At 42.2% G+C, this 1,143,366-nt stretch overlaps 18 protein-coding genes and 9 long non-coding RNA genes across 79 annotated transcripts; 10 read left to right on the top strand and 17 right to left on the bottom strand.

The window, feature by feature from the left end:
• Positions 1-28,857: 28,857 nt before the first annotated feature.
• Positions 28,858-32,548, bottom strand: POU4F2 (POU class 4 homeobox 2). Its single transcript, XM_083460251.1, has 2 exons — positions 31,950-32,548; positions 28,858-31,376 (listed from the first exon to the last, which is right to left on the bottom strand). The coding sequence occupies exons 1-2, from the start codon at positions 32,220-32,222 to the stop codon at positions 30,438-30,440; spliced, it is 1,212 nt and encodes a 403-aa protein (XP_083316377.1). The 5' UTR covers positions 32,223-32,548; the 3' UTR covers positions 28,858-30,437.
• A 39,790-nt stretch (positions 32,549-72,338) lies between these two features.
• Positions 72,339-194,080, top strand: SLC10A7 (solute carrier family 10 member 7). Of its 9 annotated transcripts, none has more exons than XM_083520121.1 (13): positions 72,339-72,511; positions 72,731-72,974; positions 78,486-78,568; positions 80,172-80,308; positions 84,536-84,611; positions 107,183-107,221; positions 150,630-150,665; positions 157,564-157,647; positions 166,998-167,163; positions 169,684-169,735; positions 172,187-172,260; positions 187,704-187,849; positions 190,373-194,080. In XM_083520121.1, exons 2-13 carry the CDS (start codon positions 72,875-72,877, stop codon positions 190,415-190,417), a joined length of 1,038 nt encoding a protein of 345 aa, XP_083376247.1. In that variant the 5' UTR covers positions 72,339-72,511; positions 72,731-72,874; the 3' UTR covers positions 190,418-194,080. The 9 variants fall into 9 exon arrangements, with proteins under 9 accessions (XP_083376247.1, XP_083376249.1, XP_083376244.1 ...); XM_083520118.1 differs by lacking the exon at positions 72,339-72,511 and adding an exon at positions 189,871-190,064 and having other exon boundaries at positions 72,536-72,974; XM_083520119.1 differs by lacking the exons at positions 72,339-72,511; positions 150,630-150,665 and adding an exon at positions 189,871-190,064 and having other exon boundaries at positions 72,536-72,974.
• A 9,373-nt stretch (positions 194,081-203,453) lies between these two features.
• LOC310714671 lies at positions 203,454-209,891 on the top strand. Of its 2 annotated transcripts, XR_014529950.1 has the most exons (4): positions 203,454-205,131; positions 206,729-206,845; positions 209,283-209,537; positions 209,745-209,891. It is a non-coding gene; the product is annotated as an uncharacterized lncRNA (long non-coding RNA). The 2 variants fall into 2 exon arrangements; XR_014529951.1 differs by having other exon boundaries at positions 203,454-206,845.
• Positions 209,509-226,826, bottom strand: REELD1 (reeler domain containing 1). 5 transcript variants are annotated; one of them, XM_083520051.1, is made up of 8 exons: positions 226,710-226,826; positions 222,135-222,197; positions 219,792-220,008; positions 218,050-218,272; positions 216,442-216,614; positions 214,763-215,075; positions 213,718-213,781; positions 209,509-210,443 (listed from the first exon to the last, which is right to left on the bottom strand). In XM_083520051.1, the coding sequence occupies exons 2-8, from the start codon at positions 222,144-222,146 to the stop codon at positions 209,808-209,810; spliced, it is 1,638 nt and encodes a 545-aa protein (XP_083376177.1). In that variant the 5' UTR covers positions 222,147-222,197; positions 226,710-226,826; the 3' UTR covers positions 209,509-209,807. The 5 variants fall into 5 exon arrangements, with proteins under 5 accessions (XP_083376177.1, XP_083376176.1, XP_083376175.1 ...); XM_083520050.1 differs by having other exon boundaries at positions 222,135-222,228; positions 225,225-226,723; XM_083520049.1 differs by having other exon boundaries at positions 225,225-226,723.
• Positions 226,827-226,870: 44 nt separating this feature from the next.
• On the bottom strand, positions 226,871-233,877 carry LSM6 (LSM6 homolog, U6 small nuclear RNA and mRNA degradation associated). Of its 4 annotated transcripts, none has more exons than XM_083520187.1 (4): positions 233,742-233,877; positions 231,309-231,420; positions 228,462-228,575; positions 226,871-227,145 (listed from the first exon to the last, which is right to left on the bottom strand). In XM_083520187.1, exons 2-4 carry the CDS (start codon positions 231,400-231,402, stop codon positions 227,111-227,113), a joined length of 243 nt encoding a protein of 80 aa, XP_083376313.1. In that variant the 5' UTR covers positions 231,403-231,420; positions 233,742-233,877; the 3' UTR covers positions 226,871-227,110. The 4 variants fall into 4 exon arrangements, with proteins under 4 accessions (XP_083376313.1, XP_083376314.1, XP_083376315.1 ...); XM_083520188.1 differs by lacking the exon at positions 233,742-233,877 and adding an exon at positions 233,094-233,672; XM_083520189.1 differs by lacking the exon at positions 233,742-233,877 and adding an exon at positions 233,328-233,650.
• Positions 233,878-236,485: 2,608 nt separating this feature from the next.
• On the top strand, positions 236,486-253,752 carry LOC310714673. Of its 2 annotated transcripts, XR_014529953.1 has the most exons (7): positions 236,486-236,591; positions 240,718-240,814; positions 242,033-242,153; positions 247,054-247,093; positions 250,256-250,366; positions 251,898-251,958; positions 253,079-253,752. It is a non-coding gene; the product is annotated as an uncharacterized lncRNA (long non-coding RNA). The 2 variants fall into 2 exon arrangements; XR_014529954.1 differs by lacking the exons at positions 236,486-236,591; positions 240,718-240,814; positions 242,033-242,153 and adding an exon at positions 246,486-246,559.
• Positions 253,753-260,864: 7,112 nt separating this feature from the next.
• On the bottom strand, positions 260,865-265,291 carry LOC310714692. Of its 2 annotated transcripts, XR_014529979.1 has the most exons (4): positions 265,117-265,291; positions 263,304-263,369; positions 263,023-263,134; positions 260,865-261,336 (listed from the first exon to the last, which is right to left on the bottom strand). It is a non-coding gene; the product is annotated as an uncharacterized lncRNA (long non-coding RNA). The 2 variants fall into 2 exon arrangements; XR_014529980.1 differs by lacking the exon at positions 263,304-263,369.
• A 5,887-nt stretch (positions 265,292-271,178) lies between these two features.
• On the bottom strand, positions 271,179-288,026 carry LOC310714678. The gene is made up of 3 exons (XR_014529962.1): positions 285,830-288,026; positions 285,236-285,362; positions 271,179-272,235 (listed from the first exon to the last, which is right to left on the bottom strand). It is a non-coding gene; the product is annotated as an uncharacterized lncRNA (long non-coding RNA).
• Positions 288,027-302,289: 14,263 nt separating this feature from the next.
• ZNF827 (zinc finger protein 827) lies at positions 302,290-418,805 on the top strand. Of its 3 annotated transcripts, none has more exons than XM_083519864.1 (14): positions 302,290-302,369; positions 330,984-331,994; positions 340,595-340,767; positions 343,508-343,979; positions 349,637-349,870; positions 374,870-375,109; positions 376,875-376,932; positions 380,596-380,699; positions 399,250-399,387; positions 408,822-408,993; positions 411,303-411,469; positions 413,121-413,312; positions 413,411-413,588; positions 415,212-418,805. In XM_083519864.1, the coding sequence occupies exons 2-14, from the start codon at positions 331,736-331,738 to the stop codon at positions 416,017-416,019; spliced, it is 3,195 nt and encodes a 1,064-aa protein (XP_083375990.1). In that variant the 5' UTR covers positions 302,290-302,369; positions 330,984-331,735; the 3' UTR covers positions 416,020-418,805. The 3 variants fall into 3 exon arrangements, with proteins under 3 accessions (XP_083375990.1, XP_083375989.1, XP_083375988.1); XM_083519863.1 differs by lacking the exon at positions 302,290-302,369 and adding an exon at positions 312,225-312,359; XM_083519862.1 differs by lacking the exon at positions 302,290-302,369 and adding an exon at positions 312,225-312,459.
• On the bottom strand, positions 366,865-369,871 carry LOC310714677. 3 transcript variants are annotated; one of them, XR_014529959.1, is made up of 2 exons: positions 369,796-369,871; positions 366,865-367,037 (listed from the first exon to the last, which is right to left on the bottom strand). It is a non-coding gene; the product is annotated as an uncharacterized lncRNA (long non-coding RNA). The 3 variants fall into 3 exon arrangements; XR_014529960.1 differs by lacking the exon at positions 369,796-369,871 and adding an exon at positions 369,409-369,771; XR_014529961.1 differs by lacking the exon at positions 369,796-369,871 and adding an exon at positions 369,554-369,771.
• Positions 418,806-419,716: 911 nt separating the features above from the next.
• On the bottom strand, positions 419,717-435,851 carry LOC310714639 (uncharacterized protein C4orf51 homolog). The gene is made up of 6 exons (XM_083520161.1): positions 434,910-435,851; positions 429,399-429,475; positions 427,210-427,274; positions 424,240-424,324; positions 424,031-424,122; positions 419,717-422,583 (listed from the first exon to the last, which is right to left on the bottom strand). The coding sequence occupies exons 1-6, from the start codon at positions 435,146-435,148 to the stop codon at positions 422,533-422,535; spliced, it is 609 nt and encodes a 202-aa protein (XP_083376287.1). The 5' UTR covers positions 435,149-435,851; the 3' UTR covers positions 419,717-422,532.
• A 1,827-nt stretch (positions 435,852-437,678) lies between these two features.
• On the bottom strand, positions 437,679-446,811 carry MMAA (metabolism of cobalamin associated A). Of its 2 annotated transcripts, none has more exons than XM_083520085.1 (8): positions 446,696-446,811; positions 444,026-444,494; positions 442,337-442,459; positions 441,549-441,719; positions 440,573-440,658; positions 439,511-439,660; positions 438,147-438,682; positions 437,679-437,812 (listed from the first exon to the last, which is right to left on the bottom strand). In XM_083520085.1, exons 2-7 carry the CDS (start codon positions 444,456-444,458, stop codon positions 438,395-438,397), a joined length of 1,251 nt encoding a protein of 416 aa, XP_083376211.1. In that variant the 5' UTR covers positions 444,459-444,494; positions 446,696-446,811; the 3' UTR covers positions 437,679-437,812; positions 438,147-438,394. The 2 variants fall into 2 exon arrangements, with proteins under 2 accessions (XP_083376211.1, XP_083376210.1); XM_083520084.1 differs by lacking the exon at positions 446,696-446,811 and adding an exon at positions 445,164-445,229.
• A 78-nt stretch (positions 446,812-446,889) lies between these two features.
• Positions 446,890-452,628, top strand: LOC310686482. Its single transcript, XR_014515958.1, has 2 exons — positions 446,890-447,035; positions 452,149-452,628. It is a non-coding gene; the product is annotated as an uncharacterized lncRNA (long non-coding RNA).
• A 295-nt stretch (positions 452,629-452,923) lies between these two features.
• SMAD1 (SMAD family member 1) lies at positions 452,924-490,317 on the bottom strand. 2 transcript variants are annotated; one of them, XM_083460222.1, is made up of 7 exons: positions 489,790-490,317; positions 473,052-473,634; positions 463,922-464,176; positions 461,204-461,320; positions 457,332-457,553; positions 455,072-455,328; positions 452,924-454,152 (listed from the first exon to the last, which is right to left on the bottom strand). In XM_083460222.1, exons 2-7 carry the CDS (start codon positions 473,449-473,451, stop codon positions 454,009-454,011), a joined length of 1,395 nt encoding a protein of 464 aa, XP_083316348.1. In that variant the 5' UTR covers positions 473,452-473,634; positions 489,790-490,317; the 3' UTR covers positions 452,924-454,008. The 2 variants fall into 2 exon arrangements, with proteins under 2 accessions (XP_083316348.1, XP_083316349.1); XM_083460223.1 differs by having other exon boundaries at positions 461,207-461,320; positions 489,790-490,226.
• LOC310686481 lies at positions 473,642-481,565 on the top strand. The gene is made up of 3 exons (XR_014515957.1): positions 473,642-478,409; positions 478,776-479,483; positions 480,325-481,565. It is a non-coding gene; the product is annotated as an uncharacterized lncRNA (long non-coding RNA).
• Positions 490,318-501,593: 11,276 nt separating the features above from the next.
• On the top strand, positions 501,594-573,695 carry OTUD4 (OTU deubiquitinase 4). Of its 3 annotated transcripts, none has more exons than XM_083519869.1 (21): positions 501,594-501,730; positions 547,356-547,439; positions 550,256-550,306; positions 552,979-553,025; positions 553,259-553,331; positions 554,372-554,453; positions 555,577-555,715; positions 556,394-556,451; positions 557,700-557,817; positions 557,926-557,990; positions 559,348-559,448; positions 561,502-561,626; positions 561,724-561,895; positions 562,475-562,640; positions 564,950-565,100; positions 565,682-565,737; positions 565,845-565,916; positions 566,959-567,097; positions 567,432-567,701; positions 569,712-569,752; positions 571,235-573,695. In XM_083519869.1, exons 2-21 carry the CDS (start codon positions 547,392-547,394, stop codon positions 572,408-572,410), a joined length of 3,150 nt encoding a protein of 1,049 aa, XP_083375995.1. In that variant the 5' UTR covers positions 501,594-501,730; positions 547,356-547,391; the 3' UTR covers positions 572,411-573,695. The 3 variants fall into 3 exon arrangements, with proteins under 3 accessions (XP_083375995.1, XP_083375993.1, XP_083375994.1); XM_083519867.1 differs by lacking the exon at positions 501,594-501,730 and adding an exon at positions 544,003-544,620; XM_083519868.1 differs by lacking the exon at positions 501,594-501,730 and adding an exon at positions 545,771-545,899.
• Positions 527,549-528,104, bottom strand: LOC310686215 (hemoglobin subunit alpha-1-like). The gene has a single exon (XM_083459407.1). The coding sequence runs from the start codon at positions 528,068-528,070 to the stop codon at positions 527,642-527,644; it is 429 nt and encodes a 142-aa protein (XP_083315533.1). The 5' UTR covers positions 528,071-528,104; the 3' UTR covers positions 527,549-527,641.
• A 940-nt stretch (positions 573,696-574,635) lies between the features above and the next one.
• Positions 574,636-593,389, bottom strand: ABCE1 (ATP binding cassette subfamily E member 1). Of its 2 annotated transcripts, none has more exons than XM_083520030.1 (18): positions 593,292-593,389; positions 587,472-587,647; positions 587,030-587,115; positions 586,297-586,394; positions 585,481-585,598; positions 583,696-583,833; positions 583,057-583,126; positions 582,056-582,152; positions 580,516-580,605; positions 579,683-579,804; positions 578,561-578,782; positions 577,216-577,275; positions 577,068-577,126; positions 576,852-576,962; positions 576,619-576,761; positions 576,361-576,483; positions 575,228-575,339; positions 574,636-575,114 (listed from the first exon to the last, which is right to left on the bottom strand). In XM_083520030.1, the coding sequence occupies exons 2-18, from the start codon at positions 587,572-587,574 to the stop codon at positions 575,067-575,069; spliced, it is 1,800 nt and encodes a 599-aa protein (XP_083376156.1). In that variant the 5' UTR covers positions 587,575-587,647; positions 593,292-593,389; the 3' UTR covers positions 574,636-575,066. The 2 variants fall into 2 exon arrangements, with proteins under 2 accessions (XP_083376156.1, XP_083376155.1); XM_083520029.1 differs by having other exon boundaries at positions 593,119-593,295.
• LOC310714633 (cardiolipin synthase (CMP-forming)-like) lies at positions 589,555-590,960 on the bottom strand. The gene is given in 4 exon segments (XM_083520146.1): positions 589,555-590,327; positions 590,330-590,738; positions 590,740-590,818; positions 590,820-590,960. Coding segments are annotated over 4 exon segments (693 nt in total). The 5' UTR covers positions 590,933-590,960; the 3' UTR covers positions 589,555-590,235.
• ANAPC10 (anaphase promoting complex subunit 10) lies at positions 593,376-650,693 on the top strand. 4 transcript variants are annotated; one of them, XM_083520168.1, is made up of 5 exons: positions 593,376-593,497; positions 598,110-598,230; positions 598,763-598,853; positions 601,365-601,485; positions 650,573-650,693. In XM_083520168.1, the coding sequence occupies exons 2-5, from the start codon at positions 598,116-598,118 to the stop codon at positions 650,597-650,599; spliced, it is 354 nt and encodes a 117-aa protein (XP_083376294.1). In that variant the 5' UTR covers positions 593,376-593,497; positions 598,110-598,115; the 3' UTR covers positions 650,600-650,693. The 4 variants fall into 4 exon arrangements, with proteins under 4 accessions (XP_083376294.1, XP_083376291.1, XP_083376292.1 ...); XM_083520165.1 differs by lacking the exon at positions 650,573-650,693 and adding an exon at positions 621,296-621,593; XM_083520166.1 differs by lacking the exon at positions 650,573-650,693 and adding an exon at positions 621,296-621,593 and having other exon boundaries at positions 593,482-593,671.
• Positions 647,641-720,154, bottom strand: HHIP (hedgehog interacting protein). 5 transcript variants are annotated; one of them, XM_083520003.1, is made up of 14 exons: positions 719,330-720,154; positions 707,694-707,886; positions 699,680-699,836; positions 697,828-698,029; positions 673,578-673,729; positions 671,855-672,028; positions 671,121-671,264; positions 668,644-668,765; positions 667,465-667,588; positions 665,536-665,666; positions 664,336-664,417; positions 654,282-654,430; positions 653,159-653,287; positions 647,641-651,538 (listed from the first exon to the last, which is right to left on the bottom strand). In XM_083520003.1, exons 1-14 carry the CDS (start codon positions 719,600-719,602, stop codon positions 651,414-651,416), a joined length of 2,157 nt encoding a protein of 718 aa, XP_083376129.1. In that variant the 5' UTR covers positions 719,603-720,154; the 3' UTR covers positions 647,641-651,413. The 5 variants fall into 5 exon arrangements, with proteins under 5 accessions (XP_083376129.1, XP_083376130.1, XP_083376132.1 ...); XM_083520004.1 differs by having other exon boundaries at positions 653,163-653,287; XM_083520006.1 differs by lacking the exon at positions 647,641-651,538 and adding an exon at positions 651,611-652,157.
• An 8,446-nt stretch (positions 720,155-728,600) lies between these two features.
• On the bottom strand, positions 728,601-737,438 carry LOC310714696. Its single transcript, XR_014529984.1, has 2 exons — positions 737,385-737,438; positions 728,601-728,786 (listed from the first exon to the last, which is right to left on the bottom strand). It is a non-coding gene; the product is annotated as an uncharacterized lncRNA (long non-coding RNA).
• A 12,889-nt stretch (positions 737,439-750,327) lies between these two features.
• LOC310714648 (uncharacterized protein) lies at positions 750,328-902,349 on the top strand. 11 transcript variants are annotated; one of them, XM_083520183.1, is made up of 8 exons: positions 750,328-750,499; positions 755,087-755,135; positions 757,127-757,217; positions 764,500-764,663; positions 809,678-809,782; positions 874,953-875,048; positions 875,663-875,720; positions 888,311-888,424. In XM_083520183.1, exons 5-8 carry the CDS (start codon positions 809,722-809,724, stop codon positions 888,369-888,371), a joined length of 276 nt encoding a protein of 91 aa, XP_083376309.1. In that variant the 5' UTR covers positions 750,328-750,499; positions 755,087-755,135; positions 757,127-757,217; positions 764,500-764,663; positions 809,678-809,721; the 3' UTR covers positions 888,372-888,424. The 11 variants fall into 11 exon arrangements, 6 of the variants coding, with proteins under 6 accessions (XP_083376309.1, XP_083376310.1, XP_083376308.1 ...); XM_083520184.1 differs by lacking the exon at positions 755,087-755,135; XM_083520182.1 differs by lacking the exons at positions 755,087-755,135; positions 757,127-757,217.
• On the bottom strand, positions 900,152-901,811 carry LOC310714693. Its single transcript, XR_014529981.1, has 3 exons — positions 901,638-901,811; positions 900,613-900,736; positions 900,152-900,277 (listed from the first exon to the last, which is right to left on the bottom strand). It is a non-coding gene; the product is annotated as an uncharacterized lncRNA (long non-coding RNA).
• Positions 902,350-911,128: 8,779 nt separating the features above from the next.
• On the top strand, positions 911,129-990,441 carry FREM3 (FRAS1 related extracellular matrix 3). Of its 2 annotated transcripts, XM_083519843.1 has the most exons (24): positions 911,129-918,470; positions 919,954-920,043; positions 941,266-941,412; positions 947,713-947,943; positions 948,828-948,953; positions 957,125-957,376; positions 969,625-969,774; positions 970,865-971,074; positions 971,476-971,673; positions 972,575-972,739; positions 973,291-973,473; positions 974,561-974,691; positions 975,364-975,522; positions 976,518-976,821; positions 977,760-977,891; positions 978,222-978,553; positions 983,294-983,486; positions 983,900-984,004; positions 984,204-984,331; positions 985,429-985,563; positions 987,123-987,249; positions 988,377-988,564; positions 988,660-988,806; positions 989,395-990,441. In XM_083519843.1, exons 1-24 carry the CDS (start codon positions 913,265-913,267, stop codon positions 989,923-989,925), a joined length of 9,570 nt encoding a protein of 3,189 aa, XP_083375969.1. In that variant the 5' UTR covers positions 911,129-913,264; the 3' UTR covers positions 989,926-990,441. The 2 variants fall into 2 exon arrangements, with proteins under 2 accessions (XP_083375969.1, XP_083375970.1); XM_083519844.1 differs by lacking the exons at positions 974,561-974,691; positions 975,364-975,522; positions 976,518-976,821; ... (8 more) ...; positions 988,660-988,806; positions 989,395-990,441 and having other exon boundaries at positions 973,280-973,430.
• Positions 990,442-992,959: 2,518 nt separating this feature from the next.
• SMARCA5 (SNF2 related chromatin remodeling ATPase 5) lies at positions 992,960-1,015,908 on the bottom strand. 5 transcript variants are annotated; one of them, XR_014529897.1, is made up of 24 exons: positions 1,015,338-1,015,793; positions 1,010,863-1,010,937; positions 1,009,199-1,009,365; positions 1,008,460-1,008,560; positions 1,007,594-1,007,694; positions 1,005,451-1,005,630; positions 1,004,424-1,004,579; positions 1,004,201-1,004,332; positions 1,002,930-1,002,998; positions 1,002,370-1,002,479; positions 1,002,030-1,002,256; positions 1,001,235-1,001,356; positions 1,000,989-1,001,141; positions 1,000,301-1,000,433; positions 999,108-999,256; positions 998,826-998,945; positions 998,621-998,731; positions 998,154-998,267; positions 997,860-997,982; positions 997,151-997,283; positions 995,689-995,889; positions 994,412-994,990; positions 993,595-993,705; positions 992,960-993,257 (listed from the first exon to the last, which is right to left on the bottom strand). XR_014529897.1 is itself a non-coding variant. In XM_083519913.1 (24 exons), the coding sequence occupies exons 1-24, from the start codon at positions 1,015,461-1,015,463 to the stop codon at positions 993,192-993,194; spliced, it is 3,111 nt and encodes a 1,036-aa protein (XP_083376039.1). In that variant the 5' UTR covers positions 1,015,464-1,015,908; the 3' UTR covers positions 992,960-993,191. The 5 variants fall into 5 exon arrangements, 4 of the variants coding, with proteins under 4 accessions (XP_083376039.1, XP_083376040.1, XP_083376041.1 ...); XM_083519913.1 differs by having other exon boundaries at positions 994,412-994,624; positions 995,771-995,889; positions 1,015,338-1,015,908; XM_083519914.1 differs by having other exon boundaries at positions 994,412-994,624; positions 995,771-995,889; positions 997,860-997,946; positions 1,015,338-1,015,781.
• Positions 1,015,909-1,022,552: 6,644 nt separating this feature from the next.
• Positions 1,022,553-1,105,109, bottom strand: GAB1 (GRB2 associated binding protein 1). Of its 4 annotated transcripts, none has more exons than XM_083519999.1 (11): positions 1,104,345-1,105,109; positions 1,047,642-1,047,936; positions 1,044,280-1,044,493; positions 1,041,071-1,041,672; positions 1,037,824-1,037,909; positions 1,036,997-1,037,303; positions 1,031,360-1,031,449; positions 1,027,968-1,028,061; positions 1,027,254-1,027,377; positions 1,025,722-1,025,841; positions 1,022,553-1,024,470 (listed from the first exon to the last, which is right to left on the bottom strand). In XM_083519999.1, exons 1-11 carry the CDS (start codon positions 1,104,414-1,104,416, stop codon positions 1,024,312-1,024,314), a joined length of 2,163 nt encoding a protein of 720 aa, XP_083376125.1. In that variant the 5' UTR covers positions 1,104,417-1,105,109; the 3' UTR covers positions 1,022,553-1,024,311. The 4 variants fall into 4 exon arrangements, with proteins under 4 accessions (XP_083376125.1, XP_083376127.1, XP_083376126.1 ...); XM_083520001.1 differs by lacking the exon at positions 1,104,345-1,105,109 and adding an exon at positions 1,067,224-1,067,271; XM_083520000.1 differs by lacking the exon at positions 1,031,360-1,031,449.
• Positions 1,105,110-1,143,366: the final 38,257 nt, after the last annotated feature.

The following is a 1,143,366-nucleotide window of genomic DNA, read 5'->3' as shown; positions in this document are numbered from 1 at the left end:
ACCAATGTGATTGGCCAGTTAGTTAAGTATTTCTATTGTTTTACTTGATGTGGGGGGCGCCTATGCCCATGCTCTGCTTTCTGGCTCCATTCCAAAAAAATATTTGTCCCAATACGGAAAGCACTCAACATCTCTGTGCTGAATTTGCAGAGTATGTGCATATGCATGTGTTTCATTCCAGAAGGGAAAGGGGAAGTGTGTGTGTCTTTAAGTCAGACCTGCTACTAAAAAACAGTGGTCAATCCTGAAGAAAAAACAATTCTCTAATTACTTGAGAGCTGGGAGTGGAGCTCAGCCACATCAGGCAACTCAAGTGGGTGGGTGGGCATGTCATGAACTGGCAGGAAGGCGGGAAGGGAGAAGAGTAGAGGATCCCAAGGAGGAGTGTAGCCGGGACTGGGACACACCAGAGCAAGCAGGGGATGAGGATGGAAGTACTCACAGGGTGACAGATGGCAAAGGGATGAGAGTCAGGGCATAGGAACCAGAGCAGCAGGAGCCAGAGCAGCCCCTGTCTCCATAGACACAGCAAGCTCAAGGAGGCTGAGGCAGGCAAGGGCCCACAGCCCAGCTCCCTAGCTGGCCAGGTGGAGCTCACTAGCTCTGGGAGGAGAGATGTGATTCCTCAGCTGGCTTGGAACAGGTGAGGGTCACATGCCTCGTCAAGCGCAGATGCTGCCATCAGTGTGCAAAGGGCAAAAGGGAAGCAGAGCTGAGGTGCTTTATTTGCTCAGCTTCCCATGTTGGACCTTGGCTTGGATGCACCTGGACTTCTATGGAACTGTGCTTTGGGTTTGACTCTGACTCTGGACTGTGTCCTGACTGCTGGACTTCAGACATGGCTACTTGGATTGACCCTGGACTGTGTTTCCTGACCTTTGGACTTTGCTTTTGTGGATTGACCCTTGGACTTTGGACTTGGCGTACTGACAGGTAGGCCAGGGGTTCAGGACAGGGGGCATCAAAACCAGCCCTGTCCTCCTCCCATGCATTTTGTCTTTCCTGCCTTCTTTCCCTGAGTCCCTGAGTTTGCTTTGTCCTAGTCCTAAAGAATGACCTTCCATTCTGAAAGATAATAAGTAAAGCCTCTTGTACTGTTTGCTGCTTTGCAGGGGGAAAGGGGAATGAAAAAGAGAAAAGTGTGTGTGTGCATGTGTACAGTATGTATTCTTCTCTTCTATTGAGTGGGAGACAAGGAATATGAAGTAGCTTTAGGCAGAGCAATGTTTACTCTGATGTGCATGAGACCCATAAAACAGACAAAATGGCCAATTCTTGGACCCTGAACTCTGTTCTTTGTGTGGAAGCTGGTCCTTCCAAATACATCCTCAAGCAGAATATGAGATAATTCATTTGTTGATGCTTCTCAATGAAAAATTACAGGATATAAATACATTACAAAGGGCATGAAACAGCCAGAGTAAAGCACTTCTGAGACCTGTTTGTGTAAATGGAAGAGTGAGTTATGCATATGCCACGTACGCAAGGAAGACTCCTGAACGCAGTGGCTTACTTCTGAGTAAAGAGGTGTTGGAATGTGTTGTCAGGACAGATGAACAGCCATAATTTAATATATGTGTGTGATTCCTCTTGATAGACTGAGAAGCCTGTGAATGTCATGGGTTATTGGTTGAGATGATCTGGCTCTGTTGCATGCCCATCCAGTTTCAGTCAGTTGCCAAATCTGGTTCCTCCTGCTTGCAGCAGAATTCCTTGTTGTGGTCCCAATGTTTCAAGGCCTAAATCTGTCTCTGACTACTGTTAGCTGGCCTGGCAGCCCTGCCCTCCAGCCCACTAGCCCCAGTGGACCCCAGCTGCCATGGCTCAAGAGCTTTGTGGAAATTACAGATTTTGATGAACTGGTCCTCTTGTTTTTACCTTGCTTCTCCCATGATCCATTGTGAGAAAAGAGCATTGCCGGTGTATTCAAAACCTGACAATACATTTGGTGGTGATGGCTGAAGAAATGCCTGAGGTGATAATATCTAAGCAGAAGAGAGCCAAGATTTATGACTTCAAAAATGACTCCTGTCAGGCTGCGGTTCTTGGAGAACTCTGAGCTAACACACACTAAGTGCTCTGAGAGGGATGTAAATACAAAACACACTTGCTCATGCATATTTTTCAGTAATGTTAATATAAATGACAAACTCTTATCAAGGGAAAATTGGTACCTTTGTGGTTCCATATAAAGTTTAAGCATTTGTCTGTAAACTGTGCAGATTTCCATAATAACAGTAAATAGATCCCTAACTGTGACAAATACTTTCAAAACATTGCAATGGTGGACTAATATGCCAGCCTTGCTATGATGGAAGCTTGCTGGGACAGCTTAGAATGTCAGGCTGAGAGTTCCACAGCAAACATCTTTCTGAGAAACTTGAGGGGTCTGGAAGGGGAGCAAAAAAGCAAGACCTGTTTGGAAGCCAAAGTCTACATATCAATTTCAATTTGTGCACTCTGCATATGACTGAGCTGGATATTCCCCACTGTTTTTACATGAAAGACCGAATCAAAATGGAGTAGCAGTGTATCCTCAGTGAGATAAAGCATTGGGGGGGGGGGTGAGTCTGGATGATATTTGTGGGTCTCTTCTGAATTTGTGATGCTGTGTACCTGAGGGTAAAATCTATAATGGGAAACCAGCCATACCTGTTCCCTTGTTATGGCAATAGCCTTAGCTGGCTAGTTAAGTACTGTTGTTTACATTACCTATTGCAGTTGGGTGATTCTACAGCCTTTTCTTCCATCACATAAAGGATTCTTCTAAAATGCTTGTCAGGCAGTATTGAAGGAAAAGAAGGGTAAATGGCAGATTCCTTCCCACCCACCACCCACCCAAGATCCAAGTTTCTTAATAGCAAGCTTGGGAAGAATGTTTGTATCTGCATCTCACCCACCCACCTGGAGACTTTTGCATGCATCCCCTCTCTCAAGAAGCAGAAATGAGGATAGGGCAGAAGTAAGTCATTGTGTTCAGCGGGGCACTCATCTCTGCCTCTTGGCCTCCCTCACCCCGCTCTCCTGCTTCAGCTTCTGCCTCTGATTCTGGACTTCTTTCGGCCACAGGCTTTCCCAGCTCACTAAGTCCTGTTACCTCTTCAGCTTCCGACACCTCCTCCTCCCAGTCTTCCTTTTCTCAATCTGACCACTCATCATTGTCCCGCCACTACTCCCTGGGCTCTTAGCCTTCTTCCTTTCATGGTTCCCCAGCTGGTTCCTCCCACCATTCCGCTGTGTCCAACCAGCCCATGACATCTGTGTAAAAAAAAAAATTATCCCCCAACCTTCCAGTACACAGGCATCACTCAGAGCAGTGTACAATTTAAAATCACATTACAATTATATAATACAACAATTTTGAAAAGCATCATTGTGAGGATCGAATGACAGAATTATGTGATAAGCAGCTGGGGCTCAGATCAGAGATAATGTAGTGTAGTGGTTAAAGTTCCAGGCTAGGACTGGAGGGACCCGACTTCAAATCACCACTCAGCCATGAGGCTCCTTCAGTGACCTTGGACCAGTCACAATCTCTTGGCTTTACCTAGCTCACAAGCTGGCTAGCTCACACTCACATGTGGGTGGATGCTCATGGAAAGGGGAGGTTAAATTGGATTATTTGCCAACTGGATGTGTGGCCCAAAATGTTTTGGAACCTCTGTTTTTAAATTTAGGTGAAAAGATAAATAAGGCCAGATAAATAAAGTTTTAAAATGTTAAAATTAATAAAAGCATGTAAAGGAATCTGGTATTTGAATTCACCCCTCCATTAAAAACAAACAAACTATCCACACAGAAAGCCAGCAGATTACAGACAAGGCTAGGCTAGAATTTCTCTTCCCAATTTGCTAGCTTGCAAATGGAGAGGAGTTCTTTTGATGTGGATTTGGTCATGCTGTTCCCTATCATTCTGGAATGGTACTGTCCTAGGAGGACATGCTCTTTACTAAGAGAGAGAGAGCGTGCAACCTACACATGACCTTGCATCTCCTGTAGCTTCCTTCTGACCTTCATGACAGACAACCACCATGATATCAAATGATGCTTAAATAAACACAACAAATAACTGGAAGTTGCCACAACCACTTTGCTTCGAGATAAATATGACACATGAAAGCAAGTTTAGTTCAAGTGTTTATTAGCTTTTCTTCTTTAGCATTTAATGTGACTAACTTTTCACATATATGAGCCCTATTGACAACATGATGTAAATGAGCATAAAGCCTTATCAAGTCAAAAGATTTCTTTTTATTTATTTGTTTTGACAAGGTGGCTTCTTATGAATATGAAATAATCCTGGGAGCCATGGCAATTTTTATTACAAAAATGAGATATCAACTGCTCTGTGTAAAACCTGACTACCCGTGTTTAATGTCTCTCTTCATCCAGCCGATTCCATTTCATCAAAAAGAGCATCAAATGGCTGCGAGTTGCATTTAAGAAGACAGAATTAGAACAGCTGCAGCAAAGACTGCTTTGAGTCAAAGATGTTTTACAGGAAAGCGGTATGAAAGAATCTCTAGAGAAACATATATCTTTGCCCCAGCACTCTCCATTGTTCAAATAGATCTATAATTGTTTTATGAACAAAAGATCAGTTAAATAAGCTACCTTTCCTTCTTTCATCCTTTCTTCAAAATAAAAGCCATCAGATCATAGTAACCTATGTATATTTCTTGTATATGATACAATACACTGCATAAGAAGTAAGAGACCCTGATGAGGTTTCAGTTTGGCCAGCTTGGCCATGCCTTTGGTATTACGCCAGGGGTGGGAAGCCTCAGTCCCAGAGAACAAGTGGGGTGCTCCAGAACACTCTTCCTAGCCCTCAGGACATTCCCTAGACCACACCCTCACTGGTCCTGCTCTGTAGCCTTCTCAAGTACTTTGGCCTGGCTGGAATTGTAATAATGCCTCCTGCTTGCCTTGATGGAAAGGTGTGGGCATAGAAACCTGGAATGTAGCCTTCGGTAGACATTCGAGTCCCATTCATTGCTCTGCCCAGTTTTTGCCTCTGGGCTCATCCACTTTTGTACCTGGCTCCATTCACAACTGGCCTGGTGACCCTGGAAGGTTGCCCATGAGGGAATGCAGTTCTCAGAATTAAAGAAAGGCTTCCCCATTCCTGGAATAAACAATACATTGGAAAGGATTCAGATTTGTGCCTGCTGCACCAAATCAAGTATACATCTGCAGTATTGTTAAGTAATGCTAATTCTCACCCCTTTGTGCTCCATTAATTTCAGCCAGGGGTGCACAACCTGTGGCCCTCCAGGTGTTTATTGGACTACAACTCCCAAAAGCCCCAACGAGCATAGCCAGTGATCAGGGATGATGGGAGGTGTAGTCCAACAATATCTGGAGGGCTGCAGGTTGTGCACCCCTGCTTTTAAATCAAAACACTTCAGTACTAAGCATGCACAAACCATGCCTCATCTAAGGTTACTTGAGATCCTACTTTGGCTCACTTGCATCAATTCACCAAGGTAGTCTTACTTGTGTGAACAACAATATGAGAAGGCAACCAGTGTGTCTCAGGTGAAGCAAAAGTCTATAATGAACCTTCAGTTATAAAGTTTGCTGTACCTAAGATCATAGATCTTCCAGATCATATAAATACTCCAAATAAATGGTTTATATTGTCATAACAAGTAAAAAGCTTCAATGAGTGAAGAAAATAAGTTGCACTGCTTCGTGTATTTTTATGATATTGGGAGCTGCCCTTAGTGGGCTATGCACCCAAATGCAACATAGAGATTTTTTTTAATCATATTGATAATTTGGGCTAGTCTTCCTGTGCATCACAGAAGGAAACCGTGGCTCTAAACAAAGGTCAAAGCAAAGCACTGATTGTTGGCAAAATAAACTGAAACTATGTACATTGTATATACAGTACCTGTGAATCTGCTTCTTCTCATTTGCTTGCATTCTAACAGCCCTAGCCCACCCTCCTTTTTGTGTTTCAGGGCAGGTTTAGCAGGTCATCTGCTAATAAAAATGAATTTTAAAGCCTTGGCTACCTCCCAGCCAAAGTTAAACACACTCAAGTCCCATTCATTTCAGTGAGCAAGCTAAGCACACATTTATTCTTTACCACAGTAAGTACTTAATTTTTACTGTACTTGACTCTCTTCTTTTCTCTCTGTGCATAACTTCAACTGACACTTGTTAAGATGTTGTGTAACAGACTACCAAAAATTGAGGTCCATGTCAGAAATAGCCTTACTTGTATTTCTCCAGTCCAGTACCCTGGACAGCTCCATATACCCAGTGACAGGGTCCTGCAGAACAAGCGCACTAGGCTACAGATCACATCATCAAACCCTCAGAAGTGCAGGGAATTGAAAAATGAAGTGAAATATGGGCGCAGTTGGAAGTGAGAGAAGTCACTAGCTGAGGTTAAAGAATTTAATCCATCCTGAAGTCCAAGAAGTTTAACAGTCTGGCAGAAAGGCTTGTTAAACCAAAATGAATATTCCAATTCCTTCTTTAATAGGAAATAAATGTTTCACTTTTTTCAGGTTCTCACCTTGCAAACATTTTTTTAACAATCACAACTTTATTTATTTGTTCTCAAAAATAGAAGCATGCCATTCAAACTTTCTTAAAAATAATACCAGAGCTTTTACAATGAAATGTGCAAGATAAACATCAAAACAGAAACTCTTGTTCACTGTGTATCTTGTTCATGCCACTATTTATTATTATTTTTACTACTACTACTACTACTACTACTACTACTACTACTACTGTGATGTCATTTTACTCACAAAAGTAACCCAAAGTGACTTACACAACACAGCATAAACAGTGAAACCAATTACAACACACAAACCAATAAAAACAAAACAAAAAACCCCACATCTATACAAATAAAAGACAGGTCTTACAGAACCTGCCCCACAGCTATGTGAAACCCTTCAAATTAAGGAACAAAGGACAAGGTTTAAAAAAAGGTTTTGCCTGGCACCTAAAAATAGCACCAAGTGCATCTCCCTGGGGAAAGCATTCCACAAACAGGGAGCCACCGCTGCAGAGGCCTGCTCTCATGTTGACCTATTTGCTGGAGCCAGAGTGAATGGAAAGAGAGGAGTGTGTGAAGTGGGAAAACATATCCTGTGAAAGGCAGTTTCTCAGCAGTATTCTTTTTGACTTGAACCTGAAAGATTCATTCATATGCTGTGAAGTAATTTCTCTAGGCCAAGTCTGTTAGCTTTATCTGTTTACTCTTAGCCTTGGCTTGGGTTCATATGATTCCTTTGTTGCCCATTAACCAAAGTAGTCTTTGCTTTGGGGTGGTTTTTTCTTCTAATTTCAAAATATATTGCAAAAAAAGGTTTTAAAATTTACACTGGTCTCTGATAGCTATGGCTATCCTAGCACCCTGATGACTAACTTCCTCTCTGTGCATATCTTGTTTTGAGCATAAGAAGCTGCCTTATAATGAGTCAGACCAGTAGCTCCATGTGGCTCACTACAGTGGCTCTCCAAGTTTCAGACAAGAACATTAATCCCAACCCTACCTAAAGATACTGGAGATTAAACCAATGACCTTCTGCACACAAAACATACACCCTACCACTGAGCAATGGCTCCCAAATGTTTACATAGACACTACAGAAGTCTTTGACAGCATTAAAATACTTAAATATGTCATTTGAGGCAGTCAATATGCTCTGAAGCAGATTAACGAAGTACATATATTAGCTACATTGTTTGAATAGGAAACAAATTGCCTGCTACTTGGTTCTCCTTGGGTCACAAAGTATATAATCAATTTCCACTACTCTGCACCCAGCTAAAAGTTATTCCACTGTCACCTCAGCTGCCCGCAGTGATTTCCACTACACCATAAACTGACTGTGTCCCAATGAATGGCTATGCTATGAAATCCACAACACCAACCGGCATGACAACAGGTGTGATCACAATTCTGTCATCTGCATGGAAGCAACAAACCCATCAATGAGCCACTGAAACAATCATGAATTAATTTAACACTTCTAGTGCTTCTTGGGTATCTGTGCAATGTCAACGCAAAACTGTCCGCCTGGTGCCTGCTTGTAGCATGATACAAAGTTCTCCATCTTGTTGACTATATGTTGTCATTACTCAGATACCTGTCACCTGGCCTATACTTACACCTTCTGAGCACTGAGTAGTGATTATTCTCCCCATTTCACTGCAGTATGAAGAGATGCTCAGAATGGTTCATGGCACATTGACCCAGGTTATCAACGTTGAACAGCCAGATAAAAGACCATGGGTGGTTGGTTGTGATGCTCATCATTTCTTCAGAGAAATAACCTAGGTATTCAGCAAAGAAATGAAAGAAAAGAAATTAATGGGTACACCAGCAACTGAACACTCAAGACACACATTAAAAACTTCCTTTAAAGGAGAAATACATGAAAATACAGTGGAGTTATATGTATCATTTAAGGAAAAAACAGAGATTTGAGGAGATGCAAACTGTTAGAATCTTTTCAATAGTGTTTTGGTTTCCATTTTATTTGTTACTAACTATGCTCAAAAGTTCTTACAACTGTGGAGCGAAGAATGCACACACAGAAGCCAAGTCATAAAACCTGCCACCTGAGATCAACTGGCCTCTGTGACATCCCCCCAACCACTGGCAGTGGCTGCCCTAGATCTCTGGCAGGGGTCTTTCTCTGCTACTTCAGGTCCTTTGAATTAGAGATGTGAGAAATTATAACATTATTAGGAGTGGCGAGGTCAGTGGCTGAGGACACACTTTCAATGCAAAAGGCCCCAGGTTAAAACAGTCAGACTATTTTATGAACTAAGACTGCAATCCTTCAAATTTACCTGGGAATACATCCCATTGAAAACATATATGCCCACTGCCCATTAACTAAAACTTTACCCCTGTAGTGTGGATTGTGGAAAGGCTGAGAGTACTGAAGCGAATATCAATGATATTTTATAGTTAATAAGTCTTGCAATAACATATCCATTTTGACAGACAATTCTGGGGTGTACAGTGAAGTCCTGTGTCGGCCTTCTTGCAAATACAGACTTCAGATTTGCATGAACTCCTTGGCGTTCTTTTTTTATTAGAACCCTCAATCCACTACTTAGAGTGAGACAAAATTCTGCCTGTGGGGGCAGAACCAGGTGCAAAATGGGAGCACAGGCAGATCCAGTTACGTACAGCCCCCATACACAGCGGTGACTCACATACACATCTGTGCTACTACAGAGATTCTCAAATGGCCTAATTGGGGATAAGGAAAAGCTTTTAAGTTGTTACATACGGTTAAACAAGTGGGAGTCAGAAACAATTGCCAATCTACACAATGCCAGTGTCAAGATAGACTGATGCCTTGGGCAATGTTGTCCTTCCCTGTCACTCGCTGACCTCTTCCTTCTTGTCTTTCTTTAGCGTTTGCCACTCTGATGCGGTAGGATTGCCATATTTCCAAAAGTAAAATTCCTGACAGCCACTGGAAACAAACACAAATTGTTTTGGTGGGAAAACTCCCCCTAAAATAGTGGTTTTAAGCTTTTAGAGCTGTTTCCACTGCTCTTTCCGTCATGTTGCCATACATCCGGGTTTTCCCTGACATTTTGCCAACTCCCCTGATGCCATTTTTACTTCCCAAAAACCAAGACATGTCAGGAATTTTCTTGATGTATGGCAAGCCTAGATGGGGTGTGTGGTACCTCTTCAGGGCTGTCCTCCACCTGACAATGTATATCACTTTGGAAAAGTGCACAATAGGACAAATGGTCGTTCTAGAAGAAGGCATTGTTGAGTGTCAAGCCCTGATGCGTTTCTGTGCCACGGCTGCTTTGCAGCTGCAAATACTTTTTAAGGTTTAAGAGTACAGTGGTACCTCGGGTTACAGATGCTTCAGGTTACGCGTTTTCGGGTTGCACACCGCACAGAACCTGGAAGTACTGGAACGGGTTACTTCCGAGTTTCAGTACTTGCACGTGCACAGAAGCACTAAATTGTGCTTTGTGCATGCACAGAAGTGCCAAATCGTGACCCGCGTGTGCACAGGTGCGGTGCTGTAGGTTGCAAATGCTGCGGGTTGCGAACATACCTCGCACATGGATCACATTCGCAACCCGAGGTTCCACTGTAGTGAATGGTTCCAACTTAGAAGGTTTTGTCACTGTTAAAACTTCAACCAGTATTCAGTGCAGCAAAGCAACAGTAGCAGAGGAGACAATGGAGATATTTGGCTACTGTGCTCAATGCTCTGTCTCTTCTACCACTCATACAGTGATGGAGAAAGCCGCTCGGGCGCCTGGGACAGGGCGAGCCACCCATAGGGACGGGGCACACTGTGGGGCCTCCGGGGGCTGCCTACCTCCTCCCACTCAGCTGCCCTACAGCTGGGGGGGGGAGGCAGGAGGCGGACTGTTTGGGCAGCACAGAGCCTGCGCACATCCAAGTCACCTAAGTCCATAAATTACCATATAACATATATTCAACACAAAAACAGTGACAATTTGTTGTTGACAAAGGACAGCTGGACGTATAAAGGGCCCCATTACCTTCAGTAGCTTAGAGCCTCATCAAATCATACCTAAATCCGGCCCTGCTATGGGTGCATATGAGCCACAAGGACCCTTCCTGGTGCCTGCAAGGTCCCCTTTCCTCCCCCACCTTGGAATTAGGCTTGAAAGAAACATTACTTTGTAGTCAGTAAACTAGGTTGTGGTGTGTGCTTGGATGTGATGTCCCTGCATGGTGTCTGTGGCCATTTTTCTTGTTCATAAATGCACCCATGTGAATAAAAAGGTTAGTGAACCTGGGTCCATATGACACAAAGCATATGCAAATTTTATGCAAAGCTATGTCATCTTTTGCAAGTGTATTTGAGGGTCAGATCCATATACAGCATACCAAGCCATGAAAATCCTGTTGGCACGCCTGCCTATGGCTTCTGAAGTTACCTTTAAACTGGGACTAGAGCGGCTGAGTTACTTGCAACAGTTGAAGTTGTTTTGTATTTGATTAATTGCTTTTAACCCAGTTTTGTTGTCCGGTGTACTATAAGATGGTGATGCCCTTTCTCCTAGTTTTACCCACTCTTTATCTCTGAGTGCTGCGCAGACCAAATCAAGTCTCTCCAGTTTTTCTAAGGAATTCTTGCAGGTCAGAAGCAGGGCAAAGGGTACTAATGGATGCTCTGTGATTCAAACCTCCTCTCCGCACCTCTCTACTAAATACCAGGGCTTCGATTGTTTTCAGCACAAGTCAAAATGCTGCATGGGTTCACTCAGCTCAGGCACAGCACCCTCCAGTTCAGTTGTGTGAAGTTGCCCTCACGCAGCCAGTGCCATTTGGGGCACGGGGATTGGGTCTTGGAATATAGACCTATCAGTGATTAGTATTGGGGTGTAAGGCCATCCCTGATGGGTTGAGGCCTCAGTTCTGGGGGAAGGTGGGCAGTGGCAGCTGGTAATGCTGCAAAAGGGTTGCGCTTCCAGGGCTGACCTGTGCATGAGACGGACTGAGGCAGCCACCTCAGGCGGAGGAAGCCAAGGGGCACCTCTGCAGGTGGCAAGAGGGGGACAGCATGCAGATGACACAGACGGCAGCACCTTCCCATTTCTCCTTGCTGCTCTGGGCGCGCCTTTGGCAAGCACCGCCTCGGGAGCGCGCCTCGCCTGCCTGCTAACAATGGGCCGGCTGCCTCGCTCGCTTGCTCGCGCTCTCCCTCCTGGCTGGCCTGCCTGCCTGCCTCCCTCCCGGCCGGCTGTCCCCCTCCTCGGCGCCTCGGGCCACTGGCACCGTGTCATTGCCACCACGCGGGCTCCCGGCCTGCCTCGCCTTGACCCAGCCGCTCATCTGTCAGCGCGCTCTCATTCCTGTTATTTACATCTGTCTTTAGCATTCTAATTACTCGCTTTATTACTTTCGCCCGGAGGAATCCCGGAAAAGGCAGCCGCGAAGGAGGCGCCGACCAACAATAAAACGGCGCCCGCGGATTCCCGCTGCCTCCGAGGCCCCGCGCGCCTTGGTGACCTCGAGATGTCCTTAAATGGGGCTTATTCCTGCGGGGGCCTCCCTCACCCGGGCGCCACACAGCAGAGTCCGGCCCCGGCATGGTAACATAAAAGTATACCGGTGGGGCGCAGTGGGGGTGAGAGAGAGAGAAAGAGAGAGAGATTTTATCACACGGTCACCATACAGGATGGATCCAGCGCCTGGCCGTCTGGTGGAGAGGAGAGACAAAATACAGAACGAGAAAAGTTCGCTCCTCTTCGTCATCGGGTCTTTCTGCTCTCCAGCAGATTTGCCTTCGCTCTTCCTTCCAGGAGGAGACAGCGAACTGCCCGAGCTAATTGTGGTGATTTCATCTGTCAGGTGCATCAACGTGCCAAGAGGTAGAGAGGGAACGGGGAGCGCGGATCGATTTCCTCTGGCCGTTTTACGACGCCATCAGTCTCCCATTTTAAAACGGGGGGGGGGGGAGAGATTAAATTTATTTGGATTGGGAGCTGTTGTATACAAAGCTGCCGCGGGTTCGGTCTAGGAACACAGGGGGGGGGCGACAAATTTCGGGCAATAGGATCGGGACGCCGAGAGCGTTCACGTCTAAGGGTTTGGAGAGGAGCCTAACCGAGCCCAGGGCTCCAGTTTAGCAAATCTGCTCCCTTTCTTGGTGAAGTGCTTTGCTTTGTACACCACCTTGTGACATTTCGCTTGGCCTAACAAAGGTATTGCCCTGAGACTGAATTTTTAAATGTACCCTTTCCGAAGGGGGTGGGTACATTTTCGATTAATCTGTCGAAAGCAAGACATCCTTTTTAAGACGACCTGTAGTCCTTTGATTTCCTCTTCAGATCCACAATGTCTCCCATTCCTTCTCTTCTAAGCAGATCTTGGACCTTCATCTCCTTCCTCCCCCCCCCCCCGTTTTCCCTTGCCTCATCTCTACCCTTCCTATCCCCTGAACTGAAGGAAGGGCTGGCGTGGTTAATGGCGAGCCACGGAGGGGGCCCCGGAGGCTGTATGCAGATTTCCCTTATTTATCTGAGCTAGTGAAATGCTTGTTGCACTCAGCGACAATTTAATGCCGGGGCTAATGGGCTTCCCTTTATTATCTTTCACTAACATAATATCCTGCAGGAAAAAAAAGATGACAGAACGTATGGATTTTTAGATAAATAACAGGGGTAATTTATTGCCCTTGATGCTCTACTGATGGAATGGTTGATAGATAATGTAATAATATGTACATAATTAAGAGGGCTTACTGTACCTCCGTCAAATTAGGTTCAGCTGCGCTGGAGATGGGCTTTCCCCCACCCGCTACAAGCAGCCACAAGAAACTCCGGGTGAATTCATGGTGGTGAATTCTCTCTTCCTGCTCACTTGGGAAGACCCTAAGGCGGAGGAGGCAGATCCTTGGAGATTTCCAAAGGCGATGATTCGCTCTTTTACCGGCGGGGGGCGGGGCGGTGGTCGCGAGACAAGGGTTCAGGAGTGCCTGCCCTATTGTGCTGCTTCCTTGTCTTGTCCCTGCCTCCACTTCCTCGGTCGTTTCCCCTGCGCAGAATTTTAGATTTTCATTTTATTTTTAGACTCCTTGGGGCACTGTCACTTTGTGTCCACAAGGGCTGCGCTATATACATAACTAATCTTGTGACAACCATAGACCCGGATTAAAATCGCCACTTTCCACACCGAGACACCTTACAGGAAAAACTCGTGCCTACTTTAGTCCACGTTCTTTAAGTCTGGAATATGTACCTATTGTTGGCTACTGGAAATCAGCAACACCCGGGAACGGGGTTCAACCTTTAACCACGCTGAAAATGAATAAGGAAGGACAGTGTCCAAAAGATTAAAATTAAGGGGTAACTAACGAATGCAGACCCTTGTTATCTTGAGTGAGCGTTTTTTAGGTTTTAAAGACATTTTCACTAGAGGAATCGGTTGAGACATCTCTCTCTAACACACACAAACACACACACAAACACACACACACACACACACACACACGGAGCAAGGGAGAAGCTTCTACAAGGGGCACAGAAGGAGCGCAGGCTGCGCAGTCAATGAGGACTAGTATATTACGCAGCACCTTTTTTGGGAGCGTCTCAGCTCCTCATCGTTGGTCCGGTTAGTCCTGCCAACAGTGCAGGCCCAGGACTTCTCCTGCTGCGCAGCTTTCAGAGTCGGAGGCTCTGGAGTTTTCCTTCTCTCTCTATTTTTCTTCCCGCAATCCTCTCGCCTCCTTTGTAACCAAGTCAGCCTCGCTCTCCCCCCGCGCGCCCCCTTGTTCTTGTAGGTTGTCCATTCAAGGCATGGCGCACTTGCTCTTCCAAACTCATCTAAATTACATCAATAACAGAGCGCACTCTTTAATGAGCTCTCAACTTTAAAGACTTGAAGGATATTAACAAGCCGCTTGACAAATGGTGCTTAGAAGCACATTAAAGACGCAGCTAATGGAGCGCATAATGACGGCTAATTTTCGATCAGATATAAATTAGAGCCCCAACAGTTATTTGCCTTAAGGACTTTATGTAAATGATCCTGTTCTGTATAAACTGGAAAGCCAAGAGAGCCCTGCCTGTTGGCAATCCTTGTGGAGATGATTAATAGAGCCGCAACCGAACTGGGCAGACAACGCGTGGCATTTCCAGCTAAAAGTCACGCGGGGGGTGGAGCAGTAAATATTGTGCCGGGCGACGCGGAGACAATGAGGGCGGCCGGAGGCTGAGCCGAGCAGGCCGAGGCCGAGCAGCCGCGACAGATGGGAGGACAGGGAGCTGCTCCACGGGAGGGGAGGGAACACCCCGGCAGCCACGGGGGCTCCAGCGCTGCCCCTTCTGGCCTCCAGCCCCACTCACAGCCTCCCATCGTGCACATCCCTACACCCATCGGGCTGGCTGGCTGGCTAGCTTCGCTCCTTCCCTTCAGATCCACTTCACTGCCTGGGAAAGTTGAGGCTTCAATCCAGACCCTCCCGTGGCCATGGTGGTGGGCAAGTCATCAACTCTCTTTCTTAAACATTGCAGCAGGTTTGTGGTGAGCAAAACACCCTTTGGTAGGCCGGGAAGCGCAGAAAACGAAAGCACGTGTATGCTGGAAAATGGTCTTCTCTTCTGCCGCTGATACAGATTTTATTCCCTTAGCACCAACAATGCAGTGGCTGATCATCTCTGGTTTCTTTCCAATGGCTTCATGTGAAGAGAAAGGAGATTCCAACTTCACATCAGGAAGACCTTTCTGACAGTAAGAGCTGTTGGACAATGGAACAGACTCCCAGGAGAAGTGGTGCACTCTTCTTCCTTGGAGAAGCAGAGATTGGGGTGGTCACCTGTCATGGATGTTTAAGTTGAGATTCCGGCATTGCAGGGCATTGAACTAGATGACCCTTGGGGTCCCTCAAAACTCTGCAATCTTAAGATTCTATGATTCTGGGTGGAGAGAGCTGGAAAGCACCCAAGTTGCACCCAAAGGAATTCAGAGACTGTTTCCTACCTCACTTTCTACTTTTTAAAGACACTTGGAAGTTGTCCCAATTTCTAGAGGGTGAGATGGCCCTGTTGCCTGTCCTGCATCAAGAGCCACAGAGAGTCTCGTAGCACCTTAAAGACTAACATATTTATTATGGGAACAGCTTTCCTGGAACAGAATCCTAGCAGCTTATGCCATGACACATTTGTTAGTATTTAAAGTGTTGCAAGGCTTTGTTGTTGAATTCTTCTGAGAGCATGGTGCTTGTATTCTTGATGTTCCTCACATAGCCTCACAGCAAGTTCACCACCACAACCAAAGGTTGTGAACATATCAAGGTTTAAAAGAGAAAATCTACATATGCATGAGTATCTACCTATCCGTTTGGAGTCAGTACTCATGTGATATGCACACTCCTACCCTCCATTCTGCAAAGATGTCCAATTCTTACCCACTGCAGTACCTCACCTACCAGAACAGATGCCATCGTACCAGCAACACATCTAATCCCAGTCCTCTGGGCTTTCTTTAACTAGCTCCATGCCGTGCAAAGGTCATATGGACTCACTGAGGAGGCACACAGAGTTACTGGGCCTCCTCTCAGCTGACTGTGAATGGCTTATCTGGGAAAGAAAGCTGCCTGCTTGCTCTCTTGACTCCCTTCCTACCAGGTCCATAGTTCAAAGGATGAGTCCTGGGGATCTGCACATCTCTGGAAATCTCTTTGTTCCCTATTGAAGTCAGGTGTGCTAGAGAACCCCTCCTCCAGTTGTCTATCCTAACTTGTTTGTTCCCTTAGGCTGAATGAATTATTTCCTGAAACTTTTGTGTTTTCTAGACCAGGAGTTCTGTGGCCCTCCAAATGCTGCTGGACTCCTATCAGCCCCAGCCAGCATGATCAGTGGTCAGAGATTATGGAAGATGTAACCCAGCATCATCCAGAGGGACACAGATTCTTTATCCCTGTTCTGTACGATTGAATATTTATATCTTATTTTAAATAGGAAATGTGTTTTGTTGAGAAATAAAAGAGAAACACGTTTTAAGAAAAGAGATTTGTAACACTTAAGTGTTTAATAACAGGTGCTTCTGAAGAAAGAGTTCATCACTTGTCACAAAGTACTGGCCCTCTCCCTACCAGTTTTCTTTATATAAAGCCCTTGTCATTTCCTGTCTGCCCCGGGGTTGTAACTCATCCAGTCTGTAGTTATTGGTAGGAAGCATGTGCTTGTATATTATTAAGGGGGGAGGGGGAGTCGTGACTTTACAAAATAATATATGGACTTTCTTTCTTTAGCATTCCTAACTTACCTAGCCTATCCCCTAACGGTTCCTAGGAAGAAGGTTGTCTGTCTAACTATTCTCATGCTTCTGTCCTGTTTCTATAGAGAGGGCAAATGGCTCAAGTAGAGGTGGCACCTGATTCCTGAGCCTTTGTACCTGCTGGTAAGGTCGGGCGCCCCCTGTAGGCCAGTCAGTCTCTGCCGGCTTCTTGGTCCTTAGCCGCACGTGTCCAGGCAGCAAAAATACGTGGCAGGAAAGATGTACACAGTGAAGTACAGAAGGGGAAAGGTGTCCTGCGAAGTAGCTCTTGGGCTGTAAGAATGAGCTGGAATCCTGAGTTCGTGCAGGACCTTCAGGGAGGTCACCTCTGATCCTCAGGAAATGCTCTGATGTGCAGCCTCGGCTTATTTCTCCCGTACTGATTCCAGTTAAGAAATTGAGCAAGCCGGCCACGTTCCTAACAGAGGTCGGGAGGAGTGATGCGCTCTTTTCTTCCCCCACCCCCGCTGCAGCTGAAGTTCGCACGAGGCCTTTGAGGAAGCATCCACCCACGCGCAGAGTTCCTGCCCCCTTTTGAACTTCTTTGTGCAAGACCCGCAGCTCTGCCAGCCTTGGAAGGCCCTGCTTGACGCCTTGGATTTTGCCAACCTACCTGCTGCTGGAGTCCTTCCTTGGGAGCCTTGGGGGGGGGCGTGTGTGGCTCTACAGCTCTCGATTCCCTACTCTTCCTACTTGAAAAGATTTAGAAAACTGGATGGACCAACTTCCGGATGGCAGGCCACTGGTTTCCAGAATGGTGGTGGGAGGGAGGGTGACAAGAAACACTGCCCCGGTAGCCTCCCTTCCCGTCGTTGACCCTTCACTCCTATGCGATGCAAGCCCCCAACGCAGAAGCCGGTAGATCTCTGTCGGAGTCAGAGGAGAAGCATGGGAGGTAACTTTTCTGGAATCTTGGGACACCGGAAGCCACGCCCTCAAGCTCTTCCAAGGACTTGCGTCTACAGGAGGTTCTTGTCCACATTTCCAAGGGACGAACAAACCTCTAGAGTTATTGTCAGGAAAAAGTGTCTGGTGCGAAAGAGAGGTGATGGAACTGCAACCTGCTCTTTATATAGGCTTGGAGAGCAGGCGACAGCTGTGACCTTAGAGTCTGGTTCACGCCACCGGTGAATTGCTTCCATCTGGAAGCCTTTCCTTGGATCCTGATCTCTAGTTCCAGAGGTTTAAGATTTGGCCTGTGGTTTCTAGGGGGGGGGGGAGACAAAGGCACTCTTCGCTTTTTCATTATTCCCTTTTAAGTCCCGTTCATCAAATTCTAGAGCTGTTCGGTTCAGTCCTGGCGATCATTGCTATTTTCTTGGAGTTGCATCGATCAGTTCTGTCCTAGAGACGACTGCAAGAATGAGGAACCTGTGGCCGCCAGATATTTCTGGACTACAACTCCCATCATCCCTTGCTATTGGCCATGACGACTGGGGCTGATGGCGGTTATAGTCCAGCAACACTTGAAGGGCAACACGTTGGCTCCACATCAGGCAAATTTCATAAATCTGAGCCTTGCTATACCTAGGAGATGGAACTGACAAAAAAACATTTATGGTAGGAAAGAACTAAAGGCCGGTTAGCTTTGGCTCCAATGTGTTCAATATGTTACTGAAGATTAATCCATTTCTCCTGAAGATGGAAGAGGGGCTGGATTTAGCAAAGCTTTCATAGAGTTTGCCTCCGATCAATTAACTCTTTTAAACCCCCGAAACAGAAAAGCAAGCATCTGCCACCTTCACAGAATACACTCTGCTTTTGGAACATTATAAAGCACAGTCAGAAGGCGGTAATTAAGATCCCTTGCTAATTATAATAATAAATCCCTAATCATCATTATTAATAATAATAATAAATACAACGCTGCTCTCTCTCAATTAGACAGTTCTCTCCGCCTGCCACTTCTTTTAAGTTAACAGGGATGCGCTAATGAGTCGAGAGATGCTGTCGCCAACTTACCCTCTTCCGGAGGGCATACACGCTTCCTCTCGCTGGATGAATGAAATGGGGCTCCGTTACCTCGCGACTCTCCTCCATGCGGCATTGCTCTCAAATATTAGCGATGCAGCGCCTGCAGGAACGAGGAGCACACAGGGAAGTCAGTGGAATTATGCACATCCAAAGACGCACGTCCTCCGCGCGGGGCGAGGTCTAAGCAATGGATTAATTAAGAGCTGCTTGAACACAAATGTTTGAGATTGCTGCAGAGAAAGACGCGCATCCGCTCTGGATAGTGCAACAAGTCTGAATTGTTTGGGGAGAATAGGACGACAGTCTCCAAACTAGAGGAAGAGTGGTGCGGACTGGCTTTCTTTATTCCATTGGAAAGAATGGGCAAAAAGTTCGCGAGGAGTCACTACCCTTTGGGGGAAGGGCCGTAGCTCAGTGGGAAGAGCTACTATTTCAATCCTGGGCATCTCCCAGCAGGCCTGAGAGAGACCCTCTTCCCTGAAACCGAGGGATAACTGCTGCCAGTCAGTGTAGGACTGAGCTAGCTTGACGGGTGGTCGGACTCAGTTTAAGGCAGCTTCCCTCCCTAGGTCCCTTAGGATGAGTTCTAGCCAAAGTCAAAGAGGCGATTCTCAGTGCAAACTTACCTGCGGCTGTGTCCTTCAGTGTGCCCCACTTCCAAGCCGGAATACCTTGGACTCCCTACTATTTCCACCGAGAGTGTTAAGCCAGCTTCCATTGAAATCAAAGGGTTTTAATAGTGTTCAGCCGTGGCTTCTAGATCCTCCCTAATTCTATTTAAAACCAAAACTAGTCGTCCCCGTGATGCTTCTTCCTGACAAATTTCCATGTGTGTTCCTTTCCTTCTAACTATAATGCACAGAGTCTGCGTTTAGTTCCTTGTTGAAAAGGCCACCAAACACTCATTCCATATGAGCTCCCATTTACATTATAATAAGTGGAATACGTTCCCTCTAGCTTTGCAGGAGCTCAAGGGGCTGATGGTATATAGACGTTATCGAAGATGGAGCTGAAATAGAAATAAAGGTTAGCGGAAGGGAGAGGTAAATGTTTAGCCAGTGCAACTTGCCTCTTGTTCGTGCCTTCTTGCTCAGTGACGGATCCTTCACTGCAGGCTAGAATTTCTGTTTATTTAGAAACACCCCTACCAGTTGAGCAGGATCGCGGCTTTCAGATTTTTGTAAAGGATTAACCGCTTTATAAATGCTTTTTTTAAAAAAAAATCTGGGCTCCTTCGGGAGGTAGCGTGGGAAATAAACTCACATCATCCTCCTCTCACCTTTAGGCAGCAATCCCATGGCCATTTACCCTATTGAACTGAATCCTGTTTACTACCGAGTAGACACGTTAATAATTTGAAACAAAGCCCTTAACTTTTGCTGGATGGGTTCCTTCTGTTGGGACCTGCGCTTTTGCCTTTATTAGAGCCTCAGAAAAAAAGGGGGAAAAAACGGACAGGGGCGTTCGCCTTGTTATCCTCTGTCTGAAACGAAACACGGAACAACTCCCCCAGCCGGTGGTAATTCTAACTGATGATCGATTCCTCCTGGTCAAGGCAACCCCAGAGGAGGGGGCTCTGAAATGTGTGCTCCGAGTCCGCTCTGCTTATAGATCCGCGATTCTATTTGGCCTTGTCTGTTGCCTGCCTCGTGAGGTTTTGTGAAGCCGGAATGGAACCAGAGGTGGGGAAATGCCCTCATTTCTAAGCACACTATTTAGCTTGTTGCACTAAGACAGGCGTGAGGAACCTGTAGCCATCCAGAAACATGTTGCTGAACGGCGATTCCCTTCATCCCTGGCCTTGCATGCTAGAACTGAGGAGAGTTGTAGTTCTAACATCCGGAAGGCCAAAGGTTCCCCTACCTGCACTGTTTCTGTGACTGTGTTCCGCCGCTGAATATCTCCTCTGGGACATGAATCAGACCCGTGGGAACATGGAGTTGGGAGGAACCAGACACTCAAGCCCAGCGTTCATTCAAATCAGTCATTCCCCACTAGCGCAGACGATGTGAACTTACCGCAGGTTCCGAGAAGTACAGTGAGGAGCAGCTTCAGGGCACCCATGTGCTTCCAAGGAAGATAGCTCCAGCAAGTCAGCCAAGCCACAAGCTGCAAGGGGAGGCAAAAGGAGATCAAAACCCAGAATAGCGCCCCCTTGCTTTGTGCACATCCTCAATATACCCTTCACTTTGTCCTCATTTCCCGGGGGTAGCGAAGGTCCAATAATATCTGTGCTAAAGAGGGAAGCAAGATCGGAGTTCAGAGAATTGATTTTTACAGCCTACCCTGGCTGCCTTAGAGGAGCCCAGGTCACTAAGTTGAAAGGAACCCGAGATCGATATGCTTATGTGGAATCCCGAGCCCAGCAAGCCTCCCTTCACCGCCGGGCAAAGATCTTTAGGATTGCAATTTGCTGTTAAGGTCAAAAGAAATTCATCCTCCTCCGTCGTTTTGGTCAACATAATGACCTGTTTTTACAGAAGGTTGCTGTCTTAGTTAACCATCAAACAGTGCCCTTCTCTTCATGATATGACGCAGGCGAAGGAGCGTTGAAATGAACAACCACTATCCTTTTTAAAGGTGAAGAAGGGACTCGGGTGCCAATAATTTGACCTTGCTTCCTGAAGGGGTGCGGTGCTCTGTTAAGGAGCTGCTTAAAGATCTCTGTGATGGGTAATTACTCCCAAGTAACTTACTGGTATGGCGTATTTAAGTCTTACCAAAAAAAGTGCAAGGGGGGCAATCAAAGGGGGGGGCGACGTGTCCCTCCCCCAGAAATGGGATGCTCTCATTTATTGAGCTTTAGTCAACAGGCAATAGCTTCACTGCTAAATTTGCTGTTTTGTTTGCCTTCTATCTGAGACATTTCTGTAGCATAGGAGAACTGATAAAGTTCGCCAGGGTGCCCTTAACCTCAAAACATTTACTTCTGAAGTAAGCCTACTGACTTAAATTGACTCTCTCCCGAGTAAGGAATATGGAAGTTGCCCTTTATTACAGTCTTTCATCTTTCTTTCACCTTTCTGCAGCCTTTCACTTGACCTGAGTTGTGCTCACTTTAACATGGAGAACAGAAAAGGAACCGTCTCTTAAATAACGTGTGGGGTTTTTTTTGTTTTGTAAGAGGACAAGATTTGATTAAAATGGGGGTTGGGTGGAGGCCTGGGTTGTTTTCATCAAGGCCCTTACCTTCCCCTCTCCGGCAATTCTAGCAAATGGCATTGAGAGGGACTCGCTCTCACGTTAATTGATACACACACACACATCCACAGACACGAATATCATAGCGGCCCGAGTCTGTAGTGCTAGGGCAACTATTATACTTGAAGCAGAACCGAGCTACAAACCCCACATGGTATTATGTCAGCCGTTGTGGGGGGAGGGGTGACAATGTTAGTGCTGAACAGTATTTATTTTGAAGGGAGAGGGAGCTAAGAGGCTCTGCCCCGAAGGGCTCGCAAGCTTTGAATGAATGAGTGACCAGTGATCTCTGTCTTATTAATGCCCAAGGCCCGGTTCCTTTTCTCATTAAAGTGGATGGCGCTGTCCCCGGCTGCGGTTCTGCATCGGTTCTTCTCAGCTACGCCTCCGCCGTTTTGCTCCCGCCTGAGGCTCATTGGTTTAATTTAAAGCCAAGCCTCTGTCGGGCAGGAATATATGCAGCAGGGCGGGATTAACTTGCTGCATTAGGGGAAGACCCGAGACAATGTCCAACCAAAGTTTAAGAAACAGAGAGCAACTAACCGTTTGGGGGTGCAAATCCTACAGGATTCTCTCAAACACACGCACACAGAGACAGTTCTTTTCCATTTGACTTTGGAGTGTGTCGTTTGGGAAAAGGAACAGAGTGTTACCTTCTCTTCAGCCAGCGCTCAGAAGTTGCCCATGAACTCACCAGACAGTTGTCTTTTCGATGTCACCGTGTAGTCAAGTCCTCTCTCCAGGACTATTTTGTTGGTTTCACATCCGTATGCTACACGACGGTAAAATCAGAAAGCTGCAGTTAAATTACTCACAGTGAATAATCTCAGAGGGCTCTGACGCTTGGATAGGTGTCTGTTAACCAAGAAGAAGAGATTATCATAGCACATTCGAAAATGTCGTGTTGATTATGTCGCAGCAACAAGGGAAAGTCCAGAAGAAAGCTTATATTTTGGGGTGGGGTTGAAGTGTCGGACTGGAGACCCAAGTTCAAAAACCCCTCTCTTAGCCATGAAGTCCTTGAGCGACCTTGGGCCACTACTTTCCAGTCCAACCTACTTCACAGGGTTGTTGTGAGGAAATGCAGGGAGGGGAGCACTTTCGCCGCCTTGACTTCCTTAAAGGAAAGGCGGAATATAAGAGCAGTAAATGATACCATGCAGACCACGTTTAATTCCGGAAGCATGTTGACAAATCTGGACCTAAAACTGACCGTTCTCAACCCAGACTGGGAAGTAAGGAAGGGGCCAGGGCGCAAATTGAGTCATGCTTTTTCTCGCCCAAGAATATGCAAGTTTCATGTCCTTTAAAAAAAAAGCAAGCATAATATATGTATTGAGCTCTCCAGGGCATTTCCTTGGAAGGGAAATGGCGAGGCCAACTTAGAATTCAAATGGCCGCGGTTATTAAGAGGCAATGGCCTTAAAACAGCCCTTAATTCTGAGTGACTGATTTGGGAACTTAAGGGCCGGGGTCTCTTGTGGAGAGGCATTTGTTGGAAAGTGTACGGCGAAGGCGGCGAGACAGTTAGCTAAGCTGTACAGGCTTTGGGCCTGCCTTCAACCCAGTTCTGGGGCTGTGGTTCTCCCAGCGGTGGGGACTTTGCTGTTGGGGGGGCCGCGGTTTGCTGTGATTAATGTTCAGCAGCAGAGCAAAGCCTGGAGAGGCGTCCCCTCCTTCCTTCCTTCCTTCCTTCCTTCTCCCTCCAACCCACGAGCCAGGCCGCTGCCTCGCCTCCCTCGCTCGCTCTACCTGCGCGAACAGGCGTCTCGTCAAAGGAACACAAACAGAACTGACAATCTTACTCACCCAAAGCTTTGGGAGCGTTTGAAAGCGAGATTACACCGCAAGGAGAGAGGTTGCCTTTGCTCTTGCCATCCCCAGCCTTCATCGATTTGTTCCTGAAAAACCCTGCGCATTCTTAGAACAGCCGCAACCGATTAATATTGCATTAACCCCATTTAGAAAAAGAGAGCGAGAAAATCCAAAAGCACCAGAATCCCGTTCCCTATCAAAGCCATGTATTATTAACGCACGTGTAATTGGAGAAGCGAGGTAAGGGTGTGTGTGAGAGAGTGTGTGTGTGTTACTGGACAAAAAAGGGAAACACGATTGGTGACAGGACTCTAGGAAGGGGAAAGAAGCCGAAAAAGCGTCTAATGTTTCATTTCAGGTCTGTGGTTTTTCTAATTCGAGATTAAAAGCAGTCACGTCTTTGAAACCAGACATTGGGTGTAAATGTACAGTTAAAATATTCCATGCCAGAGTCCCCAGACGAGGCTCCCTCCAGTCCCAGGCTTCATTAAATTTTAATTATCATCCCAGGCTCCAGCAAGGAAAGGGGAGGAAGACTGTCCACCTAATTACAACTGATAAAAAGCCCCAGATTTTCCTCCTTTTTCTTCTCCAATATGTGATTAAAAACATGCTCTTCCCATCCACAGCGTGTGTGTGTGTGCGCGCACTAAAACATTAGATGTAGAGAAAGGAACGGAGGTGATCACCTAGTAGTGCGCACTGTAGATTTGCTCGTTACAAAAATACACTTACGCTTTAAGGGGGGGCGGGGGTCGTGTTGAATAAGGAGATGGTGGGGAATCCTGACATTAGCTCTGGGCGAGACTTGGCGAAAGATCCACAGAAGAGGCGACACTGCTCCCTCATTAGGTTCTCGCAGTTGCCAGATGAAGGCTTTTATTGTCTTCAAAACAAAGCGCACGCTGCTTCCCTGAGCGCTCTCGGTTCCAAGAGCCCTTCCCTTTTTTTGCAGTATGAAAGGAGGGAGGACGCTCCTTCGCCCTCGATCTTGGCGCCCCGGTTTCATCTGCCTTTAATAGGTGATTAAAGGCGTGACCGTAGGATACTTTCGGCTTCCAGGCCTAGCTCACATATAATATAGATATAAAAATATAGGATTGGTTGATGTTTCCAGATTGCTTTTTTTTAAAAAAAAGAGGCAATCTTTCTCTCTCCTCTGTCTCTGCCTCTCTGCGTTTTGACTTTCTAAGCAGCTTCCTATTATCGCCACTTAATTTTATTTCCATTCTCTGCAAGTTAAATAGCGAGGCCGGGCCTCGCAGGGGAGCTGCCACGCGCCTGCAGACTAGGGATGTCAAGCAAAGCCTCGCTGCGCGAAGTTAATTTCAATTCCCGAGGAGAGTTTCACATTCCAGCTCACTGTGACCCACAGTAATTAGCTGAGATAACGAATGATTACTTACTTATTCCTTGTAATTATCTGGATTTAATAATTCGCCGTGTAATTTATTAATAGCCTTTAAGTGAATGGCTCATTTAAGAGGGCCAAGAGGAAGTGCAAAGACTTCGTCTCGCCTTGCGCAGGTCTCTGGACAACCCCCCCCCCCCTCCTCTACAGTCCTTAGTCACTGGGGCTCGTGCTTTTTCGGGGCTTGTCCTGTCTTCAGAGCTATACAGTATAGTCGCTATTCTTCTTCCTCGTCTTTGCTCTTCCTCACTGTTAGCTATACTCAAGTTCCAGATTCAACCGAGTTGCAAGATTTCCGAACAGGATCCCCCATTACACATAGAACGAAAAATAAGGGGGTCTGCTAATATTTCATCCATCCCTTGTGGACCAAAAAATTATCACTAAAAGAGCTATATTTTGGACAGCGCCTTTTGCTGAATTCTTTTCTTGCCAAAATACATTTGTCGCACGCTGGCGCTCCCCGATGCCTGAAAAAAATCTACACTATTGAACTAGTAAATAGTTGACTAGTAAATAGTAAATGTTGAGGCTGCCTTTCCTATCCTCACCAGATTAAGACGTGAGATACTTTTATTAAAATAAAATAATCATAATGCTCATCGTCAGTAGCACCAACATCAACTCTGTCCTCATAGATTTAGTTTTCAGTTTTAAAGAATCAGCTGCAGCAGAAATGTGTAGGTAAAACTCAGTTCTAGACACAGAGAATGTGCACTGAAGTTCTGCTTCTTTGTTGACAATCCCCACCCCCATCAACAGTGTGTGTGTGTGTGTGTGTCCTTTTTGATCGACCTAACGTGGAAACGGAGAAAAATGGACCCCTATTACAGAAGCTGTCTGCCAATAAAGACGAAACTCCGAACGCTTTGTCCAAAGCACTGGTCCCCCCCCTTTTTTTTTCAAGTGTGTGCGCAACTCCAATCTATACTTTCTGTGTCCACCACCTCAGCCAACTCCATCCCCGGGATCATATTTCCATGTCTTAACAACTATCCCTAGCAGCAACTGCTGCGCCCTTTTGAGTGTTGTCAAAAATATCTCTCAGCATATGGGCCATCTGCTTTGATTGAAAGACTATCAGGCTCCTAGGAAGCACTTCTTAGCCGTTCAAAGTGTATCAATAATAATATTTCGGTACCGACAGGCGAATCTTAAAAGGTGGCGTTACAAAGAACCGACTAACTTCTTCCTTTTAGCGTCAGACGCCGCTACTTTCTAGAAAATCGAAATAGACTGTAGCCAACAAAATCAGGGTGGTGTTTTTTTTTGTCTGTATCAGTTTATCAGGCAAGGAACCTGCATTCATAGAAAAACAAGAGATCAAGGAAAACACAGTTCCTTCGAATGCCTTCCTGATTACACCTAATAAGCAAATGAAAGAGAAATACTTTGTGCTTGGAAGCAATAGGGCTCTGAATTAACATAACGCGAAGAAAGATTTATTTGATCGATTAATGGTGAAATTACACCATTATAATATGATGCATCATTTCAGCAACGAGATATCAACTCTTGTACTGTCGGCGGTGGGGGGTAGCGCCCTTTATTCTTCTCTGTGTCATATGTACAAAGCCTATGGATTTGTGTCAGCTCAAAATATTAAGTGGCTTCGTTGCCAATATTTTGCGCCTCCGTTGCAAATCTTTCCCCCTTTCTCGGTATTTTGTTTTCTTAAACGTATTTGCAGTAGGTTCGCACGTGAGCGTATATTCTAAGATCAAATGAAACTTCGTTTAGTTTGCTGAGTCCCAGTAGCAAAAAGCTGCCACATTCATCTCCCTTCCTCCACCCACCCCTCCTTCCCAGCTCACTCCGTCGCCCCCTCTCTTTCTCTCTCTCTCTCATTGCCTCTCTCTTCTTCGCTGTCTCCCTCTGTGAAAGGGAAGAGACAGCCTCTGGCAAACTGGCAAGATTGAACTGAGAGCAAGAGAGCGCCGAGGAGCTGTCCTTGGTGCTGAAAGCACTGGCGGCAGGGAGCAGATCGGCTGCAGTGGCAATATCATCATTGTCACCGAAAAATCAAAGGTGGGCGGAAGAAAGGGTGGAAAGGGAAGGGTGGTGAGGCTGTTTCCACTCGCTAACTTTTGTACGTAAAAAAACAAATAAAATATTTTTTAAAAAAATACTGGAACCTTTTTTTTTTGCTCACAGACCAGTCTCTCATAGGCCACAGAACCGGCTCCAGAATGGCAATGACAAGAAGACTTCATGTTATCACCCTAACACCATTTTAGGGGGGATGTAGATAAGCTCACCAGAGCTTTAAAATTCCAGCAGAAAACAGCTCCCCCCTCCCGCCCCCATTCAAACTCGCTACATCAAAGACGTGTCTCCTTAGGCAATAAGGTTGCCAATTTGCACACCTCGGTTTGATTCCAAGGAGACACAACACACCAGATACAAAGCTTTCTATGGGCTGCTAGTTCTTTACCAGGACAGCATAGTTCTGTCGGGTATTTATATAGCTCCTTCTGGGCGATCTTTTGATCGCATGGCATCATTTAAATTTAGCTCTTGATCCGGGGCAATTCGTGGCCGCTTATCAAACCCAAGGGGAGCTACAGCAGCGGTTTGTCTGTGGGTGCTGGGGTGAGGGAAAGAAAATCTGCTGTCTTTTTTCAGATCTTTCCCTGGGGCGTCTTCGGTCTTCCCACAGAAGTGTGTCTTGTTCTAGGTTAGGAGCACATGAAAAGTTCTCCACCTGAACATCTTGTAGAAATCTCTGCACTCCTAACCTGCCTAACCCTGTGCATTTTCATTCGAAAAGTAGCCTGTGTTCAGTAGGGCCTACTTCGTATTAAGTCTGTTTAGGATTGCAGCAGCCTACATTTGAAACTTGGCTCCGCTATTGGTTAGATTTGTTTAGCTGTGATGCTGCAGCTGATTCCCCACCCCCACCCCCGCATGTCTTTGAAGCACTTTAAGCAGTAAAGGAAATGAGGACAAATAAGCGGGCAAGCCTTTCTCTTCTTCTTCTTTACCCCCTCTCTCCTCTCCTCCTCCCCGGTTCTGTCTGTCTCTTGATCTTGCTGCTTATGCGCTTGGCACTGCGGTGGTGGCGCTGAGCTCTGGGGACTCAACCTGCCCTCGTCATCATTCCCAGAGTCCAGCTACGAAGACGGGCTAATTGAATAGCTCCCTTCCAAAGTCCCAAAGCGCCATAGTCATTTTCCATGCCCCGGGTTTTTGCAATCTGGCTATCTACAGCCACAATACACTGAAGCCCATCAAGGAAATGTTATAGATTTACATACGATGCGCAGGAGGAAAGCAATAACGTAATCCTTGCAAGGTCCAGAAAATAAATGCCAGTACAGAGATCTGTGGTTCTCTCCTAGTCTGAATACACGCCAGGAGTTTGAAATACTTTGGGTCAATAGAAAGGGCTACTCAAAGAAATAACTCATACCTTGACTAGCTGATCCTAAACCCAATGAATTGAAAGTAAGTCCCACTGATTCAAGTGAAATCTGTTTCCAAAGAAGCGAGTTCGAATTACAAGTCTCTGTAGCGTTTTGGAAAGAGTTCAAATTCAATAACACAATCTAAAATGAGGAGGGGGGGAAGGAACTCGGGAAACAGGTTTTTTTTGTCAATAAAACGTTAAAATCTTTTTTTTAATGAAAGACAATTCAACAACATTTTAAATAAATCAATACATTACCATAATAAATAAACTTTCTATTAACAAAACCAAAGAAATCGTCATAATGTACAGAAGTAGGACTTCAAAGAGCCTTTCGAACATAACAGCAATGCAGCGAAATCTGTAAGAATATAACTGTATGTGCGTCAATTCTGAATGAATTATTTACAATACACAACGGTACCACAATCTAAGTACCTCGGGGAGGGTTTGTTTCAAAAGAGTTGTACCGAACAATGTGAATTTACAAACAGTGCATTCTCCCTTTTTATCTCTTGCGCGCCCGATCTCTCTCGCTCTCCTTTGCTCTCCCTAATATCGTTTTGGCTTTTCTACAAACAAAACCTCCGAAAATAATGCAAAAGCGAGAGAAAAACACCCTCTAGCAATCAAAGGAAATAAAGAGTAACTAGGAGACCCGAACACTGACGAGAAATAGCGTTGAAATCTAGAACAGATAGCTACTTAGATGAAAGGAAATCTAAAAGCAACAGAACCCACCACCCTGTCGCCTACTCAAGGGGCGTCTTTTTAAGCAGCGTGTGGTGGGGACGATCTGGGGAATCCCCCCATTAAATATGTAACGCAGTCAACAAATACCTCCTTGGACAAGTGAGTCATTCTACACAAACAACGCAGGACAGCCACTATAGAGTGAGAACGCCTTACAAATATTTGCTGGAGAAACAGTTTCAATTCAGGTGAAAATATACAGATGGCCAAAAGGATTCCTCCTTCTTAAATAGTAATAAAAAGTTTAAAGTTCGTAAACGCTACCAACCAACGGAAAATAATGAATTTACACTAACCATACTTTTTTTCCTTTTAACTTTTTTTTATCTAGACTTTGATGAAAGAGGTGCAATTAATTAGGATGAGCACAAAATGAAGTTACTAGAGAGATAAATCAATAATTTACAAGGGGTTGTTTGGCAGTAATCTAATAATAGCTCTTAAAAGATCTGTGAACACAGCAGGATCAGCGCTTTCCTTCCACATTATCACTTAAGAGAAGGAAACAGATAATAGCCACAGTAAAAATATATATATATTTATAATATGCAGTGTAATCGCAGAAAACCTGCCATCTTATTTTTTAAAAAAATCAAAATACTTTTGAGACGCCTCTCTTACGGTATAAGTTTCAACTCTAGATTAAAGTTTCAGTCTCTCTAATCGGTTTATTATTTTTTCCTGAAAAATAGCTGCAAAGGGTACTCTTACATCTGAACAAAGACGATGTCTTTAAGAATAAAAACAACTCTTACTTGATACGTCTTCGGTCCTTTATAAAGATTTCTTATCTGCTTTCACACAATCAGTCTGTCTTTGATGCCTGCTCAAAAAGTCTGAGCTTTCAAGTCCAATTATTTCTGCTGCCAACTTTCTCAACTTGACAATTTACTTCTCCAGTCAAAGTCTCTCTCTCTCTCTCTCTCTCTCAGTGTGTGTGTGTCTCAGTCTGACCCTCTTGATGAACTCTGGCCTCTTCCTTTCTCTTCCGGAAATCGAAGTGGAAAAGTCTCCTTGCAATGTTAGTGTTTACTTATTATTTTACTTTTCTGGGGTTTTTAAAAAAATTCTAAGCAGAAAGGTTTCCAAAGACTCTAAATCCCAGCGGAATATTTCATCCGTTTCTGTTTCTGTCTCTGGTTACAGAACCAGACCCGAACCACGTTCTTCTTGAGATCCAGTTTCTCCGCGATGGCCGCTATTTTTTCCGAGGAAGGACGCGGCTGGATGGCGAAGTAGGCTTCCAGGGACCTCTTTTCCGGAGCCGCGATGGAAGTGCGTTTCCTCTTCTTCTCTGCGCCGTTGAAGAGCTCCGGCTTGGTGAGCTTCTCCCGGTGCGATTTCTCCGCCTCTTCCAGCCAGGCTTGTAGGATGGGCTTGAGGGCAATCATGTTGTTATGGGACAAGGTGAGCGACTCAAACCTGCAGATGGTGCTTTGGCTTAGGGATCCCACCCCGGGGATCTTGAGGTTGGCCAGGGCCGAGCCCACATCCGCTTGAGTCACCCCCAGCTTGATCCTCCTCTGCTTGAACCTCTCGGCGAAGGCTTCCAAGTCCCGCGGGTCCGCGTCCACGTCGCTCATGCAGCCCATGTGCGAGGGCAGCCCGTGAGCGTGGGCCATGCTGAGAGCCGCCTGGTGCATGGGGTTCATGCTGGCCATGTGGGGAGCGTGGCCCGGCGTGGAGACCACCGAGCCGTCGGGGCCCGTCATGGCACCCAGCGCCAGCCCCGGCGTGATGTGTTCCAAAAGCTCCCCTTCCAGCGCCTGGTGGGGTTGGTGGTGGTGGTGGTGGTGATGGTGGTGGTGGTGGCTCCCGGACAGGGCAGAGGGGTGGGAGATGGGCACCGAGGAGGAGGAGGCGGCCGACGTGCACGGGATGGTGTTCATGGTGTGGTAGGTGGCGTCGGGCTTGAAGGGGCTGTGGTGCGGCGGGTGGTGGTGGTGGCTCTTGCCGGGAGAGACGATGTCCACCGCAGCCAGGGCTTCCGCACGGGCCAGCAGGCTCTCGTCCAGACCGCCGAAGATGTTGCTCTGCAATTGCAAATAGAAGGCACACATTACTGCTGCCAAGAGGGAATTCGCCTCCTTGCTCCTCGGGGTGCCATCCGAGGCAGCCCAGCCCTGCTCAGAGAGAGAGGGGGGGAATGAGGAGAGAGAGAGAGATGAAAAGAGAAAAGGAGGAGAGGAGAGAGATAGAAATAGGGGGAAAGAGAGAGCTGGAAAGAGAGAGAGAAATGGGGAAAGAAATGTATAGAAAAAGGGAGGGAGAGAGGCAGAGAAGAGCAAGAGGGAGGGAAGAAGGAAAGAGAAAGTGGGAAAGCAACGAGGGCAGAAAGAAGGGGAAAGAAGCAGGGGGGCAGTTAGGCAACTCTAACTCTCTCTCTCTTTCTGACGCTTTCCCCCCCCCCCTCCTCCCAGCCCGGCTCGGCAGCAGCATCGCAGGTCGTAAAAATTCATGGCAGCCCCTTGGAAGCCTGCGCTGGGTTTGGGGAGGGCGGGAGGCGCGCGGGGTTGATTTGCTGCCTGGCCATGAAATAAACATGCCGGCGCCTGGGCTGCCCCCTTCCCACCCTTCCCGCACTCGGGAGCGACGGAGCGACCTACCGGCGGGGTGGGCAGGCAGGCGCGGCGCAGGGCCTCCGAGGTGCTGTTGCTGCTGGTGGTGCTGCTGGGCGCGCTGCTGCGCCCGCCCGCGCCCCCGCTGCCGGCGTTGGAGATGCTGGGCGAGCTGGCCGACGGCACGGAGGCGGCCGCGGACGAGGTGCACGGCGACGCGGAGTGCAGGGCCGAGTACTTGGCCTCGTGGAGGCCGCCGCCGCCGCCACCTCCGTGCGCCATGCCGAAGGGCTGCTTGCTGTTGAGGGACATCATCATCATGGTGGCCGGCGGGAAAGGCGAGGAGGCGAAGAGGCGGGAAAAGGCGCGAGGAGAAGTTGCTGCCTCAGCGGCCGCCGCCGCCGCCCCGTCAGACTGAGGCGCCTCGCCGGCTCTCGCGTCCTCTGCCTGCCCCTTCGGCGAAGCCTCTTCCTCTCGCCACTCTCCGCCGTCAAACTGCCCCCTCAGCCGCCTCGCCGCTGGCTTTTTACTCGCCTTGCCCCCCCTCTCGCTGCCTTGTCACTAGGACGCCCCCCAACTCTTTGGGGAAAGTCCCTTCCCTTCCTCCTCCTCCTCCTGCCCCTTCCCTGCTAGTCCTCCTTGCCTGCCTTCCTCGGCTCTCCTCAGCGCCCCTCCTTCCCCTCCCCAGCGCCTCCCCCTGAAGCGCCAGAGGCCCCTCGTCCCGCCCGCCCTCCGCTGCTCCCGGCGCCCCAAGAAGCCCCCTCCCAGCCCAGCCCAGCCTCCCTCAGCTTGGAGCCCCGGCAGCTGTTGCTCAAACTGGAGCAAGAGCCCCGAAGCGCTGCCTTCTTTCTTGGCCGCCGGCTTCCCCTCCCTGCCCGCCCAGCAGCAAAAAGAGGGAGGAAAAAAGGCGGGAGGAGCGCTCTAGCCTCGCCCTATTGTTCCTTCCTCGGCGGCTGGGACGCCGCCTCAGCGCTGGGCTGCGGCACACCTTGGCTTGGCAGGTGCCTAGCGCGAGCCAGCGAGACCTCCGCGTAACTGGGCTGAGCGAGTCTTTCTGTCTCCCTCTGTTTCTCTCTGCTCGTCGCCCATTGGACGCGGGCGAAGCCGGGGCTGACAAGGCGAGACGCATGCGTCCTGCGAGAGAGCGCGCGCGTGTGTGACTGCCGAGCGAGGGGCTGGAGGAGCGCGAGGAGGGAGACGGAGAAGGGAGCGAGGGATTGTATGAGCTGCGCGTGTGAGAGAGATAGAGATAGATATTAGACGTTAATGCTAAGAGGGAACCTGAAAGGGATATATCATCACAAATATGTTGGCAGGATGGTGTGTGGAGAGGGGAGGGTAAGTGCGTGAGTGAGGGGACACGGGGTGGAAAAGTGCGAGAGAAAATGTCCTGTGGAGAGCAAGTGAGGGAGACCTCGTTGCTGGAGAGAGCGGGGGTCCCCGTGAGGCCACGTCGTGGTCCTTTCTGAGGGGCTGAAAGACGGAGAGAGCGGACTGTTTCGAAGCATAGCAGAATGTGTGTGTATTTGTGTGTGTCTCTGTGAGAGAGAGATGTGGATTGAACTTTACTGTCCTGGGAGGTGAGCTCTGTGGGACGGATAAAAGTGTTTACTATAGTTGTATGTAGATGACATACAGTATTTGGTTGCGCTTTTTTCTGCCTCTGTGCGGAGTCCATAGAGCAGTGCTGTGAGAGTGTGTGTGTGTGAATATAATCTAACGTATCCATCTCCCATGGCTTGTGTTCATACGTTGAGGCAGCTCCCTGGTTGGGGCTGTTGCAATATTGTCGCGAGGGGGCTGGGGAGAGACAAGTCCACCCTTCTTCTTCCACGAGGCGGAGAGAGCGAAGGGAAGGAGGGGTCTGGAGAAAGGTGAAAGCCTTTCCATTCGAGTTATTATCATTCATTAGCCACCGCGGAGTGGGGGGGGGGAGGCAGTTTGCCCCGAGAGACTTCACTGCGCAGGTGCAGCGGGAGGACACCCCGCGCCACACACCCGCTACCCCAGAGACTGACTGGCACGACTCCCTTGAGTTGCCGCTGGCGCCTGGTTTTTATCCTGCCGCGGTGGCTCTTGGGAATTGGAATCCTGTGCCGCTCTCCTCCTCCTCCTCCGAAGTGGGCGCGTGCCAGAGGGTGGTGCCGTCGCCTCCCCTCGGTCGCTCCCCCGCACCATCACCTTTGTTTGCCGTCTCCTGCGTCGCGCTCTGCAGGCTGGATGAAGCTGCCCGCCTTCAGGGGCCAGGCGCTGCGGGAGGAGGAGCTGCTTGCTGGAGGGGGTGCGAAGGGCGGGGCAGAGCAGAGCCTGGGACCAGCTGATGGCTCTGCTCCCTGCCAGCCAGCAGCCTGTCTCTCTCGTGCCATTGCTTTTCCGCTTGGCCTCATGCAGGAGTTCCACGTGGGATTTCCACGGGTGCCATGGGCCTCTCCAGGCTAGCGTGACACTAGGGGGAGGAGATGCCCCCAAATGTTCAGACCATCCTCCTCTTTCACCTCTTGCAATCCGGCATCTTAGTGCCACCCAAAGCCGCATGATGTTCTGAGCCCAGCCAGTTCCTTGGCTCTGTCAGTTTTATGATGGATGGGTTTCATATTTAAAATATATATAGGTGTGGGTGGGTGAGTGTGTAAAAGAGAGGGGGAGAAGGCTGCTGAGTGACTTATTTCAATACAGCTGGCCCTTTTGTGTGCCTTAATTTTACACTAGGCGGCTCCAGCAGGTTTCTCACCCCAAACGATAGGCTTCGTAATTTTCAGGGAAATAATAATAATAATAATAAAAATCCATTGTATCAGCTCTCACTGTCGCCAGCTCAGAGAAATGAAATAAATCAAAGTTAAAAGCTTGAGTATCATTTAATTATTGTGCGAACAGCGCTTGGAAAGGAGTGGAACAACATCTCTAAACAAATTATGGCCGGGCCAGGAAGGAATTATTAGATTGAAATTTCATTTAGGCTCGGGAGACACAGCGCTTCAATATGTAATCTGTTATGCCTCATCTGATTTGTATGCTTAATTCAGCTTGACGAATTTATTAGTTTTCATAATAGTAAAAAAAAAAAAAGAGCAAACCACGGAGCAGCACTATGGGCTAATGCATTGTGTGTACTATAAATTGTATGTAACCGTTGAAAGGCTGAAGTCTATAGAAATCTTTTATTAATGGCAACATAGAAAGGGAGCAGATTCTTGCAAGCCTTTAAGGAGTTCATGTCAGCCCTCCACAGGGCTGTCTCGGTAGGCCATTAACATATCGTCATACTAATTAGGCTACTTCATCAGTGATATAATTTCAAACTTTAAATTATGTTCTAATTAACAAGGGTTGTCCAATTTGCTTAATCTTCAAAAGGCTTTTGGCTTGTCTAATTAGTCTAAACTATTGAGCATCTCAAACGCCTAATAAAAAGATCTGTAGATAATATTTTTGTATTTTCATTGAAAGAAGTTTACAAGGGACAGTTGAAGGACAGAGGTGGAAAGCAGGTTTCTCTAGCCATCAGCCTTTGGATTGGCCAGTCATATTCCATACTTGTGTTACAGGTCGAGGAATCCTAAGCAAGCAATAGCTGTTTAACATTGCATTTCAGGATACTATTGAAAATTAAAAACAAAGGCTGAGGGCAATTATGCTTCCCACAAATCAGCCAAATAGACCTCAAATCAAATTATCTTCTAATTTTCTAACATATAATTAACAGGGCATTCTCAATTTAATACTTAGCTCTCAAGTGAACTTTGAGTTTAAAAACCCTCTTTTAAAAATATTTAACCCCCTGTATTGGGTTTAATTACTTGCACTAGTTGTTTTAATGTATGCTGTCACATGGGAGAACTGAGAATGCATATCGTTAATATGAATTAATCTTGATTTTAATAGCAACTGACAACTGATCTCCAAAATGCTAAACACTTGTCACCACTTCCTATGGTAAATAAGGGATTATAATATATTAATGAAATAAAGGGAACACTCGTGAAATAAGTGGGCAAAGTTTGTTTGGTGCTACGTTTAGCTAAGATTATTTAAACACTGCAGTCTCCAAGGCCTCCTTTTCCAAAGGTCTGGGCAGAAGGGAAATTACTAAATCCGCGATACTAATGTAGATTAGTCATTCACGCTCTTTTCAGCAAAACCTTCTCCCCTCAACAGTATGTGACCTATATTGCCTGCTATCCTGTGTATCGTTGGGGGGACAAATCCTACTGAAGCAAATGAGACTTAAGCCGCCCAATTCTGCTCGGGAATGGAACTCTTGTCATTAAACATAGATTCGTCTGTAGTTCTGATATGTAGCTATAAGCCCTTTTTTCCTCTGTGAGAAAACACATAGAAAGAAACAAAAAGCCTAAGTCACCATTCATATAGCTTCCTTCAAGCCCACGTGACAAAAGTCAGGCAAAAGCGGACAACGTAAACAAGGTGCTAACCTTGCACCAGACATTTTAAAATCTCTTAGTCACCACAAAATACTCTGGAATAGATGCGCACCATATAATGTAATGTTGCAGTTTGCACTTTGACCTCTGTGAAAGGGTCGAGTCCTGACTCCTGGCCTCTCTAAGATCAGTGGGAAATTGTTCGTTGGATGGGATGTCAAATGCTTGGGAAAGGTTCCCTTGGATAGTCATGAGAAAACAGAGTTGTAGGAGAATTCGGAGGTCTAAAGAGGCGACTGTTGTCTCATCATGAACCTGATTGGTATTGAACTGACGACGTATTCACGACTTAACAGTTTGCCTTCCAACAGGAATATGTTGTTCTGCATGTTGAAGATGTTATTATTTTTAAACGCCAAGCAGGAAATTAGGTTGAGTTCCCCACATCAGAGAGTCTTTGGGCGCTTCTGGATTTGGAGGCCTCTTTGTCTAGCAGCAGCTTCTGCCACCGACTGGCCTCAGACAGATGTGAAATGCAGCTGTCCCAGAGCAGCGTCAAGCCCTCGGGTACCAGCGCAAGGCTGCCTTCGCAAGCCTTCCAAAGCCATTAGTCTTCCTGCAGGCTCTGCGCACAAATGGACTTGCCTAAATAAAATTAGAGTCCCCCTTTCATTGCCTGACCCACGCAGACATCTGGGGAGAAATCACTGTCGCCTCTCATGTATCCCTGCTCTGATTTATGATTAAAATTTAAAGCAACACATTCATATTTTACCGAACCTAATGCGCCGGATGAAATTTTAATCCATTAAGATGCAGGCTATACTTTAGGAAGTCCTGCCTTTGTTTTTCAGCAAGGAATAGAGAGTTCGGTTATGACCAGGGCAGTTATTTATCGAAAATGCGGCTGTCCGATGCCCTCCCTGTTTTATATTAATGAACACACATTGCTTAGCACCTCCAGTTTTATTTTAGTGCACGGGAATGTTCCTCCGCCGCTGCCTCCCCCCACCCCGCTCAGCCCGGCTTTCCCAGTCAACAAACCTGCTCTGAGATGATTTATTCAAATAATTTGCTCGTTTTCTTTGCCTAACACCGGCAATCCTATGGGGAGGAATGTTGCGCGGCACGGCTGCCAGGTGATGACAGTTACTGGCTGGTTAAGTGAAAGAGTCAGAGCTGCGCTCGGGAGTCTCTGCCTGGCGTGAGGGAGAACTTTGGAAGGAGCTTCAGGACCCTGGACAGCGCAGCGCGACCGGCGCTCCCTCTTCCTATTGGCAAGTGCGAAACAAGAGCAAATAAGCGCACCACCTTCCAACCCGCAGGAGATCCGCCTCGCTCCCTCCTTTCCTTGCGCGCGCGCACACACACACACACAAAACACAAACAGGAGTAATCCTGAAGAGAACCACCTCGGCCAACACGCCGGTTCACGCTGAGGCCAGAATCATCCTCTCAAGGTGCTGTTACCTGAAGACAACTTGGAATATTCTACTAGCACCGAGCGGACCTTGTTCAGGTCAAGTGTTGCCTCGCAGGATACCAACCCCTAACATAGCCGAGATCGAGAAAACAGGAATGAGCTGTTCGTTGTCTGTTCTGCTGGTTCTGCATGGAAATCCGAAGGCTCGCTTAGAATAGCTCCCCGCTTCCTGTTGAAAACCTGCGATCTGAACAGGACTTGGAGAGCTCCGAGTTCAAGCTGAGCATTGGGTCCACTGGAGGTTCCCGGGCAGGTCATTCCCCCCCCCCCTTTACAAGTAGGAAATGGTCAACAAGGCAGAGAGGGTGGGGGGACTTGGCTCATGTTTGAACTTTTGTCTGCCATGAACTTTTTGGGCAGCCGTGGGAAGAGCCACAAAGTGAGTCTCGGAGCGCCTGCTGATAAATGGGTATAATCGCGATCTATTTCACAGACTTTCTGGGAAGGTTTTGAAGACGTTTTGAAGCAGTTATACACACATTAATTATGCTCGGATGCAAGTCCCACTGGGTTCAAAGGAAGTGTGTTTAGGATTGCAGCCTAAATCTGCAATTCTAATCTATGCAGGCTTCCTTGGCTGTAAACTTGACCCCAGTGGGGCTTCCAAATAAACATGCATAGGATTGCACTGCACTGCTGTAGTCCCACGTACAGTTACTTGGGACTATGTCCGACTGAATTCAGTGCCGGTTACTTTTGAGTAAACATAGAATCGTGTTGTAAGGTGCCAAATAAGGAATAAATTCTGCTAATATTTAATCTACGCTGAAACCCGTAATGATTAGTCTCCCTGGACAGAGTTCAGATTACTGAAATTATTTTGCCATCTCTAAACACTGACGAGTTCACCTGTGTTTTTGTTACTCCTCATATCTACCTTCTCAAATTGCAGCCAAAATCCAGGTATGAAGGACCAACCGCCAACCCCCCCCCCCCGCTTCCTGAGCAAATTTCCCTATAAGCACCTTCGCCATATTCAACGTTTACAGCGTCCTCCTGTTGACGTTTGCCCTGAAGCAAGTTCCTCCGAGTTCAGAGGCGCTCTCACGTTGAAGCTGAGCGACTCCCTTACCAGGGGCGGGGCAGTGGGAGCGGAGTGCCCTGATGACTTCCCCCTGGCGGGTGAATGTACCTTTCCCGAAGTTAAGTCAAGTCACGAAATCAAACTTAAGGCACGGAACAATCAATGAAGCTTTTTGCAATCCGTGGCGCCTTGTGCTTCCTGGCACTAACAGAAATGCAAGAAATCGAAACTTAATTACTTGAAAGAAATCCAGAAATCCCTCTGCATAATTTATCCGGGTGTTCTGGGGAGAGTTTGCGTTGAATTGTATGCATTTAAACTTGGTGCCTTCTCTCTCTCTCTCTCTCTCTCTCACACACACACACACAACAACAACAACAACAACAACAACAACAACAACAACACACGCTGGATTTGTAAACTACTGGTTACTGGACTTCATTCTAAATCCTAGGGAGTATTTACATGCTCTTGTTTACGGAGCCACTTAGCACTTGACCAAAGTATTTCTCACCGATAACTAAAAGATAAAATAAAAGTGATTTTTAACAGAGGACACCCCCGCCGCCGCGGCTACCACCAAATATATGGTTCTTCCCTATGCTGGAATTTCAGTTTAGCCGCTAGTCTGTTTTACTTATTCTTCTTGGCAGCCTTTTCATTTGCTTAGGAATTCGACAGGGAGTGAGACAGTCTAAAGACATCCAAACGGTTCCGAGGATGGAGAAGTCAGACTGCTGGGCAGTGCAAGCTTTCGGGTTCCAAAGAAGTCTTCCGTAGAACCAATTTTGTTTGACTAGAAAGCTCGCTGCCCTGCGACACACAGTGGGCTCCTTTAAACTCCTTTCTGACTTTCTGGCATTCTAGATATCCCTGACCTGAGGCTCTGCCTCAACGGGAGTTTGGTGGTGGTGATAGGGAGTTTCGAAGCTTGCAAGAGAACGATCAGTACATTCTTTCGGACTGTGGAAAGAAGACCATCAAACCGGTGCTATGAGCTGGAATCAAGGTTTGTGTATTGGTGTGTGTGTTTTAGCAGTCCCCCAAATCGCCCAGCCCCTCTTGCATTCATCAGTGGTACCCGAGTATCCGCTGCTCAGAGTCACAAACCAACTTTTATGGCTCATAGAATTTGAACTGATGTTATGAAAAGATGAAAAATGCATGGGAGGGAAGGAGGGAAGAAACTCCCTGGAAACATCAAGTAGATTTTTATTTAACTCACATTAGTGAAAATATAATGTAAAAAGTGAAAGGATCTAACAAAACCATTAATAATTTAAAAAATAATTAAAGATAGTCTGTCCTTACTATTCATAGCCATTCAGCACCTTAGACAAAGAAAGTGGAATATGCTTAGCGTGAGAAGGGATGTGAGCAAACTGCTAATCAGGAATCAGGTAGAAACAATGATTGCCCTGCTTCTCTAAGAGATGCAGAGGAGAGAAGGGACAGTCTTGTATTGGCCTTGTTTCTGTAGGTGAAGATGCATTCTGGATTCCTAGTTGTATAAACCTTTCCAGTAAGCTATTACCCAGATTTCAATCACTTCATAAACCCTGGTCTCACCCATGGAAGGGAGCACATCAGTACTGACATTGCTGCATTGCTGTCATTCTTTACCCACTGAGTTCCATAAATTTCCTTATAGAGAAGAAGCCCTGACAACATGTACAACACATATAGTGCTCCCATCATTCTCTTTTGGATGTAGACCTTTTCCTACAAGAATTATTCTCTGTGAATTTGTACTGTGTAAAAACTACCCACAAAGTGATTGGGGCATTGAATTGGATAAAAGTGGAAAGGGTATTGATGGCCACCCACTTGGGTGGCTTCATAAGAAGATCAGATGAATTCATGGAATATACAAGCCATAACGGCTGCTTTCTACTTCCACTGCCAGAGACAATATGGCTTTGAATAACCATGCTTAGAGCCATGGGTGGGGAGAATGCTGTTGCATTCAGGTCCTGCTTGTGGGCTTCCCACTGGGGCAACTGATTGGCCACTGTGAGAACAGGATGCTAGCTAGACCAGATGGGCCTTTGGTCTGATACACCAAGACTCTTCCTGTTTTCTTATGATGAGGTATCCCATATGTCAAGGTGGACAAGTCCTACAGTCTCTTATTCCTGCTTAATCTCTTTCCCTCAAACCTGGCATAATATAGTTCAGCATTAGGGAAAACCCAAAGCACCAAGGGAAACTTGAGATCTTTTGGACTGGTGGGAAGTGAAGAACCTGCCACCCTAATTTATTTGTGATATATCTCAGTAGTTGAGAGGGTCAGGACAATCCTTCCAATTCATCTGCTATGTGTCAGGCAGATGTGTCAGTCAACACATTCAAAATACATTTGTGCTCAGGGAGTTTGTACTAAGGCAGGAGAGCAAGTAGTTTCTTACCTGTTTTGCCAATATATATAATATTTGGCTCTGTAACCTAATTCAGTGTTTCCCAACCTTGGGCCTCCAGCTGTTTTTGGACTACAACTCCCATCATCCCTAGCTAGCAAGACCAGTGGTCAGGGATGATGGGAATTGTAGTTCAAAAACAGCTGGAGGCCCAAGGTTGGGAAACACTGACCTAATTAACCCCCATGCATTTATTTATTTCATATATTTCTAAGGCACCCGTGGACCATCAGTGTAAACACAGGCAATATAGCTGAGGATTCCTTTGAACATATCCAACATGCCTATCCCTTTTAGCTAACATAGGACTGGGCAGTGTCCTGGCATGGATGAAACAAAGACAGAACAAGGTGCTATTTTAGTCGGAATCGTTCCACTTTTAAACTGTGCATCATTACAGTCTAGTGAATCTGGCAGTACTGAAAGACAGGTTAGGCCGAGGAATTATTTAGATTGTATGTGTCTCCACTGCTTGGAGTTCCAACTCCAGCACGACAGATGAGACAACAAATAGCAGAGGGATAAACTGAGCTACCATTGGGGGCAGATGTTGTGTATTAGTGCACAACCCTCTTCCACCAGTGCTCAGATTGCATAACTAGGTTGCTTATCAGCACTCTGCTGACAGCAAACCAACCTGCAGGCTTTTGTTGTGTAGACACTGCCTAAGAAGAGGCTTGCTGGACCTAGGGGCCATCCAGAACGGTACCCTGTTTCCAGCTGCAGTCAGTCAGAAACTTTCAAGTGCACAAGGTGGGTATGAAGGTGGCAGTCCTGCCATTATTGGTTCCTAAGTAACCTATATAGCCTTCCCTCCAACTGTCTTTCTGACTTGGCACGCTCCAAACTGTAGTCACCTGGAACTAAAGTCTATATAAATGTTCAGAAGCAAGTGAAAGGGGCATGGTACCCACCACCATGCCTACTTGTGCAAGCTTAACTAGAAAGATGGGGAGGGGCATATGGTTTTTATCTTGGGGCCTCCATCCAGCCCAAGACCAAAACCGTGATCTTGATATTGTAAGCCCTCTGCCATCTATTAAGAAAACTGCCTTCCATCAGGGGCTCTTCTTTAAAGAAATCAATATTAAGCAATAATCTGTAATGGTGTTCCTTTGAGCAAATGGTATTTCCTCCTCCAGTGAGGAATTACAACTGTATTCAGTGTTAAGGAACTGGACTTGCTTCCAGAGGAGATGGCAGGGCACTTATGCAGGTATTGAGCCCAGCATTTCTATTTAAACAAACAAACAAACAAACAAACAAACAAACAAACTTTGCTCCAACATCCTTTGGCAGCATTCTGAGAATACAGCCAAAATTGTTAACTTAATACTTAACATTTAACCAGTCATCCCATCTACTGGGCACCCAGAGCTGGCAAATCAGGGGAAACAAATCATACACGATGTGTATGTACAGCCCCTTCTACATTCAACTCAGTTCCTAATGAATGAAATATTATTAGGTTTTGATGAATATTAACAAAATTAAAAGACGGCAGAAAATAATTTTGAACATTATGGAAATCATCCATATCAGAAGGATTGAAAGTTAATTATACAGCATCACAATTACATGATCATAAGGTGATTACACTCTTCTGGAAAGTAAGTGCTTAAGGCATCCATCCCATTACAGGCAAGTCTCTTGCTTCAGTCATACAGAGCTGTTTTGTACTGTGATATGAAGCATTTCTAAACTAAAGCTAATTTCACTGGTCCCAAAATTTGGTCAGCGCTGTGTGAGTGCCTAAAACCAGGCACCAGGGGCCTCAGATAGATGCACAGCCTTACTTGCTCCAAAGCATCCAACAGGGAAAAGAGAACAGAGAAATTTTAAAGCCACATAAAGATGTTTTACCACACTGTTTTCCATTCAGATCAGAGGTGGGCAACTTACAACCTTCTGTCTAGTTTCAGTGTGGTGCAAACACTCTGGAGGAGCCAATTCAGCACTTTTTATTTTTTTTTTTAAATTTTTATTAGAGATTTGCTTGGTCTACAAAAGTACATACCTTGTCTCTCTTTTTTAGGTTGTATAGTCTTTCTTATAAACCAGTTTCATTTGTTGTGAGACATTAGTGCTGAGCACAGTGTCGAGTTGCAGCTCGGCATCCAAAGAAAATCAGTCTCACACCAAGATAGGTTCCGAATTATGGCTGCTCCTAGGGAAACATGGCAGCTCCTAGGGCTAATGCAGCACAGCTTTTATTGTATGAAAATCAGAAAGATACAAGCCAAGTAAGGATACAAAAAATACAAGTCAAGCAATTTGTTCTAGCCAGCAGATAAAGACCTTGGTACCAAACCATGCGAGCGATCAGACCATACTACGTTAGCCAATCATATGGGACAGCACGAGCTGTTCACGCGCTATTCATGCTCCAAGGATGCTTCTAGCTATGAGATCACCCTGTAACAATAAGAACTTTGCTCATGCTCTCATGTACAAGCAATCATTTTCCCACATGTCCTCTTTTCTTATTTATATTGTTAGAGGAAAAGAGGGACCCTTAGTACACTTCATTGCCTAAGCGTCTACACTTTGCAACATAAATTCCTCTTGTAACCCCTGTGGTGGGCCGTGGTCGGTACCACCATGCAGTGCATTGGGAAATCAAAGAGGGTATGCATTGAATGCAACAACACACCACGACGAATCCAGCAACACATGCAATTACAATCAATAATACCTTTCTTAACCATACTCCATTGGGTAACCAAGAAGACAACCACTCCCATGGATCAAAACCTTCAGGTGGATTCAAAGGATTATGGGCTATCATTTGTTCCATATGATCAATAGTAGCAGAGATATTGGTCGATTGATCAGTTATATACATGCAGCAATGAGAATAAATTAAGGCACAAATTCCACCTTTAGAAGCAAGGATCACATCTAAAGCATAATGATGTTGAAGAACTACATTTCTTATTTCTGATATTTCTTTGTTAATCATTTTTAAAGCCAAAATGGTGGAATTAAACAAATTTTCTGTCCAGTTTGCCAATTTATGCAAATCACGGTAATTCATGGCTGCACCTAAAGAAGGCAGAAGGGACCTAGAGATAGCTGTCCCTGTATATTGAGAAATAGGTGATTGTACTTCCCTTCTGTTACGCAAACGGACCTCTGGGAGCTTATCTATTTTGTATATCAGGGGTATCACTATTCCTAGAATGTAGGTTCCAGAAAAGGCAAAGGGGATTACTGCAAGCAACAAAACACAGGTGATAAACTTATACGATTGTCCTTCATATTATTGCTAATCTTAAATGAAACATTTACTAGAATGCTAGAATACCACCACCAAAAAAAACCTCAAAGCTTCAAGAAGCTTTTAAAAATCATTTTTCTCAGCAGCTAAAAAAAGGCACTAGCCAAGCATATTTCGCTTCAAGCATATTCCGCTTGCTGTAACTAAAAAGGATTGCAACAAGGTCGAGAACAGAGCCCATTGTAGTCGCGGGCCGTGCTAAAGAACCATATTGCAACTTTCTTTCTGTCCGGGAACCATGCCAAAGCACAAAAATGAAACAACTGGAACACACTAAAATCCCTCACCCCCTCCCTTGCCAAGAGTCCACAATAGTTCCAAGACAGCCCTCTGTACATGCTCAGGGGAACACATCATAGGGCAGGACTCCTGAGGGAGGAGAAAAAAAGATCTGGGGGGTAAAATCCAAGCGATGCCAGTCTGACGAGGGCATCCTTCAAAGCCAGGTTCATTTCCCAGACAAGAGGCGGCAAAACTGTAACGATAAGTGGTAGAAACGGTGGCTTCCCAGGGGGAAGGGGGGCCAACGCGATAGGGTTGAAGATGGCCTTTCAACGTGCCAGGAAACACTGGAACAGCTGTGGAAGGGCCTCTTCCATTGCAGAGGTGGTTGTGATCTTGTCCGCTGGATCCTTATGTCCTTTAAGGGCAGAAAATAGTGGAGACAAAGTGGAGGTGGGCAGGTCCAAATAACTCTTTATCCAATTCAGCTGTCCAAGAATTTGTTGTAAATCCACCAGTTTAAAATCAGGAAACTGTAGTTGAGGCGTGACTGGAATGGCTGCAGATGCTGTCAGCTGGTGTCCCAGGCACGTAATAGGTAAGGTCCGCTGGATTTTCTCCTTAGCCACTGTCAATCCAACAGGTTGTAGCCTTTGCAGGATTTTGGGACACGGCGGAGGACAAGGCCGTGGCTAGCAGGCCGTGGCTAGCAGTGCCCACTGACTGGCAGGCTTTAAGCATATCAGCAATGGCTATATTTGATGTTGTCATCAAAGGGCGCAGCACTTGCTTACAGTCCTCATGTGCATGAACAATCAGTTCTTGTGCTGCCAGGTCCTGAACTTGCCGCTTGAAGGTATTGTACAAGCGATCAACAAATTGTCCATAGGGCTTTGTAGGGCCCTGTCTGATGCTGCCCAGTTGGCCATCGTGCTCATTTTTATCATCAGGGACAGAGGCCAGAGTCTCTTGGGCAGAGGCTGTAGTGGCTGCCCAATACTGAGGGTCGAGAGTTGGCTGTTGGGCAATGGTAAGAAAATTGCTTCCTCCCGTTAACCCATCGAGGACATCAGCTTGGGTTAACATGACGGGGGCTGGGGGTGGGGCGGCACCAGCAGCCAAAGCAGCCAAAGCAGCCTGATGATTAGCCAATGCAACATTATTAAGATTATTCCGAATCCCATCAACACGACGTTGGCAGGCCCAGTGCCAAGCTTGTATAAACAAAATCATTTGATGAGGCTGCATTACAGTGCGGGCCAACAGCTTAACATCCTCTGGTATCAAATTTTGTTGAAAAATAGTGCCAAACAAGCCCAGGGTGTAAGGAGATTGTAAACCATTGTCCTTGACAGAGGAATGTAGTTCCTTTATGAATCTCAAATCAAACTGTTCGTGCCGGGCTGGGCCTCCCCCTGGCGCGGCAGGAGCAATCACAGGGAAGAGATTAGGAGTTGTACAGTCAAAACCCAACAATGGTGCAGCGGCACGGAGAGATTCTTGGAGAGGAGTGGTAGAAGATGCCTTGGGCGGAGGAGGTGGAAGAACGGGGGGTGCTGCAGAATTTGAAGAATGCAGGGGAGTGACAGGATGAGCCGGAGAGAGAATGTCCGGCGGTTTAGGAGGAAGGTTTGAGGCAGGCAAAGCGGGAACCGGGGGGGCGTTTGAAGAAGCTGTTCCAGCAGCCAGAAGAATGTTTGAAGGAGTTAAGCACGACATAGCTTTGTAGACGTTACTCCAGGCATGCAAAACCTTTACATCAATCTGCGGATGATTTTGAAAGAAGTGTCCAATTTTTTTCCAATCGTCTAACTCCCAGTTTCCGTCCTGGGGAAACCACGGACAGTGAGTGTCCAGGGCTTTTATAAGGGACTTAAGGTCAGCTTTCCTAACAGCAAGGTTGTTACTGGCCAAAAGGAATTTAAGGTCTTTTAAAAAATTTTTCTGTGGTGCAGAGAGAGATTTTCCCATGATTGCAAGAGTTGCAAAAAGAGCAGGGAGCACTTACCGAGGGATCCGTAGGAGGATGAGAGAGAGTCGCCTTTTTGCCCTGTCCGGGCGGAGATAAGTGCTGATAAGTCCGTAACGTAGTCCAGAATCACATTCACACGGGAGCTCTCACCGGGGATCCACTACGTGGATGAACGACGCGTCTGCAGCCCTTGCGGGGCGAGGTGAGAGCTGAACGTTGTACACACGGGAGCACTCACCAGGGATCCACTACGTGGATGAACGACGTGTTGGTGAGTGCTGAAAAACAACGTGAAGTTCGAAGGCAGTCACACGGGAGCACTCACCAGGGATCCACTACGTGGATGAACGACGTGTTGGTGAGTGCTGAAAAACAACGTGAAGTTCGAAGGCAGTCACACGGGGCACCAATTGTCGAGTTGCAGCTCGGCATCCAAAGAAAATCAGTCTCACACCAAGATAGGTTCCGAATTATGGCTGCTCCTAGGGAAACATGGCAGCTCCTAGGGCTAATGCAGCACAGCTTTTATTGTATGAAAATCAGAAAGATACAAGCCAAGTAAGGATACAAAAAATACAAGTCAAGCAATTTGTTCTAGCCAGCAGATAAAGACCTTGGTACCAAACCATGCGAGCGATCAGACCATACTACGTTAGCCAATCATATGGGACAGCACGAGCTGTTCACGCGCTATTCATGCTCCAAGGATGCTTCTAGCTATGAGATCACCCTGTAACAATAAGAACTTTGCTCATGCTCTCATGTACAAGCAATCATTTTCCCACAGCACAGTATGAAGGTGGGGGAGAGGAGGGGTGGGGTAGTGAGGCTTATATTCTTTTATATAGCAAACGTGTGGGATTTTATTTCAGCGTCAACTAGGTAGGTTCTCTTTCTATTCATTTATTACATTTCCTTGGTAGTGAGAGGTAGTGAGTGGTTGCTTGTCTGTGGTTGTCTGCAGTGGGGGTTGTTTGCATTTGTGGGGGGGAGGGCTTGCTGGGTCAGGTAAACCAGATTGATTCGTATGCTGTCGGTGGATTCTGGTTCTTGTCTTGTTGGGCCATGTTTGTTATAAGGGAGAGCCATACTGGGGTGAAGGCATCCTCTTCTATTTGTCCCCATGTCAGTTTCAGTTTATTGGTTCGCTTTTCTAGTTAGGCCGTTTCCCATACAATTTGATACCATTGGTCCATGTTTACTCCTGACAGGTCTCTCCAGTGTCTGGCTATGAGGCTTCTGGCTGCTGAGAGTAGGTGGATTATAAGCTCTATATGAATGGTCCTTATGATCTTGGAAGGTGTTCAGTAGGACCAGTTCTGGGGTGAGTTCTAATACCTGTTTAGTTATTTTGCATATCTCTTATAGGACTGCTGTCCAGAAGGGTTGGGTTTTAGGCATTCTCACCAGATGTGGAAATTTGTGCCTGTGGAGATGCAGCCTCTCCAACATCTTGGTGAGGTTCCTGGGCGTATCAGTGCCAGTTTTCTTGCTGTTGAGCCCCGCCTGTAAGTGAGTTTCAGAGTGAGGTCCCTTCTTTTGGCTGATATGGACTTAAAGGGAATTTTAGACCACATTCTAGTCCATAGCCTGTGTCATGCTCCCATTGTTCTTTGATTGAGTCAAGGGGCTTTGTGGGATTTTGGAGCAGTATTTTGTATATTGTGGATGCCATCCCTTTGTAGTGTCCCTCTGCTGTCAGGAGAAGGATTTTGGTCAAGGGCATAGTGGCTGCTGATTTTACTGCTGGATTGTTTAAGACGGCATGCAATTGATAGTGTGTTAGCCAAGGTATTTGGGTGTCCTCTAGTTTGTCTTGCATTTCTTGTGCTGGGATGGGTTTATTGTTTTTGTATACATCTTTTAGCCACTGTAGGCCTTTTGCTTGCCAGGTTTTTATCTGGAGAATTTGTGATGCGTGTTAGAATAGTGGGTGATAGGCCAAGGGGGTTAGTGGGGATGGGGATAGTTTGTTTACTTTTCCCTTCCATGCTGTGTGAACCTGTTCTGTATTGTGGAGATTTTCTTTAGTTTGTTTTGGAGAAATGGGAGTGTTTTCAATGGTGTCTCTCTCCAAGTGGACCCAAGTGGCTGTGTTTCGGTTCTCGTACTGTTTTGGAAAGTGCAGATTTACTAGATTTACCTTTAATTGCAAATTGAATATAATTTCTCCCCCATCCCTACCTACCCTTAACAAAAAACATTGCCTTCCTCTGACTTACTGTAATATTAATTTGATGCAAAACATTTTTGTTTGGTGTTGTTCTGGTTTTGTGTTGGTCCAGATACATCACATAGTCAAAGCCAGTGTTTACCAAATTTGTGCAGATATTTTGGGCTGTTTTGGAGCCAGCAGGGGGTTGAAGTCTAAAGCACCTGGAGGAAATCAGGTTGATCCAAACAACTCTTCCATTTTGAACTAATTGAAACTATCCATTTCAATTTAATTTTTAGGCCTTATTGGCATTTATTTTTTAAGAATTCAGATTCATGCTGATTGAATATACATTAATAGGTATCTAAGCTCTGTCTGTTGTGCTGCTGGCAATATGTGTAAACATTGTTAGAGTGCTAACAATCTCTCCACATGAAGAAGCGTTAGATTTCACCATGTGATTAACAACACAATATATGTTGCTTTGTAGAAAAGCTAAATATTGGCTGTTTTTGACCTTTTACAAAGCTCCCCATGACAATTTCAAGTTTAGCTGCAGTCATGGGGAGGAAACTTTTTTTTTCATTAAAAAAGGTTATGAAATTTGGAAGGGCTTGTTCCAGGAAATGAGTTCACATTCAAAAATAGATAAATAGATTAAAAATTGGCATAATATCCATAGTAACATCCTTGGCTTTTTCTTCTCCAGAAGAAGAATGACATGCTCTTGTATTGTCTCTTGAGACAGACGGATGCTAAAAACAATAGTAATATTATATTACAAACCTTTAAATTTATTCAAACCCCTTCATGATGAAATGTAGGTTAGGCTTCTCAGGTTGAAAAGGAGTTTGTAATGCATTTAGAGGAGCTGATGTTTGGAAAATTTTGTTGTGGTAGGTGAAAGCTAATGTCAGTCTTACTCAGAGTAAAAGGTAAAGGTAAAGGGACCCTTGACGGTTAGGTCCAGTCGTGACCAACTCTGGGGATGCGGCGCTCATCTCGCTTTATTGGCCGAGGGAGCTGGTGTACAGCTTCTGGGTCATGTGGCCAGCATGACTAAGCCACTTCTGGTGAACCAGAGCAGCACATGGAAATGCCGTTTACCTTCCCACTGGAGCGGTACCTATTTATCTACTTGCACTTTGACGTGCTTTCAAACTGCTAGGTTGGCAGGAGCAGGGACCGAGCAATAGGAGCTCACTCTGTCGTGGGGATTCAAACCACCAACCTTCTGATTGGCAAGTCCTAGGCTCTGTGGTTTAACCCACAGTGCCACCCGCATCCCCTTACTCAGAGTAGACCCACTGAAATCAGTGGATATAAGTAAGTTGTTCATTATTTTCCAAGGGTTTACTTTGCATGTAACTTAGTTGGGTATCTACCATTGTGTTTATGAGTACTTCTATTTTTCATCTTTTAAAAAAAATCTACTTTACATATTCATAGCTCGAGGCAGCTTTCAACATTTAACAGCACAGCAAATGTTGTGCTAAATACATATGCAAGTCCACATAGAAGGAAAGCAGAGGTGCAGCGGTGAAGTTCGAAGTGCAGAGACTCATCATGACAGCTCCCATAGCCATCCATGCTCCCAAGAGGGAGAGGTGCAGGGAAGGTTTGAAACAGGAGAGACATTTGGGATGTGGTGGTGAATTCTGACGTTTAGAGAACTTGTGGGAAAACTCTAGCAAGTTTCTTCAAAGGCTACAAGATTTCTCCTGCATATCTTGGATGTTTCTTTGGCATGAAGCACTCTTTCTGATGTCATCCTTAGACCTCTTTTCAGGGCCAGCCCACCCTTGAGGCAAGATGAGGTGACTGCCTCAGGCAGCAGGCTCCACAGGGGCAGCAGATTCAGCGTCTCAGGAATGCATTGCCCACCACCACTGTGGTGACATCAACAGCTGCAGCACATTCATTGAAGGCCAGATATGTTGCCTCTTTGGCAGTGCCCCCCCCATACTGCCTCTACAGTGGCCTCTTGGTGAATAGGAGGCACTAGTGGTCTCCTCCTACCCTTATTCCTGATGTAGATCTTTATTCCCCACTTGATCCTTATGTTAATCTTCACTTACCCCTTGTTCCCTGGTGAGCAGGCATCATTTTGTGGTTTGCCTCAGGAACCAAAATGGTTTGGGCTGACCCTGCCCCAATTGACACCCAGCATGTCTTTACAAAAAGGAACACTGATAATAAGGACTGAGAATTCTCTTGAACTGCACTGTTGGGGAGGTATGTAATTTAATCTTAGTCTCTTGCTGTGGATCTGTGAATGGCATCCTTGGTTTTAATATCAACAAGCAAATAATACAGAGAAAGGAAGCAAAGTCCTACAAATGTTTGCTTAAATAAATTCACTTTAAGAATATCCTGAATATGTGAGTTGGGTAGGGTGTGATCTCATGTAAAAGAGATTTTTGACGGAGGTCTGACCATTGGCCATGCTGGCTGGGGTCAATGGGATGTTGGAGTCCAACAACCTCTGGAGGACCACTGGTTTCCTGTCCTTTTTATATAAGTTTGGCTGAGGAAATGTATAGAACATCAACTGCTGGGAGTCAATATGCAGTTTGTTCTGATTTTCAGTTTGGTAACTGTTTGATTGCCATCAGAATTCAAATAAAACTGTGAAGACTTGAATCCTAAGATAACTTAAGGAAGTTCATATAATAAATGTTTCCTGTTGCCTTCACTCCCTTCTTCTTCCTGAACAGCATCTCTGGAGGGTTGAGAGGGCCTCCTGAACAAAGCAGGATGGAGCCCAGAGGTTGCTGGGCAAGAGAGGAGAAGGATGGGAAAAGTTCCTTCCATGAATTTTATTAAATTAGCTTATCAGAGAGTGCTAGGATATTTTGTATGCTTTGGGGGGGGGGTGAAAGCACCACCCTGAACATGGGATTAATTTTGGGGGATTCTAATAATTTTTCAGAAGAAGCTGCCTTCTCTTCAAATACAGCGGTACCTCAGGTTAAGTACTTAATTCGTTCCGGAGGTCTGTTCTTAACCTGAAACTGTTCTTAACCTGAAGCACCACTTTACCTAATGGGGCCTCCTGCTGTCGCCGCGCTGCCGGAGCACGATTTCTGTTCTCATCCTGAAGCAAAGTTCTTAACCCGAGGTAATATTTCTGGGTTAGCAGAGTCTGTAACCTGAAGCGTATATAACCTGAAGGATATGTAACCCGAGGTACCACTGTATGAGGTGTTGAGGATGTCCCTTTCCCAACAACAAAAGCCTTGCCATTGCTTCAAAGCAGCAGCTTGGCTGTCCTTAATAGGCCATGCAATTTTATGATGTAGTATGGTTCCCAAGAAGGCTTGTCCCTACCATTAGGCAAAGAGACACAACTGCATTAGACCACTCATTTGGGGTATGTATTATAAAAGAGCAACACATTTGTTAGCTATTTAATTTATCATTCTTTGTTTGGGTTTGTTTGTTTGTTTGCTTGTTCGCCTACTGCATGGAGAGGGGCTTATGGGATTTTCTCCCTCGGATGCCAAAATGATTTTACCAGTCATAGGTGAATAATTTCACACACATTGACTAGAGCACAGGCGATATAATTTGCCCCTTCTCCTCAGGCAGGAACATACTTGGGGGAGTGGGGGACATGTCTGCCTCCACTGGTCTGGAAGTTACAGAATAACCCTTTTGAATAGTCCCCTGAAGGTGTGTATTTGTGTGATATTCAGCTCAGCTTTCTTTGCAGGAGCTGAGCCAGATTTTGTGTTATTACCACATCTTGCAGCAGACTCCTGCACCCAAACACACACTGTTCAGAAGGGGGCACCTAACGTTTCTCCCACAGAGGCTTTGGTGGGGGGTGTAAAGTGGTAAATTAAGAATCTAAGCTAAAGAACGCAATTACTTTTAATATTCTGATATCTGATAAAACCAAATGTATATGTAAAAGAAGCAATTGCATTCACAACCTGCCTGCCCTTATTCCCCAGGAGGAAAGCTAATTCATCTGAGTTTGTCAATTCTATTGATCACTCTTAAATAGTGGAAAAATCAACTTTCCCTTCAGTGATCAGCATGGAGTTTACAGTCTAATAAGTAAAAGAGGGAAGTGTTCATCCAGACTAATCCGGCAAGGAAATACACTTAAAACCTTATCCAGATATTTCATACCTGGCAGTTAGGAAGCATGAATGCATACAGGAAAACAGTGTAACCTGAAAATGCCTAAAATGATACAAGAAGCAACATCAATACTAAATATGGATTTAAAAACAGCCACAGAAAGAAAATATTAGAGCTGCTTCCTCTTTTATAATTTTTTCCCATCTAGCGAGCATCCACCAAGCACTCAAGTGATACAAATACTAATATTTGGGAAGAAGGAGAGACAGAAGGCATTGTGCCCAGACTTAGCTCTGGCTGAGATGAGACCTACACACATCCACACAGCACAAGCAACTGCCGCTGCAATCTCAAAGCATGCAAACTTAGAAGGAGGTTGCAGTAACAGTTAGATATGCCCATCCATTGTACCTCTTCCACAGTTCCACACTCTGTTTGAGGCAAGGAACTTTTCTTAAATTAAAGTACTAGTTATGACCTTTAAAACCCTAAACTCTGTGTGTGGAGGGAGGCTTCATGTCCTTGCACAATTTTATGGAAATGTAAAAATTTGGAAAGAATTTAACCCCCGGCTTGCAAATCATGTATGAGTATCACAGTGCTTAAAGCAGCTAATCAAAGCATCACTTTGAGTGAGGCCTGCTTTCCATAATACAAAATTATGAAATTTCCTATGCCAAATGACTTCCAAGAGAGATTGAAACTTGTAGAACCAGGATCTTCCACTAGCCGGTGTTTGTGGAAGATCGCTATCACAACTTTTCCTGCAGCTGGTACAAATGTCAACAATCCTCAAATGCACTCAGTGTGGACGCCGGACCAGGAAATAACTGATTCCAGTTGAGCTGATCTTTATAAACAAGTGCTCTGGAAAGCAGGGATGCAGAGGGCTTGATTAACTTATTCACAGACCTAAGGGTTACTTTATTTCGTTCAGGGACCCATTGTAGCTGGCTAATCTTTCTACACATGGAAGAACACATGAAGAGAGCAGTTAGGCCATTTTAAACATTCACCGCTGCTGTTAGACAGTGCTGTACAGTGGTACCTCGGGTTACAGATGCTTCAGGTTACAGACTCTGCTAACCCAGAAATAGTACCTCGGGTTAAGAACTTTGCTTCAGGATGAGAACAGAAATCATGCTCTGGCGGCACGGCGACAGCAGGAGGCCCCATTAGCTAAAGTGGTGCTTCAGGTTAAGAACAGTTTCAGGTTAAGAACGGACCTCCGGAACAAATTACAGTAAATTCTTAACCCGAGGTACCGCTGGACACTAAAAGGGGCATCTTAATATGAAAATCTAGGTGCAGAGCTGGGCTGTTTCTTTCACAGTTCCGGGATCATGCTGCAGTGGTGAGATTTTGTATTAAGTGCCGAACTTGGCGTCCCTCTCCCAGAGGCAAATGTAGTGTGACCAATTCCATCGCACTGAGCCCTGAGCCTAGCGGGTATCACAATTATGGCATAGTGAATTAAGCAGAACAGGAGGCGGGGGACACCAAATTTTGGCCTCACACAGGGCGCCACTGAAATTTGAAGGACCAAAGTCTCTCCCAAAAACCCCCAGCTGTTATTTCTTAAACAAACAAGGTTCTAGTCCTTGTGACTCTGAAATGTTTTCAGTGCCTGATCAAATATGGGTTTGGATGGGTTTACTTGTGCAGGATTTCCATTGGGCGTGGATCTGTGCCTTGCATAGTTAGCTGACCTTTCACATAGCTAGCAGAAATAGGATCAGCTTTGCAAAACAAGCAAATATATGCAACTTGTTTGCATAGCAGGGAGGAGAATGAATTTAGGTGTTCCTGGCACAGATGGGTGTTCCCCACCCAGTTTATCATAGCCTCAGCTGTTAAGTAAAAGCCAGGCTGAGATACAAAAAAGCTACTTTAGATATGTCCAACTCAGGGGTGCCAACAGGATTTACTAGGTCTGTGGATTGGAGTCTGTGCTGCACTTTCAAAAGAGGGCACAACTCTGGATGTACCTTCTGTCATATGCAAATTTGTATCTCCTGTCTCAGGTGGAATGCGGGGCCAAAAATTAATTAAGCGCCACATACTAGTAACAAATGCCATTTCCATACCGTGCCATTTCCATAAGAAAAGGCTTAACCTGTTGAATTTCTGCCTGCCACACAGTTGTAAAATGTGTAAGAGCACTGCTTTCCCCTAATGTTAACCATAAACCATGCAAGCAGCTCATGTGACATGAACTGTAATCCAATGATGTTACTGTAGAACTATTGATTTGAGGCTGGCAATACTATACTCAGTGCAATAGGAGGCATGGTACTTCAGAGGGAGGGGATCAAATGAGAGTCAAGATTCATAGCAACCAAGGTTCTGATATCACCGCTTGGATAAATTCAAGATCAAATTGTTAAAAAGCAAGCAGTGTGTGTTAAAAGCATTTGTTGTGGTTATTTATTTATACTGCACAATAGCTATGGCAGTGTTATCAGAGCAGGTCAAACAGCCACTGTTTTATTCTTTGAGCAAATAAATATTTCAGCCTTTGCCATGAATATACTCATTCAAGTATTTATAGCTGCAACAACAACCCACCCCCAAGAACCCTCTTTCTACCCCAAAGATGGAATTCCTCCACTCCCATGCTGCTGCTGCTACAATTGACTTAACAGCCCATCCAACTGCATTCCCCTAAACACACACACACATGCACACACAGAGAGACTGAATATTGTATTTTAAATATAAATTGAATTTAGCAACATTGGGCTACTTTGCAGAACTTATGTAACCCATGCATTCTTAACCACAACACACTTTCCCTGCACAGCATGGCTAAAATACTGATTAGTTTAATTGCATTTGCAGTGTAATTTTTTAAAATGTTCACATGGGGGGGGGGACTGTTGTCATTTTTTGCATGAAATTAAACCTGTGTTGCTGCTATCCTATTTTTGCTGCTACTGCCAAGTCACAATCAGTGGCGTAGCGTGGGTTGTCAGCACCCGGGGCAAGGCAAGTAATTTGCGCCCCCTAACCTGTGGATTTGCGCCCCCTAACCCGTGGATTTGCGCCCCCTAACCCTAACCCCCAGATGTTGCGCCCGGTGCGGCCGGCCCCCCCTGCACCCCCCACGCTACGCCACTGGTCACAATTGTACTAAAAATCATCACTTTCTAAATTATTTGTTCTGGGCTGCAATCATTTCTTTACTAGGAAAGACAATGGAAAAGCAGCTTCTATGTGAGTCAGGAATTCCCTTCAAAACAAAGTCAGTATCTTCTCCACTGCCTGAGTCAAGAGAAAAAAATATAGACACCCACCAAGGAAGTAAAAAACAGACCTTCCAACTCTGCCTTACAAACTCTGCATTGTCTGGAGAAGTGATTCCCTGGGTCATTCTGAAGCCATTTTTTGCAATATTCTCTGTGCATAACTTCAAATTTCTTGACTCATCAATCATAGCTGTGACTTCACCCATTGGATAGAAACACAATGAAAGATGGGAGCAAGCTCATATCTCATAAAAGCAATTGTTTCACATGGTGTCTGCCGATTTCTGCTTCATAATTTTTGTTCTACAAAGTGCTAGAGACTTACCTTTTAAAAAAATGAAAGCTCCTTGCTCTTGGCGGCTGCTCTTGGAGAAAGCAAGTCCAAAGCATGGAATCAGAACAGCAGTTCTTTGGATCCTAGCCAGAGCATAAATGGAGGAAGGAAATGGCTTGTCTAGATCCTAGAGCTTAGTCACTTTAAAGGCCACTTTGGTTCTTGTAAATCACCACTTTTTGGCACTATTTGATACCATTTTTTCTCCTTTGGTAACACAGACTTCTATCAACGGCTTTTTGATATGGTACTGAGAAATCTCAGCTGTGTGTGTACACACAGAATGATGAAACCACACTCATGCTATACCTCTAATATTAGTTGTTTCAAATTCTTGTATAAAGGACCAAAATGAATATTGTTCCTACAAAAGGAGATACATCCATAATAGGAGACTGAAGACTGAAACCCTTTGTGATTAAAAAGTGTGTGTCATTTATAAAAGTGACAAAACATTTAAAAATAAAAAGGTGGTGCTTTGGGTGCCGAATGTTGGCTTCAGAAATGCAAAAAGATGAATAAATCTGCATTTTTGTGAAACGGGAAAATGTTTTTATTGCAGCAACAACTTAACATAGCCAACAGCACAATCAATTAAATTAATCCCATGAAATAAAACTTGAAATAAAGATGATATCTGAAATCATTTTTATTCATGGTTAGAGACCATGCAGATTCATTTGACAAGGCTTAAAAACCTTATGGGTGATGTTGAAAACTTCAATGTACAAGTACTGATTCAATTTGAAGGGGAAAATTGACTTGATAGGATGGTTTCTGTGGAGACATTACTAGAACAGCAAACCCCCAAGCAATACAAAGGCAACTAGAGTATTGTATGCTCATTACCTGAATTTTCAAATGCTGAACAACTGTGAGCAGTATGAATATGCAAAGCTTGTGGGCTCTGAACCAATATCCTTTTAAAAAAAAATCTTCTCTGCTTTTCAAGGCAAAGATGTCACCACTTCAGGCTCAACCTTCCAATACTTGTGTGCACCTTTGTCTAAATTGGAGGAATTGGAAGTTAAGGATTTAGAACAGAACCCTTTCCTCAGGCCTGCACTGGGCAATACTACTTCTGAAGTCCTTTGCACCCAATTATCTGGCTTTTTAAAAATGGGAACCCTCAAAAGGAGCTGGAAGCAGAAGCAAAAAAACAACAACACCATGAGGTAAACACGAGAGACATCTTCAGGGAATTTTAAAGAACGGTTATTCAAAATTCTGATGAGCTACCTTCCTATTCAGACATTACCTGATTACTAGTTATAGATATTACTAGTTGTAATATCTCTTTGCATTCACAAGGATGCAAATCACACTCCTACAAGCACCCATCTAAGCTTAACTATACATCTGCAGCAAATATTTGGCTTGTAAAATGTACTCTGTCATTGGGAGAGATTTAAAAATGATGATGATGATTTGCTATACAGTCGTACCTTGGGTCTTGAACGCCCTGGAACTCGGACATTTTGGCTCCTCAATGCTGCAAACCTGGAAGTGATTGTTCTGGTTTGTGAACATTCTTTTGGAACCCAAACATCCAACAGGGCTTCCAAGGCTTCTGATTGGCTACAGGAGCTTCCTGCAGCCATTCAGAAGCCATGATTTGGTTTTTGAACATTTTGGAAGTCAAACAGACTTCCGGAATGGATTCCATTTGACTTCCAAGGTATGACTGTATTTATTAGCTACTCTTCACCAGTTGGTCTTATGGTGGGTTACAACCCTTTTAAAATACACATTAAAAATAGTTAATACAAATTACAGTCAATAGTATAGGGTGGGACCTGAAAACACACATCTCCTGTGTCAAAGGCCACAATTTTGGGTGTTTTAAGCATTCACCTGAAAGCTGTATAGTGAATGCACGTCCTGGGTTGAGTTGGCATCCATCTGCCTTGGGAGACAATGGAGGAGTGCGCCTTCGGTGGTAAAGTCAAACCGTTGTAGAGTTACAGTGCTTGCTGTGGCCATAGAGACCAATATGGGAGACATAAGTCTTATTGCAAGTGGGCAGATGAAGGTGCCTTGTAGACGCATGTCTATTGGGAGGGAATTCCACAAATTAGGAGCTTCCACAGAGATGCTCTCTCCCAGGCTGCCACCCATCCCTACCCCCAAGTAAGTAGGCCCACCATCAAAGGCCAGTGAGAGGGAAACATCATTGTCCAGAATAGTTTGTACACCACTGATGATATGTTTTAGTGGGTTCCACTGGGAACAGCAAGTATCGGTAATCGCCTCATAGCCTGTCAATAGAGGTTTTGTACGATAAAAATGTAGAGTGTGAAACATGCTTCTCTGCTCCTCTAATGGTGATTTTCTCATCCCCTTCAAACACCCATACAGTCGTACCTTAGAAGTCAAATCATAGCTGTCAACCTTCCCTTTTTTTGCGGGAAATTCCCTTATTCCAGCACTGTTTCCCGCTTCTTCCTGCTTCTATCCCGGATTGTTAGATATCCCGTAGACTGTCCCCAGGACAGGTGGGGCTGCTGATCCCTTATTTTCGAGGCTGCTGATCCCTTATTTTCAAATCTGAAAGTTGACAGCTATCAGTCAAATGGAATCCGTTCCGGAAGTCCATTCGACTTCCAAAACATTCGGAAACCAAAGCGTGGAAGCTCCTGTAGCCAATTGGAAGCCGCGGAAGCCCCTTCAGACATTTGGCTTCCAAAAATAGTTTGCAAACTGGAACAGTCACTTCCAGGTTTGCGGCATCAGGAGCCAAAACATCTGAGAACTAAGCTGTTCAAAAACCAAGGTACAACTGTAGTATTGTCGCTCGTGGGAAGTATTCCAGGAGAAAAATGTAGGCAAAGACTACCTCAGGACCTGCTCATCCTGGACTCCCCAGTCCCAAACACAGAGAGAGTGATGTACCATCAACTTCCCTGTGAAAAGATCCCCAGATTCCTGCTTCACTTGGACTCCCCCCTCCCCCCGCTGCTATGGCCATCTACCTTCAACTAACTCTGTGAAGGATTCCAGGGCTTATTTTCAGCCAGAACTTGCTGGAACCCAGTTCTGGCACATCTCAGGTGGGCATCATTGTCATTATAAGAGAAAAAGGGAGGTATTCATGGTGAGGTCTGGCAATCTTTTTCTAGAAAAACAGCACTGAGTGCAGCTAAATATCACGTCAGAGCCTGCTCCAACTGGACTATCCTTTCCCCCTCCTAGGGTTATTCTGCCACCAACTACCTTGTCAGAAACATGCCAATTACATTCCATTCATTGGTAGCTTTTAAAAAGTTAGATTATAATATTATTTGTAAACTGCCTTGGAAGGATTTGTATCCTGAAAGGCATGCTCTAGGTAACTGTAATATATAGTGTCATGGCACAAAAGTGTCAGATGCTTATTGCAATATTTGCAAGAATGAGCTTGCCTTGGCCCAGAATTTGGGTTACTTTGTGCAAGAAATCAAGGTTTTTTCCCCAGATTGCACACATTCCTGACTACAGCGTTTGGCATTTCACCCATACGTACAGGCTATTTCCACATGTAAATTTACAGTCAAATTTTGAAATTGACTATTACTTAGCATTGAGGCAAAAAGTAAAAAAAGCAAGAGCCAACGTGATCAAGGCAATTAAAAACTGGTAATATGTCCATCTGCCAGATGGTGATCAAAGGCCAGTGATGCCATTAAGAGATCATGCTACTTCCCCTCAGTCACCAGAGTGACGACTTCTCAAGAAGCATTTATTAAAACTCTTAATATTTTTCCTTTTTCTTATTCCTACAAGATGTTCACTATTCAATCAAAACAGAAAATGTTTTTCTTTATTATTCTTAATGGTTTTCAAAAAAGAGCAGGCTTGCAAACACAAATAAAGAAGTTCATTGCTCAAGGCTTTGCTCTACGTAACTTGCATAAAAGTATGATACTTAAGAGTTGCCAAATTAGTATTTTTAAAAAATATTTGCATAAAGTTATCCACATTGTTGGAGTGTTGATTTGAAAATTAAAAATGCAGGCCAGACTTCAGGAAATTTTTACTTACTGTGTTAATAAACTTTTGTTTATGCCTAGAGGTGCTGTTAAATTGCCAGCCAAACATTAATATAGAGTCCACAAGGGATCCTGTATAGAAAATGTGATTATTGCTGTAGGATTCACATAGAACTTGTAATGTGCTTGGATATCTGCTGGACAGGAAGCAAGTCTAAATTTATATCGAAATGCAATCTAAAAGTTTTTTATTATTATGTCTGTTTTTTAAAAGTCCAAAGATGGAACTAATTTTTTTCAGGTATTATTGAACACATTTTGAGACACACGTGTTCTTAAAAAAAAAGGTGATATGGAATTAAAAAGAAACAAATAGTTTTCTGAGGAGAGATGTTTTGAAGAGGTCCAGAGAGGCCCAGCTAACTTCCAGCCTTTAAGGCTCTTAGCTATAGTAATAATTTTTAAAATGACAACATCATAAAAAATTAAATACTAGTAGTTTGTTTATATAATCAGCTGATCTGATAGGGTACATCCATCATGGTTCATCTGATATTGTACATTCAGAACCTTTGCATTTTTTGTAATACAGTGGTACCTCTAGTTGCAGACACCATCCATTCCGGGGTGCCATTCACACCCTGAAAAGTCTGCAACTAGAACAGCGCTTCTGCAGAAGCGCGGAGCGTGATAGAGCACTTCTGCACATGTGCGAAGCATGGAGTATACACTTCCGGGTTTGCCACATTCACAACCTGAAAAGCCACAACATGAAGCAAACGCAACAAGAGGTATGACTGTATTTATGAAAAACATTTAACTCTTTAATATGACAAAATCTACATCAATTAATAACAACAAAATAATTTTACCCAATCACTTATTTGATTTGTTCAAACTTGTAGCTCTGAGGCATGAATGTGTGTCTCATTTTGGTCCGATTAGCAAGCGGTGAAACTTATCAAATGCCAAAAAATTAACCAGGTGTCTAAATTTGGGGCCCGGTTTGTGGTTGAGGTCCCAGGCCAAATAGTCCCTTTGCTCTACCCTGCTTGTGATTGATCCTGTTTGAAACTTGATCGGAGATTGTGGCAAGCCATTTGAAGTAAAAATATTTATTTTTGAAAGTTATATTGATCTTTCAAACAGTTTTGCGGATTTTAGCTTTTTTCAACTATAATTGTATTGGAGAGTTTTAAGCTTCAGTGGCCCACGAATCTTTCTAAATAAACAAAAGATGGTTGTGTACTCTGCATTGGAGAAGGAAGCCTTCCTGATGACTTGGATTATAATACCTGGAAGCGTTTTTTATCATCTTAGCAACAGTATGATGTGAGGAGATGTTCTAACTGACAGAACTGAGTTCAAACTGATGGCTGCATCCCTCAATCAAATTATTTGTTTCTGTTTCTTGTAATTTGAGGCACTGGTTTTAACCGAAATATGGTTTGTTCTCCTATTGCTGTGTCATTTAGCTAAACTCCTACATGATGTAAATAGCTTGGATGCCCCTTCTGCAATGGCCACTTGGGCAATTTTGGTAGGACTGCAACTCTACAAAGCACCACAAGAAGTACTGTGTTTCTTTCACAGGACAAAACTGTGGAGGACCAATTAGGAGAGCTATTTTTCCAAGTCTGCCTCTAGGAATGATGCTAGATCACAACCTAGCATTGTTCTCATGGGGGCTTTTGGAAAGTAAAGGAACGCTGCTGCACTGGGACTGGCTGCACATTGAGGAGTGGTGGCTGGAGCCTGGTAACTGGGCACAGGGAGAAGAGGGGTTGGGACTGACTGGGAAGAAGAAGGGATCAGTGAACTGGGAGAACCTGTAGCAGCCCGGAGGCAAGAGACAGAGGCAGGAGAAGCTGCAGGACTGGAGAGGGATGAACAGGTGCAGGAGGAGAACATTGAAGAGAGAGGAGCAGAAGCAGGTTACATGCAGGCAGGGTCTGTGCCTGCTTGCATGCAGCTCAGATAGGGGAGATACATAAGGTGAGGTCAGGGCAGGGGCTGGGTCTCTCTTTTGTGGTAGCTACTGCCTCATCAGGTGCATACCTAGGAGTAGCTGAGAGATGGAGGACCGATGGACATGCCTTTTCCTAACTTGAGAGTGTACTTTAGGCAATAAAGAGTTAAGTCCTCACTCTGTACATTCCCTGCCTGACAGAAGACAGCTGCTCAGGAAGATCCACCTTGTGGGGGGGGGGGGAGTACAGGAACCCATTGTTTGGAATAGAAAACCCCTTTCCCTGAAAATTGTAAGCCTTGTCCCCAAATCTCCGGATTTTTCCAAATTTGTCATCAAAAGAATACCACTGCAAAAATGAGTGGGGCGCGCGCGAATATTTGGCCCAGCTTTATAAATTTATATACCATTTCCACAATAAAACACCAGTCTGGAGGGGCCGCTTAAAGTAACAAAACCATTTCCATAAGACTTTGCATTCTAGAATCTTCTCTCTCATTTGGGGAAGGATATTTTAATTCTCATGTTATATTTGCATGTAAGTCTCAAACATGGGAGTGACTCCCAAGGGTGCGCATATGTCATTCGTTGAAATTTAATGTGAGAAATGTCGCTCAGTTGGGATTTGCTTTTACATCTGATCTGTTCTGAAGAAAAATTCTTCATCGTTCCTAGGAGGAAAGCTCACAAACACTCCCAGAGAGGAGATGCCTTCAAAGCTCAATTATATACCACTATCTGTATGTAGGAATAACAAGAAAAACAGGATAGTTCCCATTCTGACAACAACCTCCTGCTGTGCCATTTTTTAAGTGCTTCAGGTGGCGTGTATGTGGCACTAACACCACAAACTGACACATTGGACAGGTGAAAGGATGCACACATTTACAATAAAGGTAATCACCACAGAGAGTTCTGTGGTGCCTTAAAGATTATATTTCTGCATTTCAGGGGGTTGGACTAGATGACCCTCGGAGTCCCTTCCAAATCTACAGTTCAGTGATTCTATGATTCTATGGACTACTTCATCCACTTAATCTGATACACTGGGCGTTTTCAGAGTTATATCTACATGTGGTGGTGGGAGCATTGTAAGAAGTAAGGGATCTAGATTTCTGAGCTAACGTAACTATACTAAATTCATAGCAGCCATTCGAATTCTTTATACATATAGGTAAAATTAGTAGGTAAATGACACCCTGGCGTGCCTGGCGTGCTCTGGTCCATGGGGTCACGAAGAGTCGGACACGACTAAACGACTAAACAACAACAAAATGACACCCTGGACAGTTAAGCCCAGTCAAAGGCTTTCATGACATGCAAATCGTTTCTGTTTTTGGTGATTAAGCAGCATATAAATACTACTAAATATATATATGTTTAAATTCTCTTTTTGCACTGTCCATCAGTCTCTGACTTTCACAACCAACGCTCCCCCAACTCCAGCAGTTAGAACCATCCCACCCACCTCCACTGTTAATAATTCTTCCACTAGCTCTTCTGACACACCTAAATACCCACTTACCTGGGAATTCAGTGGGGCTTACTCAATTCTGAGGATCACCCCCCCCCCATTCTACTCATGGTAACAAAAGAAGGGTGTGGCAGATGAAGTGAACTCTCCTCCAGGAAAGTTTCAACATAATCAATCTGTTAGATTTTCAGGTGCCACAAGACTATTTGCTGGTTTTTTTGTTGCAAAAGATTAAGATCTGGAAATAGTTGAAAAAGAAGGTTGCTTCTCTTCGCTGTATACCTCCAGGCTACTCAAGCGGTAGATGAGGAACTCTATTTCAGACCAACATCTGTGAACTAACTGCAGGGTGACTGAGCCTGTAATCCTAAATACACTTACTAGGGAATAATCCCCATTGAACACCATGGGACTTCTTCCAAAAGCAAATATAAAACAAATGGAAGACAAAAAGTCACTAAATCATAAAAGTGATATAAAAAGAGCCAGCAGGATTAAAGTATTTTAAAAGTTCAGGATTTGTTTTAAAAGGGTTTGTGATGGGCATCAAAATGTCAACAACAGAGATGTCAGAGAGCGTTCCACAGCTGTGGTACCACCCCTGAGATGTCCCGGTATCTACCTACACCTCTTCAAATGGTGAGACACCCATAGGAGTTCACTGAAGATCTTAATGCATTGGTAGATACATACAGAGGCAGACCTTCAAGTATGCCCACATTCCTGCCGTTACATTTCCCTAATATAGCATAGATTTTTACTTTAGGCAAGTGTGAACACAATAGCAATTCCTTTCAGTGGCTGGGGGGGGGGGACTGAACTTATGCCATTAAGTGCTTGTGAGAAATAAAAATGGGTTGTAACCTGTCTCCCATACATTTCTAGATTTCTTCCTCAACTTCTCTATTCATAATTAATATCTCTCTTTATCTTGTTCCTTTTGACTATCTTTGTTCTTTCCAAGTTAAATTATTTACCACCACCTCTTCTTTTCATTTAAGCTCTCTTTATCTTGTGAGCTGCTTTCCTTTATTCTGAAATCTCTGCTGTCTAAACGCATAATCAGTTGACATCCACTGCCGTATGGCTTAAAAACCTCGGTGGGTTCGTGAAAATCATTTAACTGTGTACTTATTTGATCGTAAGGTAGGTCATGTGGATAAGGAGCCAGCATACTTCAGAGAGATGTGAATTAAAAGGTCAAGGACTTCAGATCACCAGTGAAGGAAACCTTTACACATCACTTCTGCCAGCCACAGTGGACTTTCATTAGGCCTATCAACAGATATATTTTAGCAGAATAACAGTTTAAACCAATTAGCTAATGAAACAAGGATTTTTAATAATATTCAATAAATTTTGTTTGTACCATCTGCTTGAAGATATTTAAAACAACATCCTTCCATAGCTTGACCAAACCGAACACAGCTCTACAGCTACGTAAAGTGCTTTGCCAGTTAGTTGACAATTTCTCCTTTTTTTGCAGCCCTGGAGTGATATCATTACAGGATGATAATATGATATTTGAGGCCTCTGAATTTTTTCTCTTTCACACATGAGGAAGCTGTGGAATGGAGAAGTTTAAAAGAGTCAAACGTTTTCTTTCACTGTTCCTTCCTTCTCACCGTACTCAAACAACAGCAGAAGTTTGAGAAAATCAAGGATGGAGCAACACTGAGGGGCCATTTTTAAAAACAAACACACCAGTTTTATCAAGGAAAAGTAGCAGAGATCGTTACAACACAGAAGTTAACACTACAACGCTAACACAGCCTTTCCCAACTCCCTTGTTGTTGTACTCAAACCTTGTTTATATGGCCACTTCTCCATCCTAGCGTCACCCTTCCATCACACTTCTCAAACCTCTGCTATTGTTCAAAACCGGCATTCCCCCCCCCTTTGTTTTTCTCTATTCCTGCCTTCTCTTTTGCTCCCCTGCCCCACCTTGACCATGCAAATCAGGACTGTGATGAGGCACTATAAATTCTCCAATGGGGGCTGCACTCTGATTTCATGCAAATCCAGGATTACAGTGTGGCGCTACATACTGTATCATGCAACAGGGGCTGTGTGGTGACTGCCTTGCATTTTTGTTATACAGTATATAGAAAGACACACACACACAGAGAGAGAGAGAGAGAGAGAGAGAGAGAGAGAGAGAGAGGTTAAAACAGCTTTGAACAAGTGCGACTTGTGCAATACAGTGAATGTGGCACGGATACCATCATGGTTTATCACATCTTTTGATAAAGGAAAAAGACTGAAGGGAAAACAAACAAATAAAAATAATAATGAAGTACAGTACTGGGGCTTGGAGGATCAGAGTTTATACTGTGCTATCAGTATCTATGGAGCCTTGCAGAGTTTCATTGGCAAAAATGGAAAGGTCTTTTCCCCCAGGGGGGCTTACAATGTAAAAAAAAGACAATGTGGGGAACAAAAGGAGTTGGGGAGCTTACGGCAAGAGACACAAAGGACCAGGGATGAATGTGAGAAAATGCACTACCTAAATTTTGATGATGTTTGAAAATGGAGATTAAGAAATTAAGCCAGAGGCTTTACAGAAATGGATATTGAGGGAGGATCTGAAGGACAATGAAGAAATGGCAACACATACATGTTCTAAGAGAGTATTTTATGATATGCTTTATTAGCAGAGATTTATTTAACATTGAAATAAGCCCACTGACTTTCAGGTAAAGTACAGAAGAGGATCATATATATTTTCCTAAGTCTGGGAGCAATCTTATTCAGCAGGAACTCATACATAATGAAACAGAATAAATCACAAGAGATTAAGTTGTCTTTAGTTTATAATAGGTGTGCCCTTTCCCCAAGGAATGGCAGATGTTTCAGAATCCAGTCAGGTCAAGGCTTTCAGTAGCAGAGCGTTCTATTTGCCACTAATGGTTTTATAGAATTATTAAATTAGTCATTACCCTAAAGCTAATTCTTTTCTGATTCTGGCTGTATACCACTTTTGATTGTTTGAAAAATAGCTATGTGAAAAGCAGTCTTTTTTAAGAGACTTGTATAGACTGCCTGTTATCCCCCTCTCCTGCAACTGTGATGACTTAGCAGAGCAGACCTGTCTCTTCCTTTTCTAGTCTCAGAGAAGTGCTGATCTGTGAGGAGGAAAGAGCAACTGTGAACTCAAGTTACCAGTTCAAAGAGCACAGCATTCTCTTCTAGCCATAAAAGGCTGGCAAACTCTAAGACTAGGACAGGGGTCTGCAACCCGCGGCTCCGGAGCCGCATGTGGCTCTTTTACACCTTTGCCGTGGCTCCGGGGCGGATACTAGCGAGGGGAGGAGGCGCATTGTGCGCCCCGACACTCCCCACTGTGGTGGGCGCTGTACTGGCTGTGACGTCGCATGGGGGCGGTGCGTGCATTAGTCACGCACCATCCCGACGTCACCTTCCTGCCCGCCCGCTACATTGTAAGGGGCATGTATGCTGGTCACTGTTTTGAAGGGGAGTGAAGAACACACACACAAAAAAAGGTAACTTGTTAATTTAACGTTTATTTCTATGAGGAGAATTCTGAGGGGTCAAACAAAGAAATAATAAAAAAAAGTGAGGAAAAAAGTTATTTTTATAATGACGAGTTTTGCGGCTCCCAGTTTTTTCTTTCTTTCTTCGGAAACGGGTCCAAGTGGCTCTTTTTGTCTTAAAGGTTGCAGACCCCTGGACTAGGAGATAAATTGAATGAGTGCCCCCAAGCCATGCATGGACAGGAGCAGTTAGTGGATGCTCACCCAACAAACACTTGCTACTTATCTGAAGCAAGTGAATGACAAAATATAGGACTGTATAAAACGCAGATAACATAATTTGGAGGACCAAAAATGGTAAGAAATGGATATCTTCCCTGAGGCAAGCAACCAGAATCCTTTGCTTCTATTGTTTGTTCGGGCAGTTAAGCTGTTTTAAGTTTTGATGGTTGCTGCCTTTAAGCTGCCACTCTATTACCCAGCCACTTGCATGTAAGCCTCACTGAGTAGACATGCATAGGCTTGCACTGCTGTCTACACCTTTACAGTGGTACCTCAGGTTAAGTACTTAATTCGTTCCGGAGGTCTGTACTTAAGCAGAAACTGTTCTTAACCTGAAGCACCACTTTAGCTAATGGGGGCCTCCTGCTGCTGCCGCACCGCCAGAGCCCGATTTCTGTTCTTATCCTGAAGCAAAGTTCTTAACCTGAAGCACTATTTCTGGGTTAGCGGAGTGTGTAACCTGAAGCATATGTAATTGGAAGTACCACTGTATTTCCTGTCTCTCACTCTCCAATACAGGGGTGCCAACCTGAACAAAATATTGGGTAGGAGGTTAGGTAAGCCACACCCCACACAATCGATCCCATGACGTGGCGCGCACACAGCAATTGAATGGCAATGCCCATCAACTTTTGGGGGGTCCAGCCCCCTCAAATATTTTATTGTGGTAGCTGAAGGGACCTCTGCCCCTAGGAGCTGGCTCCTATGCTCCAGTATAATTGCTAATGTTTTCCTTCTTAATGAATGGCTCCTTGTTGCTTATATACTGCTTGGTATATGCATTATGTGTGCTCCTGAAAGGACGGGCTCTAAGAACTGGTGGTGCTTTCCACTCAATGGGAGCAGCAAGAATTAGCAAGGTAGGAAGCTACTTTATACGGAGTCAGACCAACTGTCCACATAGCCAGTACTGTCTATATTGGCTGGAAGCAGCTCTTCAAGGTTGCAGACAGGAAGTCTCTCTCGACCATACTGGAGATGCTGAGGATTGAAGCGAGGACATTTTGCATGCAATGCCATATGCTTTACCACTGAGTCATGGCCCATCCCTGATAGTTACAGGTGAACCATCACACAGAGGCTGTGCCACACCTTCAACAAATATACATACGCTAAAGCATAAATGCCAAAGAACAGCTGCTCTATGTCAGCAACTTTTGTGTCCCCCCGTCTCCGTCTGAATGTAAATACAGAAAAACTTTTGCAAATCAGCCTCTGGCTCAGAATATACACACACTTCGAAACAAAACTGCACAGAGGATACAGAGAGAAATTCTGCTAGGTAACACTAGAGAGAGAGAGAGAGAGAGAGAGAGAGAGAGAGAGAGATTATTCTTATTTGTTCATTTAATTTATGAATCGCTTTTTACAATTTACAAACATACTATAAAAACAGCTATAAACAGCTTTAAATACAGTGCAAAACAAAACTATAGAAAGACATTCATTCTGTATTGTTTTTAAACCTAAGGCAAGTGGTGTTTTGATCCAGCTAGAAAAATCTGTTGGAGCAAAAATGCCTTCACTTGTTTCCAGAAAGTTAGTGGGCACCTATTGCATCTCAACAGGGATGCTATTCCACAAAACAGAAGCAGCCACACTAAATGTCTTACTCTATGTTATGGCGAGAGCTTCTGATACTTTGGGGACTCTTAAGGAGAAACTGTTTGCAGAAGGCATTGATCTACTGGGAATATAAGAGAAAAGGCAATCCCACAAGGAAATAGGACCTTGGCTGCATTGGGCCTTATATATTAGTACCAAAACCTTGAATTTAGCCCAGTAGCAGATTGACAGCCAGAGCAGATTCCACAGACTAGGTGTTATGTGCAGGTGGTAGTTTGCCTCACAAGCAACCTAGCCATTGCATTCTGTGCAAGCTCAAGGGTAGCCCCACACAGAGTGAATCACGGCCATTCAGTTGTGAGGTCATCAATGCATGGACAACTGTGGTCAAGCTATCTCAGTTTAGGAATGTCCTCAGATCTCTTACTAGCTGTACCTGATAAAATGTACTCCTAGCCACTGAGATCACCTGGATCTAGAATTGTCCCCTAGAAGTACTTTTCTCTCTTAATGTGAATACGCTTGAAAGCACATCAGCTTTGGCCCTATAATGCCCAAATTATCCTTTTTTCCAACAAGAGATGGATTCACAACCAGTAGAAAACGTGCTCTTCTATAAACAAAGGTATCTTCCTTTTTTATATATATGCTTACACCCACGATTAAGATTTGAGCACTGCTCCTTTGTCACACTTCTGTTTCCCCATTACAGTAGATCACCTTCTCTATTAATCCTAAGACTGTTAATTCTGAAGTCCCACTCAGTTGGCTGCAGGTAAGGCGACTGCCTCAGATGGCAGGATCCACATTGTTGAGTCGGAAGGGGTCCACCTAGCCCAGGGGTCGGCAACCTGCGGCTCCGGAGCCGCATGCGGCTCTTTAACGCCTTTGCCGCGGCTCCGGGGTGGAGGCGAGGGGAGGAGGCGCATTTTCCTTTGTTCCCGTGCAGTCGCTGTCATCTGTGAGGCGGCGGCGGAGAGCAGAAGGCAGCGCCACTCTCCTCGCGAGTTGGGCGCAGGGCAGCGGCAGCAGGAAGGCTCCCCAAGGGCCGAGCGGCGCGCGCCCGCCTTCCCCGCGAGCCATTGTTTTTAGTGCGCCGCCTTTCACTCATTGTTGCCCCGCGCGGCGAAGCGACCCCGGGTTGGGAGCCGCCAGGATCTCTGGAGCGAGTCCTCTTTCGGGGGTTGTGGGGGCTCCCAGCAGCAGCAGCTCCCCCCGGCCCCGCTGGCTGGGACTGGTGGGGAGCGGGGTCCCCCTTCACGCGGCACCCGGGTCTGCGTTTTCGCGGGGAAGCACCTTCCTCGTGACCTACTACTGCTGCGGACCTTGCACCGCGCGCCGTTTGTGTTCGCGGCTGATAAGGAAGCCGGCCGGCTCCCAAGTTTTGGCTCGCTTCGGCTTTCCCCCCACTGCTCAAAATGGCTCCTGCCCGCACAGGCAATCGGACAAGCGACGTTTGAAGTCAATTATTGCTGCTGTAATAACCATTAATGGTGACATCATTAAGAGGGTAAGGGCATGTTAATACCCTGTGACGTCAGGCAGAGGGCTTCCGGGATTCAAGAGGACTTTGCTCTTAGCGTTCTTCGACACATTCAGTCACACTTGGTGGCTCCCCCCCCCCCCCAGCTCCTGATACGCCAACACCTTTTCCACCTTTGTGGCCTGAAAGGTGGGGGGAATCAGTTTAAATAGTTTATATCTGTGACAGGATGATTGCTTGAGACAGAAATGCTTTTAGGAAGATTGAAATGGGAAAACAACGGGGCAGAGACCTATGTTTGGAGAAGCTAGATTGGTAAAGAAATACAAGCCATCTTAGAGTTTACCTTCTTCAAAAGATGGGGGTATAGGTCTTTAAAATAAATTTTAAAATACCTGCTCCACAGAATACCCTGGAAGCAAGAAATACAACTTTTAATTTTCTACTTTGTAATCTCAATTATTTAATTTTAAAATTATGTATCAGGGCACCAAGCATTCAAACCATAACAAATGTGACTGTTGTAGGCACATGATATTTTATGCTACTTTTTGTGTTTTTTTGTTTTTGTTTTGCTCTCTCTATGTAAACACATATGTTTATGAATGGTTGTGGATCTTATTAGTTTTTGTACCTTGTTTACAGCATATATAGCATGTCTTTGTTGCTGGCTGATTTGCTGCTATTGCTTTGCAATTTGCAGCTACTGTTTTGAAGGGGAGTGAAGAACACACACTCAAAAAAAGGTAACTTGTTAATATAACGTTTATTTCTATGAGGAGGAGTAATTCTGAGGGGTCAAACAAAAAATAATTAAAAAGTGTCAAAAAAGTTATTTTTATAATGACGAGGATGACATTGGGCTAAGAAACAATGTATGCAGTGTTATATTTGTTTTAAATGTCGCAATGGTTTTGCGGCTCCCAGTTGTTGTTTTTTCTTCGGAAACGGGTCCAAGTGGCTCTTTTTGTCTTAAAGGTTGCAGACCCCTGACCTAGCCCAACCCCTTGCAGTGCAGGAATCTCAACACACACGTCCCGCACCCCCATTTGAGGGGGCCGCATTGCTTGCTGTTTAACAGCAATGTGTTATTTTGCAACGTTTATCTGCAACCATTTCAAGACCGTTCCTCTGTAAAGCTTCCAAATGCATTCTTGTGGTGGGGAGCAGACGCGCTTCTACTCCGCAAGGGGTCCAGACCGGGGATTCCGTTTGCACCAACGCTAGCAGCCCGTCCAGATCAGCCATCACTTCCCCACGTCCTTAGAACTTTCATAGCCGAAGCGGCGGCCACCTGGCTTTAAAATATGGAAACCCTCAATAGCGGCGCGCTTTGCACCTTCAGGTGCCCGAGAAGCAGGCCCCGCCCCGCACAACCCGGCCAGCCAATCCTGCCTCTCTCTTCGCCACGAGCCCAACTCCCGGGAAACGCGTCCCACTCCAGGAAACTGAAAGCTCCGCCCCGCCCTCTCCACGTCAAGCGCGTCGCGTCGGCGAACGGGCGTAAAGTCTCGAAGAAGCGCGCAGCCCCGCACCAACCGCCGCTCGCGAGGTTACCGTTGCCTTTCCCCCTCCCCCACGAGTAGACGCGGGGCCTCGCTGTCCCGCGTGCCGCTGGCGGGCGAAGGGGCTGCCGGGAGTTTCTCTCGCGCGCGCCTTCCCCGCTGTGAAGGAAAGAGGACGCGGGCTTTTTTCTCCCGTGTGACTGACGGGCTCTTTCGCGCAATATGCCGGCGACGCGGTGGCGGCGGCTGCTACTACTGCTGAAGAGCTTCGCGTTTCTCGGGAGCCGGCCTCTCTCTGCCTTCGTCCAGCCTCAGCCGCCGCCGCACCTCGTCGCTTGCCGGCTTCCAGACATGGCGTGCGAGTCTATTAGTAGGCGCGTGGTAGTGATGGCGGCTTTCAGGGAGACTTTTCCTGTCACTGGATACTGTTCCTACTACCGGCGGCGGCGGCGGCGGCGGGAGCAGCTTCTAAGTAGCCCCGCTGCTGCTGCTTCCACGCTGCACAGCCCTTCTGCAGGAGGGGCCAAAGGGAAGTCTTGACCAACTCCCCGCCTTCCTCCTCCCCTCCCTTTCCTAGCTGCCTGCAGCCGCGGGAGTATCGCGGCCACGCCGCCGCCACCATGGGCTTTTTGGACAGGCTGAGGAAAGACTGGTTCATTCTCGGAATAGTCCTGGTCATCACGGTGGCCAAGCTGGAGCCGGCCTTTGGGGTGAAAGGGGGTAAGTCTGGCCGTGGGCATACCGTTGCCTCATGAAATGCGTGTCAGCCCTGCCTGGATTCCGCCCCCCCCCCCACACATGCCCAACTCGTTTGTTTGCAAACACAGAGGAAATTGGGATTTTTAAATATATATTAAAAAGTCGGGTGTTGTGGGTATATGGAGTCCATTGCAAAATGTTGCGCTCTCCACACCGTAGCAGAACTGGAGGAAGCCCACGGCCCGAATATCTGCACGCTGCTTGGGGTTTGCTATCCGATCCCTTCTTTCTTTTGGCCGCTGCAGCCATTCTGAGGTTCAGTATAGCTTCCCTAGCGCTCCAAAACTCTTCGGCAGAGGAGCTGCTTTGACACGTTGCACACTCGGAGCGAGCGAGACGACCCAACTTCCGCGTGGTGACACCCAGCAAGCAGGAGGGGCTGAGCTCTGGGGCGAGTTGAGCAAACTTAAGTCCCAGCAACAAGATAACATTGACTCCTTTAAAAAAATGATAATAAATTTGATAACTGCAAACACCAAGCAGTTGCAAAAAAAGGCGGACAGATATTTAACTCCCTCACTCCCCAAATCGCCTTTATTGTTTCCCAGCCAGTGTAGAAACTTAAAAGTACATTGACTAGCTGGAAACTCTTGTTCTGCTATTAGGCTATGTAAATGAACATGGAGAGGGGGAAGTCATTCCCAGATTAGGAAATGATTGGGTTTGATGTAATCCTTGTATGCTCCCACCTTCAGAAATGTGTGTGTGCGTCAATAATTTTCACAGTAATAGTTGGTAAAACATAATCCGGAGGAGGTAGTTTTTCACATCCGTGAGGACTGAGTTAACAATGAACTTAAACAAATACACTTGTTAACAGGGAGCATCTTCCTTACTTCCACGTACTATATCCATTTCACCTGGGAAAATTACTTCTGTTGAATCTGGGATAATTACTCCTCCTCTTCCGGAGAGAATTACTTGGAATGCATGAATTATGTATAGCCATTCCCCTAGTGCAAGAACGAGCTTATAAAGCAGTTGTGTTAGTTTTGTTTTCTTCAAATTATGGGAAAGAGCAAACTTCATTACCGTTGGGCCCTTTTAAAAGCAGATAAGTCCTGCACACACCACCAAAAACTGTTGTGAATAAAGCACATAGACTGCCTGTGACTCAGTAATACTGTCTGTGTCTGTTGCACAAAGAAAGAAGCTTGAATATTAAGACTCAGTTTGTGGATTTGCTAAATAGCCTTTGACATACCATAAATGTACAAGCTGTTCTTGTTCAAGTGTCAAAATGAAATATTGAGCACTGAGTCGAAAATATGAGTAGGAACATCTTCCTTTTTATTTTAAAATGTACTGGTGAGTACTTAATGCCATATCCTCTCAATTAGTGTGTGCCAGTGATGTGGGGTGGAAAATTTCCAAATGCTTAATTTTTATCAGCATAAAATGTTCTGTTTCAGGAGTTCATTAGAAAAAATGAAGGGGTGCCCAATTGCAAATACAGTTAAGGCAAACTAGGCAGTTTCAAAGTTTTCTTTACTAAATGCAAGTAAAATAAACTTGCTAAATTAGATCACCTCCCTCGGGATGCAAGCTGACATTTTTCTTATGCACATTAGCTTAATTTCCATAGAATTCCCCCTCCCTATTATCTTATGCATGTATATATGAAAGTAAGTCCTACTCATTTTGTCCCTAATGGAGTGGCAAGATGTAAGAAGTGGATGGAGCTCTGACAAAGCTACACTTGCTGAAATATCTTCACAGATTTTTGTTAAAATTGTAGGATACCTGTTTTATCTTTTTCATCTGGTCACCTATCCTGCTTCCAGGTAAGCATGCATAGGACATTGCTGTCATGTTTTGAAAATGGCAGGAAACAAAAAAGCTTTGAAATTGATGCAAGGCAAATGGCTCTTTTAGCTAAACTTATATAAAATTTATAACTTGCTTGGCCTGCAGATTCAACCACTTAGTTTAGCTTTTTTTGTTCTATTTATCTTCTAAATAAAAATAAAATTGTGGCCAGTGTTTAGATATCCCAGAAAATATTTATTGTCTCATAGCACATGGCTTGGTAGGAAGGGCTGCTAACTTTTGTGTTGAGCTTAACAAAAATATATTTTAAATAATGCTATGAGTTTAATTCTGCAGATTTTGCTGTGGGAGTGCTCCAGTGTTTACAGAGGATTATCTGTTAAAGTGGTAATTTTAAACTGGACAGTGGGGCATTTTGTCACATACCTTTTCCTCTTCAGTGCATCTGAGCACATTTACTGATGTAATTCCCACTCAGTTCAGTGACTTTTTATTTTATCTGTGGTGATCCAGACTTGGCTCTTGCAGTTGCATCGGTCATATATCACTGGTCTTCTGCCATCTGTAAGCTTGACAGCCTTTCAGTAGCCGGGCTAACTAGTCTTAGGCAGTTATTCTTTCGAGGTTTTTGGCCAGCAATTGTTTACAAATGTATTGAGTGTTGCATTTAATCACTCTTCATTTATCAAGGAACTTTTATGTCCAGGAGACCACTTCTTTCCCTATATCTGACTGCAGGTTAAGAGCACACTTTCCAATCTAGTTTTCTGCCAGGTTGGCTTATACTGCCCAGTGGAAAGCTGGAACCTGGACATGAAGTTCTTGGGTTCTTAATCTTCAGTTCCATGACTTCATATATTTTGCACCTGAATTTAGAAATGTTGTAATTAACCCTGGGTCAGAAATCTGGCTTAATAATGGCTAGTAATCTGTTCTGTGGTAGGTAGCATGTTGTGTTTCATTGTTTTGGTAATGAAGAATTGCTTTGCTCCATTGAGAAAACACTGGTTCCCAGGAGGTTCTGATGCATTTTATGGAAGACATAAAGTGTTGATACCTCCACATTTGCCTGTATGTCAGTTCAGTGAAATGTGAGGATCTTTTGCCTGGTGTTCAGGATAAATAACAGAATCACAGAACTGTAGAGTTGGATGGGATCCCCCAAGGGTTATCTAGCCCAGCCCCTTGCAAAGCAGGAATCTCAACATAGAATACAAACTTTACATTTTAAAAAAGTCTACAAAAATAGTGTCAACTAAGGATTCATTCTGTTGCCCAGTTAGAGAAATTGATTGTGTTGATTGTTTGATTAAATGTGAAACAATTGGCATATACATAAAAACAGTAGTTATAAACCAAGACACATATTTCTTTTCTCGAGTTGATGTGCATGTGTGATGTATCTGAGAAAGAAGAAAGCCTCTTCTAAGATAGCGTTTGCTACCTACAATTTGTATAATTGTATTAACGATAAGCTTTTTAAAAAAGTGCTAGCCAATTAATTGGGACTTTTAAATTTATTTCATTTAGCAAGATTTATATACCACTTCATAAATAGTCTCTAAGCAGCTTACATAAAAATAGTTCATGAAACAATTATGTAGTTGAAACACTTTTTAATTGGTTTTTACAACTGATTGTACCAGCATTACAGCCCTGCTAAGGATGCTTTGAGGCATAGCATTTTGAGTGTGATTAACACTGACTTAGAACAGTAGCCATTTACCAGTAAGTGCACCAGTCATTCCATAATGATCATCCCATGCCAGTTACTTCTAGTCCATACGAACCAGCAGGAACAGTACAGCTGGAGCAATTACCATGGTGTCAAAACAGTGATAGTACCTCTAAATTTTTACTTTCCCTGCAGTCCTTCCTTTTTCAGTTCTGCCAGTGCTGCTAGAAACAACAATGGAAAACTTCCTAAAGCTGACTAATGACACTCCTAAAGGAACACTATCCACATACCTTAAGGAGGTGTGGGGAGGGAACATTATTTGAATTTATTCAGTGTATCAGCCAGATGTGAACATCGATAGCTTTTCTGTTTTTCCTGCTAACAGTATAACAAATGCACAATATTTACTGTATTTTTGGTTGCCAAATATCTAAAGTTCTCTGGATGACATATAGCATATAATAAAAGGTAAAGGTACCCCTGCCCGTACGGGCCAGTCTTGACAGACTCTAGGGTTGTGCGCCCATCTCACTCAAGAGGCCGGGGGCCAGCGCTGTCCGGAGACACTTCCGGGTCACGTGGCCAGCGTGACATCGCTGCTCTGGCGAGCCAGAGCTGCACACGGAAACGCCGTTTACCTTCCCGCTAGTAAGCGGTCCCTATTTATCTACTTGCACCCGGAGGTGCTTTCGAACTGCTAGGTTGGCAGGCGCTGGGACCAAGCAACGGGAGTGCACCCCGCCGCGGGGATTCGAACCGCCGACCTTTCGATCGGCAAGCCCTAGGCACTGAGGCTTTTACCCACAGCACCACCCGCGTCCCATAGCATATAATAAAAACCATGAAATACAAAACACAATTCTAAAAAGTAGCATTAAAACAATTAATATAAAACTGAACTAAAATCAAAGCCACAACAAAAACATTCCAGGTGTGAAACAAGGGTAAAAGCATCAGATTTAAAAGACCTGTGAGAATAAAAAGGTCTTTGCCTGGCACTGAAACATGCTGCTTATTTATTATGTGAGCCAGACATCTCTCAAGGAACCACAAAGAGGTCTAGGTTATCTCATTTCTTCAAAACTAAAGAACAATTTTTTGTTGCTGAGAGAATGCAGTTCTTTCGCCAGTTAGCCAAACTGTGCAATTAAAAGTACTGCCCGTAATGCTGTTGCACATATAGTGTGAGGGCCTATTGGACAGTGCTTGTGACATCATTAATGGGCGATAATGGATAAGCCCACTGTTTGCAAGCTCTTGTGTGTTAAAACTGCTCTGAAATTAGTCAGTATGGAGAAGCCCCTTACTACTTTCTCGTCCCACCCACTTTCTATTCCATGTTGTGTACATCTCTTGTAAACTATAGGGCACTATGTAGCTCAAGTATTCCACTACCATCATCTTTGTAGTGATTCCCATCCCCCATTCATTATGTGTGAATTTGATATTGAATTGTTGACTTTGGATTTGGACTTGCTGGATTACTCTGCAAAGATTAAAATCAATAGGAGCTGGATTTCAACTGCTTGTCCAGATATGAACCCCTATTTTCCCCTATTGAAAATACACATTAGGACAGCACAGAATCTAACTTACAGTAATTTACAAGAAGTAATTATAAAAGCTAGGCCTTTCTTCATAGCTGGTTTTACGGGGGGGGGTTAATGTTAAAGAAGGCCTTTGCTTTTATTCTTTAGATCACAAGTCTGTTAGATTTTTGTTTCTGCAATATCCAAATCTTATTACTTCCTTGTCTCTGTCACTCCTTTGTATATGAATCATAACCCTTCATATTGATCTTGAATGCATTGACTGCATACTGGTAGAGCTGGGCTGCTTCTGCACTTCTGCTCTTAGCTATGGGAAGAGAAGAAGCCAGTAAGCTTGGTTTTAACCTCATATAGTCTTCAGTGGGAACCACATAATCATGTGTGTGTGTGTGGAGGGGCCTGTAAGTCTTATGTGGAAATCAATCTTGGCTGTCTTGGTTTATTTTTGTTTATTTTTTGTATTTGTATTTTCAGGACCACTGAAACCAGAAATCACCATCACATACATAGCTGTTTCAGCTATATTCTTTAACAGTGGGCTCTCGTTGAAAACTGAGGTACTGCAAATGAATGTTAATCTTTCTCACTTTTTTTGTTGATGGGGGAGCATCAGGCTGCTAATGGCATAGTACCAACAGCAGTCAATATGTGCTTGTAGTTTTAGGAGACTATATGCATCAAGAGTGGGAGAAAAAGATGTAATGGATCACATCCGTACAGTGGTGCCTCGCAAGACGAAATTAATCCGTTCCGCGAGTCTTTTCGTCTTGCGAAGCACGGCTATTAGCGGCTTAGCGGATATTAATGGCTTAGCGGCTATTAACGGCTTAGCGGCTTTAAGAAAAAGGAAACAAACTCACAAGACGTTTCGTCTTGCGAAGCAAGCCCATAGGGAAATTCGTCTAGCGAGTTTTTCGTCTTGCGAGGCATTCGTCTTGCGGGGCACCACTGTACCCATAAATGACTGTCACAAGGTCCCTTATTGCTTCTGTATTAAACTTGATATTTTGCTATTAGTTTAACATGGAAATTATCTGTGTGGATTGTGTTGAGTCTATATCTGCAGTCCTACAGTGGGTCATTTGCAAAGTATTTACTTGGAGTCATTTTATTGATTCAAATGGAACTTGGGTCCCAGAAAATTGTGATCAGGTGACTCTAATTTTGGTAACACAGGTTTTTCAGAGCTGATTCTGCTAGTATGGGCATGTGGCTAATAAATTGGCATTGAACCAGCATCAGCTGAACAGCCCATGTGATCTATTGAAGTTAGGTATATTTCAGAGCAGTGACATCCTGTTTTTCCCACGCTCCTAATTATGCATTGTGGCATGACCTTGGTGTGTGGGCAGCTTTTGTAAACATGTGTTTAATATCACCACTTATCTCCAGCTGTTGTAAATTTGTTCCCAATTTATTATTTCTCCATGTGTAATCTGAGGCTCAGAATTCAAGGCCTGCAGTATTTATGTGGTAAAGTAGGCTTGGAGCCACCTTACATAACACTGGATGGCTTTTTGATAAGTCATTTTTTGGGGGGGAAATTAGAATAGCTTTAGATAACAGGATTGTTTATTTAGGGTCATAGCTTGACAAATATTGAAAATATTGTTGCACTAGGACTAGCCATTTATATACACGCACATATATGCTAGCTAGTCTTTTTCTGGGTAGAGGCAGGGCTAACCTTTGGTGAAGTCTTGCTGCTATGTAAAGCTCTAAAGCAGCCTTCCCCAACCCTGGGTCACCAGATGTTGTACTGTAATTCTCATCATACCTGACTGTTGGCCATACTGGCTAGGGATAATGGGAGTTGGACTCAAAACACCTGGGGACCCAAAGTTTTAGAAGACTGCTCTAAAGTCTATTATTTTTTAACATTGTAGGTACAGGTGTCACCTGTCCAGTTGTTATAATTTTTAATTTGGATGTGTATTTTACTATTAATCTAGCTTCTGCTTAGTTTTGAAAGTGGGTGATTTAAAATTTGCATGCATCAGGACAGTGAAGCAAAGACCCTTTTTTACGGAATTGGAGAATAGGCTTTTTGAAGCAATATGTATCTGACATATATAATAATGATACCAACTTAAGCAATACAAAATAGAACTGACTTCAGCTGTTAAAACTGCAACCTCTTCTTCTCTTGTTGCTTTGTAGGAGCTGACAAGTGCTTTGATGCATGTGAAATTGCATCTTTTTGTCCAGATCTTCACACTTGTATTCTTCCCAACAGCAATATGGCTATTTCTTCAGCTGTTATCTATCACACCTATAAATGAATGGCTTTTAAAAGGGTATGTTTTAACATCTAAAGGGTGAAATATTTATGGCTGCTTTTCCAGAAATGTGCTATCGGTATCATTAGGGCTGATTTTTCCCTCCTGTGTACGTGATTTTTCTGCGTACGTTCATGCTTTGACACTTGCTGTTGGAAAAAAAATATGTATGCAAAACATTACTCTTTCAAAATCTTGGTCTCATGTATCCAAAGACTTGGCAGCTAATTTTATATGTAGGGACTTACTCAGCAGATCATGCCTCTTCTTGACAAGCCTTCTGTATTGAATTTGCTAGTTTAGGTTTCAAGGACTAGGAGTAAAAATGGGGGGAAATTGGTGGTAGAATAGAAGCTTAACTGTTTGAGTATGTATGAAACAGAATATGCAGCTTCACTCTCCACAGCAGGGGTGAGGAACCTTTTTTCTATGATGGTCTGTTGACCCGTGGGAAAAGTCAATCAGGGGTCACAGTTGATGGCAGGCACTGCCAGGGCTAAAAGCGAGTGGAGCCGGCAAGATTACATGGTGATCTCTCTCTTTAGCTATTAGCTTCCCAGCATCTTGAATTATTTTTTCACTCTCTCAAATTCTGACTAAGAAAAGTCCTTTGCCATGTTGGTAATTGTTTTTCAATGCAGTATGCCCCTCCCCCATTTTATCTGTAAATGCTTTCAGAGATCAAGAGCTATAGAAAATTGCAGTGTATGAATATGGCTGTCAATGTGCAGAAAAAAATACCAAGCACCATATTGCAGCATATTCAGCTAAATTCTGTAATGAAAGCAGTTCAAGTTGTATCCTTTTCTAGAAGTACTCTTTTTTGCCTCTGAGGAATATAGCCGCTTTATTTATTTATTTATTTATTTATTTATTTAATGTGCCAGTATGCTACCGTTCCATCTGCGTATTGCTCATGGTAGATAATAAAAGGAAAATCAGAATACAAACTGAAAGATACTCAAAATCCACCATAAAAACCACACACCAGTGACTGCACCAGTCATGCGTACAAGCAGTGGAAATGGAAAATGATTAAAAATCGGTTTGATCCCAAAGAGGACTTCATTGAGGGCGGAGGAAGCCCCAAAGAGACCGGAGGCGCAGCAGGGCTTTGTTAAGGCTCCTCAGGCTCCCTGCCTAGTAGCTGACATGTGCAGCCCCACAACCCCAGCTGCTTTTCTGCATAGCCTTCAGCTGGCTCCAGAGCTTCAACTCTAGTTGAAGAGAGAGTTGTGTGGAGAGAGAACCTGAAAAGAGGGAGCTGGAGAGCAGGAAAAAAATGGGTGTTTAGAGACTTTTTAGAGGGTGTTCCCACTTAGGCGATTTTAGCTTATGCCTGCAGGGGCTTGGAACATAATTCCCGCACAAGTGGGGAGACACCTGTACAAATGTAAACGCTGGTGTGTAACTATTCACAAAGATAAGACCCAAATATTTAGGAACAGGACAATTTTTATTTTACTCTCCGTGAGTGAAGTGTTGAATTGCAGGTAAGCTGTTAGAAATTCAAGGCAAAACAGTTGCAAAACAAATGTAATGCTATTTAGAAGGTTTTTTAAAGTGCAAAACTGTGTGCCACTCCCTCAACTTTAACTCCAGTATGTAGAAAATATTACAGCAAATATCTCTCTTTAGGGCAATTACTTACATGTCACTCACAGGCTGTCAGTCTACATTGTATATTATTGGGCTGCTAAATACTGTATAAGAACATTTTATTGTTTACTTCTGGTATAATATCGCTGCCTCCTTTTTATTTCTTGGTCTCATCTTTGCCGCATAGGATATGTTTTGTTAACTCATACAATATATTGTCATGGTCGTCTTTGAGACTCTTGTCCTAACTAGGGTTCATTAATACCAAGATTGTGATCATAATGAACAGCGCTTCTCCATAAGGGAAGATCTTGTGATGCAATTCCTCTGTCCTTTCACTGTGTTCTGGTTATTATTTCTCTTCTGGCAATGTTATAGTGAGAGCAATTGTACTTGAGATTTACATGGGGTCATCAGCAGGGAGCTGGACCAGATAGCTTTTGAGATTCCTTTCAACTTTATGATTCTTTAGCACTTTCTGACTTTGAGGTAGATCATGTTTCTGTCTCCTTTTTTGTGGGTAGAGGGCAAAGAGAGGATAGAACACATGAAACTGCCTTATACTAGGTCAGTCTAATGTCAATTTCATCCAGTATTGTCTACTCTTAACTTGGTGGCCTGTTGCTTGTTCCAGGATTGAACCTGGCACCTGGAGGCAAAACATATGTTCGTCCACCGAACCAGGGGTCCTCCCCTAAGACCACTTCAGATTTCTCTCACCACTGTTGCTAAGCCTGCTTGCAAACCACATCCTCTGAAGCAGAGAATACTTTCTCCAATTCCAGATATATGATGGATGGGGGTGGGGTATGTAATAATGAAAATTGTACTCCGCATGTGTTCCGGGGTCCTCTTGTTTCTGGAGCTGAATCTTGATATTGAAAGCAGATTCTGGGAGTGAACCTTAGTAGGTTCAAAGTAAGCTTTATATGCACATCCTCTCAGGAAGCTTCTCAAATTAATGCATGTATTACCATATCCCCAGCAGAAACAACCACTTATAATGTAAAGGCAGAAGTTCCTGAAAGCTACTCAGCTCTTTCATTCTCAGGGCTTGCAACCTTCCTAGGTTACTCCTATCTGTACAAATTTACCAAACATTATTCACATTAAGACAGTATTCTTCAATCTTGGTTCCCCAGAAGTCATTGGACTACAATTCCCATCATCCATCAGCTGGCCTGGAAAGATGGGAGTTGTAGTCCTACAGCATCTAAGGGCCCAAGTTGAAGGACATTGCACTAAGATTTCTCTCTATAATCTGGAAGGGGTAGAAAAATGCTTTTTAAAAGAACAAACATAAATGCTTGGAAATTAAATGTATTGACTACACCTGGAAGCTAGAATTTCACCATGCATGGCACAATCACAGCGTGCAGTGAGCACCTCCTTGTTTTCCTGTGAATGGTGGGGCTGGTACTTCTGCCACAGGATGTAAGAGTACATCCTGTGGTAGAAGTTATCTTAGACTTTGAGTTCAGGAGCGGAAGAGATTTTAGCATGTTAGTGTAGTTCAAAGCATCTGGGAAGTTGGATTTCAATTTTCAGTGTACAGTATATTCCTTGGCTTCAGTTTTTAATAACAGTTTTCTATCTCCTTTCCTGTCGTGTCTAATAGATTGCAAGCAGGGATTTTTATTTTTATTTTGTATTAAAAAAATTATTGCCAAGTGCCCAGATATTTTAGACTCTGAATAAATAAAAGCAACAAAACAAAGCAGAGACAGTATGTTTACCTAGGAATGAACTGAGGCCTGACCCAGCCAAAATTTACAAGGACAAGCATCCTACAGCCGCCACTCCATGGATTATTTTCCATAACTGATGAGGGATCTTGGAACATTTTTTGAATTTAATAGATTGGTAGGTCATGCCTCAGAGCAATCTACTGCCACACACTCCATTAACATGAATAAAGTTTGAACAGTTAAAGTGTTTAGGGAATTGTAGCTTATGCCTCAAGAGCCCTGCACTGAATATCATAACACTCCGATTTACAGAGGAAAAACAAAGCTTTATAACAAAGCTTCTTATCCCGTTTTGTGTAGAATGACTTCTGCAAGCTGCTCATGTATCTGTATACATCTGAAAAGGAATGAGCAGTAGACTGCAAATGGATTTATCAGAAGACCATGTTGTCTTCCTTAAAGGGAATATTTAGCTTCTTGGGCAGATACAGAAACAGCTTGTATGAGTTGCCCATTATCCCAGTCCAGATCTACTTGTGCATTACAGTTTGAGCTACTCCATTTATTTTCATGGGGCATGTAGCATACAGATACTTGCACGCTTGTGAATGGGGTAGCCTTTGTGGATTCAACTATTTTATCACAGAATTGTGAAGTTGGACAGGACCATGGCGGTCATCTCGTCCAACCCCCTGCAGTGCAGGAATCTTTTGTCCAATGTGGGGCTTAAAACTACAACCCTGAAATCAAGAGTCTCATGCTCTACCAGCTGAGCTATCATACTATCTCAGTTAAGAAAGCTATCCTGTTTTTGTATTCTAGTCACAAAACAAAGAATATTGGTATTCGTGGCTTCTGAATGTAGTGTGTAATTTTGCCCATTCTCCTTTATGGGTTGTTTTGTGATTGATCTCAATGAATATTACATTTGTATCTGTGTATGTTTTCTGCCCCTTAGTTTGCAGACAGTAGGCTGCATGCCACCTCCTGTGTCTTCAGCAGTGATTTTAACCAAAGCTGTTGGTGGAAATGAGGTGAGTTGATTACAGTTTTGTTTTATTAATTGCTTTTTTAAAAAAATGCTTTTGTGCAAAAGTTTTCTTTCCTTAAGGTTGACTGACAGATCATGAAAATACCACTTGAGATCCCATCAAATAACAATACCTTCAAATGCAGAGGTGTAACTTTTGGTGAATATTTTGAAACCTTGGGGATACATGCCCTTTAAACTTTCAAAATGCCTATCTCTTTGTGACCGTAGCTCTTTTGCAGTTGCATCAGAGCCAGGATGGTTAGGCCTATTCTGACCAAATCAAGTGTCATTATAGAGTGATTATTCCCTGCAGTACAAGGCTGAAGGGAGAGGAGGAGAGAAGCCCCTCTGTCCTTAAAGGAATATCCTACTTACCTTCCCCTCCTCAAGTCGGGTAGGGAGCCTGGCAGCAGAGACCACCGGACAGGCATGGGCACACAGCCTTTTGGATCTAAAGGGAATCTGTAGGTTTGAAGTGGTGGTAGGGGAAGGGGATTGGACTGTGCCACATGTCCTTAAAACTCCTTTCCTCACTGAATAGATCCCAGGTGAGGGATTGGCTTCCTCCATGTCTAGTTTTCACCCCTCATCATCTTTGGTGAGGGGATTACTTTCCAATCATTTCTGGGTGGTTCTATGCTAAAGGTATGTTCTGTCTTTACTAAAAATCTTTAAAGGACTCCTATTTATGGCTCTCATGATTTGGTGTTACGCATTTAAATCTGTACTAAATTCCTTCATTTTAATTTGTATTCAACGCACAAAAGGTGTTACTTAGTGTAAAGAATATTATATTTTTAGATCTAGTGATGCCTCCAAATCTAAAGCCTTTTCAGAAACGAAATCTTGGAGAGTCCCATGGGGCAAGGTAAATTATTGCATGTGGTGAACTCTTTAAGTCATAGACCAAGGTCAAGGCAGTAGGAGTCTTATTTGAAAAAGCTTTTCTCTCTGCTTGGAAAGCAAATGAAACCTCTCATCATTTAACTTTAAAATTATAGCTTTAAGAAAATTTTCACTGCAGCTGAAAGATCAAGTTCATGGCAGACATAAAGGACTCGGAAGTCCTTTCTCAGATGTAACCGTGGAACAAGAGACGTTCTGATTCCCCCACCCCTCGTGCATTCTTGATGGAAAATAAAGAGTTCACAAAGATCAGAATCTTTGTAATCTACTGAATAAAATCAAAGGCTTCACAAGGCAGAAAGGAATACATTAAGTCTTAGACTGCTTTATTTTATTTAAGACAATACTTTTAAGGTAACTTTATTTCAATTAAGATTATTTGCTTAAAATGTAATGAAATAAAAGGTTTTGAACATTTTATCTGTTGAACATACCTCAGTGATCTGATTTGCATGCAGAAGGTTCCAGGTTCAATCCTCTGCATCTCCAGGTAGGGCTGAGAAAGGCTCCCTGCCTGAAACCCCCAGAGAGCCACTGCCAGTCAGTGTAGGCAATACTGATGTAGATGGATCAGTGATCTGACTCCATATAACATTTCTTCCAAGGAACTCAAGGAAGTATACAGTTCTCTCCCTTTCCACCTTATCCTTAAATGAACCTGTGAGGTAGAATAGGGTGAGGGAGTGGACCAAGGTCATCCTGTCATCATGAAGCTGAATGGGAATTTGATAAAGTAAACACTATACCACGCCATTCTGGATTCCATCTGGCAAATGCTCCTACATTAGCATCATAAGGTAATGCACTTGGGAGTCCTGCATTTGCATTAGGCCCTCACATGTTACCCAAGTTTGCCATCATGTGTAATACCCATTTAGAGGAAATAGCCAGTTCCAGCTCTCTTACGTGAATGTATGGCATTCACATTTTATATATTTATCAATGAATATAACTATATTACATGTACATCTAAAAAAACATCCCACGACACTATATGTGACGGTCAAGTATTTTTTAAAACCACTGTCAATTTTGCAGATAACTCTAGATACTGTATCATACTGGTTTTTGATATCTGCGATGGTGTGAGTCAGAACCAGAAAAAAACAAGCAAGCCATTTCTGTGGTAGTGCCACTGAAGCTTGATACTGCAGCAGATCCACTGATTTTTTGACTTTAGCCAGAGTGGTACAATTTGTCTAGTCGGGAATGGGCACAAAGCTCATTGATGGCAACTCAGTTGCTTGATCTGTATGAATTATATAATAATAATAATTTATTATTTGTACCCCGCCCATCTGGCTGGGTTTCCCCAGCCACTCTGGGCGGCTTCCAAAAATACAGTAAAATATCACAGATTAAAAACTTCCCTGAATTGCCTTAAGTATCTATGACATACCAATTAGAGTGATGTCACATGCAAGTTATTACGGTTTCCATCTTCTTTTAAAGAAAGTGAAGAATTTTACTAATACTATGGAAGGCACTCACAGTGCTGTTTCATTCTGTTCTGTTCTATTCTGTTGGATAAAATTGGAAGGGCTGTATAGAAATGGGAAGACAGGCGGACTGTAAAATGCAGCCAGACCATCCACTGGACAGATAAAATGTTTATTGTGCCGATGATGAAGGTGAGGTAACTATTGGGTGTATTGGGCATTGTTGCATAAAGGAAAACTCAAAAGGAAAAAAAAAGAAATGAAATAAATGCATGAATGCTCCTTGTGCTGATCTTATCAGTGGAGAAAGCAGATGCCCATCAAATGTTTTCCAAATTCAAGCCCGGTTTTTAGTGCATTGTTGCTTTCGTTATTTAAAAAAATTCTCAATGTTCTAATCACCCCACTATCTTCAAACTGTTTATAGTTGGGAAAGGGGAGAAAAAGAATCTTCCATACTGAATTAACAATAGTTGTGGCCTTGCAAAAGATGTTATTTAAATTTGTTCAAAAATAAGGCAAAACTGGTGTATTGAGTTTTTCTTTTAATTAGCAGGTGCCAGCTGTTCTAAGCAGAGAACACCTGTGCTACTTGAGGTATTAGGGAGTTCAGGTCCCAGTCTCTTTGCACACCAGTCAAAATTAGAAGTAACGGATTCCTGTGGAGATGTGGGTTGTTAATGGCCTTAGCAGCTACTGTTCTCTTGACACATTCTCAGTCTTGAGATCTGAGGAAGTTAACTTGAGCACTTTGAAAGTGTTGGAAAACCATTGGCAAGACCAGGGGTCAGCAAACTTTTTCAGCAGGGGACCGGTCCACTGTCCCTCAGACCTTGTGGGGGGCCAGACTATATTTTGGAAAAGAAAAGAAAAAAGCACGAATTCCTATGCCCTACAAATAACCCAGAGATGCATTTTAAATAAAAGGACACATTCTACTCATGTAAAAACATGCTGATTCCCAGACCGTCCACAGGCCAGATTTAGACGGCGTTTGGGCCGGATCCAGCCCCCAGGCCTTAGTTTGCCTACCCACGGGCAAGGCGTTTGGACCACAGGTGCTTTTAGCAAAAAATTGCCCCTGCTCAAAGTGTACTGAACTCATCTTCATAGCTTCTCTTTACTGGTTGATAAAATCCATTGCCCATATCTACCAATAACTTGTAGAAGAGTTTTGAATGTAATTTAAAAAATATATAAATTAGCATTGTTGAGTGAGTGAGTAGACTCTAATGTTTTACAAAACATCCCTTTTAACACGAATATATGAGCATATGCGAATCTTAAGCTTTACTTTTGGGTCACTCAATAAGTTTTAATCAAAATATAGAGGTACTGGGGTGCCAATACAATGCCATATCTAATATTATTGTGGTGGGAACCCCCACCCCACCACTAAGAAACATTTCACAATTTTGGAGCTTGGGCTTGATCTCCCCCTTTTAAATGACCATCATTTTTTAAAAAACAACAACCCTGGTCTGTTTTTGTTTGTTATTTAAAAGTTCCAATTTGACACCTCCATGGATTTTTTCACCCATCTCCTCTTTATATAGCTGGAGTCTTGACAACCTGGTTGGAAGTGATTAGCTGGACATGAGGGAAACCTCTGCTGTGTTTTAAGAATACTGTAACAGTGGTGCAGTTAGTGGGCTTGAAGAGGTTATTAAGATACTGCTTGTTGCCTGACCCATATCGATTTCTGGCTAGTAAGCATATGGAGTACTGTGTGGCAGTTTAGATGACAGTGCCGTTTTAGCTTATTATTGATGGGGCTGCTGGCTTGCCACAATTTGGGAGCAAGGATGCTATGCTTAAACAGGTGGGACAAGAATTGATGAGGGAGCCCTGCACCTGACTGGCTGTTTTGGGACCTGTTTGTGTTGTGGGGGGGGGGGGGAGAGAAGTTGTAGCTCGCTGACAGAAGTTGTACAGTATCTGTCTTTGTACCTTGTGAGGCAAGAAAGCTCTTGTATTCATGGATGGAGAGAGAGGAGGGAGGGAAAATTGCTTCTGGCTGCCACTGCCGGGAACCCACTTCAATATTTTTGAGTCTTTGGAGCTTACAAGGCTGCTATTATCTTATTTATCATAATGCTATAGAAAAAATAGTCTCACTAGTGAAGTGGAGGTTTGAAATCCTGGCTGCAGAACAAAGGCTAAATGCTTAATCAGGTGTTCTCTCAATGTTGGGTGTTTTGTTTTTTAAAAAGTATGTTGCTTTTACAGCAAAATACTTTATTTTATCCTTTACTGGAAAATGTATACCCAATATGCACAAAAATATTAATGCAATTATTCCTATTCTTGTCTTTATTTTCTTCCTATGTAAATGTGTGCAAATTTGCTGGATTTTTTAAAATTAATTACCAATTAATCTGCCTGCAACCCTAACTGGATCCCATGTTAAAACAGCTACACATTTTTGTTAATGTGATCTTTTCTTTCCTGTACATGATTGAATGGTGTGAACAAAGCTGTACAGGGAAGAAGGCCTGCAGTTCATACAGTTGGTACTGCAGGAATGTTTGGTGAGAGAGTTTAAAATGTGGCCCCAAGCACCATCCTGCAGAGATCTTTGAGTCCATAGGACTTTTCCCAACATCTGAACCATGAAGTGACAGATCAGGCAGGTTCAAATGATTTTAAAGTTTTTATGTAGGTACAACATACGAAAGAGCAACACACACAAAAGAATAAACAGTAAAGTGAAGGATATTGGTTCGCATCCAGTGCAGGTCAAATTCCTTCTTTCTTCCTGACACTTCTCTTGCTACTCTCGAAGTTACTATTCATTCAAGCCATAATCTTTGACTATCACCATTCAAATAGTGTCCATGTGTCTCATTCTGATTGGCTCTCTCTCCTCAGTAATATCTCGCTTTCTACTGTTCCTACTAAAACCCTGATTTAAGATGAAATGCTGAAAATGTTAAGCATATTTGCTGCTGAAAATCTCTGTTCACCACCTATTTAGATAGAACTACTAACATATTCTCTCTGAGGAGATGAATAAGGGTAATGTGGGTCTACAGCGTTTTATTTATTCATTAAAAATATTTGTATCCCATCTCTTAATTGCAAAGATAGCCAGCAACACATAAATATAAAATTCCTATAAAACCACAAAAAGCATCCACAAGTAAAGCAAAAATCAACAACTGCAGTTCAGAGGAGATACTAGTATCAAACCACATTAAAAACTTAGGAGAAAAAGCCACAATTTCAGTTGCTTTCCAAAGGCCAACACGTTATTTATTTTCACATTAAGCTTGTTTGAAGAGGACACCCTTGGGAAACCAAATGGAGCTCAGAAGAAGGGTGTGGTGTTACAAGAACTGTACAAACGGCTTTTGCTGGGGCACTTCCAGTGACAAGAAGGAGCAAAGGAATGTAACTTCTTTACTTTTAAGACATCAGAAGCCTCCTTTGCCTTCAGAGCTGGGAATTGTCACAAGTGGACTGTTCCTTAAAAGGTAAAGGTCATCTTGACCAGTCGCGGATGACTCTGGGGTTGCAGCACTCATCTCGCTTTACAGGCTGCAGGAGCCGGCGTACAGCTTCCGGGTCATGTGGCCAGCATTACTAAGCCGCTTATGGCGAACCAGAGCAGTGCTCGGAAACGCCGTTTACCTTCCCGCCAGAGCAGTACCTATTTATCTACTTGCACTTTGACGTGCTTTTGAACTGCTAGGTTGGCAGGGACCGAGCAACGGGAACTCACCCTGTCATGGGGATTCAAACCGCCGACCTTCTGATCGGCAAGCCCTAGGCTCTGTGGTTTAGACCACAGCGCCATCCACGTCCCAAGGACTGTTCCTTAGCTTCTGACTTTTGGCAGTGATTTATGGGTTGCTTTGAATTACTTGTGATATAGACTACAAGGACTTAAAGTGGGACTTAAGTCTAAGTGACCCACCTCCGCAGTATAGCATCTTTTAATCCAGGCCCATTTCTCATTTCATATTTGCACTTGAGTGCAGATACCAAAGTACAGAATGCATTCACCTTATGGCAATAGATAATTGCATACACAGGTTTTAGATAACCAGAAAAAGATCAGTCCTATATTTTGTTATCACATATTTAATGTTTTAATGTTTTAATGTTGTATTTTAATCTTGTTTTTAAGTTGTATTCATTCAACTTGTTTTTATTATTGTTTGTTAGCTGCCTTGAGCCCGGCTTTGGCTGGGGAGGGCGGGGTATAAATAAAAATTATTATTATTATTATTATTAAATGACTTTTGATGGGGATAATTGTTACTTGAATGGGTGAGCAGCATTCACAAATTATTTTACAGGTGTATTCATACTTGGGTAGTTGTATCCAATGGCTAAAAGTCTTGGCAGAAGGAATCATAGTTCTTAGACCATGTTAATCAGTTTTATGCTAGGTTTACAGGGATACTTTTATGGCTGTGAGTTGACCAGTAACAGTAACACTTGGAAGCTTAAACTTTAGAGAGGCAACCCAAAGAAGAAAAAGGCAGCAATCTTAGTTTCCAGGGGCAGGAATAATTTTTAAATAATATTTTACACCTTTTTGTCATTTTAAAGAAAAATATTTAGTTTCCCCCTTTCCTCTTGTGCCTTTTTTCTGCTAGTTGACAGGGCACACTTTATTTACATTTTGATTGATAGCCCTCAAAGATGTGCTGAACTATTTCTCCCCTTTGCTGTGCTAAAGCAAAACCCCCTATAAAGCGCCAGCAGACCATATGACCCCAGCCCATAAGAAATGTGAAAACAATGGTGATATGCCAATTCACTTTCAGGATCTGCTAATACTGTAATGTTTTTTCCCTTGCCAGGAGCCTCCTTGCCTGGTGTCATTTCTTGAGCTCTTTTGGGATGAGATTAGTCTACAAGAACAAAGTAGCCAGATGTCTGGTTCTGAGAGAGTCCCAGGGGTCAGGGTATGGTAGGCAACTGTAATCATTTGGGGCTAAGATCAAAGGTACCTGAGAATTACTTATGGGCACATAGTGTGTGTCATGCCCGTTATTAACAGTCTGTGAAAATTTGTATCCCTAATTAACCCTTTTGTTGGTTAAGCTTTAGAGAATGAATGCAGTCCTGAATGAGAGAATAATTTGTTCTTTTTAGTAGCCGATACAGACACCTTTTTTAATCTTCAACTGTGCATAATCTCATTATAGCCAAAATGCAGTATTTTGGCTGGAATACTTGATGTGAGTTGTAAGAATTTGTGTCTTATCCAAAAATGAAATTGGCAGAGAAAAATTCTGAATCCTTTCCTCACCTTTCCCCAAATACTGAAAATGTTAAAAATATATAGTTAGGCTCCACTTAATGTAGCTAGCTTAGTTTTGTTCTAGCACTGGATGCTAATGTCAAAGTGTGGGCTATATCAGTTGGTTGATTGTATTTAAGTGAACAAATGCAGTGCACCAGTCTGAAACATGCTCTTCCTGGCTCTAGTATACTCAGCCTTTGTTATCAAGGGCCTCATTAGTGGGCCAGTTGTCTGTTTTCAGTGCTGCGACTTCCCTTTCTTTTATACAAAGTAATGTTAATGTGCTGATATGTATGTAAGCGTGTGGAGGGGGAGGGGGGGAAGAGTGGTTGTGTTCATGATAAAATTGCATTTGCAATTTATTGCCTATGATGCATGTTGAGCAATTTTAAGGGACAAATTTGAGTGAGCAGACATTTTTAAACCCTGGTAGGAAAGCCCTCTGGAGTAATTTAAAGGACATAATTGATTTATCTGTTTCAAACTTGACAGCCTCACCATTTTCTTTCTTGCTCTCTCACTCTTACTTAAGAGCACTAAAGGAAAACAGAATAAGCTGATCATTACTGAAAGAGTGGCTTAGGTTAAACTTCCTTTCTTACTGGTGATGCCTGAGGTCTGCATGTGTAAATTGAGAGTGCTTATAATGGCGAGATTTTATTATTGCTTGCAGCAGGCTTAATAATAACAAAAGCAATGAAGGAGGTCAAAACAGTGGTTGCAGAGGGAGGTTCGCGGTGGTCTTTGGCCAATGCCATATTCTTGCACTACACTTTCCAATGCAGGCACCCACCCACCCCACTTATGTGCAGATTATGTTCTGGACCCCCATGTGCATAAGTGGAAAAGGTCAAGTGGGGAGCACTCTCTAAAAAACCTCTAAATGCTGGTTTCGCCCCTGCTCTCCAACTCCCCCCCTTTCTTTCCACACAACTCTCTCTTCAACTAGAGTTGAAGCCCTGGGGCCGGCTGGAGGCATGCGGAAAAGCGGCTTCTTATCCCCCCCAAGTAAGTGTGTTTAGGATTGCAGCCTAAATTTCCTTGTGTCCTGAAAAAGCTTATTTAGGGATCCAATGTGCCTTTTCCAAGTGACTTGGCCCCCATTTCCTAACATTATGTAACGTCTGATTATTTGTGGACTGTAGAGACCCAAGAAGGATGAGTTATTATTCTCAGTAAGCAAAAAAATAGAAGAAAGTTCCCTTAGATGACTGAAAGTTGAGAGTGACTCAAGTAGAGGCTTTTTATTGAAACGTTTTAGCCTTTCTTCTGATCTCTATAACAAGATCAAAAAGCTGCTGTTCTTCCTCCCTATTTTGTATGAGTTAAAACAAGGCTGTGCAGGGATCCCATGTGGATAGAGAGGCCTCTGTAGAGCATGTGTATAGCCTGGAGGGATTCTTCAGATGCCCATTGCCACCCATTTTTCTTGCAAGTGGGGGAGTGACTACACGGGTCTGGTTTCTGAATTTGTTCTTTTTGTTCTGAGAATAATTGATTTAAGTATTTCTGCCCCCCTCCGCAGTTTGGAATATAATCTCACTGCAAACGTAACATTTACGTTTTGACTATGCATTTATTGAGAAGATGAAACTTAAAGCACTCTTTAATTCTCTGTGGTGGTGGTGTGGAAGGCTTTTGGAGATATTTTATTAATGAAGGCCAAATAACAAACGTGTATGGTTATTTGCATGGTTTTTGACAGGATAAACGATGTAGTATTAGGCATTATTAGTGTAATCATCTTTAAAAGTATAAACAGATGGTATGTCTTACCTGAATGGATTGAACCAAAATGCAAATTGCTTAAAAAATGCCTTGTAATGTTGTATTATGAAATGGGGGCTGGGGGGAACTCCTGAAATTTCTTCTAGATAAAGTGGGAGTTTTACCATTCATTAGTTCTGATAATCTGATTGAGGATAGCCAACATTTTTTACTTTCCTGAAGCAGCTAGGGTACTTGGATGCTCAAGTGCTGGCAGTTGCCTTGTAAAGGCTTAATCTGGTTCACATCTGCAGTCTTTCCTGAATAACCTGGTGTGGTCTCTCTGTGGGGCTCCCCTTGGAGACAGTGCAGAAGCACCAGTTGATGCAAAATACAGTCACAAATTTGTTTCCTGGAGCTCAAAATACATAATTTCAGGTTGGACATAGTTGGTTGTATCAAAGAAGTTGTCCTATTTGCACAAAGGCTTCTACCTGCACAACAGGACTTTCTCTCCCCCATTAGCTTTGGGGTATCAGAGGAATCACAGAACACATTTAGGGTATGTGCAGGTAGAAGAGAGGGAGAAGTCCTGTTGCAAAGTCCTTGTGCTAATGAGATAACTTCATTAGACAAAACCCAGTGTGACTGAACACGTTTGGGATAATGCTGTTGTTGTTTTCATTCTCAGTGCCTCTTCTGACACTGAATTTTCATCTTTCATTGTCATTGGATACCAAGTTGATATTCTCTTGAATTATTGTTTACAACCCTAAAATCTATTTACTTGGTGGCCACCACCAGTTGATAGTTCATCAGCTTATATATTAATGTAATTTAATACATAAAGTGATGGGTTTTTATATTGCCGTTAAAAAAAAACCTTCCCCTGGGCAGCTTTACAAATGCATATTCACACATATCAGTACATATCAGTACAAAGAGATCAGCAGCAAATGAAAGCAGCATAAAACTGATACCATCAAGGCTTAATAGTTAAGTAAAAGTCATTGGAGAATTCCAGCCTTTGACTGGTCTCAGAAAGATAAAGTACATACTGTACCAGGTGAAACTTCATTGGGAGAGCATTCCACAACCTGGTTGCTACTGCTGCCACCACTGAGAAGGCCCCCCGAACTTGTTGTGGGGGCAGGGTGCTGTGAAGTTAGCATTTTGTTATGTTAGTATGTACTTCTTTGTTCATACTTATACATTATGCCTAATTTCCCCCTTTTTTTGCACTTTAGCCCATTTTTGTTACCACATTTGATATATTATGTTACTTGTAAAGCATGTTTAAAAGTAAATCCAAGGCAAACAAAAGCATAATATAGTTCAATATTGGCTTGATTTAAGCATGGTAGAAAAATGGAAATCTGTTTTTCATTTAAAAAAATCTCATCTTAAAACAAGGAAAACCCAAAATAATGTAATGGGTTAATGCAATGTCTTCATGTTGTAACTTAATATCACTTAAAACTGTAGTATGCTTTATTTATTTAAACGTGTATTTATTTGTACTCTTTGAAGCATAGCAAGGGACATAGTCAACTCAAGATTTCCTGTGTTTCATCAGAAATTTGACTGCAAACATGATCAAGTTGATAGCAGTCAAAGGTTTTTGGGGGCTGGCTGGGGGACACTGCTGATTGCCTTTTCTCTATTGGAACAGGATTGTGAAGCTTAGGGTAACACATATTTTGATTCATTCTTTACCTTGCTCTTTTTATATTCTTCTGCTCTTCCCAAATTAATCAAGAAGTGAGCAACTGAAAGATGTGTTTTGCATTTTGCAAAGCTGTGCTTGTGGTGGAAATTTGATTTGAAGGGCTCATTTCTGCTAGATGCAGCAATATGTCCTCTAGACTTTCAAAAGTTAAAAGGCAATAAGTCAATCCCTCTGGAAACTATGCAGAAATTCAAATCATAAATAAGGAAATGCGTCAGGTACATTAAACAGACACAGAAAAATGGCTTTCTGTCCTTTGTAGCAAGGTAATTGGGCACCACAGCTTGGCAGGAGCTGGTGCTATTGAGTTGGCTGTAACTGCCACAGGTTGATAGGCAGGTGATAAGGCAGCTTCCACTTGGGTCTGCACAGGAGGCCTACCTAATATGCTGTCTGCCCTAAGGGCCTATGGGAACACAGTTGGATTATTATGTTAATGCATGAGCCTGCTGCCCTCTTCCTATCCCAGCTGGGTTCCCTGTTGTTAGGAACTGCTTTGCACTGACAGTGGAGTAATATGCTTCATGATTGAAAGGGCAAAGGGGCTTCGAAGAAAAAAGAATAGGCCTGCACAGATATGTAAATGAGGAAAGGAAGTCAGTAGGAGGGTTTCCATATAGGTATAGATAGAGAATTTATTAGAAAATGAGTAATACAGGGCTGCTAATTGCACTGTTGTTTAAAAACCCCATTAAAAATAATTTCCACGTGCATTTTTACTTGTAATGTTAGCGGATGCCAGGCTGGTAAATATTTCTGAAGGAGTTGTAGGAATTCTGTTTGGTTTTTTAAATTGAATTATATTGTACAGGTCACCAGTATGCAAACCGATAGCAGTTTAGTTGTTTCAGGCTTTGATCCCAGTTTATTCCCCATTGCTAATTTTCTTTAAAAAATATGTAATTGCCAGTGGAGGTGTACAGTTCCTGCATTGTCTTTTAAAAACCACTTTTTGATCTTTGATGGATTATGTGGCCATGGGTATAGCAGTTTTATTTTGTTTTGTTGAATGTTAAATCTTTAAATATACTGTGTGTGTATATTTACACACACACACACACACACACACACACACACACACACACTGTATTCAAGGGACCCAGTGATGGAGTATACCTTCTGTGTATCCTGGGCTTTATCTGCATACCTAAGGCAACAACTAGCCCACTATTTGCTATATTGGAAGGCTCTGTTTCTGGCACCAGCAAATGAGCAACATTTATTGCTGTTGCTTACAGATCTCCACCCTCAGTTTCTAGGTCCTAAGGCTAGCCTGTTTGTGCTATTTATAGCTAATTGTAATGAAAATATAGATGGTCTTATTGCCCCCTAGTATTTTTACCAAGCCTTGATAGAGACGAGACTTGAGCTTGCCGGGGTGACACACCCCTCTGTTTGTGTAGGGCTGGGAAGGCTTTGATAACAAGCATACAATTTGCAGGATTGTTTGGGGACACTTCCCCATGTAATGTGCTGTGGATGATTGGTACTTTCAGTTGGAACACATGTCACTTGGAAAGCATGTATTGATGGTGCAGTTTCATACTATTCCAGACAGGCTAGAATAGTTTTTGTGGTGGCACATTTTAAGCTCCTACACTAGGAGTTTTCTATTCCTTGAAGTTCTTCCTTCTTCAGAGCTATAGCGGAAACTGATAATACTGTTTTGAAGTCCCTAGCATAAATAAGTAGGATTGTATGTGTGACTTGAAGAATTTGGTGTCTGTTTCTTTTAAAATAATGATGATGATGCCGAATTAGGAGAGAAGGTTTGGGATTAATGGGAAATTGAGGCATGCATACTGTATGTTAAATTTTCAAGATAGAGTTAATTTCATTTTTTTTCAAAGTTATGTGATGTGATCTGACTTTAAGCTTGTATGCAGACTTGTATTACAAGTATTATTAAAATAAAAAACATCAGGCAGCACAACACATTGTTTATTGTAGGAAACATAAATGTGTTTGATGACAAATACATCAAGTATGAAAGCAAAATATGCACACAACTTTCTATGCTCAGTGCTGTTGATAGTCAATATAAGTGGTGGTGGTTGCACATGAGAACACACATGCAGATCAGAAAGCTGTTCCTTCTGGATATAATACTGGGTAGATTTAGGCAACTGGTTAACAGGTAAACCACATAATGGATTATATCATTGCATGGAAGCTCTTTTCCCACCCCCACCTTACTGATTGCTACTGCTTTTAACAGATGAAATGACCAGCTTGTATTGAGCAATTATGTAATGAAAGCTTCAGTTGGCTAGGCTGTCATATAATAATTGCAGTTAACCATGTGAATAACATGGTTGTTCCATTCCATTAACTGTGGCTGATTGGTAACTCCTGTTTTTCACCTATCTTAATGCCTCTACAGATAGTTTCACAGGAAATAGCTGGAGAGTATAGGTTCTCCACAGAAAAATATTTGTGTTCATATAGCCTTGGAGGTAAGCTTAAAAGGGCACCATTTAAGATGTGGCCTTGTTCTTTCAGTTCACTTAGAAAGTAATATTCTTTGAAGTTATGGGGATGCATTGTTTTAACTAGACCTCTAATCGTGTTATAGATTATTTGTCTTGAGGAGGATCAAGGGACAAGACCTTTAAGTGTTTTCATCACAGCTTAAGATCTCAGGAAAATTTTAGCTTTAAATGAAACCTCTGTTTGGGAGGCTGTTATTGCTCTGTATCCATTGGAGAATACATTCTGAGGTAATTTAAAAGACAGAGAGGAAAAGTCACTTAGAGATATAAAGTGCTTGACTAGAAGAGAGTCACATGTTGGCAGTTACTTAGGCATCGCTGTTCAGGGGCCTCTTCTATTAAATCATAAAAGTGACAAACCATTTGTCCTGGTATGACAGCTATTGCCTAGCCTACTAAGCTAATAAGCCGTTGGTAGTGAACAAAACTGAGTCATAAATTAAAATTTCAGATAGTTTCATAGCTGGGGGTTTGGGGTTGCCTTTTATTCATTATTGAGTAACCTTTCACTATCTGAAACCGTATATGAATAAAGTTAGGTTTTGGAAATAGCCCAGCAATGGGCTTCATCTCAGACAAGGAATACTGTAGAAATTCTTTGGACCAAATGCAGTCAGCTGCATTCCGGTTGATGTCAAGGCAACTAAGCCATTATTTCATTTGTCTTCATGTAAGTAGGTATTGGGTTACATTAGAACAACCCTAAACCCTTCAGAAAAAGAGGGGAGAAGCGTGCACATTTCTGTAAAAGGAACTACAAGTTCAGTTCACTAACTACATGTGCTTTGCAACTTCCACTTGTTTCAATGTGGATTTTGTGGTAGGCCGTGCAAGTGCCTTTGAAGTAGATGAAGGTTGCATAGTAGTTTGGTGAATTGAAATATCATCTTAACTATGTCTACTTAGCAGTAAATCCCCCTGAATTCAGTGGAACTTGGGATTGCAGCCTTATACCTAATGGTTATTTGCTAAGGTTCTGAACGAAGGTGCTGCTGTGCCTTTTTATCTTGTACTAATTCACTTTATATGTTAACATTTAATACTAGAAAGAGGAGAAATTATGATTTCTCTTTCTAATAAATTTGCACTCTTCTGTTGTCATTCCAACAACTAAGTTTGCATGTCAGAGGAACAAGCTGGCAGCCAGGTGGCCCATGCTCCTTCCATCAACACCACCATTTCCACTGGTGGGAAAGGGAAATGAAGAGAAAGTATTTTTCACCCTTCACCCTTCCCCACCACTGCCACTTCTGATGGGAGGAGGAAGCCTTTGGAATATAGGGAAGGAAGTCCTCCCCTTCTGCCATGCCCCCCACCAATGATGAAGAGAGATGGATTTTAAAATGCAGGCTTGCTTCTCTTGGCAGTGGTGGGAGGTGGGTGGATGAAGGACAGGTTAGGTGGAGAGTGGTGGCTGTGCAGTATCCTGTGTGCATCTTACATGCATTTGACTTGCTCAGTTTCAACCATACCTGCTTGGAGGTGGGCTGGTGAGGCAAAGGATCCCAGGTCCTGGGCAAGGCCCATTTGGAGCACCCTGCAAGCAAGGGAGCCTTTGGCCAGCATCACAGTGACTCTGGAACAGGTAGGGATTATATGGGAGACCCAGCAAGAGCCAAAGGTGCCCTGCTTGGAGGGTGCATCATTGGGATGTTGTCAAGGAAGAAATGCAGAGTTCTCTGAAAAATACTTGTAGATGAAAAGTAGCTTTAATAATAAAATACTTCAAAATATTGTACTTTTCAGAGATTTTACAGATTTTTTTTTGATAATTTCAATATTGCCAGTATGGTCAAATTGCACTCTGAGCAAATTCCCCTTGCACCCATTTCCAGCAAAGGTTTACTCACTATTGACTTGTTTCAAATCCTGGAACTGAAAATTTGAATAAAGAAGCAAATGTGTATGGCTGATCTATGTAGTAGGAGACAAAATTCTGAATTTGTAGAAGGCAGGAACTTGAAGATCGAGTTCCCAAAGTCTGCAATACAATTGGGACTCTTGAAGGACACTTGCTAATTGTAAAGTTCTCAGACACGGAACATTTGCAGGTGCAATATTGCATGCAAAGAGACAACCCTGAGGCAGGTGGACTCTTCTCCTCTACCCCACTCCAAGCTGGGGTTTGGCATTGCAGGCACTGCCACCTCTTCAAACCAGCAAACCAACAACAGGTGAAATAGCTTTAGAACGTGAGAGTTGAGTGGAAGGCTCAGAGTTGAAGTATATTATATAATCTTCTAACTAGGGACTTGGGGAAGAGATCCTGTCCTTTGTGGAATAGCTATTGTTGAGCTAATCTTCCTTCTTCACTTCCCAAGGGTGTATTGTTGCTTTCTTTCCTCCCCCTCCCCCTTTACCCACATGATAATGTTTTTCAAGATGAATTTAATAGCAAATCCCAGAGATCTGTGTTCCCTCTGTGTAGTGCATCCTGCTCCAGCCAATTAAATCAGTAATACTTTTGCTTTTAGTTTATGACTTAAATGAATGAATGAAGGCATTCAGTTGTCTCCTTCGGACGTGTCATCTACCATGGGTCATGTAACAGAGACAAGGAGGGATGTGAGGATCTAAATTTTCACCTTCAGTGTTTTTAGATATGTGTGATAGGGCTTGCGTGCCATGCAACCCTGTTTTTGTTGCCAGGAAGGTCCATGTTCCAGAACAAGTAGTAAGCTAGTGCACATTCAACTCCAGATATGCATTCAGTTTCCACTTAGTTCAACTACAAAGGCTTATCAAAAGACAGAATCTGGATCTCACTGTGTGTTAAAGTGGTGGTGAAGTACTAAAAGACACAACATGGGCAGTTTTTTGTTTGCCTTAAAGGGACCATTTTATTCATTCCCTGTCTTTTGTCAAGCAGTTAGCGCCACACTTTTATTTTGCTGTTCTGCAATAGGATTTTTATATGCATTTTAACAGTTATTTAAGAGTCCCCATGTGCTTAAAAAAGCATCTGAATATATGTACTTCCCCCCCTTCTTAAATAAAGCTGCATCATAACCAGAGTGTTCCATCAATACAGAAGAATGAGAAGGGAGCTGTGGCTGGAACAATATGTAAAAATACTGCTCGTAAAAAATTTCCTTTATTAACTGTCATCATCCCCAGAATATATGTTCAAATAAACGTTGTGTAATAACTAAATTTGAGATTAATAGGTCCCTTAAGAAACGGCGAAGTCATTCAGGATAGTCAGTGAAAAATAGGCTGTAAGACTGTAACATGCACATATTGTCCTGCTTACATGCTCTCTCTGGTGTCATTCCCATTTATCAATGTCGGCAGGCTCTGTTCTCATTAAAACACTCGTGCACAAAAGCAACTTAATTTTCTTAAGAGGAAAGGACACCTGATTCAATTTAGCACCAACAACCAATAACTTGAATATATATTCTTTTCCATTCTGATGTCAAATGAATAGTTATGAGCAGGAGCTGAGATAAAATGCATTCCTATTTTTTATTTTTTAAGCCTCAGAGGTATGTGAACATGCTTCTAAAAAGGAGAGCATCTAATTCTTGGAAATCACAGTTAAGACTTAAACTGAGATAATATTAACTTTGGTTCCAAAAGGAGCACTTCAAAAGAAAAAGGATGCTTGATGTGGCTCTTTTAGGCACAACTTCTCACTGATTCAGTTTAGTATGGGTTTGCAATTTAGGGCCAAATTAGATGTTATGGTGAAGCCAAAAAAGCAAACATGGGTTTAGCACCCTCTTGCCCTCTGTAGCTCCCTGTAAGACTTACCCATGGCCTGACAGTGCAGAATCCTGTATTTATGTGCTCCTGGCTGGGGCTGATGGGAGTTGTAATTCAAAACATATGAGGGGCACCAGGTTGTGGAATTAGAATATATGTTCTGAGACTTACAAAGGGAAGTGGAAAGCTTAATGTGGGTCAGGGAATTGGACATGTAGTGGCAGGGGTGTGGAAGCTGTGGCTTGACTCCAACTCCCACCAGCCTCAGCCAGTGAGGAATGAAATCAAAGAAGCACCCAAAAGAGGAAATGTATTAATGGGTGACTTTAACTTCCCTTACGTAGACTGTTTGCATATGCATTCCAGACACAACAAAGAAATAAAAAATCTAGATACACTAAATGATTGTACCCTAGAACAGTTGCTCATGGAACCAACCAGGAGAGCAATGACACTGGGTTTAATATTGAGTGGCACCCATGATGTGGTGTGAGTTGTGTTGTTAAGTCAGTTTGGAGCACTGACCACAGTGCTATTAAATTAAATATACAGTGGTACCTCGGGTTACAAACACTTCAGGTTACAAACTCCGCTAACCGGGAAGTAGTACCTCGGGTTGCGAACTTTGCCCCAGGATAAGAATGGAAATTGTGCGGTGGCGGTGGCAGTGGGAGGCCCTATTAGCGCAAGCACGCCTCAGGTCAAGAACAGTTTCGGGTTAAGAACCGACCTCCGGAACAAATTAAGTTTGTAACCTGAGGTACTACTGTATATGTAAATGGTTAATTGCCAAGAAAGTCCAACATGGTCACATTTGATTTCAAATAAGCAAGCTTGCCCCAAATGAGGAAATTGGTTAAACGGAAGTTGAAAGGCAAAGTCAAGAGGGTCAAATCACTCCAAAATGTTCTGGAGTTGTTAAAAAAATGCAATACAGTGGTACCTTGGGTTCTGGAGGTCCGTTCTTAACCTGAAACTGTTCTTAACCTGAGGTACCACTTTAGCTAATGGGGCCTCCTGCTGCCGCCGCGGCCACACAATTTCTGTTCTCATCCTGAAGCAAAGTTCTTAACCTGAGGTACTATTTCTGGGTTAGCGGAGTCTGTAACCTGAAGCGTCTGTAACCTGAACCCAAGGTACCACTGTATTAGGAACTTAGTTGGAGTGTATACTGCAGGTCCAAGAGGATGCCAGAGGACAAATTCATGATCCAACAGACTCTTCTTATATTCAATATAGTGAATGATCACGGTTGTTAGGACAAAAAAATTCCTTCCAGTAGCACCTTAAAGACCAACTAAGTTAGTTCTTGGTATGAGCTTTCGTGTGCAAGCACACTTCTTCAGATACACAGGTTGTTAGGAGTTATAGTACAGCAGCATCTGAAAGGCCACAGCTCCCCTTACTCCTGTGCTATGGGCTAGGTTTCTAGGTTATGACAAAGGACATATGATTGCTATTCCTTCTGTCCCGTGCTTACAAGTTTTAGGTTTCTATCCTCTCCATTTGAATCTAAATTTCACTGGGGGGAAATGGCAGTTTTAAACAACAGCAGAACTTTGAGTAAAGCATGGATGGAGAAATACTGAAGAGGAGTTTCTTTTAAAAAAACGCAGTTTGAAATTTATATTCTGCTTGATTGTAAAAAAACAGTCAAAGCAGTTAACAAAAAATAAAACCTCATAATAGTCAGTAAAAGCGGTTGAAAACAACTATTTAAAATATTCAAATAATAATGAAGCAATAAGCTAATAGAGTAAAACACATATTTATTTTCCTTTCAGTTACTGCCATTCAAACTTTTGCAGCTGTTTTAAGCCACCACTTTCCCCCTCTGTCTCCTTCTCTTCTTGTTCCCATGCCAAGGCAACTGCTATTGTGCAACATGCCTTCACTTTTGCTCCCCTGCCCTGCCTTCATGCAAATCCAGGATTGTGATGAGGCTCTACAGATCTTCCAGTGGGGCTGCATGATGATACTCTCTCTCTCTGTCCCACACCCACCCACCTAAAAGCCACTATACAGCAAGGATGGGGAACCTGTTGCCCTCCAGGTGGTGTTAGAGTCTAGCTTCCATCAGCTCCACCTAAAGGTCAGGAAACTTGGGAGTTGTAGTCTAGGAATATCTGGAGGGCTGCAGGTTTCCCACCCTTGCTGCTAAAGCTATTCTGGAAATATACTGTTAGGCCTCCCTGTGCTAAGTAGATTCTGAAATGGTGCGCTGTGCATGTTGGGTGCCATGTATGTCTCTAGCCCATACAGAGCCAGAAATGGGGAGTATCCATCTGTGATTCCACATAATCCACTGCTTTAATAGTTACGCCCTACCTTACCCAGATGTACAAATATTAAAACAGTCTAACTTTTTAAAAATCTACTTAAAATCTTAGTTTCAAAATCTCAATACTCTCCTTCTTCTTTGGCAATCATTTGTAGCCGAATAAGATTGTCTTCCATGAACACGGTCTTACCAGTGAGTCCGTAAGTGACTCTGGAGGCCAATTCTGGATCCACACATCCTTCCACAGTGGGGACATAGGATTCCGGGTGGGAGTTGATCACAGTGAGGGTTTGCCAAACATGCCTTCCTCTTAACACGTTTCTTTCTTTTGTCCTGAGTTTGGGCATCTTCAAAGTCCACAAAACCTTTGGTGAAGGCTGTTCTCCAATTGGAACATTTGCAGGCCAGTGTTTCTGAGTTGTCTGTGTTTATACTACATTTTTTAAGATTTGCCTTTAAACCTCTTTTGCTGACCACCAGCATTATGCTTTCCATTTTTAAGTTCAGTATAAAGTAGTTGCTTTGGAAGATGATAATCAGGCATCCAAACAACATGACCAGTTCAAAAAAGTTGATGTTGAAGAATCATTGCTTCGACACTGGTGACCTTTGCTTCTTCTAGTACTCTGGCATTAGTTTGCCTGTCTTCCCAAGTGATGTGTAAAAATTTTCGGAGACACCGTTGATGGAATGTTTCGAGGAGATGGAAATGGCGTTTATAAGTGGTCTGTGTTTCACAAGCATACAGTAAGGTTGGTAGTACAATAGCTTTTTAAACAAGCATTTTGGCTTCCTTGCAAATGTCCCAGTCCTCAAACACTCTGCACTTCAGTTGGGAGAAAGCTGCACTCGCAGAGCTCAGGCGATGCTGGATATTGGCATCAATTTTAACTGCCCAGGTAGGAGAAGTGATCAACACTTTCCAATGTTACACCACTGAGCTGGATTTGTGGAACTGCAGAGGGGTAGTTTTGTGCTTATTGGTGCAGCATTTTGGTTTTTTGGATGTTGAACAATAGGCCAAGCTTATCGTAAGCTTCTGCGAAGATATTTACACTAAAGCAGACAAAGTACAGCAGAGAAGCATTCCATTAAATGCTCAAGAGAATAAAGCTGCTTTCACTGAGTACCCTAAAATATAATATTGCTCATGCCACATGAATGTCTTTGGGGCAGTGCAAGCCCAAGACATTTTGCTACCCAAAGGTCAAATGCTGCCACCCCCCAATTAGGGTCAACACTGTGAAAAGCTTTGTTCCATTTTTAATGCACCAGATATACCATACAGAAACACCTAAAGCAGATTGCTTCATTCTAGGGCCATTCTGCTCAGTGGGTATCATTTGTGCAAAGCGGGTGAAAAATGACTTATGTCCAGGTATTACTCAGCAAACCTGTAAAGGCAAGGACACCTAGAAGACAGCCTTAGAAGATGATTGCAAGGGAGATAAGTTCATACTAGAGAGGGCAGTTCTTGTCTGAAGTGCTTTTACAGCTTTGTGGGTGAATATTGGATATGCTTACAGGGCGCACCTGTCTCAAGGTTTGAAACTATAGCTTGGTAGACTATTAGTTAAATTCCTCCTTTTCAGAGAATACGTGTTCCTGTTCTCTACCTGTGATTGCTGGCTAGCAGAGTTGTCTGGACTAGTGCCTACTCCTTATGTTCAGAAGCAGAATGCAGATGAGGTAGAGGTGTTAAAATATGTTGCTGTAGTTCTACAACTGTCAACTGTGATGTTTTATTCAGCTCTGTCTATTCAGAAGCTCCCTGCGCAATGAAGAATGCCATATGCCATTGTCCTTGCTCGCTTGCTCACTAGCTGGTGAGCAAGCAGCTAGGCAAAGGTTTCTAAACCTGTGTTTCCTTGTGTGTTTGGGCCACTGAGAGAGGCTGCGGTCCAGTGCTATCTTTTATTGATAAGGCCAGCAAAGGATGACTCTAATGAAATTATCAAAGCTTTGAATTAATTATGAACTCGAATAAGAAAGCTAAGCTCTCTGGAGCCAAGCATCTCATTAGTCATTCATTCACATTGCAATCTCTTTATAGAGGCAGAAGGCAGGTTCTGCTTCAGCTTAGCCTGTGTTTGGATTTGGTTCAAACTTGCCAGCTCTTTCAAACGTCCTTGCTCTGTGGCTGCAAGACATCCTTGGTGATTAACTTGATTCTGCCTCCGTTCTTCATTTAAATGGCAGGTTCTGCTCTCCCCCACCCCCACTTCCCTTCCCTCTAATCCTGGTTCTGCATCATCGAAGTGGATGTCATGCAAGGGTTTCTTCTTCTCTGATAGCAAAGGGGAAAGCTTTACAAGATTGTAAATATTTTATGTCTCGTGGAGTTTGATAGCTTATCCTTAATGCTTGTTTCCATCATTGTTTCTTGGAAATTTAGGTAAGCACAACACTTTATTTAAAATCAATTCAAAGTCATTTATTTTTCTTACTTGTTGAGTTCCTTACATTCTATAGGTATCTCTGGCCTTCAGGATTAAAAGTCTTGTGTTCTTATGGTTTACCTATTTCAAAATGTATTCAGTTAAAAGTTCATAATGTACATGCCTAATATTAAAGTAAAATATGGCTTGCTACAGTTGAGAAGTTCTGGGAATTTGGATGAGTAACACTATTATATTCAATTATTTTTCAGAATTTTCCCAGTATTGGATTTTTATTTTCCCCAATAGTAACAGTATATTTCTAAGCACTGAGCTCAGTAAGACGTCTTCTCTAGTAAGTTTATGTTAGGATTATACTGTTGGTCTGTTTGTACTATTTGTGTCAGCCATGTAAAAAAAAAAAATCACTCTGGACAGGTCTTTAGCAGTAGTTTATCATTTGTATCATATTCACTGGCATTGGTCCATTTGCTTTCTGTGCAGCCTCCATGTTTACCTATTTGTTTTCTGAATCACATAATGTTATAGCTACTTGCAGTTGTTATAAGCAGTGATGATGGCAAGCTAGATTCTTGAAGATTTGAATGAAATGAAAGGAGTGTTTTGTGTAAAGCAGAAAGACTTAATGGTTTTTCTTTTTTCTTTATTTAGGCAGCCGCTATATTTAATTCGGCATTTGGAAGTTTTTTGGTGAGTAATCCATATTTTTTTATATGCCTCTTTAATGTACCATTGTTTAATATTTGTATTGCTTGGGAGGAGAATTGGAGACTGTTATTATCCTGGTGCTCATTAAATATACCCAAGCTTGTATTTCTTTTCTGTGTCTCCTGCTGTTTGGAAAATTAGTGCATGAATAATCTCTGATCAATATAATTTAATGATGCTTAAGTACATGTTAATAGTCTCCTTAATGAGGTGACAATCTATTATTATTCAGATGTTTTGGAGGCTAGTGTCAATATATTGATTTTCTAATGAGGCTTATCATTATTTTCTATCAAGGGGCCATGGATTTTGAAAGGAAAACATGGCCCAGATGATGAGAGAGACAATGCTAATTCACTCAGTGACGTGTCACCATTTTTCTCTGCTCCATGACCCCAGGGAGGCTATTGGAAGAAGTATAAATAAGCATACAGTCAATGCTGCTCAAAGTATCATTTCTGTATTTACATGTTAGGGTTGCACTTCCTGAGCACACACTATAAAAACATGCAGAAAGGGCAGCTCAGTAGTTCTTTCCTCTGTTTTATGTATTCATCAAATCAAACAGTTTGGCCCCTTAAGATATATTTTGTATAATTTTGTATCTTTATAATACACATTGCTCATCTCAAGATTGGTGCTGACAATTACTTTGATTAAAAGTTGCATTATAGTAAATACTTAAAATAAGGGGACATACAATATTACTTTGTGCATTATGAACACTTATCAATAAGTTAAACATGCATATACAAAAATGCTGCAAATAACATAGGTATTTAGAGAGAGATTCCATACTCGGATGTTATTTTCATGTATATAGCTCTTAATGCTTGAAGCCTGGTATTTTTCCAACTTTTACCATTTTTTAAGCACTAGAATACATTGCAGAGCACTGGTGTTAGGCCTCTGTCAATTAGCTACAAAACTGCCTTTTGCAGCTAGCTGTAGTACTACTGTGGCCCTACTATGCTGCATGATCTCAAGAAAAAATGTGGACAGGCATAATATGGTCAGTGTACTCTGCATGCTTTGTTTGGTTTCTAAGCCTTCAGTTAAATTTTATGTAATAAGACTAGTATGTGGTACAATATGGCGTAACTGTCCCTGTGCCATAAACTCCAGTATATCTGCCCGTTCAGCTCCATATTTACCTCATATAAAGTAAAGCGCACTGCAAACCCTGACATTTGCAAGAGCCCTCCAAGATGATGAGTTTGTATGTCAAGGCCTAATCTCCCAAAGAGTGTTGGATACTGAAAACTGGTTCACTGAGTTGGGTTCGATGGCCTATAGTGTGATAATTCTATGACCAGTAAAGACATTCCTATAAGTGCTTTTCAGATATGCAATCAGGTGACCTGAAAAGAGAAGAGAATGGTTTTATATATGGTTGGTGAGATCTAGTTTTTCAGACAAAGTGCTGTGCTTTTCTTGGAGGTCCTGGAGATATGAATGAGAGCTTTCTGAAATAATATGTATTCTCCAGTTATTTAAATATATTAGCATTTGATAGTCTGCATTTACTGGCAATGACAGAGGCATATACTGGATGTATGGTTTTTAGAATTTGAAACTAAACTTCAAACCAATCTCAGAAAATGAATTGCTGTAGTTTTGCAGACAGAAATATGTGCATATTTATAACTAATGTAATAACATCATAGGTCTAATTAAAACATAGTGTTTTAAAGAACTAATTGTTACAGAAAACTTTTTTTCCTGTAGCTAGCCTGGTAATTAACTAATGATAGATGAATTCAATTTACATAAATTTCAGACCAAGAGAATATTTTAGAATTATGCCACAGAGAATTGCTCTGAGTTTTAATATCATTATCTCCTCCCCTCATTTAAAAAGTTGGGTTTAGAATAATTGTGGAACATAAGTGATTTGAGTTTTCCCCATGACAGCAACTTAATAAAATATGATAGCATTTTAGTAATTCAAAGCAGTTGGTTATCAGCAATAACTGTGGCTCTAAGATGGTAGCTCTATGCACATTTATTTGAGAATAAATCCATTGAACACAGTGGGACTTACTTTTCAGTAAACACATAGGATTAGGTTGCATAGCATGTAGTTATAAAAAAAATGCTGATTAAATCTAGACTACACTCCTGCAATGCTCTTTACAGAGGACTGCTTTTGAAGACAGGAAACTTTGGCTAGTGCAGAATCCAGGGTCCGGAATGCATGTGTGTATGTAGGTGGCTTTATCATATTATTATACAAATTTTCATTGATTGCAGAGGTTTCCTATGTTTTCAGATGCTAATGTGTTAGTGATATTTGAAGTACAGAACAGTTTTGGGAGTATGTTTCTTAAAAGAGTACCTACTCTCATATGAACTTGCTGGGCCCTGCTCTCTGCCCAACAACCAATGGTGGAATTTTCAGTAGTGGAATTTTCTCCCCTGAGATCTCTGCTTGGCCTTGTCTCTTGAGGCAGAACATAGTAATAATAATAAGCCACTAAGGATTTTTCTTTTTAAAAAATTACTGGACCCCTGTTTATGACTTTATCTGATGCTTTGTTTTATCTGATGCCATTTTACCAGATGTTGTTTGTTCAATTATGTGATGTATTTTCCATTTTTATTGTAAACTGCCTTGTGAAGGCTTGTCCTAAAAGGCAGGATAGAAACAAATATAATAAAAATAATTATACAATAAAATACACATTTTATTATACTGTCGCAGACCTGGAATAATTGGTGTTGTTGGAGTTCACCTGCCAAAGGCAACTGGTTCCTGCATTAAAGGGATAAAATGCTTAAATATTAACTAATTGCACTGTTGCCCAGTTATTCTGGATGTATTGTTTCTAAAGACTGTTGTGTTGAAGTGCTGGTTAGCAGCTTGGTGCTAATATAAGAACAGTGTGACTGTACATAAATTTAGATATGTACATGCACACACCATCTTTCCACAAAATGCCCTTCTAATAAAAATGTATGGAATTCTTATCTACTCCATTTTAGTAGGCATAATGCTTTATATAGCCTGACAGGACCTGTGTAAATGCATTAGGTGCAGTGTCCATTTTTCTTGCAAATTTGTGACAGAGATTTAATTATGAGAATGACCAACAACTTACAAATCTAATTTTCATAGGCTGAGCCAACTTCTTTATTTTTTTTAATAATGATGGATTTTTATTTTTTTTAAGCAATGATTTCATTACTATTTAAAGAAATTCCATTGGTGTGGAACTAACCAATTGACTGGCATTTTTATTTCATTATATTGTACCAAATGCTGTTCATGCTTTTTTCTGTTAATTGTTCTACATTGTGTTAAAAAAACCAAAACATTGTGCAGAAAATTTCAGGGGAGGAGACTGGCTTGTTGATAATATCTTCTTTCCCAGTTTGTAAAATCAGGCAATGTTTTTTAAAAGAAAGAAAAATGTTTGAAGAATGTTGGCCAAACATACCTCTTTGCCTTTCTTATGAGCGCTTATTTTAAGCAACTAAAGTAAGTGTTCACTACTGATGTTGAATAATAATGTGTATAACATCTAGCTGTTGCAACTATGTCTTCATAGTGTAATTTCATATTCTCAATAGTCAGTTTTCCTTTTCTCTGTTAGGAATTGTGGAGAATTGATCCTCTTTTCAGCTTTAGATTCTTTTAGCTCAGATTCCTTACTCCTTGCTGTTTATTTGAGAGGACCCATGTACTAACTTAGGTCCATTAATTTCAATAAATCTATTCTGAATAGAACATAATTGGATACAACCCACCTTCTTTTCTTTTGAGTAGACTGGAAATGGCGACACTTTGCTATGGCAGTGAACTGTTTGATGACTTAGCTTGTGGAAATTATTTCAAACTTTCATTAATCTGAAACTGGTTTTGGAGATCTTTTGATTTGAAATGTCTTGGTGTCATAGATCCTAGAATGGTTTAGATATTTTAACTGCAAAGCTACCAGGGCCTGCTCAAGACACTTGGACTGCCTGAAGCAAAGATAGCACGACACCTCATTTCCGTGTACAGAAGCTGACTGGACTGGCAATTGAAACTTGCTTCAACACTGGTGATGGGAAAGCATCCTCCACCACATCTGAGGGTAGGCAGGGTTGTGTAGCAGATGCATGACAGGCCATGTAGCACATCCTATTCTTTTTTCCCACTGAAGGGAACAGCCAGAGGGTTGCCTATACTGCTCCACAGCCTGTCTTGCCTAAGCCAATTGCCTAATGGTAGGGCTGGCCTGAGAACCACCAGTGGCAGGCAGTTGCTTTGCACCTGGACAGATCTCATCTCATGAGTGAATGAAATCTGCTACAGGTTCTCTCCCATAAATTTATGAACAATTGGAGATCATATTGGTTGAGCTCATATAAGGGTTTATAGGTGATCAGCAACAACTTGAATTGGTGTTCCATATATATAGGTGGTAAGAAGAAAAAGCAGTTACGGTACCTACCATGCATCTCTTATGGCTGCAGTTTTGTGAGATAAATTTCAGGAAGGCGGATGACGAAATGCATACAGGAAGGTTTCCAGAAGTGTGCTGTCTTTCGAGAGTTCTCAGAATCCTTTCCATGTCTTATTGTGTCTATTAACCTTCTGCAGCCCAGCAGGAGAAAGTCTTACAACTATGTATGTGAGATGAGGCCTTGTGGTTGGAAGATAGTGGCATGTACAAAAGCACCCTCGTCTATTCCCTAGCTAACACTGCCTGCTGGTTTAGGAGCTGGGAATGTAAAGAAGAAAATTGGGTTGCCTTTATTAGTAAAACCAATTTCTCATCCGTATGCTAGAACACTTAAATTGCTTAGTCTGGAGTAATCCCACAGGATTTGCTGGGGAAAAGGAAAAAAACATTCCTCAAGCATTATCGTCTTTATTTCTGGTTTGCTAGTTTTCTTTATACTGCAGGCTTCTGGCAACTTTTAAGCCTGCACATGGACAAACCTGTTCAATGAAAGATTGCTTGTGACATCACCCAACCATAAATCTCTCTTTTTATGTTGATGTTGTGCATATTACTATAGCAACAAATAATTCTGTGGTATGCACTAATGAGCCATTGGTGCACTTATGGATTATTTGAAGTCCTCCTTGTTTTGGCCTCCTGCCTATCAATACACCTGAGGCATGTGGTTAATGGCCTATTAAGGTACACCCTGTTGTGCATTATTGCTTAATTGTACTGTAGTTTACTTCCGTTTTTAAATTTTATTTTACTTTATTTTTATTTTTTGCTGGTGGGAGTAAATGCAATGCCAGTTTTTTAAAAGACAAAATGCACATTATGTGCAAATAGGATAGCAATAATGTTACTCTTTAAAACATTTTTTTAGTAAATGGAGTTTTAAATACATCAAAAACAATGTGAATAGTTTCATATCCTTCTAAAGCTAAATAATTAGCAGCCATTGTGCAGTTCTTTTTTTATATTATTGGCTGGACAGCATAAAGATGAAAGAAGATTTATAGATAGTACTGCACTTCATAGCTGACTGAAGCAGGTGTTAGAAATGCAGATGATGTGCATTGACCAAAGACTGTACAAATTTGAAATGAAAATGCCAGTGGTCTGCTTGCAGTGCTATGCACATGTGATGTTTCCAGTAGCTGAATTATTAATTTTGTTGTGCAAAATTGTTCAGCTGTTCAGAAAAAGGTGCCCTTTGAAGATTCCCCCTCACCCTTTATTTGTATTTGACAACAAGCAATCTCTGTTTTGCTTCATTTTTATTGTCTTTGCTTGAAAAAGCGACCTGCAAATTCAGTAGCCAGAATAGTCTAATTGGCCAAGCTCCTAAGAATTTGAATGCAGAAGAGGAACTGCTGTTGCATGCAAGAATTTCTGCATATGCACTCATCTCCCAAAATTACAGTTAATTATGTGGCAGAACCAATTACGCCTGCCATCAGCTTGGGCAAGGGTGGTAAACCTGTGGCCTTCCAGATGTTTATGAGCTGCCAACTCCAGTGGTCTAGCCAATGGTCAAGGATAATGGGAGTTGGAGTCCAACATCATCTGGAGGACTACTTGTTCCACATCTGAGTTAGGGAATGCATGCATGGACCAGAATGGCCAGGGAACAGAACAGGTGCAACCCCAAGAAGTGAATTGCAGGGTGGTTTATCCCAAACATGTACTGTTTTGCACAACCACACTCCATTTACAGAGGCCTACCAAACTTACATGTATGTGTGCTACATCCATTCACAGATGACCCTTGCTAGATTGGAGTAACTGATTGGAATAAAATAATATTTTCTTTAAATAAAAGATCTATATGAAATATGTTTAATATTCTGTGTTCAGATCCAAAATACATAGTTAATGTAAATGTATACAAGTGCAGTTGTCAGCTGTTTCAAATTTGTTTTAGCTGATCAACCCTGTCTTTTAACCTATAAGCTATTATGTTGATAAAAGCAACTGCTCTTTACATGTTCTAGATTTAGGTGAATTGACTGAGTTCACACAACATTCTTGTCTGATTGCCTATGGTCCTCAGGTCAAGTTCCACACTTTACTCCATTGTTGATGTATAGAATAGTTATTAACCTTTAGTTATTGCACATATCCTGCCTCATGGCAGCATACATGGTTATTCTGTCCTTTTTATCATCACAACAACACTATGAAGTAGGTAAACTGAGAGATAGTACCAGGAGCGAGCTTCATGGCTGTCTGGGAATTTGAGACCAGTTCTTCCTAATCTAGTGGCGATAAAGGGTCTGGAAACCAAGCCTTCTGAGGAACGGTTAAGGGAGCTGCTATATTTAACCTCAATAGTAGGAAACTGAGAGGAAATCTGGGGCAACCCAGCTAGATGGGTGGGGTATAAATAGTATTATTATTGCCATCTTCAAATGTCTAAAGGCTGTTGCATGGAAGATAGAGCAAGCTTGTTTTCTCCTGTTCTGGAGGGTAGGACCAGAACCAATGGCTTCAAGTTACAAAAATGGAGGTTCTGATTAAACATCAGGAAGAACTTTCTGATGGTAAGAAAGAACAGACTCCCTTGGGAGGTGGACTCCCTTGGAGGTTTTAAAGAGATTAGATGGCCATCTGTCATGTATGATCTACTTGAGATTCTTGCATTTCAGGGGGTTGGACTAGATGACCCTTGGAATCCCTTCCAGTATGGAACTTGAACCCATGACCCTGAGATTAAGAGTCTCATGCTCTACTACAGGCTGAGCTGCCCCGAGAACACGTGAAAGGGCCTTCTCCACAGCAGTATCCCATCCCTGGAGGTGTGTCTAGCTCTGACATTTCAGATTTTTCGTTAGTTGGTGAAGACACACTTCTTCACACATGTCTTTGCAGGGGGAGTAAAGGGGTGGTCTATAATGAGCCACTCAGTCTGCAGCTGTTTGTCACCAGCATATTTTAAGGATATTTTTTGATATTTTAATTTATATAAGGTTATGGTTTTACTGTACTCACTTGGCTTATTGTTGTGTTCCTGCCCTGAGAGCACTTGGTAGCCTAGAAATAGCATTGAATGTATTAATAGAAATCTGGAAGGAATTAGTGCATCTAAGCAGTCTGCAAGGCATCAGGTCCCTTAAAAGTACAATTCTAAGCAGGTTTATTCAGATGTTCCAGTATATTTCAGTGGGATTTATTCTCTAGTTAACCGAGTTTAGGACTGTAGACCCTGCATCCCAAATGCTTGTTTATCAGCTGCACTGGTTAATCAGAGTTCAGATCAGTTAAACCTTGCCTTGTTGTGAATATGCCTCAAGGTAATGGTGAGATGTTTATGGGAATAAATTTACAATTGAATTGTTTACTTGTTAAAGCCAGAGGCTTTTACAAGTTATCGGATAGTGGTACAAAATAATATAACCATGACAACAACAAAAAGTATAAAACAACATTAAAAGGCATCAGACTGCAAGCTGTCCCCTGTGGGTAATGCAGACTCCTACCACGGCTTGCTTGTTACCTCAAGAGAACAAGCTCCATTGCTAAAAAGCTGTGATTTACTTTGCAGTCATGCTGAGTCATGGTTTGTGCCCTGTTCTTTGAAGAAGGGCACATGGGATTCATTTTGTTCCTTTAGTGTGTTAGGCTGAGAGAAAGTGATATAACTAGAGCCATGGTTCATGACCAACCATGGATTTGTACCTATTTGTCCCACTTTCCTAGCCAATATTCTAACTAATACTTAGTTAAATCCACAATAATTCTGTAAAGCTGAGAAAATTGAGAAGCGTGTACGACCATACCTTGGAGTTATTGTGGGTTCCGTTCCAGACCACCGCAATAAAGTGAATATCACAATTAAGTGAGTCACACTTTTTTTGTTTTGTTTCCCAATGCATATACAGTGGTACCTCGGGTTACATACGCTTCAGGTTACAGACTCCGCTAACCCAGAAATATTACCTCGGGTTAAGAACTTTGCTTCAGGATGAGAGCAGAAATCGTGCAGTGGCGGCGCGGCAGCAGCGGGAGGCCCCATTAGCTAAAGTGGTGCTTCAGGTTAAGAACAGTTTCAGGTTAAGAACGGACCTCCAGAACGAATTAAGTACGTAACCAGAGGTACCACTGTATAAGTTACGTTTACACTATGCTGTGGTCTATTAAGCAGCCAGGCTACCTGCAGCTGCACCCGCATCCTTGTAAGGAGCAGCAGGAGCCGCTGCATGGCGGGGGCAGACTCCTGCAGCCTTGTCTCCAGCCCAGCAGCAGCAACTCCTGCAATTCTTCAGTTTGTAAAAAGCTCAACATCTGCGAAGCACAATAAAATGAGGTATGCCTGTATTCTGCTCCATGGTATTCTGCTTTCCATTTTCTTACATGCCCGTAACTCAACCAAGATGGGGCACATCAGTAGCCTTGGTTTCAGAAACTAGTGAACCTGCAAATATGCTGCCTGAATATGAGACCTGCAACTCTGAGGAAGGCCCCTTGTGGCTTAGTTTATTTGTGTTGAAAGAAAGCTTTTGTTTATGGAATATGGCAGAACAGCTCTCAGGATGCAAAACGAGGTGATCAGACTGTATACTGTGCTCAAAGAAAACAAGGGGAGATATGTATGCATTGGCTCATCTTCAGCTGTGAGTTTGGTGGGAGCAAAGGGCAGGAGTAAATAATTTAAGGTTTCTAATCTATCATTTCCCCTGTAATTTACATGTAAATGAATGGAACCAGGTACAAGTTATGGAATCATAGCCAAGGGACAGTGAAAAGGAGGCCATCTGTGAAATATGGGTAAAAGGTTATTGCAGAGACTGTGGAGAGAACAGATGCCCCCTCTTTCCTGAGGACACATGCTTAAAAACCCGTATATTTTTATTCTGAAAAAATAATTTGAGAATAGCTCTGGGATAAATAGCATTTTGAGATGGTTCTCCTGGGACAAAGAATACTTTGGTTCCTAATCCCTGATAAAGAGGCTTTTTGCTCTTTTATCTGAATTGACAAGGTGTTCAGGGTATTCTATAATTTACATCACATGATCATGAGGGCACAGCTCCCATAATCTCCAAGTGGTAAGGGATGATGAGAATTGTAGTCCAAAACATCTGGAGAGGAGCAGACTGGGGTAAGTGGGTATATGGAGGAATCTGAAGCAGTAGAGCAGTTTAGTAAAGCAAATAAGTTTTAGGAGGTGGCCAGCCCTCATAATTGCAAAGTATTAAAACTTACTGTATCATACTTCAGTTAACTCCAGTACACTCCTCTGTTGTCTCCTGAAACAGACAGGTGCCAGCCAGTACAGAGTCCTTACAAACTCCTGTATGAAAAGTGAGTAGCCACTTGCCAGAGCTCAGTACTACTTACACCTCCCAGTTTAACTTTTTGCTCAGAGTAAAGTGATTTTTTTTCTTTACAAAAGCAGTGGAGGAATGTGCAGCATTCCAGTTTAAGAACCTCTAGAAAGTTGTGCCCCATTGTATATCTCTGGCAGCATAAAGCTCTGCATTGCAAAGGCTTTGGCCATATTCTGTCAAGGAGCTGTTGGCCCATAGGAAAGATGTGTGTCCTTTGTGCAAAATATTGCTAGTGCTAATAATAATATACATTCTCAAAGTGCTTTGAGAAGGTGGAATTCAAAGCACAAACTTACTGTGACAATCTATTCTGTAGGCTAAAAAGCAGTTATTTTCTGATACACACAAGGGTAACAACTTGGATAAAATTTAAGTACAGTGGTACCTTGGTTTAAGAACAGTTTAGTTTATGAACAACTTGGATTCAGAACACTGCAAACCCGGAAGTAGGTGTTTTGGTTTGTGAACCTGCCTTGGAAGCAGAACGTGTTCCGCTTTCTGTTGAGTGTGTTCCATTTGTAAATTGAGTCCCCCGCTGCTATGGGAAAGCATGCCTTGGAATGCTTTGGTTTAAGAACGGACTTCCGGAAAGGATTAAGTTCAGAAACCAAAACCACTGTATAAAGAACAGCACACATTCTACTGCTACACTGAATGAATGAGGAACAAACATAATTTGATACATGCTTTATTAAAAATAAGTTCTGCTCTGTTCAGTGAGACTTGCTACTAGTAAGTGTTTTTTAGAATTGTTGCCTTGAAACAATGTAAGAACAAGGTGGCACAGAATTAAAAAAAAAGTTTTTTGTAAAAAGTTTGTCTTACCACAAAACGTTGCCACAATTTTTTTTGAAGTATGAAAAAGGTGCATAACATAATTTGTGCAAAACAAATTAAAGTGCAAGTATGTCACTGTGAATTTGTAAGCAGTTTTGTTAGCTCAAGAGCATTATCTTAGTTAAATCCTCGAACATTTCCTTAGCTGTTTCCTTAGCCTCATCATTTTGTGTTCTATTATTATGATTATACCATGTTGCATGGCCATGCTATGCAATTGGATTACTTTCTTTTTCCGTTCCATTTTACGATGCCTGTATAATCACCCAAATTGCTCATTTGTGAAAAAGCACAAGACCCAGGCACTGAGTGTATACCCAGAGAGACAGTGGCTCTTTTTTAGCATGATTTAAATAGCAATATGTGCTTAAACCCTGGGTTTTATTTTTATTTTTTTAAATGCTCAGGAGGTTTTATTGTGTAAACTACAAAAACATCTTCTTAAAAACCGTAAGTTGAAGAAAGATAATGTTTTCCTTGCATCGTGATGAATGTAGCAATTGTGCACATATGCTGGAATAGATCATATTGAACATCCCCTGAGCTCCGTTTGCAGACAAGTTGTAGCTCCACCATGACAAAATTCCCACAAGATCTTGAATTATTAATGCTCTGGAATCTGCGGGATTCAGCAGATAACGTTCAGAATTATTGATGGCAAACTTTATCCCTTTTATTTTCTGAGATGCATAATGAAATGGGGAGCCCAACAAGATATTGCGGATAGCGTTTAGGCTAATTTTTGTAGGGACCAACTGTCCTTTTCTCTCATCTAACGTATGTAAATATAATATTTTTCTCTTGTGGCAAAGGGGAGGAGACTGGCGCTGATTTATGAAGCCTTCTAGCATTCTCTGTGCACTGCATCCTGTGAGGGCATGATGCTCTAATTACACTTGCTCTGTATAATGAGAGCTCTTAATGACAATTACGGATTATAGTTAGGGTTGCTCAGGGATTTTTTCCCCCCTCATCTTGAGATGATATATTGACTTTTGCACAATAAGTCTTTATACCGTATGGGTGCAGTGGGCTAAGCAGTGCTCCTTTGCTAGCCCTTTGGGGGGAAATGGAAGTTGTACAGCCGAACAGCTTGATGAACTTAAGTTCCCTGTCAATATTTACACCGCGCACCGGCTTCTTTGAAGTTTATGAAGGTAAAATGACATTTCAATGTGGGCCTTGGGTTCACTATCTTCTAAGCAGCTGGTCCTAATAGGCAGCTTCTGATTTGCACATAGATTTAGCTTGGTGTTTAGGGTGGAGCTAGGCATAGTCATAATACAGGGTTCCAACTCTGTTATGTCCTTGTAATGGTGGGGTGGAGAAAAGTGCACTAGCAAAGCAAAATAGGTGGCTGGGTGGGCGGGCAATATATAATCCTTTCTTCTGCCTACCAATTACTCTCTGAAAATGCCTTCCAGGCTGATTTTAATTGATTTTTTTTTTAATGAAGCCTGGCTTTAGTGCCCTAAAAAAAAGGCCTGTTTGAGGGAGAGGAATAGCTGAGGGAGGGAGGGGGCATTTACAGGGATAAACTGGTGAACTTGGGAAGTCTTAAATACCAGTTCCCCCCTCTATGCTCTCCTTTGGCCATGCATTCCCATTACCTTGACAAATGTGGGCTGCAGAATGTGTGTGCAGAACATCTAGTTTCACCCTGAGGCTGTTTTTGTTGTGTTTTTTTTAAGAATATGGTTCAAGCTTCTGAACATTATCATAGTTGCTTCTCATTTTTCATGCTTTGGCAATAGGCTTTTGCTGAAATGAAAGGTTAGACTGAAGGCCAGCTTTGTTATTCCGGCCACTGAAGAGTTAAGAAGCAAAATCTGCCATTTTCTTTAATACTATTGTAATTACTTCCCACTCACTTCCAAACACACAACATGTCTGTCCCAAACAGTATTTTCCTAAGTAGGTAATCGTGCCTTGTGTACCTTTCCATTGTGAACAGAACTGTTGAACCAATTGAAAATACGTTTCTCTTCCCGCTCAGCTTCGCCTGAGTGGATGCCTACCTTTTGCTGCAAGGTAACAGCAGGAAGCATTTGTCCCATGTGTCTTGGAAGATTAATGGTAGAACTGTCCAAACCCCTAGAGAAGCCTATCCTAAGTCTGCCTTTTGAGTCTTAAAGACTGACTGTGACCATGTGCTTGCCCATTACTTAAATGTATGTTAAATTGCAGCAATAATTTCAGTAATGTGTGGTTCTGGTGTTGCTGTTGCCGCATTCCCTAGTCATTAACCAATTCAGTTTCTGTGGCCTGAAGTCATTGGTTTTCTAATGCTACACCCCCTTTCTTTCAGATTCTTTGATTATAGAAATAGATGGTTTTGATTATTTGTTTTTGCGTAAGTTTTGCACTGCTTCCCAAATATGTAAGTCATCGAAAAAGCAGGGTTTTTTTTAATGGACTATCCATTGTGCACACACCCCACAATTCTTTTTAAAAAACCTGGGAGAACATCCATAAGTTCTTTTACACCTGTTTTTTTAAAAGCACCCTATCACCATACTACATGCAGACAAATATTTTAGAACTACTATAGTACAGTTTTCTCAGTGAAGAGAAGCACACACACACACAACACATAAATACACAAACACCTGCTGGTAGTTATAAAGTGGTACATAAACAATAGTTGGAATTGTTAAATCTGAAACCCACTGAGAAAATACAGGGAAGACTCAAAGCATAAAGCTCAGAGGTATACCTTTGGTATACTTTACCATAGTTTGGGGGGGAAAGTGTTATGGACAAAAAAGAAAGAGCATCAGTTTTTGTCCACTGCTTTGTCTTCATGTACCCGCCCCTCCCCCTGCCGCTGCCACCGCCAGATTTCAGCAACTCCCAACACAAAACGAGAAACATGTATACTGGGAACAATAAGTTGATTAGTTAAGCAAAATGGTTAATGAAGTGGTTGCAATTTTATGCTAAAGTATTTTGGTAACCTTATTTTAATACAATTGTACCTTGGTCCTTGAATTTAATCTGTTCTGGCAGTTCGTTCGACTCCCAGAATGGTTTGAAAACCAAGGCGTGGCTTCTGATTGGCTGCAGGAGCTTCCTGCAGCCAATCGGAAGCTGTGGAAGCCAGCTGGATGTTCGGCTTCCAAAGAATGTTTGCAAATTGGAACACTCACTTCTGGGTTTGCGACATTCGGGAGCCGATTTGTTCAACAACTAAGGTGTTCAATTACCAAGGTACCACTGTACATGTCCTAACAACTGAATTCTTAGAGTGCAGTGTGGTGTCATCAGAGTCACTACTCTGATGTTGCACCCTGATAGATCATTGCAAAGTGTTAGGGTAGAAATTCAGCTGTATGACTGTAGTATTCATTTCTTTTTCTTTTGCTGCATTATATACTTGAAACTGTCACAGTCATAAACTTAATGTTCTTCCTCTCCCTTTACTAATGCTACTATGACACATTCATTTTTACGAAATGGGCATTTTCTTTACTCATGATTATATCCTGGACAGCTCCACTCTCCTGACCCATTTCCTAGAACCTTCACAGTTCTTTTGTTATTACAGTGGATGTAAAATCCTGTTCAGTAATTTAGCTGTTTGTCTTCCTTTCTCAGAGCGTTGGTGAGTGCATCAACAGTAAAATGGAAAAATATTCCACTAGCAAATCTGTTACTGTGAAGTGTATAATTTGGCAAGAGCTAAGGGCCATTCCTTGAGCTATGGGGACTTTGATATCCCTTAGCCATCAGTAGCACATATTGATTCATTACATAATAGTGAAAGTACACTTTGGTATTTGTGCAGTCTTAGAAAGAGTAGTGTCCATTATGATGATTTTACTCTATGTTTTTGAGCAATATGCAATAGAATGAGGAAGCTGATCAGTAGAAAGTACACAACTGCCTACAGAGGCTACATTTCTCAAATAAAACACAGGCTAAGTGTAAAACAAACTAATAACTTGCTTATGCGAGCCATTTCTTAACTTTTTGGGGACCTTCCTTCCCCATTTATCTTTTAAAGTTTTTCCAGAAATGTGACACTTTATTGAAATCATTGGGTGGTGTCTGACGAAGAGCAGACCTATTTAAAAGCTTCTATTTGGAGAATGGTTTAGTTGGGTACTGGCCCCCTCCTGAAAAAGTTTGCTGACCCCTGGTCTCACCTGTATGGCAACTCCTAGTCTAACTAGGCTTTTCAGGTGCTAATTATTTGTAGAGTGTCTGATCTTAAAATTGTCTAGCTGCTGAAGACACTCCAGAAATAGTATCCTTTTATCTATAAAATGGAATATTAGTTGGAGTACACAAACATTGCAGTTTTCTAGCTGTACGGGTTGTCCCCAAGCTCTGTTCTAATATATTTCTCCTTGACTTTCCACATTCTGGGCTTGTTTGTCTTTTATGTTCAACATGTAAAAATAAAAATTTAATTGTACAGAATCAGGCTGAAGGTTCAATCAATGGACTGAAAGTTCAGGAACCGGGTGTGATTGAGTGTTCTTAGGATATCATAACTGGTCGCATTTGCTTGTGTCATGATTTCATAATTAATTGTTTTTCCTTTGAGTGCAATGGTTTGATTCCTATTTAACAGGTATATCAGTGGTTCTTACTTATTTGCCAATAATTTGTCTATTTTCTAAAGCTGTCTATATCCCAGACTCTCTGTGCATACTCTCATTATCATCTTAAAGCAATTTGTGCATATTACCATATGTCGAATACCTGTTCTTTAAAAGTGTTCCCCTTTGGTGCTTGATGGCTTCATCACTTCCAATATTTCAATGGAATGCACTGGATGGGTTTACCACAGAAATGTTGGTGGGACAATAGATGTGGGAGGGTTTAAAATTGATAGTGTTGAGCATACCTGTAAAGGTTCTTTTTCTTCTTTGCATTTTCTCTGCACAGTTTATATATAGCATAGCAACAAAGTGAGATGAATCCTGATTTGACCTTAAGTGCCTTGCCATTCAGCTGAGTGGTTTCCCTGTAGGAATAAAAGCTGACACTGCTTTGCCTGAGTTCCTTCAATCAATATTAGCGTGGGACAATACACATTATATAGATATGAAATAAAAGCATCCCTATTGATACAGATGGATAGACAGACATATTCCTGGCTCAGATCTTAAAAGGTTATGGCAAAGAGCAGACTATGTCTGGATGGGACTGAAGAATTTTCGTCACTGGTGAGTTAACTATAGATAGGCAGGCATTGATTCCCACATCTTAAGGCCTTTTGATTTGGCTTGGAATTAAATACTGTTACCAAAAGAGGACTGATTTCTTTCGGCTTGCAGAATGCACTTATTAAAATTATGTAATTCATGAATATAAATCTAAAATAGAAAACTTGTAAGGAATTTGACTGACTAGAAATATGAATTATGATAGAGGTGCAGGGAACAATTTTCCTTTGACTTTATTTTTCATTAATCTCATGTATGATTTCGGTGTATTTTGATACAATGTTTATTAAATGTGTAGAAAGGAAATGGTTTTGAAATGTATTTCTATGAATGTCCTTAAGTTCCTTCTTCATGTGGCCTTTACGCTGAACATAGCTTTGAGCATGCTTTGTGCCATATAATAGTTGTACTAATATGATGATCAAATAGTATAAGATTTCAAATACGGATTTAAAAATCAGATTCACTTGCAGTTTTCTCTCTGAATGTGTGTTTCCGGCTAATAAAAATTACTGCAGTTATAAACCATCTATATACATCTTTTGATTTCGGCAGTTGACCCAATTCAGCCAACTCTTCTAAGTTTGCGTGTGCATCTTTCTATGGATGGTTGTGTATTGATTCTTTGGTACATGCAAAATTGACTCCATTGAATACAATGGTCAAGGCCACATGGACAGGAAGTCTATACAAATTGTAGTACATGTGCTGTGGTTTGGAGTGGTAATGTTTTTAATGTTTCTTCCTAGCATGTTTTTGTCAGGTATGTGCTGCCTCTGAACCTGGAGTCTCTATTTAGTCATCATGGTTAATAGTCTTATCTTCCATAAAGTTGATTTTAATTTTTGAAACTGCTACACTTTCTTATGGCAATGATTTCTGTATAAGAACATTAGAGATAATAGATCTGCAGTGACTTAGGCAGAAATCTTTCCAGGGAGGGAACCTGGGACCATCTGCATGTAAAGCATGTCCTCTGCCAATGAACTATGGAACTTCTGTTTCAAGAGAGAGGAGAAAATGCATATCATTTAGATCTCTGCTACTTGAGCGCAGACCAGCAAAAGCTGCCTTCTGCTTCTTCCTCTCCATCCCAGTGGTGCAATAGCTGACCAGCTGCTTCTGCTTCAGGTTTTTTAGGTGATGTAGTGACAGCAGCACAGGTGCTGCTTCAGGCTCTCTGGGGCCCTGATCTCATCTACAGTGCCTCAGTCTCAGGAAGGCCCCTACTGGGGGGTAGATGCCCTTGGAAAGCCCTGTAGGATTGCTGCTGGCTGCCCTGCTGTGGTGGCAAACACTATTTTAAAAGTTTAACAGTATTTGCACTGTGGCAAAGCAACAGTAGCACATACCTCCTTCAGGACCACCTCTCCCACAATGCCTTGCTCTGAGGGAAGGACCCTGTGTTAGAATGAGGCACTATGAAGGCAGGGTGGTGGTGGCTGGGTTATGGAGCTGCAAGTGATGGCAGCCACAGCTGGGAGTCCTGCAACCAGCGGGAGGAAGGCAGCAATCAGCCACATGTCCCAATCCTATGTCTGAGTCATGTGACTAATTTTGTCTCAAGGAAGGGCCACCACTGCCTACATAGGGGACAGCCTGGTGCTTCTCCCTCCCTTTGTCTTTAAAATGTTAGAAACTTTTGCTGGGGCAAAATGTAGTAGCAGCATCACTGGAAAAGGAAGGGGAAGTTGCCTGCGAGAATACTTGAACTTCTTTCTGAAAGATATAAAGGATGTGAAACATGTAAAGTAGCATGAGTGAGAGGCAGATAGCTAGATATTGGTGCTGTCAACTGCAACTTCCAATCCAAGGCCTCTGTTGAACAAAATCCCAACAGTGCTAACACACTACCAGATATTAATATGTTGCCGTGTTCCACCAAAATAATGAGGAAACATAAGTGCTGATTGAAGCTTCTGTTCACAGCCATCTTGATCTTTGTTCCTACCTCACATAGATTATATTGTAACCTTGTTGGGATCATTCATATATTTTTTCAGTGTGTATGATGTATGAATGCTGCAGTTCATATGTAGTGGAAGCAGGTGGAAGGGGAAATCAATGTGCAGGCTCTCTTGCTTCTTGAAAACTCCTAACCCATCCATATAGCTGTACCTTTTAAAAAGCATTTCTAGCAATACCATTTCCTCACAGTGTCTTCTGAGTTCCACTGCCCTAGATTTATTCTCTATGTATTAGATCACAGATGAGGAACCCATGGTTCTCCAGATATTGTTGGACTCCCAACTCCCCCAGCCCTAGCTAGTGTGGTCAGTAGGGATGATAGGATTTGAAGTTCAACAGCATCTGAGAGCCACAGTCTCCTTATTCCTGTAATTAGATTGTAATACAGATTGATATGTTTCATACTGATTGGAACAAAGTTCCAATTAACCAGGACATTTTATACCAGGCTTCACCAACTTTTATAAACCCATAGCTACATTTGGATTTTAGAACAAATGCTGTGAATACCACCCCTCTCGTCACTTCTGTCCCCACTCCTGCAGATCAGCCACGCCGTACAGAAGAGACAGAAAGATCAAAAGCACACGCACACTTGATTTTTTCAAGGGATCTGAGTACAAGCTGGATTCAGTAGAATCAATCTGAGCCTCAATAAGCATGTGGGTGAAAGAGGCCATGGGAAAGATTCGCACTCTTCCATCTTAAGTTCTAAGTACTTGTCAAGTGGAAAAGAGTTAACCACCCTCACTACTTCATGACTAGGGGGCAGTGAGTGGTGGAGGGAGGGCTCTGAGGCTTCATGGATATCAGGGGAAGATCTCAGGTGTGCCACTGTACCCATGAACACCATGCTGGTGATCCCTAAGCCCTACAGACTAGGCAGGTTTCCATATGTCTGTGATTTCTCTGTATCCTTAAATATTCTAAATTTCCTAAATATTGTCACAGTCGCTGTCTAGACTTTTGTATGAATATCCTCTCTGCTAGTTTAATTTGAAGTAGCCAAGCTCACCATAATAATAAGCGAAGTTCTTTTCTTTTTAATGATAAAGATTTGAGAGGGCGGGTATATGTATGCATGTGTGTCATTGATTGCCAGGAAATGTGGCGATGACTAGCAAATCTAGTCAGAGGAGTCATGTGTAACATTATCATTGATGGAACATTTTTTACCATTAAGCCTTCAAACTCTCTTCTTCAGCTGTCAACACATGGGCACTTTTCTGGAGCCAAATTCTCTCACGCTGTGCACTGCCTGCAGCTTGCCTGAAGCTCAACTTTGACTGAAAATGTTGATTTCACTTCTTTTAGCCTTGTTCTCATTTAGCGTTAAAACCTGCCTAGAGTCTGCCTTTTATTCTGTAATGTACACATGCATGTGTCAGCCCTCGCACACTTCTGATGTGAAGTTAAGGTGCTCAAAAGATATGCTAGTAATCTCTATGAATAATTGATTAGAGATGAGTCTGGCGGTGTTAATTGTGAGGTGCAGCTGAGTGAATGCCAAAACAAAAGCTCTTCTGAATGTTTCCGGGGAAAAACTTGTAAAGTCTTTAGCATTGAGCAACAGGGTCAGTGCACCGAAGTGGAATTTAAAGGATGTTCTTGACTGTAATGGATTTTGACTTGCTTTTGTCATGTGCCTCAGTGCATCATTGATTGGGCACTCATTTGTTAAATCAGCTCTATTTTGTTGTTTGTCAGACCATAGACTGTTGAAATCTTCTTCTTTTTAAAAACATCAAAACCAAAAAAATCTCTTTACGAAAAAGATGTTAAATTATCAGATTTCATTGATGAAAATGTCATGTGGATATAACTGTGAAGAAACACATTGTGGGGATATCCACCAGCTTACTGGGGAATGAAAGGAATGAGTTAAGATTTATCTGAACTATTGATCGTTCATCTTCTTAAATGCTGCCTTTAAATTCAGCTCAGGGCTGGTCTCCAAAACTATTTCAGCTGGAAAAGGTCTTAAACAGTGTGCACTAAAAAGCATTGCTCAGGGTACGCACTATGCCATATCCAGTTTGGAAAATGGTTATATAGGAAATCTGATGGATAAAGAGTAAGTGGTGGGTAATAGGATTCTCGGCTTCAAGGAGGCTTCTGAGTATTGGAAAACGCAACCTTCTGCAGTGAGCTGGAGTTTTCAAGGTGCTGGGGGGTAGCTAGAGCACAACATTATAAAGAAGTCGACCCTGAACACTTTTGATAATATATCTTCATAGACATAGGTGGTGTTGCCCTTGGAATGGATATGCACTTTCCCCAGATGATTGCTGATGGTTGGAAGTGTTTATGGTGAATTCTTGAGTAATTTACATAGGTGGTGGTGTAGGAATGTTACTTTTGATATCTGAGGGAAAATAATGTGTTTATAGTTAATTGCTGGTTTAGGGTCTTGCAAATAGTTTTCTCTTGGGACACAGGAATGTTTTCATCTTCCCTGTGCTCAAAGCGATTCTATCTTTTAGTCCTTATTCTTTGGATATGTTTTATGTTGCTCCTGGAATGGGCACTTTTTCTTCAGGTAGGAAATCAAACTTTGGGGTGAACAGATTTTGGATTCAACACTAATCCTTACTGCAGCCGTGGGGAACCTTTGGTCCTCAAGATGTTGCTGAACTAAACCTCTCATCAGCCTCATCAAGCATGACCAATAGCAAAGGACAATGACTTGTAGTTCACAACAGCTGGAAGGTCAAAGGTTCCCCAAGCCTACTTTAGAGGGTCTCTTTGGTCACGCTAAACTAGACCAACTACTGGAATGGGATTCTTCTGCACTCCTACAGGCACAGAGGCCTGATGCAGATGCTCTCCCCACCCTGCTTACCACTCTTCTTCCCATATTTTCCCAACAGTTGTGCCAGGCTGATTGCTGAAGTTGCCATCCAGCATTTAAGCTGGGCAAGTTAAAGTTTATGGTGCTGCCTTTGTGTGCTCAGCCAGCTAGAAGTGTGGCTAATAAAGATGCGCCCTGTTTTATTTGCTTAGCAATTATTTGCTTAGGGATTCCAGTGAACTCCTCTTCCATGGAAATCACAATGTATTTGGGAATATTATTCTTCCTAATCCTTTATAATTCTAAGATAAATAAGGAGATCAATCCATGTTTAGTATCCAGCATAATGGACTGTGAGAAACGGGGGGGGAAACTAACTTAAATATTCAGCATTGCTATTGCTCTTATGCACTGAAGGATGAATGCCTTCGACATAGACAAGGCAAGGTTTTCTGTTTTTGCAACCCTTGCAGAAATGGGGAAACAGTGAGTTGGAGCCAGTCATCCTTTAATCTCAAAAGGATCACAGGAAACTGATATACTGGGTCAGTCCATTGTCTACACTGACTAGCAGTAGTTCTTAAGGGTTTCAGACAGGAGTCTTTTTGAGACCTTCCCAGAGACACCAGGAATTGATCCTGGGATCTTTTGTGTGCAAAGTATGCACTCTACTTACTGAATTTCCCAATACTATAATCAGTTAGTCATGACTAACTTAAATATTTGATTTTAGTGGCATGGACATATGCCTGACATAGCATTGCTCCAGCCCAATGTTTGTCCATCTATGGTAGCAGATCCTCCAAGGAAGCATGGGTGCTTGATCCATCAAATCTTGCTCATTTTAGATTTTGAGCAAAGATTAAGAAGTGATTAAAAAGTGAAACGTGAGCAGATGGGAGAAGAAAATGAATATACTCAATACATGTTAACAGCAACCATGTAATTACCTAAACACATACCCACTCCCATCTAGTATGGTGTTTCCCAACTGGGGCCCCCAAGGATATTCCAAGGGGGGCAACAGATGAAAATTGCGTAAATGGGGGGGGCCACGGCACGAGATTAGGGGACCACAGAGGGAAGTGAGAAGTGAAAAAAACAGAGAAGTGACACAGAAAACAGAGAAGTGCAGAAAATAGAAAACGGAGAACTAGAGTGAACAGAGGAGTGACTTGGGCTTCCCATTGGATGGAGCACCACATGCACTCTGCGGTAACATCTCTTCTGCTTCAACATCTCTTCTGCTTCCTTCTCCCTTCCACTTTCACACTCCACCGCTGTGAGCACCAGGCTGTCCACGTTTCGTTTGTCATAGGAAGGAGTGTGGCTAAAGCAGTATGTGGAGTGCTGTTTCTTCATGCAAGTATTACTGTGAAAGGAGATATGTTGCTGCATGCAAGAGTTACTCAGCCTAATGCGGAATTGCCTTAACATAGTGGGCACAGAGGCGAGCTTCGGTTATCCCTCATAGAAATAGAACCGGATATAAAATAGCTTGTTTCTGGTCATCAAGCAAAAGGGTGACATTGATTGAGAAATACTTAAAGTATAAATTTTTATGTAATTGTATTTTGTATAAATTATATAAATTATAAATAAAATTTGTTCTATTTGCAAACAAAACATTTAAATAGCTACCTTTCTACTGGTAGGAAAGGAGGCCACAGGAAGGAAACAAGGTCAGAAGTGGGCCATGGTCAGTAAAAGGTTGAGAAACACCAATCCTAGTACACTGTTATCAAGCAAATCTTGAATTCAAGCAGCTTTGTGGGAGTAAGGCCAATGTGAAGTTGGCAGTCACTCCACTGCATAGTTTTCTTGGATTCTCTCATCCTTCATTCTCACCATGCCTTTTGATCATGTGAATCGATCATCAATCTCTAATGAAAGAGTGAAATCTAAATGTGAAACCAAATGGAACAATCATTCAATCAAACCCTTTATTGTAACTTTGTAGTCCATTATATTTAAAGTAGGGTTTTTATATTACCATTATCAGAGATGATATAAAAGCATTTCACTTAGTGTTGAACTTAAATGATCATCCAAGCAATTTTCTTCTCCCTGAATTCAGGCAGCTCAAGTTACTATTATCATTACTATTACTATTGGCTGACTCAGTTGTCTGTTTGCATTATCCTCCAAGTTGCCATGGTGTCATTTTATGGCTTAAAAGACAGAGCAAATTTTAAAGTATTTATTGCAAGTATTCTTTGGTTTTACATAGTCAAATGCTTAGCAAAGGAATCTGTCAAGTTTCTAGAGTTTGCAGTGTTTGCTGGCAAGCAGCTCATTTCGTTGATCTTGGGGCTGACAGAAAACACTTTTTACAATTGAAATAAACTTTTAAAAGCTGACTCACAACTTGCACAAAATGCTGATGTTCAGGGTAGGGGAAAATGCTAGAAGTCATAAAATTGTTGCTTCCTCAGAAAATCCACATCAGAGAAGTCTGATTTTAAAATTTTAATTTCAAATTCCATAGGAAGCTTAAAGCTCTCTTGTACAAAAGGCTACAAGGATCTGGCTTCAATCCTAAACACACTTGGGTAGTATGTGCAACATACTTCTGACAGTATAATAAGGAGTTGTGTATTCACACACATATGCATAACAACACATCTACAATACTGGCACTCACACTGTATTCTTCTGATTCTTTTCTAAATGTACATTCAGTTCCAGGTTCTAACACTCCTTTTACACTTCATTACCTATTGCATTATGGAACAGTGGCTTTTTGATCAATATATCCATGTCGTGTTAAATTTCATTCAAACCACCGGGTGTGGCATGACACAACAGCAGACATCATTGGACATATCAGCACCTTTTATGTCCATGTGTGCTTCTGTTCCCCACTTAAGTTACCCATGAAAATGTCAGGAAAGAACTGTTCTCAGAATACCACCCCAAATTTTATCAAATGGCAGTGCAAAACTTCCATGATTTTCGAAGTCAGTGGGTTTGCAAACCAATTTTTTTAAAAAAGTAATTAAAACAAAAATGAGCGCTAATCTTCTGCTAGATTCTGCTAGGACTCCATCAGTGGCTTTTACATCTTTTGAAAGATCACATATAACACTGAAATTATTAGGTAAGAAAATACTGGGGGATGGGGGGGAGGAATAAGATGCTATCATTGATGCTGTGTGGGTGCACGATAAAAGCCATTGTGACATAAGGTGCTATCTGAACTCAGCCTAAATGTTAACAAATGACTGAACACCTTTTGATTTGCCCTGTGGCTTATTGCATGGCATTGGTAGGAATGGCAACTGGTAATGTATAAACTCTACAAACTTGAAATTCATCAACATTTCAAAGGCAGCTTTATTCTCCTCTTAACCAGGTGTCCCTGGCCTAGGGAGCTCTTTGGCTTTTGAATGGTTTTTAAAGTACAAAATTATGGTTTTGCTCCTAACTTCTCTTCAGTGAGCAGGGCAGAGTTAAGTCCATGGGAAGGGACTTTCCTGTCTACCCTTCAGCCCTCTGTGTTCCAGAACATTTTCTTCTGAGGACTGGATAATTCTTGGGAATGAGGTGGGATATGGCGCAGGGTTGTGCAGAGATCTGCCCTTGGATGAGTAAAATACAGTGGTACCTCTGGTTGCGAACGGGATCTGTTCCGGAGGCCCGTTTGCAACATGAATAGAAAGCAACCCACAGCGGCATGTCTGTGCATGCGTGGGTTGCGATTCGCCACTTCTGCGCATACGCGTGATGTCATTTTGCATATCTGCACATGTGTGAGCGGCAAAACCCGGAAGTAGCCCTTTCCGGTACTTCCAGGTCACCACGGGGTGCAACCTGAAAAAACATATCATGAAGCAAAAGTAACATGAGGTATGACTGTAGCAACTTTGAATCCAAGCCTAATGTTTCAGATGAGACACATTAGCTGATACCAGTTGCTGGAAACTACTGTTGTGCTCAAATCCTGCTTGGGGCTTCCCACAGGCATCTTGTTGGCTGCTGTGAGAGCAAGGATACTGAACTAAATGGGCCATTGACCTGATCCAGCAGGCTCTTCTTCTTATGTTCTTAATTTGTGTCATACCAACACATCTCAAGTCCTGATAGCTGCATTATCCAAGTGTTGTAGTTGCTGCATTCCTATAGCTGCACTCTACACTGCTCCAGCAATGGTTTGAAATGGTAAAATCACACGATGAAGGAAAGGCCATGTGGCAAAATCCCACCTCAGTGCTGTGCACACATACATACATACATACATACATCCTAGTGGCCCTTATGCGAATACCTTCGCATTATTTTCTTGTTTCCATACAGGGCTGCCTAAATCCATCTTTATTTCTATCCTTTCACTTTCACATGTGTTCATTCTGTCTTGTTTCTGCTTTAAGATAAATTGTTTTAATCCTCATGTAAAAGGAAACTTGGCTTTGCTCCTTCTCTTTGTGATGGCCCGTTTCTGAGCTGGAAAATGGGTGAAGGAAAGCTGCTATCCACAATGCCTTTCTTGTGTTGCTGTATCCAGAGAGGCTGGCTTGGGTCAAGAAGGTCCCTTGTGTAAGCGGAAGGCAACTCTCACTTAAGCCCCACCCCTTTCTGTATGTGCCTTGCTTCCACTGCAGTATTTTGCACTGTGTACCATGCCATTTCTAAAGGCCTCTAACCCCTGAGGAGGGCTTATCAAGGGGCATTTGGTAGAGGCAGAAAAGTCTCATAGGACTCAACTATACAGCTGCAAATAAAATGTTTTAAATGTGTTTTAAGTGCAATATACAATGTGACACTAGATGACAATGGTGAGCCTTATGGAAAATTCAATGTATTATTATTATTATTTTTAAAAAAGCATTTTCAGAACAGTTTTTATATGTGTGTAGATTCCACCATAGTATGAGCAGCTTTTGGATACTATGTATCTGGATCCAGCCTACTGTTTTGTTTGGTTCCATTATAAAAAAAAGAGTACTTTAAGATCAACTTTTCCTATCTCCCAGCACAAACCTTCTGCATATTTCCTGTATATATTACTTTACTGGAGCTGCAGAAATGAGTTCTGTCTTTCTTCCGAGTCAACGGTGAATTTGTGCAGTTGTAATCTACTGTGAGCACTTTAATAAATCTGATGCAATTTGCTGAAGGCAGGTGGGAGACTAGAAATGGGATTGGATTGCAGGAACAGGAACTAGTGAGGTGTAGCTTCTCAAAGAAATTAGTGGATGAAATTTACAGGGAATCTATGTATGACTGCAATGCCATGAATTCTTGGTAAATAACACAGAGGGGGGAGGGTGAGGAAGACTCAGCATACAGCAACCACGGGAAACTTTTTCCAAGCCAGTTGCACAAGGTGTTTCTATTTCTCTAAATGAATTATATGGGCAAACTGGCAGATCACTTGGGGCAGAATGGACAACATCAACTCTTGACCAATTCTGGAAGCTGATCCACACTAAGAGGATGAATATATATTTGGGGGGGCGTGCAATGTTGCAGAGGCATTTACCTCTGTCTTCATGTTTTCACCTAGAAAGGCATAATAATATAAAGTAATGCATTTGTCCTGTTATTCAAGTATGTTTGTAAATGCTCACTTTTTTAAAAAAAAATGTGAATGGGTCAGTTTGCAAAGCTTTTGAGAATTTGTCACTCTCTCTCCTCCCTCCCTCCCTCTCCTGATAATAGTAGTTATCCTCCTAGTGCAGTAGTTCTGGGACTACTAAAGTTTAGCATTATGAAAATATAGTAGGTAATTTACTTGCACAGCCAAAAACGCAACAAAGGTTGGGTTTACATTGGGATTGGCTCAAGTGCTTGCAGTAGAAATTTAGTTATCCAGAACTCTGCTTATTCCCAGGGGATATGGATTGGTAAAGTACCAGCTGGTGCATTCTGTTTGTAAAACATGAGATGATCTCTCTTGCAATGCTACAATTGTGATATCTATGGAAATATGCTTTGGAGAAAGAGGAGGAAATTGCTAGAGATAACATCATACCCGTTTGTGTTGTTAGTAGCAGCTAGGTAACATTTAACTTATTTGCAATTGTTAGAAATTTTGGGGATCTATTAAGTTGTAGTTCAGCAAATGTTTAATTTAATTCATATTTCCTTGGTTCCCCTTATCAGCTAGTAGCTTTCCATTTCTATAAATATTATATTTCAAAACAAAACAAATGTTTTACAGAGTTGATCTTCCTTCTCATTCCCCTCCTCCTGCTTCATGCTTTACTTGATAAATGAATACTTAAAGGTTTCAAAAAAATTCCTCCCCTCTTAATTTTTTTGAAGCCAAAAATTCATTGTGGGTTTGTGGCTTTCTACATGCCAGAAAAAACTATCAAATGGCAAACCTGTGTTTTCCCCGCCCCCCCCCCCTTTCTGAAATCCCCAACAAGCCCCAACACTTGGTCCTTGTACTGCTGTACAGATCTATTCATTATTGATGACTTGGGCCAGGCAAGCAGGCAAAGTGCACAAGCAACACATACATAGATTACCATAGTGTGAGGTTTGCACTCTGCATTTAGAAATTACCTTAATTCCAAAAGAGGGCCTCCACCCACTCACCACAACTGCTGCACAACTTCTATTAATTTATACTAGGGGCAGTATATTCCACAGAAGCCATGAGCCATGCCGATGTAGCAACAAGATCCATGAACATTTTTTACTAATTCTTTTTTAAAAAATAAGTAGTATAGGACATGTTCCATAAGGATCTAACTATTAATGAACAAGGAAATGTTCATTAGTTTTATTTTCCAAGCATGTCAGACATACACCTCAAACATAGTGATTATTTTTGAAATCCTATTGACTTGAAGCCAAGCATATATTTGTCTCTGTGGTTGCTGCTAGAAAATGTGATATTTTTCTCTTGGAATCAAATATACATGGAGAAGTTCCAAGCTATATTTTGTGGTTCCCAGCATGTGGACTCAAGTATATTCCTGTACATGTAATATAACTGTAAAGTCCTAAATAGCCTCGGTCCAGTATACCTGAAGGAGCCCTGTTTTTAATGTTTGATGCACTATTGTATTTTAATATTTTGTTGGAAGCTGCCCAGCGTGGCTGGGGAAACCCAGCCAGATGGTTGGGGTATAATATTATTATTATTATTATTATTATTATTATTATTATCATCATCATCATCATCATCATTATCATTATCCTATTGGAACCAATGAGATTGTGCAAATTTTTCATGCAAGGATGTTCAGTGAAGTGATTTGGATCATAAAAACTCATAGATTGCAGTCATTTACTATAGTATGTGATTCTTTTCGAAAAGTATTTTAACTGCATTATGCATATCCAGTTTGTGACATCTATGTCTATTCTGTAGTCCAATTGCAACTAGGGAATATTGAACAAGAACCAACAACAAAAAGCAATATGAAAATTGGTTTGAAATTCTAATGCTAATAGTTTGTCAATGAGTTTCCTTGGTTATGTCACACTTGTGCAGCACTCTCATGGGACTGGCTGTTGCTAGAGCTCTGGAGTATGGCTGCCCTGATTGGTTAGTTGCCAGTCATGTGCTTTCCTTTGTTAGTAGCTAGCTGCCCCTTCCCTCAGTGGCTGTACTGCTTCTTCCTAATCTGCCTCCCTACCAGATGGTTGCTTGTATTTCACCAGGCAGAGGTGGGGGTAGGGCTGCCTGAAAAGATCCACCACCCCCTTCCCTGGTTGATAACCAGGTGTTTGGCGGGGGCAGGGGGGTGGACCAGGAGCTGCCAGGAATCTTTCTCCATCTTCTGCAGTTGCACCAACTTCCTGCATGTCGGAAAGGGCTCCCTCTCAGTCTGTTAATTCCTACAAACACAGGAACAACACATATAAGCATGGCGGTGATGTTTATTGTGGAGCATCCAGGATGAGGTAAATCATGAAAGGCAAAGATTGGTATCTGGGGTTGTCAACTAGCAACTCCAGCAGGACAACTGTGCCTTTGGCAATGGCAAGACAGAGAGAGGAACAGTTATAGCATCTGTTTATATGGCTCCAGCTGTATGTTGGGAACATCTTCACATAGTGCCCAAGTATTTGTTATGGAGCATGCCAGGACACAAGAGGTTCATACCATTTCCACCACCTGCCCCTGTAAGATTGCCTACCTACCAGTTGAAATTGTTAAACAGTACATTACTGCACGTGTTTCTCCTTTCCTTGCTTGCTTTTGTGAAGTGCCCTTTCCTAGCATCCCCAATTTTTGGAGTGTTTGGGTATTTGTGTCTGGAGGCTAAAGATCTTAGGATTCTAGGCTGAGAATTGGTATCAGTGTTTGTGCGTCGAGGCCCTGCTCCCCGCTTTGTGATGAAATAAGACACGTGGACACAAGTATTTTAGGTTAATGGGCTAAAAAAGGCTGTAACTTTATTGGTTACAGAATGTGAGTGGTATTGGCTTAGGCATTGGATCCGAACAGACTATACTTGACTCCTGCCTGCTCAGCAGGGAGTCACACAAGGGTTAACAACCTGTAGGGGGAGCTTATTGATGCAAATCAACTGGAAGCTTTCCCCTAGAGTCACCAGGGTTGTGCTGTGGCCCTAGCCACCACCTGGGCATCAGACAGGAACCATGACCACTGGATTCCTTTAACGGAATACCCTTCGAGGGGAGGGGTAGGTGATGGCCACAACCTCCTCTCCAACGCACAACACATCTTCCAGTGCCTAACTGCCAAACATTACAAAGTCATGCCGATTTGTTACGAGGCAGACAAAAAACCAAGTGGCTGGTGCCAATCTGCCAAGTGGAAAAAATTCCTACCAGGCCCCTTGGACAACCAAGGTGACCAGCGGAGGTCCATAGCAAGGTCAGGTGCTGAAGCAAAACCTAGAGAGAGGGCGGGTGATCTGAGGAAGCCGGAAGAACAATGAAGAGACCATGGGCATGCGGCCGTTTAATTGTGGCTAAACCACGCCCCCCCAGGATTGGCTGGCTGGGGTGCATGACGTGGGCCCAGGACTCCAATGATGCAGGGGGCCCAGCCACGCCACGCCCCCGCAAGCGCGGGAAGCGATTCCCGCTCACAACCCCTCCCCTCCAGGAAGAGGAGAGGCTTTGTAAGATCCTAGGATGTTCTGGAGACAGGCTGTTTTTTCCAAAGCGCTCCCTTGGTGGGCAAAACTCATCTTCTCCATAGTTCCCCTCACCCAAATTCCCACTTGTATCTCTTAAGCGTCACAGTATTGAGGGTGGCGGGGGGGGGGACACCGCCACCATCATGCCATCTTCCTGTCATAATACATTTTGTTCACACTGTGTGGACTGTACTAATGGTGGTGTACTGTGATGGTGTATTCAGTTGCATCATATCCTACGCTCTGTCTTGGCAATTCAGGTGAGGTGGTCATTCATACAGAGGAAGGTGGTTTAAATAAAAATAAAATAAAAAATCCCTCCCATTGAAACCAGTCAGTAGTGTAAAGCTACACAACAGGGCGTGACTGTGAATTGGAGGGACATAGCATGTGTGTACTCCTCCCCAGAGCCACCTGCCTCCCACCCATGATTCTCTCCCAGCCATTTTGGCCACTCCCTCAGCGTGTCTTCAACAGAACAGGTCTATAGGTAGCATGTTCCAATGACATATCTGTGGTGGTCTCTGAATCTTGTAGCCACTCATACAGATCTTTAGTGTAGGGATTGCCTCATAAATCAATGGGAGTATCAATTTTGGCTTGATTGTGCTGATATGCATCAATAATTTCAATATACAAATGTCATGCACATTTCCCCATATAACATGCTTATTACATTGCTAAGATTTTCTTTAAAGAAAGCAGAATGGGTCATAGGCAAGAAGTTTCATGTGTGAATTTGCCCTGTAATGTATGCAAACATGAAAAATTATATTTCTTTTGATAAAAATGTCTCCCCTAATTCTTGCAATAGCTTTCATTTTATTAGATAGAGATAAAAAGTAAAGCCCTTTTAGTTTTAAATTAGAAATGAAATTGAATATGATGACTGACTGACAATGAAAACTGTTTGCTTAGAAAGGCTATATACTCTGGTTTGGAAATAGTGATGAGAAGCCATTCTGGAAGTGGGTTATATTTCACTTTCTAGAAAAGGAGTGTCTGCCAACATTAATTGTCTTTGCCATGGTGCATTATTTTCATTTCTTGTATTGCCTTTGTCACCATTTGGAAATGGCTTAACACCCTAATGTAAATTTCAGACCGTAGAATCAACAGCATAATAAAACTTCCTTTTAAGTACTGTAGCAGGTTTTTTTCCCTGGAAAGTGGCATAGCACCATCTAGTGTAGAAGCTCATTTCATTTTGACATAATTTTCTATTCCTAAGAATGCCATAACACTCAATTAATTGGACTGTTTCATGGAAGTTAAACTAAATTAGCACACACAGCATCCCAGTCCGAAATATTATCCCAGAAAACAATCAACAATACTCATGTAATCTCAGTCTACTGATATGATTTAGCACTGTTGTGGTACAGTCCTCAAAATGTACAATTCTTTGTCTATATGTGCTGAAATAGAAAATATTGAGGAACAGCCAGTATCAAACTGTCCCATATCTAGATTTACAGGATTTTTGTATTTAGTAATTTATCAACAGAAACTGGGGGCCCCTCCTTCTGTGTGCTTAGAATTGTTTATGTCCCTTCATATTACTGTAGACCTAAGGGGACTTTGGACTTAAGTTTTAAAATGCCCAAATAGTTACCTGGATCATTGAAATCCTGAAAATTGGCCTATATACATAGTGTGTATCTGCAAGCACTTTTTTAAAAAAAATCTTTATCAAATTTGTCAGCATGAAGACAACCAAAATAAATAGGAACAATAAATGCAAATTTAGACCCAGCAACTCAGTAATAAGCATGTATAATCAGGTAAATTTGTTTTCTAAAGCATTCAGCTCAACAGAAACTGTGAAAGATAAGGGTTGACCAACACAGAGAATGTAAAGGGAAATATTCTGCATATTCTCTATAAAACGGTTTAGTAGGAGCTTTTGTTCTTTCTTAATCATCAGCACAAGCTGCATACATTTGTAGTGCTGGGGTACCACTGCATTTCCAGGTGGAGTTGTTGCATATGAAAAGCATAAGAACCATGCTTCTAGAAAAAGAGATGAGAATCCCTTGCATTTCAGCCTTACAACCCTGGCACATCAGCTTATATGAACATGTTCAAAGCACATTGTCCATAGCAATAATATTAAAATAATCAAAGCTTTATTGTTTTATCTTTTTGTAAATCTCTCTGAGTTTTACAATCAAGCGGTATATAAATTTTATGAAATAATTAATGTGACAGTAATTACATTCAAGGCCTCAACATAACCGGATTAATGGTGATTCAGAAAATACACTGGCAAGGATCCAAACAAGCACACTCCTCAATCCACATTCCCGAGGGGAATTTGGACTGGTGAAAGTACCGTATTTTTTGCACCATAACACTCACTTTTTTCCTCCTAGAAAGTAAGGGGAAATGTCTGTGCGTGTTATGGAGGGAATGCCTATGGGTGGCATGCCTACGGATTTTCCTCCTCTAAAAACTACGTGCGTGTTATGGTCGGGTGCGTATTATAGAGCGAAAAATACGGTAACTCTTCATGCTGCTTTAACTCTGGGAGCTTGAAAAGCAATTTGTGATGTGGCATGAGGGTCTGTTTAATTGGGGGGGGGGGGAAGAGAAGCTATCCCCCCAAATAGCTCTTTGGATCCCTGCCATAACTTAGGTACATAGAATCATAATTATCCCTGGCCTGTTGCTATACGTCCATAGGACAGGGTGATACAACCTTGAGGCATTATAGTAGGTAGTACCACTCGACTTTGTAGATAGCGAATACTAACTTGCAGGAACTCCTTGCAAGTGAGGGAGGAAACCTAGCATACTAAGGGAAACTTTCCAGCCTAGCCACTTCTTGCCTGTTTGGTTTTTTGGTTATTGTTTTTTTAATAGAGTACTAAAAAAGAAAAGAAAGAAAGCTACCAACCCACATACCGTCTGAAGTGGTATGGTCAACTCTACCACCTCAGGTTTCTGTTGCCTCATTCTGCTGCATTTGTAGCCCAGGCCTCCAAGAGGTAGACATTAAATTGTGTGTCTTGCTAAGATCAACAGGGACTGAATAGGCATGTATGAGGAAGCATGAAAAAATGTACAGGGAAGTGAGGTAGAATTGAAATACACATTGCTGGTGGAGAAAGAATATGTGCATGAAAAAGAGAAAGTATGAGAGGTATGTGTAATATTGGCAACATAAGGTCACTGCAGCACCTAAAGTATTTGAAAATGCAGGCAGGCAGATCTATCCATAGGTGTCTAGTAGAGCCCCTGTCCCCACAGCAAAATCCATTAATCCTGTTCTGCTGGGCAGTTCTTTCTAAGTGTGTGTCCAAACAAGTGCATGAACTGTGTACATGGCAGGTCTGAACTGCATCCCACCTTTCTTGCTAACCTTGAATGGCATGTTAGACAGCAGCACCTTCCCTCTGCAGGCATTGTGTGAATTTCAGATCTATGTTCGAACTGTTCATGTAAGCTGTACTAGCTTATGTTTCCAAATGCATATTCCATCAGAAGTATCTTCTGTATAAATACTACTGAAGCTCTTGTTTGGGCTCCCATTAATTCCAGTGTTGCCGACACAGAAGAGAGTCTTGGGGTATTGACCCTTGTCTTAGAAACTGTTAAATGTTATTTTCAGAACTGGACAACACTTGGAAACCCATATTTCTATTTTAAATGACACATTTCTTTCCCGTGTGTATAAAATTGTCTTCACTCAACTGAGAAGTTTTTCTTGTGTGTAGAAGATGCCCTCTGCTGGAAGAGAGAGTTTCTCACATCTGTATGTGTGGGTGTATGATGTATTATATAAAATAGCATGTATATGTATGTATGATTTTTAAAAGTGATGCTTACTCAAAAACTGTTGCTCAACATTTTTCTTCTTCTGACCCACCACACACAAGTACACACATTTCTCCTCTATTATATAAACCAAACATTTGATTACTTTGTAAATTCTAACCTGCATACATCCCATATTTTTCTTCTTTGATGTTATATTTACTACATTTTAAATATTACATATCTATGCATCTAAGTAACATACAAACCATTCATCTAATCATATTATGCTTGCTGAGGGCATAGGATTGCAACTAAAGCTACAGTGCTATGCACATTACCTGGAAGGAAGTCCTATGGAGCACAGTGGGACTTCTCAATTGATAAGCATAGGGCAATGGGCACAACGTTACTGGGGGAAAATTACATTGGCTTAGTGCTATTCTTGTAGCAGTGGGAGGCTGCATTGACACAACTCTTATCCAGTCGATGGTCTTTTCCATCCCTGATGACAGAATAGCTCAAAAGAGGCAGCATAAACTTAAAATGTTGTAATTGTAGCCAGTAGAGAGCCCTAGATAACTGTCCTTCTATCCCTACAGACTCATTGGAGTGTAGGAGCCCAACTAACCCTGGAATCAATCATGGCACACTTTCAGAAGCAGAAATGCCCCAGCAAAGAAATATTATTCATGTGTCCTCTAACAAGACACACAGCATAGGGTTACATAGCCCTACTACTGTGTCTAAAGCACAAGGAGCACACAAATTGGAACTTTGCCCAAACAGACATGCAACAGGTAGGGGATATGGTGGTGGGGTGGGGTTGGTGAAAGGGCAGATGAATGATGCTTGTCTTTTCAGAACCCTTCCAGATACTCTGCTTTTGAACACAAATGCCCAACAGGAACTTCAACTCCGTTGTTGCAACTTGGACTGCAACAACAAAGCACTCAGCACAGAAAAGCCAGGAGGTATAGCTCACTGTGGGAGTGTGGGTGGGGAGACACTATACTTCAAAGCAGGTATCCCTCATATCCTCCATTCCTTCCTGCCAAACCACCAAGAAAAGACACAGGTGAGCAGAGCACTATCATAAACTTCCACAGTGTTAAGTGTGTCATCCAGCGTGGCATAGTGGTTAGATTGTCGGACTAGGACCTGGGCATCAAGGATTAAAATATCCACTCAGCTCACTTGGATGAGTTACTCACTCTCAGCCTAACCTACCTCACAGGGGTTTTGTGTGGATAAAAATGTGGCAGGAGGAGAACTATGTATGCACCTTGAGCTCCTTGGAGTAAACATGGGGTTAAGAACTTAATTCATTCTGGAGGTCTGTTCTTAACCTGAAACTGTTCTTAACCTGAAGCACCACTTTAGCTAATGGGGCCTCCTGCTGCCGCTGCACCGCCGCCGCACGATTTCTGTTCTCATCCTGAAGCAAAGTTCTTAACCTGAGGTAATATTTCTGGGTTAGCGGAGTCTGTAACCTGAAGCGTATGTAACCCATGGTACCACTGTACTGGCTTTATGACCCTCCATTTACTCAACAGTTTGCAGCAGTATTTCCTGCATAGGGTACACAGGACGAATAAATACTGTGGAATACCAAGAAACCTAGGTAAGTTCACACCAGGCACGAATGAAAAGAATGTATAGCACCATCCACTTGATGGTGAGCACCAGAGCTGGGCAGTGGTTGGTTTTTTGTTTCGGTTACAGGACTAGAGGCAGGGGATCCAGAGTAGAGCAAACAATAACTGGAGACAAGACTTCCAGTGCAGCTTCATACATTGAATTGGTGACTATTGTCTCAGTGACTTGCATTGTGAACTCCTCTTGAGATTGGGAGGAGTACCAAAGAGAGATGAGTGCATATGGGGCACGAGGGATAGAAGAGCACGTAGTGGCAGCAGTACCCTTTCTCAACCAGTCTTCAACAGCCCTTACTGAGTACTTTAACCACTGGGTTGCAACTGCTACCCATTATTCACCACTATCCCTGTGTTTCTCCACAGGTAACCAGAATGCACAGAAGAAAAGTGTCTCCCTCCTCCCGTTGCCATGCAAACCACAAACAAAAAGGCCTACAACTGTAGCAGTGACCTGTGGGGAGCTATTTATACTTACAGTATTTTCTTATGTTTATCTTCCACATTTCTTCCTTCATTGAAGGCAAGGTGGTATCTAGACAGCCACCCAACCAAGCACTGGCAATACCCAGACTGGCTTAGCTTCAGCAAGGTCGTGGTCTCGTGTGCCATCAGACCACAACCTTGGAAATTAGGTGCTCTGCTGCTTGCTTCCATTTTGTTCTTGCATAGTTCCTGTGACTTTGCAGAGTTTTCAAAGACATACAATAGGTGATGGATATCCCATGATGAAGAAAGCTACCTGTGGTACTCCTGTGTCCATCATGCCGCTCTTGAAGGCACGAAGGTCCTGCAAAAACAAGCAAGTTGGTTAGCCCATTACTATATGATGCTGTCAGAACTTAATTCCAGAAATGATGCTGCCAATAAAAGCTATGATTCATTCACCTGTGTTGCTGTTATTACTGATACGTTGTGAATAAGAGTCTGCTTTCCTCAAACTCAGCTGTCTTCATAAGGGAACACACAATGAGAGGGGGCAGAAGGGTCTTTACAGTACCCCACTAGGGCTAAGAGACTGCATCTTGACCGTGGTTTTGCCCATTGAACACCAGCAAGGGAAGCAGGATGGTCCCTGCAGTTCATGGTGCTGTTGGCTTTTCCTCCTAGGAATTGGTTTATGATAAATCAGGCTGCATGAATTGAAGGAGGAAATGGATGACATGTTCCACTGAGGAAACCCCACCTACTGGCAAGCAACCAGATGCATGTCCATGTGTGCACATGGCTGGTTGCAGTGGAAGGGAGTGAGCAAAATGGCTGGTATCCTGGGCCTCACTGAGGCTGACAGTTGGCAGAGTGAGTATATTAGTCCTTGCACCATTCACTCCATTGGCAAGCACTCTGTCCCGTTTCAAGTGTGCATGTGTGTCTCCTCCCAACTCTTTCTCCTGGGAATCTAGCCCGGGATTGAACCTAAGATCGCCTGTGGTGTGTCTATGCTGTTTTTTAAGGCTAGAGCTCCATGTTGTTGAGTCCATCTAGTCCTGTCTACATGGCTTGTCCAGTAATCAGCATGCAGAAGAGCAAAGAGGGTATGTCCCTAGGAGACTACAAAAGCCCCAGCACAGATTATTATTCTTCCTACTCCTATAGTTGTTTGGTATAGTACTCAGTGGGATTCCTAGATTCTAGATCTGCTTCCTCTCTCTTTCCCCATCCAAACACACAGTTGTCAGTGGGGCACCCATACAATCATCTTTGCCCTTTGGGAGTCATCTCACCTGGGTGGGAAATTCACACTGAACTAGCCGTCTTTAAATAATAAATAAATGCTGTGCTGCTGCCTTCTGTGGTGTGTAGCTTTCTCTTTTATGTGCCCCCACCCCTTGAAAAAAGCTTCCATCTTAATGAAAACACAAATATGAACTTGTGTGCTATGCTTTGAATACACTGTGTGGGGGAAACTCTTTGGATTCATCCTGCATGTACGGCTCCTGATCCGAATCTTGTGCATTGTGGTATCAAAGTGGTATGTTCTGGTGGAATAACATTATCACAGCATTTCTGCTGCTGTTGTGAGTTTATTAGTGCCATTCCTACAATGGCTAGTAGGGATGCCATTAGTTTGCAGTACCAGAATGTGTGGATGGAACTTGTAGGGGTGCTATGGCAGTGCCTGCTCATACTGGTACATCGGCTTTGGTTTCTCATGCTGTTCTTGTGCACAAGTTCATGACTACTTAATGTTGGCTTTGGTGCTGGCTTAGCAGGGCCAGAGGACTGATCTGCCTGACTTACTAGCAGACATTCTGTGTGTGCACATTGTGTGTGTCTGGCAGGTGAAATTGTTCCCAAGGTGACTATTTTGTAAATGTTAGAAACACTATCCATTTCTGACTTCTAATACTATTACTGTGTTTTGCATATGATGTGTCTAGCTGTGTTAATGATCCAATCCCTCCTCTTAAGAGACCACAAAAGATGCTGTCCCAGGGGAAAGAAAACCATGAAGCTTCCGATTGGGATTGGATGCCCAGGGCATAATCCCACCATCGAAAATTAAAACTGGCAGATTACGTCCCTTCTAATAAAGTAGAGGTTGTCTCACAATTGCATTTCTGATTTTATAATCCAGTCATTAAAATACAAACATGGGACCTCTCTTTTTAAAAACCTTTTTTTATTTTTACCTTTTGTCACACTTGTCATTTTTAATTGACTTGGAATATAGAAGTTGCATGCATTTGTGAAAATATAATTAAGCTCAACTTTTCATAACCAGGTGCTTAGCCAAAAATGCAAAACAGATGAATGTTAGTTTAAGAAGAGCTGATTTAGCTAATGGCTGTCAATTCACAAAGGCTGTATTTATCACAAAAGAATATTGTAAATTATATCACATGTAAATAAACCAGATGCTTTTTCTCGCTTGATCTGGAAGTGTTTTAAAGTGTGAATTAGCAAAAAGAAAAATGGAAAGTACATGGGACAGAATTGTAAAAAAATTGGGAAATGCTGATAATCGTAAACATTGGAAGAGAAAAAGACAGAGAATGAAATAATCATTTAGTATTTAAAATCTTTTATTAAACTAATGATGCAAGGTGAAAAAGGCATACATATTTGGTAAAAGCAACTATGACTATTTTGAGGAGCAGAGTAGTACTCTTATCTGTAAAATGTGTTTAGAGTAATATTTTTTTAAAAGAAAATAAACATGTCTGGTTTTTTATTTTGTTTTTGTTCTGATGTTACTGTTTCATGGGAAATTAGTTAGTTGTCCCATAAAGGGATAAGATACTAAAATGGGAAAGGATATATATCCTTCTTGCTTAGCTTGTTCTCTCTAGTGGCAGCTGATCTTCCCTGAGTAGATAAATGGGTAATTTCCCTTCCTCTGACTGCTCAGGGAAGATTAGATGCTGCCAGAGAGAACAAAATGAACTCGCCAGCAAAGTACAGTATAGGCTAGCCGCTAGCCAATTACAAAGCTAGCCAGAGTGAGTGAGTGGCAGCAGGGGCTTTTTTCTTGCTGAAAGCACCATACAAGGTAAGGGTAAAACAAGTGTTTTGAAGGTGTCCCCAGCTCTTTCTTTGATGCCAGGGAGGGATGGAGAGGTGACACTAAAAGGCACAGAATGACTGCAGCTGGAGAGGCTGCAATTTTTAGACTACATACTTGGGAGCAATCTTGTAGTAGATCCATAAATGTCAGTGGGATAGGTCTAAAATACATGGTTTAAAGACTGGCATCTTAAGCATTAATTCTCAGTCTCTGAAGAAGTACACCCTTAGCAAAAGTCAGCCAGAGTGATTCCTTCCTTAATAATTAACTCGTGGCTTTAAAAAAAATAAATCTTCATTGTGTTCTTGCATTGCAATCTGGTTTGGCAGATAATAAGGGCATTGTGCATATTTTTGAAAACTAAACACCTTCCCTATTCAAGTTAATATTCAAAACTGAAATAAGAAGTTAGTTTTTAATCTTCTGTAGGAAGATAAAAACCTACCCCTCGGTGCCTATTTTCCTTTCAGAAAAGCATAACTGCCTTTCCCAAATATGACATGTTAGATGATCCTCACTGTAAAGAAAAGTGCATTTACAGGTTCCTGATGTGACTGCTTCTACACAGAATCATTCTTTGTATGAGCATTTTGGGTCAGGCTGTGAATTTTCCTCTTCTTCTCCTTCCCACTAAAATCATTGAAATATATTCTGTCGGTCTTTCACATCAGAGGTGTAAATGGATTTCTTGAAAGTTTTTCTTCAGAATGGTAAAAGGCAATCACTTTACAACTTTGACTCCATTACGAGCTGCAACACAAAGCTACAAAGATACCACCCTAACTTTGAGAATACTCTGCTGCTGAGTGACCTTGCCTCCACAAGGGCAGATACTGTACATACTCTCTGTGTGCAAAGAAATGCTTGGGCAGAATCTCTCTATCTCTGTATGCTGCTTGTTTGATAGCACTTGCACAAGAAGCACAGTAGAGGGAAGAGCAGTCAAGTTTAAGTTTTGAGTATGGTTCTGTTTTACTAATGGCACTTTTGTGTGCCCTGTGGTGGAAATGAGATTATCCCATTTTTTCCCTTATTTCTTAATGACACCAGCGTTGTATGGTCATAGTTCACATACTGCACAGATACTTATATTTGCTTTCGGAATTTAGGCGTTTCATTATACAGTAGTATTACAGTATTGAAATTGCAGTACTAAGGAAGAAGTTCTGAACAGCACTGGTGGTATCTGGCTACTGAGGAAACAGGCAAAGCAACATGACCTCTTAAAATATTTAGCTTTTAAAGCTTTTATAAATAGACAGTGACCATTAGGCAATGCATTTGAGTTCAGAAGAGATGCAGTTTTTAGTTACGCTGTGCAACTTTCAGCATACATTTGTTTATATTTTTAACAAAATGCAACCATCAAATGAATCTCTTGATATATAATTCTATATGTAGCAAAATATCTAGTTTGGGTCCTCCCTAATTTTTTCATGTGCTTTGTTCTATATCACCCTACATTTTCATGTACATCAAAGTTCAATAAGTTGCTGATAAAGGCTTCAGACACCTTGTAAAGACCTGCATTTTCTCCCAGGCTTTCCCTGACCCCTTTTATGTGTCTGAATCTTTCTGACTCCTGTTTGTATTTGTTTTTAGTGTCTTTTGCTTTGCTTTTTTATTGGTTTCAGGTTGTATCTGTGTTTTCATGATATTGTTTGTTTTTTATATTGCAAACCACTTAGAGATTTTTAAATATTAAGCTGTTTATAAATCCTTTAAAGTAAATAAATGCCATTTCCCCCTTAGATTCTAAATATGGGACAAGAGGCTTCTATACTGTAAGACCCTTGGGTAATCGTTTAGGCTTAGCTGAGTATCCATCACAGAGCAGAATTTGCCCCTATAAATAACTGGCCTAACCCCACCCTATGACTCCCACAACACATGCCAGAGACCTGCAGGAATTATCCAGTGTGTGCCAATATTTCAACAAAACCAGCTGCCTGGAAACTAGTAGAACTGAAACAAGTTCTTCTCAGTCCTTTTCTGACGATGACATTAAAGACATTAAGAAACTAGATAGTTAAAATCTGTTGAATTAATGTAATGAAGGGCAAAACATATGTTTCAAAAGTGGTTTCTACTGTATAGAACAATCTCTTTCCAAACACATGTGAAATATAGATGTTTTGTGCTTTCTCCACAAACGATGCAAAAGAGTGAACAGAACTGTCTGGACATGTGTCACTTTGAAAATAATTTTTCTCCTGCCTCCTCTTTCCTCCCCTCTGTTTTCTGGAAGCTCACCTGATGTTAGCTTTTTATCCCACCTTCAGACTTTCTGTCGTGAAAGTAAAAAGCATTTTAAATTTGAGCAAGCATATGGTGGCTGGGGTGAAAACCAATGTAAGGCCGGCATCTTATTAAATTGTATCTATTTCATTGTAGCTGATCTGTATACCAGTGTGTTATAATGGTTTGAGTGTCAGAATGGGGACTGGGAGACTCAGGTTGAAATCCCCACTCAGCCAGGAAGCTCATGAGGTGACACATTCTCTGAGCCTCACTGGCTTGTTGTGAGGATAAGATGGGGGAAAGAGAAACTTTTTATACCACACTAAGCTACTTAGTAGAAGAGTAGGACAAAAATGTTCTCTATGAAATAAATAAAGGTGCACAATTATTAATTGTGTTAAACATTTATATATGTTATAGTTAACAGTAACAAGTGCCCTTAGTTATCCAAGTGCCCTTTGCATTCATTGGTGAGAAAACTAGAGCAACTGAGTAGACTGTTTAATCTGTGCATTTCTCCCTATATGTCCACAAATAGAAGGTCTGCATTCCAGCAGACTCTCTGAGGAGCCCAGGTCCCTACAGGCTCTCATGTGCCTCTGGCATGAAATACAAATAAATATATGGTCCAAAATAGAAAAGGCTGTGTCCTGAACTGGTGTAAGGAATCCAGATTTTTGTTATTTTTATTTCAGTTCATAGCCTGCCCTGTCCCAAAGGTCCATAGCAGCTAACAGCATGTGCATTTTATGTAGAGCCCTTGCCTCACCCTTCTTCACAACAAACTTGTGAATGGAGGTCATGAATATTTCCTTTTACAAGTGTGGAACTTAAAACTGAAAATGACATGTCAAGGTAAATCAGGGAAATATGGCAGAGCAGCGATTTAAACCCAGATCAAAGACTGTGGACCACTTTGGGTTTTGTTTAAACACATGCACACACATATATACAGATTAGTCCTTTTGTAATGCAGAAAATTGTAATGCAGAAAATTATACCTAATAGATATATTTTTGGGGGGGAATAACCTTAGTTTTTAATGGAAGGGCTAAATAAGATCTCTGAATTAATATGCATTAAGTAGCAGGCTGTTTTATTAATTTATGATAAGTATTGAAGTATGACGGAGCGGGTGAAGTGAGAATTACCATTTGCTGCTGTGAAAATGATGCTTGTCATGTTATCTCCCAATCCTAAAGCGTTGTCTTAAGCTTTGTCTTCATGAGACTTAAAATCTTGTATTATGCCCAGTGATCAGCCTTAAACCTCTTTGCTGTCACTGAAGAAAACAAATCTTTTGCCTTTCTTTGCCTGGGGGATGTGGAGAGCTGAAGTGGTCCTATGTGACTAAATTAGATGAAAGACTTGCCTTCCCACCACGGAGACACAGAGTCTAATCAAGTGAAATGAGTTCTGAGATCTCCACTCACTTCCTAGAGGATATCAGTTTACATTACAAAATCACGCGACACCTAATTCATCACAGTTGATGCAGACTTTACTCGAGAGAGGGCCACAGCTCAGACGAGGATAGTAAACCACCTGTCCCCTCTGTGGAAGGTGTTGATTATTAAGGCAGTGGGAAGCAATGGTGGGAAGGGTCTTTTGACCTGTATTTTATGTATTTTACATAAAAGGAGAGGGAGATGTCAGACTTAAAAGTGGAAAGATTTATACTTTTAATTATAGTTAACATAGATCATTCCCACCCCTTCATCTACATATGAAACTAAACTTTTTCTTTTCTTTTTTCCAATTTTTTAAATTAAATTTTCCACAATTATAACAAAATACAAAAAGTGAAAACAAAAAAGAAAAAAAGAAAAGAAACATACCAAAGGGGAAAAAAACCAGTACAACACATTACAAGAGAAATACAACCAAAACCACACCATAAAAAAGAAGAAAAAATAATCTTAATACTTTAAAACCCAACCTTGCTTACATATTGATTGACTTCCTCTAATCCCTCCCTTCTGAATTTCCTTGTATTTGAATGTAACAGCTTTCCAATATCATTATTAAACAACAATATTCCAATTATAATCAAATTTGTTCACTTTTCTTACTATTCTAAATCCCATTTATTTAATTGAATCCTAATTTAATCCTAGGCCTTTTTGGTACTTTCAAGTAGTTTCTAAGTTTTTTATATTACAATATTTATTCAAATAGTCCTTAAATTTCCTCCAATCTTCTTGGTATTCCTCTTTTCTCTGGTCGTGGATTCTTCCCGTCAGGTCAGCTCCGAAAAGTCCATCATCTTCATCTGCCAATCTTCCACTGTTGGTAATTCTTGTGTTTTCCAATTTTTGGCTAGTAAAATTTGAGCAGCCGTTGTGGCATACAAAAACAATTTAACATCTTTCTTGGGCAATTCCAAACCTGTTATTCCAAGTGAAGCTAAACTTTTTCTGTTTGTTGGCACAGAAGTATTTTAAAGTTTTATACCAGTTCAGCATCACAAATCGTGGTTGTATGTTACGAGAAAAGTGACATTGCAGTGGCTTTGTAAATAAATGCCCAAATGTTTCTCAGGGTGATGTCTAATGTCTTCATGCTTCCATATTTGGTGTGGTGAAGAAAAACTAATCAACTTCTTGATTTCTTTCAGGGCATTGTGATAACTCCCTTGCTCCTGCTGCTTTTTGTGAGTATCTTAATACTGCTTTTCTTTCTGTCATCATCATAATCATCATCACATTGGCTGTTAAGTAGTGTCATATTGGATGTGGAAAAGGGGCCATTTTGAATGTTCCAGACTATTTTCAGTGATCAAAGTACACATGACTAGTTCTTGACAACTTTCTAAGTTGATATAAATAAAAATGTGTCATGGAAGCAGTTATCACCATGTGCTCATCTAGGTTAGCAGTTGCATTGATACCAAAACAAGGAGCAGCATTAAATGGCAAGTAACTTACTGGAAGATCTATCTTCTCCTATGTAGGCAGTATCTGCTCTAGATTTTGATTTGATTTGATTTCTTATACTCCTATGCTGCTTATCATTCAAATGAATCCCAAAGCAGTTTGCAAACAGTAAATAACAGTAACATGTTAGAATGTAATAAAACATCATAAATACAGCATGGATCGTACGTAATAATTAACAGATCATCAGTGAAATAATTACCTTCTTTATAACACTGTTAACAAAGCAACTACTAAAAAATAAACTAGACATCACAATTAAAGCAAAAGTCATATGATTATCAATACATTATTTATAATTTATAAAGCAATATTAGCAACGTTAACAAAATAGCAGGCAAAAAGAAGACTGTGAAGTTCTTACACACATACTCCACACCCCACACACATACTCTTTCACTCTGTTCTGCTCAATGAAATACACATAGAAATAATGCCTGTGATAGCAACCCCCTCCTGAAGGTTCCTCTGGCTGGAGGTTGGGCAGCAGAGGTGAAACCAACCACCCTCTGATGGCAAACAGATTTTGGGGGACGCTTAAACAATATAATGGAAATGTAAGACTTGGCAGGATTTTGTTTTTGGAAGTAATGGGATAAGTGTGATTTATATCTGTATAATTGAAAAAAGAAGGAAAACATATTTGTGATTTTCAGGTTGCCATTTTTAAGTACAAGATAGGGAATCAATGAATATGTATTTCTCAATCCTTGCCTACTCTTTTGATTGAGATAAACAATAAACTTGATTGGAGATATTAAAACACACACACACAAATAAAACACACACAGAGAGAGCTAAAACGGTGAACAAGGGGTTTTTTTTGTGTGTTTATCAGGACTATTATCTTGTATGATGACAAATTGCTAAAGCCATTGGGGCTATTAACCAAATTTTGCTCACATTTACCTGCTGCTGGCCTTCAAATCAGGAGGCATATTTGCTCAACCATCCATTGGTTTGGTTGAATTATATTCCTAGAATGAAACCAAGAGACTTTATTCTGTGTTTCTCAAATGCCGTCTTTGTTGTTTGGTGCTCTGTATGTGACTTTGAAAGAGGGATTTCAGAGGACATTTAACAATAGATTTAATTATTATTTCAACCCTACTGAAATAAGTAGCTAATTCCACATTTGGTTTGCATGGCTGTAGTTGTGTAACAAGGGAGAAAGGAAATGACACAAAGAGAAAATCAGCTATGAATTATAACTTAGAAATCTCCAGAGAGGAAATTTTAGGTATGGTCCACTATATAGAAAATGTTTTTGTTTACCTGTGTTTAACCTAGAAGGGTTTAAATATCCTAGAAAAGGTTGTAATTTAGGGTTCCATATAGTGAACTGAAGTGCTACCCTTAGAAGAACTAAGTGAAATTTCTTTATTCATTGCTTAGCTCCCTCCATATATTTTTCTGGTTCACCTGACACTGACAATGCTGGGTAATACAGCAAAATTGGAGCATAAAGTTAGATGAGACTGCCAATGCTCCCTCAGCCTTTGACTGCACCAAATCCCCAGACCAAATGCAGCAATTAAGAAAAGAAATGTGGACGTTCTCTTCTGTCAAACTTGGTCACTTGCTCTGTCTTTGAACTAATGGAGGTGTGTTTCAGAATACACTAAGGGTAAAGGTAAAGGACCCCTGACAGTTAAGTCCAGTCGCAAACGACTCTGGGGTTGCAGCTCTCATCTTGCTTTACTGGCTGAGGGAGCCGACAGTTTTTCCGGGTCATGTGGCCAGCATGACTCAGCTGCTTCTGGCGAAACCAGAGCAGCGCACGGAAATGCCGTTTACCTTCCCGCTGGAACAGTACCTATTTATCTTCCACTTTGACGTGCTTTCAAACTGCTAGGTTGGCAGGAGCTGGGACCGAACAACGGGAGCTCACCCTGTTGTGGGGATTTGAACAGCCGACCTTCTGATTGGCAAGCCCAAGGCTCAGTGGTTTATACCACAGTGCCACCCGCATCCCCCTCAGAATACATTACTTCCCTCTAAATCAAGAGAATGTTCTACTTAGTCCTGTTTGTAATTAGTGGCATATGTTGGCGGTGGGAGGCAGTATTCCCTTTGGAAAGCAAGCCCCATACCATGTCTCAAGGAAACAGTTTTGTCATTCCTGCTCACAGTTTTGCTCCTATTCTCAAACCACCTTAAGGTTGTCCGCATTGGTAAGATGCCAATCCATTGGAATAATTTTTTCAAACCTTGTTCCTAGTCCTCATATTAACACCTTTTTGCTATCTCCCCTCGTAATCACACGGTATGCCCCTAGCCCTGCCTTCTGCCCCTAACCGTGGCTTCAGTCTTGCCTCTTATATTGCATCCATCCCCTATTTCTATTTATCAAAATGAACTTCGAGATGCATGCAGACATGATTTTATGATATTTTCTGTTGTCTTGCACATAATGGTTGAAAGGTGTAAGGAAAGCATGATGAGTGAAGTTTTATGTGAAAAAGAAGTTTTTTGAGAAATTATGCAATATTTAAAATGGGAGAAATCATTAGCATGCAAATACATTGGTAGTTATTATTATCATTATAAATTGCATGTTTGTGAAGTATGAACTCATTGAAGTGGCTCGTACAAGTTGTCAAAGTTCTTGCCTTTTTTGTTAGCTCCAGATTGTTTAATTGGAGCCTTCAGAGAATGTCTAGGCAGGTGATTCCAGGCCTGAGAAGCAGATGCAAGCACTCTATCCTCCCACTGGACATTAGGTATGGTGGCCAGGAACCACCTAGATGAAACTTAGATACCCCCTGATCTCTCACTCTTGTCCACCAAACTCCATCTAAAGGCCAAATTAGGACAATTGGTTGCTTGTTGGGAAGAGTGTTTAACCTCTCCTGCCTCTGCTAATTCTCCTGCTCAAACCTCCTCAGTTCCATTTTCCTGCAACTGGGCTTCTTTGTTGTTTCAGAGCACCAGCTAGGGCTTTACAGGGAAGATTTGCAAGAATAAATTAGTGGGTAGGAATAGGATGAAACCCTTCCACCAATACTCTTCATTGGTGTTGTGAGGGTAGCAGGATATGTCTTGGTGCCATCTTAAAGACTTGAGCGCCTTCCTTCCTTGCAGGAAAAGGGGTGCTTAGACTTAGGGGGTGGTGTGCTTTTGACCATGTAAGGAAAGTGAATGTCATGAGCAGGATATTTGTTTGTGCCAGGAGCATGTGTTGATGAGGTTATGTATGAGGGTTAATGAGTAAAAGGGAGATTGGTGTTATTTAACTACATTTTACTCAGAGTAGACCTATTGAAATTAATTAACATGACTAAATTAGGCCCATTAATTGAATACCGTCATACTTCACACTGCTTTGCTTCCACATACTTGTTAATGTAAAATGAGTAATATGAAGTAACTTGTTAAAGAAATTCTGAAGTACACAAAGGGAAGAGTGAGCACTTACAATAAATTATACATTTTGCATAAATTATTAATTTTCTTAAATGAATGGTATTAAATGTAAGACAGTTTTGTATTTGAAAGAATACTGTGACCGAACTTAATATTTGATTAATTCCTTTCAAGAAAAATATTCAGGATTTATGTTACCTTAATGATGGGGTTTTTTGGGGTCTCATGTAATTGTAACCTCACTTAAGAAACAGTATCTTCCAGCCTTTTCAATTTTAAAAGTCATCTGTGTGTCTAATTAAACTTTGTTAAAGTGTTACTGAGCCTTTGTTCCCAATTATACTCAGCTATATTTATATCTGTATGAAAATTTCTGAATAAGTGGACAGCCTAAAGAAAGTGATACCATTCATTCATATGGTAGAAAGAAAACATCTCTACTGTACTTAAAAATACTTTCCACATGGGATTAACCCATTCCAGTTGCTAATAGTGGATTTTGTTGACTCTCTTCTGTAGTACCTGACCCCTAGTACTTAATGTGAGCTATTGAGAATTGAAAATCAAGCCTGCCCCCATTCAAGGGCTAAACTCAAATGGCCCCATTTATGAATGGCACATTGGGCAACATTTCAGCAGCATGCTGATAAAGTCTTGAATGTGTGCGGGCGTTTTTTAAGTGCTCACAATGCTTTGTATATCTGTCATATAGTACTTCATTTATTTGAGTTCACTATCCTGTGTAATGTTAGTAGCACAATATTTTTGTATGAAGAGAAACTTTCCACTTCTTTGGCTTATCCCTTTTTCTTAATGCATTCACTCACTTTTATTGAAATTCTTTCATTTGTATCAGTCATTTTGACACTAATAAAGCGAATAGCGGGGTTTTCCACTCTCCTGGAATGAAGGCTGAGCTAGATTTCTAAACCTGTGAGGTAAGAGGGTAGTATATGACAACAGGGAAAGAGAAAGATGAATTGTAATGTACATTTAGTCAGCGTTTCAGCACAATTTTTGTTTGCATTTTTCTGTTACGTTGTAACTTAAGGCTGATTCTGCAAGGGTGAAAATAGGATGGTGAGTTCATATTTAGACTTGATTATTTAACCATAGACTCAAAAGCACTTGACATGCTACCTTTCACAATATATGTTCAGTCAGCCAAGCTCCTCCAGTGGGCTGGGGGGGGGGGCTGAGTGCATGTTGAGTGAGCTAAATAGACACATCTGAACATTCGCAACTGTCCTGAAACCCAACTAACAGAGTTGCATTCCTCTGGACCACTTCACTTAGATGTATTTTAGGAATATGTTACTAAGAATAATGTAGAAATCTGTCTGCTGAAAGGACAGTGGGAAAATCTCCAGGGGTTTTTGTTGAACTGGAAGTTTGGATAGATTAAGTCAAATATATGAATGCTGTCCTATCACAAATGTAATAGGAAGCATTTGGAGATACTAGAGCAGCAGTATAAGGTGCTGTTAGCAGCACACATTGTTCCAGTTTTTAGTTTCCAAGCAGTCACCAAGGACAGCATCCTGTAGGTCACACTGGAGTATTCTTACTTTTGAGTTTGCAAAGACCCTAATTACTCTCCTTTGGTCTGGGGTGACAAAAAGCAATACCTCCTTCTAACTAATTTAATGTTGGGAAAATGTATTCCTGGCACTGCCCGTTACTAGGCTAATAGGCATAGTGTTGGATCCAGGGTCATTTGAAGACTACAAACAGGAGCATCCTGGGAAAACATGGATATGGTGAATCTTCTTTTATTGCAATGCATTCCTGTATATCCCAGGAACTTCCTTTTTCATGTTTTTTGCAGAACTAGCAGGTACCATTTGGTAGACATTCCTGTCTACACCTTTACTGAATTGTAGTTTTATGTTTAGTAAAGCATATTCTGCATCCCTGTAGTGAAATATCTTCACTCTCAGTTCTCTGTAGCAGACAAAAGTGCAATCAGATAATTTCCTTTATTCAAACATTTATACATGGGGCAATTGACAGCCAGTAGAAACCCATTTAAAACACTGAGTCATAAAACCAGCAAGATTATTAAAACAGCAGAGTTTAAAGGAAAGCGCCAACATTTGGAATGGTATGTGGAGACAGGTTGTGGATTCCAGATAGTAGCTTAACCACTGTATCCTTTATTAGCTTGAATTCCTAGACATGTTTCTAGTGTAGATTCTACAACCTCAATATGATTAGGAGGACGCAAGAACACAACCTGGCTTTCTTTTTAAAAAAAATGTTTACGCTCTGAGGAGCATAACCCCGAGGACTGCCTCTGAAGTGGACTTAACGAAGTGGATGAGGGATTGCAATTTGGCACAACTGATATGAAGTGTTTCATCTGACTCCACTAATGCAATTGTGGCAGTTACAGATGCAGCATCTTCCTTGGAGAATACCACAGCTGTGATATTTGTACTCTTTGCCAAAAAAGGAGAGAAATTGAACAGCTGGTCTGAGAGAGAAATAAGGGCCTGAAAGTTGATTTCCATCTGAGAACTCTAACAGGGCAAATCTATCCTTTCTTTTGGTGTTTTTGTTTTGTTTGTAAACTGGAATAGAAGTAAGGTCACAATTATTTTGCCAGCCATGGTTAAAACTAGTAACAATGTTTTAGAAAAGCCTAAAAACTGGGGTACCCAAGAAGGTTTCAGGACATTTTCATCGTATTTCATTTTCTTTATATTTTGCTGAGAAGCATGACTTTATGTTTTATCCTGTAATCTGGGGGTAGGAGACTTGCTGCCCCCTAGATGCTAGATTTATTACAACATCAGATTATGTATGTTCATTGTATGGCCTTGGATGGGAAGCCTCCTGATGTGGCTCTCCTGATGCAAACAACGTGGGAGATAGGATGGAAACCTGCGGAACTTTGTTTAACATGGGTGGCTAACTTGAGGCACTCCATATGCTGTTGGACTCCAACTCCCATGAGCCTCAGCCAGCATAGCCAGTGATTAGGGATGATGGGAACTGCGTCTGAAGGGGCACAGATTCCCCCTCACTAATATTAGTTGTGTAATCAGTATATAATACTTGCAAAATTAGAACATATACAGTGCAATCCAGTACCTGTCTACTCAGAAGTAAGCCACAGTGAGTTTACACACATAAGTACAGATTTATATAGATTTATGTTTTATATATCTGGACATTTAAACTCATTGGTAATTCATTAGCAGTTAAAATTCCATAGTAACATCATGCTTTTAATTTCTTTTACAGCTTGGATCCTCTTCCTCTGTGCCTTTCTCATCTATATTCTCACAACTGTTCATGACCGTTGTAGTTCCACTCATAATTGGACAGGTATGTTATTAATATACATATATAATGTTTCTAAAGTCTTATGGACTGTAAAAGAGAGGAGTCTGACACTTTGAAAAAGGCCTCTGGATAGTGACATTTAATAACAGAGAGATGACACTGTAATGCTCCCTGAAGCCACATTGATTTTACTTGAGAATGAGCAGCTGTCCCTCACTCCCTGTGATGAATCTTTTACATATCTATCTAAAAAAAGTGTTTGGGAGCATGAAGTAGGGGAAGAAAATGGTAATCTTGGTGTAAATGAGCTGTGGAAGTATCGTAAAGGTCTGCAAATGACTTGATTTAGAAAAAGTCTTCTTGATGAAGCTGCACAGCTAATTGTTTCAAATCAAATGTGGTTCACTGCATCTAAGCATGTGGTAAAGTAAAATAGATTATCCAAGAACTAGTTGTGCTTGCTAAAAGAAATTAAGCATTTCTGGTTATCATTTTTCATGTTTGTTTGTTTGTTTATATGTGTTATACATTCTTGTGTAAAAAACTAAGTTTGTAAGGGTATATAATGCATTTATTTATATTTTATTTGAGTATTTGTATACTGCATTTCAGGAACCTGCATGTGCATGCATATATCCATATTGGTCTCAGGGCATATGTCAAGACCCAAGCAATTTGTGTTGGCCTCCCAAGGTGAAAATTAGGATAAAAATACATACATGCTATTATTTTAAATAGTGGTGTATATATGGATTTTTGGGAGTATATTAAGATTCATGTTTTTGTACACAAAAAGTAAGATTAATATTAGGTTATACAGGCTTTCCATGCTCTCCAGTACCTTTGCCTCTAGATTGCAAGAAAAAGCAGGGAACAATACATCTGAGCCCACTGTTGAGTGGGGTACTGGGCAGCAGCAAGAGCTCCCACCCGCCATTTTGGATCCCATAAGTGTGGTGTTTTTTTTAAAAAAATGTAAACATTTATTTCTGGAGTTTGGGCTCATTGACATCCTCTTCAGGTCACAAGTCACAAGGATTTTCCAGCCTTCTCCCACCATTTCAGAATTTGAATTTATTTATTCCAGTTAAGTCCAGTTAAGTATAAGCATCTAAATTTTGCCCTGGGACCCACTTTTTGTGTACTGCTTAAATACCATGTATTTCATACATAGATTTTTTCAGGAAAAATGTTTATCCTGTCATTTTTGAACTGTACTTGTGTTACAAGACTACAAATAGGCCACTGCATGTACTTTACAGATAAGTGTATACTAAGAGCCAGTCTGGCTACTTTAATAACATGCTTGCACATTATACATATATGTATGAAGTTACCAATTATATTAGTTGCATGACATGTTGATGTTCAGGTCTTTTGACTCTAAAGTCAGAACATATTTCAGCAGTTTAATAAGCTAGAAGTTAAAAGCACACATTCAGAATGTGCGTATTATTAAGCTCCCATATAAGGATCATATAGTGAAAATGATGATCAAACACAAAGTACCCAGTTAGATTAAGGCTGCATGTTTACATCACAAAAGGCAAATTTAAGCACCCTACCCCCCCCCCTTGCCCTCACTCTGAATAGAGGTGAAAGGGAGGCATGTCCCTGTTGCCAGGCAGCAGGATGACATTCCTTTTCTTTCTGTATTGCATTGGTAGTTTCACTGTCCACTGATGTTGCATCACCTCTAGTTCTTTATGTGACCTTTAGTGAAGGAATGAAAATTGAGGTGTGCATTTGAATGTGAATCCCCATATACCTTCTGCTGTATCAAGTTAACTTTACCCAGTTGGATTGAGAAATGTAGGAAGCCTCAGTATACTGATTCTCTACACTGACTCGCAACATGTACCCCAGGATTTTAGAGAGGAGTCTCCAAGCCACATCTGAAGATTCCAGTAATTGATTCTGGATCCTTCTGCATGCAGAGGATGTGCTGCATTGCTCCTAAGCTAAGGTTCATCCCCGTGTGTTCATCTTCAACACCTGCCCTTCAATACCCAACCCTTTTACAAGCAGCTTAGTGGCCTTTCAGAAAAATATTCATGTAGAAAAGGCTTTGTTGAAGATTTGTCTTGACCTTATATTATTTCAGTGCCAGATAGATCTGGGATGCAGTGTGCATGAGCCACAGTGATGTGCTGGAGCCAAATTTTCACAGTTCTGTGGTAAAATATTTCTGCATGATATAAAGCACTTTGTTCATCTGCCTCTAAGCCACATTGCCCTATTCCCCACCCCCAATACTGGGACTCTGGACAAAGATTGTGGCCTCTTTTGTTTGTGTTGTCTCATTCTAACAGGATTGTGACAGGTACCAGAAAAATGAGTACCATGACAGTATTTCCCTTCCCTTTTCTGCTGTCCTTCTCCCTTCTCTAGAACTAAGTGCTTGTGACAGACTTTTATTTTATGTTTTATTTTAAAGAGTGATTTATGATTAAAAGTTAATGAAATAGAATTTTCACAGTGCTTTTATTATATTCTACCAGTTTGAACATTTTTCAAAGCAGCACACCAAAACCCACTGTTCTCTATGAATAAATAATAAAAGCCATGTCTGTACATTATCATTCATGCATTCTGTAGTTGCCCACTGGTGATTTGTTTGCCAGCCTGAAGTGGGCGCTTCATATTAAACTGTCCTTAACTAAAACTCAAATTAGTTATTACAATTGCACCGATTTAAAATGTAAATATATAGATATATGTAATTGAATTCTACTTCGTAAGCTCACTGGGTTGCTCTCTTGAGATATAGTGATTCTGCCAGTGAACTGTACAAGTGGATTTTGCAGGTGGAGTGGTCTAATCTGTCCCCAAAACATTGCTCAAGGAGGAAGCAAATAGTAATTATTATTTATATTTGTTAGTCGCTTTCCTCACAAAAGTGTCCAGTTAAAACAAATGCAACCAATAAAAACTATAACTAATTAAAACTATAACTAATAAAATCTATAGAGATAAGAGAACAAGGGCCAAAAGTCTGGATAAAGAGAAGAGTCTTTGCTTGGCTTTTAAAAATAGAGACAGATCATGCAAGGTATTCCTCCTTGGGAAGAACAATCCATAAGCAAGGAACTGCCACTGGAAAAGCTCATTTTCATGCCTCAGATGATGATTGCAGGGTCTGGGGATAGGTAGTCCTTGGGGGAATTAGGGTCCTGAGCTGCATAAGGCTTTAAATGTCAAACCCAACATTTTGAATTGAGCCTAGAAACTAAATGGTAGCCAATGCAATTGTGCCAGAATTGCTGCTATATGATCAGAGTGTCCTGTCCTGATCATCAATCTGCTTGCTGAATTCTGAACCAGCTGCAGTTTCTAAACTGCCTCCAAAGGCAGCCCCATGTAGAATACATTGTAGTAGTCCATCCTAGAGGTTACCAGAGGGTAGACAACAGAAGTTAGGCACAGCTGGCCACTAGCAGATGTTGATGGCACTCCATGCCACTGAGGGAACTTGAGCCTTAAGCAACTCTAATGGATCCAGAAGTATCTCAAGTTACGTATTTGCTCCTTCAGAGGGCCCATCCCAAGCTGGCCCCATCTCACCCCTCTGGTCCAGGGAACCACCTGCAAACTGTTCCTCAGTTTTGTCAGTATAAAGCTTCAGTTTATTAGCTCTCATCCAGTCAATTCCTGAGGCAAAGCAAACTTTCCAGCACATCCACTGGCACACCTGCAGATGTAAAGGAGAAGTAGAGCTGTGTGTCATCAGCATATTACAGACAATGTAGTCCAAAATGCTGGATGGCCCCACTCAGCATTTTCATGGAGATGTTAAACAGTGTGGGGGATAAAATTACACCCTGCGGAATTCCACACTGAATGCTCCATGGCACCAAACAGTATTATTCAGGCACAACCACCTGAAAATTACCATCCAAGTAGGACTGGAACCACTGTAGAGCAGTGCCACTCAACCCCAACTTAGCTGTTTCAAAAGAATACCATGGTCAAAGGTATTGAAAACCGCTGAGAGATTGAGAAGAGTTAACAGGAACACACTCACCCTGCTTCTTTCCCAGTATAGCTCACTATTCAGTTTCCATATTGAAGTCAACTGAAATGGATCCCAACTGAAATGGATCTAGAAAGCTGGTTTCATCCAAGAGAGCCTGGATCTGTTCCACAACCATTGCTCAGAGACCTTGCCCAAGAAGGGAAGATTGGCAACTGGTTATTAATTATTTAGATTGTCTGAATAAAATAAGAATTTCTTAAGGATTGGTCTTACCACAGCCTCCTTTAAGCAGGCAGAGACCACCCAATCACCATCCTGGCCAAGGCTAACCCCTCTCTTACAGGTTGTCACCCAGACTGAACCAAGCACCTTGACCATGTCCTAGGGCTGTATTAACAGAAACTCATCCAACCCCTAGGACTGGACAGACACTTCTTGAGATGTATCTGCTTTAACAGTGGAGTCAAGGTCTTGGCAAATGCAAGCAATTTTATATCCATCTTGCTCACCCACTCAGGTCTTGGTGATACAGACCAGGTCAGCCTTCTTACCCACAATCAAATCATGGTTAGGAAAAATCTTATTCAAATTCAATCTGGCATTCAACAGTAATAGCTGCAAACCTGAAGGTTGGCTGATAGGACAACCACCATTCTTCAAGCTGGAGAGGGGCCTGGCACACTGATTGTCCTTTCTGTGTCACCTGGCCTGTGCCTCCTCTCACTCTATATCTACCCTTGCTCAGAATCACTGTAATTGCCCTTTCCCCAGCTCGTCCCAGGCATATCTTTTCCTCACTCCCCAAAACTGAGTGCCATAAAACACCTCTGAGCAAGTTACAATTAGACAACAACCACCCAAAAGATAAAGTAGCTAGAAAGCATCAGCTACAAATTCCCCTTTTTAAGAGCAGTTTTCCATGGGAAACTGAAAAAGGAAAACCAGTGATAATTTACTCAAGCAAGAACTAGGTTGGTTTTATGAACAGGCTTTCAGGCTGCAGTCCTGTGCACACTGAACTTGGTGGAACTTCCTTCTGACTTGTGCATAGGCTTGCCCTTTCAATATAGTTTGGCATTTAAAGTAAATAAAGCTACAGCATTTCTTAAGAAACATTTTAAACTAGAATGTAACTTTAATCCATATAGAAATGGCCCTGTTTACAGCTAAACTTCAGCTGAATTTCAGGAAGAAGCAGCAATCTTCTGGGAGGCCAACACTGTTGAAAAGCTGTTCAGAAAAATTGAGATGACAGATTAACAGCATTCATGCCATAGTTCACTCTTATCTGACACTTGACTTTAACTACAGACAGATGAATTCTTGATAGGAAGGTAAACAAAGGAAAATATAATATACAGCACCCTAAAAATGTCATGAAAGGTTTGTTTTATGGTATTGAATTGCAGTGTTTTAAACATTTAAAAATAGAAGCTTGAAAATGCCCTTCAGATTGTTTAGGGAATTTTAATAAAATCCAAGAGCTTGTGTAACACTCATCTAAAACTAAATAGAACACAATATTGTGATTTGCATCCTGCTCATTGAACAAGATGTTATTCATAAACACACACATTAATGTATATGATGTTTAGAGACTGAGATTTAAAGAAGCAATACGCTAAAGAAAAAATAACAAAATCAAAGCAGAGAACATTTGAAGAGGCATATTCTGACACCCGTCTTTTTGGAAAGTACATTGCTACATCAGAATATTAATAGTCAATAAAGGAAATTATATTTAAAACCTTGCATTGTTTTGTGATCTTTTTCACATTTCTTCAAAGAAGAGAGCACTTGAGTCATAAGTGTTTCTTTGGGATGCTCAAAGAAAAGGGATTTTGTAGATCAAAGTGGCTGGGAAGTAGCAGTCAGCAAAGGCAGCAGTTCAAAAGTAGAATCTGTTCAGAGCACAGATCCAACAAGCTCAGAACCGTTATAGGGTATTCTATCCTATCCAGGCACTAATTGCCAATGAACTCACATCTGATTTTTATTAAGCTCCTATTTGCCCCTTTAAAAAATAAATAAAGGAGATTTGGAGGACCTCCCATGTAATTAACTTAGAACAAATTGACATTAGCATTTTCTTCCTATAGTGTCATTATTAGAATCACCACTGCAGTTGTACCAAGTGTTGTAAGTTCAATGGAAGATATATAGCATTTGCAGGCAACCCTGAATGCAGTGCATACAGTTCTAGATTCAGAAGTTCTTGAGGCCCGACTATGTGTTGCATGGAAGTAAGTGTAATTGAACCGTGATAACCCTTTTATTTTAGGAAATGCTTTTTCAGTAGCAATTTCAGGTAGGGAACTGACATGAGAGGAAAGGACTAAGCACGCCACACACCCAGTTCTCTGCTTCAGATTACCACTTCCTGAAGTGCTTTTTCCTTAAATAAAAGGGCTGCCGTGGTTCAATTACGTGCGTTTGCATCATGTAATGTGTAGTTATATCCTCAGATAGAAACAGGTGGATAGACCAGCTTTTTCAAGTGTGATGTTGGAAAGGTGGCATATGAAAAATGTAACTAAATCCATAATAGATAACTGCAGCAATCTTGACACTCTCTTGCTCAGTGGCCTCAGATGCCTTTGTACGACGGACCATACACTCACCTTTACTTGCTGCAATAGAGTATGACATGGGCATAACTTTTCTTTCTTGGAGCGGCTCATACTATTTGTTTTCTTGTTTGGGCCAAATCATGTTTGAGATCCTTTGTTGTAAGAACCACTGTACTGTATGGCTAAGCTGGAAAGTCGCCAATTCAATCTCACCTCAACTATACACAAAGTCCTCTGCCGATATCATCCTCAGAGAGATAATAATACGGACCTAACATACAAGATGGTTGTAAGAATTACTGAGAAGAGTGTGCATGGAGCTCTTTGAATATGCAGAAAGTGTTTTCTTGTTTAGTCGTTTAGTCGTGTCCGACTCTTCGTGACCCCATGGACCAGAGCATACCAGGCACTTCTGTCTTCCACTGCCTCCCGCAGTTTGGTCAAACTCATGTTCGTAAAACTGTTATATAAATGCTAATAATTAATTTCATTATAGTAGCTGTGAAACTAATAGGCTACCCAATGCCTATTGTTAAGATCTCTACCCAGCACTTGCTTTTCATTTCTCCCTTTGTCAGTTGTACCCACTAGCAAATCATTAATTTACATCGTGATTTTTTCCCCCTAGCACGCCACTCTGGATATACATCAGTATTTCTACCCATACACATATATGCGGGAGACTGTGGTGTCCTTGCTGCCACTTACCAAGTTCATTGCAGTGCTTAGATTCAGACAGGTGCCTTTCATAACTTGGTCCTGTTGGCGCTCTGCTACATTGGTTTTCTCTCTCATTTCAAAGCCCCTTCTCTGGACATGACACTTTACCAGCCCTGATTTGCAGAAAAGAAGCAGCAAGCAGTCTTTAAAGTCATGTGACCAACGTGACTGAGTTATTCCACCCTTAGTTTTGTGAATGAGCTTTAAATCTAGGTTTCCTATTTCCAATCCCAGGGATTACTCCACTGAGCCTGCCTGTTAGTGTGTCTCTAGTACCATACAGAAAGTGTAATATAGAGAACTGTTGTCTTGTTGGTTCCAGAGTATGAGAGGTTCAAAGTAGATTAGTGATCGGCCTTGAATAACCTGCCTTTATTTGAAGAGCAAATATTGGCTCAGTAAATGTGTTATGGCACCTGTTTGTGTGCAGAAGCACATTGCTATTAATTTGCGCTGATTTGGAGTCTGTAGTATCACTCTTGCAAAGCTCCAGGCTTTTCACAGCTGCCTTTAATTAAACTACTGCTTCCAGTCTACACACAGAGACATGTACACACACATTCATTTATTCAAAGACCTTATGTATTCTACCTTTCAGGGGAAAGCCCTCCCAATGAAGCTTATGAAAGATTTTGATTTCTAAAAGTTTACTTAAAAGCATATCTAAGCCATTTAATATTTTGAAAATCTCTCAAGTGGTGTACAGAAGCAGCATCAATGAAAACCAAAATTTAACTTAAAGCCTATAAAAATATAATGGCAAATCCAACAGACTAGCTGGGGCTGATGGGAGTTGTAGTCCAAAAAAGTCCATATCTGGAGGGTACCAGGTTGACAACAGCTGGATTAATGGGTAGCATGAACTTTCTGTGTTACTTCAGAAACACTGCAGTAATAAAATCTGTTGGGGCATTTCTTGAGAAGTCTTGTTATATAGTGACTGAAAAATTAATGCAAGTCATGGCTTAAATAATTTCCTGCAAGTCTAATGTAAGCTGCAAACTTTGATTGATGTCACATAGCACTTTCATGTAGATTAAAGAGAAAGGGGAGAAAAGATGAAACCCTGTAGGACAGGTATGGTTGAACCTGAGATTCTCCAGGTGTTGCCCAATCAGCTCCTATCAGCCCCAGCCAGTATGGCCAACGATCAAAGATGGTGGAAGTTATATTCCAACAACATCTGGAGGGCTACAGGCTAGTCACCCTAATGTAATTCCCAGGGGGAATTAGTCTTCCAGCACCACCTTCTGGAATTATGTCACAACTTCAAGGAAGTCTAGAAAGAGGACTTTGGTCAATAGTAGCAAAAAGTAGTTATGACTCCTGTGGTTCTAGAACTGTGCTGCCATTAGTTACTGTACTTCCAAACAATAAAGGGAGAGGAAAACTGATGAAACAATTTCATTTTCAAATTCCTGTATGTGAAAAAGTTGCACTAAACATTGTAGGCTTGCTCATCTTCTTCCGTTAATTCTGCTATTCCAAAAGCATGCAACTGGCATTTGTCTTTCGATTTACAAAAACTCCATATCTTCAAACTCTGAATTATTTAAGCTCCCACAACACATGCACTTTTGCTTTTCAAGCATGAGTTATAATTTAATTAAAAACTTCTGGTGCATCGCTAGCTATTTAAATATTTAAATGTTCCATGGATCACTTTCGATTATCTGCTCACATGAAATTCCTGAAGATGTCAGATTTTTAAGATTCCCAAAGTTACACTTGGAATTGTCTGTTGATGCAAAGGGGACTGTGATAATTACATACATCCATTAGTATCAGCAGAGGAGATAAACTTTGGGGAGGCTTAATGGGCATGTCTCAGTGACAGCTAGCAAAGAACATTTGGCATGATTAAGGATAGACTTGAATGTACTTGAAAATATACTCTCATTATGGACGCCCAGTGGAAGTTGCACTACAAATGTTAAATTCCCCAGAAGAAGAGTTATGTGGCAGGGAAGCTTTGAAATCCACCGTGGCCGTCATCCAAATTATTCTCTTCTCTTTATGTCTTTCCGCTGTCAGATTCATTTTGTGATGCCCAACTTGGCTCCCTGTGTGCGTTGAAAAGAGGCAACCTGTTGATTTTTCCTCTCTCTCCTCCTGCAATGTTTCAGATTGTCCGAAGATACATCAAGGAGTGGCTTGAGAGAAAGAAGCCTCCGTTTGGTGCTATTAGCAGCTGTGTGCTCCTGATGATCATCTATACAACGTTCTGTGATACTTTTTCCAATCCAAACATTGACCTTGATAAGTTTAGCCTGATTATAATCGTTTTCATAAGTAAGTACCACCAGTTCATTTATAATCCCTTTTAAGAGCTGGGTAATGTTTCAAAGGAGCTGTGTATTGCTGCCCAAGGAATCAAGAGCCCATAGTGTACTCCCACATCCATTCTGAGTTTCTTTGTATTGTGACCACATTCTAATATGTGATGAATTGGGGCTATTGAGCACTGCCATGGTCTTTGGATGCATTTTAGAAACGTGGAAGAAGTAGCACTCACTATAATTTTCTGTCATAGAAATGGTGCGCCTTAATATGTGGTTAACGCCACAGTAGCATAGATTCAATTAAGACATTTGTTCCTATTTAGAAATGATGCGCTCCTTGAAGAACAAGCATACTTGTGGGCAGGTGCGTACGAGGGGGGGCAGGGGGCGGCGCACCCTGGGTGCCACCCTGGGAGGGGTGACAAGATGGCCCTCTGTCTCCCCCCCCCCAGCTGTAGCGCAGCCTTTGTACTTGCAGTGACACATGCAAAAAAGTGGCAACTTTTAAGCACACAGTTGCACTATTTTACAAAATGAAGGTTGATGGTATGACCTAGCAGCAAGAGATGGCCTGATACAGGGACCTGCTCATAGTCTCAGCAGTGGCAGCTTTCGTGCCACCAGTTACCCACCCTCTCTCCATGCACACAATATTTTGAGCAAGGGTGCTTAGCTAAGCTGTGCTGCCGTGGTGCTCAGAAAGTAGTGTTGCTAGCATCTGCACTGTTGGATAGCATCCTTGGTTTGTTCTGCTATCAATTTCAGTACAGATGGGCTGCCAGAACAAAGCCCCTCATTGTGAGAAGAATCCAAACACACAAACGGAAGCATATTTTTCCTCTGTGTATGCAGAGGCCTGTGTGGAAGGATTCTCTTGTGGCCCCTGCAGTTCCTGACGTGGCAAAGTGTCAAGTTCTAAATTCTATTGTGCTTCAGTTAGTCTTCCATCTCTAAGCAGTAAATAGCAGAGCCGACTATGATATGGTCTTCTGGATATAAAATCTTAAAAGGGCACCCACTCTCCATGGGCATTATAGAGCTTACAATATTATGGTTTTCTCCATGGTTAACAGCAAGAGTATCAGTTTTTTCATGGTGAATTTTTGTTGGATGGTTCTAGTTGAATAGCAGCATGTTAAAATATTTGTTGTTGGTAAAATATTGTTGTGTCATAAAGCACAAAAAATATATTTCTTGCACAATCAGTATGTTTTGTCCTGTCTATATAATCCGTATGTTTTGGTCAGGAATAAAAAATGTCAGATAAATTGGATCAAAAAGGACCGTGTAAGCATTTTATTAATTGCCTGAGGAGAGGGGGGTGCTATTCAAGTAAATTTTACTTAGAATAGACCTACTGAAATTAATGGACCTAACTTAGTCATGTTCATTACTTTCAATGGGTCTACTCTGAGTAAACCTCAGGTAAATACTATTTGTTGTCTTTTGTGTTCTTCCATATATTTGATGATAAATAACATGCCTTGGGATTACCTTTTTAAAGATTAAAATTAGCTCAGAAAATAAAAGTATTCCTCTGAGGACTGTCTGCAACTTAGTTGGGTAAAAAAAAGTTCCTGTTTTACTAGAGATCAGAATGTGGGGAAACAATTCAGAAATTAATGCATACCAAAAGTGGAAGATGGTGGTGAGGAAGGGCAAGCAGCCATGTGAGACTGTCTGGTGAAGCTACAAAATTTCTAGTCCTTATTCATCCTAGAAGAAATAGACACATAGAAAGCTTGCACACCCCACACACCCTGCACTTAAGAAGTTATCCTCAACGTAGGAAGGGTCAGGAAGAACTTGAGATGGGGCTAGACATGTTGTCCTGTAGCTCCATGGCTCCTTTGTATCTGTGTTGATTCTGCAAGTGACTAACACATGAAGACTTCTGTATTAACACTTTTAAATTCATAAATACTTTAGGAATATTTAATAAGAAATACTGCAGTCATTTGCGCGTGTGCACACACACATACACACAAATATGCATGTATATGTTCTTCCTACTATTCCTTTCAATATCCTCATCTTTTAATTGTCATAACTTTTCTTGGCTTTTAATTTCTTAGCTTCTTTGTATTTAATATGAAGCAATTTCTTTTGTCAAAAAAAATAACATTTATCAAATTCCTCCAATTAATAAAAGTTCACCCACTCAAAGAAACCAACTTGACCTGTTACGTGAGTCCCATACTGAAAACCAACAAGCCATCAGCCTTTTTGATCATTTATTCAGAGTATGAGAGCCATTTCCAAGCCCTTCATTACTTTTTCCTACTATGATATAAATTCTTTGCACAGGGGGAATAGGAGAATTTTGTAAGGTATTATGACAGTGTTTAGTTCTGCAGGTACATATCTGACTTTTGTACTTGTAGCAGAATAGCAGGCATATCTTTTCTCATTCTTAATAGTAAAATATATGCATTTTTTATATGAAAAGATGGGTGTATATCTAAAATGCGCATTTGTGTGGGTCTTTTCATGTTGCACTTAACATTTATCAAACTAATTTGTCTTTCAGTATTTTCAGTTCAGCTGGGATTCATGCTGTTAACTTTCTTCTTCTCTACAAGGTATGTTACAGCAGTAAAGGTTATCTCTATAGCAAAAAAGAATAGTTGGAGAGTATAGAAGAGTATTGTCCTTTCTGTCAGCAACTCAAAAGTTTGTACCAGGTGTGTGGAAAGTCTTATGCACCTGAGAAATCAAAGGATGGACGAATAATCTACTCCGGTTACTGTTTGTTTGAACATTTATACCCCACCTTGCCATGATACAATCTGACTCAATAGAAAATAGTAAACGAGCATTACAATACATTCCCAATATCGCTTAGAACAAGCCCTTTGCAGCTGTTGGGAAAATAATTGTAAATATCAGCAGAGGGTCTCTGGCTGGCTGCAGCTCCAATTAAATGCACGGTGAGTGGAGGAGGCAGCTGTAGTGAAGAAAATGCCTAACTGGGGAGTAGTTAATTAAACAATTCAGGAGGAGGGGGTAAAATGGTGTGTTGGGCTTTCCTGGACACTTGCAGTTTGGAATAATTACTACTCTAATACGTATTCACACACTCTCTTTTTACTTAATAGCCACTAATTGAATAAGGTCCAAGAGCTACGTCTCTGCAGTCACAGAGGGAATCCCTTCTGTCCCTGTGCTTTGCTTGTTAACATAGGCCTGATCTAGCCCTATTAGCATAGTGCTCTGCGATGCAACCTGGCTTTTATTACCAAGATTTCTGTGATGCAATTAATTTTTGAAGTGCCTGGGAAAATCTCCTGCACAATCAGCGTGGTTGATTGGCCTCCAGGAGGCAGTTATTAGGCACCTTTAATTTATCTTCTGTATACAGACCATATTTATTCATAATGATCCCCAGTGGATGGTGGACAAATTTAATATAAAACAGAGCCTACTTCCTGGTTTTACACTCATCTGTGATGTGCTAATTTTATCAGAGCCTAAAAGGTGCTGAATTCAACACCTTCCCCAATCACCTAACACGCCCTAAAGTAGTACATAATCTATGCCTTTATTAGAGCTGGGGTGGTTTATTTCCTTCCCATTAGGATGCAAATCGTAAGTTGTTTTTGTTTCTGTTTAAAAGGGGAAAAGATAAAGCTTTCCACATACATATAGTTGGCCATTATGAGAAGCGGATGCTGAAGTAGATGGGCAAGAGCTGGGTAGGGGTTTGGACAGGTGGTTCAGGCACTTGCGGTTTTCCCTCCTTCTACACACACACTCCTAGAAATGCAGTCTGAATTTTATTGAAAATACTTTGATATTTAAATTAATAATGATTTTCCTGTTGCATATGAGCAGCCATTCCTTTCCCTAAGCCATGTGCCTAGAATCATAGAATCATAGAGTTGGAAGAGACCACAAGGGCCATCGAGTCCAACCCCCTGCCAAGCAGGAAACACCATCAGAGCACTCCTGACATATGGTTGTCAAGCCTCTGCTTTAAAGACCCCCAAAGAAGGAGACTCCACCACACTCCTTGGCAGCAAATTCCACTGTCGAACAGCTCTTACTGTCAGGAAGTTCTTCCTAATGTTTAGGTGGAATCTTCTTTCTTGTAGTTTGGATCCATTGCTCCGTTTCCGCTTCTCTGGAGCAGCAGAAAACAACCTTTCTCCCTCCTCTATATGACATCCTTTTATATATTTGAACATGGCTATCATATCACCCCTTAACCTCCTCTTCTCCAGGCTAAACATGCCCAGCTCCCTTAGCCGTTCCTCATAAGGCATCGTTTCCAGGCCTTTGACCATTTTGGTTGCCCTCCTCTGGACACGTTCCAGTTTGTCAGTGTCCTTCTTGAATTGCCTAGGTTCAGACCTCACAACAAGCTGCTGTTACTCCATATTGGAAACAAAAGCCTTCCAATTCCTTGTGATATCACTGGAAGTGGAGTGGGTAGCACAAACCCAAGTGCCACTGCATCTTGTCCTTGTAACACTAAACCTGATTTAACGTTGTGTGCAAACACACAGATAATGTTTCAGTAAGGCTACAAGGAAATTATGCCAGTATTTTAGGCTTCACCCTAATAGACTATTTAGAACTGTGTTTTAAGAGGACTGGTGCCCAGTTTTTGGAAAGGTGAAAATTAGCTGTAATGTGGTGCTTTACATTTATGGAAAAGTACTCTGGGCTGGGATAAACATGTCCCATAAGAAACCAATTGGAATCCTTTCATAGGTGCCAACTCCCTGGGTGCCTGAGCACCCACAAAATTCCCCATGAAGTGGCCAGGCACCCACAAATTTTGGTCGCGGAGCCAGGTTGACACACCTGAACCCGCTCATTTTCCAGATAAGAATATACGCAGACAAGATTTTGCAACAACAGAGAAACCATTCCATTTAATGCAAAAATCAAAAGCGGCTGGGCGTATATAGCTAGAATTATATTTTATGAAACCTAATGCAAAGAGATTAAAAACACACTTATGGGGTATGGAAAGTGAGCAGCCATTTGGTAGAAGAGACTTTTAAAGTTCCTTACATTTTTTCTAGGAAGAATTCTGGTTTCACACCAGCAGATACAGTGGCTATTATCTTCTGCTCTACGCACAAATCTCTGACTTTGGGTAAGTCTTTACTAGAGGTTGAGTTCAACTTTTCAGTCTAATCACACGGCTCCTTATACTTCACTTTGATATGAAAGTGGTTTTCTGATATTCTGTTATCAGTTCAGCAATATGACAAGATGTAGTATAAAAGCCTAGCATTAATATTAGTACATTCATGAGAACACTTTTGCAATGGGCAAGTAAATGTTTCCTAAGAGGAAGACAACATAGTCTTCTCCTCTGGGAATTTAGTAATTGTATTGCAGTGCCATTAATCTGTTCCTTCTTTAGAGAAAGTGATGTGATTTTTTCCCCTTTGTTTTTGATGTTCTCTTTCTCTAATCTAATATTGATAAAGTTTGTGGTTCATTTCAGATTATGTTCTGAGTTATTACAACACAGTCAAACAGCAAAATTATTATAGCTCAAAACTGTAATGCACAAAGCATTTACAATATAAAGAAGCATAAATAAAGACAGCAGTGTTTTATCAAATATCAGTGTATTTATCCTAAGCAGTCTCTGGACTATGTGTTTATTCATTACAATTCAGTATTCAAAGATCATTGACTTACTAGTCACTCAAAATTCCCTTGCAATAACATTTGTTATGATAGATATGTACAATAAATTTAATTAAAATATAGTTGTATTTTGAGTGGGAAGACACTGCTGAACATTGCATTTATTTCCTGTGATTTATGGTGATTAGCGAAGATCAAAATAAGAATTTTTAATACAAAGTTTACAGATATTTGTCATACCATACTTTCTCACAGTGGGTGGCATCCAATAATGTCCACTTGCATGAAAAAGCCACTTGCGCAAAGGGGACTTCTCATTTCCCCCCTTCCTCATCCCCAGAATCTGCTTCACAAGGTCCTTCAATTCTCTGTGGCAGATTTGGGGGGGCACACGTCTGCTTGCATTGCTTTGCTGGTGTTTGTGTTCCTTCTGGTGCCCCTCATTCCATCAAAGCTTCTATTTCCTGAAGGAAGCCTTCTTTCTTCAAGTAGCTTGCTTGACTCTGCTCATTAACCACATTGATGCCATCTTGGTGATGCCTTTACTGATGTGTAGCATATATTCGAGGAGAGCTTCTATTATTGTGCTTTTGAATAACTCCACCACTATCAGTTGCAGACCAATGTTGCAGTATCCAAAACAAGAAAGGTACAATGACCGCTCAAACCTACTGAGTGTTTTCTTGAAAGTAAGTCCCAGTAGGGCTTTCTTCAAAATGCATGTGCAATCTAACTAGTTGCAGCTAAAAATGATGGTGATGTAAAACAGAGAAATATGCCATATAAGCTGGGACCTAATGTATATTTGGGCTGGGTAACTAAAAACATTTTTGGAGATGAACTTTTTAAAATTGCCATTGGAAGCGCCCTTGGAGATTCCATATGCAAAAACATGGCACTTAGAAGTACACCACTGTCTATCAGCCCTTTTCAATTGGAAAGAACACCTCATTATACGGTAATTAATATTTGGCATTTTCTCCAAATATAACCACAAGTCAGTGTTCCGGGAAGCTGACAAAAAGTTTACCGAGCAATTTAAATAGAGAGTGGTAACCCTAGGGAAAATATTTGCAAATGCACCCAATTTATTCTTATGTTGGCGTCAATGAGGGCTTCAGTTTCTTTCAGACCTATATGTCAAGATCACTCAGTGTGGACCTTTTTGGAATGGTGTATTTGTTCCATAAGACTGATCTGTTGACTACATGTGCTGATATAGGAAAGATCCTCAAATATCTATCCACCTTTCTGGCCTTGTTAGCAAACAACTCCAGTGTATTGCATTAATTAAATCAATTGGTTTTGAGATGGAACGATTGCTAGGCACTTTGCAATCTCTCTCACTGTTGTTTCCTAACCCACAGTAAGTCCTATGTTAAATTCACAGCAAATTCCTCAGTGTTAAGACATCCAGTGCTAGAGGTGGAAATGTGGCATTCTAAAAAACCACTTCCGCTTTCTGTGAATCATATGGATGCATCACTTGAAGAAGAAAAAAAGAAGAGGTGGATAATATGGGTGGCCAATATCATGATGATCATCATCATATACTGTGTTTTTGGACATGTTGCATGTATAGGGAGCCCTATATCAAGTAGAAAAAGAGAAATTAGTTGTGTTTTAGTATCTACATTTCGTAGTTGTTAGGGCCTACATAATTTCCAAATGAACTTCTAAAGAAGGAAGGCTAGAGAACTATCAGCGAGACAAAGGGGTCTGAATTGAAAAGCTATGAAAAGGGGTGAACATTTACAACAATCACCAGATTTTCTACTCAAGAGAGACCACGGAGGAACACTTGTGAGTTTCCGCTTTCCAAAACAAAAGCAATTAGTATGCTTTGTGGCAATAATAATAAAGCAGTTGTTGTTGTTGTTGGCATCCGTCTTGTCTTGAGAGATGCTTGGCTGCAGGAGTTGCCAGAAGGAGGGCAGATGCAGAGGACAAGTCTTTTCAGTGATGATGCCAATATGTCTGAATGGCCTTCCTGGGAAGACCCAACAACCTCATTTCTCCCCTTTTTGAGACAGGATCTGAAAAGGTGTTGTTGTTGTTTTTGGATGGACTTTTAATAATGTTGAAGTATCCTTTAAGTTGTTTTGGTTTTAATATTGAATCCCCCCCCCCTTCTGTTGCAGATTTTTAAACTTGTGCTTTGTTCATTTTTATCCCTGTATGCTGCCTTGGGTGCAGATACTATAGAAAATATTTATTTTTTCTTTTTAAGAGATCTTGTCTATGAACAGCAAAAGTCTTGCACCAGCTAAGTGATTTGAGTGTTTACCTCACTGGAAGTATCAGCTGATCAGGTGGTTATGCTAGCTGAAACCACTATTGCAGAGTAAAGAGACAGAAGAGGTGAATGTCTGCCATTGTCTTTAGACGCCATTATGGGCAGAGAGCTCCTGAATAAGCATGCGGTTACTGACATAAGATGGATTGCACCAGCAGCGTCTCTACAAATTTCCTTGTTTAATTACATTTTTTAAGAGAAGTGAAAATAGAAGAAAGTAATAGGAGAAAGACTAAGGAAAGAGAAGAGAAGAAGAAAGATGGATTCTAGTGGCTAAAAATAAAAGTGGGTCCCTTGGTTGCCAGCTGGGGTTTATTGTTGATCCTAAAAAGGTAGATTGCTGTGTTACAAATTTCCTAAGTACTGTACTCTGATCTAAAATTTTCTATATTTAGAAAAGTAATTTTTTGTCATAAAATTTACTAGAGGTCCTAGTCAGGAAGCTTTGGAATAATTGTGAAAGTATGTTTAATCTGCCAGCTTTTTAGAGCAGATTTGTTTGTGGTGTGTTTTCTGAGGTTTCAGGGGACGCAATGGGACAAGATGCTGCAGTTCGGGGGGGAGTATAAATGGAATCTCTGGATTGAGGCCCCTGACAACATGGGAGTGATGTTTTGTCTAAAGTCACATTGTTCTGGAATAGTAATTAAGTTAATCTACTATCATCTGTTCCCAAGGCCAGATCTTTCTACCCAGGAAACCAACAAGACTTTTGCTGCCGACTTCATAACGAATGACAACTTGTCTGTTGTGGTGTTCCACTGTAATTTACCTGAACAGATTTAGGAGAGAAGCAAGATTCTGTTTTTAACACTTGTGTTTGAATATTTAAGGGCAGCAGTGAACTTCAGGGCCTTCTTTTAAGTCCGCTGTGAGGATGTTTTTATCTGCCTTCAAAACTCCAGCACCACTAAGCAAACAAGAGCACTTAGGGGCCTCCTGCAACAAAAGCCATTTCACTTGGAGCTTAAACTGATTTTTCACATTCTGGCATGTGAAGCCTCCACAGGGTGCCTTGCGTCCATTCCCTGGGGAGTGCAGCATAGCACCAGCAGAGGAGGAGGAAAGATGACAGCTTTGAAGCCTTAGAAGTGGTAATAAGAGAAGCATGAGAAGACTCTTGTAAGGCACTTCTCCCACACCGTATTATGAAACCAACTAATTCCCACATGCGGCATGCTCAGGAGGCCATCTGCCACTTCCTCTGCTTGGATCCATGAAGAAGCTCTCACTCAACACTGAGACAAGCACAGTTCCCTCCCATATGTTGGGTTTCCTTCTGTAGACAGAACAGTTGATGTACCTGCATTTCCTCAAGGCACAGGGTGCATAGGTTGAATTTGTATGGATCAAAACACACGCACACACGAAAAAACATACAGTCCTCCCTGACATTGCTCCTTGGTATATTTCATCTAATAACATCAGCTTTGATAGAAACTGAACTCCGCTCATTTTTTTTAACAAGAAGGCATAATTTCTGCCATGACATCACTTTTATTTGTATTTTGTTTAACTAGATAATTAGGGATATAAAATCTCACTAGCGAAGATAAATGTGGCACCTGAGAATTCCCTCAGGCATATTTGCTCTCATTTTGTTCTTTTCTCTCTCTGCCTCTTTGGAACATGCATGCCTAGTACATGCAAGCACATGAAACACAAGACATTTGATGCATGGCTTTTATTAGTGTATTTGCCATTGATTGATTAGTGCTTAGTATTAGTACTTCTTCTATTGATTGATTGCAGATGAAGTGACTATTTGACCTTTAATTATAAGCTTGGCTATTGAAAATGACATTGAGCTATGGCTTCACATAATCCATCTGGAAACCCTGACATGATGTCATTCCCTGGGGTTAATTCTGCGGGAGAAGGGAGGCCTAGAGGAAGTACCGCAACTATCAGGATGGTTCATCTAGAACAATACTGCAGGCTTTGTTGCCTGCAGTGATGTGCAGCCCCAGCGCTTTGGAGAAGTTAATTTGCTTATACTATAGAGATGAAACTGCCGGCTACAAGTTGCCAGTTCACAATGAGTACAGCAGATTACCCAGAAATTCAGAGGATGGAAAACCCATTTTAAAGTTACCATTCATTACAGTGTTTGGACCTGCAGTGTATAAATACTAGAAATAATGACATGGTCACATGGTTATTCGTGTATTTAGCTTTTTAAAAATAATTGAAATTGGTGAGACTTGCAAGTGTTTAACTTAGGCTGGATTGCACCCAAACATTTTAGTTTTAATACCAGGAATAAGTAATCATGCCTTCCATGGTTCTCATGTTGACTATATATGATCAGCAAAATGTCAATAATTACCATGTTATGAGCTTTGGCTGAGCTTTCTGATTTGGCTAATAGAACAGCCTAATGTGTCTAAAGAATTGCAAAGAGGTTTTTTCCCTAGCATGGATTTAAGGAGCTTCCTTATATGAATAAACGATAAGATTATATTACTTCGCACAGATTAAATGGAGTTGATTGTTGCAGTCTCTGAAACACTTGCAATTTTATCTTAACTCTATTGAATCATGACCTAATTTGAGGATAGGCATGGTGAATATCCCATTCTTTTACAGAAACCTAGAGTGGGTATCAAAGAGGTCTCCTTACCTCTCCAAGTGTGAAATCACTGTTGTTCCAACTTTCTCAACACCGTGTTGTTCTGTGCTTATGCTAACACTAGTCAGGGTCACACATCTTTTTATTGCTGTCCTCACTTTACTTGCTCCTTGCCTAGTGCAAAGAGGGAAGGAAAGTTAACTCGTCATTCCAGTTAGATGCATTCCAACTAGATGCTGGCTGGTCTGAGTGCACAGTCAATCCAAGCTGTTGCTCTGGGCAGTAGTTTTAGGGGTATCACGGAAGAAGTGGGTGATTAGGTTGGGATGCCCCCCAGATCCCTTGCAGTCATCCAAAGGATAACTGGGGTACAGCTTTACTCCAGGAGTAAAGCTTGTCTTCTCAAACTAGTATTTCTTAGCTTGCTGGATTAATCACTGCTATAGGTGCTATAACAATATACAGCTATAAGCAGCGAATGAAGTGAGGGGAAATTTAAGAGTAAATAGTAAAGAGAAATGGTTATATGGGAGACTGACTTTATGTGAGTAAACAGTGTGTGATATTGGACACATTAATTAATTGCCTCCCCCCACCTGTGAACATATGGGATGATACCTCCTAATTGGCGGAATCTGTTATTTATTTGACCTGGAATGTAGGCTCTCTGAATTAAACCTTTGACGTGGGCAGGAATGCCATCACCAGAGTGCCTCCCTGATGTTCTCAATTCATCTCTGCAGTCTGCTTGTAGTAGATTTTGAATTAATATTTAGAAAGCTTGCCTGCAGCAATACTAAAATGTGCATCAGAGAACAACAGTTGTTTACTGTGTTTGAACTGAAGAATCTCACCCAGGAGATCACATTCACTTGAAGTTTACATCTCTCAATCTCAACTTGCAAAAGCGGGATCAATGAATAACAATTGTCATTTCAGAATTGCACCTCTCCAATTATTTATTTGGTTGTGTGTCTTCCCAGATATACATTTAATTGGATCAGACACTAAAAACCAGATTGCAGCTTTTCAATGACAGCAGCAAGTTCATGCCTCTTTATAAATATATCTCTCTTCTTTAAAATCTCATATCCAGATGTAAAACGATAATGACACAGGAGACCATATTACTGTCTCTCTCACCCAAAGTGCAGTTAAAGTTAATTTATCTACTTTAAAAAATGGCATTATACCTAGCAGATTATTGACAGGTCACCCACAAGGAAATCCCAGTTTGCTCATGATTCAACATTCCTTTATCCCAAACTGGTGTAGGCTACAGATGTCTCCTACACACAGGCTTTAAAATGTTGAAGATGTTTGAAAGCATCGTATCTGTGTAGTACTCAAAGTGCAGGCAGATCAGGTGGGAAGCCATCCCACTGCACTGCAGGTGGACCTAAACATCCCCACCCCCGCTTCTTTTCAATGGACACCACTTTCCTTTTTCACCAATTCTGAGTGTTGTTTCTGTTCAAGTACTTGAAAACTCTACAGAGTTTCATCAGCCATTTTGCCCAAGCCTGCAGGGAGTTCAGCCTTGCCATAAGCCTGATGAAGACCAACATCCTGGGTCTGAATGTTGCCAGCACTCCACCCATCAGCATTGGTGACCACACGCTTGAGGTGGTAGACAATTTTTCTATCTGGGTTCTACCATAACCAGCAACTTCTCCATTGACACTGAGCTGGGCAAACGTACTGGCAAGGCAGACCAGGCGTGTGTGTTGAGTACACCACTTTAAGGAAGTGAATCATGGGCACCTTAATTAGGAGCAATGCCTTTCACATGTGCTGCATCAGGAAGATTTGGGGCATGGGGTGGCAGGACAGAGACTCTTTCAAGCCCACATGTTTGTACACCTGTCTCACCGGCATCTACACTGGCTTGGACATGTCCACAGAATGCAAGAGGGAAGGATCCCCAAGGATGTCCTCTACGGGGAAGTGGCTTCAGGCTCCAGTCCCATTTTCAGACCAACTGATGTCTGCAAACAAGACATTAAGGCTGGCAACATCAACCCTGCCATGTGGGAATCCCTTGCAGACAACTGCAGTGCCTCGAGACAAACAGTTAAGTTGTGTATCCACAGCAGTGACCAGAGGAGGAATGACTGCTGGGAGGAGCGCAGAGAGAAGAAACGTCATGGTGCATCTGAAGCAGCACAACCAGATGCCTTCATCTGCCCCAGCTGCAACAAAATGTGTCTCCGATATCAGTCTCTACAGCCACAGCAGGCGCTGTAATTCTCTCAAAAGATTGACTTCACTTCCAATGGCGCACTCCTCCATTGTCTCTCAAGACAGATGGATGCCAACAACTCTGAATTCCGGTGATGTATATAGGATGACTGCAGAGCTATACCACAGCAAATGGCTTCTGTTCTGGATTGCAACTGGAGTAAGGATTCCCCCCCCCCAAAAAAAAAAATCCAACCAAGGCTGATTGATTCACCAACATTCTTTTATTCTTTTTTGAGCTTGTTTGTTGTCCGGTGACATATATGTGAATGCATCTTTCCCTAAAGTCTCACATATCGTCTAAAACCTTAACTCATAAAAAAAGAAAATGCCTGATACGTTCTGATTTTTATCTATATTGTGTTGCCAAACAGGAAGGATTCTAAGCATTCAAATTAAATAACGATGTAAAACCCATTTGGAACATTTATGATATTTGTAACATAAGATATATAATCAATTGATAAGCAGTTAGGATGAATTTTTATTTTCTGCATAACTGATGTAAAAGTTTGCCTTTTATGTCATTTTATTTCTTGCGCTACCTCAAATTGTGTAAAATTACTGAAATAAACATATTACTGGAGATACAAGTTTCAAGGGTGTATAACTCAATCCCATAGAAGTTTTGTTGGGGAGTGAGAGTTGTATCTCATGAGATGGAAACCGATGGTGTTTTAGTTCTCTGTTTCTAAGATGTATATTTTCTGTGTACTGTCATTTAACCATATAGTATTTGAATTCATGTCTTATTCTGTATATACCAACTGAGTTCTTCATTCGCTAACATAATGGTTCAAACAGCTGGAAAGTTTGGTTGTTAGCAATGAAGCCAGAGCTGTGCTTGTGTAAGAAATGAGGGCACTGCCTGTGTGCGCAGTCACTTAATATTAACTAAGGCAGTCACCATCTGAGTGGTACTAAACCACGATAAGCTACCACTCATAGCACATGTACTGTTGTCCCATTTTATGGCCCACACAACTTTTAAAATCAATCTCGTCGTGACTTGATTCATTTTTTAATTCTCTGTTAACTAATTGCTACTACAACACAGTCAGACAGGTGTAGGTGTTTTTGAATCTGAGGCTGGCATCTTCAGATGTTGGCATTAAATGTTTCATCGTTAGCATCTGGAGAGAGTGCTCAGACCATCCATTAAACATCATTTCCAAGCTGTGCAAACCCACTGGAAAAAAACAAGGAATAGATCGAACACTTGTATCCTTTTCATATTTTCATTTACTCTAAAAGAAAACAGCACCAAGAAGTGCTAAACTTTCCCCTCTTTCTACTGCTTTTCTTTCCTTTTTCCTTTTATATTGAGCATCCTTTTTGTGGCAATGTGAACATTGTGAACCAGTGACCTGAACCTATTGTTAGTGAGAAACACGCTTAGGACAATGTACGTCTTTCCCTTGTTTTCCCCAAGTGTTATGAAGGCCTTGCAGTTAATCTGGGATTCAGAATCATTACTTCCTACAGAGAGTCTTTCTATGCACACAATACTATCAAGTTTCTCATGCAAAAACTTTGAGAAGGAAGATCAGCAAGATAAAAAGAAAAGCTATTTCTTTCACTCTTTCATTTTCAGAAAAGCATTTCTTCCCTAACAGAAAAAGAAAACAAAATAAACTTAACAAGGAAATTTTCTTTCATACAAAAAGCCATGGGGAAGGAAAATGTGATTGTCTTTCAACCAGTAGAAAAAAATAGGGGTGGGTGGGTAGGTGTGTAATCACCGGCCTCCTCACCGCCACTGCCTCTTGCAATTTTTTCTGGCTCTCACAAAATCCCACTGATTTTTAATGGTGGTGACAAAAAGAAAACAAACTTAATAGTAAACACAGCTCTGCTTTAATCAACTTGGTCCAGCCCTAGTGCCTTGATGACAGTTTAAAACCCCTCCTCCATTCTCATCAGATTTAACATTTGATGGGTGGGTGGGGGGTGAAAACCCTCTTCCTCAGATGATCTGCTCAGACAACTGAGGCAGAGAGCTGTGTAACTCTGTATGTGAGTCCTCTGTCTTGCACTTGGATTAGTTCTGCATGTGTGGGGGGTACTTGTGAGTGCACACAAGAGTGAGTGTGGGCAGCACTCACTTTTAGCCACATCTGCTACTGGCATTCAGCCCCTAGAGGGTTGGCCAAAGGTGAATCGTGCTCTCTGGCAAACAAAAGAAAAAACCCACCCCTGCTCTGAATCCCAGGCTTCATGTTCTTCACAATATACTCAGCCTTTGTCTTTCACAAGAGTTCTAGGACAGAAACAAACCTTTGGTGAAACTTGAATTTCTTCCAACAATAGTATTCTCCCATGTTGTCTTTTCCCTGTCCACTCTACGTTTAAGGAAACTTGTTTGTTTCCTTGTCATGTTGCACGTTTCCCCCAGTGTCACTCTGTATCAGCCACTAGTGGCTAAAGCAAAAAATTCAATGTGATGACATCAGGACATGGGAGCCTGATCCTGTTTTCATATACTTCTTTCTCCTAATGTGTAGTTCCAAAGAAAGAGTTCCAGAATTGCCGTTACATTCTGTCATTAAATATTAGGGTGGGGGTATTTTTTTTTAGCCTTAATGGAAGTGTTTCATGCTTCCCTCTCCCCTCCATACTGTTCCAGAGGTGGTTTTCGTGTTGGTGTCTTTCTGTATTGATTTTTGAAATTAAATGTACTGAGGAAATATTTATATTACAGCTTACGAAAAACAAAACTCCTCCTTTTGCATAGATCCATCAGGACGTTTGTGGCCTAAATAATCCTAGTTGACTCTGATTTCTCACAAACACTTCAATGAAACATCATCATATAAGGCAGTTTATGCCGCATTGATGGATGGCTACCTTCCAGCCATCAACAAATTCTCTCATTAATACTTACTGATCTATTGATGGGTTTTGATGCAGTCACCCATAAATGTACACTAGTGGCTAGTATTGATGAAAATACACTTAGGGGACTTTGCTGCATTGCTTTTTGAGACACCCCAGATTATAGAGAGATTGTTAATAGCACCTCTGTAAATGCACATTCCCACAGTTCAACTTTGCCTAGCTGCCTGGGATGAATCATAAGGCAAAGTAGACTCAAATGCCAATCACATAGACAAATTATTTCGTCTGAGGGTGTTTTCACAGACACACTTCAGTTTGTAACATAACTAAGCTGTAACATGACCCAGAAAGAGCAGCATGGCTTTTTATCCTCAACCATTGTAGTTAGTGTGGCCATCATTGTGGGATCCACTCTATGGCACTTAGACTAGCCTTCCTCAATCTGGTGCCTGCCAGATACTTTGGATCACAACTCCCATTGGCCAGCATGACCAGTGGTCAGGAATGATGAGGCTGGTTGTCCAGCAACATCTGGAGAGCCTCTCATTGGCTACCCCTTCAGGGAAAGGGAATGCAAAAGACTTGTGCTTTTTTAGAAGACACTACATTGAACTTCTTCCTTTTCATTCCTCCTCAATTTGATCCCAGTGTTAAGTGCATGTGAAACAAATTGGTTAGTGCAGCCAAATAACTTCTAATTTTTGTTTGGAGTTCCAGTTTTCTAAAAGGCTTGTGGTTCACTACAATCATGTGTAAGTCTGTATAAACAAATGACACTTTTTACTGCTATGAAGCCTAGATTGTGCAGGAAAGGGGAAAAACACTCTTCAGTAGGTTGTTTTATTTTTCTGTGCCCACAGCAATATTATTTCTAAGTGGGGTAAGGGTCGCAGGCTATTGTACAGCAGGAGGGTTTTCCTCCCCCAGTACATCCATGTTACATGAACACACCTTATCTTTTTCTGTAATGCCCAATCTGTAAGTAAAATATCTCGGTATACTTACATGAATACATAAATGACTGGATGTGTGAGAGACTTCTAAAATGAATTGTTGGTTTGGATCTGCATAGGGAAAAGAAATCTAAATGCTGGAGTAAGAAAGAAATTTGGGGGGATCCGTGACTTGTGTGAAGGATAACCAATATTTCGGTAGTAACAAAGAGAAGTTCTCTCAAATCATAGCAGTGCCAAGCAGCAAGTGACAAATGCTACTCTGAGGAAAGCACAGAGATTCAAGGAGCATAAAATAAACATATTAAAACGGGGGGGTGGGAGACCTGAGCTCCCGCTCTTACTTTTTTATCCTTTCCATCCTGGGTATAGGATAAAAGAAAACTCTTGGTTCCTTGTTAAAGAAAAAAAAAGCTCTTACTTGAAGTTCTTGCTTGGCAGATGTCAGTTGAAAGCTCAGCGAAGGAATAGGCTGCAATGTCAAACTCTGTTGGGTAATTTTAGACAAATGTGTCATGTGTGACATGGAAATATGGCGTGCTGTACATTAGTGATTTCCCAAGTGTTTGGATCAGGTAGTAATGTGCTGAGAAAGTGCTCTTTATCTATCCTCGCTGTGTACTTGTACAGCAGAGGGGGAAATGCTTTTGGTAGAAATTACTTTAGTCAGAAAAAAAGAATCCATTTACAATATGTGCCTGCTAACATCTTTCAGACAATGCATTGTATTAAAAAGGCATTTTTGATTAATGTTTTATAAACATTTTTCAGCATGACAGCTTAAAGTCCCTGTAAAATTGTAAATGCGTGCAGAGTGCTCACTTTCATAAAGTCAAATGCCATCTCCTGAAGCTTGCATGGATCCTGTCAACCATGGTGACACAGAATCAGTACCTTGGAGCATTAAAATTTATTTGCTTCATTTCTGTGGTTGCAGTGATAGCGGGATAGAAAGAGAGTCATATTTAAATTTATGTGAAAATACTTTCTTACCCTGCAAGTTTTTAAAAATACTGTGTGTGTGTGTGTGTGTGTGGTGACTGTGAAAATGTGAAGTACAAATGCTGTATTTCAGGGAGGGGGTTGTTTAAATGTAAAAGATTCACAGTCATTAAGAGGCAAGAGACTAAGGAAAGTCTGAAGTTGCATGGTACCACCACAGGGGTAGACCTTCTTGCTTGAGTTGACTACTAGTTTGAAGAGTAGCCCTGCTTGCTTTGGGGTTAGCCTGTGATATTGGAGGGGAATTAGGATGCTGCATATATAGGAAATTTGCTTTTTCATAGAGCTACAGGGGACTAAAGACTTATTAGGGCTGTTCTTAAATACTTTGTGTACTGTGTCTCAGTACTTAAGTACTCAGACTGTAGGAGACAGAACAGTGTCTTGTTATGGTAATTAAAATATGGCCTCAGGAAGATGGGGTGGGGCTAAAGAAGCAAAATAGGGAAAGGCAGGATATCCCTTATGATAATGTAAGAGTAGAAAGCTGTATCTTATTTACTAAGGGATGGAAGGTACTCTTGGAAATTACTTCTTTCCATCTTTTTTTCTCTCCATTAGAGCAATCTTGTGCTTCTTGACTTGTGGTCTTATGTTCTGAAATGCTTTGATCATTCAAGAGACCAGATTGCTCCAGTTTGTTTTTGTGTTTCCTAACCATGAGGACTTAGGAAGTCCCATCCTTGGAGAGTGAGACCTGTATTTGAAGGTCTCCTCCCTATTGTCAGAGAAACTTCCACAGCCCTTTCCCTACCAATATCAGATTTCCACTGTTGGTAGGACCAAACCATGGGAGATTTGGGTACATGCTGGGTGTGAACCTGAGAAATGGCTCTATCCAAAGGACCCAACACTTCAGTCCCCTTACATGCCCCCAAACAAGGTAGTGAGTTCAGTCCACCCTGGAGACCCTTTGATTTCCCTCCCAGTGTTTTCAGTAGGAGGGAAATAGTTAAGAAAAATCATGGGAGAGGAGTGGAAGAGCTCTCCTCCATTTTGCCAGCAGGAGCCCAGCAGGGTTCTGGATTGGTTGGTCCACTGTGTATCACTTCAAGCAATCCGACAAAGCGATATTCCAGACATGCCTTACACAGTAAAGCATCAGAAGGCACAAAAGGCCCAGGACTCAAGTCCGCTGGCTCACTCCCTAGCAATGCCCCTGACCTGGGAGTAAAACCCACTGAACATAGTAGAACTTCCAAGGAAATGGATAAGAGTTTCAATGCCCTAGTGGGGAAACAGTCTTGGTTTCATCCCCCCTCCTGATTTCACTTGCAGAAATTGGTAGGATAGGTGGAGGGATGGGAGGATAGTAGCAAAGTTCCTGGCAGGTTCCTGAATTTTGGTTCTCATTTGTTTCCTCCGGGTCCATGAACAGCAGGAGCAACATTGTTAACACTTGTTTTCCATTCCTTGCAAATCGGGTTTGAATAATAATTTCAAATGTTTCCCCTTTAAAAAAACAACACACTGAAAGCAGCCGTCAAACAAGGGGACCGATGCATCTATGGGAAGACTAATGTAACAATGTGAACCATTTTTCTGAAATTCACTTTTTAAAAAGCTATGCTTTACTTTTTGAACATTTTAGAAAAGTAGCTGGATTTGCTATGTTTTAAAATATATATATTTGTGTGTGCCAAGATGCTGCACAACTTTATACTAAAGAGATCTAATGTTGGTGTTCCTATCGTATTCCATTACATCAGAATTTATGTACTATAAGTGATGAAAGAAACTGGAGTGGACAGATGAAAATAAAGATAACCAAATCCTTTTAAGCATAGCGCCTTTTGTTCTTTGCTACCCATCTTAAAGATTTAAATTTCTCAGCAGTGCTTTGCTATTTTTGTTATAGTGGCACCTGCTCCTGTCACTGTCGTTTGAATCACTGCTCCTGTTCCATAGTTACATTAACAAACGTTGTGGACTGAAATATCCAAGAGTGGCCTGGGATTTACAATAGGCTTTGTTTCCATGTTTGTAATGTTGTTCAAAGAATCCAGCATCCCTTCTCAGACAAAAGACCAAAAATCAAACAAGCGTGCACATCCTCATGTAGTTTCTTTTCTTCATTCAAAACTTTGTAGGATTGAATGGCACTACATTGGGCTTGATTTCCAAAAGGGTTTTCGGCCACAATCCTTTACCCACATACCCAGGAGTAAGCCCTATTCAACTCTATGGGACTTGCCTCTTGAGTAGATATTGTGCTGTTGTAACAGTGTAATGTTTGTTTGTTTGTTGCTTGCTTGCTTGCTTGCTTGCTTGCTTGCTTGCTTGCTTGCTTGCTTGCTTGCTTTCTAACATTCCTGTAACTGTATTACACACACACACACACACACACACACACACACAAACTTTCTAACATTTCAGGAATACTTTATAGCAATAATATGTAACCTGGAGGCCTCTTATAGACCCAACCACCCCAGCTGAAGGCACTGCTAGGTAAACAATCAGTCATTCCTTTTGATGCACCAGTTGTCCGAAATGTCCTGGGCAAAGCGGTAAGGATTCCTTTTCCATTCCGAGGTGCAAATGTTCCCCTTTCACTGCAAAGAGAACATATTTGTTTGTGGAAAAGAGAGTAGGCTCAGCGACCGTGAGGAATATCATAAATGGGGGAGAAGGTAAGCAATTTGGCATTGAGATAAAGGAAAGCGAGAGGGTGGGGGAATCTAGGTCACCCCCCAATATTTTGTACAGTTGGCCTCTAGCAGGTTAGAAATTTGCATTCAGCCTCTGGCTGAGAGAATGCCGCTTTCGAACGGAGGGGAGATTTGTTCTTGGAGTCTCTCCAGCATTCTGTCTCGTTTCTTTTTGCCAAAAGGAAAAGGGGCTTTTCTTCACTGCAGAATTAGTTTTTCTGCCTCCTACTACATCTGTGTCTTCTGAACAATCTTTTTTCGTTTGTTTTCTTTTTTGAAATCTTAGTGAAATGTTATAAAAAGTATAATGCTTTCCTGTGATCCCCGACAAAGAAAATACATCAGTCAAAGCAGTCCTAAATTTAGCTGTCTTTCTGTCCACAGGAATACCAATGCTGAAGATAGTATTTGAAGGCTACGAACACCTATCCTTAATCTCAGTCCCTTTACTTATCTATCACCCGGCTCAGATTCTCCTCGGTAGCGTGTTGGTACCAACAATAAAGTCTTGGATGATTTCTAGACAAAAGGTAAGGAATTGTGGCCGGAAGCATAGTTCATTACGATAGATCTAGGGGGAGAGAAAGATAAGATTAGAGAACTGTTGTGTCCATTGCTGTTCAGGTGCTGGCAGAGCCACTCCATGATCATACCAATCTACAGACAAGGAGATTAGGCTGGGCTGAATGTGTGCTTCGTGTGGACTTCTGGCAATCATTTTGCACGGAAAAAGCACATCAGTAAATAGGACCTGCAGGCATACCCAGAGATGCTCACTGCATCTGAAGCACCGTGCCACATTTTGTCCTTGTACAATGCTTTGGTGAGGTTCTCTGCACAATAAAGTATCTGCTCTTCCTCTGCCTAGATATCATAAACAATGAAGTCGAGGCATTTAGAAAATTTCCAAAGACAGGAAATTGTGACTCTTTCTTTCATCCATGCATGTGTTCCCAGTAAAGTCTAAAAAGGCCCTGTTGTGGGTGGTTTTGTTTCCCCCAAATCTAGTAGGGCATTTGCCTTTTTCCTCCGAGATGCATCCAAAGTCAGGTCTCTTTTCTTGTTAGTTTTAATTAACCAGGCTATGTTGCTTGGCAGATTTATTTTGATCATTTGTCATTTTGCCATACCACTGTTCGTCTTCTGGTCTTGTAGGTTATTTTTCCAAGAATATTATTCTAATTACATGACAATATTATTATTTTTGTAAATCAGGGAAGTTCATTCTTGGTTCAGTAGCAATAATTACAATAGATTTTTGATGTTGTGCCTGGATAATGGTCTCCTGCTTTGAAAGTAAACATGTCAACCTCACCTTGATGTTTATTTTCTATCAACTCCTTGGCTTCACTTTGGCATTTCTTTCCTGGTGGAAAACTGTTATCCAGTCATTGTACTCAGCTCTACAGTGACATCCTTCCTTAATTATGATACCAACATGTGATTTCTTCATGAAGTAGAATTTAAATATTTAGAGGTTCGTCGACAAGAGGGCGTTTCTATTCCGGCAAGTAGTACTGTAGAAGCCTCCACACACCAAAGATCTCATTTTCCCAAACAATGTTGCAAATATATGTGTCTTCATTTGTAATGTATTTAATACAATTAACCCTAATTCTCAAATTTAAGAAACAAATAGTGCACTTTTTACGAGAGCATTGTGGTCTATGTTCCATCTGTTTTGGTAATGCTTTCTCAATAACCTGTCTTGCTGTTTTTAAAGATGTTTAAATATAAGACGAATACCCGTATCATGGTTCACAAGCTGTTGGGAACTTTTCAGTACACAGTAAATGAGTTTTAACATCAAAGGAACCTGACAGCAGCACTCACGTTACATATATGTGCACATAATTTACATGAGTGCAATTTCTCATATGATTTTTTAAAAAAAGAAAACAGACCAACAGACACTGGAATTAGGCCTGAAACTGGGTCAACCAAATATGGAGAGCTAATGAGACCTTTCAGTACTGTCAGAACTACTACAGTACCAGATCTCACAACTATAAAGCCAACAGGAGTCTTATCGCAAGGTGTTTGACAGTGCCGGAGGCTTCTTCAAGAAAGGGGCAGCAAAGCAGTGCAACACACAGTTAAACCATGGAATTCACTCTGATAAGAGGCAGTGAGGGCTCCCAACTTTGGAAAAGGATTCAGGAGGAGAAGGCTTATCAGTGGCTACTAGCCATGATGGCTGTGCTCGTGACTCCATGGTCATAGGCAGTAATGCTTCTGAATACCAGCTGCTGGAAGCCACAAGAAGGAAGAGTGCATTTGTGCTCAGGTCCTGCTTGCAGGTTTTCCACCGGCATCTGGATGGCCACTGTGAGAACATAATGCTAGACTAGATGTCATTCTAGCAGGCTCTTCCTAAGTTCTTATGCTCTTCTTTTCTAAGTGTCCAAGGAGGAACTTTCTCTGCCCGGTGCCACCCTGTGGCCTGCCTTGGATGCCCAGTGCTGCCATCTTTCTCCTCTAGGAAATGGAATGGTGCCACTCTAAACTTTTCTTAACAGGAAAGGATAACCTAGGATTTTTTTTCTCCCAGGAAATCTGCAACAGATGGCTTCTTAAAAGTTACCAACTTTCATCGTCAGCATTTTATCAGATGTGTGATTCCAGTTCCCTGTCTTTAGGAATTGCCAGGAGTGAGAGAGGAGTAGGGTATGCTGCCAGTCAGTGTCAGAGAAATAAGAAAGTGTCATGTCTCCAGGTGTGAGGGAGAGAGAAAAGGAAGAAACGGTATGTTATAGCCCATTGTGAGGTGATTTGTAGAAAAAAGCTAAAGTCTTTTTGATCCTTTCTAATCCCAGAAGAAAGAATTCTTGCACAAGGTGGAGGAGAAGAAAACTAGCAAGAGAGTGGGGAAACACCCCTTGTAATTTAGTAGCACAAGACACTCGGGGAAGAGTTGGCCAGAGACACCAGCATCTCCCTCCTACTGTAGGAAACCTATCACCAATTTATTTCAAGTACATTGGGTTGTTTAACTTTGCTGCTGCTGCTTCTTTCAATGCAAACAAACTGATGCTGTGTTTTACTGCTTGCAGGCACTGAAATTAACAAAGCAGCCCAAGATGCCAGTGAAAGTTTAACAGTGGAAGAGATCCAATGAATGTATATATGTACTATTTTGTACATACACAGAGACAATTCAGAAGATGGGCATATGTGAATGTTGCTTCGGCATTTATTTTATTTTTATAGATACTTATATATACATATATATATTTAAAATACCTACTGAAGTGCCTTAAAATATATTTGACAAAAGCATTGATTCCAAAATCACATGGCTGCTTGGTGTAAGAGATTGCACTAAAGTTTGGGGTCATTTGAAACCCCCCCCCCTTATTGAGTGAATAGTTCAGACAATGAGAGACCGGAGCTTCCATCCTCACACCTTCTCAGAGGAAGTGGGCACAAGCCGCCAAGTGTTTCTTACTCTCACGTAAGCTCCACTGAACTGAATGAAGTCAGAACGAGAGCCGTGCTCTGCAGATTCTACTCACCATTCACGTGCATATATGCTAATCCCAGGCCAAAACAAACCAGGGGCAAGCAACACTTCTGGCTGACAACGGGAAAGCAATTTCTGACAATGGGAAAGCAATTTCTGAAGTTCTAGTCAAGATTAACTTGAATTTCTGTGTGATTCCGTAACCCTCCCTGCTCCTATGATTATGACATGCCTTTTTCTTCTAAGTTTGTGTACACTCAGCATGGGGCCATCCATTGGAGAGAAACGGAGAAGCATAAATTATTTGCATTTGTTGACACAGTTGTCTAGACATTCCTTCAAAGCTAATGGTTTCTCAAGGCAATTCTCTGCATTCCATTTTTATGATTTTATGGCATTGTATATCTTAAATGCATCGTGAGCATCTTCAAAGAGAAGGCCCGGTGCTTATGGTTGTAAGGGAAGATCTGTGATCTACAAGTGCAGCTAGGAGGGTTTTTATTAGTAACATTAGTATTATTGGTGTTAACCCAAACTGAGCTAAAAGATCTCCCCTCTTTCCCCCAAATTCAGTACACCATACCCCACAGCGACAGAAGAATATCCGATGCTAATATTCTCTTTACTGTCGCTTGCAGAGTGGTGTTCCTTGCAGCAAACGCAAGCTAGTGAAAATGAAAACCTAATTCTGTAATTAGATATTTCCCACAGAAAGCATATATTTGTGTACTCTTTAAATGTTTGAAAGCACTGGTATAAAAGGGGGAATATTTCTGGTCAATTTGGCTGCTGTAGCTTAAGTGAATTTTTTTAAAGATTAAATATGTTGAGTTTTCTTTACACTTTATAAAAGAGTCCAGTATACTAATGATATACCCTTACCTGGGAGTAAGTCCTTCATTGGATTTTACTTCCATTCCTCATAGGAATTTACATAGGATTGCATTGCTAGTAAGCAGTGTACCTTATTCATGTCAGTTGCCTTTAGGCTAAGGCAGGATTCCTCAGCCTCAACCCTCCAGATGTTTTGAGACTACAATTCCCATTTTCCCTGACCACTGGTCCTGCTAGCTAGGGATCATGGGAGTTGTAGGCCAAAAACATCTGGAGGTTGAGGAAGCCTGGGCTTAAGGGGTAGTCAACCTTTTTATACCTACCACCCACTAATGCATCTTTCTCAATGGTAAAATTTCCTTACCGCCCACCAGTGCTCGATGGAAGGGGGATTCAGCTTGTGCCATATAGCCCTCTACCGCCCACCTAGAATCCTGAAACGCCCATTAGTGGGCGGTAGGGACCAGGTTGACAACCCCTGGGCTAAGCAGTGATCTGAGAGGCATATAATGCCATTGCACCCTCGTGAGCTTGGTAATCATGTGGCCCCATCCAGGAGATCCTTATGGACCTGGTAGCTTGCACCGCAACTCTGTCCACAATATCTTCCTGTTCATAGCCCATTCCACTGAAGTATGTGAAGAAGCCTGCTTCTGCAAGAATGTATGTGTGCATTCAACCGCATATGGAATTGTGGGAATGAAAATTTTGATTTTGACCTCTGTACATTACAGTAGAAAGGAAGGGCAGGTTCTTAGGGAATGTCATCCAGTTTCAATATTATTGACCTGGCTTGTGCAACAATGTGAGCCAACCTGGCTTAGCAAGAACATGCAACCATGTGGGCTCCCATAGAGGAGCTCGCAGGTACTTTTTGATCCTCCTTAGTCCTCGTTAGTGCTGTGCCTACCTAAGCCAAGGTTTGGCTTTGTGTGTTGTCTGAACCAGGACTCATGGTTACGCTCTTCCCCTCATTAACTACAATCTGCAGTTTGGCTTACCATGTTGTGCGAACCTTATTAACTGCACACACAAACTGTTTGAAATACATTCCTCTATACATTCCTCTCCCTATACCCCAAGACTTGATAATGCATTATTCATCTTGGGATTAACAGTCCTGCCCGGATAACTGTATTTGGTGCCAAGCTGAGTTGCCTTATTATGTTGTCAACAATCTATATCAATCTGTATAAAATGACTTCCTTGTTGCTTAGGTCAAAATGTGTTTATTGATAGGCCACTTTTCTGAAATGAAGTTACAACTTCTGAATGATAGAGGTGCAAAAAATCTAAGTGCCCATTAATAAGAATTAAGGTCAGTGAAATTGAGCATAGAAGCTACTGCTTTTTGCCAATTAGATAGCCTCAATCATGTTTATTTGCGTATGGGTCAGAATTATAAAATGGTAAAATATCAGATATGTTTCTAAGAAGCAGCCTGTATAGGTACTCCACAAACTCATCACAAGCTAGATTCTCAGTTAAGTGGATCAGATATATGTATTTTTACACACACATCACAAATTCACCGCATATACATCTTGATTCAGTTGTCTAAAAATACAGGGAGCCAAAACGCCAGAAAAAGAACAGATAACATGTTTTTCTTTTTGTTTTGACAAATCCTTTCTTGGGCCTCCAAAATATAGGTTATCTAAAGTCCACAATCTTGGCCATAAGCTGAGGAAGAAAATGAGACCCGTGAGTTTTGTGGCTGACTGTTCCAAAACTGGATGCAATATCGTGTGAATTTCTCTTGTGAGCAAGCCCCATGAAAATGAGGAGATGCACCACAGTGCAAGGTTTGCGCTTATGCAAATCCAATTCATTTTGATGCCTCTTGCAAATGAAATATACCTGGCTGTTTCTTCCACCACTGTTAAACTCACAGCCAACTAACTCTTCTGTCTTATCATTTGAGTCATGTCTGCTCTTAAACAGTCGCTACACTGCTACTCATCCAACAGATCTACCTCAAATTACTACAGTATCATCAGTTCATGACTTTTAACTACGAAAATTTGTCATGGCAATTTCATTGATATTACACTGTATTTAAGGCTTCCAGGGAAAGGCACTTCTGGCTATAATTGTTTATGGCTTTGAACAGCCTAAATGGTGTTATGTTTCTTCCTCATTTTACACAAGTGAATGTTGGGTGGATTGTTCTTAAAGGAACATAAAGCAAAACTGAATTACATCCTTTAAGTCCATACTTAGTAGAACTTAATTATTCATATCCAAAATGTTACATTATGTTTAAAGACTGTTAAGATGTTCATTTCATGCCTTCAGTTATAAGAGGAGCTCATTGGGTGTTAGTTTGGAAAGAGGCAAACGGATAGGTCTGCAGTTTATTTTTGTAACTTGGGTTCTTTTTTCTGCCTGGGTAAAGCTTTTGGTTTGTTTCTTTTTAAAGTCTATATGAACACTTTTTAAAAATAAAAATAACTGATAAAAATGTTTCTCTCTCTTTTTTGTGTGGATGACATCGAAAAGAGTCAAGCAGGAGATGTAACTGCATGGACCACTTGTTGTCTGACCTCTTACTCAGATTTGCTGGGATGTTTGCAGCGTACAGATCTCGCAGCAGGGTTTGACTCACTTGTTGCTTTCTTCCATTCTGTGCTTTGATTTGAGCATTGTTGGATACATTATTGTTGCCTCTGACTCTTTATTTATTAAAGCATTTCTATACCACTGTATCATAAAATATCAAGACAGTGCAACCTACAAAACATTTAAAAATAAATAAATGAAATACAGTTAACCATTCAAGTGACTGGCTAACAAAAAACAAATAGCTGCAAAGGGTTGTCAGCACAAAAAAAGTCTTCAAGAGACACATGAAAGTCAAAAGAGAGGCTGCCCTGTCCTGGTTTCTGATCCATAATTGACTTCTGACTTCTGCTCAATGATTGAAACTAAGACCTTCACGTCAAATCTGACTATGGACTAACACGAACTTATCTCTACTCATAAACTCTTATCTCTAATTCTGTAACGAATTATTGTGTTATACACATCCTTTTGAGTTTGTAATCTCTGTTTGAGTTTGCAACTTCTTATTAAGGCAAGTTGGGCCTCTGTAGTGCAGGAGGCAAGTAACAGCACTCCTCTGGATGGCATCCTAAGACAACAACACCACAAAATTCCAAACAAGGTAAGTAAGAGATTATAGTCACTGGACTTTGATATGCAAGTAAAATATTTCAATTTACGTAGCCCTGTTCATCTGTTTGGTACTCACAGCTCCCAAATATGTAAAAGTGGGGAGGAAGCTACTTCCAGCACCAGGCCAATTGGCGGACCAACTCTGTGACCTGAAGGCTGGTAGTATCAGCCATGTGGAAATCCCTTGCAGACAACCGCAGTTCCTGGAGGCAGGCAGGTTGTGTATCCACAGCCGTGACCAGAGGAGGAATGACCACTGGGAGGAGCGCAGAGAGAAGCAGCGCCACGGTGCATCTGCAGCAGCACAACTGGATGCCTTCTCCCGCATCAGTCTCTGCAGCCACAGAAGGCACTACAACCATCCAACAGCTTGACCTCACCCCAAAGGCGCACTCCTCCATTGTCTCCCTAGAGTCTGGACGCCAACAAATAATGCTTTTGTGACCCCCATAATAGTAACTTTATCAAGGTGATTAGCCAAATTCATGGAGGATATGTCTCTGTGCGCCTATTAGTCATGCTAGATTTGTGGAAATTCTGCATGTTGGTGAAGAAGCCCGTAATGCCAGTTGCTGGCATGAGAGGAGTGGTCATGCTGCCATGCCTAATAGACTTAAAGACTTATTTACACATCCTTCTGATTTCTGATTTTGGCCCAGGCAATTTCTTTCTATTACACCCCTCTGCTAACACTTTTAAGGTAAAATTTTGTTGGAAAAGGGAGCTTGACTCTCATTGCTTTTGTAAAAGAACTGCTACTGAAAACATATGCTAATAACAAAGACTCTACCCAGCATTGCTGCTTCAACAGTCTGGAAAATGATCTGCTCCCCGCAGCGGGTTGTCTTTCTCAAAGGGGTGCCTTTTTCTCTCTCCCCTCCTTGACTTCCTTTCTGTTGAGAAAATGGAGCAATTGATGCTTCAAAAGGGAATTCCGCACTTGGCAATCAGCTCCCGCTTGCAGGATGTCTTTGTCAACGGCAGCTTGAATATATTTTCCTCTCATTTCTCTCTGTTGTGGCAGTGGCAGACACAATTCCTTTCAGATCAGAAGCCTAGTGCCTACCTGGGACAGACTATGAAAGGCATCTTCCCATGAGCCAATCAGATCCTTGCCATGGAACTGAGGTTCTTGTTGGCTGCGGTGTGAGTTTTCCATTGAAGCAGATCTGCAGGTCCTGCTGCTGAGCATCATTCCATACAGAGGAAGACTTAACTTCCTGGTGGCCCACAATAAACACCTCTCACCTTCAACTTAAACTATTGTCTGCCTTTCCCCAAGGGCTGCTTCACATACTGCAGGCTTTTTGACTTGAGTCCCATTATGTGAAAACTCTGGCTGTAGTAAAATCTTGACTATTCCCATAATATAGATCCAAACTAGGCTAGAGAGCCATGTCAGATAGTGCTTCTCTGACCCTGTTATCACAGTTGTCGCCATCAGCAATTCCATAGACAACGTTAAGGTTTCTCCTGGACCCCAACTTTCCACGTGTGTCCAGATCATGTATACATGCACTAGGAGAGAGGATGAATCACATGGTGTCTTTCCCCCGAGATTTCCAGTAAGTATACTTGCTATTTTCCATCAGTTAAAGCAAATTGCAGGAGGAGTCTGGAATTTCGTGATGGGGATACTTGCACTGAATTGCGGTTAACTCTTGAATAACATGGCTCTCTCCAGTTGTCCTCAAACTGCAGTGTTGCTGTAATTCACAGATCTTTGTTACTGACATCAGTAGACCCCCATAACATTGGGATTAAGAATGAAAAATTGTATATCTTAAAAGGGATACATTATTCAGGAATATCGCCCACCAATAAGTTAAGCGAACTTAGATTTGAGAGTAATATCCAATCTTTTCTACCCACACAAAAATAAGACGCGGGTGGCAGATAATATGTTTGCCTCAAAAAAAAAAAAAAAGCGGTCTAATTTTAAAAATAAATTTCCTTATAGTATGGTTCACCATTTGACACATTACTCGGCAAACCTGCATTTTCACAAGGAATGAAGAAAAATGGAAAGCCCCTAATCTAATTGGCTACTGATGCCACATAAATTTCAACTCACAATTTGGCTTAGTTTCATAAAATTGGAAAATTCTGCAATTTTTGTGCCTTTCCGTGAGTTTAAAGTTGCAATTTATTTTTGTTCCAAAACAGCAAGAGGATATTTAGACTTCTTGCAGGTCTTAATGTGCGCTGGTTTGATCTACTGTATTGTTTTTAAGATTGCTTTTAACACATTATAATCCTGGTGTTAAAACCTTGGGATGAGCTGGCAACTGAGAAAATGAATAGCATTGTCACATAAAATATCCAGGACTCTGCCAGGGAGGAGGAGCACTTTCCTATCCTGTGGGCTGTGGCTGTTGGGATCCAAGGACAATTCTTGCCGATTCTTAGCTTCAGGGGGTTATTGTCTCATGTACAAAGTGTTTGCTCAGAACTTGGAAGCTGCCATCTTACACCCTGAAGGAAACAAGATTTTATAATTGACAATAATTCATTTGGATGTTATGATAATCAGAAAACAAACAAGAAGATTCCTTTGTAAACTGAGAGGTTGTTCATCTGGGATGCTTTGAAAGGAACACACATATGCTCAGTGAGAGTAAAATGTACCAATAACTGACTCTGTTCCATAGAGACTATTCCAGTGTCAAACACAGCAACTTTTTAGCAGTTCGGATTTGCCGGAGAACTATTTTGAGTGGTGTACTAGTGAAGGAACAGCAAGTTTCCTGTGGCTCTCAGCTTTGATTTTAAAGTTTCTAGCCATTATGGCTAGGGATGCGGGTGGCGCTGTGGGTTAAACCACAGAGCCTAGGACTTGCCAATCAGAAGGTCGGCGGTTTGAATCCTTGCAATGGGGTGAGCTCCCGTTGCTCGGTCCCAGCTCCTTTCAACCTGCCATCAAAGTGCAAGTAGATAAATGATCCTGCCCATCAAAGTGCAAGTAGATAAATGATCCTGCCCATCAAAGTGCAAGTAGATAAATAGGTACTGCTCCGGCAGGAAGGTAAACGGCATTTCCGTGCGCTGCTCTGGTTCACCAGAAGTGGCTTAGTCATGCTGGCCACATGACCTGGAAGCTGTACGCCGGCTCCCTCGGCCAATAAAGCGAGATGAGCGCCGCAACCCCAGAGTCAGTCACGACTGGACCTAATAGTCCTTTACCTTTACCTTTAGCCATTATGGCTGCAAAGCTAGACTTGACACCGTATAGGCAATGCTTGTTGGATCTCAGAAGCCTGAGGTGTGACTGAATACGATTCCCAACAGATGAGGGCGTATGAGTCCTTGCAAAAGTGGATTTGAATATGCCACATTCTGTAAACCTGTGTGATTTGCGTAATTGCAATAAGGAGTAGGCACAGAATCTGGTTTTGTGGTTGAAAAGTTGCAATTTTTTGTCTGTGAAAAATGTGGTGCCCCCCCCCCCCCGATCTTGGTGGTAAGCACATCTGGAAAATTAAGAAACTATCTTAAAATGGCTGCCGGGGGGAGACATGGCCAGCCCAAAATGGCTTGCTTGAGGCAAGGGGCAGGGCGGGGAGAGAACCGGCTAGTCACAAAGCAAAAGTAACTTGCCCAACAAACCAAGTACAAGGCAGAGGTTGAGACTGAGTCCTGAACCAGATATTTAACCTTACAAAGCCCAACAAAATAAGCGGGTTTTTTCCCAAGTCTAGCTGATGAGGTTTGAAAAAAAGTAACACGGACAAGTCCAAGAAACTGACTACAAGACAGGTTGGGTCTGGGTCCCATATTTAACCCGCATATTTGACTGCATATAGCAGAACAAAATCCCCATTTCACAGAATGGAAGCCAATTAATTTATCCAGATTACATCTGAATGGTTTGTTTATGTGACTGACTGTTGATATTTGTGGTTTAAATTCTATTTTACTGTATGCTGCCATGAGATCACATTCAAGATGAAAGATGTGCTAAAAATACCTTAAAATATTATTTCTCTAAAATTAATTTATTCTTCAATATTAATAGCCCTGTGGAACGCCTTCCCACCAGATGTCAAAGAGAACAACTGCCGGACTTTTAGAAGTCATCTGAAGGCAGCCCTGTTTAGGGAAGCTTTTAATGTTTGATGCATTACTGTATTTTAATATTTTGTTGGAAGCCGCCCAAAGTGGCTGGGGAAGCCCAGCCAGATGGGCGGGGTATTAATAATAATAATAATAATAATAATAATAATAATAATAATAATAATATAATATCATCACCCGCAAACCAATTCTTCCAATTCATTTTTAATCAACTCTCTACGCTCCTTTCCCCATACCCTGCAGGCCAAATGCAGTCTTCTAGGCCACTCTGTCTGGTATTTGGGATGCTCCCCATGGCCTGTCCCTCAGCAGCCTGGCTCTGCATTCACCTCAAGAGTTTTTCTAAAGCTGGGCTGTTTCCTTCAAAATCAGGTGTGTTGATGTTTCTTGCTTAACCAAGGAGAAGGATTTGGAGGCTTGGCTTAGAAAATCTCTGATTCTTTGTACATGATAGGCCCTTCACATGCATGTAACTAACCACGTTGAGTGTAACAGTCCCCCAGTGGCAAACACGTACAGGTGATTTAGGAGCTAGGTATTCATTTTAGACCAAGCATTGAACTAAATTTATACTTGTTCTGAAACAAGTGCCAGAAGGAACTACTGGGTACACGTATTGTTTCTCACCTTTTCTTTGCATTGGGAGAACCCTACGATTTTACTCCACCAGCAGCAGCAGAGATTAGGTTAGTTGCCCTCCTGGTGTCTGCCATGTTATTTTCATAGAAGTTCCCAGAGGTTGTATTGTTCTGGAACATTGTGATTTTTTTTTTTTTTTAAAGATACCACACACATGCAAAATGGTAGCCCCCCACTGAACTGATTTTAAAAAAACACACACACAGAGTGACACAATGTCTAGGGCATTTGGGGGGGGGGTAGAATGTCAGCCATTAAGAGCAGCTGTCAAAACCACTGCCACAAATGCTGTCTAAAAATGTGAAAACAATGTAGGACAGATGCACGCCTAACAAGCAAATAACAAAATGTATCTGACAAATCAGTAACAAAAGAAGTATTTTATAACAAAATACTTTTTTAAAAAAAAACAAACCTCCCAGAATGAACATGCCTTATGATTTGATTCTGTCATATTTTGTTCTTCCCACAAATCATTTTTCTTTTGACTCTTTTCTCTAGGCGTAAAAATCACTTCAGATGTCTGGCTGCACTTTGTATCCTAAAGCCACCATTTTGAAACATCTGGTGTGGGTGTGTGGGCGTTGGAAGGGGAGAAATATGTGTATTTAAAATAAATTAATATGGCAATACAGTAAGGCTAATTATTGAACAAACTGCTGGAGTCTGTACTAGAACAGAAATTTGGAGATAAGTGGCTTAAAAAAACCCCACACCTGCCTATGTGCTTCAAGCACAGCAAATCCTTGTTTAATGAGTCCAAAGGATTAGTGCTGCACACCAGCCATATTAGCACCATATTGGCCAGAGGTGTGTATAGATCCCTTCCCCAAAATCGTACCACTTTTTTGTTTTAACTGTGTGCCCCCAAGGCTATGGCTTTTGCCCATTCTGACTCTTTCCAAAGGAGCGAATCAATACCAGTCCATTACGTACGTAGATGAAGACCATCAATAAAGGAGGAACTAACTGGAGGTGAGAAGGCAATCATAGAGGATTTTGCGGTTTTATCAAAGGGCTTTCTCTGTGTTACAAGAGACTTTGCATAACTAAGCCTAGCTGGAAATAGTACAAAATAGCATGGAGAAATAAACAGATAAAAAACATAGTTGTAAGTAGACCAGTTGATTATTCTGAGTTATTTGAAAGGGTGTTTTTTTATTTGTTTTTTTAAAAACCCAACAACAATCATCAGTAGTGTTGTCGTGTTTGGGACAGAAAAGATCTTTTAAATTTTATTTGATCTGCTCTACCCAGAGACGGGGTAAAGATTCAAATTACAAAAATGGCCTTTTGGAAACAGTCATACAAAAGGATCATAATAAATTTGCTAAATTTTGCTAACTTTCTCCACCGTAGATGCACAAAATTTTGAAATTGGCATCTTTTAAAATTTCTGATGGAAAACATTAAAATACATAAAAGCTGTGAAAGTTACTATAAATGTTATACCCAAAAATTATATGAGTATCAAGTAGCCCAGCTATCCCCAGTACGATATACTGTGAAAAAAGCAGATTGGTGAGAAAATTCTTTTGTATACAGTGGTGCCCCGCAAGACGAATGCCTCGCAAGACAAAAAACTCGCTAGACGAAAGGTTTTTTCATTCGCGATTTGCCTCGCAAGACGAATTCCCCTATGGGCTTGCTTCGCAAGACGAAAACGTCTTGCGACTTTGTTAAACCGTTTAAACCGTGCTTCGCAAGAAGAAAAATTCGTTAGACGGCAAAAATTGCGGAACGAATTAATTTCGTCTTGCGGGGCACCACTGTACTTTTATGCATGCAAATAAGGCTGAATTTTAAAAACAGGAGTGTAAGCACTGAACTGAAACAATCGTTTTCTTGAAAATTTGCCTGAATAAGACAATAAATTTAGCAATGGTGCCCTCTAGTGGGACGAAATGGCTAGTGCCGAAACAAGCGGAAAGCATGGACGGCAGTCACAAAGTATCATCAGCCTGGTTTTCCAATAGCAAAAATTCTATTGCAGAGCTAAGGGGATCTTAAGCCTGACCAGGGTTATTTCCTGTTGTAACTAGTCAATTATTGTTTGCAATTGCAGTTGTTGGCAGTGCGGGGAGTAGCGCTGGTTTTCCTTACCATGAGGACTGACATTTCTTCTTTCCTAACAAGAGGTTCTGTGCCTTTAATGGCTGCATAGCAGGCAGGCTTCCTAGGCAGGATGATGTAGCGATAAGAAAGGCTGCACCTGTGGAGTTTCTACCTCTCATGTGAATGTTAGAGACTGAGAGCTTGGGCTGAGAGGTGCCAGAACTCCCTCGGTCTCTTATCATGGCAATGGTGTCCACTTGAGAGGTGCCAGAACTGAGTTCCAGTGAAGTTCAGCTGGAAAAAAGCGCATTTTCCCACTCACAATATGACTGAGGAGGTGCAGGGCATGTCCACATATTCACACACATGTGTATAAGGTACTGTGAGAGGCAAGCAGTATGCATGTGCATCTTAACATGTGCCAACCCAACTTGTGCAACCCTTTCTCCTCAGAAATGGGGGCAGAGCACAGAACGACCACACAAATGAGGCCTATGTTGTTACTGAATGAGCGTAGTGCTGGCTGTGCCTTCTTCCCACCACCACCACCTGCATAGGATCATCGTCATCATCCAAAGCTGGTAAGTATGTCTCACCCCGGGGAGCCAAGCTGATCTCGTTGATATACAGTTGAACTTGGAACAGGAAGTAGTACTAGGTGCACATTTCCATACAGCCACAAAATTCACCGCTTCACCTTGATCCAGTTGTTCTCTCTGCCCAATCTCCAGAGACTGATCTATATAAAACAAAACGGAAGAGGCCTGTGCTACTTCCAAAGGTGCTGGATAGTTGCTCCAGAGCACTGGAGTCTGTCAAGGACAAAGATGGGGAATCGGAAACACTCTATTTGCTACTGGACTACAACTTCCGCCATCCTTGACCACTGGCCATGCTGGCTGGAGCTGATAGGCATTGGAGCTGAGAACAGCTGGAGGGCTACAGCTTTCCCATCCCTGTTCTTGGATGTGGGTGGGCAGGATGGAACCTGAGGTTGGTACCAGTGTGGTGTAGTGGTTAAGAGTGGTAGACTCGTAATCTGGTGAACCGGGTTCGCTTCCCCGTTCCTCCACATGCAGCTGCTGGGTGACCTTGGGCTAGTCGCACTTCTTTGAAGTCTCTCAGCCCCACTCACCTCACAGAGTGTTTGTTGTAGGGGAGGAAGGGAAAGGAGAATGTTAGCCGCTTTGAGACTCCTTAGGGCAGTGATAAAGCGGGATATCAAATCCAAAAGCTGCTTCTTCTGCTTCTGCTTCTTCCTTTCCCAGTGCTTTAGAATGTGGTCCTTCTTCAGATGAGTGTGGTGGGAAAACATAGCAATGCTAATACTGTTCAGAACTAAAATTCTGTGATGTATGTTAATGTCATGAAGGTTTAGTGGTAGGAACTGCTCAGGGTCATGACATAAGTTAGGTGTACTATCCAAAGGTTAACTCGTTCAAAGTCTTTATCTTGGATTAATCCCATTTGGGTCAATGGGACTTCTCCAAAGTAAGGAGACCTAAAGGCCCATTCCTGTAGATGGCTTACACCAGTTGATGGCTGCCAATGGGGAGAGAGTATTGGCAGTAGAAAAAACCCATATAAACAGTGTACGGCTGGGAGGTTCAGAAGGACAATGGGATTGTGCCTGAAGTATTGAAAGCTTTTTGTGATAGCTTATATAACAGACTGAAATTTCCTTTCCCTTCTTGAGCTTCATGTTTCCGTAATAAACCCCAGCATGTCACATCACCATTTCTCTCCACACTGGCAGCTGAATGCCTGAGCACCTTATGCACCAGTATCTAATGTACATCAACGCATATTAATAAAGTGATTCTGATCTTTGACTTGCCTGTAAAGTAGCAACTGTTTGTAAAGAATCAATTATGTGTTGACATTAGCAAGTGCAGAGCTGTAATGGATAGTGCAATTCCAGGAGTCAGAGAGGCCATCTGGGATCTTTGACCTTAACCTGAGGAGTAGAAGTCCTCCTCCTTGCTACCATATTAGTTGTTAGTTGATCACTACCTTGGGAGCCTGTTTTCTGACTAGTTTTTAAGCTCTACAGCAAAATCATCATCATAATCATCAAGTTCCATTAAAAACAGCAGATGGAGAGGATAGGGACATACTGTAATGGCACTCTGCATGTTACATACTTTCCGAGCAACTCAAGGAAATGAGATTATAAACTAGAAAAAATAAGTCAGCAATATAAGCAGAGGAAGAAGCCATCCCAATAAGCAGAAGCAGAAACTCCAATCTGGTCATGATGATGAACTAGTGAGCTATTCTGTTTCAAGAGCTGCCACAAATGCAGGAAGCCCAAACTGGGATTTGCCAACAGCGCATCACAGTTGCCATGACACTGCTGCACTGCAGGAATATCATGTGACTCATTCAGGAAGTCAGCTGATCTACATACAGTAAGTGATCTAGCCATAAATTCAGTTGGCCTACCAAAGCATCGTGCGGTTAAGCTGTGTAAACAGAGTGAGCAGAGGATAAGGGAAGTAAAAGCGGGACATTGCACTGTGAAAGCTGCCTTGGGCCATGGAGAAATTCCAGCCCCGACTGCCAAGCTATGAGGTTGATGCCAGAATGGATGTAAATGGGCTCCCTTTCTGAGGCATCTTAAAGCACCACTTTCAAGTCAAGAGCTGAGGCTCCTGCAGCCATCTAGTGACAGAGCTTGTGCGGGCAATTATCACCACTACTAAGATTGAACATGCATTAGAGTCATGTTCTTGTAGATATCATCATGATGAATGAAAAAAGATGAACACTTCATGGCTGCCAAAAACAAAAGCAATAGTTGTACTCTTCCCCCACCCCCATCTGTCTTCTTGTCCTGTCTAGTATTTCTTCAGTAGTTTTTCTTTCTCGCTTTGGTTCGTCAGAAGCGGCTTAGTCATGCTGGCCAAATGACCCAGAATCTGTCTGTGGACAAACGCCGGCTCCCTCGGCCTATAGAGCGAGGTGAGCACCGCAACCCCAGAGTCGTCTGCGACTGGACCTAACGGTCAGGGGTCCCTTTACCTTTTTATGCTTTACATATGCATGTTTTTCTCCCAGACCTAAACCAATTCCTCCTTCCAACAAGTGCCTTGTCTTACAAAGTCTTGATTTCTCCATACCTATTTTGCTCTGATTTCTCATCCTCTGCTCTCTTGCTTATGAGCATTTCAGCTTTTGTATAGGTTTGATTTGCTTCCTTTGTAGATCTTTATCTCCATTGGGAAGGAGTTGTTGCATTAGGGCTGAGCCAATTTTTTTGTGGGCAAGGATTTTTTTGGTGTGCCATGCTATTTTACCCATTCACAACCATTCTTACTTTTGGTGCAAATTTTAAAACAGAGGGCGAGTTTCCTCCACTTTCTGATTATGTCTTCCAGCCACTCAGGGATCATATAGGCAGCATTATGATGCCATGGCACCACAAAACCAATTGATTTGACTGTGTGACAGCACACTGAAGTAAAATCAGAGTTAGGGCAACTCTTCCTGTTTTCACTCTGAAAGTGGGACTGCATACCTCAGTTGCTGATAAGAGTATCATGTTTCACAAAAACAACTGTTAACCAGGTTTGTGGTTTGAGCCCACCCAGAGACAGCTGTGGGCAATATTGTAGGGGTTGGACTATAGAACCCCCAAGGTCCCTTCCAACTCTACAATTCTATGATTCTATAAAAATTTGGAATATCACCTCTTCCCCAGTTTGGGTCAATACTAAGTCATGTGAGTGAGTGAGTGAGTGAGTGAATATATCAGAGCAGTGGTAGTGGTGTTTTTCTTAATACTAGTAAATCTAGTAATAAAATCCTATTTTCAGGCAGTAATCTGGTGGGTGGGAAAGAAGCCATTGTATTTAATAAATTCTGTAACTATATTTTCATGCCTAGCAATACCACTATACCCTCAGCAAAGCACAGCCTTCTCATTTGCGACAGAGCTACACCAGAGTGCACACAAAAGACTGCATTTGTCCAAAATAAAAGTGTTATTGTCGTCCCCTGCCACCTCAAGCTATTCTTAGCAATAGATATTTTGAGACCACCAGAATACATTGTAAGGTGCCCAGGATCTGAGTAGCTGCTTCTTGGAACTTGGGTCTTGCATGGTTGAGGTTTCATTACTTCTAGAATCATTCATTAGAAGTATAAATTACTTGCTACTCAGTAGCTGCCAAGAATAACTCGAACATCATCCTCTGCCAAGCTCTAACATTGGCACTGGGCTCATGCCCTGTCAAAATAAGCTCAGTTCATGTAGTCAAGCTTTTGGCCAGCACTCAGTATGTTAATATTAGGCACTCATGCTAATGGCAGTGAAGGTCATAGGTGTGACAGTGTCATTTGGTACTAAAAAGGTAATGTGTGCTTTAATTAGCTAATACAGTGACTGATTTGCTATTGCTATATTTGATCAGTATTGCTAATTTTAATTATCACTCCTCTATTCCAGAGCTCACTTTTGGCTTTGTGTTTCATTACTCCTTACAGTTCACTTGACTTACAAGGCTCATGGCTTGGTATTCTTTCCTAATGAAATACCAATTGTAACCTCATTATGATCCACAGCGATTGGGTGATGGAAGTGCCTACACAATCTAGGGTAACATATTTCCATGTGCTCTGTGGTGTCCCTGAAAACAGGGTCCAGGCAGAAGACCCAGTTTGCCTCGCAACTACATTATCCACAAGCTCCACATTGTCATTCTTCCCATATGCAGCAACGGCAGATATTTATATGGGAGAAAGGAAAAGGGCACAATATCAGGCAGGAGTGGCTAATCTGGCCCCCGTGCAATTTTTTTCTGACCCTCAGCCCTAATACTTTTGGTGACAGTAGCACCAACACAGACACAGCTTTGGTGTGGGCAGAGTTGGGCTGATGATGTGAATCAGCCTCTTCCCATTCATCATCTCAACCATGTGATGAGCAGAGAGGGGGTGATGATCCCTTTCCTCGACCAATTTGCTCAGATCATTTGAGGAGCTCGGCTGTGTGCATGTGTGAGCGGGATGAGTGTGAGGTGGCCAAATTCACACCCACCAGTGGCATGCAGCCCCATGCAGCTCCTGTCCAGTTCCCGTGACACTAGTATAGGAAGGGATGCACAAAAGGTTTTGCACTTCTTAACTATGTTGCTGCCTGCAGTCCATTGTCTTTGTCCTATAGAGCTCATCGTGAACTGTGGAGAGCCATACCACCCTTCCTTGGATAATCACACCTTGGTTTGCACTGCTTGTTCATGCTACTGCGTGATAAAGAAACGGTACCAAGAATTGTTTTTAGGTATGTAAGTAACTTCACTACTAATACTAATTTACAAAGTGCTCCATGACTGGTCTTCTTCACCCTTGGAACACTGTGAGATACAATCTTGCTCTCTTCCTAGAGGCATAGAGCTGAGGACTAGAGGTTGTGATGTCAAGGTTACCCATACCCACTGAATTAAGTTCATTAAAATAAATAAACGCTTATAATCCTGCCTTTCTGCCATGGGGCTCTTAAAGAGGTCTCCATAGGGTTTTCAGGCACTGATCAGAATCAGACCCTGAGCAGCTCAGCTTCAACAAGGTTGCTGCATCAGGCACCTTCAGACAGTGCCATGATCTGGGGGTTGAACTTTAACCCATATTTGATCTATTTTTAGTTCACACAAAACAGGGAACAAAAAATGCTCAGTTAATGGGTTAAAAATATATATGTTGACTGGGAGCAAATTTTATCACTTGTGTAACCTCGCACTGCCATCTTGCTCCATGTTTACTAAACTCACCTCGCCAAATGGTCCTGGGAGGCAGCCAGGTTACTAAAATATGGCTGTCCACGACAAGTAGAGACAAACTACGATACCATCAATTAATCTATGTGCACTTCAAGTTGCACATTTAACTTTCTCTACAGAAGATAGGACTGGGCAAGGGTGTGTGTGTGTGTGTGTGTGTGTGTGTGTTTAAAAAACATCCTAAGCTATAACAATCTAGTATTATTAAACATAGACAGACAGAAATAGTGCGGGAGGACTTAAGAATTTGTAATTTATTCATAAACTGCTAAGCCATCATAGCAAACTTTTTAAATGAAATCTGATAGTTCTTTAAATATTTACCAGCTTGTTGACCCATTTTCTCAGTTAATTAGGGATTGCATTAACAATGTACTGAACAGAGGCAGCTTTTAAAATTAAGCAGCCCAACTATTGTGCATTGCACAAAGTTTTTATTTTGTTCAATGAAGCTGGAGAAAGGATGCTCAATTGAAAACATCCCAATTCTTTAACAAAAAAGACACTTAATATATGACTAGATTAATCACTTTTCCTATGACTTAGTTGACAGATCCAGATTATCTTTCTAGGAAGAACATTCATTTTTCAGTCTTCTCTGTTTCTGTAATAGCTTTTTACTTACTTCAGCTGCACATATTTTCTTACCATGATTTCTGTGATAGCCTGCATTATTTTCCAGTGAAAGGTTTTGCAGTATTTGCTTCTAATGAAAATGAATGAGTAATTCATCATACTTTCTCAACCTTTTTCAGTGCACTCGTTCATTTCCATCCTTAACCTGAATCCCTTCATCTGAAACACATAATTGTGCAGCTGAAAATAATTCAGGGAAGATGTGGCCACACACCCTGTATGGCCTGTTGCCAAAGGGGATTGAGAGATGTTTTAGTTGCTTGTTTCTTCCTGGTCATCACCTTTATTTTCCCTCACTATTTCCCTGTTATTAGCTGCTGCCTTGTACTTTATTTTGCATATATTTTGAGTTTTGAAGCCTTTTCAAAAATCTTTTAGCAGAGTGTTTCATATTGAGGATGAAAGGTGGGATATAAATGTTTCTAATAAATACATAGCAAGCTCTGGGAGTAAGAAGAGGCATGCCCAGTGCATCCCATTCTATGACAACTTAATGGTCTTGATGACTATTTAAATCTATTTCAGGTTAAGCAAATTCTTTTAAAAAGATATGTGATTTTAAAGTGAGAGTTGCAACAATGTTGCAGTTTAGAGTGCTTCTCTTCAGGGCCAGCCAGCCATTCCCATTCCCAGGATACTCCATTAAATTTCCTGATTCCCTGGTCTTCTCTTCTCTTGCCCCACCTACTTCCACAGTCAGCCAGCATTGCATGGTTATTGAGCATGCCTTCCCTGGGGTCCCCTCCACTTAATAATGATATTTTTTAAATTTCTACATACTTTGGGATTCCCCAAAGCATACCTTCTGGGTATGCTTAGAGAAGGATTTGCACTCAGAGTAGTAAATAGCCTTTGCCAATTAACTCTGAATTTCTACTTGGTCTCAGACGAACCATTGCCCAGGCCTTCTTTAATCCAGCGCAACCTGAATCTGAAGAAAGTTTTTCCAGTCAAAGTGCTAAAAGGCTGTAAAAGTTGTAATAGGGCCATCCATTGGGTTTCCTGAGTTGACCTGAGGTCTTTGTTCCAATTGTTCCAATAGCTGAACTGACCCAAAGTAGAAAACAAAGCAACTGCCAGCCGTGAGGATTAAACAAACCAGCATATCAAGGTGCAAATGGATAGAAGAAGCTTTCTCTCCATTTACACCTGATGAGCAGCCATGTTCCTCTGCCAAAAGGTGGCATTTACTGTGTCTTTGTTTCCTTCCTGGAGATCAATTCACAATGCAGCCAGTCAGTGTTTGCATCCCATGGATCAATTTTCTTAACTGCCAGTGTTGCTCTGTTTTGTTTTTCTAAACAGGAAAGTTAGCTCAAGTGGCAAACATTTGACTGATTTGAGAAATCTCACACCAAACCAAAGGCATTGCAACCTAAGTGAGAAGAGGGCAAAGGGCTTCTATTTACTTGAAAAGAAGAACCGCAAGAGCAGAAACTTTTTCTGCAGAGACGAACTAGGAGGTGACACTCAGTGGCAGAGGAATGATTTCTATTTCTGGCACTACCTTAAGGCAACAAAGGAAACATAATAGCAACAATAGTCCAATTTAATGAGCAGGTATGCAATATTAATTGCATTAAGAGTTACACTTTGAACAAAACATAACTTTATATTTTCATATCTGAAAGTAAGAACATCTGCATAATATCTGCAAAGTAGCTAGATACATCTGCATTGCAACAAAATCATGTGTACACAAAACAGGTTTGCTTAGATGGTTATATGCAACTGCTCCACTTCCTGTGCTATTATTTTCTACTGCAGGCCTACAGATGAAGCTATCTGACATCTAACAGGAAGAACAACCACCATGAGCTAGTAGACATCCTAGAGAACAGCTTTTTTCCCACTGCCTGATGGGCTGATCCAGTTGTATTCTGCCTGTACTAGAACAAAGCTGTTCTCTCGTATTTTTCTGAAATGCATCATCTCCCCATTCTCCTGAAGTGCCATGGCATTATTTTCTGGCTCACTAAAGGACACTTCCGTTCGCTTGTGACAATACTGGGAATGGATGCAGCGTAGACCAACAGCCAGCACCATGCTGAGGACAGCAGAGCATCCAAGGAGAACACCCAGCTGAGCTACTACAAGCTGGGACTCCTTGCGTGACTTTCCTCCTCCTCCTCCAGAAACAGTAGCTTTGGGTGTGGCTCTTGTTACCTTCAGGAGTGTGTTCTCAGGGATATCCTTTCTGCCCTTTCCCTCCTGCTCATGTGATGTAAGTTCAGCCTGGGGCAGGAAGTTTGCTGAAACTTCCCACGTCGCTGCTTGTTTCTCTGCCATCTTCCTTGAAGCTCCTGATAAAGTTTGATAGACACTCGTGTCCTCTTCACTACCTAAATGCTCTGATATTGTTCCCATGCCTGGAAGGCGTAGAGGATCCCGGAAGTGGACCAGCGGTGAAGCTGTAACAGGTAGCACAGACTTGCTAAGGCCTGGGTTAGGTCTTGTAGATACCCCCTTAAAAACAAAGAGATGAAGTGCACATGGGATGTGACAGCCATTGTCTTGGCTGAGATATACAGTCACCTTTTAGTTGTTCAGTTAGATCAAAACTATCATCGTTAGCCTACTAGAATCGTCACAATTCTCACAGATAACTCATCATAATTTTCTCATCATAATAGCACACCACTTCTTAAGAGCTCTTAAAATGATCCTAGAACAGTATTGAATCAGACCAATGGGAAGGGATGAGGAAGAAGATAGGTAACCATTGATTAGCATTCAGAATTCTCATTTTAGAAAGGCTTCTTAGCTTGCAGAGGTAGGAGCAGGTTTATGCTGTGTGACCTTCAGAGATGAGCATGTTGTTTTCTTACTGTGATGCCGTTATATGCTTTGGTGAGGGGCTTGGTGTTTGGGTAAAGGAATGTTACAGAACTATTTTGTTTACCCCACTGGTCTGTGCTCGCTCAAAAAATGTCTGATAGGTTTTATAGACAGAGGAGAATAAAGTTAGCCTGTTGCACAATCAAATGCTTCTATCAGATGTCAAGGAGATAAAGAACTATACAGTGGTGCCTCGCAAGACGAAATTAATTCGTTCCGCAAGTTTTTTCTTCTTGCGAGTTTTTCATCTTGCGAAGCACGGTTTCCCATAGGAATGCATTGAAAATCAATTAATGCGTTCCTATGGAAACCACTTGCCAGGCTGGCGGTGCGGAGAAGGGCTTTTCTCCCCACCGCAAGCCTTCAGGACAGGTACGGGAACAGAGGGGAAGGGGCGCAGCGCTTCTCCTCTGTTCCCGGGGCTTGTGGTGGGAGGAGGGTTTTTCCTCCCCACCGCCAACATTCAGAACAGCATTCTGAATGTTGGCGGTGGGAAGGAAAACCCTCCTCCCACCGCAAGTCTTCAGGACAGGCATCCGAAGGCTGGCGCGGGGAGAAGCTCTCTCCGCCCCACCGCCAGCCTTCGGAAGGCTGCCCCGAAGGCTGGCAGCGGGAGGAGGGCTCTCTGCCCCACCGCCAGCCTTCAGAAGGCTGCTCTGAAGCCTGGCGGTGGGGCGGAGAGCCCTCCTCCCACCGCCAGCCTTCGGAGGAGGTCCGAGGACAGTGGGGAAGACGCGCTGTGCTTCCCCGCTGTCCCGGAGATTTCCCTATGGGCTTTCGTCTTGCGAAGGAAGACCATAGGGAAATTCGTTTTGCGAAGCGCCTCCAAAACGGAAAACCCTTTCGTCTTGCGGGTTTTCCGTCTTGCGAGGCGTTCGTCTTGCGGGGCACCACTGTACAACATTTAGAAGACATCTGGAGGCAACCTTGTATAGGGAAGGATTTAATGTATTATTATGCTTTTATATTTGTTGGAAATCCTCCTCCAGTGGCTGGGGCAACCCAGTTAGATGGGCGCAGTACAATTATTTATTTATTTTTATTTTTATTATTCATCTAGATTAGACTTCACTTCTTGGCCACTGCCAGTTATGGAAAATGGAAATGCAAGAGCCAATATGGTAGAGAAGGGCAAAACTATGGAAATGCATATTCCAATTCTCACTAAGTAATGAAGTTCATTGGGTGACCTTTGGGCCAGTCACCATCTCTCAGCCTATCCTATTCTATGAAGTAAGCATTTGCCTGTTCTTTTATGCCTTCTGACAGTCTCTGTCTTATCCCTACTATTCATGCAGCAATTACTACCCTCTCCTTGACACTGCTGCCTTGTCTCTTCCCTATGAACTATAACTCCTCTGAGCAGAATCTGTATCACTTCCGTGTTCTGCTCAGTGCCTAATATCATGAGCAAAAGAAAACATTGAGTAGCAGGACTAGGAAAGCTACTACCACTGAGAATCGTAGTAGTTGAAAGAGCATATCCGTATGCTGTATCTATGGCCCAAGGGTTAATTGTAAGACATGTCTATCCTCTTTCAGCAGAGCTGTTTACAGCCAGCTGTCTCCTGTCTATACAACTCCAGGAATAATTGGCATCAGAATGAACACTTAGAACACAATAGCTTTGAATGTCTGCATAAAAAGGTACCACAAACCCAGTGGGACTCTCTTTCAAGAGTTTACTTTAACTTATTTAAGATTTCAGAGAGTCTACTGCCCTCTAACTGGAGTAAGCGAGAACAGCACTAATGCCTCAGTATATACGAGATCTACATCAAAATCCACTGACTGGAAAATCAGACATTGACTATTTTGCCTTCTTTCCAGGACCTGCCACCATGAGTACTGCAGCACTGTGCTCATTTAGTCTTTCTGAATGTACTTCAGATTTTCACTAAATTCAGACACTTTAAGGGGAGAGAAACTCCCCAAATGCACTTCTTTGCTCGGCCTGTTTTCTCTGTGGTCTACACACCATGCCTGTGTCTGAAGCCAGTAATAGTGGGGAGAGAATTATTTGCTTCAGAATCCGACGAATCTTAAAGCTAACTAGGTCACAACTAATTAAGCACATCAGTTTTGGCAATCTGTGCTTATCAAGAGACATGAAATGACCTCAGATGCAGTCTACGTGTGCCAGACATTCCAGACAGGATTCCGGAAGGCTAAAATCAAGCTTTTGTTGGATCCTCTGTATTTGTAGACTGGGGGCAAGTTTTCAAGTCACAAAGAATTCTTCCTCACTCAAGTAAAAACCAGAGTTTCTACATGCAAAAGGCTTCTGCCCCATTACCAGCAGGCCGCCCTCTGTTAAACCAAATGTTCTGCAAACAAACAACACATTCCCTACAAGGTCTGTTCAGCCTTGTGTGAGTATGGGACCAAGCCTATGACTTTCCCATCACAAAGCAAACAAAGCAGAAGTGTGTCCATTATACTTTTGAGTTCAAGCCTTCAAGGACAATTTGTTCTCCATATACATGGTTGGGGGTGGGAATACAGTTACAGATTTGTTTTCAGTCCCACATTGTTATACTCTTACGATTTCAATGCAGATTAAATAATGAGACAAGTTCTCATTGCATTCAGTGACTCTCTGACTGCAGGCCTTACAAAGCAGCAGGAAAATGGTCTCAGGAGCATTTGAATTTGTGTCTGAGGAGAGACTCTAAATTTTATCATTAGTAGGATTTAGCTATGTGTTGAGTCACTGCAATGGCTCTTACTTATTTGCACACCTCTTTGAGATTAGAGTGTGGTACCAGTTTAAACAAATACATCTCACTTTTATTGTATTAGGCTTCTGTCAGAAAGACACAATGCTGAAGCAGAACAGTAACAATGTACTACCAAAGATCTTTCTTGAAAACAAATCAAATGCCATCCTTTCAGTGCTTACCTCCATGCCTTTTTTACATGTAGAGCAAAGCTGTGATATGGGAAAGCTTGAAGTATTTTCTCTCCTGAAATGTTGGGGAGCAAAGGGTAAATTAATTACATTTCATTCAGCTGGTATTCTGCACACATGTTCCTAACTGTCATAGGGAAATTCCTCCCAAAGCTTACTCAGGACTGGGGTTGGGGGGATGCTTTAATTGTATGGTATGTCACAGATATGAATCCCACATAGGAGGCTGCTTACACAGAGCCAGACCACTGGCTTGTCTAGCTCAGCACTGTCTACATGGACAGGTAGCACATCTCCGGGGTTTTAGGCAGAGGTCCTTTGCAGACTTACATGGAGATGCTGCAAGCTAGCTACTCTACCACTGAGCCACAGCCCATATGTGCCACAGAATCAGATCTGTTTCATGTAAGCTAGGCACTATGTGAAGGTCATTTGAAATCATACGCTCAGGTGAGCTCTGGAGCTGAAAACCAAAGACAAAGAATGGGCTTGTGCCCAACACTCTGAGCACTGGGACTTCCACTTCCCCTCCTCTCCACTGCAGCTCCCTGCACGACCTCCAGAATCGGCTCCAGAGAGGCCCCCCAAGAGAGATTTGGAGGATACATAGGGGACAGAAGGAAACGGGGGAAAGGAAAATTCCCTTTGCACAAGTGGAAGTCAATTCTGCACACACAATGACAGCACTAGATACAAGCTGCAGAGACCATCTCTCCAGAGACTGTCTCTCTCCATGAGCATCTTATTTTGCTACCGGACAGCTATCATTCCAGGTAACTTTCAAATGGCACCCATTTTGCATTTAGCTGGTCTTAGTCCTCCAGAATGCCTACGCCTGGCAGTGTTTGAAAGCTCTGCTGCTGTTATTCTGCAATTATTTACACACTTAAAATGAAATACAAACGTGTAACAGAGAGAGAGAGATGCAGCACTCATAATCTTTTAAGACTCTGTCGTGTTTTGGCAAATCCAAAATTCATAAATATTAGTGCAATAAGTGTTATGTGCAGCATGACATGTAATGCTCACACAGTACCTGTTGTACATGCTGTGGCTGGAGGAATGATGTTGTGCTATGAAGCCGAGATCCTGGAACTGAAGTGATGGCTCCAGTGTGAGATCACCAACTGTGCCACTTCCATTAGCTTGTCTTTCTCTACTGCGACTGATGGCATGTGAAGTGACCAAGTCTGCAAGGGATTCAGACAGAGCATTTCCATTGTCAGGAGGCTCAGAGACTTGTCGTCCACTGTAAGATGGATCCAAAATCAATGTGGCTGCAAGCCGAGTCAGACTAGTATGTGTTAATTTTGCAAACTGAGTTAAGATGGTGTCAGGAGTGGAACTTTCTGGGGTTAAGCACAAAGCAAAAGATTAAAAAATATAACACTGTTAGCAGACATTTCTTAAAATATTGAACATGCTTCTCTTATGTATATATTTATTGTTTGTCAAGATGACATAACTGGAGTATTGGATTAGACACATCTAATCTGTTAGATGCTTCTGTTTCCAATAGTAGCCAGAATGGTGCCTCTGGAGAACCTCACAAGAAGGGCATGATCATGACATTCAAATCATGACAATCAGTAAGGCAAATACTTTCACATTCATTAGCCCGCATTACATTCTGGGAACACAGCACACTGTCTCTTACTGCCACCTCAGTGGTCCACCTCACTCAGTACTGTCTAACTTTATACACCAAGTGGCAGCAGCTCTCCAGGATTTCAGACAGGAGTCTTTCCCAGATCTATATGGAGAAGCTGGGTATTGAAAACAGGACCTTTTCATGCAATGTATGCAGTGTTTATTAAGACTTTCTATTCCCAATGACAATAAGTAATATAAAAGAAAGCTTATAATAAAAGTTAGAAGAAAACCTTACAGCTTTGGAAAAACAAGTGTCATCTTTTGGCTAGTACGTATATTCTGTTTTCAATCAGATAAGCAGGAAGATAAGGAAGTTAGAAGAAAGAAATAGAAGAGAAACAGGAGATGGGAAAGAGGAATGATGGAGTAAGTTTGTGTGTGTCAGCTGGACAAGGAGTTAGACTCTTGGATAAAAGAGCAAATTTAGTTTTACAAAGGAGCAGAGGGGAGAAGCAACAATTACACACCCTTCTTCTTTTCCACTTCTACCAAAAAACCTCAAAGAGAACTTGTATGGATGTCATCCACAGAGATTGTGAATTACTTTGAGAGTTCTCAGTGAGATCTTGTGAGGCCTCCAAGCAATAAGGCGCTCATGCATTTCATTGCAAGTGAGATCCAAGAGCAAGTGATCTCAACAAAGCTGCTTAAGACTCAGAATTAGTATGTACAATCTAGCTCTGTTAAAGTCCATTCCCTTTACAATGTAATGTGAACTGAATCCAATGGAGATCATCTTAAGGATATTTACTTGAACATCAGGGCCATAGAAATCAGTGATATTTACTTCTGCGTCAATGGGTGGTACACAACTAAAACATAAGAGTAGGTTCATTGAAATCAATGGATGCAAGTCCCTTAAGTCCAGTGATTTCAATGAGTCTGTTCTGATGAAGTGTGATGAAGGGCATCACACAATGAGTTTATAATTCAATCCAACATAGAAGCTTTGCGCTAAGTCCTTATACTTCTAAGTCATGTAAGATAACAGAAGTGTGAAATAGCATAGACCTATAGAAAGGTTCCACTTTGGCGGGGGGGGGATGTTGGATAAAAGCATACCTTTCCCTGCAGCAAATGCTCCTTTTAGATCAGTAGACTTTTGAAGAGGTGTTGGCTTTATTACACTGGGGGCTACATTACTTTCAGCTGTGGTTCTGTTTTGTGTTTGTTGAGACACAGTGGAAGATTCAATCCTTGCCCAATAAACAAAGTACGACTGGACGACTGATAAACTGTTTTTAAAAAAGTGTTTGAAGCAAGGCTTTAGTCATTCTGTACCATAAATAAATCATCAGAACATTTGGTAAATCAAAGGGAATTTTTTAAAATCTACAAAAAGAATTAGCGTAAAAGACATTAAAGGATTAGACCATAACACTTTTCTGTTTTGAAATGACAACAAATAACCAGCTGAAACCTCAGTGAACGGGGTTTTAAATAAAATCACAATTAGAGCTAATCAAAACACATGGGGGGGAGTTACTTTTAATTTAATCAGCTTTTAAAAAATTAATTTTACATTTGACAAGAATAGCGCCATAGTCAAGAAGGGGAAGAAAACTGAATGTCATTTTTTAAAAAAAGAGACCAAGTCATAAGTGTAGCCAGAATTTTTGTTGAGGGAGGGTAGCCAAAGTTGTTTAGTTTTTAAAAGAATATAAAATGTTGATCAGACAAAGACAAAGGCCTGGTCAAATAGAAACGTATACTGGTTAAAGACAGATTTTAATAGATGGAGCTTGTCTTAGCACTGAAGTGTCACACTGGGAAACAGAAAAATATAATCTCTTTCCACAACAGCCTTATGAATGCCCTCAAAAGTTGGCTTTAGTTTCTCTAGGCAGGTAGAGCTAGCTGTGTGAGGAAAAAATGTACTGCTCAATTCTAAAAATGTTTACTTAAAAGGACTTGTGCCCAGTGTTTAGTAAATGTGCCCTAAGGCTGGAATCCTAACCTATACTGCCCTGTTTGGCTGGGCGGTTGCTAGCATTTAGGATGCTTATGAAATCTGCCTGTGCTGGACGCCTTCCAAAATGTTGAGGTTTCACTTTACCAGAGAGAGCAGAGCTGATCAATGTTGGAAATCCATTTATATACAGTTTAAAGGTTTAAAAAGAGAAAGCATAAAAATGATGCTTTGCCACTCTGTCTGACTTTAAATATCTGACTTAAATCCTCAGGAGCAAAACTGTAAACCTGTGCAAAGAGAAGAAATAAAACGTTTTCTCTTATTTCCCCTTTCAGCATACACTCCTGCAGGAAAGATTTTTTTAAAGTAATAGTTAATAAATTGTTTTGGGTAGGCTTTTATAGAAAATAATTTTAACTTTTTTAAAAAAAGCCTTCCTGAAGGAAAAAGAAAAACAGAAAGTAATTGTGTAGGGACATGGGTTGTACTTTCTACAAGTGGAATTCCTACTGGACTACAAACAGCGTGGAACCCAAGGGATATTGGAATGGTGGAACAATAATGGAGCAGACCTGGTTCAAGTTCTCTTATAGTGACCATTACGTTTTTGAGCTTAGAATCAATATCATGCTACCATTCCTCAGTCAATTTTGCAAAGAGCCAGCTAGCTAGCACCCATGGATTCCTCCAGTAGATTTCCAATCTGTTAACCATCAAGCAGACCAGACCTTCAATCTTAACAATCCAAAATTTCTTACAAGAACCTGATGTCTCCAATGGGCTGATCGGGTGCTTTCCACACAAACGACAGGTTTCTCTTCAGGGACTTGTCTGAATGGGTGACGGTGTCGCCATCTTCAAAACATGTCAGCAGTTTGGAGCCAGGAGGAATGTAAACAAAAGTGCCAGCAATTTGATCGTTTGATACCCTGCGAGCTTGAAGCATAAAGCCCATGAAATCACGCGTGCTCCTGACGGTGACTGGGGACAAAGTGGAAGTTACACAATAACATAAGCCCCTGGAAATGCATTTTAATATTTGCGTTGTGAAATTTGTATCTACATTCCATGTTAGGAAGTGTGCTTGGCAATGCCAAGTTGTTGGAATTTTAGATATTTTTAAATAAATGTTGCCCTTGGTAATTTATTAAGCACAGCCAATATTAGCATTAGGGTCCCGGGGGGTGGGGAAAGGTACACCTAAAATAAGCCTTGCCAAACTGACCTCCACTGATTACTGTCAACATTCTGGTGTCATCACCATGAGATCCAAATCTCATAAAGCAAAGAGGGGAATCTGTGGCTCTCCACATGCTAATGTACTCCAACTCTTAGCAGTCTCAGCCAGGAATGATAGGAGTTGTAGTCCAACCAGATCTGAAGAGTATATGCACATACAGTTTTATGCGCACAGAACCCACTGCCAGAAGTTGTGCAAATGTGTGGACACCAGGGGGCAGGAACAGCAACTAGGACAGTGTCAAAGTGGGGCCAGCAAACACAGTCCCATTCCCCCCTTCACATGTTAACTGTACCATGAAGGATGAGGGGTGGGGTATTTCTGGTCTGTGAAAGTGAAGTTTTCTTTGCCATAACAGAAGGGAGTCACTAGAGCTTCCATAGCAGGAGGCTAAGTCATCTCCTTCGATGAGAGCCAACTGTAACTAGCAGTGATCCATGAACTGTGTATGAAAAACACTGGTGTTTTATTCTAAGCAATGCCACGTGCAAGGTACTCCTTCTGTAATATACATGAGCATAACTGCATTTCGATTTCTGTTTACACACAGTTACACCCAACACACATTAATTATCACATATAAAGCAAGTTTCCTTTTAAGTAATATATCTTCCCAACATACCCGTAAAGTGCTCGTTGTGTGAGCCACATAAGTATCTTCAAAACTGCCCTGACTATTTTAATTAGTGTTTCAAATTTAATCTTGCTGTTACATCTGCTTACTGCTTGTTATTCGTTCTTCTGTTCATTCAATCAGTTTTGTCCTCCTGCATTTGGAGAGCAACTGGGACTTTGGCAAATGCAGGCCATCTTAAGCAGCAAAGAGCAACTGAGAAGGGATTTGGTGCTTTGAATCTTTTTCAGCCTGAGGGCTGCATTGCCCAGTGGGCAAACTTCCAGCTGCCACAATGATAGGTGGGACATAAAGCAAAAGTGGGCAGAACAAGGAATTTTACCTTTGTACAGTAGGTTAGTTGTGACACACACTCACATACCATTCTCTATGCACCATCCAGGCAAGCAAAAAGCATTATCAGTTTCAATGACACATTCCAGCCAGGCTAAACCATCAAAGGCTCATGCAAAGCAGCAACATTGAAGAGTGTTGCCTGGGGAGAAGGAGTGTTGCTGGGAAGAGTCCCAAGAGCTGTATAGAAAGGCCTAAAAGGTTACATGTGGCTCCCAAGGCTGAGGTTCCCGCTCCTGAATACATCCCTCTGGCTTTCCCCCAAAACATCGTAATTAGCTGTGACTCCTTACCTGGAACCTTGTCACCTGGAAAAAAGGATATATTGGTATGGATGGTAATATAGTTATTCTGTGGGTTCTGAAGGTGAGCTCTGATATGTTTGGGCCTCATATCAGTACATGCCGAAAGACTGGCCCCATGGGAGAATGCTGCGGTGTATGAAACTAAGCACAGGATTGTCAATGCCCACACAACAAAAAGTGCCTGAACTTTCATCTCTTCCTCTACCTGTCAGGAAAAGACGTTGGAAGTTATTGCAGTGCTTTTCAATCAATTTTTTAAAGTACAATTTGTATGAAGCTACACCAGTGACACCTTTGAATTTCAGATGAAACTGTCAATTTCACAAGCTTTGGACTGTGAGAAAGGAGGTTTTAATCTTCCCCGGAGCTTTTCCCTGGTTAGTCCATGAAATAAAACGTGTTGAGAACAAAGCAGGCTTTGACATATTCTGGAACTGTTGGGGTGGTGGGGCAGTTAACCACCCAGGCAAAGTGGTTACCTGAAATCATTTGCCAGTATGCTTCTGGCTCATGGCAATCAGACGGAGCATGTATTCTCTTACATTGTGGCCATGCTGCAAAATGAGAGCTAGCAGTGGGGTAACTATCAGAAACATCGATGTTCCTTTCCCAATGTTTAGCACGCGGGGAATGGATAGCAGCTACTTGGATTCCACACACAGTTCAGAGGACACTGCTGCAGCTAACACATCCTTGAAGGGCAGTTGGCATTTCCCCCAGCATTCAAACCCAATACTGAGTAGCTGGAAGACAACACAGCCATTGAAACTGCAAGTACAATGTGGGATGAGATAGCATAAGTCGGGAAGGGTTTAGTAGTAGGAGCACATGCTTTTCATTCAGAAGATCCCAGGTATTTCCATTTTAATGGATCAACCTAGCCGAACAAATGCTCTGAGCTGGTATAAAGCAACTTCCTCTGTGTGTGTTACACATACCTATTTAATTTGTATGATGCTTTTGCAAATATTTCCCAAAGCAGCCTATGACCATATACAAAATTCGTATCACTTATTGGCTGGTTCTCATGGCATCCGTAGTGAACAGGGACACAAGTACTTAATGATGCCCACCATGTTGATGCCATTTTATTTTCTAAAATACTTTTTAGAGGCATCTTTAAAAGTTGAGCATTCAAACCGGCCTAATATAGCCATTTAAATCTAGCATTTCAAACCCAACATTTTATCAGTTCTCCGATTTCCCCCACTTTCACCTTACCTCTGTGTGCTCCTCCTGATCAGTGCTGGAACGCACAACCCTACTGACTTAGAAATATACCAAAGAAGAATAGGAAAAAGGGAGGTGCTCATATATTTAAAAGCCCATGCTGAATATATTCATGTTCTTGGAAATAAATCCTTCAAAAGTATAAATATACATGTAATTATTAAAAGCAGATGTGCTTGAATACAGTAGAGCAGCACTATAGAGCTATGGCAGGAAAGGTCCAAGCAGCAGAAGGTCCTGTGCAAGTCAGGCCTAGGTCTCATGGTCACTTCTCTTGAGGTACAGTGCCAAGAGTGTTACCACTCCATATGTGGTCAGTGAAGTTTAAAGGCCTCGTGTCATACTTGACTCCAAAGTTTCCTTTAATTATTCATACTTTCCAAAACAAAACAAAAGCCCAGCTTTTCTGGAAGGTGAGTTAAGATTGGAGAGAATGAAGGGTGGTGAAGAGTAGAAAAATCCTTTCCATCTGCACTGCCGATCCATCATCCATCTCCTCCTGCCACCTATTCCTTCCCCTTCCATTTGTGTCTGCCTATCAGCAAAATCAGTTCTCCATTAAAGAGTTATCCATTAGCTGATCCCATAAGCTTCTATAGTCATCTCTTCTATCCTCCCAGACCATATCAGCCATTTGGCATTTAAATTAGTGTCTTAAAACACCTTAAGCTCATACACAAGAATGGGTCTATGCAGAGTTCAGCTTATATAGACTTTCCTACCACCTTTAAATGTGCCTGATCAGATGCTATTAAATATTGAACTACTTATTCTGAGCCAATGTTTAGCTCAATTCTTTTCCTCCACAGTGATTTCTGAAACCGTTTACAGACTGAAGACAACACAAGGCCATATAAAGGAATCCCTTTTTGAAAACCCAGCCCTTGAATTAGCACAGGTTTTGAACAAATTGAGTCACACACACTCCCATCTTCCAATATAATCCCTGCTACAGCCATTTTTGCAAGTAGTTAAATATATACAAGTTATTTTTCCTGTGTAATAGGATATTTCCCCCATATCCCAATTTTGCTTTTAGCCCTATAAAATCTCCTCTTAGTATTCAACACCTTAGTTGCATTAACATTGCCAGTTTCTTACCTTGGGACACATGTTCCTTCAGACACTCAGCAATTTTCTCCTTCAGCCTGCCAGGCAAACATCCTTTAAGGAAAAAAGTTCTTTACTCTCTCTACTAATGAGAAGAGCAACAGCTGTTACTGCTAATCCTTAATACCTACAGGAACTCTGTCAGTGCTCAAATCCAGTTTTAATCATGTTAGTTTTCTTCACACTCTACTCATCCACTTAAAAAGAAACACAGCAACACCAAGTTTCCACAGTCAAAACAAAAGCTGGGACACCATATTATACACATTTACTTGGAAAAAAATATCAAATAAACTTAAAAGTGAACATAGGATGAGAGCCATTAAAAAGACTGTGGAGAATAATCTAGTGTTTCAGGTACATTAAGGTCTGGCCTCTTTCTCTCGCCTCCCCACACAAGTGTAGCACAAAGAAAGATGTGCTTTCTTTTGTGCACTCAAGGATATACACTGAGTATGTTGCCTTTCAGATTTGTATGGGAATAACTTGAGAGCAAAAATAATTCAGAATTAATGAGACCTAGACACATCTATTTCACTTTATTAAACCATAAATGTTTTGACTTCAAGAACATTTTAAAAGGCAGTTATACAAAGGGGAAAGGTCCTGATCCTTAAAGCTCCCTATTCTCTACCCTCGCTTTGGCTGATGTCATTGATTCTGACCAAGAATATAGGTCATGGCCACAAAATCCCATTCTTAGCGTGAAGAAAGGCTGCAAGTCTTAACTGAAGTTTCAAAACAGGTGTTCCAAACACTAGAGCATGAGCAGCATAGCATTTATTTATACCATATTCCTTGACAACAGCCTCAGTGAAGAAGAACCAATACTGAGAATAAAGTCTGAAAACAACTTAAACTGGTGTGTGTGTGTGTGTGTGTGTACACACAGACACAGACACACACACACACACACAAAATATATACTAAAATATTTGTAACCTCCCTTTCACATGTTTTAGGTCTGTGGGCACATCTGGATGTTTGAGCAAGTGCCATGGGTACCACCACCCTGGTCACTTCTGCCCCCCAATCCGAAGAAAGGAAGTGCATGCACATCTTACTTCCAAGGGATCTAGGTAGAATTAACCTGAACCTAGAAAAGCACATGGAGCTGAAACAGGAAAGAAGAGCGCTATTCTTCCAACTTCCTTCTTCAACTGTATGTACTTTTCGGGGGGGGGAGTAAACTACCATTACCTCGTCATGATCAAGGTGGCAGTTCAGGGAAGCATTCAGAGGCTTTGTGGGCACTAGGAAAAGGCTTCAGGGGCACCATTGTGCCCCTGGATGCAACACTAACAACCTCTGCCCCATGAATACTAACAAGCAACATTAAACAGAGCAGCAGAAATAAAGCCAAAAGCACTCAGCAGAGCCAATCAAAAATCCTCTGGAAAGTGGACACTTTGGCCTGGCAAATATTTAAAATCAAGAGGGAAGGGGCAAGGTAATTTCCTCCAGAAAAGTCCCACAGCTTCAATATCACAGCAACCCTGCTCTGCGTATTATCACGTAGTTGGGGGCATATGTAGCAGATTTAAAATTAACAGCTTTAAAATTTGAATGCTGAAAAACTCAAGTGGAAGGCTGTTCTACTTATGTCTCTTTAGGTTTTAAAATCTTCATCAAGCAGAGTAAAAACTAGAACTCTTGCTTTGGGGAAGGATTGTTAGTTCTGCTGTAGACGCATTCTTGGAAGTTTAAAAATTGCTAATTGTCGTTTTCCTCATTAATTGCTCCTTTCAGGAAAGCCTAAGTAGGTGATGGCAAATTTTATCACTAGTGGTATTCATTAAAATTGCTAGAGCTATAGATATTTTGCACAGAAATCCTGTACTTCTATCATTGATCAGTTGCATTTTCCTACCCAAGGGAGGAATTTGTTTGGACTCAGTCTGGGCATTTTAAAGCAGTTGCGACATGATAATGCTCAACTAGCCTTGAGTAGACACTTCAGAAAATAAGGGGCAACTTACAGCGAGTCCACTCAGAAGCCTTAGCTCAGTGGAACTTAACTCTCAGGTGAGTATAGAATTCCAGTTTTAGTATCAAAAAAGATATCAAACAATTTTTTTAATAGACTAATATTGGACAAATAAGCTTCATCTTTATAATAGGAAAGTAAGGTAAAGGTAAAGGGACCCCTGACCATTAGGTCCAGTCGTGACTGACTCTGGGGTTGTGGCGTTCATCTCGCTTTATTGGCCAAGGGAGCCGGCGTACAGATTCCGGGTCATGCGGCCAGCATGACAAAGCTGCTTCTGGCAAACCAGAGCAGCCCACGGAGACGCCATTTACCTTCCCGCCGGAGCGGTACCTATTTATCTACTTGCACTTTGACATGCTTTCAAATTGCTAGGTTGGCAGGAGCAGGGACCGAGCAACGGGAGCTCACCCCTTCGCGGGGATTCGAACCACCAACCTTCTGATCGGCAAGTCCTAGGCTCTGTGGTTTAACCCACAGTGCCACCAAAGTACTGTGCCTTAAATATTCTTGTTACAAATCAGCAGAATACAGACTGAGTTAGCTTTAGACTTTTCAAGATCCCAACAGAAGATAGCAACTTTCTTTTCATTTCCTGCCGGCCTTGATCCACACCAAGAGTTGCTCACTGTGTAAATGACCCTAAGGCAAATAGTGAAGGTTCAGCCAAATATATAGGTAGGATTAACTGTGTGATCCTATACACTCAGATGTTAAGCCCTAAGGAGTTCAATGGTGCTTACTCCCAGCCAAATGTCTATTTCAATCACTTTTCTCCTTAAAAGCAATTAAGTTAAGTCTTCATCCCTGTCACTAAGCCGTTTTGCCTTCCTGGATAGCCATGATTTAATGTACAGCTACATAATAAAGAACATACAGACATAGCACAATTGCAATGACTCCCAGTCATGCTGCTCTGTTTACATTGCAATGACACAAGGGGATGGCCAGTTATTATCTTGGGCTATGCATGCAAAGCAGCACATGTCTATGCATATATTTGAATTAGGGCTCTTAAATAAAGCTGCTCTTTAGAGTTGTGACAGGGTTAAATAACTGTGGGTAAGATATTATCTAATAGTGGATATACTTACAATAAACATTCCATAAATACACTGTTTTAGATGTTTGGAAACAAAATACTTTAGCTACTTCCAGCAACCATTTTGGAAGATGAAGGGATCCAGTGACCTTGCCACCTGTAACCTTTTTCCAAAACAAGTTAAAAATTACATAGTAAACCTGAAGGAACATCCATTTTAAAAAGAAGCCATTAATAGAAAACCATGCCTGTGATTTGTATTTACATGGCAGTCCTTTCTCAAGCCCTTGTCAAGGAGTTATAAATTATTGAAACATGCTATAAAATTGTGTTCTCTTTGTATGCTGCACAGAGCCATGTGAAATGTGAATAAGTTAACAATTATTAATTCCTTCCCTTCAAGTGTTGCTATTCCCTCCTTGTACCAAAGGTCTTCTGTTATTTGAGGAGATGGAACAATGTTGTATTCACACAATTGTTAATGCTTATTCATGCACAACTCAAAGGTATGTGCTGATTTTAAAAGGCAGCTTTAAGTTGTTCAGAGAACAGCATAATGTACAAGGCACCCCATGCTGGGTTGTTTTATAACTTTTTATCAAAACATTCTCAACTCTATACTATGGGACTTGTTTTAGTTTAGCTTTGCATGCAGTACAATCCTGTGCATGCCTATTCAGAGATGCCCCTTTAAGGTAGGTCCCAGCTGAGTTCAATGGGACTTGTTCCCCAATAAGCTGAACATAGAATTACATCCTAAACATATTTTGAACGGGAGTAAGATTCCTTTGTACGCACATCAATGGCTATTTCAGACTAAGGAAACATTTTGTTTGCAGCAACTGAGTTTTAAGTTAGATTGCAAAACACAAGGTTTATAATTCCTTTCCCCCTATTCTCCCATTCCTCGGGTTAAAAAGTCAGGCATCTAGTTGAACATTTTGGGGCACAAATGTATGAAAGAAAGTGTGTGTGGCCTAAAGAATGGTTGAGGAATATGCAGTGGAACTTTGACCACAGCAGCTCTACAGAGACCTCCCCCCCCCCATTTCTGTTATAGCCCATCCTACCAATTTATTTATTTTTTACTAGTTTCTTAGCTTTCATGTTTCAAGGCTGACTCTGCTTTAAAAATAAAAAAAGAATAGTCTTTGGATTCTGCTCAAGCTGCTGGATTTTATATTACATGTCAGATCCTGCACTCTGTGCAGCCACACAGATTTATGAGCCTCCCAGTGTGCTGAGGGGGGAGAAAGAAGAAAAAGTTAACAGCAATCAGGAGAGCAAAGGGTTGCCAGGATTTGGAGGGCTGGCACATAAACAGAAGCTTCTCACTTGCAGTGCTTACTTGTAGCTGGCACAATGCTACCCCTGGATTTTTCTTCCATCCTGTTCCTATTGTTGAATTGTCACTGTTACACCCACTATTTAAGATTTTTGTTGGTTTACTTCAGACTGCAACTGAAGATTTTACCGTGTGACTAGAGTTAAAGAAAGAGGCTGTGCTTTTAAAAACAGGGCATGCAGTTTGCCATACCTTTCCAGCCATCCAAACTTTTGAAAACAGGCTTTCACACTTTAGCAGTCCGAGAAAGGTTCCAGTGTGGTGTTAGGTTCCACTATGGTGTTATTCTCTAAGTTACCACTGTTCATGTGAGTACCAGATGTTGTATAAAATTAGCTTAGAGCATAAACAGATCATATTCTTTTCCAAGTTTATTTCATTCCAAATTATAACACAAGATGTATTCCAAACTCTGTCAGCAATATTCCATTTTGTTTTTACATATAAAAAACAACAACCATCCTTACTTACAGGCCATGTAACTTTTACAGCAGAATGAAATAACCTTGTTCACTGAAGAATTGCCAGTAACAAACAAAATAATGTTAAGAAACTAAAGTTGCAATACAAAAATGTTCCATCTTCAGGTATGCTCACATTCTCCTCTTCTGTGTACTTATATACAAAACTGTTTAAAAGGAGGAAAAGACAATTAGGATGTTTTGCATAAATGTACTTGTATATATAATAGTGTATATATAATAGGTATAATTATAACAGCTACAGTCCATAAACTTAATATTATTGCCAGAAATACTGATTTGATCCAAAAATACTGATCATTGATGGAAAGCCTGTTTTACATCTCGTACTATAACACTGCAAGAAAAGTAAAATAAATCCAAAGAGGTTTTGCTACTGCAACCTTTTGTATGAAACCTGCTACAGAACTGATTTCTGTAGCAGGTTTCATACGAACTGATTTCTGTAGATGGCCATTATTTGACTTTTTGAATATTTGCACCAACAGTGCTAGTATATCAGCTTCCTTCTGTTCATTATTCCTTGGAGCCAATCCTGTAGTATAGCTCTAAATATATTTTTCTTTGTAAGACAATGAAAAATCTTAGTAGTAAGACTAACTCAATCCTAAAAGAGGCATGATCCTGCCAGGACTAAACATTGTTAAAGCCCACTGATTACAATGCAAGCTATTTATGCATGTGCTCAACTCTCCCATTGAAACTAAAAGGGCAAATCCTTAATGCTCCCATTGAAATTAGAAGGGCAAATAGCTAGATTTGTGCAGCGTATGACACACCCATTAAACTTAAGTTGAGCCATCATACTAGAGAAGCTCCTACCTGCTAGACTGCTCCAAAAGTTTCAAGTGTCCATACACTGCAGGGTCTTTTGTTTCTTTGTTTTAAATATTTATATACATGCATTCCCACCAACCCCGGCTTAATTTACCTGATCCTAGCATCACTACTAAAATAAATGAAGTTATATCACTGCAAAGATCAAGAAAGCCCATTTTTCCAACTCTGTAAAACCTGGTGCAACCACCAAGAAAGCTAATGGAAAATGTTTGAAGGGAAGCACTGCCTAAAAATCTATTTTCCAATCCCAGGAACAATTCCTAAAATGTAAAGTAAAAATAAAACAAACCACCACTGAGCTCCATACTCTTGACTTTGAGGGCAACACAGATCGCTTATTACCTTTTTGCAAAGCCTCATTTGAGTTGAAATATTTAATCATACCTCAAATTCTCTCATTTGTACCAGAACATGAGGCAAGAGGAAGGTGTTGTAACATGTCATTCTGCATGAGGCTTCACAGAAGCCAAAGATTTATGGATGCCTGCTTACTACATCTAATTCACCATCAAAAGTATGTGCACGAACAGCCATTACCTAATTTTTCAAAAAAAAATCTTCCCTCAAAACAATTTGGATAAATACACCAAAACCCAGGTATCTTCTAGATAAGCATACTTACCATTGTTTCCTCTGATGAAAGCATCCCCATATTTATTCTTTAGTTGTCCATTTACATACTCCTCTGTCTGCTCCAGAGCTATATTCATGTACCCATCCAAGCAAGCCAGAACACCTAAAATCAATGAGACCCCCAGAACTGCTTAGACTTCAGAGCTACATTTTTAAATCAAATGCTGTATTAAAAATTCAGTACAAGTACAGTACATTATTGCAAAAAAATGACTAGGCAAGCAGAAGTGTAGAGCTATAGGTTGTTATGGTAAAAAGAATTGCCATGTCTTCCTAGAAACTGATTAAGACTGCAATCCTTACCCTATTTCCTAGGAGTAAGCCCCATTGACTTCAATAAGACTTGATTCCAAGTAGATGTTGTTAGGATTGCACTGTAAGTCACTATCTGTAATTTAGCATATGAAATGTAGTATCACTGTAGCAGAACCCTTTGCCACAAGATCAACAGTTTCTTCTATGGAGCCTGGAAAGGTTATCCTTCCATTTATGGATTATCTTAAGACTACTGTATCTTAACATTCTGCAGTAAGTTGTCATGAATTTGAATGGACATAGGCACATCAAGTTTAACTCGTATGGTATGGCATGTATTTTATGTTTTCATATTGCAAACCACCCTGTGATCTTTGGATGAAGGGTGGTATAGAAACCAAATAAATCCGAATAATAGAAGGAAGCAGCTATGTACACAAGTCCAAATGTATGTTATTCACTGAAAACTGGAATACTACAGCTATAACAACATTTTAGGTATACAATGTGGGAAAAGTTAATCTAAATTATCAAGTTATATAAAAAGATAATAACCTAAGAGGCAACTTTTGTTTTAAAAGTGTGTAGTATTAAAAATGGGATGCGGGTGGTGCTGTGGTTTAAACCACTACGCTGCTTGGATTTGCCAATCAGAAGGTCAGTGGTTCAAGGCCCCATGATGGGGTAAGCTCATTGTTCAGTCCCAGCTCCTGCCAACCTAGCAGTTTGAAAGCACACAGTGCAAGTAGATAAATAGGTACCGCTCCGGCAGGTAGGTAAATGGCATTTCTGTGCGTTGCTCTGGCTTCTCCAGAAGTGGCTTAGTCATGCTGGCCACATGACCTGGAAAAACTGTCTGCGGACAAACTTCGGCTCCCTCAGCACCGCAACCCCAGAATCGTTCGCGACTGGACTTAACTATCAGGGGTACCTTTACCTTTAGTATTAAAGAGAGCTATTTAATATTACCTGAGAGTGCAAACAAGATTCAGATTCAGAGGAAGGCTTGAGGGGGGAAATGCTACAAGTTTATTCTAAAATATGCAATGATTTTGTGGGGTTAAAAAAAATAATGTTGTATGAAATATTTTAAAAATAACGTCCTGCCAACATACTTCAGTTACAGTCATACCTTGGTTGTCGAACTTAATCCGTTCTGGGAGTCCATTCAACTCCTGAAACGGTTCAAAAACCAAGACGAAGCTTCTGATTGGCGGCAGGAGCTTCCTGCACTCAATCGGAAGCCGCGTTGGAAGTTTGGCTTCCGAGAAACATTCGCAAATCGCTTCCAAGTTTGTGGCATTCGGGAGCCAAAAAGTCCAGAGTACCAAGGCGTTCAACAGCCAAGGTACGACTGTATTCTTAAACCACGGTTTCAACCAGTTTCACGTAAGTCCTAATGATTTTAAAGGGTCTTACTTTCAAGTTAATATGATGAAAATTCAGATACTGAAGTTGAGATCATAGAAATATAGAATTATAGTGTTGGAAGGAACCCCAAGGGTCATTTAGTCCAACCCACTGCAATCCAGGAATCTCAACTAGATCATACTTGACAGATGGCCATCCAAGCTCTGATTAAAAACATCCAAGGAAGGAGAGCCCACTACCTCTCAGGAGAATCTGTTCCACTGTCTACATACTCTTAAAACAAAAGTCCCAGCTGCAAAAGTTAACCTTGGCTAGGTATTAGAAAGGTAACCTTGGCTAGGTATTAGAAAGCTAGACATATCTCAAGGAAATCAGAAAAGCAGACCAAGGTCTCGGATCATATTTATCAAGGGAAGTTTTTAATGTGTGACATTTTAATGTGTTTTTAATCTTTGTTGGAGGCCGCCCAGAGTGGCTGGGAGAACCCAGCCAGATGGGAGGGTACAAATAATAAATTATTATTTTTTATTCTAAAAGGATGTTATTGGAAATGTGGCAAAAAAAAATTGTGAATACTTTAAAGTAAACTATAAGTAGAACTGTATTTTCTCTCTCAATGTAAAAAAGGAGGAAACCCTACAAACTTGTAGCTTTCATCTTGTGTTTGTCAAGCATTAAATGGTCTCTTTCCTAGAATCACCTCTAGTATGGTAGTGGTACAATGAAAACCTCACTCCTGAAAAGATGTACAGTCTCAAAGTTCCCCATCAGCTTTCTTCTTAGCTATAGAATCCTTTTAAATGAAGTGAGTTCTTGGGAAATTTAAACATTTAATTTACACTCAACATCTTAGAAAGATGGTCTAGTATTGCTTAGAAATGTCATCACAGCCTCATCCTCATTTGGAACACCAAGTAGGCTTAGAATTTAAGTAAATCAGCTAGGGTTGCCAGGCTTACTGTTCAAAACAGCAAATTCTCAATCCAAAAAGTTTGGCTAGGATGATAAAAAGATTCCAGATGTGGGGACTAAATTAATCTCACTACTCCTACCTTTGTATATATAACCCATAATGCCTGAGCCTGACTGTGAAGAACTCTCCAAGAACAGGCCAGGATCATAATCCAAATTATATTGGTTCCTTTCTTCCCAACTCAAAGATCACATAAATATATCATGATGACTGGTGCACAAGACTGACAGAACTTACCTCGATAATCAACTCCAGAATTCAACTTTACAACAACTGGTCTTCCAATGATTTGTTTCAAGAAATCACTTGGAGTTTGTTTCCGTAAACTCATTTTGACAGATCTGGGAGGCTAAAGGAAACAGAAATAGGAAAACGGTTGAAATGCAGAACTCAAAACAGCACAAACAAATGCTCAACAAACAGAGGTAGGATGCTGGCTCTGTAAAGTGATCATTTGGGAAATAAATATCAAACAAGAGGATAAAGCAAAAAAATTTTTGAAGCGAGGCTTTTGAAACTGCAGTTCTACAGCCATTGCATGAAACTACTCTCAACTACATACAGTTTGATATTCTTAATAAGAAGCTTATCTAACACATCTGTTCACAACACACCACCATTTGAAAACATTCAAAGTACTCTGGCATGCCTTTATTCTGTCTCTGTAGTTTTTCTACAAAAGAACTTCACAGTATTGTGGAATTCAGATTCTTTTTTTAACATGGTGACTATGGATTTATAAATAAATAGCTAACTGAGGAAGCATAAGCACAGGCACTCTCATCTCATGTACAGCTAATTCAGAACTTTCATTATTTGAAGGCAGTAACATACTGATGAGTGAAATCACTCCAAAGCTACATTGATATAATCGTATAACAAGTCTAATTTGTTAAACGTGTAAATAACCATCTAAAACTTCAGATCCATTTAGTAAATTATTGTTTTTGCAACTGGATACATGTTTCCTAGAAGAACAAGTTGGTGTTGGCAGCATTTCCTCAAATATCACAATAAATATGATCTATTTAAAGTCTCTAAATCTGCTTTTCTTTTGAATATCCTGAACTCTGCACTTTTTGCTAAATCAAATCAACTTACGCCCATTTCACAATATCCATAGCAGCCCAGATGTAACATACTAGAAGCCTACACAACACAACTGACCTAACTGGGATTTATGCTGTAACAGATTAGGGCTCCTGCCCAAGAACATCAGCAAAGGATTCATCAAAATATTTTCTTCATTTATTGCCTCTAATATGGTGTTCTGGATTTTTAAGAAGTGTTTTAACTATTCTTATTTTCCTTTTCTATTTTCACCATCATTCACCAGCAACAAGATGATGACAGTCACAGATAACCTAGAAATGAAAACCTACAAGTGGACAGGATGCACAAGGTTTCTGCATGCAAACAAACACAAGTCAGACCCATTCATTCATAAAAGCTCCAGATGACCCAATTATTTCCAAGACAGCTAGAGGTAGTATCATTATACTATGCTTCTCTGCAGCAGCCCTGGCAACCTTGGACACATGATGCACAGTGTATATGTACCCCAGGAAAAAATAGGGCATTCTTAAGTGTCCACAATTTTCCATCAAAATGTTGGGCATAGACCAATCAGACATTTGGATTATAAAATTCACAAGCAGAGACTGGAAGAGCTGCTTAAGGAAAATGAGTCAAGAAGCCTTGCAACTTAACATTTAGCACTCCCATAATTATTTTCTGGGACTCCTCCTGGAGTCCTGCTGGTGAAGGGTGGGTAATAAATTCAATAAAATCAAGGTATCTTGTGGGTGCATACATAGAACAGCACCAGAAGAAGCTTTCCAGTAAACATTTCCTGAAAGAACCTAACAGAGACCTAGGCTCCTTGACCTATCGCCATTTGAGTTATTTGGCATATGCAATCCTTGTGAAGGGCAGGATTAAAAAAATAAATGTCGCTTTCAAGTGCATTCCTATTCTACACTGATGTAAGAAGTTTGCACTTGGCAGTTATTTTGTTATTACCCGCGTGTGCTCCTGCAAAGGCCACTGTGACAGTAGATGTGTTCCCGTGTGCTGTACAGTAGTGATCAAAGGGACGTATAGGAAGTGGGTGGGTGTGTCAGGTTCAAATTACTGCCCAACTATTAAAGAACCGCCGGGTAACACCGGGCCAGCCCCACCTGCCTCGCAGGTTTCTTGTGAGGATAACGTGAACTTGGGGAGGGAGAAGGTGGGTGACTATGTGGGTTCGTATACCGTTAAGGAGCGCACGCCGAAGCCAGGGAGGCTGCTCGGCGGTGTATCGCAGGCACCCAGCAAGGGGATGGGCTGAGGAGCCGAAGCCCACACAATGCGACGGCCAGGGCCGCAGTCTCCCGCTTTTTTTGGGGGGGGGTGTCACTTGACTCCCAAGCCGGCGGGGTCTAGGAAACCAGCGTCCAGGGCCCCCTCGTTAACAGGGCAGCTGCGAGGCGCTGAGGGAGAAAGCGACACCCTCGACGGCCGCGGCTTGCGAAGGGAGCGGCCCCGCCGCGCAGGCCCTGAGGGAGGCCGCGGCCTAGAATGTTCCGCCACAGCAGCGCGCGCGCGGCCTCTCCCCCCCCCCCAACCGCCACCCCTCGCGCCGCCGCTGCCCTGGAGTTCCACGCTTGCCCGCCCTCAGTCACTCACCCGCGCTTCTTCGCGTTACTTAACTAGCTCGGGCGGTTTTTCCCGAACGTGAAAGAAAGATGATGGGCTGCTGGCTCCGCCAATTAGCGCGCTGCAGCTTCGCGTCGCAGCTACGGTGCCCCGACCCGGCCAAAAGTCTTCGCTTCCTCCGCCTTTTCAAAATTAGGGCGGAGTTCTTTCCTTAAGGCTAGAGAGAAGGAGTCCCGTTGGACTTAAATCGGGTTGATTTCCGAGGAAAGGCGACGCACGCAGGGGGATCGGGCTGTAGGGCTCCCTTTGAGAGAGTCCCGCCCTGCTAACGGTATAGGTAGGAGAAGCCGCGAGGGAGGAGTTCATAAGCAGCCCGCTTTTGTTTTAGTGAAATAAATACGCGCGTGCAGCGATAAGAAGCGAGCTGTGCCTTTGTTTTCAAATCAGGACGTTGTTGCTGCCGCTCCCAAGTATTATAATCATAAAACTGTAAAGTTGGAAGGGGTCGCGAGGGTCATCTAGTCCAACCCCCTGCAAATGCAGGAAACTTTTGCCCAACGCGACTGCCTTAATAAAGAAATAATTGAAATAGCAATCCTTGGAAGAGTCCTCTGTAAGAAAACGCCTTCTTCGGAGTTGCCAGAAAACATGTTGCAACTGTGCAAGTGCTTTCTCCAGGCAGAATTTGGCCCCTCTGCATAGAATTCCCCCCCCTATCATTAGGCAGAGTGGAGCAACTGCCTCAAGAGCAGGTGCTGGCAAGGCATCAGGGGTGGCCTCTCCAGTGCCCTCTGCTGACCTCATTACTTACTAGCCCATTGTAAGTACTGTATTGGGAAACATGTTTGTGGGCTTCCTATAAGCATATGATTGGCCACTGTGAGTACATCATGAGGTTGTTTTTTTAGGGGAGCTGCCACAATTGTTGAGCTTTATTAGGATAAACAGCCAAAACTTACGTAGCTGGTGTTTTGAGGGACGGGCAGTGGCTCCACCCACCTGTAGTGGCCGAGACACCCAGCAACTGCCATGCCACTCTGCATCTCCTCTGCTGCCCAGCAGTCCTGCCCCCACTGCCCAGCAGCTACCATGACGACCTACAGCCCCCCCTGCGCCCGGGTCGGCTCGCCACCCCCACCCCTACACTACAGGGACTAGGTAAGCTTTTGGCCTCATCCACCATCAATAAGATTCAACTGCCATTCCAATTGGCCCTCTGTCTAATAGAGGTGCTGCCTTGTTCTTTGCCTCAGGCAACAAAATGTCTTGAGCCAGCCCTGCTGCTAGGGTCAGCTGTTCAGAAATCCCTGTTATTGGCTTGTGCCTAAACACGTCACTCAAAAATGCCCCACTGGGTTTGACATGTGCATAGAGGTTTGCGCATGTTTACTCAGGCTGCATATACATAACTTTAAAGCATATTCAAAGTGCAGCCTGCACAAACCCCGGGAACTGTAGAATTGTAAGAAGAGTTGCAGTTCCCAGCACCCTTAAACTACAGTGCTCAGAATTATTTGAGGGGTGAAATGTGGTTTGAATCTTCTTTAAATATATGGTGTTAAGCAGCATCAGAAGTAAGCCCTGCTGTATTCAGTGGAGCATCTTCCATACTAAGTGCACTTGAGACTGCAGCCTATTGCTCAGGAAGGAGAGTGTACAGCTTGTGAATTGCAACTAGAGTTGCAGACTCCTGAAATTAATGGATTCTGGTACTGGCTAGGGTCTGGAGGTGGAGTCCAGAGAGGGCCAATTCAGCTGCAGAATCTAGTGGCTCTTGGCGGACCCAGGAGTAGAAAACAGCACAGTTTTAAAAATGTTGCAGAAGATGCTCAGGAGTGACTTTGCCTATTGCTTTTCAAACAATTGTCAGTACCTCCCCCCACTGCTTAGTTTGAACTCTCAACAGGTGTGTCACTTGTTTGATGGGACTCTGAGACTGTCAGCTCCCATTATGTGCTGGAGCTAGAGAAATGAGAACATGCACATAAGGCACATGGAGATAAGGGTGGGTAGAGCATCAAAAGTCCCGGGTTCAATCCCTAGCATCTCCAAGTAAGGCTGAGAGAGAAAGAGCCCTGACTGAAATCTTGGAGAGCCTCTGCCAGTCAGTGTAGACAATACTGAGCTAAATTGAACAATGGTCTGGCTCAGTATAAGGCAGCGTCCTATGTTCCTAATTCACACAACTCTCCTGGAAAAATATCTAGTCTGCTTTTCTTTTTATTACAACCTGGTTGAAGTTTTAAAAACATAGATTGAGGACTCCTATATATTAAGGGAAGGAGCCAAAAATATATTTTGATGATTTTCAAGCCAGAAGATATGAAGTGGTCAAACAGCTGCCTAGACTCTATAAGCTGTAAGGTTTCATGTGACATATTTTACATTTCAATTTTAAGGTTTTGGCTCTTGGATGAAAAATAAAATACCTGTAGTGTCAAAACCAGTCTTGAATACCCGCTAACCCATCATATTGCATATTTTACAGGAATACACAAATGTGTTTTTCTCATATGACTTCCTTGGCCAATCTTGATTTAAATGGCAGCATGAGTTCTTGGCAAATGTTATGTGGAAGGGACCAGGTGAGGGAAACGAGAGGTAGCCAGCTCAGCAACACATTACCCACAGAGGGAAGTTAGGGCAGGGAACTAGTTCTTAATGCTCCTTATCTGCATACCCTTTGTTCTCCATTACATAACTGCTGCCTCTTGATGCATGAACTGAAAATATTTCTTGTTTAGTACGCGATTTCCATTAATTTTGTTTAGTTCCTCTGCCAAGCAAAGCAGGAAGTACACTTTGAGTGCTGGGATGGCTGTAGCTATGCTCTCCAGAGAACAGATGTCAAGGGGAGACAAGAGTAAACACTCAAAAGAGGTGAGCAGTTTTATGTCTGGCCAGAAGAGGAAGCAGAGACAATGGTTTTTGTATTGTTTAAATGGTTTTCAAAGAAAATTGGTCTTCAAAAACAAGGCATTAGCAGCTGGGAAGGTATCTTGCATAAAACCACAACTCCTGCACAACTTCAGTTTATTTAGGAACATAGAATGCTACTTTATATTGAGTTAGATCCCAACTCCATCAAGCTCAGTATTCCCTACACTGACTGGAAGCAGCTGACCAGGCTGGCGGTATTCCCAGCCCTAGGGGACCGGGTGGCGCTGTGGCCTAAACCACTGAGCCCCTTGGGCTTGCCGATAGGAAGGTCAGCGGTTCAAATCTGCACGACAAGGTGAGCTCCCATTGCTCTGTCCCAGCTTCTGCCAACCTAGCAGTTCGAAAGCATACTAGTGTGAGTAGATAAATAGGTACCACTGTGGCAGGAAGGTAAACGGCATTTCCGTATGCTTTGGTTTCTGTCATGGTGTTCCGTTGTGCCAGAAGCAGTTTAGTCATGCTGGCCACATGACCCGGAAAGCTGTCTGTGGACAAACGCTGGCTCCCTCGGCCTGAAGCGAACTGAGCGCTGCAACCCCATAGTCACCTTTGACTGAACTTAACTGTCCAAGGGTCCTTTAACCTTTTATTCCCAGCCTACCTAGAGATGTTAAGAGATTGAATCTGGGACTTTCTGCTTGCAAGGCAGGTACTCTCCTATTGAGCTACGACCCTTCCCCAAATTTCCTGAAAATTTCAGCAAAGTTTCTTCATAAATTGAATTATGTAGTACAAAATGCCGGACGGCATGTCTGCTTAAGGCATGTTGGGAGATAGGGGTGTTCTGATAAGCTGGGTCAGCTCATCCACTCTTTGCTAGCCAAAGGGTATCCATGCAAACCTGCACCAATCCTCTGGATTGGCCTTTTTGGACCTATGGGTCAATTAGCCATCCAGAGAAATTGTGGGCACCACGCGCGCACACACACATACACACACACACACAGACAGACATATACACCTCCACCACCACCACCGCAGCCAAGCACACCTTTTCTACTCACTATAGTAGAATGTATCTTTCAAGCCTCATTTCACCTGAGAAGAGGACCCTCTGGGTGCCAGAGAAGACATATTTGGTTTTTGTGTACTAGAAGGTGCCATGTCTGTGAGCCCTGCTCTAGATAGTACAAGTAGAAGGGCATGCAAAATACGTTCTTTGTTTCCCATAGGTTTAACAGGTAACCCAGGTCAGTTGTGAAAGCTCTACCATTATCCCATGAACACGGCAGTACTTAAAGTTTTATTTTTGCTGGGGTAATTTAATTATTCCTGCACAGTTTCAGTTTGGCTCAGCTCATTTTTTGTATTGTACATTCTGTACTGTATGTTTCATTAATAATAAAAAAAATCATGAAAAAAATGCATGAGAAATATTCCTTGGGTTCCATAATCTTTTCCAAAGACTATTTCTGAAAAGGTGGATGAAACATATTTTCAGCTACACAAATTCCTTTGGCTTGCACTTCTCATGAAGACAGTGGAATAGATAGCAGGAGATGTTAATGCCTTCCTGTCATAGTCCTAACAAAGCTTGCCTGCCAGTGCCAGGCCAGTATGAATATGTCTCCAGCACATTCTCTCTTACGTAGAATACACTTTCTTGCTAGTGGGTAGTACTTAAATTGAATGTTAGATATCACCAGGCTTATATTTGATAAGTGCTTTGATGTATGCTGTATATAAAAAGCTTGCCCTTGACCACAGGAGTCATTCACAGAAAAGGCAGGGTAACAATACATTCATCCCCATAGCATCCTCGAACTTCCATTGGAGGGATTGTAATCCAAATTCATTCAGCCTTTCCTTTGGAAAGCAAGGCTCTGTTTTTGTTTTTTTAAAAAACACTATTTGGCAATATTTGTGATGGTGCTTTTAGTGTTGACATTTGTAAATAACAGATATCCTTTCTGCTGTGGTTGAATGTTTAGCACTGGAAAGGGCAAGGGAATATCACATTGTGAATACATGCTTCCTCTCAACAATTCCATCTAAAGCCTGAACAACTAAAAACAATGGGAAAGCTTCCATTAGCACCTGTATAATGAAGCTCAACTCATTTGCTCTTCGTCTTCCTGCTACAGTTACTGCTACTTGAGAGGTGTATTTCCTGTGAATTTCTGCATGATGTGTGCAGCAAAGGGAACAAATCCCTCCAGTATCATTAAGAGGGCAAATTATGATGCTGAAACTTGGGAAGGCATGGTAAGCATCATCATAAGAACATAGGAAGCTGCCTTGAATTGAGTCATACCAGCTAGCCCAGTATTATTTAGCTTGTAGCAGCTCTCTAAGGTCTTTCACATAATCTACTAGCTCAGAGTTTCTAGACGCCCAAGACCCATCACCCCACTCAGCATGACCAGTGGTCAAGACTGATAGGAGCTGAAGTTCAGAAAGACCTAGAGGGCCATGTGTTCCCTACCCCTGCACTAACGGAAGTCAGCTTCCCTGGAATTAAAAATACTACAAGTCCAACACCAAACACATTGGTGCAACTATATTGCCAAGGGTTTAGCGGTAGGGTAAGAAGCATGTGACGTGAGCCTGTTTAATAGTCCTTTGATGAAAAGGAGAATCACTGAAGTTCACTTAACAGCACAATCCTATGCGTGTTTAATTCAAAGTACATTCTATGCTGGTTGTTATACACCACCCCAATCTCCACAGCCATGCAGGATTCCAGGGTTACAGGCACTTTACCCAGGGTTCATGTTTCCTTTGGAAATGAGGCACAGTGGAGACTGTGGTGTCTTTATGCTATATGGTTTATTTACACATATATACACCCGAGCCTACAATGTAGGGGTTCAAAGCATTCTACTCAAAGCAGGTTCTGTCTCTCTCGTGGTTGCAACATTTAATCCAAAACTTCCAGCCCCATAGTGCTCTAAGTCCTCTTTCTCCAGCTCGCAAATTCCTTGCCAAATGCAACAAACTCTCCTTCAGCTTACATCCTTGCCCACTCCAGTTCTGCCCCTCACTCCTGCAACTCTGCCTTTTGTCGCCTGCAACCTATCTCTCAGCCCATAACTGGGCTCCACCTGCCTGTGTCCAGTTAGTCTTTGCCTTCTTGATGGCTTCCTTGATGGGTCAACACCCTGCCTTCGTTTGCTTAACGACCTGACCATTCAGGCTGGCCTGAACACTGGAGGATTGGTTTGGCCTGTGTTTTGCAAAGCCAAACTCAGGGTCTGGCAGCCGGGGATTAGAAGTGGGGGTCCAGAGATTAGAAGGTGGGTCCAGGCACCCCACAAACTATAGCACAGGTCAATGGGCTAACTTCAAAATAGTGTGTATAGGATTGCAGCTAAAACGTGCTAGTAGCAGACTTTACAAAAAGTTGTGTACAAGTACATTTATCTCAATGGTTAGGAGACATTCAAAACATTCAGATAATACACAAATGATGCTGTGTCTGAGACATGCAAAGTAAAGGTAGATAGCTGTAATTTTAACTGAAGTATATGCAAGCACTGGATGACCTAGACCATTTGCAGTTCTTTGGAATACTACAGCAAAGGTGAATTAAAATGATTAATCTGAAGTATCTCAGAAAACATTGGATCAACAGGCAAGTATGCCTTATCTCTCTTACCAGTCAAGAGGAGTGGATATTAATTATTAACAAATGTAGGATGGAAACAGCAGATGAAAATTAAAACTCCTAAGATGGTTGAATTCCATCTTAATATATCCTCGAAGATCATGTAATCACATCTGTTAATGGGCAACCTAAGAATGCTACATTTCCTGAGTGACAAAATCTAAATGACCTCAAAGATACAGTCTTCAAAGAGTTTACGTAATCCATAATTAATGGACGTGTTTAAACAGTTCAAAACTCTGGAGGTGAAAATAAAGCCGATCTATGTTCACTACACAAGTATGACCACAGCACTGAAATGATTAAGTCACAAATAGCCTTACATGCATTTTTGAGCAACTGGCTTGAACATTGCAGCCTGGTATCTTTTTTCAGTGTTTAACCTATATAGATGGAAGGCAGACTCAGATCAGATCAGGTAGATTCTATGTACCATTGCTTCTGTAAATTTCTTTACAGTGTACCATGGCAAAGCTTTCCTAGTGTTATTATTCATTGGAATCAGACAGAAGCCGCCCTTGTCTTTTAATCAAGATGAACTTGAAAGGTGAACATTGTAAGTGGCAGAAATTATTTATAATTTTGGTAATAAAAGTTTATGTCCAACATTCCAAATTTCATACATCTGCTCTGGTGCTGGCCTTGAGATATAAAACAATTGGAAGTTTCCTTTAGAGTGGGCATTAGTTGAAAGGGGATAAATCAGAATGATAGAGTTCATAGCCATTCCTAGCTCACAAAATTTCCATATTAACATCTTCACCTCAAACATAAATGGTTACAAAGTTACAATGAGGACAGTTGCATTGGCCTTTGTCAATTGAGCTTAATGATGGAAATCCAGACAATGGAACATTTACCTACTGTGGAGCGTTAAAAGAGGAACAATTTCAGAATCCTTGTGCAGAAGACCCAATTAAAAATTTATGGCCAACTGTAAAACATAAAGTGATATTTGACAGTCTTTCTCTTGTTCTCCTTTTACCGAAGTACAAAACAATGAAACATAAGAAGTCCTCTCACCCCCAACTACTTATAATGAAGCCTTTTTCATAGATCAATGGGAGCTGTACAGAGGATTAAAAATGTGTTTCAGGGTTGTATTTGTTTTATCTGTAGCTCATGCTATTACAAAGGCTGGGATGGCATAACAGAACAAAAAACATAATGTTTTTTACAGTTATTAAGCCCTAGCCATAGTTATCAATTTAATTAGGGCTGCAGTTCCTTCATTCCTTTACCTGGGAGCAAGCCCCATTGAACTCAATAGGACTTGCTGTTGAGTAGACATGAATAGAAGTGTCTATTGAATGACATTTGGGATTTAAAGCACCACAGCTTTAAAGCACGTTAAAAGTAAATGTATCATTACATAAATTTTCATGGGTTACCAAAAAATGATGCAATCTGATGAAGCGAGCTTTAATGCCCAAATAAGCTTGTGTCATAATAAATTTATTAGTCTTGAAGGTGTTAGTACTGATCTTTTTATCGTTCTGCTAAAATTGTGCTGTGATCTACTTCACAGGGCTGTTGTGAAGACAGTAGACTGTAAAAGACTTCAGAATTTGGTCACCTCCACACCATACATTAAATGCATATGTAAGGCACATTGCCTCTCTCAAAGAATCCTGAGAAATGCAGTTTGCAATTCCCAGCAGCCGCAACAAACTACTTTCCCCAGGATTCATTGGGGAGGCCATGTCTCTGGAGGGAAGTATAACATTACTGAAGGGCAGCAACTAAGAACATCTTTCTGCTTCCTCCCTCTCAGCCTGTTCCCCACAGTGGGCTCCCCCTTCTCTTCTTCATCTGACAACAATTATCACCCCAGCCCCGAGCCAGTGATGACACCAACCCAAGACAGACATATCTCCCTCCATAAGTGGATACAGGTATTCCTCACTGTGTACCATTTCACAGTGCTTCCACGAACAAACATAGGGCCCTGGTCCATGACAAATTTTCAGAATTAGGAGAAAGATTGCATTTCAGTATTCACAACCCAAAGGCAAACAACAAAAGCATCCTCAACTGCAAGCCAAAATCACTGTAGTGATAGGAAAGGGCCCGTATGCTCAGACAGGGGTCTTGAGTGGACTCGTTCTGCCAGTGCAGAAGGGAGAGAGAACTAAGCTAGAAACCTCATGTGCTGGAGATTTGACTGGTTCAGTAAACTTAATATATGGCGATAATTGACAAACATGTTTTTGCTGCAGTTTCCTAACCTATCAATCTACTGAGGAGCTTTTAGGCTAGTGTCCTGGTATGTTGTCAGCAATTCCTACAATTTTCAGCAGGACTAGCTGATCTTACGAATCACAATTATTGGCCATGACTAGAAAAGTATTGCTGAAAACAAGCAAGGTCTTAAGAAACTGAACAAGTGGGTGGCAGGCATGCACTTTATAGAGCTAGGCATGGGCTTTGGCAAGTTCTGAAACAGACCAACTATAGCCACAATGTGATATCAGGATGTATGTAAAACGGGGATGTATGTAAAAGGGGGGGGCAGTGTGATGCCTTCCAGATGCTGTTGGACTACAAATCCCATCAACCCCAGCCAACACGTCCAATGTTCAGGAACAGTGAGAGTTGTAGTCCAACAACATTTAGAAGACATTACGTTGGCTACCCCTCTTCCAGCACTCCAAAGACTCCACAGCTAGCATGATATGCTGCTGTTTGCCACACCATTTGGGTTGTCTAATAGTGTGTGAGTATTCACACACCCAACTCATATTGGCTCTTTTACAGTGTGCGCTGGAGTTGAAGACACTGGTCCCAGTCCTAAGATGTTGGCAAAGGATCGCACCCAAGGATCACCAATGAGGAAGGATGGGACAAGGTTGTTTGAAGCTGTAAGCACATATATGGGGAATGGGGAAGCAAGAAAAGGACTCAGTCCAGTCTCCAGTCTTGTTTCTCTGACCCCACCACAGATTATTAGTGCTGCCAGAGATGTCCATCCTTATTATTTGTTTGGCAGTGTCTCTTCAATACAGATGTGCCATGTGAAAATGCTGGATACACAGTTCTTACTCATCCTTCTTTGATATTTCTAGCAGGGGATAGTCTAGTCAGGAATGAAAATTGGTTTCTGCTTTTGCATCACTCTTGCCAAATCATGGCAATTGTGTGGTTTCAAGCCCATATCTAATATAGAGAAGCTGTATTTCATGTTAGCCTTTTTTGGGGGGAAAGTGATTAAATCACTGGACAATTTTCCAGTTTTATTATAAATTTTTAACTATATGGATCAATTTCAGGGTGTGTCAATTTCAAGGTCTTGAATTAAAGCTGTATCATTGTCAGACAAGCAGCCTATAACCAGAAATGGTTATTCTCCATCCATGTTTCCAATTACTGAATCTAATATATTATTAAATTAGCCTTTACCCAAAAAGCATTGATTCTCTGCACAAACATCAGCTTAGACTGTCTTGTAAACTGCACATTGTTTTCCCTTCTGCTTTTAATTTCATCAAAGTAGGATTGATTTTGTCATGTAGAAGAGCTAACCCCAGCAACAAATCAGGTTTTTGAAACAAAAGTTCATTGTAGATACCATTTCCCCCCCTTTTGTTGAAAATGTTTATTTTCATTCTTTGCTTTAGTTTAGACTTGGCTTATGAAAAATGCAATGTTTACTGTTGCTTATATTGCTCTTTAATGTAGCTAGTTTTGTCTACAATTACTACAATATTCAAAGCAAATGTGGTAATATCATGCTCAAAATCTCTTGGACAAAATTACTATCCAGACATGAATCTTATGGTGTGTCCTAGTGAAAATCTCAGATTCTTAGTCTAATTCACTTCAGAAGTTGGTCTGGAGGGTAAAATGAGGCAAATGTGCTCTTGGGATGAGGGCAAGAAATATACTCTAAAATAAAAATTAAAAATGGCTAAACACAGCTATTTTCTGGTGACAAGAAATCCAATGAATGCATGGATCTTTCCATGGGTTCCCGTATCAGGGCTTGGTTGCTCCATGTTTTAAAATGCATACTTAAATCTTGCTATTCAGATTCTCTATGCAGGACTCACTGGACTCTGGATCAGGACAGCTAAAAGTTTGCTAACTGCTTTTGAAAGACTAGGGCTGTCATTGGTGTAGCCAAGGGGCAGGCAGGTGATCCCCTAGACCAAGTAAAACAATATAAATACTTAACTAACCAACCAACCTCGTCAGTTTTGCCCCCACCAACACAAGTCCTGTCCCCCTAATCAAGTCCTGCTTCCCCCAACAAAAATCTCGGCTACACCCATGAAGGTTGTTATTGTTCTTTTAAGTTCTTCAACAATACAAGGGAGGCCTGTTTTACAACCTGAGCCTGTGTAGGATAGTGATTTTTGACTGTTGACCTTGAACCCAGCAAACCAAAGTTCAAACACCCATGTCAGAGGAAGAGTGGAGCCGGGGGTCGTCAGAAAGAGACAGTGGCGGGCTGGCGACATTTTGACTTGCTAGGGCTGCAGAGCAGCAGAGGTCAGGTTGACAGGACTCTCCCCTGTAGTGCAGGGAGTATAGTGACTTGGTCCTGTTGCAAGAATCTCCAGCTCAAGACCCCCAGAACCTTACACACTGCTGCTCAACTGTGATGTCAACTGGGCAATCTTGGGTCAGTCGCTTTCTCTCAGCCTAACGTTATTTACAGGGAAGTTGTGAAGATAATATTGGGGAGTCTGGGAGTGTAATATGCTACCAAGAGCTCTTTGAACAAAAGGCTGGTATGCATGTAATGCTCAAACTTGTGTGCAACAAGCAAGCCATTGTGTTATAGTGGTTAGATTGTTGAAATAGGACTTGGGAGTCCAATCCCCAGTAATATCTGAAGGGACAGTGTTATTTTTCTAGAAAAAGATGTGCCGGAACTCGCCATGGACACCTCCCTTGTTCTCTTATAATGGCAATGGCACCCACCAGAGAGGTGGCATCACTGAATTCCAGTGAGTTCCAGGTGAGAAAAAAGCCCTAGTCCTTAGATATTGCTTGGATGCTAAAGCTTTTGATGGACTGGTTTTATGGTGTATTTACCATGTATAGTTATTGTTGTCCCTTAGGATAGCTTGCTGGTGAAGGGTGGGTTATCAATATTACAATCAGTCAAGCAAGTAAGTCACTTTATTCGTAGAAGTGACTCTAAACCACTTAACACAAGTAAACTGACCCCCAGCACCCCTCACCATCGGCCAATACTGGCTGAGGATAAGGATAGAGGACTCTTCCTATCTCTTTCCTGTGTTCGTTTAAGTTATAGGTCTGTTTCATCCCTCCATTATTTTATTATTATTATTATTTGGCAGACTAAAAAAATGAAAAGATGCACGAAAAATTCACATTTAAAATTGTACGTGTATTTATTTATCCCGCCCTTCCTCCCAAAGCAGCTCAAGGTGGTCAACACTTTATACATATTCTTCCCCAAAATACAGAGTTTGGTCAATGCATCCCCCCCCCCCCAATATTTGTACTGCTCCATGGTTGCCACATATTCAATTAGTTTCTACACAAACTATGGCTTTTAGAGCAGCGTACACCCGTACTTTGGAACACTGTTGCCACTGAAATTAGGCAGGCACCCAGAATTCTAGGAACATATTAAACTGTCTTATACTGAGTTATGCCATTGGTCCATCTAGCTCAGTATTGTCTACACTGATTGGCAGTGACTTTCCAGCGTTTTAAGCAGGAGTCTCTCTCAGTCCTAGATGTTGAAGATGAAACTTGGGGACTTCCTGCATACAGGGAAAATGCTCTACCACTGAGCTATGCCCTTCCCCAGATTCTGATGTTTTTCTGCCTGCTGAAAATGTTTCTGTTTCGCCAAGCATTTCTAAAGAATTAATTTGATTCAGAGCTGGTCATTTGTTCTGCACATTACAGTTCGATAATTTTATGGTGTTTTAATGATTTTATTGCACACCACCATGCTTTCTCTTTTTTTACAATGAATAGGCAGTTTAGAGGTACACTTGCAAATAAATATCTATAAAACATTCCTCATAAAATATGCATTTTTGTGTGCATTTCTTGAACTGAAAGTGCATCATGAAAGTCAAAGAGCATAATCTGATTGACAGCTTTATTCCGATCTGCATATAGGTCCAGGATCAGCAAATGAGGTCAATTGACTTTAAAATGAAGACTGAATAAATTTCTCTTCCATCCTTAGCTGGGCATTATGGGAGTTGTAGTTCAATAGCATCTGAGGACTGGAGGCTGTGGGAGAATGATGCAGACATGGAACCCTCCACCTGTACTTTTTGTTGTTGCAGGTTAATTACTGAAAAGATATGTAAGTGTGTGCCCTTAACACACATTACAACGCTGGAGAGTAAGGACTGCACAATTAGACACTTTAAAATTACATTAAATTCAATTGGCTTGAACTTATTGCATTAAAGTCAGTGTAACAAAAAGTGATTACAGTAATTGGATTGAATCATGTTCTTAATTATTACCTAGGATTATGTATTGTCCTTAAAACAAAACAAAAAAATCTAAGTACAGATGGGTTTCAGTATTTTTTCCATACCAACCTTAGAAAGTCATGCCCTCCCTTCAGATGTCAGGGAGAAAAAGAATTACAGAACTTTTAGAAAACATTTGAAGGCAGCCCTGTTCAGGGAAGTTTTTAGGTGACATCTTTTATATATATATATCACTGGAAGCCGCCCAGAGTGGCTGGGGAAACTCAGCCAGAAGGGGGCAGGGTATTATTATTATTATTATTATTATTATTATTATTATTATTATTATTAAAGCCAGTCACTTTTATTCCCATTTTAGAGTTCGTGAACTGAGGCTGACGTAACTGAATTGCTAAAAGGTGAGTCAACAGCTCAGGCAGGGCTTTGAATCTTTTATGTTTCATTTTGCTTTTGTAAAGTCATTCCCAATCAGTTTATTGAAAGCACAAAAGCAGGTGAGCTTTACTAGAAGCCTGACAATGCCATGAGACAGAAACTGATACATTATTTATATTTTTATTACTGCTCAGAAGGAATTTTGCTATCAGATTCCTTTATAGCATGTATAATGGTTGAATATTGTTATAGCCATTTCCTAGAGGCCACACAGGTTTTTTGGTTTGGTTTGGTTTTACGTGTGATTTAAATATGAAAAGAGAGTGGGGGAAACAGGTTAAATTATTGTATGTCATTTCTTTTTGAGGCTGGCGGCCTAAAGTCAATGGGAAAGGCTAATGATTTACTGCATGAGCAAGTTAAAAATGTATGCACTAATACATTTTACTGCCCTGTATATTCATGCTTTATTCCTCTGGCTCTTAAATAAAGTTTTTTTAAAAAAACAAAAACCACACACACACAGAGAGAGTTTTCTACATTTAGAGATATCTCCTGAAAAATTGCCCTAACAGATAATAGAAGAGTTAAGAAAATGCAAACATACAATTTTAAAGTACCGGTAACCTCTTTGCAGCTGTGCATCTTTCCCCTTGTAATATGGGAGTGGAGTCCTTATCTTCCTATTTCCATAATGAAAGCTCCCCAAGCACAGGCCACCGTGGCAGATTTACAGCCCTGGAGCAAGAGAAGTGACAGGCATTTTAATATGAACGGAGATATGAGGTCTTTAATGTACAGTGATGTCACTTCTAACAAGGTAGAAAGTGGGGGCGGGGATCGGATGGGACTTTTCATCTGTTTGTTTGTTTCTCCTTCTCACTCCAGTCACCAAAGCAAGTGAAACCAGCCCACTACGTCAATGACCTTTTTTCAACAGGGAAAAGGTCGCAAATAACTGATAAAATAAGGGATGAGATTCTGCTTATTCAGGTGGAAGGCACATGCTCAGGTTAAGGGAAGGAAACAAACCTACCTTGGGAATGCATTAACCACAGTAAGGTAAAGCCAAGCATAGTCTCTAGACAGAACTTACTTTGGGAGCATGTAAGGGCAAGACGTGGTAATGAATGTCCTCAAGGGAATATTAAAATGAATGTTATTGAATGTTGACCCTCTTTTTATTATTCTTTTGAACATCCTGGATATGGCCTCGGAACTTCTATGTAGTCTGATAATCCATCTACTGGTCAGAGAACAGGAGTGGCTGGTGCAATAGGGCTGTGTTGCAGAGCCATCCTCCTGACTTGGAATAGGCAAATCCATCAAGTTCTGTTTCTTCTTGTTTCTCATTTTCCTCTGGTCTTAAGTCCAGTCCTTCCCAATTTCCACATCAATCTGCAACTTTTCAAGAAGTCCTCATGGAAATCCACTGGCATCTCAGTGCACAGTTCTTCTAATACTTTTGCAAAGCATTCCTTCCGTAACATAATGCATTTTTGTATCTCCAATACAGTGGTACCTCAGGTTACAGACACTTCAGGTTACAGACTCCACTAACCCAGAAATAGCACCTCGGGTTAAGAACTTTGCTTCAGGATGACAACAGAAATTGTGCGGCGGCGCGGCGGCAGCGGGATGCCCTATTAGCTAAAGTGGTACCTCAGGTTAAGAACAGTTTCAGGTTCAGAATGGACCTCCGGAAGGAATTAAGTTCTTAACCCGAGGTACCACTGTATATGCATTTGTATGCACACTGGATATGCACTTTTGAAAATATTTCTTGGCTGAGTCAATGGGAGAAAATGCCTGCTCTGCAATTTTCTGTGGGCTGTGATGCACCAATTAACATTTACCCAAGTGCTCTTACAGGTTTCCCCAATATGCAAAACTGTTTAGATTCTGTGATCTTTCAGCCCCTCCCCAACCTTCTCTCCTTGGGAAAAGTTAATGAATGAATGGGTCAGTTGACAGCCTGTGGGCCACTTGGGTGCATTGCTGCCAGCTTTCTGGACTTCCATGTCAGTATGGATTTCATTCATTGTATGATCCCAAAACTGTGCTTGTGGCCTTGCTTGACAATCTTTCTCTAGAAACTGACAGGCAAACTTATACTACATTGACCCTATTAGATCTTTCTCTGGCCTTGGGTACATATGACATCAAGAGGTGTTAGGGACACAGTGGTGGGACCTGAGAGGCATTTGCATGCCAGAAACTCAATTTGTTCTCCAAAGAACGTTCCCAAAAGGTAACAATGAGTAATTGTGCAATGTTCCTCTGGAACCTCCCTTATGGAAAGATTCATAGGTGTCTCATTGTTAGTTTTTACTCTCTCTAACTAGGGCCAGATTTAGGTTTGATGAGGCCCTAAGCTACTGAAGGTAATGGGGCCCTTTATATGTCCAGCTGTCCTTTGTCAAAAACAAATTGCTGCTGTTTTTTGTGTTGAATATATGCTACATGGTAATTTATGGACCTAATAGGTATCTTGGGTGCCCTGCTCGGCGTAGTTCATAGCTTCTCTGAGTTCTTCAAGCCCCTTCGCCACGGCAAGTAGTGCTATGGGCGGGGGGGTTAGGTTGTATGCTGAGACCCTTCCAATCCCTGGATCTAGCAAGTGTTCAAATCTAATCAAAGCTTCTAATTCTCCACATGAAACACAAGCCTTGGGTATGCGCCTGGAACCCTGGAATCTCACACTGCTTGGAGATAGGTGTGGTGTGCGGCAGCATAAATGTTCTATGCAACTATAAAGCTTATTGAACAGCACAGCAATACCTATTTTAGTAGCATTATTAACAGTAAAAATATAACCAGCCACTTAAAATTAAACCAGGGCTCTTCTTTCCAAACAAAGCAAGATCTTGTCCCTGCGAAGCAAGTGAATAGTTCACCAGAAGCGGCTTAGTCATGCTGGCCACAGCTCCCTCAGCCAATAAAGCGAGATGAGTGCCACAACCCCAGAGTCAGTCATGACTGGACCTAATGGTCAGGGGTCCCTTTATCTTTACCTTTACCCTTGGCTTAGGCTATGGCTGTCAACTTATTTGGCAATTATTTTTCTGGGTAAACATGCATAGGATTGCACTGTTTGCTTATCATTACTGTTTATTACATTGACCTAAATGTACATCCATTCAGTGAAAAGCGTCTTCTTTCCATTTTCTCTCTCACACTAACAGCTATCTTGAGAGATGCTTAAATCTCTGGGCATAATGAATGAAAACGTTCGACGGGACCACAAGAACATTTCCAGATGGATCACACCCGTGGCATGCTGCTGCAGATGGAATGTGTTTCAGGAACTGTAGCTCAGTGTGCTGAATCTGTTTAGCAATTAGAATGCCTATGTTGACAAAGACAAAAAAATAAAAATAAAAATCAGCCAAAGATAGTAATGAGAGACTATAGTCATGGCTCCAGTAGAACATATTATTAGCATTAACCTTAGCACTAGGTCATGCACTGTCCCTTCTAATGAGTGATGTTAGGGCTTCTCTGACAGGCTGATTCCAAGCAGAAGAGTAACATAACCTTTACTATTTGATTATGCCAAGAGGCATATATGAACTGCAGAAGGCTAGACAAGCCTAGCCCTGTATTATAAAGAATAATTTGATTTCCATCCTATTCCCTTCCCTGGCCTTTTAATTTCCTGCCAGCAAAGGGGAGTCCAACAGTCCAGTCGTATACACATGAATCTGGCAGTTAAATCCCATCAAGTTCTACGAGACTTACAGTCCTCGGCGGGTTTACTCAGAAGTAATTTCCACTATACACAATGGGACTCGTTCCCTGAGTACCAGGTGTGTGCATAAGATGGCAGCTTAAATCTAGGATAGGTATGCACATGATTACAGCCCTAGAGTCTCAGAGTACACACTCAAGAGAATTGAATGTGGGTGAAAGAATACAAGAATGCTTTGGCATCTTAGAGGCTGATTTGTTGCAGCATCTTTGGTATTCAAGAGCTTACTTATCTGATTGATTGATTGACGGCATTTACATCATACTTTTTTCTCCAAGGAGCTCAAGGTGGTGTACATGGTTTTCCCCCTCCTCATTTCATCTGCACAACAACCCTGCAAAGTAGATTAAGCTGAGAGGCAGTGGCTGGTACAAAGTTACCCAGTGAGCTTCATAGTTGAGTGGGGATTTGAATCCTGGTCTGATACTCTAATACTCTAACCACAAAACCACACCGGCTGATGTACACAATTGTGGTTGTCTGTAATGCAGGCATTGTAAGTGTAGGTGAACACACAAGCACAGACATACACTGGATACTTGAGGAAAAAGAAATAGTTATAAGGAAGGCTGAAAAATCACACCCAACACTGGTAGGCAAGCAAAGAATTTGCACAGCATCACAACATTTGAGTTTTTATTTTAATTTTTTTTAATTATCACATCTACATATCCAATAACCAAAGTAGTAAACAAGCATGAATCGTCTAATCCTAAACTGCACAGATAGTATACATAAATGTTAAATATTCAGTTTGACCAATGTACCTAAATATTTACTTGAAGCCACATCCACTCCATACATCCATAAAACTTTTAAAATAACAACCACAAATATCAAGTCATTAATGGTTTTAAATTCTAAATGCCATTATAAAAATATTATTTAAGTAATATGCATGTGATATTATTTTTGTTTGTAGTGAGTTGGCCAACCAATATCTTTGAGCAATTAAATCTGCCAGGGTTTAAGATGTGCTTATTATGAATATTATTTGACAAAGAAGTGATTGGACAGGCATTGTAATCTTCCTTGTAAATCTTCCAATGCATTTTTTAATGTATGTGCATTTTTAGCAATGTCCCTGAGCTTATAGTAAGTCTACCTGAAGTCATAGGTGGAAAGACTGTCCTACAGGTATGTTTTTTGTTGACCACGTGCGGAACGACCTATTTGAATGAGCTACAGCAGCATTATTGTGATGGAAGTGGGGTAAGTCCACACTATTAGCTTATTGTAATAGTATGCTTGCTTTGTGCTTTAAAGCCGCCCTGAGCCCAGCTTCGGCTGGGGAGGGCGGGATATAAATAAAATTTATTATTATTATTATTATTATTATTATTATTATTATTATTATTATTACATATTGCATTTTGACAATGAAGTGAGATGGCAGCACAGGAGCAAAACCTGCAAAACTCCCTTGTGATCTTAGCAGAAGCAGAAGCTCATTAATGCCTAAATAGTGGCTGGGTCCATCTCTTTTAGTCCCACAGATTCCAGTAAAAACATGGCAGCCATATCTCTGCAGTAACAAGAAATCCAAATAGTATATCTGCTAATATTCTATAGCAGATCACTTAATTCAGTATACAGGCAGCCCACCCACCCCATCCCATTTATGCACGTTCAATATGTGCACGACTGTGTATAAGCACATCGTGCCAAACCTGAAAGTGACCCGGAATCGTCCTAAAGACGGCACTGAAATGGGGCAGTGTGGGGTGTTTGCAGCTACATAAGGGAGCTGTTGTATTACAAAGCACTACATAGAAGCTCTCCATGCTGTCCAGGCAGTGATGGCCTTATTTCAGATGCCCTTCTTAATCAGTCGTATTGGAGGGGGAGGAAGAAATACCTTTGAGCTGCTTGTAAGGAAGAATGAGATTGGCTGAAAATAGAGTGTAAGTCTGTCTAGTGTTAAAGCTCTGATGTTGTGTTCAGCAAGAAATCCACTCGGATCAATGCCATCCAAACACAACTATCAATAATCAGAAGAATGTATGACAAGAACTAATGTTTTATATCACAAAGTAGGTCTTGTTCACACAGTTAGCTTTTGGATTCTGGGCAAACAGGCTGCTGAATAAAAGTGACAACTGCTTTTTTATGCCTGCTTTTAATGTAATTGCTTGCTGCCTTTAACCCTGTTTACTGTATATTTGGTTAATTTAAAATATTGACTGAAGTTTTTGCTTGCAAAGCTCTGTTCTGTAATGCAGATTACTATGTATCTAAATGGGCCTTTTTGCCTTAGATCTTCCTACCAGAGACCCTCTGAAAGATGATCTTTGTTTTGTTCCGTATCAATACCCATTTTCCAGCTGCACGCAAGATGACAGTAATACATTGCTTCTTTTATACAAGGCAATAAATGACCTTAATAATGTAATACTTATTTAAGGGGGAGCATAGCTTGTTAAACTGGGAAAAGAATGAAGATCAAGAAAGTTCCAGAGATGTTGGCAACTGTCTTTCTCAAGACAATGGAGTGCACCTCCAGGGGTGAAGTCAAACCACTGGGAAATCACAGTGCCTGCTGTGGCTGCAGAGACCGGTAACTCATAACTGCTGCCTTCTGCATTGTTATTTCTGCATAAGCAGCACTGAAGTGACATCCTTAGGGCGCAAGCCCAGGAACTGTGTATGGAGGCCCTGGCCTGCCCAGATGACAAGAGCTCATTGATGTGGGCCAAAGGAAAGCAGAGCAATATGTTTGGCACCAGTTGCTGGAAGGAAGCATACAAGACTCCATCCAGCCCTTTTCACACTGTCACAATTCTCTGAGATGGGAAATGTGATGACTCATGATAGGGTATTCTCAAGAGTGGCACCCCGACTCTGGCATGTCCTCCATTCTCAGGTGCAATCAATATCAACACTAATTGAATTTTGACACATTTGTCCATTCTTCCAAGCATTTGCCTTGGCTAATGTAGTTCTGCTGTTGGCATATTGTCTGATTTGAGATTAAATAGTATTTAAATGAAATATTGTTTTATTGTATATTAGTGGTATTCCTCACTCTGGGATTGTGTGAATTATGAAGAGCAGGTTATAAATAATTTAAACAAACATGTATATATGCAAACTGGAGTTGACCCAATGGGTTCCCATGACCTAGAATCTTCTGGGGCTGTGTGTGCATACGGAGCTATTTTCTTCGGCATCAAGTTTGACTTGTGCACCCAAGGAGTTTTGCGTGCACATTCTGTGGCACACGTACATTGGTGTTGCACCAATGCCTTTCCTGCTGCTAGGGCTTCACTTCTAAGAACCTGGGCTTGTTTGCAACTAATGGTGGCTAATATTTACTGAAATCAGCTGAACGTTGACAGGAATATATAATCAATAATTTCAGAAAATAAATTAAGCCATGTGACAATGTAGCAGCAACCTTCCTTATTCAAATCTGAATAATGAAGAAGAGGGTGACAAAGAGCAGCAAAAGATGGGGGTTCGAAAGCCTTGGTTTTTTACTAATTAGAGCTCTGGAAAAAAATTGTCATCATCACTGGACTCAGCCCTGAAACACAGAAGCAAATGAACAGCCCTGGTTCAATTTTCAGTTTGTGCTTTTGAGTCAGCTCTGGGGTTGCCTTTGATATGTTACGTGCTCATGAACTTTCCATCAATTATAGATGTGAACTTTTTCACTCTGCTGAGTTGTTTGTAAATACTGTGAGGTAGCTTTGCCCCAGATCATACCAACTTAGAACTTCAGAATGGGGGGGGGGACCACATACAGTGGTACCTCAGGTTACATATGCTTCAGGTTACATACGCTTCAGGTTACAGACTTCGTTAACCCAGAAATATTGCTTCAGGATGAGAACAGAAATTGTGCTCTGGCGGTGCGGCGGCAGCAGGAGGCCCCATTAGCTAAAGTGGTGCTTCAGGTTAAGAACAGTTTCAGGTTAAGTATGGACCTCTGGAATGAATTAACTACTTAACCTGAGGTACCACTGTACAAAGTTATATGAAATTATCTTCTCCTACACCTATGATTGGCTAGTCAGTTTTGATATGTTTATATTTCTGTCCATCTGCCCCTTTATCCTTTCACCCCACCTGAATCAAAGCCATTCATAAACTCTCCCCTCACCTCCGCTTAGCTAGTAATAACTTTGCCGTGAAAACTTTTCCAGAGTTCACTCATGAAAACCAAAGTCTACTGTAAACGCTCCGTGCAAAGTTAGCTGTGCGCTTGAATGATTCCCACAAAATGCTAACAATATGGAGGCAACTGAGGTAACCCACTATCTGTTGCAGGATAGACAGACTAGGTAGCTAGGAGTGGAGGCAGAAAGTTTGCAAGAGTGAGAATTGCCTGGGAATGAAGGAGAGAGACGATTCAGAACCCATGTAATTTGCACTTCTTGAAACATTACATAAACCAAAAGGAAGCTATCCTACAAAATTCACGCTTCTCTGAATTTTGCAATGCAGTCAAGCAACTAAATATTGTGTAAAAATGTGTACAGTGGTACCTCAGGTTACATACGCTTCAGGTTACATATGCTTCAGGTTACAGACTCCGCTAACCCAGAAACAGTACCTCGGGTTAAGAACTTTGCTTCAGGATGAGAACAGAAATCGTGCTCTGGCGGCACGGCGACAGCAGGAGGCCCCATTAGCTAAAGTGGTGCTTCAGGTTAAGAACAGTTTCAAGTTAAGAACGGACCTCTGGAACGGATTAAGTACTTAACCCGAGGTACCACTGTACATTGGGCAAAATTGGAGACAAAAATATGTTTTATTAGGTAAAATGTGCACTACAATAGTAAAGCCTATTTAAAGCACATTTCGTTCCTCCCCTCAAAGCATACAGGGAATGGTAATTTACCCTTCATTGCGCTACAATACCTAGCACACTTAACAGACTACAGTTCCCAAGCTTCTTTGGGGAGGTTCTTTAAATGCAGGGTGGAGTCAAAGACTTTCCCAGCTCTGACTGGAGAAGCTGGGGCCTTTTACATTCAAAGCATGTGCTCCGCTCATTGAGCTAAGGTCTTTCCCCTAAGTATTTTGCCTCTGTCCTGGATGACTGAAAATAAGCTGCGAGTTTCTGCCAATCAGAATTTTAGATCAAGAATACCTTAGTATGTGGTTGCATCATTCAGGCAGCCTGGCTAATAGCTGATGATTAACTAATATATTCCATTCTAATTGATGTTTCAAACCCAGTTAATATTACTGATTTTTCAAATCAGGAGCAAGATGATTATCAGACAGTCAGCTATTTAAAATTGTTTTCTGAATGTAGGTCAAGTGTTACATTTTCCTGGCATGCATTTGTTATCACTGCTGTTGTCGAGTAGACTACAACACCTATGCAGCTAGGGTAATTCAGAGATTTAACGGCTCTTGTCTGGTGCAATCTCCTTTAATTTCAGGGTGAGGATGTTTCTAATTAACCTGTTTCCAACAGGTTTGCTTTGAAGTCCCTGAAATACCTTGGGACAGTCCAAGAACTCAGAAATGCCAGATGTGTTCTAAATCCTGCTTCCTCCTCCATCAGGCTTAGTGGCCTAATATATGTTTTTGCTGTATAACATTATCAATTGCAACAATTGGGTTATGTATGCTATGAAGGAAAGGGAACTCGTTCAGTTGATCCTTGCACTAGACTTGTACATGCTTTTGGGGTTTCATCAGTAATTAGGATAATGGACTTGGTCTTGATTTTCAGAAAAAAACAACCATAATGCCTTAATGTTTTCTATGGCAGCATTCTGGGCAACATATATTTTAGCTTTCACATCTAAATGATGTTTGTTTTGTGGTCTTGACCTGCCTGTCTAGATTAGGTAGCATCCCATTTAAGAAGGGGTTGGGTGGAGGGAGACAATTTATTATCAATACATTAAATAGCCTCCTCAGTTTATTAATAGCTGTATCCATTACAGAAATGTTTCTGAAGTCTTTCCTGCAATACTGGCATTACTGCTAGCTAAACTATGACAATTTTTCCTGCTATCATTAATCTAGTGAGCTCACCTTTAAAATGTCCATCTTTTTGGCTTTAGTCTCCCCTTTGGCATTTTGCCAGTAACTTTTTGCTCTTTTAGCCTTTTTTTTTAAGCTACCTAAGTGGATGAAGTAGGACATGCACAAGTCTTCAGATTCACGTTAAGTGGTTTTCAGAAAGCAAGGAGCAGGAGCAGAAATGTGAATTTCATAATGGAAAAAGGAAGGCTCCGGGCTCCAGAATGTATCTGTAATCATTTACGCCCCACGTGGTAGTATGTTTTGGATATGGAGCTAAAAATTGCTGTTCCACTGCAAAAAAAATGATACTAATAACTCATTTGAAAGTGTTATATACAATAATACCCAGCCCAGGCATAATTTCTCACCAATTGTTCAAGACTTTCATACAATTCTGTAGCAGCTAAAAGGTATGGCTGAATAGGACATATTTACTGAGTTCAGAAACTTCTGTGTTCCTATTTCTCCCTGTTACGTACACTAACCTAAAGCCTAATGGGGTTGGTGGAGAACTAAAAACATGGCTGCCAATTTCACTAGATCTTCTTGTAGCAATTGGTGCTGAAGTTGAAATTGTTTTCCATATAAAAACTGTTTGAAGTAGATGTTGTTGTTTCTTTGATTTTTGCTGATTTATTCTTTAAAATAAATATTGCCTTTTTTCATAGGAAGCTATCTTACATTGGGCCAGAACATTAGTCCATCTAGTTCTCTATTTTCTGCACTCACTGACAGCAGCTCTCTAGGCAGGAGTCTACCTGAAGGTACCAGGGATTGAATCTGGAACCTTTGGCATGCAAATCAGGTGCTCTACTACTGAGCTATAACTCTTCCCTTTGCAAAGCTGATGTTTTCTCTTTAGAATAAGAAGGCGCTATGATGGAGTCCAGATTATGCTTGGACCAGGGAGGGACTATGGGTGTTATGATGGTGGGCCAAGCAAGGATGTCTTTAAGGGGAACAGTGTTGGAGGAAGTCTCTCTGGCACTTGGTGTGGGGTGCTGAGGGGTGGGGCAAACCACCCGGCTGCGCACACGCGGCACCCCTACGGACAGCACTCAAACGGCGCCCGTACAGATGGCGCACATGGCGCCCATACTGACAGCGCGCATATGGCATCCATTCCATTGGTGTGCGAGCAATGCCTGTACCAACAGCGCATGCGCGCCCTCGACAACCCTACAGCTGGGGGGAGGCAGCGGGCAGACAGCGCAGAGCCTGCAGGCGCCTGAAAAGCATGGCTTGGGCGCACTGCAGGCCCTGCGGTGAGTGCCACGCACCATTGTGTCACTCCCCCCTCAGGGTGACACCTGGGGCGGCCTGCACCCCCCCACCCCTCTTTGTATGCCCCTGAAGGGGAAGAGACCCTCAAGGGAACTCCTAGTGGATGGTGGGAGTAGACTTCACGAAGCACCACTGTTACACCATTTCTCCATTTCAGTGAGATTTGTATGGAATGCCCATTTCTTAAAAGCCTTTGCCGTGTGCTTAGAGTTACATATGTTACAGCACTAGTTCATAGCAGGATTTCATCACCTATATCATCATTAAAGCAATTATTTCAGAAACAGTAGTCTTCAGTATGCTTGTAGTAGCCAGGATCATATATTGCAGTTTTATTTCTGCCTTGTCTATATAAATATATAGGAGCATTAGAGAGCTGCTTTGGCTGCAGATGTAATAGATTTATTTAACTAGCCCATCAGTGTGACAGGTTTTATTTATTTTCATTTTCCTATTGTAATGATAATATAAATCAGCAGCAAGCCTCAGCAACCAGGATTCAAACGGGTGGAGGGAACAGATGAGCGAGTGCTGAAGAGGCTACAGTCTGTCATGGCCTGGTTGGACACAAAGGAATGGCGGGAGAAACCAGTTGGGGAACCCCAAGGGAAGAAGTGGTGGGACAATGATGACTGGTCAGAGGGAGAAGACTGGGAGAAGGAGGCAGAGCCATTGTTACGGAGCGGGGGCCTAGCTGGGGTTTTTGCCCTGAGTGAAGCCTCCAGAGGGGCGCCATTGAGACTCCCAGTCTCTCTGTGTGTGCACAAGTGTGTGTGTGTGTGTGTGTATGCCAAACTGGGTCTTTGATCTGGGTGAAATAAAGCCTAGTTTCGCCCTTGGGAGGGGGTGTCAGAAGCTGAGGAGGTAATAGGGCTTAGTGATCTAGGAGAGTCTGTGGCTAAGAGAAGTCCAGAATCAGAGAAAAAAGCTGAAGAAGGAAGGTGGGAGGAGATGAGTGAGGCACAGATGGGTGAGGCTGGTGCAGAGTCACAGATGTCTCCCCCTCCTGCTGCGACAAACTCCCCTACTTTTATCTCTCCCAGAACCAGAAGAGGTATGAAAAGGGCAAAGGAGAGATTGGTGACATGGAGACACAGTCTCTTATTGCTTGAGGGGGGGGGACCTGGATAGGAGAGGACTTAGGCAGCTGTGGGAGGCAGGGGACCTTCAGTCTCAGCAACTGCTTCATGGGGGAAGACCTACCAGAGATGAGTTGCTATGTTCATTAGCACTCCTGTGCAGATCGTGGTTTCCTTAATAAAGAGGTAACTCCCAACTTGCAGTGTTATTTACTGCTGGCTCACTCCTGACACAGTCCTGGAGAACTGTACACTGACCCAATGGCTAACAAATGGCTTAATAGGACAGGCAAACAGGGAGATTTTCAGCCATCCTGGGCAGCCTGTAAAGCCCCAGGTCGGGCGTGGCCGCCCTAGTGAGCAAAACATAATAATTGCATGCAAAATGCAACTTGTATAACTGATTGGCTACGGACAGAGAAGAATGTGGCATTGTGTTAAAGTACTGATAACAAGGGCTCCAAATTGGGATCCTTCTTTCAGCTGTATTTATTATTTATTTCAAAAACTTAAACAGTGGTACCTTGGGTTAAGTACTTAATTCGTTCTGGAGGTCTGTTCTTAACCTGAAACTGTTCTTAACCTGAAGCACCACTTTAGCTAATGGGGCCTCCTGTTGCTGCCGCACCCCTGGAGTATGATTTCTGTTCCCATCCTGAAGCAAAGTTCTTAACCTGCGGTACTGTTTCTGGGTTAGCGGAGTCTGTAACCTGAAGCGTATGTAACCTGAAGCATATGTAACCCGAGGTACCACTGTATCCCACTTTACAACCTCAAGAGGTTCTCAAAGCAGCTGTACAAAAAATTTGCACAATACAATCATATTCAAGACCAGTATCAGGGGCATGGGTGTCCGTATGGTGCCAGGATTATACAGGCAGCAATTCCTGTCCTCATCATTAGTCTTCCCTGGTGTCACTCTTTGGCTAAGTCAGCCTTCACCAGCCTGTGTGTTCCAGATATTTTGGAGTACAACTCCCATCAGCCATAGCCAGCACAGCCGCAGCAAAGACTTCTAGCCCAAAACATGTAGAGGTCACCACCAAGTTGAACATCTGGGTAGGCAACAGGCCCTGCTGAGGACCTCTCAGGTAAATCAGTGAGGCAGATTTGCTCAGTTGAATTTGCTCAGCCCATGATGGAAGCAAATATTCATTTCCTGGCAGTGTGTCAGAAGCTGAGGCAATGAGTTATGCAGCTGAAAACCATTTCTTCTTTGAGACTGCAATCTCAAGCAGTAAGTCCCATTGGAACTTACTTCTGAATAGACATGCCAATCACTACTGCTATTTTAGCATTAAGAAGGTGAAATAAATTAGCTTTAAGCCTGAGACAACTCACATTGGTTCATTGATTTGTTTACTGACATTCCCTTTCTTAAAACGTAAGGGGGAAAAATCAAAACAATACAATGACACTTCCTTAGTGTTAGATTTCACTGGTGAAATTACCGTACAATGATTCTGAAGTGAAAGGAATGCCCATTTGGTCATTACTTTCAAAGTAATGGTTATCACTTTAAACTGTACTATGCAAATCACTAACACATAGATTTCACCTTGAGGGTCAGAGTTCATTTTAGGCCACCTATTTTGACATTAGGTTTGAACTGTATATCAGTTATTCATGAGTGCAATTCCACCCCTACCCCCCCCCCAAATCGGACAAGTCATTTTCACATCTGCAATAACCGCTAATGGTAATTATTAAATCAGCCTTTGGTATGCATATTGTGTCCTTTTCTTCTCCTGCTTGATACCTACACTTGTGTAGATTTGAACTTTCATATCCTTTCTGTATTATGCAATAGACGAGGGGTCACACATGTTTCTCTGCTTTGAATAATACATCTCTATGAAGTCTTGGTATATTAACTGTTGGAAAATTTGTTTCTGTCGTTTTAATATTTTATCATTTTTTGTCCTAAGTCGATGACCTTAACTGGTTGCAGTTCATTTCATTTCTTTTCTGCTTAAATATTTTAAAGGCACTGAAGTACAAATATCAATCATATTGGGTGTTAAGAAAAATGCCAAACTTGAGATTTGGGTTATTTAATTGCAATTGTCAAGCTGTATTTAAATTCTTTTCTTTTCCTTTTCCCTTGCACAGTTTTTGCTCTCCCTTCCTATGTAGTTTTCAGCCATACTACCTATTTTCACTGCAAAATACAGAAAGAGACAGGGAAGAACAGGGACCAATCCAGCAGATAAGTTCATTTATTTATTTAGCACCAGCAGTGTGCACAGCAGTTGCAGGATATAAAAGGATTTGTCCCTGTTCTGAGGAGCTTACTAGGGACATGGTTCCATCTTAGATGGGCCACAGGGCCGTCTTACCCATAGGCACTAGGGGTGCAGGGCACCCAGGCGCCGGGCTCTCAGGGGCGCCAGGCCAAGAGTCTGGGGCCTGAGAGTTGAGTCCGGGGAAGAGTCTGCCCATCAGTCAGAGCACCACGGTGGGCTCTTCTGCGAGTTTGGGGGCGACCAAGCCAGCGAGACGCTAAGGCGGCTGGCTGGCTCCGCCCTCCTGCGTGCCTGGGACTGGGCAACTAGGGGGGCGCCGGGCGGATCTTTGCACCCAGGCGCAACATATGCTTAAGACAGCCCTGATGGGCCACCACCCCTTCCTCCTGCCTTCTGCCACCTCCTCTTTCTTCCTGTCACCGTCTCCTCCCCATCCTTCCTGGTCTGTTGCTCTCATACTGTGCTCTGAGAAAGTGTCCCTTCATCAGAGGGAAACATTGTGGATGAAGTGGCTGCACAGATCGTCCGTGCCATTGCTGCTTTGCTGCAACATTCACAAAGCCTGCTTAAAATTTAACAGCCCACATCAGTCAAAATGCCTCACTCTCAGGAAGGATCCTTTCCTCAGAGTGAGTTGTGGTGGGCCTGGAGAACTTGGTTGGAGTGATGGCTTCTGTCATGGTAGAGGTGCTGCATTCCTTGTGACTGGGCAGGAGGCAGCTACTGCAGCAACAAATTTACCCACAAGTCTTAGCAGCAGGGGTGGGTGGGTGGTGTGGTCGCAGTATGACAGCAGCAGGAAGCTCTATGGGTTGTTGGGGGTGGGGCTGTTAAATTCACTACACATCCTAATCTTCTGCTTGTGAGCAAGTGCCTCATACAGGCACTCAGAGCCCAGAAGCTTACCGTGTAATATTTAACACAAGGGAAACAACAGAGAAAAGGCAGGGTGGTGGGGGGAGGGTGCTTGTTTCATTTGTACATGCTTAGGCTTAGATACATGCTAAGAGTCCATCCCAACAGCAATGCCCACTATCAGGACGAAATGCAGGCTAAAGATTACATCCAACTAAGTTACACTTGGATTGAAGCCATTCAAGTTAATGGGCTTAAGTTAGTCAGGTCTATTAATTTCCATAGGTTTACTCTGGGTATAACATAGGCTGCATACACACCATACTTTTAAAGCACATGACTTCACCCCCCAAAATATTGTTAACAGTCATTTGTTAAGGCTGCAGGGAATTGTAGCTCTGTGAGTGGTTGAACTACAGTTTCCATGATTTTCTGGGGGAAATTATGGGCTTTAGATGTATAGTGCGTATTCAGCCTTAGTTGGATACAGCTCTTAAGAGTTGAATACCACCTTGTGGCATAGGCATCTTGGCTTCATTTATCCTTTGGACTTTCTGCAAGGAACAATGAAAGCCAGGCAGGGAGAAATGGCCAAACACTTGGAAATGCATGCCATGATGGTGTCACGGAAAGGCAGGAGACAAGAGTTCCTTCATCATGGCATTTCACACTGGAAAAATCCTCCACCCCCCATAGAGACCCACAACAAAAAACTCTATGCAATGTCTGCTGGTGGGTGAAAATACCTTTGTATAGAAAAGCTTCCCAGCTGCTGATAATAGGTGGGAACTGGTGTTATTCAAAGCTGCTGCTGTTCTTGTTGCAGTGATGGTCTTCTGTAAGCTCACGGGAAGTAACCTGGTTAAGAGGGGAACACAATGAGAGAGATTCTTTGAAGCTCATTTAATTTATTACATCTTTGGAATGACAAATATGGAGATGATCCAGATTCATACAGCTTGTTTTCTGAGCTGCAATTTGTTAACTGTAATATTTTTTAATGAAACGAACAATTGGAATAGCTTACAATTTGTTGCCTTTTTCACTCTTTTGCTTGATTTAATGCTGCGGAACAGCATAGCCTATTCTTTCCCTGTCAAAGTCAACAGAAGAGGCACTATTTCTTAAACCAGTATTTTTATTCTGTCCTCCCTATTCACCCACTTTCTAATGTAAATAATTCCATAATCATATCAAACTCAGAATAAATATTTGTACTATCAATGTTTTTCAAATAAGGCTTAAACAATCCTTTTGGTGTTTGCACACTACTCAGAAATGGCTTCAACATGCCTAGCAATATCTCCTGTGTTCTGGAAATACAGACCACCTTGTACTGTGTGACTCCCTTTATTTATTTATTTATTTATTTATTTTTGTAGCTTTCCTCCTCCTAAATGCATGGTGCATGCAACAATGTCAGAGTCATAAACCCTATTAGGATGATTAAAACTGCTTTCATTCCTCCATCCCTCCCAAATCCTTAGCTACTAAAAGTGGTTTCAAATAACCTCTTGGGCAGCTCTTCAGAAAGTGCTCAGTTCTGAATACAGTTGTCAAACACCTTGGTACTTGTACGTTTCGGCTCCTGAATGATCAAAACCCAGAAGTGAGTGTTCTGGTTTTTGAATGTTTTTTTGGAAGCTGAACATCTGATGCAGCTTCCGCTATTGTTTCCGGCGTGCCTGCGCAATCGGAAGCCAATCGGAAGCTATGCCTTGTTTCTGAACGTTTCGGAAGTCGAATGGACTTCTGGAACGCATTCCGTTCAAAAAACCAAGGTACAACTGTATCTATCCCACAGCTGAGTGGCAACCACATGAAAGAGCTAGACAAGGTGTAGAAAAGAGCAACCCAAATCATCAGAGGACCAGCTCAGCTTCCAGTTGAGGAAAGTCTACAACAAGGGTGGGGAACCAGTGGCCCTCTAGGTGTTGCACAATTCTCATTGACTATGCTGGCTAGTGTGGATAGGAGTTGAAATCTACCAACATCTGTAGGTTTTCTATTCCTGGTCTACCATTTTGGGGTGGGTGCGCAGGGGAATATGATGCAGACAATAAGGCTTTGGGCAGACCAATCTATAACTCAAATTGTCATGCTGGAGGAGGGTTGGATGAGGCAGAAGTGTCTCTTCACCCAGCTCTGCCTGGCTCTGCCAGTGGAGAACCTTAACTATCACTAAGATCTCCACCCAACCCTTCAGAAGGGAAGCTATCACTAGATGTATCCTTACTGTGGGTAGTCAGCATAAACCTATGAAATGGGGTTTTGAGGGGTAGGGATGGAGCAAGGCCAAACCAGCCTCGGATCCCCTGGATTCTAAGCCAGTCCAGCTATGGGCAAGTTATGCTGAGGCTTGTTTTCTGAGCCAGCCCTGGAGCTGAAGCAGTAAACATAAAGACTTTTCCTGTCCGTCCCCCCCATTCTGGTCTAAGACCAGTTCCAGTGGTGAAGCGGGGCATCTAGACATGGCTTTTAAATCAGCTTTCCAAGGGATGCCCCTGGGATGTTGAGGAAAGAGGTAAGGAGTCTCTGAAAGACTCCAGGGTACACCCTAATCAGTATTAGGAAAAGCAGGATTAAAATTGTGCTTTAAAATTGGGCTGAGAGTATGAGTCTGGAGACCTCAGTTCACATCTCACCGTGTGACTTTAGTTTGGGCAAGCTTACAATGACCAGGAATCAGCGTAGTCTACCCATTCAAGAAGTATTACTCAATTAATTGTATGAGTTTTAATGAATAAGTTAATGACTGAAATTTGTATATTAATAAAACAATCATTGTGAAGAGGACATGCATGTCCTCAGATGTCTGCCTTATGAGTCACAGCACACACCATCTTAGAAGCAGCATAATTTCTTGTGTGCGATAAGAAGAACACTTCTTCTGAGATCAGGGGTTGTGTCCAACGCTACATGCGTACACTTCCATTCACAAAGCTGGGCTTTCCCTTCCTCTCCTTGTGTACCTCTGGAGCAGATATTGAGGTGGGGGGCCGCAGAGGAGAAGAGGGGAGAATTAAGCTGCAGAGTTCAGTAAAACCCAATACCTGTCATCCTTAACTTTCTGTTACAAATACAGATAATCTGCTGCTTGATTAATTAGAGTTTTTGATCAATTAGAAGTTTTAAAATGGGATAATCTGACCAATTAATCCTCACATTGTTACAACCCTAGTGAGAACCAAACATAATGTGTGTAAAATGCATTAAGAATTAGAAATGTGCTCTATGCATGCTTGGTATTATGATCAGCAAAGGAAAATTGCAAGTTGATACTGAGGAGGTGTGAGTTACTCCCCTTTTCAGAGAACTCAGCCAATCAAAAAAACAGGTGTAAAGTACTTTTGCCGGGTCTGGTGTCTGTTATTTTTCAGATGTCTGCCCCACCCTTGACCTTAAATTGTTTCTGAGTTATCTTTCTGCAGCCTGGCACATGTAATCATGATTGCTGTGGACACCTGCTAGTCATTGATTAATGGGGCTGGGAAAGAATCTTATTCAGGCAGGCCTGAAATGACTTTTGGACTTCAGAGGTGAAAGAAGGTTGTCTTCTCAGAGAAGCCCATCTAGGGACCTTTGGATTTTTTCCAGTAGTGGGAAGAATGCTTTTAACGCTGCATGTTTCTGCATCTGTTGACATTCTGGAATTAGATCAGCCACATAACAGAGGATAGAAGAGGGCACTACAGTCCCTAGATTATTTTCTACAAGGGTGTTCACACCTTTGCACGTCCCATTCAATATGTACAATCTGTGTACACAATAGTTGAGCAGTACAAATCCACTCACACAAATGCTTGAACATGGGTAGAAGCAGCTTGTACCTGTGTTCAGCGCAGCGTGTGAGCAAGCCTTAGAAAAGTTAGGATAGGGCGTTATCAACAAAGCTATAAGGGCTCTCTGCCTGCTAGGCGGCGATACAGGGAGAAATGGGTGTGATTTCTACAAGCCGTGGGACACCTTCCTATGAGCTACAGACACAGCTATCAACACAGCTGCATGCATTGGGCACAGAAAAGTATATTTGCTTCTTAATTAAACATATCTAATGTCCACATATTGGAATTTTAAGAAATATTACAAGCAATTGTGTTGTTTTAGACCATGCATTCAAGCCACTATGATACCACATTAAATAGTCATGGCTTCACCCATATAATTTTGGGAGCTGAAGTTTGTTAACAGTGTTGAGAGTGCTTAGGAGGCCCCTATTTCCCTCACAGAACTACAAGTCCCAGAGTGGTTTAACAGTCAATTCCTCTTCACTGAGAACTATGAACTATCATTTTGCCTGAGAGTGTGTTGCCTGCTGCACTGAGCACAGAAGAAGTCCCTTCCCAGTGAGAAGATATCATCCAGCATAACATTTCTTGTTGGAAAAACAAAATATTAATATTAAATCAAATCAAATGCTGGGAATTGTAGCTTGGGGAGGGGAATAGGGGTCTTCCTACTGCTCTCAGCACCTTTATCAAACTACAGCTTGCAGAATTCTTTGAGAGAAGCCACAACTGTTTAAAGTGCTTTAAATGTATGGTCTGAATGTGGCCTTAGTCTCCTTTGGTGATCCAGGTGGACAAAGAGAGAGCCAATAGTTATGAAATGAAACCCCAGCATTCAGCTGAAGGTCCATGTATACAGCTGACTGGGAACAATGGCATCTGTATACACAGCCACGGATCATTACAGAAGGACGAGTCAATTAGCCTTTGGCGACACTACATCATGAGCCTGCGAAGTAATTTTTGAATACTTTAGGGGCTGTTGTCAAAAGGACAGTACAAGGAGGGCAATAATGGGGGGGGGGGACCAACCACCGTATAAACACTCCAGTGTTCGGAACTCTATCTGATGGCTTAATGTCAAGTAAAAAGGGTTTCGTTTGTTTTTTTTACGAAAAGTATAACAATTAACCTTTACTTACTACACACCATGAAAAAGCAATAGAAGGTGGTCCAAGGCTACATGTCTCATTTGGCCTGTCCACTGATGCCTATAGCAGGACGCATTATGTACAGAGTGCAGAGGGCAACCCTCCAGGCCTGTGGGATGCAAACATCTTGCTGAAAAGGTCTTGATCTTCCCCAAGTGTGACAAATAAGTTGCTTCAACTTAGTATGTGGTGCATCACAATTAGTCAGATATTAAGGCACCGCCTTTTAATCCCATGGCAGCCTTATTTTTACTTACTTATTGTATTGTCAAAGCAACCATGTGGGAGGATTGATTTGGATTGGAGCGGCAGTACCGGGGAGGGAGTGTTTAATATTTCCCCCCACTTACCATTATTCCAGTTTAGAGCAAACCCACCCACTCAAAGCTGCTATTAGCCCCACTTGAGAAAGAAATGTGCAAATACAAAAGGTACCTGTATTTCCTTCACAGAGAGGCTAATAGCAGTTTGGGGGTGATTGAGACTGGGAAAATGGCACAGAGGGAAAGGGTTACATTTTCCATGTTCCAGAACTGTTGCTTCCCCAGAAAAACTTTCAAGTTAAAAAATAATAATTAAACCCAACAGTAGGAGATCTGATAACATATATCCTATAGCTTATCTGTTTTGAACCCTAGTAAAGGTAAAGGGACCCCTGACCATTAGGTCCAGTCGTGGCCGACTCTGGGGTTGTGGCGCTCATCTCGCTTTACTGGCCAAGGGAGCCGGTGTACAGCTTCTGGGTCATGTGGCCAGCATGACTAAGCCGCTTCTGGCGAACCAGAGCAGCACACGGAAACGCAGTTTAACTTCCCGCTGGAGCGGTACCTATTTATCTACTTACACTTTGACGTGCTTTCGAACTGCTAGGTTGGCAGGAGCAGGGACCGAGCAATGGGAGCTCACCCCGTCGCGCGGATTCAAACCGCCGACCTTCTGATCGGCAAGTCCTAGGCTCTGTGGTTTAACGCACAGCGCCACCCGCATCCCCAGCGCCACCCGCGTCCCCGTTTTGAACCCTAGTTAACACCAAAATAACATGTAGAATCTCTGGTATACATATGTATTCCTAGTAAAGGGACTGACACACTGGGGGTTGAATTCTCTCACAATAAGAGACCCTCAGTCTAAAGCACCTACATCCCAGGTGAGCAGCTGTGTGACTACTAGGGATCGGCTCTCTCAGTTCCTCATTTTCTCCAATCTTAAATTCAGTTCTCCACATTTCTGCAGCAATTTGGGGGTTGTGGTTGTTGTTGCTTAAAAAAAAATCTTCATGAAACTTCATCAGTATGTTAGTGAGAATTTCTCCGAATTTTGGCATGTAGTTTTAGCTACACACTTTTGCAAGACCTTCCTCCTAAATAGTGCGTTTTTGTATTCTGTCCACCCTATTACTTTGTATATTGGCCAATCAGAAAAGGCTGTGTCATGAAGTATAGGACTGTGATGCACAGAAATAGAAAAAGAACGTCACACTAAGCATGCTATGTTCTCAAGGCGCACGAAAATTTGGACGTGATTTGAAGAGTCTCTCCGCAAAGTTTCACAGTTTGCATTTCCCATGTGAGGAAAAGGAATCCTTGAACATTTACTATGTAGAAGTAATTGCAGAAAATAACTGGTAACGGATTGGGAAGTATTGGTTCTGGTTGCTAGAATGGAGTAAAGTACACTTTGGATATTCCAAGGACTAAACACATGCAGGAAATAAAAGTCCATTAAATTGGAGGGAGAAATGGCAACACTTTAGGATTCATATCTATTGGCTGGTGTCCAAACAACTCACTCATCAATTGCAGCCCTCACTTCATTCACTGGTTAAAACCTCATTGGTTAAAAAGGTGGGAGCAGACAGCCAGGCTGGCTCATCTCACAGGAATCACGTTTTGCTTCCCTTTCATAGCAGGTAGAAACTTGCATTATTGTTTTTGAAATGAAAGCTGAGTGTCTGGGCATTAGTTGTGAAGTTTGATGGACCCCTTGGAAAAACTCAGTGTCCACCCCCCACCTACCCGCCAGGGCCTGCAGCCCCCTGCTATAGGACAACAATCTAACAAAGGAGGTACTGAATCAGAATCTTGGGATTAAGCTCCAATATCTCAACTTCAGTGATGGCTCTCAGATATTTGATATTGAATCTATACATCACGGGGCAGTGGAGACAACACACACATACCCTTCTGAAGTCCTGCTCTGATTACCGGTAAGTTTTAGAAGTTGTAGAGTTGTTGGTGACCTCTAAGTTAATCAAGCCACTGTGACAGAGGGCACTGGACAATTGCATTTTAAAATACTTCAAGTACACCATTGCAGGTGCTTTGCCCTCTTCCAGAAACTTTGGTCAAGAGAAAACCTATTTCAGTGAGAAACTTTAGCAGAAGGTAAACCAAAGACTGAAAGGAATACATGTTCTCAGGCAAATAGACCCATATAAAGCTGTTAATAGAGAGGTGGCAACCAAGAGACTTTTCTGGGCTAGGCTGAGTCGGCTTTAATCAGCAACCAACAGGACTGTTTCAAGTTTATCCCTCTCTCCAGACATAAAAACCAACTACCTCATTTAGAACATATAAATTCCAGGTTGAACTGGGTTGGGGGACAATGCTTGAAGCCTCCAAGATAGTCTCATATGACTGCCCTATTTATTTTATTTTATTTTATTTTGCCACATAGTGTTTAGTTCCTACTGCATAGATACTCCTTGTCCTGAAATACTCTTTGTGTGGTGGCCAGACGGACATTTCCCCCACCCAGAATTGTGTGATCTTGGTCTTTTTTAAAAAATGAATTAATAAATATCCCCAATTAAGCATATGTATGGATGTTGTTGATGGCATCCGTCTCTCTCAGGAGACAATGGAAGAGTGCACCATTGGGGGTAAAATCAAACCATTGGAGAATTACAGCACCTGCTGTGGCTGTAGAGACCGATATGGGAGGGTTGTTTTTTTTTGTAGGTGGGGCAGATGAAGGAGGCCAGTTTTGCTACGATGCACTATGGCATTTTATTTTCTCTACGCACCTCCCAGTGGTCCTTCCTCCTCTGGTCACTGCTGTGAATACGCAAGCTAACTGATTGTCTCCAGGCACTGCCGTCATCTGCAAGGGATTCCCACATGGTTGGTTTGATGTTGCCAGCCTTCATGTCTTGTTTGCAGACATCCTTGTAATGCAGAGTTGGTTTGCCAAAGGGCCTAGTGCCTGAAGCCAGCTCCCCGTATGGATGTACCAACACATTTTCCAATAGGTTTGTGCAGCGTGCAAAAAGCTGAAAGGGAGATGGAAGCCTGAGGCAACGTCTGGAAATATCTTAATTTCCAAGACCAAAGGATAACTGGATCGTAAGTGTCTGGAGTTTTAGCTTATGGATTATGCTCATTCATAATTGAACATAGTCCTACACATACAGCTACTCATACACATGTGAGCAATTAGCTGTGGAAATACTTCAGTCATGCAGTTATATTAGGCTACAGCTCTCAGCTGTTGTTCCTTCTAAATTAAAAATAAATAAATTTAAGCCATGACCCGATTGTGTGAACTCCAGAGTCCAAAACCAAACGGGAATTCAATTTAGAGCTGTGCCAAGCCATTATATCTTTGTACCAGGGATGTGGCATCAGAATTCTTTTTAGGCTATTGAACTAAATCTGCTCCTGGTCCTGCCTTCTTTTGGTTGGTGCCATATTTTGAGAAATACATCATCTTCCAAGTGCTCTGTTCCAGTAAGGCAGAGGACTACACTGGCAATACATCTGTTGTTGCAATAATATACTGGTGCAATCTGTTATCAGATTGAGACATACAAGTGATATATTACTCGAGAGGTGGTACTATTCTGAAAGGAAAGTCACCATGAAAGTATTCAGCTATTGAGCAACAGCCAAGCATAGCATACTTGAAGCCACTTTATTCCGAAATCTCAATATTATAGTCTGCTTAGTACTGTAGCTCTAGACTTTAAAATCTTCAGTTCATATGTCTCTTTTAAACCTTTATAAACATACTAAGAGCAACTACCATTAACCTTAAGGTCACTGTAAAACTGACTGCATACCATTGCATTATTTCTACTTTATAGCAGGACAATTCTTACTTACTCGTAACCATTTGGAACCAAGTAACATTGACCCCTAGATGGTCGGAAGAGCACACTGTATCTCATTATAATAATCTCAGCTCCATTCTTTACTCAACATTAATTATTTTCCATTCTAAAACATTTTGTGCTGCATGACAGCAAAACTTTAGCCTGTCGTTATCTGCGGGTCACTTTAGCCTAACCTCCTTATTCCCCATTTCGAAGCATTTATTTCTTACAGCTCAGAACAGAGTCGGTCTAGTTTACATTTCCCCCCTGTGAATGATGCAAATTAAATATTTCTAACACCTTCAAAGCATCTTCATGGCATAGGAAGATGCCATGAGCTTTTCTTCCATACATTTCATGCAAACACTGCAGATTAAATAGGCTTTCTTTATCAGGGTTCAAGCTGATATCTCTCCTGTCCCAAGTAAATTTGGAACCAAATTTCACATAAAAACACATTTTTAGGGTCTTGCTTCAACGGGAGAAGTTTCAAGGGAAATTGGGTCAATTTGGATAAGCTACTGCAAGACAAGCGGGAAAAGCCATAGCTCGGTGGCAGAGCACAGGACCCAGGAGAGGGGGTGCAGTGGGTACATTGTACCCCTGCCTGGGGTCAAAAGGGGGGCACAGGGGACAGAAATTTCCTGGGACCTCAGAAAACATATGCATATATTGTGTGAATACTTGCATTTACACAAAATGCCATGACACTTCTTCCTCTGCCCTCTTCCTCTTCTGCCAGTGTGCCCCCACCTACTTCTCCCATGCAATCCAGAGAGGCAGCAAAATTCAATGTAAGCGGGCAAGGCGAGAAAGCAAGCTCGCTTTGCCTCTCCTGCAGGTGATGTACTTCACCTTCTGAGGGGACTGCTGTCTGCCGGTGAAGGGTGTCGGTGCTGACAGTGGCCCGCCTTCAAGCAGAGGAATCTGAACAACAACAAGCAATACGTTGGCGAATAATATACTGATTATAACACTATCCTGTATCAAAATTCATAAACAGAAGACATGCAATATGTGCATGGAGTCACAAACTAATAAGAATCAGATAAACGTTCCATAACCAGGAATGGTAGGATTGGTAAGACACTGTCAAGGATCACTGAAATAGAGGCAGAATGCCTTTCCACAGTCAATATCCTATCCAAAATATAGTTGGAAGTAAGTTGGAGCACGGTGGTTCTATGGGCAGAACACTACAAACGTGAGATGATGGGTGCTCCAAGGTCGCAATAGGGTGCTCTGAGCACAGCAGCAGACAGAACAGTTCTTCCAGGATAATGAACAAATTAATCGTCCCCAAAGGTACATCAAATGGCTGTGGATCAGCTATCACTCAAAAGTGTGGTAAGAGGAAGGCAAAGCAGAGGAAGGCAAAGCAGCTCATTGCCACCATTACCATCATGAACAGATGAAGAACTCACTACATCTGGAAAAATGATCTTTTCCAGACAAGTGTCCTAAGAATCAGGAGATAGTTAATAACATGAAAAAGGTCATAGTCACAGAGAACATTACCTAGCTTAGCGAACTAGAAATGTTCCTGCAGTCTGGGACAGGAGTTCACATCATCTTACAAGCATCCATCAAAACTGAAGCTGTGAAATGGTACTTGTTAAAGTGCATCACCAATGTTGCACTCTTCTTGGGAGAAAATGGTTTAGCAGTTAATGATTCATCCCATCGAATTGGTGATTCAAACAATGGGAACTTTTTAGGACTCATTGAACTGCTCTCCAGGTAGGATCCCCATCCTTCAGGAACATGTGCTAAGTGCAGAGGAGTCACAGAAAAGGCGTGAGCAGCCTCAAGTTCGTTATTTGTCCCCTGCCTCACAAAATGAATTTATTACAAAATGCTTGAATCTTGTGAAGCGACACTTTTTGCTTGAGAGGCAATCTGCTTTGCAGTAATAGTAGACTCTACACCAGATTCTTCCCATGTTGAACAAACAACATTTCTTTGGAGATGTACTTTTAAAAGAAATGCAGTATGAGATTCAAGAAAGATTTCTGAAGTTTGCAGATTGTAGCAACAAAAGAGGGAAAGAAATGGCTCAGATGATAACGAATGCATTGGAAGAACATGCGATTCCTCTCAGTGAATGTACAGCACAAGCCTACGATAATGGGACAAATGTGGCATGAAAATACAATGGCGCACAAACCAGGGGTGAACAAAGCATGAACGGTACCCGGGGCAGGGGGGCAGGGCAAACCGACCGTACGGTGCATGCACGGTGCTGCTACGTATGGCGCATGCTCTGCTCGCTCCCTCTGCCTCATGCACCCAGCCTTTTGCCCCACTCCATCAGAAGAAGAAGAGTTTGGATTTGATATCCCACTTTATCACTACCCGAATGAGTCTCAAAGCGGCTAACATTCTCCTTTCCCTTCCTCCCCCACAACAAACACTCTGTGAGGTGAGTGGGGCTGAGAGACTTCAGAGAAGTGTGACTGGCCCAAGGTCACCCAGCAGCTGCATGTGGAGGAGCGGAGATGCGAACCCGGTTCACCAGATTACGTGTCTACTGCTCTTAACCACTACACCACACTGGCTCTCCAGAGTCAGGCGTCAGGTGTGCGAGAGAGGGAGAGCCGGGCAGGTCACTCTTTCTTTCCCTCTCTCCGCCCACACGCGCCTCCCCCACCCACCCCACTCTGCCAGAGACAGCGGAGGTGACACTGAGGCGGTGGCGGTTAGAGCAAGAGCAGACGCGACCGGGGATGGTGTGCCTCAGGTAGGCGGTGGCCTTTGCTGCTGCTGCTGCTGCCATGCCGGCTGCTGTTACTGCTTCTCCTGCCGCTCCTCCGTCCTTGCTGTGGGGGTGAAGAGGCTGCAGCGGAGGGTGTAGCCGTGAGCGGAGGATCCTTTGCATGTTGCTGTGGCAGTGTAATGGCACCCCCGTGGGGTGCCCTCTTGTCACCCTGCCAGAGATGGTGCTGGGGGTGGTACGCTCCCTCCGCCACCCCCTTCCTACGCCACTGGCACAAGCAGAAATACAATAAAAATACTCAAAAGCAATTTTTTTCACCTTGTGGTTGTCACACACTCAACTTATGTAGAAATGCTGCTGCTGAATGCACCCCTGAAGCAATAACCCTTTTTTCGGAACAATTAAAACTGTGTCCCACCTGTTCAGTTCCAGTCCTAAGTGGTAGGAAATACTACAAAAACTATATTGGTTGTTCTCTTCATAGTATGTCTGAAACAAGATGCTCAAATCCTGTTGAATGTTGAATTTTGCAGATCACTTGCCTGGTATTACATTAGCACTGGAAGACCTCCTAGAACTAAATTTGATGGCCAAAACAAGAAATGAAGTCCATGGAGTTTTATTATATGTGACATCTTTTGCCTGTGTGTTAGTGTCAGCTGGCATAGATATTTGAAACAAGGTCTTTCAAGCTAGAGATGCCACACTGGATGTTGATGTAACAGAGCTGACAAAACTTCAAAAGAAGCGGAAATGCATGTGGAATGAAGCCAGATTGGTTGCATCAGACCTAAATATAGAAATAAAACTCTGTCCCATGTATGTAATTAAGTTAGGTGCAAGGGGACAAGGTCACATGACAACAGCACACCTGATGCTAACTTGGAAGAAATGAATGACACAGATGATACTCCAGAAGAGACCCACTTCAGAAAGTGTGTGTTTTAGGTTTTGGTAGACAATGTTATAGCAGGGTTAACTGTCCACTTCAATGCTGTTAAGCAATTTGCACAAAAAAATGCTTTCTTGTGGAAATATCTCACCATGTCTGAAAGTGAAGTGGAGAGAAAACCTTTATCTTTATCATAGCAATATCCTGATGATTTTAATTGGTGGTGATTTTGGAAAAGAAATGCAACATTTAGCCTCAGTACACGGAGCAGATTTTGTAAATGTACAGTTTAAGCCATTAGGTCTGTTGAACTTGTTAAGAAAGAACAGACTTGGTGACCTGTTTCCAAATGTGTGTGCTAGCTTAAGAGTACTATTAACAATTCCAGCAATAGTAGCTTCTGGAGAGAGGTCACTCAGCAAACTTCAGCTGATTAATAATTATTTAAGGTCTACAATGTCTCAGAAACGTCTTGTGAATTTGGCCAGGCTAAGTTTTGAATCAAACATTGCCATAACAATTAATTTTCATGCTGTGATTTGAAATTTTTCATAAAAGTCCAGAAAAGCTATTTTTTAAAAGCATATAGTAAGTTTATCTTCCTTCCTTTACTAACACTAATGTCTTCTGGTGATCTGATCTGCATTGCAATATAAGGGGATGTTTCAATGTGAATTATTTTGCCTTATCTGTATTGTAGCATAATCAAAGATGTTCCAATCAAATGTGCTTTCTTATCTCTGATCCTCTTTTATTTTATTTATATTTATCATGGAGGGAGTATAAGAGCATAAGGCCTTACATGCAGAATAATAACAGAGTGCTCCACTCAGCCCATCTCTTGTCTTCTGTACCCTTTTTGACCTTACAGTATAACCAATGGAGAAGTAAGGGGACCAAAAGAGACATTTCTTGATAAAATTCCTCTCAGAGGCCCTGGTAGAGCATGCAGAAGGTCCCAAGATCAATCCCTGATGTCTCCAGGTAGGGCTGGGAGAGACTCCTGCCTGAAGCCCTGGAAAACCACTACCAGTCATTGTAACTCAGCCAGGGAGAAACTGTGGCCTTCCAGAAGTTGTGAGACTCCAACTCCCAACAACCCTAGCCAGCATTAGCAATTGGCAGGGATGATGGGAGTTATCATCCAACAGCATCTGAAGGGCCACCGCTTGCAAGCAAAAGCCCCTCTTCAGACCTTCCCTGCTCAACATGGGAAGGACAGAGACTGGGTGGGCAGAGCCAATATGCACAATAACTGTGCCTCCTACACATGCTTGAATAGGGCTAGAGAAGACAATGGTTCTTATAGAGGACAATAAGAATGGAAGAAGTGCCCTGCTGGATGTGGTCCATCTAGGCCAGCATCCTGTTCTCAAGGTGGCCTATGGGAAGCCTGAAAGCACAAGCCTGAGCACAATAGCATGCTCCCCACTTGTGAGTCCCAGCAACTGGTGCCTACAGTGGAGGCAGCACATTGTCTATCAATGGCTGCTTGCCACAATGGATTTCCTATTTCTAATGGGGGGTCATGATGGAGAAAGTGTTCCTTCAGAAACCTCTGGCCCAGATCACCAAATAAGCTAAGGCCTACCTAACTTAAATGAAGCCAATGCCTGTGACAGTCAAGTCTGATTAAGCAAGTAAAGTACTGGCTCAATTCCCTTGGCAACGTACTATATTTTTACTCCAGAAGACCAAGGGGGCCCTATTTGTTTGATTTAGCCCTTTAGACGTTCTCTGTTTTTGAAGCAAAATGCTTCCTTTTGCATTGAATAAAATGGAGTACTCTTTGTTATGTATTTAGACTCAGTTAACAAATAAAAAATCCAGCCAGGAAACAGCAATTAATATCACCATATGCCAAAACTGTTTCGTTCTCCTAACCAAAGAAAACTTATTTTTATTCTATTCAGGGATTAATCTGAGCCAAGGCTCAGCAATGGAACCTCTTTTTAATGCCAGCACTTGGCCCTTGAACATCTGAAGCAAAAACAAACCACGGATGTGTAGAATGCTTTTCCTCATCACTGCGGGAGAGTAACCACAATAGCCTACATACCTAGAATTAGATATTTCCAGGCGGTCTCATCTCCCGGCATCTGTCCACTTCAAAAATTAAAACACTGACTCTGTGTTTCCATCCCCCGCCTGCCTTTTAATTAATAGCACTCTCTACACGGGAACTAGAAAAAGAGTCAAATCCTTTCTGGAGGGTGACTGAGAAATTCAAGTTTTAGGAGAGAATTCTCCTCTTGGGAATTCCGTTGTGCACACAGTGCAGGAAAATGTATGAGCTGCTTCATCTTGGCTGTGTTGCCAAGGACCGATTTGGGAGCCATGCATTTTTCCACACAGTTGAGACTCAGACTCAGCAGTTTAGCAAGATGCCTCTCTGGACTAAAGACATAAACCGATGCAAGGAGGCACCCTCTGCCCCCTCGGAACCAACCACAGACCATTCTAAACTTAATACACTGACTTGAAGAAGCATGCCAAGGAGAGAAATGGTGACACAGACACACGGCTGGGATTGTCAGAGGAATGCTGCCAACACCCCCTCAGCTGACCACTCTTAAAGGGAAAACACATGCGTCTTCCGTATGCCTGCCAGCACTCTGCTAACAGTCATTTATGGGCTTTGGCTCCTCCTGATCGGAGCAAAGTTAAAGAAATCTTACCTAACCAACAAGCTAAAAGGCGTACAGTATTTACAAGAGAAGAAGATTTTCTTTTCTCTGCAAACAGCTTTCGGAACTGAATTTACAACCTTCAAACCACTCTGTGAATTCAAGTAAATTCAGTTTCTGGAAAGTCCTATTATAGCAGGGCAAGGCAAAATACAGTAACTATATGTTTTTGTTATAATACAGATACCTCTAAATTTAGTGTAAGAAAAGATGGTGCCCTACAACTAATAGTAGCACATTTCCCAAATTAATATTTGAGTTTTGGTGATATAAGAACAGTAGTGCCTTTTCTTTTATTGCCTTACAATGCTTACTCGGAATGCCTACTTACTTGGAAGTCAGTCCCACTGAATAAAGTGGGACTTACCTCTGAGTAAATATGCACAGGAGACTTAGAACTGTGAGTTGCTCCTCACACACAAGCACCACCCTGAAAATAGAAAAAAGTAATATGCCGGAGACATTTGTAATCCTTTCAGTCTTTCTTCCATAGCCCTGGCCTCTCCGTCAGAAAGGATATATGGAGAAAGTGGCAGTACATTGGGCGGGGGGACGGGGGGTTAAGCTTCAGCCAGGCCGCTTAATTGGCTCCAGGTGTCCAATGAGCCAAACCAAACCAAACCAGGAGGTTTCAGCAGCTGGGCAAGAATGTGCCACAAATAAAAACGGGCTGCGGTTGTGTAGTAAAAGGAAATGGATGTCTATGCCCAGTTTTTCCTAGGAGAAGAATAGGGTTGGAACAGCAATGCCACGAGTATTACTTTCTTGCCGACGAACAGAATGAGCTATAGCTCAGTAGGCACATAGTGACAGGGTTGTCAACTTTTCGACAGACCAGTGTAGCAGTTTGTTGTGCATACTTCAGCCGTTGGCAACCTTTAGGTTCACATGGTGAAATAAAGCTACAATTATACGGGAGGAGTAGGGAACAGACCGTGTTGCTTTTTCTAATCAGTTGGCAATCATAAAAACTTATTTCTTTATTTAAATATTTGCAAACTGTACTTTTGTAAAACTACAGCAAGGCAATGCACAACATACAAAAGTTACAACAACAATAAAATTTCAGAGCAGGGCTGGACATCTATAAATATTTGTTGGTTAAAAAGTAATTTGCATTTCAAAGTCTCATCTGAATAACCCTATTTTTAGGTGACATAAAGAAGGCAGGGATGATTCCTGCTGAACTTCTGCTGGCAAGGACTTCCACAGGGCAAGTGTTAAATATATAAGTTTAATGCACATACGGTAAATTGTAATGTTTGTATGCACTGAAGTAAAAAAAAAAAAAAGGTTATGTAGAGAACTCAGGGTCTTAGTCAGTCCTTGGAGTCAACAGCAGTAGAAGCTCAGCTCAGCGATGATGAACAAACAAGATGATTGCATAGGATTGCTCTTTGGGGCCAGGGAGAGGAAAGTTTCTTAAACTGTACAGTGGTACCTTGGGTTAAGTACTTAATTCGTTCCGGAGGTCCGTTCTTAACCTGAAACTGTTCTTAACCTGAAGCACCACTTTAGCTAATGGGGCGTCCTGCTGCCGCCGCGCCACCGGAGCACGATTTCTGTTCTCATCCTGAAGCAAAGTTTTTAACCCGAGGTACTATTTCTGGGTTAGCGGAGTCTGTAACCTGAAGCGTCTGTAACCTGAAGCATCTGTAACCCAAGGTACCACTGTATTAAGGACTAGAAAGACAAGCAATCTGTTACTTTGTATTTTTGCAATGTTTTATTTTGTAAGTACTGTAGTTTAATAATATAATAATAATAATAAATTTTATTTATATCCCGCCCTCCCCAGCCGAAGCCGGGCTCAGGGCGGCTAACAACAATAAAACAGTATAAAAGTATAACATAAACAACACTCTAAAATCATTCATTGTAAAATTAATTAATTCAGGCCACTGGCAACCATTGGGCCAGAGCTCCGCGAAGATTGCCGAGGGAGGGAGTCAGGCTGTGCCCTGGCCAAAGGCCTGGCGGAACAACTCTGTCTTGCAGGCCCTGCGGAAAGATGTCAAGTCCCGCAGGGCCCTGGTCTCTTGTGACAGAGTGTTCCACCAGATCGGAGCCACAGCCGAAAAAGCCCTGGCTCTAGTTGAGGCCAGCCTAACTTCTCTGTGGCCTGGGACCTTCAAGATGTTTTTATTTGAAGACCGTAAGTTTCTCTGTGGGGCATACCAGGAGAGGCGGTCCCGTAGGTACGAGGGTCCTAGGCCGTATAGGGCTTTAAAGGTTAAAACCAGCACCTTAAATCTGATCCTGTACTCCACCGGGAGCCAGTGCAGCTGGTGTAGCACCGGATGAATGTGATCTCGCAGCGAAGACCCCATAAGGAGTCTCGCTGCGGCATTCTGCACCCGCTGGAGTTTCTGGGTCAGTCTCAAGGGCAGCCCCACGTAGAGCGAGTTACAATAATCCAATCTGGAGGTGACCGTCGCGTGGATCACAGTGGCCAGGTCAGGGCGAGAGAGGTAAGGAGCCAACTGCTTAGCTTGGCGGAGATGGAAAAATGCCGCCTTTGTTATAGCTGCAATCTGCGCCTCCATGGAAAGGGAGGCGTCGAAGATTACACCCAAACTCTTAACAGATGGTGCTGGCACTAATTGCGCCCCCGCAAGAGATGGGAGTTGCCCCCCCAATCCCATATCGCCCCGCCCTAGCCACAGGACCTCTGTCTTCGAAGGATTTAGCTTCAACCGGCTCCCACGTAACCATCCAGCCACAGCTTCCAAACATCTGGTCAGTGTGTCTGGGGCCGAGTCAGGATGGCCATCCATCAACAGATAGAGTTGGGTGTCATCGGCATACTGATGGCAACCCAGCCCAAAACTCCGGACAAGCTGGGCGAGGGGGCGCATAAAGATGTTGAAAAGCATCGGGGAGAGTATCGCACCCTGAGGTACTCCACACACCAAGGAGTGGCGCGATGACAATTCCCCCCCAAGCGCCACCCTCTGTCCCCGACCAGAGAGAAACGAGCGCAGCCATTGAAGGACTGTGCCCTGGATCCCCACGTCGGCAAGGCGGTGGTCCAGAAGTTCGTGATCGACCATGTCGAAAGCTGCTGATAGATCTAGAAGAATCAGCAGCCCCGACCCGCCTCGATCCAGCTGTCTACGAAGATCATCTGTTAGGGCGACCAGAGCCGTCTCGGTCCCATGACCAGTGCGGAAGCCGGACTGGAATGGATCCAAAGCCGATGTTTCATCCAGAAACCCACCAAGCTGTTCGGCAACCGCTCTCTCAATCACCTTACCCAGGAACGGAAGATTCGAAACCGGGCGGTAATTGGATAGATCTAAAGGATCTAATGATGTTTTCTTTAAGAGCGGGCGCACCACTGCCTCCTTCAGTTCCCCTGGGAATGTCCCCGTGCCAAGGGACAAATTGATGATATCCCCCAGGAGGGCCCGCACCTCGTCTGGACACGCTCTAATCAGCCAAGACGGGCACGGGTCGAGAGGACAGGTGGTGGGCTTTCCAGCTCGGAGGAGTCTGTCCACATCGGCTGGGGATATCCGGTCGAAGTGGTCCAATACTGGACCCGAGGACAGTCGAGGGGCCTCCAGTTCCTTTATTGTATCCAAATTGGCAGGGAGGTCATGGCGGAGCAACAAGACCTTCTCCGCAAAGAAGCTCGCAAATGCCTCACAGCTAAGTGTCAAATTGTTATTTAAATTTGGCTGTCCCACAAGGGACGTTAAAGACCTGATTATACTAAATAATTGCGCTGGGCGAGAGCTAGCGGATGCAATGGAGGCCGAGAAGTATGACTTCTTAGCAGCCTTCACCGCCATCTCGTAGGTTTTCATAAAAGCCCTATAAGATGTTCTTGAGGCTCCGTCACGGGCACCCCGCCATACTCGCTCTAGCCGTCTGAGGTCCCGCTTCATTTTCCGGAGCTCCTCGGTAAACCAGGGAGCCCGGTTTCTGCGGGGTCGCAGAGGGCGCTTAGGTGCGATCTCATCGATGGCTGCCAGGAGCTGGATATTCCAGCCCTCAACAAGCTCAGTCAATGAGTCGCCAGGGGGAGCAAGGTCCCGCAAGGCCTGACGGAATCTATCAGGGTCCATCAGCCTCCGCGGGCGAGCCCAAATTGGCTTGCCACCTAAGCAGGGTGGGGGCGGAAAGTCAATCCTGGCTTTCAGAGCGTAGTGATCAGACCATGGCACCTTCATCGAAGGAGACATGATCACATCTATACCTACGCCAAAGATCAAATCCAGCGTGTGGCCTGCTTGATGCGTGGGGCCCGAAACAAACTGGGAGAGCCCTAGTGTCGCCATGGAAGACACCAGGTCCAGAGCCTGTGAGGAGGGAGTGGCATCAGCATGGATGTTGAAGTCCCCCAGTACCAATAGGTTGGGGAACTCCAAGGCCCAGCCGGCCACCGCCTCCAATAGGCCTGACAGGGTGGCTGCTGGTGCGCTAGGTGGCCGGTACACCAGCCAGACAGCCAAGCTCTCCTCGGAGCCCCACACTAGGCCAACACATTCAATGCCGGGGATCGATGGCGATGGTAGAGCCCTGAAAGGACAATCTTCCCGGATTAATAATGCCACCCCTCCCCCCCGGCCCACAGTCCGCGACTGGTGGAGGACAGAGAAACCCGGGGGCGCCATCTCTCGTAAGGTAACTGTTGCCCCTTCGCGCACCCAGGTCTCCGTCACACAAGCCAGGTCGACCCCCTGCGAGATAAAGAAATTTCGCAGGGTGGCGGTTTTATTGCCTATAGACCTGGCATTGCACAGCAATGCAGGCCGTTTTGCAGTAAAACCTTTTGGAATGCATTCTTGTGGTGGAGCTCATTCATTTCTTCTCTGCATAAGGTCCAGCTCAGGCATTCCGCTTGCAGCAACTCAAACAGCAAGCCCTGCCACACTAAAGGCTCAGTCCCTAATAAAGGCTGACCAAACCTCAGGGGTGTGGGGAACCGCAAAAGTGCCCCATCAGAGAATCTCAGTGACCAAGGTGAAGCATAAAGGATCAGGCAATTTTCAAGGTGCTTTGAGACCAAGCTGTTTGAGGCTTTGTGAATTAATTCAAGAACTTTGAGCTGAGTCCAGCAGCAAACTGGCAAAAATAGTTCTTAAAGTTGTTTAGCCTTTGAGTTTTTTTAAGCTGGGATTGCCAGCTGATAAGAAGTTGAAAAAGGGGCGTGGAGCTTTTTAGTAGAGCTATGATATGCATAAACCAACAAGCAATGCTTTTTAAATTTTGGAGATAACCATTATCACTGATTAGTTGCTTCAGTTCCTATTGCTGTTAATCAACTGTTCCCCTCTCTCCAGTTCTTCAGTGCACAGGGTTAAGGAGGGACTTGTCTTTTTAAAAAGAGAATTACAATAAACACATGGCAAGACAATACCATATTTTGTGTTATCCAAATATCACTCAAAAATCATGTTACATAAAAATGAAATAAGAAAGCCTTGTCGATTTTACCTCTAATGTTTTGAAAGTACAAATGAAATGGACAAAGGCCTTAACTGCACAGAAGTTTAATGTAGATTTGAAACTGCATTTGATTTTTGGATGTTGCCCACATGATGTTTTCCCTATTCAACTGGTACGCTTTAGTATTTCAACAATATACTTGGATTTTCACTATCTGGAAAAAATCTGAACAGGGGAAGTAAATCCCAAATAAAATCACTTGGTACCCAACTGCAGACACGCAGGAGTGCATTGTCTAGATGGGTTCTGGTGATTTCTGTTTTGTTTCTGTCAGCTAAAAAAACCTTGCTGCTTTTCCCTTTAAAAAAAAAATTGCAGCCTTCCAACCTGTTTCTGGCCCATTAGAGTGTTTTTTTAAACTAGCCTCCTGTGAGGAACTTGTCGTAGGCTTTTTGAAAGGCCATATAAATTATGTTGTTCAGTTCCCCTTTTGTTGACCACTTTGGTCATATTTTCCATTTGTAACAGAAGAATGAATTTCCCTTTACAGAACCTTTCCCAGTTTTCTGCCATCTCTTCCTAGACATACCCAAACCTTATTTTCCACCCTCCCCTCAACTATCTACTGTGTGACATAAAATGCCATACACAAAGGTGTCGTTTTTGACTAGGAATAACTAGTTCCTGCTCTAGGGCTTATGTGAAAAGTGGTGAGGGTGGCTAGGGGTGGAGTGAGGGGCAAGGATAAGCAAGCTGGATTTTTAGCATCTCTGGTACCAACTGGTTAAATTTAAAGTAGACTCGAATCTTTGTTAGGCTTTCTCCACTCAAGCAATTACAGTCATGGAGAGAGCAGGTTCACACTTGCAGCCTTACCCCCCACTGTTGCATCCTGATGCCCTCAGACAGAAGATCCCCATGCAATTTATAGTGCTGCGTGGGCAGGATTCTAAACTATAGGCATGAGCCTATAGGCATGCAGCAGGCTTGCTGCTTCAGTCCTTCCAATGTATAGATGGTGGCAGGGAAGTGAGCAAGAATTGACAGAAGGGGCAGGGCCAGGAAATGCAGGTGGCCATGCTTTTTCCCCTCACACCAACATGTAACTCAGTATTTGGGGATTTTTCCTTTTTGTACAATCTTGTACAATGGGACTTTGGGACATTTTTCGTCATTGTACAGTCTTGTGTGATAAATAAGGATGGGGGAGAACTATCAGTTCACATTTAATGGGAAACCAGGTTAACATGCACTTTCTGAAACAATGCACCAACCAAAACACAGCCATTCTTCTAAATTTACTCTTCTCTGAATTTTGTAATGTAGTTCTCTCATCAAGTAAGCCCTGCAATGTATTACAAAAATGCTTATACTAGGGTAAAGTGTGCGTATCACTGCATATTTTAGTGATCAGAAGTTAATGATGTATTTGGGGAAATATATTCAGGGAAACTGCTTTGCAAAAATGTGAATATCTGACAAATTGCATTTAAAAAAGTAAGTGTGTGTGTGTGTGTGTGTGTGGAGAAATTCATGGATGAATTTTCATGAGGGCTTTGTTATTTCAAAAAAGTTGCAAACTGGTGTGAAAATATGGAGAACTGAACTTGAAGATGAGAAACTGAGTGAAACCAAAATTGACAGATTTCCCCATCCCTAGTGATAAATTAGACTAAAAGCAATATAAGCCCGAGATGCTATAACTATAGTATAACTATTAAGATAAGGTAGATGAGCACTCTGTTTCTAGAGGAAAATGCTTCTAATTTCCGTTCATTTATCCTCAGGTTTCTGCAAGAGACCATGTGTGTCATAGTTCCTGTAAGTTAGCCTTTGGGTAGTTGAACCCGTCATAGGGTTGTCAGTAAAATCACAGGCTGTGACAACTGCTTTGGCCTTCGTAACACAGTACCATCCACCCATATTAGACTCTGAACCAGTGAATGTATCTGTATAGTCAGAGGAGCCTGTTCGGTGTCGTGGTCTGAATGTCAGCATAGGGCCGAGGAGACCCAAGTTCAAATGCCCACTTAACTGTTCAGTTCACTGAATGACCTTGTGCTAGTAACAGCCTGTGGTGGTCATTTATGCATTGCCAAGGAAAGATGAAGTGCATCGTTGAAAAAGAGAACAAAAGAGGGTGCAGATTTGCATAAAATTTACATGTGTTAATTTATGGTGTAGAGGTGCAAATTTAGACAGAAATACTCTAATTTTAATAGAAATACATCTCACCATCATGGATAAGACAGTGACCAGGTGATCCATGTGGGTGGACTGTTGAGCAACTTCATGGATGCTGCTCTCTCCCCCTTCCTCTGGTTCTTTAACTTTAAACTGGATGTGGACCAGACAGCCTTTTCTGAAAGAAGATTCATTTGAATAAAACGTCTTCACAATTTCTTCAAAGAGAGGAGAGCCCTCTGTAAAGGCAGCTTGTAGTTCCCCTTCATATCCCAAATATTATCTAAATACTACAGTTTATTTCTTTTCTAATATTTGCTAACAGACTTTGGTACCCCAGCTGTAATAATATTTTACCTCATATTTACCTCATTTTACCTCTCAGCTTCTATAAGGGGCAGAGAAATGGTTTTCAAAGGAAGGAAGGAAGGAAGGAGGGAGGGAGGGAGGGAGGGAGGGAGGGCATGGCTAAAATCTGGGTAAAACCTGGTCAACCTAGCAAAATGGCCACTCATCTGCTTATATTTGTATTTTTAAGAAAATACATATAGCAGGCTTCATCTGAAACAGCATGAGACAAAATGGGGAATGTGGCATTTAAGGTTAGAGTGGGCAGGTAAAAAAAAGAGAACAGTGTTCCTGCACCTTTGATAGTTGTGTATTAAGGGAATCTTAGCAGCTGTAGGTGCAGAAATTTCTTCTTCCTCATGACTACTACAGATGCAGGAATCCTATCTTCTTCTTCTTCTTCTTCTTCTTCTTCACCTGCTCACCATACTTAAGGTTTTCTTGTCACCTGCACATTTTATAATACTTATATTACTATTAATAATTATTATAGGCTGAATCCAACACTACATGCAAGGAGTTACTATTGTGCAGCAGGTCTTCTCCTTCTTCTCTTCTCTGCGTGTGCCCTCAGATCTGCTCAGAAGGGTTGTCCAACCCCTTGCAGCAGATTTTGAGGATGCATAGGGAGCTGCAGGAAAGAAGAGGGGACTTTCCATTCCACAAGCAGAAGTCTGCCACACTAGCGGAACAGCAGTGTTGGATCTGACCCTTTGTGAAAATCTGCTGTCTTGTTGCCTCTTTAGTAAATTAAGAAAGCCTTTAATTTATTAATCTAACCAATTAATTGATTAAACATTGCAGTCTTGCATCCTAGGTACAGTATGAGCAAATTTTTAATACTGGCTTATTTTGCATTACAACTGTTTTGCAGGTTCAAGGGCCTTGAATTCTCAAAGCCCTGAACAACTTAGGTCCAGGATACCTTAGGGACTGTCTAAATCCCAGCACAATCACTGAGATCATCTGAAGGAATGTTGCTGGTCACCCCCTGAATTGGTGAGGTTCATTGACATCAACATGAAACAGAGCCTTTAATGTGACCTGTGAGTCCTGTGGAATGAAATGCTAATTCAGAGATTTTCAGAGCAGTTCCGCAGGCTTTAAACACCCAGCTTATGCAGACAATTAAGAAAATATATTTCCATAATTGTTAAATGATTGTCTTCAGTTTAAACTTTGTATATATTTTTATTAGTTATAGATATCACTGTAAATTGCTTTGATATTATTTTTGATATAGCAGTATACAAACATTTTAATAAATAGATACTGTATCTGGCTTTTCTTTGGGCAGAATTTGCCAAGAGTTGCTTTGGTATAAAATTGTGTGTGAGAGACAGATACACACGTGTGTACACTAAAATAAATGAGTTCTGAGTCCATTGACCAACTGAGTCCATGAGTTATTGGGATAGTAACAAATAATGGCAATACTACTACTACTACTACTACACATACAGAACAGTTAATAGAATGGTCCCTGTAGATTTCTAGTTCCTTACCCTAGGAGCTAAGGTCACGTTTTGGACAGAGCTTTCAAATTCTTACAGCCCAAAAAGAGTTATGGAAACCTAGTTTTAAATACAGTCAGTGATTAATAATTACCTTTCATGGAAGTTCAGAAAGGTTGTACAAAATTGTGGTCTTATACTTTCTAGGCTTGTTTTAATTTTTTAAAAAACAAATCTCTATTTACTGTGGCAGAACACTTCACTCGGATATGCTGTGTACTGCACACCACTAATTCCCATCTTACTCTTCCATGGGTCCACAGTTTTTCAAGGAAGCTATGACATTGTCCTATGGTGTCTTTGACAGTTTCTACCACCAAAAGTCCTAAAGGAGGTTTCAAATGGTGGAAAGGAAACCAGTGTGCTGTAAACAAGTACCAACAGTGTCAGCATTAATTTATTACAGAAATCTGTGGGGAGTTGAAGGGAGAATAATGTTACAGAAAGCAGAAGTCCTCCTGGTAAAAAAATTTCCTGAACCACACAGAGTTGGGTCCCCCCTCCCCGCAGAGTCTTCCTCAGGATCTAGAAGTAATATACTGGTGACAACTTCATATCCCTGAGTGAATCCAATTACTCTTAGGTTGCCCTTGTTGGAGGGAAGGTGACAATATTTGCACCTAGTGGTAGAATGAACTCTGAAAACATGTAGTTCAGTTAAACAAATTCAGTATGAGGTTGCTGATAATACAATGTGCAGGGCTGGTTTCATGCTTGATGGAGAAAGCACTCTTGGGTGGGCTTCCTTGTACATCTGTGGGCCTCCCTAGTAGACTTATTAGACAGCAGTGCTGTGCCACCATTTTAGTTTCCCAGAATGACCCCAATGTGGCATCACTGTGGAAGATGAATATGAACTTTGTGGGAGTCTCAGAGTCATGGGAGAGCATCATTTAAATTTCCACAATGCTCAAGAATGAGGCTACATTGGAGACATACACATGTAAATTTCTTCCTGTTTTTAATTTATTTTTGTTTTTAACTTGTTTTTAACTTTTTATAGTTTTATTTATTATTATTTTGTTTGGTTTTTTAAACAAACAAACAATATATTCTTGCCCAGAGGATCCTATTAATTACTAAAAGTCAGAAACAGCTGGGTAAGATGTCTCCCCTCTTCAGTTGACTAGGTTGCCTACGCATTAGTAGTTTTCAAGTGCTGGCTGAACTAGCTATATATAACATTGGTATATTAATTATCAACCCCCTTAATAGTACACTGCAGGTGTTAAATTTCTACATGTGAAGGAGAAGGAATATGCAATCATTATTTTGTATTGACTTCAGCAGGGTTACGTACAGAACTTAAGGTAGTTCATGGCTTTAGGTCAATGGCAGTCCTTGGCGTCTAATATTTCAGTGGTGCCTGTTAAGTTGTGGGCGAACATATCAGACGACACAGCGATTCTTCCAAAGCAGCTCTTTATTTGTAAGCTGGAACAGAACTGAACTGAGGAGCTCAGTCAACCTGCTTATATAGAGCTCCACTAGAATGCAACAGTAACCATTTTCTGTAACTAGCCAATCACTGAACGTCACTTTCGATCCTTCATTTGCATACAAACTATCCAATCACTGAACGTCACTTTCAATCCTTCATTTGCATAACTATCTACAATATCCCCCTGCTGGCCCAGGGTGAGAACTTCAGTACATAACAGTGCCCTATGCAATTGCTAAAATCCAGTGTGCGTCCCCCTGCCTCTCACCTTCCATTGGATGTCATAGTTGTGGCACCCCCTGCAGCACCCCAGAAGCTTCATGCACTCCCCTAGATCCACCTTTGCTTTAGGTAAGCAACTCCAGTCCCATCCCCCATCCCCTTCTGCAATATAAATAATACTGGCTTACCTGGCAGGGTTGTCGTAAGGGCTACATCTAAATAATGTTCACAAAGCACTCTGAACACTTGAAAGTACTAGACAATATAATGATAATGAAGGCAAATATTCATCAGGTTTCTTTTTTTTTTCATATCTCTAACCAGCATGGGATGACACAAGAATATCAACTGGGTCACCGATGTTCTAATTGCAGTTCCCTTGCTATGTTGCACTTACTGATCAGAAGCCTTGGTATCCCATTATTTATGTAGTGGGGTATCAAGGTGGCATCTCCCAATGTGTTTCCCACTTTAGAGTATACTTTCCTGTCTGGCTTAAACTTGATCCATCACCCCTTGTGATAGCTGTCTCTAATTAAACGGACAATCAAGGAGATAGAAGCTTCTGTATTCAGAATGGCCAAAATATGGCATAGCTCTATACGCAGAACTAGTTTGCACATGACTTTCACATCCAAAGATAATCTTGTGCAGGGAAGTATACTGTTACTCTGTGAAATGTCATGCAAATGTTTCTTTTTGCTATGAATATACAGGTAAGAGCCTCTGAACCTGTGAAACTGAAGTGAAACAAATTGTTCTGTCCTTCACCTGTAGTGCTGCACAAGATCTTCTTTTCACAAAGATACTTTGCAAATATAATCTGAAAAATGGCTATTACAGGAAGGTAGCCTGCCTGGCTTGTATAGTGTGATGTGCATCATTATCATAATGTAGATTTGGGTATTTCCAGGGCTCTGACAGTGCATGGTGTGTGAGTTACTAGAGATGGACTCAGTCACTCCTGCCCCTTTTGTGAAGGAGCATCTTATGTGCAATGCCTGTTTCATGTTTTGGAGGCCTTTGTGCAAGATCCCCTCAGCAGCCAGCTTCCTGAGTGCACCCATTTTCCCCTCCTTACCACTGTTGCCGATATCCACTTGCTTGCCCTGCTTTCCCTGTGCCCAGGAAGCCATATCAGAACAACACATGTAAAACATAATGATAGCACTTTAAATGGCTTCCTCCTCACAGAGCTACAATTTCCACAAGTGGTTTAACAATCAATCCCTCTTCCCAGTGAACTCTGAAAATTGTCACTCTAGCACCCCTAGCAAACTACAATTCCCAGCATTTTTTGAGGGAAATCATGACTGTTAAAGTGGTATAATTGTGCTTTAAATGTATGGTGCAGCTGAAAGGGTGGACAAGGTGTAGGGCAATTACAGATCATTATCACTTTTCTCTCCCTGTTGTCATTACAAAGGCTAGATGGACATCTTTCAACTGCCTCCAGTTTTTGCCATCCTCCTTTCTTCAACATGTTGATTGACAATGCCCTGTCTGTTAGGACAGATACTATTAAAACAAGAGCTCTTAAGTGTTTATAAACACACAACCAGCAGAACAAGGTAGCAAAGGCCTTCTGTTAGCATGGACCGTCCCATGGCACAGGTATCCTCTATGAATGAGGTGGGGAACTAGCACTTCAGGGAGAGAGGTGTGCCACTCTTGGTCCTGATGTTTTACAAACAACATGAGGGAGCATTCGAAAATGAGGATTCCCCTGTTGTCTAGAATAACAGTCCACTGTTAACAAAAATGCATTGTGTAGTATATTATAATGCTATATTTTTAAGACTAGACATGCAGAGCCAGACTAGAGAATGACTTCCAAATTCCTCTGCCTAAGGGAGGACTCTTTTAGTTCTAAGAGGAGACTGTGAAGAGGCAGCCATTTTGTATTGCATCCTAAATAAATTATCACAGCCAACAGCAGCCTTCCAATGTCAGATGCCCGGCAGATAATTTGAACTACGATGCTCTTCAGCCCTAGCTGAATAAACTAGCAGTCAGAGAGGATGGGAGTTGTCATCCAAAACATCTGAAGGGCACAAAGACCGGGAAGGCTGGCCTAAAGTATCCTATCTCAGAGCCATCTTTGATGGTGTGCCCTCCATGCCACATGACACTCACTCTGCTGCATGTTTTAGGCCTTGCAAGGCCTAAAAGCTAAAGGGCAGTTTCACACACTACAATTGAAAATACATTATTGAGATTGTCTCCTGCTCATTTAAAAATGATTTTATTATATTCCTCCAAGGGAATCAAGATGGCATTCATGCATGGATTTCCTTCCCCAGTCTTTTATTTTCACAACAAGAACAACAACTGCCCTGTGCAGAAAATAAGGCTGTAAACAAACGACTGGCCCAAGACCACCCAAATAACTTTGGCTGAGCTGAGAAACTGAGGGCCTAAAAAATATGAGGGCCAGTGCAGGGGTATATCCTTATTAGCTACCTGGGGCCTTGATCAACAATGCTGAATCTTACATTGGGCCTTCCTATGTGTGGATGTGCTTGACAGAAAATGGAAAGGACAGGGCAGTAGTAAGTTCCTACATGCTGTGGAATTCAGGAAAATAATGTTTTTAAAAATGTGCACACATAAAACAATCTAAAACTAGAGACAGCTAAGGGCATGTCAGACCCTCCAAGTGTCCCTATTTTTCAGGGAAATCCCTGCTTTAGAAAAGCTGTCCTGGTTTTTTATTTGATCCCGGAATATCCTGCTTTTCCTTAGGATGTTCCTATTTTCATTGGAGAAATGTTGGAGGGTATGGAGTTATCCAACCCACAAGCTGTCTGAAGCAATCCTGCATAGGGAAGGGTTTTTTTAATGTTTAATGTTCTAATATGTTTTAATGTGTGTTGGAAGCCGCCCAGAGTGGCTGGGGCAACCTTGTAAGATGTGTGGGGTATAAATAGTGAAATGATCATTATGGAATGGGACGTCCCTATTTTCATCAGAGAAATGTTGGAGGGTATGGCATGTGCACTTCTCTCGTGCTACCTCTGAATATTGGCAATAGAGACTACTGTGCAGATAAAAGTGCTCATAGTTAGGCTGAAACAAGAAGCTTTCATAGGCTTACAGGGAAGGGGAAGTAAAAGGTTCCTCTGAGCCCAAGTTCTCAGTTTAAAGGATGTCTATGGGGGGGAAATGTACCTCCTCAATTGCACGTCCTTTGAGACCAGTTCTTCTACTCTGGAAGATCTACAGCCTCCAACAATTGCTCCACTCCCAGATCCTCCCAGGTTGAGCAGAGGAGCAGCAGCAGCTGCCAAGAGACCAGTCACATGAAATACCAGTGCACAACAATTGTTTTATACAAGTCTCAATAGCAGTCAAAAAGAGTCCACATTATATAAAAAATAAAGAATAAAGGAATAAAGAATAAAGAATTTTTGACTGCTATTGAGACTTGTATAAAACAATTGTTGTGCACTGGTATTTCATGTACCTTTGTACTATATCACTGTATATTTGAAACTACATTATTTCTGTACTTAAACGTTGTATCCAAACTTACCATTACTTTAAAACTATCGTACTTACACGTTGTGTTTAAATTTACTACTAGTTTCAAACTGTTATTCTTAGCAGAATACACACGTTTTTCATTTCAACTCTTGAGTAGGAATTATTCCTTATATTGAAACTTTTGGCCAGAGTTCTTGATATATCCTTTTCAGTGCAGTTTCAACAAGAACTCCAATTTCTTTAAAGAGACCAGTCACAGGCATCTTCTCCAATCCACATATTTTTTTGAAAACTAAGCACCCCAATCCAGCTAAGGATATCCTCCCGAATAAGCAGACTTCTGTATGTACATCACTTGCTGCTGGATCAGAAACCATAAATATGCATGAGATGCAACTGAGTACAGATGCTTTATCCACATTGTACTGACTTTTAACATACAAATGCAACTAAACACAATTCACTGGGGATTGAGCGTGTGCATGCTGGTATGCATCTGATTTCTACCTGTCGTTCCTGATCCAATTTTGGAATTGCATTGATTTACACCTGTGGTTCCTGATTTATACCTGTGGTTCTAGCAAGTGACACGTGCAGCAGGAAAGCTTGTTTCTGCATGCAGATCTTTGCATAGAGGTAAGGAAGCCTGGGCAAGATGAGTGAGACAATAAAAGAATGAAAAGTTTCCTCTTCTCTATCCTCCCCTGTCCTGAATGTTTGAGTGTATTGGACACTTTTCTATATTAAGAAATGTGCATGTTTATAGTTGTTGTTTTTTAAGACCGCCAAAAGTGAAATTCTACTAAACAGAAAGTTTTTAACGTGTCCACCTTTGTAAAAGGAATCAAAAGGGATCATCTATCATATATGCAGGAGCAGATGGCTGCCAAGAATGCACCAGTACAATCTTTTATTTCAGAAACAATTCCCATTGAACTATCAGCAAATCGTGTCTTCCCTTAAAGAGGGCACGTGTTGCGGTGAGACCTGGAAACCGATCCCCTGTGTTGTGGGTAGGTAAGATTGGTCAGCCACAACACCCGATTGGTAGGTCCCTTGATGCTGGGTTTAATCTGGCCAATGGGACGCAGTCCTAACAGATCAAGGGACCTATATATGCCCATGCACATGACCCAGAGCTTCCTCTTTCGGTGCGTGCATTTGGAACACCTGCCCACCTCTTCCTACCTTTAGGGCTTTTGCGTTTGACCTTGCTATGCCGTCGTCTGTCGTCTGTTGTTGGGACAGGGGCACGGCAGGAATTTCCCCCACTTGGCTGATTGGCTCTTGCCATTTGGGTTTCGCCTGCCGCGTAGCAAATTGTCACAACTTGTAAGGTTGTGGATAGGCTCTGGTTCAGGTGATAGGGATGGAAGAACGCTCTTGCCATCCCTATGTGAAGGGTATTCCGTTAAAGGAATCCAGCGTTTCGAATGGTTTGGTCAACCCCTGAGAGGGGGGTTATGCCCGTGCCAGAGTCCAAGGGGACATCTGGGTGGCGGACATAGTCCATTCCCAACTTTTTGCTTACCCAGGTGTTCACCCTTTGCTGACCTATGCTGGAACTCTGGGTCAGCGCTACGTGCATAGCAGGGAGCTAGTCAAACTAGAGTCTATGCAACCACTCACTTTCTGTAATCAATAAAGTTGTGGCCTAAATTCTACCAAAAACCAAAACTAAAATTTGAGCCAAGTGTGAATTTATTTACGGGGGAGGTTTCTGGGTCTGAACACGCAACAAAAAGTATTTGCCCAGAAGCAAATCCCACTGATTTCAAAAAAAGTTTATTCTCAGCATGATGCAGGCATAGAAGTGCAATGTCAGTATAAAATAAAAACTGCACTTCTGTGCAACACTTTAGTTTATCTCTCTGCCTCATTCCATTCTATCCTCATTTGTACATCCAATACTTTCTGCTAGGTTTTAGTACAGATTGGCCTCTGCGTGAGGCTGTTGAACTGAGATGTACTCTGAGGGCTTCACTACACAAATAACTAGTACAATGCATTTTTTTTTCCTAGAAGAAAAGTGGTATATAAACATTTAAATTACTCAAATGCTGTTGAAACCTATTTCTGAGGAATCCCTATAGGCCATGGGACTAGAAGTGGCTGACGCAGAAGTGATAGTAAACAGCCTAAGAGAATTCTGATGGCTATTTAGAGGGCTTAAGCATGTTGGGCTTGCTTGTGCTTAGGTACCAGAAGAGCTATGACACCACAAATCACACCACTATCTCCCCTACCATTTCTATGATAACCTTAGTAGAGACGCCACATGGGGAAAGGGGTGGTGAAACTTGTTTCCTCAAAGGCATCCAGAAAACCTGGATAAATTCTGTTATCTTTATCCTTTCAGATAATCTTCCTCCATTGCAATCCCACCATGCAATGGTTGTAAAAAACTAAATAAATTTTGGGAGAGGGGAGACTGCCCGCTGGGGAGCGGGAGGGCTGGCTAGGCCCCCAACATTTAGAGGCCCTAGCAGTGGCGTAGCGTGGGGGGTGCAGGGGGGCTGGCCGCACCGGGCGCAACATCTGGGGGTTAGGGTTAGGGGGTGCAAATCCACGGGTTAGGGGGCGCAAATCCACAGGTTAGGGGGTGCAAATTACTTGCCTTGCCCCGGGTGCTGACAACCCACGCTACGCCACTGGGCCCTAGGTTTCAGCCTACTTAGCCTATACATAAATCTGGCACTGTAATCAGGTGCCTGTAAATGTGGGGGGGAAATGTGTGCAGGATTGTCTATATAGTGTGACATGATGATAAATTATATGAAGTACTAGCTAAATGTCTATTTGTTATGATAGGTAGTATATGGATAAAGAAGGTGAATACTATAACAACTTGGGGGCAACAGACAGGGTCTTACAGAAGGTGCAGAGACCACCTTATATTGTCCTGTAGGATTCCAGGCAGTGAAAGCTAAGCCCCCACAAGGTCTGTTGTTGTTATTTAGGGTCCTTAAACAAATGTGTACCATGTACAGTATTACCTTATATGGACCCATTCACTTATATGTGAGAATGCAAAGGGGGGATGATTAGGGATAACATTAGGATGGTTAAGACTGCCTCTGGTGATACCAGCAATTGAGGACTGGACCATCTCCTATATTCATGCCCCTATCCTGTTTCTTTGTCACACTGGAGTTTCCATGGAATACTGAGCTTTTGCATCCTTGTGGGTGTATAAAATGTCTTTGTGTACATTATAAGTTTATGTTTCAGAAATATTTGCTTCTGTTACACTTGAAGAGCATACAAACTTCCAAGTACCTGTTCATGCTTAATTTAACTGAACTTGGTCTCCTTCACAAAAAATGAACTTCCCACACAGATGGCATTTCTGTGTAGGAATAAAGAGCAGGTAATCTGCTTATGGAGGGTCATGTTTGATGATAGTACTCACATAGTAGAAACCAGTTTTGGTTTGGGCCTCCCAGTGAATGTATACACTATGTACATTTGGTGCTAGACATGTGAAATAATCAATTTTTGACCTGTCTGAATCAGTCGTTAATATGGACTGCTGGTGTGTATCTATCAATCTCTTTAACGCATACGCTCATTGTTCTCCCTTTAAACTAAAACAAGTGTTTCATGGCCAGCAATAATAAATATAAAGTACTAAAATGAGTAATATTGCCAATAGCAAGCAAACAAAAAAGAGGAACACATAGCGTAATAATACATTGAAAATAGTTATTTTTCTTCTGAGTCATAATTCATGTTACATCTTCTACTAAGTTCAAAGATTTTGTTCTTTTCGCACAAAGCAAAAGCTCTGTGAAACAACTGTGCTTCAAATCATTTCACTCCAATTGTACTAACAGGTTTTAAGAGTTTAAATCGCGAGCCACCTCTGAGTGAACCTTTATCCAAATGACTGCAAGTCTCACACAAAAAGAGCACTTCTCTTTCACGGAGTACCTTTTGTGCTTTTGAGCCCCAGTCTCTTTTCTCTCTTTTTCTCTCCCCCCCCCCCCTTCATGTTTATCTTTGAAGAAAGATGTGTGCTTTTGTGCAGTAATGAAAGCAGGTATCAGTTAATGACAACCGCAACCCTGGCTTCATAATGTACCTTGGAAATGCTTATAGATAAAGCTTCCCATACCTGCATTTATGTAGGAATAAAGTACAAATTCATAAGTCAGGATGACTGCGAGCCCTGTAGGGGCATCATGTAGCAGTTAAAACCAACTATTAGGGGTGACCTAGTCTTGCTTCCCCCCTTCCCCTTCCCGTTCTCCAGATCAAGGAGTTATGATTTTCATGCTGATCCTCTCCCTCGCCCCTCAAACCCGGTTTTAAGCCGTCCTAAAGTGTTCCACATTTGGATAGCACACTGTCCATAATTCAAGTCAGCTACTCACCACTTGATTTTTTTATTAAAAAAAATCCATTTCACCCTCTAGTTTAATCAACGGGGGGGGGGGGACGCAGGGGGGGGAAGAAGAGTTCCTCTTTAAACTCCCAAATAATACACATTATTATTTTTTAATGCCGTTACTAAGGTCATCTCAACCTACCCATAAAAAACCACTCTCAATCGCGCCAACTTGACCTTTAGTATTAATTTTAAGAACACCCTGTTTTATTTTAACAATCAACGCGGCTAATGTGGAGAACTCCAAACTTCCCCTGCCCACCCCCTCCGTCTTTGAGAGGAAAATGGGGCTGCATCCTGCTGGGGCTGCCCCCTTTGCCTGCCTTTGTCCCCCCTTGAACCTCGCTACGAGGAGCGCTCGCGATTCGGTTTGTGCGTAAAGTACAGCCTAGGAGCCTGGGGGCACCTTCCTCTTTGCTCTGCCTTGTGTGCGTGTGTGTGTGCGTGTGTGTCTCGTCTCCTCTCTCTGCCTCTCTGCCTCTCTCTCCTTCTCCAGCCTGTGTGTGAGCTGTGAGCACTGCTGCCGCCGCCGCTGCCCTTTGATCCCTGCATTAGTGTTAGTTAGGGGCTTGGAGACACACAGGGAGCAGCCATAGACACCGCCGCACCAGCCCTCATTATTGACACCGCATATGAGCACACACTCTCCCTCGCCCATTAGATCCATTTCTATTGAAGAATATTGCGACCGGGGACAAGCCAGGTGCACGACCGGGGGAGGGGAGGGGAGGGGGGGAGAGAAGAAGAGAGAGAGAGAAAAGGTGGGGGAGGAAGGGCAAGAAAAAGGGGAGAGAGGCGAGGCGGGGGGGGGGCTCTTCTCCTTGGCTCCAGGAAAAGCAGCTTCTCAACCCCCCCACCCCCATTGCCCAGGAGAAGAAAACCAGCCCTTGCTGGGCAGCCACCCTTTGCCCCTGCTTTGTGCCTGCCTCTGCCCCACTTTTGGGCTTTTTAAAAAATATATATTTGATCCCCCATTAAACCAAGGAGGAGAATGTGAAAAGGGGGGAAAATGCCCAGGAGGAAGCAGGAGCAACCCAAGCGCCTCTCTTCACGTAAGTGCTCCTTTTTTTTCTCTCCCTCTCTCCCTCCCCCCCATTTCCCCCTTCTCTCCTTCTCTCCCTCGCCCCCTCTCTCTTTCTCTCTCCCCCCACCCCACCCCCCGGTCTCTGCCTGCCTCCTTCCCCTCCGCAGCCTCCTCCGTTGTTTTGTGCATTAGTTTAGGGTTACAGAGGTGAAACTGACAAAGACACAGCCTGGGTTATTCCTCTTTTAGGTCTGAGCTAAGGCAGCCATGTTGGTGATGAACAGCCTTGTGCCCTTTTAATTTTTTTCCTCTTTCCCCCTCCATGTGTGCGCGCGTGTGTATGTGTGTGTGTGCGAGGGAGAGAGCGAGCCGGAGAGACCGAGTGTGTGTGTGTGTCTCCCCTCTCCCTCCCTCCCCTCTCTTTCTTCGCTCTATTCGTCCTCTCTTCCCTCCCCTTTCTTGTGATTGTGCATTTGTGTGTGAATGGATTTCTCTCTTTATGGCTGGGGTGTGTATGTTTGTGTGTGTGTATGTGTTGGGGGGGGAGGAAGAGGCTTCTTTTTATTATTATTACTATTACTGTTATTCTTATTGGGGTGGGGAGTTGCACAATTGGAAACGAAAGCGGTTCGCTGGCGCCTTGCGCGGAATCAATCGCGAGGTCCGTCTCCGGCTAAAGGTTGCGGCTGGGCTCGCCGGCCCCGGAGCCGGGGAGGAGGAGGCGAAGAGCGGCGGGGGAGGGCGAGGGAGGGAGCGGCGCGGGTGGCGGCGGCGTTGGGGGGGGGGGACACACAGCGAGAGAGACACACACGAGAGAATCCGGGGCTGCTGCTTCGCTGCCGCCGAGGAGAAGCGAGCATGATATTGGGGGGTGGGGGACGGCACGGGAGGCAGATCGTGGCATGCGAGGTCCCTGCAGAGCGGCGGCGGCAAGCGAGCTCGGGGCTTCTCCTCGCGGCTGCAATAAAATGCAGGGTCAGATGGAGCCTGGGCGAGTCGGAGGCTTCAGCGCCGCCGCTGCCCCAGACCAGAGCAGCAGAGCGCAGGAAGGACTCGGAAAAGTGCCCTCCTCCTCCTCCTCCCACAGCCTGCAGGCAATGCACACACCACACATTGACACAGCCGCTCACCCCGCGCTCTCCCTCCTTTCCCACCCCGCTTCTTCCTCTTCCACCTCCAACCCGCCGCTCCCCCCCCCCCCCGATTTTTCCTCCTCCTCCTCAATTCTTTGCAAAGCAGTTAACTTTTTCTTCTGGTTCCCTGTGGTAGCAAGAAGCGATCGGGCGCTCTTGGAAAGAGGAGGAAATAAAAGTGTGTGTTGTGTGTGGGGACACACACATACAAATAATACGTCTTGTCTTAAAAAAAGAGAGCCCTCGCGTTGGCTTGGTGTCTCTAAAGAAAGGAGGAAGGAAGGCGGCGGCGGAGGGGGCGGCGTGGGTGGATTTAGGGGTCATTTTCCTGCGCTCTGCCTCCGGCACTTCTGCTCGCCGCTTGCTTGCCCGGCCCCTCCCTGGCTCTGCCCCCGGGTTCAGTGTCGGCGGGGCTGAACTGCTTATGTGTCAAAGCCATGGTCGGTCACCTGAAGTTCACTGGGGAGGGAGGGAGAGGGAGAGAGGGCTAAGGTTGTCGCGGATGGCGTGTGTGCCTTGCGCGTGTTTTTGTGTGCGGGGTGGGGGCCCCCGCCGCCTTTCCTCTCGCCTCAGACAAAAGAGCGCGATCGATTACTTCCTTCTCTCCACAGATACATAATTTTCCGATAGTTTATCAGGGGAAGGGTCTTGGAGAGAGGACTGACCTCCCCCTCCCACTTTTCTTCCCGCCCTCATCCTTTCTCTCTGCCTTCTTCCCTCCCCTCCCAAGCACACACTAGCAGCCTGCCACGCATGAACCGTAGCAGAGGTGGAGACACCAATGGCACCGGAGGGATCGCGCGCACCAACGTTGCTCCTTTCTCTTGCCGCGCAAAGCCGAGGGAGAAGGGCGCCCTATTGGGCCCCTCCCGGCACTGTTCTAAGCACACACACACACACACCCCGCATCACCGTCTAATCGCCCTCGCGTTAGTGGATTCGGTTTTGGAATATTGAGGTTTCCCTATCCTAAAAAGCTAGTTCAGAGAGGTTGCACAATTGAGTTTCCTGGATGTCTAAAAGGGCTACAATTGCGTCCACTGCTACTGCTTTTCTTTGGTCACTTGCTTCAAAAACGGGGGGGGGGAGTGGTGGGGGGGGCAAGGTCAGTAACCTTTCAGTTTTAAATTATGTATTTTCCTATGTATAAATCTCGGAGGGCTTTTGATTGAAAGTTCGCCCAGCCCTAAAATTCAATGAAGTGCAGTTTAAGAGCAAATGAGCATTTTCAAAGCACGCAGAGAGTTTTGTGGAGGCTTCTTTTTTTAAAAAAAACAACAACGGAAGAGCCTGTTGTGTATGTGTGCATTGAAAGTCTGAACTGAGAGTTTTGGGAAGCGTGTTGTCTGTGCGGTTGAAGACAGCTATGCAAGCAGCTGCAGACTGCCCCGCTAGTGACCTTGACCTAGACCTGGTGCTGCTGCCCTTTCTGTCTGTTTCTCTAGGGCAGAGATGAAATTCTGTCTCCATTTTAGCTCGCTAGGGAAGAATCTCCCTTGCTGCTTGTGTGGCTATACTTGGGTTGGCTTGGTGTGTCTCTCTTCCCCTCTCCCCTCCAAATGATTGCAAGTTTTATTACCCATTCGCTGTAGCTGTTTGTAGGGGAAGTTAGTGTTTATTATATTACAAGGTGCTGTGGCCTGTCAGGGAAGAGGGCTGTGAAAATTCCAGCTTTTAAAATGTGGTGCCCTATTTCTTAAGCGTTGGTGCTTAGTTTTAAAGTATTTTTAGGATTTTCTGATGTGTATGATTTGGAGGGGAAGGGTGTGTGTGTACCACTACACCACTGTAAATGGACGGTGCTTCAGGCCTTGTGTGTACTTTTGATTAAAGAAAAGCAAACCTGCTTATTAAAGACTATGAGACGTTTGAATAAAAATACATGTATTTGACACCAAGCATTTGTGATGCTGTTTGTGTCCGGTGGAGACTACAAGGGTACAAGGCATTGTATCACCTCTAAGAGAACGTAATCCTTCTGTAGTTCAGTATGAAAAGTGCAGGGCATTATAGTGTTAGGATGATAAGGTGTCAACATTAATTCTGTCCCTCCTCCCTTCCATGCAGCTATGCAGGAAAGTCCTTACATGTTCTCTTAATAATTATTAATAACATGTTAACGGAGTATACAGCAGCACACACCACATCTTGTAGCACTGTCATTGGTTCACTGTGTAAGCAAGATCTTTTTCTGAAGAGAGCCTTGTATATTTTGGCATTCTTTTATAACAAGTAACAGCCTTGCTGTAAGAAAATGGGGTGCTACTGTAGTAGCTACGCATGTCCTGAGCTTGTTATGAAGGCCACAATCCTAAACTTGCTTACCTAAAAGTAAGCCTCAGTAAACTTGGCAGGACTTGCTTCTGAGTAAATATGTCTGGGATTGGGCTGCACCTCCCAACTTTGCCCATGTGCTTCCATGTGATTACTTTTAAGTTCAACCCTGAGCACTTCACTGTGATAATTATATGACTTTGCTCACAAGTAGTTTTATAACAGTCCCTCCTTTTCCACTGTTCCACTGTTTGGGCTTTTGTTAGCTTCTTAGTCACCTTATTCTTCTTGAGTGTTTTACCTCTGAAAAGTTGTGATACTTCAGAGCAATAAAAATAGTATTGTCTACCTTACTGATTGTGGTTGCCACCTGCAAATGACAAAAGTTAATTTCAGCAGGCCCATTTGATTGTTAGGAACTTGGGGAAAAACAGGGATATAGAATCTGATTTTTAACTACATTCATTGAGAGAAAAGTTATATACAGGATGAACTTGACAGTTATGATAGTTAAAATAATCTAATTATAGGAAAAGAGAAGACTGTAGTATGTAAAAAGGGACTTAATAACAAGAATATAATTACTGTAGAAATAACTTCAAGAATGTGGTAAAGGCCACAGGACCCAAAGACTCAGTTAGGTTTGTGTAAGCACTTTCCTATGGACATCAGGGCCATCCTGAGAACAGGTGAGGTGCAGTGGTTGGAGTGTTGAACTAGGATCATGGAGACCTAGGTTCAAATCCCCACACTTCCACGAGGTCCACTATCATACTGGTGCAAACAGTTGTGGCCTCCCCCAAAGAATCCTGGGAATTGTAGTTTGTTAAAGGTGCCTCTCACAGTGCTACAATTCTCAGAGTGGTCTGACAGCCGATACCTCTACTGTGAGGGGAATAGGGGCCTCATAACAACTCTCAGCGCTCATAACAAACTACAGTACCCAGGATTCTTTGTGAGAAGCCACAACTGTTTAAAGTGGTGTGATAGTGCTTTAAATGCAGAGTGCAAATGGGGCCTGGTGGCCTCATCACTTCCTCCCTTTTACCTACCTCACAGACTTATTGTGAAAGAAAAATAGGGCTGGTGGTAGAGAACAATGCTCCTTATGGGAAAGGAAAGATATGAAGGCCAGTGAGCATCTTGGCTGTGAGTCCTGGAAGACCTGCTCCCTGCCTTGCTGTCCTTTCCTAGCGGGCCTGGGAGGGTGGGGCCCTGACTAACTCCACTATAAAAGCTGATGCTGTGGAACAGATTCTGGCTTGTTTTCAGCCAGAACTCACCACAGCTCAGTTCTGGCAACTCTCAGGTGGGCACCATTGTTGTGGTAAGAGAACAAGGAAGGCGTTTGTGGTGAGTTCTGGCGCCTCTTTTTCTAGAAAAATAGCACTGGGTTGAGGTATAGTTTTGAGGTTTTTGTTGATGTTGTTGATGTTCATTGTTTGTACCTTTATTTTTAGATCTTCCAGTTCATGTGGAAATTGTTTCATTTGGCTGTGTATGTTTTGTTCATTGTTTGTGACTACTATTGTTATGTTTGTAATTATGTTTTACATGTTGTAAGCTGCCTGAAAGGCATGGGCATGGTCAGGATTTATGTTAGGCAGGCAGGCTTTTGTTAGGAGAGGCCGAACCTCAGTTAGTGAAGTATTATTGTTTTTATTGATGGGGGGAGCTGCCCCCCCCCCGCTACATCCATGGCAGCATACAAATAAAATTATGGATATATATATATATATATATATATATATATATATATATATATATATTTGCTTTCGTAGATTTTCACGGGTACAGGAATGCAGGTTTTGGTGTCTTCGGGTGTCTTCCCGTGTAAGAGTTGGGGTGTCTAGGCGACGTTTCGACGAGGTCTCACTCGTCATCTTCAGGCTGGTGCTTTCGGCTTCTTGTTACTGGAACAGAGCAGGATCTCAGTGTTTGAGTTCCTATAAATACTGTTGAGGGGGTGTGGTGTATAGCCTCCAACGTTCTGGGCAGAGAGGAAGTTCCCAGGTTAGTGTGCCTTTTCTTCTTTTGTTCCTTAATTACTTGAGGGATATCTTGAGTGATTTCTTGAGTGATATTCTGAGTACCACTTAGGTGGGTCATTAAGTGTGGATTAGTTGCTAAAGCTTTCGTGTCTTGACCTCTTGAGCTTGTGAAGAGTTTTTCTGAGAAGATGGCTGTACTGCACTTAGTTGTGCTCTGGCTTGGCTTCGTGTATAGGGGCGAGCTGTGGTTTTGTGCCCTGTGCCAGCCAGAAGGGCACTACAGATAAAATTAGCAAAATCCTCCATAAACACAATATCAAAACAGCCTTTTGCACCAACCAAAAAATAGCCAATATCCTCAGAAACCCCAAAGATAAAATCCAGTTGGAAAACCAAGGGGTCTATGAAATACCCTGCAAAGTCTGCCCAGCCACGTACATTGGACAAACAAACAGACGAATAAATGCACGTATCGCAGAACACAAGAATGCCGTCAAAAAAGAAGAAAAAACTTCCTCTCTTTTCCAACACATGAAAGAAACAGGACACGAAATTAATTTTGCAGATTCCAAATTGCTCTTTAACATGGAACATCACCACAAGAGAATAATCATGGAAGCCATCGAGATAGAGAAACACCCTCACAACATGAACAAGCGTGACGACACGTCCCGCCTGCCAGACATCTGGAAATTAGCCCTCCCCACAAAAACCGACACCAGAACCAGAGGCACACAGAACGCCATCACCAATCAACCACACCAGACCCAAACCCAGACCCTCTCCACAGATAAATTACAGACACCATCCAGTAGCCAAACCATAGTGGCACCTCCGGATGCTGCACCCCCCTGCAATCCCGACACAGATCTGGCTGGCACAGGGCACAAAACCACAGCTCGCCCCTATACACGAAGCCAAGCCAGAGCACAACTAAGTGCAGTACAGCCATCTTCTCAGAAAAACTCTTCACAAGCTCAAGAGGTCAAGACACGAAAGCTTTAGCAACTAATCCACACTTAATGACCCACCTAAGTGGTACTCAGAATATCACTCAAGAAATCACTCAAGATATCCCTCAAGTAATTAAGGAACAAAAGAAGAAAAGGCACACTAACCTGGGAACTTCCTCTCTGCCCAGAACGTTGGAGGCTATACACCACACCCCCTCAACAGTATTTATAGGAACTCAAACACTGAGATCCTGCTCTGTTCCAGTAACAAGAAGCCGAAAGCACCAGCCTGAAGATGACGAGTGAGACCTCGTCGAAACGTCGCCTAGACACCCCAACTCTTACACGGAAAGACACCCGAAGACACCAAAACCTGCATATATATATATATATATAGTTATGGTGCTGACTGGCAGTAACTGAGGGGGTGGGGAGCCACTTTCAGAAGCCTCAAAAGTTCCTCAGCCCATAATAGTCACCTGCACCTCCAACTTTGATCAATACACAGCAGTGGTACAGTTAAGATTGTACATGTTGCCATGCCTTTCATTTATTAGGGGAGTTCACCGTTCAGTTCTACAAAATCTCTGCAGTATTTTAATTCTGTCTTCTACATTCTTTTAAAGAAATAAGACAATTGATAATGCTATTTTTTTTGGGGGGGGGGATTTCACCAACATACCAGAACACTACGCCTATATGTCATTAAAAAAAAAAAGAACTCTATATTGATTGTGTATCTAGAGCAGGCATGGGAAACCTGTGGCTCTCCAGATGTATACTTGCTGCTATCCCTGACCATAAGAAATGCTGGTTGGGGCTGATGGAAGTTGAAACACAACAACTTATGGAGGACCACAGGTTCCTTATCCCTGCTTTAGAATATAATGCTAATTCTTATGTATACACTTGCCTATTATTTTATTTAGCTGTATTACCATTTCCTTATGTTGAACCCCAGCATGTGATATAAGAACACTGGGCAGAATATTAAATGTGTGTTCCCAAGAGTACGTGGAAGATGTTTGGGGGAATGGAGATGGAGAGTACAAAGTACATAGTTTTGATGGAATGGCAGCTAGGCAGAGAGTAAAAACCTACTCAGAAGAAGGAAGGAAAATTGTAAGGAGGTTTTTATTACGGTAATGACTTCAACAATAGGACACTCAGTTTAAGGATGCAATACTATGAATACTTAATTAGGAGTAAGTCTCATTGGTTTATGGGACTTAACGCTGAATAAACCTACATCATGCTGCAAAAACGATAGAATGGAAATTCTGAAATATTGTCATAATGAATCTAGTCAGTGTCCACACAGAGTCCATCATATACAGTGGTACCTCAGGTTACATACGCTTCAGGTTACAGACTCCGCTAACTCTGAAATATTACCTCGGATTAAGAACTTTGCTTCAGGATGAGAACAGAAATCATGCTCCGGCAGCGTGGCGGCAGTGGGGGGCCCCATTAGCTAAAGTGGTGCTTCAGGTTAAGAACGGACCTCTGGAATGAATTAAGTTTCAGGTTAAGAACGGACCTCTGGAACGAATTAAGTACTTAACCCGAGGTACCACTGTATTTGTAATTTACCACAGCAGGACATGGGTGCTACCAGGTCAAATTCACAAAATCCATTTATCTGACATTTCAGGGGATTTGGGGATGATGAATTGGTCTTGTGATCCATGTTGAGATTACATTTACCATGTCCTTAGGAACACTAGAAAAATTAGGCCAAAGCAGCAAATGCTACATTATTCTCTAACCATGACTCAGAACATTCAGAAGGCTAGTTCGTGAAACCAAAATCTTGCCCCACCCTCCCATCAGTTTAGGGATTTCATAATATAAAAAGATGATCTTAACCATGTGGCCTCAATCTTAGCCGGAGGAGGAGCCTGGCCACATGGGGGTTATGTACTGTGCATTTAATTGTTCAGTTGTTCAGCTGTGGACAAGGTCACCACAGGTGTAACAAGATGAAATAGAGTATAATGTGAAATTATTGCCTTAGGGACAAACCATTTGCAATTGAGTCCTAAGTCAAGAAGGCAACTCTTTGGTGTTTTATGTGTGGAAATTCCAAGGCTCCAGTTGGGAAAGGAGCTCAGGCAGCAGTGCTGAAAAAGACCTTGATCTGAGACCATGGAGAGCTCAGAGTAGACAGTACTTAGTTTAATAGGCCATTTTTTCTGCCTCAGAATAGGAATCTTACATTCCTCTTTGATATTCATATCTCTGTGGTAGTATCCATACTGAAGGTGTCAGTTTGTGTTCTGATGGCTCAATAATTAAAAGAACAAGTTTTGAGATTGAAGATCTTACTTTGTTTCTCAGCCATTAACTCACAGGCTAACCTTTGACAGGCCATGATATTTCTGTGTTAGTCTCCATCAGTAAATTTGGAACTGTTTGTTTACTTAATAAATGTATAAACTGCTTTTCAGGTAAAAAACTCTTCACAATGCAGTGTACAGGTATAAAAATCACCACCACCAAATACTGCTTACATGTTAAAAACTTTTAAAACATCCAAAATTCAAAATACTTAAAATCTGTAAAAGCCTGCACAAAAACTGAAAGAAACCAGCATAGAATTCAACACGCATCATAAAGCAGCCATATCATTTTTGCAGCCTAGTTGTGTGTTAAGAATATAGAGAAAATTATAATAATTGAATCTAATACAAAGGCAAATTGAGTAGCTGCGAGTCATAAACAATCCTAAAATTGTTTGGGTCCCAGGTTTCATTACATGCATATGCTTATGGCACCAGGTTTCAGTACTGTACTTTCAATTCTTTCTGAGCTACCTTACAGGAGCCTTGTTAAGATAATACATACAAGTCTTTGGAGTGATAAATGAAAGTACTTTACAAATACTTGGTAGGAGCATTGAAAAAAAGAATACTACAAGTGCTCTTTCAATACCACTGGGGATATTTGGTCATTCTGTGCAGGCTTTATATGCACTTGGTGAAGTGGCTGTGTTCAGACTTTGGTTAAAACGTTGTATACCTTACTTTTGGGGAAGGGGTGATAAAACTTGTGGCATATATATTTTATGTAAACTGCTTAGAGATTTTTCATGACCTCTCTCTCTCTCTCTGAGTGGTTCAGAGGTAGGGAAAGCATATGAGTGCTGTATGAATGGTATCCTTTACTACTGCAAAGGGTTTATCGCTCATGTATAATTATTTGTAACCATTATAATTACTGTAGGATATCGAGAACATGTACCGGTAAGTGAAATTAGGGAGCTCACAAAGCAAACCTGTAGCAAGGCTACCCCCCCGTAATCGACAATAGTCAAAGGAGGGAAACAAATATATCAATCCAAAGGAATGTGTGTAATTATTTTTAAAAGCATATAATTAGTATAAAGAGTCAGTACCCATGCGTGTCTCACTAATATATATAAAATTGTTATATAGAAGATTGAGCACAAGAAATAAACTGGGGTTCCGAAAAATAAAAGGCTTCTAATGTACTTGAAAGATTTTCCTGTTTTGATTAATGGTGCGTACAAAGCCCCAGCAGTGAGGCAACAATGCTGTACAAACACTATATCATCAATTAGAGATGAAATTTCAGAAATAATTAGGTGATAGATTTATGGTGTTGCCCGTGATGGAATTGCTGCGGAACTGAGGCCTTCTAGATCTGTTGGGATCCCTGACACAAGTCCCAAACCTTCCTTGATGTCTTAGTCTGCATCACACACACACAGAAGCCTTGTGTACATGGCGTGATAATATCATTATACCATGTTGATGCAGGAGGCTGCTGGGCATAAACATTACAACCTACAATGACAAAGCCTCTGGGGAACCCCTGGATTCTTGTACATCATCCCAGAAACCAGGAGGGAATTGAGCTTGCATTTTTGACACTTTTATTTTTGGATTAATGCATACTGCATACTATTGAAATATAATACAAGTGAGGCCTGCAGCCTACCCCATTTAGGGTACACCTTTATATTGGTGCAGGAAGAGGCGTTTTTGACGATTTTCAAAAAAAAATTTATTGAGCTAGATCTTCAAGATAGCCTGCAAAAGAGAACCATAAAACAGATCAAAACAGTTCAGGTTTTTTACTTGCACTCCAGTATGACCCCTACAGGCTGTTAATGGGCTTGAGCAAACCAATCCCCTCCTCTCCCTAACCCCTTCTTAGGTAGTTTTGATTTCTTTTTAAAACGGGTTTCCTCCTTGTAATTTACAAACTTCTATACTTCTGTTTGCCTAGAGACTCCCACCTGAAGCACGTAGAAACCACTACCTACTTTTTGAGAAGCCCCATCTTTCTTTCAAACAAATTTGCTTATTGGGAATTTCCTAAAGACTCCTTATGTCAGCTGAGTCTTCATCCACAACCACAAAGTTACTTTCATTTGCCCCCAGTTTAGCTTGTGCCAGTTCTTAATAGTTTTGAGAACCTTGCTGAGAGGTATGAAGGTGTACAAGGGGAATATCTGTATGTTATTTTCACTGTTTAACTGTTGTAGTAAGTCATGATACAGTTAATTTCTGATAAGAAGATCCATGCAGAGAAAATTGTTAGTCTATGTGATTGAGTTAATAATTCCATTACTATCGCAGTCATTGAATGAGTTTGGTGAATTTCTCTCCTCCCCCCTTTTAGTGCAAACAGTGGATCTTGTGCGTTAAATTACCTAAAACTATTGACCCTTATTTTCTCAACCCTCAGCTTCCTTTTGATTATTGTGGCTACAAAAATAAAGTACTTTGAGGTAGCTCAAACCCATATCTTCCACTCTTCTCTTGTTAGAAATTATATGTCTGTCCAAAGCCATATAGTCATTTCTAATTAACAAGGGCTTGGTAATGTAAAATGCCCATTGATTTCAAATACACACCTATTTTCTTTTGAATGGCGTTTGGGATATGGTAGAGATGCAAATTGAGGTAAAGTTCAAGTGCTGACTCTATAAACAACCCCAATAAGAGGAACAACTGTGTCCAGGGAAACAGAACAGAATGTATTCTTTGAATGAATGACAAAATCATCACCAATTTGTAAATGTAGTTCCCTCCCTGGCATGTCAAAGGCAGGAGTGGGAGAAGGGATTAAGAACAGATATAAAACAGAAGGGTTAGGAAGAGCTGGTCAGTTCGGAATAAACTATTAGTAATTTTCTGTAATTGAATCAAAACAGATCCCAGAACTAGATAATGAGAGCATGACCTACAAATGAGGACTTTTTGGAAGGCAAAAGGGCTTGTAGCATAAGGCTTTGTAAAGCCATGTGATGTCAGACTCTTCACTTACTTTGTAAATAATGATGCTGGGTCTGGTTTCCAGTGTGACCACTTTCTGTTGCGTGGTTTGTTGAGCAAGATACTGTAAATCAAATGCTGTAGCTGTAATTGTTGTTGTTTTTTAAAGGAAAAAGATTGTACAGTATAGACAGTATATAAGAAAATAGTGCGCGCGCACAGATTTCAAACATTACATGATGCGTGACAGTTGGGCATTTTCTCTCTCTGAAATATAGATTTGTATTTTCATCCTCGGATTGTAAATTAGATTTTAATGATGCCAATGGGGAAACATCCATAGCTCAATACTAGAGTACATGCAACCGGGGTGCCAACTTGAATAAAATTTTGTGGGGAGGCAGGTAAGCCTTGCCCCGCATAATCAATCACAGGTTGCAGTGCACACACACCATTTTAATGTTTTATTGGGGGTGGGCAAAGGAACCCTGGCTCCTAGGAGTTGGTTCCTATGCATGCATACACGTGTAAAAGGTCCAAACTACATGGCAGCTCCAGGTAGGGCTGGGAAAGTTTCCAGTCTCAAATCCTGGCAAGCTTCTGCCGGTTGGACCAAAGTTCTGACTTGAGCCACATTCACAGCCATACATTTAAAGCAGTATGATACCATTTTAAAAGGTCATGACTTGACCCAAAGAATTCTGGGAGTTGTAGTTTAAGGGTGTTGAAGGAGACCACAGTCCCCTCCCTGAACTACAATTGCATGTTCCTTGTGAAGAGATATTGATTGTTAAACCACTCTGGAATTATAGCTCTGGAAAAGGAATTAGGGTCTCCTAACAATTCTCATCACCCATAATCAACTACATCTCTCAGAATTCTTTGGAGGAAGCCATGACTGTTTATAAAGTGGTATCATAGTGCTTTGAATTAATTGTGTGAATATGGCCTTGGTATAAGACCAAGGTACCAAGGCCTTCTTATACCAAGGTATAAGACCTTGGTATAAGGCCTTGGTATAAGGCCTTGGTATAAGACCTTGATATAAGACCTCTGTGTTCTCTATTTCAAAGTACTGCACACATTCAGAATCTAAATGGAATGGTTCTGTGCAGATGATACTGCTAGTCTAAATATTTGAATTAAGTTTTGCTGCCTCATGACCATTTAAATATTGATATAAAACTTTTAGGCTTGGTTCTTTTAAAGAAAAATTGTGTAGTATATGATGCTGTTTGCCCACTCTTCATGTTGTTTGCCACAGATGGAGATAAAGAGGACAACCATCTAATTTTGCTAGGATCCTGTTGTCCAGCACTCTGAAGCCAGATATGGGCTTAGATTTATTTATAGGTTTTATAGAAGCTGCCCAATAACATTAATCTTGGTGGCTTGCAAACATAAAATAGTAGATGCAGTATTAAATTAGAATATCATAAAACAACAATCACAGCATAAAAGCAGAAGTAGACAGTTGAAACCAGACCTAGTAATGCTTCAAGTAGACCCAAGAAATCAATGGGCCAAAAGTTATGTTTTATGGCTGTTCAATTTCAATAGGTTTACTCTAAGTCTGTCCAACTATTAATGAACACTCCCAGGAGCACTTTTTGTTCTGACGTCATATACATGGATTTATATCGGAGCCAGGGTGGAGCCACAAGCTGCCATATTCAATGCAATTTTGGGATCAGTGTCTTCCAACCAAGGCTCTTTGCTGTACATTGGTACATCAGTAGTGTGTAGGTATAATCAGGGCTGGAAGCAGGTGCTGAAGGCCCTTTGGTGTTAGTTTGTTTCTGTACCTCTCCTGGTGGGTGCTGGCACTCACAGTGACATGTAGTTACGAAATAACTTGATTTCATGGATAACAGGGAAATTTGCAGCCACCTCTAGGGGGTGGCATACAATAATTTGGTTAAATGTGCAGCAGTCCAGGCTGCTGTGTATCCATCTAACAGCAGACTTGCCTTTTTTCAAGGGCCTTTCATACAGAGTCACTTTATCTAGCAACAATTTCCTTCTAAGAATCTTCTGCACCTCATGAGTCCCCACTGGTGCTTCATCAGCCCTCTCAGACACACTCCTAGGCTGTTGTTCCTTTTCTGTTTCTGTCTGCCTCTTGCCGTCCCTTTTCCAGCAAGTCAACCCTTCTTAGGTCAGAGCTATAGGTGTTCCCAATGCTCCACAGTCCCATTACATTACATTACCCACCCTTTTGGGAGGTAGGGAGTCTAATTCTTACATCCAGCTAATCCAAATGATAGTCCTCAACTCAGCAGGGTGCTCTGTGCTCTTGCTACAATTGTTTAGTTCTATTTGTCTTGGGGGCCCTAAAGAATCCTGAACCAGTTGCTTATTCTCCTGCATTGATGGTTCCACTTCAGATGTAGCTGTATCCTCCTTTCTATGGAACTCACTCCCTTGATTCATTGACTTTGCAAGGTATGGTGTCGTCTTCTGAATCTGTGCCATCTACAAAGTTTGTGCATGAGTATAAGACATTGATGTCTTAACTTCTTTGCATCCTGAGAACTGGTTTTGTCAGTGAGAAAAATTCATTTATGAAGCCATTTGTGGCAAGCTGTTGACCTGTTGTTCTGCAGGATCAGGGCCCTGGTATGGTTTGAGTCCATTTTAGTATAGGACAAAGCTATTCCCACCTAGAACTGGCAATGGTTGACACTCTGCTAAACTTTTGTGTATGAACCTCTTTATTTTTGCTGCAACGTAACAGTTAGATGTTTCCACTTTCTCTGGTTCTTGCCTCAGACACTCCCTCCCTTTCTATGCATGATTATAGTGCTCCTTTTGCCTCTGTGTGACTTTATGCTGATGGAGCTTCACTGCTGGGCTTACAGTGCTAAAAATATCAACTAATTCAGTAAATATGCGTAGGGTTTGTATATTTTACCGGTACATCTGCTCCATTCAACAATTCTATGGGGAAAGTAGTCTCATTTCCAAACATTACTATATATGGTATGTGGCACATGGATGACTGCACAATGGATCTGTAGGCCATCATGACATAGGGGAGCATTCTGTCCCAGTTCTGCACAAAAGATAACAACATAGCTGTCAGTGAGAGATTCAAGTGTTCTGGTAGCCCATCTGAATGGTAGGGCATGGTGCACGTTTTCCTTATCTCAAGTACGTTGCAGTTCTTGTAGAATACACATGATTCAAAATTTCACCCTTGATAAGTGAGACAGGAGTAAGGAGAACATGAACCGCGTTCACCTAGATTCAGGTAGGTAGCCGTGTTGGTCTAACACAGTCAAAATAGATTAAGGTGCTACTGGACAATATTTTTTTTTAGAGACCAGCTAAGTTTGTTCTGGGTATAAGCTTTCGTGTTCATGCACACTTCTTCAGATACACTGAAACAGAAGTCACTAGACCCTTATATATAGTGGGATGGGAGGGTGGGGGTTTTATCAGATTTTTGGTGTCTGTGACTGCGCAGACATGGTTTTTGGCGTCTGCGCATGTGCAGATGCGATTTCTGGTGCCACGGAAGCGAGTCCCCGCTCCACGCTGCACCTGTTTAGCACAGCGCGTGGGGGCTCGCCAAGTGGATGGCTCGGTTCAGGGGCAGCTTGTGGGCCGTTTAAACGACCCTCATGGGCTACAGGTTGCCGACCCCTGCTCCAGAGGATTACCATAGTGGCAAACCAACAGTTCTACAAATACTTTAGAGACTATTTGAGCTTCTTGGTCAGGCTGAAAGTGTGTCTCTGCCCACTTAGACAATGATCTGCTATCCCAGAATATTTATTGAGACTTGCTCTAGAGGACTACTTGCTTGTTTGATCACTGTGGGAGCTATGGCTATAACAGAAGTACAGTGGTACCTCAGGTTACAGACTCCGCTAACCCAGAAATAGTACCTCAGGTTAAGAACTTTGCTTCAGGATGAGAACACAAATCATGTGGCGGCAGTGGGAGGCCCCATTAGCTAAAGTGGTACCTCAGGTTAAGAACAGTTTCAGGTTAAGAACAGACCTCCAGAACGAATTAAGTTCTTAACCCGAGGTAAGACTGTAGTTTCGTGATTACAAGGATTGCATGTATTTTATTATTTCACCCCATCCTTAACAGTTGTGGACCATCCAGGCTAGTAGAGTTTGTTTGTGGGAGTCCTGTCTTCCCATCCAGAGCAGCCATATCCTGGAAGAGGAAAACACCTACCTCAGCTCCCAGCCTCTGTTCGCCTTGTCTCAACTCCCACCATGTCATCCTTCTGTTCTTCTCCTTTGTCTGTCTCAGCTTGCCACTGCACACCTGAGCCCAGCAGTGCTTAAGGAGTCAGTCATGACACTAGATACAAGACTTGGACTTCTTTGAAGGCGGTGGTTCTAGCAAGATTCCTGCTTCATTTTCAGCAGTGGTTCCTTCTAGTGTCAGAGTTACGATTAAATTATCAACATGTTATCTCTCAGCCTCAGAGTTCTTGTTGGGATTATCAATGCCTGACAGAGCATCAGAATTTGTGTGTTGTTTTCCTCGGTGATGTGCAATCTGGTACTGGAACTGGAACAGAGCCAGGTGCTCAAGCCAGCACAGCAACTGTCCCTGTGGCCCATAGAAGTTATGAAGCCATCAAAGTGAATTGCGAACTGCCTTTAGCAGGCATTATTTTACCAAGAGGAAACAAAAATGCTTAGTAAATATCACTACAACTAGCGGGTCTTTCTTTGTAGTGAGGTAGTTCCTTTCCACTTTGATGGGCACCTTCCTAGCATATGCAACCACTCCCTTCATATCAGCATCGTACTGTGCTAGTTGGACCACAGCAATACCTGACACTGGCGTCTGTATCCAGGATAAATGTTAGCTGGAGGTCTGGGTAAGGCAGAATTGGTGCAGACATGAGCCTTTGCTTTAACTCTAGGAACACTTCTTGGCTGGCTGTGGTCCCCTGGAACTTTTGCCCCTTGTCTGACAATTTGTGTAATGGCTGGGCAACAGTGCCAAAGTTAGCAATAAATCTTCTATAGTATGCAAGTAGATCAGCAAAACTCTGTTTCTCAGCAACTGAGTGTGATGTTGGCTGAGACTGGGTTGCTTCTAGTTGCTTTGTCAGAGTCCGTTCCTATTGCATCTTGGTCTAGGTGCTTCATCACAGAACAAATTATGTTTTGCTGGTTTCACCTTTAAGTTAGCTTGACAAAGATTCTCTAGTATTGCTCTCGTTTTCTGCAGATGTTCTTCAAAAGATATTCCAATGACAATTATGTCATCAAGGTAAGCCAGACGATATGTGCCCTGTAGGTCTGCCAAGACAACTTCCATTAATCTTTGAAACATAACTGGAGCACTGCAGAGTCCAAAGGGCAAAGCATTAAATTGTGCTTCATGGTGAATGCTGTCTTGGGTCGGTCATTAGGATGTACCTCTGTTTGCCAGTCGCCATTGGCCAAATCCAGGGTAGAGAAGAAACAGGCACTTCCAAGCAGGTCTAGAGTGTGATCCCATCCAATAGAACACATCACAGTGGGTCAGAGTGCCACCCACAAATGCATGGAATATAAGAATAACTTTGCTGGAGTCAGATCAAAATTCTGTCTGGTTCAGCACTTCACTGATTAGGTTGATAATGGTTTATTTGTGTGTTTTTAATTTATTAAATTGGTCAGTTGCTTTATCTTGCCCAGGGCAACCCAAAGCGACTTACAACCAAATAAACGCCACATCTATACATTAAAACCAGGAGGAAAGAAATGCATTAAAAACATCCCATTCCAGACCTTCCACAGGGCAATCATTGGGAGAGGATAGGCCTCTTTCACAGTAATATTGCTTAGCTGTTGAAAATCCATACATATATTTGAATTCTCCCATCTTTGTTCCTTACCAGGACTTCTCCTGCAGCTCGGGGACTTAATGGATGTTTCTTGGTTCCATCATCTGCTGCAGTTGCTGACTGAAATTTGCCTGATAATATACTCGTATCCTCTACTACCCCAGTCTCACAGGTCTTGTATCTCCTGCCTTAATCAGGCATTTGTCAACCCAGTACATCCCAGGTCATCATCCCTTTTGGAAAAACTATCACTGTAATCTTTCAACAGCTCCTCTCACTGCTTGCTATTGTTTTTATGACACACTCTCTTATTTCAGCCTCAACCCCTGCACAAAGTGTACTATGTGCTACCTGTTCTTTGTCTCCCTATGAGGGTTATCTTGGTGTTCCTGCCTTGGCGTGATAGCAGTGTCTGGCTGTACTGCCAATACCTCAAAGGCCTAATATTCATAAACCACCACGTCCATATGAAATGATCACAGCTTCATGTCTTGATACACATTTGAGGCTCTTGTCACATTGGCCACTTGCACTGGGACTCAGACTAACTGATTCTTGGCTGTGGTTCACACAATCAGAATCTCATGTTGGCCTAGCAATATGGGGTCTGGCATGTTTTCCCTTCCTTCTCTGAGGTTTTCTTTCATCCTAAGTATAACCAGTTCACTTCATGGGGACAGTGTCACTGTCTTCTCCACAGAAACTTTATCATCTCTGCTTTACCCTCATTGTTGTAGTGACAGACATTCTATCCTTTATAATGTAGAGGCCTTGTCTAAGGCATCATATTTTAAAGGAATCTGTCTCCACTAGGGCTTCCCAGATGTGTCTTCTGTGACTGAACTTCCACAAGGTAGACAACGTGATGAGGGTACCTCTGATATTTCTATGATGCTGAGCTTGGTCTGGTTTAGAACTTGAATCGCCCCTGGAAAGGCTTCTGTTTCTGCCACCATCCTTTAGTTGTCCTTTTCCAGAATTGTGAATGTACAAGGATAGCTTGTGCTACAGAAGCGATCAAAATATTACATGGAAGTCCGTCCATTTTTGTAACAACGTAGTATTTTGGCCCGCTCTCACTGGCCTGTAAGATACATTGTGGGGTTACTGATTTCTAGGTGGGAGTTTGGCCCATAATTCCCACCCTGGAAAGTTTCCTGGCATCTTTCAATTATGTTGCAGTGGGCACTCATGTTTAAAATGACTTGTTCTGCCACAGTTCCAACATGGCTGCCACTGTAATTCTTTCCTGCTTGTAGTGGCACATGCTTTATCCTAGTGGCCTTGTCTCACTCGTTCTTTTTGAGACTGTGTGGTTCCCTTGCTGCTTTCAGTTCACTGATGTCGCACAGCATTGCTGTCATGCCTTCAAAGAGTTCTTTGAGATTTGAGCCCTATGTCTTCCATGTACCTGAACATCTGTTTTGGTCTCACACATTTGTCTTGTTGGAGCTGTGCTGTTGTCAGCTGCTTCTGTGGCTTGTTCTAACTTTGTATCTTCTTGTAACCCCTTTAGTTGCTTCTTAAGTAGAACTATTCTGAGTTCCTTCTCAGAACTATGAGCCACAATTTGATCTCAGGTCAGCAGGTTCCTCATGCTGCCATCTTAGCCAGGGTATATCCAAAACCTTGGACAGATTTCTTTTCCTCCACTTTCCTCTTACCAAAAGCTATTCAATTCCACTCAGGTTCTGTTGTTCTGTCCAGTGATTGATATAAAGCATTCCTGACAGAAGTGTAGGTTCCCAGACCCCTTATGTTAGTCCTTCAAATATCTCCTGGGCTTTGCCTTGTAGTAGAAGGCCAAGGAAATCAAATTTGGTGGCATCGTTCCAGTTATTTATGTGTGCAGCTCATTCAAAGTGATTGATCCAGTTGGTCCAGCTTGGGCTATTTCCAGTATATGCCTCTGGCATCAGAATAGGTTGTTGCAACAGCTTGTCTCCATTGCCCTGTTCAGTTTCACCAGCAGAACTTTGGGGTATGTTCAGTTAGTGGTCCATTTCCACATATAATACAGTCCTTGCTCAGCTATATGTCTGAAATTGCATCACTGTCACAACTGTAATAAATTTACAAATCATTGGCAATAGGTATGGCCAGCATTGAAGGTGATTGCTGAAGCTATTTCATTGTTAGTAATCTCTGTACTAACCCTGGTGGGTGCCAGGGATCACAGTTGATTAAGTGGGTCATGTGAACAGAGAAACCTGCATGAGAATCATAGAACTGGAAGGGACCACAAGTGTCATCTTGTCCAACTCCTTGCAACGTAGGAATCTTTTTGCTCAAACCCATGACCCTGAGATTAAGATTCTCATGCTCAACCAATTGGCAGATAAAAGAACTAAGTTACAAGTGCAACAGTCCAGACTTTTACGTTTTATCAGTTCAGCAGTAGGCCTGGCGCAGCGTCAGCACAATTTGATGCCTTCCTTCATTTCAAGGGCCTTTTTCACAGTCTATCAACTATCCAAGGGCTACTTTTCTTTCCAAACGGCCAGCATAAATCTCCTTCTTTGAGTTCATTGGTGCTTCACATGTCAGGCATGATGGGACTTGTTGTCCAACAATATCTGGAGGACCACATGTTTCCTATTCCTGCTTTAGAAGTTACATCCATAATATTTTACTGTTATCTAGTTTAACTGCTCCATTTCTGTGGTATGTTAGGTTTGCTTCATCTAAGAGGGATCAATTGATTATAGGCCTAAACAATCAAGAAGCACCTAAATAAACCAGTTTTGCTGCATGCCGTGGATTGAAAAAACAGGGATTATCAAAGCAGGTCCTACATATAATATTGGTTGATCGGCTGGATTCATGGGACACAAATCATGCAGATCTGATACAACACAAAATGTATACTTTTTCTAGGTAGGAAGCCTGGTTGGAATCTCATGATTCTTCAAAGACTAACATTTATTATGGCTAAATATGTTCTATCTCTAGAAGGCCACAGAAACTAATGGATTCTTTCTGTTTTGCAATATACTGCAGAGAAATTGTATTGTGAAATAGGAGTTCCTCTATGTCAGTTTTTAGATATGCTCTCAAAATCTCAATTTTCTCATGCCTTTCATGGTTTCAAAAAAGCGGGGAGAGGTTCAGGAAGGCCTCTTATTCAACCTCCATACGTTGATTATATGACCTTTGACTCTGTCATGGGTCATAAGCTGGGGCAGTGCCTTGAAAGGACATGTCTAAGAGTGAGCAATGCCTATTCCACATGGAGTGTTCTGTTTTAGTGCATTAGCCTAGAAGTACTAGTAGCTTCCTAATCCTCTCTTGTTTGACTCTGCTTGTTAACCCCAAGCAATCCTCTCAGGGGCTGAGAAAGCAGCTGTCTTTGGTGAAGAAAACACAGCCCAGCAAAACAAAAATCTCAAACCTTCCCTTTTGACTTTGTATCATCATACCTTTTGGGGAAGTATTGCTAATACAGTGAAATATAAGTTGTGATATGGCCATCAGAATTATTAAAAGGTAGATTTCTCTGACATTTATGGGAATAGGAGTATGCTTGCAAACTAAAGGCAGAAAGACAACTGGAAACCTTTTCCCTGAACCCCTGGGAACAGTGCCATATTTGAAGTACATCGAGTGAGCAGGAGAGAGAGATCTCACATATGCATTGTAAGTGGTCAATCAGGTGCGCAGTGCATACTAAATATAGCCGTGAACATTACAACTCACAAAACTAGGCACAAAGCAATTGAAAGCAACAATAAATCAGCTTTGTTAGATCTGCTGTGCCTCTGCTCTTATGTCACCTGTTAATGTTTGAGTACTGCCGACACAGAAGTGAAATCGTATTTTTTTCCTGCCTGACCTCTGATGTAAGCACTGTAAGCATCATTAAGAATTGTGAAACAGCTTAGACAAAAGTTTTGCCCCATCGTAAGTTTTTCTTCTCCATATGACAACATGGTTGTCATTCACAGCTCTTGAAATGGAGTGAGGTATAAATTGAATGAACGAACAACTAAGCATAAACTTTAAACCTTTTTTTGTTTTTAGATATGTTCAGTAGTTTCATATAACATACTTAATTTCTTTTTTTTTTACAATCAGAAGACCTGTCTATTTTGTCATTGATCAGGACTATCCATTGCTAGGAAAGCAATTGGGAAAAAAAACTGCCAGGGTCATAATGCTATTATACCACTGCCTAGTCTCAACAAGAATATTGCTGATCTGGAAACAGGACAATTTAGGGGGAGGGAGGTGAGTAAGGGGGGGACCAAGGTTTATATAATTATGTAGACATGGCGTGGGGAAAGTGAATAGAGAAGTTTCTCTCTCTCTCATAAAACTAGAATCAGGAAGCATCCAGTGAAGGCAGAAGGAAAGACTTCTTCACACAGTGCATAGTTATGGAATTTGCTAGATGTAGTAATAGCACCAACTTAGATTAAAAAAGGATGAGACAAGTTCATAGTGGATCAGGCTATCAGTGACTGCTAGTCATGATGGTATAAAGTCTTATTTCCAAGTTCAGCAGCAGAATGCCTCTGAATACAAATGGTTGAGAAATAACATAACAGGAGTGCTCTGATGGTGTTTCCTGCTTGGCAGGGGGTTGGACTCGATGGCCCTTGTGGTCTCTTCCAACTCTATGATTCTATGAACATAAGAAGAAAGCACATCCTGCTTTTGGGCTTCCCAGAGACATCTAAGTTGGCCACTTTGTGGAAGAAGGCAGTGCTAATGGCCAACAATGGTCAACACAATTTCACTGTTCTACATTGTTGCTTTATGATAAATTGTAAAAAAGCGAGGCAAAAACCTGCATAGTTGATTTGACAATCTTTCGAATGTCTACGAGGGGGAGGGTTTAGAAAGAGGGCGCTATTTTCTTTAAAATCTCTTAATATTGGGAATTTTATTTCCAATATATCATCATTTGAGCCTATTCTGGCATTCATATCTCCCATTAGGTAAAATGGCGATCCGGGGTACTTAATTTGTAGGGAATAAAGGAAACTATGAAATTTACGCCATGTGCTCTCGATCTGTGTTTGCACTGTATATGTTTGGATATAAGCTGAAACAAGAATGATACTCTTGGATTCCAGATGCAAAGTGATCCCCAGCGCCAGCTGCTCAGAAACTGAGCACCCAGTAACCTGTGACGCCAATTGAGTGGAAACCAGAGTTACTAGGCCCCCCCCCTCAGTCATCCCCTTCCAAGTGGTTTAGAGGCCTTGATTTCGTAGGCGTGGTAACCGTCAAGATCTATGTTGTCAGTAGCTCACTATGTCAGGTTCCTACTGGAAGACCGGACAAATGTTAGAACATTAGCAGTGGCAAAATTTTTATCGGTGGTTGCAAGATCAAATGAGCCCTATATTCTAAACAAAATGCTTGTTTAACCTGGAGGTAGGCTGTATGAATTGTGTATTGTTTTGTAATGATTTGTTGGGTCTCTGGACCATAATAAAGATTGATGATGATAAATTGTTTTCTCATTTTGTACTTTTCTGTTGTGAGCTGCCTTGGGATCTTCGGATGAAGGGCGGTATACAATTTTAATAAATAATAATAACTTGGAACCCAGTAAAGATGCAGTACCAACACAGGTTCTCTGAACACAAGTACATTCAGCGATGAATAGGTTGCTATATGCTCATTCCTATGACCAGTTACTCAACATGACCTCTTCACAGAACTAATGTCTTCTACATCTGCTGCCATTACCTTGATGGTCCACAACCAAATCCTAACAGTTGTGAGCCACTGATTTGTAGTCCAGGATGGGTGAGTTAGTGATCCGCAGGCTCATGCATACCAGATGTTTGCCTGCAACAGACATTTTTTCCTAGCTGCTTCCTGTTCGGCAAATCTTTTGCCAAAACCCCAAATCCACTTTTAAATTTCATTGAGTTTAAAAATTGCCTTGTGGTTTGCTGTTAGCTGCAGAAAGGGAAATGTCCAGAAAGCTTTTAGTGTGGGTGTACCTTACCTCACTGGAACATGGCCAGAGGGCCTAGAACTGTGACCTAAATATTACTAATATTCCGAATTCTGAAATAGGAAGACATTTTGCAAAAAATATATGCATAAGCCTAATCAATTATATTGTACTGCAGAGTGTATGTGAACAGCATTGCAGAATTTGAAAAGTATTCTTTCCCTTTGTTTCTGGGATTGGGGAAGTAACATTGAAACTCACAGAACAGTTTGGAGCAATTGGTGGGCAAAACAAGAGAGTCCAGCGTGGGGGGTGGGGTGGGTGAGGGCAGAAAAGAATGCAGAAGCGAGACCCTGACTCCTAAAACTCCCTTTATTACTTCTGCCTTTATCTGATGTCTAAGCCTTTAATAGAAACTGCCAACACTCCATATGTTTGTGTTTTTGAAAGTGATAGCTAGGGTGCTTTAAATTGCTTTTATTGATACCTGCAAGGAAAGGAAACCATATTGGTTCCCCAGCTTCCAAAATATGGACACCGTAGTATTCACAGGACCTGCAACAGAATGTTGCAGTTTAGAAGGCTTTTGTTCAAGCCATGTCTTTTTCCAGAATTCCCCCATTCCTTTCCTTACCACCTACTGTAGTGTTCTCTTTCTTTGCCTTAAAAGTCAGTCTTGCATTATTTGGCCACTGAAGCCCTTTCTCATTTGGCAGTTTTGTTTTTTCTCCTCTGATTTCCACCTCCCCCCCAAAAAGGTATGTGTGTGCTCTTACAAACCTTAGGATAACTCTGAGCCTGCTGAGCCTCTTGTGCATGGAAAGGGCCATTTGGGTGACATAAGCATCTACACTCGGAGAATGAGCTCACTATTATTACATATGTAGGAATGTTAAAATCAATTCAGAGCCCCTTCCTGATTGCATTGACTTCTTTTGAGTGCTGGTTCTATCTTAGAGGCATGCTTTAGAGTTTATCCTCATTTTAACAGAGCTTTCTATTCGATAGACCCATGAAAACAAGAGCTTCAGTATCCAAAGAAGCATGGTAAAGCATTTTTATTTGTGCTGGCAAAACAACAAAAAGTGTGGGCTCCAGGAAGAGCAGTATTTACCCAAAGACAGGCAACCCAGTTATCCTTGGATTGCAGACCACAGCCAGACATTGCAGGCTGAATACAAGCTGCTGCAAGGTGTGGCCCCTTTGCATTGCAGGGGTCTTTTTTGCTCACCATGGGGCTTGATTCCACAACCCTGCGATTGAGAGTCTCATGCTCTGTCACCTGAGCTATGGGGAGCCACAAATCATTACTCAGTACCTTTTGCCTCTTCTTTTCAAAACCAGTTCTAGTTCTATGCATTTTATAGTAAGTTGCATGGATTTTAGAGGCATAACAATCTTAAGATAAAATAAGAATGATGTTGGCACAACATAATGGTGCCTAACTAGAGACCATAAACAGCTGTTTAGTTCATACAAGTGGTTTTTTATGTTGATTTTTATTTTATTTTCCCCAATGAATTTTTTTTGCCAGCTTCATGACAAAATGAAATTATTCTAAAACGCATCATTTTTTTTAAAAAAAGAGAGAGGTATACTTCTTTTTTGTGGAAGATCAATATTCTTTTAGTTCAAGTGGTCAGGTAATCAAACCTTGCAACACTGTGCTCCAGTTTCACTGCCCACCCATAAAACAGATATAAACTTTAAAGGATACATTCTTGGAGATAAAGCTAGAACATATGGATTCTAGCCATTTTCCCAAGAGGTGGGAAATATCTATTTTTCTTTGAAGTTGAGACCATAGGCGCCGACTCCATGGGGCCTGAGGGGGCCCGAGCCCCCTCAAAAATTCGTTTGGGGGGGCTCAGCCCCCCCAATAATCTCGGGCGGCGGTGGGCGCGTCCGCGGCTTTTATAGGGCGCCCGGCGCGCACCAGCTCGATAACGGGCACCGGCGCGGCGGGGGGCGCCGGGCCGGGGGAGGGGGCGGCCGGCCTGTCTCCTTGGCAACCCCATTGAGCAGCGCCGGCTCCCCCGGGAGGGCCATCCCCCCGCGCCGCCGATCGCCAACACCGCCGACGCTGTGGGAGCCCGAGCCCTACCCGAAGCCCGAGCCTGAGCCCGAGCCCAAGCCCGTCAGTCAGTCAGTCAGTCAGGAAGGAAGGAAGGAGAAATGGGGAGGGAGACGAGGGAGGAAAATTGCGCGCAGGGTGAAGAAAGGAGAAGGGCGAACGAGACGAGCTTCCAACCCAAAAAAGGGCTGGAAGACTGGGAGGATGAAGGATCGGGAAAGAAAGCGACGCCTTCCCCGCCCGCGACGTCGCCCGCTTGTCATTGGCAGCGCAGCGGGCGCCCAGAGGGGCTGGGCACCGGCGCAGGGCCGCTCCACAGCCGCTCCACAGCTGCACGGCTAGCAAGGTGCGCCGCGTAGAGCGCGGCCCTTGTGTGGCCCGGTGGCCAGGCAAGCTCGGGCGGGGACCCCCATGCGAATCTAAGACGGGAGAAGAGGGCAGAGCAAAGGGGGTCCCTTCCCCAACCTCCGGCTCTGAGACTTCCCTGCGCCCCAGAAAAGCGAAAGGATTTTCTCTTCTTCTTTTTTTATAAATATTTTATTAAGTTTTCAAATACAAAGTTAGAAACATACACTGAAGAAAAAAGTAAAAGAACAAGAAAAAGAAAAAAAGAAAAAGAAGAAAAGAAAACCAACTATTCAACACATTTTTTATATAACTAACTGGACTTCCTTGCATCTCCCTTACCCTGCATTCTTTATAATAAAGATATCAGCAAATTATTACCTTGTTTCGTACCTTATTTTGTACTTTTCAAATACTATACCTCTAAATTTAACATACTTTTCATCAGTTACTTATATCTTAAATTAAACATAGTATTACCTTAGATTTTGACCTTTTCTTACTTAAAATATAATTTCCTGTTTCCCAAATCTAATTGCTGAAGCTATAGTTTCCGAATCGTGTAAATTTTTAACATTCATACAACTTATATTGTTTTTGTAAATAGTCCTTAAATTTTTTCCAGTCCTCTTCCGTTGTTTCTTCTCCCAAATCTCGGATTCTGCCAGTCATTTCAGCCAGTTCCATGTAGTCCATCAATTGCGTCTGCCACTCTTCCAGTGTGGGCAAATCTTGTGTCTTCCAATATTTTGCGATAAGTATTCTTGCTGCTGTAGTTGCATACATAAAGAAAGTTCTATCCTTCTTTAACACTTTCTGGCCAACAATGCCCAAGAGGAAGGCCTCTGGTTTCTTGGGAAAGGTATACTTAAATACCTTTTTTAACTCATTATAGATCATTTCCCAGAAGGCCTTCACTTTTGGACAAGTCCACCAGAGGTGAAAGAATGTCCCTTCAGCCTCCTTACATTTCCAACATTTATTATCAGACAGGTGATATATTTTTGCAAGCTTGACTGGGGTCATGTACCACCTATAAATCATTTTCATAATATTTTCCTTCAAGGCATTACATGCCGTGAATTTCATTCCGGTGGTCCATAACCTTTCCCAGTCCTCAAACATGATGTTATACCCAATATCCTGAGCCCATTTTATCATGGCTGATTTGACTGTCTCATCCTGAGTGATTTTCTCTTCAACCTGCCCTCCATCCTCTTGCAGAAAACTCTTTGCCTGCCCTGCCCGTATCTCGTTTTTGCTTTTTAATTCCACACACGCACCCTTCGGACTTCGTGGCAATCGGGCGCGCGGGTGCGTTTCCTAAGAGAGTGAGGACCCCCGCCTCCTCCCCACCTGCTCCCTCGCCAGCCAGCCAGCCGCGCGCCCTAGCCGGAGAGCCCCGGCCGTCCCCGTCGCGCAATCGGCTGGATCTCCCTTCAGCAGGCCGTGCTCACAACTCAGCCCAGGGACCCCCAGCAGCGGATCTCCGGCCCAGCTGAAGAATCTGGCAACAAGCCCCCTCCTCCCCAATCGCTCCACCGAAATACGCTCCAAAACCCCCCAGATAGGCCGCTGGCCGCCAAGTCTAGTGGCGCCCTGAGCGAGGGTCTCTCCCCAACACCGCCACCTCGAACTGCGTTCTCCCGGCTACCCGAGCGAACCAGCGGCAGGACCCCGGTATGGGCCCCCCCAATATTTTTTATAAGTCGGCGCCCCTGGTTGAGACTCATGTGATTCTAGATACGCCAAAGAGAACTCAAGCTGTTTCGTGGTATTTTCTGTCTCCTTGAGGACATACTGTAGTGGTGTGTGCATTCCTATAAGTTGCCTGTACATAATTAGTGCTGATGAAGGCAAGGCCACACACAACTCGGAGTATGATTCCATCCCTTAAGTTTTGTTGGCTGGGCATGGCAGCATTGCTCCTACACCAACTTGTGCTAATGGATCCCCTACATGAGTACAGCTAGCTCCCTCTTCCAACCTTCACCAAACATACTGAGTTAAGGAGTGAAAGTGTAGGATGTACAATGTCACATGCAGGGCTTTCCACTTCCCTTTATTCACACATTAACATTTCATGTGACCAACACGTGACTAGGGCTTTGCTCTGCAGTCAGCCATGACATACCACTAGAAGTATGTAACCCCATGAAGGGGCAGCATGGGTCTTATCAGAGGGCTTTCCTCATTCTGCCCCCCACATCTAAAGAACTAGAAGCATGAAAGTGGGTGCTTTGGTGGTGTGGGCATGTGGGCTACTGTGAACAAAGGAACCTTTTTGTGCAATCAATGACTACTCAGCAGTTGGGGAAAACAGAGACACACCACAAGAAGAAAGTATTCAACAGGTGCCAAAGAGACAATAAAAGTAGTGCCTGACTGATATGCAACAGGAAGGACTTCTAAAAAGTAGGTGCTGCTGCCACAGATTCTGGCACAGCGTGGAAGAGACCTCCTGATAAGGAGGATGATGCCCTTTCTTGCAGAGAGCAGTGATCAGTTGGTTATACAAGGGGTGAGATTTAGCAAATAACTGGGTGCTGGTGTAGCAATCCTGTTATCCAACAGGCTGTAGAGTTGCCACATGTCCTACTTTGCAGAGGACAGCTCTCTCTTTGAAGGAATCCTCTGTTTGAAGGGCTGCCTGGTCTGTCCAGCTTAAAGATAATGAAACAGAAAAGGGGAGATCAGGAACCCTGAAATTGCTCATCAACAGTTGGCAGCACTTTGCCACACATTCTTCCCTGCTATGGTGAAATGTACTGTTATTTCTATTTAGAGCATAGTCCTTTTAAATGTGAATTTCTGGATATTAATCGGCAGCTGCAAATTTTATGCACATCTGCTGCACCTTTTTTTGTCCTCTTCTTTGGCGATGCACATTGTCAAAAAATTAGAAATGCAGGTGCCCACACTCAAAGGTTGTAGAAGTATTCCCCATTGAGGGAAGTCAGGAAAGTATTCACTGTGTAGAAAGGGAGCATAGTATAGGTGTGCAGTGATGTGATGGGTGGATGGCAGTGCATTGTCCAAGGACACGGCCCAAGTGTAACGAGTGTTAGTTTTAGCTTCTGCAACTACAGTTTCTGCAACTGCAGTTCTTATGATTACATTGGCAATGGCAACCTGGTGTACCAGGACTATAGAATAATATCAACTACTTACAGACTCCCTACAAAACAACAGCATTCTTCTGGTAATGGAAAATAAATTTCTTATGAGTAAGTGTTCTAATATAAAGGTACAGATTTATTTTTATAATGTTTTTCCTAATAAGCCAATTGTAATTGCATTGAGCCTGTCCTGGTAATTTAAGACTGTCTTGATAATTTAAAACGATATCTTCTTGTAATAGGTATTGATAATGTACAGATAAAAAACAGAAGACAAATAAAATTCTGGGAAGCAGATAATTGGCTGATCTATCAGCCTTAGAAGTGTGTGTGTGTGACCAATAATATGTTGGCTATGTGAAAGTTAGCTTGGATTGCTAAAGGAGATAGTGGTATATATCAAGTAGAAAGGCATCCTTTTCAGATGAAGAAATGAACCAAGTTGTTGGCCTGTGTTTCTTTAGAGACTTCCTTGTTTATTTTTGCGAGGTATTCTTGGAACTGATTTGCTAATAATAGAATCATAGGGTTGGGCATTGCTTCCTCTTGTCACATGATAGAACCACCCATTCAGCAATTCCCCACACGTTGGTTTAGTTCAGTGGCACAACCTGTGCATGCCCAAGGTCCTAGCTTCAGTGAATCTGTGCCACGTCCAAATAAAATGAGGAGGACCATCAGCTCTAGGGGCCAAAAGTAGACTTCAGGCCTCCCTGTCCATGCTTTTTTTCCATCAGGAGCTCACAAGAACTCAGCTGCGACACCTCTCAGGTGGGCACCATTGCCATTCTGAGAGAACAAGGGAGGAGTTCATGGTGAGCTCTGGCACCTCTTTTTCTAGAAAAATAGCACCCTCCTTGAGTGTTTTTGTGTGGCTGGACTTGGCTACTGCTTTTTGTTCACTTGGATAAAGAATGTGTGCGGAAACTAGCGTACTATAAATATAAAATTAAAACTGCAGGCTCCACCGACTTTTACCTCTGGGCCCACCCACCAGCGGCATGTGGCCCTCAGATGATTGCTCAGAAAGGAATGTGGCCCTTTTGCTGAACAGGGCTCCCCCTCCTTGAGATAAAAGATCTTAGGACTAGGGCTGAGGAAGGCCTCTGCCTGAAGCCTTGGTGACCTACATTCAGTAGACAATGCTGGGCAATATGGACCAATGATCTAGTGCTGTATAAGGCAGCTTCACATGCTGTGCTGTGCAGTCTAGGCCATTGTGCATATGCAGAGAACAGGCACATACAAAAATGGCCACAGAACCAACTGCTCCCGGTGAGTCCAGTTTGCAAGCCAACCAGTCCTCTGACTTTCATCCCCCAGGTGCATTTTAAACAAGTAAAATAGGCTTCCCTCATCTTTGTATTTAACTAGGTATGGGTTTGCCTCTCACGCAGATTGCACAGCAACTCTACAACTTTGCTGAATATTGCTGGTGCATGATGGAACACGCTTGCGCACTCTTCTTACAAGTCAGTGCTCTCTGCACCTTCTTTCTCCCCTGGAAGAGAGACTGCAATCTGGTTGCCTTGGCGACCTTGGCAGGTTTAAATGAGTAGCTGCACTAAAAAAAAATGTTGCTTGCATCCAAGTGCATTGATGTTTTAATCTGAGTGGCCTTAAAAAAAATAATTAAAAAGGGCATTGTATTCTTCATGGCTCAACATTATTATGAGGTTGAAGTACTCTTGTGTCCATTCTGAGGGCCCACAAAGGTTTTCAATGCAGTTCTGAGGAGGAGGAGGAGACTCTTCGTTGGGCTAGGGAGACGAGGTGGTGTTTTAAGAAGCTGATTAAGAGGATGAGGTCAGGTCAGGTTCCAGCTTCAAAACTGATTACAGGCTGTTGAATGTACTGAACCAGGGAACAGCTAGTTTTTCTTTATTATTTATTGGAATGAGCACAAAGTTAAAGTGAAGCTTTCATCTCGGGGTTCACCAGTCCTTGTTAAAGGTGGTGGTTTTGCCTTTTAAAACTTGTAACCTTCAAAAAACAATGTTTCCCAAACAAACATTTGCTCCTTACAGTAGCCTGTGGGCTTCTTCAAGGAGGGGTATGTGGATGGTTTTTATTTTATTTTATTACACTATACTGCACTTCCATTCATCATGGAACCCAAAGCATCATAGACATGGTTCCCATCTATGCAGTGACCCAACCCAGACCTTCAGTAAGGTGTTGGCCTCAAATGGCAGCAGATCATACCTTGAGCCTCATATACCTCCAGGTTATATCTTGGACTGTCAGTTATGAGAAGAAGTAGGGTGTTGTCCATAACTCCTATGAAGCTGCCTCATACCAGTTTGGGCTACGTATCTGCCGAATCTAGAACTGCAGAGGTCTTTCACATCATGTGCTACCTGATCCTTTTAAATGGCAATGCCAGTGTTTGAGCCTTGGACCTTCTGCATGCAGAGCACATACTACAGGATGTTGATTCCTCTCTCCTCTTTGCCCCATCCATAACAGGCAGCTTCTTTCCTGTGGACCCACCCTTCTTGTCCATTGGTTCTAGAGGGCTTCCAGATCCAGTATTGTATCAAATATTAATCCTAGGAAGAGTAGACCCAGTAAAACTAACGGACATGACTAATGTAGGTATGCTAATTTCAGTGGGTCTACTCATGAGTATACTTTAGTTGGATACAACCCACAGATTAGAACTTGGGACACTTCATACTACTTGAAACAAAATTTTTCCCTGCCACACACTAGCAACAACTAACTGGATCTCTCATAGCATTTAAATTGCAATTCAGCAAACGTCTAAATGGGACATGTCTTGTTATTTTGCTGTTCTTCAGAGTTCTGCTTTTTATTAATTGATCCTGTTAATTGTCTTATACAGATTTATGTTTTGTATGTTTGGTGGAAGTATAAATGGGCTCAGTTAATAATTCTGTATCCAGGTATTTGGCCATTAATGTTACTAGAGTGATCTTTTAAACCACTTTTATTTGCTGTATCATCACAGTATTCATGTCATTAGATTCTACCTTCCCCCAAATATTCTTGGTGACTCATGGTAGTATAGTATTTCCATGACTCTTTTTATTGTATGATATGTTCTCTTCTTAAAGCAATCCTGTTATTAAAGATACCTGGCAAGAAGAGATAGCATCCATTTAATTTTAATGTTACTATTGTTCTTTACTGCATTTTGATTGGCCAGCCTGATGCACAAAAAAGTCCTTGGTCATATCTGTGTCTCTCTGAATGCCTATTGTGAGCAAGAGCAATCCAGGGTCACTGCCCTTTAAACACTGCCAGTCAGTTCTTGGGAGGGAGAAGATATGTTAGAACTGCCAGTGATGAGAAAATGTGGTTAAAGAAGCAAACAATTTTCAATTGAAAAATGACAGTTCTATTGGAAGTGCTCTTCATTTTAACTCCCCCCCCCTTTTAGACTACAATCTTATGAAACAGCTAGTTTCTTTCTCTTCCAAGGAAGAACTGACTTGCTTTTTTACTTTAGACTGGGGGCAGGGAGAGATGAATCCATGTTCTTGGAGCCTAATATAATGATTTAGAAATAAACATCACATAGTCATAAATCTTAATATTTAGCAGTTAAGTGGCATTATGCCAGATTGAGCTATGTACAATTTCTGGGTGGGGTTGAAAATCTTTCATGTCATGTCTGAATATAATTAAAGAAAGAGGTCCCTGGGAAGTGGGATTAATTATGAAATCTGAGAATTGTAGCTTTGTGAGCTGAATGGGGTCCCTAACAACTCTCAGCACCCTTAACAAACTACAGCTCCCAGAATGCTTTGAGGGGAACAGCGACTGTTTAAAGTGGCATAATACTACTTCAGATGCATAGTGCTGATGGGGCCATAATGGCTAACTGTGATAGTCATATTGCAAATACATTTGCTTGTCCTTATTTCTCAAGTCAAGCATACCAATGGTTACATCAAAGCCCTAAAGGATGAGTGTTCTCTGCTTTTTCCTATATCACATACTGAAAATTTTCTCTTGTGTGATATCCAAAGCAGCATGTAAAAATAGTAAAACACATTACAGTAAGCCCCACAACTTACGTGGGGGCTATGTTCCGAAGATTGCGCCTAAAGCCAAAGTCACATATAGCCGGAACATATTGGGTTCAATCGGAGGTGGGATTGCCAACAATTTTTTTCCCTGGATGCTTACCCCCTTTCTGCCCCCCCCTTTTTTTGCCAAGCATGTAAAGCTAAATTTGCACAAGTTAATTGTGTAACTCATGGGGTTTCTGTATGAAACAATCTACAATTGAAGTATCGATATTCAGTGCAATACACTGTGGTTGGCTATATATGCCAAATCAGTATCAATGGTATTGGAATCTCTGGGTGAGGAAATAGGTTTTAAAAATATGCTGAAAACGTAACATAGTTGGTGCTAAAGTTGTATCAAACTAATGTTTATTGAGAATCTTTTTGTTAACTTCATAGGACCTCATTGAGTCCTGTAGATACACTTAACTTGGACTGAACTTGAAATGAAAGTGATTCCCTTTGATTCTCCACAGATGGTACCCGGCAGGAAGAAGCTGAAGGTGAGCTTAGTGAGGAAGACCACTGGTTTGGAAACTCTTCGGAAACCCCATCAGAAGCATCCTATGGAGAAGTCCAGGAGAACTTCAAATTATCCTTTGAGGATAGGATCCAAGAACAGTCCACATCTCCAGACACTTCCCTGGGGAGTGCAACTCCCAGCAGCAACACCCTGGAGCTAGCAGCTGTTGAGAACGAGGCTCTGAGGGACGTGTTACAGAATAAAGAACACCTTTCCCCCAGTGTGTCTTCTGCATGTGAAGATGACACTCCTGGCCCCAATAAGCCACTGAGTAGTAACCTGAGACGTCTGCTGGAGGCTGGTTCTCTCAAGCTAGACACTAGTGTTGCAGTTAACGGCAGGGTTGAGTCCCCTGTAAATCTTGGCTCAAACATCTCCTTTTCTCCACCTACGCATCATGCTCAGCAGCTAAGTGTCCTTGCTAGAAAGCTGGCTGAAAAACAGGAACATAATGACCAATATGGCGCCAGCAACCGGTTTATATGGAATCAAGGCAAGTGGCTGCCCAACTCGGCGCCATCTTGCGGTTTGTCTCCGGACTCAGCTATCTTAAAGTTGAAAGCAGCTGCCAATGCAGTCCTTCAGGACAAGTCGCTTTCTCGAACTGAAGATCCTATCAGGTTTGAAACCTTTTCTTCGCCATTTAGTTCCCAGTCTGCAAGCTCCACCTTAGCCGCACTATCAAAGAAAGTCAGTGAGAGAAGCATGACTCCTGGTCAGGACCACCCACCGCCAGCTAGCTCTTTTCTTTCTCTCGCCTCAATGACTTCTTCAGCAGCCCTTCTCAAGGAGGTCGCTGCAAGAGCTGCAGGCAGTCTTTTGGCTGAGAAGAAAAAGTCACTGGTTGCAGAAGATCCCCTGCAGCTTTCGGATATGAAGCAAGAGAAAGTAACTCCACCGCAGTCTTTGGAATTATTGTTACTCCCAGCCCCTAAAGGAAGAAGTTCTAAAACCTCTAATCCAGGTATGAGCTGTCATTCTGCTGAGAGTTAAAGCATCGTACGCATTTTCAGTTCCGCATTGTTTCAGTGCGTTAAGGAAACACAATGAAGCAGAAGGCAGTTAAAATAATGTATGTGATGGATCAGAGTCCTTAGCCTCCTGCATGTTTGAAAGGAAACTGGTGTTTAATACAGTTCTCTCTGAAATCTGGGCTCATTATCCAAACCGAATTTAAAATAGTTTAAAAGACATTTTTAGGGGAGGAGATAAAAGAGTTCTTGTTAGATAGCACATATCAGTGAATGTGTGATTTTATTTTACTTAAAAGAGGCTAGGATGCATTTTAATAGCAGCCAAACACCATACGACATCTCTCTCACCTTGTCAGCTTCTCATCCTGTTTAGTTGTTTGTGTATAGTAAATAGAAAAGCAAGGTTCCTCTAGCCATGGAAGGGACTGTGCTTGCGTACACTTTAGGCCAAGGATGGGGGAACCTGTGACCCTCCAGATGTTGCTGTACCAACTCCCATCATCCCAACCAGCATGGCCAGTGGTTAGGGATGATGGGAGTTGTACATCTCACAACATCTGGATGGCTTCAGGTTCTCCACCTTTCCTTTAGGCTCTTTTCACAGCTTCAGATGAATGTATGTTTGTCAGGGGGAAGGTGCCATCTCCCTTCTTGATGAAACAAGGATTCCAAATGGCTGAACAGGGTTACAGCCTATTTGCAAAGCAAGGGGTTTAAAGCCCGTATAGGTTGTTCTCTTCTTCCTTTGAGGACGGAGTGCCTGCAGGTGCTACAAATGCTACAAAAATCACATTTAACTGTTACAAATGAGGTTAACCATATCACTAGGCAGAGGAAAATGAACAGGTTTTTCCTAATTATGCTCCGTAGAATCTATCTATCCTTATTTTTATCACTTTACTGCTTTAGTCCGAAAGGGCAGAATTCAGTTGTTTGCCCAAAGATAATTCTGCTAGCAAACAACAGATAAACATTTTAAACCATAGATGATAAGTAATGAGATATATATGAATTCTAATTTATTCTTTAGTATACGCATCCCATATTTTTGTTTCCATGGAAATATTGTTGTAGTTCAAAGAAAGTTAACATTTAATCATTTAATATTGTTAGTATGCTTTTTAAAAGAAAGAAAGAAAGAAAGAAAGAAAGAAAGAAAGAAAGAAAGAAAGAAAGAAAGAAAGAAAGAAAACTTATAAGTAACCATGACTTTTTTGGAGTAGCAAGCAGCAATGCTCAATGAGAGCAGTGGAACTAGATTGCCACAGGCTTTCAGATCCTGGATAAACTTTGCAGAGAACATTCATGACCATGTAGAGAACATGGTCTAGTGGCTTGTAGTAAAGTTTAATTCTCTACCAAGCCTAGACTAGGCGGTAGAGTAATAATAATAATAATAATAATAATTAATAAAACCATCCAAATGGAGTACCATCCATAGCATGCAATGAATATTCATTACATATGTTTTAGTATTTTTAAGCTGATCTGAGTCTCCCCAAACAGAAAATTGGGGTAAAAAGAATAAAACCAAATCAAACTTCGTGGAGAACAAGTAAAAAAGGAGAAACAAACAAAATATAACTTGCTGGGTGGCAATGGGAGACTTCTAGGCCCACTAACATAACTTCAAGAGTCAGGATAGCTTTTGAGGCTCTCCAAGAGAACCCATTTTCCTTTGTGTAAGTCCATGTTTTCCGGAATCTCAGGTCCAGTTGTGACATTCTTAAGGACACACACAGCCTATTGTGTATTAACAGGCCATTTATGAAACCCCAGGTAAAAATCAAATAAGTTTAAAATACATATTTTTGGTGTTGCTTTGGAAACATCTTACACAGACTTCACTGTTTGTTGGACACTTCATAGGAGCCTAACGGCCTGCTGGATCAGGCCAATGGCCCATCTACTCCACCATCCTGTTCCTCCAGGGGCTAGTCAGGTGCCTCTGGGAAGCACGCAAGCACCACCTGAGCGCAAGCGCATTCTCCCCTCCTGCCATTTCCAGCAACTGATCTTCAGAAGCATTACTTTGCTTCCTTGTTTGACTTGAAAATAGTTAACTAGATGATAATCAGACGAATAATAATCCTTTACCTTTTTCTCCTTCGTTTTTAAAGAGGAGTTGGGCTGTTTTTTAGGCACACGGTACTCTGCAGTGTTTGTCACTGCTGCAGAAATGGTACCGCTTGCAGAAAGAGGTCACCGTTAATACATGTTTTGGGAAGAAGAAAATTTTGAGCAATTGAGCTGAGTGTAGAAACTGAGTATAATGGCAGGGGAAATAAATCTCATGCATTCCTTTGATTCTTTTCCTAACCATAGTTTTATGGCATTCTGTATGTTTATGGCATACACAGTATATTTCATTTTTTGAAGCTTTGTTATTTTTGTAGACCTCCTGCTCATATAGCCATGAGTCCTGTCCAGTTGCCATTAAGATAACTGTGATTTCCCTCAAGGATTATATCGGCAGCATTTCTCATTTACTATATGGCCGGGTAAAGAATGGCTCAAATAGATGGAGAATTTGCTTCTTTTCATCACCATTAGCATTTACAGTCTGATGGTTGCAGAATCCCGAGGAAGCGTCACTCACACTTCCTCTTCCTCTGCTTCCATGTTTGTGGAATAGATACTGAGTCAAATACAGGAACGGAACGTGGGTCAGCACTATTGAACCATCAGCACAGCCAGATATGGTATTTTTCTAATAGGGTATCATTATAATTATTTCATTTATGCATTGCTACACATAAAGTATCCCAAAGGGATTTACAATTCTATAAAACAATATAAACAATTGCATATATAAAAACAATTTTATAAAATCACAAGTATCTATATAAAGCATTTTAAAAGAACAACATAAATAAAATCAATTCAAATCCAATATAGAGGCTAACTGAATGAAGATCTCCACTTAGAAGGCTTGTTGAAAGGAGAATGCCTTCAATAGGTGCCAAAAGGAAAATAGTGAAGGCACCTGCCTGTAATGTAATGGGAGGAAGTTCCAAAGGGCACACTAAAAACCCAATTCCAACATCGTGCAAGGTGGACCTCATGGTAGGATGACAACAACAGCAACAATTTGATTATTTATATTCTGCCCATCCGACTGGGCCATCCACTGAAAGCTGCCTTCAAATGTCTTCTAAGATGTCTTCATATAGTTGTTTATCTCTTTGACATTTGATGAAAGGGTGTTCCACAGGGCGGGCACCGCTACTGAGAGGGCCTTCTGCCTAGTATCCATAGGATGCCCTCTGCTGCAGAATGCAGTGGTCAGTTGGGCATGTAGGGGGTGAGATGATCTTTTAGATACCCTTGTCTTAAGCTTTATCGTTAAGTAGACTGAGCTTGAATCCTGGCAAGGTGGAGGCACCATGGGCAAACGCTTCCTGTGTCTGAGAAAGTGATTAATTGCTTGCACTAATAGGGTTCTACTGCCCCTGAAGGAGCAGGGATGCAGTCTGAGGTGCTTCTGGATCCAGCTTTGTCACTAGAGGTCCAGGTAGCCTCAGGGGCTAGTAGTACCTTTTACCAGTTGTGACTAGTGTGACAGCTGCAGCTATTCCTGGACTGGGAGAGCTTGACCACAGTAGTCCAAGCAGGTTGAATTACTACAACACATTCTTAGCACCTACATTTTGCAGCTCCCTGCCTGTTGACATTAGGCAGGTGCCTCTGCTTGTACGCTTTCCAGCGCCTGCTTAAAATGTTTATATCCAGATACGTAGATGTTATTGTGTTTTCATCTGCCTTTAATTGTCTGTTATGGATAATTTTAATGGGTTGTGAGGTTTTGGTAAACTGGTTTGAGGCTTTATTGCAATCAAATGGTACGTAAATATGGACTGGGAAGCAAGGGAATGGAGAAAGTGGAGTTCACCGAAACTTTTGTGTTGAAAGGGTAGCAGTCATTTGAAAAATTCATGTAAGTACGTATATCTGGTAGATCACTATACCATGTAAAGCTGTCTCATTGTAGTTGTTGTTTATTAGATTTCTTGCCCTTTATCAAAAAGTCCTGGGGAGATTTACAACCATGTAAAAATGCAATATTGAAATGGACAAAACACCCCGTAGACTGTTCCCCAGAATGCTGTTTTAAAATATTGAAAAGATTCAATCATTTAAAATCTGGAAGGAATGTAACAGATAAGGAATATGTCCTGCTATCCCAAGGCTTTGTGCTCTGTGAATCCTGTCTAGACATTTTTATTTATTTATTTTTTGAAAAATAGTGGTTTCTCTACAGCAACCTTTGCCAACTTGGTGCCCTCCAGATTTTCTGGAGTACAGCTCCCATCAGCCCCAGCCAGCACATGTTGTGGTCCAAAACATTTTGAGGACACCAGCTTTGGCAAAGGCTGTTCTACAATATACACATCCTTTCTAAACTTTTAGTAGGATAAGTCTGGTTTTGAATCTCGTAATGCCACGTTCCCAGAATCGTAGATCTGATTGATTCAGCGGGATCACTTCTGAACATATGTGAACATAAATATTCCGCGCTCTTTCTCGTGAGCGAAGCAATACCTTTGGATACGCCCAACGTTTTTATAGAGCTGAACTGAAATATTAGGGGAAATTTGTCTTGCAGGCCACTTGTCCTCCAGCAAGTAATGGGGTGGAACCTTCCATTGGCAAGCATGATCTGTTTCTTCGGCATTTACATTATTTGCTTATGAGGGAAGTGGTGCCGGTTCCTATATGATCAGCTATGTTTCTGCCATCTGAAAATATCTGGTACAGGCTTCCTCAAACTCGGCCCTCCAGATGTTTTGAGACTACAATTCCCATCATCCCTGACCACTGGTCCTGCTAGCTAGGGATCATGGGAGTTGTAGGCCAAAATCATCTGGAGGGCCGAGTTTGAGGAAGCCTGATCTGATACATGTACTTTCTAAAGCAGATGGTTAGAATAAAGTACACCTAAGGACATTAACTCTGCTGCTTACAGAGCAAGTTGTGGTTATTCAGCTGGACCCAATGCATGTTTACTCAGTAGTAAGTCCCAATGATTTCAGTGGGACCTTCTCTTAAGAAAGAGTTCATAGGATTGCAAACACACTTATTAAGGGATAAGCTCCATTGAACACAATGGGACGTACTTCAAAGTCTACATGCTTAGGATTTGAAGAGGCACACAATCCAAGCATAGTCTAAAGGTGAACTGGATTTACACTGGCATAGGAGGGAATTAAGAAGTGGGCTGAACAGGTGGGCTTTGCTTATATTTTATCTCTTTCTTTTTTGGTAGCAATGGTTGCACTAGCTGGAGATGATAGGAGTTGTAGCCTAAAACATCTGCAGGGGATCAGGTTGGGGAACACTGATCAGCATTGCCAGACAGACTGTTGGACTTGAGCTCAGGTGGAAAAAATAAGTAGAAAATTCACTGATATCACTACTACTATTACTGCTGCTGTTGCTGCTACCGTTGCACATTGATTTTTAGCACCAACAGTGTGGGTCTGGCATTGCCCAGTGTGTGGGTGTATATACACACTCCATCCCACATCAAATAGCTCACAGTCTATTGAACAAGGATTAAGTCATGGATTTGCATCTGAAAAGTTGGAATTGGTTGTGAATAGTCAGATAGCAGTTGTGGTAAAGTGAGGATCAGGTGATTCAGGAAAGGCATAAAATTTTGAGGAAAGGCTTAAAAGTAGGAAAGAGCAGTGTCCTGATTAACAGAGTGAGTGGGATGGCAGTTCCAGCATATCTGGAACAGTATGACAGGACGCAAGGAAAAGAAGTTTTACTTAACCTACCGTTTTAGGGAGAATTTGTTAGTGAGAAAGCAACAATTCTGGCATTGTTTTCAGATTATAATTCTCAGTGCCATGATGGAAAAATTGTATCATACATGATGTGAAATGTGAGAGAACTTTGCATTTTTTTCTCACATGCTTGTTTTATTAAACTAATAAGATGGATTGCTTATATACTTAAATTGCACATACAGTATATTCAGCACTGAACATAGAATTTAGCATCCTGAGAATCTCTGGAAGCTTTGATATTTTATAGACAAAACCAAAGTTTCTAGTCTTTTGGGATTTGAAGACGTGTAGGCAACGTCTGGTGAAATCTTAGAAACTGGTGATTAAGCAGGCTTTCTGATGTTTGAAGGCAGGGCTTCAATGCTTTCTGTTGTAGCTTTTCTGTTTCTCATCTCCCCCACCTAACCTGTGTTGCAGAATAAATTAAATAAGGAAGCAGATTTGCATGTATTTCCTTAATTTGCATCACTTATGCAGGTTACTGATTTCACCTGTTTCAGCACAGGACACTTGAGTGCTGTATTTATTTATTTATTTGCTGAAACAGATTCAGAGTACACATGAACAATCCAGTAGGGCTCTAGCAGAGTCAGCTGAATTATATCTTTACAAGAAAGTCTGCAGCAGGAAATGACAAGTTCATGCAGGTTTTATCACTGCATTCCAAGTCGTAGAAAGTATTGACATTTGAGTTCTCAAAGATGAAAAACAGCTGATGAATACATTAGGGAGTGAGCTGTAATATTCTGGACATAATTCCTAAATATCACAAGAAAAACGCCACTGACTTTTGCAGTTTTGAAAATAATCAGATATCCTTTCGGCAGTCACAGAAATATCTCCTGTTTCCAAGGTAACACTGTAAACTTTCTCATAACAGGACTAGGAATTTGCAGTGTAATGTCAAATGGTTGATTATGTCAACTCAGTGGGCAGAATCCTCTTCCTCTTTGCATTTTCAGCAAGTTGCCTCTTCCTCTTTGCATTTTCAGCAAGAGCCAGTGTGGTGTAGTGGTTAAGAGCGGTAGTCACGTAGTCTGGGTAACCGGGTTCGCGTCTCCACTCCTCCACATGCAGCTGCTGGGTGACCTTGGGCCAGTCACACTTCTTTGAAGTCTCTCAGCCCCACTCACCTCACAGAGTGTTTGTTGTGGGGGAGGAAGGGAAAGGAGATTGTTAGCCGCTTTGAGACTCCTGAAGGGGAGTGAAAGGCGGGATATCAAATCCAAACTCTTCTCTTCTTCTTCTTCTTTACCTTGCCTTGATAGCACCCACTATCAGTAATGACTGATGGTCACATTTATAAAAAAGCACTTAATTTTTGAGGTGCTGGGACATAAGGCTGTTTATAAATTATCTTTTGACTCAGTGGCCTGATTCAGAAGTTATGACAAACAGTGGTTTCTTTTTATAAGAATGAACAAATGTGAGCCTTGGACTGACTCGCTCCTCCTCCTTTAAAGTGTGAGGGGAGGAAATTTAAAGCTTCCAGTCATGGCTTGTAACAAACCACAGTTTCCCATTTCCTCCCCTTGCATGTAAAGGAAGAGGAAAGGGAATGAGCAGTGTGTGAGTCCAAGTCTCGTACTTGCTCATTCTTCTAACAACAAGCCATCGTTTCTTGGGCTCATCTTTTAACATTATGCATAAGTAATGGCTTTGTGGTTGATTGCTCTGTATATGTTCAAAGATGCTTTTCTCTCTAGCTTAGCCAGCAGGTGTGAAGAGCAGCAGCATTCAGATATAATATATGATACTTTAAAAAAAAAAAAAGATTCCAGGGATTAATATGGGGGAGTTGTAATGAAATGCTAAAGTGAATTCTTGATGCAAAAGTCAAGTCTTCTTTGAAAAGTCTTGTGACCATTCAAACATAGCCGTGGTCCCTTAGGTGAGGACCAGCTTAAAGAATAAGTCAGTTGTTTTATATCTGACTAGAATATGCATGGTCCTTTACTTCCCCTGGAAGGAATCTTCTTCCAACCGAAAGATTCCTTCAACCAAATGCAGAAACACCTTTAGTTCCATCCCTCATATGTCCATGAGAAAGGAGCAGCAGTTTGGGAAGGGAATTAGCCGTAGAAGTTGTACTGAAATCAATGGTTTTAAATTTTTTTGTCTGGTTGCTCACAATGAAAGCAGATTCTAGGGCTCAAATTAAGCTCTAGACATAATGTGTAGGTAAAACTGAGTAATGAATTAAATAATGACCTCAGAGTTGCCTCTGAATCCTGAAGTGGCATCAGTGGTCTTCTTGAGCCAGAATGAAATTGCGCAGCAGCAGGGGCTCTAAAATCTCTCAGCATCAGTATTGCAAATGCAGTATGTCGTGCTCAGTATTGCTTTCATTCAGGAGGTGTGGATTACTGTGTAATTTAATCACTTCCCTTTTCTTTGAATACTTCAGTGAAAGAAAGTGAAAGAAAGAAAGAGCCGAGTACTTTCTCTGTATTACATAGGTCAAAAGCAAAAAAAAAAATTAGCTGCAGGATTATATTCACGAGGCTAGGTAAAGCACAGTAGCATCCTCTGCTGGTTGACCAAAGTATGATTGGGACACTTGTCCTCTATTGCCAACATCACTTTCATTGGACCCATAGGATCCCCATTCCAGGGAAATGATTATTCAAAAGTTTTGTACCCAGAGATGAATGAAAACATTAAGGAAAAGCATCCAAGAGATATTTCCACAGGAGAGAGATAAAATTTGCAAAACTGTATTTAGATAGAGGCAGAGACGTTCACTACAATTTAATGATGTTTTCTTTTCTTTTTTTATTGCTCTTTATCCTAAGCCTCAGAAGAAGAAGGTGGGAAACCTTTCCAGTGTCCAATCTGTGGCCTAGTGATAAAAAGGAAGAGCTACTGGAAGCGACACATGGTTATACATACAGGCTTAAAAAGCCATCAATGCCCTTTGTGTCCATTTCGCTGTGCACGCAAGGACAATCTAAAATCGCACATGAAGGTAAGGTCAGTGGATACTGGTAATTGAAGAAATCCAGTCTATGAGGTCATTGCAGTTCTTTAAAAACCCACTCGCTATAAAATCCAGCATGGTGGTTGGGTTTTTTGGGATTTTTTTCTAGTGCCATTTTAATGGATTCATTTTCTCCAGCACAGGGGTTGGGCAGGGAAAGCAGTAGCCTTCTTGCTATCTATAACAAATAACTTGCCAATGTTTGGCCACCATCCAGGAAACCCATTTGCTTGCATGCAAGGGATTGTATACATGCAGCTAAGCTTTGCAATAATTTTTCAGAGAGGTCCCCTGTGAGATGTTTGTGCCTAAATGAACACAAAATACCAGTCTGTGCCAAGCTTTTCTTGATAAGAGCCTTGGTCTAGTACATACAGCTACACATCACTTATAACATTATAAGGGCGAAAATGTACCGTATTTTTCGCTCTATAAGACACACCAGACCACAAGACGCACTTAGTTTTTGGAGGAGGAAAACAAGAAAAAAAATATTCTGAATCCCAGAAGCCAGAACAGCAAGAGGGATCGCTGCGCAGCGAAAGCAGTGATCCCTCTTGCTGTTCTGGCTTCTGGGATAGCTACGCAGCCTGCATTCGCTCCATAAGACACACACACATTTCCCCTTACTTTTTAGGAGGGAAAAAGTGAGTCTTAGAGAGCAAAAAATACGGTAATTATCCATGAGATGGGAAACCCATGGCCCTCCAAATGCTGTTGGATTCCAACCTCTATGAGCCCAGCCAGAATGGCCAATCAAAGAGTCAGATTTATTTGCTAAAAACCATTGATCATCACACTACAAACAATCAAGTTGGGAGATACATTTTTAACATAGATCAACTCCAGAACGTTGGACCCTGTTTTGTGTGACAAATTTTTGTCTGATTCATTGAGCCACTAGAATAAACATAGAAACTTTATGTAGAGTCATGGAATTGTAGAGTTGGAAGGGACCACAAGGGTCATCCAGTCCAACCCCCTGCAGTGCAGGAATCTTTCACCCAACATGCTGCTTGAACACATGACCCTGAGATTTAAGAGCCTCATGCTCTACTGACCGAACTCAGATTTATCCCTATCTATCAATCAGTAAATAACCAATCCCCCCTACTGTTTAAAAAAGGAAAGTGTCTGAAGAATCTCTTTCAAAAACCTGTCCTTAGGGAAATTATAGTGGAACAATATAATACTTAGTGAACATCTTCGATATCTCCCTGGCCACTAATACATAAACAACAATTTACAGATATTCTAACTTATCTCCCATCTAAATATACTGTGGACATATTTTGGAATCTTAGTGCAGTTAATGCTTTCTCAATTGCACCAACAGATAACTCAGAAAAGTAATCTGAAAGATGATGATCAGATTAAAAACAACAATAAAATGATGAAAATTGCATAGCTTAACGATGACATCTAGTTAACAAAAGGACCCACTCTCTAAATTTGTTTTTAATACAGTGTTTTGCAGCTATAGGAATAGAAACCTTAAGGATCTCAGGAATCAGTTCATATTTGGATATAAATATGATGTTCTGGGATGAGGGGAGTTGTAGTCCAACAACATCTGATGAGCCACAGGTTTCCCATCCCTGAATATAGTTCCAAGTACAGAGCAGGTATGATGAAGGTGCATCATTGCAGAGGTGCCTGTAATACAAGGCATATATTAACTAAACTGCTATCAGAAACCCAAATATGTAAGGCATGTTCTACATGCAAAGGCCTAGGATTTCAGTATCTCCATGCATTCTCCCTTTGGGTATGTGAGTGTGGCAGTGTGTGTGTGTGTGTGTGTGTATATATATATATATATATATATATATATATATATGATGTCCAATCATGGTTGTGATTTATTAAACCATGAGCAAGCAATCAGTTTGCAGTTATGAACTTTGCAAACTACTTCAATTACAGTTAGCTACCTAGTGGCCAGAACAGATGTTGCATTGGCATGGATGGGCAAAGATGCCAGCCCTGCTGTGTTCTGTGTTCCTCCCCCTCCTCCATCAATGTGATTTAGATGCTGGCGGCCATCAACTGGAAAGGCAGCAGCAACAGAACTCCTGAACTGGGCATACAGATACACTAAGGTCAATGGAATTTATTCACAAGTAAACGTGACCAAGGATGGAGTTCTTAGAGTTTTATACACTGTAGGGAATAAAGGCTAGGTCATAAGGACTGATTCCTTGGAATTCTCTCTCTCTCTCTTTCCAGTGAATCAGTTCTTATGACCTAGTCTTTGTTCCCTACAGTGTGTAAACACACACACACACACACACTCACACTCTGATAGATAGATAGATAGATAGATAGATAGATAGATAGATAGATAGATAGATAGATATATTACAGGACATAATTGCTTTTGGAACTAATCTGAGAAGCAATGTGCTTTGCAGCTTGCTCTTGAATAATTCTGTGACTTTTAACCCGTGACCTCTGAACAAAGATGTGTACTGTGAAATATTCATCATTAAATTGTCACATATAGACAGGAGAGTCAATCTCAGCTCATCATGCTGACCTCCTTTGTTAAGGTCTTTTGAGATGTGCGAATAAAATGTACTGAGCTCTATAAGCACTAAGGAGGCAGGAAGGCAGCCAGTAGGAGATATGCACAGTATTGGTCTGAAATAAGTTTCTGCTATTTGTCTGAGAGATGTTGTTGCTGTTGTTGTTGTCACTGTTACCTAATCATCAACCACTTAATCAGGTTCACCAACATCAAGACCGGGGAGAGACATTTCAGTGCCAGCTATGCCCATTTACCTCCTCTCGCCACTTCAGCCTCAAACTCCACATGCGCTGCCACCAGCACTTCCTGAGGACAGAAGCCAAAGTGAAGGAAGAGATCCCAGAAATGGATGTCAAGGGGTCGCCATTGCTAAGTGACAACTCCAGAATGGGGCAGCAGATGGATGGGGCAACAGACCACGCAGGGACTGCGGCCACCTCTAAAACTCCTGAAGTGGCTGGATCTACCGTCCCACCTCTGCTAATAAAAGAAGAGCCCAAAGATGACAGCAGCACCTCCACCCCAACCTTCGCTCTCAGTGTTGTTGACAGAATCACCAACAACACAAAGCTAAAAGACTCCATTGACTTTGTGACCAATACAGCGTCGGCACTTTTCAGCCAGGACATCTCTGTCAAGATGGCATCGGATTTTCTCATGAAGCTCTCAGGTAAGGATGACAAAACTCTCTGCTTCTGGTCTGCATCCCTTTTTCCATGTTTTTACTCACTATGCCACCCTGTTAAATCCTTAACTATTTAAACACAAGTTTTAAGACACATTTAACTCGTATTTTTCTCTCAGAATAAGTTCTAAATGTTACCAGAAACTGGGGTCACAGAGACTCCAAGGTCAATAGAACTGAGTCCCAAGTAAATATGCCCATCATTGGAATTCTTATGCGTTATGTGCATTATGTTGTAGCACGCTCTGGGATTATATTTAACAGAGAGCAGGTTGGAAATATCCCAAATAAATTTATAATATAAACTACTGAGAACTGTCTTGCAATATTCAGAGAAGTGAATACTTAAGTTTCAGTTGGCACATGAATCTAAGGTTACTTCATATAGTGAGTGGCAAAGATTGAATTCTTCAAGCATCTCTACTTTTGGGTATTTGAGATGTGGGCTGAAGTTCCTCAACTCATATAAGACACCTCAGTTTATGTCCCTGTTTTATATTTTGAGGCAATGGATCTCAGGTGTCTCCCCACCTTGAATTTACATTAATAGTGCAACAACAACAAGGAATCCTGGAGCACTTTCAAGGCTAACTAATTTATGTATTTATTTCAGGTGCTTTTATTTCAGCTGAAAAGGTTTTCAGAGCCTTACAAGGATCAGTAATAAAACATTCCCTGCCTTTAGGTTTACAATCCAATGATACAACGCAAAAGGAAAAAGAATTGGGAGTCAGGAGAGAAAAAGCAAATTCGAGCATTTATAGGGGCAGAGCAATCCAAATTATAGGAAGCCAGTGTAATTCACAGGATAAATTATTCCGGTGAAATGTATCCCTATTCCAGACTTAGCTCTGGAGTGGGACTACTGCCAGCTGAGTTGGCCTGAGTCCAGCAGAGGGAAAACAAGCCTTTAAAATAGACAGCACCCTTTTTCCAGTGCAATTTGCAAGATCATGTGACTGACCTGAAAGGAATTGGGCTTAGTGGTAAGTCTCCCCTGCTCCATCACCCCTTTTAAGGACTTCCTCAGCTGAGCCCCTGCTAAGTGTATGTCTACCTGAACCTGGCTTATCCCATTGGATCTTGGTTGGGATTACTCCTTTGGTTACAAAGTTTTTATAATAATTCAGCTGTAATGGAAAGAGTTTAAGGAGAAGAGGAGCCAAAGGTTGCTACTATCTCAGCTGAACTGATGGAGTGGTCTCTTTTCCCTTCTCCCTTCGCCCCACTGCAACCTGACAGGAATGGCTGTTACAAGTTGATAGTTGGAGTGGGAAAATGGGATAGAGCAGGTTTCTCAAGAGAGCTGATGGTGTGACTCTCCTTCTCCTTTCTCCCTCACTGCAGCTTGATGGAACGGCTATTGCCAGATAACAGGAATGGATCAGACTTCTCAGCAGAGCTGATGAAGTGGCCCTACTTCTCTATTGTCCCTCTCTGCTGAAATTTGGCTCTTAATCAATGAAAGCTCACGCCATGATTAATTTGCTAGTTTTTAAAGTGCTATAAGGCTAACATGGTTGGTTTTGCTGCAGAACAGACTAATGCAGCACATCCCTCTGGAAATTAATAATGTGATCCCAGTTTTTGTATCTGAGCATTCAAAAGAACATAATAATTTGTCCTAAATTGTTATGCATTAGCTATGCAGCTGCACTGATGCCCAAATTTCTTGTGGGACCACGACAGCAGGCAGTTAAATCACTGGTGTGATCACATAACTAAAGTGTTGACCAGTTTGGCAGGGTGCCAGCACTGGGATATCACTAATCATGATGCTCTTGCTGAGTGATGTGCAGAATATTTTGCAACTCTGCTTCTTGCCATGTTGGGGTTCTGTCATTCTGACTGTCTTCACTTACAGGTTTGTGTTCAAAAAAGAGTGTAAAACTCTGAAACTTCCCTTCTGTTACAGTATGTGTTTGAACTGATGTGCGTGTCCAGCACTCACATGTACAGTATTCATACACACACCATAACGAGAAATTTAGGATCTTTTGCTGGAGTTATAACATGCATCTGTTTATGAATATGTGATTGCCCTCAACCCCATGCCCATAAGAAGTTCTTAAACAAAAAGAATAAAGAAAGCTTGGTTTATTATATGAAATGAAAATGACAGAATATATAAATGCTGCTTCAGGCAGAAAAATTACAATTTAAGCAGGCCGCAAACCCTACAACACCTACTCACCTAAACAGTGGGAAATTCGCTGAGTATTCTCAAAGCCTACAAAAGTGAGTGTGACAATTTGGGCCAGCAGGACTCACCCTAATAGTAAGTTAAGAAATTGGGGGGGGGGGGGACTATACCTGTCCTTAAGCGAAATGGGTTTGTGCTGATTCCTTGGGAGCGCTGTGTGAGTTGCTTTCAATGGAACTTGGAGAACCCAACTAACTCCTGAAAATCCAGGTGTTTTATAATATTTCTTGCTAATGCATCTTAGTGGGGGAAGGGGCCTTGAGATGAGCAATTCCTGCAGTTCTTATTGTCTTTCTTCCAGAGTTTCCTGCCCATTTCTTACCTCGCCCATGTTGCAAATTAGGAGTTTGAAAGGATATTATCCTAGTGCATGATGTCTAAACGGGTCACCCTTTGTTTGCCCCTTGCCTTCAAATTATCTTGATGGCCCCCATTCAGGTGGTAAATAGGCTGTACTGACAACTGAATTTACATGTGTTGACCTTTATGCCAGGTCTGAGGGACTCAGAATTTCTTGAATGCCCTCCAGGAGATGAGGCTGGAATCAGACTTGTACCAAGGTCACCAGAGTTCATCATGGAGGGTCTCCTGTCCTATTAGGATTATGTCAGTTTTCTTACCTATGCCATGATCTACAGTAATAAACCACAGAATAGGTTCAGATTGACACATACACCTATTCATGCTTCCTCCCCAAATGTTTAGCGCGCCCCCACCAATCATAACAATTAATATTGTTCCTAGTGGATCCATGAGGATCTGGGAAAAATAATTTTCTTTTTCTTTTTTGTTGCTGATGCAGTGGAATATGCAGATATGCCATTTATTATGACTATTGCTAGTACTTCAGACTTTTTCTGAAAAAACCTCACTTGGTGAAGAGAAAGGGGAAAGCCTCTCTGGGGAGAGCATTCCATAACAGGTGTGTTAACACTGAAAAGTTCCTTCACCAAAGAGCCATCTGCTGCACTGAAGATGGGGAGGAATGTAGAGAAGGAGGGGCTTGTAGAAAGAGTAGCCAATATGGTGTCATTGAGGCTTCCATAATCCCTGCCCATTGGCCATGCTGACTTAGGCTGATGGTGGCCACAATGCCCACCCATGCTTAATTGTCTTGATTTGCCCTAAATGTTGGATTTCTGGGGTTACAAAAACTGCTATTGGCAAACGTAGGATAGAGAGAAGATTTGTAAAGACGAATTGACAATTAAAGATGCTTAACAAATGCAGTTTGATATGCTAAGAGCAAGCAATTTCTACTAGATTTCTAAGAGGCACACTTCCTAGGGAATAAGTGCAGTATTGGGATTTACTTCCAAGTAAACATGCATTGAAGGGATGCCGGTGGCGCTGTGGGTTAAACCCTGCGATGGGGTGAGCTCCCGTTGCTCGGTCCGTGTTCCTGCCAACCTGGCAGTTTGAAAGCACGTCAAAGTGCAAGTAGATAAATAGGTACCGCTCCGGTGGGAAGGTAAATGGTGTTTCCGTGCGCTGCTCTGGTTCACCAGAAGCGGCTTAGTCATACTGGCCACATGACCCAGAAGCTGTACGCTGGCTCCCTCGGCCAATAAAGCGAGATGAGCGCCGCAACCCCAGAGTCGGCCACGACTGGACCTAATAGTTGGGTCCCTTTACCTTTACCTTTTAAACATGCATTGGATTACAGTGGTGCCCCGCAAGACGAAATTAATTCGTTCTGCAATTTTTGTCGTCTAGCGAATTTTTCGTCTTGCGAAGCATGAAATCTCATAGGAATGCATTGAAAATCAATTAATGCGTTCCTATGGTCAAAAAAAGTCCAAACAAAGCCAAATTTGGTACAACAACAGTTTATTAACTGCTCTTTAAAGTCACACATACTGTAAAGAGCAGTTTAAAAATTGAAGGGAAAATAAATTAACTTTATAAACAAAACATGTCTTTGTTTTTAGACAAAGAAAACAAAGTCGCGAGACGTTTTCGTCTTGCGAAGCAAGCCCATAGGGGAAATTCGTCTTGCGAGGCAAATCGAAAATGGAAAAACCTTTCGTCTAGCGAGTTTTTTGTCTTGCGAGGCATTCGTCTTGCGAGGTACCACTGTATATTGACATAAAATTATGAGGAACTGATAGGTGTTTAGAATTAGGATCACACTGATATCCCTTCCCCCTTTTTCAAACCCAAATCCAATCAAATGACTTGGTGATAGCAGAGCCTGTGGTGTCTGAAAGAAAGGCAACAAAAAGCATTTTAGGGGGAGAGGATAACAGAATACAGACAGAAGACAGTTTCACTCTTCATTTTTTTTATTTAGAAATTGATCTTTAGTGTTCAACAGACAGGAATAGTAAAGGCCCCCAATGAGCATTTTTCATGCAAAAAAAGGCCCATACGCTCATTTTATAGTGTCTTAACGAAAGGTCCTGAAACCTGACTTGTGTGCACTGTTACCTAGCAACATGTTATAAAGTCACTGAAGGAATGGAATATATCTGAAAGATGAAAATGTAAACTTGGTAGATATGTCAATGCCACACAAGGGGAAAGATGTTATGCTAAAGGAAGAAATTAAACCCATTGATCAGAGCAATGTGTATCCAGAATAGTGTGTGGAATTGTACATTTGACCAGCACTGCGATACTTAACAGAGTTCCAGCTCATAAAACAGCAGGCGATGATGTTTTATTTAGTGGGCTTGCGAAATTTACTAGCAATGTTTTAGGAGAGTATTTCCATTTATTATAATATGAACAACAGCAGAAACTTAGATGGAGCCTGAGGATAGTTCCCTGTCAGCTTTTTCTGCAAAATTGAACTTTATCCCCACTCACCCAGCTTGCTTTGGCCCAGATCGATGCATTGCGGGCTTCTCTGCAAACGAGCAAACTAGAAAGGGTGTAATTAAAGAAAGTAAAAAGTGCCAGGGCTAGACAGCTATATGTCTGATTGGAGCAAGCTGCATATCCTGCCGCTGCAGGCATTATTTGAGGAATCCTATGGGCTTGGAGCATGGGGAGCTCCCTCTTTTGTTCTGTGAAACACTTATCTCCATTGTCCCAAAACCTGACAAAGATTTTTTTTAAATGATGTAGTTCTGCTTCATGGATGCAACAGAACTCCAAAGGCAGCTTGAAGCATTACTGCCTAGGGAGGATCCTAACTTTTTGGAATTCCAATAGATTAACCAGTGGGATGAATTAGTGCTTCTTCCCCCAGACTGCATCAGAAAGTATATTCTAGGATTGGCATTCAGAAGGCATCAGCTATCTGGTTGCCTTTTGTGTAGGAATTTATCAGTACTTTTTGCCTCTTGAAGCCTGCCCAATTTGGTTTTCTGTCTAGAGTTCCCTGCCCTGCACCATCATCCCAAACTGTTCCCCATGACTCTTGTGAACTTGCTGTCTTCTGATTATACATTTACGCACTTCACTGAACCCTTTCCTCCCCTTCTGTTAACAGCTGCAAATCAAAAAGAACCCTTGCCTTCTACATTTAAAGTGAAAGATGAACCGAAAGATGAGGAAAATGCAAGTTCCACTTTTCCTAAATCTACTTACGTTTTTAGTCCTGAGCCTGAAACATCTTCCGCAAGCCTTCCCGAGGAGAATCTCAAGCCACAAGAAGTGCCGGCGAATGTATTGCAGCAGGACATGTCTGTCAAAGCAGCATCCGAACTTCTTATGAAGCTATCAGGTACCAGATTGGTTTTTAAAATATTCAGCTTTCTGGTTTTTAGTTGTGAAGTTGTCTGTTGCCTCGTTTTAGTTACAACAAAGAGGGCTTTAATGGCTAATTACTGTGATGCACTGATGTTGACTTTCTAACAACCACTATCAAATTATTGCAAAATATTTCTGGTTCCTCTTTGTAAGCATTTTGCAGTTCCATATTTGGGACAGCTACAGCTTTGGGATACCCTAGAGCATGGGTAGGCAAACTAAGGCCTGGGGGCCGGATCCGGCCCAATCGCCTTCTAAATCCAGCCCGCGGGCAGTCCAGGAATCAGCATGTTTTTACATTAGTAGAATGTGTCCTTTTATTTAAAATGCATCTCTGGGTTATTTGCGGGGCCTGCCTGGTGTTTTTACATGAGTAGAATGTGTGCTTTTATTTAAAATAAATCTCTGGGTTATTTGTGGGGCATAGGAATTCGTTCATTTCCCCCTCCCCAAATATAGTCCGGCCCCCCACAGGGTCTGAGGGACAGTCGACTGGCCCCCTGCTGAAAAAGTTTGCTGACCCCTGCCCTAGAGGATGCTGCAATTCAGAATGTAGGGACATCATACAGGCTTCATGTATCAAGTGTTGTGCTCTAAGCCTGCATCTGCCCCCAGGTGAGTGGGCTTGCTACTAGCCTCCCATATGTAGAACTGGGTAAAGAACTGTTGCTCTCCAAGTGTGGATTGTATGGTACACAGCATCATCCATGCACAAGAATGCGGTATCAGCAGGCATGAGGAAGCCTCAAACATGGGAAGGGGATTCCTAAAGCAGGAGTAGGGAAACCCCTGGGCTATGAGCTAATCTTGCCCCCACCCCAGGATTTCCATTTTCCACCTGTCAAACAGCTGGTGTCACTTGTGAAGTGGGGTGGCTGGGGTTCAATTCTGCCTTGGCTGCACAAACAAGTGCTTGTAACCGAAAGAGGATTTAGCCGTCCACTTCTCAGCTGATGAGGGTTTGCTAAATCCTCCTTATTTTGGCTGCACCAAACTCCCCATTACTCTTTTTGATTGAAAAAGCTAACTTCTCCAATTTGATCATTTTCCTAGAGGCAAATTTCCCAATTCATTAGCATTCTTCCGATTCTGCATGTTTAAACTTTTAGCTGCTTTTAATAAGTAATAAATATGGCTGCAGTCCTAACCATGTTTACTCTGAAGTAAGTCCCACAGATTTTACTGGGGCTTACTCCCAAATCAGTGGGATTAAATTTGCAGACTAAGTTATTTTTCAGCCTCCAATCTAAAAACATATTTATTTACAAAACATTATATACCACTTGATTGTAATAAAGCCTCTAAGCAGTTTATGAAGTAACTACAATGGAATCTTCATCTTCATTAATCTTACTTAGTGTTAATCTCCAAAGTACTTGTATTACTGGTCCATTCTAAATACAGTAGTACCTCTGGTTACGAACTTAATTCGTTCTGGAGGTCCATACTTAACCTGAAACTGTTCTTAACCTGAGGTACCACTTTAGCTAATGGGGCCTCCCGCTGCTGCCGCCCTGCCGCTGGGGTGCGATTTCTGATCTCATCCTGAGGTAGAGTTCTTAACCTGAGGTACTACTTCCAGGTTTGCGGTGTCTGTAACCTGAAGTGTTTGTAACCCGGAGTACCACTGTATGTAGCATATCTGCTTTCGGGTGTTTACATCTCCAACATGTTGTCTTTTCTTCTAATCTCATTCTTTTAATTATTTCTGAATATTTTAAGGTGGGTCTATTCATTTGCTGGCTCTCTCTTTCTCTTTCTGTCTATCCTACTCCGGCTTCCCCCATTTATCCAGAACATGTTGTTTGGATGTACTGTGTATTCTAGGTAGACCTATTATACGAAAACATTTGTAAACAGCGTGCTTGTCTTGGTAAGCTACTGATGACTGGGCAAGTCTGGATGTCTCTCAGGCTATTCCGAAAGATGAGGTTGTACCCTGCATAAAATATTCAGTATGCAATTATGCTTAATAGAGATTTTGAGAAAATTTCCAACAGCATACCTGGTGATATGAGGTTTATTTTTCATTCACAAAGCACAAGTATTTGTGGGTAATGTTTGAATATAAATATAGGAATAAGTTGTTGAGAAGAAGGAAAAAGCATGCCCACTTTCTGCTTTCATGAATAATAAGTATGAGTTTCTGGAGAGGGAGATTTTATTATTAATAATTCAGTTATAAAGAAATAAAAAATCTTATTTAGCATCCTGATGATATGATTAATTTTTATCACCAGTGATTAGAAATTTAATTCTTGTGACTATTGGGGAAAGCCTCTGGTATACACCATTGGAGGATTTGAAACAACAACAACAAAACGCCTTTCCAAATGGTATGAGGCTACCCTTGTACACAGCATTAGAGGAGGGGTTGCTACACTCATACTGGTGGTTGTTCTTTCTTTGTAAAAATCGCCAAGCAAGGAACCTGTTGAGCGGGGAGCATGAAAGCTTCACCTTGTTGGCTTATAGACAAGTGGTTTGCTCCCAAGTTCTGCCAAGATTTGTGGGCTCTGCTACGAATGCGGAGCATAATTTGTTGCTAGTTTTATATTAATATGGGTTGTAATGATTTTCTTCGAAATATATGCTTGTGCATTATGATGGCCTATCGGTCCATTTGCAGTTTAAATTAAAATGTTGAGAAGACACATATTAAATCTCCATTCCTTTTTGAGTTTTGAACTCACTGTATTGAAATAATGTATGATATAAATACATTAGCAAACCATTTGTCTTGTGTGTGTGTTTTAAGTAATTCAGTAAAAAAAATATGCTGATGGTAGTGGTGTTTGCTATCTAGCTCATCAATAAGCTGGAAAGGGAGCAATTAATAGGGGCTTTCTTACAGAAACCACAGCTGATCTTTCTTTGCAGGCTGACTGGTAGGATTATATTAACCTTCAGATTGAAATATTAGATTGTTTATGACTATGTATTTTCAATATAAAAACTTTTTTGACTTGTTTGAAATATTCTAGAACAGAAAAATACCTTCTGAGTGAGAAGGCTTTCCTTAGTTATATTCCCTATAATGTCTTTGTTCCCAGAAATTTTGAACTAGAGCTCATTTTTGGACTGCTATTTTAAATATTCACAGGTGTGCTGCTCATTTTTTTACAAAATCAGGACTTTGCTTACAGGTATATACAGAAGTAAACTATGCTGGTGTTGGATGTTTCCTGTGCAATTGCCTTAACAGAACAAATGCTCAGGCTTAAAAAGCCTTGCTGTTAATGATTTGCACTTCAAATTGCTGACAGTTCAGCCTGGTGGGGTGTTTTTTGTTTTTTTTTAAGTTTCTATGTTTCTCCTGACAATGTCTGCAAGTGCTTCTGCAATCTTAGCAGCAGCTGTCTCATAACTGTAGATGTCTTCTGTGGTTCAGAAATTCCTTCCATTCATCTTTATCCGATTGAGCCGAATCTATCAGGAAAACAGGCCTCCAACGGATTTGCCATTTCTAAGGATGGCTGCTGAGCCAGCAGCATTCCAAGGCCTGGTGATGTCACAATGCCCAGCCTAGTGATGTCATATGGTTACCAACTCTTGCAGGTGGAGGAAATCTCATACCAGAGCAGAATCCCAGTTGTAAAAGAAGAAAAATGAAAAATGTCAGGGGATAAATGGAAATGTAGGGGGAAATTGAAAAGCCCTTTGTGCAATATTTTTATAACATTTTAAATTAATATTGTAACAGTTATCTTGCTGCAAAATTCTGAGAACCAAGTTTTCATCCTAGCAGTATCCCTGTGTAGTATAAACCAGGGTTGCCCACTTATGCGTTGCCAAAACAGAGGACGTGCATCATTCAAAAAAGAGGACAACAATTTGCATAAAAATCACATATGATATATTATACAAACAGTCACAAATTTAGAAACAATATAATTTGATTAGGTGATACATACACTTCACCATACTGGGGAAAACCTGTGTGCCTGTTGACTATGCTGACCAGGTGCTGCTAACTGTTGATAGACAATTTCAAGGATCCTGCTCTCCCTTTTTATGGTCCGCCATCTTTAAAGCAGACTTGGACTGGACATTCAAAACAGAGGACTTTCCTCTAATGTAGGATATGTTGCCATCCTAATATACGCAGGCTTGTTGTGGAATGACATTGTAGCATCAGGATCTTTCTCAGCCTACACACATCTGTTTGAATGTCTGAAGATGGCCAACCCACACATACACTCTCTTCTGATGTTCAGATGAATGTGTGTAGATTGGGCACAGAGCCTCCTGCCACAAGAGTGCCACTGAATGCATGCTGCCTGGAAAGAACATCTGTAAAGGGCTTTATTTTGAATGAATATGTAGATAGCATAAATACAGACATTCATAAGGCTGTCTACCAGTTGGGAAGACAGTGGCCTTACTTGGTGGTGGTGGTGGTTTGACAACTGGCAGAAAAACAGGAAAGGCTGCCCCTCCCTCCTCTGCTCCAAAAAAAGCTGGATTCCTTTGTACTGAGCACCATCTCTAGGTCACCAAAAATGACAAGGGTTTGCCCCATGCTTGCTTACTTCAAGAGCTGGGAACTGTGGCCATTCCTCTCTTGAATACCAAGACTAGAACCTTCATCAAGCACAGCTGCCTTTTCAAAGTGATCTTTTACCACAATGTGTGTGTGTGTGTGTGTGTGTGTGTGTGTGTGTGTGTGTGTGTGTAAATATATATATTATGTGTGTATGTATTCACATAGTAAGAAGCGAAAAAGGGGATGGGGAGACAGCTTTTGATTTACGTTTGATGGAATAATATTCAAGTATACACCTTGATACATAAGTCACATTCACAGCAGCATTGTAACTGTCTGTAAGATAACTATTTGTCCAATATATATACTTGTGTGGTAAAGATTCAAATAGCAACATTATATAAGTGTGTAAGGTTATTTCAGCTGTTTACCAGACCAGAAAGGAAATAAAAATATACAATGTGCATCAGTATTTATTCAATAGTGTTTAGATTTCATCATCTCTGTTTAGATGTATAACACAACCACGTGGTGTTTCTGTTATTGTATTTATGCAAGCAGAGTAGCATGTGCTATTGAAACATTTTTTCCATCTTGAATAATTTGAACTAGCATAACTGTCCTTCCTACAATCCAGTCCAATAAAACAACAGAGGCAACACCCTCCCCCCAAACAGATGCTCCTCAGCTTGTTTACATCAAGGATGGGGAAACTCAGGCTCAGTGGCCAAAGGGGGCCTGCTAGGCTTGTTTATCTGGCCTTCAGAATTTCCCCTGGGCTGCACCCCTTAATGCCCCACCTTTGCACCCCAAGTGCTTTTGCTTGGTTGGAATTTGTCCTTGAAATCTGACAGCGCCTCTTGCTTGTCAGGATGGTGGATACAGTGTGTGTCTGTGTGTGTAAACAAGCCCACTGTACAATGTTAAAATATACATTCATTGCTCTACCCACTGTTGCCTCTGGCTTCTGACATGTGGTCCTCAGAAAGTTGCCCAGAAGGAAATGCAGCTCTTGGGCTGAAAAAAGCCTCCCACCTCTGGTCTACATGGATCATTCTTGCCTTGCATGTACTCAGCAATCAAGCACTGGGGACGGGGACACATTCTCCTAAAAGAAAGTGCCTTCTTTATTTTTTGGGAGAGGAGGGTTGAAACAGGAGTGAAATAAGTATTGTTTATGAATCTAATATATTTCATAATACCCAGAGCAGAACATAGTAAGAAACATTTTTTCTGAATATCTTTATCAACCTTGCAGGCCAAATTTGACAGGGGGTTAGGATCCCCCATATGCACCCCTTCCTGGGGAATGCTGAGCTAGATCTAAACCCTGCTCATCCACTGGTGTTTTCAAGAGGTTTACAAATAACCTGTGTTTCGTTTTAAAGGTCACTTTAGGCTCTCACTTAGATTCAGGGTCTCTTTACCTCTGGTTTTAATTCTTAAATAGCTAGAGTTACTGTTTCAAGTTTTTAAAGGTCAAATCCAAATCCTGCAAAGTTTACACTTTAATATATGTTATTTTATATATGTGTGGGTCTTATAGCACAGCAGGGTCATTGAGTCATTTCCTCTTCAGATACTCTTTGATGACAATAACACTTTGACCTTTGCTTTAAATGCATTGCAGAATGCAAAGATAGAAAGCTTAAGTTTTTTTTAAAAAAAGAGAGTAACTGTTTTCCTACAATAAGAGCTTTTTCTTACAATATTGTTGAATTGAAACATTCACCTCAGTGTCTCTATTATCTTCTAAAGAGGGTTGGGGAAAAGAGCATGGGAGATCTTTCAATTTTTAGCCATAATAAACCTTCCTAAGTAAAGCACAGTTCAAAACTCCCCAAGGTAGTGAAGGATTGATTTGTACATGGTTTTGCAAGATGGTATAATCCTCACTTTATCATCTATGTTTCTCAGAGAGGCATTTATCTGAAGTTGGCCCTATGTGAAAATGGAGGAACAGTATACCAGGAAAACAAGCTTTTATTCTGATGTAGAAAGGACTGCCATGTCAAGAAGGTGTAGGATTGCCAGGTCTTCTGAACCCTAAGAGTGTTATTGTGTTCTTTAGAGTTCTTCAGAGACTCTTCTGTCTGTTGAGATAATAAGAATGCTGAACACTTGTATGACACTTTCAAGTGTCTTAAGTGCTTCATGTGCATTATCTAGTTGTAAACCTTACAACAACCCTGTAAGACAAAGTCAGTATTATTATCTCCCCGTGTTGTTGAAGATGAAACTCAAACTAATAAAGTGTGGGTTGCCCAAGGTCATCAAGTGAGTTCATGGCAAGAGTAAGATTCAAATCAGTGATCTTCTGATTCATAGCTCCATCTCTCAGCCAGTACACTATACCAGGTCTCCAAGGTAAATGGAGCAACCAGAGACCGACCAACCCTGGTCTATGGTCCTGATGAGACCAGGTTCCTAGTGCAATCCCCAGCATTTCCAGGTAGGGCTGGGAATTTCTCCTCTCTGAAACCCTGGGAAACCTCTGCCAATCAGTGTTGACAATACTAAGGTTGATGAACCAATGATCTAACTCAGTGCAAGGTAGATATTTATGCCCCTTTATGGTTGTGATTCCAGATAGATGATTGTCCCTCTATGGCAGTGTTTTTCAACCACTGTTCCGTGGCACACTAGTGTGCCGCGAGATGTTGCCTGGTGTGCCGTGGGGAAAATTAAAAAATTCGAAAGATTTTTTTTTTTTAAAGTCAAATTTTCGATTGGGGCGCCGTCCCCGGAGGGAGGCGGGCGAGTCGGGCGGCGAGAGGCGGGGCGGCGGCGGCGAGGAGAGGCCACCCAGCGCAGGGCTCTTGCCGTCTGCCTGCCTGGCTGCCTGCGAGCTCGGCGGGCAGCGCCTCCATCCGCAGCGCCCGCCTCGCGGCTCTCATTCCCTGCCCCTGCCAAAGCTCACCCAGCCAAGCCGCGCTCTTCTTCCTGCCTCGCTTTGCTGCCTCCTCCCCCCCCACCCCAAAGCTTGGAGGTTCCCCGGCGCCGACCCGCAGGTTTGACCCCCTTCTCACACCTGTTCGCGCTCCTTGCACGGAATGGGGCGGATGGGGAGGAACGGGGCTCGCCGCTGCCTCCGCTCGCCCTCCCCCCCCTCCGCCGGCGGTCCCACGATTCTTGGCTTTTTGGCGGTTGGCACAGAAGGAAGGCAAGGGGGAGAGGAAAAAATTGAAACTTACACTTTCGTGCGTCCCTCCCGGCGTGACGCTGCGCGCTGACGTCACGGGGCTGTAACGTGCCCCACATGGTGGTGTGCCTCCAGATTTTTTTCATAAAACAAGTGTGCCTTTGCCCAAAAAAGGTTGGGAAACACTGCTCTATGGGACACTAAGGTGGTTTAGTCCCTGTGTGAGTATCTTTAAACAACAGGAATTGCCAGGGGGTGTGTTCAAAGACAGAACATGTCAGTCAAATCAGCATCTGAGGTTCTTAGCTGGCAGATAGTTGATTCATTTACCACATCACAAACTTATGCATCCATCATTGCAAAGACCAAAGCCCTCTTGGGTGTTCACTCCTGGCAAGTCCTGTCCCCTCTGGCACTTCACCTTGCCCATCTTTACAGCCAAGGGCTTTCTTTGGAAGCAAGAAGGCTCTTCTAGTTATGGGGGACCACAGCAAGATTCAAATCAGGGTTCTTAATTGCTTGGGGAGCCTTAGTGAGGAAGGTTCCCTGCTTCAGATGAATACCTTTCAGCTCAGGAGGGGCTGTAAAGAGAAGTGATGTGCTAGCAAATGTATTGCATCCCACACTCAAAAAAGGCTGTCATCCCAAGAGTATCTGGCACTGTGAAACAGGGTAAAAGAAGGCATACCCACTCACATTGCATATACTGGAGAGACGCAGTTTGGCACATCACCTCCTGGTTTGATCATTGATCACTGGCAGAGTGAGGCAGCTGCCCCAGGCAGCAAGTACCAAGGGTATCAAGCAGGCAGAACTATGTGTATCACATGACCTGCCTGCAACACTCTAAGCTAGTCTAGTGCCCTCAGGTGCAGTGGAGATTGGTGTCCCATTGTCAATATTGAAGTAAGATTCAGTCTAAGGCTGTGTATACACTATACATTTAAATAATTCTGGAAACTGAAGTACAGTTCTCAGTGCTTTATCCCTAGAAAAATAGGTGCTGGTACTCACCATGAAGTTGTTACAGTAAGTGCCACACTTTTTGACAACAACAAAAAAAAGATGTCAGTATTGCGTACCTTTGAGTACCCCTTGGGGGGGGAGCACTCATCGTCATCTTTTTATTTATGTGCCGCCTTTCCACAGTTAAAACAATGCTCAAGGTGGCTTACAATATGAAAAGATTTACATAATTACAAATCTAGCAAAGTCGTCATAAAATTAAATAAAACACATTAAAAACTACATAACCAAACTGAACAATTTCCACATAAAAATAAAGATACAAAAAGGTAATATCCATTAATATCAGTAACAACAGCAAAAACTCCCAACAAAACTTCCCCCAAAATACCCCAGTCCTTGCTGGGCAGCACTGGTTCTCAGCCCCCTTAAGAAACTACAATACCCATGATTCTTTAGGGGTGTATGCTTTAAATGTATGGTGAATACACAGCCTAATTGGCTTCTATATGTGAAATGGAGGAAGGGGGTGCTATCTTGTTATTTGCCTCAGGCAGCAAAATGCCTTGGGCCGGCCCTGTCTCAGTGAAACTATGGTGCAGTGGGTAGGAAACTGCAGATTCTGCTATTCCTTTTTCCCGTACATAATTGCTGTGTTACATTAATTTACATCTAATCTGTATGCTTGCAAATCTCCCCCCCCCCCCCGAGGGGAGCCATGACGCTAACAATGTGTACCTTCCATTGTAAGGCACTTGAAATCTAATAATAAATTATGGTGAATTCAGTTTATTATGTAAATTCCATAGTGTGCTGACTAGAAGCAGTTTGAATCATTTTATGGTGGATATTTTCATAGGGAGTTGCTTATGACTGGATGAGATCATCCTTTGGAGAGAGATCACATGGATTCTAAAAATTAAAAAATAATGTTGGCTTTTCTACTCACAGTGCAATTGCTAAAAACTAGCTCCCAATATTTTTGGCACACTAAATGACTGTGCTGAAATGTGCTGATTTGATAAATGAAGAATATTGCTTTGAGTGTTCCAAGAATATTACATTAGGCAACTCAGCTGATCTCAAATAAACCTTGTAGATGATGCACTGTTGTTACCATTTAATCCGTATACAGTAGTCAGTACTCAACTAACCCTATTTGGGCATGAGCTCCTCAAATTAAGCAGATGCTGAACTTAATCTGAGTGGGTCCTAAAATACATGACTTTGGCTGGATTATGTGCATTGTTTTCATGTTTAGGTTTCCTTAAAAAGGGGAAGAAACCTGAAGAGGAGCACAGAATATTGTGTAGTGCTCCTGAGGAAGATTCTCTTCTGAACACATTGGGCCAATAAGCAGTACCTTGTGTACCTAGATGCTTCCTCCCCTTTTCTTTCTAGATTGGGGCCTCTTTCCCTTTTCCTGTTAGCCCTTCCAACAGAACATTTCCACTGAACCACTTTCCCCTTCAATGCATTTGATGTACCTTTGGCAATTTTAATAATAAATTGGGGAGGCAATATGCATAGTAAATGTTTGCTTACTGATGTAATCTTCTTAAAACAGTGTGTTGTTTTTGGAGGATTTTAAAACCAGAATGGACCATTTGCTTTAAGTAATAAATGAGGTGGGATGCCTCTTCCTACACTTGACTATTTATCTCTTTTAAAAAACCTATTCTCTTGAGATTCTTGTTACATTATGACCCAAATGATTTTACAGTGTGGTCTTCATGACTAAACACTGTTTGCTACAGCATAAGCCTCTATGCATGTAGGCTGTCCTCTTTACCTGGAACTCTAAGCATGCTGGATTCAAGCTTACAGGGACCACCACTTCTGCATGTTTGGCAGTCTGTGCAAAGCTCTTTATTATTGTTTTATTGTCCCACCTTGTAAGGAAATCAGGCTGGGCACATATGGAGACCTGAGGCAGTTAGTGACCACAAATGCCAGCTGTTTATTAATAATACAGTCAAAAGGGGCCTGTGAGTTACACTGAAGACATTTGTCAAAAATGTGTTTGCTAACTTGCCTCAACTGACTGGTAGGCAGTAGCTGGTACTGCTTGCGCCACAGTGCTTCTTAGGGAGGATGTGAGCTGCGTCTGGAACTATTTGGCTTTTTAAATAACACGACTCCACTGGGGGAAAGTATATTAGTTCAGGGCACCTACAAATTTAGCATGTACTTATCCGTATAGTATGCTTTGAGACTGCAATCCATGACTGTAACTGGATTAATTTCACTGTACGGCAGATGTCCTGACCCCTACCAGATAAATCTATGTCTTCAGGGCAGCTTGACTTCCTCATGTAGGGTTGATTCATCACATCACTTTTATTTCTTCTTAGTTCAGTAGTGTATTTCATGGTGCTCCTGAAATATACTAAATATTACTTCATAAATGCAATCAAGTTAATTAATAGAGTTTGATTATCTTGAAAATTACTTTGAAACTTGTTTTTCCAGTTTCCTGCCAAACTTATATATTTTGCAGCTTTCAGCTCAATTCAGTTCATGCTGCTTCAGGCTACCAGAATAAGTCCCAAAGTGTTTTCCAGGGAGAAGAGTATACAAAACATAATATACAATAAAATATACATTAAAACAAAAATACATAGTAAAAGCCTTCATCCACATAACAGCCATCCAACAACATAAAATGACCACTACACTGACATAAGAATGAACACAACAAAGAAATGACCCAAAGCAAGACCATTGGCACTGCCCAAATGCCCAGGAGAAACAAGAGCATCTTTTCCTGGCATCAGAAGGATGACAAAGTCAGTGCCATGCAGGCTTGCCTGGGGAGAACACACCTGTTGGTTCTTGCTCCTTAGGATTCTCAAAGCGAGTCCCAGTGAGAAGATGGGACAAGCAGCCAACCAGGGTGAACAGGCCACATACATACATGTTTCAGGGACTCCAGAAAAACGAAACATTTATCAAAACACAATACTGCAGACTGGTCTGTGACACTAACTGAATAAGAGAGTTATGGAGGGGGTACATGTATGGCTCATAAAGCTGTCCACATCATATTGAAGAGAATCAGGGTTGGAGGAGCCATTGACAAAGTGCTGTCTGATGGACCGCCACCTTTCCCCCACCCCAGCACAGGGTTGTCTGGTATCTTCCTCCTTGATGAGTTCTCCAAAGGGAAAGGAGGAGGAAGCTGACAGGATGTGTCACCTATTATTTGAAGTAAATTTTACTCTGACTTACTAATTGCCACCCATTCACCCGTCCTTTATATCTTTGTACAGGTGTTGTTGTTTTTTAAAAAAAGAAAATACAATGTGCTTAGAAATTCTGAACATTAAACAGTATATAAATACCCGAAATAAATAAAATAAGTATCCAAGCAGGAAGATATTCGCAGGCAGGAATTAACTGTTGAATGACACACACATTCATTGTTACTTGGAGGCGGCTTTCTAATCTACCACCTGACCACCTTTGCATTTGTGCCAGATGCAACCTGTCTAGCATCTACAGAAGGCTTTTCTGTTTGCCATAAATTTTAATAACTCGGGGGCAATGAAAACATGATTAAGCAAAGAGTTGTCCAGAAGAACAATCAAATTTCAGGCATGTTAAAGGAAAAACAAAATAGCATTTCAATTGACTGCTACTCTAATGCTGGAGAGGTGGCAAACTGGAAATTAAAATTTGGCTGGCTCCAATTTGATAAAAATTATTCAGAGTAGGGTGAGTCATTAAAGTAATCAATCCAAACTCCTTCCTTATCAACTAAATAATTCATTTGCAGGTGAACTGACCTGCCACTCCTAGGAAGGAAATGGATATTTGCATAAATGGTAAACTCTGAGATTTGCTAGTGACAGTTTGTGGTTAGGGAGCAGAGAGCTTAACCGTGATTCCCTAGTCTGGAAGACATGCTAAGCCAAACCTGTGTGGTTTTTTAAAGCTAAAGTTTGGCTTAGCATGTTGTGCTGATGGTGATGTGGCTGAGATGAAGCTCAGAGAGAGTTCCAAGAAACGTTAGGGGAAAGGTCAAAACTTTTCCAAAGTGCAATCGTCATCAAAGGATAGATGCAACCTTTCTGTTTATGCAGTTTTCACACTGAAGATGGATACAAAAGTTATGCCATTATACTGGCACTGTCATATGCATGTGACACTCCTATAAAGAATGACCTTTTTGACCTTTCCTTGCTAAGCTCCAGGAACCACTAAAGATTTTGCATTGGGGGGGGGGGGGGAGATCCTATTAAAAATAGAAACATAACAATGCAGTAGAAGAATATAAAAATAAAATACAGGCTTCATTAGTTATCTTGTTATATCGCTGCTGACATCTGGTGACAATTAAGCAGTGTTGTAGAGCATATCCTGTTTTCCCATTTACTTACAGATATTTAATTAACCTGTTGGTGAGATACGTCTAATAAGGATTGTGCCAATTTTGGAGGGTTTTCGGTTTATTACTGGTGAAGGCATGCTGCAGAAAGTTTATTTCAGGCAGTTCATTTAACAGCTTTTTCCATAACAGTCACAGAAACCCAAAATAACATGAGTACCAATATAAGCCAAAAGAGCAAAAAACCAGCATTGAACTTGGACCAGGGAAACCTTCATTCAAAGATTTGTTCAGCCATAAAACTTACTGGGTAATATTGTGTGAACTGCTGTGACAATAAAACGTGGAGAGGGACCTGTGTTTGTCTTTCCCCGCGTTGGATGAAGGGTGGAATACATTTGCAAAAATTAAAAGTAGTAGTACTGATTGTGTAGATCAGCTAATGTATCTAATTTGGTTTAGAACCCGTGAATCAACTATCTAAGTGCTGAGAATACCAACCATTTAATTATTTTGGATATTTGTATATCACTTTTAAATAGTAAGTTCTTAAGTGGTTTACATAGTAAATTCTTATTACATAGTTACAGATAAAAACAAGAACTACTAAAAACACAGAAAAAATAATAATAAAAAGCAATTAAACTTGATAGAATATATATATATTCTGTGGGGATTATGTCATGTTAACTATGCATGCCTATGAAATACACAAAGCACACAACTACTTAAACAATAACAATGATGGGGAAATTGGTTTTTAGGGTCACTGCTCGCTACTTAAAAGACTTGGAGCACAGACCTGTGGTACAAATTTACATGGGATATGCATATGCTAATTTACCATATTTTTCGTCCCATAGGACGCTCCATCCCATAGGACGCACCTAGTTTTTTGGGTGGGAAATAAAGGGAAAAAAATTTCCCTTTATTTCCCCCCCAAAAGCAGGTCGGGGAAACCGAACCAGGTCGAGGAACAGTGGGATGGCGGCGCTGCGCCTCCCTGCTGTCCCCCGAGCTTGTGGGGCTGGCCCATGTCTGCCCAGCGCGAGGGGCGCGCTGCTTCAGGGCGCCCTGCCCACCGGGCGGCAGGCTGCTATCCGCAGCGTGGGGAGCCCTGCGGGGAACTCCTGCAAGGCTCCCCACGCTGCCGATGTCTGCCCGGCGCGGGGGGCGCTCTGCTTCAGGGCGCCCTGCCCGCCAAGCGGCAGGCTGCTATCCGCAGCGTGGGGAGCCCTGCGAGGAACTCCTGCAAGGCTCCCCACGCTGCGGATGTCTGCCCGGCGCGGGGGGCGTTCTGCTTCAGGGCGCCCCTTGCGCCAGGCGGCAGGCTGCTATCCGCAGCCTAGACATCCCTGCAGGAGGTCCCGCAGGGCTGCCTAGGCTGCGGATGTGTTCCCGAAGCGCCGGGCACTCTGCTTTCAGGGTGCCCGACGCTCCGGGAAGCAGGCTGCTATCCGCAGCCTAGACAGCCCTGTGGGACCTCCCACAGGGCTGCCTAGGCTGCGGATGTCTTCCTGAAGCCTGGAGGGCGAGAGGGGTCGTGCGCACCGACCCCTCTCGCTCTCCAAGCTTCAGCAAAAGCCTGCATTCGCCCCATAGGACGCACCCAGATTTCCCCTTCATTTTTGGAGGGGGAAAAGTGCGTCCTATAGGGCGAAAAATACGGTATTTGAAAAAATGCAGATTTAGATCAACTTTCAGAGTGGGGCTAAAAACAGATTCTGACTCCTGTTAGGACTTCATTGGCTCCTGGTCTTCTTAAGATAGTGAGTGGTTGGCTTTGACCAATACTGCATTCTGCAGAATGCCCAGATAAACTATCAGCAGAGTCAAAATAAAGATATAACCAAGTGTTTTAAAAAGAGGCGAAGGGATAAGAGATCTTGGAACTAGCAGAAAGTATGTATGCCTCCCCCCCACCTGGTCAGGCAATCTCTTACCAACATCCTTACTAGGTTTTCCTCTGGGATGGTTAGAGGTCTCTAAACCATCTAAAAGAGATTAGGATTAGCCAATGTTGATAGGCATGAAAGGAGCTGGTTTAAGGTATGGAGATGAGTTGTGTTGACATTAGTATCCAGTTCTTTAAATAATTACAAGTCACCCATCCCAACAAGGATACTGTGATATCTTTGTTAATTTGCTGATAAATGGGTGTTTTAGTTTTTGCCTTCTGTTTAGAGTGAATCAGAAGGGGAAACAAGCATTTTCAACCCAGGCCTGTAAAATTGTAGCTAGTTCTCTATTTGGCAAATGGACTTTTCTCCTCAAGCCTGAGTGTTTTTCCTCATTAAATATCCTGAAAGGCTGTTGTTAGTGGGAAATGTTCATATTCATACAGAGGTAGCATATTAATCACAATGCAATGTACTTTAAAGTTTATTAGATTCTGGTGGATAATCTGCCTTCAAATAGCTTTGAGATTACATCAAATATTTCAGATGACCTTCTACCTCTTTTATGCATGTGTATCTAATGAAAAAACATGTTAATTTGAAAGATGAGATAATTTGAAATAATGTTAAAGGGCAACAGTTTAAAATGTACTCAGCAAACTTCCAATGAGAACTTTAAACTAAAAGCAGTGACCCAGTACACAGTGCTTTGCTGTTACAGCTCTTTACTTATTCAGCCTACAAAGGCCTTCAAAGCTCTGGGAATGTCTAGACCTGAGTCTTCCGGGTGTGAAACAGACTGTTTTACATCACACCACACACTTCCTGGAAAGAGGTATTTTTAGTTTGGGCGGTTAATATTAACATGGTGTGCTTGCTGCCTTATGCCAGGCTTGTTTGGGGTCATATACAAAATGGTGGACACTGGATCCAGAACCTCTTAGGCTCCTCTTTTCACCCACCGTACTGAGCTCTGTGCATTGTTGAAGTCCAAAGGGTACTCTTTCACATGGTGCTCTATAAAAGGACACTACCCTTTCCCCCTTGCTGCCTTGGATGCTTCAAACTACTTCCCAGAAACCTGAGTGACCTCTTCCCCCCACCCCTGCTGAGGCCCTTCTGCACCATCCCTGAAGCCCATTGTCTGTGGGGAGGCAGGGGGTGGCCTTTTTCATTATGGCATTTCTGTGGCAACTCACTCCATGGAGAAGCTCACCTGATGCAGTTTCTGTTATTTTTTGGCATCAATGGAGGACTTTTTTTAAAAAAAGGATAGCCAGTTTTTAAATGCTTATCTGCTGAGATATTATTCTGTTGTATTGTATAAGTGTTTGTTGATATGGTATAATGATATATATACAATGTTGATATAATATAATGGTAAATTTAGAAAGACAGGGTCGCTTCATGATAGTCGGAACCATGCCCCCTCATAGCCATGCCCCATTTAATATTGTACAGCCTTCTAAGATTATACAATAGTAAGTATACAACAACAATAATTAGGGATGTATTGAACAATCAGTGCAGATTGCCATGTTTTATTTAAGTTGTTAAATGTTTGCATCTAGGTAGATTGAACAATTAGCATTTTAAATGCCCACTTCATTCTTCTGAGGGCTTTTGACGAGTCAATTCAGCATGTGCAGTTACTTAGTTCCATCTAGTTGATAGTCAAAAAGCAAAGTGGCAGTTTCAGTTTATTAAACAGCAAAGAAAAATCCCTCCAACTCCAAAAGTTGGGACCCCAATGGGTTTAATTCTTTTTTGTTATAACTGAGAGATAGGAAGGTTTGAAACCTAAATGTCAACTGCTGGTAAAAAATCAAAATAATTTGAACCTAATTTTGTTTCAGTTTGTTTTTACTTCAGTATTAGAAACTTGTGCAATGTTTATAAGATTAATAATAGAAGTTCAAAAGCATAGTGTAAATAAATATCCTTTACAAATAATTTGTAAATATTGTTTATGCTGTGACATAGGCATGCTCTTGAACTTGCTGCACTGATTTAAAAAAAACAAACTTAAGTTAGGCTAGTGTGAAAATTTAATGAGGTGAAAATTGGGCAGTATGGGGCTATAAATGCAAAATGTACCATTATTACACTGAAAGACTAGCTAATTTGGGTTTACATACACACAGTGTAATGTCACGCTACAGTCTAATTTTATTTTAAAGCTCAAAGATCCTGAACACTTTCTTTTCTACCGTTTCAAAACAACAGCGTGGATGTTTCTCAGCTGATCCTTTTGTCTGCTTGCAGAGGAAATCCTTTCAGGAAGCCCAGGACAAGGCAGAAATGGAGCAAGCGGAAAACCTGGGGGGAATGGGAAGGAAATAATAAGGTTTTATTTTTGCATGCAAGGACGTCAGAAGCAGGGCAGTGATTCAGGAGTCAAAACCAAGAGGATCTGGAGTGGGGGAAACTGCTATAATGTGAGCTCGTTATAAAGCATTGCTTATCACACATAAATAATAATATTTTACCTTCTTTTGCTTATATGATTTCAGGATAGCATAGTCTCAGCAATCCATGCTCTTACATTCTCCGTTTAGATGATTGTAATGTGCTCTAACGCCACTAGTCTTCAGCTGGTGGATCAGGGCCCACTAGGTGGTCATGGCCTGATCTGAGATGGGTCATGGCAGGAGCCATGCCACCATGCAAATATATGATCAGAGATTAAGAAATGGGTCCCCAAAGGCTTGTTTGGGTTAAGAATGGGCCCTAGGTTTGAAAAGGTTGAAGAATAGTGCTCTACACTATTTTGAAATTGTATCTAGTTCAGAATGCAGAAGGTAGACTACTAGATGTTACTAGTTGTTATGATTATTATACCAGTGCTACAACCAGGAGTTGTGCTGATTTCATTCTTGGGCCCAAGCCAAAGTGCTACTTTGGATCTTTTTGGTCTAGGATCAAGTGGCCTTCTCTGCCTACCCATAACATTAAGATTTCTGTTGATGGTATTTGGCAGATGCACCTGGCATCTGAAGGGGAGTGGGTGGCTTCTAGGGCCTTCTTGGTGATAGTGCACAAATCATGGAATGCTCTCCGCAGACAGTTTGCTTAAGTTCACAGAGCAAATGTTTCCCATCCCTTACTTCCTACTGCAGCCAGTTACAAATTCTCTGAAAAGCCTCTCTGTAGCGGGGAGGGGCTCCTGAGTAATGTGGAATGCAGTATAGTTGCTGGGGTCAGGGAAGGTGGAGGCAGCCCAGAAGCTGCATCTTAGAGCCCCTGCACCACCACCATATGGGGACTTCCGAGCAGCTCCTGAAGCCAGCCAGAGCCAAGTGCTCTGGGCTGCTGAGACTGCTGCTGCTGCGTTTCCCGGGGACATTCTGGGGATGGAATTTGTCCGGGGACTTATTGAAACGGGGACATCTGGTAACCCTAGTATAGGAGGACTGCTGGGGCTGAGATGCTGGAAACTTCACAGCCTCCTGCTTCCCATTGTTCTGGAAGACCCCTCAGCTTAAGGCTTTTTGTGGGGTACAGTAGCTGCAGGGGACAGGAAGGGATAGGAATCTTTCCTTCTTTGAACTTTCCTAAGGATAACATCTTAGGATCCCAGAGATCAGCTGTTCCTATGAATGGGGCTGTAAGAACAATGCACAGCTCATTATTATTGACCTTCTATCACAAAATTGGAACCTGACTGAAGACTACAGGGTAAGCGTGGCCTGGGGCATGTATATGCGAGGCTGCCTATACTTGGAATTGCTAGACTTTTGAAATCTATCCAGGCTATTGTAATTTACCAAATAAGTTAATATTTTCATAGTTGAATTTTGGAGGTAAAAAAGGAACAACTGGGATGTCAGGCACTATGAAAATGGTTCCACTGGTGCTCACTAACTTTAGGTTGGTGATCTGTGTCCATAAAGTCTTAAGACCTAGGCCTCCACTCTGAGATGGCAGCAGCTCAGCCTTCTGGAAAGCTGTTGCCTCTGCCAAGGAAGGAAAATGACGGCTGAGTCTGGGTCACTACAGTCAAGGCTCCCTCGTCTCATGCCACCATTTGCCAAGTCATTCACTATTGCCTGCTTCACATCTCCCCACATGCTCCAAGGCACAGCCTGTCAAGAAAGCACCAGTATTCTTGCCAGATCTAATGCTTTGCTTGATGGTGAAAAAGAATGGGCACTTAATTAGAATTTATTGTGAAATGGCGGACACTTCACTTTGAAGAGGCCCTCTTTTTTCTGCTTTCTTTCTTTGTCGCGAGGTAACTAAAGATTTGCACATGTTTACCTTTCTGACTAAAACTTGTACAGTACTTGACAAGTCGTTGAAATAGCAAAAAGAAAAGAGGCCTGTTCCAAACAAGGCTGCCCTGGGGCATTTGCTGCCTGAGGCAAAACCACAAAAGACACCATTACCCTGGTGCCATCAAGTTATATAGTGCCCAAGACTGACCAAGTAATTTTGCCACCTGAGGCAGAAACTCTGGCAAGCATCCTTTCCTGAGGTAAAAACACAATAATAATGAATTCAATAACAATTTGTGTATTATCATTACACCTAAAATCAGTTGCCTGAAGCAGGCACTCCACTCTGCCTAATAGTAGGGCTGACTCTGTGTGTTTGCTATGATGGTGTGCCCTGAGGTGTCCAACTGGGCAGTATAATTTTAAAACTGCATCTCACTTGCAGTGTGGGTTGTACAGTCCACTTTTGTTACCTCAGGATTTTACCAGTTCGTTTCCATCTCATTCTGCTGCATGTGAAGATCAGGTTTTAAATGTATAGAAGCCTTTCCTGCGTGTGAAAATCTGGAACGGTCAATGAGTAAAGGAATATACGGTGTCACTACACGTTTTCCATACCTCGGTCATGCCCATGTGTGCTAGCCAGAAGTGTTTGCAGAGCAGAGGATTAAACTGTGCACGGAGCAGAAACAGAAATAGAAAGAATGTTTCGAAAGAGAGGCTGAGCAAGGAAGGTCATCTTGACTCTTGCACCTAAATTTGGAGTCCAGTGCCGGAACTCTAGAGGTCAGACATCTGAAGAACACATTTGTTCTCTCTGTTATCTGAGATTTTCATAGATAAAGATACCCAGTGCATACCTCTGAAGAGCCAAGTTCATTCTTAACGCACAGCGTTTGGGAGGTTTACCCTTCACCCTCAGTCCTGCTGAGAGACAATCATAGGGAAGGAAATAGCAATACAGTAGCTGGGGGGGGGGGGAACCTGCATTACATTACTGTACTTACTTGAGAATTCAGAAGAAAAGCCTATTTAAGTTTGCAATAAATAAATGAGCTTCAAAATACGGCGGTTTCATCAATATCCATGCAGTGTTTTCAAGTCAACTACTGACAAAACAAAGGACAGGCAGAACACCAGTTTGTTTGTGTGTTTTTGTTTTGTTTTTCTGGTATCTGCTGTTTTGGGTACTAAGTACAGTAAGTGTGTTGTTTTGGTTGTTTAAAAAAATTAGAATCTCAAATACAGTAAATATCCTTCCCCATTTCCACATGAATACCAAAGCAAACTAGAAATTGATTTAAGGGTCTAGAACATAAGGCCAAATGCCCATCTAGTCCAGCATCTTGTTCTCACAGTGACCAACCATAAACAGGACTTGAGTGCATTTGTGATTCACAGTAACTGACAACTAAAAGGCTGCAATCCTGTACAAGTGAGTTCCATTGAACTCAGTGGGATTGTTGGCAGCTGTAGGATCAGACTGCACATCATTTGGAGTTGTTACTTTTATGATTAGGCTTATTATAGTTCCTTTCTGAACTTGATTCCATTATGTAGGAAAATGCAGTATTCCTCCACCCCCCTGAAGCCAAATGCAAAGGCTGTGTAGTTAAGGGGATGCTGTGCCATTTATCTCAAGTCATGTTCCTAAACATCACATCTTTCATAACAAACTGTGTGCCTTAGCTTGACATTTAGCAGGTGGGTGAGAATAAAAATGGAAATAAATGAAAGTAGCAAATAACCATGTTACTGGCTTCATTGGGGCAGAGGTGAAGTGACGGTGAACCTCATCTCAGAGAAAACAGTAGGGTCCCAAAACTGTACAGTGCCTTTTTATTTCAAATACAGGATTAAGAGCTACGTCACACATCACCATTTCCCTCACTGGTACCTCTGCTATATACAAAATCCATGTATACTGGGAGGGGTAGCTAGATTTCATGGACTGGCTGGATGCAGAGGAGGGGTGGGAGGCATCAACTGGGGAACCCCCAAGGGAAGAAGGCTCAGAGCCAGAGGATTGGTGGTGGGACAACGATGCATGGTCCAAGGGAGAAGAAAGAGCAGACTGGGAGGAGGTGGTGTTGGAAGCTGAAGAGGCAACAGGGTTTAGTGAGCAGGAAGAGGCTGTGACAGAGGGCAGTCCAGGCTCAGAGACAGAAGAGGAGGGGGGCCAAGAGGCAGGCTGCCCTCCTTCTGTGACCAGCTCCCCTCCTCCCTGGTCTCCCAGAACACGCAAAGAAATGAAGAGGGTGGAGCAACAAGATACAAGGTCACAATTTAAGAAGGATATTGACAAGCTGGAAACCAAGCCTCATGAAGGAGGGAGTTGGGTATGTTTAGCCTGGAAAAGAGAAGACTGGGAGCCTTCTTCAAGTATCTAAAGGGCTGTCACATGGAAGATGGAGCAAGCTTGTTTTTTCCTGCTCCTGAGGTAGGACCAAACCAATGGCTTCAAGTTATAAGAAAGGAGGTTCCAACTAAACATCAGGAAGACCTTTCTGACAGTAAGAGCTGCTCAGCAGTGGGATGGACCCCCTAGGGAGGTTATGGACTCTCCTTCCTTGGAGGTTTTAAAGCAGAGGTTGGATGACCATCTGTTGTGGATGCTTTAGTTGAGATTCCTGCATTGCAGGGAGTTGGACTAGATAGCCCTCGAGATCCCTTCCAACTGTACTCTAAGGTAATGTTCTTGGGCTGAAGAAGGTTCCCCACACCTACCTACATGGAAGAAGCTTCTGTTTAGGAAATGGTCGTGTGTGAAGCAAGCCTAACTAGGCCTCATTTATAAGAGTGATCTCCCTTGCCCAGGAAGAAGAGCTTAGTGAACTTATAATACCTCAGTTATAAATGAACGTTTACACTAATTCATATGCTGCTTCCCAAATTAAAACCTACACAGAATCGCTCTGCTTCATGCATCTGGTTGTGTGATGAATTCATGCAGTTGGAAACATAAAATTAAGGCTTCAGCTGTGGAAGGCAAACTGAGAATTTCACTGACTGAAGTTTCATTCAGAGAATTTCCACATATCAATGCTGTTGGGTAACAGATACAAAGGAAAAGAAAAACCTTCCCTCTCTAGTTGTCAAAATTATGACTTAAAAGATAGCAAGTGTGTGTGTGTGTGTGTGTGTGTGTGTGCACCATTCAATTAAATTCCTCAGTCTTGCCAGTAGCAGGGCAACCAATTCTCCTTCATTGTGCTTATAACATTGAGATTCCCAACAGCTAGTTGAGTCCTATTCTGCACCTTTCTATCGCAACAAATAATATGTGCAGCCTTCCCCATTTCGTTTTCTGCATACTTCATCTTTCTCTAGGAGGAAGATAGGAGGAGGTGACGCAAACAGCAACTGTCTCTTCTGCTTGAAGCCTGTGAGATTAATTGGCTATCCTACAGCCTATCACCTGTTCTCAAGCAGGAGAAGGACAGCAAACTGATCTGTTAGCGTTTGACCCCTTCCAGTCAGCCTTGAAGCCAGGTCACAACATTGTAAAGCATTGGCAACATGGATGGACAATTTCATGGCACACAGCAACAGTAAAACAAATGATGGTGCTATTTCATCTGTCAACTTCTTTTGACATAATGGAGTACGAGTGACTCCCCAAGCTGAAATAATGATTCTTTCCCCAGCATTTCTTAAAAAGAGTCATGACAGCCAGTTCCTCCTCCTCCTCTAAACTGCTGGCATTTACATTTCTGCGGGCAAATCCTTCACCATTGTTTCTTCACAACTTTGTAGAATGATCAGGGAGGCATCGTGACATAGCACAAGTTACCCTGCCTGCAGTCAATGGTTTGGGAGACTGAGCGTAAGCAGGCTGGTTCCACAGCTATTTCACCGGGCACAAGAAATTGGCGACCAAAACTGTAATCCTAACACCTGCTCCATGCAGGTGGAGCGGATGTTTTGTGCACAGGTGTGGGGCTCCATGTCCATGGAACTCTCAGCTGGGAGAGCCAAATGAACTGTGGCAAAGTGAACACTATTGCTGTAGCCAGGATAAAACCTCAAAACAGGGTGTTACGAGGCAGAGCAGGGTTGCATCTACTGGATTCTAAGCTGACCTGTTCCCTATTAAGGGTCCCAGTCTTTGCCCCTCAACTGGCACAACAAAAAACCTAAGCACACATACACACACCCCTTAGGCTGGTGCAAGTGACAAGGCTTTGGATGCAGTGGTGGATCTGCTACTTCCCAGCCAGAGTTTGTATTGCTCTGCCCAAAGAATAAAGAACTGACAGATTTACTGATGGAAGCTCTTTGGCAAGGGTGAAGAACCTTAAGGCCAGGGGCCAAATGTAGCCTTCCAAGCATCTCTGACTAGCTCTCAGGACTCACCCCTTGCCACATTCCTCTGCCTCACCCCTCACCATCTTTGCTTCACATCCTCTTTTTAGCTAGCTAGAATGTGTCCTTGAACTCTGATAATACCTTTGGCTTGTCTGGATGGAGGATCAGATGTGTGTTGCTGTACCCACTTTTTCCTCTGGTTCTGTATTCCACTGGCTTGTGGTCACCTGGGAGGTTGCCCAGAAGAAAATATGACCACTAGGCTTGAAGAGCCTGATTCCCATTCCTGCGAGACCTTCCTCTTGTCCTTCCATACTTTCATCTTCCTTTTTCCCTCTTCCACCCTCCTCGGTTCCTTTATAATTATTTTTAATTGACATTGTCCACAGGAATCCTGAGCCAGATCCTTGCTGAGGGTTTCAAAAGCAGAGTTGCATCTCAGAGCAGACCACCTGCCTTTCAAGGTGGCGCCTTTTGCTTTTCTTTTTTGTCTCCTGGTCAAGTTCTCTTGAAGTTCAACCTTTGACATCTCTTTGAAGTGAAGGACAGCGAATACTTCAAAAGGAAACGGTCACTTCACCTGCACTCAAAACCAAAGCATTTTTCAGCCACAGAGAGCAGTCCAGGAACTGCGGCAGGAGTGAAAAAGTGGTTCTTTCCTTGAATGAAGAAGAGGACTTCAAAACACTGAGGGGAAAACATAGTTGAGAGGAGGGAATCAAATTCTGATGGGATCCAAGATGAATTATGCACGTTAGCTATAATTTAAACAAATCTTATTCCTGTCTATTGAATGAGTTGGTGGGGGTGACGAAAGAGATTTGCTCATGTTTCCTTTTAGTATATGTACAACACATCAATCTACCTAGCACTTTGCCAGTGACAGACTTTGGGCTTTCACATTTCAGCATCACCCTGTACAATGCTAAAATCCACCCTCACCCCCGCTTCTCTCACTCTGTTCTACATTGCTGTGGTGCCCCATGTAGCATGGTGCCCAGTGTGGCCAAACCGGTCACGCTACCCTAAAACCGCCTTTGACTTTACAGGACATCCTTTACTGAACTTATTAATATGTGCGAGAGAGAGATTCTTGGCTATTATTAGTAACAAGAATGAAATCCAAATTGAGTACTGTGCCTGGAAATCAGCAAATAAGTTTGGTAAATAAATACATTTTAGTTGTGAGAGGCCTATGACACTGAATGAATGAACTGAGTTTTAAACAGAAGTTATATATGGTTAGTGTAACTCTGTAAAACAATGAATCCTAATAGTTGCCAGTTTCTGTTATGAAAGCATTTCTTCTTTTAGAGTTTCCACGTTCTCAAAGTTTTCATTTTTACCAAACGATGCAGGATGTTTTTTAAAAACAAACAAACAGTAAATATTTTTGTCAATTCATACTTACAGTACAAGCAAACAAATAGGTGCTGTAGTTCTTAGACTTACCTGAGTCATTCTTTTAACACTGGGCAATATGTGAAGTTAGTAGTAATGCATGGCACTGTTGTTCTTGCAAAATTATATGTAAGACTTGTATAGCCTAACCTTACATTTTAAATGTTAAATAGTTGAATAATAAGCAATCTTGTGGTGCTTTGTTTTGTTTTCTTCTATTTGCAGCGGAAAGTTGCAAGGAATCTCAAATAATAAAGATCAAAGAAGAGCCCATGGAAGTTGATATTCATGATTCCCAAGCCTCAGTTTCACCTAGCCAAAACATCAGTTATAGCACTTTACTCAGGCAAGAGATAACTGAACACATACAAAAGATACCAGAAGGCCGAGTGCTCCCTGAGAGAAACCTCTTCAGCCAAGATATATCAGTGAAGATGGCTTCAGAGCTACTTTTTCAGCTGTCAGGTAGGTAAAGTAGTTGGATACCTACCGTCTACTTTCCTCGTTTTTGTTAAATTCTGAATTTGAATGCGTTGAACTGAGGCTGAAGTCCTTACTAGGACCTTAAGGCTGCAATTCTGTACACCACGGGCAGCCAATATATACACCACGGGCAGCAACCACCGGATATTGTTGGTCTTCTATTGCCATCTGCCACAGCCGGCATGACCAATGTAAACCTGGAGGGTGCCATATTGCCTACCCCAGTTAAACACAATTACCTGAGAACTTAGTCCCATTGAATTCATTGGACTTACTTCTGAGTAGATGTGTGTAAGATGGTACTGTAAGTCCTTTTAAATGCAGTGTGGCTTTTTATGAGTAAATGTGCTTCTGATAAAGCTTTCCTATCTAGAAAAATAGCTTTGTAAGTACTGCAGTAGCAAAAAGTAAAAAATACTGTTGCAGATTAACTGGAGACTTACGGTGCAATCCTAAAAGCATCCTTGAAAGAAAGTCCGACAAGCAACTCACCATTTACTCAGGGGTCATGTTCCAAGGCACTGTTCACATCAGTGAAATTGCTTATATTTGAAACACCATTGAAAAGGTCTGCAAACACCCCGCCCGTTCCCCATTTTGTGACATTTTTATGATTGGTTTTGGGTCACTTCTCGATTCGGCATGACCATGTGTAAATAGGGGTTGCCTTTATTGTATTCAGGCTGTAAGTTTGCTTTTGCTTTTTAGTTTATTTATTATTACATTTATATCCCACCTTTCCTCCAAGAAGCTCAAGGTGGCATACATGATTCTCATGCTCCCCATTTTATCCTCACAAGAACCCTATGAGGTAGTTTAGGCCAAGAGATGGTGACTGCCCAAGGTCACCCAGTGAGCTTCATGGCCAAGTGGGGATTTCAGCTCTCAGGGTCTAGGTCCAACACTCTAACCACTAAACCATATAGGCTCTCTGCATTACAGATAAACACAATTTTACTGCCAGTATCTGTGTGGTGCCACTTCTTTTCATGCACCATTGTTCCTGTTCCTAAAGGTTCAGCAGCATATCCTATGGTCCTTTCTGCCCTGTTGAACCTGTGGCACTCAGTGGGCACAGAACTTCTTTCCTTTTGAACAATAAAGTTATGAGTCACAGCAAGATTGCAACATTTGAACTGGATGTGGAGAGTTTAAATTTGTGTTCTAGGAAGATTGCGAAATAGTTTCTGCCATCAGTTGAATATGCGCAATGACAAACTAGAAGGGAGTTCCATTCCAAAAAAGCAGTTAATTACCTGGGCAAAAACCCATTTCTACATTGCCTAGAGGAAAAATTAAGCATGCATGACTTCTGATTTTTCTTTCCCCACCTCTGTATGTCTGACATGAGACATATATCTTACTTACAATGGGTGCCATAAGCCACAGATAACTGCTTCTTTCCAGGTCTCTAAATAATACAGGAATAGTTTCCTTGCAGTCATTTGTTCTAACACCAAGGCACCTTGTTTTCCTTTTGCCAATTTCTTTCTTTCCCATAGTATTCAAGCAAATTTATAATATCAAAGGAAAGCACATAAATTGAGTAGGGGAATTTTTCAGCAAGGGAACACTGATGCATGTTTTACAATGTAAATGGGAGGTTGGAGAGGATATTTGGATAATAAGTTGATAAATCCATACAAATAAGATTTTCCTCAGCTGAAAATGGCCAGAACTAGAACTTTTAAAGGAAATACTTTTGTTCGTTTTGACTAATTAAAAATAATAATTTATATCTCTGCAGAGAAAGTGAGCAAAGAGCACAATCACTCTAAGGATAACACCATCACAGCTACAACTAGGTAAGAAGCATACTTGTTAGCGCATGATAAGTTGATGTATAAGGGCTTTTATGCATGCAGAGAAAAAGGTCAAAGGGTTTAGTTAATTTAGCTGGTTAATTTTGGGTGTGTTTGTCCTGCACCTGCACGTGTACCTGCACATGAGAGTGTGTCAGCAAGCATGTGAGAGTGACTCAGCACAAGTATAAATACACTTATGGTTGAAGCAAGTTTGCTCTTGGCCAAAGCCTATTCTGTTTGGGGCACTGCAAGGTGACTGTATGCTGCTGGAAGGACGGTACAGTGGTACCTCTGGATATGAATGGGATCCGTTCTGGAGCCCTGTTCACATCCTGAAGTAAATGCAACCAGCATCTGCACGTGGGCGGGTCGCGATTTGCCGCTTCCGCGCATGCGCGTGACGTCATTTTGACCGTCTGCACATGCGCAAGCGGCAAAACCCGGAAGTAATGCGTTCTGTTACTTCCTGGTCGCCATGGAGCACAACCTGAAAGCTCTCAACCTGAAGCAACTTCAACCCAAGGTATGACTGTACAGTATATTACAATGGAATGTAACTTAAAAGCTGTGGAACTGTGTTATTCTGTCAGTAAAGGAACTGACCCTACCTAGAACTATCCGGTGTTTTTCTGTTCCATTGGCCCACTTCACTGGCGTGTTGGATGGGCACTCTGCAAAGGGCATACAGATAAAGCATCCTATAACATGGCAGGTACTTGGCATTGGTGTAGTGGGAATGTTATTTCAGATTTTGAAATGCTGCAGTGTATCAGATGGAGAATCGTACATGGTGTAATCAAACCAAAGTTATGCCCTTTTACATCTCATTGATCTCATGAGCTCATACCTAAATATTTCCCACAGAAATCAGGGGAATTTTTTTTAAAAAAATGCTTAAGTTTGGCATGATCATGCCCATGCTATCTATGTGATAAGCTGATATATTTCTGTTTGACATGTGATTAAAAATTAATTCAATCAATAAGCTCATAGTATTAGGGCAGCTAAGGCAATAAATCAGCAGCAGCAGCGTTGATACATTTCTGATGTGCTTATAAATCATAGGATTGTTAACTACAGTAGGAAGGAAAAAAATACGTTCTCTGTACCTACTTCCTGTAATAGAGACTCACATTGGATATGAAACCTTACTCTCTCGGTCCCTCTTCACCTCTGGCCTCTGTCATGCTTGATTATTGCAGAGTTGTTCCAAAGTGCAGTGATTTCTCTCGTCCCTGGTCTTTTCTTGAGATCTCACTTCAGTTCATCGGTGCCTCTTCTAGATTCAGCAAAACATGGAAAAGGAAAAAGCAGTGGCCCATGCCATTGCCTCTGCTTATTCTTATTTAGCAGAACAAGACAGGACTGTAGTTTCCCAGGTGTCCTGGCAAGTCTTGTCAACCAAGGCTGTGTCCCCTCTAGGTCATGTGGGTGGTTGTGCCTGTTGGGCCTTTGTGGGAATACACACGAGCACCTTAGATTTTTTGCCTCCAAAATATATCCCGATGTTTCCTGTCTGCACTAGCAGGCAGAGCTTGATGAGATGTATTCTTGCTGTGTGTTATTTTCTCCACCCCTCAATTAGTGCTTCTGTACCCACCATAAATTTTGGAAACCTGGAGTCTGTTGTGAGCAGGTATTTGTTTATCTGTGTGTATCTGTGTGCAGATACACCAGATTTGCACAAAAAAGCAGTAAAAAAAAAGTGTGTGAGGGGGTCTGTCTGTCCAAGTCAGGTCAGGATTTGGATCCCTTGCATGAAAGGCTACCACTTGCTTTCCTCCTGCTTTCCACCTCATCTATCTGCAAGGGCAATTTTTATTTTTAATAGAGCTGTTTCATGCAAGAGCAGTCCTGCACAAAAAGCGGGCTGATAGAAACAAAGTGGAAGTGGAAGGCTGCCAAATGATAACACCCAGAGAAACCTCAGCACATGTGTAAACAAACTGGCGAACAGTGCGCCTCAGAGCACCCATGCTCAAGTAACATGGAATATTATATGGGACTTGATTGTCCTCAAAAGTAGCATGCAGGTAGACCCCCAATCATGAGCAGAAATCCATCTGTTGAACACCCCAAACACTTGGGTACAGTATACCAAAGAGAATTATCCATTCTTTCTGAACCATTTATCTATTCTTTTATTTTTATTTAATTTTAAAATCACATTTATATCTCACCTTTTCTCCAAAGAGCACAAAGTTGTGTATGTGATCCTTCTCCTCCCTATCAAATCCTCACAATAACCCTGTGAGGTAGGTTAAGCTGAGAGACTGTGGTTGTCCCAAGGTAACCCAGTGAGCTTTATGACTGAGTGGGGGTTTGATTCCTGGTTTCATAGGTCCTAGTCCAACACTCTAACCACTACACCACTGTCTTGTCCATTGCAAAATCCTGTCCATCATTCCAGTCCATCATTCCAGATATAGCTCGGGTCAATTTATCCACACAAAAGCTTTTGCGTGCAGGAGCCAAGTTTTACTTGTTGGGTTGAACATGAACTGATTTTCCCTCTGTCAGTAAATAAGTTGTGTAAAAAGGTACACAGCTTCTCAGTTTGTAGTCCTAGAGCTCCAAGGTCTTCCTGTCACAACCTAAACAACTTCCTTGCAAGGAAACAGAATGTATTGGCTCAGCCAGAGATGAGGGGAATAACTGTAAGGAGAATGCTTAGCTTCATTTAGGCTCCTCCAGTGATACGGACATTTTCCTGAGAAAATCAGTCTCCCACTAAGGGCCCCTCAGGACGGGGAGAAGCATTGTCCTCCCTATAGAAGAATATTCAGACAGGATGTGTCAGTCTTCATACTGACATTTACTGTATCCACACCAGCTGGATTAACTTGGCTTGGACATGTTGCTGGAACATATGTCTGAACTGTGAGCTCTTTGCAATGTGGCACTCCATAAAACCTGATATACTGTGCCATGTCCTGAAATTCCTTTGCACAAACATCACTGGGCTTCAGGAACATGCATGTCTCCTTAAAATGTCTCTGCTAATGCTGCTTTTCTAATGCGAACCATAGCCAGCGAAAGATGGTGGTTCTTCATTAAGGAATAGCTGGGAAAACATAGAGGCCATGCATCAAAATTACATTATTGGCATTGAGGGCTTTTGACTTTTAACTTCAGGGAAGGCCCATGTGCTGGTTATGGGCCACCCACCTGCCACTGGGGTCACTGCATCTTACCTGGATGGTGATGGGATGGCAGCAAGGTTGGGGTTGGGCAGGTGCAGTGGTATGGTCAATCTAGCACTTCCACTGGTGCCCCCCACCCCACCCAGCCTACATTGCCCTGCACCAACCAGTAAACAGAAGTGATTCCAATATCAGGGGAGCAGCTCTGTCTCACCTTAAAAGCCACTTCCATTTGTCTCTTTCTCCAAAGTATTTCTACGGAAAGCTCCAGTTTTTAGGTTTTGATACATGGTATGCTGCGTAGATAACAATACAGAATTCAGTAGTGAGTGATGATCAAGTCATTTTGTAAAACAAGTGAAATTTTGTTCCAAAGGTTAGTCTTTATTTGAGTTTCAAAAGCAATTTTCATTGTAACATTGTAAACAGAACGTATTTAATTGTGCATTACTGTGATTTTTATTCTCTGATTATTATTATTATGTCAGCTTAAAAGAAAACAAATCGTTCTTTTCCTTAGCCCTTTTTTCCCTGAAGATACATTTAGACAATCACCATTCACTTCCAACTCAAAAGATCTCCTGTCTAATGAGACTGCTGTTCATGGAAGGACAACAGTACCAGGTATGGGACATTATCTTTTTAGTAACAGTAAAGTTCAGATACTGTGATTGAAAAGTCCTAGTTGTGTTCAGATACATCAAGTGGAAGCATCACAAATCCTGAAACAAAATGTATCAGAAGTCATTGGCTTTGAAAATATAAGACACCAGCCATAGGCCTTGAAAATATAATTGGCTAAATAAAATGTATTTAACTTAGCATGAATTGATGCTAATTAGAATTAACTGGGGTTGGATTCTTCAGCTAGAAAAAAAACATTAATTATTATTTCCAAGAACTGAAGAACATTGCAGGGCACATTGACGTAGGTTGACATCCAATGGTGACTGCATGCAAGCTGAAAAGATTTCCATTCATGCAACGCTGGATTTCACCCATAGTCTTTTATGGTCAGCAAGTCACAAAGCCTAGAAAACTACTATGAAAAGGGATGTTGATTAGAAATTCCTCACCACATAGTGTTCTGGAAACATTTACTTTATCCCAGACTCATTGGGTTGCTTTTCTACGTACACAAATTCAGCTGCAGTTTTGTCATGATAGGATAAATATTGCTTGCTACTATGACAAGTGAACTTTTAGGTATTTGGTCACTCTGGGGCTGTTGGGGCTTAGGCAGAGTGGAGTGAAGGAGAGGTTAGCATATATCAGTGTTTCCCAACCACTGTTCCGCGGCACACTAGTGTGCCGCGAGATGTTGCCTGGTGTGCCGCGGGAAAAATTAAAAAAATTGAAAGATTTTTTTTTTAAGGTCAAATTTTCGATTGGGGCGCCGTCACTAGATGACCCCTGGGGTTCCCTCCCTCCCTCCCGCTCTGCGCCTCCCTCCTCCTCCTCCTCCTCCGGGGAGGCCCTTCCTGGCTCTCGGCCAAGGCTTGGCGGCTGCCACTCACTCACTCGCTCGCTCGCCCACCCGTCCCTCCATCCCTGCTCCCGGCCTCTCCCCCTCCGTCCCCGGCGCGGGGGCTGCTGGGATCCGTAGTCCCCTCGCCCTTGGGCTCCGCGCCCGCGCGGGGTGCGCGAACTACGTTTCCCAGCGTGGCCTGGCGGGCCGGGCGTTTTGTTTGAAGCGCTCTTCTCCCGGCCATGGAATGAGCGCAGCGGCGCCGGGCAGGCAGGGGCTCTTCCGCGCAGACCCCTCGCAGCCTGCCTGCGCCCCCGCGGAGATCGGGCGGCAGGATGGAGCCCGGGGATCCCCGCGGAGGCGGAGCGGCGGAGGCGGAGGCTGCCCCCTAGGTAGGGCTGCGTCGGGGGTGTGTGTTATTTTTGCAATGCTGCAGCCGCGCCGGAGGGGACGCATCGGACCGCGGGGAGACCCCTTGGCGGGCGTGCAAGGCAATGCATGCGTGCAGGCGTTGCATGGGGTGCAGTGCAATGCAATGGCAACGCGGCGCCCTGCATGCATGCATGCAACTTCCACCGGCGCTCCGGACTTGGCAGGTGAGGGGGGTCCCCAGTGGGCGGCAGAGAGAGCCGGGAGGGTGAAGGGGAGCCGGGGGGAGCAGCGCTGCTCCCCGAGCCGAGCCCGGGGGGAAACTTCGGCGTCGTTGCGCCGGGTGTTGGAAGCGGAGGCTGGCGGGGGCCCCTCACCTGCAAAACCTGGTCGCCTCTCATATATTTCGTGCATTGCATTCATCGCCCGCTTTCTCCTCCAAGGAGCTCCCGGGGGCGCGCGTGGTTCTCCCCATGTTATCCTCGCAAAAACAGCCCTGTGAGGTGGGTCAGGCGAGTGGCCCAAGGGAGCACCCAGGGATTGTCCTGGCCAGGTGGGGTGATTTGAACCCTGCTCTCTGCCCGGTCTTCGTCCTCATTTAGCCCCCACATGTGCATGACTGTGCATGACTGAGGTTTTCCCCCCTCGTCTTGGCTATGGTGTGAGTCTGTGCTGTTAATTAATGGGGTTCTGCCTTCGGAGAAGATGAGCCAGCCCTCAAGGAGGTGATTATGTAATTTGCTAGCAATTCATGTCCCTCCCGGCGTGACGCTGCGCGCTGACGTCACGGGGCTGTAATGGTGGTGTGCCTCGAGATTTTTTTCATGAAACAAGTGTGCCTTTGCCCAAAAAAGGTTGGGAAACACTGGCATATATAATTGCCCTTACAATTGTACCAGAAACACAAGATCATGTACAAAACATTGTGTATTTTCAGCTTTTCAATTGAAGTTCTGCCTCATCCCAACAAAATCTCAAAATATTTCCATAGTGGCTAACAAACTGAAAGGAACTGGAACTGGACTTTCTGCTTTTAATTTTCTGTCTGTATAAATAAGCACTTTGATATTTCTGTCAACCTGTACATTTTAAATCATTTCATCCCTTTAGAAACCCTCTCAAAAGGGCTTTCCTACTGAAATATTTATTTTATTTATTTCATTGTTGCATACCAGCCAGCTCTTTCTAACTTTAAAGGAGGCAGGATGTGACCGCCATCTGTAGTTTACCTCGCAAGAAAAGAGCATTGGCTGCCTGCCAGGATATCTTAATGTTGCTGTAACCTGACATTAACTGCAGCTGAAAATGTGGTAGGGCAAATTCCAGACTCCTGTGTATGTTGCACAATTGTCCAAAAATCTTGCATGGAATCCAGAGAAGAAACTTTGCTTCTTTGGAAGAGGACACACATGCAGCCGGTGGTTTTCTTGCTGTTTTTGACAAAAGGCATACATATAACGAAATACTGACTTCAGCATGCTCTGAGCTGGTGGGGGAGTGGGGCAGGTAGCGAAAGCAAAACTCTGGCACAGAGCACAGTTATTTTCTGCCTGCTAATACAAATAAATAAAGGGGTGGTGGCATCAGCTGCAGTGGATGCTCTGGACATTCAATGTTTGCCCAGCTCTGCCATGTGCTGATGTAAGGCCTTGGCATACATGCAAAATTTGAGTTTCTGTCCCCTCTCTTCCGCTTTCCATGTGCATAAGTGGTATTATTAGCCAGCGGGTTAAATCCATGTTCGCTGCAAATGTGGAAGGTTAATATATGATATGTGAGCCCGTCAAAATGCATTAACAAAGTGTTACAGTATTACCAAAGGAAGATCAAATTAAACTCACCGGGTGAGGTCATAGCTTGATATCAACCGAACTGCAAGAGCTCAAGCTTTTGTCTGGTTGTCAAATGTGTTTTTTGTTTTTTTAGGATGCTGTTTCACTATCTTTATTTGTAAAATTAGGAAAGAATCATCTGCATTGGGTAAAATAAATCCTATCACAGTTCCATAAATTTGCTGCAAGGATACTAAAGCAGTTTTCATTAGGGCAGAGTGGTGTACTTGGCATACACCACACATGTTTCGTTATGTCTCAGGGGTTCTCAGAGAACAAGCTAGTAAATTCCTATGTGCTCAAAAAGGCTGCCATAAAGAGACATCACTTGGTGGTGACGGGACCAGGGAAGGGAGACTGAGATACCTTTATTCTGTCTTCTCTCCCTGCCTTCCCTCAGGTGTATTCATTATGTATAAGGGCGGGGGATGTAGCTCAGTGCTACAGCATATTCTTTGCATGCCAAAAGGTTCTAGGTTCAATCCTAAGCATCTCCAAGTGAGGCTGGAAAAGACTACTGTCCTGTCTGAAATCCTGGAGAGCCACTGCTAGTCGCCATTGACATCTACTGAGGTAATTAGGTAAATGGTCTGATTTGGAATAAGACAGCTTCTTTATTCTATGAGTTTTCCTTGAATGAGAAGCACCAAAGGACCTACAAGGGCTTAGCAGAAAGGAGGGAAGAAGGTTCCAAAGGGAAGAGGACCCTCAGGAGAAGAATCTGTTCCTGGAATAAGTCTCGCAGGGGCAGCATCCCAGATCATTAACACTCCCAACAGTAGCCAACTAGACACTGTAGCCAAGTTCACAGGAAGGGCATGATACACAATCTGCATCATCTAGGAAACTTTGCTTATGAAAATTATAGTTAGTAGCCATTGCTAGTGTTATGGTCTATATACTACCCCAGTCCTGTGACAATGAGTTTCATAGGTTGGTTATATGTTGGAATAAGAAATACTTCCTTTCGTTTGTCCTAAAGCTGCTGAGGGTTTGTTGCTTTTGCGTATTAGTATTAATAGTATTGTTATTATGTTCTTAGACCACTTTTCAGACAAATATTGTCTCCCAAAGTGGCTCACATCAGTTTTTAAAAAAACCCTGAGGCTTCTGCCATCAGGCTTACAAACGAAAAGTCAGGACACACGAACTGAGGGAAAAGGTAGAAGAAGTATGTCAGTTTGACAATGCCAGAACAAGGTGTTGAGTCATAACCAGACATTTATATCCACTTAGAGTCAGGCGGATCTTCCTATGTGGGTGGCCTTGCCTGGATTAAGGTGCTGCAACTAGCCCAGCAGCTCTTGCTCCTCTGACTGATGGCAAAGGCCAGAGTGTTCTTCCCTTCTCATCTGCAGGGCAACTGGCAGTTAGAGATTTCTTTCTGGCAGGAAACTCCCTGTAGCAGTGATAGATGAAACTGGTCTGGTCTTTCCCTTGCTATGATGTTCTTCCTAGGAGACAGAAGGTGGAACAAACACCCCATTGGATGGCAGAGACCAGAGTAAACTTCCCTTTGGCTCTCTGGCCCAAGGGTGACTGACAGTTGGAGTCAAGTGCTATTTCAGACGGAGGGAAGAAGCAAGCTCCCTTCAGCTCCTCCTCCTTTGGCTGATAAATGGGGCCAGACTTGCCTTCTCTTATTCTTTCTGGGAGACATAGGGTGTAACCTTCCAGAGGCCTGTGTTCCCCGGCAGACGACAGAGGCTAGGGTGTGCATCTCTTCTCCTCTGTGGACCCTCAGCATGGGATACAGAATATATTCTTGATTTTGAGACTGCCTGGGGGTGCTGGGATCTCGTGTGGCTACCCCATGTGGTAAACAAGTGAATCGTAGGAGGCAGTCTTCTTGGTGAAGAAGCTTCTGGATTGACTGCACCTACTCAGGTTGGATCCTGCTGTGCAGGAAGAAGTTTAAAGAGATTCCTTTTCTAGCGGAGCCTCATTTTAGCAGCAAGGGGTTCTCAAGCTCTCATGTATGTTAGGTCTCTGGTCATGCATTGTGGTTTGACCTCTATTCCTGATTTCACAGCTCCTTTTCCCCGGCTCCTGGGTCACCTCATAATACTTCCCACAGTTCAGTTCCCAATGAATAATTCTTTTCCAATTCTCTCTTTCCAGCCATTCGCGATTTTTACAAACTCCTATTTTGTTGCTCACTCAGTGATCCTTTTTATTTGCTGAAAAGCATCTCTGTCTTTTAAACTCTGCCTCAGAAGTTATTTATTAATTTATATCCAGCCTTACACTCAGAAAGAAAAATCACACATCACCTTGATTGTTTTGTCCCTTTCCAGCTTTCCTATCACTTTTTTTGAGTTGAGGCAATAAGAATTTCACACAGTACTCTCTGTGTGGATATTCTTTAGGCCTTTATTGGAAACATCATAACTTGCCGTTTAATCGTTTTAATTCCTAACAGTGAGGGCATTTTTTACTGCCACAGTACACCGAGTTGACATTTTCAGTGAGCCATTTAGAAGAACTACCCTTTTAAAATAAAGTACATTCATAGTAGAAACTGAGACTAGTATCAAAAGTCCCAAGCATCTCAGGAGCCTTCCACGCGTGTGTGTATAGAGCATGTCTAGAAAACGTCTCTAGCAGTCAATGTGAAATATAGCTGATCTCATTCCAGTAATAGATCTACTACTGACAGCACCACAACAGCTGAGAAGAAGAGCAAGTAACTGCATGCAAACAGAGACTGAAGTACCCTTTCACTCTATGAGACATCATCTTGAGGACAGCACTGAGGAAGCTGTCAGTGCCAATAGACATATAATGCCTAACATCCTGTGAGTGATAGCATACGTGCTTCTTTACTTTTAAAGACAGCTGCTGATCTGTGTAGCTGAGAGTCCTGCCAGCATTTCCTGCTTGGTTAGCTGGATGTGTGGATTGGCTATAGTTCTCCAGCAGAACTAAGAATAGTAAGATGGGAAGGAGAAAGTTCATCTGAGCTAGGACCTGACCAGTAAAAAATTGGCTAGGGTTGGACATGCTGGAATGCAGTGCTAGTCCAATGATGTGTTGCAAATTTCAGAAATATTGATGGAGGGATCGCCTATGCTAGGAAATGTTATATTTCCAGCTTTTGTTTGAGAATCTTTCTAGTTTTCACTGTGGCAGAGAAAATCTTTAAATATCACTACATTGTTTGCCTCTGTCTCTCTCCATTACCTGTCTCTGAAGATTAGTGCACCTGCTATATCCCTACTCCTCTGTGTTATTTTGTTGCTCTCCCTCCTCTCTCTGGCTTCTCAGACATTTACCTGTTTCCCCTGCATACGTATCAGCCTCATGTGCTTCTAAATTCTCTACTAATAGTATCTCTGTTATTGAGCATCTCTTTCTCAGGCTCCGGGAAGGTCTTATTTGTCATTCACAAAATAAAGAAGTCCGACATCTGGGGTGTAGGAAAAATCTACGACCACGTTAATAAAGGTGTTGAAAGAGTGGGTACACATGTCATAATCTTCAAACATTATTACATACATGGTGAGGAACCACAGCTTATCAGACCAGAGCAGAAAGACATTATTTGCATGCAGCTTCAGTGCTTGGCATCTCCAGTTAAGGGGGTCAGGTAGCAGGTGATTGGGAAAATCTCTGCCTCAGACACAGGAGAGCTGCTGCCAGGCAGTTGACAATACTGGGTTGGGTGGACAAGCAGGCTGACCTGGTATAAAGCAGCTTTCTATGTCCCTAGAAATCATGTTCGCTTAGTTTTGTTTAAGCTTCTCTCACATATCAGCGGTGATTCATAGAATTGCCATATCCTACTATCTATGCTGAATAAAGGAAGTGCTTGCTGACTGGAGGCATATTGCAATTTGCAATACAGTGTTAATATTATTTGTTAAATTTATATGCTGCCCTTCATCTGAAAATCTCAGGGTGGTTCACAAGATAAAAGTACAGAATAAAAGCTCAAGTTGGTTATTTAGAACAAAAACAAAGCAATACTCCCTCCCAACACATTTAAAAGGCCATAGAATATTAATCAGCCCAAAGCCTGGTTGAAAAAGGAATGTTTCACCTGGCGCCTAAAGATGTATAATGAAGGGAAAGGAGCAATGTTGGCTGCTTCTCTAAATGCACCTTATGGCCCAGTCTCGCTGTTAATTTTAAGACACAAAGTTCATGATGTATATAATGTCTTAATTCTTGTCTTATACGTTATTCTATAGTTGGTGGAAACAGTAAATCTTTTGCGATCGCAAGGAACTGGGAAAATCTCGGCATGGGCTTATTTACACAAGAAACAGGTGCCGCTGTGAAGCACAAGCAACCTTTAATGAAAGAACAATAAGAGAATTAAACACAGCAAATAGTAAGAGTCAGGAGGTTTGAACAGAAATGGAATAAGGAAGAAAAAGTTAAAAGAATTGCTTTGAAAAACAAAGGTCAGCAGTAACACCACAACAGCCCAATATTGGCCAGGAAACCCATGAAATATGATTGAATTGTTAACGGCTTCCTGAAATAAATCCATGGATTTGAAAGTCAAAAGGATGACTCTCAGCTTCTAGTGTGGATACTGCAACCCAAGCATATTGTTAGTTTGTGCTGAGGTCTTATATATTAAGCTGAAGGAGAAAAGAATCATATATTTGTGTTAAACACACGCAGTGCCACTGCACAGATGCTCTACCTTATCATCAACGCAAAAGTTTGATGTTAAGAGGCTGTTTCCATTCATGCTCTGTTACATTAGCCCTTTCCCCTCACATTGCTTTCTGGATTCTGTGGTTATTATATAACTATTGCTAAAAACAAATGATTATTTCAGTTGGCCTACAACTGTTTTTTTTTAAAAAGAGAAATAGGTTTATGCAAACTGAGCCATCTTGGAGAAATTTTTACTACAGGCTCTTTATATCTACCTATGTCAAGAGGTAAAGCACAGTTATGGGTTTGCATTGTTCTTGGTCTAAATGTGTCAGTGAATTAAACATTTGCCTGTCAGTTGGCTTTCTTGGCTCTGTGCCAACCTGTAATCCCTTTTAAAAGTTCTCTACTACCTTTTCTGTCACATCCTGTAACTCAAAACTAAACTCTTGATACCTAGATAAGTGGATTCCTTTGTTTAACCTTTCCTTCCACTTCAGCAATGTGTCCAGATAAGTTCAACTACTGTCAGACTCAGACTCCCTTTATTTCTATAAATTCTGTTTCTTAGGGCAATAAAATATATATTATTTTCCTAATTTGTTCATTGCAGCTCAAGCATAACGACTTCCTTTGGAACCAATGTGTCCTATGTCCTCCTATTTCCTTTCCTACTTCAAGAAGCAGAGTTTTAAGGCAATACAACATTATTCTTGGCAGTTCTGGCTACAAGAAATTAAGACTCTTAAGGCCAATAAATGGCCCTGCTTGAGGGTTTCCCACAGGCATTTGGGTGGCCCCTGGGAGAACATGCTGGACTAGATGGGACAATGGCCTGATCCAGCAGGCTCTTCTTACGTTCTTAAGACTGAACAACGGATGGACCACTTCTGCCCTGATTTATTATGACTTCCATTGGAGCAGCCAGCAATGGTGTCTTGTGTCCATTCAGAAACAGTTCTCAAACAATCTATAATTTTTTCTAGGACAAACAGCCAGCGTGATTATTGTGACACACTAAGTGAGGCTTTTCAAGTGTATGGCATTTGTTTCTTCTTTTGGGGCTAATGTTTTGGACCTTAGGATGGCCTTGGGAGCAACACCTTCCCTCCCCATCAGAAGTTTCAAATTCCAGTGTAACATTTACCATTCATTAAATAACTTTTTGAAGCAACAACCTTGTTTGTTATGAATGACTCTGAAGGTCATCTGAGTGACTTCAAGATGCACAGCATGGGTAAAGGTAAAGGTACCTGACCATTAGGTCCAGTCGTGACTGACTCTGGGGTTGCGGCACTCATCTCACTTTATTGGCCGAGGGAGCCGGTGTACAGCTTCCGGGTCATGTGGCCAGCATGACTGAGCCACTTCTGGCAAACCAGAGCAGCGCACGGAAACGCCGTTTACCTTCCAGCCGGAGCGGTACCTATTTATCTACTTGCACTTTGACGTGCTTTCGAACTGCTAGGTTGGCAGGAGCAGGGACCGAGCAACAGGAGCTCACCCCGTTGCGGGGATTCGAACCGCCGACCTTCTGATCGGCAAGTCCTAGGCTCTGTGGTTTAACCCACAGCGCCACCCACGTCCCACTCAGCAGCACAGCATGGGTACAGCCTTGTAATTTTGGGACATCTAAAGGTATCTCGGAAGTTGTGATGGGCAGTAAGAGGATTCTGTTTGCCGTGCTGCAGTTAATACAGTCCTCTTGACTTGAGCTGACCCATGACAATAATTCTTCATATTTGCTTATACATCAGATTCCATTTTCTGCTGCTCTTCCAAATGCTGTTGACAATTGCCCAGTGGCAGTAGGGAGCACACTTAGAGGTTTTGAATGTAAAGCCGTATTTCCATTTAAGGAAGATTTGGCAGGCTTTGGAGATTTCTGAAACAAATTAGTATATTACTTCTGTGAAATGAAGAAGAGTAAATAGTCAGTAGTGTTGAGATTCAGATTGCTATTCTTCTGGCTCCAGAGCTATCATCCTACTGAGATAATGAGGATAATTAACACCATGCTTCCCCATTGTCTGCCCTACTCTGCCAAAAGGCTTCAAATCTAACTACATTCCTTGCTTTATGAGGATTTCCTTAGTGATTGCAGAAAGCTACTACTTTTCAAAACAGAATATTCCATTTCTCATTCACAGTATCCCAAGCAATGCATCGCTGCTCTGGTTGTTTCATTGTATTAGGTGCCCCAGAAATGCAAAGGACTTTTTAAAACAGGAGTTTCAGAAACAATGAGTGTTTTATGCATTGCAATTGGACCTCTGACTAGATTGGACATTTGTAGTACTTTCACATCAAAATTGCCTTGAAATTGTCCTAACTAGAGGAGACACTTATGGTTAATTTTGAGATACCTACAGGGAGTCGAGTTGGAAAAGGATGGTGGGTAGATGGCCGGGTACATCAAAAATTATCTCAATCACTCCCCCATCCACTAACTGCTCTTTTGCCTGGTATTTATTCTCTCCAAACTGAATGAGTGGGCAGTAAAATGAGAAATGCAACTTCAGTAAGCTGGTGTAACATAGATGCTGATCCAGAAGCTGCATTTAGAGCAGAATGCTGTAGCACAGTTGCTACCAGGATGAGGCCTTGTCAGCATAGAACACCTGTGCTCAGGAATCTGCACTGCTTGCCAATTTGCTACTGAACCAAGTTGAAGGTGATACTATTAGTATTTAAAGCCCTTAACCACTTGGGACCCGTTTACCTACAATATTGCCTTTACCCACTTGACTGCTTCAATCAGTTGAATTGTCACTATTACAGGTGCCACGTAATACCCGTTCCACATTTATAAGAACTTAATCATTTAGTGTGGCAATGCCTGCACTTTGGAACTCCCTTCCTATTGAGATCAAGCAGGTACCTTCACTGTACTCTTTTCAGTGACATTGAAACACACCTTTCCCGTTCCCCATGGCAGCGCTGACTAATACCACCATTGAATGGCAGGCATATATAGATGGCTAGCTCTGCATTCACTTGCAGCCATTACTATTCTGTAGACCCATAAATCGAGGAATTTGCCTGCAACAGTCTAACATCAGTTTTAGTTATTTGGACTCTCTGTTTCTTACTGTTCTCTTGGAGGCTATTACCATGATTTCCCATAAGCAGAGAACATTCTGGAGCATTGTGTCTCCTTTCTACGCATTTACCCTTTAGAAAATAGAAAATTTGCCAGCTGGTCTTATTGCTCTTCAGGTTCTCATAACGGAAGAAAGAAGACTCATTACGGATTGGAGAAAGCTGGTGCTGGAAAATCAGTTTGTTTGGCAAGTGATGGAGGCAAACATACTCACAATAGTACTTCTTTTGGAGACACTGATTAACAGTATTTTTTGTCGGGTTCATATTGCACTAAACAGTGCTGTATGTGCTGATTTAGCTCATGTGGATTACTGCTTTGTTTATTCCACTGCTTTGTATCTTGAAAATTCCACAATTATGTGCCTAGCTTACATGCAGCATAGGGCTTATGTTGTTCCATGTGTCTGAAGACCAATATAAAGTATCTTCAGTTGACAATATTCCTATTATCTTTGATAGGGCTGTAAGAAAAGCTAGATTGCAGCTTGTGGTTACAAATTATTACAGCATAAACATTTCCTCCCACTTTCCATGCAATTTTCTTCTGTCGTGATACCAAACTAGCTGGCACTTAATGCAGATGGGCGGCTGAAACATAGGATCTTGGACACATTAAGCGTACCACACTTGCTCTATAAATTTGACTGAAGAGTTAGATAAGAATTGAACGCTGCTTTGCACAACAAATGTACTCTGTAATATCTATCAGGCTAATATCTATCTGTGTTGATGGCTGGCCCTGCTCACCAATCCGGCCCCGCCCCACCAACACCCTTCCAATAACACTTTAGACCAGGGCTGGGGAAACTTCTTGGCTCTCACTGCTTTTGTTCTCCTTGCCACCACTGCTGAGGCTGAAAGTGTCGTCAGTGAGGTAGACAGCAGCAGCAGAGCAGGTTGGTTGCTGAGGAGCTGCCCTGGCCTGTTGGGACTACTCCTGAATGGACTGCCCATCACAGCCACTTCCCTCCTCCACTGCTGCAGTGGTCCAGCAGCTCTCAGAAGGCTGTTGTTGCAGGATAGTTTGCAGCACCATTGGTCAGTGGATGGCACCACAAACTACAGCATGATGACAGCCTTAGGAAAATATTATAAAAGGAGAGGTGTATGTTCGTATTTTCTTTCTGGTTGTTATTGTTGTTTAGTCGTTTAGTTGTGTCCGACTCTTCGTGACCCCATGGTCCAGGGCACGCCAGGCACTCCTGTCTTCCACTGCCTCCCACAGTTTGGTCAAACTCATGCTGGTAGCTTCGAGAACACTGTCCAACCATCTCATCCTATGTCATCCCCTTCTCCTTGTGCCCTCAATCTTTCCCAACATCAGGGTCTTTTCCAGGGAGTCTTCTCTTCTCATGAGGTGGCCAAAGTATTGGAGCCTCAGTTTCACGATCTGTCCTTCCAGTGAGCACTCAGGGCTGATTTCCTCAAGAATGGATAGGTTTGATCTTCCTGCAGTCCATGGGACTCTCAAGAGTCTCCTCCAGCACCATAATTCAAAAGCATCAATTCTTTGGCGATCAGGCTTCAGGCGATCAGGCTTTATAGTCCAGCTCTCACTTCCATACATCACTACTGGGAAAACCATAGCTTTAACTATACAGACCTTTGTTGGCAAGGTGATGTCTCTGCTTTTTAAGATGCTGTCTAGATTTGTCATTGCTTTTCTCCCAAGAAGCAGGCGTCTTAATTCATACAGTGAATACATTTCTTTGCTTTCATTTCATAGGACTCCAGATACAGGATTGTTCTCATACAAAATGGAGAACAATTTGCAAAGATAGACCATTACTTTCACATATAGTGAAATTTATTTATTTAATACTACTACTGATTTTGTGAACGTATAAATTTGAACCAGTTGAGTCAGCTGCTTATTTTGGCTGAAGGGTAAAACGAGAGCACAGCTGGTAAAAACAGCAAATCCTATCAACCTACATTTACCTTTTTCTGATGGTTTCTTTGTTGCATAACCTTTTTCGGATGACCTCAGTTTTGTAATTATTTTTTCTCCATGGTTGATGACCATTTTATTTATAGAACTCACCCCACTTTTCTCTTTCCAGGATGTTTAAGCTGTTCTGTAACCATTTCGTACTTTTAAACAGCAAATAGTGATAAAAACCGTATGAAATGCAAACAAATAAGAAGAGTGGAAATCAAACCTTCCTGGCAAATAATTCCTTAGGGATGCTTTCATTCTTGACTCAACAGTGCTGATATTGGCACAGTCCACAAGGAATAGGATACATTTAAGGCGCAAACTTCTGTTTAAAAGATTGTGCCTTTAATGTGTATGCAGAAAATCATTTGTATATTGAAGACATACTTTTCTTTAGCTTCAACCAATACAAAACTTCTTTCACACTATTTCTCATTAAGTTAGTTTTGTAAAGGGATAATCACTAATTTTGGGATGCAAAAAATAAAACCCACCCTCTATATCAGCGATAGCCAACTCTGTGCCCTCTAGTCTTTGTTGGACTATAACTCCCATCAATAGCCAGTGGTCAGGGATGATGGGAGTTAGGAGACGTACAAAGACTAGAGGGCTCAGAGTTGGCTATCCCTGTTCTATATGTTCATGGACTGGACATAACATGATTAAATAAAAGTTAGAGCCATTTGCTTTCTACGGAAATGTTTGGTTCAGGTGAGACTTGCATTTTGGGGGGTATCACCCACCACACAAGTTCTCGGAGAATTACAGAGCCACAATTCTCAGTGTGATTTAACCATCAATTCCTCTTTCCAAGGAACTCTTGTGAGGTGGATAGACATCTCCTAACAACTCACAGCACTCTTTAGCACACAGTTCCCAGGCTTCTTCAGGAGAAGCCATGGCTTTTTATAGTAGTAGGATACTGCTTTAAACATATAGCAAAAAATGGACCCTTTGCCATAAGTGTTGTTGTTTAGTCGTTTAGTCATGTCCGGCTCTTTGTGACCCCATGGACCAGAGCATGCCAGGCACTCCTGTCTTCCACTGCCTCCCGCAGTTTGGTCAAACTCATGTTAGTAGCTTCGAGAACACTGTCCAACCATCTCGTCCTCTGTCATCCCCTTCTCCTTGTGCCCTCAATCTTTCCCAACATCAGGGTCTTTTCCAGGGAGTCTTCTCTTCTCATGAGGTGGCCAAAGTATTGGAGCCTCAGCTTCAGGATCTGTCCTTCCAGTGAGCACTCAGGGCTGATTTCCTTAAGAATGGATAGGTTTGATCTTCTTGCAGTCCATGGGACTCTCAAGAGCCTCCTCCAGCACCATAATTGTATTACACTATTTTTTGTGTTTTTATGGTATTTTTATTTATGGTATTTATGGCCATAAGCGTATTACGCTATTTTGGGGGAAGTAGCTGGGAATATTCTAGAGCAGAAGTTGGGAACCTTTTTCGGCTCAAGTGCCACAGTCCCTTGTGGGCCATTTTCTGTGGCCAACATGCCACAGGCATGTGGGGCCAGAGGAAAATGTGGGAGAAGCAGCAGATAAGACTCCTACCTTTGTCCAGCAGGCTACGTTCCAAGCATGGAAAACATCACATCTACACACACTTTCCTCTGTCTTCCATTCAGGCACACAAGTGGCACTAGCACAGTTTAAAGACACTTTCTGGGCAGGCAGATGGGTGCAGAGCAGACAGAGGAAGGTGGAAGTGTTGAGGGCTATTGTGAGGTAGAGCTCCAGAGGAAACTTTCAGCCACTTCAGAATGGTCAGTTTCTGCTAGGAGTCAGGACACTCGCCTACAAAGAAAGTGCATAGCTGAGGTGGGGGGGGGGGACCCACTGCACAGCATCATAGCAAAGTTGGCCAGGAAAACCTATTAGAAAATATTGGCAACCCAATTCCCAAAAGATTGCCTCTGAGTAGCAGACATTTAGAGGGAATTTTTAAAGCAAGAGAAACTTGTGTTGTAGATGGATGCAATGTAAGCTTTTACAAAAGTCTGGTTTCAGCACCTTTGGGGAAATTTGAAAATGGACACTTTTGCTGTTTCCTATGGGATTTCGGTGGCGATATTCTTTTCCACAGGAAATAGTTTCTGGTTTCAGCTACTTTATTATGGCAAGGAGAGAGCTAGTGACTAACGCTGAGAGGAATTGTTAAAGAGACGTATTGGCTTTTAATTGAGTCTGCTTGTTTGCTTTGTGTCCAAATTAATTCAGCTTTGTAGTGACCATGCTTTAGGAACTGGCATACACTTGACATTTTCTCATAATCATTACCATATTCCTCCCGTTGAAGCACTGTTTTGATTAAGCACTCAGAAAGCTCTGCTAAAATATCATTGCAGCCGAGTCAAATGACCGCTGTCTTGAACTCAAGACTAATCATAGGAAGAATGGCTCACAATTGATTTCAGGGAAGCATGATACATACTTCAGCTTGTTTCCCCTCCTCCTGCCTTTTAAACTTTACAGAAGGGCTAATTTGGAAGAAGCATGAGTAATCACACATTAAGGATAATTTATATTATTATAAGACAAATAGCAGATAATGGTAACACCCAGAGGGCACCCTTCAAGTGTCAAGCTTTTGTTGTTCCAGGTGCTGTATGAACTGTGGCTTTCTTGAGAGATGTGTCCTATAATAAATAGCCTGTTGTGATGGCTGCGTAGATCCTTGCGGCTCTGTTAAGCTGGCTTTGAGGTCTTGCGTGCATTAATTACAATAATTCACATGTATACTGTTTGACTGACGGTCAATCCAGATAGTTCTAGCTTTACATAAATGGAAAAAAGAGCAGTTCTGGATAGCAGCTGAACAGGAAGGTTGGTGGCACCTTGCAATTCACAAGTGCAGTACTAGTTGCTACCATAAGGTCCATTACTGCTATGGCAGTTACTTTATTATTTTTCATTGTTTATCGTACAATACATTAAAAATAACAGTACGGAAGCAAACTGGAGAACAGAATGTCCTTGCTTGCAGTCACTTTATATCACATGCAGAAATCATCTGTGAGACTGACCATATAGGCACAGATGGATTTCTGTGTGTTGGGTGGGAGGAGCTGTTTAACTGGGTAAGAGGAAGAGTGCTTATACATGAAGTGCTTTTTTTTTTTTTTTGTAGTGCCACATGAGCCCTGACCAATGGTTGCTTGCGTAAAGGGGCTGTAGGGGGCTCACATCTTATAGTTGCCATGCAACTCCTTCCAGCTTATTTGTTCAGGTTTTATTTACCTACAGATGTGAGACAATAAAACGTAACATTATTATTAATATTTTCCATTTATGAATCGCTTAACATGAAGCATCTTGAAGTGAATTACAATAGAATAAAAACATTAAACAGTGTCATATATAAAAACATAAGCCCGCCCGCCCCCCACAAAATTTAAAACAACATACATAAGATCAATTCAAATCCAATATAGGTTCTAACGGGAATAAATATCTCTATTTAAAAGACTTGTTAAAAGAAGAATTCTTTAGCAGGAGCTGAAAAGGCAGCAGAGAAGATGACTTCCATGTATAAGGGGAAGAAATTCCAGAGGAGAGGGGCCACCACACTGAAGGCCCAGTTCTGGCACTGTGTGGAATGGACCTCCTGATAGGATGGTATCTGCAGGCAGGATACCCTCTCCAGACTCTTATTTATTAAATGTATATACTGCCCTTGTTAGAAAACCACAGGGTGGTTTACAACATACCAGACAACAGGTAACATCATATTTTTACAACATAAATATCAAAACGATTATATAAATACAGTCACAATAATGAGAGGTTCACAATCTATTAGAAGCATTCTCTTTATTTCTAAGTTAAGCAGAGGTTCCAGTAAAGGAAAATAAATTTAAAATTCTGGGTTATGGCAAAGGGTAGATGCAGACAACTAGTTTTAACCACTGCATGGTGACTTTCAGAGTTATTCTGCAGGGCCTTAGGTTGTCTAAAGGTTCTCACACAGAATGGATCTGGAGCCAGCCTGCTCAAACAAGTCCCCAAATATGAGTGAGTTGCATATTCAATCACACATTGGACCCCATCCCTTCAAACAACTCAAATCTTCCTAGCATGCTGTCACCACAGAGTTAGCAAGAGGTGGGGGAAATGGGTGATTTGACAAGCTAACAAAAATCTGTTTTAGCATCACTTTTTAAAATAACGTATTTGTGGGGAGCCTGAAGGAGAGAAGAGTGCTAGTTGTGGTGGTTTGCATCACTACAGGTCTTTAAATCAAGTTGGGATGTGCTGCATTTCAACCAGAACAGATGGGCTAGATGCAGGAATTGCTAGGTGGATTTTTACAACACCTTTGAAGCAGAATGTCAGGTTTAAGTACCATAATGGCTACCTTCTTGCCTTAAAAATCACCAAGTCTATAAACGATTACTTCAGAAGAGCAGTCACACAGCTCAGCAATTTAGCCTGTTCTGTTTTGCCTTCCTCTGTTATTTATGGCTTAAACTTCTCAGTGTTGGAACATTTGGAGCAATGAAGTGAATGAAAGATGCTACACAACTGTATAGGCATAACTCTTAACAGCTGGTATCATGAAACAGAATTCCTTTTGTAAGTGTTAAAAGCCACTATGAGAGCACGTGCGGTGAGGTGAATTCTGACCGCTGTAACTACAGTATTGGTATTTCATGAAAACCACCTTGAAAAACAAATCTGCCACTGTAGGATTTGCATTTCATCAGCGGTGAGGCCAGTTCAATTTATGTTTGAATATCCAGCAGTACCAAGTACACCCATGTTAATGAAACACCACAGATAATTGTGGCTTTGATTATTTGACCCTCTGAAGAATGCCCTGTTCCTGTAAGGAAGGATGGGATAACCACAACAGTTTTGCAACCTTAAGATCATATTGGGGAGTAGAGGCATAGGATGTGCTATGCAAGGGGAAAGGCTTAATTTCAGTGGAAGTATCTGTGCATTAAAAGGGAACTGCTCAATAGTACTGATTCCACAGGAGTAAAATTTTGATTAAAATTAAGAAATAAAAGCGGTTGCAGACTAAGATGCTCCAGCTACTCTGAAATTGTCAGTAAAAGAGGCTATACTTGCCTACACGGACTGGCAACTGCTCTCCCTGGTTTCAGACAGGACCTTTTCAACCCTACCTGGAGATGCTGGGGATTGGACCTGGGAGCTTTTGTTTACAAAGCAGATGCAAAGAAGAACCATAAAAGAGAGCACTTGTGCGGTGGCATCCAGCTTCCAGAGTCTTACCTGAGAGTTTGAGGCTAATGCATGCTATGTGACTTCCCTACCACTGTACAGAGTTGCTTTCAGCAAGGGTGCCAAGTTTAATAAAATATTGCGGTGGGGGGCAGGTAAGCCCCGCCCCGCATAATTGATCACATGACACGCTGCATGCACACCATTTGAATGGCAATGCCCATCAACTTTGGGGGGACCTGACTCCCTCAAATATTTTATTGGGGGCCCCCGAACCCCTTAGGAGTTAGCTCCTATGTTTTCAAGCCATGCTTTTAACATGATTGTAACAAGGTCTCCAAGGAGGCTCCTGGCCTGCCTAACGTTAGTATGGTTAGTGCAATAAAGGAATCCGTTGTCTAAGGCAGCAATCCTAACCATGTCTACTGAGAAGTAAGTTCTAGTGAATTCAGTGAGGCTTACGTGCAGGTAAGCAGGGTTAGGATTATGCCTTGACTGGTGCCACACAAGAATCGTATCCATGTGCCACAGCTGACAGTTTGGAACAGTGGCATTGTGTTGCTCATGACATATCCAGTGACACATAGTGTGGAATCAAGTTATGCCTTTGAGTCATTAATATTAGAACTGTATTTTCTCCTTTCTTGGGGAATAGAAGCAGAGAAGATAGGGCTGGAGGCTGGAAATGGGTTACCATCTTGGAAATTTAATGACCAGCTCTTTCCCTGTGATGTGTGTGGAAAAGTGTTTGGCCGACAGCAGACGTTGTCCCGACATCTCTCCCTGCACACAGGTAACACTTTTTAAAAATAGTGTTGGGCCGTTTCACTCCATTTTTTTCCGTGGAAACAATGAACATTTCTTTGCATGCAAATAACGGTGGATTGATCTATCCTCTGTACACTTTGCAACACTCGTAGTCAATGGGTCTCTCTCCTTAAAATTCATAGTTTTTTATATTATTATTTTTAAAAATTATCCAAAAGTTGGGGCATCTGGTTTTGGTGCTTGATCATGCTGATCATTATCAGTTTGGTAGGGCTTGTATAATGCACTAGCATTGTGTGTTGGATGCAGGGGCCTTCCCTGCAGCAGCAGTTTTTATTTCACTGGTACAATCACAATGGAATTAAGACATTTGCCTTTATTATTAAACTTCTGCTCAAGTCTTCTCACATAAACCTGTGAGATAGTCCCCTACCCCGATTATGTTATGACATCTGTACTCCCACAATCAGTGCATGTGTTAAAAACACTTCAAAATATATAGGGATCAATCAAAGCCTACTTACATTGCTGAAATAAAACGACACCAAGTATAACAATACCAAGATAGATAACCAGTAATGTGATTTTTTAGAAAAGGAAAGAACATAATAGATTTTCACATAAGCTCAGCTAATTGAACTATTACCCTCTTCCTTGTACTGAAATGCTGTTTGTCTCAAAGCAACTATAAGAAAACATTACACGTGGATAGATAACCACAGGTGATCCTGTTAACATTTTGTTCTGTACATCTATGCTCAAAATATTCTGAAGGATTTGTTCTAGAGCAATACTTCAGCTTCAGTGCTTAGGTAAAATTGATGTGATGTTTTAAGCTGCATAGTTACTAATTAGGGGGTAAGTCTTTAGCACATCTGTGTTATATTAAGACATTTAGTAAAGGCTTTTAAGCTAACCAGGCTATTTGAATAGGTTATAGGCCACAATCCTGTACCCACTTACCTGTGAATAAGCCCCACTGAACTGAACATGCCTACTCAGAAGTAGCATGTATAAGTTTACACTGTTGGACCCAATTTTTAAGGACCTTACATCTTTCACAATAAATCCCCAGTTGAGGTTCAAACATGCTGTCTGAAATCCAAATTCTGGGAATTTACTGAGCAACAGATTGCAGCTTCTGAAAACAATGCCAGGCCATTCCTACAGATACCATCTGTTTGTGTGCCACAAGCTAATAGTTCAAATCATTTTTAAGCACTACAAGTCAGTGATAAGATAGAAATGAAAGTTTTAATATTATTAAGATATAACCTATAGAGAGAGCTGCGCAGCCTGTCTGAAAGCCCCCCTCACTATATTCATACATTCCACAATGGCTATCAAGATTATACCTCAACGCAAGCTTCAAGGAAACCAAGGCGCAAAATGAACACTCAAGCCCTTCAAGATCCTATTAAGTGGGATTGCTTCCAAATGACTCTTAAGGACCATCTGCTTTTGGAGTTCCCTGATAACATCAAGGAACACTGTACCAAGATAAAAACATCCATTATTGCAGCCTGTGAACAAACTACTGGATACCAAACCAAGATACACCAGGACTGGCTTGATGAGAACAATAGTGAGACTGAAGGCATTATTGACAAGAAATGGAAGGCCTTTCAGATCTAGCAAAGAGCAACTGTGCTACTAAGAAAAAACTCTATGCTAAGGCTGAGGTTCAATGAAGAACCAGAGAACTAAAGAACACCTGGTGAATTAAAAGAAGCTCACAAGATCCAGCACTTAGCCAACACTCATGATGCACAGAGTTTCTTTAAAGCCACAAAGACCATCTGTGAGCCAATAAATCATGGCATATGCCTCCTACACTCAACAGACAGTACCACACTTCTAAAAGATAAAGAAGCTATTGCACTGCTCTGGAAAGAACATTACCAGCATCTCCTTAACCACAACTCCTCCGTAGCTAGAGAGGTCCTCTCACAATTTCCATAAAAACAAATTAAGAGATGAACTTGCAGTATCTCCTAATCTGGGTGAGTTGTGTATAGGTATTAACCAAATGAAAAACAACAAAGCCAGCGGACCTGATGGGATACCTGCTGAAGTCTTCAAAGTGGGTGGAATTGAACTAACACAACAACTTCACAAGCTCATCAAAAAAAATTGGGGGGGGGGGAGATCCCAGCAGACTTTAGGGATGCTAAAATTATCAACCTTTTTTTTAAAAAAAGGTGACAGAATGGATTGTGGGAACTTATCAAGGCATCTCTTTATTAGCTGCAGCCGGCAAAAGTTTTGCAAGGATTTTAGCAAACCATCTCCTAACCCTATCCGAGGCTACCCTTCCTGAATCCCAAAATGGTTTTCGGCCTCCTAGGGTGACAGTGGACATGATCTTCACTGCTTCAAGAAAAAGCAGAGAGCAAAACCAACCCTGTTTATTGACCTAAGGCCTTCGACAGTGTAAATCGTAATGCCCTGTGGACTGTCCTTCTAAAAATCGGCTGCCCAGATAAATTTGTGAACATCCTTCGACTCCTCCATGATAACATGACAGCAACTATTGCAGTTAACAACAGCTCTCAAAGTGAACCATTCACAGTGGGATCAGGTGTCACCCCAACTCTATTTATTATTTTCATTGCCATGATCCTACACATTGTCGAAGGGAAACTCCCCACTGGGGTAGAACTCACATATCGAACAGATGGAAATCTCTTTAATCTGAGTAGGCTGAAAGCAAAGAGTAAGGTCACCATAACTTCCATCATAGAGCTTCAGCATGCTGATGACAACGTAGTGTGGGCACATTCAAAGGATGACCTCCAAACCATTCTAAATAACTTTGCAGAAGCTTATGAAAAGCTTGCACCAACAAGCGGGGGGGGGGGAGTCTGCTGCACCACCCGTGTACTAGAAGAAGCAAAGATCACTAGTGCTGAAGCATTGATTCTTCAACATCAACTTCGTTGGACTGGTCATGTTGTTTGGATGCCTCATTATCAACTACTCTATTCCAAACTTAAAAATTGAAAGCGTAATGCTGGTGGTCAACAAAAGAGGTTTAGAGACTCTCTCAAGGCAAATCGGAAAAAATGTAGGATAAAAACCGACAATTGGAAAACACTGGCCTGCAAGCGCTCCAATTGGAGAACAGCCTTTACCAAAGGTGTCATGGACTTTGAAGACGCTCAAACTCAGGACAAAAGGGAGAAATGTGCTAAGAGGAAGGCATGTTTGGCAAACCCTCACCATGATCCGCTCCCACCCAGAAACCTATATCCCCACTGTGGAAGGACGTGTGGATCCAGAATTGGCCTCCACAGTCACTTACAGACCCACTGTTAATGTTCATAGAAGACAATCTTACTTGGCTACGAGTGATCACCAAAGAAGATGATTCATTTCAAACCTACTGAACGTGGCTGAGCACAGGGAGCTGGATGTGTGCAGCGCTGATTAGCTGGCACTTCATGATGTCGCCAAGAAACTTCTGCCCCTCAGTTCCCAGAAAAGTTTCGCATTTCATATATATATATATATATATATATATATATGCAGGTTTTGGTGTCCTCGGGTGTCTTCCCGTGTAAAAGTTGGGGTGTCTAGGCGACGTTTCGACGAGGTCTCACTCGTCATCTTCAGGCTGGTGCTTTCGGCTTCTTGTTACTGGAACAGAGCGGGATCTCAGTGTTTGAGTTCCTATAAATACTGTAGAGGGGTGTGGTGTATTGCCTCAAAAGTTCTGGGCAGAGGGGAAGTTCCCAGGCTAGTGTTCTTTTCTTCTTTTGTTCCTTAATTACTTGAGGGATATCTTGAGTGATTTCTTGAGTGATATTCTGAGTACCACTTAGGTGGGTCATTAGGTGTGGATTAGTTGCTAAAGCCTTCGTGTCTTGACCTCTTGAATTTGTGAAGAGTTTTTCTGGGAAGATGGCTGTACTGCACTTAGTTGTGCTTTGGCTTGGCTTCGTGTATAGGGGCGAGCTGTGGTTTTGTGCCCTGTGCCAGCCAGATCTGTGTAGGGATTGCAGGGGGGTGCAGCATCCGGAGTTGCCACTATGGTTTGGTTACTGGATGGTGTCTGTAATTTATCTGTGGAGAGGGTCTGGGTTTGGGTCTGGTGTGGTTGATTGGTGGTGGCGTTCTGTGTGCCTCTGGATCTGGTGTCGGTTTTTGTGGGGAGGGCTAATTTCCAGATGTCTGGCAGGCGGGACGTGTCGTCACGCTTGTTCATGTTGTGAGGGTGTTTCTCTATCTCGATGGCTTCCATGATTATTCTCTTGTGGTGATGTTCCATGTTAAAGAGCAATTTGGAATCTGCAAAATTAATTTCGTGTCCTGTTTCTTTCATGTGTTGGAAAAGAGAGGAAGATTTTTCTTCTTTTTTGACGGCATTCTTGTGTTCTGCGATACGTGCATTTATTCGTCTGTTTGTTTGTCCAATGTACGTGGCTGGGCAGACTTTGCAGGGTATTTCATAGACCCCTTGGTTTTCCAACTGGATTTTATCTTTGGGGTTTCTGAGGATATTGGCTATTTTTTGGTTGGTGCAAAAGGCTGTTTTGATATTGTGTTTATGGAGGATTTTGCTAATTTTATCTGTAGTGCCCTTGATATAAGGAAGGAGGGCCATGCCATTGTTTTCTTCCGTGTCTTGGTTTTTGGGTGGTGTTTCTTTTTGGATTAGCTTCTTAACCCTGTTTTGCTGGTATCCATTGGCGATTAACACATTTGAGAGATTCTGTAACTCAGTTGTCAAGTGGTCTTTGTCAGCCAGGCGTTTGGTTCTGGAGATGAGGGTCTTGGCTACGGAGTTTATTTGTGCAGGGTGGTGGTGTGATTGAGCATGTAAGTAGCGGTTGGTGTGTGTTTTTTTCCGGTAGATAGTGTGTCCTAGGGAGCCATCAGGTTTTTTGTAGATTAGGACGTCAAGGAAGGGAAGCTGGTTGTTGGCTTCTATTTCCATAGTGAATTGTATTTTGGGGTGTAGGCTGTTGAGATGTGTGAGGAAGCTATCTAGTTTTTCTTTCCCGTGTGGCCAAATTACAAAGGTGTCGTCAACATATCTGAGCCAAAGTTTGGGTTTGTGTTCTGACTTGTCTAAAGCATTGGTTTCAAAGTGTTCCATGTACAGATTTGCGATGACCGGTGAGAGGGGTGATCCCATAGGTGCTCCTTCTATCTGTTTGTATCTTTGTCCATTGTGGATGAAGTACGTGTTGGTTAGGCAGTGGTTGGTCAGGTCCAGGATGTATTCGGGGGGATTGTATTTGTTTTGAATGGCTGTCAAGGCTTCATTAATGGGCACTTGTGTGAAGAGAGATACAACATCGAAGCTCACAAGTAGGTCATCGGGATGTAGGTTTTGCTTCTTTATTGTTTCTATGAACTGGAAGGAGTTTGTAACGTGTGAAGAGATGGATTCTGCATAGGGCTGAAGTTGCTTAGCGAGAAATTTAGCGAGATTTTGTAGAGGTGAGCCTATGGAGCTGACTATTGGTCTGAGTGGTGTTCCTTCTTTGTGTATCTTGGGGAGGCCGTAGAGTTTGGGGCATCTGGATGATTTTTCTCTGGGGATGATTCTTAGCTGGATTTCTTCACTAATAGGAGAGGCTTTTATTTTGGATTTGGTGGTTTTTTCCAGATAGGTGGTGGGATCTGTTTTTATAGGTTGGTAGGTAGGGTCTTGGAGTAGATTTGATAGTTTTGCTTGGTAGTCCGATGTGTTCATCACAACAGTGGCATTACCTTTGTCTGCTGGGAGAATGATTATGTTGTTGTCTTTCCTCAGGTTGGTGAGTGCTTTCTGTTCTTCTTTGTGTAAATTGCTTCTGGGTGGTTTGCTGGAGCAGAGGATGTTGGTGACTTCAAGTCTGATTTTATTGGCTTCATCTGGGTTGATTTTGGTTAGGCTAGCTTCGACTCCGCATATGATGTTTTCCGTGGGGATGCGTCTCGGGGTAACTGCAAAGTTGAAACCTTTGGAGAGTACTTTGGTTTCAGTTGAGGTGAGGATCCTGTCTGATATGTTATGTACTGTTTGTTTCATGGGTTGTTGTGGAGGGTGGCTGGGCTTCTGGCGTCTCTCTAGTTTGTGGAGTTTGTTGGTGTGTGTGTCTGTCTTATGTGAGGTCTCAGTTTCAGCTCTCCAGACGGCTAGTTGTTTGCATTTGTCCCAGAGTGCAGGGTGGATTTTGTTACAGAGTTTGAGGTGAAGAGTGAGCAGATCTTTGTTGGTTTGGTTTAGTAGGTATCTTTTCTTATGTAGTTCGTTTCTGATTAGGGATAGTTCAGTTCGTTTCAGGATCCTTTCGGTAGCTGGGGTTTTAGAGTGGAATTTAAGTTGGAAGCATGTGGGAATTAAGTTGTTGTCTCGGCAGTTGCGTAGGAACAAGACCCTCATCTCCAGAACCAAACGCCTGGCTGACAAAGACCACTTGACAACTGAGTTACAGAATCTCTCAAATGTGTTAATCGCCAATGGATACCAGCAAAACAGGGTTAAGAAGCTAATCCAAAAAGAAACACCACCCAAAAACCAAGACACGGAAGAAAACAATGGCATGGCCCTCCTTCCTTATATCAAGGGCACTACAGATAAAATTAGCAAAATCCTCCATAAACACAATATCAAAACAGCCTTTTGCACCAACCAAAAAATAGCCAATATCCTCAGAAACCCCAAAGATAAAATCCAGTTGGAAAACCAAGGGGTCTATGAAATACCCTGCAAAGTCTGCCCAGCCACGTACATTGGACAAACAAACAGACGAATAAATGCACGTATCGCAGAACACAAGAATGCCGTCAAAAAAGAAGAAAAATCTTCCTCTCTTTTCCAACACATGAAAGAAACAGGACACGAAATTAATTTTGCAGATTCCAAATTGCTCTTTAACATGGAACATCACCACAAGAGAATAATCATGGAAGCCATCGAGATAGAGAAACACCCTCACAACATGAACAAGCGTGACGACACGTCCCGCCTGCCAGACATCTGGAAATTAGCCCTCCCCACAAAAACCGACACCAGATCCAGAGGCACACAGAACGCCACCACCAATCAACCACACCAGACCCAAACCCAGACCCTCTCCACAGATAAATTACAGACACCATCCAGTAACCAAACCATAGTGGCAACTCCGGATGCTGCACCCCCCTGCAATCCCTACACAGATCTGGCTGGCACAGGGCACAAAACCACAGCTCGCCCCTATACACGAAGCCAAGCCAAAGCACAACTAAGTGCAGTACAGCCATCTTCCCAGAAAAACTCTTCACAAATTCAAGAGGTCAAGACACGAAGGCTTTAGCAACTAATCCACACCTAATGACCCACCTAAGTGGTACTCAGAATATCACTCAAGAAATCACTCAAGATATCCCTCAAGTAATTAAGGAACAAAAGAAGAAAAGAACACTAGCCTGGGAACTTCCCCTCTGCCCAGAACTTTTGAGGCAATACACCACACCCCTCTACAGTATTTATAGGAACTCAAACACTGAGATCCCGCTCTGTTCCAGTAACAAGAAGCCGAAAGCACCAGCCTGAAGATGACGAGTGAGACCTCGTCGAAACGTCGCCTAGACACCCCAACTTTTACACGGGAAGACACCCGAGGACACCAAAACCTGCATTCCTGTACCCGTGAAAATCTACGAAAACATATATATATATATATATATATATATATATATATATATATATATATATATATATGCAGGTTTTGGTGTCTTCGGGTGTCTTCCCGTGTAAGAGTTGGGGTGTCTAGGCGACGTTTCGACGAGGTCTCACTCGTCATCTTCAGGCTGGTGCTTACGGCTTCTTGTTACTGGAACAGAGCAGGATCTCAGTGTTTGAGTTCCTATAAATACTGTTGAGGGGGTGTGGTGTATTCTGGGCAGAGAGGAAGTTCCCAGGATAGTGTGACTTTTCTTCTTTTGTTCCTTAATTACTAGTAATTAAGGAACAAAAGAAGAAAAGTCACACTATCCTGGGAACTTCCTCTCTGCCCAGAATACACCACACCCCCTCAACAGTATTTATAGGAACTCAAACACTGAGATCCTGCTCTGTTCCAGTAACAAGAAGCCGTAAGCACCAGCCTGAAGATGACGAGTGAGACCTCGTCGAAACGTCGCCTAGACACCCCAACTCTTACACGGGAAGACACCCGAAGACACCAAAACCTGCATTCCTGTACCCGTGAAAATCTACGAAAGCATATATATATATATATATATATATATATGCTTATTAATAAGGAAAACAGCCCAGCTGAAGCAACAGGTGGGGGCAATCTGGTCAGTTGAACTTCATTCTGCAGGTGTGAATGCCTATCATTTCTATTGCACAGCCAGGCTCACTAAGATGCTATGTGCACTGTCTATCCCCTCCCTACCCCCCATGATTGTCTTCACCTTTAGAGTTGCTGCAGCCATATCTTCAGATTTCATTGCAAAAGAATTACACTGAGCTTTCACCCAAATATTTCCTACTTAAGAATTTGCTGGCCATCACAAGTGAACTGGTGATCAAACACAAAATGTATTTCAGGCACTCAAGACTGTAATGTACTTCCTGGGGGCTGTTCTCAGAGATAAGTGAACTACCATTGCAAATTATAGCCTCTTTTATATTGTCTTGCTGGGGTGTTTTTTTAAAAAACAGCAAGGTGCTTGGAGAAACTTGTGATGGGTGAACTGGTACCTCTTGCTGGGCTAAATATTTAGTTTAATGTGTCACAGTTGCATGCTTTCATGCCCAGAGGGACATAATTGAACTACTTGATATGATAAAAGGTAGCTTTTCATCTCTTCTCATTTTTATACAATACTTAGTCTGAACATATCCTATGAATATAGTAACTGTTGATATAATGCCAAGAGCTTTCTGAACTTTTTACACTTTTTTTACACTTTTAAACAAGGGACATGAACCATACTAAGTTAAGGGCCTTTTAAAAAAGTTAAGAGCTTTTAAACCCTACCTATTTCAGTGGGAGATAGCTAAGCAAGTGCTTAACTCTCCCATTTAAACAGTGAGGCTCAAAAGTGTTTTAACTTTTGCTAGATCATGCCTAATGTTGGTTAGGATTATTCTGATGGGTGAAGATGGTGTTTTTCTTAATTTAATGTGGGACATAAATTCTGCATTAGTCACTTTGCATGTTCACGAGGCTGATTTTCTCTGTGGCAATCCAGACCATGCAGAGAGTCACACACCCATACAGTGATAGACCATGTCCTTTGTTGTTGTTTTTATTGTTTTTGTTAGCAACATGCCTTTGATGCTGTTGAAGACAGATAGAGGATGTTCCCTCCTTCTGCCAGGGTGCCTCTGTGTGGGTGGAAGCCACTCTGAGGAAATGCTGACGATTCCCATGCCGTTGCCTCAGCTCCATGGTGGGGATACAAATGTGAGGTGTGTTTGCACGCATGCAAAGCTTCCCCTCAAAGTCTTTTAATGTTTCTTTCCAGAAGAGAGAAAATACAAATGCCATTTGTGCCCATATGCTGCTAAGTGCCGTGCTAACCTGAACCAGCACCTGACTGTCCATTCCGTGAAGCTGGTGAGTACAGACACTGAGGACATTGTCAGCGCTGTCACTTCCGAAGGCAGTGATGGAAAGAAGCACCCTTATTACTACAGGTGAGGACCCGGGAGAAAGCCAAGCCCAGAGACTCCGGCGCCAGCTGCCTTTTCTGCTTCTCTCTCTCTAGGAAAACCAAAAGAACAAACTCAGTCGGGTTTGCTTTTGAAGGAGAACCTGGCAGGTGCATTTGACTTGTCTGCATTTAACCTCAGCAGTGGCCCAGAGTGAGGGCAATGGGGATTTTGCAGGCAGATGTGGTAGATATAAGCACCTCAAGGGCAGAAGTAATGTGTAACTCTTGAATTACTCTCAGCTCAAAATCTGAATCCAGAGATTTGACGGCCAACTTCCAGCATTTCCGAGCCTGCTTCTGAATCCATTCTGTATACCCCACACATCCACTGCACCTTCCCACTAATATCCTGGAATGCTTAGCCAAATAACCTATCACTTGTGGACTTAGAGACTGGTCTAGCAGAGTATGTGCCCTCCTCCTGCCACCTGAATAGGTGGACTTAGTCAGGCATCCATATAATATCTACTTGTTGAGTCACAGCTTTCCATTTTCTGAAAGCCCTTTGAAATGTAGGATGAACCAGGATGCAGCAAGTGACAATATTGCCATTTGTTGTAACCTGCCACAGTAGTCACATAAGCAGTTGCCACTGGGCTATTTGTCTGTCACTAATGAGGTGCTCCCTACTCTCAGGTTCACAACTTAAAGACATGACACAAAAGGAAAAGGGAGGAAGAGGGAGGAAGGGGAAAGCAAACACATGCACTAATTCTTAGTTCAGAGTTTTTTGCAAGTGTTCCTTCTGGCAGAGGGAGGAAGTAAGATCCCTGCAGCTACTCCTCCTTTGGCCAATGGATGGGTTCAGGTTGGTCTTCCCCTTGTTGTAATGTTCTTCCTGGGGGAGCAACTTCCCAGTGGCCCTTGGTACACTGACTGATGACAGAAGCTAGAGTATGCTGCCTACAGAGTGTGCTGTGCTTATCCAGTTCAAGCAAGCAACTGCACAGTGCCCACTTGGAATCCAAACAACACTGGACCCCATGGCATGGGTCATTCCTATGTAACTGCTTGCCATGCATATCTCCCATATAAATCACACCACTGTAAACTGCCCTGACAGCATGCCATGGTATGCTGGGAGTGGTGAGTCTGTGTAGCCCAAATGCTGGTCATGGAGTGTCACTGCTTTTGCAAATAGCTATCCCCAAGCTGATTGTGCAGACTGGGCGTTAGGTGACCTGCCAGCCCAGGCTTGGAAATGAATGTTGACAAATCTGACTGGAATGAGAGATGTAGTTTTCAGTGTTTTGACTTGTGTAAAACTTGTGAGATCCTGTAAAGAACATCAGCTATAGTATGTATACATACGGAAGTGTATTATCCTGCCTTTCTAAGCAAAAGCCAATGCAAGACAGTTTAGAACAATTTGAAATAAATAATGCAGTTTAAAAACAATGTAAAATGCAATAAACCAGAAAACAGCACTAGCAGTAAAATAGATAAATTAAAAAGGTATTTCCTTTTAAACAAAAAACACCCACCAGGGAATAAAACCGGTTTTGGTGTATTAATCAAATAGGGCAGTGGTGCGCCTCTTTGGAGTGGCCATTCCATAATCTGAGCATCAGGAATGAAAAATCATTTTCGCTTGTCTTGTCCCAACAAGACTGGGTCAGAAAGCAAGGAGGGCCTCATACTAAGCAACAGAATCTGGTCATGGGCTGCTTAGGAGTTTGAAGGCCAAACCAAGCCCCTAAACCTTTTTTATTAGTTGCCAATGCCAGCAGGGCTAGAAGCTGATTGCAAAATGCCTCTTGGAAGTGCTGGTGTCTGCAGAGCTGATGAGTGCTCCCTGAGCCCATTTTGGCTTGCTTCTGTTGAATTTGCCCGGCATTTCTGCACAAGATCCGAACCTCACATGGGATTGTTTCCAAAGCTTGGGAGCTGCTTGCGAAGTCTGCAGCAAGCTCTCCATTTGTCCACGTAGCAGCCTGACTAAACATCTTGGCAAGGCTGCAGCACATCTTATTGCCCAAAGGAAATAGCTAGGTGATGTGCAGCATCTGGAACCTGTAGTTTTTAATTAACTTTATGATTATTTAGCATCATTATAGCGTGTTTGGGATTGTTGCCTTGTGCCTGCCCTTAATCATCTTGGCATGGCTGTCAGTTCAGAAACAGTTCAGCAGACAAAAGAATATCCCAGTGCTATTTAAACAGAGAGAAGAAGACAAAGTTAGTAAAAACAGGAATTGGTCAGGTTGAATGAAGAAAAGTGATGTGTATCTGTCACAAAGCATTTCCGTAAATGCACGCTCCTTAATCTTTCTAACTCTCTCCTGCCTCCAGTTGTCATGTGTGTGGATTTGAAACCGAGATGAATGTCCAGTTTGTCAGTCATATGTCGCTTCATGTGGATAAAGAACAGTGGATGTTTTCTATTTGCTGCACAGCCTGTGACTTTGTTACCATGGAGGAGTCAGATATGAAGGCTCATGTCGCCACCAAGCATGCAGGTGATCACCCCAGATCTGGGCTTGTCTCCTACGGCCATCTCTCTCCTTCCCAACTTCTCCACCGAAATGTTGGCTGAGGCCCTCCTGGTTGGATACAGTGGTCTGCAAAATTCCACTGACAGAAACTTCAAGTGCATGATTAAGACCAAACTGTTTTTAAGATTAATCTATATCATGTGTTAAAACTGCATAGTTTATCATTCTGTTTAGAATGAACCTTAAAAATCTGAGGCTGCTGTGTGAAGAGTTTGTGAGTGTTAATTGCTTCCACTAGATAAGAGAAGGCAAGGACTCACTAACACCTCTTCACACTATCTACGTGTGACCTTCCTTTGCAAATGCTTTGTATAGTATAATGTAGGCATCCTCCCTCTTACCTTTTGCAAGCATGAGGAAGTGACCTTACATCCGTGGGTAGAAATGACTTCAGTGACTTCACAGTTTCTCATCAATGGAAATAGGGATGAGTTGCAGGTGTTTTGTTAACACTAGACCAGTGCTGGTTTCCATTCTCCGCAACTATTTGAGCCAGTGTGGTGGAGTAGTTCGGGTGTTGGACTAAGACCTGGGAGACCAGAGTTTGAATCGCCACTCAGCTGTAAAGCTCACAGGGTGACATTGGACCAGTCATTATCCATCAACCGAAACCTGCCTCACAGAGTTATTAAAAAATAGGACGGGGAAGAACTTTGTACTCCACCTCAAGCTCCTTGCAGGAAAGGCGGGAAATGAATGAAAATGAATAAATATGCTGCTGTAGGAGGAAGTACAAGGGGGATCCTAGAAAGGCTGGAATCCAAGTAGAAGCTTCACTCTAGTCATAGAATTGTAGAGTTGGAAGGGACAAGGGTCATCTAGTCTGAAACTCTTTAATGCGGGAATCTTTTGTCCAGTATGGGGCTTGAACCCATGATCCTGAGATTAAGAGTCCCCTGCTACATACTGAGCTATCTTTCAGTGTGTGTCTCTGTCTCTACTAATCAATTGAAGAATGGGGAGATCATGCCTTTCTGAAGAGAGCTCCATTAAATCTGTAATTCAGTGCAAGTAGGACAAAGAAGGCTCTCATAGATAATTGCATTGCTTCCAAGACATGTCTACAGGAAGGTGACACTGGGTGGACTAGAACTACAAAGCTACCAACAACCACAGGTCATCTTGTCCCAGCTTCTGCCCATATTCAGAAGCATCTATCCACCAGCCACACGAGGATCAACCTAAGAACAGAGCATTCTGTCAGCAAATTACTGTAGTGTCCATAGTTCCAGCCTCAAGGAGGGAAGGCACACCTCTTATTGCAAGGAGAAGCCCTTGGGAGCTCAACCTCCTATTAAGAATCCTGCATCTACAGCAACAGAGAACCTGGCTACAAGTCTGAGGCTCTGTTCCAGCCATGGGCAGATAGTTGCACAAAACTTGGTTGCTCTAGATGAGGATGTTCATTCTCATGTGAAACAACTGGTGTAACTGGCCAGATCAGGTGGGCAGGATGAGCACCGCACCATGTGCGTAGAGATGTGTGTGCAGATATGCAAGAACAGCTACTGCAGCACATGGATCTCTGCCTGCATTTGGGGCATAAATTTTAAACAACCCTGATACTAATAAGCAAGCTAATGCTTTGGGTTCTGTTGGTTGGTTTTCTCCGTAGGTGAAGAGAGGAAGACTCCAAGCGACTCAAACAGCCCTTCGTCTTCTTCCCTGTCAGCACTTAGCGATTCTGCCAACAGCAAAGAAGATGCAGAGACCAGCCCCAAGCCCAAGGCTTCAAACAACCTGCTAGTTATTTCCGTAGTGCCTGGTAGTCAGACCTTATTGAACACGGAAGAAAAATCAGAAAAAGGTAAGGAGTCGGTGAAATGGATGCAAAGTCAGTCCCTCCACTTGCGCAAGGCTTTGGTGTGCGACTTAGGTAATAGTGTCTGTGATTTCCTCTTGCAGGTTTTGAATGTGTTTTCTGTAACTTTGTCTGCAAAACAAAAAACATGTTTGAGCGCCATTTGCAAATCCACCTGATTACACGGATGTTTGAATGTGATGTGTGCCACAAGTTCATGAAGACTCCTGAGCAGTTACTGGAGCACAAGAAATGCCACACTGTCCCCACCGGTGGGCTCAAGTAAGGAAAGCAAGTACACAATCTTTTACTGTGTTAAGTACCTCAAATATTGTGGGAATAGTAATGGGAGGGGGGAGAGCAACAAATTTGAACAGGACCCATTTCTGCCTGGAGAGACAGAGCCAGGGAAGTTTACTCTAAAAATCACATTTTACATTCACTACTCAACAAAACCCATCTATAAAGGACAGGATACAGCTTTTCTCCTCTAACAACACTAGAACTCATTGACATCCAACAAAGCCAAAGATTCAGCATAGGCAAAAGAAAGTACTCTTTTTTTTACACAGCATATAGTTAAACTATGGAATTTGCTCCCACAAGAATCAGTGATGGCCAGCAACTTGGATGGCTTGAAAACAGGGTCAGACAATTTCCTGGAGGATAAGGCTCTCAAAAGCTACTAGCTACTCCATCAGTGTTCTACCTCCATTGTTGGGCTGCAAAAGTAAAGCAATAGACATTGACATCTAGGGGGGGGGGGGCGGCCTCCATCAGACCATTTAGTCCAGAGTTTGAAACTGAATCACTGAAAATAGATACAGCAAATATTAGGCACTTTGAAGTTTCATTATTTTCAGTGGCAGAGAATTAACCAAAACGAACGTACTAACGTGTTTTTTTGATGTAAATTTGTTCAGTGCTGGTTGACTTTTGCCCATTGTTACGTGGAGCTGAAATACAGGGGCGGGAATCGAGATGGCCTGTCTCTTCTGCTGTAGCAATCCTCTTAGGTACTGTTTCCAGAGGTCTACAGAGGTTTCATGATTTGGCTGAAATTGGAGAGAGTCAGGGGACCTTGTGGATTCTGTAGTCTGGTTCTCACATCACAGTACGCCAGAGACAAACCCTGACTACAGATCATGCTTAAAGAGAGAATTTAACCCTGGTTTGTGGTTTGGATTATATGCTAAGCCAAACTTTGGCTTAACTGCCAACCTGCACCAATATATGAATGGAGATGAGAGGAGCAAAGTGCCTGTGATCTTCTCCTTGGGGGCCCTCAAAACAGTGCATATGAAGCACACCTGAGATTAGTGAGAATATTTTCACATCAGCTAGACAGTTGAAGCATTATTGTAGTTTAGTTTACCAGCTGAATAATTCTGGTTTGATTTGATACACTGAACATAAGCCAGTTATTGCTTCTCGGTAAGGGTGGAAATAAGTTCAAATAATGAAACACTCCTTTGAGTGTGAAATACTGAAGGCTGCTTCTCACATTGCATTGGTGTGTTTTTGTTGTTATTGTTTTTTTAAACAATCAAGTCACATTTTATTTTTGAATTTCCAATTTTAAACTGCTCAATGTGACATTATAGCAGAGGGTCACTCACAATCTGGGTACCTATTTCTTTAACCTGAAATAACACCCCCCCAAAAAAAAAAACCCGAGCCCAAAATGTTTCACCTTAAAGACTTCTGCATTTGCATGTCAGCTTACATTATAGCAGTAGCTTGGCATTTCATGTCTTAAACAGCCAAGGACTAGTCATAGTTTGGGGGGAGAAATTGAATGTCATGAATGTGTGGAATGGCAAATGTTTGGAAGAATGATTGCCCAGACCCTGTGTTTCAATATTTCTTTGGCGGTTGTTCTTGGTTTCCCCCTCCCCCCGGCAGGTGCCCATTCTGCATTTACTCCACCAACCGCCCCGCAGCGATGGAATGCCATTTGAAGACCCACTACAAAATGGAATACAAGTGCCGGATCTGCCAGGCAGTGAAAGCCAATCAGCTGGAGCTGGAAATGCACATCCGGGAGCATCGCCTTGGCAACCATTACAAGTGTGACCAGTGTGGCTACCTTTCCAAGACGGCCAACAAGCTGATAGAGCATGTGCGCGTACACACTGGGGAGCGCCCTTTCCACTGTGACCAGTGCAGCTACAGCTGCAAACGCAAAGACAATCTCAACCTGCACAAGAAGCTCAAGCACGCTCCCCGCCAGACTTTCAGCTGCGAAGAGTGCCTCTTCAAGACCACCCACCCTTTTGTCTTCAGCCGCCATGTGAAGAAGCACCAAAACGGGGACTGCTCCGAAGAGGAGAAGAAGGGCCAAGGGGCAACCTCCAAGGAAGCCGGCCCTCTCCTAGCTGCCAACAGCCCCCGGAGCCTCTTGTCTCCTCTCTCGGTGATGTCTGCCTCCCAGGCGCTGCAGACAGTGGCCATGTCGGCTGCCCACGGCGGCGGGGCAGAGCCAAACCTGGCACTTAAGGCCTTGGCCATCAATGGCACTTCCCTGTGCTTTGACAAGTACCGGAACTCTGAATTTGCCCACCTCATTCCCTTAACCATGTTTTTCCCCAAGAACCACTTTGAGATCACATTCCATGCGCCCAGGCCACAGACTGTACGGCCGGACGACACTTCGCCGAAGCACTCCTTCCTTGCCTACCTTGGACTAACAGAAAGGGCAGAAACTGTCTGAGGGCAGCCAAGTACTGTACCAAAAAAAATAATACTCTCCGCCCGCCCACCCCCACCCCCCAACAGACACCCAACAGGTATATGCATTGCTGCAAACCATACACCCAGGAGGTATGGCTGGCTGAACATTTGTACTATAGATAATTAGTAGTAAGGTATAGGAAAAAAATGGCTCTGTGTGTCTCCTTAAATGCATTGACATGAAGGCTGCTTTATTAAAACTCTTCAGAGAAGTGACCTCCCGCATACCTTCAGAGGCATGTTCCCAGTACTCTTATCTAAGAAACTATTTTGTCTTGTTTAAGCTGAACAAGAGTGTCCTTAAAGGCAATCAGCACTTGCTTAAGGTTACATATTGATGCATTTTCCTTTTGAGATGGTGAGTGTGAGCGTGTCTGAAGGGAGAGTCAGTGTGCCATGACATTGCTTTTGCACATCCTTTTGTACTGGCTTATTTAATATGAACACATGAAGCTGCCTTATATACTGAGTCGGATCAGTGCTCCACCTATCCCACTCTGACAGGCAGCCGTTCTCCGGGGTCTCAGGCAGGGGTCCTCCCCAGCCCACCTGCTCTCTGGGATTATTTAACTGGAGATGCTGAAGATTGAACCTGGGACATTTATACATGCAACGCATGTGCTCTACCACTGAGCTGCAGCCCCCTCCTCTCGTGATGATTATTGCAGTTCTCCAGTCTCACCACCTTGCCTGCCTAGCTTTATTTTACAGTTACTGGAATGCGGATACAGCAATGCTAGGTTCGAGAAGAACTGGCATGCCAGTCAGCACTACTTGGGATTTGCTTAGTATACTATAGTGTTTGCTTTGGCCTCAGATCTGAGAATTCAAGGATGAACTAGAGGAGCAGGAATTGCTTCTAGCTCTGCAAGGTTAAGGCTGTTTTACATGGTACATTTCCCCCAGCTGGCAGTAATAATATCTGTGTAGGCAAATGCATGGGCACTGTAGTGTTGGGCATGTAATGTGGTTTTACTCGGTGTACATGGACTGAGTAGACACTGTGCATACAGGCTGCCTCTTCCCTGCCCCCTGCAAAGCACTCCTACCACCCTTGAAATGTTACAGTGAACATGCATATTCTGCCACAGAGATGAGATTTTTTTTTTCCTTCGTAGAGATAATGTATGAAGTGGCCCTGAGCACACATGAGTGAACAGACACTTGGTGCAGATCAGGGTGGTGGAATCTGCAACCCTCCATCTGTTGTTAGACTCGTCTCCCATTGGCCTCCAGCAAACATGGCCAGGGATGATGGGAGTTGTAGTCCAGCAACCTCTGGAGAGCCCAAGATTCCCATTCCTAGTGCAGACAGACCTGTAAACAGCAAGTGCAATTCATACACGCACAAGGTCAGATTCTTCTGTAACTCAGGGCCACTTCTTATAATAAGTTTTGTATCTGAGTACAGCTATCCAAGTATCAGTTTTAAATGGGGCACATGTATTGCATTTAAATCACTGCTTTTCTTTGTAAAATAACTGGAGTCAGGAATCTGATCATTTCCCCATCATGTTTCTGTCTCGTTCGCTGGGAAGAGATGTGATTTAAACACACGTGCACCATTCAAAACTGATGTAAGGTCAATAAAAAAAGTATCTCATACCAAGAAGCCCTTTTGATCATAGATCAAACATACACATTCTCAGTATGTATTAATGCAGTGATTACCTTGGTTTGCAAAGACAAGAGTGTACATTCTACAGAGATTAAATCCAGGAATAGGGATTTTTAAAAGGAAGGGTTTGCTATATTCTGGGTATAAATGCTCAGACTAAATAAAGGCAGGTTTTGCACAGTGCTTGAGTCTTGCACTAGTATGTTTCTCACTTGCAAAAAAAAGGTAAGAAAAGAAAAAGTGTAGAAGATTAAAAAAACTTTTGTCGACTGAAGAATTATCAGAGTGTATATTTGAAAAGTTAATGGCGGAGTCTTTTCAACTTAAGAATGGTGCTTTTTAATCATATTATTCTGTTCTATATCCCTAACTGTTCAGCTATATTTTCAGATTTTGTGTCCCTATGAACATTACCCTTCATGTTATTTGTATTCCTTTGTATTATTTTGTTAATGCCTACTTAAGTATACTCTTCTAGGAAGCTAACTTTATATTTTCTTAAAGCTCTTACTTTGTGGTCATTAAAATGACATAAATATTGCACTTTATTGCAGTAAGAAGCAAATGTTGCATTCCTAATACACAATCGAAGTCAATTTTTAACTTTTCCCAAGATTTAACTTTTCTCTTGCCCATGCACTGACATTTATTACGTATCATTATCACATACAGTTTCCTCCACTGAACATGTACATAAGAATAAGTCCAGATCTGTGTACGTGTTCAAAGACCAGAAACTGTTTACATTGGATGACAAAGAGGAAAGGAACCTAAATAGTAGCAAGCTATAATACTAATGTAAAGTAACTACAATCAAAATAATGAGAGTCTGCACATGAGTTTAAACAGCATGTGGCCTCCCCTAATTCAGCTACTATGGTAAAGTAAGTCATTATATTAGCTGTTCCTAACACATGTTGAGCCCTGTTTATTGCACTTAACTCTGCTAAAACTACTCTTTGGGATTCATCCTTTTTTTTTTTTTTGACAAACAAATGTTTTCAGATAAGGTCAGTACAGTGTCATGAATTGTGGCATTCCATCCTAAGATGTGGTGGTGACTTTTGCTAGTCGCTGTCATGCTGTCACTTGGTAGGTGGTACAAGGTACACCACCAGCACCATGCAAATCTTAGAAATCAGGTTGGCGCGTGCGTACACACACACACACACACACACACACACACACACACACACACTGGTTTGATTTCCCATCATTCTGAGCATTTTTTTGCAGGTTTGGAGACTACCCATGTCTGATGTAACCATTTATTTAACTGCAGTCCTGCCACTGGATTGAATGGGCTCCATTATTTCCTCTGCTAGGAATTTTAAGAGAAGCTGCGATGCTGAAGCAGGACTTACTTGCTAGTCAATAATGTGTAATTAAGAATGGGATAAATGAATATCTTTTTGGTGGAAATCAAGGAACTTCTCCCCCTATAGGCAGTTGCTGCAGTTAAGTAACTAAATACAGTGGTGCCCCACAAGACGAAATTAATTCGTTCCGCAATTTTTGCTGTCTAGCGAATTTTTCTTCTTGCGAAGCACGGTTTAAACGGTTTAACAAAGTCGCAAGACGTTTTCGTCTTGCGAAGCAAGCCCATAGGGGAATTCGTCTTGCGAGGCAAATCGCGAATGAAAAAACCTTTCGTCTAGCGAGTTTTTTGTCTTGCGAGGCATTCGTCTTGCGGGGCACCACTGTATACCCAATACGGTTCTGGTTAGATTTGTCCAAACTGTCAAGCAGTGAGTCTTTCTTTAAAAGGCAGGGTAGTGGGAGAGAGACCAAGCAGTTTGTCAGCTGGAACACAAGCATAGGAATGTTAAAGGAATATTTTCTGTAAACCAAATGGTGCAATATAACATAGGAACTTCAAGGAATGAAAGTATTACAATGCTCTAAGCAACTGAATGCCTTGGGTTTAACCATTTCCTTTTTGTATTTGTCTGTCATAGTGATGCTTAATGTAATTGGGCAGCTTTATTTAGCACTTTGAAACACTGAATTATTTCTGGAAAGTTAGTTATACATGATTTCCAAATAAGAGAGAGAGAGATGCATCAGGAAATGTTTTTATTTTTTTAAGGGGAAAAAATACAGTATTTATCAAAGCCCTTGCATATACAATAATTGGTTTGCTGTTTGAAGCTAAAGAAAGGAATGCTCCCTACAGATATCCTTTGCTTGTTAAAAGACTTCACATTTCTACCAACATGCTCACTTTGTATCTGCTTTTCTCACTATGCATTCTTTAAGATAGGCTGGTTTCTTGTTTTCCATCTAGTAATTTGCTTACATTCTCAGCACTTTTCTCGCTTCCCCTCTCCGACCTTTCTAACTTGCTGTATCATATTCAAATATCACAGTCAAGGTTTGTGTACATTAATGGAAATTTGTATTGTATAAAGCTTTTTGCATTATAAGGCTGTACAGGGTCATTTTGACAGTAACTGGTATATTTCTTTGCATCTTACGTTGCATTGCCAATTTCTAGTGTATCCAGTTTGGAAGTATATATACTCTAATTAAAAAACAAAGTTGGCTATACTCTGGCATCATGTGTGCCTCTCTTTCCCATTGTTTCATTATTGGGTGTGCAGAGAATAAGGAATTTAGAAGGGAGACCTAAAACAAAACGTTGCAGTATGGAGTGATTACTTCGCAGGACTCGGCTATTTTCTTCTCATCCCCGGGTTTCCATTTCCCCTCCTCCCAACTGTCAAGACAGCATTCTGTGGCCCAAAGCATGCTGAATCCTCATTGGGCAGTTTTTCTGTCCCACCCACACTTGCAAGCCAAAGTTTTCCCCCTAAAGATTAGTTGTACTTCTGAAAACCTTGGAGTTTGCCCAAACCAGGTGATGCTTCTCTTTTGGGTATGGGTGGTGCTGTTTGGATCCACAAGCAATAGCACTTCAAGCCCAAATGTTGAAAACAGAGCAGATGCTGTTAAATGCTGGTGGAGAAAGTTGGTAATGCCTGTCTAGCTAGAAGAACTAGGGAAATAAAAAGTTAGCATGATACTACTTTGGCAGTGCTGTTCTGATAAATTCCTATTTATGTTTCCAGGGTTACTTGGTGCTTCAGTTTAAATTGAGACACGGTGAATGTGTTGCTAGGAATAGATCATGCAACAGGCTCCAGGGACAGTGTTGTCTTTTTAAACCTTTTCTAGCCCTGTAGAATTTATGCCAATGCTTGAATTACAAGTTAAAATACATTCATATAGGCATATAACTAAGGCCACAAAAGTTCCTAGCCTGCAAAAAAAATGGTAGCTTGTGGGCTGACTCCCTCCTCCAACAACAGCCCATTTGGTTTCTATACTGGGTGTGTAGGAGTGATGGGGTCCTCTGTTCAACCTCTGCATGTTCACTAAATGTGCAGTTCCTTGTCACAAATGGCTACTGGGTGGGGGATTAACTATAAGGCTGCACTATCATGGTTTACATTACAGTAAAGCAGTGAAATATGCTTCCTTTATGTTTCAGAAATAATTCCTGGAAACATCTTCTATTAATATTTAAAGGTAGTAGCTACTACTGCATCATTCTCCTTAAAAAGAAAAGCTACCAAAGATTATGTTTCTGCTCTAAATAATAGTAGCTTGGGAGGAAGCTGAAGGTGTTCCTCCTAAACCCTTTTCCCCTCCTCAAGCTGCTTTTTTCAGCCCAGCTTCTGTTTCTTAATCCATAAATTTACACCGATGATTCATAAGAACATAACAAATAGTGCCGCGCTAAAGGTTTTGAACAGGGTTGAGGAACCTGTGATTCTCGAGAGCATGTTGTGTTACCCATCAGCCCCAGCCAACATGGCCAATGGGCAGGAATAATTTGATTCATATCCAGCAGCACCTGCAGGGCCACATGTTCTCCATCCCTGGTTTAGAACATCTGGTTCTGGAACCAAAAAATACATATGATCTCTTGTAGGAATTGCTCAGGGCAAGGGAAAACATTTCTCTATAACCAAGCCTTTGGCTGATTGAACCATCTATGGCCTCTTAAATGTGTTTGTTGTTTATCCCCCAGAGAGTGGGTGAGGGTGCTTTCTCTTGATGTGCATGACCTGATTTGTTTTCCCACACCAGCAACACTCCCTACCAACTCCTTTTCAGAAAGCTGTCATCAGTGCATGCACAAAAGGCTGTCTGAACTGTACACACATCCGCTTAACCTCAGCTTGCGTTTTCACATAGCATGGAGGCCGAGGGGTTTTTTGGGGGGGGGGAGAGAAACACATCAAAGGGGAGCATTTCTCAAGAAACTTCAGGACACAGATGGATTGTGGCTAACTAGCAGTGGAAGCACATTGGAAGCAGAGTAGATAGTAATGTGCAAATACTTCTTGTGTGGACAAGTATTTTATCAACAAGATTAAACCAGAATGAATTCACAATTCCAGCCCCATCCCCCAGTATCAATGCATTTTCTAGAGATGCAGTAAAGCTTCTCCACCTGCAAGGACTATTCCAATGCATTTCATATAATTGGTATGAGCATTTCTAAATGGATGTGAATGTGCTCCCCTCCTGCTAATGAAATTAACAAAACCCATGCTCAGAAGAAATCAGTGTGTGCATCAGAGCACACACAAATCTCTGGAGCAAATTTTAAAAAGGCAAATTCTTTACTGTCTCTTGAAATCTGCTGGTACCACCAGTATCTGCTGGTACTATTATTGTAAGATTTCTTTTTCCTGGACTAAACACCCCCCTCTCTCCCGGGTACCATATATGCTCTTTTTGAGTGAATACTGCAACACATTTTATGGGGTTTCTTCCATGTTTGGACCTTGCTTCTCCAGGAGTTGGTAACTGATTCAAAGAAACATGGATCTGGCTCCAGTTTAGGCATGGCCATACCTGCAGTCAGTTGAGGTCAGGAAGATCTTGAGTCACCTTTTCCATGATTTGCAACCCCTGAAACAAATGAGATGGAAAATGCCATTCAGCGTACAGGTTCGCTTGAAAATAAATATCCATGGATGTTCAGCAGAACATCCGTGGATAGGACAGGACAGAAAAGGCAAATTTACAGATTTTTTAAATAGATCTGAAAGAGTCTTCAAACTTGCTCGATTTTTAATTGGGTGTCTTTTTCTCCTGCCACTAAGGCCCAGTTGTTCAGTCATAGATTCATAGAACTGTAGAGTTGGAAGGGACCACAAGGGTCATGTAGTCCAAGTCCCTGCAATGCAGGAATCTTTCACCCAACATGGGGCTCAAACCCACAACCCCGGGATTAAGAGTCTCATGCTCCACCCACTGAGCTATCCACAGGGTTTTAGGATATGTTCTATTCCATTAAGATTGCACGGAAGAAGAGAGAGTAGGCCATGACCCCTGATCCCAGCTCCTGCCAACCCCTTTCCCAAAACTTCTCACACATTGGAGAGATGTATTCAATGGGGAGTGGTGCTGATTGTGCGAAGGCTGGAACTTATGCAGGCGCATGATCCCCTTATCAGCCCTTGTCAGTGGTGGCTGGCTGTAGCAGTGTGCATTGCTTCTGTGCCTGCTGCCACCTTTTATCTCCTTAGGAGATGGATTCAGTAACAAAACACATAATACATGGCATTCATAGAGCACTTCAATTCCATTACTGCCATCATGTTAGGGTTTCTCTGGAAGATCATTTTATTATTATTATTATGGGGTGCGGGTGGCGCTGTGGGTTAAATCACAGAGCCTAGGGCTTGCCGATCAGAAGGTCGGCGGTTTGAAACCCCGTGACGGGGTGAGCTCCCATTGTTTGGTCCCTGCTCCTGCCAACCTAGCAGTTCGAAAGCATGAAGTGCAAGTAGATAAATCGGTACCACTCCAGCGGGAAGGTAAACAGCGTTTCCGTGCACTGCTCTGGTTCACCAGAAGCAGCTCTGTCATGCTGGCCACATGACCCAGAAGCTGCTCCTTCGGCCAGTCATCCGCGAATGGACCTAACGGTCAGGGGTCCCTTTCCTTTTTCTTATTATTATTTATTAACTACACTCTGAAGCTGCACTTGGTATACTTAAGTAAAGTTTCGACTGGCTTTGATGGTGATTAGGGTCCAGCAAAGCAGGGATGGCGAACCTTAGCCAGCCTCCATCTATCTGCCAGTAAGTGGCTGTCAGCTTCCTCCTCCTCAGTCTCAGTGTTGCCCCTTGTAGGAAGCAGGAAGGAGGATTGGAACAAAACTAGATTTGAATTGACTTTGCCTGTATAACTCCCTCTCGGCCTCGGTGATGTGGTCCAAAGGAACGCAGAGCAATACATTTGGCACCAGCTTGGCTGCAGGAGTTGCCTGAAGGAGGCATGCGAGGCGACATCCAACGGTCTTAGGGACTCCACTGGATACAATTCATAGCTTGCAAAGACCTGTACTTACCATTGAATCAGAACTCCCAGTAACAGGCCACCCGGTCAGAATATCCTGACTTGCAGTTGATGGTGTCCCCGGTTTCATTCCAGTTTGGTTCCCTATAATTAACGGGGGTGGGGGAATAAAAAGTAAAAGCAAAAGCTGGAAATTTTGCCATGGGAAAATGAAAAAAACCAACAAACCTTCCACCAATTAAAGGAATCTGGAGTGCTCACCGTTTACCCTGGGGTATTTCATCGCCTGCTGAATTTCATTCAGTGGTACTGCTGGTGATGGAATGATGACTGCATTATGATTCATCTGTATATATTTTTTTCAAAGGAATTGAACATAAGGTGATGAGATTGTAAAGTTGTATCAGTTATAAATAACACACCTACCTATACATCTGGGTGCCCTCTTTGCCATTACTGTTTTGTTTGCCATGAATTGTATCCTGGACATCGGTGAGCTAGCAACATTTGGAGCCATTGGATAAATTCCAGGTGTTAAATTTCTAGAATGAGAGGCACCAGCACTTGAGCTTGGCTGGAAGTCACCATTTCTGACCTATCAGCTCTCCCAGTGGATGCTTGAGGTGGAGTGACAGGAAGCACTTACGGGAAGCACACTCTGTGCATGCTGAAGGCCACTCTCCTGGGTTACGTTCCGCATCCAGGAACTGAGCTCTGCCTCAACAGAAGCCCCGCAAACCTCACTTTCTAAAATGAACCGCAATCCCATTAGTTGAAGTTGAAATATTACGAGTACTGAACACAAACACGTCCCATTGTTTCCACGCTCTGCTTCCTCCTCTCACATGGAGAAAACAGTAATTATTCTCCTGGCAGAAACACCCTCTCTGTTGTCAGAGCTTAATTTGAGAGATGGCTCACTAGAACTTGGTCCCAATATCAGCATGTTATGCCAGGATGCACATATACCTTCAGGGTATTTGTGACATAATTGCCCTCCATGTGGAAGGTGGTTTGCAGGGGCACCAAAGGGCAGGTCCCTGCCCCAGGGAGCTTGCAATCATACCAAACAGAGGTGAGGAACCTTTGGCTTGTTGGTTATTGTTGAACTGCAACTCCCATCACCCATTGAGGATTGCCAAGAGCCAGGGATGACGGGAGTTGTAGGCAGCAACATTTGAGAGGCGGGTAGGCTCCCCACACCTGCTCTAGAAAATGTAAGGAGAGATGCTCTTGCATTTGCAGTGATGTGCCCAGCTTAAGGCACATTTTCCAGCCTCTTATTTCTGGGCACTGCTTCTTAATAGTGCATGCAAATACAAGCCTCAAATCTCAGGATAATGGGTCTCCTCCTTTGCTCTATAGTAGTGCTAGACCCAATCCTGCAGCAGCATAGTCTTCCCTGTAGGATGCAACAGAAGCATTGCAGCAAGAGAGAAAGCCTGCTTGCTTCTGTGAAGTGTTTGTGAGAGAGAGTGTGCATGCAAAGGAGAGATGTGTGCAGCCTAAGTGCTGGAAATGGGGTGTGCCCATTTGACCAAAGGATTTTTATTTTTAAAAAATATATATTAGTAAACTAGAAGGCAATCTTCGAAATGGCAGGGCATCGCTGTAGGGGTTAATAAAATGAAATATAACTACCCAAAAATGAAAGGGTTGCAACAAACGTTTATGGATTAAAATGAGTAAGTAGCGCGGTAACCTTTATCAAACAAGTGAAGTGGGAAGGGAAGGAACTGTGTGTTGTTATTAATGATGTCACAAGCACAATCCAGTAAATCACGGATGGGGAAACTGTAGCCTCAACCCACCAGCTATTATTGGACTCCAACTCCCACCAGCCACAGCCAGCATGGCCAAAGGGCAGGAATGTTGGGAGTTGTAGTCCGGCAACATTTGGAGTGCCACAGGTTCCCCACCTCTTAAGTAGCCACTCAAACACTTCTACACCTATGTTTAACTACTGCTGGTGGGAGGAGGGTTAAAAGCTGGTTTGCCACTAAGAGAAAAGCAAGGGGAGAATAACATTTTCCACATTTCAAAAAATGCATCACGTGTTCAAGCAATTTAGACCATCCTGCAGGTGCCTGCAGATTTACACCAGCCTTTGCCAACTCCAGCTGTTTTTGGACTACAACTCCCATCAGCCCCAAGCAGCATGTGCCAGCTGAGGCTGATGGGAGTTGTAGTCCAAAAAGCTGGACTGCCTCATTTTGGCAACAGCTGCTTTACCTTGTCAAGTCAGTGCTCAACCGCCTAAGCCATACATTGCTAGGTCACTTTCACAACTACAGCAGAAGGAGCAGCATCTGTGAGCACATTCTCTTATAAAGCCGGCACCCAAAGATCCAAGACTTGGCCATGAAATAAGTGAAAATCTCACATAAACTGGAACACACATTGTCTTCATCACTCAATATTCCAATTCTCGCACCACTTTACTTTGTGGCCACTAGAGAATAAAAAGCCAGCCACATTTCAAGGGAATCCTGCTGGAGCCAATAGGATAATTCTGTGATACATGGCTGGAAGACTGCAGGCTCATTATTCTGCATTTTTGCTCGTCTCATCTATGCAATTTTCACTAGCTTCCCTGCTTCAGAATGCTCAGGTGTAGACAATGAGAGGCAAAGGGGGAAGAAAGAATTGCTATATTGGCCTTGCATGTCATGCCTTCCAACATGACAAGTCTTCATTGGGCAGTGGATCCACTTTTAAGGTTCAGGATGAAATTACACAACATAGGTGTGAATGTGCTTCCTCTTCTACCCCGGGGGTGGGGTGGGGGAGCTCCACGGAAATGTCTATTTGGGGAGAGAAGCTGTGGCAGGAGGAGGTACTCAATCTGTCTAACACCCAGTGCTTTCTTTCTAGAAAAACAGATGCCGGTACTCACCATGAAGTTGTTGCAGTAAGTGCCACACTTTTTAACAACAACAACAATGAGAGTGAGAGAGATGCCGGTACCGCATATCCATGAGTACCCCCAGAAGCAGAAAAAAGCACTGCTAGCACCTATCACATTTCTTGCAATCCCAGGGAATTCCAGCCTATTGCTGAAAGGAAAAAACCCAACCGCCCATATCTGGAACTCCTAATATCTGCTTTTCTCAAGAAGTGGCTTCATGCTGTGTGTATGTGTGCTCTTGTTCACATCCATTTGCAAATAATGAGTAGTTGGTCCTCAAGCGACACATACACAAACACACAAATATCTAGTGCTCTACTCACTTGTTGGGAATGGTGTTTAAATTTCTTCCTATTACTTGAAGACTTTAAGAAACTTGGATGACAGCCTAGAGGGGACAAACAAGAAAAAGATTTTTCCCTCCACAGGGAATTTCCCTGAATCCATTTTTTTTTTACAAATGACAAGGCATGACACAACTGCTTTTCATTCATAAGTGAAACATGCATAGAGTTAGATCAGATGCAAGCATAACCTGGATGGAAAAGTAATCTGTTATTGAATATTCTCAATTCTCTTCTCTAGATACCTGCTTTTGTCTACCTTGTGTAGAGTGGCCACTTATGCATTGCAAAAAAATAAAAGAAAATAAAAAGAAAATGTAGCACCAAGGGAAAAGAAAGAAGTGGACATGTATTTGCATATGTTAATATATATGCACATGTATGAATAATTATTATAATTTAAACATAAATAGACCAAGATACAGAAGATATAGTCGCATACATTACTATCAGATGAGCATGATAACATGTACATCTGATTTTTCATAAGTCCTCTTTGTGGCAGAAATTAGGGGCAGGCAAGTCAGGTGAGCACCTGGAATGTCAAGATTGGTGATGCACTGAGCATAGAGGACAGTGGGCTCAGGGGGTGCCTGTCTTGGGCTGTTTATTCTGATATCCCCTCAACAAGCTGTAGCAAAAGTTAGTACAGTTTGTTTTCCCCTATGAAGCTGGCAATTAACTTGTGCGGCCACTGCTGCATTAAAGTTCTTCTCTTTCTCTCACATGCAGGAAAGTTAACAACATCAGTCAGTGCGCATTCAAGAAACACCATCGGTGGGAATGATTATAATCAAATCTGTGTATATTATGTGCATTGTCTTATGCGACAGAAATAAATGTGTAGAAACTCCGCATCAAAATCATGTAACAGATAGAAGTTGAACAAATGGGGGAAAGTTTATCATCTGACCTCCAAAATCACCAAATAATCTATCCCTCCTAATTCAGCACTTGCCTTATTATCACTAGGATTTGACCCCCAAATCCACCCTTAACTCTAAAGAATTAATTTCCTTCCTGTTCACAACAGCTAGACTAGTTATTGCCCAACAACAGAAAGGAACATCTAATATACCAACAGAGGCTTGGGTTAATAACATCTGGAGTATTACTCTATCAGAACGCCTCACAGACCATTGGCAACAAATCAAAGGCATCTCTGAAAAAGATACCTTTGATATACCGTAATCTGGTCTCCCTTTTTCTCTTTTATTGAAGAAAAACAGGATGTTTTAATGCCATCATCAGGTGTCTGTGGAGGGGATATATTCATTGAAAATGTTGTGCTTGAACTTTTGAATAAATGTGTGTTTTTTAATTTAAAAAAAGACATCGAAGAATTGGAGGTCACCAAAGACCTCCCTTTGTCTAGGGCTGGCCTAGCCACTCTCTTCTACTTACAATCCCATATGAATAACAAGTAAGAGTGTCACCTCTAAATGCATCCTTGCAGTCAATAAATAGCTGGGTGTGCATCTGAGAGCTTCCAATCTCTGTTTAGCATGAATTTCAATGGGCAGCCTTGGATAAGAAACATTTCCTCAGTCTAATGTCCCTCACAAGGCTGTTGTGACGTGAGAGTGAAAACCTTCCATGTGCCGCACATTAATGCGACGGGGACAGATAGCTCTGTGAACTCAGCTGAATTAGATTCTGGCTGGTTTTGGAATGAGCATTGCTCTATGGCACCATCTAGAGGTTGCCTGCCAGCACAGCATACCACAGCTGCTGCCAGCTGTATACACTGCTATCCAACATATTTATACAGTGGTACCTCGGGTTAAGTACTTAATTTGTTCCAGAGGTCCGTTCTTAACCTGAAACTGTTCTTAACCTGAAGCACCACTTTAGCCTATGGGGGCCTCCTGCTGCCACCGCGCCGCCAAAACCCGATTTCTGTTCTTATCCTGAAGCAAAGTTCTTAGCTCAAGGTACTATTTCTGGGTTAGCGGAGTGTGTAACCTGAAGCGTATGTAACCCAAGGTAACACTGTATCTCCCTTCATATTTCTCTTATGTGTCCGGCTGTTTACAAAGACTTCTCTCGCCCAGAAAGTTTCTTCTTGGTTTTCCCGGCTGCAGCGTGAATTGACGTTTTAAAGCCCGATTACAACCGCCCCCCTCATTTGCTACAAAATCATAGGAGTCACGCCTCTTTCTTTTTACCCTTGTCAGTTGTCGCACCATGTTTAGGATTGCCGTAGTTTCCAGAAAGATAATGAAGCCGGTTTATCAAAAACACTCTGGAAAAAACACAAAAGGAGATATGAACTCATGTAGAAATTACTGGAAGGAAAAGTAAGAAGTGAACTCTACATAAGGGTTAGGCATTTGAGTTCGATGTTTTTTATTAATTTTATCCAATTTATATTGTGTCCTTCCCCCTGAAGAAGCCGAGGGAGCCAATAATGAAACCATTCTAAAAAATGTTCTCTCAAGCAGAGATCTCAGGGTTGCCATGACCAGTGTCCTTCAAACCTTAAATGAATGGATAAACCAAAATATTTTTAAAATCCTCCTGAAAATCAGTGATGAGGGAGACAGACATACTTCACCAGGGATGGCAGTCCACAAATAGCCACCAAAAAGGCCTTGTCACAGGTCAACCAGACAGCACGCCATGGACATACAGCCAAGAAGGCCTCACCTGCTGATTGTAGGGTCTGAGATAGCTGGTTTTGGGGGAAGGCATACTTTTAGGTACTCGGGTCCCAACAAGCTATTAAAGGCTTTATATACTAGTACTAGCACCATAAATTAGGCCCAGAAGCTCACTGACAGGGCCAAGGCAAGACATTTTGCTGCCTGAGGTAAAGTTGGAAATGACCCCAACAAATCAAGGTGTCTATAGTACCCAACACCAGCCAGGTTATTTTGGTACCTGAGGCAGAAAATCTCACCATGCAACTCTCCATACCCTGGAAGTAATTATATAATAATAGTAAATTATGTAGATACCTTTACATTTAGCTGCCCTTTCATGACACCCACGATCAGCTGCCTCACTTTGCCTAGTTATATGGCAGTTATAGCTGCCTTACAGTTCATATCTGAAGGAGAACCTAAGCAAGTCACACTTTCTGAAACCCTACACACTCTGAAACACAGCCAGCCCTCAAAATTCAGACTTCTGTTAATTTTGCAATGCCGTTCTGCACGCAAACAATGTGTACACATATGATCATACACAATGTGCACACAAATGGCCTTTATTACCGGAAATAACATACTGAAATACATTATATGAAGCAAAACTGTGTATATGAAATAAAACTGCATACAAAATTGTGATATTGGGAAGTATTGGCACTGATAGGCCTACAAATTGTCATGGGGATTTTTAAAAATTTGCAAACTGATGAGAAAATGTAGAGAACTGAGTTTAAGACTGGAAGAACAAGAAACCAAAATTGTCAGATTCACCCACTTACAGGCTGAAGGACAGATATAGGACACCACAGGATAACAGAGGCATTCACATCCTACTATCTCTGCAAGAGTATTTCTTAACTTGTGAACAGGCAAGAGAACAGAACACTCCAGAACAGAGCAACAGCCCTGTTTGAATGACAGAATAACCACATTGGAGGCTAAGCTGGAAGGAGGAAAATCCAGACTGACATCTGAAGGGCTTGAAAATACATAAAATCGCTAACCCTGAAGACATGATGGATTGGATAATGTGCAGTCTGGATGCTTGCCAGATCAATATTTAAAATGCAAGAAATGCTGTGAAGAGCTACAGCAACAGAAAAGGCATTACCATCAATTCAGAAGTAGTTTCACTCCCTCGCCTTTCCCACAAATTATGCCCAGCCAAGGAACATAATTTGCTGCTTGGAGTTCCCCCTGACCTGTGGAATGGTAGTATAATATCTGTTTGTCTGGCTATGAGTAATATTAATGGAGGGCTTCTAGAGGGTGGGCAAGGAGGGCAAGGTATATATGGAGTTCACCGCAGCTTGAGATACTTTTAACTAGTGCAGTAGGCTACAAGGGGCAGGGCATCACTGCTGCTCCATTGCAGCAGTAACATCCATTCCTATTTATCTTAAAAGCTTATAGAGGCAGTTTATAGAGGAGTGGTGAATTCTGCACACACACACACACACACACACACACACACACACACACACTCCCTCTGGTCACACCCTTCCAATACAGGGTTTTTTCTTAGGTTTGGAAGGATCGGTATGGCTACAGTGCTGTGCCATCTCCCTGGAGAGGTCTGTGAAACTACTGTATAGTGTTCCAAAATTAAGGAAACTTAACTATGTACAACAGGAGTGTTTATAGTGGCAGACCCTCTCAGAGGTCCAGAGGCCAGGACCACTTCTGAAACCCCTGCGGCCGTAATAAAGGTAAAAAAATGATAAGCACAGAGAAACAAAATAATGCACCCCAAAACAAGAGTGGTTTGTTTCTATATTCAGGTTGGATTATATTGTGCTTGGGGTCCCTTTCTACTCTACAATTCTATTATTAGACTGTCTCGCCGGAGTGGTGCATGCTTCATTTAACACCGGTCCTGAAAGATCTTCATTGGCTCCCAGTAGTTTCCGAGCACAGTTCAAAGTGTTGGTGCTGACCTTTAAAGCCCTAAACGGCCTCAGCCCAGTATACCTGAAGGAGCATCTCCACCTCCATTGTTCAGCCCAGACAGTGAGGTCCAGCACCAAAGGACTTCTGGCGGTTCCCTCACTGTGACATGTGAGGTTTCAGGGAACCAGGCACAGGGCCTTCTCGGTAGCGGCGCCCACCCTCTGGAACGCCCTCCCATCAGATGTCAAGGAAGTAAACAGCTATCTGGCTTTTAGAAGGCATCTGAAGGCAGCCCTGTATCGGGAAATTTTTAATGCCTAATGTTCTACATCTTTTTATGTGCTGTAAGCCGCCCAGAGTGGTTGGGGAAACCCAGCCAGATGGGTGGGGTATAAATAGTCTTCTTCTTCTTCTTCTTCTTCTTATTATTATTATTATTTCTATGATCTGACTGGAGGTTCTACATCCCTGACTTCAAAACGTACATCACCTGGTTTCCTGACGTGTCAGATTGAAAGCTATTTGAAAAATTATCCCAAGCTATGGTGGTCTGTTGTTTGATCTGACCATGGTGCTCTTTCAGTTTGTAATTATTTGCCTTGCTTTGATCATTGTCATATTTCTTTTACAATCAGGAGAGCCATTCTGAGAATTTCTAATGAAGAGAAGGATATCTAAATAAAACAAATGACTCTACACTGAAACAGTGGAATTGTACAGAAAGGGCAAATACCAAGTGACCAGCCCTCAGGCAGGTGCAGGGCTGTTATGGAGAGCATTCCTCACAGGAGCTGCCTCTCCTACATGACTCTCTTATACAAGCATTTCCAGAGCAACATTGGATCCAGGCAGCTGCAGTGTCACACTCCTAACATACGAATCAGGCCTGTTTTCTCCCTTGTGCCATTTCAGGATTTGCTAATGGTCTGTATGGGACAGAAGTTTAGCTTACAGGAACTATGATGCTATAGGCTGCCACAACTGAGACCCCAAGCTCATCTATGTGTCTGTTTAAACCGTATTTTCACTGATGGGCACAACTCCTATTTTCTGATCTGTCATATAGCAAATATGAGCAGCTGTTTTTCATTATAAGATGAAATTTGGCATAAACAATGAGATCATTTTCTCCTTACTGACAGCATGTACATAAAATTTAAAAAACAACAACACACACACACACACAGAATTAACTCTATTCTTACTAACAAGAAAGGATATCAAAGCACGACTCTTAAGCTGACCACCCAGGATCTTCCAAGATTTGAGGATTGCTTCACTGCTTGCTTGTTTAAATATATTCCACAACTGCTAGATTTGTTATTATAAGCATAAGATGCACTGCAAGTTTTTCTACCATCTATCATTAACTATAAATGATGCACACAATTTTCTCAAGGCCTTCTCATTATACAGTTGGTGCCATTCCATTAACCATCTCTTCCCGCATTACTACTTGCACACAATTACTTTAGACACAGTACCATAAGCAGCAAGTGAGAACCCTTTCAAATACTTACAGATTTTTGCAATGCACATGAATGCACATAATTCAAATCTGCAGAAAAAGCTCTTGCTGTTGGATGACATTTTTTTACCACCCTTGATTGGTGCTTTCTGCAGAGCGTCAAACTGGTTAGGCTTGATGGTCAGGCTTGGATAGTAGAATGAAGGACCACTAGCTAGTATGGGCACACTCAGGATGTGCATGCATGCTCTCTTGGCACTTAGTCAACAGAAGAGAATCAACAAATTAGAAGCTGGGGACAACCACAAAAGGAAACGCCTACTGGGATGAATGGGAGAGATTAAAGTTGCTTCTCAGATACAGATTCAAATGTTTGTGGGTCTATTCAAATGGGGAAAAGGTTGATTAACAGCCAAATAATGCTCAAATGGGGACAGGCCTGTTGTTTTTTACCAAACCTGCTAATGTGCAGGATCTGGGATGAAAGCTTTCACATAATTCTTCAAAATAAAAAAATTCCTTCCAGTAGCACCTTAAAGACCAACTAAGTTAGTTCTTGGTATGAGCTTTCGTGTGCATGCACACTTCTTCAGATACACTGAAACAGAAGTTGCCAGATCCTTCTATATAGTGAGAAGGTGGGGAGGGGTATTACTCAGAAGGGTGGTGGGAATGGGTGATTGGCAGATAGCTGAGATGAGCGTGTTGACGACTCATAATTCTTCAGTGCAAGATGAAAGTTGGACAAAACAAAAATAGGATTTAAAAATAAAACTGCCACAGATCTCAGTGCTATCCCAGTGAATCTGAGAGCCTCGAATACAATCACTAGGTTGAAGAAAAACTATATTCTAGTGATATATGACAAACACAAATATTTTCAACAAATTAACAAGATCATGTGGCCAAGACAAGTAAAATGCTGCCTTAAGCATCCATTTGAACACCAGCAAAAATTGACTCACTGACACCTAACGATATAACACTGACTCATAAACTTTCACCCGGTATTCTTAAGCCTCGAATGACAAATAAGACCTTGTTAGCTGTATGATGTTAATCCATATTTATCTCACTGACGTTAAATCGTTTTTGTGAGGTAATGTGCTTTGTATCTCAGCAACCAACCAGCTGTTTTTTAGGACGTGTATCTAAGAGTTCCATGTTTGCTTTCAGACAGCACTAATTGGATCCAGAGCTGTATAGCAAGGAGCACAAATTCAGGACAAACAAACAACCAAACATGTCAAAGGGAGGGATATCAAAGCCCAAGGTTAGTTGCTCATCCTTTCCACACCCTTCTAGATTTAGCTACCTGCCTGATGAGAGCATTTTTGCTTTTTTTACACACACAAAAAGCAGTTAGGCCCATCTTTTAGGGTGTCAAAGGCCAGTTTCATGACAGCCAGTTATCTGCAGTTTTGTGCAAAAACTCTTTGGCTTGAAGTTTTACGGACGATCATTTTTACCAGTGCCAGTCCAAGACTTTTTTCGGCCTGAGTACCACCCCTTTAAAAGGGAACAAGTCCCATTCAACTTAGCAGGATTTACTTGTGAGTAGACAGGCAGAAGATGGCACTGTCAAGACGACGATTCTTGCTTTCATCATCTTCCCCCTGCCCTTTCTTCATGGGCCAGCTTTGACCTCCCTGTAAGAAAATGCTTACTCTGGAGGGTGAGGTTTGTGGATCCTGGTAGGAGAGGAGGGGGTAACGTGGCAATATGCGGAGCCATCCAGCTTTTTGTTTCCATAAGCCCCAGAATAGGTGGTGGAGCAGCTGGCGTCTTCTTGCGTGTGCTGTTCCCAGGCTCGGCCTGCATGGCGTTTGATCTCTTCGAAAGCTTCAGAAGAAAGAGGGCTGAAGGGCAGCGTCAGCCCGGGAGCCAAGAACACATACTTGGCCATGTGGAGGCCTCCTTCAAAGCCAAACTGCAAGATTACGTAACTTTTAAGCAATTCTTTCTCCCTGCTGGTGTCAGTAACTTCACTTGCTTGTGTGGCCCGGCCTACTTAGAGGAAGTGAGGGGGGTGGGGGTGGGGAGAAAGGCCTTGCTCTTGTTCATAAAGGTTGCTAAGCAACAGGTCCTGGAATCAGAAGCATTGTGTACATCAGATAAAGAAAAAAAGGCAGAGGGGCAAAAGAGTTTCAAAGAATAACCAATATCCAGCACAGGCTTCAGAGAGCGTGTTGACCTGCTCACAAGGAAATGTGAATAGGATCGTGCTCCAAAGCCCACCATGTTCAATGGGTCTGTGGGTTTCTTTGTCGCCGACTCCCCGTTTTACCACCTCCTCAGATATAGTGTCTTCCACTCCCAGCAGGTAGTTAATTTGGAGTTGCCACTGCTCCTAGCTCCCTACTCACTATCACCAGTTTGGATTGGGCTCCCCACTTTAGCCCCTAAGGCAGAAGCGGAGGAATGTCTGGCTTATGGGTTGGTTTGGGCCCACATCCTGCCATCCTGTCCCCTGTCCCTTCTCACACAGCAACTAAGCATAGGGGGAACATTTCCCATTGGATAGCTGGCATAGCTGAGTTGATAGGAGCATGAGACTCTTAAGCTCAGGGTTGCAGGTTCGAGTTCCACGCTGGACTAGATATCCCTTGGGGAACCTTCCAGCTCTATGATAACAGTAAAAGGTAAAGGTAAAGGGACCCCTGACCATTAGGTCCAGTCGCGACCGACTCTGGGGTTGCGGCGCTCATCTCACTTTATTGGCTGAGGGAGCCGGCGTACAGCTTCCGGGTCATGTGGCCAGCATGACTAAGCCGCTTCTGGTGAACCAGTGCAGCGCACGGAAATGCCGTTTACCTTCCCACTGGAGTGGTACCTATTTATCTACTTACACTTTGACATGCTTTCGAACTGCTAGGTGGGCAGGAGCAGGGACCGAGCAATGACTGAGCTCACCCCACGCGGGGATCGAACCGTTGACCTTCTGATCGGCAGGTCCTTGGCTCTGTGGTTTAACAGTAGCAGCTTCCAATTTGCTGGAGGTTTATTTTCCCAGCAGCTGTGGAAAAATATGATGAATGAATACTCCTTTTTGCTGTGTGGGACATTGGGGGGGGGGGTTAGAGGGAGTACGTGTGAGAGAAAGTGGGGGGGCGGGGAGGGAGTATATGTGAAAGATAAAAAGTGCTGGTGATGATTTTGACACCATCACCATCTCTAGTCTTCCTTCCCTCCACCAAATAGCGGCTTCTCAGACGCTGGATTAAAGACAGCACACAACTTTGGTTTTACTAAACCATCCTTTTCCATCCAGTCCCAAAAGGAAAGAAAAAAATGGGTTGCTTTTCAACAGATATTATCTGGTTACATTTTCACAAAAGTGTTCTACTGTACCACTACTGTAAAAAAATAAAAATAAACGAACCAAACATTTAATAATATGGTTGTGTTTTTGGGGTTTTTTTGAGAATGGCCTTGTTTACTTTAGTACAGCACGGAAAACAAAAGTACAAAATGAAAATAAACACGCAAAGCAAGATGGGAGGTGAAAGAACACGAGCAAAGGATTAGAAAGGAAGAGAGTGTATGTGGCAGCACTACAGAAATAAGGAAGCAATACGCAGGAGGGCTAGACGTATTAAAGGCTACCCCAGCTTGTGTTACAGGAAGTAATGGATTTAGAAAGGTCCAGTGTAGATTAGATATAGCCGGGCGTGGAGGGAGAGGAACTTCCTTATAAGAGCAACACTGACAATATAACAGCCAAACAATGGATCGTTCAAGCTCCTGAACTTGAAGGAGAAAAATGAGTTTTTATGTATGCAGTGCAGTAGCTAGCAGTTAACTATCAGGAAAATCATGTGCTTTAGAGCTTGTTATTTTATCCCAGTTGAAGCTCATCACTAGCTTGCATTGTTTGAGGTTCTTCTCCATGGTCTTTGTACTAAGTCTCCTTTTTTATAACTAATCTGAGGCACTGAAGCCTTGGTCCTTGGCACTAAAATACATCAGCAGGAACAAGAGTAATACTAGCCTGAAGAATCAGGGTCAGCATGCATGCAGCATAAGTAGACTGATCTGCATGCTTACTCCGCAGGAGCAACCTTTGCTATAAGTGAGGCACCTTCTCAAATATACAGGTATAGGATTGCAACCTAAGCATGAATGAAGACCCACATGTTCACCCTCTTGACACAAATGGACCCTGTGCATGCCATCTGGGGCAGAAGGAATTGAGGTTCATGGGTTTGCAACACATTGGTGCAACGGTAGTTATGCGTCATCATGCTGCTGTAACAGATCTTGGGGTGAAACTCAAGGACTAACATGGTTGTACAATAAGTTGGCTTGCAAAAAGCATTATGTCCCTGTTATGCACACAAAGATTCGCCATCCTCTTTTAATCCCTATTATCTCTGAGTTGCTGTATAAACAGAATTAAGGATTTCTAAATTAAACTTATTAAAAATTATCCAATGTCTAATTCACTCTTACCCTTTTAATGATACATTGTAATTAATAAAGTTCAAGCAGTTGGAAGTTTCGACCAATGAAGATGATTGGGCAAGTGCTGACAACTGAGGCAAATATTAAAACATGACTGTGCTCACTGCTGATACAGTGGTGCCCCGCAAGACGAATGCCTCGCAAGACGGAAAACTCGCTAGACGAAAGAGTTTTCCGTTTTGGAGGTGCTTCACAAAACGAATTTCCTATGGGCTTGCTTCGCAAGACGACAATGTCTTGCGAGTTCCTGCTGTTTTTTTTTCCTTCCCGCCCCCCTTTTTCTAAGCCGCTTATCAGATGATCCGATCAGCAGATAAGCCGCTAAAAGCCGCTAATAGCACTAATTCGCTAATCCTTCAATGGGCTTGCTTCGCAAGACGAAAAAACCGCTAGACGAAGAGAATCACAGAACGGATTCTTTTCGTCTTGCGAGGCACCACTGTATTCTCTCTAGCATCCCCTGCAGATTAGAAATAAATTTGAACTAACAGTAAAGCACTTGTGTACCATTACAACTGCATACCTTTAAACATGCTGTAAATAAAAAGGATCGACTTCCATTTACAGAACATTTTTGTTACCAGGTAAAAGTGTGCAGATTCACTGAAGTAGAACAATTTATGCCTTAGGAAACTGTTTGTAGTGTACAGGTAAATGGTGAAAATCAGGTCATGCACAAAGGTGAATGTTAAGATCTTTCTTTAAAAGCTTTGAGCAATAGGTCTGCAGCCAGCCCTGGAGAGAGAATTCCACTGACAACCTTTTCTTCCAGAAGTGGAATCTGATCTCTCACTGCCAAGTGACTCCGGAAATGATCCAGCATGCTTTCTTGGATTACATTCCACATCCACACTTTTTGCTGTCTCCTTCGTTTGGTCATCAACTCGCTGCTTGTAAGCATGAGGTCTCGGAATTCTGTCATCTTATCCCATATGTCAGAGATGCCTTCTCCAGTTTTGGCAGAGATTCGTATTACCTATCGGATTGAGAAGGTTTTTTTCAAGATGCAGGACAAATTAAGGCTATTAGTATTGACCTAAACATGAGTTCTTAGTAACTTATATTCTATAAAACCAGATTCGACCGCAACAGGCAAGAGCTGCCTTTAAACAAAGAACCTGAAACTCCAAAACTGAATGCTGTACATCTAAGCAAGTTTTTATTCTAAGGAACTAATCTTGGGCAGGCCAATGTAGACAAGCTAGTTAACCGATAAAGTAGCTTTGTATGGTCCAACACTAAGAAAGTTATGAGCTACTTTTGGATCCAAAACAGGGCTTTAAAGGTCAGCACCAACACTTTGAATTGTGCTTGGAAATGTACTAAGAGCCAATGGAGATCTTTTAGGACCGGTGTTATATGGTCCCGGTGGCCGTTCCCAGTCACCAGTCTAGCTGCCACATTCTGGATTAGTTGTAGTTTCCGAGTAACTTTCAAAGACAACTTATCCCTTTGTCTTTTGAAGTAACCTTTCACAAAGCACATCTCCCAAAACTGAACCTTTGAGGGCTCAACTTTCTACATCCCTTCAGTGTGAGAATTGTCCTCTGTTCCTGCTCTCTGCTTCTGCTTCCTTAGCCAGTTCCTGATGAACAGAAGAACCTCTTACTGCATGACTGCTAAGCTTACACAGGTGCCTTTGCTGCAGTACCAAATGTGGAAGAAAACTTTGGTACTTGAAGAACCAGGCAGTTTAAGCTAGTACTGTGCCTAGTGTAGTAATTTCTATAGCATTATCTTTCCTCACCTGTGTCTCGTATTTTTTCCTGGCTGAAAAGGAAACGATTATTTTGGATGTACCAACCTTTGGGCTCCAAACCTTTGAGCGCTTACGGAGTAATTTCAGAGCACTGACGTATTCTGCTTGAATTCTCCGTGCCGGTACAACTAGATCTCCATCAGCTTTGGTTACAGCAACAAGATCAGCCATCTCAATTATACCTCGCTTGATACCCTGAACAGAACAAGGAAAGAAAGTAACAGAAATCTCAGAGACACTGTCTATAACTAATTAATATCTCCCTCAAATACCCAAAGATCATTTTTAAAACAGAACAGCTAGACTTTTAATTGCCATTTCCAGTAACACCCTGAGGACTAGATAAATGAAGAGGGGCAGAAAGAGCCTTCACAAGCTCTTAAAAGGATTCCCTGATTGTTTAGACCACTAAGTTCACATGTCTAATATGAAACATTCACACATTCAGGTGTATATAAAGATCTGATGGTAAAAGAATTAATTCTAATGCATGCTAGCAAAGGTTTCCAAAAGCAGAAGTAGAGTTATCATTTTAAAGCCATTATAGGATTTCAACCTTGCCAGACAGAAATAGCTCTTATAAAATGAGATCAAGAGTTTCATGTCTTTGCAGGTTTGTTCAGAGGACAAGCAAAATAAAATTGGAAAGCACTCTGTCCCCTAAGCATACACAAAAGCATTACAGTGGTACCTCAGGTTAAGAACTTAATTCATTCTGGAGGTCCGTTCTTAACCTGAAACTCTTCTTAACCTGAAGCACCACTTTAGCTAATGAGGCCTCCTGCTGCTGCTGCACCGCCACCGTGAGATTTCTGTTCTCATCCTGAAGCAAAGTTCTTAACCCAAGGGACTATTTCTGGGTTAGCAGAGTCTGTAACTTGAAGCGTCTGTAACCTGAGGTACCACTGTAATAAAAATAATGAACTATTGCCCATTTGTATTATGACAGATTTTTAGGAGGCGTAAGGATTGCTAGCAAAAACCAGCAATGTCAAAATTCAAAAATGTTTTGTTGGTCAGTTCTGGTAGCTCAGAATGACTCAGGAAGACCTCCTACAGTTATGGTTTATATGAAGTTCAGACTTCTGCCAAATGTAGCCTTATTACCTGCAGCTCGTCACCTCCTGCTGGTGGCAGTAGCAATACAAACATATCAACCATATCAGCAACAGCAAACTCCGACTGACCCACACCTGAGGATCAAGAGCAGAAATTGACCAGTCACTTTGGAGATACAATGACAAATAATAATAATACCAGGGTACGACACTACCAGAGGATGGAAGGAGGGAACCTGAGAGACTTCAACAACTGAGGCCTATGAGAGTAGCAGTAAAACAAATGTTTGCATGCACATCCTAAAAGTTCAAGCAAATTAAGGAATGGGAATAAGTCAATCCACATTATGGAGCTGAGCTGTATTAAATCCCTTCTTGCCTAGGCCGAGTAATTATCGTCCCCTGGGGGATATTCTTCCTGAAGAGTTGTACATACAGGCTCAGTTGCACTGCACTGTATTGATGGAGCACCATGGCTGCAGTTTTTCTAGCAATATTTTATCAAAGGAGTGAGGAACCTCTGACCCACATGCCTAATTAGGCCTGCCAGGCCTCCCCATTTGCCCTCCAAGGCAGTTTCAGCCAAGCCACACTGACCTGCCCTACACCTGACACAATATACGACGTCAGGTGTGAGGCAGGTAAAAGTGGGGTTGGATAAAAGGGGGCTTGCAGGGACTGCTAATCAGTGGTACCTGAAAAGCCCTTTGCGCAGCTTTTCTCAAGTGCCAACTATCAGCTGATTATCAGCTGGTGCTTGAAATGATCACCTGATGACACTGCGATACCACCCAGTTGTCAAAATTGGCCTGCAATGTGTGAAGATGAGGATATGACCCACTGACCAGATTCAGTTCCCCACTCATTTTATCACAAAGTAGCACTGATTCCGCTGCACCCACGACTTGGGTTGTCTCTCTCTTCTTGGCTCAGCAGGCCACAATGCAAAGCAGAACTACCGAGCTGTGTCCCCATGGAAGAAGCCATGCTGCAGGCTGCATAGAATGGAATGACATTTCACTGACCTACTGTTTCTACAAGAACTATGTCATAGCCACCTCCTTCACACAGCAGAATAGCTTCATTTGTGGTCCGCGTTACACCTCCTAGCGTTCCTCTGGTTGGAGAGGGCCTGATGTAAGCATTCATATCTCTCGACAACTCGGTCATTCTCGTCTTATCACCCAAGAGTGAGCCTGAAGCATTGAACAAAAGAAAGAAAAGGGGGGGGGGAGTTTCATAACAGTCTAGCCATTCAAAACCTTTACCCATGTCTCCATTAATGCAGACTTATTCTTTGATGACAACTAGGCTGCAGAGAACAGTCCTTCAAAGAGAACTATTGTGTGCCAAGTTCCTCCACCCAGTTTTGGGTGATTCCCCCCACCCCACCCCGGGCCCTTGTACCACATTGCAGACTGTCCACAAAGCGCCCCCACCCCTCCAGCCCTACTTTTTCAGGAGAGCAGGAAGCTGCAGGGGGGAGTGATTACAAAGTTTTCTTCTGTTAACTTCCTTCCGTTCATGGTCTTTAGAATAAAAGCCAGCATCCATAATACTATCAATTAATCTTATGTCTGCTTTCCACCTTTGTTACGACTGTTGCTGAGCTTTCAAGATGAGGCAAGTCACATAATTAAAGAACAGCCAGTAACTGACAGAGCGAAACCAACCCACTCAGATGTAAAGCCCCACCATTTTCCATAGCACTTTCTCCCAGGTAAGCCTACATAGGCTTGCAGCCCAATCTATGTCCCTACAACTGGCAAGGAAAGAGGCATGAGAGATAAGTGATGCATTCACACATACTCACCACCACTGGTGCTAGAAGATGGGTCCACTGCCAAGACAGACACTTTGTGTCCTCTTTCAGTGAGCATTTTCCCAAAGCATTCAATAAATGTTGATTTCCCAGCACCAGGAGGTCCAGACAATCCTAAGTCGGAATATAAAGATCCTTTGTTCTAACATGCAATCATAACTCTGAGTGCAAGTCTGTCTCCTTACTATGAAAATGGCCTAATAATAATAATAATTTATTATTTATACCCTGCCCATCTGGCTAGGTTTCCCCAGCCACTCTGGGCAGCTCCCAACAGATGAAAAACAGAATAAAACTTCAAATATTAAAAACTTCTCTAAATAGGCCTGCCTTCAGATGATAGTTGTTTATTTCCTTGACATCTGACGGGAGGGCATTCCACAGGGCGGGCGCCACCACCGAGAAGGCCCTCTACCTGGTTCCCTGTAACCTCACTTCTCGCAGTGAGGGAACTGCCAGAAGGCCCTTGGAGCTGGACCTCGGTGTCCAGGCAGAACGTTGGGGGTGCAGACACACCTCTAGGTATACTGGACCGAGGTCATTTAGGGCTTTAAAGGTCAGCACCAACACTTTGAATTGTGCTCAGAAACGTACTGGGAGCCAATGTAGGTCTTTCACGACCAGTGTTATATGGTCTCGGCGGCCACTCCCATTCACCAGTCTAGCTGCCGCATTCTGGATTAGTTGTAGTTTCCGGGTCACAATGCTTTTTTGGTGAGGACCTCCTGGAGTGACCACCAGTGCTTACAGAGCTTCAGTAGGCAATGAGCAAGGGAGGAGTCTTCACTGTGGTGGCACCTCCTTCCCTCAAACTTAGGCAGGCACCATTATTGTTGAGACACTGGCAACTCCTGAGGCTTCTATTGACATCTTATTCCAGTATGGGATTTAATTTATTCATTTCTAGTTTCAGTTGCATGTAGCTTGTATTGTATTGCATTATGCTTTTATTATTGTTCTTGGCTTTTAAAAATTTTGTACACCACGTTGAGCCTGATGTGAAAGGTAGTATAAGAATGTCCCAACACATAAAATAAAAATCCTGAAAAGAAACCTTCCTAAACCCAGATAGATACCAATAATCTCTGCTTCACTCTTAATTCTTGACCACAACTCTTCCCTCCAAAGTTGTAAATTTTCTCATAATCTTGTTATTGGACAACATACATGTCATGGTTCGCTTTTTAAAGAAAATTCACATTCCACATGGTAACTTCCATCTCTAGAATGAATCACTTAACTCTTCCCATAGCAGCCCACCTTCTGATTTGTTGACTATTTTTCCTAACCTACAAGAAAGGAATGTCATATACAAGCATGTTTCATACTGGTTAAGTAAATTATTTTGCTCCAATTAAAAACAACAGCTGATGCACTGTGCTGGCAGAATATTAATAAGAAAATGAGACAGTTCATAGGGAGCAATTTTAGTGGCACGTTAAAAGTAATGGGACTTTGGGGATGACATTCACTGAACTAAACATATTCCATAGGGGACAAGCATTATAACAGAGGCATTCAGCAATGCATAGTTAGTGTGACATATCACAACCAATCATAAGCTAATAGGGTACAATTCCTTTTTAGAATTAATTAAACTGTATTTCTTTAACAACTGACAAGTGAAGACACATTAAATCATCAAAACAGCAATAACTGCACAAACAAAAGAGAACTGACCCACTCTAAAGGCTAGTGGCTTTCCTTTATTTAACTGCTCTTGTTCTCTGTGGTAGGATAGTACCTTCTGAAGGAGCACCTGTGCAATCTCCTTCTTCCTGCTGTGTGTGGATTCTACGAGAGTAATGGCTTCCGCCAGGCAGGCCCTGTGTCCTTGAATTAATCCATTGTACAATTTGTCTAGAAGTCTCTGTTCCTGGTCAGAGAGCTCTCGTGTCTGATGTTCCAACACTGCTGGATAACAGAGTCCAGTGTTCAAGCCCTTTGAAGATATCATCCTCCTTGAACAACACTGTTGTAATGAATTCAGCTGTTGGACACATGAAAAAGCAGATCCAGGGCTGGACCTCCAGCAGAAACCGTCAAAACTATTAGGAAGCCTTCTCTGAAGAAAACAGAGTGGAAATCGCAGCAGCAGTGATGATCCATTCATTTTGTCTTGATTCAGAGAAATCCGTTTTTTGGAAGCCTAATAGGAAAAGAAAAATGCTTGGTACTTCCACATTTTTAAAGGCCTCATGAAGTGTATTTGAAGCAGCGAAGAGGTACATAGGGAAAGGGTTCGACACCCCCTTGGCTTCTAACTCTACATCATATACTCAGACCCTTAAAGAAGACAAATATCAGGAAAACCTTAGTGGCAGAGCCATAGGTGAGAAGGAGTGTGCAGAATCGCATGCAGGCAATAATAATAATAATAATAATAATAATAATAATAATAATAATAATAATTTATTATTTATACCCCGCCCATCTGGCTGGGTTTCCCCAGCCACTCTGGGCGGCTTCCACAGAGACCAAAAATACACTAAAATGTCACACATTAAAAACTTCCCTGAACAGGGCTGCCTTAAGATGTCTTCTGAATGTCAGGTAGTTGTTTATCGCTTTGACATCTGATGGGAGGGCGTTCCACAGGCAGGTGCCACTGCCGAGAAGGCCCTCTGCCTGGTTCCCTGTAGCTGGCAAGTGGGTGGGCTGGCAGAAGAGTACTCTGTCCCTTCTCTGTGCCCAGCAAACACAGTAGGCTGCTAGAGGAGAGAATGAGTTCACCTTCCTCTTATGCCAGCCCCCAGTAGGCTAGCAATTTTTAAGTTTATTTACTAGGCTGTTTTATAATGGTTAAGTTTTTACTTACAATTTCTACGAACCTAATACACACTTTGTGAACTTCGCCTCCCCACATCCAGCACTTACTCTCAACCTGCAGATTTTCCAAATCATACAAATTTTCCCTCAGTTACCGAACTACTAGCAACTGAGAACAAAACTAAATGAAACCTGGTTCTCTAAACTGAACATAAGCAAACAAAACAAAAACAAATTGCAGAACGGTAGGAAATGACAAATTACGGCAAGTTCTCCACAACATTCCCTGGTAAAGGAACCACAGGTTGTTGCCCCTGTTGAGGTGAACTTTAAACTGAAAGTTAATGTACTCTCCATTTGAACAACTCTAACACTGTGGTTGGCCACTCTGAGAAACAGGATACTCAATTAGAGAGGCCTTTAGTCTGATTCAGCAGGGCACTTTATGCTCTCAGAATGACCAACCTGCACACCCATGTTATCTGAACTTAATGGATGCTTCCTATTACATTGTGATATTTGAATTTCTACAATAAAACAGTACTCTTGTGTACACAGAGGGCTCTCTTCCATATTCAGGTATTGTGGGTGTATGTATTAGTCCCACCTTCCTACTCCTATTGATTCTCATATTCCAATGTAGTACTGTAATAGTACAGTAATTCTTTTTATTTACCACTCAGAAAATGTTTTAGGTCAAAATGCTTACTTGGAAGTAAGCTCTACTGAAATCAAGGGAACATTGCTGAATGAAATCAAGAGAACATTGCTGAATCAACACTTAGCAGAATTCTAAAACAGACTAAACATTCTAACATACGCAGACACTTATCTTATATTACAAGGCAATCTGACGCACAACACTGACGGTGGTAATTGTTTTTTTGAAAGAAAAGTACAGATTAGTAAGGGCTTTATCAGTTAACCACACTTCTATCCGGCAACACAGACAACTTAAACTTTCTTCTATAACCTACTGTGAGAGATAAAACCAACAGTAGACTAAAATCCACATTTAAGCATTCCAGTTAAATGATATGCTGCCTTCTGAAGTGAAGGAGCCGAGTGACCTTTTAAAAAAACAAACAAAACCTAGGCCCCAAGTAACATTGTTACAGTCCAGCAATATTATAGTTTAATTCTCCGGGGGGGGTGAGAGGAGGGGAGGAGACCCTCTCTCATATATGTTCTCCCAAATTATGTCACGCTGAACACTTAAATACAGATAACTGGTAATTTATAGCTGCATACACTTCCAGCAGCACAACCCTTGTCATGTTTATTTGGGCTCCCGTGGGGCTTAACCCCCAGGTAAGTGTGCACAGGGTCGCCTCTCAAACCACTGCAAAACCTGTACCCCCCGCCATCCTGCACTGGTTTTATTGCTACCTAAGATGGCTTGCGTTTAAGCACCGTGAAAGGACAGAGACCTGTTTCTAAATAGGCAACGCAAATGCAACGCCGCCGGGGGTCCACCAAACTGGCGGTCCACGAAACCCAGGCGGACGCGGGTCGACTAGCAAAGACGCTCCCGCCCCCCCGCCCGCACCACAACAAGGAAATGACCCCGCTGCTCCGAACCTTTTCACATCCGGGATACGCCAGAGGACGCAAAGCAGCACGCAACTTGAACCGCAACCTCCTCTAGCCTTGACCCCGCCCTGCCCAGCTGCTCCGTGCCTATGTCTGCCAACTGCGCCTGCGTAGAAACCGGGCAGCTGCGGGGGCGGGGCGGGGGCGTTGCAAAGGGAGACGCAGGCGCAATCGAAGGCAGCCATGTCCGTTGGAGTTTGAAAAAAGTTTCAGACGGCGGTTGTTGTGTCTGCGGAGAGACCTGAACCTGTCTCTTTCTTACAGCGGGGGCAAACGCAGTCCTTTCACCTCCTCGCGCAAAGGGTGAAAGCAAAGATCCTTTAGTTTGGTGTGTGTGTGTTTTAATTGCCTTGCAAGTATTTGCTTATTTCATAACGCTTATATATTCCTTGGTTGATGAATAAATACATAAAATGCTGTCAAAGCGGTTCTTCGGGAGGGAGCGACAGAAACGTCCTGCAGCCTCGTAAAAATACGGATCCCTTGTTGTAGGGAGGGTGAAATTCGATATATTTATGCCCATATTTCATGAGAAGGACATAGAGTGGCTTACAACAATCCTGCAGAGTAGTCCAGGGTTGCTATCCACCCCAGCGCCTAGCCAAGCGAGGCCCTCTGGTGCTGCTGACTTGCGTCTATTAAAAAACTGCTCAGAAGAAAGCTGCCCTGAGTTCAGTGGGACTTACTCCCAGGTAAGGGTGTGGGGTGCTATAGCAGTGGTTTTCAACCAGTGTGCTGAGGTGCCTTGAACGATGGTCAGGGGTGCTGCAGGCAAACCTGGCCTCAGTCCCTCTTTCCTTCCCTCTTACGTCTCTGCCTCCCAAAGGCTTGCGTAGCTGTTTGTTGCCGCAGCCCTGGCTACAAGCTCCGCAGGCGAATGGTGCCTCTGGGGCTGGCCAGGGGGTTGCCAGCAGAGGCTGCCTCAGAGTAAGCAAGTGGGTGAGGGAGCCCAGCCAGCCAGTCCACCAGCCCTTGCTGTTGGGAATGGACCAGGTGGGAGGCCAGGAAGACAGGCAGGCACCACACTGGCCTTTCTTGTGCTTGCCGTGTACAATGCCTGCCTGGGAGCTGAGTGGCCCCATGCAGGCCCAGAAGCGTCCAAGGTAAGGTGCTGGCCTCACATTTGGCCATTGGGCCACTAAGGTTGGGGGCATCCTCTTCCCAGGCCCCTGCCCTCTCTTTAGATGCAGCTCAGAGACCAGGGGCGGCAGCAGCGGCTGCCCAGAGGACTCCCAAGTAGAGGGGAGAGGCGAGGAGGCTGAGGGAACACTCAAGAGAGTGTGTTCAAAAAAGGGTGAGAGGCTGCCAACTCTGCAGGCAAGGGGTGACATAACTGGGTTCATGAGCCCCACAGGAGTGCCGCAGAAAGAATGTAGTTTGTCAAGGGAGCCATGGACTCAAAAAGGTTGAAAACCTCTGGGCTATAGTGTTTTATCTAGGCAGCCAGGGCTCCTCTGGATGACAATATCCTTTTGCACCAGGTCAGTGAGGACCACTTGTTTTTTAAAATTCTCCTATATACAGAACTCCCTAGGTGCCTTTTGGATGTATTTGTAGGCTTCCCCCTCTGTGTCTATTAACTTAGGTCAAATAAGTGTTGTTTATTTTGTATAATACATGGAAGATGGATCTTCCTTGGGAGGTTCTGGACTCTCCTACCTTGGAGGTTTCTAACCAGAGGTTGGATGGTAATCTGTCATGGATGCTTTAGCTGAGTTTCCTACATTGCAGGGGGTTGCACTAGAACGCTGTCTCCTGATGTCCTTTCCAGCTCCATGATTCTGTTCTTCTGCTTCACCAATATTTCATTATGTTCCTATCATTTTATGTAATTGTATTTTGTATAAATTATAAGATTATAAATAAAACATGTTCTATTTACAAACAAAACATTTAAATAGCTGCCTTTCTACTGGTAGAATGGGGGGCATGGGTGTAGCCAGGATTTTTGTTAGGGGACAGGCTTTTGTTGGGGGGCAGAACCTGAGATCTGTATTCATTAACACATATGGGGGGCACAGGAAGGAAACAAGGTCGGAAGGGGGCCACAGTCAGAAAAAGTTTGGGAAAAACTGATCTAGTCCAACTCCCTGCAATGCAATGAATCTTTTGCCCAACATGGGGCTTGAACCCACAACCCTGAGACTGAGTCTCATCCATTACCAACTGAGCTATTCCAGGTTCTGCAATAGCCCCATATTGTAGCTGCAATGGGGAAATAAAATATCAATCCCTGTTAATATCTACATATAGTAAATTAGGAAGGGGAGGTTATAAACTAGCTCCTGTTATTATCTCTGTGTCTGGTGCCAACCCCTAAATGAGGTTGAGGTTCAAAAACCGTGGATGGGCAGCTGGTGTCTCCCTATTATTACAGAGCTCTGCAATCCAAGTCTTAGAACACGGAAGGTAAACAGTGGCATGAAGAAGAGGATTAACAATTATGGGAAGGCAACTAAGGTTTCTTCCACATCACTTGTGTATTAAGTGTTCAGTCTGATTTGCTTGCAAGGAGGTTATATGATGCCAGCAGTTTATTGAGCATTCTGATCTGCCAGGAAGTTCTATGATTTCACATAAACCAATTTAGCCCACATTTTCCTTAACCCTGAAATGTCTATTTTCTTTTAACTGGAAGCAGTTTTGTTGTGCAAGAGCTCCAGATCCACTCTAATGGCACAGTTGAATCCCACTTACAATATAAAATGGAACTGTCCTAAATTCTAGATCTCATCACCACAGTTTAGAATAAGTAAATTTGCACTGATTTCAATCCTGGTGAAAGTAACCACAAATTCCCTAAAGGCATAAGAAAATAGAGAGCCCTGCTAGATCAGAATAAGGGCTTGTATGTCTGCTTGAGGGGTGGGCAACCTGCAGTCTTTTACAGCACTTTTAAATCTTATATTAATCACATTGGCATCCTCTTCGGGTTACATGTCACTTTCCTAATCATTAGTATTCATTTTCTTTCAGGTTCTATTATTGTGGTTTTAAATGAATTCCAGGCATCCTAAAGAGATTTTAATTGACTTTCAAGTTTCACTTCCTTTTAACTGATCCCCTAATATTTCCAAGGAGTGGGGGAGAGCAACAGGAAGGGTGATGAGAACAAGGAAAATGAGCAACAGGCTTCACTTGCCTTGCCCTCTCCTTCTAAGCAGTAATGGGCCCAGAGAGAGAGGGCAACTGGCAGTGGGGACAGGGGCAAGGAAGCAGGTCCCTAGAAGGAACACACTGTAGGCATCATGCATGAGATCCCCCCACAAAACCTGGAGCCAGCACTAGCTATGTCAACCAGCACATTTAGAAAAACAGTGCACTGGCAACTGATCCCCATTGTCACACACACATACACACTTCCCTGATTTTCGCTGCACTAGCCATGGACTGGCTAGGGACAGGAAGAGGTGATCAAAGTGCTGAGAAGTATAAAGGAGGCAGTTTGCTGCTGCTCCACCTCATTCTAAATCTCATCAAACTGGGGTTGTGATTAAGTCTCCAGACAGATCACTTTGAGGCTAACCACAGCTCTAAACAGATCAGTGTTTGGCCAATACTTTACAGCTCAGTCCTATGCAGCCTAAGTCCTAATTACTTAGAAGTTGCCCTGAATTCACAGGGGCTCAACTCTCCACTAGGAGTACACAGCCTATACTTCTATAACATCACTTGCCCGTCCTATGTGATGTTATATTCAATGCAGTTTTTCTTTAGAAGTTATCCTTTTTTGTATTGCATGAGGATGGTATAGTAACTGCCCATCCATTTTAAAGCCATAGGATAATACAAATCTAAAAAACCAAATTGACTCAGGCACCCATACATAGTTCTAGCTGCCCAATTCTATGCATTCAGAAGTAAGTTTTGTTTAGCATTATTCACAGATAGGCGGCAATCTTATACACACTCAAGTCCTGCTGAACTCAGTGAGCTCTGTAGTTAACATGCATGGGATTGGGCTGCAGATACAGAATCACACACACCAGGTCAGGCTGTTGGGCTACCTAGCTCAGAATTGTCAAGCTTGACTGGCCATGGCTCTGGATGATTGGGTTTTGGATGCAGACATTTCCAGCCCTGCCTGGAGATGCTGGGAAATCGACGTGGTGTGAATTCATAGGGATTCCTATGTCCATTTTATCACAATAATATTTTTGTCTCCAGAGCTCTTGAGCTCTTTTAAGGCTTTGCATGTGTTACAGCTGCCAGATTTCAGGAGAATCCTGAAGTACTCTATGTTCACAACTGTAGGCCCCAATCTCTACACTTCAAATGTAAAAGATTAACTTTCCAAGTAAACAAAAAGCCTGGTTTGCAGCCATCTTTTCCAGATGCTGTCAGAATGGTGTTTGCATTCTCTGTACCAGCAGGGAGTCAACAATTTTTGAGACATGTTCTTGTCAACTGGTGGGTTTCACTTAGTGACACTAGGCCACTAAATATGGCACACCTCAAATTCATGTGCGTGTCTGAAACACTTCCACTCTTGCTTCTTTTGCTGAGCCTCTATGAAGCAGAATTGGAGAAGTGCCTGCATAGCATATATCTTATTAGCACATGCTGTCCTAAGTTGTCAATGATATAAAAACTTCCTGAGCCAAGGAGACACCCTTTAATAGGAGTTACATACCAAGCAGTCTTGGGAGGAGCAAGCACATTGCTATGTGCAATGTGGATCCCAGCCAAATAAACTTTAAAGTAATTTAAAAACACATTGGAGCTATTTATATTTGTCTTCTGGCTAGTGAGCAGAAAGATTTTATTTTCAACCAAAGAAAACTTGCAATTACTATTATTTAAAGCTAAAGGGTAAACTGAAATTTTAAGTGTTTTAAAAACCAAGCCAAATTGCTTTGCAGACTGCACGTTCCAGTAAGTGTGGGAAACCTCATCTTATGACTCATGTATACTGAAGTGAAATGCAGTGTGACACTTTAACAAGCAATTATATTTGTGATAAGAGTGCTTTCTCTGAAGGCTGTCCTGAAGAGGGCAGATAACTGATAATGTTCAAAAAGTGTGATCAGTTACCATGCAGCATAAATTCAATACTTACCAGTATCTTTATTATTTGTTCCAGAGAAGTTAAAAGAAACTACAGCCTTTACCGCCAATAATACATATTCAGCTGTATATGGTTAAAAAGCTATCACCCTTTTAAAACCACATTCAGGTCCACTTACTTTGATGCAGTTCAAATTCTGTAGCAGCTGACAAGCTGAGCTGTTGAGTTGCTGCTCTTGATCCTGAAATATCCTATTTCAGCTTGTCAGCACAAAGCAGAAATGCCTGTTTATTTGATTAAAAATAATCTATTCACAATGTTAACTTGTTTTTTTCTGCTCTCACTGTGGGTTGTGTAACACTCATACTGTCAGATATGAAAAACAGTTCTTAAATTCTAGTTCATGTCTTCCTCCAATTTGGCAATATCTCAGGTGCCGTTTTGGCTATTTTACCTACACCAAATAACATCCCAGAAATTCTCATCAAAGGAGAGATTGCTTCCTGTCATCTTCTTAGACTGCAAGTTCTAATGACTCACATTGGACAATGGACCTTCCCATATGCATTGATGAGGTAGTTGCTCGATGAAAACAACAATGTGGTGAGCAGTGACGGTAAACAAAGAGGCAACAGGGACTAGCAGTTTATTATGTGCTTTTTGGAGCTATTTCCGCTCTTCCAATAAACCTGATGGCTGATGGTGCTATTAGGCCAATTTGAGTTAAGGATGATTCTTCTATCCTTAAGAAACTAATCATGTGAAGATGGATATTGTGCACACTTCCCTTCATTATTAGCATGCACTCATCTTGCTGCTAGGTATATTTCTTCTTTTTAAAGCAGTGAGCATAGAACCATGGTACATCCCTCACACCAAGACCGGTAAGCTTGTGCTTTTCAAGCAGCTAAAAGGAAGGCAAACACATGCAATGTGGTAAAATAAGGCAGTTAAAAGCACCGGCAAAGTTTTAAATAATTTTACCAATAAATGTGGCAATAAGATTAGACAATGAAGCTATCTTTTTTAAAAGAAGGCATAAAAGGGAGCTTCAGGTATTGCTTGTGCTTCCATGCTGACAGCTTGCATATCAGTTCCATTGCATATCTCCTTTTCCAAGAAACTGTTCTCAGCAACTGATATTCATTTATATCACAGCTACTTCAAGTTTTGTAGTTTGATAAGGGGGGAAAATGCACAAGAGTATGTTTTAATCAAAGTAAGCAATACGTTTATTTGAACTTCAGTAGAGATGAACCACTAAGTTTTGGAATAAAAAAATACTGGAAAAGTACTACAGCTTGAATGAATATAAAAACATTAGCAGAAAGAAAACAATTTAAATGGTAAAAAATTAACCTTTAAGTCTGAGACACTTGAATAGGTTGTTTAAGTCCTCCCAACATGTGCTAACATCTGCTAAGTTGGCAAAACACAAACCTCTTACAAAACGAAAACAGCTACTTCTGTTACGTGAACTGCATAAAACTGTCCAATCTTAAAAAAGGCTGTATAGTTTGTCTTGAAATATACAGACCTTGCAGTACATGACAAAAGCATTTATTGACCCAGCCTTGCTTCATGAAGCTGTGCTTGGGCAGAAATATATCAGTTAGTAAGATGAAGCCTCTATAAAAATGAAATGCACACAGCAAGACTTGGACTTATTTAACAAGCTATGTTTACAGTATAATTCTACCTGTCCATGTCAGCTTCCCTTCCCACCCACCTCCCGCAACTATATTTCTTTAGGCTAGTCCATCTCTAACTTCCAGATACACTGTACATACATTTAGCAAAGAGCATACCTAAAAATTCTTGCAGCGGTATGGTCAGTACACAGTTTCAGAAGATTACACAGAAGCCTTAATTTGTCTGAGGATAGCAACTATTACCAAGAACCATTAGCTTTCGAATATTGTGAGAAGCTTGTTAAAAAGGAGAGTAGCCTTCTTCTTTTTGGTACTCGTCCCAGAACGCAAAACACAATGGAAATTCAGCACAAGGGGATCTTAGTGTTCTAGATAAGATTGCTTGAGAACAGCGTCCCGATTACGTGGACTTGGGTCATCCCTAGCTATTACACGCTGCCCTGTATAAAGATTACTACTATGTAAACTAAAAAGTCTTTGATACCAACAACTTAGTAGCGGCTTTTCCTGATCTAACAGTTGGTCACAGAGGTCAAGTATAATAAAGGCTGCTGCCAGTTTTGTACATGTGTCTGACTCATACATCCTTCAAGTACATGCAAGGCTCAATAGTTTCTTAAGTGTAGCTGCTCCGAATCCTTTTAAGACACAGAAGAGATTGGGTTATGAGGAGAGCCCATCTGCGTAAGAACTTTATCCAGCCACTGAAGGGGACCATGTAAGTGAATCTCAATCCAGCACGGTGTGCTTGTGACATCTTGCCGATGATACTCTGCTCCCCAGCCCTAGAAACACAGAGTGATTGTTACAACAATTCTTGCTACAGATTTAATTGCATTCTAAGAATCCAAAGACAGTAACATGGTGTCATATTGAGTAAAGGAGACATTATTTTTATTTTTTGCATTAAAGGAGCGCAACCATTTTCTGATTTCTGAATTTTAATCTGAAGTAGATTTAAAAGCTTGCCAGATGGGCCCGATTGAAAGCCCTGAAGACATGAATCTTACAAGTAAGTGATCACTCTCAATGGGGTGGGGCAGCTTGTGCTGTAATGGCTTCTACTTTCAAGGGAAAACACCTGTTGATGTTTAGTCAGGCAGTGCTGCTCTCTCAATTCTTTATACTATTTTCCCCCCATACACACTGCCATCTATTTTGTATCCAGTGTCTGTGCACCTTATCTCTAGAAATTCAGAGATTTTTTTGGGGATGGATGTTAAGGTACCACTGAACAAGTCAGCCAAACACAACATTTCTCTATTTCTCAGTGGCTGCACCCAGATTATAGAACTCTCTGCACCGGGAGCACCTACCAAGCTTCTTACTGGCCTTCCACTTAATAGGAAAGACGTTTCTGCTAGGCATTAGACCCATTGGGGTGATTTCTCTCCTGTCACAAGGTATAGTTTTATTGCTTTATTACTGTTATTTATCTTTTAATATCTTTCAGTTTATCTGTTAATATCTTTCAGTTTTAAGTTTGATTAACATGAAAGACACAGTGCAATTTTAAAAAATCAAGTATTTCTTAGCTTCAGCTCTAGAGTACATTTTTGGAGGATTTGTTGAGCAGGCTCAGCAGCAGCCCCCAAAAGATTTAAGTTTTGGGCAGCATTTGCATGCACATGCCTTTGTCTGTCTAGGTTGCTATTCCCAGGCCAAGGCCTCGTGAAGGCACACTCACCTCAAAGCCTTGCTTACCTTTACAAAGCTCATGCGGATAGTGCACATCTTGGTGAGTTCGTACACAGTTTCAAAGCCATGGTTCACCGACTGAGCCAGAAGTTGAGCAAACTCTTGGTTGTTGAAAATTTTCAAACTGCAGCCACTTGGAATTTTGCAGACTGTAGTTGGGTGGAAGCCATGATGGTAATTGCAATTTCGACTTTGCACAAATATACTACTGTCACTAAGGCACTCTGCATAGACTTCACCACCGACATAATACAGGTGAACTCCTATAAGAGAGACATGATTCTGTCAGTTTTATTCTGAAGTCAAAGCACTTCAGACTGCTGCAGGTATTCAAAACAGCAACTAATGGGTATGAGTATTTTCTGGTGCTGTTGTCCAAATGAGGATCACACACCTTCCCCACAGTGATACATGAATTTTACATACCTGGCCCAACCGCATAACTGCAGTTGTCCAAATTTATTATTCGCATGCTGTATAGGCAACATTTTTTGGACATCTGCTTTTCTGGACATCTGTACATATCCTTAGATTTGAAGGATTTTTCTAGTTAAAAACTAGGGGATTCAGATGAATTTGTGTCTAATGAAACCAATGGGACAGAACGACATCTGCTCAACTCTCCTTAGCCAAGCAAACCAAGTACTTCTTCATTTTATCTGGTCTGAGTTTTAGCTTCTATTTAGATTGGGATTTACTGTAGTTTTAGCAGATCTTCTTAAATATGCATATTTCTTTGCAAAATAAAAACGGTAATCTAGTAGTGTGCGTGTGATAATTTTCAAAAGCAAAATTTAAGACTCAGACATTTTACTGAACCTTTTAGTAAAAGGAAATAGGAGTTCCTATGTGCTGCATAGCTATAGGTTCCAGGCACTAATACTGATTCAACTAGAGAAATTAGGCATACTCTTCCTTATTGGTGGCTATCTGCCATCTAGTGATCTTTGACCTAAAGTGAAATTTAGCGGCTACAGCTATTTTCTCAAATTGGGCCACCAGTGTGGCATAATGGTCAGAATATGAGACTAGTACTGGGGATATCTACTACAGGGTTCAATGGCCCCCTCAAACACTGAAACTCAACTGGGTTAATACTCTCTCTCAGCCTAACTTATTTTACAGATCACTGACAGGATAAATAAGATGCCATGTGTATCACTTTGAACTTCTTGGAGGAAGGGGAAGATATAAATGTAATTAAATAATTTGGCCATAACTAGATCCCTAGTAAGGAATAGGGCTGTTACGAGGAAAAAATATTAAAACCCTGCTGCTATTCAAACTTTTAAAAGTCCTTCAGTGCACCACCAAAAGGCATGTTCTGAATAGTTTTTAAGGCATCTGTAGTGGATAGTCCCCAACTGTGTCTTACACATACCTGGAAGAGAAAGTCATCTTTTATATAGCCAAAATACCAGTCATACCCCGGGGGGGGGGGGAGTATCTGGCTTTGTAAAACCAAAGTCATATTCCAGCAAAACCAAGTAGGGAATTATTAATACAAATAATTGACAAACTATTTTTATTCCAAGACAATTTAAAGTATAGAAGCTATAGTCTTCACTCAAGACCGTCTCTCTCTTTTTTGTTAGAGAGAGAGACAAAAAGCAAATGCTTCTAGAAAGACAAATTATACAGAAAACCAGAACATTACTAAATTATTTCAGTTCTTAAAATAAAGGAGACAGCACATAGGTTTTTTTATATAGTTTTATATTTGGGGGGTATTATGGGTTAAAACAGGTGGCATATACTGTAATACAAACACTTCTTTAAACGATAAAGATAAATTTTAAGTGATTCCTCTTTTTCTCCTATGGATCTCAGTACTATTTTACCTTGGAAACAATTTCAGATTCTGAACTGGGAAAGCAAGAGATGTCAACTTCTCTGCCCTTTGCAAAAAAGCCTTCCCCTCTATTTTGCAAGCTATGTTAATACTCCTGTAGTTGCATCAGGGAGCCCAATAGTGATTTTAACCCCTATATAAGAACCTTGTGTAGTAATAGATCCACCAGCTTAATTGCAGCTCAAGAGGTTTATATTCCAACAAAACAATTTGGGAGAAAACTGTCTAGTTGGAAGTCAGATCGTGCGCAACCCTGTTTCTATGTGTTGTCGAAATTTCCTTGTTTGCAGGGAGATTACATTGTGTAACGCTAAATATGTTGCTTCTCAATGAAGCCTTGAGGCAAACAAATGTTGCTTGCATCCCAGCTCCTCTCTCTTTCCATTTTCAAATATGAACAAAACCCCACAGTACCTTTGCCAATATGCCGCCTGGTGTTCTCAATGGTGGAATTCCGGTTAACATTGGAGAGCAGCCCTAGGCAAAACCTGTTCTTGTTGTTTGAAGGATCAGTGAAGCCATCGACCAACACACTTGTTGAAGAGGCATGAAATGCCTCTCCAACACGATTGTTAAGCTCATAGTAGACAATAGAGCACCAGTGTTTTGGCTCTTCATAAGCAACTGCCTGAACATCTGGAAAGGAGGAAAATCAGAAATCAGTGACACTAGAATTAATGAGTTCCTGAGCTTTAAAGTTTTATTTATTTTCAGTGTGTAGGTTTTGGCTTAAGATCACTGAAGAACCAAAAGGGGGAAAAAATAATCTGGCTATGCAGCTGCTAATTAGAAGTCATTCTCCCACAATGCCCTATTATGCAATACATATGAGCCACACTAGCAATTCAATCAAAGCCTCCACATAGCGAAAAGAGAAGGAGCTCTAACTGGTACTTTAATAAGCAGTGAGCAGATTCTTTTTACCACCCTGCTTTACAAGTAGTCTCACAAAAACTGGGGCTGCAGTACTGATAATCTACTAATTGGTTAGGCTGAGAGTCCCTGCAGTAGAATGATTAGACTGGCTTCCCCCCAAAATGATTGTAACCAGTAAGCTTTACTTAGCTCTATGTTTGGGCAGGTGGGCTGTGTTTGTGTGGCAAATGAGCTAGAAAGAAAACTACCAGGTCTCACTCAATTTACCAAACGATGTTGACTGGTCACCTAGTGGCAATCCTTTTCATCACAGCCCACTTCAACGCTTTAGAAAACCCAGATGTGCTACCGTAAACCATGCCTATTTACAATGAAGTCATTGGACAGTATGCAATTCAAAATGTATGCTTTGAACCAGGAACTATTGCTCAAAAGACTTTGCCACCTTGAGCAAATGTCCATATCATGGTGGAGTTGCACTTGCAAGTCAGGGTCTCACCCTTTAGGGTCCATTCTGTCTCCTATGGCATCTCAACTGCCATGTTAAACCACTGGTTGCTGGGGATTTGGAGCATGGCGTTGCAAGTACTTAGCACTTATCTGTCCATGCCAACTGGATCAGAAGCTGAGAAAATGCTGTTGGCCCTGAAACAGTGATGGGCTTGTTGGAAACCAACCAACTGAGAGTGAATCCTTCTAACACAGAGGTGTTGTGGGTAGGTGGTTCCTGTGTTCAGGAATCAGGTGGATGACCCAATCTAGAATGGGTTGCACTGTCCCTGAAGGAAGAGGTTCCTAGTACTCCAGGATTTCAGCCTGCCACAGAAGTCCCAATTGCCTTCTACAGCTAGGGGTGTTTGCTGGGCTGGCATACCCTGGCCTCAGTTGTCCATCATAATGACCTCCTGGGGCACTCTATGACCATCTCAGCTGTGATCTGCTCCCTGCCTTGCAGGCCTTTTTCCACCTGGCCCAAAGTGGGCTTCATGACCAGACTGGGATCTGAATTTGAGAACTCTCATCCTTCGTCTGACACAAACCACTACACCACAGTGGCTTGTGGTAGCTAAGAAGGAAGAGTCAACCAATGACAGTCATAAATATAGTTTTGGCTGTAGGAAACCAATTATATGGAACTGAAGATGGCAGACTATATTCCCCGAGCTGGTGAGCATCATGTGACAACAATGAGAATTTGAGCCTTTAGTGCCATTGGCCAGTCCTGTGGAGCACCTTGCCAACAGAGATTCAGCGGCCACCTTCTGTGCCAACTCTGAAACACCTGCTGAAAACTTTTCTATTCCATCAGGCTTATGCAGGCAATTAAGAGTACATCCCTCATCATGGTCTATTGTTGTTTGTTTTTTTCATTTCTTTTTGCTTTTAACTAGTTTTTAAACTTATAATATATTATATCCTACCACAATATAAACTGTTTTTATTTTGTTGTAAACTGCTGGTATATTTTTATGATACAGTGGTATATACTTTTTTGTAAATAAGGCTTTTCTCCATCCTGTTCACTGATTACCAAAGCTATGCAAAGAAGTGCTGATTCAAACAAGCCATGATATTTTTAATCCTTTCAAGTCATTGTACGGCAGCCTTTAATTATTAGTAAGTAGGTGCACTCTTCACAGTAAGATGCCAGCAACCATTAAGGCTGCACACAGCTTTGCCCTAGTTCTCAAACTCGGGAAGAAATCCTGCCAGCTGGCCATTCCTGCAGAATGAAATCATATCTCTCTCACACAGATTTCATACTAACTTCCTCACATTTGCCTTAAGTCATGCAGAGCAGGTGTGCTTTGTCTCTCCATTCCCAGCGTGAGCCAACAATAGGAGTTACCCAACTTCATTGACAGGATGCAGCTTGTTAAGTCAAATCTCTTAAGACTAACAAATCTTCACAAAGAACAGGCCTCTCTAAATGTCTGCAGCGAGAGTGCTTGAGCCTACGTTTACTGCCGGTGCCCTTCCTATATGCGAACTTCAGCAGACCTTTTCTGAAGGGCTATAAAACAAAGGATGTGACCGTACGTACCAGGTAGAGGTACGGGAGTAGAGAAATGAGCTCACAGAATTAAGGGAAACAGGTGTGCGTAAACAATGTAAGTGTAAAGGAAATAAGCAAGTGTAGTTTCACCCTCTAAAAAGAAAAAGAAAAACGGGAAGGGAGGGATATTAAGATCAGGGGAGGAAAAAGTTACCAGATTTAGAGGGAGCATCTGCCACTAGTTGCTACTAGTCGTTGGGCCTGCAGCATTACTACTTCTGTGCTTGTGGATTGCAACATCCTTCAGCTGTCCAGTACATACTGTTCCCTGCCTCCTGCTAAAATATCTGGCCCCAAAGCCACAGTGGGAAGGGCGTGCAGGAAACTGCCATTGTGAACACAGAAGTGGGTAACGCTGCAAGTGCTGTGATTTCTGGTAACAACACAGCTTGTAAAAATAATCTGGTTCCAGATCCAGCCATCTTGACAGTGTTCTTGGATGAAACTGCTATGGTCATGGTCTAGCCAACACACAACACTACATGTGGCAGTGCCGGTGGCAGAAATTTTATGATCCTGCCACATGAACTGGAGCCAACCTAATGAGAAGCACACTATTTATATGCATCTCTTGTGACCCAATACACAGCAGTTTGTTGTGACCAGAATATCCAAACAAACCCTTAAAGACTGGTTAGACACACAGCCCTCTGCTTACTGGGGCTATTCCTAAGGAATGCAAGAATGACAGGACAAAGATACAGGACAACTGGAAAACTAATGTGCGCAGAAGATCTACAGAGTCAGGCATAAGCAATGATAAATTTGCTTCTTACTTTTGTCAGCAACAAGGTCTATGTGAAATGAACAGATCAGCAAAACTACCCAAAGATTTGCTTTATTGGTTGCGAGCCAGCTTTAAAACAAAATGTTAAATAACCAAGAGGTTGTCTACTCTTATTTTTCCAAGATGGCTCCAAAACTGCTGGCACAGAATACACACTTTGGTTATCTGAGCCATCTTGCCTGCAGCTATGAGGAGGAAGAAGCAGTACATGATTTGGTGCAAGTCTGGCTGAAACACCATTTCCCATACCTCGTTACTTGGGGAGAACACATCCACTGACATTTACTTGCTATTATGCCAGACTCTTAGTACAGAGCATGAGCGCAGCATTATTAAATCATAAGAACCTAAGGCCACCTCTGTTGGATCAGACAATCTAGTCCAGCACCCTGTTCTCACAATGGCCAACCAGAAACCTATTGGAAGTCCATAATTCAGATATGATCATTCATAGCTTCCTATTCATAAAATGTATGCTACAACCATGTTTATACTCCACATGCCACATATATATGTTAGACCACATTTCTTATTAAAAGGGGGAGAGAAAAACCCTAAAATTTTCACCACCTCTGCTTATTTCTGGAGGAATTGAAGGCGCCATCATATTTGTGTCCATTGGCTGTGAACCATCCTGTGTCATCTGATCTTCTGGAGGCAGATAAGCAGGAGGGGGAGTATCAGCTAAATGGGAAAAATACAGTACAGATAATTTAATTTCTCTTTGTACATTAGTAGAAAGCGCTAAGACAGGTCAAGCAACAATTTCCACCTATTTATGATAACCCAATAAAACTCTTCATTCCTGTGTCTCAAGTGAGACTTGCTAGACCAGGGGTCTGCAACCCGCGGCTCCGGAGCCGCATGTGGCTCTTTTACACCTTTACTGCGGCTCCGGGGTGGATACTAGCGAGGGGAGGAGGCGCATTGTGCACCCCGACACTCCTCACTGGCGGGCGCTGTACTGGCTGTGACGTCACATGGGGGTGGTGCGTGCATTAGTCACGCACCATCCCGACGTCACCTTCCCACCCGCCCGCCCGCTACATTGTAAGTGGCATGTACGCTGGTCACTGCATTGAAAGGGGGCATGTACGCTGGTCACTGTTTTGAAGGGGAGTGAAGAATACACACACACAAAAAGGTAACTTGTTAATTTAACGTTTATTTCTATGAGGAGGAGTAATTCTGAGGGGTCAAACAAAGAAATAATAAAAAAGTGAGAAAAAAGTTATTTTTATAATGACGAGTTTTGCGGCTCCCAGTTTTTTTTCCTTCGGAAACGGGTCCAAGTGGCTCTTTTTGTCTTAAAGGTTGCAGACCCCTGTGCTAGACAAAACTAAACTCTTATAAACCAGGCTAACAACGGAAACCATTATTTTCTCATCAAGGAATAATAGTTTAGAGTTTCTTTTTTAGGGAACTAGGCTTTGAAGCAGATAAAGGTAAAGTTATTCTACATGAGATAAGTGATTTTGAGGAGGTTTGTTTTTTTAATGTATGTTTATCATAGCTAGTGATTTTAGGTGCTTAATAAATATCAGTCCTGCTGGGAAAAGATTTCAGCCAACACTATTGTACTTCTGTTTTTCCTACTTTCCCAGTTCCAACAGCAATAATTCCCTATTATGGTGCTGCAAGAGAACTAACAGCAGCTAAAGCAGCCTTACAAATAAGCCAGTTAAAGTTGCCAACCTACTAAGAGGAACCCATATTCTCATGCTGAAGGGAAGCCCCCCTCTTTTAAAGATGTACAGAAATGCAGGCTATTTAAAAAAAAAATGCATTTGATCGAGTGGAATGACAGAGGAGGGACAGAACTGAGGATCAGGCTTTCCTTCCTCCACATCTAGCACAGAAACCAAATGGCAGAGGAGAATGGAGTGGTCTGTCCTTCCTCCACCAGCCCACTCACCTGCATGGAATTACTGGTGGCCTGTGGCTTTCAGGTGAGCTGTTAATGCATGACCAAAACAAAGCATTTCAATTAGGAGATGAACCTAGGGTTTTGTTTTATTTTTAATGGACAATTGCCTTCCCCTGGTCATTTGGATTTGATCTTCCAGCACCAATCTGGAATCCTAGTTGAACAAAGCACCTCATTGATTTGACTTCTAATCTAGAGGGCAAGTGCAGCTCCCCTCATTTTTTTACCAGATTCATAACTAACTTCAAGGTTATGCTACATCATGTTCTACAAATGAAGTTCTAGCTAGTGAAGAACTCTATGGGTCCAATTTCCAGTGAGTAATTCTCTAGCAGCACATTATGCTCTCACGATCAGCTAAGATAAATCTTTTAATGCTATCTTTATGTGGTAATTCATTAAAATCCTTGGATGCTCCGTAGTTTCAAAAACTTTTCTTTGCAGACTAGGTAAAGCCAGAGAGACATTACGCGACACCTATTCACAGAGAACTGACAGGTGAAAGTTTAACACAGCCAAAGGTTCAGTGGGCAAAAATTGCAGCTATTGTCCCAATTGCACTGATCATAAAATTATGGTTTTTGACAAAAAGTATGTACAGTCATAACTCAGTTCTCGAACGGCTTAGTTGTCATTCAAATTGGCTCCCGAACACAGCAAACCCAAAAGCTAAGTGTTCCGGTTTTCAAACATTTTTCAGAAGCCGAACATCCACTGCGGCTTCCACTTGAGTGCAGGAAGCTCCTGCAGCCAATCGGAAGCTGCGTCTTGGTTTTCCAATGGCTTCGGGAGTCAAATGGACTTCCGGAACGGATTAAGTTCAAGAACCAAGGCTCCACTGTAGTTTTAATTGCCATAAAGAAACCTTTAAAGGTAAAGGGACCCCTGGCCATTAGGTCCAGTTGTGACCGACTCTGGCGTTGCAGTGCTCATCTCGCTTTACTGGCCGAGGGAGCTGGCGTAAAGCTTCCGGGTCATGTGGCCAGCCTGACTAAGCTGCTTCTGGTGAACCAGAGCAGCGCACGGAAAAGCATTTACCTTCCTGACGCAGTGGTGCCTATTTATCTACTTGCACTTTGACGTGCTTTCGAACTGCTAGGTTGGCAGGAGCTGGGACCGAACAATGGGAGCTCACCCTGTCGCGGGGATTCGAACCACCAACCTTCTGATCGGCAAGTCCTAGGCTCTGTGGTTTAACCCACAGCGCCACCCGTGTCCCTGTAAAGAAACCTTTAAAAGCATGCAAATGTTTGCATTTTTATTGGTTGCCATGAGATAATAACCCAAGCAGAACATGTGTCCCAACCATGCCCTTAACACGGAGAACTTCCAACCAAGGCCTCTTGGAGCAAGCTTACCTGGCATCTGGAAAGGACTTCCTGGGTCTGAGCTGGCAGGTGAGTGAGGATAGGTGCCACTGCTGCTTCCCGGGGAGTTTGGGTAGCTGCTGTTGGGCGAGTGAGGAAACGGATGGCTATTGGGCTGTTGGAAAGAGTCTGGGAAAGTAGCATTGTGTGGCATGTGTGGCTCGTTTTGTGGCACGCGGAATTGAGCCAGGAGACTGTGCTGTGGGTTGTATTCACTGTGTCTCGGAACAAGCACTGGAGGAAGAACTGGAAAGTTGGGGGGAGAGAGAAAGACCAAAAACTTAGTTCAAGACCACACTTACAGAACAAAGGCAAACTCTTCCATGGATGCAACCATTGCATGTGAGGTATTCACATTCTAGGAACCAACAGGGCTCAGCAAGGACACTTCATTGGATCCTGTCATTACATAACTTAAATTCATACAGTGGCACAGTGACTGCAAGTTTCCCAGAGTCGTAAACTCAGTTTTCACAGTAGCTGGAAACAAGATAATCAAAGGATTTTGCTGCGTTTTTATTTACAAAACACGGAGCAGTGTTTTGTATATTTAATGACAACGTTTGAACCTTTTAGTGCATTTTGCTGGCTTGCTAACCACTTAATGGTTTGTAAGCCAAAACCTTGTTAACTAGGAAATTCTTCTGAAGACAATGATAGCACTACATAGGCTATGGACAGAGAACTTAAAGAGACAACAGCTGAAAGTTTATTTTTAGTATAAGCAATGTGCTAAAAGCTACGGTTTCCTACAGTTGCCAACTAGATATCTATGGGAAACTCACGACAAAAAACCCTCTCCCATTGTTGCTCCCTAGCAACTAGTATTAAGCAGCAGGTTCCCAAGGATCCTGAAAGTCATGTTATACAGTGGTACCTCGGGTTAAGAACTTAAATTCGTTCTGGAGGTCTGTTCTTAACCTGAGGTTCCACTTCACCTAATGGGGCCTCCCGCTGCCGCCGTGTGATTTCTGTTCTCATCCTGAAGAAAAGTTCTTAACCTGAGGTACTATTTAAGAGTTAGTGGAGTCTGTAGCCTGAAGTGTCTGTAACCTGAAGCGTCTATAACCCGAGGTACTACTGTACATAGTAGGAGTATGCATCCGCTTCAGAAAGAATCCAAATCCAGAACCAAATAGGCCACTTTGCAGGGATTTGGGCCTTGTTTGATACAAAATGGACCTTCTCCAAAGCAGTCTGAATTGGGCTGCTCCCAAAGCTTTAAACCCAACTTAGGAAGAAGTGAGACACCAGACAGTTGAACATAGACTGTACACAGTATACTAAGCATGGTCACACTAAAAATGGTATTGGAAGAATTGGTTTCTTTTTCCCCCCTAATGATCCTGAGGTAATTCACCCTTGTCACGTCTGCCGCAAACTGAGTCAATATTTTCAGTGAACTATCCACCATGACCCTAAGATCCCTTTTCTGGTCAATCTCCATGAGCTCAGATGCCCTCAGTATATACACAAAGTTAGGATTCTCCCAGCGCCCCCACCATATGACTATATTTACATTAAGCTGCCTTTTCTCTTTTATTTGTTAAACTTTTACCCAGTGTGTCCTGTGCATTTGCATTAAACAGACTCTTCCAATGCATTTGTACCTGGCATTTTACAAGTATTAAAAATGTAAAAACACATTCCCATAAAAGAGAACAGCACAAAACTCAGAAACAGGCTAGGAGTGTCAGAACATTCTCAAATGAGGCTTCAGCATATGAAATTCACCTGCCCAGCTAGATATACAGTTGCCAGAACAGGGAAGTTTTAACAAGTGAGCAATGAAATGTGTAAGAGGGGGTAACATAGATCTTGCTGGGCAATCTGGATGCAGCCACTGAGAAGGCTCTCCATATACCTTCCTCAACTATGAATGGGACACATATGGGTCTCTCTAATCTATCTTAGGTATAGATCCAGGTATCATGGCACAAAGCCATTTATTGTTTTAACAGTCATCACCAGCACTTAAAATTATGTGAAGGAAATAATTCTGCAACCAATGCAGCTACAGTGGTGCCTCGCAAGACGAAATTAATTTGTTCAGCGAGTTTTGTTGTCTTGCGATTTTTTTCGTCTTGCGAAGCACGGTGTCGGAAAAGTTTTGGAAAAGCTTCAAAAATCACCAAAGTCTTCAAAAAAGGCTACCACACCGCGTACTATGAGTTGCTCCTCGAAGTCAAGTCGCAACTGTATTAACGGTGTTAAGAAAAAGGAAACAAACTTGCAAGACGTTTCCGTCTTGTGAAGCAAGCCCATAGGGAAAATCGTCTTGCGAAGCAGCTCAAAAAACAAAAAACCCTTTCGTTTTGCGAGTTTTCCATCTTGCGAGGTACCACTGTATTACAGAATCTGTGTGGTATGGTATCTTTGGTGAGCACCCATTGACATCCTTGAAATTAGATTCTGGACCAGCTGAAGGTTTCTGAAATCTCAAGGCAATTTCATGCAGAGGACATTATAGTAACCCAACCTGGATGCAACCAAGGCATGTGTTACTGTGGCTGGGTCCAATCTTTTCTGGAACAGACGCAGATAGTGCACCAACCTAAGCTGGGCAAAGGCATCCTTGTCTACAGTCACTACCCCCATGAGACACAATCTCCAAACATACAATCTGCCTTCTCTGAATCTTCTGTCACCTGGCTTCCTGTGAACTCCCTGCAATTTCAGCAACAGCACTATTTGGACATCTAGATGCAGAGCCTGATGTAGGAGTGCCCCCAAACAACGAACCCCAATTTTCAAGTCTTGTTCAGAACAAGCCAAATCACTATTCCAAGAGTCCATCTCTCAAACTGGGATCACCTCTGTCTTTTCTGAATTTTGTTTCAAGTTATTTCCCTTCGTTCAGCCCATTACTGCCTATGAGACCAGGTCAGGACATTAACAGTTCCCCTGGTATCTGTTGAAAATGTTGCATCTTCTCCTGGGTTCCTGTAAGGAGACTGAGCCTAGAATAACAAATGCCTTGATTACCAGAACAAGCCACATCGTTCCTCTCCTCTCTCACACATTTAAACAAAGGCATATGAAACACTAAGTTTTTTTGGGGGGGGGTTGTTTTGCATTTCGAGAATAGCTGGAAAGAGAATCTTCAAAGTGCTTTTAGCAATCTAAAAGTGGATACACTAGTCATTTTCTCCAAGGTTCCAGAGACACTGGATTTTCCATGAAAACGACAGACAAAGGGCAGAGGGGAAAAGAAAGTGTCACTTTTGGTACGGCGTTTCCTTAACAGCTCATGGAAAGCATGTCGCTAATTTAAGACTCTCCCACATTGCGAAAGTATGTGAAAGCTGCCTATCGTGAGATTTCCCTTAATAAAAACACAATTTGCAAAACACAAGCACCGTGAAGTGTGCTCTCAGAAGCAGAGATGTGGGACCAAGAACTAATTTAGGTCCCAGAAATGGCAAGAGGCTTCAGTCTGAACCTGCTGCAACAGAAGACAAACATTCATACTTCAACCAATACACATCACTTTTAGTGCAGCTAGTAGTGAGTTAGTGGACCCCCTTGGTGGGATACAAATGCTAGCAATTGAGCTGGGAAGAGTTGCCTGTCCCAGACTCTGAGGAGGATTCTATGCCTTTTCAGACACCTTTAAAAAAGCAGCAGGTCGACTTGAGTGTGGCTTCTCCCATTTCTGCGCTAGGAAATCTTCCCACCACAGTGCCATCAGTAAAAGCACAGGAGCTTCCCAGTGACCCGGGTCCCCCAAATTAACATCCTTGAGCAAGAGGGCAAAACCCCAAGAGGTTCAGATGAAAAACCTGCCTGTAGTTGGATTGGGATAAGCACGCTTAGCTTGATCAAGTTGGACACCTCCACTGTACAAAATAAATTGCTAAAATTCGACACAGCAGGAAAGGAAGCTGATCTCAGAAGTAGCTGCCAGCCCAGAGGAAGAGGCATAATCGAAGAGACAGCTTGAGACTTTGGCTATGTTGAGCCAAGCACACCTGTTGCTGCAAAGTAACCAAGAGGCACTGATCTGTTATTTGGAGAGGTTGCAAGATACTGGAGGATGCAGCTGTAGAGTGTTATCACTTTCCTTTCTTGAAATGAAAAAGGAACTGATTTACAAGGAGAGCAGTTGCGTTCTGGTACTCTCTCTAGAGCAACTCTGTCGTCAGGAATGTCTGCTTTGTTCACCTAGTGATGGTTACTAACTAAAAGTTTGTGTTGCTGCACAGCAGTGTTGCCAAGCACAATAGATGTAGCCCACCTTGTCCCTACTCTCTTCCCCTCTTCTGCACTTCTGAAAGGCCTTCTTGAAAGGTGAATGTCATAGTACAGGTGATAACCACAGCGTGCATCCAATCACATTAGGCCATGGGTCAGCAAACCAAGGTCCGTGGGCCGAATCTAGATCCAGCCCGCAGACAGTCCGGGAACTGCATGTGGATCACCAGTGCATGTGTACTTTACCTCTCCCTCACATGGCGGCAGCGCCTCCTCCCTCCCTCCTCTTGGCTTCTCCCCGCCCTGCCTAGAGGAGGAAGGGGGCTGGGCTTTGTTGGTGCCAGCAGCAGCAGCGCTCGAGTGGCCGCCATTTTAAGCAGCCTCTCTCCAGAGCCTTTTTGCATGCCGCTCATCATCTTGCTACCGCCAGTCCCTGCCGCTTGCAAGACACAGGCAAGCAGCCACCGGGGCTCATGGTGCTCTTGCATCATTTATTTTTTTCAAAATATAGTCGGGCCCCCCACAAGCTCTGAGGGACAGTGGACCGGCCCCTGCATTAGGCCATAACTGTCCACATCGACACTAAAAGCATGGATTATTATGTCTGCATGTTACGCAGCAGGCAAAGGAGACAAGCCTACCAATGAGAAACTAGCCTGCTGCATAGTTGAGATCAAATTTGTTGCCGCCTACGTTACAGTTTCAAGACAACACTATACAGTATTAACATTAGGTCTTCCGAAACTATATAGCTTGGAGTAGTTGTAGTTCAGGATGCTATCTGAACAATCAGAATGAATTTCAGGAACCAAAATGCTTTTTCTGTGCAGCCTGAGCAGGAGCAGTGAACAACATTATAGTTAATGGTTGTAGTTTGTCTTCACTTACCCCACCCCGCTGCCCTGCTCACAGCTGCGAAGAATACTCCTACTCTTACGTTATGAATGGTCAGTGTAACCATTAAGAGAAAGAGGTAGGAATAGGCCAATATACATGTGGACTGTCCCTGGATAAAGTGACTTTTCTTCATTAAGTTCTCATAGTTCTTCACCTAGCGAAAGGTTGTCATCTGAACTAGCCAGATGTTTAACTGATAATCAGTCAGTCCATCATTTGAAAAAATAAGACATAGGAGCCACCTTGCCCCAAAAATGGCAACCAGACGTTCCGTTTTGGCGACTGTAACATTGGTTTAAGGAGTTTCTAGCACTGTGTATCATTCCATCAACTGATGTGAAAAACCCCAAAAAAGCTACCCCTAAATGAATCCCACTAAAATGGCTGGGACTGGTCATCAGGGGAATGTGACTGGGAGAAGAGGGAAGCCAGGCTAGCAAGCATGTCCCTCCTTTTCGCCCCCACATGTTAATAAATCACATGAGGACTGAATGCCTGGGTATGTTCTTAGTCATGGAAACCATGGAGCCACTGCTGACTCATGAATTCCACTGGCATCCACTTAAAGACAGCAAGTTCAGTATCGAAGCTCATCACTATTGCAGAAGATGATTTCAAGCATTTTAGAGGGATTCATCCAGGGCATCGCATCACATCACAAAATGTAAATATACTTTTGGTTTACATTGTACACCTCAAGACCTAACTTTTAATGACAATACTCCACATTATATTTGCTTGTGTGCTGGCTAAAACGTGCATACATTACAGGAAATTGGTTCAGGAAATATTTTAACAGGTTACCCCACCACCTAAGAGTTTTACGAAAGGCTTGTTGAGACAGTTGCTGCTAACCAAGTGTGTGTATTTAAATTAAATGTGTATGCATGTGTGCCTTAAAAAAACCACAACTCATTTCACTATCTACGAAGGAGATACTAGCATGGATACTTAAGGTTGGCCTACTTGTGGCTCTCTAGATGTCCCTGAACTGCAACTCCCTTCATCCATGACCACTGGCTATGTTGGCTGGAGTGATGGGAGTTGGAGCCCAACAGCAACTGGAGGAAAGCTTAGGGAAGGCCGTTTTAGTAATATAATAAAACTACAAATCAGACAGTGTCTCTTAAGGGGAGCCTTAATATCCTCCCCTCTTACTCTAGAGTGGGCCAAGTCCCAAGAACAACAAAAACTGAGGTCAAGACAAATTATTCATCCCAGAGGCTCTTTACAAGGAAAGTTTACAAGGAAACCAGAAGCCAGTTCTGTCTTCAATGTTTTAAAGCACATACCAGCCAAGTGTTCCAAAATGTCCAAGTTTACAAAATACATCGGATTTCAACACACACACACACACACACACACACACACAAGCATCATCACTACTAGCTATTTACCCAGGAAAATGGACTCTCTTGGGAACAAAGGTGGGATATAAATGTAATATTAATAATATTTTTAAAAAGTAAAACCACTCTTTGCTCAGGTGTGACAAGGCATCCTCCAATTTAGGAAGGAAGAATTAGCATGGCAGATACATATACCAAGAAGATTGCCAGTTTTTCTTTGTTCTGCTTGAAACTTACTGCCTTCCACCACCTGCCTAAACTACATGCAGAGGGGTTCCAAGCTTACACCTCAATGTTTAAGAACTTAACCTACAGATTTATCCATGTGGTAGAATTATTGAAAAAAACTCTGCTGCCAGTGGGAGAGGGAGGAAAAGATTTGCAACCCTACTTCCAGGACAGATAACAAGGTAAGAGAGCTACAGCTCTTAATCTGTGGTTAGATCCAATTAAAATGAATTTCAGCACATTAACAAATTAGCTAAATTGCTTGTTCTTTCTTCCTTTTGCAATTTAATCCTAAGGTCAAAAGAGTGCACTTGAGTTTTCCAAATATGACTAGAGCACACCTACGTTAGTCATTTAAATTGTTAACTTGAAAATGCAGATACAAGAGAAGCCCAGCCTGGGAGGAGTAGACTGTGTTAAGTGTAATTACTTGGAAGTTCGCTGTACTGAGGCATACAATATTTAGGATCTGTAAAAGGAAAGAATTAGTTCGAAGGCAAAAGGTAGTCACTGAAGGACTGCTACCTTTGCATTGCAAAACAAAAGACTTCACAAAACACAAAGTTTCCAAGACCAGAATACACATTCTTACAGTTCCAGGAGGAGACAAACACGACCCCTTATTACATTAGATTCAAAGGCATGTTTAAATATTTACCAAAAATCAGCCAGTTAGACTTAGCATAGTCTTTTAAACTACAACACTTTTGTGTACACAGGCCATGGCTTTGTATAGTCCGTTATAGCTAGCTGTTACAGACATGCCTGCGCAAGGCACTTCTTTCCGACAATTGTGCTGGAGTGTTTGCCAGATGACGACAAGCTTCCCCTATCACTTCTTCCTCCTCCCGTCTCTACATATATGCAGCAATCTTACCAGGAAGCATGCTGACAAAGCTTGGATTCTCCAAGCTTTGAATTGCCAGTTTTAAGTTACTGCTGCCCTTCAGCTGCAGTTAGCAGTCTCAGCTTTCCAAATGGCATATCACTTTTCACAGTGTTCACCCCCCCCCCATACACACACACACACACAAAATATCTATAGTACAGTTTTCTGGAGCTCAAGTATGCAAATTGGGATACTTGGAATAATTGGGATACTCCCTGCAACTTTTATCCATAGCAATCTCTCCCCCTCCTCCAGTTTAAAGCGGAGAGAGAACCAGTTCTGGTCTATCAAAGTAATTCGCTGAACAAAAATTACACTAGCTTTCCAAATGTGGTTATGGAAAATAGATTTACTGCGCAACCATCTACCTATTTGCTAGTAAAGGTAAAGGTAAAGGTACCCCTGCTTGTACGGGCCAGTCTTGACAGACTCTAGGGTTGTGCGCTCATCTCACTCTAGAGGCCGGGAGCCAGCGCTGTCCGCAGACACTTCTGGGTCATGTGGCCAGTGTGACGAAGCTGCTCTGGCGAACCGGCACCAGAGCAGCACACGGAAACGCCGTTTACCTTCCCGCTATAAAGCGGTACCTATTTATCTACTTGCACTTAAGGGTGCTTTCGAACTGCTAGGTGGGCAGGAGCTGGGACCGAATGACGGGAGCTCACCCCGCCGCAGGGATTCGAACCGCCGACCATGCGATCAGCAAGTCCTAGGCGCTGAGGTTTTACCCACAGCGCCACCCACGTCCCTATTTGCTACACAGCCCCAAAACAGTGCACAACTATGGAATCAGTTCTGCCCCTCTCATTCAATGTTTATAATCTCTTATAAAAACACCAGGTGTACTAAAATCTAGTGTGGAACTAGGGAAAGATTTATTCAGTTCTTGCAAGGGCAACAGATCTACTATTCTCATGAGCTTTTGAGCAGTTTTCCCCAATGTGGCACAGACAACTCAAGGCTGGCTTCCAACAAGATCCCTGCTGCACCCAGCCAGACACAGTCATCAAAGCAGCTAGTTTATTTCACTGCTTAGCAGAATGCACTGCTGAAGGTCATATGCCACTGCAAGTTTTACTTTCACTTCCTCTACCACAGGGAGCCATTACTAACCTACTGATTTTTTTAAGAGTCACATAGTATTTGTAACACAGAGATTATAGCTATAATGTACAAGGAGAGAGTGAAGTATATCAGTTTATTATGCCCTACAAGTACCAGAGTCTATCTTGAATACATGAGTATACTGTCTTAAGATGGTTCAGTAGTATAACTAAGATAACTGAGATAGTTCCATTGGATAGAGCGTGGTGCTGATAATGGCAAGGCTGCAGGTTCGATCCCCGTAAGGGACAGCTGTATAATCCTGCATAGCAGGGGGCTGGACTAGATGATGCTCAGGGTCCCTTCCAACTCTTATGATTCTAGGATCTACTCCCAGCAAGCTGCACATTCTATTTCTCTAGTTTAGCAGTCCTATAATCTTAAATCTGATTGCAGTTGAGCTGTTGGGAAAAGGCATTGCGTAAGCTAATAAAATCAAAGTATACACGAAGATACCTACCAGGACTTTCCACTCGCTTATAGTGATAGGGATTGATGCAAACTTCCTTCTGCTTTGAACCAAAGGGAAACTCACAGCATTCCAGTGGTTTAAGTTCATGGTGGCTCTGCAGATCAGGCCAGCGCCACACACGGCAATAAATAACATGGGGCAGCCCTTTCCGATGGGACACCTGGAGCCTCCCATCCAGCGAACGAGGAATTGTGACACAGTTGCTGGGCTGACCTGGGCAGCTCAATGCCTTCTCCAACTCTTCCATTGCTCCTTTTTTCTTCTTCAGTTTTTTTACTAGGGCATCGACAGCTTTCTCAGCCCATTTTTCCTCTTCGTCCCCTTGCTTCCATCCTAGCAGTCTTTTAACAGCTGGGCTTGTGAAGGAGAACAAGCTCGTCACGTTCATGGTGAGTGATCAAACGCTTGAGAACAGCAAATCCTTCAAGGACTGCCCTACAACAGTCTTGGGCGAATTTATATGATTCCTTTAATCTTCCTATCCCAGAGATCTTGAAAAGTTGAAACTAACATTCCAGCTTGTCAGATGTTCTTTCTTTAGTCTTTGGGATTCCAAATGCAAGTCAGGCACCTACGAAAGTGTAAAAGTGAGAAAAGGCAAAGATCAGATCTCTTTCATACAAACAATCTGAAGAAGCACAAATACTCTACCAGAATCTAACAGACCACTGTTGGGTTATTGCAGAACTTTATGCCTGGGCAGAATTCAAACTATGGGGAAGTTGTCAGGAATTAGCATAGGAAGAGGCACTGCTTCAGCTGACTCATGAAGAAGACCAATTCCTCTTGAGAGATGAAAACTGCTTTCTGCCATCCCCTTCACGAAACCACAATTAGTCAAGGTGGCACATTTAGCCAAGTAAAGAGAGAGTAGGATGCATTTCGCATCAGATTTCAAAGTCATTAAGCAGTTGGAATTAATTAAGAGATCTTCACACAGCTGGTCAGCTGACTACAACAATACAGTATTTGGATGTGTTCTGTACTCGAGTTAGAACACCAAAAGTAACAAGTCAGCATTTTCTGAGTCACCAGAAAATTTACTACATGGAAACTTTAAAATAAAAAGTTGATCAAGTTAACCACCTGCTTACAAAACCAGCAGAGACAGGATAAATTCATTTCAAATGCCTCAGAACCATTGTGTTCTTAAAGGCACCTTCCAACAAAATCAAGAATTATTTCTCAAAAGGGATTTTAGCAGATATGGTTGCCGTGGCGTTTGTAAATATGGTGAGACTAGAACGTTCCAAATCGGGTTTGCACACTTGGAGGAACAACCTGAAAGGGCGCTCGATTCAGCGATGACCCTCAAAGGGTTGAGCATTTCAACCTGCCTTGCCCCACCATCACATAAAGCCTGCTGCCCTGAGGACAGTGATGGGAGGAATGTGTTGGAGGGTGGGGAATATCAGAACTGAGTGTATGTGGGACTTCCCCTATCTTTCACCAGGAATCTGTGTGAGCCTCTGTGTACCAGTCAGCGGGATGGCACAGGCAGGGCAGTGTTGCTCACTTGCCTTCTAGACACACAGTGTTGCAGCTGGTTCCCAACAGGGTGGAGAGAGGTATACAGAGCTCAGCATGGTGGCATAGCCAATCCAATGCTTCTGCCCAGCTCACATCACATGAAGCACCCCTCCCCGCAGCATCCTTTAATGGTTGGAAGACAGGTGGGCTACCTCACTGAGTTCTACTGCCTCTGCTGAAAGCATCTTTTTAAATGGTGATTCTGCCCCCAGTGCTATGGCTTGATAATTTGTTGACTTTCATTATACACACACACTTACATGCTTTCTGGCTTCTGTTGCTTTTGAGATCCAAATATAAAAAAGATAAACAAAAGATGCTACAAAGGTGTTTTGAAATAAACACTCAAGCACATGTCTGCCAAGTTTCTAGTTTCCAAGAAGCCTTCTTGCTTCTGAGATTTTGCCAATACATTCCATTTTCCTTTCTGCCACTTTTAGTTTCTGCAGTGCATCATTTCCTGTATTACTCTGAGCACAAAGTGGCCTTATCAGCCAGAAGTACAAACAACAGCTAACATGAGTTTGACACCTACTCTGTACTTTCCCAAATAAATGTACCCTTCTGAGAAATAGGCTTCTGTGCTTCCAGCAACCCAGCAACTTTCCAGCCCATGAATATAAGTGTCTGTGCAAAAGGCAGGGCACTCAACATAAACCGGTAGAGTTCCTTCCCCCCAAAAATACCTTGACCCAATTCTTGTCATCACCTGGTTCTGATCCCAATTAGCATCCACTGATTTATACCTAGTGTGATAAAGCAGCTACTTTGAATATTAGGGACGTAGAGAGTCCATTCCTCTTTGGAATTTGAATTTCAATCCTTTGGTTATCATGCAACAACAATGAAGTAACTCAGTGTAAGCAGTTTTAGCACATAAGTTATAACGACCAATTTCTCTACTTCTGTCTGGACACCAGATGCTTAAAACTCAAGCCTACGCCCACATCAAGCACCAAGATAATATTTGGAAGCCCTTCTCTAAGCCCCCCCCCCAATTGTTCTGAGGTGAGGTGGTGGTGTGTGGGACTGGCTGGGGAAGACCTGTTTGGTTGTGGCACCCTGCTAACCGAACTCTCTCCCTCCAGACAGAATCATCAGCCACCTACCAACATAGAAAGAAATGGGAATCCTCCAAGATTACTGCATCATCATTTATCGCTCAGACCCTGGGTGAAATCCAGTGTTGGACAAACAGACCTTCCCCTTCTGATCCTCCTCAAAATCTGACTGGATCCTCTAGAGCAGATATGGGGAGGGGAACATGAGGTATTGCAGGGGTCGGCAACCTAAGGTCCATGGGCTGGATGTGGCCCAATCGTCTTCTCAATCCAGCCCATGGATGGTCCAGGAATCAGTGTGTTTTTACATGAGTAGAATGTGTCCTTTTATTTAAAATGCATCTCTGGGTTATTTGTGGGGCATAGGAATTTGTTCATATTTTTTTTCAAAATATAGTCCGGCCCACCACATGGTCTGAAAAAGGTTGCTGACCCCTGAGGTATTGCAAGGGAAAGTCAGTTCAACTCATGCACCCACACAACTGGCTATCATCCCCCCCCCAACCCCGTGTTAGAAACTCAGATATACAAGCTAATCGCCAAATGGTGCCTTAAACCTGGGTTGCAGTCACCAGTACAGACTGTCTGGTCGCTATTCCTCCCCCTTGTGAAAATAATAATAATAAATTAGAAATAAATAAATAAATAAATTCATTTGTCTACAGTTTTGTAGTTTAAAGGGGAAAAAATCTCAAAGCAGTTTACAACATTTAAAAAAAAATCAAATAAAACAATCCAGAATAAAACAGGGACAAGACTCAGATCAGCCTGCTGACTTCTTTTCTACCAGCCTATAAAGAGACTAGTAGCCAGCATGTGGGTGGCGCTGTGGTCTAAACCACAGAGCCTCTTGGGCTTTTCGACCAGAAGGTCGGCGGTTCGAATCCCCACAATGGGGTAAGCTCCCATTGCTCGGTCCCTGCTACTGCCAACCTAGCAGTTCAAAAGCATGTCAAAGTGCAAGTAGATAAATAGGTACCACTCTGGCGGGAAGGTAAACAGCGTTTCTGTGTGCAGCTCTGGTTCACCAGAAGCGGCTTAGTCATGCTGGCCACATGACCCAGAAGCTGTACGCCGGCTCCCTCGGCCAGTGAAGCGAGATGAGCGCTGCAACCCCAGAGTCATCTGCGACTGGACCTAACGGTCAGAGGTCCCTTTACCTTTACCTAGCCAGCATTTCTATGCCAGATGAAGAATAGGGGAAACCGATCTGTAATAGTTTTGCCAGCTGTGGCATGAAGACTACATCCTCTCACCGAAGCACCTGCAGAGGGTTGCACAAAGAGCCACAGGTACATGCACACCTTGCATTCGTGAGAAATATCTATGAATTTCAGCACACTGGTGGAAAGGCAGCACAAACAATTACGGTACTTTTTCAAGAACAGAGTGCTGTAAGCTTCCACAGTGCTTTTGCCTTTCCACAAAGATCCATCACCACTCCCAACTGCGACTGTTACAAACACCTGTTTTTTTAACGGCAGTTTTACACACACTGCGTGGGTGTGTTAAGATACACAAAAGCAGGATACCAGACGTTTCTGCCTATATTTAGATCTGCCTGGTCAGCTGTAATTGCATAATTTCATCAGGACCTTCTGCAACGGAAATACATCCATATTCATCACACAGGCATCAAAGGAAACATCTTTACAAGCCATATCCTTTTACAAACCAACACATGGTCTCATGCCACTCTCCCCAATTGTTGAATTCCTCCTTTAGGAAGGGCAGGGGATTTTATTCCTTTATCAATAGCAAAGTCATTTCCCCTTATGGTTAGAAGGACAAAAAAGGTGGGGCTTTTCTCACAGGTGAACGAAGCGGGGAGTGGGGGGTGGGGAGTGGAAACAACCGAGAGAAGGGGGAATTGCTTTGCCACTAATGAAGTTCTGACAAGAAAGAGAGCTCTTTGGGATCAACTTCACAAATGTGGTAGAAAGCGCTTTGGGAACTCAATCGCATTTGGGGATGTTTTGTATTTATATTATAGAAGCAGGTACAGTAAAGGTTTTGCTTCGTAGCTACATGTGATCAAAAGTCATCGACTTTCCTCACGGAAAGGCAAGATCTCTTTGGTATGCACCGCATGGAGGCTCCTTATATGGCACACAGCTGCCGCTTTGGTGTGGCTCAGGCATGCCCCATGAGGAGGCCAGCTGGAGTTAGTCAGCCATTCCTGGCAGAAGCATATCTGTCAAGGTGTTTGTCTTTCCTTACAGAACAAATCTGCTGGCAAAAACAGGGAAAAATTTACCTGAGCATTCCTGCCCAAGCAGTGTCTCTCAAAAGGGGTGTCCTTCATTCCTTTCCCCTCCCACAGCAGCTATGCACTACAGATTTTTTCCTCCTCAAGGAGTACGTGACCAGTCTGACAGGAGAGATCTCACTACCTTAGGAAATAGTCACTTTCAGAGGATTTCATAGTTGAATGGGCTGAAGAGCCTAGATCTGCTACAGATTTATTAATACCTGAATCCCTTAAGAAATTAAGAGTTCACTGTTCCAAATTAGAAATCCACTTGCCTTTTAAAAGCTCTGCATTGTACTTAAAATGAAGGCACAGAATCCACTTTTTAATCAAAACAATGTGTTCAGCTGGTGTCTGTTGTCTTGACACATGAAAATACTCCAATATCTACTCAGTACCAAAAAAAGGAAAGAGTGGTATTCAATTAAGTTTTAGTCATAGGCTCATGGAAATTAATAAACAAGGTGTAGGTCCATTTATTTCAGTGGGTCTACTCTGAGTAAGGTGGGACACAGGTGGCGCTGTGGGTTAAACCACAGAGCCTAGGACTTGCCGGTCAGAAGGTCGGCGGTTCGAATCCCTGCGACAGGGTGAGCTCCCGTTGCTCGGTCCCTGCTCCTGCCAACCTAGCAGTTTGAAAGCACGTCAAAGTGCAAGTAGATAAATAGGTACCGCTCTGGCGGGAAGGTAAACAGCGTTTCCGTGCACTTCCTCTGGTTCGCCAGAAGCGGCTTAGTCATGCTGGCTACATGACCCGGAAGCTGTACACCGGCTCCCTCGGACAATAAAGCGAGATGAGCGCCGCAACCCCAGAGTCGGCCACGACTGGATCTAATGGTCAGGGGTCCCTTTACTTTTACTCTGAGTAAGACTTGATCAAATACCACCTTTCCTCTGTCATGTTATGTTTCTTACTTTAAGTAAAGCTAAGCCAAATTCCAAAAGGTAACCACACAGAGAGATGCAAAAACCCTGGATACAATAGGTGACACTTGGTCAACTAAATGCACCAAGAACTGAAGCTACAACTGCTGCCTTTAGAAACCCAGAATAGGGAATTGGCAATACTGATGAATACTGTATATTGGGCTGCTTCATACATCACAGGAAGTGAACCTGCATTCATGGTTTGTTTTCCCAAACAAACCACCAGCAGCTTGTGATTTCTTCACAAGAAAGAAAGCACAAGCACTGGTTCTCACATAACACTGAGCCAAGGCTCCTGGTTTCATCGACTGGACAGGGTGGAGCCAAAATTGTAAGCCATAAACCAAGGGTAGGAACCTTCCACACTGCAGACCAATTGTGGGCCACTAGGGGGTCCAATTTGACCCATGACCAAATTTCCCCAAACCATGCTCACCACGGACTAGTGATGTCAGCTAATGGGTTAGGAGGACAGGTTTAAGTTTAATTCTACAATGGCTGTGTTTTGAACCCCTCAAAATGCATTGTTCAGCTACATATGTTTTGGAGATATTCAAGTTCAGCTCTCATTACATGTTCCTTTGGCAACCTCCAAAAATAAGCTTTTTACAAACTGTGAAGTTGTGTTTGATAGCAGAAACTCCAAAGCCCGTAAAAGCATACAGTGGTACCCCGCAGACGAACGCCTCGTGAGACGAAAAACTCGCAAAACGAAAGGTTTTTTCGTTTTCGAGTTGCCTCGCAAGACGAATTTCCCTATGGGCTTGCTTCGCAAAACGAAGCTTGCCCCGGGGACAGCGGGTCTTCTCTTTTGAAGCAAGGGGCGGCGGGGAGAAGCGATCTTCTCCCCGCAGCCCCAGGTCCGGGGACAGCGGGAAGCGCTTCCAGCTGCCCCCGGACCTCTTTTGAAGCAAGGGGCTGCGGGGAGATCGCTTCTCCCGGTGCCCCGAAGCCGGGCGGGGGGGAGGGAACACCTGCCCCCACCGCCCGGCTTCGGAACGCTGCTCCGAAGCGGGGCGGGGGGGCGGGAACACCTGCCCCAGCCGCCCCGCTTCGGAACGCTGCTCCGAAGCGGGGCGGGGGGGGCGGGAACACCTTCTGAAGGCGGGCGGGGGGCGAAAGTCTTTGTCCCCCCTGCCTGCCTTCCGAGGGGCTTTTAAATCGCCCCGGACAGCGGAGAAGTCCTCCGCTGTCCCGGGGCGATTTTAAAATGCCGCCCGCCAGCATTTTAAGATCGCCCGGACAGCGGAGAAGTCCTCCGCTGTCCCGGGGTTTTTTAAAATGCTGGGGGTGGGAAGAAAAGCCCTTGTCCCCCCCCCCAGCCTTCAGAAGAGGTCCGGGGACAGACTGTCCCCGGACCTGGTCTGAAGGCGGTTTCCCTAGGAACGCATTAATTGATTTTCAATGCATTCCTATGGGAAACCGTGCATCGCAAGACGCAAAACTCGCAAGACGAAGAGACTTGCGGAACGAATTAATTTCGTCATGCGAGGCACCACTGTATTAGCCAAACAATGTACAAATAGGTACCATGCTCAATTTTGCCCCAATATATGCACTACATATGCCTATATATCAAAAGAAGCTGCATCTTTTGAATATACACGCAAGTCCCGCTATCACTCGCTATCTGAAAATTCACTTATCTACACAAAAGGAATTATGCTGAAACCTTGCTATATGCCCCACAGATTCATTTATCTGAAGAGCCAGCATCCTGGCTTCCTGGTTTCTTTGTGGTTTGCTGCTTGGCAGCAGCCATTTTGGGGCAAAAACCATAGAGAGAGGGAGGGAGACTGGACAAATCAGTTTCCTCCTTTGGCTACAGCCATTTCAGGAAGAAACCATGGAGAGAGTGAGGAAAGAGCAGACAAATCCCACATTAGAAATATTTCCGTAGGAAATAATGGAGATAATGGACTCATTATGCACATGCTCGTCTAACAAAAGATTTCCAGAGAATGCGTTGTGTTCGTAAGGTGGGACATGTCTATCTAATTAGTCAGAAATGTGTAGAAATTTTATATAGTTAATTCCATAATAGAATGCCATTTTATTTTGCAGTTTCTTCAAGAGGGATGGAAAACATGCAGTTATTTGACTTGGGGAGTCTCTGGATCAAAATTCTTTCCATGCAGAGTTTGTGAGATGCCCACTGGCATGTACAACCCAGATTTCTCTACCCTAAACCATGTTCACTTAAACCAAGGAATAGAGTTGCATTTTGGAAGCCTAAGAGTTTTCTTTCACTGAACACAGAAAATGAAACAAGCTGTAACTTGCAGATTCTTCTCATTAATCAGATTTGCAATACAAGTCATCCAACTTAGATTTGGAACTCTTGCAGATCTAGGAATATACCAAGTTTCCTCATAGACTGCTAGTGTGAGAAACTTATAAACAGAAGTGAAAACACTTGTCTAAGACATTCGATAGAAACTGCCTCTTCCCCAATTTTCTTTCATGAACATGCAGCTGCCTCTTGCTTTAAGTTGTGTACTACAGTATATCTGATTTATAAAGGCTATGTTTGGGCATGTACTTATGCTGAATTTATTACTAGTTCATGCAAATTGACTACCTAACTGGAGTTTCTCCCTGACCCCCAGGGAACTACATCAAATACAAGTTTTGCAACAGGGTGAAAGTTAAGCTGTGAACATATGCAGCACAACTCAATCTGCTTAAATACCAGAGGGAAGATGTGAAATAACACAGGGGAGGAGTCATATTTTTTAAAAAAAAATCTAACATTGTAGTAACCTAATTGTACACAAATCTATTTATTCTGGAATACTGCGTAACATTTGATCATAGAAAAAAATTCAACTCAGATAACGTTCATCCCAATTACACATTTAAGACAACCTCTAGTTTTACTAAGCTACCCTAGTATGCCTCAATCGTAAAAGTTGTCATGACAGCTGACAGTTCAAGTTACACATTCTGAGAAAGCCATTTTAAATATTTGGCCTTTTGTGAAATTTTTACACACCAAAGAAAGCTTATACTGTACTCCTGAAGCTTTCAGCTGGTTTAACCACAAAAGGTGCTCAAAGTTATAAATAAGATCTTCAAAGTCTACCACCTTAGAAGTATTATCAACTTTTAAAACAGGGGCTTTTAATTTCTATCTCAAAGGATTAGGACGGGCTACAGTTGTATTACACAAGATACAATAAAGCCCACATCCTTAAATGCGGAACAATGAGCACCAAGGCCAGGCCTGCCTTAAAGATCTTGAAAACATCTTCAGGTAGAAAAAGTTCACAGCTGTCCAACAGCCATCAAGACCGCCATACTATTCACTCTTCCATCTAAACCTGTCATGTGGTTGCAAGATTCAGTTTCCTCTGCTCTGAGAAATCACAAGGGAATATTGGGGAGGATGAAATATAACATATGTCGTGCTCAAGTAATTTAATGTTTTAAAATAGGACTGCATTGTTTCATTTTTTTGTTTTTCTTCCCATCCTTTCTTCATGTTGTGGATGATTTTGCTACCCCACCCTAATTTATCCTCACAAGAATCCTGAAAGGTAGGTTCAGCCAAGTGGTGGTGGCTGGCCCAAGGTCATGGCCAAGTTGGGATTCAAACTTGGGCTTCCTCGTCTAAACAACTCTACAACATTGACAACATTTGATTAAAGACCGATCACCACACCAATCACTCAAATCTACTAAGGAGGTGCGTCAGATTAGTCAGGCACATTCTTACAATACAACAACAACAGCTGCCATCTGAAGAGTTCCATCATTTCTTACACACTGCATCTAAAAACAACAGAATAGGATCCAGAGCTATTGTTCTCATTCATATTCGTGTTTAAAGCTCAACCACCCAACAAAGATTTCTTTGTCTGGGTGTCAGCCCTGGTTTATAAATATCCAAACAAAATGAAAGGTGCAGGTTTTGAAACACAACAGGAGATACCAATGCAGACACTGGTGGTATCTGCAATTCACCAGCAGAAGCTGGTGGTATCTGCTTGGTACCAATTCAAGCCGCTGAGTTTTTAACAGGCATTCTAGGCAGAACACACATTTCTAGTCTAGTCTCAGTTTGTGCCAGTTACTGGGACAGAGTTTGGGGGAACAAAATGGTTGCAGCCTTCACAACATCTGTACTGAAAAGGACTCCTCCCTGGGCTTTCAAAACAGAAGCCTCAATGCATCTAAGACCACTCCAAAATTTTACAGTATTCAAGGAAAATGAACATTAGACCACCATTACCAGTGATGTATGGCATTAAGTTTTCTACAAAGTCTGTTTTTTATTTCATAAAATTGGTAACACAATGAATGAACACAACACAACAGGGCAGCTGGAATGGAAACGATACCAGTCAAGACTAAAATCAGAGTTGTAATATCACTTTTGAGGTGACTATAACCAGAGACACAGGTTACTAACAAAATCAGTATGTCAACCATTGTCTTTACCTTAAAAAGTAAATAATGTAAAGAACTGTATGCAATTGAGTAGTCATATCTTAATATTCCAATAAAACTAATATCCAAATATCCAAAATTTAAATGTTTAAGCCAGGCAGGCAGAACCATCCTAACACAGGTGAATCATACTGGCCAGGACAAAAGGTGGGGGGGGGGGGAGGAGGAGGAATGTTTTTGCTGAACCAGTTCCAGGCTTGTAGAACTGAAAGTCCCAGATTGAGCCCCACTCAAAGGGATGAAACAGCTTTGGATCCAGCAGATCAATGGCTGCCTCTGCTCTATCCCCACCCTGTCCCACCCTTTGGGGTGGGGACTACGTTTGTTACTGGCAGCTGAAAGACTGCCAGTGAAGTAACATTTGGAATGGGTTTATACAAAATGTAGTAGGCTATTAAAATTTGCATAAGCACTAGGACAATAACACTATACCAATTTATACAAGAATGTATGGGAATATCATATATTGCTCTCTTTTTTTGCATATTTTTGCTTTTATCTTTGTTGTTGTTTTTCTCCCTCTCACTTTTCCTTCTTTTTTTCTGCATCACTTTATTTCTTTTAACTGAAATCATCTTAATAAAATATAAACTTTAAAAAAAAACACTGCCTGCACATCTCGCACCTACACCAGGAGGCAAATATCAGGGGCTTGGGACAGTTTTGCTTATTGATCCCCCACCCACCCATATCAAATGTTTTTGTTCAGCTGCTTTTTTGGAGGGGGAGGGAATGAGATAATTTATACAACATGTGAAATTTAACATGGTGCATATTTAGTAAACAGACCTAAAACAAAACAAATATGTTAAAACAAAATTTTAATTGATTTAGGGCAGCCGGAAATTTTCCATGAAGTTTCCAAATTCAAGATTTCCCAGAAAACCCACAATACTTCCCCTCTCTCCCGTTACTCAGTTCACAGGATTTGCCAACCACCACTTCCTCCCTTCTTAACTGGATTTCATCTTATATCCCTGGTTTTGGATGAAGTCGCATCTAACTCATATTGCACCAGGTGGTACAAAAAAACCCCACAACCAATAACTTATTTGAAGCACTAACGCACTGTATCCCCATGTAAAACTACCCTGGCTATTTTCTGAATGCATAAGAATGTCATCTGTACAGTCTTTTTGTTCAGCAGAATGCAACTCTTGAGGAAATAACATTTTCCAGTTTGTAGCAGAATTCAGCAGCACCAATTGGCTGAGGCTGGTGATGAGACCAAGAAGCCTCCCCCTGGAGTAGATTTTCAACCAATTTTAACTTTCTCCTTAAATATAAAGGTGTCAACTGTATTTATGCATTAAGGATTCAATTCCCCCCCACCCACCCCTGAAAGCCAGATAAAACATGTGAACTGGGAAGAACAGGGAAACAAGGACCAGGTCAGGATTGGGCCTAGAACAAAATCTGTTCTTTTCAGTTGAAAGCCAGGCTCACACCACAGTGTCTGACTTGAGATATGTCTGCATGGAACACAATTTGCCACTTTCATACATGAAAATCAAAGCTGTTAAGTGCCCAAGCCTTGAGCAAGTCACCAAGGAGATGTTAGGAAGATTGAATTGAACAGGTTTACACCATGTTCAAGTCACAAAGTTACTGTGCAGCCATGGTGCAATTAGTAGTTTTGAGATTCAATGGTCTCTTACATGATTTGTTACCCATCTCCATAAACATTATCCGTATACAGGAATATAACCAGGATTTGCAGAAAGCTGCATTAAGATTTGTATCTCACTTCTTTCCTAAACACATTGAATGCTTACTTTTAGACAAACAATACTAAAATGCTGCCTTCTATTTTTCAGCTGAATTTTTTTTCCATGGAAATTTGGAGGTACTATTATTCCTTTATTTGCCAAAATTCCATATGCTAACATTTGTCCAAATCTTCATCTTTACCCCTACAGCCCCAAGACATTTTGCTCTGAAAAACAGTCATTGTTTTGTTGCACAGTATGGCTTAGATACCATAGCTAGATGGATGGCAGTGTATTTTGGAAAGACTGTTGTTCCAAGAGCATTTTCTTTCCTTCCAATCTCATAACTGTTTGATCTGGAAGCATGATTGGGCATGCACCTACCAGAAATAGGGCTACTGGAAGAAGGTATTTTCACACACTATTCAGCAAAATCATTTCCTGCATCAGTCCAAGCTGAAAGGCACATTGTCCCTCACCCCAATTCAAGTGTATTTATGGGCCCTGAACATTCCAAAAACTTTCTACCAATCAAACCTTCTATTTTCCAGCTCCAATAGTAAGTTGATTTGTAGTGGCCAACACTGTTGTGGTGACCCAAGTCTTGTTTGTTCAGCACAAAAGCAAGCCCAGTTGGTCTGTTGGATCCAAGATCCTAACAGTGCCAAGGACTGCAGCTTGCATACAAAAGTACAGCACATGCAATTTACTTTTTTCTTATTGTTATTTGATACTCAAAAGCAGGATCTGTAGTTTCTGCAGCACCATGACTGCCACAGAGCTTGCTGCATTCACAATCTGAATTAACTGCAAAGTGTTTGCTTGCAGACAAAGCAGCTTTCATTAGCCTCCTCACATCTGTATCCCACCCATGCCCCCAAGCAGAATTTCTGCTATACAACTCTTGAGAGTTAAACTGGGCTGAATGGTGATTTTTAGCTGGACTCTCAGTACAAAGACATAATGCCAAATGGCAATGATAATCTGGTGGCCTGCTGCAAAGTGGTGTACCAGGATAAGCCAGCTTTCAATTTAATTTAATTTAGAATATTTGTAGTTTAATTTTTACTTTACATTGTTTAGTTAGCATGTGGGGGGCGGGGTTCCCCTGTAGTAGTGTGTTCTTCAATAAGCTCCCTTACCAATTTAAGTTTTATGAGAACATACTTGCAAAGACAAACAGGGCTCTCAATTATTTACTTCTAAATATTCACCTCTGTATTACACACAAAAGAAGAATATGGGTGTTGGAGTTCCAACACTTGCTTTCATAATATATTTAATTATGATGACTGAACTAACAAGCTCACAGGCTGACCCCCCTCATTTCACCCTGATGTATCATTTTGCATTTCACTGCTGTAAGTCAATTTGAGATCTACAGCAGGTTGGAAAGGCTAGTAATGATGCTCTCTGCAGTCTCCAGGGAGTCCACATTATACACAGCTTACATTATTTATAAAGCCTAGATGATGCGTCCATTAGCCTTGCAGGATTACACACCAAGAGATACCACTTACACTTGACAGTACTGACTGCTGCATTGCCAGCACAGCTTAATTCAAGTTTACCTACTCCCTAAGCTGATCTTTCCTTCTGTTTACATACATTAAGGTGGATTGCTGTGAGAAATTTGTTTGGAAATAATCACTGCCACTTTAGGTTCATGCTTTCATTCTCAGAACAAACCAGACTTTACACATAAAAGCTCTTTTGAGCTTCTCTCTGTCTGCTATGCAGCAGCATGCAAGTGTGAAAGGAAGAACTGTGTTTTTAAAAGCACATTTAAAATCTATTAATTTTTGCAGCATCATAGATTTACAATCACAATTTCAATTTGTTGTCACCTGTGAACATATACTTTCTTTCCACCTCCCACTATCCTTTAAAGTTGAATATACTTTCGGGAATGGCTTTTCCAATGTTTAATCTCCCCTTCCCATACAGAAACAAGGAGGAAGCCACACTGTCAGTTCCACAAAACTGGGGGGGGGGGGAGAGAGAAAGAATTAACACCCACCCTCTTTCTCTGCTATCCTTGCTATTAATGTCCTAAAACAAGGGAGGGAGAATGGGTTTGTCTATGTGTTTATCTTCAGGAGGGGTATGTATAAGCATAAGAGGGTGGTGAAAAGACACAGCTTTCCTCCTGTCCCTGTCAGTTTTACAAGAATACAGAGGGAGGAAATGATGGTGCAGTGATATGGGACAAATGATGCTTGTGGGATTGCATCCTCTATTCACAGGGCAGTATAGGATAGCATCTGGTATAAGCAGGTGGGGATATGTTTTCTCCCACTCCAGCGCCAAGGGCTGCAGTGACATTTGAAACAGGAAAGCCATAATTTGTGAATAGTGGCAGATGTGCATTAACTGAAGGGATGGGGAAAGGCCGAACAATAAACAAAGGTGTCTTAATATTTTCCCTATCTTTCTCCTGCGGAACTTTAAAACGTGCGATTGCAGCCGTAAGAGTTTTTCGCCATCAGCGCTATTATCTAGAATCTATATTGCCTTCGCCTCTCTCAACACTGCTCAGAAGTGTTTTTGAGTCATCAGATCGTCAAGGATATACACTAAAAACCACAACTAGAGAGAGGGACAATGCAGAACAGAACTGTATTTGATTACATTTTGGGGAGCGAAGGGGTCATAATTAAAGCAAGGACAAATCACTATCCTTGTAACCTAATCTGGCCTTGAACTGAAGTGATCTTATCTGGGGAGGTGACTAGGAAGCACTGCAAGGCTCTGAGCTTTTGGAGACCCTGTTTGTGCCTTGAAAACAGAAGGTCCAAGTATTACAGTTAGCAAGTAGGATAAGCATTTCCAGAAGCTTTTTTTTAAACAGACAGCAGAATGGAGTTGTCTCTCAGTCCTCGGCAGTGATCTCCAATCTGTTTCTGGGTGTAATGCACACAATGAGAGTTAATCTTGTCTTGTGGCAAACCAATGTATTATAACCCATGTTTTTATGGACTCAAAGCCCATCTGACAAAGTGGGCCTGAGTTCACAAAAGCTTATGAGTCCACAGGTGCTTAATAAATGTGTTTGCCTCCAAGGTGTCATAAGACTGATCATTTCTGCTGCAAGAGACAAACACTACTACCACTCCAGAATTTTTTCCAATGAAAAATAAGCATCTAATAAGTATAATGTAGCAACAGTCTGGAAGAATATAATCTGTTTGTTACTCCCCAGCAGCCAAACATCAAATGTTTTGGAAAGAGAATCTTTGTAGTTATAGTAAAGTTCCAGTTTCAAAATAGTTATACAAACAAGAAGTCACATGCACAAACTGCAGAGCAAGACCATTAAGTGAGACACAACTTTTGCAAGTGTTTTTGCTATAATTCAAGTGCAAACTATAGTTATACAGTACAGTCAACTTAATTAAGAATGTATCTGTCCATCCTAGGCCTGTGAAGGCACCCTGGGACCCATTTGGGAACATGAATTTTCACCAGTAAACACTTTTCCTAAGCACTGCTTAGGAGCCTTTCAGTCATAAGTGGTTGGTACTGGAATATATACAGGGGGGAAATCCGTATTAATTTTTGTCTCCACAGAATAACTCACACATTATGTGTATACATGCGCTACAGTGAAGATCAGTTGTTTCCTGAAGCATGAAGCCACTCCTCAAATTAAAGCAGCCATTCATATTCATACCCTGTATGAAGAACTGCTAAGCCAGCCCACACACAGCTTCATCAACTATTAACAAAGGGCCAGAAATTGCTGCCCCCGGTTTTGGCATAACTTCTCTTCCCACCAATTCCCAGAAAGGTTGCTAGAATATAATGAGCCAACTATTTTCGGGCTGGGGGTGGGGCGAGGGAGGAAGTCACCCCCAGATTTCACCGAGCCATCCCTGCCACCCCGGTTCGATAGAGGCTGGAAAAATAACATTTCAGAAGGGGAAGTTCTAGGGCACAGATGCCTCCTATGAAGTCTGAGAAAGATGGCTCAGTAACATCACCCTCACACGGGGGGGGGGGGAGAGAGAAGCATTAGACAGCCACAGAGAGAAGAGTAAATCTATTGTGTTGGTTTCTCTGAACCGCACAACTCCGGCCTCATCCTGCCGCCCGGGAGAGAAGTCGCGTCTCAGGCGCGCAGGCGAAGAAGCCGTGGCAAGTTTCCCCCGACTTGGCTCCGAGCACAAAAGGGGCCCGGACGCCGGGGGAAATCTCCGCGCAGCCGGGGAACAAGGGCTCTTGTCTTCTGCTGCATTTCTTCTCCCCCCCTGGCTCGGGACGGAGGGGAAGCGGGAGCCGCTCCTGGCGTGTCTCCTTCGCGCCCCCAGAGCCACCCCGACCGTCTCCATGCAGACTCTCAGGAAACAAGGGAAGATCGGGATGAGGGGGAAGGGAGGGAGGCTGGCCCGACGGGACACTTTTTAAGACAACGAAGTTTTAAGAAGGTGGGGGACCCCACCGCGGCTTCGGCCCCCGTCGGCCCCACGGCTAACTACAGCCGCCATCATGATGGGAACGAAGCCTCTCTCTCTCTCTCCCTTTCCATTCCCCTCCCAGGCAGCCAGACGCGCGCGCCTCCAGTCCTTCCCTCCTGCCTCCTCGCCGCCCTTTCGGCTGCACGGAGGAGGAGAGTGGCGAGGAAGGAAAAGGCGAAGCAGCCCAGGGAGGCAGGGACGCTCCGTTGTCCTTTGAGAACCAGAAAGATCCCCAAACCAGGAGGAGGCCGCCGCCGCTTGGGGTGGAGGGGAGTTGCTGGATGCAGGCAGGACTCCGGGCAGGAAGGAGAAGGGAGAGAGCGAGGGAGTTTTTCTTACCGGCTCTCGGTGGGGCGAGGAAAAGAGCGTGCAAACGAGCCACCCGCCGCCGCTGGGCCGATGAGCGAAGTCCCGCTCTGCTTTTGGGGTTTTTTTGCCTTGCCGCCCCCCCCCCCCGCTTCTCTCCTCCTTTGCCGCTCCCGCTTCCAGCGTCGCCGCCGCTGCCGCCGAGCAGCCGTGCGCTCGCTCTGCTGCTGCGCCTGGATTGATCTGGTCTCACTGGCGTCAGAGAGTCGGAGCCACCCAGCCTCCACTTACCCCGCTGCCAATATGCAACATACATATATACACACACACACACACACACACTCGCTCACACACACACACGCGTGCGCGCGCTCTCTCTCTAGGCCAAGTTAGGGATCCTCTCCAAATGCCCGCCCCCGCTCCGACGAGGAAGGCACTGCTGGCTTGGCTGCAGAAGGCAAGCCTCTCTCGCTTCTTTTCTCTTGTCTTTTTTTTCTGCCCACCCCCCTCGCTCCTTCCCTCCTTCTCTCCCTCTCCTCTCCCAAGGAGGATTCTCAGCCGCGGCTGGGACGGGCGGGCAGGCGGGCGGCCTGGGGCGGGGTTGGAGCTCCGTCAGCGACCATCGGCGGAGGGTGGCGAGCCGAGCAGGGCAAGGCTTTCATGTTGTCGCTTCCAGCTCCCTGCCGCTTCCGCGCGGGTTAGGCGGCCATCCGCGGAGCTGCAGCTTCGTCCTTCCGAGAGCAACAGGTCCCGAGGCTCGGGAAACAAGCGGCTGTTGTGCCAGTGGATCCCAGAAGCCCCGGTTCTGAACCCAGTTATCTGCAAGATATTTGAAAGGCTTTATGAAGGCATATTTTGAGAGAAAAGACCCCCAAAGATACATTTTTAAATGCATATACAATTTGTGTATGGACTTTGATTCAAGCCCTAGCATGTTTTCTGTTCCAGCAAATTCTCAAGACTGCATGTTATCTTGGATAGCCCTACACGTTACAATTGTGGAAAATCCTAGTGGTTCCCCAAGAATGCGTGCAAGACATGGCCATCTTACAAACAAGGTGTAGATGTAAACACATCTTTAACAACCAGTGTACACATGGCTGGGCAGCTTCCCAAATGTGTACATTTCTCTTTGCCACCAACCTGAAAACCTCTACTCCCCTAAGTCTGATTTTAGTAGCGGACCATATTGAATTTTCTACTCTTTTAAGTGAGAACACAATACAGTGGTACCTCGGGTTAAGTACTTAATTCGTTCCGGAGGTCCGTACTTAACCTGAAACTGTTCTTAACCTGAAGCACCACTTTAGCTAATGGGGCCTCCTGCTGCTACTGCGCCGCCGGAGCCCAATTTCTGTTCTCATCCTGAAGCAAAGTTCTTAACCTGAAGCACTATTTGTATGTAACCTGAAGCGTATGTAACCTAAAGCGTATGTAACCCGAGGTACCACTGTACTATCCAAACAAGCTAGCCATTTTTCTTCAAGATCTATATGCCAGTGTTTGTTGTGGGGGAGGAAGGGAAAGGAGAATGTTAGCCGCTTTGAGACTCCTTAAAGGGAGTGAAAGGCGGGATATCAAATCCAAACTCTTCTTCTTCTTCTTCTACTCCCATCAAGAATGAGTCAAGTTCTGAGTTGGAATTACTTGGAATTTGGGCGCTGAAAAAGCTTAGCTTACTAGATAACTCTCAGATAGGGTTTTACAAATTTGTTCCAGCGAGAAGTCTGTTTGTGCTATAGCTAGGGTTGAAAACTGCTTTGAAAGTCTTCTCATTTATTATTGTCACAACCATGAGGCCAAATTATACTGAGGCGCTCAGAGAGTTTAATTGGCCAAGGAAGAATTTGAACTCGCATAGCATTCTATCTACTATCACTTGCAAATATGCCATTCAACAACCCCTACTAAGAAAAAAAAAATTAAATCAAGGAGAGTCGAAGATGATAGAAACAAAACCATGCACATCCCTAAAGAAAGCCTCGTGGTTGGAAATAGCCCAAAACATGTGGATTCAAGATGTGCTTCTGATATGCAAAGGCTGGAAGGGACAAAGAAGAAGGGACATACATTAAGTGGGCCACTGAATAAAAGAGTACCAAAGACTTTATTATCCACCTCACTGCCTTTTTCAGTGTGTGGACCCATGAAGGAAGCTTTTGAATCTAGCCTTCCTGGGCATAACACATTTTGATCTGAAAACCTTTTCCTCTAGTGATACGGGGTTTGGGGACTGCTTGAAGTTATATACGGTAGTCATGAGGGAGAGGCACTATGCACATGCTCAAAGACACCCCTATGTTCCAGGGCTAAAGCTGCAGTCCTAATTCCACTTACCTGGGTGAAAGCCTCACTGAGTTCAGTAGGACTTAACATCTGGGTAGACACAGGTAAGACCAGATATTAAAAACGGGTCCTAAACTAGGCTGAAATGAGTATGAGGGCCAACGTACAGTGGTAACTCAGATAATTCGTTCTGGAGGTCCCTTCTTAACCTGAAACTGTTCTTAACCTGAGGTACTTTAGCCAATGGGGCTTGCTGCGCCGCCGGAACATGATTTCTGTTCTCATCCTGAAGCAAAGTTCTTAACCCGAGGTACTATTTCTGGGTTAGCGGAATCTGTAACCTGAAGCGTATGTAACCCAAGGTACCACTGTACGTTAAATGTGCTGTCACATACATGCACAGCTATTATAACACCTATTATCTGATAATAACACCTATTCTCTGATACAGATTAGAACTGCCGTGCCATTTTCCCAACCAGGGGAGTTGTGTCCCCAATAGTGTGGAAGGGGGTGCTGCCTCCGCCTCTCTGATGCTTCTGTCCCCTTGTCAGACTGGGGGTCAAGCTGTCGCTGGCTGGTGGCTGAGCCCTCCCTCTCCCTCTTGGCTGGCCCAGCAGCGGCCCTAAAGAGAAGGAGCCACTGCTGCTGCAATATGGGAAATGTAGTGGGGCACCTGGTTGCGTCCCTCAAAAAAATGTCCCCAGGGCAATGATCCTCCCAGCCCTGCCATGCTACGCCACTGATCCCAACAGTCCCTCCTCTCCATTGAACACAGTGGGAAATATATCTAGGTAAGTGTGCTTGGGTCTAGGGTTCCAGATGGAACTGTAACATAGGAGACGTTTGTTATATGTGGTATGCAAGGATTTCACCTCCCTGGTAAAGGCCCTTGCCTCTTTAGCAGATGCAGAAAGGCAGATAGCACTTTGAAAGGCAGATAAGATAGCTGGTGATAGTACTTGCCAGGATTAGGCATCCATGAGTGATTGAACTCTAGCACTCAAGAGACCAGCAAGGAGAGTAGATTAAGGAGCATGGATGTGATTGGTCCATGTGCTCTTAGTAGGAGAAGGAAGTTATTTGATGCAGAGTCAGACCTACCTGGAGACAAGGAGGATTGAACCTGGAACTTTTATGCATTCAAAGCAGATGTTCTGCCACTAAGCTCCAGCCCTTCCCCAAGGGAATGTATCTTGCTAGTGAGATGCTGCAGATTCTGCTGGGCTCATGAAAATTTAGAAAATAAACTGATAAAGCTTTCCCCATCACTGAATAACAAACACATCTGTATTCTTGCCAACTGAGCTTTAACTGTTGAAACCTACCTGCTTTCTAGCAGTAAAAGGCATAGCCGCTTCCGAGTAAAATAAAGTTGGCAGCTCGGCCTTATAGGATTGGTTAAATATGACATCCCATGTAAAATGACAGAGAACCTAAGCAAATGTTCTTTGGTAAATCCTGCAATCTACTGTAAAGAATATAAGGGCCTTTTAAAATAACTTTCAGTGGCTATCCTAAAGCAAACAGAAGCAGTCCCTTATTTCATCCTTCAACACAGTATTTTTCTACGGAATTAAGCACAGGTTATGAAGCACGCAGAATCACCAAGCAAATGAAAACATTCTAATATTATTAAATGCACTTCGCTCTTCTAATTTAGATAATACTTCTACAGAAATAGATCTAGATGCCAAAAAAAGTATTTGCTTGGCTTCAATTCATTTATCTTTCCTGTTTATGCTCTGATGGGACTCGGACCAAAATTCATTACTTAGGTAAGATTAATGTATCCCTCCATACCAGCCAAGATCCTGATTAAAGGTTTTAAATTAAAAGTTTGGGGAGTGAGACAAGGAGACTTGCCCATTGTCTCCTTCACTGCCTGTCATCACCACTTACATTTGGATAAAGAGAGTTCATTCCAGCAACTGTGTTTACTAGTTTAGAAGTTAGAAATCTGGGATATCAAGTTATATATATTTGATGTCGCTAGGAGTGGTCTCCTTGCAAGTCGTATCCATTCTGTATACTGGAGCTATCCCTTCTCAATGCTGAAGTGGAAGATAGGGTTGCTAGCAGGCCTACTCATGCCTCTGAAGTATTCCCCACACCCCTCCTTGGGCCTCGGTAAGATAGCCTGAGGATTCCGCACGGAGTCGTTGAAAATAAATTATTTCCTTCTAACTATTCCACTTGGAGACATTTACATAACTGGATTAACATGGTCTTCTGTTTGTATCTTGGAAGACACCTTACCATGAGTCTGCTCTGGCATATTAATTACGCTTTCCCATTTCTTATGAGCTCTGCCCCAGTTACATCTCGTTAAAAACTGCAAAGTGGTTTATTAAAATGTGTTTCGACACACAGCAGGCTCAGAATTAAATCTCTCCACTTACTAGTTGTTGGGCACTGTCAAACATCATGGTTCAGCAGCAAAGTCAAAGGACCAGTCCACACATACATCTATATGTCTGCTTCCCCTCATTCCACTCAATCCCTTCCAACTATCACTGGGTATATAACAGCATGGAGAAACATCAGCATGAACCAAACTAGACACAGATACAGCCAGCAACTGTCAGCAACTTTTCCAGTGATTGCAGCAGCTGGAAATGGTGCTGCTACAATTGCTGCTGGCAATATCCACATGCAGCACAGTTCAAACTGATTTTTCTGTACACCTTGGGACAGCTGAAATGATGTTCATCATGGAGTGGGAGCCAGCACTTGTAAGCAGAATGCTGTGAGCTGTTCCTTAGACCCATAAACTGTCTGATGCAGAAAGGCCTGCAAACAGCTCTGGTAATCTAGGGAAGCCTTAAAAATCCAAGTTAGCTGTCCTGGATATATTTATTTTGTCCTCCTTTAGTATATACAGCATTGAAATATCTGATCCAGTCCTCAAAGTGTCCTGTGTGGAAAAGTTGCAGCAAAAATAATTGTATTGGGAACCAAGTCTGCAGTAATATGCACACATACAATGGCAGATATCTGATTGAACTTATTTCTGAATAAAATGGCTAGTGTTTATTCACCAGAGAGAGTGTTTACAAATTGTGCATCTTAAAAAACACACACCATGAACAGACTTTTGGATGGCATATTATAAACGATAAGATTGGTAAGCAGATTGTTGTTGTAATTGACTTTTAGGAAATGTTGCAATTACCTTCTAAAATGTTGCAATTGCCTTCTAGGAAAGATTGTAAAGGCTGGATTATATCATGGCCACAATCCAAAACTCCACAAAAAAACTACAAAAAAATCTGGCACACACATGAAGCTCAGTGTGTACAGGGGATATTCTGCTCTCTTCAGTGTCAGGAAATGCTTGTGCCCACTGCATATACACAGAACATTCCCAAACCAGTATCAGTCCATGTGGGAGTAGAGCATAAAATAACTGGATAATAGCATATAGGGAGATAGAGTTCTGATACCATGCATTGTCCCATGGCACAACCATAAAACAATGTACAGAGTGGTGCTATGCAGAAAAGTTGGTGTTAATTATCTAAAACCCCTTTTGAGTACTATGCATATATACACACTGAACATTTAGATCCTTTCTTGTAATCCAGTCGATTTACAAAATGTTTTAGAACCAAATAACAATTAAAAAAACTTTTCAAAATCATAACCAACCACACGAAAATTCACATGACCAAAGTAGCAACAAACCAATAAAATAAATCTAAGCAGCAGTATAAAACAGCAAATGAAAATAAATGAAAAGAGCAGCAACATAGCATTGCATTATTCTTTCAGTCTGGATGAATAAAACCACTTTGGCCTGGTGCCAAAAACTCCAGTGAGCAGCAGGCAAACCTTTCTGGATAGGGAATTATATAAACTGGGTGCCACCACAAAAAAGGCCTTATCCCTGGTTGCCACACCAACCAACTTCTGATTCTTTTAGGGGGGAGGCACCTGAAATTGGGTCTCAAATGTCAGTCTGCTAGGAAACAAAGAAAGAAGGTTGCAATCCGATGTAAAGGGCAAAAACTGCTACTAGACCCAGGGACTTGGACTTGGAGGACAAACCTTTTCCTATCTATGCCCATGAAATTTGAAGAATGTTGCAAATAGTTATATTGTCCATAGGACAAGTCGAGAATTCTAATGATAGGCGACTTCCATTATCAGTGATCTTAAGAGTTCCATTGGAATCAGCCACATAAACACACAAATGAAGCTATTTAGAATAGGAGTGCCTCATAAGTAAAGGTAAAGGTAAAGGGACCCCTGACCATTAGGTCCAGTCGTGACCGACTCTGGGGTTGCGGTGCTCATCTCGCTTTATTGGCCGAGGGAGCCGGAGTATAGCTGGTCATGTGGCCAGCATGACTAAGCCACTTCTGGCGAGCCAGAGCAGCACACGGAAACGCCGTTTACCTTCCCGCCAGAGCGGTACCTATTTATCTACTTGCACTTTGACGTGCTTTTGAACTGCTAGGTTGGCAGGAGCAGGGACCGAGCAATGGGAGCTCACCCCGTCACTGCCAACCTTCTGATCAGCAAGTCCTAGGCTCTGTGGTTTAACCCACAGCGCCACCCGCGTCCCACCTCATAAGTAGTGGGAGGCTTATTTACCATTTGTAGTACAGGCTAAAGTGAGATTCATTCAAGTACAGAAAAAGGCTAAGGATGCAATACTATGCATACCTAAATTTCTGATGAATTACATAGGATTTACTTTTGAGTAGATGTGTGCAGGATTGCAGTGCAAGGTTTACTCATCTGATTTTTCTCTCTAGTGTCCCAAGAAACTAAAAAGATATTGCTGCCTTTTTCATATTTATTGTGTAACTGTGCAGGTTCTGTATAGGATTTTGACTTGGCATCTGAAACAGATATTTTTCAAAGATATTGTTATAGATCTGAGGGGGAGGATCCCCCTAAACTTAGGAATGAAGAAATATTAGGATTTTGATTAATTGGGATATGGATTAAAGTGCAGAACTGTGCCAGGCAGGGAATTCAGGAAACTCCTGGCCTGGTTTATGCAAACCAGCCTGGCCAGGCTAAGGCCATTAAGGGAACAATAATGGGCCATTGAGGAGAGGAATCCTTTAGCCTGTGGGGTGAGATGCTACCAAGGTAATGGGGTGTATGTTTGAGGGGAAAAGGGAGTTTGGAAGCAAGGGGTTTTCTGGGAAGAAGGAGGAGGAAGCTGAGCAGGAAGGCTGCCTGCAATGCTGTGGGCCATGCTGCAAGATCTGGACTGAATATGTAAATAGGCGAATAAACCATATTTCTTAAAGCACGACAGTCTCCGCCGTGTCTTCTATTCTCCAAAGGGACACAGACCCTGTGTGTGCCTTTGACCCCATGGGCTCTTGTCACCGCTTGGCAGCGAGACGGGCAGGCACCGTGCTTTTGTAACAATATAATTTTACCCGGCAGGTCCACAGCAGGCAACCTTTGCTGGCATCAGCTGTATGCCCACCCATACTCATGCACCTTCCTCTTTGACAAGCTGGATATACTTTAGAGGGCTCCCTGGCTCTACATCAAGCCTGGATGCAACTAAACCTTAAATAGGAGATAGAATGTGGGCTGTCTAGCTCTCTGTCCCGGGGCAGCAGGTTCTTGGCAGGTACTTTATGACAGATGGTCTTGAGACAGTTTTCTCTCTCTTTCCATTTGCACCTACTGGAGCAAGATGTGCTGCAGATTCTACGCATCCTGACAGTGACACGTTTACACAAGCTCTTGGAAATCTAACCTTGATGTGAACAAAATCGGTAGCAAATGTCAGTTCAGTGCAAAACAGCAGTGCCTCTTCTGAAATTAAGCAACATTGTTTTGTGTTTTTCAGCAGTTAAATGTCCCACCTATTATAAAGCATTTAACATCACCCCTTAGACCTGATCCTAAACCACCAGTAATCCTTTGGGTTGGGTGGTAGTGGTGAAGATATGGAGAAAGGGTCCATGAGTGGAAGAAAATAGAGATGTTGTATGTTGGTGCAGGGTAGGCTGTATGCCTGAGCCCCTTCCAGTTCTTGGATGCAACAGAAACTCAATTGCTGGAATGGCCAGACACGTTTATTGGTGATATCCCTCTAAGTATGTTTAAGGTAACAAAGGAAGTGGCTCTGTGCCAGAGGCCAAATGGGTGGGGCCATCTCCTTCAACTGTCTGGTAGTTAGGAAAACAAAAGCCAGAGTTGTGTGTGTGCAGGCAAGAAGATGGAAGCAAAGAAGAGCCATGCCTGATTTCAGCTGGAATCCAAGACTGTGGCTATGGGAGAAGGAGACCTTTTTGGGTGTTAATGCTGTGAGCCCCTCCATCGTAGGATTAATTGTATATATGTGTAAATAAACCGTATATCATAAAGACACCACAGTCTCCACCGTGCCTCATTTCCAAAAGGAAAAAGAGAACCTGGGTCTGGAACACTGCCCTAATCAGAGATTGAGACAGCATGCAACCAGAGGGATGACTGGGGAGTAAGGAAAGGTAGCGGGGGGGGGGGGGAATGTGCACAATTAATGGTTATGCAAAAGATGACATTTCAGCAGGCATAACATGCATGGCAAGGAAACACAAGCTTTGTGTCTCTGTTTAGAGAGACAGCCATGATCAAAAGACTATAACGAGAGGGTGTGAGTAACCCCCTAAAAAAGGACACTCCTTTTTTGCCTTCCTCCTCCTTACAATGTGTAAGGAAGGATCACCTTCGAGTGACCAGGTGTCCTCATTTATAGAGGATGCCCCACCATTTGGAGGACAACCTTCTGTTTGAACTTGAAGGAGTCTTCTGTTTGAAGTACTGTCCTGTGAGTCCAAGTCTAGTTTAAAGATAGAAAACCAGAAGAAGGGAGAGTGAGCAGAGACCCTGAAGTTGCAAATAAACACTGGGCAACAGGCTGAGTAGCAACACAGGTCTCAGTCTTCCCCCTAGGATGAGATGTGTTTCTATTTAAATTATAGCAATCATTTCTGTTCTAAATGTTATGTTGTCTTAATGGGATTGTTAATTGTATGTTTTAATTGTGGGTGTTAATTTTAATGTTTTGGTGAAATTGCTTTATTGTGTACTTTAATTATATGTGGTCATATTTTTTGATCATTTAGTTTTATACGGGTAAACCACTTAGAAACCATTTTGGCAAGTGCTATGTAAACTACTAAATATTAATGATGATGACAATTGGCATCTATCATATAAATTGATATATGCAAATGTTATGCACATCTGTGGCCTCTTTTTTTGGCAACATTGAAGTGACTACCTTACATCCTTTGCATTTGGGCTCTGTTCTGTTTCTCCAAGCCCTTTCCAAGTGGCCCACAAGCTGAATGCTCTTCAGAAGTCCACCTTCAGACAGACAAACAAACAAATGATAAGTATATCTGTTGCTTGTAATCATGATGTCTGTAGGTACCCTCCAGGCAGTGTACTACGGAATACTATCTGCCAAGAAGCAACAGGAGAAGACAACATTCTCTATGTCCTGTTTTGGTCCTCTCAGAGGCAACTGGTTGAGCATTGTGGGGGAAACCCTATGTTACTCCTTAAAGGAATTCAATATAATAACAAAAGGTATAGAGATCAAAGCATCTTCTATTAATTACTAAGCCAAATATAGGGCCAATTATGTTAAATGAAACCACACTTTGGGGCTATGTTATCAGTAAAGGAAGAGAAGCAATACTCAACAATGATTACATATTCAGCTAAATTTTACTGGCTAGTGAAAAAATTGGTCTAGCTTAGTCATGTTCACTAATTTTAGTAGTTCTACTCTGACTGGAACTTAGTAAACCAGCTAAAATTAGTGAACATAACTAAGTTAGGTCCGTTCATTTCAGTAGTGACTAAACTTAGCTGAATACCACCCATACAAAATAATATTTATTGCAAACACTGCTCAAGAAGGATGAAAGGGAGATAGAGAATCAAAGAGAATTGTGGGTTAGAGCAATTTGTAGGTGCCGTATACATTTACTTAGAATGTGAATGCCACTTGTAGCATCTCTGATATCAAATGAATAATAATAATAATAATACAGGGATCATGTAGCAATCTGCCTGGAGTCACTCACATCATGCAGCGATAAAGGATGCAAACGAAGTGTGTCTCAGCCCTCATTAACTACAAGCATAATATACATTAGTCAGAGTAACCAACAGGAGGGACATAACTCAGATTTATGGCTTGCATTTCTACAGCCAAATTACAGTCATATTTCAAGCCACACAGGGCAGGTCCGATTGGCAGTTGGATGGGAGACATGGAAGGAAAGTCATGAGTATTTCAGGAAACGATGGCAGGGGATGATTCAACTGCTGATACACTCCATGCTGCGTCACTTTTGGACACATTTCCAGATCTAGGGCCAACACAGCGATTCCACAAACAGATGGTTAGGGGCATTTATTGAAACCAGGGGAATGAAAAACAAGCCTTCACCTTTATAGTATCAGATCACGATGGTGCTGTTTTTGCCAGATGGGCAGTTTTCCGGGTGTCACAGACAGTTCTAGGAAGAGAAGGTCATTTACCTGTCTAACCCCCCGCAATCTAAAAACACACACATGTGAAATAGATGTCAAAGAGTTATTTCCTCAGCACATGAGCATAGACTGACCTGGAGTTGTAAAGAGAAGTCAAATGTGATGAAACAGGCAATGAGTAACACAACCCAGTGTGTGGTTTTAGTCTTAACAGCGTACCTGTTATTTGTGGAAATACTCAGTGGTGGCCAGTCCTTTAGGGCTAAGGGGAGCTGCCCCACCAACTTCAGTCTGCCATTAGCCAGTCCCTCACCTACAGCCAGCCTGGGGTGGGCAAACATTCCACATATCTGGGCAGGCTTGTCTAAACAAAAGCAACTGCTGAAAAGAGTACAGTGAAGGCGCCTGCCTCATGTCAATAGGTAGGGAGTTCCAAAATGTGGGTGCCGACATACTGAAAGATTGATTCCTTCTCATTTATTTTATGGCCAGAATGGGCCAAAGCAGCCCTCCAGGCAAGTCTTATCTGGCCTTCCGGACTCTTCCAAGGCTAAGCTAATCAGCAGCTGTGCTCCACATTCTCTTCAAGGGCTTTAGCCTTGAAGTGTTGGGGTGTTTCCTTGAACTACGATTGTGCTACTTCCTTGAACTACAATTGTGCTACTTGCATAACTGGATGGAGAGAGGAAAGTGGGGGTGCAGAAGTTTCTGGAATGCAGCACACTGTACCAAGAGTCACATTTGTCGCTCAGCTCCCTTTTGCCTCTGCCCCCCCCCACTGGACCTGGAATGTTGAACACAAAAGGCCAATGGGCTGAAAAATTTTCAGCCAATGGGTTGAAAAATGCCCTCACCCCCTGGGTTCATGGCATACCCTTCTCTGGTACAAGTGCAGATAAGGGGTGGGCTTTACATATTTTAATAGTAAACAGTCAAATGAGCAAATCAATGCAGAGGGCTGAGGAGGATATGATGATGCGTCCCCAGCTGCGTTGCCATTGGCTGCGGACTTCCTGTGATGTCACAAAAGTGCACGGCAGATGAGTGGATATATAAAGGTGGGCCAAGGGGAAAACCAAGGCAAAAGCTTTTTTCTTTCCCAAAGAGAACACAGTGGCCCACAGTAGTGGGATTCAGTACTGGATGATCTCCTTCCACATGGAGGCAAACTGGCAGATAGGAAACCTGCAGTGAGACACTGTGAAGCAATGAGAAGGCAAGTTCATGGGCAGAGTGGGATCACAGCTTGAAGGCGGCTGATATCCCTGGTCAGAGACGGCCCTGGTGAAAGCTTGCAGATGTTGGTGGACACCATTTTGAGCTCCTTGAAAGAAAAACGTGGTACATAAATGTAATAAACAAACAGTGAGGGCAGGCTTTACAGCAGCTTTAACAGCAGATATTATTGGACTGCAACTGAGATTCATCTCTGATCACTGTTCATGTTCTCTGGGGCTGAAGGGAATTGGAGTTCAACATCTGGAAGGTCATAAATCCCCCCCCTTTTTTAACATGGCAGTTTCTTCTCAAGCAGAGAGGACTGAGGCAACAGTCATTTTCCCCCTAAAAGAATGTTTAGCGGTACTCTCATTTTCCTACTCATATTGAAATATTGCTCCACAATGGGGCCAAACTTAGATTCACAAAATGTTTAGGGGTATGCGTACCCCTGCGTACCCCCAGAAAAAAAACACTGGATACAGACAAATGTTTTTTGTAGTGGTCTGCTTATTTCCATATGCACAGGTACAACATTACAGGGGCACAAGAAGAAGAAGAAGCAGAAGAAGCAGAAGAAGAGGAGTTTGGATTTGATATCCTGCCTTATCACTACCCGAAGGAGTCTCAAAGCGGCTAACATTCTCCTTTCCCTTCCTCCCCCACAAGAAACACTCTGTGAGGTGAATGAGGCTGAGAGACTTCAGAGAAGTGTGACTAGCCCAAGGTCACCCAGCAGCTGCATGTGGAGGAGCGGGGAAGTGAACCCGGTTCACCAGATTACGAGTCTATCGCTCTTAACCACTACACCACACTGCCTTTACAGGCCGCTACCACAGTTATTGTGTTTGTGTGTACATGATATGTGTCGTGCCCAATTTCTCTCCATCTCCTCTCTCTTTTTCGCCTAGCAGAGAAATGACTGGTTTGAAGCTACAATCAAATTAAAGATAAGTCAATTGGTCTCTCAGCTACACCCCATTGCCATCTGCAACACAAAATTATCTCTGGCTAGTGTAACTCTTAGAACTTGTCTGTGGTCATAAATGCCTATTATCAAAATAAAAACTACTCAAGTTTCTCTGTAATGTTTGTTTGAACTTCTGGTGCTGACTGCTATCCTTACTGCTCTGCCTCTGTATTGTTAGCCTATCAGTATTGTATTTGAGCAAGCTCAGTGCAATTTTTCTGATGCCGTCCAAATGTGGGGAGGGCTGCATCCTGTTTTATAACCGTGGGACCTGTTAGAGAAGAAGCAGAAGAGCTATGCCGTTTGGGATGTGGAAACCCCAAATGGACACAATAATTGTGTTTGATATGATGTAGCATTTGTCCTCAGAAAGGTTTTCATTTATGGTAAGAGGCAGTCAGAAATGCTTATCTTTGCTTTTAGTCAGTAATGTCTATCCATCTAGAGAGATAGAGACTGTGAACCATATGCCCACGAGCACTTCTTAATTTATACAAGTGTTCAAAATTAAATTAAATGACACACAGGTATTCCTACTAGCAAGGGTCTTGAAAGCCTTTAAAGGGACCAGGCAGACTTAAGCTGCAAATGGCAGCTTCTCTTTCTAAGCCACAATGGGCTAATTCAGAAAAAAATGTACATTTTGTTCCTATATACCCTGCTTTTTATCAGTCTTGATATTCAAGGTGGTTAATAACAAATACAAAACAATCGGAAAATGGAAGAGTACAAAATGAAGTTAAAATTAAATTAAGCAGACTTCAGATGAATAGCATCAGTCAAAAGCATCTCAATAACATTGCCAGCCGTAACTCAGATCACTGCATCAAAAGCCTTCTTAAGAAATGAATTGTGGGTCATGCACTGCAAAGCCGAGACTGAGCCAGGTAGACTTCCTGTGGAAAGGCTTCCCTGTCTTCTGTGCTCATCTGCTGAACTTCAGGTGGTGGAAGAGAATGAAGCAGAGTATCTGAACTGAGTTGCCGATCGTCAGGTCGGCGGTTCGAATCCCTGCGGCGGGGTGCGCTCCCGTTGCTCGGTCCCAGCGCCTGCCCACCTAGCAGTTCGAAAGCACCCCCGGGTGCAAGTTCTGTGGACAGCGCTGGCCCCCGGCCTCTTAAGTGAGATGGGCGCACAACCCTAGAGTCGGACACGACTGGCCCGTACGGGCAGGGGTACCTTTACCTTTACCTTTTTATGTCTTAGACAGCATCTTAAAAAGCAGAGACATCACCTTGCCAACAAAGGTCCGTATAGTTAAAACTATGGTTTTCCCAGTAGTGATGTATGGAAGTGAGAGCTGGACCATAAAGAAGGCTGATTGCTGAAGAATTGATGCTTTTGAATTATGGTGCTGGAGGAGACTCTTGAGAGTCCCATGGACTGCAAGATCATCAAACCTATCCATTCTTAAGGAAATCAGACCTGAGTGCTCACTGGAAGGACAGATCCTTAAGCTGAGGCTCCAATACTTTGGCCACCTCACGCGAAGAAAAGACTCCCTGAAAAAGACCCTGATGTTGGGAAAGATGGAGGGCACAAGGAGAAGGGGACAACAGAGGACAAGATGGTTGGATAGTGTTCTCGAAGCTACCAGCATGAGTTTGACCAAACTGCGGGAGGCAGTGGAAGACAGGAGTGCCTGGCGTGCTCTGGTCCATGGGGTCATGAAAAGTCGGACACAACTAAACAACTAAACAACAAAACGTCAGTCTTCCCCAAGCTGGTGCCTTTCAGATGTTGTTGGACTACCCTCCAGATAATTTGGACTAGAACTTCCATCACCCCTGACCATTGCTCATGCTGGCTGATGGGAACTGTAAGTTTAAAACATCTGGAGGACACCAGCTCAGGGAAGGCTAGCTTATGTATTCACAAATTAACAAATTGTGCAAATGGTGCATGGTAAATGATTGCATTTGTCAGTGAAGAGAGACATGATCATACAATGCTTTGGCAAGACTGATATAACTTGTAAGTTCACTGCCACAGTAGTTTGCTTTAGTTGTACCTTTAGTATAGAAATTATCCAAAAATGTATGATCTCAGCCAGTCCTTTTTTTGGGGGGGGACGCAGCAGTACGCATACCCCTAAACATTTTGTGAATCTAAGTTTGACCTCATTGAGGGACAGTTTTTCAATATGAGTAGGAAAATTAGAGTACCCCTAAACATTTTTTAAAGAAAGAAAGCACTGGTCTCAGCAACAAATATCTCTTAGGTGGGATAAAACAAATTGAATATAAAATATTGAGAATACGTTCAAAGGCAATGTGAAAATTGCTTTCGACAGTCCAAAATGCAAAGTCTGTGTTGTGCAGAGATGATTATGTAAATAATAATAACAACAATATGTATCATTAGAGCAAAGCTTGTACCAAAATGCATGTTTTTTTTAGAATGTGGGGTGATAGACCTGGATAGCTCAGTTGGTTAGAGTGTGGTGCTGATGATGCCAAGGTTGCAGGTTCGATCCCCGTATGGGGCAGCTGCATAGTCCTGTGTTGCTGGGGGGTTGGACCAGATGATCCTCAGGGTCCCTTCCAACTCTACAGTTCTATGATTCTATGGTTTAATGTGTCAGACTGGGACCTGGGGTGGGCAGATCCATTTTCAAATCCCCATGAAGCTCACTGGGGACCTTGAACCAGTTACTATCTTGCAGCACTGGCCTGAAGATAAAATAGGGGATGGGGTGCTATGCACACTGTCCTGGTATCCTTGGAGGAAGGGCAGGAAATAAACGAATGAATAAAAAACCCAACAGTTTTTACGTAGCACTTTGAAGGACTAAGTAATTTCACAAGCATTATCTCAGTTTTATTTATAAGGACCTTGCAAGGTCAGTGTTATTATCTCCATGAGGTTGAGTATGAGATATATTGTCAAGCTTAAAGCAACCTTGTGGATTTCATAGCAGAGATAAGACCTGTATGTCGGTAGGGACTTTCCAACTCTCATGTAGTCCTTCTACACTGTCAGCTCCTTTTTTCCTTATTCTTTAATTCCTACATTTACACAAATGTGGAATAGAAGTATTGTGAAACAAAGCGATTTAACGGTGATTTAATCTTATGCATGTCTGCTTAGAAGCAAGTTCAATTTAATTTACCGTAATTATTCCCACATAAGTAGGTCTAAAAAGAGCAGGTAATTCATTTTGAATAGCTAATTCATGATGCTGTTACCTTTCCTGAATCTTTACAAAGGATAGAAATATATGGAGCTCAATACACAAGTTAGCTGCCACACAAATGGCACACACACACACACCCAACAGTTGATTAAACACTGCCTTCTCAATTTCAAAAACAATTTGCCATGTGGAATTTTGGGATGCTGTTGGAGAAGAACAAATATGGAGCCCTTTTGAGTCTGTGAAAATAGTTTGTGCTTTGGAGTTTGTGTGTGTGTGCGTGCGCGCATGCGTGTGTCCCATATAGAAAGTGTTTCTTTTGGTGACCTGTGTACAGTGTAGCCAAAGGACAAGATTCCCAGCAGACCAGGGATAGGACCCAGCATGGGTAAAAATTTCCAGAGAGGTACCCGTGCTAGTCTCTTACAGCAAAACAAACAAAGAGTCTTGCAGCACATTAAAGACTAACAGATTTATTATGGCATAAGCTTTTATGAAGCCCACTTCATCAGATGCATGAAGTGAAATCTTAGTTGGCAGGTACATAAAGGTGGAAATTGTACAGTGAAAGTTGAATGACAATGAGATGCAAAAAAAGTACAATCAGTACATTCGTTCTTCGGACATCTCTGAAAATTGAGTTGAAGTGCCAGAAGCAAGAGTTAATTGAATTAATCGAAAAGCACAACATTGTCTCACAACTTCCCAGAAACGCAAGCTGACAACTGAATTTAAGATAAAACTGACTCACACTCCTGCGCTGGCTTCCCCCACCTAAAGTTTTAGTGTTATCACTGGTATTATCTGAAAAAAGGGCCAGCCCTACCATTAGGCACAGAGCTTTTGAGTGTCACAAAAGGGCAGCAAATTGTTAGTTATTTAATTTATTATTGTTGTATCTAACTACCAAGGAGGAAGAGAGGTATTTCACAGATTTTGTGCCTCAGGTTCAAACTGCACCTTGAATTGTGAGGTAGGCATTATTTGCTGCTTTGCCTCAGGTAGCAAAATACCTTGGGCAGATTCTGAGGGATGCTCCAAAGGCTACCACTTTTCTGTAAACTTGCTGTGGATCAACTGCATATTTTCTGTAATGGCTGAACAGCATTCGTGCATCTCAAAAATGCGGCAAACATAATGGGCTATGTGCCTCTTTCAGCCATGTTTATGATGTATTTTCAGGCTCTAAAATACCCTTCAAATGTTACCAAAAAATTGCAAGTGGCTCATGGTGGAAATGTGTGCACCATATGTACAAGCACAAAGAACAGGGCCTTTTCTGTGGGCACCAACACAGTGGAAGTTAGTTATTCAGTCTCTATCATTGCTCACCTTCCTTGTCTAAAAAAATAACACAGTTCAACAGCAAGTGCCATTAAAATGATTACAAGGTGGTGCTCTTGCTCAACTTCCATTAATTTCAATGTGGCGCATGCAGGAGAACTTCTCAGAGTGTTAATAGTAATAATGTGTTGATATTAATGTTGTCATCCACTATTGCTCACCCAGGAGGTGCCCAAGATTGCCAAGGAAGGAAGCATCTGAACATTATGTTTATGCTGACTGCAGCCATTTAATTTCAGTATCTGCAGCTGTGAAGTTACCAGGGAATTATCCGCCATGTGTTTTCCCCACATCTGTCTGCCAAATCAGAGATACAAATGATAAAAATTGAGTACTGTACCTTGAGGCATTTTGCGGATCTGAGACACTCCCTGAAACATTGTACCAAACAGATGCAAAAGAACACAATTAGCATAGCCTCTTCTCTGACACTTATAAAATTGTTTGGGCCTGGTTTGGAAGAAGAAGAAGAAGAAGAAGAGGAAGAAGAAGAAAGTTTTTTCCTATTAGCATGCAGGGTGGAAAACAATATTGTATCCAAATGGGGCTACAGCATATGAGACAATACATTTGGCATATGGTTTTGAAACATTATACAGCAGGGATAAGCAAAACTGAGTAAATGCTTGTTTTTAATTGCATTACAGTACCATGTTCAAGCAAAGCCCTAGTGGAATGGAAACTGAGGTTAAAGTAGATAGGCAGGACATTTTCACAGATGATCCTCAAACTCATGGTTTGAGACTGCCTTCACTATTTTCTCCTAAGTAATTTCAGCAACAAATAATCTCTAACCATGCAACTTCCTAGTAACAACGAATCACATAAACCGAGAGTTTAGTCCTATGGAACTCAGTGGACCTTACTCCTTCCCTTCCACCCAAATACAGTAGTTTTATTGATTTTGCAATAATATGCATTAACTGAAGACAATTAACATCCATACAATCTAAATGTCCCCCCCTTCCACCAGACGGCTGGTATTATAATTCATATTCTATTTATGACTTACCATTCCTTTATGTATTAAATTTGTAAGCCGCCCTATACTCATAGATCTCAGAGCAGTTCACGTCATGAAATTACAATATTAAAAAAACCCCACAATCTTCACTCGTGTTTGTTTCTTATCTATTTTTGCCATTCCTTCAAGAGAGATTTTATGTAACATATCATCATAGTCTCTGTCACCCAAAGGAGATTGGACACACATGAACATTATTTTAACAATGGGTAAGCAATCAGTACAGAAAGTCTGTGCTGATGAAGCTGACACTCCCAGAGTATTAACATATGTAGTAAATGGCCACCAACTGGCATAGAAAATATCTGGATTCTTTTTTTTCCTTCAATGCTGCTACATCATGGGTTATTTTCTCCCCAAATTCCTATTCTCCATACATTCTCAAACCATAAATCTAGTCCCATACCTTGTAAGTTTCACCAGTTTTGAACTATGGAGATTCTTGCTGCAACTAGTAACCTCCTTTACTGTCCTTTGGTCTTAATGTCTTTATTCATCCCCTCAAAAAGAGAAAGAACGGGCAATTGAGGGGTGAAATCAATTTGTTCCCAGATTATCTTTGAAATCTCCACACATGCTACCCCCTGAAAGGTCTGCGCCATTGGGCAGGTCCAACACATTTAGTAGTGCCTTCCCTTATGATCACACCCTCTCCAACATGTAGGAGATAATCCAGGGGTCATATGGGGCAGTTGCACCAGCGTTCTGCATCATCTAAACAACCTTGCTAGAGCTCTCCTTAATATATGCCAATACTGACTTGAAGAAGAAGAAGAAGAAGGGGAGGAGGAGGAGGAGGAGTTTGGATTTGATATCCCACTTTATCACTACCCGAAGGAGTCTCAAAGCAGAGAACATTCTCCTTTCCCATCCTCCCCCACAACAAACACTCTGTAAGGCGAGTGGGGCTGAGAGACTTCAGAGAAGTGTGACTAGCTCAAGGTCACCCAGCAGCTGCATGTGGAGGAGCGGAGACGCGAACCCAGCTCACCAGATTACGTGTCTACCGCTCTTAACCACTACACCACACTACACCACACTTGAAAAGTTTGGTTGTCCATAGCTATGCCCAGTTGCATTCACCTATGTTAGTCCCAACACTAGTTTCCCATAAGTGAACCTTACAGTACTTTTCAGTAAACAAGTGTAAGGTCAGGCTGTTTGGTTCCACATTGATATGGGATGAGTGCATTTATTTTATCCTCATGCAGTAAGGCAAGAGAATCAACATACCCAGAAGCTAGAATATTGTCTGAACTGTGCAGAATCTGAGCTGGTTTTTGTTAAGTAAAGTACTTAAGTCTGCACATTTCCCCAGCATGGCGAATAGCATGGAGATGTGGCCAGCCATGTCAGTGATGTGTTGACATATAGCATTAACTTGAAGCCCTGGGTTTTTCTGAGTTTCCGTAAGTCTGATGGCTCCTGCTTCTTTCCTGCTGCATGCAAATGTGAAGTAGCTGGCATGCATTTGTTCAGTAAATGCTAATTTCTGTCTGATTTCATTAATCTTGCCCACTGCTCACTCACTCACTTGTGTTATGCTGGTTGTTATGTATTCAGTGGTCTGTGTCTGCCTGAGTTAGAGTCTGGACTAAGGATTCTGAGCCCCTGTGTTCTGATTCGATACATGATATCCAATCACAGAACATTTCAGGATTTGGGCTAGTGCCATTGGCCCTTAAACTCTAAGTTATTATTTGCAGCTTGGGAGTTTAGACAGCCAATCATGTTGACAGTGGGAGTGGTCTAGGCCTTCAGAAAGGTATATAAGCCGTTTCTTTGCCCCTGTTGTCCAGTTCTATTAGTTCAATAAAAGTTCTTGCTGTTATCACTGTGTCTTGCTTTGTGGAAACCCAACTACACTAGTCCAAATAATCAGAGTTGTGCCTGGGGCACACTATCTGCTGTGAGCTATTTCCTTCATCTCCAGTAGCAACTCATAGTCAACTTTTGTATGACATGTGAAATAACTCTCCTTCTCAAGAGCGATTTTGTCTTCGGCAGGGGTGCCTGAAATTATCTTTCTGTATGTTGACATTACCTCCTTGATCACCACTGCACAAAGTGATGGTACTAACTGCTGCTGTTCTATTACTGGCTAATCCTAACTTGGTGTCATGGGCAATCAAAGTTCTGGCAGAGGACGTCAGGACCGGGGGCAAGATGGCGGGGTTGGAGCAGGAACAGGGGTCCAGAAGTCAGGAGCCAAGAGTCCAAGGGTCAGAGAGCCAGGAGTCAAGAAGCCAAGGGTCAGGAAGCAAGCAGTCAAGAAGTCAAGGGTCCGAGGATCAAGAAGCAGGGAGTCAAGAAGCCAAGGTTCAAGGATCCGGAAGCAAGAAGCCAAAGGCAAGAAGCGTGTTGCTGTAGCAAAGAGCTGAAGGGAAATGCTGACCTTATATCCCTTCCCAGCTCTTGCCACCAGTTGCTGTGAGTTACCAATCGGCCTCACCTGTGAGGCTGCGCCTTGCCTCTTCAGAACAAACTTAGGAAGGCCCCAGTCCTGCAAAGTCCTATTGGTCACAGGGTCTGGCTCCTGCACGCACACCTGACACTTGGGTCCTTAGTGTGGTGCCTGTGAAGAACAACTGCACCAGGAGCGAACTTTGGTTATTCAGATTTCAGTGGTGCCATGTGTGAGGCCAAAGTTTGATAACCCCTTCCTTCCATTCTGCTTAATTCACTGTTTCATAGTTGTGATGCCCTGCAGCACTCCCTAGGCTCAGTGCCCAGTGTAGTGAAACTGGTAAGACTGTCCTAAACCTGCCTCTGAACTACACTCGCAGACACTCCCCTTTGGGGTCACCCAAAACCTTCTGTTTCTCTCAATTGGCTGTTTTTTTAACTGGGGGTTGAGCATTGCCATTTTTTATTCTGTGAAATGGGCATTTTGTGGTTCTCACAATAATTTCTTAGATTTTAAAAGTTGGGGACCCCTGACCTAGGCCAAAGCCACAAAGTAAATAGCATTGTACCTCAAAATTTGGAAGACCAGCACTACACCAACACTTACCAGTTCACTGTGGAATTGGATCCTCAGGCATGGCTGAGCCATTCAAAAGGAATCAATGGAACAAAACAAATATTTGAACAGGTGCAAAGTAGTTTTGCATGCCATAGATACTTTGCAGCTCAAAACTCACAGCACAAGTTAAAAATAAGGTATATTGTGAATCGGTAGTGGTTGTTCTGCAGAGTTTTATGATAATTTTCTAGAAACACCTTGATGATATTCTAGAACACATCCTTATTTGCCATTTCCTTGTTTCCATCAACCTCTGGAATGACCCAGAAAGAACATTAATTTCCCGTATTTCTTTAAATAGCTCAGGCATTTTCCAGGCGTCTTCTCTCTCTTTTTCCAGCTCATCTCAAAACAAGGCACAATGTATTATTCCAGTCTTTCTTGACTAGAGGGGCTCATGGAACTGGCCTTAAATTCATGCTCTCAGTCTGAACTAGGGTTGTTGTTAGGGAAAACATTAAGAACTCTATGTACTCTCTGAAAGGTAGTCACTTACGCCTTCAAATAAAGGACTTTATTCTCTAAAATAGGGACCATGCCAACCCAGATGCTTTGATTTAGGCAGCTACTCAATATCATGTCAGACAATTGGTCCTTCTAGCTTAGTACTGCCTGCACTTGCTGATAGCAGCTCTCCAAGGTTTCAGACAGGAGTCTTCTGTAGCCCTTCCTCAAGATGCCAGGGATTGAACCTGTGACCTTTTGCAAGCAAAGCATGTGTTCAACTATTGACTAAAGGCTCTTGGAGAAAGGGCAGAATATCATTTACCCTGTTCTTCCACATGAAATCAATAGGTGAGATCCACCCAATATTTAGGTGTCATCAATATGTGAATACCCACCTCTCCTTTTGGCATCCCACAGAGGCAATGGTACCAAATCAGTGTCTGAGATCAGTAAAGAGTGAAATCCAGGTGGACACAGTTAAGATTAATCCAGACAAGATGGAATTGCTGGTGGCTGGCAGAAGAGTTGTTATAGATTTAGGTGTTTAATTTGGTTCGGATGAGGCTGTACTCCCCATAAAGAATTAGAATCACAGGTGCCCTTAGATTTTCTAGATGTTCAGGCAGTGACACTGACCAGTTTCCTTTTCCAGGTTAGTCTTCCAGCTGCACCTGTTCTTGGAGATATCTAATCAAACATACCTTGGTAATGTCCAGATTAGACAACTGTAAACATAATCTACGTACGGCTGTATTTGAAGAGTATTCAGAAACTTCTACTGGTTTGAAATGAAGCAGTGAGGGTCGCAACTTGCCTCCAGGACCTATTTAAATGAAGTTCTAGAGATGACCTTTAAAATGCTGAATGGCCCAGGCTCGGAGTATTTGAAGGATTACTTCATTCAATAAGAGCCAACCTGAGCACTTGTATTGATTGATTTTTGAGAGTGCCCCCCCATGAAAATTCTTTTCCTCAGGAGTCATACTTTCCTTTTTATATTTTGGTCATCTAACACAGGGAATATGTGGCCCTTGAAATGTTGTTGGACTCCAGCTCCCATGAGCCTCAGCTAGCAAAGGAGTAATAGTTCAGCAACATCTGGAGAGCTGTACATTCCCCACCTCCTAAGAAATCTTAATTTGGTGGGTACTTGGAAATATGAGTCTTCTATCTGTTGTTTCTCTTGCATATTTAGTTTGGTTGCTGCAATTCCCCGTTTTATGTTATTTCTCTGCTTTTTGTTTTAATTATATTCATTCATTTTTAATTCTTTAATTTTCTCATTTTACGACTCATGAGATGATAGTATTTTTTAAAAAAATAAACCCAAAAGAAAATCGGTGTTATGGAGGAACTGCGTATGTGAGGTAAGGCAGAATTAAAATGTGTTGAATAAATAAATAGCATGCAGGTGTGGTAATTAAATACTCAACATGTAAATTGGGGCCGGTGTGTGTTTGTGTGTGGCAGGAACTTCCATTATGGCTCCTTAGAACACAACATTCTCCTCTGTGGTCTGGCAGTATTATGTCTTCTGTGAGTGGAAATAAATAATCGGTTATCAGCCATCGCCTCAGCCTAAATACTGTCGGAATATTCCTTATCTATGGTCTCACAAGAGTTACTGGAACACCAGGGGTAGGCAAGCAGCCAAGACAGCAAAGATATGGAGGCAGCAATTGGGAATCAGGTGGACTCAAGAGGACCAAAGGCCCAGTCAGCCAGCCAACAAGCATTTAGCAGCTGCAGCTGTATCTCAGCTGCTCCCAGCTGAGGATTGCTCTATCAGCCAACAGGGAATTATCAGAGAGACATGCCTGGCAGGCAGGCAGCAACTGTGTTCTTGTGGACAGACATCTGTGTGAAGAAACGGGGCTCTGAGTCCCAGCAGAAATAGTGAAACCTGCTGAGAGTTATGTGCCGCTTTAAGACATTTTTAACATGGGATAGAAAAATGCCAAAGGGTTTCTGAGAGACAAAAACCTTAAGGTGGCATTTATTTTAGGCTTACACCTGTGGGGTTAGGGTGTGCAGCATCAGACAACATTTATTCAAGTGGTCTGTAAAATAGTGCCGGCCGGGCTGTGAAACAGGACCACATTCAGACTTGAAGAGGCCCTAAATTATGTCAAGTTTAAGAGGCCACATGGCATTCCCCCAAAATGTGTATTAGGTAATTATGTAAAACCTGAACATTTGTTTCTTGGCGTGTTTTTTTCTTTTCCTATTTAGAGACACCTCATAAGCTGAGGCCCTAAACTGTAATTTACTAAGCTGCCATAAAGGTAAGCTGTTACAGAAGAAAGCATTTTCGAGCTCTGTGTAAAAAGCACTATCATTTTATTTGTTCATATTACATTTATATCTCACTTTTCCTCTAAAGAGCTCAAGGTGGCGTATATGTGTCTCCCCTTTTCTATTTTAGTCTCAAAGCAATCCTCTGGAGTAGGTTAGTCTTAGAGATGGGCTGCTATTCACATTTTCCTCAGAGTAGATCCACTGAAATTAATGAACATGACAATGTTTGGTCCATTCATTTCATTAGGTCTGTTCTGAGTAAATTGATAACCACACATAGTGACTTGACCCAAGGTCAGTCAGGGAACTTCATGGTTGAGCAGGGATTAGTCTTCTAGGTCCTAGTTGAACACTCTAACCACTACACCACACATTTTTGCATGCTAAAAAGGACATCTAAATTGCAGAGTGTACATTTCCACATATTCAGCTTAACATTTGAACTGATGAGATTAAGTCTCTTGGCTTCCTAAATAGCTTACAGCATAGATCTGTGTATGTCTGCTTGTTCTCAGGTGGGGTGGGTATAGGATTTCAGCCTTTATTTATGGTTTTTGTTACGCCACCACTTATGATCACATTTCCCCCCCTCTACTGCCATACCATAGAACAGTCTTGTCAGCCTGGTGCCCTTGTTCTGTCTGAACCTGGCCATTGTTGACAGGAACAGCCACAGCATGACATCTCCTAGACTAGCTTTGCATATTACCTAGAAGTACACACAGAATGTGTATGAGCAACTGGCACATTCTCTGCACATGCTTCTGGGTCCAATATAAAGGGGGGAAATTCAGTGTCTACCTGCAGGTAGATTTTACCTCCTCATCATGAGCCCTCTTAGCCCTCATTTCCCCATCCCATTAGTTCTCTCTTTGCACGAGCTAAAGAAATGTATATACAGTGGTACCTCGGGTTACAGACGCTTCAGGTTACAGACTCTGGTAACCCAGAAATAGTACCTCAGGTTAAGAACTTTGCTTCAGGATGAGAGCAGAAATCGCGTGGCGGCTTGGCAGCAGCGGGAAGCCCCATTGCTTTTGATCATTCCAGTATCACAGCCTTAGCACCACCACCCTGTCCGTTCTTTGCACTAAAGTGGTACCTCAGGTTAAGAACAGTTTCAGGTTAAGAACGGACCTCCAGAACAAATTAAGTTCCTAACCCGAGGTATCACTGTACTGTAATGGGAAGAGTCATTTCAGCTTCCTTTTGCAGCCTTTGGGTAACTTGCAAAGAAGCTTCAAGCGAAGGCTGGCCTTGAAACCAGGAAGGGACTGACTGAGGGAAAGGCTTTATCGGAAGAACACAGAAAGTGGGAGAGCAAAGAACAGAGTATGCTGCAAGGTTACACAACAGAGGACTTCAAGTCACCAAGTAGCCAGACTTGGCAGATATGACTGTTGAAGGCATATGGCAAGTCTGCTTTTGGTTCAGAAACTAAACAGGTATTAGAGTGAAGCTATTCCTAACTTGTCCTCCTCTCTGTGTCCATTCATAATGGACAAGAGTTACAGTTTACAGGCTGCTTCTGCCTTGGCTGACATTATAATGTTCCCTCTTTCCATTGGCATATTACACTTCAGAATTTGGCCTGAGGAGCCGAGTAATTCCCTCTCTGACTTCTCGCGTTCAATGGTGCAGTTTATCTCACTGTATTCACCTCTGCCCTGGCAAATCAGTTTTCTACGCAGAATTTCCAAGATCAATATGTGATTATTCTGTTTGTCCTGGCACCTCTGATGCTGAATGACGAGAGTTGCAACCCAGCTGGGATATCTGGAACTCTGCAACACTGGATTGTGGAGGCAAGGTCACTTGAGGTTCCAGACTGTTTTGCATTTCATCACAAAGCATTTGGGGGCCAGTGTTTACTGTAGGCCTTCCATCAGCTGTAATTTTAGTAGTGTCATCATGAGTTTGTACTGCATGCTGAATCTATCACTTCCTGTGGAATTTTTTTCTCCTGTCTGGATAGCCTGCATAAGTACCTCTCATTATGACATAAAATGCATGCTTTATATGCTGAGGATCACCAAATATGAAAATGTGTCAAGCTTGGAAATAAAGCAGAAATAAATCCATACAGCTTGCTCACAGGAGTTTTTGTTTAAATAGTATCCTGTCTCAAGTTTGCAGAAGGAGCTCTTTGTCTCAGTTAGGCACATTCAGATATAAGACTATATACAGCATCAGGTAAAGTATGCTATATAGATAATGGCCACATTATTCAATCCATCTTGACTGATGTCTTCAAAAAGCTTCTTAAGTAAGGTGCATTTATGATAATTCCTTGTGGAATTATGTGTTTTTTTAAATCCCCCCCCCCAACTTTACATACATGGGTTCAGTGTCTGCATCCTTGTGGGGCCTTAAATAAGCAAACAACAAATGGGATCTTAATTAATTTTATTTATGTGCCACTTCATATTCCAGCAGAAATCTCTAAGCAGTTTACACATCTCAACAAAAAGAGGAATAAACATAATTAGAAATACAATACAAAATGCCTCCAATATTTAGCAAAATACAGTGCACTTCATGCTTCACTGTTCTAAGACGGGCATGGCAATCCTACCCTAAAATTTTGCCAGGGGTGGAGATTCACAATCATTATGTTGTTGGGATGGGTACTCTCCTCCTTTGTGAAACTAAGTCCCCTTTCTTCTTTTACCAAAAAAACCCAATCAAGCTAATGGCATCATTTTAACTTTGAACTACTGTTTGGTTAAATGCTTAAGCACAAATCAAGCTCTTTTTCTTATAGAACCAAACATTAGTTGGGGGGAAAAGCAGCTGGTTCAAAGGCTACAGATTCTAAAGAAAGACAATCACAGAGATTCTGTAGAGAGAAGCAGAACTGAACTCCAGAGGCAAACAACAAACAGAAGAAGAAGAAGAAGAGTTTGGATTTGATATCCCGCCTTTCACTCCCCTTCAGGAGTCTCAAAGCGGCTAACAATCTCCTTTCCCTTCCTCCCCCACAACAAACACTCTGTGAGGTGAGTGGGGCTGAGAGACTTCAAAGAAGTGTAACTGGCCCAAGGTCACCCAGCAGCTGCATGTGGAGGAGCGGAGACGCGAACCCGGTTACCCAGATTACGTGACTACCGCTCTTAACCACTACACCACACTGGCTCTCAGGTGGAATCAGTTTCAAGTTCTATTTGTGTGGCCTAGCAAATTGTTAGTTGGGTTTCTGAAGGGGATTGCCTAAAGTAGGGAAGACCAACTAACCTGATCAACTCTTGTGCAAATTATTTACAAATCTAGGGAATGGGGACAGTATATGTTAATGATTGATATGTTGTTAAAGATGGTAAGGACAGATGAAACAGAGAACTGATTACACCTATTTATTTAACAAAATGTATGTACCGCTTGATTAAAAGAGAATCTCTGAGTGGCTTACAAAAGTGTAGGCTTTGGCCAAGAGAATGGCCACAAGACGCATAGTTCTACCACAGAAGCGTAGTCGGTCTCTTTTTTGTAAACGGTCATGATTGGGAAACACTTAGGAAATACAGAAGAAGAAATTGAGCTTCTTGAAGAGCAAGGCATACCTGCAACAAAGAAACCTGTTTCATACCCAACAGCAGAAGGCTATGAAGTTGCAACAAGGCATAAATTCATAATTCATATGCCCAGTGCTTTTTCCTGGGGGGACGCAGGGGTAAACATATTGTGAATCAAAGTTTGGCCTCGTTGAGAGGCAGTATTTCAATATGAGTAGGAAAATGAGAGTATCCCTAAACTTTTTTTTTAATAGAAAAAAAGCATTGCATATGCCTGTACAAAACCTGCTATTAGGTTTATTTTCATTAAAATAAAAATTCCATACATAAACAAAGTTGATATCACTCACTCACTCACCCCTCACCCATTAAATAGATTATAGCAGACTCCCATACCCTCCAACATTTCTCCAGTGAAAATAGGGACGTCCCATTCCATAACAATAATTTTACTATTTATACTCCACACTGCTGCTGATCTTAAAGTTACCATTTTGGGGGGAAAGGCAATTCAAAAGGAAGCTCCAGCATGAAACCTCTGCATTACAATATTTTAGGAAATTCAATTCTGTCACCTGTGGCTTGAATTAAGATTGCAGTTTTTATCCCATTACATGCACTAATCGGTTTATTGGTATCAAGATGTTTGCCTTATCAAGAAACTGCCTTGTTCATGGCCACTTATTCTGTTTTGACGTAATTGCCTCTGTGTTCTTTAATCACTACATTTCCCTCTGACCTTGGTCTTCTCCATTCTATTCCTCCTCCTGCCATGCTTATATATGTCTGCTAGTTTAGGATTATACTTCATGCCTGGGATGAAGTGGGCAGTCCTTCATAAAACCTTTATGCCATAATAAATGTGTTAGTCTTTTGAACATGGCTACTCATCTGAAACTGACTTCTAAGTGAAGATACTTATACTGTAGGCTATAATCGAGCATTACTTTGTAATCTTACCCTTTATCTTACCCTTTCCAGCCTCCCTACTCCCTCTATTATATAATAGTGATTAAATGTGGTGGAGAAAGGGTGCTATGTTACAAGAAAATGCAATAATTTTTTCATATGTTTTTCATTATGTTTATATATGTTCACGATAGAAGGGTTATAGTTCACTGGTCTAGCATTAAATTTGCACACAGAAGGCCGTAGGTTCAATCCGCAGCTTGAATGTTTTTGTTTGGTTGGAATGTGTCTTTGAGCTGTGATAATGTCTCCTGGTTGCCTGGATAGTGAATGGAAAGATCTGGGCACAGAAACCTTTGACTTTGGCATGGCTAGAATGTAGTCTGCTGTAAAAAAACAAACAAACAAAAAACGGGTAAAGGACCCCTCGACGGTTAAATCCAGTGAAAGGCAACTATGGGGTTATGGCACTCATCTCACTTTCAGGCCGAGGGAGCCGGTGTTTGTCCACAAGCAGCTTTCTGGGTCATGGCCAGCATGACTAAACTGCTTCGGGCACAACAGAACACCATGACGGAAACTAGAGCACACAGAAATGCCGTTTACCTTCCCGCCGCAGTGGTACCTATTTATCTACTTTCACTGGCGTGCTTTCAAATGCTAGGTTGGCAGGAGCTGGGATAGAGCAATGGGAGCTTATGCTGCTGCGAGGATTCAAACCGCTGACCTTCTGATTGGCAAGCCCAAGAGGCTCAGTGGTTTAGACCACAGTGCCACCTGTAGTGTCTCCCCGACTCTGCCCATCCCTGGCATATGTCCCTCAGAAGTCACCCATGAGGAAACCCTTGCTTCACATTGACTGGAAGTGGCTTTCCAGGCTTTCAGATAGGGGTCTTTCCCAGACCTACCTGGGGGAGTGACAGGAGTTGAATATGAGACCTTCTGCATGCAACACGACTGCCCTGCCACTGAACTATTCCTTTACAACTGAGCGCCTCTTTATGGTTATATGTCAGCCACACAACTGCAACACTCACATCTGAACCAATCTCAGAAACCCTACTGCTGAATCTCAAGTCTTCATCCACACCATAGATTTAAAGCACATGATTTCCTCCCCAAAAGCCTGGGAGACATAATTTGCCCTTCACAGAGCTGCTCTTCCCAGCACCCTTAACAACCTACAGTTCCCAAGATTCTTAGGGGAAGCAATCCACTTCAAAGGTGCTTTAAATGTATGGTGCAGATGAAGACATGAGATCTCCAGAAGTAGTATTTTTGAGATTGTTGGCCTCAAGATTTAAACTTGCTGTGCTAACAATTGACTCCCAAATTGAGTGTGACTTGTCAGCTCTATGCCCAAAATTACCCCTTAATGAAAGAATTGTTCAAGTCAAGAGGGACAAGCATGGAATAAGAGAAGGAAAACAACACAAGAGACCCCCAAACCTCTCACTCCCCCAAACCATCCTTGTTTTTCAGCTCCATTCGTGGTGGACAGGATCCATCAACAAATGTCATCATGGGGTACACGCTGGCTACATTAATCTGGCTTTGCTTGTGCAAGAGTTTACTTTTATAGCCCTTTCTGTGGCTGAGAGAAACCATCTGAGTTCAACGTTTCACAGATTTCTGGGAAGCTAGTAAGAAGTGTGGTGATGGGCCTTGCCAAGGAGGAGGCAAATGGCTTCAGAGAAGCATTTCAAGTCGCTTCAGAATCCTTTGCTGAATCTGATTAGTTTCAACGCCTGTGTGACTGACTCCACATCAAAACCAGAAAATATGTTTCTGCTCATCTTCAAGATTGCTGCTGCTAATTTGCAACATCTGCCTCAAAAGCAAAACAAACTGAAGAGTGGAGACACTGAGCCATGTGTCTGAAAAGCTAACACAGCCATTCAAATTAACAGAAGTAAACACCAGGGCTGCAGATGTGGCATCTGCTTGAACAGCAAGATGTTTCTCATAAATGGAGTGCAAAATGGTGGCTGTGCTGTCAACAGCACAAAAATGTTAGGGTTAATGCCTTTTTTTTTTAAAGTGTTTTTCAATGAGCATTGTTAAATATAGAATTACAAAGGGAAGGGCTGTAGCTCAGTGGTAGAACATCTGCTTTACATGCTGAAGGTCCATGGTTCAACCCCCCATTTCTCCATGAAGGGCTGGGAGAGACTTCTGCCTGAAACTGTGGAGAGCTGTGCCCATAAGTGTAGACCAGGGGTAGACAACATGATGCCCTGCAGATGTTGCTGGACTACTGCTTACATTGTCCTTGACAACTGGCCATGCTGGCTGGGACTGAGTTGTAGTCCAATGATATCTGGAGGGCAGCACAGCTATTCTTGGTGTAGCCGATACTGAACTGGATGGACCACTGGTCTGATCTGGCGGATACTTCCTATGTTTGTTTAGGAAAGACTAATGGAACACATATGGCCATGCATGTATTGTCCTAATTAAAGCAGCAATTCCCAACTGGATGCAGAGGTGGACCTCTTACCATGGGTTTACTATAACTTTACCACATTGCTGGGATTTCCATGCTGCTATGGAGGTATCAGAGTCCAAGGTCTGGACCACACACCTCTGAATCTGAGGCTATGACTTAGCTGTCAAGACTCTTGCTATCCTTAAAAAAAACCACACACGTGATAATAGGGGTCTGGAACCTCAGTCCCCATGCTTAGCAGGCAATATGAAGCCTTTGTATTTACCAGATTTAGTATTAATACTAGGAGGCGACTTACTCCTCCTGTGACTTCAGACCATTGTCTGAGATCAAAGTCATGTTGATTGCTCTCTTTCCCGATAATTCTGAGAAATCAACTCCTTCCAAATTCTTATCAATGTTGAATAGGGGACTCCCAGCAACTAAATCCTGAATTAGTATTCGATACCCTTGCTTGACAAGCTTACTACACTCCTCCTGTCTTTTAAGAGACCACCACTGCAGGGAAATGGTAACTTCCAGTTTTTTTTCTTTTAAACACAATAGAGATGGGAAATTAATTATTCCCCCTATTTTGTTAAAGATCAATATGGTTGGTTACATTTTCAGATGGAGAAGTAATATAATATTCCAAATCTCATTCTCTCTCTCTCTCTCTCTCTCTCTCTCTCACACACACACACACACACACACACACATACACATACACACACACACACACACACACACACACACACACACACACACACACACACTAAGGTGGGGTGTAGCATAAGGCAGGAACCAGAGCCTATTCCCATATAAGAGACTTTAAATAACCTTTACTATTACCCATCCACACAGCTGCCATGGAACCATCAAACTGGTGCAGGACCAATTTTGCTGCTGAAACTATAGCAAGGAAGATTTACAGAAGAGTAGAGTAGTCTCTGCATTTAATTTCACTCTGACCTCACTTTTTACAATCCCACCCAACCACGTCTATATATACCTACAACTCAGGATAGCACTTCATGCATCTGAGACTAGTCTACAGAAACTTATGCCATAATAAAATAGTTTAAATCTTTAAAGTGCCGCAAGATGCTTTGTTAGAGCTGGCCTTTATGATTGGCACAACAGAAGCAGTACAGTAGCCATAGGATATATTGTAGTTCTTCTTCTTCTTTGGCGATCACTCGTAGCCGAGTAAGATTGTCTTCCATAAACACGGTTTTAACAATGAGTACATTAGCAGTGACACATGTGTGAACTCACTCACCTTAATATTTTGCTTATTTATCACATCACCCTCTAGCCCTTCCGCCAAAGGGAGCAGAATATATGGGGTTATTTGGTGTCAACCCTGGAACAACCCTCTGAGGTAGATGAGGCTGAGAAAACATAGTCCTTTGCCTAAGGCCACCTAGTGAGCTTCATAATGTCGGCCCAACAATAAACTCACACTAAACTACTGGAATTATTATTATTTTAGTCTTTCCATGGCAACCACAGAAAATTAGCCTGTATTTTCTGGGAGCATGGAAATTCCATCCCTCAAGCATCCATTTCCTATTTGCCTTAGAAGAGGGGCTCTCAAATGTTCTATAGCCCCAGGGCCCTGCTGAGGCAGCTGTAAATTACAGAGGCCCACCAGTCACAAAATGGTGTTTCAGGGGCTGAGCCATTAACATGATGGTGGCAGGTGAAGGTAGAGTTTGGTATAATCAGCTGGCTATTACTGACTGATGTTTAATCCATGTCTGGAAATTGCTAAATTCTTTGCCACAACATTTTCCCCATGTTAAGTAAAGGCATTTCTTCTGGAGGCATTAGATATCAATTTGGTAAGGGATTATGAGACAATTGCATTGGCAACTCTGCATGCTGAACATCAGTAGAGGAAGCTTATCAAAGAAGGTTCATGTGCGATGGATGTATTGAATTCACAAGTGGTACATTCCTAATTCAGATTATCTATATCTTTGCTTGCGAAAATACTCCTAACATCAGTCATGGGCTTATCAGTCCATTGGCTATTTAAATTATGACAATTTTGAAATTTTCATACACCCACCTATACCACACAATTGGTGTCCATTTTTTGTGTGATGCACGTCTTCTTTTTGGGCATTGGCCAGCCTAGTCCAACAGGTAGCTGGAATATGTGAACTCAACCAGGGCCATCTTAAGCATATCTGGCGCCGTGGTGCAAATATCCTTCCTGCGCCCCAACCCCGGTTTCCCAGAGTTGTTGACCTTTTCCCAAGCCTCCGCGGGGATCACTCTCCTCCCATGGGGGCTTTTGAAGGAAGCTGCACGCCCGCCAGCCATATAGTTGGCAGAGCGCAGCTTCCATCCTAAGCCTCTGTGGCGATTGCTTTCCTCCCGCAGAAGCTTGGGAGGCAAGCTGCATGCCCACCAGCCATATGGTTGACGGGGCGCAGGTGGCAGGTGTGCAGGAGGGAAAGGAGCGGACGCCGGCAAAGCCACACAGCTCCCCCACTCGCTGGGGCGCCCATGAGAGGCTGGTGCCCTGGCACAACATGCCAGTAAACCCAATGGGAAAGACGGCTCTGAACTCAACTATTTGAAGTCAGAGATGGGGAACCTGTGTCCCTCCATATATTGTTGTTGGACTTCAACCCCCATCTGCCCTAACCAGCATGGCCAGTTATCCCCGATCTAAATTATTTCCATGAGGCTCTATCCATCCTTTGAGGACATCCAGATGGAAATTTTTAAGAAATGCTAAAAGATTATTGTAAAGGGAAGCGGGTGGTGCTGTGGTCTAAACCACAGAGCCTAGGACTTGCCGATCAGAAGGTCGGCGGTTCGCTCTCGTTGCTCGGTCCCTGCTCCTGCCAACCTAGCAGTTTGAAAGTACGTCAAAGGGAAGGTAAACGGCATTTCCGTGCACTGCTCTGGTTCTCCAGAAGCGGCTTAGTCATGCTGGCCACATGACCCGGAAGCTGTACGCCGGCTCCCTCGGCCAGTAAAGCGAGATGAGCACCGCAACCCCAGAGTTGGTCACGACTGGACCTAATGGTCAGGGGTCCTTTTACATTTACTTTAAAAGATTATTGCAGCAGAAATGTCTGCATCAATGAATTCTCTGTGCTATCTCCTAATGGTATACAAAATTTAGCTGGTCACATATGGCAAGAATATTGTCGCAGAGAAATGGGGGAGTGGGGAAATCAATAGATGACCCAGGAAAATGGGAAAGCGACTGGCATTTTTAGCATTTACTGGTAGCTTCCTAATGATGCAAATAGCATGATCAAATCATGCTTTGGGATTAGGAAGGAAGGTTGTTCTGAGATAGGAGGATGTTTTTACTAGCCTTATGACTCCTACAATTTTCACCCAGAAGGTTAAGATTTTCTACTCTGCCCTCAGAGAGTTACCAGAAGATAAAACAAGTGAAGGAAGTATTTGCACAAATTTTACAGATGCCCCAAAAAAGAAAACACAGCCAAAGGGAGACGTGAGTAGACTTCCATATTAACCAGCAACTAGACTTCTTTACTATTTATATTTTGGATTTAATCACCCAGAATATTATGACTAAACCAAATAAATATTAGTTGTTCATTTTAACAGAAATTAATAGGAAAGTGTTTATTATCACTTTGACATTGCGCTTTAAAAGTGGATACATTTTGGCATATTGCTAATGTTTCCCACTGAGAGTTCTGTTTCTGTATTAGTTGCTCTTTTTATACTCCATGAGGCGGGAAGGGGATTTCTACTTGTATTGCTATGAAAATCAGACAGGTGCAGGCCTATTTTACCAAACCAGCAGAGAACACTGCCTTCCCTGGACTTTTGGCAAGCTCATCCCATGTAGCGTTCAGCTGATGACGCACAGACTTCTTGCTCTGCAGCAGTGAAGAGGAGCCACAAGGTGAACTGTAATGAGCCATTGAGCATTTCCTTTCGTCCCTTCCTCTGTGTATACTCCAGATTTTGAGGAGCTCTTGGGAAAGGACCCCCCGACCCCTTTTCTTCAGTAAGTCTTACTTACACCACAAACACCAGCTGCTGCTTCTCTTCCTCACCATTGCTACCTGTGTTGCCTGCTGACCATTGGGATTGGTAGGATCAGGTGGAAAGCAGAGATATCAACATTGGGTAGAGCCAGGCTCATCATTCACATCATACATTTAAAGCACTGTGGTACCACTTTAAAACACGGATGCCACCTTAAACAGTCATGGCTTCTCCTCCCCCCTCCCAAAAATAATCTGGGAGCTGTAGTTTGTTAAGGGTGCTGAGAGTTGTCAGGAGACACTTCTTCTCCTCATAGTCAAATCAAATCAAAGAGTTACAATACTCAGAGGGGTTTAACCGTCAGTCTCTCTTCACAGGGAACTCTAGGATTTGGCCATGCCTGCTGGGGTTGATGAGAGCCCAGAGACATATGGAAGGCCACAGGTTCCCCATCCCTGATGTTGATGTCAATGGAGGATGGACACCTGGGATCAGGGCAGCAGGCTGCAGGCTGTAGGACAGGTCCTGCAGGCCATGTTCATCTGTTAGAAGGATTCTCAGTCATATCTGTTTGCAACCACTGGATCACAGCTATTCCACCTTAATCTGTCTTAACTGACACTATACATGAGTGTGATTTGCTATATGTACAGTCTTACTAAAGTTTTCAATTCTGGTACAGTAGAAAACATATTTATTTTCAGACCTTCACATATTTATAGCAGGATCAGAGGGCAGGTGTAGATAAGGTACTGTACACTACTTCAAAAATATCTCTCAGACAAGGAATAAACATACCTCAGGGCATAAGATGGAGGCTTGTATCTGAAAAAGAAGTCTTTGATGATCTGACAGAAGCTCTTTACAAAATAGAGACTTTTATATAGGCTAACTGAAAGAAACTGGGACGCGGGTGGCGCTGTGGGTAAAACCTCAGCGCCTAGGACTTGCCGATCGCATGGTCGGCGGTTTGAATCTGGGCGGTGGGGTGCGCTCCCGTCGTTCGGTCCCAGTGCCTGCGAACCTAGCAGTTCGAAAGCACCCCCGGGTGCAAGTAGATAAATAGGGACTGCTTACCAGTGGGAAGGTAAACGGCGTTCCGTGTGCTGTGCTGGCCACGTGACCCGGAAGTGTCTGCGGACAGCGCTGGCTCCCGGCCTATAGAGTGAGATGAGCGCACAACCCTAGAGTCTGTCAAGACTGGCCCATACGGGCAGGGGTACCTTTACCTTTACCTAACTGAAAGAAAGCGGGGAAAGCAACATTATTTCTGATCTTAATATTCATGCGGTCTGACTTGGGCTCACTGATATTCAAGAGGCAAATTAACTGCGTTAAGCTATGATATTTATGCAAAACTAGAAACAGTATGAAAATGCACTTGTGCAATGTACGTTGGAAAAGTTAATGCATTAACAAAAGTTCTCCCTTATCTCAGTATATGTGCAAGAACCTTGATTTTCCTTTTCTTAAATCAAAAAACCCAAATGATGTCAATATGGTAAGATGTGATGCATCTTTAAGGAAGCTAAACAGTAAACTTGGCAATTCAGTGAGTAACGGTGATGAGAGACATAATGGCTTGTTCCCACACAAGAATCACATCAGTAGGCTGAATTCATCATTGTGGGTTATGTTCCTGGAATGTGCAGAGAATTAATCAGCACACAAAACAGGGAAGAGAAACAATTTTGGCAGCTCTCAAAGAAAGAGGTGCCAGGCAGGGCTTGAAGAAAAGCAGTCAGCTGAAAAGAAGAAGAAAAAATAAAACAAGAAAAGCCCATTCAACGTGTTGAGACAAGTGCTCAAATGCCTCCTTTAGCAACTAGCAAGAATGTCGCCTAATTTGTAGGTCCCAGCAATTACTTGATTAAATTGTATTCAGGTGACAATGTGAAGACATTGCTCGCTTAAGGTGAAGCAGGAAGAAGAATGTTTCAGTGCATTTAATGAGAACGGGTCAGTTAAACTTCAAAGAGTGGCATCATTAGAAAAAGAGTTGAAGGGGGCAGGGAAAGTCTATGTTAGCAACAACGCTGTGTTAACGATGAACCTACATGTCATGGGACAGTCCTGTGATTGTGTAGTGCACAGAAAGGCTTCTGGGCTGTATTTGCAAAAGCAGTTTTGCCAAAACCTTGTGCCTGAAACCATCCTGAACACTAGGAGCTGGATACTAGAAGCAAGAAAGGATGCCATGCAAGGAGTTCAGCAGTTGGAAGCCAACTTCGTAGCTTAGCAACTAAAGCTGAAAGGGAGCTGGGAACTTCTCAAAAAAGTGGGTGAGAGGGGCAGAAGGGGCACGCAAGATGAAAAAACAAGTTTAGATGAAAAGGGGGAAGTCGGGAGCAAAAGCATTAGAAAAGGGTGTAAGGTGAAAATACAACTAGGCCGTGTGCCAAGGTCAGGGCCAAATTTAGGTTTGATGAGGCCCCAAGCTACAGAAGGTAATGGGTCCCTTTATATGTCCAGCTGTCCTTTGTCAACAACAAATTGTCGCTGTTTTTTGTGTTGAATATATGCTATATGGTAATTTGTGGACCTAATAGGTGTCTAAAGCCATTTGCACATAACAAAATATGTATTTTATCAAAGTAATTGTTGAACTGAAATACAATTAAGAAGTATAATAGTGAAATACAATTAAGAAGTATATTAATAGTGAAATAATTATTAAGCTCTAACTGTATGTAGGTTTTATTTTATTTGTGTTTATTTGTGGGGGGGTTTGAGAGTCAAGAGCAGGTTTATTGTGCTGTTTGGGGGTCACGGGGCATCGTCGAGGCGGCTCTTCTGAGGCGGGCTTGGGCTTTGTGGGGCCTAGTGGTACTTGGAGGTCAGCACGACGACACGGCAGCCCAGGAGCTTGTCCATGGAGACGAGGGTGCTGGCCTGGAGGAGCCCTGGGTGGTTGGCGGCGATGGCCACCAGGATACAGTGGCCCAGCAGTGCGAAGTTGATGGGGTCCACGTGCAGTTTCTGAGCGTGCAGGTCGCTGAGCTTGTCGAGGGTGCTGGCGATCTTGTCGATGTGCACCACGGCCTCGCTGATGGCCACTGCAAACTTCCTGCCGTGCGCCATGATGTCAGCGGAGCTGGGGCTCACGTCGATGTGCACGAAGTAGATCTTAGTGGTGGGGTGCGCCGCGAACATCCTGGTGATGGCCTTGGCGCCGCTGTCCTCAGCGTGGGACTGGATCACACTCCAAACGTGCTTCACGTGGCTCTTTTCGTCATTGGTCAACACCATCCTGGCAGCTCAAAGTCTCCGGTCATTTTATTTGTTTTATATCTTATGGAAATGTACATCCAGGTTTTTCCCCTTTAATTTTTTTGGGGGGCTCCAAGAGAGTGGGGCCCTAAGCTTTAGCTTATACATAAATCCAGCACTGGCCAAAGTCCAAAGCAGAGAGTGATTTAGTTGTCCTGTGGCTTGGGCTTACTGAATACTTTTGCCAGCATAAAGCAGGGGTGGGCAGCTATGGCATTGTAGACCATCTTGTGGAGGGCCATAGGGCCCCCATCCCAACTATCACATATATGGCCTTATCTTTATAATAAATAACGTGTGTTTCAAAATATCCAATACATTGGTATTCTGCAGCATTCTGAGCAGATTGGAGAATGTCATCTCTCAGAGTTTTGATCATCGGAGTCAACTGGCCTTGCTCCACAACTACAATGCATGCACACACACACGTTGAACCTCTGACCCTTTTTGAAATGCACAGAAGTCTGTAGCTCCTGGAACAGGCCAGTAATTTATGATGCATAAAAGTGCTGGAAGCTCATGCTTTAGTGTCATCAACAAGACGGTGCTCTTATCCCAGGCAAGCTTTCAAAAATTACATATATAATAATATTTTATCTTTTACTTTAATGCAAGCTTCAGTCTTGAGGCCATTCCATAAGAGCACATATTTAGCCAATGAACTTGGAAATGTTACTGCATCACTCATATATAAAATCTGGTTTATTAATGGATAGCTTTAAAGGAGGTGTGACTGGCATTTCCAGAATGTACATGAGGTAAATGCTGTGCTGTTTTTTTATGGAGTGTCCATCTGGAAGCTGAGAAAAACAACAACAACAAAAATATAAATTTCTCTCTGTCCTGAGTCTGAAATTGAAACGCAGCCTCTTGTGTCTGTCATGTGAGCTCTAGCTGAAGTGGGGGCAAAGGCATTCATCACATTTTAGATATTCAAACTAATAATAGTTCCAAGGCTGAGTTCCGGGCAAAGAATCCGTTCTGCCTAGAAAGTGTGGCTTTCTTACAGTGAAACGGACAAACAAAAAGCTGTGATCCCTCTGGTCTCTGTATCAAGAAATATATGCCTTGTTACCTTGGGTATACACACAATAATTTGGCCATTATAAAAGCAGTTGTTAGCTTCAGGCTGATCACACCCCATTAAATCCTTCAAATGTTCAGCAGTGTCCTGTGGCATACAGATGTGATTCCAATAATAGTAAGTGAGCTCATCCTTGGTGTAGAAGATTATTCATAAGGGAGAGAATGGTGTAACTGATATCATCATTACATCACCTTTTCCTGTGCCTTATTCTCACTGCAGCTGATAGGGAAAGCACACCTCAGTCCTAAGTTATGTCTTTTTCTGCTTTTGCAGAATATGCTAAACAGAATATGGTTTGAAAGGACGTTCTTCCCTCCATTAAATCTCAGAACTGATCATCAGTGAGAAAAACACATAGAGCAGTGGAAATGCTTTGCTTGTGTCCCTTTTCCTCCTTAAACATAGTTTATGTTCGTCAGCAACTGCTTAGTAATGATTTTCAGCCATTGAAATACTCTTGTGATCCAATCACATGACCAAGACTGGAAACACTCTTGCAAACCAGTATACTATAATCCCATGACCAAAAATGGTTTACTGAAGCCTATTTGAACAAAGAGATTTAAGTTTCTAGAAATCTTTCAGCATATACGACCCAGTCAAGGGAATGATGAAATCGACCATATCAGATTGCAAGCATCTTTTGCTCTCATTAATTCCACTTCTAAAACAAAACAAGAATGTTCTGAAATAGTTGGGTAAAGTTGACTTGTGCCTTTTATCGTATTTCAAGGACTACAAGAACACTATTCACATCTCATCTTTATACATATTAAAAGTACCTTAAGAAAAAAAACCTCTGGGCATTGCAGAGCATGTTTACTCATCATGTGCATATCATGTGCACAGTCTAATATCCATGACAAATGCACCAAAACATAAAGACATCTCTTGTAGAAATGTATGCTGTTCATGTTTCTGGAGGTTCGTTTGACTTTTTCCATTGTGCATCTTGAAGTGCTACTAACCTTAGGCAGCAGCTTGGACTCCAACTCAGAAGGGGACGAGGTCAGCCAGTTTGTGATCAGTGTTGTGACCAGTGGTGTAAGCTGCAGAAGTGTCAAACTTGGACCCTGATGATGACACTGAGTCAAACAGCCAGAACACGCAGCCCCCTCAAGCCAGGTCTCCTGGAGAAAGTACTCTCTGAGCCAAATTCCCCCAAGAAACCCAACCCTTCCATAGAAGGGCCTTGTGCTCTCTTATGCCTGCTCACACCAACACAGGCAACACACCAGACAGGCCTGAATAGAGTGGCTAGATAACTACAAAAAAGTCATTGTCTCTCATTAGGCTCATTCATGCACACTGTTCCATCTTGCTTTGCCAATTTCGTTACCAGTGGGAGTGGGTCATACCAACTCTGATTGGATCTTTTCACCTTTTCAACAGACTTTGTTTGCTTTACATAGGCTCTACAGGGTGATAGCTCTTGCATCTGTTGGGCCTTTTGGCTTGGCTTTGCAATAACATCATCCCCCATACCGCTGCCTATTTCAGCTGAGGATGCATTAAGCTGATGTGATGAAGAGCACTCTGCCCATGAAAGCTTAACCTGCAATAAACATGTTTGTCTTTAAGATGCCACAGAACTCTTTTCCTGCAACAAATTAACACTGGAATTTAGATCCCTTGCTATTCATTTCACACTTACCCCATGTTCTTTTTTTTAAAAAAAGTCTCTTCTTAAGAGCCTGCCATGGAACTGTCTCTAATTTCCTTTCAATTTTACAGTTTCCTTTTCTACATAAACTGGCTGGGCGTTGACCACATATTACAAATGCGAGCAAACACTGCAATAAAGCATTTCCCATTTTTTCCCCTGTTGTGTATCCTAACATCCTGTTTGCTAGTATCTGCAAGGAGAATTAACATCTTTATTGAGTTCACAAAACCCTTAGCATATACTATAGAATCTTGAAAGGATTTGGGGTATGATTTCTGGAGAACCAGTAAATTTTTGTAGGATCCTTTCTAAAGTTGTTAACATATTCCTGTCCTTGGTGCTTATGAATTCCATCATTGGGGGGGGGGGGGAGGAAGGAAAGAAGGAAGGAAGGAAGGAAGGAAGAGGCAAAAAGAGAGATATTTGCATGTCCACTTCTGGTTGGATTTTCCTTACCAGCTCCTATAGTCCTAATATGTGAATCTCTATGGCTTTATATCATGGCACTACATCCAAAGAGTCTGAATAACCTATGGGGATCAAAAAGGAACAAAGAATAGTTCGGGAGTCTGATGCAAAGCCAGCTTTTATGCAAGAGTCAGAAATGTGTCAACCTATGAAACATGAAACATTTGGATACCAACATGGTTCTTCCTCTTGAATAGGCCACCAGCGGGTGTCTGTGGCCTGTCAGTTGCCTCTCTTAAGCTTCTGTACGAAATGGTTTTAAGACACTCATTTACAAAGGCTGTTATTATGGTCTATGAAGTCACAGAGTCCAGTCTATAAATGTGAGCTGGCATCATAAGCTAAAGTATTTGTGTTAGAACAGAAATAGAGATTGAGAGGAAGTTTAGCTATAAAGGCTTTGTCCTGAAAAGGAATTGATAGAAAGCTACTTCCTGGCCCTTTTACAGTGCCAGCCCTGGTGTGAATGGGGAAAATATGACATTACACTATGCATGGGCATAGGAAGCTGCTTTATCAATGGGCTGAGTCAGGCCATTGGTCTCTATAATATTGCCTACTCTGACTGGCAGAAGCTCTCCAGGGATTCAGACAGGGGCCTCCCACAGCCCTACTGGAGATGCCAGGGACTCAGCCATGGAAAGTGGATGCTCTGTCACTGATTAGGCTATTTATCCTACAGTTAACTATTAATATTGCCTGAGCTCTGTCTGCTGTAATGCAAAGTATCCAGAAGCTTTGGTGTGACTTGGTTTTGAATGGGCAATCAAGGCCAATCAATCTTACAAAAGGCCTTTCCTGGAAATGGAAGCAGCTCGAACTAGTTTGTCAACTCTTGAGCAGATAGAAGGAAGGGGAACTCCCTAACTAAAGTGCTGCAAGAAGATATGGGATTAGACAGAATCTTGAGGTGTTGGTCTCATGTTGCATGGAGGCCAATAAATCTTCTTAAACTGGCTGCCTACACCTACAAGCTCAGCCATTACAAAAAGAACTATAATACCCCCAATAATTTCTCCTTCAAAAGGAGAAATTATATATTATTTCAGTACAATTATATATATATGTTGATTCAGAAGCAATCCCCATTGAGTCCCAGGTAAGAGTGTTTGCAGCCTAAACCTCATAGAGCTGTCCCTGGAAATGCGGCAATGTTGTTACTCTTTCTACCATTTTCAATATTAACATTTGGTAGCGTCTTGAAAAGAGTTCTCTCCTTGGCCCTATGGCAACCTCTATAGCAGGGATGGGGTACCTGTGGCCCAACACTCCTCATCTCTGACCATTAGCCATACTGACTGAGACCAGTGGGAGCTGGAAGCCAACAGCATTTGCAGGGCCACAAGTTTCTCTGCAACTTTTTGCTAGGGCCTTGATTGCGTCAAATTAGAGAAATGCATCCACCAACTGCCCTCAAATGCTGGACCATTTTATTCAACACACAGACTGGTTGTAACAAAGAGCTCATATAGAAGATCACCTTACCGTCTGTAGGTTCTTCCACCATGAGGTTGCTTGGTTGTTTGTATTACTACACTACACTACACTACACTACACTACACTACACTACACTACACTACACTACACTACAAACACATCTTCTGCCTCCTATGAGTTGTGAAACTAAGGATATTTACTAAGTAGTAAGCCTTCCTCATGTAGTTGTCTGTAGTCACACATTATTTGTGCAAAATAAGCATACCTCCTTCTGATGTTACAACTCACCCCTAATTTAACTATTTCAGAAGCTAATTTAGCAGGCTGACTTGGTTTAATTCCCTCCATGCAGTGTAGTGTGAGCATTGCCCAAGTCAAAAAATAGTGGAGACGGGTGTATCCCAGAAGCTCACACACCCTAAAGCAACTTGTTCTCCTGGGCAACCTGCTTTGCAGTTCCTCATCCTCAGGCAATCCTGAGGCTGTCTATGATGGCAAGCAGTGGCTCTTTTAGGCAAGGATCTTTCCCAATCCTACTAGGAGATATTGGGGATTGAACCTGGGACCTTCAGTACTAGTGCTACACAGAGTAGACCCATTAATGTTAAGGCGCATGACTAATTGTATCCATCAATTCCAATGACTCTTTGAGTAGGGCTTAGTTGAAGACCACTCTAAGTTTCTGGTCATTAAGTTATGATATGTGGGACAGTGGCTGGAATATTGGACTAGGACTTGGGAGCCCAGGGTTCAAACCCTCACTGGGTGATCTTGGGCCAGTCACTGTTGTTGTTGTTTAGTCGTGTCCGACTCTTTGTGACCCCATGGACCAGAGCATGCCACGCACTCCTGTCTTCCACTGCCTCTCGCAGTTTGGTCAAACTCATGCTGGTAGCTTCGAGAACACTATCCAACCATCTCGTTCTCTGTCGTGCCCTTTTCCTTGTGCCCTCCATCTTTCCCAACATCAGGGTCTTTTCCAGGGAGTCTTCTCTTCTCGTGAGGTGGCCAAAGTATTGGAGTCTCAGCTTCAGGATCTGTCCTTCTAGTGAGCACTCAGGGATGATTTCCTTAAGAATGGAGAGGTTTGATCTTCTTGCAGTCCATGGGACTCTCAAGAGTCTCCTCCAGCACCATAATTCAAAAGCATCAATTCTTCGGTGATCAGCCTTCTTTATGGTCCAGCTCTCACTTCCATACATCACTACTGGGAAACACAGGGTTGTTGTGAGGATAAAATGGGGAGAGGAGAAGTGCCATGTATCCCGCTTTGAGATCTGTGGAAGAGAGGTGGTCTGCAAACATAATAAATAAATACCTGGATGGCGGCGGCGGCAGCAGCAGCAGCAGCAGCAGCAGCAGCAGCAGCAGCAGCAGGCTGCTTTGTTCCCCCTGTTTTTGTATTTCCCTCTAGAATGCAGACAAGTTTCCCTTGCATATGCAGCCTGGATGTCTTGCCCTGTAAAAGTTACAGATAGGTAGCCGTGTTGGTCTGCCATAGTCAAAATAAAAAAATCAAAAAAAATAAAATAAAATAAAAAAAATAGTGTTTCAGTGTATCTGAAGAAGTGTGCTTGCACACGAAAGCTCATACCAAGAACTAACTTAGTTGGTCTTAAAGGTGCTACTGGAAGGATTTTTTTATTTTGCCCTGTAAAAGTAAGGTTTAAAACATTATAGTACACTACAATCTGGACCATATGGCCTGATTCAATGATGCATTGTGGATGGCTCCTACATCTGTAGCCGAGATAAACTTCAGGTCCCTTTGGTATCTATGAGCCCATGATTCCAATTAGAGAGCTGTTTGGATTAGAAGGTCACACTTCCCTTTTCCCTGCTGAAGATCCACACACTGTTTGACCTCTGTTAAGGCTGGTGCTGCTAGCTTCTTCCACTCTTTCACCTGATTAACAGTAATTAGCCACCTGCAACTGCATTGTCTTTTCCACAAACAGTTTAAACTCAGGGGAGAAAACACCCCAAATGCTTGTTTTGAAAATACCAGTCTGACTCCTGCAATTTTTGGCACTAACATAAAATTCTCCTTTCTCGGTTGTAAGTATGACTACAAAGCTACATGGATGAAAGAGGAAAGAAGGTAGTAAGGATCCTGCTTTGTTTTTCTTTGACAGTCTGCTTAATTTCTCTCCTTTTCTGCAGTTTGCTTGCATGCTCTAGGCTGCATTTAGCAACTGTTACTATTCCTTAATGGGAACTGTAATTAATCTTAGTTCCCAGACATTTTGGTAGGTAAAACACTTTGTGACATAACTATTCTTTTTTATAGATGGAAGACGCTGAACTATGAAGATAGTAGGTTGCTGAAAGCTATCCTCTTTGATGGCTTTTGGAAGCTTTGAACCATTTATCTGCTATGTTCAAGATGAGGACAGTGCTGTGTTGCCACTAGGCCACAAGTGATCTGATGCGGCTGGAGCTGTTCACTATTAGTCACTATATCAAACTAGTGTCCCTTCCCCCAACGGAATTATCTTGTGATCTGCATTAAAAAAGAAAGAAAGAACAAACCTCCATCTAGTTTAGTGGTGCCTAAATTAACATCACTATACAGATAAAAGTCACGGAGGCCTGCTTCCATATGCAGATCTCCCTGGCTATTCAATAAAAAATAAGTAATGAAGCAAACATTTATTGATGACATGACTTTCTTTCTTCAATAAAGTCCTGTGAAACCTACCCTGGACATAGGAAATAATTTTGTTTCTAGTAGAGATATTGCATTGTGCACTTAAGTCCACAAGAACTTGTGCTGTAATAAGAGTGACTTTTTTGTTGTTATTAAACATTCAAAGTCTTTAAAACTCAGTGTTCTTAACTACTCATCCCCTCCTCCAAATAATAATCTTCAAATAATTCTTTGTCTAATAGTACCAAGACAGAAACCATTCTAACTTTTTTATTTGGTAATTTATTTGGCAGAGCTTTCCAAACTTTTCATGTTGGTGACACACTTTTTAGACATGCATCATTTCGTGACACAGTAATTCATCTTTACTAGCAAATCGGAGGTTAAACTAACCCCTTTCCAGCTTTGGGAGGAGCGCAGGGAACGTTTGTGTGACACACGACACACTGTAGTTGACACACTGACGTGTCGTGACACACAGTTTTGAAAGCTCTGGGATAAGGGCTCCCCTAATCTAAATGAATTACAGGAATTAAATCTCAGTTTAATTTCCATAGGATAGGCACAATCCAGAGAAAGGTTTGCACATAAACCAATATTAACTGTCTCCGCTCTGACCCTAGTAAGTTTAGAGTATGGTGGACAGAGAAAAAGCCATCTTGCAGTGAGTGTTTTGCTCTGGGCTGCTCTGATATTTCAGGCAACTAACCATTATTTCAGCAGGGGTGGGGAAGCTGTGGCTTTCCAGATGCACTACTACTCGTAGCATCCCTGACTATTGCCCTTGCTGGCCAAGACTGATAGGAATTGGAGTCCAACAATAACTGGAGGGCCACAGATTCCCCAAACACTGTATTTCAAAGTCAATGGGCTCCTGATGTTCAAAAATATTTAGACCAAAGTTGAAGAAAGACACCCTCTCTGTTAGTAGACAATTTGCAGTAGGCTATATGATGTCAGAACAATGAAAATAGTCTGTGGGAAGGCAAATTTAGCATAACTTAGAGATTTTTTCCCCAAGCACCCTTTGCATGTGCTTTAATTATATATCCAAAAGCTAGGAATATTAACTGGCCAGATGAACAGTTGATGAAAGGCAGTGCAGTAGCAAAGCCAACAGGGATGTGGCAAAAACCTGGCGGCGCAAGCCCATGCATGTTTGCTCAGAAGTAAGCCCAACAGAGTTCAGTGGGGGTTGCTAGCAGGTAAGTGTACACACTTTGTAGCATAGGATGGATTACAGATTGCAATCCTATACACCAGGAATGTGGAACCTGTAACCTTTCACCTGTTGTTGGACTCCAACTCCCATTAGCTTCAGGCAACATGGCCAATAGACAGGGATGATGGGAGTTGTAGTCTGGCCACAGGTTCCCTGTCCCTGCTATACACACTTATCTGGAAGAAAGCCCCACTAAACTCAGTTGAGTTTAACTCTGGGGAAACATACACAAGCTTGTCTGTTAAGAGCAGCAATACACTGGCCATCTCATTCAGACACCATTCTGTTCTCCAGTTCGTAAACTGGCATTAGGAATTAGGAGGCAAGGGACTTCTACAATGGTTTAGGGCAGTGGTTCCTAAAACAGACCACTTGCAGGAGTCATTGCCAACTGAATCATCTCTATTTGCTTACAAAATATCATTAGAAAGAAGCAGAGTTGATTGAATGGAACAAATGTCAAAACAGTTGTTTTAAAATGGCAAGCCTCTAAAAAACTTGTCATATGTAGAAAAGCAGAATAGCTATCATGTGCCATTTGGGGGATGGAAGCAAAATGCCAGACAAATAAGCAAATGCCACACCTATGCCTTCTTACTAAGTTTAGATTTGACTGCCGAAATAAAAGCCTAACACTATTCCTTTGGTTAAGAGATCAGCACCTGCCTAGGTGGTCAGCTTGATTGCTTGGTAAATAAGAGTATATAGTTTTTAAGTTCAAAGAAACTAGCACTGTCAATATTACATATTGTTCCAAAACCTTGCAATTTGATCATTAGAATTTTTGACATAATTTTTCATAGGGCCCTATTTCTGGAATCTCATGGACCTTTTGACGAAATATTTTGTGAGGTTGAAGGGAAGTCTTGTAATCTGTACAGTCTTGAAACAATCCAAAATCGCAAACTGACCTTACCAAGGTCTTAGCCAAGGAAGAAGCTCATGATTACACTGAGCTACTGATAAAACAAGAATGAGCCACGAGATTAGCAATTAACCTGTTCATTCTCACGCTACTTAGCATACTGCCATCTAATGCTTATTTAAGTGTAGAGCTCCTTTGCTTCGTAGACACCATTCTGCAAGCCATATACATTACCCCCAACTCCTCCCGCCAGCTGCTCAAACCTGTCAGGACCCAGTGTGGTAGAAGCCAAACAACTTAACTAAGTTTGGGTCAAGTCCATGAGAATAACTATGGATCCAAGGGGCCCAAACAGATGTGGGCCAAGGCAGGTAGGTAGATTTTGGAATGGGTAGACAAAACATCAGAGGCAGGCAGTGAACTTCCAAGAGTTGTACTACTGCTCCCAGCAACAACCTGCTCAGAGTAAGATTCAGATGCATTATATAATCTCGTTGGTTATCCAAGCCATTTGATTCAGCTGGGCTGCAGTCCCCTTTCCTGCCATGATGAAAGGGGCGCTGTAGAGCTGAGCCCGCCACTTCTTTTAACCCCAAGCTGACCTGGTGGAGGAAAGAATAAGGTGCTTAAGCCCTGCTGTCAGATAGGCTGTTTTGAGTGCTCTTAATGAGTGCCTTATGGTTTCTTGAATATGCCATACTGGCTATCTGACAAATTACAAGAAGCCCCACAACTTATATCCTAAAGTTTCTAATTAACATACTTTCCACCACTGAGAAAGTAAAATTAGATCTAGGCACAAGATCTCACTAAATCAGAAAAAATCAACTTTACCTTGTGGCACACGATCTCCACCCTCATGCTGCTAATAGATGATGAGCCTCACATGTGAAACTGATCCTATTGTCTGTGCTGTGCAATTTGGTTTCCAAAGGATTTTATGTATGGGCTCTAATTATTTTAAATTTGTTACTGCCCATGTAATAAATTGTGTGTTGTATCCATCTAAACCACACTCAGAGTAGACCCCTTGAAATTAATGGAGCTAGGTTAGCTACGTCCATTAATTTCAATACTCCTAGGACAAGCAATGGGCCCATCTTTTTAAAAAGATCTTTGTGAAAAAATGTTTAAAATTATATACGAATAAACGGGGGAAATGGAAAGCACACTCTCATCGGAACATAACTGTTGTTGCATATTTATACAGCCAGATCAGTATACCTGGTGTTTTACAGAAAAATATAAACAAAACACAGAGAACTCTAGAGCATGAGATTCTTTATCTTAGGGCTGTGGGTTCGAAACCACGGGCAAAAGGTTGGACTAGATGACTCTCATGGTCCCTTCCAACTCTAAGATTCTCTGATTCTGTCTTGAGGAGCCTACAGTCTAAATTGTAATATTTTGGGGCTGTTGTCTTTGTGTAGGATGCCTACAGCAGTGTTTCCCAACCTTTTTTGGGCAAAGGCACACTTGTTTCATGAAAAAAATCTCGAGGCACACCACCATTACAGCCCCGTGACCTCAGCGCGCAGCGTCACGCCGGGAGGGACATGAATTGCTAGCAAATTACATAATCACCTTCTTGAGGGCTGGCTCATCTTCTCCGAAGGCAGAACCCCATTAATTAACAGCACAGACTCACACCATAGCCAAGACGAGGGGGGGAAACCTCAGTCATGCACAGTCATGCACATGTGGGGGCTAAATGAGGACGAAGACCGGGCAGAGAGCAGGGTTCAAATCACCCCACCTGGCCAGGACAATCCCTGGGTGCTCCCTTGGGCCACTCGCCTGACCCACCTCGCAGGGCTGTTGTTGTGAGGATAACACGGGGAGAACCACGCGTGCCCCCGGGAGCTCCTTGGAGGAGAAAGCGGGCGATGAATGCAATGCACGAAATATATGAGAGGCAACCAGGTTTTGCAGGTGAGGGGCCCCCGCCAGCCTCCGCTTCCAACACCCGGCGCAACGACGCCGAAGTTTCCCCCCGGGCTCGGCTCGGGGAGCAGCGCTGCTCCCCCCGGCTCCCCTTCGCCCTCCCGGCTCTCTCTGCCGCCCACTGGGGACCCCCCTCACCTGCCAAGTCCGGAGCGCCGGTGGAAGTTGCATGCATGCATGCAGGGCGCCGCGTTGCCATTGCATTGCACTGCACTCCATGCAATGCCTGCACGCATGCATTGCCTTGCACGCCCGCCAAGGGGTCTCCCCGCGGTCCGATGCGTCCCCTCCGGCGCGGATGCAGCATTGCAAAAATAAACAACCCCCCCCCCGACGCAGCCCTACCTGGGGGGCAGCCTCTGCCTCCGCCGCTCCGCCTCCGCGGGGATCCCCGGGCTCCATCCTGCCGCCTGATCTCCGCGGGGGCGCAGGCAGGCTGCGCGGGGTCTGCGCAGAAGAGCCCCTGCCCGCCCGGCCGCCGCCGCCGCGCTCATTCCATGGCCGGGAGAAGAGCGCTTCAAACAAAACGCCCGGCCCGCCAGGCCACGCTGGGAAACGTAGTTCGTGCACCCCGCGCGGGCGCGGAGCCCAAGGGCGAGGGGACTACGGATCCCGGCAGCCCCCGCGCCGGGGACGGAGGGGGAGAGGCCGGGTGCAGGGAGGGAGGGAAGGGTGGGCGAGCGAGTGAGTGAGTGAGTGAGTGAGTGGCAGCCGCCAAGCCTTGGCCGAGAGCCAGGAAGGGCCTCCCTGGAGGAGGAGGAGGAGGGAGGCACAGAGCGGGAGGGAGGGAGGGAACCCCAGGGGTCATCTAGTGACGGCGCCCCAATCGAAAATTTGACTTAAAAAAAAAATCTTTCGAATTTTTTAATTTTTCCCGCGGCACACCAGGCAACATCTCGCGGCACACTAGTGTGCCGCGGAACAGTGGTTGGGAAACACTGGCCTACAGTATTTCAGCCCTGGATGTTTTGCTAACATGTCTAAGGATTTAGTGCCATCTGGAGGCTATCACATGCTATAGAAACTATTTCCAGAGAGGCGGCTGTGTTAAGCTTCTTGCAGCGATAGCAACAGAGTCCAAGCTCTCATGGACTACAGTCCACTCCATCAGGGGAATAAAGTGTTGTTACCTGGTTGCTAGGAGGTATGGATTGTATACAGTGGGCTGCCTGGATGTTGTGATGCTGACCATCCTAACACTGCTGGATACTGTGTCAGACTATTGATCCATCTAACAGAGTATTTTCTCCAGTGACTGTCAAGGGCCCTTCAGGGTTTCAGCTTAGCTGTACAGTATCTGCTTTGCTTGCTGAAAATCTCAGGTTTAATCCCTGGCACCTCGGGGTAGGTCTGAGAGAGAACCTTCGTCTGAAACCCTAAAGCTACTGCCATTCAGTGTAGACAATACAGTGGTACCTCGGGTTACATACGCTTCAGGTTACAGACTCCGCTAACCCAGAAATAGTACCTCAGGTTAAGAACTTTGCTTCAGGATGAGAACAGAAATCGTGCTCTGGCGGCACGGCGGCAGCAGGAGGCCCCATTAGCTAAAGTGGTGCTTCAGGTTAAGAACAGTTTCAGGTTAAGAATGGACCTCCGGAACGAATTAAGTACTTAACCCGAGGTACCACTGTACTGAGCTAGATGGGCCATTGGATTTACTCGATATAAGGCAGCTCCCTATGTCTCTCCCAGTCTTACTTGGCAATGCTGAGCATTGGCCTTGAGCTTACTGCTTTCAAAGCAGGTGCTCTACCTGTGAGCCTATGGACCTTCCCCTTATCCCAGTCCTATCCTAGGCAAATGAACATAACACACCTTCTGTTCAACAAGTGGAAACAAAATATAAAAATTCCTTCTAGTAGCACCTTAGAGACCAACTAAGTTTGTTATTGGTATGAGCTTTCATACCAACGACAGACCAACATGGCTACTACCTGTAAATGTTCAACAAGTCTTAGTCATGTGTTCTTCAACTGCTGAAGGGGAGCAAAAGGAACCTTAATCTTCTCTTCCTACTTGCCTAGTAGGGGAATATGTTTCCCTGAGCCAGATACCTCAGGAAGAATGGCTGCAGCTCCTCCTGACTGGAGACCAGACGCTGAAAAGGAAAGAGAAAATCCTCATACAAGATTTGTTTAAAAAGCATTTCGCTTAATTGCAATGCAAGTATTGTGAATATTATCTTTTTTTCTGTTTGCTGCAGATTTTTCATTATTCATTGAAATGGGTAAGAATCCAAGAACACTGGGCAAGGCCTAGCTGCTCCTTATCAAATTAAAATAGCCTTCTTGTCCCTTGACAGCCGTTTTCATCAGCTAAAGCAACAGTCTGGGTGTGTAACATGATTCCCCCCACCTCCCCATAGTTCAGTATCTTGTTTTCAGTACCTTGGAAGAGTTTTTGGTCCCAGTAAAAGGCTTCATCACACCCAAAGACAGCACATTATTATCTAGCTCATTCTTCACTAACCTAGGTGGAATCTAGACACATTAAAAAGTTGTGAAAATGCTTTTTTGAAAAAATGTTTTGAAAAATATATTGAATTCGCCATAGCTTGCCATCGCCATCTAGTACCACATTTTTATAATGCACTTTACAATACACTTAAAACATTTTATTTGCAGCTGTATAGCTGAGTCCCTGGTGCCTTATGGTTGCTTTCTGACTATAATTCCCATCAGCCCCCAGCCAGCATGTGGAAGAAAAACACCTTGGAAGGCATACAAACTTACTGTGCTATAAGCTTCTGTGGATCAAAACCTGTTTAATTAGATACACAAAGTACTGTAACTTGGCAAATTACAAACACACACACAACAGAAAGAATAATCGTGTGTATTAACTGTTACTAAGTGAGGGCAGAAGACACATCAATGCAAAAGCCATCACTATGCAAAATTTAATGCAAACAAGGTCTACAGAAGGGAGTAAAATATACAATCAAGCGTCGGTGTGATCTACTGCCAGCCATGTAATGAATGAATGGGCAAAACAAGATGAATAGTGTTTATGCACACCTAATTACTTTCCGCAGTCAGGCAGAGCTGCTCCCAATCTCCAGTCCAAGTCTAATGGTTCAGCAGCTTCCGTTTAGCCGCATTGATTAAGTGGACCATAATCCATGAATGATAATAAATTATTATTCATGATAAAAACAATAATTTGTTAACATTTAAAGGAGCCACAAAAGCCTGTGTTGTTTTTGATACCAGCTGGTAAGATCTCACAAGCTCCTGCAAAATTAGGGACTCTCTAAAGTGCCACCAGCAGCTCTTTGTTGAGCTTGCTCCATTCTCTCAGGATGTCCCAAATAACCAATATGGGGCAAACAAGCAATGTGTGCTCACTTTTGAAAAGAGAACAATATTCTCCTTAAATATTGTACCGGTATCCTTGTGATATGTAAATTGGTAGCACATTGTGGATATTTGAGTTTTATGTTGGTTGTGGTTGTTATTGCATTTGGATTTTCATTGAATGGATGTTGCTTTTGTGTCTATGGCTGAAAAAGGAGCATATTAAGCCTGGCTGCTTCTGGACAAGGTAGCTCCTAGTGCTACCCACTCACCGTTCTTCCATTGCAAGTGACAAGCAGAGTTGCAATTGACTTTCCACACTGGTGGGAGCGTTGTACCTTTTCTGTGTACATCCCACTACATTCTGTCTACACCACCTGGGCATGATACACCCATTTTATCGTCACAACAACTCTGAGAGGGAATTGAGGCTGAGAGATACTGTGCTTGGCCTAAGATCACCCGGGGCGCTTGGTGCTATGGGAGGGGTGTCATTTGCAACTCAGCAAACATTCCACACAGATAACCGGTGTGGGGAGTGCCATTTTAAGACCCAGCTTATTGGAGCATACTGTACTGGCTTGCTTGTGAGGCAGAGAAGTAAAGAAAAATGCAGTCATTGTACCCACAAACAGTACTCTTCAGTCACTATTAGAGAGAAGGAAAGACACTCTGCACATGCTTAAACTCCCTCTTCTCTGTCACTTCACATCCAAAGCTCATTTGCAGAAAAGAAGGAGGGATACAACTCCCAGCAACTCTTAACGACAGTGCCCAGTTATCTGATGGAACGAATGTACTTTTATGGTATGACGTGTGTGCACAGCCCACTGAATGTTTGCAACCTCCACCCTCGAACTGGGTCTAAAATTGCAGGTCTCATGGCTTAAACACCCAGCCTAACTTTTGGACTTTTTTTGGGGGGGGGTACTTTGTAACATTTAGCTTCAGAAAGACTTCTGGAGAGCTTGAAAGCTTGCTTTGCGGAGTTTTGTTTGGTCTTAATGAAGGTGGTGTTGCCCAGCTGTGGATTCTAAAGTTTCCAGAACCCTCATCGCCCCCTAAGCAGGAACCAAATAACCACTGAGGCTTGGCCACCAATATCACAGCTATCGCGCTGTGGCCAAGGATTCCTCCGCGGGAAAGAGCAGCTGCTTTGCTCCTCCGCTCTCCTATAAGAGGAGTCCGCGCTTCCCTGCAAGCCCCTTTGCCTCCCGGCTCCCTCCCTCCCTCCCCGCCGCGGCCGCTTCCTGCAGCGGCCGAACCACAACTCCCAGAAGCCCTTTGGGTGTCGGTCTGGCTCTGAAAGTGAAAACAAACTTCAGGGCTGCCCGTTTCAGGGAGGGAAAGCGCCACATGTTTCGTTTCTCTTTTGTTTCCGCTCCGGGAGCCCAGTGATGCGTAAAGGGAGCGGGCGAGAGCCGCCTTCCCAAGCGGGGCAGCAGGAGGAGCGCGCAAGTTCTTCGCGCCGGGCTTGAAGCCAAGGAAACTCCGGCGGGAAGGCCGAGCAAGAAGCGGCAGACGCTGCCGCCGCCCGGTGCATGCGGTGCGCCTCGCAGGAGACCTGCGAACGGGAGTCCGGTTCCCGCTGCGCCGCCAGCCGCCCTTGGAGCGAGGGGCTTGAGGTGCATCTCTCCCGCTTTCTCCTGCAGCATGTGGGGCTGAAGCCGCGATTTCCCTGCCACCCCCGGAGCAATAAATAAACATGGAGGCGACGGCTGCTACGGCTGCTGCAGAAGAGAAGCCAGGTGGCGAGGAGCAGAGCCCCCCGGGCTCCGGCGCGGAGGCCCCGCCGGATTCCTCCATGGACGCCTGCCTGCGATCTCAGGGGTTGTACCGCAAGCGAGTGGCGAAGGACGGGTCATGCCTCTTCCGAGCCGTGGCGGAGCAGGTGAGTGCGCAAGGTCTCCCTTTGCAAGCGGAGGGCGCGAGGGTCGTGAGAGGCGGCTTTGTTCGGGGAGAGGGTCTCTCTCCCTCTTCTCCGAGGTCCAGCTAGAATCCCCTGGGAAGGAGGACTTTGACCTGCCGGCGCGCGTCGGCTGTCTCTGGCTTCAGGCGGCGGAGAAAGCCGGGGGAAACGAGTTGGTGGAAGTTTTTTGCGGATCTGGGCTGCGCGGTCTCCAGGGCCAAACGCGAGCGGTTAGGGGCGCAGCCGCCCAAGGAAAGAAACCCGTCCGGGAAAAAGAATCTGTGTGGAAAGCGGAGTTCAGCGCCCTCCGCGAACTTGTTGCACTGTTGAGAGAGAGATTTGCTAGTTGCCTTTTTTTAGTTTCGAGAGAAACGATTTTCTTTCCTCCCCAGCTCTTTGGTTACCTTCCGACAAGTTGCTTCGGTTGCACCTCCCATGTTTATTATGTTCCCAACTCCCAATTTTGTAGACTGCTATTTAAAATCTGCCGGTAAACGAAAGGAGACACGATATTTATCCTTCCTTTTGTATATGCTTGATGGGATGCTTGTATATTATTTATATACCATGGTGAAAAGGGAAAAAAAAGTTAAACTTCGGCCTCCTTAAGTGCGTAGCCTGAAAACGCAAAACGCCTTGCCTCTGGTCTGCTTTATTTCTGTTGCGACTTAGCCGACTCGTGGATCATTTATGTCCAGACTGGAATATGGCATTCGGCCTGGGGAAATGGGTGCAACGCTGTCTGGCTTGCAGAGTGCAAAACACCCCCAGGGCTGCTTTGAAATTAGGTCAGCTTCCTGTCGCTATAATGACTCTGCACCTTCCCAAAGCTGAATGTAGGGGACTTAGCTTGTGCTTAGTAATACTTCCACTTCTAGGGGCAGTTGTGGGGCGACGGAGGGGGGGGGCACAGGGTTGGGCTGTATTGTCAGATTGATTCCTGATGCTTATAACTGAATCACTTCTGAGAACACGGTTTTTTTTTAAACACACACCATAATTTCCGAGTTAGATTGTTGCAACAAAAAGTCTTGTGGTACCTTGAAAAGGCTGGCAATGTAATTTATAGCCTAAGCTTTTGTGAAGTCCATTTCAGCAGATGTTTTATGCCGTAACAATTTCATTAGTCCTTTTAAGGTGCCGCAAGCCTGCTGGGTTGGCTTATCAGGGTTGTCAGGGAGCAGCTGAGTGAATTAAGAACTCATGAGCAGCCTTTCTCCACCTGTGGGTCCCCAGATGTTGGGAATTAATTAGGAATCAGGTGAGTGTCTCTGTCTCTTTCTTCCCCTCCCCAGTATGGGAAGAAGGACAGAACTGAACTACTTCGCAGGATTGTTGTAAGGACAGCATAATATGTGTGCAGTGATTTGAAGCCTCTGAAGCACTAAATAGCTTTGTAAAATAAGCCCACGAAAAAGGCTGGCAGAGGGAAGGGAGTTGTATTTCTGTATTGGGCAGCAAGGAGGATTTGCTGCCCAAGGCAGGCTGCTCTGTTTCTGTGCTGGACCATCCCTCCTGCCTATTGACTCACTTTTTTTGGGGGGGGGATTTATTGAGCTTTTTTTGGGAGATCATGGGTAAAAATCCCCCCCTCAAAAAGGGAACATTATAGGTGGGGGGGGCAGGCTTCTGCTGGGGGAATCAGAACTTCAGTTAATTGAGCATTTTTAATGCTTTTCACTGAACGTGGGTGGCGCTGTGGTGTAAACCACTGAGCCTTGGGCTTGCCGGTCGGAAGGTTGGCGGTTCAAATCCCGTTGTTTGGTCCCAGCTCCTGCCAGCCCAGCAGTTCAAAAGCACGTCAAAGTGCAAGTAGATAAATACTGGTAGGTACCACTCTGATGGGAAGGTAAATGGCGTTTCCGTGCACTGCTCTGGTTTTGCCAGAAGCGGCTTAGTCAGGCTGGCCACATGACCCAGAAAAACTGTCTGTGGACAAACGTGGGCTTCCTCGGCCAGTAAAGCGAGATGAGCGCCGCAACCCCAGAGTCGTTTGCGACTGGACTTAACGGTCAGGGGTCCTTTACATTTACTAATGCTTTTCAATGCTTTTTGAGGATGGGGGGAGGGTTCAGCTATATACCACAATACAAAACCATGTAAAAAGATTGAATTGAGCAACGTCACATAACATAACATTCTTAAAATATTTTTTTCTGAACTCTTCTCTCCACTCTTAAAGCTGTGATCTGGGAGAAGCTATTGCTCAGCTGGACTTGATTGAGGGTGGTGAGGCTCTCTTTTTGTGCCCTTCTTTGCCCGTTCCAACTGAGGGAACTGGTAGGACACTGAGGCAGTCATAGTTGTCAAAGTGAGATGGAGCAGCAAGGTATTATAGCTACATCTCTTATGTCTTTCAGACTGCAGGGGTGTGTTCATGTGGGAAATACCATTTTCAGTCTCTCCCTAAACTTGAGAAATAAAACCCACATAACTAAGGAAAAGCATGGACACACTTTTCACAGAGTGCCATACTTGCCCCAATTAAAATTTGGGCAGTCTACTCTTCCACTTCAGACTCCACATGTGCAGATCAGGCCTCAGTTTTTGCTGTATATTTGTCTTTTATTTTGCCTTTACTACTAAGGCAGCAGCTTTTTGACTCCTTACATTTGAGTTCATGAGCCTATGCAAGTTTGAAACTCAGTAATGTGTCTGTTCATTGGTACCAGTTCATTAAACACTTCGTTGTTGTTGTTTTTATCTGACTCCTCTAGGTTTTCCATTCCCAGGCTCAACATCTGGACATTAGGATGGCTTGTATACACTTCCTGCGGAACAACAGAGAGCATTTTGAAGCGGTAAGCAAGTGATGTTTTCATTGTGCAGGGTGTCTTATCAGGGGCAGTGCTGTTTCTCACGGCTCTGCTTTGTGGGTGTACGCCAGGTTGACAAAAATTAAAATAAAATGCTGGCTTGGGCTGATGAGGGTTGTAGTCCAAAATGGAGGGTACCAGGTTAGCGAAGGTTGGTGTAAACAACCGTTTCCTTTCCCACTTTCCCTGGGTCTACGCTCCTTCCAACACACTCTGGCTAAGGGCAACTTTGTTTTGCTTTGATCAGATGGTTTATGGTTGCAGGACATGGGCTGAAGACACATGATGCAGTCATCTCTTAATGCAAGCTAAGCGGGTCTGAATCTGGTCAGTGCCTGGAGGAGACGCAGCCAGGGAAACCCCCTTGTACTTTGCCTTGAGTTCCACAATGGGAAGAGATAAATGAACATAGTAAATTAATAAGTGCTCTAAATAAATGCAGTGTGGTGTAGTGGTCAGAGTATTAGACTAGGACCTTGGAGATCAGGGTGCAAATCACCGCTCAGTCATGAAGCTCACCGGATGATTTTTGGGCAAGTCACTTCTTCTCAGCCTAATTTATCTTACAGGGCTGTTGTGGTACCTCGGTTTACGAACTTAATCCATTCTGGAAGTCGGTTCTTAAACCGAAACCGTTCTTAAACTGAGGAGCGCTTTCCCTAATGAGGCCTCCCACCGACGGTGCCCTTCCATCGTTCGGATTCCGTTCTTAGACCAAGGTAAAGTTTACAAACCGGGACACTACTTCCGGTTTTGTGGAGTTCATAAACCGAATCGTTTGTAAACAGGGCTGTTCTTAAACCGAGGTACCACTGTATAGGTGTGGCTTTTGCAGATACTTCATCTGAGTCAGCTTTTTTTTTCAGGGCACTGGAACTTGTTCTGAGGGGGTGTCCAAATACCGTGAAACCAGCATTCCTGTCAGCTGCTGCTTGCATTAGATTGCTTGCATGCATTCTTAACAGAGTAGCTGCATTTTCTCAAAGTTATTGTCAATTACTTTGTTATGAACAAAAGCAGTACACATGTATGTACACACATAGATATGCATATTGTAACTGTATGATGTGTATCTTCCTAATGTTGCAAGAGTCAGATTTGTATTGTGAACCTGCTTACTTTGGCACACCTGCCAGAAGCTTGTCATCTGGATGCATCTCTTAGATACTCATCAGTCCCAAGCTCAAAGCTTGGGAGCTTCCTCAAAGAGGGCCCATGGTTCCTGCAGGCAGTGTGGCCTGAGCTGCCATGGGGATTTTCACATCTGTATTCTTGTGGAGGAGGAAGCAATGTGTGGCTTGGTGTATCCTCAGATGCTGCCAGGAAGAGTTTGCTGTGATTCTCGTGGCCTTGGCAATACTTTCTCAAGTTGCTTCAATAGTGGAGATGGCCACTCTGGGATGCGTCAGATCACTTTTGACATCTGTTGTGTCTTCCATGCAGATTGTGTGGCTGGGGTTGTTTTGCCTATGTGAACTGTTCTAGGCTTATTATTTTTTACATTTAGAATTGAATAGTAGACTGTTTTTTGTCTGTGGCTGATTAAGTGTTATGTTGGAGAAGAAGAATCGACATAACCTTTTGTACAAAATTGCGATTGTTGCAGCCTTTATTTATGAGTAATTTGCTGAGGGTAGGCTATTTGCCAGGCAGGACTGCATTACATTAGGGATAACAACAGTGGTTAGAGTGTTGTTGGACTAGGGCCTGGGAGAGCAGGGTTCAAATACTCAGCCCAGAAACTCACTGGGTAATCTTGGACCAGTCACTCGCTCCCAGCCTAACTACCTCAAAGGGTTGTTGTGAGGATAAAATAGGGCAGTGGTGTCCAAACTTTTTTCAAAGAGGACCAGATTTGATTGTTGTTGACCTTTTTTAAGGACTGAAGTTGTTGAGCTTTTTTGGGGACTTTACCCCAGGAAATAAACTGCCATGGACCAGATTAAACTGACCAGCGGGCTGGATTAGGCCCCTGAAACAGACTTTGGACATGCCTGAAATAGGGAAAAGAATAACTGTATGCCACCTTGAGCTCCTGGGAGGAAAGGTGGGAGAGACATGCAGTAAATGATAAATAAAAACAGTGAAGTTATTGAAGGCTTTGTTTTTGATACGCAGAGTTGAATTTGTACCAGGGCTCAGCTCTGACACCTGTTTTTAATCCCAGCAATTTAACCCTGGAACATATGAAGTTCCTCTGAGCAGGTGCAGAGTGCATTTTCCTTCCCCCTTAAATCTGAGACTCGAGCAGCAGGTGGGGAACTTATTTTTAGCTTGAAGGCCTTAACTTTTTAGCAGCTGCGTGCCAGTGGTTGGCAGAAAGTGTGTGGAACAATGACTGTGACTTTTACTTTTGTATGGCAGGCTACATTCTAGCCATGCAGAAGGCAGAGGTTTCTATTCACATAGGACATGTGAACACACCTGTCTAGGGCAGCAAGAGGTATTATCACAGTTAAAGGACACTTTTCAGCTAGATAAAAGCACCCAAGGATGGTTACAGACCAGAGAATCGTGAAGGCTGCATCAGCAAACCTTGCGGGTTGCATTCAGTCACAGAATCATATAATTGGAAGGGACCAAAGGGTCATCTAGTCCAACCCCCTGCAATACCAATGTGGGGCTCGAACCGCTGACCCTGAGATTAAGAGTCCCTGGGCCTCTGAGGGTCCCCTGCTTTGGAAAGGCTTTCAGATCACATAGTGGGTTTCCAGACAGAGCTGAACTTTTTCTGGAATTCTGTCGAAGCTGTTTCACCACAATGCCGCTAACAAATTCTTTTCATTGTTAATATTTTACAGTTTATAGAGGGACCATTTGAAGAATACCTGAAGAGTCTTGAAAACCCTCAGGTATGTGTTGTTGGATTAAGTATGCAGTGTGTGATGTAAAGCACACTACTTGACTGCAGCTGGCTCATCTGTTTCCCCTAAATATTAATCCTGAAGTGTTCACAAGCTTTTCTTGTGTCTTGGTGTTACATGTGATGTGCTACTCACAAGCCCTGCTAAAAAAATGATTTGAGTCCATATGCGTGTTTCTGGAATTTGCAAAAGGGATAATAACAGTACCCATTACCCCATATTGATGGTGGAGGAACACACATTTTGTTTTTTTTTAATTAAATTTTTAATTAAAATTTCCAATATACATTTATAGTGTCCAATCTAAATTTATCACATATTTTCTCTTTTAGACTTCCTTCAACTTCTCTGACAATCATCCATTATTCAAATTTTTAAATACGCATTTCCTAATTTTATATTGCATTTTATAAACCTTCACACACTTAGTTTTCATCAGTACAATAGTCCTCTATCATTTACAGAACTTCTTGAAATCCCACTAGCGTTATTTGCTCATGACATACACATTTCAGATAGTCTGAAAAATTTTCCCAGTCTTCAATGAACTTTTGATCTCGTTATATCTGATCTTTCCTGTTAGTTTGTCCAGTTCAGCATACTCCATCAGTTTCATTCTCCATTCTTCGAGCGTCGGCAGTTGTTCCTGTTTCCATTTTTGGGCCAATAATATTCTCGCTGCTGTTACTGCATATTGGAAAAGTTTACAGTCCATTCTATTTATTTCATTTCCTACTATTCCTAGAAGAAAAGCCTCTGGTTTCTTAACAAACGTATATTCCAACATCTTTTTCATCTCATTATATATCATTTCCCAGAAGCCCTTCACCTTCTTACAGTCCCACCACATATGATAAAATGTTCCTTCTTTTTCTTTACATTTCCAACACTTACTACATGTTTTATACATTTTTGCCAGTTTCACGGGTGTGATGTACCATCTATAAATCATTTTCATAACATTTTCCTTTAACGCAGTACATGCCGTAAATTTTATATTTTCATTCCACACTTTTATCCAATCGTTAAACTGTATATTATAACCCAGATCTCTGGCCCAGTGTATCATAACTGAGTTAACTTCCTCGTCTTTTGTATACCATTGTAGCAAGATTTTATACATCTTGGACAAAATTTTATTTTCATTGTTTATTATTTCTATTTGAAATTTCGATTCTTTTTCCTCATAACCTCTTTCTTTTAAGTCCTTTTTAAACATTTCGTTAACCTGATAATAATGCAACCAATCATACACATACTCTTTCACTTCTTCATAGGGTTTCATTTTCCATTTTCCTCCTTCCTTTATAATCAATTCTTTATATGTAATCCAGTTCCCCCTCATATTGACTTTCTTAAGATCCATAACTTCTAACGGAGATAGCTAGTGGGGAGTTCTTGAGTCTAATAAACCTCTATATCTCTCCCATATTTCTATGAGAGATCTTCTAAAGATGTGGTTTTCGAAGCCTTTATGAATCTTTCTTTTCTCACACCATAGATATGCGTGCCAGCCAAATCTGTTATCAAAACCTTCTAAGTCCAATAACTCAGTATTTTTTAACTTTATCCATTCTTTCAACCAACAGAGACATGAAGCTTCATAATATAATTTCAAGTCTGGCAGAGGAACACACATTTTGAATTGCACAGACTTTGCTGGTCCCTGCCAGTAGGAATTCAGAAACAGTTTTGCCCTGTCCTTAGCTGGCTTTAGCAAGCTGCCAAAGATTTAAAGGGAGAAGAAAGCCTCTAATAGTATCTAAATGTAGGCATTTACTGTTGAGAGTGCCATATTCATTCGGGCAAACCAGGGGTCAGCAACCTTTTTCAGCCATGGGCCGGTCCACCATCCCTCAGATCATGTGGTGGGCCCGGACTATATTTTGAAAAAAATATATGAACGAATTCCTATGCCCCACAAATAACCCAGAGATGCATTTTAAATAAAAGGACACCTTCTACTCATGTAAAAGCACGCTGATTCCCAGACCGTCCGTGGGCCAGATTGAGAAGGTGATTGGGCTGCACCCGGGCCTTAGGTTGCCTACCCCTGGGGTAAACAATGAAAGCATCAACAATTAAAAAACAAGAAGATACAGACCGGGCTTTTCACAAAAGGAAGTCCTTCAGTAGGCAGTACAGTAGAAAGATAACAGAGGTTTGCCACCTGCCAGATAATTAGCTTGGGTGGGTCTGAGTTGCCAACTCGGTCTGAGTCCTATAGACCGCCTAATCAAATAGGCCAGTTGCTTAAGTCAATGTCCTGTGCGCGCTGTTGGACACATGGAAAACAGTTTGGGGAAGAGGCCTGCCAAGCATTGGTATTGGGGGCTAATCCACCCCCAACCCAGTATTTTGCACAATATACTTCACGGAGGATGAGGTTATTTGGATTGAAATGACTTTTAAATTTTCATTTAATATCCCTAAATATAATTCGGATGAGCTGCAGCAAATGCACATTAGTCGAGGTACGATGAAACTTTGAAAATGTTAGTCTGTTGCTGGTAACTTGATGTGTGTTCTTGAGCAACTTGGTGACTTTCCACTGGGCTTGTGGAGAAGAAGCTCTTGGTGGGCTTGTGTTCTAACTTGATGTAAAAAGTATTCTTCCTCAGTGATGGTTTTTCATTGCAATATCCCCCCCCTTGATATAGGAATGGGTCGGACAAGTGGAAATAAGTGCCCTTTCTCTTATGTACAGGTAAGAAATACTTCTACTTTTTCCTTCAGTATGAATCAAAGCAGACATTTGGCTACTGTGAAGAATTATTGTTCAAGAATTTGGCAACAATTGATGTTGCCATTTTCTTAGTGGATATATATGGTTCTGGGACTGTTTGGATGTGGATGATTGTACTGTTAATGATATTGTACTGTTAATTTTAATTTAAAATCTGTTATTAATACATTTTCCCCCTTTGCATATTCTTTTAGAAAAGACTTCATAATATATCAGGAACCAAATTCTGCTCCTTCGCATGTAACTGAAAATGGCTTTCCTGACAAGGTAAGAGAAGTGCTAGTATTGGCAAACTTGCAGCGGAATAGTTAGGGCAGAGCTGGTGTGGCCTGTTTTGCCATGTGGGGATAATGGCATGCTACCTCTGAGCCCAAAGCAAGAGTACAGCATTATAACAATACAGTGGTACCTCAGGTTACAAACTTAATTCATTCCGGAGGTCTGTTCTTAACCCGAAACCGTTCTTAACCTTTTGCTAATGGGGCCTCCTGCTGCTGCTGCTGCGCTATTTCCGTTCTCATCCTGGGGCAAAGTTTGTAACCTGAGGTACTACTTCCGGGTTTGCGGAGTTTGTAACCTGTGGTGTTTGTAACCTGAGGTACCACTGTACATGCTTGGCTTGGGTTAAGCTTGCTTAGCTTAGGGTCTTGAAGCCAGACTAAAACGTTGTGTTGTTAGTTTCTCCTGCATCTTGAAAATAAATATCAACAGCTTCTATGTCGGATTTGAATCAGGGCTGGAGAGGAAACTCCTCCCCCCTGTCACTTTTCCTAGTCTTAATGCTATTTCCCATACTGGGGAGGCAACTTACAAGTATTGTGCAGTAGCAGTGAGCATTTTTTTGTTCTGTTTCTTTTTTGTGTTTGTTCTGAAGCTTAATAACAATTGCATTTTTTAAAAAAGCAGCCCTGTGCCTATGGCTGAAATCTTGGCTTGGGGATGTGATGTTTGAGGCAGGGGAAGAGTGTTAACCCTCCTCCTCTGATATCAGAGTCCCAATCTGAATTCTCCACCCCACCCAACAAACCTGCTATCAATATTCTAAAAGTTCTTATCCTGGATTGTCTACATATCTGAGCCTAATAAAATTCAAGTCAACACACTTCTGTTGGGTTTCTTCTACTGCTTGAGTATATCCAGGAAACATAGACAGTATTCAGCTAGTTAAGTACAGAGTCTTGAAACAGTTCTGCTTGCTAAATGTTTCTTTAAAATTGCTTTGTGGAGGTATTTGTTGATTTGGTTTTTGGTCAGTGTGTTGGTTTCTGATTGTACCGTTTCAATATTATTCTTCTGCTTCCTCTTAGGTATTGCTGTGCTTCACCAGTGGAAGCCACTACGATATTGTCTATCCGGTAGAATACACGGTCAATGCTGCTCTTTGCCAGTGTAAGTACTGATATTTTGATGGTGAGCCTTGGCAGACCCAGCTGAAGCTTCACGTTCCCATGTTCCTTGGAGACAACCATTTCCAGTGCTTACTTGCCTTAAAACTGCAGCATGGTTTGAAGGCACAACTTTCTGTGTCTTGTTTTGGTTTGAAGGTGGCCAACTAGTGGAAAGGAAGTAGGTTTGGATGGGGAGACCACATGGGAATCCATGTATGTCACCTTGAGTTCCATGTTGGAAGCAAGGAGGAATATAAATATAATAAATAAGAGGCAGTGGAATGGACTGAGAGGAGTTTTGAGCATTTGATGAAAAACTGTGTTTTCTGCCGATGGAAGGGACTCTCCAGATCAGAGCAGTTATTCTTGCATCTGGAATACAATCTGGCATTTTCGTTATAAATCTTTTTGTTGAAACCAAGAATGGCCTTTTCCTGCTTAGGAACTGGAAGCTGTATAGATATGCTGAAGTTTTACCCAGAAAGTGAATTGTAGTATTTCTCCAAAAGTACACACAAACCGAAGAATAATTGTTGCCTGCTCATGCCAAATGTGGTTATCCAAACGCAGCCCTTGACTCGTTAATCAGCTGAGTTTGGGCTGCTTTCCCAGATTGCTTAACTCCCTTGAAGAAATCTGCAGGACACATTGGCAGCATCAATACCTCATCAACACCAGTGTGGTGTAGTGGTTAAGAGCGGTAGACTCGTAATCTGGGGAACCGGGTTCGCGTCTCCGCTCCTCCACATGCAGCTGCTGCGTGACCTTGGGCCAGTCACACTTCTCTGAAGTCTCTCAGCCCCACTTACCTCACAGGGTGTTTTTTGTGGGGGAGGAAGGGAAAGGAGAATGTTAGCCGCTTTGAGACTCCTTAAAGGGAGTGAAAGGCGGGATATCAAATCCAAACTCCTCCTCCTCCTCCTCCTCCTCCTCCTCCTCCTCCTCCTCCTCCTCTTCTTCTTCTTCTTCTTCTTCTTCTTCTTCTCCTCCTCCTCCTCTCAGATAGTATCCTTGATGCTTAATTTCAACATGTAATTAAAGCTCTGTAAAATGATGTTGCATGTAGAACTGTTTAAAGTATGATTGCTTAAACCTGACAAATGCTGTTTTGTTGCCCTGATTAGCTATTCTGTATGAAATGCTGTACGAGAAAGTGTTCGGCGTCGATGTGAGTAAAATCTTAAAAGAACTCAGCCCTCCTGAAGTGACTAAGGATGCCGACGGAAACAGTGAAGCGTCTGATTCAGAGGACGGAGACATGGAGTAAGTCTACAAATTGAGTGTTGAAAAGCACAGGGAGTATCATGTTGGCTGAGATGTTTGATGCCTGATACAGGGATTTTTGATTTTTTAAAAATACAGTGTTTCTAAAAAACAAAGCAAAAAATTAGTAGCAACACCTGGTTCTTCCTCTATGTCTGCTCAGAAGACATAAAAAATTCAAACTTTTACAGAATCTGTATTCCTTTAAAAACAACAACTGGATGCTTGCTGAACGGTTGCTTGCAAGTCTGATTTCAGCAGCCTGGTCAAACCAGAATACTTACATTTAAAATAAATTAGTCCTACTAATGCCAGCGAGCCTGGAATGGATTGTCTTGCCACATTCAATTGATGTTTGCTGCTTTCATAAGGGCAAAATATTTAACACCTTACCTGGCAGCCATAGGTGGCCAGGAGTTCCATCCCAGAGAGTAAGTGGCTTGGCTTTCTCTTTGCTAGACCGGGACATGAAGTGGGCTTCCTTTGTCCCCAGTGCACTTGATAGAAGGCAGATTTATTTAGCAGCCTGTGTTTCCATGGTTAGCAGGCTAGCAAAAAAATCTATACGTTAGTAATGTTTGTGAACTTATTTACAAAGCTGGGTGATAGTGTCAAAACAAAAATACGGAGTTTGTTGTTGCTGCAAAAAAAGCTTTTCTATACCTTTGCTCCTCACAGAAGTGAAACGGCTGCAGCCAATCATACCAATGGATTGAAGCCACCTGAAGGCAAACAGGTATATTGCTTTAATTTTTGTTCTTTAATTTCTCTCAGTTACCTATAAGGTTCTGGGTCTCTGTGTCAATGTAGCTGAGGATATTACCATTGGTGTTTAGGAGCTTGACTTAATTTCATCCAGGGAATGCTAGCTGGCATAAGGTTTACGCAAGAGAAATTTCAGTGCACTGACGCTAATGAGTGCACCGCCATAGTTCACATTGCTAAGGCTGTACTCCTACATGCACTTAACTATTTAGTGTAGGGTTGCCAACACAACTGTCGTGGGCGCACATGTGCCCACAGAGATCTTTCATGGTGTCATGTAGTTTTCCTTCCCCATGAAAGTAGGCTTGAAAAAAGCATTATTTTTTCCTGCAGCCAGTAGATTAGGTTTCATTGCATGAGTTGTGGCCACAACAGTTTGTTCCAGTTTGCAAATGTGTCCTCAGACCCCCGCAAAGGTGAGTGACCTCTGCATTAGGAAGCAAGCCTCACTGAACACCTCACTACTTGCGTCCGAGTAAACACAGGCTTGTGCTGCAAACTGCATTTATTTTTGGTGGAATGCAAATTCTCTGATAATACCTTTTGTTTGCCTTTGAGGAAAAATATAGGTCGCTCCTTTAGTCTGTCCCTTAAACATCTGGTCAGAAAAAATGGGGGGGGGAATGTATTCTGGTTGCTAAACAGTGTTTTATGTATTAAGGCCTTGGTAAGCTTTGCTCTGTGAATCAGAGATGTATCAGGCTACTTTATTTGATTTATTACAATGGATTTTCTGCTATCTAGCAATTTTTTATAAAGCTATAGTTGGAGATCCTCTTTGGTTTTGTATATATCATGTAAGAATCTAAAAATCAATAAACAGTAAGCCTGTAACCTATATGTATTTAACTTGCGCACATTCTGCTTTACACACTTGGCTAAATGAATGAACGAGGAGCAGAAAGGGAGTGACTGTCCAGGAAAAAAGGCTTTAGAAATCCTACCTGCCATTGCACCCAATGTGTTTTGGCTATATTTGATTTTGGCTTTAGCGATCCTGGAATGTAAGTTGTGGTCTTACTGTGTTGCAAACAATACTTGCATTTGTGCCCAAGCTTGTTCATATCTGTGCCAAAAAATAGAGATTTTTGAAATATTAAGTAGTATGAATGCTTTTATATAAAGAAATACGTAAAGACAAATATTCCGTCGTTGCAATGGATATTCTTAATTTTTTAATGTATTTTTTATTAAATTCTTCTTTATTTCTATTACACAGCAGCTTCACAAACGTGGAAGATCCAACTCCCTTTCCTTGCCTAGAGGCGTTCTTAGGTCACTGAATCCATCAGTCTACCAAAATATTGAATATGAAGCCTGGCAGCAGTCAAAACGAGGTGAGCTCCGTAGTTTGAAATCAGTTTCTTGGTGCAAGAAGAGCATCAAGCATTATTCTGTGCTCACCTGCTAGTGTCTAATGATGTGTTTTCATTTTGTGCTTGCAGATCAGCAAAAGCAAGATTTCTCTATTGCTGCTGGCATGCAGTATTCCGTTGGCGATAAATGCAAAGTAGGTGACGTTGAATGTGAACCAATTCCGCTTAACTACCATTTCTTTCCTCAGTCTTGTGTGCCACTGTGGGGTTGCCACTTCTTTTCTTGATAGAAGTTTTGTGCCTTTAAAAGCAGAAATGCAAGGCTGAAATCAAACTGGGCTCCTCCCCTGGCATAGAGATTCAGTTCTGAGGGAAGCTGCTGAAATGAAAGGCCCAGAATCTCTCTGGAACAAAAAGGTGGCAATCCTTCTTATAGTTCATCCTCATCCTTCTCTTCTCACTCTGCTTCTAAATGCTGGTCCTTTTTGAAAGTGCCAGCGATCACAACACCAAGCATTGCACTTGATGACAATCAGCGCGGTGCTTTTGCCTGCTACAGGCAAAGGAAATTGTGTCACCCGATGTCATTTTGATGCCTAGTAAACAGCCTTCCCCCCCAAGTCAAGGTTAGTCTTCACAGGTTGATGCGAGATAAGAACCCATCCTGTCAGATCTAGTTCCCCCACTCCTGGGATTACGATAACAAGGGTTCTGTTCTCCTAAACAGAATTACTACCTCCATAATTCTCCTTTCTGCATCTCGCAGAACTTCCAGGTATCAGCAGGAAACAGTGTTTTGTCTTGGATGTGGTTTTGAATATTAAAATGCCAGGCAAAGAAGTCCATAAGGTGGAGAATGTGTAGTACCTGTGCTGGTTGTGGTCCCATCTGCACTATAAATCTATAAAAAGTATCATGCCACTTTAAACAGTCGTGGCTTCCCAAAAAGAAAATCATGGGAAGCGTAGTTTAAGGATCCTGAGAGTTGTTAGGCGATCCCTATTCCCTTCACAGAGCTACAATTTCCAGAGTTCCCTGGGTGGAGGGATTATCTGTTAAACCATACTGTGTTTCTGTGAGGGGGATAGTAGTCTCCTAATGACTCTTGGGACCCATAACAACCTTTACTTCCCAGGATTCTTTGGGGAAAGCCATTACTGTTTAATGTGGTATGATGCTGCTCTAAATGTATAGTCCAGGTAAGGATTGTGGCTCATCTGTGAGTTTTGCTTCCAGGCCAGTTAAGTCTTTGCCCCTGGCTGTAGTAGGATTGGATTGTGAGGGATGTAGATAGGTGAGTTGATGGCAGGAATTTGTGTGGGGCTGCTGATGTGACAACACAAGGGAAAGCAGTGTTATTCCTTATGTGGTCCCAATAGGAGATCTATGGATCTGCTTTGTGAAAGGTTCCAGGAACTCTCAAACTGTATTAAGTTACTTCTCTCTTCTTGGCATCTATCAGTACTGCTTCTACTTGATACTGGCACAGTGGTTCAGGAGGAGAGACATTATTTTACAGAAACATTTCCTTTCCTCTTCATTACTCCATAGGTGCGTTTAGACCAAAGTGGAAGATTCTATAATGCTCACATCCAAGAAGTCCAGTCTCCAAATGGGCCAGTTGTTGTTTTTGTGGAAGAGCTTGGTGCCAAGTAAGTGAAACAATGTCATTTTCTGCCTAGTCAGACATCTTGGTGACTGGTGACATAAACGCAAAAAATGACAGTAGGTGCACTAGTCAATACTAGATTCTTTTGAATCAGTCTCCAAAATCTGCAGGTATTTTTGCAGGCTTTGTGTCTGCCTGACTTCCATCAAAAGGAGCAAAGGCAATACTGCAAACTAGCTCCGAACTGTGTTTCTATTTTATTTCCTCGTGAGGTGGTGGGGAAGCTGTGGCCCTCCAGACGGTGCGGGACTCCAACTCCCATCATTCCCAGCCAGCATAGCCAGTAGATGGGGATAATGGGAGTTGTAATCCAGACACAACTGGTTCCCCATCCTTGTCCTAAGATGCTTTTGGAAGTGAGCCCAAGCGCTGTGGCAACGGTGTCTGTAAATACAACTGCATAAAATGGTAAGAAGGACGCGGGTGGAACTGTGGGTTAAACCACAGAGCCTAGGACTTGCCAATCAGAAGGTCGGCGGTTCGAATCCCCGCGACAGGGTGAGCTCCTGTTGCTCGGTCCCTGCTCCTGCCAACCTAGCAGTTCGAAAGCACGTCACAGTGCAAGTAGATAAATAGGTACCGCTCCAGCGGGAAGGTAAACAGCGTTTCCGTGCACTGCTCTGGTTCGCCAGAAGCGGCTTAGTCATGCTGGCCACATGACCAGGAAGCTGTACGCCAGCTCCCTCGGCCAATAAAGCGAGATGAGTGCCGCAACCCCAGAGTTGCCCACGACTGGACCTAATGTCCAGGGGTCCCTTTACCTTTTACCTTTAAGGTGGTAACATTAGCAATGGCACTTACAATGTTTGGAGAAATATGCTGTTTTAGTTCCATTTTTATAATGCGTGCCAGCATTTTCTGGGAAATTCTCATAATTGAGTTGTGGAACTGACTTTCATCCGTTCCCCACCCCATACTACAGACCCCCAGGCCACATCCTGTTCTCTTCCAAAAGCTCCTCCAACCGCGGGCTGAGGGAAGGGGAAGGTAGCTGTAAGGCATAAATAGCTAAGGGAGAATTGGTGAAAATTGAGTGGCCCACGTCATGTGAGATGAAGTGCTTTCATCTAAGGCAACTGCTATGTTTCTTCCATACAGAAAGTGATAGGCATAGATGATGGTGTGTTTTTTTGGGAAAACATTTTCTGTTTGGGTAACTGCTTGGGGAAATGAAACATGGTCTTGGAAGGAGGGAGTGGGAATTAGTTATGTAGACTGTTTCTTGCTTGCTTCAAAGAAACACGATTGCTCAAAATGCTTCAGAGCTTGGCCAGAGCCAGAACTTGCTGATGCTGGGATGACGGGCTCCTGTTGGAGGCTAACCTAAATAGCTGGTATTGAACACAATCTTCAGCTTCTACATCCTTTAAAGGCAGGGGTGGGGAACCCGTGAGCCTCAAGATGTTTCTGGACTCCCAACTCCCATCCTCCAACATGGCCAGTGGCTACGGATGTAGGGATTTGTAGTCCAGCAACAGATGCCACAGGTTCTCCCTGTCCCTGCTTGGAAAGATATCTCTTAGTTTTATAAGGAGTTAGTAGACCATGGCCTAGTAGACCACTAGGCTTTCCAGCATCTGGCTGGAATGAGCTGATAGTGGCTTTAGAAGTTTAATGTTGGAAAACGATTTCCTTTAAATCTTGCCTGTTCGTATTTTATTGTATGTCTTGTTCTTCAGTGTTTCTTCCTGTGTGAAATATAAACGTAAGAATTGTCGATACACAGTCCCCTTTGGAGGATTTGTGTGAAGTCAGGGCGTGGGAGGGGATCAAAAATGAAGGCAGTTTTTTAAATGGCAGTTTTAAACAATGGCAAAGGTTTGAATTGAGCAGGAATGGAGGGACACAGGAGCGATGAGGGAATGGAGGGTTGGGGTGAGGTGTAAAGGGAGGTGGGTAGTTGGGGTTGGTGAGCAGGAGCTCTTGGTAATATATATCTATTGTAAACCATTCTGAGCTATACTGTTGGGGGTTTTTTTTGAGTTGCAGCACACAGTGCCATAGCATTGGTGATTGCCTTCTCTTCTCCCCTGCAGGCATTCCGTACTCCTGAAGAACCTTAAGCCAATCCCACAAGCAGCTCCTCTGGAAAGCTGGAACACTGTGCCAGGGAAGAAGATAAAAAAGCCAATTTCACCCCATGGGCAGTTTAGTCATTTTGGTAGGTTTCCTTCCGCTTTTGCATATTGTACAGACTTTTTTTTTTTTTTGCCAAGCAGCCTGCCTGTGATAAATCCGGCAAACTCTTGTTGTTTCAGATGGAGACTTCAGAGGGTCAAAGAATTCAAACAAGGCAATGAAAAACGCATCAGGGCTGCCTCCTCGACTGCATGGCACGAGGCAGCATCACATGTCCTGCCCTGGGATTTATTTCCAGCAAACTTCTCCTGAACACAGCACTCCAGGCAGAAATCCCGCTCAGGCATTAAGGTGAATTCAACCTGTTACTAAAACCTCTTAATTTGGAGGGCTTGGTATTTTATTCTTGGTGCTTTTAATAATTTAGGGACCACAACTTCCGAACGTTCATGAATATTCTAATATAGGGCTGCTTCCTGCTCAGAAGCTTCCTCTCATTGTCAGATTTCTGATCTTGAGAGGAGTGCCTTTATAGCAATAACTATTGTGATGACCTGTGAGTTTCCCCCCAAGAGATAGATGTGCCCCTCAGTTCTAGCAGAGGTGGTCCTGAGGCAGTTAACAGTCTGCCAATCTTTGAATATGGGTGAGTTTGTTCCAGTGGGGTGAGGCTTTAGATTGGTGGTGTGGGAAAGGTTAGTGTGGATGAACCCATAACCTGGCAGTCGTTTCCCTCCCTCTTAAAAAAAAAAAAGGTCATTTAGCCATTGCATCTCATGAGGTGTACAGTACCTTAATTGTATTTTCTAAATCGAACTCAACTGAGCATTTGAATAATTATGGGAGCGGGTATTATACCTGATTTCCTTTTGGAAAAGGAGCTATTTAAACTGTTTTAAGTGGCTGTAAACCATTTCTTCCCCTCTTCAGAAGGGCAGGTCGTGAGAGAACAGAAGACTTGGAGTATACGAACAGCAGAGATTGTAACTACTTTGGCCTTTCTCCAGAGGAGCGCCGGGAGAGAGAGGCCATAGAGGAAACACATTCACTTTATGAGATTCAGTTCTGGGATGAAGTAGCCTTTCCTGCGCTTTCGGTACGTGTACAGGACACAGAACACTTCTTGGAGCGCACTGTTTCCTTGCTCAGTGAATGATGAAAATGAGTTGCAAAATCAGTGCTGCTTCTCTTCTCACCCCTACAGCGTTAACCTGGTATATCTTTTTATGACAGTTTTTAAGTGTGGTGTAAATATAGTGGTATCATAACAGAAGAGACACAGTGCAATAATCCCTACCCCCCACCGAAAATACCCAACCAGAAGAACCAACACTGTGGAAGGTTTTGCTTCTAGAATAAGAGAGGTTCTGGGTAACAGTGGTGCCAAGTAGATTTATGTTCCTGCCTAGCACACATGGGTGGACTAAAGCCAAAGTATTAAAGATGCCACCCACAAGACAAACACATCAGAGGCGAGGAAGCATCATTTGACATGGATAGATTTATTTGTATTCTGTACAATTTTTCTCCTACAAAACTGGGCACACACAAGTCATAAAACATGATAAAACATGCTCCTCACATAATCTCCACAACTCTGTGAGGTAGGTTAGGCTGAGAGGCAGGCCCGAGGTCACCCAGTGAGCTTTGTGGCCAAGTGGGGGATGGAACCCAGGTCTCCTGACACTGTACTCACACACTGGTGAGTATACGCTCATGGTATACAACTCTGGGGTTGCGGCGCTCATCTCGCTTTATTGGCTGAGGGAACCGGCGTACAGCTTCCGGGTCATGTGGCCAGCATAACTATGCCGCTTCTGACGAACCAGAGCAGTGCACGGAAACGGCGTTTACCTTCCTACCGGATCGGTACCTATTTATCTACTTGCACTTTGACGTGCTTTCAAACTGCTAGGTTGGCAGGAGCAGGGACCGAACAACGGGAGCTCACCCGTTGCAGGGATTCGAACTGCCAACCTTCTGATCGGCAAGTCCTAGGCTCTGTGATTTAACCCACAGCGCCACCCACGTCCCTTCGATTCATGGAATAGTGTGGGGTAATAAGTAGTACTGAAGGTTAGAGACAGTATTTGGCCTTGTAACTATCATAAGCCAGCAAGATATTAGCCATCATTCCTCTGGCATTCTATTCTGCTGAAACTGTTCTTCCTCTCCCTCATCTCTCCCACCCCCAAATGAGAAGGACAGAAGAGTGTCATAAAATATAACAACAATCCAGGTTTTCAGATATAATCTGTGGAAGCTACCTGATGTTGTCCTCATACTGGACAGAATACAATAAATCATGGAACGTATATTTTAAACACTTCCATTTCATACATGGTGCTCCCACGGTGCCACTTTTAGAATTGAGGCTGGGGGCGGTCAAAAGCCATTTGTGATGCAATGAGAGTAACTGCTTTGCAATGGTGGGGGAAGGTTTTTTGTTTTTAAAAAGCAACCCCACCGGCTGCACCTAAAATGGCTTTTTGGATCTTGGCCTCTGTGATATGTCTCCTAGTTAAGCAGCTACCGGGAACCTGTTATACATTCATAATGGTATAAATCGCTTAGTTGGCTTACAGGACCAGGATGTGGTGGTTTTTGGAATTTTCTGGTGATAGAAAGGCAACTGTGACCGAAGGAGGTCCTTTGTGTGGGGGTTTCCCACTTTTGAGACGGTTACTCTTCCCACCCACCTCATTTTTAATGGAATTTAACCTACATTTTAAAGCATCCGATTTGTAATTTTAAGGCTGTAGTCTTCAGCACAGTTAGTTTTCATTGGTGGCATTGGTGGGTAACCTGTAGTTTTCCGTATGTTCTTGGAACTACAGCTGCTGCCATCCCTGATCATTGGCTGTGCTGTTTGGGACTGGTTGTTGGGAGTCGAAGTCCATCAACATTGGGAGGGTCACAGATTAGGCATCACTGTTTTGTAGGAACTTGTCTCCCCCATCCCTTTTAATGTATTGAGGCTTCACACAAATAATGTATTGGGGCTAGGACAATGGGCATTTTCATCTTATACCAATGAGGAACTCAGTTAAGTAGTGCTTATACAGTGGTACTTTGGGTTACAGACGCTTCAGGTTACGGACTCCGCTAACCCAGAAATAGTACCTCGGGTTAAGAACTTTACTTCAGGATGAGAACAGAAATTGCACGGTGGCGGCGCAGCAGCAGTTGGAGGCCCCATTAGCTAAAGTGGTACCTCAGGTTAAAAACGGACCTCCAAACCGAATTAAGTTCTTAACCCAAGGTACCACTGTACTAGTAGGAGAGCAATGTTCAAGGTCTTTTCAGGTGGTAGGACTCTGCTATGACTGTTAGGACCAGGCCCTGTTGATAAAAAATGTGGCACATGTTAGTTCTTAGTTTTTAAAAAACCCTCAATTCTTTCAGAACCCAGCAGTGTCTCAGGTAGCTACTCAAACTACTGATAACACTGGATGGAGAAAACACCGAGCATCTAATGGAGGAGGAGGAAGAAGAAGAAGTAGTTTGAAAGAAGAGAAGGGGAAAAGCAAAAACATGGAAGCAAAAGAGGAAAAAGGTATAAAAAAATGGAAAATGGGTTTAAAACTGACACATCCTTAGTCGAAGCTCTTCTGTAGCTTTTGTGAAATAAGGAAGATACGCAATATGAGGGCATTTGGGGCAGGGTGGGGATTATTTTCCATGGGTCAGCAAACTTTTCCAGCAGGGGGCCGGTCCACTGTCCCTCAGACCATGTGGTGGGCTGGACTATATTTTGGGGAAAAAATGAACAAATTCTTATGCCCCACAAAAAACCCAGAGATGCATTTTAAATAAAAGGACACATTCTACTCATGTAAAAACATGCTGATTCCAGGACTGTCCAGATTTAGAAGGCGATAGCGCCGGATCCAGCCCCCAAGCCTTAATTTGCCTACCCATGCTTTAAACACTTGTCGAGTTTTGGGAAAAGCAGCTGAACGGTATTTTAAATGGCGACACAGTGTAGCAACCTTCTCTATCCATCAACAGCTAGCTTGACCACTGGGGAGGGATGATAGGAGTTCTACTCCAATAACATCTGGGGAACCTAAAGCATGAAGTCTGCATCATAATATATTGACTTCATTAACGGTACTTTTTATTTTCCTGTTGCAGAATCTAACCCTGGGCAGATCCTCATAGATCAGAATTTTGAGCCAAAAATATCTGAGGTAATAACTCAAAATTTGATGAGCTGTGATGTGTACTGCAAAAACTGTAGCCTTTCACAAAACGAAAACTTATAAAGCAACTGTGTTATGTCCATGTTGACTTCCAGAACCATGGAGAAGCTTCACGAATATCGCCTCCCTCAGGTCATGGGGATTCGCAATCCCCATTTTTGGAACAAGTAAGAGATTTTGTGCTTAAATTCTACCACTCTTTTTGGTGGCAAACTTAGCTTCCTCTTTCCTTCCTATCGTGGGTTCAGATTACAGCAGAATGCCTCGTATTCCCGGGTGCTGGTTGGTTGAAACTTTGGGCACAATCGCCACAAACAGCGTTTGGGAAGAGCTGATTTAACACGATGAGGATTTGTTTGGGGTGCACACTATTAATAAGAGAGCAATGCCTTAAGTAAGGAAACACTGATCTGGTTTAGTAATGGATGCCGAGCCCCTCCACATAATAGATATCTTAGACCGGATCTAGTGCCACTTGATTCCTATCACTTGGTAACTGTAAAACTGCTCACCGGCTCACTGAATCCACCTGAAGTCGCATATGCTGTGTAGCTGACCTGGCCAGCTCAGAGTGCTATGATGGCTAATTGGAACCAATGGGTCCAGAAGCAGTGTACCTGTGAACACCAGATGCTAGGAATGAACAGGGTAAGATGGTGACTTTCATGCCCTACTAGTGCCTGTTCTTGGAAGCATCTGGGTAGGGTTCGGTAGGGTCTTCTATTGTCTATTTGCCTTAGACCTATCTTTCCTGCCTTTGGTCAAGAAGGCTCAGTCCTCATGCACAACTAGTTGTGTAAGAAAGCTGCCATAGAAAGCTGTTCAGGGAAGTTTTTAGTGTGTGATGTTGTATTGTGTTTTTACTATTTTTTGTTGGGAGCTCCCCAGAGTGGCTGGGGCAACCCAATCAGATGGGCAACATAATAATAACAATAAAAACAAATTAGTAATAGTTGGTTTATATTTTGTACGAGTTTGCACTTTGGGGCTGCAGCCCTGTGCTCGCTTAACAGGGAAGTAAGACTGGTTTAACTTGGTGAGACTTCTGAATAAATGTCCTTTGAGCTGACTTCAAAGTTACTATGATACCTTCTCATTCCTGGAAAGGAGGGTATGTTGAGTTTTGCCACTGAGTTAAATTTTTCTCTTGGTTGAGCATTTGATTTGGAAACATTTCTAAGTTTTCTCTGTGGTGTCTTCGTATTGCAGAGCTTCCAGGAACACATACCAGGCGTGACTCCTCCTCCATCTTTGGCCTTTCACGAGATGCATTTGCCTCCTCCAGTGCCTTCTGTGCCAGCCGTTGTGCCAGCTTGGCCAAACGAGCCAACAACCTATGGACCAACAGGTTTGGAGAAATAAATAGCTTGCTCACCCAAAAAGAACGAGGTCCTTTAATGTCATACCTTGCTATAAAATGGTTCTTAAAAGTCTGTCATGGAAACTGCTAATACAGACTAGATATTTTTTTAAGAGACATTATCAACATTAAGTACTTTGCCTATCAGATCTCAGGGTGTCTGGTTGTTACGGTAATCCCACAATCCCTGTATTTTACACTTGATCAATCCACATCTCGTTCCACAAACTGACTTTTTAATTTGTTCTTGGTGTTACTCTTACCTAGATCTAGACAATTTTCTGTGTTCTTTTTTTTTGTTTTTCCACCCTTTGTGTCTTAGGTCTTCCACCTCAGATACCCGTGTCCTCAGTGATGCCGACGCCGGTGACTGGACTAGATCCCTCTCTGTCCCCAGTCCATGTGACCTCCAGTCCAGTTACTGGAATTCCAGTATCTCTCCAAGCAGTGAACCAGTCTCTAATGCCTGTGCCTCAAACCGTGAACCTTTACCAGGACCCACTTTACCCTGGATTCCCTCTAAACGAAAAGGGGGAGCGAGTCGTTACACCACCTTACTCCTTGTGCAGCACAGGGGACGATCTTCCCAACGGTAAGGGGAAGGAACTTGATCACCATAGCTCCAGGGGAATAGTGTTGTTAAGTTTGGTCAAAATCTAGTTTAGGGGTGGGTGGGTGTAACTTGGGGAGCAAGCATCGGCTGTCTTAAAGCAGCCACAAATAGAATTATATAGGAAACTTTCTAGCCTTGCGTCAATTAAGTTCCTCTGAGAGTAGGCCAGAGGGAGCATGCCCCATTTTGCCACTTGAGGTGAATCAAGCAAGTTCTGTGTCACCTGCCGCTGCTGCACCACAGCCGCCACAGAAGCAGTGCTGATTTCCAGCAAGATCTCGTAATCTCGCTTCCCCACCAGTGGCAGAGGTGGTGGGGTTTGTGGTGTGCTCAGGGGGGTGCCACCTGAGGCTTCTGCCGCCTGAGGCGGCTGCTTCACCCTGCCTCATGAATGAGCCAGCCCTGGAGTAGACCGTTGGAATTAATGGGCCAAAGTTAGTCATGTCATAAATTTAAGTGGGTGGTATTCACCTGTGTTTTTACTCAATTAGACCCATTAAGGACCACAACCATTAATTTCAGTAGGTCTACTCTGAGTGAAGAATAGTTGAGGATCTCCCCTCAGTGGATTTACTCAAGAGTTTGGCCAACAGAGATAATGCTGCATCTTTATTTCTGGCTTCTATATGACTTATAGGGTGCAGTTCTAGTTGTGCTTACTCCCACTGTGTCCAACAAGGCTTACTTCCAATTTAATGTGCTCAGGATTGGAATTTGACTGGTCTGTTGATAAGCTTGCCATTCAAGAAACATACGGGCTTGTAGGAAATTGTGCGTGGGAGCAACAATGAGGATTGAAAGGTCTATAGGGAATCTGTGGCTGTTCAACACCATATTACTTTGCAAGGATAGGTGTACACTAGATCAGTGTTTCCCAAACGTTTTTGGGCAACGGCACACCTGTTTACCGGGAAAAAATCTCGCGGCACACCACCATTAAAGCCCCGCCCCGTGACGTCAGCGCGCAGCGTCACGCAGGGAGGGACGCACAAAAGTTAAAGTTTTTTCCCTTCCCCTTGCCGGGGTGGGAGGAGGCAGCAGAGCGAGGGATTGAGGGACGGCGGCAGCGGCTGTTGTGGTGGTGGCGGCGATAGCGGGCGGAGGAGGAGCCGTCGCCGGGAGTTGCTGCTGCTGCTGCTGCTGCCCGGACATGCCGGCCTCCTCCTCCTCCGCTGTCTCGCGCTCCTCCCTTTTGCGCGCGCTGCCCCGCCGCTCGGCACCAGCACCGCGGAGCCGCCCCCGGCTCGACGCGGATCCTCGCCGCCGCCGCCTCTCGCCGCTCGACTCGCCCGCCTCCCTCCCACGGCACACCAGCCGGTGTCTCACGGCACACTAGTGTGCCGCGGAACACCGGTTGGGAAACACTGCACTAGATTATCAACGGAATGAAAAAATGTGTCAATAGTTCATAGAGGTTACTGCCCTCTGGAGCGGTGTTCTTTCTTGTCTTCCATCTCATTGCCTAATTTGGTCAAGTTTTGTAACCCTCCCTAAAAATATGTGTAAGCAATACACTTAGTACTGCAAGTCTTCTGTATGTCATAGATTCAAGTCCTTTATTTAAGTGTGGCATTAAACCTTGAGTTGATTCCCAGGCCATACTACAAGACAGTAATCTCTTTTGCATGCAATACTAAGCCAGTGTCTGGTTCGTGGTTTATCTCCCACAGACAAACAGGTGGAATGCTGTAGAACATACCTTGGCTACAGGTGGTGGTACACCTGAAATTGAAAAAACCTTAAGACCAGTTTCAGATACAATACTAAGCAAAACCATGAGTTAGCAGCAGCGACAGCATGAGCAGAGGAGGAGCGAAGTGGTCACTATCTTCTCTCTCAGAACTCAGTTTGTGCTATGAATCAGTAGAAATGAAAAGCTTTAGATGAGGTAACACAGTTCTAATAGTGAGACACACACACACACACACACACACACACACGAGTTGGGGGGAAACCCTTTGAATTTGTTTTGCTTTTTCCTTTTCTCAGATAAAAATACCCTCCGGTTTTTCTTCAACCTTGGTGTAAAGGTAAGTTTTCTGTATTTTCCACTTTAGTATTGCAGAACCAAAATATTCATGAGCCCAGATTTCTTTTTCAAAGAAGTAGCAGTTTTAGAAAAATTGAATGCCTCAGGATTCTGGTTGTTTTGAAGTTGGAACAGCTCATCTCCGAAACAACTAAAAAAATCATCAAGTCCTTTCATCTTTCTGAAGGGTATTTTACTTTCTTGATTGCTTGCCTTTTGGCCATAATGACTCCCAAGGCAGTTCATAGTAAAAACGTAAGTGCTTTACTGTTAAAACAAGTCAAAAGTAGGTTGGTGACAAGTAGGTGGGTTGTAACCACATAAACTTACGGAAGGTGTCAGGTTACACATACAGCCCATATGCGCTGGGGGTTTGGCTTCCTTGTGGTTCCTCCACCTGCTCATGGAGCAGATAGTGGAGTAAGGTGAATAGCTCTTCTTACTATATTTGGCTTATGCTCAAATGCATTTGGACATGTTAAGCTTATATTAACATGGAAAAGTCTCATTGAAATGTAAAACAATGGAAAGGCTATCTGTTTAGAACTAACTTGGCACATCTAGCATGCCTACTGTTAGGGGCAGGTTATGCCTGTGTTGAGAGTGTGGTCTTATTTGAGCCGATCACATCTCAGCTTAATAAATCAAGATAAGAGCACACCATTTGGCTGTACATGCATCCCAGCCCCTTGAATCCTCAACCCTCCCTTCATAGCGTAACCAAGCAAATGGCAATTTGCTTTTAACAACTCGGAACTTTTTGTATTGTCCGAATTAGAGAACTATGGTTAACAGCTTTGAAACAAGGCAGGAGATGAAAGCCATAATTTGAAGTTGGCTTTCATATCCTAGCTTCTCCTAGTATAGTTGGCCAGAGTTTCTTGGTCCAGATGAAAATGAAAACTCGTGTTGATGGAAAACTTCCTAGTCTGCAAAGAGAGGCTTTAACATCTCACCAACCCGCAGTCTTTCAGGACAGATGTGCTGCATAAAATCTATTATCAGATAGGATAAAATCCAAACGCACCCTGTTGCACCACCTGCTGGTTGCAAATAGTAAAGTAGTCCCAAGAAGCAAGTCTTTATTCTGCTCAGCTGTGCCACAACAATCTCCCTGTATGAGGGGGGATTGTAATAGTGTGGCCGTCACCTTAACAAATAGTTAAAATTATTGCTGTTCTATTAAGAGTGTTTCTGGGAGACCCAGAAGAAAAACCTTAACCCCATTTAGGAAGGTTTGCCAATATGTGGGGGCTACTTTATAAGGGGACACCTTTAGCTTAGTAATGTGAGTTAATGTAATGATATGCCATTGAGGTGTCATGCATTAGGGAAAATAATAACCTATGCACATTAGAACTGTAACTGGATGACGTTAACCAAAATACTGCATTAGGCATGAAAAACAAGAACTTGAAAAACTAGATCGATGATTTTTCGTGTGAAAACTTCATCCAAGTTTTCCTTGTTTGCGTTTCTGCAGGCGTACAGTTGCCCCATGTGGGCCCCTCACTCGTATCTGTACCCTCTTCATCAGGCTTGCCTAACAGCCTGCCGAATGTACCCGAAGGTGTCCCTGGCAGTGTATTCCCACAACCCTTGGATGCAAGAGGTTTCTTTATCTCAGAACGGAAACGAAGCTGCCCGAATAGACGGACACTTGCCTGGGCAGAATGAAGTCGGAATGAATGGCCAGAGTCCGCAGGCTGACACCCGGCCTCCATCTGTGCCCCTCTTCATACCGGCTGCTCAGGTGCCCGAAAGCCAAGGACTTGTCTGTGTCGAGTCTGAGAATCTAGGGCAAGGCCTTCCGGCTGAATACGACGAGTCCTTCGGGGGCCAAAGCGTGTTCTCACAACCTCCGTTTGGGCAGAATCAATTTCTAGGACCTGTTCCTGTTGCACCAGTGTACTCTCAACTTTGGTATGGGTACCCTGTTCAGGGCTATGTTGACAATTCTGGGGTGAGACAAGTGGTTGTGCCTCCTGTGGACAAGAGAGCTGATGCCGGCTTGCCTAAGGAGGGCCTTGCTGCAGCGACGGGATACACTGAGTCGTTTCAGAAGGCAAGGAGTGAAAACTGCACCCAAGGCTCCCCTGTCTCTGCAGCCACTGCAAAGAGTGACTGTAACGTTCTAAATAAAACCTCAACCAGAGTGCCTAGGGAGAAGCAGGCTTGTCCTGCTGCGCCATCTGCTACACAAGCAGAGTCTCCACTCCAAAACCCATCCACAGAGATGCAGGACAGCAGAAGACAGGTGGTGTCAACGCCAAAAAGAGAATCGAAAAACTCTTCTTTTAGCCATAAAGAGAAGAATGACCAAGCCAGTGCAGGCCTAGAGGATTGTCGGGTACAAAGGCCAAGGGAAGAGAGTTCTGAAGATGAGCATGAAGTATGTGATATGCTGAGGAGTGGCCGGTCAAAACAGTTTTATAACCAAACTTATGGAGGTGGCAGAAGGCCTAGAGGTGAATGGGGTTACCCTCCTGGACGGGGGGGATACCATTACTCAAGAAATGAAGAAACCTGGCGGGGGGCGCATAGCAGAAGCAGAGATGATGGCTTTCAGTATCACCGCAATTATAGAGGAAGGCCATATCGGAATGACAGAAGGAGGGCAAACATGGGAGATGGTTATCGTGGGCAGCAGCTGCCTTAAGAGCACTTCTTCCGGAAGGCTTCAGCATGCACGAGAATGTTGACAGCTGAAATGTGCCCAAAGGTTTCCCCTCTTTGTTTTCTTTAAAGAGCAGAAATCCCTTTTCTATTTTTGAAGAGTGACGTGAGGCCCAGGGGGAATAACCTCACGAGGGTTAAATAACTTTTGGAAATTAAAAATAAATAAATGCTAGTTGGTTTATTTAAATTCCGAAAACTATATAAACTGTTGTGTTTAAAATATTGAAAGGTAGGTTTGGTGTTTGGACTTTTTCTTTGGAATTTATAATAGAAAAAAAGTTGCTACAATGGAAACCTACTGCAGTTGAGTATTTTGACAGATGACAGTGAAGAATGTTGAACCAAATAGAATGTATGTCCTCGCATACTGCCTCTTGGGTCTAAACACTTGTAGCTTCCTGGACTTGACTTTGATGTGCTTCCAATCCAAAGGCCTTTCATCTCAAAAATCTGTGAAACTTGAACATGTGAGGTTGAGTTTTGCTTCAGTTAAGATGCCACATAAGGTAGTCAACTATCCTTGTGTGTCCTAGGTGGTTGATAGTGTCTTACTCATAGGGGTATATATTTTTTAATTTTATAAAGCATTTCTTGTACTTGTAAAAAGCAATCAAGAATACTAGTGTATAAACTGGTAGGAAGTTGTTGTGAATTCTTCCAGGCAGTCTTAACACTGGTATGATTGTAATGGTGCCTATGCCAACTATGTACCCTCGACAAAAGTACATTTCCAAAATAGTTTTGCAACTGTTACAACAGAACTTTTAAGATACTTTTGCACTGACAAATCCTTAAAACACTTGCTGTGTGAGAAATGCATGGGCTAGATCTAAGCTTCCCTTTTCTGTTTAAGCAAGGCTTAGGCAGTGAGTTGCTGTTAAGCCTCCTTTGCCTGCCCCTTTACACTGTGGAAATGTTTGTATTGTTTGTTCTTTCCTTTTTTTAAAGCCTCCTTCCTGCCTATATATAAAAATATATATAAAGCCTGGTTACCCATCTTTGAGTGGGAGATTTCTAATTTACATTACACTATCAATCTGGTTGCTTTATTTTGCCTTACAAAGCACTGAAATATGTGCTCCATTTTTTCTCTCTGTAAAGTTGAACTGTGTATATTTGTGTGTGTATATCAGTGGAGAAGGTGATGGCTACTGCTATTTTGTGTCCAAGAGATTGTGTAACTTCCATCAGGAGACTTGAATGATACTGTTTATGGATACCCTTCTGATGCATGCTATAATTAAAAAAGTTTTGTTTTTTCTGAATTTCTTTATATGGTGCGAGTGGTTTTTAAACATCTACTTGATAACTAGATGTAAGTGAAACTCAAGTGTAAACTAGGAAGCTGAGTAAAGTTTAGCTTGCAACAATTTTGCAACTGAAGCTTAATACCTAGTTTAAAAAATACCCAGGAATAGTTGGGCTTGGCAGAGCATATTTTCTCCCCCCTCCCCCCAAAGATGTACTCTGCCAAGCCCATATTCCCAACATGTTTGCACTTCTGTCTCAGTGACGTTTATATTGGCTTGGTCAGAATGGAAGATGGCAGGATTCACAAGGATGTGCTCTTTGGGGAGCTGGCAGCAGGCCTGTAGCCAGACAAACTGTATTATAGCCTGCAAATGTGACATGAAGGCTGACGACATTAACCCCGCTATGTGGGAATCCCTTGCAGATAACCTCAGTGCTTGGAGACCAGAGGAGAAATGACTGCTGGGAGGAGCACGGAGAGAAGAAACGTAATGGTGCACATGTAACAGCGGAAATGGATGCCTTCAACTACCCCCAGCTTCAATAAAACATTTCTCTCCTGCATTGGTCTCCAGCCACAGCAAGTGCTGTAACACTCCAATAGTTTGACTTCCCCCCCTATTGGTGCACTAGCTGTGTCAATACAACATGCATTAAGACACAATTACAGGGGCCTTGCAGAACCCTATAGGGCTCTCTGCTGTGAACTTTTAAACATGAAAGCAAGTACATGTGCACCAGCTCCGTAATCCAAAGGTAGAGGGATCAAATAGGGACTAGGCAGACTAACGTTCAGGATGGTGTTTTCTCATTACAGTGACTTATATACTGGAATTAGTTTAATGCATTACTCACAGAACCTCAAGGGAGAAACTAGACTAACAACTCGTGAGTGATCTTGCCTGTCAAGGACTATGCATGTTTACAATCTGATCACTGACATTCAAACAACAATTGTAGATTTAGATGACATTTATTTATGAAACCCTCATTTACAGAGAGTCAATCTTTTAAAATAAGCAATTTCTATATCTTGACTTTTTTGTAAACCATCTTGTACAGAAAACAGCTCAAAGACTTAAAATTGGAAACATGTCAGCGTTTGGTACATTAATAAGTTAGGTTTGAACCAAAATATCCCCATTGTGGAAAAAAGTACATAGTTTCTTGGTATGGTCACTTCAGCTGTCTCTGCTTTGAAATATTACATCAAAAGATAGCCTTGGCAGGCACAAAAAGAGGTGCTCTGACACTGCTACTGGGCAGGAGATGTTACATGACAGTAACATTCTATTTTAACCTCTGGAATGAGAAATATTTTAAAACCTGATTGCATTTCATATAACAAAGTTTTCATTCTTATAAACTGATGATCAATTTTTCATTTAATCATCCAAGAAAAAGTAGTTCCCACTTTTCTTCTGTTCCACATCCTGTTAGAAGAAGAAGAAGAGAAAAAAACCATTAGAAACCTTACCCCTGCTTGGTCATCCAGCATACATTTTTTTCTTGTATGACAGATTTGAAGAAAGCTTAGAATTCTTACCTTGATTGAATTGAGTTTGTTTATTCTTGGTCTGTAATTGTTTGGATCTCTTCTGAAAGTAATCTCAAGCTGAGACAAGAACTTATTCATGCCAGCCAAAAGAGTTTGAGGACTGTGAAGAAAGCAGGTATATATTACTTTCTCAAAGGTGCTTTTAATGGTCTTATAAACCTGCATAGTCTCCAGAGGCAAGAGTGCAAGCTCTTTTTCCTGCACTTCCGTTAAAGGGTCCTCTTTTAATTTACTAGGAACAGAATGCACTAGGAAATCATCTTGGCCTCTTAAATCACATCCCTTATTAGCATTACTCCCTTTCCACCTTTGTAATATTGGTTCCCTAGTGGTGCAGCAATAAAACTGCTAGTACATTTGCAAAGCTAACAAGGGTCCATCATAGTTTCAAATTGGAAGGGGGACCACGTGTTGAGATTCTTGAATTGCTGGGGGCTAAGTCCCAACCCTACAATTTTATGATTCCCGCATAAACTGATAGGCTCGTTCACCCAGTAAACACAACATTTCTAATCCAAGTTCTGTATTTGCACTAGTATCAGGCTAAAATGCCACCCCTTTTGCTATACTATTCACAGGTTGTAAAGATGGGAGAGACATGAATGAGGTGAAGTATGTGGAGACCTTACCATGGGTGTTGATTGTGCTTCCTGCTGCTGGGAGTTGCCAATTTTTAAAAAACCTACAAGACTCCAGTGCCAGGAAGTACTGCCCTTACTCTGATTGCTTCACAACAATTCCATGCAATAATATCACATCAACATGAAGCCAACATGAATACCACAGAGATTGAGCAAATAGCTCAATAGCACAAAGTACAGTGGTACCTCGGGTTACAGACTCTGTAAACCTCGAAATAGTACCTCAGGTTAAGAACTTTGCTTCAGGATGAGAACAGAAATTGCCCAGCAGTGGTGTGGCGGCAGCGGGAGCCCCATTAGCTAAAGTGGTGTCTCAGGTTAAGAACAGTTTCAGGTTAAGAACGGACCTCCGGAACGAATTAAGTTCTTAACCTGAGGTAACACTGTAGAAGGATCCAAATGCAGAAGCAGATCCTGTCGCCATAGGAACATAAGCATCAAAACTGCACTACAATATCCCCCCCCCCCGCTGTACATTACCTGTTTGCCACTGTGCACCTGGATGGAATGCCATCAAAGACAATGACACGATCTGCAAGGTAGGTAGCCATGATGAAGTCGTGCTCTACCACAAAGGCAGTTTTTTTAGCATGGAGAATGAAACTGAAATGGAAGGGAAAATCAATGAGGCTTTTGCAATTTTTAAAATGTTTTTTTTAAATAGTTAAACTACCTTCAAATATCAAATGAAACCTTGCAAACATGCACCCCTCTTTCCCTATCCACTACCCTGCTTACCGTTTGACAACTCTAGCCGCCATCAGACGTTGTTCTGAGTCTAGGTAGGCAGAAGGTTCATCAATCAAGTAGACATCAGCTGGCTTGCCAAGACAGAGGGCAAGAGCAACCCGCTGCAATTCACCACCAGACAATGTTTGCACCTGGTTGAAGCAATATTAAAAAATTCACTTGGTGTAAGAGGGAAGGGACCCATTAATTACAAAACATGGTATCACATGGGAGATAAATACCTCTTGATCAATGATATTTTCAATCTGTAGAGGTTTCATTACATCAGTCACAAACTGGGGGTGTGTATAGGCATCTCGAATCTTTTCATGAAGTAGCTGACGTACACTTCCCTATCAAAATAAGTTCACACTTTGCTTAGTCCAGTTCCCCTCATTCTTACTCTGACATTGCCGTTACTATTGCTTAGAAAGTAAAAATGTGAAACAAACACTTACAGTAGACTTAGGACTAATCTTCTGTGGCTTATAACTAACATTTAAAACTGGTACTTCACCTGTAAGAGAAACATCATATGTAGTCACAGTAATAACAAACAAAATTAAAGTTTTAAATGATATGTTAAATAAATACACAAAACATTACTTTTATCATCAGGTGTCAGTCTCCCAGCAAGCATGCGAATGAACGTCGTTTTTCCAGTTCCTGTAAGATTAAAAAATATATATATAATCAAAATTAGCAAAGCGTAGTTTATGGCTAGTCTTTAAAAACATAAATCTGCATATAATAAAATTGGCAAAGCTTTGGGGAACAGTACTGTTTATAGAGATCTAAAGGCATCATATAGGTCCAGTTTGCTTGTTTCAGTAAACTATAGTTCATGTTTTATCATGAAAGCACCAACTGTAACCAGTTCCCTCATCTCCACAAGTACAGGGGAGAAAGCCACAATCTGTGGCAAAATGTTACATCCAAACTGGAGTTTATGGTTCTTGTTCCATAAACCAGAATCTATGCTGATGTTTGTCTGGAACAAAACAAACCATCATCTCCAGGTTTGGGTGTATCACTAAGCTGGAGATCATGGTTTGTACCCCACCTCTGGCACTAATGGATGCAATCAGGGTAAAATATTAACTATAGTGCACCATGATGTACAAAAGTTTCCATCACTGCTGCACTAAATTTTTTTACTAAGAGCAGAATACTAATAAATCCCTTTTTAAAAACCCAGGTTCAGTGTTGTTTTTACTTGCATGTTTATTATGAACTGATGTAGCATTCCTAATCTACTGCTATGTGTTCTACACGGGGCCAATATGCAGGATGGTAAGACGGCTCAGTTGGTGTGGAATGCAGTTGATTTGACTGTCATTTAACAGCAGCTGGTCACAAGGTGCACAAGCTCTCAGTTCTCTTCCAGGCCCAGTTCTAATGCAATGGATTTTTTACTTTATAGACTTATAGAGACCACCTGTTCCCTTGTGTTCAATCAAAACTTTAGAGAACGGAGTCCATGCTTGGTTGAAGAAAGGTATTTCATACATGTATAGTGCGACTATCTTCCTGCAGCTAAGTGTCAAAGTTTACAAAGTAGTGAAACTAGCAGAAATTAAGAGAAGCTGCTTACATCTTGATCCAAGTGGGGGGACACTAGCCACTTGCTGTTCATTTTTAAATGATGGTTTTCAGTCTATTCATTTCTTTTGCTAGCATCCATTGAGACATTTGAAACATTTTAAAAACGGTTTTAAATATTGCAATTAATTTGGATGAGGCCAGGAAACAACCAAACGCTGTTCCTGGAGAGTTTTGCTATGTCCTCTATTTGCATCAATTTGGATTCAGAAGGGTAAATACAAAATTGGATGTGCCCCAACTTTACCAACTGGGATAAGCAAGTAATATCCTTTCATTCTGACACAGCCTTTGGACCTAACCCCTGAAAAACAGATCACAATGAATTCTCCGGTTGAAAGACACTCACCATTTTCTCCCAGCATCACCATTATTTCAGAGTCAGTGAATTCTCCAGCAACGATTGACAGCTCAAATTCCCCCATCTTTTTTCTCATTCCGGGATATTTATACATACACATCTTCTTGACCTCTTCTTCGTTAGCTGTCTCTGCCACCTTAAAAACAAGAGACGCATCTCGGAACCTTAGGTTTTCTGTTGGAACATAGCCATCCAAGAAAATGTTTATCCCTGTAAGAAGACAAATCATCATTAGTAAAGAGCACCTAAACCAGGCATAGGATTATCAAAAGATAAATCACCAACATGACAAAACAGCAGACTGTTAGAATTCCTGCTCCATGACTGCAGTCAAGGGATTGTTGTCTTTCACATGACGGTATATGTTTTGACTCCACAGAGTGGGAAGTGACAGAGACAGGATGTTTGTGTTACTGTGTTCCGTGAAGTGGGACTATTGTCCTTTGTCCTTTTTCTCTTTGCTGTCTGATGCTAGAGAGGGAGGGAGCCATGTTGCAGTGCTCCATGTGTGTTTATATGTAAATAAAGTAGATTAGCTAAAATGCTGAGTTGCTGAGGTCTGTCATGCAACTGCACAAACTCTGCGGATTCCTAAGTTTGCTGATGTCTGTTGGCATCAGTCGCTGTTATGTTCGGGCTGAAGAAAGCTAATGAAGCTCCCGAACGATCGACCAGGAGGGAGAGAACATGCCAGTTGGGCATGTGTCTCTGCCAGGGTCCTACTCGAGTGTAGGATGAGCTCCTGACACAGACAACCCAAAAATAGGACTCAGCTCTATTTAGGGGTACTCAGGGTCTGCTATTCTCCTGGAAATGCATGTCATATTACTTTCATGGTACTGAGATGAAACAGATGAGAAATGAAGTGAATAGAACTATATAGATAGAAATAACTATATATTGGTAAGGGCAAGAGCTAACCCAGCTCAGTAATTTGTCTAACGTGACCTACTTTTTAAGTATGATATGCCTGAGAGCATTTAGGAAGTATTTATAAAAAAAAAACCCATGCACACTAAAGATGTCAAATTGTTTTCATCACACATAACTATTTTGTAGGAAGAACACATAATTGAGGAAGAAGAGAAAGTTGATTTAAAATATAGTTACCTTCTCTTACACTAAAAGGCATAGTGACAACACCATAAGCACTTGGCACACCATATAAGCAGCAGATGAAGTCAGACAAATAATCGAGCACACTCAGGTCATGTTCCACAACAATAATATACCTGGAAAAACAAAAACAAATAGAAGGTGGATTAATTTTCTTCTGTTTTTAGATTCAAGCAAAAATATGACAGCATGAATTTTTTCTGCTAGTACATGGTATCATACGTACATGGTACCATTTCATAGTGCATTTAAAGCAAAATTGTAAATATTGCAAATCTGGTTGCCGTTATTTTACTAAGATATGAAAGTCAAAAAATGTCAGTTTCAGCTTATTCTCCACTTTACCCAATAAATTACAAAAGTAGAAACAGAAACAGAAAGAGACATTTAAATCAGAAAATAATAGATGTAAATGGGATATTCTCCAGGAGCAAGCAATGTCCACCCCTATTATTTCTACATTAAAACTACAAACAAACAGTAGCATCCTGAGACTCTGCATCTCTAAGTAAGTGCTTAAGATAAGGCATACTGGCATCGGTTTTGGTTGAAATCACAAAACCTGAAATGAATTCAGGCACTAGTGGGCAGGATAATACTATGAACAATTAGTATTATTACTAATTTAATTATGCATCACCTTCTAACTGCAGATCTGAAGGAAACTTACGTAGTAAACCAATATTAAACACATGCAATAAGAACTATAAGTAAGGATACTAAACATCCCGCCTCCAAGTACATATCTCTCATAAGAAAATTATCACATGTATTCAGCATTATGAGGCTTGAGTAATAGTACCTCCATTTATAATTACATTACTTACCGGTCAGGATTTATTAGAGATCGAATAGTAATGGCAGCCTTCAGACGCTGCTTAACATCCAGGTAGCTGGAGGGCTCATCAAACATGAAGCTATCCCAAGAAAAGAAAAAGGGGGGACGACAGGTTTTATGTTCATCAAATTTAACAGACCACCCATCCTTCCCTAAATTCCATTTCTCTCTACTAATAATGAACTGAGAACCAGTAAGAATGGAGCCAAAAAAAGGGATTGTTGAGAAACAAGAGGGATATGCCAGCACCATCAGGTGCACCTAAAGGTAAGCAGAAGTACAGAAAATCTTTTTTAAAACCCCAAAGGAGCAAAAAGCTCAAAACGAGTGAATGGGAAATGAGCCTTGAGGGATGAAATGTCATGTTAGTAAAGAGAAAAATGAAAATGTGTCTTATGTAGAGGAATGAATTGGCCCATTTGAACCATTTACAGAGCTTGCAATACCCTGGAGGGCATGGCAGGCTGGAATCCTGAATACTAGTACTCCTGCTAAGGGGTGAGGATACAATATTCTGTTGCCATGTCCCATTTCTCAAAGGCTTAATAGCCCCACCTCCTCTTCCTCCTCCACTATGCTCTGGCATTTGGTGCCTTGTTCTTCTGCCACAGTATCAAACAAAGCAGTGATAACCCACTGGGCGAGCACAGAGGACCCAGTTATCTGTCTGGTTTCACTCAAAGAATTCCTCCAGTAAGTTGTGGAAAATGTCTTTTCAATGTTACACATGGACAACTCCACGTGAGCTTCCTTGCTAGAAAGTGAACACTCGTGTTAAGTCACAGCAAGCATTTCAGCCCCTATGTTGTCTGCAGAATAGATTGGTCTCCATGAACAGCACCCCTGGTTATAAATACAAGTTTAAAGCATGCTGAATGCTAAAATTTGAATAATCTCTTGTCAAAACGCTGCATAAAATAATTTGTAATAGAAATGGTCATGTGACTATTATGGACTCTTGCCAACTCAGAAACTCTTCAGTCTTAACATCACAAGGTTGTATCCAATGGTGTGGACGTGAGGGGAACAGACTTCTACTCATATATCTGAAGGCAACCCTGTACAAGGGAAGCTTTTAATATTCAATGTCTCATTGTGTTTTCATTTGTTGGAAGCAGCCCGGAGTGGCTGGGGTAACCCAGCCAGATGGGTGGCATATAAATAATAAATGATGATGATGATGATTGTATTGTTATACAACAGGACTTCTCTCCTGCAAACCATCAAGATCTGCTCTGGCATGTCAAGTGATTCTTCAGAGCACGTTTGGTGGTTGTGATGGGCTGCAGGGAGGAAAGATAGCTCCACTTGCACAACACTAGATTTCACACAGTTTATAAACCCTAGTCAGTAAAAGACGTGAAGTTAATTAGGTAAGTGAAAAAATTAAGGTCTAATTTTGAACTTTCGAAATGCCTGGCCCGCATGACAAAGTGAGTGAAAATTATGCATACAACTCAGGTCACAAACAATATTTTAACATTAGCAAAGTTACTGAAGTCACTATTAAAAGCCAAATTGCTACATACATGTCAGCTTTTTGAATGCAAACCACAGCACAGGCAAATCTCTGAAGTTCTCCTCCTGAGAGATCTTCAACGTTCCTTTCCCTCAGATGAGACAAATCTGCAAATATATTTTTCTCACAACCAAGTACATACAAAATATGCTAACATGTCAACTGGTTACAATTAAATATATTCATTTCTACACAAGACCTTCACCATTCATCTCAATAAGTAACTCCGCGCATTAACCTGGGTTGCATCAACAGTGTGCACTGCACAACATGTACAAGTCCCAAAATGAACTGATGCCCTCTGCAAATGAAGTTAAGTGTTGGCGGATGCAACTATGGCTTCAGCTATAGCATCCTTCTGGGTGACCTTTTTGGAATGAACCTTGAGACATAATATTTTATAAATGTTTTTGTTCATTCCTAGAAAGTAGGCTCTGGAAAGGCAGTGGTGAGGGGACTACTGCTCTTCCTTGTGCCCTTTAGCCCATAGGGTTCCATCATATTCCCATACTGTTCATAAAAAGGTGAAAACGTGCCTTTTTCAATGACCTCTTGTGTTTGTAATTTGGGCCTTCATTTGGTAATTCTGTGGCATTTATTTTATGGTTACTGTATTATTAATTGGTTTTATTGTGAATGAGATGGATCCAGACTATCAATACCAGTGGAAAAAGTGAAGTTCTTCACAATTAAGTCCAACTGATTTCAATGGGTCTACAGCATGACTAACTTAGTCTGGATCCAATCAATTTTTAGCTTAAGTCCTATTACTGGGACACATGATTATACTTTTATAAAGAAAGCCTAAAATTTCATAAGTAACTAATATTAATCACCATTCTGCACTAAGCAATCTATAAACATTCTTAAATTTAAAAAAAATATCATGCTGAATGTGAATTTAAAAGTTTAAGGTTTATGAAAGAAGTTTCAATTTTAAAAACAAAACAGAAAGCTTTTAGGACTAATTACGCAGATTATTTTAAAACTTTGTATAAAAACATCACTTACCAAGCTGCTGACATACAATAGTCTGTGTGCCAGTTTCATCTTTCCTATCCAATATAGTGCCCACTGTTCCCTGTCACAATAAGATGACAATCAGGACTTTACTTAAGCCACGATATGAGATACTATACTAAAATTGTAATCTGCTCTTGACTAAAACTCTGCCTTATATCTTTCATACAGAACGGGGCGAGCTTCCATTGCTCTGTCCCAGATTCTGCCAACCTAGCGGTTTGAAAGCATACCAGTGCAAGTAGATAAATAGGTACCACTATGGCAGGAAGGTAAACAGGATTTCCGTGCGCTCTGGCACTCATCACGGTCCTGTGTGTGCCAAAAGCATTTAGTCATGCTGGCCACATGATCTGGAAAGCTGTCTGTGGCCAAACACCGGCTCCCACGGTTTGAAGCAAGATGAGCACCACACCCCATAGTCACCTTTGACTGGACTTTAACCATCCAGGGGTCCTTTACCTTTACCCCTACCCCATACAGAAAACCGGCCTGTTTCTTCCCCCCCATCCCACCTTACAGCACAATCCTAGCCATGTCTACTCAGAACTAAGTCCTACTGAATTCAATGAAGTTTACTCCAAGATAAGGGAACTTAGGACTGCAGCCTTAGCCAACAAGCTTACTCACCTTAGCAGCTTTAGGGATCTGGTCCACATACTGGGGCTTAATGATGGCCTTGAGGTCATCTTCCAAGATCTTGGTGAAATAGTTCTGCAACTCAGATCCTCGAAAGTAAGTCAGGATTTCTTGCCAATCAGGAGGATCCTATACAAAAGCATTTCAAATAAATACTTGAGAGGTATGGAAACACGTCTAAGGACAAGAATATTTCGAATGGCATTTTGAGAAAATGCTTCAAGTGCTCATGAGGGAGAAGTGGTCTCCTAGAGCAACATTGGCTGTGATCACACCCCAGTTGTCTGTAGTAAGCACTGTACATTGAATGTATAAGTGGCTTCCTGTTTTCTAGTCCCCTAGGAGAAGGAACAAAGCACAACTCCTCTAATTCTAGATACAGGAATTTTAAAATTTTGTTTCAACTCCTCTAATGTAAGGAATAAAGCAAAATATGTGACCTAAGTGTTAGGTCTGAACCAGAGATCATGGTTTATTGCACTCCAAATAAGCCATGATGCGATGCCAAGATTTATTTTTGAACATGGGTTGTTTAGAAGTAAAGAAATCACAATTCCCGTTCAGTTTTAACTGGAAGCTAGGGATTATGCTTTTCACTCCCACTCATGCTAGGAGAGAAGAAAAGCAGGTGTAATCTTCACATTCATGCTAAACTATTAGCTATCGTGTAATGTGACTCACAAATGTGTCTATCATGTGTTTCATAAAGCAGTAGCAGCAGCAGCTTACAGCTCTGTTCTTTTTTACATCAGAGAAATTGCCAGGTGGTATTTTTGAGAAGCTAGTTTGAAACAAATCATGCAGAACTAAATTTAACCCATCCAACTTGTATAGAATACAGTTAGCAAGTCATGACATCTACTTGTAGGCAACCATTTTTTGTACAAAAACTTAAATTTAACATCAATCAGGTCAAGTAGTCAGAATAGAGATGTCTGAACCTACTGCTTACTTATGCATTCCGTCACAGAAATCTAGGATTTTAAACTTTTAATGGAGGTATAAAAATGATATTCCTAATTACGCAAGGATTCCCCCCCCCCCCCAAAGTATGGTATATCAATTCAAGCTTTGGGGTTTAAAGTTTTCACAAAATACTACTACACAAGGCAAAAACCACGAAGTGTTTATGTGGGATGTGAATGCAAGTGAATTCACAGCTGGAAAGGGGGAACGGAATAGGAACTGTATTTTGGTAGTAGAGCATGTGCATTGCCTGCAAAAGGTCAAAAGGTACATTGCATGCAAAAGTTCAATTCCCTGAACCTCCAGCTAAGCTAGGGCTGGGAAAAGACTTCTGCCTGAAACCCTTGACTGCTGTTGCCAGTTAGTGTAAGCAATATTGAGTTAGATGGTCTGACGTGGTATAAAGCAGCACCCTATGTTTCTGTGTTTGTAACACAGAATGGCATAATAATGCATAAAATAAAAAAGACCAATAGCAATAGAGTGGAAAGATGCTTATGGCAAAACCTGTCATCACTGCTGCTTTACAACGCTCGTCCTTTCAACATCCTCCTTTTCCCACCCGTTAACTTCTTGGTCCAACAGGAAAATGATGGTTAACATCCTCACGTGAAAGACGTTTGTACATCTCTTAGCATACATATTTGTGAACTTCCTAATGGTTAAATGGCTATATAGATTTTACTTATTGGGGCAAAGTAATGCTGCCAGTCTAGCAAGCACTACTCGTTTTCATTTGCACAAGAACTGCAAAATGCAGTTTCAAAGGATATTAGGAAATCACATTTGGCATATATTTAAAATACATACATCATATTTTCCAAGGTTTGGCTTCTGTTTTCCTGCTAAGATTTTCAAGGCAGTTGACTTTCCAATACCATTGGTTCCAACCAACCCCAGCACCTCTCCTGGACGTGGAATAGGCAACCTTCATAAAGTAATCCAACATTTTACACAACAATAAAGCGACACAGCCTTATCTAAAGCAATACAGAATTTAGGTATTAATTCAATATGCTTTCCTCTCTCAATCCCATTATGTGCATCATTTTCATCAAAAATAAGGAAATATAATTAATGATATCTGAAGTGATCTCTATTTGCTCTGGAATTTAACATTATATACACTATCCTTTAATTACTTTACAAAGGCAAACAAAACACATTTACCAAGGAGAGTAATTCAGAAGGAAAGACTTTTCACCGTAAGTCATACACACACACACACTCTCTCTCTCTCTCTCTCTCTCTCTCTCTCTCTCTCTCATATACTCCTATCTTGGAAGGAATGGCTTCTTTCTTCTAAACCAGAGCTTTCCAAACTGTGTGTCACAACATGTTAGCTGTCAAAATACGACAGGCACCCACTACCTGCACTTTCTGGAAACAACTGAATACATTTTTTGTGTGTGTGACAAGCTTTACCAGCTGGATGAATAAATCTCTGTCATGGGTGTCCATTCTGTATCGTTTAAAAATTCAAATCCTGGTTCCCCCCCCGTTAACTTTTTAACAGCTGTTATTATTTTATTTTGTACATTGCCTTGAAGGAAAGTGGAAGGTGATTAACAAATAATGACAATAATTTATATTAACAACTTTTCAGGGATTGTAGCAGAGTGATACCTGTGAAGTTTGAAGGCATTGGCACAGTATCTGTGTGTTGTTTCTTTCTCCAGGTTGCTAGGCAAGTTAACAATGGACAAGGCTCCAAAAGGACATTTCTGTAACACAAATAAAATAAGCTTTACGTTACAACAAATAAACAAAACAGAAGCCAAGTATAGTATTGGAATAAGACTGTTTTTCACTTGTATTTGCTGCCCCTATCCTACTGTGTTGTCAGGAAACAAGCCATGGTCTGATTTGCCATCTGAACTTAGACTTACATACAAACCATGAGAAGCAAACCAAGAACAAACCTTGGTTTCCCTCTTGAACTTTGTCAGGAGACCCCCCCCCCAAAAAAAGTGTGGTGGGGGGGGGGGGGAGAGACAAGCGAGACCACAACGTATTTTCCAGCAGCAGTGGGTGGGTGAGAGCAGCAAAGCATGTTATCTCAGCAACATTTACCAGCACACCGCTTGTTCTCATTAAACCAGTTTATTTTAAACTATGGTTTAATGTACTGTGTGAACCAGGCCACAGTGGGGTTTTCAGAGTTTACAACGGTACGTCACTGGCCATGCTTATTTGAATGTCTGGGAGGCAGGGGACGTGCAGAGACGAAGCACACAAGCCCAAAATTCTCAATGTATGGAGGTGGGATGGGGAGATGAGATCACCCATGTCCAAACAGCTCTAATGTGACATATGTTTTAAACAGATTTCAATGATTATTACTAGACATAATCTTTACCTTAATGCAAATACCACATCCAATGCACAATGTTTCAGAAATCCATGCTATTTTGCACTGTGATGTCACTTCTATGCACAGCTTCCCTGGTGAAAAGGAATATTAAAAAGGTTAGACACGCAGGTCTTATTGAAAGCATTAGTATGGAATGTGATCTAGAAACCACGCAGTAGCATCAATTTGTGACTTAGACCTCAAATAGTCATGAATTTGAATTCCACATGATGCAGTTTTCATGGTTTTGATTGCCCCAAATTCTCCATATTCTTGATATGATACTGTACTTTCCTACATTCCAAAAAAACCCCCAAAAAACTACTGAAGATGGCAGATACGCTGGATACTTAAAAATCTGACTCTGTAGTCTAGAAACCAGTAAGTGAAACATTCAACCTGATTTAATTTTAACAGAGTTTTGTATTAAGAGTTTTCAGTTCCTTACCCATTCGAACCACAGGACAGCTCTTTTTGCACTCTTGACGGCATTTCTTTGGCTTACACTTGTCATGGCTCACAATAGCAATTCTTGTTAGCTTATCAGCCATTGTGATGAACTTAGAATTACGTAGATAACACAGACTTGAGATTCCAAAACAATGGAATTGGATAATTCAAGTTCTAGGTGGAAACAAACAGAATGATTAATAAAAAGTGAGAAAGCACAGGATTGGAGTATGCTATATAATGATATAAGAAGTGCAGTCCAAGATCAAGCATGTTCATTAAACTCAGGCATGGGTTCTCATTTTGACAGGCAATCATTGTGGGCAAAGTCTAGAAACTGGGAATGTGTTGCCCTCCAACTCACACCTGCCCCAGCCAGCATGAGCAATAGTCAGCAATAGTTAAGAATCCCAACAGCATTTGGAGGGTCACGGATTCCCAACCTGCTCAGGTTCCCAATATTTATTCAGCTGGTTGTGACAGACAAGGAAGAAATACCAGTTTTTATATGGAAAACTACAGAGACTGAGAAATGCAATGAAAGAGAAAAATCTGGTTACCTTCCTTATGCATATTTCAAAGATAGGACCTATCCTGCCATATTTTAATACTTCAACTTATATTCAACAAAGTGTCAAGAAAATATATCAAAACCAACCTGCAGAGCTGATGAAATGTGTGTGTATATTCATACACACGATAAAATGTACATACCGCTTGACTGTAAAAAATCCTCAAAGCAATTAAAATATAGATATATACACATACTTCTAATTACTTTTTCTTGCAAAGTGACAAATTATTTCTGGAAAGTATTTTTATCCAAGGAAACATAAAGAGGTCTCTTACATTTTCTTATTCATGCATGCTTATATACACCACAGTAATTTTATTCTCCACTTTAAAAATTCATTGTGGTAATTGATGGGTCATTTTGATGCTGTGAAAAACTAGTGGCACATACTGAATGACAAAGGCATTGTCTCCTAGCAATGGAAAAAAGTCTCTGGCTCAACTCCACCCATCAATATTACAAGCTTCTTTACTACCATGGATTGATAAATTCACTTTCATGTATAACCAAATTTAAGTTAACACTTGAACTGGTAAGGACTTAACAGCAAGATGACTGGGAATATGCTGCCTTCAAGAACATTGTGCTTTTGCCTCCTGCAAAACTGCCTCATTATCTCCGATAACTATGCTTCCTACCTCTGAGTTGGACGCTACAAAATTATAAGGTAAATCAAATACTAGCATGCTTCTAGTGCCATGATCTTTAGCTGCAAGTGTACTGTCCTGAAAATCAGGTATTACAATAACTAGGTGAGCAGAATAGACAATTTTCTAGGGAAATCTTTTATTTAAAAAATGCTTTAGAAATTGGGCCCAACCAGAGATTGAAATGGTAATACCACGAAAGTACACTCTGCAGAATAGTAACTGTCGAGATAAGGGGATACATCTTTAAGTATGTTCAGCATAACAATACAATATGAATACTTATAAATATCTTTTTGACTAAGCTCTTTACAGAAGTAGTTACATAATCAAAAACATAACAGACCAGACGTGACAATAGGAATACCATGAATATAACACATGATTAAGTAATACAACAATAAAATAGGATTAGAAAGACAGAGAGAAAGGAAATTAAGGAATAGAATCCCAATGGGACAATGAGTATTTCATGAAAAAAAAAAAAGAAATACCACTGACAAGGACGCGGGTGGCGCTGTGGGTAAAACCTCAGCACCTATGACTTGCCGATCGCATGGTGGGCGGTTCGAATCCCCGCGGCGGGGTGCGCTCCCGTCGTTCGGTAACAGCGCCTGCCAACCTAGTTCGAAAGTACCCCCGGGTGCAAGTAAATAAATAGGGACCGCTTACTGGCGGGAAGGTAAACGGCGTTTCCGTGTGCGGCTCTGGCTCGCCAGAGTAGCTTCGTCACACTGGCCACGTGACCCGGAAGTGTCTGCGGACAGCGCTGGCTCTCGGCCTATAGAGTGAGATGAGCGCACAACCATAGAGTCTGGCAAGACTGGCCCGTATGGGCAGGGGTACATTTACCTTACCACTGAAGAGCACACTTCTGAGCCAGAGAGGAATAAGGAGTTTTGGGGGTCTGCCTCAACTTTCAGATAAATGTTTTCAGATAAACAAAGATATTCTATCTTATTCTCCTTCTCTCACATCCTTAATGTAAATACATTAAAGTGTTCTTTGTACAGAATGCTACACCCCAGTGCATGTTCTCTATTACTGGAAAATTCTTATTGCTAGGTAGGCTCTATAATAAAGCTGTTTGCACAGCAGAATACCTTGGACCACAGTCTGGAAAACAGAATGGTCACTGTAAAAACAAAGTTGGCCATCCTCATCATATTACATATATAACAGACTTGCCTTTAAAACAGACAACCCAACCTTCTACCTACACAGCAAATGCCTCAGTGTGGCAGAAAAACACTATTACTCAATTATGTTACTGTAATTCTTTTTAAAAAATTGCTTTAAGGTAAAATATATTTTATTTGCAAGAAATTGAAAAAGTGCATTGAAAATTAAGAATATTTACATGATCAAATCTTCATTTTAACTTCTGATTAGCTTCAATGTGAAGACATGGTTTCCACTGAGACAAAGCTATCAAAAGAAGTGTTCTTTATCCATAGTCCAAATATTATGCAGGCAATGCCATCCCAACACAAACCAAATAGAAAGTCAGCAACTCACTCTTGAGATCCTTCAGTTGCTGTTTAGCACCTAAACTGTTTTTCGGCCAGTGAGTAACTGTAAGCAGATGCTGTCACTGTGAAAGCTGTGATGCACCACAAGGTCTGAAGATACTGTCCACGTAATTGAAAACAGGAGCTGCTAAAGAAGCTGCCACTAAGATGAGCTGTAGTACTGTGTTCATCTTGCTGATAAATGTTGGCTTTAACTGAGCAGTGGCATAACATTGATTAAAATATCTAAGTGTTCTTAGTGGAGGAACAGTTCTGTATTGCACATAAAAAACAGCAGCAATTAATGCAATGTCCCTTAAAATTATCATAGATGTAAGAGGAACTGGAATAAGATTTGCACGAGTCAGGCTAATGTATAGGACGCTGACAACAACTTTATCAGCCAGAGGGTCCAGGGCACTTCCTAAAGCAGATTTTTGGTTGGCCCAGTTTCGTGCAATAAAGCCATCCAACAAATCTGTTATTCCAGCCAGAGTAAATACACCCAATGCAATACTGAAATTTTCTTTAACAATCAACAATCAAGTAGCCAAAAACTGATGCCAGACCAATCCTTGCCATTGAGAGAAAATCAGAAATTGTCCAAGAGTTTTAATAGTTTGGCATATCCATGGGAAGGCCTTGCTCTCCCGGCACCGTGTTCTGAGTTTTCTGTGGGCCACCCACGGGGCCACCTCCGACCCTGTAGCTGGCTCACTTGCATCATGGCTGCCTGGTCCGGGCTGAGGTGAGCAGCTGCCAGGAGCCCAGTGGGTGAAGCAGCAGGGGAGGGTAGGCGGCAGCCACAAGTGGCACCTGGGAGAGGAATCTGGTGCTGGAGGCTTCGCTTGGGCCCGCGCCCCTCAGGAGGCCCCAGCTGCAGGCATCAAATTATGTTAATTCTGAACAGGGGTCATGTTTGCTGGTATTCTACTTGATATTATAGTTGGCCAGTAGTTAGACCAAAAAGCTCCACCCTGTAGGAATTCAAAGGCAGGCCACTTTCTGCCTCTGTAATCTCCACCCCCTCTTTTCATTTAAAGATATCAGTTTTTCCTCATGAGGGCCAGGAAAGAGAGAAGTGACTAGCATATGCTGCGAGAGAGTGAAATATGCCGTGAGAGCTTTGATATAGCAATAATAATAAGCTATTTAAGAAGCTGGTTTTTCTGGCAAAGAGAACTGCTGACACAGGAAAAGGAAGCAAAGCTCCAGCTATAAGCCAAGTTCTCCCCAGTGCAGAGATCCTGTTTTTGTACCTCAGTTGGGATTTCTATTTCTGTACAGCATTTTTCGTAGACCACTTTCCATAATTATTGTCATAAGAAATGATATAATTCTCAATGCGTTTTGACTTCTAGGTCCTTCAGAACTGCCTGATGTGACTGAACAAACATGAGTGAGAATATTTTTAAGCAGCTGTTAGCAATAAAAATGGTTAACCTTTAAGGTACCTTATCTCTCTCACTTCGGCTCCAACAGACGAAGACGAACACACCTATTTTAACTTTAAAAAGGCAACTCCTACATGTACACAGAGTTCAACTAATCATCCTAAAATCCACAATGGAAAACCACAGAGCAAGCATGTCCGGCCCACTGGTCAGTTTAATCTGGTCCCTGTGGCAGTTTATTTCCTGGGGTAAAATCCTAAGAAAACCTCAACAACTTTGGTCAGCCCTCACGGCCCTTCACTTCATCAAATCTGGCCCTCTTTGAAAAAAGTTTGGACACCACTGCCATAGAGGGACCATCCTTAACCAAGCCATTACTTAATGCAGGGGGGATAAAGAAAGTGCACATTTTTATGGTACCTTCCAACCCTACAATTGTATGATTCTGTGTAATAAATAGCCTTCTACCAACTTTAGACAGCAGCAGCATGTCAAATTTTCCAGTAGAAGACCAATTTATCCATCTCAACTAACTTTGTTAAAAAGAGACACTAGTCTACTCATGTCAATACTACTGCCACACCATGCATTTAAAGTACTATAAACTTCAGCAGTCAGGGCTTCCCTTAAATAAACATGGGAACCGTAGTTTGCTGTGGATACTGAGTTGTCACAAAATGCCTGTTCCCTCATAAAGCTACATTTTCCAAAGTGGTTTAACAAGCGACTCCTCTTTCCTAGGAGCTCTGTCAGGGGAATATGGGATCTCCTAAGGGCTCTCCACACCCTGAAAAAAACTACAGCTCCCAAGATTCTTTGTGGGAAGTCAGGGCTGCTAAAATGCCGCAGCAGTGCTTTAAATGCATGGCACAGACGTGGCCTTACATCTCAGAAGATTAAAAACCAAGGGACTGGAACTCTCCCTCTCTCTTTAGGTATATATGTATGGAGGGCCACCGACACTAAATTTAACAGGAGATGGAGGATACAGCCAACAATGCGGGGGGCGGGGAAGGTCTTGATTTATGACAAGCTTACCTGAGCGGCTCATGCAAGAGGAAAAAGAAGAGTAATTTTAACACCTTTTGAAAGTCGACCACTGTTTTAACCTTTCTCACCAGGAGGGTCTGTTTAGCTGGAGCCAACCCGCCCCCCCAAAAAAACCATTTTCCCTTTCCAAAGCGTGGAAGCCCCCCAGCCCCCAAACAAAGGCCTCTGCGTGGGGAAAAAAGGAGCCGAAATCATTATGGAGGCTCGGGGAGAACCAAGGGGCTCGACAACCCGTGGAGATGGCGAAGAACTATGGGGGAAGGAAGGGACCCCGAGAGGCTGGAGCCTGCCCTGCCTACTCGGCAGCTGGAAGGGCCGGCGGGGCCCTGCGTGTTCCTCATACAGCCGAAGCCGGCCGGGAACCCGCGCGGCCCAGCCAGCCTTATCTCCAGCCGCTCAAGCGGCCCCACTTGCCCAGAGGAGGAGCGGGTGACCGCCAAGTTATCGCTCTCCGGCAGCTTTTACTTACCAAGAAGCGAAGTGGGGGGGAGAAGGGGAGGCCTCCCGTCCGGGACGGAGGGAAACGGGGAAGCTGCGAAGGGCCCCCTCCGGGGCTCGCAGCTGGGCTCGGAGACAACGTGCTCCGGCTGCCACCCGGCCAAAATGGCCGCCACCCTAAAAGGAGGAGCTGGCGCCGCTCACCATAGAGATGCGGCCTGTGGGCGAGCTACGCGCCGCCGCCGTAGACAAGGGTCAGAGCGCCGGAAGCGCAGGGCGAGGCGGCCACTCTGCGCGTGACGACATCGCTTAGCGACGGGGTGTCTGTGAAGCCGACGGGAGGGGAGGGGGTTGGCGGAGGAGGGGGCGTGGCCACGGAGCCGCTGGCGGCGCCGCCGAACGCGGGAAGCGTAAGTAGCGCTGCTGTTGCTAGTTCTGTTGAGGGAAAGCCGCGTCCCTCAACAGCAGTCTCGCTCTCCTTCGCCTGTAATATATGTGCCCTTTTTCCCCACAAGAGAAGGAGATTCGGCCCCTAACGCTACCAGTTAGGATATTTATCGCGCGCCGTTAAAATTCAGGAGCAGGTAAGGTAGCAGTGGAAACGCCCGTCCTCGCCCACCTGCCGCTCTGCCTTCGCCAATGGAGGGAAACGGGTCCCCCCCCCAAAAAAAAAAACCCCACACAGATCCAGCAGCCAGATGTAATGGGAGACAAGAAAGAAAAAAATTGAGTGGAGAAAAAGAGAAAGAAAGGACATGGGATACAGAGATGAAGTGTAGGTGAAGGTAAAGGTAAAGAATCCCTGGACAGTTAAGTCCAGTCAAAAGCGACTATGGGGTTGCAATGCTCATCTTGCTTTCAGGCCAAGGGAGCCGGCGTTTGTCCACAGATAGCTTTTTGGGTCATGCGGCCAGCATGACTAAACTGCTTCTAGCGCAGTGGGACACTGTGATGGAAGCCAGAGCGCATGGAAACGCCATTTACCTTCCTGCCACAGCAGTACCTATTTATCTACTTGCGTGGGTATCCTTTCAAACTGCTAGGTTGGCTGAAGCTGGGACAGCGCAACAGGAGCTCATTCCATTCTGTGGATTCGAACTGCCGACCTACTGATCAGCAGGTGTAGGGGAACGCTTTGAGTCAGGGTGTAGAAAGAGAAGAGGTACCTTCTTAAAACAGAAGGATTTGACCAAGAGAGGAAGTGTCCCTGCTCATGAGCAGACAACCTTTCCTTCACGACCCCTTTCCTGTCTGGGTGTACCCAAGAAGCTAATGTCATGTGCCTTTACCTCAGCCAGAGTCTTGATGTTGCTCTTTTAGTTCATTGAACTGAAGGAAGATGGTAGGCAGAGACTCGACTTGGGTTAGTGAGGCACAGGTGCTGATCTGGGTTATCTGACTTTTCTGGTAAGTTTGTTACCGTGCATATGTGCACTCAAAACAATGCACCCTGCAAAGGGCACAGCATCTCCTTTATGTCTTTTGTTAGAAGGATGGCTTTCTATGTGGCAGCACCTGATTCAGGGCTGGAATGGGTGAGAGGCAGGGATGTGAGCAAAGTACTTTCTCATGTAGGCGTTCCACAGGCACCCCCATCACTATTAAATTCATTGGCCACTGGTGCCACTGACATGCTAATGATTTAAGGAAACTGGCCAGCACAGATGCCAGGTGGTTTTAAAAATCGCAGGTTGCATGCGGAACATGTGTTCACTTTACTCATGTCCGTTTGGACTGAAATGTTTCGGAACTTCACATTCATAGCACATGCATACACGACACATATAGCCACAATCACATATGAGGACTGCTCATGTTGTGACAACAGCAAAAACAGCTTGGTAGGCCTGTAAAAGTCTGTTAAAGTAGCAATGTTACTTGTTTAGAAGAAGATGGAAGGCTGTGCTTTGCAGCACCCTAGCACATGTTCCTTGGTACTCTGAGAGGGATGTGAGATAACATCCTATCAAAATATGCCCAACCTCCTAGTCGTCCACTGTGATGGAGTCTCAGGCAGCCTGAGTTGAATCTGATACAGCTGTTCTGCAGACCTCTTCATTGCCTAGCTAGCCACTCAGCCTTCTCTAGCAGCCACTGTTAATGAGATCCAGCTAGGATAATAATAACTAAAGGAAGAGGAGGAGGAAGTGGTGGCAGCAGCACCTAGGACTTCCCTTGGCAGCAACTCATCTCCCTCAACTGAGGACTGTTGGGGGAGTAAAGGAGGCAGTAGTCAGATCCTGCAATAGTGGGAGGAGAACACTGCTTCTTGCCTTCAGCAATTCAGATGTCAATGACCAGGCTTGTTTTTTTAGCCAATACTGGTATATATTTTATAGTCCATTAGGATTCATCTAGTTGACAACTTATTTGAGTGACCATTATGTCTGATTACTGCATCATTTTGGCTTCTTTAGAGCATATCGGCACTCAAAATTTGAAATAGGTTCTGGCATATGTAACTATAATAGTTTCAATCAAATTAACAATATGAAATGCTGCCAGGCAACAGTTTAGGAAGGGCCAAAAGTGGCCGGTCTCTCAGAAGAACTGATGGAATGGCCATGATTCCCTTCTCTCCAAAGCACATAGGCGGCAAGGCATTACATTTAGGCAAATGAAAAGGCTGGCAGTAGAGGGATGGAGTGACTTGTCCCATCTAGCATAGAACCAGGTGGGCTGCCAGAGAAGGGATGCCCTTTTCTCCTGGCCCAGCTTAAAAATGCAGTGGGTTGCTACAGGAGGGATGGAAATTTTTGTACTTCCTTTGCAGGCCCTTTGTTGGTGGGCTTGTTTACAAGAATGGGTTAGATTATCTAGAGGAAAGATCAGAAATTGCAAAAACTGGTCTTTTATTAATTGCAAAAATAGTCTTAACCACCATGTCCTATATTGTTTGTCTCGCAGAAAAAAGTGTGCCATGATGTCTGACTTCCTGAATATTTGCTCTGTAATTGTGTCTAGGGAAACATTCTTCATTTGTGTTGCATGAAAATTCTGTTTTCCAACCATCAAGGCAGCATGTTATTACAATGGAAAATTGCTTCTTAAGAGGCAATTGGTGCATGGTTGCAAACCACAGATTCTTGACATTTTGAAGAATTTGAAAACTGTTTGGAAACCAGATCTGACACACTGGAAATTGTTATTGCTATTAATAAATTTGAAACTATTCCAGTAGCTGTAACTAATACAACTTAAAGGTCTCTTTGAATTTTCCCGTTGTGTAATTATTTTATAATTCATTCCTGATAATGGCTCTTTATGTTTCTATTGTGACTAGGTCCACAAAGAACAATTTAATTCTTTTACTGCTTGTGCTAAACAGATGAAAGACCACAACAAAAAAGATAGTAGTTTGTGGATATTTTGTTCAGAAAAGACTGCCTTCTGGTGTCTGATCTGGGAACTGCTCATTTAATTACAGCTTAAATATGCATTATTTTTATTAACTTAATTTGATATGTTTCAGCTAAATCAATGATGAATTAATCATGCAAAATAAATGGAAGGAAAAATAAAAAGGAGAGTCAAAAAATGCTGATTATTTTGATTTGTATTCCGAGGAGTTCAGAATTAGGGCATCTATGATGCTTTCTCACTTTATCCCCACAAGCTTGTGGGATGGAGAGATACTCATGGCCCAAGTTCACACAGCTGAGTTTCCTCCTGAGTGGGAATTTGAACCTAGCTGTCCCTGGTCCAAGTCCTAACTGTCCCCTATTCCACATAGGCTTCTGAAAAGCAAAAATGCCATTATACAATTCTTTCAAAGTTGGTTTTCTGAATATATTTTGCACAGATTTTGTTCCCACTAGTCCAGATAGCTTAATATGTCTTGTTTCCTTTTCTGTACAGTGTTCAGACTAGCTATTCTTGCAGCCTCATCCCATTGCATGTTTATACTGAAGTTAAGTTCAAATTACTCTTCTGTAGGTGTCTGTAGGTTTGCAGCCCTACTGTATAACTGGACCAAGAGTGGCTAACCTGGGGCCTTCCAGAGCTGCTGGTCTGTTAACTGCTATTAGTCCCAGCCAATGTGACTGGTGGTCAGGGATGATGGGAGTACAGCAACATATGGAGGGCCAAAGGTTAGCCTCAACAAGACCGTACATAGTCTGAAATATATCCTTATTAATATGATATATCATTATTATTGCATTTATATACTGCCCTTCATCAAGAGACCACAGGGTGGTTTGCAACATAAAATGCAGCTTATCCCTAGACTTTCCCCATACAAAATGTTAAAGGTGAGGATTGTGATCCTAAATGCTGTAGCGCCTTCTTCAATATGTTAGGTTTCTCTTTTCCTCTTCCAGCAGCCACTCAGTAGCCTGTATGCAATTCCTTGTTGTCTCTGGCTGCCAGGTGAGTGATTAAATAAAAAGATATCTATCTATCTATCTATCCATCCATCCATCCATGCAAGTAAAGTAAAGAGGTTCCATCTGTTGTGCTAGCATCAAGGGCAGACATATTTAACTAGATGACTACATATATGCTATTTGCATGTGCCAAAGAGGCTGTCTACATTGCCACATGTGGGACATGGGTGGCGCTGTGGGTTAAACCACAGAGCCTCTTGGGCTTGCCGATCAGAAGGTTGGAGGTTCGAATCCCCGCCACGGGGTGAGCTCCCGTTGCTCGGTCCCAGCTCCTGCCAACCTAGCAGTTTGAAAGCACAACAAAGTGCAAGTAGATAAATAGGTACTGCTCCGGCGGGAAGGTAAACGGCGTTTCTGTGCACTGCTCTGGTTCGCCAGAAGCGGCTTAGTCATGCTGGCCACATGACCTGGAAGCTGTACGCCGGCTCCCTCGGCCAACAAAGCGAGATGAGCGCTGCAACCCCAGAGTCGGTCACGACTGGACCTAGGTCAGGGGTCCCTTTACCTTTACCCTTACATTGCCACCAAAAGTTGCTGTATTTGTGGCAGACTCTCAAAATATTGTTCTTCCTTCTCCTTTGTCTTGCACCTGGATTATTTTTTTAAACACATTTGTAACTTCTCCTTTTCCTAGTGAAAAATGACCACTGCTAACAAGACACCACCCGGTGCAGATCCAAAGCAACTGGAAAGGACTGGAACTGTTCGAGAAATTGGATCACAAGCTGTTTGGTCACTTTCCTCTTGTAAACCAGGTAAGTGCAAAGTGTGCACATACAAACTATTCATATCCGCTGAATTTCTCAAGTACTACTTAGAGTGATTTTCTGTGTCAGTTTAAATTATCTAATGTGTATCTGCCTTTCTATGTTATATGGCCTTTTGATCAAAGAAAAAAAAATAGAGGAATTTGGAACTGTACCAATTGTCCAATATTGGTAGTGGAGTTTTCTGGATAACTATGGTGACAGTACTCTATTATTAGTTTGTTCCCATGTTCAGAACCATAACAGGGCCTCCCAGATCCTGGGATATATGATGTTAGAGTGGAACCTCAGTTTTTGAACCTCTTGGAAGTTGAGTGTGCCACGTGGCTTCCGTATTGAGTTTTCCTGTAAGTAAATGCTCCCGGAAGTAACTGCTTCGGTTTTTGAACATTTCGGAAGTCGAACAGTCTTCTGGAACAGATTACGTTAAAAAACCCGAGATTCCTCTGTACTATGATGTTTTTGACATCTCCATCATAGGAGTACAGTGGTGAAACCCATATGTACTTTTTCACGCTAGGATTCGGTGTGGATCAGTTACGAGATGATAATCTAGAAACTTACTGGCAGTCTGATGGATCACAGCCTCATTTGGTGAACATTCAATTCAGGTAATGAATATTATATATACTGGATTTTATGCAGTCATTATTACTTTCATTGGAAGAAGGCAAAAGATAGAGGCTGCAGAAGGAGTGTGTTATTTTGTTTTATTTATCAGAGCTAATCCCCAAACATGACTTGTAGTAAAATGGTCTGAAGTTATAACTTTTGAAACTAGGCCTACTGTAGCTTGGCTTCATAGTATTATAGTTAGTGGATATTTGGCTTGTTTAAATCTGCTGCAGCCTAAAGGTCAAACATAATGATTGAGGAAATCTGAACTTGTTTCAGGGCCAGTAGTTCTGAATTAGTTTCTATAAGCTCAGAATCCAATGGATTCCCTTTCTCAGTGGCTTTAGTTTAGTTGTTCTCATATTGCTGCAAGTCTTGACTTGTCTTGACTTTGAACTCCATCCACCTTTGCATGTGTTGAGACAAGACACACTTTATTGTTCATATGCTTGCCTGGAAAGAAAAATAGTTGAGAGGTGCAAGTTACCCATAATGGCCCTCCCTTCCACCATCCTCAGATTATATGCATATAATTAGGCATTTGGCTATTTTTACTGTAATTATTTGTATGGTTTTATTTCTGTCAGTGTTTACTGGGTTTTTTAATTATTATTTTTTTCTATGTTTTTAGCTGTTGTTTTTGAATATGTAAGCTGACTTGAGTCCCTGTCAAGGAAAAAAACCATGGGGTTTAAATAAAAATAAATAAAAAAAATTATACAAGGAGAGTTAAACTTTCTAAGGGGCTGAACATCAGGATAACCAAGGAAGCCAATGATCCTTTAACTGCAGAGCTGTCTGCATACTTCCATGTCTGCTTTGTGCCTAACCCAAAGTGTTCTGAATGACCTTGAAGGTCGTGGAGCACATTGGCCTAAACATGCTATTCCATACACTGGTGCTGATAACCTTGCAGCACAATTGTGACCGTGTCTACACAGAAGAAAGTCCTTTTAAATTCAGTGGGGCTTACTCTTCCAGTGAGGAAGACCCTTTTGGTGCCTTCCTCCTGTCAGCACAGCCATATTGAAGGCATACGAGAGCTGGCCCTTGAACGATTCTCTTTAGAAGTATATTATAAAATAACGGACATTGTTCTTGATATGAAGCAATTCATTTCTGTCAGCTGTCTTTTGCGTTAGGGATTTTCACCCACCATTCAAGCATGTTCCCAAAATGGCTTGTAATATTTCAGAATAAAATAAGATAGACAAGGATAAGTTAAGTGTTGAACTTTCCATACTAAGTAAATATATACTGTATAGGACTGTCTGAGTCCTTAAGTCCACATTGATCAGTGAGATCCTCTGAAGGAGTGCTATTAGTTTTCCCCCTTTTTGCAGAGGCTGAAATGGCCTCTACTTTAGTGTTGCCAGACTGATGCTATGGAACACCCTTCCACCAGAGATTTGGTAGGCAGCTCTTGAAGACCTTTCTATGCCAGTGAGCCTTTGCAGCTGTTTAATTAGCCAGTCACTAACAATCATCTGTATTTTTTAACAGTGTTTTATGTTTTGTTGTTCAACACTGTCCTGATTGCTTATGAAACAGCAGTATAGAAATACGTTTATATATTTATTTATAAATAAATAAATACATACATACATACTGTCAGGGGTACAGGGACAGAGGCACAGGGAAGGCAGGAAATGGAGAGCGAAGGAGAGGAATCCCAGGATAGTGAGGAAGAGGATAGCAATGACGCAGGGGATTCCATGAGTCTCTCCAGCGAATCAGAGGATTCCCAGAAGGGGGCGCCTGTGGTAAGGGCAAGGGGAGCCCCAGGGGGAAAGTGTCAGGAGCGGGGGGCCAGCAGGGGACCCCAAAGAGGCAGCTGGGAATCAGGGCCAGCCTCCCCACCAGAGCGCAGCGAAGGAGGGGGAGGTTCCAGTGTGTCAGAGGGAGCAGCTCCGGCGACAGAGAAAGGGGAGGGATCAGAGCAAGCCGTTCTCCCGGAAGGGGAGGAGGGCAGTGAGGGGAGTAGCATAACTGTCAAAAGGAAGGTCAGAGGTTGGGCGCGCGCGCCAAGTTCAAATGAGGAGGCGCGCGGAAGAACAGGGAGCCCGGAGGAGGAGCCAGGTCCCAAAGCCCGCAGGAGGGGGGAGGAGCAGGAGGAGATTCCGCTTCAGGAGAAAGCAGGAGGGGAGGAACCCCGGCGGGCAGAAAGACCCTGCGGAAAAGGAAAGAGAGAAGGAGGTGGAGCAGCGTTAGCTTATTAAACTGGTGTAGGGGAGGGACCGATTCAGAGGGGACTTCTAACGTCTAAGGCTAAGAGACGCGGGGCTGCGCGCCTCGGTTGTGGAACCAATAATGAACTGCAATAAACATCCTTGTATATAAGAAGAACTTGGCGTTGGTCTTTTGTGAGCTGAGACCTGAGGCAGCCCTGACACATACATACATACATACATACATACATACATACATACATAGCACATACACATATAATGGATAATTCTTAACAGGGCTTCAGTTTTGCCATTTTTAATTATTATTTTTACTTACAGGAGGAAAACAACAGTGAAAACGCTGTGTATTTATGCAGATTATAAATCAGATGAAAGCTACACTCCAAGTAAGATCTCTGTAAGGGTAGGAAACAACTTCCACAATCTACAGGAAATCCGGGTAGGTGTGCTTTACTCCTTAAAACATTTTGTCAGACCAGTTATTTTCAGTCAGAGAATACATTGTCTATGGTGCTTGATTTTTTTTTTTTACATGACATTCAGTAAAAGCTTTCCAGAAACATGGTGAAACAAGTTGAAACAAGGTAAAAAGGCTACATATCAAATAAAACTGAGCAGTGTACGAAACAGAGTTAAAAAGTTAAAGAATTAGAATCTAGCAAAGAAAGATACATTATTTAGAGGTATTTAAAAGTCACTGCTGTCTCCATCTCACGAATTAGCTGAGGGAGGTTCTATCATTGAGAAGACCCACTTCAGGAGACAGTGGGGCAACCTCTCATTTTGTATTTAGTTTAAAGTTAACACAAATTGCCAGCGCAGAAAGAAATAGCATTAACTAGGGTTTAGAGCAGGCTTCACCAACCTGGTGCCTTTTAGCAGTTTTGGACTACAAATCCCATCAGCCCCAGCCAGCACCGATGGTACCAGCTTTACCAAGTTTGGTTTAGGACACATAAATGTGTGGGAATGTGCCTGCCTTTCCATCTTATGCAAATTCATCCCTCCACTCCACCTGCATTACAGCATTATGTGTAATTATCCCCAAAGTCGAATAATGTAAGGTAGGTCAGCTTTCCCCAACTTTGTGCCCTCCAGCTACAACTTCCATAAGCGCTGAGTTCCAAATTGCACTGAGTTGGTCACAACTGTCTCATCTAAAGAAGCATCACAGTTGCATCCTGGGAGTTTTAATTTAATCTCTGGGTCAAGAAAGGAAACAAAACAACTTTTTTTTAAAAAAAGTAGAACTTGCTGCTTTAAATGAACATTCGGAAGTTTACCCATTGGTGATGTGTGTATGTGTGTGTGTGTGTGTGTGTGTTGGTTCTGCAGTATTAGGCCATCCTGTTTTAAGAAGTGATTCCTGGTCGGCTAGGAGCAGCCATTTGCCTGTTCCAGAAAGAATTGCCCTCACTCTGAATAGCTTTGCTTGCATTTAATGATACAGTCATGTAGTGAAATCTGTTGGGCCATGTGGGATTGTGATGTCATCCTGTTTGCTGTGTGATCCCATATTGGCTAGGATAGCTCCTGTTACAAATACAAGGAGAAAAAAACAGTAATTGGAATCATGGGGATGGGGTGGTACGGAAAGGGCGGCATATAAGGGAAATAGCAGAGAACAGGATTGGGCAGAGAACACTCACAATTACTGTGGTGTTTTCTTTCTCCGGGGAGGCAAAGGTTTCTGTTGCACCTCCAAAAGCGTTACTTCCAACATGAAATTAAAAATCCTCCTCCTTATCTGTACTTCCTTTTTTACATTTAGTGTCCACTAGATGTCATTGTTGGCTTTAAATACTAGCTATTGGAGTCATGTTCCACTACCCTCCCTACTTGTAGTAAATGATTATACTTCTATAATGATATGTAGTTCTACGTGCATCCTTGGTAATTTGCAGGGGCTCGGGGAGAATCTTGAAAGCTTCTGCTCTTCAGGCCACCCTTGATGTGTGTGTGTGAGAGTTTTGAAAATATGCTTCAGTTGACAATTTTAGGTTTTCATAGACACAAATTATAAACCAGGATGCCTTTCTCAGCTGTTGCCAAGCTAATCTGGAGTACTATTTCCCCCTGCCCCCCCCAACCTCCAAATGTTTGTTTCCTTTTTGTAGCTTGATTGTTGTTGTTGTAATTCATGGAGCAACAGTGATCTATAAGCAAAGTGGTTTTGTCTTATTACACTATTCAACACCCCCAAACAGAAAACATGTCACAAGTCATATTACTTTCCTTATTGCTCCTTACGGCCTGTGATTTAACAATAAATTAATAAGAATATCTGTCTTTAGTCTGTTAAGCACTAACACGTCTGAAATCCTGATGATTCTGTAAATTGTTACTGTCTGTGCTTTGTTGCGTGGTTCCCAAGTTTCTTGGTGGCATCCGTCTGCTGTGGGAGACAATGGAGGAGTGCGTCTTTGGGGTGAAGCCAGTCTGTTGGGAGAGTTATAGCACCTGCTGTGGCTGTAGAGGCTGATAGAGGAGAGACATGTTTTGTTGCAGCTGGAGCAGATGAAGGCATCCGGTTGTGCTGCTGCAGATGCACCATGGCGTCTCTTCTCTCTGTGCTCCTGTCAGCAGTCATACCACCTCTGGTCATGGCTGTGGATACACAACCTGACTGTCTGTGTCCAGACACTGCTGTTGTCTGCAAGGGATTCCCACACTTTGGAGTGATGTTGCTACATATTGGTTTCTACATGTTTATAGAAAGTTTGGAGAAATAGAATTCATTAAAATTCTACAACCCAATTCTGTACATATTTATTGAGAAGCTCAATTTGGCTTTCTCTCAGATAAATGTGCATAGGAGAACTTTAGTTCTCTGTGTGCATGTTTAAAATGTCAATACATCTTTTTGATTTCCCCCCTAAGGCAGGTAATTAAAGAACGCTATCAGTGTTTTTAGACATAACACTACCCCATGATTTATATGAGCAAACGTCAGCAGGCCTTTGGCTTGCTTGCTCTTCTCTCTCCTTTCTTCATTTAGTGTAGCCATGATGAAGAGAGATGAGGCTTTACGTTTAGTATTGTCTGAATGCAGGCAAACGCTAGTTGATCTGAACAAAATTAAGTTGTAACAAGCCAGCTTCGTAAATTATGGCTTGAAGTTAACTGGTTTCAACTAACCATGGTTAAAATTAACCATAATTTTTCTGAATTCAGATGACTTAACAAACCGTGGTCAACCTATAAGCGGATGCTAAAGTTTCTGAACTTGCACCTGTTTGGTGGGAGGTGTGGCAGAGTTTGTGAGCCCAAGACTTGTTGCTTCGTGTTCTCAGTACAGTATGCAAAACCTGAATCAACCCAATGTAATTTTAAGTTATTTTAAGCAACGTCAGTTCTTTGTACAGTTATTCTCTTGTTTTGAGGCTGATTAACTGGGTGGAAAATCCAACTAAATAATTTTTAATATTTTTCCATGGATGCTTGCCCAGCTCATGGTGTATAATGAAAATCCCATGATGTTGTCCTATATTTCCTCTCTGTTTACAAGTGTTATAAAACAATGCCTTCTTAGTGTTAGCTGAGATTTTGTACCTGATATGAAGTGTGTGTTTTCCTTTCCTGGAGTAGCTAATCTAATCTGGAAAACATTTAAACTTGGGAACCAAAATACATATATTACTGTCCTTTGGATAGTTTCAATCTCTGGAAACTGCATTTGAACTATAATTCTTCAACTTTTTGAGACTGTATCCGTGAATCTATCAGCATTTGGAAAGAAACAGTAATTTGGCATATGGGCCAGCTTCACTATAAATTATTTTTTCAACCTGCCATTCTGTGGTAGCATTAGCACTGGAGACCTTTATCAGTTCTTAGAGGGTTTGTTAATCCTGGGTCTAGCAACATGTTTAGTTTTGTCAGGTTTTTCTCTGTAAAAATATTGTGATCTGTAAAATGCACCTAAATGAATGCATGAGAAATGTTCATAGTGGGACCTTGTGGTGAAGAGCAGGTAAAAATCTAAGAAATAGCAACTATAATATTAGCTAGGGTTCTGGAACTAGATAAGAGATCCCTCATGCAATATCACCAGCTGCTTTTTAAAATTCCCCACGAGGTTCAAAAACAGTTGGTTGTATCGGAAAGCTGCAAGAAACCCAATTAAAAAGCCTCATTAGTATATGAAACTACGTAGTTATCTGGCTGATGTGATCCTGGCCATGCAATTTCATAAAAACAAACCAATAAAAAACAAACATTGCCAAGGCTAGGTCCAAAAAAGGTTAAAAAAACAAATAAGGAAGAAGAAGGGGGGAAAACCCTATCCTTGCTATTATATATAATTTGTAAAACATTTTACCATTGTGGCAACTGGCATTTAGAAGGTTCTGAACATGACAGATATCTCCAGTAAAGGCAAGTGGCTTATCAGCATAGCTTTTGTACACATCCAAATGTACTACCCTTCCTCTTTCTAGGGAGACAACCTACAGTGTGGCAGCGTTAATGTGTGAACATGAAGTCATGATTTAGCGCTTGTTGGAGAGCCTTGGGCTTTTCCTGTATGGCCAGGAGGAGGACTTGAGCCGAGTTTCATTTTCCCTTTTAAGCAGTAGTGGGCAGTGGGGGTGGGATGCGCCACTCACTTGGTTTCCAGTTGGTCATGTTACGGGGAGGTAAAGGGTGGGTAGAGAAACTGGCACAATGGAAACACACTGGCACTAGAACTGGATTAGCTCTGCTGTTGCGTTTACCCCTTGCTACCCCTCTGCCTCCTAGTAAGCAGCAGCAGCTCAACCAGGCAGAGGTCAGGGGAGCAGCAGTGCCACACCATGCCGTACTTTATAAAGAAATCTTGGCATAGTGTTATGTCTGAAACAAAAATCTAGGTTTAATCTTGGTTTAAAGCGAAGTGTGGTCAGTTTTCAAACAAGTCAATTTCAAGCCACCAGTTATGAAGCTGGTTGCTTAATTGACCATTGTTTTAAACCAGGATTCCTGGTTCATATGTAACACTAATCTGAGATTTGTTGAAAGCAAAACTGAACTCTGCTGACGTTCTCATCCTGCTGCATAGCAAGAGCGGAGGATGGAGCATATAAGCCCAGTGCTTTGCTTAGGTTTGTGGAGGCCTTGCCCAAGTAGCGCTAGACCATAGTTTGGTGTTGCCTGTGAACTGGGCCTGTGTGTAAACTGTGGATAGACCCAACAATTCAGGCTGAAAGACCTACCATAAATGCATTGTATGGACTGGGTTAAAGCAAACAACCATACCAAAGGCTGGGCTATAGCCCATTTATTCTGCCTCTGTCTCCATATATCTTCTTACCATATCATTGGTGCATAGAAGTTGGATTTTTTATAAGACATGCCAATTTAATTTTAAAGTCATGAAGTGTTGGGATTCAGTGAAGCTTCTTCCAGTTTTATTTATTTATATAGATGTATAGCCCAGACCATACTAAGGGCTCACATAGCTAACATTAGTTTAGTAGTCTATATACGTGTATATATGAGGCCATATACCTAAAAGAGCCCCCCAAAGCAAATTGATCACTTAATTGGGCGGGGTGGGTTACTCCGCCCCTCCTGCTCTCTTGTGAGGATCCAAAACACATAGATATTTCTCATATTTTGCAGCATTCTGCATCTTGCTGTTTCCTTAGTTAAGTACTGATGTTTCATCAGCGACTGGGAGGCAACTCCACATTTTCTTCTTCTGATCCCCTGGTCTACTCAGTCATGGCCCTTGCCCTCTGCCAGTACATTATTCCAAATAACTAAGCTATGCCTTTAAAACTGGACCAGCTAGTATATGGTAGTGTTAAAGGACAAGGAGAACTTAAGAGGAGCTTGCTGGAGCAGGCCAAAGCCCCTCTGTTCTCGCACTGGTCAATCAGCATGGGAAGTCCAAAAGCAGGACCTGTTTGCACAAGCAGGTGGCTGGATATTTATTTATTTGAGGTATTTATAACCTTCTGTTGACCTAAATATATCTAGGTGGGTTACAATAATTCAATAGACTCACAATAAAACATCACTGAAGCTAAGAAAACAGATCTCAATTTACCATCAGTAACATCAAAAAATAGAAATAGCACCATGGTATGCTTTCCCCAGCCTTGGAAGATGTGATAGCCAGAAGGACATGTTGCTACCCTATTTATCACCCTGGAATATTTGTTGCTTCATAAGCAGATGAGCAGCTTCTCTAAACTGGATGGCGGCTGTTAGTCAATGATCACACACGGAGGACTTTTCCATGTGTATATATTGTTTGATTGCATTAGAATTTGTGAATAATTTTAATGGTGCCTGTTTGTTGAGTGACAAGTGTCTATTTGGACACTTGATTCTTCCGCTGCCAGCATGGCCATTTGTCAGGGATGATGGAGGTTGTAGTCCATAGCATCTTCAGGGCAGCAGGTTGGGGAAAGCTGCTTTCAATCATGGCTACATTCCCAGGGGCGGCAGGAGCACTGTGGAACACATAATTCCTGTAAAAATGAAAGTGTACATATATGGTGCATATGGATGGTTCCAAAGAACAGCAACTAATTAAATGTGCCCAGATGGCTTTTGACATCTACTTTTATAATAACAACATTGCTACTCCCTTCTCCATGTTAAATGACAAGCTGTTTTGGAAAGTTGTTACTATTATTCATTTATTTATTTAAGTTATATACCTCCCTTTACCCAAAGATCACAGGGTGTTTTACAGCATAAAAGTACAAAATGAAAACACATAATGTCTATCATAACAGCAGCACCAGCGACAGCAACAATAACCATAACAACAACAAAAACCAATAATCCTCTCCTCGCAACAAACACATTTAAAAGGGTCCAGGTCAGTTCATATGGGGAGAGGCGGTCCTTGAGGTACTGTGGTCCTGAGCCATTTAAGCTTTATAGGTCAAATCCAGCATCCAAATTCTGCACCAGCTGAAGTTTCCAAATTGTCTTCAGAGGCAGCACCTCAAATAACGTTTCACAGCCCCATGTTTAACTCATTGCAGTAATCTAGTCTAGAGGTTACCAGAGCATTGACAAAAGAAGTTAAGCTATCCCTGTCTAGATGCGACAGCAATGGATCCAGGAGTACACCCAAGCTACGTACCCGCTCCTCCAGAGCGTGTGTGACCCCATCAAGAGCAGGCAACCTTCCATCCATCCTGTCTAGAGAACCTCCCACTAACCGTGCCTCAGTTTGCCTCTCCCCATTTGAAACAACCGGGACCCTGTGATCATCATCTGACGCCCTTCTTCATGTGCCTCCTCCATGAGCAGTCTGGAGGGTGGCAACATGAGAGTTGGCCTTTTCTGCAGTGGCTCCCTGTTTATAGAATGCTCTCCCCAGAGAGCCTCACTTGACACCTTCACTACCTAGCTTTAGGAGAAAACGTTTCTCTATAACCAGGCCTTTGGCTGATTGAAATGTGTTTGTGGGAGGGGTGTTATTGTTTTGTTTGTTTTTTATTATGTATTTTGTGTTCTCATTTTGTATTTTTATGTTGTGAACCGCCCTGTGATCTTTGGATGAAGGGCAGTATACAAATTTAATTAATAATAATAATAATAATAATAATAATAATAATGAATAATAATGAATAATAATGAATAATCAGTCTTTGGATTATTGGCTCTCATCCAGTCCATTACCGAGGCAAGACAGCAGTCCAGCACATCCACTGCCACACCTGCAGATGTAAGGAAGTAGTAGAGCTGTGTGTCATCAGCATTATTGAAAACATACTCCAAAGCTCCAGATAACCCCACTGAGCAGTTTTATGTAGATGTTAAACAGCATTGGGGATAAAACGGAACCCTGAGGAACCCCACATTGAAGGCTCCATGGGGCCAAAAGAGCACTCCCCAAGCATCACCCTCTGGAAATGACCATCCAAGCAGGATTGGAACCACTGTAAAGCAGTAACACTAACTCAGACAGCTGCTCCAGAAGGATGCCATGGACAATGCTATTGATAGCCACCGACAGGTTGAGAAGAATTAACAGGAACACATTTCCTCTGTCTCTCTCCCGACAGAGCAACCAAAGTAGTTTCTGTGCCTATATATCCCCAAATCACATCGTTGCAATCCTGATGGTTTACAATGTAAAATTCCCAAGCTTAATAATGGATTGGACTTTTTTAGGTGTACATGAGAGGTCCTTTATGGTTCATGCTCATAGTCTACAAAGCAAAAGGAATACAGGCAACTCTCCATTTACATGGGGATTACGTTCCAAGGCACCACATGCTTACGTTAAATCGCATATAATTGGAACACCCTTTTGGAGAAGCCTGCAAACACCTTGTTCCATTGTGACTTTTGGGGTCACTTCCAGGTTCAGCGTGATGCGAGCTCATTGCTAGTTCTTGTGGTTAGAATTATTAGCAATATTCCTGGACTGCCAGTGGTCTCCAATCTATAAGGGGAGCTGCATTTTGTTGTGGGTTCTGGATGTGGTCCACCAAACAATCCGCTAAGCTAATGGGCGGAATGGCCAATAGGTTGCTGGACTAACTGACCATGTCACTATATAATAGAAACACTTGCAAACAAAATTTCCCCTGCCAACAAAATTGTAAGTGAAGAAATTCCATAAGAAATTGGAGTATCCTCTAAGAACCTTGGAATGCTATGATTCAGTCATTGGAGAGGGTTGGAAAATCATGTACTGAATGTGAGCATGCTAAATATTTCAATGAGTTTTGCTGTTTTGATAGGCATGTGTGTGTTAAAAAAAACCTAAAAAACTTGGTTTTTTCACTTAGAGCTAGATTTCCAAGCAATTGTTAAGTTAGCTCGTATACATATTTCTCCATGTCTCCATTTGTCTATTTTCCTTGCTTTTGTTTTAAACTCCTATTTTTCTGATGAAAAGGCAAGAATGTTTGGCTTCCAACCACACTGTGTTGTAATGAGGGTGGAGTATGTTTGTGATTCTGTAGTGATGTCTGATTTTTGCATTAGTGAGCCAATATACAGAACAGTACATCTGGATATTCAAGAGCATGTTCCTGTGAATCTATCAGCATTGTGTCCTGGTAGAAAGCAACTGCAGCAAATGGACTGCTCCTGTTTTTAAAATATACAATGTCACTGTGGTCCATCTTTTAAATCTGTTACATCAGTGATGAGAAGATTTTATTTAAACTATAAAAAAATGGGGGATGGGGAAAAGCATAATGCATTATTTCCTCTGAGAAAGAAGTACTCAAAAATACAGTCTCCAGTACATAATTTTGTCTCCTTAAATGATGTTAAATGTCACATGGAAAGAAACTGCTTTGGTTTGGAAAAGAACAGCAGGAGACAACTATTTTTAAATAAAATATAGCTGTAAAAATAAGTTCCGAGAACCTCAAAAGATGACATGCTTGGATTCATTATAAGCCACAGGGAGATGATTGTCTTCTTTTAAAAAGCAATGATCAAAATTGCACCTGATATCTAAAATGATAGTTTAGTTGACTGGAAAGCTAGCTTACAGATGGTGGCTTAAAAAAAAAAAAGTCCCTTAGATTTGTAATGAGGGGGAAATGATGGTATGTTTCACCTAAAGTAAGAGAGACAATATGTAATAAGGGATTTTGTGGTTTTACAGCTCAGTGCATGTGTTTGAAAGCTGTTCTCTCAGCATCGTGGGTGGCAGGTTATGCTACCATATAATGTATTGTAGTTGGCTCTCCACACTTGTCAGGGTTAGCGTTCAACCATTCGGAAAATTTTCCCATTGTTCTAGCATGTGAACCAAGACTAGCGTTGAATTCCCAATAACTTGACGGGGAAGGGGGGGTGGAAGTAGTTTAATTAGAAAGCTTGAAATGTGATTACTTTTCTTACTGTCTTAATGTATTTTATATAATTCAAATCCTCAATCTGTGAACACAATCTGTTTACAGTTACACTTGCTCAGCTTTGCAACAGCACAGAACAACCTCATCTGCAACCTTACAGAAATTTTGTATACTCTATTCTGCCTTTCTTCAGTGCTGGCTCTCCGTTTCCATCTTAAACATGTTTGCTTTAGATGGACCATAGCTTTTGGCAGCTTTTGCATTTTTAGCAAATAATACTGTTTCTAGTAAGAGTCGCAAGCAAAAGAAAACCAACAAAAAAAACTTTGTGTGAGGTCCTTGCAAACTGAACCTTGGGAAAGTTATGTTTCTGTATTTTCTCCTTTGTGCTTCTTCCCTATTCGTGTCATGGTTATAAATTATATAGTTTGAAATGAAGAATTAAGAACGTTCTATTTTGTGACTCTCTCTTAAAAAAAAATAGATGGGGGTGCAGCTTTCTCTCTTTTATGTGCCTGGCTTTATTTTCTCTTTACCTGTTTTCAAGGCTGGCACACAGTGAAATAAGCAGTTATGGCATTGAAACTCCATTGTGCCAGGGCTTAATCCAATAAAAACAGAAATACCGCCTGCTGAGTTGTATGCAGTGTGCTTGTGTGAACATCAATGTCTGCTGTTCACACACATTTTCCCCCCTTCAAAGTTCTCTTTGGAATATTGGAGAGTGTACTGAGAGGTTTTTTTTGGCCCTTGTGTTTTAAAGGTTGTAGCGAATATTGTTCAGTTTGCTTTGGTAGGCTCACTAGATGTATTTCGCAGATGATCATTACTACATCAAAAAAGAAAAGAAACCAACGGTGGTGAGGGAGCTGGATAAAGTAAATAAGTGTTGCGTCAAACACACACACACACACAACACCAGATGCTCTTCTATCCTATATTTGTTTTTTCTGCCTTGAAAGAAAAAAACATTGAAGGAGTGTTTGCATGTATATGTGTGTGGTAGCAGGGGAAATGATAGCTTTAAATATTGACATATAACCATTGAAGATCTTAAACTTGGATTTCATTTTAGATGAAGTATACCTTGGCTGTACGATACCTTAACAACAAAATGATTGCGCAGATACTTCTAGTGTTAGAATGTTTAGATCAGCTGTATTCCGTATTTGGTCAGATGCAATGTGCACATCGTTTCCAAGATAAAAAGCTCCCGTTGATGCTTGCTTTTTCTGCAAATGTTGATGTTTTGCTTTTTAATTAATTCCCACCCCCAACACACAGAGTTTTCAGCATCTTCATCATAATTTTGAAAGCTGATTTGCAGAGTTCAAGCGATACATTGGCAGTTTGTAACTTACCTCTCAGGTAAACCATAAATGAAAGAGGGGGGAAATGTAGATAGTCACAAATGCAAAAACTGCAAGCACTGGAAAAGGTTTTTGGGGGGAGGGGGTACTGCTTGGAATATATAATCTATTTTCAGTTTTTGAAATGTGGCTTGCTTGCCTTTGTTCGTACGTGATGGCCAGTTGTACATCACTGCAGAAACATTTATCTGCCATTACTGAAATGATGCAACCCTCGAAGTCAGCAAGAACTAGTGAGGGTGATTGTTGCATGAAGCTGTAGCATAGTTAATATGCTTGTTGCACCATCTTTAAAATGCAGTTGAAATAAACAAACTCATTTGAATGTATTGCTGTAATAAGAGTTCTGCTGCCACCCCCCGTAAATGATTGCCATCACAACTGGTACCACAAAACTTTATATATACCACAGCATTACTCAAATACTGATATCAGCTCTTGAAACCTGTGGTTTTTATTCCCTGAAAAGTGATTCCTCCCCCCCCCCCACTGGTACCACTGTACTTTTTCCTGTGTTCACTTGTCCGGGAAAAGATCTGGAATAGGAAAAACTCTAATGGAGCATCCTGCCCCCCCCCTAAAATCTGTGGTCCAGGATCTGATGTGGAGGCGAGAATAACCCATTACCCCCAAGGGTTTGTCTGATTACATTTCCTCTTGAAGCATGGAAGTTAACTGAGTGAAAGTCAAATTCCGGCATCACCTCTGCTGAGCATTTAGTATGCAGCTTGCTTGATACGTTTTTTTACCTTCGTTTGAATTCCAAAGATGTCTGAGTGAGCAGCACACCTCGGTAGTGTAGTTGTTCTTCTAAGTAACATTAACATGGAATTGGAAGCTTGTATGATGCAAACCCTACAAAGGATGTAAGATACTGGTCCAGTGTGGCATTCTTGGTCTTCTTATATTCTGTAGCCCTTTAGCATATTTCTGTTCAGTTGTGCAGATGCAAAATTACTTTAATTCCATTGCTTAGTTTATTTTTTTTATATATAGATTACTCATTTTATTCATGCTCAGGAAATCTGTCTAGACATAACAAACAATTTTCAAAGTAAATTATGAACTTTCTTTTTGCACGTTCATAGTCTCTTTCCATTATATATGATAAAAACAGGACAAATTGAATTAGCAGAGAGTTGAAGTGAAGCAAAATTATTTTCCAACAGTCTTGTGTCTGTATGGGGATATGGTGCAAAAAACAAAACAAAACCCAAAACCACTGCTAGGAAATAACTAATTATTTTCCCCCTCAACATTTTGGCATGCACTTTTTTCTTTTTTTATTAAAAAACTTCTCACTATGGCAAAACACAACACTGTGAATTGTATCCAGTGCAGCGTTTGCAGAAGAGCACTTGCCCAAGGGCATTTCTCCGCTCCTTCCTTCTCATTGCAGCCTTTTGCATGCCACGAAAAGTCTGTCCTGAGGGTTAGGAGACGCTTGGGGAAGGCCTGGAATGTGAGGTGGGGGCCACACTGAGAGGGGGAATGGGGGGAAACCAAGTGGAGGCTGCTTGCAGTCTAAGCAGTGTTATCACAAAAGCATCCCAGTTCTGTAGATAGACGCATCTGTGTTAATGTGCCAAGTGGCTTGCATTGATGTAACCACAGTGACATCAGTTGCAGTTTGTTAATGTGTAACCTGTGTAAAGCAAATAGAGAAAAACTGTCCTGGTTTGCTACTTGTCAATTTAAAAAGGTAGTAAAGAGAAGATGAGCAATACGTACTGTGAGCATGCTTCTGGGATTTACCTATAACCTCAACCCACGATGCTGGGAACCACTTTTGATTTTTTGAGCTGAGTGCAGAAGAGGAAATTTTGGGCCCTGTGATCAAAATATCACACCTACCAGAATTCCCTCTTTTGCCCAAGAAGCAGTTCTCTGCCCCTTTGCATCTAGTCTATGCCTTTCTGCCCCCCCCCCCGCTTTTATGTCAAAATAGGAATGATGCTACTGCTGCAACCCACTTTAGTTAAGAGTGAGACCCATAAACTGAAGCCTAATGTACTAGGTTAGGAAATCTGTAAGCTATCAAAAATGCTTGTTTAGATAATTCTTTTGTCCTTAGGGAAGGAGCTTGTCTGCAAACCTTGGCTAAAAGAGCATAAAACCAGTAGACTGGACGTGTTGTCATTCTTAAACCAATCCAATGTGGCAATCATGTTCAGAGTTGTATCATTTGCAGTGTAAATAAGTTAAGTCACTGTATGAGGTATTGTCTAATGTTTAGCCAATTGCTTTTTGTGCTTTCACCTCCTGGGCATATGTTGATCCCATCCTAAGCCAGTGCATTCAGTACTATGTGGTCATTTTTCACACTCCAAAGAAGATCTGTATTGAGCTGCCTGATTGTGATGCTGAGATTTCAAGAAAACTATTTCATAACTGCTTTGTGAGGTCCCTGAAGTGCGCCCTGCAAGATGTACTATTTTAAATAGCCTACAGTTGAATTATACTGCATAAGTAGTTCCAGTTTAAGCTTCCTTATGTATGTCACAGAGACTGGGGACCTTAGCAGAGCACCTTCTCCATTTATACTCAGGCAAGTGTATTGTTCTTTTTAAACCAGAGCAGACAGGGAATAAGCTTTTCAGCTGCAATCCCCACTTTAGGCTTGGGTGCTGGTTTAGGTTTGCTCTGAGTTATATCAGATATGACCAATGCCACATAGCTCAGTCTGTGCATCTGAGCAAGTCATCTACAAGACATCTGAAGTACCACAAACAGACAGCAGGTATGCTGTAGATCAGTGTTTCCCAACCTTTTTTGGGCAAAGGCACACTTGTTTCATGAAAAAAATCTCGAGGCACACCACCATTACAGCCCCGTGACGTCAGCGCACAGCGTCACGCCGGGAGGGACATGAATTGCTAGCAAATTACATAATCACCTCCTTGAGGGCTGGCTCATCTTCTCCGAAGGCAGAACCCCATTAATTAACAGCACAGACTCACACCATAGCCAAGACGAGGGGGGAAAACCTCAGTCATGCACAGTCAGGCACATGTGGGGGCTAAATGAGGACGAAGACCGGGCAGAGAGCAGGGTTCAAATCACCCCACCTGGCCAGGACAATCCCTGGGTGCTCCCTTGGGCCACTCGCCTGACCCACCTCGCAGGGCTGTTGTTGCGAGGATAACACGGGGAGAACCACGCGTGCCCCCGGGAGCTCCTTGGAGGAGAAAACGGGCGATGAATGCAATGCACGAAATATATGAGAGGCGACCAGGTTTTGCAGGTGAGGGGCCCCCGCCAGCCTCCGCTTCCAACACCCGGCGCAACGACGCCGAAGTTTCCCCCCGGGCTCGGCTCGGGGAGCAGCCCCGCTCCCCCCGGCTCCCCTTCGCCCTCCCGGCTCTCTCTGCCGCCCACTGGGGACCCCCCTCACCTGCCAAGTCCGGAGTGCCGGTGGAAGTTGCATGCATGCATGCAGGGCGCCGCGTTGCCATTGCATTGCACTGCACTCCATGCAATGCCTGCACGCATGCATTGCCTTGCACGCCCGCCAAGGGGTCTCCCCGCGGTCCGATGTGTCCCCTCCGGCGCGGATGCAGCATTGCAAAAATAAAAACGGCGCGGAGCCCAAGGGCGAGGGGACTACGGATCCCGGCAGCCCCCGTGCCGGGGACGGAGGGGGAGAGGCCGGGTGCAGGGATGGAGGGACGGGTGGGCGAGCAAGTGAGTGAGTGGCAGCTGCCAAGCCTTGGCCGAGAGCCAGGAAGGGCCTCCCCGGAGGAGGAGGAGGGAGGCGCAGAGCGGGAGGGAGGGAGGGAACCCCAGGGGTCATCTAGTGACGGCGCCCCAATCGAAAATTTGACTTAAAAAAAAATCTTTCAAATTTTTTAATTTTCCCCGCGGCACACCAGGCAACATCTCGCGGCACACTAGTGTGCCGCGGAACAGTGGTTGGGAAACACTGCTGTAGATGTCCAAATTCTGTTTCTTGTACATTGTCATGACAATTATCTTTAACAATATTCTACAAGCAGATAAATCTTTACTGTTCTGTGTGCAAAGTGTGTCATGAATTAGCTAGCATTGGTCTGTGTTGCTGTTTTTCTATAGTCAAGGAATGTTTATTGCAGTGCTAGTCCTAGTAAATGACAAACCCAAAGTAAGGGTTGTGCAAGTCATGATGCATTTGATTGAACTTTCTTTTATTTGTGGCCATGTATGAATGTCTGAAACTTGCAGTTCTTTTCCTACTGTGGATAACCTCCAAGTGACGTCTTTTTTGCTTTCTTATAAATCTAATGAGGTCAACTTTCAGTTAGAACTCTTCAGGGCTCTAAAATTTTAAGAGGGCCCAAGGACCTTTAAAATTCCCCCCTTTGCACATACAAAAGTTACTGATGACAGAAGACAAGTCAGTAGGAGATTCCAGACTTTTATAGTGTCCCATACAGTTTCTCAGTAGTCCAGTTGACTTTTCTGCATGCAAAACTCTAGCAAGAAGTATCCTCTTTCTTTTTATTTAAAACATTTATATCCCACCTTTTCTTTAAAAAAAGTCCCAAGCTCTGTTTCAGTTACTATGGCCGTGTGCCATTAATTCCTTACCCTGCTTCAGTTCCAAACCATTGATCCATTTTCGAAGTGATGCAAATAGTGAATTAAGGTTTGTGAGTGGAAACAGATCAAATGTTTCCCCAGCCTGTCAGCGACAATGCATAAACGAAGCAGACAGAAACAAGGAATGGGTAGCGTTTGTCACAGTGACAGCATTTGACAGTGTGGTAGACCTGTCATAAATTTACAATACACTCTAAGTAGAATTCAGATGTGTGTGATGGAAGGAGAGGTACTATATGACTGTACAGTCATGTTTCTATTGTATTCATTCAGTGCAGCAGCTCCCACTGCTGAAGAGACAAGCTTCTCCTTCAACTAATGGCTTGTTGGACATTCACATCAACTTACCTATTACTTTGGTTCAAGTAACTTTTCATACTTCTGTGTTTTTTTTAAATGATATTTATTGAAAATTTTAAAATTACAACAAAAAGAAGAAGGAAAAAACAAGAAAAAGAGAAAAAGAAAGACAACAGTAGATAAAAGTAACAATTAAACAATACAAATCAATAGAAACCAAAATCAAAAAGAAAAAACAAAACACACAATGCAACGCAATCAAAAAACAAAAATATACAACAAATTTAAAAACAAATCCAATATTCCCAAATCCTTAACTTTCATTAACTTATTTCATCGACCTCCTCACACCTCCCTTTTTTGTATTCTAGTTGTTAATTATCTCAGCAAATCCTTTCCATCTTTCGCAATATTCTGTCATTAAATTACCTTAATCTATTTTAACCTTATCTTACCATAAAAAACCTTAAAACTTAAAACTTAAATCTTACTTATACCGAATTCTTTTAACCATAACATATTCTTACATAATTCTTTTTAACATTTCTGCTAAAGCCACATAATTTCATTCCAACATTTTTCTAATACTCATTAATTTTACGATACTTTTCTAAATAAATTTTTAAAACTTTCTTCCAATCTTCATCCATCGTCTCTTCTCCTGGTCTAGGGTTTGGTCAGTCCTTTCTGTCCCATCCATCTAGTCCATCAACCTGGTGACCTTATATCCGAGGCTCTTAGGTCTTTTCCATGTCCCTTCCGCAGGTCTTCTTCATGTTTATACCTGTACTTTACTTTGTCTTCTGCTCCTTTCACTCTGGGAGACTCCAACTTGACAATATTTTTGTCCCTTCTCGACAAGTCAGCCCCTTTTCCATAGTCAACACTGAAATCCATGTGATATTTAAAGGCATGTTTCAAGGCCCCTCCAAAATTAGGGGCCCCCACAGCTCCGAGCTCCCCCCGGCCTAAAGCCAGACTTGAAAAGTCAAAACATCTCTGCATAGGGGGGGTCCATCCAGCCCCCCATCTCCACGCCAACCCGGAAGTTCAAGTAACTTTTCATACTTCTGTTGCCTAGTACCTATTATGTATTGAAACACACAAATAAAATATTATGTTTGTGGGTGGCTAGGTGGGTTGTAGTTTTGTTGTGTTTACTGATCACTGTCAAATAAGAATATATATATTTTTTAAAAAAAGAAGAAGACACATTCACCTATTGTTTCCTTCAATACGTCTCTGAGGGCCATATCGCGCATGTCACTTTTGCTAAATGGACAGTGCACAGTTGCTTCCAACTATGTGAGCGCATGGCAAAATACAAAATTGTGATCTTTTCTACACCTGTTGGTGTCCACAATTTTGTTTAATCCTGCAGGAAAGAGGTTGTGTGTGGTGCAGAGACTGTTCCTCTGAGCCTTCATTGGACTGTGTTCAAGGATTCCCTGCCATGGCATTTCGTCATTTCCACCATCTTGATGGTCTTTCCTTTTCTATATGTTTCCTTCTACAAAAATTGTTGTTGAAATATTTTTTTTTCATATTTGGCATTTATTTGGAACCGGACTGTCTTCCTGTAGACTCTCCAGGAATGTCTGTTTTAGCTTCTTGAGTGAATAGAAAGCTCTTCTGACCTAATGGGCTGAAGTAAGCCACGTCTTGACCATTTACAGGAGGTAGCGGATGGTGGCCACACCGTCACCTCCCTAGGTGGTCGTTGCTTCACGAGGGCAAGCGAGTCGGCCTCTCCACAGTGAGCTCTTTGACTGGAGTTCCTTCTGCATTTCTTGTAAAGCTTCTCTTGTGGTGTCCCTCCTTTTGACTCACTTGGAATTTCTGAAGTTTCTCTTGGATACGCTTCACTTTCTAGCTGGAACCGGTGCATCATTGCTATTAACTTGTTCTCTTCTGTCTTAAGCGAAGAGATGGCAGGCACCCAAAATCTGCTACTTCATGTGTTGACAGTTCCAGTTTTGGAATTGCACAGCAGCCTGCTGAAACCTACTCCTTGTAGTTGTGTTGTGGTACATGGGAGCCATGGGGCAGAGACTGCAAAATTCAGGATAAGTTATTCTTTCTTTAAAGCTATTACGAGGAGGCACGTGCACTTCAGGGAAGTGCAGCAAACTCACCGGGGGGGGGGGCGGCAGGCGGGGGGTATTTTTTGTTTGAGTGCCAAGATACGGTGCATCAATAAATTACTAGAAATCATTGCCTACTGAGAGGATGTTTCAGCCCAGCGTTTAGAAGTGACAAACTTGAAGTGTGTGTGTGTGTGTGTGTGTGTGTGTGTGTGTGTGTGTGTGTTCATTCTGGTAAGAATTTATTTTTGCAATTTTTATTTGTGAACCACCCAGAGAACTTTTTGTTCATATCATTTGGTAAACTATATCATGATGAACACTTAAAAAAATGGATTAGCTGGATGTTTACTTTATTTTATTAATGTGGTTATAGCCGTTCTTTTCTCCTAAGGAGCATAAAGTAAAATACATAGTCCCCCCCTTGCTTACTAATTTTAACAAAACCCCTCACAATAACCTTTTGTTGTAGTAGGCTGAGGGATGAATAGCCCAAAGTCACTCAGTGGCTGAGTAGGGATTTGAACCCGACTCTCATTTTAAACAAAAGCACACAGAAATTATAAACAACCATGTTGCCAACCACTTTTTGGCATTTCGTTTGACCTAATAATGTTGTTATAATACTGTAACATTTTGGATTTTAAAGGGGCAATTAATACGATTTTAAAAAAGAAATCCAATTTAAATGCTAAAAATCTAATTACTTTTTGAAAATCGTTTATTTCTATCCTCGCTTATTAAATATCTGACCTCAATTTGTAAATCCAAAAATAAAGGAATAGCTGTTTCGTATCTGAAACTAGTAATCTAAGTTTTGATTCTGCCCTTTGTTCCTTACTCCACACCACATTCTGTCAGTGCTCTTCTAACACAGTTAAATTGTGTACATTGTCATATCCATGTTGCAACATGTCAGGAATGGATGGTTGGAATAAGATAACAGGAGTCTAAATTTTGCAGGTCATGAAATTAAACTTGTTGTGAGATATTAATCTTCATGGTTTTGTACATGGCAGTGAACTTGTCTGCACATAACAACTAAACCATGGTTTATCACTAAGTGTATCAGTTGGACTGAGTCTGAGAAAAGCTCTGGCTCTTGCACTCCTTCCTCTCCTCCTCCTATACGGCCAGGAGAAGGATTCTGCAATGTTTAGTTTTACTTTCTATGAATCCTTGCTTTCTCATCATGTATGAACCATAGACGGTGGTTTAAAACAACCTCAGGTTAGTTAAACAAGTCAGTTTTAATAACCCATGGTTTGAAGCTGGCTCATTTTGAAACTGACCGGAATTTGTTCATGGAAAGTGAAACTAAATGCAGCAGAAGTCCTCCTGGCTGAGAGAGAGGGAGAAGGTGCAAGTACACAAGCTCAGGGCTTCGCTGAGGTCCATTCCCACTCATGCACATAGCACTAAATTCTGATTTATATGCTAACTGCACCAGTGACATGAAGTTTCACAAACCGTCAAAATAGAAAAACTTAAGATGTACAGCATGGGGGGGAGGGAAGGGGACAACCTTTTCTTCTGTCTTGCTAAGAAGATAGATAAATGCTTCACAAAAGTCTAGCATACATATTTCCTAACATGGCCGTAACTTTTCAGTGTTGGTAGCTCCTGCCCCATGAACGCTTTTACCTTTGGCAGAACTACACTGGTACCTCCGGTTACGAACTTAATTCGTTCCGGATCTCTGTTCTTAACCCGAAACTGTTCTTAACCTGAGGCGCGCTTTTGCTAATGGGGCCTCCTGCTGCCGCTGCGTGACTTCCGCTCGCATCCTGGGGCAAAGTTCGCTGCCAGGAGCACCTACTTCCGGGTCAGTGGAGCTCATTATGAAGTGTTTGTAAGGAGGACGATACGTAACCCGAGCTTCCACTGTATGTATCTTCCTTGTTCAGATGTAGAAGTGGCATTTTGCAGATGATTAAAGAAAGCATTACAGCCCTTCCTTTTCCTTCTCAAGGGCCTTGCTGGACTGTGTATCTAGCAAATGTGAGACGACTGTGCGATCATGTATGCTCAACTCTCATTTTCCACTGCAGTCCACTTCCTTTTGTACTGAATAATTGATTGCTTATGCTAAGTGATAATTTAATCTGATTCCATTTCTACCTTTTTATTCTTTTTTTCTTCTCCAGCAACTTGAATTAGTGGAACCCAGTGGTTGGATTCACGTAGCCTTAACAGATACTCATAAGAAACCTATCCGCACTTTTATGATTCAGATTGCTGTTTTAGCCAATCACCAAAATGGAAGAGACACTCATATGCGGCAAATCAAGGTGTATACGCCAGTGGAAGAAAGTTCTATTGGTAAATTTCCTAGGTGTACAACAATTGATTTCATGATGTATCGTTCAGTCAGGTAAACAAAGCTCAATTTTGTACTAAAGCATTGTATTTTTGTTTAATTTTCAAATAAAGACATAAAATCTTGTTTCACTGTCTAGTTCCTGGATGTGTGTGTGTGCACTGCAGACATCCTCATGGATGTAACTTCACTATTGTTTATTTTATTCCAAGAAATGTATTGCTTTTCCTTTCTAGAAACAGAAGGGGGGAAATCTCAGAAGCTTCTTCATTTGATCATTATCTGTTAGTGTATTTTATTGTATAATTTCATTATTACATTGGGCTCCTCCACAAGTGTGTAAATGGCTTTTTAAAGTGTGATTATGTAATTTTGTTCAATGTACAGGGAAGCTGATGAATAAATTCATGAACTTTGCCTTACTGCCTCCTGTAGGACCAGAGTTTCTTAAGTGCTGGTTACCCATAGCATATACAGAGCTACTTCTAAGAATATTTTATAGAGATTTGAAGGAAGGCAATCTGAGGATATAATTTTATTTGATTTTGTAGAGGTAAAGGATAAGATTCTTATTTCTGAAACATAGGAGCCTTGCTGGATTAGACCAAAGGTCTGTCTGATACAGCCAGATGTTTCTAGGAAGCCATGACCAGGGCATGAAGGCATTAGGCCTCCCACACCATTGCCTCTCTAGTAACTGAGATTTGGTTGCATACTGCCTTTTAATCTGAAGGTTCTGTTTATCTATCACATCCAGAAATTCTAATTATTTAATTTGTCTAATCCCACTTTAAGACATCAGTAACCATCACTACACCTTAGCATTTGCTTGCAGTAGTGCCTTCAAGGGAGGCCTTTGTAGTAAAAGTCAAGAGTCCCACACAGAAGAATCAGCAGGAGAGCCTCCAAATGAATCAGGACAGACTTATCACATTTTGATTTAATACACATTACCTGTGTGTGTGCTGTATAACCAGAGTCTGAAATTACCTAACTGCACTATTTCCCCAGCCTAGTGTTTCACGTTGTTTCCAGGATGAGGGTTCATAAGAGTGCCTTGTGTTAGGGGGCCCCAAATCCTGGAGCCCGCACTTATACACATCTCTCTAAGGCAGGGCTGGGGAACTTTGGGCCCTCCAGGTGTTCTTGGATTCTAACACCCGTCCGCTCCTGTTAGTGTGACTAAAAAGGTGAATAAATTTGGAAGTTTGGGTCCAACACCATCTGTAGGGCCAAAGGTTTCCCATCCCTTCAGTAAGGTAACTATGACAAGGGTGTGTGTGTTGCTTAAATTTTGCTAGAGTAATTTGGATCTACATAAAACCTTAAATTACAAAGCAGTGTTGTGTTCCTTGTACAGTTGTGTTACTTGAAGTTGTGAAGCAAGCTTCAGTCTCCTGAACATTTAAAACTATAGTTACTGCCATCTTTGCTTTCTGCCACAGGAGTCCAGCCCATAAAATAAAGCATTTTCAGACAAAGGTTGCATTGTTGGAAGAGCTCAAATGGCCATGAAACTCCACTTTACCCCAAAGCAGGAGTCTTCATACAACAATTGTGCAACCCTGCCTCGATATTTTGTGCAGTTGATATTAGGGCACTATTTTTCCTGGCTGAGGTTAAAGACACCAAGTTCAGCTCCAGAGGACTATGAAGTCCCAATTCTAGGAATAATCAGTGTGTGCTAAGTGAGTATAACTTATTTTTAGATACTACATTGACTTACTATATTCTTTGACCTATATATTATTATCCCCAAATTTGTTAGAAAATAATTAACTTTAGTACGTGTTTGGTATATGCTATGTATATCTTCCACCAATTGTGGTAAACTGGGGTAGGATTGTGTCTCTTTTTAGCACCATTTTATTAAGTATCCTTTGCATTGGCAGCAGCACCAATTTAAATATTTAGATGTCTGGATTTCCAGACACATACAGTTAATGCTACAGGAGAATCTGGATCTGATTTCCTCATTCAGTTCAGATTTAGGCAGGTGCCAAACCCAGATTCTGTTGAGATGCGTGTGCTTTGTCATTTTATTGAGGGTCTCCTTTGTCTTCTACTCAGTATTCCTTTCTAGTATGGAATACTAGAGAGCTGATTGTTTTATTTTGTTCTTCACTCTGGAGTCAAGACTTTTGGTTGAGGACAGACTTCCCTAAAGTATTGATGAGGATTCTTGCTTCCACATTTTGCCATGTGCCTCGTCTCCTTTCCACGGTTACTTAAGAACATGGGTGACCAACCTTTTTTTCTGTTGAGGTCTGTCCTCTGTTTTGGTCCACATTCTGGTGGTGAGGAGGCAGAAGGTGATGGGTAGGGCCTCCTCCTCCTCCCTCTTTCTCCTTCCCCAGCAAGCTGCCACAGGAAGAACAGATTGCTCTTGCCAGAGATCTGAACTGATTGTTTGTAGAGGGCTTCTCATAGGCCACTCTGAGACCACCCCTACTTTGGAACATGTATGTGAAAGCTAGGTCCTATTATGTATCCTAATCAGTGGACGTCTCATCTCAAGTTTCCACCTTAGAAAATCGCATGCCGTTTGAACTGATTAAAACATCTTTTTGACTCTGGCTCAGTGTAAAAAAAATGTTTGTGAAGACCTCAAAGCTTTCTGATTGTGTGGATTCTTTAGTAGGATGAAATAAAGCATATTTGTTTTCCCCATTAAAATATTTATCCATTTCCAGACGACCAGTCTTGAAAACTCCATAGAGCAGGGATGTTCAAACAAACCAGGATCTCAGAAAATCCAGAGTGCCAGAGATTTAAGATTAGGCTTTAATCTGCATTAGGAACCTGTGCTGGTAAATCCTGGACTTAAGTGCTTTGCTTATTGAAGATGAGATTGTGAACTTGGAGCCACGGCTGCCCAAATGTACCGGTATATGAAATGACTTATTCAGCTATATATTGGTAGCTATGATGCTGGGGCTATTCCTTAATCAGAGTGCTGTAAAGTGAACATTGAAATAAGTATGTTTTCATTTAGGGGACACACAAAGAAGAACTAATGTATCAAATAAGCTGAATCTCAAGTATTTGTATTATGCATCTAGAACACAGTCCCTAACGTTTGAATTAGTTGGCAACATCAGTGACAATAATAGTGAAGGCAGCTATTTAAAATGGTAACAGGTCCAGATGGAATAATAATGCATTAAATGCTGAATATTAGGCATATTTCGGCAGCTGCAGTCCCATGACTCCAGAACATAGCATACTGTGCTTATTTAAAAAACCATACCTCTTAATATAGCAATTAAAAATCCTTTGACTTGCACATCAGTTTGCTTTCAGTTTTTCACTTGTATTTCCTTTTTTAAAAAGGAATTTTTTAAAAAAGGAAATACTTGAGAGAGCTATAGGGGAGCGAATGCCATCATGTGCTTCATGGTGAACACGTATAATAGATTTAACAGAAATGCACTTGATCTCTTCACCTCTGAAGAGTAGATTAGGTGTCTTAGTAAATATGGTGTTAGGATCCTCCATTTTTACAAAGTTGCTAATACACTAGGTTATTGAGGAAGCCAAGTACCTTCTACCACCCAAGTAGCATATTCATGGGCAAATAAAACAACTTTGGTCTTTTTATGCTGTCACAGTATATGGCCCTACTATTGCTAGCTTCCATTTGGAAATCCTTTCTTAATTCAGGGAGTTCCTCCCTTCACACCGAATGTGACAAAGCCAGAAGACAATAGAAGTTGATGCAGGTCTCTCTAATGTTATTTACATTGTTTAGTTCTTTCTTTACTCTTCATCTTTTAAAAAATCAGATTTTTATCCACCCTGATTACAATTCAAAAAAAGGGAAAGTCAGAGTTTAAACAGAACGTCTGCAGAACTACAATTACAAAATAACTACAAAATATTTAAAAAGCTTGCATTCTATATCAAAAGAAATTAGCCAAAGTGAAAAAAGGAAAAAAAGACAAGAATCCATATCATACCTTTTTGACTATAGATTCAAATATAATAATATAACCATTATTATACCCAACTCGCCATACCCAACTTCAAGACTCTGTAAAACCACAATATGTTTTGATTAACCCCAAATCCATGCTGTAATTAATACATGGCTGTGAATTTCTTGCAAGTTTGCTGTGTCTGTCTTTCTTTGCATCTGATACAATGAGTTAACTTGGCCATTGAAGAAAGCTCTCACATTTCCTCACTCCATTAACAACTGGAATCATTGCTGATCTACACTTACTTAGAAGTAGTTTAATAATAAAGACGGGGGCTTATATCCTTTTAAAAATGCTGTTGTACCTCAGTTTTCCAATTACTTTGCCATGGTAGGGTTAGCCAAAGGGATTCTACCAGGCCAGGGGAACTGGAGTCCAACAAAACTGGTTCCCCATCCCTGGCCTAAAGTCATTAGCACTTTATAATGGGAGACTCCAGGAACACTGGCATTTGGCTGAGGATATTTTAAGTTCACTCCATTTCCTCTTCCCTTTCGAAGCTATTCATTAATTTCAGTTGCATTTTGGATGAAACGGAGTAAGTTCAACCATAAGCAAGCAGAACCTCAAATAATGTGCTCTACCCAGGAAGATCTTTCACCTTTAATGCAATTTGTGTCGGCAGAGCTTTTTTTGAAGCTCATAAACTTAAGACCAGGCACTTCCCTTAAGATTCCACAATATCTTCCATATTCATTCTTAACTGTGCTTCTCAAATTACCCTCCCTTCGCATGCCATTTTTGTGTTTTTTTTAATGGTTATGTGAAATAATTAAATATTTTGATCTAATGACCTCCAAGACTGTGCTTACAATGCATTCAGATGATTAAACAAACTAGTACCCAGCTCCCTTGTTCTTCAGGCCGGTGGTAGAGACCAGAGTGTCCATCTCTTCCCTTCTGTCATCCCAGGGCAGTTAACAGCTGGAACTTTCTAGCCAGAAGGGAGGGGAAGAAGACTCTGCAGCTGCTCATTCTCTGGCCAATCTTTACACCTTGGTGGGATGATGGAGCAAAATGGCTTTGCAATGGCTTGGGTTTATCAACAAAATTAAGCCAGCAGCATCACTGGGTTTTATTATTTAAAATATATTTTTGTTCCTTGTGGGCAAGTCCAGGCACTTACATTTTAATTGACCGCAATCTAATTTGGCAAGGTTTTTCCTGCCCCCCACCCCTTTACCCCTTCAGCCTTAGCAAAATTTAGTCAAACAATCTCTTGACTGTAGTCCTGCATGAAAGCAATCACATTTCTGTACTTTTCCTATGACAAATTTATTTTTCCTATAAGCTTTCATTGGCTGGTGCAGCTGGCATGGGCTTGCTGACAATGAGCCAGGAGATCTTAGCTTAAAGGAAAACTCACAGCTCTCTCAGATACTGGCACAGAGCAGGGTAAACCCATCCCTGGGCATTAGCACTAACACTTGTTGGTATTACTGGCACGACACCTATTGGTACATACACACCCTTGGGAGTAAGAAAAGGGACGTGGATTGTGTAGGGCAGGTTGTTGGTTGGTTGCTGGAGCATATGAGCAGGTACTGTTTTTAGGAGATGAAATAATTTGCTTTGTAGATTGAAAGGTATGATTCAACAGAGGGAGGGAGAAACATGTGGATAAGTTATAGCCTTCATTTTATTAGGTGTTTATATCTGTGTAAAAGTGTATGACTGTTGAACATCTGCAACTTCTGATGCTACTGTCAATAGGACCCCTCCTTCTGAATCATACGTTGGTCCAATAAAATAAAGTCAGTTAAGCAAGGCTTTAATAACCATCTGCCTTTCACAGTTGTGATATGATGTCTGAAGTAAATTTTAACTTTGACGGTAAGGGTTGGGGCCATTTTAGGTGCAACGCTTCTTTCTCTTTTTCTTAGTGTTTGTGGTAAAATTCACACAATTGCTTAATTTGGTTGAATCAGTGTCCATTGAATATTCATTTGTTGAGTGAACGAAGGCTCAGATGCAGAGATAAAATGAACTGGAAATGACATGACATAGTATGAAAGTTTCATTTTTAATAAGTAGGAAATGACAAGTTTTCGTGGTTAAGGTTTATTTTAAGGAACGTGAAATGGGTGGGACCATTTTGTGTGGTCCTGCTCATATTTCTATTGGATAGATACAGGGCACATTCCACCAGAGGAAGACTTTGATTGACTTCCAAGTCTGACAAAATGGGAGTTTAATACATGTATGCAGTAATTGTTTATTATTGAAGCCGAAAAACAAGCATAGTATTTAGACTAAGAACTATGAACTTGCCAAACTTGACAGAGCACAAGCTTACAATATAGATTAGTCTGAACATTTGCTCTTTGCACTTTTTTGTGGGGTGGGTGGGTGAGGGGAGAGATATTAACTTTAAAAAATCATACATAAGATGTTGGGGGGGGCCCTCACTAGCTAACTGACAGTGAAATATCAAAATCATGAGGGATCTTCCATCACAAAATTATGAGCATTTGTCATTTGGAAAGCTGAAATTGGGCTCATGTATAAGTTGAAGGCACTGAAATGTATGAAAATGGGATATATTGAATTGTCTCCTGCATGACAGCCAACGGTCCACTAGAGAACCATAGAGGACAAATGCAATTATTTTGTAACATAATGTTGCACTGGATATATTTTGGCGCTACCCCTGTGGTATGTTAAGGAAGTAACAGAGGAGCATTGAAATACGGACAAACTAACTATGTGCTACACCTACAAATATCCACTGAAATAAGAAATTTGATTTTTTTAAAGCAAAATGTATGAGGGGAAAACCTGGAGTAGCTAGTTTTTCAGGTTAGGGAGGTGAATATGGTGCTTTGAAGCTAAATAAATTGAGTAAATATGTGCCTGTTTGAACAAAACACAGACAGGAAGTTTTCTCAATCAGCACATTGGGAAGAACCAGTAAAAAAGTTCTTTACAAATTATTATTAAAGTTGGCCTGGAACTGCTGTTAGAGTGCTTGAAGAAAATACCAATGTACAGTTAACAGCAAACTGAGCATGTGATAAAAATCTGACTGAATCCTAAATTTGCAAGGGAGGTAAGCCCCGGGGAAAAAAGAGCTATAAAAGGTGTTCCTATTTCAAGTTTTGCTCCAGCAAGAAAGTCTTCTTGAGCTCTGGTGAGTTCCTGGAATCTTTGGCTGTCCTTTGGTCCTGTCTCCTGGTTTGTCTTCCAGTCCCAATTCAGTTTGAGGCCCAATTTGGTAACCCCAATTAGGCCCCCATCTAGGCCAGACCAGTCGAGACCCAACGGGGGGCCTTTCACAGCCCTAACATTTAATTCCAGTTTTAAACCCTAATTAAGCAGGTAGGTGAGGAGAGGTGTGGTGAAGGAGGAGTATCTCACCTCTATAATTTCTTCTCCCCCACCCCACATATTTATTCTGGGTTTTAAACCCTATATATTGACTTTTTGAGGCAATAATAATTACCTTCATCATTAACTATACTGAGTGATAACCAATGTTAGTCATATTCAGGACATATCCTTTCAAACAGTAATTGAGTAGTAATTGAGTAGTATGACTTGGTTGAATATCACCCACTGTAAGGATAGAAGATTGATGTAGTTAAATGTAGGGCCAAATGTCTATTAGTGAACTCACAAACCCTATTATCTAGTTTTCTTAAGTCAATATAAACTAGTCCCATTGATTTCTCAGGGACAGACCCCTATCAGACTTTTTAAAAAGTGGATATTTTAAGTGGAGTGTACACACACACACACACACACACACACACACACACAGTGGTACCTCGGGTTAAGAACTTAATTCGTTCTGGAGGCCCGTTCTTAACATGAAACTGTTCTTAACCTGAGATACCACTTTAGCTAATGGGGCCTCCCGCTGCCCCCACACTGTCGGAACACAATTTCTGTTCTCATCCTGAAGCAAAGTTCATAACCCGAGGTACTATTTCTAGGTTAGTGGAGTCTGTACCCTGAAGTGTCTGTAACTTGAAGCATCTATAACCTGAAGCGTCTGTAACCCAAGGTACCACTGTATATAATATCTCAGTCTGTATGTGTACTGTATTTGAATTGTGTATAGATGAAATTGTTTAAAATGTCATTTATTGTTGATATTGTTTATCATTTCAGGATGTTTTATTTTCAAAAGTGGAAATATATAAATAAGTACTGTGGAGTTTGAGTATCAAAGGCTCCAGGTCCTGAGATAATGCATCCCTCTTGCTGCCTGAAAATTCATTTGATTCTATGACAGAGCTGCAAAAATCAAGCTCATTCAGAACTGTTTGATTGGGAAACCATCATGGAAGCCTCCATTTCCGTTTCACTTGAATCCTACCAATTAACAACCAGAAAAGTCAGAATATGTATGAGTTAAAACAGTTATCTGAATACGTATCAAATCGCTGAATAAATTGTAGAGTTTGTGGGAGTACACCTTGGTCCTCCAGATATTGCTGAACGATGGCTTACTTCATCCGTGGTCATTTGCCATTCTTGCTAGGGCTGATGGGAGTTGTAGCTGCAGGGCCGGATCATCACAGCCATGTTTCTTCAGACTTGTAACACATTAGACCTGGCTAATCTTTCCTCTTACAGGTTTACACTGGTGTGCTCCCATTTATTTTTTAAATAAACTATAATTAAATACAGCATATTCATACCTATCCATTGTAAGCAGTCACATGTTGTATTTTCAAAGCAGCTCAATATTGGTAGTGACTAAATATGGGTGGCTGGGTCACCCCCCCATTGTATTATGTAGTTTCACCAGTGAGTACATTATTGAAATTAAGATAGCTTTGGTGAATACTTTAGTCCTTTTAAGAGTGTGTTGAGCCCATAGTTTTTTCTAGAAAATTTAGATATGCTGTAGCTAGTGCTGTGTACTGTCCCCTTCCTATCCAATTCATTCCAACCCAAAACAGCTTTGACCAGGGATAATCAGAACTCAGCTCAAACCCTAGATCCAGTTTACTATCTGGGGGGACGGGACCCTTTGGAAATTCCATTGACTTGCATTAGGAAATCAAAATTTCCATAAATTAATTTTTTTTCCATACAGGTGCATCAGATTTGAGTTAGTTACTTAGTCACTCATTAAAACCCTTTAGCCAAATTTCCCTTTTATTCTTTCCATCCTAGTTAAGCTTCTTTTGACCTTGTTGAAGCACAGGTTTGTCTTGTGGGAGTGCCCTGGAAATCTTCACTTCTGGTACTCCTAGCTGTCACCAGAGACCCACGTCCCAAGCTCCTTCTTATTTCCCTCAGGACTGCAGACAGGTTCTCTTGTCTCTTCACTGATTCAGCTATCCCTAGCAAGTCGTTCCAGTTGCCTCTGAGGCCTTCCACCTCCTTGCCTTCTGGATGATTCCATGAGCACCAAGAACCAACAAATCCACCCCAACTCTCCTCTGCTGGACCAGCACCAAGCCACATGGAGGCTTCTTCTATAGGCCCCTTCTTCTGTAGGCCCCTCTAATCCAACCCCAGCCCATCACACTGTCTAACTGAAAATTCTAAACCTGCACCCACCAATTGAAATGTACATAGCTTCTACTCTTCTTTATATCACCAACCCTTCCTCACAGTTCTTAGTCAAGGTCCCTACGACAGTTAAACTAACTTTCACTGGTCCAGACAGAAATCTTTCCACATGAAATGCATTACCATGTACAATACAAATGTCAGAACACATTACACAATACTCATTAAAACTTAATTCAAATAAACAGGATTTCTTCACATATGGTGCTATAATTAATAATTGCAAAATGTAGGAGACAGCTTGTCTGGCTTTTTCAGAGACCATTCTGAGCGTTGGTTCGGCACAAACTGCTGCAAATGTATTCTGGTCCACCTGACTGCAGCAATTTGTAGCTGCCTTGACCCAATGCAGATTCAGCCAAATTGATACAAATGGACCCAATTCGGTTTGGGATTCAGACAAATAAAACTGCATAGCTTTAGCTTGTAGTTTTAGTTTTAGTCTCGTAATGTCCCTCTGAAGGATAGGCTGGCAGATACTGATTTTCCTACAGTCACTCAGCGAGCTTCATAGCTGAGTGGTGATTCCAACCTAGGTTTCTTTCCTTTGTTGAAACCCAACAACAGCATCACAATGATTCTTTCTAGGGATGCTGCTGTGTGAATTATGGAGGAACCATTCTTCCTAATGACTGATTCAATAAAGAAAAAGCTTGATGATGTGCCAGAGAACTGGGAGTGAACAATTTCAGAGTGCCTGGCCAGGTCACCCTGTTCTAAATGAAAAATTGTGAGTGATTGAAGCCAAGAAAACATCTAAAAAGATTTTTTTACACACACATGGACACACGCACAGAGAGAAGAGAGAAAGAGAGATGGGATCATGGACTGGAAGCTCAGATCTAAACCTTATGTATGACTTGAAGGAAAAAGCAAAGCACAGTACTTGCCAACCAGCTGTATGGAGACATTTAATTATTATGGTTTTACAGTAGTTCAAAGAAGATGTAAATACAGTACATCACTATGGGCCATATCTGACACCTTCTGGAATGGGCACAATCTGCATATTACCCTCAGCTGTTCAAAAGTGTTAAGGTACTGCAACATCCAGATTGAAGTCCATATTAAGAAGCACACCCAAACTAAAATAATAATAATGTTGGACTTGATGGTACCCCTAACCTAGTCACTAATTTCTGGCAGAAATTCTTTATGGATAAACATAATAAAGAGATCTAATATACGTGCCAGATTTCTTTCCATTGAGCATTAATACTGGGAAAGCCATTGTTAAAGTGCATGCCAGATATTACACAACAGAGGTGAGATATGGGCTTTCTGTTGAACTTTGTGAGAAGTGAAAATCTGAGCTGGATTCCAGTTTCACCAGATTACGAGTTTACTTCTCTTAACCACTACACCACACTGGCTCCAAAAGTTTGAACACCTACATAGCCCAACAAGAATCCACCGACAGCATACGAATCAATCTGGCTAACCTGGTCAAAAAATCCACTTCCTCTCTCTCTCACACATGTAAAAAAATATCACTACAGCCAACCAAAGACAACCAACCACACCCCAGGCCACCCCAACCCCTCTCACTACCAAGAAAATACAACAAGTGAATAGTAAGACAACCCTTACAAGTGACGCTGACACAAAACCCCACACATACACTAAATAGAAGAGAAGCATTGCCACCCTACCCTACCCCACTCACCATTCCCCCTCTTCCTCTTTCCCCTTCATTTCTTCCCAACCTAATACTGTATGCAACACTAATATCTCACAAGAAATGAAAATGATCTGTATAAAATACAACTTGAAAAAAGAGACAATGCATGAATTTTGTAAACTAATAAATCTTTAATAATAATAATAATAATAATAATAATAATAATAATAAGCACTGCAGAACTTCCAACCATCGGCAGATGTTGGTGTTAGTTTAAATATTTTACAAAGGTTTTCTTACACTATTATACTAATTCAAGCTTTGGTAGCTGCCAGCATGGTCACATTCTTAAAAAATATCAGTTATTGAATGAAGGGCTTCTAACAAGATACGCTACTACTGCCCTCCATTGTCTTGTATCTTAAAGCAGTTTCAGATAGTACAATCAGCAGCAAGGAAAGAAAACACAATTAACTAGCACTTTTACTCCTCATGTTTTTTCCAAAGGTGAACCCAACTTTCATGGCCAAATGTGATGTGATGTTTCTTTAAAACAGCAGCTCTGTAGGGAGCTAATCTGATTTGGGACTGTGGCATAGAGGGGGTGGGGACTTTAACCATTTGCAGTGCTGTGGTCCTGATCCACATTGCACTCCCTGCCCAGCAGAGCTGGCCCAGTACATTTTGGCGCGTGTGGCAAACTCACAAAATGGCGCTCTCCTGCCAGGGAAGAAAGGGTCTGTAAAGATCTGTGGCTGTAATTAATAATGATATTGAGATGAAGGTGCATCAATTAATAAAACCTTTTACATGTTTAAATATTTTGATCCACTTGGGGGAGAAATATTCTGGTTGCTCATGTCTCTATTGTACTTCAACATTTATTTATATTTTTATATATTTATTTATATATTTCACGGACTTTAGAAATCTGTCTTTAGAAAGGTGTATTATTAGCTGTAGTATTCCACTCTCTGCCCTTAGAATACAAAGAGAGCTCTTCAAAATTTACTATAATTTCTCAAGTTATTTTTGTACCAGTTTGTCTAGCAGCTAACCAGGTTTGCTCAGTAGCCTAACCAAATCCATCCTAGATTAATTCTGCTTCCTTAGAACTATTCTTTAACTGGGGCTATGCTGCTGCAGGCCAGGTGGGAACATGTTTTATGCAATATTCAGAGGTTGAATAATAAGTAAAGGAGTCCAGGGCAGACTGAGAGTGATATAAATAGTGGCTCATGACAAGCATATATTAATCATCATTATGCATTGTTCTTTAAATGAGAAAAACTTTTAAGATTATTTTAGATTTGAAAAGATTGAGAAGGTAAGGCTGCCCGCTTTTATCTCTCTGCATTGCTTTGCAAACCGTAAGCACTCAGAAATAATAAACGATGTTGAGATTTCTATTTCAAATCTATTTCATCTGCCTCTGGTTGTATTGATGTTTTTCTTCAGCACCCTCCCTCACCCCACCGCTGCAAACACCTGAAGGATGTTCAAACCCCACACGCCCATTTGTTAAAAGCATCAGCCTTCATTTCTTTGACAGAGGCTTTGTGAAATACAGCATTTCTCCGAAACAGTTGGAAGAAGGCTTTCTCCGTCCCTTGTTTTGTACTTGGTGATAGCAACTGAGCTCGGCAGCCCTGAGCAGCGAGTCCCTCGGGCCCCAGCTCTCACTTGGAGGGAAGCTGACCGCTTTGACCCAATCCAGATCTGATTCTCAGTTCTGGGGGTGTGGATTGGTATTAGCTTACAGCTCTGGCATGCCATTGTGTGAGTCAGCCTGCACCTTGCCCTCCTGCTAGTGCTATGAATAATAAACTGTGGGGAGAAGTGGCAAGCCAGTTAATGTGATGCTAGTGCAGGATGCTGCCTTCTCATGGCTGCCGCCTCCGCCTCCTGCTCTTTCAGGATATCCAGAATCTGGTGTGGCTGGAAGCTAGGTACATCTGGAATGGGCTGGAGCAAAGAAGCAGAGCGGTAAATGAACAAAGAGGACCTAGCCCTACCCCACCCTGGAGTAAAGAGGCTTAGGTCACTAGAGGGGAGGGCATATCGCTGTGGTGGGAAAGTGAGGCAGGGGAAACAGAATCAAATGTTTGTTTAAGGATTGAGAAGATCAGCCCAGCCCTTCTGCCTTGCCAGCATTTATGTGCAGCACAGTAGAACTTAACTGTAACCTCTCATTATCTTTCCATTATATATCGCATTAGGCTTTGGCAGTGAAGACAACCTAAGCCAGTGGCCTTCCTGATTTGTGGTTTCTACTTGGCTTACCTTACTCAGTTGAAATTTATTTTGTTTTGTTAATGGCCAATGACAGAGCAGGCCTCCAAAGCAGAGCTGCTCTGGCTGAGAGTCAATATATAAACATGCTGTATTACTGTGGGTTCTGGAAAACACAGTTGAGCAAATCATTTAAAGCACATATTAGGTCTTGACAAAGGCGATAAGGGACATTTCCCTCTTTTTTATCGAGCCATTATTGCCTAGCACGGCTTCAGTGTCTAGGACCTCCATGCTTCATGGTGCTGGAGGCCTCTGTTTCTCTGAGGTGGGGGATTAGTCCCCCAACCCCTCAATATCCCTCCTGCTTTGGGGGTTGTTGATAGCCATGTAGGATGATGAGGAAGAAGAGTGACACCCCCAGCATATTGGTGCGGATGGCAAACTGCATGTCTGCCACCCTCTTGAAGAGAGACAGAGGGGGATCAGCCCATCACTTCTGCTTTGCATGTAGATGGGCTCTTGCAGACTGTAGAAAACCAGAGTCAGCCTGGGCTGCAGGAACCCAACAGCCTGTCCAGGACAAAGTGCCACACCCACTGCTGTACCAGCACCCAGAAAGGACCTCCTCCACTCCCACCAGCTGGCAGCAAGGACCGTTATTGATGCTCACAATTTATGTAAGGTATTTCATAGAATCATCTGTTAGCTTTATACCCTCCAAGGGGCTGAGTGTACGTGGTTCCCTTCCATTATATATTGTAAAGTAAGTTAGGCTTGGAGATAGTGTCTGGCCCAAGGTCACCACATGAGTGTCATAGCTAAGTGAGAATTTGAACCTGTGTCTCCCTAGTCAAAACAATTTAACCACTACATCACATTGGATCTCTAATTCATTTTCTTGTATTGTTCCTAGTATTTATTGTCTGGATCAAAGCTTGGTTCGTATCCACCTTGTTTATTTATTACACTTGCATCTTCCTCCCTCTTTAGGCCTTTTCAAAATCAGGTACTGTTGGTGACATCCTTCCAACCTGATCCTAACTATTCCCACTTGTAGGAAAGGCCCATTGGGTTGCATCCAACAAAGTTATACTCTAGAGTTGGACCCATTGAAATTAATGGACCCAAGTTAGTTATGTAGGAATAAAAATGGGTACAACCCATTGACAGTTATGCCCCATTTCCCCATTAAAGTTAGTATTCCGATTAGCAGCTGAATTTTATGCACAAACTGTTTACATTTATGTTTTGCAATAGACTTTCTGTTTCCCCCAAAAGGTTTCATAAGATGCTTGGCCACTATGTTTCCATGACATTTCAAAGTCGCCTGAAGGCATATAATGTAGCCACCTTGATGAAGCTAATGAGGTCTGGGAATGGGAAGTGGCTGGAGACCCAGATAGATAGGTAGATAGATAGATATTTAAAAAATGTCAAGTAGCACCTTAGAGCCCAACTAAGTTTGTTCTTGGTATAAGCTTTCATGTGCATGCACACTTCTTCAGATACATGCATGCACACAAAAGCTTATACAGTACCAAGAAAAAACTTAGTTGGTCTCTAGGATGCCACTCGACATTTTTTAAATTTTTTTAAAATTTTTTTGACTGCATCAGACCAACACAGCTACCTACCTGAAGATAGATAGATAGCCTTGTGCTCCTGGGAAGAAGGGTGGGATTTAAGTGTAATAAACTAATGAATAAACCCTGAGCTAATCTTGAAAATGGGCATTTGGAAGAGTCGAGACTTCTCACAAAAGGTGTAAGCCACTTTGGAAGTTTCTGCTGATGAACGTTACTGTATAGTACAGGAGTGGGGAATCTGTAGCTGTCCAGATCTTGCACGACTACAGGTCCCATCATCTGTGACCATGGACTATGTTGGCTGGGGTTGATGGCAGTTGGAATCCAACATCTGGAAGGTCACAGGTTCCCCATCATGGGCAGTCTTCAGGAACGTGTGACAAGTTATACCTGAAAACTGGTGTTTGTGTGTGTGTGTGTGTGTAAGGAAATAATGCAGAGGTTCAGTAAAGGATACAGGGAAAGGGTAACCAACAACATCTGGAATATGACTGGAAAGAAGGAATAACTGAAAGTGCAACTCGTAAGGGAAAACAGAATGCAGATTGCAACCAATTAGCAAAGATCAAAAGTTCCCGTGGAAAGAGGCTGTGGTTGAAAGCAGCCTAAAGTATTACAAAAGACAAACGTAGTTGTTTCTTCTTACTTGGAAAGCTTTATTGGAGCTTCCTCTCCCACTGAAAATCTCTGCATATTTAGCTCAGCTTGATATTTGGGCTGCAGCAAATCCACTGAAGTCAGAGGTATGGTTTCCAAGTGGCAGGGCAAAATAAATAGCAACTTGCGTGGCTCTGCATTCAGAGCTTGTATTAACATTTCACAGACTTCTTTCCCAACCCACACAGCAAAAGGCTCATGATTTCATTATTATCTTAGGAAAGGCAGCCACACAACTATCTTGTGTAATTTGCCACGACGTATCATTGGCTATATATGTTACACTGCATTGGCGCTCATAAATCATGTTATCATCACCTTTTCCGGTCACATGGAGCCAATCATAACTGCCACTCTCCATTTCATGCAGAAGGCAAACTTCAAAGCAACCCTGGGACACCTCCAGCACCAATTTTTCTGTCTCAATGCACGGACTGCAGCCCAACGCCTTCTCTTTTGGAGAAGCCTTGTGCCACCACTGAAAGCCCATCTGACGAGGAAGCATTGTGAAATATCTGACATCTCCAGAATGGCTTTGCGTCTGCCCTGTAATAGGTTGCAGGGATGGGAAGGAGCCACTCCAGCTTGGAAATGTAGAACTTTTCCTGACCATTGTACCAGATTCTTTTCTCTCCCCTTTATTCTTCTCCCTAAGTCTTCCATTGGTCTTGTGGGCCACAATTGTGCAGCGGAAAAACCCTATAGGCCTACAGGGAAACAAGTGCAAACTACAGCTGCTCATTGAGTCAAGCTTTTTAGTTGATTACCTAATCAATTTTCAGACAAATTATTAATCCATAAAACTTAAATAAATGTGTATATTACCAACACCTCAAAACTGGTACCTCTTGGGAATATTGAGGGAAGTTCAAGGTGACTTACAATTTAATAATCACAATTTTAATAAAAACAAAACACCATCTGGATATTTTCCTTTGCATTTCCTGCCTTAGTAATGCTCCAAACATAGTTTTAAAGATATAAAATATGCCCTTCAACAATTAAAACCTTCCCCTACAAACCTCTCACTGTTCACTCACATTCTCTAGCACTACAATGAAGATCTTGTACAATTAAACAATGCCATTCATTCTTGAAGGCTAACCTTGTCCACTTTTGGAAAATGGGGGAATAGAGTATCTCCCTGCAGGTGGGTAGCCAAAACTTGTGGTTTTGCCACAGGAGGAGCCATCAATCTAGAAACACCCTTAAAATCTCTAAATCATATGACAGCTGCTTGGATTACAAATGTGGGGATTGCTTTATTTGCTTGGTGTGTGTGTGTGTGTGTGTGTGTGTGTGTGTGTGTGAGAGAGAGAGAGAGAGAGAGATTGAGGTTCCACTCATGCAACAGAACTTCCCCTTGCTTTCCAATCCAGGCACCCCCACAAACATCTGCTCTGTAGAGTCCTCCAGTCCTCTTCAACAGATTTTGAAGGTGTGTGGGGAAATACAGGGGAAAGCAGAAGAGGGGAAATTCCATTGAGCAAGTAGGTTGCATGAGTGGAACAGCTGCACTAGAATACAACACATTTTGGAAGTATTTTCAACCCTGACAAAGTGCAACAGCATCCGTGTTACATTGTAATAATCACTACCCTCTGGAAACTTACAGCATTGTATGACCATGAACCACTGGTGAGCCACATATTATTATTATTATTATTATTATTATTATTATTATTATTATTATTATTATTTATTCCACTCGTCTGACGGGGTTGCCCCAGCCACTCTGGGCAGCTTCTAACAAATTACAAAAGCACAGAAAAACATCAAACATGAAAAACTTCCCTATACAGGGAATATTGATGTTCTGTTTGTTCTGCTATATGGTTAATACGACAGAATCAAAGAATGGCCATGTTGGATGAAACTCATTTTCTATAATTCTGTTTGCACCATGCACATAACAGTCATGTATCAAGTTCTCAAAAATAAAATGAAATGATGCTGAGCTGTTTTACTCATCAGTAATACATAAAAATGATCAAGTTACTTTTGTTGCATCACTGACAAAGCAGCTGTCTGCAAGGAGCGGATCTTTGAAGGGAACATCCTGACATTCTTCCTCGCTTCTGTTCTGCCCATTTGAAAAACTTGCTGTGGTTCACCCTTCTTGCTCCTCTTCATGCTCCAAGTGCATGCAGCGCAGCTGTTTCTACAGCTTCATCGCTTCTTAGGTGTTGTTGTTTAGCCGTTTCTCTTGCCTTCCTCAATGCCTCTTTCATTGAGACACAGAGAGATTGTCAGGAAGAGCAATATTGGAAAGCCATTATACGCGGCTTCTGCCAACAACTAGACCAAAAAAAATGCTATAGTTCATTTAACTTATTCAGATGTTATCTGTATCCCATCCTCAAATGCTACTTAGCAATGTAGAGAGAGAATAATTACAGAGAGCTGAATTTTAGCTTTAAAAAATTTAAATTTGTTTGATTCTGTGAAGATAAGCCTTGATTCTAGATGGTAGATTCTTGACATTTGAGTTATTATTATTATTATTATTTGTGTGTGTGTGTGTGTGTGTGTGTGTGTGTGTGTATGGTTTTTACGAACAGCATTTGTTTTTTAAACTGGACTTATATTGGGCAACTTGTTTGGCTTATTTGTGTATTGCAGTTTATCTGTGGGGCATATCAACATAAATTTGCAATTACCACATGGACGAAATATCGGATGAGTTTAAAGTAGAGTTAAAAAAGGATGTTGACTAGTTAAATTAAGCCGGGCGGAGGAGGCAGCTCTGCATGTTCAAATTTCACTTTGACAGGTCATCAGGAGGTGATTTTACATCAGTCTTATTAATGTAACCTCACATAATTTCATTTGCTGTACTGGAAAAGGGAATTACTGCAGGAGGAGCAGGTGCACAAGGGGCTGATACTACTACTACCTGTGTGACATCTACTCTGCCTTCAGCCTCCCTTGTTGAGCAGGGAGGCCTGAAGGGAGTTTCCAAGTTCATTTGGTTGACAGCACAACTGGGAACCCTACATTATCAGGTCCCAGGTGGGAAGAATAATGGAATCAGAGAATTGTAGAGTTGGAAGGGACCCTGAGGATCATCTAGTCTAATCTGCTGCAGTGCAGGAATTTGCAGCTGTCCCATACAAGAATCAAATCTGCAACCTTGGTATTATCATGGGGGGAGCATTGGAACAGGCTGGTGCTCATCCCCATGTCTCCTACGTATGTTGTGATCCCTGTCATAGCTCACTGGTAGAGCACATTGTGGCTCAACAGGGCTAGAGTGACATCAGGCATTACTGTGCTAACCAGGATCCGTGAGATGGTGAATGCCGATCTTCATCAAGATCAGACGATTTCCCCTTGTCAAAAGTAACATGCAGAGTGACCCTCCTTTGTTGTAACTTTCCTGTAACTTGGATTTTACTGAATTAGTGCTTTTCAGTCCAACCCTAACCATGTAAATACCGTAAGTCAGAAGAAAGTCCTGTTGAATTAAAGGGGGGCAGGGTTACTCTCAGGTAAGTGGAGGTAGGATTGCAGCCTCATCATCCCAATCTATTTTCACTCAAATAATAAAAACAGATGAATTGTTTATTGAGCACCCATCTTGATTTGCGTGCTCTTTCTTACTTGTTTATGTGGAAGGTATACAGCAAGTAGCATTCATTCTGATTTCATTGCAATTTGGATGATGATTAATCAGTTGCTTATCCCCACAGTGCACTTTCCCCTCACTTTCCTAAACACAATTTTTAAAAAAGTGAAGTTGTTGTTCCAGAGCAGTTTAATCGACTTTAATTGTGCAAATCTGAATTTCCATCATGTGATTGAATCCCTCCTGGAAAAGACTGACATTCTGAAGGTGACCAACAACAACAAGCAGCCAAACAGCAAGAGAGAGGTTAGGCTGAGATAGTGATCTGCACCCAGGGAGCTTTTGTGGCTGTGGAGAACAAAGCCCAGGCCCCCTGCATTCAAATGTTAGCTCATTGAAATAATATTTAGAAGCACAGAGATGTCTGTGCATAAACCAACTTCCTAAAGAGATTTTAAGCATTAAGCATAATGCTGTTGGGTTCAATTCAAAGCCAGATAATGGCTTTGAAATGCAGAATATTCAGCAGTCAGATGCAAAAAGAGCCAACAGATGGAAAAATGAAATGTGCTCTCAATCTACTTGGGAAGTTTGACTTGTCTGTAGATGTAGATGTTGATGAGAGATCTCAGGATTAAGTTACCTTAAAGAAGTGAATGGGTGGTCTTAACAAAAATTAATATTTGAGATAAAAATCAAAGTGGAAGGGTACAGAGAGAGGGATAAATTGCTAACCTCTCTGTTTAGACAGGGATTCAGTTTCAGTAGAAACTCATTTTTTAAAAACATGACAGCTTTGGCTTTCTTAGCAGGGAAATAGTTTGTGGGCAGAGGTATGACAAACTTCCACAGCTGCTCAGAAAACGTTTTTTGGTTCACCTGAGGTTTTGCATTTAACTTGATGTGAAATGGTAAAGGACAGCTGTATGTATGCATGCAAGGGGTAAATAGCTTTTTTTTTATATAAAAAAAGCTATTTTTTTTTATCCAGAAGAGTAATAACGCAATTTAGTTGTGTTCCGAGAAACCCATTAAAAGATTTCCCAGAGGGATAGTCATGTTGGCCTGTTGCAGCAAAAAGTGCCAAGACCTTAAAGTCCTAAGAAACCTATTATGGCATATGTTTTACGGACCACTGGAATCTCTACTTCATCAGATGTATGAAGTGCAATCTTCAGTTGGAAATCAAATACATTGTAAAAATGGGGAGGTTGGTATTAAATGGCAATGAAATGCAAAAAAATACAGTCAGTGGTGATTCAATTGGATCTTGAATGCATGCAATAGAAGCATAGTGGGAGTAATAGATGCTTAACAGAAATAGGACCTGAGTGCAAAAGCAATTCCAGGCAGCTGGTATCCAGAGACATATTGCCTCCAACAGTGGAGATAGAGCATAGTTGATTATAAACTGATTGTAATTTTTGTTTCTATGGTGCAGTTGTGAATTAAATGTGTGGAAACTTGCAGTCAAACCTAACAATGCTAGTTAGTATATGAAGGGGTTAAGGACCACAGAGTTCTAAATTGCTAGAGGGTCACATCCCCCCTCTTCTCCTGAGTGTGACCTTAGGATTAAGTAAGTAAAGCATTTTTTAATTTACTTCAGTGTGGCCTGTTTCATTGCATGTGAGTAGAAGGGGGCCAGCTGCCTCAAGCAGCTGGAATGGAATTAAAAGAAGGTTTAATAGTCTATTCCTATGCTTCTTTCATCTGCCTAACAATAGGATTTAAACTACTACCAGGACTCTTTATGTGATAGCTCTGTGTTTTTAGAAACAGGCACCAGCCATTTCCCCTTTGTTAGTTAACCCACACACACACGTGGGTCCATAGAGGATTTAATTAATATAGCTTCTTACCAATACTCATCATAATGCATTAGCCCTCCTTTTCAGAATGATAATGAAAGGCAAAGTCCCACAGTTATGATGGGACTGCGTCACATCAGAATTCAGGTAGGAGACTGTATTCTGAAGCTCATAAAGTCACATGAGAGGGTTATATATTATACCTGCCTTGTGTGCTTACATTAGTTCTAAGGATGGATTGTCATGTTTATTTTACCAATGGTAACATTTGTACTCAACAAAATTCCATTGTTTTGGTTTGTTTTGGGTTTTTTTTTTTGCACTGTTTCCATTTCATACAAATGCCCCCCGTCATGCTTCACCCATAGTCTGATGTGGCATAATCCTACATTAACAGCCATGAGCCTTATACCATCTTAAAGACTAAAAATTTATTATTTGCATTGACTTTTAAATTCCACGTGTCTTCCAAGAAGCTCAAGGCAGTGCCCAGTTTTATTTTGGCACATGTTTTTATGGACTGGACTCCACACTAGCACTCCTACAATATGATCATCAGTTTATATAGATCAGGCCTAAAACTTCTACACCAATCACTGTTATTTCCATTTTTAAGGCTGAGGAGATGGAGGAATTTGTCAAGGCAAAACAAAGCAGGCCTAAAGCCAAGATCCTGCCAACTGGACCATACTAGCCTAATTGGAACAAAACATTGAAAGGGTTGCAAGACCCTTGGCAAAAGGAGGCATGACATTTCCCTTCTCCTTTCATCCGACTGAATTTTTCTGGAGTGATGTCCAGTTCCCAGTCCCCACCCAGGCAGCATTGCATGAGGTAAGGGAGCCCTCCATGTAGCCCCACCACTGGGTGCTGCGTTACGCTTTCCCTGCTTGGAAGTCTCTCATAACTACCTCACACCTGGCTATATTTCAAAGATTAATGAGCAGCATCTTGTCAGGTTTAATATATCACCCTGCTTAAGTTTACTTTGACGATGTAATCATAAATTCCCTGACTTGTGGACTACTCCTTCAGGATTTGCATGCAAATTATAAGGAGAAAGGAGGGAAAATACAGAAAGGATCATAAAATAGAATAAGTGCCAGTTTGGAGAAAAGGAACTGTTATTTTTATTAATTTTTTTTAATGTTGGGTTTTCTCTCTCAAGGATTACATGCAGACTAAACAGAGTTGAAGCCATAAAAATTTAAAGACACCAGAAAACATAATAAAAATAAAATCCTTTTTAGGTATGAGGAAAATTTATACCCAATTATGCCACCCAAGCAGAGCTGTTAATTAACCTAATGAGAAAATATGTTCCATTTCCATGCTCCAAAAGCATCTGATCCTTCTCAAAGCAACATCTATTCATTATGCTGAAGACACATCCCAAAAATGGTACCTAGAAGCAAGTTCTCAGGCAAAACAGAGAGGACAGAAGAAAATTCCCTGTTAATGGTATGTGTAAAACACTAACAGGTAAAGCTAATCTCTTTGCAGCTATGGAAGCCTCCATTAAACTCATAGCATAGAACATAGGACTGCTGAAGAAGCCTTTTCTGTTGATTTCTATGAAAAGTGATGGTGTAAGGTCAATGTGACTCCTCTGCATTGGACTATGTGCCGGGCGTGTTGTTGGAGCTCCCAAAGCAAATAGATGATCTCACCCATACAACATTATTATTGATGCTAGCTTTCAGATATATCTTCCTTGTAAAAAAACCAAGGTGCAACATTTGAAATGAATGTGTGGAATATCCATGTATGGTGATGTGATGAACCTATTAATCAAGAGGAAGAACCCATGGCTAGTGCTCTTGTAAAATTCACCATCAGACATACTGGTTAAGATAAACCCATGGGACAATGCTTACATGTTGAGTCCTTAAGTTATCACAATGTGACAAGCTTCACATCATTCAAACAATGCCTTAGTCAATGCCTGGGATTGGCGCTATGTGGCCCTAGGTACTCTGATGCTACAGCAGATGGAAGGAATCTTCACCTTGGATCACTTTGGAAATGGTAGAATATTGGCCTTGCATAAAGAAGGTTCTGGGTACAATCCCCAGTATCTCTATGTAGGGCTGGGAATACACTCAATCCGAAACCCTGCTGCCAAACCCTGTGTTGATACTGAGTTAGATAGACCAATGGTCCAGCTCAGTATAAGGCAACCTTTTCATAAAAGGAAATGTGGAAGGAGGCAGGTGAGAGCCACACAAGGGAGAACTTACATTCATCACATTACATTTTTGTAGAGGGGTAGCTGTATCTACAGCAGGATTAACATCAAAGAGTCTTGATCTTCATGGACCACAGTCCACTTCCTTAGCTGTCGCAGTCAGAGAAGATGCAGCTGCTGCACTGCTGCTCCTGCTCCTTTTGTCCTCACTGCTAACATGGCAGTGATGCTGCCAATTGTTTCCCGGAGATGGTGCTCCACTTTTTGCTGGTAGGCTGTGCCTTCAAGCAGGTTCCTCCTAACTTTTGGGTACTTGCTCTCCTACCTCGCCTGCTTTAGGTGGCAGTTAAAGGAGAAGGGACAAGAGGACTGGTGGTGAAACAGAGTGGGAAGGCTGTGCAATGTCCGCAGCTTGTTTTCTGGGCCAGTTCCAATTTTGGGAAAGCCTGGGTAGAGCACCCCCTGGTGTATGCCCTTCCTTCTGGTAGTGTTTGCGGCCAGCAGTTGAGTAACACCAGGAGGCTAAGTCTACCCACTATTTAAATTTCCCCCCGGAGTGGGGCAGAGCTGCAGAGCCACCCATCTCTACTGGCATCCCTACAACATACCAGGATGGTAATGGGGCAGGGTGGGTTGGCAAGGTTGGGGCTGTGCAGATGAACTAGTGGAGCCAAACCAATGAAGCCTCCTCCTGGCTCATCCATGCAGCTCTAACCTGAACACCATTCTGTCCCATCCCTGTGCCATCCAGGTACATTACAGCAATGCTGGTATCAGAAGGGTGCTTCTTCAGCTCCATCTTACCAGAGGGGACACTACGGAGGTTGATACAGGTCCTGCATGTTAGGTGCTCTGGAGTATTTAAAACTTGCAGGCACCATTTTTGGGGGGGAGGGGGGGGAAAGACCTGACAGCTGAAAGCTTTTGCCATGTAACCTCACAGATATCGTCCATACAATATACATGGTTCATCAAAGTAAGCAATGTTTTACAGACTTTAATTAGCAAATATATAAATATCAGTTTGAACAGTAAAGTAGAGACATTTAAAGCCAAAGAAACAGGAGAAATGAGAGCGGCATGTTGATTCCTGAATCTTTAAGTTAGATACCCACCTCCAATTAGATCCCCTAAGTCAGTAGCTGTCATAACACTGCAATTGATGGAGCTAATGTTAGTGTTAGCTTGAGCTGGTGGCATATGCCCAGATATGGTTACAGTCCTCCTAGGCTTCCTTTTTTGCAGTCCTAAATGTATTTGAGCTGCTGGATCCCTGTAAACGTCAATGAAACTTCACTGGCACAAGTGCATTTGTGATCACAGCCAGGATAAGCAATTGGTGTTTTTGAATTGCAAGATGACAGAGTTCATAAATAACTCTCAGGGTGGGTCTGACCTCACAGTAATCCACCAGCATTCAAGGGACGCATGAAGTCCCAATGTACTGAACTACATTTTTTCTCACTTTTGTAAATTTCAGACTTTATTGAATATAAATGTAACATGTTATACTTCTTTATTTTTTAAAATCCATTTCCTTTGCTCTTGATCTCCTCCTGAGTAATGGAGCCATCAAAGCCTTCTGTGACCATTACAAACTGCAGCTGCAGCAATAATATTACGTTTCCTAGCAGGTGTACTCTCCACCCATTAGTTTGTAATATTGTGAGGAGGTGGGGTCCCAAATGCAAATCCTTTGATTCCAAGCTGATCAGGTGACTCCACCCTTCCTGGCAATTGGCGATGAGCGTCCAGACAGCATAACACCTGAAACACTCCCATGAGACAGATTGGTATTTTTAAAAAAATCCTAAATATAATTCTACTGAAAAAGAAAAATATAACCCAGATGTTGTTTTGAGGTGTTGATGGAATGAAAGACTCATTATTCCAAATGGACACCATCCTGAAATCATATCCTGGCACGTCTCTCATTTCAATGAGATTACTTAAATGCAGTGGCTTGCAGGATGGAGGCCAGCTGAGCATTCCCAGGACTTGAGGTAAAACCCATGTGCAAAGTTCTTCAAAACAAAAATGAAAGGTCAGGTGCATATTAATTACAAGACGTATAAATATGTCAGCAGGTTTTTGTAACTTCTTAATAAATCACCAAAGCAAGCAAAGCCAGCTCATGATGGCAGGACCATATGCTGAGTAATTAGGGCCTGAGCCTTAGGGAGTGCTTTTCTGTGCAACAGAGCCTATCAAATGTAACACATATTTTTTTTGGTCCTCCCTCTGATATTATAATAACCAGGCGCAACTGGATGGAAGCAGAGGTGCACCTCTTTCCATCACCATGGTGGAAAAGCTGCAGCTGTCATGCAGCCAGGAAAAAATAAAGCACTGCAACAGAAGGGAAAGGTGAACCTGTTTTGTACCAGCTCAAGCTCTTGCCTGCTTAGCTTAGCCTTATCTGTCGTGGGTAGCAGCAATTCAGGGTCACACGTAGAATCTTTCATGTTGCCTGCTACCTGATCCTTTTAGCTGGAGGAGCCAGGGATTAAAGCTGGGACCTTCTGTCTGCAGATCATGTGGTCCACCACTGAGCTACAGCTGACTATAGCAAAAGTTGGTTGCAATGTGCTTTCATTGAGTCAGCAACATGTGGGTTAATTACATTAAGGCTGCAATCCTGTGCACACTTACCTAAGTGTCAATACCACTGAATTCAATGGGAATTACCTCTGAGTAGACGTGCCTAGGCTGCTGCTGCTAAATCCCATTTCACTGCTTTTTATTTTTTTGCATTTATATCCCACTTTTTCCCCAACATGGAACCCAAGGTGGCATACATGTTTCCAGGTAGTCTTCCATTTGAGCACTGACCAGGCCCAGACCTGCTTAGTTTGAAACATGGGACTAATAACTGGGCTTCAGTTGTAACCCTAGGCACATTTACTTAATTTCATCCTTCTCCTTCAAGAGTCATCCCCCCAACCAAACAAATTCTAAATGTATTTTGTGGAGTGGGGAGGGATATAGCAGACATACTTGGAGAGATTAAAAAGTAGATGTTTTATTGTTATATAAGCAAGCAGACAATGTTTGAAAAGTTGAAGGAGAAATACAAATATGTAATATACTAAGCTTCATTAACAATATGTAGGCTTTGTTGTGTAGCATTGAAAACCAAGACTTCAGCTATGGCTCCTTTCTTCCTTGTTCAAACACATGTCTCCCATGTTTTAGCTGATAACATTATGATGTCTATATACACTAGTGTGATAAAGATATGCTACATATAGAATGAGGATATCTATAATCATGTGTGATCTGAAATCAGTGTTAGAGCTGCACTTATTTTAAAATAATTGAAAACTTTTAAATCGTAAAAATGCCATAAAAAGCCATCCCTTACTCCTTGTAAATGCAATCCTGCAAATTATCATGTTACAGGGAAGTTGTGCTGAGCAAGATCTGCAGGCTTGGTAGAGGAATGGACCAATGAACATCACTGCTTGTTACTCCAGAGGCATGGGAGTAGATATAGGATTGCCTTCTTCATTTGTTCAGACCTCCTCCTATCTGGACTAGCCACATATCTCTGCATGTATCCTGTTGTACTGGTGCTTTGTTTTTAAAACAGTAAGAGTTACTCTTTGTTCTGCTTGACAGATTAATCATTAGGCTAGGAATGCTAAAGGGCTGAAACCAAGAAAAGCAGAGCCCTGTTTTAGTGTGATGAAGAACATAAGAGGAGTCTGCTGGATCAGACCAATGGCCCATCTAGTTCAGCATGCTGTTTCCGCAGTGGCCAACCAGTTGCTTGTGGGAAATTACTAAGCAGGATTTGAGCACAATAACACTCTCCTCTCCTGTGGTTCCCAGAGACTGGTATTCAGAAGCATTACTGCCTCCGAACATAAGGGAACCTCGGCCTTGCTGTTTCCTTAACATTCCACACAGATGACACTGTCTTGTGATAGGGAATGATGAGGAAACCCAAAATACTGCATCGTCTAGCTTATCACAAAGGGCAGAACCTGCTCTCTGTATGCCATTATAGGTACCAGTTGAGAGTGGGACAGGAATGGGTTTTGTTTTGCTCATGATTTCCTCACTATGCAGTCAGGTACTGAAAGGCATAAGCACCAGAGAGGCGTGGAGTGAGACCCAGATAATTTATCCACCTAGCACAGGACCAGCATATTCAGACTTCAAGCGTGACCAAGCACCCTGCTATTATGAAGTGTCCCGACATCATCCCATCCAGCATCAGTGTAGGAAGCTGAGCCCTGAAAATCCAGCATGTTTGGAACGTAAGAGTTCAGCAGCCCTCTGCAGTTCTGGACACAGTTAGTTATTTTGAGCAGTCATAGATAAAGGAAATAAATGGAAATAGAGTTGCCCATGTTTTCCTTACCAGTCCTTAATTCTATGATAATTCCATTGATAGCCTGGGTCTCTCTACATCCATAGATTTCTCTTACCTTTGACTGTACCAACTGATCACTGCACCTTCAGTGGTACAACTTCCGCCCTTAAGGCTGCAACCCTGTTCCCAATTATCTAGGAATATGGAACATGGTGGGATATAAATCCCAGACATCATACATAGACATGCCCTAAATTTCATGCAGTTCCTTTAACATGGACTTGGTTGAGCGTCAGTCTGTGGCTTTTGGCCTAATCATATGCCCTGGACATGCAACATAATAGTCAGCTGACAGAAGAAAATATACAGGCCTGCTATAACTAATTAGAGAATAGCTTAATGATGGCACCTTAATATCACAAGAACTGTGACATTTCTGCCAAATATCCAGGCTCTCAAGAGTCATATAATGACAGACCAGTGGGTCTACACACACTTGTCACTAATTAATGGTTGCTATAGTTATTTATAGATTATTAGTTAAATATTTTTCATAAGAGCGTTCTTGTTTGCATTGTTCTTTAAAGGTGAGAGATAAAATTACTGAAATTCATTCCACTTCCTAAGTAGATATACGCATATGCACTGGCATATGCAGAGTTTTTTGCGCATGAGAGCACTTTCTACCCCAAAATATCATTGCTGTGGAAACAAAGACAATATTTCAAAATAACCTCATTAGAATTGCAGACCAGGAGAGGCTGATGAAAGAAAAGCTTGAGCACAAGTACAAAAGTCATATGCTCTTCTTTGAGCCTATTAACTGATTGCCCCACCGACCTTAATTTTTACTGGGGGCAAAAGTTTCATGGTAAACTTCATTTTTAGGGTCACATTGTGAGTTGCCATGGTGTGAGCTTAATTAGCAATGAAATTGTCACAGAAATAATTTACATATTTTTGCATGCCATTACTCAAGGTAATTACTATATTCTATTTAGCCTCTTTTTAAGCTTAAAGGGCAGTTTTTAGAAATAAGTCTTAAAGTCATCCATTGACTTCTTCAATAATTGTGGTGCTTTTCATAAATATGCAGCTTAGTTTTTCAGTGAATTTACTGGAAACAATTTATTTCCATCAGGGAGTTCTCATGCTATATTATATACTTGTAGGAGACGTTCACAGACACACATTCCTTTCCATATTATTCCAATTTAATATTTAAATTGTGTAGTTTGGGCTGTTTCAATTGCTACTCCAGTTCAATATTATAAAACAGACTTTGTGTCATTGCCACTTGCACTGCAATTAGTTATTGCAAATTGGCAAGAGTTTTGGTTTTTTTTGTATAACCACTAACAAAATAATGCCATGATTTCAATTATTATATAACCCTGTGTTTTTTTATGAACCAACGTGTGTGGTTGACATATTTACTCACTTCAAGATTTTAACCTTCTATAAGAATGCAGCCTTGGGCTTTTGTTACCACAGTTTACCTTCTATTGTTTAAATTGCTTGAAAAACATAGGAACCGAAAATATTTACTTGTCATAGATGAAGTTTTGCTAGCTATGAAAAAAACCCCTCTCTTTCTCCCTCACCCAGGTCTGCATGGAAATACCAGCTATTTGAATCATCTAAATGTGAGTCGCTTGTAAACGTTGCAGTAACTTCATTCTTACTCTGGCAAAGCTATGTGAACAGTGTAATGTGTAATAAAACAGCACGATTTGATAGATTTAGACAGCTGCCTCATTCTCTAGAAGTTCACATTTTGTTAATGCCACCCCTACGTTGAATAAGAGAAGATTAGAAGGTAAGGTCAATGTACAAAAATGGTTGCCAGGACATTTTTTTTTAATTGTAAAACTTTTTGTGATGTGATTCAGTAAAAAGACTATAGGGAGAAAGCAATGGAGACAAAGGGCTGCTATTAACCTACAGATGCAGGCTATTGCAGGGTTCATTGCGAGATTTGTCACACTGCTTAGCCAATGACGTGCTAGCATGACTGGAAGAGACCACCCTTTTCTGGGGTAAGAGGGTAATTTGGTCTCCATGCTCATTTAATCCTGAACCTTCTCTGAATAGAGTGTCAGTTGGGTCTACATTGTGCAAAATTATGCATGCACTTTTTAATGCTGCCCCATTGTTCACTAAGCACTCGACCAAGATTTCTCAACCAATTTCCATTTGTCAGGAGGTCATTTGAAACCCAAGAGGAATCATAGGTGGATGGCAAGTGCAGGCGCTGCTTCCTTCTGCTGTCTCTAAAACAGATGTTTGGACACCAACAGCTTACCTATTGCGTTTTGCTTACAAATTGCAGCAGTACTAAAATGTATGAAGAAATGGCTTGATTTCATTTAGTGACTGAAGAACTCACTCTTATAAATGCGTTCCCTCTCCTACAGATACCATTCTCAAGGAGGCTGGGAATGTTTGGTCAAAGTGTCAGGCTACATTGCTTAAAACACTGCACACTGTTGGTGTAGGAGGAACAGGTGTTTGATGAACTGTGGGACGAAGGGCACCCTTGCTCTTCCCTTCTCTCTGTGTGGGAAGACTTCTCTGCAAAAACAATAGCACAAAGAGAAATTGATATACACTGCAAGTATGAACACACAGACTACAGCACAAGTATTGCAGGAATAAGCATTTTAAATTCTGAGGGTGATCCTATAGTTCCAATATTAATCAATACTTTAACAATTCTGAATACAGCATGTACATCAAATTTATTGATACATTTACAAAAAGGAAACAGCATTATGTTAACTCTCCAAGAAACATTTACATTTTGAACCATATTTGGCAATAATCATAATTTTAATGATTTGTACAAGTGTCCTCTTAACACAGGCAAGACTTTAGCTAAAGTGAGCTCCCATCCAGTGAAGTTCCATTCAATGTGAATTCTGCAATAAATTCATATACCATATAAAAATGGGCCAGTCCTGATATAGTGGAAAGAACTCTATCAACATTTGCAGCGACTGGTTGATTGGCTGCAGCTGTTTCTCCGTCGATTACGAACAAAGGCTGACACAAGGATGCATTTCTACATTATGTCCACAACACATTAAAGAGTGTGTTTGCTCTTTCGCTCCCCATCATTCCAATTAATTTGGAGAAAAAGGTAACTTTAGTATTTGACAGGACATGGCAAAGCTGTTCATCTAGATGATGTCTATATTATAAAAAATTAAAATAAAATAATATAAATATGTAACACAAACCCAGTGCCCATTGTTAAATAAGATATTCAGTAAAAAAACAAACAAAAAACAGACCTTCTACAATGACTGGTTTTAAAATATGCAGATATAATTTAATTATGAAGAACTTGAAACAGTGTGGAAATTAAGCTGCGATAGCCAGATTTTTGCATCTATGCCAGATAAAGTAGTTAAGTGCATAACATTCTGTTACATTGATAGAAGTGTAGATTACAATCTTACAATGAATTGCCTATATAAGAATGCATTCAGGAGTTCCGAAACATTGTCTTAAAACGGTGGGGTAGATTCACATGGTCATGTTTTAATGTCACAATTTGTTCATCTGAAGATTCCAGTGGATAATAGTTCTTACTACAATACCCTTTTCCCATCCTGTTCAGAGAACAGCTTTTAATGGAAGGGGGGAAAACCAATGTGTTTATTGTTACATGAATTTGATGGCAATTGGTCATTTGAATCCACCTGCCAAATATCTTAACCATGGTTAAAATCAAAATTTAATAATGGCCAACAGTTTCAAAACTCCTTTTCTGATTGCTATACTCAGATAGTTATACACAAAAAATGGTGGGATATCAAATATTCATAGTGACACCATTGGAAATTATTTGTGGTAACAGTGGCATTTCTGTGTAAACTACTTCACATGAGGAAATATAATTTTGGAATTCCACTAGTTATGCAACCAGATGTTTGTGCGTGAATTGTACGTTTTTGCTTCTCTGAAAAGGTAAAAAGGCAGATCTACAAACCCAGTGGAATCACTGGAGTTTTAAAGCAGGATAAGAGTCTTTTGGTGGGGGGGAAGAGAGAGAGAGAAGAGAAGAGAAGATTTGAAAAACAAATGCCCATTGAAAATGTGGTATCCAAATAAGTCCCAGACACTATACAATGTAGCTGGTTAGATCCAGCAAATAGGATGTCATGTCTATGATCTGATCAAGAATACCTGCCCTTGTCACTCTTCGGATGTTTCTATCCACTTGCTCACACTGAAGACCAAGATATCCTTTTTTACACATGCATTTATTTGGTCGTATGCAGACACCCCCGTGTCGACAGGCTGGTTCACATTTTGCTGTAAAAACACACACAAAAAACTATTATGTAGAGGCTTTCCCAAGAATCAGGAAAAAAATCCATATGTACAAAATGGGAACTATTTCTCCATCATAATGGCAGCAGTATGGATTTATTTAGTTATTTCCAAAAAAATGAACCATTTGCTTTTGTCTGTTTCTCAGAATATAAAATAGGCCATGATACGTTATGGAAAAAGAAACTTGGATAAAAATATAACAGAAATATGTAAAAGAATACCTTGCTCATGAAAGTATCTCTCTGATTTAGGGAGTCTGCCACATTCTTATCAACTGTTATTCTGCATATGGGTCAACAGAGACTCTTGGACAGGGTACATATTACATCCATAGACACTGTTCTAACTCACTATGATCCCTTCCTGGAGTGCATTGCCCTTAGCTGGCCAGGTGGCGGTGGTCAGAATGTCTCCTTTGAACAGAATGACCGTAGGAAGTTCCTTCTGGTCTTTGAACAGTATGGTGAGATAGATGTCCCTCAAGGACTCTATGGCTGCATGCTTCAGAGGTTTCCTTGCCTCACTCATTCTCTCCATTTAACCCGTATCCCACTTCCATCTTCTCATCCCCAGGTCTACTTCCACAGCTCCTCTTGTATGTACAGAGAAACTGACTGAGAGCGTGGAGAAGCATTTGAAGGATGGCAAATGAATGTTTATGTTTGGTGACAGTGTTAGTCCCCAGATGTGTGTCGTTTCATTCCAGTGGTCCCAAACACACTACATATGAGCAACATCCAGGATAGCTTTGGCACAGTTTATCAAATGCACACATGTCATTTGATGAAAGCAAATTTCCGAGTCTCTTGCTCTTTGTGATTTCCCTTCCCCTCCCACCCATTCATTGCTTGCTGATAGAAGCTTGAGTAAATGAGGAATTTAAAATATATGGATTAAAAAAAAACAAAAAACTTTTGTCAGAAGTTGATGGAAGCTTGCTATTTCCATGAATTATTGTGAACGGAATACTAACCAATTCTGCAGAACTCGCCTTCCCAGCCTTGATTACAGCAGCATTTTCCCGTGGGAGTGCAGTGCCCATTTCGACAATGCCTTGAGCATTCAGATGTCAATATCTGGGCAGGAAGAGCTGTTCTTTTGCATTCTTCTGGGACTAAAGGCCTGTAGAAAAATATACAGGCAACATGCATTTTTAAAAGTCAGGGTCAAAGAGAAATTGCTTACACATAGACTGGATTCATTTTTTTTCCTCCAAAAGAAAGCTGTTTAAAATGGTCCATGCAACAGAGTTTATGAAGTTGTGGAAAATTATATCTTGCATACATTTTAAGAGTTTTTATGATGATGAAATCCACTGTTTTAGAACAATATGCTATTCAGCAATCATTATAGCCAGCAACAATATTTTCAAAGAAGCCTGGTCACACTGCTTTATAGGAGCTTTATAGCTCCTCCTAAGGTCCTCTTGGACATTCTACTATCTTGGTAAAACCAGAACTTAAAAAAATTAGTTTAGGTGCTAATAAGAATGAAGTTGTCATCCTTTTCTAAAATCTTATTTCAAACACACCAGTATCAGCAGTTAATGATAATGGTGCCACTGATTTTTTGAAGTTCTTACTAATATTTTTAGCAGAGATATATATGTAGGACTAAAATGGCATGCACATATTCTACCTACCTACCTAGCTAGCTAGCTAGCTAGCTACCAGTGAATAGAACTACACACATCATAAGAAGAATCATTAACTCATAGAGTTGGAAGGGGCCATGAGAATAATCTAGTTCAAACCCCTGTAATGCAGGAACTTTTTACCCAACGCGGGGGCTCGAACCCATGACCCACTATAGGTAGAGGGAAAAAGAACAATGTATGTGTAGGTGGAAGGGGGAGAGACCTGGGATTGAGGAACTAGAGTAATGAAGCAAGCACAGAACAGGAGAACCAGGAGGGACAACTGGACCTGGGGTCAGAACTGAACTTGAGGCAACTGGAGGTCACCTATGTTTGCAGGCTAATAGACAATTTCACATAAGAACCAATAGTTTTGTACATGTTGCTTTTTATTTTCCCTGTGTTTTAATTAATATTATTTTTAACATGTACGTTTGAACTTGTCTGATCTATCACTGCTTGGTTCAGATGGTGGAAAGATAGCAACAGTGGACTCCAGTTTAAACAGAGTGGGAGAATCTCTGCTGGAGAAAGTTGGGAGCACATCAGAAAAAATATCTCACAAAAATTCCCACATAAGCTACCATCTATTCATATAGCCCAGAAGCCGAAACTGACACAGATTATTATAGATTTAAGCATTCAGAATGTCTGTTGGCAATCATATATCCCAGTACCACACACACACATTAGGATTGCAGCTCTGTAATATACCGCAAAGGACCTAGAGAAGCAATCAAGGTTTCATGAATACTGTGTAATGAAATAAACAGAGCACCTTGTCTTATGGTAGTGTCACACAATAATAAACCTTCAGGTGCTGAAACTGCCTTGGAAGGTACTGAATTCTCCCTTGCTAGAGGTTTGTAAGCACAGACTGGATGGCCAACTCTCAGGAATGTTCTGGTGGGGGACTTCCTGCATTACTGCTGAGCTAGATGAGTTGAGATCCCTTCCAGCTCTGTAATTCTATGCTTCTATTACTATATGTATCAATGAGCTCCAGAAATGCATTACTGGATACTTTGGGTCATGTTACACTTGTTTCATTTTTAAAATTGAAAGCATTTTGCCCCACATTACAATTAAAAAGAGTTCTTGAGCAGCACAGAGCAGCCCACAACACAAGACAGTTCCTGCGCTCAGGCTTACTATCTAGAAGAAACAACATAAAAGGGAAAAGGGCAGGAGGAGGAAAGGGCTAAAAAAACTTAGACACCAGCTCTTAAAGCTACAGTTCTTACAATGACAAGTTGGGATAGAAACAGTTCAGGTAGACTGATGGAATGTGCATTACTAGGTGACAGAGGAGAGGAGAAAAGAAGGGACACAGGAAGCTTGTCTTTCAGCTCCGATGGAATAGCCCTGCTTCCATTCTCTCCCTCTGCTGGAGCCTGATGGAATGGCTGCTGTGAGGTGACACTTGAAGGAAAGCCAAAGGCAGCTGGCCTCTCAGCAGAGCCCACAGAATGATAAGTGAAGCCGGAGTCATGGACAAGTCAGGGGAGCAAACCACTTCATGAGTTCCAGAGGCTTAAGCTGACCTTCATACTTAGGAGTCTCTATCAATGTGATTTGGCAGCCCTGTGTTTGACATAATCAGTCACTGTATATTACATACAATGGCGCATGTGTATGCCTGCATGCAGTTTCATGCTGACATGTACTTTTCTTCCTGAAAGCCCTGTTCATGGGATCTCTTTTTTGGGTCTCTATTCCAAGCCCAGAAGCAGTAAGCCGCAACATATGCTGATGACACACAGTTCTACTTCTCCTTTACATCTGCAGGTGTGGCAGCAGACGTGCTGAACCCTTGTCTTGCCTTGGTAATGGACTGGATGGGAGCCAACAAACTGAAGCTCAATCCAGAGAAGACTGAGGCACTGGTAGTGGGCAGTTCTCTAGACTGCATGGATGAGAGGCTGCCTGCTCTTGATGAGATTACACCCCCTCTGAAGAAGTGGGGACATAGCTTGGGGGTAATTCCTGGATCCTTTGCTGTCAGTTGAGGGTCACTTTGTCTTAATGGTGTGGAGTGTCTTCCATCAGCTTCAGCTGGTGGCCCAGCTGTGCCCCTATCTGGACTTGGATAGTCTAACGCCTGTTGCCTATGCTCTGGTAACCTCTAGGTTAGATTACTGCAATGCATTATACATAAGGCTGCCTTTGACGATGCTTTGGAAACTTCAGCTGGTTCAGAATTTTGGGGCCAGTTTGCTCACTAGGGTAGGATGGTTTGAGCATATTACATTGATCCTGGCCCAACTGCTCTCCCCATGTAAACCAGCCCAGACCCTGCAATCATCATCTGAGTCATTTCTTTGTGTGCCACAAGCAGTCTGGAGGGTGGTAACATGAGAACAGGCCTTTTCTGCAGTGGCCCCCCATTTGTGGAATGCTCTTCCCAGGGAGACTCACCTGGTGCCCGCATTATATAACTTTAGGCACCAGGTGAAAACATTTCTCTATAAGCAGGTCTTTGGATAATTACAGTCTATAGACCCTTTTAAATGTGTTTGTGGGAGAAGGGTTTATTTTTTCTTGTTGTTCTTACTTTTATTATGTATTTTGGGTTTTCGTTTTATATTTTCATGTTGTGAACCTCTCTGTGATCTTCAGATAAAGGGTGGTATACAAATAAACAACAACAACAACAACAGGTTTACACAAACATGCATTCAAATGCACACCCACCAGCAATGTCAAAGGCTATCTTTACAACAACAATTATAGATTTGAGGGGACGTTATGAAATTAACCCCATTCCCCTGTCAGTGGCAGAAATCCCACCTAAAATTGTCTTTATCCAGGTGTGATGGAAGAGGAAGTGGGACCAAAGGAAAGAATCAAAACTTTTCTTCAGAGGACAGCAATGCAAACATTTTCTAATTAATTTCTCCTTAGGCCTAATCACCAACAGAGGCTTCATCACTCTTGGTTTTAAAGAAAACCCTGAATATGTTTCCCCCCCTGGTCTGTATTTGGTTAATCAGCTGCATAAAAATAATGTTTAGCAGCTAATGCTTTTGTTTTGAATATAATGAATTTTAATTTAATGGTATGTTTGCTATTACTGTATTTTATTTTATTTGAATACAAACTGCCTTGTGAGGGCAGTGTACCCTAAAAGTCAGGTTAAAAATTCTTTAAATAAAACAAATAAGTAACTACTTCTCTAGCATAAACACAGCACCCCTTCAGGTATGATTTTTCAGTACATTTGCTTTCAGTGCTGGGAGGCATGCCAAGAGCTCATTACTTGATTTACTACAAGGGAATGATGTGGGGAGGAAGAAAAAGAGCCTTCCCTGCTTTCAGATTTTTAAACCCAGCAGCATATCAAATTTATTCTTATATGGTATACTTGTTCATGACCTCTAGTCTTTAAGAAATTCTGTCATATTTGAAAACTAGTCCCCAGCGGAGCCTGTATCAGTGTTAATAGCTGTGAGGTCAATGCAACTGCTAAACAGTTTGTATTACTGTCAGGGTGGTCATGAAAACAACACCTGCTGCATGAGGCCTTGGCAGCTGGGTCAACAGGCACTGTGGGAATTTATCAATTTAGGGGGCCACTTGCATAGCACTTTGACGGATGAATCGGGAAAGAAACTGGCTTACGGGGCTAAAGCTGCTCAATTATGTATTACATTCTTTATGGCAGCAGAGAAAGCAGCTCCGTGTATGCATCCGAAAACAGGCAAAATATAAACCAAAGATGTATTTTTTTGCCTTATAAAATGAAGTACACAAAGAGGTCCTTAATAGCCAATGTTAGAAAGCAAGAGAGGGGGAATGGAAGTGCTCTGTGCATGGATTAAGATGTGACTTTAAAAATAATAACCCCCCCCCCATAACTGATGTTACAAAGTTTAAAGTCTTTGGGTTTACAAATTCAAAGAACGTTAATGTGCATGTTTCACCCACAAGGAAGGCAGCTGCATGTAGATAGGAAAATGAGCTAATTATGTTATTCTGAATATACATATGTATTTTGAAGCACTCGTTCTGGGCTTCTACAACTGCGAATGACTTTAAGGATTAGGTACATTTTAAATCCAAGGGAATCTCATGGTCCACTTGGGTGGATTCCCCGGTCAACTGCTGTTTGCTGACAGCTTTATATTGCATAGTTCCACAGTATTATTTAAAGGCAATCGGGCATACGAAGATAATTGTGGAGAAGAGGTTTTCATTCTGAGTGTTTTACGGAATCATAGGGTTGTAAAAGGGTCTGAAATCATCCTGAGGAATCACTACCTTAAAGTAGGGTCCCCCCCCACAAAGTTATATAGATTGCAGTTTTATGCTCTTTATTATTAATTCGTATCTTCTAACGTAAAGTGCTCCTTACAAATGAAACAGAACTGAATGATGTTATTTGTGCCAGAAGTGTTTGTACAGTGCATAGGAAAACTACTCCAAAAGTACAAGAAAAGTGAGCTAAATGTCATTGGTGCTCATTTATACAGGACAGGGTAAATAAAGTATTCTGCAGCAGTTCTTATCTCATTCCTCAAACATGTTCATCAGATTTGGCTGAAAGATCATTATTTGTCTAAGGCAGTGGTGTCTAAACTTTTTTCAAAGAGGGCCAGATTTGATGAAGTGGAGGGCCACGAGGGCCAACCAAAGTTGTGATGAGGTTTCTTTTAGGATTTTAGCCCATGAAATAAACTGCCACAGGCACCAAATGATTAGGCCCCTGAAATGGACTTTGGACATGCCTGGTCTAAGGCTAGCCAGGTAAGACATATCTGAACCACCACCAGCACAGTTTCATGCTTCTTTCCATTGCCCCATGTTAGTTTGCTCATTTTCCATATACGTACACGCTTCTAGCTCTCAGATTTGTTTCTTTGTGGGTTTCCCTTGCTCATGACTATTTACAGCTTCATGTGTACTAATGCAACATTCAAAAAATAAATCCCTCCAAAAGGGAGGGAGAGAAGCTAGATATGTCTGCAAAGCATTTGTTGTGCTCTCCCTGCAAATAAATTTGGAGAAGAAATGGAGCAAGAAGCATGACAGGTAAATAAGGAAATGTTGCTTTTAAAACTTTATAAAATGTGGGAAATGCCCTCACTGTGGAAGAAGGTGGGAATGAATGTACAAACAGGAGCAAATTAAGTTTCAATTAAAAGAAGACAAAATAATGGAAAAGGGTTATTGTTTCATGGCATCCCTATTTAAATACTGAAAAACCTGCCTGTGCTCTTGAGCAGGGTTAATATTAAGGGAGTTCAAAAGACCAACAATATGTTGAAAAGATGGCTGAGGGGGATTGTAGGAACATGTGGGCTGCACTCCTTCCCCACAATCTGTGCATCTGGTTGGTGTCGAAAGGGATTTTATACAAGAACCGTGGAGTTTCCTCACATAGTGATTGAACATGCAGATATGTGTGGCCACAGTGTGTGTCAGCAATGGTGGCCAGCCTGCTCTTTGCAGCTCTGCAACCCCCATCTGAGTTCTTCCAAAGCATGTGGAGGGCACCTGAAACCCCCTTATTATGATGAAAGTTGTTCCTTGAAGTGTTGTTGCCTTACTTCAGGCAGCTTCGCAATGAAGACTTTCCTCATCTCTATGAAGGCTGAGCACAGATATGACTAATGACGTGTGGAAAACTTCTGCTGTACAGGAGAAGCCAATAGCAATTTATTTTACGATATCTCAATGCTGCTTTTCAGGCAAACCTTACAAAGTGGTTTACATTAAAAAAAATAAATAGATCAAGAATCATGAATGCGTCTCTAGAATGAAACAGTAGCAGCAAATTAGAGGGTGAGGAAACTTATGGAAAGCCGTATTTGTCCTCCTTTCAAGGCAAGATGGTTCATGAGTAGCCCTGTAGTAGCAGTTGGGGGCAAGAGGGAGGAGTCACCTCTCCTGGAACACTAGAAGGTACCCGTATTTTTCGCTCTATAACACACACCTGACCATAACACGCACATAGTTTTTAGAGGACGAAAACAAGAAAAAAAAATTCTAAACGAAACAGTGGATGTATGATTTTTGTGGTTCATGCTGTGGCCACAGACATGTGATCTGACAGTGAGTTTGGAGTAGCCCAATGCAAAAATCCTGAGGATCCATGTGGATCCATGTTTGTAACCACGTTTTTGAACCACTGCAGCCCCAGACAACAGTGGGTGCGTGATTTTTTGGTGCAAGATGTAGCCATGGACATGCTATGTGATCTGATGGTGAATTTGGGGTGCAAAAATCCTGAGGATCCCTGTGGATCTGTGCTTTGTAACCACGTTTTAAGTGGGGAGGGAAGGAAAAGCACTCAAGGGACAAGGAGCATGCGTGGAATGTGTGGAGAAGGATGCTGCTAATAATGCAGAAGAGGGGTACAAGAGGAGAAGGCTCCTCTCCTCTCCTTTCTTTAAAGGAGCCAACCGGACAGGAGTCGCTTACACTCGTGTAAGCGGCTCCCCTCCTCTCCCGCTTTGCTCCTTTAAAGAAGCAGGCTCTCTGTCCCTCTCTCCTCCCCACTCAGCAGCTCTTCTCCCGCTTTGCTGTTTCAAAGCGAGCCACAGAGGAGGGAAGGAAGGGGAACCATGGATCCTCTGCTCACGACTGCAGCAGATCTCCCCCGCCACCCGTAGGCATTCCGTCCATAACACACAGAGACATTTCCCCTTACTTTCTAGGAGGAAAAAAGTGAGTGTTATGGTGCAAAAAATATGGTACAGTGGTGCCCCGCAAGACGAATGCCTCGCAAGACGGAAAACTCGCTAGACGAAAGAGTTTTCCGTTTTGGAGGTGCTTCGCAAAACGAATCTCCTAAGGGCTTGCTTCTCAAGACGACAATGTCTTGCGAGTTCCTGCAGTTTTTTCCCCTTCCCCCCCTTTTCTAAGCCGCTAAGCAGCTGATCCGATAAGCCGATAAGCCGCTAAAAGCCGCTAATAGCGCTAATAGCGCTAATCCGTCAATGGGCTTGCTTCGCAAGACGAAAAAACCACTAGACGAAGAGAATCACAGAACGGATTCTTTTTGTCTTGCGAGGCACCACTGTATGTGGTTGTCAGGGAAGTGCAAACGGCTAGAGAGCCGAGGGGGGAGGCTAGCACTTATAGAGAGCCGAAAGAGCTTATTAGCAGCTTCTCATCTGACTCCGAAGAAGAAACAGGGAGGGGGGATTCCGAGCCCAGAACTAGCTATTCACTGAGCAGAGGAAGTAAGAGGCGGGTCTTTCGATGATTGGCCTGCTGGGGGAGGAGGAGTAAGAAAAAGCCATTCGAGGCATCTGAGGGAGACAGGCAAGGACATGCCTTTGAAGCTCTTGTAACCGTTTGAACTTTGTAAATAAATCTTCAAGACAGAGACTGGCTGTGAGCCTGGAGTTTTATCTCTGCTAGCTTTGGCAGCACCAACCCCTGACAGTGGTGGACAGCTCTCAAGGCTTCTCACCTTTCTCTTCTCCCCACAAGTGCAATGAAGTTGTAAAGGTGACAGAAGCAGTGTCCAGGGTTCGGCCTGTTCATTCTTTGAAGTGACGGATTGCGTATCATGTATATGAATTTCAGGAAATCATTTTATTGACTTTCATCATTGGCCACTCTTATCAAATGTGAGGCAGTTCTTGGAGCGGACAATTCCAACTCAGTGGCTTCCAAAAGCACATTGGGCCACTGACAGCCTCATACCATGACCTATTATCACCTGAAAGGCTTGACTTGTATTTTGATTGTATTGTATTGTTATTTCCCCTGGGTCTGAGAGCTTTACTTATTGTGAAAATGCTATCTTACCCACTTGAAGCTCAGTTAAGCAAAATTTCTTCAGTTTTTCTGTGCATCTGATAAGATCCAGTTTTTAAGATAAATGTCAGTTCTTATTGACTAGACATCTAGCAGGTCTGTTCTGTTTATTCTAGGAAGAAATGCTTGGTGTATTTAAAGGGTATTAGGAAATGTTGCATGTACTTGGGATGTTGCATGTACAGAAGAGCAGTTTTTCATGTTCTATCCCTATGGGATCCTGCTGCTTGCATCAAACAAGAGCAGAGCTACTGCTCTGCCTTCCACTTACAGAAACTGGTGTGGAATCCTACTGCAGAGAAGTAACAAGGGAATTCTGTGCAGACTGGCAGGGAAAGCCCACTGGTATAATTTCAATGCAATTTTGCCCACATGCCAAAACACTCGTAAAAGAAATCTTGTGAAATCCTTTAGTGCTGCTATCTTAACAAAATATTTCCTGGCTTTCCATTTTTTAAATCAGTTTCATTTCGAATGTATGCCAGAGTACATAGTGTCATTAGCACAGTGTATTTCCCCCTCTTGTCTTATTCTAGCCAGATGCATTACCCTCTGCCACACATTAAATAGCTAACCAGGAACTCTGCATTGGGAGGTCTGGCCTTTCAGGTATGTCATTTTGAGACCACCCTAATCGCCGAGGCAACAGGAGCACAAAGCCAAGGTCAAACAAAGCAACCCCCTTGTAATTAGATACTAATAGTGGATTAAAGGTGTAAAATTCGCCTAAATCCACACACCAACAGACTAAACAATCCAAATGAAGCCAGCAAGATTTGTTTTGCAAAAATACTTTTCCACCTAGAATTCATAAATAAAACAAATATAGTATGCTTGATTGACTGCAGTAACATCTGCTTCTTAATTAATAACATTTCAGTGGCAGATACATGACAAAGTAATGGAACTTTCCTATATGTTATTAATTTACTGTTAGGTTGTTCAAAATTCCGAATCACTTATACCCCTCTGTCAAAGCAGAGCCCTCTTATTTCAGCTTCCCTGCCACTTTGCCATTTCCTGCACATCTCAAGAGTCTACACATCCAAGTATTGATGGACTACCCTGCCTCCACAATACTCCACAGTACCTTCTCCATTTCCAATAAAAAAGCTGTTGTTTTAATATTTTACTCATGATTTTGAAAGCTTATTCATTTGAATGACAAAGAGTGGGTTTTCATAGGGAAGGCTCTGGAGAGAGAAAAAAGGGTGGGTGGGTGCTTGGACAGTGCCTGGAAATAACAGAGGAAAGGTAAGTCTGGATAAGCCCATTTTCTCTCTGCTTAGCTGTGTGACTCTTGGCAGTGCTGTTTTTCTTAAAAAAAAAAGAGGTACCAGAACTCACCATGAATACCTCCCTTGTTCTCTTATAATGGCTATGGTGCCCACCTGAGTGGTGCCGGAACTGAGCTCTGGAGAGTTCTGGCTGAAAAAAAGGCCTCCTTGTGGCAGGTGAGCCAGTGCTGCTTACTGGGAGGAAGAGGGGAGGGTAGCATAGTGCAAATGCACAGGAAGGTGTACTGGATTGGTTCCACCTATGTGCTTGCACAATGTCCACCTCGCCACTGCCTCACCTCTAGGTAATCAGCGCCTCACTCACTTACTAAAGCATCTCTTACCTTTTGGGGTCAACAATTTTGTAGAGCTTCCCATTGTGAGAGTGTGTCATGCTTTTACTGCTTGCTAAGATGTAGACCTCACCTGTTAAGGAAACGCATACCATAAATGATTAGTGGTATCCACTAAAAAACTGAAAAGTTAAAGTACAATTTGTGGCTCTTTCTTGTTGTGCGGCAAGGATATTACAATAATTATTTAATTCTGCTTTACATTAGTATTTCTGGTTTCTTTCTTTCTTTGTTTTTTTAAAAAGGTAACAGAACTGATAAAGAACAACTTGGCTGATATAGCCCCAAAGATTCACAGCAGGGCATGGAAACTGAACCCGTGACCCCCTGGTCGAAGTCTAAAGATCTGAATATACATTCTGTGCTTGAGATACACAGTACACTGTGCATTACGGAGATAGCTTGTCCATGTTCTGTAAACCTCCTGTTTAGACTACTGCAATGCATTGTAGGTGAGTATCTCTGAAGACTGCTAAAAAAATGGTAAGCAGTAGAAAACGCAACCCATAGGTTACTAACTGGAGCTGTTGTTGAGAATATATCTTGCCTGTGCTTATGTAGCTCCATTGGCTTTTGTTCTAGTACTATTCCAAGTGCCAGTGCTTACTTTTAAGGCTCTGCACAGATTAAGATGTGGATATCAGAAGGAAAGTCCGCTTCTATCTTTGGAGCCCCTTCTTGAGCACCCACACTACCTGAAGTTTTTATTTATTTAAACACATTTATAAATTGCTTAATATATTAAAAAAATCTCTAATTGAGGCAAGAGGTGACAGGGCCTTCTTGGTATTGACCTGTTTATGGTATTCTCTCTCTAGAAAGGCTCTCCTGGTGCCTACACTAAGTTATTTTGGGTCCCAGGGGAAGATTTTTTAAATTTCCCCAGGCTTTTAATATCTGATGAGCTTTTAATATTTGAGTATCTTATTGCTACTTTTAAATCCTTTTAAATCCTAGTGTTTTATTGTTTGCTTTCAATTTATTACATTTTAAAATATTATCTTGTTTCTTTTTTCTTGTGAACCACCCTGATAATAATGTATTGAATTGCAATATAGAAATGCACACATATGTAGATAGATAGATAGATAGATAGATAGATAGATAGATAGATAGGTAACACAAGACACATCTTGGCCAAGTTTTTCTTATAAATATAATAATATCCTAAAGAAGCTGTTTTTGCCTTACCTACTTCATCTTCACCAAATCCCAAGATATGTCCTGAAAAGAAACCTCTACATGAACCACTGTTGCCCAGACAAAGTGGTTTCTCTTGCCACTGTTTGGTCACGGGGCTCTGTTGCAGTGTTAAAAAATTTCTGTAAACACAAATTTAAAAAGGGACAAAATGTTACACAGTGTGCTTTGCACCAATAAAATCTAGAACTATCATGAACATATGTAAGATGGAGTCCTTTAAAATCTGAGCCATAAAGCCTACAATCCAGATTATACTTTGTGCCTCTGAGCACTGATAAATTCTTATGAAATATGAAACGGATTGACATAGCACAATGTTTTGATGAATCCAGACCTATTATGCTTTGGTCACTGAAAGCTACTTGAGGTGCTCTAAAAGGCCTTCCATGTGATTGGTTACAGCAGCGGAGCAAGCTGATCTGGTGCCTGGGGCGGCATGTGTGATCTGCGCCCAGGGGCTGGGGCAGCTGCATGCGGGGGTGGGGCCAGCCAGGGCAGGACGCTCTGCGGGGCCTCCTGCCTCCTCCAACTCTGCCACCCTATAGCCGGGGAGGAGGAGGTGAGCAGACCAGGAGAGACGCATGGCTTGGGCGCACTGCACACCCCACGGTGAGTGCCGCCTGCCATTTTGTTACCCCCGTCAGTGGTGACACCCAGGGCAGACCACCCCCACCGTACCCCCTTCCTCCGCCCCTGATGTTGCTGTTGTTTAGTCATTTTGTCGTGTCCGACTCTTCGTGACCCCATGGACCAGAGCACGCCAGGCACTCCTGTCTACCACTGCCTCCCGCAGTTTGGCCCTGATAGGTGTGGATTTTGATTCCGCCCTCTCTTGGGAACAACAACGGATCTACCACTCGCTGAAAGATGTGGAGCCCTCAAATATCCCACAGAACCTACACACAATGTATTTCACTCCTGGTGCCATGTGTTTTCTTCAACACGAAGTCCCAGATTCGATGTAGTAATTTCGACCAGATATTTTCTAACAAGCAAACATATGCAACATCCATTAACGGAACATAACCTTCCCTAACTGAACAAACTAACCGACAGGCTTGCTCTTAAGAAGCTGTTCATCTTAAACATACAGTAGCATATATCTGTTGGAATTCTGCCTGGGTCAGAGGAATGTGCCACAGCGTAGGCACCGGCAGATATTCCTGTCGACCTCCCTGCGTCTCCACTCTGCTGATAAGCAGGCGAGGTCTCGGCGATTCTTCTCAGATGTGTGAGAGGAACACACCGTTCTTCCTCTCTCCCCTTTGGTGTCCCCCAGGGAGGGGAAAGAAGCAGACAGAAAACTATTTACATCTTTTATTTCTGTCTCTCATATCAGTACAGAGAAACATGTCTGCACTCGACAACAGCAAGAAGAAACTCCACCCATGTACTTCCAGTACGGGTCATATGACACACACACTGAGCTAACATCCGGTGCTCAGTACAGAATGGACTGCCCCCTTGTTCCCATGGCAACAGTCACAAACATCCTGTCTGGCTTTCCAGCCACAAGCAGCTGACTGAGCTGCTGGAGCCTTTGCTTGCTGCAGCATTGGTGCTTTATGGTAACAATATCAGCATGGGATGTGTGCACAAAGGGGACTGCAGACTAGGAGAGAGGAGAAGTCATGGAAATGGGGGTGATCTATGCGCAAGGGACAGTTGAGATAAAGTAAGGGGGCAGGGATAAAAAGGGGTGGTTGCCGCAAAGGCGGGAGGAGGAGGAAAGGGAATGCAGGTGAAGATGAAAGCAGGGGCATAAAACAGTCTACAGCATCAGAGGAAATGGTGACTTCATAAATGGGTGAAAAGGGTGCTTAGTAGTTGCCATGTGTGGGAGGAAGAAGATGCAGGCACTTACTATGAGGGGGGCTACATCTGTATTGCTTTTGTGCGAGTTTTAAAGAAACTTACCCATTACGGTCTGCAAATATATAACTTCCATAAAGTCTTTCAGACTGGCAGCCTCTGTATACAAATCCACCAACCAATGACCCACTACTGAATGGCTTGAATTCCAAAAGTGAAGGCTCGCTTTCTAAAAAGGAACTACCACAGTGTTAGATTAAATGCAATTTCGTTTGTTAAAGACATGTTTTAATTGAAAGAGGAGAGTAAAAAATCAGGATATTTGTATTTCAACAACCCCAGTGCTGCAAAACCAGAAAATGCAAGGTAGAATTTAAGCTAAAATAACATTACAGTTTCTTTAGTCAGCAACATTTGTCCAGCATTAGATCTTATGCAGCACAATCCTATGCATGCTTTAATTGAATTTTCACAGTCTACTTTTTGCATTTCATTACCATTTGACTGCATCTTGCATGACTGTTTTCTCTCTCCACTTCACGCCTCAGATGAAGTGGATTCTAGTCTACAAAATCTTACATTTTCATTACTCGTTAAGATGCCACAAGATTCTTCCTTGTTTTCCCAAAATATATAATTTTAAATGATTGGCACAGACATGGTTTTTGTTTGCTAGACTCTAGCAAGCTGGAGACTACTGCACTTATTTTTTCCTTAAATTTTGGAAAATGAATTTGCATGTTAAGCTTTTAGGGTAAGTAAGACAATATTATGCAATCTGATAAATTATTCTTTTAAGCAAGGGACCACAGTACTTTAATTGCATTCTTCCCTGGGTGGTCATAATTTTGCATCACAAAATTGCTTTGTTTCATCTTCATTAGAATAACCCAGAATTCCACTGGAACTGTGGCTTAATAAACCACATCACTCTTTAGTATGGCATTTATAAAATGTACCCACAAATATGTGCAATAGCTAAAGCTGAAATCTAGAAGAGGACTAGTCATGCTCTCAAGTTCCACTGATTTCAATGGGTCCTAAGTGCTCATAACTCTGTTCTGGGTTGTAAATAATGCTGCAACATTTTAAAATCATGTATCTGTGATTATGAGACTAGAAATACTTTAATTTGAAAAGAGTGTAATGGTAAAAATATTTTTAAAATCTTCCTTTAGCTCCCTTTCACATATAACATATTAGATATGCCTGTAGGGCTGTACTCACTATCCTACACATTATTGGAAGGCTATCTAAATATACTGTACATATTATAGGACTTACCATAATCTTTCCCTTTTATTATCTGAAGGATTCTTGCTGAGGACCTGTTCTTCCCATTGGAGTCTGAACAAAGTATTGTTAAATTAATATTTACATCAGTTGGGTGACGATCCACGGCACACCTGTTCAACAGCATGTTAAAAGAGAGATGAAACAGCAAACCTTCTGTCATTTACCACTTTGCTTCTATACCAAAATACAAAACAATGCTTTCCATGCTGAAATGCTGATCCTCAAGTGCATGTAAATGACCATTTTTATAAGGTTTGTTTACTATGCAAGTTGGAAACCTTAGCCTGGGAGCTGAATACAGCCCTCTGGTCCTCTACGTATTATCCTCCAGACAATCCTTTACCCACCCCACCCCAGACCACAACTCGTTCTGGCTTTGCCCCTAGCACTCCTTAAATGCTTTTGCCCAGCTGGAATGTGTCTTTGAACTGTCATAATGTCTCTTGCTGGAAAGATGGAGTGGTATGTGGGTGTGTGGGTGTAGCTGCAGAAATCTTTTGACTTTGAAGCTGGGCTAGAACCTACTGTTGTCATGTTGTTGGATTTGCTATTGATGATGCTTGCAGTAGCCACTGTTGTGGAACATGAATGAGTTAATTGCTGACGCAGGCGGGGAAATTGCTGCAGCATTGCGATGTACTACTTATTTATAATTTTATATAAACTATTCAGTTGGTTTGAGTTACTGAGTGGAAATCTATAATACTTTATACTGGGATTGTGGTGAAACTAAGGGGTAAACACGCATGTGTTAGTGTTGAGTGGAGAAGGGATTTGGAGTGGAGAAACTGGAACAGGAAACACAGGCTCTCCTTCTGCAGCTTCTCTTGCCATCGGATTCACCCCTCCTGAATATGTTTCTCTTTTGCTGTGGGTTAAACCACAGAGCGTAGGACTTGCCAATCAGAAGGTCGGCGGTTCGAATCCCCGCGACGGGGTGAGCTCCTGTTGCCAACCTAGCAGTTCGAAAGCACGTCAAAGTGCAAGTAGATAACTAGGTACCGCTCCAGCAGGAAGGTAAACGGTGTTTCCATGCGCTGCTCTGGTTCGCCAGAAGCGGCTTAGTCATGCTGGCCACATGACCTGGAAGCTGTACGCTGGCTCCCTCAGCCAATAAAGCAAGATGAGCCCCGCAACCCAAGTCGGCCATGACTGGACCTAATGGTCAGGGGGCCCTTTACCTTTACCTTACTGTTACGTGTGTGCTGTAATATGTAGCTAACCACTTAGTTTCACTAAAGTCAGGGTATCAAGCATTTGCAATTCATAAGTTACATTGAGGCAGCGATGGCCACCAACCTAGATGGCTTTATAAGAGAATTAGACAGATCCATAGAGAGGGCTGCTGATGACAACTAGTCATGATGGCTATGCTATGCCTTCAAGGTTGGAGGCAGTAAAAATTCTGAATACCAGTTGCTCAGAACTGCAGGAGGGGAGAGTGCTCTTGTGCTCAGATCCTGCTTGCAGGTTTCCCACAGGCATCTTGGTTGGCCATTGTGAATGCAGGATGCTGGACTAGTTAAGCCATTGGTTGTATCCAGCAGGCTCTTCTTGTGTTCTTTAAGGACTACCTGAATATTTTATACTAAATTAGAAAAACAAGCCCTTTGACAGAAACAAAAACCCATTTTGAAAATTCCTGGACCAGAGTGTTTGTTTCTGATTTGTGCAAAAACCAAAAGAAATTCATACAATTTGATGCTCGGCATCCGCCTGTCTTGGGAAACAATGGAAGAGTGTGCCTTTGGGGGTGAAGTCAAATCATTGGAGAGTTACAGCGCCTGATGGCTGTAGAGATCAATAAGGAAGAGAATGTTTTGTTGCAGCTGGGGCAGATGAAGGCATCCAGTTGTACTGCTGCAGACACACCATGGTGTTTCTTCTTTCTGTGCTCTTCCCAGTGGTCATTCCTGCTCTGGTCACTGCTGTGGATACAGAACCTCACTAGTTCTCTCCAGGCACTGCAGTCGTTTGCAAGGGATTTCCACACAGCAGGGTTGATGTTGCCAGCCTTCATGTCTCATTTGTAGAAATCTTTCTAGTGAATAGTTGGTCTTCCAACAGGCCTGGTGCCTGAAGCAGCTCCCCATAGAGCATGTTCTTGTGGTGCATAATGTATGGCTGGCAAAGTGATTTAAACTCTAACCTCCCTATGGCAACACCAGTTCACCACAGGGTATTTGTTTAGTAGACTGGAATGTAATGTACACACTAATACAGTATTTCCGAACGAACACATGGATCTTCTTTCACAGTTGTAAGACCTTGTTCCAAATATACATGCCCATGAAGAACACACACACACACACACACACACACACACCCTTTCGGTTAAATTATTTTCTTGTCTTTTCCCTCCCTTTCCCTATGAAGGATTGTCTCTGAATGTTCAATTTTTTAAAAGTGTGCTTATCTCTTTGTTAGTTTATGCTCATGTTGAAAAAGAAATATAACCTACTTACCTGCCTGGATTGTGGAGTCCATGGGCAAAAATTTCAGGAGGCTGATTGGTGCTGTTAAAGTGTGGGTTGCTCCGTGGTATGGAATAAGGCACATGGCAGAAATCAGTATCTACATCCAGGCGTAACACAGAACCTGTAAAATCACTGAGAAAGTTGGAGGATAACACAATTGATTTTTAAAAGGATTTTTACTGGGCAGCATTCATTTAAATAGTAGTGTGATAAACACAGGAAATTACCCAACAAAAGAGTAATCTCTGTGGGTTTAATGCAGCATACGGACTCTGTACATAGCTCTAGATTGCCTCCACTTGTTAAGTCTCAGTTTGGCCTCTTCAGGAGACAGAAATGACATGCTGCATGCACCTATGATTTTCACTGGACACATTTGCTCAAATGAGTTCCTCCATTTTGGAGGACTGGTACTTGTGTTTAGCTATATCGAGTGGGGAGCAGTATAAACAGAGCAGTATGGATAAAATATATTTTCCTCCATTAAGCATTAATGCTTCTATGGTGGTCTGCATCTTGTTATTCTAATTCATTCACTGAAGTGATCAGCACATGAAGTGTATAAATATAGTGAGTGAGGGGTATTGCCACATGTTTTCAATGATGAAGATTATATTACTGATCTGTATTGGACATCTAAATGGTAGAATTATTTTAGAGGGTGTGGTGCTGAAAAAGAAACAATAAATAAGAAAGATTTTATCCACTGGTAATTATTATACCTCAAACCATCCATTTCCTCCATATCATCTATAGTGATCATCCCATCACCAAGGAATGTGTATAAAAACCCATCAGGGCCAAACAGCAGCTGTCCTCCAAGGTGTTTTCTGTGTAGCTCTGCAACTTCTAGAAAACCTCTTGCTGTTCTCGTATCAACCTGATGTGGATTTTTCCTGTAGCACAGAAAAAGGATTGCGGAATTAATCTCAATAATATATTTCAATTAAATTTATGTTTAAAATGTTTCTTCTCTGTCCCAGAATCATCCTTGCATTAGTTCAGAATGGCAGGGACATATGGTTTTTGAAATAAAGCTTTGTCCTAGGTCCTTTTAAACATGGGTGAGGCATGATAGCTTCCACTCAATTGGCCTGGGAGCCAATGATTCCTTAGTGGACTGTGACTGGTCATCAAACACTGTGCGGGGGTTTTTTTGGTATTGTTTTGTTGCTTTGCTTGCCATGTGGCAAAGGTTTTACATCCTGAATGTATCTCAGGTTTTTGTTGCTGATATTAAGAGATAACCAGTGTGGTATAATAGAGAAGGGTTAGGGAAGCTGTGGCACCCCAGATGTTGGATAGTGTTATTGCTGAACACTAGCAACGCTGCCGGTGCCTGATGTGAGTTGGAGTCCAACAACATATGAACAGCCACAGGTTCCTCCTCCATGCGTTAGTCTTAAACTAGGACTGGGGTGACTCAGTCATAAGATGACCATGGACCAGTCACTATTCTCTTAATAGGGTTGCTGTGAGGATAAATTTGGGGAAAATGTGTATGCCACCCCAAGTTCCTTGGAAAAAGGGTGGGACATATGGAAATAAATAAACAGATGTTATTTAGCACAGTTGTAGGTGGTGAGGACATAGATTGATAGTGGATTTTAAGGGATCGTTGGAGAGAGGTACAACTGAACCACTCTCCAAAGGGATCTCATTAAAGAGCATTCTGAGGCATACCAGTAACTAGTCAGTCACATGTAGTATGGCTGCCAACTCAGTTTGAGGCTAACATTCCTCATTCCTTCATGTCCAGGAAAAAAGGAAGTGGGTATGGTCAGTTTAAGCCATATTAAGACTTGAGAAACCACCATCAAGATGAATTTTGTTGCTCAAATGCCACTAATAAGCTAGATCAGAAGAGTAGTAGGTTAGCATAGCATTGTCCTGCATAGAGTCAGACTTTGTTGCAGATTCCTCAGTCAATAATCAACCTTCTTAATTCCAAAAATAGTGATGTGTCAGATCTTTCCAAAAGACTAGAATTTAGTATCAAATACAAAAAATGTGCATTACTGTGTCTTTTTTTGAAATTATTTGGGATATACATTTGAATAAAGATTGGTTCGACTGATTATATTTCTATGCTGCTTTTCATTCAGGTAAATATCCCATGGTGGCTTACAAACAATAAATAACAATAACATGATAGAACATAATACAGCATTAATCATTATAGAATAAAGAGGATTTATTGAAGAGAGCAAGGCACTGCACTTTGCTGCTTGCCTGAGCAGCGTTTGATTGAAATCTGTCACGGAGGTTTACTGACAGTATCCAGATGGATCCTATGTAAATGAGTGGCAACCTGTTTAAAAGCAAGGCATGCAAAAGCAGAAAAACTGGGCTTGGGGACTGACAGATTCCCAACATATGACACAACTAAGCCGAAGTACACTGTATATGGGGACTTGCTGCTGAAGCTGTTTACAAAATTCGTACCTGGACACGGTGTATTCTACAACCCTAAGAATATGGTCATGTGGCCCAATGGCCCATCGTTCTTGGTTGGTGGTATAGGACACATACAGCTTTCCATTTTTTTTGTAATTGGGATGGAATGCAAGGCTTAAGAGCCCTCTTTCATCTCCACCCTGCAGTCAAATGGGGAAAAAAAGCAAAACAAAGAATTGTGAAGTTAATTATGTTCTTTATTGTGTTGAAGAGGGACCCCCCCCCTTAAAAAAAGTTTCTTTCTTTCTTGTGAGTAATCTTTGCCTGCCTCCTTTCTTCTTTTCTTTCTTGCTTTTCTAACTATGGCACAAAAAAGGATTATAAAACATTTCATCCGGTTTGGGGAATGGGGGGGGGGCGGCGGTTGTTGCTCCTTGAGAGTCGGAAGAGAACAATTGTTTTGTGTAGCTATTGGTATACAAGCCTCCTCACTCCTTTTCTGTGGAGAGATCTTTGGGAAGCCATGAAGACAAGTTTAAGTGCTGCAGAGAATTCTTTCCTGGATTACTAGGTTGCTTGTTATAAGCAGAAGGAAAATTAGGAAAAAGGTCTATAATCAGCAGTCACTTCAAATCCAAGTATCCAAGCCCTGAAACACAGTGCCAACTCCCACTGTCTTGGCAATATGTTTAGAAAACAGTTAAATTGCTTGTGTAATATGTAAACCTTTGTTTTACCCTGGAGGCAACTACATCACTTGTCACAACGATGGTGGTCTGTTCATCATTGCTAGCATACTGTAGGTAATAAGCAGCCTCCATTCTCACTGCATGAAAGCATCATTCTGTACGGGGGTCCATAGCGCAAACGATTTTATTATTTCAAAAAACAAAAATAGAAAATGCCCAAACATCTTTCTTTCATTATTTATGTATGCCACACAGATTAGTACTGTTATATGTTTAGCATCAGTTTCATGTACTGTGACAATACAAATGCCAGCAACAAAATGCAGCAAAAAACACACAAAAAACCAAAAAAAAAAAAAAAACACGCCAACCCCAAAAAGGGAGGGGTGGGAGGGAAAGGGAGGGGGATCTTTCAGAGCTCTGAAGTGCAGAGTGCAAAAGAGCACCCTCCAAGCATACTAGCATAAATGTATTTTTGTACAGAAAATTTCTAATTAATAAGTATTGATACAAACAGAGATTCAAAAATACACTGAAAGGGGTATGATCAGAAAAGAATATTTCACACATAAGTTAAATATGCTATTGTTTATGAGGTGCTTCATAGGCCATCTCTCTCTAGTTATTCCTGCAGCATGATATACTTAAGGCTGCAATCCTATACTCTCTTACCAAGGAGTAAGTTCCACTGAAGTCAATGGGGTTTACCTCTGAGTAGGCATGTATAGGCATGCACCATAATGATTGTTATCGGTGAGCTTATTCTTTCCTTTAGTGATCTTGATATATTGTTGTTCATTTTCTTCTTCTTCTTTGCTACTTGTACTTAAAAAATAATTTTGAAATGGAGTTCCTTAATATGACAAATCATCCATGATAAAATATGATACAATGTACTTCTGTATGTGGAGACTGTGCTTGTATACCAATACATTTATAATAGGACATGAAGACTTTGTATATTAATATTTTTACACTATTCTGTTTCAGGGTGCTTTTTCTTGTTTGCACACAGGACCAGAATGCAAGCTTTCATTCTGGCAAACAAAACTGTACAATCTGCATAACTTGAAATGCATTTTTATGCCCTTTAAAATAAATATGGGTTAACTTATAGATTGCAGGTTGTGAAATTCTATAATGATTTCAAGAAGAAAAGCTACAGCATGAAAACATTATTTTCATTAATGGCACAATTACATAAGTTCTTTACTCTTGAACTGGAGCTAGACTCTTGCCTCAACTAGACCCATTTAAATCAATGGGCTGAAACATGCCTTATCCTCTGTCAGATTGTGACCTCTGAGGTGAAATTCTGTTATTATTGCTGACTTAGCAATATCAATACATTTCAGAGTTTCTGCAACTTTGGGTTGGATCCAGACTTGGCTATGCATAGAATATCCCCACTGAAATCAATGGGGCTAAAGTTTATAAAGACATAACTTAAATCCCACTGATATCAGTGGGTCTACTTTAGGCATAACCAACTCCAATCTGTTATATGCAACTGGGTGCAAAAATGGACTTAAATGCAAAGTTAATGCAAAGTTAAGCTCCTTCAACTCCCATTGAAATCAAAGACATGGGTCAAGATCAAGAAAACCCATTAGGAACATGCAGGCCCTCCTTGCAAGTACCAGTGGGCCATGGAACCCCTTGTTTCCCCTTATGATTCCCCCCTCTTTATGTTAAATTAGAGGCCACCATCAGAGACCATTGTTGGACTTCCACTGGGTTTGGGTTGCTGGTTTGTTTGTTTTTTTAGTAATGTGGAGAGCTGCTTTCAGAAAGTCCCCACTGCATTCCCAGTATGGTTCTTTGGACCCCAGCAACAGTTAATTACATTGCATTTCAAAGGCCTCATAAGTGCTCATTCAATTAGCAGCATCTAGGATGAAAGGTTTGGTAAACCATCCATCCTCTTTCTAAGTTCATAAACAAAAACAATCTGCAGCTGCTGCCAAGTTGCCATGATATGTTGATTTCAGTATCCTTACACAAAGTATAATGTAACACCAGTTATCTGAACTGTGATTATCCTGAACCTAATATCTGAGGTCACTGCCGTGTATTCCATTTGAACTCATATTTGCACATTATGCTTATACAATACATGCATTTCATTCATTCCTTGTGATCTCCAGCCCTGCCAATTTCCCTGAATGGCGTCATGAAGAGCTGCTATAGTCTGAAGATCTAATTTGCATTAAAGTGCATTGATGCCCAGTTTAAACATTGGTTTAATGATGTTATAGCAACATGGGATAATGATGGCTATTTAATAAGCTAGCCACGACTGACCATTTAAGAACCTTTTGACTTTAGCTTTTCATAATACTACTGTTTGAAAAAGTAGGAAAAAAATACTGCCAATACCCAGGTGAATGTTTGTAGCTTAACTTTTCTATAGTGAAAATAGCCACCTGCTATGGATGCAGTCTGCGTGTTCTCAACAGCCAATGCATAATTCAAATAGCTATGTTGAGAATATTTAAGCTGCAATTGCTTCATCATGTTCCCAACTCAAAATTCAACGTGTATTTGCTATGCAATGGATAAGCATCTATTCTATGAATGTGACCTTTTGGGCCCACATCAAGCATGCTTCTTCACAACAAATTCAAGAGGAATTGGTTGTTGACACTCTGCAGCAAAGTTGCTTTTCAAGTGGTTGTGATCAAGTGGAAGAAGCTCAGTGTGCTGAGATTCACCCAGGGAGCCACTGTTTACATAACCGAGTGAGATCATCCGGAGGAGCACTGATAGTTATCCCCCATGTTAAAGAACGCCAAATGAACTTAACCAAAAATCGACCACTTAGTGTCGCCAGTCCCATGCTGTGAGACACACTTCCAGCAGAGATTCAGCAGGCAACATCACTTTTGGCATTCAAGTGAACCTTATGTAGCTGTTTGAAATTTTCTTGAGTAGCTAGTCATTTTAAGAATTGTTTTGTACTGCTTTTAATTTTTATTTAATGCTTTTAAATTGATGTACACTGCCCTGATATTTTATGAGATGGCAGTATATAAACACTCTTATATAAAATGAATGAATGAATGAATGAAGCTGGAAGTCACTATGGCCCATAAAAAGTTGAAGCTGCCATGTCTTTTGGCACACATTGCTGCAGCATGAAAAATGCAGGTTGAGTTGCAAGTCTGGGCTAAGAGCAACCTGGATGGATGCACAATGTACTTTTGTGGATAATGCTTTGTGGGATGCTACTCCAGAGGGTTCCTTGTCCTAATTTGGGGAGAGCGTTTTAGGGGCAAAGGGAGCTGTTGTTAGAAATGGGTGGGGAAAGAACTGAAAAATCTCTGATGCATGCTTGGAAATCGCATACAGAACTTTGCATCCTGGCCATTGTAAAGCCATCATATGGTCATATTTACCACTTATATGGATCCACTCGACCCATATTTTCAATAAACCTATTTGTGGCAGCCTCAACCCTGCTGTGTGGGGTCATCACCCTTGCAGATGACCTCAGTGCCTGGAGACAGACAGACAGGTTGTATATCCATAGTAGTGAGCAGAAGAGAAACAAGCACAGAGAGAAGAAACACCCTGGTGCATCTGCAGCAGCACAACCAAATGCCTTCATCTGCCTTCATCTACTCCACACTACATCTGCCTGCAACACCTGTAAAATTTCCTGCAGCAGAAGTGTCATATCATGTTTTGTACAACCCAAAGTGTTTTTTCTGGGTACCACTGGTCCTAGCGTCAGGCTGTTCTATATATTTCTATGATCCAAGAGCAGGGAAACATGCCACAATGATTGCTCTCTTGTTGTTACACACCCTCATATTTTGATGCAGGCAGGCAGGCAGGCAGGCAGGCAGGAGATACTGAAATGGTTGGGAGATTTTACCAACCAAATATTACTAATGATGAGAATGCTTGGCTGGAGTAAGAAATACGTGGTTTCTGACTCCTTGTTTCCATAAAGATTATTTTATGGTCTGTAGCTAATATAGTGGTCATGCAGCTAAAGGCATTATCTTCGCATCATTAGAATGAAACATAACACTGGAAATCCCTGACTTCATTGCTTGAGGTTTCATTGGTATCTGAGATTTTATATTTCCCATTGTAAATCTAAATAAGAACTTGTGCTGACCTTTATTAGAGCAAACATTAAACAATTTAGTAAGATTACTACTATGAAAGGGAACTTTTAAAAATGTGTTTTGGACCACCAAGAAACAATCATAAATTTAAGGAAATATGAGGTTACGACCATGTGACTTCCCTTGCCGAGTTATGTAACAGATTGTTGTGACTTAAAGGTCATACTTTTTTTTTAAAGACACATTTTAAAGAGATTTATAAAATTTCTTTTTATACAATGTTCATATCAGCAATTTAAAAGGTATACGTTACTAGAATAACATATAAAGTTCAATTCCTATGACCCCCTTTACAAAATACAGAATACTGGGCCAATAGTAAATTATATAATCTAGAGCTCTATTAAATGCATATCTTTTAATGGACAAGCAAATGGTTCATAATGATCAAATTTTAGTTAATGCTGAGGAAATGCCAGTCTGCTTATATGCTAATTTTTAAAACTGAGAATTGATATCTTTACTTCATTTACAGCCTACCCTAAATGTAAAGTTGAGAGAGGGGAAAAATAGAATAATAACTGAAATTAGTTGCACCAGCCCAGCAAAAGCAATATCCATGGTTTGCCCTTCTGTATATCTATTTCTTACACATGCAGCTATGAAGAAAGGACTTGGAAGTACAACTAGGGCAGAACCACATAGGCTGGATCCATGGGGGTGGGCAGGGGCTTGGGCAAGCTGTCAGAACTCCAACTTGCTGCCTCCCAAGTTGTAATTCAGTAAGAAAACAACAACCCACCAATCCTCAGCCCCTAAATGTCAAGAGACTTCATTCATCTCCTACAGCACATCTTGTTTGTCCCTTGGCTTAGATCACATCCTGCTTTCCATGACAAATCATTTAACTGTATATCAAAATTGAGTTACATGAAAGCTAATGGCAAGAATAACAGAGCTAGTGCTATCAACTGTATGTTTTGTATAAACAATCTTCACAAGATAAGAGGGACAGAATTTTTAAGGCTGCTTCTTCCCTTTATAACAATTTACAATCTAGGAATGAATGAGAGCAAGGGAGAGCGAGCATTAATAAAAGTCAGCCACCATTATGATGTCACTCTCCTAATTTCCTCTGAAATAAACTAGCAGGTACAAATAATATTTATAATAAGTGACATCATCAATGTATCTTTCCATTGCTCAGACCTTGTGTTATATATAGCAGTGTTTCCTGTTTGTTGTAAAGAACACCTTCTGGGTGGAATGGATTCCATTAACAAAAATCTGTCTTATGTTAAGCCATCTTTGTTAAAACATACGTACACACACCAGACCAGGAATGATACAGATACAATGTAGCAATTTATAAAAACTTAATCATGTGTTACAAATTAAGGACTCCATCCTGTGTTAAAGTAATCCATAGCTACATAAAGAAAACAGAGTCCAGATAATATGAATAAAGCTCATTTCCTAGGAAATTCATCATCTCTAAACAAAAAAATTCCCATACACAATGCTTGATCACAATTATGGGACTAACTACAAAATACTGATGTAGCCAAGCTTATCGGAGGTATGCTGTGGCGTACAATTTTTAAAATTATTTTTTAGAATCTGATAGAGAAGTCATGATTTTTTTTTTGAGAAAAGTCAAAGAGCCTGATTTTTGCAGAACTGTTGAATCTGTACTGAAAAATCAGTATGCAACATTTATGATGTCCATTCATAAACATCTGTTTCCAGAAAATCTTGGTCATTTCAAGTAACATTGTAGGATGATGCCCAGTTCCCCAGGGAATGTCCATTCATGTGATTTCATCCAGAGTTTAATGCCAGTGTGAGGTGAATGCTGGCAATTCAATGTGAACAAAACTAATATAATCTGTGGGAATCCATGATGTCTGCCCAGAAGCAAATGAGTGTCTGGACAGGCTCTCAAAAGTTTCATTAGTATGATTAAAATATACATGTGAATGAGAAATTTGCTTGTGGTTCATGTTTTTTTTTAATCTGAGGCAGAATGCAACCCCAGTTTATATCAGCACCAACATTTGCCTGGGTGCTTCTGAATGTGATGACTAGGAAGCCTTCTTCAATTTCAGCTACAAAGAAGATCCAGAGACAGCTAATTCTCTTTACTAATAATGCCAGTGCTTTTTTCCTCTTTTTTCCTCAAAAAAATGTTTAGAGGTCATTTTGACTCAAGAAAACCACCATTTTATAGTTCAAATTGGGGAATATAAATACAGTAAATGGACAAAAGTACAAAGATTCACAAAATGTTTAGGGGTATGTGTACCCCCGTGAACCCCCAGAAAAAAGCACTGAATAATGCCCAGGAGAAAAAGTACATTGCCTCCCCAAGGGACAAGAGTGACAAGAGCTAGTGTATATCCAGGATATCTGTATCTGGGAGAAGATATGGCACTTGGAGACAGTCACCACATCACCCTAAATAAATGTTGACTTAGTATGATTTGCTCTCCCCAACTGAACTGAACAGACCTAGTGAGGATTAGACCACAGAGGAGGTCAGAGGAGGTGACCATGAACCAGAGCATGCCAGGCACTCCTGTCTTCCACTGCCTCCCGCAGTTTGGTCAAACTCATGTTGGTAGCTTCACCTTACAACCTTAATGTTATAAGATTCAGGACAGATAAAATGCTTCTTCATGCAGTGCATAGTCAAACTATGGAACTTGCTGCCCCAGGAGGCAGTGATGGCCGTCAACTTGGATTGCTTTAAAAAAAAGGATTAGACAAATTCATGGAGGAAAGGGCTATCAATGGCTACTAGACATGATGGTTATGCTCTACCTCTACAGCTACAGGCAATAATGCTTCTGAATACCAGTTGCTCATGTTCTGTTTGCTGGTTTCCCATTGGCATCTGGTTGGTCACCATGAGAACGGGTTGCTGGGATAGATGGGCCATTGGCCTGATCCAGTAGGCTATTCTTATGCTCTTAACCCTAACTACATCCCACTGGTTGTGAATATGTACCTCAGCTTGCTGTGCTCTAGCATGTACAGTGGTACCTCGGGTTAAGAACTTAATTCGTTCTGGAGGTCCATTCTTAACCTGAAACTGTTCTTAACCTGAGGTACCACTTTAGCTAATGGGGCTTCGTGCTGCTGCCGCACGATTTCTGTTCTCATCCTGAAGCAAAGTTCTTAACCCGAGGTACTATTTCTGGGTTAGCGGAGTCTGTAAGCGTATGTAACCTGAAGCGTCTGTAACCACTGTATAATGTATAAAGACTGTGCTCTAGTCATTATACCAATTGTTAGTTATTTGACCCTTTCCCTTTTTTTAAATCCTCAAGTATTTAACTTTACTTTCAACATTGCAAGCTAGTTCAATGACAGTACGATATTGCTGTTACATTTTACAGTAAGTTTACAGCCTAATTATGAATTAAAATGGTTTTCCAGATACAGTGTGTTCGGTCTTAATAATCTCATCCACCTTGCTGTAACACCTTTTTATTTTATTCACATTCCAGAAATTTTCATACTTGAGTGGGTATCTTTAAGCAGCCTCTGTTCTGATCATATAGATTTTAATTTCCTAACTTTCCCCTTTAGGCTATTTCTGGTTTCCGTGTTATTAAAAAAATGAAGTTTCCTGTGAAATTATTGGTTTATGTTATGATCCCCATGAGAGGATGCCAAGTTTAATTACATTATGGTCATTGCTACCAAGTGGCTGAACCACACATTTCCTGAATCCGACATGATTTTTGTCAAGAGCAATTTCTTTCCTTGAGTCTTCCAGAAGTAGCTTATGAGCAATATGGTTTTTTTTGCTGCACATATCCTCAGAAGGAAAACAATTTAGTGGATAAGACCAGTGGAAGAACACCGCCTCCCCCATATTAACAAGCAGCTTAGGGTTGATTTATACAAGTATTAGCCCATGACACACAGCAAATTCACAGCTGACCATGTACTGAAATAGTTAATGCCCCTAACTTGAATCTTCACATCCAGGAATTGGCCTTTTTATATATTTTTTGCACCAACAAGCTTTACTCTTAAGCTTGATTGTTACTTTTACATTGTAGGTACCCTGCCCTGGAACCAATTGGTGAAGTGGAAGTTATAAATAGAATTAATAAATAATAGGCCAAAGTCCAATAACAGACATGGCCTCAGTTGGCTGAAAAGCACTCAAGAAGAGAGGCTGAAGAGGTAAGTGGCAGGTGTGGGGCAGCAAATACTTATTCAACGAACTTAGTAAAGTTCAGATACTGGGAAACACAAGCTGTCCAGCTTTGTTACACTCTTCAAGGAGTATTACTATTTAACAGAGACTTCACCAGTTTTAAACTGCTTCTCAGGCTGCTTACTGGAAATGTAAATTCTTTGAAGAAAGCAGTATGGAACCTGTTTTCAGAGTTGGTTGTGGAATTCAAAAACTATTTATCTGATGGGAACCAGAGCTTTGCTATATGTACAATAGATCCCAGTTGCTAATCAAATAATTCTTTCTCTTTTCTGTGAATAGCTATCCTTTTTTGTTTTTGTTTTTACAAAGAGAAGACTAAATGAATACATCAGAAGGAGGTTTATAGGTTTCTTCATAGTTAATGAATAAATGAGAAATGCAATACATGGATAAATAAAATTTGAATTGTTGCAATGTATGAAGTACAATTTAGTTTAGATAACTGTAAATGTTACTCCATTCAGGTGATATTACTGAATGTTTAGGCTCTGCATTGCAAATTCATTTAGCTGTATTCCTGCGCATATTTCCAAATTATTCACACATGAAGGACGTTTTATTTAAAAGAACTGATATTTACATATGGTTGTGCATGGTGTAGTAGCTGAAAGGGGCATACAGTGAATCTGAAATACCAGGAGTATTTTCTGTCATATGTACAGTATGGCCAAACTATAAAACTAACAAAATGTGGAAGAAAATACAGTTTGAACAAGTGTTATGGCCACAGTCTAGTGCCCATTCATTGAATGGGGCCACTCTAGTTGTGGAAAATGGAACACTTGGTGCTTTTATTGCTCCCTTAGCTGTTTGTGAAGAATAAATGCACTGACCAACATTTTGACCAAATATGGGTGAATGAGTAAATGTGTAGGTTCCTAGAATGAAGATTGCAGCTGAAGCACTCATCCCCCAGTACAGACAAACCAAAAGCTGTAATAAAAGTTTGCTCTTGGAGGAGAAAAACCATGAGCCCAGGTTCAGATATAATGCTAAGCCCAACAGTGGCGTAGCTCCAGGACTGGGGGCAGACTGCAACCATGATCTTCACTCCATGAACCCACACATTTGCTTGCTTGTGCTAAGTCACAGTTTGGCTTAGTGTTATGCTGAATCTCTTTGCTACCATTTCTTTATTCTTTTCTTGTTCTGACTCACTTAATGCCTTGGGATGATGAGCTGCTCTGATGTCAGAGTGGGCTTCTGATACTCTTGCAGGTAAGTCAGCAAGGCCTTCAAGGTTCTCTGTGACATCAAAGAGCCTTTTGCAGATACCAGCTGTCATAGCCTTTGATTGCCACTGCTTTAATTTTTCTGAAGTCACAGAGGACTCTGCAAGTCTTGGGCCAGACAGAAGCAATAGAAAAACCACCAATTATGAATTTGGAGGACCATGGACAACTTTGAGCTAAATTATTTGGGGAATTCATGAATATACTTATGGTATGGGCTTTCAAATGATGCCATAGTTCTGATAAGTCCAGTAGTTCTAGTCTATCCTTTAACTAGACTCAGAGAGAAAATTCTGACTTGGTGCTAATAAGTTAGGATGTAATAGTTATCTATTTGCTCCGGGTCTATTTCATGCTTCTGCTTAAATGCAAGAATTATAATTTTTTGTGGGGCCTGTTGAACATTGGAACCAAATCCTGCACTCTTTATCCAAATGGAAAATATGGATTACCTTTGCTACACAAACCATGGAAAATCTTAAGTATTCACTATATATATATATATATATAGAGAGAGAGAGAGAGAGAGGACTTAGTCACCATGAAAAGAAGTTGCATGAGTGGACTTCTTTGTAACAAAAGGTTAATGCTGCAAGCAGAAGTCTGTCTATCCCATTTTTCCAGACATTTGACCTGGTCCTTGAATATGTTTGTCTACTGGTCATAATTTTGTGCTGTTCCATAGTAAGTTTGTTAACAATCTTTTATTATTTTGTGTAATCTCTTGGGTGGCTTGTATTTGAAGTTTAAGGCTTGTTTACACACACTTTAAAGAGCTTAAGTTTATGAGAAAACAGATGCTAAAGAATGATTGTAGCAACACTAACCGTCTCTCCAAATGCATATTGCAGATAAAGTTTAGGGGCAAAAAATGAACCATAGAAGCTAATCAAATTAGATTTCTCTGAATTTGAACAAATCTAGAAGATTTTTTTCCTTACCAGTCCTTTAAAAGTGTCCAAGGTTTAGTCTGTGTGCCTACCGGTAAACACTATCTGAAATTGGACAGGGAAGTTCAGAAGATTATGGCTGTATCCTGAAAAATGCTTCACATGCACACACTGTTAAAAATCATATTTCATATTTCACATCCTAATTGCTAAAGGGAAACCATGTATATGCCATTATTATTATTATTATTATTATTATTATTATTATTATTATTATTATTATTATTATTATTCTAATATTTGCCAAAGAAGGAAGGAATACAGGAAGCCACCTCATACAGAGTCAGACTATTGGTGCATTTAACTCAGCACCTATGCTGTCTGGGAACAGCTCTCTGGGGTTTCAGAGAGGACTCAGCCCGTTGTGGAGATGCCACAGGCTGAATGGATCTGGGAACTCTTACATGCATGGCATGTGCTCAACCAATGAGCAGGGGAGAAAGAAGAAAAAGCATTTCAGAGAATTAAGTGCTGTCCTTTAACAACAAGGTCACTGATTTTCCTTGTAGCAAGGAGTCTTTAACAAAATCTAATAGCACCTGTCACTGTACACATCACAGGCCTAGAAGTACAATCTTCATCCTTTGGAAGGAATAATCTGGTCTTGTAGACTGGCTTGAGTTGCAGTGATGTAAGCTGCAGTGCTCCAGCTGAAGCTCAAATATTATACTTGGGAAGCAGGATGGAAGTGGCTAGCTCCATCACACTTCTTAAAAAAGTATTTGGCTAATGTAACTGCTTTGCTTTGCTTTCCATTCCTCCAATGCAGCAAAAGGCCAAAGGATGCCACACAAGCTGAAGGAAGAGATACTCCATTCTGTCTTCCACTGTTGAATGGAAAGTGTATGCCACTGTGTGCCATGAAGAGAACATAATAAGAGCCTTGTTGGATCAGGCCATCTAGTTCTCACGGTGGCCAACCAGATGTCTATGGGAAGTCCATAAACAGGACCTGAGGTTTAGCAGTGGTACATGGAAAACCAATGGTATAAAGCACCAAAGGTAGCTCATGTGCCAATTTTTTATTTTTATATATTTAACACACTTGCATCCAGCTTTCTTCCACCATGGAAATCAAGACTGCAGACAGTTGGTCCCCAGATGGTCTTCCATCCAGACATTACCCACACCCAGAAATATGTTGCTTTGACAAGACAGTTGCATCATGTGCCTCCAGACAATGCTTTGGGACAGATTCTAAAACTCACCACATCCTATGAGTGACTACCTCAGGGCAGTGGTTCATAGTATAATGTATTTTGTTGACTGCACCTTCTAGTACTGACATACAAAAAGCACATCATAGCTCTTTTCAGATATTCCCTCTGTGTAATTATAATTCCATGGTGGTGGGGCAGCACTCTGCCCCTGCATCCTTTTCCAGACCCAGATCTTGCCTTCTTTTGAGGGGTGACATCTGGAAAAGATTGGGAATACTGCATGATGAGCATTCTCGGCCAGGAGGAGACCATATCCTTTCTAGATGATCTCTTCAATGAATGGTTTGGGAAGGGAGAGGAAAGGGATGTGAAAGGCACAATGGTGGAAAAACCCCATTCTGCCCCTCCAAGTGATTACAACTACATGGAACAAATGCCTGACCTAATTCCTGTGTGACACACACTGGGGTATGATAGGCCATCTGGATCACCTTTAGTATGACCATGGTTTGGTTTTCATCCATTTCCTAGGTTCTCCTCCACTTTTTTTCCAGATTTGCCATGATTTGCACATATTTTGATATTATTGTTGACTTCAGTGCCCCTTGTATCTCTTGCACAATATATATGTCAATGGAAGTATACTAGCTGTATCCTCGCTTTGTCAGGACTTGGGAATTGCTTAGAGCAATTGCTATTTGCTTCAGATGGTTGAAGCATAAAGCATACCATCACCATTGTGACTTTTGTGGGGCATAGCTGAAAACATGCCAGCTGAAAGCCCACCAAAGTGTACAACATGTACATCAAGAAGAAACATTTCCCAATGATTATATCAAGTACAAAGGCCCATACAAGGAAAAGCAAACACATCTGTGCTTAGCACTATGATGGCTAGCACATTATAAATACCTAAGAAAGTAAATTCAGGGACCTGATCTTCCTAGATTAGATAAACCTCTGTGTTGTCATAACAGACCTCCCTGATGCTAAAACTATGAAATGTCTGAAGTAATTTGATCACTGAATGTTGGTGCTTCACTTGAAGAAGAAAAACACCCACAGAAGTATAGTGCTCTTTTTCTGAATTTATCTACTTTATATATTATTTTATAACCTTGTCACATCATGTAGGCCAGCTCCTCATAAACATAATGAAAAACTTGACAAGCAGCTCTGGATTGGGCCAAAGGCATATCAAGTCCAATATTCTGTCTCCTGCAGTGGCTCCCAGATACCTCTTGAGAAACTAACATGCCCTTGCCTTTCTTCCTTTTATGTCAAGGTCTCCCCCTTTGCTTTCAGAACTGCTGCTTTTATCTCAGGAAGAGCCCTGGTTCTTGCTTCCTGTTGAGAACATCAGTACAATAAAGCAGAGTTATTCAACCCTGGGATACCTAAGCTTGGGATACTTCCATACTATGGTAACATAATCAAACCATGTGTCTCTCTTCAGTTCACATCATTGGCTGATGCTGGGGTTGTGGGTGGGATACCGGAGAAATGTTTCTCACAATACGATCCTTGTCAAAAGAGGGGGAGCCTGGCTTGCCTTTTTGGGCAGGGATCCCACATTCATTGTCATGCCTAGTTCACACCACAGGTTATGGAAATGAAGTCCATCATATTGAACAGAATTCAAGCAGAAGTTCAGTAGAAATTTCTATCATAAGGAAGAAGAAGAAGAAGAGTTTGGATTTGATATCCTGCTTTATCACTACCTGTATCTCAAAGCGGCTAACATTCTCCTTTCCCTTCCTCCCCCACAACAAACACTCTGTGAGGTGAGTGAGGCTGAGTGACTTCAAAGAAGTGTGATTAGCCCAAGGTCACCCAGCAGCTGTATGTGGAGGAGCGGAGACGCGAACCCGGTTCACCAGATTACGAGTCTACCGCTCTTAACCACTGCACCACACTGGCTCTCAAGGATTCAACTGACAACATGTTTATGCCTTGTAAGAGGTCTGTGGCACAGATATACTTAGTTTTCTGATTGTCATTTGTGCATTGTGTGCTGCATAACACAGAGAGGCTTGGCACACTTAATCATATGTCAAAATATGGTTTGAATAACGTGAATAACACATACATAGAATGGAAGATGACAAGATCCTCAAGGATGTGCTTTACAAGGAGCTGGCTTCAGGCACTAGACCTGTTGGCAGACGAATTCTACGTTACAAAGTTGTCTGCAAACGTGACGTGAAGGCTGGCAATATTAACCCCACCATATGGGAAAACCCTTGCAAACAGGCACAGTTCCTGGAGACAGACAGTCAGGTCGTATATCCACAGCAGTGACCAGAGGAGCAATGACCACTGGGAGGAGCGCACAGAGAAGAAACTCCATGGTGCAGCTATAGTTGCAAAACAGATGCCTTCATCTACCCCAGCTGCAGCAAAACATGCCTCACCCGTATTGGTCTCTACAGCCACAGCAGGCACTGTGACTCTCCAACAGTGCGACTTTATCCCCAAAGGTGCACTCTCCCACTGTCTAGTATTTGTGCAGCTTTCAGGATGGGGCAGAGCGATGGTGAAAATAGAGCTGCATGGCTGTACTTCTGAAGGCAACACAGTGATTATGATAATACTTCAGTGTACACACCACCCTGTCCCCATCAAAGTAAGCTGCAACCTCCTGGTGTCAGGAAGGCACCTCACCCCACCACATCATCTGCTACTGGAAAGGAGACAATGATATGGTCACTTGCCATGTAAGTATGTTCTACTTCCAAGGTTACAGAACTGTGGCCTGCAATGTAACCACATAGTGGTCCCTTCTTGTGTGATATTTCCACTCTGGCATTATCAGCAGTGGCACCACACCACCCCTGTGACATAAAATGAATCCAGGAGATCAGACATACAGCAACACAGACAGAAAGCACAAATACATAACTGGATTCCTTCACCAACTCCTGATTGGCTGGCTTGGTGGGAGTAATTTGGCAACTATCCCCTGCTGGCTCTTTTTCCAGAACTTACTGCTGATTGAAATTATTTTAAAGGTGGATTGTGTTCCTTCTATTCTTACTGAGGCCTTTTGGTTAGTATCATTAAAAAAACCCCCTGCATTTCAACTTCTGAATTTTATTTCAGTCTGAACAACTTCTATTTTAAATCAAAAACAAATGGGCAACCAGATCCCACAGATCATATAGCCACTTTTCCAAATTAAATATAATAGCCAATATTGGTTTAATGGCAATTTATTTATTTCCAAGTAGGAAAAATGTGAGTTTTAGCTGGGAAATTACACATGTGCTGTTGACGAAACAGCTTCAGCTTCTCCTTGGCATTTATTTATTTATTTCAACTATAGGAGAAGAACGCGACCTTCACTTTAAAAGATTCTATGCAAACTAAGACCAGATTCATATGATATAAGGTAGAAATGATGAGCAGAAAGGTAAACCATCTGTCAGCAGGTTTCGTCTTTCAAAAATCATGTTATATCCTGTTAGAGCTCTGCCTGTGAATTAGGAGGAAAAGATTGGAGCTGGAAATGTAATAACTTATCACACAGTGTATAACTTAATCACACTAAGTAAGCTAGGGGTCTGACCCCTTCACATGTAACCTCAGAGATATGGGAGTTGATCATCATCCTTTGGTGGTATGTTTGGTGGGTATTAGTGAAGGGGGCAGCTGAGTAGTAAACCTTGCAGAATGTCCATGATTCAAACCCTGGCACCTTCAGGTAAGGCTTGGAATGTCCCTTTTCAAAACCCCGGAGAGCCACTGCCAGTCAACATGGACAGTACTGAGTTAGATGGACCAATGGACCGACTTGTTATAAGGCAGCTTCCAATGTTCCAGTGATATAGTTCTGCAAAATCTGGAGAGCTACAATTTCCCCCACTCGCACCTGTCCTGATATCTGAGGACATCAGCTGGGGTGGAAAAGGGAGAATTCTTTTAAGAGGCTTCAAAGAAACACACTAGGGAAATGGTATAGTGAGATCTTTATGCCTCATGACCCTGATGTTTTGCTTTGATTTATTCAATTATAAGCCCGTTCTTCACTGATAGTCCCAAGGCATATTATATATAATAATATTTATTTATTTATTCAATTTATAACCTGCCCTTCCTACCAGAGGAGCCCAGGGCAGCAAACACATCAATAGCATACCATTAAAAACATTCCCCAAACAGTTATATTCTAAAAACCCTCACATTCACTGTGTCAATAATTTTAGGGTTGCTAGCAACAGTTTACCCATTAAATTCCTGGGTAAACAGGATTGTTTTTAAATTCCTCCTGAAAGTCAACAGTGAAGGAGACAGATGAGGGGGAGGCATTCCCACAAAAGGGGAACCATCACCGAGAAGGCCCTGCCATGTGTCAATGTCAACCAGGCAGCCTCCAGTAACTTAAGCATGAATTAAAACACAAAAAATGATATAAAACTGGATCCTAACCAATGTTATATCAAAGCTTTCATCAAAACTAGAATGGAAGCAGTAAAATCTAATGCACAGCTAGCATATCCTTAACAAAAAAAAATTGAACTTCAAAATGCTTGCATAGAGAGGCACGTCTTCAGTTGCCTACGGAATGGCATCAGCACTGATGCCAAATGTACCTCTGGTAGTAAGTCATTCCAGAGATGGGGTGCTGCCACAGAGAAAGCCCTTTTTTTGCATTCACTCCCTGTACCTCAACTGTAGGTGGGATCATCAAGAAAGCCCCTCATAGAGATTTTAAGGCCAGGGCAGGTTGATATCAGAGGAGGTGCTCCTTCACATCATTTAGGCCCAAGTCATCTAGGGCTTTATAAGTTAACATCAACACCCTAAATTTGACTCATAAACTGATCAAGAATCAGTGTGGTTCCTGGAAAACTAGCATTATAGGGGCCCACCTCCTGATACCAGTTAGCATCCTGACCACTGCATTCTGCACAAGTTGTAGCTTCCAAATTATCTTCAAGGGTCACTCCACACAGAGCCTGTTACAGCAATCCAGTTGCGAGGTTACCAGATCATAGGTAACTGTGGCTAGTCTTTCCTGTCTTTGTGTCTCCATTGCTTGTACTGACTTTCGACCAAGGACCTCAGGATGTGGCTATTCTCTCTCTCTCTCTCTCTCTCTCACACACACACACACACACACACACACAGCCAACCTCCTTTCTTTAATTACATTTTCTAAATAACATCTCATTTAGTTGGTTTTGAAAATTTCTAAATAGAATATTCCTTTGCTTACAACAAATGGCATGCCAGAAGAAGACTTTTTAAACACTTTTTGAAATTGTTGAATGCTCTAAAATGAGTTGTACACATAGCAAAACTGAAACACAAATTATCTAGCACTGTGTGTGGGATGCAGCTCTAATTCATACACTGCATGGAAAAGAAGCTGGCAGTCTTCACCCTACTGCACACATCTCCATAATAGCAGGGTATAAGGCATACAATTTCAAGGAACACCCACAATGAAAACTATATTTTCCAAATAGAGCCTTGTTTTGGAACAAGTTCAGTTAATTGACACCATGGGATTCCTCTTGAGGAAACACAGAGCATTAAACCTACACATGTTCATGGAAAATGATAAAGTATCATCCTTATTTCTCATATAGGTTCTTCTAACCTAGGACACTGGGCCCAAAATCAACAAAGGCCATAATGTATTTAGTGTAAAACAGACTGCCTAAATATTACTGCAGTGTTCCACAACTGCAAGCAAAAGCTAATAGTTATCTAGTTCAGAGCTACAGGTCTCTATAGCACTTGAGTGCATTCCATATTTTTCATCTTATTCCAACAAAAATGGAAAAGGAAGTGAAGGATGCTGGAGTTCACATGTTCATGTGTTGTCAGGAATGGAAATCAGTGAAGCAAAAATGATCAGTATTCATTCACATCATCTCTCTCTCTCTATATATATATACATATAAAAGTCTGCAAATGGTGTGTAATTCATGGCTTTTAAAAACATTGTTTTGACATTTCCTTTACATTGAGATGAATGTAAGTTATGTAAATGGTTACGTAGTTTATGTAAGTTGCATAACTTACATTAAATAGTAGAGAGGAGAATGGCATAGTGTTTGGCAGAAACTAAACTACAGTGGAATGGAAACGGCGTTGATTGTGAAGAACACAGGTTGGGAAATCGCTGCCTTCCTATATCCCTGTTCAGAAAACACCAAGCTCTATTTAATCCTTACAAAATATCAACAACACATCCTTCTTTAGCAAACTATCAGCACGATCCATTTCCTTCTCTTTTAAGATCTAGTAACAGTGGTGCCACAACAGTGGGAGATATGGTTCATATGAAAGAAAAGAGAACATTCAAAACACTTTGTTCTGCTCCTCACCACAGTTCTGAAAGGGAGAGAATAAAAAAATGTTTTTCTCTCTAATGCAGTGTTGGATAGAAGACTCTCATCCTATCTCTGCCCTGCAGTGGGGGCCAAAAGGATTGGAATTTGCTCTGCTGTAACTCTGCCTGTTTGCTTGAATATTTGAATGTAAAGGGAACATTTTTTTTTCTATTCAGGGCCACATTCTCTCAGGAGTAATTAGTCAGAGACTGCATGCAAGTGGTGAGCAGGGGCCAAAGTCAATGGTGGGAAGGGGCACTGCAGTTTTGTTTTCTTTCAGTCACACTCTTTTCACTAGAGAGCCAGTGTGGTGTAGTGGTTAAGAGCAGTAGTCTCGTAATCTGGGGAACCGGGTTCGCGTCTCCGCTCCTCCACATGCAGCTGCTGGGTGACCTTGGGCCAGTCACACTTCTTTGAAGTCTCTCAGCCCCACTCACCTCACAGAGTGTTTGTTGTGGGGGAGGAAGGGAAAGGAGAATGTTAGCCGCTTTGAGACTCCTTAAAGGGAGTGAAAGGCGGGATATCAAATCCAAACTCTTCTTTCTCTCTCTGCTACTCCCTCCCCCCCCTGATTTTCCCTCCTAGCATCCTGCATGGAATCCAGGTTCCCTGACCCACATATTGGGGTCTCCAAATAAAGGCATTTATGACCAGAATTTAGGGCAACTATTTTCCATTTATAGGGCCACTATTCAACCGACTTGTGTTGCTTTCAGTGGTTTAAGCTTGCATAACTTCGTGCAAGATTGTGGCTACAAGGCTGTTCAGGCAAGGGTTCTCTTGCCAAGAGACTCTTTGTGATGTAAATCATAATATGGAAAGTGCTGGTGTCTAGATCTTCTTGTGAGGCAGAGAGAAGCACAGTAAAAATGTAGGAACAGCTTGGTTCACCTGTGTCTGACCTGAGCACATATCCCTTCAGATTCTAAAAAGGCAAAAGGTTCTTAGCTCCCTCTGCATTTGGTGTACTAGAAATAAACAGCAGAAGCAGCCGCAAGAGCAAGTTAAGGAAAGCCAGATCTTGCAGAACAGGAATGGAGAACGTGTGGCCCTCAGGTTGATGAACTTCAACTCCCATCAGCCCCAGTAAGGACGGCCAATGACCAGGGGTTATCATCATCATCATCATCTTCATCATCTTCATCTTCATTTTTAAATTTATTACCCGCCCTTCACCAGCAGGTCCCAGGGTGGGTTACAACAGTTTAAAATTCGTAATTAAAAATAGAACAGAGTGCAGTCAGGGTAATAGTTTGGGGTCCTGACACATCCCAGGTGTCAAAGGCTAGGTTGTTGTTTCTTTACAATCAAGAGGCACATATAATTTGTGAAATAAATAAAATAAAACTAAAAATGAGGATGTGTGTCTTCAGCATTTATTGAAAGCTGTATAGTGAAGAAGCCAGACATACAACTTAGGGCCTGCCATGGAGAATACGCTCTCCTGGGCCACCCCAATGAAGCTCTGAGGAGGTGGAAATGCCAAGAGGACCCCCTCTGCCAATCAGAACAGCAGGAGGGTCTGTAGGGAAGGAGATGGTATTTCAGATATTTGGGGTCTAAATAATTTAGGACTTTAAAAACTAGCATGGTTGCTTTGAATTGGACCTGAAAGCAAACTGGCAGCCAATGCAGCTGTTGTATGAGAGTTGTAGTTCAGCAACATCTGGAGGGCTTGTCACTCTGTGTAGAAAGAGGGGTTTCTGAACCCCTTAACATAGAAATCATCTCTACAGTGACAATTTTGGTATATTAAATAGTGGCGTCACTGCACACAAAAAAAGAAATCAGCTTGAGATGCTGCCCTATTTCACAACCAGTGCACAAGTATGTCTATAGACAAATATGTTGATGCTCTCACAAATGTTGTACAGTGGTACCTTCGGTTAAGTACTTAATTCGTTCTGGAGGTCCGTTCTTAACCTGAAACTGTTCTTAACCTGAAGCACCACTTTAGCTAATGGGGCCTCCTGCTGCCGCCACGCTGCTGGAGCATAATTTCTGTTCTCATCCTGAAGCAAAGTTCTTAACCCGAAGCACTATTTCTGGGTTAGCGGAGTCTGTAACCTGAAGCGTATGTAACCCGAGGTACCACTGTAATGTTCAATGCCAGAGATAGAGGGGAAACTGCTGCATAAAGTGTGAAATGCACCTTATTTATCTCTTTATTTTCTTCGTAGAAACTCCATAGAATCTATGAAAGCCTCAATAATCAACAGAAACTGTTTAAAGTTTGTTGCTTCGGAAAGGAGTGCATGCGCAAATGCCAGCACTTGTGAAAAAATCGGTTGGCAGGCAATCGACTTAAGAACTCAATATGCATAGCTGAAATACCTTTACGTTTATCTGTAATACACTGTGATTGTGGAAAACACAGTGAACTTTCGAAATTATTCCTAAAGGAATTATATAAGAATATTTTACTCCCTCCGCCCTGCAACAAAAAATATATATGGAAACACTGAAGTATGTATAGTTGGCCTCGCTGAGGGATTTGGCTGCAGAAAGAAACAAAGAAGCAGATGTGGTTTGAGATTTAGGGAAACTTTCTATTAAAATTTAAGCCATTGTGACAAGCAAAAACAGTTCATAGCCTGGAGGGGAGCAGAAGGTGGCTGAGGTCAAGGAGTCTAGCTCATATATTCTTAAGAGCCTATCTTCAGTATCATTTCCCTGACATATGTTTTCTCTTTCACGGGGGTTCTTTCATTCTCTTCAGAGGCTTTGTGCTTTTATCATGTTGTTTTCATTAGATTTATTATTAAAACACTACTATCATTACTTAAACGGTTGATCTCAATACAATAGAACTTTGATACAATAGCTTTGTAAGTTTCAAAGGGACACGTTTTGTTCCATAGTCTGCTGCTCAAGCTGTCTAAAAGAAAAACAGGGGAAGTTTGTCTTATAGCAGCCTTTGCCAACCTGGTGCCCTCCAGATGTTTTGGATTGCAACTCCCATAGCCGTGCTGGCTGGGGCTGATGATAATTGTAGACCAGAACAGCTGGAAGGCACCAGGTTGGCAAATACTGTCTTATAAGATCTGCAAAAGGACTATGTTATGACTCTATACCCTCATATAATTAAGTTACCAAAACAGTATCTTGTTATTACTGTATTATTATAATTATTAAATTTGCATACCGCCCCTCTGCCGAAGATCACAGGGCAGTTCACAACATAAAAATACAAAATGAGAACACAAAATATGTAATAAAACAGAAGGAAACCAATAACCCGCTTCCCACTAACACGTTTAAAAGACCATAGAATGTTAATCTCTTAGAAATCATTTAGACATTTCCTGAAAACTGTTATTCAGACAATGTGTCATGCTTTAAAAATATGTTATTGCTAGATGCACACTTGAAATTTATTCTGTGGGCACTTCGGTATTAAGGGGCAATCAATTTCCTAATGGACAATTAGCACAGTCCTATACATGTCTACTCAGAAGTAAGTCCCACTGAGGTCAATGATGCTGGCTCCTAAGCAGGTGTGTGCCATACGGATGGAGAACCTGTAGCCCTCCAGATGTTGTTGGACTCCAGACTCCATCATGCTTGACCACTTGGCCATGCTGGTTGGTGCTGATGGAAAATGAAGTCCAATAACAACGGGAGGACCACAGGTTCCCCCATCCTTGCAGACTAAAATACATTGAGAGCATTTTTCAGAGGTTCTCACATGCATGGTAACTGCACACCCATTTCAAGAAACTTCCTTGAAATAACTTTGCCCACCATATCCCTAAACTGCCCAAATCCACTATGAACTGCCATGATTTTTATTTTTTATTTTTTTGGAATCTGTGTGAAAATTACTGAAATGAAAAAGCAGGCAAAAGTAGTGCACATGGTAGACGGAAAGTCATTTCTCCCTAAAGTAGCTTTCACTACTTTAAAACTCCCAAACTTCTTTGGAAAAAGGTGGACAATCAGACCATGGGAGGTACTTTAAGGGATACAAGGAAAATATGCATACATGTTTTTGAATTGCAGAGTAATTCTTATTCCCTCAGAAGTATGAGTTCAACAAGACTTAACTCCTAAGTAAGTGTTAGAGATGCAGCCTATGTTTTTCCCATGAATGTTATAGTTGGAATTGTAATCAGCATGTAATTTTCATTCATTATAAGTGCCAGCGTCAAGAACATGCTCAACTCTCACCTGTTCGGTCTAGTGACAACAGTTCAACAGCACCATCCTATGTGTGCCTACTCAGAAATAATGAAACATACTTCCAAGTTAAGTGTCCATAGGATTGCAACCTGAAATGATTTTGATATATTATGTGTGTTTCTGCCCTTGTGTGTTTTTTTAAAAAAGTTTTATGATTTTATTGTTGTTATTTTTTATGTTAGTCACTTTGGTTATTTCTTATGAGGCAAGTTAATACATATGGAAAATGGGACAGATTAATACCAGCTATGAAATGTGTCAATATCCCTCACTGCCCAGAAATACAGACCAACTGGATGTTTTTTAATAGAAAAGAGACATTTTCATTAGGTCATATGTAGTATGCATTGCTACAAGATTTGAATTGTACATAGCTAGATAATCACAGAAGATGAGAACAGATTCTTCTTCAGTAATGTAATTTTCTATAACACAAAATTAAATGCCATTTTGTGTTTAAAGCCGTAATGAAATAAGGGAAACTTGCACCTCAAATGAGCAAAACAAAAAGGAGAACAGCTTCTGGTGTTCAATGATGCAATACTTTTTATTTTGACTTGCTGCATTTAGGAGCAAAACACATTTCAGGAGGTTGAAAAGCTTGCAAGTTACTTAAAATCCAATCAATTCAAGAAGAAGGAGAAGAGAGCATAGTTGCATCTTATCATGCACCGAAAAGGCCAAGGAAGAGCCATCCTCTCAAGCAGCTGATGCAGTGAGAGCTCCCCCTTCTGTATTCAACAATGAGAATGGCTAGCCACATTAGGTGTCAAGAAACAAATAGCTAAAGGATCAAAACTGTTCCCGCAGAAATCAGCTATAAAGAACCACATTCTTGAGTGGAATAATGTGCGGCCTGGATTCAAATTATTTCACTGTACTCATAATATTATGCACACAATTATGTGATAAAGAACAAATATTTAAATAGAAAGGTTTAAGTTATAGGTGTCAATGGAGCCGAGCATTTTACTATATGAAGCCTTATACTAAATCATGCCTTTTCCTCTGGCTGGTGGCAGCCTTCTAAGCATTCATGGACAGGGATTTCTCCAACCCTGCCACATGAGCTTCTTTGGTACCTGGCAGTGCTGAAGACTGAACTCAGAACCGTAGACATACAAAGCATATGCCCTACCACTGTAACTATATTGCTGTTGAGCCTATTGAATTAGCTGGCCAGTATAAGTCTAAATGAATGAATCTTAAGCATAATGAATGTTCATTGGGTTGGAACTATGAAGAGAAAGAGGAGAGATGTTTTATTAAGAGATCAATTAGCTGGCACTGTCCTTTTAAAATATTTGCATACTATTTTATCTTTTAAAACCAAAGGTGACAAAAGTTGAAGCTGTAGAAAAAGTAATGTAGTGAGTATATCAAAAAGCAAATAAGCAGGCAATGGTAAATAAAAAGAATTCTAACCTTTATTCCACTTTGAACAAGCTTGTGTATGTCCAGAAATGGCTCCTTGATTAAATCCCCTTCAGGTGTGAAAATCTTTACATATCCCTCTTTCTCCAGGATGAACAGGCGCTGTGATCCATCTCCACAATGTGTTGCTCCAACAGGCTGCCTCAGGCCACTTGCAACCTCATGGATGCAAAAGCAGTTGTGTTTATGCTTCCTTAAAAAAAGTAATAAAACACCATTTTTGTTATACCTATAGATTACTGCCTCCCTATTTAACATTTCCTGCAAGAAAAGCAATTTGCAAGACATCAGAACATGTGCTACAACAGGCAATGTCTTGCTCCTACTATTCACATGGTTAGCTGTATTCAGTAGGGCAAGCAAAGGCAATGTTTGGTATCACATATTTCAGTCTGAAGGTGAGGTAGCTTTCAATCTGACACAAAGTGACTGAGGGAGATGCGACAACATGCCTCAGCTGCTGGCTGCCCAGTCCCTTGTAAGCCAAATTGGTCACCAATAGTCCAGGACTGCTATGGGAGCTAACAACAGGACTAAGGTCTCCTGATATCTGAGAATCTCTCTCAACTATTTGGACACAGATACTACCTACAGGTAGGTGACATCACTCCAGGTGAAGGAAGGAGGTAGAGGACAGCTACAAGTGGGGGGGGGGTTGAATAGAGAGGCAAGGAGGGAGTATTTAGAGGTTTTGGTTGGAGATTTTGGCTGAAATTAACTAGAATTGGGGAGGGGAACTGCCACCTGTTGAATGTGTGGCTTATTTGTATTTGTTGTGCTCTGCTTCTGTGTTCGCACACATAGGATTGTGGTGCACACAATGGTAAGTGAAAAGTAATGGGCAGATGCATAACTGACCCATAATCTTACTTAAATGCAACATGTGATTAATTTCTAAATGCCAACATATTCAAAATTAAATTAAAAACAGCACACTATTTGAAAAAAGACTAGGACTAACTTTTGGAATTGTTACAATTAATAGTAATTATAAACAGAACAAAGCCCAATAGCTTGTAGAGATAATATATACAACAGAATGTTATATTATTATTAAATTTTATGCATTATATAATACACTATATATTACAGGATAATATAATACACACCTACATAAATATTATTTACAGATTTTTTCCCAGAATTGGAGGAATTAGGGACAAATATACTTTTATCTGAATTTTAACCTTTAAAAAAAGGGGGGCATGAAGTATTAACCCAAGGGGTCAATTGATCATCATGGGGTAGTATAGATGTTAGAATTAAAACAGGAACTTGGAAAAAAGAAGAGAGAGACTGAAGCAAATTTATGAAAAATGAGACTGTCCTTTCAACTCCAAACTCATGCTGACCCTAATCTCTCTGTGTTCAAAACACAGGTTAAATTTCCCATTACCCTGGGATGAGTACTAAATACTGAACACATAAGAACCCTTCAGCCTGGGGTGGGTGGGTTAATATTTGCTGTACTAAACTTAAATGATGGAAACCCATTTTTGGTCATAAGTGGATAATGTAGATGAGGGGCAAAACAACAACCAGGAGTGGTTAACTGATAAGAAATCAGAGGGGAAAATCAAATTACCAACAATTAAATTTAGATAACATTTCAGATAACACATCTGCAATGTATTTGATCCAGAATGAAGTCAATGAATCATTAGTAAAGTACGTATTACACAAGAATTCAATACATTATAAAGAATGGACTGCTAACAACAGCAAGAGAAGGCAACATCTGGATGACACAGCTGGGAAGCATAAGCAAAGACTGACTCAACTCAATGTCAACTACAAAGATTTGTCAGATTTTTTAGATTAAGCAGTATTTATCTTTATGAACCTGCTGATATCTTCTACTCTGCCATATTCGTCCATCTGGTCCAAATAGTTAGAAGCTGGTCCTCGAACTTGTTTTCTTGGAAAATCTGGAAAGCACAAGCCACCATCTTTTCTTGTATAATAGAAGCAAAAATCATCCGCTGTAGTTTGGAGAAAACCTTTAAAAGTGAAGGAAAAAATGTTTAGCTTATTAATGAATATGCATATTTTGTTTTTAAATATACAGATAATGAACTGTATTTAAAGCTAGTCCTACTCAGAGTAGTCCTACTAAAATTATTTGGTCCAAGTTAGCCATGTCTATTAATTACAATGGGTCAACTCTGAGTATCAATAATCCAATGTTTCCATTTTAGGAATTAGACAGATCAAAGAATCTACAAACAGAAGCTTTAAAATATTATTGCATGCAAACATCTTATATACAGTTATTGTGTTTTTTTAAAAAAGAATGTAATAATGATTTTCATTCGTATTTTCATTCTGCTACCTATTTTACAAATGATTGTTCAAAAAGGCCCATCAGTGTAAAAACCAAGGGTAAACAGCAAGAGAATTTATGATACATTAAAACGTCGTGGCATATGAATGCCTTCACAATTCTTAAAGCTACTTAGATAACACCAATGAAGACAATAGAGCCATTCACAGCAGTCACTAAAATCCATAACTATTGCTCTATGAAATAACATTCTCTTGTGAACACTTGCCATTTCTCCACTAGCTCCACCTTTAAATTCCAAGACACTCCACTAGTAGAAAACAGAGAAGCAGAGCAGCTGGGCAGCCACAAAAATTACGGACTCTGGTCTAGTCACTATCTCATAGCCTAACAGTGCAATCCTAACCATGCCTGTAAAAGAAGTAAATCCTACTGAATTCAGTAGGGCTTACTCCCAAGTAGGTATGGTTAGGCTTGCAGCCTAATTTACCCCACTTTATTTTGAGGATAAAAGAGAGGGCAAGTACACCACCCTAAAAACTTTGGTGGTAAAGTGGGTAAAACGTATTTTTTTTTAAAAAAATAACCTGCTAAACATTTAGCTGAAAGCATTTAATATGCATGGGTTTGTGTCAAACATTTGTTACAAGTTTATTTTTCTTGATTGGTGACTGCATATTTGCAGTGAAACACCATCTCATGAATAAATAGATCAAGAAAGAATCTGATTAGAAGACATGCCAAAAACTCAGAATTAGGGTCAACAATGAATAAACCACACCACAGTGCTAATGTATTTACAAACATAATTTACAGAAACAATTAATGGCAGGATATCCAATATCAAAACAACAATAAGGCACAGTCAGTGTGGTCTCATAATAATACAACTGACTGCCTGAGATGGAGTTATACTTCTACCCAGTTTGCTGGATGACTAAATGGATGCATGATGTTTCAGCTTTTCGGCCCATCTATGGTTTCTCATTTGCCATTCCTAGGAATCTAATCCAGATGAATTTTCATTTTACCCAATAATACCAAGCTCAACCCCCCTGCAGAACTCATATTTCCATCTACCTATGTGGAAATTGTTTGCCCCTTAATGTTCTCCTCTCTTAATCTCCCTTTCATTATGAACATGTACTTCTGAACTGTATCTATATGGCCAATGAATTCTGTGTTTGAGGTGCTCCCTCTTCAGCAGCAGGTCACATCCTCCCCATACACATAAAATACATGGCTTTCCCTCATGAATCCTTGCAACTGTAATGGTGCTGGGAATTGTAGTTCTGAAACTACAGTTCCCAGGATTCTTTGTGGGAAGCCATGTGCTTTGCATATATAGTGTGGATGTGACCTCACAGACAGAAATTGAGGTAAATTGCCCACCTCCTGCTTATCCACCTGTTTCTATAGATTCCCCTTGTCAGTCTCAAGGTCCACCCAGTGTCACAGGAAGTCACAAAGCCCCTTAGCCAGTATGGCACACTGATTAGAGTGTTAGACTAGGACCTGGGCAAAACCAGGGTTCAAATCCCCTGGGGTGACTTTGGGCCAGTCAATATTTCAAAGCCTAACTTCCCTCATAGGGTTGTTGTGAGATAAAAATGGAGCTGGGAACTATGTGTGCCACCTTGAGCTTCTTGGAGGAAAGTTGGCATAAAAATACAACAATAAAGAAGCAAAGCCTACTGCCTTTTCAAGATCTTGACTCCCTCATTCTTAGATTTCTGCTTCTCCTACTCTTTCGGCTCACAATCCCTCTAGCGTCACAAAACAGATCAGCCAAGCACAGACAAAGGCTCTTCCTAGTACCCTGTTCCACTGTTACATTAAGGGAGTTCATCCAGTAATTGCTAGAGACTTCACCAAGACACCACTTCCAGCACTAAAGTCCCCTAGTGCTTGATAGATAAGGATGCTTAGGCTTCACTCACTGATATGGATATCCAAATATTTGAGGTACTTCATCACAGATAGAACCATGAAAATGTGATGCAGACAAAGTCCAGGCCACCCTGTCTGGAAGGTGGCCATGTTTATGCCTCTTATCCCAGAGGCACAATACAACATCTACTCTTCTTCATAAGGAAAACAAACATGATAATAGACAGCAAACCAAGCCACAGCTCTGAGGAAACATGAGGATTTATATACACTAAAACCAGTCTTGAAATGAAATTGACAGAGGTGGCATCCAATGAACTGTGTCCGCTAGTGTAAGGACTTTGGACAATGCAGTTGAACTTCTGTTCCCTCTCCTCTCCCAGTATGCTCCCTAAATCTTCTATGGGTTTACCCATAACCCTCTAGAGCAGATCTGGGGAGGCCACAGGGGCACATGGGGAAAGGAGTGGAAAGGAAGTTCATTGTGCAAACAGAAATACTAGGAAAAAGTACTTAGTTATGCACCACTCAGTTTCCAAAGGCATTCAGGAATGTATCTCCACTTGCAGAATGCAACTGGTACTCTGCAGTACTAAGGTAAGCTTATAATTGAATGGTGATGAACTCCATCTCCTCTCACTGGATTCTTAACTTTTTCTACTGCCACTGGACAATGATGCATTCCCATAGGTGCTTGTCAACAATTTTTATTTTTATTCATATTTTCTAGCTCAACTAGAAAAGAAGGATTTAAATGTGTATTGCTTATGCATTTGGAACATGTAGGGAAGAGGGGGGCACCTGCGGGTATAGGGAATAAAAGAACAAGCTATATTCCCTTGATTCACCCAGTTTTTTAAAAAATGCCTACATTTAAAAATGGGAATGTCAACATAACTTTATAGGTAGCAAAAACAAATATACAAAATTAAAATGGCATTCCAACCCCTCTTCCAAGTAATTTTCCACTGAAAATTGAATCTGAACCTGAGTTCAAAGGACTTTTTTTTTTTTTTACCTTTTCTGGTGATAATGCATTTTTATGACAAATATTTGTTTGTGACTGGTAGAATCAGTTGTGGGGTGCTTTGATCCTTTGCACTCTAATTCAGTGTCCTTTATAAGCCTGTTTATTCCTGGTTAATGTTTCTAAGTTATTCTCAAAGCCTGCCATGATTTTGTGACATTTTGGTTGGTCCTGTTGCCCAATTATGAAGTTTGGATTTTCTTCTTCGCATGGGCCAACACAGCTACATTTCCATTTTGAGATATAACAGGCTGTTGTAAAATTTCCTTTTGTTTCCCATTCTCAGGAAAGCCATAAATGTCAGCTGAATAAAGCCAGGTACTAAAAAAATTCTTTATACATATTTCTTATGGATTCAGCTGTTAGGAAGCAACAGCAAAGAGTCCTATGACAGCTTAAGGTGAACAGGCCTAAGCTTTTGCTCACTAGAGATTTTAGGTTGCAATCCTAACCTTACATGGTAAAAAGCCCCAGGAATTCAATAGGACTTACTTGTGAGTAGACATGGTTAGGTTTGCTGCCTTAAGGCAATTGAAGTTTATGCCATAATCAGTTTGTTACTCTTGTTGTTTTTGCTGAAGAAGACTACTCCTCTGGCAATTGTTACAGATCTTAGAAAGAGATGCAAAGATCAAATAAACTGAAATCTATATGTGTTTTCTCTTAAAAATTGCTCCCCTCCTTGGTTTTAATATCACAGAACTATAGAACTGAGCCATCAGTTATTTGCCCCAGAAACAGAAACCAAACCTCAGCACACCACTTTCAGGAACCATTGAATGATCACTCTGCCAAACAAATCAGTTAACTTGGTTGGACATGGGTGTATTTTTTTATTTATTTATTGTCCTTGTGGCCCACTTTCAGAACAAGTCTTTATAATGATTATTAGCATCTGATTGATGTAGGAAAAATCCTACTCTAGCTGATGCTACAGCATGTAAGCCATTTCCTCCAAAGCCCAGTGCTTAAAAGTTATGTTTTCATCTGGTTATCTTTCAAGGCAACCTGGGTGGTCACAAAAAGCACTTGACATCTTGATGCACTTCAGCAGTTTTACATATACACAAGCTCTGTAGGAAAATAAATTTGTCATTCGTCACCACATATGTTGATCTAGGGAGTGAGGCTCTTTCGACTCCAGCTCCTGTGCAGCTCAGATCGCTCTCTCTCCACTTCCTTTAGCATTTAGCATCTTATTCTTTTCATAGCGTGAAAGAAAATTTTCCTCAAAAACAATGACTTTTGTACACACACACACACACACACACACACACACACACACACTGTTAAAGTTTAGCAGGATGTGCTTCTCATATGTGATAATTATTATTTTTATTTAAATAGTATTAAAAATAAATAAAAAGAAAAAGAAATTCTTCTTAGTGGCCTCCAGCATGAGCCAAACATTTAATCTAATCTGTTATCGCTGCTCAGCAGGCAGTCTTGGCAACTCTGATCTATTCTGCTTTGCTTTGGGGAATGCAATAAAGAGCAAAGAACAGCTGGTTTAGGAAAGTCTTAGAAACGTCTCTGTAGTTTACAAAGACAATAATAATATTTTCATATTTGAATGAGTTTAGATACATGTTAAACCACACCAAAGGGGAAAATCAAGCCTTTTCAAAATGTTTTCTCAAGTCAAAGAACACTACAAAAATGTTCTGCGTCCCTGAGAGTTAAAAGAAATCAAGAACACTGTACACAAATATTCTTTTGAAAAGCTTTCCCCCCAAAAGTGCTTCACATTCGCCTATGCCTTGTTTTAACTCTTATTATTTATGCAACTTTTTTAAAAAGCTGCACAAATTTCATAAATAATTATTATGCAACTTAAGGTGTGATAGAGTTGCACCCGCTAATTTCTTCTACTCTTCACATGACAGTGATTGCATTCAGATGAAATACCAAACCATAGTTTCGCTATAGATAGATGGGCAGACCTAAGGAGAGTCAAGAATCAAGCTTGAGCTATCCTCCCTCATGTGCTAAGGATTTTAAAGTTGATTTCCTGTTTGTCAACAAACCATAGTTTCCCATTGTGTCCAAGTGCAGTGTACTATGGTTTGCTCCAATGACAGTTTGCTCTTAAACCAAGATCCCAAACCACACTTTGAGCCTAGTTTAAGAGCAAACTATGATTTGAGCAAAATATAGTCATTGCTTTTGGATCTAAGAGGAAGTCACTTAAGAATCCTCAGAGGAAGGATGGAGAACACAAGGCTGAGACTCAGTTTTACACAGTTCTGTTTGTGCACATTAGTGCCAAACCATGGCATTAAGTGTCTTACTGCCTCAGCTTTCTTATACAACAACATAATTTGCACTTTTAAGGTAAACATGGAAAGAGATAATGCAAGGAAAAACAGCTTTGCAATTACCGTATATAGTCACAACTTTGTATTTCAAAAGGTGGTACAGTATCAGAGAGCAGGACACAGTTCATTTTGTTGATAGAGATAGACAGAAACATTTTAGAAAGCAACAAGTAGTGTCTGTGGCCCAGGCAAATTAATTCTCATAAATTTAAATGGAAGGCATTTAAGCACTGTGGAACAATCAGTGGGAATTAAAAGTGTCTGTCTTTGGCTGCACTGTGCTCATAATCCTTTGCTAGGGGACAGTAGCATATATGCAAAGTAAACAAAAAAAAGCAGAATAATTTATGATAATTAGGTTAAAGTTGGAGCAGCTGGAGGATAAGACACCCCCTGCAAAACATTTTGATAGTACAGAGAAAGGTGATAGTAGACTACAGGAACAATCCAGAGAAAGTTGAGTGTTCCTAAAACTCATTGGTGTCAAATGACTTAAGCACAATGTAAATTTATCTGGATTGTGTCCCATGTATGGTCACCATAGATCTCATGGCCTAGATTCTCTTCTCTGTTACATAATACATTAAGAATAACATTTACTATGCTGTGGTCTCATACTGTATGTTTATCAAACGCCACTATTTTGCCCAATCTGTTTAGCAACACCATGGAACTGGTCCAAATCCTACAAATATGTTGAAGGTTTGCTTTAGTCCTCTCGATATGTTTAACTTTTATTACAACAAAATCAGCTTTCTTAAAAGGACAACAAACTTTCTAAAAAATGAAGTAGACATCTCATGTAGTCTTCTGAGTCCATATTTGTATTACAATATTTCAAGTGAATATTTCTTGTGAACATTTCTGAGGCATCAGGCATTTGGGGGCTCCTCGCTGATGATTTAACACCCACTATTCCACCTGAGGCTGCCTGTGACCTCTGATATGGCCCTTTTAGCACAGTGCTTCAAAGAGGACAGGACATCAACTTCCTTTATTGATACCTGGCACTCTCCTGTTTCTTTGCTTGCCTTTCCTTTGATCCTCTATTTGGACTGAGGGGTTTTCCCTGGTCTTCCCTTTCTCCCTATGGCTGGGATTACTTTCCTCTGTGACTTCGTTTGAAACATTCCTGAAAACCCAACCTTTTTTATTGGTCTTCCTCCCTTACTGCTTTTCTGGGTGTGTTTTTGTTGTTGTTTGTTTTTTACATTTTTTAAAAGTGTGATAATAATACTAAACTTACATCAACAGTTTCTCCCATATACCATTTCCACATTTTGTATATTTTTTCTATGTCCCCTTCCCCAATGGTTTGCCAATATTTAGGCTGAATGTCTTTGGGCAGCTTTCAATTGCAACTAAATGCTTAGTTTATTTTAAGTGCTATACAAAATAATAAATATTGTGATGATGATGATGATAACTCCACTTTGAATCCAAATTATAGGGTTGAATCGAAAGAACCATGAGTAAAAAATAAAAACCCCACTAATGCTATTTTGTAAACAGTGCTGTAGTTGGTTAGGTTCGATAGCAGTTCCCATTCTTCTGCTTGTGCACAAGAATATAGGAATATGTCTTATAATGAGTCAGATCTCTGGCCCATTCAGCTCAGAACGGTCTGCACTAAGTAGTGACAGCTCCTCAGGGTTTCAGTCAGGAGTCTTTCCCTGCCCTACCAGAAGATTGAACCTGGAACCTTTTGCATGCAAAACATTAAGCAGTGACCCTTTTATAGTATTTGCAGAAGCAGGAGAATAGTTTCAGATTTAGTTCCACTTTTCTGACACACAACACTCCAGCGAAAGGTATAAAACAGGCCTCTTCTCCATGAGAGATCCTCAGAAGAGAAATAATAATGCACATTCTGAGGCTGTTCATTTGCACACAGGTGTGATGCTTCAAGCCAGAAGCAAGTTGTCAGTTAGGTGCTGGTCTCTGCTTTCTCTGGGAACACCCACTGGGAGCTCTCCCAGGTCCTGCAGAGCCTGTGCTCAATCCTGATTTACCAGAGTTTGCACTCTGGACCTGTTGCCTAGATCCTGTTGCCTTGAGACTAAGCAACTGGATAAAGGGCAGTGCCCAGGAGTTATAGCTTAGTGTTCCGTGGGGAGAACAGGACAAACTGTACACTATGCCAAGTTAACATAATGAATTTTTAGAAAAGAAACACTTAACTGTAGGTGATCTGATTATCTAGATCAAATTGTAAGACCCCTGAACAGTATTTTCTGAATAAAACACATTAGGATACACATAGGATGCTTTGCACAATGTGTTAGCAATAAAAGGTATACACAATTATAATACGTTACTATTTACAATGTTGATTTACCTGGTATGTGACCTCTGCAAGTGTAATAGAATTCTTTACAATAATCCTTGCACAGGAAAGGAAGGACTAGTTCTCTTCCCAATGCCTCCTTCTCAGTTGAGTGGAACAGATTCTGAGCATTCGGCGAACAGTGTGCACATTTGATTTCCTGCAGCATCTTCACACATTCTGTGTTGTTGGTAACTGAAAAGATCTGCAAGCCACAAACCAGAGAAATATAAGCTTTCCCGCCTTCTGCAAAAAGGCCTGTGAACTAATGCAAATAATCTGATGCCAGTTTAAGCAGGGCAGTTATACAGGAATACATGTAAAAGCAGCAATGTCACAGGCAAACACACATAAGTCTAAGCAACCGAGCACTCATAATTCACCAGTATTTTTAGCACGAGTCTGTGCAGTTTTTCTGCAGCCCTGAAAGCCAATCGGTTTTGTCAAAAGCCAACTCATCGCCAGCTCTAGAATGGGATTGCTTAATTATCACTGGCCCCATATCATCTTATGAAGTTGATCTACAGCACAGTAGAAACCACATTCATCAACAAAAATATGAGTATTTTTGCTTTTAACATTTGGAACACTATCTGAATGAATGCACAATGTATAATGAACAGTCACTGAAACTTGTCATAATTAAATTCATAGTTGAATAGAAATAGAGAACCTTAGGCTTAATGACTAAACTTCCCCTTTTGCCAGCAGCACATCCATAGAACTGGCCACATCCTGCTTTGGTTTTCATTCCAATCTGATCAACGTGGGGATACTAAACAGAGAAGCTCATGAAGGTGGTAGTGGTAGCTGGCTACTGCGTTTCTGATAGATACAACAGCTGTTGGTTTATATGGTTTAGATTGTTTGGCATAGTGATGTCACCAAATCTCATATTTCCTGTCTTGTCAGTATGAAACTTGGGGGCTCATAATGTTTCAAATATGGAAACATAATTTCCCTCCAGTTTAGTTTTCAATACAAACTGGTGAACAATTTAGTTTATTTTCACCTTTCTATGGTCATCTAAATCCTCTCTCCCTTCCTTCCCTCTCCCATGCATGACAGTCCTCTGTGATATACTTACATGGCACACTCCATACCAGGGATGGTCAACAGGAAGCCCTCAGTCTATGCTAAAATATATTAATCTAGTCAACAGATTTTTCTAAAAGTGGATTGTAAAATATTGCCAGCAGTTGCATTTGAAATGAAAAGAGTTATCAAAAGGTCTTTCTTTGTGTTTTTTGTGTGTTTGTGTGTGTGTGTGTGTGAGAGAGAGAGAGAGAGAGAGAGAGAGAGAGAGAGAGAGAGTGCATGAATGTGATTCCAGACTTTAATGTTCCAACACTCTTTGGATTTTGTGTGTGCCATAACAGGGAAATCCTTCCTCCTAGATGACACCAACTTTATTAAATGACCCCATCCCTCATAAGAGAGATTTTCCACCTGTAGGCCACTATCTGGAGAATATTATGACTCCCCCAAGAATATAGAAATTGGCCAGTAAACCCTTTTGCATTGAAAAGCCCTACAGTCAAAAAGCAACTGCATTTATACATTAAAAAAAAAATGACGATATTTCACTCCTTACATGTTCCCATTTATTTGTAACTTATTACCTGAAAGTCAAATGTAATATTTATTTCAGCATGCATATGGATGTCTTTTAATATTTTTTTTCAGATTTTTAAAGATATAATATGGATAATGTCCCAGCCACATTCTGCATTCTGGGAGATTTTACAACCTAGAATCAATTTGATATTCAACACTTAACAATGTTATTCAGACCATGGAGTATGTGGGATATGTGGTGTTTCAGTCTCTGTAACGTCATACTGAGCAGTTCTTTTGGAAAGAGTGCAGTAATTTTTCGCTACATTGCTCCATTCATTCTGCTTGAATTAAACATTTTCTATGCCAAATCCAGCTCTATTACTTAATTCAATTTGGAGTCAGCCCATAATTAGTGTATATTGTATCATGGCTCTTCTGAGACACCACAGTACAGTAAAAAAGTTTGGAGTCATCACATTTATTGGCTTGGTGGCAATCACATAAAACTTAGAGTCAAATTAGATCAGAGAGAGTGTTTCATCGTGCTAAGTGATCTGTCAGTGGTTTCATTACACTTGTGCCAGTGAAATGCACTCAATTCACTGGAACTGTCTTAGCAAAAAACCCCACCTAAATTTAACCATATGACATTTTAAACCACTTGCAAGCATATTTTTCAAGATAGCCTGCACTTGTGAAGCACTGACAATTCAGAAAATTGTACAGTACTCTCCTTTAGCTCTATTATACACTGTTAATTGTTTAAATCCCCCAGTGTGGCAACTGTCTCAGCACTAGATTTTGGCATCTCAAAGCGAAGATGGCCCTTCATTCTTAAGGTCTTAAAGGGTATGTCCAAATGGAAGCTTTCTGCACTTGCAATTCAGCAGCACAGTACACAACTTCTTTTCCTGGGACAAATGACTGCTACATCTTCCATGGAGGTGGAGGTGGCACCACTGCCAATGAAGGAACTGGAAGTGATGGAAGCACCACAGATAAGGGATAAAGAGCATAATGAGGAGAAGGTAGCACTGAGTTGTTGGTAACTACCTGAATGCATCACCTGATGTCACCAGGCCTGACAAGAAGCCGCAGCTTGGAAAAAGGAAGCTGAAACTGTCTGAGTCTAGCAGGAAGCCATAACCAGGAGAAAGACACATAGTATGCTGAGATGAAGTGGTACAGATTTTTTTTATGTTAGTTTGACCACAGAGAAAAGAAAAATGCATCAGACTAGGCCAGGCAAAAGAAGTCCACAAATAAAACTCAAAAGATGGACAACTTATTACTCATTAATTGTGAGATTGCCTTATCCCTTATATACCCAGTAGATCATTGCAGTCTGTGGGAGAGATTCTCTTTCAAGTTCCAACGATCTTAGAAGCCTTTTCCACAGTAAGTCAGAACAGGGGGTTTTGTGTGTGGCTCCCCTATTCTGTGGAACAGTGTTCCTCTCAAGAGGAGGCACTCATTATCTGCATTTGCAGACAACTGAATTTGTTTATCCGATAAACTTTCACAGCTTGGATGAAAATGCCTCTGCCATGGGTCTCTACTTACGTAGATATAAACTTTTAGATTTATATCCAGTTATTTACTGTGTTGTTTTTGGCTGTGTTTTATTGCATTTTGTACATCATGTTAGGATGTGTATGTATGTGTAGAATATGATTAATAAATTATAAAATTAACATTACACATAGTTTCCTGATGGGCTGTGCATAGCTCAAGTTTTACCAAGAGGTAACTGCTGTGTTTTCTTCTAGGCAGCTGCAAGATTTAAGCAGCTGTTGGAGGTAATTCACTAGAATATTCAAGCTCTGAGCTAATTCTCATGGAACTCCCCTCCTAGGGTAATTCTAACAGCCTCCCTTCTGATTTCTGCAGACAAGTAAAAACACTGTTGTTTAAAAAACAACAAAGAGCATTGTGGTACCTTAGAGGCTAACAAATTTATTATGGCATAAACTTTTGTAGATTACAGTCCACTTTATCAGGTGCCTGAATTTGCAGTTATATACATACACAGGGAGAGGATACTGTAAACAGGGAAATGAAATTCAGAAAAAGAATACAGACAGTGATAATTACATAATGAAGAGTGGTAATTCACAAAGCAGTTGTTAATAACACAGACATCCTAACTTTGGTAAGACAATTACCACATACAATGCACTAAAATATTTTGCTTCAAAGGAAATCTGATCAATCTGATGAAGTGGGCTGTAGCCCATGGAAAATTGTGCTGTAACAGATCTGTTAGTCATTAAGGTGCCACAATAGCACCTTAAATTAAATTGACCACTGCAGTACCCCTCATAGGAAGGACCATGGGGTTAAACAACATCCCCAAGCACCAGTCTCTGAAGATGACCATCCATGTAGGACTGAAACCACTGTAAAGTGGTACCACCCACTTCCAACTCAGACAAATGCTCCAGAAGGATACTATGGACAATGATATCAAAAGTCTCTGGGATATCAAGGAGAATCAATAGCATCATACTCTGCCTGTCTCTCAACATACAGGGCAACCAAGGCAGTTTGCATGCTAAAGCCAGGCCTAAACTCCCATTGAAATGGATCCAGACAATCAGTCTCATCCAATAGAGCCTGGATATGGTTAGCAGCAACTTACTCAATGTTGCTCAAGAAGGGGACAGTAGCAGTCAGTCAATAGTTGTTTAAATTCTCTGAATCCTGGGAGCATTTCTTAAGTCTAATGTCTTCCTTTAAGCAGTTAGGGATAACTCCCTTCTACGCAGAGATGTTAATCACCTCCCTGGCTGAGCTAGCCACCTACTCTTTACTTAGTTTTCATTAGCCATGAAGGGCAAGGGTCAAGAGCAAATGTGGTCACCTATGCAAATCCAACAATTTTGTCCATATTCTCAAGCCATATCAACTTAACAAAACAGGACATGATAGCGTTCTGGATATCTGTTGAGAGTCACCTGCTGCAGTGAAAGGCATGGTAGATACAAGGGACAGGGACATGGTTGGCGCTGTGGTCTGAACCACGAAGCTTCTTGGGCTTGCCGGTCATAAGGTTGGCAGTTTGAATCCACGTGATGGAGTAAGCTCCTGATTTGTCCCAGCTCCTGCCAACCTAGCAGTTTGAAAGCATACCAGAGCAAGTAGATAAATAGGTACTGCTGTGGCAGGAAGGTAAACAGTGTTTCTGTGTGCTCTGGCATTTGTCACGGTGTTTTGTGACCCAGAAAGCTGTCTGTGGACAAACGCTGGCTCCCTTAGCCTGAAAGTGGAGAAGAATGCTGCACCCCATGTTGAATTTGACTGGATTTAACCATGCAGGGATACTTTACCTTACTTGGATACAAGGGATTTTATCCCCAAAATGCTTTACAAAAGTCACAATGAGTCACATTGGTTCATCCACCTCCTTTGGGCCGAGTATAAAAGGCTCCATACTACCCAAAAAGCTCTGCTATGTGGCATAGTGAGGATGCAATGGAGGCAGCAAAGTGCTTCTTCATTATATTCACTGCTATTGAAGAGACTCAATAATGAACAGAAAATTATAAGACTATGACAAGCAACTGAAGTTAAACCCCCCCACTTTCAGATCACCCTCTTCCCAGCTGGTGGACAGATCCAGAGTGTGGTCTGCCATATGCATTAGGCTGATAGCACCCCATGGTTATTATTGTGACCATAGAAGTTCTGAGGCATCCAAGATTTAGTGGCCTCAACATGAATGTTGAAGTCCCCTAGGATCAACAGCCTGGGGTGGGACAACACTACTTCCAAGACCGCTTCTGTTAGCTCAGGCAGAAAGACTGCTGGGCGGCAACCTGGATGGTTAACTAGAAGAATCCCTAATCTGTTCCAATTGCCCAATAAAAGGCACAGACACACTAGATTCCCACTCAAGAAAACAGGAAGCCTGGAGAGAGAGAGATCCAATTTCTACTGTCACAGCAACCCCTCTTCCCTGACCCCCAAGTTTGCCCTGACACTGTACCAAGTACTCAGGTAGGGAAAGGTGGGTAAGATCAGTTAAACTCAGCAAGTACTGGTAATACAAGCCAGGTCAGCTTCACCATTCACAAATTGTGAATGAGGGAGGTTTTACAGTGGTACTTAATTTGTTCCGGAGGTCCGTTCCTAACCTGAAACTGTTCTTAACCTGAAGCACCACTTTAGTTAATGGGGCCTCCTGCTGCCACTGCGCTGCTGGAGCACAATTTCTGTTCTCATCCTGAAGCAAAGTTCTTAACCTGAGGTAATATTTCTGGGTTAGCAGAGTCTGTAACCTGAAGCATCTGTAACCTGAGGTACCACTGTATATAAAACTGACCTGGTACTTAATAGTAGCATCTGAGAGCTGGCTGATAACAACAACCACAATTACTCTGGCAAGAGAAGAAGCTGGCACAGCCACCAACTCTCTGTGTCAAGTCCCCCTTACTTGGCATGACCCTTCTCTCACACCATACTTCGTCATTGCAACTGGGGCCTGCTGAGCTCTCCCCAACTGATCCTACTGCAGACACATATCAAAAATCATCAACCCAAGACTCAAAAGAAAAATAAGATCCCAGACTGTGCTTTTAAATTTTAACTGGGCAAAACAGCCAATGTCACAGAATAAAGGCCCACATAAAGCCCCTCATTCAGTAGATTAATATCTACTGGTGGTGGCCCTTGCCCTTGAGTCCTCCCCAAAGTGGTGCCACCCACATCTGCCCAGCTCTTGCACTCCCAGCTCCCAGAACTCAAGCCCAGGCAGGGCTTCCACCCAAAGCAGCAAGGGATGGACTTCCGCACAGCTGACAGTGGAAGGCCAACATTGTTGGGCATGAGAGAGAGGAGAAGCAGAGCAGCTACAGAGCAGTGGTTGGGCAAGGAATGCCCACAAGCAACTTGGTAGTTGCAGCTGCTGCGTCCTGCAAAAATTTGGACTACTGTACTGCACATAAAATGAACAAAAGCTGACTAGGATGTAATTTTTGTGTCCTCTTTTTAAATATCTCTCACTACATTACTTTCTTCCCTTTTTACTACAGTATTTAAGGCTCTTGGGACACTGGGATTCCTCTCTCACAGGCCTTGAGCTGCTAAGCTGCCCCTGTTTGCCTCCTCCAAAAGCACAGGAAGCAGCTCTGTAGTGGGCACCCCTGGAATTTGACACTCCAGATTTGCCTAGTTTGCCTTTATGGTTGGATTGGCCCTATGAAATACACATTAAGGACACACTCACACACAGCATCAAAGGTGTGCCCAGAGAAACAGGCCTAATGGGGTGTGAGGAAGTCTCTATGTGAACATACCCTACTTGATCTTGTCTCTGTGTGGTATGTTACTTCATACTGCTCTCGTATTGCAGACTTAGCCTACTTTGCAATATATGAGTTCTGGTACACAGGAAATAGGCTTATACCAACTCAGCTTTATGCCAACCCAACACTGCCTACTCTTGAGTGGCAAGCTGCTCTTAGCCCGAGGCCATTCACATAATCTGTCACCTAATACTTTTGACTAGGACCTTCTGCATGCCAAGCAGGTGTTCTACCACTGAGCTATGATTCCTTCTCAGATTACAGATCAGTTACCTGAGATCCTGTTAACTGATGATGTCAGGGACTAGGACTTTCTGCATGCATCAGTTCCTACCTGTTTCACTCACTGGCAAATCTATCATGGGCATGGCAAATGTGGATTAATCTGAATAAATGTGCTCCTCCCCCCAAATGTAAAATGTATCTTTAAGAATGAGCATACATTTTTTAAAAAAAAATCAGATTTGTTATACTCAAATTAGTTTGCTGTTTCCAAAAGCCATATGTAGAACCATGAAATTATAGTGGCTTAAGCTTACAGTATGCTTACTAATTATTATGCCTACTGACTGATTCATAACATATGTTAACTCATCCTTTAATCTCTACCCAGGAAGCTGAAGCCAAGAGAAGACAGGTGAGATAAATATGCAGGGACTTGTAGTTTACAAAGTTGGGTTGGCACTATTAAGCTAAAGGTGAAAGGGAGCATAATTTCTTCTGATATAGGAGCATAATTTCTTCTGATTTTACAAGAGAATCTGGCCAACACAACTTGTACCATTTCACATGGGTGCAAGGAGGCAAGTCAACAGAAAAATCATAGCATTCAGTTCTGGTGTTAATATGAAGCAGTATTTGGTATACAAGTAATTATTCCTGCGAACAGAATGCTTTCAAGATGGTTCAGCTGCTAGTTTCAGCATATGCTTCATTTGGTACTATAGTACTAGATTATGTCATTAAGGAGTTCAGTTTCAATTTTAGGACAATATGTAAATAGATCATTGTACCAAGGCAGCTGTTACAGGGACCCCAAGATGAGTTATTTGTTTAGTTGGATGTGTTCAACAATAGCTTTTGTTGAAGAAAGAGCCAGAGCAAACAAATGATTGTAAAAGGGCACACTTGAAAACAATTACTTTTCACCCATTCCCTGACAGCCTTGGCTGCGAAACCAACTAAGGTAGAGAAGATCACTGTGTTTGACAGCCTGTAAGAAAACTTAAAAAACAACAACAACAATGTACAAAACTTTAATATGTCATTATTTGCTTATGAATTTAGAAAATCAAATGGTAAATGGAGAATAATCCAGAGCACTAGAAGGTAGGGATAAAATGTCAATGACATCATGCAAACAAACAAACAAAAACAAAACAAAACCAAAAACAAAATAAAGATGATAAAGGGAGACTGTAATTTCATGTGTCTGTGCATTTTCTGTTGCCACTTCGCACTACTTAAGAGGCTGGCAGCATTTTATTAGAAATACAGATCAATAATTTGATCATTAAATTGCCAGAGGGTTGACAAATGTAGTCTTAAACCAAGAGGCTTTTTGTGATTAGAAATGACTGCTGAGTGTGCTTCATTACTTTTAAAAACTGCTGAAACACTTCTTTCTTATCACGCTTACCCTTGTCTGTGGGTGGGTATATCATAAGTGCAGTGTCACAGCACAGCCATAAGGACGTACTTCCTGGAGCATTTCCAGAGCACCCTGTTCAGAGTCTGCTATCACTAAATCTACTAGACACATTTTGCATGGAAAGTCATCCATTATGTGTCACGTGAATCAGAAGTGGCAAACTTTCCAAAGCACACTTACCTGAGAGTAAATCCCATTGAAATCAATGGGACTTGATTCTGAGTAAGCATGAATAGGCTTGCACTGCACATGAAAATGGAAAAAAATGCATATTTTTGTCCATCTGGTACACAGACGTGCAAAAATGTTTATTGCCAAGTTTTGTTTAAATGAATGATATGATATATATGGATATGACATAGCCTGAAATGATGGGTTGAGATGTACATTAAATCATGTCCTTCCAGTTAAAAGTGTTTTTAGATGTCACCAGCCACAAAAGAAAGAGTGCTAAGAAATCAAGTTCTGTAGCTGGGTAGAAATGCAACTATTGTGTAAAGTCTGTCTCACCTTTAATCCACCACAGAGAGCTTATTTATTACAGGGAGATTTCAGAGAGTCCATCCAGCAGATGCTGTTGCTCATTTCTAGATGTTACTAACAGGATAAACTAAGGACACCCCCCCCTCCACGCTTGACTCTGGCATTTGTGGGTTTCAGTTAGAGACTTTAGGAGGTTATCTGAATGTAGTTAGTGTGTAGTTTAATGTGATTACCACACAGGAGCTTTGCTGACACTACCTCTGGCCAAACATGCAGAGAAAATATTCAACCAAACTCCTGCTGCATCTGGTAAGAATAGAGTTTCCTTTGCTGAAATCCCTGCAGCAAAGACAGCTCTCGCTCATCTGGGAACACAGGCGATAGGACAAATGCTCTCTCAAAAGGCATGAGCATTTGGACAGAGCTGGGGACTGAAGGAGAATGATGTTCTCCAGTTTCACCCATTAGCGAACCAACCAACAAATACAATGGTGTTGTTGTTATTCTTTTGCCATAAGCAACAGGACTCTGTGTGTGGGCAGCAGTTTAGTGGGGAGGAGGATAAGTCGACCCCTTTTTGTCCTATTGATTTTTTCCCTATTTGCATGACTTGAGCAAATTAAATGATGCAATATGGCTTTTTGTTACAAAACAAAGTGAGAGATACCACCCAGACACATATGTTGATTCGTAGAAGCTGTTTACATGAGAATGGAGTGAAATCTACCGTGAACTGAGCATAAAAATTCGATTCAGGCTGGGTATTTTTTTTTTATTATGCTTGGGCCAGAAAGACTGAAACACAAGTTTTCCAAGACGCTCTCAGACCTTGACAACTGCAGTGTTGTAACGGAGGAATTCTTAATTAAACCTAAAAGCTGGAAGGGGGAGCAGGGGGAAAGAGGGGGCAGTGAGAAAGACACCTGATTGTTTATTTCACGTGCAGTGATTCTCAATGACATTTATTCATCACGTTTCCCTCCCTAGATCCAGCATTACACTGCCCTTCTGATCGAAACAACAGCCTGAAAAACTTAGAGAACACCAACACGCTGGAACGCTGAAGAACAGCAGACCCCCTGAACAGGCGCCCTTCTTATTCCAGGATGCCTAGGATTTTTCATTTATCCTCAGAATGCCATCAAGTCTAATGACGTTAAAACTGTCATGCTGAAAAAAAACAAAACAAAACAAATTCTCTCTCTCTCTCTTTCCACACACACAATCCAGTAGATACCCTCCTTTTATCCCGTTTGAGAAAGATCCATTTGCAACCGCTCCAGTTTGTCGAAGAACAACTTCAGGGAATCCTCTCCCCCCCCCTCCCCTTTTCTCTCTCCAGAGCAAGGGACCGACCTAATCGGTGGAAGAGCTCGTAAAAAGTTTTCAGCGTCCTGGCATCATCTGCTCTCCCAATCACCATCTGCTACCCGAAGTTTCCTGACCAAACATGTGGAGAGAATCGTACACACTTTTCTACCCTCAGAAAAAATAAACGGGGAAACCACCGCCACCTTAATTTACAGTCCCACGGCTGCCAGGGAACGTTGATTGACTCCAAGAAAACCCTCCAGACTTTATTGGCAGCATCTCTGCCCCCCCCCCCATCCAGTCCCATGTCTCATCCAGACCGGGACGAAAGTCTACCTGTTTTCTAACTCAGCTTCTTTCTGCTCTCTTCTAGATGGGACCACCTGACAATTGGGGCTTCCAGGGGCTACAGCATCCCTTCACTATACAGTAGTACACAAAATTTCCCAATTTTACCGCCCCCCCAATAAGTTGTTATCCTAGATTGTTAACCTGCGGTCAAGGTTTGGGGGTTTTTTGTACAAACTATCTGCCCCAGATCCGCGTCCAGATTTTGACATCGCCACTCTCTGAAGACCCAGCATCAGCGACCATCCAAAACCTTTGTAAGACGTTTTCCAAGGACTGTTGTGCTTGAGGTACAACAGAAACCTGCAGGAACCAACACACACACACACACACACACACACACACACACACACCGTGCTCCTGAAATTAGCACCCCATCCTAGAAGAGACGGAAAGGAAACAAGGGCACAACAGTATCAATGGTGCCAGTATCCAAGAGGAGCAGCGCTATTTTTCTTGCACGTTTATGCTCAAAACTAAGTCAACCTATACTTAATGGGGCTTACAGTGCGAGCCAATGGAAGTTCACTTGCAAGAAAGTTCAACGGAGTTTATTCCCGGGCAAAAGTCCGTTTGGGATTGCAGCCCTCTCTCCTTTGCTAAGCCTGAGTTTGGGATAACATGTGGGTTGATGAAAAAGATATGGGCTCCTTGGCCAACAGAAATCAGCCCAGGTGAAGATATCTACCTACTCCCTCCCCCACACACTTTCTCCTCTATTGCTTCGTGCATCTGATGAAGCACCCAAGCTCAGGCCACATTTGACACCTCCCCAGAGCTGCTGGCTTTCTCACCACCTTTGCAAGCCTGCTGAAGAGGAGAGAGACAAGACAGATACAGGTCCACCTCTCCTTGGTTCTCCCCAAGGAGTCTCCTTCCACCCTCCCAGATCACGAGGAGGACCCCCCCAAAAAAATCCTCCTCCTCCTGCTGCTGCTCAGGTGAGCCCCGGAGTGTGCAGCCCTCCCACCCGCCGCCGCGCGCCTTACCTTGTTCTCCACGTGCAGCGAGCCCTGGCTGTCCGCCCTGGGGCAGCAGGAGAGGCGAGGGTAGAAACCCCGGCACATGAGTTCCCCTCCGAGGGGCGGCTCCAGCAGCATCAGCCTCCTGTCTCGCTTCTTGAGGCGCCTGGGGGGGCTGCCGTTCAGGCACCTTCTCCTCTTGGCCCCCCCGCTCTCCCCAAAGCGGGCCTCCCCCTCGAAGAAGCAGAGGACCACGGCCACCAAGAGCAGCTGGAGCGGGAGCATCTTCAGAGCGACCATGCCTCCGCGAGCTTCGCTGGCAAATCCCAAGGCAAATCCAAGAGCGAGAGCTTTCCGTGTGGTGTGTGTGTGTGTGGGGGGGGGGAAACCCCTTAGATCCGGGGGTGGAGGGGGGGAGAGAAAGAGACAGAGATGATTGGGGGGGGGAGGCCTCCAAGGAGGGAGCGAGTGATGTCTGAGGGACCAAAAAAAGAGGGGGGGGAGCGCACGTCGCGTGTGGTGTAAGGGGGGCGGCGGCGGCGAGTGAAAGGTGCCGCGCAGTTTGCGCGGGGAAGTTTGCGCGAGGGCCGGTTTAGTTGGCGCGGCTGAGGCGTCGAAATTGCCGGCGCGAAGGGCTCCCGCGTTGGCGCGCGAAAGAGAAGACGAGGAGGAGGTGGTGGTGGTCGTGGCGGTGGTGGCGGCAGCAGTAGCAGCAGCAGCAGCAGCAGCAAGTCCCTTCTGGTCGTTCCATAGAAAGGCGGCCGCAATTCAGCGAGGACAGCCTGGCTGGGGTGATGCCTCCTCTGCTGCTGCCGGCGGGAGCTGGAGCTCACTAGGGCTCTCATGTTTCGCTCCCTCTTTTCTTCTTATTTTTAAGCAGCGCGCGGGGAGGTGCTGCCACCGCGCGCCCCTTCACGTCACCGAAAAGAGGGACTAGCGGGGAGAAGAGCGAGAGAGCGTGTGCGTGCGTGTGTGGCCGTGCGCGCGCGCTGGGGGACAGAGGGGAAGCGGACGGTCACGGGGCGCGAGCGCGCGGGGAAGGCGCGCGCGCACGGACGAGGCGACTGGCGGGCCGGCCGGCCGGCTGACTAGTCGGCGCGCCCGCGCGCGCTGGGAACGAACTGCCTGAGGGAGCAGAGAAAGAGAGTGGCGGGGTTTGGGGGGGTGGGCACATAAGCAGCAGCCACCGTTGGCTGAGAGGAAGGTCCGGCAGCGACAATAGCAGCAGCCGCTGTGAGGAGGTACAGGAAAGAGGCGAGTGAGGAAACTTGAGGGAATAGCCAGCCCGTGGCCCCAGGGGCCCTTCTTGAGCAGGACTCAAGAATAGAAGGACCCCCCACCACCTCGTCAAAAGATTTGTGCATTGCAAGGGGTTGGATTAGATTACCCTCTTGGCCTGGTCTAACTCTGCAATGCCTGCAGACCTCCTGTGCTTTCAATTAATTCAGTATAGTGTGAGGTAGCCCACTTGGCCGCTCTGCAGAACTGGCACGGTTACAGGTGCCGCATAATACTCCTCCTGCATTTGCAAGATCTTTTCATGTGGCAGAAGCTACACTTTGCAACTCCCTGCCGGTTGGCATCAGGCAGGCGCCTTCTCCATACTCTTTTTTCTTTTCTTTTTCTTTGGCACCTGCTAAGAACATTTTTGCTGAGGCAGGCCTATCGGATCTCGACATGTAGTTGTTGAGGTGTCTTTACTGTTAATTTTAATATTAACAGTAATGCAGTGGTACCTCGGGTTACATATGCTTCAGGTTACATACGCTTCAGGTTACAGACTCCGCTAACCCAGAAATAGTGCTTCAGGTTAAGAACTTTGCTTCAGGATGAGAACAGAAATCGTGCGGCAGCAGGAAACCCCATAGGCTAAAGTGGTGCTTCAGGTTAAGAACAGTTTCAGGTGCTTCAGGTTAAGAACCGACCTCTGGAACGAATTAAGTACTTAACCCGAGGTACCACTGTAATGTGATTTTAATATTTCCTGTAAACCTGCTTAGAGGTATTATTACAATCAAGTAGTGTATAAATTTTGTTAAACAAATTAATAAATTAAATGTCCTCTCCTGGAAGCCCTCACCTTCAGAGATTTGGTGGACGGCTACTAGAGAGAGGAAAAACTCTGGGGTTGTGTCTGTCTTTCTGTGCTTAATAATAATAATAATAATAATAATAATAATAATAATAATAATGAATCTCCTTCCCAAAGGAGACCCACCTACTGCCTCTCCAGCTATTCTTTAGGCACCAGGCCAAGTCTATCCTATTTATTTGATTTGCTCCATATGGTTTTGCATCCCCAATGGATGTTGTCTTTAACACTACTAGGGTGTTTTTTTCTTTTTTCTTTGTTTCTCTTTTAATTATGTGATTGTATATAATGATGCATGTCTTTGGACTTTAATTGTTCATTGCCTTGGATATCAACAACAGGAGATCCATAATTTTCAAATAAGTAAATAATGTTTTTGTACATATTTTATCACCTTTCTTTATCCCTGTGAGATGGAAGGGGTCTAGCATGGACTGAAGCACCCAGAAACTGGCTCCACGGAAGCAGTACATGGGTTACTTCAATTAGCTAGCAGCCTAATTGCAGTTTTTAATGGTTCAGCCCACCATCGATGAAAACCTGTTCCTTGGTCTTAGGAACCATCATCCTCAAAATTTGGTTAAGATATTTTAAGAGATGTCCACATCCACTGCAAACAGAAAAACAACTTTCCAAAATACACTCTGTTTTGTATATGTTATTAACATGTCTTAAAGTCATCTTAGGGATGCAGGTGGCGCTGTGGGTTAAACCACAGAGCCTAGGACTTGCCGATCAGAACATCGGTGGTTTGAATCCCCGCGATGGGGTGAGCTCCCGTTGCTCGGTCCCTGCTCCTGCCAACCTAGCAGTTCAAAAGCACATCAAAGTGCAAGTAGATAAATAGGTACCACTCCGGTGGGAAGGTAAACGGCGTTTCCATGCGCTGCTCTGGTTTGCCAGAAGTGGCTTAGTCATGCTGGCCACATGACCCGGAAGCTGTACACTGGCTTCCTCGGCCAATAAAGCGAGATGAGCGCCGCAACCCCAGAGTCGGCCACGACTGGACCTAATGCTCAGGGGTCCCTTTACCCTTTATCTTTTAAAGTCAGCTTGAAGGTTGCATTCTGTGATCTTGATGGCACTGGCTCCTTGGAAGTTGTGACAGGGTCAGTAGAACAAGTATGTGCAGAATGTATACATACCTGTGCAAGCATGTATATGCATGGTCTTAATTCTTTATATCTTTTTCTGTGAATGCAGCTTCTGTGCACTGGGGAAAAGGCACCACTGGTTTTACAGGTGAGAAGGAGCAGAGGGATATCTTTTTTCTTTGGTTTAATGTAAAATAGGCTGCAAAACTGATTATTCTTTCTCATTTCATGAGTTTTTCTGATGTTAACTGGATGCTTCTATGATATACACGTGTACTACTAGATGAGTGGAAGGATCAGAGCTCACTAGGTGGGTTCCATAAATCTTCCCTTTGCAACATGTGCTATCAGTTTAAGGCTGGTGCTGTGGAAACTGTGAGGCTGACACAAACACAGCTTTTCAAATTTGCAAATCAAGTGCATTCGTTTCCTTTTGGCAACAGCTAGAAATTGCACCATGTGGATCTGTGAAATTTGTTGAGCTCAAGGCTCACTCTGAATGTTATTGCCAGCAACATCTTGTGCTTTGCAACATCTTGAGATGTTAAGAAAGAAAAAGGTAATGCAGGAGTACATAAAAACCTTATCAGCCGCACACCTCCCAGTTTAACTAAGTGAGAAGGAAGCAGTAAAATATAAGCCACATTGAAATTGAAATGTGGTCTGTATAACTTATGCAGGGCTAGCCCAGTAGCTGGATGACTAATGAACAGATAAAAATTATTTCCTTTCCCTTTAGTGTTATGCTAAATTAATTATTTATCAGGGTTTATGAGCAGCTGTGCCTGCAACCTCTCATGGCATCCAGTTCATAAACATAATTCTTACATCAGATGTACATGAGGATAAAACATGGATTGTTTATTCTCAACTGAAAAGGAAGTATCAATCATATTGTAAAGTCTTCCCATTTGTGTTCTGTGGCCTAGTTGAACAAAAAGTTCCCTTTTTAATACAAAATGTTCTGTCTCCATCATTCCTGCCACCAAATTGATCCATTGTGTGTTCTAAGGTTTCACAATATTTGCACCCTGTCTTCTGAGTTATGGTTTTCTTGTCAATAATTTATTTACTAGTGTTGGCATGCTATGACAGGGTGCCAAATTAGTCTGGATTCTCTACTTCATTGTGGCAAAGTGGGTAAATTGGAAGGTGGTGGTTTTTGCTCTCCATTAAGATCAGTCAGTGGAGTTTGACTTACTCCATAACTTGCCAGTGTTGGAGGTAGGATCTGACCTGACAACTTCCTATCATGGTCCTATTTCCACATAGCTTGGGACGTCCCTTCACTGGTGAAGTTGTATCAGCAATACAAATATACCAACCTGGACTTATGCTGATGTATCTGCAAAATTATGCTTATAGATCTTTACTGGTGGACTGTGCACATCTTGAAGTGGGACTGCTGTATAATAATACCCCAATCCTGCAGCCGGCATATCTCAAGAATGGGGTTGCATCCAGAGTCTGACAGGTGCTAAGTCACCAAAGTTTATCCGCTGACATTAAACCTCTTAAATATATTCTGAGAAGAAATACTCACCTTCCTGGATTATTCTACATGTGCTACAAATACTCCAGATGTTAGTGTCATGGCTGTTTCTAGGTAAATATGTGAATTAAGATTTTAGATTGTTATTTTTTTAAAATATTTGTTCTAAGAGAAAATGTAAGCAGGTTGATGCAGTCACTTAGATCAAATTCAGATGCCAATTTGTTCAGGAATTTCGGATATGAGAATAAAACTACTTTATCCCTAAAGAATTCTACCAAAGGCACATCAAGCCCTTATGAACTCTGACTGAACTTATGGCAGAACCAACCATATTTCAAAATAATAATAGTAAATAAATACATAGCCCAAGATGTGAGAAGGGTTTACAGATGTTGAAACCATTTGCTCTAGGCGCTTTCTGATTAAAATATATATACATATGTACTTTACTACACAGGTGTTGCTTCCCTTCTACAAATGTAGGTTGAAAATGGGATCCCATATATACTAGTCAGTCCAGATATATTCAGAGCCCCAGTACTAATGGAAAAGAAACAAATTGAACTGGTTTGTGTCTTTAAGAAAAACACCTCAACTTAGGCCTTTTAAGCATCTGCCTGTTTTGCTTTTGCTTTAAAGATTATCATTTTTTAAAGTTAATTTATGAATTGATTCATACGAGGCATCCCAAAGAAATTTACATTATAAAACAGATAGAAGATTTATAACCCATGTAACAAATCTTCCCAGCGCAACCAGTTTGCACTATTAAACTTTCCATTATATTATGTTATTAATTAATACACTTGGTATTACTGAGAATATTCAGCGCATTGCATCCCTGTTTCTTGTGCCTATGGCTCCCAAATCTACGGTAGCTCATAAGGTTTTCCAATTAATAGTGTATGATGGCTGACTTATAGGAATATCTCTGAAATTGCTGTCATTGGAGATTTAATAACACCCTCCATCCTCTCATCTAGCCTGTTTATGAAAACCACTAGGCAGTTTGTTGGCCCAAGACTAATTGTAGTACCATATCTACTGTACAATGGACCACACATTGCAAGTTTTAGCAGTCGCAGCAACATAACTGATCACATTGTCTTCACTCCTTTTCAGCTAGGATGGTAACTTCGCCTACTTTTGTAACCCACACCCACTTTCACCCACTGTTGTAACAAGTAGTTAAAATTGGTTTTGATTACTTGTTTAGCGCTGGTGTCAGTCTTGTGAGAAATCAGGTGTGGGGGAGATGTTGATCAGGTTTGAAGAATAATTCCTGGTATTATTTTTCAGCAAGAAATTCCCGTGCACCCTTTTTAACGTACATATTGCAGCACAGGAATAAATCTAGTGCAAATCATGGAAACAGTCCACTCTTTCCCCCTTCTATATATTGTTTATTTCACCATGTATTAATGAACTGTAACCCAGGCTGTGTTCCAGCCTGCTTAGTGCCTTTCCCATAGCCAATATTTCTCTCTCTCAAGCTCTGTTAAGTATTGTGCTTTAAACTCATACTACATTAGCATAATTTATGTCATGACAGATCCATAAAACAACATTTTCCAGATTACTGAACACATAGCTTCATATAACACTGTCTGGGCCAATTATGAGTTCATCTACTAACAGTTTTGGACTTTAAAACATTCAGACAGGGATGAACTGAACAACCGGCCTTCTTTTGTCTTATTCATGTCAAAGAGCATTTCCTGTTTTTGGCAACTTTGGCCACTTGTGAACACATTCATGTTGTGTCCATGCCAGCAATGTTAAGTAATGACTGTGCTAAATTTTGTTCTTTATCTGCGTGTCCCTCACATTTTGGAGGGTGGGGGACACACCTTAAACTCAAGCATTCTTAGTCTTGACTTTTATAAACAAAGGGATTTGTCTTTTGGGCACTAGGTGGCAACAATATCAATATATCTTACTCAAGTTAGGCTGCAATCCAACCTCACTTTTTGCCGGGCTCTGTGTGTCTTGTCTGTGTGGATTGGGTGGCGGTATCCCTCCACTCAGAGCTGGTCCACCTATGAGGCAGGACGGGGCAGCTGCCTAAGGTGGCAGAACCCAAAGAGGTGGCAGTGAAGCGGCAGCAGCTTCTGGCAAGATCTCACAAAAATCTGTTAACATTGCTGCTTTTTGGGCACTGCCATTTGACCTAGGTAAAGAAAGCTTCAGTGGTGTGTGTGTAGAGCTTTTGCGGGGATGGGGTGGGGTGGGGTGGAGAGGCAACTTCCTGTTTTGCCTCAGGCAGTGATACGAGATGGGCCACCCCTTTCTCTACCCATCCTTCCCAATCTCCACCTGTGGTGTTACACTGTGGCAAATATTGCCATTTCGGCATCCTTTTTTTGCACCCATTTTGACTGGTTCCAGGTATTTTAAATGTCCTCAAGAAAATTCTTCAACATCTTAGCACAAACTTCTCCTGATTTATACATTTTTGGATGCAATTTTGCCTAATACACAAAATTTTGCAGAGCAATTATCCCTAATATAATTTCCTTTTTATATGTTCTTTTCACAAAATATGCTTTTCTATGCACACATATTGTAGTATACGTATTTTTACGTACATTCCTTGACTGGAGAACTGTATTGCAAAATCTGGAGAAGTATAAATTTTGAAGGATGGCTGTGTTTCAGTTCTCAGGTTTCCCCCCCAGAAAGTGTGATTTAGGGAGGTTCATCTTTAAATGTCAACTGAATCAGATTTCTCATTAATCCCTAATCATTCACTGAATATCATCTGACTAAGGATAGCAATCAGTTTACAACTAGACAGTTGCCCAATAGCTGTAACAACACATTTTATAAAGTTACTGCAGGCTCAAAACATGACGACAGCAACTCCTCCTTGAAAGTAAAGAAAATATCTTTATAAAGGCCAATAGCTCAGCAGCAAGCACAAGGACCAGAAGCCAAAATTCCAAGGAACATGAGCAGGGCAAGAGGTTTGTAACTGAATGGAAGGTACCAAGATGTCCCAAGAGTTGACACAACCATCCTTCAACAGGATGAGATCACTTACAAAACTCTCCCCCTCTACAGTTCCTCTGCACATGCACATACCATCTTGGGGAGGGGAGTGTATCTAAAGGTGTTGCCTGGTTCTCAGCAAGAAGACTATATTTACCCCTCTGCCTTCAGCTTTGCCACCACTTCATCCTGTTTTGTCCTTCCCTCTAGTTGGTTGAAGGATCTTCCCTTTCCTGCTTCCACAGGAGGGGTGTTGGGGAGAGCTAGCAGGTCTGCTTTCTCTCTGATGTCTAGAGTCCTTCAGCCCTTCCATTCCCCCCATCTGCACCTGTTCCTTCCTCCTCAGTCTTTTGCATCTCGGGCTGTCGAACCATGCCAGATCCTGATGGAGCTGAGGGGTAAATGACAGTCACAGTGTTGTCTACTGAAACATTTAATTTTAATTGGGGTGGTTTTTGTGTGTGTGTATTTTTGTTTTGTTTTAGGAATTCCTATCCCACTTTTGGCATTTTCCTCACGGTGGTTAACAACATTGTTTTGTTCATTAAAAACAATATAAATATGCTTTGTTCATGGAATATAACAAAATGTGTAATTTGTGATTTATGCAAATACTCTCCCTGAGTTATATAACCGTACTGCCTAGTTCGCAGACTGGTAACGTTGTTTACTTCATGGAATAAGCAAAGTCTTTCCTGAATTAGGCAGAACATTTCATCACTGACATAATGAATCGGTCAATTGCATAAATTATTACGCAGAAACTTCGTTTCATTAATGAATCAACTGTCATCATTGGCTATTTTGAATTAGGCAGAAGCGTTTCCAATTTTCATTTAATTACACTGGGGATTTGTACAAGTGATGGATTAGATGTGGTTGCCCATTTTTCATATTTTGCTTATCTGAACAATGAGGCAAGAGTTAAGACACCCATGTAAATCCGTTGTGCAATAATACACTACCTGTCATTAGCATAACTATCGCTGTGGATTGTGAACCTCTCTCCAAGTACACATCCCAAGCGTTTGACATGTCTGCCCACAATTCCACAATTTCTACCTCTCCATCAGTCTTGTAGACAAATGCAATTTCACCATCCATTTAGCATATTTGTGTGCAACCACACACATTCAGGTTTGGAGCAAACTCTGGTCTCACAAAAATGTTGGTATTTGTCAAATTAGTGTGCCTTTGCAAAAATCATCATTTTTTACTGTAACCCAAATGCTCCATGACTAGGAAAATCCATTCCACATGCTCCATGTTAAGTCCTAGCTTCAGCTGCAAGGAACCTTACTGTGAGGGATATGGGAAAGGTCAGTGCCGCATTCCTCTTTTAAACTGCTCAAAATGGTATCCTCATACCACACAGGAGAATGGGTGTAGCCAACATAAACCATTTTCTAACCACAGTGCATAAGGATTTAATTATAATAAATTGCACCAATAATTTTTCTTGCTAATGAACAAAATACTTCCATAACCTCAAGAGACACACACAAGCTCTATGTGCAAATTATTATCCACTTAATTCATGTAATGTAAAGAGAGAAATTTCACATTCATGTGCATTTGGGTCACAATCCAGAAAAAAAAACCAGGCAACTGAACCTTCATGTCTATACATGCGATCTGATACATGTTTACTCAGAAATGTACCATTGTGTTCAATGGAGTTTCTTCTCTACTAATTGAATTGAATAGAATTGCAGACTAAGCCACATTGATTTCAATGGGATGTTGCCATATTTATCTTCTGTTGGCTTTCACGTTTGTTCTTCTGTAGTGTCATTAGACTTCCACTGGACCCTGCAAGTGAAGAAATGTAACGTTTTTAGAAAAATAGGGCCAACTTGGAAGGTTCTTGCTCACAGTCCAAATATACCTTTCCTCTGCAGGGACTGAGCTCTGAAAAAAATGGTTCTGCAAATTTGCAAAAGTTGGCTGAGGATGATAATATAAGGTACAAATACATGTGACACTCCGCCCACCTGCCCACAAAAGGCTGCCAGCTGCCAGAAGCATGTAAGGAAAAGAAAATCTCATGGCTGATGGAGCATTCCATGTGCTGGCATGCACATCTGTCATTGGCAAAACCAGGAAGAAGTCAGGCTCAGGCTATGACTCCGGAATTGACTTCAGGTACTTTGTTCATATTATATCTGTCTTCACTCTCAACAGAGTAGAGTGCTTGTAGACTGTAGTTCTGTATGCAACCTTATTTTATTGTTAAGTGTCATAACAAATGGAAAAGAGTTTGAAAGATAACAGTCAATGTTCTAAAAGAAAGTGATGGCGATGGTATCCAGAACCAGAATAATGAGTCACCATTTTGGCCTTAGGAACTTAAGTTATTGATTCCTAAATTATGCTGTACGGTATAATAGTGTATATTATAGTAATGGGGACTGGGGACCAATCTATGAAAGGAACAAACAGGTGGTAAAGAATGTGAGTCATCTTAATTTGTATGTCCTTGACATATTTTCTCCCTTTGTTCGGTCTTGAGAAAACTTTAAAGTATTAAACTTCACTTGATTTTTGTATTAAAAAGCTGCATAGAATTAAAACCAGATTTTATTGACTAGCAGCAGACTGTGAATCACTGACGCATAGACTTAATGGCCCGCCTGAGACCAGAGAAAGTTTTTTAAATGTTGAAATTGGCTAAAATAATTTAAAATTTGTAAGGGTGGTGAAAAATCCTTGGCTAATGCTGTACTTTTTTTGAGTACCCATTTAATATAAGTTTCTTGGTGTACTTGTTAACAGCATGTTCAGTCTTTTTAATTTCTGATCTAGTAGAACTGTTTGCATTTTTTAAAAAACATTGACCTTAAATGAAACCAATATAATAACTCAAAATATCTAGTAAGTGTTATTGCTTTTTAAAAAACATAGCAGTGAACTTCCACAAAACTCTGTTGAACCTAAATAAAATGGCTTTGTGGCTTGAGGTGCAAAAATAACACCATAGTTAGTTGTCATAAGTTACGCAGGCTATGGAAATCTATGTTGCTTCGTTGGAAAGCACATACTGACACAAATCCCATTATAGAGTGTGCAGAGGTTGCCATATATGGAGCGGTGGCTGGTGCTAGGGTACAGGCAGAGAAGTTTTCTGAGTTTTACTGTGACCTGTGGTGGCACAGTTCCAACTCATTCTGGGACTCTGGCAGTGTCAGTTGACTTGGGTAGTGGGTTCTTCACAGGTTGCAGAGACAGCTAGCTTCCTCTGGTTTCTGAAAGGACATCTAGTAGGCTCGAGTGAGGATGGAGCAGCTGATTTAATTCCTCATGGGATAAAACTGGCTTCTGCATCTCACAAGGGTTTGGATTCAACCAAAGAAAATAACAAATGTGGCTGAGAAACAGAGGAGACAGGCACAAGAGCCAAGGGAAGGAAGCTAGCTGCAGCATCCATGGGGTCAGAGCAAGTTTGGAAAGCAGACACGTGGAGCTGTCCAGCGAGCATTAAGCCCATGAGACTGAATCTTGGAACAGTGTGATGATCTGCAAGATGTCCAGTTATAGAAAAGAAACTTCCTGATGGGCGTTCACTGTAACACCAAGGCCGATTACCTTAATGACAAGTCTTCATGGAAGGGAACTCTGAATGCTAATAAATTCAAGTATCAAGTTACAAAACAGATCAATAGCCTCCTGCTGCAAAGTGGCAAGGAGGTTGTAAGGGGCTTTGGCAAAGCAGACGTTACAGCAAAGTAACTGAGATTTCCCTCATGGAGAAAGGCAGTAACATTTCCCAAGATATGCAGATTTAGGCTTAGTCTAATTACCAGTAGAATATATTTGCTGGAAGAAGCCTTAGGACCAAATAAAGGTGTGTGTTTGCATGAGATGTTGCAAGAGTTCTGAGGACAAATGAACCTTGCACGTTGCTTTCCATGTGACTGTTCAACTCCATGCATAGCTGCTGCTGTGAGATACTATCCTTAAACTAGCATTACCTTCTCTGTTACTTTGCAATGGCATCACATTCATTACCCAGAGCAAAGCCAAAAGAGAAACATGATCCTAGGGCCCGTGCAGAGTTCCAGCTGAACCAAGCTTCTTAGTAACAGCAGGTTGCCTCTGGACTGCATTTTACCAATTCAGAGTGGTAAAACAGAAATAGCCTACCCTGAAGGATCTATGTCCTGTAACATCCAGAAGTAGATTACTGTAATCTACCTGCAGGGCTGTTTCTGAATATGGTTTTGTAATGGATATCAGCCCAAAATACCTCTGGAAGAGAACTAAGTTCACATTATACTTGTGTACCACCAAATGGACTGGAACTCAGTTCATTTCCAGGCTCATCTTAGTGTTGTTTTTGACCTTTAAAGATATTCATGACTTAGGACCAGGGCACCTGAAGGACTCTTTGTCTTCATATGTGCCAGGTGCCAGCCCACACCCTGGGATTTTTAGTAGAGGACTTTCTTTAGTTGCCTGTACCATGTGAAATGTTGTGGAGAGTGACAAGGGAAATTATCTACTTTGTGGTATATCCCAGCTATGGAAAACGCTTTGCAGGGAGACTTGTCTGGTACCAAACTGGATGTCATTTTGAGAATAAGCCAATACTTTACTTTCTTCTTCTTCTTCTTCTTCTTCTTCTTCTTCTTCTTCTTCTTCTTCTTCTTCTTCTTCTTCTTCCCCAGGGTTCTTAAGCCTCCACACATTACTTTTATATTGCTTTGTGTTTGTTTCTATCTGTTGACAACTTTTCACTACTCTTTTATGTTACATATTTTTTACTCTGTTTTATTGAAATTTTGACATGTTGAATTCTGTCTTGGAGCTTGTTGACGGATGTGGTATAAACCTGCTAAGTCAGTCTTTGCCAAACTGGCACCCTCTAGATGTTTTAGACTACTTGTCTCTTCCCTAGCCACCACATGGCAAAGGAGGCTGCATTAAATAAACCAATAAATAAAAGTCCCTTTCCATCTGGAAAAGCCCTGTTGGATGAGACCATGCAGATGCAATGAGACGCAACATCATTTCTTCAGATGGTTCTAAGACACATTAGGACAGCTTTGTACCAAGTTTTGCTCCACTTATGTTCAAGCCATCATCACAACTATATCATATCCTGCACTCTTCTATGAAAACCAAGGGAAGACCAGGGGTTTGGTGGCTAGGAAAGGATGTGTAATCACCACTGTGTCCGGCACTTGAGCCAAGTCCTTATTCCATGAAAGGACTAGGGCTAACTTTAGACAACTAATCCCCTAGAGTTGCCTGATTCAGATCTTTTACATCAATGACAGAGTAGAGACCAACTAGAGATGCAGCGGAATATTTTATAGCACTTGTATTATTCGCTGACATGGATACTCTCAGACTTCAGATTCTTCAGAAAAGTTTTAAAAGGCAGGGTGGAGATCGAGATTGAGAAAACGCTTGATCAAGAGAACCTTTGTTTAGTTGATTCTGGGAAATAGTATTAAAGAAATGGAAGTGAACAATTTCTTAATCTCTGTAACATATTGTGTCTGACATAACTCTGTGACAGAGAGAACTTCATAGTGGCATTTACATTTTGATTGGAAAAAATCCACATTATTTTTCCTACAGAGATCTGCAATAACAATTGAGATGGGAGGTATTTCCTTGAGATTAATGGCTGGTTAAGAGGAGTTGATGGCCCAAGGCTCAACTGGGGGCCATTAAACACAGCCGGTCTTTATTCTGCAGGAAATGCTCCAGGCTGAAGTCATTACAACTAGTATAAAATGGAAATGAAACAAGCCATAGGTGTGTGGATTATTATTATTTTGCAATAAAGCCATTTCTATTAGTATTAACAGGACATTTATAGGGATGTCTGTATTACAGAAACTCAATTGCTTGAATTAGCATCCATATTCCATTTATTCTGTGACATTTTATAGTTATAGGATTCTTTATATTTGTATTAAAGTTGGGATCACATTCGCTATTGTATCTGTTTTGTTTTTTACGCAAAATGGTCTTTAAAACTAGGCCCAAGTGAGAAATCCAGATTTACTGACTCAAAATTTCCAGGGAGGTCTAGCTTTAGGATCAGATTTTTACTTTCATGAAGATAACCCGCCCCCCATGCATATTTTATAATGGTAGCATTTCAATACTGTCTACATTAAAATGTCAAAAAGTATATATGTGTGTAGTCTAAATACCTTTTTTCTTATGCACCTGGTTGCTAATTTTTTTCCATTTTGGATGGGGAAACTCATTGGATTCAAATGAGTTGGCATTTAAAGGTGAATCTATCAAATTTGTACTTTCCAAATCAGCCACCCTTCCAAATTCACACTCATCCAATTTTTTTGAAGCAGTTCTCCAACCAGTGTTTACAAAAATGAACTATATTAGGTAAAAGTGTGCAAAAACATAAATGCATTAGTGAAAATAACATACAAAGATGCACTCTATTAGGAGAAAACACTTGCAGAAATGTGTACGTTGGTCAAAATTACCGAATTTTTCGCTCTATAAGACACTACATAAACATGTATTTATTAGGGGAAATCTACTCTAAAACACTGAAGAATTTTCATGAGGTTTTCTCTTTATAAAAAAATTGTAAATTGCTGCTGAAACATAGGGAACTGAGTTTAAGATTGGAAAAATGAGAACCTGAGGGGTTCAACAAGCAAAGCTTCTAGAAAACGGAGATAGACAACAACAAAAGCTTTAGCAAGTGCCATATTTTCTGCTCATTTCAATTTCTTCAAACATGGAATTTATATGTTTGAATTTAGTCTGACTAAACTTTTGAGTGCATGATATAATTTGGGTCAAAACCATTTGCATCCAGAAATCCCCACCCAGAACATTAGCACAGAGCATCTGCAGGGCACCAACGTGGGCAAGGCTGCCTTACATTAATTAAGTGTTGGTTGCTTCCTTGATTTGGGGGAGTGCTCAATCAATAGTTTATGTAAAACAATTTCAGTTACTTTAACCATACTTTGTGGATCACATTTAATAAATTTGGTTCTGCACAGTGCACGAATCAGCTATAATGTTAAGCATAGTTGCACATGTCTCCCCCTTGTAGAAAATGTGATCTGATGAGGTTATGTTTTATTGTAATTTCCATAAAAGAATACGTGGGGCGGTGGCTCCTAGCTGCTATGTTGGGAGCTTTATATAAAATGTGCAATGAGTACTTGCTAATTAAATAAAATGAATTATCCCATTTAGCTAAATCTCTTAAGCCTTTATCAATGATGACTGGAAATCCAGCACATAAAATATGTAAACATCTAATAAAAGCTGAAGCACATCATGAATACATGGCAGTAAAAGTCCAGAGAGCCATAGAATAAATTACTTACGTTCACTTTAGGTGTTCTGGAAACATAGCATCATTTTTCCAGTTTTGACTCATATCAAGACCACCCTGAAGAACAGCTTAATTGAACCAAATCCCCAAAGACTCTGTATTTATCATTTAGTTTATAAGTTTGGCAGCTAACTAGACATAACAAAATATGCAAATTAAATTACATCTGACGATTACACAAAAGCTCACGCTGTTTGCACCATAGAATAGCAATGTTTTTAATTTGGTAGTAACAGCCAAACCTAGGGGTGGCAGGGGGAGAGGAAGAAAACTTTAAAATAATTGACAAAAAGATGTCATGCTTACCCAAGTGTGACCCAAATCACAACTGATCCTTACATGCCTGTCTAGTGAAATAGTTTGTGAGAGACTTAAATGTGCACGAGAGGATAATGATGTGCATCCTTTAGTTTTAGGAGCTACCAAGGGCAAAGGGTTTGGGGGAGTCATGTATAGCAATGTTTTCTAATAATGCTGAGTATAGTCAGGAATGCATCAATACGACAGAGGTTTTAGGGCAGAGGCTAAGAACCTGTGGTCCTTCAGATGTTGTTGGATTCCAACTCCCATTATCCCTGACCACTGACTATGCTAACTGGGATGGGGGGTGAAGAAATATCTGTAGGGCCACAGGTTCTCCATCCCTATCTTTGGGAAATACTGGAAAGGTCTAAATACACAAACACCTCTGGGTCTTGCCCAGAATTTTCAAATAAAGGAATGCTGCAGTTAAACACATACACATTATTGGAGATATATCAGTACAGGAATAAATAGCAAAGTTGCTCCACTGTTTCCTGTCCACAGATTCTGTTGGTAATGTGTGTGCGTGAGTGCACACACACAAAATTGAGGAGAAAGCTGATATTGTGGCTTCCCAGTTTTTGCCGTTTTGACCCCAATAAAAGTCTAGAGAGTGAGGAAATTAATGTTCTTTACTGGCCAATGGACTCTTCTGCAATCCACTATCAATATTCTTGTAGGATACTTGGCATCTGATTCTTTCATTACTTTATCCTTTTGTTTATCTTGATGAACAACCCCTTTAGGATTGAATAAAACTGCTTAAATCTTTCTTTTGGATATGCAGCCACAGTGTGTAGCAGGAGAAGCATCCATTGCATATTGAACTTTCCTGGCAGTATATCTGTTTTGCAAGGAGAATTTGCAGCCTTTATATACTCTGATGTACTATGACATATAGATTAACAGTGTGAATATGGCTCTAGTCAAAGACAGGAAGTTGAGTGGTTATTGCACTTAGCAAAAGCAGCACAATCTCTGAGCCAAACCCGAAGAGTACAATGCCAGCATTTGACAAGCCAAATCAGTAATGCAGGATTAGACTGGAAGCCTGGAACCAAAGAACTAGCTGATAGGTTCAAATCTACGTGTGATATTCAGTCTTTCCACATCCTCCCTTTTTTATTAGCTTCTTCGTGTTTCAGCCTCTTGTCTCTTGCTCTTTCTTATGAGCCTCCTTTCATTTACTTTCCCCTTTGATCTGCACTTCTCAGTCTGTTGCCTACACTACACGTTTTCTTCAGCTACCTGTCTTCCAGCGTTCCCACCTCCCAGGATCTCTTTCCAGTCTTCTGCCTCCCCACAAAAGTTGCTGCTTGAAACACCCACACCACACACTTAAAGCACATTGCTGCCCCACAAAGAATCCTGGAAACTGAGTGTCTTGGGCCCTGTGATCTCAACTGGCTTGGGGCTAGAGTGGCAGTTGCTGTCAGGTGATCTCATGGACTGGTTGGACGCAGAGGAATGGTGGGAGGAACCAGCTGGGGAACCACTAAGGGAAGAAGGCTCAGAGCCCAGGGAGTAGTGGTGGGACAATGATGAAGGGTAGAGGGAGAAGAGGAAGACTGGGAGGAGGAGGTGTCGGAAGCTGAAGAGGTTAAGAATGCTTAGTGAGCTGGGAGAGTCTGTGGCCGAGAGAAGCCCAGTCTCAGAGCAAAAGCTGGAAAGGAGGGAAGCGCCAAGCCACAGAGATAAGTCAGGCAGAGTCACTGGTGTCTCCCCCTCCTGCTGTGGTTCTCTTCCCCAGAACCATAAGAGGCATGAGAAGGGCAGAGGAGAGGTTGGCTGCATGAAGGCGCAGTCACCACGTTGGAACTCTAGTGCTCTACTGCAGCCAGGGGTGGTGTGTCCCATTTCACCACTCTGCCCTGCTGCTCCTGCCACCACTGTGTCTGCCACCACCTGCTCTGCCACTGATGGAGAAGTGCTATCGCCATTGGAACCAATTTCAAGTGAGATTGTCCCAATTTTGGGTTAGATCTCATAAAAAAGGGACACAATTTCACCCAAAGTTGGCACCACTGGAAGATTGGGTGGGGCGGGCAGGGAGCCCATGGGAGTGCCACTTTGAGGGCTTTTGCTGTCCAAGGCAGTGGATTCACCCCGCCCAATCTCTGTGCTGCTCCTGACTACAGCTAAGCAAGACAGGGACTCACAAAAGTCACTTTGGGTGGGGGGCACATCTGGCATATCCTATACGCATGCCTGTACTTGGAATGCTCATGAGCATTGCATGTCATCACAGCAGCCTAGCCACTCAGTGCTAGAGGCTTCATGGCCACAAATATAATGCAGTGTTAAAGAAATAGTATGGTGCAGGATACAGGACTGTATAATATCCTAACTATAGCTTGGAGGCGGCATCAAGAGCAGTAGTTATGAGTCATAATATATACACCTGACATAACAGCAATATACACACGACTTGATGAAATCCAGAGAACATTCCTAGGCATTCCTGTTACTATAACTACAGGTGCATGCTAGCAGAACACATGTTTATGGCAAATAATGCAGCTTTAGGAAAAATGCCTTAGCGGAAAATATAACAGCCTGGAAAAAGAGGAAGCTGAACTGAGTAGACAGTCCATTTTGTTCAAGTCTTAATCCTTCATTTCGAGTTTGTAGGATAGGGTTCTTCTGGATAATTTAAACCAGGGGTGGGAAGCCTGTAATCCTCCAGATGTAGTTGAACACTTAACTTTCATTAGCCCCAGCCATGCTGATGTTAACACCAGGCAGTAACAATCTGTAATCCCCACCTGCCTGCCTTCTTACAGCCAGTTCAATGGGTGGCCCTGGCTGTCAGCTTCCTCCTCCTAAGTCTCAGGGTTACCCTTCTAGAACTTGGAAGGTTGGGGTTGGGGACAAAACTGGAATCAACTGGCTCTCCCTGTCATTGGCTGTGGCTCCACCTATCCTTGGTACACATTCACGCCATACATTGAAATCACTATGATACCACTTTAAACAGTCATGGCTTCCTCCAAATAATTATTGGAGCTAAAGTTTCTAAAGAGTACCACAAGTTGTTACAAGACCCCTGTTGCCCTCCCAGAGCTAAAATATTCAGAGTGGTTTCACTATCTAGCCCTCTTCACAGGGAACTCTGGAAATTGTAGCTCTGTGAGGGGGGAGTAGAGATCTCCTAGGAACTCTCAGCAACTTTAAGAACCTACAACTCCCAGAGTTATTTGGGGGAAGCCATGCATGTTCAAGGGACGCGGGTGGCGCTGTGGGTAAAAGCCTCAGCGCCTAGGGCTTGCCGATCGAAAGGTCGGCGGTTCGAATCCCCGCGGCGGGGTGTGCTCCCGTTGTTCGGTCCCAGCGCCTGCCAACCTAGCAGTTCGAAAGCACTCCCGGGTGCAAGTAGATAAATAGGGACCACTTACTAGTGGGAAGGTAAACGGCATTTCCGTGTGCGGCTCTGGCTCACCAGAGCAGCAATGTCACGCTGGCCACGTGACCCAGAAGTGTCTCCGGACAGCGCTGGCCCCCGGCCTCTTGAGTGAGATGGGCGCACAACCCTAGAGTCTGTCAAGACTGGCCCGTACGGGCAGGGGTACCTTTACCTTTACCTTTATGCATGTTCAAAGTGGTATCATAGCCCTTTAAATGTATGGTGTGAATGTGGCCTTGGTCTTCCTGCCCTTCTGGTTTCAATGGTCATCTTTGGTCACTGCTGCCAGCCCCCTGTGTTATGGCAATTCTTTTGGTAACAGCATGTATGGAGCAAAAGCAGATGGGTAGAACGCTTTGATCTTAAGGTACTTTGATGCACACTCTTAGGTACAGCAGAAAAGGGAATCAAGAGCCTGATGTGGGGGATGTAGTCTAGTTAAGGAAGAATATATTTATTAAAACCCAGCACATCTTAGATTTCCATCTCATTTCTTCACTGTCCTATTCAGGTAGGTCATGGGCTGCCCATGGATGAGAAAAAGGCAGGGTGGTAGCAGCAACACAACAGCAGTTACTACCGCAGAGAGCTAGCTCAGCTTTCATTGCTAATGAAGCAGTTTTCATTTTCCATTGTTGTTTAGCAAAGAAAATAAAGTCCTAAATTAGAATTTTGGTTTTAGAAAGTAGAATGGGGTAATACCCTTCAGCTGGTTCTTTGTTAACATTCTGTTTCTTGTTACCTTGTTGGGCAGTAAATAAACGGAAAAACCCCAAATTAATTATTTCAGTGTCTTTAATATACCGATTTGCCTTCAAGCTACAGTCTTGGAAAATTCTAATTATAAAGCAATTCGGTTTGTTTATAACATGCTTTTGATTTTAATTTTACTGTATTCTACTGTTGGAAAATCCTTTTGACATCTGGTTTGGGGAAATCCTAGCAGCCAGCTTGTGTGTTATAATAGTACGCCTTGTTTTAGAGACAAGAAAAAGCTGAGCTCCAACTTAACGGTGAGATTTTTAAAAACAAACCACATTACCGTAACTTTGTTACCAATTATATCGACCTCAGATTCACTGAACTGCAGCCCTGCAGCTACTTTTCAGTGGTAACTTTTTTTTTACTTTCACTGTGTTGATAGAAAGAAGAGGAAATTGGTGCTTTGTATGTGCACTTGCAGCTTGAGTAAGAGGCGCCATGCACCCCCAAAACCACAGTCTTTTTGCACGGTAAATGCATATCTCAACTGCCTCCTGTAAACCAATTAAAAACGATAAATCAAGTAAAGTGATTATGTTAATCTCAACACAAAACAACCTGTAGCTGCATGGGACTTGAGACTGTGTTTATATATTTTTTTATGGTTGATGTTTTTTATTTTTAAATTGCTGCAGGATGTTTTATGAGAAGTGATACACAAATGGAATAGATATTTTCAAATAAATAAATAAATAATTTCAACATATAACAGCATCATACAGATAAATAATGAAATACCCCGCCCTAATCCAGAAGCTGGTGTTCAGGCAAGGCTTACAAAATAACAACCAAATAACTTAAGTTCTTATCCCCAAATACAATTTCTACAGCAGGCAATAAACAATTTAAGTTTTATGAAGTGAACAAATGAAAAGGATAAATATAGAAATATATGTACAGTATTAGTCTTATCCGTTATAGTTAACGTAGCTAAAATTTGGGCTAACGCCGAAAGCTAATGACTGGTACCTGAGTAATGCTGATGTTTGCTGTTTTTATCAGAAGATCATATGACAACAATTCATCAACAGCAACAATATTAGAGAGTTAAAAATATTGCCACAGCTGCTTCATAGAGCGCAATGCTACCTAAGATGGTTTTGATGTGTTCAGGAAATGGATGCCAGCTTCACTTCTTAAATGTGCCCCAACACATTTAGAAGATTTAGGGGGAGGTGTACTGAACCATGGAAAAGGAATTACATTTCTTAATTTTCGTTCCTGTGCTCCCATTTTTGGTACAAACCTGTGCACAAATTATTGTGATATATCACAATTTTGCACTGCATATTTTTTAGTTATATGCCTTCCAGGTGCATTTTATGTATTGCAATCTTATCCTTATCTTGCATTTTTAAAGTTGTTCCTCACAGGCTTGTGATTGATGTGAAAGGCGGTATAGGTGAAAGGTAGCATAGAAATGTCTAAGACTCTAAGTAAATAAATCTGCCAGGAGACAAATCTCCTTGTTTTTAGGCCTTTGGAGAAATTATGGAGGAGTAGATTTGAGCTAGGTTCTAGTTAGTTCTGTTTTCACACAAGCATATAGGAGTATAAACTGAGCATATATGATGTTGAAACATTTTCGGTAAATCACTGTATGCCATATTCAGAGAATGTACTTCCAGGTTTGGATGGAAGTCGCTGATGTACTATGATTACTCTTGCTTTCTGCTTTGAACTTGGGGAGGGGACATAGCTCAGTGGTAGAGCATCTGCCTTGGATGCAGAAGGTCCCAAGTTCAATCTATGGCATCCTATCTGAAACCCTAGAGAGCTGATGCTGCTCAGTACAGACAATGACTATTGAGCTAGATGGACTAATGGTCTCACTCAGTATCAGATAGTTTCCTACATTAGAGTGATGGACCCAGGAGACCAGGGTTCAAATTCCCACTCAGTCTCATTGTGTGACCCTAGGCCAGCTACAGTCTCTCAACCTAACCTACCTCATAGGATTCTTGTGGTTATAATGGAGAGGGAGGAGAACTATGTACACTCTCTCAAGCTCCTTGTAGGAAAGATGGGATATAAATGCATAAATACATACAATAAATATAATCCTGATGATATAAAGCCGCAGCCATCAATGCCAGACTGAAGATAATATGAGAAACATTTGGGTGCTATCCAGTGTTAGCCACACTCAGAGTAATGTGAAGGACTAGCAACTTAAGTCCATTGATTCCAACTAGACTACTAGACTTAGTTGAATATTGTCCTTTACATCTAGCAGTTCAGACAGCAAAATCTCTCGCAACACCTCCATAATTTAGTGATGAAGAAATCGCCTCTGTAGAACAGAGCGTGCAGGAACAAGTTGCTTCAGAGCCATAGAGCAAAGGAACTTTTCCTCAGCATAGTTTCCATAAAATAGTGGTTAGAATTGTGCAGCTGTATTCCTGATGTACTGTAAGCAGCTGCCTTCGGAACCTTTTCTCCATTTGCCAATCCCACCACACGTTCCAAGGGAGAAATGAAACAATATCCTGCCTTCATATGTTGTGTCAGTTTAGTATGTGAATCGAAGACCTCACAAGAACACCTAAGGAGTGGTAATAAGAAGCATGTCAGGTGTCAAATCCTGCCACTTCTTGAACATAATAACAAAGGGGCAGTAGCTCAGGGATGGAGCATGTGGTTTTGGTGCAGAAGGTCCCAGGTCTATCCCTTGCATCTCCAGGTAGGGCTGGGAATGACCTCTGCCTGAAACCCTGGAGAGTCATTGCCTATCAATGGTCTGATGTGGTATAAGGCAGATTTCTATGTTCCTAGAATTGCCAAGACACTCAGATGAAGAACATCTTGAAGAAAATGAGATGCTCCCATTTGTATTTGTGTTCCACAAGGCCCATTACTGCATAGAACATTTACGAAACAACAGGAGCAGAACAAGCAAAGGAAAAGTAGGTGATGCAGCCTCCCTGCCCATTGTGAATACAGTTTCCTGCTTTTGGAAAAAGCAGAATGTCTGAAGTGCTTTAAAAGTGTGTGACAGTTTAGCACTTGTATCTTCTGCTCAGAAGCATCTTTGTCATGAACTGATAGGGAGAAGGAAGAGGCAAGGGGTGTAGCTGGGACTGGGACATACCAGGGCAAGCAGGTGAAGGGGAAGGAAGTACTCACAGGGTGATGGAGGATGGCAGGGGAATGGGGGTTGATACACCAGAACCAGAGCAGCAGGACCCACCACCAGAGCCAGAGGGGCTTCTGTCTCCATGAATATGGTGCACTCTGAGGCATAGGGATCTTGGGATGCTTTAGGAGGCTGAGGCAGACAAGGGCCCACAGCCCAGCTCCCTAGGTGGCTAGGTGGTGGTTACTACCTCTGGGAGGAGGGGTGTAATTCCTCAGCTGGAGTAGGCTTGGAACAGGTGAGGGTCACATGCCTCGCCAAGCCCAGATGCTGCAATCAGCATGCAAAGTGCAAAAGGGAAGCAGAGCTGAGGTGCTATCTCATGTTGTTGGACCTTGGCTTGGATGCACCTGGCGTTCTGTAGGGCTGTGCTTTGGGTTTGACTCTGGACTGTATCCTGACTCCTGGACTTCAAACTTGGCTACTTGGATTGACCCTGGACTGTGTTTCCTGGGCTTTGGATTTTCGACTGGGCATACTGACTTGCTGCCAGGTAGGCCAGGGGTTCAGGACAATCTTGCATTAGGATAGCCATATTTGTTACTACACATTAAACCTGATTGTGCCATGTCCATCAGTCTTTCCCACAGCAGTGGACATTGTACACAACACAAAAGCATCTAGAAACGCTGGGCCAACTGTACTTGATGCATAATTGACATTTTGTTTTCTTGATCTGCACAAGGTAAAACTGGGGAAGGGCCAAAACTCAGGAGCAGAGTATGTGCTTTCTGTATAATCCTTTGGCAAGTCTAGTAAGGACTGAGAAAGATTCCTGTATGAAACCCTAAAGGGCCCTCAGAGGCAGATTTAGGGCAGTGTGACCAGGTCTACTGCACTGGGTGCCAAGCCTAGGGGATGCTGCAGGACGTCACAACTATGCTTTGCGAATTGAGCAGAATGGAAGATGAGAGGTGGGGGTGGCACTGAATTCAGGTCTCACAGAGGGTACTGCTGAAATTTGAAAGACCCAAGTCTGCTCCTGGGGCATTGCTGATCAGTGCTCCCAACAGCTAGATGGATCAGTGGTCTGAGCTGGTATGGGTTAAGTAAGGCAGCTTTGTAGGAGAAAGTGTCAGCCTCCAGCTGGAGGTCCTCACAGAAGGGGTGCATGGCTAGTGCCCCACAATGCTTTAGGGCCATTAATTTGCACTTGCAGAACATGCTTGCTAACAGGAGAAGAGGGCTCCATTCTCAATACGTGTCCTACTCCAGTCTCAGTTGGATCTGGCATTGCTTATTTCCTGACATAAAAATCTAGGTTTCCCAAGCAGATGGTTATTGGAAACATTTGTCACATCCCACCCCAAAGATGGTTGCATTCAGTCATGGGTGGAGTTTTCTCTAGCTATAAAATGTATCCTCCTTCAACCATCAAGTACATTGCTTTGGGTGGCATGTGGTGTGTATTATTAGCACTGTGGCAAGACTACTGTCTCATTGCAACTTGGTGATGTGCTGGCACAGAGATTCAGTGAGTATCAGCAAGTCCTTTACAGAAGCGTCATGCTGAACAGCAGGAGGCATAGGCATGACACGGAAGATGTTGGAGCTCAGGAGCATGCTTTGCATGTTGAAAGCCCCAGCATCTCCAGTCAGAAAGATATTGGGTGGCAGAACAGGGAAAGCCTGACATCCTGGAGAGTCACTGTTGTCAGAATAGGCAAGGCTGATTTAGATGGGCCAAAAGTCTGACTTGGTATAAGACAATTTCCAATACTCATTTGAAGAGTTTTTCAGAATTGGAGCCTTTCTTGTGTGATTTCTGATACAGTGTGAAAAAAGGAATGGAAACGAGGCCCAAGATTTCATCTCCGTAGAAGTCAGAATGGAGAAACTGTTCAGGGATGTTTCATTCTAGTGAAAATATTGCCTTTGTAATGTTGCCAGTTTTCTCTTTCATGAATCAGTTCTTTGCTCATCTGTGGTTGTTTTCTTCTCCATCCTTTCCCTCTTCCTCTTTGATTATTCAGACCAAAATAGTCCCCAGCAGTGGCCATTGCCCCATTTTTGCTGAGGCAGCTATCCATTCTGCAGGAACACTTTAGGAACAGCATTAGTCAGGGATACCATACTTTCTTCTCTGTACAGGACTCCCTCTTATTCCAGAACTTTATAGATCTAGGTCTGCTATCTGCAATGGGAGATGCAAAGCCTCATAAAGATGTGAGTAATGTCAGGTCTACTTTGGTCCTCATTCTCCAGTACATACTTGTGTGATATAGATGTCAAGTGATGACGCACTGTCCCTCCAATGAATATTTTAAACGTAACATAGAAGAGTGCAAAAAGTTGGCATGGCCAAGCAGTTGCTGGAGGAAAAATGGGTCAGTTAAGTCCAGTGAAACTTGGAATCGGGGAAATGCAGTCCAATGAATGTGATCTGCAAGCACAAACATATCTTTATTCCTAGATTTCCACTACAGAGAGTGCAAGGCTTGTTGTAGAAAGGGATGTGGACCCACAGGCAGCATCAATATGCTCCTACACCATGTAACTTTCCCCAGACTGGTTCCCTTCAGGGGTTTTGGACTGCAAATCCCAAAATCCCTGACTAATGGCCATGCTGACTGGGTATGACAAGAACTGGAGTCCTACAACATCTGGAGAGCACCAGGTTGTGGAAGGCTGTAACTCATGCACTACTGAACAGGTCTGTCAGCAAACAGCATTTGTTGAGTAATTATTTCTTGGAGCAGGGTGGGGTGTTTGCTCCCTGCTGCTTCCTAACAGGTGATTGGTGCCATTAGAGACAGTATTGGGTGCACTCCTCCTTCTGCTTTGGGTTAAATAGCTTTGAACTGCCACCATCATCTTCAGTGTCTTGAGAAACAAAGCTGCTAAGAAATGTGCAAGGAAAACTCTTCCAGTTCTTGGGACTGAAAATATCATTCCAAAAAATCCAGACAAGTTTCTGTTTGTGGGTGGTAGGATGGAAGCTCAATTACACTGGCTTTCCACCCCGCAAACAGTTCCATGACATCCTTTACTCTCTCTGCTCTTTCGTTCTTGGCTTTGTACATTAGGACAACCTTCCCTTGGCTGAAAAAATGTGTAGCCTGTGTGTACTGAAAATGGCCTCATAGGGTTTTCCCACCCTATACGTCTCACTGTAAATTTGAATCACAGACATAAGGGTGGTGTTGCAAAGCCTGTATCAATTAAGAGTCGCTCTACATGAGCTAAGCATGAGGAATCACAGAGCTTGCCTCTTTTTTTCCCATGGAAGGCATGCCATGCAAACTTTGCATAGATCTAATTCATGTGAAAAGCCCAAAGACAATGTTATTTCAGCTCCTGTGTTAATATCTATAACTCCCTCCCTTTATAAGTTCTGTAACTACTTATGAATTTTTAAGTTCATTTGTAACTACTACTACTACAATATTTTCTCAGGCGAGAACAGCTCAGGGTAATTTGTGCATTAAGCTGCCCTGGGTTTTGGCAGCTTGGAGATGCATGAAATAACATGATCACACCAAAACTCTGAGCTCACAAGAATAAGGAACAGGTCCAAGTTCCCAATGATTTATAACCTGAATTAGGTATTGACTCCCTTTCCATGTGTGCTTGTGAATGAAGGGTCAATGCAAGGTGAAGTTCTAGGTTGCTGAAATACAGACAAGTGCAACTGAACTTGTGGGTGTGTTTTAAACATTTTACTTTATTTTTAAAAATCCTTTGCAAAATCTTTTTTTTTAAAAAAACAACAACTTATAATTAAAAACAGAACTTGCAGATTTGTCAAAACATATACACAAATTCTGAATTATATTTATAACAAGGCGAAAACATTGAGAGGGTGGATATTCTCTTGATAGTTATCATTCCAGAACATAAAAGAACAAAGACCATTTTCCCATAAATCAGTTTGATTGGTGATCTTGTATTTTCCTACAGTATGACAAGTTAGTCAGTATTAAGATGGACCAAATTTTGTTAAACAAATTCTGTTATTTGGGAGGCAGAGTATAACATAATGAATAAAATCTCAGGATTTGGACTGGGCGGGGTGTGTGGTTTTGAGTTCCAGGTAAATGCACAGTGAAAGAGCAGCTGAGTAATGAGATTAAGGGCCCTGCGTAATGCTAATGTAAACAGTTTTTAAATTGTGGGAAATCTAAGTGATTTGCCGCTAAAACAAAGCGAAAAATCTGATACTGCAGGAGCATGAGGTGAAGATCTTATAAAATTCATATTGGACATGTTTCTCCTTCTTCACAGTCAGCACAACAACCTTTTGTTTGTGTCAATGACAGTAAAGCCAGTTTGCTTATATTTCAGAGGATATGGCTGGAAATTAGTAAAGAAAACACAATGCAGAATGCCCATTTAACCTTTTTGATCTGTTATCAGGATCAAATGAAATTAGACACTCCCGAACTACAATACAGTGGTACCTCGGGTTACATACGCTTCAGGTTACATACACTTCAGGTTACAGACTCCGCTAACCCAGAAATAGTACCTCGGGTTAAGAACTTTGCTTCAGGATGAGAACAGAAATTGTGCTCCGGCGGTGCAGCAGCAGCGGGAGGCCCCATAGGCTAAAGTGGTGCTTCAGGTTAAGAACAGTTTCAGGTTAAGAACGGACCTCCGGAACAAATTAAGTACTTAACCCGAGGTACCACTGTATACTTCCTGTGTTTCTCCTGTATAACCAGCCATACAAGTTTCTATGACCTGGAAGAAGCACTTAATTATGCATATTGTGAAAATCACTCCAAATATCAAAGGGCATGTTTGTATACTGCACTGCATCGCTGCTATCCATGATACATGGTCAGAAACCAAATATGAAAGGAAATGTTGCATTAAGGTGATTGAAGGCAAATAGTGTAAAGGGATGACACTTGATTGATGAGGAGTGGCACCACCCTGCTGGCGCAGCTGCTCATGTGTTGACGTAGATGTGCAAGCAGCTACTCAGGCATAGGTTTTGCCAGCTCAGATCTCCATGGACACAGGGTTGGTGTCAGCAGTATCAGATTTAGGGCGGAGTGGGTGGTTCCCCCCCCCACAGGGCACCAAGCTGCAGGCGTACCACATTGAGAAGATCCATAATAGAGAAGGTCCATTTGGCTTCACTCAGGGCATGGTATTACAAAAGATTACCAAAGTTGGTCCCTGGGTGTCAGAATTCTGGGGGCCTTGGCACAGTCTGGCTGACAGGCCCTCTGCTGCCGATGGTTGCCTGCCCCTCCCCTTTGGGGTGGCAGCACCGCTTCCCCCTGACCCCCTATTCTTCTTCTGTATCTTCGCTGCTGAAATTGTGGGGACAGGTCTGGTATCTTCTTCACACCCTCCCTCAGCACCTGGCCTCTGAGAAAGGGCTAGGAGGGTCCTTCTCAAAGTGAGGTGTTGTGCGGAAGGTGGCTCCACCAGTTTGCTGTGGTTGCTAGAAAAGCTTAAACTGAATTTTAAATGCCTTGCCTTGTTGCCGAGAATGGCAGGCTCTGAAAAGAAATATGTATTTGACTTTCTCAGAGCCCAGACTAGTGGTGAGTGAGTGGGTAGTAGCCTAAGGGGCCCTCCTGAGTCCTGGGTCTCTTGGCCAGGGCCCCACCCTGCATGGTCACTTGGGGATGCAGGAAATGGGACCAGCAGCAGGGTTCTGCTCTGCTCCAGGGTAACTGTATGGCAGAAGAAGAAGAAGAGTTTGGATTTGATATCCCGCCTTTCACTCCCTTTTAAGGAGTCTCAAAGCGGCTAACATTCTCCTTTCCCTTCCTCCCCCACAACAAACACTCTGTGAGGTGAGTGGGGCTGAGAGACTTCAAAGAAGTGTGACTGGCCCAAGGTCACCCAGCAGCTGCATGTGGAGGAGCGGAGACGAGAACCCGGTTCCCCAGATTACAAGACTACCGCTCTCAACCACTACACCATACTGGCACCCGCTTTGCATGATGTATGGATGAAAGGAGCTAAAGAAATATATTTTTTCTTGTGAAAGCAAATAACATACTGTATGGATAATACATATTTCCTTTCCCCAGCTGGTGTTTAGCTTCACACATAAGTAAATGCGAAAATGAAAAAAAATTTGTAAACATAAGAATACAATCACCCTCATAATGTAAACTCTCTCCCTCCAGCTCCTCTGAAATTCTTGTAATAATCAAAGTACAAATTGTGCAGCATTTTATCTCTCTTAGGTTTTTATCTCTTGAAAGAAGCTCTACACTTTGGAAACCAAAATGACTTTATGTCATGGTATGGCTCAGATTTTGTCATCAAATAATTTATTAGGTTAATCAGTGAAAAACATTTTGGTAGGCTGAAAATTTGTGTCCTATTAATCAGTTAACAGGTTAACAGTCCATTATGAGCAAGGGGAGGCATCTCTTCTGGGATGATGCTTCCTGCAGCAAAGGTGGAGAACCTGTGGCTTTCCAGATGTTGTTGGACTCCAAAACCTGTCATCCTTGTCCACTAGCCATGTTGGCTGGGGCTGATGGGAGTTGGAGTCCAACAACACCTGGAGAGCTGGATGGAACAGGTATTCCATCTCTCATTTTAAAAAACAGAGAGATTGTTTCTCTTTACAGCCCCACCCCTACTAATATGGTTAACAGATTAATCAACCAAAAGTCATATGATTGATCAACTAAGATTTCTTTACAAATCCCCCCCCTCTCTTTAGCGAACTGGTGCTAAATATTTGCTGAGTCGTAAGTCTGTTTTATGGTCCCATGTCTGAGGCACATGATTTCCCATGATCTCGCTTGCCTTTCCATCACTCTGCTCTCCTTTTTGCCATATTCCCCTCTTACCCTGGTTAGATGTTCGCATATTCTGAAGTTAGGAAAACAGACTAGTAACCGTCTGTTCCTGCCATGAATGCCACTCAGTGAACCAGCCACTAGGTCATGCTCAAGTGCAATGCAATCTTGTTTTCCCTTACACAGAAATCTTGTTTCACCTCCACAATGCTTTCAGTTTTTGCCAGTCTGGCACTTAATATGAAAATACAAGCAACAAATCAAGCTTAATTAATAGCCTTTCGCTATTGAAGTTGACAAACTGAAGCTAGGGGAGCATTAGCTAGGTTTACTCATTCGGCCAGCTTTTATGGATTGCCCAGTCCTATGAATCAGCTTCAGTTGCCTGCTGGGCTGTAGAAAGCTGCAGGCAGCAAACAGAGTAGGCATCCCGCATGCACAGAATGAGCAGCCCACCCAGTTCTTTCAGGTGTTGCCTGTAAGACCAGGTTCTTAGATTTTTCAAAGTTTTTCAGTGTGGCATCTATGAGGATACTTTTTCTTCTGTCACAGTTCCTCTAGCAAGTTATCTGGCTGATACAAGCTCTTGCAGTGAGAAATTTATAGGTGTTAGAGAGCTACTGCAGAGTGAATCACAAAGTACCGGCATTTCTAAGGTCCTATCTGCACCATGCTTCTATTTTTTTTAAAAAAAACAACATTTTTTTAATTTGCATTTCAAATGCAATTCAATATTGTTATGTCTTTTATTACTTTCAAAGATGCAAACATTAGTGGACTTGCGCACCATACATCTAAAGCACTCTTATCAGTGCTATTTTTCCTAGAAAAAGAGGAGCTGGAACTCACCATGAATGCCTCCCTTGTCCTCTTCAAAAAGCAATGGTGCCCACCTGAGAGGTGTCAATACAGAGGTTCAGGGAGTTCCAGCTGAAAAAAGTCATATTATACCCTTTAACAGACGTGGCTACCCCCAGAGAATGCTGGGAAGTTTGTTAAGAGTGCTGAGAGTTGTTAGGAGGCCCCTATTCCCATTACAAGAGCTACAATCCTGAGAGTTCTCTTGGAAGAGGGTTTGATTGTTAAAACCACTTCGGGAACTGTAGCTCTGTGAGGGGAATAGAGGTCTCCTAAGTGCTCCCCAAAGGGATGCGGGTGGCGCTGTGGGTTAAACCACAGAGCCCAGGACTTGCCGATCAGAAAGTCGGTGGTTTGAATCCCCGTGACGGGGTGAGCTGCCGTTGCTCGGTCCCTGCTCCTGCCAACCTAGCAGTTCGAAAGCACGTCAAAGTGCAAGTAGATAAATAGGTACCGCTCCAGCGGGAAGGTGAACGGCGTTTTCGTGCACTGCTCTGGTTCGCCAGAAGTGGCTTAGTCATGCTGGCCACATGACCCAGAAGCTGTACGCCGGCTCCCTTGGCCAATAAAGCGAGATGAGCGCCACAACCCCAGAGTCGGCCACGACTGGACGTAATGGTCAGGGGTCCCTTTACCTTTACTTTAAGTGCTCCCCACATCCTTAACAAACTACAGTTCCCAGCATTGTTTGGGGGGGGGAGCCATGACTGTTTAAAGGGATATGAGACTGCTTTAAGTGCAGATGGGGCCTAAGTCACATCATTATAGTGGATCATAATGACCAAGGTCATAATCACTGTGATTGTGATGACTAGGGCTGATGGGAGCAGTACTAAGGAGGGCACCAAGTTGGGCCCCGGACTGCGAGACAGTAACTTCATGGTCAAGTGGACATCTGAAACAGGGTCTCTAACCACTGCACAGCATTACATTATGTTCAGATCCCAATTAATGACACGAAAGTAACAACAAAAAGCAAGGCAAGACTATGTGAATCCAGTGAGTATTCCACATTTGGGATTTGCTTCCGTATTGGAATTGAGTTTAGGATGTCTCAAGCAGGTGTCCTGTTATAGCCTGGGCCAAAATAAATAATACAGCAGCACTGTGGACTAGGGATATAAAAAGGCCTTGGGTTTTTTTTGTTGCATCCTGTACTCATTGCATGCAGCATTGTTTCCATTCTGCTGCAGGTCATCTTCTGCCCAGAACTACATTATTTGTCTCACCATCAACTGTGGTGAAATTTTGTAACTTGGATAATTAATTATGTAAATTATATCACCATTATGTTATTGCTCTTCATTCCTTTCATTGCAAATGTAATTCAATGCAAATAGAAGCAAGGGGAGTATAGTCAATTACATATGGTCTGCACAATGAAAGCAACAATCACAGTGAATACTGAACATATTTGCAGGATTGATTTCTGTTCCAGACATAGGGAAAAATAAGCAAACACTGGCAATTTCTGCTCCTGTTTGCATTTTTGTCAGAATTCTGCAACATCCACACTGTGGACATAGTTGTCTATTGGTAATGTAAATATCATTTTCATATATGAAATTTTACAATGGAACCCTCTTACAGGATATTCCATTATCAATTTGCCCTCTCCTCAGTCTTCCATCTCCTCCCCCCATAGACACACAGTGTTCTGTGACTACTACTGAGCATGTACAGCCATATATTTGTATGCATATATGATCCACATATACCTTATTAAATTTTAAACATACACAAATTGAACACTCAACCCTCCCTTCATATTACATTGTTGAAAGAAAATACAAAGAACCAAGACCAGCGCATTGTGTCCACAGTCAAATCCTGTACATGCTTGTGGAGATCATGCTCTCTGAATAAACTTATACCAAATGAATTTAAAATTATATTTCTTTTTCTGTTCATGAGCAACTCTTAATTTTTGTGTTAACTTTTCAAGCAAAGCTGTCATATACACATGCACACTCCTCATTGGCCTTTATGTGTGGGTGTAGGCATACATTTAATACACACACACTTTTGCAACCCTTGGTGTTCTCTTGAGCTGGCTGATACCTCCCTCTTCCCCCCCAAATCTGCTCATTTTATCTCTAACCATGATGACGCACACCATCTGAACTCACTATTAGAGGGCCTGATGATTCCAGTTTTCCAGTTTATTTTCTCCTTCCTTACTCTTCCATATCCGTCTTTGGCTAATTACTGCTAAAACCTCCAAGCAAGAAACTATTGTGTTATAGCTATCATAACACCATCCAGGTTTGCTAAATTAAATCTACATTTGCAGCATTTGAGTGACATACAATAGGTCCTTTAGAAATAACAAATATACACAGAGGTCATTAAAAAAAACACCCACCCACATTAGGTTATGAATAAAACAGCTTACTCTAAATGTTTTTGGCAAAGAACAGGGGTGGGGAAGCTGGTCCTGAAAATACCATTAACGTTAATTATTTTAAAATCAACACTGTACTCCAGTTTCAGGCTTACGTCCAGTTTCAGCTGTGTATCTCAGATAACCCAGCTCACAAACACAAATGGCCCGCCTAAAATGTCTTTTCCCTACATCGTTGCTCTTTCCATTAAAGTTTTTTAAATAGGTGAAGGAAACACAGATCCAGGGGGGGTGGGGGGAAGCCCACTAAGGAATTTTATTTATTATGATTGGAAGGCTGAGGTTGGCCCTGTAAGGATCACTTTATATTTTATTTTGATTGGTGAGATGGGAGGAGGAGATATTTGTCCTGCCAACCACAATTCTTAAATGCTTCTCTTGCACATGGGAGCCATGACCTTTTGCAACAGACAGAATGCCACAATACAAAGTGTTAATGCCTGGTGGGATTTTATTTTTATAGGAACCAAACGAGTCACTAATTTTCTTTTGCTGTCAGATTTCTTCCTTTGTTGGCCTAACATTGCAAAAGCACAGTCATATACCACACCATGCTTTGCACATAGCTGGCTGCTTATTTCTTTCTACAGCCTTTCCTTCCCCTTGGAGATTGGGGAACAACTCAATTTATTAGGAACCTATTTGGAAGTGCTCCTTAGGGAGCACCTCAGTTCATTGCAAGGTTGCCTCCTTTCATTTTTATTATTTATTTATTTATAAGCCCCTTTCCTTCAAGAAAGCGAAGGCAATGTACATGGCTCCTCGTTCCTCATTTTTATCCTCTCTACATTTCTGTGAGGTCAGTTAGGTTAAGAGGTAGTGATTGACCCAAGGTTTTCCAGTGAGCTTCTGAGCTGAGCTTCTTGAACCCAAGTCTTTCCATTCCTATTATTATTATTATTATTATTATTAGTACCCCGCCCATCTGGCTGGGTTTCCCCAGCCACTCTGGGCGGCTTCCAACAAAGATGAAAAATACACTAAATTCCTAATATGACATTCTAATGCAGAAATAGCCAGTTGCTGTTGGGCCCTAACTCCCATCCGCCCCTGCCAGCATAGTCAATGACCAAGTATGATGGAAATTGTAGTCCAACAAATGGAGGGCACCACGTTGACTATCCATGCTCTAACAAATACATCGCATTAGTTCTTTTATCCAAGGTTATTGCAGAATAGTGGACTTAAAAAGCAATGGCCTTCTCCTTATTTGGGCAGTATTTTTATACTTGTGTATTTGTTTGGTCTCCTTAACCTTCTGTGTGTGAGCCATTCTGATGATCCAGCAGAGCTTCAAAAATAACATTATTTATTTACTTATTACATTTATATTCTGCCTTTTCTCTAATGAACTCAAGGCAGCATACATGGTTCTATCCCCTCACCCTTATACTCATGACAACCCTGTGAGATAAGTTACAATGACCGTCAGTGGATGGCACAAAATCAGCCAGCGGGCATTGTGTGTCAGTAGGGAACTGAACCTTGGTCTCCCTAGTCCTAGTCCAACACTATGACCACCATGCCACAATCACACACTGTATATACATCAATGACCTTCCCCTTCAGCAGTGACTTAGCAGTCTATACTAATGCTGAATCAAAGGTGCTACAGACCCTCAAATTCAGATGTAGCCTAGTTTGAGAGGGGAGGAGATGTTAGACCCCCCTATGAGCAAGAAGACTCTGTGACATGCCTCTGCTCTGGAACTAGTGACTTGGCCACCCAAGTGGGCAGCCTGAATCTGTCAATGAGTAAGCAAGCTGAATGCCCTGAGGCTTCTTTCATCCTATGTGATCCCTCACTTACTATGACAGATGATGACACACCCAAAGGCTTTTGAGTACAGTAGGAACGCCAGGCCAGGCCCATTCAGTTCATTCCATTCTCCATGGAGGTGGGGGCTTAGGCTGTCACCAAGGACAGCACCAGGACATGAAGCCCCTGTTTGTTGGTTTATTATTTTTATTTACATACTGTCCTTCATCCCACATAATTCCAGGGCAGTGCATATGACAGAATAAAAACAATTTGTTTGCAAAATGTCAGCATGTAACATTAAATCACTAAATAGCAAATGGCAAAATACCTCTGTTCATGGCATCTTTGATCATTCACAGACCTCTTTGAAATGCCTGAGGAGAAAAGATGTGCTTTAAGCTGTCATCTATAAAACATCAGTGAGGGACACAGCCTTATTTCTAGAGGAAATTCCACAAGTAGGGGATCACCACAGAGAAGGCTCTATTCCATACACCCCAATAAGAGGCAACACTCATTTATGGGATTGTGAGAAGCGATCTGCAAGGAAGGCCCAGGTCCTGAGATATGTGGACAGGTGCTCTTGCATGTAGTTCAGTTCTGAGTCTTTAGTGTGTAACTAACACTTTGGGCCCACAAGCAAATAGGCAGCCAGTGCATTTCCAGCTAGATCAGTGTAATATAATTTGTTTTTGCTGCACTGTTCACAGTTTTGAACAGTCTTCAGGAGTAGCCCCATGTATAACACATTACGGAACTCTAATCAGGAGATCACCAGGGTATGGATCACTGTTTGTTTTTTCATTTTGTTGAAGCAACTTTTCTCCTGCCTTGAAGCTTCCCGTGGTTTTACAAATCCTGATTCCAGCCATTGTCAACCAAATGCCCTCCATCCTGCCATCTGTCCCCAGTGCCCAACAACAGTGTGTCCGGTTGGAACCTGCCATTGGTCGCTCTCTTGTTCATACCCCACTGAAATGGCTTGGAACCCAACTTTCGCTGGGTATCGGATGGTGTGTTAGGTCAAATCTATCTATATGGTTAGGGAATGGGAAGTGAGGTTGGTTCATTACATGGCCATAATGGCATTGCGACTTGCAGGATGTGCAAGGCTCCAATGAATTCAGCAGATCCTAGAATCACTGGAACCAGAGCCAATCCAACATCTATGTAGCATCAGCTGACGGTGTAGGTGATGTGTCCCCTTTCAAATGTGCTGCTGCAAATAAGAGTGGAGAAGAGGGAATTCCTATGTCCTATGGACCTTTTATGTCTTCAGAGTTCAGAGGACTATGCTGACCTAAACTCAAAATATGGAATACATTTTGAAGGATGTTTGGACAAGATGCCTTTAGTGACTCATTCCTCTTTGGGTGTGCTCACCTCTTTCATCACTTTCCATTTGCTTGCCCCTCCATAGGGAACTGAACAGTGACAGAAGCCAGGAGAAGGAGCTAGATTCAGACTTGGTATGCTTAGGACAGACTTAGTGAAATTAATGGAATTTATGTTCTGTCATAGCCTGATTAGATTTCTAATCTAAGACTCTGCAAGCACACATTTGAAGTACATTTCCCCCCTCAAAGCATTCTGGGCACTGTAGTTTGTTAAGGGTTGCTTATAATTCTTTGAAGGGAGAAATGTGTTTTGAATGTGCTTCAAGGTTATACTGCACACCCAACCTTGGTCTGGATCCAGCCTTATATATTCAAAGTATTTAGCTACTTTCCAAGGCTCTTTCTGTTATATACGTACCTGAAGCTCAACCTGTTTCTCAAACTGGCATCTGGATGGAGTTACAGTGCCGGCAAAGGCATATGCAGTATGGAAATGTAGACATAAGAATTCCATTTTTATTGGCCATATGCTTATAATTCTTCAAGTGCTGCAGAACATATGTTGCATCTTACTCCTGCCTATTTTAAGAGATTCTTTGCTATGGGATAATAAATAGAACTGGCACAACAAATGAGATTGCTAATGACATGCCAACATTTTTATAGCACAAATATTTGAGTCTAGGGTTGCCAGAAAAGTGTGATAAAGGGAATGTTGTGCAGTGGCTGGATTTCCAAAGGAGGGAAGGGGAGTTGCTGATGAAAGCGTTTCTCTTCCACGTACTCACTTTGAAGAGCCCATTTGCCATTGCCTTGTATGAAAATGTCTCTAGCTGTTGTGTGTGGCCAAGGAAGTCTATAGCTTAAGTAGCAAGTTATCTTGCCCATCTTGAGATTCAGAAATTGTCCTTTCCCAATCTATACACTTCTTAAATCGGATGTGAACTCTGATATCAGGCAGTAGAAGGAGAGGATGTTTGGGAAAGCAGGTTATGAAAGAACACTCTGCACACCACGTCCAAAGATATCCACTCCCACCCCACTTTATTCCAGGAAGATAAAGTAAGTCTGATAGATCCCTTATACTATCCTAGGCCTTTTTGTCACCCAGCCTCTCCTACTTCCCACCTAACCACTTCTCCTTCCTGCCCAGTGCCCTGCCCCATGACAGCCCTGGATTACTCTGGGTAGCCCAACTCAACCTGCAGTGATCCAGGGCTGCTTCAGGACTGCAGCAAAGTCTGCATTCCCTGCACCCCATAATTTGGCCGAATTCAGTTTGGGATTCAGGATTCAGCCGAATCTAGTACACATCCCATTTTAAAACAAATCTTAATAGTATTGGAGGTGGGGAGAGGAAAAAATTGTCCCCTGGAAAACTAAACATTTATCAAGAAGGCATTCTCTTAGGTAGCTAAATCTTTCCGTTCAGCTTTTGCCCTTTAGAGGATATTGAGCGCCAACTCCCATCAAACCAAGACAGCATGGTTAATGGCCAGCAATGATAGAAGCTGCAATCCTGTAATATCTGGAGGGCCACAGGTTATCCACCCTGCTATAAAATGACCATGGAGGTTATGACTGCGGTATGGAGAAAGCAGCTCAACTTGTTAACGGCAACACTAAATTGACATGTTTGTGTGTCAGAATCGGGCCAGGATTAAATGTGTATATGTCAGATTACTTTTGAAAGTCTGAATTGGAACGGCTTTCTCAATACGAATGAGAAAATTTAGAGATTGTGTTTTGAACTAATTTCTCCCCACCCCCATTATGTTTCTAAGATATACTCTCATCACTTCTGGCCTCTTGATTTAAAGTAATTGAGTTTTGGCAATTTGACTTGGACACTGGGCATTTGGCCTGTTCACATGGCTTATCCACTTGAGGTTAGCACAGTAGGTTATTTTGTTGCTTGATGCCTGAGCGTCAGGGGTGGCCAAACATTCTTGACATGTTGGCTGCGCAGTGATTTACAGCTTGAGGCTCCGGCTGCAATCATGCCAGCGAGGCCGCTGTTCTCTCTCGCTGACACATTGCACTTCTTGAAGCCACAGGCTCTTTCCCTGGCCACCCTACTCAGCCTCATTATAGTTATTATCCTACATTTCCTTTTGGCACAGAGTGCTGCATTATTTCTCCTTGGCACAAGGCTCCCCTCTTGACTCTTCCCCAGAGGACCTAGCAGAACTGGACAGGAATAAATACAAGCAGGTGATTATGGCAAAATGTTCTCTCTGTGCGTGTGTTTGTGTGGGATTGTGAAGACGTTTAATCTGCCTCCATCTCCTAGACTTGTCTTGAAGCACATTTCAGAACGAAGTTTAAAATACTGATGAAAGCCAAACAAAAATATGTCAGCCTGATATTGTTTGTTATTCATTGGTTCATATTTCTGAGGCACCCCACCCCAAAACCTCAGGGTGGATAACCATAAGTTAAGATGATATATAAAAAGCCTCCAGTTACTAAAGCTAATACTTGCTCTTTGGATGTTAAATTGTACAAAGTATTCAGTATTTGAACTGCAACCCTCTATTTCAGGAGCAGCCAGAATGGTGCTCTGCAGATGTTGCTGGACTACAGCATCCATGTTTTTGGCCAAGCCTATGGGAGTTGTAGTCCAAAGTATTTGGAAGTCAACACATTTGCTATCCTCCTCTCTATTTTACGTAACTTGTGTTCAAAACCGTGCTGGTTTGTTGAAACCTTGACTTCCGCAAGAGGGGAATTTGCCCCATTGGCACAGATTGTTGAGAGAGGGGTTGTAAAAGTTTTGAAAACTAGATTTGCATAGTAGGTGACAGCTTGCCAGGCTAATAAAAGAAAACTATTTGTAAGGCAAGGAGCAGGGCACAAACCACCACCACCACCAATTATTTGAGAATTAAGGATGGGGAAAGAAATTGATGGTTCGCATATTAAGGCAATGCAGCCAAATTTGCACTCCCCTCCCCAATACCTGAAATGAAATGCAGCCACTTGAATTTTGCACTGCACTACTCCAAGCAGAAATGTATACCAATATGCAAATACGACGGAACAGAATGAGCAAAAATGCACAATGCTAAAGAAAATTGCTTGCAAAACTATCTATATTGGAGAGGAAATTATATTTAAAAGTGCATGGGTTTTCATTTTTTAAAGAAAAAATGCAAACTGATGCTGAAATGGGGTAAACTGAACTTAAGAATGAGAAACTGAGAGGAACTCAATTTGTTTCTCTCCATCCCTAGTGAGAACTGACTTTCCTATTTACTAAGTGCCTTTACACTTGGGGGTAAAATGAGTTTGCACAGTGAGCACTTCCAATCCATGATTAAAAAGGTAAAGGGACCCCTGACCATTAGGTCCAGTCGTGACCGTCTCTGGAGTTGCAGCGCTCATCTCGCTTTACTGGCTGAGGGAGCCGGCATACAGCTTCCGGGTCATGTGGTCAACATGACTAAGCCGCTTCTGGCGAACCAGAGCAGCAAACGGAAACACCGTTTACCTTCCCGCCGGAGCGGTACCTATTTATCTACTTGCACTTTGACGTGCTTTCAAACTGCTAGGTTGGCAGGAGCAGGGACCAAGCAACAGGAGCTCACCCCATCGTGGGGATTCGAACTGCTGACCTTCTGATCGGCAAGTCCTAGGCTCTGTGGTTTAACCCACAGTGCCACCCGTGTCCATGATTGGGCATGTGCTAATGTGGGGGAAAGGAAATGTGAATTGGGTAGCACTTGACCCCAACTACAGAGCTCTCTGTGATCAGAGCAGGTGGAATGTGCTGCTGTGATCATATGAATTGATTATGAGCTCATCCTTATACAGCCCCCATATTGTATTTTACATGATCCGAGGCATGCTCTTAGCCAGAAGGAGTTTATTGCTGTTTGTGTATGGGATCTTCACAATATGTGTTGGTCATAGCATCGTGCTGTGTCAAACATTTATTCTGCACACCCACCCACCTTTCTCCATCAATTAATGAGAAAAGAAGACCTATAGCTCCTTGGCAGAACATAAACTTTGGGTGCAAAAGGGTCAACTTTCAATCCCTGGCACCTCTACGTATGGCTGGGAGAGATCTCTGTCTCAAATCCTGGGGCTCCTGCCAGTCAGTGTCAGTAGTACTGAGACAAATGGAGCAATGGTCTGACAGTATAAGGCAACTTCATTCATTAAGAAATTATCAGAGGGGAGATCAAATTTTAGTGAAATTCTCATGAGTGGGGCACAGGGCTTGTGTTGTTACTTATCCTACTTTCAAGGTGTCCAAGTGTTGTTAGCAAGCATCCTTTGAATTATTTTACAGTGGTACCTCGGGTTACATACGCTTCAGGTTACATACGCTTCAGGTTACAGACTCCACTAACCCAGAAATAGTGCTTCAGCTTAAGAACTTTGCTTCAGGATTAGAACAGAAATCGTGCTCCGGCGGCATGGCGGCAGCAGGAGGCCCCATTAGCTAAAGTGGTGTTTCAGGTTAAGAACAGTTTCAGGTTAAGAACGGACCTCCGGAACGAATTAAGTACTTAACCCGAGGTACCACTGTACATCTAATCTCTTTAATGCTCTACACTCTGCACCCTTCTCGGGTACCTGTGCTTCTTGAAAGCCCCATGGCATCCTTAGATGGGCTTTCCTGTAAGCTTGGGAAAGTGGGGAGGCTTCTTACTATCTATATATCTGGCAGCTGTTTGTTGTTTTTTATTTTTAATGTTAAATCTTTTAATTTTTTTAGAGGCATCAGTGTTGGATTTTTTTTTAAAGAGGTAACAGGAGGAACTTCCCTTAAAAACAAAATCAGTGAGCCTATAACTGGTTTCCCATGGTTCAACTGAAGCTGAGGGGAAGCTCAGGATGTGCAAACAGCTGGGAAGACACGGAAGTGTTGGTGAAATGCTTAATGGAAAAGGGAAGGGGAAACAAACTACCCATGTCTGCCTTGTAACAACAAGGTAAACTCAATCCCATGCTTGCTAAAAGTAAAAAGACATTCTAAAGCCCTCTGAGAATGAGGTAGAAAGCTGGAAGCTCCTTTCACAGGGTAGGAATTATTATTATTTTTGAGAAATTTGAGAACAGGTTTCAGAACAGCATGAACTGCTGAGAGGGGCAAGCAGAACTAGAACCTATATTCTGCTAACTCTGCTTAAAATCTTGTGAAATGCAGTGAAGACTTGCTTTGCTTATCCTTTATCCTTTTGTTAGTTTGTTTAAAATAAAAATGCTAGCATCAATGATACGGGGAGGCACACAATGGAGAATTGGGGGGAGCTGCTCAACATGTGTACAAGATGTAAAATATTGATTCTGAGACAACTCCCTTCAGAAGTTTGTATCTTAAAAGTGAATTAAGGGAGAGTGAACTGATTTAGAAAAACAAACAAGGCAAATGTGCTGTTCTAAAATGTTTCCAGACCAAATCCAAGCCTTTCCCAAATGTTTTTGCATGAATTCAGGCTTGTTTCTTTATTTTGTTTTGTTCCATCCTCTGTTTGGTTGTCTTGTGCTTCTCTGGTGGTCTCATGTTGGTGGCATGAGACAATATTATATTTGCCACCAGGTCTGTCTCTGTCTCATACATGCTCCTACTGGAGATATTTATGGACTCTTTTCCTCCTTTGTTTCAACAAAATACCAGAGAGGTTGCAGTGAACTCTTCCCATGTATTTAAACATCACCAGAAAGTATTGTCCAATATGAGATATATGAGATCCAGAAATAGTCTGTCTCTCATTGTATGGATTGGAAAAAAATTAATGAAAAAAATTAACTATTTGACTGAAGTAACTGCAGCTTGCTTTTCATGCAAGTTATGGTACAATCCAGAGTTGGGGATCATGTCATCCAGATACTGTTGCACCCTAACTCCCATCAGCCCCAGCCAGCATGATGGGTGGTACAGTGCAACATCTGGAGGCCCACAAGTTCTCCACCCCTACTAAAATCTCAGCTGAATTTCATTTTTTCCTAATACCTTTAAGGTGAATTTTCTGGATTGGGGTCCTTGTGGAACTAGAAGCAATCTGTCAATCCCATGGCAGCATATGACATCAGGTGACTGAAAATGCAAAGGAAGATTATTCCTTTGCAGTCCTGGCTCTTTCTTTGCATACAAGGCTTGAAACTCTACAGCAGGGGTAGGGAACCTCTGAACTGTGGGCCATATCTGGCCCACTAGGGGTTCAGATTTGGTCATTTTCCCCAAACCATGCCCACTTGCCCACACTAGATGTCACATGTGATTTCAGGTGTGTGGCAAGTTGAGATGCAGCTGCCAATGCATAGGAAGCCTTAAAATGCACTCCCATTGGCAAGGGAAAGCAGACTTTGGCTCAATCATGAATCCACTGAGAGCTGAAGCCTGCTGGATCAGGTGTGCTAGCAAGTTCTCCATTCTCACTCAATCAATGCTTGCAGAAATCAGGCTTCATCTGTACCATCCATTAGCTGATGAGCAGTAAAGACAAAACATAAGGAATTCTAAATCACCACACAGGGCTCTTTGCAAACCCTGCATGACGTCCTGACTTTGTAACCTCAAAGTGCCAAATCACCTGACAACATTATGATGGAGGTGACTGACAGGTGCCCCCATCTGTCCAATTTGGCCAATAAGGCTAGATCTGATACGAATCAGGCCCACAGAGCCAAAATAGTTCCCTACCCCTGTTCTACACTATAGAGCAAATGCTATGGTTGACAAGTTGCTCAGAGTGCGGTCATTGTTCTTGTTAGAAGAATTATTATTCATTCTTTACCATAAGTTCCTAAGGAGGGCCACAACAATTTAAAATACAACACTGAAACAGCTATAAAATTCACTGGGTGACCTTAGGCCAGTTACTGCTTTTCAGCCTCTTCACAAGCTTTTCGTAGTGATTAAATGAGGAGTCGGAGTACCATGTAAACCGTATTGAAGAAAAGGTAGAATATAAATGCAACAAACAAGAACAAAATAAATGTCCTCTCTAACATTGTGGAGCTCAGATATCTCCCTGGCATACTGGGGAACTTCAGGCTCTGAAGCAAGAAGGACAATGGCTAGAATGCAGGTGGCAAAAATTCCTGAATGAATCTGACTGAACATGAGTACGAGCACATCTTTGTGTCTTCCATGTAGCGGTGGTGATAGCAAATAAGGCTTCTTTCTCCACTACCATAGCATCCTCAAGTAGCAAATGTCTTCCTTCACATTGACCTGCCCATGTTCTAAGAGCAGCAGATGAGGTCCTCCTGGTGGTCCCTCCACAGGTGAGAGCTAGGAAAAAGAATCTTCCAACGCAGCCTATTGCCAGCTTCAGAGAATGCTGAGCACATCACCACCTTGGTATTTCCTCTTGAAATGAATGGTGGTATATAACAAACTAAATAAATAAAATCAGTTGAGGGCAGGCTTAAAAGCTAATTAGTAGATCCCCCAAAGGTAAAGAGCATGTTCAAAAAAGGTCACGAACAAAATAGCTTTCCAGAGATGGGATGCTTTAGATTTTCCTGGTTCAGCAAAAAGGCTTGGCCATAGCTGTGCTGTCAAAGAGAAGGTATGCAGCCCTGTTAGAACCATGTCACATTGTGACAAGAGGCATGCAATGGCAATTTTTCATCTCTCAACTTAAAACACAGAAACAAACAAGCAAACAAACAACTGCTGCTACTAAGAGAAACATTTCTGATGGCTAATGAATAAAGACTGAGATATACAGGTCCCACGAGGTCTTTAAATTTGTAACAGAAATACCAGAAAGACAGTAAACAAAGCTATAACAATAAAGGAATAGCAGTCTATGAGTTACAGCTAGTGAAAACAGAATGGATTTATAGGAGACAAATTTATTGTTAGGAATTATACTTGGAGGAAGGTCTGGCTTTGATGCAAAGCCAGAAGCCACCAATAAGATGCTTCAGATCCCTTGATGTGGGTACCTGGGCTGCAGATTGCAGAGCACTGTGTGGTTTCAGACCAATAGTTTTCAGGGGTCAAAACAGAGTACGAGTAATGGGCAAGGGTGGAAGAGAGATTCTTATCTATAAAATTAAATCACAGGCAGAAAAATAGAATAGTCTCAAATCTATATAACAAATAAACTCTAGTATGTTTTCTCATTTGAAAAAAAAGAGAGAGCATGCCTTAGAAAGGCTCCCTTGAACTTTCCATTGCTTAAGGAAGGAGGGAAGAAATAACATAGCCTCTCAAAATGATATGTTAAAAGGGGGGGATGGTTCAATCATCTTCTTTGTGTGTGGCCTACTTTTTACTGAGGTAACAAACCAGTATCTGGGGTGTATCTGCAGACTGCAGGTGGAGACTCTCATACAGTGGTACCTCGGGTTAAGTACTTAATTCGTTCTGGAGGTCCGTTCTTAACCTGAAACTGTTTTTAACCTGAAGCACCACTTTAGCTAATGGGGCCTCCCATTGCTGCTGCGCTGCCGGAGCACGATTTCTGTTCCTATCCTGAAGCAAAGTTCTTAACCTGAAGCACTATTTCTGGGTTATCGGAGTCTGTAACCTGAAGCGTATGTAACCTGAAGCGTATGTAACCTGAGGTTCCACTGTAGGTTAAAAGTTTCTCCATACAAAACGAGGAAAAAATTCTTCCACATAGAGAACTAGCATGTCGGGAACAAGGCAAACCTGGGGTGGGCAGAAGGTGATCAGTATCTGCGTGTGATCTGCAGTAGATCGCCAAGGATTTCTGTCTCCCTATTTAGGAAATCCTCTTTGACAGGATTATGAACTTGGTTTTTGTACTGGAAAAAAATCATGGCACCTGGTTCCTTCACTCTTCCATTGCCACCGCTATTTTTCAACCAGCCCCAGCTTTGTTCTAGTAAAAAGCAAGAAAATTTCTCAAGTCCGCTGTCCATCCAATACCCCTTTCCTTTTGCACCGTTTCCATCTAGCCTCCAGCTAGATGGCTAGTAGACAAATTCAGAAAAGGAGCTATCACAGAGTTCTGGAGAACACTAGTTCTTCAGTTATGACTGTGGAGGAGCCAGGAGCAGATTCCAGCATCAATGGGACAGAACTTTGGCCCAGGAGCCGGGACCTCACTTGCAAGCTACTAGAACCCCTGGAGTTAGATAGTCCTAAGCCAAACAACAACAAAAAACAACCCTACATTAGACACACACTCCTCAAGAACTTCTATGCTCTCCATGGGAAACTTCATGACCTTCTAGCCTCTGCCACCAGAGATGCTAGGAAACCCACTTTGAAAGAATGGGATGGCAACAAGGGCTCTAGGCAAAGGGGCTGTCCCTTTGAAAATGTCCAAGTGTGGGGCAGACCCTGGATTAGAAGTAGGGACAGCAGGGATGTAAAGTCTGGTTCTGCAGAACAGTAGTAGGAACATCAGTATGGGTGGTGAAATTGCACTCTAGCCTCCCTCACAATGCAAGCTCAGCTATAGGAAAGATTGAGCATAAGAACAGAAAAGCCTGGAAGATCAGGCTGGAACTGCCCTGCCCAGTAAGGATTTACCTCTGCTTTATCTCCGTACAGCGACTTCCTGGGAGGTGGGGCTTATCTGGGAATCTGCTTTCAAAGGGTTTTAAGGACAGTGACAAGGAGAAGGTGGGCCCACATACAAGATCTTGTCCAAGGCCTCCGCCAAACCTGGAGTTAACAGTGGTTGCTACTGGATCATGCTATATCTCAGCTTCCAGGTATGCCTTGAGTTTGCCAAGGCTTAATTGATTACACTGAGAATGGTGGGTTGTCACATCACACTATCATGTCATTGTTAAATACCACTCCGTAGTTCATGGCTTTTATATATGGCTGGAGATCAAAGGCACTGGTATTTTCTCCAGATCCCTTAAGTCCAGTGAACTTAAACATAGTGAGGCTGCAGCCATAAGAGCACTAAACTAGAAAGCAAGCCCAGCTGATCCCACTGGGACTTAACTTCTGAGTAAATAGGGTTGCACTGTGACATAACTAATGGCCAGCAATTTAACATACAATTTAGCATATGACAAGTCAAGGCAGTCTGTGGCAAAGTTTTATGAGAATATTATATACTGCTGAAATCAAAACACACTTGTAATAGAAGACAGGCCTTCTACAACCGTAAGTACCAAAGTATGGGCACAGTTTTTCCACAGTAATCTTACTCCATACAGGTCATTTGTCAACATTTTTTTGTGCTGCATAATGGCAGTGCACAGCATGGTTGCCATTTGAGATAAATTCAGCTGCTGTACTCTCCCCTTGACCCTTTGGATGAAATGTATAATAATTTGATTCAGAATGATTTGACTGAGCAACAGAAGACCCCACCTTCTTGACACAAGTGTTAATGTGATAGATCTGGTAGTTGCTGGTTTTTCTTAGTCATTCGATATTTCCACTTTTTGTTGAAGCAAGAGAGCATAAGACATAAATGTAAATTCTTTTGCTTCAATAAGCCCAAACTTCCAAACCTCAAAACCTGGGCTTTTGCCTTAGCTCAAGTTTCATTAGTATTAATTATTTTCATGCACATATTTTCAGCACTCAAACTCAGTACGTTGTGAGAAAGTTTTGGCATTGATTTGACTTTTTTTTTTTAAAGAAAAAGGCTTTACACAGATTGGTTAGTCACACCTAAAATGGGTGCACAGTAAGAAACTGTAAAGTGTAATATAATAAACACAGCATCATTATTTATTTATTAGGTTTTAGATTTGTAAGCCATTGGAGGTGTGGGTTAGCTGTGGCTGTGGATTTGATTGAGAGTCTCTTTTATAGGCTTCCAGGTATTGGATCAAAATGCTTTGGTAAAAAATAAGCCCACTGAATCTAGTGAAATAAGTTAAATCCAAAAGTTCACACATGCTGAACTAGTTTTTTTTATTTAAAAAAGTATGTGTGCTTACCAGCCAAAAAAAATCAAAAGATAAGAACAAGAGTGGGGAATGGGAGCTGGCAAGCGGGCCATATCTTTAGTTCTCCTACCTCCTATGGGTCAAATTTGACTTGTGGGTGGGGCTGCTCACCTGCCAGTCACCTGGCATCACAATGATGTCGGCTGACGCTGGTTGGGACTTCAAAGCATCACACAAAGCTTGCAAAGAACTATGCACAGTGCTTCAATGCACCACTGATCACCAGGCTTGAAGTAAATGCCCACCTGCTGGTGGGCAGCAACTTCAAGCCTGCATTCCGCTTGAACTGACTTCCCCACAGGGAAGTCGATTGCATAGCCAATCCTCCAGGCTTAAAGTCACCACTCAGCAACCAGCTTTCTGCGAGGATGTGGGAGGACTTAGTCACACAACCATGTCTCTACCTGCCTCATCCCTGATGCCACATATGAGGTCATGGGCTAAGCTGGGACCCATGCCAGGTCAAATTTTAGTCACTAGAATCTTAAATCAATAGCTGGATAAGGGCCAGAATGAAGCTATGTAGTGTGAGCTCTTCTTACTACTGATGCTGGTTACTATTATTTATGGAACCATATTTGTTTTGGCTCTACTAAAATAGACTTTAAAGTTCTGCAGATGTTAAATGCACAGAAAAAAGGCATGCTGAGGAGGGGGCTGCAGTGCATTGGTGGGCTCACCCCGATTTGGTTCTGTTGCTGTCATGTCTGAAGTAACACTTGTAAATATGACAGGTTGCTTCAGACCTTGAAGTGAATAAGGTCAGTTGAGATGGATCCTGCTTTGACTACTGTATATCCAGTTTTCTAATTTTTATGGTCAATTGCCTTTTTACCACAACCCACAGGAGAGATATTTCATCATCAAATTGCCAGTTCAAAAGCAGATGAAATTTTGCTGCTCTTTATTGTTATATATATTCTCATAGTAATTAATTACTGCATTAAAAAACATTGTTATATATTTGTAATATTTGCTGGCCCTGGGGCCTAGCAGTTGATATATATTTTACATAAATAAATGCATCTTGGTCAGCCTTGATTTGTATATTTCAACCAAAGACCACATTATGGAATGTTGATGGATTTTGGTGTCTCTGCTGGACTACATTCCTCAGGTTTTGCACAAGACAGTTGTCTGGTTATATATTGCTGGAAAAGGATTAAAATAGTCTACAGGGTAGAAGGAAGCCCATAAAATGAGTTCTTCTCAAATCTACCATAAAGGCTTTGCTTTAACCCTGCTTTGTGTTTTGAAATCCATGAAAATTGTTAAAGCCATGACAAATCGCAAACTTTGTAGGTGCTCTTCATTAAAAGCTCCATGAAGCAGTGCTAAGTGAATGAATTAACAAAAGACAATCCAGCAAGTTGCCCTTTCACCTTTTGACACTGCATATCCAGGTCATAAGGTGGTGTAGACTGAGGGTCAGACATTGTGATAATGTAAATTAGTAGCAGTGCTTTGATGTGAAAGGTGATGGCGAAATTTGCCCTTGCTGAATCACAGGGAACATCATATACATAACATGAAAAAGTCAAAATATTATAAATACTATATATAATATAAATATTATTATTTAACAATACCCATGTTTCAGTTGCTACTAATCTATAATGAGCATTTCCAGGTGTGTGTTTTTTTAATTTTCACCTCTTTCAAATGAAGCTAGCATCTCTGCCTAAATATGCCAGCATTATCCCCACTTTGAGCCTTCCTATATTTTATCTCAAGTCTGGAGGAGAGTGTGTTGGCATACATAGCCCAAATGGGACCAGGCACGCTGAGGACAGAGGGACTGGCATGCTTGGGGGAACGCCAATAAGTACAAGAGAAGCAGGGAAATTGCTTGTCAGGTGACAACCAGCCCGATGAGAACTGTGCATGCATTGAGTCAGCAGGATAACTGGGAGATGGGGAAATGAAATAAGCCAATGAAGAAGAGGGTGTGGCTGAGGCAGTCCAGGAGGGAGCCTAGGGCCGTAGCCCAGCTGAGAGAGAAGCCAAGCAGCGGTGGAGGAAGCCTCTCAGGCACCTAGGGTGGCGTGCCCAGGGGCAAACTGCCCATAGGGGCAGGGCATGGTGCCCATAGGGACGGAACAGGGCGCTCGGCATCCTGTACCATCCCTATGGATGCTGTGCATGCCGTCCCGTCCCATGCCCTCCCTATGGGTGCTGTAGCGTACCCTGTCTCTATGGATGCTGTGCACCCTGTGCCGTCCTGTGCCATCCCTATGGGCACCGTGTGCCCCGGGGCGCGCAGCTCCCATAGGGACAAGATGGGGCACGTAGCACCCATACGGGATGGGGTGCGTGGTGTCCATAGGGATGGGGTGTGCAGTGGGGCCTCAGCCGCCCTACAGCTTGGGGGGGAGGCAGTGGGCGGACAGCGTGGAGCCTGCGGGCACTGAGATGCGTGGCTCGTGCACGCTGCAGGTGATGAGTGCTGCCCGCCATTTTATCACCCCCCATCAGGGTGACATACGGGGCAGACTGCATCCCGCGCACCCCTCTTCCTACGCCCCTGAAGCCAAGAAGCTAGGGTGGTGATGGAAAGGAGGAGAGTCGAAGAGGACAGCTCTACTTCTGTGTCTCTTCCTCTCCCTTCCTTTACTCCATTTATCTCTTCTTTCCTCCTCAGACAGAAATGAGCAGAAGATCGAGAAAGAGATACACACATATATTGAAGGTGCAGAGAAAATCACTCACAGTCTGGATAGGTCAGTTCCAGGGTTGTAATTGAGAGCTGCCCATATACAGTACATCAGTAGAGAAATCCACAATTTTAACGTAGCTGTAGGGCTGATAACAACTGTGTCCAACACAACTCTCAAGGTTGGAGCAAAAAAAAAGTTGGGCAACTTCCTGCTCTTTCAAACTTGAGTCTTATTTAGTGTGGGTCACTCTAAAAAACAAACAGGCCCTGTCCCGCTAACACAAATTCTGAAGGAAATGCTGTTTACTGTCTCCACTTGCAGGTCGGAAGGGGCTGAGGGCTTTGTGGCAAACTGCAATATTCAGTGTGAATTACACTGCTGAACAGGTTGAGTGGTTCACAAGAGCCCTGCAATGTCATCTAACAATATTTAGACCCCTGTTTCACTTATACTGAGAATAGCCTACAGTAACCTTTCAACATAGTTTATTGTTAATACTGCAGGTCAGGCTGATGCTAGTTTCAGTTTCTAATACCCGCCCAACCTCTCAGTTCTCAACAGTTCTCAAACTGCATGCAAAAGCCTAGTGCTCCATTGACTTTCATTCAGAGTGGGTTGACTTTCAAACGATGTGTTCTAAAACTAAGCAAAATGAAGCAAGAGCAGGGACTCCTGTCAGTCTGATGATAACTTGTTTCCCCAGCCCTTTCAGCCATAGATTCAGGTGACACACATGCACATTCACCTGCGGTGCTGCAGTGCATTTTGTTGCAGGCTCCCCTTCAGCTATCTCTATTTAAATCAATTCTTTCAGTGGTTTCTTACACATGTTTTATGCAGTTGCTGACTCTAATCAAGATTTTAAACCCTCTCTTGTTTCCAAGTGTGTTTTGCTTTTGGCAGGGTGATGCTCAGACAGAATTTCTGAGCATCTCTCAGCTACCCTTGGTGCAGAGGATGACAATTCTTGGGGAACAACACCAGTCTGAGAACCACATGCATGCATCAATGTTGTGAGCCAGAGAAGAAAAAGAACTCCCATAAAACAGGCATACTTTTTTCTCCCCCTCCCCAAGGCAAAGTCCAATACAATGGAGAACAAAGTGAATTGTTCCAAGCATCTGTATCTTTCCCCCTTCTCATGTATGGTTTGAACTTTCATCCCTAAAACATCTATGCTCAGCTTGTGTAATAGGATTTTGGTGGCAGTTGGCTGTGCATAACTGAGGGTAGAGTTTGGCCCAAAGTACATGGGAAAACAAAGAAAAGTATGTTGTATATTTTCTTGGGTTTTGCTGAACATTTTTACGAAGCCCAGCAGACTCTCATTAAGTTTCTCTTATCCCTACTAAGGAGGGAACAAGTCCTGTTCCCCTCCTTGTGGCAGCAGACAACAGAGTTTAATCTGAAAGCAAAAGTATACAGCCAGTGTGGTGTAGTAGTGTGTTGTAGAGTGCTGGACTAGGACTTGGAGAAACTCGGGTTCAAATCCCCACTTAGGCATGTTTGAACTTGACATAGTCAGTACCTTTCTCACACTAAGAAAATATGGTTTTTGTGCAGAAAAATGAATCAAGGGAGAGAACCAAGTATGCCGCTTTGAGCTCCATGGAGAGAAGCCAGGATAAAAGTGTACTATACAGAAATAAACAACCCAGGATTGGAGGTGTATTGAATGTAAAATAACTTCAAGGCTATACAAAAAAAACTAGAGGACCTTGGTATGGCATATTCATCCTGATTTGCTTGTGCAAAGCTTACACAGTAAGATTATATCTTGTCTTTATTTAGCATTCATTCTGATTTGTTTGCGGGGTAGTCATATGACAATGAACATTCCTCCTGCATTCACCCTCATTTGTTTGCAGGATGTTTATACATCTTCCCATTAGTCATTCACTCATCCCACACTTTTCAATGCATTCCCCCATCACTTTTCAAACCACAAATAGTCCAGTTCTTTTTAAAGTGGATTTGATATGCTAGGGCAACGGGGCCCTTTATTCCACTTTAATTGCCAAAACCTAAAATTAACGGTATGCGTTTGAATCCCTCCCACAAAATAGAGCAGTCCCAAGAAATGTTTGGAAGAAATAAGGTATGGGCATAACTGAAATGTCACCTTTCTGTTATAGTTCAGTTTTATACTTCTCCATGATCTCCCCCACCCCAATTGGACTCACAGTCTTAGATTTTTTTTCTGCACGCCCAAAGCTTCAGCAACTGAATATGGGTCTTAAACTGTAAACATTTTGAGGGAGTGGTTAGTGTTTCCTTTATTTCCAAAGAATCATATTTTCTACCCCTTATGCATGTATAGCCTTATGCCAATGAAGCCTTGCATAAGACCCAAATTGGTCCAAACCTCAAATTACGGTCTTAGATGCCCCAAACTGCTGGCTCTTTTTGTGCTGTAGCAAGCAGCCATACTTTTGTTCCGAAGCTAAAAAATAAGTAGTAGTCTTTGACCATGTACCATGGAGTGGCTCTGCCTAATGATGAGTTGAATTTTTTGTGTTGGGTTGAACAAGATCCTAACCTCAGGTGCAGAATTACAGTCATAAAAAGGTGTGGATTGGGACTGTGGCATGGGGCAGAAGGGGTTTAGCATTTGCACTGATTGCACTTCTTATTCAGAATAACCACCCCACCCCAGTTGCTATTTGATTGGATTGGGGGGCCTCTATTTGCACCTGTTGGTGAGATAAGCCTGTGGCTCTTGCGGAGCAGGAAGACATTTCTGAACCGAAATCTTCCTAAGGGAAGGAGAACTGGGAAAGTTTTGGAGAATAGAAACCTCCCCAGGAAGCCCACCTGGTGCTCACATTGCTGTCTTTTTGGCATATGGGCTAGATCTAGGCACATCAAAGCCTAGAGCCAGCGTGGTGTAGTGGTTAAGAGCAGTGGACTCGTAATCTGGTGAACCGGGTTCGATTCCCTGCTCCCCCACATGCAGCTGCTGGGTGACCTTGGGCTAGTCACACTTCTTTGAAGTCTCTCAGCCCCACTCACCTCACAGAGTGTTTGTTGTGGGGGAGGAAGGGAAAGGAGATTATTAGCCACTTTGAGACTCCTTTGGGTAGTGATAAAGCGGGATATCAAGTCCAAACTCCTCCTCCTCCTCCTCCTCTTCTTCTTCTTCTTCTTCTTCTTCTTCGAAGCATTTCAGTTTAAAGCGTTGTAAATTTAAACAGGGAAAACAGGTAGAGAAAAATGGGACTCCACGTCGCCATCTGGTGGCACAATATAATATCGCACATACAATGCATATAAATCACTTTTTCTTTACCAGTCTAGCTGAGTCCCTGGTTAATACCTTTCTGTTATTCCAAGTCTTAAGATCTGATCCAAACCCCTTTGGTGTAGTTGGTGGTAATCTGGTGGTTGTTTTCGTTCTGTGCTGTATGTAGTCTTTTATTGTGCTGGCTTTTCTAATTTGAGTCTTTATGCTGGCTGCCTCAAGTCAATTGCGGTTTTTGTTGCCGTATGATTTTTATTGCTATATTTTTATTCTCTTTATTTATATGGCGCCTAGAACAATTATTTTATGAGACATCTTGTAAATATAAATAATGTGCTTGGAAGAAGCTAGTTGTGTTATGCACTGCCTCGCCTGAGATATGTTATGATGCCTTTTTCTTGGTGACCCTTTAAAACAGCTGCTACTCTAGCAGCTGCTCTATGAGTGGTGGAGCACATTTCCCACCAGCCTCTCAAACAGATGTAACAGAGAACAAGGCTGTATAGAAGCTGGAATGTTGACATATGGATCTTTCCTCATTGTCAGGCACTAGCTCTGTTCAGGTCAGCTATCCATGTAGAATCAGTGTAGGTGAGGGGGGATGGGATCGTCTGCTGTCTCCACCTCTGCATTTTGGACAGAGCTTGGGCATGCTCAACAAGGGATGGGTGAACCTGCCAATTTTGATTTCTCTCAGTTTCTCATTCTCCCAATCTTCAGTTCAATTCTCCACATTTCCACATCTGTTTAAGGCTTTTTAAAACTCCTCATGAAAACTCACCAGCATTTTAGTGAAAATTTCTCCAGATATGCACATTTTGGTATATAAATTTTCCTAATACACAAAATTTTGCAAAGCAATTGTGTCCAATGTGGTGCTGTTTGGTGTATTATTTCTACTAATTTCAGCATTTTATGCATACTTCGCCTTGCAAAAAAGTGGAGAAGCGTGAATTCTGCATAATGATTATGTTTCAGTTTTTGTATTGTTTTAGAGAATGTGAGTTTGGTAGATTGGTTTTTAAATGTGAACGGAATCAACTTTGTTCCCCAGCTTTACACACAAGCAGATTAGGGATGGAGCCATGACACTAACCTCCTTGCACCAGTGTTACTGCCATGTACTGGGAGGGGTAAGGTGGTGGAGAGATGAGGTTTGAGGAGACACACTGGTGAGAGTGGCAGATTGACTCTGCCAGTGCATCGCTGTGGCCTGACCTTGTGGCCTGACCTCCCACCTCCATGGTACATGGCAGCAACATTGATGCCAGAAGGGTTTTGCCTTGGCTCTACCACACCATATGACTTTTGAGCTGTATGTGCATTCAGAAGTTATGAGGACTGCACGGAGACTGAGTATGAGGAGTGCAATCCCAATGCTCCATGCATTGATTATACACATATTTTAACAAGGGCAGAGACATCACCTTGCCAACAAAGGTCCGTATAGTTAAAGCTACGGTTTTCCCAGTAGTGATGTATGGAAGTGAGGGCTGGACCATAAAGAAGGCTGATCGCTGAAGAATTGATGCTTTTGAATTATGGTGCTGGAGGAGACTCTTGAGAGTCCCATGGACTGCAAGAAGATCAAACCTATCCATTCTTAAGGAAATCAGCCCTGAGTGCTCACTGGAAGGACAGATCGTGAAGCTGAGGCTCCAATACTTTGGCCACCTCATGAGAAGAGAAGACTCCCTGGAAAAGACCCTGATGTTGGGAAAGATGGAGGGCACAAGGCGAAGGGGACGACAGAGTACGGGATGATTGGATAGTGTTTTTGAAGCTACCAGCATGAGTTTGACCACACTGCGGGAGGCAGTGGAAGACAGGGGTGCCTGGCTTGCTCTGGTTCATGGGGTCACGAAGAGTCAGACACGACTAAACGACTAAACAACAACAACAACTATGGCAATCTTACACCTGATTAAATTCCTTGCCTGTGAAATTATTTGAGTTATTATAGGAGCCATGCCTTCTATTTTATGTGATGCCCTGTGCTCAAGCAAGCCACCGTGTTCATTCTCTCTGTTCGTTCTCACACAGTTCCTCCCCCACCCCGCTTAAACTAGCAACACAGGTACAAATACAGGCACCATAAACTGCCCCCAAATTTGACCCAATGAACCTCTTGGCTAAACAGGAGCACTCTGAGGGACTACACAGGGAGAAAAGTGATGGTTGATGTACTTACTACAGCTTCCCATCTTCAGTCATTAAAGGTTTCCTCAAGCATAACCACAATACTGAAAATCATTCAGCAGAGGTTCTCCTTCCATGCTGGCAATGATCACTTCAGTAATGTTCCAGTAAACACTGAATTACAGTCAGTGTCTCCTAAAAGACTCCCTCTTAAGATGATACCTTGTGTGATGAATATCTTTCTGCCTTCTTGGGTTATTACTCTCCAAGCTTGCGTTAACATTTGTTTGTTTTAACTGGTTCCTGTATGCCACACAGGCTTCTTAAATTGCCACAAAAACAGGGTTTTATTGCACTAGGCAAATATTTGGAACCTGCTAATAGCTGTGGCGTTTGCATTCCCTGCGCTCTCTCACTGTAAAGAAAAACAGCAGCTAACAGTATAAGACAATTGTTAAAATGCCTGAGTAGCCAAGAATAGTTTTATAATACAAAAACACATGTCCCCTTACAAGGCAGGCTGCGGGCTGATGAATCAAAACAACATACCTTCTGAAATGCTGGATGCAATTCTCACTCCATCTGTTATGGGTGAATCCCAAACCTTGGGAACATCTGGGTATCACATGCTCCAACTTCCCCAAGCTTTATCAGCAATGGTCCCATTTTGTCCCTGCTTTTAATCTTTCTTTTCTTGTTTTGGAGAGGGGTGAGATTTTGTCGAAAAAGAGACACTGGGATCCCACAACTCTGCAATCTGAAATGGTTCCCATTGGGATCAAGGATGAGAAAATAGGCAAACAAACTTAACATTTAATGCAGTGTGTGGTCCAAGAAAATCTGAACGGGAAAGGTTACAACTCTGTTTTGCCACCTTATCCTACAAATGAAGTTTTGAAATAAAGCAGCAGTTGGCCAGGAAATCAACAGCTGAACTGTCTGAGATACTGCAACTTTGTTTGTCAGGCATGCCACATTTGTTTGCACTTTAAAACTAACTTTTGTGTAACATCCAACATTCCAAAGAAGAAGGGTTTTTTGTTTTTTCTAATGAGAAGTAAACCACTTTGTACTAATGTTTATTATTGCTCTCGCTGTGGCATCATTATAAACCTGTTGCTAATGAAAGTGATGCTTAGCATATTTACTTCTCACTGGTGGCAGTTCATGCTCCAAACAGTAAGACAGTAAGAGCTTTGACAGTGGAATGGACAGGTTTGGGAGGTGATGGACTCTCCTTCCTCGGAGGTGGTTAAGCAGAGGTTGGATGGTCATCTGTCATGGATGCTTTAGTTGAGATCCCTGCATCACAGGACTAGATGATGCTTGGGATCTCTTCCAACTCTGCAATTCTGTGTCTATGATTCAAGTATCTGATGGGGTGCAGAGGCCGCATTTGCTAGCCACATACTTGTCTTTCTCTGGTAAGACTATAATATCAGCTCTGCCTGTACCCAAGCCAGCTCATCTGCAAGGGAAGATCAGCTTAGCCTCAGCTGGATATAAATCCCAGTTTGCAACTCATCACTTTCTTCTTAAAGGTGATCTTTCTCTACTCTCCTTTTGCGTCTCTTGTCTTCTTAGTTTTTAAGCCTGAGGGCAGAGCCCCCACTGTCTTTTAACTAGATGTAAGCTGACGTGGATAGGGACGCGGGTGGTGCTGTGGGTTAAACCACAGAGCCTAGGACTTGCTGATCAGAAGGTCGGTGGTTCGAATTCCCGCGACAGGGTGAGCTCCCGTTGCTCGGTCCCTGCTCCTGCCAACCTAGCAGTTTGAAAGCACGTCAAAGTGCAAGTAGATAAATAGGTACTGCTCCGGCGGGAAGGTAAACGGCGTTTCCGTGTGCTGCTCTGGTTCGCCAGAAGTGGCTTAGTCATGCTGGCCACTTGACCCGGAAGCTGTACGCCGGCTCCCTCGGCCAGTAAAGCGAGATGAGTGCCGCAACCCCAGAGTCGTCCACGACTGAACCTAACGGTCAGGGATCCCTTTACCTTTACCTTTTTAAGCTGACGTGGGAGAAAATATTTGTCTGATGTGTGAGATGAAAATATAGTTGAATGACATAATACGTACATGAGACTGGCATTCTAACTCTATGTAACTGGGACCTTCAGTGGGGCTTACTTCTGAATAGACATGGGGCTTATCCATACTTACCTTTCCTCCGCTCTTTCCAGACACAGCCTGCACTTTCAAGCTCCATGTCCAAGTGCTCTTTTTCTTTGCTCCTGAACTTTTCCCATGAAAACCGTCTCTTTAAAGCTCAATTGGAGCAAATGGCAAACCCAGGAAAACCCAAATTGATGTTTGCTCTGATTAAGTGCTAAAGGGCAGGGCAAAAGGTAAGTGTAGATAAGCCTCTGGTTAGGATGATAGCCATAGTCCTATCAAAATGATTCTTCAAGGTTTAGCTGTTAGGATATTTCCGTTTCACCTTAAAAGGGAGCAGGCTTTGAGAGTCACAGAGTCTGCGTATTTCCTGTTCACAGGATGTTTATGTTTTCTGTTGCTTTCGTTTTCTCTCTGTGTCGGAGACACTGATGCAGGCAGTCATGTTTTTCTTTGTTCTGATCAACGCAGAATAAAACTTGTAAATAATGCTCTCCTGCGTGCGACTTTTGCTGTGCATTATCTGCTGATAGTGTGCATGAGCTCTGGAATGTGGCAAGCTATTTCAGGAAACTCATGTCGCTAATTGCTGATACTGCGTGCCTACGGGAGATCGATGGATCGTCCGGCAGACGGCTTGGGGCCATGATGGACTTTGTCTCCCTGGCAGTATCCTAAAGTAACCAAGTCCTGGGTCTAAAACCCTCCAGTCAAGTTCCAGCCCTCTAAACCAGCTCCTGTCCAAACCTGTCATCCTCATTATGTGCCTCAAGGCTATATTTCCAATTACTGTATTAGAATCATAGAGGTCCCCTTATTCTACTACTGCCTACATATGTTGGGGAAATCTTTTAGGATTTCCAGATATGAAGTTCTTTTCAACAGTTTGTTGCCTTAATTCTTACATACTTTTACAAGGCAAAAAGCCACTGTTCCACACACAATTTAATTCCATATGTTTTCTTTACATATGTGAGAAATAAGTGGTAATATGACAAAACAAGCAACGACTGGATGGATGCAAACGCTCATTCTGCAGGAAATGGGGAGAGTCCTCCTGGCTATATTCCTTTCGCATGCTCCCTGTTGTGTACTTAACATGAGATTATCAATCCTGATTGTTGTGGATTTCCTTAAATCTAGTTCAGCCATATAAAAATGCTCTAAGAGGTGCCCTCCTGAAGAAGGGACCACAAAAGATTATAAGATCCGTTTATGCTTCCTGGTGTAACAAGTTTCACTTGCCTTTTTCTGGGGTTTCCCCCTAATGCTTTTATTTCAAATAGTCACCTAGCGCAGCAAAGTTGTTAGCGATTATTTGTCAGCTCTGAAAATGTGAGACCACTGCACCATATAATTCCAGTCCATGCTTTTCAAATACCTTTCCCAACAGCTATGGATGGTGGGGGATTGCTGCCTGAGGGATTTTGTTGTTGTTGGTTTGTTTTGCTTAGCAAGCATCCTAGGCAGGATAGGAATTCTCTATGCATTGTGAATTCCTCTTAAAATTTAGTAGAGGACCTTATGGGAAAATACCACAGATTCCAGAAGACATCATAAATGGGGACTGGTGGAGCCTTTTCCTCCATATTTTGCTGGTCATTCAAAGGTCATATACCAGATGTAAAATTGACTATTTGAAGCATGGACTGCTGTACCCTCATTGATCTGCATACATGCCAGTGTCATGCATGACAGGGTTCTTCATTTTCACAGAGTTAGCAGCTCATGCCTTCTGCATATTTGTGTATGGATTTGGATTAACTCGAATTAGTGTTGTATGGAACATACCATGCAGATGATGATGATCATTTATATAGCGCCAGCAATGTATATGATGAGGCAGAACTGCTCATTGCCTACTTTGCCTCTGTCTTCACCCAAAAGGAAAGCAGAGCCCAACCTGGTGATAACAGAACAAACAATGCAAGGAGGGAGCTGCAGCCCAAGATGTGAAAAAAGGTGATAAGGGAACACCTAGTGACTTCAAATGAATTCAAATATGAGCTGCACTCAGGGGTACTAAAGCACCTTACGGATGTAATCTCAGAGTATTTGAGAATTATTGGAGGTCCCTGCAGATGTCCCCATCTTCAAAAAAGTGACAGGGGGAAGGGAGGAAGAAGACCCAGACAACTACTGTTAGGTCAGCTTGACGTCAATAGGTCCGAGAACAGAGAATTAAACAGTTGGTCTGTGAGTACTTAGAAAAGGATGCTGTGATTGCTAAAACCCAGCATGGATTTCTCATAAGCAAGTGATGCCAAGCAAATCTAATTTCTCTTTTTGGTAAAGTTGCAAGTTTGGTAGATCAGGGGGATGCTGTAGACAAAGTATATCTTGATTTCAGTAAAGCTTTTGACAAAGTACTCCATGATATTCTTGTGGAGAAGCTGGTAAAATGTGGGTGGGATGAAGTAAGTATTAGGTGGATTTGTAGCTGGTTGACTGACCCAACCCAAAGTGTGCTAACTCATGGTTTCTTGTCATCCTGGAATAAGTACCAAGTGGGGTGTTGCAGGGTTCTGTCCTGGACCCGCTGTTGTTCAACGTCTTTATAAATGATTTGGATGAATGAATTGAGGAATTGCTCATCAAATTTGCAGATGACACTAAACTGGGAAACAGAATTGGGATTGACCCTGACAGATTGGAGAACTGGACCAAAACTGACAATATGAATTTCAGCAGGAATAAATATAAGGTTCTACACTTAGGCAGGAAGAACCAGATGCACAGATGTAAGACGAGGGACACTGACTTGCCAGTAGTACATGTGAAAAGAATCTAGGGGTCTTAGTAGACTATAGGCTTAACATGAGTCAACAGTGTGATGCAGCAGCAAAAAACCCTAATGCTATTCTAGGTATACTGTCTAGTTCAAGGGAATTAATAGTCCCACTTTATTCTGCCTTGGTCAGGCCACACCTGAAGTACTGTGTCCAGTTCTGTGTGCCACAATTCAAGAAGGATGTTTACAAGTTGGAAGATATGGTGGGGACGATGGCCAAGATAATCAGGGCCTGGAAACCAAGCCTTTTGAGAAACAATTGAGGGAGTTGCATATGTTTAGCCTGGAACAAAGGAGATTGGGAGGAGATATGATAGCCAACTTCAAATATCTAAAGGACTGTCACATGGAAGATGGAGCAAGCTTGTTTTTTTTTCCTTCTCCAGAGGGCACGACTCAAACCAAAGGCTTCAGGTTACAAGAAAGGAGATTCTGAGTAAACATCAGGAAGAACATTCTGACAATAAAAGATGTTTGACAGTGGTATGAACTCCCTCAGGAGGTAGTGGACTCTCCTCCCTTGGAGGTTTTTAATCAGAAGTTGTATGGCTATCTGTTGTGGATGCTTTCGTTGAGATTCCTGCATTGCAAGGGGTTGGGCTAGATGACCCTCAGAGCCCTTTCCAACTCTATAATTCTATGATCCTGTAACTTCTCGTTGCAGCTGTGCTGGATAGGAGAAGAAGCCCAATACTTGCTGAGGCTCATTCTCATGATTTTCCACTATGATTAGCATCATGTCCAAACCAGCCATAAGATCACCAGCAGTTTTGCAGCCATTCCACCTAGTCCACACCATGCCCCACATATGACCTGTACTGGAAATAGATGTCATAATAGGATTAACAGGAGCTCTTCAGAGACCCTGGAGATTTCAGATAAATGGCATAAACAGGATATAGTTTTATTTTTAAAAATAAGGAAGTACTTCCTTGGCTGCCCAACCTGGTCTAGTTTCAGCTCAGTGCTTTTTTGTTGGTTTGGCAGGGGGTTAAAACTTCAGGGCTTGATAAATTTTGGCTGCTGCTTCAAGCAGTACTGGAGCTGCAGTAAGAAGAACCTGCCCAGTGCTGTGCCTCAGAATGATCCAGTGTGAATGATCCTGCATGGTTAAGTGACATCACTGCAAGGGACATTTTTCATGGAAAAAAGATGGCCGCTCACACTGGATAGGGGTCAAGGTGCAACTAACATAGTCCGGATCCAATGCAGTGTTTGATTTTGACATTATTTTGACATTAGGAGAAGCTGTATCTAATTTTGAGAAGTAGTTTCTAGTAAATAACTTTACAATTGTTATTATACAGCCTATTACGTTTACGTGTTTTTTCAAGTGTTTCTAAATGTTTCAGAAATTAAAGATTTCCCAAGAAGTCATTTATTAAGGCCCCTAGTGTGTGTGTGTGCATTTTTAAACTCAGTGAAGTTTGGCTTTTAAAAGTGTGCAGTGTTATAATATTAAGATATAACAAACTATTACATCCATTTACAGTTTTCCTTTGGACCCCCCAGGCATGTGGGTCTCCAATCAGAGGATTACTGAGAAACCTCAGATATATAACAAAGTCTATGTTCTAGTAAATATTTGTAAAGCAAAAGCCTGGGAAGAACCCACAGTATATTTTACTGCTGATAATTTAATAAATCTGTGGCATGTCTGAAATTTGTATTGTAAATGTTGGAATGTGTGAAATGATGTTGCATTTAGGAGTTAGCTGGCAAAGATGAGGTGTGTGAATGATGTTTATAATTCCAATATATATAACTTAAATCTATATATTGAGAATGATGGTCTTCCTCTCTCTGAAGGGTGCAGTGGAAATACCTAATGGAACAAATAGGTGAAATATACTCCAAGTCCTAGGTCTCTACAAAAAAGGGCTGGGACACTCAGAATTCTAGCTTGAAATCAGGGGTTGCACAATTACATCATAATCAGCCACATGCGGCTTGTGAACCGGGATATTGCTGGCTCCTTTGTTAAAATATCTTACGAAGAGAACTCCTCAAAAGGAAGGAGCAGAAGAAAATAATTTTACACAATTTGGCAATATCAGAGCAAAGAGAAACTTTAAACTTTAAAAACATGCATTTTAACTGACACTGTACTAACAAACTTATTCATGGAATAAGCCAGAAAAGGCATGATCCCACCCATCTCCACGCATTTCTATAGTTCAGCTGCTGCTTGTTTTAATGGGCAGTAACCAGAACAGAGCTCAGTGGCACCCAAGGCTTCATGTATCTGAAATTCTTGCTATTATAGACAACAGACAGTTGTGTAAACAGCTGATTACATTCGCGGAATGTTTGCTCCCTGTGTTTAACGGATGGCATACTCTCAGTCACAGTAGTTTGTTTGCCCTGAAATTAAGCAATAATGATTGAGATGCAGAGCATTTCCTGGGGATTAATGACCAGTTGGGAGTAGTACTTGGCCTGAAGTGTAGCCTTTGGCCATTAACCCCAGCTGGCCATTAAATCTAAAGGAAATGCCATGTCTTAAGCTCTTGCTTGTTATAACACAAGCATATAGAGGACGCACGCACGCACACACACGCGCACACAAACACATCTGCAGGTATTTGTTTGCTATCAGTGGTTATGTTTCATATGGAGGTTTACCTGCCACTGTTGTCTCAACATAATGCAAAAGGAATGAAAGAACAGGCATTGGGTTGCGACAAGTGAGGGATTTGCCTCTGTAAAAAGCCCTTCTTGCAGGTTGGGATCCCTGATTCTCACTAACCCCTCATATCCAAAAACAGTTTCTAAATTTTGGGGAACCCTCTGGACTCGGTTGAGATACAGTGCCTGAGACTTCAATCAGTAACAAGTATCAGCAAAAATCAGATGCCCTGACTGAGGATCATCTATTCCAACCCCCTGAAGTGCAGAAATATACAGTACAGCTGTCTCATACGGGAATCAAACCTACAACATTGGTATTATCAGACCACACTCTAACCAGCTAAGCTACCCAGGCTCTGCACAAGAGCATGTGCTTTCTGTTAAGGCAAGACCACTGGGCTTAACAATAAAATCTACCCAGTGTACTTTTCAGTGCCAAATTTATATAGAGGCAGAATTACCACCTAGCCCTTATAATATATGGTTTTCTTTCTGAAAACAATAAGCACCTGGGACAGAAAAAGATTCCACAAAGATTTATTGGGATTCCCCCCCCCTGCCCCCACCACCAATGGTGTGCTTCATTGTCTCAGTGACCGTTAATGTGTTGGGGTGAAAATTGTCCTATGTGGATTTTCAAGCAAAAGGGAAAGTAGATAATTGCCCTTCTTCTGACACAACACAAGCAGAGTGTTAAGTGTAGGCTGTAAAGAGGTGAATCTGACACTCAGCTCAAGGATGTTAACTGAGGACCCGAAGCAAGTTGTTTTCTCTCAGCCTCAGTTGTGCATCTCTAAAGTGGGAACAATAATGACTTACCTCACCAGGTTGTGGGTATAAATAAGCAATGGAGATGTTATCACCCCATACTTAAGGACAGGCTATAAATCTAAAAATAAATTGGTATCATAGACCTTCAGAGCTGGCAGAACAGCTTTTGTCTTTTAGCTTTATTCATTTGCTTTGGTGCAATGTAAAACTATGTTTGACACTGATGTGATTTAAGTATGACTCTCTTGTAGTAAATGTATACTTTTAAATAAATATCTTTAAGTACCTTGCATCATGCAATGTCTGGGCTTGGAAATTTAAAGTCAGTAATGGCAACACACCAAAATTTGATGTAGTTGTGGCTTTTGCTACAGTTAAATCCTTTTGGTTTCCTTTATCACTGAGGCTGCAATCCCAGCCCCACTTATCAGGGAGTACATCTGACTGAATTCAACAGGACTTACTTCTGAGTAGCTGTGGTTATAATTTTGCTTTGATATGCTAATTTATATGTATGGGTGCATTTTTAGAAATCCGTATACCGTATTTTTCGCTCTATAACACGCACCAGACCATAACACGCACGTAGTTTTTAGAGGAAAACAAGGAAAAAAATATTCTAAACGAAATAGTGGATATATGATTTTTGTGGTTCATGCTGTGGCCACAGACATGTGATCTGACAGTGAGTTTGGAGTAGCCCAATGCAAAAATCCTGAGGATCCACGTGGATCCATGTTTTGTAACCACGGAGGAGGGAAGGAAGGGGAACCATGGATCCTCTGCTCATGACTGCAGCAGATCCCCCCCGCCACCCGCAGGCATTCGCTCCATAACATGCACAGACATTTCCCCTTACTTTCTAGGAGGAAAAAAGTGAGTGTTATGGTGCAAAAAATACGGTAATTTATGGGTGAGGAACCCATGGCTCTCCATATATTTTTCGACTGCAACTTACACCATCCTTGGCTATGGGCTATGCTGGCTGGGGTTGATGGGAATTGGAGTCCCACAACATCTGGCTGGCCACGGGTTCCCTACCCCTGCTTTGGTTAAGTAGTTATACAGTTACGCTCATCATAGTAGGGAAGACTGTGACCAGATGACCTGTATGCCTGCTCAGTCTGCTGTTGTGGTGCTAACGTTAGATGGGTAACTTCAAGAGGGGGAAGGGAAGAGTGGGGGGAGGAACAAATTTAGGTACTAGTTCTTAAAATTCTTAAAATTACTTAAGAGTTTAAATCTTAAAATTACTTTAATATTTAAATTCTTAAAGGTGGCCTCTAAATATTGTAAGTAAGTAAACCAAATAAATGATGGAAACAGTTCGGGGAGAAAGGAGCCAAATGGAAATACCTTTTCAACAGAGCCAGTAGAAATGGAATAGCCCTGCTTTCCATCTTCATCTGCTGCAGCCTGATGGAATACAATTCCAAAATTAATTTTTGAAATGCTAGAAATTAAATGAGCATTCAGGTGCAGATCCCACACAACTGGGGGAATCCTCTCCTAGTTCAGATTCCCTCTCTGGATAAGCCAATCACTATCTCCCAAGCCAATCCACCTCTCAGGATTATTGTGAGGATAAAAGGTGTGGAATCATATACAAGCACAACCTCCTTGGAGGGGTAGGATAAAATAATGTAAGAAATACAGTGGTACCTTGGGTTACATACGCTTCAGGTTACAGATACTTCAGGTTACAGACTAACCCAGAAATAGTACCTCGGGTTAAGAACTTTGCTTTAGGATGAGAAGAGAAATCGTGCTGTGGTGGCGTGGCAGCAGCAGGAGGCCCCAAGTGGTGCTTCAGGTTAAGAACAGACCTCTGGAACGAATTAAGTACTTAACCAGAGGTACCACTGTAGTTGTTATAATGTGGCCAGAAGAAACCATTGGTGGCCATATACAGAACTGATCCTGCAACCACATCCCATAGTGTGGTTAATTGTCTGCTTGTGTTCCTGCACATGCTTTTTTCATTAGGATAGATGGGGTTGGGGTTCTGTGTAGCTCTTGTGTAGATCCGTATTGTGAAGAAAGTAATGATGTACTTGCAGCGAAGAGGGCCTTCACCGCTCAGCTGATGATACTAAACAGCAACTCAGGAGTGGTGTGGGCTTGCTAATATTCTAGTTGCCTACATCAGCCTTCACCAACCTGGTGCCTCCAAATGTTTTGGACTACAACTCCCATCAGCCCCAGTAAGCACTGCGGACAACAGGTTGGCAAAGACTGGCTTACATATTGATGGTGGCAGAGAGGGTTTGCTGGGAAGTGCAGATGCTTTCATGGTGTGCCTACACAGTCAGCCTGGGAGACCAACCTGAGTTTGAATTGTCATGAAGCAGCCCCCTGCCTTTGATGGCTGCTCTGTGACAGTAACTCAGCTGTGCAGCCTGCATGCCCATTTTCATGTATTGCCAACTCAGGGTATGGCTCATGCAAAATCCAAGCCAATCCGTTCTCCATCACTCTGGCATAGCAGTTTCTTTTTTAACTATACGGCTATGAGACCATTTCTCTTAGAATACAGGTGTAGCAGAGCTAAATGGGTTGTAGCCACCAACAAGAGATATTTTAACCTCATAATTCTGTGCACGTCTACTTGGTTAAATGCATATTGGGTTCAATGGGACTTATTCCCAGGTAAGAATATCTAGGACTGCAGCTTTAATTCTTCTGAATGCCTTGTCTTAAGTTGAAGACCTGAGTTCCAACACTTGCATTGTTTTAAAGAACTCATTTGTCTAATGAAAAGTTCACCTGTCCTGCAGGCCACAATCAACAAACAAAAGAGTTAAGTCTGCTGAAATGAATGTCTGTGTTGGATTCTGGCCATAGGTTTATTCGCTGGAAAGTAGATACTATGGCTTGCCAAGAGGAAGAAGCATTGCAGGCAGCATCAGTGCAAAGCTTGCAAAGGCTCACTTTGTTTTCAGTATGAACTGGCTCATGGAATATCAGCAGTGGCATTCTGTGCCTCTTGTTTACTCGTGGAAAGGTCAAAGATATACCTTGCACAGATACCATATATGGCTAGAGGGCCATTAGTTCGTGGGCATATTTCCCCCTCCCTGTAGCTTTTGTGTTTGTGTAAAACATCAAAGCACTAAAATATGCATCCTCATTGAGTTCATTGACGTTGATACACAGGGTGGTCTGTAAATACTTTAAAGCTTTGCGTATTGTATAAAGTTACAAGGGTGCTCTCTCTGGCATCACTTGCATTTGGATGTAAGTCCCTTTTATTTGAAATGAAGTCAGCATTTTCTGAAAATAGATAAGGCATTTATTCCACAGGGAATAGGAGTGGTTTTTTGGAGCAAATTTAAAAGGAATTCCTTAGGTTGGTTCAGCTCTATAGAAAGTGATGTGAACTGCATACAGTATGCAAATTAAATGCTTTATTTCCTCTCTCTCTCTCTCTCTCTCTCTCTCTCTCTCTCTCTCTCTCTCTCTCCAAACAACAGTAATCTAGGACACTCTGTTTTATAGCCTAGTCTCATGAGCCAAAGCTGTCACAAAGAAGGAAGGAAGGCGAGAGGGTGTGGCGGGGGAAAGCTCAGGGGGATTTGCTCATGCCCCATTCTGTGAGCTTTTTGGAACAGGACACAGTCCCAGCCGGTTCTGCATGCTGAAATGTAAAGTGTTGTTGTTTTGAAAAGAGCAACAGTTGGCCAAAAGCTATTTCCAATTGGGTTCTTCACACCTTACATTCAACAACTACAATATCTGTACACACAAATAGTTGACTGTGAATGTCTATTCGGTGTATCTGTGTCGTTGAGCTGTACACATCAAGTGCATACTCTCTCACACAAACACTTGTACATATGTAGAGACAGCTTGTGCCTGCTTACATTGTAACATGTGAGAAGGCCCAATGTTCCATTTATTTAGGTCAGTAGTGGCTAACCATTTTTGCAAAAATACTACAAGTCAAATTCAAAGCACTTCTCTTGTGCTTAGGAGAAACCCTGGTCCCTTGGGATGGTTTTGCCTCTGTTGTTTAGTCGTTTAGTCAGTTCTGACTCTTCGTGACAGTGGAAGACAGAAGTGCACGCCAGGCACTCCTGTCTTCCACTGCCTCCCACAGTTTGGTCAAACTCATGCTGGTAGCTTCGAGAACATTGTCCAACCATCTCGTCCTCTGTCGTCCCCTTCGCCTTGTGCCCTCCATCTTTCCCAACATCAGGGTCTTTTCCAGGGAGTCTTCTCTTCTCATGAGGTGGCCAAAGTATTGGAGTCTCAGCTTCAGGATCTGTCCTTCCAGTGAGCACTCAGGGCTGATTTCCTTAAGAATGGAGAGGTTTGATCTTCTTGCAGTCCATGGGACTCTCAAGAGTCTCCTCCAGCACCATAATTCAAAAGCATCAAGTCTCTAGTCTAGAGGATTAGATAAATTCATGGAGGATAAGGCTGTCAGTGGCTGCTAGACAAAGTGGACATTCTCTGCCTCCACAGTTGGAAGCAGTATGCTTCCGAATACCAGTTGCTGGAAGCTGTAGATGTTGCACTCAAGTCTTGCTTGCATGCGTCCCATGGGCATTTAGTTGATCATGGTGAGAACAGGAAACTGAACTAAATGGCCTGATTCAGCAGGGCTATTAATATCTTCTTATGACAGGGAACCTTCTGATTTTGTTGGATAGCAACTCTCGGCATCCCTGACCATTGGCCATATTGGTCAGGGCTGATAGGCATTGGGGTGCAGCAACATCTGGAGGCCACACATTTTCCAACCATGCTGTAATCTAAGGAACCTGCACCAGCACTGGAAGGAAAGGTAGACATGTAGATCTAGCTGTGATTTACACAGGCTACTTGCCCTCTGGCTCCTACATAAACATGATGTAGCCTTGTGTATCTGTGCCACATGCTGGCTTGTGTTTTGCACATATGAGAGTCATTTCTTGATATATATTCACTGGAGCAATGTAACATGTAATTCTGAGCTGATAACTCACAGATCTCAGGTGTGGCACTTCCAGTGGTTCAGATGCATGGTTCAAGCCATCCAAGAACACAGCATGTATAGTACTGAACCACCCCCACAATAAGCTGTCATTTACATGCCCGATGAGAGTGGGATTTTTTTTTAAAAAAATCTCAAGTAAATATTATTTATTATTATTAAATAGATAAGCATTTAAGTAACAGGAACTCCTTTTTCTTTTTTGATTCAGCAAATATTTGACTGCCTTGAACTATTTTCCCACAAGAAAGAGATGAGTGCAAATTTGGGAAAGGGAGGACTATCCATTTCTCATTATTTTAATAAATTTGATTTGTTTAAAAATGACATCAATTTCTTCGTGGGATAAGATTATAATTGCATTTCAAAGTAGTTCTCTTGAAACATTCTAGAACAGATTATGTTCTTAAAAACTCAGTTCTTTACTTTACAGTGTTTTAACACCATTAAACCTGTGTTTGAAGTTACTAGGATTTGTTAAAAATTTGATAATGCCTAAGCAGATAAGAGATTATATGCTTTATGTATATATTTGAAGGGTTTATTCCAGCTCGGGCACTGTGCATTAATTGGCCACCTACAGTGAGCAATGTTTAATATTTGGAACTTTTTTTTCCATGCTGGAATCTAGGCAGAAGACTCTGTAAGTATTACTTTAACTAAATTTGCTAACTTTCTGAAAAACATTTAAACACTGGTGTGCTACTAGTGTGTGTCATATTACATTAATCTCACTTCTAAAGACAGGTTGTATACATCTGTAATAAATACCCCTTCAGGGGATCACATGGAGATTAACTGAGAGAAATTTGCACTAAGTAATATAGAATACCTCAGTAAACATTGGGGAGTGGGGACTTGCCTCAAGAGAACAGGTTAACAGTACCTTAGCTCATGATTGTAGAATGTTAAACTATCCAGTGGAAAGTTGTAACCATTTCAAATAGCTACCTGGTGTTTCACAATGTGATGAGCATAATAATATATATTTATGCCATTTTGATGGGACAGAAATAATTCAAGGCATGACTTCTTCAAAGCCACTATACCATATGTGAGAACCTAGACAGGATATTTGCTTTACTGGGAGAGGCTTTATTAAAACAATCTTTAAGCCACACATGGGCAGACATGGTCCTTGGGGGGCGGGTCTTCATCATGGCCTGCATGGGTTTCCAAGCTGCCTCACTCTGACTTGCCCCTCCCAAATTTTGCTGTGACTCACCCAGGGCTGGCCTTACTATTAGGCACATTAAAGTGACTGCCTCAGGAGGCAGACATTAGGAGGCAGGGAATGGTAGTGAGATGCTTGAGGTGAGAAGTGCATGTGTACCACGTGGCCTTCCCTGTGCCACTGTTACCTTCAGGGGCAGTGAACAATGCTTTCCTGGTGCCAGTGCTGAAGTAAGATTCAGCTGCCAGTCTCGTCAGCTTCTGTACATAGAATGGGAGCCACCATCTTGTCCTTTGCCTCATTCAGCAAAATACATTGAGTGGCCAACCTAGATTTCCATTCACAGATGGCTCCCCACCCCCTGTTTCTGACTTGAGGGGAATGAGAAATAAGGAAGCATTTTCTTCCCCAACCACCTCCTAGCACTTTTGGACCACTTACCGTATTTTTCGCTCTATAACACGCACCCGACCATAACACGCACGTAGTTTTTAGAGGAGGAAAACAAGAAAAAAAATATTCTAAACGAAATAGTGGATATATGATTTTTGTGGTTCATGCTGTGGCCACAGACATGTGATCTGACAGTGAGTTTGGAGTAGCCCAATGCAAAAATCCTGAGGATCCATGTGGATCCATGCTTTGTAACCACGGAGGAAGGAAGGAAGGGGAACCATGGATCCTCTGCTCATGACTGCAGCAGATCCCCCCCGCCACCCGCAGGCATTCGCTCCATAACACGCACAGACATTTCCCCTTACTTTCTAGGAGGAAAAAAGTGAGTGTTATGGTGCAAAAAATACGGTACTTGTAGTTTCCCTAACAAAAGATGTGCCCCAAAACTTTTTTACTGACCATTAAGGCAGTCTCCAGCAGAATGTCTGGCTCCATTTACTCTCGCTGTCCAAACCCCTGGTCTTACAATGATATATTATGTAATGACCATAGACTACTGCAGGGTTGTCTTAAAACAGTAGCCTTCAAGGTAGCAGCTGCTTTGCAACAATAGGGATAATGTGGCTCTGACCTTCTTAACTAATGTTTTTGAATCAACACTGTGTAAAGTATTTTATTGCCATTATAACACAAACAAAACAGAAACATCTATATATTGAAATCAGCTGTTCCAATATGCTCTATGTGACCATTTCTGCAAAACAGTCCAAGGTTTTTGCTGAAAACGAGCTGTCCATAAAATACTAGTCCTATGTATATTTACTCAGAAGTAGGCCCCACTAAATTCTATACTACTTACTTGCAAGTAAGTGCATAATCGGATTGCAGCCTTGCTCATTAGTTGTATCCAATGGATACTTGAACTGTTGATTGAGCTCCAGCCAAACCACCAGTTTAATTTACAAGAGGAAGCATGGAGTGTTTCCTATCTGTTTCAAATGCCAGTTTTGCAAGTCCTTTTAATGGGAATCAAATAAAAACAGCTCACATGATTTCGGCTTAATGTTGTAGCTGTTTCTGGAATTCTGCTATCATATCCTACTATTATGCTCCCAGGTGAAATAGTAGTCTAAGTGATTAGAAACACACACATCAAAACATTTTCAGTGCAAATCTGACTAAAACATTAACGGAATGTATGCTACTAATTTGTATTCAGCGTAGACCCATTGAAATGAATGGCCATGACTAATTTAGGCTCATTAATTTCAGTGGATCAACTCTGAGTAAAAGTAAGTTGAATCTATAGTGGTACCTCGGGTTACATACACTTCAGGTTACATTTGCTTCAGGTTACAGACTCTGCTAACCCAGAAATAGTACCTCGGGTTAAAAACTTTGCTTCAGGATGAGAACAGAAATCGTGCTCCGGCAGTGCGGTGGCAGCGGGAGGCCCCATTAGCTAAAGTGGTGCTTCAGGTTAAGAACAGTTTCAAGTTAAGAACGGACCTCTGGAACGAATTAAGTACTTAACCCGAGGTACCACTGTATTGAGTTCAATTGCTGACATTAGTTTGAGACTGACAACACCATGATTATATCATTTGGAATTAAACTATTCTGACTGCATCATAGTGTACCACAGGTAAAGAAGATAGTTGTTGTTTTAGGTGCATTCATTTCTTATTAAAAGTAAGAAAAATGGAAGAAAGCAAAGAAAGAAAAAAGCATGTAATTCAGATTGCCTTTGATAGATTCTCCTCCTGTCCTGCAGTTATGATAAAATGTTCTCCTTTTCTTGTTATCATCTCACTCTTTTGGCATTTGCTAATAGAATTCTTTCTCCTTTCTTATTTTCCTCTTAATAACCATATATGTCTTTGCTCAAACACATCAGCTTTTGACCCTCCTTGTTTATCCAGATTCACTAGGCTAGCTTAGTCTGTCTTTTCCTGTCCAACAAGCTCTCTCCAATTCCTTCTTTGCAGCACCTTTCTCCTAGATCACCAAAAAGCTCCCCCACTAACAGAAAAGCTGTTCTGGGGAATTTCAGCTTCACCCCAATCCCTGCTCCATTTCTGTTTCTTAGAACACATTAAGTATAGCTTATTAAATGTGTAGCAAAAAAGAAAAAAGAAAGTTATGATTCTGGAACATGAACTCCTGCTAAAATCTCTTAAGGCTATATCTTCAGTGGTGAAATTCGGTAGTTTTATGCTCTTGCACCCTTCTTTAGTTACCGTACCTCAAAATGTGGTTAAGCTAGGCCTGCTATATTTGAGGTCCCTCCTGTTCATTTTTCCAGCAGGGACCTTGATTTCTGCTTCAAAGTCTGGCCCTGACAGCACCACTCTAGCTATGTGCATCTTTCATGCTGAGACCAAAGACAATGTTCAGTTATCCTTTATCATGCCAGTGTTGCAAACGGTTACAAGGAAATCATTGCCAAGGGGTTAGTGGTTCCAAACTTAATGGAATAGATTGTTTGTGTGTGTATCTTTATCTATATATCTTTATCTATATATATATATAGGACTGACTTGTATAAAAAAATAATAGAATAAAGTGGAAGCCACTGCAACGTCAAGCGTTATGTGGACACAATCCTTGTTACTTTAACGTAAGATATAAATCCAGAGATTTCTCATGCCATCATTTTGTAAATAATTACAGTTCTGCTGAATCTGTTGTATAAAGTTTACATGGGAGGTTCACTGCACCCTCGCTCTTGTTTAGAACATTCGGAACCACCAGAGAAATGTTGACATATGGCTGCACTGTTTTAGTGCACAAGACATCTACTACATGGGAACATAATAAACAGGAGCATAAAGACAGGTTTGTGCAAGCAGTTTGGATTGACCTTTCTGGCAGATGAAATCCATCTTGAATCCATGGTGCTGATTTGGACAGAGATGTAAACTTATCCTTGTTACTACAACTACTAGTTCTACAAATATACCCACACGTCCCCAAAAGTACACCACTCTCAGCAAAGTGATTCCAAGCAAGTCATACCTCAGTCGCATCACGTTAATGTAATACTCTCAAAATTGCTAAATGACTAAGACAGATTCTATTGCCAGTGCTTTTTTTCCTTAAAAAAAATTTAGGGGTACTCTCGTTTTCCTACCCATATTGAAATACTGCCCCTCAATGAGGCCAAACTTAAATTCACAAAATGTTTAGGGGTATGCATCCCCCTGCGTCCCCCCAGGGAAAAGCACTGTCTATTGCTATTTATGTGATCTTTAAGCCTCAAAGTTTAAGGTTAGGCATGATTCATTTACACTGAGAAGGTGCTACAGATGTTTACTTCATGACTTGTTTACCTTATTTTAGGTGGACAATAATCAATTTAGAAACTGGCGGGTTGTTGCCTAAATCTCTAACTCAAACCTACATTCCTAACTTAAGGGGGGGAACCTATCACATAATTCTGAATATCTGAAAGAGCAGATGCTACAACTTTGAAAAAATTAATGTGAAAGACCCTTAGAAACTGAGGTTTTTAGGATGCAACCTAATCTGAATTAAGATTAGCTCACCCAGCATATTTTTTGCTCAGATGTGCCTTCACAACTATCTTGTAGTTTGCCTGTACACAGTCTAAGAACATAGATATTTCTCAGGTCCTAGATGTTCTATGCATTTTTATTTTTTCATTCATTCATTTATTCATTCATAAATAATATTTATATTGCCTTTTGCCATATTTATGCAAGGCAGCTCATATAGCCACTTTGCCACCTGAATGCCTTAAAAGCAAGCTTTTTAAAAAAATTTTAACCCAAAGTAATTACACATAGTTGAACATCAAATTATAAAATAGTGCATATAACACAGTGGCAATTGGTGTGCTGAGATGGAGTAAGCCTCCCATCATCAGTGTCACTGCAGCTTAGTTAGATGAGTCTGAGGTGGGGAAGGGCAGTAGCAGGATTGGGGTTGTGCAGACCCACCAGCAGAAATGCCAGGTTACCTCTGCCAGGGCATCTACTCAGCCCCAACCTTGCTACCATCCTGCACCAGCTTGGTCTAGATAAGCTGCAGTAGTGCTGGGGACAGAAGGGCATCTCCATGGCCATGCTCCACCACACTAGACACTACTTAAGGTAAAGGGTAAACGGACCCCTGACCATTAGGTCCAGACGTGGCCGACTCTAGGGTTGCAGCGCTCATCTCACTTTACTGGCCGAGGGAGCTGGTGTACAGCTTCCGGGTCATGTGGCCAGCACGACTAAGCCGTTTCTGGCGAACCAGAGCAGCGCACGGAAATGCTGTTTTCCTTCCCGATGGAGCAGTACCTATTTATCTACTTGCACTTTGACGTGCTTTTGAACTGCTAGGTTGGCAGGAGCAGGGACCGAGCAACAGGAGCTCACCCCGTCACGGGGAATCGAACCGCCGACCTACTGATCGGCAAGTCCTAGGCTCCGTGGTTTAACCAACAGCGCCACCCGCATCCCTAGACACTACTTATATAGCACCAATAAAATAATCCCAATGACCAAAGACAATCACAGCAGCATGAAAATACTAGCACCAACAAAAAAACCAGAAAATCACCATCGATCAAGTAAATGCCTAGGAAAACAGAATGGTTTTTACTTTGTGCCTGAAGGATAATGATGCTGGTGTGTGAAATGGACATCTCTGGAGAGGTGCCACTACAGAGAAAGCCCTATCTCTACTTGCCACCTGGGTAATCTTTGAAGGTGGGGGTATGGGTGAAGGGCCTCTGATGTCCTAGCACCAACATAGCCAACATAGTGCCTTCCAGATATTGTGGGCTGCCACTTCCATCAGCCCTAGGCAGAATGACCAATGGTCATTGCTGGTGGGAGTTGTAATCCGGAATATTTGGAGGGTGCCATGTTGGCTGTCCCTGCTGAATGAATGGGCAGATTCTTAAAGGAGAAGAGCCGAGCCTTTTAAGACTCTATGGGTCAAAACAAGCACATTGAACTGCACCTGAAAGCATACTGGAAGCCAACACAGATATTTCAACACAGGTGAGATTTGTTCATTGTGGTAGATTCCTTTTAATGACTTCATCAAAGTATAGATAACTGGCTTGAGAATGTTTAATAAATTTCCCACTAACAAATATGGACAAAAAGTGTCCAAAAATGTTAAGAAGCTGGGTTCAGGGCAGAGGGGAGAGAACAAAACTATGTACAGTACTTTAACAGTGCTATATAAATAATGAATGGCTTAGTACTACAACATTTATCCAATAATTTCTGCTTCCTAGAATTGAGATTTCATACATTCAGTAGCATAATTTTCCCCTAGTTTGGTAAAGACCAGTTAAATAAGGGTGCTATGTTTTGGTATGTCTACAAGCACAGGGGTGTCTTTTGTAAAGTTTGCACATATTTCTTCTACCTGAATTGTTGAAGCAGAAATGAAGCTGAAGTAAGTGGTTTCAATCTACTCCCTCAGCGAGCACTTGTTCACATTAAAAAGCCACCCTGTAATTTATCTCAATCCTACCTGATTATTTGCTTTTCCTCAGAAGCAGTGAAAATGTGAAGGGGTTGAGGGGGGATATAATTTCACACAGACCGTCGCAGCAGCAGAGCAGAGTGGTTGGGTGGGAAGGTTTGCATAATGTCAACTCCTATCAGTCTTTCCCCCATCAAACTGCTGAATGAACTAATAAGAAGGAGACTAAAGTTTAGCGCACGGTGTTTAAATATAGCCTTTGGTTTTTGATGGAATCTTCCCCCTCTCTCAGACAGTTTTCAAAAACACATCCAAGCATGCCACATGCCATCACACGTAGAACAAAACATATTGTACCCTCCAACATTTATCAGATGAAAATAGGGATGTCCCATTCCATAATGATAATTTTACTATTTATACCCTGCACATCTTACTGGGTTGCCCAAGTCACTCTGGGCAGCTTGCAAAGTATATAAAAACATAATAAAACATTAAACATTATAAAAACTTCCATATACAGGATTGCCTTCAGATGGCCCAGGGGTCAGATAACTCCATACCCTCCAACATTTCTCCAATGAAAATAGGGACATACTAAGGAAAAGTGGGATATTCTGGAATCAAATCAGAAACTGGGATGGCTTCTCTAAATCAGGGATGTTCATGGAAAATAGGGACACTTGGAGGGTCTTACATAGTCATGTGACGGGTGGGTGGGTGTGTCTTTAAAAGTTTTCCTTCAATGCACTCTCTATTTTTATATACAATCTAGGTTCTCCTCATGCTAGTCAAGCTGTGATATACATACTTTTTAAAAAAAAGTTCAGTACCCTTTGGGGAGAAATATTGTTATTATTTGCCTTTGGTATAGAACATGTGTAAAGAAATGCTTAGGAAAGGCTGCTTAGCATAATGAGCCAGGTATGTGTCTTCTCTGTGTGATAACACTTGCATGCTAATGGCTATGTTTAAAATTCCTACTTCTTATCTCATTTCCTGATTGATGGGAACTTGAACTAACCTCTAGACTTCCAGACCTCACTCTGTTAACTACATTGGTGGAATGAATCATACAATGTGAAAAATAACTAGACAGAAAATAACTAGATTTTTGTTCATGTCTGATCCTAAAATGACATATGGTCTAGGAAGTCACAGAATTATATCTGATTTGGGTCACATCAAGATGTGCTATAACATACTTTTTGTGGGGGGTGGGGGGTGGGGCGGAATAGTAGTTATTATTATTCATATACCTTCAGGGATGTTTTTCACCTCATATTTTGCTACGTATGATATAACAAGAGATGCACGCTGCATTTTCAAGCAAATGTTTAATACCTTTCTTCTCTGAGGTAGAATTATAATAATATAAGTCTCTATGTTTCCTCAGAGATACCAGATTAAAACAACAAAATCAAATAATGGGCCTACAGCTTGCCTGTTTTGCTGTATTTCAACCCCCACCCCCAATTTTCTTTCCCTTTCTTTCCCTTTCCTTTTCTTCGCCTGAAAAGAAAAGCAGGCTGTAAGCAGCACTGACTGTGGCTTGCTGCTCGCCTTGCTTCTTGTGTGGTCCATGCAGACTTTATGATTTATTCAGCTAATGGGAAAGGAGCATGACCCCCTGTGGCCACAGAAAGAGAGCTGCATGTGGGTTTAATGCTTTCACCACAAAAATGTCTGCTATGACTAAGCTGTGTGGCTGAAGTCACTGTCGGAATGGTGCTAAAAAGGAACTTAGGCATTAAGTGTGCACTATTTACTATAGATTGGCTCTTGGGATTAGGCCAAGGGTTTCTTACTCAGTTTCAAAGAATAGCATGGAAGCTGCTAAGAAAATTAGAGCTGAGCAATTTATTTTTACCAGTGTCCCCAGTGAGTTCTTCGGTGAAGCGTTTGCCTCATAACCCTATTCCCAACCCCCCACCAGCCCCAACGTCAGTTACCAAAGGGCAGCACAAAATGTGCCCGTCGGTTTGTTTCTGAGCTTCAGAGGGCTTATTGATTTCATTCCCCTCATTTTGTCTTACTTCGCCTCATGTGGAAAGCAAGATGTCACAACTGTGGGTTTTCTTAAAAGGCAACAAAAGTCTCCTGAGGAAAAACAAGCACTGGTCATGCTGTTGTATATATGATATTATGGGTGGAATTAGCACTTATTTCATGTGCTGGTGTCACATTCCAACCACCCCCACTCTAATATATAAAAACAACCCTGAGGTTATAATATCTGACATCACTCTCCCTCTCCTCCCCGAACAGTTCCACCCCACATAATGCCCTACTGTATTTTTTTTTTAATGGTGTCTGTTTGTGCTGGTAACCCAGGTCACCCAAACACTCCGACGATACCATGGCAGCAACACATGGCTGTTGGTAGGGTGGCCTTTATAGAGGACAGCCCTCTGTTTCAAGGGCTGCCAGAAGACAGGCCTCTATTTGACGGTCTGGTCTAAAGGCTATCGGTGGCTACTAGCCACAATGACTCTGCTCTGCCTCTGCAAACAGAGGTGATATGCTCCTGAATACCATCTGCAGGAAATCAGATGGCTTCTCATAGACATCTGGTTGGCCACTGTGAGAATAAGATGCTTGACTAGGTTGGGAGCCATAAGAAGAGAGTGTCAGCATCGCCCTTGAGCCAGTGCCACGAACTGGACTCATCCACTTCAGCCCCGACTGGGCTAGGCGAGCTGGGTAGCACTTCCAGAGACCACCTTCTGCTCAGGAACAGGTCAAAGTGCTGTGGACTCACAGCTTAGAGTTGTGAGCACCAGATTCACTTCCACAAGAAGACAGTCGTCGTACAGCAGAGTATAGCAGAGTATAGCAGAGCATAAACGACTCGGAGAACAGCTCTGTAGAATATCTTCTTTATTCTATCTACAACTATAATACACAACTATATACAGAGCTAAATGGAGAAGCTGAACTGCACTGAGTGTCTGCAGCTGCTCTTAGCAGCAACCTTATCAACACAGAGATAACACTCTCTCTCTCTCTAACACTCAGTCTCTCTCTTTGATGTGAGGCTTGAGCGGAATAAGTAGTGAGCAGAAACCGCTCCCCTCCTCTCTGGAGAATCAGCAGAGAACATCAGCAGATTCTTGGAATGGGAGGGGTGAAATCGCCTCAGAGAGAGCAGGAGACTTGAAATAGCCCAGGTAGCACCTGAATAGGAGAACAGGTGCATGGATTACCTGGGCACAGTCTTCCTCACAATAATGAGATGTGTTTCTATTTGAATTGTAATGATTTATTTCTAAATTTGCATATAGACATATAAATTAGCCCATATACATTTAATGATGCATTTCACCTTTTTTGTGGGGAGGGAAGCTATGCTTAAGTATCCATTCTAGCTGTCGGTCGCCTTTCCTCCTCTCTCAGCTGTGTCTGATGCTGTTGAAATGCTTTGGCCCAGTATCCTTTCACTACAGCAGTAGCAGGGAAGTAACAACCACAGTTAAGGATTGTGGTTCTTTTGCCATTATCCTTTGTACAAAAAATATAGCAAACCCTCAGGGAAATGAGAAGTACCAAAGTGGGGAGGGAGAGCTTGAAATGGCTTTTGTAAAATGTAGTTAACGCCCAACGTATTTCAATGGAAGCTTTTCTTACGGGACAATCATGCAATTTGTTGAGTTTTGTTGTGAGGCAAGGTATCGTTTGAAAGATATTGTGTTGCTAGAAATTGAATTTGTGTGGCCCTGAGGAAGATTTCCACGGAAACACATTGGACCATTTCACTATTTTATTAAAGTTCTCTACATTTTTCAACCCTGCTTTGAGGTTTGCCCCTTCCGTATTTGGTGCTGCCATCTTTTTCTATCTCTTAGCCCTTTGAGCAGATGGTTGCATTATAGATCTGACTCATTGAGTGAGTGCTGTTAAAGGTCTAAATATGGTGTATGGATCAGGGATACAGTATGTCAAGAAGAACCCAGATTAGAATTTAGGATGGAACCTTCACCAACTTTCAATCTGATCAGAATTAAAGCTGTGATATCCCTTACTGCAGGGTTGAGAAACAAATCCCACCAGCCCCAGGGAGCACTGTTGATGGTTAGGGATGTTGGGAGTTGTAGTCCAGCAACATCTGCATGGCCAAAGGTCTCCTTGTCTCCTTGCTTTTTGGAACATCTTCTGTGATGAAACAGGTTTCTAACATTTGAGTTGGGCAGTGAATGAGAAGAACAAAAAGGAATAACAGGACAGGAATGAAAACATGATGCAAAATGTTAATTATACAATCACTTGTAATATATTATTTTACAGTTGTAAGGTTGGGATTTATTTTCAAATGAAAAGTGGTACAGAAATTATTTTAAATAAGACAGGATAAATAAATATATTGCTTCCCTCCTACTTTTCAAAGGGGAGTGGAGGTGGGAACAGTGATGGAAATATACCTGAATCCCATTGTGGATGTTTTGTGCCTCAGTCAAACATGCTGGCATGCAGGCATGAACTAGGCTGCTTTCCAGATGGATCAGCAACAAGTGCTGTACATCTGTGCATGGCATGAGCTGTACGCAGGTGTTTCAGCTGGTGTTTGCTACCCACAGTTGCAAACAGAACTACGGGTTCTCAAGGAAGGGAGAGGGGATCACCCAGACTGCTTCCTGGATCTGTACCAAAAGCCAAGGAGGGTGTCAGCCCACCCACTGTCGATACACAGTCTGTCTTCTTGTTTGGCCTTACTCTACAAGATTTAGATCTGATAGTTTCTCATAGTTCTGGGTATCATAACACTGTTTAACCACATATCTATTGCTAGTTCAAAAAGGCAAAAACTCGCTGAAGATCTCCCCTGCTTCCCTGCTCCAATTATTGTTTTCTGCTGGGCCTCAACAAACGGAAAAGAGAGGCCCCTCTCCCCCAAAGTGAAATCTTAGTATTCTTAAATTATCTTGTGGTTCTTACCACAGAGTAAAAGACACCATAACACTGACTTTTCTTCTTCTGTGTTTTAAAGAATAGATCTGTATCTCTGCAGTAAAAGCAATGGATTTTTTTTGGGTGGTGGGGAATAGGCAGCACTGTGTGTATCACATTTTTTTAAAAAAATATCTACACCAAAGTCGCCCAAATTAAATGTAAAAAAGATTTTGCTTGGCTTGAGTTATTTTATTTTGTGTTATTTGCATAATGACACAATTACCAGCCATGAGGAAGGAAGAGAGATGTTTAAGCTGCAGTCCCATAATTTCTTAACTGGCAATGATCTCTCACTGAACTCAATGAGACCTATGTCTGGGTAGATTTAAAGCACATTTAATGAGCATTTAAAACACATGGTCCTGGGAAATGTAGTTCTTAAGGGTGCTTGGAATTGTAACTCTGAAGGACAAACTATTTCTTAACTGGCAATGATCTCTCACTGAACTCAATGAGACCTATGTCTGGGTAGATTTAAAGCACATTTAATGAGCATTTAAAACACATGGTCCTGGGAAATGTAGTTCTTAAGGGTGCTTGGAATTGTAACTCTGAAGGACAAACTACAATTCCCAAGATTCATTTGGGGAAACCATGTGCATTAAAAGTACTTTTCGTGTATGGTATGGATGTAACTGAACATTGTACATTTTACTCAATCTTCACCTTCAGAGATTTCACCACAGATTGCCTATACATTGTCAAAGCTATATTTGCAGCTATATGGACTAGAAACTTGCTTTTTTATTTAATTGATGCACCCAGAGATTGCCTGGAGTTGTATTTACTGTTATTTCATATTGCATTTCAGAGCCAGAACCTAAAATTGAAGCAAATTTTGGTCTGGGTGAGTCCCCAGATCAAACTAAGCCCTACTTGGGCTGACGGTTTGAGCAGCTCAACTGCCTACCTAACATTTGCTAAATCCATTGCATGTGCAAATAAGCAGCAACCTATTACTCTGTTGCCTCTTCAAGCCAATTGAAATGCTGTTTCTGGGCCAAAAGTTAACTTCAGCTTGATGGAAATTCTTTTGAGCTGGGTGAATTTCTACTTGAGAGAGATGTGTGTGGTCTCAGATGAAGGTTATGATGTCAAATGGCAATGATCTCAGAGGAGATCCTGCAGTGGCAACTGAATGGAGAACATGTCTCTCCACTGCACACAACCCCATGTGTTTTTCCAGTAGGCAATAAGTTGTTCTCTGTAGCAAAGCCATCTTTATACAGTAAGCAAACAGCAGTAGAATTGTACCTCACAAAGAACTGGGTAAATTCTTCTTACTGTGAAATACGTCAGTAAATGGAATAATCATCACCCTTTTGATATCTCCCCTCTGGTGCAAAATAGGATAAAGGGATAAGCATACAGATGCATCCTTTGAGTAGAAGGATGATGATTTTAAGCATTAGTCAAAATGTCTTTTTTTTCCCCAAAAAAGAAAGAAAGAAGTGTAAACATTAGGTTTTCACACTGTGGGTTTACTATTAATTTTCTTTCACATTTTAGGTGTTTGAAGACTGTTTCTTTCAACATCATCCAATTTTCTCTGTTTTACTGAAAGACAAGAATGAGACTTATTTTTCCTACAAACTTGGAAATCCCACTGTTCATGTTTTGAAAGCCGTTGACAGGCTCTGACATGCACAGGACCTTTGAATGTGTAGGAATAGTCCAGTCAGCTGTCTCATTTGCTTATTTGTAGGTAACACTTTGTGTGCACTGGCCTGGCAATCTCTAAACCAATGAAAGCTTTGCCAAGGGCGAATATAAATGGCACCTAAATATTATGCCTAAAATGGTGGGAGCGGTATTATTCATTGGTCATATTTTTGATGTGCAATGTGTTTTAACAATCCTTCGGAGTCAATTTCCCATTGCAAATGCTTGCAAGGATTAATGGAAGAGGAACTGAAGCTGTGACATGGGGTAGATCTTTGCCACAAATGTAAACTGATTGAATAGTCTGTTCTTCTTCCAAGGGGACTGAGGTTCTGAGAGGAAGGCTTAGGGATCTCTACATTCATCTCATTATACCACACTTCTCAGGACTCTTTGGAAGAAGTCATTACTTTTGGGCTGGGGAGGTTGAGGAGGGGGTTGTTGCTGTTTTTTTTGTATCTTTATTTTAGATCTTGTGATTTATATGGAAGTTCTTCAGTTTTGCTGTGTGTGTTTGTTTATGACTACTTTTATTATGTTATAGTTATGTATTTTTTCATGTTGTAAGCCACCTTGAGCATGGTTTGAACTGTGGAAAGGCAGCATACGGATGAAATTATGGATTACAATTAAACTAATTGAATGTTCAGAAGCAGCCTTTTACTAGGTCACATTATTTGACTATCTAGCCCAGAACTGTAGAGTGGCAGGGGTTTTCCAGGGTCTCTTTCACATCACCTGCTATGTGATCCAGGGGTGGAACCTGAGACCATTTGAATGCAAAGTATATACCACTGAGGCACTGCCCATCCCCACAGTGAATTGCTAAAGGTATGGCTTCCCTAATCTCTCTGGAATCTACCCAGGAGGATTCAAAATGGCACTCGCAGGATGAGAGAGCAGGAAAGACCTACCCATATCCTACTCATGATGCTTCTTGGTAAAAAATGGGTATACATTTGTGACTGCAGATAGTCCCATTATGATTTGCTCAATCCCAGTCATGCAAGCCCTGGCTAAATGTGGCTTAAACACTATGACTCGCAGGCCCAAGTCCAAATTATATCCATTGAATTACATAACGTGTGGGAGAAGAAGCCCACACAACTTATGCTCTGTATCCAACATTGCTTACCGTCTTCTAAGGCAGAATGGGTGAAATTTGCAAATAGTTACTTACATATGTAAATGAGCTAGACCTGAAAAAGAAGGACACGGATAGGCAAAATCTGAATGCTGATTAACCTTCCAAGGTTTCTGTATGTTTTGGGAAATCTTTTCATTTTAATTCTTCTAGAAACACCAAGGAATTGGCAAACATTTTGTATGGAAAAGGAAACTAGGAAGATTGCCAATGGTTACAATGCTGAAGCCATATTTTAAAAGGGAACTCAGGGTGTACCTGATATTGCATACATTCATTTATCAATGTATACATGTGAAGAAGGGCAAACTGGTGTTTTATACCTCAAGAGTCTGTTTCAGCACCCCTTGAGTGACTATCCTGGTATTATAAGAAGTAAAACAACAACAACCAGAAACACCCTGTCACATGGATTCAAACTGCCGACCTTCCAATCAGCAGGCCCAAGGGGCTTGGCGGTTTTAGACCACAGCGCCACCCGCTCCCTTTATATAAGAAGTAAAATATAAATCAATGACTCCACGCATGATGCATGCAGTGATTACATCAGCCATTTCAAAGGGTTTTGAGTCTGGCAGTTTCCTTACAGACCTCTTTTATATCCAATTACACCTTTTTTATTATTTGGAAATGTGGCAAAATAGATTGCTTATGGCATATATAAGAAGATTTAGAGATGTGCAAGGAGGACAACATCCAAACCTTAATGAAACAAACAAATTCAATTAATAATGTAAACCTTTATTGGTTACAATATTTCTAATTGAGAGACAATGTGTTATCTAATTTAATAAAATAAAAAATATTGTCAATTTGAATCTATCCTTGAGTGAAGGTAGTCAAGAAATGGGTTACCGTTTACCCCCAGAACACAGAAATTACCACTATAGGTCCTCCAGATTCCACTAGGTTTCCAGGAGTGGCTTTTATATCATATGAATGATCACATAAAACATGAAAATCATCAGGGAAGGAAAACGTCATGGAAACGAAACAAAGTGCTGTCTTGAATGCAGCCTGAGAAGGCATCCGAGCCTGTATCAGCATGAATGATGCTTCTACTGACTGATTTTTTAATCAGATGAGAGTATGAAACTAGAGTGGCCCTGGTTTTAATCTTTCCTGGTCCTGAAGCACAGCTCTGTTATTGAACATTATATACATATTCTTTTAAATTCTGTCTTAAATCCAGCTCAGGGATAGTATTCAAAGACAGACTGGCCCATAAACAGAATGTTCTCCATCCCGGAGCATAACAAATCTCCTGGCGTTAAGTTGAGCACAGATACATTCCCCCGTCTGTACAAAGCTGGATGATGCCTACAATTAAGATTAAAACTTTATGGATATCAGATCCTTTCTCAGTGCTGAACGATTTCACTATGCTCCTCAAGACGAGATGTCTAGCAGATCCAAAGTAAGGGAAAGAAAGAAAGAAATACAGGAGGAGAAGATCCTTGCTGAGTTCCTCTTAGGGAAATAACCAGAGAAGACAGTAAGCTATTCATAAGGATTAAGGCTAATGGGTGAAAGTAAATTGTTTTAATTAGGTTTCTGAATTTTAATCCAAAACAAAACTCACTCCAGGCGTGCTGCAGATAGCAGCCAACAATCCCTACGGCATCAGATGCCTGTTCAGCTTCTCGAAAAGAAGATCGCCGTCATCCCTCACCTCTCCTAACATATGTAGCACTCTTTTTAAATTCATCAGCTGCCTCTCTGCCTGGCATGAAATTGCCTTGATCTTGATTTACAATAGTAGTAAGACTTTTGTTTAGTCTTGCGGTTCACAGTTTAGTAAATATTTTTTAAGTCCACATTTAACAAAGATACAGGATAAGAGTTACTACATTTCTCCGGGGGTGGGGGTGGGGGTGGGCTTGCTCATTTTTTGCATTTGGAGAATATTGCTCCTTTCACTTGCTGGCGGGATTTTATTTCTTTACTGATTTGCACAAGATATTTTGGAGGTACTAGGTGGGATCCAGAGATAAAAGACCCATTTAAGACATCTTCTAACACCCTGCTCCTAAAGCTAGCCCTCTCCTTCAGTGGATCTACAAGACTATGGCATCGCTTCTGCATCCATAGATCTCTCTTCACTTAAAGCTATTGTGGACACCACCCATCAAGCAGTGTCTCTGAGTTCTGAGCATCCACCCTTTCCTTCAGCAGGGCTTGTGCAACGTTCCTGCACTAGACCCACTGAGCTGCATTGAGATGCTCAGCAACATTGCCTAGTGAACAAAAGAAGCTACCTTAGACCCAAGCAGATCCCTGCTCCATCTAGCTCAGTAAGGTTTATCCCAGAGGTGGAGAAGCTTTTTCAACCTTGCAACATGATATGCAGATGAACTTGGATCCTGACTGCAGGTTTCCCACCGGCATCTGGACCATTAGCCTGATCCAGCAGGGTATTCGTATGTTCTTAATGTTGAGATTATCAGATAATTGCATCTCCAAAGGCAACACACACCCACATAGTCTAAAGCAGGGTTTCCCAAACATGGGTCTCCAGCTGTTTTGGGACTACAGTTCCCATCATCCCTGACCACTGATTCAGGTAGATTCAGGTAGGTAGTTGAAATAAATAAAACATTGTCAAAAAATTAAAAATTGCTACTGGATAATTTTTAATTTTTTTATTTATTTTGACTGGTCTTGCTAGCTAGGGATGATAGGAGTTGTAGTCCAAACAGTAATCTTCTTCTTCTTCTTCTTCTTCTTCTTCTTCTTCTTCTTCTTCTTCTTCTTCTCCTCCTCCTCCTCCTCCTCCTCCTCCTCCTCCTCCTCCTCCCCCTCCTCCCCCTCCCCCCTCCGTTTTTAGGTTGTTAAAGATCCCTCACTCTCTCTTCTTGCACAAGTAGTTTGCACATGGAGGGCTGAACCCAACACTGCAGCGCCACTGGTGCAACAGAATGCTGGCGCAGCACTGGAGACATTGCAAAAGGATTGGAAGATCCTTTGGCCCAACATTGGTGCTGCAATCTGTGTGCATGGGCCAGGAGTTTGCCACAGGCATCCAGATTCCAGTCTTCGTCTTTTGACTCAAATAATGCATGTATCCATTAGCACATTCAGTATCAGTGAGTTCCAAGAAAGAATTGTGCGCTGTGGAAAATAAAGGTTTTCTTGGTTCAAGATTACTTGTGCAGGCAGGCCCCATGATCCTTGCCTACATGTGAAACTTGGTTCCTATCCTCTGTGAAGCCGAGGAAGTTAGTTCTTCACTTCTCATATTCAACTAAAACGTCAGCAGGGAACTGTCAGATTTACTGGGCACAATGGTACAAACTGTTCACTATATCCTGTTTTTAAATGTCAACTTTTTTTTTCTCTGTGGGTGGGCTGACTAAACAGAGACTTTTAACATGGTACTTTGCTGTTTTCTAAACAGAGCAGCTACGCATGCTATCTAGTTTATATACAGCTTTTTAAAAAGCAGGGCACCCTTATAAATATGCTGGGTTTAAAAGAAACTGACCTGACCAAAAAAAAAAAGTGTTTTGTTTATAATATCTAAACCTTTTATTCATTTGAGGATTTATTTATTTATTTTTTTAAAAAACATATTTTACTCATTACTTTCTTGTCTGCCTGGTTTTCTGTGTTTTCGAAATAATTATGCATAGATCTTACAGTACAGTACAGCCGATGTTTTTTACAGAGGTTTTTTTTTGTTCTGACACACAACACGGAATGTAGCTAATCAAAACAGATGTGTTTACCTTGTGCTGCTAGCAGTAATTTTAAAAGGATACATATAAAAACGTGTTTTGGTGTTTCAGCTGTGCAACATGGAATAAAAGCTGTAAATGCCAATTCATACCAAATTATGGAGAATAAAACAAACAAACATTCTAAAACAAATACAGTGGGTTGGGGTTCTTTTTTAAAGGACAAGCTCTGCAGCAGGGTTTAGATGCTCCTCTCATTCCTTAGGGCTTTTCTGTATGATTACATCCCCTCCACACATTCACGTTTTGACTTCCTTCACTGCAAGGAACAACCTTTTTTTCACAGCAACAGACTTGATATTGGGACAAGATATCATACCAGAGATGTGCAGAAGAGATTCACTTCAGTACTCCGAAACTTCAGTGCAAAGGGAGGGCCAGTGTTGTGTAGGGGTTAGGCTGTAGGGCTGGGACCTGGGAGAGCAGGGTTCAAATCCTCACTCAGCCATAAAGCTCATGACCTTAGGCCAGCCACAAAATTTCATAATTTTGTAAGACTTTTTTGAAGAGTGATTAACTAGTAGTTGCAATGTTCAGAGGTCCACTCCACACTTTTGTATGAGTTCTGACTAGAGCTGTGCACAAATGGCCTCTTGAAATTATCTACCCTGTTGATGATGAGAGAAGCAGAATTGCTATGCCACTTCCAGTTTACAGTTGACCAGCAATGGCTGGGTGCTGTCTGGAAGTACCCTTCAGAGGCATGATCACATACACAGAAATTCACATAGTCTGTGTGGAAAAATTATAGGCCAGCAACTCTCCAGGTTCTTTTGCTTGTCAGAATCCAACTCAATTTCTCATCCCAAGTGGAAGTACTAAAAACTTCATGTGTTCTTAATTTCATACTGGACAGATATTGGCTGTATTATTCCAAGAGGGGCTTTCAGGAAAATCCACTTTGCTTTCTGACTGCATTGTATCACCTTCTTCGCAGCAGGACCATTTTTGTGCTGCAGCTGACATAGGTTTCTCTTGTGGCCACATCAGTTTGTGTATCAGATGTTCTTCGAGCAGATGATGGTCTGATTCAGACATACTAACGAAACATAGTTTGTTGTTATGTGCTTACACAGTTCCCCCTACCTTCCATCTCTCATTTGTGCATCAAGGAGGAGATGTAAAGCTTCCTTTGAGAAGCTAATTAGCTCTCCATCACAGAGTTCCAGTGTGTTGTGAGAGTCAGTGTGCTGTCATGGTTAGAGTGTTGAATGAGGACCTGGGAAATCAGGTTTCAAATCCCCACTCAGCCATTAAACTCACTGGGTGATTGTGGGACAGTCAGTCTCTCAGTCTAATTCACAAAGATGAACTGAGGATAAAATGGGGAAGGGAAGGAGCATGTATGCTGCCTTCAACTCCTTGGGGAAAGGTGGGATATAAATGTTATACATTTTAAAAACCAATAATACTTTCTTCTAAATACAGGAAACTGGTTTGTACAAATGAAGATACCAAACTAGGACCTAAACCATGGCTTGGTACCCTAGTTTGTTAACTAACTACGGTTTGTACACGTCATAGCTTCCTGGGACTCAGCTACATTCGTAAAGATAAAACACTTTATATGCGTTATAACACTGCCAGATGGCGCCGTGGAGTCCCACTTTCGTCAACATGATTTCCCTTTATGAAGTTTACAATGCGTTTAACTGAAATGCCCAGTAGTTAATTCAGTAGGATTAATTCCAAGTATTTCAGTCAATACTTGGAACAGTGGGGAAGGAGGTAGTGGATGAGCCTGAGATTTTTAACGACAAGCCATGCTTTGTTGCTACATCTGATGTGGGGCATTATATATGGTGGTCTGAATCAAGTTAGATCAAATTCCATGAAAAATTTAATTCACAGCAAAATACTAGTGCAAACAAGGCTTGCCATTCTTAGCTTAAGCACATTATGTGGAAGTAATTCCCAATAAAATCAGCGGGGGCATACTTGTTCTAAGTATCGTGTTCAGGATCAGGGTGGAAATCACTTTCTCCATTTTCAAAAGTGACTTACAGGGAATTTCCATATGCGGTTTCATTTTATCATCTTCAGAGTTGTATAATTTTAATGGAAACCCATCTGGTTGTTTAAAAGCCTGTTCCATGCTTCCCAGATCCTGGTACCCAAAACACAGCTCCACTGTGACGATGTTGGAGGACCGAGCATTCTTTTGGATGTGTGGGAAATGGCATGCATGTTTATATGGTCGTGGTTTCACCTTACGCATGGACCACCAGGCTTTTATGACACATTTGGCCACAGAAGGTTCAGGCCACTGACCACTTTGTTTACCCCACTGAGCCAACTCACTGGCAAAGTGAAAGTTTCTGTCTCAGTTGCCAAAACATGGGATAAGACAAAAGATTGCTTGTCCATTTTTGCCACTTGAATACAAACATGAGAGATTCTTAAGGAACACACATTTTCCATGTTTATAGAATCTGTTACGGAGAGATGTCACTCATGCTATTTTGCCGGGAAATATGTACATTCAGTTTTGGGAAGTGCACTTAGGCAACAATTACGTTTATTAAAAAACTGAATAAATTCCAATAACTTGTAAGTGCCCTTTTAAAGAGAATAGCTTGGCATGTTCATTTATACATATGCATGAGAGGGAGGGATAATTATATATGTGCAGTAGGATGTCCATGCTCTGTCCATGCATTGTCACAATGATTTAACGCACATATATATATTCACACAGGGACACGGGTGGCATTGTGGATTAAACTGCAGAGCCTAGGACTTGCTGATCAGAAGGTCAGCGGTTCGAATCCCCGCGATGGGGTGAGCTCCTGTTGCTCGGTCCCTGCTCCTGCCAACCTAGCAGTTTGAAAGCACGTCAAAGTGCAAGTAGATAAATAGGTACCACTCCGGCGGGAAGGTAAAGGGCGTTTCCGTGTGCTGCTCTGGTTCACCTCGGCCAATAAAGCGAGATGAGCGCCGCAACGCCAGAGTCGGCCACGACTGGACCTAATGCTCAGGGGTCCCCTTTACCCTTTATATATTCACACAAATGTGAAAATTAGCAACTAATGGACACAGAAAATTCCCTTGTACTGAGTCAGACCATAGGTCTGAGTCAGATCCTGGCAGTGGCTTCCCAGGGTTTCAGACACCAGCATTCCTCAGTCCTACCTGGAGACACCAGCAATTGAACTTGGGACTTTCTGCATGCAAGGCGGATCTACAACCAAGCAATGGTCCTTCCACAGTTCACAGCAGGAAGCAAGAATCACCATCCCACAGTACAGTGGCATATTGCATTAATACCTGGAAGTTATTTGTGCCTCCTTTGAATCTGGCATAACACCTTGCATTTTTTAACCATTCACCCATTCATCATAGAAAAGATGCAAAAGAATAGTCTTGGGCCATTGGCGATCTTTTTAGGAACTGAGTGGGGTGGGATATAAATGGTCCAGGGTAAAGATAGAGATGAGGTAAAGGGCTTTTTCTGTCCTTGAGTTCAGACTGTAATACAGGGAATGACCTGTAGTAGAGCATCTGCTTTGCATGCAGAAGGTCCCTGGTTCAGTCCTTGGCATTTCTTGGTAGGACTGGGAGTGTCTCCTGCCTGAAACCTTGGAGAGGCACTGCCAGTCACTTTGAGCTAAATGGACCAATTGGTCTGACTCAGTGCAAGGCAGCTTCCTGTGTTGCTGTGGCTTTTCTAGAATGGAAATTCTGGTCCCTTTGTTGACATAGGACACAACTTTATCCTGAGTCAGAGTTTCCACAACTTGCTTGCCACTGCCAGAAATTCATACAGTGCTTCGTCAGTAGAGGTAGACTGGATTACCGCAAAAGTGACCTTGCTGTGGTCATTGCAGTCATGTTTGTGGCATTTATCATCTCAATCATTTAACAATATTTATCCCACAGTAAGAAAGCCAAAAGGTTTGGCAGCTGATCCCAACCATTTAAGTGTTACTTCTTGCCCCCAAGGCAGGCATGAGAATGAGGAAGTATGTTACTTTTCTCCTAGTGTTCAAGAGACCTGGAACATCAGCCAGAGGGATTGCTCTTGATATGATGGTGACAATGGATACTCAGCCAAAAATGGATTTTGTAATACATTCTGGAAGACACAGTGAGTATAGGATTTGTCTCCAGAGGGAGGAAGTAGGGCAGGCAAGGCAAATGACAAATGGATTACCATTCAGCAACACATTTTCAATCAGAAGGCCTTTGCACCTACCAACATGAATGGCAGGGGTCAGCTCAACACAGTGCACAAATATAGCATATTGGACCTATAACTTATCTGTATATAGCACAGTGGACCTATAGCATGTCTGACTGTGTTCCTTGAGTATGTGAATATGTCAAATGCCATCCTGAGTGTTGGCGGGAGGAAAGGCAGTTTGGAAATAAAATAAATCAGCTGGCAAAATGAGCTCCTGGCCACATCCAGAAGCAATGTCAGGTTCAGGAAGTCTCCCAAGCTCTGAATCTTATTCTTAAGGGTAGTATAACAGGTTATGCACCTACATCATTCAAAATAGATTTCCTAGGCTACCCTCCACCCATATCAAAATGCTACTCTTATGTGGATTTAGCCTTAGTTTTAGTCCCTCGGTGATCAGACGTTTGGTCAGAATTTTAGCAGTTTCACCAGAACCAGATGGAAATGAGAAATGGTTGTGGGCAGCATACTGGTGTCATCACATATCAAATACCCTGATGGCCTTACAAATGTGTGTTTAAGTAAAATAATGCACTGCTGTTTGTGTGTATTTATTCATTGAATGAATTCCCCATCCTTCCTCTTGAAGGAACCCAGGGCACTTCCCCTCTTGACATACACTAGATCCAATATTACTCCTGGATATCTGGGTGACAACTGTGGCAACAAGTGCACTTGTGCCCTTTCAACTGGTGTGCTAGTTTTGTCTCTTCCTGGAGAAGGCAATTCTGGCCACATTTCTGCATGTCTTAGTCAATTCTGGATTAGATTCCTGTGGTATGTTTTGTGTACAATTGCCCTTGATGAACGTTTGAAAACTGCAGTTGGTACAAAATGCAGTGACCTGAATGCCTTCAGCTGTCTGGGTTTTAAAACTTATCACACCAGACTTTTACCATCTGCACTAACTCCCTGTTTCTTTACAAGCCCAGTTTAACTCACTGGTTTTTACATATAAAGCCCTAAATGGCTTGGGATCAGGGTATCTGAAGAACCTCCTCCTTCCAGACAAACCACCCCACAAATTACTGTCATCATCAGATGCCCTGTTCTGTGTCAAAGGAGATGCAGGTAGCGGGTCACAGAAAATGGGGCCTACTCTTGATTGTGGAACTCTCTCCCAAAAGAGGTTTGACTGGTCCCTTCACTGATGGTTTGTAGGTGGGCAGAGTCAAAGCATTTTATTTTATGGAGTTTAATTGTAGGTCAACTTCACACATTGCAGTTCTTATTTTGTTTCTTTACCTAGTAGTTTGGCTCTCCTTGATTTCTGTTGTACCAGCGGTGTGTTTTAATTATTGTGAATCATCACGGGGGCCCTCATGGGGGCTGAAAGGTGATATATGAATGTTTCAATAAGCAAATAAATAAGGGACACCAAAAGGGCAGCTGAGGGCAATCCCAAATAGAATGAGAACTGCAGCAGAGACATGGTGGTGGAACCATACCCTAAAAGGATGTGCAGCGTGACAGGATAACTGAAACAGTTTGAACTTGCCATTTACAAGAAGCAATTAACATTGCATATTACAGAGTAGAACCTACAGCACGCAGTACAATTTGTTATAACTTGGTGTCAGCTGATTTTGACTGGTTTGTGGCTGCAAACTGATATTAACCACGACAAAAAGTGACTCTGTTTGGCTTTTCATTTCCATGCAGACATGGTAGACTTAATATGTCCATGTCTGGTGACATTAAAATTATCTTTCTTTTCTTTTTTAACTTTAACAAATGTGATCTGTGCATTTAATGTGTCCTCTCACCATTTTCCTTTGTGGCAACATGCAAGCTATATTTGGTGTTGCTGCCTTCTCTGTCAGATTATTTAGTGCAGGCTGCATAACCAGTGTGTGTATTTTTCTTTTTAATGGGTCATTTCACTGCCACATACCTAAACAGCTGGAATGAACTGATACTTAGTGATGGTAACATTCTGGGCAATGTTAACATCTGTTTCTCTTTGGAAATTTAAAGGCCAGTTGAGATTTAGAAAGCAATTGACTAGTATTGCACTACTAACTTCTTACTCTATATGTGGCATATTTTAATAGGTCAATCTTTGTAATTTGGAGAATGTGGGCTTATCTTCCACCATGTGGTTAAACTGTCACCGCAGCCAGCACTAGAAAAGTAAACCTTAATTGGAAATTATAGCTTTCCATTCAAAAGTAGCCCTGGAACCTTGCTTTTCTTGTGTCGAGGAATCTTTTGACACATCAGAAAATCGGTGGCTATTCAGTTGGGATATCTATGGGACAGTTTGTGTAAAGCTGTCTCCTGATAGATAAAAATAGCTATGGCTGCAATCTTATATACTTACCTGGGAACTCAGCAGGACTTACTTCTGTGTAAGGATGCACAGGATTACACTTGTAAATGACAGTAGGTGGATTTTTAATAAAATCTGGGGTGATTCAGTTCTCTCAATTCCTCATTTTTCCAATCTTAAATTCAGTTCTCCACATTTTGCAGTGATTTGCATTTTTTAAAAAAATATTGTGAAAGTAATTAGCATTTTAGGGTGAATCCACCTAATAAACACATTTTAATACACTGTTTTGACTAATGTGCACATTTTTGCAAGAAATTTTCCCTAATATAATGCATTTATGCATGTTACCGTCAGTAAGATTTGGCTTTAAATGCATACTGAACCACATTTCTCCTCCATCCCTACTTATGCTCTCTCAACAGTAGTCCTTTGGGCATTTTATCTGCCTTCAGTTCTCCCTCTCCCCTGCCTTTGGAATGCAGAATTGGGCTTTAAAATAAAATTAAGGCAGTAAATAAAACCTGCAAAACAATCAATCAGCAAGTAATTAAATTAAAGAAATCAGTAGTATGCAATACCCCCCCAAAACCCCCTAAGAACCTGCAAAATAAAAAAACCCCTTTGTATAGCTCAATGGTAGAACACATACTTTGCAGAGATAAGGTCAGAGTTCAAAGTTCAAATCCCTGGCCCCACCAATTAAATCAGAGCGGCCCAACTTTTCATACCAAGTGGGCCACAGAGTATTTTGACACAGAACCTGCAGGCAGCACACTGCCTTGTCATGCAGGGAAGGAGGGAGCAAGGCCTATGTTATAAGCTGGAGGAGACTTGGAACAGGTGAGGGTCACATGCCTCATTAAGCCCAGATACTGCAATCAGCATGCAAAGTGCAAAAGGGAAGCAGAGCTGAAGTGCTGTGTCTGCTCAACTGCCCATGTTGATGTGCCTCAGCTTGTGGATCTCTGTGGAACTTTGGACACATGGATTGACCCTGGGCTGGGGGCTTGGCATTTTGACTTGACACCAGGTAGGGCAGAGGTTTGGGATGGGGGTAGGATCAAAAGTTGCTGAGGGCCACCCAAAAAGTCCTTGAGGGCCACATGTGGTCCTTGGGCCATGATTGGACCAGTAGGACTGGGAAATATCTCTTTTTGACACCCTGGAGTGCCAATACCTGTCACAAGTAGAGAATACTGGGCAAAATGATTTAAGTCAATGACTAGCAGCCAAAGGAAGAAATCACTTCACACTTAAAAACCCCCCATTCTCTGTAAATATGGCATTTGCCTAGCATCAGAAACCAACAGAGAGGGGGATGGAATGACTTTTCCCTTGAAAGGAAGTTCTAGAGTTCTTGTGCCATCATTGAGGAGTCCCTGTTGCTGGTTAGTTCCACCATATTTCAGTGAGCAGTGGCACCTGGAGCATAGCCTCTGAGGAACATCTGAGGATATGGGTAGTTTAACAAATTATTTTTGTTATCATGGTCACAACCACTGAGGGGTTCAGTTTATAGGTCAACACCAGAAGTTTGAATTGAGCCTGGAAGCAACAGGGAGTCAACAAAGATGTTTTAAGATAGGCAACATAAGATCCCTGCAGCCTCCCACATCAGCAAATTGGTGTCTGAATCATGAACATGCTGAAGCTTCTGAGAACATTTGAAAAGCAGACCCACATAAAGTGTCTACAGTAGCCCAGTCCTAATATGATTAAAACATGGGTGTTCTGTGGAACTGGCATTTCTTTTCAATTGCCCTAATACCCATGAATTCAGTTTCCTAAACTGCTACTGTTCTATAAGAGGTTGTTGGCTTGAGACAATGGAGTGCACCTCCAGAGATGAAGTCCAACCAGTGCAGCACCTAAGTGACATCTCACAGGCACAAGCCTTTGCAGCGTGTATGGAGGTCCTGAGCTGCCCCAACTACAGTATTTGGGAATTGGCCTTTAACCCCGTACAAAAGAGGGCTACAAATGCTAGCATGAGAAGTCTAATATTTTGACCCTACTCCCTTGGCTCTCACTTCTGAAGATCCTATTCCCTCAATTCCAGGATAAATACAAAGTTCAGTGGGAACTTTCACTGTAGTTTCTCTGCTGAGTAAAAATCTTGTCTCTTGCCTTAATTCTGGAAATAAACTGATCCAAACTAACCCAAAGAATTTTATTCTTTTTGTTCCAATGCAAAAGCACATGAGAAGGAAAGAATCTATCCTCTGGCTATAGTTCACAGGCCAGGGAATATTTTTAGAGTATTTGGTTGTATTTCTTAAACATTAGAAAAGGAAGATCCTACTGAACATATTATTTCCCAATGAAATTTCCAGACTCCAGTACCACTCATAGAATAATTAGAATAGCTGACACTCCATATCCTTAAAACATGTAGACGTTGCACCTCTTGCTCCTGTCTGAGTCACGTCCACCGTTTTAGCCCAGGACTTCAAAAAGCTAGCACAGGAGATTGTAAGTATCCAGTCAGTGATAATACATTTTGTCTTCAGGAAGGGAAAGTGCTCTTGTGCTCAGGTAGATGGACCACTGGTCCAATCCCACAGGCTCTAATAATAATAATAATAATAATAATAATAATAATAATAATAATAATTTATTTATACCCCACCCATCTGGCTGGGCCTCCCCAGCCACTCTGGGCGGCTTCCATAAAACCAAAAATACAGTAAAATCACACGTTAAAAACTTCCCTGAACAGGGCTGCCTTAAGATGTCTTCTGAATGTCAGGTAGTTGTTTATCGCTTTGACATCTGCTGGAAGGGCGTTCCACAGGGTGGGCGCCACTACCGAGAAGGCCCTCTGCCTGGTTCCCTGTAGCTTTGCTTCTCGCAATGAGGGAACCGCCAGAAGGCCCTCGGCACTGGACCTCAGCGTCCGGGCAGAATGATGGGGGTGGAGACGCTCCTTCAGGTATACTGGACCGAGGCCGTTTAGGGCTTTAAAGGTCAGCACCAACACTTTGAATTGTGCTCGGAAACGTACTGGGAGCCAATGTAGGTCTTTCAAGACCGATGTTATATGGTCTCGGCGGCCGCCCCCAGTCACCAGTCTAGCTGCCGCATTCTGGATTAGTTGTAGTTTCCGAGTCACCTTCAAAGGTAGCCCCACGTAGAGTGCATTGCAGTAGTCCAAGCGGGAGATAACCAGAGCATGGACCACTCTGGCGAGACAGTCCGCAGGCAGATAGGGTCTCAGCCTACGTACCAGATGGAGCTGGTAAACAGCTGCCCTGGACACAGATTTGACCTGTGCCTCCATGGACAGCTGTGAGTCCAAAATGACTCCCAGGCTGCGCACCTGATCCTTCGGGGCACAGTTACCCCATTCAGGACCAGGGAATCCTCCACACCTGCCCGCCTCCTGTCCCCCAAAAACAGTACTTCTGTCTTGTCAGGATTCAACCTCAATCTGTTAGCCGCCATCCATCCTCCAACCGCCTCCAGACACTCACGCAGGACCTTCACCACCTTCACTGGTTCTGATTTAAAAGAGAGGTAGAGCTGGGTATCATCGGCATACTGATGAACACCCAGCCCAAACCTCCTGATGATCTCTCCCAGCGGCTGCATGTAAATGTTGAAAAGCATGGGGGAGAGGACAGAACCCTGAGGCACCCCACAAGTGAGAGCCCAGGGGTCTGAACACTCATCCCCCACCACCACTTTCTGAACATGGCCCAGGAGGAAGGAGCGGAACCACTGTATGACAGTGCCCCCAGCTCCCAGCCCCTCAAGACGGTCCAGAAGGATGCTATGGTCGATAGTATCAAACGCCGCTGAGAGATCCAGCATAACTAGGAAACAGCTCTCACCTTTGTCCCTAGCCCACCGGAGATCATCAACCAGTGCAACCAAGGCAGTTTCAGTCCCATGATGAGGCCTGAATCCTGACTGGAAGGGATCCAAATGGTCCGCTTCTTCCAGGCGTGCCTGGAGTTGTTCGGCAACCGCTCGCTCAATCACCTTGCCCAGGAATGGAAGATTTGAGACTGGGCGATAATTGGCCATCGTGGCCGCATCTAAAGACGGTTTTTTAAGAAGCGGTTTAATAACCGCCTCTTTCAGCGGGTCTGGGAAGGCTCCCTCATGGAGGGAAGCATTCACCACCCCACGAAGCCCATCGCCCAGTCCTTCCCGGCTAGCTTTTATAAGCCAGGATGGGCAAGGATCCAGGAGACAGGTGGTTGGTTTCACTCGTCCAAGCAGCCTGTCCACATCCTCGGAGGTAACAGATTGGAATTGATCCCACTCAACTTGACTAGACAGAACTCTAGCACTCTCCCGCCCCGGCCCTGCTCCCACGGTGGAGTCTACTTCTTCCCGAATCTGAACGATTTTATCTGCAAAAAAATTTGCAAAATCTTATTTCCATTCCTTCATCAACCAACCTTCACTGATTTCATTTAAACTTAGCCTTTACTATGGAATTATTCAGCATCACTCAATCAGCCCTAAATTTTCCATTTCAGTTACACCAAAACCTGATCCTTCCTTATTCCTCTCCCTTTTTTCTATTTCCCTCGGAGAGCTACAATTCCCAGAGTGGTTTAACCACCAACCCTTATTCCCAGAGCAGTCTGGGAAGTGTGGCTCTGGGAGGAGACGGGGTCTCCTACAACTCTCAGCATCTTTCAACTGCAGTTCCCAGAATTCTTTGCAGGAAGGCATTATTGTTTAATGATAGTGCTTTAACTGTATAGTACAAATGGTGCATAACTGAAGTCATAGCATGCTTACTCAGAAGTAAGTTCCAGTTAGTCTGCTGTCCTGAATAAATGTGATTTGGCCATACATCTCCGTTTTCTGCCTATGAAGTTAATTAGACCAGCAAATGAAATATTTCTAACTGCTATGAAAGGGCAAATATTTCTTTCTAAAAATTAGAAGGCCAGCTAATTAGTTTTAACATTCAATAATAAACTTGTTCCTTCTCTACATGCCTTTGCTTTAACCAAACAGAGTGTTAGAATGTACTGCTTAATTTTAAGCACATGAGTCATGGAGTCACATTATGGGCACATTTGCCTCAGCAGCAACTGTGGGTTTTGTTGTGGGAATTCTCCCTGGTTTGGATGGTTTTTTTTCACATGTTTTTCCAAGCAAACAACTCCCCAGACTATTGTAAACTTCTGCAAGAAACTCACTGCTGCAAAGCGTAGCCTATTACAAGATACATCTAAATGCATTTCCTGCAGTTACATATTGCTGGAAAAGAATACTTTGTGATAATGCCATCTCCCACCTGTCCTGGCTGCCAGGAAGAGGGGGTAAATAGATAATATGGATATCGACACACTGTATAAAGAACAATGCAGGCACTGATTAAGAACATACAAAAAGAGGGATGGGGATTCTGTTGCCTTCCAGATGTTGGACTCCAATTCCCCATCAGCCCAAGGCAGTATGACTGGGACCTATGATTCCAACAACATCTAGAGGGCCACCAGTTTCTCATCTCTGTACTAAGATTACACCCAACTTTAGCAGCATGATTCTAAGACCCTCTTTACACAACACATTTTTTTTGGGGGGGGGGCCTATGGTTTAATGTTTTTGGTAGTGAAGCCTACCCCATGTATTTGATGTTATTGTTCAGATAGACCTTTCCAGAAGAATGTGTAGCCTCCTTTTTCTTCCTTCAGTTGTCCCTCGCTTGCTCTTGGAGTCTCTTGAAGTGCTGCAATATCGATGTTAAAACATTGCAGCTCTCTTGCAATGGTGGCAGTTCTGCGTTCAGGACACTCGCTGTCTGTGTTATCTGACAAAGTCTGTATATTCCATGTTCCAAAGTTCATTTGTCTTTTACGACTGCTAGGTGGTGACCCCACTGGGCACGGTAATCCAGTCAGGGGGGGAAAGGAGGCAGACTGTGTTTAGGCACCTTTTCCAGCCCTTCCTCCTTTTTTGGGTGAGCAGAGTGGATCCTAAATAGGACTGCTCAGTCATGGATACAGCTGCCGAGCTGCTCAACTGCCTTGTTCCTTGAGTCAGAATGACTGAATCTGTATCCACCAAATTTCTAAAATGACCGTTGCTGCTATTATAGAGTCCTTCCAGATGAGGGCTTAATATTGCAAACTGGTCATAGAAATATTGCAAATGGGTCACAGATATTGTAAATGAGTCGTTGGCAACTTTTTTAAAAAAATTGTTGCATTTTCTGCAGAAAGGGCAAATTCAGATTGGGGGAGGGGATAGAGGCTGCCATTTTGGTACTGTCAACTTTGCATAGATACTGTGGAAAAAGCTGCATGCATGCTTCACAAATGCCACAGCAAACAGTCATAGGCAAGTGTGTTAGAATTCATACTCCCTGAAATGGAAGCTTTCCTGAGATGTTTGCATGCTTGCAATTACTCAGTAGGAAGTAATCACAGTGCTTCTTTATTATTGCTAAATATGTCCCAGGCCTGAGCCATGCTATTTAAAAAAAAAGTTCTAATTTAAGCTTTAACCAAACTAAGTTCCATGTAGGAGGTGAATAATGAAATAGAACCCTTCCATTGTGCAGATGGAGCAGATATGACCGAGAGTCAAGAAAAAAATTGTAGATGTTTCTTAGAATTGTTGAGAATCCAAAAGGTCACACACACTTTGGAGAAAGAAAATAGAAATGGTTTTATCCTCTTTCCAAAGAAAATGTTTCCCTAGTCCAAGGAATTAGAGATGTCCAATAACATTTATGTTCAAGAGCTCAGTATCCCCATTCCCATCCTGATGTCTCTTGAACTTGCTGCTGGGTGGATATTATGAATCTAGGAATACAGTATCAGAAGGTTATATTCAAGTGAATTGGGTGAATTTTTGTGTGTGTATTTAAATAACTTTGACACAACAAACTCAAATACATACATGCCTCCAAAGACCTTTAGCTCCAGGTGAATAGGTTTTTCATTTGCACTAAAGTTTTTTCTCACATTCCATCTGAAATGTTCTGTCCAGAATCATCTTCCTTGCTTGTTGTCCTGTTTTAGGAACTGGGACTAGTAACCAGATCCAATAAAGCAGATTTTATAGTTCATAAGGTGATGGTTGCATTTGATAATGCTATTTTAACCATTCATCTTTGTAAGTGATACAGCTGCTTATCATGCATGGGAAGAGTCTGAAACCTCCTGTCTTCCCTCTGCAAAGTGGTTTAATTCACTTTTGGGAAGCAAGGGAAATTATATTGGAAGAACTAGAGGTACTGAAAGAGGAATGTTGTTTACCCTTTAATTTTAGTACTTTGCCTCTCATAAACTCTCTATTCCTTTATTGTGTTTCATGCTCCATTGTCGTGAATGATTATTTACAAATTGGTGGAAATTGTGTGATCCGATAAAACAACCATCAGTTGGTTCTAACTTTCTTTGAGTCATTTACAAAAAGATTGGAAACAGTATACCCAGCTGAGTTCAGTAGAATTAATTCCTTACCCATACTTCAGAACTATAGGGATGTTACTTCTGGAGCATATGAGTGGGTCATTGGGCTGTTTATTGCCAAGCAAAGGAACACTCAGTCCAAAAGACCCTGCTTTCCCACTCATTGTACCAATTTGAACTGATACTGAACTGATTTTTCCATTGGAAAGTTAACCCCTTGTCTCTAGTACACAAGAAAATAGCCCTATTTGATTTTGTTGTACTTCAGTAGGATAGCTGTTCCAAACTGTTCCAAACTTTTGAGCTTGAGCAGTTTTGTAGATCTCAAACTCATTCCTTAACCAAGTAAGAATATGAATTATCACATTAAAAAGGGAAAGAGTCCATTCCAGTGAGGAACGAATATATGAGCTTATGTCTGGTAGACCTTGAGCTTCAATTGCCTGTTCCTTTTGTTCATGACATGACCTGCACCTTTAATAGTATTCCATGTTGCGGTGGCTGTTCTGTCTGGTGACACGGGCATGTGTGCATGTGTCCATCAATATTCTCTTCCTTTCAACTGCATCTGGGGAGTAGAGCAGGGAGGAGAATCTGTTCACCACATGCCATTTTTGAGATGTAGCATGGTTTGGTCATACATCCTCTTAAAACGATTTGGCCACTTGTCATCTGGAAGTATTTTAAAAGGCACCTCAAGGGGGGGGGGTGGATAACAAAGCAAATAGTGCTGGTTTACCACAATGGAACAGATATGGAATGTGATCAGTTAGCTGCAAGCTACAGATAAACACACACATTGAGGAGCCAGCAAAGACAAACAGAAACCATGTTATCATCCGGTTAAACAAGAGGAGTTTGGAGTAAATTGATGGCATTGTTTATATATTTCTCTCTCCCCCACCCCACCCCACCCCACCCCACCCCAAAGAGGTAGCTGAGAGGTTTTGAAAGTCTCTCTCTCTCTCTCTCTCTCTCTCTCTCTCTTATAGGCCTCCAGTAGCTTTGGTTTATTTTTATATGTCTCTTCTGGGGTTAGGTGGGTCATATTATTTATTTCATGAGATGTGTTGTGTATTCTTTTGTATGGAATGCAAAAGAATAACTGGAGTAACCATAGGACTATCCTGTTTTTATCACTTTAGGTAAAACAGCATAAATCTTACTCTTAAATATGTGTAGTTGGACAATATTACTTCTGTTATTGCCATTGTACTAGGACAGGGGTCTGCAACCCGTGGCTCCGGAGCCGCATGTGGCTCTTTTACACCTTTGCTGCGGCTCTGGGGCAGATACTAGCAAGGGGAGGAGGTGCATTGTGCGCCCCGACACTTGCCACTGTGGCAGGCGCTGTACTGGCTGTGACATCGCATGGGGGCGGTGCGTGCGTTAGTCACGCACCGTCCCGACGTCACCTTCCCGCCCGCTGGCAGATCGCGGCTCCGGAGATATATTTGTTTTAAATGTCGCAATGGTTTTGCGGCTCCCAGGTTTTTTTTCCTTCAGAAACGGGTCCAAGTGGCTCTTTTTGTCTTAAAGGTTGCAGACCCCTGTACTAGGAAGTCATTATATCCTTTCTCACCTTTCTCCTGTATCTGATGCAAATAATGTGGCTTATAACTAGCTTAATTTCAAGCTTTTGCCAAATGAGATTAGTTCTATCCTATGTAAGCAAGGGTTGACAGGTTTTGAGTAGCCAACTGAAACTTTGTCATCAATAGGATGTGCCCTTGCCACCAAGGAGTGGAGTCTTGTGTCTGATTTAATGGTGCATCTTTGAGCTCCAACCACCCAGCAGGCACAGAGAAAACCCATGTGCCTTTTCTGCCCTTCAGCAGTTTCAAGCTGGAAGGAATGGGACATGTGGCATGAGGTCAAAGGCAAACAGAAGCTCCTCTGCCGCAGTGGTGGAAGAAGCCACTCGGGCGCCTGGGACGGCGTGCCCAGGGACGGGGCGCACTGCCCATGGGGTGGACCAGACCGCAGGGCCTCTGAAGTCTGCCTGCCTCCTCCCACTCAGCTGCTGTACAGCTGGGGGGGGAGCAGCGGGCGGACCAGTTGGGCAGCGCAGAGCCTACGCATGCCCAAGCCACCGTGTCTCTCCCAGGAGAGATGTGTGGCTCGGGCACACTGCAGGCCCCGTGGTAAGTGCCGCCCGGCATTTTGTCACTCCCCTCAGTGGTGACACCCGGGGCAGACCACACCCAATGCACACCCCTTCCTCCACCCCTGCTCTGCCGTTCCCCCAGCTTGGAACCAGTGAGGGGACAGCAAAGTCATGCAGTTTTGTCTCTGTGTCTGCCAGGCAGCTGGAACTCCAACTACCCAGCAGGAATAATAATAATAATAATAATAATAATAATAATAATAATAATAATTGTTATTGTTATTGTTATTGTTATTGTTATTGTTATTGTTATTGTTATTGTTATTGTTATTGTTATTGTTATTGTTATTGTTATTGTTATTGTTATTTGTCACGGGCTGCCTCTGGTCTCAGCTCACAAAAGACCAACGCCAAGCTCTTCTTATATACAAGGATGTTTATTGCAGTTCATTATTGGTTCCACAACCGAGGCGTGCAGCCCCGAGTGTCTAACGTCAGACATTTGAAGTCCCCTCTGATTCGTCCCCGCCCCTACACCAACTTATGAGGCTTGTGCTAGACCACCGCTTCCTGTCTTTCCTTTTCCGCAGGGTCTTTCTGCCCCCCTGGGTTCCTTCCCTCCTGCTCTCTCCCGAAGCGGATTCCTGAGATGCCTGTTCCCCCCTCCTTCGTGCTTTGGGGCTGGGCTCCTCCTCCGGGCTTTCTCCATTTCCGCGCGCCTCCACATTTGAACTTGGCGCGCGCTCGCTACCCCTGACCTTCCTTTTGACACTGACACTACTCCCTGTACTACTCTCCCCCTCTTCCGGCAGGACGTTCTCCCCAGATCTCCTTCCCCTGTCTCTTTCCTGCTCCGCTCCGTGTGTCACACTGGGAACCCCCCTCTCTTCCCTTCGTTCCTGCTGGGAAGCCGGCCCCGATCTCCCACTCCCGCTCGGGGTTTCCCTGCTGCTTCCCTGCTCCTGGCAGGTCCCCCCTGTGACCCCCCTTGTCCTGACTAGGGGCGCCCCCTCCTGAGAATCCTCCGATTCACTTGAGAGACTCATGGAAGATCTCAAGTCATTGTCATCCTCTTCCCCACTGTCCTGGGATTCTTCCTCGTCGCTCTCCGTCTCCTCCCTCACCTGTGCCTCTGTCTCTGAACCCCTGACATCCATCCCCCCCTCGAAGCCCCCCCTTCCCCCCTCCCGCTGCTCGGGCGCAGGTTCCGGGGGCTCCGTCGTTGCGGAGGTCGCTGCCGGACACAGGTCGTCGACGTCGATCTCCTCTGCTTCCAGCTCATTGTTTGTGTACTCGAACCCATTGTCCTCTCCCAACATGTTCACGTCCTCCCCTCCCCCTGTTGCCTGGGTGGGGTCTGCTTGCCAAGGACCCACCCGCCACCTCATGCGCCAGTCCTCTCCTGGTTGGTCGTCCCACCAGTAAGAAAGGTCGGTGTCCACCCCCGAACACGATCCCCTTGGAGGGCTCGACTCTGGCGTCGTCTCCTCTGCGGAGGAGAACCCTCGGAAGGTGCTGGCGGAAAGTGTGGGTGTAAAAAGCCAATCGTCGAAAAACTGTGCTGGCATGGGCCTGTGTGGGAAAAGGGCATGGAACTCGTCCTTGAGGAGGGGTTCGTCCAAAGCGTAGTCCGGCACCCAACTGTTGGTGCTGGCCGGGGCGCCCTCCCTGGCGAGAAAATATTCTACTCCCTCTTCCCCCCATCTCGAGTCCAGAATCTCTGTGACCTCGTTGACTGGTTCGTCCCTAGGTGACCTCCCCCTCTTGGGCGACTCCCTGCTTGGTTCTGGTGCCGTCCCTGACTCCTGAAATCTGTGTGGGGCCTTGGAGGGGGTGAGCATCGACCTATGAAAGACCGGGTGCATTCTGGAACCCTCGGGGAGGGCCAATCGAAACGCTACGGGATTGATCCTGGCCTCAACTTGGTACGGCCCTAGTTGCCTGTGTCCTAGCTTCTTTTTAGCTAACGACTTGGCCGGCACCGCTTGGGCCGCTAACCATACCCAGTCTCCCACCTGGATGTCTTCCCCCTCCCTCCTGTGTTTGTCCGCCTGCACCTTATAGGCTTGTTTAGCTAGCTCTAAGTGTCTTCGTAGCTCGTCATGCACCTCTTGCAATTCTGCTGCGAAATGGTCGGCTTCCTGTGGCGCCCCCTCCCCCGTCGTCACGAGCCCCGGGAAGGTTCTGGGATGCCTTCCATTGTTAGCGAAGAACGGCGTCACCCCCGTCGACGCGTGCTTCGTGTTGTTGTAGGCAAACTCAGCCATCGGCAGGTAATCCACCCAAGCTGCGGGTCGCTGATTGGCGTAACATCTCAGGTACTGCTGCATGATCGCGTTGACCCTCTCTGCTTGGCCGTTGGTCTGCGGATGTCTCGCCGACGACAGGTTGATTTTGACGTGCAGGATCCCTAGGAGCTTCCGCCAGAAACTGGACACAAACTGGCGCCCCCTGTCGGACAGAATGGACCGTGGCAACCCATGCACCTTGAACACGTGGTCGATGAACAGTTTGGCTGTCTGCTCCGCTGTCGCCACCTTCGCGCAAGGAATGAAATGCGCCATCTTGGTGAACAGGTCTACAACCACAAGCACCGCCGTCTTGCCTCGCGAACTGGGCAGATCAGTGACAAAGTCCAGCGCCACCCTCTCCCACGGTTGCAGTGGCGTTTCCAGCGGTTCCAGCAGTCCCGCTGGCTTCTGGTGCACTGGCTTGGACCTTTGGCACGTGTCACACCTGGCGACGTACTCCGCGACCTCCCCTCGCATCTGGGGCCACCAAAAGTCTCTGGCCACTAATTCCGTCGTCTTTTCCTTGCCGAAGTGGCCAGCGCTGGGTGCGTCGTGCAACTGCTGCAGAACCTTCGCGCGGAGATCGTCTCCCGGAACGTAGAGAGCACCTTTACGGGTCAGCAGGCCGTCGCGTATCTGGAACTCGTCGTCCTTCGCTGTGCCCCTCCGCACCTCTTCCATCTTGGACTGTGCGAACGGATCCGCCTGCAATGCGCGACGCACCGCCTCCAGGTCCACGGCGGCTGAAGCGCACGCCCATGCCTGCGGTGCAAAAATGTGCTTGGCTGCCACCGGTGCCGCTGCCTCGAGATACTGCGGTTTCCTGGAGAGCGCATCTGCTATGACATTGTTGTCGCCTGGGATGTACTCTATTCTGAAATCGAAATCCGCAAAGAACTCCGCCCAGCGTATGTGCCTCTGGCTCTGTAGCTTCGCCGTGCGCCAGTACTCTAGGTTCTTGTGGTCCGTGCGGACCTGCACGGTGTGTTTGGCTCCGATGAGAAAGTGCCTCCACGCCTTGAAAGCTGCGTGGATGGCCAGCAACTCCCTGTCCCAAATGGTGTGGTTCTGCTCCGACTTGCTGAGCTTCCGGGAGTAGAAAGCACAGGGCCTCCAGTTTCCCTGCGGGTCTTCCTGTAAGAGGACGGCCCCCACCGCTCTGTCAGATGCGTCAGTCTCCACCCTCATGGGCCTGCCAGGATTCACGTGCAGCAGCTGTTCTTCGGACGCGAAGAGACTCTTAAGTCTCCTGAAGGACTGCTCCGCTTGGTCCGTCCAGGTGAACTTCTTCTTCTTGGAGCTGAGAGTGTCAGTGATAGCTGCCGTCTCCTTGGCGAAACCCCTGATGAACTTGCGGTAAAAGTTGGCGAAGCCGACGAACCTCTGGACCTCTTTCCGATTTCGCGGGCTCTTCCAGTCCAACACCGCGCGGACCTTGGCGCTGTCCATGGCTAGTCCCCTGTCGGACAGCCTATAGCCCAGAAAATTCACCTCCGTCACGTCGAATTGGCACTTCTCCAGCTTGGCGTAGAGCCTGTGCTCCCGTAGCCTCTGCAGGACCTCCTTCACGTCGCTCTCGTGAGCCTCCAGCGATTCTGAGAAGATCAGAATGTCGTCGAGGAAACATACGCACTTCTTGTAGAGGAGTCCCGCTAGCACATGATGCATAAAAGCTTGGAAAAAGTGGGAGCCATTTTGGAGACCAAAAGGCATAACTCTGTATTCGTAGGTGCCCAACGGCGTGAACATGGCCGTCTTCCACTCATCACCCTCTCGCACGCGTATGAGATTGTAAGCTCCGCGGAGATCCAACTTGGTGAAGATCTTCCCTTTCCGCACCGTCGCGAGCAGGTCGTCGATCTTGGGCATGGGAAAGGCCGCGGGCTTTGTCTTTGAGTTTATGAATCTGAAGTCTACGATCAGCCTCTTTTGGGGCGTGTCTTTCTTCTTCACAAAAAACACAGGACTGCCGCCTACAGCCTTCGATTCCCGGATGAATCCCCGCTGCAGATTGTGATCTATGAATTCCCGGAGCTCCTGCAGCTCCTCCTCGGACATGGAATACAGCTTCACAGGCGGCAGCGTTGTCCCTGGCAAGAGGTCAATAGCGCAATCGTAGGGCCGGTGAGGTGGCAACTGGTCAGCCTCCTTTTCGCAGAAAACCTCCAAAAACCCCTTGTACTTGAGGGGTACTGCTTGCGCCATGCTGAGACGTAGCTGCTGCCCCTCCTCTGGGCCCTCCTCCTCCTGACCGGTTTGGATGCAATGCTGCGCGCAATAGGACGAGCCGAAGGTGAGCTGCCGCTGGTACCACGCCATGGTCGGGCTGTGCCTATCCAGCCAACTCATGCCTAACACTATAGGCGTGTCTGACAGGCGGGTGACGTTGAAACTGATGACTTCTCGGTGATTGCCAATCTGCATCACCATGGGCGGCGTCTGTCGTACCACTTGCCCCCCAGCAGCTTCCTGCCATCCACTGTGACGACGTTCAATGGCAGCGTGGCTGGCAGAAGCTCTATGCGATGCTGCTTGACGAACTGCACCCCCACGAAGTCTGCGTTGCTCCCACTGTCAATTGTGATGGGGACCTCCAGGGTGCGTCCATTAGGTAGCTGGAGGGTTGCAATGAGCTGCACTACAGGTTTGGGTGGCAGGGGGTCTGTAGGCTGCAAAAGCGCTGGGGACTGCTCTACTGATTTGCCTGGCTGTGCCCCAACATTGCTGATTCCAGCCAGGCATTGTCGTTTCCCTGAAACAGCTCTTCATGCTGTGCTGCTGCATTTACTGTTGCCAAGGCTGCAGTGTGCTGCCGCAGCCTCTGGGGACACTCTTTCGCCATGTGCGTTGCACAGTCACAGATGTAACACTTCCTGTTCCCTCTAGGAGGCTTCTTCTTGACTGTTCCGGACGCTGGGGCTCCGGCCACTGACTGAGCCTTAGCACTCCCCAGTTCCATAGGCTCCTCCCCTGGCTGCAGCTGAGGGGAGAGACGCTGACGTCCTGGATCTCTGGGAAACAAAGGAGGCACTCTAGACGGTGCGTGAAGCTGGCTACCCCCCTCATTGCGCCAAGGGCGTTCTTCCTGGCGCACTCCAATGGCAAGCGCACGCTGCACCACGTCTGCCAGGGTTTTAGGTCTGTCCCCCCTAGCCAGCTCGTCCTTCACAGGGCCAGAGAGCCCCTCCCAAAATAAGTCTCTGACAGCCAAAGAATCCTTCTCCCATCGCAGCACATTCAGCAAGGCGAAAAAGCGAGCATGGTACTGACGTACTGAAGCCTTGCCTTGCCTTAAACCATGGATCTGATGGCGTGCCACATCCACATCCACACTAGACTGGAAGCAAGCGTCCATGCATTTGATAAATTCATCAGAGTCCCTTCGAGCAGGGCAATCCTCGCGCCACAGATTGCGCAGCCAAGCCCTCGCTTCCCCATGCAAGTGGGACACAATGAAACCCACTTTTTCCTCTTCATCTTTAAAGTCGTCGCGAAGCAAATGCAACGCATATTCTACGTCTGCTTTAAAACTGGGGTATTGCTGCAGGTTCCCATCGAAGTGGGCTACTAAGTTGCCCCCTCTTCTGCCCAGTGCTACCCCAGCAGCTTTGGTCCCCGGGAACCCCACTTGGCATGCATGATCCCACCTGGCTTGCAGATCTTGGCAGCGCTTTTCCGCCTCTTCCCCCCTCTTCTGGGAGATCGTTACCGCAGTGGTAAGCTGGGAGACTGTGTCGCGTAGCTCAGCTATCTGCTGGTCCATACTCATGGCTGCCAAACTTCGTGAGCTTTGCAAAAAGAATTTTGCGTAGTTTTGGAGGGGACTTACTGTCACGGGCTGCCTCTGGTCTCAGCTCACAAAAGACCAACGCCAAGCTCTTCTTATATACAAGGATGTTTGTTGCAGTTCATTATTGGTTCCACAACCGAGGTGTGCAGCCCCGAGTGTCTAACGTCAGACATTTGAAGTCCCCTCTGATTCGTCCCCGCCCCTACACCAACTTATGAGGCTTGTGCTAGACCACCGCTTCCTGTCTTTCCTTTTCCGCAGGGTCTTTCTGCCCCCCTGGGTTCCTTCCCTCCTGCTCTCTCCCGAAGCGGATTCCTGAGATGCCTGTTCCCCCCTCCTTCGTGCTTTGGGGCTGGGCTCCTCCTCCGGGCTTTCTCCATTTCCGCGCGCCTCCACATTTGAACTTGGCGCGCGCTCGCTACCCCTGACCTTCCTTTTGACACTGACACTACTCCCTGTACTACTCTCCCCCTCTTCCGGCAGGACGTTCTCCCCAGATCTCCTTCCCCTGTCTCTTTCCTGCTCCGCTCCGTGTGTCACACTGGGAACCCCCCTCTCTTCCCTTTGTTCCTGCTGGGAAGCCGGCCCCGATCTCCCACTCCCGCTCGGGGTTTCCCTGCTGCTTCCCTGCTCCTGGCAGGTCCCCCCTGTGACCCCCCTTGTCCTGACTAGGGGCGCCCCCTCCTGAGAATCCTCCGATTCACTTGAGAGACTCATGGAAGATCTCAAGTCATTGTCATCCTCTTCCCCACTGTCCTGGGATTCTTCCTCGTCGCTCTCCGTCTCCTCCCTCACCTGTGCCTCTGTCTCTGAACCCCTGACAGTTATTGTTATTGTTATTGTTATTGTTTATAACCTGTCCATCTGGCTGGGTTTCCCCAGCCACTCTGGGCGGCTTCCAACAGAATATTAAAATACAATAGTCTATTAAACATTAAAAGCTTCCCTAAACAGGGCTGCCTTCAGATGCCTTCTAAAAAATCTGGTAGTTTTTCTCTTTGACATCTGGTGGGAGGGCATTCCACAGGGCGGGTGCCACTAGCAAGAAGGCCCTCTGCCTGGTTCCCTGTAACTTGGCTTCTCACAGCAAGGGAACCGCCAGAAGGCCCTCGGCGCTGGATCTCAGTGTCCTGGCATAATGATGGGGGTGGAGACGCTCCTTCAGGTATACTGGACCGAGGCCATTTAGAGACAAGTTAACATGCCTGCACCTTCCTCCAGTGAGAAGGCAAAGGTTTGCTTTGGCTCTTGCACCCAGCAACTAGAGAGCTAAAACAAATTACAGGTGTCTTCCCATTGTGTTAGACTTGCCTATTGTGTGTGTGTGGTTTTTAGCTTTCATTTTGTTCTGATTTTCATATTTAGTTTTAGTGATTGTTTCTTGATCATGATCTTATAAGTCATCTGATATCATTATTTTGGCATTATGAATAAGCCTGACTAGATTTTTTTAAAAAAAATAATTCCTGCATTTCTTATTCAAACCTGTTCACATTTTGTGGTCTAAAAGCTTTAGGAGCGCCTGACTGCACTATGTGGTTTCAGGAGGTCTGTAATCTGTTGGTAGCCCTCCATAACCCCAGACTGCCCTTCCAAATTTTATTCCTAAAGTCCAATGTAACATGTTTATAGAATCAAAGAATCGTAGAATCATAGAATAGAATCATAGAATCATAGAATCATAGAATCATAGAATCATAGAATCATAGAATCATAGAGTTGGAAGAGACCACAAGGGCCATCGAGTCCAACCCCCTGCCAAGCAGGAAACACCATCAGAGCACTCCTGACATATGGTTGTCAAGCCTCTGCTTAAAGACCTCCAAAGTAGGAGACTCCACCACACTCCTTGGCAGCAAATTCCACTGTCGAACAGCTCTTACTGTCAGGAAGTTCTTCCTAATGTTTAGGTGGAATCTTCTTTCTTGTAGTTTGGATCCATTGCTCCGTGTCCGCTTCTCTGGAGCAGCAGAAAACAACCTTTCTCCCTCCTCTATGTGACATCCTTTTATATATTTGAACATGGCTATCATATCACCCCTTAACCTCCTCTTCTCCAGGCTAAACATGCCCAGCTCCCTTAGCCGTTCCTCATAAGGCATCGTTTCCAGGCCTTTGACCATTTTGGTTGCCCTCCTCTGGACACGTTCCAGTTTGTCAGTGTCCTTCTTGAATTGTGGTGCCCAGAACTGGACACAGTACTCCAGGTGAGGTCTGACCAGAGCAGAATACAGTGGCACTATTACTTCCCTTGATCTAGATGCTATACTCCTATTGATGAGGCCCAGAATTGCATTGGCTTTTTTAGCTGCCGCTTCACACTGTTGGCTCATGTCAAGTTTGTGGTCAACCAAGACTCCTAGATCCTTTTCACATGTACTGCTCTCAAGCCAGGTGTCACCCATCTTGTATTTGTGCCTCTCATTTTTTATTATTCTGTAAATCGCCTATACTGCCAGTGTTGTGTTTTTTTCTGGTGACACTCAATGGTACGCAGTGCTGGCACTTCTTTTGCTAGAAAAAAAGGACTGGCTTTGGGTCACTTTCTGAGAAAAGTGACTAATAAATGCAGTTGGTGATGATGTATAGGGCTGCATTGTAGTTAATGAGGTTAATGTTGTTAATTAAGGCAGAGTTTCATGGATACTTAACCATGAGGCAGACACTTATGTTCAAAGTGGGTCATTGTCTGCAATGGAATGTGAGTGCAATCCACTCCTGGTACTTAAGAGGTATCAGTTGGGATCTGCCACTACTCAGGGCAAAGTACCAAGGTACCAACCTCATTACAAACAGCATTACATTAGCATAGATTAAAATACCTATGTTTGTCTTGACAACGAAAGTGGGTATTTTGGGCTCTCCCCACCCCCAATTGTTCCTTGTTCATGCTAACATTTTAAAACATGTCCTATAAATGCAATATAAAATTGAGCTGTAACTCTGTCAAAATCTATGTGGAGCCATTCTTCACTGGCTCCAATCCTATTTTCTTCCAATATTGTATAGACTCCTTAAGTCAAAGAATCAGCTGATGCTATTGAATTCATGAGGCGTGGGGGGGGGGGTTCACTATACAGAAATCAGGTGATGAAAATCTGATATTTCTTGACCTGACTGACCTCCTTGAAAGGCTCGGGTTTCTCCACATCTGTGTCTGTACTGCAAAATTATAGTTGTTTAGTATTGGTATAGCTGTTTATGTACAAGAAGAACAAGCAGGGAATGAGACTAGAATAAACATAATGTCATTCATACAAATCTTGATTACAGTAGGATAATCAAACTGGCACCAATGGAGAACGTTGAATGCAAAATAAGTTAACCTGCCAACTTATGATGGTGGGGGGAACCTCAGACGTCTTCTGGGGTCTTTGTCCTTACAGTACATAATAAGAGTTTGCTGGATCAGGCCAATGGCTCATCTAGTCCAGCATCTTGTTCTCACATCAGTCAACCAGATAGATGCCTATAGGGAACCTGAAAGCAGAACCTGAACACAACAACAGCATTCTCTTTACACATAATTCACAGCAACTGATGTTCAGAACAACTGATTAAACACAGCCTTTGTGGCTAACAACCAATGATATCTTTATCCTCCACAAGAGGAGCTTGTGTATGGTTATGGCATGTCAAAAAAGTCCATCTAACCTCCATTTGCTTATGGAGTTGTGAAAGCTGGTTACTTAAATGTAGAAAGTTCCAGAAGCAAATCAGAAAGCAGATCTCTCAGTGTCTGTTTTCTCCTCACCATCTGCACAAACTAGGCGCATGCCGGAAAGGAGAATTTCTTCCATCTCAGAATGGTTCAGGGAACTCTGGGAATTGTAGCTCTGCAAGGGGACTGAGGGTCTCCTAACAACTCACAGTAATCTTAACAAACTGTAGCTCCCAGAGTTCTTTGGGGGAAGCCATGACTATTTAAAGTAGTATTGTAGTACTTTAAATGTATAGTAGGAATGGGACCTAAGGCTAATTATTTTAACTCCACCTACCTGGGAGTAATTCAGTGGGACTTATTTCTGGGCAGACATGGTTAGGATTATCCTGTAAGGCTTCAATCCAATGCTCACTTGCCTGGAAGTAAGTTTTATTGAATTCATTAGAACTTACTTCTGAGAAAACAGATGAGGTACCCCTAATTTCTCAATTCAAAAATCCCAAATGGAGAAGGGGGGAAACAGCTGGGGTCCCCCCCTGTTAGTTTGTGTCACACAACAATTCATGAATTCCACATATAATTAATTTGCCACTTCATTTTGAGAAGTCATTTTTAATATAAGTAAAACTCTTGAATTCTGAATGAAATGTAGCTCTCAACATCTTTTCTTTCAACATGAAATAAAATTGTGACTAGTTTTCCACTGCTGTTAGCACTGCTGAGGCAAAATTGGTGTAGGATTTGGTGCAGACAGACTTCTGGCTATTAACACCTTTTCTAACACTTGATCTCTTGGATGGGTTGAAGCAGATCCGATAACTATAGTGCTGAACATTGTGAGGGTAGCCAGAAAGCTGTCTACACTAGACCTCCCCACGTTGCTAATGCTAATTCTGCCTAAACTGGTATTAACGGTAGTGGGAAATTTGTCAAAAATTCCCGCTTTATAGGCTGGGCTATGGAGTCTGCAAAGGGAGCAGAGTGGACCTGCAGGGAGGGGAGGGGCAGGATGAGGTGAAGCAATGGAATCCTACCTAACACTGTTTGGGAGAAATTGGATGCACAGACTGGATTACATTTTCCATTGTGTATCCACTGTCATTAAGAAAAAGGGTGCAAATTTGTCCATAGGTTTTTAAACAGCTGTAAGCAATATTCAGCCGATTAATCTCTTTATTATGGTCAATGACCATTATTTAAAAGGATACTTTGTAAAAATGCGTAAGATAATCTCCAATGTAACAATAATATGACTAATGGTCATAATTGTGCTATAGAACACTCAGCATACAAAATAGTTTGCTAAAATTAGTCCCTGGTAAGTTTTACATGCAGTAGAGAAATATGTGTTCTGATCTGAAAGGAGTAAAAAAAAGCACAAAATGTATCCTATTGTCCTGGGAATTTCCATAAATAGGATAAAATAACAATTGTATGTATATCACAATAAAAAGAGCAACACATATGAACATAGAATCATAGAGTTGTTGAGTCTAGTTCTCCAGATTCACAGGGACATTTTTGTTGATAATAGGGTTTTGTGTTGTTGTTGTTTTAAAAAAACTCCGATCCAGAACTGCTGATGGGAGAACATTTCTAAGCAGTATTGATGGTTGTGTGTTTTTATTTCCAACTTTGTAATTTAATTTCAATATTGGGGCTAGGATGAATGAAAGAAACCCTACCCATTGCCAATAACCTTACCTAACACATAATTTTTTAAAAAAACCAATTAAACATATTCTTGTAAATAATGTGTATGTATGCTGTCTGTCTGTCTCTGTACATACCCATACCCAGAAAACACACACAAAGAAATATTCTAACATGGAGCATTAAAGGGCAGACCTCTGTTTGGAGTGTGTAATGCTGTTCTGCCAAGGGCAATCAATCCACTGGTAGTCCCCTCTCTCCTTCCAGAGCTGGATGTTTCTGTGACAATTGCACCTGCTCATGCTCCCTACAGCTAAGGCTCTGTATTGTGTTCTACTAAGCCTAAACTATGTAAAGGAGGACTAATTCTTCATTTATTTATTTATACATTTATTCATTCATTCATTTATTCATACATTCATTCATTTATTCATACATACATACATACATATATACATATATACATACATACATACCTCACCTTTGTCCCTGATAGGGACTCAAGGCAGCTTATGGATAAAAATAAGAACTGCTAAATATATAGAAAAGGCCATCATTAAAAGAACCAATTAAGCATACATACATACATACATACATACATACGAACTATTAAAACCATACAAATAATCAGAATAAAAACAGTATGAATTGCCCCATGAATCATGCCCCATGATAGCTTAGAAATTCAAAATCCGTATTTTTCCATCTCAAATTTTGCGTTGGAAAGGAAAATAATTCAAAATGCGTTTTTAGAGTTAGCACTGTCTGCAAGATATTTGCTCTCACCCTTTTACAGAAGCGTCTTGTTGACTAGTGAACTTAAAATCAGGGAAACTTTGTCCAAGACCTAGCCCATTCTGCTTTCTTCAAGATGGATAATATGTTAGCAATATAATACAGATAATCCTTGCCATGTAAACCACGAATTCAGAACACAAACCATTAGACCCACAGGAGAGGTTTGTTTTATCTGAGCTGGGAAGAAAAGGACCTATGAAAACAACCAAGTTGCTTCCAATTCAAATTATCAACTGGAGGGATTCTACAGCAAAAGAACAGAAACAGATGTCAGGATTGCAGTCCACTTGGTTTGCAGTTTGTTCCCTTTATGATAAAACCTCAACTTTTCATCCCAATCTGGTTCAGGGGAAGCTCTGAAGTAACTGGACACTATTTGGCTTTGCTCTTCATCCTTCCTGTAGATGTTGAGTGACTTACCATTCCTCTGCAGTAGTGTGGTCCCTGCATTTACAGTGCTTCCAGTAAATAATCCATTAGGATATACTAGCTTCCTTTTGTGTACAGAAACTACCTCTATGGGGATTTTTGAATTCCTTGTTTTGAGGTGGAATTCACCTTATGAAAAAAAAAAGTATTATGGATCAAACCAGTCAACATGGTTTATGGAAAGTATGCTAACTCGTTTTTTGTAGTAGGATAAATGAATGTTTCTTCCAGTGTGTTAATACAGACTTTTCACCACTCCTAGAAAAAAATGGCATAAATTGGAAGTGACAATTGATTTAGCAGACAATGAATGAGCTCTCCATGTTCTTTCTTTAGCACATTAATACAATTAGCAGACACTGTTCAAGAATGACAAAGCCTTTGCTAAAACCATCCCTTGCTTTTAAAGAATGGCTAGATTACCCATTGGGAGATAATATATAAATTAGAGTCTATTTATGTGAAATATTGTTCTGCCAAGATTTCAGGGTTACTGAATTTGTAATGATTATCAATAATGTCAGTGTCTATTCTTCATATGGTCTGCAGATTCCGACAGGATACAAAACTTGAAAACAGTCTAGGACTGTCAAAACTTAAAACCAGTCACAGATGTTCCAAATACCGTAGATGAATCTTTCATGCCTGAGAACAGTATATACCCCCCCCCCAAAAAAATTCAAAAGTTGCAGTCCATTGGGAAGTTCTCCTGTACAAGAAAAAAGAGAAACATTTCATGAATTTTGCCTTAGTCTAACTAGACTGTTACATTGCTTTATTAATAAACACATCAAACACTTATTGCTCCCCTTCTTTCTCAGAGACATACAAATAAAATTGCAGTATATAAATAAATATATGCTCAACACTTAGAACAATGTCAAAGTGATAAAGATACTGAACTCCCTTTGATTTCTAAGATTTAAGTCTGGCTGGTTCTCAAAAAACATCTGCAGACGCTATTGACCCAACCAAGCAATAACCATGTTAGCAGGAGCCCAATTGCTCAATAACTATACTCATTGATCCACTATTGCGAGGGAAGCAAACATGGTGCCCTTCAGATGCTGTTGGACAACAATTCCCAAGACAGAATGGTCAATGGTGAGGGATTATGGGAGTTGTAGTCCAAAAACATCTGGCGGGTACCATGTTGGCTGCCCCTGCAATGACACATGGAATGACACGCCACTTCAGGAATAAATTATGTTGATTCCTAGGTGTGGGCACTTGGCACTAGTTCCTAGTTAAACTGAATTGCAAAACATTCATTTAAAATTAGTGACTTACTTCCTCTGAAGCAAACGGATTCTTGTCAATTAGAGATGTGCAAAGGAAGCTTTCAAGGGTAGGAAGAAAAAAGGAATGTTGTTAGGAAAATTAAGCTGCTGCTCTCAATTAGGTGTGGGCAAAAGGAACCTGTAATTATTTTAAGGTATTTTGCATAATTTTCTTCAGTAGACATGCCAAGCTTTCTCCATGTCTTTCTATAGTAATTAACTGTGAGTGCTTGCATTATTCCTTAAACAAAAACAAAAACCCCACAACAAACCAGTACCAATCTGGAGCTTTGATCACTGAATGTTCTAATTGGATACATCCAACAGTAAATACTGCAGTCATCAAGGCTCTTTGGTCTTATATCGCATAACACAAAAGAGTGAATATTAATTGCCTGTTGTTGCCAACGACTTTCCTTCAAAGTGGTCCACCAATATGCACCCAATGTCAGCTGAAGTCCATGGCATGGAAGCAATGTTTAAACAGATAACATAGCAAAACACGTTCATTGTGCTCATTGATCTTAGGATCAGCTACTTAATTTAATTAGCTACTTAACATGGTGACATGTGATACAGGCAGCACCTGGTGGATGAGGAGGGAAGAGCCTGGCTTATACTTAGGACTGGAGTCGGATGGAAATGGAGGCAGAGCTAATATCAAAAGTTCTCATCAAGTAGAGAAAGAAAAAGCCTGGACCTTGTTTCTGGTCCATCACCAGTTTTTACTCCTCCTAGACTACCTGAGAAAGACAGTAACAGTGCAAATCTGTACATGTATTTTCAGGAATTATGTCCCATGGAGTTCAGACAATGCAGTGCAATATGTATTTAATTAGGAGTAAGTCCTACTGCAATGGTGGGGATCCAGATGTTCCTGCACTCCAACTCCCATCATCTCTAGCCAGCATAGCCAGTTAACATCTGGAGGGCCACAAGTTCTCCACCCAGTCTTAACACATTTAATGAGACTTCTTTCCCTCCTGCTTATAGTACATTTAGGGTTTCAGTCTTAAACCTTGACATTTCTAGTTAAATTTCTGAGACCCAAGAACCTATCTTTCAACCTCAAAGCACTGACTAGGATGGTTTCTACAGGTCGAGGACCCTTCACAACTCTTTCCTGGGAGAAAACCAGATCTAGGAGTTATTCAGAGGCTGCAAAGATAAAACTCTGCCCAAGTGTGCCAAGAGGATACTGTGGGAAAGGAAGCTATTCTAACCTGTGGAATGGATACTTATCATTATCCGTGGAATGGCTATTGCACTTTCACTTGTCTCACAGAACTGAAGACTCTAAACCATCCTGCACATAGCAATAAGTAAGTGTATGTTTGAGAGGGGGGAATTGTATGTTTGTCTCCATCATTTCACACTTGTGTATACCTGGGGGGCAGGTAAAGGTAAAGGTACCCCTGCCCGTACGGGCCAGTCGTGTCCGACTCTAGGGTTGTGCGGCCATCTCACTTAAGAGGCCGGGGGCCAGCGCTGTCTGGAGACACTTCCGGGTCACGTGGCCAGCGTGACGAAGCTGCTCTGGCAAGCCGGCACCAGCGCAGCGTACAGAAACGCCATTTACCTTCCCGCTAGAAAGCGGTCCCTATTTATCTACTTGCACTTAGGGGTGCTTTCGAACTGCTAGGTGGGCAGAAGCTGGGACCGAAGGGCGGGAGCTCACCCCGCCGCAGAGATTCGAACCGCCAACCATGCGATTGGCAAGCCCTAGGCGCTGAGGTTTTACCCACAGCGCCAAATCTATGTTTTGATTTCTCTCAGTTTCTCTTTTTGTCCCATCGTAAGTTCAGATCTCCACATCAGTTCATGATTTTTTTGCCAGCATTTTAGAGCACACTTCCCCCAATAGACACATTTTTACAAGCACTCTTTCCTAACATAGCACATTCCTGCATGTTGCTTTCACCAATACACACATTGTTATACACACTTTCCCTGAACATATACATTTGGTTGGAAGTACAGCATTGCCAAATTCAGAGGTGTGAATTTGGAAGAATGCTGTGTTTCAGTTCATGAATTGTATCAGTAAATTGAGCGTAAATTAGGTTTGCATTAAAATGTGAACCGAACCGGATTTCCCTTTCATCCCTAAAAGGTTCACAAACCCTGTAGTAATGCTTTAATAAGAATAGTCTGGGATCTGAACCATCTAATGCCACAGTGCTGAAACATCCCTGGCTTCTGGTGCATGACAAACAATGCCCTTGCATTATGACAGTGGGCAAGAGGTAAGGACTAAAGGGACTGCAGAGCCAAGTAATGGTGCTGGTGCATTTTTAAGCTGCTGTGGATCAAAGTTATTTCATAGAGGGGATCCCTGGAAGCATAACATGGAGGTGCTCTGCGTCTCTTTAATGCAGAATTTAGGGCTGTCTAGTCTTGCTAAAGTTAGATCAGCTTCCATAAATTTTGCAGCCTCTGCGGGTAATGAAACTCTGCCGAACTCTCCTTTTAGGTCCATAAAACACACCACAGTGGACCACACAGTATTCTCACAGAGGGCTTTCCTATGAGATAAAAGCTGAATTACACCGATCTGTTACAACCCCAATGCCAGCAGAAACACCCTGCAATCCTGCATCAATCAGCTGCAGTACGCAGGGGTGGTCTCTGACTTTTGACTATATGAAAGCTGCCTTGAAATTTCACCATGAAAGAAAACTTCAGTAAGGAAGCTGGTTTCAATTGAAATGAAATTTTAGTTGATTTTTTTTTAATATTATTATTTGGGGTGGGTTTGAGGTAATTGAATCAATTTTTGCAACAATCTGTGGGGACTCAAATTAGGTAGACCAGACAGTGATAGGATAAAGAAGCAAGAGAGGAAAAGAGAAAGGGGAAGAAAATTTTCCTTGGATTCTCTGATTTTGATGCATCTTTCTTAGAGAGAACTTATACTGCATTCAGCACCATTTTCACACTAGCTTTTGACCAGCGATTGCTGTCGTGAACATGTACAGTGTGGAGAGGGAACATCAGCAAGCATGAGACACAGAGAGAGCTTTTCCACACTTACCATTTAGAGTGATATAGCTGCTGTTTGATCTAATTTTTAAAAGCAAATTTGGAGCTTACTGTCTGCATCTTCGGTCAATTGCAGCTATATATGAGTGAGTGTGCTTTTTCCTGTCCACGCTAATGGCTGCTTGTGACCAGTTTGAGAAGAGTTATCTTCCCCTTTCAGCATCTCTATTTTGCCTAACATCCAGCCTGATGAAAAGTTATAGAGATCTCTTGTGGTTTGTTCTAATAAGGGTATTGCTGCCTGGTGGTATATTTTGAAATGTTGTTTGTGGACCAATGTGGCTTCCTCTGTTTTTACTTCTCCACTGTCTTCTGCTTTGTTTTGTTTATGCATAGTAAATCATACTCATTCTGAGAATATCTGTGCATACACCCAGTTTAGGAGTCTTCCGCAGACTCTGTTCTCTATCCATTTCTTACAAAGTCAAAACTGGTTTGCCAGTGCAATTCCATCTACTGTTAAAATACTTTTTAAAAAATAAATCCTTTTGTACGTTTTGGGGAAGTGAGGACTAAGGAAGAACTGCTTTAGCCCACCCAGATGTTGGCCATTTATGTATATTCTCACCACAGAGGCTGGGAAACCATTTGTGGGACAAAGAATAATCTGCCTCTCTGAGCACAAAACATATAGATAAGCAGCATTTTAAAGGTGAAATGTGAAGAAGACAATTTGACAAAAGTTTTGGAATTAAATCAATGACCAACATACACTCCTGAGTCCAGTCTCTCCAATCAGCCAACCATTCATTGAAGCTATTCCTTTAGATATTCCCCTCCTCCTTAATTGGGTCCCTTCTCCTCACCATTGCCATTCAGTATTTTTCTTGGGGCCCAATCTTCACTACCGTGCAGGAGAGGGCAAGGGAAACAGGCCCTTGCTCTTTGTCACCATTTCCCTACTCTCCTCCATCTTCATGTCCTTGAAGGGTAGATCTACTATGAAGCTAATGAGGCTTAAGCCTCAGGGCCCCTAATCCTGAAGGGGCCCCAGAAGTTACTTTAGCCTAAATTGCTTAAAATGTTTGGGTCTAGTAGGCCCAATTTGAGAACAGATTGAAATCAACTAGTAGAGTTTTCCCCTATGAGAAATGTTTTTTTAAAAAAATGGTTGTCAAATAACAAACAGAAACTGACAAGTGTCAGCGGGCCCCTTGTCTAGCCCTATTTAAAATGTGGGGGTACCGAGCATGTCAGAAGCATTGCGGTGTGGCACTGCGATGTTGCCTTCCTGTCAGTGGGGCTTACTGGGAGGGGAAGGGGTCAGGCAATGGGGACTCTCAAGCTCTGGGATTGTTGAAATAAAATTAACCCATTTGAGTTGTGCCACTCAAATCTGTTCTCAAATTGGGCCTACTAGACCCAAACATTTTAAGCAATTTAGGCTAAAGTAACTTCTGGGGCCCCTTCAGGATTAGGGGCCCTGAGGCTTAAGCCTCATTAGCTTCATAGTAGATCTACCCTTCAAGGACATGAAGATGGAGGAGAGTAGGGAAATGGTGACATAAAGAGCAAGGGCCTGTTTCCCTTGCCCTCTCCTGCATGGTAGTGAAGATTGGGCCCCAAGAAAAATACTGAATGGCAATGGTGAGGAGAAGGGACCCAATTAAGGAGGAGGGGCTAGTAGAAGCTGGAGCTGGCACTGCTAGGGAATGGAGATAACAGACACAATCTCTCTTCCACTCTTTGCATTCAGTTTCCCCTATTTCAACCATGTGAATAGGGCTCTCACTTGGCCACATACTTCATTCCAAAGAACATCTTGACTCAATTCTCTGCTAGAGTCTGACACTTTTTTTGTAAAGCAGGCTGCCTTTAGATTTTCTTTGTGTGGTTTTCTGGCACCACCAACTTCTCTTCGCTTCCTGTTCCGATGATAGCAGAACTGAAAGGTCATAGTCAAGTTTATCAAGCAAAGAAGCAGGTCCTCTGCCTTCTACCCAGTCTCTTGCATAAAAAATTATGGCTTTCTTGGCTCCCTCATTCCATTGATGAACTCATCCTATATCTAGGAAATAGTTCCTAGATGCTTAAACTAAATGGATTGTTTCTTGCCCTGTATTTCTTCCTTGAAATGTGGTGCCGTTATTTGCCTGGATTCCACTGAAGTTATGGAAAGTAGGGCTGCAACCTAATCTACTTGGTTAGTTTGATTAATCAAGTAGAAAGTTTTCCAATGGACTAAAAAAGACACCCCTCACCCCATTAATTGGACAACATATGGTTTTAGATACATTGTTCAAATGGATTGTTTTGATGAGGGTGTTATTAAGACAGGCTAGAAATATAATGAATGAATAAACTTAAGACAAGTAACAATGGTAACTGAATGTAGCATGTCCCATCTTAGAAAAGTCTCTCTTAGACTGCATCCACACTATATACAGGCATAGACAAATTCGATCCTCCAGATGTTTTTGGGACTACAACTCCCATCATCCCTGACCACTGGTCCTGTTAGCTAGGGATGATGGGAGTTGTAGTCCCAAAACATCTGGAGAGCTGAGTTTGCCTGCACTATACATTTAAAACACATTTAAAGCACTCACCCCAAGAAGCTTGTGAACTGTAGTTTGTTAAGGGTGCTGGGAATTGAATCTCTGTGAGGGGTAAACTACAGTTTCCAGTATTCGGGTTTGGGATGGGATGTCTTTAAATGTATGATGTGTAGGCACATACATGCTCCATCTAAAAGCAAAGAAACTACAGTATGCTTTTTTTCTTCAAGACTATTGCTTTGGTAATGCACAAATATATGCAAATATAATTGGTTAATTGATTTGAAACTCATTGGATTAGTTTAGCAAGGCTGTAGTCCTTTGCACACTTACTTGAAAATAAACCTCTCTTAATACACTTCTGTAGGGACGTGGGTGGCGCTGTGTGTTAAACCACAGAGCCAGGACTTCCTGATCAGAAGGTCGGCGGTTTGAATCCCCACAGCGGGGTGAGCTCCCGTTGCTCGGTCCCTGCTCCTGCCAACTAGCAGTTCGAAAGCACGTCAAAGTGCAAGTAGATAAATAGGTACCACTCCGGCGGGAAGGTAAATGGCATTTCCATGCGCTGCTCTGGTTCGCCAGAAGCGGCTTAGTCATGCTGGCCACATGACCCAGAAGCTGTACGCCGGCTCCCTCAGCCAATAAAGCGAGATGAGTGCCGCAACCCCAGAGTCGGTCACGACTGGACCTAATGTCAGGGGTCCCTTTACCTAATACACTTCTGTATAAACATGCTCAGGATTGCACTGGAGGATGGAGAGGAAGGGCTGAAGCTCAGTGTTAGAACATATGAAAAAGGTCCAATGTTTCACCCCCAGCACCTCCAGAAAGGGCTGGGAGAGAGCTTTGTCTGGAACCCAACTATCTGACTATGAAGCAGCTTCCTATATTCCTAAGATTTATTTAAGAGGGTGATTACTTTAAATTACCTACCAAAGTGAATCATCTTGACAAAAGTTCAAACACAACTGAAATGTCCCTCTAATCGAGGTGGACTTAAGAAATGTGCATAACTATTTCAGTCATTTTCAAAGAAATACTAAATGCTGCCACAACAGTTGTAAAGCCTACGTTGGCTAGAATGTACAATCACAGAAACGTTTGCTGCTCTCTCCTACATTAACAAAAATCACCTGCAACACCAGCTCTAGGTTTTGAGGGGCCCTTGGACAAAATTCTGCAGTGGCCTCACTCCTCCCACTAATTCTCCCTCTGCTTTTAGGCCTAGTCTCCTTCACAGTCCAGAGAGAAAGAACAGATGAGCAAGCAGCCAGGGACAATTGCCATTCTCCTTATTGTTTGCTGGTGCTCTCCTGGGCCAGAGAGACAGAATGGATAAGCAGATTGCAAGTAGAGCAGCAAGAGAGCCAGGGGTCTCTGATGTCAGTAGTGGGGCCCTTGCTGAAAGATGGGCCTTGGCAAGTGCCCATCAATATTGACCTCTGATGACCACATGTGTCATAAATACCAAAGGTACCCCTGCTCGTACGGGCCAGTCGTGTCCGACTCTAGGGTTGTGCGCCCATCTCACTTAAGAGGCCGGGGGCCAGCGCTGTCCGGAGACACTTCCGGGTCACGTGGCCAGCGTGACGAAGCTGCTCTGGCGAACCGGCACCAGCGCAGCGTACGGAAAGGCCGTTTACCTTCCCGCTAGAAAGCGGTACCTATTTATCTACATGCACTTAGGGGTGTTTTCGAACTGCTAGGTGGGCAGGAGCTGGGACCGAAAGACGGGAGCTCACCCCGCCACGGGGATTCGAACCACCGACCATGCGATCGGCAAGCCCTAGGTGCTGAGGTTTTTACCCACAGCGCCACCCGCGTTGCCATAAATACCAAAAGAGGATATCAAATGAGCTCTTAATATGTCTTGTGCGAAACTGCCCTGAGAATCATCTAGCTGTCTACATTGAATGCTGTATGGTAGCAGACCCACAAAACTGTCCCTGGCCCCTGCCTTGATTAGAGCTCCTTACTGTGTAACAGATCATCCTCCGAATAGCTGGGGTGGGAGAAACTTGCTACGCTAAGAGGTTGCGAAGAGAAATCATTTCAGTATGTAGATCTGCAAAATATACATAATGTCATATTTAACCATCTTCTTTTAACGAAGTGCAAACATACACATGCACACACACATACTCATACAGACATAGCTATTTATACTGCTTGTTTAATCCATTTAGTAAAACATCATCTTGTCAGTTAAGGCAAAACTTCAAGCTCCAGATTACTTTAGTCTGTTACAGCCGCTTTCATGAACAACATGTGTTTATGAGTGGGAAGGCTAGGCTTCCAGTGTGTTAAGATTTTGTTTGTCAGTCATTCATCGGAGCCTTGCTGTTAATAGCGCACAACGTTTTGTGGTTATACCGCAATTTAACCCAGGTTTTGTACATACAAACTAGAACCTTGGTGGTCTGGGAAGAGCAGCCATTGAGGAGATAGGTATTATTGGATGAACCTGTTTTGTGGCTTGTTGGTTGCACATTGTATAACCAGAATAATGTTGAAAAAATGCACATGAAAGAGTCGGCAGATAATGGTCCCCAACTTATCTGGAATTTCTGAGAACATAAGAAAAAAGAATCCTCTTTGTATTTGGGAGGCAAGTTAAAAACAAATACCATTAAACTGATGAAAAGACAAGGGTCTAACAGGGAAAAGGAATACCAGTGTATCCATCTAGAGCACCATATAAATTCTGACACATACATAGGGCTGCCAGGTTAGGAGCATCCCAGACCCTGAGATTTCAGAGCCCAAGCCTCACTGATGTCATGGGAGTGGGCCGCAGTGATATCGTTAAATCTTTGCAATAATTTGCAGAGATGGAGGTTAATTAGGAGATAGAGGAGGAAGGGAAAGAGCTCACTCCCCCCTGCAGAGACACTATGCAATAATTTGCAGCCAGCTCCTGCCATGCTGAAGCTTGCAAGCTGCACATGTGGTCTCCTTGATTGTTATTATTTTTTTACAGTACTCATGCTCACCTGGAGATTCAAGCCTGCTGTCTGAGGTATCCAGGCAAACCTGGAGATTTTAGGTCAGCTCTGGGGATCTGGCAAACCTATGCAAAGCTCCTGTATGTGCATTCTCCATTAAGTTCAGCAGAGGTGACCAATCCATCCACACACATCCCCAGAGCTCTTGTCCCCATAATAACTAAAAGCTGGCACACCTACCAAAGGACACTGAACAACATGCTTATTTACTTGAATAGGAAGGTGGAGGGAGCATTTTAAAAATGTTTTCCAAATTATGCTTCTTCCCATAGGTGCTGTCAAAGTAGTGGCACTGGCCAAAGCTGGTGGGAGTTAAAATTAAGAACATCTAGAGGGTGCCAGGTTAGGGAAGGATGTTCTTAGGCAACCCCAGATGTTTCTAAGTCTAATTTACTCTAATGATTCCGTATTGGATAGCAATGTTACATGAGCTCTGAAGTTCCAAGATGAATTCTGGAGCATGTGGTGGTGTTCTCCATAGGCAAAACTAGCCTGTGTGGTATATGCACTGAACCAGAATCTTAAAAAAAAAAAAAAACTTAAAAAACTGTGGCAGTCCCCCACCCCCGCAATGTCTTTTTTTTTTTTTTTACAAGCCAGCCCATTTCCAGGAGACACATGCCCACATCAAACTAAAACTGACACATGATGACATAAGTGCACAAATTCAATGTTTGAGTAGGAGTATGTCCATCTACCAGGGTAGAAAACATCTATTCAATTGGTGTTGAAATAAGAGCTGTGGTTTTGCTGGGAAAGGCTTCTACAAAGCACAGCTGAAAATATTGCTCCAAGCTAGGACCAAGAGTAATTTGACACATGGGGCCTTCAATATTTATGGCAGGGGTGGGGAAGCCTGGGACCCAAAGCAGACTTACCAGGACACTCTGTCCAGTCCTTGGGGCTCTCCCAAGGGTGCAGCCTTCACAAGCCTTGTTCAGTTGTTTCTGCTTGCCTGGAACTATGATGGTACCTCCAGGCTGCATTGACGGAGAGGTGTGCATAAGTGTAGAGACTGCTGACCTCTCTGTGACCAGAATGCACTGTGCAAAGTACAAAGGTCAGAATCACATCTGTTGTTCTGCCCACTTTTGCTTCTCCACCAGCTTTGTGCCTCTGGCCTCATCTGCCACTGCCATGTCTCCCATAGGTTATCCATAGGGGAATTCAGCCCTTATGCTGAAAAAAAGGTTCCCCACCACACCCAGATTTATGTGAATGTATGGCCATTGCTGGCTGAGCAAAACGAGGCCTTTGTTTTCATTCAGCCATTCAATGTTCTGTTTATTAGCTTGTTTGCTGTGTAATATAGTACCTCCATTAAACACTGAGGGCGGGGGCAGAAATTTGGTGCACAAATTCAAGGTGTAATTCTGTGTTTCTAGTTCAAACACCAGCCGGGCATGTTAAAGATGGAAAAAAAATATTATGGCTTAAACATCTGTTTTCATAGTGCATCTGATGAAATGGATGTTAGTCCATGGAAGCTGATGCAGTAATAAATTTATCATTATGGTACCACAAGACTATTTGTTGTTTCTGCTGCAACAGACTTAGGACCCTCATGATGACCTATTTATTGAACATTCAACCTGATTTGGCAGCACAAAGCTGATGTGGAGGTTCAGTTATATCTTGTCTTTATTGAGCATGCATTCTGATTTGTTTGTGGGGAGGTTTTGCAACAATGAGCATTCCTCTTGCATTCAGGGGTGTCTATACATATTCCAGGTAATCATTTGTTCATTCCACACTTTTCTATGTAATTCCTCATCACTTTCCAAACTAAAAACGCCTGCTTCCTTTTTAAAAACTGGATTTTTTGCAGTTCAATCCATTTTAATTGTATAAACCTATATTTCCCAGCATGTACTTGTATCCCACAAAATGCTGGCAGTCTGGAGGTGCTGTACTTCGCAGGTTAACAAAGAATACAAGGCACTGGTTTCTCACTATATGTTTTCATCGCAACATAATTTCAGCAAAAGTGCTTGAGGCTTCTTTAGTGAAAATGCTTTAAGGCAAAACATGGAAAAGGCAAATATATAAACTGCTGTTGGCCAGCCTGTGGAAAAACATAAGCTCTTGAAAACAGAATATTTCCATGTTCTGTGGGATGGTTGACATTACCGGGGTGGAATGACCGATGTTAGGTGTTGGTGAAGAGGTTCCTTATGTAGCCGGTTAGAACTTATCACATGGACACGTTATATCAATGAAAGTTGCTTTCAAAGAGGTTGTGTCTGTAAACTAATTGCACTGGCAGCTGATCAATGGCATCTCTATCTTAACAAAGTAATGGTCTTCTAGACAATTTTGGCTGGCAGAAAGAGTTGCCATAGCAAACCTTAGCCAGTCACTAATCTGCCACTAATCTGCCAGTCACGAATCTTAGCCAGTCACTAATCTGCCCCCACTTCCCTACTTGCATTTTCCCCGTCTCCTGATTTCTGTTTTATTTGGTTATTGTCCTTGCATGTGGTCCAACATGAACTTTAGAAGACATAAAGCAAATCGCCTGGGAAGGAGGTGGAGTTTGTGGGATAGGAGGAAGTCTAGAATTTAATATCTGGACCATGTTGAGATGCTTTTTTAAATGGTATTTTATTGGATATTGTTATATTGCCAATGGGAAAATGCTCAATAAAGCAGTTAATAAAAGAGAAGACATTTTGTCTTATAAATATCGGAAGCCCTCTGTGTCCAAGTCCCTGCTGCACTCCTCACCACAACAGCACAGTTTATGCATTCCAGCACAGTGGTTGCTTACTGGGTGGCCCCCACCTGGCTGTTCCTTCCTCTGTTCTTATAGAAGCTGCCTCTTTCTCTCACCTGAAAGCTACAATTACAGATGCAGGCCAGGTAACAGGAAAGTGCACCAATAAAGAGACTACTGGCCCACAGGATACTTTGGGATTCCTTGGAGAGGAGCTCTGGAAAATAAACCTTTGTGTCTTATCATCTGCAGCACCGTCAACCACTTTATGCACTTCCTCTTGCGTTGTGCTGCTTTGGGGAGATGAGGGTGAAACTGTTCTGCTGTCACCCAGTGCAATCCAGGGCCTCACTGGGAGGAACTAGAAACTCCTCAGATTTTGTATTCCTGTCGTGCTTCTTCTTCTTTTTTTTTTAAGTGTAGAATGCTGCCAAGTGTACTGCTCTTATTATTTATTAATTTTTGAATCACCTTTTGCAAAAGTCTCCAGGCATTTTACAGACATACCGTAAAAACAGCTAAAAATAGTCCCATTAGTTGGTTTTGTTTTGGTATTGAATCCATCGTTACTTTCTAACATGACGTTTATTTACTCCCTTTCAATTACTTGAAACTCGTAAACCTGCTTTCATCAGAGTTTGTTTTTTTAAAGGAATTTTAATGGCACATGATCAGTCAATAAATAATTACTATTCTTAACTGCCAGGGGACTGGGGTTCCAAAATCATGGGCAACTGCAATCAGTCTGGTTATTTGAGAAATGTCTGATGTTCAGAACAGTCCATAAACTTTATGGACAGCTTAATACACTGGGTTTATTTCCATTCCTAAGATTGCAATGTGTTTAGGCATTCTATGTTTATCTAACGGTGGACAATGCATGGCATGCAGCAAGATCACACTATCTGCTGAACCGCTTACTCCAGTGCATCCCAAACGACAAATGCATACACACTATATCTTTAAAGCACATTTTCCCCCTCAAAGCATTCTGGGCATTGTAGTTTGTTAAGGGAGTTGTAACTCTGCAACTGCCCAGAATTCTTTGAGGGGGGAAATGTGCTTTGAATGTGCCTTGAAGGTATAATATGCACGCAGTCTAAGTCTGCATTGCATAATAGGTACAAGTGAGGACATATGAGACACGAACTGCAAATGATTATTCTCAATTTTATGCATAAATATGTTTTTTTTAAAAAAACATGGACACATTTGCTAATGTTAAACTTTTTATGCCATTTTGTTGTTTCAGTGATGAAACGTGTAGAATTGAGAGCAGCTGAACAACCAGCTAGTGCAGCCTTTGCTGCAAGGTGGGGCCATCCATCCAACCACCTCCTCTGCTAGAGATATAGCCCTTCTGATGTTGCTGGGTTATTAGGATAGTACCTCTGGTGAGGGATATATCATGCTCCTTCTGGTGTAGTTTGTCCACCTTTGGTCCCCATCCTGCATTCGGTTCTCACCTGCGGCTCCTAGAAGTTGTCAGCATGCAACAGTGGCCACACCCTGGGGAAGTGATTTTGACTGGCCAGCTAAACTAGGTGAGGGTAGCCAATGGGTCTTAAACCCTCAGTGAGTTAAGGACTTCCCTGCATGTGAATACAGGCTCTGGTGGATTGAGTGGATGAGACCAATACTGCATCCAGTGGTCAAGCAGAAGGTTATTGCACACACTGTAGAGGGAAGTGAGGGACAGATGGGGCTCATCAACCTGGAAGGTAGCCCTGGAAGGAGAAGGAAAACTCTGAACCTAAATCTCCACTGCCTTGTGGATAACTTTGAGAGAAGAAAAGGCTAAGGAGTAAACCCTACACAAATCTGGAGTGGAGTCCCTATGGCGGTCCGATGGCTCCTTGTACACTTCCTTCTGGCAATTTCTGCAGCCAAGCTGGTGCCAAATGTATTGCTCAGCTTTTCTTTCAAGCACATCACTGAGGCCAAGGGGAAGTGTCTTGTTGTCTGGGCAGCCTAGGACCTCCATACACCCTGCCCAGGCTTGCACCCCGAGAAGGTCACTCCGGGGCCTGGGGTTGTTGGGAGTTGGAGTCCAACAACATCTGGAAGGATACAGGCTCTCCTGCTCTATACCACCTTGCACAACTAAGTCCTCATCATGCAACACAATGAGAAAGAGTAGCATATGAAAGAGTCGCAATGTGAAGACGGCTCATTTACATTCATAGATGGTGGCAAATGCTTTTGGGGGAAAATTTGCTCATTTCACTTTTTTAAAAGATTGGATATAATATAGAATGGAATGGAACTTCTTTCAGGTTATGGTCAGGATTCTGTTGGCAAGAGGTGCACAATGGACAAGAAAGAGATTCAGAAATGTACACGTGGGTGGGACAGATACACAGATGGTTCAAGTTGTGGACTCCTGCCGTTGGTTCTAGGCACAACTTTGACATTTTCATAAGCTTTCCTGCATATTATGAACCTAAGGGTGGCCTTGTGTGTTTTTTTGTTTTTTGTTTTTGCATATTGTATTAATTTTGAAGAAGTTCCTGGAAAAAGAGTGGAATGTGCAGAATTTAATTTCCACGGCTGGAAATTTTTTGGATCACTTAGTTCTCATAAAGCTGTGAATATCCTGTTTAGAATATTCAGAGGAAAACTGACCTAAGTGCATTTTTTTAAGAGTTATATTTAGTCCTGTGGATACCTTGATTAATCAGAACAACCTGCCTTTCTGAATATGTATGAGTGGATTGTACTGATGTTTATCTACTCCTGTGCTACTAGTTTCAGAATGTGTTATATGTTCTTCTTAATTATGACACACAATATATTTACAGACAATTGTTCTTCTGGGTCTCATTTTCTGCTCTCCACAATAGGGCACTTCAATTCCCAAGCTTCACCTGCTGGATAAGGATAGAAGTGCTACTGAATTTACTTCCATTGTCAGAACCCAAAGATATACCATCGCAGTGTTGCATCAGCATGACATAAGAGTGATGTTAACTGGCTCAAGGAGCAAAACCAGTCAAACTACAGATAGGTGGGATCACAGGTGAAACAAACTTCCCAATGAGCAAAGAGACATCTCTCAAGTTCATGCACAGAATGGGTTTGCCACCATCGCAGAAGTAATGTTGTGTCTGGCAAAGAGGTGAGGCAGGTTAAAAGCTCCCATTTAGGTCAGCAGAGAGCCCAAACAACTCTTTCCCACATCTTCCTGCTCCAACCTCAGGGCCACAATAGAGCAAAAGATTCTCACTAACTCTGTAACCAATCACAACGCATCAACAGCAGTGTGAAAGCAAAGCCCCAACTACTGGACAGTGAGGCATGGTCTATCTCACCCTATTCTCATATCTGGTGGACATAAAGCACACAGGTTGGAACTTGGGTGATGGGACTTTGTGCATAACAAAACAAAACAAATCAAAAGTTAGCTATTTGCACCAACAACAGACACAACAAGGGCGAATAACAAACTATGATAGGCATGTGGCTTACAATTATCTTTTCAGGGTTTTTATGTGTACTCTGCTTCAAGGCTCTAGACGCAAGCAGCTAACAGGAACATCAACACCATGGTTAAAACTGGGGAGGCATGGAATAATCAAGGGAAGTAAGCAAAGGAGAAGGGACCCACCAAGGAGGGGAAATCCTTCCTCAAAGGAGTTTGGATCCATTGCTCCGTGTCCGCTTCTCTGGAGCAGCAGAAAACAACCTTTCTCCCTCCTCTATGTGACATCCTTTTATATATTTGAACATGGCTATCATATCACCCCTTAACCTTCTCTTCTCCAGGCTAAACATGCCCAGCTCCCTTAGCCGTTCCTCATAAGGCATCGTTTCCAGGCCTTTGACCATTTTGGTTGCCCTCCTCTGGACACGTTCCAGTTTGTCAGTGTCCTTCTTGAATTGTGGTGCCCAGAACTGGACACAGTACTCCAGGTGAGGTCTGACCAGAGCAGAATACAGTGGCACTATTACTTCCCTTGATCTAGATGCTATGCTCCTATTGATGCAGCCCAGAATTGCATTGGCTTTTTTAGCTGCCGCATCACACTGTTGGCTCATGTCAAGTTTGTGGTCTACCAAGACTCCTAGATCCTTTCATAATGCTGTGATGTGTGCTGGTAACAGAGTTGCAGTGGGGGCTTTAGGGGTGTCTTGTCAGTGTTACTAAATGAACTTTCTCACCTGGTCTTACTTTGCTTCTTCTTTTTTTAAAATTTTATTTAGTATTTTCAGATTTTAAAAATTTACAAATAATTACCAAACCACCGACATAGGAAGAGAATTCCAAAGAATCTCCTAAACATCCCTCCTCCCCTTTGTGGGTCCTTATATTAACCTTTTCCTCCTGCATATTGTCTATTAATACAAATCTTTTAAATCTCCATTGTACCCAAAAATCAACATTTAAACTACAAGTGTTATTCCAATCCTACTAATAATTTTAATTGTTTGCAATGGTTTTTAAGGTAAATTATATATTTTCCCCATTCCTTATTAAAATTTTGGTCTTCCTGATTTCTGATTCTTCTGGTCATTTTGCCAATTCGGCATAGTCCATCAACTTAATCTGGATTCTTCTCTGGTAGGGACTCCGTCTTCTTTCTATCTCTGGGCTAGTAACATCCAAGCAGCAGCTGTCACATACATAAATAGTCTTTTCTAATCCATTGGAATTTCAGCACCTAGGATTCCTAAAAGAAAAGCTTTGGGTTTTTTAGGGAAAGTTATTTTGAACATTTTTTTCAGTTCATCATAAATCATCTCCCAAAATTCTTTTACTACCTTACATATCCACCACATATGATATATATAAGGTGCCAATCTTATTTTGCTTCTGGAAGGAATCACAACTACGTTACACCAGTATTAGTGGCTGGCTGCATAGTCAGACCCTAAAATTACACTGTAGTTAAAATGCATTACATGCACTGCTACCAATGTAACATCTTATAGACTGGTTGTAGATCTTCAGTGTGTGTTTTGGCGCCATAACAACCTCATTTGATAAGCTACTATTATCCCCATTTGACAGATCTGAAACTCAGGTTGAGATATTGCCCAAGACCACACCTTGTGTCCATGTTAAAGGGTGGACTAGAACTCAAAGCTTTCTGATTATGACCTACCTCTTCATCTGCTGGCTCATGTGAGCATCAGTGTGATATGTGGAATTGTCTACAAAGAATTTCAATGACATTCTCAAAGTTCTGACCTTCAGAATTCCTACATTTTGCAAATTGGAAGGGGGGGGGAACGGTCCTGGGAGTCTTCTACTGAAGCACAGTTTATAAATTCAGGAAATAATATGCTCTTCTTCAGTCATATCTACTTCTCACAAATACGACTTCAATGTTACAGTTACTGTGCTTTTGAAAAATTTAGTTCACTTCAACCCAATCCTATTATTTAGTATGTCTGTCTCATCACATTCAGAGGGGCCTACTCCCAGTTGTGTGCTTGGAATTGCAGTCTTGAATTCAGCTTCCCAAGGTCCTGGTGATATCAGCTTAACACACAATTTGAAACAATAATATATTAATATAGAAACTAAAATGATATCCCATGTCTGTTAACAATAACTGTTAACTGCATATGCACTTAGGAAAGTATGACAACACTTCTGATCTGATAAAGAGATAAGGAAGTACAAATCTGGACAAATATTGGAAGGGAATGGCCTATTACTTGAAAGGAACGGCCTTTCAAGTGTATCATCAAGTATATAAATAAACCAATAATAGGGTTGCCATATGTCCAGAATTTCCTGGACATAGCCGGAATGCTGCAGTGAGAAGCAGCTCAGCAACTTTTCTGTCTGGCTTTTCACTGTTTGAAATATGGCAACACTACCAATAGTTCATTGTACGCTTGTCACACTGGTAAATTTAATGTGCAAGGTTTGAGTACTTCAGAACACCTCACCAAGGGCAGAAGAGAAGTCTTTTGGCAGCAAGTTATGAAGGAAATTATGAAGCAGCAAGTTATGAAGGAAATAACAAAAATGATTTTTAATAACAACAATAGTAGTGTGAGGCTTTACACGGCCATATAATATATACTTCATTCTCTTGTACACAAACTGTAGTTTTTGCAATACATTTGTGTACAAGAGAATGAAGTATATATTATATGGCCGTGTAAAGCCTCATACTACTGTTGTTGTTATTAAAAATCATTTTTGTTGTTGTTGTTCAAAATCATAATAGAACCTCAAATGTATCACACTATGAACTGTGAGGAAATTAATAATCCCCTGTGATGCAAGTATTGGTGGTACAATGAACATACAGCGGTACCTCGGGTTAAGAACTTAATTCGTTCCGAAGGTCCGTTCTTAACCTGAAACTGTTCTTAACCTGAAGCACCACTTTAGCTTATGGGGCCTCCCGCTGCTGCCGCGCCGCCAGAGCACAATTTCTGTTCTCATCCTGAAGCAAAATTCTTAACCCGAGGTACTATTCTGGATTAGCGGAGTCTGTAACCTGAAGCGTATGTAACCTGAAGTGTCTGTAACCTGAGGTACCACTGTATAGCAAGCATGAAAATATGACAAGCATCCTAACTGCAATCTAAACATGTTTCGCCTAAAATGTATAAATTTGCAGATGATTTAGTTCCTTTGTACAGTTACAACTTTCTGAAGAATCTACTACATTCCCATCCAGTGCGGTCACTCAGATGTGTTATTCTGTACAAGAAATAATTGCCCATGGCTGGCAGTTTTACCCTGATTGCAGTTCTCCATAGTCTGCTTAAGGGTGCAGCCCAAATCATCTTCCTCCTCCTCCTCCTCCTCCTCCTCCTCCACCACCACCATCAGCAGTAGCTGCCAGTAGGACTTTGCAGATCAGGGGAGCCACTATGGCACGGGTAGGCAACCTAAGGCCCGGGGGCCGGATGTGGCCCAATCACCTTCTCAATCCAGCCCGCGGACGGTCCAGGAATCAGCATGTTTTTACATGAGTAGAATGTGTGCTTTTATTTAAAATGCATCTCTGCATTTTGTGGGGCACAGGAATTTGTTCATTCCCCCCCCCCTTTAAAATATAGTCTGAGGGACGGTGGACCGGCCCACGGCTGAAAAAGGTTGCGGACCCCTGCACTATGGCATCCACCGGCAGGCTACCCACCATAGCAACAGGAGAGAGGGGAGAGCCAGGACAATCAAGCCCATTGTCATTGTACAACAGCAGTAAGACCAGCTTGGGATGCAGCGGATCCCAGACTTGCTACGTAAGCCCCACTCTTTGGGGACTTTCCACTAGGCTCCACTGGTGAAGAACCCACCACTTTGCCTCCTGCTTGCCCACACATTCACCAGTAAATCCTATAGCCTTCAATGGATTTTAAGAAGCCTAACTATAGTTGTGATTGCGGCCTTTGTTGCCAATTCAGCAAACATTGGTTGTGACTAAGTTGCATTGAAACTAATGGAGCAATTTAATCATGGTTCACTCAGTTCCCATTAGCCTCAGTAGGACTTAAGCCATCACTAACTTCAGCTGGATTAAGACAGATTTCTGTCAAGCTGGCCATTCTTTTCATGGTAATTTTGGGGTTGATCTAAGGCTTTTCATATTCTCCATCTCTATTCTTAAGCATTAAAACCCTGAGTGTGTGACAACAACTGCTTAACCTGTATAATTTACAACCCATTACAAACCTTAAAAGCATATTAACCAGTTAAACTTTTTTGTGCCACAAACACGATGATTGTTTTCCATGCAAAGACCACTTGAAAGAACTCTGGCACGGGAACAAAATGCTTTAAATTAGGATAATGTCTACCAGCAGTGCCATGATTGCCAAAGAAGCAGAAATAATACCCTTGTTTCCACTGTTCTTTATGCTGTAGGTGGCCATTAACACAGTCGTTTGTTGCTTAGTTAATTTCATATGTGGCGCGTGGATTTCCACTGGAGGCTAACAGCTAAGCTCTCTCACTGAGCTACTGAACATTAGTCTGGTGTAGTTCTCTCCTTTGACTACATCCTACAAAGTTACCTTACATGGCTATTGTCATAGTACAGCCTCCATACAAATTATGTGACCATGTTCTTTGGATCTAAGGTTTCAGAAATTTATGTTTGCCCTATCATCTGGTAGCTGCAACACTCACTTTTGACTACCTGAATAGAGCAGGCTGGGACCTCCATCCTCTAACAATCTGCCATGGTGATGCAGAGAGCAAGGCATTTGAGACTCACTGCTAGAAACTCTGGTTTGAGACCTCTGCTACCTTTAAACAATGCAAGAGTCAATGTCTTATCTCAGCTATCAACTGATTAGATTCTCATAGAGACCAACATGACACCCTGATGCTCAGGTCCTGGGATGAGGTTGAGTATGGGAGAGAGATGGTCTGTTCCATCTTCCTTACTGTGCTACCTCTTCACTTTGGTTGACCATCCAGTTGTAGCCTCTCCCAGGGAGCCTTAGTCTGAGAGAGAGGAATGCTGTTGCCACTAGGGATGGAAGAAGGAAGTGATTCCTGTTCTGACTTGTCCTCATCACAATCAGCTCTGTTTTCATTCCACTGCAGTTTAGTTTCTGCTAAATACTACATTATTCATCTTGTCTGCTATTTAATGTATGTTATGCAATTATCTATGTAATTTATCTACGTTACAGATTTAGCGTAATTAATGGTATAATTAATACGGCTGGATGAATCCCAAGACGGAATTAAGATTGCCCAAAGAAATATCAACAACCTCAGATATGCAGATGACACAACCTTGATGGCAGAAAGTGAGGAGGAATTAAAGAACCTTTTAATGAAGGCGAAAGAGGAAAGCGTAAAACATGGTCTGAAGCTCAACATAAAAAAACCTAAGATCATGGCCACTGGTCCCATCACCTCCTGGAAAATAGAAGGGGAAGAAATGAAGGCAGTGAGAGATTTTACTTTCTTGGGGTCCATTATCACTGCAGATGGTGACAGCAGTCACGAAATTAAAAGACGCCTGCTTCTTGGGAGAAAAGCAATGACAAACCTATTCAGCATCTTAAAAAGCAGAGACATCACCTTGCCAACAAAGGTCTGTATAGTTAAAGCTATGGTTTTCCCAGTAGTGATGTATGGAAGTGAGAGTTGGAACATAAAGAAGGCTGATCGCTGAAGAATTGATGCTTTTGAATTATGGTGCTGGAGGAGACTCTTGAGAGTCCCATGGACTGCAAGAAGATCAAACCTATCCATTCTTAAGGAAATCAGCCCTGAGTGCTCACTGGAAGGACAGATCCTGAAGCTGAGGCGCCAATACTTTGGCCACCTCATAAGAAGAGAAGACTCCCTGGAAAAGACCCTGATGTTGGGAAAGATGGAGGGCACAAGGAGAAGGGCACGCCAGAGGACGAAATGGTTGGACAGTGTTCTCGAAGCTACAAACATGAGTTTGACCAAGCTGCGGGAGGCAGTGGAAGACAGGAGTGCCTGACGTGCTCTGGTCCATGGGGTCATGAAGAGTCAGACACGACTAAACAGCTAAACAACAACAGTAGCATAATTATTTCCACAGCACTCATTTCAGTACAAAGGAAGCACAATTTAAATAGGGTGGGGGAGACCATGATCAATTATGTATCTCTGTGGACTGAAAATAACAACAACAGTGAATGCTGATTGGTGTTTGCTGTATTGATTTTCATTCCAGACCAGGGATGAGTAAGTGAACATTGGCAAATTGTGCTTGTGTTTCTGTTTTTGTCAGAATTCCCTGGCATCCCTAGTTGCCACCCAACTTCTTCCTCTCTGACTTCTCCACTGTTGCCTGTGGAAGGGAATCATCCTTAGGTATCATCATCGTCATCATCTGAACATAAGAGGAGCCTGCTGGATCAGGCCAATGGCTCATTTAACCTGCCATCCTGTTCTCACAGTGGCCACCCAAATGATGATGCTCACCAATGTATCAAACCATGTCCTCCCTTCACATTTATCTTGTCCAGCTTATCCATCAGCCTCTAATGCTGCTTCAGCAATAGTGCTGAAAAGCCAGCCAGCTCACCTAGCCAAGCTTTTGCCTTTCCTGGACTCCTGCCTGCTCAGCGTGTTTTCCCTCAGTTAATGACTCTCTCGTTCTTGGCTGTTTACGGTTTTGCAGACTGCAGCCTACAGCAGTGCATTTATTTACACCTTTCAGACGACTCATATAACAGATCTCCAATAGCTGTAGCTTTCCATTTGTCTCCTTGGATGCCATGGAAAAATGACTCTCCTGCGTCTCTCTGTGTTTATATCGTCATAAATAATGCACTGATGTGAAGTGTTTTAAGTATAGCAACACACTTAAAACGCTGTGACCATACAGCAATGTGCTACTTTAAACAAAGTTGTGAAAATAAATACTGCACCGTGTCCAGTTATTTTTTCTTATTCCAAGGGTAATATTCCCCCCACACCCCACACCAACATTTTTATTTAACTTTGTATTTCGCATAACATTTTTTTTAAAAAAAAATCCCTGTGCACTATACCTCAAAGTGAAATGAAGTTCAAAGTCAAATGGCGGCTGCTGTAATGAAAACAAGCATGAATCCAAACTGTGTGATATCATTTGCCTGAATGTTAAAGCTTTTTGGTTTTATGTTCGTTGCTGCAAATTCATGTTACAAAGCACGTCTTTAATAACAAATCTGAGATACCCCCCCTCCATCTAATATACTGAAAACTCTTCTTTTAGCTAGTAATGTCTAAGAAGAAGGAATAACTAGACAGCTGTAGTAATACTAAATGAATTTAGGTATACATTTATGTTAGTTATAGGGTATAAAGCCAGAATTGGGGTAATCAGTGGTCCCCCAGATGTTATTGGACTGCAGCTTCAATCAATCTCAACCAGGATGGCTAATGGTTATGGAAGTCCAACTGAACAGTCACAGCTTTATCCACCTCTGGTATAAACAGTTGCTGTACTTGTTATACCCAAAGCTAGTGAGGGTTTAGTCTAATCCTATAGGTTGGATGATACAGGGTGAATCCTTTAAAAGAGGCCCTATGGATACAGAGTACACATGTTCCACAGGGCCTCTTTTAAAAGACTCACCCTGTATATTGTATTGGAACACATATACCCACATAGCTTAGAATAGATTATGTTTTGTTTTGGAACCCTCACAAGTGCCATACAACTAAAGGAGATCCAGTTGAGTGGTTAATAATTCAAACTCATGAGGAAGAACCAAAACTCAAGAATCCATAGATTAAAGTACTTCAGAATCAAAACATTGTTAAAGAGAGAGAGACTGGTTCTTAAATGCAAATCTGAAAGCCTTCACTGAAGTGACCTTCCATAGTTCTTCAGGAAGGGAGTTCGACAAGGGTGAGCTAGGAAATGGCACTTGCTATGTGTCTGCCACATATTACAACATTTAACAGAACCCCCAGCAGTGAGATTGCTAGACAAGTGGGTTGGCTAGCAGGAGAGCAGCTATACTAGTGCAGTTTTTACGAATGAGTCTGAAGTTTCTGAATTCTTCTGCGAGAATTCATATACCAATGCAATAACGGGGAGGTTCTGTACCTGTTTTCATTCTGTACATTGGCCCAAAGGTTACACAAGTGGAATAAGGTCTTTGGTTTTTGCTTTGTGTGAAGAATGTAACAGATTCTTAATTATCTTTTAACCACATCCATCAGGTGACTTAAGTTTTCCCTGCTGTGACAGAATGTTCTCTGGGAAGAATGTGTGCTAAATTGTCATCATTCTTTTTTTACCTCTTGCTGAGATGAGAGGAATCTAAACCGATTCTTCCTTTCTTGGCTATCCTTGCACACATGCAAAAAAGAAAGCAAGAAAGAAAGAAAGATGCACAGTGGATGGGGGAGGCCCTCAATTCTTATACACCCTGCAGGAACAAAGACATCAGCATTGCTTCCTCTTGTCAAATGCATGTTCCTTTTTTAATCTGCAGGTTTGCTAAAATGCAAACAGCTTTAGCTGGGGCAGCTGATAATTGCAGGGATCACAAGAGGTATGATGGGGTTGGTGATTTAACCCTTTCCTCCCATGCTGCTGTCCTAAGGAAAATCTCTTCTCTAAAGTTGGTATTTGCATCGGCTCCAGTGCTTTTAAGTAAGCATGCATGTTAAAATGCAAACACATTTATGGTCATGTGCAGTTTGGCCCCATACGAAGTGACAGATCTCTTGTATGGGTTACCGAAATCCCAACATCCCCACCAGAGGAGGTGGCATGTATATGTAGTTATATACATTCAGAGGCAACTTTCTATTATTTTCATCTCAAGTGATTAAAAAACAAAAACGTTAGAGGAATTCTGCACATAGAGGAATACTTATTTGAAACTCCACATCAAGGCATCCCTGCACGAGGAGTGCTAGCAGATCAGGAAGATGGCCAAAACAGTGTTCAAGTAAGCAATTTTTGATATGAAGTCTGAGGTAGTGTGATCTCATATTGGACAGAACATTTGTATCTGTTCCAGTTGGTTGGAACTGGGGGGAAAGGGAAGCAAGCAGTAACAATAGAATAGCTAAAAGGATTGAGTGCTTGGGTGGATTTTATTTTGAATATATGTGTGTGTGTGTGTGTGTGTGTGTGTGTGTGTGTGTGTGTGTGTCTGTCTGTCTGTCTGTCTGTGTGTATGGGGGAGAGAGCAAGAGCGGGTGGTTGGGTGGATAGATGGATAGATCACTGTGGTTTCTTTGCATGTGTCATGTGCTGTAGGTGAGTTAAAGAGGCAAAATCCCTAATTGCCCTCTTGGGATTATTAGTTGATGATAATAACTAAAGACTTACTGTAGGCTTGCAGCAACCTCATCTGTATAAACATGAGACCAGTTTGCTTTATATACAAAGAGCTCCCTCACTGAATTGGGCTCTTCATGTGGCACACAATAAATAAATGTTTCCTTCATGTGGATTTTGTCTCTTTTTTCTGATTAAGCAAATAAAAAGTTGCAATTAAGGAGGATAATTAAAGGATAGATTCGTTTTCTGTAAAGTTTTTTTTTAAAAAAATAAAAAGTGTGTGTGTGTGTGTGTGTGTGTGTGTGTGTAACACACACACAAACACACACTTTGAAGGCTTCTTATCATCCACAGGTTCTTCATACAGGAGACCCAAAGCATTCCCCCTTCCCAGACCCCCCAAATATGAAAAGGTGTTTGGTCTCTCATTCAAATGTCCTCCTGAATGTTCTGTTCCACCTATGCCTTCACATGCCTCACGTGGAATGAGTAGAAGAGAGATGTTTCTTTATGCCATGCTGACTCCTTTGAAACATGGCTGGGTGTTATGTGGTTCTGTCACAACAACATTACTCAGAATTCAAACACACCAGGTATCAGCCAAAATGCTTTTGAGTATCAGAGAGGCTGATAAATCATACTTTCACGAAACACAAACACCTATTTATTTCAAAAGAAAGAGAGGGAGAGGTGCCTTTCAGGTACTTAGCACTTGAAGGAACTGCCCTGAGCTATTCAGTGTCCTTAATTTGAGGTGCCCAAAGACTTACATTAACAGCCAAAATCAGACTTACCAAGAGGGAACCTTTGTCTTCCTAACAGGGCTTTAACAGTCTCTGAGGCTTTGGTGACCTCTAGTGTTCAACAGAAAGTATTCTCCTTGAAGGTCTCCATAAATGAGATCAGCATGCAGATCAGTGCGGTTCTTTCAGTGGCTAGTGGACTAGGCCGTGGTGTTAAGAGATCTGGGGTTGGGGCCTGGGCATGTCAGGTGGCCCATGGCAAATCGCTGGTGTGGTTGCTGAGGTGATGGTCAAATACAAGCCTGTTCAACCATAATTCCTACATGTACAGAATGAATGCCAGATAGTCAGCTTTGCGTCTGAATATACCCAGTCTATCCACTGGGATAATTAGTCTTTAGCCCAGAATGTACTTGTTTCATTCAGATACATTCAAGAAAATGTTTGTGGGTTTGTTGAGTTGTAGTGCTCTGTGACACAGCAAAGTGTGTACATGTGTATGAGTATGTGCATATATGTACATAAGGGGATCCAGAATAAGTATCGGTCTAGAAGAAAGTGGTCTATTGGGAGTGCAAATTCAGATTATCCAAGTGGAGGAAAATATTCAAGGTTCTTAGGGACTTTATAACTTACCTAGCACATGGGCCTATTTAACCTCTGGTGTCAGCAGTCTCTCAATGTGTAGACCTAGTGAGCTGGCCAAAGATATAATTCACCCCACAGAATATTACTTGCATGTGCAAGTAATTACATAGGAGTTACATTCCTGGGATTACACCTAAAATCAAAACACAATGGGGGTGATGGTGGGTGGAATTGCCAAAGTCATTCTTCCTGGATGCCTGCCCCCTTTCCACCCCCTTTTTAATTTTTTTTTTTTTGGGGGGGGAGATTGCCAAGTGCATAAAGCTGAATGCGCACACGTTAAATATGTGTAAGTTGTGGGCTTACTGTAGTCTAAAGTACAGTTGTGGGGGGGACGACTAATCTTTGCCCTCCCTTAATGGTGCTCTTGGCTTCTAAATGTCCTAAAAGAACATACTCAGAGCCCACTGCATCAGGCCAATGGCCCATCTAGTCCAGCGTGCCTTTTGCATAGTGGGGAACCTGAAGGCAGGCTATGAACACAACAGCACTCAAGCTATTAAACCTGTGAAGTTTTAAATTAAGGAGGTGGAATTGCAGGGAGGAGGTAAGGCAGGCCAAAGCTCAGAATGAGCTCAGGCTGGCAATATACATTAAAATTAATAAAAGGTTTCTTTGGCTATATTTGAAGCAAGAGGAAGAACAAGCAAGTAGTAGGTCCTTTGCATGGAGAAAATGGCGAGATTCTGTTGAGTGGCAGAGAATGCAGAACTGCTCAACACCTTCAAGAGGTTGTGGGCTCAGCCTTCACAGGGGAGAAGGCACCTGGTACTGATGAGAACCAGCTGCCTCTGGCCTTCTTAAACAGAGGTCTCAGCAGCAGTCAGATGCTGGAAACAATGCCTTTAGTTCCTATCCCTACCTTACTGCTTCCTGCTGGACCCTAGACTCTCTGATTATCTCAGCTAACTGATCTCTAGACTGGACCCTGGGCTCTGCGATCATCTGAATTCCCTGACCTCTGGACTGTTGGGCTTTGTATGTGGATTCTGCTCTTAGGCAAAAGTTCTTCAGAGACTCCTTGTCCCTGCTTGCTTGGCAACGGAACTCAGACGGGGCTACGACAACAGGGGGATTGAAGCTGTCCATCAAAAGATAGCACCTGTACATGCCAGCCACTATGGTGAGATGTGTTGTATTTCTATTTAAATTATAGCAATTATTTCTAAATTTTGCATTTATACACATAAATTAGCACATGCTATTTTTATGCTGATCTGTGCCTTCTTTTGCCTTCTTTCCTGATGAAACATTTCTCATTTGGTGATACGTATATAAGCAACCAGTCTAGGAAAGAATCACCCTCCCACTAATTCCAAGGCATCCAGATGGGGAACATGTTTTGTCAGGCTGTTGTATATGGAAAAATAAACCCAAGTTAATCTAATTTTCAAAAGACTTGGTGGAGTCTAGCAGTAGACCAGGCATATAGTTTTCCATGTCCTCTTTATTATAGTTCTTTCTATGGCTTTGTTCAGATCTTGCAGCAACTATTCTTTGGATAAAATGGTGACAACCACCTGATTTTTGTCTCAAGAGTGTGAATTAACCACATGCCCTCACCCCTTCTAGATTTTTTTTTTGTAAAGTTAATTTCCTCATAACATTCATTAGAGCTTAACTCTCTGTACACCAAACCAGATTGTTTGTCTTTTACATTTGGCAACGGCACATACATATGATGTGGTAAGTGTTAAATATACCGCTTCCTTTCACACATGCCTAATACAAACAATCACTAATTCTATAGTACCTTTCATTTTACTGCCCTCTTCTAGGAACCTCTAAAGAGGGTATAGAAAAACATAAATAATGGTTATGTGGCAAAAATCACTTGCCCACATCTTTAAAAAGCAGTAATAACTCCAGCTTTACAGTAAATTTGATAGGTATCACCTTGGCCATATTTCATTTTGTTAAACAAACCATTTCATTTGATTGCTTTTTTAAAAATGCAAACTTTAACATGGCTCCTGGCAGCAAAGAAGAGACTGAAGAGGAAGCCAGCATCTAAAGGCATGATCTGCAAGTTAAACACTTTCCAGACTTCTTTAATTTCAATGCAAAAACATAGAAAGTTGCCTTACACAGAGCCAGTCGCCCCAGTCAGCTGATTTGTCATGAAAGCAACTTGTTAGTTACGTATTTGGGGAGCGGTGGCAAGGTGGAGAGAGACTTTATGCTGTTTTGCCTTAAGTAACAAAGCATTTTAGACTAAATATAGGCACTGTAGTAATGGATAATGGTAGATTTAAACATTGTCTCCAGTGGAATGTAGTACTGTACTGTACTATGCTAACAGAGATTCAGCAGGCACCTTCCATTTCAACTGTTGAACAGTTGTTAAAAACTTTTGTGTTCCTCCAGGCTTAGTCAGGCAATTGAGAATATGTGCTTTCATCAGGGACGTCTTTACCATTGGGCGTAGTGGTGTGGCGAGCCAGGGCGCCAGGCGGAGAGTTCAGGGAGGGGAGAGTGGGGAGGTAAGTGAGGTGGAGCGGGGACTGGGTGCCTGCACGCCTCCAGCGCCCATCGGAGGCGGGAAGGCTATGGATGCTTTTCCACAGTCTGGAGCACTCTCCGCTGGCTCCACGACACACCACCTCCTTGGCTGCATGGTGTGTGCTTGCATCCCAAGCTCTGCGTATAATAAACGTGATTCTACCACTGCTCCCCCCGTCCACTCTACCTTGAAAGATCCCCGCGCTCGAGGCTACATGCTGCAACTGCTGCCCCCAGTGCCCCTCCCTCCTTCCCCTGCTTCTCTACCGCCTTGCATGGAGCCTGCCTCCTCCCACTGCTCCCCCCCCACCTCTGCACTCCTTCCCCTGCCTGATCCCCTCCCAGTCACACTCTCTCCTCCCCAAGCAAGGACGGTGAGACTGTGGCTGAGTGAGTGAGCTTCTTTGCTGCAGCGACATGGACAGCCCAGCCAACTTCGCCTGTCCCTGCCAGGACAAGACCCCCGTCTGCCTCCCGTGCCACCCCCATTGTGCCTGGCTGCCCGGGGCAGCAGCGCGAGGCTGGGAACAGCCTTTCCTAAAAAAGGTCAACAACTTTGGGGTCCCCCCTTAAAAAAAGGTTGACAACTCTGGGAAATGGGGGGGGGGTGCCGGAGGGATCTTTGCACCATGACGCTGGATATGCTTAAGACGGCCCTGGCTTTCATAATAGTAGATGGTCTCTGATTTTAAATATTTTAAGTGATTTTTTTAGAGAGATTGTAAACCACATTTTTTAAAATGATATAGTGGCATATAAATGTTAGTTAATAAATAAATTAATTAATTAAATGGGTTGGAGGCAACATCCCACCCTTTTGTTCTTGTGGTTACTTTAATTTTCCTATGCAGTTGTGTATTAACCTGTTCATCAATAAACAGCCTCTTGTTCTGGGCCTACAAAGTGAGTAATCCTGCTTTATATTCAAGGACTTCTCAGTACATCTTGCCCAGTTGTCTTTTACTCTGACCGTCCATGGCTTTGCAGGATTTTGGAAACTTAAGAGGGTCTCACAGTCTCTGGTCCCCTGCTACTTACTACCCAATGCTATTAACTGGAGATGTCTGAGATTAAACCTAACACCGTCCACCCGCAGAAATGCAATTATAGTGCCTCTAAATGAATGGTGCAAACAGTTTCATTTCCTTCATTGAAACCAACAGAACCAAAGTACAACTAAACAAAGCAATTAAATTTGACTGGATCCTGACTAGTGTGTAACAAATAAACAACTTGGGTTTAAATACAATTTTCACACATATTTTAAACCAGCTGTTTATAATTTAAGATGTAAGGCTACATTGCTCAGAATGCTCATTCCCACTAATAATGCATATTTTAGCCTTTATTGATAACCAGGCTAATCAGATGTCCACATAGATAACGCAAGAGAAGCTCAAAAGGTGAAAATGCTGTTACAACTTGCACTTTCAAGTTACTGATAATTATTCACAGTGGTCAAAAAGAAACAGTGAAAAGGGAAGGGAATTAGAAAATAGAAGCTGGAGAATCCTGGACTTTACCAACAGGATTTAGAATCGTGAGATTATAGAGTTGGAAGGAGCATTGGTGGTTTTCCAGGATGAAGCCATAGTCAGTGCAGGATCTGCTTCACTGGCTGTACAGCCCTAGCATCCTTGGAAAATGGCTGCATGTCCTCTGCTAAAATTTTAAGAAGGCTGTGAAAACCTTTTAAAACAAAGGGGAATGAGTTGTCTTGTCAATATCCCATTTTTACCTGGTTATTACATTTTTTTAAAAAAGAAGAAGGCTATTTTAACTTTGTACTTCTTTGACTATTGCATATATTTGTGTGTCTTAGTAACAAATACATACATATGCTTACATACAACCCATGTGCATGTGTGAGAGAGATTCTGGTTTGTTATTAGCTGTCTTTGGAGATTTGGAAATGTAAGGTATCAACGGGTAAGAAATGGGTTTTGAGGAAAGATCTGAAAGGAGAGAGAGAAAGAATGGGGTTGTTCAGTGAGAAATTATTTCATAGCTCTTGACGTACTGTGTTGTGTTAATCTTTTCTATCATACTCAAGTGCATTAGGTCATCTTTCAAGGCCTTCACTATAAAGAGTAGCTGATTACATGTAGAGATATTGTCTCTCATTAGCAGCTTTAAACTCATGGGTGGAGATCAAAGAGAACCAAGTGGCTGTGCCTAGTATGGATGAAAGGACACACAAGAAAGCCTAATGCAGAATGACAGCGACTGCAGGCCATCCATTGATACGTAGTCAATGAAATATCAAGATGAGAGGCCACATGAAAGATGGGAAATTTGATTACTGTGTGACCAAACCCCCCCCCCAAAAAAAAAAACAACACACCAAACCCTTGGCCTTTCATTATTTAAAATGGACATGATTCATCCTTCTCTGGGTGCTGTGCCCCCATGCAAGGGGGGGCCTCCATAGTATTCAGTGGAACCCTCTTTCTTCCTTCCCCCTCTGCTTCAATGAATGTAAAAGGGTTGTGAAAGTGACTTAAAGGGCTGTGCACACCTCTTAGTCCCACCTTTCAGGCATAGGCCACTGTAAGGTATCCTGGAGGCTCAAGGCCATTTTCCTCCTCCTCACTGCCATAGTCTCTTTGCTTTTTTCCATCTAAGCAAGTAGAGTTACAAGATTGGGGTGGTGAACTAGGATCCTCCACTTGAGGATGTATAGATTATGTCCGCATGGGAACTGAGAAAGCTTAGCAAGCTATTCTTGTATTTAAGATAATGGTTTAGCTATTAACAGTGCTAAATCCAAATGAGTAAGAGAAAGTGTTGCACGAATGATACAATGGCTCTACAGGAAAACAGCAAGTGTAAATCTCATTGCTACATTGCTGTAATTCTTCTGATTCAGGGCTCTTCAAATGAAAAGAAAATGGTTGCTTATATAGAAACCTTAAATAGGCTTTTGAAATCATTCTATGCAATTTTAAACATTTTTTAAGCAAATACTAATAATGTTAATTTTCAGTGCAGAAATATGGAGCTTTTCCAATATTACTGCAGCTGAAAAATTCAAATCCATTTTCTATGCATTATTTCAGGGGTATTCAAATCGACCCCTAAGTGTTGAGGCAATTGGATCCCTGGACTAATATATGTTGGGATGTTTAGCTATTGGTGCAAAGTAATTCAAAAGTCTGAAGATAAGCTCCCTAAGGCCTGACCTGAGGAACAGATGCTGGTAGCTCTGCATATTTAATAGTTTCAAGATGTTTCAGATTTATTACTGCATTATGGACACTGAGTCCATTTAGAAATGTAACAAGGAACATTTTAAATAAAAAGGGCTAAGTGTAGGAGGTGGGACAAAGATGGACTTACGTGATCTTTCCTCTTCATGTACTGTGCATTGATTAAGAGGTGCAAAACATCAGCATCAGTAATGAAAAAGTCTGCCATTTCCTTTGAAAATGGAAAACTACTACAGAGCTTTTAGTTGTCTCTATTTTGAACAATAGAGGGACGTGGGTGGCGCTGTGGGTAAAAACCTCAGCACCTAGGGCTTGCCGATCGCATGGTTGGCAGTTCAAATCCCCGTGGCGGGGTGAGCTCCCACCGTTTGGTCCCAGCTCCTGCCCACCTAGCAGTTCGAAAGCACCCCTATGTGCAAGTAGATAAATAGGGACCGCTTACCTAAGCGGGAAGGTTAACAGCGTTTCCGTGCGCGGCGCTGGTGCTGGCTCACCAGCGCAGCCTAGTCACACTGGCCACGTGACCCAGAAGTGTCTCCGGACAGCGCCGGCTCCTGGCCTATAGAGCGAGATGAGCGTGCAACTCCAGAGTCGGACACGACTGGCCCGTACGGGCAGGAGTACCTTTACCTTTACCTTATTTTGAACAAACAGAATCAATAGTTCAGCTTGGGAGATTTTGGAGTAAACTAGTCCAAAACAGATTACATATCTGTAGGGTTCATTAAAATGTGCCTCAAGGATAGGGTTTGGATGCTATTTTATTTTATTTTATTTTATGCAGTTTAGAGGAGGTATTGCTACATTCTCCACTCAGGGAGGCGGCCCACTGAAGGCATTGCGTTGCGTTGTGTTGTGTTGTGTTGTGTTGTTTGGAATTGTAGTTACCTTTATAACAGAATGCTCTAGGTTGTGTACAACAGTTTTGGTAAAAGCAAAACATTTAAAAGATTTGCCCAAACCCAAGACTGAGTATTTCCCATAATTGATTGTTTGGAAAGGGTGAGAGGCACTAGCATGTATTGTGTGACCGGTACCATGCCAGAAAGGTATGGGATCATTTTTATATCCTTTTCGAATTTTGAAATTTTAAAAAAAGATTAATGCTTGTACAGTGTTTTCAAGGGCTTCACATGCATTGTGTAATCCTTACACCAACCCCTCAAGGTAGATTTCTGTACAATTTGTTATTTTGTCATCTGTTTGTAATTGGCAGGCAAGTGGGCAAAGCATCAGTCACTCACTGCATATTCATCACCCAATGTTAATTATATTAGTTTAGAAAATCTGGTGTTGATAGTCAAAGGGTGCAGTACAATTACCCATCCAGCGGAGCCTATTACTGCAACAGCTTCAGTATCAAGGTAGTTATCTTCCAGGATGTTGGCAAGGTCTGGGTTTGTAAATAGAGACATTGTTAAATGTCCATCAGCCTTGTCATACAAAGTGAGCCTTTTCTGTCCCCTGTTACAAACTGCCCATTGTAACCCAGAAGTACATTCTTTTGGAGATGTATAATCTTGAAGTGAAGCTAAAATCTCTAAAGATGGGATTATTGCAGGGATGATTACTGGAGATATTCACTAGTCCTGATCCTTCCTTGATTAGGAGAAGAACTCACAGTCTTTGTGTTTTATGATTCACAGCATGTCAGTATGGGCTAAGTAGCATGACTGGCTTACCTGGTTGACTCTTGATTTTCATCAGGCTCATAATATACCTTGGTGATGGAAAAATGAGCTGTGAGCATAAAGAAGGCAGGCAGTGAAGATTGCAACATGATTTAAAGCTGGACAGGAAAGCCCTAAGTATGCTTCCAACAGATTAGTTTCATTCCAAAAATAGTGGTTATGAGAGCTGTAGTGTTTAATACATTAGATTAAGCAATTAAATATATATTTAATTGACTAGAAACTGTGTCCCTGATTAGTTAGTATTTATAGCAAATACTTGCACAAACTGAAAGGGGCAAGGACTGTTTTAAGGCACTTTTGCTCATGTAGAGGGAATGTCTGTAAGAATGCCCTTAGAGACATTCAGACATTCTTCTAAACCTAGATGATGCTTGCTATGACACATATTGTCTAGAAACATTGATAGTTCACTCCTTGCTTCAGAACTATTGTTAATCAATTAATTGACAAGTAGTGAAATCCTGTGAGCATAGGGGAGTCATCATAAACTGAAGTCAGTGTAGGTTCTACTGGAGGTGTGGCAAATCTTTGGGTCTCCAGATGCTGCTGAACTAAAAGTCCCACCAGTCCCAGCAAGTATGGGCAATAACTAAAGGTGATGGGGGCAACAAAAGTTCCTCACAAGGGTGAAGGAATGGGCAGATTCATAGTGTGCATATGTACGGATCAGAGGAGAAGACAGCTTGCTCCAGATCCTACCTTCCCCCAACAGAATAAAATTAAGGCACCAAAATAGCTGTCATAATGAAATACACAACTATTGGAGCCAATGCAGCATTCAAGATTAATGCCTCCCATCTCCTCTCTCTCTCCTCGTCCCTCCCCCCAATACAGTGGAGAATATCGCTATTCCAAAATTTCATCCTGTCCCCCCACCCCCACCCCCATTCTCCATCAATTAAAAAGAAAAGAAATTACATCTGTTTTCTCTGCTCACTGCCAGATAATCCCCAAGGGGATGTCTTGGTCGAAGGGAGCCACAGTGATGGAATATATATGGTTTTAGAAGCTATTGGAATATTGGTTTTTCAAAAGTATAGGCATTGGACAGAGGTGAGAGTTGGGAGAGAAATTCTGAACACTGTCATGAGTAAGCAAGCTGCATGACCAGCCAGCCAGGCTGCTCGCCATGTTGTCCTGGAGCAGAGTGAATTGAATCACCCTCCTACCTCTTACACATGCATCTGCTCCAGCTTAGTCACGGGGTCAAAGAACAGTGGCTTTCCCCACATGGTGGGTGAAGTCTGTGTTCTAAAGAGGCTAATTGATGTCAGGCACTTTCAGTCTGATCGGTAGACCATGGCAAACAGGACTGCCCAGATGAGCGACTGTGGCTGGAGACCAGCAGAACAATTGGAGAAGAGTGCCCTGACTTTATCATGCTGTTACTTCATTTGTCTTTCCTCTGGTTCAGCTCCTTTATTAATGACCAAACTTCAGTCCACTGTGCAAATAAAGCTACAACTTGCCATGCTGGCTGAATATGCCGTTCAAATATACTAGCATTCACATACTCAAACCAACACTTAATCTGCGACTTGGCTTTCCTTCCACGTTGCTTCCAATCTTCTTGTTGTTGCGTGCTTTTTTTTGAAGTCTTCATACCAAGACAAGAGGCTGTCATTGAATTACTATGCAAATCTGTTTTAAAACACATAGTAATCTGAGCCATGTCCTCATGCATATTTGAAAGAGTTCTCAATCCCAAGTTTTACATATAGTGGTTAGGGAAAACAATAGGCTAAAAGCACTTAAAGTGGTACAGTATTTGGGAACTGTTTGCTTAGGAGAATAAAATAACGTCTAGAATAAAACGATAATGTTGTTGTGATTGCTGCCTCTGTAGCCCTCCCGCTCCCAGAGGGGAGTATTTACGCTGAGAGATATGATACAGAGCAGTGATCTCCAAAATGTTTTCCCACAAACCACTTGAAAATTGCTGAGGGTCTTGGTGGACCGCCTAATGATTTTTCTTCCCTCTTGGTTTGTAATTGTAATGTGCTGTGCTAGATGCTAAACTACTTTTTAAAAAAAGTTTATACCCCCCCCCCCCATCTTGATGCCAGCTATGACTTTAATCCTCTGAGGAAGGCAGAGCCACCTCCTCTGTCACTTCTGGTCTGTCCCACTCACCTTTGGGAGGACCACCAAGTTATAAGAACAATGGAGCAGCCATTGTGCCTACCATTCTTTATATGTAAGTGGCTGTGCATCTCTGCAATTGCTACCGTGGACCACCTAAATGAAGCTCATGGGCCACAGGGGGTCTGTGGACCACACTATGGGAACCACTGATATAGGGGGCTTGGCATCACAGCTCTGATTAAATTTAGCACTTTCTGCAGTTGCTCTAATGTAAAAATAACAATGTCAGAAGATCCAGTTGCAGATCTTCCAGGTAATACCTTGGCCCCAAAGCCAGAGTAGCTGAATTATGGCCCTCCAGATGTTGGACTACAATTCCCATCAACCCCAGCCAGCATGGCCATTGGTCAGGGATGATGAATGATAATGGCAATCCAGCAACATCTAGAGGGCCACAGTTTAGCCTAAAGGGTTATATACTTAACAGGATAAGAAACTCATCAGGCACATCATCTGTGATAATGACCATTGGTGCTCTTGGGTAATTTTAGACTCTGGTCTTACCAAGTCCGCACATTTAAGAGGGTAATGTATATCACTTCGCTTAAAATAGTGAAAATAGTGAAATAGTGCTTCAGGTTAAGAACTTTGCTTCAGGATGAGAACAGAAATTGTGCTCCGGTGGCACGGCAGCAGTGGGAGGCCCCATTAGCTAAAGTGGTGCTTCAGGTTAAGAACAGTTTCAGGTTAAGTACGGACCTCCGGAACGAATTAAGTACTTAACCTGAGGTACCACCGTAAAAGAGTATATAATCTGATAATGTAACTCTGTCATTGTTACCAACTTTTTAGAAAGTCCTTTGCTATTTGGATTCGTTTTTTCCTAAAATGTCTGCTCCTGGTTGTGTGTGTGTGTGTGTGTATTAATTTTGCTGTTTTCTCAATACTTTCACCCCTCTGTTATTTGTAGTTGTATTGAACAAAAAATATGTAAAAATGTGGTAAACCTGTCCTCATGCATTGCAGGGCCCTCTGCTGAGTAATGTCCTGGGCAAGTAGAGGAGACCCCTTCTTCAGACTTTCTCCTTAAACTCATGCAATGCTGTGGTGGGAGGAGTGGGACTTGACAATGGAGTATTACTACCTATCACATGATTATCCACACGTGAATAATCTGGACGTCCAAATAGAGTTTCTGTGGTTGCCAGAACAGGGCCAAGCAAACAGTTATCCTATAGCAGGATAAACAAAATGGCAGAAGGAAAGACAACTGGCTGTTTTCAACTGGTTAATGTCTTTCCCCTCTAATCAGCAGTTTGGCCAAGCCATTCTCAGTCTTTGGCCAAAGAGTCTTATCACTTCACAATTTACTTCAAGTCTGCCTTTCAATTAGGTAATTATTATGTATGCTGTTTTCCACTATTTTGAACACAGTTGCTGGGGTGGCTGAAAAAGGGACCATGTTTATTATTAGTAAGTGAAGGAATCATAAAGGAAAAAATGAAGAGAAGTCGTTTTGTTTCCATGGTGTTCCATTGGATCATTCCTGAATGACATTTTACCATGTAACAAAGAACAGTCATGTTGTTGTGCAACCCTCATGAAAACCAAGCTAGGATACGTTGGCATTGGTTTGGATTTTTCCTTGGTCATTCCCTAAAATATCAGGACTCTGACATATCCAAATGTTTTTAATATCTTGGAGGAACAAGGTTGTATTCCTTGACAACATGAATGCTTCCCATATGTGTCCTTTTGTTAAAACCACTTTAAAAATGCCCCCTTAGATTTTTTTTAGATGTTAAATAGTTGAGCATTTCTTTCAGCTTTTTGTGTAATATAACACAGAATGTGGTGTAGAGAAGCTGCCACATCTGACCACATCTAATAAAATAGTCATTCAGGATATGCCCAAGCCAGGTCTCATGGTCTGTATCTATTTCCTGAGAAGGTTTCAGGTTAGATTTCCTTCGTTTTCCTTCCAGCTACTAACTCCTTTAGTATCAAATTTAGATTTTGGACTGCAAGGTGTAATAAATGGTGTGGGTTATGTTGATGATTTAAATTTCATACTCACTCTTTACCTTAAGGTCCCAGGGTGAGTTACAGCAATATAAAGGCATAACATTAAAATTCCATAAAACAATTTTCAATCAGAGAAATAGGGTGAGTCCTTAAAAATATTTCTCAGTTCTCAGAGGTCATGGTAAAGATTTGCAAAGCCTCAAGCACATGATAACTGACATTCTGCCACTGGGTGGCACTTGATGATGGAAGTAACTCTAGTGGGAATGCTAGGTTGTTGAAAGAGAATTGGAGAGGTTGAAAAGCTTGCGCCAAACCACAGGTAGCCAGCTGAGTTAAACCAGAAATTAATAATTATGTGATGCATGGAGTTGTACAGACAGCCTCCAAAGGAGCCCCAAAGATGGATGCCAGCCAGCTGTAAGAGTGAGAAACAAAGACAAGGGGGTTTCAAACTGACCCTTTGACATTAGCCTGGCATGAAACCTGCTATGTTCCTAGCAGAAGGAAAACTGGAAACAACTGTTGAGGCCTGCAGGAGGGGGGCAGAGAAACTTCATGGTTCGAGCAAAACAAAAGCACAAAAGGGAACAAGCTGCTAAGCATGAGAGAAAACAGCTCAAGTGCATTTCAAGAAGCATACATTGGGGGGGGGCACATATTTAAATATGTATTTTGTTATAAAGTATGTTTTAAATAATATAAATATTAGTGGATTTTTTTAAAAAAAAATAAGGAATCGCAGCTTAATGCTGAAGTGAGATGGATGGACTTCTGAATAAGCACATGTGAAATTGATGGACAAGAAATAGACTTATCCATCCATACCTAATTTTGCTTGCCTTCCCACCTGGAGAAGAGTCCTAGGGAACTTGAATGTTTGCTTAGTAAAAATGAGATATAAACTTTCCTTTGTGACATTTTGTTTTGTTAAGGTAAGCTTGTAGCTTTTGCATTCTTTACCCTCCATGACAACATTGCATCAGAAGAGAGCCCCTTGCCCAGTCTGGGTGGCAACCCCCAGGTCTCTTGCATTACTTTCAAAATGTACATTTTGTCTCATGCCTTGCATAGGAAGGCATAATGGCTACCTTCTGAACAGATAAGGTAAAAGTTAACAAACTTTACAATTACATATTAGGTAACGATTAAGATATACAAGGAATCGTATAATGAGGAAAGACCAGTCCTAGCTGCAGACAAGGGAACAGAACACACCAGAGGGCAGCATTTACTAGTCATTGTCACTTTTACTTGCCATGTGTATTTCCACTAAAAAAAACCTTTTAAAAATTTAACTACTGTGTCACTTAGTTTTTAAATATTAATGAAATGTCTCTTTTAGCTCTTAGCCCTTTTACAAATACAATTTTTGAGTCTTACATATGTTCATGACAATATTTGATTGCTACTCTTTATTGCTTCTGCTGCTCAGACACAGAAAACATTTAAATAAGACTGCATGCTCAAAATCATTAAGAACAGATTAATTGTGCCTTAACTAGGAAGAGATCCTGAACATGCATTCTGACTTGTAAATTTAGCACACATCAGTGGATCATGTGACATAAAGGGAGAAAGCTTGTAGAAGTTCCCCGGTTCTCTACCAGGGCTGAAAAAAAGTTTCCTGTCTAAAACCCTGGAAAGCTGCTACCAGTTCATATAGCCCAAGGATCAGTGGTCTCCCTCTGATGATGGTGCATGGAATGATCAGCCTGATAATCTCCCCCACTCCTTACCTTCAGTGAGATGCATCAGTAGGATTTCATGCATAACATAAAATGTTGTGCATTGTATTTTATGCAGGTTTATTCAAGTCAGTGTCGCCACAGTCATAAAGGATTATGTCCCTGTACCTTAAGACCATGTAAGGCTGAAGTCAGCCCAACTCTTTGTTGGGGTATGTCCTTAGCATCACTTTAATATACAGTAGTTTCCCTTTCATTGTCTTTAACAGCTGGGCTACGGAGAGGGCAAAAAGTTAATTCACCGCCATCCCCCTTTCAATTAATGTTTGGATGGGGCATTCTAATCTGCAGTGGTGAACTGGGAGTACAGAACCAAATAATGGCAGTTGTTAGTCCAAATGAATACAGGATTCAATATAACATGTGTCCCATGAATTTTAATTACATTATTTTAAATGTACACACACTCAAACCTGACAAACCAAAATGAACATGAAAATATTTAAAACTGCATCATGAGAGTGTTTTTGCCAACTTTTGTTTTATTTCACAATCCTTGTGAACCATGATAAGACTGCCACCGGTGGTATTTTGTTAGATGCTTATTGTGTAAACTCCAGTGAAGTAGTAATTTCCTGTTTCTGAAGATGATAATAACTATCAGCAGCTCTAGGAAAACAACACAGGTAAATATGACTAGTGAAGCTTAAGCTCTGTTGGTTGTAAATACACTTTCAACTGATTCATATTACTGATGTGATGTCTTTTTCTGAGGGGAACAGTAGTACTACTAGTAATAATAATAATAATAGTAGTAATTTCTCATTTCTTACTCCTTCTATTCCACAGTCCTGCTCCAAGGCCCAGTGACCTCTCTCTGCTTCCAGATTGATCCACAAGCCAGCTGTGTCAGGAGACAACAAAATTTTCAGGTGACCAAGCCAGGTAGGCATTTTAGTGGCATTACCTTAACAAAGAGACTGGTTTGACCAGTATAGCAGTCCCTTCCCATTTTACAGATACCAGACTACAAGCTTGGAGACCCACAGGCATAATCCAAAGCAAACCTCCCAGTCCTATAACAATACTGTACTTTTGCTTCAGCACCTTCTTAGGACTGCCCCCCCCTTTTTTTTGGTTTAGCTGACAGTTTGAAAACTCTGTAGAAGCACAGGAGGCAAAAGTTGTATTTTGGACATGAAGACATTGGGAAACGGGAAACACTTGCACTTCATGTGTCTCCTACTCTTTTCAGTAACTTATTCCCTTCCATGATGTTTTGGGAAACCAGTGTTTTGTAACAGTATTTTAAGAAGCCTGGCCTTGGGTTGAACTGTAAAACACCCATTCTGTGCCCTCACCAAGCCCTAGCTGCAAAAGAGCAATAGAAGGAACTTTTGTTTTATCTCTACTTCTCTCAGCAGCTTCCTGTGAGCAGGGGTTGTTTGACAACACTCCTGAACCAAACAATAATTTCACCTCACCACAAATTAAAGCTGTTCAACTTCATAACAACATTTATAAAAACAACTGTTAACCTTTTTATCTTCATCTGCCAGAGGAAAATTGGAAGGTGACGAGGCGAGACTCCACGCTCCCCTACAGACCTCCAGGCAGGTAAGATTTCCTAAAGTAAAGTAGTCTAGGAGTTCAACTGAAAAAGCAACAACAACTGTGCATTCTCCACTTATCCTGCCAGTGGGTACCACAGAAAATTCCATTGAAATGGATAGAGCAGTAGGTGGCTAGAACCTATTCAAAGACAAAAAATGAACAGCACTTGCCATTTAGAAATGGTACGAGATGAAACAGCTAATGAAATAAGTAAATTAGGACTGAATTACAATATGGCCCTATGCAGCCAGTGGAGGCTGGTCCATTGGAGTGAATGAAGCACAGTTCCACTAACCTCAATCTGCCTTTATCCAGCCCCCACCTGACTCCTCCTTACCTACAACTAGTAGGTACGTTCCTCCTTCTTAGTCTTTGTGTTGCCTTTTTAAAAGAACTCATCAGGGATTAGGTTGTGGACCACACTAGACTTACTTGGCTGTGCCTGACTTTGTCTGCTTTTGGCCTCCCTGCTTTCCACCCTACCAGCCCCAATGGGTAGCAGGCACTACTGTCTCCAAGAGTTATGTCCATGTGGCAGGATAAGATGGCTGCTTTCTCTGACTGCATCTGCAGGACAGAGATATTTCAGCATAATGAATTTAAGCCAGCATAGCAAAACTATTGCACTGGCAATAGGCTGGGCTGGATTAAGCCTTGTGTTGGCAGAATATGGCAAGGATGGGATATGGGCAGAACTGGAAGTATGCCAAGGGAGGAGCACGACTCAGTGGAAATCCTACATTCTTTCAGAAGTTCTATGCTCCCCTCCTTTCTGCAATAGTATAATGCAGAGGTGGGGGTCTGTTTCAGCATTCCTTCATGGGCAAGCTTCTGAGGACCTGACACCAGTGGTGGATGTGACAAAAGTGGGTGTGTTGAGACACGTACCACTCTCCATCCTCAATCCAGACAAGCAAGAGATATTATTACCATTCAAGGACACATTCCAGCCAGGTGCAATTACTAAAAGGGGCACCGTGCAACAGGCCAGTGAAGGATGTGGTCTGTGGTTTGGGTGTGGACTGGGCCAGAAGAGAAGCTTGGAGGGTCACATTTGATGGCTCCAGATACATAGGAAAAGATTTTGATACTAGCCAATATGGCAATTGATAGTGATGTTCAGAGGAAACCTTACGAAAGCCTTTGGCAATTGGTATATGTGCCCCTTTATTTATCGTGACCGAAATGCATCAACCATTTCCTTTAGCTCAGCATTCATCAGGACAACACAGTCAACCTGATGCCCAGGAAATAGCTATTTATTATTAGACTGAAAACATTTGCTACAGTGTGGGATTTTCTTATCCTTTGCTGAGCTGGCTGCAATAGCAACGCCAAGAACATCTGAACTGTACATAGGGATGCAAACTTTGAAATGATTGTGGAGTACTTTTTATGGGGCCATAGTTGTTGTTTTAAAACTATGGCAACCTGTTTATTGAGCATTCATCCTTACTGGTTTTCACATAGTTTGTATGGAGCTTATACAGTTTGTGTGGAGGTTATAGCCTGCTGTTTATTGAGCATTCATTCTCATTTGTTTGCGCAAAGGTTCAATGAGATCACATCAAGTCATTGTTATTCCAAACTTTCCAGCACAAGGGAGAGCAGCACTAGAGTGCCTAATCCACTTTAATTGTGCTATTTGTCAATATATGATTGGGGTGGGGTGGAACATGGGCAATTTTGTTTGCATTCTTGTCTATTGGTCCTGAGACAAGTGTCGATCAAAATATTCATATTCCAGACCAGCAGAACTGAACTACTCCTATAGTAGTATTCATTCTGCATCTCTGCATATGTTATTTTTTTAAATCAGAAAACCTGTCAAAAAACTTTTCATATGTAATGGATGGGGTTGAATGGGGTTGAAAAGCATAAGAGAGGAGATAGGCCCTAATTAGCTGGAGGCTTTCTTTCTTTCTTTCTTTCTTTCTTTCTTTCTTTCTTTCTTTCTTTCTTTCTGTGCCCTTCGCCCCTTAAACATGTAAATAAATCACAGATGGTAGAGTGCTGAAAAGCTGTCATTCTGGTTAACTAACTGTGTCAATTGACTCAAAGAAAACAGCATGGTATTAATAGAACAAATCCCTCAAAGAAGGCAAGAAGCTGAGGTTTACCCAAATGACCTGTGTATTACCTGGGCATATATATTAACAGATGAGACCTAGAGGCCTAGTTCAAATCTTGGTGAATCAGGAAGGAAATTTTGCTGATATTATTTGTTAGATGTTGTCATAAGCAAGTTCTCTAGGTGCTGAACCATTTACACAGCCATGCTAAGTACTTGATGGCTGCAGTAACTAGTCACAATCTGCTTATGTGAATAGACCATCATAGATACAATAGCACAGACAGATCATTCATATCACATCCAAGCCTGGCAATATAAGACATTCTGGTCATGGGTTAGCCCTTGGCATCCTTGGGCAGCTGCAGGAGCTGAATGGTGTAGCAGAGGCCACTGGTGCTAACACCTTCCCTTGGTCTGTGAGTCATCATTTTAAATTGCCCACAATATTCTTTGGAGCAATGCTACATACACTGCAGAAATTTTTAAATGGTATCTTGCTGCAACCACCTGGTAAACCTGTGGCAGGAGCCCGACGCCATAGGAGAAGCATTCAACTCAAGTCAAGGACTGGCCCTGATTACATTCTGCCTGGGGAAAGCAGTCAAGTTGTGAGTTCTGAAAGAGAAGAGAAAGAGGGAATGCTGGCTCATTGTTTATCTCTTTGTTAATCAACTGACTCCTTCATTTGAGTCATTTGCACTTAAAGGTGCCAATCATGTGTACAATAGCCAAGGGTAGATAAATCATATGGCATGTGTATGAATGCATGTGCAATCTATCCCAGTGTCTAACTAGAGGGAGTGCAATTACTACATTTGTTTCCTTAGCAATGGCATCACCATGGAGAAAACAAAGGGCTCTGCATGTTCCCACATGCCGTAAGAATCATTTGGGCACAGTAGGAAGACCTCTTCCTGGATCTGAAGCACAATAAGCACATGCACATTCACAATGCCATTTATATGGCAACAGAATGTTGTGCAGTTTTTCAGAAGACATTAATAGATCTTTAGATATTACTCGTTACATTACAATATTCAACATTTACACAAGAAGAGCCTGCTGGATCAGGCCAATGGCCCACTGTTCTCAGTGTCCAACCAGATACTTGTGGGAAACCTCACCAACAGGATTCAAGCACAAGAGCACTTGCCCCTCCTGTGGTATTTAGCAACTGTTTATTCAGAGGCATTACTGTCTTCAATTGTGAAGACAGACAATAGCCATCACGGCTAGTATCTTTGATAGCTCTCTCCTCCTTGAATTTGTCTAATTGTCTTTTACGGGGGGGGGGGGGGTTCCAGCTGGAACTTGCCAGAATTCAGTTCTGACACCTCTCAGGTGGATGCCATTGCCATTCTAAGAGAATGAGAGAGGCATTCATGGTGAGTTCCGGCACCTTTTTTTCTAGAAAAATACAGTCATACCTCGGGTTGCGAACGGGATCCATGCGGGAGGCACGTTCGCATCCTGCAGCGTTTGCAACCCGCAGTGCCCTGTCTGCGCACACGTGTGACGTGATTCGGCACTTCTGTACATGCGTGTGACATCATTTTTGCATTCCGGTACTTCCGGGTTCAGTGCGGGCTGCAACCCGAAAACGTGCAACCTGCAGCGTTCGCAACCTGAGCTATGACTGTAGCACTGTTCTTTTAAAGCCCTCTAGGTTGGTGACAATCACTGTGTCCTGTTGGAGCAAGTTCCATAGTTTAACTATGCACTGTGTGGAGAAGTATTTTGTTTTATCTGCCCTGAAACTTTAAAATTCAGCTTCATACACAGAAGCGTTTTCAGAGATGCACAATGTTACATTGGTCCTCTGGGAATTTTGCTGTTATTTGTGACATAGCCAGCAGTATATAATCACTATCAATCTACCCCATTGTTTCAAAGGTTAGATTCCCACACAACCTATTTTGCCTTTAGCTCGGAGTTATTGAGTACTGCATTCCTAATGTTCTGTCACACTCCAGTAGCACCAAATATGAATGTTCTGTCACAGTAGACTCAGTGCTGTTTACCTCACGAGGCACATTATTACCAAATTAACTCACAGAGCTCTGCTTCTCAACCTGTTTGAGTGCTGAGTAGCGAAGGGTAAGAAATTTATTTGGTTCCCTTTTGTGCAGGAGTCTGGTATACCCAATCCAAAGTTTCTGTTTTGCAGGTTGGAACATAACTCCCTGCCAGATTATGCCCTTTCCCAGAATTTGCAATGTACTGTCGGTGCACAAAAAGGCCCACCCACCCCAAAAAACACTTTAAATTTGAAATGCAGATTTTGCTGGCGAATACATTGAAAAGTTTGCATTTTAAATAGATGGGGTGGATAGATCTATCTATTTCGGTTCTCCCAGTTTCTCCCAGTTTCTCATTTCTTCAATTTTTTAATTCAGTTCTCTAATTTTTAGTAACATCTTTCATTATTTGCTATTTACTATATTCTTTTTTTAAATTGTGTGTTAAGGGGGGAAAGACCACAAAACTATGTCCTCTAGAAAAGGGCAGAACAGCAGGAAAACTGATGGTTTCATTGTAACCAGAGACAGATAAATCCCCAGCCTCCAGGTGAATATGTTGGTTAAATGTTTAGATTAACTCATTTGATTGAAACAATTGGTGCTGAAGGAAGCAGCCGCACCCTCTTCTGATGAACTACTATCTCCCTGTAAAATTGCTGGGCACCACAACTTCCCTCAGGTAACACCTGCTTTCTTTGTTGCTAGTTAAGCCCATGTCAAAACCAAGCTCCCTTTACTTAACCTAGCTTTGTTTTTGTTTTTTTTAAAAGCTTTTTGATCCTTAAAAGACCTGGCATAGCTGTAAGCAATAGCAATTACCAATAATAAGGGCTACATTTAGAGTCCTTTCCTCAAAGGCACTGATCCTTGTAATCCAATGCACACCAAATAAGGAGAAATTGCAAGTTCTGGAATATAAAAAGAGTCCCACTGGATCAGAACAGAGGTCCATCTGGCCCAGCGTCCTGTTTCCAACACGGGGCAGCCAGATGGGTCTAGAAAGTCCACAAACAGAAAATATAGACAACAGTCCTCCTTCCCCCATTGGTTGTTTGAATCTACAGGAACTGTGTTTCCTCCAAATGTTGCGGTCTCGTCTAATCCCATGAAATAGCCACAGAAAGCTCTATCTTCCATAAATGTGTCTGATTCCCTTCTAAAGCCAACCAAGACCAGCATTATATCTTCTGGCAGCAAGATCCATAAATTAATGTGATTTATGATGGTGTGCTTTCCCCCCTTTTCTTCTTCTTCCTAAATCTGCTCCCATCAATTTAATCAGGCTACCTTAAATTCCAGGATTATGAGAGGTTAAACCAAATGATTAAAATACTACATGGGAAAACCATTAAGCCTGTCAAACTTGGGTTTTCCTATGTAGTGTTTGGATCTTTCATTAAACCCATCGTTGGAAATATCAGGGTACTAAAGCATCTCATTTTCCTGGAAATTCTGGAGGCAGTGTGATTTAGCTTTAAATGTGGTTAGATTTTCTTATGAAACTGCGCATAAACAGCTGACAATATTGAAACAAAATCTCAGAATGAAAATATTATAATTTCCAATGGCAATGTGCAGCGCAATAGATCTGGAAGTCACAAGACTGGCATAGCTAAGTCAGCTTTAAATGTCCAAAAATGCAAAGTCTTGTGAATTCATTCTATTCATTGATCTGCTCTCTTTTTCTGCTGCTATAACTCTTTTATTCTTCCACCCAGATCTCTGTAAAACAATGTACTATCGTGTCATTAAACAAGCACTAAGGAAATCGTTTTGCCAAATGTACTTTCCCGGAAGGATTTTTTTCTTAGCATTAATACGTTTTCTCGTTCTCTCTTGTTTTATGGGTTTGCTAGTTGTGTCAGGAAAAGATGCTTAACATCAAGATATTCAGCTCAGCTCTTCTTTGAAGGCTTTTCTAACCTGATGCTATCTAGCTCAAGGATGAGCAAACTTCAAACTTGTGGGGTCAACTTTATTTTTTCATTAGATCCCTAAGATTCACCAACTGGAGACAAGTGATTGCATAATTTCCAGACAGGCAGCTAACTAACTGTGTTACTTTGTTGCAGCAAAATCAATCAGTACATTTGCAAATAAATGCCTATGTTGCAAAAGAAGCCTCCATTGACCTCTTTCCCAAGTGCTGTGTCCCTGGAATTTCTCACCTCTCATAGAAGTGGGGTGAGCATAACAGTATTTTCTGTTCCACCACAGAGAACAATTTGTAAAACATTTTTTTTTTCCTATTTAGGGAAATATTTTACTGAAAAAGGCAACACATGATTTTACTGGCATGGCAAGCCTGTTAGATGGTTGTAAATGGAGTTATTGGTGAAAGGGAATGGCAGAAGAAAGATACCTGCAATCTTCAAGTCTCTGTCAAATGGTAGTAGAATCTGCCTGGAATGAAGCATCACAACTTATCTGACATTCTGTTATGTCTCCTCTTTTTATTTGCTTTTGGTTCCCTGATAATGAATCTGACTGACGTTGCTTTCATTTTCTGTTCCAAGGGTTATACAAAATATTTCTTCCTTCCTTTTAATGAGAAGTCTTATCATCTTTACTGGAAAACTATGGAACAGATTAATCTGTTTTGCATTACTTTCTATGGGAAAGTGTGCCTTGGTTTTGGAACACTTTGGTTTTGGAACAGACTATGGAAAGGATTAAGTTTTAGAACCAAGGTACCACTGTGTTGACCTATCCTTTCCTAACCTAAAATATATGGAGGGCACCAGGTTGTGGAGGCTGGATTGTTGTTGTTGTTTAGTCATTTAGTCGTGTCCAACTCTTCATGACCCCATGAACCAGAGCACGCCCGGCACTCTTGTCTTCCACTGCCTCCGGCAGTTTGGTCAAACTCATGCTAGTAGCTTTGAGAGCACTGTTCAAGCATCTCATCCTCTGTTGTCCCCTTCTCCTTATGCCGTCCATCTTTCCCAACATCAGGGTCTTTTCCAGGGAGTCTTCTCTTCTCATGAGGTGGCCAAAGTATTGGAGCCTCAGCTTCAGGATCTGTCCTTCCAGTGAGCACTCAGGGCTGATTTCCTTAAGAATGGAGAGGTTTGATCTTCTTGCAGTCCATGGGACTCTCAAGAGTCTCCTCCAGCACCATAATTCAAAAGCATCCATTCTTTGGCGATCAGCCTTCTTTATGGTCCAGCTCTCACTTCCATACATCACTACTGGGAAAACCATAGCTTTAACTATATAGACCTTTGTTGGCAAGGTGATGTCTCTGCTTTTTAAGATGCTGTCTAGGTTTGTCATCACTTTTCTCTCAAGAAACAGGAGTCTTTTTATTTTGTGACTGCTGTCACATCTGCCAGTGATCATGGAGCCCAAGAAAGTAAAATCTCTCACTGCCTCCATTTCTTCCCCTTCTATTTGCCAGGAGGTGATGGGACATATACTGTTTAAAAGGATGTTATTGGATCGTCACACTAATCCTGTTTACTTTTCAGCACCAACTAACAACATACTTTGTCACTCAGCCTTTTTGCAGGCATTTGATGAATGAAGTCCAGTTGCTAATGAAACTGCATTAAGTCAGTTTTTCAATTATGTGTGGAGTTTTTAATTGTGGTATTTATTTCTGGTTTGTGTTATTTGAGTTTGATTAGTTTGTCTCATGTTTTTATAATGTAATACACCCTGGGATCAATAATCGATAAAGGGTGAACTAAAAATTGAATTAATTAAAATACAGGCTTCACATGATTTTCTAGATGGAAAATGTAAGAGCTGAAGTAGCCATTCATAATGGACTTCAAAGGCTGAACTTTAATTTCACTTCACATGCTAACAGAAAATGCTAAACTCACATTGGAATTGCCTCACATAGAAGAAAACCAAGTCAATATTTTGACTGGGTATAGAAGACATAATAATAAATGATCGTGTTCATTTGAGTCTTAGGGGAGGAAACATTTTATCTATGAAGCTCCCAGTAGCAGACAAAAATATATGTTACAAGTGTCAGGTAGAGATGTTATAAAAGTGCCTTGTAACAAATACCCATAATATCCTAAAGGGATATTCCTAGTGAGCAGGCAGTAACTTGTCCTAGAAGGCAACAGCAGGCAGGGAGGAATTTCAGCAATGCTTCCAATTGCTACATCTTGCTGTCTGAAAATGTAAAGGCACCTTAGAGATGCAGCCATAAATTTACTTGGCTTGTAAATGTCATTAACTGTGTTCCATATGGAATTAATGATGGATGAACTGCCCTCATGTCAATTCAGAATCTGCTTTGGATATTATGTGCTTTCTTGGCAAATGTTTGGGAAGAACTCATCTGCTTCTGAGAGTTCTTTCCTGCCTTGTAATATTGGCATATGCTCTCCAATACAGTCACGAGCTCAGTGCTCTGTGGCTGATGCTCAGGAGGCAATATAATAAATATATATATTGCCCTTTGAGAATTGTTCCAAATGCCTTCATTGGCAGACAGCCACTTGGAAATCCAACCCCCTCAAAAACAAATACACTAAGAAACAAGAGAGGGTATCATTTCTTCCAGAAGTGAAGTCATTCTCTAAGTTCCAACCCTTAAATTTTCAAAACAGCACCATCCATTCACAAAATGAGGGTATCAGCTCCAATGATCTCGGAGGTTTGTAGAAAGAAATTAAAAAACCCAAAACTATCCAGTGGAGTCTGAGCATGCTCAGGGGGCACAGAATGCTGACTGATGAGAGAAATGAAAGAAAACAGAATAACTGGGAAGATGGAGGAATGGAGGTGAGAACCTTCAAACGGGGCATGGCTCCCTGGCTGGAACCATAAAGAGGACTGGTTACAGGTCCTATTTTTTCATCCAGTTGACTGGTTGGTTAATCTTGTCCCACAGTCATAGCAATTAACGAGTTCAGTGAGATGAAGGAGTTTAACGTTCATTTTGCACATGAATCAAGGCAGTTGGGTTAGGGCACCTGATGGATTGAACATTAACTGTTTATACTCAGAAACTCGTTTTACATTCTGAGCCAGAGAAGAACTTACTGAGGACATGTTGGTTGGTTCATAATATCTTGAAGCATTGTGATTTGGACAATTCACATTCCAAAGTTTGACAGAATCACTACATGGAAACCTTTAAGCTGGATTCATCTTTGGTGTGACTGAGAGGCTTAAAAGATAATATACTCATTGTTAAACTAAAACAGTCTGTCTTCATGGAAGTAGAAACACATCATTGCTTCAATCTTATTTTTATTCTGTCAGAGTACAATTCCCCTGTCAATGCTTGTCATGTTTCAAGGTTAAACACCATTCATTTGAAAAATAACATCAACTACAGGACTAACATACTGCATGTGGCCATTCTAAAGAAAATAAATATAATTCAGAACTGAAATTCATTGGCATAACCAGTCATAGACCTCACTTCTAAGTGTCTTTATATTTTGCAAGTGAGAAAACCATATGAACAAGCTGATGTTGATTTATAGCTAATGTGATGTTTGCTGTCATGTCTAATAAAAGAGGCCATAGAGCTAGCTGAATATCAATGTTGAAGATGTACGTTTTTGGTGTACAAAGCATAGAACTCTGGCAATCTAGAATTGCCCCTCTGTTAATATCACAAATTAATAGAGCAGTAATTCCAGATTGACAGAGTATTCTAGTTATATAGCCCTTCTGAATTAATGAACAAATTAATGGGTTAATGAGAACAATCAGAATATTAACTTATGTTTATGGTCAAATAAATATTTCTTCAAATTTTTGAATGGGTTATGTACCATAATTGCCTATGTTCACAAAAAGCATTTGTCTACTTTAAGGAACATTTCTCTAAGTTTCTGAACAAAGCTAAGAATTGAAAACATAACGGAATGGGCTAGTGTGTATTTAAATAACATTATGATGGTGGCTTTTGGAAAGGTGTTACAAGGTCTGTCTGATCTGCAAACAAATTTAAGAGTTGTCACAAAAGCCAGCTTAGTAGCTATCGAGAAGGTATTTTAGCCATCTCAAATCCTGCCTGTTTAGACTAAGTCTATGTCGTTCATCTGTGGATAGCTCAGTCGGTAGAGCATGAGCTGGATTTGAGTTCACTGTTGGGCAAAAAATTCCTGTATGGCAGGGTGCTGGACTAGATGAATTTCGTAATCCCTTCCAAATCTACAGTTCTATGATTCTGTGACCCATGAATCCAGTAGCAATCTAGACACATAGCTGGGCCCTGCAGAGGTACCAGCTATGGAGCGGGATCAAGCACAAGGCTCTGAGCCAGCTGATGGAGATCAGGAGGAGCCACAAGTGCCCCATCTTTATAAAATGCCTAATGCTGTCTAATTGAAAGCAAGCCAATGAAAGCTAATGTTAAGCACTCATTTCCCCCATAAACATTGGATATTCCAGTCAAAGCAATTTTCTGAACTGTGAGGAGGTTCAAGCAAAGTGCTACAGGTAAGAAAGACGGGATACCTGAAGGGGGCTTCTGGCTCATTGTCCTATGGTGCTGCAGTGATCAACTTTCAACATGTTCACTCTTGCCTTTCTGGTTTCTTTTTACAATACACCAACCAAAAGCTTGGGGGGGGGGAACAAGTATGAGGAGAAAAACCCATAGGTGATGCTTTTTCATCCCTCTGGGCCAAAGTCATTCCTAACTGGTGGTCAGGAATAGCATAAACTATACTTCAGGAATGTAACACAGTTTTGTGAGAGCCCCTATTTTTATAGCTTAGAAATCTGAACCAGTACGTTTGACATGAGATCTCAACAGATCATCTGAACCTTCTTCCAGAATTAGGTTTACACTATTTTTATTTTTATTTCTTGCTTCCTGCTAGTGCTTGTGCCTTAGAATAAATGCATGTAGGCAATCATGGCCAAAAAAAGAGGTGGGGGGAAGAAAGAAGCCCTATGACCAGATGTTTTAAAGTGAACCCTGAACCATTTTTCACACACACACACACACACACACACACACACACCCGCTGGCCAGAAGTAGGGCCTGCTATTTATCTAAGCATGTCAATGTGCTGACAGAGTACCAAAAAGAAAGATGGTTAGCAGAGCTCCACAAATATACTTTGTGTGTCATTTCCCTGAAGGCAGAAAGGTGAATGGGTCAATCACTAGTGAGACATTTGCTTTAGGGCTGCAACATTTAGTCAATTAATCAGATTACACTTGATTGATTAAAAAGGTGCCCCCAATTAAGCAGGCAGCAGATTTTACTTTTTAAAAAGACAGCTTGGTTATTATTTTTAGTACAAGTAAACCACATGTGGCATTAGCTATCTTAGAAAATGCATCTCTGTTCTGAGTCTGTCCTTCAGGTTCCTTGTCCCTCAACCCAACTATTGTATTTGAAGATATTGTTACAAAAGTTGGGTGCCTGCCCCTCTCTCTGCCGGAAGCCTCTGGACTCCCAGGCACCCACACAGGGATGGAAGACAAATCAGTATGTGCCACTATTAGGGGTGGGTGAGCAATTTCTTCACATATAAAGCCTAACCCACCTAATTTTCACTTTCCAAAGTAACAAGTGGACTGAAATACAGACATCCTTCAAAATTCACACATCTCCGAGTTTTGAAATGCAGTTCTCCAGTCAAATAATGTGCACAAAAGTGCATATATTGGTGAAAAAGATATACAAAAACTTTCACTTCCTTTATCCACATCATCAATCAAACTGTTATGCCGGGAATTTTATTAAACTGCAGTAAAATTATTTAAAGTGTCAGAAAGTTGTAAATGGTTATAGATATACTTGTTCTATACTTCCACCTGCTGGTCAATGGAGATGGACAAAAAGAGGCAAAATAAGCATGGCATTGGCAGTATAGGCCATTCTTAATCTTCACGCTGCTTGCTGTCGATCTTATTCAATGGAAATCACACATGGAAAGAGATATGTTATGCCTCTTGAGGCCCTGTTCCATAAATAGCACAACAGCAACAAGGGGGGAAAACCCCTCAGTATTTATATACTGAGAGATAAAGGTAGGGCATTTGATCTCACTTGTCCCTTTGATGCATATTTCCTTTTGTTGTATGAATCTCAGTGGTGCTTGTCTGTCACTTGACTATTAGAACAAGGCCCTAATTCATCCTTTGCAAAGATCAGACACTTTCCATACCCCACCTAATTTGCCTACTGCACAAAAATGTGTGTAGATAAGCATAGAGAAAAATAATTGAAGCACAGGGAATAGGATTTTAGTGACTTCATTCACAGCTTCTGTTACGGGATGGGGATCACTGACATATTTATGCAGAGCAATAGATCTGCTCCTTTGCAATCCAAACCTAAGCAGGCTTAGGTGGACTTCAGCATTGATATCAATGGGATTTACTTCCATGTAAGAATGTGTAGGCTTGCAGCTTGAGAGTGTAATTTTAAGCACACTTGGCAATTCTGAATCCCAGATAGAAAGGACTGTTGATGAGTATCACTCAATCACAAAGATTTCTCTCTCTCTCTCTCTCTCTCTCTCTCTCTCTCTCTCTTTCTCTCTTTTTTTTAACAGTGTGACTCAATGCCCAAATTCAACTGCATGCATCAAAAAGCTGGAAGCAAAAGGAACATAAACTGAAAAGTGGCCATACATCAATTCTGAAGTTAGGAACATAGAAAACTACTTTATACCAGGTCAGTCTATTTGCCCATTTAGCTTAGTGCCATCTAGTCTCAACTGGCAGCAGCTCTCTAGGGTCACAGGGAGAGATGAAAATAATCGTGAATTTGTTAATGTTTGGTTTTAGTCCTACTTTGAATTAATATATTTTTAAGTGGCTTAGAGGTTTTCTGTACAAATAGATCAAAAGATAGCATACAAGATTTTCAACATATCAAATGAATGGTGAATTGGTGTGTTTTTTTAAAAAAAAAACCATTTGCAGTGTCTTCCAAAAAATATATATATGAATATTCATCGGGAATCAGCAAAGGCTAGTAAAATTATCCTACAGAAAAATATAATAATAATTCTAATATGAATATTCAGACACTGACTGAAATACATGTGGATGTTCTGCTATACAGTATAGTCTACAAAGGATCGTAATCTCTTCTTCTGATTTGTTGAATAGCCACTACTTTATTCCACTTCCAAACTGAGCTTCCAAAATCTAAACCATGTTTCTGATCTTTCAACTTTCTGCCATGAGGCAAATTCAAGTAAAGCTATGTGACCTCATAAAACTCTTAGACTACAGCCTGGAGCTCAAACTAACCAAGTAAAAGTTTTTTTTACACTGCCATTGATGGATTGTGCTTAACCAATTAAGCAAAATGCAGAGTGTACCTACTTGATTGTACATAAGACTAAAGGGTGGGACTGATGATATGCTGAATGTGTAGCATGAAGCTGCTTCTCCCTTTTTTACTTTTTCCTAATTACAGGTGTGGGGGCTGGAACCTTCCTGGGAATGTAGCATGCTGTGAAGGGATGCTTAACTCTTTTCTCCCCAGCACAATCAAATCTAAAATCCATTCCACATTGATTAGAAATGTGGCAATGGGAAGTTTTGTTCTAAGCACTCTAGCCTTGGGGACGACAATTTTAGGTCCAGTCACACTGGGGAGGGAAGACATAAGTCTCACCTCACCATGTTGCATTTCTGGTAAGAATCATCCTGCCTCCCACCCATTTTGGCACCTGTAATTGATAAAACTAAAGTGGGAGAGAGATGCTACATGCAACACATTAAGCATAATATGTAGATTTCCCCCTTATCAGGACATGCTCCTGGTTAGGATCAGAGTGTAAATGGAATTTAAGTAAAGTCAAGCATATACACGCATATTTAAAAGAGGGATTTTCCCAACCGCTTTGTTGATGTAAGAGTTATAGAAAGTGAACTGCAGTGGTGTCGGTTTCAAAAGTTTTCCTTCTTTCAGCAACTGGCACTACCATGAAAGTTTGCTTCTTCTGAGTGGGTTAGATTAGACAATTGCATAGTATAATGCACAGGCACAGCTCTCTGGTAGAATCTCATTCTGTTTTAGTTTTGAGCAAAAGCTAAGCTTTCTCGACAAAACAACTGCATCATCACCTCACAAACAACATTTGAAAGCCAGGGGTACTTTGCAGACCCTCCAAGTGTCTCTATTTTCCAGGGACAGTCCCAGATTTACAGAAGCTGTTCTGGTTTCTGATTTGATTCTGGAACATCCTGCTTTTCCTTAGGTCCCTATTTTCATCAGAGAAATGTTGCAGGGTATGGCTTTGGGGTGTGTATATGTTTATCTCACACGCATGCACACAAACACACAGATTCTTGGGGATCACTGTAAGGATGGAACAGTAAATTAGGACTGTTGAGTAAATGATACTTGGAGATGGGGGGCTTTACCAGGGTGAATCAGAAGTAAAGCCATTGGGTCTGGGGCTCAAGTTGAAAGGGGGTCTCTAGATGTTGTTGTTATTTTTTGGCATTTGATAAGTTTCAATACCTGTTTTTATGTGCATCAGACCAAAATGTGACACAAACTCTCAGCTCAGAGCTGCAAATTGAAAGCAAATAAGGAATGTGGTTTGGTAAAAGAAATACTTTTTTTGTTAACTAATACAGATTTTGTCATATTAAAGAGTTTAAAATATTCATAAATATTGCTTAAAAGATACTGGTTCTGAAGGCACAAAATGATGAACCACTACTAGCTGCTGGTACTGAATCAAGTGTTTTGGCAAGGCAACAGCTCACTTCTCCAAAAGGGTATGGGGAGAACCACACTCACAAGCGACATGCACTGACCACATAAACTGACTAACAGTGTGGTGCTGAATTTTTATTAAGAGTGATATACATAAAACTGGCTTAGGTTGACCACACATGGCTGCAAAATTGCAAGGAGCTTGGTTTCTTAATTTAAAAATAAATTAAAAGATTAGCATTTTGCTACTGAAAGGGCAAAAGCTAAAAAGATTAGCAATTTGCTTTTATAAATTCCGCCAATTAAAAAGCTCTTTCCTGATTATTGTTAACAGGAAACTTCTTTCCTGAATACTTAGAGTGATGTTATCATATTATAGTACAATGAATAGCTAAGGATGCCTTGTGCACGAGTTCTGTGACCTTTGGAGACCTGAGGAGACTCACATACTAGGAGTTCATTAAGTCATGATTAAAGGGTAAAAGCTCACTTGACTGCACAATTCTGGGACTGTAGGCTGTTCCTTGAACAAACATTCTTGGCAAATAGCCCCTTCTCACCAAGTTTCTGTCAGCAAGGGAATAAATGGGTTTTGTTTTGTGTTTTTTTCCACATTTGGAGGAAAATAATGTTGTTCTTCCATCCGAATACACTACACAGCTTCTCTTTTGTGCAAAAGAAAACAACCCTCCTCCCATTTAAACTAATTTATAACTTTTGAGCTGAGATTACAAGCCTGAAAATGTATTTGTTAGGCATTTAGAGATTTAACTGTAACAGCCTCTCTCCAACTTGTGTTTAAAGCAAAGTTGCCTCCCCCAAATTCGTTATAAGATTGATTTGCTCATGTCAAGGGTCCATGGCAGACAAATACAGATACAAAAACCAAAAGGAGTAGTCAAAACTGTATCCAGTCTGAAATGTTCAATTTCAACAATAACCTACTTAGCAGTAAAATCCTAAACATATTTACTCATAAGTAATGTTTGTGGAATTTTTGTAAGCAACTTAGAGGCTTTCTTAACAATCAAGCAATTTTGTTAAATAAATCTAATGGGACCCACAGTGCGATTCTAACAATATCTGCTCAGAAGTCCTACTGAATTGAGGGGGTCATTTAAGTGGAGTAGGACTAAAGCCTTATCCCTTAGTAATTGTGTTTAGGATTGGAGCCCTTAGAGGAATCATAGGTGTGTCCACTCAAAAGTAAGTTTCATTCAGTTCACTGAGGCTTACTGCCAGGTAAGGACAGGACTGCATCCATAATGTATTACATGCATATTAGAATTGGTTTTCAAAGGAACTCATTTCTAATATTTAATCAGGCACAATGTAAGCATTAATAATTGTAGTGAGATGCTTAATTGTAACAAAAGCAGAGTAGGTTCCTACTCTTGTGACTCTGGGAAACTAAGTAGAGTCTTTTGTAGGTGGGGGGCAACAGCAAAGAGATTCTTTCATGCACTGGCTTTTTCCTGAGTATGGAAAATAAGTAAACAAATAACATGGTAAATCCCATCCCACATATGCGGTGCCTCCCCTGAATTAGTAACTAATTTAAGAAGAGTATCCATCCAGAACACCAGCATGAGAGCCCATTTAGGCAGTGTTGGCTCCAGGTTTTACCAGGGGTGGGGTTGTCCTTGGGCAGGGTGCCCTTTTTTCTCCCTGCAGTTGCCCACTTCCTCCTCTTCTGCCAATCCCCACTATTGCCCAGAGATAAAAAGCAGATGAGTGAACAAGGAATCGAAGGCTGCATTTCCATCTGTGCACTCCATTGTCTGCTGGTGCTCTCCCTCTGAGCCAGAGAGACAAAGCCAGTGAGTAAACAAGAGAAGAAGAAGCAGAGCATTCGGTTTCTAGTAGCTAGCAGGGACCCCTGACCATTAGGTCCAGTCGTGGCTGACTCTGGGGCTGCGGCGCTCATCTCACTTTACTGGCCAAGGGAGCCGGCGTACAGGTTCCAGGTCATGTGGCCAGCATGACTAAGCCGCTTCTGGCGAACCAGAGCAGTGCATGGAAACGCCATTTACCTTCCCGCCGGAGCGGCACCTATTTATCTACTTGCACTTTGACGTGCTTTCTAACTGCTAGGTTGGCAGGAGCAGGGACTGAGCAACGGGAGCTCACCCCATCGCGGGGATTCAAACCCCCGACCTTCTGATCAACAAGTCCTAAGCTCTGTGGTTTAACCCACAGCGCCACCCGCGTCCCTAGCTAGCAGGAGACTTTCTGAATAGGTATGGGCAATAGTACCCAGTGATGCTCTTCTCCTTAAACCACCCTCTTCACCTCTGTAAACAGGAGCACATAGTTGAATCAGACAGACAAATTGGCTCTGGATACCACCAATGCTTGGAATTGGGAAGACAGGTGAACACACCACTCATGCCACCCCACTGACTGCTATTGTCAATCAGGTCTGAGTATGCTCAGTGGCTGTAGAATGCTGACTGACTGTTGTGGGGCAGGAGCAGAGTTGAGTGACTGGTATACTAGACAGTAGCACTCTGCCATGCAATGTTCTGTTATAGATCCTATAGTTCTAAACGGCCTTCTAAAATGCCTCATAACGTATTATCAATGTCTGAAGAAGCGTACATTTAACATAAGAGCATGCAGTTTTTCATTGGAAGGTTAATCAGTTCATCTTTTATTACTACTGAGATTCTTCTTTGAAGAAGAGGGAGAAAGGCTGGTGATTCTAAACACTTCATAATGGTGTCTGGAGGCCTTGCTCACCAATAAATCAGAATAAAAGCAGAAATGCGTCATGACTCATTGTTTTAATGTTCTGCTTTAATCCCAGTGAGAACTCTTAAACTGAGGATACATCCAGGTCACAGTTGATAGCCTTGAGATGAAGGTAGAGAAATATGCCTTTCTTCCACATGTCCAAACATGCTAACCTATAGAAGTGCAAAGCAAGGGGGGGAAAATCCTAAAACATCTGCTTCAGAGAGCAACCACAGTCTCCATTGACATCCATGGAAATTGGCAATGCAATACTTGGCAAGCCTAAACTGACAGAATATCAGATTTGGGACAAGAGTGGATTTACAACCAATATGAACTGCAGTATAACATTTCCACAGTATCCCCTAATTAGCTATTGTGCAAGAGGTGGAAAATTAGGATTAGTTTGCCACTCTTCTCAGAGCAAACTGTTAGAGTCAAAATATATGCTATATAGAGTCCGAAATATATGCTACTTTGAAATACGGTAAGTATAATTTATTGGGGTCAGAGCCTAAAATAAATTAAGGATATGAATGTTTATTGAATGAATGTCAAATTAAGGATAAAACACTGATAGTGATTTAAGGCTGCAGCTACATGTTATAATATTCCTACCTCCTTCCACCTGAGCACAATGCTTTCTTTTATCCAGTAAGCTAGGGATAGCCAATAGAATGCCCTCTGCATGTTGTTGGACTCCACTTCCCATCATCCTCAGCCAGCGTGACCATGGTCAGGGATGATGGGAGTTGTAGACCAGCAACATCTGCAGGGCACCATGTTGGGTACCTGTTAAGTTGTGAGTGAACATATCAGACAACATAGCGATTCTTCAGATAGCTCTTGTTTATTCACAGGTCAGAACTGAACTGAACTGAAGGGTTCAGCCAACCTGCTTATATAGAGCTCAACTACAAAGCAACAGTAACCACTTTCTGTAACTATCCAATCATTGAATGTCACTTTCAATTCCTTATTTGCATATGTGGACCTGAGTGAAAACTATCTACAGTATCTCCCTGCTGGCCCAGGGTGAAAACTTCAGTACATAACAGTACCCCTACTGTAAGCAGCTGTGGGTGATTTATGGTTGAGCAGAAATCCAGCAAGAGGAGAGGGGTGGTTTAACCCTTCCCTTCCCAGCTTTGTCTTCTCAAAATCATGCACACACCCTAATATTTTTTCTGCGAAGAGGTGAAACATATAGAGTCCCCCCATAAGTTCTTTATGGGGTTTGCACAGGCCCAATTCCCAGGGAATGGTGCCCCATAAATTGATGTTGAATTACTTAGCAGGTGACCATAGGAAGTTGATTTTGCTTGGTCAAGGAACCATCAGGAGCTGCATTCAATTGTTGCAAGCTGAACAGCTTGCTCCAAGAAGGGATAAGAAAGACTGTGTTTGCCATCAGATAAGTTCTCTGCTCGCTGAATTATCTTTTGGCATATATTTATTTTTAATTAATTGTGTTATAGTGATATTATTATTTTGATTATGGTTATTGGACTTAGCCTGTTTATTTTCTGTAAATTGCTTTGAGCACAAGTATAACTGTGTGAAGCTATGATATAACCAGACTGTCACTATAGATGGACAAACAAGTTAACTACATAACATAGTTTCCTAAATTACAGAATAATAGGCATGTGAGTTAACTTCTAGGCTACTTAGGTGGTAGATGTGTGACAGGCAAACAGATTTCACCTTGTGCTTCTCCCCTTCTTTCATGTATATATTCTGTCTGTCAAAAAGAGATTAGATCGAAACAAGCCAATCTTACGTCTAGCTTGGAGAGGGGGAAGTTAGGTCTCTGTTTTGCACAACTATGCATTCCTCTGAGCAATCTTTCCAATTCATGAGCTTTGTGCAATTCTCCATGAACCTTAAAATGAAGTTATGTAAACAAAGGATTATCTATGATGGTGGCAGGCAAGCAAATAGTCCACCAATAGGAGTAGAGGGGAAATGACATCAGCAAACTTAGGAACCAGCCATTTTGGCACAGTCCCTTTATAGTTGGGGAGCTTTTTCTTTTTCTTTCAAAGTGGACAAATGCAAAAGCAGTGCAAGTCTTATGAATCAACAGACACAAGTTTGCACTGTGGAAAATTATACTGTAGACAAGTCCCTAAGTCTGCTGCCTTTCCACACTGGTCCTACTTAGCCCTTTCAGCAGATAATGGAAGCCATTGTATTTTGTGGTTTGTGTAACCGTCTATTTTTCATTACTCTTTACCTTTCAAGAACTTGAACTAGGGATAAAGAGTTGCTAGATTAACCATACCATTCTCGTTTTCACCAAGACCCTTTCATTCGGTAATCCTCACTTTTATTTATTCTCCTCTTCACGACTGACTGTTAAGCATCTTAGGCTGACATACACAGACTTTCCAGGTGTCTTCCATCCATGCACCACTGTCCAGACCCAGACCCTCTTGGCTTCAGTGGGTTGCTCCATCATGTGACCCCAGGCCACATCCCGTGTGAAAATTCCACAACATTTTACTTAATCTTGTAACCTTCAGATGTAACCTTTTGCAGTAACATTCCAGTAGAATATTGTAAATGGAATGGACTGAGTCCATTGTAGTGCTTGAGAAAACCAAAGATATTATCTGCTATAAATAATTGGGTAAGAAGGTGATCCATTCCACATCATATATTGTATTCATTGTCCCTCCCCATAGCATCTACTCAGGGTTTCTTCACATTAAAGTTTGTACCTCATTAAAGATGTACAACCTTTCCCACAATTAGTCTGGACAGAAGGATCATTTTATTTCTCCCTCCTCCTAATCAACTTCTGCCAAGACATGATTACGAAATCATGGGAATGATTTTGTTCTGTGAAATTTGCTAATTGCAGAGCATGCTTGCCCTACACCTCAATGAAACTAAAGGCATTACAGCGTTCTTAGGTGGGTAGATTAAAGACTATCTCTGAAAGGGTCTCTCAAGTGCCAGCAAAGAATTAACCTGCTTGTACATGAAGATACAAAATTATAGCCACAAGGTATGTCAGCATTTAAAGTATATCATAACATAGTTAAAATAATTTCACCTTGGTATTATAAATTATAACTCAAGAGAGCAAAGTTAGAATTTGGACCTCATAAATAGGTGAAGTTTTATCCATCGTTTTTATGTACTGTTCATTATTAAAATAGTACATAGAAAGCTTTATGGTGATGGCTCAATAGCAGGGGTGCCAATTTGAATAAAATATGGGGGGGAAGCCCAGCCCTGCATAATCAATCACATGACATGGTGTGCACACACACCGTTTGAATGGGAATTCCCTTCTTGGGGGGGGGGAATCAACTATTTTATTGGGGAGGCTGAAGGGACCTCAGCCTCCAAGGAGTTGGCCCCTATTCTCAACAGGCATCTGACAATAAAATAAATTGGGTTGGTCCTTTGTATACTTGCTCAGAACTTGAAGCAAATTCCACTGGCTCCCAAGAAAATATGGGGGAAATGACGCAAGGAAGTATGGGAAGTTCTCTTACTTTTTTTCCTTGTAGAAACCCAACATGTCCCTTGACAACCCACTTTTGAAACTTTCCTCCTGCTAATAATAGTAAACAACCTCAGTCACCTGTTTTCCTTCAGCTCCATAGCAAGACCCAGGAGCAGGGAGACTGATGGGACAGTGTCATGGAGCCACCCTCCCAAAAGCAACATGCTGTAGCTATTGGGAGGGTGGCTTTGCAGTATTCATTCATTCATTTATATTCCTCCGGGAAGCTCAAGGTGGCACACATACGCCCCCTCCCCATTTTATCCTCACAACAACCCTGTGAGGTAATTTAGGCTGAGGGTGAGTGACTGACCCAAGGTCACTCAGTGAGCTTCGTGGTCAAGGGGGGATTTGAGCCCTGGTCTCCCAGGTCCTGGTTCAATACCCTAACCATTACACTACACTGGTGTACATTATTGTCCCACATGTCAGTCATCGTGCTTGACCACCCATTTCCTTCAGACTCTACTTTTCAGGTCACTCTGTACATTGTTTCACTTCCTTCATCCAACCTGTCTCTTGGCTGGTGTTCTGAGTAGTCTTCCCTCTCTCTTCATGGTGCACAGCCCTTTATGCCATGAGGTTTCTTCAGAATTTCCTCTTTGGTTAGCTACCTCTAACCAGAGAGCCAGTGTGGTGTAGTGGTTAGGAGCGGTAGACTTGTAATCTGGTGAACCAGGTTCACGTCTCCGCTCCTCCACATGCAGCTGCTGGGTGACCTTGGGCTAGTCACACTTCTCTCAGCTCCACTCACCTCACAGAGAGTTTGTTGTGGGGGAGGAAGGGAAAGGAGAATGTTAGCCGCTTTGAGACTCCTTAGGGTAGTGATAAAGCGGGGTATCAAATCCAAACTCCTCCTCCTCCTTCTCTTGCCTTAACTGCCTGCTTCCTTGGCTCTTCAGCTGCCCTGAGAAAAAATAGAACCCTGGCTATTTTTCCTACAAGGTTTGCTTTATTTTACAATCTTTATGGTAATACATGGGTCAAATGACAAATACTTATCTTGACCTTTGGTTGAACAAATGCTTTCCCAATCTCCAAAGTCCGGCAGGGGCTGGTGGAAGCTGGGAGATATAAAGCAGTCCTTGTAGCACACCTTTAGAAGTTTATCACTTCGGAAATCAGCAATAGGGAGAATGGGAAATTCTGCTCTTTGAATCCTGTTATTAGATGTATTATGCACTGCTGTGTTAATAGTTCTCTCTTTCAACAAGTTCCTCATTAAACCACTATGCAGGGCATTGATTTTCTACACCAGCGCTTCCATTTCCGCACTACATAATTTGGGTTTTCTCAACCATTGTGAGGATCTAGCCAGAATCAGTAACCCACAGTGGCAGAAATCTAAAACAAGGGGGAAAGTATAAGAGGGAGGTTTTATACTTGGCTATTGATAGGAACAGGTTGCCGGGGGTAGAGGGGTGAGTTGCAATGAAGCAAGGAGCTTTTTCTGCACACTTCCTTGTAGGATGAACACTAAGCTAACCATGCAACGTGATAATTTGATAGGTCTGAAATTTCCCGGACACATATGGGATTCGTCCATTGGAAATAGCGGGTGTATGACAACCCATGTTGGAAGTGCTGGGTTTTTTGTCGAATTTGCCTCCCGCCCCCCAAAAGCTCAACTTTTGTATCTGGATTTTCACTTTTTGAAATATGGCAACCCTACAATTGGATGACATGTTGGTTGCATGGTGGCCTGCAATGCACATTAAATTTGCACAGTTGATTATTATTATTTTGCAAAGATAGGCGGAGCTAGCATGCTTGTCCCCACTGCCCTCCCTTGTGTGTAAGTAGATATATGAAGAATAGTAATTTGTACCATTGAGTTAATTACAGGACAGTTGTGGTGGTCATCTCAGTCGCAACACACCACAACCTCCTGCAGATTTTGATGGTACTTCTTTCCGTGCATCAGTGGTGCAGTTTTGTCTACGTAAGCACTAGCAGGGGAAGATGTGGGTTGGTATAAATATATGGTTAAGAAGGCAGTAGAAGAAAAAGTACTAGGCAATTCAACTAGCAGTGTTTTCATTGTCATGAAGTATGTGCATTCCCTTTCCTATCTGTCAGAAAACTTGTGAAGCAGAACATGGACAGGCTGGGAATTCATCAAATGTGAACCAGAGACAGTATCTTTTTTAATCAATCAATCAATCAATCAATCAATCCTGACATTATTTTCATACAATGTGGCAAAACGTTCTCCAGAGGTAAAGAGTCAACATCAATTGTCAGTAGGAAAACTATTGCTGCTCATACTCTTTTCAGTGCCTGTTAAAAATATTTTTGTTTCGACAAGCCTACCCAGTTATTTAGAATGCTGGTGTGTTTTAAGTTTACTGCTGGTTTTAACTTCTTTTTTAAATGTTTTAATTGATTTTTTTATTGTTAATAAACTTGCTGGTTTTTTGTAAATGGCTTTGAGGGTTTTCTACAATCAAGTGGTAGATAAATCTTATGAAATAACTAGATAATTACAATGTTTTCAGGTGCTGCTATATCCAAGACATTTCAAATGTGTGATTTGGAAGAGATAAATAGAGAGCGTTTGATCTGCCTGTAGCAGAGCATGACAATAGAAAGTGAGATTAAAGAAGTCTAGGGTAGCAAAAGCCAAAATATATATAATTACATGGTGGTTGTGTTATCCTCATAGCTAAGACTTCCAGGATAGAATTTACAAGGGTACTGGGAAGTGTTAGTTTACATTTCTCTACATTCTATATCAGAATTTAGCATACTCTGTACATAATGATACTAATTGACTGTGAAAATCTACCACTAATTAAAGGGGAAAGGCAAAACGGATTCTGCAGTAGCCACTGCCTTCCCACAGTCCCTCAGTCCGGACTTTCTTATATCTTCTCTTTTTCAGAGTATCCCTGCTATGAAAATATATATATACATTGAGGAAGGGGAAAGTGTTGGAAGGCAGTGATTTGAAGGAGAATGTCTTATGAACAACAGAGAATTAATGGAGGTTCAATATGGATTGAACAACAATATGGATGAGCCCTAAGTTTTTAAAACAGCTGCTCTAATGAGTTTCATATTGGAAAAAGTAAACACGCTCTTCTGCTAAAGGCTAACATTATGTTCTGATGTTTATAAGCATCTACCCCATCTCCAAATGTACAATTTGGTGCATCTTCTGTCGTTGGTAAGTTTCATACTTGGCAGCTTCAAAATCATCAAGCACAAAACCGCAAGATGCACCAAAGCGTTGATGAAAAATATAATAAATCAGAGCTGTAACCCAAATTATTTTATTTTAAGGGCATGTAATTAACAAAATATCCATGGCAATATCTTTAATACAGCAGATACTCCCAACTCAGCTGGTGGCCTTGTTGGCTTAGGGATCAAATATGCTTTTTACCTTGGGCTTCTTATTATGGTATGGTAGAAAGCCTGGATCAAAGGCTCTTTCTCCTTTAACACTTGCTTTGCTCCAACTATTGCAGGCACAGTGTCTGATGACCTAATGATAGACAGGTCAGTTTATCTCTAGTCTGTGCAGTTTTGCATGTTTTCATTCATACGACTGTTCCTTCCTGTTTCCACATTTATCTGTACATCAAAAAATGCAAATCTAAATAGTATTTATATGACTGCATGCATGCATTCTCAATGCATTTGGTTACATTTTTGAGCCAATAATTGTATTGTAAAATTCAGAGAAATGCGAAATCAGAAGGATAAGTAAAATCTATTAGAATATTAGTCCAAGATGTGCAAATCATTTAAAAAATGATTCATTAAACAATGCAGACTAAATGCAATTGTCCTCCATCTCTAATGTCCAGCAATGAAGATAGCTCCAAAACTTCAGCTGGTACAAAAAACTACTGCACAGATAGCAACTAACAGAAGTCAGTGCTGTCATATTCCACTTATATTAATACCTTGTTCTACAGTTTCTGAACAAAATTCAATGTTCTAGTTTAGACATTGAAAATCCTCAGTTGTTTGGGCTTTGGGTATCATGGAGGCTGTTGCAGATACCATCTTCTTTAGATGTCTGATTTGCTATACACAAGAAGCAGAGAATCTAATGAAGCAAAAGTTTCCATCAAAGGCATACTGTCTTATCCATACAACCTGTCTTTTGAGCATGTTTCAATCACTGGCATTCTGATGACTCTTTCAAAATATACCAGCTGTTTAACTTTAATCCTCAAAAATGTGTCCTAGGCAATTGTTATAAATACAGAGCATCAGTTGAAATGCTTAGAACCTTAATCTTAAGCACACACAGAGATACAGGCAGCTTGATCCTGTTTCTCACGTTTACTGAGATGCAAGTTCTACTGAATTTGATGAGATTAACTCCCAACCAAATTTGCAAAGAATTGAAGTCTAAATGTAGGAAGAACCCCATTTTCCTTCATTCTTTGTATGTAGGAAAATGGCATGTGTGGTCAAATGGTAAATGTAAAAAATTTAAAGGCAGGCTTGCATTTTTCTACACAAAGCCTCTTTCTCCAAAATCCAGCCACCACAACGCCTTATTTTAATTTTTTTAAAACTAAGGAAATATTTTAGAATTTCAGTATCATTATGGTGAGACTCTTTGATGGCATATTTGGTTGCAATTTAGACAAATTATCTCTTAATCATTAGTATAATTAATCTTTTTTGTTGTTGTTTGTTTCTTTCCAATCACTTGTATGGGCAAGTGACCATTTTTACAGAATGACAGGTTATATATTTGATTATTATAAAAATGCCACTTTTTGCTATGTCAGTTCTTTAAAACCAGTTGAGTAAAATGGAAAGGGTATATTGTTATTTTTTTAAAGAAAAACACAATCAGTGCAGGTGTTGCTATGATACTGCTACTTTTTTCAAATTCTTACTGTAATTATACACACTTTTCTTGCACAGAAGATTGGACTAAATGCCAGAAAGTCCCAGATTCATATCCCACCACAGCCATGAATCACAGTGTGGCTTTGAGCAAGTCATGACCTCAGTTTATCTATCTGCAAAATAGGTATATTATCCATTACATTGGGTGGATAGTACATGCGATTTTGAAGAGTAAGCAGAGAAGTGGTGCAAAGAAAAAAGAAGATAAATTTCTTAACAGGACCAAATTGAAAGCTAGAGATATCTGCTGAAATGTCTCTGAGGTGCTTCCCCCCCCCCTTCTTTATGGCTACAGCAGTAACAGTGGAATTGGGGAGTGGGATCTAAAATTAGAGAGTTGGGGGTAGCAGCAGACTTCCTAAGAGCAAATCGTAGGCAAGTCTGACCGGGAGCCAACTAAATCCCCTCTATATTTATCATACAGTAGGTATGATGAACTCAATTCTCAAGTATCTGTGACCGAGCAAGTGGCGCATACAGTAAAACTAGCATCTGGTTTCATAGGTCTTCACCAAACATATCACTGAATTAATATGATGCATCCCCTGCCAAGAATCTGCAGTATGCTGTTAAAGGCCAACGTGTCCGTGTGTAAAGCCTGATAAAAATAAAAGCAAAGAGGTTGATAGCTGCCAGAACAACACATGAAAGGGGCCAGGTTTTGCTTGGTGTTTTGTCTTTCTAAACCCCCTTGTCTATAGCACAAGAAGTAAGAAATGGCAACCGGATGAATGGTGCTGGAATCCTGTAACATCCCAAACACTGTCCCTGTAAGTAGGAATCCTAGTATGCTTGGAACTTTTTCTGCTCAGTTTATTGTGCAATTCACGTGCACATTTCACCACCACTACCAGCTCTTTTTGTTGCGCATAGTTTTCCAGTTTTTCCACAAAAGTTGTGCTTCAATTGTGAGGTGACTGCAGTTTCTGAATAGGCAGAGTGCAAGACCAGAAAAGGGTTTACCTAGAAATGGAGGATACAAATGAGTGACTGAATGAATGAATATTTGTATCTGGGGAAATATGATACAGCAGAAGCATTGCTGCTGCTGCTGCTGTGAATTTTCACGTTGTACAATTCTAGAGTGGAAAAGCTCATCTAGCTATATTTATTATGGGGCGAATATGAGAACAAGTAGGCACACACCAGTGGACACTCCTCTATTTCCAGACAGGGGCTTCATTTTCAAGTGGACCACTGAGATATTGCAAACAGGTTGTTGGCAACAACTCCTTCCTTTTTTAAAAAAATCGAGTTTTTCCTGGAACTCTGGATTAAATGGGGAGTGGGTGGCATACAGGTTGGCTTTTTTATGCCAATGATGTCGTGTAAACACTGCAAAAAAAACAAAACAAAAACTTGAGTGCATACGTAGCACTGATCCCTCAATAAACACTCACCTGGAAGCACCTGAAGGTTCCAGACTCCCAGCACCACTAGTCCCTAGAGACACGCACTTGTGACTTGATCTTAGGTGCACAAACAGCAGGTGAGCAGTCCTCCCTGGGATGCAAATCTGCTTTATGCCTAAATATTGCTGATATGGCAACCCTGTTTGTATTACAAGTGGATGCTCCTCCAGACAAAACGTTCTCTCTGTACAGAGAACTGACATGTCAGGGAGGTGTATTGGGAGGTGTTGCTGTTGTTATGAAGAAGCATTTGAGTCTGTCGTAAGAACATAGGAAGCTGCCTTCCTTATACTGAGCCTTGTTCTTTGTTCATCTGGCTCAGTCTATTCTGACTGGCAGGGGCTCTTCCATATCATCTGCTCTCTGATCCAATTTAGTACTTGAAGCGTTGCTTCCCTTTTGTCTGTTTTTAGATGCCAAGTCCTTTGGGATAAGGGTCTGTCCTCTCATAACCACCATGCCATCAGTACCAACACAACTTCTTAGAAACAACCTTTTTGCTGCAAAAAAAAGCTCCATGGGAATTTCTCCCTGCATCCGAGGTCCTCTCCACCCCAACTGGCAGATTGCAGAGGGTGGATGTCCTTTTCCATGGTGGTGCCCAGATTGTGGAATGACCTCCTTAGAGAGAACCACTTGTCCTCCTAAGAGAGGTCCACTTGTCCTGCTTTTGGGCAAGCTTTTGGGGCAGCTTTATTTCATCAGTTTATTTATTGTTTTAGTTCTGTATCTTACTGTTTTTAAATTGGCTGCTGCTTTTAATTCATTCCTGTTTTACCGGTGTGATTTGTTTTTCTTATTTTATTGTTGTGCATTTTAAATCCTAAGTGTACTTTAACACAGAAGGGCAGGACACACGTTTATTTAAATGATAGGTAAATGCTGTCTCGTTTCATGCTAAAATTAACCGGCGCATCATTTTAAACGAACAAGCATTGATCATTGGCTGGCCGTCCTAAATAATCTTCTAAATATTATTTTTAGCACGAGAGTCTTCCCCTATTTGAATCTTAATATATAACATCATTCATCATTACATAATCTTATGAGCAATGACCCCCCCCACCTATTTATAGTTTTTATCAACTTGTATGGGCAAAGCATTTCTCCATCCTTTTACTTTCCCAATATATTAATAGCCAATTAAATCTGGCAGCTGTTGAAAATAATAACTCCCGTGAGGGAGGGGGGGGGAATCATTCCGCTTAACACGGAATATATGAGTCCTGTTGCAGCTGTCCAGCCAGCTCCTCGTTTTAATAAATTGTAAGGCAATTATGTGAGTGAAGCTTGTATGAAACTGATTAGAAGACAGAGGATCAGAGATTTGATGCTCCGCCGATCAAAGGTGTGGAGGTACTTGGACTCAGCAGAACGGGGTGTTGTGCCCCTGTAGTGGAATGTGGAATTTCATGTGGCCAAGACATTTCTGAAGGGAGTCTTCTCTCCTACGCGCGGCACAGCCCTTGCTTTGTAAGGAATCCCTGGATTGTTTGGTTAAAAGCTTACAATCAAACAAAACGTGTGTTTTCATATAGCTAAATACAGGGTTGTACATCTGGGAACAAAGAATGCAGGCTATGCCTAGAGGAAGGGAGACTCCCTTCTTGGAAAGCAGCCCATTGAGAGAAGGGGCTTTGAGGTCTTTTTTAGATAAATGCCACAATATGAGATACTACTAGAGCAAAGATGCCTATTTCCCAGGACTTTAGGCTGCAATCCTCTGCACTCTTACATTCAACCCAGTGGGACTTACTTCTGAGTAAACAAAACCCCAACAGAGTTTTAGAGCAGTAGAACGAAGGATGTTTTCAAAAATTACGTTTTTTTTAAAAAATACACCTAAGGTGGTTGTTGTTGTTGTTTTAAAGTATAGTCCTGTAATGTGTGGATGTAACAAGCAGGTGTTTGGAAAATTTGTATTGTAGAAGGAAGGAAATCAAAGAGGTGTAAGATTGGCTTCCTCTTCTGGTTGAGAGCGGTTTCTGGCAATCCCTCCATGCAACGTGTGACTTAGTCCTTTGGCTGCAGTCCTCCACACACTTACCTGGGAGTAAATCCAACTGAATTCAGTGAGGCTTATATCCAAGGAGGCATGCATAGGACTGCACAGTTAGTCAATGGGAAGAGCTGGAATTTTAACATATTCTTGGTAGGCAGCCTTTCAGAACCTAGTGCCCTCCACTTGGGCACCTGGTACCCCTTTGGACTACAGTTCCCATCAGTCCCAGCCAACACACATGTCCAAAACCTGAAGAGCACCAGGGTCAGAGAAGGCTGAAGTTAGACAGCAACTATAGGAATACTGTAGTTTGAGAAATGGAAGAGGGGGTAAATAAACTCACTGGCAGAGGAAGAGGAGTGCGGGGGGAACTCACCGCCCCCGGCAGCGCGATCCTGGTGGGGTGCCATCGTGGTTGCCCCACCCCGCACTAGGCACCCCCCCCAGGATGCATGCCACACCCCTGAATGAACTATCCTCCACCACTGAATAAACTATCCTACTTTAGGAACCTGCATTATTGATAAGAATGCTGTGCTGACCAATGAATCCTCATTTGTGTATAAAGCAAAGATGATTGTCATATTTGCTTTTACAATTAGGCCCTATCTGCACTATACAGTTATAGCAGTATCATACAACAGACATGGCTTCTCCTAAAGAATCCTGGGACCCGTAATTTGTTAACGGTGCTGAGAGTTGTTAGGAAACTGCTATTCCCCTCACAGATATACAATTCCCAAAGGTTTAGCAATCAATCCCACTTCCCAGGAAACTCTGGGAACTGTAGCTCACTGAAAGGGAAAGCTAACAATTCTCAGCACCCTTAACTACAGCTCCTAGGATTCTTTGAGGGAAGATATCATTGTTTAAAATTGTATGATACTGCTTTAAATGTATAGTGCAGATGGGGCCTTGGTCTAATCACAGAGCATTACAATATGCCGCAAAGGCACGAAGTGCTGTAATGGACCACTTTCCTTCTGATAGGGGATTGTTGCATGTGTAATTGTTCTCTCTCTTTGGCTGAAAATTTGGGGCTGTTAGCATTGTAGATGATAAAAACCATAGCCCTCTCTCAGCATTCAAAAGAATGTGTGAGGCAGGCATCGGCAAACTCAGCCCTCCAGATGTTTTGGGACTACAACTCCCATCATCCCTAGCTAACAGGACCAGTGGTCAGGGATGATGGGTGTTGTAGTCCCAAAACATCTGGAGGGCCGAGTTTGCCTATGCCTGGTGTGAGGGCTCAAACCGAGCAGGGAGTGGGCCATTTCTGTTTAGCACAATGTGAGTGCTTTTGTTTGTTGTTACATCCAAAGTAGGGCAAGGAAGCTCTGGTTAAAGTATGGTTTGTTGAAACAAATCAGAGTTTCTCCAACAGGAAACACTGGTAAGCTTAGAACAGGAAGCCGGTGCTTCTGGTTTCCTTGCAGCCATGTGGAAGAGAGTGGGAAAGGATGTGCAAGCCCACATCTTGTTTCTGGTTATTCATGTAACACTAAACAAATGGATTAGTATTATGTACCAGATGGGTCAGTGAGTAGCACTCAGGTAGCTATATCCCAATTCTAGTCATGAGTACTCCATAGTTAGGCCTTTGGATTCTGGTGTTTGGTATTACAACTCTATTTCTCCACACATATTTTGAATCACACCTTTATTTAATCAAGGTATAGTCTGGGGACGTGTTCTGTACAGGAATTTCCTAAATCTCTCCTACTGAACTCAACTGTGCTTTAAAAAGTTTGCCTTTGGCCCAATTTACTATCAAGCCTTTATTAAACTAATAAAACATCTATTGCACACATTTGATTTAATGTTTCTCACCCGTTTATCTATATCAGGGTAGTTTATATAACTCAGTGCGCTATAACTAGATTGCTATACGAGTTTTGCAGTATAAGTAAATGACTGAACAGAATTTCTCTAACGCTTAAAGATCTAGAGATAATTTATCCCACACACCAACAATTATCTAGCTAAAAGCTACTCTGAAACTCAGAGCTAGCATGTCAGTACAACACCTTGGAATTAATTGAAAGCATGCCAGCAAAAGTTACCCGTTAAATACCATGAGCATTGCATAATGTAAACATACTCTATATTGATTGTGTGCTCAAATTAAAGTGTCTACTTTGTGGCAATAAAGAACAGTTATATGCCCTTCAACATGGTATAAATAGTTACACTTTACTTGCTGAAACAAAATAGAATGACTCTTGAAATGAACTTGAATTTCAGAGACAGCTGAATCCAAGTCAATCAAATCACTTGCTGTCCCACAACTTCTCTCAAGAGACCTCCAGTTGTCACTGGCCACCTTTAGATCAGGGGTGATGAACCCTTTTCAGTTGGAGGGCCAATTCAAGAACTGGCTTGCCCTCTATGGGCCATTTTTGACAAGTGGGTAGAGCTGGTTGCATGTCAGTCAATGAGTTTGCAAGTCCCTTTGAAGTTGCCCATTTGCAGGTATGGTTTGGATTCAAAATAACCTGTGTATAGACATTTTTCCCCTGCAAAGCAAATGCTATCTACATTGAGACTATTCTCAGTTTCAGATGAGGTTTGCTATGCTTGAGTAACACATTGCTTGCCTGGGTGTATGAAACTGTTTGTGCAGTTCTTTGTATCCCGATGAATAATAATGGGTCAGAAACCAAGCCCTGCCATGATACTTCACAGCACTGATACCTATTATTTAGAGACAACCTTTTAACCTATTACCTTCTGAGTTAGAAGAAAACACACAGCATAAAGAAAAATAAGTGTTTGCATGAAATAATAAAGCTATAGGCCCTAAAATGTGTGGGATTAATCGGAAGGCCCTTTAAAATGACACTGAAAAGCAACAAAATCATCATATTGCCAGCTCTCTTTTGCAGTGAGAATTTGGCATTTGTGTTTGATGTGCAATTTAGTGCCGAATTGGAAAATTGCACTAAACCTTATGCATTTGCTATCAGTCCATTAATACGTAGGTAAATTGCTGCAAATCATGTGAAACACAAGTATGTGATAGCTTTGGAAGCTCAGACACCTGCCTCCTATTTACCGGTAGTTGTATAATCTGGATTTTTCTTAAAACTCTGTGAAATAGCTTCAGTCCCTGAAAGATCTTCCCACAATTTGTCAGAGTTAAATGAAGAATCGGATATCTGCCCGTGCAGTAAATAACTCAATACATTCATAGTCCTTTCCATCTGTCGACTTGATGTCTGTTCTTGATGCGACTGTGAATAAAGGATCATAGTGTGACGGGATGGTGCATTACCATAAAATCAGGTTTTGTGAAAGACCTTTCTGTTCACATGGCCTGCAGTTGGTAATTACCATGGTAATCTACTCTGAAATATCAACCCTCAAATACATCAAAGAGCCACCACAGTAGGCTACTCTGCCTGCTCACCACATAAAGGTTAATTTGTGTACAGCTATGTTTTCACAGTCGAAGTAATATTTTCAAAGGTGATAGAAATCAACTTTACATTAACCAAAAAGAATGGCCAATAACTTTCATTTGTTCGTGCTCAGCTGGAGTGACAAAGAACATTTTAAACACTGCTGCTGACTAACAGATTGCCAGAGGAAGTGGTAATATTATGTCTGTTGTTAATTTTTTCCACAGCAAATATAGTTATTATGGATTTTAAAATCAATGGGGCTTACAAGTACTTTGCAGAATCTAGTATGATATAGGCACACATACACAAAATTGTTACTCACTAATAAATTCAACATTTCCAAGCAGGCATGCAATTGAAATATAGGCAAGTGTCTGTACTAAACAGGAATGCTATTGTTTCATCTTGGATCCAGTATTTGTAGGCCAAAAGGTGAAGATTGCCAGCATCTGTGGTGCAACCCTAAGCATGCTTACTCAAGAATACATTCCTGTATATTCAAAACTATGCACACTTGCTTGAGAATAAGCCTGCACTGAAGTCAGTGGGACTTCTGAGAAACCCTTCATAGGCTTGCCTTGTAAAAGTGAAATGCTATGTGGTGTTGATGAAGCCTGTTCTCCATAGGATAGGACTGCCCACTAGTCTTGCTTTGGAATAATTCCCTCTGATAGAAAATTCAGGTGGTTGAGTGCTCACAGGTTTGAAACCAAAGCAGGTCTACTAGGAAATAATAGGCCGGTATCAGTTGTGACAAAACAAATCTCTTCATTTTGGGTTCTCTCTGTTTCTCATTTTGCAAATCTTTTCAGTTTTCCACATTTATGCATGTTTCCTCAGCACTTAAATTTGAATTTCTCCTAGTACACACATTTTGTCACACAATTTTGCCTAATACGGATATTTTTGCAATTTCCCAGCAGTATGTAACTGAATACATGCATTTTATGCACACTTTACTCTAGGTATATGCATCTTTGTACCCATTACTTGGCTGGACAGCTGCATTGCAAAATTCTGAGAAGCACAAATTTCAATGTTTTAGTGCACACATTGTTTGGGCAACTGCAAATTAAGGTAGGTTTGCCTTTGCATAAAACTGAATTTCCCAGTTTGTGTTCAACGAAGCATACTCATTTTGTGTGTTTGGGTCACAACCTTCTGTTAATCCTTTTTACTGCAATCATTCCTGAAATCTTCCTGATTTTAATCTGCATTTTAATTGGCCTGTTAAGTGGAAGCCTTTAAACCAATGGTTATGCTTGATTTTGTCCCACACAGGATTATGGCATTCCTGTATAAATAAGTTCCCTCTGCATCAGAGCTAGTTTGGCCTATTTGATCTGCTCGACTTCTTGCACTCTGCTGCAGCCCTGCGCACAATTACATGGGAGTAAATCCCCCTGAATGCAGTGAAACTTACTTCTGCAGAAACATCTATAGGATTGTGCTGCGTGATACCAAAATAAGATCCTACCCCCGAAAACAAGGTAAGTGCCCAAATACTTGTTCCCCTTCCCTCCTCACTACAAGACTAGAGCCAAGGAGGACAGAAAAAAGATGCCAGCAGCAACATAGTCTGTAGGGGTATGGCAGGGTGGGACGTCTCTAGCCCATGAGCCAAATTTGGCCCACACTGCCTTTTTTGACCAGCCACCCCTGTCTGTCACTCACCTGACGGCAGGTGCAGCATGGATAAAGCCACAGCTCCCAAGGAATGGGCCTTGCATTCAGTGCTGTTTAAATATGGAGTACCTGTATGTGGTACCTGCACATTATGGCCCAAGGGTTGTGGTATATAGGGAAAAGTCAGGAGTGTGGAAACTGGCTGATCATGGAAGCTGTGGGACTCCTGGTGTGAAAGGTGGAGAAAGAAGCCCAGAAACAAGTGTTGTGAGGGTGTTGGGGATGGAAGACGCTAGATGAGCAGACTATCATGAACCTCATGTGATCACCTAAAGATTGTAGCATACCGTTTTGGGTTCAGAAATTTTTGAACAGGTCATACTATAGGGATTCAGACATTCCAAGAATATGTGAAAGGGGTCACAAGCACTCTACCACCAACCACTGGTAGCCACAACCTCTGTTTTCATGCCTTGGGTACACGTGAAAATGGACTCTATTCACATGCTTAAAAACCCAACCATCATGCAGTTGGCTGTACATGGTTATTGTGTGTGTCTGTGATAGACAAGGGTTTATCCACACAGCTCTGCAATCCTGGACCTCAATGTGTGATGGGGATTCTCAGAATCCTCTAGTATGGTTTGGGGGCCAAGTTGTATTTTAATTACCATGTGCTGACCATTCCATTTTTCCAGATTTGTAACCTGTAGAATTAATTAGAAAAAGTAAAGGTAAAGGCAAAGGTAAAGGTACCCCTGCCCATACGGGCCAGTCTTGACAGACTCTAGGGTTGTGCGCTCATCTCACTCTATAGGCCGGGAGCCAGCGCTGTCCGCAGACACTTCCGGGTCACGTGGCCAGCATGACGAAGCTGCTCTGGCGAGCCAGCGCAGCACATGGAAACGCCGTTTACCTTCCCGCTAGTAAGCGGTCCCTATTTATCTACTTGCACCCGGGGGTGCTTTCGAACTGCTAGGTTGGCAAGCGCTGGGACCGAGCAACAGGAGCGCACCCCGCCGCGGGGATTCGAACCGCCGACCATGCGATCGGCAAGTCCTAGGTGCTGAGGTTTTACCCACAGCGCCACCCGCGTCCCAGAAAAAGTAAGCAAACCAGTAATTAAACTTAACGTCACTGGCAGCCCATGAGGACTAATTTTTTAAGCCAATTTAGTGTAATATTTAGACCAAAGCAAATCTGCTTTGTTATATTTCAAATTAACGAAGCCACATGAAACTATGTAGATATAAGAACCAGAAGCAACAGTGCTTTGGAGAGAGCTCTTAGCATAAAATGTGCTATGCTTTGAAAGTTCATTTGAGAGAAAAAGTTTTTAAAATGCGGCGTATGACAAAATGTATTAGACATCATAACTGGTGCTGTGCGTGATAATCTGAAAATGAGGCCAATTGCCTCGAGAAATGCAAATGATCAATGGAACAGGCACCACACACACAAATACATTTACAGTCTGAATCCTGCATGTCTATTAGGAAGTCAAGCTTGACGGTGTTCAATTGGACTCACTCTCAAGCCTCCACAGAATGGCAGGCTGGTCCTACGCATGTTTAGTCAGAAGAGAGTTCCTGTGTTCAATAGGAATTATTCAGATTCATCCAAGTTATAAGTTTGGATTGTAGGCATAGGCTTTTAGAATGTTTGCGTTTTATGAATTTGAAATGGCAATAATGGTTTAGGTTCCAATATGTTTATTCTTGGTGTTTCCGCCCCAAATGTTATTTTCCTCACCCAGTGTTCATGAGCACAGACTTCAGGTCTGTGGATGTCACTAAAAGTTGCATGTGAGCTCCCCATTTTTAATAGTGTGGAAAGCTCTCATCATGCAGAGGGAATGATTAATGAAGCTCCACCCCCACACCTGACATGAGTACTTCTTCAGTGTTTGGGGGCGTAAGCAGCAGCCACTCTATTTAGAGCTCAAGGCAGTAGAGGAAAAGTAGTGAGCTGAAAAGCAGCAAGCTGTTGCAGATGTCCAACAAAACCGCAAAGCCAAGGGTACAAAGGGAGAACAAAATCTCAGGATTGCATGCCTGTGTGAATTTCTACTAAATACAAAGTCTTGGTGCTATTTTTATGTTAAATGCAGCCCTGCTTTTGACTTGAGTGTCATTCAGGTTTCCAGCAATTCGGGGGCAACTAAAAAGAGTTATAGCTATCATCTTCTATGATAGGTGAGAAAGTGTCATGTGCTCTGATTCTGTGCATGTTTACCTGTAGATAAGTCCCAGAGTTCAGTAACACTTGCTCCTATATTAGTGTGCACAGAACTGCAGTCCCAAAGAGCATCAAGCTGGCACTCAAGAGAACAGCACATTATATACATGTATTTGATTTAAAATGGTTACAGCTGTGCAAATGTGAAGCTACCAAAAGTCCCAAGTTTTCTCTTTGGAGAAGGAAACTGGTTAATTTATCTGAGCAGAGAGCTATGAGGCTTCACTTGCAGCAAAATCCTATGCATGTCCTCTCGTAGGTAAGCCATGCTAAGTCCAACCAGACTTCCCCCAAAGTAAGGGTTGCAGCCTTAATTCCTTTGTAGCTTTCTCAGAAGGCGCTTTCCCCTTTTGGCTTAAAAGGGCTCCCTTGTTGTACTTTACTTTTATGAAGAATCTGGGTACACCCAGTGGCAGGAACCCAGCGAAAAACAACTCTCTTCCTATCCTACCAGTAGAATCAACGCAACAGCGCGGGGGAGGGAGGGAGAAAGTTATGCCCCGGAGCCACTGATTTTTGCACACCGAGTTCCGTGCCCGGCGAGGAAAGCTCTTCTCCTTGTTGAAAGTCGCCAGCGGAGCCCCGAGCGCGTCCCTCCCGCGCAGGGAGCGAGCCTGGCAGCAACCGGAGCCGGAGGGGGGAAGAGTCCCTCTCCCTCTTTTCGGGGGCTGGCTTACTCTCTCGCCGCTTTCGGCTGCAGGGAAGCGAGCCCTTGGTTCCTGGGTGGGCCGCGGAGGGGGGCGAGGGTGTTCCTGGGCGGCGCGAGGAGCTGCCAGCTCCCACCCCCTCTTCGCCTTCCCTTTAGTACCTGCGGCGGGCAGAGGCCGAGCCCAGAGCGCCCCGCTCCCAGCAGCGCGAAGGAGCCGGGGGTCGTGCACCTTGCCTGCCTCACACGCCACAAGCCCGCCGTCCCGCCGCGGCGCCGGGTCCCAAAGCCCGCCGAAACTCCGGCGCGAGGGGCCCCAGCAGCAGCCGCCGCCGCCGCCGCCGCCGAGGAGGTGCAATGGCCGGAGCGACGAGGCAGCTCGGGGCGCTGCTGCTCCTGCTCTACAGCCTGGCGGCGCCCGGACACGCGCAGCGGCAGCCCGAGCCGGTCGAGCCGTCGCTTCTCCTGCTGGCGGCCGAGGAAGACCCGCGCACGCTCGACGGCGCCTCCGCCATCCTGGTGGCCAACCGGGGTCTGCGCGTGCCGTTCGGGCGCTCCGTGTGGCTGGACCCGGCCCGGGACTTGGTCCTCCGCGTGCAGCCCGGCGACAAGTGCGTGCTGACGGTGCTGGAGAGCGGGCCTCCGCCGGCGCCTCACCGCCCCGGCGCGCTCTCCCCCAAGCGCTTCCCGTGCGCCTTCGGCCCCGGCGAGGTGAGGTACACGCACTACGGCTCGCGCAGCCCCGGCCGCGACCGCCTCAGCCTGCAGCTGCGCTACGACTCGCCCAGCCGCACCCTCGTCGCGCCCTTCACGCTGGAGGCCGAGGTGCTCTCGCAGCAGCTGCGCCTGCTCAGCCGCAACCTGCCGCTCACCGTGGAGAAGCTGCGCGGCCTCAGCCCGCCGCTCGACGCCAAAGTGCTGGCCTTCGCCGAGCCCGGGGAGCCCGCTGGCCGCCGCTGCCGCCTCACCACGCTGCCTTTCCCCGCGGGCAGCGGCAGCCACCTGCCCGCCTACGGGCGCCTCGTGGACTCGCATGGCCGCCCCCTGCCGGCGGGCTACAGCAACGAGTGCGGCCGCTTCCTCGACGACGGGATCCGCTACGAGCACACGGCCACCACGCCGTCGCCCAACCGCGACTACATCCCCATGCGGGTGGAGCTGCTGCAGCAGGACGGCGGCGAGGACTCCGAGGAGAGCCCCGGCGAAGTGGAGTATTTCCAGGTGGTGGTTCGCATCCGGGAAGGCGCCGAGAACACCCCGCCGAAGCCCAGCTTTGTGGCGCTGCTCATGATGGAGGTGGACCAGTTTGTGCTCACGGCCATCACTCCCGACATGTTGGCTGCTGAGGACTTGGAGAGCCCATCTGACCTCCTGCTCTTCAACCTCACCTCGCCCTGGCCCAGTGCAGGTGGGCACGACAGGGGAGCCAGCGACGACCCCCGCTTGCGGGGTTACTTGATCAGCACCGATGACCCCAGCCGGCCCCTCACTTCCTTCACCCAGCAAGAAGTGAGGGAGCTGAAGATCGCCTACCAGCCCCCCACAGTGGACTCTGACCATGAGCGGCTCTTCCAGCTGGAGATGGAGGTGTTGGACCCTGAGGGTGCCTCCTCAGAGCCATTTGCCTTCATGGTGGTGGTGAAGCCTATGAACACGTTGGCCCCAGTGGCTGTCTTTAACCGAGTTGCTGGGCCTCAGATGATGCTTTTTGAAGGCCAGTCAAGGCCACTTTCTGACAATCTTGAAATCAGTGACGAGGACAACCTGGATGAGGTGAAGGTATGGGTTACAAGAGGGCTGAAACATGGTGAACTCAGGGTTTTGGGCGTGCCACCTGGCCGCCAGTTTTTTACTGCAGCAGAGTTGGCGGCTGGTCAGGTGATCTACCAGCACGATGGCAATGAGCACAGCTACAGTGATAACATTGTATTCCGTATGGGGGATGGACGACATCAGGTGGAGTTTCTTTATCCAATCACTATTGCCCCAGATGATGACCAGCCGCCCATCCTCAATGCTAACACTGGCTTGGTCCTAAGTGAGCACCAGGTGGTCCAGATCTCTCCCTTTGTCCTCAGTGCTACTGACATAGACTCTGAAGACTCGACCATTCGATTTGTGCTTAAGGAGATTGAAGGATCTCCAGATACATCCACCCACCAACGTCTTGGTGAGCTTCTGCTGCGTCAGGCAGAGATTCCAGTTTCTTATGAAAAGGAGGAGGATGTGGTGGGAGATCATAGTGGGACATCCTCCTGGCACTTTGTGGAGAGTGAAGGTGTGTATGAGAAGAAGGTGACTGAATGGCTGCAACAGGACATCTTGGATGGAAAGTTGTTCTACAGACACACAGGGCCTCATAACACCAACCTAGTGATGGACCAGTTTGCATTCTATCTCCAGGATGATAATGACCCCCCAAATCAATCTGATGAGCAGGTGTTCATCATCAAGGTTCAACCAGTAGACAACCTGCCCCCAGAATTGTATCCAGGAACCACCTTGCAGATGACTGTTCTTGAATATCAGGTGACCCATTTCCGAAAGCGCTACCTGCGATACACCGATTTGGACGCAGATGACAGGGAGCTGAGATACATTTTGCTCACACCACCAACTGACACTGACGAAAACCACCCCGTACTGGCTGGAGAAATTGTGTTGACTGACAACCCTCTAATGTCCATTACACATTTCACTCAAGCACAAATAAACCACCACAAGGTGGCATATAAGCCACCAGCCCAGGAACTTGGGATCACCCCAAGAGTGGTGCAGTTCACTTACAGTGTAGAAGACACGGCAGGTAATTCTGTGCCAGGCACCTTCACGCTATTCCTGCAGCCAGTGGACAACCAGCCCCCTCAAATCACCAACGCTGGCTTCACTGTGTCTGAGGGGGGCAGCTTTCTTGTCACCAGCAGTCAGCTAGATGCCACTGATAAGGATACAGACACTGACAGGATTGTCTTTACCTTAACTGAGGCACCTCTGCATGGCCACCTGCGCTACCTGGAGGAGGGGTTGATGGTACAGGGTGAATCATTTCTGTTAGATGACATTGCTAATGGTCGCATATCCTACAAGCATAGCGGTGATGAGCACACAAGTGATTTCTTCCAGTTGGAAGTGAGTGATGGGGTCCATCAAGTACCAATTACTGTTAAGATTGCTGTTCAGCCCGTGGATGATGAGCGTCCTAGCATCACTCTCCCTGGTAGTAATGGACTTTTGGGGGCCTTTATTGATGTGCTGGAAAATAGTGCCACTGAAATTACTACTTCTCTTATCCAGGGGACAGATGAGGACACTGATGAACTGGCCTTAACATTTATTGTGGAGGATCCCCCCAAACTAGGCGATATTTTAGTGGATGGGGTGCCCTCTAAGAGATTCACCCAGCAGGACCTCATAAGTGGGACAGTAGTCTATGCTCACACTGGTGGGGAGATTGGTATGAAAAAGCGGTCTGACGCTTTTAATCTTACTATTTCAGACCTCTCCAGTGAGTGGGTGGTGGGAGGCAGCACAGTGGAAGGAGTGCGTGTTAATGTGACTATTTTGCCAGTGGACAGCATTGCTCCTGAGGTTATGGTGGGGGAAGAACCATTCACTGTTTATGAGGGAGGAAAAAATGTTTTAAGCTTGCAGCTGCTAGATGTGGCAGATGTAGACACCCCTGGAGATGACATTCTGTGTACCATTCTAATACAAACCACTTCTGGGTACCTGGAGAATATCTCTCCAGCCCTTGGGTCTGAAAAATCCAGGGCTGGGACTCCCATTAGTGCTTTTTCCATCAAGGATGTTCGTCTTGGGCACATCAACTATGTGCAGAGCATTCACAAAGGGGTAGAACCACTGGAGGACAGATTCACTTTCCATTGCTCTGATGGTATCAACTTCTCACCACACCAGTTCTTTCCCATTGTCATTATCCCAACTAATGATGAGAAGCCTGAACTGTTTGTACGTGAGTTTGTGGTGCTGGAAGGGATGAGCTTGGTGATTGACACTCCCATTCTGAATGGTGCTGATGGTGATATCCCTCCAGATGAGTTGCGCTTCTTTATAACTGTTCCTCCTAAGCATGGGCAGATTGTTAACCAGCTAACCACTGGTACTGTGTCTGTACACAATTTCACTCTGGAAGAAATCCGGGAGGCATCCAGCATTGTGTACGAGCATGATGACTCGGAGACTAAAGAGGATACTTTCAAAATCCAACTGACTGATGGCCTACACACCGTGGAGCAAGAAGTGTTAATTATGGTCATCTTGGTGGATGATGAGACACCTAGGATGTCTATCAATGATGGGCTAGAAGTGGAGATTGGTGAGTCCAAAGTTATCACTAATCGGGACCTCAAGGCAACCGATATAGATTCAGAGGACAAGACGCTTACATATGTTATTCGCTTAGTACCCAGGCATGGCCTTCTGCAGCGCTTGAGCAAAGAAGGAGAGGTGTTAGGCAACATTACGCTGGGCATGAATTTCACACAGGATGACATAGACCAAGGTTGTATTCAGTATATTCACACTGGCCAACAAGGAGTCCGGGACTTAGTTAAGTTTGATGTCACTGATGGCATAAATCCTTTGATAGACAGATATTTCTACATTACCATCAGTAGTATTGATATGGTCTTCCCTGAGGTGATCAATAAAGGAGTGACTCTGAAAGAAGGAGGGAAGGTGACACTCACTACTGACCTCCTCAGCACAAGTGACATTAACAGCCCTGATGAGCATCTCCAATTCAGTATCACCCGTGCCCCAAGCAGAGGTCATTTGGAGAACTCTGACAGCCCTGGTGTTCCTGTCACTACCTTCACTCAGCTCCAGCTAGCTGGAAACAAGATTTATTACATCCACACTGCAGAGGATGAGGTGAAGATGGATAGCTTTGAGTTTGAAGTGACAGATGGCTATAATCCAGTCTTCCGCACTTTCAGAGTCTCCATTACCGATGTGGACAATAAGAAGCCAGTTCTAACTGTCCATGACCTGAACATTCAGGAAGGAGAAACCAAACTGATCACCCCATTTGAGCTTAATGTAGATGATCGGGACACACCTGACCATCTACTCCGTTTCATAATTACCCAAGTCCCTGTACATGGTCAGATTATTTACAACAATAGCTACCCTGTGACCAGCTTCACTAAACAAGACTTAAATGAGAACTTGATCAACTATAGACACGATGGCACAGAAACGACACACGATAGCTTCTCTTTTACTGTTACTGATGGGACCCACTCAGACTTCTATGTTTTTCCTGACACCATCATTGAAACACGTCACCCGCAAACGATGAAGATCCAAATCAATTCCCTGGACAATGGGGTGCCACAGATAGTAGTGAATAAGGGTGCCTCAACTCTGAGAAATATTCCAACTGGGCACCTTGGATTCTTGATCACCAGCAAATCCCTGAAGGCAGAAGACAGAGACAGCTCACACAAATTGCTGAAATACAAAATCATAGATGGGCCAAATCATGGACTTCTCATTCATACTGGCCTAGGAAATGGAAGTGTTAAAGCCTTTACTCAAGGTTAGTGCTAACTGACTTCCTCATTACTTATTTGTTTCTTTGGAATGCTAATTTCATGTAAATAGCTGTAGCTTTTAAGATTATTGCTTGCTTTAAGATCTTGCATCATTTACAGATTCTAGTCAACAAACCACTTGCATTGTAGAAGGCACACAGATTTTAATCCATTCTGGGATAGATGGTGTTTGATTAGTGGCATATATAGGTGTATTTGTAAAATGACAAGTATTTTGTTAAAGAGCAGAGCCACAGCATACATTTAAAGTACATTCAATGCATGTTTAAAGCATATGACCTTTTCTTAAGAATTGTGGTAACTAGTTTCCCTCTCACAGGCCTAAAATTCCCAGTATACCCATAAACTCCACTTCCCATGATTCTTTGGGGACAGTCATGTGCTTTAAATGTGTGTTGAATTTGCCTTAAACATAGAGCGTGAATCTGCCCTTAGCTTCAGTCCTCAACCAGCAAGGAGTGGGGGTAATAGGGTCTGCATTACTGACTTTGTGAAGTGCTTTGAGCAATTACAATGCTAAATATTATTTGTGGCTCCTTCCTCCCTGTAGCACTATGATAACATAAGTCTGGATGCCAACAAGTTGTGTAGTAGCTATATACAACCTGTTGGCTATATAGGCACTGTATACAGTACATCGGTATGGACACGTAAAAATAACAGCACCCAAAGAGCCACCCAGGTAGCTCTGTGCCCAAAGAGCATAGGTCTCTTGAGCAGCAACCTTGTGGCATAGGATGGAACTTTAAGAGGCTGTTTCTGTACATCAGCCTTCCCCAACCTGGTGCCCTCTGGATGCTTTGGACTACAACTCCCATCAGCATCAGCCAGCAAGGCTGTTGTGGATGGGACAAATGAGAGTTGTAGTGCTAAACATCCAGAGTACACTAGGCTCCTTTTGTGGTGGTTGCCTGGTGTTCAGAGGAAAGGAAATGCCATTGGGTGTGCCTTACACAGTCCTTTGGTTCCTGGGCAGGTGTTCAGTCTGAAGATGCCATTTAAGTGGATGTGGGTCACAATCGTAAAATCCCAGGTAGATTGCATTCAGGGAAGGTAGTGAAGCCTGGAATTGTAATCTAAACAGCTTTTTGAAAAACGGAATTGCTCAAGTCAATGGCTCAAGTCATGGACTTGAGTTTTAAGATCACTTTTAAAAAGTAACTTTTAAGTTTCTCATCATGTTTCAGCCTTTAGCAAAAACAAAAATACCCGTATTCAGCACTTACAGTTTTGTTTTTAAATTTGTTGTTGGTTTGATTTGTGAATTGTTGCTTGCATATATTTTTTGAGTTGTACTTTGTATTGAAGAGGGGGATATTATGTATCCAAAATAAAATATAAAGTCTGCAAAGAACATTTGCAGTTTGCAGGCATATTCCTTTTAGAAGTTCAAACTACTGAGAAGTCTTTGGTGTCAGCACTGTAGCGATTCAGTTACTCACGTGGCTTTTTTTCTTATCCTGTTAGCTGATATTGATGACATGAAGATCTGCTATGTCTTGAAGGAAGGTGACAATGCAACTAGTGACATGTTCTACTTCTCTGTTGAAGACAGTGGTAAGATAACAAATTTCTTGCTGAAGTATACTCTAAAATCAACACAGGAATATTGGAATCAGTTATACACTTTCTGTTGGGCATTTGATAACAGTTTTAGGTGCAGTTTTGCCAGAAAAGAGGGAGGGGGTACAGCAAAGGTTTACTCAGAATAGACCCACTGATATTAATGGTATTGAGTTACTCATGTGCATCAATTTTAATGGATCTACTCTGAGTATGTTTAACATAGAATGCATACCATGTATTCTGTGTATTTTTATCAACCTAAAACAATGCATGTTTATTTATAAGTAAGTTCCCCTGTGAGTAGTGGTGCTTCCTCCTAAGTAAGTGTGCATGGGATTGCTGCCTAGAAGTTGCCATTAACTTCAGCTTGATACTGCAGGTTAGGGACCTGGAATAGGTGTCAGGATCCCCCTGTTTGCATTTCTGTCTCTTACCTTCACGCGATGTTTTTGGGCTACAGCTCCCATCACCCCCAACCATTGCCCATGCTGGCTTGGGTTGGTGGGAGTTTGAGTCGAACAACATCTGGAGTGTCAGAGGTTCACCTGCTGCAAATGATTCTCATAATGTGGGTTGTACAGTTGGTTAGGTGGGGGGTGGTAAGGGATAACTGCAAATTATGTTGTGCATTTTTTGTTCCTTTTGCAAGTACTTTCCCTATACTTTAAAACCTGGAGCACAGGCTACTTTCATGCAGCTGTTCAGCGATTTATGTGACAAATTAAAAAAAATAATAACAATTTTTAAAAATGGTGTGTATATCAGTTGTTCAAAACGGGGGCTGTTTAGGAACATTGGAAGCTGCCTTGCACCTAGAGCAACCATTTGATCCATCTAGCACACAATTGTCTGCTATACTGAATGGCACCATGTCCCCATTAATTCCACCCCTACATGAAAATGCCAAGAATTGAACCAGATACCTTTCGCATACAAAGCTTGTGCTCAGACGCCCTGGCATCCTCAATTTTTAATATTTTCCAGGTGTAGCTAACCTGTATCATTGCCATAGTGACTGGAAAATTTGCATAACACTAGCCCTTGCACAAGAATCCAAACATCTATCCCTAATCATTTATTGGTTGGTATAGCTGTTTTTGTGCATGCCATAAACCAATGCCTGTTTCATTGCACCATAAATTTACCTGCATTCTTTGTTCTGCCTATGCAGGGAAAATGCTCTGAAGTCCTAGGCTGTGTGATTGCTAAATATTTATATAGTGCTCTCAAGGTATATGTTCTTAAAAAATAAATCAAACAGAAACCTGCTAAATGCATGCCCTTTAACACTAGAAAAGAAGAATTAAAAGGGGGAAGGGAGGAATTCAAAAACAGTGTGGAAAATATGGAACATGTTAGAGCATATACTTTAGTAGTAACTCAAAGCTCACTGTTGGTTGGAACAGTAATGGAGCATGTAGGCAGTCTATGTGATTACTTTTGTGCCTTCATTTTGCTCCCAGACTTCCATAAAATTTTATAAAATTGCAACCTTAAATTGGCATTCTAAAAAACAAATACTTCTGCTAGACACATATCTACAATTGCTGGCTATTTAAATGATAAATGATAAAGAAAATAATAGACTATAATTACTACTCTTGCAAATCAGACGGTTCCTTTGATAATTTAGGCTGCAGTTGTGTGAAAACACTTTCCAGAGAGCAAATTGGTAGGGACATTTCCACATAAAAATGCACAGGATTGTGTTGTTTCGTAAGAAATTTGTAATAAGATTCCAAGTTTCAAAAATGCTCATTATTCAGGCTAACTTATATACTAGATCTTGATAGTTTTGGAGCGTACAGACAGCTGGCTTTATCACATCATCTAGTATTATATTCCTAAAGCTCAAAAGTAAACTAACAAGTTGTAATACACTTATGTTCCTTGTGCAAGTAGAGTGACCTTCTTTATCTCTAGTTTTATGGCTGTTTACATCCACAGGCAAAGGTGTTATTATTGTGTCACAATTTACAATGCATCTGGATGGAGATTGCATTCCGCCGGATGTTGTACAGAGACAGAACAAAATATGATACCTGCTCCATAAACTTAAATGTATGCTTTAGCTGTCAATTTTCATGGCAGCTTTCTGAACATGTAGCTGAGATGTAAAGAACTGAATAACCCTTCAGAAGAAGATAATTAATAAAATGTATGCTGTTTACTAATGTGTCTGAAAGTCAGCCCAGAGGTATTAATAGATATGTAATTTAAAATGATAGGTATATATGCAAAATGTTGTTAAATCAGATTATATTCTCAATTATACATATGTGAACCTAGTGAAAGTGTACCAGGGACATAGGTAGTTAAATTGTTTGGCTCTAGCATTGATTAATGTCATATGACACAGTATTCCAGGGTTCCAAGTACCAGGTTTGAGTGGCTAGCAGCTGGGATTGTCTGGAACGAAATCATATGTGTTTAGCAGAAATCCCTTAATGGGTTTGAGGCCTGTGAATATAAGTGATAAGGTCATACTGAAGTCAGTAGAAGGTGATAATCTGTGGCACTGGTTTTGAAAGCTAGAGGAACGAATGTGACATGAGTGTGAACATATCAATGCTAGATGCAAGCGTTCATGATCCTTTATGGGTGGCTAGTAGATGTTGTCTTTATGCACATTCTTTTCCTACTCCAGAGAATGTAACAAATCACCCCATATTTCAGCACTGCACAGGTGTATAATTCTGACGCATGGTTAATTTAGGAACAGGAACATTGCAGAACAGAGAAGTTTGAGAAGTTTCATTCAGTGAAGCCCAAGATCCCAGGTAGACTAGAAGCAGTAGCTGTCAAGGATTTACTTTGGCCAGGTGCAATTAACCTAGTGCTGATTTGATTAATCAGCAAAGCCCAGGTGCTGTTAGTTAGGTTCTTGGTGTCCAAGTTGTGATTGGGTTGGCTGGCCACCAGACTTTTACAGTTTGGCAAAAAGACCCTATTAGTTCAGCTATTCCTCCCAACATAAGTATGTCATGCTCCTCCGAAAGGTTAGTTTTGAATCCAGTTGGGGGTTCCAAGAATGTCTTCTAAGCCTGCTTCTTTTGTATGTATTAATGGGTAATTAGAATTTAGACATGGACTTTTATTGGTTTTATATTCTCAGCTAAGTGTTTGTGTAACTGAGAAGCTTGCCTTATTTTAAATAAACCTTTAGATTTTTTACTGGTCTGGGTTGTCACTTCAGAGCTGCTTCATTCTAGATTCAGCTGCCTGTATTTGTCTTCTATCATAAATTCTCCCCCACTCCTAGACAGCAGCTTTTTAGTAATGGCTTGTGTAGCAGGTGTTATAATGGTGCAGATGTAGGATGAGTAAGGCAGAGACGCTTTAATCCAGTAATTTATAATGAATAATAATTTTTAGTGTTTATATAGTGCATAAGTGTTAAACATTTGCCTTGTTTACACGACTCGGTAAACTATGGCTTACTGTGTTTGTGCAAACATATGGGCTTCCACAGAGGAACTTGCAACCCCTTTGTTCCTCCTCAATCCATTTTTTGCTCCTGAGATAAGATAAGGTTGGACCCAGCATCTAAACCTGGGCATGTGGCTAAGTTTGCTTTTCACTGACCACTAACCTCTCCATGTGGTCTGTAATTGTGTGAGTGAATGACCAGGTGGATAGAGCTACAATCTCAAGTAGGACTGTACTAGTGACAGTTCTGAACTCTGGAATTACCCTGGGTGGAATTCTGGGCACTAAGAGTGTATGGTAATTAATATGCAGATGATTGCTCTTTGTGGCAAGTGTTGGAGTAGATGCACTCTCTTCAATCTTTATGCTGTTGTTTCTGTTGTTTATTTTAGAAGGCAAACACCTGTAATTTAAGAATAGCGCATTTGGTTTCCTAACCCTGCACACCATATTTCTCTTTATATCCTGACTAATAATGGGATGCAGAAATGTTATTTGCTCATTCAATTTGTTAATATAATGGGAGTTTTTGAAGTTTTGGAATACAAATCTATTAAAATAGACCAGGCATCCCCAAACTCCCCTCCAGATGTTTTGGGACTACAACTCCCATCATCCCTAGCTAACAGGACCAGTGGTCAGGGATGATGGAAATTGTAGTCCCAAAACATCTGGAGGGCCGAGTTTGGGGATGCCTGAAATAGACAAATGCACAAAATGGGAGTAGGAGGGGGAACTCCTGTCCAGATTATATTACTTTGAGATATTGCTTCATTGAGATTTTCTTGTATTGGATTTCAAGGAATAAGAGTTCTCTTGTTTGAGTAATAATTCTCTGAGCCATACCTCTGCTGGGTACATTTGCATCCTTGGCAGACTTACAGCTCAAAGGATCTTCCTTTTTTGAATGAAGCCAATATAGTAAGCAATAGACAAAGCTGTGACAGTGCAAATGACCCTTGTCTGCGCTTTGTCTCTACCAGTGGAAAAACATTGAACCTGAGCCAATTGGAACAAAATGGACTGAAAGAAAAAACATATTCAGTCCTCCTGTAACAGCATGCAACTGACAAACACAAGTATTCAGGCTGCAGTCCTATACTTGCTTGCCTCAGAGTAAGCCCTACTGAGACTTGCTTCTGAGTATGGCATGTATTGGATTGCACTGTTACTTGGTTAACACAAGGAATGCAGTTCTGAATTTAGCCAACTAATGCTATCTTTACTATGCAAGAGAAGATGTTGTTCGTACTCGTGCAACCAACTGTTGTGTGTGTTTTGCAAGTGGATAGATAGGCACATCATGGGCTATAACTGTAGTAACTAATGTAATAAAAGAAATACATATCAAATTGATTTCCCTGGGAAGTTAGGCCACTTGGTGCACATGGAATACTCCAAACCAAGGACTATAGCTTTAGCCAGGCTTCCTCAACCTCGGCCCCCCCAGATGTTTTTGGCCTACAACTCCCATGATCCCTAGTGTTATGTACTGAAGTTCTCACCCTGGGCCAGCAGGGGGATACTGTAGATAGTTCAGGTCCACATATGTAAATAAGGGATCGAAAGTGACGTTCAGTGATTGGATAGTTACAGAAAATGGTTACTGTTGCGTTTTAGTGGAGCTCTATGTAAGCAGGCTGGCTGAACCCTTCAGTTCAGTTCTGTTCTGGCCTGTGAATAAACAAGAGCTGTTTGAAGAATCGCTGTGTCGTCTGATATGTTCACCCACAACTTAACACCTAGCTAGCAGGACCAGTGGTCAGGGTTGCTGGGAATTGTAGTCTCAAAACATCTGGAGGGCTGAGGTTGAGGAAGCCTGGCCTTAGCTATGGTTTCTTGTTACTCAAAGTATGCAGTAATGTCACTATTAACAGTTGGAAAATAATATGCAGTTCTGGTTAGAAGTATGTATATCCAGTGGGAGTATCTTAAAATATTACAGTCTCTATTTATTGCAGTTTAAAATATTGCAGTCAGAGAGGCTGGACATTATGTCTAACTTGCTTCTGGTTTTTTATCTGTTGCTTTTTAAAATTATTTATAGTGTATGCTTCTGATCTTCTTTCAGAGTGAAAGCAGGATATAACTAATATTCAAGATATAGTCTGTGTTTTAAAATTTGCTTATATTGATGTTTGGCATCCTGAGCACTAGCATGAATTGGAAAGGCTGCACTAAAATCTAATAGCAAGGTGTTTTTTCCCCCTTGTGTACAGATTAGACTTGCTATTGCTGTATTACCTCTCTCAATTAACAGGATTTTGTAGAAATTAGGTTTTTATGCTGCTGTTCAGCATACATATTAGGGGAAGGAAAACCACCTGTGGTGATCTTCTCGTCTCGGAAAAAGAATCTATGCAGTTAAGCATTTTGATATATCTATCTGTTTTACTTGCTTTATAAAGCTGTGAAGTGTGTTGAAATAAATGTATTTTAAACAATGAAAATAGTTTCCAATGTAGGATCAGACTGTAGAAACTCTGCCTTATAAGGGAAGAAATCCTGGAGGCTGGCACAACAGTATAAACAAAAAAAAGTATAATCCCCCTTCATTATATACCTCCAGCCGTGTTTAAGAAATATAATACTTTGCAAGGAATACTAGTTAACAAGCATAATGCCTATGCCTGACTTTTCAAAATAACATCCATACTCTCAGTTGTCAAGTAGAAGATTTTTCTTGCCACATAGAAAAGAGCCACTTTCACTGTTAAGTGGAGGCTATTATGGCACTGCTTCTCCATGACCAAAGCTTGGGAATACATCACTCTGGATTGTCTGCTGGGAGGAGGGATCACTCAGTGGCAGCAGGCATGAGGGAATCGCACCCTTTCAGTTTAGTCCCTGGAAATAAAAGGGCCAAAAAAGTAGCCGAAAGCCTACTGTCCCAAAAGCCTACTGTCCCTATTCATACACCTGAGAATGGTTGACCTAGCTGGAATCGCTGTGACTGATATTCACTGACAAAAATGAGATTTTAAAACTCTTGCTCAAAAACTATGCAACCTACATTCACCCCAAGCCACAAAAAAGCATGCCAAAAAGAGGAATTTTTAAAACATTAATTTCAGTTTTCAAAATGATAATGTTTTGCCGACCAGCAAAAATTAATCAGAATCATCCCTGGAGTGATTTTTTTTAAAAAAATGAAGCTGCTGCAACATCATTGTAAACTGATGTAAACAGTGGTTCAATTAGTCCTACAAGTAAAGGATCTGATGTGAAGAATCCAGGAAAATGTGTACAGTGCTGGGGTTTATATAATAACTTCCATGGGTAATGTGTTCCACGTGGCAGTAGCCATGGAATGAACCTCTGGCACATGCAGAACCAAAAGATGTGCCCCCATACATGATAGCAATGAACGGGCAGGTATAAATTGGGTACGATGATGTCTCAGATATTGTTCAGAGTTGTTTAGGACTTTATACACTTGGTATAACACCATAAATTTGGCCTGCTAGCAATCCTGGCCACGACCCATGCTGCCACATTCTGCACTATCTACAGCTTCAGGACCAAATGTAAGGGCAACCCCCATACAGAGCACATTGCAGTAATCCTATCATGAGGGTATCAGTGCGTGGGCCACTGTAGCCAAGCTATCCCTCTCCAGGAAGGACCAAACCTGACATACCTGCTGGCATAAGTTTAGCATTGGTTCCCAATTCAGCCTGTGCTTGAAATATTGCAATAAGAAGACTTTCCCTCAAATGTTTAAAGTATTCCCATATTTTGGCATTTTACGTAGAAGACATTTGTCTGCAACAGCACATTTACAATTTCACAAAGCATTTTCATATGTGCTAGTTACATAACTGCATTTTCTCTGCTGCATTTATTTATTATTTATTTCATAAAATTTATACACCACTTGTTAGTTTTTTTTTAAAAAAAACTGCTCAGTGGTTTACAAAAGATGCTTGTGGGGCTGTGGGCATTGGTGCCTTAGTTCGGATCTCTTATACAGGAAAAAAGAATGATATACTCATACAGTTAAATACATTAAAGTCCTTAATGAAAATTACATTTAAATATAGGACATTTAATGACTGAACATAATATGCTAATGAGTACAACTAATGCTTTTTAAAAAAAGAATTGGCTGAACATTAGCTTTTCAATTAGTGCTATTTAAATATTGCAGTTAGAAAAACACCCTCTCCCCCTTACAGTTTTTCCATTGTACATAGTGAATGGTGTTAAATCTTTGATTTCTTAGCTAGTTGGGATCAGTCACTAAGCCCCTTTCTCAGAGTGCCTGAGTTAATCAATAGACCGCAAGCAGGACAAACAACCTTTTATCCTTTCTGCATCTTCATCTTTCATCCCTGATTGAGAGGGGCTTTGCTATGTAAGTTGTTAGCGCTGAATATATTTTTGAAAATGTTCCTTAAGCAGATACTTGGTTGCAAGCATCCCTTTGAAGTAGTGTAAGTTCTTTTGGAGGTAAATGTGAAAATGTGTTTGTTTTGTTTTAGAGTGAGGAGTTTTCCGCCTTGTCCAGTTACAGCAGTTTTTTTTTAAAACTGAGAGAATACTGTTAATAAAGACACCATTTCAGTATAGCAAATAGGTTGACTGTAGCGGACTTGAAAAGTACTCTCCCAGTACACCTTTTCTTGCATACATCTAATTTATTGCCTAATTTTAAAATGTGACAAATAATAATTTTTTTTAGTCCTTCACATACCTACTCAGACACATATTGAAATTAACAAGACTTAATTGCATGTGTCAGTCTCATTGATTTCAATATGCTGCTGAGTTGGGGCGTGTCAGTAGGAATCTCAACCTCAGTTTATAGCAGTCTGCTTTCCTAATTGTTATCCTCAGTTTGGGGGTAAAAGTTCTGCATGGTGTGTGCTTCTGTAATATATTACAGTGGTGCCCCGTAAGACGAATGCCTCGCAAGACGGAAAACTTGCTAGACGAAATAGTTTTCCGTTTTGGAGGTGCTTCGCAAAACGAATCTCCTATGGGCTTGCTTCGCAAGACGACAATGCCTTGCGAGTTCCTGCTGGGGTTTTTTCCTCCCCCCCCCTTTTTCTAAGCCGCTAATAGTGCTAATCCGCTATTCCGTCAATGGGCGTGCTTTGCAAGACGAAAAAACCGCTAGACGAAGAGAATCACAGAACGGATTCTTTTCGTCTTGCGAGGCACCACTGTAAATATAATCTGAACAGCTGAATTTAGGCTCAGCCTTTCTGGACATTAATATTCTTGGTCTTCTTGTAAAGCTAAGCAGCCTGAGAATGTAGATTGGTGTTTGCCTTTGCTTCTAATGGCACTGTTTTGATTGCTTTCTAGACACAACCATTTGACACCTGCCATTTAACTATTTATAGTTCATACTGCAATGTTTGCCTGTATGTGTCCATGACAAAGCAAACAAAAGCTACATTTCTAGCAATTTGTTACATTTGGAAACAAAGCTTAAATATCTGACTGAAATGCTATTGCTGCTTCTCCCTAATTAACACGTTTCAGCTTGCTCAGAGGTCATTAGTGTTTTAAGCAATATGTCAAATCAATTTCTGTGCTTTCACTAAAATTACAGTAAAGGTTATGAGGACCTCAGAGTTTATAAGGAGACCACTACACTGATGACCACCCAGGAATAGATGAGAAACAGGGCTGAATCAAAGGAAGTTCATATGTAGGCAAGCTGAGAACTCTTCTTTTTGAAATGCAGCATCTAAATGTCTATATAATTAATTAATTAAATGTAAGTATTAAAAGCTGACATTATGTTTTGGGAAATTCATACGCTTTCTCATACAGCATGGACTTCATCACAGTTGTTGTAGTAACACATATACACACAGATTTGATTAGAGCACCATATCTTTTGCATCGTCTAATTATATAACGGGGATGCGGGTGGCGCTGTGGGTTAAACCAAAGAGCCTAGGACTTGCTGATCAGAAGGTCGGTGGTTCGAATCCCCGCGATGGGGTGAGCTCCCATTGTTCAGTTCCTGCTCCTGCCAACCTAGCAGTTCGAAAGCACATCAAAGTGCAAGTAGATAAATAGGTACCGCTCCGGCGGGAAGGTCAATGGCGTTTCCGTGCGCTGCTCTGGTTTGCCAGAAGCGGCTTAGTCATGATGGCCACATGACCCGGAACCTGTACGCCGGCTCCCTCGGCCAGTAAAGTAAGATGACCACCGCAACCCCAGAGTCGGTCACAACTGGACCTTTACCTTTAATTATATAATAATTTTTGGTTCTTTCAGCTGAATATCAAGGAAACGCACCCTCTTTTTTTAAAAAAATGTTGCATTAAGTCTTGCCCATGGTTTTTATAATATCCCACAGAGTTTAGAATGTGGACATCCAGGTTCAAAGTATTTTTCCTGGACAGATATCTCTTTGAACTCAAACCAGCTGGAGGCAGAGGTGTCCAGATATAACTGCAGCTTGGGGTAGACAATCTTTCTCAGCCTGCAGGAAACATTCCCCTCTAGGCAAACGTTTGGGGGTTACAAGTCAGCGGTGGGTGGGGTTGGCGGCAAAAGGGCCAAGCAACAAACATGAAGTTTACATTTGTACAGTAGGCTAGGTTTTGCACACGCCCACACACCCTTCTCTATCCTCCATTCAAGCAAGCAGGAAGCATCAAGAGCACATCCAGTTCAGGCAAAAGCACTTGTGGGGGACAAAGGAAGGCATTCAGGCCTAGGGAATTGGAGTGATGTTTAGGCAGGGGTATGGCCTGGTATGGTCCCAAGGGCCACATAGGGAGGTTGGGGGCACTTTTGGCCCTGGGGCCTGAGGTTCCTCCCCTAGTGGTGGTGATCAGGGAGCGACAGGGTTTCCTTTCTAATATTCTGTGTTGCATTTCTGGTACCTGCACTTGACTGGAAAAAGTAGCTGGTTTCTTTATGGTCTTAGCTCTTCCGCCTGATGGAGCTATTTGAATTAGGAGCTAGAGGACAGGTGCTTTGTAAACTTGAATCGCAGGATTTTTGGGGGGGAATTTTGAACATTCTAAGACAGTAGCTGTGCACAAATTGTTGCAATCTACAGGGCAGGCTGTGTAAAATAAATCTTATTTCAAGACGGAGTAAACCTGGCACCTTCGCAAAATGGAGATGCAAAGCTCTGCGAAAATGAGTATTCAGTTGCTGAATAAATCCATCAAATTTATAGTTTTATCTCGCACTACCACTCAGTCATAAAGTGGGCCTTGCCAGACTCAGCCTGCCCCCTTAAAATGGAATTAGTTGTGAGATGCTTGCATCACTTCTGTTTTGAGGAATGGGTTGTCAGCTTGAAATGTATAATTACATGAGAAAATTGTTAGCGACTAGGTGATATACTGTGCCTTAATCCTTTATGAATATTTTTAGGCACTGTGCAACTATTAAAGGAATAAGTAGAGAAATATTTTACATGTCATGATGTCTACGCAATTATACCTACCTTACCTATCTGTCTGTGATTATTTTAAAATACTTAAGTGGCTAAACTTTATTAATGCGTAAGTAATCACATTAAGCATTGTTGTACCAGCTCTTTTCTTTAAAATACAATTTTGGTTTTTGAAGCTAAGAAACTTGGAGTTACTAACCTTTGGGTAAATGATCTAAAGGATAAAATGAGAAGCAAAAATCCCCACACTTGAGCACGCATTGGAGATTGTGCTCAGTGTTGGATGGAGGAGGCAGCTGGTCCAGTGGTGTCTCGCTCTGCAGATTTGGCCAGCGTCTGTGTCAGTTTTTTTTTGGGGGGGGTTGTTGATCTGGCTGGACTAGGGGTGGGCTTGAGGGAGTGGAGACTGCTTCTTTCCAAATGTATTTAAATTGTGCTTCAGTCAGTCAGTTCTTGGTCTAATGACCCATCCACCCTACCAAAGCTGTACCTATTTGTCTACTTGCACTGGCATGCTTTCAAACTTCTAGGTTGGCAGGAGCTGGGACGGAGCAATGGGAACTCACCCTGTTGCATGGATTTGAACCACCGACCTTCCGATTGGCAAGCCCAAGGGGCTCAGTGGTTTAAATCACAGCGTTGTCCCTGCTCCTGCCAACCTAGCAGTTTGAAAGCATGCCAGTGCAAGTAGATAAATAGGTAACGCTGCAGCGGGAAGGTAAATGGCATTTCCATGCGCTCTGGTTTCCATCACGGTGCTCTGTTGCGCTAGAAGCGGTTTAGTCATGCTGGCCACATGACCAGGAAAGCTGTCTGTGGACAAACGACAGCTTCCTCGTCCTGAAAGCAAGATGAGCACCACAACCCCAGAGTCGCCTTTGACTTGACTTAGCTGTCCAGGGGTCCTTTACTGTTACCTAACTTTACCCACTCTACCACCTTCAACTTGGAAAGCCCTTCTTGATCTAGCTGTGTTCATTGGAGACTGCAATATCTTGGGTTGGCTGCCAGTTAAAGGAACTGAAAAGTAATTTAACTGCACCCTTATATTGCCTAGGCATGGCATGAGTTTTCACCTTCCTCATAGCTGAGGTAGGGAGCTTGGTATTACTTCTGTGATGGGTGTTAGTTTTCATTTTCACAGCTGGTGCTTTGGAATCAGGTGGAGCTGCTCCTAAGGCAAAACAGGGTGTGCTCCTGTGTAGGGATGAGGGAGAAATTAAATTTCATTCACATTTTAAGCCAGATATATCAAATTTGCTGTTTCTGAAACAATATGAAAACCAGCACACAACCATCCCTCGAAATTTTCACTTATCTGAAATTTGCTCCGTAGTTCTCCAACTGAAAAATCTTTACGAAAATACATGTTACGGGAGAGTGTGCATAAAAATAATGCATTCATGAAAATAGCATACAAAAATGTATTATATTTGGGGCTGCATCCTAAATAGTGAACACGACATGCTTCTGACAGTTGTCCTTGTGCACTAAATGCTATAGCACTATTGGCTTATTTTTAGTTTAGGGTAAATTTTGTATACACTCACCCTGAATTGAAATCAATGAAAGATCTATATAGGCAAGTCAAGCTTGCAATCTAGGCTAAACTCTGATTTTTACAATGATGGAATTTTTCCAGAGGGATCGGTAACTGTGTTCACAGCAGAGATGGGAAACGAAAAGCCCTCGAGATGCTGTTGTCTTCCAACTCCCATGAGCCCTGGCCATCATAGCTTGCAATCAGGAATGATGGAACTTGTAACATCTGGAGGGCCAAGGTTGCCCCAGACCTGTGTTGTGGCTATTGCAATAAAGAGTCTTGCACTGCAAATGGGTGGAATGATGGCCCTATTAACGTCAGCTAGTAATGTAAGAGAGGCTGTCTGGAGTTTGTTCCTATAGAAAATTGTAGCAGGAAGGTTATTCGTTTCCGTAGCAGTTGAGTTAAAATGTAATGCAATAGCTAATCAGATAAATCGCTTATTTCACCCTTAATTTCCACTCTATATTCAAGAACTAACAGGAAGGAAATACTAGATTACTTAATACATTTGGAAGATAGCTGAGAAAAATAGCAATTCTTAGTTTTCATGGATGTTTGCCATCCCAGTTAATCCATATTAACTTTTTAAAAATGTTCCTCTGTTTGAACTAAGCATTTACCCCCATACGTAGCTCTAGATTATATTTCTGTGTTACAGTTTTTACTGCACCCATGTATGCATACTTGTGAAAGTGCTGCAGTTTTGTTTAATGTCTTGCTGCCTTACACCTGAGTGGTAGCAGGGAGGCTGAAGAGAAAGACTGTTTAATCATGGATTTATAGCTACCTTTACATAGGCAACATAACAATGGGCCAAACAGAGTGAGATACTTTTTAAAAGGAAGATTTCTTTGAACTCCATATTTGCGCTTGTTCAATCCCAGTTGACTAGGTTTTGATCAATACCAGTTGACTGTAATCATTCCTGGAACACTTTTAACAACTATAGTAGTTAAAAACATCTGGAAGCCTCTGGCTATATCACTGTCAGTGACAAATCCATGGGTGGATAGACCGTAGGTCTCAAAACTTGTATAGAATCATAGAATTGCAGAGTTGTAAAGGACCCTGAGGATCATGTAGTTTAACCCCCTGCAATGCAGGAGTATGCAGCTGTCTCATATGGGGATCGAACCTGCAACCTTGGCATTAACAGCACCATGCTCTAATAGCTGAGCTATCATGTGCTTAGGGGCGTCCTCTTCCAATGCTAAGCTCATGGGGGCCCCCCGCAGTGGCCATGAAGTACAGTGCCCCTCGCTGCACTTTTAATTGCCTTTCAAGCCATGGAAGATGACAGTCTGAAGTGCAGAGCCTTTTATATCCGTGGAGGGTTACCCTGCATTTTAGACACCTGCAACATCAGGGTACAAAAATGTGTGGGGAGCATCTGCAAACAACAGTGCTTCAGCATATCGCTTTCCACAAGTTGGAAGGCAGTAGAAATTATGCTGCCTCACTGCCCATTCTTCCTAGCTCAGCTTCACACCTGAAGAAGGTATTCCTTGTACCTACTCTGAACCTTCACAGGGGCTGGGGCTGGTGTGAGGGAAAAACACTGATCCTTGGGGATAATATGTGGAACACAAATATACCAAATGTCTTCCATAATAAATTGGGGGGCATGAAATGCTTAAGGAAAGTAGATTGTGCAGGTGAGAGAAAACGCTGGAGTGAAGCACGGTGGGAGTGCTTTAATATATTTTAGTTTTCTGCCCCTCCTCCCCTCACCTTGGGTATTATTGAACTTTTATCCTCAGATTATTACAACATTTTTACTGTTGAGGTTCTTTTTTCTTATTGTTGTTTCCCTCATTGTTTCATTTATTTCTATATGTTGTTATTAATCGCCTTGAGCTTATTTCGGAAGGAAAAGTAGGGTACCAACATTCATTGGAACAAAGGTGCTTTCAGCAGTTAGCAAAACACACACACATATATATGAATGAATACAGTGTATTATTTGCCATCTGTAATACTGTAAACCTGTAAGCACAGTTGCAAATTTAATCTTACATGTCGATCATATAAGAATGGCAAAATGATGAACTAAGTAATTGGCAAAATGGTGTGTTCTGTTGTTCAAAGCAGCCCATGTGTAATGAGACCTAGAGGATTTGTTGGAGCACAGGAAGCAATCAGAGACGGGATCTGTTGTCCTGCCAGCAGCTTTTGCCAGAATAACAATTAGTGTTGGACTTTGTGGCAGTGTTACCGGCAGATGCCAATTAGGCATAAGAGTCAAAGGAAAGCCCAAAAAACCTGTATTTCCTTGTCTGTTCTTTCCCTGTCTCCACATTGAGTGGAATACTATCTAGCAAATGATTCTCTGGCATGTAGAGAAACTTATATTTCTGTCACAGCTCTTGGAACTCTTCCAGAATACTGGCAGGAACTTTAGAGTCTTATGAATAGCTATCTATTCTTATAGCAGGTTTATTTTTACATCCTGTATTCATTTCACTTGAATACACTATGCTGGCACCCACAAAGTGCATTTATCATATTTTTCCAAGCACACTCTTCAGGGCACTTGTGTATGTATGTGTGTGTACACACACACACACACACACACACACTAATAGGATCGGTGTTTTTTCACATTCTAGGCTAGCAGTCTTGTGACTTTATAGATCCGTATGTATATAATTGGACAGAGATTTTGCAAGTATAGTGATGGGTGTCTAAAAGCCCTGATGTATAATTGATAATGACAGCAATGCGTATATAACAATTGCTAATTCTATTTGAATTGTGTTGGGTGGGAAGGCATTGAAGATTTTGATATTTTAATTATCAAATCATCAATTTTACATAGTTTTTTCACGAAAATATCTTTTGTTGTTTTGTTGTTGTTTATTTATTAAATTTCTATACCACCCTTCATCCAAGAATCACAGAGTGGTTTACAATATAAAAACAAAAATAAGATAAGTAGGAAGCCGAATTGCAGGAAATGAGCCCAGTATCCTCTCTGGCATTTTGTTACCAAGCAACTGATAGATCAGAGCCATACCGCCTTTGAACCTAGAGATATCATATCAATCGTGACGTTTCACTGTTGATAGACATGTTTATTAATTTGTCTAATCCACCTGTTTCTGAGCTGCTTAACACAATTGGGTGGTTTTTGCTACACTACACTTGGCACTAGTGAGGTCACTGCTCTCAGACTGACCTACCCTGGTGTGCCAACATGGCCGTCAGGGTAGGCAGTACTGAATTAGATGGGCCACGGGTGTGAGTTTGTACACTAACTTTGCTATGTAATGGGGCATTTCTGGATTATCTGTTGTGTGGGTGAGAGGGAAGGCAAAATTAGCAGGAAATTGGCCCTGATGCTGTGGTTGCTTCATTCATGCAACACCCTGAATGGGGAGGGCTTGCGTCGCAAGGACATGGCTCCCACATGGCTTTGAGTGCATGTAAATGAGGTCTTATTTCTTCTTCTGTGGTGTTTTTGGATGTCTCGTCTCTTGAACTACTCAATTCACATTTGCTGCAACTTGTATATTTATCTTACCTGGTGACTTTTACACACACTTCTCTTGAACTTGATGTTATTTCTGTATTGAATGTGCCTGGTGAAGCACATAGTTCAGCCCCCTTCCTGGCTGTTCATGCCTGGCATTTCACAATAGAAGCAGGTGATAGAGTTTGTTTTAAATATGATTATCTTTCGTATCTTGACATGTTTTGTATTTTTCTCCTGTTGAAAATGGTCATGAAAAAGGAAGGCTCTCTGGAGAAAATGGCAGAGAGTTGAAGGTTTTTGTAAAGACCTGACTTTTATTGGGATACTATTGGTCCTTCAGACGTTGTTGGACTCCAGATCCTATCAGTTGCAGCCTGCAAGGCAGCGGTCAGGGGAGTTGTAGTCCTGGAATAATGGAAGGGCCGCAGGCTCCCCATGCTCATTCTTCTCATGAATCTGGATGGTAGAGTGTAACCTGTTAGGGTCATGACAAATGTCAATGTTGCTGGTTGCATAGCTGTATGTCTTAGCAGTGGGGCCACAAGTGGATGGCAAAGAGAAGGCAGAACGGTTCAACACCTACTTTGCCCCAAAAGGAAATTGGTGCCCAACCCAGTGACAGCACAATAAATGCTGCGAGGAGGATGCTGCAGCGCAAGATAGGAAAAGAGGTGAAGTGTTGTAGAATAATCCAATTGAAGAAGCTAACAAATCTTGGCTGAATCTAGGCACGTCAAAGAAGCGATTCATTTAAACGTGGTGCAAACTCAAACAGGGAAATCTGGTAGGGACAGATGGGACTCCACAGCGCCATCTGGTGTCACGGTGTTATATCGCATATACAACACATATAAAATGCTTTTTCTTTACCAATCTAGCCAAGTCCCATGTTGCTGGTTGGGAAGGAGCCCCCATAACACTTTAAGCTTCAGGGCCCCAAAAATGTAATGCCACCACTTCCTCTGCCTGCTCTTTAAAGATCCTGTGTAAAGAGCAGGCAGAGGGATTTTATCTCCCTGTTTTTGCACTAAGTACCACTATTACCTCATTTATATTCACACTTTCCACTAATTTATGCGTTTTTGTAAACATTGGTTGAAGAGCTACATCACAAAATTCAGATAGGTGTGAATTTCAAAGGATGGCTGTGTTTCAGTTTGCATGTTGCTACAGAAACTGCAAGTTTGATATGCTCAACTTTAAATGCATATTGAATTTAACTTCTCATCCATCCCTCCTCCAGCCTTAATGTTTTGTGTTAGACATACAAATGAAATTAAGGTAATGTGTGTAGCGGAATTAAAATAATGTAATTTACAGATGATACTGTGCCTTTCAGATGTCTTAGACTGCAGCTCTCATCACATCTAGAGGCACTAAGTTGGTGAAGTCTGGTATGTAGTTATAGAATTAATAGGAATAAGTCAAATAATAGGATTAATAGGAATAAGTCAAAATTATTTTGTTACGTTATTTTGAATATTAATACCATTGATGGAAACTTGAAAAAGCTTGTGGGGAACTGAAATGTGGAGATCTGGATGTACTTGCTATCTATGTGTTTTCCATGTGAAATTTAAAACAGGAAAGGAAAACACTTTGGAATGGGAAAGAAAACACTGTTCGAAGAATTATTGTTTTAAGAGACAGAATGTGCCGAATTGAAACAGAAGACTCAAGAAATGTGTTCGGATATATAAATAAAGCAATATAAGGGATCAGAAAGAACATGGCTGCATTATTATTATTATTATTATTATTATTATTATTATTATTATTATTGTCATCATCAAAATCAGTTTCTAATGAATGCTTTGTAGCTTCTTCTGAAAGGCACCAAGTACAACCCTCAAAAATATAAATGTCTAAAAATGGTGGGGTGGCAGCACAGAGCAATAGGGAATATACAGTTTGTGGCCTCCTGTTACACTTTCTGATTTTGTGTTGCTGCAGGCACTGGCTCTCTTCGATCAATTAACTTCTAGGCCTATTGAAAGAAACATTACCTCACTTCATAAAATGGAGGCTTGAAAGCGTGAACTCTTTTCATTAACTTAGTTTTCTGTTATCAAAACAAACAATAATTCTTATTTGTGTTTTACAGTGTAGTGCGTGCATAAAGGGAATGTGTTCTGTCAACAATTATAAATGAATATGTTAAGATATTAACATTTCCCAGTGACACTGAACGTAAGACAGCTTTAAATAATGTGACGGATTAGGAGACCCCTAATGTCTGAGCAAAGCTTTTATTGTATATACAGCTATATATAATAGTACATCTGTTGTAATCTTAGTTAAGGGAGGGTATCGGATCTCTGAAATGGATATGATAGGGCTTCTCACCAGCTAAATTTTGACCAGATAAAATCCAGTACTTTTTTGAAAACTTTAAAATGGCTCCTTTACAGTGCTGCAAAAATATAATATTAGAAATATGATAGGACAGTCAGAATTCAGTTTTATTCTCCGCTCTTAACTTTTGAATAATGGCATGTGACTAAATCTGAGTGGCGTTTCATCATTGCATCCATAATTACATCCATTTATACTGATCTGTTTTGTCTTTGAAATAGCAGAAATCCCTAGTATACATAGATTTCATTTATTTAGGACTCTTCCAAGGTGGGAGTCTTCCTGTATGAGAAATAGATTGAAGCTTCATCCCCTAGACTTTGTGCTGACTTGAGTGAATTAAGGAATTAAGAAAATTATTACATAACGAATAGGCTTTAAATTATGGCTTGCAGGAATATTACCTCTCATTGACAAGTCAGTGCTGTGAGTTGAATGGCGTTTGATCCAGGCTTCTGCTAAAGGAAAAGAAGACAATTTTTGCCACTTACCTCTTCCTGCAACAGATCCCCCATCCGCCTCAGCAATGTGTTCCAGAGGGGCTGAGGGGTCTTTCAGAGTTGCATGGAGGGTGTTGCACAGGGAAAGGATAGTTTGCTAGAGCTGCTTCTCGCCTCCTTTCACAGATTGCTTCCACTAGATCAGGTATGGGGAACCTTTGGCCCTCCACATGTTGCTGAACTAGAACTTCTGTCAGCCCCAGCAAGAATGGCTAATGACCAAAGATAATGGGAGTTGTAGTTCATCAACATCTGGAGTGTCAAAGGTTCCTCAAACCTGCTGTAGATGAAAAGCCATTCTGCAAAGAGAATGGCAGCATTGCAATTCTTCTGGTGATCCAGTATACTGATGGTGGCTGGCATTTCTAGCATGACAGGAAGTATAAGGGAAAATGTGTTGGGAAATGTCATCTATTTAACCTGTCCAAATGATACTGAATGACATGCACAAGGTGTGTGGAATGTTGTCATCTGCACTCTGCTTTGAAAAACAGAAAAGAATAGGCTTCTACATAGTCAGTCAACTTGTATTAGCCCAAAACTAGCTGCTGTCCTTAAAATTCCCATGGTGTGTCTTATTTGTATAGTCACATAGTGTTATTACTAGTGGCTACTGTATTTACAAAATGTTATCTTACCAAAATGTACACTCAACAGTTTTGTAAACTAATCGCCCAACATCGTTTCCAATTGAACATGAGAATTTGACCACAGAAGGAATCAGCAAGAACTAAATTTGCCTTACACATAAATAAGAATTAGTTCACATATCTGATTATGATTTCTTTTAATCAGAGTTCAGAAAGAAAAGTAAAATCGAATTTCTTTCTCTTAAAACCCTCTTTCCATACCTTGACCTCATATCATTTGACCTTTGGGACAGAGAGAAAGGCAGCCCTGAAAAATGAGTGCAGTTGTCTTTCCTTTCACGGATGCTCAAGACATCTTGGTCACAAAAGTTCTCTTTTTTGAAAGAGAAAAAAAAATGCAGACAACTTGTCACGGGAATGGAGACAACTTGTCATGAAGAGCTTGCAGCATCTGTCATCCTTAGGAGGAACGTATTAAGCTGACAGAGGCCTTGTGGCTCCATAGTATAAGTCACAGGTGTTATTAACCATAATAGCTCAGTGAAGAGACTCATTTAATAAGAGGTATGCAGCTGTCATCTGGGCTAATTTGAGTGTATTTCTACCAGCAATTTCACCAAGATAACAGTGATTTGTGCAATACAGGGCATTTCTTGTCCTTCCCTTAAAAATTCAAACCTTAAGTATTTTCATGGGGTACGTGCAGTGCTTGTTCTTTTCATCCCAAAGGCCAAATAAGGAGTCAGACACAGTAGGTTGGGTTGAACTAAGGGCCAGTTTGTTAAACAACGAGCCATATGAATACCTGCAGAGGGAAACCCCTTTAGGTTGGGGAGTAAACGGAACCCCAGGCCAAGCCTGCAGCTAACCAACTTGCCTGAAGAAATGGGGAGTATATACAAAACACTGCTAAACCTTTTGTTACGTAAATACTATACTGGTATTGTCCAGGAGGGAGAGAACATGCCAGTCGGGCATGTGGTGTCTGCCAGGGTCCTACTCAAGTGTAGGGCTGAACTCCTGACAGTAAATACTGGCCGTTACCAGAAATGGGGAGTATGGCAGAGGTGCCTGCCCCTTATCCCAGGTATACCACCCTGGGATAGGAGAGGAGGCACTGGCCAGAACGAGCAACTGGTGAGCAAAAAAGCCTCCTTCATGGCTGAGAAGCGGTTCTAGGTCATACTGAGAGTTGGGGGGGGGAGAGTGGGTGCTGCTAAGAGAAGGGAAGGGGGGTAAAGGTAGCCTTTGGCCTCTAAATAGGGAGTTGGCTCCACTCCCACCGCTTTCACGTATTGGGGGGGGGGGCAGTGTGGTGATACAGAGCGTCCACCAGGAAGCAAACCACAGCACCACAGATCTCAAAGGTGTTCTGCTCCTGAGACTGGCTGGCTGAATGGTATTTCTGTAATTTTCTCGGTTGAAAAAGAATTTGATTTAGAGTATTCAAAGTACTATTGCACCAAGAGTATGATCTCATATTTTAAAGAACATTTCTAAGTCATTGCTGTTCCCCATCACACATTTCGCAGCTAATTAAGACCTGGCATTGTAAAATTATTGTTATGGGTTGGGCAGGGAAGGCTTCCAATTCCTGGATCTAGCAATTAATTAATCCAGTTTATTTGTAAGATTTGACACACAGCAAATGGGTAAGAAGCAAAGCACCCCTCAGATCCAGATAAGGAAAAAATTGTGCTTTTATGAAACCATTATCACAAGCAGTTTTAATTATCTTCTGTTAAACCCAATGATGTGTATTTTTCATTGTTACTAATTAAATGACTGACTGAAAATCCCCATAAGCCTTAAAAACTAAAAGAATGTTTGTGTGAGATATGTATGAGAGCATGCTTACATTGCATATTTAAAGAATATTGGGCTTCTTGTGCATTATGTATTCTGTACAATCACATTTGTTTTGTGCCGATGAATTTTAGGAGGAAACAAGTTGAGGAGCCAACCTTTCCGTCTGAACTGGGCTTGGATTTCTCTGGAAAAAGAATATTATGTTGTAGACGAGGAGTCAAGGGTTCTGGAAGTAACACTCAAGCGGAGAGGCTATCTGGGGGAGACATCATTTGTTAGTGAGTATACCTTTAATTTGTCCAAATGCAATTTTATTAGAGGAACTTACAAACCATCAAAATATGATTAAAGGGTGGTATAAAATGGTTGAAAATAAACCATACTCTTAATATCTAATCAATGCATTTCTGCTGTAAAATGGTCAATTACAGCAATTCTTGGCTTCATTGGTTATCTGCACAGGTTTTTTTTTACAGTTTACTACAGCAGAGTGGCTTTCACATGGCTTCAAAACCATGAATGCACAAGTTTATAAATATGTTCCGGATTGTGGACTAGTCATATTTGACTGACTCATGATTTATTGAAAAATTACTTGTTACTGTATAGATTTGAAAGATGCATTAATATAATTCCCATTTATTTCATTGGTTACTGTGTACCAAGGCATTACTTGGAACATTTGGGTACTATTAACTTGTGGTTGTTAACAAGTGCCCTGTTTTGGGTTCTGTGACCTCTTTAAAAACTATTTTAAAACTGCTGCAGTGAATATTGGTCTTAAGCAGTCATAGTGCACATTGAATGAGAGAGAATATGGTCAGAAAACTGTTAATGTTGTTTAATGTTTCACAAAAGCCAGGGAACTTTCCCAGCTTCAGCAAAATGCCTTGACTGCCTTTGTGAGAAACAGAGAAAAGAAAGTCAATAAGAAACACCAAAGTGTCCTTTATCAGATGCTTTTCAGAAGTATTTAGATAAATGTGAAGTGGAACATTCCAGTCGGCCACTGGAGAACGCATGGAGACGTTTTAAAACACATTCCTCATAAGGCTCAGTGTGCAGAAATGCAGTCCTACAATGCCAGTGCTTTCCTATAAGCTGGGCGATACCTGGTTTTCAACATAACAATATATCACCAGTTAAACATTGTGATATTTCAAAATATCACAATATCTGAAATAAGGCTGGAACTATGTAGAGATGAACATGGTAATGTCCTGGCCACTGCTACTACTTAAGGGTCTAACTCTAAAACTGATACATTTCTACTTACCTTTAACATATTGTTACAACCGTTACATTATAGTACTACAGTACCAATAATAGCACATTTTCTCTAAAATTAAAGCTGTAGAAGTAATTAGTAGCATAGATATAAAAGGTTCCCTAAAAATTAATTACATTACTAAACAAGAAAAAAAATTCAGTGTCACACTTTTAGATATTCAAATATAATTCACTATTGAGTCTTAGTTGAATGTATACATCGCACAACACCAGTTATTTGATTGTTTGTTAATTTTCCTTTCTAAACCAGGACAAAATCAAAAGAATGAAATGGATAAATTTCAACAGGACAAAATATAAACAAAATTTGTATTTTTATTGCCAGGAAAATTTGCATTTCTTTTATGGACCAGGCCAAACCAGAAAGAATGGATAGAATTTTACAGAACAAAAATCATTAAATGAATTTTTTGCAAGGAAAATTTGCATTTTGGCGTTCTCTGGCAATAGAGATGCCCTTTGTATTTGAAGAACATTGCCAGCCGTGCTGAACACACTTTCAAATGGCACACTTGACCCTGGGGTAGCCAAAAACTTGTTTGCAAGCACCTTCAGCACTGGGAAGGATGCCTGATGTGCCTTCCACCACATCAGAGGGCATTCATCAATGCCCCCTCTTGGCATAGCCATATAGGAGAAATGGGGAGCATAACGAGGTTGGGGGAGACACAGAAGAGGCTCAAACGGTAGTGCAGGGTGGGTTTTCCTTTTCTTTTAATCTGAAGCAACTTGCAAACCAAGAAGCATCTCAAGAGTACATTTCCCTCCTGCTTGCAATTGGGTAGGAGACAGCTGAAGACTCGCAGAGTTAACATGGGGCTGGTAGCATCCCATGGGCTGTTTCTGCCCTGAAAGAAAGGCACACACAACAAGCACTGGGTGTTTCCCCCCTTTTATTCTGAAGCAACTTGCAAGCCACAATCACACACACACAGAGAGAGAGAGAGAGAGAGAGAGAGAGAGAGAGAGAGAGAGAAGGAGAAGGAGAATCATGGAGCAAGGAAGGAAGCAATTTGGAAGGGAAAGCGTTAACACACAGAGAGAGAACACATGCAAGCAAAGCATTGCAGAGCAAATTGAGCTAAATAAACATTGGAACACACATGCAGAGAGAAAGAGAAGCAGTGAAGGAGAATTGGGGCTCCTTCACGGAGCAAGGAAGGAAGCAACTTGGAAGGGAAAGAGTTGAGAGAGCGTGCAAGTGAAGCACTGCAGGGCAGACTGAACTAAAGAAACATGGGGCTCAAGAAGCCTCTCAGCACAGACCCCTGCACCTCCAGGAAGGTTCCTTGCCATAGTGCCATGGCTCCAAGCAAAGCATCAGCTGGGCACACCAACAGAGGGAGGAGGGAGTCAGGGAAACACAATCACCCCCCTCCCAAGCAGTACAGGTTTTTTTTTAATAAAATTTTTATTGGTTTTTCACAATTTTTATAAACACAGACAATACACAATACAAACAAACAAACACATAAACAAACATGTATAATTTCAAATCCTTTTTTTCTTGAGCCTTACTTCACCGACTTCCCCGTACCTCCCCTTTCTGCATTCCAATTTCAACTTTGTTTCAGCAAATCCTGCAAGCAGTACAGTTTTAGCAAGGGGCCGGCTGCCCTTACAAAAAACAAAGTGTCAGCTGGGTGCTTTTTGCTGCTGCTGGCTGCTGCTTCACAAAAACAAATGTACCACACACACCAACCAACGGCAGGGGGGGGGGAGACACACCCACAAGTGGTACACACATGCAGATGGAGAGGGGAATGACAGAAGAGGGTCAAATGCTAAAGGAAGGTGTCTACTTTTTACTAACCCCAGTTTATGTCTTTACGAGGAAAGGGCTCCAGAAGTCAGAACCTGCAGGCTTTCCCTAAGCCAACTACCAGCCTGGCAACTTTAAGCAAGAGCCTTGAGAGAAGAAGTCCCTGCTTGCCGGCTGGGTGGCCAGGGAGGTTTCTTAAAGCTCTGTTTGGTGATATCTGCTTGGCAATACAGTGGTACCTCGGGTTACATACGCTTCAGGTTACAGACTCCGCTGATCCAGAAATAGTGTTTCAGGTTAAGAACTTTGCTTCAGGATGAGAACAGAAATTGTGCTCCAGCGGTGCAGCAGCAGCAGGAGGCCCCATTAGCTAAAGTGGTGCCTCAGGTTAAGAACAGTGTCAGGTTAAGAACGGACCTCCAGAACAAATTAAGTACTTAACCCGAGGTACCACTGTATTTAAGTCAGCCTGCTGTAGTGATTTGCGGTGATTTGCTTCTCCTGCAGCAGACAGGGAAAGTTGAAGCTGACAGTGACTACTAACCGGTTCTCAAAGCTCTGGTGATATCTGCTGCACAATTTTTGAATCTGCCTGCTGTAGTTAATTTGTAGTGTTTTATTGCTGCTGCAGGAGACGGAAGGTGAGACTCACAGTGACTGCTAAGGGGTTCTCAAAGCTGTTTGTTGATATCTGCTGGGAGACATTTGAGTCAGCCTGCTGTAGTGATTTGCAGCTATTTCTTGTTGCTGCAGGATGCAGGGAGGAGTTGTCTGAGGTAGAGTTAGCAAGAGCTGCTCACACAGGAAGAAGCATCAGCTTCCTGGTTTTTTCAATATTGTGATTTTTTAAATACCCCCCACACAATATGTGATTAATTGCAAAGTCATTTTTTAAAAAACGGTTATCATGATTTGATCTAAAACCCGATATCAGACAATATTTATAGCACAGCCCTAGTAAAGGTAAAGGGACCCCTGACCATTAGGTCCAGTCGTGGCCGACTCTGGGGTTGCGGCGCTCATCTCTCTTTATTGGCCGAGGGAGCTGGCGTACAGCTTCCGGGTCATGTGGCCAGCATGACTAAGCCGCTTCTGGCGAACCAGAGCAGCGCACGAAAACGCTGTTTACCTTCCCGCCGGAGCGGTACCTATTTATCTACTTGCACTTGATGTGCTTTTGAACTGCTAGGTTGGCAGGAGCTGGGACCGAGCAACGGGAGATCACCCCATCGCAGGAATTCGAACCGTGACCTTCTGATCGGCAAGCCCTAGGCTCTAGCGCCACCCGCATCCCTAAGCACAGCCCTACCTATAAGTATATGTGTAGACATGCCTTCGCTGACATAAATTGTAGAAAATATATTGGTTTCAGTTGCAGTAAAGACTCTAAGACACAGTCTGTTGAAGAACAGTGGTATCCCATTTTACACACACATTTCTTGCGCAATACAGCGGATTTGAGTAATCATTTCTGGGTTCATTGCTTCTAGAAGAAAAATCTGTTTCCATGTCCATTAACTAGGACAGTTGATGGGATGGTATTTGGGGCAGTATCCCAGCACACAGTTCTTTTCTGCCATTTTCATGGGTGAACCGATGCGAATATGCACAAGAAAGAGTGGTGGGACATGTCAGATGGCATCTGCTGTTGTGTCACACCACACTCACTGGTGTGAATGAAAAGTAGCGTGACATGGTGGCAGATTGCTGAAAAAGCAATTACAGTTCTATAACATAGCAGGATAATATAGTGTGAAAGAAATGTTAGAAACTGGGCCAACAGTGCTAGCATTATAACCAGGAATACTAACACAATAATCCCCATATCTGAATGTACCCTAAGTCAGAAAAGATCACATGGCCAGATCTCCCTTTTTTCCTTCCATCATTTTGACACTGAAAAAACAACTATTAGCTGATCAAGTATTTAAGAGCACACCTGGTAGAGCAGGTTTAATGCTGACTTAGGCTTTCCTAATTATATCAAGCATTTCTAATTAGGTCTGGAGTGTAAGAACTGGAAGTCCTAAAGTGGAAATGGTTTTCACACTTCACAGCTTTCAGAAGTTTCTTGCAGGCTATCAGGTTCTCACAGACCTGGGCGAGGGATTCAGCTTGACAAAGGTTCATTCTTCTCTGACAGAGAGGTAAAGTTTCCTAACTGATGGTGTCAAACCATAAATTAAATAAAATAGTTCGCTTATTTAAGCTGAAGTAGAGTAGAAATGTTAGACATTAAGAAATTCAAAATCTAACTTCATAGACATGCGCCTACTTTTTTTATCCGTTTAAAATGATAGACAACAGTAAAATCACACTTTTGCAGCTGAAATGTTAAAAGCTGTCAAGGACATAACCAATATCTTAAATGTGTTGGTAGAATTGTGTATGGCACCCTCTCACTTCTTTAAAAAAGAAAGAAATCAGCTTCAGCCATTTGATTCTAATATGGATTTTAAGGCATCATGCATACAACTTATTAATACATTCAATAAGTAACAGAACTAGTTATTTAGGTCCATATTAAAATATCACCAAACTAAGGCATCACCAGTATTGCAGCAATAGCATTAACAGCCACAGAATTGTCAGGTTCGCTTTGGACGATCAAATCAGTAACATTAAGCTACAGCTGCAGTCAGTTTTCAGTTTTCTAAGCAGAAAAGGTCTGTGTTTGTGTAAAAACATGTATTTACACATACACATAGCCTCCCAATTGGGGCTTAAAAATGAACCAAGATTTTATATTCTCAAAAATGAGAGAACATATGTTTTTATTTTTTGTGCCTGTAGACTAGGATGCATCTTACAATCTGTCTTGCACCCTGAGAGGGAAATGCAATTTTGTCTGCAAATCTCCTCCAGCATTCCGTCTCAAGGTTGTTACTTTGCATATTTGGGTAACAACTAATACCACTTCCAGCTTTTCCTCCACCTCCACTTTGTCTATGCTGAAGTCTTACACAGTTGTTTAAAATCTTCTTTAGCTTGTCATTGTAATAATTCTTTGCCTTGTCTTAAATTATTTTATTTTATGAGCAGGCCCATGGATAAGTACATTTTTGTTGTTGATCCTGATGAAGATACTGCTCTGATGGGGATTTTGATGTACATTATTATTATTATTATTATTATTATTATTATTACTTCTCACAAAGAAAGATGGGCTAGCTAGAAAAATTATTGGAGGAAGTGAAGATCAAGGCAAAGACAAATCTGTTCCCTGCTCACCATCTTTCCTTCCTCCTCACCCATTCCAGATTTCTGTTTACTCACCTGTATGTCTGTCTCTTTTGGCTGTTAAATGATACAGCAGGTTGCCGCAGAGTGCAGACTGATGCTGTAGGCTTCTGTCTGCACTATCTTTTCTGGGACAGGGATATTGATATATATGTTATATATGTGTATATGACAGTTTTCTGAAATTTCAAAAAAAATAATATCTTGAAGTTGTTCCTCTTGGGGAGTAGAAAAAGTGAATATTTTCTTAACCCTTTATTGTTATTTCTTCCAAATATTCCTTCAGGCATTGGGACTAGAGACGGAACAGCAGAAAAGGATAAAGATTTCAAAGGAAAAGCCCAAAAACAGGTTCAGTTCAACCCAGGGCAGACAGTGGCTACCTGGAAAGTAAGAATAATAGTGGACAATGAATACGAGGAATCAGAGCTATTCCAGATTGTTTTGTCAGATCCAGTCATGGCTGCCCTGGAATTTCCAGAACAGGCAACGGTGGAAATTGTGGATCCAGGTGATGGTATGTGGTTTTTTCCTACTTTTTATTCCTGCTTTAATTTTCCTCCCCTATAAAGGCACTCCAATCCTGTCCCCATGGAATGGAATTCAGAATTGGATGACAATGGGTGGAAAACAATTGTCCCCTTCTGTTTGCAGAAGGGTTTTTGATGCAGTGGATGCCTCCACTAATGGGTGGTGGTGGGGGCACTTTTTGCCAACTCTCATTTCACTCTTCACCCTCAGCCTCTTCCACTCCTGAGAACTTGTTCCAGAGGGTTCTGGGGACCCTTCAGAGCAGCATGGAAAGTGGTGTAGGAAACCAGAGGGAGAGGATCAGTAATGGAACTCCTCGCTCCCTTTCTATTAGTAGAGACTTCCTGCTCAATCATACACTGTTCCATCAACAGAAGGATAGTAGTAGTAGTAGTAACAACAACAACAACAACAACTTATTACTTATATCCTGTCCATCTGGCCGGGCCTCCCCAGCCTCTCTGGGCGGCTCCCAACAGAATTTTAAAAACACGATAAAACATCAAACATTAAAAACTTACCTAAACAGAGCTGCCTTCAGATGTCTTCTAAAAGTCAAATAGTTTATTTTCTTGACATCTGGTGGGAGGGTGTTCCACAGGGCGGTCGCCACTATAGAGAAGGCCCTCTGCCTTGTTCCCTGTAACCTCACTTCTCACAATGAAGGAACCGCCAGAAGGTCCTCTGAGCTGGACCTCAGTGTCCGGGCTGGACGATGTGGGTGGAGACGCTCCTTCAGGTATACTATTTGCATAATAATACAATTAAATACCACCCAGTATAGACAGTAATGCTATCTACTTTAAATTATTTTACTTAGTATTTATTTGATCTCTCTCCCCCCCCCCCCCACATTCCACTCTTTTCCAGAATCTACTGTGTACATTCCTGGGCCAGAGTATAGAATAGAAGAAGATATTGGTGAGCTGCTAATTCCTGTCAGGAGATCTGGAGATGCTAGCCATGAATTAATGGTCATTTGTTCCACACATCAAGGTAAGGTGTTCCTTGCTACATTAGGCCTGCTGTTAGCGGTTTTCAGGGGGTGGCCTGCCCATAAGGCAAGGTGAAGCAGCTGCCTCAGGCAGCAGAAGCTAAGGAGGCAGTGCCCCTGTGGGCTCCACAGCACCTCTGTAACTGGTGGAGAAGCGGCGTCTGCAGCGGTGCCAAAAGATCTCATTAGATCTTTCTGGAAATCGCCACCACAGGTAAGGGACGCTTTGGCAGTGTGGGGCGGCACAGCAGCATGCTTCCATTTTGCCTCAGGCGGTAAAACATGACACACTGCCCCGATTATCATAGTTCTTCTACAGCCTAGGAATGACTTGTGACGTATTTGCATCATACAGCAGAATTTGCAATATGTGTGGCATGTTCAAAAATGTATCACATATATTCATCCTGGAATATAGTTAAAGCAGATACAAACATACATTAAGTGACTGGGCAGATTTGCTCTAAAATAATATTTTAATTTCGTTTGCTAGGAAATGCGATCCAGTTAAACCAACTAAACATATTCCCCCCTTTTTTCCTTTTATGTACAAGCTCTACGCTTCCTTTGATGGCAAACAAGTTAATAGGATCATAACAAGAACATAGTATCAGATGCCTAATGAGATAATTTATGTGGCAATATTAGGTAAATACATTAGGTTTCAGGTTTCCTTAAAATATTCAGATCAAATATCTTAGGTGCTTAGTTTCTTAAAAAATGTTTTACTACTTGTTATTGCAGCCCTGGACTCCTTTATGAGGAAAAGTGGGATAATAATTTAATAAAAAATAAATTCCCACAAGAATTATCTGTATATTTCACTCAAACTGCAGTCCTGCCCTTGCTTAAGGCCCACAGAACTCCATAGGATTTACTGCTGAGATAATAGGTTGGTCATGGGCTCAGCTACTCGTGTAGTTGTAAAATGACTTATAAAATAATTATTTTGAAAGTGAACTGCTTTATGCTAAGTACAAGTGATATAAAATATATGCAGAAACTTATGCTGGATGTTCAAGTATAATATTCTCTGGAAATTCGGGTTTGTTTTTTTTGCTTTTGTTCAGCTTATTCATATCTTTGTGGGAGAGCTGGTGGAAAATATATGCTAGGTGGTGTTTTTTTTTAATTCCTAGTTTCCTTATTAGGAAGCACTCCCTTTTGCATGGTGCACGTGCTGAAAGATTTATGCCCCTGTGGGTTAGACAGCTAGTCAAGTTGTTTCGGTGAAGCATGACAGCTGTTGGTCAGTTTCAGATGTTAAGTATGCTAGCACAGCTGTGGGATGTAATAGGAAGATGAAAGCATTTAAAAAAACAGGTCCATAGCCACTTTTTACAGAGATTAGATTGCTTTGCCATTGCAGACTTTTATGCTGGGGTTTCTTGGTGGCCTTTATAGAGATAGTGCTGAGAGTGTAAGCTTGCTGATTGATAGCAGGTCATGCAGGCTGCACACTTAGCGAGTAAATTCTGTTAAACTCAGTGAGGCTTACTTATGAGTAGACAGACAGGATTGCACTGGTGGTCTCCTTTTTATATTGCAATTTCTCTTGAAAAACAGTAGATTTCTAAACGTCACCGTGAGAGGAACTTGAAAGTCTGGACAACTCTTTGTTGGGTCAAGACCCTTCCGAAGGGTTACAAGAAGTTTTGCAAGGTTAAAACTACTACTTATTAATTATAGCTAATTTAATATTTATATGATTTAATAGTATTAAGAAATACAGTAGAATGCAGTATTTAGAGAATAGGTTTGAAAGCCATCAGTCGGGGAGGAAGGAAGTCACAGGCTTAAGCAGCCAAATGTTTTATTTACTTTTGTGTACTAGATGTTATGTATGGAAATATATGTAAAAAAACCAATAAAAATAATTATAAAAAAGACTCTTCCAAAACATATTGGAAGGGTTGTGCTGTCCCCTCCCCGCCCCCCGCCCCCGGCACCAATTTTGGATTCTGTGAAAGGAATGCAGTCAAAAAAGGAGTGGATCTTTTTATATGCTGTGTATATTGAGCTTGCATTACTTCTCTATAAATATCAGGATGACCCATTTAAGAATTTGTAACTGGGACTTTGAGACCAGTTCAAACTAGAGAAGTTGCACTTGAATCAATGGCACTTAATTCCAAGTACGCCTAAACTCATGTGCTTAGAAGTAATCTGCATTTATGTCTGAGCAAACAGGCACTGGGCTGCACTATCTGTGGGGCTGTATTCAGCAGAGCTGTTCCATTCATGCAAGGACTTCTGCTTGTGCAATGGAATCTCCCTTCTCTCTCCCTTCCATTGAGCACCCCACCCCCGAATCTGTGGTTTGGGTGCCCCTAGCCCTCCAGAGCAGATGTAGGGAGAGGTGCAAGGACAGGAGTCTGTGAAAGTGGAAGTCTTTGCACTAAAGGGATGACTTTGTTGGAGGCAATACAACCCAGTTTTTTTATTATAGTGGTACCTCGAGTTACATACGCTTCAGGTTACATATGCTTCAGGTTACAGACTCCGCTAACCCGGAAATAGTGCTTCAGGTTAAGAACTTTGCTTCAGGATGAGAACAGAAATTGTGCTCTGGCGGCACGGCGGCAGCAGGAGGCCCCATTAGCTAAAGTGGTGCTTCAGGTTAAGAACAGTTTCAGGTTAAGAATGGACCTCCGGAACGAATTAAGTACTTAACCCAAGGTACCACTGTAATCTATTTTCTATATATACTGTCTAATAATGAAAGTTATTTGGTTTTCTAACAGTGGAACAACTTGCATAAAAGTTAAAAGCATGAAACCCAAATATAGCATAAAACAACAGTACATGATAAAACCAACAGGACAGAGCTAATATCAGCAACAACAAAATCTTTGGTTTTTAAGTGCCTTAGTCTAAATTCTTTTTTAATTGGAAAGAAAACCCACTGCTTCAGATAAATTCCTTTCTTTGTATATTTGCCCTTTCTAGAGATAACCATTCTTCTTTACATTCCTGCCATTTCTTGCCCAACATTTTGTGCTCCCCAAATGCAAAAGATAAAAATTATGCCTCCACATAAGATTTGGGAATGAGGGTGGTTGAGGAATGGGAATTTTTTAAAGTACATGCTGCTCTTCAACAGATTGTAGGGAAAGTATCTTAGTTTATATGAGGCAGCTCCCCGGCCCCCACACCAAAGATAAGGACTAACTTCTAGATTAGGATTTGCTTATGGCCACATTCTCTTACAGTGAGCCAACGGGGGCAGGGTGGGTGGGGAGAGCAGATGAAGCACCTTCCATTGGAGCTCAGAGAAAAGCAAAAGTTTCTTTTATTATTATAACAGAAGTATATTTATGTCACAGCTATAATGAGGCTTGAAGTTTCTCCCCTCATTGTCAGTGTAAGAAGCATTTGAAGTCTGTGTCACAGTGGCACATTTAATTCCCTTGTACCCCATTGGAAACTGCCTCGTGACACTTGAGAGGAGACAGTTTCTCATGTAGTGCAGGGGAGCTTCTAATTAAAAATAAATAAAAATGAGTCTGTGAGAGAGTACACCTGAGATGCCTTTGTCACCTAGGGTTTTCGTATAGGGCAGAAGTGATGTTGACTTCATTCTCACCAAGGTTAGAAACTTGTATCTTGGCTCTGCCACTTCAGATTCCAAGCGGGAGCTCAAATGATAGAATGTTCTTCCATGGTTTCCACACGTGTGCCCACCCTGCCCAAATACTGTGAGTGGCATTGAACTAAATAATTCCAAAAGGAGAATGGATTCTGCTTATGCAAGGAAATTATCTCCTGCCATCACACATGTTGTCCCCCCAAATCACTGGATTTTCTCCAGAGGGTTGGAGGAGCCCCCATAACAGATTTAGAGGGAAGAGAGATGAGGAGAACATTCTATTACACGAGGGTGGAGGTACTTACTTGGTCTGAGGTGGGTTTGCACTTTCCCTGAAAGTCCAGGTTCACAGCTTGGGTATGATTTCGGACATGGTGCCAACTGGGGAAGCGCAGGTGGCATCTAGGAGTGCTTTCTGCCATCTTCAACTGTGTGCCAGCCGTGACCCTATCTGGAGATGTTGAACCTTGCTTCTGTTGTAAGTGCTCCAGTGACTTCCAGGCTATACTTCTGTTACGCATTGTATGTCAGGCCACCTATGAAGATAATTTGGAAATTTCAGCTAGTGGAGAATTCTGCCACTTGCCTACTGGTTTGAGCGCAGCAGGCAGAGTATGTTACACAAGTAGTGAGCCAGCTGCGCCAGTTGTCAGTACGTTTTCAGGCCTAATTCAAAGTGTAGATGAAGACCGTTAAAGCCCTAAATGGTTTAGGACCAACTTACTTTTAAGAACTACCTTCAACTATATCATGCTGTCCATACCTTAAGATGTGCTTCTGCAACCCTGTTGAGATGCCTGCCTTTTAAATTACAATTAGGTTGGTGTGTAATGAAATTGAGCCTTTTCAGTGGTGCTCCCCAAATAGGTTCATTTAGCTTGGATGGAAATGGCTATTTTAAGTTATTTTATTGGATACAGTATTTTAATGGTTTTATTTTTGAATTTTTGTGGATTTGTATTGTATGCAGTTTTAAACTGCATGAGGGGCATGCTTTGCCTAAAGAGTGGTCTAACAGCCTGTTAAACAAATAGATGAGCAAACACCCATAAATAGCTTTTACAGTAATAATGCATTCATCCATTTCCAACATCACATGTAGTTTTTGACCCTCATTAGTGATGAGGCTCTATTTTTTTCTACCAAGGAAGTCCTCTACCAGCTGATCAGCTTGGGAGAGCCACATCCTGCATGGTCTGGGAGCATGAAAATGGAAGTGAAGTATTGGGTTCCCTGCATTTGGGATTCCCAAAGTTTTCTTTTTTAAGTCTTTTGCTTCTGTGTTGCCTGTCTTAGTTTGACTGCTATAGTCCCCCCCCCCTTTTTCCCTTTTCTTAAAAAAAAAATAACCTTAGTGCCTTGCAGGAATCTTTTTGAAAGTCAAGAATTCAAAGGTCATATGTTATTTAATCAGTTAGTTATTACAGAGCCTTAATGCCATTTGCTCTTCCCATACTCCACCTTTTGTTGTTTACTGGCGCACGGAAAATCTTCAAGGGTGGCTTGGAATTTTGCAGCCTTATAAGCTGCCAACATTCTCTGGCTTTAACAAAACTAAGCATTTTGCTACCACACATTTGTGCAGTGATCCTAATTGTTGCTCTATACTCCCAGTTCCTAAGTAAAATGAGTCAGAAGCCCCAAAGACCCACTTTGGACAGCACAACACACTCTATCTTCAAACAGGCTAGAATGGCTTCACTTGAGGATATCATGTCACTTGAGCATATATGATGACCTTATTTGACCAATCCTCTATTTTGGGTATGATATAAACTGCAGTTTGAGATTTGAATATCAGTCTCTTTGTACAGGGCTCAAACTATAATTCAGGAATATTGCATGTACTGGAAATATATATTTAAAGTATTAACATTTCAAACTTCAGAAACGAGCATATTTAATGTTCTGAAATACATTTTATTTTAAGCAAACTGTTTGTGAAAGATATACCGTATTTTTCGCTCTATAAGACGCACCAGACCACAAGACGCACCTAGTTTTTGGAGGAGGAAAACAAGAAAAAAATATTCTGAAAGTCAGAAGCCAGAACAGCAAGAGGGATCGCTACGCAGTGAAAACAGCAATCCCTCTTGCTCTTCTGGCTTCTGTGATAGCTGCGCAGCCTGCATTCGCTCCATAAGACGCACACACATTTCCCCTTACTTTTTAGGAGAAAAAAAGTGAGTCTTATAGAGCAAAAAATACGGTATTTAAAATAACTTTTATCCCTCTTACTGAGTGGAAAAACTAAATACCAATACCAGAGTCAATAAAATATCAAGCTGTAAAATCCAGCTTAAAACTGAAAAATTGATGAGATAACAGCAGAGTAGCCATCCTAATAAATTTCCAGCAGAGTAAAGCAGTTTTGGTTTGGCACCTAAAATATAAGATGCAAATATTTCTGTGCAGGGTGTCCCTACTGCTCAGAGATCAATATCCTCAGTAACAGGCCCCAGGGTGGGGCAGCAGGGCTTACCTGACCCACAGTCACCTGTGTTGCTGCTGCATACTGGGATAGAGGGAGACCGGGGAGGTCTGTGTGTTGAACATGCACCAACAGAGCCAATTCTCTCCTACTAGTGCATTTGCCCCATCCCAGCCTCACCACTGCCTCCCTGCTCCCCCATTTCATCCTAGTATGCAGCAGTGATGCAGGCAACTGGCTGTGAGGTGATCAGCACTGTCCCAGCCCATTATGCTGGATTGAGGTGACTGTCTTGTTTGGTGCGCACCGACCCCTTTCCCTCTCCAGGCTTCAGGAGAGCCCCACCGCCAGCCCCACAAGCTCGGGGGACAGCGGGGAGGCGCATCACGCCTTTCCCGCTGTCCCCCGACTTGGTTAGAAGGCTGGCAGAGGGCTTCCCCCTCCTCCAGCCCCGCAAGATCCCAGAGTGATGCCAAAGCTGCACGCAGCTTCGGCATGGCTCTGGGTCCTGTTCTGGGGGCTGGTGTCGGGGGAAGCCCGAGCTCCCCCAGCCCCGCGCCTGGGGGAAAAAAATAATTCCCCCCCTTTATTTCCCCCCCAAAATCTAGGTGCATCCTATGGGCCGGTGTGTCCTACAGGGCGAAAAATACGGTAAATGGCTTGTGAAAACCCTCTAGATTTTTGTCTTTGGCTGTCTACATATCATACATTTAAAACACATTTCAATGTGCTTTAGAAGTATGATGAGGGGGATGGGGAAGGTTTATTTTTTTTCCTTATCAAGGTACTACATTGTGTACCACATACACAGATTTCTAGCTTTTACAATGAATTTAATTCTGTTACAACAAATATTTGAATCTTGCTACATGTGGCTGCTTCCGGGGAAAGTTGAAATGTGTATATAATAGTATACACAAACACTTTCGATTGTACCTCTGCAGCTTCACTGACAGTAAGCATAATGTGACTTGGTAGAGCAGTGGTGCATGTAAAAAAGTATTTCAAAGACTAATATATCTTTCCTCAAGATAATGATAATTTTGGTAAAGCCAGTTCATTTGCTATTGTGGCTATTAATTTGAAGCTATTAAGACATACAGCAAGCAGTGACAAGAAAATCGTTTATGTTGTTCAAACTATGAACCTTTTAGTGAAAAACTACAGTTGATCTCGTACACAGATTGATTTTGTTATACAGTACTGTGCTACACACAGCCAGATTTTCTGGTGGGGAGAGGTGTTCATAGCAAATTTAATGCATACCTTAAAAGATAAATGGTAACTAGTGCAGAATTTGACTGCTTTCCCTATTGCAATTTTTGTCCTTGTGACTGATCCTGCCTGTAATTTCAGTGAGTGTAATTTCTAACTTGGAAAAGAACATGTTTGAGTTGTAAGAATTTCAACATTCGTAGTTGCAGAGGAAAAACTGACTGTCACCTGATGAATGTTTGGAAACCAAAAGAAGAACAGAGAAACCCTTCTATGATTAAGAGCCCTTCTTATGGTTAATTCCATGAGACCAGGCATCTACTGTAGCCATATTTTCCTGCAAACATTGTTTGTTAGGAGCAAGGAAAGTGGTAAAACTATGGAAAAGGCTCCACAGTTTGCAAATGCAAGAAATCCCAAGTTTACCTCTGCCCAAGGGTAGAGGGAACAAAGATGAGAAGGATAGTGGCTGGCCCTTTCAAAGGTTTCCACCACCCTGCTGCTTTGTGAGAGCCCAGTAAGCCACATGATATGTAGTTGCCCTCACAAGAGCTCGTGAGAAGCTCCTCCCCATTCCCAGTCCATGGCGGCCACTGGTCTGGGCAGTGTTGATAAGCTTGCTGAGTCACAGGAAACTTTGAATGGTTTCTTACCATCACATGATCCCTGAAACCAGCAAAAGAGGTTGCTTGGGGGATGAACCACAGCTGTGGAGAACAGGAAACTGGCACATTACGAAAAGTCATGATCATGTCATTCATATTGTTAAGCAGAGAGAATGAGGGTTTTTTAAGGCTCATAACTGGTGGGGTTTTTATTTTATAGAAAAAACTGAAGATTGGAGTTTGAAGGGAAAGTATGATTTAATATTCTGCTTCTCCAAGTTATTGTCCTCATCATTCTAATGCTTTTCATTCCTTTGCCACCCCCTTTTTTAGGATCTGCCACAGGCACGATTCCCTCCACTGTCTTGTCTTACTCAGACTACATTTCTCGTCCTGAAGACCATACTAGCCTCATTCGCTTTGACAAGGATGAGACGGAGAAAACCTGCCGTGTCATCATTATTGATGATTCGCTTTATGAGGAAGATGAAACTTTCAACGTCACATTAAGTATGCCAATGGGCGGACAAATTGGAACGGAATTCCCCAGCACCAAAGTAACCATTTTAGCTGACAGAGATGATGGTGAGTAGAAAGGTCCACATCAGAGACCTGCTTCATCAAACTTTATGGTACGAAATGCATTTTTCACGTTTTTCTTATTTTAGCTAGATATATTATGATCAAGATTGAGGCCCTAGTCAAGTATCTCAGTAAGCTGTTCCTTGTTCCTGAATAACCCCCTGCTTCCTCTTAGAAGTAGGTTATGGTAAAAATGTATTAGCGGCTACTTCTTAAGTTAATAATGGGCTTTTAAAAAGCATTGTTATATAAGTTCTAAACATTCCACCTAGAAAATTCTGCATTTTAGATAGAATTATATGTCCTATATGTTATATTCTGTGGAAACAAAATGGGTTAGATCTGGATTGTGAGTTGAACCTAAGGCCTTATTGGAAGCAGCGTGAAATGATAGTCATGATTTCAGTTCCCATTCAGAAGAATGGGACATATGTGCAACTAACCTCGACTGAATCCAACCCAATGATAACAATATGTTGCCAGAACTTGTTGCTTTTTAATTTGGATTTCTGTAATGTTGCAGCTGTGCACACTTATGGAAGTAAGCACCCTTCATCATTTCTATATTCCGCTTACTTCAAAGCAGCTGCACTGAAGATCAGGTTATAAGAATCCTTTTTTCCCCTAGTACAAAATGAAATTTCCAGACAGCTCCTGTCTGAGACGCATTTACAATTGGTTGGCTTTAGGGTTCTGTGAGTGGCAGAAAGGGGGGGCGGGGGGAGGACAGCTTTTGCTAACTCCTCCTTCCCCATGCAATGACTTGTGGCCCCTGAAAAGTTGTTTGTAGATAGCGCAAGAGGAGGGAGGAATTAATGGCAGTTGCCTCCTCCCTCCTTTCTTCAGCATAGGCTTCTGCTGGATCCCAGCATGGGAGGAACCCTGAATCCAACACAATAAGTCGTGTGAACCCCGAGCTGATGTTTGTTTTAAAAGATGAGAGGTACGTTCATGTCTGTGCAGTGTCGATTAAAAAATGCAAATTTATGCAGGTTAAAAAGTTGGTCAGTGTGCCATAATGCCAGAGGTTTGTAAGAACACAGAACTGGTTCTCGTTATGAAAGAAGGCTTTTAAATTCAGGTCTTTACAAAACAACGAGTTAATCCTTTTTCATTATCAACACTCTGAGCAGGCTTTGTGTAATATCTAATGTGTAAGATCAGGAACAGTGCATTTATTCTTTTAATAGGTGTGAGTATACATCAGTTCTCCTCATTCCCCCCCCCCCCCGAGACTCTCAGCAGTGCCCATTAAATGATGGGCGCTTAACTTCCTTGAACAATAAATATTTTGAGACCGACTTTCTCTGTGCAAATATCAAAACCTACCACTTGGTTTTAAATGACATTCTGGTGTTAATTCAAACTAGAAAACAACTTTTTGATCAAATGCCGATTGCATACTCTCCAGAAATTCAAGGACTTGGGACAGATACTAGCAAACAAATAGGCTGAAAGACAATATTTTTGTTTCCTCAGCGGAGAAAGGAAGAGAATGGCCCAGAGAAATCCCCAGTGAGTGGAGTTAATCAAGCCATAATGGCCTTTTAACTAGACAGAACTTGTCCAAAGGCCATTATATTTTCCACTTGCATTGCATCCCTGCTTCTTTATCCTATTTTGCTTAACAGGAAAGCAGAATAAAGAGGGAATTAAGCCATTGTGAAAAGAAGAGAATTACTTTCTTTCCCAGACTTTGAAGGCCAGGGTTTCCTTGACTTCCTGAAAAGTCCACTTGGCAACAACGGATGAAGCAGCTTCCCATGCTGTGTACTTGTCTCAAAACTAACGACATTAATGGGCACAATAACTAATGTTCCGCAGTGTGTTTCTTATCTCAACTTGAATTGGCGTCAGGATAGTCTGCTTGTCTGACTTCAGCATAGAGCTGTCTGTCTTCTGTTTCATTTGTGCACAGTATTAAGCATGTAAGTAGTTCAGCTGACCAGTTGTGGGTTTCAGTGCTTTGCTTAGAGTGAGGTGACTGTTAAAAGCGCTTACAAGTGTTTTATGGATTACTGTATTCTTAAAAAAACCTATTTGGCATGTAGGATTTTCTTTGGAGAGGAATCTTCTGAGTGCAGGCAGTTGCAGGGGAACTCCAGCAGTTCTGAGCCATGTTGGACAAACATGAAAAAGCTTCTTTCATTTTGTAGTGTGGAACTACATGAGTGCATTGGAGAGGGAGAATGAAGACAATAGAACAGAAAATAAATTCGGTAATAGACTAACAAGGATTGAGGACATATTGCTGCTATAGAGAAAATGTTGAAATAATAGGTAAGCAATATAGAAGACAAAAGGTTAAAAACAACAGAAGCTAAAACAGGAAAATTTAGATGAGACCTTCGGGCTGCTTGAAAAAAATCTTATATGGGAAAAGGAACAGAGGATAAGGTTATGGTACAAAACTAGGAAATGATATTTGGATTAGAAGTATGGAAAGTGGCAATATGCTAGCATACTTGATTTGCTTACGTATTGTGTTAGACTGAACGCAAATGAAGATATCAAGACTGACAAAACTAACAGAAGGTTTGGAAATAGGAAGTAACCCAAATATATAGTAATAACATTTCAGAAATGGATATCAAAGCATAGAGTAGCAGTAGCCCTTTTTATTATCCAAAACTTGCAGCAAAAGGTTTATCTGTACTTATTGTACCTTTCCCACATCACATTTTCTTTAAAAGGAAAAAACTTCGATTTTTTATTCTTACTTTTACTTATGGTAAGAGTTGTTAGATAGATCTTTCAAGTAAAGGACTTCATGAAGGGTACATTTTCACTGCTAAAAAAAGATGTGAAGATTAGTCTCTTCACACACAAAGTAACAGAGAGATTAGTTAGAAATGCAGATAAGTGGAGGAGGGGAAAATTAATAGTGGCAGAAGATTTTAATGAGTGATAAATGAAAAATTAGACAAATCAAATTAGTATTCAAGTTGTGCACATCTTCCTAAGGTGTTCCAACATTTCCAGCTAAGAAATGACATGTATTTGGCAAATCTTAAATGAAGATTAAATTAATTATGCATACTATTCATGCCACTATAATCCATACTAGAAAGTAGGTTTTTTTTCTCCACTTGCATATTATTTCAAACATAAAAACAGCAAAGATTGGGAATAAGATTTATGTCAACTATATAGTAATCAAAGGAATGAGTCTGGAAACCGAAGAGGTTTTTGTTTTCTTTTGTTAAAAAAGGGCAAATGCAGATTGAATAATAATGTTACAAAATAGAGATGTTATAAATTAATAGTTAAATATATAGATACTTTATGTTGTAGAGGAAGTAAGGCTGCCCACTTTCTCCTTGGGTACTTAATTGCAATTCTTAGTTTGCACATCTTTCTAAGCCATGGTTTAGTGACACATGAAGAAGTCACAGCATGCCTTGGAGCCTCGTGCAGTTGGGAGAAGCCTTAAGCAGCTTTCTTCTTCCTCTGAATCTCAACTTGAAATGTCATCAGGAGAAGGGATCTTGGCTTGAAACAAACTCTGGTCACTTTCAAAACTTCAAACCGTGGTTTCTGAAACTGGCTTGTTTGTTGTGAACCGCAATCCCTGACCTGAACAACACAACAAGCCAACTTTAAAAGTGAAACTTAAAACTGCCAAAGTCCTCCTCCTCACTGTGCATGGGTGGGGACATGAGCCCTGAAGTCATGTCAGGTCAATCCCTGCTTGTGCACATCTTGTTAAACATAGTTTAGTGTGGGCTGCAAATTAGTCTTGCATGTCAGTGTTGAAAACAGAGGGAAAATAATTTAAATTGGATAATTAAGTTGGAAAACTGAACAACAGAATATAGTTATCAGCTTGACAGATTAGGCGGTGTTAGAAAAGAGAGCAGAACTTTGGATAAGGAAAAAATTATCTCATGGCAATGTTCATAGATAAATACAGAAATTTATCATAAAGTATTTATCAAAGATTTTTTTGTGGCGGTGGCATTTTACAAATCCATTATGATGAGATTTGTGCACAGATATTGTCAGTAAAATAAACTTTGAGTGTTTAAAGCAGTATAAATATACATTCCACTACAGGTATTATTTACAAAGTTCACTGCAGTTTTCTTCTTTGTGTTAGAGTCAAGTCCAGCCTTTGTTGACCTGGTTCCATGCTGTTGGGGGCTGATGAGAGTAGGTACCAGGTTGACAAAAACTGGCTGGCACAAGGAGGAGCAATGAATGAACATTGTAAATTACCTTTTCATTATTGAGGCAGGCCAGGTTTAAATACCCCAGAAGTGGACTAGAGTGAAACCTTTTGGCTCAGTTGGGACTGCCCCCTGGGTAGAGCCCTGCATCCAGCCTGGCTGTGATTGGCCAGATGTTGGACAGGCTAGCATCCACTTCCCAGGCCAGCGTGAGGCCAGTTTGGAGCCTGGGAAAACACCTTCTGCCATGTTCCACACTGGATCATGATGCGAAGCAGGCACCATCTCACAAAGGCACCAGACCTTGAAGGTAAGTAAATTGCCTTTTCATTATTTGTATATTTTAAAAACTGTATTTGCTTATAAAATTATTTTTAAAATATCCACTGTAAAATATTTGTGCTGCGTCATGTTAGTGAAATCTACAAAACTGTGTATGGCTTGATCTTTTTCTGGGCGTATTAGTTCTGCGACAGAAATAAATAAATTCAACTGTTGTCACCTAACTAATGTTCTAAGGTTTATTGAAGGAGAGAAAGCTATAGAACTGCATTTATTTCCATATGGTGTCTGAGTGGTGGCTGAGGGAGAGAGAAAAATTGTTCTGAGAGAAGACAATACTGTAATTCAGAGAGATCACTATCTGATACCCATCTGTCATTCACTCAACAATAAAGTAATTATACATAGTATTTCCTTTCTGTAAATCTGGTATTAGAGCTTGAAAGAGATAATATTAAGTGGTAAAAAAACCCCAACCTTGAATAAAAACTAAATTTAAAGTGAAGATTAAAATGCTTGGAATATCATGTTTCTTTGCTCTATCTGGGAAGGAAAACAGTATATTTGGATCTGATGGACCTTGACATCTAAGTAGGAAATCATATGGAAATTCAGATGTGAGATCTCTATCCATTATTAACACCGGATTGTTAAGCTGGGCTGTTCAGTATTGCCACTGATCCTATTATGCCATTTCAATGCGTTTCAAATTGAGGCCAGCTGAATGCAGGGAAAGGAGCTCTGAACAATGGCAGCAGTCGCTCCCAAGATCCCAAAATTTATCCTGTTTCCCAAGCATCTAATGCCTCCTTATGGGGATCAACACAGAAGTGAGAAATGGCTGCCTGCACACACCGTACATTTAACTCTCACACCCCTGAAACTGGGGAACCATAATTGGTTAAGGTTGCTGGGAACAGAAGCCCTGTGAGGAATAAAATACAATCTCCCCCCTCCCCTTTAGGATTTTTGTTCAAACAATTTTTTGTACTTCTTCAAACTTTAGACCATCATGATACTTTCCTCTTTCATGTGGGTGATGATGTTTGAGCTGCATGAAGACGCACACTTGGAAAATGTGTTTGCTATTGGTATACATAGCATGGCATTGGTTTTTTAAGTTAGGGAGCACTCTTTTAAGTCCTAGTTTCTTTGAGTTTTGATGTTGTCTTTCATTTTGACAATGTGCAGCAACACACACTGTGGGGCATTAGACTGCGGAAAGACCTGGATTCCGGGACTCTGGGAGCGATGTGCTGCCAACCTGCTCTCCTGGACGGATCTCAGGGGAAGTCACTTTTGTGTGTTCACAGCAGAAACTGGCTCTGCATTGTGAAGGTTAACAGGAAATCAGTGATATTACAAACAAACTACAATTGTTACTCCTTTTTTGTTTTCTTAAAGTCATGAATATACATTTGATTTTATAAATGCACGTGCAATGTTTTCTAAACATTTCTAAAGTATCAAGAATAATCAGAACAGGCTGCTGAATCATGATTCATTGCACCCCATTCTCAAAGGTGATGGAAATCTGGGCTTGACCTGCAGGAGGGGAAAGCACACAGCAAGTTTTATTCCTTTGTACAATATGCACCATTTAGCTTCTCCCACCCACCCCTTCCCCAGCCTAATGGGTATATTGCAGGACAAGAGCCTAAAAAACTGGTCAGGAAACCATGAGTATCAATTGTATGCGCTGTATGCAAGGATCTCCATTCATCCCTGATGAACAGTTGATGGGGCCAGAAAGCAGAGTAAGCTACAGGTGTCTAGGCTAAAGTCAATACAGGCATACCTCAGATATATTGTGAGTTCGCTTCATGCCACCACAATAAAGCAAATAATGCAATAAAGCGAGTAACACATTTTTGTTTGTTTGTTTCCCATTGCATATCAAAGTTATGTTTACATTATACTGTGGTCTATTAAATGTGCAATAGCATTACATTTTACAAAAACAATGTACATGGCTTAATTTTAAAAATGCTAACCATCACCTGAGCCTTCAGCAAGTCATAATCTTTCTTCTGATGCAGGGTCTTGCCTGCAGCTGCACCCATGTCCTTGTAAGGTGCAGCAGGAGTTGCTTTGCAGCAGGGACAGGTTCCTGCATCCTTGTCTCCAAGTCCTTCAGTTTGTGTGTTTTTTAAAACAAAACAAAACAAAACCCCGCAATATTTTTGAAGAGCAGTAAAGTAGTGTGAAATAAAATGAGGTATAAATACTTGATCCAACTGGAGTTCTGCGTATTGGTGATGCAGATTCATGCTATTGCAAGGACAGCAAACCAAAGGTTCTGTCAGTATATTCATGTATGTTCCACATTAAATTCTTTTAAGTAAGACATGTGCTTGATAAAGGAAATGCTTAAATTGAATTTCAAAAGGTAATCGGTGACCTGTTGATCTGTAACATCACAGGTGCCAGCTGTTGATGATTCCTTTTTTAAAAAAGCTTCATAAACAGGTAGTCAAGACAAAAAGCCAATCCTTTGATCTTGGTTTTCTAGATACGGCTGAATAATATGGCATTTGCAGCAAGCCCTTGATCATACACTAGTAGTAAACTGTGGGTTCTGTGTTATTTTCTTGTTCTTCAGAAGCATGCCTTCTGATCATGTGTAGCTGAACAAAGGATCCAGTTGTACGGTAATGAGCTTTGAAGACAGAGATGCAAACAACTTGTGATTTTATAAGGAAGCGGAAATCTTACCATGGTTCTCTACTAGAGGAATGTTTAAGTGGCATGGCAGGTAGAACAGGTTTCGGGTCCAGTGCTTGTTTTTAAATAATCAAGGGAACAACAAGGTTATCCAGATAGCCTGAGTAAACACAGTAAAGTCTTCTTTGAGGAAAACAGAAATAGATTTTAAATTAACGGTTGGCTCAAAAGATTTCACTGCCATCAAAAAAAAGTGTTGAGTTAGCTTAAGAAACTGTATGTATTTGTGGATGATACTAAGTAAATAAAAGGATTTTAGGGGAAAGGCATTACCTTCTTTGTTATAGTTGCTGCTTCATTAGCTCACATATTTCAGAGCAATGTAACTTTTTCAATTTTTTTTCTTTTTAATTTACAAACATTGTTATCTGCTGATAAATTTCCTCATAAAGAAACGTTTGAAAATGTGTTTAAAATAGCTTGTTTTTAAATTTAAAATGAAACATTGTATATTTATAACAGCATACTGTATAAGGTAAAGGTAAAGGGACCCCTGACCATTAGGTCCAGTTGTGGCCGACTCTGGGGTTGCAGCGCTCATCTTGCTTTATTGGCCGAGGGAGCCAGCCTACAGCATCCGGGTCATGTGGCCAGCATGACTAAGCTGCTTCTGGCGAGCCAGAGTAGCACACGGAAACATATAAACAGTATCAAATCTTGCATAGGGATAATGTTTCTGATTCCATAAAGGGATTCCCTTCTAACTAAGGTGGAATCTAGAAACATATAAAAAACGCTGTAAATTTTTTTAAAATAAAGTTTTGAGAAATATATTCAATTTGCCATAGCTCACCATCACCATCTAGTGTCACATTTGTATAATGCACTTTGCAACACACTTAAAATGTTTCATTTGTAGCTGTATAGCAAGAGTCCCAAGCTTTGCTAGAGGCAGAGGAGAAGAGTGAGTTCTAAATTACAAAAGCAACCTCAGTCTGTTGGTCTCTGCTCCTTCTAACACCATTTCTGCTATTGGATGTGTGCTCATTAAGGCATTAGTGGCAATTGTTTCACAATCTGGCCACCTACTTAAGGAAATTGTTGAGTGAGAAAAGTCTTTAAAGGCTCTTATTATTTATCCTATTTGCTGTGGACTTTCTTTGAAAGATTGTTCTAGAGATACCATGGGCAGAATAAGTTCATGTGGAATATTTCACTGCCATAAGAAAAATGACTTCATTGTTAGTGGACTACCTTATTGTAAAAATTTCCTGGCTTTATTTATTTTGCATTATTGGCTTTTCTTGGTAGAGATGGAAAATGAAGAACAAGAAAAGCACCTATTTTCTCTTCTGAGTGGGGTGTAGCTCTAGCTACAAGGGTTGTTGTCTTGCCAAGAGAGCAGAGGAGATATGTTAGATAGGCCTCTGTTCTCTTCCAGTTATTAGTGGGTTCCGCCTCAAAGCTTGCTGGCAGTGTGTTTAGGTCCATCTAGCAAGAGTGGATTATATTTCAGAGACAAGTGATTAAATCCCTGTAATAACTGAGGCGTGACTAGGGTCATGTTCTGAAGGCCTCCAGTCATGTCTGTTTAGTAGTCTCCTAATTAATTTTTGTATGAATGGGAAGAGTAACTGTATTTAATTAAAATGTTGAGGATGCTATATAATGGCTCCTGCGCTGCTCTTTTTAGTTTCTGTGCACAAACTGTACACTGAGGCATGCACATTTTGTGCTTAATTCATTAAGCAACAGGAACTGTTACTGTTGAGCCGCCATTGTTTTCTAGTGGTCCTTACAGTGGGCGTCCCAGGACAGCCCCACTAAAAGGAATAGAAGTTGCACCAGTGGCAGTGCTGTGGTGGACATACAGTATATACAAAACAAAAGAAACTGGGGTTTCCCCCCGGCATCATGATGTCTTGACCACGCTTGCAAGGTTGGCTGGTCATCTGTCATGTATGATCTAATTGAGATTCCTACATTGCAGGAAGTTAGACTTGCATGGCCCTCAGGGTCCCTTCAAACTCTACACTTCTATGATTTTGTGCTTCTTCTACTATATCCTATTATGGCTTGGGCTCTCGTGATTGGCACACCACAGGGGGTGGGGGTTGAAAATAGGGGGTTGTACTCATAAGCTTTAGATATTATGTGCAGGTGCTTCGTTACAGTTACACTAATGCAAATGCTGGGAGGGAGTTGCCCTTTGGGAGAATGATCTGAGAGTGAGATCAGGATCTGGCCCTGTGCCCACAAATATTTATATAAATATATTTATTCTGAAACGTATTTATGGCATGGATCTTAATTGCCGAGGGCTGCACAAATGAAAATATGTGCAACATAAATATCTCACGGCATATGTGCATAGCAACAGAAACACAGACATTTATATACCAACAGCTGTTCATTGCAATTTGCAACATGGTTTGAAGCTGCTTATCAGTGTTTGAAACTAGCAATTCCTTTGCCTCTGATTTCTTATTTTGTCCCTTGTTCAGTTTGCTAAATCACAGGAAGCTAAATATTGCAGACAGCTCACTTGGAGATAGGCAAAATATCCAGTGAGGCAAATTGGTAGTATTTTTCTCACCCAAATTGGCACTAATATTGTGAATGTGTTAGCACCACTAATCATAGCGTTGTTGGGCAGGGACTGTATTATATTCCACCAGCAAACTTAGATGTGCTGATAAGGGAAGGCCTGCAATTAGAGTTTAGGTATTTCCCTTTCCGTCTTCACAGTGTGACAGATCTCATTGATCTGATAGGATGTAAGGAACATTTTCTTTATACATTTTGTATAAAGAATTGTCTTATATTATGACTTGGGTCAAGGCTGAGCTGAAAGTAGTTGTCAGTGGTGATCCAGAAGCCAAGAACTGACCGAGAAGTCAGACCTGAGCGACCAAGCTAGGAATTGGATCTCAGGAACAATGCCAACAGTCAGTGACAAGGAATGCAGGGTTTGGTGGGGGACACCAGGAAGACCTTGATGCGCAAGGAAGGTCTCTGTCCAAACAAAGAGAGTGCAGTGTTGAGCTTGGATGGGTGGGGTCAAGTTACTCAGGTCCCGGAGCTGGCAGCTCACTACACGGGGCAGCTGCACAGAGCCCTGTGGATAGCTCACTTGGTAGAGCATGAGGCTCTCAATCTCAGGGTGGTGGGTTTGAACCCCGTGTTGGGCAAAAGATACCTGCATTGCAGGGGGTTGGATCAAAGGGCCCTCAGGGTCCCTTCTAGCTCTTTGATTCTATGAAAGCTGCTGGTTCTAGTCTGGGCAGCTGTTACCACCTAGCCAACATTATCACTGTGCCTGGAAGAGCATCTATTGGATCTGTAAAGAATATAAGCATCGACCATGGAAGTGGGTTTATAAACATTTAACTATGTGTGCTTCCAGACGTATGTTTATTGTGGGATTAGAGCTGTGTTTTTTATCATACACACAAAATCTGCAGCAAAGTACTAGCCTGTATTCCCACCCCCATTTAATCGAGATTTATGCTTTCTTCAGAAAATCCAATTAAGTTTAACGTCAGCCTGTCGCCAGTTATAATTGGTGACATCTCCCATTTGTAATATTCAGCTCCTGTCAAGAAGCACCCTAAGTTTGGAGGAAATGTCTCCCCCCCCCATGTTTTATTTAAGTATCTACTGACAATTGAACTCCAATTGGTGAGGAGCTGGCTTGGCATTCTTTGCCATTATTGCCTCCTGGGTGGTCAGCTCACAGTTGAACCAGCTGCCTACGGTGAAGTGCTGTGTTGTGCAAACGGTTAGGCTAGGAGACGTTCCATCTCCTGCAGTTGTCCAATATCTGTGGGTTTGTCCACAATCTTGTCACCCCTGCTGCCACCCCTGGAAATATCCCCTCTTTGTGCATAGTAAAGGTAAAAGGACCCCTGACCATTAGGTCCAGTCGTGACCGACTCTGGGGTTGCGGCGCTCATCTCGCTTTACTGGCCGAGGGAGCCGGCGTACATCTTCCGGGTCATGTGGTCAACATGACTAAGCCACTTCTGGAGAAACAGAGCAGCACACGGAAACGCCGTTTACCTTCCCGCCGGAGCGGTACCTATTTATCTACTTGCACTTTGACGTGCTTTTGAACTGCTAGGTTGGCAGGAGCAGGGACCGAGCAACAGGAGCTCACCCCATCGCGGGGATTTGAACCGCCAACCTTCTGATCGGCAAGTCCTAGGCTCTGTGGTTTAACCCACAGCGCCACTTGCGTCCCTCACTCTGTGCATAAAAGTGCCTAAATGTTGAGGTGCGAGCCAGGCAATCATAGCAGAGTGAGATGAAAAGTGAATGTATGACTTTACAGAGAGTACTGTTTCCAGACACACTCTCTGTGGCTGACTGGGCCAGTACTTCAGAGCTGTTGTTGCCTACAAAATATATACTTCATATTTTAATAATCACCAGTTAAATCAATTTTAAAGGTTTTTAGAGTGCTTCAGTCTAGGAAAACCAAAGTAAGCATCCTCAAGCAGAACTGACACAATTCTTGTCTGTATGAAGATAGAGGAGCTGCCTTGAGGGGCTGCATTGGAACTAAGCAGAATAGCAGTTTAAAAACTAAGTCCAAAGGCTGCTATATTCAGTGTCTTAGACAAAGTATAATGAAATTGCTTTTAATTGAAAACGAAGACATTCCCCATCCACCTGCCCAGCTAATTAATGTCCTGAGCTGCTAAATTAGGGCTAGTTTCAGTCAGTCTTGTGATGTTTGATCTCTTACACTAAACAATGGGGTGAATACTTAAGCCCATTTTCACTCTGGCCTTTTCCCTGACCTGATTTGTAACTTTTGGGATTCACCCTGATAAAAGGCAAGTCTTTCACTTTGAGGAATGAAGAATAATACCATGTGTATAGTAAATAAAGGACTCTATTTTGGCAACAATTTTTGTTAATTGCCAAAAATCATTTTTTTAAAAAACCAGTTACTTCATTTTGTTCCTTTGGTTGCGTAGTTCTAACTCATTTTCCTGACAAGAGATTTCCCTAAAAGGTTTGCCCTGTTGATTCATTAGTTTGCAAGTTACAGGTTTGTTACCTGATCACTGTCTTTTGGGAAATGGATGAGCTCTTATCTCTTTTCTCCTTTTTATGTTCTGCATCTAGAACCTGCTTTTTACTTTGGTGACACAGAATATCATGTGGCTGAGAGTGCTGGCCACATCGAAGTTCGTGTTTGGAGAACTGGAACTGACCTGTCTAAAGCAGCCACTGTCACTGTGCGCTCCAGGAAAACAGAACCATTATCTGCAGAAGGTGAACTGATTTTTCCAAGAGGCATTACTAATGTGCTGTATCTCAGCATTGATCTCTGCCCTGTGCAGATGTCATCTTTAAGTCTAGATACTTTTGCATTGTGCATTATTCAGACATATGCAGATTTCCCCAGGAAAATCTCAGCACACATTTTCAATAAATAGCTGCCCACAATACTCCCTAACTGTTTCCTTCAGACATTGTGATTCCAGAGTGTGGAATTATGGGCAAAACTATAAGAGAACTTAATATTTTTATTTTTAGAGTGCAACTTTGGAATTTATTTGGTTTAATCCACCTAATTTAAGAATAATAATAAGACAAAAATCTGATTTGCTAAAAATAAATGTAATGGTTAATAATTGTTAATGAGCTGCACTAAAAGCTACTAAAGAGCTTGCAGATGTAATATCAGCCTCTGTCTATAATATCTGAGAATTATTGGAAAATAGATGAGGTACCTGCAGAGTGGAGGAAGGCAAATGTTATCCCCATCTTCAAAAGCAGGGTGAAAGAAGACTCAGGTAAGACTCAAGTGACCAACCAGTCAGCTTAACGTTGATTCCAGGAAATGTCCTAGAACAGATAATGAAACGGCTGGTCTATGAGCACTTAGAACCAAGCCCTATGAAGAACTGTTGAGGGAGTTGGGTATGTTTAGCCTCGGAAAGAGGAGACTGAGGATATATCATGGCTGTCTTCAAATAACTAAAGAAGGAAGATGGCACAAGCTTGTTTTCTCCTGCTCCGGAGGGTAAGACCTGAATCAATGGCTTCCAAGTTACAAGAAAGGAGATTCTAACGAAACATCAGGAAGACTTTGCTGATGGTAGGAGCTATTTGACAGTGGAACAGACATCCACAAGAAGTGGTGGACTCTCCTTGTACCTTTTTAAGCAGATGTTGTTGGGTGGCCCCCTGTCATGCATGATTTAGCTGAGGTTCCTGCAAAGCAGGGAGTTGGACTAGATGATCCTTGGGATCCCTTCCAACTCTACAATTCAATGAATAAATAAATAAATAAATAAATAAGACAGTTGTAAAATATAATGGATGTGATTCTAAATAGTCCCTCTTGCTTCTTATGTAGCTGGAGTTGATTACGTTGGCATCAGCCGAAACCTGGATTTTGCGCCTGGTGTAAATATGCAGACTTTCCGTGTGACCATCTTGGATGATTTAGGACAGCCTGTCCTTGAGGGACCAGAAAAGTTTGAACTTGTTCTCCGTATGCCCATGAATGCAGTTCTTGGGGAACCAAGCAAAACCACCATTTTCATCAATGATACCATCACTGATTGTAAGTGCTATAGATTCTACAACCTTTCAATTGCCTAGAAAATTCACTAAGGGGAAAGTTGTTTGTGGCCGCAATCCCAAACACATTTATTAAGTCCCATTGAACACAGTTTGGCTTACTTCCAAGTAAACATGCATAGGAACTGCTGCGGTTTCCATGTTCGTGCTCCCAGCACACACACACATACACACCTAATTATATTATGCACATGCATATGCACATCAGTAATCCTGTGTAACTGTTGATATGAACTTAACGTTTTAACTTTTTCCCAGTATGAATGTAAGACAAAGGTGATGAATTACCATGAAACGGTCCCATATGAATCTGAATCATATGGTGATCATAGTGAGATATAAAAAGACTAACTCATGATGCTGGAATGCTTCCCTCCCCTCTAGTACCCAAAGTCCAGTTCAAGGAACCTGTACACACAGTGAATGAAAAAGATGGGCAACTGGCAGCTATAATTTACCGTAGTGGTGATGTTAATCATAAATCTACAGTCCGCTGCTACACCCGCCAAGGCTCTGCCCAGGTTATGATGGACTATGAAGAGAGACCAAACACTGATGACTCTGTAGTGGTCTTCCTCCCAGGTAAGGTCTCCTCCTTAGAAAGCAAGAATTTCCCTTGCAAGGAAGCTATTTGATTTTCAAAATTTATCATGAAAGGGCTTGTTTTTATTTATAACTGACAAAAGTTTGTAGCAATTAAGAGTTGTTCCAGGCTTCCCCTTTTTATTATGCATTTGTGACAGTATCTGTTCCAGGGCAGTCAGACAAAATCCTTCTTTCAGTGATATTTGCAGTTGCAAAAGTTTCAAGTTCCATTCGGTGCATGTTCTGTACCTTCCTGATGAAAAACTGCAACCTATACCACAGATGTTGTTGCTTTGTCCTGCTCCTGTTGTGCTGTACTGCAAGAGCACTCCTCCAGATGTCAATAATGTGACAGCAATGAGGAAGCATCACAGAACAACCAAGAAAGCAAAATTATGTGGCCCAATATAAATCCACTACTAATGCACTGCTGTTGTGTTAGTGACATGTTACACACACAAAACCCCTGCTAGTCTAAAGGGGCCCTAAGTCTGCAATCCTCTACATGCACATACCAGGGAGTAAATCCCATTGAATTCAGTTGTGCTTGCTTCACATTCAACATTCAGCTCAGTTTTGTTGTTGGGAAATTAACATACACATATTAAATCATTTTGTTAAGGTTCAAAGGAAGACTGCAGTGTGAAGCCAGTGAATTACATTCTGGGCAATTCCCCCTCTACTGTAGTCTTTAATGTTCAACACACACACACACACACACACACACACACACACCAGCATCAGAAGAGGGGAAGATAATGTTCTATGGTGTGAGCTGACTTTTTCTTGCACAACATTGGAGCCAACCCAGCATATATTTAATTTGGAAAGTGGAGTTAGGTTGTAGGTGCTACCCAAAATATTTATGTCAACTAATCTGGTGTTTTGCCTCCTGCAGGAGAGATTGAGAAGCCGTGTGTGGTGGTCCTTGAAGATGATGCCATCTATGAAGAGGAGGAAGAGTTCAGACTGGTGCTTGGAACACCTAAAAGCACTTCAACATTTGGTGCCTCCGTTGGGGAACAAAAAGAAACTTTGGTGAAGATTAAAGATGAAGAAGACAGTGAGTTTATGAGCCACTTTGTACTCATTACATATTGTCAGATCAAAGGTGTGGGATTAAATGGAACAAAGCATTAGTTTACTTTCTCATATGCCCTGCATTCAAGTACAGTTGTTTTTTAATTGCTTGTGTAAAAATAGCATTGTTCCCAGTAGTACAATCAATTTTTGTTGAAAAAATATCATGTTACTAAAAAACCATACCCATACACTCCCCCAAGTGAATATTGGTGATTTTAAAATGTAAAGAAAGCTTAATCCAATTGCTGAAACATGATAAAACAAGAAAATGAAAAGGGGGTGCGGGATGTATAGGTGAATTAATTTTATCTCCGTGCTCTTTGTTGCTGTCCTGATAGACAGCTCATTGCTGTTCTTTTCTTTTTCTGGTGTTGTTTGATGGCTTTGTGTGCACATTTTTTGTTGTTCATCACCAGAGACACCCTATAAGCACTAAGGATACGATCCTATATGTGTCCTTCAGACAATTCTGCCTATGTATAAATAAAATTATTAAATAGGAGAGAGTGATGTTTTTCAGTTCTCTTGCAGAACCAGTGATTAAGTTCTCCGAAATCAAATATAGCATTCAAGAGCCTCAAGAGCCTGGGGAGATTGCAGTTGTAAAGATTCCAGTTTTGCGTGTGGGGGACAGTTCCAAAGTTTCCATTGTGAGAATCCATACTAAAGATGGTTCAGCTACCTCTGGAGAAGACTATAATCCAGTGTCTTACGGTGAGACTTTCCTCTGAATCTTAGAAAAATTACAGCAAATGCTATTTATTTACAACCACACACACACCACACCTTTCATATGAATGCAGATTATAATTTTAAACCAGTAAAAACACATTATAAATTAGCTTAACTGAGTACAAATTAAAATACAGCTGAGTGCACAACAGCTAAGGCTTTCGCTTCCGTTGGTCACCACCAGAGGTAGTTCCACAGGCTGTGGTACAACCAAGAGGGCATCGCCCTGAGAATTTCAGTAGCCTGGGCGGCCTATATGGGTGCAGGTATTTCCTCCACTGACCAGATTGTTAAGTGTTTAAGTCAGCAACAGACGCTTAAGCTTGACTCAGTAGCAAATTGGCATCTAGTGCTGCTTATTTAGCAGAGATGTTTCATAATCAGAGTAGGCTGCTCCTGTTAGCAACCCAACTGCTGCATTTTATACAAGCTAAAACAGGGGTCAGCAAACTTTTTCAGCAGGGGGACGGTCCACTGTCCCTTAGACCTTGTGGGCGCGCTATATTTTTTTTTGGGGGGGGGGAATGAATGAATTCCTATGCCCCACAAATAACCCAGAGAGGCATTTTAAATAAACGTACACATTCTACTCATGTAAAAACACACTGATTCCCGGACCACCTGCAGGCCAGATTTAGAAGGCCATTGGGCCGGATCCAGCCCCCAGGCCTTAGTTTGCCTACCCATGAGCTAAAGCTTCCAGACCAACCTTAACGGCAGCCCTACACAGTGTGTATTACAACAGTCCAATCCTTAGGTTACCAGTGCATGGATCCCTGTGGTCATCTGATCCCTGTCCGGAATCTGGCACAACAGCCAAAACTGAGAAAGGGTGCCTTCAGCCACTGCTAACCTCCATTGACAACAATGAGCACCCATAGACTATTTGTACTAGTACTAGGTATTTTGCTTGGTTTTTAGCAGTTGGTTTTCTGCCAGCCAGGTGCCCAACATGATTTTGACATGGTGTGTGAGGACCCAAGACTGTTGCCTTTTGGAACCTAGCCTAACTGTGCTGATGACTGGAGAGGGAAAGTTTAGTTCTTTCTATAATATATCTTCATTTCAGATATTGAATTCAAAGAAGGAGAAACAGAGCACTTTGTTGAGGTTGAAGTTTTGTATGATGGAGTGAGAGAAATGCGTGAAGCATTCACAGTGCACTTGAAACCAGATGAGAATATGGTAGCTGAGACACAGGTAAGAACTAGGTCATTTTTGGTTAGTTGTGGACACAATTGCTTTTGATCATGATGATTCAGAAACAGCAACAAATAAAAGTGTCGCTCTTCTTTGACCTCCTTAGATGCCAATTTTGAGGAGAGGACCAAACTAGACTGGAAGCCTAGGATCAGGTCTCCTGCTTTTTTTAAAAAAAAAAACACCTTTGGTATCATACGCAGGACCTCAAATCTAAACAGAACTGTGACACTGAAGGAAGTTTCATCCTTCTCCCTTTTACCTGATTTAAAATCCTCCCCCCAGCTGCTATTTGAGAAATGTGTCCACATACAATCTAATCGTACCTAGTTGAACCCTCAATGAAAAATACCTATTCTTATTATGTGCCTAATCTGTGTTCAAACATTATCTGTTTCGCGGCAGAACTTCTTTCACATACAAACAGCCATCTGATGTCGTCTGGCTGTTTGTTTGCTTTTATTAAAAGTTTTGGAAATTGTATCCTGTATGAGTTAGCTTAGTGCATTTTTAAAAAAGATATCTTGTAACAGACATAGGGTGGATCCAAATGTTTCCTTACTCCAGTGGAAAGGAACTTTTCTGCTCAATCTTGCAAAGTTGCAGTATAAACATTTACAGTAGAAGCAGCATGCTTGCAGATGGAACCTTCTCTTCTACCTCTCCTTTCAGATGAACAAAGCTATTGTGTACATTGAAGAAATGGACAGTGTGGCAGATGTGACTTTCCCAGCTGTGCCCCAGGTTGTCTCTCTCTTGCTGTATGACGACACTGCTAAAAGCAAAGGAAACCCCCAGCCTCCAACTGGCTACCCTGTTGTGTGTGTAACGGTACGTTCTGCTCTGCCAGCTCTTCTCCAGATTATATTTTCTAAAGGTCTGCTACTGGTTGGGAAGTGAACGCTTTCTGGATGTGTAAAACTATGGCACGGACCCCCTTGGGAGGGTGGCCTCTCCTTCCTTGGAGGTTTTTAAGCAGAGGTCGGATGGCCATCTGTCATGGATGCTTCAGCTGAGACCCCTGCATTGCAGGGGGTTGGACTAGATGGCACTCGGGATCCCTTCCAACTCTACAGTTCTATGACTCTGTGATTCTACGATCTCCATAGCTCTCCTGGAGGCTTAAGGCATGCATTCAATTTCAGTACTTAGAATTACGCACCTCATTTCTCGAGAACTGATATTTGGCGTTTTATAGCAGTTTTAGTTTTCAGAGCATATTATGATCTTCATTTTGCATGCCCGTGAGATGAGTCACTTTTACTCCCATTTCACAGATAGGGAACTGAGGCAAAGAGATAGTAAGATGCTCAATACCACTCAGTGAGCCAGCCATAGAGGTTGTATCCTATCCAGTTTCTTACTTTTATGTTTTGGGAAACTGAGGCCAGTTTAAACTTATTAAACTTTCAAGCCCTGGCGCACAATTGGATGAAAGCACAAGAAGAAATGAACTTCAGTCCCTGCCTTTTTTCTGACTTTAGCTAATGCATGGTATGATTTACATATATTATATGATACAGCTTTTTCTTTCCAAGCACCTGGGAGGCATCTGAGCTGTGATAAACTGAAGGCTTTCCACAGTATCAGATTGTTAATTTTAGATGCCACATACATTAAGATTCAATTCCTCAATTATAATGAAACTAAAATGCAGCGCCTGTGGTGATGAAACCAGTAGTGGGGGGGGGGCAGAATGCGTTAAATACTAATGCAACACAAGGGAAAAATACCTTTTACTCAGAATTTGATCTGAATTATTTACTTTCCCGGAGCAAGTTTAGATATAACTCAAGGATTTATTGTATGTTTCTATTTAACTTCAGGCATGCAACCCCAAATATTCAGATTATGACAAGACTGGATCTATTTGTGCTGCTGAAAACATCAATGACACGCTGACCTTGTATCGCTGGCTTGTCAGCGCTCCAAGTGGCAGTGATGGGGTTACCAGTCCCATGCGAGAAGTGGACTCCAACACTTTCTTCACCAACACCAAGTCCATTGCCTTGGACTCCATATATTTCCAGGCTGGTTCGAGGGTCCAGTGTGCAGCACGTGCCGTCAATGCCAATGGAGATGTGGGTTTAGAATTACTGAGCCCAATTTACACAATAAACAGAGGAGAAGGTAAGGAAGCGGAAAGTCTTAATGAATGAAGTAAAATCAAGTGGCTTTCATGAAGCTGAAATAGATGTTTGTTTCAAAGGGCTTTTTCATAGTTCAAGGACACGCACGGTGGATGTGAAGCACGGGGTGTAGGGGATGGGGTTGGGGAGGGGGGTCTATCCTGGGGAAAGATAGAGGGCCCAGATAGAGAAGCTTGGGGGGCCACATTCAGATCCAGTCCTGAGGTTCTCATCCTCTGCAAAGTTGTATAGTATATGCCTACTTCCTATAGTGCTTTCACCTTAATGAAATGGGTGGAAAGGCTTTGGAAATCAGTGACTTTGCACACAGGGATGTTATGGCCGTTTTGCCGATGTGCTGAGCCAAGCCATGGTTTGACTGAGCATGTCATCCAACCCCTGGCTCATGTTTCATTTCCCCTGCCGAACTACAAGCTGTAAACCAGAGTGCAAACCTTGGTTGTAGCCCAACACATATTTTGTCCTGTTATCATATTTTGCACTTCCACCAAGGGCTTCCTTCCATCTTGCGGCTGAAACTATAAAGTAGGCAAGTTCCATAATCAAAGCAAGGAGAGCTCTGCTCTCACATGTCTGCTCTGCAACCTGCTGGAACTGGACGTTCTAATCATATATGGATGAGTATATGGATCATACCTGTGGGTAGGTGGGGAGCAGGCCCACACTGGTTCCTGTCCTATTGAATTGGGGGTAGTGCTGCATGGAAGAAGAAGTGGCCCTGCTGCTACTACTCAAGTAAACTGGGACTGTGCCCAGTAGTGTTGGCTTCACAATCAGATCAAGAGTATATTATGTCAACCATAAGATTACATGTGTTTTTAAAGTATCAGCATTTATAAATTTGGTTCTTCCAAGGAAAGATGAAGGAGAATTACTCTCACTTTTTTTATAATCAACCTTTTGCCCTTTTCCACGTAGGCCTGTGTCAGCCCCGTATACCAGGAACAGTTGGAGCAGAACCTTTCTCAGCCAGAATACGTTACACAGGTCCTGATGATCCTGACTATTCCAACCTGATCAAATTAACAGTTACAATGCCTCATATGGATGGTAAGTACCAGACATGTGCATTTGATTAATACTGAACAACAACTGGTGCAGCACTATCTGTCATCACAATCACATGACTGGTGATTCATACTTAAACACTTGGATTCACCATCTCAAGATGGGATGGGGACGACCAACTTAAATTCATGGAGATAAGGCTACCAGTGGTACTAGTTGTGATGCTAACCTTCCCCCTGAATGTACCAGTTGTTAGGGAAGAACGGGAGAACAGCTTTGTCCCTGCTTGTGGGCTTCTCATAGGCCTCTGGTTGTCCACTATCAAAACAGGTTGCTTTATATGGCTCTTCTTGCATGTTCTTCTATTTTCAGGGATGCTGCCAGTTATATCAACTAGACCTTTGTCCAACTTTGAGCTGACTCTTAGCCCTGATGGCACTCGTGTAGGCAATCACAAGTGCTCAAACCTCTTGGATTATAACGAAATTGAGACAACTTACGGATTCATCACAGAGGACACCAAGAACCCAGAAGTGATTGGAGAAACTTCACCCTACCAGTACAGCAGCGCTGTGCGATCTGCCAAGACCTTGCGTTTCTACCGTAACCTCAATCTGGAGGCCTGCCTGTGGGAGTTTAACAGCTACTATGACATGTCAGAACTGCTGACTGACTGCAGTGGCTCCATTGGCACAGATGGTCAGGTATGCTGCGTGCATGAAAAGCAAGCCTATCTAACTGAAAAGAAAATGCTAGCATTATGCCCAGTTGCATGCACTTGAGTTTGTGGCATGGGAACTTGGGAAGCTGCCTTTATACAAAGACAAACTGTTCACCTATCTAGCCTTATTTGTCCATTTATTTACTCCGAATGGCAGTGGCTGTTGTGGGTGAGGTCTTTTACATCCCTCACTGCCTGACTCATTTAAATGGGCGGGCTCTGCCACTGAGCCCATCTCTATGGAAGCCATGGGGCGATAATTGAGTTCTACATGGCAGCTGAAGGATATGTTGGCATCTGCTCCATGACTGTACTTAACGGGTTTGTGGAAGTGGGATTTAGTTTCCTTTCTTGTGTTTTGCTTTTCTGTGCAATACCTGATGCATTTCCAGTACTACCCGTGTTGTTATTAATGGTCCATATCTTAGAACAGGTTGGGTTTAAACACCAAATAGCGACACTACCGTCGGAAATTAATTTGATTGGCAAAATGTTGTCATTGAGGATTTCTTAAGACATCTCTGTGGCACACTGAAATAGTCAGGGGGATGGGGCTGCACAAGATTGAAAATCAAAGCTTTTTGAAAAAATACTTTACTTAGTTTTCCTAAGACGCAGGTGCCCTAAGAAACTACATTTCCCAAGGAATCTGGTTTCTGGAGCACAGCTATGTCAGGTATAATGAAGCCCTCTGGTGCCGGTATTTGGCATCTCCACTGCCAGGTAAGTTTGGGTGAAAGTGGAGGCTGGTGCCAAGCTCATAATGATCCACACCAAGTTTTCAGAGGAGCTTTGGCCTGCTCTTCCCTGGCAAACACAGAAGCCTAAGATGTTACATTTTGAACCTTGTATTTCCATGCCACTCCGTTGGTGGCTGCAAGCTTCCTTGTTTATCTGTCCTATTAAACCACTCTCTACTGTTAGCCACAGGTCAGTGTGATTGCTGGAACCCACCCATGTTAATACAGAGCTTGTGAAATCTGAATTGCCTTTAGCACTTAACTCTGATCCTGGTTATTCCGGCACACTTATTGAGTGCATATACTTGTTACGGTACCTTCAGATTAGGTACAACATGACAGCCTGGCTGAAAACTGGTACAAACAGGTACCTGCTTGTGGTAGCTGTGTCTTGTTTTGTTTTTTTAGCTTGCACCTGTGCCAGCTGTGCCCTCTTACGCCAAACAGGTTTCGTTCTCATTTATCCAGAGCAGAGCCTGTTATGAACACATGAAGCTAACTTATATTGAGTTCATCGTTGGCCCATCCATCTCTTACTAGCTTGCAGCATTCTGGTGCATCATATGGAGATCTTTCCCGACTCTTCTAGCTAAAATATTTGATATCTGGAGACAGAGACAGGTCCAGGATTTATTTACTGGGGGCAGAGGGTGGAGGTGGGCAGTTAAGTTAGAAAAAGTAGTTAATGCAAGCTGAAAATTCTCTTACGTTACTTCTGATCTTCTTGACTATTTGTATTCTCTTGAAATGTTGCCATTGTAGGCCCTTTGCTGGTCTTGGGGCCCAGGCAAATGCCTGACTTTGCCACCTTCTGGAGTCAGTCCTGAATGGAGATGCTGAAAGTTGAAGCATGCAGATAATGTGCATGGCCATTGAGATACGGCCCCACCCTGATTTGCCAATTATCACAGACCTCCTTTACAGGAATAGTGGCCCAATGTAGGTTTTGCTTCTTCCACACAAGTCTAACATTCCCATTTACTGGGCTCCAAGAAACTGCCACAAACAGCATGGCAGTCATGTGCAGTGACTCTCAAATACTTGCATGACCTCATTAGAAACACTATTTGATTTATGATGAACACTGCTCACCTCAGTAACCAAGATGGATGTGGCATGGGAGCTCACTGCATAAGCAGCACTGCAGTGACGTGGACATCACAGTCACTTGCTGGCCAGGCAAGAGAGAAGTCTGGCACACAGTGTGCTCCTGACAAGGGAATGATATACTGATTTGCACTAATACAGACAGTCTTCTAGAGAGCCCACATGTGAAAACTAATGAATGATTGATCTTATCTATCTTTAAGATGACTCATTCCCAACTTAAATCTTTACAACATTCCTTTGATTAGTAAAAGCTGATGGGTAACTCAGCATCTTGTATTGAAACCAACTATTATTGTAAAACTGTAAGCAAAGCAAAATGAAGAGTGTCAAAAACTTGCTTGTGCAGTCATGTTGGCTCATACCACACACAAAGGTTTCTAGTGGTTTCCCTGCCCCTTCTTTAAAATTCATGACAGTTGTAGCAAAATAGTTCTGTATGTAGTTCAGCTGTTGGTTGTTTCCAAATGCATATGCTCCCCCTGTTAGTCACCTCTGCCCAATCACCCCCATCTGGACTCTGCTCATTAACTCAGCCTCCCTCCTCTAGCAGCACCTCTAGAGAACACACCCAAGGGTTTAGGATCTCGTAGCTTGAAGCTGCCTAGCAACAAGGCTTGGACTTTCACAAAGGATTCCCAGACTCAGAGGCAGACACGTTCTATTTCATATGCAATTAAGTTAATCAGTAGGACCATAACATGATGCTCGTTAGTGAGCATACATGATCATCTTTTAAGCTGTGTGGCACTAGAAGTTGCATGCTATATGTGTACATTGGATTTTTGTGTGAAGGACATAAACCTTTTCACCACATGATAAGTCCTTGTCCCTTGAATTTCAAAAGCCACTTTGCCATGAAATACATGTGGAGCCACTTTCAGAGAGAGAAGCAAAGATTTCCATTTATGTGCTGCTTAAAAGGTAAAGGGTAAAAGGACCCCTGAGCATTAGGTCCAGTCACGGACGACTCTGGGGTTGCAGCGCTCACCTCGCTTTATTGGCCAAGGGAGCCAGCGAGATGGTGGCGAACCAGAGCAGCGCACGGAAATGCCGTTTACCTTCCTGCCGAAGCGGTACCTATTTATCTACTTGCACTTTGACGTGCTTCCGAACTGCTAGGTTGGCAGGAGCAGGGACCGAGCAATGGGAGCTCACCCCGTCACGGGGATCTCGAACCACTGACCTTTCAATCGGCAGGTCCTAGGCTTTGTGGTTTAACCCACAGCGCCACCCGCATCTCTTATGTGCTGCTTACATACAAGTAAAAGATGCCTGTGTTAGCACATTCATTGCAGTAAGTGTATCACTGCAACATGGGATTTTATCTTGCAAGTTCAAGGAAGATGAAATATCACATTGTAGTGAATGGGTTAACATTATTTATTTATTTATTTATTCATTCATTATTTTATTTATTGTAGTCATAGCACAAGAAGAAGAAAAACAAAATAAAAAAACAAAATAACTGTTCAGTCGTTAAAAGCAGCAGCAGTAGTATTGTTTCAACTAAATTTTACTCAGAGTGCACCTTTTGAAATGAATGGACCTGGCTCAGCTAGGTTTACTCTGAGTAAAACTTGGTTGAAACAGTCATGCAGGTGCGAACCCTGGCCTGTTGGTCCATGGAGGCTTAAATATGTCTTTCACCTGTCAGGAGTCACCGCTCTTAACACCATTGTGCATGCAGTAAGCATGTGTGTGTGTGTGTACACACACACACACACACACACACACACGGCATAATGGGCTAGACAAGAGCATCTTGAATTTTTTGTTGATGAAATAAAAAAATTCTTTCCAGTAGCACCTTAAAGACCAACTAAGTTAGTTCTTAGTTGGAACTAACTTAGCTGGTCTTTAAGGTGCTACTGGAAGGATTTTTTTTATTTTGACTATGGCAGACCAACACGGCTACCTATCTGTTTTTGTTGAAGATAATTGAAATAAAATTAGGATCATTTACTTGCCATATCAAGGTTGGGAAATCTGTGGTTGTTGTTGTTGTTGTTGTTTAGTCGTTTAGTCGTGTCTGACTCTTCGTGACCCCATGGACCAGAGCCCAGATGTTATTGGACTCCAACTCCCATGGGATGATAGACATTGAGAATCCAGCATAATCGATAGGGCAAGTCAATAAGGATTTGAGCTGCATTTTAATTTTGATCAAAAGCTGAGAGACTACTTTCATTATTGGGTGTTTCTTATTGTTTGGATCCTGAGCAAGTCATAGCATGTATTTATTAATGGCTGGACTTTTGACTGGCCCATTTCTTAACTGCCATGTGATTTGTTATCAGTGCTGAAAGTTAAGGCAAGCTTCAGTTTAACTCCCCCAAACTATCTGCATTGTTGTTTCTTTAAATGACCATTTCACTGAACAAGAGCTTAATCATTACCCATTCACTTCCAGAAAGTTGGACCGGAATGCACTGGAGGTCACAAACGATTGTGAGACTGTTAGTATCAACTTAATCCTATAATAGGGACTTAGCTGTAACTCCAGATTACACTTTGGGATGACTGTCAAGTCAGTTCCAGGGTGTTTGTGTTCTTTGCCAGGGTTGCATCTTAGAAGCCAGCAAGAGTGTTTGCCTGTCTGCCTGCCGGCTTGGATTTGATCCGTGCTTCGTTATCTCACACTTCAACACAAGCTGCAATTCATTCATAAAGCATCAAAGTGGATTTTTAATCAAAGCCAGTGAAGTTTGTTCAGGAGCCAACATGTACATACACACACTCAGAACATCTGTCAAACTCAGCAACTCAGGACGGAATGAGGATGAGACTTAATACCATTCCCAGAATGGTTGTGAAATTGACTTCTCAGGATGCAATCTGAACATAGCATAACCAAATACTATGGTGTTTTGCAGGTGTTAAATCTGGTCCAGTCGTATGTGACTCTACGAGTGCCCCTGTATGTCTCCTACGTCTTCCATTCCCCGGCTGCTGTTGGAGGATGGCAGCACTTTGACTTGCAGTCTGAGCTCAAGCTCACCTTTGTGTATGATACTGCCATTCTTTGGAAGGACGGCATAGGAAGCCCACCAGAAGCTGAGCTCCAAGGTGATTTTGTTCAGTTCTTATTCAGTTGAAGCATTTTTTTTATCTACTTTTCAGCTGAAATAGGGTTTCCAGAATGGCTCACAAAGACCAATAATGGCAGCCCCTGCCCCTGGGTTTACAATGTTGAGTACATTTTACTTTTTATTATTATTACAAATAATTTATTCATCACCTTCAACACTCTCTGTGTGCTCTTCCAAAAATTGTACCAGTATATTCTTTTGGCAGGGAAACAGGAAAATTTTGCCCAGAGGAGATTGGTACCGCATGTTTGCAAATTCCACTGAAATCAAACAATCTGAAAATCACAGTAAACTGGGATGTACGTAGCATCTGATATTCTCAAATGCTACAAGTGGCAAAGCTTTAATACCTTTTTGTATATAGTAATGGCAATGATTGTTTGAATTTAGGCTCCCTCTACCCAACCAGCATGCAGATCAATGATGAAGGGCGGCTTGTCGTCTACTTCAGGACTGAGATTCGATTCAGAGGGCAATTTGTGATGTCCCACCCAGGTAAGATTACCTTTTTGCTTTATACCTTGGGTATGCAATAAATCTTAATAATTCTCCTTATTCTTTTTGGTGGAGATTTTGTTTTGCTTTTTGTGATCAAAGAGAAGTGAAATATTTCTTTTCAGAGACCATTGTGTGCCACTGTGTGCTGGATGGCAACATTGATTCCATCATAAAAACGTGTCCTTTTCCTTGGCAGGTACTTCTTTGTCATCAATGGTGATGTCTGCTGATCACCCTGGCCTCACGTTTACACTCAGCCTTTCTCAAAGTGAACAAACCTTCCACCAGCCTATGCAGCAATGGAAATTTGTCTCAGATTTTGCTGTGAGTGCCAACAATGCAGTTTTCTGTAGCACCTTTTGAGGGGGGCGGGGCGGCTTGTGGCTGTTACATAATACATTGTTCTTACAACTCTATGATTGGTTAAGCTGATAGATTGTGTGTTCTCCAAAACCAACATATCTGCGTATTTTGTCCAGCATTTTGCTACCCAGCAAGCTTCATGTCTGATTACATGTATGGACATCCCTCCTCCAAATTCAACACCATTGCAGTGTCCCCTGCTGGGCACAAACTATGGAAAAAGTTATGCCCAATTTACACAGTGCCTCTTGGATTCTTAAATGTAAAATTTCCTCATTTCCAAAAAAAAAAAAATCACCAGTACTTTTTATTCTTTATTAACTGAACTGGTGTTTTTTTAAGTATTGAATTTAAAGTTTATCATATAGACTTATTGTAGTTCTTTTATTTTCAGATTTTGGGGGTATTGGGTCCTTTGCTTTGTATGTATTTGGGGTTTTTATGTTGTAAGCTACTTTGGGCTTCCTTTTAGGGGAGAAAAGCAAAATGCAAATAAATGATGAGATAGTGGAAGATTTATATACCAAAGATATGTCAGCCTCAACATTGGTTTTGAATGAGAACTTCAGTCACCTGTGATTCTTACTGCTAGAAGGAAAGCCATAATGGTTTCACCTTAATTAAAATATAAAACACCTGTCAGCTCTGGATGCAGACAGAAATGAACACCAATCTTTTAAGCCCTTTCTTGAATCCCAAGCATATCCAGCCCTAAACATGTTTGCTCAGAAGTACATCCCATTGAGTTCAGTGGGGTTGCACTTTAGGATTGTAGGAAAACAAGAAGAGTTGCATGATGTAGGTGGGTGTCAGAATCAGTGAGTCAGCTGCTGAGTAGAAACAGCTAATGCTCTGCTCAGAAGCACCCACCATGATTCTCAAAAAGTAGATGTCCAAAACATATGAACTTAAACAGCCAAGTGAAGCAGTATTATGCTAAAGAGTCCATTGACAAATGTACTATCTTTCTGTTGTGTGTGTGTGTGTGTGTGCATGTATTAAACTAAAGCACTTTTAAACAAAAACTTCATATTCTGATCTTGCACCCCTTATTGTAGGTACGTGACTATTCGGGTACTTATACTGTGAAACTTATCCCCTGTATTGCTGCACCCAGCCAAGAATATACCCAGCCTGTCATTTGTAGCCCCCGGGAGCCAATCACCTTTGATCTAGATATCAGGTTCCAGCAGGTAAAACCTCTCTTGTGTTTAATGCTCTCAACAAAGTATTTTGACTGCATTTATCTGGCACATCATGCACACTCCCTTGGCAATTAAATTGAAGTAAATTGTTTACTTGTGCAGCTCATCAGTAGTAGAGTCGGAACTTGTTTTACATACTGTATTTTTTATTTTCCACTGACTTAGAAGAGCTGGTCCTGAATATTTAAAAATCCACCAACTTGGGGTGAAGAGTGGGGAGCAGAATTAATGTTCAAATTTGCAGATGTTTAAAGTGGGCTGTATCCAGTGGTGACCTTGAGCTAGCCAAAACACCAGACAAGAGACCCCATTTTGCCATGGTTCTTGCACTAAGCCGCTATTGGATACAACCAGTCTTCTTTGCCATTGACTGTAGTGCTAAACTTGGGTGTGGAATTTGATGCCCCACTTGAGTCAAGCCCGCCTTTGAAAATCAAAGCCCTGTGCCAAGTTATTTTTCCTCTCTCCCCATAATTTAGGCACACTTATCTGTGTGTGACATCAATGCTATCTTTCCCTGTGTCTTCTCCATATCACTTGGCTGGGAAGGATTGCGGATGGTTACAGGGAAAGAGTAGAGCTCATTTGACATGCCCACCACTTTGGGCAGCAGCTCCATGTCCCTTTCCACTCTTGAAGTAGAAGAGAGGGCACTTCAGTGAAGAGCTACTAGCTAGCACAAGAGGGCTGCATTGTAGTAACTGATTTGGACTGTACCACTGATGGTGTCTTGCTGGTCCTTGGTCTCTCATTTTTAACCAGCTGCATTGAGCATCAAAACTAGCAGTCCTTTAGTGGTTTGTGAGCATTTGGCCCAAAATCCTTCTCCTGGAAGGGCTATAATATGGGAGGGATCAGCCAAGATTTAAAAGCTATATGGAGCCTAATGAATGGGAAGAAAAGGGGCATAATTCATTAGTAGTGGTTTATATGCAGAAGGCCCGAGGATCAATGCCCAAATCACCAGTTAAAGCAATCAAGTAAGGAAGTGATGGGAAGGATCTTAGCCTGAGTCTTCAGAAGCTACTGCTGTTCAGCATAGATAATACAAGCCTAGGTGGACCACTGGTCTCACTCAGTATGGTTGTCTTCAAGACTTCCGCACTATATTATGAATAAAATGTTCTGATTAAAGTGTGTTTCTTCTAATAAATGGGTTAATGGATTCAGTCTGCTTGCACAGACTCTGCTCTTGTGCAAAAAGGTTGTTGTTATATACTGCTTTATATTTTTAAGCAGAAAAATCTCAAAGTGGTTTATGTGTACATTAACACATCAGATAAAACAATCCAGAATAAAACATTACCAAGTAAGTTCAAGAATACAGTCAAAGCAACACAATTAACAGGAAACTAAAATATTATCTTAAAGATTTCAAAAGAAAAATTACTAAAGAAAATTAAATATAAAATACACATTTTAATTAGCCGTTTTAAATTTGAAGAGCTAAAGCAAGCAAGCTGATGTTGAACAAGCATCAGAAAGAACTGAAATTGAGAAACTAATAGCTGAGTTTCAAAACAGCGATTCTTTTTCTTTTTATATAGGTCAGTGACCCGGTAGCAGCTGAATTCAGTCTAAACACCCAAATGTTCCTGTTGTCAAAGAAGGACCTCTGGCTGTCTGATGGCTCCATGGGATTTGGAGAAGGAACAGATGTTGCATTCACAGAAGGCAAAAAAATAGCTTTACTCTTTACATATAGATGCTGGCATGCTACTTTTAGCATCGTGCTAGGATCAATTAATGTTCTTTCTTCTTAATATTATTCTCCACCTTTGACTAATGCTATGATTTCATAGCTGAGTATGTGAAAAGGGAATAGAAAAAGGTGTATTTTGAAGGAAGGAAGATGCTTTAATAAAAGTTACCAGGAAAAATAACTGGTTAGGCTTCAAGGGTGTTTTAAAGGGTGGTTGTATTTAAGAACAATTTCTTGAGATTGAAAGTTATTGAACAAAGTGTCCCTGAATGAAATTGCTATTAGAAAGTAGGATTCATAGTGTTCATAATGCGTTGCGTACTCAAACTGTTGCTAGGAAAACAAAACCATCTGTTTGATCAGTACTTAATTAACATCTATTATGCACAACCCCCTGGGCTTGTGTGGTTGGAGATGGGCTGCCCCCTGGTGAGGAAAAGTGGGGTTGCACTCAACAAGTCTTGACAAGATGGTTGTATCTCTGAGAAATGCAGAGACGCTTAACTAGGATTGATGTGAAGTCATTTAGCAAGATAAGCTTGTGCAAATTCACTTTAAAATTAGTCAGCACAGTAAGTGAAAGCCTGATTCTACCACCATGATTGCAAAGTTACTTTGCTAACCAAGTAAGGTTAGCACCATTGTGTACATTATGCAAATTGAGCACAATTGCTTTACAGTGGTACCTCGGGTTACATACCCTTCAGGTTACATACGGTTCAGGTTACATACTCCACTAACCCAGAAATAGTGCTTCAGGTTAAGAACTTTGCTTCAGGTTGAGAACAGAAATCATGCTCCGGCGGCGCAGCAGCAGCAGCAGGAGGCCCCATTGGCTAAAGTGGTGCTTCAGGTTAAGAACAGTTTCAGGTTAAGAACAGTTTCAGGTTAAGAACGAATTAAGTACTTAACCCGAGGTACCACTGTACACATTTTATTTTATGTTTTTAATTACATTTATTGTAACAAAAATAATGTTAATTATTTCTATATTGTATATTATTACTTTTCTATTGTCTGCTGTACGGGGTCTGATTGCGTTTGAAGGTAAGGGGTATCAATGGTATTCCTAAATAACTTTTTCTAAAAAAATTTCTAGGCTCTGAAATCTATGGTCGTGTCATGGTGGATCCTGTCCAGAATTTAGGAGATTCTTTCATCTGTAACATCGAGAAGGTGTTTTTGTGCACTGGGGCTGACGGGTATGTCCCTAAGTACAGTCCAGATAACAAGGAATATGGTTGCCTAGCAGACTCCCCTTCCCTCTTATACAGATTCAAGATACTGGTATGTACCATGTTACACTACAGCACAGTCCTAATACAATAAGTTTGAAATCCTGAATGTAATAATGTACCAGTGTTGGTTTCTTTGTCTTCTAGGATAAAGCTCAGCCTGATACCCAGGCAAAAGTGTTTGGAAATATGGCCTTCAATGCAAAACTCGCTGTTGATCACATAGATGGTTATCCTTTGGTAAAGCAGCCAGGGTCTGATGGATTCAGCATGTTGTCAACTCCGCTATTCCAGGTAACCTCTGAGAGCAATATTGTTCCAGAACTTTTGTATGTTGGAAACTAACTTCCTATCTAGCAAGCAAGGTATTTTTCAAAACTCCTGCAGTTTTTCGAAACACAGCCTTATGCATAATGGTGATTTTTTTTTAAAAAAAGGTGTTCTGGGAATTTTGTCAAAAATGTTTTTTTGCTTTCTTTGTTGTCATATAAATTTACATGAAAGACAATTTTTGGCATCATCAATCCAAACCTATTTATGATGAAATCTTTTTTTTCATGTCAGTGGAACTAAATAAATAAAACAGTTAAATGTTATTGATCAAGGGATGCAAAATCCTCACCTTCAAATACTCCCTGGAATAGATTGTAAACATTCCATCTTAAATCAAGGGACTGTATACAAAACAGGTTTTAGGTTTGCATACTGTGTTGTTAAACTCTGCCCCCCTCCAATGCAAAATAGCATTGTCATGTTATTTTTATGTCAGGAGCAGTACTCTAGGAGACAGTCATATTTGAAATCTTGAGCCCCAGAGAGATTAGGAGGCATTTAGCAACTTAATTTTGCTTAAAGTTGTCATGTGTGTTTTTAATTTAACAGGTAGCAGCAGGTCGAGAATGGTACATCCACACTATCTACATGGTTCGGTCACGTGAGAATGCCCACAGAGGCCTTGGAAAGAGAAGTGTTGAGTACCATCACTTTTTATCTTCAGCCAGCGGAATCCCAGGTGCTACACATTCTGGGCGCAGTCGGAGAGCCATCTCAGATGCTCCTACGCTTGCGCAAGATATCAGTGCAGATAAGAATAGAGGCACCAACATCCAGCACATAGCTCTTGACCGGTCTAACAAAATTGTTATTGAGCAGAAAGATTGGTCCCCGCCAGGTAAACCATATGAGAAGCCGGTCCTGGAAATTACTGGAAGCGACATGGAAGACAGGATTGTACCTATTGTCGGAGGTGCAGCTGGGCTGCTGCTTCTGATCAGCACAGTTTTGATTATCATCTTCCTATTGAAGAGAAAGGGACGTTCTACTAATGGGAAAGCAAATTCCTGCACTGGCTATTCCAGCAGTAATGAAACTGTGACCACGCGGCACAGCAGCAGTGATAGCTCTGAAGTCTAAATTACGTCACAAAGGTGAGGGTTGTCGTTTGAAGATACTTCATTTCATCATAAAAACTGGTAGTGGGGGGCTGTGTTTGCACAGACTTGGGAGCTGCCGTGTTGGTGCTAGGTTGTGTGAGATTCCAGCATACAAAAAGTGTAGCAAACAAGATGAAGTGTGTAGAAGTGTGAGTGCTTTATTTATAACTTAACTTCCTACCCAGGAAAACAGGATGGATTCCTGGAATAAACTTAGCTTTCCCCCTTTCTTCTTCAAATGGTGCTAAAAAAGATAAATCATCAGCTAGCAGCTATTAATGTGCCTTACCTACCATCATGAAAGCCTGGTGCTCCTCAAAGGGATATTGATTTCCTTTTTGTTTAACTTGTATGATGTCTAGTTATACCCGTCTTGTATATGGAAAGGGGTGGTGTGAGGGAGAATGAGAGAAGGGGTCAGATTTTAATGAGAGAGGGTAGAAGAAAAGTATCTGTAATTAAATATCAGAGCAGAATTGTGCTGCCCGAGTGGCTGAGAGATACACTGGAAAAAATGGAAAGCTAATTTAAAGAGTATTCCAAATGGTTTTACCAACAGGTATTACAAATACACCTTAATACAAGACCCTAAAGCTGACGTGTCCTTAGTATTTTATCATGCCTTTTACGATAACCCTATATCATTACTAGATGGCCCTTCCTTTTGTCTGCCTGCAGTTAGTAAAATGTCCATTAGCTTGGCAAATTTTGTAAGATATTGTGAATAACTTAAGACATTTATATCCTATAACTTGTCAGATTCATTGAGCAAAATAACTAATCCAGCTATGTAATCTCTAAACCATCAAATGCAGCCACTGCAGTAAAGGAGCTTGGAATCATTACCACCAAATGTTTTGGTAAAGGGTTGTGCGAAGCATGTTTTCTAATGCTGTAACAGTAGTATGAGGAAGCCAGACTGCATGGTTTCTTATTTGTGTGAAGCAGCACCATGTGGTTCAGGCTGTTCTGTTTCATGTCAGGTAACCCTTTACCTTTGCCCACATTTTTGAAACAATATTTGGCACTGGTCAGCATCTGACAGACTCAAATTGCTATATGATGAAGACAGTCACATCCATGACAACTAAATACAGCAACCATCTTAGTATGCCAGTGAGTATATATAACACTAAAAAATGTAGTTAAAGATTCATTCATCCTACATGCAGCTTTTGTAAATTTCATGTATGAATCTTCTGCTGAGCATTGCCTACAGCTAAGATAATGGGTTTAGACAAGGTCTGTTCACAGAAAATTCAAATATGCAGAATTTTATGCATGTTTACTCAAAAGCAAGTCATAATTTTTATGAGACATTTTCACTAAGTTTTATTTTGTGTAATTGGTCAGATTTTTTAACAGATAGGGGGTGCCTATTTTAGAAGTATTTGCATTTTCATTCAGGAGGTACTTTGTGCCCTGATACTTGTTTGCAGCACAAAAGAAACAAACATACAGTGGTGCCTCGCAAGACGAAAAGAATCCGTTCTGTGATTCTCTTCGTCTAGCGGTTTTTTCGTCTTGCGAAGCAAGCCCATTGATGGATTAGTGGATTAGCGCTATTAGCAGCTTTTAGCGGCTTATCGGATCAGCTGATAAACGGCTTAGAAAAAGGGGGGGAAGGGAAAAAAACCCGCAGGAACTCGCAAGACATTTTGTGAAGCAAGCCCATAGGAGATTCGTTTTGCGAAGCACCTCCAAAACGGGAAACTCTTTCGTCTAGCGAGTTTTCCGTCTTGCGAGGCATTCATCTTGCGGGGCACCACTGTATATGCAATTAATTAAAAATTCCTTATTGACTTTAAAACCCCCCAAAGCACATAATTGTAAATAGTGTTGTTAAGAAAAAAATCTAAGTGATAAAACTGAAATGGGAAAGCTGTCAATTGATAAATCTCCCTTCTACAGCCTAGAGAGCATATACAATATGGTAGAGCTACAGGCTAGCCCTCCAAACATGGGAATTGAGTTTTACTATGGCAGCTGACCTCAGATACTTCATTTAGCCACTGTGGCCCAGTAGACTGCAGCAACCTTTGACAAAGGAGAACAGTTACTATGTGCTTAAAAGCCCACAATCCTATACCTGTTATGTAAGATGTAAACTCCATTGAACTCAGGACTCACAGTGCAATCCTCTAAGCTTGCTTGGAAGTAATTGATGCTATGCATTTTAAACTAAGGTAGCGGGGCTGCTCCTCCTGCCTACCTGGGACCTGTTTCTTCCAGAGTGCAAGGGAGGGCAAAGCAAATTAATCCAGCAAGTCCCACCAACCCAGTCTCTGTATTGTTGAAACATCTGCTTCAGCATCCCAAGTTACTGAAAGGGACTAAAATGCAAGTATTCCTTCATTACCTCACCTTCTGTGTGATCTAGCTGTTACTGACCAGCTCCTTTCTTGCTGTTTATGGAATCAGAGATATAAGCATTAAAACATGCATTTGACACTGTTGTATATTTCTGCAATATGCTTATGCTACTTGTTTTCCAGATATGAGCAAAGCTGGTTCAGGCAAGCACTGAAACATTATCATTGAATTGTCCTGTCGCTTATACGTTCTTATAATTGTGACCTTACACTTTTCATTGTGAAATTGCCAAAACGTTTTATAAAGGTTTTTTTCTTTCATACTTTTTTGTGTGAATTACTTGTCTCATTACTATTCTTATGCTGTATTACCCCCTGAATATTAAGCTGGTCAGTTCAAACTAAGTTAAGAAAGCCTAGTTTGTACAACAATCATGAAGGAATCAGTACCAACCACTACAAAAGATGTTTGCATGTAAGTGAATACAACAGACCTCTCATGAACTGGACTTACCTTTGATTTTCCTTTGCCTATTTCTTACATCCAGTATAGCTCAATTTGAATAACTTATCTCTGTCACTGTTAAAATAGACAACTGTAAAAGCCACTTTGTGTTGCTACTTCTGAACCCAATAAATCTTGAGCCATGAGTTTCAACACTATTCATGCAGAAAGAAAGGGACAACATATAAAAAAGTTAGTGACCAGTAAATGAAGCCTATTTTTTATTTCAAGTGTTAATGGTAAAAAAAAGTTCAGCACAGCTGTTTTATTTAAAAAAGTGAAACTACATTACTATTCTTCTAGTTCAGTAAGTAAACACATGAACCCAATGTCCTTTAATGACATAATAGTTGAGAATTGTACAGTACATCTTATGAAGACCCGTAAAATTAAAGAACTACTTTAAAGTTAGTGATAAGAACTTAGAATTCACAGCTTTAACTTCTTTTTCCTCCCTCTACCATCAGGAGTACCGTCCAGTTTACGTTTCTGCACCTGGATAGGGAGTGAGAGAAAGATTAGATTTTGGCCATGATCCAAAGGACCAGAGAACTACACTGAATAAACAGAAGAGTACTTTTTGATCAGCGGAGTTTGAAAGCACCTTTTTAAATGGCATAGTCTGTTAAAAAGAAAGTCAAAATTCCAGTGGCACAAACCCCCAGAGAGAGCCTTTGGAAGCAGCTACAGAGGCCAGAGTACACATGTTCCTTCAGGGGATGATTTGGTTAAGGATTCAGATACAGAAAGCGACTGTTTTCAAATTATGTGCCAAATTCAACAGGTTCTCTTCACATAAATCACTTGTAACAAATTCATATTTCACACTCACCAAAGATGGCTTTGGGCCCCGTTTTTTCTTCTCTGCCTTCTCTTTTTCTTCTAATTCCATGTTTTCTCTTTCAATCAAAGTGATCAAGGTGTTGCATCGTCTTTGCAGCTCCTGAGTTATGAACAAGGAAACAGACCCAATTATACAGTAGTCACAACACACAAAAAGTTCACACAACTACATCCTATTCCCAGTAGTCTCTGAATCAATCTGTGCTGTAGAAAAGAGCAGCTTGAAAAAGCCAACATTACATAAGTAGAGGGAAGAATGAATATGATCAAAATAGAGCCCACTAGTACAGTGCTGTGGGCATTAAGTGAACTCTTAACAAGGAGGGTGTATATATCATTTTTGAAAAATCAGCCATAGGTTTGATTTCTGCAAGTGGTGCCTATCATATACAGAAGTGACTAAGAAGCTTCCCAGTTTGGGGGATGGGAAGAAAAGAGATAGGAAGGGGCCCATGTAAGTCCCTCAACCAACAACACCACTGGACTTTAATAAATAACCACATTGCTGAATACAACATGTGACACGACATGTGACACCTTGACTTATAGCCACGTAAGGTTACTTCATCAGTGTGCATGTTTTTAGAGTGAGCCTACAAAAGACCCTCATGGTAAACTTGCCAAAAATAGGGGCAAACGCTGTAAGTACACAGGAGATAAGGCCCTAGTTGAAACAGTTCGTTCATTTTGGCCTGCTAACTCCAAAGAAGGTTCCAGTGTGGAAGATAACAGCTCTAGTTCTCTGAAACACAGTTTCTGAAAAGGTTCCCTTCAGAAGACATTGATACATTCAAACTAATACATACCATTGCAGTTCTAGACTTGAGGAACCAATCAAATCTGAATTGGGGAGAGTTGCGAATACATTGCCTCAACTCATCGTAAACATTTTCTTTGTCAAATCCTAGCTTGTGAAGCATGCAGATTAAAAAGCGATCTTCCTCTTCCGTATAATTTTTTCCTTTGTTAGTGCCATACGATATCCTCAGCTGGTGAAAAGGTGCTTTGTACCTGCCAATCTAAGCAGAAACAATTTCATGCACAGAACTAGACAAGCATCAGTGTACTGCAGGTTAGAGACATGGCCCACAGCTCATGTCTCACTTTGAAACATGATTTTAAGTTATATATAACTCTACTTTTCTAGCAACACTGAAAACATCATTTGTAGAAAATCAGCATGTATAACTCAACCCACTTTTTAATGGGCTATATTTTCTTTCCAATTGCAGATAATAGACTGTTTTCAAATTCAAAGAGGAGTAAATTATTCAGACAGTAATAGGGAATTAAATCTGAAACACCAAGAGCACTTCACGGTTTCATGACTTAAGACATGTCAAGATTAACTTCTGTAATACGGAAAAAGCACCGTATTTTTTGCCCTATAGGATGCACTTTTCCCCCTCCAAAAATGAAGGGGAAATCTGGGTGCGTCCTATGGGGCGAATGCAGGCTTTCGCTGAAGCTTGGAGAGTGAGAGGGGTCAGTGCGCACCGACCCCTCTTGCTCTCCAGGCTTCAGGAAGACATCCACAGCCTAGGCAGCCCTGCGGGAGGTTCTGCAGGGCTGTCTAGGCTGCGGATAGCAGCCTGCTTCCCGGAGCGCCGGGCACACTGAAAGCAGAGCGCCCAGCGCTTCGGGAACACATCCACAGCCTAGGCAGCCCTGCAGGAGGTCCCACAGGGCTGTCTAGGCTGTGGATAGCAGCCTGCTGCCCGGCGCGAGGGGCGCCCTGAAGCAGAACGCCCCCCGCGCCGGGCAGACATCCGCAGCGTGGAGAGCCCTGCAGGAGTCCCCCGCAGGGCTCCCCACGCTGCGGATAGCAGCCTGCCGCCCGGCGGCGGGGCGCCCTGAAGCAGAGCGCCCCGCGCGCCGGGCAGACATCGGCCAGCCCCACAAGCTTGGGGGACAGCAGGGAGGCGCAGTGCCGCCATCCCGCTGTTCCTCAACCTGGTTCGGTTTCCCCGACCTGGTTTTGGGGGGGAAATAAAGGGGGAAAAAATTCCTTTATCCCCCCCCAAAAAACTAGGTGCGTCCTATGGGACGAAAAATACGGTAACTTGAAGAGAATAGGAAAGACAACATTTAAATGAAATTAAGTAGTATAATATATCATTACCCTGAAATGTCAGTGTAATTAAAAAGAAAGAATATATAATTACCTTTGTGTCAAGTGCCTTTTTAATACTGATCCGCCTTTGAATTCGAGCTTCACCTCTTTCAATCTGTGCCATTATCTTTTCTATATCCTGGAGTTCATTACATCGTTCCCAGAAAACAGCTGGGGGGGGAGGAATTATTTGCTAGTTACATCTTGTGAAAAGTTCATCTGTTTCATAATCTTAATTAGGTTAAATAAATATGAATTTATAGCTACTGATATGTAAACAAGTCAGAGCTAGTATGATGTAACAATTAGTGTTGGACTGTGACCTAGTAAAATGAGTTCAAATCCTCACCCAGCGATGAAGCTCAATAGGTGACCTTGAGGCAGTCAACATCGCTCAGCGTTTCCTACCTCACAGGGTTGTTGTGAGGATGAAACTGGGAGGATGGGGGGGGGACCATGCTTACCACCTTGAGCTCCTTGAAAGAAACTCTGGTGCAAGGAACTTTTATGCTTATATAATGTATGTGTTTCAGCTTTATGTGCAATACCAATTTTTTAAAAAACATGATGCAAAAACGGCACACACAGGGGAATAAAAAAATGATGCATGCAGGGAAAAGATGGAAGAGAGCAGAGAAAAACAGCCAGCAGCCTTCGTGAGAGTAACTGGATGCAGAAGAGGCGGCTAGAGAATACAGCTTGTTCATTTTGGCCGGGTTTTCAAAAGCTAAATAGCGCAATGTGCGATATATCACAATGTCTGGGGTGGTTAATCCTTTTGGCCTGGCAGGCCAGCTCAAATGTCTTCCTCTGCTGACTGCCAGGTGTTTGGGAAGTGCTGCACACAGAAAAGAGCAAGCTTTGCAATCCTTGTGCTTGAGAGGCACAGAGCACAGAGCTTGCAAAGCTCCTTGGCACAGTGCATCCTAAGCACCTGGCAACCAGTGGGTTATCAGGCACTTATGAAGTACTTTGAAAGGGGCTTTGCAGGCACCGTCAACTGGCCTTTTTGAGAAAGCCCCACATCTACCTTCACCACAAACACTATAAATGATGTCAGGTGTAGGTAGGGCAGGACACTGGCTTGCCAGTAGCAGCTTTGCAGGCCAAATGGGGAAAGCCAACCAGCTATTATTTCCCATGCCCTTTATTTAGGCAAATGTTCACTTTAAAATATCCTGTTGATAGAAAACTGGCATTTTAATCCATTTTACACTGAATAAATCTCAAAACAGATTTTATGGCTGACTCAGTTGTTTTTAAGATTTTTTTCTATGAAAACTTCCCAAAAAACTCAAAAGTGATATCAAAAGTACTCACTTGCCTAGGAGTAAGCTCCACTGAACTCAGTGGAGCTAGACATGTATACACATGCATGTCTATTCAGACATAAAATCATTCACAGAACTTCTCACAAGAAAACATAAGTTACCAGAATATTCAATGACTTCCTCTGGAGTTTTTCCTTCTACTTCCCGGGCTATATTTTCAATGTCATCACGACCCCATTTTTCATTAGCTTTGATGAACTGATTGAAGTCTCTCTTATTCCAATTTGTGAACCCCTTAAAAAATAGCAAGATAGGTATTTAGGATTTTCATGTTTCTTTCAAAGACATAGCTTAATTGGGTCATCAGCTGCCTTGAGAACTTTCTGGCTAACTTAAGGGAGTTAAAATTTTGAAAACAGTGTTCTCTCTAAGTGACCCAGATTAAGCTTTATTTATCATTTAAATTTGTATCCTACCATCTTTTAATGTAAAACAATTCCAGGGTAGTTTACTACAAGATAAGAACTAAGAACAGCATCAGGAGAACACATGAAAACAGTTTAATCAGAGATTAAAATCTGAAGGAGAAAACAAAAACTAAACCTGTCTAGCATCAAAAACAGAAGGCACCAAGAACCCTGTATGGGGACAGTGGGTTTTATTATTATTTATTAAAATATATACACCACTTGATTGTAAAAAAAACCCCCTCAAAGTGGTTTACAAAAGAAAAAAACAGTACTTTGAGTGCTTCTCAAAAACAAGTTTTAAAGAAGAAAACAAATCAGTTTTCTCTTTGTAGTATTAACAGAAATGAAATGAAATGAAATGTGGACTTAGCCAGAATATGTCATAGAAGGATGACCATACCTGGGTTAGTAACTTTTCTTTTTCTTCCAACTCTTCTTCATTAAGGGGCTCAGCTTCATCAATTTTAATTTGCTCTTCCTTTTGTGCCTGGGATGCATTGGGTAAGTCAGGATTACGAGGTACCTAAAATTTACCAGACATCACCAAATACTTAAACTAAGCTTTCTATATGAAAAATTATTTGACTTTGCTAAGATTAAAATAAGATAAACCAGTGGCAAATTATATAGCATCAAAACAAAATATAAATTTATTTAAATTAAAATGAAAAACAAAACATTGGTTATAATTTACCTTGTACCCAATGGTTTTTCTGTAATAAAGAATCTCTTTTTCCAACAGTTCAAACAAACGTGGTGGAAAGAACTGGAAATCCTGAACATTAGGCTGTTTTGGAGGGCGTGGCGCCTTAAAAAAAGAGACACACAAATCAAAGAAAAGAAATCAAGGCTATTACACCATCAGGCCCACTAATACAGTAGGCAAATATTAGCAACTACAACCTCCCCAGAACAAGAACTACACAAGATACAGACTACAAATCATGCCAAAGGAAACAGCAGCAGAATAAATGTTTCTCAAATAATAGGACCTTCTATGGCAGTCTGTCAAGAGTAGTAGACTTGTGTAGTATGCTTAATTTTACACAAAATGGGTATTTTGGAAAATAAAGGCTTTAAGAAACTGATTCCACCCCACCCTCCCCATAGCAAATAAGCTAGCTTTTTTCTATTTATGTTCTGGTTTATGAATTAGCTTACTTTTGGTGCTTTTGGTTCACTGACACGAAGAGCTTCCCTGAAATAAGCATCAACAGCATAGTTTGCTTTTCTCTCACGCTTAGGTGGTTCAATCCACTCTGTGAATGCCATCTGCAATAAGCAAGATTGTTGGATAATGAAATATTAACCACTCTACAGATCCCAACAACACTGCGTGAAATTCTGGTCACTAAAAGCCCATTACCTTTTGCTTCTCTCTATAATCTTCCCCTTCAAAGTTATAGACACTTGACTCTGTATCCACCGTAAAATTTCTGAGTGAGCTTTCACCCATGTTGGAGAGTTTCTCATTCATTTCTGCAGTCTAAAAATACAAGAACCATTTTTTAAAATAAAACTTAACGCTTCATAACAAAATGAGAATTGCATGCAGTCAAGACAAAGCATCATTAGTGGTATTCAAATTTTGACCTGGAAAAAACGAAGCTCACATTTTATTCTGGTATTTCATAACATGTTAACTTACTTTCTTTGCCCCTCTTTCCAAAATACCATCAATATCTTCATCGGTAATTTCACTCTCCTTGGAAGCAAAGACATGGGTAGCTCCATGCCTAATCATCTGCAACATCTCATCTTTCCCCAGTTTGTTCAGATTTTGATCCACTAGTCTTCCTGAATATGAAAAATGTTGTTAAGAAACAGAATGCAACACTAAAAGTCAAATACTTTGAAATATGCTGTCATAAGAATGTTTTTAATTTTCTTTTTTGAAATCTGGTCAGCCATAGAAGCAGTGCTATTATTTGAAATGTCATTTCTATTGTATTCCCAACAATGCTAAGCAAACACTTTTGATTAAATTAGTATGAGTGTACTCAATCTATAAACACTCTACTTTTGCCTATACAGTGCAGTTTACATTATTTTTTCATACAAAAGAGATTTTCTGAAAAAATACACAATACTTGAGACAACAGGTGAACTTCACTATAACCTATAGAAAACAAGTAATATTTAAACACTTGGATCTCTTTCTTTCTGCCTGGCAACATGTAATGTCTGATAATGGCTTCATAATAATTACAGACCATACTTTCTGAAACCACTTTCAATAAAGATATTTTTGTAGACTTCCTGGTTTTTGTGCAACTGAAATAATACTGGTCACTAAAACAATATATTCTATGTAAATAAAAGTTATTTAATAGTACTGATTTAGGCCATGGAAGTTATACATCTCCCTAAGATTACTTAAACATTTTTCCTTTTTTCTAGATTTAAAAAAGTCAAAAGTAATTCTTCACACAGTGCGTAGTTTAAAACTGTAGTATTTATTGCTAAAATCTGGGCAGATTCAAAAGGGGATTAGATAAATTCATGGAAGAAATGGCTATCAATTTCTACTAGTAATGAAGGTTATATTTTAGCTTCAGTATGTGATGTAGTGTATCCTGAATACCAGTTGCCAGGAAACAGAGCAGGAGAGACATTGCACCAATGCCATGAGGCTCCAATAGGCATTTGATTGGCAACTTTGGAAAATAATGCTGAGCTAAATGGCCCTTTGGTCTGATCCAGTAGGGCTTTTCTTATGTTATGTCCACACACTACTACAAAATGTGCATCATAAAACAGCTTCTTAACTTACTAAAAACACCCAGTATCAACCAATATCACTGTGCACACTTGTTGAAAGAAAAGCCAAGTTCAATTTACCTTGTTGAATAACTATGGAATCCAAGCGAAGTTTCATTTCTGCTCTTTCAACTATTCTTTCTTCTACAGTGTTGTCTGTAATAAACCTGAATACTCTAACAGTCTTTGTTTGACCAATTCTATGTGCTCGATCCTACAAAGAAAAGAACTCAGTATTTAAGTTATCCACAATAAAGCACTAGCATTATATTGAACTATATTCATGCAACTCTGCATAACTTAAAATTTATTCATATGAAAGTAGAAGCCAACATCTTGAACAGAAATGATAACACTGAGAAAAACTTTCTTTTATTTATAAAAGTACTTGTATACTGCAATTCATAAAAAAACAATGAAGCAATTTACAAAAATTGAACATAACCCATACAATTAAAACAATATAAAATGTTAAGACATCAGTCAGCTACTGCCAACTTGGGGAATAATTAACGATACTCCTACAGATGACCTCAGTGTCTGAGCTGGGATGTAAGTGTTCAGGGAATCCCTGAGTTACCCTGGACCTAAGTTGTTCAAGGCTTTGTAAATTAATACAAGAACATTGAACCTGGATCAACAGTAGATAGTACAATTTTAAAATAGGCTCTTGCAGAGTCAACAAGTGTATAGCATGAAAATGTGTTCAAAAACAAAGCAAAAGTGAGATTCAAGTTCATGCTTTCTAAGGTACTCTTATGAACCTTACCATAGCTTGTAGATCTACTTGAGGATTCCAGTCTGAATCATAAATGATTACAACATCAGCTGTAGCCAGATTGATTCCCAAACCACCAGCTCGTGTGCTCAGCATGAACACAAACTTTGAGCTTCCAGGTTCATTGTACGCATTAATCGAGGCCTATATAAAAAAATGAGTCAGTCAGTACATCAATATTGGTTCATAAATTTTCAAAGAGAAAAAATATTAAGCTTAATTCTTCTGAGCACCTACTTGTCTCTCATCATGAGGCGTCTGCCCATCAAGCCTACAATATTCATAGTTTCGCCACATGCAATAATCTTCTAAGATATCTAGGACTCTGGTCATCTGACTGAAGATTAGGACGCGTGAATCTGTTCAAGATTTTAGAAGATAGTTCAAAGTAAACCGCACTCTCAAACCAATTAGTGATCTCAAGAATTTTAAGAAACAACTGCAAAAATTATGGCAATCCAGAAGTATACATCAAATACATAACTAAAAACATTAATTGCACAATCACATACTATTTTTATGCATAAAGCAACTATGAAAGCAATTAAGATCAGCTGTTCATCAGTGTTTGCAGAGGTGACATCATATGACTAACAGGTGAACCATTCATCAGGATTGAGGGAGGAAGACACATCCCTGGTCCACACCAACAGGCAAATACTTGAACAGGTTCTATGATTTTAAAATATTGTACACAACTTCTCCAGGACCTTGCACCTAAAGGAATATTTGCAACTAGTCAATTGTTTGAATAATGTTCAGGGTACAGAAAAGGCTTCTTCAGGAATAGTCTCACTGCTATAATAAAGCTTAAGATTCCAAGATTTCACTACAGGCAGACCCTATAAGTTGTGTATAGTACTGTCTAGGATCTCAATACACCAATCTTGTTCCATTTAGCAGTAAAGACTGAAGATCACTAATATATTCCTACAAGGCACTACAAAAAGCCCAAACTGGGCAAATGCTACCTTATTAATAAGAAAAGAAGCAGTTTCCCACCTGCATTTACCAGTAAGATAAACATGTTACCTTGTTCTTTCAGTTTTGGCAACAGTTTGTCCAAGACAACCATTTTGCCACTGTTAGTAACCAAATGCATATCTGTTGTGTAAGGTGGGCCAGGCTCTGCTCCATCAAACAGGTATGGATGATTACAACATTTTCGCAACTGCATAAGAATGTTCAGTAATCTCATTTTGTCCAGTTTTCCAGCAGAATTCAATATATCAATGTCCTTCATTAAGATTCTTGTATACCTGTATTGAAAGAGTAAGGCAACTGAGAATCATGTCACACAAAGAGTTTTCATACACAACCAGCAAGATTAAATATTTTGTTCATTAATTTCATATTAATTTCAATTACTTACCATTCTCTCTGCATTTTGCTGAGACCTACATATATTTTAACTTCCTTTTTTGGAGGCAAACTTTTCTCTACTTCAGCTTTAATACGACGCAAGAGAAATGGTCGTAGTACCTACCAAAAACACAAAAAGCAGCACATGACTTCAAATTGCAGCACTACACACGAACTTGTTCATATTACCGATACTTCAGAACTATATTGCTTTCCACCCCCCTTTCAATTTGATAGGCTGTACGTGCTGTAGGCATTCCATACATAAGTACGATACAAAAAGATGCAAATAATTCCATCTGCATACAAGGGTATGCCTGATTTCTGGTTCCAAATACAGTGCCATACTTCCCAACGATATTAAGTGGCAATTGAACGCAATCTCTTATTAGCCCCAATATCTACAGTACATCAATTTTTGTAACATATCAACTGAAGCTTGCAAGCAGAAAATTATTCACCTCCCAAGTACAATGCATATAGAAAGTTGATTGTGTTACATAGAATAGTAGAAACATTCCTGTGAAGTTCAATGGATTAAACTAACTGATAGTATAATTAAAATCTCACCATATGGAGCCGTTCCACTAGTTTTTGATCCCCAAGACAGTTGTTTGTATCAAACCATGAATCAAAATCCTGTATTGAAATATTAAAAAGTTTAATCAGTCACCTTTCAGAATAAGATTACCCATTATTTGTCTAAGAACAAAAATTGCAATTTATTGTTGTTATGTAGTTCTGCAAAGGCTAAATCCAAGTTTTCAGGAAGCATACATAACTCTTCTAGTTCAAGCTTTCCTTGCAAAGTTGTAAGAATGTTATGGCTCTGTTCCAGATGAATTAAGAGACAGAATATGCTGCAGATTCCCTTCAGATAAATATTTGAAAATTAGGTGCTAGGCACTCATTAACCCACATCTCCTACCTTTCTTGCACTAACCATGACTTCACATAACACATGCACTGACACAAGCAATGGATAATACAATCCAACTTCCTGCCCAGAAATGCTTTGCAAACCTACTTTATGCCAGTTTCACAGCTGACATTGGTTCACATATAATGCAAAAAGCCAGAACCAAAGTAAAGACTGCATTGGGAGGAGGAACAGTTACACTGGAAAGTAATGTTCACAAGGCTCCTATTTGCAAACCATAGTATTGTAAAAAGTCAAAATTACACCTGCCACTAGCCAGATAAGTCAATTTCCATGTCCAAATACAAGGTAGCCCAATCAGCATCAATAAGGGATTATTTCTGCCTTATGTGCATTTGAAGATTCTAGAGACCTGCATTGGTTTGCTCATTAGCATAAATACATAAAAGTTATTCTCTCAAATAGAAAGTCTTCCCACTTTTTCAAATTATTTACATAGCATAGAATGTATTTTTTTTAAAAAAAATAAAATTCTGGCTAAATATGCTTTCACTAATTCTTCCTTTTGTTTTATCAACTATAATCTTCCTGGAAAAGTAATCTTATATTTCTGAATAGTCCCAAGGAATTCAATGGGGTTTACGTCAAGGCAAGATGATAAAGTTTACTTCGTGGAATACTAAGGATGCCTACTGCCATTACTCTGACAATTATAAGTACATTTGAGAAGTTTTGTGGCTAACAAAACTTCACCTACACCACCTTCCCCCAACCTGCTGCTCTCCAGACATTTTGAACTACAAACTCCCATAAGTCACAGTCAGTGGGTTGGGGAAGGTTGCTGTATACGCAAACCACCAAGCATTATAAGAGATCTCATGAATGTGCACACCAAATATAAGTAATCATCAGTATTTGATAGGCAAGATTAAAGTGAATTTTAAAAGTTGCAAACCCTTACATCAGCTGAATTAAAGACGTCTGGCAGTAAAAAGTTAAGAAGTGCCCAAAGTTCATGCAAGTTGTTCTGTAATGGTGTTCCAGTTAACAGTAGTCTATTTGTAGTCTTGAACTCTCTCACAATTTCTGACAACTGAAAGAAAAATACATATATATATATTAAACTTGAAGAAATATTTTCTGCATGATTTAAATATTTACATCCACTGGGTGTTTCAAAATACCTTTGATTTTTCATTTTTGATCCTGTGAGCTTCATCAATAACAAGGTATCTCCAGTTAAATTTTTTGAACACCGATTTCTCTTTAATGAGCATTTCATATGATGTTACACAGACATCCCATTCACCAGGCAACAATACATCTCGCACAAATGCAGCCTATTAATAAGAGGGAGGAAAATGATTTGAAAAACTGTAAAAATACAACTATTATTTCACATATTTCACAAAGTACCTTGGTCACCTCAGGTTTGATGCTGGTTCTTAAAAGTATTTCTCTAGACCAGGGCAGTCCAACTTTCCATACCAAGTGGGCTGCAAGAGTACTTCAACATAGAACCTGCAGGCCACACACAGAATTAAATTTCCAAATCATAAATTAAAAGTGTTTGTAATATATTTATTATAATATACACAATTAATAATGTATGCACTTTCATTAACAATGCATGACACAAAAACTTTTTTTTAAGGCTTTAAGATGATTTTTATTGAATGTTGCCAAAGTCCCCATGGGTGAAATGTAGCCTGTGGGCCGTACGTTGGACCACCCTACTCTAGATCATCTTAAAATGTTCTGCAAATTCAGGATGATATAGAATTAAAGCCTGTGGGATGCGGAGAATATGGGGTTCTGGGTGGTATCTTTCCTGATTCAGCACACCTATCCTTTTCCCCCATCCTACCACATCAGAACTTAAAAGAAAGCTGGTGCATTAGAATCCAAGAACCTGAGTCACAGTCTCTGGAAATCTGTTTGTTAATAACACATAGTTTGTTGCCTAGCTTAGCTGTTGTTTGTTTTAAACTAAGAGCCCTGGTTTGTATATTCTGCTAAACAAAGATGCTTTGAAAGGAAACTAAACTTAGCAAATGCCCTTTTCTTGGGAACACAAAATGAGAAATGGGAGGAGGAGCACAAAAGCATATTTCACTCAAGGTAATCCACATGGTACTAAATCTTGGTTTAGCATTATGTGCTAACTACACCAGAAAATTTGAGGGAAACACTGAGGTGGTTCATACTCACTCGCTGGTCTTTGTCACCTATCAGACATACTGCCCGAAGAGTTGGCACCCATCTCTTAAACTCACTCATCCAATTATGTAAAGTTGATTTGGGAACTAATACCATATGAGGACCAGGAATATTTCTGTAGTGTTTCATATACCCAAGGAGAGAAATTGTTTGCAGTGTCTTTCCCAGACCCTATTAACAGAACATGTATCAAGTTAACTTGAGAAGTTTCCAGTCGCCAAAATAAAATAACTAATATATACATAGGTAGGGGGTTAGACTACATTACCCTCAGGATCCCTTCCAATTCTATGAGTTATATGTCTATGAGTTAAATATTCTTATTAGCCAAAGACACAATGAACAACAAAAATGTCCTCTACTCAAGACAGAACATGTACCGTATTTTTCGCCCTATAGGACGCACTTTTTCCCCTCCAAAAATGAAGGGGAAATCTGGGTGCGTCCTATGGTGCGAATGCAGGCTTTTGCTGAAGCTTGGAGAGCGAGAGGGGTTGGTGCGCACCGACCCCTCTCGCTCTCCAGGCTTCAGGAACACATCCGCAGCCTAGGCAGCCCTACGGGAGGTCCGGCAGGGATGTCTAGGCTGCGGATAGCAGCCTGCCGCCCGGCGGGCGGGGCGCCCTGAAGCAGAGCGCCCCCCTCGCCAGGCAGACATCCCCACGCTGCGGATAGCAGCCTGCTGCCCGGCGGGCGGAGCGCCCTGAAGCAGAGCGCCCCCCTCGCCAGGCAGACATCCGCAGCGTGGGGAGCCTTGCCGGACTTCCCGGCAAGGCTCCCCACGCTGCGGATAGCAGCCTGCCGGCCCCGCAGGGGGGGCGCCCTGATGCAGAGCGCCCCTCGCGCGGGGCAGACATCGGCCAGCCCCACAAGCTCGGGGGACAGCAGGGAGGCGCAGCGCCACCATCCCGCTGTTCCTCGACCTGGTTCTGTTTCCCCGACCTGCTTTTGGGGGGGGGAAATAAAGGGAATTTCCCCCCCCCTTTATTTCCCCCCCAAAAAACTAGGTGCGTCCTATGGGACGGAGCGGCCTATGGGGCGAAAAATACGGTATAAAGAAGACATCCAAACACAGCTAATTCCCTAAAACAAACATTTTTGAAGCTATCTATGTTTGCAAAACTTTCAATCAGTGCACAGGCATATCTCATTTCTCCTTCAGCTCTGCTAGACAGGATTTGTCCATTATCCAAATTATCAGGTGCACATTTTTCTTAATCATCTTCTCCAACTACATGCTGCATTTCTCAATATAACCTGTCACATGCCTTAGAAACTGTATCACTTAAACTGAATTTGGAAGCTACTTAGTCCAGAAGCAACTTTCAGCTGCTTGCCAGAAGCAGGAACAATAAGCGGTGAGTACATGTTGATGCCAGTTTCTCAAGCTTCTTGAATGCTAATTATCCAACAGATGGAAACATCTTCCTACAATCTCAGAATATTGGCCTTTCTAAATGTGAAACACTCTTAACCAGAAAAGCAGCAACTTGAGAGCCTACATTGTTCCACAGAACAAAAAAGATATTCTCTACTTGGATTTTACTGAGGCAAATCAGCATATGAACGTCATTATGTACTGTAAAGTGAACTGTTGTTATTTGCATTTGCTGTTATGCATCTGGTTTAAACCAATGTCAGATTTAGCCACAATGTAGTACAAAGACTCTGACAAAAAGAATGTAGTAACTATTTCAGTTTAGTATGATTACACCCGCGGGACGCGGGTGGCGCTGTGGGTAAAACCTCAACGCCTAGGACTTGCCGATCGCATGGTCGGTGGTTCAAATCCCCGCGGCGGGGTGCGCTCCCGTTGCCCGGTCTCAGCGCCTGCCAACCTAGCAGTTCGAAAGCACCCTCGGGTGCAAGTAGATAAATAGGGACCGCTTACTAGCAGGAAGGTAAACGGCGTTTCCGTGTGCGGCTCTGGCTCGCCAGAGCAGCTTCGTCACGCTGGCCACGTGACCCGGAAGTGTCTGCAGACGGCGCTGGCTCCCGGCCTCTAGAGTGAGATGAGCACACAACCCTAGAGTCTGTCAAGACTGGCTCGTACGGGCAGGGGTACCTTTACCTTTTTATGATTACATCTAATTTAAATTTGATAATCTCAGACAAAATCAGTTGTTGCACATACCATTTCATCTGCTAAGATACCATTGATGCCATTTTCATACAAAGAAATGAGCCAATTCAACCCTCGGACTTGATAATCACGCAGTTTTCCCCATTTTACATCTGCAACAAAAACAGTATACAGTATGAAATAAAGTCTCCATTAATACTTCCAATGACCAAGAAGAAAACCTAAGAGGATATCAGAATACTTTAGTATATATCCTAACAGTGATCATGGAAATCCTTGGGGACACCAGGACCAGAGATCCCTCAGCTGCAACAGCAACTAGGGTACCCAGAAGAGATTTGCCGAACCTCAAGTTTTGGTCAAATGTCCTAACGTCTTGTTAGCCATAGAACAATACTTCCACAGGTAAGCCAATCAACACAGATGAGGGAGAAAGCTATCCTGATTGTCTACTTTTAAAAAACAGCAACACACAGTTTAGATGGTGCGCTGTAATGACAGCAAATTCCTCTTGGCAACAAGCATGAAACACACCAGGGGAATAAACCAAGTACTATAAAGGATCCAAACAGACTATGTACACACTGCCCAAACAAATCACTACATTTTTATTACCTGCAATTACTTTTGGTTGGTTGATATTTGGCAAATGTAAGGGTTTCTGTAAAATTTGGCAGAAAGCATTCTCTATTTTAGTTTTAAAATACCGTATTTTTCCATGTATAAGACTAGGTTTTTTCCATAAAAAATAATGTCAAAAATTAGGGGGCGTTTTATACTCTGGGCCATCTCCCCTCATTTTCTTAAATCTGAGTCCCCCAAAATAGGGAGCGTCTTATACATGGGGGCATCTTATAGATGCAAAAAAATGGTAACTAACTGATATTGTACCACAAAGAGCAAAAGCCACTACATACATGATGGAGAGTCTTCAAATCGGGTGCAGACATTAGTGGTCTTTGAGCTTTCTGTTAACAGCTCCTCATCCTCTTCCTGTTCAGTTCTGCGATGGCGATAGCTAAAAACAATGCATCAGTCTAAGTATGCAGCAACTACCATGTATACCAAAACACTCAAAGAAGCATATTGCCCGAGAAGCATAACACCAGTACAAGGAAGACCCTTGCCACTCTTTCCATTTCCATGTCCCAACTGGAGAGGAAAATGGTAGTAAATGACAGGTTGCAGAAGTGAGCTCTCATTCCCTTCTCCAATCCCAAACTGAAAAGAGCAGCAAGAGACTGTCCCAGAATTCGTGGAGTCGCAAGCACAAGGTCGGGAACAACAGCCTGCTCCTCTCACAGGCAGTATCTGGTAGCCATCAATTTTGAGCTGGCTACAAGCCAGGCAATATCTGAGAACCCCTGCAATACCTAAATACCCTGATCTATGAATTCCTGTATTTAAAAGATTATTTCCCCAGTCATGTGATGCTAATAAATATTGACTTTGTTGTTAGGAAGTTGTCTACACTATGGAATAAACTTAAAAGAAAAACACAGTTTACAGACAAGTGGCTTTCTTTAGAATTGTGCTTATACATTGGAGTTATTTTTTTAAAAAAACTACCTCACCACTTTTTATGCTCTAGATTGACACTTGTCTGTAAAAAGGATAATAATTTCAATGATAATCAACAGATTGGGTAGCACTCACTCGCCAACTGATAGGAGATTTTGTTTTTCATCCTTCTTTATTCGTGGCCGTCCTGGTTTCATTTTCAAGGGTGAAGTTGGAGTCTTTTGAGCAGCAGGCTGAATGAAATGAGCAAACAATTCTGTTTGCTTCAACAGATACTCAAATCTGTTTGCTCTGTCTGTTTGCTGGAATAAGAATGGAAAATATAAGCAAAGATGCAAGCAGGATTCTAGGATTACATTAGCTTTCAGCATGTCAGAATCAACTACATATTGCCCCATCTAAAAACATCCTTCCTGTTTAGGCTAAGAACATCTAAAGATGTACACACACTGAACATTCAACCCTAGTTCTGAAGACAACTCTTTTGACATCAAGTTCATTGCCATGGTTAAAAAGCTAACATGTTGTCAATGTTTCTACTGGGGGGGGGAGATGCAAATTTGATCTTTAATTAACCCTCTAAGGTTGAAGAGTAGCTGAGCAAAGTTCAGAGGTTTGTTTTTTAAAAAAACACTAATATCTACCGAGTACTCACATGCACCATTAACTGAAAAGATGTAAATGAACATTTAATCTAACTGCTGAAGGCTTGAGATGCTATGTGTGTTCCTTCCTGTAGTTAAAAATGTGCAGCCACACTGCTAGTAGGAATGGTAGTCATTATCTGAAATATTTCACTTCATTTCATAAATAATTATTTTACTTCATTTCTGTGCCAGGTACATTATATGTATACATTTTATAATTCTTGTTCCAAAGAAAGAATGCCTCCTCCAGTCAGGAGAAAGCAGGTAGCAGATATTTCCACACAGCAAATATCAACTGCTTAGACAATGAGATGAAACAGGTATGCAAATAGAAAACATAGCAACTGGTTCTTTAAGACTAGAAGACTACATACTTTCTTCTTTTCTGACTCTCTGATGGCAGAATAATAGAGAAGGATAACATGAAAGCTGTCTGGATGTCCTACAATGTTTGCAAATTTAGAAACATGGCAGGATACTCAAGTGTCTGGCTGTTACTTCTCTGTTTCTCAGGCAGATACGCACAGAAGACAGCAAATATCGGAAGTCCCCTGTCATGCAAGTTGTCTTTCAACCCTTCTGACAAGACAGGGTGGGAGGACAGGAGAAAGCAGAGAGCAGCAGGAAAGGATGTCCAAGGCTGACATATAAGCAGCTATTTAGTCTCTAAGCATCAGCAGTGGTCCCACCTGGCTCTCTCCATTCTTTCAGAGCCTTTTATTCTTAAGGTAATAGGTATTGAGAAACCCAGGTGGAGACATCACTGCCCTTCAAAAACTATCACCTACCTAACTGCCAAGTCACATGTTTCACAACTGTCCTTTGCCCCTTATGAACTAATTCCTAGTTCATAAGAAGGGGGACCAGGATGTAATTGCACTCGACTTGTGGAAGCATCTCTTGTTATTACCACAACTGTCCCTACCACATTGAGTCTATGAATGGTGCAAGGTGGGGGAGGCCATGGAGAAGCAAGAGGTACAAATGAGAAACAGAAGAGGTCTGTAGCACACAAGGCAAGTGAGTAGAATAAACAATATTTTCTGCAATCTTATTTGCATTGTGATGTGAAACCTCAGACAAGAAGAGATTAACATCTTTATCAATCTTCTAAACCATCTAAACAATACTTATTAGTATAAAACTACAAACCATTTTCTCTTCATATGTAGGATCTGGTTCTTGGTTCTCTTTTTGTATTCCTGGAGATTCGTCATCAACCACATCCTGGAACATAAAAATTAAAAAGAGATACTTTGTTTTCTTTCTGCACTTCAAAACTTCACAAATGTATCAAGTATTTAAGAAGCAGGTAACCCAAGGTGGTGTTTCTCATGACAAGCTGCATATATCCACTATTTTGTCTTTTTGGCATGGTTATACAGTTATGATATCACTTCTGATCTTTTTTTTAACAGCCTACCCAATCTAATAACAGAGACGACAAACTACCATCTTTTTCCATCTATAAGACAACATTTTGGGGACAACAACCAATCGCCAGTCCACCCTCTGCACTATCCGTGTATAAGACGCCCACTGATTTTTGACACTATTTTTTTGGGGGGGGGCTAGTCTTATACACAGAAAAATATGGTATATTAACATTTGTTGTCTTGATCTCATGTACCTTTTAATAATGTTGACTGTCCAATGTTTATTCCTTTCTCCCAATTTAGAATTATATAACCATCAAATTGCTGATCATACTGGGTCTTCTACTGAAAATTGTTAATCTTAATATTTTTTCCGTTACAGTAATTTTATAATGTATTATTTATTCATTGCAGAAAGTTTCAGTAGACATTTTGTAACTTTTAAATTGATAGATGAAGAATATTGCAGATACAGTAGTACGTTTCAGCATTTAATTCTCCACCCAATACAGGTACTATAGTAACATGGTAACAAGTATGATGGGAAAGAAAGGCAGTAAGGAGGCTTTATAACACAATGTATTTCCAGTACAATGTGAAATTTATTATATAGCTATCGGAAACTATATAAACATTTTCTTTCCCTATGGCCTATTTAGTGAATGCAAATTATAACTTGGGGGTGGGGGGGGGAGAAGGAAGGCAGAAAAGAAAACAATACATATCACTTTAAGAGAGAAATTTATCAGGTCACAAGGAAATTTTAGTCAAACAAAATAATTAATAAGAGTTCATTTTATTTAAAAGCTAATTTACTGACTTCCAGTTCTCCAGTGTATTTGTTTTTAAATTGGCCGATGTAGTTTCAAAGAAGTCTTCAAATACAGTCCTGCATGAAGCACTTTATGGTAATCCAATTGGACTATCATCACACATGAATTGCCAGGGCCAGAAAAGGAGCCAGTGGGCAAATCCAAGTCTGTACAGTAATAAGAATGCTATTGGTCACTGCTGTTACACCAGCCATGAACCTGAGTTTTTAGGGGCAGTGTAAACCCATCCCACACAGATTGCACACTAACTATACTAAGTAGGTTTACTCCTGCTGGCAACAGCCCTCTAGGTGCTCTGTGCGTGTTTACGTGCACATGTGTGTGTCTTCACAGCTCTGCTACCTGCATTCCCCCGACTGATGCCAAAGATTGGATCTGGGACATCTAGCATGCAAGGCAATGCATTTTCCACTGAGCTGTGGCCCCAGTCAATTTTTTAAAACAGTAATATTGAGGAGGTAAGATGTAGCAATGGATTTAGCTTGAATAATGCCTCCCTTTTAAAGCATTTAAGTTACAAAGAATCTTAAAATTCCTTATCTTGTAAACTGTCCCGTCTGTCATCTTCAGATGAAGGATGGCATTATAAACAAACAAACAAACAAACTGTTCCAAATCCAGATCCTGTCAGATTAAGTTTCAGTTTGTTCATCCAATCTTTAATTGCATTCCCAGGATTAAACAATGACAGCTAGAGTTGAGTACTAGCAGCATACTGATATCACTGTACCCAAGGTCTCCAAGCCATATCACCCAACAATTTCATGTTTTGTAGCACAGGAAATAAAAAGGAAAATTTGCACAACCCACAAGCCAGCAACCATGGGGTAGAACCCAGCACTACCTCTTGCTCCAATCACTTTAAGACCTCCCCTGGCTCCAACCTGGAAAAGTTATCATGGTTGTATATTTGAAGAAGAAAAAAGACACTGAGGAGATCTGTTAAGAGTCAACAGGGATGACTTTTCCCATCCATTTCTCCTATAAAACCAGATCTAGTTCAGTATTGTGTAAGGAAACCCTGGCATTTGAGAGCAACTACACATTCCACTATCTAGAGGAAGAATTGACACTATTCTGAGATTATTAAAATCAGTTGGATCTACTGAGGATTACCTTTAGGAGCAGACAGGGTACAAGTGATAGACCACAGGGACTGTAGGGACCAGTCTCTCATCAAGGAGGCATATAGCAGCATCTCCATTATGCAGCATACTATCTTCCTATGACATATGTATTTAACCAGGGTGAGCATGGATACTTTTCAATTTGTACAGCCCAATGATGTGGACAGGATTATTGGCAATGTGAGAGCTAATCCTTGGCCTTCCTGGCTCATTAAAAAGGCCAGTGGGGGAATGGCTGAGTGGGTACAGAGAAGGGGCAATGCCTCCTTACAACAAGGAAGGGTTTCAGCATGCCCAAAGGAGGCAGTTATAAAACCTCTATGGAAAAAGCCCTCCCTGAATCCCACCATACTGGATAATTAGCTGCCTGTTTTCAATATTCCCTTTTAGGGCAAGATACTGGAGTGTGTTGTGGTATCTGAACTCTAGCGGTTCTGGGATTCAACAGATTATCTTGGAGCATTTCAAACTGGTTTCAGGCCTGGTTATGGGACAGAAACAGCTTTGATCGCCTTCATAGATGACATGCAAGAAACTGTACAGGAGGAGTATGTCCCTGTTGGTTCTGCTGGACCTTTCAGTGGTTTTTACACCATCAATCATGGTATCCTTCTGAGTCACCTTTCTGAGATGGGACTTGGGGGCACTATTTTACAATGGCTCTGTTCCTTTCTGGAGGGGCAAACCTAGAAGGTGGTGCTGAGGGATTCCTGTTTGAACCTTGGCCATTAGCTAGTGATGTTCCTTAGGGTTCTGTCCTATTCCCATGGCTATGGAACTTAAGACAAATTCCTGAGCCGCAGCAGGTGAAGGACCCTAAGCATTAACACTTACATCCCCACTTGGCCCCTCAACACGTTAACAAAGGTAAAATGATCAGCTTCACAACACAATGGTGTGTGAAACCATACAAGGCACCCACTACCTATTGTTATTATCCCCTTGTTTAAATCAGGTGGTTCAACAACTTGCAGCCTTTGTGTTTGTCTGTATGAGTAGAACTTTTAGTGTATTAGCTGTTGCTGTATATTAACCACCAATATAGTTATATAAGGCAAGATTACACAACAGAACAGAAAAACACCAAACTATGAGGCTGCAAGTACCAGGAAGTAAGTCCTTTTGAAAACAGTAGGATCAGGTTTTTAACAGCCCATTTCCCCATATTAGGAAAATGTATATAAACTAGAAACAGGTGCACAAATGATAATACAACATGGTACCAAACAAAAGAAAATGTATGCAACATCACCATCAATGGTGGGGTAAATGCATACAATTGACTTTTCACAAATGACTTTTTATTCTTTTCGTGGGCACAAAATATCTATCTTTATCCATTCCACCTTAGAACATCTGACCGGGGCAGGATGGGCCACTTGTTATATCAAAGTATCCTAATGGAAGGCCAACCACTCTAGCTTTGTACCAGACACACAAAGCACGAAAGACCTATAACAACCTAAAAAAATCAAGCAGGCCTTTTGTGTTGTATCCTCACCGCAGAACCAAAACAACCCTTCAAACTGCGTGCACGCATTGGCAGGAACGAATTCACTAATCCACCCAGTTTGCGAGTAGGGTAACTTTCCTGCGTAGTCCATCCTGATTTCACTTGTTTGAGACTCGCTTCCGACAAAAAAAAAACACCTTTAAGGATTGGGCCGTTTGAGGGGATCGCGGTGTGTGCGGAGAGGGAGGCTGCTTCCCTCGGAGGGATCTGTGCGCCCCCTTCCTCCTCCTCCCCTCCAGTTAACGCTCAGTTGCTTGCTTTGTCGGGCCGCTTGCTACGGCAAAGAAGAAGCAGAGGATCCCGCCTCCGGGAAGGAAGGAGTCTCGTCGCTGGAGGTGCCAACCAAAGCACCCGCCTTCCTCAGAGGGGGAAAGCGAGGGCGGGACGCGCGCACGGGGCTCCTGACGCGAACACCCAACGCACGTTGGCGGGGCTTCCCGAGGCGCTTCAGAGAGGAGCCGCTCCTCCTCCGCCTCCTCTCTCTCCTCGCTATTGTCTCAGCCCCACGCGGCTCGGCTGGGGCCCAACCCGGCCGCTCTGAGGCACCGCCGACGAGAGAGACGCGGCGGCTACAACCGACGCTTCGGTCGAAGGAGAAGCGCGCTGAGGGGGCGGCACTGGATCGGCGCAACGACTCCTGCCCCCCCCCACCGCCGGAGCGGGCGAGCGAAGAGCCTCCCCACCGACCGGGCAAGAGCCGGCGACGAGGAGCTTCACACCTTCGCCGCTGCCCCCCTCCCCCCCCATGAGGGCGCCGTTTCCCTTTTTGTTTCCTCACCGCTCCTTCGGCGTCTCCTCCGGGCGGCCCCTCCGCGGCGCCCGCCCCCGCGTTCTCCGCGACGGGAACCGAAGCGCCGGCAGGCAGGGAGCCGGCGTTCTCGTTCTCCTGCCCCGCCGCAGACATAATGGATACCCCCGTCCACACACGGGCGGCGGCGGCGGCCTGGCTCGAAAACTCCGCCGCTTAAATATAGATATATATATGAGGACGGGTCTCGCCGCTAGTTTCGCTCCGCGCGACTCGGGCCGGTCCTTCTTCTTTTATTCTTCTAGTTCTTCTTCTTCTCCTCCCACGGCCCCCTCTCGCCGCTGCCGCCCCGGCTTTCTCAGCGCGATCCCACCAACCAGGAACAGAGCCGGCTCTCGAGTCTCGCGAGACAGCCTCTCGAGGGCGGGCAGGCGGAGGAGAGGAAGGGGAGCCGAGACGCCGGCGCTCGCAGCACACGGATTCTGATTGGCTAAGAGGAGAGAGAGGAGGCGGCACGGGACGCTGCCTCCGCGATTATTTTGGCGTGAGGGCGGAGGAGGAGGGATTTGGGGCCGCGCGCGCGTGTGTGAGCGCGATTCCGGAATCAACGAGGGAAGGGCGGGGACTGTGTTTGCGTCATTTGAGTAGCTGGGAGGGCCCGGGTTCGTTCTTTTCGCGGGTTGGGAGCGGGGCGGAAGGCGGGATGAGCCTTGGACACGCACATTGGGACGTTTTCACACATGATGTTGAAGGCGCATGCCAGGGTCTGTTTGGGTGCCTGCCATTTTTTCCTTTTTCTTATTTTTAGTAAAATGCTTGTACAGTATTGCTTTATTTTATTTGCGAACCTCCGGCCTGCTTCTGTAGCGCCTCTCTCAGATAACTAAAATATAACAACTTGAGAATGAGAAACAACCATATAAAACAACGACCCGATGTGAAAGCGAAACGGGGACAGCAGATACATCAAGTGCGCCACATTAAAAATATTACCCGCAAAAGAAAGCGAAAGCCTGCCGGAGTTTGTTCGTTTTTAAAGACAGGAAGCGTGGGGAGGCAATGCATTTCATATTTCTTACTTCGATAAAGGGGTTTTTCAGCTTTTGTGGGATTCCAGCTCCCTTCAGCCTGGCCAATGGTAATGGGTAAGGGGAGCTGGAGTCCCAAAAAATCTGGGGAGCCGCTGCCTTAAAACAATATAATTCTGATCATACATTTAACTACAGTTTGCAACATGGGATGCGATTTGGGGGTTTTATAAAATTGCGTCCATTTTTTTGTTTTCTCTTAGTCATGCAATGGTGGGGAAAGCAGGACAAGATGAAATTCCCTTTTCTAAATTATTAAAGTTACATATCACCTGTCCTTATTTGGGTCAAGTAGGCACCTTGCTAAACGAAACAAAAGTAACGCCACTTTCATGCTTTCATGACCCACTTTAGAGAAAGATGTAACCGACAGCCCCACATCACCAGTTAAAGACCAGTGCTTTAAACAATTGAAGCTGATCATTTCATGTGTTTTCCAATGCATAGGAGCATAGAAAGCTGCCAAATTATCAAGAGGGCAATTTTTGCTAATTTTAACACCCCAGAGTCTCTGTATGGAAAGAGGTGGCCTTTCAAATATTTGGGGCCTGAGCCATTTGGGGCACCTTGAATTGGACCTGGAAATGAACTGGGAACTAGTGTAGCTGTTTTAAAACAGGTTATATGAAATCTAAATAGGATCCCAGCCAATAATATGGCCACTGCATTTTGGATCAGTTGGAAGTTTCCAAGTCGTCTTCAAAGGTAGCCTCCTATAGAGCACATTCCAACTATCCAGTCTCAAAGTTACCAAAGGATGGAGTATAGCTGTTGGGGTCCACTAACCAGGCCCAAGCTGCCTTGGTCTCCCATAATCACTCGTTTATTCAGCTGAGTGTGATGGGGAAGCCGCCCCAAATAGCCTTTGTTCATACTTTTTATAAGCATCTCCCCTTCCTTTCCCTCTTTCGAGATTCCTTGCGCTGATCAAAACAGGACACATTGCCTGGAGACCTTGAAGGGGAGAGATGCCTGGCAGAGGGAGGTTTTCCTGAAAATCGCCTAGCAACATTATCTGGTCTTCACATATTTGTGGCTCACCCTCCTAAATTCTAAAGCAGGCAGTTTTTTACAGAAGCAAAATGACATCAGGGGAACAAAAAAAAAACAGGACAAGAACAGGCCTCTGTAGCTTTTCCTGAGTCCCCACATAGCAGCCAAGTAATTTCTGTCCAAAATAGGCTGCAGCTGGCAGACCAGTTGGAGCTGGGAAAAGGCACTCCTAGCCGTTCAGGCCACCTGAGCCTCCAGGGACAGTGTTGAATCCAAGAGCAGCCCAAGTAGTGGATTTGTACCCACCTCCCAGTCATGAGAACTTGGGATACATAGGATCTCGTCTTTTCAGGATTCAGCTTCTGTTTACTGACCTTCATCCAACCCATCTCTGCTTCCAAGCACTGGTCTAACACCTCTAAATACTGCTGTTTTCTCTATGGCAGCTGTAAAGCCTACATTGGCTAGAATGCACAGTCACAGAAATGCAGACAGTTCAAGTGTCTCTTATTTTCCAGGGATGTCCTTGATTTAGAGAAGCCGCCACGGTTTCTGATTTGATCCTGGAATGTCCCTATATTCACTGGAGAAATGTTGGAGGGTATAGAGTTATCCAACGCCCAAGCCATCTGAAAGCAATCCTGTACTGTATAAGGAAGGTTTTTAAAAAAATGTTTAATGTTTTATTATGTTTTTACATTTGTTGGAAGCTGCCCAGAATGATGGGGCAACCCAATAAGATGTGCGGGATATAAATAGTAAAATTATCATTACGGAATGGGATGTCCCTATTTTCATTGGAGAAATGTTGGAGGGTTTGTTTTACCGCCAACAGATTTTAAATGTTTTCATTATGGTTTGTTTGTAATTGTACTTTGTATCCGTTGGAAAAGAAGATCCTACTATACCCCCCAACATTTCTCTGATGAAAATAGCGACGTCCTAAGGTAAAGTGGGACATTCCAGGATCAAATCAGAAACCAGGACGGCTTCTCTAAATCAGGGCCTGACCCTGGAAAATAGGGACACTCGGAGGGTCTGCCCTACATGCGCAACCCCCATTTTCCCTTATCACCATTTGCATTGCTGGGTGTGAATGGAGATAAATTACAATGTTAACTGCAGTGTGGAACCGTTGCTTTAATTCCACTTAGAGCTTAAAACGGAAGAGAGAATATTTAGTAATGCTGAGAAAACCTAGGCTGTGCACACACTCCCTTTTACTCTGCATCCTGTGTGCTGCCACTGCTGGTTTGGGAAGTGGTGTTCACATAACTTTAGCGACCCGCCAGATCTATCCTGTCGTTTCTAATGAAATACTGTATTTTGACACATTTTCCCCAAACCAGCTTTGATAAAAAGAAAGACTAGTTTCCTTTTAAGCTGGTAACATATAGGCAGCCTTTGGCTTTGTATACACCATTCATTTAAATCACATTATTCCCTTCAAAAACCATTTCCTGGAAAGCATAGTTTACCTTTCACAGTACCACAACTCCCAGCACATTTAACAAACTACAGTTCCCAGGATTCTTTGGAGGAAGTCATGTGCTTTAAATGTATGGTGTGTTCACAGTCTTAGCGTAGAACCAACCTAAATTAGATTTGATGTCAGCAACTTTCAACAAAGTGTTGGTCACAGCAGGCCTCCAAGGATTCTTTCTTGGTTCAGATATGACAAGCCCCTAACCACTCAAAAAAGCTTTGCTGGCTGGCGCTGCGCTGACTCTGTGGTGGCAGAGAAGTAAGATTTATTTGCTGCCAACCTCGCAACAGAGTAGCCTCTAAAATTAGCTGCGTTCACTATGCTGGAAAATAAAATAAGTTTTAAAAGTAATTGCTTTTGCCAAACATATCAAACTGTACTTTCAAGTCAAATAATTTTAATTACATTCAGTAAGTCATGGGAAATCAAAGAATGACCTAGAGAGAAATTGAAAACTCTGAAGTAAAACTTAATAAGCAACTTGCAGACTGTGAATACCAGAGAAACAGAATCCAAGGTCAGCGAGCATCAGAAGGTAATTGAGAAAGATGTCAAAACAACCCATTTATCTCCAACTCCCTTGTTAGCCCTGCTGGGAATAATAGATGAAACGGATCAACATTTATCTCCTCAGGAGATGCTGACATTTTTGCTGGTAGTTGTTAGAAATAGCTAAATGTTGGCATTCTGCAATAGAATCATAGTATGCTCAGATGTGGTCCACTGCCTTGGCTGAGAAATTGATATGCCCGATCAGTGACCAGAGGCAAGATGAGTCCTTTATCCTTCTACATCACTGCCCAGACCCATCAAAACATCTGGAGAGACCTGTTGGATTCGAGTCTCTAATAGACATTATAAATGGGTTCTAACTGTTACTCCTTTTTTCCAATAAATGACAGACTAGCTGCTATTGTTTATTGTATTTTAAATTATGTTTGTTACATGTGAAAAAGCAACAGAATAGGTACAATTGCTGTTGTTTTTTGTTGTTGAAGTCTTGCAAAGAGTGGTTTATTTGGGGAATTTGAGTTTGATATAATAGGCAGGGTGGGCTTGGCTACTGGATGGTTCCTTCCTTAACTTAGATTTTTATACTGCTGCAGTCAGGATGTGCTATTTTAACTTTTACTCTGGCTCAAAATAGTCTAATGGGCTGCTTAATCCTGATGACATACCACCCCCTGCCAACCCACTTTACCCCTAAATCGTGCCTCCCACACTTCCCTCGGCCCTGCCAAATCATTACAGTTTGTAGAAATCATGCAGCCACAATTGAGGCCCCCAACCTGTTCTGTGCTACCACTGGTTGAATACCTATGCCTTCAAATTTAGTTAGGGAAGGGATATTTGCACACCTGTTAACATTCTTTAAGGTTCAGAAATTTGCAAGATGCTTGGTTAATCAAGGGCCTTGCAAGTTTTTGTACCTAAAAGCATTGTTGTTGTTGTTTAGTCGTGTCTGACTCTTCGTGACCCCATGGACCAGAGCACACCTGGCACTCCTGTCTTCCACTGCCTCCCAGAGTTTGGTCAAACTCATGCTGGTAGCTTCGAGAACATCTCATCCTCTGTCATCCCCTTCTCCTTGTGCTCTCTTTTCCAGGGAGTCTTCTCTTCTCATGAGATGGCCAACGTATTGGAGCCTCAGCTTCACAATCTGTCCTTCCAGTGAGCACTCAGGGCTGATTTCCTTAAGAATGGATAGGTCATACTAGCCAGTTAACCCTCAAGGCAGCATGAAGCCTAACTTTTGTGATGGGCTGAACCCTCTTGGAAGATCTCATAACCTATACATTATGTTTCATTGGCTAAATTGCTGATATTATCCATTTCAAGAATGGATGATCCACAAAGGAGAGGAGATACTGGTTGACATGGGAGCCAACTCCTAGGGGCCATGGGATCTTTGGCCCACACAGAATATTTGAGGGGATTGGGCCCCCACAAAGTTGATGGGCATTCCCATTCAAATGGAGTGTGTGTACTGTGTCATGTGTGTCACAAACATGAAAAGTGTGGAAAGCTCTGATCTACAGGGATGTTGGAGGAGGCCTCCTTCCACTGCCATACACAAGAGGGAGCTCACCACCAATCATGGCTTTGTGGATGTATTTGGAATATCTCTTCAGGGACCGACTGAAGTAAGAACTAAATAGTAGGCTGTTAGGTCTTGCCAAGAGAAATTACTAGGATCTCATATTTCAACAACAATGTCGCAGATCCAAATGTGTAGTATTTGCAAATCTAATTCGTTTTGATCTATGTTCTTGGCTTTACATAATCTGCTACCCATTTTCTCCATTTTGAGAGCAGCCACCAGGCTAGCCATGTAACGTATTCAGTTTCATCGGTAAAGTTGTAAACAACTGGTTGGGCTCAATGAAGTATATAATCTGATATAATTACTATTTCTGTTTTGCTACCTCCTTATAAGACAGCTTGATAAATGCTAACCAGAACACGCTACTGTAATACAATGGGCAGTAGTGGTATGGCTTAGCAAAAACAAGCAAGTGTGCAGGTCCCCAGGGAGAAAATCAGAGCCACTTTGCTGCTTCTCTCTGTCCTGCTGCTACCATGCTAACCCATTGCTTGGTTTAGTGTTACAGTGGTACCTCGGGTTACATACGCTTCAGGTTACATACACTTCGGGCTACAGACTCCGCTAACCCAGAAATAGTGCTTCAGGTTAAGAACTTTGCTTCAGGATGAGAACAGAAATCATGCTTCGGTGGTGCGGCGGCAGCGGGAGGCCCCATTAGCTAAAGTGGTGCTTCAGGTTAAGAACAGTTTCAGGTTAAGAATGGACTTCTTGAACGAATTAAGTACTTAACCTGAGGTACCACTGTACATGTATTATAGGTTCTGAATATGCAGAATATTAAAAACAACTCTCATTGCATTTACCTAACTAAGGGCTTGTCCATACCTTGATTCATAGCTGTCAACCTTCCCTTTTTTGTGGGAAATTCCCTTATTCCAGCGCCGTTTCCCGCTGCTATCCCGGATTGTTAGATATCCCATAGATTGTCCCCGGGACAGGTGAGGCTGCTGATCCCTTATTTTCAAATCTGAAAGTTGACAGCTATGCCTTGATTTGATGTGGACTGTGAAGCCCTACACTTTGAAAATCTGAATAGGAGAGCTACATTAACTGCATATGGATTCCTCAGATTTTGGGAGGATAAAGTGTGGGATGGCAGTAGACGGAGAACACTGCATGGATTCAAGAAGAAATAAAGGCTTCATAATCCACATTAAGCCAAGGTACGGGCAAGCCTTGTTTTAAAAATGTGCTCTCCCTGGCAGCAAAACGGAAGTGCTGTTGTTGTTTCCTCAATTCAATCTTTCCTTCTCCCCTTGGTTATCTCATACCCACCTAATCAGTAAGAAAAACGAGGTGGTGGCCTATCCAAGTGATGAATGGGCTTGTCTTTTTAAAGCTGTAAAGATTGCTGAGAAAATAGAGACAAAGTAGAAAATAACAGAAAATAATGCTAGCAGGACAAGAAGACTGGATGAAATGCTGCCATGGTTGCTATCATCTTTTTGAGATGGTTCACAACTTCTAGGCTGGGTTAATAATCTACATTCAAAGGCACCGGAAATTGGCAACTCAAGAGCTTTGTAAATACATTGCTGTTTTGTGAGTTTCAGACAACAACTGCACACGTATTAACCAGAACAACTTGAATTTATTTAAAATTCATCTCAGAATGAAACATGTTTAGTTTTTATTTTACAAAAAAAAAAAAAATTGAAAACATCAAAATATTTCTAATTTAAAAAGAAACCATGTTAGGAATAAAGACAATTTACATACTATTGAGGGGGTGACAACAGGAAATTAGGCACAGTATTAAGGCCAGCATTCATTAAAACAATACTAATGTATTTCTATGTTCATTTGTAACTCAAGAGGTATGGAGAAGAATTTTCTTTAATGCATCTGTGTGAGAATGAATTAGTAATTTACCATTATAACAAGATTAATGGATTAAGGTGTACATTTTCTTCCTTGCAACTAAATCTGGTTTCTAATTTAGGGGAGGCTGCTATTTGAAGGAGGGGTGGAGAATTAATAGAACAAAGTACTCAATATGGACTCTGTACCTGGGGAAAGAACTTTATAAAAAAAGGAGAGAGGGAATGAGATCACTTCAACATACCACCTTTCTTTAAAAACAACAACACAAAATGTTAAGAGATATCAATTGCATAGGAATTTAAATATAAGGCCAAGCAGGAAACTAGGCATAATAAGGATCATTAAAAGAGCACTATGGTGTCAAGACCTAGGATTACATCCTACCAAGTCAGAGTTGAACCACTGAGCTCACTGGACATTAAGTCCATTGATTTCAACAGGTCTACAGTGAATATGGTGAATAACGCTCATAGTATTTCCATCTGAATTCTACTTAAAAAAAAAATCACAGTATTTTCTAGTACTACAAACAGTGAATGTCAAACTGTCTCTTTAATTTTCATACTGAAAACCAATATTAAGGCTTGGTAGAAGTAGAAAACTTAAAACTCGTTGCTTAAACCTGATAAGTGTGTTAGCACCACAGTGCTATGTACGTACCTGATCTCAAGAGATCCTACCTTCTGTAAATAATGTAAAAGTAATGGTTTGCAAATGAAGTGTAAGGTTACTCATTACTGCACCCCATCAGTGATTTGCAGGACTATGCGAAGTTTAATTCTTCAGTACAAAAGATCCCTCCCTGCAGAATCTTTGCTCACTGAATATGAACACTGTCACAAATGAAACTACAATAGGAGCTCCAGTATTGGTGTGATATTGCATAAGACAGAAGGGTAGATCCTAAAACCAATAATGACTATTATTAAGTCACAGCCATGTCTGTTAGGAAGGTAACCTGTAGCCTTCCAAATATTCTTCGCATGTATTAAATATAAAACATAGGTATTTAACAAATCATCTCTTGACATTTCAAGTAGATTAAAATTGTGAAACTATTTCTTATTAATTCATTTTTGAGCTGTTAAAACGCACTTCAGACCTTGATTTCTATATCATAAGTAGCTTACTTTCTAGAATGCTATAAAATATAGTAGTGTTGGGAGAAAAAGGGGTTAGAAGTAGCCGGGGAAAGCTGAACCAACATTTTAACGGGGGGGAAAGTGCATAAGACATTGTAATACTACAAATGTGTTAACTTCAGGCCAAAACTTCTCTGGGACCTAAGCAATACTATTTTACACATTATTTTACATTGTATGATCTACCCTGATGCCACAGGTTACTGTTTTATCTCATGGTATCACCTTGATTTTCATATAACTGGGGGGTGGGGGTGGGGGATCATTCAAGAATTGTCCAGTACTCTTCCATCAGTTAATGGCATAACTGCAGCTCTTTTTATAAATTTGAGGAGGATGACAAGAGGATTCTCTCTTTTTTTTTTCATTTTACAATTTTAGTTAGCGTTTCAGATTCTGTGGATTGCCTCCCGTCTGTCCAAGCTTCTCGCGTACTCTTCAGCGCTAGTGTTTTCTGCTGGTCAACTACAACATAATCCACTCTTTCATCCGCCACACTGCTGCCTGAACCGCTGCTCTTTTTCTGGAGACAAAATGAAGAAAAGGGTAAGAACAAGATAAGCTAATACAAGTCTATGGGTTGGCTTCAGAGCATCCTTTTCATGAAAATATAAGACTTCTTTGCAGAAGGGACTAAGATTCAGCAGGGTCTCCCAGCAAGGGAAGGAGGGGGCAGTTTTGGTCAATCCACCCCCCCTGCCCTGGCAAATCCTCAAACCATCAACTACACTGTTCCAGGAAGACCCCCAGCTGTTGAGAACAGCTTTTCAGGGGGCTGCTGGGGTAAGGAAGAATCTGCACACATTTCCTTCCCCCACTTTTTCAAGTGAGAGTGTCCAATGGGCAACTCATTGAAACTCGGGTCCCCCCAAAATGTAAGACAAATGTATCAGTGAATAGAATTATTTGCACTGTACCATTTTTATTAAAACAACACCTATACATCTCACCTATCCTCAAAACATGGTACAGTATGTAGAAAACTGGCTGCAAGAAAAGCCTAAGTGTAGCAATATAATGGCAGGTGACATTAAAGATTCCATGGTTTTTCACAGGGTTTCCCAAAACTGAGTCTCCAGCTGTTTCTGGACTACAACTCCCATCATCCCTAGCTAGCAGGACCAGTGGTCAGGGATGATGGGAACGGTAGTCCAAAAACAGCTTGAGACCTAAATTTGGGAAACCCTGTGCTAGATTACTGGTGGGAAGTTTTAACTGCTAGATGGAGCTGGTTTAGTATTAATAGGCAGAAACCAATTTTAATTAGTGAGGCTGATGATAAAAGTCATTTAGTTCTTAAAGCTGTATTAATTGTGATGTGGTAATGAGGAATGAAAAAGCAAATATTAAATACAGCATTTTCTCCAAAAAATAAGTAGTTGTCCTGTACAATTTAATAAAGAAAAATTTACCTGTATCTTGATGGAGAAAGAAAATTCCCTGACACAATGACTGCCAGATTCATTGCCCAGCTGAGAAGAGGAGTTTTTCACTCCCACTAGCTATAATGGGAGGTAATGAACTATAGTAGCCCGTTTCACTGATTCGTTGTAGTCTGCCAGTTCTGAAGGCTGTGTTATGTGGTCTATGCACAACCATACTCCATCTTATGGAGAACCATCTTATGTTAGTTCTGACAGTCTGACAATGCTGGAACAAAATCTGTACTGGTGAAACATTTCTGCCAGTATGCCAGTGAACCTCTAGCAACATGTCTTGTTAACCCCAGAAAGGCACCTATATTGTCACTAATAAACCACTCAATTTTGTTTACCTTGCGAGGTGGGGTAGATTTTCCAGAATCTAAATCCAGATCTAAATATTCCACTTGCTTATCTTTAGGTTTTACCATAGGACTGCTTCCCCCATCGAGACTGCTGCTCCCAAACAGAACCTGAAATTATAATTAAAATGTTTAAGTCAGCAATGGTGACAACTTTAATGGAATGTAGTGTTCACTCCACAGCATGTGAGAAACTGACTAGACCCACCACATTTTGCAACATGCCTTGTAACATAGCCCTGAATATAAGCAAATCTGAAAATGAGGTAATAAAAATGTCATTCTTGAACTGTTTAACTACCTGTGTCCCATACTAACAAAGCTCTATCTGTGCTATATATTTTACAGCAGTATCATACCTCAGAAGGTCATGGATTCATCTCGAAAAGTTATGGGAACTGTAGTTTGCTAAGGGTGTAGAGAGTTATTACTATAACTACAATTTATTACCCCTGCCCCTAAGGTCCCAGGGCAGGTTACAACAATTAAAATACAACACTAATATTAATGTAATATTACACAATATTTAAAACAGTTTAAAACAACTAATAATTACAGAACTAAGGTGGATCCATATCTCTAGCTATCTAGCTATCTAGCTATCTACAGTGGTACCTCAGGTTAAGTACTTAATTCATTCCGGAGATCTGTTCTTAACCTGAAACGGTTCTTAACCTGAAGCACCACTTTAGCTAATGGGGCTTCCTGCTGCCGCTGCGCCGCCGCTGCACGATTTCTGTTCTCATTCTGAAGCAAAGTTCTTAACCTGGGGTAATATTTCTGGGTTCGTGGAGTCTGTAACCTGAAGCACCTGTAACCTGAAGCGTATGTAACCTGAGGTACCTCTCTCTCTCTCTCTCTCTCTCTCTCTCTCTCTCTATCTATCTCTTCTATCTAGTTAGCTAGCTCAGGCGTCAAATGTCAGGGTAAAGAGGTGCATCTTCAGCATTCGCCAAAAGCTATATAAGGAAGGTGCCAGACGCACTTCTGTGGAAAGGGAGTTCCACAACTTAGGGGCTGCCACAGAGAATGTCCTCTCCTGGGCCACCCCCTACCCTGAGCTTCTGAGGGCAGTGGATCAACCAAGAGGACACCCTCTGCCAATCTTACCTCCCAAGATGGCATGTAGGGGAGGAGAGGGTCTTTCAGGCATTTGGGCCCTGCATCATTTAGGGCTTTAAACACTAACATGAGCACCTTGAATTGGACCCAGAAATGAACCAGCAAACAAAGCTGTTGTTTTAAAACATGGGATATATGAAATCTGAGAAGAACCCAAGCCAGTAATCTGGCCACTTCATTTTCTGAGTCATCTTCAAGGGCGGCCCAATGTAGAGTGCATTAGAATAATCCAATCTGGAAGTTATCAGAGCATGTAGTATAGTGCCTCCTCCCCCCCCCCAAAAAAAAGTTGTGATGAGTGGTATGATACCACTTCAAATGTATAGTGCAGATGAGGTCTGTGACATCCTTTTAGAAAGAGCTGCACAGTAAAGAGAGTACTTAAAATGAAAACTACATACTGGATCATCACTGGACTGATTTGGATTCATGGGTACATAATTCTCTTCACTGTCATGTGAATCACTGCTGGAAGTTGTGCTATGGACTGAATCTGGTCGGGGAGACAAAGGAAACCTGGAGGAACTAAAATAAAGAGACATTGGTTTTAAAAAGTAAAACTGGAACCATCTTATGTATGCTTTGTAGCTGTATTATTATATTTGTTTAAATAATATTTATACTTCTCCACCACACCTTTTTAAAAAAGAAATAAAAGTTCAATGAAGCTTACATAAAATACAATAAAAACCTCAGTAATAACCAAACAGAGGAACAGATTGAGAGATGATAATCATTACAGCAGTATCGAAATGTAATTTAAAAATCCCATTGTTGACAATGTGACATATATTTGTGTGTCTTAGGTTGTGAGACAGGATGCCAAGACACCAAGAAAATGTGGACCTTGGTATGAAAACTGGTTCTCGATCGCTGCACTAGGGTATATGCTGCATTGAACATGTTAAGTAATTCTGAATGAACATGTGTAATCTTATGCTGCAAAAACACACCAACCCAAAACACACAATCTCAACACTGTGAGACTTGTTTATAAGTAAGCATATATAGAACTGGGGTGAAATGCTTCTTTTCACACCAAAGGTTTACTTGTACAATACACACACATCCACAAAGGCAAATATTTAATTTCTTAAAAGGGTGAGAAGACTTACTCTCGTGTAAAACTTCTGGTGATCGGAGATCTAACTGGAGCTGGCAATTCTTCCCATTCAGGGAGAGGTTTTATTTCTAGTGGTGCTGGTTTTACTATATAAAGAAGCAAACAAGTTTTTAAAATAATGTACTAGGAAAGAACTACAGTTCCTCAAAAGGAATTCTTACAATATTATTGCAATTCCCATTATTTTAAGGTCGGTGAGGAAATAATTCGGAATAGGAATGTGTTAAAATTAGAGAGCTTCTTCAAATACTTGAGTTTTATATATATACTTTCAGTTTACTATCAAACACTAACTAATGGATACTGCTAATTGAATGATGTAAATGCTAACAATTACTACATTTAGAAACGTTAATGTACGAATCTACTCTATGAAGTGCCTCCAAATTTCACCTTTTTAGGCTCTTGTGACCACAGTGAGTCATTAACAATCTAAACTGAGTCAAACTCTCACATAAACAGCATGGTTGCTGTTTTGCACACACACTGCTTTGCTACAGAAACTAGGAAGAAAAGGGCTTTTCTTTGCACCAATGTAAGCTCTTCAGGTCCATTTGTCTTCTCTTACACATGCAGAATTTAATAGGTTTCATTAATGCGCATTAATAGGAAGAAGTAGCTTTGAGACACTCTTGTGTAGCAGATGTTCAGTAGAATTTAGTTTTACTTTCCATGAATCCAGACTTATGATCCAGAGATCATGGTTTAAAATAAACTCTTATTTATTTAATGGCTTATTTTAAACCATTTAAAACTTTTGTCAATTTCAAAACAACCCAACTTCAAAACATCTTGTTTTGAAACACACTAGAAGTTGTTTCAAACCATGATCTCTGTTTCATAAGGTACAACAAGCCAGGATTCTAAATGCTGCCAAAGTCCTTCACCCAAGCATGCAGGAAGAGAAAGAGATGGGGAATGGACAAGCCTGAGATTTATAGCAGATCCTTCCTGCTCATGTATATAGGGCTAAGCCATGGTTTAAAATGAAATGTCAATGCAAACACTGCCTTTCTGCATATTTATTTACTTTACAAATTTACACACCGTTTCATGGCCTGAGATCTTCAATGGTGGGGTCACTGGAGTGTATAACCAAGCAGAGTTATATCTTGATGTAGCATGATTATGTAGTTATCTTAAGGCTCTGCTAGTTTGGGGAACGGGGCAATGCTTCTTAGCAATTGAAAACAGTCCATATTAAAATTGCAAAACTGCTATTTTACAAAATGAATAGCTATGGGTAATATTCAATGTTTGTCATTCTCAGAGAAGCCCCATTGAAATCTATTTCAGTGTGTACTCTGAGCATGTTAGTTGCACATCACCCTATACCCCCAGCCTTATCCTGCAATAACACCCCCCCTCCCAGAAATTGATCCCACCTTTCTAGGACTCATTGCAGTGTGCCTGCAGGCTACTTTATTTAGGATTAAAGAACAGTTTTAAGCACTTAGGTCAGTCACATACAGTAAATTATCTGCATATGGTGTTTCTGACAGACCTAATAAGTATGTACTCATAAGTACACTGTCCTGTTTAAAGAAGTTTTAAAGGACTGATGTTTTTATTATATTTTTAGATATGTTGTAAGCCACCCAGAGTGGCTGGGGTATAAATAATAAAATTATTATTATTACAGTCGTACCTTGGTTTTTGAACAGCTTAGTTTTCTAACGTTTGGCTCACGAATGCTGCAAACCCGGAAGTGACTGTTCCAGTTTGCGAACTATTTTTGGAAGCCGAACATCCAATGGGGCTTCTGCGGCTTCTGATTAGCTGTAGGAACTTCCTGCAGTCAATAAGAAGCCACGCTTTGGTTTCTGAATGTCTTGGAAGTCAAACGGACTTCTGAAACGAATTCTGTTCAACTTCCAAGGTACAACTGTATTATAAGTAAGAACCACTGACTTCAATGGGACTTATTCGTAAGTACAGTCATACCTTATGTTACGTTTGCTTCATGTTACGTTCTTTCAGGTTACATCCTGCGGCGACCCAGAAGTACTGGAAAGGGTTACTTCTGGGTTTCACCGCTCGTGCATGCACAGAAGCTCAAAATGACATCACGTGAATGTGCAGAAGCGGCGAATTGCAACCCGGGTTGAGCTCTTTTCATGTTGCAAACGGGACTCCGGAACGGATCCCGTTTGCAACCAGAGGTACCACTGTATGTTTATGTAGCAGTACAGCCTTAAGCACTTTTCAGTATTTATGAGACTAGATAACAGGGGTCTGTTTTGCAAATGGCCAAACAGAGTAGGGGACTGCACCATTCACAAGCTTTCAAGGCACTTGGTTTTCAGAGCAGTCTGAAGTAGCAGATCATATTTAAAAGCATTTTAAACCCTCAGACAGATTCTAAAGTGTTTGTGTGGTGATGGAGAACATCATTACTGTGAAGCACTTTTAACAAGTCCTCTGAATCATTTGACAGTATAAACATGCAAATGTATACTTCATATTTTGACATCAATGAACTTCACAGGAATTTTAAATAATTGTGCGTACACAAACATACGTAGGAGTAAGTCCATGGAAATGTAAGTGCTATGACATATACATCGTAAGTAATGGTCTACATTCTGCATATACCTAAAGGGACTGTTCTTTGTCACATATTCCAGATTCTGGGGCTGTAAGAACATTGCCTATCTCAAATGGAGCTCCACACAGCTGCAAAGTCTCCAAAGGCACCAATATTTTTTGAAAGCAATATGAGCAGCAACTTGTCCGCTGATTGATGGCAGTGACAGTTGACAGCTGAAGACCTTTAGTAGTAGATACATACTAGGAGCGGAAAAACTGCTTCATTCAAATGACAGTGAGATCCACAGCTAAGGTATGTGCTAAATGATGATTTGGCCATTATAAAACACTACTTTTCTAGCATTATTTAAAACCTCCCTCTACAATGGGGCAATGCAGTAAACACTAGCCTATCTCAAATTTTCAGTGCTCATTGTATATAGTTCGGGGTTGTTGTTTTTTTAAAAAAGTATTGTAATACTAAAGTAGTCCTATAAAGATCCCAATAGCTGCATCCCAATAGTCACATTATCTGCACCTTCAAGCATTTCACATTAGAAAACGTTAGTTAAAATAACCTGCAGGCTGGAAATATATTTGAAAACAAACAGTTATACAATCATTAAGCAGGCAGGGCTAATTGCTGACTGAAGGAAAGATACTTTTATGTACAGCATATTCCATTTTCTGTGTGCTAAGAATGCCTTTTCTTAAGCAGGAAATATTGCGGCTAACAAATAAGCGGACCAATAAATTGAGATAAGAGTAGCGACGACCATGTTTTTATAAGAGTTTCCCTTTTAGAAAACATTTTCATACACAGCCCCAGATACCATGCAGTGCTGAAGTACATACCCTTTCTTCTTGTAGTAAATTCACCTATGGTTTGGGAATCTGTTCGCTCTAAACCATGTGGCTTAGGTCTTAAAATTTTAGGGCTCTGACCTAATTGGTAAAAAGAAGAGTCTCTCTTAATATAGTTTTTTTATATAAAAAAAATAATAACTGGAAAAAATGGAACCCTATAAACAAATTGCCAAGCCCCTTGCAGAAAGGTGATGCTTAGAAGCGAAAGCAAGCAGCTGGTGGAAAGAGTCCTGCAGTGTGGCAAAAGCACATGCTAGTGCATAAGCACGACATTCCGAATGCATGATGGAAACATGCATGAAAGAGACAATGTAAGAAGAGATGGTAGAATGCCATCAACTGATGGGTCTCCTTAATTACAGGAAGGAGGTTCACAGGTGGTGTTGGCATAACCCCTGAAAGGCCATGCACACAGTTTGAGAGTGCTCCTAGATTTGGAGCTGACTGAGGAAGTGCAGGGGGCATCGGTGACCAGGACCACTTTTCACCACCTTCTGCTGGTATGCCAAGTGCACCTCTATCTGGAGGAGCTGACCTTACAGCAGCAGTCCACGCTCTGGTCACATCCAGACTGCTGCAATGCGCTCTACATGGCACCGCCTTCGAAGATGGTTCAGAAACTTCAGCTGGTCCAGAACTGGCCAAAAATGCACATTCAAAATGTATGTGAAGGGTTATTGTGGGTCACAATCTGTAATGGCCAAGTTCATGCTAATTCCTGTAGGAAAGTATCTTCTCTGTGTTGCCTTAAATACTGCTCTTTATGCCATAAAGCAGATTTTGGGGTAGTGGGGAAAGTTTTCAAAGAGCAATAATCACACTTCGGATTAACCCTATTGGCTACAATACTGTGCTGCACTGGATACTGATGCATTTCTGGGATCAGTTTAGTTTTTTGACCCTGAAAACCCGCAATGATTTGAGCCCATGTTGTTTATTGGACTGCCTGTACCAATGTTATCCTGCTCACATTTTAAGAACTGCTTTTGAGGCTTACCCTGGCATGTCTGTCTCCTAGGTTGGTAAGATGGGTGGCCACAAGGGAGATGCCCTTCTCTGTGGTGGCCCCATGGCTATGGACTTCCTTCCCCTTGGATTATGTCAGATTTCTATATTGTAGGCTTTTTGCAAGGCCTATAGATCTGGACTACCATCATGTGCTGAACTACCACCAAGCGGATGTCTCCACTGTCTTGTAGGAGAAAGATGATTAGATCATTATAAAGATCATTATATTGGAAAAGACTTTCCAGCAAAATCAGTCTTCAAATACAAATGAAGCTGTTCCCCGGCTGCTGCAGCCAATGGGACCTCATATGTTCATGTTCTTCACCACAGGCCATCTCCTTAGCATGCTAAGCTTAGAATCACTTTATGAAACAAAATTCCACATAGAAAAATGCATGAAAACAGTATGTGATGATCAGACATGCATTACTACTAGATGTGCAGTGCACATGCTCAACCGATGGTGGTGGAAACCTCCTGGTGAATGCATATCACATGTTCTGTGCACAGGTACTGATTCTGCCTCCGTGGGATGACTGCCAGTGTCAGGGTGAAACAGAGCAACTGTGCAAAGAATTTAATTTTGCCCCAAATGAGTGGATGTCTGCCACTAAAGATTGGGGGGAGGGATGAACTCTGGGGAGAGTGAACTCTGCTATATACCAATGGTATGGAGCTAAACCTGCCTCCTATTCCTACTCCTGACCCCCCCCCCCAATTTTTAACATTAATATGCTGTAAAAAAAAACAACCAGAACACCTGTTTCTGTTGCATTGTCCTGGCTCACACATCACTAAGACAAACTATGGCCTTCTGGGACCATGCAAATGTATGGGCTCCTAGAGAGGAGAGGAGTTCACAGCCGCTTTGCTCCTCTCTGGCCTTTTTTACTCCTGTGCTGCCCTGCCATTAGCAAAGCCATTATTTGTCATCTGAACGTCAGTTTCTGGTTAAGTTTTCTCCTTGCTAATTACGAATAAAACTTGTTTTGGAGCAAGAAAGTAACTGTGCCAATCGGTTTTCTTTAAATAGGTATCTGTAAAACTGTGGATTACTGCAATTTAAAACCAAACAAAACCAAATCCAGGCATAATTTCTAATCCCCAAGATGCAGCATTGGTTTACAGAGGACATCCCATTTTAGCTGTTAACAATAGACATGACTTCCTTTTGGTGAAGATACATTCACAAACTTGTGCTTGTCTTAGTGTACTTACTGTATCTTATTGTGCTGAACTGTATCAAACCATAGCTTTTAATGCATTCATTGTTGATTGATTATATGCATTGCCATTTTAATTTCCTTGTTAACAGCCTTGCAGATCATTATTATTTGAAATGCAACCATAAATAAAATAAAAGTTAAAAAAAATGTAGAAGACTTTGTTAGCTCTTCTTTATATCCCTTATATTGTCTTGAGGTCACAAGTCATTCAAGTGGGGAACAGTCCATTAGTCATACTGAACCATATTAATATCCATGTATATCTGGCTTAAACAGTTTGTGGGTTACAATCTATTCTAGTCTACTCTACTACAGTAACCTAAAATTGTCAGTCATCTTGAGGGCTACAGAACTGAATATAAATTTAAAATAAATAAAACAAAACCTTATCAAAGAGACTTTCAACTTAGTTACCTACTATTAGATTATTTAATACACAGAAAAAGCAATGCTGTTTACCAGTCACAGGGAAAGGTTATTTATAAACAGGGTAAATTAAAATTTAGTCAGGAGTTAACCTATAGTATTGGACCCTAAGGTAAGTTGACATAAAGAAAGTCATGGAAGGAAAGTTCTGTTCTCTCTCTCTCTCTCTCTCTCTCTCTCTCTCTCACACACACACACACACACACACACACACAACCTATTTCCCACTGCTGAGGATAACTCCCAGTCATCCACAGAGGCCTTTCAGGGGTGCAGGTTGATGCAAGAAGGAGAATGAGAAAGGAGCTTTCCTTCCACGAACTTCCTTAATTAAGCTTCTCTTGATATCCAAGCAAGAGGCACTTTAAAGATCCAACCTAGATATCTCTAGGGCAGAATACTAGACAGCTGTCATTAGTTAAGCAAGTTAAAAGTTTCCTAGCAGTGCTCACCATGTATCACTGCATATGAAATGCTATGTTACTATCTTGAAAGAGACAGGTATATAAACTAAAAAAAAGCAATGTTGCATCCTTGTTTTAACACAGCTTCAAAGACAGGAGCACAGGATAAACCCAAGAACCAAACTTGAAAGTGAAATTTATTTTCTGTTTTGCCTTATATAAAGGCGGGGACATATATGCATGTATATTCATATATAAAGTTATAGAACTGCCGTTATCTTTTCCAAGCCGGCACGCAACAACTGTTTTTTCTCTATATGTTCAATTTATAAATGTAAAAGTATCAAATTTGGTGGGTGGGGGGAAGACCTCATTCTTCCACCTCCAGCATCAGAGGCCCTATACCTCTGAATACCAGCTGCTGAGGAACATGAATGGGGAAATGGTACTGTGCTCATGTCCTTCTTGTGGACTTCCCCAAAGGCATCGGACTGGCCCCTAAGAGAACAGAATGCCTGTCTAGATGAGCTTCCTTCATCCATATGTACTAACAAACGCATTCTCAGTTCTAGATTATATTCCAAGTTCAAAGCATGGTGTTTTTTAACCTGCATTTTGTAGTTTTCTCTACTATTGGCTTACAGCTTAACAATGATCAATATTGCAGCATCTCAATATAGCTCTACTGAAAGAAAAGGCCGATAGCAGGATAGGCGGCAACAATGCTGAGCAAGAAAGGAAATGCACATTTCAAACAAGATCTTTCTGAGAACTTTGATCTCATCCATCCCTTTAACTGCAAGCACTGTTCTTTTTCATTCTTTATTACCAACCAATTCAATACGGTTTGTTTTTGTTTTTGTTCCATTTAACTAATAGATTTTAGATGAATGCCACCCAGTAGTGCTGAGAGGTAACAGGGATTTTTCCAAGCTGGAATCCAATTTGCTAGCAATGCTGCTTGCAACATACCATCACCAACACATGCAAGCTTTGAGAGGTTTAAGCGGCAGAAAGCATAATTACCCCAAATGCATAATTCAATAGACACAGTGCTGTCAAAAACATTCTTGAAGTGACATTTATTTCTGACACATATATGCTTAAACATTTGGTGCCTTTTAGTTTTTTTTAAATTAAAACTTGCTTGTCTCCGTATGGCCATTTCCCCTGTGAATGAGCCACAGTGAGCCTTGGGTTCATATACTTCCCTTAATCATTTCTCTCAACATGCAGGTCAGGAGTTGGTGTTTAGAAGCTTCTGCTTAGGCTTTTACTTTAATCACAGTTTGCCATGTTAGCTGAATGTTGCTGTTACCAGTAAATATGATTAGTTATAAAAACCCAATTTCAATCAATTATGGCGTGAATAGAAACTAGCCATACAGTTAAGGTTCATCACAGTTTGTTGGTCTGGATGTGATTAAGCAAAAGCAGAAGCCTCTGCACTGCCGCTTCCAGCCACATGGAGAAAGGTGAGAGGGTGCAAGCCAGATGCTGTATACAACACATTCCTCCTGGTCCACATTATGCTAAAGCAGTGTGATGCGTGAATGCAGCCATTATTTCACAATACATTACACTGGCCAGTGCTGCTAGGTTAGGTAGCTTCTGGTACAGCCTTCCAGAGGGCTCTTCCTCATTTATGGAAATAGCTGTTAACTGGGAGAGGAAGATTCATGATGCCAAATGCAAACAGCTAAGTATTTGCCCCTTCAGAAAGGCATATGCGCATAGAAACTCATACATTTAAATAGACAGTACAGAAAATCTGACGGTCAGCTGCCCCCAGGTTGTTTGTAATTGTGAATTTTATGTGAATGAAAAAGAATGCAAAACTGCTAATACTTAACATATGCCTACCTGCTAAGGCAGGCTTCCTCAACCTCGGCCCTCCAGATGTTTTTGGCCTACAACTCCCATGATCCCTAGCTAGCAGGACCAGTGGTCAGGGATGATGGGAATTATAGTCTCAAAACATCTGGAGGGCCGAGTTACAGGAAGCCTGTACTAAGGTTTTTGTAAATGCTATTTTTAAAGCAGCAGCATCTGTATTATGTATGGAATGTAAGAACCGCAGCTATTATATAGCCATATCATCTGAATGTGCACTTTTGCTAGCCTTACCAAAGAATAAAAATAAAAGTATAAGTCAGGCTTCCTCAACCTCGCCCCACCAGATGTTTTGAGACTACAATTCCCATCATCCCTGACTACCGGTCCTGCTAGCTAGGGATCATGGGAGTTGTAGGGCCGAGTTTGAAGAAGCCTGGTTTAAGTGGATTCTAAACACAAATGAAAATGCAGGTTCTGATCCAGTCACAGTTTTTTCCACGTATGATGAGAAGTAGCAGTACAATCTAGTGATGAATCAAAACAACCGTAAATATATTCAGTGTCGAGGTCTGTGTGTTTTAAAGGAAACTGTAAACTGTTAATATTGCTGCTTCAATTTCAAGCAGGATTTTATTCTGTGGAACAAGATGGGTGGGTGGAAGGACAAAACGAGGATCATGAAACACTCAAGAGTGGTTGGCAGTGCATGCCCCTTCCTTCCTTACCTTTCCTGTCTGGCTTGAGGTTCCTATCCACTGGTGGTGGTTCACATTCAGCAACAGGCACAGGCCGCCTGGGAGGGGTCTTGGGACTCGACCTAAACCCCATGTGTGCTGGCGGAGGGACTTGCATTCCAAACAGGGAAAAGTCAAAAGTGCCAGGAGTCATCGGCACATAGTTCGTCATTTCCTGGAAAGGTTCAGTAAAACTGCTAGAATGCTGCCGCGGGGGAGAGTTTGGGTTCATGGGGACATAGTTTTCATCCAATTCTTCACTTGAAACGCTTCCCACAGTCAATAGGCTTTTGTTTTTCTGGGAAATAAAAATGATTCCGACAGCAAGAAATTAAACAACATTCTGAACAGGTGAACAGAAATTTAGCGTACATATATTGCACAACACCTGACCAGTCTCAAAACATTTGTGTGTCTTTTTTTTCCCCTTTTGCAGGTTCTATGGAATCGCTTCACCCCATTTGCATTGTACAAGCTTCAGCCAGGATCTACATTTTGTCTCTATCTTGTAACTGACTGCCACACTCTACATGTTTTTAGTTAGGTGTGGTGTGTGTGTGTGTGTGTGTGTGTGTGTGTGTGTGTGTGATGTGAGCTTTGCAGCTTTCCATGTTCCACCGCTATCCCCATCACTTACCTCCCCTCCCTCCCAAGACTCATTTGCCTCCCCTGTTGTCTCACACAACACTATGAGCTAGCCCACTTATCATATTAAGAACAAAGCATTCTGTGTAGAAGGATTTCACAGCCCTGCCTCCATCAGAGTATACATAAGCAGATATGCCTTATGCTAATGTTGAAAATCAAAACATACTTACAAAGTGGTTATGAAAACCTTCCAATGAGCTTGATCTGTCATTCGGAAATGTCCGTGGAATAAAATAGCAATCTTGAGAACCCATATCTAAAGAAAGGGGAAGAAAGAAAGCATTGTTTTCCCCTCCTTTTTACACCTGGTGGCATAACACACACCATTAGCTGCAAATAGCACAAGGGGGGGGGGAATTTATTGGATGTTATTTTGCTGCTGTCTATGTCTGGTTATGCAGTCTGAATGCAAACCACTACCAATCCTAAAATCTGGAAGTAACGAAAGCACCCAGACCACATGAAGGAGAAGAAAGTGAGGAGAAACTTTAAAAAGAGGGAGATCTTACAATAGAGTATGTATTAAAAAAAAACACCCTAGAAAGCAAATAACTGTTGTAGTATTGCTACATTTCTTACCACCATTCACCGCAGATTACAGTAGGCTTTTTTAAATAAATAAATAAATATAGAAATACCAGGATAGGCAACATTTCACACACAACCATTCTGAAATGCACAGCCCAGCCCAAAGTGATACAAAACTGAACATCTTCATTATGAAAAACCATGTTGACTAGTGATTGGTCAATACATGTGTGTCTTATTGGACAACATATGGAAACCTCCCCTTACTCTCTCCTGGCCCCATTTCTTCACAGGTGACTCTGCCTGCCTGCCTGCCTCCCACCCACCTCACTTTACATTGCTAACAATTGTTCTATCTGCCGCCTTCTGGATTTCCCCTTGTTCCCCTTCTTAATTCTTTAAACTCACTTTTCACCCCTGGCATTCTTAGCCCCATACCACTCCCCCAGTTTGGCCTTGTGCATTGTCTGAATATTTATCCAGAATTTGAATTTTACACAAAAACCACACCAAGTAAATTTTAATTAAAATCTTAATTGCTTCAGAAGGCCAGGCCATCGCCGAAGCTCTCAAGCGCCTTTATAGAGCCGGGAAATGGTTGAGGGCATCCATATGTGTTATTTATAAGGTGCGATCCTTGCACATGGTGCTTTGCAGATCACACAGTAAACTCTTTGGAGTAGATTATTAAACTGGATAAAGAAAAGAAAAAAATGCAAGGCAAGCAGAAAAGAAGGGAAAATGTAAGAGCTATATATAATGAGTTCGGGTGTGCCATTAGACAACTTCAGTTTATATAAGGTTGGGAAAGTTTATTTTAAAATTGTGGAGGCCATCTTATTAGGTACCTGTGATTGATTCCAGACCTCCAAAAAGCATAATGTCAACATCCACTAACTTCTGCAAACTCAGTAAATATTGTTTTAAAAAATCTGTTCAGGTTAATTACAAAGTAGGTCAAGAGTTTTTGAGGTCTATCACGTCCACCATTTTTTTTTGAAACAGATCCTTAAAAAACAACAACAGGGAGCTATAACAATAATCACAGTCTATATATCTTGAATTTCTTATAGAGTGTATCTTAGCAGTTCATGTAGCACATCTTTTATTTTTTATTTGTTTGTTGCATTTACATACCACCGTTCCTTCCAAGGAGCTCAAGATGCTGTACATCAGTGTTCGCCAACCTTGGGCCTCCAGCTGTTTTTGGACTCCCATCATCCCTCACTAGCAAGACCAGTGGTCAAGGATGATGGGAATTGTAGTCCAAAAACAGCTGGAGGCCCAAGATTGGGGAACACTGCTGTACATGGTTCTCCTCCTTCCCATTTCACCCTCACAACAACCCTGTGGTGTAGGTTAGGCTGAGAGACTGTGACTGGCCCAAGGTCACTCTGTGAGCTTCACTGGCTGAGTGGGGATTCGAACCTTAGTCTCAGAGCTCAAAGTCCAAAACTCAAACCATTACACCACACAGGCATATCATACATCAGTATATTTGTAACATGAATTCAGAGTTGCACTGTCTTGATTCTTGCACAAAGAGATTTCTGCTCACAGGTTCCTGCTTCTCAGCTCCCAAACAATCCCCTATATTTAAGATCTTCACTGCTTTACAAGGAAGGTGAAGTAATTACCTATATGAAAAGTTTCCCCTGGCTGGAAATCATCTTTGTAAAAAAATAAAAATGCATTTCTGATGATTCAGATTAATTAAGAAAGGGAAAGGGAAAGGACACCTGGATGATTAAGTCCAGTAAAAGATGACCATGGGGTGTGGTGCTCATCTCATTTCAGGCCAAGGGAGTCAGTGCTTGTCCACAGACAGCTTTCCGGGTCACGTGACTAGCAAGACTAAACCGCTTCTGGTGCAACGGAACACCATGACAGAAACCAGAGAGCACGGAAACGCCATTTACCTTACCGCTGTAGCAGTACCTATTTATCTACTTGCACTGGTGTGCTTTCGAACTGCTAGGTTGGCAGAAGCTGGGACAAAGTTACGGGAGCTCACCCCATTGCGCGGATTTGAACGGCCGATCTTCTGATTGGCAAGCCCAAGAGGCTCAATGGTTTAGACCACAGTGCTGCCCGCTCCCTCCAGATTAAGTAAACCAGATTAAGTAAGTGTGGTGTTGTGGTTAGAAAGTTGGACTAGGAACTGAGAAATTAGGGTTCAAATTCTCACTCAGCCATGAAACTCACGGAGTGACCTTGGGCTAGTCACTGCCTCTCAGCCTCACCTACCTCACAGGGTTGTTGTGGGGATTAAATGAGGAGGGAGAGAACAATGCACACCACCTTGAACTCCTTAGAAAAAAGGTGGGATCTGAATACAAGCAAGCAAAAACTTGGAAGCCAAAATGAGAAGTTGTGAGTCCACTTAACTATCTGCCAAAGGAAAACATAGCCTGAGTCAACAGGCTTCAACCACTGCAAAGCAATCTCAGAGGTAATTTGCAATGGAGAAAAGAAAGGACTGCTAAATCCTGCAAGTAGCTTTTCGCCTAGAATATCCCTGCTTCCAGCTGTTTTTAGCCCTGCAGATTTCAAAGCCCGTATTTTCAAGATAAACCCAGGTTTGGAACACTGCAAAGTGTATAAGCAGCTGGGGAAGCGCCATGGAGAAAGCAACTAGGAATAGAAAAGTTAAATACACCTTTCCTGCCCCTCTCCTCAATGCAAATTTCCCTCTCTCAAGAGAATATTGAGAATCAGTCTGTGGGAACTGAGGCGTGATTTCTCACAGCTGAAGTGTAATGTGTAGTTTCCCCCCAAGAACCAAGATTTCCAGGGCAGATCTTGCTTTTTTTTTTTAGAGAGGCTGAATTTTGGGAGCACCTCAAGGAACATTTGTGTTAAAGCATAGCCAGATGAAAGAACACTAACCTTTACGAAATATATTCAAATCCATGGTGGAAATTGTGTTGCTGCGCGATGGGGGCATTCCGCCAGTAGGGATGCAGTAGCTGCTATCAGTGTCTGAGGAAGTGCGGGAGATATTGCACACCTCCACAGGTGAGCGGTCCGAAGGATGGTGAGGTTTTGGTGGCCGAGGTGGAGGGACATCTGGAATAGTCTCTAGCTTCGAACTCTGAGCCAATGTTCCTTCTGGGAAAGTTCGTGGAATCTGGTACGTACTTCCAGGTGTTGGAGGAATGTCATAACTAATGGAGAAAGCCTTCAGTTGTGCATCAAGAGAAGATGCTGCAGATGGAACACTGAAAACATGTTGCTCTCCATCTGCATCAGTCCCAGAAGGAGATGGCTTCGGTAAAACGTCATGCGAATAACTCCTTGGCAAATTATAAAGGCTGCCATCCACAGATACGGAGGCAGCTCTCGGCGGGGGAGAGTCATAGACACTTTGCTGTTGAAAAAACCCATTCACTGCATGCTTGTTCAGCGACTGTACAGATGTTTTATGGGAAGGCACATTATCATTGCAGTCTGTTTCTGAAGAGGCAGTTTTTGCTGTGTCAGACTGTGACCTAAATGCAAGATTTTTTTAAAAAAGAAAGTAATTTCTTGGCATATCCCAAATTTATTACAGGAACTTTTGCACATTTTGCAAAATAATCAGCTGAAAACAGTGAATCACAACTGTAAACTATAACTAATAGTTTGATTTTATGTGAATCACATTCATGCACCTATAACATATGGACTCTTTATACTAGAAGGGGAAGTTTCTTATTGTGTTAAAAAGGGTGAAATCACAAAGGCTGCATATGCATACATGTCACTCTCATTCTAATGTCTGGATCCAAAGAATAGCTACACAATGATCCTCTATATTTCTGCACTGTACACTGAAAGTCTCAGTTCCTATCTGTCTTGTAGATTTCGGGTGGGAAGGGTATTACAAGGGTAGTTGGCGTGGAGGGCCAAAAACCACACAAGTTGAAAATAAATCAGGTGACCATTTCCTAAATTAATATTTGCTAAGCTGGTTACAGTCAAAATGTGAGAATTTGGAATATGTTGGTTAAGTCTTAAATTCACCACCCTGGGCTCCTTTGGGATAAAGGGCGGGATATAAATTGAATAGATAAATAAATGTTAGGTACTATGTTTAGTCACAATATACACCCTAAATAACTAAACAAGATTATTATTTTTCAATTTTGAAGTATACACATCAGTCATTTCAACTGTGAGATTTTCGATTTCAGTTTGAGAGCTTTAGTTTCATCCTTTTTATTTAAATACTTTTTGTTTTTTAAAGCAAGCAAGCTTCATGCTATAATAAGGGGAAACCTTGTTAAGATGAGACAGGAACTGAGACGATTTGCAAATTATAACCTGTTGCTATATGCAGTATTGATTGCATTTTGTGGCCATTCATAAAACCACTATATAACACACAGAGAGAAGATGTTTATGTTCTAAAATCAGCAAACCTATCTTGCTCACATAGCAGGGAATTAAAAGTGAAAAAGCCTGTATACTTAAAGGAGGCTGAGGCATGAAATGCTTGAATTTGTTAACACAGGGCTGCATTGGCACATCATAGGGATGCTAACTCTTGGCACTCCAAGAGTTGGTGGACCGCAACTTACACGATCCTTTAATGAGGCCATGCTGGATGGAGCTGATAAGAGCTAGGAGTCCAATGACAATCAGGAGGGTCACAGGTTAGCCAGCCATGCAGTGTACCATACTTAATGTTTCCCCTCAAACATGTGGCTGGGCTCCTGCTTCACTCCTCCCCTAGTATGATGAGCATCACCTCTTCCCTGGAGCTCAACAACGCCCCCTAGGTTAGTGTTACTTTCAAACTAGGAATTATGATTTGCTTCATTCCAAAGGAACCGGGATGTGGAGCCAAGGCTTTTCATCAGCTTAGCAATCATAGCTGGTTTGGCACAGAAGAACCACAGTCCCCATGTGGAAGTCACATTAATCCAGGGGTCTTGTTTCTCCGACATGCTAATGGGGAGGAGCAATATGCAAGCCACCTCAAAGCCCACAGTGGAGCATTAACTACGGCTTACTATTACATGCTAACTGGCACGGTATGAATAGCACGGCTACCTGTCATTTGGGGCTGGGCTGGGAAGACAACTGTTGGATTTTTGTCGGGGGAAAGAAAAAAGAGCAGAATACAAAGAATGCAGGGCAGCCACAGCATTCTTCAGTTATGCGTAGTAATAAAATAATAATGATAATAATAATAATGATAATGATAATAATAATAATAATACCCTGCTCATCTGACTGGGTTGCCCCAGACACTCTGGGCAGTTTCCAACATAATATACAAAAACACCTCTAAGGATTCTTCTCTGAATCATTTTAAAAAGCACCCCCCCAAAAAAAAAATGCCCACAAAAGCACAAACAGCTTCGCACACCGAAACACAACCCTTTTTGTATGCTTGGATCCTCCAGGTGGTTATTATTTGCATTGCTTATTAAAATTTCACAGCACAACGTGCAACACACACACACTGAAATTGATTCAAGCAAGTTATAGCTTTGAGGTTAAAGTCTAAACACCAGATCCCAAACAATTCACATTACACTCACTGCAAGGGAATCTTTTTACTTTCAAAATCCTCCAGCAGTAAATACTCCTCCCCTTCTTCCGAGATTATGTATGAGCTGGTTTACAAGTGCATGATAAAAATTGAGAGAGGTCAGCAACACAAACTATTTTGAACAAAAAGCAGCCTAGTTCTTGGAAAAATCATGGATAAAATTTGTTGTTTCCCCCCCAAAAAGTGTACTGATGTTAAGATAGGCAAGTAATCTGAAGGTTTGTAGCACCTTGACCATGTGTGCCATAGGGAGCAGATTAAGTGCACAATAAACCCACGAAATAAAAGGGTATACATATGCACTTATCCATTTGTCATACAGGGGCCATGTTTTGTGAGGGGTTTTTAAAGGACCAAATAATATAGTGAAATCAATACATTGTCACTGTCAGTGGTTAGATGGCAACACTAAGTCTGTCCAAGACTGATGAGCATCAAATGCCATTGCAACTGGAGGAGATAGGCTTTTGCAAGACGTGTTCAAACTGCAACAGCAGCAGCCAATGTCGGATTTGTCACCATAAGCACTTTTATGAGGGAGGAAGTTAACATTTACCTTGTGGGTTCAGGCTTCTTGCTCTGACAGTTAATTAGTAACAGGTAGTCTTGTGGATCTTCTTGACTTGAGGCAGACTCTGATGGTGGGATGTTAATTAGCTGGTATGGAGGAGGTAGGGATGGTTCTGCTTGCACAGATGGCAGGGAAGTGTTGACAGCCGAGGGCAATTCGGCAGGTGCCTGTAGAGAACTGCCAGGTAGCTTCACAGCATCTACAAATGCAAAAAGCATGCAGCAGCATTCAATCCTTGCTTAATTGCATTTAAGTCTCTTTAAATCAGAGCCAAGACCAACTGAAGCCTTTGAAAAATCAATTAATCATGAGATGCTCAGCCAATTAATGTGATTTGCATTTGAATAAATGCTACATTACTAACGGGGGGCAAATGACATTACAAGCCTGTAATGTAGCCTGCTGTTAATATCCCCATATTGGGGTGGATGCAACAAGTGCCCTATGTTGGAAGGAGTCATGGCCTGTTCCTTGAAACACCCCTTTTCCTGCCAGTGGGTTGATCCAAAACTCCATTCAAAGCAAGAGCATGGCATGGCTAGCCAAGCCATGTAAGCACCCCACTTTCAATGGTCTCTCCCGTCAGATATTCAGGCTAGTTGGGGGAAATGTGTATGCCCTACTCATCATCTTGCCAGCTTCACTAGGCCACTGCTTCTTTCTTCCACTCTTCTTCTTGCCAATTGGGAGAAGGGTCTAATCCTGTTTTAAAGCAGTGTAAGTTGGTGGCCATCAGCACATCTTGTGGTAATGAATTCCATAGTTTAACTACTTGCCTTGCGCTGGGGGATACAGATTACCTGTCTTGAGGTGAGAACAGCTAGACCCAACCACTATCATGGGTCAAGAGTTGTGTCTGACTGCTTACTGTTTCAAATGTGTCCCTCGGTGAATCTGCATGCTAAATTCTAACATCAGAAAGCCACAGCAAATGACCCCCAAAGACCTTTCAGAATAGCAAAATATTCATTTCTCTTCCTGTACTTGGTTGCCACAACCAACAACATAACATCTGCGTGTTTCTTAAACGCCGCCCCATGTTGGTGTAGCACACTGTACAATACACATAAACTGGATCTTTCCCAATATCCAGCTTTACATATGAGCAGAAAATTACCACCAACCTTTTGAGAAATAATAAATAATTTAAAGGCAGCGTGAACATGTTTTAGATACCAGCTCCACCCCTCCACAATGATAAGACCTTAAGCAATGTCAGATTCAGACGCAGAGATGGAGGCACACTTCACAGAACATGGGAAGAGGCAACGGAAAGTGATGAATCAGCTACAAACAAAATTGTCTTGCAGTGATTGTCTTGCACTGCAACTCGTTTTCAGGAATGAGTCACTTAGGACATCTGCACAGAAGCAAAACAATCCGACTGCACTTCAAATTGATACCAAGTAGAAATGTGCAGATACAATGGCAATGGACGTTAAGTGATTAGCTTACAAAGGAGCATGGGACAAAAGGAGTTTTGTCTGCAAGCTGTAAACCATGCCAATTCAGAGCACATCATCCAAAGCAGGGAGTACATCTGAATCACATGCATCTATTTTGATTAAAAGCCCACACGTTATTTTGTACAACATTGTGAACATTTGTACAGGCAACTTCCTACACCTCTTTTATCCTACATTCAATATCACTTTGTATCCTGTAAGTTAATAAAGAGGCAGAGTCTACACACGCAGTGAACTAGGGGTAGGAATGAGGTGGCAGAACAGACTCGACTGCCTCAAGACATGTGTGGATGATGCCAGTTTCAAATGCTCCTCCACAGTGAAAATGTGTGTTTATAGGATCTTTCAAAACAATCACATTAATGCTGTTTGAATCCTTCAGCAAAAGATAGATTTTCACATCTAAAAATTGCATGTTCGCTTCTCAGATTTTTAAATGTGCAAATCTATCTCTTGCTGAAGGATTCAAACAGCATTTCTTGCCTTTCCTGCAGAAACCTTACAAAAATCAGGACACAATTTTGAAAAGCCTTCTTCACATTTCAGAATCATACTAGGAAGACTTGGGCTAAAATCTCACCTTAACCACAGTATAGTTGCAAGGTCTTGGGCAAGATGTTGACTTGGTGTGGATGCATGGGCTCCTGGAAATAAGCTGACAGGTGCTTTGCACCTCCCTTTTTGCTGCCTGTGGCCATTTGACCTAAGCCAAGGTTTGACTTAATGTGTTGTACAAAACGGAACTCATGGTTAAGCTCTGTCCTCACTAACCATGAGTTAGCCAAGGATTGTTCCTGGTCACACCTTGTGGTTAGTCTGGAGAGAGCATAACCATAAGTCCCACTTCAGAGACTTGGGGAGCATATGCATTTGTCCTAAGCCAAGGTTTAATGTGACAAGTGAACCAGGAGCCATATCTAACACTGTAGCTCCATACATGCACTGGAATGTCTTCTTCCTCTCCTCCCCCCCTCCAGCTCCCCATTCTTTAAAATTAGCTCCAGAGGACACACCAGAGCAGGTTTTAAGAGAACATAGGAGAAGAAGGGGAAACAGAAGTCCCAGTGCACCAGCAGAACTCTTCTATCTTAGCTTTCAAGCATTAATGGTGAAATGAGGGCAATGCGACATCTTGGAGACATTGATGGTGCGTTAATACAAGTCAGCTAGACGTTCCTCGTGTTAAAAGTGCCATTACATGTTCAAGACATGCTGGGAAAGTCAGAATAGTCAGTGAATAAATTCATTTTCATGTCTATGAACTAATAGCAGGGAGTAGCTGTTAAGATCCTTGGGGAATTTTTGCAATGGTAGGTAACAAATACTAAGTCAGGTTCCATTAATTATTATTATTTTATTGCTGTGTACTAAAAGATCTGCTTTTCTGTGGCCACTGTTCCACATAACCACAGTCTGGCAAGTCAACCCCAATGCTCAAGCTGCAATCAAGCTTTACCTGTTCAGCTAGCTTATTACAACCACAAATATATATGTTTAAATCTACAGCCAGACAAATTATAAAAACTCGTTACTAGCCACTATGCAAATACTGTCCTAAAAATATTCAAGCCTATAAAACCAAATACAGAGCCTTTCTCTTTTGCCTCCAAAAAGGCAATGCCTTCTAGAGAAACATACAAAAATGTAGCTCTATATAGTATAAAGAATTCAAAATAAAACTCTTCAGTTGTTGACTGCGTCTACATGATGACCCAATATTTGCAAACTTCCAAACACTGTGCAGTTTTTTAAAACAAGCAAACACAGCACAGCAGACATCTGCACTGCCTTGCAATTGTCTCATAGAGTGCTTTGGGGTTCCTAGGGGGAAAGAATACAAATTAAATGCTGGGGGAGGGGGGACCAAGGGGGGAATCCTACCTTCTTCAGTAGCGTTGAACCCACAGATTTCACAAATACATTGAACCCACTTATTCATCTCCTCTTCACTGTCGGCAACCAAGTAGAAGACTCTGTCTATTGTGTTGATGTCAAAAATATAGCTGTTTTCAAATTCTTTTTTGTTAAATGTCAATCCAGCATCCACTTGTTGACACAAGTTCAAGTCAATGATACGAATTGGTTTCTTGGCATGGTCATTTTTGTAGTATTCCAACACATCTGGATCCCCTGTCAGTCGACCACTGCGGAGCACAAACCACCTCCTCTTCCATGCCTAGAGAAGGGAAGGCAGAAAAGATTCAGGCAATTCATATTTTATACCAGTGCATTACTCGGCCAGCGCTGGACACAATAAACAGTTTTGTAAAATATTCAAAGCTGTAAAATTGTATCTTAGACCAAAGTTCTGGAAATCTTAAATATCATGAATTATTATTTAGTTCACTAAACCTCCACTAAAAGGGACAGCAGCGGCCTAAGAGGGAAAAGGAGGCACATGGTTGGTCCAGAGTGCAATCTGTTACTAAGAAACTCAGTTCGACTGGAACTCTGCACATGCCCAGAGACATTGATCCAGTTCACATGTAATGCTAAGCGAAGCCACAGCTAACCATCAATGAGCAATCATAGGGGTAAGCCAAAAACAACCCATGTCTTGAGCATACAAACCATGGGGGTCAGGTGTGCAGCCAACTCTAAGCCAAATGATGACTTAGCTCTTGATAGCACGGTGTAGATCCAGGCAGGGGCCACAATTTTCCCTCTGTGTTCACTTGTCACGCCAAGCCATAGCTTGGTTGAGCAGTACGTGAGTACTGTAAACAATCAGTGCAGTGCCATTGCAAGACAATAAGAGGAAACTGTGGCAGTTCAAGTTTAGTCCCATCATGGGGAGCTCTAGTGGCTTCTACCAAATATCTCTACAGCAGCTGCTGCATAGGAGAATTTCCCTGCAAGAACCAGTATGCACAATCAATCATGAAAGCCTAATTGCTGCCCCCCCCAATATCTCAGCAACATAAATTCAAATAACATTAATCACTTCTAGGACACCTTCCAGCAAGCACCTACGTCTGGTAATTGAATTAAGTTGAAATTTACAGTAAGTCTAACTTTGAATGGGAAATGCCTCCACCTCTCCCCACAAAAGTCATCTCAGTCACCAGGTTGGACAAAGACTCTTCGGTTGACATCCCTGACACTATGCAGAAGGAAACTTGCATTGATAAGCTTGGTAATGACTCAGCAACTGAGTTAATTAACTCCCAATGTTCCCCTCCATCTTGCTTTGTCCCTAATGTAACTGTCTTTTGTCTTAAGAGTGACTGCTTCCCTCAGGAAGTCCTGTCCCCTCAGTTCCCACTTTGTTCAGTCTTCTGGCCAGAAGCGTTGCTTCACAAGTTAAGTGTTTCTCCCATGAGACTGCCCATTCACTTCACTTTGCCTAGTCTACTTGCCGTCAAGGATCCCCATGGGAGCAGACCTCCTCCCTGCCTCTTCTCCTTGTCTGGTGGTTTGGGCAGGAACTTTAAGGGAACGCAAGTTTCACATGCTCTCTGGACAACATTTGTACAGTATTTTAAAATCTTATTTGGCTGAGCGTTCCAAGGACATCAGAGTGCATGCTTGGGACCTCAAGGAAGCCTCCCCTTCTTTCTCTGGGACAAATAGTGTTTGGCATTTTATTCCTCTCACTTCTCTCCACCTGCTTCATTTCTTAAATCTTGCCATCTTTCTGCCCTCCCATGGTCCAAGCCCAGGTCATTTGCACTTGATAGTTCATCCTCCTGGCATGCCTTGGCCAGCAACATCCCTGACAATGCTTCTCACTTCTTACACGACAGCAGCCATTAGACTCCCTGCCTCCAAGTGTCAGCTACTGCTTCAGGCCATGTGGGTTTGGATAGCCTGCATATAGTTTTTCAACAACCAACCCATCTTGCAATTCTGTAATAGTGCATTTGGTGCTTTGGTGCTTCAAACCACAAATCAAATTATTCACTCACCACAATTCTGGCACACAAATAAGTAAATATTATTGTGTTTAACTCCAAACTGGGACTGAGTTGTATTTGCCAATTCCGCCAAGTGATTAAAAGTGTAAGTACAGTGCAATAACCTCTGTGACATATAGCAAACTTTGGAACAAAGATTTCAAATATCATACCTTAATGGTTGCACTTTTAAACACATGTGTTCATGTAACATAAACCAGGACATGTGTAGGCTTGGTAACAATAATCCCAATAGGTAACTGGCAGATCTAAGTAGCATGCTATCTAAACTCACAATCGCAATACAAAGTGCAAAATTCTGAATGAAAACAAGAACGAAAATTCTTCCTCTTCTATACTATAATTTACATGACCACATACTATCATTGGAGCTCTCATTGTGCTGCTGCTAGACTAGACTGAGACTCCTGTGTCGCCCCGGCAATTCTTCAGTTTGCTTGGACCAGAGATGGCAACTTGGCACAGCCTCTTTTAAACAGCTTTGAAGAAGAAGTTCCAGTACAACTCATATTTGCGCAGTTTATAATCCAAACACTTGTTTAACTTCCAATTATGTGGCTTTTGGGGGGTGGAGAGGAGGGGGGAGATGCCTACAGGCAGAAAAAATATCTGGGTAGAGAGTACATCCAGGGAGGGGTTGCTGTCTACTGAGACCAAGAAACCAAAACTGCCGCTAACAACAGCAAAGGAGGAGGGTCACACCATCAAACAGCCTTCTGTGAGGATTCCAATGCTGTCCCAGTGCAGAAGGAACAGTCCTGTCCCTCCTGACCCAGAAGTTGTTACCTGCCCCACTCCCAGATCTGATTGGGGAGGTCATTTTTACGTGGAGGGGCCTGAGTTTGCTTTCCCCCTCCACACCCTTCAAATACATGAGCAAAACTGTTAATAAGACAGGAGTGATCTGATAAAGAATGCTGTAAGTCCTATGTGGTTGGTATACCCTTAATAATGATCAAGTTCTTTGGGTTGTGTAAAAAATGCTAATGGGGAGGAAGGCGGGAGAAGATACAATACAGAATAAAATGCTGCACAAAACTGAGCTGCAATTTGTTTATTGATGTGGTTGCAACACACCGAATGAAGGTAATTTGGAAGTTTACTTCCTAATCCTGCACATTCATGAGTTGAAATCGCCTCTGTATTTCAGTGCTAACAGAGACCCAATTCAACACAGAGGGTAAAATACAACTCTCACTGGAGCCAGTTTCATAAACTGATAATCCAAACAGACCTTCTTTTTAGCCTGGCAAGCCACAAAGTACCAAGTATCTGAAACAGTGGCCATTAACACCTGCTGCTGTGCCCCCTCCCCTTATCTCCCCAGAAGATTTCTTTTTCCACATAGTGAAAATGGGAATGTTTATTTCAGTTGCATAATGAGTCACTCACACTGAAACTGGCACAGACTATCCTCAGAAACAAAAGCAATTCCATAAACTACACACTAATAAGGCAGACACAAAGCTTCTCTGGATTATAGCACAAAAGCACAATTTAGCAGCAGAATAAAGCTTGAAGCTAGACAAGAGAACTGACATCAGCACGCGTGCTAATCATAGTACAAAGGCCCTTCTATGTTTTGTCAAACTGAAAAGGGAGCCCACATAAATCACTCTTTGTTATCTGAAAATATCTGGCATTCTTGAAGCATGTTCTATTTTTAACATTTTAGTGTTGGCTGCCTGGTGGAAGCTCTACATTGCCTTACTGAGAAGTGCTTCAGAAGCCCATGCTACACAACAGAAGTTAAGGAGAACAGCTTTGGGAGGTACTTTCCAAACCCAAAACATTTGGGTTGTTCCTGAACAGAATTCTTACAAAGTTTATACGTTCATTCGCCCATGAAGAGATACTTCACAAAAATCCACTTACGTTTTGCAACTGGGACATCTGATGTTGGAACTGAAAGAGCATGCTCAGAAAGCCTCAACAGATCTTTGCTTACAGAAGTGTTACTACAATAAGCAAATGTTAACTTTTCCTCCAAGACAGAGAAACGAAACAGCTTAATCCAAACCATAATTAGTGTTGGTATTGTAGGGATGTTACACCACCAGCCCTAAAACTGAGGATCAGAATGTTGATCAGCGAAGACAAAGGAACAAAAGCTACAAACAAAACAATTTACAGCACAGTAGCATGTTTGACTACTCGAAAGTAAGGCCTCCCTGTACTCAATGCGGCTAACCCCCATGTAAAGGTGTATCGGAATGAGCCTCAACCTCTCGTTTCCTTGCCTTTTAAACAAGCAAACGGTGAGGTTTTCCCTATTTTCCCTTTAATTAAAATAGTTGCTTTGTATCATTTTAAATGTGAAAATTCAATGTAATTTGCTTTAAATATTCTCACATTTGTTTTATGGAGTGCTACTTGACAACAGTATCAAATGTCACAATAAACAGAAGCCTGATTCAGGAATTCAATCATGAGCTTTAACTCCCTACGCAGCACAAGACTGGGGCTGCGACCACTGGCCCCACATAACCACCTGACCTCCCTGTGGTATGCATGCAGGATCCTCCCCACTGAAACAACAAGGGTTCCATATCATGTGCAAGAGTAGGAGGCAATGAACATACAACAAGCTCCCCCTGTAGACATCCCCTTGCCAATGTGGGGGCAGAGACAGCCCCATCTTCGACTCCACACACAACTGTTATTCAGGCATTCAATAGAAAGCTGGTGCCAGGTTGATCTCAGAGAATGGTGAAAATATTATTTGAGATGAATGGAGGTCCATGTCTCTTAATGCCTTTTGCAAAATCTTTCACAAATATGAATGAACTGTGGAAAATATCCAGCGCACCTTTACTAAGATATTGACCAAGACATAAAAACACTGTGCACTCACACCTCGTAAGGCTTGTTTTCCAGGAAGCCTCATCTTTTCTAGCAGGGGAAAATAAGGAAAAAACAGTCTCAGTGGAAGTTTCCACTCCACCAGCTATCATCCTTATAATCTGTTCAGAATACACACACACACACGGCCAAAATTTCCTGTTTTCAATCTATTGTCACCATTTGCTAGTTTTGTGTTGGTCAGTTCTAACTTTAGCTTGCTTATACAAACAAAGAAAACATTGAAAACAGAAAAGCAGCATTGAAGAGCTTTGTGCTTAGCAATCTGAAATGGAATTTGTTCAACTACACTGGAAAAAATAATAGGAAAAAAACAGTCAGAAAAGCAAGAAGAACAAAGAGAGAGAGAAAGTTTGCTATGCTTTACAGTTGTTACACACTTAGTAATTAGTAGTTTTTTATGCAACCCAAAGAACTTTATCACTATTAAGGTTTTACCAACCATATGGTACTTAGCGCTGTTATAGCATTCTTTATTAGAAACACTCCTAGAATGCTGCTGTATAATTACAGTTTTGTTCATGTAATAAAAGACTATTCTAAAGGCCACCTCAACCTGTTGTAGCCATGTGGCCAGGGTTATCCAAAGATTGTGTGAGAAGCACAACACACTAAAGTAAGTACAGTGGTACCTCGACTCTCAAAATTAATCCATTCCAGAAGTCCGTTCCAAAACCAAATTGTTCCAAAACCAAGGTGCGCTTTCCCATAGAAAGTAATGAAAAATGGATTAATCCGTTCCAGACTTTTAAAAACAACTCCTAAAACAGCAATTTAACATGAATTCTACTATCTAACAAGACCTTTGATCCATAAAATGAAAGCAATAAACAATGTACTGCAGTCACACAATCAACTAATCAGCAGCTGAACGGGGTTGCACACAGTCACAAAAGCAAAACAAAAAAGCCACAAAAACAAAAACGCAAAATAAATAGCAAAAACAGACAGACCTCAGCGTAACACTCAAAACAGAGCAAGTTTGGCTTCCCAAAAAAGTTCACAAACTGGAACACTTCCGGGTTTGCAGTGTTTGTGTTCCAAGTTGTTTGAGTACCAAGGCGTTTGAGAACCAAGGTACCACTGTACTCCTTTGCACAGCTAAAAACTTAGGAATCCACTTCCACAATATGTAGTGGTGGCCATCAACTTCATTTTAAAGAGGCATTAGACAAATTTATGGAGGATAAAGCGTTCAACAGTTACCAGTCATCATAGCTATGTACTACCACCAGAATGAATGTGTCTCTGAATACAAGTGCTTGGGACTGATGGTGGAAGAGCACCATCTCTCTCACGTCCTGCTCTTGGGATTCCCACAGCAATTGTGGAAGCAGGATGCTGGACTAGACAGGCCTTTTGGTGTGATGAGGTATGAAGGCCCTCTTACGTTCATGTATGTGCTAAAACTCTACAGTTTTATTATTCCATGATTCTAAGGTACAAGTAAGAGTGTTCACAAGCTCAGTTTCCCATCGCTGTTAGTATACACATGGTATGATAAATTATAATGCAATAACTTTAAACTAATCTTCCTATGTACCTACAGTTACTCATTAACCCTATGTTCAAGTTATTAGCCTGAACAGTAGCAAAAGTAAGGTTTAACTTTTGTGACACCAGTCAGGATGACTGAGAAAATGTCATCCTGGCCCCATCAGTGGTGCCCAATAGGCTGGAGAGCTGGTGTAGTTTAGTGGCTAAGAAACTGAGCTGTGAATCTTGAAGTGTGTGGTTCAAATCCCACCTCTTCCATAAACTCAACAGATGGTATTTGGCAGGTCACTCACTCTCAGCCTCAATTCCCACACCCCATGCACAATATGGGAGAGAATACTAACCTTATAGAGTCGTTCTAAAAATTGCAACTAGCTAACACATGTTAAGGACTTGAAAGCACTATATACATCTTAAATATAAATATTAATAAGCTTTGCCATCTTCACTGGTTCCCAATTCACCCCCCGACCTAAATCAAAGGTTTTTAACACCCAACACTAAAGGGAATAGTAAATATGGAAAGGATTTGGTTGCATGTCTTATTCTAAGAAGAAATACAGATATTCCAAGCTGGCCTGGGATTCTGAGTTATTATGGGTTACTCATAGAATCAGACCATTTTTTAATAATGGGAATGATTTCAGAACATTCCTTTGACTTAAAATCACAATATGAATATCACTCCCATAATATCCCATCTCATTATTGCAAAAACAAGGGTAGGCAAACCTGTGCTTTTGGCCTGGTTCAGATGTAAAAGGAAATCATGGTTTCCTAATATGCCCAATTGGTCTTACCTGTGACTTTTTTTTTTAGTTGCATGCTATGCTTCCCTGTGCTCAACAATAGAATACATCTTCAAGTATATTTTCTGTTGTTCGAGAAACGTTTTCTGTCTCTTCTACAACTGTTCTCCTAACTAGATGAACACAATGGAAAGATGTATTGTTTAAATTCCTTTCACTGTCTAGCTTTTGTAAAACTCATCTGATATCATGTTCCATTCCACCATATCCTCCAAGTGGTTCATTCTGGTGGCATTGCTGTAACAGCAGTTCAGAAGCCACCATATATTCCGCTGTTTTTGTCCAGTGGTTCCCGTTTTTATATTAAGACAACTTTGGGGGGGGCTCTTTCAAGTGCCTCCCCTCATTACTCAACTCTTTATTAATGCCCCTGAATAGAATTGCTCCATATATATCCATTTTACCAACAGTGCCAAGTCTTTTTAAGACTCACAGCTATTTACATTACATTCTTCTAAGTTTCAACCCCTTTCTCTGAATAAAATGTGCAAGCTTTGGTGTAATCTGCTCTCATCAGGACTCATTTAAAAAAAAAATAACATAAGGAGAAACCAAAATACCCCTCCACCTTAAATGCACAAACTTAGATATGAAGAACAAATGCACTAAAACCAGTCTGTGGTCAGGTTCTGCTTTGAAAACCAACAGCTATCACATAAGCGTCCAACCTCTCAAAGAGATAAAAACTACATTTTAAGAAGTTTAATCCAAGTTTACACCTTTCTGCTTTTCAAAGCTTTTTTTTTTTTTAATGCACATGCATTAGCAAAATTTGTTATTTATACAGACCACTGCTGTATATTACTCAGACGCCACACTGTTTTCAATGACACTTCATCCCAGGGTAACTGTATCGGATTGCAGCCTTAATCACTTCATTGGAGCCCCTTTTACTTTCCTGTCAATTTTTTAAATTGTAAACCTCCTGCTAGGATTTGTGTTCATTTGTACTTTCTGTACAGCTCCTAGCAACTTTAAGAACTTTATAAATAATAAGCAGCAGCAGCAGCAGCAGCAGCAGCAACAGAACAATACAGCAGAGATGGATTGATGAGAAAGACAGACCCTCATATGTCATCTTCTGCCGCTCATTTTTTCTTCCTTTCACATTCCCTTTCAGTACGATGAATGAACATTTACTTTAAAAAGTACAGTAATTTGTTATGAAGCCACACTCTTACATATGAATTCATGACTGGGCAGTTAGAGACCTTGAGAGTAGGCAATTCAACACAACCTCAAGTCACACAACAAAGAACAACTTTCTTGTGGATCAATGAGTATTACAATCTACCGGTTTCATTTTAACAAAGTTACAAGAATCCTCTACTCTGATTTCCACATGTAACATGTCTTAGGCAAGCAGCTGTTTCTCAATAAATGTCATCTAGATTAGCTCTTAAGAACACTGTTATTCAACAACAAACATTAAAAGGTGGACATTACTGTACTTTTTGAAAGTGTTCTTTCAGGTTCCAAGGCAGTTGTATTACACACTATCAACAAAGGACTGTTCTTGAAGTCTGAACAGTGACTATTTTAAAAAGACCGAATATATATCATTAAACCAAACAGAATTGCTTAGGAGGAAAAGTTAACCATAATTTTCTAAAATACATTTTTTCTATTAAATAAAGTAACTTTAGAGTTGCTTTTATTTGCCATTGAAACAAGTTTAAAAACAGGACTGTGCATTTGTACAAAAGGACCTTGAAACTGGATAATAAAAGTACCTCATTTTGTTTTCAGCACAGCCACAAAATCCCGACCATTTCAGTAGTTGTGTCTACCCCAAAATAAGCACAGCGTTAAGTCTTCCTGTCAGCTTTCCATCTCGTTATACACCACCCTATTCTACTAACCTTTGACCAACAGGAAGCAGACACAATAGAATGAAAATAACAGCAATTGTATGCATTCAGAATGATTTAATGTAAAGGAAAGAGGTACTTATTTCACTGGTGAACAAACTGCCTAAAGCTGATTTTATCCTTGCATACCAAATACTATTTTTGTGCTGTGAAGAGAAAAAAAAAGGACAGTGAACACGGGCAGTTGTCATGCATAGTAAACCTATAAAGCTTAATGCCAAAACTCTTAACCTGTGATTTGTATCTTTCTATGGATTCTCTATTACATTATTGCTTTTTTAAAAAAACCCTACATTTCTACATACAGCATACATTTTATATTTCATATGCAGTCCTTCAGGAAAGTTTTAATTGCTTGCAAATGTTGGCAATTATTTCCTGAAAAGAGGATGGTCTGAATGGATGTGGTTCAGTTCAGCTACTGGAGCTAAGTAGGGAAGAGAGTCCACAGAGAACCATATGTAAGCCACTTTGAACTCCCCCCGGGGGGGCAGGGTACAATTGTAGTAAGTACATTTCTTGTTTTCCACTTTTCATTTATGTAATCTCACGAGAGAAGGCTGGCGGAATCATGCGTTGCCCTTCCTTTATGTAGCTCAGTTTTAAGATTTCCCAGTGTCAAATTCATTTATTTGACACCCGGCAAAAGAGAAGCTAAGAGCTTCTTCAGTTCTGTGAGCCAAAGTGTGCTTGGAGAAGTTCAGAACACACTTTTCACTTCCATCCTGAGACTGGAGCCTATGCTGCCATAACGCCAAGGAATAACTGAAAAAGGATATCCTGCTCTCCCCCACATGCCTTTAAGGAGACCAACAAAACCAGAGGATACTTAGCCAAGACAAGAGATACCAGGTGCTACTTTAACTGGCAAATAATGTTAACATGAAATAAGGTTCTAGTGTTGGATTAGCACTCACAAAACTGAGTTAAAAATTAATAGTGTACACTAAAAGTTAGGAAGGAAGGCCAGGAACTAATCATGTTGGGTAGAAAAGGGGGGGAAAAGACCACTTACTCACAGCCATTTGCATGTAGAGGGCTTCACAGAAAGAAGGGGCAGTGACTTTGCCACCCCATCGGCCTGACCCCTGATATTATGTAGTTCCCTGGCCTCACACTCCCAACATCTATGCATGAAAGATTGAAGGAAGTTCTATGTGTGTAATCTTCCCCTAAGAAGGCGTCTGTGCACAAAGTAGGGGGTGGGGGGTGGGCAGGGAACCATACACTGCCAGGGGCAAAGGCACAGACTCCCCTTACCTATGGGATCATCATCAAATGAATAATGCCCAAAGGGGGCTGAAGTTGTGCTAACTTCTGCTGGACTCCACAATCTACCAAGAAATTATATGCCTTATAAACTAAATTTACCGTTCCGGGAAACTTGCAGGTGCCTTGTCATGGATGAAAACGGTTACACAAAAGGCATCTTTGATTAAAATGTGGACCTCCTGACCCACACTCCAACTCCAGTCCTTGGCTTCTGTTCCAACTGCCTTTCAACATACAGAGCTTTCTGCCATTTGGCAACAGTAAATCTAAGAGCAGGGAAGTGTACTGCACTTTCCTGTGATATAAAGGACACCTCTGTGCATTAATGCTACTAAAAATAGTAGTGCACATGAGTCCCTCACCAAATATACAAGTATTCCTGAACACTTTTTATTCATCTCCTTTCTCCCGTTCTGCATTAGAGGCCCACGTTTAATTTATGAGCCGCAGAAGAACTATGCCTTCATGTTTCCTTTGTTGTTGTCAGTGCTCTGTCACATCATGTTTGGCTGCTTTAGCTTACCCCCATTTGCCTTTACATTTACCTCAGAAGCAACTCCCAATGGCATTTTTTAAAATCTAGCTTTTATTGCTTGGGGACTTCTTGAGGCTAAATGTTTTGGCCCAATGCCAGTTATACACATAGCTTGTTGACTGGGCTTCTTAGGACAAACGCACACATGTGCAAACACAAAAATACAGCAACAAAGTTTGGGTTTTCTTTCTTCACAGTCCTGAACACTGGTAGTTCCCCGGACTCATCTTCAAGATTATCTCGCAAATGTAGAGCTCACAGAACTAGCTGCATAGTTCCCTGGTTCCTGATCATGATCTGTTTTACTGTCCAGATGTGCATGGAATCCAGTTAGTCAAGAAAACATATTGTGGAACAAGGAAAGACACCTGCAGAACCTTTAAGTGATCTGAAGAAGCGTGTTACATAAAACACAGCACGAGGAGATGCAACCCTCAAGCCATTTCCACAAGTAACTTTGAATTTATTTTTTTGTACTTCCTGATTCTGTAAGGACAGCAAACAGAAAGGACTCCTGTTCCCTTTCGATCTCATACTAACATCCACATGTTGCATATCGCAAGCAGCCTAAAAGGCCCTTAAAGATATACAAAATGGAATTTGTACCAACATACCTAACATAAGCCTTTTTACTCCACATTTTACATACCGAAACAGTTGCCAGGTGAGGTTAGGGACATCTTGTCCTCCTAACCCCCTGAAAAAGTCCCCATGGTAGTTTATAGAGATGAGTTATTTAAAAAACAAACCATTAGAAAAAAGATAAATGAAACATATAGTGGTACCTCGGATGCGAACGGGATCCGTTCCAGAGCCCCATTCGCATCCTGAAGCGAACGCAACCCGCGTCTATGCGTGCGTGGATCGCGATTCGCCGCTTCTGCGCATGTGCTTGACGTCATTTTGACCATCTGTACATGCGCAAGCGGAGAAACCCAGAAGTAACGCGTTCCATTACTTCCGGGTCGCCACGTAGCATAACCTGAAAACGCTCAACCTGAAGCAACTTCAACCCGAGGTATGACTGTATACAAATGTATTTCCCAACACTTAAAAGCCTTAGTATATTACCAGTCAAATGTGGATAATACCAGGTTCAAATGAGGCAGCAGGGCAGAGTGCCCTCATTCAGCTTCCATGCAGACATGCTCTCTCCAGGATAGTCCAATCCAGTCTCCCCCCCCCACACACACACACCTCATTCTCAAATTCCCCCACAACACTAAGTTAGCATTCTGTGATCACTGGGCCTATTTTTAGGTTCCCACCTACCAGTTTTTGCTTTTGTAAACCTTCTGCAAACCTTGGCACTCCCCAAGGCCAGCGTTGGGGGTAAGCACTATTGGGCACCTGCTAAACTTCACAACACTGCAGGTGGTGACTCCTGACTCCCAGAACCTCCAGGCTCTATTCACCTTTCTTCTCCAGCATGAAATATGGTGGTACAGCAGCATACAATTGTTGCCATGCGCTATCTTTCTGGGTGGTTCTGTGGACTGGGAACAGAAGGAAAGGCCAAACAAAAGGGTTGCGGTTACCAGTGGCAAAGTAGGAGATGGAGCAGCTTATGGTGGGGACCCACTGAGAGCATCTTGCCCAAGCTTCCCCTTCCCAGCAGGCTAGTATCTAATTCTTGTGCATGGATGCCGCCATTTTGGTTACAAAAGGATCCACACTGGGAGAACAAATTCTCTGTTAGTATACAGAATTGCTACATGAACAAATACATAAATATACAAGCATTCACAACATTGAACGCTTTTGCCAAAGCGAGCATTACACAGCACAAATTTCAGCCCCAAACAAAACTAAGACATATTTTGCCTCAACACTTTTGACTCATTCTGATCATTTATTCCTAAACCGCTGCTCACAACATTTGGCAGATGGTCTCAATCCTGACGCTTGTGAATTTTGGCAAGAAAACCCAGCACTTTCTTCACACTTCTTTAGTTGCATGCTTCTCTGAAAGGAGAAACAGATGCCACCAGCCTCAGTAAGCTTGCCTTTCCCAGCTAAGGCACTGCATCTTCTCACAGCAGAACAAAGTCTCAGATCTGGCCAGCCCGAGAGGATCAGAGATATTCCAGATAGCGACACACACACACACACACATTTTTAAATTTAAATGCTGGATTCCAAGCTGCATTCCTGTGCTCCCTTTTAGCCACAGAAAACCGCTTAGAGGTTAAAATAGATTCTTTGCAGTCCACCCTGGTGAGACAAGTCTTCACTTGCTGCCAACTGTGCTACCTTCTCATTCACCCAGCTCACTTATATGAATTTGACATTACTATTCCGAAGCAACCGATGCCGATCTGTTAAAAGTCATGTCCGCCACTCCTGCCTTTTGCTTCAAATTGCAAACAACCCATCAACAAGGTCTGCTCCTTCAATACAAGTACTATGGAACTATGGAGTGGCAGTGGCTGAACACTGCAACAGCTTCAGTGTCAATAATTTAATTATGCTGTGGGGTTTGGTACAGGCCACCTTCTTCATTTTAGCATAGATTTGGCTTGTTTTGCTTATACCACCTTGCCTTAAGGCTGTTTCTGCCCTGTTTGGGAAGCCAACTCAACAATTGATTGCAGTGACAATAGGCGCCTTCAGAGATCCTTTTAATTGTGTGTTCATTATTGGTGTTCAAGTTGGCATCAGGTGGTAATACCCCAGCCAGCATTCAATAGTGTTTGCCCACCCAAATGTTTTGGGGCAGACATAACGCTTCGTTTCCAATTAGTTCATGTCCCATAACTTCCTGCTGAAATCCTGAAACTCTTATACCACACATGTTCTGGTTTATGACTATCCCCCTCCATAATGCAACGACACTGGCGAAGCATTGCAGAATAACTAATAAAACAGGATGAGTTGTGGATGGTCAAGTATAAATCCACCTCTAAAGCAGTAGCGTATCATCAATGACATGTTGCAGAGTACAACTGCAAAGAAAACCCAGTCTGGAGAGGACCATTTTGATTAGGTATTGCTTGAAGCAATTGGCCCATGCCTAGGAATGATTAGTTGAGGTCTGTTTGTCTAGCCAATCTATGAAATCATCTCTTTTTAAAATATGAACTATTATGTAGTACTGTCTCCACTCAAAACAAGATAATTGCAATGAACTAACTGCAAACATACACGACATGGATAAAAGCAATGGGAAGTAAGGTGGGGGGGAGGAGAGAGAGAGAGAAGGCAGCACGAGACACCCCCCCCCAAAAAAAAATTTACTCTCTTACATCACCTTCCTGAAAGCGGGGTCTGAGAGTTCATGTGGCATTCCTGTCTATACGTTGTATCTTGGGGGCAAGTAATAACAGGGAAATACGCTTCTCAAAAGCATTACCATTTGAAGTGCTCTAACTGCAGGTGCTTATTTGCACCTACATGAATTCTGGATCTTTTACACAGGAGCTCAGATCCTTTCAAGTTTGCAAAAAGAGCAACCAGGAAAAAGGAAAAAACATCACACACAAAACCACAAGTGTAAATCTAACCTCAATACTTAACATTTAATAAACCCCATAGCTGGCATGGTGAGTCTGTGGCCCTCCAGATTCTATTGGGTCACTGGGTCCTCAACCCTGCTTTCAATGAACATAGCATTTATTACTCTCAGAAGTTTGGCCTTTTAGGAATCATTAAGCTTGTACTGTATGTAGATCAAAACCTCACTCTTCAAACAAGCACCTCCACGAAACCGTCTCAACTTGTCACTAGATCTATGCTGTTGTCTTGTAAGAAAACATCTAACAAGCTCATTCCAAGTAAATGAAGCCATCACAATTTTAGTATCTCTTCCTTGCTATAGAGCTCGTGAAATGATCTTGAAACGCTCAAATCAAGGTTTCGATCATCTAATGAGATGAGGTAATTTGTGTGTGTGGTTTCACAGTGCACTCTGAATGGCAACCCATTACACCAGTCCCCTGGCACAGGGCTAATCAGCTTACCATCTAAACACAGCATTGAAACACTGCCCTGCAACATCTAGAAGCAAAGAGAAAGGGGTGGGGAGGGGGGGCGTAATTGATTACATGCCATTTCTAAGCCAGGTCTTCAAGGCAGTTTATGGATTTCACTAATTTTAGCAGAAAAACACACTTGCATGTTCTACTAAAGTTACATAATCAGCATTCCACTATTTACAGCTTATTCACCATTGTAATCATTATAACACTGCCGACTGACGAGTCCACCATATTTCATAGCAGATAATACACATTATTTATTGCACAAGTTAAATTACTGAAACAATCTCCAAATAAGATTCTTTATTTCACAGGACACTCTTGTACAGAATTCTTCCACTAAACATAAGGTCTAATTTGACAGCATTGTTTCATGTCCCCGTGTCCTAATTTGCTTTGCATTCTAATGCATATTTCTTCCTAAGTGCCTTAGAGCTACATACCGTATTTTTCACCCTATAGGACGCACTTTTTCCGCTCCAAAAATGAAGGGGAAATCTGGGTGCGTCCTATGGGGCGAATGCAGGCTTTCGCTGAAGCTTGGAGAGCGAGAGGGGTTGGTGTGCACCGACCCCTCTCGCTCTCCAGGCTTCAGGAAGACATCCGCAGCCTAGGCAGCCCTGCGGGAGTTCCCCGCAGGGCTACCCACGCTGCGGATAGTAGCCTGCCGCACGGCGGGTGGGGCGCGCTGAAGCAGAGCGCCCCATGTGTCGGGCAGACATCGGCCAGCCCCACAAGCTCGGGGGACAGCAGGAAATTTTTTTCCTTTATTTCCCCCCAAAAAAACTAGGTGCGTCCTATGGGACGGAGCGTCCTATGGGACGAAAAATACGGTAAATCGTCATGGGAAGTAAAGTTTCTGACACTGTTCCAGAAGACTAGTGGCAGCCCAGTAACATCCAGTGGGCCACAGGTCCCTCAACCTGTGGCCTGCCAGATGTTGCTGGAATAAAACTCCTATCTGGTCTAACCACTGGACAGAGAGCATGTGAAGGGCCCCAGGCTCCCTACTTCTCCTGTAAATCTATGTTTACCGTATTTTTCGCCCCATAGGACGTACCGGCCCATAGGACGCATCAGGTTTTTTGGGAGAGAAATAAAGGGGGGGAAATTATTCCCCCCCCCAGGCGCTTGTGGGGCCGGCAGCGGGGAGAAGCGCTCTTCAGCGAAAGCCTGCATTCGCCCCATAGGACGCACACACATTTCCCCTTCATTTTTGGAGGGGAAAAAGTGTGTCCTATAGGGCGAAAAATACGGTACCTCCCAAAGCAGATCCCAAACCTGATTTTTGTCAGACAAAATTTCAAGTACCTGTGCCCTGCAAACACATGTTTCATTTTCCTGACATTCTGAGGCGTCTCTCTGGAGAAAAACTTCAACAAATATTTTTAGACTTCCTGCTGAAACATCCTCCGCACATTGCTCAATATGGTCTACAAACAAACTAATTCAAACTACAAGAAAGAAGATTCCACCTAAACATTAGGAAGAACTTCCTGACAGTAAGAGCTGTTCGACAGTGGAATTTGCTGCCAAGGAGTGTGGTGGAGTCTCCTTCTTTGGAGGTCTTTAAGCAGAGGCTTGACAACCATATGTCAGGAGTGCTCTGATGGTGTTTCCTGCTTGGCAGGGGGTTGGACTCGATGGCCCTTGTGGTCTCTTCCAACTCTATGATTCTATGATTTAGTTTTGCAGTCATATATCCCAGTTGCTTTGTTCATCATTATAGGTTTCTATAGTAAACTTAACCATGGGTATCATGGTCACTTCTCTGAGGGAAAAAACAACCCTGTTAATCAAGGGGGAAGGGAATCAAAAAAGCAAATGAATTTAAGATGGACTCCCCCTCTGCTCCAGCAACTTGTATCATTTGAAATTAATATAAAATTGCACTTGCCAGAGCATTATATAATGTTGTAATGCCTATTTCTGGCAATTGTTTCTTGTCACAGTCCCCGAGCAAAGATGGCCCAGACACAGATAGCAAACTACGTAATTCCAAGACTAGCAAAAATACAAAGGGCGACGTTGTCATCCAGAATAGCTGATGTAGGGCAAAGAGGTCAGGGATCCTCATGGTCTATTTCTGCATCCATCTTAGCACACAGCAACCAGATTCTGCAATTTTACACCATGGCAGTTTCCATAGAACCCTTGTAGCATCTGCCAGAACCCACAGATATCAAATGCCAGAACGTGAATTCTCCAGTCATTCTCACTTTATCAACATGTCACTAGAGAAGAAATTGATCTGAATTCCACAGGAAGGCCAAGTCACATTGCTTATTCATCAATAAATTATGTTAAACTTTATTTTTTATATTACAGTTACCTAGATATTAATTAGAGAGCCAGTCAACTTTAGCTTTTCTTGCAGCAAAATCTGCAGGTGGGAGGCTAGAAGGTTCAGCAAGGCCTGACAATAGGGTTCAGTTTGATACAAGATGACACATCATTTGCAAAGGGTAGAAAGCTACCAGCATCACCTCTTTTTAAATACTCAATTTCTTAAAATGGAGCAAATGGCTTCTCCTCTACTTTCCAACGCCACCACCAATATGTAGAACAAATGGCAACAAAACTGCACAGAGGTTTGTCATTGGAGCACAGAAAAGAAGACAATCTACAGGAAACAAGACTTTCTTTAAAAATACTGAATGATCTGAACTCTTAACACGAATTAGCAGCCACAGATGAAAAATCATTACTTGTCTAGAACAAGGCGCAGTAGACGTAGGAAGTTGCAAACTTCCAACATAAACAAGTGCACAGTTCCAATGATTTTAAAAAGGCCCTTTTTCAAAGTTAGCTACACTTTGAGTCTCTGCTTTAATCATTGTTAAATCATTAGCTTTAATCATAATTATCCAAGGCAGATGGTTACCAGTTTTTTATCTGGAGCTTTAACAGCTGTCATAATAAACAAAGAATTGTGTAAATGGTGTTCCCTGTGTTTAGATGAGGCAATCTACTGCAATGTGACTTTAATGCTTTAGCAGAAGAATTTCAGATACATCAATCTCCCATGGTAGGCATCATCCAAAAATGCAAAGATATAGACAGAAAGCCCTCAGTATCTATTTGCTTACTTTACTTTAAAAAATAAAAGCCTTATGCCGTGCAAACTGATGGCATTATTTCATATTTTTTTATCTATCCCCATAGAATCACAGAATTGTAGAGTTGGAAAGGGTCCCAAGCGTCATCTAGCCCAACCCCCCTTAGTCCAGGAACCTCAGCTAGACCATATATGGCAGATCCAACCTCTGCTTAAAAACTTCCAAGGAAGGAGAGTCCAGAACCTCTCATGGGATTCTGTTCCACAGCCGAACAGCTCTTACCAAGAAGCTCAGGACAGCACATGCTACTTCTGTTGTCATGATTACCTTGAATCAGAAGAATCTTTATTTGCATCAGCCACTAGCTGTGGCAATAAAACAAAATAAAATGTACTGAAGATAGAGGTAAAAACTTAACTATAGAAAATACGTTTTGGGGGTTTACATCAATAATGATTACCTTGAGACAAAATGGCTAGTCCAGGGTCCAACAAGAACCACAATTTATGCTCAGAAAGTGGTTTCCCCACTCTAAGTCCACCATCATCAATAACAACTCAACACCAAGATACATTAAAGCAATCACTGGATGACTTTTTAGATTTTTGTCCAGTGTAACTGTAACCTCTATATGATCCTTCATGTTCCCTGTTTGGACAACACAGTCCACTTTACACTAGATGTAAAGACTAGTGAGACTGAAACAACACACAGCCAGTATTAACTATTACTTACTGTTAAGAAATAAAATGTGTAAACACTAAAACAGTTAACAAAGACAGGATAACAAGATTAATATATGTAGGAATAATTTTCAATGACATGAAAAGAAATATTAAAAGTATTCCAAAATGACAAAATTTCTCAAAGTACTATCTGACTCCAAAGTACTATCTAACTCCAAGTAGATCCACTGATATCTTTATGTAATGAACAATCCATGGTTTAAACATATATTTTTAAAAAAAAATGCTCAGAAAATATCCATTTATCTATTTCAGTGGTGGCACACATGTTCAAAAGCTGGAAGTAAAGTTGCAACGTCCTATTTCTTTAAGGCTGCGATCCAAACACTCATGCGGGAGTAAACACCATTGGCTACAATGGGCCAACTGTGAACAAACCCAGCATAAGACTGCACTACAAGTTTGTGTTTCGCCACAAGCCACATAACATCCAGGGATTCATGAATTTGATGCTTCTTGTCTTAATAGAATCAGACACATCCATGTATAATAATTGTTATTTACAAACCTACTACATAAAAACTCAAAGCCATGTATAAATAGGAAAGTTATAAGCTCAGTTATAATGCAATACTTTATTTACATCTATATTTATTTCATACCAAGGGATCTTGGGGCTGCAAAATGGATTACATGGATTATTATACTATATATTACACAGTGATCGTCTACCAATCTTAACTTACAAGGCTGTTGAACAAGACTTTTCTTCGAGCAATGGATGTTACTTAACAGAGGCAGACCTTTAGCTATCAAAGCAGCATCAGTTTGCCTAACAAGGAAGAAAGGAAAATGAATCCAGAGAGAGAGAAAGAGATGCAAAGGGGTGGAGAAAAGAGTGGAAAAATAGATGATATCAAGTATTTAAGCAGGATTTTGAAGCAGCGAAGAAAGCAAGATAGAAAGAGAATAACATACCGTTCATCCAAGCTGAATCTCTGCTTATCTCTGAATCACATCATCATACTGTTCATTAAAGTGGTCTTCACAGAAGCTATACACAGAGCACAAAGTGGCCTTCAGCCAAGTCAGTGACTTCAACTGCTCCATATTCATACAGTAACAGAAGCAATACACAGGGGACAGAGACAGAAAATGGAGTGGATCAGACAGTTTGGTCAAGCCACTGTCTGCATTCAAAAGAGAGAAAGAGGGAGGGAAGCTGTTGCTGCACAGCAATTACACACAACAGACTCAGATTTTTTTTAAAAAAAAGCTTTAGAGACACATTCATTTGTCTGAAAAGACTGCAAAGCTTTGGTTATCTCCCTCCCCTTCCAAGTACTGTTTATATTGTGCATTTTTCAGTTCTGCAAGTGACGGTCAAAGTCACCACTACAACTGCATTAATAAGTACAACTGGGGGTGGGGACATGGTCTGGAAGACCACAATACCTAAAATTTGCACCGATGTATTTTCTTGAGATAACAAAGGTGCTTCAACGCAAATTGTATAATGTGTAGTATCTGTCAAACTCATCCTAATTAGATACCTCCCACCATATTTTGTGATGTTCTCTGACACTGCTACTAACATCCTTCATCAAAAGTACTTGTGTCACAAGGAACCTTCAAATTATTATTATTATTATTAAATGTAGAACTTGGTCCCAAACTGTTCAGGTCTTTAAAGGGTACATTTTAACTTGAGCCCAGAAACAAATGGCAACCAAAGCAACTGATGGTAGTTTGGTGGAATATGATCAATCCCCACAAGCATTCTGACGGCTGGATTTGTGAACCAGGTGAAGTTTGTAGGCAGACTTCAAAGGCAGCCCTATGCATAGAGCATTGCTGAAGTCCAGAATGTTGCTTTCACGCCCTGCTTGTGTGCTTCTCTGGCAGGCACAAAATGTTGGACAACATGAACCCCTTGATCTGACCCAATAGGGCTGTTCTTATTATTTATCCAGAACATTCCATTAAGACGATCATTATGGAAAAACAGAAGTGTATCCAAATTTCTGCTCATCATAAGCCAAAGAGGACCTTCTCAACAGAAGTCTCTATTCAAGGAAGTCAGCTGCCTATGGAGCTCACACCTGTTTGCAACTTTGTAGGCTTTCAGATAACCTAGCGAAGCATCCTTTCACAGAAGGGCTTTTAATGGGTAAGGTGGAAGTTCAAACGGATTTACTTGCTTCTGTTGTTGCTCTTTAATGTCCATTATGCTTTATGAATATTGATTTTCATTTGTTTGCACGCTTCCGGGAATCTTAGGAATGAGGTGGGATATTAAATTCTTAAATAAAAATCAAATATATAAGCACCAGAAACCATGTTGCTGGCAATCAATTTCTAATACGAGGTTCTGGGAGTTGAACCTCTCTTGAAGACATGCTGTCTGATCAGAACATTTGTTACTGCATGAGAAGAACTGAATGTAGTTACATCATAGGCTAACATGCTTTGCATCTTAAGAATTCTTTGCATCATAACCCTCACGTGTTACACCACATTTGTGCCCTGCTCTTACTCCAAAAGAACTCAAGAGGGACATATATAGGGCTGCTAGGTAATCAGGTCAGGTAACAGCCAAGAAGAAGTTTGCTTAGCTTCAGAGGCAGAATCACAATTCGCCATTGGTGTAGTTCACATGCAACCCCAAAGCATGGTTTGTATAGTTGAACTGTGACACGTTTGTCTAAATCCACCCCAACCAACTGAACAGAAGGAGATGAGTCTTGGCAGATACCGGCATACAAAATATTTGCAGAATCACTCAACAAAAATGCCTCATGCCTTGTACAGAAGCGAAATGCATTCCATAGCAAAGGAATGCAAGACATCCACACCACACATGGCTTCCCTCAGAGAATCCCTGAGAACTGTAGCTTACTCCTCATGGAACTACAGTTTCTAGCACCCATAGGAAACTGCAGCTCCCATGATTCCTTGGGGTAAGCCACTTGCTTTAAATGGTGTAGATGTGACTTCTTCTGATTAGGACTTTTAGGGACCTTGTCCTCAGAACGAAAGTGATTTTGGTCCATCTGCTCGCCCCAAGTTATTTCAAAAGGATTCATCAACCCTGATTTTGCTTGCACTGAACACTTCTTAGATGCAGATTTTTACAAACACAGAAATTTGTTGACTATTTTGCTCCTTCCAACACAGAATGCTACAGGGTGGAGGGCGGCACCACAGCCAGCCTGAGATAGGGATGTGGCATGCCAGGGCAAGCATGGAACACACCGGTGCACCCACCCACAAACAAATATGGAGGCGAGAGAAAGAAGAGCACAGAAACCTATCACTTAGGCCCACTCACCTCTTTCTGATCATCCAGACACCCAATTACTTCCCACCCAACTGTTATTCCCATGCAGATTTTGCTACTTGCTTTAGGGTTAGAGCAGGATTATTATTATTTTTACCTGCAGATCAAATTGTCATAGCGAAGCAGGCTTAGCCACCTACTATGCACAGTTAATGTCGCGTATTCCACGCGGAGTTTTCAGCGAAACACTAAGAGTTCCAGGTTTTTCAGTGCAGTCCTTTACAAAAGTCCTTTACAAAAGGCAGGCATTTACAAAAGAAACAGTCCATACAGAGTACTTACGAATACTCACCACCACACTACAGCACAACCACCACACCCCCTGTTAAACAGGCTTTCCTTTTTAAAACAGGTGATAGCCAATTACACTAATCACACTCCTGCTGAGTCACTCTGACCCAGCAGAGTATTGCATCATCCTGTTGAAGCCTGCAGACTTATCCAGTATCCTGCGAATCTTATCCAGTATCCTGCGAAGACTTATCCAGTATCCTGCGAAGTTAAAGCAGGTGGATTTGGCATCTAGTATTATGGTGGTACCAACCGATGGAGGAGTTTGGTTAAATGACAAGGCATTGCATGAATTTGGTGCTGAGCATAAACATTGATGAGCATCCAGAGATATGTTTATGGTTTATGGTCACTTTCAAGGGGCTGGAACCCATGGGAGGGCAAAACATCAGCTTCAGTACTTGCAGTATGCTTGTGAATACCAGTTTCTGGAAACCACTGGAGGAGAGTGCTACGTGCTCAGGTCCTGTTTCTGAGCTTCCTCTAGGCTTCTGGTTAGCCAGTGTGAGAACAGGATACTGGACTAGATAGACCAGAGGCTCTTTTTATGTTCTTATGGATCACACACTCAGAATCATGGAAGTCATACTTAAGGAAAGGCCAAAAAGATAGGGGAGAAGGAAACAATGCTAGGCTCACCCTAGTCTTCTCCAACCTGGTGACCAGATGTCGTTAGACTACAACCAGTGGCGGACCTACATTTTGGGGGCCCTGAAGATAGAACTGTCATGGGGGCCCCTTTGCAACCAGCAATGAGGTCTGGGTAACCACTGTTTTCTTCAGTGCTGTTGCTCCATGGCAGATCACCACACCTTTACAACATCTGTGCTACTGACTCTCAAACTTCGGGATTGTTGAAATATTTATAACAAAAGATTAATCAATTTGAGTTGAACCATTCAAATTGGGTCTCCTAGACCCAAAAATTGTAAGCAATGTGGACTAAAGTTGCTTCAGGGGCCCCTAGGGGATTAGGGGCCCTGCAGCTTCAGATTCATTAGTTTCATAGTAGATCCACCCCTGACTACAACTTCCACCATCCCTGTCCACTAGCCATGCTGGCTGGGGCAGATGGGAGTGGTAGTCCAAAACATCTGTTAGGTTATGGAGGGTTGAACTAGTCTCTGCACAGCCCATAGCATTTTCTGCTTGAATCTTACACCTGCCACTGTCGTATTTAAATACAAGCTGTGGCCTTAGTTAACTCCAAGTGCATGTCTCAACTCTTCATTAAAAGTATGGGCGCAATACATACTAGAATGATAATATAGCAGATGACACCCTACGTTGTAGGAGTCTTGGTGCAGTTACTGGAAACTAGAATGGCAGACCTCAGAAGACCCTTTTTTAGGAGGGGGTTAATTTCACTCAGAACAATGTAAACTATAAACTTTCACCAACTGGGAAAGTTTGTTACAAACTTTGTTACAAACCATGTTACCACCTGGTAAATGGTCATTGTATCACCCTGACCCTTTCCAGCCATCACAGCATAAAATTAATGCTGGACAGTTGTGAAATGATATAAAAACCATGCTAACACCAAACCATCAAGTGGCAGGACACATGCTGCACTCAAACTGCACCAACATTAAACTAATCAGCCAAATATTCTGGATGTGTTCTGAAATTTTAACAAATTCTGCACTTCCAGGTCAGCACCATTCGTGAATGGCAGAGTTCCTCCAATCGGAGGAACGGGCTCCATGGAAACTGGGTCTTCCCGCCGCGGCGAAGGCGGGGACCCGATAGAAATCCCAGGTGGAGGAATCCTGGGAACGTGGGGTTCGGCAGGGCACCAGAAGCGCCCCCCTACTCACGGGGAGTCCCATCTAGGGGCTCCGGAGCGAAGTGGGGTGAGAAGCGCAGTGCTACGAACTGACGGCTACTTTCACGGAGTGAAGCCGCACAGCCATTGCCAGAGAGCGCTGACTTTTTCCTGTGGACAATTGGACTTAAAACAAGTACCCGTGAGTAAAACGGAAAATTGGATCAAGAAATTGTTTTAATTTGGTATCAAAGCGGGAAGGTGCAAACAGGAAGTCCGCCTTCCGCTTTTTTGTATATAGACTAAAGCAAAAATTTTGCAAGCTAAAGCCGGGAAGCTGTTAAAAAAGACTAAATTTCCTACATTTAGAACCACTGAAACCCCCCTTGGAAGGAGGAGAAAAGGGGGGGGGACTCTGTTTAACCCCAGCAGGAGAGGGAGTGAAGAAGGATAAGTTTCCACCGTCTCTAACCTGGGAACGGGGTGTCAGAGACAGAAACTGTTGGAGAGGTTCATTGACACTATGACAGATAGCTAATGAAGAGAAACAAGTTGATTCTAATGTTGCCTTTTGCATTTTAAAGAAACAAAATACTTGAAAAACATCTGAAATATCTGAAAAATGAAAGTAACTTTCCTTTGTCTTCAAAAAAATAAAATAAAAGTGGATACAAGTAGATTGTCTCCTCTAGAGGGAGCTTGCTAAATTGTTGCTGCAGCATATTTGAGACCCAACATCTGTGAGATTAAGACTGTGGGAACAGTCTTTTCTGACCTTGAACAAAGATGAGCTGAGAGAAAGACTGGGTGCTTGCTTTATGCAAGACAAATGCTTTGCTGGAACAGATGCATGAGAAGATGGACTTGAGGAATGAGAAAATGGATTTGACTGTTGTGGTTAAGAACATTGATATAGAAATCATCCAAGAACCAATCTATCAATCTGTACTGAATGGGCAAGTGCAGATGACAATGGAGGAGGATGCGGCTGCACCTCAAATAGTACAAATGGAGAGACCCGAGGCCCTACAGGAGCATAAACCGCTGTTATTGAAGATTGAAGTTGGAGTGGGCCAAGGGGAGTCTGGAGATGAAGAGGTTCCTAGCTTTGGAGAGACCTTGAAATTTGATTTTAAATACATTTTGGATTATATCGAGGACTGTGGGGAGTGGGACTGTGGGGAATGGGCGAGCTGGATGAAGGGCGATGGAGACAATTTTGGGCTGGAATCCCCCAGAGACCTACCCCCCAATGAGAAAGGAAAGAAACTAAGACAGAGACCAACAAAAGACAAGGAAAGAGGCAAGCACAAACAAGATGAAGAAGAACTGCAGAAGGGACATGGAAGAGATTTAAGGGCCTCGGACATAAGGCTTCCAGGTTGATGGACTAGATGGAATGGACAATAAGGACTGACATGACTCGAGACCAGGAAGAAGAGATGCTGGATGATGATTGGAAGAGAATAATGGAAAATTTTTATTTTAGAATTAGCTAATGAATATTAGGGAAAATGTGGGAATGAAACTATACGACTCTAGCAGAAATGATATCAGGAGCTATGTACATTTGAAAACTAAGATTTAAGTTGTAAAGTACTTAGGGGTATGATAAGGTTAAATAAATTAGGTAATCTGAATAACAGAATATGGGGAAAGATGGTAAGGATCTGTTGAGTTAATTATTAGGTGTGAGGAGGTCAATGAAACAAGCAAATGGAAATTATGGATATGCAATTTGGGATTTGTGTCCCCCCCCTTTTTTTCTTTTCTTTTTTACTGTTTTTGCTGTATTGTCGTATTTTGTGTTTCTCTCTTTTTTTATTATTTTCTTTTTTTGTATTGTAGTGTTGTTTTTATTTTTCGTTTTTCTTGTAATTCTGAAATTACCAATAAATATTATTCTTTTAAAAAAAGAAAGAAATTTTAACAAATTCTGAAACATGAAGGCCCTGTGCAATGAGAACAACGGGAGCAACCTCACTGGGCTAGAAACAAAATTTAGGTTGAAAAATTACATTTAATATGCTGTAGAAATTATTCATGATGAGCAAAACGCACACAGATAATTTCTGCTTGCTTTCTTCTTCTTCTTTTGAGTGAAAATGTTTAATCCTAAAAAGCACAAAAGGTCAGATAGCCACAAGACAGGAGCATGACAGAAAAGAAGCATTTATTACAGAAGCACAAATGGTAGAAATGTCAACTTTTAGCTGAACTTCTAAAGGGGTGGAACAATTTTTGGACAATCTGTTCTTTGCATAATTCATTAGCTGCATAATTCCTATGTTGGGAAATTTTTAAAAGGTTACACAATCAACTAAACACCACTGGATAGCTCAGTTGGTTAGAGAATAGTGCAGGTTCAATCCTCAACTGCATATTCCTGCATTGCAGAGGGTTAGACTAGATGTTCCTCAGGGTCCCTTCCAATTCTACGATTACATAATTACCAACAATTGCAGCTATTATGTATTAGCTGTTCCAATATTTTTTAAAAACTGTTTATCTGTTCAAAAAGGCAGGAGCTTTGCCAATTCCCTCTCAAATACCAACCAGAGCTGATATGTAAACACTTATATAAATTTGCTTTAAAGACATCCAGCCATCAACTGCAGAAGCAGTTTATTTATTAGTAATACTACACAAAGTTTTGTAATAAGAGATGCAAATTGCAGGCGCTGGGAAGAAAGAACATACCTGAAGTTTCAAACAAGTTAATCCAGTTTAAGTATTTGCTCTTTGAACTGATACAGCATATATAAGGTGTAATGAAAGGGAAAAATGCAAACATGACTATTATAATTGGATTGTGCTTTCTAATTTTAGCTTTATTTTTTTAAAAAAAAAATCAACAGCAGGGAAATCATACTTGTCATGAATGTGAACCCCACCCCAAAATCAACAGGGCTCCTCCAACAATCAAGAGTCCTTTCAAGCTGCATTTTCATAACAAAATGAGATATTACTAAATCACGAGAGTTGCTTCACTTCACCCTTTAGATTTCTGTTTATAAATACTGGTTCTAAACTTGAGCCCAACCTTTCTTAAAAGACTGCCTCTATACTGAAAGCAAAGACAAAGCAAAACAGAGATAGCAACTTGGAAAATTTAACGATGGAGGCCTGGAAAGAAACATTTAAGCACTAAAGCAAAAATTTTCCTTAACGGAAAATTCTTGCTTCCAGACAAAATGAGAACAAACCACCATCCCTTTCCATGAATAAATTCAAGGGAAACAAAGATCAAATACACTGTGGTTCCCAGCCCTTCATAGTCCAGTGTGGATATATTCCTAGTTCTCAAAACCATAGTTTGGAGGCTTGCTAAGTGACACACATTTGTGTACTTCCTGGTGACCTCAATGCTATAATGCAATGCATTATACGTAGGTCTGTCTCTGAAGACGGTTCAGAAACTTCAGCTGATGCAGAATTCAGCAGCCAGGTTGCTCATGATAATTAGAACATATTACACTGATCCTGGTTCAACTGCACTGGCTACCAATTAGTTTCTGGGCCCAATTCAAAGTGCTGGTTTTGACCTATAAAACCTTAAACAGCTTAGGACCGCAATACCTCAAGGACCACCTCTTTCCATATGAACCTACCTGGACCCTGAAATCATCTTCTGAGGCCCTTCTTCATGTGCCTCCTCCTTGAGAGGATCAGAGGGAGCAACACAAGAACTGGCCTTCTCTGCAGTGGCTCCCTGTCTGTGGAATGCTCTCCCCAGGGAAGTTCGCCTAGTACCTTCATTATACAGTACACCTTTAGGCACCAGGCAAAAACGTTCCTTTTTAACCAGGCCTTCAGATGATCTGATTGGCATCCAAAGCCCTTTTAAAACATGGGTGTTTTGGGGGGGGGCGTTATTGGGTTGTTATTTTTATTTTGAATATATGTTTATGGTTTTATGTTGATTCCCTCTCTCCTTGGCAGGCAAACTATGGTCAATGTTACATGACTTGTCTCCACAGTCAATATCTTTAAGCCATGCAATCTGGCCCTAAGTGCAGACCCTTCTGAATCATTATGGACTCATGCATTAAAGACCAATGGCCTCAGAAGGAAGGTAGGAATACTGGTTATTGTCTGATCAAGGCCACAGAGTTTTACAATCCTAATCTTATTTTCACTCCAGCATTTGTTTCTACTGTACCAATAGGAATCTGAAAGATAATGACTTGCTTACCTAATGAATCCACAGTTTGGTGATATTTTAATCCAGGTTTTCTGTGTCTACGATCAAGCTTATCTAAGCATGGAGCCTAGTAATATACTTATTTAGAATTTAGACTGTAAGTACACTGATCTCTCCTACTTTACCAAAAGCACACTAAAATAATCACAAAGGGGCAGCATTCCCAAAGCTGGCTTATTCTTTACGAAAGAGAGAGACAGAATAAGATAGCTATGATGCTATTTGCCTCAGAATTGCACATATGCACACATAATGACAATAGCCATAGATGAAACAAAATAAAAATATTCCTTCCAGTAGCACCTTAGAGGCCAACTAAGTTTGTTATCGGTATGAGCTTTCGTGTGCATGCCCACTTCTTCAGATACCACATGAAGTATCTGAAGAAGTGTGCATGCACACAAAAGCTCATACCAATAACAAACTTAGTTGGCCTCGAAGGTGCTACTGGAAGGATTTCTTTTATTTTGTTTCGACTACGGCAGACCCAACACGGCTACCTACCTGTAACAATAGCCATAGATGGCGCACTGTAAGAATGTGCTTTGGTAATATTACTATCATTCGCTTTGCAGTTTTGGAATCTTAGCAGTACTTGCCCAACAAGATAGGCAAGTTTGAGTTGTACAATAGGGTAAACAAGCCTCAGAGAAAACATGTAGCAGGACAAGTTGAAACACTTAGTTGGACCTCAGTAACACGAAGGCACTTTCTTCATTTAAATGTATTGCCACTGCTTGTTAGGAAGTTATTAAGATCTGAGTTCAGATGTTCCTCTTCCATTAGAGTTTCCCCCCTCTTGCAGAACTACTAATGAGGAAAATAAAGAATGCATAATGGAAACAGATAAAAATAAGTTCTAGAGAACTTGAAGTATTAACTCTTTGATAGGTGTTCCATTCCTGTGTGATAAACCTGTGGCTTATTGTCATTTTATCACCCAGTCATTGTTTTAGGCTTATGCATTTGGCAGATCACATTCACACTGGTGATGCAGCAATAAAACTGCTAGCACATTTGCTATGGCTTCAGTCTGGATAGTATTAGAGTAATTTCAGCAGTAAGAATTATTGGGATATAAAACTGAGAAAAAGAAAATACTGGGGGAAATCAGAATATGTAGTGGAAAAGAAAATTATAAAATGAACCATGGAAGGGGGGAGGGAACTCAAAATCAGATGTGTGTTTTACATCTGGATTATCGTTATTGTTACAATTGCAAAAAGAAAAATGATTATTTTTTAAAAAAATAAAATAAAATTGGATGGGTGTTGAAATTTTAGCACTGTAGGGGGTTGGACTAGATGACCCGTGGGGTCCCTTCCAACTCTACAGTTCTATGCCACACAAAAAGCAGGCCTCTGACAATGCACATGAGCTGCAGGAGTTTCGTGGCAACAAGAGGGTGACAACTGACAACATCTTAAATGCTAAAAGGGGACATGTTGTACTTTTGTATATTTCAAGAGGAGCTAAGTCTGCCATTTCAAGAGCAGCGAAGCAGACAGCACAGCCAAAAACAACGGATAGAAGAGAAAAGCTGAAACAATGGCAGTGAAACCAGCAAAGACTGCAGCAACAAAGGTTTTACCCTGCAAAATATAAAGAGGAATACAAGGAAGACTCTTAGGTTGAGTATGCATGTTCGAGATAGCACACGGAAGCTGCTTTAAACAAATAGATGTGGCAGTCATCGCATGGTAAACTTTTCTTCTAAAACAGCTCACCCCCAAGACTGGGCAATCTGTGTCTTCCCAAAGAAGTTAGTAGTAGTTATGGCGAATTACTGCACACATATGGCTCACCACATAGAAGAACAACTTAAAATGGCCTCCACACGGCAACAATCATAGACACACTGACCCAAGGTTCTTGAACTCATTCTTCCTTCCTCTCAGAGTCAATTGATCCATGTCCCACCAATAACATCTGGGCCTGTTTGAAGGTTGGCATGTTATCCTGTTCCAACCATCTGTGTCTTGTATGAAGCTCACTACATACAGACCTACTAGTCTTCAAGTACATTTTTGGGAGTGGGGGCAAAAATTCAAGTATTGATTTAAACTAACCACTCAATTGCAAGACTATAGGCTTCTTATGGTTTATACTGTCAAAACAATTTACATCACTTTAAATGCGATGATCAGCTTGGGATTGTTTGATTACTCAGCATGACATAAAATGCTTGAGAGCACAATGTCATGGTAACGTCATTAAAAACAATGAGTGCATGTAGTTTTATTTGTGAATATGTGAAACTGTGTTGCAAGATCTTGAAGAACTGCAGACACTTGGGGGGCGGGGAGAGGGTACACTCCTCTGTCTTCCCTGCGCCTTCAAAGCATTGCCACCCGTCACCGATGACTAACCTACAATGTCTAAGGCAAGAAGCATTGTTCTTGAATCAGCTAGTGTCATCGCTTAGGCGAGAGTACCCAGAAAAGCCTCAATTGTTCTGTACTGGTGCAAAAAATGCTGTGTTGACATAACTTTGAAAAGCTGCCGCACAGCGATCATCAACAGCAGATACATCTAGATCTGCAAGTGGCCACAACCCAACCCATAATCAGTTGTGCTCATGCCTACAGACCTCAGAGAGTTTAAGCATGCCTCTCTGTGTGCTGGATTCTGGCTATAACAAGTGATATTATCTCAGGCTGCTTCCAGATGGGTGGCTCCTTGTGCTACCCAAGCATTGCTCTTCTATCGTGAGCTGCAAGAGGAATTGCAATGGACTTCCGCGCATTATTAGGAGCACTGCACTCTTCCCATTTCTGCATTCCACTATGTTCCACTCAAACCACTGGGCATGGCACAGCAGCTGTGGTGGAATCGTATGAAGCTCGGCACACATTCACTATGGCCTTTGTGAGGGTGCCATTTTATAACCCAGAGGAAGTGCCATAAAGCAAATGTTTTGCATGCCAAAAGGTCCCAAGTTCGACCCCAGCATCTCCCAGAACATCTGGAAAAGGCTTCTGTCTGAAACCTTGGAGAACCACTGCCAGTCAGTAGACAGTACTGAGTTCAATGGACCAATGGGTCTTTCTCACTTTAAGTCACCTAACCATGCTCCAATATAACCCAATTCTTAAATCAATATTTTAATTATCACAGTAAGAGGTGTCTTTTAAAAAGTAGGAAGAAGAGAGGTATAACACTATACAGTGGTACCTCGGGTTAAGAATTTAATTCCTTCTGGAGGTCCGTTCTTAACCTGAAACTGTTCTTAACCTGAGGTACCACTTTAGCCAATGGTGCCTCCCACCGCCGCCACACGATTTCTGTTCTCATCCTGAAGCAAAGTTCTTAACCTGAGGTACTATTTCTGGGTTAGTGGAATCTGTAACCTGAAGCGTCTGTAACCTGAAGTGTCTGTAACCCGAGGTACCACTGTAATATCAAAATGCTATGGTTTTAATTGTTTTTAAAGCCAATTTTAAAAACTCTTTTCACCACTATTAACCACTTTGCTAAAATGGTGTTAACCAGAAATTTAGGTTTTTTTGGGTGGGTGTTGAAATCAGTCACCCCCTCTCATGTAGAAATTTCTTTGCTCATGCAAGAGCACAATCAGATCCAAGGACAATTTTTAGTTTGGGCTTTCAGAATTACATTTTCCTTAGCTAAAGGAAACAATAGATGCTTTAAGCAGTATTTCATGGCAATAAATTGTATTTCTAGTTAATCAGTATCCATTAGCCTGTAAATTTAATTTTCTGCTTCAAATCTGAGTTATCAAATTATAACAAGGTTCTATTGAATTCTACTAGTTACAGTGAGTAATTGACTAAATTAAAGGGCATTCCCGCCCTTCTCAAAAGGTTTTCTTTAATTAAGAATGGAATCACTGCCAAGATCTTCGAAAAACAACTCTCTGCATTGCCTCTCAGGTTGTTTTTAAAATTCTCACTGCAATCTTCAGTCACATTCAGACATTTGTTGGGAGCTTCATGAAACCACAGAGAAGCACAGTGGCCACGGGCCCCTCTCTTATCTTTCTCCCCCTCCTACTGCATGCTGGCTTCAGTGTAGAGATGCTGACATACATTAAGCCAGAGTTCATTACACTCAAATAAGGAAACTGTGGCTTAGGTCAGATAGCACAACTGGGTAATAAACCAGGCTCCAATCATGAGACAGTGTAAAAAGTCCTTGTCTACTCTGGTAACTCCATTGCTCTCAAGGTGTGTGAGGGAATAGCTAAAAAGACGTGAGTTGGGGGAAGTACAAGTTATTTAGTGACCATTCCAAGATCAGATTCAATATGTGCCTTGACTTGAGCCAGGATGATTCTTCTTTAAAGACCACACTCTTAAAGGCCATAGGATTAGCACAAGAGCAGAATGAACACCCCAGCAGCCACACTTGGGTTCATCAAACATCGTGAGGAGAACTGGTTTCATTCATGCAACATTATTGTTTACAGCAACCAGTGCCACTTCCCTGACAAAAAAACTTAAGCATTTAAGCCATCCTGAAATGAGCAAAGCCAGACGGAACATTTCAATCCTGCTTCATCTAACCAGCACAAGGTGCTCCTGTATCCATGGCAGATCACCACAATATGTTAATAGGGTAATAAAGAGCAGAATGGCCTGGTTTGCACAAAATGCTAAGTTACTGCTTAATAAACCATAGCTTAATGTCTTGTGCAAACCAGGCCATTCTGTTCTTCTTAGCAGTACATGCTAATTCTGCCCAATATGACTGCCAACAAACCATTATCTGAAGCCATGGTTTGTTGCTGGCTTACCAGGCTTGGTTTGTTTTAATTATGGTTTGGTATTATGTATGAACTCAGCACCCTTCTCAGTCTTTGAGCACTCCACCCCAAACATTCACCAAGCTACAAAGGCAATAGCAGCTAATAAACTAAACTAAACTTTGAAGAACAAGCCACTTTCTGGAAGCCTCATTCAGGAATTCTGGGAGGGCTTCAGGACATTTCCTGATAAATGTTGTTCTCATCAGTCCTGTAAGTGGCTATTTCTACCATTGGGCAGGGCCTGATCAATGGGGTTTCTGTCCCCTCTACATTTCTTGGATTGTTTTGCAATGGATTTACATTCTTCCTCATTTCCTTTCCAATGTTAACAATATGTGTATGTTGTATTTTACCATGTTATTTATCAATAACTATATGTCAACAAAGGCTTCCCTAATACAAAGATACCATCAGATAGATTTTTCATCCCATTCCTTAGGCAGGCTCTTTTTAGAGCAGCGACAACACAGACACTGCAACATAGATATGTCCACTTTAGGATTTAACATCACTGCCTCATCTTCGTGCACTCTACAATGCTAGGAGTTCCAAGAAGCTAGCATCCCAGTATCGAGAAATTGCTTCTCTACACTTTTGCCCTGCCTTTTAAAAATCTCCTTTGGAGACACAATTGTTGTAAAGCCATAAGAGATACATGCATTAATTTTTAATGACTTTCATCTAATACAGTAAATTATTCAGCAGGGCAATTTCTTTCAGCAGATTATAATAAGGACAAGATGGTAATCTATAACTCGATAACAGGGTGTTAGAAGTTTGCTCCTTACCAAACTTTACTGCAATAATCCAGAGCCAAAATGTTCACTCTCTCTTATATAATAATAATAATAATAATAATAATAGTAGTAGTAGTAGTAGTAGTAGTAGTAATTTATTTGTATCCCACCCTCCCCGGCTAAGGCAGGGCTCAGAGCTGCTAACATCAAAAAAACAACACAATACGCATAAAAACAGGTGGTTAGTACACCTGATCATCAAATTCCTTAAATTTGATACAGACAGTATTTTTAAAAATAGCCCTCTCGGTTCCTTTTAGATAGTTTTAATTATCAGAAATTTAAGACCTTTATCCCATAAAATTAGTAAGGCACTATGCAGCTTCAACAGTGCTTACAGCAAATATATAGCTTCTTCTATCAGTTAAGCGAGCACTGAATTCCAGTCATCGCCCTCACAATACCTCCTACCTCAGGGCAGGGCCCTAACACTTAATTCCTGCATCACCACCCTCAAAGGATTCATCATATTAGCAAAAGAACAAACAAGCCTTCAAACAGATCAAAAGGTCCAACAGGCTGCACGCCACAGAAAAGTTTTATACAGCCTGCCTGATCACCACTTCTTCGGTGCTTTCTGATCATTCTCCTAAACCTTAGTTTTCTTTCTCTCTCATGTGGAATGGTCAATGCCAGTAACACAAATGTTTCAGAAGAAATGGATAATCTCAAAACCAGTATCTTAGGCCTTGGATATTTTGTTCTTCAATGGAGGTTGATGGGAGGTGGCACAAAGGACATCATTGCTAATGGCAGTTCAATTACAATTCAAAGTGAGCCATGCATCATAGTAGAAAAGTCTGCTTGAGATAGGCAGGACTAGACCTGTCCAAATTTGGCAACAACTCCAATGTGGTATATTACAAGTGCATCGTTACAAACCCTGGGCTCAGCTATGAACACAGCTCTCAAATGCTTGGTCACAAAACACACTTCACAACATATCCTTAGATGCTTCCCCCTCCAATCCATCACTGAAGTCTGGTTCAGACGCAAGAGAAAATTGTGGTTGCCTGCCTCAGGCTTGTGTGCTTCTATTCCCCTCTCCTCCTCCTCCCCCTCCTAAAAGAAAGAGAAGAAAATAAAAATATTCCACCTTCAAATGAACCAGAGCTCCACATGATGGCCACCCAGATTCAAGAAACTGTGGTTTGCGTGAACTATGGTTAATGGGACCTAAGATCTGAAACCAAGTTTAGGCTTGTTCTCAATAGCCAGATTTTACAACCATGGTCTTTTGAGCTCAGATGTCACGAGAGACTGTGGTTAGTTTAAAAACAAAAGCACAATCCTTCCCTTTTCCTCTAGCATATGAAAGTAAGAGGAGAGTGAAATGGAAAGGCAGATAGTGGGGAACAGCAGCCAAAGCAGATGATGAACAGGGAACAAGCAGGGTACCTGCACCTAGCATAATGGACAAGATGTTGGTTATCGTACAGCATCCTTTTTTCTTTTCCAACCATTAGTGGGGCAGATACAGAGTGCAGCAAATCCTCTGTTGTGGCTCCAGCCGCACCTGCCATCTTCAGTGGTTCAGAGACACGCTGGGGAAATAAAAATGGTGTCCATGGCTGCAGTCGCAGCCATAGCCACTCCACTTGCCCACCTGATAAATGTTAAATAAAAGAGCCCTACCAGCTTCCTGGTAGAGTATGAGAGTAAGACAGAGCATCGCAAGGTGTATGTGGGGGAGTGGGGAAGAGAGTGTGGTGGCAGCAGTGGAGCAGCCAGAATGGCAAGTAGGGGAGCCCAGAAGGCAGTTTATTCAGGGCTCTCTCAAACCTGGCAGCACTGCTGCCTTAAAGCATCGTTCAAGGATGAGTTCCAATGACAAAACTTTTCTCAAATAAAAAAGAGAGAGGCTGAATTCGGACCACATGGCAAAAAACCCCAAGGTTATACATCTTAAGGTCTCAGTTACATGTTGTAGATGGCGCTTTATCCCCCTATTCGGTTTTTGCAAAAATGAGCATTTACGTATTAGGGAACTATAAAATTATTTGCTCCGAGAGACAAATCTATCTTCATCTGAATTACAGCGCCACTTCTTAACATGTCTAACAAGGTGCCTCCCCCACTTCCAAAGAGGCCACAGAGGCCTACATTAGCATAGGTCACTGGCTTTTACTAGCCACTGGGGGCTGGACATCAGCGCTACGCTACATAAAAACTTAAGTTGCATCAATGTTTTATGAACATCTGTTTTTGTACGTGGGTTAGATTCCAGAATAAATTTGATGTGCACATAACCAGATTGCTAAGCACTCTAAATGCAAGAAGGCAGGAGCCTGGGTGTGTCTGAGAACAAAGTGGAAGAAGCCCTGCTCACTTAGTCACTACTACTGCTCTAGAGTGTGCAGTTCCTGGCCCCACGTCACATCAACAGCCCCTCACCTTGACTGCCCTGCCCTGCAGAAAGTATCCCACAATTCACTTTTGCCTCCATATCATTTCCTTACCTGCAGCCTCTTCACGTGCAACAGAGCATAGATCCTGTATGTGCATCCAAGCCATTGCTAAACACTGTATCAGCCCTAGCTTGCTTTCTGAGCCTTCTGGTGCAGCCTTCCTGCTCCTAAATAAGCCACTGGGACTAGCCTTGTTAAAATACTTATAACCTGCTTATATACCTATCAAGGACCCCCCCCCCCCAATGGTTAAGAAAATTGTGTGTGTGTGTTATAAACAAATAAGAAGAAACATCTGGGAAGCATCAAACACAGTCCAACTTCAGCAACAATAAAATAAAGGATATATTCAGTTGTCACCAAGCAAGTCCCCCACCCCACCCCCGAAAAAGCAGGGCACTGAAAAGGAAGCAGTGAGGAAGCCAAATGGACCACTTCTCATGGAAGAGAATTAGAGAGCCTAGGGCCACAACCAACAAGCCCGTATCTTACAAGCCTAGCTGGCACATTGAAGATGGTGAAATGATATGGCACAGGGCCTTGGATGAGAGTCTGACCAAGGAGTCAAGTCGTTTTGATTCTGATTTGCCTCAGCTTGGCAGGCTTTCTTCATCAGACACAGAAAGACTGGCTTGTTGTTCACTGTTTAGACCCTACGCTAGCTCTCCTATAAAGACCAATGAGCCCTTTGGGGAAACTTAAAAAGAAAAAATGGTCCCAATTTGGTATGTGACCCAGATATGAAACCTCTAATTCAACTTGGTGAGTCAAACCTTTGCCCCAGAACAACAACAAGCTTACACTAATGTTTAAAAAAATAAATTGTAAAACTGATATTAGTGGCGTGCTAACTCTTAGTAGAAGCACCATTATTGCAAGTTTGTTACAGCTACATTTGAAATCATCAAAGAGGGACAACAAAAGACTTGGAGGAAGCAGGTGTATGCCAAGAACTTCCATGCAACCCATAATACCCATCTCTTAAAAAAAAAAAAAAGGCTTTCAGAATCTCAGTTTTCACCACCCAAAAAGAAAATGTCTGCAGCTGTCGTCCTGGTAGGGAAAAAAGGCTTTGAAAATGAAGCATGAGGTCAAGAAGGCTGGCAGACCCTCACATTTATCTCTCATACCACAAAGGAATAGTGAATGAAAAACTTTGTCACATACATGCCTGGGGAAGGCTCTGTAACAATGAAGAAATTTGCTTCATTGTAACTGCCAAAACTATAATTCCAAATGGACTTCTCTCAAAGAACTCATTTTGTACAATTCTAAATCTCAATTAAGCATATATTGAGATCCCAGCTTATGAAGCCCATGCAAACCTCCAACATGCAGTATTCACCGTGGACAATCCAGAAAAGACAGTGCCATGTATACTCTTCAAATTCCTGCAAATTCTACACAATTGTGATACTTTTTTATAGTGTAAGGAGGCAGGCTGGTCTCTGGCATCATGCTAATCCAAATCAAGACTTGGCACAAATATACAGGATCCATGTGAAATTTGCTCTCTGGTTATTCTGCTGCTTGCACTACGGCATAGATTTGCCCTGTGGTTTATGGTTTGTCTAGGAGAGCTAAACCATCACTTAGCTTGGCAGAACACAGCAGCAGTAGCAGAATGGAAACTTTCCCCACCCCCACCCCAGTTAACCCTAAGCTGCTAGCACATTTGCAAAGCTAAGCAGGGTCTGGTATGGTTTCAAATTGGATGGGAGACCTCATGTTGAGACTCCTACATTGCAAAGGGTTGGACCAGATGACCCCTTGGGATCCCTTCCAACCGTATAGTTCTATGATCTTCTATGATTAATTCTTGTTGACATAAGCCAGCTTCATAAATCATGGTGTAGAGGTACCTTGTTTTAAGCAGACCACCATCAGTGATGTGGGGTAGAAAAAAATTATTTGATTTATGTATTTGTTTCCCAACTTCTTTAACAACAATTGCAAATACAGCAATAGGCAAACTTGCAAGTTTCATAGTTTTTTAGCTTTGTTTGCAAAATATAAGTGAAATAAAATGCTGAATTAGATCCTGTTCTGGGCCAACATAACATTTTCTGATGCAAACTGAAAATGTTCCTATGCAATTCACTCTATGCAAATTAGGACTTTTGATATTTTTCCAAGTCAACATCTTCCAGAAATCCCACGTCACTGACCCTAATTAAGTTGAACCACAGCTTGTTTGGTTCAGCCAACACAGCACACTGTGTTGAAGAAAAAACTTGCAAAGTTCTCCTTGAGGTAACATGCTGTGAAGTAGGAGAAGGGGGTGCATGTGAACCTGGAGGGAGGCTTGACATATTTTTGTCACAATAAACCATGGTTCATCATGACTTCCAAAGGCAGCCAATGTATACACATACTAGAAAGCTGCACTCAGTCACATTTTCCTGGCATGCATATATGCAGAGAAACAGAAATATAAACTACTGTACACACATGCCACCTTTTTCTAGATATTGGTGCTTTCTGTACAGGAAATACATCATGTTTAAAGTAGCCTTTGGTGTTCAAAGGAACAAGACTGAACTCATCGCACTGAGAGGAAACTGTTGTTAAGTTGCAATTCAGTTAATAACTCCTGTTCTGAAGTAACATTTCTTCTACTGCTATTTTTAAAGCAACCCCTTTCTGGAAAAAAACTGGCACAGCAACTACCATTGCTGTCCCTTACAAAATATGCTGTGTCACCATATAATTATAATACTTTCATAATCCACATACACGAAAGGACAAGTCAAGTGTTTCCCAATTTTGGAGGGCTTAACTGTAAAGATTAGTTGTCTTTGAATACTTTTCATAGTGCAAGATGATTTCCTCTTTTCAAACCAGCTTAGGGGAAGCTAATACAGTGCTAATACAATGTTCCTGAACTACAATCCTCATCAACCATTGCTATTGGTTAATGAGGATTGTTGATGAGGATGGAGCTGATGCGAGTTCTAGTCCAAAAACTTATGGAGGGAGCCATATTGGCAACCCCTGTAAGGTCAGCCAAACATCCCTCTTCTCCAAAACACCAAGGACTCTAGGCCTCAGCATGTAACTAGTCACACGGGAGAGATGAGACGCTCTGAAAATACTTTTCACAGCTATTTGCTGACTGTCACAAGTCTAAGGTCACATCTACACTGCACATTTAAAGCACTCATACAGCTTTAACAGTCATGGCTTTCCCCAAAGAATCCTGAGAACTGTAGTTTGCTAAGGTTGCCGGGAACTGTAGCTCTGTGAGGGATGGTTAACTACAAATTAATAGAAATTTACTCTATTAAGCCTCATACTGAATTTTCTTTTAGGCATTCCTACTGAAGGTCACTTCTAACAAGCTGAAGCATCCTTGTTAAGTAGCAAGCTTGATAGGTGTCTGTTCAGAACAAGTAATGGAAGTCCCCACAAGAATCTCAGATTTTTAATGTACAGTGGTACCTCGGGTTAAGTACTTAATTCGTTCTGGAGGTCCATTCTTAACCTGAAACTGTTCTAAACCTGAGATACCACTTTAGCTAATGGGGCCTCCCGCTGCCGCTGTGCCTCCAGAGAACAATTTCTGTTCTCATCCTGAAGCAAAGTTCTTAACCCAAGGTACTATTTCTGGGTTAGCGGAGTCTGTAACCTGAAGCGTATGTAACCTGAAGCATATGTAACCTGAAGCGTATGTACCACTGTACTGAATTTCCATCCACAAATAGGCATTTTCAAATATTTCAAATATTTTTAAAAAAATGTACGAATAAATGAACAAAGGAAGGAGTTACACCTGTGCATTTCAAAACAGAGTCACCTAGCATGTAGAGAAATGCAGACAGTCTATCATATTCTTTGCCAATCTGGGGCCCACCAGATGTTTTGGAACCAAACACTCTGCCTTGTTGGAAAGCACTTTTATTATCTCTCTCACCAGGACTGTGCATCCCAAATTCATGCAAATGAACAGACAAGCGCTGAAACAAAACTAAAAGGGGATTTTCAAATGTAGCTGTACCTGTGCTGAACACATGCAAGCCTGGATTAGTTAATGACCTAACCACAAGGTTGTTCTGAGTGCAAACACAATAAAAGACTGCAAAGCACTTCCCAAATTAAAAGTGTTACATATGCATAGATAAACAGTGCTATGATATATATGTGTCCCCTTGAGAGTTTTCCTGTTTACATGAATACAGGTTCTTGCAAGCAGCTTGTAATTTAAGAAACTGCCCCGGAGCAAAGTTGCTGAGCTACACTTTGCTTTTCCAAGCCAAGCTTTCGTTAGAATAAGTCACTTTCAGTTCTTTAGAGGAATGCCAACATGAAGGGTTTGAATAATTAGCAAATGATGCATTCTGTAAAAGCCAAGGTAAAAGGCTAGGTTCAGTTGTCGACGACCTCTTCCCAAATCCACTTCAGATGCCAGTGAGGAGGCTCAACTAAGCTAGTCTATGGAGAAGTAGGGAGACAGGACTGACTGACTGTTTTTTAGCATAGAGGATCAAGCCATCCAGCCCCTACACGCAGTCTGAAGTGGTACAACCCAGACACAGATTTACTGCAGTTTGTTTGAGCCAGTGTAGTGGTCAGAAAGTCTGACTAGGACCTAGCAGACCTGGGGTTCAAATCCACACTCTACCACAAAGCTCAATAGGTGATCTTGGGCCAGTCATTGCTGCTGACTCTAGCTTATAGCTCACGAAGTGGTGAGGATAAAATGAGGACAGGGAGAACCACGTACACCACCTTAAGTTCCTCGTGGGAAAGATGGGACACAAATGTAATAGCGAATGAAAATAAATGTTGCACAACTTGGTTCAGACTGGGTCATATCTCCTTTTTTGCTATATTTCCATATCTAATGCCCAATTCATTTTCCTCTGTGGCCACACACTGTTGGGGGGCATCAGGATAAGTGGGCTACCTCTTGGGACATACGGGCAGAGCCTATCACTGGAACCACTGACATTCTCTCGAATCCCTCCCAGTACCAATAATGGCACTAACTGTACAAACACAACATGGAAAAAAGCCTAGATAATTATTCCTTACTTGATGGCTGAGATTACTCCAGCTAGAGGCCCACCTAAATAAAATGGCAGTCAGTAGCCTCCAGGAGGGGGACTAGGCACGTCTTGCAAGGGAGTTGTAGAGATAGGGTACAGCAACTATGGATATAGGGATGACCAATGGATATTTTCATTTAGTTGCTACACTTATGGCGTAGCTTTCCTTCCAAGGTGATGTTTATGGTTCTCAACCACGCCCATTTTTCTGCACAACCAGCTTATGAGGATTGGGACATTAGGCTGAGAGTGTGTGTCTAGTCCAAGGTCACTCAGGGAGCCTCATGCTTAAACAGGGATTAGAATTTGGGTCTCCCAGGCCTGGTCCAGCACACTAACCGCTACATCACATAGCTGGCTCTTCACACAGGTAAGAGTAGCAAAACATCAGGCTCATAGAATTGCATCAAGGTTCATCACAACACCAACAAGCCAACACTGCCTCCCAGATTGAGATGGGAGATATCCCAGCATACATAAACGTTACCTACTGGCACCTTAAAAACAAGCAGACAAATCCGCTAGTCCCAACAGGACAAAGTTGACCGGCTACTCTCAAGAGATGCTGCTGGAGTTTCTCCCCAGCGTTTTCGGCATCTGTTTAATGGATTTTAATGTCACCTATACACAGGATGCTTTGCTAGCAATTAATGTTGCTTCTTAATGAACAACATCACAGTTCAGCTTCAACACGAGAAAAAAAATGGGTCAGAATTCTTTAACGCAAATCCAGGCAATTTTTCCAATTGTAAGGAAAATCTTCAGCATAGCAAAGCTTCCAGGGCTTAGAAGTTATGAGTGCTGTGTCAGATCATTTTGGGAAGAGAAAAAACCTGAAAAACACAACAGACCAGATGTCTGCCTAATAGCTTCAAAGTATTCTTCCTCCCACTTCTTAAAACAATGCACTGAAACCACATGTAACAAGTGCAACTTCATACTTACCATCTTCAGCCCAGATGGAATCCTGAATTTTTTCTAACACATACATGCATTCACTAACAGGGTGTAAAGGTGCAATTTTTCTAGATACATATGGAAGTGTGCTTTACAGAATTAAATAAAAAATATTTTCAATGGCAATCAGACTTCCCCTTCCCCCAAGAGAGACCTTTGAATAATCGCCAACACAGACTATGCTTTCAACAAGCTCCACACATACATTGTTACCATGATGCAATTACATTTACTGTAGCCAAGTCTATTGGCCACTGGCTTTAATCAGGTCTTTGTACAGCACGCACATGATCAACCTCATATTTGAAAAAAAGAATGTTGGCATCGAAGATACGCCTCCTCCGAAAAACAACTGAGCCTTAGAATATAAAACCTCCAGTAACTTTTCCTCTGAAAAACACCACCTTTTGTTCTAAAGTGGCCTTCAGACTAACAACACAGAGCTTACACAAAATATGTAGCTATGGAGTTCACAAATCAAAGAAGAGAGAGAGAGAAACTGAGCCATGCAAGAATCCACCAAGAGCTGGGTCTTGCTTCTTATCCCAGAACTGTACATAAGTTTAAAACAGGGATGGCTAACCTTCAATGGTTGGAGGAGCATCCTGGGCAACTCTCCAGGGGCTGCATGCCAGCATTGGATGTAGCCACCACAAGCACACCCACCCACACTCCCGTGGACACCAAATGCCAATATACAGGCTCATGGAGACACACAGGCATACAGGGTTCCCACCCCCTTCCCGTCAATCAAATTGCTCACTGACAGTGTAAGAAACTCTGATATATAAACCAATCACCAAATGGCACATTAAACCTAGGTTTTGGTCACAACAGGCTGACTAGTCACCATCAACTCCCCCGCCCTCCAACGGGGATTATTGTTGTGGTGCTGTTGTTATTGTTATTTTCATTTATATACCGCTTTATATTTTAAAGGGGAGGTGGAGCTCAAAGTGGTTTACAACACATTAATACACTGAATAAAACAATCCAGAACAGCGACAAGACATCTCCACAGATCGGCCAGTTGACTGGTATGAGGACATGCACCACTGCAGAAAATGCTGCTGCACACCAGTAAGATGGTGGAGATGTTAGTCACCAAACTTGGAAGCAAAACATCTTCAGTTGTTCGCAACTGGATGCACGCCAGTCACAAAATGAGACTGGTGTCTGGGGGATTTTGAATATTGCTCACTGGATGAGACAGAAGGAAATTTTTGCATCTCCATTGTGACAGGGGGCAAAACCTTGACCTCTCCACCCACCACAGTACCATGATATTATAATTACCCCCTCTTCACTGATCAGGTGATGATCGCTGGCGGACCACATCTTTCTAAATAACGTTTGCAAATATTGGGAAGTCGCTTTAGTCCTACTTCAGCACATCACATTACATCCTTCTATAAATTTGAAAACACACACATTCTATATTCTCAGAAGTCTGGCATGTACATACAGGTCCCTATCAGGCTCTGACCATGTTCCGGTGAAGCACTAAACCACTAACCACGGCTAAGCAAATTAGCTGAGGCACACAGTTTGAGATCTCCTCCTTCAATCCTTTCTTTTGCGAGTGGGGAAACAAACCATTGAGCAACTGGTTCAGCACTGGGCCTGAACCAGTGTGCCCAGTGTTTCTCTCCATGACCTGGAGATAAGATTCATGTTTGTTATTGGCTTCCCATTTGTGGGTTGTTTTGCTCCTACAAGTTATGAGCATTGGTTCATATGCAACACTAGGCCAGGGTTTTTCCCCCTCTTCCCCTTGTGCATAGGCTCTTTTGCTTAACCATAGTTAATGCCTTAGCAGATACCCAAATGCAGCCTCTGCTTTAGTCAGGATGGAAGCTTAGCAAGCAAGCATCAGAAGGAACCAAACCTGTTTGCAGCACAGTCAAGAAGCTACAATTACATTTGATGTACAAATCTACAGGCAACGTCTTAAAGTCTGGGTAGACAAGTCTATTAAGCAGCTCCTCTGACCAAGGAAGAGTAGCAAGAAGGGCTATTTTATAGTGGCAGGAATTGTTGGCTAAGAGGAGCCACCTGGGTTATGTCTCATCGTATCTAGAAGCTGAAAAAAGGGTTTTATGGCTGTACATATTTAGTTAGAATGCCCATGGCCATGGCTGCTATCCCTGTAGTTCAAACTTAACAGCACCTCTTATATAGTCAGCAACACTAGTTTCTCACGAAAGGCTAGCAAATAACTTTAGTATGAACTATAACAATTATTATGCAAGTGTTCACTGCAAGATATGCACAGATATTGCAAACTGCTACATCAAGCTACATATTCAGAGGCAGAGTGTTAAGTCACACCATCCTGTGGGTGTAGAATTAAATTTTCCTTTAGCTACACAGCCAGAAAACACTCACTAGTGTAATAAAGAATTTTCTCAGAGATGCCAAATATCAAGATCTTGAAATAAGATAGATTTCACTTGTCAATAAAAAATAAAACTGCCCAATTTACTAGTGCAAGACTATATACTTCATTTATGAATCGTTCCCATGAAACATCCTGAAATGATTTGCAACACACTGTATAATACAATATACAACGCTTATAACACCTTTGCCAACAAAGGGGCGGGGAAGACTTCAGACGTAGCATGCTGTTATAAGTTTGGGGTGGGGAACCATCCTAAATGCAAGAAATAAATGAATGTTAGAATCTAGCTAATATTTGGGATAGGAGGGGGAAATGCAAGCTACAGAAGTACGCCAGAAACACAGGTGATCCTTGAACCCGCTTATGCAAACCAGCCTTGCCAGGCTGGTTGAATACAAGCGTTTATGAAACAAGGGCCAGGCACCTACACTTCAAAGAAGGTTCTCAGGTCTGTGCAAAACAGGGTTGCCAAGGTGATGGGGATGGGTGTGAGGTGACAGTAAAATGTGCTGTTTTGCAGAAGGCTTAGGTTTTTGGAGAGAGGTATGCTGGGAAGAAGACAGGCCAGACCTCCATGAGCTGCTGGGCAGGCCTAAAGAGGCTGCAACTCAGAGACCGGGAACCATGACTGCTTTGGACTCAAGCTTGCTGAAACTATGAGAGGAGCAATAAGAGACTCTCTTGGGGGTATAATGTTCTGCACCTGCTCAATTGCAGACTTCCAGGGGCAAATACGTGTTCATAAACCATATTTCACGAAGACACTGTGCCTTGATTTTCCCAATGGAAACATAACCCTGGGTAAGTGCCTGAAATCCCTGGAATCTCACACAGCTTGTGGGGATTGGAGTGGCATGAAACTATATATATATATATATATATATATATATATATATATATATACACGCACGCACACACACACACGCTCTCTCTCTCTTTTGTTTTTTTAGAAAAAAAGATGACTGTACACACTGAATCATCACCACCATCGATTTATGGTCTACAAACCAGAAATGAGATCCAAAATAAAACCATACTAAACACCATCATATTAAGTACAGAGAAAATACAAAGCAGGTTAGAACATAAATGCTATCTGCTCAAGGTATGAATATATAAAAGGCAACAAATGCCCCAATAAAGACCAGATCAAAAAACTTACTTTGGAAGAGCAAGGCCAGAGCAAATAAAAACAACAACAGTTAACTCCAACTGAACCCACTCCTTATCACTTCATGATAAGGTGATGAGAGATGTTAATGTTTCTTTTTCTCCCTGTTCCAAGATTGCTTATATTTATTACTATCTGCACAACAATCCCAGCTTTCACAAATTATTTAATAACTGTTCCTTAGTTCAAAATCACTTTTTCCTCCACCCACCTTGCTTCCCGTAAACAAGTTCAACGCTCTTGACTGCAGTGCTAAGCAAAGTCTTGCATGTGTGAATGGCCAGTACAGATCCAACACAACAGACTGAACTTGAATTTCACCTCCAACGGCACATCTTTCAGCAGGGTTAGTTGACACACTCAGCTGCCAATCAAATATAGAGGGATCAAGCAGTATATATGGGTGTAAGAACCAGACCCTGTTTCTGCATGAGCAACAACTGCCTGCAACATCTGTTCATGAATACAGACATCACCTAGTCCACCTTGGAATAAACAGCATACAGATGGAACATTTCCTGCAAGATCCATTGCCCAAACATGACTAGACAGTTCCTCAAAAAGGTCTGAAAAGCTGCTAGCACACAACAGCATTGCTATTCCCATGTCAAGGAATCTGCCCTCTCAGCAAACAAGAAACAGTTTCATGCATCTTAAAATGTCAGATCTACTGTAGCCTATTAAAATATTTACACAGGAGAAACGGTAGGGTGCTATAAAAAGAAAAACATTTTCTTGTCTCTAGTCTCCCACCCCCACCCCCACCCCGTAATTTACAATCTAAACATTTCTATCCCAAGGGCAAAGCTTCTTTCCAATGAACTGCATGCAGCCAGCAGTAAGGGCGGGGGAAAGTGTGCCTCTCAAATATCAAATGTTAGGGAACAAGTAATCCTGTTGCAAAAACCTGGCCTCAAAAATTATGTTTAGAAAGGAGTGGAAATCAGATCATCACCATGAATGCGGACAAACTTTATTTCCCTCCCTACCCCCAAAATAATCAGAACAAAAACTCAAAATGTACATTGCACCTATTTACACACATGGAGGTGTATAAAAGGACAGATAAACAACAAATGATCCATGGCTAGGAAGAGCCAAAGCCAACGACCTGCATATCCAAGGCTAAGATCATGCCAGCCCATAATTATTGCCATAAGAACTGAAAGGATGGCCTACTTCCATATGAAACCTGCACCAGCATTAAGAAAAATCACAGGAGCCTTTTCCCACATAAGGATAAGAGGTCCTTTTCAGTGTTTTGTGGTGCTGCATTTTTGGGATGACAACCCCATAAATCATCACCTGGTGCCTTCTTTGTTGAGACTCAGGTCCCTAATTAATACCTTCTTGTTTGTCTGTCTGTATTTCAAGTGGTACATATGAGCACTATCGTTTAAACATCTGGAAATACAATGAGGGAAGGCAAATTTAGGTTGCTGAATAGGATGTTGAAATCCAGGTGACATTTTCAGAAATGTTACCTGTTCTGCATGCAAGGCCAACAAGGAATCAATGCACAAGTAGCAGTGGCACCAGGAGGAAGGATTTAAATTTTTGTTAGGCACTGGGGAACATGATGGCATAAGCCAGACCAGAACAAGACACGAACTTCAGACTATTGGTGCTCAATGTCTAAAAAGGTTGCAGCACAATTTTTAAACAATCTCTGGGTATGACCAGATCTAAGAACATGGATAACAATGACAGCAACTCCAAAAAGCTCAAAAATTTAAGAGGAACAAACTTCACAGAATCACTGTGAGTAGAAATACTAGACCCAACAAGTAGTGGGGACATAGTGGCCTGTTTTGCAAGCCATGCTAAGTCAAACCATGGCTTAGCATGATTGTACAAGCTCCCCACAAGCTCAGCCACTTTCCTCCTCCCTGGTCTTTCTGCTGCTGCAGAATGGCTCAGTGTCTTATCTGAACCTGGGCTCATGGTTTAGTTCTCCTGGCAAACCACAAGCTGTAAATCATAGGATAATTTTTGGTTACAGGTCATGGTTAGTCTGCAGAGAGCTAAGCAACAACCCCAGGTTCAGACAGAACACTAAGCCAAACCGTGGCTTAGCTCAGCACAGCATTAGAACAACTAGTGAGATGAACAAAACAGTTGCAATCTCCTCTCCCAGAGCCAAGTATTCATGCTAAGCCATCACTCTTATGACCAAAACATTGAAGGTGATCTTGAGATAGAGAAAAATTAAGGGCAAAGCCAAAGGAAGAAACTATTCTAATGTGAGACCTTATCTATATTTACATTGACTGGGTACATACACATCAGGTTGCAACAAGGAGGTGAAATTTCTAGATGCAACAAATAATTGTCCCTTATAACCATCAGCCAAGAAGCTGGCTCAAACTTGGACTTAATTCTGAACAAAGCCCATAATCTGGTGAAAGATGTAAGAGTTACTGAACCACTGGGGAGCAGTGACCACAATGCTATCCAATTCAACATGTATGTAAATGGAAAGTTGCCTAGAAAGTCCCAGTGCAGTCATATTCAATTTCAAAATAATTGAAGTATTAGCTAGAAAGAAGCTGGAAGCAAGTCTGTTAAATGGGTCAAATCTCCCCAAGATGCTTTGAGGTTATTTACAAATGAGAATAGAAGCCTAGATAGGGCAGATAAGAAAAGTATGAAACAAGTCGCCAGTTAGCAAGCAGAGTCAAGGAAGACAGAAAGAGCAAGAAAGTTTCCTCCAAAATGTTACATCCTTGCCCAGCTGAGGAAAATTTAAAGGAGCAGCAATTCTGGCAAAAGGAAATCTATGCTGGCAAGCAAAAGCAAAAACAGCAGGAGCTCCTTGCTACAAACATCAAAATGGCCAATAAACTTTTCTTTAAATATATCTGAAGCAGGAAACCAGCTAACTATGGAGGTGGCTGTCTATGAATTGCAGTCGTATTTAAGATGCCATCCAAGTGGTTAGCGGTGAAAGGGGCACTGAAGAAACTTGGGAAGAATGCAGAGAGGGAGAATGAATTCTTTAAACCAGTATTATGTGTGGAAGATGTTGGACAGATACTTGTGGCTGAACCTCTTTCCCTACCCCAAACAGGGCAGCTGAAGTAGTAAGAGGCAACAGAACTAACAGCTATGGCTGCAATCCCATCTTCACTAGCCTGGGAGTAAGTCCCACTTAATTTAATTAAACTAACTTCTGAGTAGATATGTATAGAAGTACACTGGAAAAAACACAAAATATGACACAGAAACACTGAGATTAGACCTATTACCAGATGGTTGGGAGGTAGGCAATGTAGCACCAATTTAACAAGGGACAGCTGTACAAAATGTTACATCCTTGGTCACTCAGAGGAGAAGATGGTGAAATGCAAACAGGGGACACAGAAAGGGCTGAACTCCTCAATGCCTTCTTTGCCTCAGTCTTCTCCGATAAAGAAAACAATGCCCGACCTGAAGAATTTGGAGCAAATGATTCAGCAAAGGAAACACAGCCCAGAATAACTAAGGAGATAGTACAAGAATATTTGGCTAGATTAGATGTATTCAAGTCTCCAGGGCCAGATGAACTGCATCCAAGAGTATTAAAAGAACTGGCAGATGTAATCTCAGAACCACTGGCAGTCATCTTTGAGAATTCCTGGAGAACAGGCGAAGTCCCGGCAGACTGGAGGAGGGCAAATGTTGTCCCTATTTTCAAAAAGGGGAAAAGAGAGGACCCAAATAATTACCGCCCAGTCAGTCTGACATCAATAGCAGGGAAGATTCTGGAACAGATCATTAAGCAAACAGTCTGTGAGCACCTAGAAAGGAATGCTGTGATCACCAATAGTCAGCATGGATTTCTGAAAAATAAGTCATGTCAGACTAACCTGATCTCGTTTTTTGACAGAATTACAAGCCTGGTAGATGAAGGGAACGCAGTGGATGTAGCCTACCTTGATTTCAGAAAGGCATTTGACAAGGTGCCCCATGATATTCTTGTAAAGAAGCTGGTAAAATGCGGTCTTGACTATGCTACCACTCAGTGGATTTGTAACTGGCTGACTGACCGAACCCAAAGGGTGCTCATCAATGGTTCCTCTTCATCCTGGAGAAAAGTGACTAGTGGGGTGCCACAGGGTTCTGTCTTGGGCCCGGTCTTATTCAACATCTTTATCAACGACTTGGATGATGGACTCAAGGGCATCCTGATCAAATTTGCAGATGACACCAAACTGGGAGGGGTGGCTAACACCCCAGAGGACAGGATCACACTTCAAAACGACCTTGACAGATTAGAGAACTGGGCAAAAGCAAACAAGATGAATTTTAACAGGGAGAAATGTAAAGTATTGCACTTGGGCAAAAAAAATGAGAGGCACAAATACAAGATGGGTGACACCTGGCTTGAGAGCAGTACATGTGAAAAGTATCTAGGAGTCTTGGTTGACCACAAACTTGACATGAGCCAACAGTGTGACGCGGCAGCTAAAAAAGCCAATGCAATTCTGGGCTGCATCAATAGGAGTATAGCATCTAGATCAAGGGAAGTAATAGTGCCACTGTATTCTGCTCTGGTCAGACCACACCTGGAGTACTGTGTCCAGTTCTGGGCACCACAATTCAAGAAGGACACTGACAAACTGGAACGTGTCCAGAGGAGGGCAACCAAAATGGTCAAAGGCCTGGAAACGATGTCTTATGAGGAACGGCTAAGGGAGCTGGGCATGTTTAGCCTGGAGAAGAGGAGGTTAAGGGGTGATATGATAGCCATGTTCAAATATATAAAAGGATGTCACATAGAGGAGGGAGAAAGGTTGTTTTCTGCTGCTCCAGAGAAGCGGACACGGAGCAATGGATCCAAACTACAAGAAAGAAGATTCCACCTAAACATTAGGAAGAACTTCCTGACAGTAAGAGCTGTTCGACAGTGGAATTTGCTGCCAAGGAGTGTGGTGGAGTCTCCTACTTTGGAGGTCTTTAAGCAGAGGCTTGACAACCATATGTCAGGAGTGCTCTGATGGTGTTTCCTGCTTGGCAGGGGGTTGGACTCGATGGTCCTTGTGGTCTCTTCCAACTCTATGATTCTATGATTCTATGATTCTATGAAAATTACAAGCCCATTGCCCCAAATTTGTTCCTCATAAACTAGTGAATATTTCCATTAAAGTTAGAATTACTGAACACGTGGAAGAATAAGTCTCACTGAAAGAGAATCGGTATGCTTCCTGCAAAGGGAAATCCTATTTGAGTAACCATTTTTGCAAGGGAAAGGATTGAACAACAGTGCTAGCAGCCAGGCTGGCACAAGTGTGGGGAACCTGTGGCTCTTCTGGTGGTGTTGGGCTCCAACTCCTATCAGTCCCAGCCCCCAACTGGCCAGTGGTGACGGATGATGGAAGTTGTAGTACTTGGGGAAGACTAGCTTGCACACCTGCTCCCAACCTGGCTCAATACTGCTTCTGATCTTGACACCCTCTGTCAGCTGCACTTTGCTTCTGCCTCTGCCCCTTCTGATCTCCATACGCCTTCTCAATAAATCAATTAGAAGTAGAATCGACATAGGCAATGCACAACACATAATTGAACTGATGGCATCTGCTGTCAAAATATGTGTTGATGGCAGCTTGCTTACATGGCTTTAAAACAAATGGCTTTAGACAAATACATGGCAGCTAAATCTGCCAATAGCTATTATCCTTAAAAGGAACCTCTCCATGTTAAAGAGACAGCAAGCCTCTGGTAAAAGTTGCTGGAGGAAAGACATCACTTCACATCCTACTTGTGGGCTTCCCAGAATCATCCCAGTTGTCCAGTGTCAGAAGCAAGATGCTGGTTGACCACTGTGAGAATAAGGATGCTGAACTAGTTGGGGTTCTCTTTTGCTGGGATAAAGTAACCATCTCAGGAAAGTCTAGTGGAGTTTCTGTACAATGTTGACTGTGTGCCTGGGAGTCCCTTTCGTTTTTTATGTTCTCCTCCCTCCCCAATATTTTTGGTACTCCATAATAGTTGCAAATTTGACAGATCTGCAAATACAAAACAAGAAAACCTGGCATCATAAAAGGAACACCCAGATCTCACATAACTAAGATCATCTTCTGATAGAATGGGGCATGAAAGAAGGAGGAGGATACACGAGGAAAGAGCTTTCTCTTGCTCCAGTTTTCCAAAAGATATACTACTGCTCATCCACTTGAGTAAGTTTACATGAGAGATGGTACAGCAACACATCTTTTGAATCACTTCAGTCACTCCAGTAAATTTATTCTAAGTGGCAGCACATCATTTATATCCCCAAGAGCACTGTGGAAAAATGAAACCCTGGGAGAACCCAGTGACATTTAGCCTGATCAAACTTACTCAAGAAAAGGTGTGGCAACTTGCTTTCTGAATTTTTCAAGCAACAGTTTCCTTTAATGTTGATTGGGCAGAGCAACAGTCTTAGGCTAAACACAACCACAACAATACTTATCCCAAATCCAGCTTGCAAAGCCCTCCAGGAGACCTTAAGCTAAGTCACAGGAGACAAACAATGCATCAGAACTTGTAAGCTAAGCAAAACAGGAGTCCATACAACCAGTTAAAGGATGGGTTTGAAGGGAAGATAAAAGCTTGCTTGCAGTCATGAACGCCAAGTAGGGGATTTTACTGGATCACAAAACATGTGAGGCAATAAAGTTCCACACTAGTCAGGAAAGGAAATGTGAAGTGAAAGTCTGCCATACAGCATTTCTAGAAGCAACCCTGAAGCATAAATATGCCTGATGTAGGCACTAGGAATACTGCACAAGAAATTCATATTTATCGGCCTGGCCTCTCCTGCTTTTGCCTGAACATAGTTGCTTTAGCCCCCTCCCCAATATGAAGCAAATGAACAAATATCTGCCAGAAAAATGGAAGGAAATCCCACATATGTAGTCCCACTTATTAAGTTAAGCATGATCATCCACTTTATCTTTCAGTAAAAATGCCTCAGTAGGGTTGACAGAGGAGAAAAGTAATATACACTGAACCAAAGCACGTGTGACAGGACTATAAATAAAGGAGTTAATGATTACCTCAATTTATTGTACTAATTGCTCCTAGGAGCCCGCCTCAGAAGAAACAACAACTGGATCTCTTCTACCAAAAACAAACCATATACCCATTCACCACACCCAAATAGAATACTTCTCTGCCTATAGACACAGGTTTTATTAACTTCCTTACCACCCTCATATAATAAAGTGGTAGGCTCTTTCTTCTTGATATGATGCTTCACAATCTACTTCCCAGAGGCCAGAGATGGAGAACATTTAGAATATGGATGACAAATCACTAATGAGGAGATGGAAAGAAGACTTCAAAACTGAAGGGTAAAACCTTTACTAGTTCTAATTAGAGGCACTTGAGGAATTCAGTCTTTGCATATTCCAAAATGGACTGGGTTGATCTGCATCTTCCAAACCAATACGCAAATTGGAACATAGTTATCCACTAGCTTTCACACTTCCTGAATGTTCCAATGCAGTTCTTAGTTCAAAAAACAATATAACCTATATTGACAGCACAATCTTATCCATGTCTACTTATAATGAGTCCAATTAAGTTCAATGGGGCTTACTCCCAAAGTATAGGATTCGAGCCTTAACAATTTTTTAAAGATATCTTACATTTCAAAATTCATTTTAGACAAAAAATATACTCAGAAATGTGTGTTTAAATACATATTTCTATTCAAATTGGTGCAGTTTCTTAAGCAGATTAACATGGAAACAGCATGGATTTATGGGGCAAACACAAAGCAAAAGTGATGCAAACTGGAAATAGACTTATTCACCCATCCTTGCTTATAGTATAATATGTGAATGATTGAGATGTGTATTTTTATAATATATATTTCTGTTGAAACACCCTAAAAAGAGGTTTGCAATTGAAAGGAAAATAGGAAAGTATTTAATATACTGTAGCAGCAAAACTAAATGGATGATATCCTACTGATCAGAGTAGACCTATTAATATTAATGGACAAATCAGTCATGCCCTTTGACCTCAATGGGTCTGCTCCAAGAATGTCTTAGTGGGCTATTGCCCTATAAATCTGATCCAAAGACTGCCTTCCTTCCTCCAAATGAAGAGGCCTTCTCCATTAGAAGAAGGTAACTTATGAAGCTAACCCAACGCTTCACCTAACAACAACAAGTCTGACACTGTGATGGTATTCCCTCAATTTTTGCCTGATTGCTTAAATGTCAACCATAGAGAAGTGATTCACCAGCCTAGTTGCTTCATATACTGTTCCTCCAAAGATTTATTATTTTGAACTGCTATTCCACAGAGACAAGCTCATGTCCTTGGGCTTTTCCACATGTGCCACTAACCCTATCAGTCAATAGTTCAGGTCATGGCCAAAGCTTTCTCTATGCAGAAGCCCAATTTCATCTCATCCCAAGATTCTACTCAGGTACTGTTTTCTAAAATTGGACTTATCCCTTTACCACTTCAAACCCAGATTTGCTTAAGGGATCAAGGTGTTTAACAGAGCTTGAAGCGAGACTTAGGGGCTTCTCACTCCTGTCCCTTCCAAGGATAAATAACTATGTGATAACCTGAAAACCACCACTGCAAGACAACATTCTGTTTAACCAGAGGTGGCAACATGCAAGGAAAGAGTTATAGGTTAATAATGATATTTAGGTATTTCTAATGTTAGGATGTCTACTCATATAAAACTACTTGAATGCTTCCATTACTGAGACATTTCCTCTGTATCAGAAAATGATGAATTATCTACTTCAACAAGCCAAACTCTGATAAGCATTTAGAGCCCACCTACAATGTATCATACCACTTTAAACAGCCGTGGCTTCCCCCAAAGAATCCTGGGAACTGCAGTTTTCTAAGGATGCTGCGAGTTTAGGAGATGCCTATTCCCCTCAGGGGATGCGGGTGGCGCTGTGGGTTAAACCACAGAGCCTAGGACTTGCCAATCAGAAGGTTGGCGGTTCGAATCCCCATGACAGGGTGAGCTCCTGTTGCTCGGTCCCTGCTCCTGCCGACCTAGCAGTTCGAAAGCACGTCACAGTGCAAGTACATAAATAGGTACCGCTCTGGCGGGAAGGTAAACGGCGTTTCCGTGCGCTGCTCTGGTTCACCAGAAGTGGCTTAGTCATTCTGGCCACATGACCCAGAAGCTGTACGCCGGCTCCCTTGGCCAATAAAGCGAGATGAGCGCCACAACCCCAGAGTCGGTCATGACTGGACCTAATGTTCAGGGGTCCCTTTACCGCTATTCCCCTCAGAGAGCTAGAATGGTGTAACAATCAAAATCTCTCTCTCTAGGGGAACTGCAGCTCTGTGGGGAGATAGGGGGCTGCTAACAACTCTCAACACACTTAACAAACCACAGCGCCCATAATTCTTTGGGGGGAAACTATGACTGTTTACAGTGGTTTCATAGTGCTTTAAATGTCTAGTGCAGATGGGACCTTAGTCAGGGCTAGACAACTCTTATATGGTGAAAATGGTTGCTTTTTGTTTTCTAAGGACAGTCTCTCTTTTTCTTGCACTAACTAGAGTACTTAGTGTTTTGTTTTTGTTTTGTTTAGAGACCAGAATCCAATGGTGTAGCTTGAGAAATGTTATGCCTGAAGGTATGAGAGAGAATGGGCAGTCTCATTAGCACCCCTAGGAGTGAAGGGATTAAAATAACATGTATTGAAATGTAGAAATTTAGGAGGCAAAGGTTTGGTAGTACAGTAAGACCAAATGCTTCCAGGAGTATTTGGTCTTCCTATCCTAATCTGAATGGCACTAGGGATAACACAGTTCTGCCAATTAGTTACATCTCACTGCAACTAAAATACATAATCTATAGAGTCACCACATATTAGAGACGGCTGCAAAATCATCAATGATATATGTAAGAATTGATGTCACGGGCTTATTTTATTTATACATGACTGCACAGCTCAGATAAACTAGATTTGTGTGCATTTCAAATGGACTAATACACCTGGGAAGGAAAATGAGGGAGGAATCTGGGTTTCTAAAAAAATCACTTGGTTTCTAAGCATCTATGGTACCACCCCCACCCCAAAATCACTGTGTTACTCTGATACTCTGGCTTCCCCATTGGGTGTCCTTTGAGTGGCAATGTCTGCTGCACATACAAATCTTAAACAAACATACAAGCTCAGATAAGTTGTTATGTGCACACTACACTAGGAAGCCATATGGCTGCAGGTTCTCATGTAGCTCTAACAACACACCTACATGCACGATTATGCACATGCGACTATCTGTTCACAGCCTGCAGGTTATTTATTGCACGGGTGTCCTTTCAGTGGAGAGGAGGGGGGACCCAGCGCCTTATATTTGTATTTTATGCTGCAAATCGGATTGGACAGACATCATATACAAGGATAACCAGCGGAAGTTCGAAGAACAAAATTATCAGCCGGTTCCAAAAGGATCTCCCGTCTTCCACCCACACCCTTTTTTTTCTTTTTAAGACAACCGTTCCAGGAAAAAACCAAAAACTTAGCGTCCTCTGGACTCAACTTCGCCCGCTCCCCCACCGCCATCCCCCGGCAAAGGGCACTGATAAAGAAGAAGGTGGTAAAAGTTGTGTCCGCTCAGGGCCTTTTGAAAAACGCTGAGAAACCAGAACTGCGCACTTGGCAGTTTTGAAAAGTACTTGGGAGGCTGACGGGCTCCGCGGCTGCCCCGAGCACCTTCGGGTGGGCAAGCCGAGCAGCCCCGCTCGCCAGGGGAGCCTTAACCGCAGCCCAGGTTGGGTGGGACGCTCCGGGGACCGAGAGAGGCTGAGGCGCAGGAGGAGGAGGAGGAAAGGGAGAGCTGAAGAAAGGACTGAGGGCGAAAACACACACACAGGAAGGAAGGAGGAACGGAGAGCGGCGGCGGCGGCGGCTGCAAGCCGAGGGACGCCCCTGCCAGCACAACCCGCAAGCCGCGGCAAAAAAAAAAAAAAAGGCACTTACATAGCGTTTCAACTTCTTCTCCGGCGGCGACTTTCGGAGCCAGCCCGAGCAGACCACTTCGCCACCGCTCATGGCTGCTGCGCACCGGGCGGAGGGAAGGGAGATTCTTCCTTGGGCAGCTTGCGATGCGCCTGGGCCGAGAGGAGGCAGCCCAGAGAGAGAGAGAAAGGGAGAGAGGCGCGCACACAACAGGAGCACCGCGCCTGCCTGCCTGCCTGCCTGCCTGCTTGCTCCGGCCTCCTCCGGCAACTCTGGGGGAAGGGAAAGAGGAGGGGAAAGAGGAGGGAGGGAGGGAGGAGGAGACGGCCGGGAAAGAGCAGGAGAGGGAAGAGAGGGAGGGACGGGCCGAGAGAGGTGGTGTATTTATGTGTGTATCCAAAGGCACACACAGGCAGAGAGCCCACGTCGGGCAGAGGGACAGAGGCGCTCCTTCTCCTCCTCCCAGCCGACGGGTAGGGAAAAGACACAGAGCGGCCACCGTAACTTTCGGCTGGCAGCTCCTGGGCAAGCCTGGACGCTGCTACAGCCTGCGCTTTGTCCCTTCCTGGTACAGCGGGGAGGAGGAACCCGGCCGGTTAGTCCCGTCCCCGCTTGAAGTGCTGCCTCGACGGGCCTCGCTGCAGCTGCAACGCTGAGCCAGTTCAGGGGACGCCCCTCTGGAATCCTGAGGGCGGCGGAATTCTGCGCTCAGAACGTCGGAACTGTTAAAAACCCGGGAAGGCGGGGACGCAATTCCGCGTGTCCACCGCGGGCGAGAGGGGCGCTGCCCCAGAGGGGCAACAAGCGGAAAGTCCAGTTTGTAACAGCTCGATCCTAACCTATGGCTACCTGGAAGTAAGCCCTGTTGAATTCAGCGGGGCTTACTCCGTGGTAACGGGGGTTAGGATTGCAGCCCGAGTGCCCTGCCTTTGGAGCCCGCTCTGCTGTGACGCTTCCCACCCCTCCCTAAACCTTTCTCCCTTCTTCTTCCCCCAGCGTTGGCCTCTATAGCTCTTCTGCGTGCTTTCCGTCCAAAGCAGAGGAAGCGAGTGTTTTCCCCACTCTCTGAAAGTCGGCCAGAGGTTGCTCGCTCGCTCTCTCCTTTCGCTAACGAATAAGGGAGGGAGGGGACTCAACCCTACGGAAGGGATCCTGGGATCTGTAGTGCGCAAAAGTAGTCGATTGCATAGAAGGGTAGTTGCCGAAGCGGGCCTGGGAAACGGAGAGAAACTTCTTCTGGATAATGCTAGATTCTTGCCAGGATTGCTCTGGAAAGTTTCTCGGGAGCTCGAGAGGACGACTTTTGGATAAGGGGAGGCGGGATTGTGGCAGTTCAAGGAATTGAAGCTCCTTATACAGACGGTGGGGCTCCTCAGCCTACTTTTCATGACATGGCTGTAAAGCTGAAAAATATAATTGCACAAATTATATTTTGAAAGTAGGTCAGGTGAAACTCTTTGGAGTAAAATGCTTATGCAACAGATGGTTTTCATTACCCAGCCTCCTTTTTTAATATTCCTCCATTCCACACATTTTCAGAGGAGATGCTGGGCTGAGTAAGAAATTAGAATACGATAATCTGGTGCCCCTCAGATTATTGCTGGACTAAAACTCCCATCATCCCTGACTGGACCTGAAAGGAGCTGCAGTCCAACAACAACTGGATTACCACATTTTTCCCCTCCCTGCCATATGAATATTGTGATACCCAACTTAAACCAAGCAATGGGAATATCAATCGCATTTCCCATCAACCTAAGCCATTTTCATCTAGTCCCCAAAGCTTTCTGCATACATCAAGCCAGATACACGTAAGGAAGATCAAAGTTGGCAAAAATACAGTTTTAATAATTTAACCAAGGCATTATAAGCACCACTCCTTGTGTTTGCAAATTGCTATACCTTTGTGAGTATATGGAGGGAAGGCAGGGTAGGAGAGTAGGAGTGATGCAAAATAGAGGTGGGTGAGTCAGAAATGTGGGCACAGGGTTCTCTAGCCCTTAGCAAGCTGGAACTGGGAGCTGAGGTGGCTGAAAAGTAACAGACAGTGTGCAACTTGCATCCTTTTTTATTGGGGGGTGGACTGAACTCACAAGACACACACCAATCTCCTGTTGCTCCTTTGCTGCTGAAAAGAGCAGGGTTGGGGTCGTATCCTGAGGATGTGCTTCCTCCAAGCCCAATTTTTCTGCAAATGATTCTTTAATTTCTAATCAATCATACCACTTAATATAAAATATCTCTAAGCGGCATACACAAAACTGAAGCAACAACAGACAACTTAAGCAAAATATTACAAAAATACAGATTTACATATAAAAATGTTACATTAATACAAAGTTACTAATACAGTGGTACCTCAGGTTAAGTACCGGTACTTAATTCGTTCCGGAGATCCATTCTTAACCTGAAACTGTTTTTAACCTGAAGCACCACTTTAGGTATTGGGGCCTCTTGCTACTGCTGCACCGCCAGAGCACAATTTCTGTTCTCATCCTGAAGCAAAGTTCTTAACCTGAAACACTATTTCTGGGTTAGTGGAGTCTGTAACCTGAAGCGTCTGTAACCTGAGGTATCACTGTACTGTGTGTGTGTGTGTGTGTAATTTTCATTCTGGCGCACCTCCTCTCTCAGCCTATGGGTTCTCACCCCAGGTCCAAACAAAGCTGCACTCTTCATTGCAGCCTTACACAAATGTGTTTACACACCCGGCTTCTCTGCCATTATTATTCTCTCATTGAGGACACATGAAAAGCCTTGAAGGAACCTTAAAACAGTTTGAAAGTGTGTGTTAGGGGAGGGTTAAATATATTACTACATCAAATAGTTCATGCCTTCCTACTTCAGATACTGTAGCATTCACCCAAACTTGCTATAAGTCTGTATTATAAAGGAGTAATGAGACTTTGGTCCACCTAGATCAGTGTTTCCCAACCTTTTTTGGGCAAAGGCACACTTGTTTCATGAAAAAAATCTCGAGGCACACCACCATTACAGCCCCGTGACGTCAGCGCGCAGCGTCACGACGGGAGGGACATGAATTGCTAGCAAATTACATAATCACCTCCTTGAGGGCTGGCTCATCTTCTCCGAAGGCAGAACCCCATTAATTAACAGCACAGACTCACACCATAGCCAAGACGAGGGGGGAAAACCTCAGCCATGCACAGTCATGCACATGTGGGGGCTAAATGAGGACGAAGACCGGTCAGAGAGCAGGGTTCAAATCACCCCACCTGGCCAGGACAATCCCTGGGTGCTCCCTTGGGCCACTCGCCTGACCCACCTCGCAGGGCTGTTGTTGCGAGGATAACACGGGGAGAACCACGCGCGCCCCCGGGAGCTCCTTGGAGGAGAAAGCGGGCGATGAATCCAATGCACGAAATATATGAGAGGCGACCAGGTTTTGCAGGTGAGGGGCCCCGCCAGCCTCCGCTTCCAACACCCAGAGCAACGACGCCGAAGTTTCCCCCCGGGCTCGGCTCGGGGAGCAGCGCTGCTCCCCCCCCGGCTCCCCTTCGCCCTCCCGGCTCTCTCTGCTGCCCACTGGGGACCCCCCTCACCTGCCAAGTCCGGAGCGCCAGTGGAAGTTGCATGCATGCATGCAGGGCGCCGCGTTGCCATTGCATTGCACTGCACTCCATGCAACGCCTGCACGCATGCATTGCCTTGCACGCCCGCCAAGGGGTCTCCCCGCGCTCCGATGCGTCCCCTCCGGCGCGGATGCAGCATTGCAAAAATAAACACACACCCCCGACGCAGCCCTACCTGGGGGGCAGCCTCCGCCTCCGCCGCTCCGCCTCCGCGGGGATCCCCGGGCTCCATCCTGCCGCCCGATCTCCGCGGGGGCGCAGGCAGGCTGCACGGGGTCTGCGCGGAAGAGCCCCTGCCCGCCCAGCCGCCGCCGCTGCGCTCATTCCATGGCCGGGAGAAGAGCGCTTCAAACAAAACGCCCGGCCCGCCAGGCCACGCTGGGAAACGTAGTTTGCGCACCCCGCGCGGGCGCGGAGCCCAAGGGCGAGGGGACTACGGATCCCGGCAGCCCCCGCGCCGGGGACGGAGGGGGAGAGGCCGGGTGCAGGGATGGAGGGACGGGTGGGCGAGCGAGTGAGTGAGTGGCAGCCGCCAAGCCTTGGCCGAGAGCCAGGAAGGGCCTCCCCGGAGGAGGAGGAGGGAGGCGCAGAGCGGGAGGGAGGGAGGGAACCCCAGGGGTCATCTAGTGACGGCGCCCCAATCGAAAATTTGACTTAAAAAAAAAAATCTTTCGAATTTTTTTATTTTTCCCGCGGCACACCAGGCAACATCTCGCGGCACACTAGTGTGCCACGGAACAGTGGTTGGGAAACACTGACCTAGATGTTGTCATCTCTACCTTCCATCAACCTCAGCCAATATGACCAGTGGTCAGGGATGATGTGAGTTATAGTTTTGGAACAGCTAGAAGGCCCCAGCTTCCACATGCCCACAATACAGGACTACTTAGTCCCTATTATACAGAATTTAATAAATCTTATGAAATTAAGCTGTATACACATTTGATGTGCACTATACAGGTCTTTTCCTGCACACAGTTTTTAATCATAATTAATCAATTAGTCACAGTTATAAAATACGAGTTTTCCTTTAGAGCTGCTGTTTCTGAAAGGTTTTTCCAGTACGGATGGCAGTATTGCATTAAATAAGCAAAGCACCAGCATGAATTTCCAAACAAGAACTTATTTGAGTAGCTGTCATCATCAGCGTCAAATATTCTTTAACATGAACCAGGCCATAAGACTCTTTATGACCACATAGAAAATAATTTCAACTTGTAACAGCTGCTATTAATAGCAATTCCCTCTCTTGAGGAGAAATAGCCCCCCTGCTGTGCTAGACTATTGTGGGGAATTGTTTTGATAGTCAATGTGCAGGTGAGTCACCCAAGTTCGACACATTTCATGGTTACCAAATGCTCTTGAATTTCAACCATGCTAATTATAAAATAAAAGCAAAAACAGTGCTTTGGGACTCTGAAATTAGTATCTTGTGACTTTTTAATGAGAGTAATTAAGAGTTTTTGCTGTCTAGTTGGCCTTAGTTTTTACTTCACCTTAAATGCTAATAACACACAATTATATATTTGCATGGATGCATTTAAAGCAGTGGGGAGAGCCTTAGATCTGCTAGCCAAATGTGGTGCTCCTGACCTGGACTTTGACCTGATCATGCCCACATGCCCTTCAGTGGTCTGTCATCCTTGAGTACTTTTGCCTGGCTGGAATGTGTCCTTCAACTAATGCTTCTTGCTTGCCTGGATGGCGTGTATTGTGTGTGTGGAATCCCCTGTCACATGTGGCTGGAATGTAGCCTATTTTACAGAGATAAGAGTCACATCTGTTGCTCTGCCGGCTCTTGCTTCAGGCATGTGGGCCCTGGAAGGTTGGTCAGGAAGGAATGCAGCCCTGGAGCTGGAAAAGGTTCCTTACCCCAGGTTCACAGTAGCATATACAGTGGTACCTTGGTTTATGAGCTTAATCCGTTCCGGAAGTCCTTTCTTAAGCCGAAACCATTCTTAAACTGAGGCACACTTTTCCTAATGAGGCCTCCCGCCACCGGTGCCCTTCCACCGTTCGGCTTCCATTCTTGGACCGTGGTAAAGTTCACAAACCGGGACACTACTTCCGGTTTTGTGGAGTTTGTAAACCGAATAGTTCGTAAACAGGGCTGTTCTTAAACCGAGGTACCACTATATATATGGCCTGGGTAATTGAGCAGAAACCTGCTTGCTACTTTTAGGGGCAGGCTAGTAAAGCGGGTGGCGCTGTGGGCCTAGGACTTGCTGATCAGAAGGTCGGCAGTTCGAATTCCCACGACAGGCTGAGCTCCTGTTGCTCGGTCCCTGCTCCTGCCAACCTAGCAGTTTGAAAGCACGTCAAAGTGCAAGTAGATAAATAGGTACTGTTCCGTCGGGAAGGTAAACAGTGTTTCCATGCGCTGCTCTGGTTCGCCAGAAGCAGCTTAGTCATGCTGGCCACATGACCTGGAAGCTGTACGCTGGCTCCCCTGGCCAATAAAGCGAGATGAGCGCCGCAACCCCAGAGTCGGCCACGACTGGACCTAATGGTCAGGGGTCCCTTTACCTTTGCCCAGTAAAGCTCAGTGGGAGAGTACATGCTTTGCTTGCAAAAGGTCCCAGGTTCAGATCCCTGTCTTCTCCAGTTTGAGCTGGGAAAGAATCCTGATTGAAACTTCAGAAGCTGCTGCCAGTCCTTGTAGACTATACTGAGCTAGAATGACCAATGCACCATCATATATTCCTTCCTGTGATAGCATTATCAATGTGATAATGCCTACAAAAAACTAAGTGTGCCTACATCCTAGTGAAATCAATGGAATCAACAGCTTGGTCCTACACCTATCTACTTGTGAGTTCAGTGGGGTTATTCCCAAGTATGTGCTCATGGGTTTGCAGCAGTACAACAGGTTCTGCCATCAAGCTAGAACTAAAAGCTATTCAAAGAAATTAATTAGTAGGAGATTCGGGGGAGACAAAATATTTTCCCACACAATCATAGAATTGTAGAGTTGGGAGGGACAACGGGGGCCATCTAGTCCAACTCCCTGCAGTGCAGGAATCTTTTGCCCAACATGGGGCTTGAACCCACAACCCTGAGGTTAAGAATCTCATGCTCTACCGTCTGAGCTTTGCATTCTGGATGGAATTTGCTGCCCCCAAATGTGGCCTTGGCAAATGGATTGCATGTGCGCCATTCCACTCATGCAATGGGATTTCCTTTGCCCTCCCTGCACAACCCCAAATCCTGCTCCGGAGGGGTCATCCCAACCTTGGGATCACATTTTGAGGGTTTGCAGGATGCTGCAGTGGGAAATTCCATGCAGCAAGCAGAAGTCTGTTGCGCAAGCAGAACAGCAGAGTTGGATGCAACCCAGTAAGTCTACCAGTGACTGCCATTCTTGATATGGATGTTCCAGGTTCAAAGGCAGAATACCAATTGCTGGGGTGCAATAACATGGCAGGCTACTGCTTTTGGTGCCTTGTTTGTCAACTTCCCAAAGGAATCTGTTTGACTCTTGTGGGAAGCGGGATGCAGGACTGCGCAGACCTTTGGTATGATCCATCATGGTGCAATGACAAATCTATACAGCATCTTAAAAAGCAGAGACATCGCCTTGCCAACAAAGGTCCGTATAGTTAAAGGTATGGTTTTCCCAGCAGTGATGTATGGAAGTGAGAGCTGGACCATAAAGAAGGCTGATCGCCAAAGAATTGATGCTTTTGAATTATGGTGCTGGAGGAGACTCTTGAGAGTCCCATAGACTGCAAGAAGATCAAACCTATCCATTCTTAAGGAAATCAGCCCTGAGTGCTCACTGGAAGGACAGATCCTGAAGCTGAGGCTCCAATACTTTGGCCACCTCATGAGAAAAGAAGACTCCCTGGAAAAGACCCTGATGTTGGGAAAGATTGAGGGCACAAGGAGAAGGGGACGGCAGAGGACAAGATGGTTGGACAGTGTTCTCGAAGCTGTCCAAACTGAGTTTGACCAAAGGGAGGCAGTGGAAGACAGAAGTGCCTGGCGTGCTCTGGTCCATGGGGTCACAAAGAGTCGGACACGACTAAACGACTAAACAACAACAACATCGTGGTGCTCTTAGTGGAACTGACTGCAAAAGTAAGCAAGCATATGCTCATACTGTAAATGTGCTCAGGGATGCAGCCATTTAACAGTACTGGTTTATTTCAGGGGGATTGCATTCAATGAATTTGAAACGATTAAAGAAAATATGAAATAATATCACAAAGAAGTTTATTCCACAAAAAACTAAAGCAAAAAGAAGTCTGTGGCTTGTATGAGACATGTCCTCTGAGAACACCTTTTAAAATCCAAATTCACATGAAGCCTCAGCGGCAACTGTGGACTTATTTTAAAAGAACCAAGTAGAAAGTGTTGTTAGTTACATCTACTGTCTGTAGCTATGTTGCTGCTGGAAAGAAGGAAGAATGCCAACCCAAAAGTTCTAGTTTTACAGTTGGAATATAAACCAAGGTTCAAGGACCACCTGTAAATATACCACAAACCACAGTTCGGAACTTATGTACTGGGGCAAAGCACAAGACTGCTATGAGTTAAACATCTGCCAATTTCCACCATCAGCTAATAGTTGAGGCCTCAGCCAAAGTAATATTAGTATCTACTATTTTCCTTTTATGTGTAAATCATGTGCTTCCAAATGTGAACCCTCGGTACTTTTTGACTTCAATATGGGCAGGCCGTCTGCTAAATTTTTAGTGGCTATCATCTAGGAGTTCAGCCATACACAGGAATATTTGAACGTTTCCAGGTGTTCTGGATCCTGATGAGGCTATCGAGACATATAAAGGATTTTTCCAGTGTAACATTTTCCTCCAGTGAAGTGCTTTTAGAGTTGATTCAAATGTCAGAGCATTGCTGCTCAAGAGGATCTGTGGCTCAAGGTAAAAAAGTCAAAAGGCTATCTGCTGTTTCATTTATTTATGTGTTTTGAAAATTGGGTGCTTGTCACTGGCCACTTAGCATTTCGTACAGATGAGTAATTTGGATAATAGAGTTTTAAATGCAATTATACAAATGGGCTTTGCCCATTACGCTATTTAATTTTCCCTCTGATGCATGTTAGTTAAGTAATTTTAACTAATAGATTATATAAAAAGGGAAACATTCAAGCTCATTTCAGCTAATCAAATCCTATTCAGGTTAGGTATAAGCTAGCTGGATAGCTCAGTTGGTTGGGCGTGTGGTGCTGACAATGCCAAGGTTGCAGGTTCAATCCCTGGCAGCTGCATATTCCTGCATTGCAGGAGGTTGGTCTAGATGACCCTCAGGGTCCCTTCCAGCTCGTATGATTCTGTGAGATGTCTATAAACCTAGCTGAATGCAGGGTTGCAATCTGAATGTCCAAGAAGGAGTCTGGAATGGGTAATGCACTGTACAAAAAAAATAATATTCTTGGGGAATATGCAGAAGAGCATTGAATAATCAGTTTGTGATTACCCTTGATTTGGGATCTAGAGTGGCTTGCATTTACATAGCTAAAGCAGCACTGGCCTCTGCAAGGAAAATGCACCAGTTCTGTTCTGCTTTCCTACCTGTCATCTGCAATCCCAATTTATAAGTGATTATCACCAAGCACTCAGCTAACCCTGATGTCAATCAGATTCAAAATTTACTTGGGAGATTGCCTTAGCTCACATATGCCAACCTAACTGTTTTGATGTGTAGAACTGGCATTGTTAAAGGTGTCACATAATAATACTTATTCCACATTTATAAGGAATCAATATTTTAGTGTTGCAGCAGTCGTACTCTGGAACTGCCTATTGCACTCAGGCAGGCACCTTCCCAGCACTCTTTTCGACTTCTGCTAAACATGTTTGTTTGTTTTTTAGATAAGTATATCCAGACATGTAGACTATTAACATGTGTTTTAATATGGCTTTTACTGTAGTTTATTGTTGGTTTTAATTACAATTTTTAATGTTTTAAATAGTTCTTCTAACTGTGTTTTTTTTAAAAACCAATAATTATGTTGTTTTAATCTTCTTTAGAACGGGACGTGGGTGGCTCTGTGGGTTAAACCACAGAGCCTAGGACTTGCCAGTCAGAAGGTCAGCGGTTCGAATCCCTGCGACAGGGTGAGCTCCCGTTGCTCGGTCCCTGCTCCTGCCAACCTAGCAGTTCGAAACCACATCAAAGTACAAGTAGATAAATAGGTACCCCTCTGGCGGGAAGGTAAACGGCGTTTCCGTGCGCTGCTCTGGTTCGCCAGAAGCAGCTTAGTCATGCTGGCCACATGACCCGGAAGCTGTACACCGGCTCCCTCGGCCAATAAAGCGAGATGAGCGCCGCAACCCCAGAGTCGGCCACGACTAGACCTAATGTTCAGGGGTCCCTTTACCTTTAATCTTCTTTAAACTTCTTTGAGGATTTATTACAATCAAGTGGTATATAAATCTTTTGAAATAAATAAATGTTCCCCAATCCCTTCTGAATCTCTGGGAGTTAATTCCCATCCTTCACAATCACACTGTCTACAGTCCTAATCACACTTATCTGGGAATAAGCCCAGTGAACACAATAGGACTTCCAAGAAAACGTGTACTGTATGGATTTTCCTGCATGTCAGTCATTATCACTTTCCCACTCGATCCCCCTTTTTCATATGAACAGGATTGTGCTAGGTCAGACTACTTCTCCAACTGCTCCAGCATTGTCTAAACTCACTGGTAGAGACTCTCCCAGATTCCAAATACATGGACATGTCAAAGATTGAACCTAGCACCTTTTGTGTGCAAAGTACATAATTTACCACTGATTTTAGCCATTCTCCAAAGGAAATAATATAAGAACTGCTTATACCTGGTCAGACTATTTTCCTATCTAGCTCAATATTGTCTGCTCTGACAGCAGCTTTTAAGGGAACAGGCATCTTTTAGAATAGCTGATGCCTTATCCTTATAACGGGAGATACCAGTGGCAGAACCATGGTCTCTGTGGATTAATTATCTGTACCTTCTTTTTTTAAAATAGTAAAGCAACTTAATGAACATTTTGTGATGCATTTCTCTATATAAATTGTATTCTTATTATATGAACCCATTCTCGCCTGATTCACAAAGCTATACATTATGATTGGAACAATAATGTTTGCTTTCTGTCCTTATTCTAATCCCTGACCACCAGAATTGCACAGTGACTCAAACTGTAGCCCTCCAATCCATCTTCTCTAGGTTAAGTCTAGATAAGCCACTGAGATACCTCTGAAATCATTTGAGAACTGAAGCATGTAGGATCAATCCAAAGACAGGTAGGAGAGGAAAAGTGGGGCATTGCCTGCAGCTTTTGGCCAGCAGTTCCCTCTGCCTAAGAAGTTAGCTGCTTTCTAAACTGAACAGTGGCTTGTCTCTGGCAGCGGGAATTTCTGGAATGAAAACAAGAAGCTAAGCTCTAGCTGCACACATAATTCTTTCACACACGTGTGTGTGTGTGTCCAGTTGTTCCTGTATTTTCTCTAGTGAACCTGGCCTTTTTCCTTCAGGCCCACTATGGAGATTAATTGCTTATCTACCCTGTCTAATACTTTCCAAAGAAGTATGCTCCATGCATGTTGCATAGTATAAAGTTGACAACAGTGGAATAATCTATCTCACTTCTGGAACTGAATTCAATGTGCTTCTGGCAAGATAGTTTAATTCGGATCATTGTGCAGATTCCCATGTGTAAGCCTCTACTGGGCTGACTTTCAAAGGAAGAGAGAAGTTATAGCAGCTAAAAAGCCAGCTCCTCCTCCTGCTGCTTCCCCTCCCCCATTTGCTTTGATATAACACAGACAAAGACAATTGAAAGATAATGTTTATAATGACTCATTTTGAAAATTATGAATTTGAACTTAATGCAGGGGAGTAAAAAGGTAAAGGACCCCTGACCATTAGGTCCAGTCGTGGCTGACTCTGGGGTTGCAGCGCTCATCTCACTTTATTGGCCGTGGGAGCCAGCGCATAGCTTCCGGGTCATGTGGTGGCCAGCATGACTAAGCCACTTCTGGCGAACCAGAGCAGCGCACAGAAACATCGTTTACCTTCCCACTGGAGTGGTACCCATTTCTCTACGTGCACTTTGATGTGCTTTTGAACTGCTAGGTTGGCAGGAGCTGGGACTGAACAACAGGAGCTCACCTCGTCGTGCGGATTTGAACCGCCGACCTTCCGACCAGCAAGCCCAAGGCTCAGTGGTTTAGACCACAGTGCCACCCGCATCCCTTTGCAGGGGAGTAGGCTATGATAAAAGAAAATTGTTTTAAAATCCTGGAGGGAAAAGGTTGGGAGGATGTCGAGCCATGAAGCAGGTGACATATGAGTGTTGTTGTACTTAAACAAGCAAAACCACACCAGTCTTTTAAATAGCTCTAAATTACATATGATTGAGCATTAAGAATGTGAATCCTCCAATGAAACAAAAAAAAAGGAAAAGGACTGGCAATGGCATCAAAGTGAAAACAGAATACTTCTGTCTTTTAAGAACAGTTTATGTATCATTTTTAAGTGGCAATCGTCAGGCTTCAAGCCATGAAACAGCATAAAATATATTTAAATCCTGGTTAAGAAATTGAGGAAGTAATAGTGGAAGGATATGAAAGGGAAAATCCCCAGGATTTCCTTATGTGTATCACCTCCAGTTTGAAACACTGCTTTAAATAAATTAGTAGGGAAAAAAGTTTATGGTATGTTGTAGCAGTTTAGCAGTTGACTATTGTACGCTGCAGAGCTTTCCAAACTGTGTGTCGCAACACGGAGTACGTCGGCTGCAGTGTGTAGGTGTGTCGTGCAAATGCTCCCCACACCCCTCCCGGGGCTGGAAAAGGGTTTGTTTAACCCCCAGTCTGCAAGTAAAACTGAATTACTATGGCGCGAAATGATGCATGTCTAAAAACTGTGTCACCAACATTAAAAGTTTGGAAAGCTCTGGTATATTGTATACTTCTTAATATAGATTCACTACGTTTTTACTCAGCACTATAATTTGCGGTTTCTTATTTTTCTCAGTTCAGTGTTGAAATATCATATGCAGGAATGGAGTGAGAATTGCTATGTGTTATGTGTAAGCTGTCACAGCAGAGGCTTTTCTGACCTTGGATTCCTTTAAAATCTAACTGTGGCATAATACATGGCTTACTTCCCCCGAACAGGCCACCACTGAAATGAATGGAAATTGCGCAAGAACAGTTTTAACAGTCCTAAAGGTCAAGGTCAGAAAATATGGCAATAACCAAGATAATGTCCGTGTTTTGAAGCCTGCAACGCTTTTCTTTCATCAACATTACATCATTCGTTTTGTGGGGATCCAGAGACTCTGGTTTGCTATTGGAACCATAAAAAAACAAGGGGCTTCTGATCACGTTGTCTCAATGTAGTATGAGGATTCACTCTTGAAGGATTTATAGAGATGTGCAATGCATGTACCGTATTTTTCGCTCTATAACACGCACCGGACCATAACACACACATAGTTTTTAGAGGAGGAAAACAAGAAAAAAAATATTCTAAACGAAATAGTGGATATATGATTTTTGTGGTTCATGCTGTGGCCACAGACATGTTGATCTGACAGTGAGTTTGGGGTAGCCCAATGCAAAAATCCTGAGGATACATGTGGATCCATGCTTTGTAACCACAGAGGAGGGAAGGAAGGGGAACCATGGATCCTCTGCTCACGACTGCAGCAGATCCCCCCGCCACCCGCAGGCATTCGCTCCATAACACGCACAGACATTTCCCCTTACTTTCTGGGAGGAAAAAAGTGAGTGTAATGGTGCAAAAAATACGGTACTTGTTGTAAATTATGCAAGACGGTGCTTAGCTCATTTTGCCACCTGCTTCACCTTTGCAAGGTAGTTACAGAATTTGCAAATAAGTTTGTAATCTGTTACAGAACATGATTTGCATCCAGGGTCGGCTCACCCATAAGACAAGGAGAGGCAACCAGCAGGATTCACAGGGCCAGCAGATCTGGCCATGAAATGCATCACCCAGAGCTGCTGCTGCTGCCACCATGGTGGCAGAGAAAAACTGTATAAAACCTTCCCCACCTGTATGTAGATCCACTGAGGAAATAAGATGAGGGGAAGCAGAGTCAGGAAAAGGGTTCAGTATCTTCCACCCCCTACTGTGTGGCAGGCAACCTGTATCTAAAAGATGGCATTTCCCCCATTGTGTATTAAACCCTGATTGAAGGCAGGCTGAAAGCACCGGGGTCACTTCAGGAAACAAAAACTCATGAAGATTCAATTTGTCTATTTCCAGACAAATTGAAGACAAGACAAGTAGACAGGATAGCCGGCTCTGACGTGCATGTGTGTGTAACCTAGATAGCTGAATATCAGCCAGCTTCTTGATGAGAGTTGGGAGATTGTCTCCAATAAGTATCACAAAGGATAAGAAAGGACAGTTTCCCTGAGAAAACCTTGAATGTAACAAAAGAAGCAAACCTTTAATGAAGGTAGCCCCTTGAAATAATCTTACAGAGCATAAGAACAGTTTGTTCAAACCATCTCCAGCAGAAGCAAATGCACTGGGTTGCTTATGGGAGGGAGAGAGATAACCCAGAAGAAAATGTATTAACTTTTCATTGTTGTTGTTTTTTGAAGGACACAATGTTAGGAGAGAGCTATTAGGAAGGAGAAACTGGGTTTAGGAACATGACGTTCTTGCCCCCACCAGTGGAGTTACTGAGGTTTAGAAAAGCACAAGCTTTGTAACAAGACACTTTTCACTCATGCTAATACGTGCATAGATATCATGGATTGGCTGGACACAGAAGAATGGTGGGAGGCACCAGTTGGGGAACCCCCAGAAACGAAGGCTTGGAGCCTGGAGATTGGTGGCAGGATGACAATGAGTGGTCAGAGAGAGAAGAATGAGAAGCTTAGGAGGAGGAAGTAAGAGGTAACAGGGTTTAGTGAGCAGGGAGAGTCTGTGGTAGAGCAGTCCAGAAGCAGAAGCAGAGGTAGAAGCAGGTGAGGAGGGAGGCCAAGAGGCAGAGATTATTCAGGCTGGTGAAGAAGCCAGGGTGTCTCTCCATCCTCTGGTGACAAGATCTCATCCCTGCTGCTCTGCCAAGACCAGAAGAGGTATGAAGAGGGAGGAGCGGAGACAGATGCATAAGCAGTCTCAGATTGCTTGGGAAGGACCTGAGGAAGGAGGAAATTTAGGCAGCTGTGGGAAGGTGGGGGCCTTCAGCCTCCATAGCTGCCTCATGGGGCAAGACCTATCAAGAAGAGTTGCTGTGCTCATTAGGCCTGGTGCTCTTGAGCTGACCTTGTTTCTTCTAATAAAGATTTTACCTGCCTCTCCCAGCTTTGTGTCATCTACAAATCTGATAAGCATCCCCTTTCTTCCTTCACCGAACATTCCAAACAAGTTGAAGGAAACAGGGCCCAGGGCCTTCCTATGTTTAGAAAGAGAGTGGAAATTCACATAAGGCTATTTACCATGCTGCTGCTTTGCTGAAGTTCACTCCTCAGCCAAGAAAACATAAACATGGACAGAGGGGACTTCAAACCATCCTTCTACATATTCCCAGTAAATAATAGCAGTTTACCCTGGGTGGCTAGCCAAAGTAAGAATTCTTTACATTATGAATTTTGGGAGCTGCCAACAGCTGTAACTCTGTAATGTTTTGAGCCATTCCACAACAGTTACCTCTGTATCCCTTGTTCTCGGCCACTTGTCCCTTCCCTTCACTGCCTGCCAGCATTTAAATTCCAAGCCAGCAGGATTTATAAAATGGCCTAGATAAACAGGGAATCAACAATGGTCAGCTCCCCAATCAAAGTAAAGGCGCTGTTGCTCTAGAAAGCCTTATTAGGGTAAACCATGAAGTAACAGCTGCAAAATATCCCCACATTTCTTGGGTGTGAATTGCCTCTTCACATATTCCAGTTGCATAATTTCCAGTTTAAAGCTGGGATTGTTCACTCATGCAACTTCAGTCAATTCATTCTTACTTGGAAATAAGTCTCACTGAATTCCCACAGCGCTTCTGATAAGCCTGTTTAGGGCTGCAACCTTAGGCTGTGTTGGTATAAATCATAAACCCTCCATTATAAAAGGCATCTCTTCAGCGTCTGTGCAATGATATCAGCAATGGGTAGTTCAATCCTACTTGGTCTGGGTGTTTGAGACAGTTCCCCAAATCCCACACACACAAAAAAGAACTTCCCATGCATCAGCTGATAGGCAGGGGGGTTCAATATTGCTTGGTCATTATTTGCCGCATCCCCACAGGCCACCTTTGACAGGTGGGCAGGACCACCTACCTATCAGTCAGTCACCTGATATCATTGTGAAAGATGATGGCCTATGGGGTGGAGTGGGGTTGATTGACATAAAAATCTGTCCCACTATGCCAAAAAGGTTCCTCACCCCTGATCTACAACATATATGAAGAGGTCAAAACATAAACAAGTAGTATCTACATTATATGGCACACATATACAAAATCCCTCAGGAATTTGATCACTTTCCCTAAGAAAGTAGATGCCATCCTTCAGTTACATGAACTTGAGAAAGACTAATCACATAATGGCCTTATTACTGCAGGTTGGTGACCTGCAGTATTTTACTGTTGTTGGAATATTATTTGTTTATATTCATTTATTTCATGGCATTTATATGCTGTGGTGTTGTTGTTTTAAAAAAATCTTCAGAGAGGTTGTATGTGCATCTTAACATTTTCATGATAATTCTGGGTCTCTTCATTTACTGTGTCGATCATTTAAATGAGCTGAAAACAAACATCTGGGATCTGGTCTTTGTCTTTACCTTTGTCTCACTTCAGGATAACTTGGCCATTACCTCATAAAAGCGGCACTGGGTGGAGTTCCCAATTTGCAACCACCACACAGTGAGGCAAGAGTAACCCAGACCTATGTGACTAAGTGTCTTGTTCTAATCATGTTTCATCAGAAGAAATTCCCACCTATTTCAAGGGAATACACTTATGTTTACTTGTTAAATATTTATCTCAGTCATTGAACAGCCTACAGCTGGCCCTGGATCTGTGGTTTATGCTGCTCTGCCTCTGAAGGAGTGTTGAAGGCTTTCCCTCAGAATAGGCAGAAATGACTAAGGTTTTTCACAAACGGATTGTTGTGGTTGCCTCATCTGGGCAAACTTTTACACACCCTTAACACCAAACTCTTGTTTTCATCAATATCTGTTACTAATTGGTTCTGTATAAAATGAAGAATCAAAGTAGGGGGAGGGAATAGCTTTAAAACCAGCAGTGCTAGAATTTTAATGCCCTGAATAAGAATTAACCATTTCATTTCCTTCTGTATTAGGGAGACTGGCTCATTTTAAAGAATAACCATCTATATAATGCAGATGGGTGGGGTTAGCCTATGTTGCTGGTGTTAATGTTTAACAAGTCTTGGACCAAAGTACAGCAGTACCTCGGGTTAAGAACTTAATTCATTCTGGAGGTCCGTTCTTAACCTGAAACTGTTCTTAACCTGAAGCACCACTTTAACTAATGGGGCCTCCTGCTGCTGCCACGTGATTTCTGTTCTCATCCTGAAGCAAAGTTCTTAACCCGAGGTACTCTTTCTGGGTTAGCAGAGTCTGTAACCTGAAGCGTCTGTAACCTGAGGTACGACTGTATTTGAAGGATTTCTTCCTCAAATATGACCCCTTACTTTGCCCTTCCCAATGTTCCCTGCCCTGTACATATGAGAGGGCGTTTTCAGTGGTTGACTCTAAACTCCCGAACTGTCTTCTCCAGGAGGTCCACCTGCCTTTCTCTTTCTCATCCCTCTGGCAGAGGCTAAAAGTCATGTTATTTTAGAGCACCTTAGGTGCTATGGCAATCTGCTATTGTTTTAGAATATTTGTTGACCACCCATTGGTGATTCACACATTTTATTGAATACTGTGTGAATCATCTAGTCCTGTGGTTCCCAATTAGCTAAGTACTATGGGCCTCCTGTTTTTCAAAAATCAAACCACAGACTCCCTACTTCTGGGGGGGGGGGAATGACATCTGTATGGCAGTTTTTGTTATGTGAATGGTGTCACAGACCCCCTGGGTGGGTTACACATTAAAATATTAAACCACCAATAAAAACTTTTAAAGACTAATGAATTAGCATTAATAAACCATTAAATAATAAACATCTAAAGCAAATCTTTCAATGTCCTGCTTAAAAAACAACATAACACAAGCAGCATTACCACATTTTAAACCCAGGAGACATATTTGCTACTGCTATTTAATTTGCTGCTACAGTATTTGGTCATTTATCATTTAAAGCCACTTTGCTGCGACATTATGTTTTAATTATCATCCTATGCTTTGTTTTGTTTTTAATTATTTTGCTTTTCAAATTTAAAAAGTTGGTATTTTTAATATAGAAACACAGGATAGAAATGCTGTACTTTAGAATGAGCACAATAAATAAATGTTCACCAGGATAACTTGACAATGCAATGTCTGAGAACTGTTGATCAGTTCAGGATTGGAACACACAGAACAACAATGAAAGATTGGTTGTCTTCAGTACTCATTCAAAAGGAGAACACTGAAGCCTCACATTCCTCTTGCAAAAACTTCAGACACTCGTGAGAAGACTAAATTGTGGCATCAGCAGTTTTGGTCCGTTTGTTTGTTTTACTTCCCTCAGCCCAGCAAGTCAGTCTGTAAACAACACTTTGACGTCTGCAGGTCACAGAGAGAAGGTGACGTTCTGTGAACAAAGCAGAGGGTCAGAACAATTGTCTTGCAACTAAATGTCATGCGTGACGACTCCTCCGTGGAGACACAGTACTCTTTTCAAATCACATGTTTCTTAGTAAGAGATGGGGAGAGACAGCGCAGATTGTGCTTTTATAAAGAATTCAAAACATTCTCACATGACTTACTGCAGTGGCTGGTGTGTGCTTGAAACACTAAGAGGAAAGAAATGACTCCAGCTTTGCAAGTCAAGGGTGTGTAGCTTGTTTATGGGTTGCTGTAAGGAAAAAACAGGGTTTGTTCTGCTGTAAGGCATTGGCTGAACTAGTAAATGCCTAATTTAAAAGAAAACTCAGTAGCTGCGTGCTGGCCACGGTGCAATAGAGCAAAACCCATTTAAGCACGCCATATTTTGTGCTGGATTGTAGTCTTTTGCTTCATTTTGTTTCCCTTTCAGATGCCCAAAGGTTCAAGCATAGACCATACTTTTAAAGCACATGACTTTCCCCAAAGAATCCTGGGAACTGTAGTTTATTAAGGGTGCTAGGAACTGTAGCTCTGTCAGAAGGTAAACTACATTCCCCAAGATTCTTTGGGGGAAGTCGTGTGCTTTAAGTATATGGTGTGGATGTGACCTAAATGTGCTGATCATGCTCGCGTGGACTTTGGATACAAGTCACACTCCCTGCAGAGTAGGAGGAGGAGGTTGAAACTGGTTTGCCCAGCTTGCTGTATTGTATTGAAGAAGAGTTGGGAAACAGGAATTGGTTTTTTTTAAAATAGCAGATGCATTTCAAACCACCAGTCCAGCTCCCAGCCAATAAATTAACTTTGGGTTAATGATTTCAGATGTGCACCAGTGTTGCTCTATGTCTGGTACTGCCTGTGAGCTGGTTCTGTACCCATATTACCTGCTTTACCTGTAAATTCATAGAACAATTAGGCTATTACAAAAGCACCACACATCTCCTATGCTCGCTCATCCAAATGGAAAGGTAGAAGCACAGAACAAGCTGTCTAAGTGCAGAATTAGATCTGATACATTTCACTGGTGTTGGAAAAATTAGTGTTCAGTCTATAGTTTCCTTCTACCAAGAATTTGTTTTGTGAAAAAAATCCAATTAACTTTGCAAAACAACTACCGTATTTTTCGCTCTATAACACGCACCCGACCATAACACGCACGTAGTTTATAGAGAAGGAAAATCTGTAGGCATGCCACCCATAGGCATTTCCTCCATAACACGCACAGACATTTCCCCTTACTTTCTAGGAGGAAAAAAGTGAGTGTTATGGTGCAAAAAATACGGTACTTCCCCTGTATTTGGCATTGGGAGTGCTTTGTATAATAATAGAGACAAGCAGAAGTTTAGATCTTTGGGAAAGATATTTGCACAAACTGACAGTGACACTGGATGCTACTGGAGAAAAAAAGAGGCTTGCATACAATGGGATTGGCCAGATTTGGATAAATTGTATTTTATGTGTCTCCCCTCCCCACCTCCCACCCCCGCCTTCAAAAAAAGTTGGGTAAAGGGATTTCTGAAGTACCACCCACACCAAGCTTTCATATTATATTTTCCTTTTTAAAAAACAACAACACTGTAATCCTTTATTTTTAAAAATGCCAATAAGTTCGATATGATATGAAACTTCAGATGTGATGGGACAGAAAGATGGAGAAAAGTTCTAACAGCTGACACAGCCACAACCCAATATCCCGCACTTCTGCATTCTTTTAAAAGTTATCCAGAGGTATTCTGTTCTTCATGAAATGCATTTAATGAAATAACAACAATCTGCACTTTTGCAGCCAGGAACAGCATCGGCTCTTTTTCTCTCCTTAGCCAAAGAGAAGAGGCATATTATGCTTTTCCAAACATGGCTTTGGACCACACACATGCAAAATACACAGCTGAAGGTAAATACTGTTACTGCTCCTGTTCAGGCCCTTCTGCATCAGCAGGGCCAAAACCATTATTTATCTCTCTGCTCAGCTTCAAGTACAAGCCCTTTCCTTAAAGTGGAGGAGTCACTTCTTTACCCTCTGAGATAGATTTGCAAAGTCAGCTTTCCAATAAAGGGAAGTGACAAAGAACTTCTGACATGAAAAGAAAGGCAAACAGAAAGTACAGAAAGAATGGGAAACCTTTAAAGAGTATCTGGAAAAACATTACAATAACAAATATCTCCTGGCAGAAATTGAATGATCCTTATAAAACAACAAATATAATGTCTTTTGATATCTGATGAAAATAAAGAAAGCAATACAATAATTTGGAACCGTGTGTGAAAAAATAGTAGAAATAATAACACAATGAGTCTAATTGGAAGTCAAATGTGTTTATTTTCTTTTGTTTTCTTTTTTCTTTTTCTTTTCCTCCCCCCCTTCTTTCTCTTCTTTTTTGTGCCTCCTTTCTTGGTCTTTTTCTCTTTGATCTGTTAAGAAAGAGATAAAGAAATAAAAGTGCAATATGAAAACTTCAGTAAGTTAAAAGTGATGTTGTATCATTTTTTCAATTACTATTTACATATTGTTAAAATTGGTTAATTGTAATGAATTGATGTAGCAATTACTGTGGTTTTTTCCTTTGTTGTTGTTGAATTCTAAATAAAGTGTTAGTCTTCAAAAAGAAAAAAAGGGGGGGAGGCAAACATAGTCAAGTACAACATCTATGCTTTTTCTTTTCTGCACCCCTTTGGTTGAGATTGCCTTGCCAAAGAGGAAGTGTGCAACCCCTCAGGAACTTTTCCCCTTGCCACATTCATTCCACAAATGAGATCTAAGGTCACCATGTTCTCCTGCTTTGAAAGTGTTTTGCTACATAAGAAGAGAGACTTCTTTCACTGAATATGAAATGTTTCCTATGCAAGGAATATGGCTGATAGCAAGGTCTTCCTGCCCAATGAAAAATGTTATGCAAGGTCTCTTCAGATAGTGAGAAGGCCTTTTCTGTTCCCAGGTCAAACAATGCAGCCACACATCCATATCAGAATATCCCCCCGAAAGAGCAACTCTACATGAGGCTTGCCTAGCCTAGATCACACCCCCCCCCAGCCCCCACGACATGCTGACAAAGGGGTCACCAGTAAACCAGCATTTTGAGAAGTACCACGCTTGTCTTTCTTATGCTCCCGGATTGTACTATTATTACCAGTAACAACTGGCTTGTCTTCTCTTCACTGTTCCTTTATACCAGGGTTGGGGGGACTTTTTAAGACCATGGGGCACATTTTGTTCCATGCAGCCTTCTAGGGGGAATATGCCAATGGTGGGTGGAGCAACAGGTGTCAAAAATTTCCAGTTGTACAGTAGGTTAGTTTCTATACACAATTACCCTTCTCTATCCTCCATCCATCCAGGCAAGCCAGAGGCATTATCAGAGTTCAAGGACACATTCCAGCCAGGCAAAAGCGCTCTAGGAAGATGGGAAGCAAGGCCGGTGGGATGTGTTGTCTATGGAAAGCAGTTGTGGCTGCGGAGGGGCAGTGGCCTGGGAAGAGTTCCATATTTGGCCCCTGGGACTGAGGTTCACACCCCTCCTTTATATTTATTATTTCTTTATTACATTTCTATTCTATCCCACTCTTCTTCCTAAGGAGCCCAAGTGGGGGAAAACAAATTGCCACACCCCTTATGTGCCTGCAGCTGAAGTTTGAAAGAAACCTATGTAAGTATAGGTGCAGGGATCTCCTCTGCAGCTGGCAATGCTGATATCTCCAGGCTTCCGAAGTGTGTAGAAGAGTGCATGCATTCCATTGTATGTGTGCAGATCCATTTATGCTATGTTGAGCATGTGGATGTCCAGAATGTGGCCAGCAGGTGTGCCAGTTTCAGTGGAGAAGCCAGGTGTCAGGGATGTGGCCAGCAGTCACAGACTCACTTTCTCCTCCACATGTTCCTTGAACAAATGGGGGAAACATGTGAAGAATGCTTTCGCTTGCCTCTGTTTCTCACAGCATTGCTTGTGAGCATTGGAAGACATCACGTTAGCTCGATCAATAGAGACAAGAAGCCGCCATCAAAAATTCCTTAACTTATTGAAAGGCATATACTTTCATTGCTGGCTACTGAAAGCCATTTTTTCCCACAGACTCATTCAGTAATTCATAAGGTATGTTCAAATTTGCTACATCTGGGATTCATCATCTACAGAAAACAACTCTTCATACTTCTCTGCATGTGTACCATCTGGAACCATGGCTTTGCCCCAAGAAAGGCTGGCTTTTGCTTTCCCAAGGAAAGCTAGCCTCCATAGAATATGCATTTCTGCCAAGTCCAGCCAGCCAGTTTCATTGCTTAACGCAATTCATGATAACATGAGCTTTAAATCATATGCTGTATGCTCCCATTTGCAGCACTATGTTTATATGTCTATGACTGTTTATGGATCAATGATATTGGTGTGATGTGTTTGTATCATAGAGTCTTTAAAAAAATAATAATAGCACAGTTTTAACAACAGAGCTACAATTCCCAGCATCTTTAAAAATTACTTTCCCAGGATTCCCTTGGGAAAGTCATGTGCTTTAAATGTATGGTGATCAGTGATCAGTCCTTAACATTCAGCAGAACTTGTGAGAAATAACAAAAAAAATGTTGACTTTTGTTTTCTGTTTGTTCTTTCTATCATTGAAGATCATTCCCCATTATTTTCATTTACTGCTGAAATGGGGTACCTTAGCCTAAAAAGGTGGATGAGAAACAGGGCTGTGTTCTCGTCCCGACTATATTTGTCAAATACAGTGGTACCTTGGGTTAAGTACTTAATTCGTTCCGGAGGTCCATTCTTAACCTGAAACTGTTCTTAACTTGAAGCACCACTTTAGCTAATGGGGCCTCCTGCTACCGCCACACCACCAGAGCACGATTTCTGTTCTCATCCTGAAGCAAAGTTATTAACCTGAAGCACTATTTCTGGGTTAGCAGAGTCTGTAACCTGAAGCATATGCAACCTGAAGTGTATGTAACCCGAGGTACCACTGTATTCTTCTCCCCGTTACTCTCCTATGCCTTCAGCTCTACTGAACACAAGTGTGTACTGTCAAGGAGTGATGGGAGTCTGTTCAATCTGGCACACCTCCGTTCGAAGACAAAAGTGTGGTGGGTCCTTATCTGAGTGGTGTTGTTTGCAAATGACGCAGCCTTGACGGCACACTCCAAGGAAGCCCTACACTGGCTCATCAACTGTTTTGCTCAAGCCTGCAGGTACTTTGACCTTACCATCAGCCTGATGAAGACCAACATCCTGGGTCAGGACATCACCAGCACTCACACACTTGAGGTGGTAGGCAATTTTGTCTACCCGGGTGCCACCATAACCAGCAACCTCTCCATCAATACAACTGTATTGGCAAGGCAGCTATGGCAATGGCTTGCCTCTCCAGAAGGCTATGGGAGAATGTGATGCTAACATCCAAGATAAAGGTCTACCAGGCTTGCGGGCTCAGCATGCTGCTTTATGGAAGTGAGTCATGGGCAACTTGCAACCATCAAAAGCGATGCCTCAACACCTCCTATATGTGTGTGTCAGGAATGTTATGGGTATCACATGACAGGGCAGAGTATCAAACAAAGATGTGCTCTCCCAAGCCCACATTCCCAGCACTCCTGTCTAAGCGACGTCTATGCTGGATTGGTCATGTCCACAGAATGGCCCTCCCCAGGATGAAGGACACACTTTGTAACAACTCTGTATTACAAAGATGTCTGCAAATGTGACAAGAAGGCTGGCAACATCCATGGGGGAATCCCTTGCAGATGACCATAGTGCCTGGAGACAGAGAGTTACTGTAGATTGTGCATCACTAGCAGTGACCAGAGGAGGAATGACCACTGGGAGGAGCACAGAGCAGTGGCGTAGCTTGGGGGGTGCAGGGGGGGCCGGCCGCACCGGGCGCAACATCTGGGGGTTAGGGTTAGGGGGTGCAAATCCATGGGTTAGGGGGCGCAAATCCACGGGTTAGGGGGCGCAAATCCACGGGTTAGGGGGCGCAAATTACTTGCCTTGCCCCGGGTGCTGACAACCCATGCTACGCCACTGGCACAGAGAGAGAAAAACACCACGGTGCATCTGCAACAGAATGACTGGACGCCTTTATCTGCCCAGCTGCAACATAGCACGCCTCTCCCATATCGTTCTCTTACAGCCACAGCAGATGCCGCAACCTCCCAACATTTAGACTTCATTCCTAAAAGTGTACCCTTCCATTGTCTCCAGAGACAGACAGAAGCCAACAATAGAATTAACAGGAATGATTCATCTTTTAATTTGGCTATAAACTGCCCAGAGCCCCTTGCAGACGAGGTCAAAACCTAAATGAAATTACCGTATTTTTCGCTCTATAACACGCACCCGACCATAACACGCACGTAGTTTTTAGAGGAGGAAAACAAGAAAAAAATATTCTAAACGAAACAGTGGATGTATGATTTTTGTGGTTCATACTATGGCCACAGACATGTGATCTGACAGTGAGTTTGGAGTAGCCCAATGCAAAAATCCTGAGGATCCATGTGGATCCATGTTTGTAACCACGTTTTTGCACCACTGCGGCCCCAGGCAACAGTGGGTGTGTGATTTTTTTGGTGCAAGATGTTGCCATGGACATGCTATGTGATCTGATGGTGAATTTGGGGTGATCCTGAGGATCCATGTGGATCCGTGCTTTGTAACCACATTTTAAGTGGGGAGGGAAGGAAAAGCACTCAAGGGACAAGGAGCACGCATGGGATGTGTGGAGAAGGATGCTGCTAATAATGAAGAAGAGGGGTATAAGGGGAGGAACCAACCGGACAGGACTCGTGTAAGTGGCTCCCCTCCTCTCCCGCTTTGCTCCTTTAAAGAAGCAGGCTCTCTGTCCCTCTCTCCTCCCCACTCAGCGGCTCTTCTCGCGCTTTGCTGTTTCAAAGTGAGCCACGGAGGAGGGAAGGAAGGAAGGGGAACCATGGATCCTCTGCTCACGACTACAGCAGATCCCCCCCGCCACCCGTAGGCATTCCCTCCATAACACACACAGACATTTCCCCTTACTTTCTAGGAGGAAAAAAGTGAGTGTTATGGTGCAAAAAATATGGTAAATATATAGGGTTTTTTCTTCTTTATGTTAATTTGCTGCTTTACCTACAGAAGCAGATCAGGGTTTTTAAAAATTCATCCCAGAAAGTGTCTAGAGTGCTCTAAAATCTTCCTAGCATATACAAGGGAAATTACTAGAAGAAGCACCCTTTTTATAGTGCAGTGATTTAAATCTAAGTAGCTAATGAAGATATTCAGAGCATTTGCAAATAGACTTTTGGTGGATACATGGAAATGCCAGAGTATTAGATTTTACTCAGTGATCTTACAAAGCCTCTTATCTCCTATTCAGAAAAAGTGAATGTAGAACTAATAAGATGATAGCTTTTATTGGGCCAACCAATCTTTTAAATGCCAGTCGCATTGTTTCAAGATGCATACAACTGTTCAATGGAAAGGCTTGATTTCAGCCGGGGATTAAGAGTTCCACTGTGCAAGCAGAGCTCACATTTCTTAGGAGCCAGCCCAGAAAATATTTTATTCCATTTCTCTCTCAAAAGCTTAGGGCAGCACAGTGATGTCCCCATTCTATCCTCAAAACCACCCTATGAGGAAGGTTAGGGCTAAAAGGGTCATTAGCTGAAGAACACCCAGTGAATTTGGAGCTCAACAGGGATTTGAACTCAGGTCTCCAAACTCCGACCAATACACTATATGCTCTGTTGAAGTATACTAGCAAACACACACACATACAATCATTTTCACAAAGTTCTTTCCTCAAGTGTTTCCTATTTTCTTCAGATCAAGTTCGTGAATTACTCTACAGGAATGTGATGTGAAGGGAAACTTCCTTCCTTTATGTTTTAAACATTACTCGAAGAGGATTAATTCCAAGGAATCTGCAATGATATCTATTTAGGAAGCTTTTTATTGCTTTGGCTTTCATTCCTAAAGAAACCAACACGTGATTGATGCTTTCCACCAAATTCAACTGCTGACACCCAACCTATGTGCAGCAAGTTAGCATTGTAGTTCTGTAACTCAATATTGCGCATGTACTTAAGAACACTTAACACTTTATTTCAAATACAGTTGCTATAGCTGTTAAATATCACTGATGCCTTCTTACAGAAGCACAAGGATAAAACTTTTCATTAGTCTAATGTTAACTGATCTACAAAAATGTGTGGCTACATACCTTTCGCCAGGTCCATCTTATACTGTGTTCATTCCGTCAAATGATTAAAAAACTAAAACTAAAAATCCATGCACTCTGATAGGTAGCATTAGCAAAACGCAACAATATCCGTAGCTGTTAGGAAATGTGTAAGTATAATGTTTTGTTTTGGCTGCAAAACCATATTGCTAGCCTCTATGGAGAAAAGGTAACCTATTCAGCTAAACCAGGCATGTCCAAAGTCCATTTCAGGGGCCTAATCTGGCCCACTGGTCAATTTAATCCAGCTCAGCAACTTCAATCCTAAAAAAAAAGCTCAACAACTTTGGGGTAAACTTCAATCCTAAAAAAAGTTCAACAACTTTTGTTGGCCCTCGCGCATGTTCATTTCATCAAATCTAGCCCTCTTTGAAAAAAGTTTGGGCACCCCTGAGCTAAACATATGGGATAAAAAAAGGACACCCCCCTTAATGTAAATCAGATGTCCCAGTTTCTTCAAGTGCTTTAAAATATTGCACCAGATACGTTTGGCTTACCACTGCTTTGCACATTACTTTAAATACATCAACGAGACTGGCAGGGCAACCCTATGCATATCTACTGCATACATTTCATTGAATTAAATAGGCCTTACTCTAGGAAGTGTACATAGGATTGCTGCATTACTACTTTGGAAGTATATTAATGTGGAGCCAGAACTGGGACTGTCTTAAATCTCATTTATGTCGCTTGCATAGATGTTGCTTAAAGTGATGAAAGCAAATTTGTCCTGCCTGACATGCTTAATTGAAAACAGGTTGCTGAGAACAAAAGGGTTAGGAAGTGTACATTCATTTTGGTTGGTCTTAAATGTCCGGATGTCTGGGGGGGCGGGGGGTGGGAATCATCAATAGATTTACATAATCCATTCCATTTTCTTACTGAAATAGTCAATTTGCCAATTAATACTCAGCAGAAATATGAGACATTTTCAGCATAAACTGCATGTCTACTCAAAAGAAGGGTCACTGATTTTAATGGGACTCACTCCCAAGTAAATGAGCAACTGAGAGAGGATTTTAGACGCTAAAATCCTGTCTAAGGGTAAGAATTTGTACAGAGCTATTCCCACTGTCCCCAGGTAGGTTTGGAAATAGGCATTTTATGAGGTTTTATAGCAAGCCGGAAATTTAACAAACCACCCCAATGGGATCTAATATCGTTTCAGTTGACAAGATGGTAACCTCTTTTTACTCACACTCGGTAAAACCATCTTTTATCACTTGGCCAAAGCTTTGCCCTGTGATACAATATAGAATAACTCTAAGGAACATGAGAAGGTTATGAAACAATTTCCGCTCAGTAAGGAGAAATTTTTTGACTTAAACAATGACTCCATTCTCCATCCCTTGCAGATAACCAACCATTCTAGCTACTGAACCAATATGTAGCAAATATGGAATTGTTTGCACTTTAGTCTAACAAATTTACATAGCTATGCCAGATAAAGGTGGAACAAAAATGTTTTGCGTTAAACGTGATGTGGATATTTGGCTCCATTTGCCTTCTATTCACTAATGTCTGTTTTAGTCTTAGCTTTCTTCCTAGGTTCTCTTCCCCACTATTAAACTCGCAATTAGTGATGCAGTTATGCAAACTACAGTTCCCAGGATTGTTTTTTTTGGGGGGGGGGAGTCATGTGCTTTAAATGAATATCAGGTGTGCTTTCGATGTGTGGTATGGATCTTCCCTTACTTTTAAACTGTGGTAATGTAGTTCCCTCTCCTCACACCTTTCCTCATTCCATGCTTTACAAATTCTACATTCCTGATATGTTGGGGCAGGGGAGGGAGAGTGAGTTGGCAACCCTGATAAAAGCCTCCAATCATTTGCAAAGTTTCATATTTAAGGCTGCAATTTAACCTTACATATCTAGGAATAAGTTGCACTTAATTCACTAGGACTTCTGAGTAGATATGGTTAGGGTCGAACGCTTAGGCTGCAATCCTTCAGCCACTTGAGAGTAAGTCCCATTAAAAGGGCTTACTTCTGAGTAGACATGGCTAGTGTTGCACTGTTAAGCTCACATACATACTGTATATTTAGTTCCTGCCATGTGCTGTTTGCGTAGGTAGTCTACCTGCAGATGTACTTACAGTGCCACTATAACAACGATGATGACAGAATTCTGACTCAAAAGTCTAGCCCTGATGGTGCCACAGACAAAAACCCTCTGAGGCAGATGAGGTTGAAAGATAGCAACTGGCTCAAGATAATGCAGTGAACTTCACAACTAAGCAGGGATTAAAAACCTGTGTCTTCCTAGTCTGAGTCCAACACCTTTCTAAGGTCCAGAGAGGCCTGGGGTCACTTCCAGCTTCCCTGTCCACAATAAAGATTAGAACTGCCGACACACACAAACAAAATAAGGCACCAAAATATGAACGGGAAACTACAATGAAACAATTCTCTACCTTTCAACACACACTTGATCCAGCCACTAGTAGTGCTCTGTTTATATAATCAGCTGATCTGAGTTCATCACAGTCTAATTTTGTGCCATTAGTTCTGATATGCTTTTATTAATAACTATGACAGTAGGACAAGATCTGTATCCGTCAGTAAACACATCATGTCTTTTACCAAATCACATCTCTTATTTACTTAAATTTGCAGTATGTGCCACATTTTGGTCTGATGTGCATGAAGACAAATTGTGAAACTTATCAAACACACACACAAAGCAAGTGTCTAAATTTTGAGGCCACCTTTGAGCTTGAGATTAAGGCCAAATGGTCCTTCTGTCCTGCAACACCAGCCCATTGGACACTGCACTGGCTTTCCCATCTCTTTCACGGCAACAGAATGGTCTCATTGAGCCAGTTCACTCAGCTTTTTCTAAATGTAAGCAGCAACTTCTAGGGGTTAGAAAAATGATCCCTGTGGTGAGAGCAGCTTTGGCTGCCACATCAATGAATGGACAGCTCACAAAATATGTTTCCCTGCATGTGTGCCTGCCCACAGATGTCCAGTAATGGGTCTCTTTGCTGGGATATAACTATGGAGTCAACATGCCCATAGATGCTACGAAGATATTTACATAGAAACGTGAGATTTAAGGCACATCTGAAGAGAGACAAGTATACACATGCACAGGGGACAAGAGATTAGACCATTTTTATGTTTCAAAAAACAAACAACAAACCCCCTGACTCCCAGGCCAAAGTCAGGAGATGGGAGGGTATGCAGAACTAGGACAGAACTTGCAAGGCTGAAGGCAGAGAATCTGGACTGAACCTCTCAGATCAGGGCAAAGCTATGTGATTCAGTAGAGTTTACTGGTACCAACCCTTTTGGTTTAGCACACAAGCAATGAACTGGCAAGAGGGAATGCCCAAGTCCTGTTTTTCTTTCTTTCTTTCTTTCTTCTTCTTTGGCGATCACTCATCACTGAGTAAGATTGTCTTCCACAAACGGGGTTTTAACACTGAGTCCGTAAGTGTGATGGCCTTGGACTCGGGCTCGGACTTGGAACCAGAGAAGTCTTAGTCTGCACCGGATCCTTTGCCTCAGACATCATCTGAACCAAGTCTGGGGCCTGATCCTGAAAAAGAAGAAGAAGAAGAGTTTGGATTTGATATCCCGCCTTTCACTCCCTTTAAGGAGTCTCAAAGCGGCTAACATTCTCCTTTCCCTTCCTCCCCCACAACAAACACTCTGTGAGGTGAGTGGGGCTGAGAGACTTCACAGAAGTGTGACTGGCCCAAGGTCACCCAGCAGCTGCATGTGGAGGAGCGGAGACACGAACCCGGTTTCCCAGATTACGTGACTACCGCTCTTAACCACTACACCACACTGGCTCACTGAAGAATCCCAGTCTGCACAGGTTCCCCTGCAACAAGCACCAGCTCGGCCGAGTCAGGGGCCTGAGCCTGCCCTGGCTCCAGATGGGGGGAATACCTTGTTGCCTTCAGCTGGGCCATCACATTCAGCTGCTCCACTACCGGTTGGGTCAGGGGAGGCTGAGGCGGCCCCTGGGTTTAGTAACCCACCGACGTCTCCCAAGCTGCAGAGACTAAGGTCTGAGAGAAGGAGAGACCTATGTACTCGCAGGAGGAGTGCTCACCTTCGGGCGAAGCAGGGAGGTGAGTTGCCGGGGGATCAGGACCAGCCGTTACCCTGACAAAATAAAAGGCTGTCGGACCCCACCCCAGGTTGTGGGAGCAACATTGCTGTATGCCAGACCCTGCCTGAGATCCTGTACCTGTCCTTGCCTGGTTTCCCACCTCATGCCCTGCCTTGACCCTGTCGGACTGACTCCTAGTAAAACCTACAGATTCTGGTCTGGACCTGGACTGTGGTTCTTGGGTTACCCCTGGGCCCAACACAGTGACTGTCTGTGGAGGCCAATTCTGGATCCACATGTCCTTCCACAGTGGGGACATTAGTTTCCGGGCGGGAGTTGATCACAGTGTGGATTTGCCAAGCTTGCCTTCCTCTCAGCACATTTCTCCCTTGTGTCCTAAGTCTGAGTGTCTTCAAAGCCCATGACACCTTTGGTAAAGGCTGTTCTCCAACTGGAGCACTTGCTGGCCAGTGTTTCCCAGTTGTCAGTGTTTATACTACATTTTTTTAGATTTGCCTTGAGACAGTCTTTAAACCTCTTTTGTTGACCACCAGCATTACGCTTTCCATTTTTAAGTTTGGAATAGAGGAGTTGCTTTGGAAGGCGATCATTAGGCATGCGCACAACATGACCAGTCCAACAAAGTTGATGTTGAAGAATCATTGCTTCAACACTGGTGATCTTTGCTTCCAGTACACTGATATTAGTTCGCCTGTCTTCCCAAGTGAGGTGTACAAATTTTCAGAGACACTGTTGATGGAATCTTTTGAGGAGTTGGAGATGGCATTTGTAAGTGGTCCATGTTTCACAAGCATATAGTAAGGTTGGTAGTACAATAGCTTTGTAAACAAGCATTTTGGTTTCCCTGCAAATGTCCTGGTCCTCAAACACTCTGCACTTCAATGCTCAGGCAATGCTGGATTTCAGCATCAGTGCTGACTCTTGTGGAAAGATAACTGCCTATGTAGGAGAAGTGATCAACATTTCCCAATGTTACACCATTGAGTTGGATTCGTGGCACTGCAGAGGGGTTATTTTGTACTTGGTGCAGCACTTTGGTTTTTTGGATGTTGAGTGAAAGGACAAGTTTTTCGTAAGCTTCTGCAAAGATATTTAAGATGGTTTGGAAGTCATCCTTGAGCGTGCACACACTATGTTGTCACCAGCATACTGAAGCTCTATGATGGAAGTTACAGTAACCTTACTCTTTGCTTTCAGCCTACTCAGATTAAAGAGATTTCCATCTGTTCAATATATGATTTCTACTCTGGTGGGGAGTTTCCCTTCGACAAAGTGTAGGATCATGGCAATGAAAATAATGCTTCTTCATTTGTCCAAGATATTACAACTATTTAAATTCCATAAATATTAGGTTTTTATAAGCACTGGAGGAGTATTTTCGTGGACCAAAGTTTAGCCTCTATTAGCCTGCTTGTTTGCTGTAAATGTTCCAGGGACTCAGAGTTCGGACTAAACTAAAATTATGTGAAGCTCCCAAGAAAGATGCAATGTTCCCATAGGATAACTTATGGCCTATATCCTGCCTCTAGTGATACAGATGTTGCCACCCACACTGGTCTCCCCATGGACTTTCCTTTTCATCTGCCAACAGCTTCTGTGTTTTGTTTTAGTTTTTGGTTGGGGCTGCTGGAAACCTAAGGCAAAACAGAGCAGGGAAGCTCAGGTGGTCTTGGTTGAACTTGCATTCCTAGGCAGGGAAAGGCTGGGAAGCAATTCTTGCCAATTTCAGTATTTAATTCAAATCTAAATTCATTCTGCTTACATGAAGGATCAGTTCATACTGTGCCCTGTCAAGTCTGTTCTACATATAGTGTAATGCAGGAGCAAACCTCAGTTCACATTGTTCCACATTTACATGCAGTATGAACATTTTGTACGGACATGCATCTATGTTTATATACACTCATGCAGCATCGTACAAACTCATCAGTTCACATGTGTATGTTGGACATTTTAGGGATGCATCATCATTAAAATTAGATAACACTATAGGCTATAGGTTGTAATGAGCCAGGAAAGAGGAGCCACAGAGAAGTCAATAATCCAGACTGATAAATTAATCAGGACCAAAGGACAAAACAGGAGGCAGGATAAGGGAGCAAGCCAGGACAAGCAAAAGCATAGCACTCAAGTAAGGCTTAACTGAAACAGGAAGCCCCCTTATAGTTCTTCCTGTCCAGAAGGATCCAGCAGCCAGCCTTGACGATGGGATATTGTCCAGAATTTGGAAGATACTCTCCCGATAGGTAGATGGTACAACATGCAGTTCAGTGAGTCATCACATGGCAGTCACACAAACTCAAAAGGCTCCAAGTATGAGCCAAGTAGAGGTAGCTCCAAAATTTTTTTTATTATCAACAGTTGGCACCTAAATCATACAGTGACGAGGCAGTACGTTTTGGCAAAACAAGCACAGGATTAGAACGCAGAAAACTTCTGAAAGGAGGGTTTAATGCAAGCCTCAGACTGTGTTGTGACTGTGGTTTGAATGCCAGTCAACCTTGCTTGCTTCAGAGTATTACAGAATAATTTGTCTTAGCTGCACCCTGTGAAAAGGCATACCGGTAATTCCAGAAATGTATGTCTCCCTCATGATGTCATCCTCCACTACCTGGCCACAAATCCAAGATGGCTACTCAAGATGGCTACCCCACCGCCTTCCCCTTGACAATCCTATGCCGTATGGGGTTTCCCCTCTGTGCATGAATGAATAAATCGATTTATTTTGGCATGATGTGTGAGTCCCCCCGAAAGGCTGATGGGCCCCATCAAGTTTACGTAGCAGCAGCAGCAGCCATGCAATTTGGAAAGGCCCGTTTTAATTTCCAAGAATGCTCCTGTTGTATCATTCTAAGGCATTGTGGGTAATTTAGCATGGTGGCTCCACATGGCTTGACATGGGAGACCAGCACAGTGGTGGCCTCTGCCTCTGCCATATTTCTGAAGGCCTAGCTAGCTGCCCAAGGATGCCCATGTGCCAAGCCTGAAGAACAAAGTTGTGAAAACCAGCTTTGTTCCACTGTTCAGTTAGGAGTCATCAGAGAGTAAGGGAAGCTTCTTCATTCTGAAATATTCCTAGCTGGCTAAAGAATACTTACTTTCAGCTCTCCTCATACTGCCCAAGAAGAGCGTCCCATGGACCATGATGTCACAGAAACGCAGGGGAGAGAGATCACCAAAGTTCAGGTGATCCTTTACTTGCATTTCTACAACTTCATTGTCCAAGGGACATTCCTCTCATGGGGAACAGGGGAAGTAAATGTTTGTGCGGTAAGTGTGTGCAATTCTATTTGTATCTAGCCCCATCCATTGCTGAAATGGAGTCTTTGGTGGAATCTACACACATGTTAAAAGCACTGTGAAAATGTTTTTTAAAAAAAGTTTTGAAAAATATATTGAATTTGCCATAGCTCACCATCACCATCTAGTGTCACAATTGTATATTGCACTTTACAACACATTCAAAACGTTTTATTTGCAGCTGTATAGCTGAGACCCTTGACATCAGTCCATGGGGGTAATAGGGCAAGATAAGTGGGAGAGTAATTTGAGATGCAGACCAGAAGTGAACTGCCCTCATTAGACTAAGGGAGCAACAAGAGTCTGAAATTCCAATGATATCCAGAGGACTGCCATACAGTCCCCAGCCCTGTTAAATACAAGACATTGAATTTAAGTGAAGGTAGTCACAGTGAAGCCAACATTACTAAAATCTTAAACCTACTGTTTAATTTTAGCTTGTGGATTGAAGATGCCTGTGTTACTGTTATAAATTCTGCATCTCACACCCTGAGACTAAGGCTGAAAAGATAAAAGCATGAAATTGTTATTTTGTCAAAGCTTCACTCTTGAAAACACTCTTTAAGTGTATAATCACTTCCAATAACCATAGAAAATCAGCACCATGTAGAACCCCCTGGATTCCATTGTGCCCTTGATTTGTTCATGTTCCGCAATAATCTCCAATAACCTAAAAATTGATACTTTCACAGTGCTGTTCACATTTACATCATAGTTTCCTGCGAAATGCCATACATTTCTCTTATCCAGCAACAGAAAAGACTAGGAGGACATGAAATGCAATCCCCTGCCTTCATTCAGAAACTTCCACTTCTCCCTAATAATTCAAACTACAGATTTCACCAGAAGAATACACGGTCACCCTAAGTTCCCTATATGAAGAAATGAACCCTGCAGTCTACAGCTCTACAAGCCACTAGGATTTGGGAGATCCATGTTCACATCCCCAATCAGCCATGAGCCTCAATGGGGGAACATAAGCGTGAGGCCTATCTATTCCAGCTTTCTATTTTCTTTAGCAATCAGATTCTTCTGGGAAGTCCCCCCAAAGCCTCTCCTGCTGTTGTTCTCCAGGACCTGATTTTCAGGGACATGTTGCCTCCAATTCTGGAGGTAACATATGGACATCATTAGTTGGGTTTACAATATTTTACAGCCATTTACAGTCTTGGGACTATCACTACCTTGGGGCAGTCTTTCGGTTTATTTTATCACATAGGGTTGTTCTGAGGACAAACAAAGGAAGGAGACAGACTCATATCTACCACGAATTCCTCGGAGGAGGATTGAGATAAAAATGTAATAAATGACTGAAGCAAATAACTTAAGAGGGAAGGCAAGACATTTCCCTCTGGAAAAACATGATTTGAAGGATGCAATCCTATGCACATTTACTTAGGAATAAGTTCCCAAACACATTAGGACATTCAGCTGAGTATATATGCACAGGATTGGGGTGTTAATCTCAAATACTAAAATTAGGCAACTTGAGTTAGGAGACGGAAATTTAGCACTGATCTGCATCACACCCATTACCCTTCCTCTACTTGGGGTTGTACCATCTGGGAAAACCTCCAATGAGTTGATTCAAAAAGTATGTCAAATAAGCCAACAGCGCTTGTGTTCTGCTGCTAACTCAGTTATGATGAATGTACGAAAGTAACAGTGTTTTAAATTAATTTTGTACTAGGTAACTTGCACTGGAACCCAAATTTATAGAGCCTATTAATGGTATTTGCATTGAAAAAACCACGGTGAATGAATGAGTTTGGTAGAAAATTGGTAAGAAATGTGTTAAAGATCATGGGTCAGATCACTGACCTTTAACCCATCACTTCTAGGATTCCTTTCAACAGAAGAAGAGAACCTTTGGTTCCAGCCCTGTTTTTTCTACGCAAAGTTAGTGGGAAAGATTCTTTAACTATTTGATGACACTGCCATCGTTCAGCCCCTTCCCAGGTGCTGAAAAGCCTGCGCTAGAGGGGAAGATGGCACATTTACTTGTCCACATGTCCGCAAGTTACCAAGTACAAGGGACGCGGGTGGCACTGTGGGTTAAACCACAGAGCCTAGGGCTTGCCAATCAGAAGGTCGGGTGTTCGAATCCCCGCGACGGGGTGAGCTCCGTTGCTCGGTCCCTGCTCCTGCCAACCTAGCAGTTCAAAAGCACGTCAAAATGCAAGTAGATAAATAGATACTGTTCTGGCGGGAAGGTAAACGGTGTTTCCGTGCGCTGCTCTGGTTTGCCAGAAGTGGCTTATTCATGCTCGCCCGCTCCCTTGGCCAATAAAGCGAGATGAGCACCGCAACCCCAAAGTCGGCCACGACTGGACCTAATGGTCAGGGGTCCCTTTACCTTTACCTATGTCCACACTGTTGGTGCAATATATATTATATATTAAACAGAGAATTTTAACAGAGAAGATCCAAGTTTGGGGTAAAGTACTCTTTGGTGAGAGAACTCCAGCAGTAATTCAAAGTCACAAAATAGGCAGCAAAGTTAAACATGGACTGCCGGACCTTTAAAATATGTTTCCCTCCAAGTGAGTTCCAAAATGTCCCCTTAAATAATTTCTTTCCAAAGTTTCCTTCTTCCCCAGCATAGGAAAAAGACTGCATGTTTGGTAAATGGGCTATTTACAAAGTCCTTAAAGGTCAGAGTAACATGCTTCAGAAAAGTTGCACAGGCAGTAAAACTTAGCTTAGATACAAAGTGTTCCTAAATTATTGGTATAGGCTGTGGTGTGTGTTTTTTTTCTAGAGAAAAGGGTGCTGGAACACACCTTCCTCAGAAGATGCACCCCAGAGCCCCAAGAGCTCTAGGCTGGGGTCTGCTCTCCAGCCAGACCCTTGCAGAGGCTGCTCCGCTGAGGCATGGAGAGGCTTCTGTGCCTCAGCGGAGCAGCTTAACAAGCCCACCCACCCCCGGCTTCTGTGAGCTGGAGCTGCATGGGGATTTCCTCAGCTCAGCTGAGGCTGCATGGGGATTTGCTCAGCTGAGGTGCAGCTTTCCTGCACATCAGCTGTTAGCTGGAAGGCTGCAAAGCCTCACTACACCTCTGGCTCACGAGAAGACCCTCTCCGAAGCCCATGGAGGATGCCCCCTTCAGGCTAATAATAATAATAATAATAATAATAATACCCCACCCATCTGGCTGGGTTTCCCCAGCCACTCTAGGCTGCTTAGAGCACATAAAAAATTGTAAAACATTAGACATTAAAAATTTCCCAATACAGGGCTGCCTTCAGATGTCTTCTAAAAGCCAGATTGTTGTTTATTTCCTTGACATCTGATGGGAGGGCGTTCCACAGGGCAGGTGCCACTACTGAGAAGGCCCTCTGCTTGGTTCCCTGTAACCTCACTGCTCACAGTGAGGGAACTGCCAGAAGGCGCTCGGAGCTGGCTCTGGGGAGGGTCTTCTTAAGGGCTTTGCTGAGGTTGCTCAGGTCTCTCCACACACTTCTGGGGCCAGCTGAGAGGTGCCAGAACACTGTTCCGGAGAGTTCTGGCTGAAAAAATGTCCTGGGTATAGGAACACAGCAATGGCTGGCGAGAGCCATGTGGTTGAGTTAGAACAACCAGCTCAAACCTTTTCGCACGCTGAGTACCATTTGTACAGAGTTTTCACTTGCACAGGGAGCCTCCACATATATAAAAAGGTATATGCTGCATAAGTTTATTATCATGCAAGGGGCCATGAAAATTCATGCAACCTTGAGGTAGGGATAAATACAGAGTCCCATTGATACCTTGTTGGCTCTTCATTCCGGCAGTACCAGGAGAGTGCTTGTCCACATGCAATGATTTTGATGAACTGGTTCCAAAGTTGTCAAACCTTCTTTGACTAATGCAAGCCCAATGCCTCCTGGGACATACAGAACTAGTTTCACGGTTCATTATTAAACTTTTTTTGTCAATCTATTATTACATCCATAGCCAACTTTTCCTCCAAGGCAGTGTGTATGGTTCAATTTAATCCTCACAACTCTGTGAAGTAGACTAAGATGAGAGTTGGTTTCATGGTCAAGTGACGACTTGTACCTGGATTTCTGTAATCCTAGTCTGACACTATAAATATGACACCCTACTACAGTTTTGCTGGGTGTAGGTATGGTTGTAGAATATATTTGCAGCCCAATCATGTCTATATTTACTCAGATGTTCCATTGATTTCAATAGGATGTAATTCTACAGCAGTGAAAAACTGCAGCCTTGAAATGAAACCAGTTCAGCTATGGTGATAGACCAAAACCTCTCTGGGCTTGGCAACGACATAGCCAAACAAATAAAAGACCTCTTGTATCTAAAACTGAATGTAGATTTCATTGGCTGCACCATTGTTAAGGGAGGGATTGGGCCGAAGGAAAGGTGGATTAAAAGTTCTTTCAAGACCTGTAATGCTGTAACACGTGAAAGATTTATGGATCTAAAATATTTGCCTGACTAAGTAATCTTGAACTTCAGAATTGCACTGCAGAGATCAGTTTAATGATGGTGTTTTCTGGCAGCAAGTGCAGCTCCTTAGGAGTGTTCTTTAGCTGACAGCAGCACCGCAGGCAAATACAGCTTGCACAACTGCATATTCATACCAAACTGGAGCGATGCAATTGGACAAAAGTCATGCTCTCGGTTTTTACAGTTGCACAAGGAACAATTTAAAACAGACAAAAAAAGTTTGGCCTTGGAAGCAAGGGCTCGCCCCCATGTGCTGTAGCAACTGAAGGAAATGAGCTGGAGGTTTCAAGAGACAGCACTGATGATGCAAAGGAGCTGACAAGGGCATTTCATGTGAAGCTGCAGCTTTTCCCCTTTCACAGCTGCCCCCAACCTGAGAAAAGCCAGCCACTGTTCAGTTTTAAAAGCTGCTTTTCTCCTTTGGTGGGTTTTTTTTTGGGGGGGGGGGTAAGCAGTTAAACATTCCAGGGAAAACTGGCTCTCGGCACTGTTCTGAGGAACAGGAAGGAAAAGCTTTCTCTAAAGTGAATTCTTCAGTTCTTTGTAGGGCTGAAAAACAGCTAGCACTAGAGCACCATCTAGTTTCTAGCAAGAAATACTGGCTCTACGCAAGCTGCATTCACTGCCATGCTCAATACTACAGTACAGGGATTGAATAGGATTGTGTGAGCAGCAAGCAGATATTTTGGAGGCACCAGC

The sequence above is a fragment of the Podarcis liolepis genome (genome assembly GCF_965112155.1).
Source record: "Podarcis liolepis genome assembly, chromosome: 9".
NCBI lineage: Eukaryota > Metazoa > Chordata > Lepidosauria > Squamata > Lacertidae > Podarcis > Podarcis liolepis.
This window is presented reverse-complemented; position numbering and strand designations above follow the sequence as displayed.

Excerpts from the sequence above, each read along its gene's own strand:
- LOC310714648 (XM_083520180.1), top strand. Across the intron at positions 875,049-875,662 it reads TTTTCAGGTGACCAAGCCAG|AGGAAAATTGGAAGGTGACG; the intron begins GTAGGCATTTTA and ends TTCATCTGCCAG. Across the intron at positions 875,721-888,310 it reads CCCTACAGACCTCCAGGCAG|TGTGACTCAATGCCCAAATT; the intron begins GTAAGATTTCCT and ends TTTTTTTAACAG.
- ZNF827 (XM_083519863.1), top strand. The coding sequence starts at position 312,335 with ATGGTGCACGTTTTCCTTATCTCAA. Across the intron at positions 399,388-408,821 it reads ACATCTCTCCCTGCACACAG|AAGAGAGAAAATACAAATGC; the intron begins GTAACACTTTTT and ends GTTTCTTTCCAG. Across the intron at positions 408,994-411,302 it reads AAGCACCCTTATTACTACAG|TTGTCATGTGTGTGGATTTG; the intron begins GTGAGGACCCGG and ends TCCTGCCTCCAG.
- SLC10A7 (XM_083520118.1), top strand. The coding sequence starts at position 72,875 with ATGGGCTTTTTGGACAGGCTGAGGAAAGACTGGTTCATTCTCGGAATA. Across the intron at positions 78,569-80,171 it reads GGCTCTCGTTGAAAACTGAG|GAGCTGACAAGTGCTTTGAT; the intron begins GTACTGCAAATG and ends GTTGCTTTGTAG. Across the intron at positions 150,666-157,563 it reads CCTTGCTCCTGCTGCTTTTT|CTTGGATCCTCTTCCTCTGT; the intron begins GTGAGTATCTTA and ends TTTCTTTTACAG.
- SMARCA5 (XM_083519912.1), bottom strand. The coding sequence starts at position 1,015,463 with ATGTCTGCGGCGGGGCAGGAGAACGAGAACGCCGGCTCCCTGCCTGCC. Across the intron at positions 1,004,333-1,004,423 it reads TCAAAAATGAAAAATCAAAG|TTGTCAGAAATTGTGAGAGA; the intron begins GTATTTTGAAAC and ends TTTTTCTTTCAG. Across the intron at positions 1,001,142-1,001,234 it reads CGCCTCATGATGAGAGACAA|GCCTCGATTAATGCGTACAA; the intron begins GTAGGTGCTCAG and ends TTTTTTATATAG.
- OTUD4 (XM_083519867.1), top strand. The coding sequence starts at position 544,435 with ATGGAGGCGACGGCTGCTACGGCTGCTGCAGAAGAGAAGCCAGGTGGC. Across the intron at positions 544,621-547,355 it reads TCCGAGCCGTGGCGGAGCAG|GTTTTCCATTCCCAGGCTCA; the intron begins GTGAGTGCGCAA and ends TGACTCCTCTAG. Across the intron at positions 555,716-556,393 it reads TCAGAGGACGGAGACATGGA|AAGTGAAACGGCTGCAGCCA; the intron begins GTAAGTCTACAA and ends TGCTCCTCACAG.
- LSM6 (XM_083520187.1), bottom strand. The coding sequence starts at position 231,402 with ATGAGTTTACGGAAACAAACTCCAAGTGATTTCTTGAAACAAATCATT. Across the intron at positions 228,576-231,308 it reads TTCTGGAGTTGATTATCGAG|GTGTTCTGGCTTGCTTGGAT; the intron begins GTAAGTTCTGTC and ends CATTGATTTTAG. Across the intron at positions 227,146-228,461 it reads TTTCATCAGAGGAAACAATG|TTTTGTATATAAGTACACAG; the intron begins GTAAGTATGCTT and ends CCTTTTAAACAG.
- REELD1 (XM_083520051.1), bottom strand. Across the intron at positions 218,273-219,791 it reads TCCAGGTGACAAGGTTCCAG|TCACCGTCAGGAGCACGCGT; the intron begins GTAAGGAGTCAC and ends CTTTGTCCCCAG. Across the intron at positions 213,782-214,762 it reads AGCCACAGCATGTACAACAG|GAGAGAAAATACTTCAAGCT; the intron begins GTACTGTGTGAG and ends CCAACATTTCAG.
- LOC310686215 (XM_083459407.1), bottom strand. The coding sequence starts at position 528,070 with ATGGTGTTGACCAATGACGAAAAGAGCCACGTGAAGCACGTTTGGAGT.
- HHIP (XM_083520003.1), bottom strand. The coding sequence starts at position 719,602 with ATGGTCGCTCTGAAGATGCTCCCGCTCCAGCTGCTCTTGGTGGCCGTG. Across the intron at positions 671,265-671,854 it reads GAGGAAATGGATGGTTTGAG|TGATTTTACAGGTTCTGTGT; the intron begins GTATAATAATTA and ends CAACTTTCTCAG. Across the intron at positions 668,766-671,120 it reads GGACTCCACAATCCAGGCAG|GTGTGCCGTGGATCGTCACC; the intron begins GTAAGTAGGTTA and ends GCTGTTGAACAG.
- ABCE1 (XM_083520030.1), bottom strand. The coding sequence starts at position 587,574 with ATGGCTGATAAGCTAACAAGAATTGCTATTGTGAGCCATGACAAGTGT. Across the intron at positions 579,805-580,515 it reads TCTCTAATAAATCCTGACCG|GTATATTATTGTTGTGGAAC; the intron begins GTAAGTAATGTA and ends TTGTTTTTCCAG. Across the intron at positions 576,762-576,851 it reads AAAATATCATTGATCAAGAG|GTGCAAACATTGTCTGGTGG; the intron begins GTATTTATCTCC and ends TGCTTCAACCAG.
- POU4F2 (XM_083460251.1), bottom strand. The coding sequence starts at position 32,222 with ATGATGATGATGTCCCTCAACAGCAAGCAGCCCTTCGGCATGGCGCAC. Across the intron at positions 31,377-31,949 it reads CCTGCCTGCCCACCCCGCCG|AGCAACATCTTCGGCGGTCT; the intron begins GTAGGTCGCTCC and ends TTGCAATTGCAG.
- LOC310714639 (XM_083520161.1), bottom strand. The coding sequence starts at position 435,148 with ATGGCCAAGTATGTGTTCTTGGCTCCCGGGCTGACGCTGCCCTTCAGC. Across the intron at positions 429,476-434,909 it reads CACAAACCTCACCCTCCAGA|AGTGTTTTTGATAAACCGGC; the intron begins GTAAGCATTTTC and ends TGTTTTTTCCAG. Across the intron at positions 424,325-427,209 it reads TTAAACACCATTCCCAACAA|ATGAATCATAATGCAGTCAT; the intron begins GTGAGTAGAGCA and ends AAATATATACAG.
- SMAD1 (XM_083460222.1), bottom strand. The coding sequence starts at position 473,451 with ATGAACGTGACGAGCTTGTTCTCCTTCACAAGCCCAGCTGTTAAAAGA. Across the intron at positions 455,329-457,331 it reads CAGGCGGCATATTGGCAAAG|GAGTTCACCTGTATTATGTC; the intron begins GTACTGTGGGGT and ends TCTCTCTTATAG. Across the intron at positions 454,153-455,071 it reads TCCGCATGAGCTTTGTAAAG|GGCTGGGGAGCAGAGTATCA; the intron begins GTAAGCAAGGCT and ends CTGTGTTTCTAG.
- FREM3 (XM_083519843.1), top strand. The coding sequence starts at position 913,265 with ATGGCCGGAGCGACGAGGCAGCTCGGGGCGCTGCTGCTCCTGCTCTAC. Across the intron at positions 971,075-971,475 it reads CAATGATACCATCACTGATT|TACCCAAAGTCCAGTTCAAG; the intron begins GTAAGTGCTATA and ends CCTCCCCTCTAG. Across the intron at positions 983,487-983,899 it reads ACCAGAAGCTGAGCTCCAAG|GCTCCCTCTACCCAACCAGC; the intron begins GTGATTTTGTTC and ends GTTTGAATTTAG.
- ANAPC10 (XM_083520165.1), top strand. The coding sequence starts at position 598,116 with ATGACCACTGCTAACAAGACACCACCCGGTGCAGATCCAAAGCAACTG. Across the intron at positions 598,231-598,762 it reads ACTTTCCTCTTGTAAACCAG|GATTCGGTGTGGATCAGTTA; the intron begins GTAAGTGCAAAG and ends TTTTCACGCTAG. Across the intron at positions 601,486-621,295 it reads ACAATCTACAGGAAATCCGG|CAACTTGAATTAGTGGAACC; the intron begins GTAGGTGTGCTT and ends TTTCTTCTCCAG.
- GAB1 (XM_083519999.1), bottom strand. The coding sequence starts at position 1,104,416 with ATGAGCGGTGGCGAAGTGGTCTGCTCGGGCTGGCTCCGAAAGTCGCCG. Across the intron at positions 1,047,937-1,104,344 it reads AGAAGAAGTTGAAACGCTAT|GCATGGAAGAGGAGGTGGTT; the intron begins GTAAGTGCCTTT and ends TCCCTTCTCTAG. Across the intron at positions 1,025,842-1,027,253 it reads ATCAGTCCAGTGATGATCCA|GTTCTGTTTGGGAGCAGCAG; the intron begins GTATGTAGTTTT and ends TTATAATTTCAG.
- MMAA (XM_083520084.1), bottom strand. The coding sequence starts at position 445,211 with ATGTGGGGAGGCGAAGTTCACAAAGTGTGTATTAGGTTCGTAGAAATT. Across the intron at positions 444,495-445,163 it reads GTATTAGGTTCGTAGAAATT|GCTTCCAAAAAACGGATTTC; the intron begins GTAAGTAAAAAC and ends TTTTCCTATTAG. Across the intron at positions 438,683-439,510 it reads CAAAGGTTTGGAGCCCAAAG|GTAATACGAATCTCTGCCAA; the intron begins GTTGGTACATCC and ends TCAATCCGATAG.